We start from the raw sequence: 1150873 nt of genomic DNA, 5'->3' as shown, positions 1-1150873 counted from the left end.
GACCCACTCCTAGGTGGATGAGAAAAAGTTCTCTGCAGGAAGCAAATCCTGAGGGGCTGTTTGGTGTATGAGCAGCATATGGCATGGCTTTGGTCAGAAATTGTGGGCAGAGAATGCAGGGTTAAGGCAGGAGATGCTGCTCAACCAGGCTTCCAGACACACTGCTTCCCTCTCCGTCCATGGCTGTTTTGGCAGTGTACCTCGTTCACACTGTGAGGGTAGAATAACTGAGCCCTGCTCAGTGGTGGTAAATGTGAGGTGACTTCCGCTTGAACAGAGCCTGACACTGTGGTGGTGGAGCCAAGGACTCTTCCAAGACCCCTGTGGATAGGAGAAGTCACTGCATTCTTAGGTCTGTTTCTCCTCATCTGAAAATGAAGTCAAGACAAACTATAGGACTTTCTCCATGGAGAGGGGATAGGTTCCAGGAAGGACAGGAATGTCAGTGAGCTTGTCCATGGCTCCAATTTGGAGAAGGTGCCACAAAGTACTCCAAAATAACAGGATGTAGCCCTGAGTCTTTGTGGGTGCTGTTCTCACCTCCACTTTTCATATAAGCCAGCAGGCCAGGGAGGCCAGGCAGCTCACCCAAGTCACACACCCAGAACGAGCTGGAGATGGGATTCACATCTGTAACCAGAGCTCACAGCTGGTAGCAGCAGCATTTCTGCCAGTCAAGGCAGGCAGCTGGTCCAAGGCCCCAGGTCAAGCTCTAGGGTCATTTTGGTGAGGGGAGGATGGCCTTGTTCTCAACCTTGAAAGGAATGTACCTCCAAGGATTCCACCCAGGAGATGAAGCCAAAGAAAGGCCAGTAGATGCAGCCACAAGAGAGGGTGAATGTCCACGAGGCCATGCTGCAGTGGGGGGACCTGGCCTTCAAGAATCAGGGGCCCCTATTTTCTAGGTAACTAGAAGAGATATTTGGGTTCTTGGTGCTTGCACAGAGGTGATGAAGATTCCCAGATTCTCCGAGTGAGAACTCTCGGGGGGGGGGGGGTATGAGTCTGAGTCTGGAGAGTTGCTCTACCTGATGCCATATATTATCATACAGGGCACTGTCCCCTATCTGGGGACATTCCTCAGGGAACTGGCCATGCTGGACTCATCTCTCCAGGACCATCTGGATGTAAGTGGGCTTTGGGTCACAGTGGGCTGAAGTTAGGATGCAGAGGTTTTGGGGAGAGGGGCACTTTCAAAGCCTTGATTTCTCAGCACTGGACACACCAGTTCCATGGGGACCTCACTGCAGCCCTGTGAGTTGGAGGTGTCAGGTCCACTTTCCATATGAGTAAGCTGATGCATCCCCTTCTGACTGCACAATGAATAAGGCTCTGGGTGAGCTGGGCATGGCCTCTGCATAACACATGGCCTTGGTGGGAGAGTGAGGTTGATCCCCTAAATGGATGGGGATTACAGGAGAGTCTGAGAAGACCCTTCACCCTGATCCACACACTCTCCCTCTGTCATCAGACAGGGATGAATGCAGAAACCGAAGTGGGGGACCTGCACTCAGGCAGCATACCCTGGCCACCTTGATCCAGTGCTCTACAACCCTGGCCCTATCTGGCCCTGTATCTAGGTGGTGATGATGCAGTTGGCCACATGATTGAACTGGGTGATGGTGGTGCAGATGGAGAAGTGCCAGGTGTTCCTTGAACTTCTTGTGGTGCTAGAACAAGATGCAGCTCAGACAATGATAGAGGACCACCTTCTTGAACAGCCCCTGGGGGGGAGGGGAGTGTTACCCAATCATGCAACATCCAGGCACAGAATGCAATCCCCAAGGCAAGGAACAGTGTTTACTCCTGCTGTGCTGCAGGTTGAGGTTGTGGCGTGAGCCTGTTCAGGTTCCTGGATTTGGTTCTCTGTCCCTCAGATTGCCCAGAACATGTGAGAACCAGAATCCTGTGTTAGCAGGAAGTGAAAGCTGTGTCATCGTCAAGCCCATCCTCATTCCTGCCTTGGACTGGATGGGGTCCCTACCCCACATGAGGATGCAGCAGCTTTGGCTCCTCTTTATAGTTTCTCTGGTACCTCTCTCTTGTTCAGATGCCCATCCTCTTCATGTCCAGTTACCAAGCAGTATCTAATACATTTGGAGGCTCTTGAGGTCTCCTGGACAAATGAGTAGGTGAGTCATGGACCAGGCTGCACCTTGGAAAGCTCTCCTCTGCCTCTAAATGGACCAGGTCCCCAGAAATCCTTCATTTGTTCTATCTCTTTGGATAGTCTCCTATAATCTACTCAAAAAAATGGGGAACATGAGGCCTTCAGATTTAGAAACTTGCCAATGTTATCAAGTTCAAGAACTGTGTATACATCATTTAGACACAGGCCATTGGACCCCTGTTCTCAGAGTGGCATGTCAGGGAGAGTCAGATTCCAGGGAAGATCCACCCAGCTCCACCCTCCTGAACCCAGCTGCTCACTACGTCCATGAGTGTCAACTATTCTGCCACCAGCTTAGGAGGGAATATCTGGAAGTGAGACTTCACCTCACTCAGCCCAATCTCCAGGGTCTCTGAGGAGGATCAGGAAGGCTCTTGAGGTGAAGGTAATGCTGGCATGGATTTAAAATCCATAGGTGACAGTAGAGGAGACATCAGATCTACCACCCGCATTGGCTCTGTTACTACAGTTAGTCTAGTAACTGACTCCAGCTCTGTATTTGGCAATGACACAACTCCTGGAGGTGACAGTGGAAGTGGCAATGGACCTGCCTCCAGCACTGGACAGGGTGCCTCTGCTGATGAAGAGGGTCACTCCAGATTAGAAGCCATCAATAACTGATCATCAGGAGGTGGCAGGTGAGATGGCATCAGAGCTTCTGCCACTTCTGTATAAGATGTTGTAGCTGATGATGTCACAGGCTCCAGCTCTGAAGGCAGAAATGATGCAACCTCTGGAGATAGCACTGGAAGTGGTGCCAGAGGTGTCTGCAGCTCAAGAGGAGGCATGATGTCTGGTGCCAGTGATGGAAGTGGCTCTGGAGGAGCCAAAGTGGTTTGTAACTCTGGGTCTGACATAGAGCAGGAAAAGGAATAAGATGCAAAAACGGAAATGTCTTTCTATAAATCTTCCCAAATATAAGAATGATTGCATTGTCTATACCAGCAGCCTCCAGGAAGTCTTCACAAATTGTAAGCCCCCAGGTTAGTGGTCTGTGTTACTCTTTACTCTGGGCAAAAAAGGCCACCTCTGGAAGTTCTTCCTTGTATGACCCCATCTCCTTTCCCACAGACTAATGTGCACTCAGCCCCAAGACTCCTCACTATCTGTCTCTGTCTTCCTGAGCTTCATGGGCTCCAGCTGAGCAAGGAGAACTTGAGCACACCTCAAGTTCCAGGGCAGACCCAGGCAGGAAGACCTGTGTGAAGGCCACCAGCTGCTTGAGGCAAGGAAAGTCTGGGGGCTGGAAGAAAACCTCTGGGTATCTATCCAGCCAGGTGCACAGGATGCAGGAGATGGTGCTGGGTAGGCCAAGCAGCAGAGTGAGTGGAATGGCCATTGCTGCCACACAGTCCCCTAATGACCACCCTCCCATGGCAGGTCCCTATGTCAAAGAAGCCAGACATACCTCTCTGTCTGTTGCCCCTGAGCCCCCACCCCCTGGAACATAACCTCCATGAGGACAGGGAGGTATTCTATCTGCTCTGTTCATTGCACAGCACTGGCACATATTTTGAGCTTCATAAAAAAATATGACCCAAAGATGGCTTCTGAGTGAGTGCACCTCATAATCTCTCCTGCAAAAAAGCAGCTGAATAGGGTTGGAGTCCTGCTGGACTGGGCTGTTTTGGGGGCTTGCAGGGCAGGAAGTGTGTGGCTGTCGATTTGATGAGACAGTGACAGAAGAGATTCTTGCAAGAGGTAGAATTTTGGGTCTCTTACATGTAGGTCAGAAGTTGTGGGTGGGACCCTTCCCCCTAGGGCTGGTGGCCTGGCTGCAGTGATTCCTGAAAACCTTGTTGTATTGAGGTGTTCCCAAACCCTACACAGGCTGTTTTGGGGGCTTGCAGGGCAGGAGGTGTCTGGATGTTGATTTGGTGAGACAGTGACAGAAAAGATTCTTGTGAGAGGTGGAATTTTGGGTTTCTGACATGGAGGCCAGAAGTTGTGGGTGGGATCCCTCCCCCTAGGCTGGTGGCCTGGCCACGGTGATCCCTGAAAACTTTGTTGTGCTGTGGTGTTCTCAAACCCCATGTTAATGGTATGCATGGTTCCCAGGTCTGTATCCCCTAAACCCTGGTAGCCCACGCTCCAGAGACTCACACACCTTGAGTCTGCAATATCACGGACTTCCCATTCCTGAATCCACCACACCCTGAATTCCATCTGAGGTCCTTCATTACCCTAGCCCTCCGCATTTGTTGTTGTTGTTTTTTTTTTTCTTTTTTCCTCTCCTTGAGCTTGGAGGAGGGGTGTACCAGCAGACTTGGGAAGAGTCTGGGAAGAAAGGAGAGGTGAACCTGCCGAGGAAGCCCAATTTACCTAAACATCCTGGAATAAGAAACTTGGTCTGGGAGAAGGCAGAGTCAGAAAATCAATTAGACCTCCCCGAGCACACCTAGGGGGGAGGGACTGTAGGAGGTGCTATCCAAGCTTCCAATAGCATATTTGGGGTGTCTGGTGAGGTGTAGGTGCTCTCAGGCTGGAAATAAAGAGTCATAGTCTTCCTTGTTGAGTTGGTTCAACAAGGACCCACTTAAATCTCCTACCAGGCATCTCAGGCAGCTTTCCTGCTACCCTGGAAGGGAGAGAAGTGAGGAAGGGAGAAAGGGTGAAGGTCAGATCCCTAAGGGTTTTATTTAACTGCAAAGAGGATTCCTAGCTTGAAACGGTTCTCTTTTTGTTGTTCTGGTGGTTGCTAATATTGCATTGTCTCCTGCTCTTTTCTCTCAATTTATTCCCCAAGGTCCTTTTTTAATGTATTTGGTTTTTTTCTCTTTTTCTTTTTCTTGCTTGTTCCCCCACTTTTCTTTGCCCCACCCTTTTTTCACTTCTCTTTTATTTCTTCTTTTCTCTCTTTTTCTTCTTTTTTATTTTATTTTCTTTATATAATAGGTGCTGCAGAGAGTGCTTCACATTCACTGTGTTTCTTCATCCTCCATTTCCTCTTTTCTGTGTCTATTGATTTTGACCACCTATACTATCACCTTTCCCCTACATCTTTCTATCCTCCATCACCAACTGTTTCTCTTATTCCACCTCCCTTTCTTTGACCCCCAAATTGTCTGACTTTTTATTTCTAATGCCTTTGTTCTGTTTTCTGTCCTTTATCCACTCTTGATATTATTGTCTTTCTTTTCTCTTTCCCTCTCTCATGAAAACACTGTCCTTTTAATTCATACTATATTCCTTCCCATATTCAGTTGACTGTCACATTACCGGTACTCTACATACTGCTAAAACTCTACACAACTTACATGAGTCTGATATCCATTCTCCTAGATCTCACATTGTTGCTTTGTCAACATTTATTACCAATACTACTTTATACATTTTCTTTTCTTTCTCATTTTGCTTTCCCTGGCCCTAATATTTTCCTTCAAAGTGAACTTAGCCAGCAACAAGAAAATAGAGTAAGAAAAACAAAGTGACAAAGGGAAGACATAACACATATGCACGAACAACAACTAGTTAATCCCCAAGACTAGACAAATAAGCTAAGGAACTGATTAAACCTGTCAACATAAAATGATGATCAGACAGTAACAAAAACTACAAACAGAACCAATAATCAGGAAAACATGGCTGAATCCAATGAACAAACTAAAAACCAGGAAAAGGAGAAGAACATTGGACAAGTAATTATAGATCTCAAAACACATATTAGAGACCAATTTAATGATGTACAGGAAGAGATTAACAATATGAAGAAAACACTTGGAGAGGAAATTGCAGACATACAAAAAATATAACAGATATGATGGTAATGAACACCACAGCTCAAGAAATCAAAAAGACACTCTCAGCAAACAGCAACAGATTAGAAGAGACAGAGGAGAGAATTAGTGACCTGGAAGACAGTACATCTCAGATCAAACAGATAGTAGAACTGCTCGATAAAAAGATAGAAAAATCCAGCTGAGACTTAGGGACCTGAATGACAATGCAAAATGCACAAACATACATATTATAGGCATCCCAGAAGGAGAAGGGAAGGGAAAGGGGACAGAACAGGTGCTGGAGGAAATAATGGCTGAAAACTTCCCAAATCTACTGAGAGAGATGGATGTACATGTCCAGGAAGCAAAAAGCAGCCCAAACACCATTAATCCCAAAAGACCTACCCAAGAAATCTACTTGTCAAACTATCCAATGCTCAAGACAAAGAGAAAATTCTAAAAGCAGCAAGATAAAAGAGAACCATCACATAAAAGGGAGGATCCATAAGATTAAGTGCTGATTTCTCATCTGAAACCATGGAGGCAAGAAGGCAGTGGTATGATAGAGTCAAGGTACTAAAAGAAAAAAAAATTTCTAAAAAAGAATACTCTACCCAGCTAAGCTAGCATTCAAAAATGATGGAGAGTTCAAAATATTCACAAATAAACAGAAATTAAAAGAGTATGCCAACAAAAATCCTGCCCTTCAAGAAATGCTAAAGGGAGTTCTGCAAGAAAAAAGAAAAAAACAGGAGAGCCAGAGGTGGAGAAGAGTATAAGAGCAACAAAAAGGACAAAAAGAGAAGGGAAGAAAACGAACAAAACATAACAAACACAAGTCCAATCAAAATATGGCTAACATAAATAATTCCTTTAAGTAATAACACTGAATGTCAGTAGATTAAACTCACCTGTCAAAAGATTCAGACTGGAAGACTGGATAAGGAAATATGACCCATTGATATGCTGTCTACAAGAAACACATCTTAGACCCAGGGATTCAATGAGGTTGAAAGTGAATGACTGGAAAACAATCTTACAAACAAACAATAACCAAAAAAAAGGCAGGAGTAGCTATGGTAATATCAGACGAAATAGACGTTAAATGCAAAGCAATTGTGAGAGACAAAGATGGACATTACATATTAGTGAAAAGCATAATCTTTAAAGAAGAAAGAACAATCAAAAATATATATGCTTCTAACAAGGGCACCTCCAAATACATGAGGCAAACACTGGAAAAACTAAGTGAAAGAATAGATGCCTCTACAATTATAGTGGGAGACTTTAATACACCCCTATCAACTTTGGACAGAACATCTCAAAAGAGAAACAATAAAGAAACAAAAACTTTGAACAGTATATTAGAGGAGCTGGACCTAATAGACATATACAGATCATTATACCCGAATACAGCAAGTATACATTTTTCTCAAGTGCACATGGATCATTCTCCAAGTTAGACCATATGCTAAGCAACAAAGAAAGGCTCAATGAATTCAGAAAGATCGAAATCATACAAAATAATATCTCTGACCACAGTGGAGTGAGCCTGGAAATCTGCAAGGGCCAGAGGCCCAGATTTCACACCAAGATATGAAATTAAACAGCACACTCTTAGACAAACAGCAGGTCAAAGAGGAAATCTCAAAAGAAATCAGTAACTACCTTGAAACTAATGAAAATGATAAAACAACATACCAAAACTTATGAGATGCAGCAAAAGCAGTACCAAGAGAGAAATTTATAGCCATAAATGCATACATCAAAAAAAAAAGAAAGGGCAAAAATTGAAGAACTAACTGCATATTTGGAGGAATTAGTAAAAAAACAACAAAGTAACCCCACAGGAAGAAGAAAGAAATAACAAAGATCAGAGCAGAACTAAATGAAATAGAAAATAAGAAAGCACTTGAAAAGATAGTCAAAACCAAGAGCTGGTTCTTTGAGAAGATCAATAAAATTGATCATACCTTAGCTGGACTAACAAAGAAAAAAGAGAGAAGATGCAAATATGCAAAATAAGAAATGAGAAAGGAGCTATCACCACTGACCCCACAGAAATAAAGACTATCATAAGAGGATACCTTGAAAAACTATATTCCAATAAAAATGACAATTCAGAGGAAATGGACAAATTCCTAGAAACACATAAGCAGCCAATATTGATGAAAGAAGAAATTGATGATCTCAACAAACCAATCACAAGTAAAGACATAGAATCTGTCGTTAAAAACCTCCCAACAAAGAAGAGCCCAGAGGCAGAAGGATTCACAGGTGAATTCTACAAAACATTCAGTAAAGAACTAATGCCAATCTTGCTGAAACTCTTCCAAAAAATCGAAACAGAAGAAACATTCCCTAACTCATTCTATGATGCCAACATTACTCTAGTACCAAAACCAAACAAAGACACCACAAGAAAGGAAAATTACAGATCAATTTCTCTAATGAACCTACATGCAAAAATCCTCAACAAAATACTTGCTAACTATATTCAACAACACATTAAATGAATTATACAACATGACCAAGTGGGATTCATTCCTGGTATGCAAGGATAAGAAAATCATTCAATGTAATACACCATATAAACAGATTGAAGGGGAAAAATCACATGATTATATCTATAGATGCAGAAAAAGCATTTGACAAAGCACAGCACACTTTCTTGATAAAAACACTGCAAGAGATTGCAATACAAGGAAATTTTCTGAACATGATCAAAAGTATATATAAAAAACTCACACCCAACATCATTTACAATGGTGAAATCCTAAAATCTTTCCCCCTATGATCAGGAAAAAGACAAGGATGCCCACTATCCCCTCTTCTATTTAACATTGTCTTAGAAGTACTTGCTTGAGCACTGAGGCAAGAACCAGATATAAAAGGCATTCAAATTGGAAAGGAAGAAGTCAAAATTTCATTATTTGCAGATGACATGATCCTATACATAGAAAACCCTGAGAGGTCTACAACAAAGCTTCTAGAACTCATAAATGAGTTTAGTAAAGTCACAGGCTATAAGATCAATGCGCAAAAATCAGTAGCATTTCTGTACACCCATAATAAGCAAGCTCAGGAGAAAATTAAGAAACAAATACCACTTACAAGAGTAAAAAAAAAAAAATCAAATACCTAGGAATAAACTTAACTAAAGATGTAAAAAACTTATGCACAGAGAACTACACAACACTGTTCAAGGAAATCAAAGACCTAAATAAATGGAAGAATATTTCCTGTTCATGGATAGGAAAACTAAATATTATTAAGATGTCTATCCTACCAAAACTGAGCTACAGATTCACTATAATCCCAATAAAAATCAACACAGCATTCTTTAATGAACTAGAAAAACTAGCTATGAAATTTATTTGGAAAGGAAAGAGGCCCTGAATAAAAAAAGAAATATTGAAAAAGAAAAATTAAATTGGAGGAATCAAATGACCTGACTTCAAAACATACTACAAAGCTACAGTAGTGAAAATGGCATGGTATTGGCACAAGGAGAGACACACAGACCAATGGAACCCAATTGAGAGTTCTGATACAGATCTTCATATATATCATCATATAATATTTGATAAAGCCACCAAATAGTCTCAACTGGGAGAGAATGGCCTATTCAACAAATGGTGCCTGGAGAATTGGATATCCATATGTAAAAGAATGAAAGAGGAATACCAACTCACACCTTATACAAAAATCAACTCTAGTTGGATCAAAGACCTAAATATAAGAGCCAAGACCATAAAGACTTTGGAAAGCAGTGCAGGGAAGCATCTACAGGACCTGGCAATAGGAAATGGCCTCATGAACTTCACACCAAAACTAAAGCAGCAAAAGACCAAATAGATAAATGGGACTTCCTCAAAATTAAAGCCTTCTGCACCTCAAAGGAGTTTGTCAAGAAAGTGAAAAGGGAGCCTACACAATGGGAGAAAATATTTGGTGACCACATATTTGATAGGAGACTTATAACCTGCATATATAAAGGACTCCTACACCTCAAAAATAAAAAGACAAAGAACCCATTTTAAAAATGGGAAAAAGATTTAAACAAACACTTCTCCAAAGAAGAAATACAAATGGCTAAAAAGCACATGAAAAAAATGCTCCAAATCTCTAGCTATTAGGGAAATGCAAATCAAAACTACAGTGAGATACCATCTTACTTCCACAAGATTGGCAGCTATGAAAAAAACAGAAGAATACAAATGCTAGAGAGGATACAGAGGTATGGGAACCCTCATCCACTGCTGGTGGGAATGTAGAAGGATCCACAGAGGTATGGGAACCCTCATCCACTGCTGGTGGGAATGTAGAAGGATCCAGCCATTCTGCAGGACAGTTTGGCTGTTTCTCAAAAAACTAGCTCTAGGTTTGCCATGTGACCCAGCAATTCCGCTACTGGGTATATACGCAGTAGAACTGAAAACAAGGACACAAACTGATATATGCACACCAATGTTCATAGTAGCATTGTTCACTATTGGCAGAAGTTGGAATCAACTCAAATGCCCATCAACAGATGAATGGATAAATAAAATGTGGTACATACATACAATGGATGATGGAGGAGGGTGTTGTTATGGGGGGAGCAGTGGGGTGAGGGGGGTAGGGGTATATGGGGACCTCATATTTTTTTAATGTAACATTAAAAAAATAAAGATAAAAAAGAAAAAAAAAAGAATACACTACAAACACACGTGATAACATGGATGAATCTTGAGAACCTTATGTTGAGTGAAGCAACCCAGACATTGAAGGACAAATACTACATGACCTCAATGATATGGAATAAGTAAACCAAGCTGCCTCAGAGAGCTAGAGACTAGATGATAGGCTTAAAGGAAATTGGGGGGGGTAGAGGAAGGATGTAAGCTGAAACCTACGTGGGTGAAATCTATGATAAGCTGGAGGTAAGTATATGTACAAGGAATGGATAAAATGGGGGCATAGGGTTAACTTTGGGTGGGGTTTTGCAGGCTTGAAGGGGGCTAGGGATGGGAGGATGGGTAATATTGCCCAAGAAATTGGAGGGAGGGTGGGGCAACATACAAACATAGGTGATTGTCAGGTATTTGGTTTTGAGTAGAATACTGAGAAAATTTTTCAAAAATATAATAAGGAAGGTTACCTGTTTAAGATGCTTAAAGGGGATAATCCGATGCAGGAAAGGCTCCTAGGGAGTGTGTGAGTGCTCATTTTGCCATAGTGGGTTATATCATTGGATAAAGACCCAGATAATGAGAGGGAAGGTATACCCACATCCTGGGGAGGACTGATGTTCTCAAATAGAAGGGATAGTATCTCTCAAGAGAAATTGTGGTTCCCAGTGCATTAGGTCAGTTGAGCAAGTCAAGCCCTCAACACTGTTGCAAGTATCTCTGAACATGGCCCTTCAAGCAATGAAGATTGACTGTCACTGTGGGCCCTAAGGGGAGGGGGAGAGAGGTATTGAATAGATGGAATCAATGTAACTGTGTGGGGGCAATAGAAGTGTTCCACAAGATTACGCAAGGATGGATATAAAACATGTTAAATTACACCAAAAATATATAGGGGCTGATAGGCTAAAAGGTAAATCATAATGCAAAACATAAGATAACTAAAAATTTAGAAAATTGGATAGTCTAAAATATAAACCACAATGTAAACCCAACTGTTACCTTGTTTGAAAGTTATTGTCTCAATATCTGTACATCAGTTTGAGTAAATATAGAATGAATATGTAAAAAGATTATTGCTGTGGAAGGTAAAAAGGTTTTATGTTGGATATGTGGGAGTACTGTATATTGTATATATGAATTACTGTGATCTAAAACTTTTGTGAAGATAAGCTTAACAATTAGAGAAAAAAAAGAAAAAGAAAGGATGTAGACATTGAGGAAAAGATGGAAGAAGTTGCCTTGCCAATTTGCATACAGTGCAACACTTATTGCAGTGATGGAAGGCAAAACATCAAAAACAAAGCTTTTGCATTTTTTAATTTTTTGATACCCCAATTTATTTTTACCATAATTTTTCTAAATTAATATGTATTCTATATCTAACCTTTAAACTCATCGCTATACTCCATTTTACTATTAATGTAACTTGGCAATATATTGGGCTTCATTTTTGAAGAAGGTTTGGATCACAGAGAGGTTCAACAATGGCAGGGGAGGAATACTGGTGTGGGATGTTATTGACAGGGGGCACATGGTTGGCAGGGAGTTCTCCAGGGCATATATCCAGGGTACATAAAAAAGTCTGGATATTTTCATAGTGGTTCCAATTAAAAACAACTGAGGGAGTGCTGAGTTCCTAGTCAGGGGAGTTCTATCACAGTCCCTAAAGGAACAGCAACAATCCCCCAAGTGCAATGGCAAAGACCAAAAAAGAATAAAGGTCAAAAATGAGCCCTTGAAACTAATGACTATGCTTGTAAGCCTGTGCACCTGAAATAAGAACAAGGCCTACAGCTGCAGGGTGCCTAAGAGTTACCCGAGAGCCTCCATGTTGCTCAAATATGGCCAGTCTCGAAGCCAAACTCAGCATGTAAATAAGTTGCCTTCCCTCCAGCATGGGACATGACTCCCAGGAATGAGCCTCCCTGGTGCCAAGGGGTTACTACCAAGTACCAGCTGATGACATAACCAGAAAATGACCTTGAATAAAAGGGTCAACTCGGACCAACATAACATCTCAGTCTACATTTAATAGCAGGAGTTAAAAATGCTTTTTGACCTGAAGAAAAGGGGGAAACAGAAAGGGCAAATGAGTTTATATGGCTATGAGTCTCCAAAAAGAGCCAGGAGGTTATCAGAGGGGTTGCCCTTAAGCACACCTAAGCAGAGTCCCAGAGACAGATAAAGTAGATACAACCCAGGTATTGGTTCTTCTGAGATCTACAGAGACCTACAGGTTCTGTGTTCATGGCAGATGGAGTTCATTGCCATGTCAGTTGGCCCTACTTTGGAGTTTGTGTTTCTTTGTGATGGAGCTGGACTCAGATGTGATCTTTGTCCACAAGTCTCTCCTGTTACTTTTACTGGAACTGTATTTGGTGCTGGGGTTTAGTGTATACCCAGGGGACCTAAACAGACTTGTAACTCCTACATTCTGGTTTATTAGACTTACCCCCCTCAGCTAACATGGAGGTGAAGAAGGTCAACCACCACACCAGGGAGCCAAGAGTGCCTACAACTGAAAGCAGGAGGATTGCATCCAGCATCCATGTGGAATCTAAGGCCCCTCTTGACATAGATGTGGAGCAGACACAACCATTCTAAGGTCCACAGGATGGAGGAATAGAGTATGGATTAGAGTGGACTTATTGATATTCTATTCATGAACTATTGTGATTATTATTTGAAGAAATTGTGACATTGGTGTGGAGAAAGTGGCCATGGTGGCTGCTGGGGGTAGGGAGTGGGAAGAAGAGATGTGATGTGGGGGCATTTTCGGGGGTTGGAGTTGTCCTGGGTGGTGCTGCAGGGACAGTTACTGGACATTGTATGTCCTCCATGGCCCACTGGGTGGACTGTGGGAGAGTGTGGGCTATGATGTGGACCACTGACCATGAGGTGCAGTGGTGCTCAGAGATGTATTCACCAAGTGCAATGAATGTCTCATGATGATGGAGGAGGTTGTTGTTATGGGAGGATGAGTGGGGTGAGGAGGGTGGAGCGTATATGGGGACCTCATATTTTTTTTATGTAACATTAAAATAATAAAGACAAAAAAAATCTGACCCATGAAGTACAAGAGTCTGTCCTCCTGCTGAAGCCTGTCCTGGTCCCTCATGGCCCCTCAATATTTTACTCATGCACAGAGGACCTGCATCTTCCTTTCTAGTCCATGTTTGTGGTTTTCTTGTCCCTGACACTGGCTTGCCCAAAGGGCATGGGCACAGCCCACCCTAGCTACCTGGGGGCTAATTTCTCATGGCTGAGTATCAAGGTAGATTTGGGAGTTGCTACCTCACCACACCTCCAGATCTGGGACCCTTGCATGTATGTGGTGTGGTGGATTGGCAGCGAATCTGGGTAGGCTCAGAACCTCTAGGGTGCCTTCTGCACCCTCTGTACCAGAATGCTTACACAATTCTCTTTGCAGGGAATTGAGCCTGGACTCTGTTCTCCAGTAGGAATCATGGAGCCAGGTTTCTGTTCCAATCCTCCTGACACCAGCTCCACTCTCCCCACTCTACCAGGGAAGGAGGTCCTGGCTCCTCAACCAGAGCTCACTCACTTTTTCAGACATTCCTGACATCATCCAGCCTCATCACCAAAAGCGTGGTCATCTCCATATCTGGAAGAGACACGAAGGTGCCAGCTATAAGTACTCGAGTGTACTCCCTGTTGCTATTGTTTAGCATTCCTGCCTGACTGCCTGACTAGAAGAGAAGCCCAGGTATGCAGGGACTTTTCCAGCTTTGTTCAGTGAAGTCAGCAAAGGGCCTTAGAAAGTGTCTGCCCATAGGAGACCCATCCTAGATATTTGTTGAATGGAGACTTGAGCTGCTCTATCCCTGAAAAATAATAGGTTCTCTGGTTTCTCTGCCAGCTGCTAGGGATCCCTCAGGCTGCTTCAAGTACAGGGCCCACATACACGGACACTCATGCATCCATTCAGTGGGAATCCAGGACTCCAAAGTTCACTTTGAGGGAGAGTCTCTTCAGGTGGAGAGGAAAGGACTCCCACCCCCACAACCACCCTTTCTGCAGAGCAGGCACAGGGAAGCACCTTCAAAGGCTCAGCCCATTTTAGTCTTGACGAGGACCCCGGGAAGTTTTTGTTGCTACCACCCCACTCCAGAGGAGCAAACTGAGGCCAGAGGTTGCAGTGACATTCCCCAGAGCTGGCGGGTGGCAGAGCCCTCAGTGTGAAGGAGGGCAGGTGCTCACCTGATAAACAGCTGGTCCAGCACCTGTTGGTTGGAGGTGTATGCCTGGTAATTTGTCATGAAGATGTTTAGGAAGGCTCAGTCACCCTCCAGGATGGCAGGCACCAGGGGCTGCATGAGCTTCTCCCAAGGGCCCACCATGGTGTGCACCTGGCTGTGCTGGGTCCTCTTCAGTGCTAATTTGTTTCCACACTGGGGAGGAGAAGAGCAGGAGCACATGGTCAGCATTTGTCCATGAACCCCAGGAGCATGGGGCGTTGCAGACAGTCTTCATCCAAGCCCTCTCTGCCTTGAGGCAAGAGGTGTGGCAGGAGTGCCTGTGGCAGAACAAGGTCCTAGCCTCAAAAATAAAATTAACCTGAGGGAATTATTCAATTATTATCCCCTTCCTGTCATTCCTTCAGCAGATGAGCAGTAGGACCTCCCTGTTTCACTGACTGGAAAGACTATGATCACCTAGAGTCCTCACAAATCATCTCCTTTCTGACTTTAGGAATCCTCAGGGACATGCAGGGCAGAAATTGGAGCCTTTCCCAATGGGGCCAGATGATACTCCCTCAGGCTGATGGGATGCATGCTCTGCAGCAGACGTGGAGGGAAAGGGTCTGCTCAGATCTCATCCTCCCCACTTTGGAGAAGTGTGAGGAGAAATCAGATATTAGGAGAACAACTTTTTTTTAAAAAGATTTATTTATTTATTTATTTATTTATTTATTTCTCTCCCCTCTCCCACCCCCAGTTGTCTGCTCTCTGTGTCCATTCACTGTGTATTCTTCTGTGACCGCTTCTATCCTTATCAGCAGCACCGGGAATCTGTTTCTTTTTGTTGCATCATCTCACTGCGTCAGCTCTCCGTGTGTGCAGTGACATTCCTGGGCAGGCAGCTCTCCTTACGGGGCACACTCCTTGCACAGGGGACACCCCTGTGTGGCAGGGCACTCCTCGCGTGCATCAGTACTGTGCATGGGCCAGCTCCACACAGGTCAAAGAGGCCCGGGATTAGAACCACGGACCTAAGAGAACAACTTTGATTTCCAAGCTACACACTGATTATTCTCTCTTTTGAATTAATAGTAAATCTGAGAATTTGTGGTCATGGTGGTCCCTGCTCCAGGAAATGAGCAAATGCCAGGAGTTTCCAGGTTGGAGAAAGACCCCTGCAAGGCTAAGGATATGAATAGAAGCCTCAGAGAAGAGCATTCCCCAATGGCTGGTTGGTGGGGCTCCACCTTTCACTAGACATAGCACACAAGTGATACCATTTTCCACTGAAGCCAGATTGGCCAGAATTAAAGGGAATGTTAACAGTCAGGCAAGGGGATGCAGGAACTGAAGTGCTGCAGTCTTATGGAGGTTCTAGGGTTCAAGTTGTGGAATTTCCCTGTGCATGCATGTGACCAGCCATCGCCTTCCTGGATGTCTCTCCTGGCAGGCAGGGAGGGGGAACAGGTCATATGGACACATTCACTATGTTCCCTTCAGCACTGAGGAAATGGCCCCAGAAAGGAATCCCTTCAAGAACAAAGAGCAGGGAGAGCCTGGGCCACTGCTGTATGCAGCCTCCATTCTGGAATATTATTCAGCTGAATGAGCCCACTGTTTCTGGCCTGGAAAGTTCAAGGGCATGTGTTAAATGAGTGTGCATGTTGCACATGTACATGTCATGAAATGAGCCCCTTTATATCATAAAATGAGCCCATTCCCTCAGAGTCAAAACCACCTTTGGGACTTGAAATTCAGTGTGGCTTAGAAAAATTGTGAAGGACAGTCCAGTCAACTGCTCCAGGGGACACCTGGGATCAGGGTGTGACAATAATAAATAACAATATGCAAAGATAATCTTGGCTTCCGAGACAGTTAAAACAATATTGGTATCTCTTTTCAGATGCTCCTAAAATGTGTGAAAAGTGACTTTCCACCTGGCCAGGAGCAGTTCTTCCCAGAGTGGTAGGATGGAGCCCTGCTAAGTGGGCCTGTGGACCACACAGATGGCAAATCCATGGGAGCTCTCCAGAGGAAGGTGGCAGGTAGGAATAGGACTCTCTTGCCTTCTGGTGTGGAGATACCTCCCACATGCTCTCACCTGGATGCAGCAATGGCAGGATCCTTGGGCTGCTCCTTACTGACCTGCGTGGAGCTCTGTAAACACAGTGCCTGGTCGCCAGGCAGGAGGTGTCTGGAGGCTGCCTTGTGGTTCCCACAGGGTGAGTATCCCATAGCACCTCTGTGACCCAGATCAGACACAGAAGCATGTCTGAATGCACCTCCAGCCCACTTGGAATGGGCCCCACGTCTGACATTTATAATGACCATTGCCCCCTACCACGTGCCTTCCTACAGGTCATCCATGACCTGAGATGTGAACCTGAAGGACCCATCACGTTTCCAAACCCTGACAACCTGCTCCTGCCCAAGATGGTCCTGTTCCTCATGCCTCCCACACACTGAAAGGAGGGAGCCTTGGGGTTCCCAGGTAGAAGGAAAGTAGTGGCATGGCTTGAATTGGATGACCCTGAGCCACACTGTGTTACCTTTGGGAAGCTGCTGGTTGACAGCCAGTGGCTTTGAGATTGAGGACTAAGCCAATGTCTACATTGATGAAAAAAGGTCTTACTCCCAGTCAAGTCAGGACTTCTAGAACTACGAACACAGCAGAACATCCTGCTCTGTCAAGTATCTCTGGCTAAGTGGGTTGGGCAGGGCCTGTCTGTGTATTCTGGGTGCCTGGTTACCAGGCTTTCAAATTCTGTTGTCTTCTATCTCCAAGGAAGTGATGTCATTCCAAAGAAGTGAGGTCACTACACTTAACTGACAGCCCTCAGTGGTTAAGTGTTCCTTGAATGTCCCTTGGGACTGCTGGCTACTCATCCTCCTCAACTGTGTCATTCTGTAAACTGGACAGTGTTTCACCAACATACCCTTCCCACAGGTACCTGAAAAGGGCTGCAGGCAGACAGGGCTTCTGGCATGAATAGAGCTGCATTCAAACTTCACTACTAATTCTTATCAGTTTTGTGATCCTGGTCTTTTCATTTTACCTCCTAGGACCTCCCCAGTCTTCTCACTTATGCAATGGGGAACATTCTAGCTTCCTATTCCTGGGTCAACAAGTCTATGTGAGATAATAATTGTAAAAGTCATGGGCTAGTGTCTCAATAGGTAAAAGAATCTTAAAGATGGATGGATTATAAGGGGTGTTTCATAACATGGAATACCACACACAACAGTCCTGGGTACTGGCTGTGTGGTCTTGAGATAGAGAATTTCCTTCTTGATCTCATTTCTCAGTCGACACCATGAAAAGGTTGAAATTAAATGAAAGCCAGATATGATCACTCTCTGGCATGAAACCTTCCAATGACTTCCCATTATAATTAGAATCAGAGTCACGTTCATTAAATTATCTGATGTGTATAGTCTTGTTCAAGCTGACCCCAAAGTTCAAGATTTGTAAAAGAACCCAAGTAGTTGTTCTCTGGGCACAGTCTTAAAGAAAAATCCAGCATTTGTGGGTAAGATAAGGGCAGAGTAGTGCAGGGAGGCCAAAAAAAAAAAAGGGGGGGGCTCTAAGATGGGCAAAGGTTTGGCCTGTGCCTGGGTGAAGAAGGTCCTGTTACTCTGGCACTGGGGTGGAGGGAGCAGCCTGGGAGCCTGTTATGAACAGAATACAAAGAATGTCTTCTGGTGGAGTTTTGCACTGCATGTTGGGGATGACAAGGGTGATCAAAAGGACATGAGCCAGCTGACTCATCACAGCCTCAGGAAGCCAGAGCTGGAGCAAGCTTAGGAAATCCATGTCCACCCCACCCCCAAGCCTAGATCCTGAGCATCAGCCATGGGTGAGAAGTCCTCCCTCAATGTCTTCCTTTGCACAGTGCTGGTGCTGTGGTCGCCATCTCCCTCCTCCCAGGGTGGAATAGCTTGTTGAAAGCCCCAGATCTGACTACTTGTCTACGATGTTGAGGAAACTCAGTGCACAGGCAGGGCTCCCAGCCGTAATGTCACTTACTCCTCATGCCTGGGTTAGGTTGGGCGGAATGAACTCCTCTATGTCCAACAGTTCAGGGCATGCTAGGAATTGTATCTAAGCCCCTTTTCTTTCAGCTGCCTCATGTTCACACACTGATTTTACTGACATTTATAGAATGCCTTCTGTATACACAGCAACATGGGAGAGCATTTTTGGCCTCCATGCCTTCTTACAGCTTACAGCTGGGTGGGTGTAGGGAGGGTATAGCACCAAGGCAAATGCTGATGTAGAGATGAGGAGAATCCCTTATGAGAAATTAGAAAGCCACCCTCTCCAGAGAGTGTCCAAATCCAAGCAGAGTTTGTAGAGGAGGCTGGAAGTAGTGAATCACTGTGAATTGGGAAGTTGTTAGAGGCAAAAGGTCAAATTAATTGTAAAAATCTATTTCATTGAATTAAAATGTCCAAAATATTATCATTTAACATGTCTTAAATATAGAATATATTAATGAGATATTTTCCCTCCTATTTTCATACTGTGTATTTGCAATCTCCTTCTAACTCTTAATTCCTCTCTTAGTCCAGACATGTGCCTGATGGTTACTGAATTAGACAAGGTAGGACTAAGATCTAATATGCATCTTCATTTTTCCTATTAGCCATTCACTCTGGAGCTCAGTACGGTTCTATTTTTTTTATTTAAAGATTTATTTTTTATTTATTTCTCTCCCCTCCCCCCTCCAGTTGTCTGCACTCTGTGTCCATTTGCTGTGTGTTCTTCTGTGACCGCGTCTATGCTTATCAGTGGCACCGGAAGCTGTGTTTCTTTTTGTTGTGTCATCTTGCTGTGTCAGCTCTCCCTGTGTGCAGCGCCATTCTTGGGCAGGCTGCACTTTCTTTCGCGCTGGGTGGCTCTCCTTACAGGGCACACTCCATGCACAGGGGTTCCCCTATGCGGGGACACCCCTGCATGGCAGGGCACTCCTTGCGTGCATCAGCACTGTGCATGGGCCAGCTCCACACAGGTCAAGGAGGCCTGGAGTTTGAACCACAGACCTCCCATGTGGTAGGTGGATCCCCTATCCATTGGGCCAAGTCCGCTTCCCGGTATGGTTCTTATACAGATAAATCTCCCTCTCTTTCAAGGCTGCACTGTGCTCCTTTGTGTGGCTCTGCCATAAGTGATTTAGCAAATGTGTGCTGCATAGGAGGGATCTGGTATTTTGATGTTACAACAACTTTGTGATGATGTGTGCATAGATGTGGTTAGATTTTGGAGGAAATACTAGAATTGGAATTACAAAGTAAAAGGGTCTTGACTATTCTTCTAACTGCTTAAATACAGAAATCCCTCTCTCTCAGTCCCTAAGGCCTGCCCAGCCATCTTCCTCTGCCCATGAACCTCATCAACTTTCCTTGTTGTATTCCTTTCAGTATTCTTAGCTTTGTTCTAGAAAGTATTTTGGTGACCTTGAATCTTACTGTCAGTCTTTTTCAGTGGATCCAGAGCAACCCTTACTACAGGACTAAATCCTCCCCACCACAGAAACAATGCCCTCTGACCTCTCTGCCCAATGGCCCTGAATTAGGAGCTCCTTCCACTCTGCCGGGTACAAACCTAAATGCTTCCCAGTCTCAGGTGTGCTCTGAGGATGTGCCACCTATTGCTGTTTCATGTTGTCTTCTGAGGCCTTTGGTGGCCCCTTGTACACTTGTGCTTTATTTAGCAAAAGACAGGAGGGAATCTCACTGCAGAGTTCTCAAGTTCTCTCTCTGCAGCTCTTTCCTCTCCATGCAGCTCTCTCCCTCTACCACTCTGCCTTCAAACGGAGCTACCCCTTCTTCCCAGGCTCCCAGCCCATGGCCTGACCTCAGGGGCCCTGCCAGGCCCACCTGGGAGCACTGAGCCTGCAAGAGTTTTCCAGGCCACACACTGGGGCAATCACTGAATATGTGTCATTCTCTGAGGGATCCCTGATCTGCACGGCTTGTCGTCCATTGACTGAAAATAGTGGTTTCACTTATTCTATTTATCACAATTGTATTGGTACATATATCTCCATTTTACAGAAGTAAAATTGAGATTAAGGGAGATGGCCTGAGAGGCAAGAGAGACTAATGAAAGGATTTCAGGAGAGCTGAGCTCTGTTTTTTTGTTTGTTTTGCTTTTGTTTTTGTTTTGTGAGTGTGTTTTGAGGAACTGGGGCCGGGGATTAAACCTGGGACTTTGTATGTGGGAAGCTAGCAGTCACCACTGAACCACATCGGATCTAACAAGTTGATTATTTCATTTGCTTGTTGTTCATTTTTATGTTTTTTGGAGTCACCGTTTACTGTACCCAGGACCTTCCATGTGGGAAGCAGGCGTTCAACCTGTCTGAGCCACATCCAATCCTTGAACCCTGGTTTGTGATCTGCTATGGACTTGCTCTGAGACTTTGTGTATGAGCCTCCCTTTACCCAGCTGTAAATAAAGTGAGTGCTAGTGTCATTGTGCAATTCCTACGTGCCTATTCTCTTAGCAAAACTAGGAGGTTGGCACTTATATTAGCTTATGTTTTGCAGATGTAATATCAGAGGCAGAGGGCAGCTAAGTGATTTGTCCAAGAAAAAGGCAGGCTGGGATTTGGAGCTGGGCTACTCATACCGGTGCTGTGTCTTCACAACTACCTTCTCCTGTCCCCCAGGAAATGCCAGCCCAGGATGTGGAAACCTCTAGGGACCTCCCTGCTCTGAGCTCCCCTGGTTCCATACCAACCTACAGAAACCTAGGAGTTTGTGTCTGAGCCTGCCCTGCCTAGTTGCTAGTGACCTTTTCATGCAATCCTAAACCCCATTCCTGTTTTAAGCCTCAAACTGTAAAACCACTCACCTTGTTGTCATTCTGAGGACAAAGAAGACATGCCAAATCCTCGAGTGATGGAATGTGATGGAATGTGATTCTGAAGACCTGTGCATGTGGCCTTGGGAAAGTCCTTTGTGAGTCTCTCTTTTTTCATCTGCAGGTCACTGCTGCCACAGACAGTGGGAAAGCCCCTGCCTGTGCAGTAACCACAAAACCAACTCTAGGTTCCTGGGACTTCTTATCACACAGCAAAACCCCGACCCCATGGGTCCTATGAAACAAGGGCCAAAACCACCAATATTGGTTCTGCCCTGTGCAACAATGGTCCCTAAATACATATAAACAGGGTCAATGAGCACAAATGGGAGGAGGATAAAATACAATTAAGGTAGTGCCAGCAGTATAATTACATAAGAGACTCAGAAGTTATTCACTTTCACTGATGGAAACACTTTCTCCACTGATATCTTCACGGTTCATCGAAGAAATAAACCTTATGAAGGTGCTTTTTTTCTTTGTCTTGTACTGTGAACAATGTGTCATTTGGGGCATTTTCCTAACAGACTGCAAGGGTTTTTCTCTGAATCATAATTTTCCTAAAGGAAGACCTAATTAGGGATTGGCACATAAGAGCACGTAGGAGATTCAATCTTCTGTGAGCCTTGGAAAGTACTTTTCTCCCTTCTGAGAAGATATATGATAGAAAATTTCCATCTGTGCCCTGGATGTAGACAGCTCCCTACAGGTGATGAGTGAAACAGAGGCAGGCAGCATGTGATGACAGGGGTCAGTGTCACAGGAAAAACCAATGCACCTCAAAGGGGAAAGTGAAAGGACCTAGAGGAAATCGTGCAGCCTGTGAATCGATCAGCCCTAGACCAGCTCTATTGCTACCAGGTTGTTTTTTCAGAGAATACTGGTTTGAGTGCATTGTAGACCCCTCAGAACCCTGGTCTTTAAGCAAGCCCATTACCGCGCCAGTAAGCCAGTTGTAGATGGGCTTTTGATTAGATTGCTGGGCCCACGGTGGGCCTTAATCCTCTTACTGGAGTCCTTCCATTTATTTTTTTAAAGATTTATTTATTTCTGTCCCTTTCCCCCCACCCCACCCTGGTTGTCTGTTTTCTGTGTCCATTTTGCTGCATCTTCTTCTTTGTCCGCTTCTGTTGCTGTTAGCGGCACAGAAATCTGTGGGTTTTTTTCCTTTTTGTTGCGTCATCTTGTTGTGTCAGCTCTCTGTGTGGGCGGCGCCATTCCTGGGCAGGCTGCACTTTCTTTCACGCTGGGCGGCTCTCCTTACGGGGCGCACTCCTTGCGCGTGGGGCTCCCCTACACGGGGGACACCCCTGCGTGGCAGGGCACTCCTTGCGCACATCAGCACTGAGCGTGGGCCAGCTCCACACGGGTCAAGGAGGCCCGGGGTTTGAACTGCGGACCTCCCATGTGGGAGATGGACGCTCTAACCACTGGGCCAAGTCCGCTTCCCTGGAGTCCTTTTTAACCAGAGACTAAACAGTCACAAACAGAGACAAAAGCAGCAAAGACAGAGAAACACTGAGAGGCTGAGTGAGATGTCCTGGAGGCTGGAGTCTGGAATCAGCAAAAGCTCAGGTCATGGAAAGAGGCTCCCGAGAGGCTGAAGAGTGGCTGGAGGAGAGGGAGGATGAGCATGTGCCTGACAGCCTCAGCTGAGCTCAGGGAGAAAGTAAGCCTGGAGGCGAAGGCAGAGCCAAGAAGGCAGGGCCACCGTCAAGACTTGCTAAATGGCTGGAGTCCAGGGTCACTAGCAGCCCACCTGCAGAGAGACAGCACCTTTGATGATACCTTTATTTTGACATTTTCACAGCCACAGAACTGAAAGCTTTTAACTGAATCAATTCCCATTATAACAGCCAACCAATTTCTGGTATATTGCTCTCAGCAGGTTTAGCAAACTGCAACAAGGGGAGACAGCAAATCTTCCTGTTTGGTGGAGCAGATTTCACAGGGGGTTTCTGTTGCTTGAAGCTACAAGTCTCCTGATACACAAATCTGATTCTACTTTCTTTCCTGTCATGACTGTTCATTTAGCTTTGTTCATCTTTGTGTCCCATTTTGTGTTAACATGCTTGAGCATGAAAGTTTATGGGTTGTTAAACACAAAAAGAAATTATCATGGCAACAGGTTTCTTGATTATTTCTCATGTGCTTGTGTTATAATTGTCAGATTGAGTTGAATAAGAGAAACTAGGAAGTGGAAGATTAGAATAACAAATTAAATTCTTGATATGGTGGATTGAGCAGAGGTCCACAAACTATGTCTCTGAGGCTCAACCTGCACTGCTGCTTGTTTGTTTAACTTTTTTTAAAAATTGAAATATATTACTCACACATAAACATACATAAAGAATAAATGTGTAATAGTTGTGAACTTGAAAAACAAACATATATAACATCTCACCCTACCACCAATAACTTGCATTGTTTTTAAACCTTTTTAACTAATGATTATCAAAATATTACTACTAAACAAAGTACTTTCCCCTAACCAATCCGATTATTATTATCTTTATATCATTTATATATGAACATACATAAACAATTAAGTGTATAGTAACAGTTGTGAACTTACAAAGCAAAAATGCATAACATCATACAGGGGTCCTATACATCAACCCTCCACCAACACATTTTATTGTCATGAGACGTTTGTTGCAAACTATGAAAGAACACTGTCAAAATCTTACTACTAATCATAGTTCTTATCTTGTATTTGGTGTGTTTTTCCCCCAACCACTCTATTATTATTTTTTAAATATATATTTTTTATGACAGACGTTGTAAACTTATAAAACAATTATGCACATGTGCAGAATTCCCAAACAACACCCCTCTATCAACACAGCACAATGTGGTATGTCATTTGCTATGGATAAAATAATATCATCGGATTATTGCCATGTCCATAGTGTATATTTGGCTCACTTCTTCCATACTGCCTCAGTATCAACATAGTACATCTTTTGCATAGATGCAAGAATATTATATTATTACTACTAACCACAGTCCAGAGGTCACTCCAGCTGTATTTTCCCCATGCTTCTCCACATTCCAACACGCTGCAGTAGTGATGTACATTTGCTCTAGCTCACAAAGGACACTCTTGCATCTGTACCATCAACCACAATTCTCACCCACCTTTTGGTTTACTCTGCTATTCAGTTCCTAGATTATTCTCTAGCATTCTGTCAATTGACATTTACATAACTAGACTGCCTTTTTCAGTCACATCCCCATTTATAAACTAGCTGTTACTCACTGTGTATTACCATCCACTCTATACATTTCCACAATTTTAGAGTAAAGCTAATTAAAACTTCTACATACATTAAGCATCAACAGTCCACTCAGTCCTTCTCTTACCTCCTTTAAGAATCCACCATGGAGGCGGGGCAAGATGGTCTCTGAGTGAGTGTACTTTAGGGTCTCTCCTGTGAAGAGGCGGCCGAGTGGAGTCGGACGCTTGCTGGCGCAGACTGTCTTGAGGGCTTGCAGGGTGGAGAGTGTGTGGACATGGATTTGGAGAGAGAGTGGCAGTGGTAGTGCTTGATAAAGGTAGAATTGCGGCTTACAAGTACAGAGGTCAGAAGCTGTGGCTGGCGGGAACCTTCCCCTTGGACCTGCGGCTGCGGTGTTTCCTGAGATCTATCGGTTGTGCGGTGGTGTTCCTGGGCCCCGTGGTCCCCAGATGCGTGGTCCCCAGGTCCGTGTCCCCTGAGCCCCTGTATCCCGTGTTCCACGGACCTACATGCCCTGGGTCTGTAGAGTCCCGAACTTTCCTTTCCCAAGTCCAGCGCTCCTGGAGTTCCGGGATTGCCTTAGCCCTCTGGTTTTGGACCGACTCCGTGGGTGGGAGGGATTCAGTGGGGGGTGCAGTAAGGGGGCCTGGCTAGTGTGGGTTCAATTTTCTCATGTTCCCTCCCCGCCACCCCCTCTTTTTTTTTTTCTTTTCTTTTTTTCTTTTCTTGCGCTTGGTGGAGCATACCAGCTGGTTTGGGGAGAGTGTGGGAAGAGAGGAGGGGCAAATCTGCTGAGAAAGCCCAACTTACCTAAAAACCCTGGGATAGGAAACTTGGCCTGGGAGAAGGTGAAGTCAGAAAGTCAACAAGCCCTCTCATAGCACACCTAAAGGAGAGGGACTGTAGGAGCTGCTTTCCAAGCCTCCAATAGCAAACTTGGGGTTCCTGGTGAGGTGTGGGTGCTCTCTCTCTGGAAATTAAGAGTCATTGTTTTCTGTGAGGCGCTGATTCAACAAGGACCCACTCAAATCTCCTAAGGGACCTCTCAGGCAGCTTTCCTGCTGCTTTGGAGAGAGGGAAGTGAGGAAGGGAGAAAAAAGGGAACATCAGATCCCTAAGCATTTTATTTAACTACAAACAGGATTCCTTGCTTGAAACTTTCCCTAGTATTTGGTTGGTTTTTCCTTGTGTTTCCTGCCTTTTTATCCCCCCAAACCCTTTTTTCTTTCTCTTTTTCTTTTTCTTGCTTCTTCCCCACTCCCTTTTGTCCCCCTCTTTTTTTTTCTCTTTCTTTCTTAGAGACCTTCACATTTGCTGTATTTTCCTCATCCTCTATTTACTCTTTTCTGTGTGTATTGATTTTGGCCACCAACACTATTCCCTTTCCTCTACATCTTTCTATCTTCCAACATTGATTGTTTCTCTTACATTACACCTCTCTTTGTTTGCCCGCCTATTTTTATTGACTTTTTATTACTAATACTTTTGTTCTGTTTTCTGCCTTATATTGACTCTTTATATTTTGTCCTCTCTTTTCTCTTTCCCTCTCTTCTGAACACACGGGCCTTTTAATTCACACTGTATTCCTCCCCATATTCAGATTTTTATGTACTCTACTTTTCTTTCTAACTCTACATAACTTACATGAGTCTAATATCCATTCTCCTATATCTCACATGGTTCCTCTGTTAATATTTACTATTAATAGTACTATTATTCATTTTCTTTTCTTACTCCTTTTGCTTTCTCTGGCCCTAATATTTTCCTTCAAGTGAACTTAGCCAACAACAAGGAAATAGAATAAGAACTAAGAGACAAAGAGAAGACTTAACATGAATGCAAAACAACTAATTAAATTCCAAACTAGACAAAGAAGCTAAGCAACTGACTAAATCCATCAAGATAAAATGATGACCAGATAGCAACAAAAAACTACAAACCAAACTAATAATCAGGAAAACATGCCCCAATCCAATAAACAAACTAAAAACCAGGAAGAGGAGAACATCAAACAAGTAATTAAAGATCTCAAAACATATATTAGAGACCAATTCTATGAGGTGAAGAAAGAGATTAAGAATATGAAGAAAACACTTGGACAGAATACAGAAGAAATTACAATCATACCCAAAAATATAACAGACATGATTGTGATGAACAGCACAATTCAAGAAATAAAAAATACACTCTCAGCAAATGACAGCAGTCTCAAAAAGGCAGAGGAGATATTAAGTGATGTGGAAGACAGTACATCTGAAATCAAACAGATAGTAGAAGAGGTCGATTAAAAGATAGAAAAAATTCAGTAGGGGCTTAGGGACCTGGATGACAATGAAAAATGAACAAACATAGGTATTATAGGCAACCCAGAAGGAGAAGAGAAGGGAAAGGGGACAAAAGAGGCATTGGAGGAAATAATGGCTGAAAACTTCCCAAATCTACTAAGAGAGATGGATGTACATGTCCAGGAAGCACAATGTACCCCAAACACCATAAATCCCAACAGGCCTATCCCAAGATATATACTTATCAAATTATCCAATGCTCAAGACAAAGAGAAAATTCTAAAAGCAGGAAGAGAAAAGAGAACCATCACCTACAAGGGAGGCTCCATAAGATTAAGTGCTGATTTCTCCTCTGAAACCATGAAGGAAAGAAGGCAGTGGTGTGATATAGTCAAGGTACTAAAAGAAAAAAATTTCCAACCAAGAATACTCTACCCAGCTAAGTTACCATTCAAAAATGATGGAGAGTTCAAAATATTCACAGATAAACAGAAATTAAAAGAGTATGCCAACAAGAACCCTGACCTTCAAGAAATACTAATGGGAGTTCTGCAGAAAGAAAGAAAAAAACAGGAGAGGCAGAGCTGGAAGAGAGTGTAAGAGCAACAAAAAAGACAAAAAGTGAAAGAAAACAAACAAACAAAATATGACAAACACAAGTTCAAACAAAATATGGCTAACATAAATAATTCCTTTAAAGTAATAACACTGAATGGCAATGGATTAAACTCACCTGTCAAAAGATTCAGACTGGAAGATTGGATAAGGAAATATGACCCATCTATATGCTGTCTACAAGAAACACATCTTAGACCCAGGGATTCAAAAAGGTTGAAAGTGAATGGTTGGTTGGAAAACAATCTTACAAGCAAACAATAACCAAAAAAAGGCAGGAGTAGCTATATTAATATCAGACAAAATAGACGTTAAATGCGAAACAATTGTGAGAGACAAAGATGGACATTACATATTAGTGAAAAGGATAATTTTTAAAGAAGAAAAAACAATAAAAAATATTTATGCTCCTAACAAGGGCACCTCCAAATACATGAGGCAAACACTGGAAAAACTAAGTGAAAGAATATATGCCTCTACAATTATAGTGGGAGACTTTAATACACCTCTATCAACTTTGGACAGAACATCTCAAAAGAGAATCAATAAAGAAACAAGAACTTTGAACAGTATATTAGAGAAGTTGGACCTAATAGATATATACAGATCATTATACACAAATACAGCAGGATATACATTTTTCTAAAGTGCACATGGATCATTCTCCAAGATAGACCATATGCTAAGCCACAAAGAAAGGATCAATGAATTCAGAAAGATTGCAATCATACAAAATAATATCGCTGACCACATTGGAGTGAAGGTGGAAACCTGCAAGGGCCAAAGGCCCAGATTTCACACCAAGATATGGAAATTAAACAACACACTCTTAGAAAAACAGTGGGTCAAAGAGGAAATCTCAAAAGAAATCAATAACTACCTTGAAAATAATAAAAATGATAACACAACATACCAAAACGTATGGGATACACCAAAGGCAGTACTGAAAGGGAAATTTATAACCATAAATTCATACATCAAAAAAGAAGAATGAGCAAAAATTGAAGAACTAACTGCACATTTGGAGGAATTAGTTAAAAAACAACAAAGTAATCCCACAGGAAGAAGAAAGAAAGAAATAACAAAGATAAGAGCAGAACTAAATGAAATAGAAAATAAGAAAGCACTTGAAAAGATAAACAAAACCAAAAGCTGGTTCTTTGAGAAGATCAATAAAATTGACAAAACCTTAGTTAGACAAACAAAGAAAAAGAGAGAGAAGATGCAAATACACAAAATAAGAAATGAGAAAAGAGGTATCACCACTGACCCCACGGAAATAAAGACTATCATAAGAGGATACTTTGAAAAACTATATTCCAACAAAAATGCCAATTCAGAGGAAATGGGTAAATTCCTAGAAACACATAAGCAGCCTATATTGATGAAAGAAGAAATTGATGATCTCAACAAACCAATCAAAAGTAAAGAGATAGAATCAGTCATAAAAAACCTCCCAATGAAGAAGAGCCCAGGACCAGATGGCTTCACAGGTGAATTCTACAAAACATTCCGGAAAGAACTAATGCCAGTCTTGCTGAAACTCTTCCAAGAAATCGAAACAGAAGGAACATTCCCTCATTCTATGATTCCAACATTGCTTAGTACCAAAGTCAAACAAAGACACCACAAGAAAGAAAAATGACAGACCAACTTCTCTAATGAACATAGATGCAAATATACTCAACAAAATACTTGCTAACTGTATTCAACAGCACGTTGAACGAATTATATGCCATGACCAAGTGGGGTTCATTCCGAGTATGCAAGGATGGTTCAACATAAGAAAAATCAATCAATGTAATACAATAAATTGATTGAAGGGAAAAAATCACATGATTATATCTATAGATGCAGAAAAAGCATTTGACAAAATACAGCACCCTTCTTGATAAAAACAGTCCAAAAGATTGGAATACAAGGAAATTTTTTGAACATGATGAAGAGTATATATGAAAAACCCAAAGCCAACATCATTTACAATGGTGAAATCCTAAAATCTTTCCCTCTATGATCAGGAAGAAGACAAGGACGCCCACTATCACCTCTTCTATTTAACATTGCCTTGAAGTACTTGCTCAAGCACTGAGGCAAGAACCAGATATAAAAGGCATTCAAATTAGAAAGGAAGAAGTCAAAATTTCATTATTTGCAGATGACATGAGAGGTCTACAACAAAGCTTCAAGAACTCATAAATGAGTTTAGAAAAGTCACAGGTTATAAGATCAATGTGCAAAAATCAGTAGCATTTTGTACACCAATAATGAACAAGCTCAGGATGAAATCAGGAAACAAATACCATTCACAATAGTCAATAAAAAAATCAAATATGGAGGAATAAATTTAACTAAAGGTGTGAAAAACTTATACACTGAGAACTACACAAGACTGTTCAAGGAAGTCAAAGAAGACCTAAATAAATGGAAGAATTCCTGTTCATGGATAGGAAGACTAAATAGTATTAAGATGTCTATCCTACCATAACTGATCTATACATTCAATGCAACCCCAATAAAAATCAAAACAGCATTCTTTAGTGAACTAGAAAAACTAGCTATAAAATTTATTTGGAAAGGAAAGAGTCCTCAAATAGCCAAAGACATATTGAAAAAGAAAACCAAAATTGGAGGAATCACACTACCTGACTTCAAAATATACTACAAAGCTACAGTAGTGAAAACAGCATGGTATTGGCACAAGGAGAGACACATAGACCAATGGAACCGAATTGAAAGTTCTGATATAGATCCTCATATATATAGTCATATAATATTCGATAAAGCCACCAAACCCTCTCAACTGGGAGAGAATGGCCTATTCAAGAAATGGTGCCTGGAGAACTGGATATCCATATGTAAAAGAATGAAAGAGGATTACCAACTCACACCTTATACAAAAATCAACTCAAGATGGATCAAAGACCTAAATATAAGAGCCAAGACCAGAAAAATCTTGGAAAGCAGTGTAGGGAAGCATCTACAGGACCATGTAATAGGAAATGGCTTCATGAATTTCACACCAAAAGCATGAGCAGCAAAAGAACAAATAGATAAATGGGACTTCCTCAAAATTAAAGCCTTCTGCACCTCAAAGGAGTTTGTCAAGAAAGTGAAAAGGGATCCTACACAATGGGAGAAAATATTTGGTAACCAAATATCTGATAGGAGAATTATAACCTGCATATATAAAGAACTCATATATCTTGAAAATGAAAAGACAAACAGCCCATTTAAAAAATGGGGAAAAGATTTAAACAGACACTTCTCCAAAGAAGAAATACAAATGGCTAAAGAGCACAAGAAAAAAAAAATGCTCCAAATCTCTAGCTATTAGGGAAATGCAAATCAAAAGTACAATGAGATACCATCTTAATCCCACAAGACTGGCAACTATGAAAAAAAATAGAAGACTGCAAATGCTGGAAAGGATTGGGAGAATGGGAACACTCATCCACTGCTGGTGGGAATGCAGAAGGATTGAACCATTCTGGAGGACAATTTGGTGGTTTCTCAAAAAACTAGCTATAGATTTGACATGACCCAGCAATTCCAGTGCTGGGTATATACCTGGTAGAATTGAAAACAAGGACACAAACCGATATATGCACACCAGTTTCATAGCAGCACTATTCACTGTTGCCAGAAGTTGGAATCAAGAGGTATTGAATAGATGGAATCAATGTAACTGTGTGGGCAGTATAGAAGTGTTCCACATTACACAAGGATATAAGACATGTCAAATTACACCAAAAATATATAGGAGCCTATAGGCTAAAATGTAAACATAATGCAAAACATAAGGTAACTAAAAATTTTAAAAATTGTATAGTCTGAAATATAAACCACAACGTAAACCCAAATGTTACCTGGTTTGAAAGCTATTGTCTCAATATCTGTACATCAATTTCAGTAAATATAGTACGAATATGTAAAAAGATTATTGCTGTGGAAGGGAAAAGGTTTTATGTTGGATATGTGGGAGTACTGTACATTGTATGTATGAATTACTGTGATCTAAAACTTTTGTGAAAATAAACTCATAATTAGAAAAAAAAAGAAAAAGAAAGGACGTAGACACTGAGGAAAAGACAGAAGAAGTTGCCTTGCCAGTTTGCATACAGGGCAACACTTATTGCAGTGATGGAAGGCAAAACATGAAAAACAAAGCTTTTGCATTTTTTAATTTTTTGATACCTCAATTTATTTTTACCTTAATTTTTCTAAATTAATATGTATTCTATATCTAACCTTTAAACTCATCACTATATTCCATTTTACTATTAATGGAACCTGGCAATATATTGGGCTTCAGTTTTTGAAGAAGTTTTGATCACAGAGAGGTTCAATAATGGCAGGGGAGGAATACTGGGGTGGGTTATTATTGACAGGGGACACATGGTTGGCAGGGGGATTTCCAGGGCATATATCCAGGGTACATAAAAATGTTTGGATATTTTCATAGTGGCTACAATTAAAAACAACAACTGAGGGAGTACTGATTTCCTAGCCTGGGGAGCTCTAGTACAGTCCCTAAAGGAACAGAAACAATCCCGCAAGTGCAATGGCAAAGACCAAAAAAAAGGAAGGTCCAACAATGAATCCTTGATACTAATGACTATGCTTGTGAGTCTGTGTGCCTGAAATAAGAACAAGGCCTAGAGCTGTAGGGTGCCTAAGAGTTACCTCCTGAGAGCCTCCATGTTGCTCAAATGTGGCCAGTCTCGAAGCCAAACTCAGCATGTAAATGTGTTGCCTTCCCCCCAGTATGGGACATGACTCCCAGGGATGAGCCTCCCTGGCACCGAGGGATTGCTGCCAGGTACCAGCAGATGATGTAACTAGAAAATGACCTTGAATAAAAGGGTCAACTCGGACCAGCAGAATATCTCAGTCTACATATAATACTAGGAGTTAAAAATGCTTTTTGACCTGAATGGAAGGGGGAAATGAAAAGGACAAATGAGTTTGTATGGCTATGAGTCTCCAAAATGAGCTGGGAGGTTATCAGAGGGGTTGCCCTTATGCATGCCTCAGCAGAGTCTCAGAGACAGATAAAGTGGATGCAGCCCCAGGTATTGGTTTTTCTGGGGGCTGCAGAGACCCACAGGTTCTGTGGTCATGGCAGATGGAGTTCAATGCCATGTCAGCTGGTCCTACTTTTGAGTTTGTGTTTCTGTGTGATGGGGCTGGACTCAGATGAGATCTTTGTGCACAAGTCTCTCCTTTTACTTTTACTGGAACTGTAGTTGGTGCTGGCATTTAGTGTATAGTCAGGGAACCTGAATCTCTGGACTGACCATGTAATAGCCAGGCCCTGAGCTTCAACATACTTGCAACTCCTACACTCTGGTTTATCGGACTTTCCCCACTCAGCTAACATGGAGGTGAAGAAGGTCAGCCACCACACCAGGGAGCCAAGAGTGCCTGCAGCTGAAAGCAGGAGAATTGCATCCAATATCCATGTGGAATCTAAGCATCTTGATATAAATGTGGAGTGGACACAACCATTCTAAGGTCCACAGGATGGAGGAATAGAGCATGGATTAGAGTGGACTTACTGATATTCTATTCATGAACTATTGTGATTAGTAATCGAAGAAAATGTGGCATTGGTGTGGAGAAAGTGGCCATGGTTGCTCCTGGGGGTAGGGAGTGGAGGAAGAGCTGTGATGTGGGGGCATTTCCGGGGTTTGGAGTTTCCTGGGTGGTGCTGCAGGAACCTTGTTTATCCTCCCTTGGCCCACTGGGTGGACTGTGGGAGAGTGTGGGCTATGGTGTTGACCAGTGTCCATGAGGTGCATCGGTGCACAGAGATGTATTCACCAGGTGCAATGAATGTCTCATGATGATGGAGGAGGTTTGTTATGGGGGGAGGAGTGGGCTGAGGGGGGTGGGAGGTATATGCGGACCTCATATTTTTTTAATGTAACATTAAAAAAATAAATAGACAAAAAAAAAAAAAGGCCATTCCACTGTTCTAACAATCCATCTGCTTCAGGGTGATGGAAAACATGGTAAGACCAGTGAATTCCATGAGCATGTGCCCATTCCCCATATCATTTGCTGTGAAATGGGTTCCTTGATCAGAAATGCTGTGTGGAATGCGATGGCATTAGATAAGACATTTGGTAAATCCATGGGTGGTAGTTTGGGAAGCATTGCCTGCAGGAAATGCAAACCCATATTCAGAGTATGTGTCTATTCCAGTTAAAACAAATCAGCCCCTTCCATGGTGGAAGTTATCCAATATAGTCAACTTGCCACCAGGTAGCAGGCTGATCATGTTGAGGAATGGTGCCATATCAGGAGCTGAGTGTGGGTCTCTGCTGGCAGACTGGACACTCAGCAGTGGCTGTAGCCAAGTCAGCCTTGGGAAGGGGAAGTCTGTGTTGCTGAGCCCATTCATAACCTCCATCCCTACCTCCATGGCCACTTTGTTCATGAGCTCATTGGGCAATGACGGGAGTGCCTGAAGAAAGAGGCTCAGCATTAGCCACAGAGCAGATCATCTTATTTACTTGATTATTAAAATCTTCCTCTGTTGAAGTTACCCTCTGGTGTGCATTCACATGGGACACAAGTACTTTCATGTTTTTTGCTCACTCAAAAAGATCTATCCACATACCTCTTCTCCAGACCTCTTTGTCTCCAATTTTCCAATCATGCTCCTTCCAACTCCCTGACCATCCAGGCAAACCACTGGCAACAGCCCATGAATCAGTGTATAAATGCACCCCTGCCCATTTCTTCTTCCAAGCAAAATGAACAACCAGGTTCACTGCTCGAAGTCCTGCCCACTTGGAGGATTTGCCCTCACCACTGTCCTTCAGGGATGTTCTAAAAAGGGGCTGCAGTGCTGCAGCTGTCCACATTTGGGTGGTAACTGTATATCATGCAGAACCATCTGTAAACCAGGCCTGACTTTTCTCTTCCTCAGTCAACTGATTGTAAGGGATTCCCCAAGAGGCCAAAGCTGTGGGCTGGGAAAGAGAAGGCAGCATGGCAAGGGTGGTGAACATGGGCATTTGGGCTACTTCCTCATGTAACTTACTTGAGGCTTCAGGGCCTACTCATGCCCTATCTCATATATACCACTTCCACTTCATTATGGAGTGCTGCTGTGCACACCCAACTTTATGGTTTGGTAGGTCAGACAATACGCAGCTCATGATAGGCAACTCAGGTCTCATGGTAACTTGATGGCCCATGGTTAAGTGTTCGGTCTCTACTAAGGCCCAGTAGCAGGCCAAAAGCTATTTCTCAAAAGGGGAGTAGTTATCTGCACAGAATGGCAGAGCTTTGCTCCAAAATCCTAAGGGTCTACTTTGTGATTCTCCTATATGGGCCTGCCAAAGGCCCCAGATGGCATCTCTATTTGCCACTGAAACTTCCAGCACCATTGGATCTGCTGGATCATATGGTCCAAGTGATAGTGCAGCTTGTACAGCAGTCTGGACCTGATGCAGAGCCTCTTCTTGTTCCTGTCCCCAATCAAAACTAGCAGCTTTTCTGGTCACCTAGTAAATGTGCTGGAGTAGCACACCCAAATGAGGAGTGTGTTGTCTCCAAAATCCAAAGAGACCAATTAAGTGTTGTGCCTCTTTTTTGGTCATATAGGAGCCAGATGCAACAGCTTATCCTTCACTTTAGAAGGGATATCTCTACATTCCCCACACCACTGAAAACCTAGAAATTTCAATAATGTGGAAGGACCTTGTATTTTAGTTGGATTTATCTCCCACCCTCTCTCATGCAAATGCCTTACTAACATGTCTAGAGCCTTTGCTGCTTCTTGCTCACTAGGCCCTATCAGCATGATATCAATATAATGGACCAGTGTGATGTCTTGTGGGAAGGAAAGATCATCAAGATACCTGAGGACAATATTATGACATAGGGCTGGAGAGTTGATAAACCCCTGAGGCAAGACTGTGAAAGTATACTGCTGGCCTTGCCAGTTGAAAGCAAACTGTTTCTGGTGGTCCTTACTAATAGCAATTGAGAAAAAGCATTTGCCAAATCAAGAGCTGCATACCAGGTACCAGGGGACATGTTCATTTGCTCAAGCAATGATACCACATCTGGGACAGCAGCTACAATTGGAGTCAACACCTGGTTAAGTTTATGATAATCTACTGTCATCCTCCAATATCCATTTATTTTCTGTACAGGCCAAATAGGAGAATTGAATGGAAATGTGGTGGGAATCACCACTCCTGCATCCTTCAAATCCTTGATGGTGGCACTAATTTCTGTGATCCCTCCAGAAATCTGGTATTAATTTTGGTTTACTATTTTGCTAGGTAAGGGCAGTTCCAGTGGCTTTCACTTGGCCTTTGAACCATCATAGCCCTCACTCACAAGTCAGAGATCCAATGTGGGGATCCTGCCAGTTACTGAGTATGTCTATTCCCATTACACATTCTGGAACTGGGGAAATAATTACAGAATGGGTTCAGGGACCCACTAGACCAACTGTGAGATGGACCTGAGCTAAAACTCCATTAATCACCTGACCTCCATAACCTCCTATTCTGACTGGTGGACCACAGTGACATTTTGGGTCTCCAGGAATTAATGTCACTTCTGAGCCAATGTCTAATAATGCCTAAAATGTCTGATCATTTCCTTTTCCCCAATGCAGTTACTCTGGTAAAAGCCCATAGGTCTTCTTGGGGAAAGGCTGGAGGAAGATTAACAGTATAAATTTGGAGCAGGGCAGGGTTCAGTTTGGTTGGTACCCACCTCAGGGCTGGAAGTTGTTTCAGACTCGCTGGGGCAGGTTGGAGGCTGGATGATACAAGGTTGACAAGGTGTGGTCTGGACAGGGCAGGCCATCATAGGCTTATCTGGTAAAGTCTCAGCAGAATTCAGGGTTCCACTGTCTCCACCAATATCATCATCATCCATATGTCACCATCCCAATTCTCTGGATTCCACTCTTTTCCAACCAATACTTTCACTTTAACTGCAAAAACCCTGTGAGGTTGAGATTTCAGTTTCCTTTGTAACTCTGCTACTCGTACAATGAGAGTCTGAGTGTGGTTCTCAGATAGTTCAAGCCTGTGGCTACAGGAGACAAGATTTGTTAATGTGGTGTATTATGTTGATTTTCTTGTGTTGAAACACCTTTACATACCAGAGATAAAAAAACACTTGATCATGATGTATAATTCTTTCAGTATGCTGTGGGATTGATTTGCAAGAATTTTATTGAGGATTTTTGTATCTATATTCATTAGAGAGATTGGTCTGTAATTTTCCTTTCCTGCAGTACCTTTATCTGGTTTTGGTATTAGGGTGATGTTGGTTTCAGAGAATGAGTTAGGTACTGTTCCATAGTCTTCAATTTTTTGGAAGTCTTTGAGCAAAATTGATATTAATTCTTCTTGGAATGGTTGGGAGATAGTTATTGCTCTCTATTATTTTTTGCTGTTTTTGTTCTCAAGTTCATTTATTCCTGCCCTAATCTTTATTATTTCTTTCCTTCTGCTTGCTTTATGATTAATTTGCTCTTATTTTTCTATTTCCTCCAGATGGGTAGTTTGGTTTTTAATTTTAGCTCTTTCTTCCTTTTTCATATAGGCATGTAGGGCTATAAATTTCCATCTCACTACTGCCCTTGCTGCATCCCTTAAGTTTTGATAACCTATTTTCTCATTTTCCTTAGTCATGAGATATTTACTGATTTGCCTTACAATTTCTTCTTTGACCCACTGATTGTTTAAGCCTATGTTGTTTAACCATCATATTTTTGTGAATTTTCAGCCTGTTATTGATTTTCAGTTTCACTCCATTATAAGAGAAAGTGCTTTGTATAATTTCCATATTTTTAAGTTTATTGTGGCCTGTGTTGTGACCCAACATGTGATCTTCCCTAGAGAATGATCTATGAGCACTTGAGAAGATACTTGTTTATTTTATTATTTTTTCACTGTGTTCTTATTCTTTTTTCTATTAGTAATATTTTATTTATATATTTATTTTAAATATATTTTTATTTGCAAAAGATACTTAGATTACATAAAAATTGAGGAATTCCCATATGCCTTTCTCCGCACACCTCCCACTTTTCCCACATTAACAATTTCTTTCATTAGTGTGGTACAGTCATTGCAATTGATGAACACATTTTGGAGCATTGCCACACAGCATGGATTATAATTTACACCGAAGTTTATACTCTCTCTACTCTCTCTGTCAATTCTGTAGGTTATGGGAGTATATATAATGGCCTGTATCTGTCATTGCATTGTCATTCTGGACAATTCCAAGTCCTGAAAATGCCTCCATCTAATACCTCTTTTCCCCTTCCCATTGTCTTCAGCACCTTCAGTGGCCACTGTCTCCACATCAATGATATACTTCTTCCATTGCTTGAATTACAATAAGTCTATAGTAGACTACTAGTAAGTACACTCTAGTCCATATTTTATTCCCCAACCCTGAGGATTCTGGGATGGTGATGTCCACTCCCCCTCTAATTGAGAGGGGGCTTTGATCCCATATGGCCAATGGATGGGATTTTTTTGCTTGGTTGTAGACTATTGGTTCCTTGGTATGGTGGTTGTCCATTCTCACCTCCTTGTTAGTTGTCCTTGGTGAGTCCAATGAACTGGAGAGTAAGTGTTGCAATTCTGCTGAGGCTCAGGACCCAGTTAGCACATGGACTGCCCAGACATTCAAGTCTCTTGGATGTACACCTACCAACTCCAGCACCAACTATAGGTTCAAACAAAAAGGACAGAAGAGGCCTGTGTAGAGAAGTCATATCTGAGTCCAACTCTGTCACACTTGGAAACACAAACTCCAAAGTAAGGCCCACTGGTAAGACACCAAAATCTGGAACTATGTGCCATGACTATAGGACCTGGGGGTCTCCAGAGCCCTCAGGAGCCCCAAAATTTGGGGTGGGATCTACTTTGGCTATGAGATCCTGCTGAGACATGCATAAGTGTTACCTCTCTGATGACTTCCTGAGGTGACTGATTATATAACTAATTCTTAGAAATCCATTGAGGGGGAGCCCCATGACTGTAAATTGGTAACTTCACAGTGACTTCATATACCTGCTCCTTTAACCAATCCAGATGTCACTCTATCTGTTAATGATTCCTAGGATAGAAATTCCAATTGTAAATTTCAAGCAGAATGTGGTTACCAATTCAGTAGGGAGCCTTCCACAATATTTTTTCTTACCAACATGGTGGCCTCTCTGCTCTTCCCTGAGCCTGCTTTCTCTCTGAAGGAAAATCTATTAACATCTGTGCTGCTAACTGGTACACTTTTGGTGCATCTATGATTTCAGCCTGCTATGGCAACAAAGGGGATTCCTCTCTTCTTCTGGTCTTTCAGCTAAAAATGGACAAGTAATAATCTCTTTTCTGCCATTTTACTCCTATCCATGGCGGCCCAGGTGGCTCGGGGAGAGTGGGGAGTATGGGAGTGTTACCGGGTGGGCAGACTGGTTTGTGCTCCAATGCCCAGCTGGGTCCCAGTGGGAGGGGAGCCACAGGGCAATTGGTGTGTGTGCCAGTGCCCAGCTGGCATAGGGGGAGAGGAGAACCATCGACCAGGGCCCAGGTGGCTCTGGGGAGAGGGGAACCAGGAGATGGTCAGGTGGGTGGAACTGCATCCAGCCAGCTCAGGGGAGAAGAGAACCCCTGGGCTATTGTGTGAGTGCTCCAGTACCCAGCTGTATCAGGGGAGGGGAGAGCTGCCAGGTGATAGGGAGTGCATGCTGATGCCCAGCTGACTGTGGGGGAGAGGAGAGCTGCCAGGCAATCAGGTTTGCAGAGCAGTGCCCTTCCAGCTACAGCAGGGAGGGGAGCCACTGGGCACTCAGGTATGCATGCTGCTGTCCACAGGCAACAGAGGAGAGAAGAGCTGGACCCAGCTGTCTCCAGTGAGAGGGTCACCATGGTGGGGGCTGATCTGGGGGACAGACAGTCACCCAGCCAACTAAGGGGGAGAGGAAATGGACCACAATGTAAGCACAGATGTCACCTTGTTTGAAAGCTATTGTCTCAGAGTCTGTACATCAGTTTCAGTAAATATGATATGAATAAGTTAAAAGATTATCACTGTAGAAGGGAAAAGGTTTTATGGTGGATGTGTGGGAGTACTGTACATTGTATATATGAATTACTGTGATCTAGGGCACTTGCGAAGAGAAGCTCAATAATTAGGAAAAAATAAAAGAAAAAGATAGGAAGTAGAATTTTTCCAAATCAATATGTATTCTATATCTAACCTTTAAACTCATCGCTATATTCCATTTTACTAGTAAGGGAACCTGACATTATATTGGGCTTCACTTTTCAGGATGTTTTGGATCACAGAGTGGTTCAACAATGGCAGCGGAGGAATACTGATATGGGATGTATTGACAGGCGATATATGGTTGACAGGGAGTTATACAGGGCATTTGTCCAGGGTGCATGGAAATGTTTGGATATACTCATAGTGGAAACAATTAAAAACAATAGCTGGGGAGGTACTGGGTTACTGGCCAGGGGGACTCTGTCGTGGTCCCTAGGGGAGCAGCAGCAGTGCCCCAGGTGCAACGGTAAGGACCAGGAAGGAATGAGGGTCCAACAGTGAGCCCCTGATACTAATGACTATGCTTGTGAGCTTATACACCTGAAATAAGAACAAGGCCTAGAGCAGCATTGTGCCTAAGAATTCCCTCCTGACAGCCTCCGTATTACTCAAATGTGGCCAGACTCGAAGCCAAACTCAGCATGTAAATGCAATGCCTGCCCCCCAGCGTGGGACATGACAGCCAGGGATGAGCCTCCCTGGCACCGAGGGATCACTACCAAGTACCAGCTGATGATGTAACTAGAAAATGACCTTAAATTAAAGGTTCAACATGAACAGAATATCCCTGTCTACATATAATAACAGGAGTTAAAAATGCTGTTTGACCTAAAGTAAGGGGGAAATGGAAAAGACAAATGAGTTCATGTGGCTATGAGTTTCTAAAAAAAGTCTGGAGGTTGTCAGAAAGATTACCCTTATGCACACCTAAGCAGAGTCTCAGAGACAGATAAAGTAGATACAACCCCAGATATTGGTCCTTTTGAGGGCTAAAGAGACCCACAGGTTCTATGGTCATGACAGATGGGTTCACTGCCATGCCAGTTGACCCTTCTTTGGAGCTGGTGTTTCTGCATGATGGAGCTGGACTCAGATGGGATCTCTTTTCACAAGCATTTCATGCTACTTTACTGGAATTGTAGTTGGTGCTGGGGCTTAAGATATATCTAGGGGATTTGAATCTCTGGACTGACGATATGATAGCCAGGCCCTGAGCCTCAACAGACTTCAGCTCCTACACTCTGATTTATTGGACTTACCCCACTCAGCTAACATGGAGTTGAAGAATGTCAACCACCACACCATGGAGCCTAGAGTGCCTACAACTGAAAGCAGGAGGATTGCATCCAATATCCATGTGGAATCTAAACCCCTTCTTGACATAGATGTGGAATGGACTCAACCAAGCCAAGGTCCACAGGAAGGAGGAATACAGTAAGGATCAGAGTGGACTTAATGATATTCTATTCATGAACTATTGTGGTTAATAATCGAGAAAATGTGGCATTGATGTGGAAAAAGTGGCCATGGTGACTGCTGGGTGTGGGGAACGGGAGGAAGAGAAGAGATGTGGAGGCATTCTCGGGACTTGGAGTTGTCCTGGGTGGTGCTCCAGGGACAATTGCCGGATGTTGCATGTCCTCCCATGGCCCACTGGATGAAACATGGGAAAGTGTGGGCTATGGTGTGGAACACGGGACATGGGGTGCAGCGATGCCTGGAGATGTACTCACCAGATGCAATGGATGTGACATGATGATGGGGGAGAGTGTTACTGTGGGGGGAGTGGTGGGGTGGGGGTGGTGGGGGCGAATGGGGTCCTCATATTTTTTTTAATGTAATATCTTTTTAAAAAATGAATAAATTGAGTAGAATTTGGGAAAAAAATAGTGATATAAGAAGTTTGCCTTCAAAGGTTTTTATAAAATTTTCTCTGGCTTCCTTATCAAATGTACCAAAATACTAAATAAAAAGAGTGTTGTTTAAAAAAAAGGGGGGGGGGAGAGGAAAGTGGTCGACAGTCAGTTGTGCATCCTGGCACCTAATCTAGCCAGTCCAGGGAGAGGAGACCCTCCAAGCAGCCAGGTGTGTGAGCAGGTTCACAGCCAGCTCCCAGGAGGAGGGTGCTGTCGGGCAATCATGTGTGGGGACTGTGCCCAGCCAGCTCCCAAGGGGAGATTTTCCTGCTTTATGGGGATGCAGATTCCACATGATTTTGTCCAGATGAGGATTCTTACCTGCTCAGCTTGATACCAAGACCACTTTGCAAGAGAGAGTATCAGACTATCAACTCCCAGTGGATCAGAGACTACTCTACACTGGGGACAGTGATGACAATAAAAAGAATCCCCAGTGCCTAGGTCTACTTTATGAAAGGTGTGAGTCTTGGGATGGTCTCAGAGGAGACTTAAAAATGTTTCCTGGCTTTCTAAGGTCCATCTAGTCCTCCTGGGAGTGAACTTCCTTCTCTTTGCAAACCTGTAAGAGGGAAGAGGGAATGGTTCAGGGTTTATCCTTCTTAGCCACCAAAGTTCTTGTTTTATGAGGCTCCCCTAAGACCTGTGGTGGTGAGAGGAGGCAGCACCTTTCTGGAGATTCTCCCCAGGCAGGGAAGGAAAGGGTGCCTGGGCCATTACCTGGTAATACAGAGTAGGTATGAGCTGGGGCTCCCAGGTAGTACTCATGGGCTCCTTTGGTGGTGGGATGTTGTTGACCAGAGAGCTTTGAGGGCATCAGTGAGGGACTAGAGTGTTCCCCAGAGCTCTCCAAGACAGGTGGATTGGAATGGACTGAGTCCATATAGTGTGCCTGGGCAAGGGGACAGGGACCAGCAGGGCAGAGAGGTGACAGGGAAGACAGGAAGGGGAGAGGGTGCCAGGCCCACCCCCATGCTATGAAAGTTTTTCCATGGCCATTGACTACCTTTCCTCTGCCGATTTCCCTTCAACCAGGCGTTCCCAGTTGTCTTAGCTCTCTTTTACCTGTTCTGTTGCTAAACTGAAAACATCCCAGACAGCCTTCTGCTGACCAGTGCTCACAAAGAGGACAGGCTCAGAAAGGACAGTGCCTGGCACTGATGTCCATTTGCAAACTCAGGAGGCAAAAATAAGGAGGCCTGGGGTGGCAGATGCAGCTCAAGTGGTTGAGCACCTGTTCCCATGTATGAAGTCCTGTGTTCAATCCCTTGGTACCTCCTAAAAAAAGAGAGAGAGAGAGAAGACCTAAATGATTGGGTAACAGAGATGACCATCTCGTTCCTCCTCCTCTCCACCTCCCTATGCTACAGGACACAAGGGGGCCATGGCTAGTCTATGTGGAGTCACCAAATTTTGTTACCAGCCACTTTTGTGTTGGACCCCTTAAATAAAATTGCTTTCCTGTCCAGAGTTGCTGGAGCCAATTGAAGGAGACCAGATTCAGTAAAGCAGAGCAGAAACTTTATTCTCTGATAAAGAATGGAGAAGGAAGTGTTTGTAAAGCACCTGCTCCCCCAAGGGACAGGAACGGGGTTCTTTTATGGGAGATGGGATGAGATGAGGGAGGCAGCCTGGTCATGCACAGATGGATTTTCCTTTCAACCAGTACTTGTTGCACAAGGTATTTTTGCACGTGAAGCATAGTTGCCAGCTTGGAGAGGACAGTCTCGGACTGATCTTGTGGTTACTAGCAGGTGGCTCAGACTGGCATCTTGCACTTAGTTTCTGAAAGCAAGCATAGCTCAAACAAAGGGTTAGGTGGAAGTTTCCATGAGTATTCATTCAGGTGGTGCTCCATCATGGGGACAGAGCCTCACTAAAAAGAGACCCTACCAAGTTCATTCTAACTTCTGATACTACAACTTAAATACAGGGTGTTGAACCATGGACCCACATTTCTCAACTAAGAAAGGCCCAGTCAGAGTCCTGGAATTGTTCTAACTCTGGAGACTCAAAGAAAGTCAAGCTCCTTCCCAGGCTGGTCTTTTCATTTCTTTATATTGCAGTAATGTAAGAGACAAGAAGGCAAGAATATTTCTTTTTGTTTAACTGTCAACTTGTCTCTCAAGCCCCCGGACTAGTGTCTAACTCATTTTATGGTGCTAAGATTTGAGGTAACCACTTAATATCATCAATTTTCCCTGCTGCATTTCTGATCTTTAAGGAAGAGAAAATGACAGTTGAATGGTATCTGAATTGGTTTTTTTTTTTTCACAGAATATTTGGAGCACATAGTTTTGTTGTGTGCAAAGAGGTCCTTAATGTCAAACCCCAGCAACAAGCAGAAGTGACCTTACCATGCACTATGTAGCCTTTTCTTTTTTTTCCAATCTGATGTAATATATATGCCCATTGTTTCTTTTTTTATGGTATTTATTTATTTATTTATTTATTTTTCTTTATTTGTTTTTAAATGTTACATTCAAAAAATATAAGAGGTTCCCATATCCCTCCCCCACTCCCTCAGCCCACTCCTCCCATATCAACAACCTCTTTCAACATCATGGCACATTCATTGCATTTGGTGAATACAGTTTGTAGCACTGCTGCACCATAATGTAAAACATAAGATAGCTAAAAATTTAGAAAATTGTATAGTCTAAAACATAAACCATAATGTAAACCAAAATGGAACCATGTTTGAAAGCTATGTTTCAATATCTGTACATCAGCTGCAGCAAATATAATAAGAACATGTAAAAAGATAATTGCTGGGGAAGGGACAAAGTGTTTGATGTTGGGTATATGGGAGTACCCTATATTGTATATGTGAATTACTGTGATCTAAAACTTCTGTGAAGACAAACATAATAATAAGGAAGAAAAAAGAAAAAAAAGAAAGGATATAGACACTGAGGAAGAAATGAAAGAAGTTGCCTTGCCGCTATGTAGCCTTTTCTGATGAACTTCTTTCTCTTAACAATATGAATTTGAGATGCATCCATGTCTTTATGTGGCAGGATAGTGCTTTCCTTTTTACTTTGCTTTTTACTACTTATCCCAGGGCATAGTTGTACCACAGTTTGGTTATCCATTCGCCTAGTGAAGGACCTCTTAGTTTCTCCTAGCTTGTGGCTATTATAACTAAAAGTTGCTGTAAACATATGGATGCTGTTTTTTTATGTTGACATTAGGTATCAAACAAACTTGGGTACATACCTGGGAGTGTGATTGGTGAGTCACTTGCTGAGGTATGTTTACCTTTGTAAGAAATGCTAAAACATCTTCCAGAGTGCTTTACCATTTGCATTCCTTCCAGCAAGAATGAGAGTTCCTGTCGTCCCACATCATTATTATCAATTGGATTGTCTGTTGTTTGGATGTTAGCCATTCCAATGGTGAGTAGTGTCTCTCATTGTTGTTTTAAGTTGCGTTTCAATAATGACAAATGATGTTAAGTATCTTTATGTGTGCTTATTTACCAATTTATACTTAATTTGATGAGGTGTCTGTTCAGTCATTTTCCAATTTTTTATTTGTGTGGTTTGTTTTCTTTTTATTAAGATATATAGGCCTTTTGTATATTTTGGTACAAATCCTTTTTTTGATGTATGTGTTTTACAAAACTTTCTCCCAATGCAGGATTGAGGTCTTTTCATTCATTTAACAGCATCTCACAGAGTAAACTTTTTTATTTTTAAATAAAGTCCTGATGTAAGCTATGGGTGGGGGAGCTGTTCTTCTCTTCATAGATAACCTGAGCTGTCTGTGTCATGAGCTGTGTGGGACAGTGAGACCTGCAGCCCTGCCCTTAGTAACCATGCATGACAAAAACTCCAGCCCCGGACAAACAGTTTAGCAATGCATTTCTATAAACTTTAAATATTCAGGGAAAATGCAAACCAAATGTGCTAAAAGCTTACCCAGAATCTATAAAGTCCATGCTAAAAGCTTACCCAGAATGTATGAAGTCCATGCTAAAAGCTTACCTAGGATGTGGAAGATATATGTTAATTCAAGCTTGTTGAGCCCTGAAACAAAGAACCATTTGGCCCTTCCTCTGTATGAAAAGAACTCAAAAATCTTGCTCAGAGCTTGGATTTTGAAGGAGAAGCTCTGAGCCTGGCCAGTCATAAATAAATCTTTTTTTTTTTTCCTTCCCAAAATTATTCCTGAGTCCTGGCCTTTCTATACGCAAATAATTGAACCTCTCTTGACTTCTACAACAGTTCCATTACCAATTTTTCCTTTCATGACTCTTTTTTTAGATGTTACATATAAAAACTCATCAGCAAATATGAAGATGTGCAGATTCTCTCTTCTATTGAATTCTCAAAGTTTTATAATGCATCTTAAACATAAGCCTAGAAACTATTTTGGGTGAGTTTCTGTGTAAGAAGAAAAGTTTATATCTGTTTATTTTTTTCCATATGGCCTCCGATTGTTCCATTTTCATTTGTTGAAAGGATTATGCTCACTTGAACATGTTTTAATGGTTCTATATATGAACTCTATTATTCTTTTCCATTTTTCTGTGTATCAAAATCACATTCTATTAATTAGTGTAGCTTTATAGTAAGGATTGGAACCAGGCAGTGTGGGCTCTTCAATTTTGTTCTTTGCATGTTATTCTAAGAGTAGAAACAATTCATAAGTATCTATAAAATATCTTTCTGGGATTTTGTATAGATCTTAAAAATATTGAGTCTGCCTGCCATGTATAAGGACTATTTCTCCATCCATTTAATTTTATTTCTTGAAAGTTTTTCATAGTTTACAAGATAAATATACTTTCCTACTTTCTTAGGTTTCTCCATAGGAATTTATTGCATGTGTTTACTATTATAAATGCATTTTTTTGTTTTTTATTTCATTATTAATTGTCAGAAAGGGGAAATCAATTGACTTTTGTATACTTACCTTGTACTTTGCTTCTTGCCTCCATGCATTCTCATCAAGGCATTTATAGTTAACTCCATTTCCTTTGAGCTGCAAATTTATAGCACTGAATTATGTGAAAATTTAATTTCAGAGATTCTCATGTGATCTGAAGAGGGTGCATGTCCACTGCGGAATGGTGAGAACCAAGTTTCCTGTGCCACACCCCAGCCAGGAGAGAGTGCCTGACCCATCTCTTTGACCCACCTAAACCTCAGACCAAGTGGAGAAGGTCTCTCTGTCAGCCCCAAGACTTTGTTGCCATGTCCCATGTGAACAAGCGCTTCATTCTGCAGGACTGACTTAGGAAGCGCCAGTGGCCATGAGACAACTTGCACCCTGTCCATAGTGAGTAAAAAGCTTCATTCATAAAATTTCATTAATGTTAGCTTCCTAAAATGTCTTTCCAGGCCCCCCTCCTTTAATGTGTTTCATCAATGGTTTGTAGTTTTCAGGTAACAAATCTTGCACATCCTTGGTTAAATTTCTTTCTGAGTATTTTATTCTTTCTGATGCTGTTGTAAAAGAAATTTCTTTATTAACTTTCTTTTCAGATTGTTTGTTTCTATGTTCTAGAAATACCACAGACTTTTGTGCAGCTTTCTGACATTGTTTATAAGCTATAACAGTATTTGTGAAACCTAGATGGACTTTTATATATAAACCATGTCATTTCTAAGTAGAGATAGTTTTCATTCTTCCTTTCCAATTTGGATGTCTTTACCTTTTTTCTTCTTGCCTAATTGCCCTAGAGATAGTGATGAACAGCAGGACAACAACAGCATCTTTGATTTGTCCCTGACTCTCTCTGGGAAAACTTAAACAGTCTTTCACCACCAAGTATGATGCTAGTTATGTAATCCTAGTTTGGTTCGCATGTGTATTTCTTTATATTTCATCATGAATAGATATTAGATATTATCAAATGGTTTTACTGCAGCAATTGGCATGATCACAGTATTATTTTTCTTTGTTGAATTAATGTTGCCTGTTGCTTTGCTTGTTAAATACATTTTTAAAAAATAATTTTGTAAAGAAGTTGTAGGTTTCCAGTAAAATCCTGAATAAACTAGAGTTCCATATAGCCCTCTCATAGGCAGTTTTCCTATTAATTCTTTGCCTTAATGCTATATTTTTGTTATAATTGATGAAAGAGTATTTATTAGAATTAGACTGTTGGGTAGTCCATAATTTACTTCAGGGTTTTCTGTGTTGTATAGTTCTATGTTTGAAATTTTTATTCTGGTAACATACATACAACCCCAAATTTTCCATTTATTCACAATGTTAATTTACATTCACAGTATTGTCACTACTATCAAATTTTTCCATCACTCCACAGAAATCAATTAGGCCATGATGTCCCATTCCCTACACACCCCCTAGTCAAATGCCAATTCACAGGGAGCAGTGATGCTTATGAAAGGAGGCCCAGCTGTAGCCTTAAAAACTGCATCAAATGTCTGCCCTGGATACAAATCAACCAGGTAAAAATTCTGAGGTCAGGAGCCAGGATCCCAGGAGGATGCATTCTAAGGTAAGCAACTGGCTTCTTCACTCCCTAGAGGGAGCTGAGGATGAGCAGTCCTGTCACTCTTAGTCCACTTGCTAGCAATCTTCCTCTGTCCTTTTCCCTCCCACATTGTCAGTTTTGATCTTTTTACATTTCCCCCCACTTAGTGCTGATGGAATTCCAGAGTTCATCTTGAAAACTACGAATTCCTAATTGGAGGGAAAAGGAAACCTCAGCCTTAGAAGCAGGAAATATTCCCTTTTTCCAAAAAAAAGGAAGTCACTGCCATGTGTCAGGAAATGGTCCTTGTACCTGTGATTTTTAAGACACTCACATTTCAGAGGTTGTTGCTGTGCCCTGTGAATGCCCCTTGAGCCCTCATCCTGGGAGTTCTGATGGGCTGTCTCTGCTCCTTGCCAAGTTAATGATAGTGAAATGCACATCTGCTCTGCAACATGAAGACTTGTGTGTTTCCTTCATTAACCAGAGAAGGATGTATGGTCCTTGAACTTATCACGTTAAAAACTTGATGACCCTCAAGAGTTCAATTTAAATAGGAAGGAATGAATCTGCACTCATCTGGGGGGGAGAGGCTTAAATAATGGATTTTTTTTTCCTCTCTCTATTTTTTTAAAATATTACATTTAAAAAATATAAGAGGTCCCCATATACCCCCCGCCCCTCTAACCCCACTCCTCTCACATCAACAACCTCTTTCATCATCATGGGACATTCATTGCATTTGGTGAATACATTTTGGAGCACTGCTGCACCACATGGATAATGGTTTACATTGTAGTTTACACTTCCCCCCACCCCACCTAGTGGGCCATGGCAGGAAATACAATGTCAAGCATCTGTCCCTGCAGTACCACCCAAGACAACTCCAAGTCCTAAAAATGCCCCCACATCATATCTCTTCTTCCCTCTCCCTAACCTCAGCAGCTACTGTGGCCATTTTCTCCACATCAATGCTGCAATTGCTTCCATTACTAATCACAATAGTTCCATAGTAGAATATCAGTAAATCCACTCTAATCCATACTCTATTCCTCCATCCTGTGGACCTTGGGATGGTTATGTCCACCCCACCTCTATATTGAGAGGGGGCTTAGGATCCACATGGATGATGGATGCAATTCTCTTACTTGCAGTTGTAAGCACTCTTGGCTCCCTAGTGTGGTCGTTGACCTTCTTCACCTTCCTGTTCGCTGGCCAGGGTAAGTCCAATAAACCAGAAGGTAAGAGTTGCAAGTCTACTTAGGTCAGGACCTGGCTGTCACATGGACAGTCCAGAGATTCAGGTCTCCTGAGTATACACCAACCCCAGTGCCAGCCACAGGTCCAGTAAAAGTGACAGAAGAGCCAGGTGTAGAAAGGTCACATCTAAGTCCAACTCCATCATATTCAGCAACACAAACTCCAGAGAGGGCCAAGTGACATGGCACTGAACTCCAGAGCCATCTGCCATAATCATAGAATCTGTGGGTCCCTGTAGCCCTCAGGAGAACCAGTACCTGAGCTTGTATCTGATTTGGCTATCTCTGGGACCCTGCTGAGACATGCATAAGCGCGACCCCTCTGATGACCTCCCAAATCTTTTTTGGAGACTCATAGCCATATAAACTCATTTATCCTTTCCATTTCCCCCTTTTATTCAAGGTCAAAAAGCAGTTTTTAACACCTGATACTACATGAAGGCTGAGATATTTTGCTGGTCTGAGTTGATCCTTTTATTCAAGGTCTTTTTCTAGTTATATCATCAGCTGGTGCTTGGCAGTAATCCCTCAGCACCAAGGAAGTTCATCCCCGGGAGTCATGTCCCACACTGTGGGGAAGGTAATGCATTTACATGCTGAGTTTTGCTTAGAGAGTGGCCACATTTGAGCAACATTGAGGCTCTCAGGAGGTAATACTTAGGCACCCTGCAGCTCAAAACAGAAAATGAAGAACAAAACTGCAACTCCAGGGTATCATAGAAACAAATTTAATGTAATACTCCTGTCAAGAACTTGCTATTTACAAAAAAAAAAAAAAAAAGCTTCTCTACCCAAATGGTTAGTATTTCTTTTGCCTTTCATGCAGAAATTAATCACCCCCCCTTTTCCCCCAAATCCTCCCTCTCCAGTTCCTGTGTCTTCTCTCCTAAATCCCATGAAACAGTGGCCCCTGGTACTTGCAAGGACCTGAGATTAAGCATCAATAGGTCAGTGCTGGGGCCCTCCTCAATCACTGGAAAAGTCTCTCCTCTCCTGAGGAAGAGCTTGGTTTGGGATAGGATGAGACTCCTTGACTTTCTAGGTCTTGAGCAGCTGCTGGAGTGAACACTACAGGTGACTCTAAAAATGCCTCTGAAATTTGAGCTGCTGCCAACCCAGAAGCTGCATCTGGAGCTGGAGCTGGTGGCAGAGGTGGTACATCCAGGAAGTCAAGCTCAAGGTCTGGTTGTAGGCCTGGCTCTGGGACTGGTGCTGGAGCTGCAAGAGGAGAAAAGTTCACCCACATGACTGCCATCCCTCTACCTTTCAAAGAGTCAAAGTATCCCACTGCCTTTGAGAAGCCCAAGCCTAGACACCCCATCCCAGGAACCCCTCCCAGACTGCAGTCCCCTAGAAGTGTGGTCTAAGTTACTCTTTCTTTGCTCCAGGCCACCACCAGCTTCTGAGCTTCTTCCCTATGTCCTGCTCCCCAGTCTCCCCATCACCTGCCCAGGGGCACCCACCCCCCTCCTGCTCACCCTCTGCCTGAATGGCCTCTGCCTGCTCGTGCTGGGTAAGGAGACACTGGGAAAACTGCTCTAGCTCTGACCCCGGCAGATTGAGCTGGAGGTAGGCCACCACAACCTGGAGGGCCAAGAAGTCTGGGGGCTGACAGAAATCCTCTGAGAATTCATGCAGCCAGGTGCTCAGGATGAAGGAGATGGCACTGGGGGCAGTCAGGCAGGAAACAGAGTCAGAGGCCAGGCCAGTCCTTCCATACTCCCCACCACAGCCCCCTGCCAGGGCTGGGCCCCAGGGCCTGACCCTCCCCAGCAGCCCGGCCCCTCCTGAGCCACCATCCCCCAGTACACACTGATCTTGACTGTTCTGCGGAGACAGGAGACCCTCCTACTTGTCCCAAAGTCTACTCACTTTTTCAGTTGGTTCAGGGGTCCACCGTCCTCTTTAGTATATGGGAGGATGCATCCATATCTAGAGGAAACCAGGTGGCATTGCTTCTAACACACTGTGCACACTACCCGCTCAGGGTGGGTGCTTTCACTATCTTCACTCCTCAACTAGAGTGGTAGCCCAGCAGGCAGGACTTTGTGTCTCATTTGTTCGTTCAGTTATGCTAAATGCCTGGAGATGGGCCTGCAAATAGCAGAACTCAGTATATAGTTGTTGAATGAATAAGCCCCAACCAGCACCTTCCCAGGTGACTGAGAGGGCCTGAGTCACATCTACCAGCCCCCTGGACCCCTGTTCTAGCTAGCCATAGGACTGGGGCCCTTTAGATATGGGAAAATATGTTTGACCATGGCCACCAAGTCAGACAGGGGTGGGTCAAAGTACTTCTTCACAGGGAGAGGAAACAATGCATATATGAGCCACAGCACCCCAGCAGCCCTTAACCCAGACCAGGCCCCCGGCAAGGCTTTCCATGGCTTTTCCCATTTAATCCTCATATTAACCATATGATGTTTGTCCTCTCTCCATCCCACTTTTCAGAGGAGCCCCCTGAGGCTCAGAGGGGTGAGGTGAACCTCCCGTGACACACTGCTGGTATGTGGTGGTATAGTGGCTGTGCTGGGCGGAGGTGCTCACTTTGTGAAGAGAAGGTCCAGGACCTGTTGAGTGGTGGCCAGATCTCTGTAGTTGCATAGGAAGTTGGTAATGAAAGAGAAATTCCCACACTGGAAGGCAGGTACCAGTTGTCCTATCAACTTCTCCACCCTGTCTGCTTTGATCTTCACCATGCTAGTCTTAGCTGAATTCAAAGCCAACGCATTTTTATACTGATGTTGGGACAAAGGAAGGACATGTGATTTCTTTTTCTGTTCTGACACCAGTTTGACAAAAGTTAAAAAAAAAAAGATAACACTCATGGCCGGTGGGATGTAGGGAAGCCTCCACCATCATAGACTGCTGTGGGCAACTTAACTGAGATGGCCCTTTTTCAAAGTTATCTGGCTCTAGATATTAAAATATTAAGAATGCACATACTTCAACCCAGCAACCCCACTCCTGGGGATCTGTACTGAGTGTGTGAAGAGCATTAGAATATTAAGAGACATATGATCTTCCCAGCAGCACTGCTGAAATACAACAGGAAGGAATCACATCAAGGTCCCTCGGCTGGGAGAGGCTGGATATCTGCTAACACACATCCCTTCCTGAGCATTCCACAGCCCAGTCACTTGGTCTCAAGAGGTCACAGTGACATGTTCCTCAGGATGGCAAGTCACAGAGACAGGTATAATTAGTATCATCCCCTCATTCTTATTTGGTAAAAACAGTCCTGCTAAGTATGACATTAGTAACATTGGAGAAGTTGTGTAACAACAGTCAAACAGAGTAATACACAAGTAATAAAAGTGACCAAAACATCACAAAATGCAGAGGCACTCATGGTTCAAAATGAAGTGAAAACATTACAAAAGCCTCTTTTCTGTGTTAGTACAAATATAGGAACAGTGTCTCATATGACCAAGAGAGGGGCTGGGCAGTGGGAATGGAAGAATGGCTTCAGCTCAGATACTTCTGGGAGTGGGGCCCTGTACCAATAATCAGAAAAACCCTGAGAGGGACCCTGGGGAGCTGCCAGGCTGGGGTCCTGGAGCCCTCCTTTACTGCCTCTGGACCCTGGGTGTAGAGACTGCTGTGCAGCCACTCTCACCTCTGGCCTACACTGGTCCTTGGGGACAGTGTGGTGTGCCTGCTCCTTGTATGATGACATGGTGTGGATGAGTCTCGTCCAGCTTCTCACCAATTTCCCAGGTGGAGCCCTGCAAAGACAGTGCCCAGGAGCCAGGCCTGGAGGCATCAGGTCCCCAGATGAGAAACAGAACCCTGTCTTCCAGCCCGTGAACAAAGGAGATGACAGCTGTTGGTTGACATCTGGGCAGATGATCACCATCCCAGCACTCCCCGCCCTGCCAGCCATGATCTGGGTGTGAACATATGGGCCCACCAGGGTCCCATCCCACCAAGAACCTGCTCCTGCCCAGGACCTGAGCACCTGATACTCCTCCAGGTCACACACATGTGCTGGGAGGGAGAACTGCTGGGAGGTGCCCAGACAGGGTCAGAACCATCACCTGGTCTTCATTGCCCTGTCCTGTGCCACCCTGTGTTTCCTTTGGGTGTCTCCTGCTGAATGGCCAGATTATTCTGCAATGAGGGATTAGCCAACATCTGCAGCATGGAAAAGGTTCTCACTTCAGGTTTTACTGAGGTGAGAGTCCTGGGAAGTAGGCAAACCAGAAAACATCTTGTTCTCTCGAGCATCTCTGATCAAGTGAGCTGAGGAGGGGCTGTCTCTACAATGTTGGTAACTGGTTACAGGGTTCCGAGTTTTTTTTTATCTCAAGGACTCACTTGCTGGGTCTCTACCTGTGCCCCCACCTTAGTTAAAACCTGACCTAAGGCCCCTCTGGCTGCTGACTCTCCTCTCCCATGCCCTCTATTTAAATCTACGTGTACACCACCACAGCCATCCCTATCAACGGGAAGGCCTGAGAAACTCAAGATACCAGTGTTGGAGCTCAGTTTGGACTTTACTCCTTCTCCTGGCAGTTCTGTGACCCTGGAAAAATTATTTTGCCTCTTGGGTCTTCCCAGTCTCCCCACCTGAACCATAAGGATCATTCTAGCACGTACTTTCTAGGGAGTTTAGCAGAAGCATATGCAGTAGTCTCTATAAAATGTGTGAATGGTGCTACAATACAGAATACATGAAATTAGAGATGGAAGAATTACAAGAAGGGATGGGAGGCAGCAGGAGGTTCAACCCAAAACAGGTTTGATTTCTGTTGACATGATCTTGGGAAAGTAACTCTCCTTCTTAGCTTCATTTTCCAGTCCAATCCATCATGGCCTTGAAATTCAATGAAAATCAGATATCATCATCCTCTGGCTTAAAATGCTTCAATGGCTACCCATAATATATAAATCAGAATAAGTGCCTTATCTTACTTTATGTGGTAGGTAGCCTGTAAATGGCTTCCAAGGATCTCTGTCTCCTGGATTACACATCCTTGTGAGGAATTAGTGACTCTCTTCTAATCAATAGAATAGGAACAAAGAGATGATAATTCACTTCCAAGATATATAAAGAAACCATCCGTGACGTCTGTCCTGCTAGTTCTCTCTTTTGTTCTTTCTCTATGTGTGTATGTGTCGATACCTATCTATCTTTCTATCTATCTCTACCTTTTTCTTTTACTGTCTCTCTCTCCCTCCTCCCTCACTCTGGGAAAGAAGCTGTGGTGTTTTGGGCTACCCTGTGCAGGGTCCACATGTGAAAAAGCAGAGGGAGTGCCTGAAAAACAGAAAGGGACAGAGGCATCAGTAGAAACTGAATCCTGCCAATAACACAAGTGACCTAGGAGGTGGGTCCTTACCCAGGGGAGCCTCAGTTGAGAGCACAGCCTCAGTCTTGGGAGGGGTGACAGGTGGTGCCAGGTGCCACAGGTTAGGAGAGCTGGCAAGATTGGCCCTGGATTTGGCAGCAAGTAGATTGTTGGGGATTGCCAAGAACAAAAGTGGGAATACAGGTCACAGTGGGGCCACAGAGGTCATAGAACTCAGGGAGCTGTGGACTGGAAGGCAGGGGGATAGAACTGTCAGCTGGAAAGGGGCAGTTGTCAGTTAAACTGCTGCAGGCTGATGGGGCTGTGTGTGCCTCAAAACCTAAAGAGGAGGCGAGGCCCAGTGTGATCACATGAACCCCCAAATGTAGAGAAGCGAGGAAGAAGAGAGTGTCAGGGAGATTGGAAGTGTAAGAAGGACTCCAGGTGCCACTGCGGCCCTGAGGATGGAGGGAGGTGTGGAAAGCATGAGAAAGGAACTGAGTTTGCCAACCTCCTGAACGACCTCCGTTGTGGTCTTTCCCCAGAACCTCCTGAAACAAACCCTTGATTTCTACCTGATAAGACCCTGAGCACAGGACCGAGCTGTTTACCCAGATTTCTGACCCACAGAAAGTGCTGGGTAAAAAATGGGCTTTGTTTAAAGCCATTACATTTGTGATAGCTTGGTATGTGGCAAAAAAAAAAAAAAAAGAATGCAACTACTTGGTAGATTTTAACTGAGTAAAACTTAACCAAAATAGACAGAAATTATCTTCAAATGTGTGACATTACTCTCTCTCTCTTTTTTTTTTTGCTAGAGAAGTGTTTGGTTTACAGAACAATCGTGCATAAAATACAGGATTCCCATATTGTTCACACCTTGCATTGATTTAGAATATTTGTTACAATTGATGACAACCCATTTCCGTAAATGTAATATTGACTATCGTCCATGGTTCAACTAAGGGTTCATTGTGTAGTGCAATTCCAAGGATTTTTTTTTAAAGTTTTTATTCTATTACAATCTAACATTTCCTTTTTTAACCACAGTCAGATACATATTTCAGTGCTGTTAATTATGCTTACAATGTGCTGCTATCACCACCATCTAGTAACAAAACTTTACAATCAATGCAAACAGAGTCCCTATACAATTTAAGCCTTAATTTCCTCTTCCCTGTCCCTACCTTGTCCCCTGGTAAACTACATCTAGATTCTAACTATGAATTTGCTTATTCTAATTATTTCATATAAGTGAGATCATACAGTTGTCTTTTTGTGTCAGGCTTGTTTCACTCTACATGACGTCTTCAAGGTTTATCCTTGTCACTTGTATCAGAACTTCATTCCTTTTTACAGCCCTCTTCAACTTTGCATCCTAGTTGGTCAGTTTCCTCTCCAACCATTCTATTTAATGTTCTATAACAGATAAACAGGTCAGAAGATACATTCCCCACCCATACATCAGTCTGACAATGACCACTAGAAAAAGCTACTTCAAAAATTCCAACAAAGTTTTCTGCTAAGAAGTGCCCATGATTAGCATCATCACAGCCCAAAGGTGCTCGCTGAGGGGATTTTTTGCATTGGCATTATGTCAAGTGATCTAGACAAAGTCCCTGGAGACTTCAACCAGCTACTTCAGGTTTGTCCCAGGGAATTAGGCTGTGAGTGGTTTCTAATATCCTGCTATGTTTAGTAAACAATGAGCTTGTATTACGATGATATTTCTTAAGAATCAGTAATGTAAGGCCCTCTTCCTTTCTAAAACTGGTCCAGGGGTCTAGGCTGCTTTGTTGGAGAGAATGAGAGCAGCCCAAGGAACAGAGAGGAGATGCCAAATTGTCCCATATTTGTCCAGGGCAAAATTGACCTGCAGAGGGATCAGAGGAGTTCACAGAACATGATGTGCAAGTCTCCCCTCTTTTGAGCCTGTTTGCATCTCCTCCCTGAATCCTGTCCCTGTCTCGGGCTTGTACCTCTTGGGCCCTCACCTGCTTCTTGGCCATCTGGCTGCCCTATCAGGAGCTTAACATTCCGCTGTCCTGGTGATGGCCCAGAAGAGCACCTTGGCCAAGATGTTAACAAGAGTAGAGGACAGAGCTGCTCTGTGCAGGGTGGGGAGACCAGAGCAGCTGTCTCTTCTTAAGCCGCGCAGCAGTGAGTGCTTCCTTCACCCAGATGAGGGAAAGCAGCAAGTAGGGTCAGAAGAGGATATTGCCTGCAGATGGGAGGAAGGTTAAAAGGAGAAGGTATGTGTGTTTGTATATGGGTGTGTGCATGCACATCTGTGTGTGTGTGCGCACATGTGTGCCTGCTTGTGTTGATGGGTGTGTGCTTGCATGTGTCCATGTATCTGTCCAGAGAGATTATGTTTCCCCTTTGGCAGAGAAGTTGTGGGTTCACAGAACAATCATCTATAAAATACAGGATTCTCATTTACTACCCCTCCACCAATATCTAGATTTGGTATGGGACATCTGTTACAATTGATGATAACATATTTTTTAATAATACTGTTGATTAAAGGTCATAGTTTAACTTAAGGTTTGTTGTTTGTGTAGTGTAGTTCTAGGAATTTTTAAAAAAATTTTTATTCTGTTATCATATATACAATCTAACATTTCCCCTTTCAATCATATTCATATAATTTAATGCTCATTTATCTTAAATTGTATTAAATTGATCTAGATGAAAAGTTATTAAGGCTAGGGAGTGGGAATGCTATACCCAAACACTAATAATGTGAAAAATGTTTATAAAAGTAGCTTTTATAATGACACTCACCATATATTTAGGAAAGCAGTAGGACACAAACATTAAACCATTCATTTAACACCGTGTTGTGGGGAGATTCTGGTTCCTCAGTATTGTATGACCGCACACAGTCTCACCTTGGGAACAGAGACTGCTTTTTAAATTGTACACTTAAAAGTGGATCATGATGTCTATAATGGGCTATTTTCTGTCTTTGTGATTTTGAAGGAAAAACAACCACTTTTGTTTTGGGCACTTTTGATTGGTATCTGTGAAACAATCCTGGGCACAGCTGTCATGATAGAATATGTTTACTTAGCATATGCTTGTCTAACAACATATGTCTAAACAACAAGTCCGACCTCCCCAGAGCTTAGGATCTACACTATACCCTTAGAGAGCACTAAAAGAGAATTTAGATTCCCAACTGCACATATGAGCAGAGATGGACATAAAAAATACATGATCACTTTCTAATATTTGTGCATTAGTTCAGAGGTAAGTGTGAAAAAGGGATAAAAGAATTGTAGATTTTTGCATATAAGTACAAATCAAACAAAGCAGGGGTCAAAAAGCTCCAGTCCAAACCCAGCTGCTGTGCCTGTGGTTAATAATGGCTCTTTGACCCGGCCCGCAGGTCAAACGAACCGGCACCTGAAAGAGGGCGTGGGAATTGGGGGACAAGAGGCGAGAGAAACGGAGACAAGACAGGATTCTGATCAAGTCTCCGTTTACTGAGAGTAGAGCATCAGAATATATACTAAGGGGAGGGTATTAGCAGGGGGTGACAGGCTGATGAAGCGGCTCTTCCATATAAGGCAATAAAATGCTGTTACACCTCTTGCTATAGGTTGCGAGTCTTCAATGCTGGTCATGGCTTCAACATCTTGTTGCGCAGGCGCGACACTTTTTGCCTGGGAAACTGGGGAAAGGGGAAGAAGAAGGCGGAAGCACAGGGGTGGAGTAGGCGTACTTATGAAAACCGCCATGTTGCTGGAGACCGCAAATGCACATAGCTCCGGGCGGCTCCCCACAGGTCCCCCTTCTTTATTATATTTTGTGAAGCACCCTGAGTTCGGGGGAAACTGTACCTGTCTTAGGTCAGGGTGTGCAAACGGTTAGGCGGATTGCCTTACCCGTCATGGAGAATGCAACAGCGGCGAAAGGCTGTGTCTCTGTCTTAGGTGGCTCTGCCTTGGAACCGATCACGCCCAGTTGCCCGTCATTGGCTATCCAGTTCATCACCTCAGAACCTGACAGGGTTCATATGTATTTGAGAACCGCTGCCAGCAGTCAGGGTGCTCCTATTTTGGTTATAATGTGTGGAGGCCAGAGGGAGGTGCGGTACGCACCGCGTTCTCTTACTGCGGTTTCATAATGGAGGTTTGGGGAGGTGAAAGCAAGAGGGGGAGAGAGAAACATGAGGGGGCTGTAGCAAGGGTGGGCTCTTCAGTCGCAAGCAGCTGGCGCTGGCGGATGTGGTGTGCGGCGTTGGCCGATACACTCTTAGGTTGTACTAAAGTCTCGGAGTGCCGGCGTCACAGAAGGGTTCCAGGGGGGCTGTACAGTCGCATGGGTTTTAGCGTTGGTTGCTCTCCTGCAAGAAAGCAGAGTTCATCTCAGGGAGAGTTCTCTACCCTGGATAGGTTGTCATTATCTATTTGTTTTACCAGTCATTCCAGCAGCCACCTGGCTGCATCTAGTTCTTTGGAATAGACACAAACTGATCCTCTGCCCCATATTAGGATGGGATCGGGTCCATGCCAGGTATTATCCATTGGGTCTTTCCATAGGACAGTGGCATGGTTTGTGCTGGTATTAGGGTGCCAGAAGCGGTCAGCCGCAGAATGTCCTTTTTGATCTAAGTTTAAAAAATTTAGAATAAAGAGAGAGTGGGATAATAGATTTTTGGGGGATCCTTTGATGGGGTACCACTCCCCCTTTTTTATTTTTTCTATGACGTTTTTTAGAGACAGATGCGCTCTTTTGACTATATCTTGGCCTTGGGGGTTATATTATTTCCTGCCATATGAAACCCCAGGTAGGTATAAGGGTCTTGTAATTGTACTTTATCAGGGGCAATTTGAAGCCCGTGTGCCTTTAAGGCTGTTTTCATATCACGGTAACATGTTAGGACATCTTGTTCCTTTTTACCAGCCATTAAAATGTCATCCATGTAGTGAATAACATAAAGGTCTTTCCACATTGCCCTTACCTCTCTTATGGTGGCAGCCACAAATTTTTGACATAAGGTAGGGCTGTTTGTCCACTGGAAGGTAAAACCTTCCAGTGATATCTCCTCATAGGTTCTTTGAAATTCACAGAGGTGAGGCTAAATGCAAAGCGTTTTTGATCGGCTGGGTGTAATGGGATAGTAAAGAAACAATCTTTTAGATCTATGATAATTTTATAATATCCAAAGGGGATGGCTACAGGGGTTGGAAGACCAGGCTACAAGGCTCCCATAGGTATCATTGTTTTGTTTACTGCTCTTAAGTCTTGCAATAATCGCCATTTTCCAGATTTCTTTTTAATGACAAAAATAGGAGTATTCCAGGGAGAGTCACTTTCTGTAATATGTCCTGCCGCTAGCTGTTCCTGCACTAACCGCTGGGCAGCCTGTAGCTTGTCTGAGGATAAAGGCCATTGATCGACCCATACAGGTTCATCTGAAAGCCAGGTGATTTGTTCTGCATGGGGTACAGGAAGATCAACGACCTCTAGGCTAAATTTCCCAGGCCTTTTTTGTGGGTGTGTCCTGTGGCCGGTATGGGTTGAGTAATGCCTGTCTCAAGCTTTCCTAAGCCTTTTCCTGGCTTAAATCCCTGGGAAAGCATTTGAGCTGTGACTATATTGTTGGGGCTACCCATACAGAGTCCCATTTGGGCAAGTAAGTCTCGTCCCCACAGATTGACAGGGAGCCCTTAGAGGACATAGGGCTGTATAGTTCCTTGATTTCCCTCCCTATCTTTCCAAGTCAAGAGCTTGGAACTTCTTTTGGGGTTTCAGGTTTGCCCAATGCCTTGTAAGTTGGTTAAGGAGGGAGAAAGGGGCCAGTGGATGGCCAATCAGCCTTTTTTAAGATGGTAACATCTGCCCCTGTATCTATTAGGCCTTTGAACTGTTTACCGTCAAGCCAAAGAGACATAGTAGGTTTGTGGGTGATGATGGGGTGTACCCAGTATGCATCAGAGGAGCCGAATGCTCTATCCCTGTGGTCACTATCAATGGCAATGTTGGTGGGTATTAGGGGGAGTATTAGTAGTTGAGCGACCCGCTGTCCAGCAGGGAAGGAAATAATGCTTTTTGGAGCAGAAGCCATAATTTTTATTTCTCCGGTGAAATCACTATCCACAACTCCAGGGGAAATGTGGAGGCCACTAATAAGGGAGCTGCCTCGCCCAATGATGAGGCCAAAAGTGCCTTTTGGTAGTGGGCCAAACACACCTGTAGGCAGGGCTTGAACTCCCATAGGCGGTGTTAGTACTGTGTGGGAGGAGGTACGGAGGTCCAATCCTGCGCTCCCTGAGGTGGCTCTACAGAGGTCAGAAATAGATTGCTGCTGGTGGGAACAAAGCTGATTGCCCCATAAGTCTGATTGTTTGTCGGGGCCTGGGGCTGGCCCCTTCTCCCATTTCCCTGATAAGGAGCAGCCCCATCTCCCATTTCCCTGATAAGGAGGGAGTGGGCGACCTAAAGAATCGGTTCTTGATTTGCATTCATTAGCCCAGTGTCTGCCCCTGTGGCAACGGGAGCAGGAGTTGGGAAGGGGGGGTGGCTTTTGGCTAGCAGGGGGGCGGCTATGACAATCTCTGGCTAGATGGCCAGGGTTGCCGCAAGAGAAACAGGCCCTAGGTGCACGGGGCACCGGGGATGGAAGCACTTCTCTCAAGGCCGCAGCGAAGGCCTGGGCCTGTTCAGAGGTGGCCTCCCTTATGGCGGCAGCTATAGCCAGGCCCTGCTGCTTTGTGGGGCCTATGTCTGAGCAAAGCTTAATGTAGCCAGAGAGATTTTCCCTATTTCTATAGGGCCAGATAGCTGCTTGGCAGGCTGCATTAGCATTTCAAAGGCAAGTTGTTTTACATAGTCAGCATCAGTATTTGCATCACCAAACATTCTCTCAACAGCAGTGCAAAGTCTACCTACAAAGTCGGAGAATGGTTCCTCGGGGCCCTGACGGATAGAAGTTAAGGAGGAAAGGGATTGTCCCTTGGTAGGCAGTCTTTTCCAGGCCTTAAGGGCTGCGGCAGGGACTTGTCTGAAAAGTCTAGCACCACAGTGCAACTGATTTGAGTTCTGCTTAAAATCTCGTGCCCCGAGAAGCATGTCCTCGGTCCACCCATTCTCAGTTCTGAGATTCCGCTGTGCGGTTTCCTTGCAAAACTCACAATATTCTGACTTCCAGAGGAGATAATCTCCTGCACTGAGAGTGGAGCAGGCAAGGGTGTGCCAGTCATGGGGGGTGAGCCACCCATCAGCAATGTGTTCTAACAGAGAGAGGGTGTATGGAGCAGTAGGGCCATAGGTGGTGACCGTGGACTTAAGCTCCTTTAAGGTTTTGAAAGGGAAAGGGTTATAGATGCACTCAGGCTCAGGTTCAGCAGCAACCTCGCTCCCCTCACCAGCCTCATTAGGGCTCCCAGGCCTCTCGATAACAGGGAATGAAAACAGGGGTGGCTTGGGGAAGTTGGCAGTTAGGGGATTTTTTAGAGGAGGAGTTAAGTTGAGCTGACGCTGCAGAGTTGCGCATTGAGATTGTAGATCCTTTCTCTCTTTTAAAAGAGAGAGCCATAACTTTAGATCTGCATTGGAGTCCAGGCTAGCGGGGGCGGAAGCGGGGGTGCATATGGGGGTGGGCAGAAACCAACAGAGCGTTCTTCAGCCTCAGGGTTGGAGTTATCGGAATCCGTACACGGGGCGTTAGGGTTTGGATTAGTAATAACTCTCCTCCTCTGATTAGGGCCAGCTCTTCCCTTAGAGATATTATTTTTGCAAGGGGAAGGGGCACTCTCATCATCACTATCTATTTTAATAGACACCGAGTCTGAATCGGGGGGGTGGTATTTAGCAGGACTTTTTGCCGGGGGGGATTTAGAGAACATCCCCAACTCTACTCCACCACCTTTCATTTATGGTCCCTTCCTGAGGATGCCACGGACAGACTTCTCTCAAAAATCTAAAGAATTCTATTAGCTCCTTAAATTTAACCTTTATTCCTCTCGCCTTTAATGCCTCTCCGAGGCTCTTAATAAAAAGTTCGTGGTCACTCATTGCTTGTCCCATATTCGCAGATCACTTACCGAGGCTTCGCAACCGGGAGGCAGGTTCCCTCACGGCGTCCTCTTATTACTCTCTGATTCTCCTTCTTGATTTCTGGCTGTTACACTTGGTCCGGCCGGACTGTCTGTCGGCGTTCCTCACTGGATCCCTCATTTTCAGGTCCCTGTGTCCGGGCGCCAATTGACCCGGCCCGCAGGTCAAACGAACTGGCACCTGAAAGAGAGCGTGGGAATTGGGGGACAAGAGGTGAGAGAAATGGAGAAAAGACAGGATTCTGATCAAGTCTCCGTTTATTGAGGGTAGAGCATCGAATATATACTAAGGGGAGGGTATTAGCAGGGGGTGATAGGCTGATGAAGCGGCTCTTCCATATAAGGCAATAAAATGCTGTTACACCACTTGCCATAGGTTGCGAGTCTTCAATGCTGGTCATGGCTTCAACATCTTGTTGCGCAGGCGTGACACTTTTTGCCTGGGAGACTGGGGAAAGGGGAAGAAGAAGGCGGAAGCACAGGGGTGGAGTAGGCGTACTTATGAAAACCGCCATGTTGCTGGAGACCGCAAATGCACGTAGCTCCGGGTGGCTCCCCACAGTTCTTCCATTTTTAAATTGTTGGAAAACTTTCTAAAAAATAACAATATTTCATGGGATGTGTAAAGTATACATGTTTCAAAATTCAGTACCCATAAAAAAAGCTTTTGTGCTTTCCCCCTTCTGCTTGGTGGTTGGAACTGAGCACTACTATTTTGGAAGCCACTTGCTGAAGATGGCACAACCATAAAAGAGAAGTACCTGGGTCCTTGGACCACATCAAAAAGGTCTCTCTGATCAAGAAACAATACTAGATTGTACTGTGAGCAAAAAAATAGCATTTTAGCATGTTATGACAGAAATATTGTGATTTGTCTGTCTGTAAACATCCTGTTGACTCCCTCTGTCCCAACGGCAGAAGATGGGCCTGGAGGGATTAGAAGAGGGACCTGGCAGGCCTCAGTGGGAATATTACCTCTGAACTATTTCAATCATGGAAGCAAGTATGGATTTTTTCTCAGAAATACTAAGTGCTGGCCACTGGCAAATGTGGGATTCTGGCTTGAAGAGGCCTTCTGATTTGGGTATACCAAGAAGCTAGTATCTTCTCCCTTAATTTTACATGTCTTATGATCACTCTTCTTGGAAGAGGTGCCTCCTTCAGTGAGATGTTATTGCAAGCACTTCTTGGATCTGTCCTCATGAAAAAATTGTTGTTTGAGGTGCAAATTGTGCAGCTTGCTGTGGTGAACTGCTAGATAAGAAACCAGGCAGTGTCTTCTGTGGAGGCCTTCCTTATAGGGGCCTGTTGGAAATGGGCCATGGTCTACAGCCTAATGTTGAAATAAACTGACCAAAAATGACTTCTTCAACAGGCTTCCTCTCCCAGCAGCCTCTGGCCAGGCAATGCCAATCAATACCAGTGGCTGCTTAGGAAAGCTGCTAATGTGTGCTAATGTCTAAGCTTTGTGCATGTCAGGCTAACTCAATGGGTGCTTTATCCCGAGAGAATTACTAACCCCTTCTACAGAAAAGGGGGCAGAAATCCAGGACAAGAATCTGAAAAATAAGACAACTGATGGTTTAGGTTTTTGAATAGCATTAAATCAGCTCTCCCCACCAACCCCAGCTCCCAAGCACATAGGAGAGAGGTGTGCAATGGACTATCTCCCTATGGCTGCAGCGGGACATGCTGGCCATGGGGGGGCTGATGCCTACGAGGGAAGCTGCTCTTGCTTTGTCCCCTTTCTATGTGACTAAGTGTTCTTTCATCCCACGCCTGTGTAAGTCAGGTCTTTTGTTGTCAACATCTGTATGGAGCCCTTGACACCGCTTCGATGTTTCTCCTAATCTGGAGATGGTAATAGGTGTCTGTTCCCCCAGAAGTTAGGAGCAGTGAGCACAGTCACCAAGAAAGTACCTCATGGCATGGTGGAAGCATAGCAGCCTTTCAGTTCAATAATCCTGGTGTGGGTGGGCTGGCTGGGGCGTGACAGGCTGACTGCAGTGCTCGCCCCCTGCTAGCTCCAGGGGACAAATGAGACATGAGAAGCCCTCCTGTGAATGAGTGTGAACTGGCCTAATGGCTGAGGAGGGAGATGTGGGTCCTGGGACTAGAAGGGAGACTTAACCCTGCCTCCTGGCTGCACCCTCCCACACCATCCACCAACCACCGTGGTGTCTCAAGGGTCTCCAGTGACTTCCAAGGGCAATCTGAGGCTCTCATGCAGGGAGGTCCATCCAGTCCAGGTGGTTTGTGGCCCCAGGTTAGATTGCTTTTCACTCAGTGCTGAATTACTGATGGTGATGATGAAAATGAAACTTAAAATGAGATCATTTCTGCAGGTGGAAAACAGAGGTTAAAGGGCAGATAGGAACAAAAGTCAGGGGAGTAGCATGTGGTTTGGCTGGTGCATCTGTCTAATAAGGTGACTTTGCAGACTCAGATGTCTTGAGCTACATGGCACAGCCTGGGGCAGTGAGTTCACTACTGACCCCCTGTTAAAACTCTTTTGTGTCCACGTTGAGCAGCACAACCAACAAGACAAACAAAGACAAACCCATCCCTCTTTTAGTCTGATTTGCTTGGAGCACTGTCCCAACTGGGAGAAACTTCTCAATGAGTAGAAACTCCCTGAAAAAGTGAGGCCATAACTGCTCTTCAGGTTAAGATGGTAGACATGACTATATGATTCCACTACTGCTAACGAAATGAATGAGAGTCCTGCCTCAAACAGCACTGGAGGCATTCATGAGACAGGGCCTCTCCAGTGGAAGACATGCCTACCCTGTTGCTGTCCTCATGGATGACAGTGGAAAAGGTGATGGACAATATCCACCACAACATCCCACTTTGGGTTGGAAGCAGCAGTGGAGAATTAGCCATTTTCAGGGAGGCAGGTAAGAATAGAGAGAAATCAGGACATGGGAAGATGCATTGAAGGGCCATCTAGGGAAGACAAGGAATGAGCAGAGAAAGACGAGAGAAGGGGTGGTGCCCACCGTCAGGACCCTGTGGCTTTGGTTACTGAAACAGGATAGACAAAGCAGAAATGGGTGTGATCTCTCCAGAAGAACCATGCTAGTGCCAGCCCTACCAGGAAGGAGAGGGTCCCTCTAAGTTAGAGAGTAAGGCCCTCCTAGGAGCCATAAACAGCAGGAGGATGAAGGGGGCAGGGCTGTAAAGATTTAGATTATGCCTGGCTGCCCTCTGAGTCTCCAGACCTTGTGCTGAGAGGGGAGCATGGGTTCCTGAGGCTTCCCTGTGCCCCAACCAGGACAGTGAGGAAGATAGTTCTGACTGTGAACATATGAGTCAGATATGGAGGATGATGATCCTTGACTGTTTCCCAATATTTCTCCCTTTAAAGGGAATAATTTGGGGCCTGGCCAGAGTCTCAGAGTCCCATCAGGGAGATGCATCCTTATGCCAATTCTACAGTGGAAAAGGAAAGGGGAGATGAAAATTTTGGAGGTGATCTTAGATTCAGGTGACCAAGTGACAATAATCCTGGGGACTCAGAATGGCAAGGGCTAACTGGTGGGGCTGGGTGTTTTGGAATGAACTCAGTGACCCAAGGAAGGCAAGTGCGTATGCCTGTGTGGGTGGGGTATGTGGGTTGTTTCTGGTGCCAGTGGTCATGGTTCCCACTGCTGAGTGCATTACCTAGCTCTTGACATTTTGGCTGCTTGCAGCATAGAACACCATTGCTGATGGTGGTACACCTCCTCACAACAAAGAATTCAAGTCATAACCATGGGGCCTGTACACGTCCTTTTGCTCCCTGAGTTACCCAACCCTAGCTGAGTTACCAGAATCGATATTGCTGCTTAGATGGGGAAAAGGAAATTACCCTATTGGTTCAGGATGTACTGCCCACAGGAGTGTTAAGAATCATCTTGTCACCCTTTAATAGCCCATCTGGTTCTTTAAAAAACATCAGGAGCCTAGAGGTTAGCCTTATGTCACTGAAGTTTCAAGTGCTGAGGTGCTGCCTTTGGTCACTCCTTTACCTGATAACATTGCTGTCACTTAGATGGTGTCAGGCCACTCAGGGGACTGGCATGCTGCTGTTGACCTGGCTAATGTCTTTTTCTCAATCCCTTTTTGGCCCAAAGATGAAGACTGCTTTGCATTCATGTGAAATGGCTTACAGTATACATCTCGTGTGCTTCCTCATGGATATTTCAGTTCTTCTGCAGTGTGTTATCTATGAGTAAGGCTGGACTTGCAACAGGTCCAATTACACAAAAAGCACATGTCAGACAATGTATTGCTGGTATCCTCATTGCAGGCTCCACTAAGGAACTGGCTGAACATGTCCTATATGCTATAACAACTGCAGGTTGGACAATCATCCCTGACAAGGTCCAGGGTCCTATCCAAGAGAAACAATTTTTAGGGGCCTTTTCTGCTGTTAATCAGAGAAGCACATCAGACAAAGTCAAATAGAAGTCATTGTCATTGATAGCTCCCACTACCAAGAGAGTGGCCCAACAGCTGAAAGCCATGTTTGGCCAATAGAGAGAATGTGTGTCACATCTAGGCATTCTTTTGTGTGCTCTAGTTAAGGTCACCCACAAGGTGGCCCTTTGAATGGGACCCCCAGTGACCACAGGCTCTAAAGGCTGTGCACCATGAAGTGGGACAGGTTCTTCCACTGGAGCCAATGGAGCTTGTCTGTCCTATGGAACCAATGGTCTCAATGATTCCCACCTATGCAGATGGGAGGCTGTAGCAAAAAGAAAGTACTATTGGGTTATACTGGCCTTTGGGTTTTGTATATGCAAGCTATCCAAAGTGACCACTAAGTATTCCTCCTTTAAATTTTAGCTTTTAGCCCATTCTTGGACCTTAGTCCATCATCACATGGGTAATCACTAATGCTATTAATAAAGTAGGACAGGTTCAGCAAAGCTCCATCATTACATGGAAATGGTACATATAAAAACAAGACTCAGTAGGTTGTCAGGGAGTTATCTGACTCCATGAACAAAGTTCTGCTTTGCTGGAGAGGCCTCAGGAGATGACAGGGGACAATCCTGTCCCTCCCTCAGCTAAATAGGGCAGTCAATCAGAGTATGACTTGGTTTATTGATCAAATTACAAAACTCAGAGCTGATGGAGTCTCTTGGGCCCCTGGGGCCATTCTGGATGAGAGGGTTTTGCCCAATGGGTTGACCTCCATGTGGTGGTGAAGATTGTACAAGCTACTCCAACAACAACTTTCTGCTACACTATGTGTAGATTAATAGATTCTTGCAAGCTGACCATATATAATATCCAGTAACTGGGAAATCAATTATTGGATTATAAGAAGCTGCTTGTTAGGGCAGGGGCTTTGGCACAAGCTTCTGAACTGGGAAGGAGATCAATTTGTCAAGATTGTTGACACTCATTGCAAAAGGCCATTTGACTATGGACAGTTGTATATACTTATACATTAAAAATCTCTCAGTAAGGGTAAAAAAAAAAGGAAATATACTAAGGGACTAAAACTAGTCATAAGGTACTACAATATTGCTTGACTCCATCAATACAAAATATAAATACAAATAAACTTGTGAGACAGAAACAGAATAGCAGCTATGTATGGCAGGGGAAGCATAAAGTGATTGAGTGGTGATGAGTTTTTGTTCATCTATTCTTTATTTTTTTTTACTATTATTGGAATAATGAAAATGCTCTAATGACTGAATTGATGAATGCATAATGATGTAATTATACCAAACACCACTGGTGATTGTACAATTTGGATGGATTGTATGGTTTCTCAATTTGTATCAATAAAATTGATTTAAGTAAATAAGATAAAAGAGCTCAGGATACTTCTCCCTTTGCAACACACACAAAAAAAGGTCATTTGAAGCAGAACATGAATGAAATTTCAATGCCGACCAATCATGCACCCAATAAGTTGCCATGATTGCCTGCTAGATCCACCACGGAACAGGACACAGTAACCCAACTGAGGTGCAAGAATACGCAAATTATGAGGACTCACTCAGGAAAAAGAGGCCAAAGACACAGCACAGTCATGTAACTCCTGACAGTGAGCTCAAGTCGTCCAGCAAGGTGTAGCAGGCCATATCAGCTGGGGCATAGGCTGTGCATGAGGGTGGCAACTCAAGTACATTAGACTGTCACTAGTCAGGGGTTCAAATGGTGTCCCACTACTTTGGACACAGGGAAAAGATGTGGGACAGCAATTCACATGCATCATGTGGAGGCCAGGATCACCCTTGCTGCCTTAGAGAATCACCCAGGCTTTTTTACCTGATATACAACAAGACTGCAGTCAGATTGATGTATCTCATTTACAGCACCTGGGACCCAGCAATAGTCGTGCTCCCATTGCATATAGTGCATGCTACTGACCTTTAAGCCGTGCAACAATTTAATTTACAATAGCATCATAAAGAATAAAATTCTTAGGAATAAATTTAACCAGGTATGCAAGATTTGTATACTGGTAACTATAAAATATCCTGAAAAAAATTAAGGAGTACCTAAATAAATGGAAAAACATCCCATTTAATTACCTGGAAGATTTAATATAGTTAAGGTGGAATTCTCCTCCAAATGATTTAGAGAGACAATGCAATACCTATCAAATTCCTATAGGCCATTTAAAAAAAAAAAGAAAGGTAAAAGCTGATCCTTAAAATTATATGGAATTTAAAGAGACCCCGAATAGTTAATATAGAAGAAGAAGAACTAAATTGGAGGACACCCAATTCTATATTTCATAGCATACTACAAATCTAGAATGATAAAAATAGTTATACTGGCATAAAGGTAAACATGTAGAACAACAGAATAGAATTGATACTCCAGAAATAAACCCATGTATTTATAGGCAATTAATTTTCAACATGGCACCACAATCTTACACTCAGGAAAGCATAGTGTTTTCAACAAATGGTGCGGATGAAACTGGATATGCACATGGAAAGCGTGAAATTTTATCACTGCCTTATTGTTTTTACAAAAATTCAACAGCTCTTCCTACTCCCTAGGAAGGTAATAATTTTTCTGAAAATCTGAAATAACTTCTCGTGAGGCTGCGTGGGATTTGGAATTCTATCACACTGCTGGTGAGAATGTACAATGGTGCAACCACTGTGGAAATTATTTGGACAATTCCTTAATAACCTTTACACAGAATAGGCAAATGATCCAGCAGTTCTACTTCTTGTTATATATCCCCCACAACTGAAAACCGATATTCAAGTAATTATACACAAATGTTCACAGTAACCAACAGGAGGAAACTGCACAAATATCTATCACATAATTAATGGATAACCAAAATGTTTTTTACACATGATTTGGAAAACTGTTCAGACATAAAAAGTAATGAAGTAATGGTACAAACTATAACAGACATACCTTGAAAACAAGATAAATGAAAGACGCCAGATCCAGAAAGATTCCATTTATATGAAATATTTAGAATAGGTAAATCCATAGAGACAGAAAGATGATTAATCGTTGGTAGGGGTTGAGGGGATTGGAGACTTGGGAGCGGCTCTCGCTGTGGGTATGAGGTCTCCTTTGGAGGTGATGAAAATGCTCTGGAACTACATAGAGCTGATGGACAACATTGTGTTTGTGCTAAGTGCCACCAATTGTGTTCTTTGAAATGATTAATTTCATGTTATATGAATTTGCCTTCAATGAAGTGTAGCTATGCACCAGCACAGCAATTGCATGATATTTTCTTCAAAGCAATTGAATTTTCTCTGCAATGTAAAACATACACCTTTTAATGTATGTACGTATATCTGAACAGTAGTCCTAAATTTTAGTAAACCTTAATTTTCACATATTTCTTTTTATGCATAAATAATACCATATTCAGAGAAAAATAAAATAAAAATGGCAAATTCCTTTCAAGTGTCCAAATCAGTTGTGAATCCAATGGCAATAAAATTCTGTCCTGTACTGTTATATACTGTAGTTTTTATATTATTATTTCCCCCTTTTCAAAAACAAGTATAAAATTGGCTTCCAATTTTGCTTGAGATAATAAGATTTTTAACATGTTCTTTTTTTTATTTTAGGAAAAATTCTTATTGTCTTTTTTCGAAAGATACATAGATCACACAAAATGTTACATTAAAAAATATAAGAAGTTCCCATATACCCCACTCCCTACCCCACCCCCACTCATCCCACATCAACAACCTCTGTCAACAGTGTGGCACATTCATTGCATTTGGTGACTACATTTTGGAGCACTGCTGCACCACATGGATTATGGTTTACATAGTGTAGGTTACACTCTCTCCCAGTCCATTCAGTGGGTTATGGCAGGATATATAATGTCCTGGCATCTGTTCCTGAAATATCATTCAGGACAACTCCAAGTCCTGAAAATGCCCCCATATCACACCTCTTCTTCCCTCTCCCTGCCCTCAGCAACTCCCATGGCCACTGTCTCCACATCAGTGATACAATTTCTTCCATTTCTAGAGTCACAATAGATCTATAGTAGAATAACAGTGAGTGGGAAGATGTTGTACCCCCATCCTGGGGAGGCCTGACGTTCTCAGAGGAGAGGGTGTCTTTTGAGAGCATGGGTGGCTCGCAATTGGGGAGGACAGACTAGTGTGTCAAGCCCTCAGCATTGTTGCAAGTATCTATGAATCTTGTCCTTCAAGCAGTGAAGCTTGATTGTCACTGTGGGCCAGGAGGGGAGGAGGAGAGAGGAAGAGAATAGATGGATGAGGGGATAACTGGAGGGCAATGGAAGTGTTCCACAAAATCATGCAATGATGGATATAGGCCATGTTAAACTTCACCAAAAATTTATAAAAGTATATAATCTAAAATGTAGACCATGATGTAAACCATAATGGAACCATGGTTAGTAGCTATGTTGAACATGTTCTAGAGAGTATTATGTGGCCTCTGCACTCACAAGTCCCACCTTCCATTATTCATCTGCGTAACCTGTTTTATTTCTGCTATAGTATTAGGCATGCTGAAAATGTCCCTATCTGTTATCTTTGATTTATTTTTATTTCCAGATTTAATTCAGAAATTCCCAGGTTTTTCTCTCCAGAGACCCAGGGTGTTAGGTTCCCTCCTGAAGCTCCAGGACCTGAAATATTTCCTGGTCATCCGGGACATTGAAGACTGGCAGTGATGAGAGCAGGAGTCATTGCTTTTCCCCTGATCCCATGGGGATGCTTTCTGTCTTACACCAATGAGTACCATACTAGCTAGGTATGCCTAGTTTCGTTGGATTGTTTTTAATCATGAAAGGGTATGAGATTTTGTCAGAAGGTTTTTCTGTGACAATAGACATGAGAATATTAGGGTTATTTTTGTTGTTTAATTAATGTCCATGTTACTTTGCTTTTTAAAATCGATGTTATTTTTTAATTATTTTTATTAGAAGTTCTATATTTATAGAGATATCATGCATAAAGTTCAGAGTTCCTGTACTCCTCTCACACACTCATTTTTCCCTGTTAGTAACACTTTGCATTAACATGGTACTTTGCTATAGTTGATGAAATCGAATTATAATAATTTTACTATTAATTATACACTGTAGTTAATATTTGAACAAATCTGATTTAAGAACTTTGTATTCTGGTACAACATAAAAATTTCCATATTAGCCATTTTCAAATACACAATTCAGTGGTGTTATTTATATTCACAATGTTGTCACTGCCATCCACTACCAATATTTTCTGTCATGCCAAACTAAAGCTTTGTATCAATTAAGGCATTAGTTTTCCATTCCCAATACCAAATCCAGCTCCTAGAAACCTGTTTAGTTTATAACAATAGACTTTTTATTTCAGAGCACTTTTTGTTTTATGGAATAGTTGTACGGTTCTTTTTTTTTTAATTTTTAAAAAAGATTTATTTCTTATTTATTTCTCCCCTGAGGGCTTGACACACTAGTCTGTCCTCCCCAATTGTCTATTCTCTGTGTCCATTCACTATGTGTTCTTCTGTGTCCACTTGTATTCTTTTCAGCAGTACCAGGAATCTGTGTTTCTTTTTGTTGTGTCATCTTGCTGCGTCAGCTCTCCATGTGCGCGGCACCATTCCTGGGCAGGCTGCACTTTTTAAGCGTGAGGCAGCTCTCCTTGAGGGGCACATTCCTTGCATGTGGGGCTCCCCTACATGGGGAACACCCCTGCGTGGCAGGGCACTCCTTGCGCACATCAGCACTGCGCATAGGCCAGGTCACCCCACAGGGTCAGGAAGCCCTGGGTTTGAACCCTGGACCTCCTCTGTGGTAGGCGGACACTCTATCAATTGAGCTAAATCCACTTCCCTTACATTTAGTTCTGATAGCTCCTCTCTACACCCTCTGCATACAATTCTCCTTTGATTAACATCTTGCATTAGTGTGGCACATTTTCTACCGTTCATGAACCAAAATTGATGCATTTTAATCAACTAAAGTCCATAGTTTACCTTAGCATTTACTCTTTGTGTTCTTTGGGTTTTGACAAATGTGTAACTTAATGTGTACTCCATAGTTTCCTATGAAATAGATTCACTCACCTGACAATGCCAGTGTTCTACCAATTCATCCTTGCCTCCCTCCCCCAGAATCCTGACAACCACTGAACTTTTTCCTGATTCTATAGTATTGCCTGTTCCGGAATGTCCTGTAGTGGGAATTAGACAGTATCTGGGCCTTTCTAGACTGGCTTTTTGCACTTAGCAATATGTATGTAAGGTTTCTCCAGGTTTTTTTCACGACTTGATGGCCATTTCTTCTGCTCTTTGATTAACAGTCCATGGTGTGAATGTACCACAGATTGTTTATCCATGTGCCTATTGAAGGTCACTGGTTACTTCGATTTTTCGCAAATATGACTTAACTTCTGTAAACTTCTTGTATAAGTATTTTGTTGACATGTTTCAACTCATTTGATAAATACTTTGGGGCATAAGTGCTAGAATGTATGGCAAGCCTATCCTTAACTTTGTAACAAACTGCCCATCTGTATCTCCAAGTGACTGCAGCATTTTGCCCTCCATCCAGCAGTCAGTGAGAGTTTGTTGCTCTCTGGCCTCCGCGGCATCTGGCGTTGACGGCTGTTGAGATTTAGATGTTCAAAGGGGGTGTTATGGTCTTTCTCTTTTAAATTGCATTTCCTTATGACTTACAATGTTGAGAATATTTTAATATTTTTATTTTTCATCTTTGTGTCTTTTTCAGTGAGTTAGTCATGCTGTATAATCCCTTAAATATGCATTTGCTTTGACACCGTGTGCTGTGACACTCTCTTAATGAGATTTAGTGTCTTCATTAAGCATGTCCCTGTTTGTTGCTATTATTTAGATCATTTCCAGATTTCCCAGTCTGTTGACATGGGCAGTTTTTTCCACCTAAGTGGAAGGACAAAGTTTTGGAGATCCTTATACTGCTATTGTAGGTAATTTATTTGTTATTTGAATTGAAATATTTTGGCAAATCATTTGAGGCATGATTTTTGGAATAACCTGTGTAGTGTGCATGAATGTGGGTGTGGGTATGTCTCTGTTTATTGTATTTGGAGAGAAAGAACTAAAACTGTCTTCTTTAATTAACACCCATCATCTCTTCTGAATGACCTAATTACCTGAGAGCAAGAGCTGGGTCTCTGACAAGGAGTATCCATGGTGCTGATCACAGCATCTGACTCAGACTTGCTTCTCAAACATTTTTCACACAAATGAAGAGACATGTATGTGGATCATCCAGTTGTCAGTCATACAGAGTGACTCATGTCACTGCGGCTCCACTTTTTGATTGCTAATTTGGTCTTGTCTAAAAGGGTGCTTATAGGAGAATATTCCTTAATGCTTGAATCCTGTTGTCCACAAGGTCTGTATTAAAATTAACACACACCCTGAACAGGTGAGGTAGCAGTGAGCTGAAGGAAATTGCTCACTCCCTGAGCATCTGTGTGTGTCTCTTAGGATATCTGACACTTTTGCTGAAGTTTCAGGTAAGTGCAATGATCCCCTCCTCTTGGGCCATTCTCTGGTTCTGCTGTTAGCCTCAGCCTAGATTTTGCGTATGCCCTGAGCAGGAGAGGCATATCTTCTCCACCCAGCTGAGGCCTCTTCATTTTCTGAAAGCCCATCTTTACCTCCACTCTGTGGCAACCTTCCTCCATGTCCCTGGCCACTCTTGGGGTAGATCTCTATCTAGGCCATGCTCGAGGAAGTGATCCAGGAAGATTCTGGTGTTAGTTGGATGGTAGTGGAGCAGAATGGATGTGGAGGCATGGTGATATTAGGGGGAACAGGGCTGGTTCAAAAGGGGTATGGTTCCTGCAGACAGAGTGGGCTGTTAAAGGCAGCTAAAGAACCCAGCAACCATCAGTGTCAGAGTGGATCATGCAGAGCAGAGTCAAAGGCAGCAAGTTAGGGTACCACAGGGCCAGACAGGGGCTGTAGGAAACATGATGCTGGCCAAAGCTCTTGTCTCCAGCCCTGACCTGACACATGGGCACTCTGTGCTGCTACGTCCCCCAAACTCATGAAATGGTGCTCATAAAGGAAGCTTCTTGTGTGTAATGAGCATCCTGAATTGACAGGAGCTGGCTTTGGGATGCTCTGCATCCTGGCTGGCACCCAAATGCACTGAACAGACAGGTTGCTCATCTCTTGTTCATTCTCCTCTTGTCTTGACTGATGCTGCACTCTCTGCCTGGACCTACCTCTCCTGACTTCTTCTTCTGTCCAGACACCACCCTTCTTCAGTCAGCCTTATGCCCCAGGTCTGCCATGCAACCAAGCAACTTCTTACACAGTCTGGTTGTGGATGGCACAATGTAATGAGTATGGTCTGTTTTCCATTGTTGTTCCTTTCTTCCAAGTAATAAGATATAAATATTCACGGGCAATTTCCAGCTTTATGCACACATCTGACAACATATCACCCCAGACTTAGAGCTGGGGATATTCAGGGGCTCAGGGATGCTTTAGCCACTGCACCGGAAGATTAAGAGTGTTTCAGATGGCTTTGAGGGAATGCATTTCACATACTACTGTGATTTTCCAAAGCTAACACCTCAGAGAGGGGGTGCATCATGACCTAGTCTCAGAAGACTGTGATCTGCTTCATGGCAGAGTCCAGAAGATCTGATTAGCCTTGAGGTTCTCAGAGCCCATAATACTGGGTATTACTTAAAATAGTTTGTTCACTAATTCTTTTTTTTTAAATTATTTATTGCTCTCCCCTTCCCCCCCCCCCACTTGCCTGTTCTCTGTGTCCTTTTGCTGTGTATTCTTCCTTTTTGTCCGTTTCTGTTGTTGTCAGCAACACAGGAATCTGTTTCTTTTTTGTTGTTGTTGCATCATCTTGCTACGTCAGTCCTCTGCGTGTGCAGCGCCACTCCTGGGCAGGCTCTCTCGCGCTGGGCGACTCTCCCACGGGGCACACTCCCCACGGGGCACACTCCCCACGCGCGGGCCTCCCCCACACGGGGGGCACGCCTGCATGGCACGGCACTCCCTGCGCGCATCAGCACTGTGTGTGGGCCAACTCCACAAGGGTCAAGGAGGCCCAGGGCATGAACTGCGGACCCCCCATGTGGTAGAAGGATGCCCCATCCACTGGCTCACGTCTGCTTCCCACTAATTCTTTTATTTTATGATGAGTCTTCTCTTCCAAGCTCTGGGCTGCTTCCTGAGAGTAAAACAACCATCAAAACACGTCATGGTCTGCCTTAACAGTGGGCCTTATTAATGGAAGAAGCAGGCAATTAAAGAAACAAGACACGGCAGAAGAGAAAGTTGGAGTTTTAATGCTGAAGCCCCAGGAAATAAATACACAGACACAGATAAGTGAGAAAAGACAGAAGGCTCCATTAGACACAGCAGAGTCCATGAGAAGAGAGATGAGCCACTTGCCTGGTAGTCTATAGCTGACCTTTTGGAGAGAACAGAGCAGCTGAGGCCAGAGAGGATCGAGCCTCAGGAGAGAGATGAGACTTTTCCCAGCCTGTGGCTAATATTGGAAGAAGCTGGGACCTGGAGCCTTAAGAGGAAGAGGAAGGCTGAACCCTTGCAGACGTTGGCAGCCGTCTTGCTCCAACAAGTGGCAACAGACTTGGGTGTAAGAAATAACTTATGCTTTATGGCCTGGTAACTGCAAGCGTCTGCCCCAAATAAATACCCTTTTATAAAAGACAACAGATTTCTGGTATTTTGCAGTAGCACCCCTTTGGTTGACTAATACAAAGGAGTTAATAGAAGGGCACACTGAGATACAATAATGAAAATTAGGAGGGAAACCCACCAGGAAAATATGGGCAAGCCAAGATGGTGGAAGGGGAAGAATTTAATCAGTCCTATAAACAGTGCTCCAAAATCAGGAAGGAAAGATCAAGAATGATAAAGAAGGGAAAGTGACCATTGAATATGAAAACTTGGAGGTAATTGGGAATATCCTTTGTAGAGTGGTTTCAGTGGCGTGGTTGGCTAGGGTTCAGCAAGTTCAGAACCAGAGAGGAGTCAAGTAGAGATGAATAAGTCTCCAGAGAAATCAGTGGGGACTGGCAGTGTCTGAAAATGTCATGGATTTTCTGTGGAGACACTTGGCACCCCTCTAATCCAAGTCTTCCTGGACGGGGGTCTCTCCTTCTGGAGGTGACTGATGACCAAGTCTCCCTTCCCATGTGGTCCTGTCATCTCAGCACGTGCTTCCAGGGCTGCTGTCAGAAGGGGAACTCCACAGTGGAGTGGTCCTTCTTACAGCTGAACTTGTCACCTTTTATTTCATTAAACCACATGGAAGACACAAGTGTTGGAGATGATGTGGAAGAAAAAGAATTTGCAGCAATGTAAAATGATGAATCCACTGGAGAAGACAGTTTGACATTTCTTCAGGAAGCAAAGTGAGAATTACCTTATGATTTAGCAACCCCACTACAGAGTATATACCCCAAAGAATTGAAAGCTGGGACTTGAAGAGATATTTGCACACGGATGTTCATAGCTGCATTATTCACAGTTTCCAAAATATGGATGCAACCCAAGTGTACATCATCCAATGAACAGATAAATAAAATGTGGTATAGAAATACAATGGGATATTACTCAGCCATAAAAAGGAATTTTCACTGAAACAAGCCAGACACAAAAGGAGAAATATTATATTACCTCTATTTTTTAAACAATTAGAGTAAACCGCACTCACAGAGTCAGAATCTAGAATGTTCATTACCCGGGTGGTTGGCATAGGGAATGAGAAATTAAGGTTTAAAATGTAAAGAGTTCTATTATGAATGATGGAAATGTTTTTGGTCATTGATGATAGTGATGGTAGCATGATATTATGAACGCGATTAAGAGAGCACCGAAAGACAGATTTGAATGTGCTTAAAGGGGGACATGTTAGATTGAATATAAGGTAACAGAATGAAAGTTTTTTAAAAAAATGTGGAACTTCACTACACAATGAAACATATGGTAAACCATGGAGAGTAATTAATAATACATTTATAAAAATGTGCTGTCATACATTGTAATTATCCACACCAATGCAAAGTGTTAATAGTTTCATATATGCGAATTTGGTATTCTATGCATGATTGTTCTATAAACCTACAACCTTCTAATAAAGGAAAATATCATATATATCCTATATAAATATATATATAAATACCATATGTAAATATCATGTATGATATATAAATATATAAAATTTCATATATAATTTTGCTGACTTCTTTTTTTCTTTTTCACTGTTATCCTTTAGTACTTAATCATATTTTTAAAAGTTTTAAAGTCTTTGTCTGGTATGTTCAAATTCTAGGCTCTCTTTTAAGGTTTTTAAATGCTTTATCTTGTTTATCTATATGGTCCATCAATAACTGTGTCTTTGAATGTCTTGTAATATTTTGTTATACATTGGGTATTTTACTATTTTAATATGTGACCTCTGGGATTTAATTACTGACTTATCTGTTCCTCAAGCTTGAATGCAACCTCTGTTAAGTCAGAGATTTTTTGAAAGCCTGGAGCAAACAATAACAAAAAAACACTTTCCCAGTCTTTGCAGATGTGCTGTGTTATTGTGGGAAAACAATAAGGAACATGGTTTGAAGTCGAAACGTTTCCATAATGTGGACAAAAAGCGCGGGCTTAGGAACACCGGGCCTTGACTAGATGGAACACTGCCTGGTCAGCACGAAAAAATGTTTGCATGAGGAAGCATTTGAACTTTGTATGGCCTGTACCTTATATCGTAAATGTTGCACCTGTCCCTTATTATAGTAAATAACAAACAGCTGCTTGTTGGTTCCTAAATAAATATGATGTGGAAACTAGGGTTGAGGCTCTCGGTTTCAGAAGCTGAGAGTCCCCTGGTCCCATCTTTATTTCCTCTCTTGTGTCTTTCCTTCTGTCCTTTTATTTCTTCAGTTCTGCGTTGCCTTCCCTTCATGCAAACCCATTGCTGAGCTGGTCTCAGCACTGTGTGAGGGTTGTCCTTCAGAATTTGGCCTGCCTAACAATTATCCTAAGAGCAGTCTGAGGTGAAAGTGTAGGCCCATCTGTGTTCTTTCCTTGCCATGTGACTTGACCTTGGTATGCTCACATGGTCTAATGAATTCTCCTGCTTATACAGATCCACATGCCTCTTCTCACCCAAGAAAGTGTATCACATCTTGTTCTGGTGCTATATTAAATATTTTCAACCCAGTAACTCCTTGTTCCAGCTATCTAAGGTTTGATTATTTTATTATAGCAGTTGGTTTACCTGTGAGCTACTTCTAAATCCAGAACAAGCCCTGGGACATCAAGTCAGAGACAAGTGTCCTGATTCAGTCTTCCAGGCTACCACCAGAGAGACTGGTCCAGATACACCTCATCCAAGTGCGTGCATGAGAGTAACTCTGTGCCTTCTGTTACCAGGACCACGGAACTGCCCTGGCAGCACAGTCTGGCTCCACACTAAGCAAGGGAGGGATGGAGAAAGAACCAGCAGAGGAGCCAGGAGGATTTCCTACCAATTTAAAGTCACCTGCTTTATGTATTTGGCACTTGCCATGTTACTTCCATTCTTTAACCGGTTTTCAGTGCTCTGAGAAAGATGCAATTCTGCCAATTTTTGCTTGTTGCCTAAAGCTTCTGTATGAGGAATGGAACTCTGGAACATCTCATTTCTCCATCTTGGTAATATCACCCAATTTTATCTTAATAAGATCAGAAATCAGGAAAAATACCTTTTATATTTACCCATGTATTTACCATTTACGATGTTCTTCATTCCTTTGTAGAGATCCATATTTCCATCAGAAGTATCCATTTCTTTCTACCTGAAGTAGCTCCTTAAATATCTCTTGAGTGAGGGTCTGCTAGAGGGTAATGGTTTCAGCTTATTTATGTCTGAATCTGTGATAGTGCCCTCTGCTCCTTTCAAGCGGTCCTTTCCTCAGTTGCAGTAGTTTCCTCAGGAGTCCGTGCTAGACAGTAGGCAGCTGAGGACTCCAGGGTCCCGCTTCACTGCCTCCAAGCTCTACCTCTGAGCACCCCCTGGTCCTTCTGGCTCTGTCCTGAGAACTTCTCTGGCCTGGCCGCCTCAGACTCCCAGTCCCATCCCAGGGAGACTCCTGGGCATTTTCTGGGTTTAACCATCCTGCTGTGCAGCCTGAAAACTTTCTTCAGGCTGTAACTTAGTAACTTAGTGCTCAATTCCTGTTTCCAGTTTTTCAGGATCCACGATGTCCAATATCTGAAAACTCTTTTATTCTATTCTGAGTGGATGAGTTGTTTCTAGCATGATGCTAATAAATCCAGTCCCTTTACTCCATCTTGGTCAGAAATGGAACCCAATCATTTGTCATAGTAAATAATACTTATAAGGCATTTAACATGGTCATTGAATCTGGGGTTTAGAATAGATCATCTGTTCATAAATGATAACTAGTTATTTCCAGGCTTGTTCCAAGATATTACTTAAAGACATCTAAAAATATTCCTAAGGTTTTTCCCCCTAATTTATCCCATGGCATCCCACTTATTCGTGCTCTCTCACTATCTCACTCTTAGAATTGAGACAAATTTACTACTCTGGGTCTTGTTAGATAATGATAACACCACCTGCTCAATTTTTAAACATTAATGAGATAATTTTAAATGTTTAGTGCCTGACAAATGTAGGACCTTGGATTATGGGAACTATTAGAAGGAAAATTCTACTCGGGTGGAACATAGATATGGAAGAGAAGGAAATCTCTTAGTCTGGGCTTTGTGAAGTCAGGACACCCGAACACACTCCCCTGGCTTATGACGCTAGATTGTGCTGCCCAGCAAGAGCCAGCTGAGCACGCAGCCCCGGCCTTCCTCTGTTTTCCTCCGGCTCCAATGTGTGTCGAATTGCGCCTGAATCCCAGAAGATGAACTCTAATTTTTTAACTACATTTCTCAGATTCCTTGTACTGTACTAGTATTTTTATTAACAAACATTATGAAATATTTTATAGTTTTAATGTTTTTAAAAAACTCTTTCAAACTTCAGTGGCATATTTCAGTACCCCAGGATTGCTGAATCTAAAAAACCTGTGGAAGCTACCTTCTAAAGACACTGAGGTGGACAGAGTTGAGGCTCACTGTCTCCACCAACGCAGAGAGTTGATGATCTGGCTGGTGCGGCATTGTATTTAGAGCTTGACCCCTGAAGCAATACTTGGCAAAATCCCAACCCAACCACCTACTTGCATTCCTTGGTAAAAGTAATATAACTGCTGTGTTTCTCCATTTGCTGAATATAATAGAAACTAACTCAGAGTGCTCTTAAAGCCAGTGAATTTAATACAAGTACACTTTTATATATCCTGACTACATTCTGACATTTTAATATCAAAGCAACATCTCAGTTTGCATTGTGACAACTTTTGCCTCACCATACTCATTTCCTGTTTTGACTCTTGGTGCCCTTTTAAAAATTTTGGTTGAACCTATTCAATAGTTTTTATAGCCTCCTGCAAGACTCTAGGTCTTTGCTGTTCAATAAAATAAGCACTAGCCACATGTGACTATAAAATTTAAATTAATTAAATTTAAATAAGGGGGAAACAGACTTGGCCCAATGGATAGGGCATCCGTCTACCACATGGGAGGTCCATGGTTCAAACCCCGGGCCTCCTTGACCCGTGTGCAGCTGGCCCATGCACAGTGCTGATGCGCGCAAGGAGTGCCCTGCCACGCAGGGGTGTCCCCCGCATAGGGGAGCCCCATGCGCAAGGAGTGTGCCCCATAAGGAGAGCCACCCAGTGCGAAAGAAAGTGCAGCTTGCCCAAGAATGGAGCCGCACACAGGGAGAGCTGACACAGCAAGATGATGCAACTAAAAGAAATACAGATTCCCATGCCGCTGACAACAACAGAAGAGGACAAAAAGAAGAACATCTAGCAAATGGACACAGAGAACAGACAACTGGGGGGGGTGGGAAAGAAACAAATAAATTTTTTTAAAAAATTTAAATAAAACTAACAATTTGCTTCTTCAGTAGCAGTAGCCAAATTTTCAGTTTCCAAGTCTGCATGTGCCCAGTGGCTTCTGTAATGCATTGTGCACATATAGAACATTGTCTTCATTGCAGAGAGTGCTGTTAGGCATGTTTCTCTGGATCTTAGATATTTCTTCTATTTTATCCATTTATAAATTATTTATTTTTTTCTTCCATTAATTCCCATATCTTTTCTCAAATGATATTTCTTTTAAATGTTTAAGGTATGGGTTTATATATTTATTTATGTTAATTAATGTAAGCATTTATCATTCTACAAGGCCAAGAATTTTCCTGGGAATATTTGTTTAGCTTTGTGACTTTGGCAATTTTACGTAATATTTCAAATTTTATTATTTTTCATAATGTAAATTTTTATTTGTGCTTAGGTTAGTTAGTAATATTTTCCCCTTAATTTTCAGTTTATAGGCTATATCTTTAGTTTATAATTATTTTGTGGCTTTATTTCAATAGTGACTGTTGACTATCCCTTTCAAATTTTTGAGGTTTTCCTCCATCTTATTTTTTTAGAAGCTTTACATTACATAAATGTTACATTAAAAATATAGGGGATTCCCATATGCCCTGCCCCCACCCTCCCACAGTTTCCCACATTTAACGTCTTTCATTAGTGCAGTACATTTGTTATAATTGATTAACACATATTGAAACATTGCTACTAACCATGGACTGGAGTTTACATTATAGTTTATACTCTGTCCTGCTCAATTTTATAGATTATGACAAAATGTATGATGGCCTGTATCTGTCATTGCAATGTCGTGCAGGACAGTTCTAGTGTCCCCAAAGTGCCCCATGTTACACCTACTCTTCCCTCTCACTCCCCTCAGAACCTCTGGTGTCCACTGCCTTTGTATCAATGATATAAGTTCTTCCATTGATAGAATATTAATAAATCTATAAGAAAATAATAATACATCTACTTTCGCCCATTGTTTATTCTCCAATATTGAGGATTTTTGGATGGTGATGCCCACTGTTTCTAACTGAGAGGGCACTTAAATCCCATGGGGCAGATGGATGGAACTATCTTGCCTGCAGTTGCAGATACTCTCTTATTTTGAACCATTTTTATGCCAGATCCATGAGCTCTTTAAAGATAAGACTTTCCTTTTTGGGATGTGGTACTTTCATAATACATTTGTTAAATACTTTTGAAATTCATGCTATTTTTTTTTTGAGAATATATTAAGCATTTTATTGACAAAACAAGTGAGAGACTCAAGCATGACCAATGACAGATGAGTTAGGTAGGCCTGATATGGAATCTCTCATGCTGAGCCCTTGGACAACAAACCAAAACTTAACTAAATTCCTGTCTCTTGTAAATGCTTCTTTTCCCAGACCCTGAAACCTGAGAACGACCAATCATAACTCGCCATCTCCCTTTCCCAATCAGTAAGATTATTTTCTTTAAGATTAGCTTGTTCAACCTGTATGAGCCTTGCTCTTGGATTAAATGTCCCCTAATCCCTAATGCATTAATCACTTAATAAAGGTGTGAGATAGAAAAAATTCATATCCTTGGTTTTTTGTTTTTTCAGTTTTAGAGGTGAGAACAAAATCCAAAGGCCAGCGCTGAAGACTCTGGAAACAAGAAAGACAGAAAAAGCCTCCTGCTGAATCCTCTGAGTTCTCTGTCTTCCCCACGGTCCACAGATGGCACGTTGATGGCTGCAGAGACACAGGCAGCGACTAAGACAGCGCTGGGCTCAGCTGCAGCTGCTGAGTGAAGACATAGTCCGGAGGGAGGTGAAAAGCTACAGGAGACTGAAGATGTGTGTATCTGAGGATCAGTCAAGTGCAGCAAGTTAATGTCACTGGCTTCTGAAGGGGCTGAGTGAGGTTATGGTTTTGTTTTTAGTTGGATTCCCTTCCAGAAATGATGGTGGATCGTTGATCTTTGAATCCCAGTCCTGTACCAGGCTGCCTCATGTTTCAATGAGCAGTGACCCATCAACCCTTCCCAACATTACAAATCTTTGGGGCCACTCCCAGAAGTATCATATGTGAAAAACACCCACTCAAAGGAAATGGACAGCACCCTAGACCACCCGGACCAAGCAGATCTTGATACTATCAAGACATTTGTAGGCCAAGTTCCAAGACCTGGTCTGAGAAGGACTTGATGAACTTTTCAAACAGTATAGTGCTGTCTATGAATTCAGAGTCCTAAGGCATAGCAGCCAAAAGGCTCCGCAGAGCAAAGGGTGCTGTTTTGTTCCATTTTACACTCATGAAGTTCTAGAAGCACAGAATGCTCTCCACAGCATGAAAGTCTCCCAGGGCTGCAACATCTTATACAGATGAAACCTGCTGACATTAAGAAGAACAATACAGTGGAATATAGGCATTTCCAAGAAATGCCTTGAAAATGAGAGGTGTAAAGCTTTTGGTTGACAAATGTTTTCTGTCAGCACTTTAAATATTTTTTACCACTGCCTTCTTCTGTGGTATCATGTGAGAAATTGGAACTTAATCTTTTTGGGATTCCTTTCTACATAACTTACTGCTTTTTACTTGCAGCTTCCAAACTCTCTCCTTGTCCATGTCATTGAGCAGTTTGATCACTATGTGTCTGGGCATGGTTCTTTTTTCTTTCTGGTCCTCAACCTGAATCATTTCAATTATCTTATCTTCAAACTCACTGATTAGTTTTTCTGCCAGCTCCAATCTGCTGTTGAAACCCTCTGAAGACTTTCTCATTTCAGTTATTATTGTTTTCAACTGCAGGATTTTGTTTGATTCTTATTGAGAATCTCAAAGAGATTTCCATATTGATCAGTCTTGTTTTCCTCGTATTCTTTAGTTCTTCCTCCATGTTTTCCTTTATTTCCTTGAGCATAATGGGAATGCTTTTTAAATGTATTGTCTAGTTATGTCCAAAGTCTGACCTTCTTCATTGGTAGTTTCTGGATTTTAATCTTGTTCCTTTGGATTTGCCATCATTTCCTTGTGTTTGTTTTGGGCTTTTTTGGCGAGAGGATTTTTGTGTTTTTTTGTTTTTTTGGGTTTTTTTTTTTTTTTTTTTTTTGGTTTCTTTGCTGTTTTTTTGTCTTGGACCATTTGCACACTCTACGTTTTCTTATTTTTAAGTGTTTTGAGCTGTCAATTTTGTATCTAGGTAGTGATATGACAGAATTTTTTGACTGCCAGGAGCTAGCCAAAATAAACCAAAGCAAAAACACCTTCACAGTCTTTGCAAATTGCTTTGGCTGGTGGTCAACTTCATCACTCAGCCCTTCAGTTGAAGATCAGCCTGAGGAGAATGCGAAGTGTGGGGTCCTCTTATCTGAGCCTGAGCAGAGCCCTGGAGTCTGTTCCTTTTCCTGATCTTGTGCTTGCCTGTGGCCTTAGGAATTCTCCTGTTCCCAGTTTTCAGGAGTTCGATTGCCTCCTGTGCTCCCTTTGAGATAGACTTTCACTCCTTCTGAGGTGACCTATAATGGAAGCAGGGCTAGCACCACCAAGTGCTGGGGAGGAGTTGGTGCAGCAAGGGTGCCAGGAACTTCGATGGCTTTGGATTTGCATTCTCTTGATTCAGCACTTACCCAGGTACAACAGCCCTTTAACTGTTTTCTGTCATTTTGAGGAAGGAGACTGTCATTCCTATTCTGCTGCTTTTGCTTGAGAGCCAGGCCCCAGAGATGTGAAATAACTGCTCAAAAGCAATCATGGGCAATCAGACCTCACTCCCCTGGAGTTTGGAGGACTAGGTCTTTATATTGTACCCTGGCACCAGAAGCTGTAGCAGGGGCCTGGGCTGCAGTCCCCAGTGCTGCCAGTTGTGAAGCTGGGTGACAGGAAATGGTAGCTGCTGCGCAGAGGATGAAATTCAACAATATTTACTATAATTCACCAGCTTCTTCCTCCAGTTCTTTCTTGGATTATACATAGTGTTCCACTTGAACCAAGAGTTTCAAAGTAGTTGAATTTGACAGTTTCTGCCAGGTCAGTAGTTGTTTTGGTGGAGACTAATTCCTGGAGCTTGTTTTTCTTAGCAAATGCATTTGATTTGCATCCCTATTTTTATGTGGCAGATAGTGCTTTCCTTTTTACTGCCGTGTAGTTTCCCAGGGCATAGCTGCACTAGTTTGGTTATGCATTCCCCTAGTGAAGAACATCTTGGTTTCTTCCAGCTTCTGGTTATTATAACTAAAACCTGCAACAAAAATGTGGGTGCTGTTTTTATGTGGGCATTTCTTATCAAATAAACATGGGTACATACCTTGTAGTATCATTGATGAGTCACATGCTGAAATAGCTTCAACTTTGTAAGACATGCCAAAATGTCCTCCAAAGTGGCTGTACCATTTGCATGCCCTCCAGCAATGAATGAGAGTTTCTGTTGTCCCACATCATGGCTAGTAGTTGGTATTGTCTGTTCTTTGGATAGTTGATCACTCCAATGGGGATGCAGTGTCTCTCCCATTTTAAGTTGCAAAGCTGAATATCTTTATTAGCTTTTTTGCCAATGGTATATCTAATGTTGTGAGGTGTCCTTTCGTTTTTCAATTTTTAATTGGGTGGTTTGTTTTCTTTTTATTGAGCTATAGGCCTTTTGTATATTTTTGTTCAAGTCTTCTTAAATACATGTGTTCTACAAAACTTTCTCCAGTGCAGTAGTGGTTTTTTCTCTTTTCATTCTGTTAACAGTATCTTCCACAGGATGGTATTTTAATTTTTAAAATAAAGTTCCATTATCATTTTTTTTCTTTCAAGGCTGCATATAAAAACTAATCAGCAAATCTAAGGTCATGCAAATTTTCTTTTGTTGGATTCTAAAATTTTTATCATTGTCCATTTTACACATAAGTCTATAAACTGTTTTTGGTGAATTTCTGTTGAAGATGTAAAGTTTACATCTTTGTTTATTTGTTTTTCTATGTGGCCATCCAATTGTTCAGTTATCATTTGTTGAAAAGATTATGTTCAGTTGACTCTACTTGCATGGGTCTACTCCATTTCCATTTTTCTTTGTTCCATGGTACACTTTATTAATTAATGTGGCTTTATAATAAGGACTGGAAACAGTGTGGGCTCCCCAATTTTCTTCTTTTCAAGCAATTCGCATGCTATTTTAGAAGTAAAAACAGTTTGTTAATACATACAAAATATATTTCTGGAATTTTGATTGACATCTTAAAAATATTGAGTCTACCTACCGGGAATAAGGGATAGTTCTCCATTTATTTAACTTTCTTTTATTTCTTTCAAGTTTTTCATAGTTTATGAGATAAATATACTTACAAACTTTTTAGGTTTGATGAAGGAATTTATTGTGTGTTTACTATTATAAATGCATTTCTTGTTTTTACTTCATTGTTAGTTCATTTCTGGGAAGGTGAAATCAGTTGGCTTTTGTCTATTTACCTTATTCTTTGCTTCTTACCCTCTCCATGCATTCTAACCAAGGCAGTTGATAGCTCCATTTCTTTTGAACTTGCGATTAAAGCACTGAAAATTATGCAAACTTCCTTGCGGAGATTCTGAGGGAGGCCCGAGGGGGGCGCATGTCCGCAGCTGAAGAGTTAGCACCGGGCCCTCTCTGCTGGGCCCTGGAAGCCAAGAGATGGTGCCCAGCCCAGCTCTTGGACCCAACTGAGCCTGAGACCAAGTGGCAAAGCCTCCCTGTTGGGTCCCGAGACCGCGGCCCTGCGTCCCCTGTGGGGACAAGATCTTTCTTGTACAGGACTTGTGCAGGAGGCTCCCTCGGCTCTGGGAGAACTTGGCCTTATTGTAAAAATGCTTCTGTTTGATGTCCCTGCTGCTGAGGAGGAGGCTTTGCCATAGCTTCTCCATGACGGCTTTTCCTCAAAACATTTTCTGTGCTGTTCCCATGGAGTTTATTCTTTCCTTTCTCCTGGGATATTTCAGCAAAACTTAGGCAAGTTTCCATTCCTTGCGGGTTTGATGGCTAGGAATCATGGCATGAGGCAGCTTTTAAGGATGTGACACAAACATATAGCAAATGTTGGGACCTTCCAGCTGGGGAAGTCGTGGACAGGTGCCAGAGCTGGGTGAGCCATAAAAGCCCGAGAAGAGTGGGAACATTGGTGCCCTGGTTACATGCTTCATTAGTTTGAATTGGGCAATAATTCCTGGAACACTGAAGTAGTGAAAAGTATTTAAAATTGAGAAGTAGGTGTAAGTTAGAATAAAACAATATTTTCAATGTAAAATTTCACATATAAAAAATCCAGAATTTTTAAAATACTAATTTCTTGATTTAGTGGAAATGAAATTTTTAAAAATATTTTCTCATTTTACTATGTTGTTCATGCCTTTTATAACTGGTGTAATTTCAATGTTTACCAATTTCTCATGAATGGGTAAGGGTGTAAAATAAGTTCTCATTAATGTTAGCTTCCTAAAATATCTTCCCCGGGCCCCCTTCCTTTAATGTATTTCAGCAATGATTTGTAGTTTTCAAGTTACAAATCTTGCACCTCCTTCATTAAAACTTCTTCCAAATACTTTGCTCTTTTTGATGCTCTTGTAAAAGAAATTGCTTTATAGATTTCCTTTTCAGATTGTTGGTTGATACCATATAGAAATAGAACAGACTTTTGTGCAGCTTTCTGCCATTGTTTATTAGTTCAAAAGTATTTTTGTGAATTCTAGCAGATATAAATCATGTCATCTGCAAATAGAGATAGTTTTCCTTCTTCCCTTTAAGTTGAATGCCTTTCCCTTCTTTTTCTTGCCTAAGTCTAAGACATCCTAGACAGTGATGACTAGCAATGGCAGAAGCTGCATCTTTGATTCGTTCCTGATCCTATCAGGGAAAGCTTTCAGTCTTGCTCCACTAAGTTGACACAAGCTGTATAGTCCCAGTTCTGCTGGCTTGTTTATTTCTTTGTATTTCATCATGAAAATGTATTGAATTTTGTCAAATAATTTTTCTGTAGCAATTGACATGATCACAGTATTTTTTCTGAATTAATGTTGTCTGTTACTTTAATTCTTAAATAAATTTTCATTTTTAAAATATTTTATTAGAGAAGTTGTAGGTTTCCAGAAAAATAATGCTTTAGCTACAGAGTTCCATAGCATTCTCACAGGCAGTTTTCCCTATGATTAACTCTGCATTAATACAATATTTTTCTTATAATTGATTAAATAGTATTATTAGAATTATACTGGTAAGTGTAGTCCATAGTTTACAGTAGGATCCTCTGTTTGTATTGTGCAGTTCTATGATATTTGAAATTTTTATTCTGGTAATATACATACAACCTAAAATTGTCCATTTTAACCACTTACAAATATACAATTCCATGGTATTAATTACAGTCACAGTATTGTCACTATCAAATTTTTCCATCAACCCAAAAACAAATCATAACAATGAATCCATAACTCCCCATCCCTTACACCCACACTAGCCCCTTCTAACTTGTATTCAAGTTTTTGCCAATAGACTTCATTCTTCAGAGGCCTTTTAGATTTACAGAAAAATTTTACAGAGAGTACATTTAGTTCCGATATCCCCTTCTCTATAGCCTTTGCACATAGTGTTCTTTTCATTAACCTCTTACATTAAAGTGGTAAATTTTTTACAGTTGATGAACCAATATTGATGAGTTTTTATCAACTGCAGTCTTGTTTGCATTAGAGTGTAATTTTGTGTTGCATGGTTCTGTGGGTTTTGACAAATGCCTAAGGTCACGTATCTATTATAGTATCCAGCAGAATACTTTCACCATAACCTTTGCCCCAGGGCCTATGGCTAATATATGCCTTTATTTTCAACAACCAGCACCTGGAAGGCCTCACTGTTCTGGGAGAGTTCTGGAGGGGCTGAGACAAAGGTGAGACCCAGAACCAGTCGTGCAGGGAGCCACCAGGCAGGCTGTAGCACACAAACTGAATACTTGGAAAACATAGTCCATATTTCCCCCTCTGGCCCTCGCATGCCACATCAGGAACATGAGCCGCTGGTTCCATAGCCTCCTGCAACATAGGAAATGGGCCGTCTTGGTTTAGCAAGTCAAAATGCTGTAACATTTTTGTAATGAATATTAGTGGCTTCTTTTCCACTAATCACTTCCCTGCTTGTTGTTTTTATTTTACATGATTCCAAAGTTTCTAAAAAGGTGATGTTGGCAGTTTTTGTAAGCCACTCAGATCTATGAGCAAAGGACTAAAGCCTTAATGGCTCAATATTGTTGAGTGCAGTTTCGGTCTAATTAGCTGACAATTAACCTATTTTGACAGAGGCACAACCGATAGGAAACCAGGAAGGATTATATATTCTGTATAAAGTATATTACATATGTGTGTGTTTATTTATGTATACATGTATGTACGTGTGTGTGTATATATGTATATAAACACTCACAAATACTGAGCAAAGACATTTGCGGATGTATAATACAGGAGAAAGAGAATTCATAGATTTAGCCCAATTTTCCAAACAAATAAGTAAATGAACTAAGAAACAAATATATCAAAAATAGCAGCAACAGGAAAAACCACCACATATAAAAACCAGAATCCAGAAATGCAGAAATACGTTATCTAAAATGATCAGTTTCCAGAGAAAGGAAAGTGCCACATCTTCCAGGGAAAAGGCCCTGCCTGAACACCCGCTTTCCCCCTGGAACAAACTTCACCGCTCCCCATGGGGAATCAAGGCCAGCCAGGGTCTTGCAGCGTCTCCCAGCAGAGCCTGAGCAGAGCGCAGACCCTCTCCCCGCCGGGAGCACTGGAGCCCTGTGCCTGCCTTGGTCGCCCGGGCTTTCTGGTTTGGTCAAGGAGTCTCAGGTGTTAATACAGATTCCCTGCCCAAGATGCGTGTGATGGACCCTGGCTCTTCTGGGTGACTCTCATTCACCCCAGACCAATGGAACCCTGAATATGTAACATATATGCATCCTCTTCCAGACTGGCATGCACTAGACTAAGTGTTTGCACATCGTGTCTGCTCTCAGGTGCCTCCCAGCCCTGCGGGTAGAACTCCTGGGATAACCGGTTCCTTCTTCCAGGCCCTGGAATAGCCTTGGGGCCTGGCACAGCTTGAGCATAGCTGTGCCTGTGATTCAGTCAACAAACACATCCCAGGACAGCTGTACCATGGTGCAAGGGCCGGGCCTTTCAGAGCCAGGGCCTGGCTCAGCCCCCAGCTGCCCCGAGGAGGCCTCCCTGGCAGAGGTGAGTCCTGCTGTGTGTCTGGCTGACGGTTGGAGCCGTGGAGAAGGAGTAGATAACTCAGCATCACCCTGCAAATGATCTGGCTCTTAGCCAGGGGGTGATGTTCAAACATTTACGAGGGAGCACGCTGGCTGCTGGAGGGGCATACTGGAGGCTCAGTGCTATGTCAGGGTTAAAGCATTAGCTCTTCATCACGGAGGAGCCTGGGGAGGGCACAAGGTGAGCTCATGTCAAGGCCTGTCACCACCTCCTGGAAGTACTCCAGTGTTTTCATGGGCGAGGTTGTGCCCTTGTGTGCCTGAAGATCATTAATCTTTGTGATATCCACTCTCCTCAAACCTGTAGCATGCCCCATCTTTCCAGCCCTCCCCAAAGGAAGGTTCCAGTCCCTGCATATAACCAAAGCACAAGGTTTTGTCCAAGGAACCCCCCAGTGCAAAGGCTGTAAGCGCTACAAGCTTGGGACCAGCTATGCTTTTAGGTTAAACAGTAGCAGTATGACTGAGTCTGTAATTTAGTGATCACCAGAGAGAGTGGAGCTGAGAATCGCACAGCTCCAGACTTCCCCTTGACCAGACAGGGAGTCTTCCCTGGGAAGGAATAAGAGCAGTTATTGTGGCAAACCCGAGCATGCCGGCAACTCGCCAGGCCTCAGCCAGAGAGCTGTGCCCCAGGCAGGGAGGCTGTGGTTTTCTAGGGAATCTGTGGGGTCAATAAAGTTGAACAAGGAATTGCTGGGATGCAGGAAACGCTAGTTCATAGGAAGCAGTAATGCCTGTGGAAGGAGGCCCACTGGTAGCCTTCAGGTATGGGCAAGAGTTAGTTCATAGATTATAACAAATGTTTCAGAACAAGGCCTGGCATTGCTGGTGCAGCGACGTATGGGAGCCCAGGGTGATGACGTACCTGTTTTGTGAGTTCACAACTTTTACTATGCACTGGTCACATATGAGCATGTATGTGTGATATTCATCAATAAAATTTAATTTTGAAAAAAGCTGCCTGACAAATGTCTTCCTTGCGACAAATCAACCAGGAATGAAGTTTCCCAGGATCCCAGGAGGATTCCACCTGAGGAAAAGGTGGACCACATCATCCGCTAGAGGGCAACTGAGAATGAGAGTCCAGCCTGCCCTTAGTCCATTTGCGAGGCAACTTCAACTGGCCTTTTCCTTCCTGCATTGTAAGCTTCATCTTTTCCTGTATTCCCCCACTTACTGCTGATGGAATTCCAGAGTTCACCTTGAAAACTACAAATTCCTAATTGGAAGTAAAAAGAAACCTCAGCATGAGAAGCAAATAATATCTCCACTTTCTCCAAAGCTGTAGAAAGGAAGCCACTGTCCTGCATTAGGAAACGGCTCTTGTTAATGTTATAGTTAATTTTTCATTCTTTTTTTTTAAGTTGCTTAGAGTACACAAATGTCACATAAAAATATAAGGGACTCGCATGTGCCCTGCTCCCCACACCTCCCACATTTGCCCACATTGACAACACCCTTCGTTAGTGAGGTACAGTCGCTGGAATTGATGAACACATCTTGGAGAACTGTCGCTAAGCATGCATTAAAGTTTACATTGTAGTTTACACTCTCTCCCACACAGTTCTGTAGGTTATAACATGTAACCCTTCTCAAAAACAAAAAAAAACAATTTTTCAAAAATCAGTTGTTAACATCCAGTAACAATTAAAGACTGTAAAGAAATCTACAGTCAGTTCCTTCCAGTATGCTGTGAACTTGGCAGCATACTGAAAGGAACTGAGTTGTGTGTGTTCATATACTGAAAAAACCATTATGGAAAGATGGGATACAAATAGTCTGTATTCATATTTATGAATATCTTTATTCAAACACTGTAAACTCAAATGGCCTCTCTTAAAATGAAATGATTCACTTTGGTATTAGAATTGCGAAAAGATTTTGAAAATTCAGCAATAAAACATTTTAAGGAATAGTGGAATCTCTCTAAAACAAGATCTATATAGTTTCATCAATGTGTTCTTAAAGAAGAAAAAGAGCACAGACCAAAATAATAGGATGGTTCTATACAATGCTTTGGAACAGACTACTAACTTTAAATTGATTCACAAATACTTATCCTAATCATATACTGCCTTGATTCTAAGATTCCATCTATGGAATAACAATAGGGGGAACAAAAGTATCCTTAAACTAAGTATCCATGGCATTATATTAAATGAAAATGCATAACTTTATCTATAAACATACTATTACTTCCATCTTTGATACATAAGTCTGACCTAAAGAGGCTTTCTGAATCTCCTTAAACTCCTAATTTTGACAGATGGATCAGACTGGTCAGCTCCTTAGTGACAGTCTTTCCCAAAACATGAATTAATCACACAGATGTCTCTCAGTTCTGAAAATTCTGAAATCTATTACAGGACTACTTGACTGTTTCTATCTAGCATTCTCTGGCATGTGACAGGCAATCTTTTACAGTCAAAATACATAATTTTCATAGCAATATAGCAATGTAGCAAGTACTGGAAGACATTTGAAATGATAATAAAGAAACCAAATGTAACTTAAAATTTAACCACCTGCAATGATACCAATGAAATAATTCAACTAAGGAGACAATCAGATGAGCAGATACCTTCACTACAAGGTCTCAGGGGCAATAGGATCCTTTCAAGGAATTAGTAAGTTAAAACTTTTCATGATACAAAGACATTATTTGTATATTCCATTCTTTATTCTCTCATGAATGTTCAAAGCAGTTCTCCAAAGGCTACCTAACTTGAGGTCTTGCTGCTCTGACAGTTAGTGGAATGTGTGTTCTTGTGCTTAAAAACTCTGAATTTAATTACTAATGCAATAAATATCAAAGCTCCGTGGATCTTCAATAATTTTTAAGCATTCAAAGATATACTGAGACTGACAAGTCCTCCACATCTGAGGTCACACACTCTGGGCAGACTCCTCCCAGGACACTGCCACTTGATAGTCTGCCTAGTGGTTAACAAGTCACTTTGACAGAACTATAAACTGGGCCTTAGTGTAATGTTTCAGAAACATTAATATGTGCGAAATGTGTGTCTTAGAATCAAAGAAAGTCAGATTTCCAGATGCATGAATGTTGTAAAAAGTGCTGCTAAACTGGGTTTTGTCTTTCACGAAAGCAAGTAGAATAACTGATGTTTTAGATGCAATTAGATTCATGAAGAATCCATTTTTCCGTTTTGACTTAGTTTACGCAATACAAAGACCATTCTTAACAAAAAGGACTACATCTAACATAGATTTAACTTCAGAAATTTTATCAACAAATGAAATTTGATAGGAAGCATACAGTGCATTCATTCTACCATTTTAGAAACAGTAGGTTATAATGTTTTTTAAATTCCAACAAAAGAATTTTGCTAAACAGTCACAACAACCTGTGTGGAGGATTGGTGAACTATAAATTGCAAAAAGATAGGGGAAAAGACTGAGGAGGTCTGAAAACGAGAGAATGGAGTTTGGACTTGATCCAAAAAGCAAAGATCAAGCTACTAACAAAAGACATTGGGTGAAAAGGAAATTCATGATGAGTAAATGGTCCACATTGAATCAAACAGGAACAGACTGAAGAAAGAAGAAACTGGAAAGTGAAAAGATCACTTAATTAGTTTTGTTAACATACAGTGGTGATGGTAACACAACATTGTGAATTATCTATCTGAATGTGGATAAAGGGGGAAATTTTGAATAGCATATATGTTGCTAGAATAAAAATTGAAAGTAAACAGCCATAAGACCATACAATACAGTGAACCCTAAAGAAAACTATGAACTATAATTAATAGTAATTAATTTTTATTACTAATTTGCTAATTAGTAATAATTAGCAATTATTGCTAAAAAACAACCTAAGTGTCAACAGATGAATGGAAAAACAAAATGTGGTGTATTCATAGAACAGAGTATTATTCAGCTGAAAGGAGAAATCAGTTGGTGAAGTACATGACAAGATGGAGGAACTTTGCAAATAATTATGTTGAACAAATAAGCCAGACACAAAAGGACGAAGATTGGATGGTCTCAGGGACATGATCTAAATACAAGGAGTCGACATATGGAGTTGGACTATGAAGTGTATGTTGGTGGGAGACAAAATGTGGGATGAGAAGCCCTGTAAGGAGAGCTGCCCAGTGTGAAAAAAGTGCAGCCTGCCCAGGAATGGCACCACACACACGGAGAGCTGACACAGCAAGATGACACAACAAAAAGAAACACAGATCCCCGGTACTGCTGACAAGAATACAAGCAGACACAGAAGAACACACAGCGAATGGACACAGAGAGCAAACACCTGGGGGGGGCGCGCAGAGAAGGGGAGAGAAATAAATAAAAATAAATAAGTAAAAACTTAAAAAAATAATCTGCTGATACAATAGAGAAATATAAATAATGTAATTTATGGGCTATAGTTAAGAACACCATTGAAATGATTGTGTAGCAAAAGCAGTTTGTACTATATTAATGCTAAAGGTAAAAAATTAAGAATATGGAGTTTTGTTTTCTGAGATAGAAATATGATTAAACACTTTTTCACTTCATTTTTTTCCTTACTAAGGAGACCTTGATGATGCTATTTAACTAATCTGTGTTCATCTGTATATCTTTCTGAACACTAGAGGAACAACAGAGTTAAAAGTTGGAATTAAATGAGATAGAAGTACCTGGAAAGAACTTTTCAGGAGGAGTGCTTCTGTAGCTTGTTTAACTGAATTTTTCTGTTATTTTGTATTTTTGAATTTGAAGTAAAGTTATTAAAAACAGTACAATTATGATATTTTTTTCTTCCTATTGTAACAAAGATACCACACTAATGCAAAATGTTAAAAGTAGTAGAGGTAGGTATAAGGAAACATTTTCTGCATGATTGGGAGATGTACAACTTCTCTAATAAAAGTATTTTTAAGGTAAAAGAAAAACAAAAAGATTGCATAATACACACCTGGGGGCAATGAAGTGGTAGTAAGAATTGAAAAAAGGACAAATTTTGCAGAACTCAAATACCTCTTTTCAAGGTGAAGGTAAGCTGAAGGATGACATATGAGTTTCCAATTCTAGGTGAGACTTCAAAATAAATCCCACAAGGGCAGTTGGTTTCATGGGAAGATAAGAAATTACATTTTATTTATTTTTTAATTGATTTTGTAAAAATATTACATTAAAAAAAATATATGAGGTCCCATTCATCCCCACCACCCCCACCCCACCACTCCCCCCCCCAGCAACATTCACTCCCATCATCATGATACATCCATTGCATTTGGTAAGTACATCTCTGGGCATCTCTACCTCATGGTCAATGGTCCACATCATGGCCCATACTCTCCCCCATTCCATCCAGTGGGCCCTGGGAGGATTTACAATGTCCGGTGATTGCCCCTGAAGCACCATCAGGGCAACTCCAAGTCCCAAAGGCGCCTCCACATCTCATCTCTTCCTGCCATTCCCCATACCCATCAGCTACCATGTCCACTTTTCCCACTCCAATGCCACCTTTTCTCTGTGGACCTTGGATTGGTTGTGTCCGTTGCACATCTATGTCAAGAGGAGGCTCAGATTCCACATGGATAGTGGATGCAATCCTCCTGCTTTCAGTTGTAGGCACTCTAGGCTCCATGGTGTGGTGGTTGTCCTTCTTCAACTCCATCTTAGCTGAGTGAGGTGAGTCCAATAAATCAGATTGTAGGAGCTGGAGTCTGTTGAGGCTCAGGGCCTGGCTATCATATTGTCAATCCAGAGATTCAAATCCCCTAAATATATCTTAAACCCCAACACCAACTACAATTCCAGTAAAGTAGCATGAAAGTCTTATGAAAAGAGATCCTATCTGAGTCCAGTTTCATCACGCAGAAACACCAGCTCCAAAGAAGGGCCATCTGACACGTCCCACCTTTGGGTCTGATGTAATGTGTCTAAAATGTAATTTCTTCATGTGTGACATGACACTCATGGAAAGCTACCAAAGGAAAAGAATACATGGTAGATTCAAATTGATGAAAAGCCAATGCTTAAGTTGCAGATTTGAGAGTAATTGAATAAAAAGCACAAATAAATGTGAGTAAGTAAAAGAGATCTCCACAGGGAAAAATATTGGAAGGGGGGAAAAAAACTAAAGGAAAGAGACTTAAGCACTAATATCAAATTGATAGGAGGGAGGAATAAGGTCCCAAGAGGATCTGAACCAGTGGGCTCCAGAAACCAAGAAAGAGCAATGGTTCAGGAAAAATATATGTCATAGCAATTGAAGGGGCTTTAAAAACTTTGAAAATCTGTGAATTACTAATCTTTTGGAGAAACAACATGGTAGAATATCAAGACACACTAGATTTTGAACCAGTGTTTTTACTCTTCTTAATCCATTAGAACTACAGAATATTTTCACAAAAGACAGATAGATGATAGATAGATAGATGGATAGATAAATAGATAGATGGATAGATAGATGGATAGATAGATGGATGGATAGATGACAAAAAGTTCCAAGTATGTGAAGAAATATTTATTGGATCATATCTAGGCTCAATATTGTATCCTAGGGATACTTACTTATTCTATCACAATTTCTCCAATAGTAAAATTCCAAATCCTACAAACTCTCCCTTAGTATCAAAAAAAAAAAAAAAAAAAAACCCACAAAAATCACACTATTTAGAAAGGATAAGAGAGTTGTCCTTGATATATAACTCAAGAAGTATGCCATAATGAAAAATATCATTAAGAGAATTAAAAGCATTTGGGACAAATCTGACATTTATTTTTGCTGAATATATTCTAAGACAGTACAGACAAAATCCATCAACAAGACATTTGTAGAATTACAGATTAGGATAACTCTCTGAATCTAGACCAATTCCTTTACTGATTGTGCAAATGAGAAAACTGAGTTTCTAAAATCAAGTGAAAAAAAAATTGTACTTTGAGAAAACTTTCAGCAAAACCTAAGGTCTTTGAAGTGTTCTATTACCTATATTCTATATATATTTAGTCACAATTCCTATTTAGTCAAACTGATCTCAAAAGAAGCTCTACTGAAATATGTTTTGTTGTACTGGTGTTTTGAATTAAGATAAATGAAGTATTATATCTGAAAGTGACAACCTATTAAAATACATAATTCAAAAATTTTATTAATTCTAAAGGAATCCATTGCCAATAAGCCCAGAAAGATAGACTTTACTACATTCTAGAAATAATTAGATTGCTAGAATTATTTTCTAAAATGCTAGAATATAAAATATAATTCCACGTGGAATGATTTTGTCCAATTAGACGATTTCAGAGAATGCCTCAACATTCTAAGTTTAGTAAGCAACAACCTTTAAACAAAGGATAGGTTACATAATCCTTAAGATTTTTGTCACATTACAAATAATTTTATGTTAAATAGCAAACATTTGCTAAAATCCACACTGGGAAAAACTGTTTTATCTCAACATTGGGAAGAAATGTGGCTACTATAAAATCTTGAAACAAAATCAGCAATACTTATTACCACTAAATTTCCACCATTATAAAACTCAGTATTAGTATTTGAATAGTAATCCCTCATCCAAAAAATCTCTTGAAATTATTTCTATTTTTGAGTTTAAAATGTGTTGGATTTGGGGAACAGATGTGGCTCACGCAGCTGAGCACCCACATCCCACATGGGAGGTCACAGGTTCGGTTTCTGTGCCTCCTGAAAAAACAAAAACAAAACAACAAGCATAACAAAGGGAAAAGCAAACTCAGGCAAGCGGATGTGGCTCTGTGGTTGAGCACCAGCTTCCCACATTACAAGGTCCTGGGTTAAATCCCCAGTGTCCAGTACATGAAAAAAAAAAATGTGTTGGATTTTATAAAAGTTAAATATACCAGTTTATTATGGTAATATAATACAAAGCATATAGAAATCCTCCAGGTCTACAGCAGTGCTCTAAATTTAATCACATTAATAGTTCTTTTATCAAACATAGAAATATTAAGTTCCCATTAGGTTTTACTAAGAAATGAGTCAATAAGGTTTTGGTTCCAAATAATCATTAAAATACATGTAGTTGCGACAGCTATATGGATTTCAGAATTGCAGATAAGTATTAGCATACCTGTTCAATGTATATTTTATATATAATAAGTTATGTCTTAATTTTTTAAAGCTTTGAGTTGCACCTGGACAAATTAAAGCAGAACATGTCACCCTTCTCAACGCTCATCAATGAAGTTATTCAAAACTCAATTGCTTGTTAATATCAAATAACAAAGACTGTCAAGAAAACATCACTGCTTTATGTTTGTTTTAAAAAAAAAACAACAGAGAATGGCGACCCAGGAGGGCTCCTTATCAGCAGCCAGCACCCTGATCCTCAGCACTGGGGGTCCGCCCTGCATCCATCCTGGGCTCTCCTGCCCCTCTCTTACTCCCCTGGGCTCTGCTAGAGACGGGGTGGGTTCAGGTGCCCTGGGTCTTCTCAGGGAGGTCAGGAGGAGGCAGAAGGGCAGGAGCACAAGGCTGACCTGCCTTCCCTGCTCAAACTCCCAAGGCTGTGCCTGCCTCCAGGTCCGCTCCAGGTGCACCGTCCGCTGGCATGGGAGAAAATGAAAAATCAGTAAGAGAGGCTTTTCCAGCTTTCAGAGATCCCCTCCCCACGGCCCTAAGAAGCAGGTCTGCCACCAATTCCTGAGTCCAGAGCCCAGTTTTGAGCAAGGAACAGGGCCCATCCTAACAATCCATGTCCGGGTCGAGGCAAGAATCAAAGAGCAGTGGTAACACACAGGCTCCTGCCACTCCATCACTACCAAAGAAAAAAAAGAAGCATCTGAGTACATCACATCCTCATCACATTCCCAGACATCAGCAACAAATTATGGGCCTTACTAAGAAAACGGAAGGCATGGCCCAAGAAAAGGAACAGACCAAAGCCCCAGAAGAGACACAAGATTCTAGAGGCCTCATCAGTGAGACGCGCACAAACGTCCAAAATCGCAATAATGAGCTGAGGGACAATGTGGCTAAGGAGATAAATGACAACAAGAAGACATCGAGAGAGTGCAAAGACACGTTTGAAATCTTGACCAGTGAAGTGACAGAGCTCATGGGAATGAAAGACAAAAGAGGTATGATCCATAGCCCATCAGAGGCACGCAACAGCAGACTCGAAATGACAGACAAAAGAATAAGTGACACCGAAGACAGAACAAGTGAAATGGAAGGGAGCAAAGGAAGAGAGTGAAAAGAATGGGAAAGGACTTAGCAGGGGCTCAGAGAGTTGAATGACAACATGGGACACAGCCACATACATGTCATGGTCATTCCAGAAGGAGAAGAGAAGGGAAAAGGGGCAGAAAGAGTCTTTGAGGAAAGATGAGTGGAAACATTTCCCCACTCTTGTGGAAGAAATGAAGTTATGAGGCCAAGAAGTGTGCCATACCCCAATCAGAATCAATCCAAAGAGACCTCCTCCAGGACACATACTTCTCAGAAGGTCAAATGTCAAAGACAAAGAGAAAATTCTCAGAGCAGCCAGGGAGAAGCAAACCATCACCTACCAGGATGACCGTAAGACTCCATGTGGATTTCTCTTCAGAAACCATGAAGCCAAGAATACAGAGGCATGATACAATTAGGATAGTGAAGGAGCAAAACCGCCAGCCTAGAATACTTTATCCCGCAAAATTGTCCTTCCAATACGAGAGCGAGTATAAACCACTCACAAAGAAACAGAGACTAAGAGACTTTGCCAAGAAGAGAATTGAGGTTTTCAGGAAATAATAAAGGAAGCCTTAGAACCTGAGATCAAAAGACAGGAGATAGAGAGGCCTGGAGAAGAGGAGAGAAGAAAGACTAGCAGAATGGCTAACCCAAAGAGTAAGAAGACAGGCAAAAATAGCATACGACCTAAGAAAACCCAAGAGTAAAATGGTGGAAGGAGATAAGGCATTTAAAGCAATATCATTGAAGGTGAGTGGATTAAACTCCCCAATCAAAAGGTACTGGCTGATGGAATGGATAAAAAAGACATGAGTCATCCATCTGCTGCTTTGTAGACCCAGGGCTGCAAAATGGCTGAAAGTGAAAGGTTGGAAAAAGATACCCCATGCAAACAATCACCAAAAAGAGCAGGGGGAGCTAGACTGCACTCAGGCAGAACAGACTTTAATGCACAAAGTTATGAGAGATAGAGAATATATGAATAAAAGGGACCATCCACCAGGAAGCAATCAGTCATCAATATCTAATAGCTAACCAGTGTAGCCCAAAATACACGGGACAAACTCCGGAAAAACTCAAGGGAGAAATAGACATCTCTACAAGGATCATTGGAGACTTCAATGCCCCACTCATATCATGAGATAGAACAATTAGACTGAAGAGCAACAAGGAACGGGAGAAGTTGAATGGCATGATCAAGGATTGAGACCTAACAGACATCTACAGAAGGCTGCATCCCAACTCAGTGGGTTCTGCATTCTTCTCAAGTGCCCATGGATCTTTTTCCAGGAGAGACCACATGTTAGGGCACAATGCAGCTCTCAATCAATAAAGATTGAAATGAATCAAAGCACTTTCTGAGATCAAAATGGAAAGAACATGGAAATCAGTCACAAACAGGACCAAAGTAAATTTGCCAAGGTATGGAGGTCGAAGAACACATCCTTACATAATCAGTGGGTCCAAGAAGAAATCGCCAGTGAAGTCAGTCAATCTTTTGAGACAAAGAAATATGAGAACACAACTTATCAAAATGTAGGGGATACAGCAAAAGCAATCTGGGGGGGGGGGGGGAGAGAATTAGAGCCGTCAATGCCGAGATGAAAAACAAAGAAAGAGGTAAACACAAAGATTGAACTGAACGACTAGAGAAACTAGAAGGAGAAGAGCAAGCCAATCCCGAAACAAGCAGGAGGGAAGAAAGAAGTAAAGATGAGAACAGAAATAAATAAAATTGAGAGCAACCACCATGAACAATAGAGCAAATCAACAAAACCTAAAGCTGGTTCTTTGAGACAAACTCCTAGCAAGACTAACCAAAAACAAAAGAAAGAAGATGCAAATCATTAGAATCAGAAATGAATGAAAGAGGGGACATTGTGATTGACCCCACAGAAATGAAAAGGATCCCAAGAGGATATTATGAGAAGCTGCATGCCAGCAAAGTAGACAATCTGGATGAAACAGACAAATTCTTAGAAACACACCAACCACCTACACTGACGCTACGAGAAATAGAATACCTTAATAGACCATCAGAGTGAAAGAGATTGAATCCATCATCCCAAATCTCCCAGCCAAGAAGAGTCCGGGGCCAGATGGCTTCACAGGTGAATTGTACCAAGCATTTAGAAAAGAATGAACACCAATCCTGTTTAGACTCTTCCCAAAAATTGAAGAGGAGGGAAAGTGACCCAAGACAGATGATGAAGCCAACGTCAGCCTAATACCAAAGCCAGGTAAAGATACCACAAGAAAAGAAAATTAGAGACCAATCTCTCGAATGAACATCAATGCAAAACTCTCGACAAAATACTTGCCATAGAATCCAAGAGCATATCAAAAGACTTATACATCACAGCCAAGTGGGACTTATTCCTGTAACACAAGTCTGGTTCAACATAAGGAAATCAATCCAAGAGGAAAAACACATCATCATCTCAGTCGATGCGGAAAAGGCATTTGACAAAATCCAGCATACTTTTTCAGATACAAACTTCAAACAATAGGAATAGAAGGAAAATTCCTGAATATGATAATGGGCATAGGTGGAAAACTCGCAGCCATGTTGTGCTCACGAACTGGAAGAATAAATATCATGAAGATGTCAATCTTTCCCAAACTGATTTATAGATTCAATGCAGTACCAACCAAAATGCCAACAGCTGTTTTACAGAATCAGAAAAGGCCATTACCAAATTCATTTGGAAGGGGAAGTGCATCCAAATAGCCAAAAGCATTCTGAAAAAGAAGAATGACATGGGAGCAATTTCACTGCCTGGCCTTCAAAGGTATTACAAATCTACAGTGGTCAAAGCAGGAAGGTAGTGGCATAAAGATAGACACATCTATCAGTGGAATAGAATTAAGAATCCAGAAAAACACCCTCACCTCAACTGTCAACTGGTTTTTGACAAACCTGCCAAGGCCGTGTTAATGGGACATAATGGGTTCTTCAACGAACGGTGCTGGGGGAACTGGATATCTATGACCAAAAGAATGAAAGAGGACCCTATCTCACTCCCTACACAAGAATCCACAGAAAATGGATCAAAGACCTAGATATAAAAGCAGATACGAAAGACCTAGAAGAATACTTAGGGAAGCATCTTCAAGACCTTGTAGTAGGTGGTGGTTTCTGTGACCTTACATCCAAAGCGCAGGCCACAAGAGAAAAAAAAATTGATAAAAGGGACCTCCACAAAATTAAACACTTTTGCACCTCACAGGACTTTGTCAAAAGGGTGAAAAGGCAGGTGATTCAATAAAGGAAGATATTTGGAAATCACATGTCTGGTAAGGGTCTAATATCCAAGATCTATAATGAGATGTTTACATCTCAACAATAAAAGGAGAAACAATCCAATTTAAAAATGAGCAACAGACTTGAGTAGACGTTTGTCCAAAGAAGAAATACAAAAGGCAAAAAACGCATGGAAAAAATGCTCAAGATCTCTTCTGATTAGGGCAATGCAAATCAAAACCCACAAGGACTTATGATTTCCCACCCATCAGAATGGTCACTATTCCCAAAGACAGAGAACTCCAAGTGCTGGAGAGGCTGTGGAGAGATAGGAGCACTTCTTCCCAGTTGGCTGGTGGCAATGCAGGACGGTCCAGCCACTGTGGAGGACTGTTCGGCAGTCCTTCAAGAAGTTGAAAATAGACTTGCCATGTGACCCTGCAGTACCACCACTGGCTCTATAGCCAGAAGAACCAAGAGCAGTGACATGAACAGACATCTGCACATCGATTTTCACAGTGGCATTCTTCATGATTGCCAGAAGCTGGAAACAACCCAGGTGTCCATCGATGAATGAGTGGAAAAACAAGCTGGTGAGTTCACCCGAGGAAAAGTTAGGCAGCAGTAAGAAGAAATGAATTGTAAAGAAGAAGACAATGTGAAAGACCCTGGAGGAGATTCTTTTAAGTGAAGCCGGCCAGACACAAAAGGGCCAATGCCACAAGATTGTGTTATGATGAACCAGATAGACTGTGTAACATACTGTACGATAAAAACAATTTCTACATAGCCAGTCCATTTAATTGAGAGTTGTACAGTTTTATTCAATTGTGCTTGCTTTTTCTTTTTAAATGATTGCTTCTATCTCCAATTCTTAAGTGGACAAGATAGAGTTAGAAATAATCAAGACAATGGGAAGCCTCTGGGCAGGCTTGGTGGCACAGCCACAATGTCTGACTTTGGTCTCATTTGCACCTCATCACTGGCCAGAGACAGCAGCCCAGGAGCACAAGTGGGTCTCCTCAGACCACACGGCCCTCCCCCAGCCCTGTGTGGAGTGGACTCGGGGTTCTGTCCGTTCCCTTCCTGCTTCTCCTGTGTCTGAGTGTGTGCATTCACTCCATGTGAAACCAGACTCCGGGGCTCACAGTGTCTGCCCCCGTGGATGTGACGCTGTCCCGGGAAGTTGATGCTAGAATGGATCCCGCTGTGTGGTGAGGAGACTGGGGATGGGCCCCAGTGACTAGTCTGGCCTCCCCAAATCAGAAAGGACAGAGCAGCAGGCTCTGAACCCAGCTGGGTCTCTCCCGAGCTGGGGCCCAAGCCGCCTGCAGCCTTCCCAGGGAGCTGTGGGGGGGACGCGTTGGCAGAACAGCGTCCAGGCAACAAGGCGATCCAGGAGAGGGGATGGACAGACAGCCGTGCAGAGGGACTTTGGCAGGGTTCTTACAGTTGAAGGGCCCAGGGGAAATGACCTAAGGAGGTGACCTCACTTCCTCGGTGACAGAACTTGGAACCCTGGTAACCAGGCACCCAGATTCCGCAGGCAGCCCCTTCCCAGCTCACTTGGCAGGAGACGCTCGAGAGAACAACATGTTCCTCTGCTGCATTGCGCAACCCCAAGGCTCCAGCCTCTACCAAACCAGGAATGAATCCCCTTGCCATCACTCCCGACACTGGCTCAGGCCTCAGCCACAGAGCTGCTGGCCATCAGCACCCAGAAGGCACCCAGAGGTAACACAGGGTGGCCCAGGGGAGCCCGTTCAGCATAGGCCACCGCTGTGCTCCTCCTGGGCAGCCCCACGTCCATCTTCTTCCCAGAGTGTGGGGGCGTGGACAGGGGGACCACCGCGGGCAGGAGCGGCTGTCAGGGTTGGGGACCCGGACGGCCTTCCCTGTCCCCTGCTAGGTCATGGGTGGGGGTGGGAAGAGGCAGCTTGGGGACATCCATGTGGACCGTGTCTTTCCTGAGCCTCGAGCTCCCCTGTTCTCTCCACCGGGCTCTGGGGAAGGCAGAGCCCACCTGGGCCTGCCCTGGGTCCCAGCCCGATGGAAGGCCAGCTTCCCCCGCGGGGAGGACAGGCCCCTCACTGACGCCCCTCGGCCCGGCCGCCGGGCACTGTGTTTGCAGACCTCCACGCAGGTGGTGGGCGAGGAGCTGGAGGAGGGGCTGGTCTACACCGTCTCTCTGAGGAAGGTGCCGGTCCATCAGGGCCCCAGCCAGAGCCGGCGCTGGTTCCAGGTGAGAGCAGGTGCCGAGGGGGGGCCCGAGGCAGCCGGGGAGCACCCTGGGGCCGTGTCCCACCCTCACCGTCATGTGGGAGGAAGGGTGCCTGGCTTGCCACAGTAGCAAACAGTGTGGCAAGAGGTGATACCGCCTCTGCCCACTGGGCCTAGATAAGGTGACTACGCCTGACTGGGCCTTTGCTGCTAGCGGCTGGCGGGCGCTGCCCTCCCCCTTTCTATCTCCCACCTAGCCCAACATCCGGCCAGCTCTCACTCCCCCTTTCCCCTCCCCTATTCCAAACCTCTCAGCCAGCCCTCGCTATCTTTTCCGCCAGTCCCGCCCATGTTGCCGGCGTACAGTCTGCCCTCTTCCCCGGTGACTGCTTACCTCGGGGCTGTCCATCAGCTTCAGCCTGTCCACTGCTACCCCATAGCTAGCCCTCCCTATATCTTACTCCTCCCTCTACCCAACCCTATATAACCAAGTGTACTTCCGTAATATAGCAGACCTGTTCTTGCGCTCAAGCGGTCTCCGTGGTTTTTCCCCAACCGCGCGTCCCCCACGCCTGGAGAACCGGTGCTCCCTCTTGGGGCACCCCCCGCCGGTGGTTTGGCAGGAGCAAGCCCCCCCCGACTCTTGGGCCTGAGCAAGGACGAGACCCTCACGCTCAGCCACACCATCACCCATGCGCTCTTCGGGGATTTCCCACCCGAGTGGCCCCATATCCTGCTTCCCGAGGAAACTGGGACCCCCCCAGTCCCCCAGCACACTGCCACTCCACAGATGGGGGAAGGTCACTGCACACGTGGAGAGGGGCGGGAGAGGGTCTTTAGCGCAGGATTCCCTTCAGGGCCGGCTGAAGAGGGCACTCTGCAGACACACACGTGTCGTGCTGCTGTGTTGCGAGTCCCCTCCTCGGCCCCACAACCCCGGCAGCATCTCTGTGACTGTCCTTGCCCATCTGCTCTGAGCCGTTCAGCTCTCCTGCTGAGGAGGGTTCTCGCTGTCTCCCAGAACTGCCCCCTTGACCTTCCCGGGTAGGAGCTGGGGCTGCCTCAGCTGCCCAGGATCCCAGGAGGGCGGCTCAGAGCAGCCTTTCGCCCTTCGGGGCTGCTGGAGCTGAAGGTCCTGTCCCGGGGCCCTGCCGGTTCTGCTGTCCTGGACACCGGCTGTCTTTGGGGGGAGCGTCCCTGCAGCCCCTGGCCCTGGCCCTGGCGTTCCCTTCCTTGTCCTGAGGTAGGGCCGGGGTGGCCCACGGCATCCCCTTGTTCCTCTGGGCCCGGGACAGGGCAGTCCAGAAGGTGGTCTCCTGACCAGGAGGGTCTGCAGTTGCCCAGGGTCTGCTCAGCCCCTCGGCCCTGCAGGGGCCTTTCTCGCCCACGGACCCTCCAGGCACCCACCCTTTCAGGTCAGGGGCCTCGCCTCTCAGGTGTTGGCTCACCTGCGGTCAGTGTGAAGGCTGAGGACCTTTCTCCACTAGGGCCCACGCGGGCCCTCGGCTGGACATCGCTCAGGGTTCGGGGCAGCAGGTGGGCCCTGGCCCCGCCCAGCTGACTTCAGGTGCTGCGTCTGACCACATTGCCCCCTCTGTCCCCCCCAGAGGAAGAACGAGGGGGCCCTCGCGAGGGGGGAGAGCCACACTGTGCGCACGGTCAAGGCAGGCCGCTGGGAGGCCCTGACGGGGCACCTGGTGCCCGCCTGGCAGGAGGGCGACCTCGGCTACGTCCACACCTTCCTGGGGACCTACTGCGTGTTCGCCTTCACCGAGCAGGTCCTGGACCGGCTGTTCCACCGGTGAGCGCCCCCCCCCCCGCCCCCTGGGCTGCTGCGCCCCCACGCGCTGGGCGTCTCAGAAACGCCACTGCACCCACTGGCCTCAGTTTCTTCCTTGGGAAGGGGGCGCCCTGAGGACCAGCCCCCAGGGCTGAGTGTAGGACAGACTGGGAGGGTCCTTGGGAAGGGCCACCCCGAGCCTGGCTCCCAGACAGGGCGGCTGGAGGCGCAGGGCTGCTCCTGGGCAGGACTTCCCTCTGCCCAGGGGAGAGGCTCTCGGCCTCGCCCCCTTCACACCCAGTTTTCTCATTTCTCAGGGAGGTCTGAGAGCCCTTTCAGGCCTCCGACCTTGGTGTGGTCAAAGCAGGGATCCCTGTGGGCTGCCAGAGGGATCCAGCCCACCCCGAGTCTGAGGAGGTGCCGCTGAGGCCTCCCCTTCCCCTGGTAGCCGGCACGTGTCTACTCGGTGCACACGCTCCCTTCGGCACCTGGCTTCATGCAGCGGACACAGCAGACCAGAGATCCTGCCTTCTGGGGGCCTTTGGAGGGGGGGCCGCCGGCAATAGGCTGAGCCATCTTCAGCAGGGGGGACACTCAGCCAGCAGCTGTGACAGCCTCACGGTCTCCCCTAGGTATGGAGGTGACCTCGGTGGGAGGGGTGAGCCTCGTGGACGCCTTGACGTGAAAACGTAGGTGCACTTTGGGTGAGGGCGAGGGGCTCTCGTGCCCAGATCCCATTGTGGGGAGTCGGGTGGTGGGTGGCTGGGTAGGACTGGGCAGGGTCTGGGGCCACGCATCCTCTGTCCCCTGGAAGGCTGAGTCCAGAGGGCTTCCCCCTCCCTTGCCAAGGAGTAAGGAAGCTGAGGTGGGGTCCTGGGGCACTGTCTGCACAGGAGGCCAGGGGGCTCATTCCCCAGAGAAGCCCACCCCTCCTCCACCCTCCCAGCCCCCAGGCCTCCAAACACCACCTCACGCAGACCCCCGACTGGACGTGGTGAGCGGCCTGCTGCCAATCTGCTGGGGGCCTCAGTCCTGTCTGCCTCCTGCAGGGGTGGCGGGGATGGCTGCGTCCCTGTCGGGGCGGGGAGGGGGCAGTGTCTGTGGGAAGGGGAGACACACACGACACCAGGCGGAAGATGAGGCAGCTCCTCGGGCAGACGCTCCTGGGGGGGGCCACAAGGGCCTGGGGCAGGAGGACGGGCCCTGCGCCCTCCGCACTCACCCGGTGCTGAAGCTCCTACTGTGTGTCAGCACTGGGCTGTGGCCAGGCCAGTCAGAGCACTTGCTGTCCTCATGGACTTTGTGTGGAGTGGGAGGGTCCCTGGGGGCAGCGTGGAGGGCAAGGCCGGTGTCTGACCATGCTGCCCCCCCTGCCCTCAGCACCCTCTGTGCCCTGCTGGGCACCTGGATGGACCAGTACTGGGGGGACTTCCTGCAGCCTCCAGACTCTCCCTGCCTCCAGCTGCTGGCGGCCCATGCCCAGGAGCACCTGCCGGGCTCTGGCCTGCAGCGCCGTGCCGCGCTTCTGCTTGCACAGATGACACACCCGGAGCCCACAGAGGCAGAGCCGGAGGGTGAGGGGGCCTCGGGGTGGGGGCACGTGAGCTTGTGGGCTGGGGGCCGGGATTGCACCGCAGAGGCAGGAGCCAGCAGAGGCTGCCCTCGGGCTGCGAGCAAGGCGGAGCCCCAGACATGTCCCCTGGGAGCCTGCAGGCCGGGTGCACTTTCCTGGGCAGGATCTTCCCCTCGAGGTAGTGGGATCTTCTCTGTATTGGAATGACACTTGGAGCCATTCATGGAGGGGAAACTGCCTCTTGTCCAGCTCCTTGGTCAGCTCCGGAGCCACCGATACCTCCAGTGCGACCGCCAGCACCAGTCCCACCCCCTGCGGCCCACACAGATCCAGAGCCAGAGTCAGCTCCATCACCACCTGGACTGCCAGCTAGCGAGGTGGCACCAGCGCCTGCCGTGCAAATAGAGCCTGAGGCATTCGGCACCGTGGTGCCAGCGCCTGAGCTGCAGGTGGCTCCAGCACCACCACAGCTGCCCCCCACAGGGATGGGGCCCATACCCTCCCTGGAGCTAGACCATCTGACCCAGTCAGCCGGAGCACCTGCTCAGGAGCCGCAGGCAGCCGCAGCACTATCAGGAGCACGAGCTGCAGATCTGGAGGCACGTCCAGCTCCACCTGCCTCGCCGCGGCTCCATGGATCAGCACTGCCCACTCTCGAGGGAGAGCCTGTTCCTCCAGCAGCAGAAACACCGGCTTTCGAGATGGAAGATGCCTCGGGGCCACCTCCACTGCCACCTGTGGAGGGAGCACCACTGCACCTGCGGAGGTAGAGCCGGCCCCTTCTGCAGGAGCAGCCCCTGCTGCACCATCTGCACCGCCAGTTGGTCAGGGGGAGGCAGTCCCACCGCCACCTCCAGTGCCGCCTGCACAGGTTGCTGCAGTGCCCACTCTGGAGCTCCAGCTGGTTCAGGCACCTTCAGGAGCAACAGCTCTCGAGGGGGAGGCAAGTCTGGCAGCAGCACCTGAGCCACAGCCAGAGCTCAGCTCAGCAGTAGGGCGAGCTGCCCCCCCACAGCCTTCCTGCCCCTGGCCCAGGACCTGCGGGGATGGTCTGCGTGAGCAGAAGCCTGAGCTCCTGGCTTTCCCTCCCGAGCTGGTGGCAGAGCAGCTGTCGCTCATGGATGCGGTGAGCAGCTGGGCTCGGCAGGGTGGAGCTGGGGGGCACCTTCCTCCCAGGACCTGCCACCCCAGCCTTCCCCACCCTGATCCCAAATCCTGGGATCTGGGTCCAAGCCCAGGTCCACTGCCAGCCTTGTTCCCAGGGTGAGATTCTCGAGCCCATGCCTGCACTTGGGCCTCTGGAGAGGAGACCTAGGACACTAGCCGTCCCTGCCACATGCACTGCTGTGACGATGACCCTGGCCAGGGTCCTGAAGGCCCGCGGGATCTGAGCTGGGGGCGGGTATGGCTGACTGACTTGCCCTCCTCCCCAGGAGCTGTTCAAGAAGGTGGTGCCCTACCACTGCCCGGGCTCCATCTGGTCCCAGCGCCACCAGAAGGGCAAGGAGCACGTGGCGCCCACCGTGCGCGCCGTCATCAGCCAGGTCAACCGCGTGGCCGACTGCGTCATGGCCACCTGCCTCGGGGACCGCAGCATGAAAGCCGCAGACAGGGCCAGGGTGGTGGAGCACTGGATCGAGGTGGCCAGGGTGCGTGCCGGGGCCCTCTCTGGACTCCTGGAGCCCCCCTGCGCTCTGGTGGGCTCTCAGCCTCCAGGACCTGCCCTGCCGGGAGCACAGCCCTCCTCCCTCTTCACGTCCCCCCCCCCAAGCTCTTCCCTCAGGTGGAGCGTGGGGGTCCCGCTCTGGGGCCCCGGCTTATCCTCAGGGGATCTGTGGGGGTCTCTCATCCAGAGGGGGAGGTTAGCTGAGGGGGCTGGAGCAGGAGCAGGGGGCCCTCAGACCACACCTCACGGCCCATTCTTTCTCCCTCCCCAGGAGTGCCGAACCCTTCGCAACTTCTCCTCAGGCTGTGCCATCCTCTCTGCTCTCAAAAGCCACGCGATTGGCCGTCAGAAGAAGACATGGGCGGAAATTTCCAGGTGGGCAGGCTTCTCTCCAGGGAATGCCAGGGGGGCACCAGGGGCCACACGGGAGGCTGGGCATCACCCTGCAGGGCGCATGGAGGCAGCGGGATGCAGGCAGGTGTCGGGTGGGCTGGGAGTCCAGGTCTCGGCAGGACCTGAGGTCAGCTGTTGTGCATCAACACTGGTGCCATCCACAGTCAGTCACAGAGTCAAGCCAGATGAGAGCATGTCCAGGGTGCGCTGGTCAGGAGCCCACACTGTCCAGTAGACAGTTCCACATGTCAACAACAGCTGCTCGTGAACTAGGAGTGGGGGTCCCCGCTGTGCCTGCCTGAGAGCTCAGCTCCCAAGCCCACCATGTCCTGCAGTGCTCAGAGCTGCCCAGTTTCTGAGATATGGAAATTAAAGAGCACACTCTTAGAAAAACAGTGGGTCAAAGAGGAAATCTCAAAAAAATTAATAACTACATTAAAACTAATGAAAATGATAACACAACATATCAAAACTTATGGGATGCAGCAAAAGCAATACTGAGAGGGAAATTTATAGCTATAAATTCATACATCAAAAAAGAAGAAAGCAAAAATTGAAGAACTACCTGCACATTTGGAGGAATGAGTAAAAAAAACAACAAAGTAACCCCACAGGAAGAAGAAAGAAAGAAATTTCTTATTTTTTATTTCATTTAGTTCTGCTCTGATTTTTGTTATTTCTTTCTTTCTTCTTTAACAAAAATCAGAGCAGAACTAAATGAAATAGAAAATAAGAAAGCACTTGAAAAGATAAACAAAACCAAGAGCTTGTTCTTTGAGAGGATCAATAAAATTGACAAACCCTTAGCTAGACCAGCAAAGAAAAAAAGACAGAAGATGCAAATACAGAAAATAAGAAATGAGAAAGGAGATATCACCACTGACCCCATAGAAATAAAGACTACCATAAGAGGATACTTTGAAAAACTATATTCCAACAAAAATGACAATTCAGAGGAAATGGACAAATTCCTAGAAACACACAAGCAGCCTATATTGACAAAAGAAGAAATTGATGATCTCAACAAACCAATCAAAAGTAAAGAGATAGAATCAGTCATTAAAAACCTCCCAACTAAGAAGAGCCCAGGGCCAGAAGGCTTCACAGGTGAATTCCACAAAACATTCCAGAAAGAACTAATGACAATCTTGCTGAAACTCTTCCAAGAAATCAAAACAGAAGGAACATTACCTAACTCATCCTATGATGCCAACATCACCCTAGTACCAAAGCCAAAGACACCACAAGAAAGGAAAATTACAGACCAATTTCTCTAATGAACCTAGATGCAAAAATCAATCAATGTAATACACCGTATAAACAGATTGAAGGGAAAAAACCACATGATTATATCCATACATGCAGAAAAAGCATTTGACAAAATACAGCACCCTTTCTTGATAAAAACACTCCAAAAGATTGGAATACAAGTAAATTTTCTGAACATGATCAAGAGTATATATGAAAAACCCACAGCCAACAATGGTGAAATCCTAAAATCCTTCACTCTAAGATCAGGAACAAGACAAGGCTTCCCACTCTCACCCCTTCGATTTAACATTGTCTTAGAAGTACTCACTTGAGCACTGAGGCGAGAACCAGATCTAAAAGGCATTCAAATTGGAAAGGAAGAAGTCAAAATTTCATTATTTGCAGATGACATGATCCTATACATAGAACCCTGAGAGGTCTACAACAAAGCTTCTAGAACTCATAAATGAGTTTAGTAAAAGTCGCAGGTTATAAGATCAATGCGCAAAAATCAGTAGCATTTCTGTACACCAATAATGAGCAAGATCAGGAGGAAATCAAGAAACAAATACCTTTCACAATAGTCAATAAAAAAATCAAATATCTAGGAATAAATTTAACTAAAGATGTAAAAAACTTATACACAGAGAACTACACAACACTGTTCAAGGAAATCAAAGAACACCTAAATAAATGGAAGCATATTGCCTGTTCATGGATAGGAATACTAAATATTATTGAGATGTCTATCCTACCAAAACTGATCTACACATTCAATGCAATCCCAATAAAAATCAACACAGTATTCTTTAAGGAACTAGAAAAACTAACTGTGAAATTTATTTGGAAAGGAAAGAGGGCCCGAATAGCCAAAGACACATTGAAAAAGAAAACTGAAATTGGAGGAATCACATTACCAGACTTCAAAACATACTACAAAGCTGCAGTAGTGAAAACACCATGGTATTGGCACAAGGAGAGACACACTGACCAATGGAACCAAATTGAGAGTTCTGATATAGATCCTCATATATATAGTCATATAATATTCAATAAAGGCACCAAACCCTCTCAAATGGAGAGAATGGCCTATTCAACAAATGGTGCCTGGAGAATTGGATATCCATATGTAAAAGGATGAAAAGAGATTGCCAACTCACATCTTATACAAAAATCAACTCAAAATGGTTCAAAGACTTAAATATAAGAACCAAGGCCATAAAGACTTTGGAAAGCAAAGTAGGGAAACATCTACAGGACCTTGTAGTAGGAAATGGCTTCATGAACTTCACACCAAAAGCCCTAGCAGCAAAAGAACAAATAGATAAATGGGACTTCCTCAAACTTAAAGCCTTCTGTAACTCAAAGAGGTTTGTCAGAAAAGTGAAAAGAGAGCCTACAAAATGGGGAAACATATTTGGTAACCATATATGTGATAAGAGACTTACATCTTGCATATATAAAGAACTCCTATATGTTGAAAATAAAAAGACAAAGAGCCCATTTTAAAACTGGGAAAATGATTTGAACAGACACTTCTCCAAAGCTGATATACAAATGGATAAAAAACACATGAAAAAATGCTCAAAATCGCTAGTTATTAGGGAAATGCTAATGAAAACAACAATGAGGTATCATCTTACTCCCATAAGACTGGCAGCTATCAAAAAATCAAAAGACTATACTTGTTGGAGAGGATGTGGAGGAATGGGAACACTCATCCACTGCTGGTGGGAATGCAGAAGGATACAGCCATTCTGGAGGACAGTTTGGGGGTTTCTCAAAAAACTAGCAATATATTTGCCATATGACTTAGCAATTTCACTGCTGGGTATATTCCCAGAAGATCTGAAAACAAGGACACAAACTGATATATGCACACCAATGTTCATAGCAGCATTGTTCACTATTGCCAAAAGTTGGAATCAACCCAAATGCCCATCAACAGATGAATGGATAAATAAAATGTGGTATATACATGAAATGTAATACTACTCGGCTTTAAGAACAAATACACTACAAACACACATAATAACATGGATGAATCTTGAGAACCTTATGTTGAGTGAAGCATACCAGGCATATAAGGCCAAATACTACATGACCTCAATGATATGAAATAAGTAAACCAAGCTGCCTCAGAGAGCTAGAGACTGGATGATATTCTCACAGGAAATTGGAGGGTAGAGGAAGGATGTAAGCTGACACCTATATGGGTGAATCTATGATAAGTTGGAGGTAAGTAATTCTACAAGAAAGGGATAAAATGGGGGCATAGGGTTACCTTTGGGTGGGACTTTGTGGCTAGGGATGGGAGGATGGTTAATATTGTCCAAGAAATTGGGGGGAGTGTGGGACAACATATGAACATAGGAGATTGTTAGGTATTTGGTTGAGAGTATAATGCTGATAAAATCTTTTCAAAAACATAATAAGGAAAGTTACCTGTTTAAGATACTTAAAGGGGATAATCTGACACAGGACAGGCTCCTAGGGAATATGTGAGTGCTCATTTTGCCATAGTGGGTTATACCATTGGATAGAGACCCATATAATGAGAGTGAAGGTATACCCACATCCTGGGGAGGACTGATGCCATCAAATAGAGGGAACTGTATCTCTCAAGAGAAATGGTTCCCAGGGCACTAGGGCAGTTTAGCATGTCAAGCCCTCAACACTATTGCAAGTATCTCTGAACATGACCCTTCAAGCAATGAAGATTGACTGTCATTGTGGGCCCTAAGGGGAGGGGGAAAGAGGTATTGAATAGATGGACCCAATGTAACTGTGTGGGCAATAGAAGTGTTTCACAAGAGTATGCAAGGATGGATATAAGACATGTAAAATTACACCAAAAATATATATGGGCTGATAGGCTAAAATGTAAATCATAATGTAAAACATAAAATAACTAAAAATTTAGAAAATTGTATAGTCTAAAATATAAACCACAATGTAAACACAAATGTTACCTGGTTTGAACGCTATTGTCATCAATTTTAGCGGGGCAAGATGGTGGTTGAGTGAGTGCACCTTATAGTCTCTCCTGCAAAGCAGTGGTTGGGCAGTGTTAGAAATTCTTCAGGACCAGGCTGTTTTGGGATTTTGTAGGGCAGGAGGTGTCTGGATATCGATTTGGTGGGAAGGTAACAGAAGATTCATGTAAAAGATAAAATTGAGACTCTCTTACACAGAGTTAGGGGCTGCGTGCAGGACTCTCCCCCTGGGGCGGGTGGCACCGTGGCACTGCCACCAGCACTGGCACCGCGGTGGCGATTCCTGGAGGCTCTGTGGTGCTGGGGAATTCATAAGCCTTGGGTGGGCTATTCAGGGGCTTGTAGGGAAGGAGGCCTTTGGAAAGCAATTTGGTGAGACAGATGGAGTTTTTTGCAAGGCAGGGAATTTTTTATTTCTGACACAAATAATAGTGCTTCCGGCTAGAGTCCAGCCCCCCTAGGCCTGGCTGCCAATCTGCAGCGGCCTTAAATCGCTCACAAGAAAGAGAAATCACCAGGAGGCTGTTTTAGGGGGTTGCAGGGTGGGAGGCATCTGGAAGCCGATTAGGGGAATCTTTTGTGAGGCGTGGGATTTTCGGTTTCTGACACTGATATCAGCGCTTCCAGCTAGAGCCCCACCCTCTAGGCCTGGCTGCTGATCTGCAGCATCCTTAAATTGGCTGCAATATAGAGGCGCCCCCAACTGGCTGTTTCGGGGGCTTGCAGGGCGGGAGGTGTCCTGAAGTCAAATTGGTGATACAGCCACAAAAGAGACCCTAGTGAGAGGGGTAATTGCGGGTTTCTGCCACATAGGTCAGAGTTTGCGGATGTGACCTCCCCCATAGGGCTGGCACCCAGCTGCAGGGATCCCTGAAGGCTGTGTTGCACTGCGGTGCTCCCAGGCTCCCTGTTAACCAGATTTGAGGTTTCCAGGTCTATATCCCCTAAACCCTGGTGGCCCACACCCCAGAGACTCACACCCCTTGAATCTGCAATATCACAGACTTTCCATCCCTGAATCCACCATGCCCTGAGGCCCATCTGAGGTCCTTGATTGTCCTAGCCCTCAACGTTTGCATTTTGTTTTGTTTTTATTGTCCTGGTTGCTAATATTGCATTATCTCCTAGTCTTTTCTCCCATTGTATCCCCCAAGGTCTTTTTTTTTTTTTTTTCATTTATTTAGGGGTTTTTGTTGTTGCTGTCGTTGTTGTTCTATATCTTCTTTTCTTTTCTTTACTTGTTCCCCTCCCTTTTCTTACCCCACCCCCCCTTTTTCTGTCTTTCTTTCTTCTCTTTTTTTTTTGCTCTTGTCCCTCATTTTCTTCTTACTATATTTTATCTTAATTATACAATAGGTGCTGGAGGGAACACCTCACATTTGCTGCATTTCCTCATCCTCCATTGCCTCATTTCTGTGTGAATTGATTTTGACTACCTACACTATCCCCTTTCCCCTACATCTTGATATCCTCCATCATCTACTGTCTCTCCTATATTCCACCTTCATTTTTTTGAGCCCCAAAGTATCTAACTCTTAATTTCTAATACCTTTGTTTTGTTTTCTGTCTTTTATCCACTCTTGAAACTATTGCCTTTCTTTTCTCTTTCCCTCTCTCATGAAAACAATAGCTTTTTAATTCATACCATATTCCTCCCATATGCAGTCAACTACCTCATTATAGGTACTCTACTTACTGCTATAACTCTACACAACTTACATGAATCTAATATCCATCCTCCCAGATCTCATATTGTTGCTCTGTTAACATTTATTACCAATATTACTTTACACATTTTCCTTTCTTACACAATTGCCTTTCCCTGGCCCTAATACTTTCCTTCAAAGTGAACTCAGCCAGCAATAAGAAATTAGAATAAGAGCAAAGTGACAAAGAGAAGATATACCACTTACACAAAAACAGCAGCTAATTAATCCCCAAGACTAGACAAAGAAACTAAGGAACTGATTAAACCCATCAAGATAAAATGATGACCAGAGAGCAACAAAAAACTACAAACAAACCAGGATTCAGGAAAACATGGCTGAACCCAATGAACAAACTAAAAATGAGGAAGGGGAACAGAACATTGCACAAGTAATTAAAGATCACAGAACATATATCAGAGACAAATTCAATGAAGTAAAGGAAGAGGTTAACAATATGAAGACAACACTTGGAGAGGAAATTGCAGACATATGCAAAAAGATAACAGATATGATGGGAATGAACAGCACAGTTCAAGAATTCAAAAATACACTCGCAGCAAATAGCAGCAGATTAGAAGAGGCAGAGGAGAGAATTAGCAATGTGGAAGACAGTACATCGGAAATCAAACAGATAGTAGAATTGATCGATAAAAAGATAGAAAAAATCCAGCTAGGACTTAGGGACCTGAATGACAATGCAAAACACAGAAACATATGTATTATAGGCATCCCAGAAGGAGAAAAGGAGGGAAAGGTGTCAGAAGGAGTGTTGCAGGAAATAATAGCTGAAAGCTTCCCAAATCTACTGAAAGACAGAGATGTACATATCCAAAAAGCACAATGCACCCCAAACATCATAAACCAAACATCATCAAACATCATCAACCAAACATCATCAAAACCCACCCCAAGACATATACTTGTCAAATTATCCAATGCTCAAGACAAAGAGAAATTTCTAAAAGCAGCAAGAGAAAAGAAAACCACCATATACAAGGGAAGCTCCATAAGATTAAGTGCTGATTTCTCATCTGAAACCACGGAGACAAGAAGGCAGTGGTATGATATAGTCAAGGTACTAAAAGAAAGAAATTTCCAACCAAGAATACTCTATCCAGCTAAACTAGCATTCAAAAATGATGGAGAGTTCAAAATATTCACAGATAAGCAGAAACTGAAAGAGTATGCCAACAAGAAACCTCCCCTTCAAGAAATTCTAAAGGGAGTTCGGCAGGAAGAAAGGAAAAAACAGGAGAGGCAGAGTTGGAGGAGAGTGTAACAGCAACAAAAAAGACAAAAAGAGAAGAAAAAAAAGGAAAAAAAGCAATCAAACTATGACAAACACAAGTCCAATCAAAATATGGCTAACATAAATAATTCCTTGAAAGTAATAACACTGAATGTCAACAGATTAAACTCAACAATCAAAAGATTCAGACTGGGACATTGGATAAGGGAATATGACCCATCTATATGCTGTCTACAAGAGACACATCCTAGACCCAGAGATTCATGGAGGCTGAAAGTGAATGGTTGGAAAACAATCTTACAAGCAAGCAATAACCAAAAAAAGGCAGGAATAGCTATATTAATATCAGTCAAAATAGACTTTAAATGTGAAACAATTGTGAGAGACAAAGAAGGATACTACATATTACTGAAAGGGACAATCTCTCAAGAAGAACGAACAATCATAAATATTTAGGCTCCTAACAAGGGCGCCTCTAAATACATGAGGCAAACGCTGGAAAAACTAAGTGAAAGAATAGATGCATCTACAATTATAGTGGGGGATTTTAATACACCACTATCAACTCTGGGCAAAACATCTCAAAAGAGAATCATTAAAGAAACAAAATATTTGAGCAGTATATTACAAGAGCTGGATCTAATAGACATATACAGATCATTACACCCAAATACAACAGGCTATACATTCTTCTCAAGTGCACATGGATCAATCTCCAAGATAGACCATATGCTAGACCACAAAAAAAAGGCTTAATGAATTCAGAAAGATCAAAATCATACAAAATAATATCTCTGACCACAGTGGAGTCAAGCTGGAAATCTGCAAGGCCCAGAGGCCCAGATCTCACACCAAGATATGGAAATTAAACAGCACACTCTTAGAAAAACAGTGGGTCAAAGAGAAAATCTCAAAAGAAATCGATAACTACCTTGAAACAAATGATAATGATAACACAATACACCAAAATTATGGGATGCAGCAAAAGCAGTACAGAGAGGGAAATTTATAGCCATAAATTCATACATCAAAAAAGAAGAAAGAGCAAAAATTGAAGAACTAACTGCACATTTGGAGGAATTAGTAAAAAAACAACGAAGTAATCCCACAGGAAGAAGAAAGAAAGAAATAACAAAGATAAGAGCAGAACTAAATGAAATACAAAATAAGAAAGCACTTGAAAAGATAAACAAGACCTAGAGCTGTTTTTTGGAGAAGATCAATAAAATTGACAAACCTTTAGTGAGACTAACAAAGAAAAAAAGAGAGAAGATGCAAATACACAAAATAAGAAATGAGAAAGGAGATATCACCACTGACCCCACAGAAATAAAGACTATCATAAGAGGATACTTTGAAAAACTATATTCCAACAAAAATGACAATTCAGAAGAAATGGACAAATTCCTAGAAACACATAAGCAGCCTATATTGACGAAAGAAGAAATTGATGATCTCAAAATACCAATCACAAGTAAAAAGATAGAATCAGTCATCAAAAACCTCCCAGTTAAGAAGAGCCCAGGGCCAGATGGCTTCACAGGTGAATTCTACAAAACATTCCGGAAAGAACTGACACCAATCCTGCTGAAACGCTTTCAAAAAATTGAAACAGAAGGAACATTGCCTAACTCATTCTATGATGCCAACATTACCCTAGTACCAAAGCCAAACAAAGACACCACAAGAAAGGAAAATTACAGACCAATTTCTCTAACGAAACTAGATGCAAAAATACTTAACAAAATACTTACTAATCATATTCAACAACACATTAAATGAATTATACACCACGACCAAGTGGGATTCATTCCAGGTATACAAGGATGGTTCAACATAAGAAAATCAATCAATGTAACACACCATATAAACAGATTGAAGGGGGAAAAAATCATATGATTTTATCTATAGATGCAGAAAAAGCATTTGACAAAATACAGCACCCTTTCTTGATAAAAACACTCCAAATGATCAGAATACGAGGAAATTTTTTGAACATGATAAAGAGTATATATGAAAAACCCACAGCCAACATCATTTACAATGGAGAAATCCTAAAATCCTTCCCTCTAAAGTCAGGAACAAGACAAGGATGCCCACTCTCACCCCTTCAATTTAATATTGTCTTAGAAGTACTTGCTTGAGCAGTGAGGCAAGAAACATATAAAAGGCATTAAAATTGGAAAAAAGAAGTCAAAATTTCATTATTTGCAGATGACATGATCCTATACATAGAAAACCCTGAGAGGTCTACAACAAAGCTTCTAGAACCCATAAATGAGTTTAGTAAAGTCGCAGGTTATAAGATCAATGCACAAAAATCAGTAGCATTTCTGTACACCAATAATGAGCAAGACCAGGAGGAAATCAAGAAACAAATACCATTCACAATAGTCAATAAAAAAAATCAAATATCGAGGAATAAATTTAACTAAAGGTGTGAAAAACTTATACACTGAGAACTACACAACACTGTTCAAGGAAATCAAAGAAGACCTAAATAAATGGAAGAATATTTCCTGTTCATGGATAGGAAGACTAAATATTATTAAGATGTCTATCCTACCAAAACTGATCTACACATTCAATGCAATCCCAATAAAAATCAACACAGCATTCTTTAAGGAACTAGAAAAACTAATTATGAAATTTATTTGGAAAGGAAAGAGGCCCCGAATAGCCAAAGACATATTGAAAAAGAAAAATGAAATTGAAGGAATCACACTACCAGACTTCAAAACATACTACAAAGCTACAGTAGTGAAAACAGCATGGTATTGGCATAAGGTGAGACACACCAACCAATGGAATCGAATTGAAAGTTCTGATTTAGAACCTCATATATATAGCCATATAATATTCGATAAAGCCACCAAACCCTCTCAACTGGGAGAGAGTGGCCTATTCAACAAATGGTGTCTGGAGAACTGGATAGCCATATGTAGAAGAATGAAAGAGGATTACCATCTCACACCTTATACAAAGATCAACTCAAGATGGACCAAAGACCTAAATATAAGAGCCAAGACCATAAAGACGTTGTAAAGCAGTGTAGGGAAACATCTACAAGACCTTGTAATAGAAAATGGCTTCATGAACTTCACACCAAAAGCACGAGCAGCAAAAGAACAAATAGGTAAATGGGACTTCCTCAAAATTAAAGCCTTCTGCACCTCAAAGGAGTTTGTCAAGAAAGTAAAAAGAGAGCCTACACAATGGGAGAAAATATTTGGCAACCATATATCCAATAAGAGACTTATAACATACATATATAAAGAACTCCTATATCTTGAAAATAAAAGGATAAACAACCCATTTAAAAAATGGGAAAAAGATTGAAACAGACACTTCTCCAAAGAAGAAATACAAATGGCTAAAAAGCACATGAAAAAATCCTCCAAGTCATTAGCTATCGGGGAAATGCAAATCAAAACTACAATGAGATACCATCTTACTCCCATAAGATTGGCAGCTATGAAAAAAACAGAAGAATACAAATGCTGGAGAGGATGTGAAGAAATGGGAACACTCAGCCACTGCTGGTGGGAATGCAGAAGGATACAACCATTCTGGCGGACAGTTTGGCGGTTTCTCAAAAAACTGAACATAGATTTGCCATATGACCCAGCAATTCCACTGCTGGATATATACCCAGCAGAACTGAAAACAAGGACACAAACCGATATATGTACACCAATGTTCATAGCAGCATTGTTCACTATTGCCAAAAGTTGGAATCGACCCAAATGCCCATCAACAGATGAGTGGATCAATAAAATGTGGTATATACATACAGTGTAATACTACTCGGCTTTAAGAACAAATACACTACAAACACATGTGATAACATGGATGAATCTTGAGAACCTTATGTTGAGTGAAGCAACCCAGGCATTGAAGGACAAATACTACATGACCTCAATGATATGAAATAAGCAAGCTGCCTCAGAGAGCTAGAGACTGGAAGACAGGCTTACAGGAAATCGGGGGGTAGAGGAAGAATGTAAGCTGACATCTACATGGGTGAAATCTATGATAAGCTGGAGGTAAGTAATTGTACAAGGAAGGGATAAAATGGGGCATAGGGTTACCTTTGGGTGGGGCTTTGGGGTTTTGAGGGAGGCTAGGGATGGGCGGATGGGTAATATTGCCCAAGAAATTGGGGGGAGGGTGGGGCAACACATGAACATAGGAGATTGTCAGGTGTTGGTTGAGAGTATAATGCTGAGAAAACCTTTTCAAAATATATTTAGGAAAGTTACCTGTTTAAGATACTCAAAGGGGATAACCTGATGCAGGACAGACTCCTAGGGAATATGTGAATGCTCATTTTGCCAGAGTGGGTTATACCATATAATGAGAGTGAAGGTAGACCCACATCCTGGGGAGGACTAATGCCATCAAATAGAGGAAACTGTATCTCTCAAGAGAAATGGTGACTCCCAGGGCATTAGGGCAGTTGAGCAAGTCAAGCCCTCAATACCGTTGCAAGTATCTCCGAACATGGCTCCTCAGGAAATGAAGATTGACTGTCACTGTGGGCCCCAAGGGGAGGTGGAAATAGATATTGAATAGATGGAACCAGAGTAAATGTGAGGGCAAGGGAACTGTTTCACAAGAGTACACAAGGATGGATATAAAACATGTAATATTACACCAAAAACATATAGGGGACGACAGACTAATAATGTAAACCATAATGTAAAATATAAGATAACTAAAAAATTTAGAAAACTGTGTAGCCTAGAGTATAAAACACAATGTAAACAGAAATGTTACCTTGTTTGAAAGCTATTGTCTCAATATCTGTACATCAGTTTCAGTAAATATGATATGAATAAGTTAAAAGATTATCTCTGTGGAAGGGAAAAGGTTTTATAATGGATATGTGGGACTACTGTATATTGTATATATGAATTACTGTGATCTAAGGCTCTTGTGAAGAGAAGCTCAATAATTAGGGAAAAAAGAAAAGAAAAAGATAGGATGTAGAATTTTTCCAAATCAACTTATATTCTATATCTAACCTTTAAACTCATCACTATATTCCATTTTACTATTAAGGGAACCTGACATTATATTGGGCTTCACTTTTCAGGAAGTTTTGGATCACAGAGTGGTTCAACAATGGCAGCGGAGGAATACTGGTATGGGATGTTATTGACAGGGGGCATATGGTTGACAGGGAGTTGTACAGGGCATGTGTCCAGGGTGCAAGGAAATGTTTGGATATACTCATACTGGAAACAATTAAAAACAATAGCTGGGGGGGTACTGGGTTCCTGGCCGGGAGGGGGGGGTGTTGTCATGGTCCCTAGGGGAGCAGCGGCAGTCCCCCAAGTGCAACGGCAAGGACCAGGAAGGAATGAGGGTCCAACAGTGAGCCCCTGATACTAATGACTATGCTTGTGAGCCTATACACCTGAAATAAGAACAAGACCTAGAGCAGCACTGTGCCTAGGAGTTCACTCCTGACAGCCTCCATGTTACTCAAATGTGGCCAGTCTCAAAGCCAAACTCAGCATGTAAATGCACTGCCTTCTCCCCAGCGTGGGACATGACACCTGGGGATGAGTCTCCCTGGCACCAAGGGATCACTACCAAGTACCAGCTGATGATGGAACTAGAAAATGACCTTGAATTAAAGGTTCAACACGAACCAGCAGAATATCCCTGTCTACATATAATAACAGGATTTAAAAATGCTGTTTGACCTAAAGTAAGGGGGAAATGGAAAAGACAAATGAGTTTATATGTCTATGAGCCTCTAAAAAAGAGTCTGGAGGTTGTCAGAAGGATTGCCCTTATGCACACCTGAGCAGAGTCCCAGAGACAGATAAAGTAGATACAACCCCAGATATTGGTTCTTTTGAGGGCTAAAGAGACCCACAGGTTCTATGGTCATGGCAGATGGAGTTCACCGCCATGTCAGTTGACCCTTCTTTGGAGCTGGTGTTTCTGCGTGATGGAACTGGACTCAGATGTGATCTCTTTTCACAAGCCTTTCAGGCTACTTTACTGGAATTGTATTTGGTGCTGGGGTTTAAGATATATCTAGGGGATTTGAATCTCTGGACTGACTGTGTGATAGCCAGGCCCTGAGCCTCAACAGACTTCAGCTCCTACACTCTGATTTATTGGACTTACCCCACTCAGCTAACATGGAGTTGAAGAAGGTCAACCACCACACCATGGAGCCTAGAGTGCCTACAACTGAAACCAGGAGGATTGCATCCAGTATCCATGTGAAATCTAAGCCTCCTCTTGACATAGATGTGGAATGGACACAACCAAGCCAGGGTCCACAGGAAGGAGGAATACAGTAAGGATTAGAGTGGGCTTAATGATATTCTATTCATGAACTGTTGTGGTTAATAATCAAGAAAATGTGGCATTGGTGTGGAAAAAGTGGCCATGGTGGCTGCTGGGTGTGGGGAGTTGTAGGAAGAGATGAGATGTGGAGGCATTTTCGGGACTTGGAGTTGTCCTGAGTGGTGCTGCAGGGACAATTGCCGGACATTGTATGTCCTCCCATGGCCCACTGGATGGAACGTGGAAGAGTGTGGGCTATGGTGTGGACCATAGGCCATGGGGTGCAGCGATGCCCGGAGATGTACTCACCAGATGGAATGGATGTGTCTTGATGATGGGGGAGATTGTTACCATGGGGGGAGTAGTGGGGTGGGGGCGGTGGGGGTGAATGGGGACCTCATATTTTTTTAATGTAATATTTTTTTAAAAATTAATAAATTGAGTAGAATTTGGAGGAAAAAAAAAGAAATTTACTTGGAAGGGAAAGAGACTGCAAATAGCCAAAGACATGTTGAAAAAGAAAAATGAAATCAGAGAACTCCTACTACCTGACTTTAAAACATATTACAAAGCTATAGTGGTTAAAACAGCATGGTACCGGCACAAGGATAGACATGCTGACCAATGGAACCAAACTGAGAATTCTGATATGGATCCTCACAAGTACAGTCATCTTGATATTCAACAAGGCCATCAAGCCCATTCAACTGGGAGAGAATGGCCTCTTCAAAAATGGTGCTTGGAAAATTGGATATCCATAAAGAATGAGAGAGGATTACCATCTCACACCTTACACAAAATTCAACACAAGATGGATCAAGGATCTAAATATAAGAGCCAAGACCATAAAGACCTTGGAAGACAAGGTAGGGAAGCATCTACAGGACCTTGTAGTAGGAAATGACTTCAAGAATTTCACACCCAAATAATGAGCAGTGAAAGAAAAAATAAATAAATGGGACCTCCTCAAAATTAAAGCCTTTGCCACTGCAAAGGAGTTTATCAAGAAAATGAAAAGACAGCCTACCCAAGGGGAGAAAATATTTGGTAACCATATATGTGATAGGAGCCTAATATTCAACATATATAAAGAACTCCTATATCTCAAAAATGAAAAGACAAATAACCCATTCAAAAAATGGGCAAGAGACTTGAGAAGATGCTTCTCCAAAGAAGAAATACAGGTGGCTAAAAAGCACATGAAAAGATGCTCAACACTACTAGTTATTAGGGAAATGCAAATCAAAACTGCAATGAGATACCATCTTACGTCCATTAGACTGGCAGCTATTAAAAAAACAGAGAACTAAAAGTGTTGGAGAGGATGTGGAAGAATGAGAACATACATTCACTGCTGGTGGGAATGCAGAAGGACCCAGCCATTCTGGAGGACAGTTTAGTGGTTCTTCAAAAACTAGCTACAGATTTGTCATAGGACCCAGCAATTCCACTGCTGGGTATATACTCAGAAGAGCTGAAAACAAGGACATGAACCTATATATGCACATCAGTGTTCATAGTGGCATTATTCACTGTTGCCAAAAGTTGGAATCAACCTAAATGCCTGTCAACAGATGAATGGATGAACAAAATATGGTATATACATACAATGGAATACCACTCAGCTGTAAGAAGGAATACAGTACTAGCACTTGGGATAACATGAATGTGGATGAATCTTGAGGACCTTATGTTGACTGAAGCAAACCAGGCATTGAAGGACAAATAGTACATGACCTCTCTAATATGAATTAAGCAAATCAAGCTGTCTTAGAAAGCTAGAGACTGTAAGTCATGCTTACAGGAAATAAGGGGGAAGAGGAAGGTTGTGAGCTGAGGTCTACATGGGTGAAATCTATGATAAAGTGGAGGTAAGTAGATGTGCCAGGAAGAGATAAGACTGGGGCATAGGGATACTATGGGTGGGGCTTTGCAGGCTTGAGGTGGGCTAGGACTGGGAGGATGGGTCAGATGGTCTAAGGGATTGGGGGAGGGTTGGGGGGTGCAGATGAACATGGGAGATTGTTGCATATGTGGTTGAAACCATAATGCTGAGAAAACTCATTAGAAAATATAATAAGGAAGGGTTACTTGTTTAAGGTGCTTAATGGGGGGCATCTGACACAGGGGCAAGCTTCTAGGGAGTGTGTGAGTGCTCATCTTGTCATAATGTATTATATCATTGGGTGGAGACTCATACAATGAGTGGGAAAGTATACTCCCATCCTGGGGTGGTCTGATGTTCTCAAACAGAGCATTGGTGTTTCCCAATGGGGGAGGACAGTCTAGTGTGTCAAGCCCTTAGCACTTTTGCAAGTATCTATGAATCTGGTCCCTCAAGCAGTGAAGCTTGATTGTCACTGTGAGCACTAAGGGGAGTGGGAGAGAGGAAAAGAATAGATGGAAGCAGGTGTAACTGGGTGGCAACAGAAGTGTTCCACAAGATGGTGCAATGATGGTTATAGGACATGTTAAATTTCGCCAAAACTTTATAAAAGTGTATAGTCTAAAATGTAAACCACAATGTAAACCACAAGGTACCTAAAAATTTAGAAAAGTGTATAGTCTAAAATATAAACCATAATGTAAGCTAAAATGGAACCATGGTTAATAGCTATATTTCAATATCTATGCATCAGCAGTAGCAAATATAACATGAACATGTAAAAAGTTTATTGCTGGGGAAGGGGGAAAAGAGTTCGATGTTGGATATATGGGAGTCCCCTATATTGTATATGTGACTTTACTGTAATCTAACACTTTTTAGAAGACAAAATTAAAAGAAAAAAAGGATGTAGACACTGAGGAAGGAATGAAAGAGATTGCCTTGCCACTGTACATACAGGGCAATACCTATTACAATGATGAAAAGCAAAACATCAAAAACAAAGTTTTATGATATTTTTCATATTTTAATATCCCAATTAATTTTTGGTTTATTTTAGTTTTTCTAAATTAGTATATATTCTATAATTGTTAATCCTAATCCTATCATTACTATTTCATTTTCCTGCTAATAAATTTGGCAATATATTAGCCTTCATTTTTTAAGAAGTTTTGGATCACAGAGGGGTTCAACTATGGCAGGGGAGAAACACTGGTGTGGGGTATTATTGATGGGAGACACATGGTTAGGAGGGAACTCTTCAGGGTATGTGTATAGGGTATATAAAAATGTTTGGATATTCGTTAGGTATTGTCATAGTAGGTAGGGTTACAAACAACTGAGGGAGTGTTGAGTTACCATCTGGGGGAGCTCTGTCACATTCCCCAATGAACAGCAACAATGTAAGGGCAAAGACCAGAGAAGAAGATTGGTCCAATGATGAGCCCTTGGTACTGATGACTATGCTTAGGAACGTATGTGCCTGAAATTTCAACGAGGCCTAGAGCTGCAGGGTGCCTATGAGTTAACTCCTGAGAACCTCCATGTTGCTCAAATGTGGCCACTCTCTAAGCCAAACTCAGCATGTAAATGTATTACCTTCCCCTCCCTCTCCCCTCCCCCCAGGGTGGGGCATGACTCCCAGGGATGAGCCTCCTTGGCTCCAAGGGATTACTACCAATCACCAACTGGTGATGGATCTATAAAAAGACCTTGAATAAAAGGGGGAAATGGTAAAAACAAATGAGTTTATAGGGCTAAGAGACTTCAAAATGAGTCAGGAGGTCATCAGAAGGGTCACAGTAACACATGTCTCAGCAGAATCCCAGAGACAGCCAAAGTAGATACAACCCCAAGTACTGGTTCTCCTGAGGGTTACAGAGACACAAGGGTTTTGTAATCTTGGCAGATGGCTCTGGAGTTCAGTGCCTTGATCCTACTTTGGAATTTGTGCTCCTGAGTGTGATGGAGTTGGACTCAAATGTGACCTTTCTACACATGCTTCTTCTGTCACTTTTACTGAACCTGTGATTGATGCTGGGCTTGGTGTATACTCAGGAGACTTGAATCTCTGGCCTGGCCATGTGCCAGCTGGGCCCTGAACCTCAGCAGAGTTGCAACACCTACTTGCTGGTTCGTTGGACTTACCCAGGTCAGCTAAGAGAGGTGAAGATAGTCAATCACTACACCAGGGAAATGAGTGTGTCTACAACTGCAAGCAGAACTGCATCCATCAGCCATGGGGATCTAAGCCCCCTCTCAATTTAGAGGTGGAGTGGACATCACCATCCCAGGATCCACAGGATGGAGGAATAAAATATGGATTAGAGTGGACTTATTTTTTTTTTTTTAAAGATTTATTTATTTATTTAATTTCCCCCCCCCCTCCCCTGGTTGTCTTTTCTTGGTGTCTATTTGCTGCGTCTTGTTTCTTTGTCTGCTTCTGTTGTCGTCAGCGGCACAGGAAGTGTGGGCAGCGCCATTCCTGGGCAGGCCGCTCCCTCCTTTCACGCTGGGTGGCCTTCCCCACAGGCGCACTCCCTGCGCGTGGGGCTGCCCCACGCGGGGGACACCCCTGCGTGGCACGGCACTCCCTGCGTGCATCAGCGCTGCGCATGGCCAGCTCCACACGGGTCAAGGAGGCCCGGGGTTTGAACCGCGGACCTCCCATATGGTAGACGGACGCCCCAACCACTGGGCCAAAGTCCGTTTCCCGAGAGTGGACTTATTGGTATTCTACTATAGAACTATTGTGGCTCTAGCAATGGAAGTAATTGTATCATTGATGTGGAGACAGTGGCCATGGTAGTTGCTGAGGGCAGGGAGAGGGAAGAAGAGATGTGATGTGGGGGCATTTTTGGGACTTGAAATTGTCCTAAATGATATTGCAGGGACAGATGCTGGTCATTATATATCCTGCCATAACCCACTGAAGGACTGTGGGAGAGTGTAACCTACAATTTGAACTATAACCCATGTGGTGCAGCAGTGCTCCAAAATGTATTCACCAAATGCAATGAATGTGACACAATGATGAAAGAGGTTTTTGATGTGGGAGGAGTGAGTGCGGTGTGGTGTGGGGTATACGGGAACCTCATATTTTTTAATGTAACATTTTTTGTGATCTATGTATCTTTTTAAAAAGGCAATAAAAAAGAAATGCATATTAGCAAGTTCAAAAATTTTAATTTTACTTCTGTAATTTAATTTTCATGTTCACTCTCTCAGTATATGATGTATATCATATTTTGCAAATGAGCTTGAGAATTACAGACCAAGATTTCTAAAATCTCATTTTGGATTAAGAAGCTAGTAAAATAATCTGATGAAAATAGCCTAACCAATGGAAAGAGAAAAAAAAATCAAGAGACCCACGGTCAACAATCAAATCATCAATGATGATTAAAATGGTAATTGCCTTCTTCCTGTTAGAAACAGGAAGCAACAGTGACATTCTAGGAGCAAATAAGAAACACAAATAAAGTAAAAATAATGGAAAAATGCACATTTAAAATGATATAAATCCCATTCACTAATTTTCTTAAGAGTATAGTGCGGCGGCTTGCTCGGTCGGTAGAGGTGGGGTCTGGCTGCGGACGAGGGGTCGGTCCAGCTCTGGATGAGGGGTCGGTCCCGCTTGGGACGAGGGGTCGGTCCCACCTGGGACGAGGGGTCGGTCCGGCAGCAGACGAGGGATCGGTCTCACAAGGGGTTGCGCGGTTCGGCTGACGGGGTCGCCTGGCGAAGCCGGCGACGAAGGGGTCGCCCGGAGAAGCAGGCGACGAACTGGGGACAAGGGAGGCCAGGCCCTTGTCGGGGGCTCTCAGGACTGGAGGGCGCACGGCAGAAGAACTACCGCGGAGACAAGGTAAACACGCAAGTCCACTTTACTGAGGGAGAGGCAACAGTTTTATAGGGGCTGGGGAAGGCTGATTGGTCGAAGCCACGCCCTGTTCTGATTGGTTGCCGGCAAAAGGTCAGTGGGCGGTACTGGACGGGGGAGGGGTGGTGGTTAGGGATTGGCTGTCGCTGTTGCTGGGGGAAGGGGCAGGGTTTAGGGATTGGTGGCTGCTGTTGCTGGGGTGGAGGGCAGACTTGAGTTTCCCGCCCACGCCTGGCTGTTGCTGCTGTCGGGGGAGGGGAAAAGGGCGGGCTGGATTTTTCCGCCCACACCTGGCTGTTGCTGCTGTCGGGGGAAGGGAAAAGGGCGGGCTGGATTTTTCCGCCCACACCTGGCTGTTGCTGCTGTCGGGGGAGGGGAAAAGGGCAGACTGGAATTTTCTGCCCTGCGCCTGCGCAGGGAGAAGGAAGAAGAAGGGTGCCGCCCCACAAGGCATCGGGTGGCGCCATCTGGGAGGAGGGGCGGCCGCGGAAGCATGGCTGCTGAGAAGGGGAGACCCGAGGGCACTCTGCGCCCATGCCGAGCTTCCTTCAGGGGTGGCGGTGGGCCCGACCAACCACCCTATTATGGGGGCAGCGGAATTAGGCCTACCGTGGCCGCTCCCCTGCCAGGCCAGCAAACCACACTTCAGCCCGAGGGGTGACCGCATTTCCCCCTTCTTTTCAAATAAGGGCCAGGATGGCAGCAGCAACAAGTAGCCGAGGCCCAAGAGGCAGTAAGCAATGAGGGAAGCGGGGCTGAAGAGGGAGGTGAGTATGACGGGGATACAAATGTACAATTTGGGGGGCAGTATCTTGCCGGTGCAAGCAAGGGTGGCCAATGTCCAATTCTTGTTGATCTCGGTGGCTATAAGGTCCATCTGCTTGTTAAAAGTCCAGGATGACAGCGCGTTACAGGGAGTTGATCTCTTCTTGGCGGCGAAGAGCGGTAGAGGCAGACTGTGTGATGGTCTGGAGGATCGCAGCGGTAAGGACAAGTCGCGTCAGGGCACCAGCGACGGTGGTGGCGGCAGCGTCGGGAGTGGTGGAGACGTCGGCGAGGACAATAAGAAGGCCAAAGTCTTCACGGGCGCGAGAGAGGCCGATGTTAATGGGGCGGGCCGACATGGGGCGGCCCAATCTGCAACGCAGTAGGGGTTCAAGCGAAAAAAGGAGGGGGGCGGGGGACGAGAAAGGACGCTTTGGACGGCTGAGAAGAGGAGTGAGGTCGAGACAGGAGGAAGCTCCGCAAGCTGCGGGCCGGGGAAAGCGGGTTGTGGGCCGTTTAGCGGGGCTGGTGAGAGGGGTTAGCTTGGCCAGAGGTGGCAAGGGAGAGCATAAGGAGAAGGAGAGAGACTATGTTAATTGGCTCGGCAGCATGGCGAGGGTTGCGGCGTCTGCACTGACGGTAGAGTGCGAGCAGTGAACGGACTTCAGGGTTGGATGGTTGCCTCTCGGGGTGGAGGGTGAGCTGGCTCAGTTGGTGCTGGATCACTCGCATCTGGCGCCGCGCCCTGCGGGACATCCGCTGCTGAGGTGGCGGGTTTGACGTATCTCCCGGGGACCCAGATTGGCTGAGCGGCATCCTGCGGGAAGACACAAGCGAAACCTCGGCCCTGGGTAAGAAGGGGGCACGGGCCACGCCACTGACCTGTTTGAGGGTCCTTCCAAAGGACCAGGGGGGCCTGTGTGGGGCGATACGAGGGGCCCCAATGCCTATGGACTGCCGAGAGACCATCCTTATCAAAGGTCAAGAGATTTAGATGGATTAGGACAGCGGTGATGATGTCTCCGGGAGGAGCGTGAGGGAGGATTTCCCTCTGTTTTTCAATTTGTTGTTTCAGACGGCGATGGGAGCTCTCCACAATGGCCTGTCCTTGTGGGTTATATGGGATACCAAAATGGTGGGCGATTTGGTAGAGCTGAAGGAACCTTGCAAAGGGTTCACTGCGATAAGCAGGGCCGTTATCCGTCTTTAGGTCCCAGGGGACCCCCATGAAGAGAATCCCTTGCCGAAGGGCCTTAATGCAGTGCTTAGCAGTCTCCCCAGGCAAGGGGACTGCATAGCACATGTGGGAGAAGGTGTCAATTATAACGTGCACGAACTTAAGGCGTCCAAAGGACGGGACATGCGTGACATCCATCTGCCACCTGGAATTAGGCCTAAGGCCGCGGGGATTCACCCCCTGCGGTTGCAGAGGCCCCAGAGGCAGGAAGGGGGCACAGGTTTTGCATGTCCGCACTAGGTGCTTACAAGTCTCAATTGGCAAGTCAGGCAAAAGGTGGTGGAGTGAGGCGGCAGAAAAGTGAAACCTCGAATGTAAGGACTTAGCCTGATTGATAGCATCTCCGACCGAATCAAGGGCAAGGGCGGAGACCGTCTGATCCGCGGTGTCGTTGCCTGCCGCTAGGGGGCCAGGCAACCCGGAGTGGCTCCGGATATGAGCAATATACCAGGGTGCCATGCGTTTTTCAAGAAGGGTCTTAAGGGCATCCAGTGCCTCATCAATAGGAGAGGAGGTCGGGAAGAATGTAGCTAATGCCAAGACCCTGCAGACTTGCAGAGAATAGAGGCTATCTGTAAAGATGTTAACAGGTTCACAGGGGAAGGTGCGAAGCGCTTCTACAATAGCCAAAAGCTCTCCCGTCTGGACGGAGTGTAGGTTAAGATGTGTAAAGACTTTCGGCTCTGCGACTCCATCCAGGTACACAACCATGGAGTACTTAGTTCTAGACGCATCCGTGAAAATAGTGACGGACCTCGGAAAGGGGGAGGAAGACGGGAAGGGGAAAAAAGGACTTCGGAAGGGAAATTTGGACACGCCTTGGAGTAGGCGGTGACTAGGGAAATGGCAATTGAAATCGCCTGCAAATCCTTCACACAGCACCTGCATTTGCTCATTATCCCTAATGAGGGAGGTGGTTTCTTTCGCATTAAGCGGCCAAACAATTACAGCAGGCTGAGTTTCAAACGTATGGACGGACAGCTGCACTAAATCGGCTGCAAGAGCGATCCATAGTCTTACTGCGGGGCAGATCTTTTGCATCTTGCTTTTAGAAGGATGGAGCCAGAGGAGGGGCCCGTCCTGCCAAAGAACTCCAGTGGGCGTTCCCTTGGTGGGGAGGACCAACGCCTGGAGAGGCCGCTGGGGATCGAACCACTGGAGGCAGCAGTTATTAAGGGCCTTATCTACAGCGGCAATGGCGGCTCGAGCTTCGGGTGTGATGGCTATCTTTGCGGACACGGCAGAGGGGGGTTTATGACTGGTTTGTAAGAGAGCAAATAATGGCTGGAGCTGTGCCGTGGTAATAGACAGAGCTGGACGGACCCAATTGATATTCCCACAGAGCTGCTGGAGCTCTGTGAGGGTGACTCGGTCTGGCACATTTAGTCGCACAGCCATTGGGGTTACATGCTGGGAGATATGGAACCCCAGGAAGGTTAAGGGGGGTTCAAATTTGACCTTGTCATTCTGGATTGTTAAGCCAATGGCGGACAGATTATGCCGAAGTTGCGAGAGGACATACTGCAGCTTCTCATGGGTCTCACATGCGACCAGGACATCATCCATATAGTGAATGAGGTAGCCCAGATCTCGCAAGGGGGCGACTGCCGCGTTCACATACAGCTGGCAGATGGCCGGGCTATTGCGCATGCCTTGTGGAAGGACTTTCCACTGATACCTATCGGCTGCCCCTCGGTGGTTGGGGACAGGAACAGTAAAGGCAAAGCGCGGGCGGTCCTTTTGGTGAAGCGGAATGGAAAAAAAGCAGTCCTTAATATCTAGAGTAGCCACAAAAAAGTGTTTAGGAATGGCCACTGGGTGAGGGAGTCCCGGTTGGGGAGTTCCCATGGGGAGGATATGCTTATTAATCTCCCTCAAATCATGTAGGAGGCGGTATTTGCCAGTGGCCTTCTTTTTAATAATAAAAACGGGCGAATTGTAGGGACTTGTGGACGGTTCTATATGTCCAGCTTCAAGCTGCTCTCGAACCAACTCACGAAGAGCTTGGAGTTTGTGGGATGGCAAGGGCCACTGCTCCACCCAAATAGGCTCCTCTGTATCCCACCGCAGAGGAGTGGGTGTGGGAGGTGTTAATTGAGCAGTGGCACAAACTATTGGGGGGGCCGAGTGGTTAACTGAACACCGCACTCCTCCAGGACATCTCGCCCCCAAAGTATAGTATCAAGGGTGCTAAGGAAGAGGGGCCGGAATGTGCCCACACGTCCCTCACTGTCTTCCCAGGCAATAGGGTGACTGGCGCGAAGGGAGGTAGAGGAGCCAGTGGCCCCTTGGACGGAAGGGCCTTCTTGAACAGACCACTGGGCGGCGAAATGAGCAGGGAAACAAGAGACCTCTGCACCCGAGTCGAGGGTCCCAGAGTACCAGCGGTGGTGAATCTTAAACCTCATGGTAGGCCTGGTGGACGTGATGGGGACTGTCCACATCAGGGCTTTGGAAGGTTGGGACGGGGAGCCTCTTTGGGGTGGGGCTGAGGCCTGCCCCTCTTGGAGTTTAAAGATGGCTGTTGCCGCTGCAGGGGAGGCTGCATACGGCAGTCGCGAGCCCAATGGTACCCCCGGCCGCAGCGGGGGCAGGGGGTAGAGGGGCCCCGTCGGGGCGGTGGGGGAGGAGGAACAGGAGGGCCCGGCGGTGCAGAGACTGCCGGGCATTCACGGGCGAAATGTCCTGGCTCACCACATCTAAAACAAGAGGAGTTAAGTGCCATGGCTGTCGTGACAGCCTTGGCGAAAGAAGCAGCCTGTTGGTCAAGGCCGTTACAGGCAATTACCCAATCGTCTATCGACTTTTCTCTCACGGGAGCGATCGCCTGTCGACAAATGGGGCTGGCCCCTTCAAGGATAATTTCACGGGCGAGGGCGCACTGAGCCTGTTCATCGTGGACCCTGCGCTCACATGCCCGGAGGACTCTGGAAACATAGGTAGAAAAGTCCTCATCCTTGGTCTGTGTGAGCTTAGTGAACTTGTCAGCACTACTGGCAGTGCAGGCGCGAAAGGCCCGTAGGGCGACCTCGCGAATCTGAAGCCAGAAGCCAGCCGGAGCACGGTAGTAGGCCGCAGCCTGGCTAAACTGACCGGTGCCGGTGAAGGCTTCTGGTGGGTGATTAACACCCCTTGCGACGTTGGCCGCAACCTGCTTTTCAGCCTCGGCATGAAAATGGGCGCGCCAATTTATAAACTGGCCAGGCGTGAGGATGGCACGGGCCAGTTGGAGCCAATCGAGGGGGATGCACAGAAGGGTGGACATCTCCTCTAACAAATGCTGAGCATAAGGGCTGCCTAACCCGTCCTCCTTAACGGCCTTGCGGAGCTGTTTAACACTTTCCGCATCATGTGGGTACCATGGAAAGGGGCGCTGAGGGGTGGGAGTTACGTTAAGGGGAAAGCAGGTGGTAGGAGGCGGCAGGGAGGTAGGCGGAGGTGCCCCGACGGGGGAGGAATACGGGTCCAAAAATAGGCTAGAGGGGGCCGCGCATGCGGCAGCTTGCCACGGATCGGATGGAGGGGGCTGCCAGGGGGAGGCGGAGCCGGGGGGGGCCGCTGGCGCGGAGGGCGCGAGAGGAGCCGTTGCCCATGCGGTGTTACAAAATGGCTGCGGGCCGTCCCCAGCGGTGCTACAAAATGGCGGGGAGGGAGCTTCCGGCCCACCCAGGCAGGAAGTCGTTGGGGGGAGGGAGGGGCAAAGAGACCTCCCCTTTTCGAGCGAGGAAGAAGGCGGAAGTTCGCCATCTTCACCGGCGCTCGGCACTGCTAGATTACATTGTTTAGGGGGACAATTTTTGAGCGCGTTATTAAGGCGCTCAACAAGCGACTCAGAGTCGGAATCGGAGTCGGTATCAGAATTCCAATTAGGGTCCCTGTTAAAGTCGCCGTCCTGACAATCACGGCAGCGGCGGTGGCTCGGCCGGGGGGAGTCGATGGTAGGGGCGCCTTGAAGGCAGGAGCGGATGGTAAAAAGCACCGGCAATAAGCCAGGAGGGAATCTTTTACCTTCCTGCTCCACAGCAGAAGTGACCCTATCTATAAGGCGAGTATAGGTGTCCGGGTCCCAAAGCTGACACGTGGTTAGCCACGGATTAAAGGGGAGAAGAAGGTCCCAGTACACTTGAAGCTGTTTCAAAGAGATCTTACACTGGTAAGTGTCTAGGAGACCGGCAAGAGCCCGAACTTGTGGGGCTTGCTTAGCAGATAGGATGTTACCCATTGCTAATGGCCTTTTGGAGCCGATAAGAAAAGGGGCCCTTACCTTGAGAGCGCGGCGATGGGAGCCGAGGTGCGCGGTGAGACGAGGGGTCGGAGCCGGTGGGGCTCCGACGGTGGTCGCGGGCCAAGAGAAGGCCCCGACGAGGGGAGGGCGGGACGACGAGCAGTGGAGCAAGGCAAAGGGGAGCAAGCGTGGAGGGGAGGAGGCAGAGGTGAAGGCAGGGGTGGAGGTGCTCAGGCACGCGCTCCTGAGTTTTATTGGCGCCTCTTAATCATAGCGGGTCGGTATAAGCCCCCGACATGGAAGGAGAAAGCCATCCAGCGATTCTCCCAGACCGCCGTGGATCATATGAGGTCACCAAGGTTCAGGAGCAGCAATGCAGAGTGAAAAGATAGGGGTGAGAAGAAAGGAGGGCGTAGGGCTGTGGTAGGGTTACTTCAGACGTGCAAGCGCACGCTCCCGAGAAATCCAAGGCTCCTCTTAATCATAGCGGGTCGGTATAAGCCCCCGACATGGAAGGAGAAAGCCATCCAGCGATTCTCCCAGACCGCCGTGGATCATATGAGGTAGCCAAGGCTCAGGTAGCAGCAATGTTGCACGAGAGAAGTCCCAAGGTGAGAAGAGAGGAGGGGGTAGGGCTGTGGTAGGATTACTTCAGACGTGCAAGCGCACGCTCCCGAGAAATCCAAGGCTCCTCTTAATCATAGCGGGTCGGTATAAGCCCCCGACATGGAAGGAGAAAGCCATCCAGCGATTCTCCCAGACCGCCGTGGATCATATGAGGTAGCCAAGGCTCAGGTAGCAGCAATGTTGCACGAGAGAAGTCCCAAGGTGAGAAGAGAGGAGGGGGTAGGGCTGTGGTAGGATTACTTCAGACGTGCAAGCGCGTGCTCCCGAGAAATCCAAGGCTCCTCTTAATCATAGCGGGTCGGTATAAGCCCCCGACATGGAAGGAGAAAGCCATCCAGCGATTCTCCCAGACCGCCGTGGATCATATGAGGTAGCCAAGGCTCAGGTAGCAGCAATGTTGCACGAGAGAAGTCCCAAGGTGAGAAGAGAGGAGGGGGGGGCCGCCAGGTTATGGAGTGAGGCTGTGGTGGGGTTGCCTTGCCCCACGTTGGGCGCCAACTGCGGCGGCTTGCTCGGTCGGTAGAGGTGGGGTCTGGCTGCGGACGAGGGGTCGGTCCAGCTCTGGATGAGGGGTCGGTCCCGCTTGGGACGAGGGGTCGGTCCCACCTGGGACGAGGGGTCGGTCCGGCAGCAGACGAGGGATCGGTCTCACAAGGGGTTGCGCGGTTCGGCTGACGGGGTCGCCTGGCGAAGCCGGCGACGAAGGGGTCGCCCGGAGAAGCAGGCGACGAACTGGGGACAAGGGAGGCCAGGCCCTTGTCGGGGGCTCTCAGGACTGGAGGGCGCACGGCAGAAGAACTACCGCGGAGACAAGGTAAACACGCAAGTCCACTTTACTGAGGGAGAGGCAACAGTTTTATAGGGGCTGGGGAAGGCTGATTGGTCGAAGCCACGCCCTGTTCTGATTGGTTGCCGGCAAAAGGTCAGTGGGCGGTACTGGACGGGGGAGGGGTGGTGGTTAGGGATTGGCTGTCGCTGTTGCTGGGGGAAGGGGCAGGGTTTAGGGATTGGTGGCTGCTGTTGCTGGGGTGGAGGGCAGACTTGAGTTTCCCGCCCACGCCTGGCTGTTGCTGCTGTCGGGGGAGGGGAAAAGGGCGGGCTGGATTTTTCCGCCCACACCTGGCTGTTGCTGCTGTCGGGGGAAGGGAAAAGGGCGGGCTGGATTTTTCCGCCCACACCTGGCTGTTGCTGCTGTCGGGGGAGGGGAAAAGGGCAGACTGGAATTTTCTGCCCTGCGCCTGCGCAGGGAGAAGGAAGAAGAAGGGTGCCGCCCCACAAGGCATCGGGTGGCGCCATCTGGGAGGAGGGGCGGCCGCGGAAGCATGGCTGCTGAGAAGGGGAGACCCGAGGGCACTCTGCGCCCATGCCGAGCTTCCTTCAGGGGTGGCGGTGGGCCCGACCAACCACCCTATTATGGGGGCAGCGGAATTAGGCCTACCGTGGCCGCTCCCCTGCCAGGCCAGCAAACCACACTTCAGCCCGAGGGGTGACCGCAGTATAGCTTGTTGGGTTGCCTATATAAAACAGTAAGCTCTTATTACTCTTGTAGGTAAAATTCTCTCAGTGGGCTCTTAGGAATCCCCACTAACTTCAAGCTGAATGTGTTACTTTTAAATGTAACTTCTGAAGCAAGTAATTCCACCAAATCTATCAAAACATTTCATGTACAGGAATAAAATTTTTCTGGTGACCACATATTCCCATATTTTAAATCAATATTTTATATACTTAGAACTGAATTCTAAAATCACTATCCATAAATCTCTTTACTACAGTCAACACCTAGGGTTTACTAGAGAAAACAATTGTTGAATATTTCACTTTTGGAGAAATTTGAAGTGCATTTTTTAAATATGTAGAATAAAAAGGACTTAAATCCATTTTTGTTGGGTGATTTCTTTATTTTAAGGGGTATTTATAATAATATTTTACTTTTGCCAGCAAATCATAACTTTATAAATAACATTAATATTTTAATCATCAAAATTTTAAATCAATGAGTTTTCTTACATTCTTTACTTTCATAAAGATTTCAGAAAATGCCGTATTAATCTGTAAAGAAAAGAGAAAGAGGAGTGATAGTATCTTTCACTGAGAAATATTTAAAATGACTAAATTCAGCTATGGAAGCTGAAACATTAGAAATACAGATTATCTCTTCTATTCTTTCAATCCCCAAATATAATGTGTCCTCACACACCAAGTCAAGTAAACATCATACACCAAATATCTGAATCTATGTAAAAGATACACCAGGAGATTGTTATATGGATTTTAAAATCCACCAAAAATCATTCATAAAGACTATTTGATTTACATTAAAAACTGACTGACAAAGGAAGGAAATATCATTTCTGAACTGGTAAGCCAATAATTATCCACTTAATTATCAATACATAGTAATTAATAAAGTTTAGTTTCAATAAATAAATAAGCTTCTAGTTAAAACTTTCTGACTTGGGGTGATTGTGGGAAAGGCCAATGAATTATCTTTACCATGCATCCCACTATTGTATAAAGTAGTTACCTACTTTAACCTTCACAGATAAAACACAAACAATTGGGGGAAAAAAAAAAAACCTTTGGTATAGTCTCTTGTAATATTAGCCACCATTTATGGAATTGTTCCTACGTGTTAGACACTCTGCTAAACACTTGACACATGTAATCTCAGTTGATTCTATAGACAAGGAACATGGGATTTAGAGAAATGTACTGACTTTCCTAAGGATGCACAGGTATTACATTAAGAACTGGGATTAAAAACCAGGCTTTGTGATTCCAAGTCCTCTGCTCTTAACTACTCGCCATGCTTAAAGACTTGCTTACATAAAACCCATAGGTCAGTCACCAATTACTTCCACCCCATTAAAACAGATTATTCATAACTGGACTTGTTCAGTGTTTATTTAGCACTTCCTATATGTCTCACATCCTGCACGGTTCTGAGGTACGGCCTCTGTCATTGAGAGGCTCACAGTCTATCTGGAAAGATAGGCAATGGAAATGCTTTGACTTGTTTATTGAAGGAAGTAGAATAAGATGGCATGCAAAATAACTTTAATGCATTTTAACAAATAATTTGCAAATCTATTATAACTTGGAGGCTTTTATTAATTGTCAGAGGCAAAGACTGAAATGAGTTTATGAAGTCTTTCACTCTATATACAGGTTCATGGAGGAATTGTGGATGCTAATACCAAAATAAATGAAGCCAAGAGTTTCATTAACAAAAAGACTGGTCCAAGACCTTGACAGAGGTCAGCCTATAGTTGCTGGCCAAGTGGACTCAGATTTAGAAGTAAAGAAAAGAGTTGGGCATAACATTACATCAACAGAAATATATATAGGTCATTGCAAGCAGAATGAGTTAACTCTGATCTAAATATGTCCATTTTATTTACAGCATTTGGAAGCAGACTATAAAATGTGCTTTCCCCTGGAGTTAAAAGACGCTTTGATGACTTTTTTTCTTTAGAAGGTAGTGGGGTTTGAATCCAGGTCCTTGTACATGGGAAGCAGGCACTCACCCACATTCACTCCCCTGATGATTTCCTTTATATGTGTCAAAAACAATTTTAATAAATTAAAATCAAATTTTAAAATATATCTATCATGAACTCTTGAGTGACCTGAATAATGGAGAAAAGGTCATAGATTACCCAAACTAATCACAATGGATAAATGCAATGTATACTTAAATTCTGCACAAAATTAACTCATATGGATCTTTGAGCTAAATATAAAATGAAAACATATAAACCTTTTGCAAGGAAATATATGAGAAAAACTAGGTGAACATGGATTGGAAAGAAGATTTGGGGGGGTATTTTGTTAATTTACTTTTTTAAATTAGAAAAATTGTAGGTTTATTTTAAAAATCATGTAACAAATACTGGTTTCCCTTATATCCCCTCCATTATTAACACTTTGCATTAGTGTGGTACTTTGTTACAATTGATGAAACAGTATTATAATTGTAGTATTAACAATGGTTATAGTTTATATAATGGTGTATTTTTTCCAATATACCACCCATTATTAACACAGTGTGTATATGTACACCCTCATTTTGTTTATTCATTGGCTGATGGACACTTGGGTTGCTACCATCTTCTGGCAGTTGTGAATACATCAGTGTGCAGATATCTGAGTGCCTGCTTTCAACACAGTTCAGTATATGCCTATTAAAGGGATTGCCAGGTCATATGGTAATTCTGCTCTTAAAAACCAATGGGGGCTCCTGTTACTTTTACTGGAACTGTAGTTGGTGCTGGGGTTTAATGTAGATCCAGGGGACCTGAATCTCTGAACTGACCATGTGATAGCCAGGCCCTGAGCCTCAACAGACTTGATACTCCTACACTCTGGTTTATTGGACTTGCCCCACTTATCTAACATGGAGGTGAAGAAGGTCAACCACCATACCAGGGAGCCAAGAGTGCCTACAACTGAAAGCAGGAGAATTGCATCCAGCATCCATGTGGAATCTAAGCCCCCTCTTGATATAGATGTGGAATGGACACAACCATTCTAAGGTCCACAGGATGGAGGAATAGAGCATGGATTAGAGTGGACTTACTGATACTCTATTCATGAACTATTGTGATTAGTAATCGAAGAAAATGTGCCATTGGTATGGGGAAAGTGGCCATGGTGGCTGCTGGGGGTAGGGAGTGGGAGGAAGAAATGTGATGTGGGGGCATTTTTGGGACTTGGAGTTGTCCTGGGTGGTGCTGTAGGGACACTTACCAGACATTGTATGTCCTCCCATGGCCCACTGGGTGGAATGTGGGAGAGTGTGGGCTATGGTGTGGACCATTGACCATGAGGTGCAGCGGTGCTCAGAGATGTATTCAACAAATGCAATGAATGTCTCATGATGATTGAGGAGGTTGTTGTAGGGTGAGGGGGTGGGGGGCTTATGGGGACCTCATATTTTTTTAATGTACCATTACAAAAATAAAGACAAAAGAAAAAAAAACATTGGGGGGAAGCAGCTGTGGCTCAATCAGTTGGGCTCCAGTCTACCACATGGGAGGCCCTGGGTTTGCGTCCTGGGGCCTCCTCGCGAAGGCAGGCTCACCTGTGCGCCACGAAGAGCTGCCGACCTGCAAGTACCGTGGAGTGCCAACTCAGCAAGGTGACACAACAAAAAGAGACAAGTAAAAACACAGAAGAGCACACAGCGAATGGACACAGAGAGCAGCTAGCAAGCAAGCCGCAAGGGGGGGAGGGGATTTAAAAAAAAAACGATGGGGACCAGATGCTAACAGATTCGTTTCTTTCTTCCCTTCTGACACCCTCTGCTGGCCTCAGTGAAAGTGGGCGCTGGCTGTGAGCAATCCCAGGAAGTATTCTATTGCTTGGAGAACCCGTGTTTAAAGGGTATAAGTCGTAGGTCATTTGTAAGTGGCATGTGTGGTTCTGCTGGGGGGGTGGGCAGTGGTCGCCTGGGCAGCGAGGGCCTGCAGGCCCTGCCCTGGTCTCCCTGTCGGGTTCTGGGGGCCCTTTAAAGCTGTAGCAGTTTTGTTAGTGTGGCAGCAGTGCCTCTAAGGGCCCTAGGGGTCCAGACACCCTTTCGACTTGCACCCCGTGGAGCCCCTACCGTGGCAGCCTGCACGTCTCCATCCTCTACTGGAGGAAGTCCTCCTGCCCAGTGTGCCGCAGGTGCACAGCACCCCGTGGCGCTCTTCAGGTCCCACTCGCAGCCAAGTGCATCGAGCACCTGGCAGGTCTCCCGCCTCATCTTGTGGGGCTCCAGGGAGCTCGTGATCTTCATCCTGCACTTCAGGTCGTGTGACCATGGCCGGGGCCCCCTGAGGGCCTCCTGGTCGTTCCTCTCCCACTGGTGTTTCTTCTTGCTGGCACGCCCTAGGCACATGTGGCATTGGATGAAAGCCATGAAATGCCTCAAGGCGCCTGGCCGGCCCTGGCTGTTGCCAGAAGGGGAGGCTGGCCTCACCCCACGGGACAGTTCTGCTGTCCGCCCCTAACTCAGTGTTTTCCCCTGGGGATGGCTTTACCCTTGCAAACAGCAGGCAGAGAATTGCTTCCTTCAGGGCCTCCATCCCCACCGCAGCTGCTGTGGGCAGCGGGTGTCCACAGGGCCAAGCTGGGGACCCCCCTGCCCACTCTCCCTGGGGCAGGGCCTGGGGGCCTGGCTGGGCTGCACCAAGGCCATCGGAGGCTGCTGGTGCAGATGAGGCAGGGCCAGGGGCTCTGGCTGAGGCAGAAGTCTTGGAGGCTTCCGACACCCGAGTGCGTTGGCTTTCTCGGCCCTTGTCCATGAAGGCCCGGCTAGGCTGATCCTCTCCGGGAGAGGAGAGCTGCAGGGTTGACCAGTGCAGGGGGAAGGCTGTGTCTGGAGGGCACAGAGGTGGGCTTCTCCCACTCCTGGCCTGGCATAAGTGTTGGTCATGCTCCAAGCCTTGCTCCCTGAATTCAGGTCCTTTTCCCTGTGTTTAATGGTTTTGGATAAGGAATCAGAGGGGAGAATGGCAGTTGTCTGTGTCTTCACTGCCTGGGCTGGGCAGACATGCTGTGCCGTTCCACGTGATGTGGGGAGGAGGGCGGCTGCGTCTCTGGAGGGCCAGGCGAGGGCGGGGGCTCAGGGAGATGGTGGAGGTCTCCTGCTCCCATCTGCCATAGCCCAGCAACAGGCAGGTGGCCATGGTCTCATGTTTCACATCTGTCAAGGACCCCTGTACCTCTTCCATGGTGCACCCCATGGTTACCATCAGTGCTGTCAGGCAGGCGTCCTGGTATTCCGGGAGGGGCTTTACAGAGGGCTTCAGTTCTTGGAGCTGATGGCCCATATTTACCCACAGCTCGCTCATTATTTCCTGCAGTGTTGTTCTCTTGCAGGGATCCACTGTAAGACACTTTTTGATGAGGTTGGCACAGTCCACTTTGGAACGTAGCACTCCCCCCTGAGCACCTGCTCCCACAGGTCCTGGAAGCTTCGTGCATGAAAGGTACATCCCCCCTGGCCATGAGGTACAGAAGCACTCCCCGGCTCCAGACATCGACAGCTGGCCCATGATACGTGTGTCCTTTAAGGATTTTGGGGGTAGTACAATAGGGTGCCGCAAAAGGCTTTCAGCTTCTAATCAACATTATATGTATTACTTAAGACAAAACTGGAAACTTTGGTATTCCCAGCAGCATCGAAATGTAGGTATTCTGTTTTCAGGCCCTGTGAGCAATAAACTTTTGGTGACAATACTGCAGAGCAGATACTGCTTGGCGAAATTTCACTCAGGCTTCTTGTTCTAACAGAGGGCCTTGGGCCACCAGGTACTCAAAGAGAGCTCCTCCCCTGGCATGCTCCAAGATGCTAGAGTTTCTTGTCCTCAATAACTTCAGATAACTGGGTGATGCCCGGATGTTTCAAAGCCTTCAAAACGCTCACCTCTCAGGAGAGCACAAGGTGGCTGGTGGTTTTCATTTTTGTGTATGATTTTGATGGCTACCTCGTGGCCACCGAGGATGTGCCGTGCTAATCTTACCTTGGAAAAGCCACCCTTTCCTATGATCCTGAGGAACTGATAGTTCCCAATGTGGGGCTCCTCCTCGGCACAAGGCTGAGAGCCTGCCGCACGCTGGGTCTCTGCTGGGCTGGAGCCCTGGGGACCCGAGGCAGGCTTTCCAGTGGGAAGAGCTGGTGATGAGATGGTCAAAATCACCAAACACACACTCTTCCAAAGGCTACCAGAATAACTGATCTAAAAAAAAAAGGAATCAAATGCTAAAGAAAGGTGAATAAAATTACAAAATAAAATAATAAAATAAAAATAAACAGGAGTAAAAGAAAAAGGAAAAGATTTTTAAAAAACCAAATAGACAAAAGAAAAAAGTAAAATAATTTTAAAAAAGGAAAGAATAAAGAAAACAAAATCTGGAAAAAAGAAAAAATAAGAAACAAAATAAACAAAAGAATCCACAAATGAGAAATAAGCAAGCCCAGAGCAGTCCTAGTCCCACAGGTCACCAGAAACAGCTTCCCGGGTAAGTGGACCACGAGCCTCAGTGCAGGGCCTTACATAGGGCCTGGAGCTCCCCCACAATGGCTCCTCGTGAGCTCATCCAAGAAATGGACCAATCCAGGCTGTGGCCATCCTCAGGGGTTTCTCCTCACTTTCTGGTCTCAAAAACCCTCTACACTTTTCACAAAAATATTGAGGATCCCACAGAGCTTTGTGTTTATGTGGGTTTTAATTCTATAATTCCTTATCAGAAGTTATACCCTAGAGTGCCACAGTGGCTTCTACAAGTCTAGTTAGAAAACCTGTAATAATATATGGCTTTGAAAGAGCTCAGAATGTCTACACTGGAAATACCCAATTCCTTTTTCTGTAACTGCACGATCCAACTCAAAACGCTACCACAACTTAAGTGATAGCATAGTTCTCTCTGAAAATGTTCTGTTGCTTAGAGCATGACAAGGTGCACTGTTGGCATCTATAACGCAGAGGGAAAGATCATTTTCATCCTTTTTCATTTCTTATTTTCAGTTTTGCCCAGGTTCTTTGTTGTAGCTGTCTCCCTTCCACAAGCCAGAAGACTCACTGGTAGATCCTTTTTCCTGTCTTTACATGGAGAGAGTGAAGCTGTGCACAAAGACAGCAAGTCTTCTACCCTTTCTTCTCTAAGTCAACAATCTGCTCTATTTCCCTCTTACTCGGCATGGTGGTGGTGTCTGGGAGGTGGACATGGCACTGACACCTCACAGGAGGGAATGGTAAATCCTACATGATTGTTAAAAATGTCTTTGAAATACACTATAGCTATGCTAGTTGATTGTGCAAGTCTTATTTTTTATACTTCAATTATTCATTATTGCCTACTTTCATATTGATTTGACTTATGAAGTGAATCATTTTTATTTCTCAATTCTTTCTGTGTAAATTTTTCAGATTTTTTTGTGTGGCTATAGGGGGCTCAAATTTAAAGATTTATTTTATTTATTTATTTCTCCCCCCCCCCCCCATTGTTTGTGCTTGCTGTCTGCTCTCTGTGTCTGTTTGTTGTGTGTTCATCTTCTTTTTAGGAGGCACCAGGAACCAATCCCAGGACCTCCCATGTGGGAGGGAGGCACCTAATCACTTGAACCACCTCCACTCCCTGCTTGTTATGTCTCTTATTGTGCTTCCTCACGTCTCGTTGTTGCATCATCTCGCTGCATCATCTTGCTGTGTCATTTTTTTGCATCAGTTCGCCATGCCAGCCCATTCTGTCAGCTGTCTTGAAGATGCTTCTTGCTCATCTTCAGAAGGCACAGGAAACCAAACCTAGGACCTCTCATGAGGTAGGTGGGTGGCCAACCGCTCAAACCAAATCTGCTTCCTAGGCTTAAATTTTTTTTTCTTCAACTATCTTTTTTTTTAGATTTACTTTTTATTTATTTCTCTCTCTCCCCTCTCGTGCTCCGCCCCCAGTTGTCTGCTTTCTGTGCCCATTTGCTGTGTGTTCTTCTGTGTCCACTTGTATTCTTGTCCATGACAATGGGAATCTGTGTCTCTTTTTGTTGTGTCATCTTGCTGCATCAGCTCTCCATGTGTGAGGTGCCACTTTTAGGCAGTGCACTTTTTTCACATGGGGCGGCTCTCCTTATGGGGTACACTCCTTTCACACAGGGCTCCCCTACGCAAGGGACACCTCTGCATGTCACAGCACTCCTTGTGTACATCAGCACTGCACATGCACCAGCTCACCACATGGGTCAGGAGGCCATACGTAGGTTTGAACCCTGGACCTTCCATGTGGTAGGCAGACACCCTATCAGTTGAGCCAAATCCAATTCCCCCCAGGCTTAAATTTAATATCCTAAATCTATAACAATAAAGTTTGATTTGATAACAACTTAACTGCAACTATTTATTAGACAGGGATTTCTATTCATGTGTCTAAATTCCATAGGGCACGCACTGTGTTTTGTGTGTGAAGTCCAACAGTGTGGTGTAGCAGAAAAGAAAACAAACAATATGCATGTCTGCCGATCCTTGCCACTCCATTAGCATGTAATATTCACAATGTTCCATGAGCACAAAATTACAGTGACTCAGTGATGGGTGGGAGTTCAGCAAGTCTCAGTGTGAGTACAAGGGTAACCACATTAACCTCTGTGAGTGAAGTGGAGGCTGACTGCTCCAAAATACCACACTTTCCTTTCAAACTAGGGCTACTTCCAAGGTAGAAGATAGAAAATGGGCTTCTAAGAAATGCAAAACAAGCTATGATAGCCTTTTTTCCTCCTGTTGCCCTCTATTAGTCATCCTCTTACAGGGAAAATGATGGCAAAAGGAAAGGGAAAGGTAGAGCAACTAATAGTTCCTTTCCTTCTAGTCCTTCCTGATTAAGCAAAGGAAGAGTGCTGGTCAAATGTGCACATTTCAAAAAGTAAGATAACTTGTGCTTAAAAAACCTTGTCAACAAGGTGAAAAGGCAGCCCACTCAATGGGAGAAAATATTTGGAAACCAAATATCTGTTGAGGGTTTGATTTCCATGCTATATAATGAGATCCTATAACTCAACAATAAAAGAGCAAGCAATCCAAATAAAAGAGGAAATACAAATGGCAAAAAAGCACATGAAAAAGTGTTCGACATCATTAGCTAATAGGGAAATCCAAATAAAAACTACAATGAGATATAATCTCACACCTCATAGTATTACTATTATTAAATAGAGGGAGAAAACAATAAATGCTGGAGAGGATGTGGAGAAATAGAGACACTCCTTCACTGCTAGTGGGATTGTAAAATGGTGCAGCCACTATGGAAGACAGTTTGGAAGTTCCTCAGGAAGCTAAATATAGAATTGCCCTATGATCCAGCAATTCCTCTACTAGGAATATATTCAGAAGAACTGAAAACTGTGATGTGAAGAGACAATTCCCCACCAATGTTCACAGCAGCATTATTCACAATTGCCAAAAGATGGAAAAACCAAAGTGTCCATCAACTAATGAATGGATAAACAAAATGTGGTATATATATACCCTATTAGTCAGCCAAAGGGGTGCTGCTGCAAAATACCAGAACTCAGGTAGTTTTTATAAAGAGTATTTATTTGGGGTAGAAGCTCACAGTTACCAGGCCATAAAGCATAAGTTACTTTCCTCACCAAAGTCTTTTGTCCTGTGTTGCAGCAAGATAGCTGCCGACATCTGCCAGGGTTCAGCTTTCTGGGTTCCTCTCTTCCTGGGGCTTGCTGCTCTCCAGACTCAGCATTTCTCTCTTCCTGGGGCTTGCTTCTCTTTCTTCACAACCAAGCTCCACTGTGTGCTTACTTCCTGGGTCTCCAGCTCAAGACTCCAACATCAAAACTCAAACATTAAAACTCCAACATCTATTTTTGGAATTCATGAACCATGTCAACTGCTACACTCCACCCTCTGAATTCCAAAAAAACATTACAATATTTTAAAAAACAACTTTAAATCAGTAGCAATGCTAAGTATAGAATCATATCTCAATCAGTTTAAACAATATGGTTCGTCTTGGGGCAAAATCCCATCTGCTATAGACCTCTGAAATGTGCAAAACAATTTATCTGCTTCCAATACACAAATGGACAGACAAAGGATAAACATTTTCATTACAGTAAGGAGAAATTGGGAGGGAAACATGAGTTATGGGTCCAGAACTGTTCAGTAAACCGCAGGGCATTTCCATTCTACTTCAAAGTCTGAGAGTCATTCTTAATATGATGGTTTCTTCTCCTTGGGACCTTATGGGAACTGACACTTTCCACAGGTTTGCCCAACAGCCATTCTCTTGGTTCCACCCTCATCAAGCATCTGGGTGGTGACCAAGCTCCAGAGCTCACCCTCAAAGAGCACTGCAGTGATTGCCACACCTTACCCAATCTTTAGGTTCAAGACTTAATCCCCCTAGTACAGTGAGGTGAAGGCAACATCCTCCCTAACTTTGGCATACAGGCTCCACCCTCTTAGAGCAACAAGTTGATTACCTGGCCTTCCCTAATCCATGGGAGACAGGCGCAGCCCTCTCAGACATATGGGGTGCTGACCTCAATCATGCTAATATTTGAGGAATGTGCTCCAACCTCTCTGTACCCTGGAGTGGCAAAACTCTCCCCAAACATTGGGTGGGAACATCCACCCTCTTCAACTGCTGGGGCAAACTCATCCTCTCTGTACCCACGGGTGGGGTTCCTCTCTTGGCCCAAGGCAATGTCTTAATTCCAGATCTCAACTTCCATGATTTTCCTCTTAAAGCTGTTTCTCCTTCAATCTTTCCTTCCCAAGTTTAGTCCCTTTAGTCCAAGTTGACAGTGGTTTTAGTCATACAGTTCTCTCAAAAACTTTGTTGGTTTAGCATGTAATAAGCAGGGATCCAAGCCATCAGACAGTAAGCCCTTCCACAAATCTTTCCTACATAACTGCATCTTCAATTCTGATCTACAAGTTCCAAGATTTGTTAAGTCCCCTAATGGGGCAATATCATCTAGGAGGTTGATTTCCAGAGGCCTGGAATTTCTGGAATCAGTTTCCAGTACAGTTCAGTCCTCAGCTAATCTGGCTTGTCTAGCATTTTGCTATAAGCTGCAAGGAGAAGCCAAGCTGCATTCTCCAAATTTACCTTGGAAAGTTCTCCAGCTAAAAGCCCAGGCTTGCCATTTTCAAATTCTGTCTTCCATAAAATACCAGGAGATAATCTTGTTAAGTTCTCTGCAACTATAAAACATGATCACCTTTTGTTACCAGATTTTAACTAGGTTCTTGACTGTGCTGCAGAAATGAATTTCAAGAGCACATTGGGTGAGTTAGTCCATTAATTTATTCAGGCAGGAAAAGACGAGAAATGGGAAAAAATCACAGATCATGGGTCCCAGGTAGTGAGGAAGGGGCTGAAAAGTGATAAAGAGGGCTGATTTACAGACTACAATTCCCCATTTTAGGTTATAAATGCCCAGGTTTTACTTGTGTGGCCACATGGCAGAGGAAAAAATGGCAAGAGTGGTGCGCAGAGGGCAGGACTGGGGTCCACAGGCAAGAGAGTGCATGAGAGAGAGCTTAGGCCTTGTGCCTGCCTTTTTGAACTGTTAACCATCCCACCCCTTTACTAATGGCAGGGGAGAAGTTCCAGCTTTTTACCATTTTGATTGCTTATTTCTCCCATCAATCTCCCAGGAGGGCCCAATGATAAAGTCCTTGGGGAATATCTGGGGCTTCTCCTGGCTTCCAAAGGAAGTCTTCTTCTGAGGGACAGAATCTTGGGGAGGATTTCTAGCAGACACCTTGGGGTTACTGATGTCCACATGGACTCTCAGCCAGGTTCCAGATCCATCTATTGATTCCCTATCTTACTGGCTGGCTTCACTTTCCTCCAGTTTCCAATAACAGTTTCATCATTTACTTGTAAGGCATCATAAAAAGTCTCTTCAGTGTCCATATTTCTACCAACAGTCTCTGCAAAGCAAGCTTGGTCTTTTCTGTCAAGCTTCTCAAAAATCCTCCAAAAATACCCCTTAAACATTTATAAAACCATTCCAGCATTTTGGTAATTGCAAAAGCACTTCCCTACTTCTTGGTACCAAATTCTGTGTTAGTCAACCAAAGTAGTACTGACGCAAAATACCAAAAGTCGGGTGGTCTTTATAAAGGGTATTTATTTGGGGTAGAAGCTTACAGTTACCAGGCCATAAAGTGTAAGTTACTTCCCTCACCAAAGTCTTTTGCCATGTACTGGATAAAGATGGCTGCTGACATCTGCCAGGGTTCAGGCTTTCTGGGTTCCTCTCTTCCCAGGGATTGCTTCTCTCCAGGCTCAGGGTTCTTGTCTTCCCAGGGCTTGCTTCTCTTTCCTCACAACCAAGCTCCTCTGTGTGCTTCCTTGGGCTCCAGTTCAAGACTTCAACACCAAAATTCCAACATCAGAACTCCAAATAACCCCTCTGCTCTGCTGTTACTTTTCTCTGAGTTCCTGGGTGGGCAGGGACTCAATGTCCTACTGACATGACCCAATCAAAGCCCTAATTATAATTTAATCATGCCCAGGTACACACCAGTTTACAAACATAATCCAATATCTATTTTTGGAATTCATGAACCATATCTAACTCCTACACATATGATGGAATACTATGCTGCTGTAAGAAGAAATGAACTTGGGACACATATGATAACCTAGATGAAACTTGAGGACATTGTCCTGAGTGAAATAAGCCAGACACAAAAGGATAAATATTACGTGACATCACTAATATGAATTAAATATGAAAAATAAAGACAAGAACTTAAAACTAGAGTATAAGTGACTAGGAGATAGGATGAGGGATGAGAAGGGGTACTCATGCTTAATATATGTAGAATTTTTAATTAGCCTGATTGCAAAAATGTGGACATGGATAGAGTTCATTGTAATACATTATAGAGAGTATAACTCACACAGCCAATTTATAAATGTGTCTGGTAGTCTAGGGATGTAAATGTCAATTGAAAGAAATGAAGAGAATAATCTAGGGTCGGAAATCACAGTGAACCCAGAGGTAGATGAGGATTGTGGTTAATCATACAAATACAAGAATGATCTTCTATGAACTAGAACAAAGGTAATTCACAATTACAAGGTGGAAGAATATGGTGATGCATGGAAAAAAATACAATTAATGTAACTTACTTGTTATAGTTAAGTGCGATATTGTAATATTTTTACATCATTGTCCAAGCACGTACTATATCAACGCTAAGGCTCAATAATGGAATTGCAGGAATTTTTTCTTTTGGACTAGGGAAAATGCCCAAAAATTTACTGAGGGGTTGAATACACAACTCTGTGATGAAAGTGAGAGCCACTGAGTATACATTTTGGACATATTGTTCAAGGCATGGAACTGTATAACACAGTGAACCATGTAGCAGAAGATGGACTGTGGCTAGTAGTACAAATATGTAAGGGTTCTCTCATTAACTACAACAAGTGAACAATACTAATAGACTGTGCTAATTATATGGGGTGTATGGAAAAAATATATACCAAATGTATGCTATGGATTATACTGGTAAAATCTAATGATGTTCTTTCATTGTCTCTAACAAATATTCCACAACAATGTAAGGTGTTTTGACAAGGAGTGGTGTATAGGAATTCTGCACATTATGCATGATTGTTTTGCAAGTGCATGATTTCTCTAATAAAAATACGTATTTTTAAAAGTAAAATAAAAAGAGTTGAATTAGTTTTGTGCAGGTTTTCCACTATTCTGGTAAGAACTAAATACATGCACAGTGAAATAGAGCTTTGAAATAAGAATTGTGTAATTTTAGTGTTTCCACATACAAGTTAAATGCTGTTGTATTTGTATTTAAAAGTGACATTGCACAATATAAAGAGCAACAGCGCAGTTCATGGTAATAATTTCAATTTTTAATTTTCCCTTAGTTAGAATGGTATTAAATAGTAAGTGAAAAATACCTTGAAAAATAGAGCTATTGTGGGAGAAAAGAAATAGCTTTATATTTTAGAATCTTTACTGTCACCTTTTTCCTCCTTTTGGAACAAGTGTCCTGCTATTATTTTGTACTGGGACCTAAAAATGAAGTAGTTAGCTTTAGGGAGAATTTGTTGTTTTCAATATATATATAGCTATAGAAATAAATATAGATATAATTGTCTTTACTTACCCACTTATGTATATACATATAGAAATATACCTATGCAGTATAAATATTCATATATTCCTTAGCTCTGTCTACCAAGAACTGTAAAAAGTGACAGCCCAATAGCAGCGAGCTCCCTACCACCTAGATCTTGGTATCGAAATACCAATCTCTACTAAAAGGACCCAGCCCTCTTAGGAAAACAGGCTGGTGCCAGGCTCGGGCAGGGGAAGTGCTAGCTGAACCCTGAAGACTTGGTTTTGCCAGAAATTAATGATGGCGTCATGTCAAGAGGACAAAGAAGACAGTTTGAAGTGGATCCCATTGACCAAATCTGAAACATTTTGAGAATAAAAATAAATAATGATAGCCCATTGAATATAATAGGAGTTCACAAATCCATACCAAAAGAAATAAATGAATGGGAATTTGAAAGTTTGATGAGGAACATATTTACATAGTTTCAAAGTAACTCCTCACAAAATTCTTGTTAATTACAAAAAGGAAAAGAATAATTCTACCTTGGAGAAGCGTGGCAGACACCAATGTAATCATGTGATGGAAGTAAACATCACTGCTAATGTGGCCCATTGAACCCAGGTGCTCCCTGACAGAGGCTGCAATGATAAGAATACATTTGTGATAGTCCTGCCAAAGATGAATAACTTGAATCTAATATGAGGAAGAAATAGAATCTCAAATTGAGGAATGTTCTACAAATAACTGGACTGTATTTTCCAAAGTACCAAGGTTGTGGAATTGTAGAAATACTGTGGAACATGAGCAGTTTGAAAGACACTAAATAGAACAGATAAATCTCTACTGCATCCTTTTGCTAAAAGCATCATTGGAACAATTAGTGAAACTTGAATGATGTCAGAGAATTACAGGTTAGTAATTTGACAGTGTTCATTTCAGGATGTTGACTATCTTGAGGCCATGTATAAGAATGTCCTTATTTGTAGAAAATAGACATCGACAACTTACTCTCAAATGAGTCTGGATAAAATGAAATCCCTGTACTGTAACAGTAAGTATTGTGTAAATTTCCCTTTGTTTCAAAATATGATGTATAAAAAAGATTTTAAAAAGGAAATGAACATTACTTTTATTAAATTGACTACTACTGTCCTTGATGAACAAAACGAAAAAAGTACAGATGGGGAAGTAGGGTAGTGCTGCTTTAATTCTACTCAAAAACCTAAACCAACTTTGTCTTTTAAAGAAATCTGTTTCTAGTATTGAGCACATTGAGGGGGGAAAGTGTGCACCTACTGCCACCTACCGATAATAGAGAAGATACGGTTAGGGTAATAGCAAATATTGTCACATTGTTAAAATGTTCTACTTACAAACATTCCTTAAATGGAGACCAGGGGTTTGATTGTATCAGAAGATTTTCAACAGTTTTCTTAAAGATATTGTATTGGGAAAACATTTAGTGAGTATTCTTCAAAGCTAAAAGTGAAAAATCATGCAGGAAGCTTTATTAATCAGCACACCAATGCCTTATTGGACAGCACTTTTCCTATTTCAGCAGGAATGATGAAAACTAGAACAGTGGGCATACTGGGGATGTTTTGTAACAAATAAGAACAGATAGAGTATTGTGAACAGGGGAGTATTGTGGTCCTCCCTGGGAAGGCTGGCCACTTTCTCAAGGACTGAAAGTACTGCCCAGGGAGTGTTGTGTTCCTTCCTGGGTAAACTGGCCACTTCCTCAGGAATCGATGCGGTACTTGAAAATTTGGCATCTATAGTATTGAGTTCATTGATTATGAGCACAATAAAAGGGACAGTCCCTGGTCAGGCCAGGTGAAGTCCCACCCTGGGAAAGGGTGCTCTGCACAGGTGTTGTTTTCAATCAAGACTCGTATTGGCTGCTGATTCGGGGCTTCCCAGGTGTGAAGTAGGTGTTAGTGATTTTATATGTAAGACTGTTTATTTTTCTGTTATTTTGTGACTCTGATCAATATTGATTTAACCTTTTCACTGATTATGGTATGGTTGTTTCTCAGTCTAATTGCCATGATAGACTTATTAATCTAGATAAGCATATATATATATATATATTTTGCATCCAATCTGGACCCTGGTCAGAGATGGGCCCGGTATGTCAGTGTGTCCCCCAGTTTGGTGAGCTTATATCTATTATATATATATATATATCATAAAAGATTATGATGCAGCAGTTAGACCCCTGTTCGTAGACAATCCTTTGCCTACTTTATATTCTCCCAATTCTTAAAAGAAGTTTAATAAAAATAAATAAATATGTCTGTGTACTGCTTTCTTATGATTAAGTTGAGAAGATTAAGTTAATTGAGTTGTTATACCAATCTCTCTCTATATATATATATAAAACAAAGCATTAGCAAAGCATTTTATTTATTCATCTATGCCCTTTATTTTATATATTTGTTTTATATTTATATATGAAACAAAACATTAGCAAAGCATTTTATCTAGCAGAACAGATAATGTACTTTTCAAACTTCTTTCCTTGGCAACATGTCTTACATCATTACAACTTAACCAGCTAAAGTATTATTTGAATACTTATGCACTGCAAAAGAATACTGATGCACTGCCAAAAGAGAGGTGGGAGGTGGGGGATTAAAGAAATTAAGACACATTGCTGACTTCCAATTGGAAAAGTATTCTACAAAAAACAGCTACAATCCTAAATCACTGGCAATATGCCCCCTCGTCACTCCAATTCAAATCAATGCTAAACGAGACATTATATTTGATTTGCATTTAGTAAAGAAGGATCATTAAACTCTGGATCACATAATAACCAAGAGAATTTCTAGTCTGGCAGTGTTCAAACCTCTTAGTCGGAACTGATTAGGGCCTGCCATATAGCAAGGTAAGTTATTTATTGAGTGCCAACTGTGTACTAGACACAGTGCTCAAAGATTCAGCTCCCAAGGGTACAAACCAAGTCCCTTCCTTCTTGAAACTTACAGCCTAATGAAGAGAGGCAAATAATAAAAATGAAAATAAATAAATAGCCAAGACAATTACAGACTGTCTGTGAAGGAAATAAAGAAGTGTAAATGGGATGGTCAGGGAAGTCCCCTCTGAGGAAGTGGGGCATGCTAGTCCAGGCCTAAGGGGGGAGGAAAAGCCATCACAGGGACAAAGAAGTACCTTCCAGGTGGAGGGAATGGCAGGTTCAAATGCCCAAAGTACAGAAGCTCCTAAATACTCCAGGAAATAGGCCGGGATGCCTGCATGTGAAGAGCGAGGGGGAGGGATGTGAGATGGGACTGAAGGAGCAGGCGAGTGCCAGGTCCTGCCAGGCCTGCAGGCTCTGGGAAAATAATTCTGAACAATATTCTAATACTAAACAAATGACCCTGGAGAGTTTTGAGCAGTAGAATGTAGACTTCTAGGATTATGCTGGCTGCTACATGAGGAATGAGTTATCGGGAAGCAAGAATAAAAGTGAAAAGGCCATTTAGGGGGCTATGGAGAAACGCAGGGGAGAGAGTAAAAGGATGTGGAGCAGGATGGCAGCTGTGCAGTGAGAGATTATATTCTGGGCCAGAACCAGCATTGTAGTGGGGCAGGGCATTAGTCAACACTCTGATTGAAAGAGACAAAAAGCCAATACAGTTTCCTTAATTACATTTACTAACTTAACGGAAATGAAAACTTAATGAATTTTCAGCTTGCCTAACCAGTAAACCCAGGCCCTGGGATCATGCATAACTAAATTCAGAGTTCTATTATTTTACTGTATTGCAAAGGACAAGGTGCCACCATTTTGCCCAAAGGAAGAGGAAAACTCTTCACACGGTTCATTTAGTGAGTCTTTTTTTTTTCTAAAGATTTATTTTTATTTACTTAATTCCCCTCCCCTCCCCCGGTTGTCTGTTTTCTGTGTCTTTTTGCTGCGTCTTGTTTCTTTGTCCGCTTCTGTTGTCGTCAGCGGCACAGGAAGTGTGGGCGGCGCCATTCCTTGGCAGGCTGCACTTTTTTTCGCACTGGGCGGCTCTCCTTATGGGTGCACTCCTTGCGCGTGGGGCTCCCCTATGCGCGGGACACCCCTGTGTGGCACGGCACTCCTTGCGTGCATCAGTACTGCGCATGGGCCAGCTCCACACGGGTCAAGGAGGCCCAGGGCTTGAACCACGGACCTCCCATGTGGTAGACGGATGCCCTAACCACTGGGCCAAAGTCCGTTTCCCTTAGTGAGTCTTAAGAGACTCTGACTGGCCTAATTTGGGTCATGAGCCATTCCCTGAACAATTCATGTAACCAAATTAATAGAGAACTCAACTAGTTTGGGTCATGCAGTAAACCTCTAAAGAATAAGCAGTGTGCCATGTCACATGGAGTGCGGACAGCTGGTGCTTTAAAGTATGTTTAGTTGATGTAATACACAAATATTTCTGTCTTATCACACTAAAAATGCTTTTTGTTTTTGCTTACAGAACAATCTAATATTACCTCTTGATCACACGGACTTCTTTGAAAAAGTGATTCAAGGACCCAGATGTCTGTGCCATCTTCAACAAGTGGTTTCCTAAGGAGTAGTATTCATCTCCATCGAGCCAGCAGAAGGGGAAAGAGAAGGTAAAGCAGATATACTCACTTCTTAACCGCCTCTGGGAACAATACAGAACCAGCCATCATGTCCTTAATGCGGGTGAAGGCCTGGAAAAGTGTGCCAGGCACAGCAGCCACTTCCTATGACAACACTGCACGCCGAGAGGGAAGACTGAGCTGCTGGTGGAGACAGGCCATCTCGGCTAGAGGCTCAATTACATTGGGCATTAACAGTGTTGGAAAGCTAATCTTCAAATCAGCTTCCCTTCCAACTATGGAAGGGCAATAGACTCCAAACAGCCAATACCCCTTACAAAAGAAAGTACAAAGTTAGAAGACTCATACCTCTCAATTTCAAAACTTATTTTAAAAATGTATGGGAGGGGGAAGCGGCTGTGGCTCAATCAGTTGGGCTCCCGTCTACCATAGGGGAGGCCCTCTCTTCGCGTCCCAGGGCCTCCTTGTGAGGGCAGGCTCACCCGCATGCTGCGGAGAGCCACCCGGCCCACAAGCATCTTGGAGCACTGCCCAGCCCTCAAGTGCTGCAGAACACCAACTCAGCAAGGTGATGCAACCGAAGAAAAAAAAAAGGAGACAAGCAAAAATACAGAAGAGCATACAGCAAATGGACACAGACAGCAGACAGCAAGCAAGCCGCAAGGGGGGAGGGGAAATAAAATAAATAAATACAGACACAGAAAAATACACAATGAATAGACACAGAAAGCAGACAGCACACAGAGAAAAAAAAAGCCTCAAGGAGGGGATAAAAAAATGTATGGGAGGGAGCATTGTAGGAAGATGGCAGAGTAGGAAGCTCCAAGAACCAGTCCCTCCACCAAAAGAACTATTGACCTGGCAGAAACTGTCCACATCAACTATTTTGAAACTCCAGATTCTAGTGGATCACTGTGTAGAACCCAGGAAAGAACTGGAGGGATAGGCTGGTGAATTATAGTGAATACCATTGAATTTCACCCTCTGTGCAGCAGTACCATTTCCCATCCCCCAGCCTCACTGCTGGCAGCACTGAGGACTGCAGCCCAGGTCCCTGGTATAGCTTCTGGGGCCAGGGTAGGAAATGAAGACCTAGTCCTCCAAACGCCAGGGGAGTGTGGTCTGAATTAGTTTTTGAGCAGGTACTTCAGATCTCTGGGGTCTGTCTCTCGGGTAAAAGCAACAGAGGAATCGTAAAGACTGTCTCCTTCCTCAAAACTGCAGAAAATAGTTAAAGGGCTGCTTTAACTGGGCAAGTGCTGAATCAAAGGAAGGCAAATTCGAAGCCCTAGGAGAAGCTCCTGGCATCCTTGCTGTACTGCCCCCTCCACAGCACATTGTGGTACTCCCCTGTGCTCTGGGTCACCCCAGAGGAGGTGAAAGTCTACTTCAAAGGGAGTACAGGAGGCAATCAAACTCCTGTAAAGTTGAAAAGGAGAATTCCTAAGGTCATAAGCAAAAGCAGAAGACGAGGTAAAGAAGCAGGCTCCACAGAAGCAGGCTCCACAGCTCCTCAGGTTCAGATAAGAGAACGAGAGGACTCCACACTTTGCATTCACTTCAGGCTGACTTTCTTGTTAAAAGGCCTAAGTGATGAAGGTGACCATCAGCCAAAGCAGGGGCAATTTGCAAACATGATGAAAGGTTTTTGCTTTGGTTCCTTTAGCTAGCTTCTGGCATTCAAGTCATCATTAACAGAAGGACTGAGGGTCAGAAAAGGAATAAGACTTACAAAGACAAAAAAGGCAAAATGGCAGAAGAAATTCTTGTATTAAATGTAAATGGATGGAACTCTCTAGTCAAAAGGCAGAGATTGGCAGAATGGATAGAAAAGTATGACCCAGTAATGCGTTGTTTACAAGAGACTCATCTTAAATTCAGAGGCATGACTAGGTTGAAAGTGAAAGAATAAGAAAAAACTGTCCATGCACATAGTAAACAAAAAGAAATTTGGGGGTAGCTACACTAATATCAGATAAAATAGACATTAAGTAAAAAATGTAAGGGACAAAGGAGATCAAATATACTGATAAAGGGGTCAATTCAACAAGGAGAAAACAATTATAAATATATATGCACCTAATGTCAAAGCACCAAAATATAAGAAACGATGACAGATTTGAAGGGTGAAAGAGACAATTCTACATTAATATGGGAGACTTCAATATACCATGTCCATTAATTGATAGAATTTCTATACACATGATCAATAAGGAAATAGAAGACTTGAGCAATACTGTAAACCAACTAGATCAAGCAAACATATATGGAACACTTCACCCAACAACAGCAGAATACACATTCTTCTGTAGTACACATGGATCATTCTCTAGGACAGACATATGTTAGGTCACAAAATAAGTCTCAATAAGTTCAAAAATATTGAAATCATGCAATGTATTTCTCTAACCACAACAGAATGAAGCTAGAAATCAATAAAAGAGGGAGAAATGGAAAACCCAAACATGTGGAAATTGGAAAGTATACTCTTAAACAACCAATGGGTCAAAAAAGAAATCACAGGGAAATTAGGAAATAACTTGAAGTGAATGGACATGAAAACGAAACACACCATAATTGATGGGATGCAGCAAAGGCAGTGCTGATAGGGAAATGCTTACATTTAAAAAAAGAAAGATTTCAAATTAGAGACCTGTATGCCAACATATTGGATAACCTAGATGAAATGGACAAATTTCTAGAAACACACAAACAAACAACACTGACTCAAGAAAAAATAAATGATCATGGCAGATGAATAAGTAGTAAAGAGATTACATTAATTTACACTCTCCCAGTACATTCAGTGGGTTATCACAGGATATATAATGTCCTGCATCCAACCCTGCAATATCATTGAGGACAACTCCAAGTCCAAAAAATGCCCCAGTAATAATCCATGCTGTGTAGCAATGCTCCAAAATGTACTTATCAAATGCAAAGAATGTACTACATTAATGAAAGAAGTTGTCAGTGTGGAAGGAGTGGGGGGTGTGGGGTATATGGGAACCTCTTATATTTTTTAATGTAACATATTGTGTAATCTATGTATCTTTAAAAAGAGAGAGATAATTTTTAAAAGTCTACATAAGTAATCATAAACCTCCCAACAAAGAAAAGTACAGAACCAGATAGCTTCGCATGTGAATTTTATCAAACATTCCAAGAAAAATGAACATCAATCCTGCTCAAACCTTTCCAAAAAAAAACGGAAGAGGAGAGCTCACCCAGACCTTTTTTTATGAGGTCAACATCACTCTCACACCAAAATTCCGGAAAAAAGATATTACAAGAAAACTGCATACCAATATCCCTTATGGAAATAAATGCAAAATTCCTCACAAAATACAAGCAAACTGAATTCAAGAAAAACTTAAAATAATTATATACCATGATCCAGTGGGATTTACCCAGGTATACAAGGATGGTTCAGAATCAGAAAATCAATTCATGTTAATACTCTACATTTTTAACATAATGAAAGAAAAAACACTTGCTCACCACAGTGGATGCAAAAAAAGGCAAGTGACAAAATCCAGCACCACTTCTTCCTAAAAACATTTAGAGAAATAGGATTAGAAGGAAATTTCCACCACATAATAAAGGGCATAGATGAATCATCCCTATCCTCCACTAAAATTAGATTCAGTAGTAAAAACTGAGAGCTTTCTCTCTAAGATCAGGAACAAGGCTGTCCACTGTTACCACTGCTATTCAACATTTTATTGGAAATTCTATCCAGAGAAATTACTCAAGAGAAATGAATAAATGGCATATCAATATTGGCGAGAAAGAAGTGAAACTTTCCCTGTTTGCAGATGACATGATCCTATACACAAGAAATCTAGAAAAATCCACAAGAAAACTGCTAGAGCAAATTCAGCAAAATTGCAGGGTGCGAGATCAACAAGAAAAATCAGTAGTGTTTCTTACATTGGTAATGAACACTCTAAAGAAGAAATCAAGAAAACCATTCCATTTCCAATAGCAACTAAAAGAATCAAATATCTAGGAATAAATCTGACCAAGGGCTTGTACACAGAAAACTATAAAACACTGGTAAAAACATCAAAGACAACCTAAAAAATGGAAGGACATTCTATGTTCATAGACTGGAAGAGTAAACATTGTTAAAGATGTCAATCCTACCCACAGCAATTTACAAATTCAATGTAATCACAATCAAAATATCAACAGCTTTCCTTGAAGAAGTGTAGAAAGCCAACCATCAAATTTATGTGGAGGGAAACGGACTTGGCCCAGTGGTTAAGGCATCCATCTACCACATGGGAGGTCCACGGTTCAAACCCCGGGCCTCCTTGACCCGTGTGAATCTGGTCCATGCGCAGTGCTGATGCGCGCAAGGAGTTCCACACCACGCAGGGGTGTCCCCGTGTAGGGGAGCCCCACACGCAAGGAGTGCGCCCCGTACGGAGAGCCGCCCAGGGCGAAAGAAAGTGCAGCCTGCCCAGGAATTGCACTGCATACACGGAGAGCTGACACAACAGGATGATGCAACAAAAAAGAAACACAGATTCCCATGTCGCTGACAAAACAGAAGCAGACAAAGAACACACAGCAAATAGACACAGAGAACAGACAACTGGGGCGGGGGGGTGGAGAGAAGGGGAGATAAATAAATAAATCTTTTAAATATATGTATATATAAGGGGTTCCCATATACCCCATACCCAACACCACCCACTCCTCCCACATTAACAACCTATTTCTTCATTGTGGCACATTCACTGCATTTGGTGAATACATTTTGGAGCACTGCTGCATCACATGGATTATAATTTATATTGTACGTTACACTTTCCCACAGTCCATTCACTGGGTTATGGTAGGATATATAATGTCCAGCATCTGTCCATGCAATATCATTTAGGACAACTCCAAGTCCCAAAAATGTCCCCATATCACATCTCTTCTTCCCTCACCATGCCCTCAGCAATTACGGTGGCCATTGTCTCCACATCAATTATACAATTTCTTCCATCGCTAGAGTCACAATAGTTCTATAGTAGAATATCAGTAAATCCACTCTAATCCATATTTTATTCCTCCATCCTGTGGACCCTGGGATGGTGATGTCCACTCCACCTCTAAATTGAGAGGGGCCTTAGATCCAACATGGCTGATGGATGGAATTCTCCTGCTTGCAGTTGTAGGCACTCTCGGTTCCCTGATGTGGTGGTTGACCATCTTCACTTCCCTGTTTGTTGAGTCCAAAGAACTGGAGAGTAGGTGTTGAAACTCTGCTGTGGCTCAGGGCCCAGCTGGCATATGGACAGTGCAGAGATTCAAGGCTCCTGAGTATACATCAACCCAGTTTCAGTAAAAGTGATAGAAGAGGCATATGCAGAAAGGTCACACCTGAGTCCAACTCCATCACACTCAGGAACACAAATTCCAAAGTAGGGCCCACTGACAAGGCACTGAACTCCAGAGCCATCTGCCATGACCATAGAACCTGTGAGTCTCTGTAGCCCTCAGGAGCACCTCAAGAGTATCCACCTTGGCTGTCTCTGGGATCCTGCTGAGACATGCATAACCATGACCTCTCTGATGACCTCCTGACTCATTTTGAAGTCTCTTAACCATGTAAACTCATTTGTCTTTACCATTTACCCCTTTTATTCAAGGACTTTTTCTAGTTGCATCACCAGCTGGTGATTGGTAGTAATTCCTCAGTGCCAGGGAGGCTCATGCCCGAGAGTCATGTCCCATGCTGGGGGGAAGATAAGAGACTGAATGATAGGCTTACAGGAAATTGGGGGAGGGAGTGGAAGGTTGTGAGCTGATACCAACGTGGGTAAAATCTATGATAAAGTGGAGGTAAGTAGTTGTAGAGGGAATGGATAAGATGGGGCATAGGGATTCTATTGGGTGGGGCTTTGCAGGCTTGAGGTGGTCTAGGGCTGGGAGGGTGGGTCAGATGGTCCAAGGAATTGGGGGGAAGGATGGGGGAAATAGATGAACAGGGGAGATTGTTGGGTATGTGGTTGAAACTATAATGTTGAGAAAACTCTTTAGAAAATATAATAAGGAAGGATTACTTGTTTAAGGTGCTTAATGGGGGGCATCTGGCACAGGGGCAGGCTTCTAGGGAGTCTGTAATTGCTCATCTTCTCATAGTGTGTTATATCATTGGGTGGAGACCCATACAATGAGTGGGAAGGTATACCCCCATCCTGGGGAGGCCTGATGTTCTCAAACCACTTTCTATTTGCACAGGGAGCAGAGCAAAATTAAAGAGCCCTATTTTATAGAAACTTGCTGGCCTCCAGTCTTCCCACTCAACTGACAGTGTCCCAGAAGAAGAGCCATGAGGTCTGGAAGGGTCCCCTTGGAGTCACAGAGCCTCACCCTTCCAGCACAGTGATGTATCATATAAGTTATGGATGTTCTTCCTGGCTTTAAGAATCCTGAGTTTCCATGGTGTCTCATTACATAGGTGTGATTGATGGAAGAGATGTCCCTGTGGTTGAACTCAGTCTGCAGACCCCCACCCCTCCCAAAGGTTGGGGCTCATAGGACCTAGTTCAAAGTCCCAACCCCTTAATCACCTGGTTGGTTTTTCTGGCCTGGTCAGGCCCCCTGCTAAGGCTGCAAGTGTAGCTGGCCCTTCCCCAACACTCATTAGCATATGAACTACCAGGTATGGCCCTGGACCCAACCAGAGCAAAAGACACTCTTGCCACATATTCAGAGGTGGCTTCCCCAGGAACTGAAGACAGAGACCAGCCATGTTTTTCATTAAACTGCAACAAGCATCTCTATGAGCATCTGTTTTCAATCTTTTGGGTACAGACCAAAGAAGAATGGGATGGCTGGGTCATAGGGTCAATTCTCTGTTGAAGTTGCTGAGGAGTCACCAAACCTGCTCCTCGCCCTTCTCTCTCCTTTGTTTCATGGCCAAACCAGGAATTGGTTGCTACTCCCTGTGGGCCCTGAGTATTTATTTTCATGCTCTGCTTCAAATCGAGCTGCATCCACTTGACCTGGCCATCCCAGACCCCAGCCCTATCCTGGGGATCCTGCTGTCTTCTGGACATCTCCTCTGGGTGTCCCACAGGGCCCTCAGTCTCACCATGTCCAAAACTGAACCCTGATATCCCCCAACCCCAACCCTCCAAAGCAGGTGTTCTCCTTCTTGGGGAAAGCCAGCACCCACCACCAGTCACCCCACCAGAAACCTGGCAGTACCTTCCTCTCCCTCACTCCAGCTTGCCTCCTGTCACCGCATGTGGCCAACTTTCTATGTGAACACTTCCAGGGATATGTCTCTCATCTGTGGCCTCAGTCTCTGCTTCTTTTCTGTCCTCCCTCCTATGACCTCATTTCCACCCCTCTCTAGTCTCCCACTCTCTCTCAACAGCAACCCTCAAACCCTCAGCCTCCCTGACCTGCTCCTCACCACTTCCAGAAGGGAAGCCCAGCTCTTTCCTAGGACCTGCATTTGCAGTGTGGGAGGTGATGTCAGTGTCCACTTTGCTTCCTAATGCCGCTTCCCAGCAATCTCTCGTCTCCAGAGGAGCACACCCTCCCGACCCCTGTGATTCCAGCACCCATGCAGCTGCCTCTCGGGAACGCAGGCCTCACAGCTCTTTGGGCTCCTTTCCTCCTGTGGGCCTGCCCTCAGCTCCACCTCAGCTGCTCACTCCCACAGTCCTTCTCCAGCCTCGCCATTACCAGCTGCTCCTTCCAGAAACCCTGACTTTAAACTCCCCACACGTGGACTATCACCTCCCTCATAAAGATCTCCAGGCCACTGATTCTACCAGTTTTCCTTTACCCCTCTAACCCACATGGCCTCAGAAGCTGTGCCAGGTGTGTCCAATACCCCCAAGGTGCACTCTCCCCTTCTTTCGCCCCTAGAATCCTAGCTGGACACACGGACTTCTAGCTAAAGACTACATTTCCCAGCCTCCCTTGCCATTGCATACGGTCACGTGACCACGTGCAGGCCAAGGGGAGTCGGGAGGAAGTGACGCGTCATCTTCTTGCCTGGCTTATGCTCCACCTCCTCTCTCTTTCCTCCTGGGGCTGAGGGAGCTGGTGAGGCCGTCTTGGTCCGTGGAAGCTGCCCTGAGTTGAGGGTAGAGCAAAAAGGTAGAAGAAATCTGGGTCCTTGATGATTCTGGAACTGCCCTTCCAGTCCTGGCCTGACAATCTGGACTCTTCCAGACCAAAGAGATAGCACTGTATTTTGTTGAAAGCGCTGTCTTTGCAGGGCTGTTTGTTACAGCAGCTGAACGCCACCAATCTCCCTGTAGCCATGTCCACACGTTCTGCCTTCCCTCCTGCGACAACAGAAGAAGTTTCCTGCTCTGCAGTAGGCAGACTTTCCAGGAGCAGACCCCAAGAGTCCATGGCCCTGTGCCCCGTGAAAGGAAAAGTATCGTTCCTGTAACTGGGGGTTGTATGTGGTGCACTTGGCCTTGAAGAATGGAAGGCTTTGGGTGGCCGCCTGTGCTCGTAGCCCACCCCCCTCTCAGCGCCGGAAGATGCGGTCTCGGGAGCGGTCCCTGAGTGCCAGCTCCCGGGTGCCCGTCGCCCCCGTGCCGCGGGGCTGCCGGCCTCCTGGTGGCCGTGTGCCTGCTCCGCCTCGGCGTCACCCTCGTCTACTACCTGTCCCGCCAGGCCCGAGCCGCCTGCCCCAGCTGAGGGGAGTTCCCACGCTGAGGCAGGGGCGTTCAGACAGCGCCGCCCCCAGGCAGCCCTCCGGAAAGCTTCAGCTCTGAGGGGCGCCCCCGCTGTTAGGAGTGTCCTCCACAGCGCGCCTGGATCGTGACTCCAGTCCCGAAGCAGACTCCAGCCCCGGCCCCGCGAGCGACCTGACCTGGGCCCCGTCGCCCCGCAGCGCTGTCGCTGCCCACTTGCCCCGCAGAGCCCCAGCTGCTCGAGGGCCCCCTGCTGCTTGAGTTTAGCACGCGCGTGCGCGTGGAGCGCGCGGCCAAGCAGAACCCGGAGGTGAAGGCCGGGCCGCTCTGCCCCCAGGACCTGCGTGTCCCCTCACAAGGCGGCCGTTGTCATTCCCTTCCGCACCTGGCGGGAGCACCTCAAGCACTGGCCGTGTTACCTGCACCCGGTTCTGCAGCGCCAGCAGCTGGTCTACGGCGTCTGTTGTTACCCAGGCCGGAGACGCCACGTGCAGTGGCGCGGAGCTCCCCAACGCCGGCTTCCCGGAGGCCTGGGAGGACAGCGATTACACCTGCTTTGTGTTCAGTGACGTGGACCGCATTCCCACGGATTACAGCAACATCTACTGGCGTTTCTCTCAGCGGAGGCACATTTCTGTAGGAAGGGACACCTTTGGATTTAGTCTGCCTTACCTTAATTATTTTGGAGGTGTCTCTGCTCTAAGTAAACAACAGTTTCTTGCCAATAATGGACTTCCTAATTATTGGGGCAGGGGAGGTGAAGATGGCGACATTTTTAACAGATTGGTTTTAGAGGCATGTCAGTATCTCGCCCCTAGAACGGGACTTTTTTGAGACAGGGAAAACATAGATAATATCCTTGTATTAGCTTCCCTTGGGTCTCTTATTTTCCCTAAATAAGAGCTCAAGAGGAAAGTCTGGTTTTTTTGTTTCTTTGTTTGTTTGACCCTGTGCTTGAGGATTTCTGTTGTTTTTTCTTGTTATCTTGTCTTTCCTTTCTCTTTCTCTCCCTACCTTCTTTTTTCTTTCTTTCTTTCCTTTCTTTTTTCCTTTTTTCAATTAGGTGCTGCCAGCTTATCTTTCATTTCTGTGCTTCCTCATCCTCAACATCCTCTTTCCTGTGTGTACTGATTTTGGCTGCCAACACTATCCCTTTTCCTTCCTACATCTCTCTATCTTCCACCTTCTGTTGTTTCTCTTGCATATCCTCTCTTTGTTTTTAGCTCCCATTTTTTCTGGCTTTTTACATCTAACACTTTATTCTGTTTTCTATCTTTTATTACGGCTTTATCTTATTGTCCTTTCTTTACTCTTTCCCTCTCTCCTGATCACACTAGCCTTTTAAATAATATTATATTCTTCTCCATATTCAGTTTCCCATTTCATTGTAGGCACTCCACTTTCTTATTCCTATAACTATACACTGCTTACACGAGTTTAACATTTATTCTCCTAGGTCTTACACAGGTCTTCTGCTAACATTTACTACCAATACTACTCTTTCCTTTTCTTACCTCTTTTGCTTTCCCTGGCCCTAATCTTTGTCCTTCAGAGTAACTTAGACAACAACAAGGTAATAGAATAAGAAGTACAAAGCATCAAAGAGAAAAATTAACACACACACACACAAAGAGCACCTAAAAAAACCTGAGACTAGAGGGAGAGGCTAATCAACTGAACAAACCCACCAAGATAAAATGATGACCAGACAGCACAAAAAAGTACAAACCAAACCAATAATCAGGAAGACATAGCCCAGTGCAATGAACAAATTAAAAACCAGGAAGAAGAGCAGAACATTGAACAACTAATCAAAGCTCTCCAATTAAATATCATGGACCAAATTAATGAAGTAAAGGAAGAGATTAAGGATATTAAGAAAATACTTGAAGAGCATACTGAAGAAATTATAAACATACACAAAAAGATAACAGATATGGTGATGAATGGCAGCACTCAAAAAATCAAAAATACACTCTCAGCAAATAACAGCAGATTTGAAGAAGCAGAGGAAAGAATTAGTGATGTGGGAGACAGTACATCTGAAATCAAACAGATTGTAGAATTGATAGATAAAAAGATAGAAAAAATTCATCAGGGACTTAGGGACCTGAATGGCAACACAAAACATGCAAACTTACAAATTATAGGCATCCCAGAAGGAGAAGAGAAGGGAAAAGGGACAGAAAGCATGTTGGAGGAAATAATGGCTGAAAACTTCCCAAACCTCTAGAGGGAGATGGATGTACATGTCCAGGAAGTGAGCACACCCCAAAGAGTATAAATCCCAACAGGCCTACACAAGACATATACTTGTCAAATTATCCAGTTCTCAAGACAAAGAGAAAATACTGATGGCAGCAAGAGAAAAGAGAACATTCACATACAAGGGAAGCTCAATAAGATTAAGTGCTGATTTTTCATCTTAAACCATGGAGGAAAGAAGGCAATGATATGACATAGTCAAGGTACTAAAAGAAAAAAATTTGCAACCAAGAAAACACTCTCCAGCAATGCTGGCATTCAAAAATGACAGAGAGTTCAAAATATTCACAGATAATAAGAAACTAAGAGAGTATGCCAATAAGAAACCTGTCCTTCAAGAAATACTAAAGTAAGTTCTGCAGGAGAAAAGAAATAGAAGAGGAGAGACAGAGTTGGAGGAGAGTGTAAGAACAACCAAAAAGAGAAATAAAAACAGCATACAACATACACAAATCCAACAAAAATAGGGCTAATGTAAGTAATTCCTTGAGAGCAATAACACTGAATGTTAATGGATTAAACTCATCTGTCAAGAGACACAGATTGGCAGAATGGATAAGGAAATATGACCCATCTATATGCTGTCTACAAGAAACCCACCTTAGACCCAGGGATTCAAGGAAGTCAAAAGTGAGCAGCTGGAAAACAATCTTACAAGCAAACAATAACAAAAAATTAACAGGAGTAGCTATACTAATAGCAGACAAAATAGACATTAAATACTAAACTACTGTGAGAAACAAAGATGGACACTACATATTAGTGAAAGGGGTAATCTTTCAAGAAGAAAGAACAATCATAAACATTTATGCACCTAGTCAGATGCCTCAAATATATGAGGCAAACACTGGAAAAACTAAGTAGAGGAACAGATGCCTCACAATTATAGTGGGGGAATTTAATACACCATTATTCCCATTAGAACATCTCAACAGAAAATCAATAAAGAAACAGACTTTGAATAATATATTAGAGGAGCTGGAACTAATAGACATATACAGAACACTATACCCAAATACATCAGGATAAACAACCTTCTCAAGTGCACGTGGATCATTCTCCAAGATAGACCACATGCTAGGCCACAGAGAAAGTCCCAATGAATTCAGAAAGATTGAAATCATACAAAATAATTTATCTGACCACAGTGGAATGAAACTGGAAATCTACAAGGGCCAGAGAACCAGATTAGGCACCAAGATATGGAAGATAAACAACACACTCTTAGACAAACCATGGGTCAAGGAGGAAATCTCAAAAGGATTCAGTAAATACATTGAAACTAATGAAAAAGACAACACAACATATCAGTATATATGGGATGCAAGAAAAGCTGTACGGAGAGGGAAATTCATAGCCAGAAATTCATATGTCAAAAAAGAAGAAAAAGCTAAAATCGAAGACCTAACTGCACACTTGGAAGAATTAGTAAAAAAAAAACAACAAACTAACCCCAAATGAATAAGGAAAAAAGAAATAACAAAGATCAGAGCATAATTAAATGAAATAGAAAATAAGAAAGCACTAGAAAAAATGAAACAGCAGGTTCTTTGAAAAGATCAATAAAATTGACAAACCCTTAGACTAACAAAGAAGAAAAGATAAGATGCAAATACACAAAATAAGAAACAAGAAAGGAGATATCACCATTGACCCCACAGAAATAAAGACTATCATAAGAGGATACTTTGAAAAACTATATGCCAACAAGAAGGACAATATACAGGAAATGGACAAATTCCTAGAAATACATGAACAGCCTACATTGACAAAAGAAGAAATTGACAACCTCAACGAACCAATCACAAATAAAAGAGATAGAAACAGTCTTAAAAACCTTCCAACTGAGAAGAGTCCCAGGTCAGATGGATTCACAGGTGAATTCTACCAAACATTCTGGAAAGAACTTACACCAGTCTTGCTTAACTCTTCCAAAATATCAAAATAGAAGGAACACTGCATAACTAATTCTGTGATGCCAGTATTATCCAAACACCAAAGCCAAACAAAGACAACACAAGAAAGGAAAATTACACACATATCTCTCTCATGAAGCTAAATGCTCAAATTCTCAACAAAATACTTGCTAATCATATTCAACAACACAACAAAAGAATTATACACCATGACCAAGTGGGTTTCATCCCACGTATGCAAGGATGGCTCAACATAAGAAAATCAATACACCATATAAACAGATTAAAAGAAAAAAATCCCATGATCATATCCATAGATGCAGAAAAAGCTTGTGACAAAATACAGCACCATTTCCCGATAAAAACACTGCAAAAGATAGGAATTGAAGGAAACTTTCTGAACATGATTAAGGGTATATATGAAAAAAACCACAGCTAGCATCATTTATAATGGTGAAATCCTAAAATCCTTCCCTCTAAGATCAGGAAAGAGACAAGGATGCCCATAATCACTGCTTCTATTTAACATAGTGTTAGAAGGACTTGCTCGAGCACTGAGGCAAGAAACAGATATAAAAGGCATCCAGCTTGGAAAGGAAGAAGTCAAAATTTCACTATTTGCAGATGACATGATCCTATACATAGAAAGCCCTGAGAAATCTACAACAGAGTTTCCAGAACTTTTAAATGAGCTTAGTAAGGTTGCTGATTATAAGATCAGTGCACAAAAATCAGTAGCACTTATGTACACCAATAATGAGCAATCCAAGAAGGAAATCAAGGAAAAAAATATAATTTAGTAACTAAAAAAATCAAATACCTAGGGATAAATTTAACTAAAGATGTAAAAGACTTATACACAGAAAACTACACAACACTGTTCAAGGAAATCAAAGAAGACTTAAATAAATGGAAGAATATTCCCTGTTCATGGATAGGAAGATTAAATATTGTTAAGATGTCTATCCTACTGAAACTGGTCCACAGATTTAATACAATCCTAATAAAATCCAACAAAGCATTTTTTACTGAATTGAAAAAACTATGAAATTTATTTGGAAGGTAAAGAGATCTGAATACCTAAAGACATATTGAAAAGGAAAAATGAAATCAGTGAAATCACATTACCTGACTTTAAAACATACAACAAAGCTATAGTGCTCAAAACGGCATGGTATTGGCACAAGGATAGACACCCTGACCAATGGAACCAAATTGAGATTCGAATATAGATCCTCACATATGCAATCATCTGATATTTGACAAGGCCACGAAGCCCACTCACCTTGGAGAGAATGGCCTCTTCAACAAATGGTGCTTGGAGAACTGGATATCCATATGCAAAAGAATGAGAGGATTACCATCTCACACCTTACACAAAAATCAACTCAAGATGGATCAAAGATCTAAATATTAGAGCCAAGACCATAAAGACCTTGGAAGACAAGGTAGGGAAGCATCTAGGGGACCTTATAATAGGAAATGGCTTCATGAACTTCACACCCAAAGCATGAGCAGTGAAAGAAAAAATAGGTAAATGGGACTTCCTCAAAATTAAACCCTTTTGCTCCTCAAAGGAGTATATCAAGAAAGTGAAAAGAGAGCCTACACAATGGGAGAAAATATTTGGTAACCATATATCTGATAAGAGCCTAATATCCAACATATACATAGAAATCCTATATCTCAAAAATAAAAAGCCCATTCAAAAAATGGGCAAGAGATTTGAACAGACACTTCTCCAAAGGAGAAATACAAATGGCTAAAAACACATGAAAAGATGCTCAACATCACTATTAGGTAAATGCAAATCAAAACTACAATGAGATACCATCTTACTCCCATTAGACTAGCAGCTATGAAAAAAACAGAGGACTACAAGTGTTGGAGAAGTTGCAGAGGAATGGGAACCCTCATCCACTGCAGGTGGGAATGCAGGAGGATCCAGGCATTCTGGAGGACAGTTTGGCAGTTCCTCAAAAAACTAGCTGTAGATTTGCCATATGACCCAGCAATTCCACTGCTGGGTATATAACCAGAAGAACTGAAAATAAGGACATGAACTGATATACACCACCAATGTTCACAGTAACGTTATTCACTATCGCCAAAAGTTGGAATCAACCTAAATGCCCATCAACAGATGAATGGATAACAAAATGTGGTATATACATACAATGGAATACTACTCAGCTGTAAGAAAGAATATAGTACTAACACATGGCATAACATGGATAAATCTTGACCTTATGTTAAGTGAAGCAAGCCAGGCATTGAAGGACAAATACTACTTGACCTCTCTGATATGAATTAAGCAAATCAGTCTGTCTCAGAGAGCTAGAGACTGGACGATAGGCTTACAGGAAATAAGTGGGGAGAGGAAGGTTGTGAGCTGATGCCCACATGGGTGAAACCTATCATACAGTGGAGATAAATCGTTGTGCAGTGAAGGTGGGGGCATAGGGATACCTTTGGTTGGGCTTTGCAAGCTTGAGGAGGGGGGCTACGATTGGGAGGATGGGTCAGATGGTCCATAGAATTGTGAGGAGGGTTTGGGGGCAGTGGGTGAATATGGCAGATTGTCAGGTATGTGGTGGAAACTATAATGTTGAGAAAACTCATTAGAAAATATGATAAGGAAGGGTTATTTGTTTAAGGTGTTTGACGGGGGGCATCTGGCACAGGATATACCTTGGGCAGGCTTCTAGGGAGTGTGTGAGCATTTATATAAGTGGGTAGAGATGCATATCATATGTGGCAAAGTGTTGTACCCCCATCCTGAGAAGGCCTAATATTCTCAAACAGAGGAGAGTGTGTCTCTTGAGAGCATGGGTGACTCCCAATGGGGGAGGACGGACTAGAGTTTCAGGCCCTCAACATTGTTGTAAGTATCTATGAATCTAGTCCATGAAGCAGTGAAGCTTGGTTGTCACTGTGGGCCCTGAGGGGAGTGGGAGAGAGGAATAGAATAGGTGGAAGGGGAGGCAACTAGGAGGCAATGGAAGTGTGCCATAAGATTGTGCAATGATGGATATAAGGCATGCTAAATTTCACCAAAAATTTATAAAAGCATATGATCTAAAATGTAAACCATAATGTAACAAAAAATTTAGAAAAGTATACAGACTAAAATATAAACCATAATGTAAGCCATAATGGAACCATGGTTACTAGCTATGTTTCAATATCTGTACATCAGCTATAGCAAATATAACATCCACATGTAAAAATATCACTGTTGGGGAAGGGGAAAAAGGGTTTGATGTTGGGTATATGGGAGTCCCCTATACTGCATATGTGACTTTACTGTGATCTAAAACTTTTTTGAAGACAAAATTAAAAATTAAAAAAAAGAAAGGGGATGCAGACACTGAGGAAGGAAGGAAAGAGACTGCCTTGCCACTGTACATGCAGGACAATACCTGTTCCTGTGATGAAAGGCAAAGTCAAAAACAAAGTTTTATGATATTTTTCATTTTTTAATACCCCAATTTATTTTTTACTTTTAGTTTTTCTAAATTATTATGAATTCTATTTTTAATCTTTAAGCCTATCAATACTATTTCATTTTCCTACTAATTGAATTTGTTTCCTACCAATTGAAATCTCTTAGGGAGAGGCGGGGCAAGATGGCGTCTGAGTGAGTGCATCTCACAATCTCTCCTACAAAGATGCAGCTGAGTAGGGTTGGAATCTTGCTGGTGTGGGCTGTTTCGGGGGCTTGCAAGGCAGGAGGTGTATGGACATCGATTTGGAGAGACTGTGACAGAAGTAGTGCTTGCTAAAGGTAGAATTGTGGGTTACTAGTACAGAGGTCGGAAACTGTAGGGAGGTGGGACCCTCTCCCCCAAGGCTGGTGGCCACAGTGCTCCCTGAAAACTGTTGGTTGTGTGGTGGTGCTCCCAAGACCCATAATCCCCAGATGTGTGGTCCCCAGATCTGTGTCCCCTAAGCCCCCATAGCCCCCATTCCACAGGCTTACATACCCTGAGTCTGCAATATCCCCTACGTCCCTTTCCTGAATCCAGCGCTCCAGTTTTGGACTGACTCTGTGAGTGGGAGGGATTTGGTGGAAGTGCAGAGGGGCCAAAGAAGTGCAGGTTCAATTTTCTGATCCTCCCTCTTTTTTTTTTTTTTTTTTTGCACTTGGAGGAGCATACCAACTGGCTTGGGGAGAACCTGGGAAGAAAGGAGTGACAAATCTGCTGAGAAAGCCCAATTTACCTAAACACCCTGGGATAGAAAGCTTGGTCTGGGAGAAGGTGGAGTCAGAAAATCAACTAGCCCTCTGGTAGCACACCTAAGGGAGAGGACTGTATTTGGTGCTTTCCAAGCTTCCAATAGCATAATTGGAGTTCCTGGTGAGGTGTGGGTGCTTTCTCTCTGGAAATTAAGAGTCATTGTTTTGTATGCTGAGATGATCCAACAAGGACCCACTTGAATCTCCTACCAGCCCTCTCAGGCAGCTTTCCTGCTGCCCTGAGAGAGAGGAAAGTGAGGAAGGGAGAAAGGGGGAATGTCAGATTCCTAAGCATTTTATTTAAATGTGAAGAGAATTCCTTGCTTGAAACTGTCTGGTATTTTGTTGGTTTGTCTTCTTTTCCTTCCTCTTTATACCCCCAAGGCCCTTTTTTCTTTCTTTCTTTCTTTTTTTTTTTCTGTTTTTCTTGCTTGCTGTCCCCCTTTTGTCCCTTTTTTTTTTTTTTTTTTTCAGTATTAGCTGCTGCAGGGAGCACTTCACATTTGCTGTATTTCCTCATCCTCCATTTACTCTTTTCTGTGTGTATTGATTTTGGCCACCAACACTATCCCCTTTCCTCTACATTTTTCTATCCTCCATCATTTATTGTTTCTCTTACATTACACCTCTCTTTGTTTGGCCCCCAAGATTTCTGACTTATTTCTAATACCTTTGTTCTGTTTTCTGCCTTATATTCACTATATATATTTTTTTTTTAACAAAATATTAAACTCTCATCCTGGGGAATATTCACTATATTATTGTCCTCTCTTTTCTCTTTCCCTCTCTCCTGAACACAATGGCCTTTTAATTCACACTATATTCCTCCCCATATTCAGTTTACTGTCTCATTATACATAGTCTACTTTTTTTACTGTTATAATTCTACATAGCTTATATGAGTCTAATATCATTCTCCGATATCTCACATGGTTCCTCTATTAATATTTACTATCAATAGTACTATTATTCATTTTCTTTACTTCTTTTGCTTTCTCTGGCCTAATGTTTTCCTTCAAGTGAACTTAGCCAACAACAAGGAAATAGAAGAAGAAAGTGACAAAGAGGAGACATAACAGGCATGCAAAAACAATGACTAATTAAACCCCAAACTAGACAAAGAAGCTAAGCAACTGATGAAACCTGTCAAGATAAAATGATGACCAGACAGCAACAAAAAACTACAAACCAAGCCAATAATCAGGAAAACATGGCCAAATCCAATGAACAAACTAAAAGTCAGGAAGAGGAGCAGAACATCAAACAAGTAATTAAAGTTCTCAAAACATATATTAGGGATCAATTTGATGAAGTGAAGAAAGAGATTAAGAATACGAAGAAAACACTTGCAGAGAATACAGAAGAAATTGCAATCATACACAAAAAGATAACAGATATGATGGTGAACAGCACAATTCAAGAAATTAATACACTCTCAGCAAATATCAGCAGACTTGAAGAGACAGGAAAGAATTAGTGATGTGGAAGGCAGTACATCTGAAATCAAACAAATAGTAGAACTGATCAATAAAAAGATAGAAAAAATCCAGCAGGGACTTAGGGACCTGAATGACAATGCAAAATGCACAAGCATATGCATTATAGGCATCCCAGAAGGAGAAGAGAAGGGAAAGGGGACAAAAGGGGTGTTGGAGGGAAAAACGCCTGAAAACTTTCCAAACCTATTGAGGGAGATGGATGTACGTGTCCAGGAAGCACAACACACCTCAAACAGCATAAATCCCAACAGGCCTACCCCAAGACATATACTTGTCAAATTATCCAATGCTCAAGACAAAAAAAAAAAAATACTAAAAGCAAGAGAAAAGAGAACCATCACATACAAAGGAAGCTCCATAAGGTTAAGTGCTGATTTCTCATCTGAAACCATGGAGGCAAGAAGGCAGTGGTTTGACAGTGTCAAGGTACTAAAAGAAAAAAGTTTCCAACCAAGAATACTCTATCCAGCAAAGTTAGCATTCAAAATTATGGAGAGCTCAAATTATTCACAGATAAACAGAAACTAAGAGGATATGCCCTTAGGAAACTAAGAATCCAGCCCTTCAGGAAATACTAATGAGTGTTCTGCAGGAAGAAAGAAAAAAATGAGAGACAGTGTGGGAGGAGAGTGTAAGAGCAACTAAAAAGACAAAAACAGGGGGAAAAATCAACATATGACAAACACAAATCCAAAGAAAATATGCTTAATGTAAGTAATTCCTTGAAAGTAATAACACTGAATGTCAATGAATTAAGCTCACCTATCAAGAGACTCAGACTGGAAGATTTTTTTTAAAGATTTATTTATTTATTTCTCTCCCCCCCCACCCCAGTTGTCTGTTCTCTGTGTCTATTTGCTGCATCTTGTTTCTTTGTCTACTTCTGTTGTCAGCGGCACAAGAATCTGTGTCTCTTTTTGCTGTGTCATCTTGTTGTGTCAGGTCTCCATGTGGGTAGTGCCATTCTTAGGCAGGCTGCACTTTCTTTCGCACTGGGAGGCTCTCTTTATGGGGTGCACTCCTTGTGCGTGGGGCTCCCCTAAGCAGGGGACACCCCTGCGTGGCACAGCACTCCTTGCACGTATCAGCACTGTGCATGGGCCAGCTCCACATGGGTCAAGGAGGCCTGGGGTTTGAACCATGGACCTCCCATGTGGTAGCTGGGCACCCTAACCACTGGGCCAAGTCCGTTTCCCCCAGACTGGAAGATTGGATAAGAAAATATGACCCATCTATATACTGTCTACATGAAACACATCTTAGATCCAGGGATTCAAGGAGGTTGAAAGTGAATGGCTGAAAAACAATCTTACAGGCAAACAATAACCAAAAAAAGGCAGGAGTAGCTATATTAATATCAGACAAAATAGATTTTAAATGAAAAACAATTGTGACAGACAAAGATGGACACTACATATTAGTGAAAGGAATAATCTTTCAAGAAGAATGAACAATCATAAACATTTATGCTCCTAACAAGGGCACCTCCAAATACATGTGGCAAACACTGCAAAAACTAAGTGAAGGAATAGATGTCTCTACAATTATAGTGGGGGACTTTAATACACCACTATCAACTTTGGAAAGAATATCTCAAAAGAGAATCAAGAAAGAAACAAAGACTTTGAACAATATATTAGAGGAGCTGGATCTAATAGGCATATACAGAACATTACACCAAATACAGCAGGATATACATTCTTCTCAACTGCACATGGATCATTCTCCAAGATAGACCACATGCTAGGCCACAGAAAAAGTCTCAGTGAACTCAGAAAGATAGAAATCATACAAAATAATTTCTCTGGCCACAGTGGAATGAAGCTGGAAATCTGCAAGGGCCAAAGACCCAGATTTGGCAACAAGATATGGAAGTTAAACAACACACTCTTAGAAAAACAGTGGGTCAAGGAAGAAATCTCAAAAGAAATTAATAACTACCTTGAAACTAATGAAAATGATAACACAACATACCAAAACTTATGGGATGCAGCAAAAGCATATAAAAGGGAAATTTATAGCCAGAAATTCATACATCAAAAAAAGAAGAGCTAAAATTGAAGAACTAAATGCATACTTGGGGGATTAGTAAAAAAAAGCAACAAACTAAACCCAAAGGAAGAAGAAAGAAAGAAAGAACAAAGATCAGAGCAGAACTAAATGAAATAGAAAATAAGAAAGCACTTGAAAAAATAAAGAAAACGAAGAGCTGGTTCTTTGAGAAGATCAATAAAATTGACAAACCCTTAGCTAGACTAAGAAAAAAAGAGAGAAGATGCAAATACACAAAATAAGAAAGGAGAAAGGAGATATCATGACTGACCCCGTGGAAATAAAGACTATCATAAGAGGATACTTTGAAAAACTATATGCCAAAAAGAAGGACAATTTAGAGGAAATGGGTCAGTTCCTATAAACACATAAGCAGCCTACATAAACAAAAGAAGAAATTGACTATCTCAACAAACCAATCACAAGTAAAGAGATAGAATCAGCTATTAAAAACCTCCCAACTATGAAGAACCCTGGACCAGATGGCTACACAGGTGAATTCTACCAAACATTCAGGAAAGAACTATCACCAATCTAGCTTAAACTCTTCAAAAAATACTGAAAGAGAAGGAACATTGTCTAACTCATTCTATGATGCCAACATTACTCTAGTACCAAAGCCAAACAAAGACACCATAAAAAAGGAAAATTATAGACTAATCTTTCTAATGAAACTAGACATGAAAATTCTCAACAAAATACTTTCTAATCATATTCAAAAAAACATTAAATTATACACCATGACCAAGTGGGATTCATTCCTGGTATGCAAGGATGTTTCAACATAAGAAAATCAATTAATGTAATACACCATATAAACAGATTGAAGGGAAAAAAATCACATGATCATATCTATAGATACAGAAAAAGCATTTGACAAAATACAGCACACTTTCTTGATAAAAACACTGCAAAAGATAGGAATAGAAGGAAACTTTCTGAACATGGTAAAGAGTATAAATGAAAAACCCACAGCCAACATCATTTACACTGGTGAAATCCTAAAATCTTTCCCTCTCAAGGTCAGGAACAAGACAAGCATGCCCACTATCACCCCTTCTATTTAACATAGTCTTAGAAGTACTTGCTCAAATACTGACATAAAATGCATCCAAATTGGAAAGGAAGTAGTCAGAATTTCACTATTTGCCAATGATATGATCCTATACATAGAAAACCCTGAGAAGTCTACAACAAAACTTCTAGAACTTATAAATGAGTTCAGAAAAGTCACAGGTTACAAGATCAATGCACAAAAATCAGTAGCATTTTTGTACACCAGTAATGAGCAATGTGAGAAGGAAATCAAGAAACAAATACCACTTACAATAGTAAATTAAAAAATCAAATACCTAAGAATAAATTAGAAGATATAAAAGACTTATACACAGAAAACTACACTACACTGTTCAAGGAAATCAAAGAAGACCTAAATAAATGGAAGCATATTCCCTGTTCATGGATAGGAATACTAAATATTATTAAGATGTCTATCCTACCAAAACTGCTCTACACATTCAATGCAATCCCAATAAAAATCAACACAGCATTCTTTAAGGAACTAGAAAAACTAACTGTGGAATTTATTTGGGAAGGAAAGAGGCCTCGAATAGCCAAAGACATATTGAAAAAGAAAAATGAAATTGGAGGAATCACACTACCTGACTTCAAAACATACAACAAAGCTACAGTAGTGAAAATGGCATGGTATTGGCACAAGGATAGACACACCAATGAAGCCAAATTGAGAGTTCTGATATAGATACTCATATATACAGCCATATGGTATTTGACAAGGCCACCAGACCCTCCCAACTGGGAGAGAATGGCCTCTTCAACAAATGGTACCTGGAGAACTAGATATCCATATGCAAAAGAAGGAAAGAGGATTACCAACTCTCACCTTACACAAAAATCAACTCAAGATGGATCAAAGACCTAAATATAAGAGCTAAGACCATAAAGACCTTGGAAAACAATGTAGGGAAGCATCTAAGGACTTTGTAACAGGAAATGCCTTCATGAACTTCACACCAAAAGTACAAGCATCAAAGAACAAACAGATAAATGGGACTTCCTCAAAATTAAAGCCTTCTGCACCTCAAAGGAGTTTGTCAGGAAAGTGAAAAGAGAGCCCACACAATGGGAGAAAATATTTGGTAATCATTTATCTGATAGGAGACTTATATCTTGCATATATAAAGAACGCCTATACCTTGAAAATAAAAAGACAAACCGCCCATTTTAAAAATGGGAAAAAGATTTGAACAGACACTTCTCCAAAGATGATATACAAATGGCTAAAAAAAAACATGAAAAAATGCTCAAAATCCCTAGCTATTAGCAAAATGCAAATCAAAACAACAATGAGATACCATCTTACTCCCATAAGAATGGCAGCTATCAAAAAATCGGAAGACTACAATTGTTGGAGAGGATGTGGAGGAATGGGAACACTCACCCACTGCTAGTGGGAATGCAGAGGGATCCAGCCATTCTGGAGGACAGTTTGGCAGTTTCTCAAAAAACTAGCTATAGATTTGCCATATGACCCAGCAATTCCACTGCTGGGTATATACCCGGTAGAACTGAAAACAAGAAAACAAACCGATGTATGCACACCAGTGTTCATAGCGGCACTATTCACTATTGCCAAAAGTTGGAATTAACCCAAATGCCCATCAACAGATGAATGGATAAATAAAATGTGGTATATACATACAATGGAATACTACTCAGCTGTAAGAACAAATAGAGTACAAACACATGTGATAACATGGATGAATCTTGAGAACCTTATGTTGAGTGAAGCAACCCAGGCACTGAAGGACAAATACTATGTGACCTCTCTGATATGAAATAAATAAACCAAGCTGTCTCAGAGAGCTAGAGACTGGATGATAAACTTTAAGGTAGTTGGACGGTAGAGGAAGGTTGTGAGCTGACAGCTACTTGGGTGAAATCTATGATAAGCTGAAGGTAAGTATTAGTACCGGGAAAGGATAAAATGGGGCATAGGGATAACTTTGGGTGGGGCTGTGTGGGCTTTAGGGAGTTAGGGATGGTAGGATGGGTCAGATGGCCAAAGAAATTGGGGGAGGGTAGGGGGACATTTGAACATAGGAGATTGTCAGGCATGTGGTTGAAATTATAATGTAGAGAAAATTCTTTAGAAAATATAATAAGGAAGGTTACCTGTTTAAGACTTTTAAGGGAGGAGGCATCTGACACAGGGCAAGCTTCTAGGGAGTGTGTGAGTGCTCATTTTGTCATAGTGGGTTATATCATTGGGTGGAGACCCACACAATGAGAGTGAAGGTATACCCACATCCTGGGGAGGACTGATGTTCTCAAACAGAGGGAATTGTATCTCTCCAGAGAATTGGTGGCTCCCAGTGGGTTAGAGTAGTCAAGTATTTACACCTTCAACATTGTTGCAAGTATCTCTGAATATGGTCCTTCAAGTAATAAAGATTGATTGTCACCATGGGCCCTGAGAAGAGGTGGAAAGAGGTATTGAATAGATGGAATCAGTGTAACTGTGGGGCAATGGAAGTATTCCACAAGATCATGCAATGATGGATATAGGACATTTTAAATTACACCAAAAATGTATAAAAGTCTATAGGCTAAAATGTAAACCATAATGTAAAACATAAGATAGCTAAAAATTTAGAAAATTGTATAGTCTAAAATATAAACCATAATGTAAACCCAAATGGAACCATGTTTGAAAGCTGTTGTTTTAATATCTGTACATCAGCTGCAGTAAATATAATATGAACATGTAAAAAGATCATTGCCAGGGAAGGGACAAAGGGTTTGATGTTGGATATGTGGGAGTACCATATATTGTATATGTGTATTACTGGGATCTAAAACTTTTGTGAAGACAAGTTTAATAATTAAGGGGAAAAAAGAAAGGATATAGACACTGAGGAAGAAATGGAAGAAATTGGCATGCCACTATACATACAAGGCAACACCTATAGCAGCGATGAATGGCAAAATGTCAAAAACAAAGCTTTTTCATTTTTTCATTTTTTGATACCCCAATTTATTTTTACTTTATTTAATTTTTCTAAATTAGTATGTATTCTATATCTAACCGTTAAACCCATCACTATATTCCATTTTACTATTAATGGAACCTGACAATAAATTAGGCTTCATATTTAAAGAAGTTTCAGACTACAGAGAGGTTCAACTATGGCAGGGGAAGAACACTGGTGTGGGGCGTTATGGATAGGGGGCACATGGTTGGGAGGGAGTTCTCCAGGGCATGTATACAGGGTACATAAAATGTTTTGATATTTTCATAGTGGTTTCAGTTAAAAACAACAATTGAGTGAGTGCTGAGTTCCTAGTCAGGGGAGCTCTATCACATTCCCCAATGGAACAGCAACAATCCCCCAAGTGCAATGGCAAAGACCAATAAAGATGGATGGTCCAACAATAGGCCCTTGATACTGATGGCTATGATTATAAGCTTGTGTGCTTGAAATATGAACTAGGCCTAGTGCTGCAGGGTGCCTAAGAGTTACCTCCTGAGAGCCTCCATGTTTTTCAAATGTGGCCACTCGCTAAGCCAAACTCAACATGTAAATGCATTACCATCCCCTACAGCATGGGACATGACTCCCAGGGACGAGCCTCCCTGGCACCAAGGAATTACTACCAAGCACCAGCTGATGATGTAATTAGAAAAAGATCTTGAATAAAAGGGTCAACTCAGACCAGCAGAATATCTTAGCCTATGTGTAATATCAGGTGTTAAAAACTGCTTTTTGACTTTGGATAAATGTGGGAAATGGAAAGGACAAATGAGGTTATATGGCTATAAGTCTCCAAAAAAGAGTCAGGAGGTCATCAGAGGGGTAATGCTTATGCATGCCTCAGCAGGGTACCAGAGACAGCCAAAGTAGATAGAAGCCCAGGTACTGGTTCTCCTGAGGGCTACAGAGACCTGCAGGTTCTGTGGTCATGGCAGATGGCTCTGGAGTTCAGTGCCATGTCAGTTGGCCCTACTTTGGAGTTTGTGTTCCTGAGTGTGATGGAGTTGGACTCACATGTGATCTTTCTACACATGCCTCTTCTGTTACTTCTACTGGACCTGTGGTTGGTGCTGGGGTTGGTGTATACTCAGGAGACCTGAATGTCTGGACTGTCCATGTGACAGCCAAGCCCTGAGCCTCAGCAGACTTGCAGCTCCTACCCTCTGGTCCATTGGACTTACCCTGGCCAGCTAATAGGAAGGCCAACCACCACACCAGGGAGCCAAGAGTGCCTACAACTGCAAACAGGAGAATTGTATCCATCATCCATGTGGAATCTAAGCCCCCTCTTCATATAGAGGGGGAGTGGACATAACCATCCCAGGGTCCACAGGCTGGAGGAATAGAGTATAGATTAGAGTGGAGTTACTGGTATTCTACTATGGAACTCTTATGATTAGTAATGGAAGAAAATGTAACATTGATGTGGAGAAAGTGGCCATGGTAGCTGCTGATGGTAGGGAGAGGGAAGAAAAGATAGGATGGGGGGGCATTTCCAGGGCTTGGCATTGTCCTGGGTGATACTGCAGGGACAGATGCTGGACATTGTATGTCCTGCCATGGTCCACTGGGTGGACTGGGGGAGAGTGTAAACTACAAGGTAAACCACTATCCATGCAGTGCAGCAGTGCTCCAAAATGTATTCACCAAATGCAATAAATGTGCCATGATGATGAATGAGGTTTTTGATGTGGGAGGAATGGGATGAGGGGGGTGTGCGTATATGGGGATCTCATATTTTTTTAATATAACATTAAAAAAATAATAAAGAAGGGGAAAAATCTGTTAGGTTTCATTTTTTAAGAAGTTTTAGATCACAGAGGGTTTCAATTATGGCAGAGGAGTAGCACTGATGTGGGGTGTCATTGATTTGGGATGCATGGCTGGGAGAGAATTCTCTAGGGCATTCACATAGGGCATATAGATATGTTTGGATGTTCATTGGGTGTTGTCATAGTGGATAGAGTTACACACAACTGAGGGAGTGCTGAGTTCCCATCTGGGGGAACTCTTTCACATTCCCCAATGGAACAGTAACAATCCCCCGAGTGCAAGGGCAAAGACCAGTGAAGAAGGATGATCCAATGATGGCCCCTTGATATTGATGACTATGCTAATGTGCTTGTGTGCTTGAAATTTCAGCTAGGCCTGGGACTGCAGGGTGCTTAAGAGTTAACTCCTGAAAGCCTCCATGTTGCTCAAATGTGGGGACTTTCTAAGCCAAGCTCAGCATATAAAGGCATTACCTTCCTCCCCCCTCCCCCCCCCCCCCCAGCATGGGACATGACTCTGGGGAATGAGCCTCCCTGGCACCAAGAGATTATTACCATCACCAGCTGGTAATGCAACTGGGGGAAAAAACCTTGAATAAAAGGGGGAAATGGTAAAGAAAATTGAGTTTATATGGCTAAGAGACTTCAAAATGAGTCAGGAGGACATCAGAGGGTCGCACTTACACATATCTCAGCAGGATCCCAGAGACCACCAAAGTAGCTACAATCCCAGGTACTTGTGCTCCTGAGGGCTATGGAGATACACAGGTTCTACGGTCATGACAGATGGCTCTGGAGCTCATTGCCTTGCCAGTGGGCCCTACTTTGGAATTTGTGCCCCTGATTGTGATGGAGTTGGACTCAGATGTGACCTCTCTATACATGCCTCTTCTGTCACTTTTACTGAACCTGTGAGTGGCCCTGAGGTTGGTGTATGCTCAGGAGACTTGAATCTCTTGAGTGTCCATGTGCCAGCTGGGTCCTGAGCCTCAGCAGAGTTGCAACACCTACTCTCTGGTTTGTTGGACTTACCCAGGTCAGCTGATGGGGAGGTAAGAATGGTCAACCACCACCCCAGGGAACTGAGACTGTCTAAATTGCAAGCAGGAGAATTGCTTCCATGAACCATGTGGGATCTAAGCCCCTTTCAATTTAGAGTGGAGTGCACATCGCCATCCCAGGGACCACAGTATGGAGGATTGGAGTGGACTTGCTGGTATTCTACTATAGAACTATTATGACTCTAGCAATGGAAGTACTTGTATCATTGATATGGAGATGGTAGCCACTGAAGTTGCTGAGGGCAGGGAAGGGAGGAAGAGGTGTGATATGGGGCATTTTTGGGACTTGGAGTTGTCCTGAATGATATTGCAGGGACTCATGCCAGGACATTATATATCCTGCCATACACCACTGGATGGACTGGGGGAGAGTGTGAACTACAATGTAAACTATGGTCCACATGGCATGGCAGTGCTCCAGGGTATTTTCACCAAATGCAATGAATGTGCCTCACTGATGAAAGGGGATGTTGATGTGGGAAGAGCAGAGCTGGGGTATATGAGGGGGAAATGAAAAAAAAAAATACCCAAAATGACCTTGAAAAAGAAGAATAAAGTTGGAGGACTCACAAAAAAGCCAAGAAATGTTTCCTGCTGATGGCAGAAAGGGAAGTCAGAGAGGTTTGAAGTGGGAGAAGGACTTTGCATGCCATTGCTGGCTTGAACATAAGGAAAGAACTGATTTCTGCCAATGCCTGAATGAGTTTGGAAGTGGGTTCTTCCCCCAGAGCCTCTGGAAAGGAATCGGCCCTGCCAACAGTTTGATTTCAGCCATGTGAGACCTTACACAGAGAGCACAGCTGGGTCATATTGTGCCTGGAGTTCTGACCCACAAAAATGATGAGATAAGGGATGGATGTTGAGGGAAGCAGATGTGGCTCAAGTGATAGGGAGGGATGTGCCTAATAGCTTGACCCACCTCTGTTCCCTACTTTGTGCCTCTCATTGTGGTTTCTCTTCTTCTGTCTCATTACATCATCTTGTTGCATTGCTTGCTGCATCTGCCCATCACATCAGCACACTGTCTTAATTGTCCTCTTTAGAAGGCACCAGGAGCCTCCACTCCCTCCTTTGTTGTGTCCCTCATTGTTTTTATTCTTGTGTATCTTGTTGTGTCAGCTTGCCACACCTGCTCATCTGCCTATTATATAGAAGGACCTGGGTTCAATCCCTGGGGCCTCCTGGTGAAAAAGAAGAGAAAGCATGCCTGCACAGTGAGCCAGTGCCCACACAATGAGCCAGTGCCCACACGGTGAGCCAGTGCCCACCCATGTGATTCACACAGCAAGATGATGATGCAACAAAAGAGAGACAAAGGGGAGAGTCAAGGTGAAGTGCAGCAGAAACCAGGAACTGAGGTGGCACAGCTAACAGGGAACCTCTGTTCACATCAGAGATCCCCAGGATCGAATCCTGGTGAATCCTAGAGGAGGAAAAAAATAAGATGAGAAGACAAAAAAAAAATAGATACAGAAGACCACACAGCAAATGGATAAAGAAATCAAAAACTGCAGGATGGGGGGAGGGGGAGAGGAAGGGGAGAAATAAACTTGACAAAAAAAGAAATGGATGTTGGGGGAAGCAGATGTGGCTCGACCAGTTGGGTGCCTGCCTATCACATGGGAGGTCCCAGGTTTGGGTCCCTGTGCCTGTTGAAGAAGACTGGTAGACACACCCACCACAACGAGCTATGTGCCTAAACGAGCTGATGCCACAAGCCAGCAGATGTAGCAGCCCATGGGGAGTGGATGTGGCTCAGGCCATTTGGCACTTGCCTCCCATGTGGGATGTCCTGGGTTTGGTTCCTGTTGCCTCTTGAAAAAGACAAGCAAACAAGGACTGGAGAACCATCTGGGGGAGGGGAAGGATAATTTTTTTAAAGTAAATAATAGGGAAGCAGATGTGGCTCAACAACTGAGCTCCCGCCTACCACATGGGAGGTCCCTGGTTCAGCTCCCGGTGCCTCCTAAAGAAGACAATGAACTAGCACGATGAGCAGGTGTGGCAAGCCGACACAACAAGATACACAAGAATAAAAACAACGAGGGACACAACAAAGGAGGGAGTGGAGGCTCCTGGTGCCTTCTAAAGAGGACAAGTAAGACAGTGTGCTGATGTGATGGGCAGATGCAGCAAGCAATGCAACAAGATGATGCAACGAGACAGAAGAAGAGAAACCACAATGAGAGGCACAAAGCAGGGAACAGAGGTGGCTCAAGCTATTAGGCACATCCCTCCCATATCGGAGGTACTGGGTTCGGGTCCTGGTGCCTTCTAAAGAAACAAGGAAGATGAACAGACATAGCAAATGCAAACAATAAGGATGTGGGGAGGAAAAAGAAGTAAATAATAAATATTAAAAAAAAAAAAAGAAATGGATGTTGGTTTGAAACTGTAAGTTTGTGGTCATTTTTTGAGCTGGAATAGAAAACCAGTGCAAAGGCCCCTGAATTACTCAGAACTTACTAACTTCTGCAGAGTGAGTCCTAATGCAACCTAAACTATGGAATGTAGTTAATGGTGAAAAGGAACTGTGTTAATCTTTGGAAATGAATAGAAAAGGTGAAAGCAGAATATAATATTTGTCACTAGCAATGCTATTATATGGGTATGTCAGTGGTTGAAAGGGAAAATCTAAGGTCATGTGTATTACTAAAAGGAAAGCTAAAAATGTAACATGGACTGTATAGTGTAGTAAAACCTTATGTGAAATATGAATATGTGTAATGTTGCTTATATAAATTGATTTATATTTATAAGTTGTTAATATCAGACAAAAAAAATCATGTTATATTTAGTGCAGGAAACAAGACACGAAGTATACAATTTATGAAGATGAAATTAGATTAGTGGTTAGGTAGGGCTGAGGGAGGACTGCTAAGGGGTGTAGAGTTTTCTTTTTGAAGTAATGAAATTGTTCTAAATTTTTTTGTGGTGATAAATGCACAACATTGTGTATATTAAAAGCCATTTCAAGTAAAAAAATAGAATTATAATCATATTGGTTGATCAGTTGTAATAAATGTACCACACTAAGGTAAGATATTAAAAAAATATTAACGACTTCCTCTCACCTGCTCCTGCCCTCATCTTCCATGAACCCGTTGACATTCATTAGTCCCATTGACTTCCCACTGCAAGCAGAATAAAATTCCTGCTCATTACTTTGATTTACAAGGACTTCTGGTGGTTGGCCTCTGCCTCTTTCTTTTTTAATCTTTAAAAAAAAAAATTATTGCAGTAACATATTGTATTAGTCAGCCAAAGGGGTGCTGATGCAAAATACCAGAAATCTGTTGGTGTTTATTTGGGGTAGAAGCTCACAGTTACAACACCTTAAAGAATCCATCTCAAGGTACCATAAGATGTACTTTCTCACCCAGAGTCATTGGCCACATTTCAAGCAAGATGGCAGGCAACATCTGTGAGGGTCCAGCCTTTCTTCTTCTTTTCAAGGTTCCATTTCTCTCCAGGCTCAGCTGCTGTGCTCTCTCTGCAAGGCCAGCTGTAGACTATCAGGTGAACCACTGTCACCCTGGGGTTTCTGCTGTGTCTAAGAAGCCATCTCTATTCCTTTGTGTTCTTCTCTTGTGTGTTCATTTCCTGTTCTCCAGCACAAAACTCCCAACTCTGTCCTTTGCCATGTCTTTTCTCTGTGAGTCCCCACCCCACCAAGGTGTGGGGACTCAGTGTCCTACTGATGTGGCCCAATCAAACTCCTAATCATAATTTAATCAATTAAAAACAATACCTCTGACCAGTTTACAACCATAATACAATAACTATTTTTGGAATTCATAAACAATGCCAAACTGCTACACATGTATCCAACATAATGATTTCCTACTTTAACTACCTTCAAGGGGCATTAATCACCATCCATTACCTACGTTTTTTATCACCCGATTCAGAAACTCTATATCCATTAACCATTAACTCCCCATTCCCCCTTCCCACCCCTGGGACCTGTACTCTACTTTGTGTCACTATGAATTTGAATTTTCTGGGTATTTCATTTCAGTGAGATCACAATATTTGCTCTTTTTTTGTCTGGCTTCTTTCACACAACATGATGTCTCCAAGTTTCATTCATGTTGTAACATGGATGAGAACTGCATTCTTTTTTTAAAAATGTATTTTTATATCAATGTTACACATTACTCAGTTAACACAAGACAACAACTACAATAAAGTAAATCTGCTTTAGTCAGCAGTTATACACCCCCTTATTTTTGTTCATTTCTCAATCTTGAGGGATTTGGGATGATATCCACTTGGCTTCAGGCTGAGAAGGGATGTAAATATCATGGAGCAGGTGAATGGAATTGTTTTGCTTATAGTTGAAGATACTCCTTGCTTTGGGGCTGGGGCTGGTCCATCATCATCATTTTGTTAGTTGTCCAGGGCAGGCCTGAAGAACTGGAGAGCAGGAGTGGAGTTGGCCACATTTCTGCTGGGTTTCAGGGCTCAACTGGCATAGGAACTATCTGAAGTCTTTAAGTCTCTGAAAAATATACTTAACAAGTAAATTGAAAGTTATGGTGGGTTCAAGGAGAAGAATTAGAAGAATCGTGGTTATATATGTTTGTTTTGTAAGTTCACAACTATTATACATTTATTGTTTATGTATGTGTGATATATTTCAATAATTTTTTTTAAAAAAAGAAGAAGAAGAAGAATCATGGTTAGAGGATTTACACTGAAGGTTATATTGGGAAAATAGGTTTTCATAGATTCCCAGATAGTGCTTGTTGAGTAGGAGTTGATTTCTTAATGTCTGTGTTGCTTGCCTAAAGGGTCCAAATGTTCCTAGAACCCTCAGGAGCACCTTTGTGGCTTTCTCTACTGTGGCAGCTTGTGAGGTCTGCCTGAGACCTGCATAAGCATAACCTCTGGAATGATCTCCCAACTCACTTTCAATCTCTTTGTCATAAAACTCTATTTTATTTAATATTTCCACTTTTGATGCATTTCTTCAAAAGCATTGCTGATTAACACTTGGTGATAATTCCTTGGTGCCAGGGAGGCTCAACCCTGGGAGTCACATCCCATGTTGGGGGGAAAGGTAGTGAGTTTATTTGCAGTGTTTGGTTTAGAGAGAAGCCATATCTGAGTAACAAGGAAGATTTTGGAAGACAACTCTTAGGCATTAATTATAATTAGGCTGAGTTTCATTATTACTGGAATAAGGTTCATAAGTATAATCATTAAAATCGAGGTCTTGGCTTAGTAGCCTGTTTTCTTTTATCAGGCAGGTCTTCTGTGTTCCAGAGCTTCTGGCCATCTTTTGAGAAAGCAGTAGGATTTCCCTGAGAGTGATGTTTAACATTTTGTTAACTATTGTGCAGACCTCTGTCTATCCAGAAAACATACCTGTGACAACAAGACTACATTTATATCACCTAGAAGTATATAGTTATATAATGTTCAAGCTGTTTAAAAGGTCCTGTCTGTCTAGATACCTGACCATGTAAAACAGTATAATTTACAGGAAAATTTGGTTGTTTTTGTGACATATAACTTTTTCCAAATAATAAAATATACAACATTCCCAAATCCACCCCCCCATGTTGACACTTAACCTTGATGTGGTCCCTCTGCTATACTTAATATAAGAAGGTTAAAATGTTACTGTTAAGTATGGTCCATAGTTTGCTTTGGGTTTACTTTTCCCAATATGCCACCCTATTATTAATACTCTGTACGAGTGACATAACATTTGTTTTAGATCCTGAAAGAATATTTTTATATTTATATTATTAATCCCAATCCTTGCCCCCCACAGGGTTGACTCCTATGCAATCCCATTTTTTATCCTCTAGATTTCCTTCTAGTAACTTATATAACCTAAAACGTTCCCCTTCAACCTCGCACACCCACATTCCTGAGCGCTCCAATCCATACTCACAGTATCATACTGCCTTCACCTCTGTCCACCCCCAAACCATGACAATCAACAGGATTATAAATTCTGTACAGACTAAGCATCAGCTCCCCCTTCTCTAACTCCATTTTATCACCAGGTACCTATCTTCTAGATTCTACCTCTATGAGTTTGCTTATACTAATTAGTTCATATTAGTGAGATCATACAATATTTGTCCTTCTGGCCTGGCTTATCTCATTCAACCTAAGGTCCTCAAGGCCCAGCCACATTGTCACATGTGTCAGTATTTCATTCCTTCTTACAAGTGAATGATATTCTATCATATGTATATACCACATTTTGCCTATCCATTCATGTTGATGGTCATTTAGGTTGTTTCCATCTTTCAGCAACTGTGAATAGTGCTGCTATGAACATCAGTGTGTGTATATCTGTTTGTGCCCCTGCTTTCTGTTCTTCTGGTTATGTAACTAGAGTGGGATTGCTGGTTCTAATGGCAATTCTTGATTTAGCTTCCTGTGAAACCACTGCGTTCTTTTTTACACTTTAGTTTCCTATGCTGCCCAAGCAAATACCATGACATGGGTTGACTTTATCAATGGGAATTTATTAGTTTACAGTTTTGAGGCTAAAAGAAAGTCCAAATCAAGGCATCATTGAGGCAAGGCTTTCTTGCTGATGATGGTGACATTCCAGAGCTGGCTGCTGGTGATCCTTGGTCCTTAGCTTGTCATGGCAAGGGACATGGTGGTGTCTGCTGCTCCCTCCTTTCTCTTGTGGGTTCCCTGGATGTTCAGCTTCTGGCTCCTCCTTCTGTGGCTTTCCCTTTCTCAGTCTGAATTTTATTCTTCTTATAAAGGACTCCAGTTATAAAGATCCATTCTGATTGAGTTTGGCCACACCATTAACTGAGGAAACCTTATCAAAAGTCCTACTTACAATGGGTTTACACCCGTATAATTGGATTAAGTTTAAGAGCATGTTCTTCTGGTACATACAGTTCCAAAGCACCACAACAACTGAATAATATTCCTTGTCCTTGGCAGTTGACAGTTTGAGAACAGTGTGTCTGGACATGGTTCTCTTCAAGTTTATCCCGATTAGGGTTCATTGGGCTTCTTGAATGTATATATTCATGTCTTTCATTAAATGTAGGAAATTTTCTGCCGTTATTTCTTTGACTATTCCTTCTGCCCCTTTCTCTCTTTTCCTTCTGGTACTCCTGTAAAGATTATATTGGTATGCTTGATGGTGCCCCACAGGTCTCTTAGGCTCTTTTTACTCTTTTTTTCTTAAATCAATTTTATTGATACGTATTTCTTTTTATTTTTTTCATTCTTTTTTTCTTTCTGTTCCTCAGCCTGAAATATAGCAATTGTTTTTATCTTTGAGTACACTGAATCTTTCTTCTGCCTGCTCTAACTGCTCTTGAAACTCACTAGCATACTTTTTAAAATTTCAATCATGGTGACTTTCAACTCCAGTACTTCCATTTGGTTCCTTTAAACAATCTCATTCTTTTTATTGAGATTCTTATATTGTCCATTCATCATTTTCCTGATACCCTTGAGCTCATTCTCTGTGCTTTCCTTATCTCTTTGAGCATATCAAAGTCATTTTAAAAAAGTGTTTTTCTGGTATGTCCAAAGTCTCATCTTCTTCATTGATGGTTTCTGAAATACTATCTTTTTTTCTTTGGAAGGTCCATTAATTTCTGTTTCTTTATTTGCCTTGTAACCTTTTGCTGCACACTGTACATTATATATTTTAACGTGTTAACTCTAGGATACAGTCCCTGAGCTTTCTCTTAATTTTGTATCAAGATTGATTGATACAGAGCTTTCCTTCAGTGCCAGGAGGTAAGAAAAGCAAACAAACCATGCAGAAAACACCTTTCATAATCTTTGCAAACTGACTCTGTGTTAGCTGGCTTGCTCTCCTTCAGAGGTGAGCCTTCCTATCAAGAAGATAAGCCTGAGGCAGAAGTGTGGGGTCCTCTCCATCTCTTCTGAGCCTGTTTCTAGTCCTGGGCTTTTGCTCATGGCCTTAGGAATCCCCTCTTAAATGCCCCCTCCATTTCCTATGAAATAGACTCTGCCTCCTCCCGGTGCTCCATTGTATGTCTGAAACCAGTAATCCTTTGCCCCAGGTTACTTTAATTTAATTGTTTCAAATAGTGCTTTAGGTGTCTGCAAAATCCTTCTGCCTGTAGGGCAGGTCCTGTGAGGCCCTGTTGGAGATGAGTGTCCTAGTTCAGTGCTTTAGGCTGCCCGGGGATAGAATGGCATTGGCATGCGGCACCCAGTATGCACACAGGGCTTATTCTCCCTTTGCGCATGGCCAGGGACCACAGTAGGATTGTCTGCCTGCCTCACACCTCTCCAGGAAGGGGGCAGGAGAGGCCAACAAGGACAGCATGAGTGTCTTCTACCAATTTTAAGGTGCATTTTCTCAATTCTGCATTCACCCAGTTAATGCAACCCTTTAACTGTTCTCGAGAGTTTTCATGAAAACAGTGGTGCCATTTTTTTCTAGTTTTTCAAAGATTCTTCAGGGGAACAGCACCTTGCAGGATCTTATGCCACCATCTTGGTTTCCTGGAACTCTATTGTATGGACACATCACATTTTGCTTACCCATTCATCATCTGATGGACACTTGGGTTGCCTCCCCCTTTTGGCTACTGTGAATAATGCTACTATGGACAGTGGTGTATAAGTACCTGTCTGAATTCTTGTTCTTTAGGGTATGTCTACCTGCTTCTTTTTTTTTTTATCTTTTAATTTTTTTTATTCATTTTGTAAAAATATTACATTCGAAAAATATGAGGTCCCATTCAACCCCACCACCCCCACCCCACCACTCCCCCCCCAGCAACACTCTCTCCCATCATCATGACACATCCATTGCATTTGTCTACCTGCTTCTTGACCTCACTGTCCACTCTCCTCTTTGCTCACTCATCTCTTGCCACCCTGATATTTCTCTCCCTCGAACACTCCAATACATTCCCACCTCAGGGCCTTTGCACTTGCTGTTCCCTCAGCCTGGAATGCTCTTCCCCCATATCTTCGTGCGGCTTCCTCCTGACACCACAGGCCGCCCTCACGATTGCAGCAGTCCCCATCATTCCACACCGTGTTGTCACATTTAGTTTTGCTCATGGCGTTTACCACTACCTGACATTATCTTACTTTTAAATTTAGGAGTTTATTGAATACGGCCTCCCCCTAGATGTGAGCTTCAAGAGGGCAGGACCCCCCTTTGTTCACCGCCGTGTCCCTGACACCTGCCCCTGGCACCTGGGGATGCGTAACGCGGACCTGTCCATTTTGCTGGCCCATCCCCTCCTCCATGTCTCTGCGGGGTTGTCTGCCCGATGCTCTCTGCCTCACCTTGCCACTGCACGGCTCGCCGTCCCTTTGTGCTCCCCAGTGTCCTGGGGATAAAATTCACAGAGGCGTCCTCAGATGCCTTGGCCATCTTCCCCAGTCTCTTCTGTCATTTCTTCCTGACCGAAGCTTCCTGCAGTTCACCCTCGTCCCTTACGCCACACCCCACATGCTGATTCCTGCCTCTAGAGCTTTGCCTCCTCCTGGATCTGTCCCCTAACTTTTGCCTGGCAGACTCCATTGTTTAAGAGTCACCTCCTCCAGGAAGCCCTCCGTGGCCTCCCCTCACTCCTCGCTCTGGGTCAGTGGTGCTTCTATTTGTGTGTCTGTCTCCCGCAGGAGCCAAGCAGCATCTCAGAAGCCCTCAGCACTGCATGGGGATATCACAGGTGTTTGTTCACAGAGCAAGTGAGTGACTGAAAGTCGGTCAAGGCTCTTAGATGATTTCAAGTGACACATGCCTGTGGGGTTAATAACAGGACACACAGGGAGTCCCTCCTTTTCCATGCCCCAATCTGAGAGGGAAGGCCTCAGTTTAGTGATTAGTATAGGGCAACTGCTTCGTAAAACTCTTACTTGGGGTACTGGGGCCCTTTGATATCCTCCCAAAACAATTATTCCTTTTCAACAAACTCAGAGAGGAGTAAGAAATGATGACTTTTTTATCTAGGGTTTTAGCAAGGCCCCGCACAGCCTGTGCGCCCCCAGGGAGTACAACGAGTGCCTCCTCATCCACCCCCCCTCACCCCCACCCCCACTTCTTTGTTTTTAAGATTTATTTTCTTTATTTCTCTTCCCCACCCCACCCCACCCCCTGTTGTCTGCTCTCTCTGTCCATTCACTGTGTGTTCTCCTGTGTCTGCTTGCATTCATGTCATACGGCACCAGGAAACTGTCACTCTTTTTGTTGCATCATCTTGCTGCATCAGCTCTCCGTGTGTGCGGCGCCACTCCTGGGTGGGCTGCGCTTTTCTCACATGGGGCAGCTCTCCTTGCGGGGGCGCACTCCTCGTGCATGGGACACCCCTATGTGAGAGACTCCCCTGTGTGGCAGGGCACTCCTTGCACCTGACAGCACTGCGCGTGGGCCAGCTCACCACACAGGTCAGGAGGCCCTGGGTATCGAACCCTGGACCCTCCGTATCGCAGGTGGACACTCCATCAGCTAAGCCACCACCGCTCCCCCACCCCCACTTCTGGAAGCAGAAACCTGGTTTGCTGGTTCTTTGAAAATACACGTCTCTATAAAGAAAGGTACTTGCTCGGACGCAGGCTTTTGAGTAATGTACCTGGCTTTCAGAACAGGTTTTGCTACCTGCTCCTCAGTGACCTCGGGCAGTATCCTCAAGCCTCTCCCTGCCTCAGTTTCCTCATCTGTAAATGGGGAAAATAAAAGAACCCACCTCCTGATGGCTGTGAGTTTGACTGGGGCTTGGGGTAGTGGGTGACCACCCAGTTACTTTCAGAGGACAAAAGGAGCAGGACCCCCTCTAATCGGGCTCTGGTCTCATGACTTCTGTCTCAACGTCATGGAAAGGGTCAGACACAGTCTAGTTTGGTACAGGGGGACCCCAGCTTCAGCAGCCTGGAAACACCTGCCCTCTTGGCCTCTCACTCACCTCACTTGTTCCCCCAGATTCAACAACTTTATCTGGTCAGAATTAATCTCATGGTTTTATTTTCTGTGAAATCATTATGAGAAAGTTACGCTACCATCTCTGAATGGCAAGTGAGCCTGGTTCTGAATTAAAGGGGAGACTTTATCATGAGTTTAAAAAGTGAGCTGGGCCTAAGAAAAATGTTAGTTAGATAATAGTACAGTTGGTGGGAAGATATGGCCAATGTTCAAGGAGCGGGTATTCAAGTGAGTTGGATTTGGGATTCCTCCTGCACGATTTTAGGGTCACTTTGATACCCTTTCACATTCGTTTGCTCCGTTCTCTGAGTGCGTTCGCCACCTTGTGGCAATCATGGGAAACTACAGGATATTTTTTTGTGGTGGTTGGAGGGGAATGCAGGTGGCAATTTAAGGTCAATGGAACGATTTTTTTTCCTCTATTATTTTTTTAAATGTTACATTAAAAAAATATAAGAAGTACCCATATACCCCCCACCCCCCTCACCCCACACCTCCCATATCAACAACCTCTTTCATCATCATGGCACATTCATTGCATTTGGTGAATACATTTTGGAGCACTGCTGCACCACATGGATAGTGGTTTACACTGTAGTTTACACTCTCCCCCAGTCCACCCAGTGGGCCATGGCAGGACCTACAATGTCCAGCCTCTGTCCCTGCAGTACCACCCAGGACAACTCCAAGTCCTGAAAATGCCCCCACATCCTATCTTTTCTTCCCTCTCCCTACCCTCAACAGCTACCGTGGCCACCTTCTCCACATCAATGTTACAATTTCTTCCATTACTAATCACAATAGTTACATAGTAGAAGGTGAGAGGAAGAGGACAATAGTGCCCACTTCCCCCTCCCACTAGTTACTTGTGTAGATTGCTGGAAAGGGTGAGGTGGCATTGGCCAGCAATCCATCCTGGAAGGTTCTGCCACAGTGCACAGGACCCGAGGCACAGTAATCATTAACTGCGCACGTGCTGCCCCACACTGCTCTGGGAACCCACATGATTCCCCCACGTGTCCACACCTCATTTACTGTGACTCATTTACTCACCTACACGCACCCTTGAGCTGCTCTGTGCATTAGCTAGACCCCTTCTTTGTGCTGTCTAGTCCTGTATAATCTTTTTTTTTTCTTCCAACTTAAGTGGTTCTTTTTTTTTTGTCTTTATTTTTTTAATGTTACATTAAAAAAAATATGAGGTCCTCATATACTCCCCCTCACCCCACTGCTCCCTCCATAACAACCTCCTCCATCATCATGAGACATTCATTGCATTTGGCGAATACATCTCTGAGCACCGCTGCACCTCATGGTCAATGGTCCACACCATAGCCCACACTCACCACAGTCACCCAGTGGGCCATGGGAGGACATACAATGTCCGGTAACTGTCCCTGCAGCACCACCCAGGACAACTCCAACCCCAAAAAATGCCCCCACATCACATCTCTTCCTCCCACTCCCTACCCCCAGCAGCCACCATGGCCACTTTCTCCACACCAATGCCACATTTTCTTCGATTACTAATCACAATAGTTCATGAATAGAATATCAGTAAGTCCACTCTAATCCACACTCTATTCCTCCATCCTGTGGACCTTGTATTGGTTGTGTCCATTCCACATCTATGTCAAGAGGGGGCTTAGATTCCACATGGATGCTGGATGCAATCCTCCTGCTTTCAGTTGTAGGCACTCTTGGCTCTCTGGTGTGGTGGTTGACCTTCTTCACCTCCCTGTTAGCTGAGTGGGGTAAGTCCAATAAACCAGAGTGTAGGAGTTGAAAGTCCGTTGAGGCTCAGTAGCCCTGTATAATCTTTGTTTCCCTGCTGTACAGCATGGTAGCTACCGGACCAGCTGTCATCGGGACATGTGAGTAAATAAATGGCATGACTGCTGCTGGCCTCCCCTTGTGTTTCTTTGGACTATCAAAGTATTAGTCAGCCTTCCCCAGGCTCAGCCTTCTTGTGTTACAATTAGAATTTTCCAGAAAAGTAAATTTAATGAGTTGCATACCATTTGCACAATCCCAAAGCAGCCCTTCTAGATAAAACACAAAAGAAGAGTGTCGACATGGACGCTGTTAATAGATAGTCCAGTTCTCTTGTTTTCTTGAAATGTGGTAGAATTTATACCCCGCCATCTCTCACCCAGCCAGGGCTGGCTTCAGAGACATGTGACCATTGCTCACCCACTGAGCCACATCCACTCCCCAGTGAAAATGGCTTTTTCATTTGTTTGTTTGTTTGGTTTGGTTTTCAGAAGGTACCAGAGATTGAACCCAGGACCTCTTATATGGGAAGCAGGTACTCAACCACATAATCTACATTTACTCTACCCCCCCTTTTTTTAAACTATATAGAATGCAAAGGTTTATATTTATAGACAGTGTATCTTTTTAAAGCAGGATACATAGATGCACTTAATGTAACAGTACCTTCTGCAAAAGTAGGTTATATAATACTCAGAAATACAAGGAACATTCTGTACAAACTATACAAAATTTGAAGGTTTATTTCAGAAAAGAGTACAGTTTTTCTTTTTTTTCTTTTTTCTTCCTGTGCCTGGGATTTCATGGTCTATGGCTTCTGTCTTGAAATTTTAACAAGTGTATCTTTGAATTTGGGTTTTGTAAGTGAAGTCTGATGGGTAGAAGGGACACGAGCTGGGGGCTAGGGGCCTTAGCCTGCACGCTGTCTCCTCCTCTTACCTCTCTGCCTCTCTGCTGCCTGCTGCTTGGCACCCCAGCACCCACCACCCAAATCCAGACCAAGAGGCTGTGCGTAGGTCTGCTGGATGATGGGAGGGGCCCTGGCAGCGGTCAGGCTGAACAAGTATGTATCTCACCCACCGCTCAAGCCCCCAGGAGCTCTGTGCCCAAGAGCGCTCCTTTGGCCTGCTCTGGGCTTGGGGAGACCCTCTCTTCCTCCTTCCAACCCTCCTGGGTCTGGCTTGCATTTGTCTATTCTGACCATCTCAAGGCACTTCCAGGACAAGCTATAGAATAGGAACTGTGCCCTTCCAGTGACTCGGCAAATGAGTTAAATGCTCTGGTATTTTCATTTAAAACCACCATTGCAGAACATATGAAGATGAATGGTAAAAGTCACACCAATCTTTTCAAATTTTCGTTATCCTGGAACAACGTGAAATAGGAAATTAAAACAAAACAAAACACTATGATAAGGCGAGAGAGAGACCAAAGAGGAAAGGTATGCTTTGTATCTACCTGACTTTTGATACTTTTGATATATTTTGATATATTTTCATTTCGCACCAAATTATATAGATGGTCCTGCCCCCCCCCCCCACGCTGTGCAGTTAGGCAAGATCATATGACTTGCTTTGGCCATTGAAACTTGAGTAGAAGTGATGTTACATGCCGCTTCTGAGAGGTGGCTGTAAGGGGGTGCATGCAATTGACCTACCTTCTCACCTGCTGTGGTGATGCTGGAAGCATGTGTTGAGAGGGCACCTCCTTAAGCCTGGGTCCTTGAGTGACAATCATCATCAGAGGCCCCCTGGATCACTTGTCGGATGTGCAGTGTGAGTGAGAAGTAAACTCTTCTCATGTCAATCCACGGAGAACTTTTTGTTGTTACTGCAGCAGAAGCAGCCCATACTGACTATAGTCACTGCTATATGAATGTTTATGTTTATTAGATATTCCTGGACACACAGTGTTTTAGTGTGCTAGGCTGATGGAAGCAGTATGCCAGAAATAGGTTGGCTTTTATGACAGGGACTTACAGGCTTACAAGCACGCAGTTCCAAGGCTGAGAAAAATGTCCACGTCAAGGCATCATCAGGCGATGCTTTTTCTCCAAAGACCGGTTGCTGGCTCCTCTGTCACATGGCAAGGCAGGTGGTGGCATCTGCTGGTCTCTTCCCTCCTCTGGGTTTCGTTGCTTTCAGCTTCCTACTTCCGTGGCTTTCTCTTTCTTCATCTAAATTTCATTCTTTTGTAAGAGAAATAAGACCCACCCTGGGCATGCCTTACTGAAGTCACCTGATCAAAAGTTCCCTCCTGTAATAGGTTTACTCCCACAGGAATGGATTAAGTTAAGAACATAATTTTCTGGGATCCATAAAGCCTCAGGCCATCGCAAACAAGACAGATGGTGTGTGTGGTCTAGGGGGAGAGGTACACTGAGGTCCCAGAGATGACCGCAGCCCGGGAGCCTGGACGTCCTAGGATCTGCTCCCACTCTGGCCTCGGGAATGTCCTTTACTCTTCGCCCCACCTACCTCCTGTGGCTGCAGGGAGGACCCAGTGGGTTCAGCAGGTGAGGGCGCTTCATACCCCGTGGGAATCAGAGCCACCAAGGGCACAGCTCACCTGCATTTTGTAGGGACTAGGAGTTGCTGGATAATCTCTGTGGTATTTGCTGATGTCCTAGGTAAGGAATGCGACTCCCAAGCAAGACTTTCCCCGAAGCCCTGGAGGGGGCGGGGAGGAAGCCATGCCTGGTCTCCGCTGGCTCAGACGTGGGTGCTGCCTTGGTCCCGGCCCTGGGTTTTCTTCCAGGGCTGTTCCAGGGTGTCCAGGACACCTCACCTGGGGGGCTCCACGGGGCTGGGAGCAGGGGCTGAATGAGGGCCAAGGCAGGCACTCAGGTCACACCCGGCAGCTGGAGAGTGACCTGGTTTGAATCTTTTGTGGACCCAGAAAATTATGTTCTTGGGCTCACCCATTCTGTACATGGATGCCTATTTCCTGAGGACCTTTTAGTTACACTCAGTTAAGGGAGTTTTGATTAGATCACTTGATTTGGTCACATTAGGGCCTTTGATTGGAGTATGTCAGTGAGGCGTGACCCAGGTTGGATCTCCTCCCTCTTGCTGGAACTTTATATACGAAAGAACTGAAAGCAGGAACACACAGAGAGACAGCTGTCGTTCCACCCTGCCAAGGAAGAGAGAGGACTGCGAGGAGACAGAGAAGGCCTGAGGGGTGGAGGGAGAGGAACCTGAGGGGCTGAGAAGACCCCTGAGGGGCTGAGAAAGAGGAACCCTGAAGGGCTGAGAGGAACCCTGAGGGGCTGAGAGGAACCTGAGGGCCTAAGGGAGAGGCTGAGAGAAACCCCCAAAGCTGAGGGAGGGCCCAGAGGCTGCTATCAGTGGAGCTGGCCCAAGGCGAGAAGCTGCCACTTTGCCTCTACCTGTGGCAGGAGCCTGGATCCGACCAGCAGCCGACCTCTGGTGAGACAGCATCTCTGATGAGGCCTTGATTTGGACATTTTCACAGCCTTGAACTGTAAGCTTTTACCCTAATAAATCCCCTTTATAAACCCCATTTCTGGTATTTTTGCATTGGCAATTCCAGCACACTGAAACAGAGAGGTCCCAGCCTCTTCCCTGGGCCCAGGGGAGGGCCGCCCTCAGCTGGGCTCAGGCCAAGGGCAACTGCATGGCCAGGACAGCCGAGGGTCCTCCTGCGTCCACTCCCCTTTCTTCCTTTAAACACATCAGCATTTGTGGGCACACAGCTGCCCCGCTAGGCCTACGGGTCCAGCCCACACCATCCATCGATGGGGCCCCCGGCACCTCATCAGCAGATGAGAAAAGAAGAGATGGGGGTCACGCCTGCCCTTGGAGCCGGGGTAGCTGCCCTTTACTGCCCTCGGCCCTTCTGCCTGGGGGCTGGAGGCCCAGCGGATGCCCGTGAACTGGCTTCCCACGGGAAGGACGGCCACACCCCGGGGAAGGGCAGAGCAGCAGAATGGAAGGGCCCCGGGGGGCAGAACCACCTGCCTACCACAACTCAGACCGCTGGTCTCGGGCTGTTACAGACTCCGTCCTGTTTAACCCAGAGTGGGGGTCCGGGGGGCAGTAAAGCTGCCTTATGAGGGCCGCGTGCCCCTGCTAGGCCAGGCCTGGAGCCCCCAGCAGGCCTGCGGTTGCCTGGCCAGGGGCAGCTGGCAGGGTGGAGCGTTCCCTCCTGACGCACCGCAGGGAGATGAGCGTCATCCAAGTGCTGGGCAGGGGGAAGAGAGATTTTACCAGGACGGTGGCTGCGGAGGAGGCACGGGGTGGCCAGAGCCCACGGCCCGCTCTCCACCTGCTGTGGAGACTCCGGGCAGCCGAGCTGGGGGTGCTTCGGGCATGTCTCTTCCAGCCCCTCTTATTTTATTCCTTGAAGTAACAGAGTAAAATTGACTTTTCTTTGTGTGGGGTGTGGGTTTCCAGTTCCGTGGATTCTAATACATGCACAGACCTGTGTGACCACCTCCAAGACCAGGGCGGAGGGCGCTGGCCCCTGTCACTGAGCAGGTGGGAGGGGGATGCACAGGTTCAGAGGGCAGGGCCAGGGGATGAGCTGAGAGGGCGGGCCCGTGGGCGTGGGGTGAGCTGAGAAGAGCGAGGGGACCGCTCAGACCAGCCTCCCAGTGCCTGGCCCTGCTTGTCGCCCCTGGAGGACGCGGGTGGCCCTTCCCACAGACCTGTCCTGTTCTGAGGGGAGGGTCGGGTGGCCCCTCTTGGGCTGACCGCTGGCCTTGGGTTCTTTTAGTTCATTTTCGGAGGAACCATCTGGAAACCAGGCGTTGGCCTGCGTTTCCCTGCTGCAGAGCCTGCAGGGGCTCTTCCTGTGTGGTCCCCACTCCTGAGGGTCCGAGGCCAGGCCAGACCTGCCCCCTCCTTCCCTGGACTTCCTCTTCCGGCCAGCCAGGCAAGGTCCCCAACCTGCCCCTCGTCCCCTCCATCCCCCAGTCTCTCTGCCTCCAGTCCATCTCTGAGTGGCAGCCTCACCCTGCCTAGAACCTCCAATGGCTCCCCACTGCCTGAGGGTGAATATCCAAGATCCTCTTCCTGCCGCCCAAGACCCCCACGGCCTGCCCCCGTCCCCACCCCCCACTTTCAGACAGACCAGCCTGGGCCCTTCGCCCCTCCCCGCACTTCCTGGGCACTGGGCACCCTCCCCCCTTCCCCCCATCGTGTGTCCCACCCACTGCTCACAATTAACCACTCCCTGTTGACTCTCCTTACGTGACACTTTATTTTACCTATTCAGCACCAATTTCATCCACGCTGCGCTATAGGAATTTGCCAACTCTTTCTCTCCTCCGAGACTCGAGACTCAATAGGTGAGACGCGGGCACGGGCCCTCGCTTGTGCTCAGGCAACAGGCTCTCCCTCTCTGGCCACCACACTTTTGCTCTTTTTTTTTTAATTTGAGAAGTTGTGAGTTAAAACAATCACGCATTCCATACAGGATTCCCATACATGACCCCCCACCGAGCCCCGACATTGCTGTGGCTCCCATTGATTACAAATGTTACAAGAACAGCGTCCTTCCGTTTCTGCTCTCTGCAGCCCACAGCTTGTATCTGTGTGCTCCCCACAAGCCGTCCTCTATCAGCGTCCTGTGCTGGCTCTGTTCGAGCACGTTCTCACCTCTGCGCTGGTAGCCACGGTTCCTCTCTTATCTCAGGCTTCACTGGGCCATATCGTCCCTGCCTTGCTATTTCCTCCAATTAAATGCCCTTCCCTCCTCTCTTTGCCCACCAGTGTCCTACTTTCTTCTAGAGCTAGTTCCAGGGCAGCTTCACAGGAAGCGCACAGCAATCTCTCCTTCCTCGGGATTCATCCAGCTTTTCCTGCTCCTCTGATGTTTCCTGGGGTGTGGGCGTTACCTCTCAGGGGACACAGAGAGTCCTGAAGTTTGGGCCCAGTCTTGCAACGGGCAAGGCTGGTGGGAAGACGCGCTGGGAGGGGAGGAGATCCTGGGCTGCAGAAAGGCCTTCTGGGCTGGGTGGGGTGGGAGAGTGGGCACCTCTACTCTGAGGGCAGGGGAAACAGCAGCAGGTGCAGGTTGATCCAGCAACTGCAGGGCTGTCACGAGGATGCCGACGGGCAGGAATGCTGGGGGGTCTTGGGAATCTGGGAGGAGCCTGAGGCAGGGGTGGGAGGAGCCTGAGGCTCTGCAGCGGGAGGCTCTGGGCTTCAGCCTGAAGGAGCCAAGAACTCCAGGGTTCCGACGATGGCAGTGAGAGTACCCAGGGGCCCAAGCCTTGTCAGCCTGGCTGCTGAGGTGGTCCGGCTGACCGTGGAGAGGTCTGGAGGCTGGTCTGACGGCCGTCAGTCTGATGGAGCACAGCTCTCATGCTGCAGGCCGCCCAGGCCGGGCCAGCCACCTCCGCAGGGGATGAGCAGGGAATCGGGGAGGGCGGGAGCTGCGGGGGCCGCCTCTGAGGCCTGTCTCTGCAAGAGCTGGCAGCCAGCCAGGGCGTCGTGCAGGGCGTCCAGGACGGCCAAGGGGACAGACCTCCCCTCTGGAGGGAAAGAGGAGGGAAGGCAGGTCAGTCCTGCAGGGACCCGCTCTGCTGACCCACCTGGAGCCCCAGAGCCCAGCTCCCAGCACCCCCTTACCAGGGCACCCCCAGGTCGTGCTCTGTGCCCTCCCTGCCCTGCCAGCTTCCTCTGAAGGCCCCTGCCTCTCCCTCCCTTGTCCGTCTTCCACAGAGGCCCTTGGGGAGGGGGCTTCTAGCACATTCCTGCTCTCCTCCTTGACACCACGTCCTGTAGGGGCCTGGACATGCCTGGATGAGACGCCTGGGGAGGCGAAGGGCCCCGCCCACCTGCGGGCTGCCCATTAGCCCTGAGAGGCCCTTTGAGATGGGAGCGCGGCTTTGCTCCCCCGGGCTTCACCGGGAAGACTGGCAGGGAGAAACTCTGCTTCCTGAACTTTGCAAACAGAGGACACGGGCACTGCACCGGGCCTCGGTCTCCTCATCTGTAGAATGGGAATAATCAACCTTTCTTACGCCAGTGAATGCGGGTGAGTCTGAATGGCCAGCAGGGGCTTCTGCCCAGCCCTCTGGATTTGACTGTCTTGGCTACTGGCTAGCACTCTCCCCTGGGGGTTCTGTTCCCCTGTTGTTGTTAAAGAGCCCCGGTAATGTCCCCAAGCCTGTTCTGACCACAGCCCTGGGCAGTGTCCAGGGCAGGGATAACGGCCAGGTACTCAGGACAGAGAGTTTCCCATCCAGATGCTTAACAGCCGTCCCCATCCTCACCCCCACCTCGACCCTGTCCAGGTTCTGGAGGATGATGTGATGGTCTGGAGCTATGAGCCCCAATAAAACGTGTTCTTCAACTTGACCCATTCCTGTGGGTGTCGATCCCTTTATAAATAGGACCTTTGGATGAGGTGACTTCAGATAAGGTATAGCCCAGGATGGGTCTTGATCCTGTTACTGAAGGCCTTACACGGAAGGTCCCAGAGAGAGAGAAAAGCCACAGAGGGAGCGGCTGGAAGCCGGACGTCGATGGGCCCAGGAGAGAGGGGAGAGGCCGCCAGGTGCCTTGCATGTGACAGAGGAGCCCAGGTCCAAGGGTCACCGGCAGCCGCCCCGGGCACCGTCTTTGGGAGAAAGCACTGCCGTGATGACTGCTTCATTTTGGGCTTCTGGCCTCAAATCCGTGAGCCAATAACTTCCCATTGTCTAAGCCCACCCCATGCCTGGTATTTGCTTTAGCCACAGGAAACTAAAACAGATGGGGAGCTCTCCTACCGTGTGGGCGGTCCCTGCAAGCGTCCAATGTGCTCAGCAAAATCTTCCCCAAGGCTCTTTTTGATATGTTCTTAAAAAGAAATGGAGACAGGCCTGAGTCAGATTGGCTGCAGGGTCCTCATTCAGCGGCGTGCAAACTGGCAGCCCCTTGGGCCTTCAGAGCAGCTCCTTGGAGGCAGATAAAGGCCCACACTCCCACCCCACCACCATTCCTTCCTTCCCCAAGGCTGGTGGGACGGAGCAGTGTGCAGGACCCATTGCATCAAAGGCCACACATTTGGCAGAACAGTCTATGTGCCTCCACTGGCTCTTGGAAAGTTGCTGTGAATAAGAGAGCATCTCCATGCGTTAACTCACTCAGTCCTTGCAACAGCCTTATTTTACTATCTGCATTTTCTGTTGTTGTTGTTGTTTTTTTAGCTTTTATTTGTAGTAACATAGATGCAACTCAAATTTTCCCATTTTTAACCCTTTCGAAGTGTATAATTCACTAGTATGAGTTATGTTCATAAAGATCACTTTACCATCTCCACCATCCATTACTCAAATATTTTCATCACCCCAAAAAGAAACTCTGCACCATTAAGCAATAAATCTTCTTCCCCACATCTCCCCACTGTAGCCCCTGGTAACCTGTAATCTACTACCTGTCCCTATGAACTTGCCTGTTGTATTTCCTATCAGTGAGCACATATAATATTTGTCCTCTTGTGTCTGGCTTCTTTCCCTCATCAGATGTCTTCAAGGTGCACTCGTGTTGTACCACACATCAGAACTCCATTCCTTTTGTGGCTGAACAATATTCCACTGTGTGAATATACTATTAGCCCCATTATATCCAGTATATCCAGTAGAAGAAAGCAGTGTTGAGAAGGAAGTATTCTAATTTTCCCAAAGCCACCCAGCTGGGAAGGGGAAGAAGCACAATTTGTCCCCAGGCCACAAGGCACCAGAGCCTTATGCTGGGAACCACTATGCTTACCTGCCTGCCAGGCACTGGGCTGGGTGTCAGCCCTCGGCTTGTCCCATCCCAGGATCCTCTGCTTATCCAGGCTGTGTTACATTGGCCAGGCCTTGATAGACTTGCGTCCTAGGCAGCCTTATGAAGAGGGAAGAGCCCACTTCTGAACCCCACAGACAGGTTCAACTCCCACTTCCACCTCATATTGGCTGTATAATCCTGAGCAAGATAGCTAGTCTCTCTTTTTAATGTGTTTTTTAATGGTTTGCCACTGCTATTTTTTTTATCAGCCACCTTGTAAACCAGTTATGATAACTTACCTCTAGTGTCTCTGGAGTACTCTCTGTAGATGAATATGATCCACAATTGATGATAGTTTTGTCTCTTCCTTTCTAGTCCTTATAGCTTTTATTTCTTTTTCTTGTCTTCCTGCACTGGCAATAGCCTCTAGTAAGAACCAGAGCCATTGCGGCAGGAATTCTTGTCTTGATACTAATTTAGAAGAATTCCTTCCAATGTTTCCAACTACTAAGTGTCAGATTTGTGAGGGGTATTTGGTTGAAACTCCTTTATCTGGTTAGGGTAATCCCTGCTGTTCTTAATTTGCTAAGAGGTTTTATAATAAAAGGGGATTGACTTTTACTGTCTGCCTTTTCTGCGTATATTGAGATGACCATATAACTTTTCTCCTTTAATCTGCAATGTGTTGTATTATGTTAATAGCTTTTTTTTCAATGTTGAATTATCCTTGAATTCCTGGAATAAATCCAACTTGATCATGTAGCATTTCTTTAAACATTACTGGATTTGGTTTGCTAGTTTTTTATTTAATGTTTTTATATCCTTGTTTAAACGTGACATTAGCTTAAAATTTCTCTCTTGTATTTATACCCTTTTGATTTTTTGTATTGTTTTCTTTAACTTTTAATTGTAGTAACATGTATACAAATTTTCCTGTTTTAACCACTTTTAAGTGTAAATTCGTGGCATTGATTGCATTCACAATATGGTGCTACTATCACTACCATGAATCACCAAAACTGTTCCATCACCCCAAATAGAAACTCTGTACCTACTGAGCAATAATTCCCTATTCCTTCCCCCACTCCAGTCCCTAGTAATCTGTAATCTACTTTATGTCTCTTCGAATTTGCTTATTCTAGGTATTTCACATAAGTGAGACCATAGGATATCTGACCTTTCATGCCTGGCTAATTTCACACAGCATGATGTCTTCAAGTTTCATTCATGTTGTAGCATGTGCCAGAACTTCATTCCTTTTTAAGGTTGAGTAATATTCTGTGGTATGTACAAAGCACATTTTGTTTATCCATCCCATCTGTTCATGGACACTTGGATTGCTTCCCTTTTTTGGCTGTTCTCTGCTTTCAGTTCTTTTGTGTATATACCTAGAAGGGGGATGGCCAGGTCCCACGGTAATTCTATACTCAACTTTCTGAGGAACTACCAAACTGATTACCAAAGTGGGTGCATCATTTTATAATCCCTTCTCCTCTGGCTTTGAGATCAAAGTTATATGTGCTTCATAAAATGAGTTGGGAAGTCTTCACCCTTTTCTCAGTTACTTTCTCTAAGCCTCGATGTCCACACCTATAAAATGGAGCTAACACCTGCCTAGCAGGAGGAAAGCCCATATCCCAGTGCCTAACCCAGAGGGGTCTCCCCTTCCCGAATGTGCCAGCTCCCATAACCCTACCAGGTCCTGGAGACTGTGCAGAAGCTGCAGCACATCCACCAGCTTCTCCTCTAGTAGGGACAGCCGCACCCTCTCTGTCTCCACCATCTGCAGCTCCAGCCTCAAGTGCTCATTCTCCTCCACCTTCTGCTGAAGCGTCGCCTGTGGGGATCAAAGGGGGCTTAGCATCCACCCTGCTGCCCTCTCCCCAGAACTCATGGCATCATCCCCAGGCAAGACCCCTAGCTTGCCTAGACTTCCTCCTGACTCTTTCACAGAGGTCATCTCATCTGGCCTCCTAGAGCCTGCTAATAACTGTTGGCACCATGTCTCCCTGAGGATGGCACTCAAGCCCAGGGAAGCCGAGAGCCTGGCCTTGGGTCACACAGCAAGTCAGGATGATGGAATAATATGCATATTTTCTTTCCTAAACCAGGGACTTCATTCTCCCTTCCCTTATCCATTAATCTGAATCTGGTTTTGTTTCTTTAAAAAAATTTTTTTGGTTGCAAGCAACAGAAACCCATCTTCAACAGAAAGAGAATGGGTTGGAAAGCTAGCAGGTGGCTCACAGAATAGACTGGCAGCTGGAGAGCCTTGGGAATGGGTCAAGACAGCAGGAACTTCTTAATCTGCCTGTCCAGTGGTCATAGCTAGAAATAACATGCTTCAACCAAGGTCTGTCTTCCCTCAAGGTCAAGAGTTCCTGATTGACCTCCTGAGTCACTGACCCACCCTTGGCCAGGGATGCACTGAGATGGTTGACCGACCAGTATGCCTACCACTGGGGGAGAGGGTGCTGTGGGAAGGGGCATGGGTGCTGGGCAGTCACAAAGTGCCAAATATCCACCCCTCTTGGAAAGCAGGAACTGCCAGGGGTTAAGGCAGCCCCTGCTCTTCACACTAATGGATGGAGAGAAGCAGCTGAATGTGTGGTGATCTTGGGCATTGGGGTCACCCTGAGCTGCAGGTGGGTGGAGAGAAGACCCAGTGCTTGTGCACATCTGAGAAGATTGGACTTGGGGACTCTAGGGTCTTTCTCATCCATGAGTCTCAGCCAATTGCTTCATTCTGTAACTCTCCTCATCCCCTGTTTCCTTGAAATTTACCAGCTACATCCCTTGGAAAATTTTGTGGCTGCCAATTAATTCCAAGATGGTATGGTAAGGAAGCCCCTCACCAACCACAAGAGTCACAGACTTCCTGAGGGGGCCCTGGCAGGCCTGACTACAGCCCCAGAGGAAAGAGCCTTGCTGATGAGAAGAGAAGCATCATTGAACCTATATGAGCTACGCAACATGGAAGAGTTCCAGAAAAGTATCTACTTCTGAAACAATGACAACCATTGCTCATATTTACCGAGCGCTGCTCTCCATGAGTGTTAACCCACTTGGTTCATATAGTATGGTACTGTTTTATGCCAATCTCCAGATGAGGAAACCAAGGCACAGTAAAGTGGAACAATTGCTGTTACAGATTAAACTGTGCCCCTCAAAAAGATATGTTGAAGTTCTCAAATAGTGTCATGATGTATGGAATTTTTAAGATGAAGCCATATTCACGTGGGGGGGGCGCTTTTCATCCAAGGAGGGGAGAAGAGATCAGAAACAGAGAGGACAATGCCATGTGAAGACAGAGGCAAGAAGATGGCCACGTGATAATGGCAGCAGAGCTTGGGGTGATGCCTCCACAAGCCAAGAATGCAAGGACTGCTGGCAAACACTAGAAGCTCAAAGAGGCAAGGAACAACTCTCCCCTACATTCTTCAGAAGGAGCACAGCCCTGCTGACAGCTTGATCTTGGACTTCCAGCCTGCAGAATGGCCAGACAAGAAATTCCTGTTGTTTTAAGCTGCCCAGTTTATGGCTCTTTGTTATGGCAACCCCAGGAACAAAAATGCTTGCCCAAGGTCATGCAGGCGTGGGGCCAGGGTTTGAACCCAGGCTGTCTGTCTCCATCACACATGTGCTGGTTGGTATTATGGAGCCACCTCTCTCCTGAACCACATTCTTAGATGATTCGGGACCTACCATAGGAGGGAGTGCCCCCCCACCTTGAGACTGAGGTCCCAGGAGTTGGAGGTGCCACTGGTCCCACTTTACCAGGCAGCCACCCCAGCCTGCCACTGAAAGACATGCCCTCTTGTTCCTTTTGCAAATCCCAAATATTTGCATACACTTGATCTTTTCCTATTTATTGCAATGCTCAAGGGCCTTTTTTTTTTTTTTTTGCCTTGGTTTTTAATTTCTTATACTGAGGCTTGGACCTAAGCAGGCCTCCTCTCTTGTTCTTACCCCACTGACCCACACGATAAGTCTACAGAAAGATGGAGCAGGGTGGCCGCCATGTTCCTTGGCTTCAGGTGGTCCCGTGGAGTGGTTTAGGATGTGGGCTCTGAGTCTAGCCCACCTGACCACGCTCCCTGGTTCCTCATTCTCTGAGTTGGGGATCAAACCATTCCCCTCCTCCGCAAAGACGTGTTCAAGTCCTCACCCCCGGGGCCTATGGGTTGAACTCATTTGTAAACAAGATCTTTGGAAATGCTATTAAGAGGAGGCCGAGCTGAGCCAGGGTGGGCCTGAATCCAATATGACTGGAGACTTTATAAGAAGAGGAAATTTGAATGCAGCAGTGGGAGTGAGGAGAAAGCAGGGATAGACGGGCATGTGACGGAGGCAGAGACGAGTTATGGGTTGCCAGCCAACCACCGCCAGGACGCTACACACTTCAGAGGAAACATGGCTTGCCAGTACCTCAATTTTGGACTTCTAGCCCCAAAGGGTGAGAAAGTAAATTCTTATTGTTTAAGCCACCCAGGCCATGGTTATTTGTCAAAGCAGCCCTGGCAAACTAAGACAGGCTGTTAGAGGATAAAATGAGACAATGTGCATCAAATGCCTGGCACACAGTTACGGTGCTGTAAAAGCTAATTGGTATTATTTTTATTATTTAAGGCAATAGGATTGCACCAGACCACATATATGTAACAAAACCCAAACCATTCAAGATTTAGAATTTCAGGGCTACACATCTAAACTTATACCTAAACCATGGTTTGCAAAAATACAGTGGGCTAGGACTTAATGAAAGGATAACTTTTAACAGCATTTCACATTTGGTCACTGTGTAATAGAAAAGTTATTATGGACTAGAGCAATGAGAAAAAATGCTAAGTGGTCTTCTTAAAATGGAGATACCTTCTTGGGACCATTTATTGTTGCTGCCTGTCCAGCCTTCCTTTCCCACTTCTTCTTGGAATGGCACCCCCTTTCCTTTTGGGAGCTGCCCACCCTCCACTGCATCTGACTTTGGTGGAGCTGCCAATCACACAACACTGCCCCCTACCACAGGGATTGGCCCAGGGACAGGCACATGATTGAGGCTGAGCCAATCAGAGTTCTTCCCTGAGATTTAATATCCTGGGAGTGAGATTCTCATTTCCTGCTGCAGTTTTTCAGGTGCACTGGTGGAAGCCTTGCGCTATCTGTGGTCCTGCCTTGCCTTCCCACACTGTGTGGAGGAAGCCTCTCTGACACAGGGGGAAGTGATGCCATAACCCAGAGAAACACAGAACAGACAGGTTCAGATCTCATCTGAGTCCCTGGATCCAACTGTGCCTAAAGCTCATGTTACTTTGCAATAAATACCTTTTTTGCACTCAAGCTAATCTGAGATAGGATCCTTTCACTTGCAACCCAAAAATTCATCGTGACAGAATTCAAGTCAAAGGAAATCATGGCACTTCTCTGTGCAGGCCCCAGGACTTGGCTGAGGTCCCTCAAATTCCTTCCACCCTTGAGAGACTCCAGAATTGGTCCAACCCTTGGCTGACCTCCTCCCCAGCTGTGTCGATGGTCTTCGGGCCACAGCCCCCGGTCCCCAGCTGCTCCACCAGCAGGGCCAGGCAGGCCTCCAGCTCCCCCAGGGCACGGGCATGGTCTGCACTGCCAAAGTGACCCAAGGAAGTCATGAGCTTCTTGGCCATCTGGTCATCACACCTGCAGCAAAGGAGAGCGCCAGCACTGTGGGGAGCTGCTTCCCAGAGCCTGCTCCAGCCTGGAGAGCTGGGGTCATCCCTAAAGCTAAGCCAAGGCCACAGCACCCCTTGGCTTGGCGCCCTCCCATTACCCCGTCAGAGGAAAGGCCAAAGGCCTCACCTGTCTGTGCCCACGTCCACTCCGACCTCACCTTCTCTCACTCCTCACACTGCTCCAGCCTCGGTGGCCTCCTCACTGTCCCTCCCACATGCTCGTCCTCCTCACTTGCTGCTCCACCTTCCTGGAATGCTGTTCCCCTGCCATCTGCACGGCTTATGCCCTCATTTCTGGCAGATCTGCTCAAACAGCTCCTTTTCTGCGAGGTTTTCCCAGCATCTCTGCCCCCCACCTGGTTTATAATTTCTTCTTCATGCTTGTCACCCCCTCCCTCAAATAGAGGCTCCAGGAGAGAGGGGCCTTTGGCTTATTGCGGTTTTCCCGGCACCACCCCAAATTCCCTGGCACAGAGTAGGTGCTTAATAAATGCTGGTTGACTTAAAGAATCGGTGATAACAATAACCCCAAAGAATCTACAGGACTTTACAAATAAATAATAAAAACAAGGCCCCCCTCCTACTCTACATCAGCCGCTTAGGAAGCATTGCAGACCCTGGACCTCAAATCCTCACGAAACCTCTGCCATTTGACTGGCTCGTCTTAGAGAAGAAGAGACTGAGGTTTCCAAGAGACCAATTGACTTGTGGGCAACTCCTCACCCCCACCGCCCCGCGAGCATCCTCAGTCTGCCCTTTTCCTTCTCTTAGTGTGGTTGTGTTGTGGGCATTAAACACGCTGCTAGATAGGAAAGCACCAGCCAGGCCCGGCTGAAGTCGGTCCCAGAAACAATGTTTGCCTCAAGAAAAAATGGTTCTGGAAAGGATCTCAATCCTGAGCGAGTTCACTTGCATTCCCTGCAGGAGGGGCAGGGCCCGAGGGCCTGCGGATGGAAGGTCCGGACCTCAGCCTCCCTGTTCGAGTTTTCGTCACCTAGAAGGGGACAGCAGGCCTGGGCCCCACCGTCCTGGAGGCTCTGGGTGGCCCCGGACCTCCTGAAAGCACGTGGCCCACAGCGGGCAAGTCCCAGGCACAGGTCCTGGGTGGACGTACCCGCTCGGGCAGCCGGAGAGGCGTGCCAGCAGCTTCTGGACGCGGGCGGCTGCCGGCCTCTGCTCCTCCCGCCACTTCTCATCGTCGACGTCCTCCTCCCCATCAGAGGCCGCCTGACCCTCCACGGAGCGGAACAGCTGCTCGCCCACCGCTGCAGCAACACGGGGTGGCGGTCAGAGGCAGGGAGCAGGCGGCCCCTCCCCAGGTAGGGGGCCGTGCAGGGGCATCCGGGGGTCCCGGGAGAGGCTGTGCCCCCGGCTCCTTCCCCCACTCCCCGGGGCTCCCCTGAACCGCTGAGGGTGTCACCCGCCACCCCTCCTGTGACTGCCCATCCAGAGCCCCTTCCTGGGTCTGATGCAGGGACACTGGGGAGAGCAGCCCTGCTTTTCTGCTCCCCGGCCAGCTCGCCTCTGGTGTCAGCAGCATCATTTCCATCAGGCTATGGCATTCCCAGCCGGGAGGCCCGGCTCTTCTCAGGAGTTGGCATCAGAGCCCCTGCAGGGACGGGGCACCGCCTTGAAGGCATTTCCTCCTGGGAGGAAAGTGCCTGCCTCTCACTTGTGAGTCATGTGAAGGAAGGGGGGTCTCGCCTGCGACCCTCTGTGTCCTCAACATTGCTGACCTTGGGCTGGTGGGGCAGGAGAGAACCCTGGGGGAGTGGGCTCGGTCCCCTCCTGTTCTCCATCCAGCGTCAGCCCCGGATGCTCCCTGGGGTGCCCTCCCCCTGTCTCTGAGGCCAAGGGCTCAGGGGGATGACCCCACCCCAGCTCTGGGGGTTGGTGGGAGGGTCACGGGAATCGGGCCTGGCCAATCGGAGCACAGTACCCCACTGCCACCCGCATACCAACTGGGTTGGGGGGGGTGGCACTGGTAGCCAATGAGAACCAGACCCAACGTGTGATTCACACGCTCAGGGAAGGGAAGTGTCCCCAACTGCTCGGGCCTGGGAGCTGGAGGGTGTGGCCGTCTAGCCACTAGGAGGGGAGACCCTTCTCCCTTCTGTAACTGGAGTCAGGGCAGAGGCAGAGAGAGACCCCGTGAGGGACAGCAGCTGCAGGTCTTTCAGCTGTGCCCGAAACCTACTTGGACTTCCCGACTCCGTGAACCAAGAAACTCCCTTTTAGCCTGAGCCATTTGGGTTGAATTATCAGATACTCGCAGGCAAAAAAAAAATGTCCTAATGGATACGGAATTTTTTTTAGATACAGATTTATGAGCTCACCCTGGAGAATCATTTGCAGTAGATCTGCAGTGGACTGCGCAGTGGGCCTGGGCATCTGTAATTTTAACACCTGCCACCCCCAGTGATTCTGGTCACCTGGCAGGTTTGGGACCCACGGACTCGGGGTATCCTCACGTTGGACCCCTACTGTTCCAGCGGAGCGAGCTCCTGGCTCTCCTGCTTGTCTTAATAAAAAGAGCAAAACTTCACCTCATCCCAGAGAAAACAGAACCAGGATGGGGATACTGTTCCGTGACTTTTGGGCGGTGTGAGTGTTTCCAGCATCTACAGTCGGTTTCTCCTCCTGGGACTTTCTTTGGATGCTGTGTCCCTGTGTGTGCACATGCATGCGGTGTGCACATGTGTGCTGTCACGGTCACTCACATCGTCCTGACACCCGAGGCAGGTGATGGCTCCAAAGATGGGTGGGGGTGGAGGCTCAGCAGCCCCTCCACGGCCGTCCTCGCTGGACCAGGGGAGCGCCCGACACCACCTCAACCAGCCGCTCTCCCTTCCTTCTGAGGGAGCTGCACTCACCGGGGGCCTGACAAGGTTCTTACAATGAGGAATGAACTGCTAGCCCTGCTTACATGCCCCTGCTGATGGGGCGCTCACTCCACACCCAGGCTCTTTGGGCAGTCCAACCCACCCTGCAGAGACAGGCTCTTTGGGCAGTCCAACCCACCCTGCAGAGACAGGGAGATGGATTTTCCCTACATTGAGCTGGAACCTGCCTCCTTGACATTTGGGAGGGGGTGAGAAGGGAGAGTCTGTCCCCCACCCACCCTGGGCACCTCAGGTCTGGGGCAAAGGGCATCTGTGGGTTGGGGACCCAAGCAGGCACGCAGGGACACACCTTCGTCCAGGTCTCTGTCGCCAGCACTGCCATCTGACCGCCAGGCTCCCTCTGGACGTGGGGCTGGGTCTCTGGCCGCACTGTCCTCAGGGTCACCACTCTTGGCTTCCGGTCCTGGGCTGGCTCCTGGTGAGCGTGGGAGCTGGGTGACCCCTGACCTGTGGGAAGGGGAAGGGAGACAGGGGCTGAAGGGAGGAGGGGTCTTGCCCACTTCCTGAAGGAGAGTGTGGGGTGTGGGCCCCCCATCTTCAGCTGCTTATTCCACACAGGGACGCTGTCTTAAGGCATCTGAAGAAGAGCTTGGGATTGTCTCCTGTGGCTGGTGGCTGGCTGCCCACCCGATGGCCAGCCGTCGCCCTGCTGGCAGCCAGCCTTCCACCATCCGGGGGAAGTGCCAGATTATCTCCTTCCCAGCCTCGCTTTCTAAGGCACGGGCTTGTAACCCCATATGTGCTAATGGAACTCAAGGTAAAATCTTCCGAAGAGCTTTCAGGACAGATTTTCATTCCTTATAAAAAGAGGCATGGGAAAGGAAATACACATTTTCTTCCTGCTTTTACACATTGTCAAGTGAAGATGTGATACCTGGGGCTGCAGCAGGCATCTTGTGACTGAGAGGTGATATCCGGGAGAATTGCAGAGTGATTGAACACAAGCCCGACATCTTTTAGCTGCCTCTAAAATCAGCCTCTGATCTTAATCAGCCTCTGGGGTTCTCACTGTGGGTGAGATTTTTTAAAAGTCTCCATTGTTTCAGCTATTTAAATTGTATTTTCTATTCTTTGCCCCTGAAAGCCTGTAATCAAACTTCTCCTCTCTCTCGGTTTTGGAGCACCTACTGCACTCCTGCCAACTTTTCTTCATGCAAAGGTCCACCAGCTTTCAATATTCATTTCTCAAGTTCTTGCAAAAACAAGGTCAGGGAAGAAAGAAAAATCTATCATAACATTAAAATATTCACAAACTGACCATTAATTAAACCCCAGCATTCCTCATCCCTCCTCCCACCAGCATCTGCCCCTTGCCCATCTCATCAGCCTCTTTTGTTACTCAACCTCTCCCTGACCGCCAGATGTTACAGATGTAACAGCCCAACCCCAATCGCCTGGGAAATGAAACCGCACATCCTGAAACAGGCGGCCGGCTGAGCGGCCCGGGCTGGAGGGCAGCCTGCTGAGCAGCTGCGGCGTGACCCCGCCCAGCCGCTGTCCTCATTCGCTCAGCACAGGTCAAGCGCCGGGTCGCCCTGAAGCAAGGTCCCAGAAGAGGCAGCCCGAGCACAGAGCTGTTTGGAGACGGGACACACTTTGGAATTTTCCGAAAAGCAAAACCTGGCTGCAGAGAAATGGAGCAGAGCTTCCCAGGGAGACTTGGCGTTGGCTTCTCTTGTCCCAGTGACTGATATTTCCTGCTTCTCCACCCCCCCCACCACCTCCCCACCACCCCGTCTCGGATTGCCACGGAGCTGCCGATGCAAAGTACCAGAAATGGCTTGGCTTTCTCTCCTGGGAATTTATTAGGGGTAAGCCTGACAGTTCTGAAGCTGTGCAAGGTCCAAATCAAGGCATCACGGTCCCCCTGAAATTTTTCCACGGACCTCCAAGGGGTCTAAACCCCTGCTCCTAGGATCTCCCCAGTGCCTTGACTTCAAATGCTGATGACGTCCAAGGCCCCATCACCACCTGGATCTCTTCCCTGAGCCTCAGTTTCCTAACAGCCCCGCCCCCCCAAACTGCAGGTCCCGCCAGCATCCCGAGCTCCTCCGCGTGTTGCCTGAGCCCGGCCTCTGTCTTCCTGCATCTGTCCCTCCTCCGGGTGGGTGCCGCAGGTCACCCACCCAGCGCCCCGGGGAGGCAGCTGGGCAGGGCCGCCTGGAGGACCCGCACTGGCGCCCGAAGCCCGGCCACTTCTCGGCTGCCCCACCCACAGCGCCCAGCCCAGGGGCCCAGCGGAGGGCTGTTGTATAGATGTTACTCGGTGGCACCCGCTAGGTGACTGGGGCGGGGAGGGGAGGCAGGAGAGAGGCTTAGGGTGGAAGAGGCTGCAAGAGAGGGACAGGGCAGCCTCTGCCCTCCGGGGACTGGTGCTCGGGTGGAGACAGCAGGTGGGGGTGCAGACAGAGCCGCCCCGCTTCAGGGCCCCTGCAATGGGGTCGGGGCAAACCCTCACCAGAGGAGGGCCTGTGTCTGCAGCTAGCAGGGAAGGTTTCCTGGAGGAGGCAGGACCTGTTATGAGCAGAGGCGGGGCAGGGCGGAGGAAGGAAGGCAGAGGGAGATTTAGGGAGGAGAGGTGCAGCAGGGCCAGCATGGAGGACCTGGCGCAGGCTGGGTCGGCCGAGAAGGAGTGCGTCAGTCCGCCAGAGGGCTGCTGGTGCAAAGTATCTGAACTCTGCTGGCTTTTATAAAGGGGGTTTATTTGGGGTGAAAGCTGACAGTCCAAGGCTGAGGAGAGTGCAGCTCAAGGTACCATAAGAGGGGCTTAATCCCCAAAGTCAGCTGCCAGGTGTTGAAGCGAGGTGACGGGCATCTCTGAGGTTTCAGCCTTCCCCCACTCTCCCAGCCCCTCCCCACCCCCTTCCTCTCAGGCTCAGCGCTCTGCTTCCTCCCCGTTTCAGCCGCAGGCTGGCCTGGGCATGTCTCTGGGGCTTCTGTGACGGTGTGATATTATTTATGAATTCCAAAAAAGATATCAATTATGTTTTAAACTGGTCTGTTCCTCTGGGTGTGATTCCCTTTGAATGCATTAGATTCAACTGACATGCCTTGATTAAATTACCTGTCAAGATTAGGGCTTTGCAGGAGGATTGCATCCAGTATCCATGTGGAATCTAAGTCCCCTCTTGACATAGATGTGGGATGGACACAACCAAGCCAAGGTCCACAGGAAGGAGGAATACAGTAAGGATTAGAGTGGACTTAATGATATTCTATTCATGAACTATTGTGGTTAATAATCGAGAAAATGTGGCATTGGTGTGGAAAAAGTGGCCATGGTGGCTGCTGGGTGCGGGCAATGGGAGGAAGAGATGAGATGTGGAGGCATTTTTGGGACTTGGAGTTGTCCTGGGTGGTGCTGCAGGGACAATTGCCGGACATTGTATGTCCTCCCATGGCCCACTGGATGGAACGTGGGAGAGTGTGGGCTATGGTGTGGACCACAGACCATGGGGTGCAGTCATGCCCAGAGATGTACTCACCAGATGCAATGGATGTGTCATGATGATAGGGGAGAGTGTTACTGTGGGGGGAGTGGTGGGGTGGGGGCGGTGGAGGTGAATGGGGACCTCATATTTTTTGAATGTAATATTTTTTTTAAATGAATAAATAAAATTAAATTAAAAAAAAAAAGATTAGGGCTTTGATTCCACCACAGCAGTACAGCATGACTCAGATTGAGTCCCCACCCCCTAAAGGCACACTCCATCAAGAAGACACACAGGAAGAGAGAACTTTGATCCTGTGTTCCCAGGAAAAGAGATGAGCCATTCGCCTGATAGTTTGCAGCTAATCAAGAGACGAGCCCTACGCCAGCCTACAGCTGAGATCAGAAGAAGCTGGGCCCACAGAGCCTAAAGAGGAAGAAGGAAGGAGGGACCAGGTAGAGACCGCCCGCCATCTTGCTTCAACATGTGGCACTGACTTTGGTGAGAAAGCACCTCTTATGGTGCTTTGAACTGGACTCTTCAGGGCCATGTAACTCTAAGCTGCTAACCCAAATAAACCCCCTTTGTAAAAGCCAACAGCGTTCTGGTACTTTGCATCAGCACCCCTTGGGCTGACGAATTCAGCTTCCTCTCAGCTGTCCCACTCTCTCCCCGAGGTCAGCTGTAAGCTCTCAGGCAAAATGGCGCATCTCTCCCCAGGGCTTCAGCTTTGAGTCTTTTCATTTCTGTCACAGGGCAGGGTAAAAACGGACAGAGCTCTCTCTTCCTATGTGTCTTTATGAGTGTCCATTTACATCAGACCCAGCAAGGGGGCAGGGACTCAACCTGAGTCATGCCTTACTGATAGAGGCAAATCAAAAAGCCCTGAAAGCAGTCTTAACAGGTAATCTAATTAGTCCAATTAGTCAAAGGCCCCTCAACTGAATTTAATACAAAAGGCATGACTCGCAGACAACTAAATTAATTTACAAACATAAGCTTTTCCCTTTTAGGAGTCATAAAATAATCTCAAATTGCCTCAAGGAGGGAGAAGGGGGTAGGGAGAAGGGGGTGAGTAGAACCGGGTGGATGGGGGACTGTCTTAGTTTGCCAGAGCTGCTATGACAAATACCGCATGGTAGGTTGGCTCAAACTAGGGGGATTTATGGGCTCATGGTTTTGAGGCCAGAAGCAGTCCAAAATTGAGGTGCAAAACAAAACAACGACAACAACCAAAAAAACACCAAGAAAGAAAAAGAAAAACAAAATTGAGGCCCCAGTGAGGTGATGCTTTCTCTCCAGTGCCTTCTGGTCATCCTGGAGCTTCCTTGGCTCATGTCTCTGCCTCATGTCACACAGCGCTGTCCCCTCCTTTCCCTTCTGCCATCTGGCTCCTCTGGTGGCTTTCTCTGACTGTCTGAATTTCTTCTGTGTGTAGAGGACTCTGGTAACCCAGATAAGGGTCAGACTCACTGGGTTGGCCCACACCTTCACTAAAACACATCTCTGAGAAGCCCTTTTAGCAATGGGTTCATAGCCAGGGACGAGGATTTAGACTGAGAACGTGTCTAAACTGGGGTGCATAACTCAGCCTACCCTGGGGATTACGTGGGCTGCTTTGTGTTTTGCTCATGCCCTGGCTTTATGACACTGCTACCTTCCAGGGGAGGAAAAGACTGTGGCCCAAGGCAGCTGGGGGCAGGGCAGAGACTTGAACCTGGCTGTCTACCTCCAAGGCCTGAGCTCATGTCACCACCCCACTCCCCATCTCACCACGCGGGCGCTAGACTCAGACCTTGCAAAGTCCCACCCATTTAGAGATGGGGCAACCGGTGGAGGGTGGCATGCATTAGGCTTGGGCCCTATGGGATTGCTGGTTTTTACTGCTTTTGACCTACAAAATGACAAATTTAACGGTCCAATCTAAGATGTTTGTAAGATATTTCTCGACTGACTGATAGCAAATCTGTCACTTTAGCAGTGCACATCCTGGTGTGTGCAAGACTTTGCTAGAATTTTCTGGGCCTAGAAATCTGATGGACATTAGATTTGGGATTGTCCCACCCAACCCCAAACGAGTGTTATGTGAGTTTGTGTCCCTGGAGTTGTTTCTTGGCTGAGCTGCCTGGGTGAGAGGGTAGAGGTCATCTGGACCCTTGGCTGGGCCGGGGATGCTGATGGCTGATGCTCCCTCTTTTTCAGAAGCTGCTTCGCCTGGCGTGTAGGCACAGCCTCCTTGAAATTCAAGCCCCAAGGCCACGGTCTTTGTCAAAGGGCTGCGGATGCAAAGTATCAGAATATGGTTGGCTTTTAAGATGGACTTTATTTGGATAAAAGCTTATATTAATAGTCCCGAGGCCATGAACTGTCCAAATCAAGGCACCCTCAGAGATGCTCTCCTACCAGTCAGCTCCTGGTGGCCCTGGGGTCCTGCCACGTGGCGGTCAGGCATCCGGCAGGGTGGGCTCCTCAGCCTGGAGCTGCTCCGTGACGCAGCCCCCAGGGGCCTCTTTCAGCACCCCCATGCTCTGTTGGTTCTAGACTCTGGGACCGCTCAGCCCGAGGGCTGCTCTCTCTTCCCGCAGTCCTCGCTCTCACATGGTGAGACCACTATGAAGCTTCTTTCTCTCTGTGTCTCCTTTTCTGTGACCCAGCAAGAGGGCGGAGACCCAGCCTGAGTCACACCTGGCTGTCACGGTCCAATCACAAGGGTCTAAGGTGAGCTTATCAAGGCATCGAGGGCCCTTGACTGAACTTAGCACAACCGAAGCGCCCCACACCCACAGAACGGATTAGCTTAAGAACGTCACCTTTCCTCAGGAGTCACCAAACTCAAACTGTCGCAGCCGCCGAGCTGACCATTGGACAGGTAAGCCGGCTCTGCTCTCCCCTCCCACCCCGAGCCGCCCACACTCATGGTGCTGACCATTTTCTAGGAAATACCTCTGACCCCACTCCAAAGCCTTGTGTGGCTTCCCATGGTCAGCCCAAGAAGGCCCGGTGTTCAAGCCCCTCCACGGGGGCTTCTGAAACGGCAAAGCAAGGGTCCTAGGAGGGAAAAAAATACTTAGGCTCTGGACGGTCCCAGGGTAAAGTCCCCCTCCCACCGTCCCACCTCCACTTCTTGCCCCACTGGCCCCCTTTCCACTCTGGATGCTGAAGGGATGGCCCCAAAGGTCAGCTCTGACCCTTCTCTCCTCACTTCAAAACGCTTCAAGAGCCCCCAACGGAAAAAAACAACCCCATCTCCACGGCATCAAGGGCCAGCCCAGGTGTGACCCGGTCCAGCCCTCCAGCCCGCCGCTGGCCACTTACTGTGCGTGGCCCCCTGGGGGCCTCTGCATATGGTAATAACCACAGCCAAAGCCTACATGGCACCTACTGTATACTAGCACTGTTCTAAATGTTTTTATGCAAATGACCTTGTCTAACCCTCACAGTAACTCTTAAGGAGGAACTCTCATTATCGCCATTTTACAGATGGGGAAACTGAGGTGCAGGTAACGTTAGTAACTTGACGAATATCACACAGACTTCTCCACCTGCAGTGTGCTGAGCACTCCCCCCAGCTAGTTTTGCCTGGAATACCCTACTGGTCCTTAGCTCTCTCCTCCCCCACCCAAATGTCACTTCCTCTCAGAAGTTTCTGCCCTCCCTGCAGTCCCACAGTGCACACGGCCGGGGGGTGTGCTTGGATGTGTTTCCCTCACCAGCCGGGGATTTCCTTGAGGCCGTCAGCCCAGGGCCAGGGACACAGGGCAGTCCAATGAAGGCTTGTCGAAGGCATGAATGAGTGAATGAATGAATGAAGCAATTGGCAGTAGTTAACGGGAGGAAGAGTAGGGGCAGGCCGGGCCTGGGACAGGCCCACAGCCCGCGTGGGTACCCGAGGACCCTCTCGTCACTTTCCATTCTCAGAACATTCTAGAAAGGACCAAGAGGAAAGAGCACTTGATTGGGGGCCACAATACGGGGTCGAATCCCGCTTCCCTGTTCCAACCTTGAAGAAGTCGGCTTTCTCCTGCAGGAGGGGCGGTCTCCTTGCCCACCTCGAGTGAGACTGTGGTGCAGATTCCCCACCAGCAGGCATTTGGGGCCACTCATCCTCCTACCTGCAGTGCTGGTATCTCTGGCCCTCAATAGAAAAACAACCATAAAAGCACGTAAAACGAAGCAACGCAAAGTTAGCTCTAGGGAGCTGGTTTTCCATCCCGCCTGACCCTGCTCTCTCCCCCTCACAAAGGGAGGTTTCGGTTCTCAGGGAGGGGCTGTAGGCTGCAGGAGAAGGGCCACGGGCTGCCCCGCACAGCTGAGCCCGGCCGCGCCCCGACGTGGCCGCCTGCCCCACTGCGCAGCCCTCCTCTGGGGCCGCAGAGGCCACGCGTGCACGGAGCTTCTGTCAATTGCAGAAATGCCCTCCAGGGCTCCGGGGGCCCTGGGGAAAGGCGATCCCCCTCCCCTGACAACCCTCTTGCTGGCAGATCCCAGAACCCTGTGTGCAGTCGGGTGCTCCCTCCATCTGGCCATCCCTCCGCCCCCTGGAGCAGCGGGCCAGCCTCTGATGGCTCCCTCCTGCCGGAGGCCACATCTGGCCACCAGCCCAGCAGCTTACACGGTCTGACAAGGGCCAGGTGCAGCTTCTCCTCTCTTCCCTAATCAGGGGCTGGGGGTGGGGTGGGTGGGCAGACACACTGTCCCACCAGCTCCTGGCTCAAGGTCTCCAACTGACACACACCCCCACCAGCCCCCAGTCCTCAGGAACCTCCAAATCAGGGTTCCATCCCCGCCAGACTGGACTTGCTCTGAGACCTTCAACAACTCTCTCTGCCTCTCTGAGCAGTTCATCAGTAAGCATGGAAGGAGGCTCAACTCTGGGCTGAGGCCCTTGGGGAGTGGGTGGTCACAAGCTCACAGGGTGACTGTGAGGATAAAATTAACATACAACAGTGTTCCAAGGCTCCTTCTTCCACTAGCATGGAGATGATTTTAGGTGGCACTCAGATGATCAGGTGTGTGCGGGTGCGTGCCTTAAAAAATTAATGAGCACTTCATACAATTCTGGGTTTACATTTATGGCACGGATATCATTTCCATTTCAAAGAAGTTTAAACCAAAAGAGTGATCTGATTTAAGAAAAAAGGTTAATTAAATATTGACGCAGGTGCTTTGTGGAAGTGGCAAACACAAGTCACACAGATACTAGGAGAATGCCTGAACCATGGCAAACGCTTAGACACCAGCATCTCTGACCTCCATCTGCCTCTCGGCCACCCGTTTTGCCTCCCAAATTTAACAGACAGACCCCGTTTTTATAATGGCTATTCCGTAATGCCTCCATGCTATCCCAAAATGAACTGGACAAGTAATATACCCCATCTTCATATATACCTTGAAAAAAATTAATAGGATACTCTAACAGTAATTTAAAGAAGAAACAAAAGACAAAGACTTTTATAATAAATTTCAGTATATAAATACTCAGACATAATGAAACTTCAGATGCTGACTCCTCTCTCTAATGACTTAAGTTTGACTTTAAGAAAAATAAGGTAACATTCAACTGAATAGTGTTGACACCCTTTCCCCATATTTAAAATTTTGAAATAAGAGCTAAGAAAATATATTTTTATATAAACGTCAACTCACCAAGATTCAAGCATTCAAACCTAACAAATACCAACCAACACAGGCTTTTTTTATTTTTATCTATCAGCGGGGTCACCCCAAAAGTGTTTTCACCACCTGTGATGTGGTTCCAAAATCATGACCATCCCTTGGAAAATCTCAAACCAAACAAATTATAACTGGCCCTTCAATGTGCATAACACAGCCTTCCCGGAAAATTCTTTGTACATTAAAATGGCGCAAGAGAAATTGTGTTTCTCTGTAAAGCCGAGTTAGAGTCTAGTCTCAGACCAGAAAAGTGAAAACAGGCTTTCACTGCACGAAGGTCCAGCTGGACATCTGGAAGTCATCTGGGCCGTGGGACAACCCCAGGCTGCCCGGGACCTTTTTGAAAGGCTCGCCTCCCTGGCAGCCCCCACCCGAGCTCCAGGACACTGGCCCTCCAGCCCTTAGACGAGGTCCAGGGCGTGCCCGGGGGTGTTCTGTCCTGGAGAGGTCCTATTTTAGACGCGGGCCGCAGCCGCCTCACCCGGCCCTGCCTCGACAAGGCCCCCACCGCTGTGCACGTGGACGTGGAGGCTGCTGGGTGGGCCAGCCAGACCGCCCACGTCCTGGAGGGCTGGCACCCACGAGCGCCCTCCCGGCCTGAGACCAGCCCTGCGCCTCCAGCTCCTACTGCTCAATTCTGGCCCAGCCTCTTCACCAGGGATCCCCCTCATCGGCTCATTTGCCCTCTCTGTGACTCAGCTTCCCTGTCTTCCATGTGGGCGTCGGTCACCCCATCTCATGGGACATGAGTGGGGGTGAAATGAGGGATAGGAGGCGCCCAGCAAATATTAGCTCCCTTCTCTGTTCACAATTGAATAATAACAATAAAAAAAGTAAATGCTTAAATTCCAGCAGACGATAGGCCCACAGTTTTTAAATCCAATCTGCCCTTCCCAGTTCAGTAGCCACTTGTGACGTGTGATTATTTCAATTTAAATTAATCAAAATTACATGAAAGTTAAAAGAGCCTCAGTTGCACTAGCCATGTTTGAGGGTTCAGTCACTACATACCTTGACTGGCTACCTTTATTGGACAGCAGAGATGTAGATAACTTCCACCATCCCCAAAATTTCTATTGGTCAGCACTGATCAAAAGTTACATCAATAGCTTACAGTCATTTTGCCCAGAACCGTAATTTTCCCTCATGAGCCACGGATTCAATTCGCTATTATGGGCATGCAGGGATAAGCTTGCTTACACTGCCGTGAAAACAACCTAGAACCTGATTCTGTTGTGCAAATAAACACAAAATACTTCACAGCAAAGTTCCCACGGAGAAATGACCTGACTGATGAACAGCGATCCAGGCTGTTTTCTGTACTTCTAAATCCCACATGAATGAAGATATTCATGCTTCACCATACGGAGGAAAATAAAGCTATGACCGCTCTCCACCACCTAAAAGGGTGGGCTCTAGGTGGCTTAAAGACTTCAATGCAAAAGGTAAAATTAAAATAGAAGAAAGTACAGGAAAATATCTGTGCCCACAAAGTAGAACTCAAAATAAAAATTCAAAGGCAAAAATCTAAGGCCAAAAGAATAGGGTGAATTTGATGATATCAAAGAACACCATGGAGCAACTCACAACACTCGATCGTACTCCGTGTCTGCCTTCCTGTAACCTGGCAATTCCTCTCCCGGGTATATATTCTGGGAAAATTTGCATACAGCCTATGTGGGTCTTGGGTGAGGACGTTCAATGCTGCACCAATGCTGGAAAACTCAGGCCCAGCTGGGTCTCCACCCCTGGGGAGGGCATGGGAAACTCTCCAGAAGGGAGAAGCAATGAACGGTGTGATGGTTTGAAGCCGGATGGACCCCAGAAGATTGTGTTCTCAAAGTTAATCCATTCTGTGGGTGTGGACCTTTTGATCAGGTTACTTCAGTAAGGCGTGACCCAGGGTGAGTCTTAATCCTCTTATTGGAGCCCTGTGAACACAAAGAGAGGGCAAGCCAGAGAAGCAGAGAGAACACCAGAGGCAAGAAGCCAGAACCACAAACCCGGAGAGAGGGAAGAGCCCCGTAGATGCCACCATGCACCTTGCCGTGCAACAGAGGAGTCCAGGACCACCGACAGCTGGTCTTCGGGGAGAAAGCATGGCCTGAAGAAGGCTTGATTTGGACATTTTTACAGCCTCAGAACTGTACGCTTGCATGCAAATCAATCCGTATTGTAAAAGCCAGTCCATTTCTGGTATATTGCAGTTTGGCAGCCTAGCAGACTAAAATACGTAGGTATGCACACAGCAACATGGATGAATCTTTAACAGACTAACACCACTAAGTGAAAAAGGTGAGAAACAGAGGCGAGAGATAACACATACCTATTTTTCTAAGCAGAAAATAAACACAGAAATTCACATTTTGCAAGAACCCTGCAAACAAGAAGCTCCACATAAATCACTTGGAATGGTTGCTTACAGGGCCGAAGGAAATAGAGATAAAAGGGAAGAAAATCCATTTCTACCCCTGCCCCAATCCAGTCTCCTTCTCAGGATATGTGAGACATCCAAGTGTCAGAATTAATAGTTGCTGAGCACTGGCTCAATAGCCTTAAAGAGTCTATCATTCAACTTGGGGGTTGGCAAACTTTTTCTGTAAAGGGCCAGACAGTAAATACTTCAACTTGACAGTCCCTAGGGTCTGTTGCAGCTACCCAGCACCACTGCTGGTGTGCAAAAGCTGCTCTAGAAAATACATAAATGAATGAGCATGGCTGTGTGCTAAAAAAACTTTATGTATGGGGGAGCAGATGTGGCTCAGCGGTTGAGCATGTGCTTCCCATGTATGAGGTACTGGATTTGATCCCCGGTACCTCCTGAAAACAAACAAACAGATGAAAACAAACAATTCTTGGGAAGCAGATGCAGCTCCATCTATTGGGCTTCCATCTACCATAAGGGAGGACCCAGATTTGATCCCCAGGCCTCCTGGAAAGGTGTGCCAGGTCTCTAGGTGATGTCTGGAGGAGAAAACGAGAAAAGAAGACCAAAAAAACAGATACAGAAGATCCCCCAGCGAATGAACAGATAGCAAAACAGCAGGGTGGGGGGCAGGGGACAAGGGGGAGGGAGAGGGAAGGGGAGGGGGAGGGGGAAATAATAAATTTTTTAAAATGTAAAAAACAACAACCAATTCTCACGGGGTAGCAAATGACAGTGATAACATGCCCATGGTTGTGATTTACTGTATGGCACCATCTCAAAGCAGGTGTTGTCTACACTTCCCAGGGCTGCTGTAACAAAGTACTGCAAACTGGGCGGCTGAAAGCAACAGAAATTTATTCTCTCACAGTTCTAGAGACTAAAAGTCCAAATTGGAGATGTCAGCAGGGCCATGCTCCCTCTGCAATCTGTAGGGGAGAATTCTTCCTTGCCTCTTACTAACTTCGATGTTTGCCAGCAATCCTTGGTGATCACTGGCTTGGGGAAGCGTCACTCCAGTTGCAGCCTCCTCCGTCATCATGTGATGTTCTCCCTTTTGTCTGCCTGTGCTTCCTCGTCCCCTTCTTACAAGGACAGCAGTCATATTGGATTAAGGGCCCACCTGCCTCCAGTTTGGCCTCTGCTTTAGGAATTCCATCTGCAAAGACCCAATTTCCAAGAAGGCTGAGGATTAGGATTCAACCTGTCTTTTGGGGAGACATGATTCAACCCTGTGACAGTGTGAAGTTCTTCTATGAGTCCCAAAAAGAGAATGATTATGTTTTTGAACTAATCCATTCCTGTGGGTGTGAGACCATTTTGATTGGGCTACATCGGAGAGGCATGGCTCTAGGTGAGTCTCCACCCTCTCAACGGGGCAGACATAAACGGAACCACACAGAGAGACACACACAGAGGACAAGGAAGGCCCCACATGTGATCGTGCAGGGTGAGAGAAAGGATCCAGGGCCACCTCAGCTGAGCTCAAGGAGAAACCTCAAGAAGCTCCAAGAGCTGAGAGCCAGGGAGACAAGAGCCGTCTGCCTGGTAGCTCACAGCTGAACTTGGGAAGGAAGCGGAGCAGCCGAGACTGAACGGGGAGGCCCAGGGAGAGACAAGCTGAGAGCCAGGGAGACACGAGCCATCTGCCTGGTAGCTCACAGCTGAACTCGGGAAGGAAGCGAAGCAGCCGAGACTGAGTGGGGAAGCCCGGGGAGAGACAAGCACCGTGCCTGGTGCCCTCAGCGGAGCCCTGGGAGCTGGGCTCTGAGAGACAGTGGCCTGGAGAAGGCAGAGACTCGGCAGGGACCGGCGGCCAGCTTGCTCCACCACAGGCAGCTGACCTCAGTGAGAAGCAGCTCTGCTGGTGCTTGATACAGACATCGCATAGCCCTGGAATCGTCAGCTTTTACCCCAAATCAACCCCTGGTATAAAAGCCAGCCCACTACTGGTACTTTGCATGGCACCCCTGTGGCAAACTAAGACAGACCCTTAATGGGTAGATCATCCTTATCTAATCACACAAGTGCCTTTAAAAGAAGAGAACTTTCTTGTCTGGTAGCAGAAGAGGGAGTCAAAGAGACCGGAAGTGAGAGAAGAATTCAGCGTCATCACTGCCGGCTGGAAGATGGAGGGGATCGTGTGAGGTAGAACGTGGAGAATGACCCCCCAGCCAACAGCCAGCAAGGAAACGTGGACCTCAGGCCTACAGCCACAGGGAGCGGAATTCTGCCAACAACTGAACCAGGTTGGAAGTGGTCTCTTCCCCAGAGCCTCCAGATAAGATCCCAGCTAGCTGACATCTTGATTTGGGCCTTGGGTGAGCCCAAGCAGAGAAACCTGCCAAGTCCACCTGAACTTGTAACCCACAGAATTGTGAGATAATGGATGGGGGTTGTTTTAAGTGGCTAAATTTGTGGTCATTTGTTTTGCCAGCAATAAAAAATGAATGCAACCACCCAACAGTCATGCCCATCTTCTTCGTTGACACAACCTCTGCAATTATGTCAAGCATTGAGTGGCCAAGTGGTTCAGGAGAGATTTGGCTAGATTAAGCAATTGCAGTGATTGCAGAGACTGGTTTAGGAACAGGCATGTCATGTGATTCTGGCCAATGACAGGTGAAGGAAATTCTGCCAGGGGGGATTTCTGGGACAAAGAAGAACGGTTATTTTTCTGTCTCTGGATGTGGCAGTGATAGCCAAGGCTATGGCAGCTATCTTATGACCATGAGGACCGCTTGCTGGGAAGCCAAAGTGACAAGCTGAGGAAGACAAAGTAGGAGGATGGAGAATTGGGTCCCTGAGGACAAAATTGCTCTCCCCTGAACTTCTCACGTGAGGTCATAAATGTTCCTGTGGTTTAAGCCATTCTGAGTTGGGTTTGCTGTCACTTGCAGCCAAAAGTATGATGACAGATAAACCATTCTTGACACTGCTGAAGGGTTAAATGAGGTTGCATACCTAAGTCCTTCGCACAGTGCTTCCTGCCCAGCAGGCATTCATTCAGAAATGTTGGCTTCTGTCCCTTAGTCAGCGCCATGCCTCTCCCTCCTGAATCAGTCGAGTTCAACCAGAGAAGCAGAAAGAGCAGGAGGTAGCCATCTCTGTGTCTATAGCTGTATCTCAAGGGATTTATTACAAGGAATCAGCTTCTGCAGTTGTGGGGGCTGGCTGGGCAAGCCTGAAATCTGTAGGGAAGGAAGATCACAGGCAGGCTGGAACGCACTCGTGGGCATGAGCTAAAGTTGCTGGCCACAGGTGGACGTGCTTCTCCTTTTCAGGGAAGCCTCAGCCTTGCTTTAAAGGCCTTCGACTGATTAAGTCAGGCTCACCCAGACTATCCAGGGTCGGCAAAACACCTTCACAACACCACCAGGAGGCGTGTTTGATCGAACAAGGGGGGACTGCAGCCTAGCCAAGCTGACACCTCAGAATCAAAACCTCACAGGCCCTGGGCCCTGCTCTTTCTGGAGTGGCTAGAAAATGCCCCTCCTGCCTGTTCCTTTCCGCCGTCAGCCCTCGCAGCCACTCAGCAAATCCTCAAGCTCCAGGAAGCCCCAGGGCTGACAGGTCCCCCAGAGCTCAGCCAGGGCCTGCCGATGCGGGGGTGCGAGCTCGGCCAGGGCCACCTCCATCGGGTGCCGGGGCAGGTGACCGCAGCCCCCACCCCTTCCCGAGGACTGGGCCAGAGCTGGAGAGGTGGTGGCCCGGACGTCCTGGACGCTCACACGGCGAGGTCCTTTGCTGCCTGGTTTCCGCAGTGAAGCCTCGCAGGAAACAGAGCCCAGAGTGTGAAAACAAGAGAACAACAGCAGGAAGAGGAGCTTGGGGGGGCAGAGAGGGAGCCGGAAATCCACGGTGAGGGGGGGTGCGGGTGATGGTGCTCGAGAGTCCGCTGGGCCTGGCAAGCATCCCCTACAGCTCCTCGACTCTGGCCCCACTGAATAAGGGGGACTCGTGGTCCAGTACCGAGCACAGTTGGGGTGAGGGGCGAGGGGTGGGGAGCTCTGTGACGCGGACCTGCCCGGCGGCTTCCAGGGATGCAGCGCCGGGCGCGGGCTGCCAGGCTGACGTGCGAGTTTGTTCTTTGTGGGTATCTGAACAAGTTTACGGTCTTTAATCTGTATTTAACATGGCTTATCAAAGAAGCTGATCCATTTTCATGATGCTTTCAGCAATTTTAACATGACCATACCAGCAATTTAGATCTAAGGATCTCTTTTCTGTTCCTCCAAACTTGCTTATGTTGAAATAATTTCAAACTTATGGGACACTTGCAAATAGAATACAAATCCCATCAGAGAACTCCAATGCCTCCCACCCAGATGCTCCAATTTGACCATCTTGCCATTTTTGCCATATCGTTCTAGCGCCATCATATCATCTGTCTACCAGCTATCATCCTTTCTTTACCTCTGTGTATTTTCCGAACATTTGAGAGTAGGATGCATACGTGTCCCTTGAATACATCATCCTTCCCTGGAATTGTGTCCTGTAATTCATCCAAACGACCAGTTACCGAGCCAGGCACTGTGTTATGTGCCAGAGACCCTGCCTTGAGCAGCCGAGTGGTCCCTGGCCCCACGGAGCTCACAGCGCCCTGGAGGACAGAGAGCGCAGTGAAGCAGTCACAGAGACATCAGTGAGGGAAAGGATGGGCGCAGGAGAGAGAAGCCGGGGAGCAGACCGAAGGCCACGCTCAGGGGCTTCTGTGAAGTGATTTTTCAGCCGAGACCCGGAGTCTGAATCCAGAGGAGGCAGGAACAGGCTTGGGGGCAGCCAGGGCCTGAGGAGGGAAGGGGTGTGGGGGGTTCCAGTGGCAAAGGGGAAGGAGAACATGGCTGAGGCCTGCGCAGAAGGGAGCAGGTGCAGAAATCCGAGGGCAGGGCCAGGTCCCTCCAGATCAGAAGGTGGCGGGGAGGGGCTGGGTTTATTCTAAGGACAGTGGGAGGCCACGGGGGCGTGGTGAGCGGGGCAGCTGCAAGGTTAGATTTGGGATTCGAAAGGCCCACACCGGGCCCTCCTGGTCCATGGACTGGAGGGGAGCCCAGGGCCTGGGTGCCGGGTGCAGCTGGAGGGAGGCCGGCGGATCTGAGGTGTTTGCATCATAGGCGGAGCTGGGTGGATGGGCTGGGGTGGGGTGACCTGGGCTCTTTTGCCTGCCCCCCCCCTCCGGCCTGGCCCATCCTCATCCCGGGCAGTTTCCAGGGCTCTCACTGCTCTCCTAGCATACGTGGCGATGGCCAGCCTTGCTCCCGTCTCAGCAGTTTCCCTTGCCCTACCGGCTGGCCGGGTTCACCCTAAAGCCAGGTCCCACCTGTCACTGGTTCCGCATCATCCCTCAGGTCTCTATTCAAACAACACCTCCTCCAAGAAGCCTCTCCCAACTGCTACAGCCAGAGCTGCCTCCTCCCCGCCCATCCCTGTTCATGTCTTCATGCCTTCACTCTCCCTGGTCAGCTCCGCCAGGGCAGGGGTGCATCCATCTCGTCACGGCGGTTCCCTCCTAGCCGGAGCAGCGCCGGCATTGTCCAGGCACTCAACGAATTTGAGCTGGATCAAGAGAAGTCTGACTGAACGTCACAAAGAGATAAAGAGAAGAGTTTCTGACACCCGCCTCACCAGGGACTGACTTTGGGAGACTTCAGGATTCTCTTGGTCCCCTGTCAATTAGGAGAAATTTTCCTAATTCACAGCAGTCCACATATCTGCCCAGTCACTGAAGAAATCTCCAGCCTGTCCTGGGCCAGGCCTGCTGCTGGGCTCTGCGGTAGGGCGCACAGAAAAGAGGGACCCCGGGCACCACTGCCTCTCCGAAGGTGCTCCTGGTGTGGCGGGGACCATTTGTTGGAGAATCCATCCCTGCCCTTCTCTTAGTCCATGTGACACAGGGAGGGCCAGGGCTGGGCATGTGACCCAGGTCTGGCCGATTAGAGCAGCAGTGATTGGTCTAGAGTAGTTGCATGTCCCAAGCCTGACCAATCCACATATTCCACGGCCCTGGCCACAGTGATTGGTTCAGAGATGGGCATGTGACCACATCAGGATAATCAGAGTTACTCTCAGGATTTTGTTGGAATGGCTGGGAAAGAGAAGCTCTTTCTGTCAAGGGTGACTGGGAGACGGGAGCTAATCCTGGTGACGATGGCAGCTATCTTCCCACCATATGAAAAGACTGTCTGAAAGTGGAGACAATCAGAGAAAAGCAGAGCTAACAAAGGGAGAGGTACCAGATGATGTCACTTGAGCTCCTGGATCCAGCAATGCCTGAAGCCAAACACTCATGGGTTTTTGGTTTTTTTTTTTTAGGTTGGTAATTAAATGACCTCCCTTGCCCTTTTATTTGGCTTAAGCCAGTGAGAGTTCGGTTCTGGTTTTTAGCAGTTAAAAAAAAGAATCCTACAATATAGAACTCTGCCCTCGCACAAGGAAAGAATGCATGTAATTATTTCTCAGCGGTTCTCTATTCAGGTGCAGGAGGGACAGATACAAGAATCCTACACAGACTTGCTTGTGCCGTCGCAAAGAGCTGGAGACCATGGTGCGCTCTCCCTTATGGCCTCCAGTTGCCCTGGCTTGGATCTGCACAAACCATCTCTACCACCCACAACTCGGGGCCACACCATGTTAGGCTGCTGGCTCCAGCTCCCCTGGAGCTACACGACATGCTGGGACTCCACCCTGGACTGTCTCTTCCTCCCACGTCACCTTGTAAGGAAATACCATATTACCTGAGAAAGGTGATAACGTCTTTTCAGACGGGATCACCCTAAATGAGGAGAACCATCCAGAAAGACCCCCAGGCTTTCTCTGTGGTCTGGAAAACCAAATCACAACATAAAAACTTCTAACCTCCAAGCTCAGAGGCCCGAACGTCTTCTCCCACTTTCTCTTTGGCTGGTGCTGTGGGACAGCCCTTACACTTTTTGGATTTTGACTCCCAAGGGGAAGTTCATGAGGTGGATATTTGTTGTTTTTTGTCCACCTGCATCCTCTTTTTGGGGGGGGGAGGGGGGTTGTCCTTTTAACAGCCACCACCTTCCTTTAAGAAACTTTTTCGCCTCCACGCCAACCACAGCACCAAGCCCACCCACGACAGGGTGTGTCCAGGCCGTGGCCAATTGGGACTGACCCAAATTGGGCGAACACCTGTTCTTCCCTGGGATTTTATCTACAGATGCTGGTAGTAGGGTGATAAAAAGTCAGCTCCAAAAATTGCAAAACAGAAAATCAACGTTCTCTGTGGGTGAGAACTAAATGAAGATGAAGGTATATATGGAGGGTTTATTATGTGCCAGGCACAATTCTAAATGCTTTTCATGTCACATCTCATGTAATCCTTGACCTATCGGGTAGACACTAAAATTTACCCCACTCTCCAGATGAAGAAACTGAAACACAACCAGTGTGAGTTAAAGCCTCTCCGTCTTTTTCGTGTCAAGGCACCAAAGAAAATGTATGGACTATTCGATAAATGGATGAGGCACCCCAGGCCACCCCAGGCCCCGTGTGGGAGCCCCTGGCTGAGAGGGCCAGTATCTTGGTCCACCGGAAAGCCATCGACAGGCCCAAGGCCACTCGCCTGGCTTGGAATTGGAACTGGAAACGGCGGGTCTTAAATACAGAGTCTCACCCCAAAGCCCACCAGGTTACCCTAACCCCAAAGCCACGGGAGCAAAGCTCACTCCAGCCCTCCTGGGGGAAATAACAGAAGGGGCCCTTGACTCTGGGGTTCTCAGAAGGCCACATCAGCCTCAGCCACGCCCCTGACTTTCTGTTGTGACCTTGGGCAAATTATCCCCCTCCCTGGGCTCCTGCTCCCTTCTCCCAAAGACATGTTTACCGCACGTGCTTGTGTGTACAATAAAAGTCCCTCTTCCCTAGCAGGGGCACAAGGCCCCCGACTCAGAAGAGGGCATGCCTCTGGCCTGCCAGCCCAGGAGAGAGATGGTTGGCCCTGTCCTCAGAGAAGTCAGGCTGTGGCACACATTTGATGAGGGTGACTTCTCTGAGTTACTATTGATAGGCAATTCCGTAGTCGAGTCAAATCCTGCTGCCTCCGCTTTCAGGGCTAAGGCATCACTCACTCGCCAGGCACCGCACCCCTCACTGTATAGCGGCTACTGAGATAAGGAATTAGTTAGTTCACGACAATTCTAATACTTATTAAGCATTTACTGTATGCTAAGCACTACTCCAGGCACTTTTTACACGTTCACTCAGCAGGTATCATCATCATCATCTTCATCGTTGTCATTTTAAAGATGGAGAAACTGAGGCTCACAGAGGTGAAGGGACAGGATCAAAGCGCACAGTAAAAATGTGGATAATCTGGGATTCTCTACTTCCCCAGGGGACCCTGGGGCATGGGGAGTAGGCAACAGGTGCTGGCAGGTGCCCGCCCAGGGCTGCCCCTGAGAGAGGGGCTTCGGTTCCCCCAACAGCCACCCATACGCCTGCCCTCCAAGAAGGGAATCCACAGCCAGGCGCCCCCAGTTCCAGACGGCACCCCCATGCCTCACAGCCCCACCCGGCCCATCTGCTCTCCTCCCCCCTTCCCTCTCCCCTCACCAGCTGACTCCCTCCCCCCACCACCGCCACCCCCCCCCCCCCCAGAGGTCAGGCCAGGCTGCTGCGATGGGGCAGAAGAGGGGACCCTCCACCAGCCTCATCGTTGTGTCCCCTCCGCAGCGGCCAACAAGGTGAGCTGCCCTCCCCCTCGAGCCAGCGGGAGGGCCCTCCTCCCTGCTCCAAGGACCCAGAGCGGGGTTTCTGTCTTCTTTCCTGGCCGCTTGCCCCCCACCCCCTGCCCGGGGTGGTCCTAGGGGCTCCTAAAGGCCCAGCTGCACCAGAGCACGGGATGGCCAGGCAGGCAAATGACCAAGAAGCTGAGGCCTCAGGAGAAGGGGGGATGCCACAATTCCACCCCAGGGTCAAGGTTGGCTCCTCCCAGCCAGCCCCCAGGAGCAGGACCGAGCCGCTGGCGTGTCTGACATTGGCCTCACCCTGAAGTCACGGGTGCCCCAGCCCTTGTCCCGGGGTGTTTCTGAGGGCCTCGGCCTCTCTTGCTCACTCATTCGCTCGTGTGCAGCCTGACTGTGTGCAGAGCCCTCACCTGAAAGTTGGGCCAAAGCCACACCCAAGACATCGTCCCTCCCCAGAGGGGCCTCCAGGCCAGGGAAGGAGACCAGTGAGAGGGACCCTTTGTGGCCTCCCTCCCCAGCGGGCCTGGAGGGCCTGAGCAGGCCCAGCCCACAAGGGTGTCGGGGCCTCCACGCCGACCCAAAGCACCCAGGAGCCTGGAAGCTACTTCAAGGCAGGTAGGCCCCAGTCACCGGGCATCCTGCCTAGGTCTTCCCCGTCCAGGGGGTTTCTTCCCAGACAAGAAGGGGCCTGCGGCTACAGGTTGGTTTAACACACCCGGCACACTCTCCCCTCTGATGCTCCCCTGGGGAGACCCAGGGCTCCAGGGGGTTGACTGTGGCTCCAGGGGCGGGTATGTGACCAAGGTTCTGGCAAGCGCAGCATCAAATCTTCCTGCCCCATCAGAGTTCACAGAGGAATATGTTTCCCACCTTGGTCCAGTGAGGCTCACTTCCAGGACTTCAGTGGCTGGCTCAGGCAAGAGCTTAGCTTTCCAGTGGAGTCAGAGTTTGAATCTGGTACCCCAGGGGCCATGGGGGGAGAGAACTTGCTGGAGAGTGAAGCTGAAGCTGGTCCAGAGGGCAGCAGAGCCAGGGGGGAGGCGCACATCTCTCTTCTATTGAGATCCAATTCTGTCTATCTACCCATCTATCTATCCATCCATCCATCTATTTATCTATCTATCCATCGATCTTTCCATCTATCAATCTATCATCTACCTACCTAGCTATCATATATCTGCCTGTCCATCTATTATCTAACTTATCTGTCTGTATCTATCTAGCCCTATCTAATTTCTATCATCTATCCATCAATCACTTATAACTATTCATCTGTATCTACCATCTATCACCTATCCTTCTATCTCTCATCTAGCCATCCATACACACGTATAGACACACATACATATATACACGTCTATCTATACACACACACACAGAGTTGACCCTCATTATTTATGGATTCTGTACTTGCAAATTTACTTGCTCACTAAAATTTACTATTTGTAACCCCAAAGTCAATACCCCTGACACTTCAGTTGTCATTCACGGGCATGCACGGAGTGGGGAAAAATCTGAGCCCCCGACACACGTTCCCAGCTGCGGTTGAACAAGGCCACACTCTGTCTTCCGGTTTCAGCTCTTGCACTGTAAACAAATATCCTTTTTGTGGTATATTTATTGCCAAGTTTTGTTGTTGCTGTTTTTCACTTTTGATGCCATCTGAAGTGGTCCCTCCACATAGCGCGGACGTGCTGTCTAGTGTTCCTAAGCACAAGAGGGCCGTGATGTGCCTTCCGGAGGAAACACGTGTGTTAGGTGAGCGTCGTTGAGGTCTGAGTTATAGTGCTGTTGGCTGGGAGTTCAGTGCTAATGAACCAACGATCTACATTAAATAAGCATCTTTAAACATAAACACAGGCAAAACAAAGTTACATATTGATCGGCTCATGAAAACAGTGTGACGTGAGGCGCACAGGAGCCCAGGGGCCACGGCCCGGCTTTGCTAATTCAGTGCTCACGGTGGCTTTATACAACAACACATGGATGAGCCTAGACCCTTCAGCTCTCAGCACAGCAGTCTCTTTTTTGCCCAAGAATGTCTGAGTCAGGCTTTCTGGCACTTACATCTAGGAATCCAGGCTGATAGGGAGGAAGAAAGAGAAAGCAAAAAAGACAGAAAGGCAGAGAGTGGCCGGTGTAGGCTGGGAGAAGTGGGGATGAATCAGCCTGGTTGGTGGGGGTTAAATGGCATTTGAAGAATGTGACGCCTGATAGCCCACCTGAAGTGATTTCGTTCCTGCAAAGAAGGAGTTGAGTTTCTCTTCAGAGAAGATGGTGGGGTACAGAGGTCTGCTGGGGGCAGGCAGGGGTCCGATGGGGTGGCCACGTGCGAGGACTGGTAGGTTCCTGGGGTGTTTTTCTTCCCAGCTGGAAGAGGCTTGGGGACCCCTTCTGACAGCTCGATGACTTCTCTTCCACCAGGGTCTCCCACGCCAGTCCTGACCACAGCTCTGGAGGCAGCAGTGGCTCCCCCGTGGGCTCTCAGCACCCAGCCCATCTGTGGTTTAATGTATGTGTCGGCGACCAGCTCTCCTCAGGCCTTCGAGACCCCTTCTGTGTACACACCAGTATCCAGCACAGGGCCTGGTCCATGGAAGGTGCTCAGAAAATGTTGTTGAATGAATAAATGAATATCTTCAATCCCTTAAGAACTTTATTGCTCTCTTAAATATTTACCGTGCATTCTCTTAGGTAGTTGCTCAAGATGGTGCATGGAGGTGCCATGGGAAGCCACCCTCCCCCTCCATCTCCAGACACAGAGAAATGCTGGATAAAATATAACTATTTGAAAGAAGATAGCACGAAGAGCAAAAACAAGAAGGGGAGAACTCCAGCTTGCAGAGGAGGGCAGGAGATGGAGGCAAAAAGCCCCAGGGAGGGGGCAGGACTGGGGTATTATGCCCAAGTGGGATAGGGACAGAAGACCTTGATGATGAGTTCATAGAAAGAGGCTCCCTGCTTGACATCAGGCACCACTGAGACGACAGCTCATCCATGAACAGAGACGAGAAAAAACGCCACCCCCTGGCCCGGGCTTGCTGTGCCCAGGTGTGAAACTCTAAACCTCGCTGTGTGTGGCGTTGAGAAACTCCAAGCAAAGAAACGAATTTAAGAATCGGCCCAGTGCCAGGCTCTGGTGGAGGTACCTGGGACACCTCCCTGAAGGGAACTCCAGAGCCCTGCTTCTAGGCAAGATTCTCGAGCTGCATGACTTCTGCCAAAGATGAGCCCGAAAATCACAACGCACACCAGGAGCCCAGCATCACGAGGGCGAGATGTAACCAACCAGAGAAAGCTCAGCGGTGCCGGCAATCCACAAGAGACTTCAACATAGGTCTGTTTAAATGTTTAGAGCCCCACAGGATGGGATTGAACCCATAACACAAGAACCCAGCAAGAGGAAAAAGAACGGGAGTTTGAAAAGAAACTAAAACGTAGTCCTTGAAATGGCAAATATAGTCACTGAAATGTTTAAGGAGGCAGCAGAAAGTGGAAAGGACACTTGATGCGGTGCTCAGTGCTCATTCAGGTACCTGCTGGCCACGTGATGGATTAATCACCCCGTCTCTGAGGATTTCTTTCCTCGTTTGAAAAATGGTGACATAAATGCCAAACTCAGAGTTATCAGAAGGTCAGAATAAGTCGGTTTCTCTGAAGGTGCTTAGAAAATGGGAGGATGCCAGAAGAGTGAGTCACTTCATTCATTCATTCATGGCTTCAGGCTGTCATTCCCAAGAGGGATTTCAGTCACTGCACTTCATTTTTATTATGATGATTTTTTATTTATTTTTTCCCCAAAAACACATCTGCAGAACCCCTGGGCGTATTCCAAAATGATGTCACTTCACAGGGCGTGCCCTGGCTCTGGCCTTCGGGGTGTGGGGCCTCAGCCTCCCAGTAATTTCTCCAAACAGCAGGCCCAACTGGTCCAGCTGCGGGGCAGGGAGGTGGCGCAGTGCACCCCTCAGGGACATCTGTGTTCCTGGCCCTTCAAACGTGAAAGCGGAGGTGACATCACAGCGCACGGCCCCTCTCGGGTCTGCAAAGTGTCCTGCAGACATTTCTAGGGTGGGAGAGCCCAGGAGGACTGGCCCACGTTACCAGACCCGGACTGGTCGCGTGGCTTTGGGCGGCTCAGGCTGGGGTTTGAATCCTAGCGATGTCATCTCTCACGGGCTGTACTGCAGGTGCTTCCTGGCGGTGCTTTCTCGTCTGAGAAGTGCAGGCTGCAGTACTTTCCTCTTCGGTGGTTTGGAGGCTAACAGGAACCACCTCGGGGACAGTGCCTGCCCTCGTGCCACCAGCGCCCACGGCTGTTCTCTCCCCTCTCCTTTCTGCTTTTCAAAGCCCGTGCGAGCTCTGGGGCCGGTCAGTCCACGAAACCATAATCCCTGGCCACACAAATGGGCAGAGGAGGTCTGCCTTCAGGGGCTGGGCAAAGTTTAGGGAGTGCGTTTCTACAGGGACAGGGGGACAAGCGGCAAAGCCACCACCTAATCACTGCGTGACGTTCACACAGCCTCGCTCATTCTCTGGTCCTAAGTTTCCTAATTTACTGGGTGTTCCTTTAGGGCAAACCCTGCCGATGGCTTCCACACCTGTTCCCCTTTCTTTCTTACTGATAGAACCCCAAATCGGGGGAAGTAGCAACAGGCCCAGAGTCCCCTGCAGGTAGGTAGGCAAAGCCCTGTGACACTGTTCTTACTAATGAGATCTAGGTGTAAGTTCCGTTAGGGAAGGGGTATCTGTTCCTGAATACAATGGTGAAGACTTACTAGGAGAAAATCTTCCCCGCCCCCCCCCCCCCCCCCCCCCCCCCGCAGCCCTTTCCTCTTATTTCTAAAGAGCAGACATGAGGTCTGGTGATATAGCAGCCATATTGCCACCATGAGGCAATAAAGGTAGAATGCAAAGAAACTGCACAAGCTGTGGGGTCAGGCAGACCTTACTTTTTCACTTTCTGACTGTGTGTCCTTGGGTATGTTACTTAACTTTTCAAAGCTTCACTCTCCACAGTCTGTAAAATGGGGATATAGCCAGTACCCTGCACAGTTCTTGGAAGGATTAAATGATGCAATGGATACAAATCCCCTTTTTCTACTGTAAAGGGCTAAAACAATGTGTTTGTAGTGGCTCTGACAATCATGCTGTAAATGGCTCAGTGTCACTTTTTTTTTTGGGGGGGAGGGGGGAGAAGACTCTTTATTTCTCCTCTTGGAGAAAGTTCCAAAGCTGCATGGGCCCCACGCCAGCCAGCCCTGCTCCTTAGCCAGTCAGCTATGCAAACAGGAAGCGCCTATCCAAATATTTGGAACTGCAGGAGGCTGGCCCAGACTCTGCCTCCACAGGCGGCCTCCCGCCAGCCTCGGCCTTCTCATCTCCCAGCTGTGAGCACCTCAGAAGTCGAGGACACAACCCTTCCTCCAAGGACCCAGCCTGAAAGCCCCCTGGCCAGGGCCAGACCCCCTTCCTCTCTAACTGGAGGGACGGACGGCAACAGCCCCTCCCTGGCTCCCCCACCCAGCTCTTCTTTTCAACAGCCGGGCTGACTTCTTTCCCGAAATGCAAATCTGGCCTTGTTGCCCCATTGCTTTAAACTTCTCCATGGCTCTTCATTGCTCCTGAAGGAAGGATGGAAGCCCTTGTGCGGCCTTTAGGGTTCTGAGCAACCTGGACTCTGCCTGCCTCTCCAGCTTCACCCCTCCAGCGATCCGAGCTCCTGGTAGTTTTGGGAACGTGTCACGGTCCTTCTTGCCTTACGGGTTTGCCCATACTATTCCTGTGTTCCCTTCCCTCGGCCCAGTCTGCCGGGTAACACACACTCAGCTCGAGTGTCACTCCTCCGGGGTCAGGCATGGGGAGGGTCCCAATATCACTCCTGGAGGGTATCGTACCTTACCTTGGCAATCCTCACCCAACCCCCAGCCCTCCGTCTAATCACGCAGCTGGTGGCTGCTCGGGGCTGGGGTTTTTGTCTGGCTCATTCACAGTTGTGTGTCTGGTGCCTGGCACAGCACCCAATTCGTAGCAGGTGCTCAGCCATGGCAGATGGGCAGGCCATGTAATTTGAGGGCAAGAGAACACTCTGGTTTATTGAGCACATACTATGTTCCAGGCGGGCCCTCACCACCTCTTCCGACACTGTGACAGGCAGTATTCCCATCTCCGTTCCACAGAAGATGAAAGAGGAATTCAGAGAATGGTGGTGGTTTGCCCGGCATCACAAGGCCCTGCCAGAGTCTGAGCCTTCGTGCCAAGCCTAGATTCCTGCCTCGGTGGGGCTTATCACCCAGCACACGGGATAATTATCCTCAGCTGTAGGATGGGGACACAGCTGTACCTCCCTCACAGGATTAGTGTGAGGATTGAAAGAGTTCAGTTAGGCTGAGCTCAGAGAGTGACATAGAAAGCAACTGTTAGCTATCATCATGATTTTTACTCTGTTAATCAAATTAAAGACCAAGTAAGACTGGATATACTCAATCCATGAACAGGCAACTGGCGGCACTTTATGGTGAATGGGTGGGTGGGTGGATGGACGGACGGATGCATGGGTAAACAGAGAGCAAGCAGTGGAGTCCTCGAATGACCTAAGAAATAGAACCAAGGAATGAATGAACAAACCGGGAACCCAAGAACAAGCAGGGGCTGGGGCAGGAACACTTGAGATTTGGGAGACCGGGGGCTGACCTGAGGGGGCCCCCGCGCTCCTCCGCTCACCTGTACCTCTGCAGCTCTGCCTCCAGCCGCCGCACCCAGCGCTGCAGGCCGGGCACCTGCTGCGCCAGCGCCTCCAGCTCCCGCACGCGGCTCAGGCTGCGCAGCACCGCCTGCCGGGCCTCCTCGGCGCGCCGCCTCACCTCCGCCTGGCCGCGGCGTAGCAGCCCCGCGCGGGCCTCGGCAGCAGCCAGGGCGCCCCGCGCCTGCCGCAGCTCCCGCGCCGCCGCCTCGGGCCCGCCGCGCTCCGCCTCTTGGGCGCTCGCCTGGCTCTTCCAGAGGCCGACCTGCGGGGACAGGGCGGCAGGCGAGCAGGGGTTGAGCGTCCCACGCTGATGCACGAAAGTAACACCCACCACGGCCCGCGTTCCCGCGCACCCAGCACGTTAGCAATAGCGCACGTCTAGCGCGTGTACCGCTTCTGCGTGCGGGAGCTGCCTCTAGGTCCTTGAGTTTCTTGAAGGCGGAGTTTTTGTCCCCCTTGTTTCCCGCTGTATCCTCAGCGTCTAAAACAGCCTGGCACACAGTAGGTGCTCAATAAATAGCTGGAGAATGGTTGATTCCGGAGGATCTTTCCAGCCCACGTTCCACCGCCACCCTCTGCTTCCACACACCTCGCCACTCCCGCTGCATCCTGCAACATTCGCTCTACCCCCACGGGGTCCGGGGACAATACCCGCTCCCTGCAGGCCTGAGGGGCCCTGCCAACGTCGGCACCCTGGCCCTCGGCATCTTCCCTGGCACGCTGCAGAGCACAGCGCTGAGTGCTGACTGAACCGCAGATGCTGCGGCTGGGTGCGTATGGCACTGCCTTCTCCATTTCCCAGGGCAGGCCTGGCCCCATGACGGCCTGCGACGGAGGGTTAGCGACACAGCTTTCCACCTGGGCACCCTGAGAGAGCCCTGTAAATATCTGCTGAATGACCGAGCTGCCCGACCACCCCATGAAGCAGGAAGCTTTCGGAGGCCCTCTTCACACCTGTCTCCTACATCGCACATCAGCCTGGCACCCGGGCGGGCTCAGGACGCTCGTGAGTGACTAGGTGAGACCACCCACGTTTCCTGGAAAGGTGCGACTCCTGGGCGAGAGGGGAAAGGCGAGACGGAGATGAGGGTGGTGTGGAATGGCGGTCCCCCTGGGCCTGGGGTCTGGGGTTGGAAGAGGTGATAAGAACAAAGGTGGGGGCTGGAGTGGGATAGGGAGAAGGTGCAAGTGGGTGGAACTGGGGAGCCGGTGCGCGGGCCTGTCCCCTTCCTCTGCCGAGTCCCGGCTCCGCAGGCAGCCAGCCGGCTGCTCAGATACCCCCCCACACACACACTCCGTCAGTACTCGCCGCGCCCCCACGCTCCCCGCAGCCCGGGCCGGCGCGCACCTGCAGCGCCAGGCAGCGCGCGTCACTGCTCTGCAGCGCGGCGCGCAGGTCCTCTACCAGCTCGCGCAGGCTGCTGTTCTCCTCCTCCAGCCGCGCCACGCGCTCGCCCTCGGCGCCGCTGTCCGGGCCCGGCCCGCAAGGAGGGCGGCGGCGGCGGCGCGGGCGGCGCAGGCGGATCTGCGTCTCGATGTGCTCGCTGAGCGCGCCGCGGGGCAGCCGGGGACCCGCGCGGGTGCCGAAGTAGCCACAGAGGCGCGCGTGGAACTGGCGGAAGGTGAGCTCGGGCGGCTCCGCGCACAACGCCAGGCGCGCCTCCTCCTCGGCGTCAGCGTCCCGGTCGTTGGCCTCGCCCGAGGACGCGTCTCCCGCGGTCACCTCCCCGGCGTTTGCGTCTCCGGCGGCAGTCTCTCCGGCGGCCTCCCCGGAGGCGGCGGCCCGGTCGGCGTACAACCCCAGCACCGCGCACAGCGCGCGGAAGTCGGCGCCGGGCAGACGGCCTGTGCCGCGGCAGTCCAGGTGGTGGAAGACCTCCTGCAGGTACTGGTCTAGGCCGGTGGCCAGCACCACGATCTCGTTCTCCACGCCGCGGTCCAGCCCGTAGTGGTACGCCAGGGCGCTCAGCAGCCACTGCGTGCGCCGCGCCGGCCGCCGGTACGGGTCACTCGCCGCGCCCTCCATGCAGCCCTCCGCACCCGCGCCGCCGGGCTCCACGGCCCTCCTCCGTCCCTTCTCGGGTCCCTCCGCAGCGCCACTTCCAGGGGCGGCCCCAGAGGTTCTCGAGAGGAGGGGCTTGGCGGCCGCGCTCTTGTCGGAGCGGCGCCGGGGGCCGCGTCCCGCAGCTGCGCTGGCCGAGCCGGGCGTCTGAGTGGACCCGGGATGGCGTGGAGGGGGCTGGGGCCGGGCGCCCAGGATCTCCCGCGAGGCTGGCCCTGCTCTGCCTTCCTGCCGCTTCCCGCTTCTCCCCGGGACCCCCGCGCTCTTCCTCCTCTCATCACTCCCCCGGGAGGGTGCCTGGAAGCTCCTCTCTGCCCCCCGCCCTGGGACCGCTCCGCTTTCAACTCCAAGCTCTGCCCCACCCTCCTGGCGAGGAGACTTTGCCTCGGCACCCGCGGACGAGTGGGAGGGGACTGGGAAGCCCGCGAGGAGGGCGGCACCGTGTCTTGTCGCTGGGGGCGTGCCCTCCGCCGGCGGATCGCTCCACCTCCGCTGCTTGGAAAGCCCGCGGTCCCTGCCTTTGGAGGTGCCAGGACCTCCACCCCCTTATGGGCAGCTACGGGGCTTCCAAAACCGCTTCTCGTGCTTCGGGGTGGCACACGCATTAACTGTAAGATGGTGCAAAGAGCCCCACGTGGGAATGAGAGCAAAAGAGAGAACGAGACTTGGGGAGGCAGGAGGTGTGGGTGCGGAGTGGGAAGAGGGCTCCCCGGAAAGTGGCGGTCTCGGGTGCTCCACCTTTATGTTAAGGGATGGAGACGTTGGCAGTGGGGTCCGAGTTCCCATCTCCTAGCTTTTTCTCTGGTACCTTAGCACATATTTCTGGAAGGGGAAAGAAGACCAGCCTCGTGGGTATTGGCCTGTTTTCCCTTTCTTTTTTCACGAGAAGCGCAAAGAGTTGGTGCACCTGTTCACCTGCCCTGGGAAGGGGTCTCCTGGGCCACGCACTGCCCTGAGGAGCCCCAGCCAGGGGGAACAGGAGGCGGACCGGAAGACGTGGGCTCCCAACCCTCTCCAGCAGCCTCAGCTTTCCAGCTGTCGAGCTGTGCAAGACTCAATATCTTGCCTTGTATAATTCCATGATTTTTAAACGCGTCCTCTTGAAATTTGAAAAAGCAATAACATTCCGTAGGTACAGCCACCTGGAAAAGTTGGGTGGTTCCTCAGAAGGTTAAACATAGAAACACCATGTAACCTGGCGATTCCACTTCTAGGTATATGCCCAAAATAATTGAAAGCAGGGACTCAAACAGATATTTGCACACCAATGTTCATAGTGGCATTATTCACAATAGCCAAAAGGTGGAAGCAACCCAAACATCAGCAGATGAGATACACAAAATGTGGAGTATCCATACCACTAATGGGATGATTCATGAGACAGGATGGGAAGTCCTGATACATGTGACAACACGGATGAACCTTGAAGACATCCTGTCGAGTGAAATAAGCCAGACACAAGAGGACAAATATTGCATGATCTCACTGATATGAAATAATTAGAAGAAGCAAATCCATAGAGTCAGAAACTAGAATACTGGTTAGCAGTGGCTAGGGTAGGGGTAGATAAATGGGGAACTCATTAATGCTTAATAGGTTTCTCTTCGGGTTCATCATAAAAGTTTTGGTCATGGGTGGTGGTGATGTTGTACAACATTGTGAATAATGAATGCCACTGAATGGTAGGCATGAAAATGGTTAAAATGGGAGATTTTGTATTGTATATATGTAACCACAATACAAATTTTTAAAAATATTCTATAGGAGCTTTCTGGGAAGCTTCCAGTCCAGTGGATGCATAATAAATATGGAGCAGTCAATTATTTTCTCACATTACCTTTATTTTCTTGCCCATTTTCATCTGTCTTCTCTGCTCCAGGTGTTCCAGTGTCAGCACTTTGTCCAGCTGGCAAATTCCTACTCATTCTTGAAGACAATGCCCAAAAGCATCCCTGCGGGTAAAAGGAGTTAGATGCTCCTCCACCATCACTGGAATACACATTTGTTGTTGTTGTTTATAAGTGTAAAAGTAATAACAACTTGACAAAAAGTTTTACATCAATTCCACTTCTTGGCTTCTACCTAAGAAAAACACACGTTCCCAAGGATTTCACTATAACATTGTTTAAAGGAGAGAAAAATTAGAGACAACCTGATGCCCATTAGTAGGATAAGAAGGAAGGACTTTTAGAATGTTCCATACAGCAGTTACAGGGAGTGCACTGAATCTTACCATTTAAACGGGTAATACAGGAGAAATCACCAAAAGGGATGAGGGAGAAAAAGCAATTTGCAGCATGTTATGAACAATGTTAATTCAAAACAAGGAAAACAAAACCACACAAAACAATATTTTGTACAAGGATACATTGTGTGTAAATGCGTAGGAAAAAAATAGAGTGATTCACAAATTGATGCAGGGATGGAAGAAGGGAAGAATTTCCAAAGGACCTTTAACCATCTCTGTAATGTTTCCCTTTTTGGAAAGGCTTTGTTTTCATGTGTTTCTTTTTCTTTTTTTAGGGAAGGGATGTACCTTTTTTTACTAAAAAGATTTATTTATGTATAATTTATATACAATAAAATTTACCTGTACACAAATCAGTGATTTTTCATATGTGTATAGAGGTGTACAACCAACACCACAATCTAATTTTAGAACATTTTCATCACCCCCAAAAAACCTGTGCTAATTAGCAGTCATTCCCATCCCTGCTCCATCTATCCCTCCCCCACCCCCCCAGCCCTAGGCAGTCACTTTCTAAGAAGATTGGCCTGTTGTGGACATTTCATACACATGGAATCATACAATATGTTTACTGGATTTTGTCAGTGGCTTCATTCATATCGTTCCATGTATCAGTACTTCACATCTTACGGCCAAATAAAATTCCACTGTATGGATAGACCCCATTTTCTTGAACCATGCATCAGTAGATGGATACTTGAATTCTTTTCACTTTTCGACTTATGAATAATGCTGCTATGAACGTTCACATGCAAGTTTTTGCACGCACGTGTGTTTTCCTTTCTCTTGGGCATACACCTAGGAGTAGAATTGCTAGACCATGGGGTCACTCTATATTTAGCCTTCTGAGGAACTGCCAGACGACTTTCCAAAGCAGCTGCACCCTTTTCACTCCCACTAGCAGTGCTTTTCCTGTGTTTCTTGATGCACGGAGTAATACAGATGCTCTCGCTTCTGGACTCCTGCTCTTCCGCCTTCAGCATTGTCCCTCGCAGTTCAAAGCGACTCCAACGTCCTTAGCAAAATGGTGAACGCACAGATCACAGGGTGTGCAACCAAAACAAACTGTGAGCAGTAGACAGAAGATGACAATACTCTTCCCACAACAGGCAAAAAGGAAGCATGTGAGCTGAAAAAAACTAGACAAAAGGCACTACATATTGTTTGACTCATCTGTGCAAAATGTAATTATAAATAAATTACAGAGATGGATATAGATGAGCAGGTATGTATGGCAGGGGAAGGAGAGAGAAATTCAGAGGTGACTACTAAGAGGTAGGGTTTTTTTGTTTATTTTCTTTTTTTGTGGAATAATGAAAATCCTCTATTATCGATTGAAGAATGCACAACTCTGTGATTTTACAAAATGCCTTCAATTGTACACTGTAGACAAAGGTTATGGCTTATTAAGTTTTGAATCAGTTCTCAAATTGTTTTAAAAAAAAAACAAAACTAGACCTTGCTGCCACCTGGTACGCTCTCTCGCTTTCACACCCCACACCCCATCTGCCAGGCCCCACCTTTAAAGCAGATGCCTGAGCCGGGTCATGGCCCCCAGCCTATCGCCTGGATTATTGCAGCAGCGGCCTCGGGAGCATGGCGCTTGGGCGTCTAGGCTGTTCTCCACACAGCAGCCACAGGGACCCCAGTAAACCTAAGTCAGGCTGTATCCCTGCACTAGCCTGACCTGGAAGGATTCCCCTCTGGTGGGAGTCAAAGTCCTCATGGTGACACCCCAAGGGCGATGCGGCCTGTACCTGCCCCTCTCCCCGTCTGCACCTGCCCCTCTCCCGCCCAACCTCAGACTTACCAGCCACCCCTTCCTCCCTTACTCTCCTGAGTAACTCAGCTTCTGCCTCAGGGCCTTTGCACTTGCTTCCACCAGGTGTTTCTACCCCACCGCCTCCCTTCCAACCCTTTGCTCCCATTTCACCTGCGCAGTGAGGCCTTCTGCTTTGCACCTCCCACCTTACCCTATCTTTACTTAGAGGTGTTGTCCATCTCTCTCAAACAGGCCGGAACCCCACTGGGGTAAGGGCGTTCCTTTAGGACAGTGTCTGGCACACTGAAGAAGAAAGTCTTGGGGTCCCATCCCAGCTGCCGCCCCAGGGAACGCCGTCGTTAGTGGCGTGGTGTGTTGCCTTCCACAAGTTTTCCTGCTTACGGCTGACCTTGGCGTGCGCGCATTTTTCAAAAGCAGCCATCGCACAAGGTCATGGAGTGCGGGAGCTCCGGTCAGGTCTGAGCTGCTCAAGACCAGGGGCCAGGCCTTCTTCTCCCGGGTGCCCCCAAGTCCCCAGCAGGGGGCTTGGCATAAAAGTAGGCGCTCGTTATTTAGGCGGGCGTGAGGGCCCCTTTGCAGACGGGAGGGCCCAGCAGCACGAGGGACGGCGCCCTCTCGTGGGCATGCGTGGCGTTCGCTCCTCCTTTGGCCCCGCAGGGTTGAGGTCGGTGAAGCCCCCACTGTCGGCGCGACCCCTTAGAAGCCAGCCTCATGGCTGGGGGCCCCCAAGTCTTAGTACAGGGCTTGATGAACTTGGCTGTGGACTCCGAGTCCCATCTCTGCGGAGGAACTCGCTTTTCTTTCCTGATACTGCCGAGAGCTGGTAACCCAGGCGAGACCGCGGAACTCGGCCCGCCCCCAGCCCGGCGCTGCAGCTGGTCGCTGCCCTGGGAGAAGGAATCCTTTGAGCGGCGACTTCCCTGGGCCAGGCAGTATTGAAAAGAAAGCCTTGCAGTGGCGTGTCGCGCAGCCGTTGCCCGGGCCCGCGCCCCCGGCGCTCGGCGGGGCCACCCGGGAAGTCGGGCTGTATAATGGGGGTTGTCTGGGGCACTGTTACCAGGCGCCTCCGAAATCATTCCAGTTGGAGCCGCAGGGTTTTGTTTAAGGTTCAAAGTGAGCAAACTCCGAGGTCTCCCGGGGTTCTTTTGTGTGAGCCGGGGGGGATGGGCACGGGTCTGTGTGGGGGGTAGAAGCGGGCCCCTGGCAAAGACATTATTTTCTGAAGTCAGTTCAGTATTGTTTGAACGGTTTCCAAAGGCATCTAGTTCAAAGCATCTTTTCAAAAGTCCAGAAAAATCCTTTAAAAAGTCAATCATCCACTCCTGCTCCACCCAGAGGGCGCCACAGTGTGGCGTGTTCATTATCTCCAGTTTTCTATGCTTTTGACCACGAAATAAAGTTTCCGGGGTGATGGAAATAGTCTGTATCTGGATTGGGCTGGTGGTTTAAATGACTACACATCTGTCACAACCTGTTGAACCATACCCTTAAAGAGGGCGAATTTTATGGCATGTACATCCTACGTTATTAAACTTGGCTTTAAAAATTCAGTTGAAAGGCTACTGCCTTGGTCTTTCCTTGCCCATCAGTCCTACTTCATAAACAGGTTCCTGTTCATTAAGGCGTCTCTGCAGACGTTTTTGAGGCCTGCCCTTCGCTCCCTTATATGACTGAGCCATACAGTGCTTTAATCATCCTCATAGACGCACAAGGTAGTTTTTGGTTTTTCTCTGTTTAAACAACACTGCAAGCACATAGTCTATAATATTTCCTGAGTGATTTAGCAATGGTCAAAGGGTAAGAACATTTCAAAAGCTCTAGGTACTGCTGAAATTTTTTTTTCAGAAAGTTGGTATTGTCTACACAGTCCCCAGAAGCATCTGGGAATGTCCTTGAGCCCTCATTTTCAATGTCATCAAGCTTTTGGATTGTTAGGAATCTTGGCTAATGGATTTACTTAGTGTACAGATGCCCAGCTTTTCCTCTGTTAAAAATGGGCCTTCTGTTAGGCAAAGATTTTTTAGGTCTGACACAAAAATCACAACCCATAAAAGCAAAAAGTGATAAATTGGACCTCATCAAAATCTAAAACATTTGCCCTTCAAAAGACACCATTAACAAAATGAAAAGATAAGCAGGAGACTGGAAGAAAATGTTTGCAAAATACATGTCCCATAAAGGACTTGAATCTAGAATTTACAAAGTCTTACAAGTTAATAATGAGACAATCATTAAATGGACAAAAGATGCAAATCAATATTTCTCCAAGGATGATTTATAAATGGCCAATAAGCACATAAGAAGATGCTCAACATCATTAGTCATTAGGGAAGTACATATTAAAACCACAATGAAATACCATTTCACACCAATTGGAATTGGCTATAATAAGTAAGACAGACAATAACAAATGTTGATGAGAATGTGGATAAACAGCAACTCTCCTATATTGCTGATGGGACTGTAAAATGGTACAGCTATTTTGGAAAACAGGTTGGCAGTTTCTCAAAAAGTTAAGTATAAACCTACCATATGACTTAGCAATTCTACTCCTAGATATCTACCCAAGAGAAATGAAAACACAAAGATTTGCATATGAATGTTCATAGCAGCATTATTCATAATATTCCCCAAACTGGAAACAGCCTAAATGTTTATCAACTGATGGTTACCAAAAAAATGTGGTCAACTGATAGTTAGAAAAAATGTGGTATATCATGCAATGGAATACTATTCAGCAATAAAAAGAACAAATTGCTAAAGGAAGAAGCTTAATGCCACAAAGGACCACATTGTATGATACCACTTATAGGAAATGTCCAGAAAAGGCAAATCGATAGAGAAAGAAAATAGATGAGTGACTGCCTGAGGCTGGAGGTGAGTATGGAGATTCATTGTAAATGTGCTGGGAGAATCTTATGGGGTGTGTGTGTGTGTGTGAAAATGTTTTGAAACTGATTTGTGGTGATGATTGCACTGTTCAATAAAGTTACCAAAAATCATGGAATTGTAACACTTGAAAGGGGTGAATTTTAGGATATGTAAACTCAACCTCAATAAAGCTGTAAGAAAAATGAGGAGCCTGCTTTAGCTAAGATAGGGACGGCAAGAAAAGGAGGGTATAGCTGTTTCCCAATGCCTTTCCATCTTCAGGGAGTCCTCTGGGGGCCCCGTGGAAGCTTTGAGGCTCCCCCGCCCTGGTAAGTGGTAATAGATTGTTCAATGGTCACATATTCTTTCCATCCCTGGACATCTGTCCCTTTGTAATGTGACATTGTCTGTCTTCCCATCAAGAGGCAAAATTTTTTCCTCCATCCCCCCTGAATCTGGGCTGGCCTTGTGACTTGCTTTGGACTGAGGGGGTGAGGTCTACACCAGTTCCAGGTCCAGATGCAGATTCCACCCTTGACCTCTCTGAGCCCTGGCCTGAGAATGCCTTATGAGAAAGCCAGGCTAGCCTCCCGTAGGATGTGGGGCTCCGTAGAGGGGAGCTGAGGTACCCTGGCCAACAGCCACCAACAACTGCCAGGCATGTGGGGGAGACTATTAGACCTTGTATTTCCCTAGACCCTCCAGATAAATACAGTCCAGAGAGTGCATCAGGTGAGATCTGCAGAGGAGTCACCCAGCTCACCCATAAAAGTGCAAGAAAGAAGAAATAGGTTGTTGTTTTAAGCCTTTAAGTTCTGGGCTTGTTTGTTACGCAGCAGCATACAACTGAAATAGAAGCCCTCTTCCCTTTGCTTCAGGCCTTGCCAGCCTTCCAGCCATCTTTGCTGAGGGGATGTTGCAGACCCTCCTCTCACACCCGAGTACCAGCTGGCACCCCTCTATGCTCACTCTATTCCAGGGTGCCTCTGTGTCTTCCCTGGACACTGTATCTCTCACAGCAGTGATTCCAAACCCTGGCTGTGCAATAGAATCCTGGTGTAGGTTTGTTTAAAAATACAGATGGGTCCTGTTGGAGTTATTTATTGTTATGCAAGAAGTCACCCCAAAACTTACTGGCTTAAAAGAGCAATAAATTCCTTTGCTCATAAATCTGCAATTTGATCAAGGTCTGATGAAGACGGCTTGATTCTGCTACACACAGTGCCAGCCACAGTCGCTCAAAGGCCCAAGTGAGCTGTAAAACACAAATCTGATCAGGTCTCTCCCTCTACAGAAAACTTAATGTGGCTCCCCTCTGCCCACGATCTAGGTGCCCTGCTGACCCCAGCCCCCACTCCAGCATCATCAGCCCTTCCCTAAACTTGCCTTTGCATGTGCCGTTCGCTCTGCCTGGAAAGCCTTCTCTTGCTCTCACTCACTGCCTGGCAAACCCCAAAGCCTGGCATTTGTCACCTCTTCCATGAAGCCTGCCTGCCCCTCCAGACAGTCACTGCTGAGTTGTGTCCTCTGCCCCACCCACTTGGGTTTCTCGTCTTTTAAGACAGGCACCAGTGCTTTCTCACCTTTGAGGGGTTTTGCAGGATGCGCACAGGCTTTATGGTCAGACTGACCTGGATTTCAATCCAGTGCCCGACAGTCTTGTGGTGCGGCCTTGGGCAAATGGCTTCACCTCTCGAAGCCTCAAGTTCATCATCTCTAAATTGGGGCTCATGACCCAAAATACAGAATTCTCTTGATATTTTAAAGACATCAATGGCAGAAGCAGAATGCCTGTATGGGAGAGGTTTGGGGGTGGAAATCTGAGTTTGAAGAGCCAATCACCTAAGCTAGAAAGATTCCTTTGCCATCATCAAAAATGGAGGGGGGGGTTGGTGAAGGCAGGAGGAGCAAGCACCGCCCTCCCCATTACGCAGGGAAGAGCAAAGCACACAGTAGATGCTTACAGAGTCGTAACTCCCGAGAGGGAGCAGAAGAGAGTGAGGGGGAGAGAGAGGAGAGAGGAGGAGAAAGGAGAGAGGAGGGGGAGGAGAGGGGGAGAGAGGAGAGGGGGGGGGGAGGAAAGAGGAGAGGGGAGGAAAGAGGAGGGGGAGGAGAGAGGGGAGGAGAGAGGAGGGGGAAGAGGAGAGGGAGAGGAGGAGAGAGAGAGGGAAGGAGAGGGGGGAGAAGGGAGGAGAGGGGGGAGAAAGGAGGGGAGAGGGAGGAGGGGAGAGGGAGAGGGGGAAAGAGGAGGTGAGAGGGGAGAAGGAGAGGAGAGGGGAAGAGGAGGAGAGAGGAGGAGAGAGGGGGAGAGAGGAGAAAGGGGAGGAGGGCGGAGAGAGAGAGGGAAAGAGAGGGGGAGAAGGGAGGAGGGAGAGAGGAAGGAGAAGGAGGGGAGGAGGAGGAGAGGGGAGGAGAGAGGGGAGGAGGGGAGGAGAGAGGAGGGGAGGAGAGAGGAGGGGAGGAGGGGAGGAGGGGAGGAGAGAGGAGGGGAGAGAGAGAATGAGGAGGAGGGAGGAAGGAAAGAGGGGAAGGAGAAGGGAAGAAAAAAGAGATAAACCCCCAGCGCCGGAGCTGGGGCTCGACTAGGCGATCAGCCCTCTCAGCGCACCTGGGCTGGGCCAGCCCCTGAGCGGAAGTCCCGCCCCTCGAGCCCGCCCGGCCGCCCGTCTCCTAGCAACCGCCAAAGCTTGCGGCAGGCCCCCAGCGTGGCTCCAGCGCGGCTCCTGCTCCGCCGCCGGCCGCGTGCGGGACCCTCCTGGCCCGAGGGGCTGGCGAGCGGCCGCGGGCTGGCGGCCCAGCTCTAGGTACGCGGGGCCCGGGCCTGGGACCCCGCCCGGCCCTGGGCCGCCGCAGCCCGGCCGCGCCTCCTCACCCTCGGGCGCAGCTTCCCTCCGAGCGCCCGCCCGGCCTGTGCCCTGTGCCCGGGGCCCCGCTCAGGGCTCCTCTCGTCTGGTCCCTGGGGTCCTCGGCCTCCTTGGCCTCGCTGGGCTGCTGCGCCTGCTGGCCCTCTCCCCAGGGGCCTAACCCACGCTGACCTTGGCTGCGGCTCGCCCCGGGCCCCGGGGGAGGCCTCCCTCCAGTGGGAGGAGAGGGGAGCGGGGAGGCGCTCGCGGAGGAGGCCTGCCTGGAGCGCAAACGACTGAGCGCATCTGTGGAAGCAGGGGCAGCTGGGCGGGAGAGGATGGGGGCTCGGCGGGAGAGGGGGGCGGCCCAGTCGTCGTTCCCTGAGGGGTCTTCCTGCGTCCGTCCTCTAAATTGATCGAGTCCCTGTGTGCCAGGCAGCACTGGAGGACCTCGGTCATTCACCCGGAACAGGGCGGAGGCAGGAAGGGAGCGGGCCGGAGTCGGGGGCTTCCTGGAAGAGGCAGCGCGCGCCTCCTGGCGGCCAGGGTGATGTCGTGCGCCTTTATTTTTTCCCAGCGGCAGTGCCGAGTCGGGCGGGGCGCGCTGCGGGATGTCGCTGCAAGCCTGGGAGTGGGAGGACGAGGACCGGCTCAGCGCAGGGCCCCTTTCTTCCATCGCCAGCCCTTCCCAGTCACAGAGCGAGTTCGATGTGGACGAGTACCTCAAGGTCAAGGACAGGGCCCAGGGGGCGGAGTCGAACTCCACCTTCGAGTGCAGCGGCAGCATTCAGTCTTCCAGCGGGCCTGGCAGCACCTGCAACTCTGACGTGCCGCAGGTGGTTCCCTGCAGCTTCATCATCTCCTTGGCCTTCCCGGAGAATGTCGGTAGGTGCCAGAGCAGAATTCCAACCTCCTCTGCAAAAAGGGAGCGCAGGAGCTGAGCCAGAAAAGCACCTGCATTTGGGGGGTGCAGGGACTGTCGGCCAGGCAGGGTAAGTAGTTGCATGTGCTTCACATACTTAGTCCTCTTAACCACCTGAAGAAGCAGGCGATGCTATTTTTACCTTTAAAAAAAAACAGGTGAAGAAATCACAGAGAGTTAAGGTGATGGTCCCCATAGGGGTTTGTGTATCGCCTGAGTTGCTTGTTAAAATATAGCTTATTTTGTATGTATTTCTACTCAGATCCACTGACTCACAAATCTGTGAGTGCAAAAGGACATCAGTTAGTGATCGCTGTGAAAGTGCTGTGTAACACGCCTGAACAAGTGGCTTCAGACAGCCAGGCTTTGTCTCTTGGATGTGCAGCTCGGCTCATCTAGGCTGTGCATCTAGCTCATCCGCGGGAACTTCCTCTCTCTCCTCCTCCTCCTGGAGCAGTGGGGCTAGCCCAGACGCGTCTTAGAATGGGAAGGGGCAAGCCCAGTCACAAAAGCACGTCTTCCTTTGGGCACATCCCCCCTGCAAACACATTATTTGCAGAAGTCTGCGTGGTTGAAGCACACGACCAGAGGCAGAGAAAAGTACCCCACCTCTTGATATACCTAGTAATAGATGTTTCTTTCTGCTTGAATTCTTCCACCTTGATCAATGATTTACGATTTTCCTTGTAGTTCTATCAATTATTCCCTTAGACATTTTTGGAGGCTATTCGATTAAGTATATTTCATGTCTAAAATTGCTGTCTCTTTTCGGAGAATTGAACTTTTTGTCCTTAAGTAGTGACCTTCTCGGTCCATAGTAATGCTTTTTATGTTGGGTCTATTAGCAGCAAGCAAAATAGCCTGGAAAAAGACATCTGGCAAATACCAACCAAAAGAAAATTGGTGCTTATTTTGATCACTTTTATCCCTCATGTGTTGTATCAACTTCTAGTTGTTTTTTTCTTATTTTGGTACGTCCTCCAAAGGCATTTTAAAGTAGATCTTTGTGTGGCAAAACTTTATAAGCCCTTGCATGCCTGTGGATATTTTATCATGTGATTACCTTTGAATGACAGATTGACTGGGTATAAAATTCTAGGCTCAATGTTTGTTTTTCCCTCCAACACTTGAGTATTTCTGACTGTATATATAAAGGTTTATAATAATTTAAGAGAAATGAGAACCTATGAATTCTACCCTGCAACTTATTTTTAAATTTGGTGACATATTTTAGGTATCTTTGAGGATATGAGCACAAGCTTACTTATTATTTATTTATTTTGCTGCTGTTGTTTCTAACACCTAAATAGTACTCATTGTATTGCTCTCCTCTTATTTATCCTACCCCCTTACTGGAGCTTTTAGGTTGTTTCCAATTTTTCTCTGTTATGATTCTGTAATGGACATCCTTGTATGCATATCATGGTGCATAAGTATGGACGCTTCTATAGCCTGAATTTCAAGAAGTAGAATTGGTGGGTTTGAGGTATACATTTACAGTTTTTTTTAATAGATATTGTCAACTTGCCTTCCAAAAGGCTTATAATAACTTGCTCTCCCACTGACAGAAAATGAGAGGGGTCTGCTGGCTACTTCCTGGCTCCACCTTGGATGGAGTCAGAACTGTGAAGAGCTGCAAGCTTTTCACCCTGTTTCTTCTTCACAGGAAGTTCTAATGCCTGCCAAGAACCAGCAGGAGAAGAAACTTTCTTCCAAATTCTGTACAAAGCTAATTACTCCGGTGGTATGAAATTATGCAGAAGCAGCCTCCTGAGTGTTAAAAACTTGAACTTTTTAAAGAGAATCTTGTTTTTATGTAAGAACATTTGGATGAAATATTTATAGAGCTCCAGAGGCCCCTCCTTATGGAATGAAAAGCCCCCACCTACAAGGTCAAGTGTAAGCTCAAGGGCAGGCCATGGAGGGCGCTTGGGCTCTGGGCTCTGGCTGAAGCTGCAGCCTCGCCTTCTGCCTCCTGTTACCTCCTGTTACCACATTTTGCACATCTTCACTCAAGGTTTTTGCTAGGCTGTTTCCTTTGTCTGGAATGCTTACTCTGTCTGCCAGCTTCACACCTCCTGGGAGGCCTCATGCCAGAATTTGTCATACTTCAGAACCTCACTCCTGAGTCTATTTTTACACAAATCATATTATACAAATCTTTTTTTTTTTTTTTAATCTACGTCTTACGAAGGGCCAGGACGAGGGTGAAGTGAAGGAGGCATCTCGGGCCAAAAGTATAAGGAGACACTTGTTCTCTGAGCCACCCCCTAAAATGTTGCACCCCAGTTGCCTCATTTGCCTTGCCCTAATCCAGGTGCCACAACCCTACTGGATAGGGGTACTGAACCTGCCTCTGAAACCCCAAGCCTAGCGAGTACTGTGGGGTCCACAGCTCCCCACAGGCTCTTCCTTGCTCTAGGAGACTGTGGAGACAGGTCTGCTTTTCCGTGTAAAGTTAAAACAAGACTCATTAAACCTTTATCTTCTAGGTCATAGAGGAAAATATGCACACTTGATTGAAAAATATAAAAAACATTCTAAACTGGAGAAATTTGGTGCAAAGTTTCGCCGTTTCTACCACATCGAGTATTTCTTTCTGCCTGATGACCGAGAGCCTAAACGAGTTGACGTGGTGGTGTTTCCAGCGGTGGCCAAAGTGTTCTCGGAGTCAGGAATAAAGGTGTGTTTGTGTGTGTGTGTGCGGCCTTGCATGTGGCCCGATACTCATTGTCCAAAGTGTGGTCCACAAGTTTGCAACGTCCACACCCCTGGGAGCTTGTTAGGAATGCAGGGTCTTGGACCCTTGCTCAGCCCTACTCAGTGAGAGCCTGTAGTGGCCTAGCGTGAGTTCACAGGACTTGTCATTTAGATGTTTTTACCCAGTAGTTTCTTGGGTGTCTCAACTCTTGCCCGCCCTCCCTCCCTCACTCCCTTCCTTTTTTTTTTTTTTCTTTCTCTCACTTTCTCATGTATTTGGCTTTCCCTCTGGCTTTCTATCTCTCTCACTTCCTCTCCCTCCTCTTCCCCTTCCTCTTCCCCCTCCCCTGCTTCCTTCCCCTCCCCTCTTTCCCCTCCTCCTTCCCCTCCCCCGTCCTTTCCCCTTCTTCCCTTCTCCCTGTCCCTCCCTCTCATCTCCCTCTTCTTCCTTCCTTGATTTGTGTGTGTTTTGGGCTCCCTCCTGGCAGTAGTCCGCTCTGGGCCAGTGTTTGGAATTAATTGGAGATGACACTATTTGCAGAATAACTGTCCCAATTTTACTTTTCCCAAAGAACTCAGGGGTCTGGTAGAGCCTGGTATGTAACACCCCATTTCCTGATCTGAGTTTGGAGCCAACAGAGAGCCAGATGCAGAAGTTGATGGATGGAGAGCAGGGTACCAATCTGGCTGCCGAAGACCGGCCGCGGCCCTCTGAGCTGGAGGCACAGCCCCTTGGCCTCCGCCAGCCGGGCCCCTCCTGCAGCAGAGAGCAGATGCGCAGGCACCGGCTGAGCGGGGCGTGCGGCCCTCCTGCAGACCTGCCAGCCAGCTATGCCTCTCTTCCTGTAGGGGGAGGCAGGAGGCCGCTGGGGTAATCAGGCTGAGGCCCCGTCAGGTGGCAAACTCAAAGTCCCCCACCCCAGAGCCGCTGGGTAGAGCCTTCAAGGTCTCTGCAGCGCCATGGGGGGCCCTGTGGCGGGCTGGGGGTGTGCCAGTCTGGGTGCTGGCCTCATGGCTTCAGGCAAGTCTCCTCCTTGGGCTCCTGAGCACTGGGAGTGTCTGGCGCATTGAAGCCATTCTGTAGGTGTTTGTTGATTGACTGAGTGTGCCTGTCAGGCCCAGCAAAGCCCAGATTCCCTCAGTCCCGATGGGGGATCGGCAGCCGAGGAGGGCGGGACGTGCGGTGGGGACTAGCAGTCAAACAAGAGCGCGGGAATGAAGGAAAGACACAAGGAAGGGTGGTCCCAGGGGCTGCAGTTCCTTCACAGGCTAGCCCTGAAGGACACGGGCAGAGTGGCTGAAGGCGTCCTGCCTGGCCCCTCGCTCCCAGCACCCCCCTGCTCCCAGCTTCCGCTTTGCCTCCACCACACCCCACATGCGGCCACCTGCTTTCCCTGCCTCCCGCGGGCCCGGGGGGATCCAGGCCTCTTCGCGTAGGAGCTGCTGGAGGCAGGCAGGCGGGCTCCAAACCCAGGCCGCCTGAAGCTCTAACCCCCCAACCTCAGTTTCCTCTTATGAAAAATCACGGACAGTGACACCTTCCTTGCAGCCTCCTTATAAGTAATACGTTAAATTAAAAATATAATGTGCAGTGGTGGCTGTAAAAACAGCTAATAAAAGGATTGGGTAAATACGCAGAAATCAAGTTGCTGGCTAGTCCAGCAAACACGGGGTATAACCTCATCTGCCGCTCAGTGTTGGCCCCCTGCCCGGCAAGGCCTCTGCCTGCCCTCTGACAGGAGTGGCCGGGATGTCCTCTCTGCCCCTCTCCTGTGTCCACCAAAGCAGCTTCTCTGTCCATGCCTGCCCTGCCTGCACTGGAGCCCGGGCCCCTTCCGTGTGAGCGGAGGCACCCAGCGTTGCTGTTCGGCCCGACCCGGCTGAGAGCCTCCCCTGCCCTCCTCCTCTGCTGCTTCCCCAAAGGGCACGAGGCCCCAGAGGGGCAGTGCCTGAGCATGTAGGCTTGCCTCGGGCTTGGAGAGAGTGGTGGGACATGTGGCCGAGAAACAATGACCGAGGGCCTTCTGTGGTCAAGCAGGTGGGGGCGGCTGCCTGCCAGTGGACAGAGGCTGAGCCATTCGCCAGCGCCTCTTAAAGATGCCATGGCCAGGGCGGCAAGGCCCTCCTAGCGCCATTCCACAGCCAGAGCCCCCCGACATCGCTCTACACGCTCCACAGCCAGAGCCCCCAACGTTGTTCCTCACCCCACAGCTAGAGCCCCCGACGTCGCTCCACACGCTCCATAGCCAGAGCCCCCGATGTCGCTCCACACCCCACAGCCAGAGCCCCCGACGTCGCTCCACACACCCCACAGCTAGAGCCCCCGACGTTGTTCCTCACTCCACAGCTAGAGCCCCCGACGTCGCTCCACACCCCACAGCTAGAGCCCCCGACGTCGCTCCACACGCTCCACAGCCACAGCCCCCGACGTCGCTCCACACCCCACAGCCAGAGCCCCCGACGTCGCTCCACACCCCACAGCCAGAGCCCCCGACGTCGCTCCACACCCCACAGCCAGAGCCCCCGACGTCGTTCCACACGCCCCACAGCTAGAGCCCCCGACGTCGTTCCACACGCTCCACAGCTAGAGCCCCCGACGTCGCTCCACACTCCACAGCCAGAGCCCCCGACGTCGCTCCACACTCCACAGCCAGAGCCCCCGACGTCGCTCCACACCCCACAGCCAGAGCCCCCGACGTCGCTCCACACACCCCACAGCCAGAGCCCCCGACGTCGCTCCACACCCCACAGCCAGAGCCCCCGACGTCGCTCCACACTCCACAGCCAGAGCCCCCGACGTCGCTCCACACCCCACAGCCAGAGCCCCCGACGTCGTTCCACACGCTCCACAGCCAGAGCCCCCGACGTCGCTCCACACCCCACAGCTAGAGCCCCCGACGTCGCTCCACACTCCACAGCCAGAGCCCCCGACGTCGCTCCACACCCCACAGCTAGAGCCCCCGACGTCGTTCCACACGCTCCACAGCTGGAGCCCCCGACGTCGCTCCACACCCCACAGCTAGAGCCCCCGACGTCGCTCCACACTCCACAGCCAGAGCCCCCGACGTCGCTCCACACTCCACAGCTAGAGCCCCCGACGTTGTTCCTCACTCCACAGCTAGAGCCCCCGACGTCGTTCCACACCCCACAGCTAGAGCCCCCGACGTCGTTCCACACGCCCCACAGCTAGAGCCCCCGACGTCGCTCCACACACCCCACAGCTAGAGCCCCCGACGTTGTTCCTCACTCCACAGCTAGAGCCCCCGACGTCGCTCCACACTCCACAGCCAGAGCCCCCGACGTCGCTCCACACACCCCACAGCTAGAGCCCCCGACGTTGTTCCTCACTCCACAGCTAGAGCCCCCGACGTCGCTCCACACCCCACAGCTAGAGCCCCCGACGTCGTTCCACACGCTCCACAGCTAGAGCCCCCGACGTCGCTCCACACTCCACAGCCAGAGCCCCCGACGTCGCTCCACACTCCACAGCCAGAGCCCCCGACGTCGCTCCACACCCCACAGCCAGAGCCCCCGACGTCGTTCCACACGCTCCACAGCTAGAGCCCCCGACGTCGCTCCACACCCCACAGCCAGAGCCCCCGACGTCGCTCCACACCCCACAGCCAGAGCCCCCGACGTCGCTCCACACTCCACAGCCAGAGCCCCCGACGTCGCTCCACACCCCACAGCCAGAGCCCCCGACGTCGTTCCACACGCTCCACAGCTAGAGCCCCCGACGTCGCTCCACACCCCACAGCTAGAGCCCCCGACGTCGCTCCACACTCCACAGCCAGAGCCCCCGACGTCGCTCCACACCCCACAGCTAGAGCCCCCGACGTCGTTCCACACGCTCCACAGCTGGAGCCCCCGACGTCGCTCCACACCCCACAGCTAGAGCCCCCGACGTCGCTCCACACTCCACAGCCAGAGCCCCCGACGTCGCTCCACACTCCACAGCTAGAGCCCCCGACGTTGTTCCTCACTCCACAGCTAGAGCCCCCGACGTCGTTCCACACCCCACAGCTAGAGCCCCCGACGTCGTTCCACACGCCCCACAGCTAGAGCCCCCGACGTCGCTCCACACACCCCACAGCTAGAGCCCCCGACGTTGTTCCTCACTCCACAGCTAGAGCCCCCGACGTCGCTCCACACTCCACAGCCAGAGCCCCCGACGTCGCTCCACACACCCCACAGCCAGAGCCCCCGACGTCGCTCCACACTCCACAGCTAGAGCCCCCGACGTCGCTCCACACTCCACAGCCAGAGCCCCCTGACGTCGCTCCACACCCCACAGCTAGAGCCCCCGACGTCATTTCACACCCCACAGCTAGAGCCCCCGACGTCGCTCCACACGCTCCACAGCCAGAGCCCCCGATGTCGCTCCACACTCCACAGCTAGAGCCCCCGACGTCGCTCCACACTCCACAGCCAGAGCCCCCGACGTCGCTCCACACGCTCCACAGCTAGAGCCCCCGACGTCGTTCCACACTCCACAGCCAGAGCCCCCGACGTCGCTCCACACTCCACAGCCAGAGCCCCCGACGTCGCTCCACACCCCACAGCCAGAGCCCCCGACGTCGCTCCACACCCCACAGCCAGAGCCCCCGACGTCGCTCCACACCCCACAGCCAGAGCCCCCGACGTCGCTCCACACCCCACAGCCAGAGCCCCCGACGTCGCTCCACACCCCACAGCCAGAGCCCCCGACGTCGCTCCACACTCCACAGCCAGAGCCCCCGACGTCGTTCCACACGCTCCACAGCCAGAGCCCCCGACGTCGCTCCACACGCTCCACAGCCAGAGCCCCCGACGTCGCTCCACACGCTCCACAGCCAGAGCCCTCGACGTCGCTCCACACTCCACAGCCAGAGCCCCCCAACGTTGCTCCACACTCCACAGCTAGAGCCCCCGACTTCGCTCCACACTCCACAGCTAGAGCCCCCGACGTCGCTCCACACACTCCACAGCTAGAGCCCCCGACGTCGCTCCACACGCTCCACAGCTAGAGCCCCCGACGTCGCTCCACACCCCACAGCCAGAGCCCCCCAACGTTGTTTCACACAGACGGTGAAGCCGTGGCACGAGGGCGACAAGATCTGGGTGTCATGGTCCCAGACGTTTAACATCAGCGTGACCAAGGAATTACTAAAGAAACTGAATTTCCACAAAATCACTGTGAGGCTCTGGGACTCTAAAGAGAAAGTCTCGAGAAAAGTCCGCTATTACCGGCTGAAGACCTCCGGGCACTCGGACGATTCCTGCTGTTTTGGTAAGTCAGGGCTTCAGTTGCGGTGGGCAGGTTTCTAGAGGCTTCTTGCTAGTAACGGGATAAAAGCCAGCCGGCCTCCTTCCCTCCTCTCCCTCCTCAGGGGGCCTCCTTGGTCCCTGGGTGGCTGGACGTCGTGGCCCTTCCACCCGTGTGGGTGGCACGACTCTGGGGCTGGGCAGGCAGGGGTCTGCGCCCAGACGTGGGGCCCCCGCCACCTTCTGGGACCCCAGCCCAGGACAGCGCTCCTGGGAACTCTCTGGAATAAGAACATTCTAGGTAGTCCATCGGGGCAGGGGGAAGGGCAGGTCACTGCTGAGTGGGTGGTGAAGTTCTGGTGACAGAGGGTGGTGCCGATGGCAGCACATTGTGAGGGGGCTAATACCCCTGAGTGTACACGTCAACGTGGTCCAAATGGGAAGTTTTTAATGTTATATATGTACGTTGCCACCATAAAAGAAATGAAAATTGATTTGGGGGTCCAGGTAATTTTTTTAAATCCCGTCACTCTGGGACCACCATTGAACATTTTCATGTAGAGCCTTCTAGGTCTTATTTGTGCAAATACACCAGTGTGGGAAAGGCTCCTTAACTCTCCTCCAGGGTCGCTCGGGAGGGCCAGCGACCCAGGCTCTGGAGTCAGACGGCGAGGGTTCAGTCCTGTCTCCCTCTCACCGCTGGACACCTTGGGCACGCCCGGAACACGCCCTTCTCACCTGTGAACACACTGGACACCTGGGCACGCCGGGACACGCCCTTCTCACCTGTGAACACGGGACACCTTGGGCACGCCCGGGACACGCCCTTCTCACCTGTGAACACGCTGGGCACCTTGGGCACACCCGGGACACGCCCTTCTCACCTGTGAACACGGGACACCTTGGGCACGCCCGGGACACGCCCTTCTCACCTGTGAACACGGGACACCTTGGGCACGCCCGGAACACGCCCTTCTCACCTGTGAACACGCTGGGCACCTTGGGCACGCCCGGAACACGCCCTTCTCACCTGTGAACACGGGACACCTTGGGCACGCCCGGAACACGCCCTTCTCACCTGTGAACACGCTGGACACCTTGGGCACGCCCGGGGACAACGCCCTTCTCACCTGTGAACACGCTGGGCACCTTGGGCACGCCCGGGGACAACGCCCTTCTCACCTGTGAACACGCTGGGCACCTTGGGCACGCCCGGGACACGCCCTTCTCACCTGTGAACACGCTGGACACCTTGGGCACGCCCGGGACACGCCCTTCTCACCTGTGAACACGCTGGGCACCTTGGGCACGCCCGGGACACGCCCTTCTCACCTGTGAACACGGGACACCTTGGGCACGCCCGGGACATGCCCTTCTCACCTGTGAACACGCTGGACACCTTGGGCACGCCCGGGACACGCCCTTCTCACCTGTGAACACGCTGGGCACCTTGGGCACGCCCGGGACACGCCCTTCTCACCTGTGAACACGCTGGGCACCTTGGGCACGCCCGGGACACGCCCTTCTCACCTGTGAACACGCTGGGCACCTTGGGCACGCCTGGGACACGCCCTTCTCACCTGTGAACACGCTGGGCACCTTGGGCACGCCCGGGACACACCCTTCTCACCTGTGAACACGCTGGGCACCTTGGGCACGCCCGGAACACGCCCTTCTCACCTGTGAACACGCTGGGCACCTTGGGCACGCCCGGACACACCCTTCTCACCTGTGAACACGCTGGGCACCTTGGGCACGCCCGGAACACGCCCTTCTCACCTGTGAACACGCTGGGCACCTTGGGCACGCCCGGGACACGCCCTTCTCACCTGTGAACACGGGACACCTTGGGCACGCCCGGGACATGCCCTTCTCACCTGTGACACACGCTGGGCACCTTGGGCACGCCCGGGACACGCCCTTCTCACCTGTGAACACGGGACACCTTGGGCACGCCCGGGACATGCCCTTCTCACCTGTGACCACGCTGGACACCTTGGGCACGCCCGGGACATGCCCTTCTCACCTGTGAACACGCTGGACACCTTGGGCACGCCCGGGACACGCCCTTCTCACCTGTGAACACGCTGGGCACCTTGGGCACGCCCGGGACAACGCCCTTCTCACCTGTGAACACGCTGGGCACCTTGGGCACGCCTGGGACACGCCCTTCTCACCTGTGAACACGCTGGGCACCTTGGGCACGCCCGGGACACACCCTTCTCACCTGTGAACACGCTGGGCACCTTGGGCACGCCCGGAACACGCCCTTCTCACCTGTGAACACGCTGGGCACCTTGGGCACGCCCGGGACACACCCTTCTCACCTGTGAACACGCTGGGCACCTTGGGCACGCCCGGAACACGCCCTTCTCACCTGTGAACACGCTGGGCACCTTGGGCACGCCCGGGACACGCCCTTCTCACCTGTGAACACGCTGGACACCTTGGGCACGCCCGGAACACGCCCTTCTCACCTGTGAACACACTGGACACCTTGGGCACGCCCGGAACACGCCCTTCTCACCTGTGAACACGCTGGACACCTTGGGCATGCCCGGGACACGCCCTTCTCACCTGTGAACACACTGGACACCTTGGGCACGCCCGGGACATGCCCTTCTCACCTGTGAACACACTGGACACCTTGGGCACGCCCGGGACACACCCTTCTCACCTGTGAACACGGGACACCTTGGGCACGCCCGGGACATGCCCTTCTCACCTGTGAACACGCTGGACACCTTGGGCACACCCGGGACACGCCCTTCTCACCTGTGAACACGCTGGGCACCTTGGGCACGCCCGGAACACGCCCTTCTCACCTGTGAACACGCTGGACACCTTGGGCACGCCCGGAACACGCCCTTCTCACCTGTGAACACACTGGACACCTTGGGCATGCCCGGGACACGCCCTTCTCACCTGTGAACACGGGACAATCAACAGTAGCTCTGCCCGCTGGGCCGGGAGGTGGGGCCGGACGCCCACTCCTGGCACCCGCCTGGTCTGTGAGGAAATGGAAGGTGACCTCGGCACGGCGGCGCTTGTAAGAAGCGGCCTGATTATTAGAGGTGTTAGGAGTGTTTTAAAATGCGCATGTTAGACTCCAGGAAGCGCGGTGCTGCTCCTGTCAGCTTCTGGACGAGTCCGATTATCACAGCGAGCACCTGGGGACGGTCAATCACTCCAAGCGCGCGGCGGAGCCCAGTGCTGTGTGTCTGGAAAGCTGCCGCTTCCTCAGGGGTCCCAGCCTACCTTCTCAGGGAACCTTTCTGACATTGGAGGCTTGGATTCCCATTTTTCCTTTCTCGTATACCCACCCTTGGTGTTGCTGACATCTGGGGCTGGGTCATTCTTTGGTTTTGGGTGCCCCGCTGTGCATCTGCAGGGTGCTCTGCAGCATCTTTGGCCTCTTAGATGCCAGAGATGCCCCTTCCCCCGGTTGTGCCCATCAAAAATGCCTGCAGACTTGGCCTGATGTCCCCCGGGTGGGTGAGTGAAACTGCTCCTGGCTGAAAATCACTGCTTTCCATCTGAACTCCTAACTGCAGGCTTCCCATGTGAGAAGGTGGGCTGCAAGGGGACTTTCCTCACCTGCACCAGCGGAGAGGCCCATTGCCCTCAGTCGTGGGCTCGCCCACTTAGCTCAGACGCAGCGGGAGAGTCTAGGGCCTGCGTGCCCTGATCTGCTGAGCCAGAATTCCTGGGCACGCTCATTATAATGAGCACAGCAAACACTGTGGGTTTATAAATGTGGTTGTGGCTGAAAGGGGTAGTCTCGGGAGGTTAATGTCAATTTTAAGACAGCTAGGGGATAATCTAGGGGCTGCATGACACTGGTTTGGGTGGTATATGAGGACTGTGGTTAATAGTATAAATATAAGAATGTTCCTCTCACAGGGTGTTAAGGACAGAGCGATGCATGAGAAAAATACAACTAATGTAACTTACAGACTATAGTTAACAGTAATATTGTAATATTTTTGTAGCAAAGGCAAAGAAAGTACTAAATCAATGCTAAAGGTGAAAAAGAATATGGGTTTAATTTTATGAGATGTGACTATGACTAAGCATTTTTTCTTTGTTTTCCTCATTAACAAGGAGACCTTGGTCATGTCATTTAATCAGTCTGTGCTCATTTACGTATCTTTCAGAACACTGGGGAAACAATTGAGTTTGTTTTTAGGATCAAATGAGATATCTGTGCCTGGACAGAACTTTTTAATGCAATCCTTCCATAATTTGTAAAGCTGCCCTTTGTTGATTTATTTTTTGAAGTTGAAATAAAGTTTGCTTAAAAACAAACAAGGGAAGCAGATGTGGCTCAACATGAGATAGAGCATCTGCCTACCGTGTAGGAGGTCCAAGGATTTGATACCCAGGGCCTCCTGGCTCATGTGGTGAGCTGGCTCACGTGCAGTGCTGCTGCGCACAGAGTGTGCCGATCCACTCAGGGACGACCCCGCATAAGGGATCCCCCCATGCAAGAAGCGGCCCCTGTGCAAGGAGAGCCACCCCACATGAAACCACAGCCCGCCCAGGAGTGGTGCCTCACTCGGAGAGCTGACGCAGCAAGATGATGCAACAAAAAGAGACACAGATCCCCAGTGCCACCTGATGAAAATACAAGCAGACACAGAAGAACACACAAAAAATGGACGCAGAGAGCAGACAATGGGGTGGGAGGGGGCAGTGGGAGAGAAATAAATCTTTTTTAAAAAGTTTCTGTTCACTTTGTGAAATAATTTAGAAATAGACTAGCAAAAAGGAAAAAAACAAAACAAAACCAAAATTATATGAAGGCTGTCCAGAGACAGGCATCGTCCACCTTTTCCTGTGTGTTTGAGATGTGGGTACAAATGTGCCAATTTTATCTGCTGTACCTGTCGTCTTGAGTCCTGCCTTCTTCGCTTTAAAGGCATCGTATGGAAAGCCTTGTTTCTCAGGGGAGCGGAGGCGCTGTCAGGTGTGTTCAGGCTGTGTAAGGGGCCAGGGCTTCCACTTTGGTGCGCGGTAGGGCGTGGGTCAGGGCTTGCCAGCTCCAGCCTGCTGGTGGTGAGTGCCGCATCCCAACCCCAGCTGGCATTCCTCTTCTCTTCACTCTGCTCCTCCTCTCGTCATCTCCATAGCGGAAGTGACTCCATCACTCCTGAAGCCCCCACGCCATATCTAACTCCTCCTACGCCCTCAGCTCTTGGCCACTCAGCCCCCATCCAAAATCTAGTTGGTGTCCAGACCCGTCCTTTGGCCTGACTGGGGTTTTCTCCTGTCCACTCTTCCCTTCCACCAGGCATGAGCTTTCTTTATCACCCCTTCGACCCCAGCACTTCATTGCTCTGTAACTTTTCATGCCTGCTCAGTGCCTTAGGGGACAAATTCCAGACTCAGGCATTTCGCCGTCTGCGCCTCAAAGCTTCTTTCTTGCTGCTACTCCTGCCTTCACATCCTAGCCCCTCCTCATTTCCGGGCCTGCCTTCAGCCATACCTTGCAGGGGGGGTAGGGGGCAGCTCTTGGCCTCCTCACTTTCTCCAAAAATTCTATCCATCCTTCAGTATCAAATCAAATCTCATCTCTTTAATGCATCCTCCATCCTCTCCATTCATTCATTCATTCATAAACACACACATGCACACGCACCCCCCCTCCCCCCATTCATTTGTTATTCTATTTGGCTATTGCCGTGTGCAGGCCAGGCCCATAGTGATGGAATTGAGAGACATGGGGTTGCATTTCCTAGCTGGGGAGCTCTGGGCATACTCCTGGCTTTGCTAATGGAGCAGCTCTTGGACAGCAGGAAAGTTACATGTCAAATTCCTCATCTGTAAAATGCACAAAGTGGGAAGTCTTCCTTGGCATGACTGTATGATTAAATAGAGCAAATCATGTCAAGGGCTTCCTTGCCTTATTTGGAGAAAATTCTTGGCAGATGAGAGCTGAGTACCTTTCCCAAACATCTGTTGATCATTCTTTTGAATGTCTTGGTATCTGAGGATAGCCCTTTTAGGCAGCAACTCCAGGAGAGCAGGGATTTGTCACATCCATCATTTTATCTCTAGCACCAAGAGAATGTCATAAACAGTAGTAGGTGTTCAATAAGTACCTATGATTGATTGATTGATCCTTTATTCTCCTGCCTTCTAGAGGAAGTGAAATGTTTGGTTGCAAATCAAAGAAAACTATCTGAAGAAATCAAAGCTAGCAATGTCAGAGAGGTGGAGAGCCAGGAGTATCTACCAGGAAAACAAGAAAAAGCAGAAACATTCCCCAAGTCTTTGCAAGGTGAGTGGAGATGGCTTCTGTGGACTACCTGAGTTGCAAAACTGTGGCAGAGGCAGGATGGGTTACACTGGTGCCGTGCACGTGCACTGCAGTCCTTCATAGGTAACAGCAACTGCCACTTTGCATCATGGCTCTCACTTTTTGTCTTTAATCCATTTTAACTTTTTTTTTTTTAAGATTTATTTCTTTATTTAATCCCTCCCCCCACAGTTGTCTGTTCTCTGTGTCTATTTGCTGCGTCTTGTTTCTTTGTCCCCTTCTGTTGTCGTCAGTGGCACGGTAAGTGTGGGTGGCGCCATTCCTGGGCAGGCTGCACATTCTTTAGCACTGGGCGGCTTTCCTTACGGGGCGCACTCCTTGCGCGTGGGGCTCCCCTACGTGGGGGACACCCCTGCGTGGCAGGGCACTCCTTGCACGCATCAGCGCTGCGCATGGGCCAGCTCCACACGGGTCAAGGAGGCCCGGGGTTTGAACCGCGGACCTCCCATGTGGTAGACGGATGCCCTAACCACTGGGCCAAGTCCGTTTCCTCCATTTTAACTTTTGCTTGTTTTAGGTTTACAAAAAAATTTTCTAACTCTAGAAGTTACATATATGTTTTACAAAATTCACTGAATGTAGAAAAATACAAAGAAGCAGGGAAAAGAATCTATAATTTGCCCCCATCAACAATCATTATAATATTTTGGTTATAATTCTGGCAGATTACATTGTTTTTGTTCTCATATTTTTTTTTCAGTGTAGATGAGATTATTCTATACATAATTTTATATTCTGAGATTTTTTAAATTAACATCATCACATACACTTTCCTATTTCCTGAAAAACTTTCCATAACCTTTATTTTTAGTGGCTACACAATATTTTATCTGCTCATGGTACTGAAATTTATTTCATTCCTTATAGTGGAATCTTAGGAGTATTTTAGGCATTCTTTAATATAAAAAGTTCTAAAGTAGACAATTTAATAGATAAAGACATTTTCCTTTTTTGTTTTTTTCTCCTCTCTGGGTATTATATAAGGATCTAGATGCTTCCTTTTGCCTCCATTTGTCCAAATAATCAGAACTAAGACTGTATGTTTATTCCTTCACTTATTTATTATTAACAAACCTTTTTGCTTAGTACCTACCTTGGAACAGGCCTTCTGCCTGGAGACTGTGTTACAGAAAGGGGTAAGCTGCCCTCATTTCTTAGTGAACTAATATGGACCAAAAAGTTTGGGAACATTTGCTAATAAATATTATCAGGTTCTCACCAAACAGAGCCTGAAAAGCCTGAAACTTCTCCCAAGAACAGCGAGGAAAATGAAAAGTCACTCAAAATGGATGATTTTTCCACAGTTTGGTAAGACTGGACCCACATTATTTTGGGGAGTGGGAATGGAACCCCCTCTTGTACTGGTCCTACAGACTTCCACCATGAGCCATGTATGGATAGCTCTAGTTAAGCTGGAATTCATGCAATCCAGGTGAAGCTCAGAGAATGGGGAAGGGAATGCTTGTTTTTTGAGCACATGTCCAGCAGGCACTATGCTTTCTGTATGCTTTATTTTATCTCATTTTAACCGCAGAATGATCACTCTGTGAGGTGGTATTGCTGTCTCCATATTCTACATGAGGTGACCAACTGGTTAAGTGATTTGCACAAAATCATTAAACCAGACTTCTTGGTAAAAGCCAGGACTCCCACCCCACTCCTGACTCCCATGTCTACATCTTTCCCTGCATGTCTACATCTTTTCCCTGCAGTTTTTCTAAGGGCCTCTGGTAGCCTGCAAAGGGTCTAGAAAAGGAGGTTCATTGGATGATGTGGGAATCAGAGGTAGAGTTGGAAGTTCAGCTGGTGGTTTTGGGGAATGGAATGGGAAGAAGCAAGAGAAAACATCATTTTTTAAAATCTTGATTTTTTTACTGTATTTGCATTAAGTTTATAGAGTGATTTGGGAAGAACTGATATTTTTACATTATTTCATTATCCCATCCATCAAATGATCATGGGATATATTTTCCCTTATTCAGCTCTTCCTTTATCCCCCTTAACAGAGTTCCCTTTTTTTTTCCTGCAGATATTCTGGATAATTCCTGAGAGTTAATGCATAGATATTTTTAGAGTTCTGATTGATTTTATTTAAAGTATCTTATTTTTCTTTATGTTTTCTAGTTGTTTATAATCTTGACATGGAAAGTGTGGTCTGCAGACCAATAGCATCAACATCTCTGGGAGAGGTAGTTAGAAATACAATCTCTCAAGCCCCGCCCTAGGCCTACTGAATCATAATCTGCATTTTACTTAACAAGGTCCCTGAGTGACTCATATACATTTTGAAATTTGAGAGACACATTGGGTTAGAGGAATGCAATATCAGGTGGTTTTTTGTTGTTGTTTATTTTTGTTTGTTTGTTTGTTTACATTTAGCCCAGGAAATAGATTCTTAGAGAGCTGGCCCCCGATTTTTTTCACCTTCATTTATTTTTCCTCTGTACATTTTCCAGGTGGAGTATTTCAAGAGGAACAAATATTTCTTTAGGAGGAGTAACCATGACAGACATCAAGGAATTAATTGAGAGGCCATCAGTTGGCAGCTTAACAAACATATTAGAAAAGCAAAGGTCTCAAAGTAAGTTAGGGTAAGATTTTGGAATCTTATAATGGCACTTGAAAGAAATATGACATAGGCACATTTCACATTCAGGATACTTCAAGATTCTTTGATATATAACCAAATGTTACTTAAAAGATTCTTTGATATGTGACCAAATGTTACTCAAAAGTAGGAGAGGTACTGTACACACTCATTTTATCCATCTCATTCCACCCATCCCTGCCTGCCATCTCTTCCATCTGTCTCCTCATCCATCCCATCATCCATCCATCTATCCATCCATCACTCACCCCTTCATCCCATGATCTACCCATCTATCCCATCTTATCTCATCTGCTGCAGCCTCCCTCACCAACCCATTTGTGCTTCCCTTCTGTGTTAGTTTTGTTGGGCTGCTGCAACAAAGCAGTGGCTTAGAAATAACAGAAACCCATTGCCCTCCAGTTCTGCAGCCTGTAAATCTGAAATTATGGTGTCAGCAGGGCCATGCTCCTTCTAAAACCTTGGCTCTTCCAGCTTCTGGTGTTTGCCAACAATCCTAGGTGTTTCTTGGCTTGCAGCTGTAGCATTCAGTCTCTGCCTTCGTCATTACTTGATGCTCTCTCCTCTGTTTGTCTCTGTGTCCAAATTTCCTCGTCTTGTAAGTACAGCAGTCATATTGGATTAGGGCCTACCCTAATGCTAGTTTAGCTTCCTCTTAACTAATCACATCTTCAAAGACCCTATTTCCAAATAAGGTCACATTTATAGAACTGGAAATTAGGCCTTGGACATGTCTTTTTTTGGGGGACACAATTCAGTCCCCCAGCGTCTTCCATCTGTCCCGCATCTATCACATCCATCCACTCCATCTCAACTTACCTATTTCCTTCATCCCCATGACCTCATCCATCCATTTCCTCCATCCCTCCCTTCTATTTTCCTTCCTTCCTTCTTTCTTTCCCTCCTTCCATCCATTCTTCCTTCCAACCACCCATTCATCCTTTCATCATCCATCCTTCCATCCATCAATCCTTCCTTTCTTCATCCCATCCCATCCCATCCTATCCCATCCCACTCCACCAGTATTTTCAGATTCTTGATCCATGGTATTGTATATATAGGGAACATGAAAAATCTCTAATGTCTCCTGGGGACTTTCAAATAAATAATTATAATCCTCTTGATAGATACTGTGCTAGATGTTAAGTACATGGTATGTTTTGGAAGCCCACAAGTGTGTGGGGTATGGAAAGACTCTCTTTGCAAGGTAAGAGGCTAGTTGCCAGGTGGAATGAGGCAATGGCCTCCCCAGCAGTGGCAACTACGCAAGCAGAAGCATGTAGTCTCAGTTACAAACTGACAAGAGACAAAAATTCACAGAGGCCGCTGAATCTACCTCCTCATTCTCAGCCCAGATCTATCTCCCGACTAGTTTTTCAGCAAGCAGTTTGGGTGTCCATTATTGAGACAGGAAATTCTAGAGCCAGTGTGCTTGCTGCCTCCCTGGGACGGCCCGTGTTATGGTCACCAAGCTGTAACATTACTGATCATTACCTTAACTTTCCATTGATTAATCTGCTTTTCCTAACACTGACCTGGTTGTAGTTCAACAACTCACTGCCTGAGTCAGACTCTGAGCACTGGCGACACAGTTGACTAAAATAAGTTCCTCTTTTTAAGGCCCTTAAAGGCTAGCCCACATTTTCGTATCTGCACACCTCTCAACTCTCTCTGAAATATCTCTTCTCCAGATTAAAAGTCTTCCTCCTTTTTAAAATGTTCTTTAAACATTTTGCGAGTTTTCCAAACCATTCTTTTTATTTTGGAATATTTTAAACATGGGAAAGTACACAGAAAAATATGACAATGACATCCCTATGATTCAGATATATGGGTATTAATATTTTGCCATATTTCCTTTGTTTCTCTTTTCTTCTTTTTTTTTTTTTAAGAAATAAACGTTACTGGTACAGTTTAAGTCCACTTTGCATCCTGTCCATTGGAGAAGATCCCCTGCCTTAAAACGTGGAAATTATCCATCTTCCCTCCTCCCCATTCTCTCTCATATATTCACACATGGTGTTGATTTTTATTTTTTAAGAGCTACATATGAATTATATACTTAAAATGATTAAAATGGGAAGTTTTGGGTTATATGTCACCATGATAATTTTTTTTTAATCACAGAAATGATTTCATACTTCCCCTGTCTTTCTACAACGAGCTCCTGACACTCAACTTTATATCTGAGATTCATTCCTAAGTTCGGCTCCTTCATCCTAACTTGTGTAGGATACCCCATGACAGGGACCTGCCGTTCTTCTTCCATCTTGAGTTGCTTCCAGTTTTTCACTCTCACCAGGAGTGCTACGGCGAGATGTGTCTCCATGTGCACATTTGCCAAGTGGAATTGCTGGGACGGCGGATATGTGTCCTGATACCACCCCTAGGTGCTGCAGTGTCCTCTCCAAGTCGCACTGACTCACAGCAGCGCCTGGAGTTCCTCTTTTTCCCACATGATCTCCATGCCTGAATGGTCAGATGTTTAATTCCTGATTCCTAATGAGCCAAGTAGCATTTCATTTGCTTATTTCTTCTTATGTGACTTGCCTATTTGTATTTCTTTGCTTATTTTTCTGTTGGGTTATGTATTTTTTCTTATTGAAGTATGGGCTTTGATGTCTTCTGGATAATTGTGACTTGGTGGCGTGCATCACCAATACCGCAGACTGGGGTCAATAACTTTCTACTTTATATACAGGGTCTTGTTCTGTACGAAAGTTATTTGTTTTAACTATTCCTTCCTAGTCTGTACTTTTGGTAATGTTTAAGAAATCCTTCCTCTCTAGATGTCAGTATAGTTTCCTAGGTATTCTAATGATTTTGAAGATTTTTTCCACCTTTATTCTGCAATTAGTTTTGTATCTGTGTGGTCGCCTAATCATTGCATGTGTTTCCAAATGGATAGTCAATATAATTTACCGACTGGACCGTCCTTTACCACTGATCTGAAATGCCACTTCTGCCATATATTCTATTCCCCTCTTTGTGTGGCTCTGTTTCTGGGCTTTCTAGTTTTTCCCCATTAGTCTTTATGTCACTGAACCAAGAGCTCATGGTTTTAATTACTACAGGATTATAAGTCTTATGGTCTCCCTTCTCTTTCTGATATGAGTCTGGTACCAAAACAAGCATTTTCTGTACCTTGGCTCATCCTTTTCACCACCCTAGACAGCAGGTGCTATCCCTTTCCTCCATGCATTCAACAGACAAGGTAACAGGCTCAGAGTGGCTAAGGTGCTTTCCCAAGGCTACACAGCAGGAGAGCAAAGCTGGTTTTCAACTCCAAAGCCCAAACCTTAACTACACACTGTGGCTTCAGGACAGACTCAAGGGGAACTTTCAGTCCATGGCCATGTTGCCTTCCTCATGACCACCTTACTTGCCTGCGGCCCACACTCTTGGGTATTAGCAGGTGGGAAATCAGGACGCCCGCCCTCTGTTCCTGCATATAACCCACAGCTGGCCTGATCTCAACCTTTAGGGCACCTCTTCGGGTTGCTGGGAAGGGGCAGCAGCACAAAGAAGGCTCCCTGCCTGCCAGGAGCTTCCTGGCCCTCCTAACTGCTGCAGCATAATGACTGGGAAATGGGTCCCTCTTCAGTGTGTTTCCTTCCTTTGATTTCACAGGCAGAGGGAGAGATTCCGAGATGAGGAGGAGAAGCAGGAGGAAGAAGAGATCTCGATTGCAAGAAGAAAGTGACTCCAAGCTGGGAAGCCTGGGCAAGCAGGGCATCTTCTCCATCCAGCTGGCCATCATGCCCCTCCTTGCCGGTAGCTACACCTGATGCCGACCGTTTCTGCTTGTCTGGTCACATGTGGCCAGAATGTCTGGGACACTCCCAGCAATTGTGCCTCTGCTCTGTGTCACCTCATTCCATCCTCACTACAACTTCAGGAAAGGGGAGGGTGGAGGCCACTGTCTCCATTTGACAGAGGAAGCACTGGTTAATAAATTGCCCCAAGGTCACACAGTTAACCAGTATGCAGGCAGGATTTGAACCCAGGTCTGTCTAATTCCAAAGTCCAGATAAACCTGTGAGAATAAGAAATGCCATAATTTGATTAGCTAAGTAAGATGCTGATTTTTATAAACATCTCACTATCAAAAACATCTAGTGAAGGGGCTGAGGAAAAGGAATTGGTTTTTACTGAACATCTATTAGGTTACATAATTTACTTCTCATGACAAATTCTGATCTTCCCTACAAACATGTGGTAGTGGCAGCAGTGTTAGCGTGTACATGTGTGTGTGATTTTCATTATCACCATTTTTTCAGAGAGGAAAGAAAAACTCAGGTTAAGTAGCTTGCCCAAGCTGACACAGCTCAGTGGCAAAACAGAAGTTTGATTCTTTTGTTTTATAGGATGTATTGTAATTTATAATCTAGGTGTTCTACATTTTGGTAAACAAATAGATATTTATTACATCCATATGCATTGATGGCAGGATATGTTTTGAGCAAAATTACATAACTTTTTTTTTTTTAAGTTAAAATGGAAAAAATCCTTTTTTTTCTTTTCAGAGAAAATAATTTCAAACCTATTTAGTTTTATTTTTGTGCCCATCAGGTTGAAAGTGTGCCCTCTTCTGGCTGTTCTGCAGAGACAAAGGTTTCATCTTTTTTGAAAGGGAAACAAACTTTTTTTTTTTTAAACAGTGGTGGGCAAAACCCCATACAGCCAAAGTGTCAAGTTCAGTTCCACAGGCGCTGGGAAACCCATGACCCTCACCAGCTCCTGGGCTAATGCCAATACATTTGGGGGAACCATTTAGTTTTCACTTTTAAATGAATCTTTGAAAGTCATTGTTCTCCTAACATTGATCCTGTCTGACTGTCTCAACTTTCCAGTAGCATCGGGGGCTCTTCTAGAGAAGTAACTATGCTTGGTGTGAGTTACTTTCCCCAGAGAATCTTGCCACGCACTTGCTGTGCCCTGGGAGCATCAGGCTTCCAGGACGGCTGTTGCGTGTTGTTGCTTGTCCTCCAGATGCCACTTCTAGTGGGATGGTCCTCTAGGTGGGTGGGCTCCGTGTAACCGCCCCTGCTGGGGACTCAGCCTGCCTGTGGTGACTGTTGCCACCAGGGTGAAGCCAAGAGGCGCCTTGCCTTGCCTTCCTTCTCTTTGACCCGTATTTCATGACCATGTCTCATGGTCATCAACACAAGAGCTTTAAGGACAGACTTTGAATCCTGGCATGGCCGCTTACCTGCAAGTTCCCTGCTTTCTCCAAGTCTCCCTCTGTAAAATGGGATGACAGTTCCCATCTCAGGGGGTGGTTGTAAGGATTACACGATACACTGCGTGTCACTCGCCCAGTGTAGAAATGTGCACATAGCAGGACTCAGAGAAGTGGATGGGTGGAGGGGGGCGGCTCTTTCTGCCACGGCATTGGGGTGGGCTGGGTGCAGGGCACTGGGCCTCCAGCAGAGAAAACAGAAAGAGAAACCTCTTCCCTTTCAGATTTCATAGTTCATTGTCACAAACCAAGATTGGCCTTAGCATATTGGGCCAACTTCATGTTTGATTTTTGCCATAAAATCATAGCACAAGGTCATTTATTCCAAAGCCAGAATGATTGTTTTTGGCAGTCACCTTCAATTCCAAACTAGGGCATAGATCTTGTATATGCCAGTGGTAAATATTGGTTGGCCAGTCATCCAGTGAGATTCTAGAAAGATTCTGTGTTCGGAGTGAATATTTGGTTTGAAATGAAATAGTATCATATTGCCAAGGGACAAAGATTGCTTTGGATCCTGGTACCAAACTTATTAGCCAAGGGACCTTGGATAATTACATAACATCTCTGAGTCTCAGTTTACCCCTCTGTAAATGATAGCAGCTGTACCAGAGTGTTTGAGGATTAAATAACATTAACATAAGGTTATTAATGCACAGAAAGTATCCATTCCCTCTCACCTTTTCCCTTACTCTGGACCAGCGGTTCTTTATTTGGGGTAGTTCTGCCCCTCCCTCGCCCCCAGGGGACATTTGGCAATGTGTGAAGACATTTCGGTGCAGGAGAAGAGGCTACTGCTATTAGTAGGTAGAGACCAGGGATGCGGCTAAACATCCTACCATGCATAGGAAGTATCCCACAACAAATAATTACCTGCTCAAAATTCTTTAGTGCCGAGGGTGGGAAACCTGCCCTGGAGTTGTGGCTGACTTCTCCCTAAATTTCTGAGTGATGATTTGAGCATACCTTTGTCCTGGGGATTTTCTTCTAACTTGGGCAGTCATTTATATGAAAGGGTTTACAAAATGATATAGATAGATGATAGATAGATAGATAGATAGATAGATAGATAGATAGATAGATAGATAGATAGATAGATAGATAGATAGGTGAGAGATAGATGATAATGTATAAAAGGTCATACTTGGTCATGGCATGTATTAGTCAGCTGAAGGGGTGCTGATGCAAAATACCAGACATCTGTTGGCTTTTATAAAGGGTATTTATTTGGGGTAGGAACCCACAGTTACCAGGCCATAAAGCATAAATTACTTCCCTCACCAAAGTCTGTTGCCTCTTGTTGGAGCAAGATGGCTGCCAACATCTGCCAGGGTTCAGGCTTCCTGGGCTCCTGTCTTCCCGGGGCTTGCTCCTCTCCGGGCTCAGCTGCTCTGCTCTCTCCACAAGCTCAGCTGTAGACCATCAGGCAAATGGCTCATCTCTCTTCCCGGGGCCTGTGCTGTGTCCAGTGGAGCCTCCTCTCCTTCACCTGTGGTTTCTCTGAGTGTCCACCCACCAAGAGGATGGGGACTCAACGTCCTACTGATATGGCCCAATCAAAGCCTCAATCATTATTTAATCAAGTAAAAGTAAAACCTCTGACTCCAATATAATCTAATATGCCCAGAGGAACAAACCAGTTTACAAACACAATCCAAAATCTTTTTATTTATTTATTTATTTGTTTGTTTATTTATTTGTTTATTTATTTATTTCTCTCCCCTCCCCCCACCCCAGTTGTCTGTTCTCTGTATCTATTTGCTGCATGTTCTTCTTTGTCCACTTCTGTTGTTGTCAGCGGCACGGGAATCTGTGTCTCTTTTAGTTGTGTCATCTTGTGCAGCTCTCCATGTGTGCAGCACCTTTCCTTGGCAGGCTGCACTTTCTTTCGTGCTGGGTGGTTCTCCTTACAGGGCACCCTCCTTGCACATGGGGCTCCCCTACACGGGGGACACCCCTGCGTGGCAGGGCACTCCTTGCGTGCATCAGCACTGTGCATGGGCCAGCTGCACATGGGTCAAGGAGGCCCAGGGTTTGAACCGCAGACTTCCCATGTGGTAGACGGATGCCCTAACCACTGGGCCAAGTCCGCTTCCCTATTTTTGGAATTCATAAACAATATCAAACTGCTACATGGCCTCAATGAATCAGCCTTGCTAAAGAGGCTAAAATGAGAGCAGGGAGAGTTGCCCCCAGGAAGTGCACACGGCCCCATGCTCACAACCTCGCCGGACAGCTATGGGCCACCTGGAGCATGGCTTGTTTTGGAGTGACGACCCTTCCTTAGCATGAGTGACTTGGCGTGTAGGTGCCTTAGAGATGTATTTAGAAGGGTTCTGAGAAGAATAGAACAGAGACTCTTGAGCACGTACTATATGCTGGGACTAGATCCCTAGCATCTCACATATGTAATCTCACCTAATCCCTTTTACCCTAAGAAAAGTGGTTTCTGTCTCCATTTTGCAGATGAGGAAATTGAGCCTAAAGAGACTTTAACCTGTTTTAGGTCACATGTCTATTTAAGAGGTAGAGCTGGGGTTTGAACTCTCTGCCTCCAAAACTTCAGCTTTTTTTTGGTCTACACCCATATTTCTCCCACTAGTGAAATACATGAACCCCTTCATAATAAAACTCTTCTCATAGTTACCTATGTGCCCTGCAGCAGCTCAATTCATCCACCCTTTTCTCTGGTTGTAGTATTGCCAAACCATCATAGCACAAGGCACCCCGCCAGTTGACTTGTATTTGGCACAGAGGTAACAGTTTTAATGTTCTACATCAATATCTATACTTTTCTCGTTAAACCACAGCCACTGAAGTGACACCACTGGGTACCCAACATAGACACTGGCATTGTTCTTGACGATGTTCTATTCTAAAATAATTGTCTAGAGCAACACTATCCAATAGAACTTTCCAGAATGATGGAAAATTTCAATATCTGAGTTGTCCAATACAGTAGTTCATAGCCACACACAGGTGCTGAACATTTGAAATGTGGTTAGCATAACAAAGGCATTGCATTTTAAATTTTATTTAATCTGAATTAATTTAAATTTGAGTAGCTACCAAATGGCCAATAGCTACTGTATTGGACAGCGCAGGTCTAGAATAGTGGTTCTAAAATCACCTGGATGCTTATAAAAATCATAGTGCCCAAGCCACACCCTAAACCAATTAAATCAACTCTCGGGTGAGTGCCCTCAAACATGCGTACTTCTTAGAGTATACTAAGTGATTTAAGAAATGCTTAAATTAAAAATTAAATCCCAACACATATGTTCTCCTAGAGAACATATGGGACTTCTGTGTGAGAAACGTTGGCATATAGCAGAATGCCTGTAGATCATTCTCAATTCCTTTTTTTTCCCCCAGATTTTGTCTTTTAGTTGTAATTTTATCTCAGGTTGCTCTATACCTCTGTACTTGTAGTGCGTAAAAGTCTCATGCTACATGTATTTCTCTCCCAGGATGTCAAAGTGTTGTGAATCATGGCAGTGAGAGGTCCGCCAACATTTTAGATTGTTTTGTGACTTTAAAAACAGAAGGGCCCATCATGAATGAGGAGCAAAAGCAGGACTTAAACCCCCTGACCATCAGGATCAAGTGTGCCTCCTGCCTTCCATCACAGCCTGTGCCTTTTCACGAACTAGAGGTAAGAAAGAGCCAGAGCAACTGATTACCACCTCCTCTTCCCAGCCAATTGCCCAGCGCATCACTGCTCATCCTCCCAACAGCCCTAGGTGAAAGGTATGACTCTCTTCCTCATTTTACCACTTAAGATCTCAGAGAAGATATGAAAGAGATTCAATTCCCAGGATTAGGAGCTACCAAGCCTGAGGGCTCTCCACTACACCCACAACTGCTTTTCAAGTGGAAGCAGCCATCTTTCCTTCAGAGAGAACAGCCAGGCTTCCTTGTTACAGCAGCAGCACTCACCTAGAACTGACCAGGTTCAGTACTGCTGGTTATGCTGGAGGTTCTCTTATCCCTATCCTGCTTGAATCCCTGTCTCCTAGATTCCATGTCTGCCTCTTGCTTTGCCTACTCTCTGGTTTTGCTTGAGTACGTTCTATAGTAGTTTCTTGGGGGAAAGTCTATGGTAGATAGTTTTTTTAGAGATCTCAAATGTTTGAAAATATCTTTATTCTACTGTTATATTTGATTGATATTTGTCAGGGTATAGAATTTTAGGGGTTAAAAAGTCATTTTCATTCTGACTTTGGAAGTCACTGTTCCATTGTCTTCTCATGTTCTGTGTTGCTATAGAGAAGCCCAAAGCATTCTCATTCCCAAATCTTTGTTCTGACCTGTTTCTTCCCTCTCTCAAAGCTTGAAGAATCTTCTTTGTCTTCTGTGTTCTTAGACTACTTAATGATGTGCCTTGGGATGAATATATATATACACACATATACATATATTATATTGTGAAATCATTATAGATTCACAAGAAATTACAAGATAGTACAGAGAGGTCCCAGATACCTGCTCACCCAGTTTTCCCTAGTAGTTACATCTTACACAACTATAGAAAAATATCAAAACCAGGAAATTGATTTTGACACAATGTGTGTGTAGTATATACCATTTTATCACTTGTGTAAATTCATGTAACTGTCACTGCAATCAAAATAAAGAAACTATTCGATCACCACAAAAATCTCCCTCTTGTTATCCCTTTATAGTAATATCCATTCCTGTCTTCCACCGTCACCAACTCCTAGTAGCTACTAATTTGTTCCAATTCTATAATTTTATCAATTTGAAAATGTTATATAAATGGAATCATAGCGTACTGACCTTTTGAGATTGGCTTTTTTTCACTCAGCATTATGCCGGTGCATCTTTATGTACTCTGCCAATTTCAGTCTTTTAACTGGCATTTATAGACCATTTATATTTTATAAAATTTTTATTGTGGTAACACATATACATATAACTTTTCTGTCTTAACTGCTTTCAAGTATACAATTCATTAGTATTAATTATATTCACAATGTTGTGCTATCAACATCCACTACCAAAATTTTTTAATAACCCCAAAGAGAAACTTTGTGCTCAGTAAGTAAAGCTCCCCATTTACTATCCCCACCTCTTGGCCCTGGTAACCTGTAATCTATTTCTGTCCTTATGAATTTGCATATCGAATTATTTCATATAAATGAAGTTATACAATATTTGTCCTTTTCTCTCTGGCTTATCACTCAACATGATGTCTGCAAAGTTGACCCTTGTTGTACCACATACCAGAACTTCATTCCTTTTTACAGCTAAAAAATATTCCATGGTGTGTATATACCACATTTTGTTCACCCATTCATTTGTTGATGGATGCTTAGGTTGCTACAACCTTTTGACTATCATGAATAATGCCGCTATGAACATGGGTGTACAAATACCTGTTGAAGTCCCCACTTCCAGTTCTTTTGGGTATATGCCTGGAAGTGAAATGCAGGTCACATGGTGACTTAACCTTCTGAGAAATCACTAAACTGGTTTTCACAACAGCTGCACCATTTTACATTACCACGAACAATGTATGAGGGTTCCTGTTTCTCTTCATCCTCACCCACTACTTGTTATTTTCTGTGTTTTGTTTGTTTGTTTTTAAAAACCCATCATAGTGGGTGTGAAGTGGTATGTCATTTGGGTTTGACTAGAATTTCCTTTTTGACTAATGATGAGGAGCACCTTTTCATGTGCTTACTGGTAATTTGTATGTCCTCTTTGGAGAATGTCTACTCGAATGTCTATTCCCAGTTGTTCTGGTTAGAACTTCCAGTGCAGTGTTGAGTAGAAGTGGTGAGAGCAGATATCCTTTTCTTGTTCCTGATTCTAGGGGGAAAGCTTTCAGCCTTTCACTATTGAGTATGATGTTAGCTATGAGTTTTCATATATATATTCTTTATCAGGTTGAGGAAGTTCCCTTCTATTCCTAGTTTTCTGAGTGTTTTTATTAAGAAAGGTGCTGGATTTTGTCACATGCCCTTTCAGCATCAATTGAAATGATCTTGTGGTTTTCTTCATTCTATTAATGTGCTGTATTACATTAGTTGATTTTCTTACATTAAACTACCCTTAAATTTCTGAGATAAATTTTACTTGGTTGTAGTGTATAATCCTTTTAATGTGCTTTTAGATTTGGTTTGCTAGTATTTTGTTGAGGTTTCTTACATCTATATTGTAGCAGTTTGATATTGTCTATGAATTCCAAAAATAGATATTGTATTATGTTTGCAAACTGGTCTATCCGAGGTTTCACTTTTACTTGATTAAATTATGATTAGTGCTCTGATTGGGCCACGTCAGTAAGGTGTGAGTCCTGGCCTCTTGGTGGGTGGGGACTCACAGAGAAAAGACATGGCAAAGGACAGAGTTGGGAGTTTTGAACTAGAGCCCCAGGAAGTAAACACACAGGAGAAGAACACAGAGGAGCAGAGATGGCTCCAAAGACACAGCAGAGGCCCCAGGAAAAGAGAGAGAGCCTGAGAGTCTACTGCTGACCTTGTGGACAGAACAGAGCAGCTGAGCCTGCACAGGAACAAGCCCCAGGAGAGAAATGAGACTTAACCCAGCCTATAACCAATATTGGAAGAAGTCGGGGCCATAGCACCTTAAGAGGAAGAGGAAGGCTGAACCCTTGCAGATTTCGGCAACCATCTTGCTTCAACACGTGCATCAGACTCTGGATGAGAAAGTACCTCTTATGGTACCTTGAGGTGGACTCTTTATGGCCTGGTAACTGTAAGCTTCTACTCAAAATAAATACCCTTTTATAAAAGCCAACAGATTTCTAGCATTTTGCATCAGCACCCCTTTGGCTGCCTACGACATATATTCATAAGGGATCTTGGTCCATAATTTTCTTTTCTTATAATAGTTTTATCTGGCTTTGGTATTAAGGTGATACTGTCCTCATAGAATGAGTTGGGAGTGTTCCTTCTTCCTCTTCTGTTGTTTGCAAAATTTCTAGAAGGATTAGTGTTAATTCTTCTTGAATATTTGATAAAATTCATCAGTGAAGTCATCTGGTCCTGGACTTTTCTTTGTTTTTTTAAAAGATTTATTTATTTATTTTTCCCCTTCCCCTCTTCCCACTCTGCTGTTTTTGCTGTTTGTGTTGTTTTCTCTTCTCATTTTCTCTCCTCTGGGATTCACCAGGACTCGATCCTGGAGACTCCTGATGTGGAGAGAGGTTCCCTGTCAATTGTGCCACCTCAGTGCCTGGTTTCTGCTGTGCTTCACCTTGACTCTCCCCTTGTCTCTCTTTTGTTGCATCATCATCTTGCTGCATGACTCACTTGCGCAGGCACTGGCTCACCACGCAGGCACTTGCGTGGGCACTGGCTCACTGTGTGGGCACTTGCACTCACCACATGGGCACTGGCGCTCACAGACTCACCAGTGGGCACTCGCGCGGCACTGGCTCGCTGTGCAGGCACACTTTCTCTTCTTCTTTTTCACCAGAAGGCCCCAAGGATTGAACTCAGATCCTCCCATATGGTAGGTGGAAGCTCTATTCATTTGAGCTACATCTACTTCCCTGGACTTTTTCTCTTTTTTGGAAGGTTTCTGTTTACTTTTTCATTCTCTTTACTCATTATTGATCTGTTGAGATCTTCTATTTCTTTTCGTTTCAGTAATTTGTGTGTTTCTAGGAATTTGTCCATTTCATCTTGGTTCGCTACTTCATTGGTGTGTATTTGTTCATAGTATCCTCTTATCCTGTTTATTTATGTGGGGTCAGTAGTAATGCCTCCCTCTCATTTTCCCTTCTTTTCTTTTTTTTAAGGAGATACTGGGGATTAAACCCAGGACCTTGTACATGGCAAGCAGGCACTGAACTATTGACCTTACATCTGCTACCCCATCTCATTTCTGATTTTAGTTATTTATTTTCCTCTCTTTTTGTCAGTCTAACTATAGATTTGTCAATATTATTGATCTTTTCAAAGAATTACTTTTTTTTTAATTGACTTTGTAATAATATTACATTAAAAATATATATGTGAGGTCCCATTCAACCCCACCCCCCCACCCCCCCTCTCCCCCCCCCAACAACACTCGTTCCCATCATCATGACACATCCATTGGATTTGGTAAGTACATCTTTGGGCACCTCTGCACCTCATAGACAATGGTCCACATCATGGCCCATACTCTCCTCCATTCCATCCAGTGAGCCCTGTGAGGATCCACGATGTCCGGTGATCACCCCCGAGGCGCCATCCAGGGCAGCTCCACGTCCCAAATACGCCCCCACCTCTCATCTCTTCCTGCCCTTCCCCATACCCATCGTCCACCATGTCCACTTTTCCCAATCCAATGCCACCTCTTCTATGTGGACATTGGATTGGTTGTGTCCATTGCACCTCTATGTCGAGAGGAGGCTCAGATTCCACATGGATGTTGGCTGCCATCCTCCCATTTTCAGTTGTAATCACTCTAGGCTCCATGGTGTGGTGATTGTCCTTCTTCAACTCCATCTTAGCTGAGTGTGGTAAGTCCAATAAATCAGATTGTAGGTGCTGGAGTCTGTTGAGGCTCAGGACCTGGCTATCACATTATCAGTCCAGAGATTCAAATCCCCTAACTATATCTTAAACCCCAACGTTAACTGCACCTCCAGCAGATTAGTATGAAAGTCTTATGAAGGGAGATCCCATCTGAGTCCAGATTCATCACACATAAACACCATTTCCAGAGAGGGGCCATCTGCCCTGGTAGTAAACCCCATTGGCCATGACCATAACTCTCATGGGTCTTCAAAGAATTACTTTTGGTTTCATTGATTCTCTTAATTGTTTTTCTAAACTCTATATCATTTATCTCTGATCTAATCTTTGTTATTTCCTTCCTCTTGCTCACTTTGGGTTGAGTGTGCTAAAATGCCAGCATTTTAATTGTCCTGTGAGTCACGTCTATGTCTAAACCAGCTCTGATATGTCTGATATGCCAGACAGAGATGATTGTCCTAGTACAGCCTTCAGGCTGCCACCAAATATACACATAAGGGTTTTTCTGTTCCGTTTGGAACTGGGACCAGGGACACACGGGGAGTTCTGGCTGGTTCCACACTGAGCAAGGGTAAGACAGCAAAGGTGCCACAAGACTTTTCTACCTTTTTTAAATTGCCTTTGTCTTAATTCAGCACTTTCCCATTTACTTTAACTGTTTTCTGGAGCACCAAGAAAGATGAGTTAGCCAATTTTTGCTTGTTGTTCAAAAATTCTGTGGGAGGGCAGAACTCTGGAACATGGCACTTTGCTGTCTTGGTGATGTCACTCAACTTTTCTAGACCATTTCCATTTAATGTAATTATTGATATGTTAGGACTTAAGCCTGCCATTTTGTTTTTACTTTTTTGTTTGTTTGTTCCTCTATTTTTATTTTTATTTTTCCTGCCTTCCTGTGTGTTACTTGACTCCCATATATCCAACATCAAACCCTTTTCCCCCTTCCCCAGCAGTGATCTTCATATCTTCTAGTTCTTTGCTGAGACTTTCTATTTTTTCTTTCATTTGTTTCAAGCATGTTCATAATTGCTTATTGAGGCATTTTTATGATGGCTGCTTTTAAATCCTTGTCAGATAATTGCAAGATCTATGCCATCTCACTGTCAGCATCTGTTGATTGTCCCTTCTCATTCAAGTTTGAATTTCCCTGGTTCTTTTATGATGAGTCATTTCTTTATTACAGCTAGAACATTTGGGGTACTAGATTATGAGAGTCTATCTTTTTCAAATCTGCTTTTTTAGCAGGTCTACTCTGGCAGTGGAGGAAAGTAGACCCTGGGGGAAGGGTATTTCATTAATTCCAGGTTTAGTGGGCTTTTCAGGCTCCCCACTAGGCCTCTGATGACATGACCTTGGCAGGGAGGGCTGGGACACCTCCTGTTTCCCACATGGCCTTCACAGGCGACTAGGCCGGATTACCGCTGGGTGGAGGAGACAGTTCTGGCTTCTCAGTCAGCCTCCTCCAGTGCCTTTTTACTGCCGAGTGGGGGTGGAAGTCTGGAGTCCTCACCTGGCCTTTGCTGACACTGAGGGAGCGGAGCTTGTTACCTCTGGACAGGGACGAAAGTCCTGGCCCCCCGCTCAGTCTTTCCTGCTTCCACCCCAGTGAGGGCCACTTCACTATAGCTGGGCGAGTGCGGAAGCCAGCTCCCCCTGGACCTTTGCTTACAGGGGTGGGTGTGGGCCCATGTGGTTCCTTTTCTGTGGTGTTTGGCTGAGGTAGAACAGGTTCTTTTTGTCTGAAAGTTTTCAGGTTTGCTAGGTTGCCCCTTTTTTGATCTCTCACTGGAGAGGTCAGGCTGTTCTTGAGGATTTTTTGCCTGCTCTGTTGGCATTTCTGGGTTACCAGCTTCTTCAGCACCCTGTCCAGAAAATACGAGGCAAAAAAGAAACCTAGAGAACTAACCACTGTGTTGTTCCTTGGGTCCTGAATTTCCTAGCTTGTTTGCCTTCTCTCTATCTTTCAGAGTCTTCTTATGTTTGTTTTATATATAATTTAGTTTTTACCTTGTGTGAAAACACAGAAGTGTGTCTACTCCATTTTGACCCACAACAAGAGGTCTGTAGATATACTTTTAGCCATAAATCTGGAAGACTTGGTGAACCCTTTCAACCTGGAAACATGTCTTTCCATTCCAGGAAATTTTTTTGAATTGTTTCACTGAATATTTCCTTCTTTTTCTATCATGTTGGAACTTCTGTTATTTAGATGTTGACTTGGCCAGACTGTTCTTATAGTTTTTGTTGGTACTCGTTTCCTTATTGTTCCTTTTCTTTTTTTGCCTATGTGCAGAAAATAGTATAGCAAGCCTGAGATTGCTATCCTTTAAAAGGTCTACTTGCAAAGTTAGCCTGTGGCTGGCATCTGGGAGCTTGTGTTTGGGAGGGGTGCTGGTTTGAGTCTTTTGTGGACCCCACAAAATTTGTTCTTTTTTTTTTTTAAAGATTTATTTTTATTTATTTCTCTTCCTCCCCCCTCCATTGTCTGTTCACTATATGTTCTTCTGTGTCCACTTGCATTCTTGTCAGGTGGCCCTAGGAATCTGTGTCTCTTTTTGTTGCGTCAGTTCTCCATGTGTTGCACTTTTTTTGTGCGGGGCGGCTCTCCTTGCGTGGCACATTCCTTGCACATGGGGCTCCCCTACATAGGAGACAACCCTGCATGGCACGGCACTCCTTTGCACGCGGCAGCTCTGTGCATAGGCCGGCTCACCACACAGGCCAGGAGGCCCTGGGTACTGAACCCTGGACCTCCCATATGATAGGCAGATGCTCCTTCATTTGAGCCATATCCAGTTCCCAGAAAATTTGTTCTCAAGCTAACCTGTTCCTGTGCCTGCAGACTCGTTGTGGATGGGACATTTCGGTTAGATTCAGTCGAGAGAGTTTTGATTAGATCACTTTTTATTAGTTTGCCTCAGTTAAGGGCTGTTGATTAGATTGTGGAACCCAGGGTGGGTCTTGATCCTTTACTGGAGTCCTAAATAAAGTGAGGAAGGGGAGAGAAGACCACCATTTTACCCTGCCATGTGAGAGAGGGCCCCAGGATCACCTGTAGCTGCAGAAAGACAGAAACTCCTGAGAGGCTGAGAGGCTGAGAGGCTGGAGGTTGGAGGCTGGAATCAGTGGAGCAGCAGAAGCTGAAGCAATGAGGCCCTGAGGAGAAGGGAGCAGAGGGGAGCAACAAGCCATATGTGGTTGCCCACAGCTGAGCTCGGGGAGGAAGTGAGCCTGAAGAGGGCAGAGACCAGCCGCCATTTTGCCTTGCCATATGGGAGGAGTCTAGAATCACCAGCAGCCAACCTTTGGTTAGATAATATCTCTGATGATACCTTGATCTGAACATTTTCACAACCTTAGAACTATAAGCTTCTACCCTAATAAATTCCCATTATGAAAGCCAACACATTTCTGTTATGTTGCTTGGGCAGCATTTAGCAAATTAGGACAGGAGAGTTCCCACTGTTTCCTGATGAGAATGGCTCACTGTGCATATATTATTTATGCAAACACTATGGTGTATGCCAAACACCTGTTTCCCTTCTGGGAGTCTGGAATTTTTGTGCATGCTAGTCAGAAGATGCTGATACAGGACCACCCCCTAATAAAGATCCTAGGCACTGAGTCTCTAAAGAGCTTCCCTGGTTGACCCATTTCCTGTGAGATTCCACTGGAAGAGGACAAAAGCTTGTGCCTGGTTTCCTCTGGACTTTGCCCCAGGTACCTTACCCTCAGCTGCCTTTTCATTGTATCCTTTCACTAACATGTCATAGCTGTGAGTCTGACTCAGTGCTGAGCCCTGTGAGTTCTCCAGCAAATCCCCAAGCCTAGGGGTGATCTTGGGGACCCCTGACACAGCATATTTATTCTCTTTCCTGGGCCACTGTTAACAACTGTATGGTCTGTGTTTGTTCCAAGTTGGTTTTTCTGTTTGCATTGCCTATATCTTCTATGTCAGAGGTTTTCTTCCTACCTCTGCCAATGCCACAGCTGTTTGCTCACAGTTAAGAGTGGGGACCTACAAGGCTTACTGCAAGCCCTGAGTGCCTAGTGGGCTTGTCGGTTCTGAGCTTCACTACAGGGTAGTCGGAGTCGCCACTGGCTCGGAAACCGCCATGTTGGTATCTATCCGTCTTTTCCAGCAGTCTCCCTGGAGGGAAGGGTCTGGACACCTGCCTTCTGACTGCCAAGTGATGGCAAGTATCTTAGTTTTCCAAAGGCTGCCAATGCAAAAATACCAGAAATGAGTTGGCTTTTGTGAAGGGAATTTATCTGAGATAGAAGTTTATAGTTCTGAGGCTGCAAAAATGTCCCAATGCCAAAGGTCAGCCACTGGTGATCCTGGAGTCCTGCCACATGGTGAGGCAAGATGGTGGGTCTCTCTACTTTCTTCTCGAGCTCAGCTGTAGGCAATCAGGCATCTCTCCCTGGGTCTCACCTTGAGACTCTAGTTGCTTCACTGTCTTTCTGCAGCTATCGGCAAACCTGGAGTCCTCTTACATGGCTGGGTCAAAATGGCAGAGCTCCCGTTTCTGTGTGTCTTCTCTGTGTTTTCTCAGTTTATTAAGACCCAGCAAGAGGTTGGAGACCCAACCTGGGTCACTCCTCCCTGACCAATCAAAAGCCCTAAATCGGAAAGCAGATGAGGCTCAAGTGATACGGCCTCCACTTACCTTATGGGAGGACCCGGGTTCAATCCCTGGGGACTCCTGATGAAAAAGAAGAGAAGGAGTGTCTGTGCAGCGAGCCAGTGCCCACATGGCAAGCCAAGTGCCTGCACGGTGAGCTGAGTACCCACACAGCGAGCCAAGTGCCTGCATGGGTGCCCATGCAGCGAACCAAGTGTCCACACAGTGAGCCGAGTGCCCACACGAGTGCCCACACGGCAAGCCAAGTGCCCGCGTGAGTGTCCATGCGGTGAGCCAAGTGCCCACCCAGTAAGTCGAGTGCCAACACGGGTGCCTACATGGCGAGCCAAATGCCCACATGATGAGCTGAGTGCCTGCGTGAGTGCCCTTGCAGCGAGCCAAGTGCCTGCATGACAAGCCAAGTGCCCGTGTTGAGCGCCCACGTGGTGAGCCAGTGCCCACGCAAGTGAGTCACGCAGCAAGATGATGACACATCAAAAGAAAAAAGGAAGGGGAGAGTCAAAGTGAAACACAGCAGAGACCAGGAACTGAGGTGGCACAGCTGACAGGGAACCTCTCTCCACATCAGAGGTCCCCAGGATCGAATTCCGATGACTCCTAGAGGAGAAAGACAAGAAGAGAAGAAAAAAAGAGAAATAGATACAGAAGAACACATAGCAAATGGACACAGACAGCAAAAACAGCAGGGTGGGGACGGGGGAGGGGGAGGGAAGGAAAAAAAGCCCTTAAGCGATATAATTGAAAGTGATCGCCAAAGGAAAGTGATCTAATTAGAAGGGTCCCTCAATTGAATCTAATGCAGTCAAAGGGCCCATATCCACAGGAATGGAATAGTTCAAGAACATAATCTTTTCTGGGATTCACAAAATTAAAACCAGCACAGCAAGGGACTGAGAATTTTATATTCAGCAGTCAGTGAGCATCTCCCTGGGTTGGGTATGGCACCCATGCCCTCAACTGTTGCCCATTCCTGAGATCATCTGAGTTTATTTTATTTTTTTAAAAATTACTCTACAGTAAAAAATAGGCTTTTTCTTTTGGGTGTACAGTTCTATGAATTTTTTTTTTTTTAATAGTTCTCTAATTTTTTTTTTAAAGATTTATTTATTTATTTAATTCCCCTCCCTCCCCCGGTTGTCTGTTCTCTGTGTCTGTTTGCTGCGTCTTATTTCTTTGTCCGCTTCTGTTGTCGTCAGCGGCACGGGAAGTGTGGGCGGTGCCATTCCTGGGCAGGCTGCTCTTTCTTTTCACGCTGGGCGGCTCTCCTCACAGGCGCACTCCTTGCGCGTGGGGCTCCCCCACGCGGGGGACACCCTTGCGTGGCACAGCACTCCTTGCGCGCATCAGCGCTGCGCATGGCCAGCTCCACACGGGTCAAGGAGGCCCGGGGTTTGAACCGCGGACCTCCCACATGGTAGACGGACGCCCTAACCACTGGGCCAAAGTCTGCTTCCCAGTTCTATGAATTTTAATGCATGTATAGATTTGTGCTATCAGCACTACAATCAGGTTGTATTTTATCACCCCCCCCAAAGCTCCTTTCTCCTAGCCCTTTATATAATCACAGATTCTCCTTTCCCATCCTCCCTGGCCATCACTTATCTGTTCTTCATCACTATAGTTTTGTCTTTTAAAGAATGGCATAGGAATGGAATTATGTATTATGTAACATACAGAATGCAACCTCTGTTACAGAGTGCAACAACACGTGTGGCATATTTCTTGTAGCTTAATGCCTTTGAGATCATCCGAGGTGTTGCATGTGTCAATAATCCATTCCTCTTTATTCCTTTGTAGGGAATGTATCATAGTTTGCTTATCCATTCCTCTTTATTCCTTTGTAGGGAATGCATCATAGTTTGCTTATCCATTCCTCTTTATTCCTTTGTAGGGAATGTATCATAGTTTGCTTATCCATTCGCCCACTGAAGCACATTTGAGTTGTTTCTAGTTTTTGGAAATTAAAGAATAGAACTGCTAAAAAACATTCCTGAACAGGTTTCTGTGTGAACATAGCTTTCAGTTCTTTAGGATAAATACCCAGGAATGAGATTGCTGAACTACATGCTTGTTCAACTTTATGAAAAACTGCCAAACGATTTTCCAGTGTATCTGTGCCATTCGTTTTGTGTTCTCGCCAGCCACCTGTGAGAGTTCCAGCTGCTCCCTGTCCTCCCCAACACTTGGTATTGTCAGTTTATACATTTGTGTGTATTTACCCATTCCAACAGGCAAATATTGTTACCTCACTGTGGCTCAAATTTGCACTTCTCTCATGGGTAATGATGTTGGACCTCCTTTCATGTTCTTCTTTGCCATCCTTCTACCTCCTTCGGGGAAGTGTCTGTTCAAGCTTTGTGCCCATTTTTTCAATTGAGTTGTTTATTTTCTTATTGTTGGTTTTTGGAGTTCTTTATATATTCTGAATATAAGCCATTTGTTAGATAAATGATTTGCAAATACCTTCTTCCAGTCTGTAATGTGTCTTTTTCAGAACAAAAGTTTTATTTTGATGAAGTTCTTTTTCCATTTTTTTTTTCTTTTATGGATTATGCTTTTAGTGTCATACTAAGAACTCTTTGTGTAACCCCAGGTCACAGATATTTTCCTATGACTTATTCTAAATGCTTTATAGTCTTACATTGTACATCTACATCTATGGTCAATTTTGAGGTAATTTTTGTGTAAGATGTGAAATTTAAGTCGAGGTTCATTTTCTTTGCATATGCATGACCAATTGTTCAACACCATTTGTGGCAAACACTATCCTTTTATCCATTGAATATCTTTTTCACTTTCAACAAAAGTCAGTTGGCCATGTTTCTGAGGTTTTATTTCTGGGTTCTCTATTCTGGTCTGATCTATGTGTCTATCCCTGTGCCAACATTGCTCTGTTTTGAATACGGTAGCTTTATAGTAAGTCTTGAAAATGGATCAAGTGATTGCTCCAACTACTCTTTTTCAAAATTGTTTTACTTCTTCTAGTTCTTTTGCTCTTTGATATAAATCTTAAAATCAGTTTGTCTATATTTCCAAAAAAATAGTCCTGGGGTTTTTATTAGTATTGCGTTACGTTATGGATCAGGTGGGGGAGGTTAACATTTTCACTATGTAGAGTCCAAGAACACAGCATGTCCCTTCATTTATTTAGGCCTTCTTTTCTGTCTTTCATCAGCATTTTGAAGTTTTCAGGACCCTCTTTTCATTTTACCTAGAGAACAAACCAACTGACTTCTGCCAAGGAGTGGGAAAGGGCAACTAGGGACCTGACTGCCTCTTCAGGAACTTGCACCCAGTTCTTCTTGCTCTAGCTGCCCCCTTTTAGTCCCCAGCTCCAGAGACACTAGGTGCTGGCAGTTCCTGAACCTTTTTGGGGGTTTCGCAGAGAAAACTCATTGGTTCTCACCTTCTTCATTACAGGTTTGGGATTTGGCTTTCTTGGCTGTTCTGAGTCTGTGACCATTTGTCCTTCTGTATCCTAGCTCCCAGACTTGTGCTGCTGTAGTCTTCTAACCTCTTCTCCTTGACCTTGTAAATCTGTGTCTTTTTAAAAATTCTGGGCAGAAGTGGCCCACACCATTTTACAGCTGAGCCCACGGCACTTCTGCAGGTCGCCCAGATAGTCCCGATTTACACTTCTTGTCCAAGTGCTTACCAGTAGAGAACGCTTCCACTGTCAGAGTGTTCAGAGACTCATTTTTCAGCTTTTCTTGGGAAGACTGTGGGAAATTAATAACCGTGCTTCTTCCTGACACCGTCAAGAAGAATGTGTGCAGCACTGCATGCCGATGTGGGTGACACTAAGCCAGACGTCTTCTGTGAAAGAACACCTAAAGCAGGTGAAGTACTGGCAGAGGAGGAAACAGCATCTGAGGAAAGAAGTGTGAGGGTGAATACAGTGAATATCTTCAGATAAAGAAACTAGCGAGAGTCCAATGTGTGTGTGAAGAGGCCGTGGGGATTCTGGTTTTGCGTCTACCTGGTCATTTCATGCCAGGACATTATTGCTTATAAACATAAATCACCATGTTAGAGGTGGCGTATCCATGGCCAATAACGGCCCAGACTCCACTGCATCCCAGTTCTTCATCGCCCGTGGCGAGCAGCCACATCTGGGCTTGAAGTACCCAGTATTTGGAAAGGTAATGTATGGTCTAGAGATGCTAGAGGAATTGGAGAAATTACCAGTAAATGAAAAAACTTACTTCTTCATGACGTACACATCAAGGACATAACTACTTATGCCAATCCCTTTGCTCAATAGCTGTAATAGGCCTGTACAAATACGTGGCAAGCTGTCATGGAACATACCGATTGTGGTTTGCCCAGTTTTAATCATGTCAGAGATTGTGTGATCCTTGTGCTTGTTTACAGCTAAGTTTTTCTATGAGTTGATGGAACCAAAGGGAGATAAACAGCTTTTAGTCCCACTCTTAAGAACATATTCCTTCCTACAACTATTATCCAATGTATTTCTTTAATATTAACATAAAAAAGCTTTGTTTAGTTTTTGTTATTAAAAACATTTCTTTTTTAATTGCCGAGACCTTTAAAAAAATGCCCTTTGGTTTGAGAGGAATTTGGGTCAGGAATGAGATTAGAAGTATGTGTTCATTCTGCCTTTTAAAACAGTGTGACCTGTTGTTAGCTCGGGTCCCCACCAGGTCATGCCTGGACATGTTATCACAGCCTCTGTATCTCAGCATCCTCAGCACCCAGCCCATGGTCCCTTCCAGAAGAGCTCAGGTGACATCTGTCAAGTGTGAGAATGAATAAATACCAAGACGGGCCCACCCTCTCCAAATCACCATAATCTAACCAGGCTAACACAGAAAATTAACACTCACAACATGTTTTCATTTCTCTTGGAGAAACGGGAGAATTCTTGGAGAATAATTTCAAGAAATGAAATTTCTTTTAGAGAAATACCTAGGAGTAGAATTGGTGGGTCATGGGTTACTCTATGATTAACTCTTTGAGGAACTGCCAAGGGTTTCCCACAACACTTATATTCCCACCAGCAGTGTATGAGAATGACAGTTTCTCCACGTCTTTACTAACAATTGTTATTTTTCTTTCTAAAAATATTATAGCAATCCTAGTAGGTGTGAAGTGGTATCTCATTATGTTTTTTACCTGCATTTCCTTAATAATTAATAACATTGAGCATCTTGTACTAGTGCCCATTTGTATATCTTCTTTGGAGACATGTTATTCAAATGCTTTGTTCATTTTTTATTGGATTGTTTTATCTTTTTGTTCTCTCAAACAAAAAGGCATGTATGTGAGAGTTCTTTATGTATTCCAGATACAAGTTTCTTATCAGATAGGTGATTTGTGACTATTTTCTCCCATTCTGTAGGTGGTCTTTTCACTTTCTTGACAGTGTCCCTTGTTTCAAAAAGTTTTTAATTTTGATTGCATCCAATTTATCTGCTTTTGATGTCATATTTAAGAAACCATTGCCTAATCCAAGACCATGAAGACTTACACCTATGTTTTCTCCTCAGAATTTTATAGTATTTGCTCTTATATTGAAGTCTTTGATCTATCTTGAGTTAATTTTTGTATATGGTGTGAGGTAAGGATCTAACTTCATTCTTTTGTATGTGGATATCCAGTTGTCCCAGCACCACTTGTAGAAAAGACTATTTTTCCCCTCATTGATTGGACTTGGAAACTTTGTTGAAAATCAATTGACCATAGATATATAGGTTTATTTCTGAATTCTCAATTATATTCCATTGGTCTATATGTCCATTCTTATTCCAGTAGAACACTGTTTTGATTACTGTAGCTGTGTAGTGAGGTTTGAAATTGGGAAATATGAGCCTCCGACTTTATTCTTTTTCAAGATTGGTTTGGTTAGTTTGGTTCTCTTTAATTGCAAATAAATTTCAGGATTACCTTGTCCACTTATGCAAAAAGGACTGCTTTAATTTTTTAAAGTGTTTTATAGTCTTCATGTATAAGTCTTTCACTTCCTTGATTAATTTTATTCCCAAGTATTTTATTCTTTTTGATGCTTTGTAAATAGAATTATTTTCTTATTTTCAGATTGTTCATTGCTATTATAGAAATATACAGATTTTTGTGTAATGATCTTGTATTCTGCAACTTTGCTGAACTCACTTATTAGCTCTGATAGTTTTCCTGTAGATTTTGTAGAGTTTTCTGTATATAATATGTCATCTGTGAAAAGAGATTTACTTTGTCCTTTTCAATCTGGATGCCTTTGTTTTTTTTTCTTGCTTAATTGCCCTGGCTCAAAGTTTCAGTTCAGTGTTGAATGGAAGTGGTAAGAGAAGATACCCTTCTCTTGTTCCTGATCTTACGGGGGAAACTTTCAGTCTTTCACCATAAAGTATGATATTATACTGTGGGTTTTTTATAGATATTGAGGAAGTTCTCTTTTATTTCTGGTTTATTGAATGTTTTCATCATGAAGAGGTGTTGGATTTTGTCAGATGCTTTTGCTGAGTCTATGTGATAAACATGTCATTATATATTTTTTTAAAGTACCCTGATGTTTCTAACACACTGTCAAGGTTGGTTAACCGTGCTCTAAGATGTCTGAGAATGAAACTTCTTATGCTTAGGATGTGTGCCAATTTACATGTTACTTGGTACATGTGCCAGTTTACACTCACATATTCCATCAGTACTTCATTTTGTCAGATTTAATTATTTTTTAATCTGAAGACTGTAAAACAGTATCTCATTATGATTTTAATTTGCATTTTCTTAATTAAAGGAAGTTTGTTACCTTCCTATTTCCTCTGACCTTGCTTGTTGGTGTCTTTTGCCCATTTTCTACTTGGGTGTTCTGCCTTTTCCTTATTGGTTTTTAAAATCTTTTTGTGTCCTCTAGATAACCATCCTCTATTGGTGATATTGTCTCCCAGGTTGTGGCTTATTTTTTCACTTTCTTTATGGGGTCCCTGGATGAAATTCTTAAATTTGATAAAGTCAAATTTATCTGTACTTTGTGGTTTGTGGTTTTTTTTCCTAGTATGTTGAGCAAATATTTTCCTACCCCAAGGTCATAATGTGTTCTCCTGTCCTTTTCTCTAAAAGGGATTTGACGTCCACATTTAAATCTTTAAAATTTAACTGATCTTTGTATGTGGAGTGAGGGAGAGATCCAATCTTCTTGTTTCCTTATGGGTAGCCAATTGTCAATCCGTCTTTCTCCTACCGATTGCCACATTTGTCAAGGCCAGATGACGGGCTTGTATATTATTTGTTAGATTTATTCTTAAATATCTTTTCTGTTCTTGCTGCTGCTGCTGTGATAAATGGTAACTTTAAAAATTACATTTTGTAATTGGTTGCTGATGTTTAGAAATGTAATTGGTTTTGTAACCAACTACCTTAAACTCATATTAATTTTGTAATTTATCTTTAGATTCTCTAGTGTTTTCTATTTGGAGAAGATGTATATAACATGTGTGAATAAAATAGTTTTGTTTCTTCCTTTCCTGTCTTCAGAACTTTTATTTCTCTTGTGTTTTATTCCCCTGGCTAGGAATACTTACTTGACATGCTGATATTGGGCATACTAAAATTGTTTCTAATTTTAAGGAACATGCAAATGCATTTTCTGTGTTTGCACTGTTACCGGATTAAAGAAATTTCCTTCTATCAGAGTTTGCTAGAATATTATAAATTGTTGAATTTTATAGGATACTTTTCCTGCATCCATTGAGATAATTGTTTTCCTCCTCTAATCTGTTAGTGTGGTAAATTGCATTATTAGATCTTCTAGTGCTTTCCTGTGATATATATTTTTATATCAATAGTTAGATTTTGTTTGCTAAAATTTTGTCTAGGATTTTTAAAATTTATATCATGATTGAGATGGTCTTTGCCTGATATTGGTAAAATGAGTAACAGGGAGGTTGCTTCTTTCTCTCTTCTCTGAAAGAGTATTATAAGATTATAATTATTGATAGAATTTGCCTATTCAACTGCCTGGCCAAGTTTTTGTTGTTATTTGTTTGTTTTGTTTTGTTTGTTGAAAAATATTTACCTACTGAGTCTATTTATTTAATAGTTAAAAGAATATATAGGTTTTCATTTGAGACAGTTTTGATAATTTGTTTCTTGGAATTTGTCCAATTAATCTTCATACCCACAAACAAAGAATAAGAAATTCTGTAGTCAGCAATCTCTTTAACACACGATCTTGTACTTTTGCCAAATGGATATAACATAGTATCTGTGTTCTTAATTTACATTTCTCTTTAAGTAATGATTGAACAATTGAACATTTCTTTGTATGATTGTTGGCCACATATTTCTCCTCTTCCATGAAATGCCTGTTCATATATTTTGCCCATTTTTTCATAGGATTGCTTAAGCTGTCTGTATTGATTTGTAGGACTCGTTATGTAAGCTTTATACGAATTGATCCTTTATTAGTTGTGTAAATTGTGATTATCTTCTCCCAATTGCTTGTCTTTCCACTTTCTTTAAGATGTCTTTAGGTAAACAAATGTTCTTAATTTTTACTATAGTTCTTCTCCTGGAAACACGCTCTTGTAAACTGCTCCAAGTCCCTTTGGGGAAGGCTTAGAGGAAGATGCCAAAGGGCGCCCCCTCAAGGGGAACTGCCTTCAGCTCCCATCAAAAAGCTAAGGTCTTGAAAGGGTGATGGGCCATGCAAACACTTCATGCTTTGAACTTACGAATACCTGGAACACTGTGACTCCATTTACCCTGTCTTGGTTTATCCACTGTCATGAATTTTAATTTATGTTTTTATAGTCTACAAATTATTTTATATAGACAGTGTTCATTTAGTTGTTTTGTTGCTTTTTTTTAAGATTTATTCTTTATTTATTTCTCTCCCCCTACCCCCCATTTCCCACCCTCTGTGTCCATTCGCTGTGTCTTCTTCTGTGTCTGTTTGTATTCTCAATAAGCATCTCCGGGAGCAGATCCTGGGACCTTCCGGAATGGGAGAGAGGCGATTACTCTTTTGCTCCACCTCAGCTCCCTGTTCTGCTACGTCTTCTTATTTTCTCTCCTCTGTGTCTCTTGTTGTGTCATCCTGCTTCTCCAGCTCTCCAGGTTAGCCAGCACTCCTGTGCGGGGTGGCTTTCCCATGCTGGGTAGCACTCCCACACAGGGCGGCACGCCTGCGCAGGGTGGCATTCCTGTGTGTGCCGGCACCCCACGTGGGTCAGCTCGCTGTGTGGACCAGCTTGCCGTCACCAGGACACCCTGGACTGAGAACCCTGGACCTACTGTATGGTAGACAGGAGGCCAGCTGGTTGAGCCACATCCATTTCCCTGTTTGTTTAGTTTTTACTCAGATATCTATTATCTGAAATAATTTCTACTTCCATCTGGCATTATTTTACCTCTGCCTCTAGAATATCCTTTAGTGCATGGCTGCAGGTGGCAAAGTTGGTCAGTTTGGGTTTGAAAATAGCTTTATTTTACCTTCATTCTTAAAGTACATTTTTGCTAGTGTTTTATCTCCTATGCTGCCCAAGTGCAGATGCCGTGAAATGGATTGTCTTTAACAATGGGACCTTATTGGTTTACAAGCTTAGAGCTTTGAGGTTGAGAAAAATGTCCAAATCAAGGCATCACCAGGCAATGCTTTCTTCCCTAAGGCTGACTGCTGGTGCTCCTGGGCTCCTCAGTCACATGGCAAGGCACATCGCGGTGTCTGCTGGGCTCCCCTTCTCTCCCAGGTTTAATTGCCTCCAGTTTCTGAGGCTTTTTTCTTTCTATCTCTCTGTATTCATCCTGTTAATAAAGGACTCTAGTAAGAGTCCTGGGCCGTGCCTTAACTGAAGTAACCTCATCTCAGGCCCCACTTACAATACGTTTATGTCACAGGAATGGATTAACTTCAAGAACATACTTTTCTGGGGTCCTTACAGCTTTAAACCATGATAGCTAATTATAGAATTCCAGGTTGGCAAGTGTTCTGTTGTGTTTTGTTTTATTACATTGAAGACATGATTCCTTTTTTGTTGTACAAAATCATGTGTTAGTCTTATTGTTGCTTCTTTGAAGGTAATCGGTCTCTTTTCCTCTCACTATTTTTATGACTTTTTTTTGTATGTTTAGTTTTCTGTGCATGTATTATGATATGTACAGTTGTAGAGTCCTTTTCATTTATCTTTCTAGGGCTTTCTTGAGGTCTGGAATTTATAGATTGATGCATTTTTATCAGATTAGAAAATCCTCAGTCATACTTTGTTCTATTTTTATAACAGTTTTATTGAGATAGAATTCACATGTAAAAAATTCAGTATTTTAAAGAATACAACTCAGTGGTTTTCAGTATGATCACAAAGTTGTGCATCCATCACCACTATCTAATTCCAGAGCGTTTTTGTCACCCCAAAAGAAACCCCATAACTATTACCAGTCACCCCCAATTCCCCCCCACCCTATCCCTAGGCAAGCACAAATCTATTTTCTTTCTCAATGGATTTGCCTATTCTGGACATTTCATATAAATGGAAACATACAATGTGTGACCTTCTGTGTCTAAAATTCACTTAGCCTAATATTCATGTTTTATTATGTCTATTTTATTCCTTTCTATGACTGAATAATATTCCACATTGTGGAGAGGCCATATTTTGTTTATTCATAGATAATTTGAGGGCTATTTGGTTTGTTTCTACTTTTCGGCTATTATGAGTTATGCTGCTATGACCATTCATGTACAAGTTTTTATGTGGACATATGTTTTCCATTCTCTTGGGGAATTGATTTCCTGAGACGTATGGTAACTTGATGTTTAACTTTCTGAGAAATTAAAAACTGATTTCTCAAATGGCTGTACCACTTTACATTTCTACCAGAAATGTATGAGGATACTAAAATTACTACATCCTTGTCAACATTTATTCTCTGCCTTTTTAAAACTAGCCATGGATGTGAAATTGTACTCTTGTGATATTGATTTAGATTTCTCTAATGACTAATGATTTGAGCATCTTTTCATGTGCTTATTAGCCATTTATATATCTTCTCTGGAGAAATATCTATTCAGATTCTTTGCCCATTTTTAATTGAGCAAATTATTGTGTCATACGAGTTCTTTATATATTCTGAATACAAGTTTTTATCAGATATGATTTGCAATGATTTTCTTCCATTCTGTGAATTATCTTTTAACTTTCTTGATTAAAAATATTTAAATTTTGATGAAGTCAAATTTTCAGCCATTATTTCTTCAAATATTGCATTTCCCCTATTTTGTCTCCTCTCTTTTTCCCTACATCTTTTATGTTTCTTCTCTTTTTTCTATTCACTATTTTTTTATTTTCCTCTAAATATTTTCATTTGATCTGAATGCTAGTGTACTAATTCTTCTTTCAGCTATTTCTAATATGCTGTTAAATGTATCCCCTCAGTTCTTTACCTTTTTTTTTTTACATTTTTTTTTTAAAGATTTATTTTTATTTATTTAATTCCCCTCCCCCTCCCCAGTTGTCTGTTTTCTGTGTCTTTCTGCTGCGTCTTGTCTCTCTGTCTGCTTCTGTTGTCGTCATCGGCACGGGAAGTGTGGGCGGCGCCATTCCTCGGCAGGCTGCCCCCTCCTTCGCGCTGGGCGGCTCTCCCTATGGGTGCACTCCTTGCGCGTGGGGCTCCCCCACGCGGGGGACACCCCTGCGTGGCAGGGCACTCCCTGCATGCATCAGCGCCGCGCATGGCCAGCTCCACACGGGCCAAGGAGGCCCGGGGCTCGAACCGCGGACCTCCCATATGGTAGACGGACGCCCTAACCACTGGGCCAAAGTCTGTTTCCCTTTTTTACATTTTTAAAGTTCTTTTATTGGAGAAGTAAATTTGCAGAAAAGTCATGCATTAAATGCATAAAATACTGAGTACCCATATACCACCTTATTATTAATACCTTGCATTGATGTGGGCTATGGGTGGCAGGCTCTCTGTCTCTTCAGAGATAACCTAAACTGTGACTTGTGGGTGTGGGATGATGAAAGGTTGCAGTCCTGCCCTTGTTGAGCAGGAGACAGTTTAACAATGCAAGATCTATAAACTCTAAGTATTCAGGGGAAATGCAAAGAAAATATGCTAAAAGCTTATCGAATGCCTGAGGTCCATGCTAAAAGCTTACTAAGATGTGGAAATAAATGCTAATTCAAGCCTATTGAGAACTGAAACAAAAGGGCCATTTGGCCTTTCCTCTCTGTATAAAAGGGACTAAACAATCTTGTTGGGGGCTCGGGATTCAAACAGAAAGTTCCCGAGTCCGGCCGGCCGTCAATAAACCATTTTTCCTTCTCAAAATCATTCCTGAGTCCTGGCCTCTCTATACTCAAGTAATTGAACTTCTCTCAAATTCTACAACAGCATTAGTGTGGTATATTTGTTATAATTCATGAGAGAACATTTTTTAATTGTACTATTAACCATATGTGACTATTAACTATGGTCCATCATGTACAATAGGGTTCAGTGTTTGTGTTGTACACTTCTATATTGTTTTCTTTTTAACATTTTTAATCTAGTAACAACCTAAAATTCCCCCTTTAACCACTTTCACATATATAGTTTAATGCTGTTAATTACATTCACAATGTTGTGCTACCATCATTAATAAAACTTTACAATCAATACCAATAGGAGCTCATTATATTTGAAGCATTAACACCCAATTCTCTATCCTTACCCTGTCCCCTGGTAACCTATGCTCAAGATTCTGACTCAGTGAGTTCATTTCTCCTAATTATTTAAAACCAGTGAGCATATACAGTATTTGTCCTTCAGTGTCTGGCTTATTTCATTCCACACTATGTCTTCAGGGTTCATCTATGTTGTTGCATGTATCAGGGCTTCATTCCTTTTTATGGCCAAATAATTTTCCATTCTTTGTATCTACCACATTTTATGTATCCATTCATTGGTTGATGGGCACTTGATTTGCTTTCATCTTTTGGCAATTGCAGATAAAGCTGCTGTGAACATTAGGGTGCAAATATCTGTTCTAGTCTCTGCTGTCAATTCTTTTGGGCATATACCCAGAAGTGGGATTGCTGGGTCAGATAACAATGCTATGCGTGACTCCTGAGGAACTGCTGAACTGTCCTCCACAGCAGCTGCACCTTGTCACCTTCCTTCAGCATAAATGAGTGTTCCTATTTCTTCACACTCTCTCCAACACTTTAACCATTCCTAGGGTAATGACACTCGAGTTGCTTCCATCTTCTGGCAGTTGTTAATGCCAATATGAACATCAGTGTGAAAATATCTGTTTGAGTCCCTGCTTTCAATTCTGTGTGGTAGTCACCTAGAAGTGGGATTGCCAGACCACGTGGTAATTCTATACTTAACTTTCTGAGGAAATGCCAAACTCTCTTCCATGGTGGCTGCACCACTTTACATTCCCACCAGCAATGAATGACTATTCCTATTTCTCTGCATCCTCTCTACACTTGTAATCCTCTGGTGGTGTTGTTGCATAGTAGCCATTCCAGTGGGTGTGAAATGGCACCTCATTGTGGTTGTGATTTGCATTTCCCTGAAGACTGATGATTTTAAGCATCTTTTCATGTGCTTTGGGGCCATTTGAGTATCTTCTTTGGAGAAATGTCTACTCAAGACTTTTGCCCAATTTTTAATTGGATTGTTTGTCATTTTATTGAGTTATAGGATTTCTTTATATATTGTGGATATTAAACCCTTATCGGATATGTGGCTTTCAAATATTTTCTCCTGTTGGGTAGGTTGTCTTTTGACTTTCACGATAAAGTCCTTTGCACCAAAGTTCTTAATTTTGATGAAGTACCATTCATCTGTTTTTCCTTTTGTTGCTTGTGCTTTGGGTGTAAAGTCTAAGAAACCAGTGCTTAACACAACATCCTGAAGGCCCCAGGTCCTGGCTGAACAAAGGGCTGCGGAGGGCGCGGTGCGGGCCGCGCAGAGGGGCTTCGCGGGCCTGTCTGCGGGGCCTCGGCTCGCGGGCCCCCCTCTGCCCTGGTCCCCGGCGCCCGAGAGGCCTCCGGGAGCAGCCGCGGCCTTGCCCGCGGGCCTGAGCGCCTCTGCGGGGCCCTCGGCGATTCTCGAATCCGCGTGGCGCTGCAGGCCCGGCCCGCCGGGGCGCTGGGAGGCTCCGAGCCCCGCGGGGAGGTGGAGGGCCGCGCAGGTCGCGGGTCCGGAGGCGGCGGGCCTGCGGAGGCGTCCTTCCCGCCGGGCGCCGCCGGGAGCTTTGTCCTCCAGGCTCTCGCAGCTGCAGAGCCCGAGTGAGAAGAGTCCAGACGGAGGCCCCCGGGGCTGCACTAGACGGCCTGCGGTGGAGGAGGAGTTGGTTCCTGCTTGCCTTTTTCTGCTGGTAGGCATTTGTAATTTTAAAAATCAGGAGTGAAGTTAAAAGAAAGGGCACTGTATTTAAAATCTTAAATCCATTACCTAAAAAGTGGGAGGGGGGAGATAGAAATCGGAGATTTATTGCAATAGCGATGGCTTCATATTACAGCTGTTGAAGACTGTGTGTCCAGACATATGTATGGGAGTAGGACAGAAAACTGGAAATCTAGGAAATCTGAGCCATGTGCTAAATGGGAATGTCATGGAGGGGTGTGGAGGGGAGGAGACAAACCTGAATTATCATTCCTTAATTAAATACATATTTATTAGGGAAAAAAAAGGATTGTGAAGATGCTTCCTACATTTTCTTGTAAGGGTTTTATAGTACTGGTTCTTATATTTAAGTATTTGATCCATTATGAGTGACTTTTGTACATGGAAACATTACTCCTAAAAAGTTCTTTCCAGGCACTTTTAGCTTATCTAGTTACAACTCCTAACTCAATTGTTCCTCTAGTGTTCACAAAGATACACAGATGAACATAGATTAAATGACATAGTCAAGGTCACCTCATTAATGGAAAAAAAATGAAGATAAAAAACTGCTTAATCATATTCATATCTCACTAAAGCAAACCCCATATTCTTTTTTTGACCTTAAACATTTATATAGTAACAACCTTTGCTGCAAACATCACAATGTTGTGTTAATTATAGCCTAAAGGGGAGCAGGTGTAGCTCAGTGGTTGAGCAAGCACCTGCTTCCCATGTGCTAGGTCCTGGGTGCAATCCCCAGTACCTCCTAAAACAACAACAGCAACAACAAAAGCCTGTAAGTTAGATTAGTTATATTTCCCATGTAACACTACATTTGTAATATCTTGTAGTGGAACAGTCCTATATTTATATTATTAACCATAATCCTCACCTACTTACAAAATCATTGTTATACATTCCCTATATTATCCTCCAGCTGTCCTCCTACTAACATTAATCTCCCTAGACTACAGGTTTCCGTCTCGTTCACATCCATAAATCAACAGTTTTGTTACATTCATTATAATGTGTTACCAAGTCCAAACCTTACCACATATTTACAATTGATCTTATTAAACATTCTTAGTACATCCAGCATCATCTCCCCCTTCTTATTCCACATTCCATCTCCCACCAACCAATACTTCATAATACAACCCCATAAGCCTGCTAATTGTATTTAGTTCATATCAGTGATGCCATACTATATTCATCCTTTTGTGTCTGGCTTATTTCGCTCAACATAATATCCTCAAGGTTCCTCCATGTTGTCATGTGCTTCCCCAATTGATTTCTTCTTATTGCTGAATAACATTTCATCATATGAATATAGCACATTTTGATTATCCATTCATCAGTTGATGGACACTTTGGTTGTTTCCATCTTTTGGCAATTGTGAATAATGCCACTATGAACATTGGTGTGCAAATGTCTGTTCACGTCACAGTTTTCAGTTCTTCTGGATGTATTTCTAGCAGAGGAATTGTTGGATCACATGGCAGTTCTATATTTATTTTACTGAGGAACAGCCATATCATCTTCCACAGATGTTGCACCATTTTACACTCTCACCAACAGTGAAGGAGCCTTCCTATTTGTCCACATCCTCCCAGCACTTGTAGTTTTGTTTGTTTTTGTTTTTTTAGTAATGGCCATTCTGTATGGTATGAGGTATCTCATTGTATCTCTTTCTCATTTTCATTTCTTTATAATTTGGGGTAAAAGCTTACAGTTCCAAGGCTGCAAAAAGTCCAACTCAAGGCACTGTAAGAGGTGGTTTCTCACTCAAGTCACCTGCCACAGGTTGAAGCAAGATGGCTTCTGCCTTCTCCTCCAGGCTGTACCATCTCATGGAGCTCAGCTGTGGGCAACCAGGGATAGGGCTTATCTCTTACCTGGCCTCTTCTCTCAGGCTCGGCTGCTCCGCTTTCTTCCCGACTTCACCTGCAAGCTATCAGGCATATGGCTTATCTCTCCCCAGGACCTCAGCTACTTGAGCCCCTCCTTTCTCTCGCGTGGCAGGATTAAATATGGCGGGAGCTCCCTTTTCCTCGGTGACTCCCTTGCTTATCAAACCCAGCAAGAGAGAGGAGACGGGACCTGAGTCACACCTCACTGAGCTGGTCCAGTTGAAAAGGTCTCACACCCACAAGAGCGGACCAGCCCACAGTCTTTCTCTTTTGTAGATTTATAAAATAATTTCAAACAGATTCATGGTACTTTATGTCCTTGGTTAAATTTATTCCTAAATATTTAATTCTTAAATGCAATTTTTTTTTCTGACTTCCTCCTCAGATTGCTCATTAGTAATATATAGAAATGCTATTGATTTTAGCTTATTAATCTTGTATCCTGCCACTTTGCCGAAATTGTGTCTAAGTTCTAATTGTTTTGTTGTGGTTTTTCAGGATTTTCTAAGGATAGGACCATATCAGTGAATCATGAAAGTTTTACTTCTTCCTTTCCTATATGGGCGCCTTTTATTTCTTTTTCTTGCCTAATTGCTCTAGCTAAAACTTCTAGCACAATACTCAATATCAGTGAAGAGAGTGGGGGATGGACAGGGTTCTCAGCTGCAGGGTATCAACTCACGGTTTTCCCTTTGGCCTCTCCATCTCTCCATCCCTGGTCCCTCCTGGACGAAGCATGCAGCACTCTCCTGGTCTGCCGGGGCCCCCAAAGTGGTTTCTTTGGACAACTTCTATGCCTTCTCCCCTATTTTGTAAGAGAGCTCTGTTCTGCTCCAGTGCCATCTTGGATTACTTCCTCTTCCTGTCTTTTTGATGATTGAATCTCTTTACTTGCATTTGGTCTGTTGAATATTCTGTTTCTTTTAGAGGCAGTATAGGTTGTTTGTGTGTTTCTGGGAATTTTTTACATTTCATCTAGTTTGTCTAGTTAGTTAGCATACAGTTATTCATTGTATCTTCTAATTTCTGATTTTATTTATTTCTATCCTTTCTCTTTTTTTGGTTGTCAGTCAAGGTAAATGTTTGCCAATTTTATTGATATTTTCAAAGAACCTATTTTTGGCTTTATTAGTATTCTATTGTTTTATTATTTTCTATTAAATTTATTTCTGCTCTGACTTTTATTTCTTTCCTTCTGCCTGTTTTGGATTTGGTTTTCGTTTTTTTTTTCTAGTTCCATCAGATGTGCAGTTAGGGCTTTGATTTTAGATATTTCTTCTCTTTTAATGTAAACATTTAGGGCTATAAATTTTCCTCTGAGCACTGTCTTCACTGTGCCATTTTTCCCTTTTTTAATTTTTTTATTATTAAAGAAGCTTTCGGTTACATAAATGTTACATAAAAAATATAGAGCATTCCCATATGCCCCACCCCTACTCCCTCCCACACTTTCCCACATTAACAGCACGTTTCATATTCCATACTTTTGACATGTTGTGTTCTTGTTTTCATTTGTTTCAACATGTTTACTGATTTCCCTTGTGATTTCCTCTGTGACTTACTGATTATTTGATTGTATTATTTCACTTCCATATATTTGTGGATTTTCCAGTTCTCTGCCTATTAGTGATTTCTAGCACCATTCCATTGTGGTCAGAGAAGATGCTTTGTATAATTTCAATCTTTTTAAATTTATTGAGACTTGTTTTGTGACCCAACTTATGGCCTATCCTGGAGAATGATCCACGTGCACTTGAGAAAAATGTGTATCCTGCTGTTTTGAGATGCAATATTCTGTATATGTTTTTAGGTCTAGTTCACTTATCATATTTATGTTCTCTGTTTCCTTCTTGATCATCTGTCTAGATGATCTACCTATTGATGAGAGTGGTGTTTTGAAATCACCAGCTATTATTGCAGCGGTGTCTATTTCTCCCCTCAGTTTTTCCTATATTTGCCTTATATATTTTTGGGCAGCATGGTTAGGTGCATAAATATTTATGATTTTATTTCTTCTTGGTGCAATTGTTCCTTTTATTAATATATGTGTCTTTCTTTGTCGCTTATAACAGTTTTTTACTTAAAATCGACTTTTTCTGATATTCGTTAGCTACCCCAGATGTCTTTTGGTTCATTTATCATATTATTCATGTTCTCTGTTCCCTTATTTATCTTCTGTCTCTATAATCTATCTGTTGATTAAAGTGGTATATTGAAGTCTCCAACTATTATTGTAGAGATGTCTATTTCTCCCTCTGGTTTTGCCAGTATTTATCTCATGCTTTTGGGGCACCATGTTTAGGTACATAAATATTTGATTGTTATTTCTTCTTTGTTGATTAACTCTTTTATTAAGAACAGTATTGTAACAGCCTTTGACTTAAAGTCAATTTGTCTGATGTTAGTTTAGCTACCCCAGCTCACTTTTGGTTGCTATTTGCATTGATTGTCTTTTTCCATCCTTTCATTTTCAACTATTTGTGTCTTTGGGTCTAAGGTGAGTCTCTTGTAAATAACATGTAGTTGGATCATGCTTTTAAAAATCCATCCTGCGCATCTGTGTTGTTTAACCCATTAACATTTGGTATTATTACTATAAAGGCAGTACTTAATTCAGCCATTTTGTCCTTTAGTCTTTACATGTCATATCTTTTTTGTCTAACTTTTCCTTTATTGTAAACTCATTTTCTATGTGGTTTATCATTTGTAATTTATCTGACTGATCCCTTTCTCATTTTCATTTCATATATTTTTAAAATACTTTCCTCTGTTCCTACTCAAGGAATCCTGATCTGTTCTGTTTGTTTCTGTGCAGAATTTTCTCTCCAGCTCCTATGATGTGTTTAACTTCTCTCTGTCACTCAGTGCCCCTTTTCATTACACATCCCAGGTCTGGGTCCTGTCCTGCCTTACAGCAGCTCAGTTTCCCCCTTTATTTCCCATGAGGTTTTTCTGCCTCTGGTTACATACCCATTAGGGTATCCTGCCTCATGAAGCCACATGGGGTCAATGCAAAAAGCTCCGTTTTTTTTTTTTTCATTTAGGTGGTCCAGCAATCAGAGACTGGGCTGAGTGTATGCCCCTCTTGCTAGCAATTTTGCCACGGGCTCTTTTCTGTCCTCGGAGCCTTTTTGTACATACATTCTATTCAGCCGCTTGTTGTTGTTCCCTCTGGGTTTCTGTGGCCTTGGATTCCTGTGCCTGGATATGTGTGGGGTTCTAACTCTCTACCGCGTGCTTCGTAGGCTGCATCCTTGACAGGAGGTCCCCAGGTTGTGCTGTCTCTGTAAGACTCCCCAGGGGGATGGGACCAAGTAAGGGGCATGGGACCAGACTGGTCGGTCGGAGTTGTAAATCTCCTACTTTTTTTGATGTTCTTTTCACCTTCTTTGATTCAGCACTTGTGGAATCCTTCTTCAGTCTGTCATTCTTTGTACATCCAAGCCAGTGGGATTTATCCTTTCATTATTTGTTTCTGAGGAGAGGCTTTTTTAGGGGATGCCTTCCATCGCCATGGTGATGATGTCACTTTCCCCTAAGTTCTTAACATTGAATCTTTTTCTTTTAATTCTCTTGCCTTCCTCACCCTCCCCCCCCCCCCCCCCAGTTGTCTGCTCTGTGTCCATTTACTGTGTGTTCTTCTGTGACTGCTATCCTTATCGGCAGCACCAGGAAGCTGTGTTTCTATTTGTTGCACCATCTTGCTGTGTCAGCTCTCCGTGTGTGTGGCACCATTCCTGGGCAGGCTGCACTTTCTTTCGTGCTGGGCGGCTCTCCTTACGGGGCGCACTCCTTGCGCGTGGGACTCCCCTACGCGGGGGATACCCCTCTTGGCAAGGCACTCCTTGCGCGCATCAGCACTGTGCATGGGCAGCTCAACACGGGTCAGGGAGGTCTGGACTTTGAACCGTGGACCTCCCATGTGGTAAGCAGATGCTCTATCCATTGGGCCACGTCCGCTTCCCAACATTGAATCTTGTATTACAGTTTCAGACTTTTTTCCCAAAATATGTTGTGTCCTTTTAATGTTTTCATCTCTCTACCAGATTTTTCAATCTTGTCTTTGTGTTCTTGAACATATTATTAGTTTTCTGACTGTTGTAACAAATTTCTACAAACTTGATGGCTTAAAGCAGCACAAACATATCTTGCACATCTGTGGGTTAGAAATCCAACATGGGTCTCACTGAGCTAAAATCCAGGTGAAGGAGATTTATGTTCTGGAGACTCTAGGGGAGAATCCATTTCCTTGTCTTTTCTATCTTCTGGATGCTGCCCTGACACCTTTTGGCCACCTTCCTCTATCTCCACAGCCAGCAACAGTGAGTTAATCCCTTCTCATGCCATGTCTCTATGACCTCTCCTTCTGCCACTTTTAAGGACCCTTGTAGTTACATTGGGCCCATTTGAGTAATCCAGGATAACCTCCCTATTTTAACATTAACTGATTAGCAACTTAAATTCCACCTGAACTTTAATTCCCCTTTGCCATATAACATAATATATTCACAGATTCCAAAAGTAGGATGTGGGCATCTTTGTGGGAACATGACTATCACAGAAAACACAGTCATTTTAAAGTCTATCTCAGATCATCCCACAATCTGCCACCTGTGGGTTTGTTTATATTGTCTGTTGTTTCTACTGGTTCTCATTCAGGTTGTCTTGTTTAAGGATTCCTGTTTACCTTTGTGCCCTCAACCTTGTATTTGAAAAATAAATTGCAGAAATAATTTAAGGCCTAGGATAAATAATCTTCCTCCAAAGAGGATTTTTTTCCTTCAGACAGGTGATAGTAATAAGATGAAAGCAATAATGATCTAAGATCCCCTTAATCCAGGGGTTCTTAACAAGGGATCCCTGAGTTTGAATTGAAATAAAAAAAAAAAATTCTTGTGGGAACATGTTGGTGTAAGTGTAGTATATTTATCAAATAATACACAGAATAGTGTGGATTTAGTAAGGGGCCTGTGACACAAAAAAGGTTAAGAACCCCTGCCTTAATCCAATTTCAGGAATTTAGAATTTCTTTCTATTATCCAGCTACCTTGGTAACAAATAGGATTACTTTGAAGGTTATTTTACATCTGGTTTATTCCATCTCTATACACAATATCCCACATCTATGTTTGGTGAGATGTCCTACAGTTCCTCTCTTCTGCTTTCTTCCTCATTTCTGTCATTTATCCTGACAATTTTGAGCCTCAGATTTGTTCCTGATTATTTTATGTCTGGTTGGGCTAGAATACAATACTTTCTTTTTTCCCTCAGATTTTCCTCCTGGGAAAATGTTCCTTCTTCCTGAAGGAAACTTTTTTCAGAAGGTTTTTTAGTGAGTGTCTGTTGGTAGTAAACTCTCTAAATTTCTGCTTGTCTAAAAATGCTTTTATTGAGCTCTTGTACATAAAAGATAAAAATTTCACTATCTTCCAATTCCAGGTTGACAAGTTATTTTCTCATAGCATTTGGAAGAGTATTCCATTGTCTTCAGGATTTCTTTGTTTCTCTCAGATTAATTATTCTTTTAAACATGAACTGTTTTTCTCTGAAGCTGATTTTTAAATCATCTTTCATGTTCTGAAGCTTACTCTAATATGTAGCTGTAGGTTTATTATTCTTGGGACTCATGCTACCTCAGTTTAAGTATTCATGTCTTTGATCTGTTCTTAAAAATTATCTGCTCTTATCTTTTCTATTTATGACTGTCTCTGATTCTATTTATAACATTCTTCAGGAACTCCAATGAGTTATATGTTAGACCTTGCAGTATTCTCCTACATGTCTCTTTTTATATTTTCCATATCTTTGACTTTTTGTGTAGACATGGGTAATCCATTCAGCTCTATCTTTCAGTTCATCAATTCTTTCTTCAAGTCTTTCTAATCTGGTGTTTAACCTCTACATTAAGATTTTTTTCTGGATAGAGGTAGGAATTAAGTTTTTTAAAATGTTTTCATACTCAAGTATAACATTAATTTTCCAGAAGCCTGCTCATACTACCTCCTAATCTCTAATTCCCTCCTTCATTCTTCCCTTTTGTAATTAATCCTCCCTCTCCCCTGGAAACCACTGATCTGTTCTCCATCCCTATACATAGGGTCATATTAATGGAATCATTTAGTAGTAACCTTTTAGAGCAGGTCTGGTGGCAATGAATTCTGTCTTTTCTTTCATATGAGAATGTCTTTCACTTCACCTTCTTCTCTGAAATATATTTTCACTGGAGGTAGAATTCTGGGTGGACAGATCTTTGTTCTACTTCCTGTGGTCTCCGTGGTTTCTGATAAGAAATCACAGTAGTTTGAATTGTTCTCCTACATATAATGCATCATTTTTCTCTGGTTGCCTTCAAGAAGTGTTCTTTGTTTTTGGTTTATAGGAGTTCAATTAAGATGTATCTGGGCATGTATTTCTTATTATAATTCTTCTTGTGTCTGACTGAGATTTTTCAATCTTGAAGTTTATGTCTTTTGCCAAATTTGGGAGGGTTTCAGCCATTATTTCTTCAAATGCTCTTTCTGCATCATACTTTTTCTTCTCTTGTTTTGGAATTCTGATGATACAAATGTTAGAACTTTTGTTATTGTCCCACAGGTTCCTGAAGCTCTGTTTACTTTATATTCTCAATTTATTTCTCTGTTTGTTCAGTTTGTGTACTGAACTATTATTGATCTATCTTCAAATTCACTTTTTCATCGGTCTTTTCCATTCTGTTCATTAGCTCATCCTGGAAATTTTTAGTTTCACTTCTTGTATTTTTCAGTTCTAAAATGTCCATTTGGTTCTTCTTTATAGTTTCTATTTCTTTGCTGAAACCGGTTAGCTTTCCATTTGTCTCAAGAGTGTTTGCTGTTACTTCTTGGAATATGGTTATAATAGTGGCTTTAATGTTTTTGATAATACTAACATCTTAGGGTCACCATCTGTTGATTGTCTTTCTCTTTAATAATTAGTCAGATGTTTTCTGATTCTTTGTATGTCAAGTAATTTTGGGTTGCATCTTATGCATTTTGTATATTATGTTTTGAGACTCTGGGTATTGTTTAAATACTATGGAGAGTGTTGACTTTTTGTTTTAGTAGGCAATCAACCCAGTTTTGGTTGAGCTGCAAGTTCTGACTCAACTTTTGTGGGTTGTCATTCCAATGGCAGTTCAGTTTCTAAAGAACTTGTGGTGCTGTTCAGATCTGTCCTGCATGTGTACCACCCAGGGGCCAAGTCTGAGACCTGGGCAGTAGTCAACTCTGTAGTTCAATTCTCAAAGCCTCTGGTATGCTGCTTAAGGACAGATCTCTACATGCATAATTCAAAGATAATCTGATGAGTTCACACACAATTTTATGGGATCTCTTTCTCAAGTTCTCTCCTTTCTACAAGCTTCCCCACACTTTCTGGCTCCCCATGAGCCCCTTTCCTGATTCTCTGACTAGAAATGTGTAGTTTTAGTTTTCTCACTATAATTTGCATTTCCTATGACTGGATCTGCCTCACAGTGAGAAGTGCTGGGAAAACAAAGAGAAAAAAAAACAGCAATGAGAATCCCACATACACACTCTTTGGGTGACAGTTCCTCTGGTGAAACAGATGCCCATCTGTTGCCACTGCCACCAGAGTGCAGCTTTAGAACTTGAACTTGCCTGAGAACAGACCCAAGAGGGCAAAAACAGGATTCTTCTCCACTTTTTCTTTCCCACAGGGGTTCCTTTCCCTTGTCTTGGGCCAGAAAGAGACAGCTTCTCTTAGAGCTTTCACTGCCTATGCCTGGTGCACAATTCTGGGATTCAAACTTCCTTTGAGTACAGTCTGGAACATACAAGAAGAAAATCAAACTTAGGAAACTCATTGTTGGGTCAGTTCTACTTCCAGTGTGGTTTCCTTCTCCCAGTGTGCCCTCTACCTTTTACTTTGCAGAGTTCTCAGATAGCTGCTCTGTGCATTCTATCTTGGGGTTAGTAGTTGCGTTCATTGAAGAGACAGGTTTGGGTATGCTTATTCTATTTGGCCAGATTTGAGAGCTCCTATTTTACTATTTTTCTTTTCTTTTCTTTTTTTTATTACTGATTTGCAGATGTAATTCTTATATCCTGGATACAAGTCCTGTGTAATATACTTATTGTAAATATTTTCTCCCCATCTGGGACTTGACTTTAATTTTCTTAATAATGTCTTTGATGGAGTCCAATTTATCAACTTTTTCTGTTACAATTTGTGTTTTTTGTGTCCTGTCAAAGAAATTTTTGAGCCCATTCTACATCCATTTTTTCTTGTAGAAGATTTATAAATTTAGTTTTTAGATTTAAGTCTGCAATCCACCTAGAATTAATTTTTTTCCATATAGTGTAAGGTAGGTTGTCCCCACTGAATTAGTGTGGTGATTTCTTCTTTTTGAAATTCAATTGATACTATAAGTGTTGGTCTATTTCTGGACTATTTATTCTATTCCATTCATATCTTTATTTTTTAAATAAAATTTTATTGAATTATTCGTACATGAACATATTTAAACAATAAATGTATAGTAAAATTTGTGAATTTACAAAACAAGCATGCACATCATCATTCAAGGCTCCCATACATTTCCCCACCACCACCATCTTGTATTGTGAAACATCTGTTACAAATTATGAAAGATAATTGTCAAACTATTACTACTAACTATAGCCCATTTCTTACATTTGGTATATTTTCCCCTAGCCCATCCAATTATTAATGCCCTCTTTTAGTATTATATATTTGTTATCAATTAGGAGAAAACGTTATTTGTCCTGTTAACCCCAGTCCTTCATCCGCCACTGAATTCCTGTGTTATACAGTCCCATGGTTTACACAGTCCATTCAAAGGGTACATTCAGTGACTCTCATTTTCATCAGAGTTATGCTGTCATCACCTCAGTCAATTTTAGAATGTCTGCACTATTCCAAAAGAAAAAATCCCATACCCTATTATACCCCCCTACTGTTGTCCCTTAATACTGAAAAAATACCTTCTTGCCATGGCGCCAAAATATTACAATATTACTAGCATCCATAAGTTAAATTAGTTGTAATATTCCCATGTATCACCATATTCTTAGAACTTTGTGAAAGAAAAGCATTCTTATATTTATATTACTAACCACAATCTTCATCTACCACCGAAATCACTGTTTACATACCCTAGATTATTCTCTAGTTTCCTTTCAATTGACATTTACTTCCACATTTCATTCACAATCACATTTTAAAATCAGCAGTGTTATACTCATTATAATGTGTTACTCTCAACTCTATTCATTTCCATCTTTTTACCATTAACCTTATCAATAATGCTACATACAGTAAGCATCATCTCCTATTCTCAACCCATCTTCTATTCTCTAGTGATCTATACTCCATGACTTTACTCATCATATTTATTTCATATTAGTGAGACCATAAAATATTTGTCTTTTTGTGTCTGGCTTATTTCACTCAATGTAATATTCTCTAGGTTCAATCATGTTATCATAAGCATTCCGATTTCATTTCTTCTTACAACTGAATGTTATTCCATTGTGTGTATATACCACGTTTGTTTATCCATTCATCAGTTGATGGACACTTGGACTGGTTCCATATTTTAGCAATTGTGAGTAAAGCTGCTGTGAACATTAGTGTGCAAATGTCAGTTCACATCCTTGCTTTCAGTTCTTCTGAATATATTCCTAGTAAAGGCAAATCTGGATCATAGAGCAATTCATTCAGCTTCATAAGGTACTGCCAAACTGTCTTCCACAGAGGCTCCACCATTCTACATTCCCACCAACAGTGAAGGAGTGTTCCTGTTTCTCCACATCCTTTCCAACACTTGTAGTTTTCTGGGGTGTATGTGTGTGTGTGTTTTAATAATGGCCATTCTGTAAGGTGGGAAATGGTATCTCATTGTGGTTTTGATCTGCATTTCCCTAATAGTTAGTGATGTTGAGCGCTTTTTTTTTTTTTCCCATGTGCTTTTTGGCCATTTATTTCCTCTTTGGAGAAGTGTCTATTCAAGCTTTTTGCCTTTTTTTTCCTCTTTATTATTTTTTAAATGTTACATTAAAAAAATATGAGGTCCCCATATACCCTCCACCTCCCTCACCCCACTCCTCCCACATCAACAACCTCTTTCATCATCATGGCACATTCATTGCATCTGGTGAATACATTTTGGAGCACTGCTGCACCACAAGGATAGTGGTCTACATTGTAGTTTACACTCTCCCCTAGTCCACCCAGTGGACATACAATGTCGAGCATCTGTCCCTGCAGTACCACCCAGGACAACTCCAAGTCCTGAAAATGCCCCCACATCCTATCTCTTCTTCTTTCTCCCTACCCTCAGCAGCTACCATGGCCACCCTTTCCATCTCAATGCTACATTTACTTCTATTACTAATCACAGTAGTTCATGAATAGAATATCAGTAAGTTCAGACTCTAATCCATACTCTATTCCTCCATCCTGTGGACCCTGTGAAGGTTATGTTCACTCCACCTCTATATCAAGAGGGACTTAGATTCCACATAGATGATGGATGCAATTCTCCTGCTTGCAGTTGTAGGCACTCTTGGCTCCCTGATGTGGTGGTTGATCTTCTTCACTTCCCTGTTAGCTGGCCGGGGTAAGTCCAATAAACCAGGGGATAGGAGTTGCAAGTCTGCTGAGGCTCAGGGCCTGGCTGTCACATAGACAGTCCAGAGATTCAGGTCTCCTAAGTATACACCAACCCCAGTGCCAACCACAGGTCCGGTAAAAGTAACAGAAGAGGCATGTGTTGAAATGTCACATATGAGTCCAATTCCATCACACTCAGGAACACAAACTCCAAAGTAGGGCCAACTGACATGGCACTGAACTCCAGAGCCATCTGCCATGACCATAGAACCTGTGGGTCTCTGTAGCCCTCAGGAGAACCAGTACTTGGGGTTGTATCTACTTTGGTTGTCTCTGGGACCCTGTGAGGCATGCATGCGTAAATGTGACCCCTCTGATGACCTCTTGACTCATAGCCATATAAACTCATTTATCCTTTCCATTACCCCCCTTTATCCAAGGTCAAAAGGCAGTTTTTAACACCTGATATTACATGTAGGCTAAGATATTCTGCTGGTCTGAGTTGATCCTTTTATTCAAGGGATCACTACTAAGTCCCAGCTGATGATGTAATTAGAAAAAGACCTTGCCTATTTTTTTTTAGTTGGGTTGCTTGTCTTTTTATTGTTGAATTGTATTATCTCCTTATATAACATGGATATTAAACCCTTATCAGGCATGTGGTTTCCCAATATTTTCTCCCATTGAAAAGACTGCCTTTTTACTTTCTTAATTTGTCTTTCAAAGAGCAAAAGTGTTTAATTTTGAGGAGGTCCCATTTATCCATTTTTTCTTTTGTTGCTCATGGTTTGGTGTAAGGTCCAAGAAACCACCACCAATCACAAGATCTTGAAGAGGTTTCCCTACATTTTCTTCTAGAAGGTTTATGGTTCTATTTTTAGTTAGGTCCTTGATCCATTTTGGTTAATTTTTGTATAAGGTGTGAGATAGGGGTCCTCTTTCTTTCTTCTATATATAGATATCCAGTTCTCCCAGCACCATTTGTTGAACAGACTGTTCTGGCACAACTGGGTGGGCTTAACAGCCTTGTAAAAAAATCACCGGACTGTAGATTTGAGGGTCTATTGAGTTCTTGATTCAGTTCCATTGATCAATCTGTCTATCTTTATGCCAGTATCATGCTGTGTTTTTTGTTTCTTTGTTTGTTTGATTGATTGATTTTACCATGATGGCTAAGTAACATGCTTTAAAGTCAGGAAGTAAGAGTCCTCCAACTTTGTTCTTCTTAAGGACATTTTTGGCTATTCAGAGCCCCTTATCTTTCCAGATAAATTTGATAATTGGCGTTTCCATTTCTGAAAAAAAAAAAAAAAGGCTCTTGTGAATTTTATTGGGATTGCATTGAATATATAAATCAGTTTGGGCAGAATTGACATCTTAATGATATTTAGTCTTCCAGTCCATGAACACAGAATGTCCTTCCATTTGTTTAAGTCTTCTTTGGTTTCTTTTAGCAATGTTTTGTAGTTTTCTAAATACAGGTCCTTTATGTCCTTGGTTAAGTTTATTCCTAAATATTTGATTCTTTTAGTTACTATTATAAGGGAATTTTTTTCTGAATTCCTTCTCAGAGTATTCATCAGTAGTGTGTAGAAATGCTACTGATTCTTGCATATTAATCTTGTATCCCACCACTTTGGTGAACTCATCTTATTCTAGTAGCTTTGTTGTGTGTTTTTCAGGATTTTTTAGACATAGGATCATATCATCAGCAAATAGCACAATTTTATTTCTTCTTTTCCTATTTGGGTGCCTCTTATTTCTTTTTCTTGCCTAATTGCTGTACTAGAACATCTCACACAATGTTGAATAACAGTGGTGATAGCAGGCATCCTTGTCTTGCTCCTGATCTCAGTAGGAAAGCTTTCAGTATTTGCCTATTGAGAACAATGCTAGCTGTGACTTTTCATGTATGCACTTTATCATATTGAGAAAGTTCCCTTCTATTCCTGTATTTTAAAGTGCTTTTATCAAGAAAAGATGCTCTATTTTGTCAAATGCCTTTGCTGCATCAATCAAGAGGATCATGTGATTTTACTGCTAATCTATTAATGTGATTTATTACATTAATTGATTTTCTTTTGTCAAACCACCCTGGCATACCTGGGATAAAACCCACTTGAACTTGGTATATAATTCTCTTTTTTTTAATAAATGATGTTCCATTTATTCATTTATAGGGTTTTTTTTTTTAGATTTATTTTTTTTAAATTTCTCTCCCCTCCCCCCCAACCCCCCAGTGTCTGCTCTCTGTGTCCATTCGCTATGTGTTCTTCTGTGTTCGCTTGTATTCTTGTCAGCAGCACCAGGAATCTGTGTCTCGTTTTGTTGCATCATCTTGCTGCATCAGCTCTCCGTGTGTGCAGCACCATTCCTGGGCAGGCTGCACTTTTTTTGCACTGTACGGCTCTCCTTATGGGGTGCACTCCTTGAGTGTGGGGCTCGCCTACCCGGGGAAACCCCTGCGTGGCACGGCACTCCTTGCGTGCATCAGCACTGCGCGTGGGCCAGCTCATCACACAGGTCAGGAGGCCCTGGGTTTGAACCTTGGACCTCCCATGTGGTAGGCAGGCACCCTATCCATTGGGCCAAATCCACTTCCCTATAATTCTTTTAATATGCTTTTGGATCTAGTCTGCAAGTATTTTGTTGAGGACTTTTACATCTATATTCATTAAAGAAATTGGTTTGTGATTTTTTTGTCATATCTTTATCTGGTTTTGGTATTAGGGCGATGTTCCTTCCTGTTCAATTTTTTGGAAGCACTTAAGCAAGATTAGTATTTGGTCATCTTTGAGTGATTGGTAGAATTCAGCTGTGATGCCATCTGGTCCTGGGCTTTTCATTTTGGGGAAGTTTTTGATGACTGTTTCAATCTCTTTACTTGTGATTGGTCTGTTGAGGTCTTCACTTTCTTCTAGGGTCAATGTAGATAGGAATTTGTGCATCTCATCTACATTGCCTAGTTTTTTGGCATACAGTTGTTCATAGTATCCTCTTATGCGCGCTCTTATTTCTGTGGTCAGTAGTAATGTTCCCCTCTTCATTTCTGATTTTATTTATTTGTGTCTTCTCTTTTTCTGTCAGCCTAGCTAAGGGTTTGTCAATTTTGTGATCTTCTCAAAGAGCCAACTTTTGGTTTTATTGAGTCTCTATTGCTTTTTTGTTCTCAATTCATTTATTTCTGCTCTAATCTTTATTATTTCTTTCCTTTGGCTTGGGTTGCGATTAGTTTGCTGGGTTTTTTTATTTCCAGTTCCTCCAGGTGTGCAGTTAGGTCTTCAATTTCAGCTCTTTCATTTTTGTTAACGTAAACATTGAGGGCTATAAATTTCCCTCCCAGCACTGCCTTCACGGTGTCGCATAGGTTTTTATATGTTGTGTTCTCATTTTCATTCATCTCAAGATATTTACTGAGTTCTTTTGCAATTTCTATTTTGACCCATTGATTATTTAAGAGTGTGTTCTTTAATCTCCATATATTTATGAAGTTTCCCTTTTGCCATCCATTACTGATTTCCAGCTCCATTCCATTATGATCCAAGAAGGTGTTTTGTATCATTTCAATTGTTTTACATTTATTGAGACCTGTCTTGTGACCCAACATATGATCTGTCCAGGAAAATGATCCATAAGCACTTCAAAACAATGTATATTCTGCTGTTTTGGGGTATAATTCTCTATAAATCTGTTAGGTCTAGTTCATTTGTCATGCTATTCATGCTCTCTATTTATCCTCTGATCCAATGCTGAGATTGGTGTATTGACGTTTTCAACTATTATTGTAGAGATATCTCTTTCTCCCTTCATGTTTGCTAGTGTGTGCCTCATGTATCTTGGGGCATCCAGATTAGGTGCATAAATATTTATTATAGATATTTCTTCTTTGTGAGTTGCCCCTTTTATTAATATATAATCACCTTCTTCATCACTTACAACAGTTTTGCATTTAAAGTCTATTTTGTCCAGTAATAGTATTTCTACTCCAGCTCTTTTTTGGTTACTATTTGCATTGAGTACCTTTTTCTAAACTTTCACTCTCAACCTGGTTGTGTCCTTCCATTGGAGGTGAGTCTTTTGTAGACAGCATATAGATGGCTATTTTTAATCCATTCTGTCAGTCTATGTCTTTTGATTGGAGAGGTCAAGCCATTAACATTCAGTGTTATTTTTGTAAAGGCATTACTTTTTCCATTTTATCCTTCAGCTTTCCATTGCTATATCTTACTGTTGTCTGTCTTTTTACCCTTTAATTTACCCTTCTTTATAATCTTCATTTCTACACTCTCCTCCAAGTCTCTTGCCCTTGTTTGTTTCCTTTCAGACTACAGCACTCCCTTTAGTAGCTCTTTGAACTCTTGCCTTTTGGTAATTACTCTCTTAGTTTTTGTTTGTCTGTGAAGAATTTAAAGTCACCCTCATTTCTGAAGGACAGTTTTGCCAGGTAAAGAATTCCTGGCTGGCAGTTTTTTTGTTTTAATACTTTAAATATATCATACCACTGTCTTCTCACCTCCATGGTTTCTGATGAGAAGTTGGCCTTGACTCTTACTGAGGTTCCCTTGTATGTGATGGTTTGTTTTTATCTTTTGCTGCTTTCTGCATCCTCTCTTTATCTCTTGATATCTGTCATTTTAAGTAGTAGGTGTCTCAGAGTAGTTCTATTTGGATTTATTCTGTTTGGAGTGCATTGTCCTTCTTGGATATTGAGTTATGTCTTTTCTAAGGGTTAGGAAGTTTTCTGTCATTATTTCCTCAAATATTCTTTCTGTCCCTTTTCTAGTGTCTTCTCCTTTTGGGAAACTGATAGCGTGTATGCTTGTGTGATTCACATTGTCATTTAATTCCCTAAGGCCCTGTTCCATTTTTTTCATTTTTTCTTTCTGTTCTCATGTCTTTTCAAGTTCAGGTGTTCTGTCTTCGATATCATTAATTCTGCCATATCAATTCAAATCTGCTGTTACGTGCATCTAATGAATTTTTAATCTCATCCATTGTGTCTTTGATTTCCATAAGCTTTGTTACTTTTCTTTGCAGGCTTTCAAATTGCTTTTGATGCTCACCCATTGCCATCTTAATATCCTTTATCTCTTTAGTTATATTTTCCTTCAATTCTTTCAATTGATTTAGGACAGCTGTGTGATTGTCATTGATTGGTTGTCTTATATCCTGTATCTTGTCAGGATATTTTGTTTGTTCCTTTGGCTGAGCCATCTCTTCCTGTTTCCTACCATGCTTGAAGTCGTGCATCTAAATACGTTGGTGATACTCTCTGGTTCGATGGTCTTACCCAGGTCACTTAACAGGGAGGTGAAGATGGTCAACCACAACACCAGGAATCAAGAGCGCCTAAACCTGCAAGCAGAGGAATTGCATCCATCATCCATGTGGAATCTAAGCCTCCTCTTGATCTAGAGGTGGAGAGGACATCACCATCCCAGGGTCCACAGAATGGAGGAATAAAATATAGACTAGAATGGACTTACTGATATTCTACTATAAAACTATTGTGATGAGTAATAGAAGAAATTTTAGCATCGAGGTGGAGAAAGTGGCCACAGTAGTTGCTGAGGGCAGGGTGAGGGAAGAAGAGATGTAACGTGGGAAAATTTTTGGGATTTTGAGTTGTCCTAAATGATATGGCAGGGACAGATGCTGGACTTTATATATCCTGCCATAACCCACTGAATGACTGGGGAGAGTGCAAACTACAGGGTAAACTATTGCCTATGTAGTGCAGCAGTGCCCCAAAATGTGTTCACCGAGTGCAAAGGGTGTGCCGCAATGATGGGGGGGGGGTTGTTGGTGTGGGAGGAGTGGGGTGGGGAGGTGGGGGGTATACGGGAACCTCTTGTGTTGTTTTTTTAAAAGACTTATTTATTTTTATTTCTTCCCCCCCCCCCCCAGTTGTATGCTCTCTGTGTCCATTTGCTGTGTGTTCTTCTGTGACCACTTCTATCCTTATCAGCGGCATGGGAATCTGTGTCTTGTTTTGTTGTGTCATCTTGTTGTGTCAGCTCTCCGTGTGTGCTGCGCCATTCTTGGGCAGGCTGCACTTTTCTTTCATGCTGGGTGGCTCTCCTTACGGGATGCACTCCCTGCGTGTGGGGCTCCCCTATGCAGGGACACCCCTACATGGCAGGGCACTCCTTGCGCGCATCAGTACTTTGCATGGGCCAGCTCCACACAGGTCACGGAGGCCCAGGGTTTGAACCATGGACCTCCCATGTGGTAGGCAGATGCCCAATCCAATGGGCCAAGTCCGCTTCCCCTCTCGTGTTTTTTAATGTAACAATTTTTATGTGACACATATATCTTCAAAAAAATATAATTTACAAAAATGATGTGGTGAGGGGGTGGGGAGTGGGTTATACAGGAAAAAAGAGAGAGAGAGAGAAAGAAAGAAAAAAAATATGCCTACTCAGGCATAAAATTAATGAATGAAGTTGTTATTGATGCAGTAGCAAGAGATTCTTAAACAGTTTTTGTCCATAAGCAACTTGATTTATAGAGACAGAAAATGGATTATATAGTTACTAAGGGCCAGGCAATAGGGATGAGCAGATAGTACTAAATGGGTGTGGAGTTTGTGTCTTGGGTGATGAAAAGTTTCTGTCATGAATGGAGGTGATGTTAGCACAACATTGTGAATGGAATCAATGCCACTCAACTGTACACTTGAAAGTGGTTAAAATGGAAAATTTTGAGATGTATTATCACAATAGTTAATCACCTCAAAAAAAAAAGGCAACCCTCTCAGGAAAAATAAAAATAAAAATAAATTAATAAATAAATATGTTGGTGAATTTACGGTGACCATGAATTTCTCTAGCCTAGTAATTTTCTTTTTTCAAAGCTCTTTTGTGATTTTTGGTTCAAGTTATTCTAAGTCTTTAAAAATTGCCCCGCTTAAGTTATCAAAAGTGGGCCAGGGACTCACTAATGGGGCACAGATGTTCTCCCAGGATTTCAGGTTAAGAGAGTAAAGTAGTTTTTCCGCTTGCAGCTTCCTGGCCAGCCAGCATATGGCGCTCGTCAGCGAACCTTTCCATGGAGGTGTGTCTTGCAGCTTCCACTTGCCTGTGATTCTGGTTTGGCCAGTGTTGAGATTCAAAGCAGGCTGGGCTGGCCAAATTCATTGAAGAGAAACCACTCTCCTCCCTCCCCCACACCTTCCCTTTTCTGGGGAAAAAAGACTTCTGCTCCCCTCTCAGTCAACAGCAGTGAGCCTTGGGTTTTACCTAGGCTGCACGCCATAAAGGCAGGGGCTGGGTGCTCTTCCCAGCCAGTGCAGTTTAGTAACTCACAGTTGTTAGTTCAGGTTCTTGGTCTCTCTGTCCATTGCTTTCCTGGGGGGTGTGCAGCACCGTCCTGGTCTGCTGACACCCAAAGCAGGTCCCTTGGACAGCTTCTGGCACTTTCTCCTTTTTGAGAAAGCTGAGCCCTTCCTGACTATTTCCTGCCTACTTTGGTGCCACCTTCCTGGAATTCCCTCTTTGTTTATTCTTATGCCGATTCCTGCAGTGTCCACATATAGCTATATCATAAGTCTTGGTTTTAGATAGTGTTGGTCCTCTAACTTTGTTTCTCTTTTTTTCAAGATCGTATTGTCTGTTTTTGATCCTTTACGTTTCTATATAAATTTTGGTAGCAGCATGTCAATATCTACTAGGAAAGCCTGCTGGGGTTTTGATTGGGATTATATTTAATATTTAGGACAATTTAAGGAGAATTGACATCTTAACAATACTGCGTTTTCTTGTCCTCATGGTGTGTTTCTCTATTTAGATCTTTAATTTCTCTGTGCAGTGTTTTGTAGTTTTCAGTGGATAGGTCCTACGTACTTTTCATTTAATGTCTTCTTGAAGTATTTTATGTTTTTATGCTATTGTAAATGGTATTTTAATATTTTAAATTTATTCATTGTTAGTAGTAGTTATAAATAGAATAGATTTGACTTAGATGATATTCTCTTTAATATTTTAAGACCCATCACTTATCTTATCATTCTAGTATCTTGAGCCTTTCTGCATCTGATTTTGCCAGTGGTAACTTTTATCCTTAGGAATTTTATGATTTTTATTATGTATCCATGTTGAATGGAACTTTCTCTGTGGGAATTCTTTGAGGCATAGGTTGAAAGTAGATTTCTCCAGAGAGGCTGGGTTCCTGGGAGCACTACCAACCTCGGGTTATTTTTAAATAAATTCTCAACTTCAGCGTAAAAGACAAAGTATACTTGTATGAATTCAGACTACCAGTTTATATAAAGGTTAGCTTTTGATTATAAACTCTTAGCCTCAAGACTGAAACATGCAAGTTTCCCTGCTTTCTGCCTCAATACAGCTTTGCCCTCCTTTCCATTACATTCTCTTTGGCTCTGAATCCTTCTTCTTCCCCTTGTTGCTTTTCTAACCTTGGTGACTTAGTGATATGCTAAAGGTGAGGCTGTGTCAACCCTCTAGAGGTTTGTCTGGGAAATACTCATTACCTTTTCCAAAAACCCCTTATCTCCACCTTTTCTGCGCCCATCCTTGGGCAAAGCCTCCCCCAAGATACAGTGAATAATTCCTTTGGAATCCAAAACAAGATGTGGTATCCTTACAGGATATCAGCAAGGCAGCTTTGCTCCTTGAACTTGGGCTAAGAATGAGAAATACAGATGTGAGAGAGCCACATGCCTGTCCTCATAGCACTCAAAGTTTGGAAGGAAAACAATAATGGCTCATACTCATTGAGCCCTTGTCTTGTACCAGCCACCGTCTTGGTGCTGTCACACATTAGGTCACTCAGTCCTGGTAATGGCTGTCATCAGTGTTTTGTGGATGGGGAAACTTGTGTTCAAGGGCTGCAGGCAGCGAGAGCGGCACAGGGATTTGGGCTGACTGTGCTGGGAGCCTGGCTTTACCACAGGCAGCTGAGTGATCTCCCTTGGCCTTGCTCTCTCCTAGAGGCTTTGCACACCAGTGTACTGCAAGTACCAGTTCCTCGACACTCCAGTTCACAGGACCAAGGGCCAGTCTCATGGAGCCCACGTCTACTTCCAAGACATCAACGTCATCCTCCTTGGGGCAATGCAACCCAGCACCCTGAGAGAGTACCTGGAGGGCCCCCCCATGGTGGTGGAAGTTCATGACCGTGACCGCAAGTCAGAGGAGTATGCCCGGAAACCCACACTGTTTGGGGAGGACCCCCTAGATTCGTGCATCAACCTCCAGGCCCTCATCTCTCCCAGACAGACAGAGAACAACCCTTTTGAAACCCAAACCATGATGTGGGATCCTTATGGGGTGGCCCAGGTCAGCTTTGCCGACCTCCTTCTTGGCCACACATACTTGAACCTGTTTGTCCCCATCCACAACTGTGAGCCCAATCCCATAGGCCATGGCCATGACAACAGGAGCAAGAAGGTTGTGGGGTTTCGGGTCCCAACAGACAGACTTCACCATGGCCCAATGCCCGTGGGCAGCTACCTAGAGGCCAACTCCATCCTCAAGCTGCGAGTGGATATTGCAGTGCCCTTGAAGGCTGGGGCTGAAGCCCCCGGTCGAGACCTTGAGGGCACCCAGTTTGGCCGCATCATTTTCATGTTTGACTCCAAGAAGACCTGCCTCCTCCACAGCCTGCTGGAGGACATCACCACCATCAATGCCAAGGCCCTCAGGCTGGACACCTATCCTCTCAGGACCGTCCAGCAGATCCTGTCAGCATTCAAGGTGCGGGTGAAAGTCCAGGAACAGTGGGACCTGGATGTGCTCACTGGCTTCCATCTGCTGGATGGGAAGATCCACCTCTTCATTCTGGAAGGCGTGGCTGACCAAGGCTTGAGGCAGCTGTGGGAAAGCCACCAAAGCCAGTAAGTGGTTCCTTCTGCATTTCAAGGAAAAGTGGTGGAGCCTGGATGCCTGGTGAGTGAAGAGACCCTGCAAAGCAGAGCCCAGGTTCAGGGTTCTTGTTGGTGAGAGGGAGATGTTCATTTGGTTCCTCTCAGGGGCATGTTATAAGGCTCAGAATTCAGCCTTGACAACAGGAAGAACTGATTGGGTTTGGTTGAAGCAAAGGATTTAGGGGTATATAGAAGAGAGGATGGTTCAGAAAAGTGGGTCCTGCCTTCAGACTTCTGAAAGACTATCACAGCTAACAGGGAGCAGAATATTCTGTATGGCTCTAAGGTGGACACTATACGGAATAGATTTCAACTCACCTAAGGCAGACATAGCTAAGAGGGGCCACTGGGGCTGCAGGAAGTTCCCCTTCTCGGGAGGCCTTCAGGGACACCTGGATGCAGCCATGCAGTGGGGTCATTGTACAAGCAACTCAAGTATCCAATTCTGGGTTGAAGCAACTGGCCCTTCAGAGCCCTTTCATTATTGTGTTTGGTGACACAATAATTCTCTTTTGCTTTCATGATTTGCATAGTTTGGGTATGTAGGATCACCCTCCTTTAGTCTGAGGGACCCCTGTCTGTCCTCAGAGTTCAGATGCCCCATCATCAGGGAGTCTGAAAATCCAGTGTATCGACTGGGGCAGGGAGTGCAGCCCTGTGGAGACCCGTCTCAACAAAGATACCCAAGAGAACTGGAAATATACATCCACCCAAAAACTTGTATGTAAATATTCAAGACATTATATAAATGGAATCATAAAGCATATGACCTTTTGAGATTTTTTTTTCACTCAGCATGACGCCCTGGAGATCCGTCCAAGTTGCATATATCAATAATTTATTCCTTTTGTTGCAGAGTAGTACTTCATGGTATTGATATGCCATGTTTAACCATTCAGCAACTGAGGGGCATTTTTTCCCCCAGTTTTTGACTATTATAAGTAAAGTAACTATAAACAATCATTTATAGGTTTTTATGTGGACATTTTTCATTTCCCTGTGATAAACAACTGTATGGCACATGTATGTTTAGTGTGGTATGCAGATTTCTATGATGCCCCCCCTGAGTCCCAGATCCTAGTCTACACATACCTTCTAGTTATTCAGTCAAGCACTAACCTATGTACAGCTTTGAAGGGGCTTTCAAGATGTGATTATAGTCCCAAATCAGTTGACCTTAAGATAGGAAGGTGGGCCTGACCTAATCGGGGGGGGGGGGGCTCTTTAAAAGCAGAACATATTCTCTGGTTAATCTAGACATCAGAGACAGAGTTCTTCAGAGATTCAAAGCACAAAGATTGAATATACCACTGCTGACTTGAAAACAGAGGGGATCGTGTGTCAGGGAATGTAGGTATCGTCTAGGAGCTGAGAGTGGCCCCTGCTGACAGTCAGAAAGGAAATGGGAGCCTCAGCCCTGTAATTGCAAAGAACAGAATTCTGTCAGCTACAAGAATGAGCTTGGAAGTCAGTGTTCCCCCAGAGCATTCAGATGAGAATTCACCCTGGGTGGAACTTTGACAAGCTTTTTGTGAAATCTGTATAAATGAAACCACTGTCAGCCTAGACCAAAAGATACAGAAAAGGGAGAAATTGAAGGAGAAACCACTTTAAGAGGAAAACCATGAAAGCTGAGGTCTGGACTTGGGACAGTTTATGGGCCAGGAGATGGACCCCACCCGTGTGTGTAGAAAGGATGAGTTTGCCCTGGCATTTGAAGGGGGTGGATTTTCCAGCCCATTGTTTAGAGAGTTCAGCCACCCCAGGCTACAGAGAGGGTGAGGCACATTCCCTGGGGTTTGGGGAGAGTTTGGTCACCAGCCCACTGCTGTGAGGGGGGCGGGCATGTATGCTAGCAATTACAGAGGATGTGGCCACCACCCCACTGTACTACGGGGGTTAAGACTGTGCCCCAGAAATTGGGGGAAGTGTGGCCATCACCTTCAGTGTTCTTAGAGGGTGAGGTCTGGAGCTCGGCCCCCACCCAGATGCTTGATGGGGGTGGAACTGAGAAGATGGCTGTTGGTTAAGCCTGTGGAAGGGGCTGTCCTCCATGAGGTTCCAAGGAGAAGAAACCATCACTCTACAGGTGTCTCTCAGACTCTGAAATCTAAGGAAGTATGCCCTGCAGGTTTTCAGAACTGTTTGGGACCAGTAACACTGGTTTTCCTTCCAACTTCTTATAGTAATGCAAATGTTGATCTTGTGACTGGCCCTCCTTTGTATATTGGAAGCAAGTAACTTGTTTTCTAAGTTTCACAGGCCTGCAGCTGGAGGGGGATGTTGCCCCAAGACAAACTACATGATTATAACTGATTTTTTTTTAAAAGATTTATTTATTTTGTATTTATTTCTCTCCTCCCCCCCCCCCCCCCAGGTTTCTGCTCTCTGTGTCCATTTGCTGTGTGTTCTTTTGTGTCCACCTCTATTCTTGTCAGCAGCCTAGGAATCTGTGTCTCTTTTTGTTGCATCATCTTGCTGCATCAGCTCTCCGTGTGTGCAACGCCACTCTTGGGCAAGCTGTACTTTCTTTCATGCTGGGCGGCTCTCCTTACAGGGCACACTCCTTGCACATGGGGCTCCCCTATGCAGGGGACACCCCTGCGTGGCACAGCACTCCTTGCACGCATCAGCACTGTGTGTGGGCCAGCTCCACACTGGTCAGGGAGGCTCGGGGTTTGAACTGTGGACCTGCCATATGGTAGGTGGACGCCCTGTCCATTGAGCCAAGTCTATTTCCCTATAACTGATTTTTAATGAGATTTTGTATTTAGCATTGCTACTGAAATGATTTAAGATTTTTGAAATATTGTGATATAATGAATGTATTTTGCACATGGAAAGAACATGTCCTTTGGGATTCAGAATGTAGAGTGTGACAATTTGAAGTTATTTTATGAATCCCAGAAAGAAAAAGATGATATTCTTGAACTAATCATTTCCTATGGAATGAGGCCCTTTTGATTGGACTGTGTCAGTGAGACATGATTCATGTTGAGTCTCCGCCCTCTTATTGGAGCTGTATATAAACAGGGCATAGAGACACACAGAGAAAGGGAGCTGCCATTTGACCAGCTGTGTGAGAGGGAGGACTCTAGGATTGCTTGCAGCCAGAGTTGAAGCACAAAGCCCCGAGAGGCTGGAACCACAGAGTAGCTCAAGGCTGAAAGAGATGAGTCATGTGCTTGATAGCCCACAGCTAATCTCAGGAAGAAAGCAGAACAGCTGAGACTGAGGGAGGAGGCCCAGGAGGAGATGAGCCCTATACCTGGTCACTCCCAACTGAGCTGTGGGAGGCAGTGAGCCTGGAGGGAAAGGCAGGGCCCGTAGCAGAGAGTGGCTGCCATCTTGCTTTACCATAGCTGACTTTGGTGAGAAAGCATCTCTGATGGTGCCTTGATTTGGACATTATACCTCATATAAGATTCCCATTATAAAAGCCCACACATTTCTGGTACTCTGCATCAGCAGCCCTATGGCAAACTAAGACAGGTGGTTTTGGAGGTAGAAATCCAAAATCAAGTTCTCAATAGGCCATGCTTTCTCCTAGAGTCTATAGAATCTGTTCCTGGCTTGGTCCAGTCCTTGGGATTTTTCCGTCACATGGCAGTCTGCCTCATTCTCTAGTTTCTTACTTCTGGCTTCCGTTGACTGATGGCACCCTAACTTCCCCTATGTGAAAGAACTCCAGTCAGGTAGACAAAGGCCCACCCTGATTCAATTTGACCTCATCTAAATAGGGTCTTTGAATTTCACAAATGAGTCCACACCTTAACTAGTTATAGAATCGTGAAGGTCCCGTTTACAAATGGGTTCACATCCTCTGGGCTCAGGCTTGAAACTCTCTTTTGTGGGGGACATGACTCAGTCCCCGACACGGGGTTTGCAAATGTTTTTTCCCGTGCTGTAGCATCCAGTTTATCAATATTTTTTCTTTTATGGATCATGCTTTTGTTGTCATGTCTCTTCAACCAAACCATAGATCCTGGAAATTTTCACTCATGTTTCCTTCTGAAAGTTTTATAGTTTGAGTTTTGTTTTCATCTGAAAGTTTTAAAGTTTTGTAGTTTTAGATACATTTACATCTATCATCCATTTTGAGTTAATTTTTGTATAAAGTGGGAGGTTTAGGTTGGAGTTTTGTTTTGTTTTGCCTATAGATATCCAATTGCTACAGAACCATTTATTGAAAAATACTATTCTTTCTCCCCACAGAATTGCTTTTGTGCCTTTGTCAAAAATTAGTTGGCTATAAATGTATGGGTCTATTTCTGGGTTCTCTATTCTGTTCCACTAATGTATAATATGTGTCTAAGCCTTCTTCAATACCTTTCATTTATTTATTTTTTTATTTTTTTAATTTTTTTAAAGATTTATTTATTTACTTCTCTCCCCTTCCCTCCCCACCCCGGTTGTCTGCTCTCTGTGTCTATTTGCTGTGTCTTCTTTGTCCGCTTCTGTTGTTGTCAGTGGCATGGGAATCTGTGTTTCTTTTTGTTGCATCATCTTACTGTGTCAGCTCTCTGTGTGGGCAGCACCATTCCTGGGCAGGCTGCACTTTCTTTCGCACGGGGTGGCTCTCCTTACGGGGCGCCCTCCTTGGCGTGTGGGGCTCCCCTACACAGGGGACACCCCTGTGTGGCACAGCACTCCTTGCGTGCATCAGCACTGCGCATGGGCCAGCTCCACATGGATCAAGGAGGCACGGGGTTTGAACCGCAGACCTCCCATGTGGTAGACGGATGCCCTAACCACTGGGCCAAGTCCGCCACCTCCAATACCTTTTAGTCTTGATTACTTCAACTATTTAATAAATCAAAATCAGGTAGAGTCCTTCCACTGTATATTTTTTTCCAAAATTGTTCTAACTATTCTAGTTCCTTTGCCTGTTGATACGAATTTTACAATAAGCTATGTCCACAAAAAAATCTTACTGGAATACTGAAAGAAATTGTGTCAAACTTTGCAGTAGATTAGATTACATCCCTCACAAAGATACGTTCAAGTCCTAAGCCCCTACCCTGTGGGGTGAGTTCATTTGTAAATAGGATCTTTGAAGATCCTATTACAGTGAGGCCAAACAAAATGAGGGTGGGTTTTACTCTGGTACGTCCAAAATCCTTACAAGCAAAGGAAATTTGGGCACAGAAGTACAAGCCAGAGGAGACAGAAAAAGACAGATTCCTATGTGATGGAGGCAGAGGCAGAGTTTGCAGGTTGCCAGTAAACCACCATCAGAATGCTACAGACTTTGGAGAATGCATCATCTGCAAGTGCACTGATTTCAGACTTCCAGCCTCCAAACTGTGAACCACTTGGCAAACTAAGACAAGCCTGTATATCATTTTGGGGAGAATTGACATCTGTGCTGTGTTCATTTTCCAGTCCATGAACATTGATTTATTTAGCTCTCCTTTGATTTCTTTGGCCAGTGACTTGTATTTTCATCATGTGAGTCCTATACATGTTTTGTTACATTTATATCTATTTTCATATGATTATAAATGGTATTGTATTTTTAATTTCAGTTTCCATGTGCTTACTGCTAGTATACAGAAATGCAGTTGATTTTTTAAAATCCCCACCAAGGTGGCTCCCTTGTCTGTTTGCTTGTTGTTTTTGCTTGTTATTTGTACTTGTTCTCTGCTCGCTCTTGTTTCATTGTGGGTTTTTTTTTTTTGTTCTCTCATTGTTTGCTCAATGTTGCTTTGTCCTAGGAGGCACTGGGAACTGAACTAGGAACCTCCCAAGTGGGAGGTAGGTACCCAACTGCTTGAGTTATATCCGCTCCTACAATTGATTTTTGTATGTTGATCTTATATCCTGCAACCTTGCTAAACTGACATTGGTTCTAGGGCCTATTGGGTAGATTCCTTGGGATTTTCTACAAAGATCATCAGGTTATCTGAAAATAGGGATGGTTTTATATCTTCCTTTCCAATATATATGCCTTTATTTCCTTTTCTTGCCTATTTGTGTTAGCTAGGAATCCTAGTACTGTTTGTTATAAGAGTGGTGAGAGCAGACATACTTGCCTTTTCTCTGATCTGTAGGGAAAGGCATTCAGTCTTTTCCCACTAAGCATTAATATGTTAGCTGTAGGTTTTTTGAAGATGTCCTTTATCAAGTTAAGGAAATGCCAATCTATTCCTAATTTGCTGAATCACACGTGTGGCAGTTTGAGATTATTTACGAGTCCCAAAAAAAGAGATTATGTTTGTAAATTAATCTGTTCCTCTGTGTATGATATCTTTTGACTGTATTGAATTCAATGAGGTGCCTCTGATTAAGTTTCTTTAATAAAATCAATTTAGGGCTTCTGATTGGGCTACAGCAGTAAAGTGTAACTCCAGTTGAGTTTTCACCCCCTTGGTGGGCTGATATAAATGGTCACTTACTCAAGAAGACACACGGGAGGAGAGAGAGCTCTGTCATTTTTGATCCTGGGGCCCTGGGGGGAGAGAAGCCATTCATCTGATAGTTTGCAGCTGACCTTGGGAAGAGAGCCATGACTGATACAGAAGACCCAGAAAGAAATGAGCCCTCTGCCAGGAGAGAAAGAAGCCCTTAGAGACAGCCTTATGCCAGCCTTCAGCTGAGAGAAAGCCCAGAGGGGAAGGCTGAGCCCTCTCAGAGGTCAGCAGCCATCTCGCTTCAACACATGGCAGCTGACTTGATGAGAAAGCAACCCTGAGTTGGATTTTTCAGGACCTTGTAACTGTAAGCTTTTACCCCAAATAAATAACCTTTATAAAAGCCAACAAATCTCTGGTACTTTGCACCAGCACCCATTTGGCAGACCAATACAACACAGTTCACAAAAATCAATTCTAGCTGCATTAAAAACCTAATTTTTGACTTTTCATTTTGAAATAGAGACTCACAAGTTGCAAATATTGTACAGAGAGGTTCCATGTACCCAATGTTGATATCTTACATAACAATTGTCATTAGCAAAACCAGCAAACTGATTGGTATAGTCCAATTAATGAGATTTCAATGATCTGATATAATTCAGTGTATTAGTCTGTCAAAGGGCTGCCAAAGCAAAATACCAGAAAACTTGTTGGCTTTCATAAAGGGTTTTTATTTGGGGTAAAATCTTACAGTTCCAAGGCTATGGAAAATCCAACTCAAGGTACCATAAAAGGTGCTTTCTCACCAAAGTCAGCTGCTACATATTGAAATAAGCTGGCAGGCAATCTCTTCCTGATTTTCACTATTAGGCAAATGGCTCATCTCTCCCCAGGGCCTCAGCTATTTGTGCTTTCTCCTTTTTGTCACATGGCAGGATTAAAAATGACAGTTCTCTCTTCCTGTGTCTGTCACATTCTTTCCCTGTATTTCCATTTATATTAGACCCAGCAAGGGGGCGGAGACAACAACCTCAGTTACCCCTGACTAAGCCCATTCAAAAACCCTAAAATGGTCTTATCAAGTAATCTAATCAAAGACCTCTCAGCTAAATTGAATACAATCAAAGGTATCCCACCCAGAGGCATAGATTAGTTTACAACCATAATCTTTCTCTTTTTGGAATTTGTAAAATAATCTCAAACTGCCACACTCAGATTTCACCAGCAAAATCTACTTTTGAAAATTAGAGGAGACTGATTGATGGCCTCAGAATAGAGAAAGATTTCTTGAACAAGATAAAGGACACAGAGTAAGAAGAGAATGATACATTTGACTACATTAAAATTAAATAACTTCAGATGGAGTGCAGTGGTGATCTAGAGGCTGGACCTGAAGTGGCATGAGAAGAGGGAGAGCCTGGGGTGAAGAAAAGGGACTCTTGTGTGTGGAGTTTGCCTTAGTTGTAAATTGTGACATGGCTGTGGCTCCGTGGATGTCATGAATTGTGTCCCCAGATTTCAGAATTAAACGTTACTGATTACATAAACTAAAGTGTGCACATGTTCAGAATATGAGGCCTCTTCCTGAAAGGCACAAAGCCTACCAGAGCTTTCAGTAGTGCTGGCAGTGTCAGCTGGGTCCCAAGCGTGGGCCAACAGTGTCTCTGGGGTACTTGATTTGTTTTTTCAATCAGAAATTGTAATTGTTAATATTCTAAGTCAGTCCTCAACAGAAAAAAAAATACTTATTAATGTCAAAAGAGGTTACTGAGTAGTTCAGACTGAATCTTTTAGTTGTATTTGGGAAATTTGTGTCATCTTAAATGAAAAAATTAAGTGGAAGACAAATATCGTACATCAGACTTCTTTTGTCAGCTAATAGTGTATAAGTGAAACCTTTAGATTTAAACTTCCTTGGTTCTTTTATTCATGTTTATAGTTATTTCACAAAAAGAGACAAAGTTAGGCTTGATAATGATTCAAGTCAGTTTAAAGCAGCATTGGACAGTTTTTCTAAGAAAAAAAGATGTGTAAAGAAATAGGCATTTAGTTTTGCTACTTGTAAAACTGAATAATTTTGCAAAAGGTGAATAAAGGGTACTTTAAATGTGCTTTAAAGAAACATTTCTTTGCATCAGAGAAATGTACTTTAAATAAAGAATTTTACTTGTTTATATTTAACTTCTATTCATCAAAAGACACCAAAGTTGTAAAAAAGACAAGCCTCAAAATGAGAAAAAAAAATTCACAATGCAAAGAACAGAACTGACAAAAAACATCTTAAGTATGTATTTTTTAAAACTTCTGTAAATCATTAAGAAAGTGATCAAACAATAGATAAAATCCAAGTAGAAGGATGAGCAAAAGACTTGAACTACATCGTGACTGGTAAGTGCAGATTTCCCAGGTTCAGCCAAGCATAGAGGGAACGACATGCGCCAAACACAGGGTGCGTTAAAGCTCTGCCCAGTCGGTATGTTGTAGAATTTGAGAGAAGTTTAATTACTTGAGTATAGAGAGGCTAGGACTCAGGAATGATTTTGAGAAGGAAAAATGGTTTATTGACGGCCGGCCGGACTCGGGAACTTTCTGTTTGAATCCCGAGCTCTGAACAAGATTGTTTAGTCCCTTTTATACAGAGAGGAAAAGCCAAATGGTTCTTTTGTTTCAGTTCTCAATAGGCTTGAATTAGCATATATTTCCACATCTTAGTAAGCTTTTAGCATGGACCTCAGGCATTCTATAAGCTTTTAGCATATTTGCTTTGCATTTCCCCTGAATACTTAAAGTTTATGGACCTTGCATTGTTAAACTGTCTCCTGCTCCCCAAGGGCAGGACTGCAACCTTTCATCATCCCACACCCACAAGTCACAGATAGTTTAGGTTATCTCTGAAGAGACAAAGAGCCTGCCATCCATAGCCCACATCAGGTATTGTCAGGGTGCAAAGTGTGGGTGCCAGTGCAGGGCGTGCGGAGGGGGTGGCCCAACATGAGCCGACCTCCCTTTCAAGGCCCCAGGATTTGAAAGATTTTGTCTACCAGATGGCCTTTCTTAGTAGAGCATTCCTTTTATTTGTCTGAAAGGAAACACAGTATTTTCTACACCTGCAAGAACTGAGCTAAGTAGCCCCAACACACAGTGCTCCAAGTCCCTGTGGGTCAGTGTGAAGACTTTCCATGGCCATCTTCTCTTGCAGAATTCCCAAGTGGGAGCACAAAAGATACAAGGTTCTCTACAACTCGCAGCTCCTGTTCCGCCACCGCCTCTACGCAGACCTGGAGACCATCCTGTACCACGTGCACCTCTTCAGGCCCCTGTCGCTGCTCGCGAAGCAGCCCATGCTCTACGTCCGGAACACAGTGCCGCAGGGCGCCTTCCAGGCCCTGACCAGGTGGGGCTGCCCGCGGGCAGGGTCGAGGCCGGGCAGCGGCTCGGGCCCGGCCACCTCGTGGCGTCCACCGTGGGCACCCGTCGTGGTACGGTATTTATTACTCTTTATGCCCAAAGAAGCCGGGCCAGGCGTGGAGTCTGGTTCAGAGTGGCCCAAAGCCCTGTGGTTCTCCCCCTCCCCAACATGATCTCCTGAGGTCGTTTCAGAAACATACCGGGTGATAGAAGGACCATTGAATCAAACCATGACACATGAATCTGCCATGCCTACTGTCCTGGCACAGACCAAAGAGTAGGCGACTGGATAAAACTCCTGGGCCTGGAGCTGTCAGACGAGCCGGCCCTCAGCGACAGCTTCCTCTTCCCTCAGAACGTTGGCTCATTCTGTCTGCTTCCACCCCAGTACCTTGTCCTGCCTTTGCTCCCCATTCCTCAGAAGGCCCTTCTCCAGAGGCTCTGGACTTCCCACCCCTCCACGCCTTTGCCTGCGCCATTTCCTATGCTCAAATGCCGGGCCTTCCTTTCCCCCCAGGCACCTCAGGGCCTCTGGCCCTGCAGTCTCCTGCGTTCACTACTCAACAGCCACCACCTAGAGGCACGCCAGGCCCCATTCCCTCTCAGGAGGCCACGTCTGAGAAGGGAGACAGGCACAAAACGGAAGTGCGGTAGGGTACACGGGCGGGACCTATGGCCGGTGGGTGCCGGACTCCACCACCGGCTGGTCAGGAGAGTGCGGGATCTGAAGGAACAGCGCGCACGCGCCCTTCAAGTGGGCATGTCACCAGCTGCCAGGGGTGCTGCGGGGGTGCCAGCTGCATCTTGCTATTTTGGGAGACAGCAGCAGCCTGAGCCAGAGCAGGCCTCAGCTGGTGCTTGCTGAGTGCGTTAATAAAGGAGAGAGAGGAGAAGGCAGGCGTGAGAGGGAGCAGGTCAGAGGACCCCCTCATGGGTTGCTGGGATTGACAAGCTGCGGCTCAGGTCCCGGGGACATGCACTGAGGGAAGCAGACCCCTCGCAGCCTGCCCGACTGGTGGTGCACACCACAGCCTACGAGCCTGAAAGCCCGGCCCTCCCCCAGAGGTTGAACAAAGAAACCACACGGAGAAGGAGCAAAGTGAGATAGAGACTTCACCCCCTCCAGATCCAGGCACCACAGCCCCCCAGCACCCCAAGAATGCGTAACTCCCCAACTCACTACCCTCTAGCCAAACAAGGGAAGTGTTTTGCCCCTGGTGCTTCCTATTGGCCCCTGCACCTCACTCAAACCCTCGGCCCCCTCCCCCAACTATCATTCCCCAGGCTAGGAGGGTACTGCATAAATTCACATTTAACCTTCCACGGGGAGTCTAATCTTCAGGCCCCCTCCACTGGGAGAGTCCCCAATAGATTTCCTGCCTGCCGGCACCAGTCTCCACATTCCAGTGAGTGCTGTTTTTCCAACAGAGTGAAAACAGGAGAAATGGAGAGAGGGGCTGGGCCAGGGCTGGGAAGCTTTGCCTTTCGCCCCGCCTCTGCTCTGCCGAGGGTCTTGCAGCCTGGGTACCGCGTGGGTTTGTTCCTACCTGAAAGATGAGGAAACAGAAGCTCGGGAAGATGAAGTGGGGCCCAGGGTCACTCAGCTAGGAAGAGGGGAAGTGGATGGGCAGGTGACGTTCCTAGGTGTGCCTTCCCAGAGGAGGTCAGGCAAGGAAGCGCCTGCTGCCCACCTGGGCTGCTGAGGCAGCAGGGAGGCCAGGACATCTGCCTTTCTGGGCTTGGAAACAAAGGACGGCCTGGCGTTTGAGCAGAAGGAAGGGCCCTCCTGGTGCCAGTGTGGCCGTGGGGGGTGGGGACAGGGGCGGGCCTGACCATGGAGTCTTTGAGCTTTCATAAGCAAAGGGACTGCGTGCAGACTGGGTTCCTTCTGGCTCGGGGACCTGCCGAGGTCTACACGGGCCTGCCAGCTTGTTGGGGCTGCTCTCCACTGGGGTGTGGGCTGGTGAGAGGCTTGGGACAAGACTGTCATAATAGAAAAGCATCCAGAGCAGAACGTGGGGGAATGGAGGGGAGGAGGCCTTCTTGGACCCCGTCTCCAACCCCGTTTTGGAGTCCTCAGACTTGAGTGGAGGCTCCGCAATGCCAGCTCTGAGGTCTGGTTTGGGTGGCGGTGCCCCCGCTTAGAGGCGGCGAGGCTGAGCGGCGGGGCCTTGTGGTTCCAGACTCTACTACATCTGCTCTCAGAGCACCAGGCTGAGGGACGTGATCACCAGGGACCTGCTGCCTACGTCCGCCATGATCAAATGCTTGAGCCAGGAGTTTGGGATGCCCATCTCGCAGGAGGAGCTCTCAAATGAAAACCTGTTGGCCATACCATCTCAGCCCACCATGAATCTTGAACACTTAAGGAGTCACCACTCCACCCTCACTTCGGAGATCCAGGCCCACCAGGAGAAGTACCTGCAGTGGCGGAATAGCATGATGTTGAAGAACCAGAAGCAGAAGATGAGCCTGGTCCAGGTGGGGATTCTCTGCACAACCCTCCCGCCCCTCACCCCTGGGCAACAGGCTCTCCAGCCACCTGTTGAGATATAGGGTGTCTCCTGGGACCTCTGGCCTCGCTGCTCCCCCGTTCTGGCATTAAGGCTGGGTGGGCAAGAAGCCTCCAGCCGTGCCAGAAGGCAGCCCTGGCTTACCACAGCCTTCCAGAAAGGCAGGAGGGAATGCTCTCAGCTGTACAAGTATTACCTGCACCACGGCCCCCAGTGTGCACCTTAGAGAACGATCTGGTGTGTGCAAGTGTGTGCATGCAACATGCAACATCTAAGGGCTGGGTGTCATAAAATGTCCAAACAACATAAGGAGATAGAGAAACTCACCTGCATGAGAAAATGAGAGGAAAGGGAGAGAGAGCCTGTAAAGTGTCGAAGCTTGGGTGCTGGGTGGGCAAGTCAGAGAGAACCTCCCTCACCCCTCTGTCAACAAAAAGACTAAAAAACACAAATACCTAAGGTGTAACTTTGTTGTTTGTCCAGGGTCTGCCTGCACAAAGTAACCCCAATCTCCAGTAAACTTTCTTGTAAGCTTGAAAGCATTTTGTATGTGTATTCATTGTGAAAAACCAATGAAGAGATAAATTTTTCCATTAGTGTGCCTTTTTTAGTTTTCTTCTAAGAACTAGCTCTCGGAAGTATTACTCAATTCTTTTGCTGTTTTTCTAATTCATTAAATTCAACTTTTATATTTATAATACTTTTAAGCTTACATTTATTTTTGTCCTTTTTTCTAGTGCTGAGTTGCCTACTTTTTTATTCTTGCTTGTTTAATAATAAATATATTTGAGGCTATGAAATTTTTTCTATATCTGCCCCTTGGACTTATTCTATAAAGTATATCTACTGAGAGTTTTGATTGTTTTTGTCTGAATTTTTTAATAAGTTACTAAATAGCCCTACATATATGCCTATAAAACAGTCCAACAATATTTAGAGTACTGGAAGTCTTCCTTATCCTCTTAATTCCACTTCCTTAATGTATTTACATATGTGTGTTTGTGTGTGCATGCACATGCATATGGACTGGGATAGATTATATTCATCAATGGGTTAATACCACTTTATTAATGCTATTTAACAAGGAGCCTTGAAGATTTTACAACATGGCTGTATAAAATTCTATAATATGCTACTATATCACTTTAGTATTCCCTTATCGCCTATGTTTCGTTGAAATCACTTAGAAATAGTTTCCCAGATTTTAAAAAATGTTTTTATTATCTAACAAATCACTATTTTTAAATTGCTTATAATTTCTTATCTACGCTATAACCAATAATTGAAACCCACCTACAGCTTAGAAATTTTAAATTTTTTATAGCTTTACTGAGATATATAATTTACATACCATCAAATTTACCTGTTGGAAAAGTATATAGCAAGGCTCGGGGGTAAATTTATGGATTAGACAACCATAATTGCAGTCTGGTTTTAGAAAATTTATATGCTCACAAGAAGTTTCCTTACGCCCGTTTGCAGTTGATCTCTGCTCCTAGCTCCAACCCTAGGCAACCACTGGTCTGGTTTCTGGCTCTAAAGACTTGCCTTTCTGGATATTTCATATAAATGGAATCATATAATATGTGACCTTTTATGCCTGGCTTCTTTAACTCAGCATAAATGTTTGTTTTTTAATTTTTTTTTTATCATGGCAGCATATATATGGCACAAAATTTCCCATTTTAATCATTTCCAAGTGTACGGTTCAGTGATATTAATTATACCACATTGTGCTACCATCACCATCATCCATTATCAAATTTTTTCATCACCCCAAACAGAAACTCTGTACCTACTAAAGCAATTTACTCCCCATTCCCCACTCACCTCAGTTGCTGGTAATCACTATTCTGCTTTCTGGCTCTATTAATTTGATTATTCTAGATATTTCATGTAAGTGAAATCATACAACATCTGCCCTTCTGTTCCTGGTTTATTTCACACAACATATCTTTAAGGTTCATCCATGTTCATCCATTTTCATAAATATAAAGTTTGTCGTTGTGGTTTCTTTTTATGGCTGAATAATATACCATTTTATGGACATGTTGTTTATCCTTTCATCTGTTGATGATTATGTGGGTTGTTTCCACCTTTTGGAATTGCTGGGTCATATGGTAATTCTATGCTTAACTTTCTGAAGAATCCTCAAACTTCCATGACAGATGCACCATTTTGCATTACCACAAGCAATATGCAATGGTCCTATTTCTCCACATTCTCATCAACGCTTATTTTCCATTAAAAAAAAAATCACCAATTTGGTGGATATAGTATGTTGTTGTAGTTTGATTTGCATTTCCCTAATGGCTAACACTGATGAACATCTTTTCATGTGTTTACTGGCCACTTGTATATCTTCATTGGAGAAACGTCCATACAAGTCCTTTACCCCTTATTTAAAATCAGTTTTATTGATACATATTAATAAAGCATATGATCTATCCAAAGTGTACAACCAATGGTTTCTGATATAATCATATAGTTGTGCAGTCATCAATTCAGTCATTATTAGGGTATTTTCATTATTCCAATATTAATAGTGATAATAGAAAAACCAGACATAAAAAAAACTGTACCCCTTAATATTCACCTCTCAATTTCTCTAAACTTCCCCTGCCATACATAGCTGCTAGTTCACTTCCGTCTTTCTTATTTTGGACATTCATATTTTTCTTAAGAATTTTTTTCAATTGTATTGATACATATTAATAAAGCATAAATCCATCAAAAGATTACAATCAGTTGTATTTGGTGTAATCATGTTTGTGCATTCATCATCACAGTCACTTCCAGAGCACTTTCATTATTCCAATAATAATAAGCAAAAAACAAGCAAAACTTATCACCTCTCAATTTCTCTCTGCTTTGTCGGGTGTACATAGCTGCTATTCTTTTTCCTTCTCTCTAGTATATTTGTATTTATGTTTGTAAAAACAGTCTTATATATGCAAAATCACCCACATTTGTGTTTTATATGAGGTTTTACTACCTTATACAGTCCCATGTTACAGTTTTAAGCTTTCCTTCTAGTAATATACATGACGTTATACTTTCCTTTTCAACCACTACCATACCCATACTGTAGCATTGCTAGTTACAAACACCACAATATGCTTTAACCATTTCTATTCACTTACAAAGATTTACAAACAACATTTTTAATAATTCTGCACAGATTAATCTCCAGCTTTCCATTCTGTACCCTCCTCCTAATTTCTGGTGAGCTAGTCTAATTAACTCCATGGGTTTACACACTGTTTAGTTTGTAGTAGTGAAATCATGTAGTATTTTCCATTTTGTGTCTGGCTTGCTTCACTCAACGTAATGTCTTCCAGGTTCATCCATCTTACCATAAGCTTCACAACTTCATTTCTTCTTACCGCTGCATAATATTCCATCATGTGTACACACCACGATTTGTTTATCCATTTATTGGTTGATGGACACCTGGTTGTTTCCAACTTTTGGCAATTGTGAATAATATGAACATTGGTGTGCAGATGTCGGTTTGTGTCTCTGCTCTTAGTTCTTCGGGGTGTATACCTAGTAATGGTACTGCAGGGTCCCATGGGAAGGCTATATTCAACTTCCTTAGGAACTGCCAAACAGTCCTGCACAGTGGCTGTACCATTCTGCATTCCCACCAACAGTGCATAAGTGTTTCTATCTCTCCACATTCTCTTCAACATTTACAGTTTTCTAACTTTTTAATAGCAGCCAGTCTAACAAGTGTGAAATTATACCTCATTGAAGTTTTGATCTGCATTTCCCTAATCACTAGGGATATTGAACATTTTTTCATGTGTTTCTTTGCCATTTGTATTTCTTCTCTGACAAATATCTTTTCAAGTCATTTGCCCATTTTTTATTTGGGTAGTTTGTCTGTTTATTGTTGAGTTGTATGACCTCTTTGTATATCATAGATATTAAACCTTTATTGGATATGTGATTACCAAATATTTTCTCCCATTGAGTTGACTACCTTTTCATTCTTCTGACAAAGTCCTTTGAGGTACAAAAGTGTTTAATTTTAAGGAGCTCCTATTTAACTATTTTTTCTTTTTTGCTGATGCTTTACATGTAAGGTTTAAGTAACTACCACCTACTATATGATCTTGAAGACGTTTTTCTAAATTTTCTTCTATGAGTTTATGGTTGTTGCTTTTATATTTGTATATTTGGGTCCTTGGTCCATTTTGAGTTAATTTTTGTATAAGGTGTGCGATAGGGGTCTTTATATCTTTTGGATATGGATATCCAGTCCTCCCCGCACCATTTGTTTATGAGACTCTTCTGGCCCAGCTGGGAGGGCTTGACAGCCTTGTCAAAAATCACTTCACAGTAGATTCGTGAGGGTCTATTTCTGAGTACTTGATTTGGTTTCATTGGTCAATATGTCTGTCTTTATGCTAGTACCATGCTGTTTTTACCACTGTAGCTAGATAATATGTTTTAAAGTCCAGAAGTGAGAGTCCTCCAACTTTGTTCTTTTTTAAGATCTTTTTGGCTATTTGGGGACACTTACGCTTCCAAATATATTTGATAATTGGTCTTTCCACTTTTGCAAAAATGACTCTTGGGATTTTTATTGGGATTGCCTTGAATCTATAAATCAATTTAGGTAGAATTGACATCTTAATGATATTTAGTCTTCCAATCCATGAACACGGAATGTCCTTCCATTTTTAAAAATCATCTTCAGTTTCTTTTAGCAATGTTTTGTAATTTTCTGAGTAGAGAACCTTTATGTCCTTGGTTAAGTTTATTCCTAAATAGTTGATTGGTTTAGTTTCTATCTTAAATGGGAATTTTTTTTCTGATTTCCTCCTCAGATTGTACATCAGTAGTGTATAGAAACACTATCGATTTTTGAATATTAATCTATATCCCGCCACTTTGCTGAACTTGTCTATTAGTTCTAGTAGCTTTCTTGTGGATTTTTCAGGAGATTCTAGATATAGGATTGTAACATCAGCGAATAATGAAAGTTTTATTTTTTCCTTTGCTATTGGGTGCCTCTTCTGTCTAATTGCTCTAGCAAGAACTTCTAGCACAATAGTGAACTAGCAGTATAGTGAATAGCAGTGGTAACAGTGGGCATCTTGTCTTGTTCCTGATCTCATCAGGAAAGCTTTCAGTCTTTCACCATTGAGTACTATGCTAGCTATAGGCGTTTCATATATGCACTTTACCATATTGAGAAAGTTTCCTTCATTTCTATCTTTTGGAGTGTTTTTATGAAAAAAGCGTATTTTGTCAAATGCCTATTTTGCATTGAGAGGACCTTGTGATTTTTCTTCCTCAATTTATCAATGTGGTTTATTATACTAATTGATTTTCTTGTGTTGAACCACCCTTACATTCCTGGGATAAAACCCATTTGATCATGGTGTATAATTCTTTTCATGTGCTTTTGGATTCTGTTTCCAAGTATTTTGTTGAAGATTTTTGCATCTATATTCATTAGATAAACTGGTCTGTAATTTTCTCTTTTTTTGGTAGTATCTTTATCTGGTATTGATATTAGGGTGATGTTGGCTTCATAGAATGAGTTTGGTAGCATTCTTTCCTGTTCAATTTTTTGGAAGAGCTTGAGCAACACTGGTATTAGATTGTCTTTGAATGATGGGTAAAATTCACCTATGAAGTCATCTGCTCCGGGTCTTTTCATCTTTGGGAACTTTTTTTTTTTTTTTAATTTATTTCTCTCCCCTCTCCCTTCCTCCCCCACCCCAGTTATCTGTTCTCTGTGTCCATTTGCTGTGTGTTCTTCTTTTTGTCTACTTCTGTTGTTATCAGCTACATGGGAATCTGTGTCTCTTTGTTGTTGCATCATCTTGCTGCATCAGCTCTCCATGTGTGCGGCACCATTCCTGGGCAGGCTGAACTTCTTTTGTGTGCATGGCACGGCACTCCTTGTGTGCATCAGCACTTCATGGGGGCCAGCTCCAGACGGGTCAAGGAGGCCCAGGGTTTGAACCACAGACCTCCCATGTGGCAGACGGACGCCCTATCCACTGGGCCAGGTCTGCTTCCCTTTGGGAACTTTTTGATCACTGTTTTGAGCTCTTCGCTTGTAATTGGTTTGTTGAGGTCTTCTATTTCTTTTAGGGTCAGTGTAGGTGGTTTGTGTGTTTCTAGGAATTTGTCCATCTCTTCTACATTGTCTAGTTTTTGGACATACGGATGTTCATAGTATCCTCTTCTGCTCTTATTTCTGCAGGGTCAGTGGTAATGTTCCCCCTCTCCATTTCTGATTTTATTTATTTGCTTCTGTCTTTTCTTGTCAGTTTAGCAAAAGGGTTGTCAATTTTGTTCATCTTCTCAAAAACCAACTTTCAGTTTTGTTGATTCTCTCTGTTGCTTTTTTGTTCTCTATTTCATTTATTTCTGCCCAGATCTTGACTATTTCTTTCCTTTGGCATGGGTTGGGATCAGTTTGCTGTTCTTTTTCTAGTTCCTCCAGGTATGCAGTTAAAGATCTTCAATTTTAGCTCTTTCTTCTTTTGTCATGTAAGTATTGAGGACTATAAATTTCCCTCTCAGCACTGCTTTAGAGTGTCACATAGGTTTTGATATGCTGTGTTCTCATTTACATTTGTCTCAAGATATTTGCCAAATTCTCTTATAATTTCTTCTTTGACCCACTGATTATGTTGTTTAATCACCATATATTTATGAATTTTCCCTTTTCCCATCCATTATTGATTCCCAGCTTCATTCTTTTATGATCAGAGAAAATATTTTGTATAATTACAATCTTTTTAAATTTACTGAGACTTGCCTTGTGACCCAGAATATGGTCTGTTCAGGAGAAGGACCCATAAGTACTTGAAAGTATATCCTACTGTTTTGGGGTGCAGTGCTCTATAGATGTCTGTTAGGTCTAGTTCATTTATCATATTAGTCAAGGTCTCCGTTTATTTATCCTCTGTCCAGATGTTCTATCCAATACTGAGAGTGATATATTGAAGTCTCAAACTATTATTGTAGAGACATCTATTTTTCTCTTCAGTTTTGCCAGTGTGTGCCTCATGTATCTTGGGGCATTCAGGTTAGGTACATACATATTTAGTATAGTAATTTCTTCTTGATGAATTGCCCCTTTTATTATTATATAATGACCTTCTTCATCCCTTATAACAGTTTTGCATTTGAAATCTATTTTGTCCAATATTAGTATTGCTCCTCCAGGTCTTTTTTGGGCACTATTTACATGAAAACCATTTTTCCCACCTATCACTTTTAACCTGGTTGTGTCATTGTATCTGAAGTGGGTCTCTTGTAGACAACATATAGACAGTTCATGTTTTTTTCTATTCACTCAGTCTATGTCTTTTGATTGGAAAGTTCAATCCATTAACATTCAGTTTCATTGCTGTAAAGGCATTGCTTACTTCATTTTGTCCTTTGGCTCTCTGTTGTCATAGTGTTCTATTGTTTGCCTTCTTACCCTTTAGATTACCCTTCCTAATCTTCATTTCTAAACTCTTCTCCGAATCTTTAACCCTTGTTTTTTCCTTTCAGGCTGCAGCACACCCTTTAGTTTCTCTTGTAAATCTCATCTTTTGGTAACATATGCTATCAGTTTTTGTTTGTCTGTGAAGACTTTGAATTCACCCACATTTTTGAAGGACAGCTTTGCTGGATACAGAATTCTTGGCTGGCAGTTTTTCTCTTTCAGAACCTTAAATGCATTGTAACAATTTTTTCTCCCCTCCATGGTTTCTGATGAGAGGTTGGCACTTAATCTAATTGAGTTTCCCTTGTATATGATGCTTTTCTTTTGCTGCTATTAGAATCCTCTCTTTATCTCTGATATCTGTCATTCTGAATAGTAGGTGTCTCTAGGTAGGTCTATTCAGATTTATTCTGTTTGGGATGCACTGTACTTGGAGATTGTTATTTATGTCCTTCATAAGGGTTGGGATATTTTCAGTAACTGTTTCCTCAGATATTCTTTCTGCCGCTTTTCCAGTCTCTTCTTTTGGGACACCAATAACATGACTATTTGTGCATTTCATATTGTCATTCAATTCCCTGAGACTTCCATTTTTTTCATACTCTTCTCTTTCTATTCTCCTGTGTTTTCCAGTTTAGATGTTCTGTCTTCAAAATCACTAATTGTCTTCAAGCAATTCAAATCTGCTGTTATGTGCCTCTAATGTATTTTTAACCTCATCCTTCATGTCTTTCATTCCCATGAGGTCTGTTACTTTTCTTTTGCAGGCTTTCAGATTTTTCTTTATACTCTCACAGTGTCTTTTTTTTTAAAAGATTTATTTATTTATTTTATTATTTCTCTCCCCTTCCCCCTCACCCCCAGTTGTCTGTTCTCTGTGTCCATTCACTGTGTGTTCTTCTGTGTCTGCTTGTATTCTTGTCAGCAGCACTGGGAATCATTGTCTCTTTTTGTTGCGTCCTCTTGCTGCATCAGCTCTCTGTGTGTGCGGCACCACTCCTGGGCAGGCTGCATCTTTGCGCAGGCTAGCTGTCCTTATGGGGTGCACTCCTTGCACATGGAGCTACCCTATGCAGGGGACACCCCTGCGTGGCACGGCACTCCTTGAGTGCATCAGCACTGAGTGTGGGCCAGCTCACTACATGGGTCAGGAGGCCCTGAGTTTGAACCCTCGACCTCCCATGTGGTAGGCGGACACTCTATCAGTTGAGCCAAAGCTGCTTCCCCCAGTGTCTTCTTAATATCCTTTATTTCTTTTGTCATATTTTCTTTAAATTCTTTGAAGTGATTTAGGAGAATTGTGATTATCACACGACTTAATCCTGTATCTCTTCAGGATATCTGGTTTGTTCCTTTGGCTGGGAGATCTCTTACTGTTTCCTAATTTGGCTTGTAATTTTTTGCTGATCTCTAGGCATCTGAATATGTTAGTAATTTACTCTGGTGGCTAATTACTCTCTCTTGCCTATTTTTTTTTCATAGCTCTTCTTTGATATTTGGTTCAACTTATCCTCAGTCTTTAAAATTGCCTGGCTTAAGTTTTCAAAATCAGGCTAGGGACTCACTAATGGGGTGCACTAGGGACTCACTAGTGGGGTTGGATACAGAAAGCACAGAGAATGGTTTTTGTCCAGGCAATTTCTAAACTGGCCAGCACATGGCGTTAGTCTGTGTACCTTTCCACAGAGGTGTTTCAGTTTCGGCTTTCCTGTGTACTTGTATCTCCTGGTTGGAGATACAAAGCCAGCTCTGCTTGCTGAATTCACTCAAGGAAAGCACCCTGACCTCCCTTCCCTTTTCCCTTGAAACAGCTGACAGGGAGGAAGATGTCTCTTCCCCTCTCAGTAAGCTGCAGTAAGCCAGGTGTTTCACCCCAGCTTAATGTCTTGGGGTGGGGGAGGGGAGCCCTTTCTGGCCACCACAGGAGCTTGTTAACTCATGTTTGTAATTTTGGCTTCTTCATCTGTCCCTCACCCTCCTGACAGTTTTTTTGCACTGTCCTGGTCTGCTGACCCCCAAAGCAGGTCCCTCAGACAGCTTTTGGCTCTTTCTCCATTGTTTTTGTGAGAGCATTCAGCTCTGCCTGTTAGTCCATTGCCATTTTCCCACAATCCTTTACCCATTTTCTAACTGGGTTGTTTGTATTTTTGTTGTTGAGTTGTAGAAGTTATGTGTTCTAGATATTAAACCCTTATCAGTTATATGATTTGCAACTATTCTGTTCCATAGGTTACCTTTTCACTTTCTTGATAATATTCTTTGCATAAAAGTTTTTAATTTTCATCAAGTCTAATTTGTCTAGTTTTTCTTCTGTTGCTTGTGCTTTTGGTATCATATCTAAGAATCCATTGCCTAATACAAGTTCCTGAAGATTTTCCCCAAAATTTATGGTTTTTACTCTTATATTTATATTACTTATATTGGTAACTGTAGCAGTTTGATATTATTGATGGATTCCAAAAAGAAATATCGGATTATGTTTGTAAACTGATCTTTCCCTCTGGGCATATTAGATTATATTAGATTCAGAGGTTTACTTGATTAAGTAATCAGGTAAACCTCTCATGCCAGTAGGGCATGGAGTCCCCACTGCTTGGTGGGTGGGAACTCACAGGAAAAAGGCATGGCAAAGGATAGAGTTAAAGGTTTTTGATGTTGGAGTTTGATGCTGAAGCCTTAAGCTGGAGCCCAGGAAGTGAGCTCACAGAGGAAAGAGAAGGAAGCTCCAGGAAGAGAAGAATGCTGAGCCCAGGAAGAAGCAAGCCCAGAGAAGAGAGGAACCCTGAATCCAGAGAGAAGCAAGACCCTGGAAGGGAGAAACACAGCAGGCCTGAGCCCTCGTGGCCATTGGCAGCCATCTTGCTCCAACACATGGAAAAAGACTGGTAAGGGAAGTAACTTATGCTTTATGGCCTGGTATCTGTAAGCTCCTACCCGAAATAAATACCCTTTATTAAAAACTAACTAATTTCTGGTATTTTGCATCAGCACCCTTTTCGCTGCATAATACAGTAACTGATCTGTTTTAAATTAGTTTTTGTATATGTTGTGAGGTAGGGATCAAATTTTATGCTTTTGCATACTGGATAACAGTTTTCCCAGCAAGATTTTGATTATTTGGGGCCATTTCCATTTTCATATGATTTGATGATTGGCTTTTCTATATTTGTAAAATGGCTACTGGAATTTTGATTTGGATTGTAATTGTTGTAAATCACTTTGGGCAATAATGCACATCTAAACAATATTAGGGAGGCGGGGCAAGATGGTGGCTGAGTGAGCTTACCTGACAATCTCTCCTGCAAAGAAGGGGCTGGGCAGCATTGGAGGTTCTCTGCAACCAGGCTGTTTCAGGATTTTTGCAGGGCAGGAAGTGTCTGGACATCGATTTGGTGGGAAGGTGCTGCAGGGAACACCTCACATTTGCTGGGTTTCCTCAACTTCCACTGCCTCATTTCTGTGTGAATTGATTTAGGCTACCTACACTATCCCCTTTCCCCTATATCTTGATATCCTCCATCATCTACTGTCTCTCCTATATTCCACCTCACTTTCTTTGATCCACAAAGTGTCTAACTCTTAATTTCTAATACCTTTGTTTTGTTTTCTGTTATCCACTCTTGAAACTATTACCTTTCTTTTCCCTTTCCCTCTCTCACGAAAATACTAGCTTTTTAATTCATACCATATTCCTCCCATATTCAGTCGACTACCTCATTATAGGTACTATACCTACTGCTCTAAGTCTACATAACTTACATGAATCTAATATCCATCCTCCCAGATCTCATATTGTTGCTCTGTTAACATTTATCACCAATACTACTTTACACTTTTTCCCTGCTTACACAATTGCCTTTCCCTGGCCCTAATACTCTCCTTTAAAGTGAACTCAACCAGCAATAAGAAATTAGAATAAGAAGAACAAAGTGACAAAGAGAAGATATAACACTTACGCAAAAACAACAGCTAATTAATCCCCAAGACTAGACAAAGAAGCTAAGGAACTGATTAAACCCATCAAGATAAAATGATGACCAGACAGCAACAAAAATGTACAAACCAAACCAGTAATCAGGAAAACATGATTGAATCCAATGAACAAACTAAAAATCAGGAAGGGGAGCAGAACTTCGCACAAGTAATGAAAGATCTCAGAACATTTATCACTGACAAATTTAATGAAGTAAAGGAAGAGGTTAACAACATGAAGACAACACTTGGAGGGGAAATTGCAGACATACGCAAAAAGATAACAGATATGATGGGAATGAACACCATAGTTCAAGAAATCAAAAATACACTTGCAACAAATATCAGCAGACTAGAAGAGGCAGAGCAGAGAATTAGTGATGTGGAAGACAGTACATCGGAAATCAAACAGATAGTAGAATTGGTCAATAAAAAGATAGAAAAAATCCAGCTAGGACTTAGGGACCTGAATGATAATGCAAAACACTCAAACATATGTATTATAGGCATTCCAGAAGGAGAAGAGAAGGGAAAGGGGTCAGAAAGAGTGTTGCAGGAAATAATGGCTGAAAACTTCCCAAATCTACTGAAAGACACAGATGTACATATCCAAGAAACACAGCACACCCCAATCATCATAAACCCCAACAGGCCCACCCAAAGACATATACTTGTCAAATTATCCAATGCTCAAGACAAAGAGAAAATTCTAAAAGCAGCAAGAGAAAAGAAAACCATCACATACAAGGGAAGCTCCATAAGATTAAGTGCTAATAATTTCTCATCTGAAACCATGGAGGCAAGAAGGCAGTGGTATGATATAGTCAAGGTACTAAAGGAAAAAAATTTCCAACCAAGAATACTCTATCCAGCTAAACTAGCATTCAAAAATGATGGAGAGTTCAAAATATCCACAAATAAGCAGAAACTGAAAGAGTATGCCAACAAGAAACCTCCCCTTCAAGAAATTCTAAAAGGAGTTCTGCAGGAAGAAAGGAAAAAACAGGACAGGCAGAGTTGGAGGAGAGTGTAAGAGCAACAAAAAAGACAAAAAGAGAAGGAAAAAAAAAGCAAACAAAATATGACAAACACAAGTCCAATCAAAATATGGCTAACACAAATAATTCCTTGAAAGTAATAACACTGAATGTCAATGGAGTAAACTCACCTATCAAAAGATTCAGACTGGGACATTGGATAAGGAAATATGACCCATCTATATGCTGTCTACAAGAGACACATCTTAGACCCAGAGACTCATGGAGGTTGAAAGTGAATGGTTGGAAAATAATCATACAAGCAAACAATAACCAAAAAAAGGCAGGAGTAGCTATATTAATATCAGACAAAATAGACTTAAAATGCAAAACAATTGTGAGAAACAAAGAAGGATACTACATTTTAGTGAAAGGGACAATCTATCAAGAAGATCGAACAGTCATAAATATTTATGCTCCTAACAAGGGCACCTCTAAATACGTGAGGCAAACGCTGGAAAAACTAAGTGAAAGAATAGATGCATCTACAATTATAGTGGGGGATTTTAATACACCACTGTCAACTCTTGACAGAACATCTCAAAAGAGAATCAATAAAGAAACAAAACATTTGAACAGTATATTAGAGGAGCTGGATCTAATAGACATATATAGATCATTACACCCAAACACAGCAGGATATACATTTTTCTCAAGTGCACATGGATCATTCTCCAAGATAGACCATATACTAGGCCACAAAGAAAGGCTTAATGAATTCAGAAAGATCGAAATCATACAAAATAATATCTCTGACCACGGTGGAGTGAAGCTGGAAATCTGCAAGGGTCAGAAGCCCAGATTTCACACCATGACTTGGAAATTAAACAGCACACTCTTAGAAAAACAGTGGGTCAAAGAGGAAATCTCAAAAGAAATCAACAACTACCTTGAAACAAATGATAATGATAACACAACATACCAAAATTTATGGGATGCAGCAAAAGCAGTACTGAGAGGGAAATTTATAGCCATAAATTCATATATCAAAAAGGAAGAAAGAGCAAAATTGAAGAACTAACTGCACATTTGGAGGAATTAGGAAAAAAACAACAAAGTAATCCAACAGGAAGAAGGAAGGAAATAACAAAGATAAGAGCAGAACTAAATGAAATAGAAAATAAGAAAGCACTTGAAAAGATAAACAAGACCAAGAGCTGGTTTTTTGAGAAGATCAACAAAATTGACAAACCTTTAGTGAGACTAACAAAGTAAAAAAGAGAGAAGATGCTAATACACAAAATAAGAAATGAGAAAGGAGATATCACCACTGACCCCACAGAAATAAAGACTTTCATAAGAGGATACTTTGAAAAACTATATTCCAACAAAAATGACAATTCAGAGGAAATGGACAAATTCCTAGAAACACATAAGCAGCCCATATTGACGAAAAGAAGAAATTGATGATCTCAACAAACCAATCACAAGTAAAGAGATAGAATCCATCATTAAAAACCTCCCAACTAAGAAGAGCCCAGGGCCAGATGACTTCACAGGTGAATTCTACAAAACATTCCAGAAAGAACTAACACCAATCCTGCTGAAACTATTCCAAAAAATTGAAACAGAAGGAACATTGCCTAAGTCCTTCTATGATGCCAACATTACCCTAGTACCAAAGCCAAACAAAGACACCACAAGAAAGGAAAATTACAGACCAATTTCTCTAATGAACCTAGACACAAAAATACTTAACAAAATACTTGCTAATCCTATTCAACAACACATTAAACGAATTATACACCACGAAGTGGGATTCATTCCAGGTATGCAAGGATGGTTCAACAGAAGAAAATCTATCAATGTAATACATCATATAAACAGAATGAAGGAAAAAAATCACATGATTATATCTATAGATGCAGAAAAAGCATTTGACAAAATACAACACCCTTTTTTGATAAAAACACTGCAAAAGATTGGAATACAAGGAAATTTTTGAACATGAGAAAAAGCATATATGAAAAACCTACAGCCAACATTGTTTACAATGGAGAAATCCTAAAATCCTTCCCTCTAAAGTCAGGAATAAGACAAGGATGCCCATTGTCTCCCCTTCTATTTAACATTGTCTTAGAAGTACTTGCTCAAGCACTGAGGCAAGAACCAGATATAAAAGGCATTCAAATTGGAAAGGAAGAAGTCAAAATTTCATTATTTGCAGATGACATGATCCTATACATAGAAAACCCTGAGAGGTCTACAACAAAGCTTCTAGAACTCATAAATGAGTTTAGTAAAGTCGCAGGTTATAAGATCAATGCGCAAAAATCAGTAGCATTTCTGTACACCAATAATGAGCAAGATCAGGAGGAAATCAAGAAACACATACCATTTACAATGGTAAATAAAAAAATCAAATATTTAGGAATAAATTTAACTAAAGATGTAAAAACTTATACACTGAGAGCTATACAAGACTGTTCAAGGAAATCAAAGAAGACCTAAATAAATGGAAGAATATTACTTGTTCATGGATAGGAAGACTAAATATTATTCAGATGTCTATCCTACCAAAACTGATCTACACATTCAATGCAATCCCAATAAAAATCAACACAGACTTCTTTAAGGAACTAGAAAAACTAACTATGAAATTTATTTGGAAAGGAAAGAGGCCCCGAATAGCCAAAGACATATTGAAAAAGAAAAACGAAATTGGAGGAATCACACTACCTGACTTCAAAACATACTACAAAGCTACAGTAGTGAAAACAGCATGGTATTGGCATAAGGAGAGACACACAGACCAATGGAATTGAATTGAAAGTTCTGATATAGAACCTCATATATATAGCCATATAATATTCGATAAAGCCACCAAACCCTCTCAACTGGGAGAGAATGGTCTATTCAACAAATGGTGCCTGGAGAACTGGATATCCATATGTAGAAGAATGAAAGAGGATTACCATCTCACACCTTATACAAAGATCAACTCAAGATGGATCAAAGACCTAAATATAAGAGCCAAGACCATAAAGACCTTGGAAAGCAGTGTAGGGAAACATCTACAGGACCTTGTAATAGGAAATGGCTTCATGAATATCACACCAAAAGCACAAGCAGCAAAAGAACTAATAGATAAATGGGACTTCCTCAAAATTAAAGCCTTCTGCACCTCAAAGGAGTTTGTCAAGAAAGTAAAAAGGGAACCCACACAATGGGAGAAAATATTTGGCAATCATATATCTGATAAGAGACTAATAACTTGCATATATAAAGAACTCATATATCTTGAAAATAAAAAGATAAACAACCCATTTAAAAAGTGGGAAAAAGATTTAAACAAACACTTCTCCAAAGAAGAAATACAAATGGCTAAAAAGCACATGAAAAAATGCTCCAAATCTCTAGCTATCAGGGAAATGTAAATCAAAATTACAATGAGATACCATCTTACTCCCATAAGATTGGCAGCTATGAAAAAAACAGAAGAATACAAATGCTGGAGAGGATGTGAAGAAACGGGAACACTCATCCACTGCTGTTGGAAATACAGAAGTATCCAACCATTCTGGAGGACAGTTTGGCGGTTTCTCAAAAAACTAACCATAGATTTGCCATATGACCCAGCAATACCACTGCTTGGTATATACCCAGCAGAAATGAAAACAAGGACACAAACCGTTATATGCACACCAATGTTCATAGCAGCATTGTTCACTATCGCCAAAAGTTGGAATCAACCCAAATGCCCATCAACAGATGAGTGGATCAATAAAATGTAGTATATACATACAATGGAATACTACTTGGCTTTAAGTACAAATACACTACAAACACACATGATAACATGGATGAATCTTGAGAACCTTATGCTGAGTGAAGCAACCCAGGCATTGAAGGACAAATACTACATGACCTCAATGATATGAAATAAGCAAGCTGCCTCAGAGAGCTAGAGACTGGAAGATAGGCTTACAGGAAATCGGGGGGTGGAGGAAGGATGTGAGCCGACATCTGCAGGGGTGGAATCTATGATGAGCTGGTGGAAGTTTTGGATTACAGAGTGGTTCAGCAATGGCAGTGGAGGAATATGGGTATAGGATGTTATTGACAGGTGGTATATGGTTGACAGGCATTTATACAGGGCATATGTCCAGGGTGCATGGTAATGTTTGGATATACTCATAGTGGCAACAATTTAAAACAACAGCTGGTGGGGGGGTACTGGGTTCCTGGCTGGGGGTGCTCTGTCGCGGTCCCTAGGGGAGCAGCGGCAGTCCCCCAGGTGCAATGGTAAGGACCAGGAAGGAATGAGGGTCCAACAGTAAGCCCCTGATACTAATGACTATGCTTGTGAGCCTATACGCCTGAAATAAGAACAAGGCCTAGAGCAGCACTGTGCCTAGGAGTTTCCTCCTGACAGCCTTCATGTTACTCAAATGTGGCCAGTCTCGAAGCCAAACTCAGCATGTAAATGCAATGCATTCCCCCCAGCGTGGGACATGACACCCGGGGATGAGCCTCCCTGGCACCGAGGGATCACTACCAAGTACCAGCTGATGATGCAACTAGAAAATGACCTTGAATTAAAGGTTCAACGTGGACCAGCAGAATATCCCTGTCTACATATAATAACAGGAGTTTAAAATGCTGTTTGACCTAATGTAAGGGGGAAATGGAAAGGAGAAATGAGTTTATATGGCTATGAGTCTCTAAAAAAGAGTCTGGAGGTTGTCAGAAGGATTGCCCTTATGCACACCTGAGCAGAGTCTCAGAGACAGATAAAGTAGATACAACCCCAGGTATTGGTTCTTTTGAGGGCTAAAGAGACCCACAGGCTCTATGGTCATGGCAGATGGGGTTCACTGCCATGTCAGTTGGCCCTTCTTTGGAGCTGATGTTTCTGCGTGATGGAGCTGGACACAGATGGGATCTCTTTTCACAAGACTTTCATGCTACTTTACTGGAATTGTAGTTGGTGCTGGGGGTTCAAGATATATCTAGGGGATTTGAATCTCTGGACTGACAATATGATAGCCAGGCCCTGAGCCTCAACAGACTTCAACTCCTACCCTCTGATTTATTGGACTTACCCCACTCAGCTAACATAGAGTTGAATAATGTCAACCACCACACCATGGAGCCTAGAGTGCCTACAACTGAAAGCAGGAGAATTGTATCCAGTATCCATGTGGAATCTAAGCCTCCTCTTGACATAGATGTGCAATGGACACAACCAATCCAAGGTCCACAGAAAAAATGTGGCATTGGTGTGGGAAGGGTGGCCATGGTGGCTGCTGGGTGCGGGGAATGGGAGGAAGAGATGAGATGTGGAGGCGTTTTCGGGACTTGGAGTTGTCCTGGGTGGTGCTTTAGGGACAATTACCAGACATTGTAGATCCTCCCAGGGCCCACTGGATGGAACGTGGGAGAGTATGGGCTATGATGTGGACCATTGACCATGAGGTGCAGCGATGCCCAGAGATATACTTACCAAATGCAATGGATATGTCATGATGATGGGAGAGAGTGTTGCTGGGGGGGGGGGGGGAGTGGTGGGGGGTAGGGTTGAATGGGACCTCATATTTTTTTAATGTAATATTTTTACAAAATGAATTAAAAAATTAAAAAAAAAAACAAAACAGAAGACTATAAGTGCTGGAGAGTATGTGGAGGAATGGAAACCCTCATCCACTGCTGGTAGGAATGTAGAAGGATCCAGCCACTCTGGAGCGATGCCCAGAGATATACTTACCAAATGCAATGGATATGTCATGATGATGGGAGAGAGTGTTGCTGTGGGGGGAGTGGTGGGGTGGGGGGGTGGGGTTAAATGGGACCTTATATTTTTTAATGTAATATTTTTAAAAAATGAATTAAAAAAATGAAAAAAATAAATAAACAATATTAGGAATTCCAGTCAATGAACATAGGATATCTTTCCATTAATTTGGGTCTTCTTTTATTTCTTTCAGCAATTTTGTTGTTTTCATTATATCAGTCTTATACTTCCTTGGTTAAATTCCTAGATATTGTATTCTCTTTAATGCTATTGTATATGGATTTATTTTCTTGATTTCCTTTTCAGATTGTTCACTGCTGATGAATAGAAACAACTGATTTTTGTATGTTGTCATACCCCACAACTTTTCTGAATTTTTTAGCTCTAGTAGCTTTTTTGTGGATTATTTGGGGTTTCATATATATATGTTCATATCATCTGAAAATATATTTGTACTTCTTCCTTTCCAATTTGGATGCCTTTTATTTCCTTTTCTTACCTAATTGCTCTGGCTAGAACTTCTAGTACAATGTTGAGTAACAAGGGTGACAGCAGCCGTCCTTATCCTGTTCCTAATCTTAGAGGGAATGCTTTCAGTCTTTCACCACTGGGTCTGATGTTAGCTGTGGGTTATCATATATGATCTGAACCAAGTTGAGGAAGTACCCTTCTATTCCTAGCTTTTTGGGCATTTTTTTTTAAATCAAGAAAGTGTTTTGGAGTTTTGTCAAAGGTCTTTTTTTTTTTTTTTAATGTTGAGATGACCATAAGCTTTTATTTTCTTTCATTCTATTAATGTGTATTACACTTATAGATTTTCTTATGTGGAAACACCTTTGTATTTCTGGGATAAATCCCACTTGGTCATGGTGTACAATTCTTTTGATATGCTGTTGGATTTGGTTAGCTATTATTTTGTTGAGGAATTTTGCATCTATATTTGTAATGAATATTGTTCTGTAATTTTTTTGTGATGTCTTTGTCTGGATTTGGTGTTAGGGTAATATGACCTCATAAATGAGAATTTTCTCCTTTTGAGATCACTAGAAGAGTTTGAAAGGGATTGGTCTTAATTTTTCTTTCAATGTTTGCTACAATTCAGCAGTGAAGCCATCTGGTGCTGCACTTTCCTTGTTGGAAGGGTTTTGATTACTGATTCAATTATTTTTGATCTGTTGAGATTTTCTAATTCTCTGTCACCTTAGATAATTGGTGTGTTTTTAGCCATTTGTCCATTTAATTTAGATTATCTAGTTTGTTGGCATTCAGTTCACAGTATCATCTTATAATACTTTTTATTTCTCTGAGGGCAGTAGTAATGTCCCCATTTTCATCTTTCATTTTAGCTTTTTGTGTCTTTTTTGTTGTTGTTTTCAGTCTGGATAAATGTTTGTGAATTTTATTAAGTTTTTTCAAAGAACCAACTTTAGGTTTCATTGGTTCTGTTGCTTCTCTCTCTATTTCCTTCCTTCTGATCACTGTGGAATTTGCTCTTCTTTTTATAGTTCCTCCAGGTGTGAGGTTATCATATTGATATGGTATCTTATTTTTTAATGTAAACATTTACAGCAATAAATTTCCCTCTGAGCACTGCTTACACTGCATCCCATGAGGTTTGGAGTATTGTGTTTTTGTTTATACTCATCTCAAGGTATTTTGTAATTTCCCTTGTTATATTTTTCCTTAACCTATTGGTTTAACAGTGTATTATTAACTTTCCACATATTTGTAGATTTTGTAATTTTCCTTCTTTTTGATTTCTATCTTCATTCCACTGTGGTCAGAGAAAATACTTGTTTGGTACCCTAATATATGGTCTATCCTGGAGAATGACCCATATGCATTTGAGAAGAATGTGGATTCTACTGTTGTTGGTTGAAGTGTTCTATATATGTCTATTAGGTTTCATTGGTTTATAGCATTGTTCAATTTCTCTATTTCCTTATTGACCATCTGTCCAGATGGCCTGTGCATTATGGAAAACGGTGTATTGAAGTCTCTTGCTATTAATGTAGAGCCATCTACATCTCCTTTCAATTCTGTCAGTGTTTGCTTCATGCATTTTGAGACTTTCTTCCTCCATTTTGCTAGTTGGTTTTTATAAGCCATACATTTTCTGTCTCTTAATTCTTCAAATACTGCCTACTTTTGTGTTGTTCTCTTGTAGAAAACCATTTAGAAACCCTTCTCATTTCCTTTTGTGTATTTTTAAAGCTATTTTCTTTATAATTACCATGGGCCTTAAATTTAACATGCTATATCTACGAGTCTGGTTTGGCTTGATGCCAACTTAATTTCAATAGCATACACAAACTATATTCCTATACCCCATCTGTCAGTCCACTTTTATGTAGTTCTTGTCATAAATTACACATTTGTACAAGTCCAAAAAATGGACTTATCATTACATTTTAAGCATATGTCTGTTAGTTCATAGAAAGTAAAAAGTGGAGTTACAAACCCAAAATACGATAGTATTGGCGTTTATATTTACCCATGTCATTACTTTACTGGATATCTTTATTTCTTCACACAGCTTCAATCTATTGTATACTTTTCTTTCAATGTAAAGAATTCCCTTTAGCATTTCTTGTAGGGCCAGGTTAGTGGTGACAAATTCCCTCAGCCACTGTTTATCTGCGAATATCTTAAACTTTCCCTCATTTTTGAAAGAAAATTTTGCTGGATATAGAATTCTAGGGTGGCAAATTTTTGTTTTCAGTACTTTAAATACATCATCCCACTGCCTTCTTGCCTCCATAGTTTGCAATGAGAAAATGGCACTTAATCTTACTGAGGCTCCCTGGTATGTGACACATTGCTTTTTTCTTGTGGCTTTTGAAATTCTTTATTTTTGGCATTTGACAGTTTAATTATAATATGTTGTGGTGTGGATATATCTGGGTTTAATCTGCTTGGAGATCATTGAGCATCTTGGCTGTGTATATTCATGTCTTCCATTAAATTTGGGAAATTTATAGCCATTATTTCTTTGATAGTCTCCCTGCCCCTTTCTCTCTTTCTGGGACTCCCACAATGCATATATTGGTATGCTTGATGGTATCCTAGAGGGTTCTCAGACTCTGTTTACTTTTCTTCATTCTTCTTTCTGCTCCTCAGCCTGAATGATTTCACTTGTCTTTATCTTTGAGTTCACTGATTCTTTCTTCTGCCAGCTGTTGACTGGCAGCTGTTGACTATCAATCTGCTGTTTAACCCTGTCCTGGTTTGAGCCTTTTGAGAAGCTCAGAGAATTATGTTCTTAAGCAAACCCATTCCTGTGCATGTAAACCTATTGTATGTGGGAACTTTGGTTAGATTAAGTCAGGGATCTTTTGATTAGACCATTCAGCCAGGGACTTTTGATTAGATCATTTTTATTAGGTCGCTTCAGTTAAGGCCCTTTATTGTGGGGCCAGGGTCAGTCCTAATCCTTTTACTAGAGTCTCATATAAATGGAACACAGAGAAAGAGAGCTGCCATTGTTACCCTGCCATGTAAGAAAGGACTCCAGATTGGCTATAGCTATAGAAAGACAGACTAACCCCAAAAGGCTGAGAGAGAGGGGCTGAGAGAGGGACCAGAGGCTGGAATCAGCTGAGCAGCCCCAAATGAGGAGACAAACCATGTGCCTTATCTCCCACAGCTAACTTGGGGAGAAAATGAGCATGGAGGGGGAAAGCAGAGTCTGGTTACAATTTTACCTTGCCACATAGCAGGAGTCCAGGATCCAGCAGTAGACTTTTGGTAAGACAGCATCTCTGATGATACCTTGATCTGGACACTTCCACAGCCTTGGAACTGTATGACTTTGTCCCCATATAAATTCCCATTATAACGCCAACCCATTTCTGGTATTTTGCTCCCAGCAGCCTTAGCAAACTAAAGCAAACCACTTTAAGGAATTTTTTTTTTTTTCTGCTACTGTGGTCTTTAGCTCTGTTTGATTTCTTTTCATGATTTATATCTCCTTATTGATATCCTTTTTTTATTTATCATTTTCATAATGTCCTTTAGTTCCTTGTCTATGGCTTCCTTTACTTTTTGCATGTATTTAGACCATTTAAAAGTCTTTGTCTGGCACATCAAAGTTCTGGTCCTCTTCATTGATGTTTTCTAATGCTTTAATCATCTCCTTTGCATGGGTCATCACTTTCTCTTTCTTTATATGTTTTGTAATCTCTTGTTAACACCTGGACATTTTGGTATTTTAAGGAGTTATCACTAGAATTTAAACTCTGAGGCGTCAGCTCCATAAGCTTGTAAGTAGCTAGTATTATGACAGCTTTCCTTAATGCCAAGAGCTAACAGAAAATAAAAATAAAAAGGAAAGAAAGAAAACCTTTCCTAGTCCTTGCAGATTGGCCTGTAACAGTGCTCCCTTTCAGAGCTTGGCCAGCTCAAGGCAGAAGCATAGGGTTCTCCCAGTTCTTCTTCACATGTATTTTTTGCTGGGCATGCCCATGTGGCCCTAGAATTCTTCCATTTGCATGGATCTGAACATGTCTTCTTCCTAAGAAAGTACTTCTTCATAGTCCTAGGCACTGCACAGCTCACAAACATTAACCCCGAGCAGCTCTGATTTGACTCTGCTCTGATGGCATTCTGGAGAAGAGTCTGTGAGCTGCCTACTGTTTGCAGGGCAAGTTCATGGATGGCAGGCCCACAACAGATATCCTGGTTCAGTCCTGCAGGCAGCGACCACACAGATTGCAGAAACCTCCATGCTCCCAGTAGGCACTGGAAGGTTACTCTGCTCCCCCTGGAAACAACCAGAGACCCACCCTGGGACTGTGAGCCAGCTGGGTCCCCAGCTACTCAGGATGGGAGAGGGGCCATCCAGGGCACTATGAGGTGGATCTCCATTTTTAAGGTGCTGTTTTCTTGTTTCAGTGCTCATCCTGTCACTAAATCCTTTAACTGTTTTCTAGAGCTTTGTAGAAGACGTTTCTGCCAGCTTCTGTTTGTTTCTTAAAGCTTTTGGAGGAATTGAGTCCAGCCCACTCTGCCATCTTTTTTTTTTTTTTTTAATTATTTATTTATTTTTTTAAATTACATTATGAAAAATATGAGGTCCCATTCAACCCCACCGCCCCCGCCCCCCCCACTCTGCCATCTTGATCGCTTGTTTTATGAGTTTTACTGAGCTCTCTCTGTCATACTAGAATTCCTATTTTTCTCCCACCCAACTACAGATTTTCCTGGGTTTTGTGCTACTGTTTCTTGAACCCATTTTCACTTCATTCTTTTTCTTTCTTTCTTTCTTTCAAAAAGTTCTTAGGGATGATAAACTTTCAGGGTACTTGCAGGTCTTCATTTTCCCTTTGCACTTGGATAGGAGTTGAGCTGGTTTTAAAGTTATAGAAACAAAAATTCCCCCTTAGCACTCCACTGTCCTCTATCATCAAGGTTTGCAAAATCCATGCTTTTCCCTTTTTTGGCTAAACTGTTTCCCTTTAAAATCTTACTGAACTCTAGGTGGAAACTTTTTTGTTTCCTAATATGAATCACTTCTTTGTCCCTACTGTGTTCTCTCTCTGTAGAGTTTGAGTCTATTTTATAGATACTAGAACTCAAAGATCTTTCTTCCATAAATTTTTTTTTTTTCCCGCTTAATTTGTACTTGTTGGTCTCATGCATTGAGTTCTGGGAGAATCCCTTACTCTATCTTCTAGGTCACTAATTTGACCTTCCTCTGTGACCATTATGCTAGCTACCAAATTGTAGTGTTAAAATGCACTAGTCATGTTTTATTTTCTAGAAATTCTAATGATTTCCTTTAGTAGAAACCTGTTTTTTCCATGAATTATATAGTTTTAATTTTTTATGAAATATACATCTCACCCCCTACCCAGCTTAAGAAATCAGACATGATCAATACCTCTAACGCTGTGTGACCCTTCGCATTTTTATCCCTCCTCTCCCCCAGAAGTAACCACTACCCTGAATTTTGTGTTTACTTTTCTCTATAGTTTTACTGCACGTGAATATATTTATAAACTATTTTAGTTGTACATATTTTAATGGGATGATACTGTATATAGTTTTCCATAGTTTTTATTTTTGCTCAGTATTATTGAGATTCAACTGTGTTGATGTGTGTAACTTTAGGAATATACCACGGTTAATTTATTGATGGGCATTTGTATTTCTAACCTTTTGCTGTTTAAATATAGTTGTAAATATACTCTAACAGCTCTCCTGCTAAGAAATATGCAGGATTTTCTCTGGAATATATATTTAGGATGAGAACTCCTGGGTGGTTGGTTACACATCTTACACTTCCTAGATGATACTTTTATTTTTCAAAACGGTTATGCCGATACCCCATCTCAGTTTCCCAGCCCAGCTGCTAAAACGAATACCATACAATGGGTTGAGTTAAAAATGGGAATGTATTGGCTTATGGTTTTGAGATTAGAAGCCCACAGTTAAGGTGTTAGGGAGGGCATGCCTGCAGAACATGGCGTCCTGGGGCTGGCTGCCAGCAATCCTCAGTGCTTGGCTGTTCTGAACCATGGCAGTGCACATGGCAGCGTCTTCTACTTCTGGGTTCCATTGACTTCCAGCTCCTGGCTGCGCCCATGGCTGCTGCTTCTGTGTCCAATTCCCTTTGCTTATAAGGACTTCAGCCATGCTGGGCTAAGGCCCCCCTCATGCAGTCTGGGTATACCTTAAACTAACAACATCTTCCAAGGTCCTCCTTACAATGGAGTCCTACCCACCAGACCAGGGATTGGGACTTGAGCGTGCCTTTGACGGGGGTGGGGGTAGGGGGGATGGTATAGTTCAGTTGTAAACGCCCCTCAACCTTGCATAAGATTATCCATTATCCTACCTCTGTGCTAACACGGAACAGTCAAAAGTAAATTATTGCTCATCTGGTGAATGTGAAATAGTATCTCATAAAGGTTTTAATTTGCATTTCATTGTTTATTATTGAGACTGAATATCTTTTCATAAAGGTATTGATCATTTCATCTTATGAAAATTTTTTCTTCTTGGTTTGTAGGATCTGTTTTGTTTTGTTTTACTGTTCTCAACACTACCCCCAATGGCATTTATACATGTGGCAAATATAAAACTATTCTGTTTATTTCTAGAAATTAAAAGAAAATTTTATCCATCATATTTAAACCCTTACTCCATCTGGAATATATTTTTTTGTATAAGGTAGGGATCTAATTTTACTTTTTCCATAGGCTTACTCGTACACACCCTTTCTTTATTCTTTTCCCCAATGATCTATATGGCCAACTCTGTTGTATTATCAGGTTGCCTTTTATGTATGGGTCTGTTTATGGGTGAATAGGATGTTGATTGAAATTGCCTTTAATCTACAGATCAATTTAGGGAAATTTGATATCTTTACAATATTGAGTTTTCCTATACACAAGACATATCTCACTGTTTATTTAGACTCCTTTAATAGCTTTCAATAAAATTCTCTATTTTTCATAAAGGACTTACGGATCATTTATTAGACTTATTCCCAGGTGTTTTATATCTTTATTTTTGTTATAAATGGTATCTTCTTTTTCAAAATACGTTTTCTAGTTCTTTTACTGGTGTATAGAAATTCAATTTGCTTTTTAACTTTTTAAAAAAGTACTTTGAAACTTTTATCTGGCAAATTTCCTAAATTCTATAATATCTATGTAGATTCTTTTGGGTTTCCTGTGTAGATAATTAAATAATCTGTTCATAATAATGGCATTGTTCCATCCTTTTGAAGCCTTTTAAGAATTTTCCTTGCTTTCTGTACTAACTTTATAGGGAACGATTCTAAAGTTTCTATAATAAATAAAATGTTTGCTGTAAGGTTTTGTTGCATGTTGAACTACCAGATGCTTCTTCACTAATCAAGATAAACATGATTTTTCTCCTGTCATCTAACATGTAGGTTACAGTAGTAGATATTTTTGCTATAGTGTTGCATTCTTGGAATGAACCCTATTTGGTCAGAATGTACTTTTTAATATAACCTGTTGGATTTAGTTAGCTAATATCTTATTAGCATTTCAATATCCACATTCATAAGTGAAATGGGCTTCTTTTCTTGTTTCATTCTTATCAGGTTTAAGGGATCAAAATTATACTGGCTTCGTAAAATGACCTGGGTAGTTCCTGCTGCTCCCTGACTTCATACACAGCCTGGGGGAGAAGAAAAGCTCCTGGGCACTTTTGTCAACCTCTTTTGTAAAGCCACCTGGGCCTGTTGGTTATTCTGTGGGAATGGGGTAAGGAAGGTTCTTGACTTCCACTTCCACTTATTCATATTTTCTATTTCTCCTTACAATTATTTTGATTTCTACAGAAGTTTACCCATTCCATCTAGCTTTTAAACATCTTGGTGTGTTCATAATATTTATTTTTTTAATCTGAAAATAATTCCCTCTTTTCATTCTGTATTTTAACTTATTCACTTTATTTTCTCCTTGTTTAATCTTGCCAAAAGTCTTTGTTATGAATTCTACCCAAGAACCAAGTTTTGGTTTTGCTAACCTTCACGGTCACTCGTTACTTGGCGTCTGCTCTTAGTTTGCCAGGGCTGCTGCCACACATAGCAACCAGTGGGTCGGCTTCAGCAACAGGCGCTCACTCACTCACAGCCTTGGAGGCAGAAGTCCACCACGGAAGCACGGCAGGGCTTACTTCCCCCAGTCTGTAGAGTTCTGGCAGTCACGCCACACGGTCCTCTCTCACCCCACATCTCTGATTTCCTCTGACGTTTGGCTTCTGCTTCCATCTCCAGTTTCATTTCCTTATAAGGACGTCAGCCATGTGGATTAAGGTCTACCCAGATTCAATCTGGCCTCATCTAAGGAGGCTCTTCAAAGACCCTATTCACAAATGAGCTCACACTTTGTGTTCAATTCCTACTCCAGAGGTTACAAGTTGAACATGCCTTTCGTGGGGACCATGTTTCAATCCCCAACGCTGTCCATACCTTCTTTTCTTTTCTCTGGATTTTTTTGTGTTTATTCTGTTACTCTTTTCCCAACATCTCAAATTGAATGTTTGGTCTATTTTTACTTTTTAAAATTTAGATAAATGATTTAAGCTTTCAGCCTCAGTCTAAGAATGCTTTGTATCCTCCTAATTTTGATATGCTGTTGATGTACTGTTAATTTTTTCATTTCTTAATTTCCTTTTAAGTTTTCCTTCTAACTCAAGAGATATTCTTAAGAAAATCCTCTCCCCACTGCAGCAGAGTCAACTATATTGTCCATCAGGTGACCATATACCTGACTGAAACAAAGGTCTTTATTCCTGAATTTTCTTGTTTCATTGGCCTATTTATTTGTCCTTGTCTCAATATTTTAGTTTTAGTTACTGTAGTTTTATAAGCCTTTATACCTTTGATATTATTATTTCATCAAATTCCACACACAAGCTGGGGTTTACTGGTATTTCACTGAATCTATAGGTCAATTTGGATAGAAGTGACATTTTTATCAATCTCTTGATCCATGAATATGATATTCCTGTTTTTTGTGGTTTTTTTTAGGTCTTTAATTTCTCTCAATGTCTTATAGCTTCTGTATAGTATTCTTGCATAACTTTTAATAGATTTACTTCTAGGTATTTTAATGTTTTGATAATGTAGATGATAGAGTTTATATTTTCATATTCCAACTGCTGGTATAATAAATTCACCCATTTTTTTCAATATTGACCTTGTATCTAAAAACCTTGCTAAGTGCACTAATCTGATTATATCTAATATCTATCTCTGGGCTCTTAGACTATTTTACATTTACATATCATCTGAGACTAATGACAGTTTTACTTCTTTCTAATCTAACAACTTCCTTCTTACTGGCTAGGACTAAGGCAAAATGTTGAAAAAAGTAGGGAGAGCAGGCAGTGTTGTCTTGTTCCTGATCTCAGTGGGAAGGTTTCAATAGTTCACTATCACAATATTTGACATGTTTTGTGGATACACTTTATCAGACCAAGGATTTCATTTCTGTTTCTAGTCTGTTTTGTTGTCCAAATTAAAAATGGGTTCACAATGGGTTCACACCTAAAGGACTAGGGCCAGGGCTTGAACAAGTCTTTTATCAGGGACATGAGTCAATTCCCAACAGATGTCTAGATCATTGATTTTCAGGCTTTCATCTTTTTATTATAATATATACATTTTTACTTTAACATTTCCTATGAACCTTAAGCACACCTCGCAAGTTTTTATATAAAAGATTTTCATTTTCTAATTTCCATTTCAGCTTCTTTGACTCATGAATTATTTAATATTATATTATTAATGTCCAAATTTTTCAGCCTTTAGCTTTCTTTATTTAGTTCTACCTTAATTTCACTGTCATCAGATAATATTTTCTGACTAATTTCTATCCTTTTTGGAGATTTTCTTTATAGCCCAGCCAAAGGGGTGCTGATGCAAAGTACCAGAAATCTGTTGGCATTTTTAAAGGGTATTTTGGGGGGTAAAAGCTTACAGTTACAAGGCCCTAAAGAGTCCAACGCAAGGTACCATACGAAGTACTTTCTCACCCAAAGTCATTGACCATGTGTTGGGGCAAGATGGCAGGCGATGTCTGCGAGGGTTCAGCCTGCCTTCTTCCTTTTCAGGCTCCATGGTCCCAGCTTCTTCTGATTTCAGCTCTAGACTGGTGTAAGGCTCATCTCTCTCTGTAGGGCTCATTTCTCTCTGGGCTCAGCTGCAGCTGTAGGTTATTAGACTCATCTTTCTTCCCAGGGCCTCTGCTGTGTCTCTGGAGCTGTCTCTATTCCTTTGTGTTCTTCTCCTATGTATTTACTTCCTGGGGCTCCAGCATAGAAACTCCCACTCTCTCCTCTGCCATGTCATTTTCTCTGAGTCCCGGCCCACTAAGGGGCAGGGACTCAATATCCTACTAACATGGCCAAATCAAAGCCTTGATCATAATTTAATCAAGCAAAAGTGAAACCTCTGAATCTAATACAGTCTAGTATGTCTAGAGAAATAGACCAGTTTACAAACATAATCCACTATCTATTTTTGGAATTTATAAATAATATCAAACTACTACACCCAGTGTGGCAGTTTGAGTCTTTTGTGGACCCCAGAAAATCCTGTTCTTAAAGCTAACCCATTCCTGTGCATATAAACCTACTGTAGTTGGGACCTTTAGATTAAATCACTTCAGTTAGGGCCTTTGATGAGATTGTGTGACCCAGGGTGGGTCTTAATCCTCCTACTGGAATTCTTTATAAATGGTGATTGGGGGGTGGGAATAAAAAGGCACAGACACAGAAAAAAGTGGCAGAGATGGAGAGGAACCTAGAGGCTGAGAAGAAGCCACTTTAGCCAGAAGCTGAAAGCAATGAGGCCTGGAGGGGAGGGGACAGAATGGTGATGCCACACTTGTGCCCTGCTATGGACTGATTGATCCTAGCTGCGACCTGGGGAAGAGGATCTCCTGATGAGGATTTGGACACTGCCACACCTGCAGAACTATAAGCTTTTAACCTAATAAATTTCTATTGTAAAAGTCAACCCATTTCTAGTATATTGCTCCCAGCAGCTTTTAGCAAACGAAAACACCTTGTATATGTAAATTTTGATAACTGTTCCATGTGTACTTGAAAAAAACAGTGTATTCTTTGTTGATGTACTGTCCTATATGTCAACTTTATTTTCAGGCCTTCTATATTCTTATCCTTAAATCTATTTCTTGTCACTCAAGGAAGTGTATTAAGATCTCCAAATATGTTTTGAATTTGTTTCTTTTCTTTGTTTTTTTTTTTTCTTTATATATATTGAACCCATTTTAGATATACACAAATTTAGGATTGTTTAATCTTCCAGTTGATTTAATCCTGTTTATAATTATGACAGACCTTTTAATCTCAGGCAGTGATTTTTGGATATATACATTGAATAGAGTAAAATGCCCAAATCTTAACTATGCAGCCTGGTTCATTTTTATCTATGTAGGTATCTTTGAAGCCATTATACAGAACAAGATATAGAATATTTCTATCACCCCAGAAAGTACCATGCCCCAGTTAATCACTGTTCTGACTTTTAGTGTTGCTTGTTCTTGAACTTCACATAAATGGAATCTTACACTGTGTACTCTTGTCTGGATTCTTTTGCTTCACATACATTTTTAAATAGATTTACCCATATTATTGCATGTATCAGTTCATTCCTTTGTATTGGTAAGTAATGTTCCATTGTATGAGTAGGTCACAATTATTCTCCCAGGGTATGTGTTTGTTTAACTTTATTAGAAACTTCCACTTTTCCAAAGTGGTTGTATCATTTTATATCATACAAGTGTATGAAAATTCCATTTGCTCTACAAAGTTGCAAATGCTTGGATTTATTAATCTGTTTAATTCTAGCTACACGGATATGATGTGTGGTGTTTCATTGCGGTTTTAATGGATGCCTTTCCATGATGAATAATATCATTCGTCTTATGAATTATTGGCCATTTAGATGCCTTTTGTGACACGCCTGTTCAAATTATTTTTCAATTTAAAAAAAAAGCTTTTTTTTTTTTCTGATTTGTAGGGGTTGGATATGTGTTTGTTTATGTATGTTGTCAATTTGATGTATTGCAAATATCTTTTCCAAAACTTTTCTCTTTCATTGTTTTGGCGGTTTGTTTTGATGAGCACAATTGTTTAATATTAATAAGTTTCAATTCATCACAGTGTTTTCTGGTTAGTTTTTTTTTTTTTTTTTTTTGGTGATTTTTCCTGGGTTTAGAATAAGATTGTCATTTCCTTTTAACATTTTAAAGATGTCATACCATTATCTCTTGTTTTCTCTTATTTCTGAAGTCAGCTGTCAATCTTATTCCTCCTCTGTTGAAGAAAATGTGCCCTTCCATGGCTGCCTTTACGATCTTCCACCTTTGCTTTCTGCAGCCATACCATGATGCTCCTAAGTGTGGTTTTCTTTGTATGTACCCTGCTATGGGTTTGGAGAGTTTCTCGATATTTTTATAAAGTCCTTGGCTTATATCTCTTCAGATATTATGTTGGTTCTGTCCATATACTCTCCCCCACTCCCCCTTCCCAGAATACCAGTAACTCACAGATTAGATATTTATATATATATATATATATAATTTTCCATCCTTGTTTTTTCCTCTTTGTGTTTCATCTGGATATCTTCAACCAATCTTTCAATTCAATAACCTTTCCTTCTGATGTCCAATATGCTATTAAACTCATCTAGTGAATTGTAATTTTAGTGATAGTTTATTTACAATTCTGTCTTCCCATTTGCTGTTTCTTTATTCATCTGGTGAAATCTATTTTATTAATCATATTTATTTGAATATACTTGTCTGACAAATCAAATATCTAGAGCACCTTGGGTCTTCTCTGGTTTTTTCTCCTGGTTTTCATCATTTGGTCCATTTGCATATTATAAAATGCTGGACATTGTGTATGAAAAATCATAGGAGTCTAGATATTTTCATCCAGAGAGGACTTAAATTTTCTTCAAATGGGCAGAGAGAGGACAAATTCCCTTCATCAGGTCAAGGCTGATTGCTGGCTTGCTCTTAGGAGTGGGCATAGGCTTTCTGCGTTCTTAATGGAAAGCTTAAGGTGCTACCAGGCCCCGTTCCTCCTTAGCATACTCTGAAATCCAACTTTTTGTGTCTATCACTGTGACACTTTCCAAAATATCTGCTTAGATTCTGATACTTTTAGACCCTCTTTCTGCTTGGCTTATTTGCCTCATTCATCTCATTTACATATAACTTAGGAGCCATTAAATGCCTTGAGAGAAAATTATGTGTAAAAAAACTGGGCTCATTTCAATGTTCTTTCAAAATTCCTGGCGGCCTTGATTGTTCTCTAGTGCCTTCAAACAGATGTCTATTTCTCCCTAAAATCCTTTCAGTTGGTGCTTAATATGAGACTATACTTTTAGGTGCATATATGTTCATAATAGTTCTCTCTCCTTGTTCTCTCATTCTTTTCAATATTCCTTGTTTGCCTTTTATGATAGGTTTTGGCCTGGAATTCTTTTCTCAGATATTAAGAATGCCACTCATTTGTTTTGGTCCATTTTTGCCTGGTGTCTTTCTCCTCTGTTTAATTTCAACTCATGTCTTTTGTCAAGTGTTTTTGTAGATTGCAGCATATTGCTAACTTAAAATAATAGTCCAATCTAAGATCCTTAAATTGGCAAGTTAGTCCATTTATGCTTACTTTTCTAGTGTTAGATTAGGCTTTTCCCCCATCTCATTTTCTTTTAAGCTATTCCTTTCCTGCTGTCTATGGATAGATTAAACTTACAATTGCTTTTTTCTTTCAAAGCAAAAGATAGTTATTTTGCTGATGTCAATAAGCAAATAAATCCGCTGATTTAAAAGTATTTTTAATTTTTAAATTTATTTCTCCCCACCCCCTTGTTGTTTACACTTGCTGTCTGTTGTCTTCCTTGTTTCTATAGGAGGCACCAGGAACTGACCTCATGACCTCTGATGTGGGAGGGAAGTGCCTAATTGTTTGAGCCACCTCCGTTCCCTACTTTGTTGTATCTCTCATTATGCTTTTTCTTCTTGTCTTTTGTTGCATCATCTTGTTGTGTCAGCTCACTGCCTTGCTTATTTTCTTTAGGAGGCAGAGGAACCTCAGCTCCCTGCTTTGTTGTATCTCTCATTATGTTTTTCTTCTCCTGTTACTACATCATCTTGTTGTGTCTACTTGCCACACCTGCCTGTCATGCCAGCTGTCTTTAGGAGGCAATGGGAAACAAACCACAGACCTCCCATGTGGTAGGTGGGAGCTAAGTCACTTGAGCCACATCCACTTCCCAATATTTTAGTTTGGTGATTTTTCTAAAGGCCATATTCATTTTTATATATTCCTACTGAAATTTTTTAAAAGATTTAATTATTCCCGCCCCTCCCCCCCCCCCATTGTCTGCTCTCTCTGTCCATTCACTGTGTGTTCTTCTGCATCTGCTTGCATTGTCAAGCAACACCAGGAAACTGCATCTCTTCTTTGTTACGTTATTTTGCTGCATCAGCTCTCCGTGTGTGTGGTGGCACTCCTGGGCAGGCTGCGCTTTTCTCAAGTGGGGCAGCTCTCCTTGCGGGGTGCACTCCTTGCGCATGGGACACCCCTACACGGGGGCGCCCCTGCGTGGCACAGCACTCCTTGCATGCCGCAGCACTGTGCATGGGCCAGTTTACCACACGGGTCAGGAGGTATCAAACCCCGGTATTGAACCCTGGACCCTCCATATGGTAGGCGGATGCTCCATCAGTTGAGCCATGTCCACTTCCCCCTACTGAATTCTTAATAATTTATATTAATTTCATAAGACAATCACATACTTATGTCCCTTTTACTTCTTCTCATTAACTCCTAGATTTCAGTTCTAGGTTGTTATGATGCTTTACCTTTTCCTGGTCCTTTTTAGACAAAAAAAACCCTACTATAATATTGGATACGCTTACTTGCTGTGTCTGAATCCTCCTCCTTTATTATGAGTTTTCTAATAAGAGTGTTTCAAACGGGGAGAAGAGGGTCTTTTTGTTAAACCTCCTAAGATCTTGTAAACCTAAGAATATTTTCTCAAAATTATGTGGCTAAACCAGTTGGGCTCTGTCTACCATATGGGAGACCCTGGGTTCGCATCCCAGGGCGTCCTGTGAAAGCAGGCTTGCCGGCTAGTGCTGTGGAGTGCCACCCAGCCTGCCAGCACTGCACAGAGCCGACTCAGCAAGGTGACCCAACAAAAAAAGGGAGACAAGCAAAAAAACACAGAAGAGCACAGTGAATGGACACAGAGAACAGACAGCATGCAAAAAGCCACAGGGGGTGGAATTAAATGGACAATTTAGCTGTATATAGAGTTCTTTTACTTCTTTAACGGTTCATCTTGTTTAGTGTTGCTGTTGTAGAGTCTGGTGTCAATCAGGTGTTCTTTCAGTCTGGTATGTTTTCCTTTATAGTTGGCCTGCTCTTTTCCCTGTGGAGGTTTTGCGAATTTATCTTTGCCCTTGTTTTAAATTTTACTAGATGTGTCCAGCCTTGGATTTTTCCTTACGTATTGTTTTCAAAACTCATTATTTCTTCAAATTTTGCTATTCTTATATCCTCCCTCCTTTTGGGACATCTATTATTTGGTTGTGACCACTTCTGTTTCTGTGCTCTATATTCCTAGGTCTCATTTTCTTTTTAGGCCAGGGTTGCTCTCTGGGAGTGTGCCTTGATATGCTTATCTTTCAGCTCTCCAATTCTTTCTACGGCTGTATCACTTTTGCAGTATATCTCATTCACTTGTATTATTTCAACTATTAAATTTTTATGTCCAATATTTATACTTTTCTTGGCCTTATTTCTGCTTCATATTGCTAACATCTTCACACTTACATCTTTTAAGGATGATTATTACACTTAAATTCTTGTTCCATTATTTCCTATTGTACTTCAGTTGTTAAGTTTGTGGTTTTCTTTCATAGTTGATATATTTTTGGAATTTTTCCAAGTTCTCTTGCAGGTATCAGCCCCAGGACAGAGAATCCCAGCACTCACAACTGTTGACCACTCTGTTTGCTTTCATCCCACCACCCAAATTCTCTGTTCAGAATTTCAACTCTAAAAATGAAGTAGCATTGGAAGGAATACATCTCCCTGGTCTGTAAACCATCAGTTATGGGCTTTGGAAGGAGCTAGAGATGTCCACTTCTGATAATGGCTGAGTGATCAGTCCTCCCACGGAGGCCTATAAAACCTCAGCAATAATCATTCTGAGTGAAGCCAAGAGTGGGCTGTGGCGGAATTCCAGCTCCAGACAGCATCTCCAGCAGAGATTTCCTGAAGGTGCTCAAAGGCCTGGGCTAGTGACCTCTGACCTGCCTTTTCTTCATCTCTGCTGTTCCAAGTCACAGAGGTCTTGTTGCCTAAACAGTCTTTCATTTGTATCACAGACAGTCATTCTTTTGCTTGCTTCTGCACTGTCTTGCAGAAAATCTTCCTCGATTCCAGTCAAATCATTGTGGTTTGGCCTAAGGAGATGGTTAATATTTATGTTAAGGTCACGTTCCTGTGCTTTAAATTTGCTATCTTTTTTCTTTTAAAGCAAAAGATGGTTATTCTGCTACCAATAAGCAAATGAAGTGCAAGTTACACTGTATGGCGCTTAGCAATTGAGTGTGGCCAATTCTTTCTCTTTCTCCATATTTGGGTCCCAGCCACCTTTCTCTGCATTCTTCTATCTTTTGCCTCTTTACTCAATGCTATTTTCATTTACAAAGGAAGTTGACAGACTGTCTTGGATCTTCTCTGCCTGGGAAAGTAGCTCCTGTCTCTGTAGTGGGGGTATTGCAGAAAAAGAAGGTAACACTCCCACATGCACTCAACACAAAAATGTGACCGAGGCCAAGGATAGCGGTATTTGCTGCTTTACCATCTCAGCCAAAAATTATCTCTGTTCCATGCTAGATGGGACAGCAGTGGCCAGGTGACCTGTGTTCCAGTTACTGTGGCCTGAGGCAAGGTCTGGGTGCTTCTTTCCTTTTTGGGCCTCAGAATTCTATTCTGGATAGTGAGAGGTTTGACCAGATAATCTCTAAGGGCCCCATCTGTCAGGACACTATAATAAAATAGCAACTGTATTCAAGAATCAATTCCTATGTTCCACAATAAAAATGGAAAGGAAAAAAAAAAAGCCATTTGAGTGCCTCCTCCCCAACCCCAAATCAATTTTTATATCACAGATCACTGTCGCAGAGAGGATCCTGATGAATATTGGTGGTGACAGGGGCCTTACGTGGGTGATGACTGCTATCTCCTTTTCCAGAGAAATATCGTGGACGCCTTCCAGGTCAGGAAGAAGTCTCAAAAGCCCATGGTGAAAGAAATTAAAATTTCAGTCCCTGCCAAAGAGGCTGTCTACAACTACAGTACTCAAACCCTAAATTCCACAGAGTTAGCCAAGAAGGAACTGTATCAACAGATGGCCAAGGTGAGTGAGAGGCTCAGAGAGTAGGAAACAGTCAAGTGCACATACTCGACAGAATTGCAGCTGGCTAAGCAAGCAGCACTTTTCCTCTGACCACGCCTGCCTGGAGCCAGCAGAGGGGAGATCAGAAGCTGGGGGAGAGTAAGTGCTGTGTCCCCTCACTAAATGTGCAGCCTCCATACCCAAGGGTAGGCCAAACTGATACTCAGGGTATGTGCAAATACACGTACCTGAAAATAAGTGCAGGTGTCATGCCTCTAGAGAGCACTTTGTTGTTGCTACTTACAAAAGGTGTCACAAGAGGGAAAAGCCTTGGCTGAGGCTTCCAGCACACATTAATTTACTTTAGAAGGCTACTTCTTCTGTAAAAGGGGGCAATATGACCCTCACAGGGCTGTGCTGTTCAGATGACCTGAATGCACCATTTATTACCTTGTTAGGAATTATTGTCTCCAGCTGTGTCTGACATCTACCTGGCTATCTAATGACCAATCAATCCTATCCAAGTCTACTACCAGCCATTTAATCCAGATGTTTGCCCACTCATTTCCAGGAGCCAAGGAAGAGATTCACATACTCACAAGATTACCTCTCAGCCATGGTGGAGCCTCAGGACTCAGAGGCAGTGCAGAAGAAATCCCAAAAGCAATCTCAACAGGCCTGGCTCACAGCCAGTGGATTCCAAGTATTGGGTACTCAGAGTAGCATCGAAAGCAATCGGCACCCCAAGCTGCCACCCATTAGCCGCATCGAAGAGCTGAATGAGGTCCAGAGAGGAATAGGGGTTTGGGTGAGAGGTCCCCTGGGACCTCCTGCCTCCTAACTTGTTTTCCTTCTTTCCCCCCCAACTTAGAAGTGGAAGGAAAACACACTGTTTGGCAATGTGCTGAAGCCAGTGTTGGACCGGAAGAGCTGGGGCTGGGCCCAGCGCCATGTGGACTTTGATCTATACAAGAAGCCGCCCACTTCCCTCAAGCTGCCCCCTTCCCCAGCACTGAAGCCTGCAGCAGGTAAGAGATCTCTGCAAAGCCAAACTTCCTGAATGCTAAGGCAGGCAGGAACCCAGGGCCACTTTGAATTTTCAGCAGCATCCATTTTATATCTCTATTGGGAAATTAAGATGCAGACTGGTCCAGTGGAACGGGCTGGATGCTAAGCTGGGACTCAGGAGCCCTGGATCCTTGACCAGGTGTAACACTAACCTGCTGTGTGGGATTCTGGGCAAGTCCCTTCACTGCCCTGGACCTGCTTTCTTTTCTGCACATCAGGGTTGTTGAAAGATGCTGAGGGCCTTTTCAGCTTTACCGCTGCATGCATGACTTGTCTCTGGGGCTCCCAAACCAACAGCCAGGGCTCCCAGGGTCTGAGTTTCACTTAGACCTTCCAGCTCCCTTCCAGCTCCCAGGCCTGCCTGTTCTCCACCTGTGGGTAGAAAGGGAGCCCGAAGCAGTGGTCTTTTAAACTATCCTCTTATGAAGGCTGTCCTGAAAGTCATTTAGAGGTTGATACGGAAACCCAAAGTTTTGGTTAATGAGCCAGAATCTTTGTTTAGGAAGACAGTGTGAGCTTAGCTAGCAGCCAAGTTTGTCAAAGTGACCTTTCGTGGAAAGCTTGATCGCGTTGACAAGAATTCCTTTCTTCCCCTGAATCCTGAGGACAGCTGTTAGCAGCTCTCTCCATGAACCAGGAGAAAATGCCACCACTGCGTCTCCACTTGCCTGGACTTGGCTCCCTCCTGCCAGAGCAGGCCCTGGGACCTGTGGGGCTGCCTGAGGAAAGGGCCCTCCTATCTCTGGCACAGCCCAGGCTCCGAGTTACCGCTGTGGCTCTGGAAGAGGCCAGCGAGCGAGCGGTCCAGGGCCCTTCCAGCAAAGTTTCCCTGCCAATTGCTAAAAATGTATATCAATTCATGCGGCCCCTCCCCTTTCCCACTGTGTTTAAGAAAAACCCAGAAATTGCAGATGAGACAGGAGACTTTAAACGATGCCTCGGCCTCTCCGACCCAGCTGCGGCCGGGCTTGCATGCCTCCAAGGCACGTAAATTGAGGACTCTTTCCGGAGGACTGTCTAGAAGTGGGGATGGGAAGGGGGTCTGAACGGTAGCTTTCCAAGCTTCCACTGTGCAAAGAAACTACGGCAAGAACTCCATGCAGCTTCTGGGCATGAAGAAGATACATATTCTCGTTACACCAGCCAACAGAGTATTTTGGGAACTTTTGCTTTCATTGGAAAGTTATTTCCAAAGTCCCGGTATTTGTGTAAACTTTCTCTTTTTTAAGATTAGTGACCAAAGTGCTGGCAGAAGGGTCGGCACTCGCCACTCAGCCTGCTCAGCTCCCAGCATTCTGACAGGACAGCAGTTTGCAAAAAAGGAGATGCTTTACATTTGGAGGAAAAGGAGTGTCTGGCCTCCTCAAGGCAAAACCCACAGCAGGCTTTCTGGAGCACCAAACCATCTGGGCAGCAGACCAGCTTGCCGCCAGCCGGCGCTGGCACGCTGCGCCCCAGCATGCCTGACAACCGCGGAGGACGTGTGGAGAAAAGCAGGAGGCCTGTGCGTGCAACCGCGGAGGACGTGTGGAGAAAAGCAGGAGGCCTGTGCGTGCAACCGCGGAGGACGTGTGGAGAAAAGCAGGAGGCCTGTGCGTGCAACCGCGGAGGACGTGTGGAGAAAAGCAGGAGGCCTGTGCGTGCAACAGCGGAGGACGTGTGGAGAAGAGCAGGAGGCCTGTGCGTGCAACCGCGGAGGACGTGTGGAGAAAAGCAGGAGGCCTGTGCGTGCAACCGCGGAGGACGTGTGGAGAAGAGCAGGAGGCCTGTGCGTGCAACCGCGGAGGACGTGTGGAGAAGAGCAGGAGGCCTGTGCGTGCAACCGCGGAGGACGTGTGGAGAAAAGCAGGAGGCCTGTGCGTGCAACCGCGGAGGACGTGTGGAGAAAAGCAGGAGGCCTGTGCGTGCAACCGCGGAGGACGTGTGGAGAAAAGCAGGAGGCCTGTGCGTGCAACCGCGGAGGACGTGTGGAGAAAAGCAGGAGGCCTGTGCGTGCAACCGCGGAGGACGTGTGGAGAAAAGCAGGAGGCCTGTGCGTGCAACCGCGGAGGACGTGTGGAGAAAAGCAGGAGGCCTGTGCGTGCAACAGCGGAGGACGTGTGGAGAAAAGCAGGAGGCCTGTGCGTGCAACCGCGGAGGACGTGTGGAGAAAAGCAGGAGGCCTGTGCGTGCAACCGCGGAGGACGTGTGGAGAAGAGCAGGAGGCCTGTGCATGCAACACAAAGAGCGCCTTCTCGCCCTCTTCAAGCACAGAGGCCGATCTGGGAGAAGAAGGCTAAAGGGAGCCTTAGGTGGTAATAAGTGAGTGACGATTTCCTCACTGTCTTAAACCCATGCCTGGAGAAAGACCGAAGACCAGGGCTTACAGCCACCCAGTGCTGGGAATGGGCCCCTTTCGCTTTAAGGGCCCTCTTCTTGCAGGGTGAGGACAGAGGGGACCAAAAGCCATCACCAAGCAGTTCCCAGGGTCACGCTATCATTCATCAATGACTAGCACAGCAAAGGCGAGAAGACAAACTGACATTTTATGTTCTTTCTCATTAAAAGGGTCCTTGTACATGTTTCTGGTGCTTTCTGTTCCTGTCACATAGGCAGCTTCCAGGCTGGTCCCAGGAGAGAGCAGGAGCGACTCGAGGCCTGGAGCAGGTTCCCGCCAGCCTCATGCCACAGAACACAGCAGCCCGAGCCCCGTTTCCACTGTGACGCTCCACCACTACCAGGATGTCCTCATAATCCAGATGATCACTGATTCGGTCCAGAAGCTGTGAGCATGTCAGGCAGTGCCTGGAAACACAGGCTCCCTCAGATAAGAAGAGGCGGCCCTTGGCCCGATTCATAGCCTTGGAACAAATGGCTTCCACTCATCGCCATCCCAAGGTCTCCACCCTGCGGAAACAGCTGTCCAGCTACGGGCTCCCTCAGCCTCAGGACGCCTTGTCCAGAGGGTGAGCACAGATATAGGTTCGCTTCTCCAGGATCTGCTGCGACACTTTCTTAATCTGCTCATCTAGGTTTTCTGGAGAATCTGGGAGGAAAAAAAGGAGGTGATCTTTCCACACTGTGACCATACATACACAGCCGAAGCTGGAGCACTTCTTTCAACACAGCCAGCCCATCCACCTTCAGGAAGGGATTCTGGGCTGCAGGGAGAAAAAGGGTTAGAGACTTCATTCTGAATTACAAAGAGCTTGTCCTGTTAATCCCTAAAAAACAAAAACAAAACTCAGATCCTGGTGGGAGCACTGGCTTAATAAATGATTTATCTGCAATTCGAGCCTGCTGGAGGAGAAAGCGTTTCTGCATCCTCCACCACATTCGCAGTAGTGTCAGCACCTTGGACGGTGCGTGGAGGTGCACCAAATGCATGTCGCTGCCCTCAGCAAGTGCCACAGCCTCTCCACCCCGGCCGGCCTGTGAGGGCCAGAAGGAGCAGCACTCGAGTGGGGCGCTCCAAGAGCGACAGAAGAGGATGAGCATGCCAGCCGGCCCGAACCCCACCTTCTCCAGGCCCAGATGCTGGGGCAGCAGCTGCAGAAAGTTGCAAATTCTTTTTGGCTGGACTAGGGGGTAAAGAGGTAAGTTCAACTGCTGCCTCCCAAGTCAAGCATCCTGCCTGCCTCTGCTGTGGACGAGGCCTGGGGGGCAGACAGCAGCAGGGCCCAGCCCGAGGGCTGCGGCAGAGCTGCGAGCTCGGCTACAGTAGCCCAGGCCACCCTAGGATCTCAGCAGCCCGCCAGGGCAGCAGGGCAGCAGCCCTCTTTTCCTTCCCCCAGGCTGCCCCACGTACACTTGTCCAGCTGGGACAGGGCCAAGAGGTTCTCGTGATAGGCTTCCACACAGAATATGTTCGCCAGGAGGACCTGCAGGACAGGGGGTGGAAAGGATGAGCCTGGGCTCTCTGGGCCACGGGGCCTCTCCTCCCTGAGCCTTGGCTTCTAGAACTCTGTCCCCAAGGGCAAGGTACTAACATCTCTGGGCCTCAGTTTCCCCTCTGGTTCCCACAGCCGGCTGTGGGGTGATGCTTGGCAGGAGGCCAGCAGGAACTCAGACGTGCGTCCAGCAGGGGGAGGGCCGCCATCACCCACCCCGGCCTTTCTCTTGCTCAGGTAGGAAGACTCCTAAAAGGAGCAGCCCTGTCTCCTGAGCAGCACTGACCGTCCCATCAGAGGTGACCGTGCTCACCACGGCCACAACCGGACATGCGCCAGCCTCCCCAGCGGCCTGTGCGAGGACCCCTGGACCACAGCCCTGCCCTCCCGGAATCTCCCCTCTCCAACCACCTGTTCTCATTAAAGGGTAGCACCCAGAGCCAGCGGGGAGCCCGCGTGTGACGTGGGCGGTGGGGGCTCACCTCGTGGTCGTGGTTGCGCAGCCCACTGCGGATGGCGCGGCTGGCCCGGGACAGGACGGCCGTCATGCCGTAGAGGTTGATGAGGATGTTGGCCACGCGCTTCAGCACCAGCTGCTCCTCCACGATGGTCTGAGACCCCGGAGGCTCCAGAGTGGGTAACGGCTCCCGGAAGTCGCCCCACAACATCCCTGCCCCTCCCCTCCCTGAGCCTTGCTTTATGTTCCAGCAAAGTGGAGCTAAGAATTCCTTTCCTGTAGGGTGGTTTGCGAAGCTGGCTCTCAGCTGCCCTGTTTCCTTCTCTTTGCTCTGTCCAGATTTGGGCAGGGCCAAGGCAAGGTCAGGTCCCAGACCCTTGGCTGAGCCCACAGATGGGCTACTTAGTGCAGTGCACCTTCACAGACCCTGTGGAGCCTCTCTCCACCTGGAAGGTACCAGGATGCCCACCCAGTAGGAGGAGCCAGCCACCTCCCCACCCTCCTGGGTGATCTGTTTCTGTTCTGGCTGGTCCCTAGACTCTCTAGAAGCCTCAGGCCCACAAGGAAGTTAAACTGGCCAGGCGTGAGAGCTGGGCCCAGAGACAGACACCTCACAGAAAGCAGAGAGCTGGCTGTGCCCACCCTGCAGGGCCCTGGTCACCTTGCCAAAGCGGAGAAGCAGGGTCTCGACAGTGCGGCCAAAGTGATACACATTCTCCTCCAGCTTGCTGGCACCGTCCTGGGAATGGGGGGCGGGGCCTGCTCAGCACCCCTCCTCTTCCCCCCTGGGACCAGGCTCTGCTACCAGGCAGACTGTTCTCCCAGCACAGGGGCTCCCACCGGGCTGGGGGGCCTAGGTGGGTGGGGGCACTAGGTGTGCTCTGGGACTCACTGGTCCTCCGCGAGGTTCCACAGGGCATCTAGGCCCCAGGCCAGAGCCCTCCTCCAGCAGCAGGGCACCCAAATGGGATGCAGCCCCTTCCCACACTCACCGCAACGCTGGGGTGCACCACCCCCAGCTTGCCGGTCAGGCCCAGGTCCACGGTACGGCCCACAGAGTCGTGAAGCCTCCGGCCGACGGTCTCCATGATGGTAGTCACGCTCCCCCGCTTGAGCTCACTGCACAGAGCACACAGCCCCAGGCTTGACCCCACCCCACCCCACCCCACCCCTCTGGGGGGCACGCTGGGCTCCCAATTAACAAGCCTGCTCAGTGCTGCTGCTCTACCCACCCTGGCTCTAGGATGGAGGTAGGGGGAGCAGGAGAGGACGAGAGACACAGGTCTTAGGTTGGCCTGAGAGCCCGGCATGTGCTTGAGGGACACCTATTCCTTCCCAGGTGCTGAAAACCAGCTCCCTGCCTTGTGGGAGGGGGCAGGTAGCAGAGGAGGTGGGCGGTGTGGCCTGCTGGAGGGCGCCGAGCAGCAGGCCTCTCCCTCACCCATGGGGAAGGCCAAGCCCTGTGGCCTGGCTCTCAAGCTGCTGCCCTCCCTGCTCCCTCCAGCACTGCCAGGCCCTCCTGTCCTGTGAGAGGCTCTGCTGGGCCGAGAGCCCGGGAGCCAGCCTGGCGGGGGTGGCACCTACTTGACCCGTGCAGTCAGGATGCGGCCAGCATGCTGCAGACCCGTCAGGGCGATGTACATCCGGAGAATCTCATTGGTTCCCTGCGGCCGGGAGCAGAGGTCAAAGGCTGCCGCCGCCATCGGGAATGACCCCTTCTGCGCCTGGCCGGTCAGGGCAGCCACAGCAGGGCCTCAGATGTGGCTGGGGTGGGCGTGCTCTGGCCACGGCCAGCCCACAGGCTCCCACCTCCCCGGGGATGAAAGCAGGGGCTGCACTGGGCCCTGCCATCTCTGTGCCTGGCCCTCCGTGTGTCGCTCCTCTCTTCACACCTCAGTCTACCCCACCCCCTTTCAAATGGGAAAAACAGCTTTCCTGGGTTGCTGAGGGACCCTGATGTTTGGGCATCGTGCAGCAAGTGCTGGACAGACGTCAGGTGACTCAGAGTCTAGGCCAGACTCCCCGGGCAGCCTGCGGAGGGGCGGCCACTGGGACCTCCCCAGCGCCAGCCTCGGCACCAAAGGCCACCCCGCAGCACCTGTCAGCACGCTTCCCTGGACCACCAGTGGGGTGGCTGGGTGGGGCTTTCTGCCCATTTGCACAACAGCACCGTGGGTCAGAGGTGTGTCAGAGGCACAGGCTCGAGTCAGGCCATGCAGCCAGCGCTGGAACCTGAACCCCCGTGGCTGGACTGACAGTCCAGCTACCACAGGAGAGGAGGAGGACAAAGCAAAAGGGCTCTGGACAAGAGCCTCTGCTTTCCCACTGAAGGCTCCGCCCCCTTCAAAGAGGCTCCCCGGAGCCCTGACGTCCGCCCCAGGCTGAGGGAAAGGGACTCTGGGGCGGCAGGGCCCTGGCACATGCCAGGACTCTTGGGAATCTGCCCCTGTGCCCTCAGCCTGGCCCGTCTGCCCACAGTGGGTGAAGAGAGCCACGCTGCACCTGTTCCAGGCTTTCTGCTTTGGGGGGTAAACCCAAGAGCCCTCTGGTAAACCTCAAACAGGGCTGCTTCAGCTTGCCCCCACCCCAGGGAGCCTGGCGGGACCTCACTGCCTGTCTGGGGGTGCCCCTCAGACACCTCGAAACCTCAGCCTTGTCTGAGGATCTGGCCCTGCACCACCACACAGCAGGAAAGCCTGTCCCCTCTCCCCACGGCCCCTGGGCCCAGCCCACCCTGCCGCTGAGACCCCTGGGCTCCCCACTACAAGCCCCCTCCACACTAGCTCCCAGGGCACATCTCTCCACAATGCAAATGCAAACAAATCATTCCCTGCTCACAAACTTCCCCCCTTCCACTGCCGTCACACTAAAACGCAGATGCCCCGTCCTCAGCCCAGCCCCTCCCGCTCTGCTTCCCAGCCTTCCTTCCCCCTCTACCCAGTGCACGAAGCAGGACAGACAGGACCGCCGCTGCGCCCACAGGCTTTCTAGGTCCTCCGTCTGGCCGGCGAGCAGAGGTGGGGGCCCGGTGCTGCGCGGCCCGAACGCCCCCCTCCGCCCCCCAGCTATCGTGAAGTCCTTCCTGCCTCTGGGGGCACCAGGCCCACTTCAGGTGACCCGCCGCCCCCTGGGAGGAAGGCTGCTGCAGGTCCCTTTCGGTCGGCCGTGCCGTTCAGTCAGGACACAAGCTTCCCCCGCGTACAGCTGGTGCCTGGCCCCGAGGCCCGTGTGCCCCTTCCCGCCTGGCATGCACTAGCTATCGACCTTCAGGCTCAAGGATTCATGGATGGCAGCAGAGGGTGGGAAAAGCGTCAGGGCTAGGAAGGTCCTGAGATGAGCTGCTGAGCGGCTTCAGCGCCGGGAAGGACAGCAAGACCCAGCGAGTTCACGGGACGGCGGAGCCGGGCGAGCACCCAGGTCCCCTCTGTGGTGCTCCCTGACCCGGTCACGGCAAACCAGCAGGGGGCAGCGGGTGCTGTGGGAAGGCCCCCTGGGAAGGGCCCCGGGTGCTGCCTGGCCTCACTCCGCCTCAGCTGCCTCCTCTGTGAAACGGGTCGATGCAGGATCAAGGGCACAGCCCCGCGCCCCGGGCCGCGGCAGCCTCTGCAGGGGCTGCAGGAGCACCTCGCGGGGCGGAGGCGGCAGGGTGAGGAGGCGGCCGTCAGCGGCGGCCCGGCTCAGGTGCGCCGGCTGGCAGCAGGCCGCTCACCTCAAAGATGAGAAGGATGTGGGCGTCGCGGAGCAGGCGCTCGTAGGGGTAGTGCTTCATGTAGCCTGCGCCCCCGAGGATCTGCAGCGCCTCGCTCACGCACTGCCAGGCACCCTCCGAGCTGAACACCTGCCAGGGCGCGAGGGCAAGGTCAGCCCAGGGTCGTCGTTGCTGAATCCCTACCAAAAGGAGGACTCAAGCCGTGCGGCGCTGGGCAGCCGGGGACAGACGTGGGCGGCTGGGCGGGGGGCCGGGGCTGCGCCTCCCTCAGCCGCAGGGACCAGCCGCCTCGGGGTGGAGCAACGTCTCCCCACCTTCCACACCCGGGAGGACGACCCTGTCTTAAAAATCCACTGAGATTCCACCTTCTCCACTCCTTCCCTGGCCCCACCCGCGCGCAGGCCCCCCCTCTACACGGTACCCTGCGGGGCATGGTTTTTCTTTTAGCCACATGGGACAGCTAGAGAACAAAGATACTGTCAGAGTTAGCACTGGGCTTAGCCTCCAAAACGGGCGGCTGGCCAGTGCTAATGAACACATACGGTTATTGTTGAAGGGGAGCGAGAGGATGAAATGATAAAATGGAGAAAATAATGCAGAGGTTCCTAGCACCCCCAAAAAAAGGACCTAGCACAAAGGCTGCACATAGAAAAGACAATTAGCACATTGAATATAATCCTAAGCCATTTCGGTAGATTTTCCGATTTACACTAGCATTTTCACTTTACGCAGTCATACCTTTCTACCTCTTACCATTTCTCTCGGAGATTCACTTCCACAGACGAGTTTAAAATCAATTAGGAATTAGGGCTGAGCAAATTAGGGTTGCTGTCTTTTTTATTACAGCTAACCAAACGATACTTCCCCCAAAGAAACAAACAACATAATCTCCAGTATCTCCACCAAACATTTCATAAAAGCAAGCTTGAATATGAAGAAAGCAGGCAGGCCACAAACTCTAGAGGACAGTCCTTCCCAAGAAGGCACCGCTGCCTCTCACTGATGACGCTGAAGTCACAGTACATGCTCTCCAGCTTCCCCTTTACTCGGCCACAAACTGCACGGTGCCAACCCCAGCCTGGCCGCCCAGCCCTGCTCGCTGCCATTTCTCCTGTGCTATCCCGGTCTTCCGGCTGTGTCCCAGGGCGGGGCGGTCCCAGGGGCATGGGAACTGGGTGGGTGCCCCGGAAATACCGGGTCAGTGGAGGGAGGGAGATGGAAGGGCAGTAGCTCAGGCGCTTTCCCCAAGCACATCCCTCCAGGGCGGGCCTTGGGGGACGCTGGGGTCACCTTCACCATGGCAGCCTCCAGGGCGCAGTCAGGGTGCCCCGGTTGGTCCAGCATCCCCGTGGTGAGGTAGGCCATGCTTTCCATCACGTACGCCTTCTGAGCCATCAGCGCAAACTTCTCCTGGAGGGTTGGGGACACAAACACACACACATGCAATCTGCAGGTGCCGACAGCCGCCATCCACGGTCACTGAACCTGAACCCCCTGCAGAAGAGACCCAAGCCCGGGGACTTGCCTAGTTACACAAGTGGCTGCCAGGACAGGTACCAAAAGGGCTCACTTTTATTGACCCCACAGTGAAGTCAATAAATAGGACGTTCGCAGTTGCTGGTACCTGAATCAATCCAAATTCACTGAGGCTCCTGTTGAATTGTTTCCTCGTGCACGCGTACTCAGCGGTCATTTCTGAAGAAGAGCGTTGTTAAAAAATGCTTTTCAAGTTGTTCTAAACTGATTTCCTAAGGCTACTGTCATCACCCTTCAAACTTAGGAACAGGAAGAAACGGGGTGGAGAGCAGAAGCAGAGTCTGGTGTCAGACACAGACTGGGACCCTGAGGAGCCTGGGCCTAGCAGCGTCACCTTTCTGAGCCCCGGTTCCCTCGTGTGGAACAGGGGATCATGCCTCCGCCTCCCAGGGCCGCTGCGAAGGAGGAGCGAGAAGGCGCTAGGGCGGCGCCCCGAGCCAGGCGCACGAGGCGCAGGAGGTGGCTCAGGCTGCGGCCGCCAAGTGCTGAGCTGGGAATACGTGCCACTCTCCACGCTGAGCTCGAAGGCGCTGGCGTGAGCGTGGTGGCCCCCAGCCGTTCATCCTCAGCCCTGCAATGCCCTCCAAGTGCCTACACAGGCACAGCCAACGACAAACTGTCCCCCAAATGGGTTATAAGGCAGACACCACACACAGGCCATGCCTTTCTGAGCCTCCAGATCTCAGGAGAGGTTTACATCCTTAAGGAGACAAGTTGACGGCGAAAGGCCCAGAAAGCTCTGGAACAAAGGGCTTTTCCAGCTGAGGAAACAGAGGCCCAGAGAGGTTTGGGTTTGGGTAGCAGCCTGGAAAAATAAGGAGAGCCCTGAACCTGGAGCCTGACAGGGTGAGCGTTCAGGGCTGGGAGCTCAGCCTTGGGGAAATCCTAAAATGGGGATAAGAACCCGAATCAAAGCCTGCACGTCTGGGCCTGGAGCTCTGAGGCCACGCCCCTGGCGGCGGGGGAGCTTTAGGAAGCATCCAGCAGCGCGCGCCCCAGTGCCAGCTGCCTCTGCGCCCCTCCGCCTGCAGCCAGGGCCCTGCCCCTCAGCCGCTTCCACTGCACTCAGGCGGGAGGGCAGCGCTCACGCCAAGCTCCATTCCCACCAGCAAAGGGCAATCTGGCTTTCAGGTATCCTGAGAAGAGAATGAAGTGAAGACCCAGGGCAGAAGCTCTGGGTTCTGAAGGGGACACGGGCCTCGCTCGCTGTGCAGCTCCCAGAGGTGCCTGTGACAAGGAGGGCGGGGGAGGGGCCTCGACAAGAAGAGCCACCTGTAAAACGTGCGTCTCGACTAGTTAGACTCGCCTGTGAAAACGGGGTCCTCAGCCAGGGAGAAGCTGAGAGGCACAGGGTTTAGAGGGTCTGGCTCGGGGAGCTGCTGGCCTAGGAGCTCTGCTTTTAGTGGTCAGAGCAGCAGTCGGTCTAGCTCAGACGCAATACCGGCCTCCCTCTCCCTTCACCTTGCACGTGGAGGTAAACTGAGGCATGCTGGTACACGGAGACCAACCCAGTCCTCAGGCACAGCCAAAGCCTAGATCTGGAGCTGGGGCTGGCACGGTTGTTGGGGTGGCCTCGCTCAGCACCAGCCGCCTCCCGGGCTCCAGGGGGGCCAGTCTGCACCACCAGGCACAGCAGGCCTGCCCTACCTACCGATCAGCTTCTTGAGCATCCCGGCAACGGCGCTCCCCATGCTGAATCGCCCGTTGTTGAGGACGTTCACAGCCACCTGCAGGGACGGTGGGGGTGGGGGGGGAGGGGGGTGTTGAAGGAGTGGGGGCCTCACTGTGGACCCCACCCCGCTGTGTCCTGCTGGCAAAAGCCCACAGGCACTGGAGAAGGCAGGAGAAACAGACCACAACAGCACACCTGTCTGTTTACACTAGGAGAGTTCTTGTAAAAAGGCAAGTCTCTAGAGAAAGCCATGCCAGCAGGGGCTGAATTAATCACCATCTTCCTTTGTGCTGAGGGAAAGCACAGTCCCAATGTCCCAAAACAAGGTGACTCAGACACTGCCAGAACTCTCACGAATATCCTTGGAGCCACCCTTCCCCCCGCCCCCCAAAAAAGCACAGGATGGCATTATTCCAAGAGAACATTCCACTTCCTGTGACCCTCTGGGAAAAGGGAATGTAAATTAAAATTCACTGGGAACTTGTTGCAAATCCTTAGACTTTCCCTACAATTCAGGGTCATGATTGGATCCTCATTTCTCAGATGAAGAACCCTGTGGGTCAGAGTGCTAAAGTGATGCTCAGTCTCAGCAAGCACCTGCCTGACACCCAAGCCTGTGCTCTACCCACTAGGCTAGCCCTCCCCACCCCCACCCAGGGAACGCTGCAATGTCCAGACAGCCATGTGCCCTCGCCCCCAAATGTCCACAATAATCGGCCCATCCCTTTGTCACCTTCTGTCCTCCTTTCCTATCTAACTTCCCACCTAATGCAGGCTGTGAACAGCTTGAGGAGAGACAGGTACACAGTGCTTCCAGGGCCATCCCTGCCTCCTAAGTACTGGACTGTCTGGCTTCACAGAGGCTGCCCCTCTAGGGGTGGCAGCCCAGAAGGGGCACAAAGCAGCTGCTCATGCAGCAGTGTGATGGCTTATCGTCCGGGGGGGAGAACAAGGCCAACAGGCATGGGTTAGCGTGCGTACGCTTCTTTCCATGTGGGGAGCAGGAGACACCTGAGCTGGGTGCCCAGGCCAAGGAGGGCAGGAAGGGCCTCCCGGGCAGAGGAAAGATGAGTGCAAAGCCCGAGGCCACCAATGGCCAAAGGCGGTCCAGGAAGAGCAGGGCCCCATCTCTGCGGCTGCCCAGGCCCTGCCACCTGCCGCCCGAGCCATGGGACCTTTGTGCTAAAGTTTTTCTAAAAGCTCAATTTCAATTGCACAACTGCTTTTTACCGAATACTTGGTTATATGTGACTTCAATTAATAAAACATGCAACTGAACTTGAATTTACTATGTATTAAGTGACTAGAATAGCAGACTCTTTCAAAACAGTCTAGAGGGAAAAACAGCAGGTCCTCAGGGGTTGGAGAGGTTGGAAATGGCTGCTCCAAACCACGAATAGCAGCTTTGACTCTGACCGAGTCACCCTGAGCAGGCAAAGCCCAGGGCGGGCCGTCCTGGTTCCAGGGGGAGGGGCTGGTTAAATCAGAACACAGCCTCGGAGTCCAACCCACCTCTGGAAATGGGGAAAGGGAAGGACCAGGTGAGAGCTTCACTCCCTTTAGCTTCCCAAACTTCAGACTTTCTGCACCTCTGCACATAGGGTGCACACTGGCCTGGGACTCTGAAGAGGAAACTGAATTCTCCCATGTCTATTCTCTATTTAGCTTCATTCATCCAAAAATGGGCTTTAAAAATCCAGTTCGTTTTGTTTTATGAACAAAATCTAGTTGATAGGCCCCTCATAGTTTATTCTTTTTTTTCCCCAAAGCTCATAATTTTATTTTTTTAAAATGTTACATTAAAAAAATATAAGAGGTCCCCATATACATAGTTTACTCTTAATCTTTAAAAAAAAAAAAAAGGATTTAATACTTGGCCTCATTCCCTAGAGAACTAAAGACCTTATAGGTTTAACCCTATTTGAAGAGGGACTCATGAGCTCAAATATTAGTCTTTCTACTTAGCCTTGGAGCCCTCTCCTCTAGCCTTCCCTAGACCTAAGTGCTCTATCACCTTCTCTCCACAAAATTATTTCCTTCCATATTTTTCACAACATTCTAGATCTTAATTCTACCTAAAGCAAAATCATTCAACAGCCCCTACCTGTCAGCTGCCTGTTCCTTTTAAGAGGCCTTACAATTGATAAAATCTTGTGACTAACCCAGAAGGGAGAAGAACCCTTTCTTTTATCTCACATCACAGCCCATTCCATTTTCACCTTTTGTCATTTACGATAAAATGACCTGTTAGGATAAAATGATAGTTTTTTGACCTTTTATCATTTTATGATCATTGTAAACAGTCATTTCAGGGTGTTATTCTTTAATATTCAGGGTAACTGGCAAGCAATCCTGCTACTAACAATACAAGGGTTTTAGAAATCTATTCCCTTTCACTTGTTAAAACAATCACTTTTGCCAGGTTCAGGCACAAAATGGAGAGGAGGAAGTTTTACAAATCACTCCTCCATTAGAAAAAGGTAAGAGGTGGTAACACTGGAACCAGAATGGACATTCAGAACCACCACAGGAGCTGCGGAGGCAGTGAGAGGCGCTGAGGGTTCAGCTTTTCTGAGTGAAGCAGGGGCCAGTGACCAGCCCACACAGCTCAGCCCCGGGACAGCAGCTGAGGCTGCACCGTGACCAGGATTCCAAGACGAGACAGCTGGGGCCAGCGCTGGCAGAGGAAATGTCCTCCTCTAAATGTTGGGGTTGAGGGCTGAGGTCAGTCTTGGGGGATCCGTGAAGGACCAGCACAGAAGCTGGGCTCAGTTTCAACCCTTTGGGCAGCAGTGCTCCCTGTCTCCCACAGGAATTTACCTGGACATAAAGAACAAGTGCACCTTCTTTGGCTGTTGCTCCCATCCCCCTTGTGTGGGGGTATTTCCTGGCAGACCCCTGAGGGCACAGTATAGGCTCTGGTCTTGGATTCAGGCCTCTCAGCAGCAGTGGCTTCTGGCCTCATCAGAAATAGCCAGCACATCTCTTTTCCTTTTTGGGTTGGTTGGTTTTTTGTTTTATATTGTAGCTGGTGGATCCCCTGACCTTCTGGCTTCCCACTGGCACATACTAAGAGACTTGGCGAGGCAGTGCAAGTTAATATTTCTACTCCTTGGTTTTATTTGTTTTTGGTGTGGGTGTTTTGTTAGCATTTTTCCTCTCTCTCTCTTTCTTCCCTTCTTTTCCTTCCTTTCTTTTTCCTTCTAGTACTCAGTCTCATGGACTGAAGAATGGGAGTACATTTCCAGAGTGACCATTATGTCCAGTTCTCAACAAAAAATTACAAAGCATACAAGACAGGACAGTATAGTTTAGTCACAAGAAAAAAGAATTCAAGGAAAATAATCCAGAGGAAGCACAGTCTCTGGAAATACTAATCAAACATCTCAGAACAACTCTCATAAAAAAAGGTCAATAAAATGTAGGAAAACAAAGACAAAGAACTAAAGAAAATAATATATGAACAAAATGAAATAAAGAAAACAATATATGAACAAAATGAGAATTTCAAAAATGAGATAGAAATGATAAAGTACCAAATAGAAATTGTGTTACTCTAAAGTAAAATAGCTGAATTGAAAAAATTCAATAGAAGGGTTCAGGAGCAGACTGGAGACAGGAGAAAGGATCAATGAACTTGAAGATAAAACAATTGAAATTGTTAGGGTTGAGGAGTAGAAAGGAAAAGAATGACAACAAACAAGTAAAAACTGAACAGAGGCCAGGGACCCTGTGGGACACCACGAAGTATACCAATGTGCACATTATACGACCCCCAGAAGGAGGAGCGTGATTTAAAAAAGCAGAAAAAATTTTTCAAGAAATAATGGGAGAAAATGTCCCAAACCTGATGAAAAATATAAATATACAAACCCAAGATGCTCATGAATGCCAAGGAGGAGGAACTCAAACAGATCTCCACCAAGACACACTATGATAGAACTGTTGTTGAATGCCAAGGACAAAGACAGACTCTTAAAAACAAGACAGAAGTGGCCTGTCACATTCATGTTCAAAGGAAAGAATACTAGTTAGTACCTCAATGATGGATAAATAAATAAAAACCCCCTGGTCAAATATAAATATCAGTATTGTTTCACTTTTCATTAGTAATACTGTCTTTTATTTCTTATAAGACTTAAAATTCAAATACATAAAAAACCTGAGTCTTTGTTATTAAGCACATATGCATAAAGATATAATCTGTGACAACAATAGCTTAAAGGGAGAAATGGAAGGATATAGATATGGTGGATGTATAGGCTACTGAAGTCAAATTGGAATCAGCAAAAAGTAAATTGTAATAGATTTAGGATGCTAAATATTATCCCCATGATAACCATAAAGAATATATCTAAAAAATCTCCTCAAAAGGAGAAAATAAGTAATTAAAATGGCCCATTATAAAAGTTATTCTAAATAAAAAGGAAGGCAATATGGAGGAAAGGAGGGACAAGAAAGGTATAAGACTTATAAAAACAATTAATGAGTATATCTTGTCTTATCAGTGATTTCCTTAAATGTAACTAGATTAAACTCTCCAATCAAAAGGCAGAGACTGTCAGAATGGATAAAGAAACATGACCCAGGGAAGCAGATGTGGCTCAAGCGAGTGGGCTCCTGTCTACCATATGGGAGGCCCAGGGTTCGATTCCTGAGGCCTCCTGGTGAAGGCAAGCTGGTGCACATGGTGAACTGGCCTTAGCAGAGCACTGGTCCACACAGAGAGCTGGTGCAGCAAGGTGATGCAACAAAAAAGAGACACAGAAGAGAGACAATAAGAGATGCGGCAGATCAAGGAACTGAGGTGACCCAAGAGACTGAGCACCTCTCTCCCACTCCAGAAGGTCCCAGGATTGGTTTCTGGTACCACCTAAAGAGAAGACAAGCAGACACAGAAGAACACACAGCAAATGGACACAGAGAGCAGACAATGGTGGGGGGGGGGGGGGGGGAAGAGAGTAAATAAATAAATAAAATCTTTTAAAAAAGAGAGAGAGAAAAGAAAAGAAACATGACCCAACCATATACTGCTTACAAGAGACCCATCTTAGATCCACAGATATAAATAGGTTGAAAGTGAAAGGATGGAAATGCAAATTCCAGTCAGAGAGCAGACATGAAGAAAGCCGTGGAAGAAAGAAGCTGAAAGCAAGGAAACCTGGAAGAGAAGGGAGAGACCAGCAGACGCTAACAGTGCCTTGCCATGGGACAGAGAATATAAGGATTGCCAGCAGCCAGTCTTATGGAAAAAAGCATTGCCTTGATGATGCCTTGATATAGACATTCTCACTGCCTCAAAACTAGAACAGTGGACAAGAGCTGGATAGAAACTGCATCTTGTCCTCTTTAAAACCTGCTGAAAGATGATTTCTTCCTCCCGCAGAGCTTGGAGAACATCTCAGGAGATGTGTGGAGACAGAGGGCAAATTGGTCAAGATGGAGGGTTTCTCACCCTAGCTACAGAAAGAGACAAGGCTGAGGACTGCATTCTCCAGAAACAAAGAACAGTGATCAAGGAGGGATACATGAAGGAGCTCAGGACTTGTTTTTTTGTTTCCCTGATAAAGAATAATGACTCATTGCATGAACAATGGAGGTACATATAGTAAAATAATGCCAGAAAGATATGTAGCTTGGGTTTTAGCTCTGTGTGAGCCAACTGTGTATTGTGGGTTCAAAAAAGAAAAATATGACCATAGGCTGCAATTATAGAAGGATAGAAAAAAGCGACAATTCCCCTTTCTCTGCACACCTGGAGTGAAACATTCACTTTTAAGTGCCAGAAATGCACCCTTGTCTGCCTGGTGAACTTCTATTCATCTTTCCAATGCCAGCTCAAGGTCACCTCTTCTGTTGTCACTTTTCCAGATCCCATGTTTATCCTGCAGAGTTAATCACTGCCAGGTCGAGCTGGCTCAGTTGTATTACTACTTTCATCATTTTTCATTGCCATATCGCTTATGGGCCTGTTTGCCTTCAACAGCGGGATCCATATCCAAACTGGTTTTGTATCCAAAGCCTAGCACTTAGTAGGTATTGAGTAGTATCTAACCAACATATATAAATCACTTCTCCCAACAACAGCACAATACACATTCCTTTCAAGTGCACATGGATCATCCTCTAGGATAGACCATATCGATAAGAGAAGTCTCAAGAAATTTTAAAATACTGAAGTCATAAAAAGTAACCTCTCTGACCACAAGGGAATGAAACTAGAAATAGAATAACAGAAAGAAAATTGTAAAATTTACAAACTTGTGAAAATTAAACAGTACTCTCTTAAACAATCCATATGTTAAAAAATGACAAGGGAAATTAAAAAATACTTAAGAGACAAATGGAAAACAAAGGCACACCATACCAAAACCTTAAGGGATGCAGGAATGCAGGGCTCAATGGGAAATTTATAATTATGAATGTCTATATTAAAAAATCAGAAAGATCTCAAATTAATAACTTAACTTTAAATCTTGAGGAACTAGAAAAAGAAAAAAGCAAACCCAAAGGTAGCAGAAAGAAATAATTAAGATTAGATTAGGAGATAATGAAATAGAGATAGAACACAATTTTGAGAATTTTTTTAAAAGTAGGTTTTTGAAAAAAAATCTATAAAACTGACAAATCTTTAGTTGGACTGACAAAGGAAAAAAGAGAAAAGATGCAAATAACTGAAATCAGAAAGGAAAATGTTAAAATCACCAAAGACCTTCCAGAAATAAAAAGGAATATTGTGAACAATCATACACCAACAAACTAGATAATCCAGAAGAAATGGAAAACTCCTAGAAATATATTGATTCCCCAAACTAACTCAAGAACAGAAAACACTAATAAACCTATAACAAATACAGAGACTGACTCAATAATCAAAAGTCTTCCACCAAAGGAAAGTCCAGGCCAGATGGCTGCACAGGTGTAGTCTACCAAACATTTTAAGAATTAGTAATGCCAGTCCTTCTCAAATTCTTCCAAATAATTCAAGAGGAGGGAATAATTTCTAATGATTCTATGAGGCCAGCATTACTCTCATAGCAAAGTATGGCAAAGGCATCACAAGAAAAGAAAATTAGACCAATTTCCATTATGAACATAGAAGCAAAAATCATTAACAAAATACTAGCAAACCAAATCCAAAGCATATTAAAAAGATTTTATACACCATGACCATGTGGGATTCACCCAAGGAAAGCAAGTGTGGTTCAATATGCAAAAATCAATCTAATCCACTATATAAATAGAATGAAGGCAAACAAAAACAAAAACACTGAGAAAATACCACATGATTATCTCAATGGAAGCAGCAAAGGCATATAACAAAACCCAGTATCCTTTCTTGATAAAAAGACTCAGAAAAGTCAGAATACAAGAACTTTCTCAACATGATAAAGGCCATTTATGAAGAACCAAAGCTAACAACAGGCTCAATGGGGGAATGATTTAAACCTTTCTCCCTAAGATCAGAAATGAGACAACAATGCCTGCTTTCTCCACTGCTGTTCAACACTGTGCTAGAAGTTCTTGCCAGAGCAATGAATAAGATCAAGAAATAAAGGGTATCCAAATTAAAAAGTAAAAAGTAAAAGTATCTCTACTTGCAGATGGCATGATCTTACATATAGAAAATCCAAAGGAATCCACAATAAAATTATTAGAGCTAATAAATGAATTCAGCAAAGTAACAGAGTACAAGATCAATGCATAAAAAAAAAATTGTGTTACTATATACTACAGTGAACAATCCAGAGAATATAAGGGCTGAATGTAAAGACATCCCATGTTCATAGACTGGAAGAGTTAACACTGTTAATGTCAACATTACCCAAAGCAATATACAAATTCAATGCAATCCTTATTAAAAATCCAGCAGCCTTTTCTACAGAAATGGAAACACTGATCCTCGAATTTATATGGAACTGCAACAGTCCCCAAATAGCTGAAACAATCTTGAATAAGAACAAGGTTGGAGGACTCACATTTCTCTATTTCAAATTGTATTACAAAATGACAGTAATCAAAAGTGTAGTACTGGCATAAAGACTGACCAGCAGATCAGTGGTACAGACTTTTAAATCAAGAAATAAATCCACACATCTATGGCCGATTGATTTTTGAAAACAGTGCTAAATATATGCAGTGGGGAAAGAACAGTCTCTTCACCAATGGTTGGGAAAACTAGATATCCACATGCAGAAGAATGAAGTTAAACCCTTACCTCACACCATATACAAAATTCAACTCAAACTTGATCAAGGACATAAAAAGAAAAGGTAAAACTACAAAATTCTTGAAGATAACATAGGGCAAATCTTCATGACCTGGGATTCAGCAAGGGATTCTTAGATATGACACCAAAAGCATGAAGAACAAAAGAAACAATAGATAAATTTGATTTCACCAAAATTTAAAACTGTGGGGCATGTAATGAAATTATCTAGACAGTGAAAAGACAACCTACAAAATGGGAGAAAATTGTTGCAAACCATATATTGGATAAGGGCTTAAAATCCAGAATACATAAAGAACCTTCACAGTTCAAAAGCAAAACAAACAGCCCAATTTAAAAACTGGCAAAGGACTTGAGTACATGTTTTTCCAAAGAAGATATGCAAGTGGCCAACAAACACATGAAAAGATGTTCAGCATCATCAGCCATTAAGAAAATGCAAATTAAAACCACAATGAGATACCACTTTGCACCCAGAGATGACTATTATTAAAATGGAAAGTATTAAGTGTTGGAGAGGATGAGGAGAAACAGGAACTCTAGTGCATTGCTCGTGGGAACATAAAATGGTGCAACCATTGTGGAAAGCAATATGGAGGTTCTTCAAAAAGTTAGAGAATTACCATTTGACCTGGCAATCCCACCTCTAGATATATACACAGAAAGTGAAAACAGGATCATAAACAGATACCTGTACACCAATGTTCACAGGAACATTATTCACAACAGCCAAAAGCTGAAAACAATCCAAATGTCAATTAATGATAAACAAATGTATTACCTATACACAATGGATTATTATTCAGCCATAAAAAATGAAGTTATGAGACATGCTGCAACATGGAAGAACCCTGAAAACAATAAAATAAGCAAGACACATAAGGATGAACATTGTATGTTATCACTTCTATGACTAGAAACAGCAGGTTCACAGATGTAGAAAGCAGTTTGGAGGTTATCAGGGGAGGGAGAAGGGGGGTGTTTGTAAAATTAAATAAAAATAAAACAAACATTAGCTATCATTACTTGAGAAAAACAAGAAACAAACAAAAAAGCAATCACTTCACCTATCACAATGAGCAAAAGCCTTGAATAATTAAAGATATACGAATGGTCAATAGGCACATGAAAAGATGCTCAACATCATTAGTCACCAAGGAAATGCAAATCAAAACCAGGAGATGCCACTTCACACCTGCCAGGATGGCTAGAATAAAAAATGAAAAGGACAATAACAAGTAATGATGAGTAAGCGGAGAAATTGGAACCCTTGTAAAATGCTGATGGGACTGTTAAACAGTGCAGCTGCTTTGGAGTTTGGCGGTTCCTCAGAAAGTTAATCATACTGTTACCATATGACCTATTCCACTCCTAGGTGTGTATTCAAAAGAACTGAAAATACATTCACACAAAAACATGTACATGAATATTCACAGCCCCAAACCGGAAACCCAAATGTTTACCAGCTGATGAACAAACAAAATGTGCTCTAGCCATACAATGGAAGATTCTTCAGCCATAAAAAGGAATGAAGCTCTGACCCATGTACAAGATGGGTGAGCCTTGAAGACATTATGCTAAGAGAGCTAAGCCAGACACGAAAGACTGCAAACTGTATAAATGCATGATTCCATTAATACTAAATGTCCAGGATAGGCAAATCCATTGACCCAGAATAGTTCCCAGGGGGTGGGGGAGGTAGGAAGTGGTACGAGGTTTCTTTTGGGGGTAATGTGGTGGAATTAGATAGCAGTGACCACTACATGACAGTGAACATACTAAATGCCACTGAAGTATGCATTCTAAAATGGGGGAATTAATGTTGTGTGGACTATCTACTGATAAAAATAAATAATAAATCTGACTCCAAGAAGATAAATATGAGGGCGGGGTCTATGCATGCCCATAGACCCTGAGCTTTTCCCATGCCCACTCATTCCATTTCTCACATTCACTGGGGAGAAGAATCCTATCCCTGACTTGAGGAAAATGTTATCTCAGAGATTAAGGAAGATTCCTGAGTACAGCTATACACTCCATATTTCTAAGAGCACACCAATCTTCCCAGTCTCCATTTTGCTGGCCTCCCAATGGAGAAGGCTCAGAGCACATGCTAAGCACAGGTTGGTCAGCCTCCAGCAGGGGTAGATGGGCGGCTGGCAGCCCATGAGCTGTACCTGCAAAGCCACACGGCACTCACAGGGACTGCTGCTGCTGACTCACCTTAAACCCATTGCCTACTTCACCAAGGACATTCTCCACGGGCACCCTGGTGTTCTCAAAGTGGACCTCACAAGCTGAAACACAGGAAATTCAAGACTTTAGCTCACAAATGCAAACTACCCTGCACTTGACCTACAAGCACGCAATTCCTTCATGCAACATCTGCTGGCAGGACAGAAGAGATGGGCAAGGTCTCTGTCTTTGTGGAGCTCAGATTTTGGTTAAGGAAATAAATGCTAAGCAAGATAAGAAGATACAATATCATAAGTGTTACAGATGAAATAAACCTGGAGAGACAGGGGTGGAAAAGACAGTATTTTTCTTAAGGGCTCACGTTAGACCTTTCCAAGGAACATTTTAACAGAAGTTTGAAGGGTAAGAACAAGCAAGCATCAAAACCTTCAGAGGCTAGGCAAATGGCATTTTCAAAGGTCTCTGCAGCAGACGGGATTGATGGCTTAGGCTTGAACTCTCCTGCACACCTGCGGGCCCCTGGGGGAGAGCCCCAAGGGGTCCTCCCACTGTCGGGGGTGGCAGGCTTCCCTTTCCCTGGCCCCACGCCAAGCAGCACGTCCAACAGATTCAGCGGCCTTTGCATGCGCCAACAACCTGGCATGGCCCTGTGGGTGCCTGCCACCTGATGTGAGAATACCCCCTGGAAGGTAAAGGAGAATGAGGAAGAGAACACATGGAGCAAGTTCTGAACCTGCCCCATAGCCTGAAGCAGCCACCCCAGCCCACCCATGGGTCTGCAAAAGGAAAATTCAGTTGTGTTTTGAGGAGGTTTGTCAGACAGCATTAATGCAGCAAAGGGTGACGAAAAGAGCTCAAAGCAAGGAGGAGCCTGGCATGCTGGAGGAATCAGGAGGAGGGCGATGTGAAGGAGATGGAGTCAGAGGGGGCTCAGAGTGGCAGAGGGGGAGCCATGTTTCCAGAGGCTGTGAAGAAACATGGGTTCTGAACTGTATGAACAGCTAACAAAGTGGTTTTGCATGTTATGTTAAATAAACACAGCAGATCCCAGCAACTTACACAAGAAAAAAGGGAGGCTCAGAAGAGAGATGGTCATGGCTCGAGGATATATAAGCAGCAGCCAAGAAAGGCACGTGCAACCTGGGTCTGCTGATCTACTCTTGGAAGTGTGCTCACAAAGCTTGGCCATGAAACAATGGTACCTTCATCCCCAGTTGCTGAGCGCTCGGCTTATAGAAAGGGGGCTGCAGGACCAGTCCCTGCTTCTAAGGGCTCTGTTCCTCCACAGGCCCTGGAGTGTGCCAAGGACTCTGCCTCCCTCTCTGGCCCCACTGTGTGCCACTCCACCCTCTCCCAGGGCCACTGATACCTCCAGAGGCACCACTTGCCCAGACTTCAGTGAGGACAGTGCCCAAGTAGGCCCTAGAGGTGCAAAGGGCAGTGCTGCGGTCCCCTCCAGCATAGACACACTGTGGTCTGGACTGGAAGACCCAAGCGCGGTGAGAATCCCAGGGCAGTAAACACTAGGACTCTAATCTCCAGTGACCCAAGTGCCAACCAAGGGCTGTAAGTGGGCCAGGGTGGGAAGAAGGGAAAGTGAGAGGAAGATGTTCCAGGCAGGAAAGATGGAGGGTTTCCCATAATGGGAATTTTACCAGGACATCCTACTCTCCTTCTTGGTGTCCCCTGGTGTTTCCCCCACAAGGTTGAGACTATCTCACTCACTTGGAAATCAGGACTAGCTAGTGCAATGAGATACACACAATAAAAGTCAGTTGAGGGAAGTGGATGTGGCTCAAGCAATTGGGCTCCTGTCTACCATATAGGAGACCTAGGGCCTCCTGGTGAAGGCAAACTGGCCTGTGTGGCGAGCTGGCCCACGCAGAGTGCTGCCCCATGCAGGAGTGCTGCCCCACGCAGGAGTGCTGACCCACACGGAGAGCTGACGCGGCAAGATGACACAACAAAAAGAGACACAGAGGGGAGACAATAAGAGATGCAGCAGACCAGGGAGCCGAGGTGGCGCAAGAGATTAAGCACCTCTCTTCCACTCCAGAAGGTCCCAGGATCAGTTCCCGAAGCCGCCTAACGAGAATACAAGCAGACACAGAACACACAGCAAATGGACACAGAGAGCAGATAATGGAGGGAGGGGGGAGAAATCAACCAACCAATCTTAAAAAAAAAAAAGTCAGTTGAATTAATGAGTTAATTTCAAGGAACTCATTGGCATTTGCCATGGACAAATCATTTGTAGCATTCCTACTTTGATTCTGCCGAAATGCTTCAATGAAACCTAAACTATTTAAATCTCATTTTATCTTTTTTTTTCATTACTTTTTTTCATTTTTAAAGAATCTTTAGATTCCTTAAATGTTACATTAAAAAAATAATAAGGGATTCCCATATGCCCTACTCCATCCCTCCCTCCCTCCCAAATCTCACTTTGACATTTGGATGTGCCCGGAGAGTCTCTCCATGCACGCCCACGCACACACACACATGCTGCTTACTGTTGGAGCCACGAATGCCTAACTTATCCTCAGGTTTCCCATTTGTTACTCCACCAAAGTCTCTTTCTACGATGAATGCTGTGATTTTGTCTTTTATCGAACCGTCAGAGTCAACAACCTCAGTCTTTGCAAACACGGTAAAAATACTGGCTAATCCTCCATTGGAGATCCAGACCTGAGGAAAGGGGGAGAAAGAGACTTTGGAATAAAACCAGCTACTGTGCAGCCCAACTCAGCTCCATCCTTCCCAAGGCACTCTAGCTGCCCATGAAACTTCAGGCCAGACATGTAAAGCTCTGGACTCTGAGGTCTGCAGGATCAGAACAGGACAGCTGGGGGTGGGGGTTCAAACCACAGACTTCTCAGAGCAAGGCTCTTCCCAAAAGACACAGGTGGCCAGGGCTTGGGGGTGTGTGCAGCAGACAACACCTAAGGCAGACAGTTCAGGCTCTACCCCCAAACCACACGTATCTTTAAGAAAGAAGTTGGGTGGGGGTGGGGAGGTGGGGTAATCAGGAGAGGAGAGAAGGAGGAAGGGGGAGAGAAGGAGGAAGGGGGAGAGAAGGAGGAAGGGGGAGAAAAGGGGAAGGAGAAAAGGAGAGGAAAAGATAAAGACTTCTCAACAAACTGCACTGCATGACACTTATTTGGATCTTGATTCAAGCAAACTGCTAAGGAAAAAGAAGGCATGAGACAATCAGGGAAATATGGATGCTAACTATTAGAGACAGCAAAAAATTATCAATCTTTTGTGATAAAGGAATTGCAAGCTTTGCCTTAACTTTTAGATACATCCTGAAATAGTGACAGATGAAATCTGGGGGGGGCTGGTGACAAATGAAATAAGACCAGCTCCCAACTAACAATGATTGAAGGCAGGGGAAGGGGTCCGTGGAAGTTCATTAGACTCTATTTACTACATGTTTGAAATTTTGGATAATAAAAAAGTTTAAAAATGGAAACAAAAGGGCAGCCCGGGAGGCAGGTGGTGTAATGGACGTGTGTAGACTCTGGAGACAGAATGTCTTTGGTTCCAATCCTGGCTCTGCACTGACCTCAGCAGGGCATTTAACCTGTGAACCTCTTTAAAATTCCTAAAAATGAGAAGAGCCACGCGAGAGGGTGGCCACAAGATGTCATGTGCACCTTTTCGAACTCCCGTGGAGAGTGTGGTCAAGGAACGGTGGCCACGACCGTGGCCGAGACCTGGAACATACCTTGGAGCCATTGAGGATGTAGTGCTTCTTGTCTTCACTTAACGTGGCTCTGGCCTGGATGGAAGCGGCATCGCTCCCGCTGCAGAGGCAGAAAAATGTGGGTGAGGCAGAAGGCGAGAAAAGTAAGAATGGTTTTGAGGGCCTAAAAATGGAAAGTTTAGGTAGTTTAATCCAGGGACTGGCCACCTATTGTTATGAAGAACCAGAGGTTCTTTGGCTGGGCAGGCTATTAGGATGCCATCCCAACCACTCAGCTCTGCCATTGTAGCACGAAAGCAGTCACTGATAATCTGTAAGCAAATGGACGGATTCCAATAAAACTTTATTGGTTTTATTTTAAAAACTTTATTTTATAGGCAGTAGACCAGATATAGCTGATTCCTGCTTTACTAGGTCAGGTGTGAAAGTGGCAGTGAAAATCTTGGGCTTGGGCTTGACCTGGAAACGTGTACTTGAAATGGGCTCATCTGAGTTCCCTGGGAGGAGCTGCCCCATCAGGTGGGAAAGCAGCGGTGGAGAGACCCTTGCAAATCTCCAGTACCAAAAGCCTTACGAGGGCAAGCGCTGGGTTTTTCAAATTAGTTTTAAAATCAGCAACGTGAGTTGCTGGGGCCAGCTCATGTGCTATCCGTGGTGGTGGACAAAGAGAAGCAAAGTGAGGGACACCAGGAGGGTCCCAACTTCTGCAAAACCACCATCATGGATACAAGGTTTGCCAACCTCAAACCAGCTACCTCCACTGGGAATGACTGTTTCCAGATACCCAAGTGAGGGGAAGCAGGGTGGCGTGTGGTCCCAGGTCTGAGTTTTACCCCAGTTCTGTGACTTCCAAGCTGTGTGGCCTGGTGCTGATTGTCCAACCTTACTGAACTACAGTTCTTTTTTTTCCCATCCCCTTCCCCTGCCCTGCTGCTTTGCTGTCTGTGTCCATTCACTGTGTGATCTTCTAATTTATTTCTCTTTTTGTCTTCTTTTCTCATCTTTCTCCACTAGGATTCACCAGGATTAAATCTATAGTTCTTAATCTACAGTCCCACCCGCCCCACCTACTCTGGGAGTTGCTCTGAAGCTTGAATGCATGACTGTATGTCAAGGTGTATTGCAAATAACAAAAAAAGTTATTCTTTAATAGGGGCTGTCAGGTATGTGATCTCATTTTAAGTCTCACTAGGACAGAAAAAAAGGTAAATATAAAAGAAAATGAAGAGAACTGGTGAGAAATGCTGTCGAGCTGATCCTTTGGAAGATTTGAGGGAGGGAAGAAATGAGTCACTGATTCCACAAAAAGAGCCCCTTGTCCCAGTGAACCTGAGAAAGGCAAAGGACGCTTTGACATGACTTTTCAAGCCAGAGGTGCAGACCTGGCTGGCTCCATAAGGCAGAAGGCGGCAATATGTTCCCCCGAGGCCAGCTTGGGCAAGTACTTTGTCTTCTGCTCCTCAGTGCCTGCCAAGATGATGCCCTAAACAAAACACAGGCAGAGTTATTTCGGCTGTGGGGAGAAAAGAGCATGTCAAATGTGCTTGCAAAACACTCCCTCCTGTATGTGCAAGTTCATGGAGACAGAAAGTACAGCACAGAGTACCAGGATGAGGTGCAGAGAGGCGATGGGGAGTTACTGCTGATGGGGAGAGTTTCCAGCTGGAGTGTAGGGAAAGCTCTGGTCATGGACGGCAGTGAGGGTGGCATGACACTGTGAACATGAGGAATCCCACTCTGAGTGGGATGCCTGGGAAGGGCTGAGATGGAAAGTTTATGTTGAATATATGTCTCCACAATTTAAAGGAGAAAAAAAATGTCCACCTCTGAAGAGAAAAAGCAATTCGCTTAGAGCAGGCAGCCTCAGGTAAGACTGGAGAAGACACTGGGAAGCAGGAGCCAGGCTGATGGGAAACTGTGCACTGGACCCAGAGAGCTCTCAGGCGGGAGCGCCCGCGCTTTCCAGCCCAGCTTCCCCACCTCCTGGCTGTGTGTCTTTCTCTGAGCCTTCATCTAAACTGGGGATAATCTTCCACACTGGAGGGGTGGTTTGGACAGTAAAATGAGAGCATATGGAATGACTGAAAGCCACGCCTGGGGTAGAGAAGGGGCCCAATCAATGCCAGGCTTCTCTACTCCTTTCCCACCAGTGCCAAATGACTTTCTTAAAATAACCGCATCCAATACATGTGTTCTTATTGGGTGAGGAGGCCTGAGAGATGGGCTGAGCATTCAGCTCATCCCTGAGTGGAAATAACCTATAACAGGAGCATAACCGAGAGCTGTGGGACCTTGGATAAGTCGTTTACCCTCCAAGCTATTGGGTGAGAGGAGACGAGAGCATGAGCAGCGGAGTGCTGGCTGACTCAGCTCAGGAGGGAAGGCCCACTTCTGGCCTGAGGAAGGAGTCTGCACAGAGGCAGTAGCCTCTGACCTGGGCCCTCAAGGTGGGTCAAAGGAGACAGGGGTGGGAGGAGACTTGAGGGCAGGACAGAATGACTGAAGGGCCGCAAGGGCAGGTCGTGTGTGCAGGGGCTGAGGGCCGGTCTGGGTAGCACAAGGGAGGGCACCAAGGGCGGGGCCATGAGAACATGCCAGCCCCCCGGAATGTGCCCCTTGCACTGCTTTTTTTTTAAAGATTTATTTATTTATTTAATTCCCCCCCCACCCCCCAGTTGTCTGTTCTGTCTGTCTATTTGCTGCGTCTTGTTTCTTTGTCCGCTTCTGTTGTCGTCAGCTGCACGGGAAGTGTGGGCGGCGCCATTCCTGGGCAGGCTGCTCTTTCTTTCGCACTGAGCGGCTCTCCTTCTGGGGCGCACTCCTTGCGTGTGGGGCTCCCCTACGCAGGGGACACCCTTGCGTGGCACGGCACTCCTTGCGTGCATCAGCACTGCGCATGGCCAGCTCCACACGGGTCAAGGAGGCCCGGGGTTTGAACCCTGGACCTCCCATGTGGTAGACGGACGCCCTAACCACTGGGCCAAGTCCGTTTCCCCCCTTTTACTTCTTGAAAGCAAGTGAGCCTCCTGCCTTAGCCCTGTGAGACTCCAGGAGACATTTGAAAAGCATCAAACAGAAACTCCAGAAATTAAATGTGGTATATACATACAATGGAATACTACTCAACTGTAAGAAGGAATACAGTACTAACACATGGGATAACATGGATGAATCTTGAGGACCTTATGTTGAATGAAGTAAGCCAGGCATTGAAGGACAAATACTACATGACTTCTCTGATAAGAAATACGCAAACCAAGTTGTCTCAGAGAGCTAGAGATGGATGCTAGGCTTACAGGAAATTTGGGGTGGGGAGACGGTTGTGAGCTGATGCCTACATGGGTGAAATCTATGATAAAGTGGAGGTAAGTATTTGTACAGGGAAGGGATAAGATGGGGGCATAGGGATACCTTTGGGTGGGGCTTTGCAGGCTTGAGGGGGACTAGGGTTAGGAGGATGGGCTAGATGGCCCAAGGAATTGGGGGGAGGGCTGGGGGGAACCGCTGAACATGGGAGATGGTTGGGTATGTGGTTGAAACTATAATGTTGAGAAAACTCTTTAGAAAATATTATAAGGAAGGATTACCTGTTTAAAGTGCTTAACGGGGAGCAGGGGGCATCTGGCACAGGGGCAGGCTTCTAGGGAGTGTGTGAGTGCTCATCTTGTCATAGTGGGTTATATCACTGGGTGGAGACCCACACAATGAGTCGGAAGCTGTACCCACATTCTGGGGAGGCCTGATGTTCTGAAATCGAGGGAATTGTGTCTTTCGAGAGAATTGGTGGCTCCCAATGGGGGAGGACAGTCTAGTGTGTCAAGCAAGTACCTGTGAATCTGGTCCTTCAAGCAGTGAAAATTGATTGTCACTATGGGCCCTGAGGGGAAGGGCAGAGAGGAATAGAATATATGGAAACAGGGTAACTGGGGGGCAATGGAAGTGTTCCACAAGATTGTGCAAGGATGGATATAGGACATGTTAAATTACACCAAAAATGTATAAAAATCTACAGGCTAAAATGTAAACCATAATGTAAAACAGAAGGTTAACTAAAAGTTTAGAAAATTGTACAGTCTAAAATATAAAGTATAATGTAAACCAAAATAGAATCATGTTTGATAGCTATGTTTCAATATCTGTACATCAGCTGTAGCAAACATAACATGAACATGTAGAAAGATCATTGCTGGGGAAGGGGGAAAAGGGTTTGATGTTGGATATATGGGAGTCCCCTATATTGTATATGTGACTTTACTGTGGTCTAAAACTTTTTTGAAGACAAAATTAAAAATTAGAAGAAAAAAAAGAAAGGAGTAGACATTGAGGAAGAAATGAAAGAAATTGCCTTGCCACTGTACATATAGGGCAAAACCTATTACAGCGATGGAAGACAAAATGTCAAAAACAAAGTTTTATGGTATTTTTCATTTTTTAATATCCCAATTTATTTTTACTTTATTTTAGCTTTTCTAAATTGGTATGTATTCTATTTCTAATCTTTAAACCTATCACAACTATTTCATTTTCCTATTAATTGAATTTGGCAATATATTAGGCTTCATTTTTGAAGAAGTTTTAGACCACAGAGGCGTTCAACTATGGCAGGGGAGGAACGCTGGTGTGGGGTGTTATTGATGGGGAACACATGGTTGGGAGGGAGTTCTCCAGGGCATGTATAAAGGGTACATAAAAATGTTCAGATATATGTTGGGTATTTTCACAGTAGTTACAGTTACAAATGACAACTGAGGGAGTGCTGAGTTCATAGCCAGGGGAGCTCTGCCACATTCCCCAATGGAACAGCAACAATCCCCCAAGTCCAAGGGCAAAGACCAGTGAAGAAGCATGCTCCAATGATGGGCCCTTAACACTGATGACTATGCTTATGAGCCTGTGTGCTTGCAATTTCAACTAGGCCTAGAGGTGCAGGGTGCCTAAGAGTTACCTCCTGAGAGCCTCCATATTGCTCAAACGTGACCACTCTCTAAGCCAAACTCAGCATGTAAACACATTACCTTCCCTCCACTGTGGGACATGACTCCCGGCAATGAGCCTCCTTGGTGCCAAGGGATTACTACCAATCACTAACTGGTGATGCAATTAGAAAAAGACCTTGAATAAAAAGAGGAAACTGGTAAAGACAAATGAGTTATGTGGCTAAGAGTCTTCAAAAAAGAATCAGGAGATCATCAGAGGGGTCGCACTTACGCATGCCTCAGCAGGATGCCAGAGACAGCCAAAGTAAACACAACCCCAGGTAATGGTGCTCATGAGGGCTACAGAGACACACAGATTCTACAACCATGGCTGTTAGCTCTGGAGTTCAGTGCCTTGTCAGTGGGCCCTACTTTGGAATTTGTGTTCCTGAGTGTGATGGAGTTGGGACTCAGGTGAAATTCCTACACATGCCTCCTCTGTCACTTTTACTGAACCTGTGGTTGGCACTGGGGTTGGTATATATCCAAGAGGCTTCATCTCTGGACTGGCCATGTGCCAGCTAAGCCCTGAGCCTCAGCAGAGTTGCCGCTCCTACTCTCCAGTTTGTTAGACTTACCCAGGTCAGCTAACAGGGAGGTAAAGATGGTCAACCACCATACCAGGGAACCGAGAGTGCCTACAACTGCAAGCAGGAGAATCACATCCATCAACCATGTGAGATCTAAGCCCCCTCTTGATATAGAGGTGGAGTGGACATCACCATCCCAGGGTCCACAGATGAAGGAATAAAATATGGATTAGAGTGAACATACTGGTATTCTACTATAGGACTATTGTGGCTAGGAATGGAAGAAACTGTAGCATTGATCTGGAGAAAGTGGCCACGGGAGTTGCTGAGGGCAGGGAGAGGGAAGAAGAGATGTGATGTGGGGGCATTTTCGGGACTTGGAGTTGTCCTAAATGATATTGCAGGGACAGATGCTGGACATTATATATCCTGCCATAACACACTGAATGTACTGGGGGAGAGTATAAACTACAATGTAAACTATAATCCATGCAGTATAGTAGTGCTCCAAAATATATTCACCAAATGCAATGAATGGTCACACTGATGAAAGAGGATGTTGATGTGGGAGGAGTGGGGGTATAGGGTTTTGGGTATGGGGGATCCTCTTATATTTTTTTAATGTTACATTTTTTGTGATCTATGTATCTTTTTAAAAAAAAAAGACAATTTAATAAAAAATTAAAAAATTAAAAAAATAAAAAGAAACGCCAGACACCTGACCTTGAGACCGATGACCTGGTGTGCAAACAGGGTGACGGCAATTGAGAAGTCCAAGGAGATGATCTCCCCTAGCCGTGCAAACATAGTGTTGGAGAGACCCAGGCCGCCTGGGAGAGGAGAGCGATCAGTTAGAATCTAAACTCAAATTCTTCCTGTTAAAGGTGAGCAGTTTTATGGTGTTCTTGATTTTAAAGCAATACCACATCATTTTTTAAAAAATCACAATACAGAAAAGTACAAAGAAAACAAACCACCCAGGATCTTATCACTCAGAAATAGCATTGTTGCATACATCCTTTTAGACTCTCTCCAGGTATATAAACATCAACACAGACAAATAAAAATATAGTTTTGAGTATATCTAGATATATATACTTAATATAAAAATACTTGTTTACACATTAAATCATTTAGAGTGTTGTGAATACCTTCAACCACAGATATATATTTTTATCATAAACTTAACAGCTATAAAGCATCCCAGTGCCCAGTAGCTAGGACAGGGTTTCTCAAACTTGGCACTATTGGCATTCTGGGGAGAACAACTCTTTCTTGAGGGTAGGCAGGGGTGGGCTGTCCTGTAGGATGCTTAGCAGCATCCTTGGCCTCTATCCTCTAGATGCCAGTAATACCCTCTGACACACACAATGGCGACACAAATGTCTCCAGACATGGCCAAATGTCCCCAGGGGGACAAAACTGCCCCAGGTTTGGAATCCTTGCTCTGGGAATAAAAAGACAAAAAGATTACCGAAAAAAAAAAAAAATCCTCTGGACTCACTTCTCTTTCAGAAAAAACAGCCAGAGGATAAGCAGAAATGGCCTGAAAAAAAATGTTTTAGGGTTTAGGGCACCAGGGGAAGGCTGAACACCAGTCAGAAGAGAAGAATTATAGGGCTTGTGGGAATGAAAAACATATTAAAGGCATATAACAGCAGACTTGAAATGATAGAAGAATAAGTGATGCAGAAGACAGAACAGCTGAAATTGAAGAGACAGAACAGAGAGAGAAATGAATGGGAAAAAAACTGGGCAGTAGCTCAGGGAGTTGAATGGTAACAAGAAGTGCAGTAGCATATGAGAGCCCCAGAAGGAGAAGAGAAGGGAAAAGGGGCAGAAAGAGCATCTGAGGAAATAATGGCCAAAAACTTCCCAACTCTCACGAAAGAAATGACTACACATGTCCAAGAAGCACAGCATAACCCAACCAGAATAAATCTTAACAGACCTATTCCAAGACACATATTCCTCAGAATAATAAAGAGAAAATTCCGAGCCCAGAAAGGGAGAAGCAAACATCAAACGATGGGGAAGCAGATTTGGCTCAACTGATAAGAGCATCCGCCTACCCATGGGAGGTCCAGGGTTCAAACCCAGGGCCTCCTGACCCATGTGGTGACCTGGCCCATGCACAGGGCTCATGAGCACAAGGAGTGCCATGCCATGCAGGGGTGTCCTCCACATAGGGGAGCCCCATGCAGAAGGAGCACTCCACAAAGAGAGCCACCCCACATGAAAAAAAAAGTGCAGCCTGCCCAGGAGTGGCACTGCACACACAGAGAGCTGACAGAGCAAGATGATGCAATAAAAAAAGACAAAGATTCCCGGTGCCACTGACAAGAATACAAGTGGACACAGAAGAACACACAGTGAACAGACACAGAGAACAGACAATGGAGAGGGAGGGAAGGAGAAAGGAAAAAAATAAAGAAATAAATCTTTAAATAAATAAACAAACAGATGCCCAGTAACACTTAGTGTGGATTTAGCATCAGAAATCATGGCAGCAAGAAGACAGTGGCATGATATAATAGGACACAAGAAAAAAAATTGCCAGGCCAATATTCTTTATTCAGCATTAACTGTCCTTCAAATTTAAAGATGAGTTTGAAATATTCACAAATAAACAGAAACTAAGAGAGTTTGTAAAAAAAGAGTTTGATCTTGCTGGAAGTATTAAAGGGAGTCTTACAGTCAGAAAGAAAAAGACAGGAGAAAGAGGCATGGAAGAGGTGTAGAAGGGAAGAATAACAGAAAGAATAACTAAAAGAGTAAAAAGACAGAAGAAAATAAGATATGACTAAGAATAAAATGGTGAAAGTAAATAATGCATTTATAGTAATATTGAATGTAAATGGAATAAACCCCCAATCGAAAGATACAGGCTAAGAGAATGGATTCAAAAAACATGAGCCATCCATGCTGTCTATGAGAAAACTCACCTCAGATCGAGAGATACAAATCAGGTGAAAGTGAAAGGTTGGAAAAAGAAATTCTGTGCAAAGAGTAACCAAAAAAGAGCAGTGTAGCTATACTAATATCAGAGAAAACAGACTTAAATGCATAGAAGTGATGAGATATAGAAGGCAATTATATATGAATTAAAGGGACAATCCACCAGGAAGAGTAACAGTCGAGTAACAGTCATAAATATCTATGTACCTAACCAGGGTGCCCCAAAATATCTGAGGCAAACTGACAAAACTGAAGGGAGAAAGAGACATCTCCACAATAATAGCTGGAGATTTCAACACACCACTCACATCATTAGACAGTACTAGACAGAAGATCAACAAGGAAACAGAGAACCTGAAACAAGCTAGACCTAAAAGACACATTCAGAACATTGCATTCCAAATCAGAAGATTATATATTCTTCTCAAGTGCTTATGGATCTTTCTACAGGATACACATGTTGGGTCAATAAACATAAAAAACTGAAATTACACAAAGTACTTTCTCTCATCATAATTGAATGAAGCTGGAAATCAATAATAGGTGGGAAAGGGGAAATTCACAAATACATGGAGGCTAAGCAATACTTCTAAACAATTAGTGGATCAAAGAAGAAACTGTAAGACAAACCAGTATATATCTGGAGATGAATGAAGACAAGAACACAACTTATGAAAACTTATGGGATAAAGTAAAGGCACTGCTGAGAGGGAAATTTATAGCCCTAAATGCCTATATTATGAAAGAAAAAAGAGATATTTATAAAATCAAAGTCCCACCCGGATACCTGGAGAAACAGAAAACGAACAACAAACCAATCCCAAAACAAGCAGAAAGAAAAAAATAAAAGATAAGAGTAGAAATAAGTGAAAATGAGAATAAAACAATAGGGAAAATCAACAAAACCAAAAGCTGGTTCTTTGAGAAGATCAATAAAATTGGCAAACCCTCAGCCAGACTAACAGAAAAAAGAGAGAAGATGAAAAGAAATAAAACCAGAAATGAAAGGGGGGATGGTACAACTGACCCCAGAGAAATAAAAAGGATAATAAGAGGATATAACGAGAAACTGTATGCCAAAAAATTAGACAAAACGGGTGAAATAAATTCCTAGAAATGCACAAACAACCTACAACGACACTGCAAAAAATACAAGAAATCATATTTAAAGAGACTGAATCCAAATCACATTTAAAGAGATTGAATCCATCCTCAAAAATCTCCCAACAAAGAAAAGTCCAGGACAAGATGGCTTCACGGGTGTATTTCAAAAATTTCAAGCATTTAAAAAATTAACACTAATCCTGTTTAAATTGTTCCAAAAAATTGAAAAGGAGGCAAAATTACCCAACACATTTTATAAAGCCAATATCACCTTCATACCAAAGCCAGATTAAGATACTATAAGAAAAGAAAATTATAGACTAATCCTTGTAATGAATATAGATGCCAAACTTTTCAACAAAATACTTGTAAAGAGAATCCTACAGCATATTAAAAGAATTACATACCATGACCAAGTAGGATTTATTCCTGGTAGGCAAGGATCATCAGCACAAGAAAATCAATTAATGTAATACATCACATAAACAAATTAAAGATAAAAACCAGGTGATCCTCTCAATTGATGCAGAAAAGGCATCCAATAAAATCCAGCATCCTTTCTTGATAAAAAAAACTTAGATGATAGTAATAGAAGTTCCTCAATATGATAAAGGGCATATATGAAAAACTCACAGGCAAATTCATACTCACCGGAAAGAGACTGAAAACTTTCCCTTTAAGATTGGGAACAAGACAAGGAGGCCCACTGTCACCACTGCTATTCAACATTGTACTAGAAGTTCTAGCTAGAGCAATTAGACAAGGAAAAAAATAAGACATCCAAACAGGAAGTAAAACTCAGTATTAGCAGATGACATGATCCTATATTTAGAAAATTCTGAAATGTCTACAGCAAAAAGCTACCTGAACTAATAAACGAGTTCAACAAAGCAGCAGGATAAAAGAACAACATGCAAAAATCAGTAATTTTCTGTACACTACTACTGAACTATCTAGGGAGGAAATCAGGGGGAAAATACCATTTACAACAGCAACAAAAAGATTCAAATACCTAAGAATTACTTTAACCTAAGAAGTATAGGACCTATATTCAGAAAACTACAAAACACTGCCAGAAGAAATAAAAGATGACCTAAACAAATGGAAAGACAGTCCATGTCCATGGATTAAATGACTAAACATCATGAAGTTGTCAATCCTACCCAAACTAATTTACAGATTCAGTGGAATATCAATCAAAATTCCAACAGCCTACTTTACAGAAATGGAAAAGGCAATTACCAAATTTATCTGGAATGAAAAGGGCACCATAAGAGCCAAAAACATCCTAAAAAAGAAGAGCAAAGTGGGAATACTCTCACTGCCTGATCCTGAAATATATTACAAAGCTACAGTGGTCAAAACAGCATGGTATGCATAAAGATAGACACATTGATCAGTGAAATAGAATTGAGAGTCCAGAAATAGACCCTGACCTCTAAGGTCAACAGTCAACTGGTTTTTGACAAACCTACCAAGTCCACATTAGCAGGACAAAGCCTTTTCAACAAATTGTGCTGGGAGAACTGGGTATATATAACCAAAAGAATGAAAGAGGACCCCTATCTCACTCCCTATACAAGAATCAAAGACCTAAATATAAAAGCCAGGAACATAAAACTACCAGAAGAAAATATAAGGAAACATCTGTAAGATCTCGTGGTAGGTTGTGGTTTCTTGGACTTTACATCTAAAGCACGAGCAATAAAAGAAAGAAAAAAAAACATAAATTGAACCTCCTCAAAATTAAATACTTCTTGATTAGTAATCGAAGAAAATGTGGCATTGGTGTGGAGAAAGTGGCCATGGTGGCTGCTGGGGGTAGGGAGTGGGAGGAAGAGATGTGATGTGGGGCATTTTTTGGGGTTGGAGTTGTCCTGGGTGGTGCTGCAGGGACAGTTACTGGACATTGTGTGTCCTCCCATGGCCCACTGAGTGGACTGTGGGAGAGTGTAGGCTATGGTGTGGACCACTGACCATGAGGTGCAGCAGTGTTCAGAGATGTATTCACCAAATGCAATGAATGTCTCATGATGATGGAGGAGGTTGTTGTTATGGGGGAAGGAGTGGGGTGAGGGGGTGGGGAGTATATGGAGACCTCATATTTTTTTAACGTAACATTAAAAAAATAAAGACAAAAAAGAAAAAAAAGTCACTGTCAAGAAAGATAGGAAAGATGAAGTCTATGTTAAACAAGGATAATTAAACCTTTCATTATTTAAAATTTGAAAAAAAAATTAAACACTTCTATACCTCAAAGGACTTTATCAAAAGGGTAAAAAGCCAGCCGACTCAATGGGAAAAAATATTTGGGTTTCACATATATCTGATACAGGTTTAATATACACGACATATAAAGAGATACAACTCAACAATAAAAAGATGAATGACCCGATTTAAAAATGGGCAAAAGAGTTGAATAGACATTTGTCCAAAGAAGAAATACAAATGGCTTAAAAAAAACATGAAAAAAATGTTCAACATCACTAGCGATTAGGGAAATGTAAATCAAAGCTATAATGAGATATCATTTCATACCTATTAGAATACAAGAATAGGCGAGGATGTGGAGAGACAGGAATGCTTATTCACTGTTGGTGAGAATGGAGAATGGTACAGCTACTATGGAGGACTGTTTAGCAGTTCCTAAGGAAGTTGAATATAGATTTGCCATGTGACCTGGCAATACCACTACTAGGTACATACTCAGAAGAACTAAAAGCAGTGACACAAACAGACATCTGCACCCTGTTGTTCATAGTGGCACTATTCACAATTGCCAAAAAGATGGAAGCAATCCAGGTGTCCATCAAACGATGAATGGATAAACAAATTCTGGTACATTCACACGATGGGATATGAAGTTATAAGAAGAAATGAAGTTGTGAAAGCATATGACAACACGGATAAACCTGGAGGATGCTATGTTAAGTGAAGCAAGCAAGATATAAATCAACAAATACTATATGATTGCACTATTTTGAACAAAATATATTGTGTAAACTCATGGAGTTAATAACTAGAAATATAGGTCACCAGAAAACAGAATGAGGTTAAAAAATGGAAAGCTGAGGATTAAGCTCTACAGAAATGGTAAAAAGGTTGTTCATAAATCTTTACAAATAAACAGAAATGGTGAAATCACATCACAGCGTTTGTATCTAGCAGTGCTAATATATGGGTATGATAGTGGTTTAGAGGTCATGTATATTACTAGAAGAAAAGCTATAAAATGTCACATGGGACTGCAGAGCACAGTGAAACCTCATGTGAAACATGCATATGGATAACATCGCACATATAAAACTCTTTTTTCTTTCAAACCAAACAAATGTACACTAATGTTACAAGATGTTAATATCAGGTAAAAATAAAACCAAAGCAAAATATGGATATTACTGTATAGTAATATATAATAATCTTCCACTAAGGGTAATTTTTAAAACAAGGAAATATACTAAGTGAAGGAAACTAGAAAAAAGGCAATACATGTTTGACTTCATCTATACAAAATATAAATACAAATATATTAGAAAGTTGGAAACAGAATAGCAACTATGTATAGCAGGAGGAATATAGAGATTGAGAGGTGATTAAGGGGTAGAGTTACTTTTGTTTGTCTGTTTTTTATTATTATGGGAATAATAAAAATGCTCTAATAATGACTGAAGTGGTGAATGCACAATTATGTCACTATACCAAATACCACTGGTTGTATGCTTTAGATGGATTGCATGCTTTATTAATATGTATCAACACAATTGATTAAGAAAAAAAATCCCCCACTCAACTTTTGTATTTCCCACTTAATCTTCACAACCCTTTCAGAAGCGGCCAGGTGACCTCAGATCCACATTACAAAAGACTAACTGAGGACTGAGGTCATGTGGCCAGCAAGTCGCATACATAGCTGTGGGCATGGGGGCCTGAACTCAGGGTCTTGGGCCACTGGTCCTGGAGCCACTGCTCACCTCCAGAGAGCCCTTCACACAGAGCACACAGCAAGGTGTGTCCCTGGAGGTGCGCAGGACAGGGGCCCTGCCTGGCTGTGTAGCTCCCTGCAGTCTGCACAATAAACTGTGCCCGTGAGACCAGACTCTGTACTAAGGGACCCCGACCCCACTCTGTCTCAATCCAAGCACTTTTGCTCTTACTTGTTTCACAGACCAAGATAGATTTGTTTGTAAAAATAATTCTGATCCTTTCAAAAAAAACAGAATCACTAGAATCATGAGAGGGTCAGGGGAAAGATGGTGGCAGCTTCATGGGGACAGAAGACGGAAGTGGGAAGAAACAGAGAGGCCCATGGAAGCAGACCCTGGGCGGCTGGAGATCGGAGCTCAGGCTCAGTGCAGGCAGGCCTTGGTTTCCAGCCAGTCTTTAGAATTGTCCAGAATAGAAAATGTTCGCAAAACTCTCTCTGGCCTTCATTTCCCAAGGAAGGATTGGGGTGTGGGGGACACCCAAACAAGACCATCATCTCAAGAAAGAAAGTGCATTTTCACACCACAGTAAAAGGACGTAAAAGCAGGATAAGAGATCGTGGCAATCTCACGCCAACAAATGCATATGTAAGTATATATATGCACATACAGACACAGCACACGTGCTTGCATATAAAACATGTAAATATAAAAATATATATCCCAATTTTACAGAAATTGGGGGGGAAATTAAGTACTCTTCATCAACCATGAACTTATTTTAACGTTTTTGAAGGGGAAATTGGTACTATTATTAAGCTTGGCAGCTTTCTTCAGTATTTGTTTTCTCCAAGCAGTGATTTTTTCCAGCTTTTGACAGATCAACCTCTTCTCTCCAGCTCACTACCACCTTCATTCACAAAGTTCATTCTAATATTTGACTTGGCCTGCATGTTAGGGCAGGAAAGCGTCTTTGCTTGTGCATTACAATACCAACAAGCTTAATCTCAAATGCTTGGGAAACAACTCTACCACTCCCTCTCCCTGCCACGGAGGCTGGAGATGGCTATTTTTGTAAAGAAACACAGGATGCCATACTCTCTCTCGCCACCCCAGGAGGCTAGTGCTGCTGCATCCCACCACTAGGGGGTGCAGCATTATTAATTCTTTCATGTCTTCTGCACAGCTAGGTTGGTTTGGGGTTTTTTTGAGGTATGGGAGCCAGGGACTAAGCCCCGGACCTCGTATGCAGGAAGCTGGCCCTCAACCACTGAGCCGTATCAGCTCCCCTGACTTGGTTTTTTCATTTGCTTGGTGTTTTTGTTTTTAGGAAGCACAGGGGACTGAAACCCAGACCACCCATGTGGGAAGCAGGTACTCAACTGCTTGAGTCATATCCGGTCCCCAACTTTTTACACATTTCAGAATGTGGTAGGAGGTATTTCATAGCATGACAAGTAAAATACATCATTTAAAGCTTGAAACACTTGCAATAAAGCCATATATAAACTAAGAGTCAACCTGATTAAAATATTCCCCAGGATAAAGGAAATTAGGCATTAAATGACCAATTACTTTCCACATGTCATCTCAGCCTGGACCAGCTCTGGGCTGGGTACCAGTGGGAACTACCATCCTACAGATACCGAGCCCCACCCCTGCCCCACGTTGCTGGAGAGGGCAGCCCACTTTAGTCTCTGGAGATAAACCAGACAGGAGTCAGAACATCAACCTAGTTCCTGTGCCTCACTGTCGAAAACCTGACTCACAGCACGCTGGGAAAATGCCCCAAATATTATATCTCAGCATGGTCAGCTCAGTTATGAAATCTGCTTGTGGTGGAATGAACTGTGCACCCCAGATCAGACGTGGTCCTGGGCTCGGTCTGCAGTCTGGTGGGTGTGGCTCGTGGCAGGCAGGATCTCTTCAAAATGTTCCTTCAGGTAAGGGTTTCAGTCCAGGTTACTGTCCTCTACAGGCAGAGTGAAAGGTGGACAGGGAGAGGCAGGGGAGGCCGTGGACACGGCCATGAGACAGAAAAGCCAAGGACCCAGGGTAGCCGGCAGCCAGCCCCAGAACTCCACAGTCTTCTGGAGGAAGCATGGCCTTTCTGGTGCCTCAGTTCTGGACTTCTCCCAGTCTCAAAACTGTGAGCCAAAAACTTCCCGCTGTTTAAGCCAATCCATTGTATGATGCTTGTTTTAGCAGTCGGGAAACGATAACAACATCCACCTCCTCATGGACTATCACCTATTCCCTCCCCTAAACCTCGTGACACTTAACCTGGAAGCAGCTGTCAGCAAAGATTCAGAGAACCTGCCCAGGCCTCCAGAGCCTAGAGCCAGGCTTCTGTGTCAGAGGGCCTGAGAATAAAAATAAATGGCATGTGTCTATACGACTGTTCTGTCCCTGTGAAACATTATCCATCCCCAGACACCAACTTCATCCCTGCCCCCTCAGTTCCCACAGAACTTAGATGATCAATGCCGGATTAAGCAAAGGAGAGACAAGCTATAGCCAACTGGCCAAGTCTAAGAAAGCAGAACTAAACTGGGACTCTGGGGAGAAGGGTAAGGTCTTTCACTTGGAGGCTGAAAACATGACTGCTCCGAGAGAGAAGGGGATAGTCAAAAGAAGAGAGGACCCAGCTAAGGGGTTCCCACTGGTCCAGCCTTCCCCCACTCTGTGCTGTAGCCAGAGTGACCTGCAGCCAGACAGACCAGGTACCATTGTGCCCCTGGTGAAAGCAGATGTGAAGCCCGTCTGGCGGACCCTGGAGCCTGAGCCCTTACAATACAGCTATCCCTCCAACAAGTGCTGGATGCTCTAGAGCAACTCCTCTAATGATGAGCACAAATGACTTTACAGGGGAGGACAGTGAAAGCAACCAGCTCAGCCTGGAGGTTAGTCACACACGCCGCTCTTCCTCCACCGTCCCCAGAAAACATCCTGCAGTGGTGCTTTTCCATTCTGGTGAGGCAAAAGCAGACTCCAGCAGCTCTGGTCATTTAGTCAGTCCATAAATGCTAGTCAGCTGCCTGGTATTTAACATTTTTTAAAATTGATTATTTTATTAAATTATTTTATTAAATTAAAATAAATACCATTTAAAATTAATTCCAGCAGTTTTACAGCCAGACCTCTGATATACTACATTTAAAAGCCACTTTTCCCAAACACAACTCCTGTTTGGACAAATACAGACTGCCTTCTGAAGAGCCAAATCAGGTGGATGGTTTTCTCTACTTACCATATTCTTCTGGGACCAGCATTCCAAAAAGTCCCAGGTTCTTCAGTTTCTCAAAAGTTTCTTTTGGAATTTCTCCCTCCCGGTCAATTTTTTGAGAGTCCACTGCCAAGAAGAAATAATCTAATTAAACAAAATATACACTGTGTTTAAACAAATAAGAGTATAGAGGACAGTTGCTGTGTTGTTTGTAATCCCAGTATCAGAGCCTTTTCAAACCTGGAAATGATGTAGCAGTGGTCATGTAGCATATGTATAGGGTTCTTCAGAGAAATAGAACCAACAGGATGTGTGTGTGTGTAAATAATATGAAATTTACTTAACTATCCAGCACATGTTCAATTTTATGTAATTAGCCCAGCAAGAATTATGTTCTAAAATTACCAGTATCAAGGGAAGCGGATTTGGCTCAACTGATAGAGCGTCCGCCTACCACATGGGAGGTCCATGGTTCAAACCCAGGGCCTCCTCACCCGTGTGATGAGCTGGCCCACGCGCAGGGCTGATGCACGCAAGGACTGCCATGCCACGCAGGGGTGTCTCCCACATAGGGGAGCCCCACGCGCAAGGAGTGCGCCCCATAAGGAGAGCCACCCTGCATGAGAAAAGCACAGCCTGCCAGGAGTGGCACTGTACACGTGGAGAGCTGACGCAGCAAGACGACGTAACAAAAAGAGACACAGATTCCTGGTGCCACTGACGAGAATACAAGTGGACACAGAAGAACACATGGCACATGGACACAGAGAGCAGACAACAGGGGGTGGGGAAGGGGAGAGAAATTGAAAAAAAAAAAATCTATTAAAATTACCAGTATCAGGTAGTGTTCTGTTTCTTGATGTGGGTGCTAGTCAATTTCATTCATAAAACTGCAGCAAAATTTACATTTCTGTATGTAGACATTTCTGTCAGCACACTACACTTGAAATTCTTTTTATTAGCAGTACCTTCTAGAAAACTGGAGAATAACTGAACAACTTCCAGAGCTGTTAGGCTAGATAGCCAAGGCCTAGGCAATATCTGAGGTTCAACCTACCCACCTTTCAGAAAACACATTCTCTTTTACCATAGCCCATAGGGTCTGAGAACAATGTAGCCTATTTAACATCAATATTCACATTTCATTAGAACAAAACTGAGCAATCATTAGCATTAGACCTGAAACAATACACTTTCATATGAATCAAGTAAATGCTTTTTGAATTGCTAATAATTTAAACTTTATCACCATTATAAATTTTAAGTCACCATAACCTACATATATGAATTTTTATGTATATGGGTCACAAATGATAAATACGGATTTCCCAAAAGGCATCCAACTCTCACTTTTTATTTACCTTTTTACAAGTTAACGATGTGTATGTTTGATGGACAATAAACAGCACATATTTAAAGTATTTAATTTGGTGAGTTCTGACATATAAGTTCACCTGTTAAACCATTACCGCAATCAACACTTCCATTACCACCAAATGCTTCCCTGTGCCCCTTTGTAATCAATCGTTCTCTCCACTCCTTCCCCAGGTAACCATTAATCTGCTTTTTGTTACTATAGATTAATTTTCACTTTTGAAAATTTTATATAAATGGAATCAAATACTTTTTTGGTCTGGCTTCTTCCATTCAGCAGTTACCCATGTTGTTGCATATATAAATAATTCAGTTCTACTCAATGGATACATTAGAATCATTTATACATTCACTTTCTGATGAACATTTGGATTGTCCCAGTTTTGGGCACTTAGAAATTAAGCTCCTAGGAACATTCACATTTGATCTTTGTGTAGATGTTTTCATTTCTCTTGGATCAACACTTATGAGTAGAATGGTTCTGTTGTATAGTAGGTTATATTTAACTTAAAAAAAAAAAGATGCCAAGATCTGGGATTTCTGCTTCTGGTCAAGGTGGAGTAAGAGGGACTGGATTTATCTTCCTGCCTTAAAAAACTAAAAACTGGAAAAAGATACATGAGACATACCTTACAAAGGCAAGAGAACAGGCAGCACAGGACAATGATCCCGGGGCAGGGGTGGATCAAGTGAGCCTTACAAATGTCCCTACTTGCAATAGGGCAGGGAGAGAAACCCAGACGGGGCTCAGCAGATTCAGGGAGGCCAAGGTGGCAGAGTTCACACAGGGGACACAAAACCAAAGGGGAGAGCACTGCACAGAGACAGGGAGCACTGAAGATCTGCAGCAGGTGCCCCCAGACTTCAGCTGAAGGCTGGCCAGCATGCATGTAAGCTACTCAAGGCCAGGGAAATAACTACCAAAAGGAGCAGAAGGAAAATTCCTAAAACTCACACAAAGGCCCAGAAGAGGTGGCATTCTGACCAGCCAGAGTGGAGAAATTTTGTAATATTCCAGGGCTTGGGTACAGTACTCAGAAGGGGGGGACTGCGTCAGTAGTGGAGAATATACATTCTCAGCAGGATCAGTGTCACCCCCAAGGGGGCAAAAATTGGTTCTAACGGGGAGGGGGCACAAAAATCTAACTTTTTAATGTATAAAGCACAGATACACACACACACAAATATATGTATTTTTATAAAATATAGAAACAGATATGGTATTTAAAAATTCTGGGGTATTAAAATTCATAGGGGGAGGTAAATAAGAAAAAAGATGTCTAAAATGTTTCCTGGGGTGGAGGTAGGGGAGATAGTAGTTGAGCAATAATGAAAAAAAAAAAAAAAAAGGTTGAGAAACACTGTCTTAGACTAAAGACTGCTCTGTTCTTGCCTTGAAATGATCCACCTGTTTCCAAATAACTTATCTGTGCCCTAAAACAATGCTTAAGAATCATTAAACAAACACACACACAAATATCCAGCACCAATAATTGTAAACTCCACAATGCCTAGCATCCAATAGAAAATTACCAGGCATGAAAAGAGCAGGGAAATACAATTTATAGTGTGGAGAAAAATCCATTAATTGAACACAGCCTGGGAATTACACATATGGCAGTACAGGGACATCAAAACAATTGTTTTAACTATTCCAAATGCTCAAGAAGGTAGAGGAAAACATAAGCATGTCAAGGAGGTGTGAAAGAAATAGTAAAGACTTAAATTGAACTTCCAGATGTGAGATATAATGTCTAAGAGGAAAAATAAATCAGATGGGATTAAATACTGATCTTGTGACCACTAAACATAAAACACAATGGAAATTTCACCAAATAAAACAGAGGAGAGAAAAAAAGACTGGGGGAAAAAGAAACAAAAACCCAAAAAACAGAAAAACAGAGTATCAGTGAGTTGTGGGATAACATCACACAACCTTATACATGTAACTGGCATCCCCAAGGAGGGTGGGGGGTTAGTAAAAAATATTTGAACAAATAATTGCCAAAAAGTTTTTCAAATTTGATGAAAACTATGAACCCACATTTCCAAGAATCTCAAGAATCCAAGCAAAGGAAAAATGAAGAAAAGTATACCAATACACATCATAATCACCCTCCTTAAAGCCACTTAATATTAGTTGAGACGTAAGAAACAGTAAGTACAGAAGAAGAAAGATATAAAATGATAGCAGACATCTCATAGGAAATAGTGTTAAATCAGAAGAGAGTGGAACAACATCTTTAAACTGTTGAAAAAAACTTGTGAGCCTACAAATCTTTACTGATGGAAGACTTTCTCAGACATACAAAAGCTAAGAATATTCATCACCTGCAAAACTGTACTACGAGAGATGTTAAAGGAAGTCCTTCACACAGAAGAACAGTGGTTTTAAAACAGAAGAATGGAGATCATTAGAAATAGGAAATAGATGGGTAAACATAAAATAGTTTTTTCTTAGTTCAGAAATTACTCTAAAAATAAAATGACAATTTAATGGAGTTTAAAATGAATGTAGGAAAAAAAGTATGAAACAATAGAACACAGACTGGGAAAGCAGTAATATAATGCTGCGAGGTTCATATACTATACATGAAGTAGTATAATACTTGAAGCTTTGATAAGATGCGTATTTTAAACACTAATGCAACCACTTAAACAAGCAAAACAAAAAAAGGTCTAAAAAGCTAACAAAAGCAATAAAATGGAATCATAAAAACTATTCCATTAATACAGAAGGCAGAAAAGGAGGAAAAGGGGCACAAAGAACAGATGGGTCAAATAGAAGACAAATAGTTAGATGACAGATTTAAACCCAACTATACCTATAATCATATTAAAACAATCACACATCAATTTAATAATTAAAAAGCAAAGACTGTCAGAATGGATAAAAAAGACAACATCCAACTATGCTGCCTATAAGAAACCCACTTTATTACTGTTTTAAGCTTTTTATTTTGTTAAGTAATTTTAGATTTAAAGGACCGCTGCAAAAATAGCACAGCATTCCCATATATCCTTCACCCAGCTTCTTCTAACAGAACCTCACAGAATCATGATAAAATTATCAAAATTAGGAAACTTGACATTGGTACAATATTAATAATTACAAAATTAATTCCAATTTCACCAGTATGTCCATTAAATGTTCTTTTTTCGTTTCCTGGATCCAATCCAGGATCCCACACTGCATTTAGTTGTCATCTCTTCTTAGTCTCCTCTAATCTGTGATGGTTTTCCTCAGCCTTGTCATTTTTCAAGAGCTTATTCTGTAGAAAGCCTCTCAATGTGGACTTGTCTGCTGCTGTCTTAATATTAGACTGAGATTACACAAACTTTACCTTATACCATATATAAAAACTAAGTTGGAATGGATCACAGACCTAAATATAAGAGCTGAAACTATAAAATGTCTAGAAAACATAGAAAATAAGCATGGCTATGGACTTAACAAAGATATCTCATACACGATACAAAAATATGAACTACAACAGAAAAAAAATTACGTTTAAAAAACATATGCTCTTCCTCCTGTCAGCCTTCATGTTACTCAAATGTGGCCAGTCTCGAAGCCAAACTCAGCATGTAAATGCAATGCCTTCCCTCCAGCGTGGGACATGACACCCAGGGATGAGCCTCCCTGGCAACGAGGGACCACTATCAAATACCAACTGATGATGCAACTGGAAAAGGACCTTATATGGAAGGTTCAATGCGGATCAGCAGAATATCCATGTCTACATAAAATAACATGACTTTAAAATGCTGTTTGACCTAAAGTAAGGGGGAAATGGAAAGGAGAAATGAGTTTATATGGCTACGAGTTTCTAAAAAAGAGTCTGGAGGCTGGCAGAAGGATTGCCCTCATGCACAACTGAGCAGAGTCAGAGAGACAGATAAAGCAGATACAACCCCCAGATATTGGTTCCTATGAAGGCGAAAGAGACCCATGAGAGTTATGGTCATGGCCGATGGGGTTTACTACCAGGGCAGATGGCCCCTCTCTGGAAATGGTGTTTATGTGTGATGAATCTGGACTCAGATGGGATCTCCCTTCATAAGACTTTCATACTAATCTGCTGGAGGTGCAGTTAACGTTGGGGTTTAAGATATAGTTAGGGGATTTGAATCTCTGGACTGATAATGTGATAGCCAGGTCCTGAGCCTCAACAGACTCCAGCACCTACAATCTGATTTATTGGACTTACCACACTCAGCTAAGATGGAGTTGAAGAAGGACAATCACCACACCATGGAGCCTAGAGTGATTACAACTGAAAATGGGAGGATGGCAGCCAGCATCCATGTGGAATCTGAGCCTCCTCTTGACATAGAGGTGTAATGGACACAACCAATCCAATGTCCACATAGAAGAGGTGGCATTGGATTTGGAAAAGTGGACATGGTGGACGATGGGTATGGGGAAGGGCAGGAAGAGATGAGAGGTGGGGGCGTATTTGGGACGTGGAGCTGCCCTGGATGGCGCCTCGGGGGTGATCGCCGGACATCGTGGATCCTCACAGGGCCCACTGGATGGAATGGAGGAGAGTATGGGCCATGATGTGGACCATTGTCTATGAGGTGCAGAGGTGCCCAAAGATGTACTTACCAAATCCAATGGATGTGTCATGATGATGGGAACGAGTGTTGTTGGGGGGGGAGAGGGGGGTGGGGGGGTGGGGTTGAATGGGACCTCACATATATATTTTTAATGTAATATTATTACAAAGTCAATAAAAAAAAAACAAAAAAAAAAAACATATGCTCTTGAAAAAAACTGTTAAAAAAAAAGGAAGAAAAAGGAAGCACGGACTGGGAGAAAATTTTTGTAAAACATATGGGACACAAAATAAAAGATTTGTATCTAGAATATATAACGACTCTTATGACTCAATAAGGAAACATCCCAATTTTTTTAAAAAGTGGATAAAATGTCTGAAAGACATTTCTCCAAGAGACAGCGGTGGCAAACAGCTGAAAAGAATCTCAGAATAGTGGCTAAGAAAATGCAAATTAAAACCACAATGAGATTCTACCTCACACCCACTGGAATGGCTAACACTGAGAAGCATGACCATGCCAAGTACTGGTGAAAACGTGGAATAACTGCAACTTTCAAACACTGGTGGGAATGTAAAGCAATAATTACTTGGGAAAACAGTTTGGCAGTTTCTTAAAGAACGAAATATACACCTATCATATGGCCCAGGCATTTCACTCGCAAAAAATTACACAAGTATTTACACAAAAGAAATGCCAGTACATACCCACACGAAGACCCATACAAGACCAAAAGGGTTAAAAATCTGGATACATCTCAAACAATAATTAACACACAAACAGATAAACTGAAATACTCCTCAGCATTCAAAAGAAATAAACTGTTGATGCATGTAACATGGATGAAATTCAAAACTATGCTGAGTGAAAGAAGCATATAAAAACATGCATGATGTATGATTCTATTTATATCAAATTCCAGAAAATGCAAAACAACCTATAGCAACTGAAGGAGGGACAGGGATTGCTTGGGGATAGGGAGGGAGTGAAAGGGGCACGAAGAAATTTCTAGGAGCGATGGCTGTTTTTTACCTTGATTGTGCGATGATTTCTTATAGGTGTGCATAGGTCAAAATTTATCAACCTGAACATTTTAAATAAGTTCAATTGACTGCAAGTCAATGATACTTCAACAAAGCTGAAAAACAAACCTGACAAACCAGAAAGTGAAAGTTTAACTGAAAGAACAAGGGACCAAGAAACTAAAAAAAGACACAGGTTTGAAGGCAACCATAGAACAGAAACAGAAATATTCCTAAAGAAACAAAGAAATCTATTCATAGCTAAGCAACTTCTAAAATTAGCAGCATAGGGAAGCGGACTTGGCCTAATGCATAGGGCGTCCGCCTACCACATGGGAGGTCCACGGTTCAAACCCCGGGCCTCCTTGACCGGTGTGGAGCTGGCCCACGTGCAGCGCTGATGCGCGCAGGAGTGCCCTGCCACGCAGGGGTGTCCCCCACATAGGGAAGCCCCATGCGCGAGGAGTGCGCCCCGTAAAGAGAGCCGCCCAGTGCAAAAGAAAGTTCAGCCTGCCCAGGAATGGTGCTGCACACACAGAGAGCTGGCACGGCAAGATGATGCAACAAAAAGAGACACAGATTCTCATGCCCCTGACAACAGAAGCAGACAAAAGAAGAACACGCAGCAAATAGACACAGAGAACAGACAACTGGGGTGGGGGTGGGGAAGGGGAGAGAAATAAATAAAAAATAAATCTTTAAAAAAAAAATTAAAAAAAATAAAATAAAATTAGCAGCATAATAACAAGTTAATAATGTAGAGAAGCAATTCTCAAAGTTGCAGGTGGCAGGGAGGAGTGTTCTAGGGAGTACACAATGTCAAATATTTCAATAATAAAAGACGCTATTTGACTTTTTTCACTTTTTAAAAAATTTATGGAAGATTATCACTCATACATAAATATATATAAACAATAAGTGTATAGTAATAGTTGTGAACTTAAAAAACAAACATATATAACATCATACAGGACTCTAATAACTCACCTTACCACCAATACCTTGCATTGTTGTTAAACGTTTTTAATGATTAAAAAGCATTGCCAAACTATTACTACTAAACAACTATTTTTCCCCAACCCTATTATTATTACTCTTTTTATCATTTATATATGAACATACATAAACAATAAGTGTAGAGTAAAACTTGTGAACTTACAAAGCAAACATGCATAACATCATACAGGGGTCCCACACATCAACCCTCCACCAACACCCTGCATTGTCATGAGGCGTTTGTTACAAATTATGAAAGAATATTGTCAAAATCTTACTACTAATTATAGTCCTTATCTTACATTTGGGGTATTTTACCCCAATGCACCCTATTATTATTTTTTAAATATATTTTTTATGACAGATGTTGTAAACTTATAAAACAATCATGCACATGTACAGAATTCCCAAACAACACCCCTCTATCAACATACCATACTAAAGTGGAACACTTGTGACAGATATCATCTGATTGTTAACACGTCCATAGGGTACATTTGGCACACATTTTCCATACTGCTCCGTTATCAACACAGTACATCTTGGCATAGGTGCAAGAATATTATCTTATTACTCCTAACCACAGTCCATAGGTCACTCCAGTTGTATTTTTCCCATGCTTCTCCCCCTCCTACCACCCTGCAGAAGTGATGTACATTTGCACTAGCTCACAAAGAACACTCTTGCATCTGTACCACCAACCACAATTCTCATCCACCTCTTGGTTTACTGTGCTATTCAGTTTCTAGATTATTTTCCAGCATTCTGTCAGTTGGCATTGACATACCTAGACTAACATTTTCAACCACATTCCCATTTATAAACTAGCTTTACCATCCAGTCTATACATTTCCACACTTTTACAGTAAAGCTAATTAAAACCTCTATATACATTAAACGTCAGTAGTCCATCTCAGTCCTCCTTTTATCTCCTTTAAGAACCCACCACCCACACTAACAGGTCTTGAAGTTATTTTCCCAGATTTTCTTCTAGAAGCTTTATGGTTCTTGCTTCTTATTTTTAGGTTTTTGATCCATTTTGAGTTAATTTTTGAATAAGGCGTATGATAGGGGTCCTCTTCCTTCTTTTGGCTATGGATATCCAGTTCTTTCAGCACCATTTGTTGAAAGGACTGTTCTGCCTGAGCTGTGTGGGTTTGACAGGCTAGTCAAAAATCACTCGACCATACATGTGAGCGTCTGTTTCTGAACCATCAATTTGGTTCCATTGGCCTAAGTGTCTGTCTTTATGCCAGTAACATGCTATTTTTACCACTATGGCTAGGTAATATGATTTAAAGTTTGGAGATGAGGGCTTCCTTTTTCCTCTTTAAGATATTTCTGGCTATTCAGGACTGCTTACATTTCCAAATAAATTTGATAATCATGTTTTCAATTTTTAAAAATGCTGGTGGAATTTTTATTGGGATTACATTGAATCTGTATATCAATTTGAGTAGAATTGACATCTGAATGATATTTAGTCTTCCAATCCAAATAACAGACTGTTCTTCCATTTATTTAGGCCTTTTTAAAATTTCTTTTAACACTGAATTGTAGTTTTCTGAATACAAGTGCTCTATATCATTGGTTAGGTTTATTCCTACTTGAGTTTTATGTCATATTTTAGTTTCACCACTCTTTTGACACTTTTAGTTACTTTATTTGATATAAGCTTCATTCCTAGACTCTCTCCCAGGCCTCTCTCTCCTGTCTTTTCTTTTCAGGCTCTAGCACTACCTTTAGTATTTCCTGAAAGTCTGGGCTTTTGGTTAGAAATTCTCTCAGTTTCTGTTTATCTATGAAAATTCTAATCTAGTCCTCATTTTTGAAAGACAATCTTGCTGGAGAAAAGATTCTTGGCTGGAAGTTCTTTTGTAGTCTCTTAAATATATCAGACCACTGTCTTCTTGCCTCCATGGTTTCTGGTGAGAAATCAGCACTTAATCTTATTGGGTATCCCTTATATATTATGCATTGCTTTTCTCTTGCTGTTCTCAGAATTCTGTCTTGGGCATTTGATATTCTGATGAGTATGTGTCTTGGAGTTTGTCTATTCGGATTTTTTCAGATGGGAGTACGTTGTTTCTTGGACATAGATATCTATGAGCTTCAAGAGGGTTGGGAAATATTCTACCATTATTTCTTCAAATATTCCTTCTGCCCCTTTTCCCTCCTCTCCTCCTTCTGGGACACCCATGACACATATGTTTGCAAGCCTTTTGCTGTCATATAGTTCCCTGAGACCTTGTTCAATTTTTTCCATTCTTTTCTTCATCTGTTCTTTTGTATGTTCACTTTTAGAGGCTATTTATTCAAGCTTACCAATTCTTTCTTCTGTCTCCTCAAATCTGCTATTTTATGATTCCAAAGTTTTTTAAATTTCACTTATTGTGCCTTTCATTCCCATAAGATTTGCTATTTTTCTATGCATGCTTTCAAATTCTTCTTTGTGTGCATCCAATGTCTTCTTTTTTATTTAAAGATTTATTTATTTAATTTCTCTTCGCCTTCCCCTCCCCCAGTTGTCTGCTCCCGAGTCCATTCGCTGTGCGTTCTTCTGGGTCCACTTGCATTCTCAGTGGCACCGGGAATCTGTGTCTCTTTTTGTTGCATCATCTTGCTACGTCAGCTCTGTCTGTGTGACACCATTCCTGGGCGGGCTGCGCTTTTTTTCACGCAGGGCAGCTCTCCTTCTGGGGTGCACTCCTTGCACGTGGGGCTCCCCTACATGGGGGACACCCCTGCGTGGCATGGCACTCCTTGCACATGGCAGCACTGCACATGGGCCAGCTTACCACATGGGCCAGAAGGCCCTGGGTTTGAACCCTGGACCACCTATATGGTAGGCAGATGCTCTATCAGTTGAGCCACATCCGCTTCCCCCAATATCTTCTTAATATCCTTAATCTCTTTAGCCATCTCACTGAATTTACTAAGGAGATTTGTTTGAACATCTATGATTAGTTGTCTCAACTCCTTTATGTCATCTGAAGGCTTATCTTGTTCCTTTAACTAGGACATATCTTCCTGTTTCTTAGTATGGATTGTAATTTTTTGTTGGTATCTTGGCATCTGGCTTACTAGAGTATTTATTCTGGGTGCAGTTTTTCTCTTTAGTTTAGGGCTTCCTGTCCTTTCTCCCTTGCTGGTTGTGCAGTAGGAGCCAAGGTTGAAATTGGTGCTATAAGCTGTAGAGGCTCAAGCTGCCCTCATTACACCAGGGACAGATGAAGCGTCTCCCAACTTTCTCCTTTGCTAGGGGTAGGGACAGAGTCACAGCTGTGGGGAATAATCCAAGTTGTGCAGGCCTAGACTATAGTTGCCCAGAGAGACTGATGAAGATTCACACCCCTTCTCCCCTGCCTGGAGCAGGGAAAGAGACACAGGTGTGGGCAGCAATCTATGCATTGCAGGTCCAAGATGACTGCAGTTGCCCTGGTAGACTTCCAATTATTCAGTGTGTGCCAGTCAAAGGTACCCCTGCAGTTACCTGGATAGGCTGGACAGGGCCTGCCACCCTCCTCCCTGCCAGAGATGGGGCTGAAGCCTAGCCTAGGGTTGCAGGCCAATGTGGATGAAAGAAACCAGTTCCTACCGTCACTGTGATTTTCGGTCTGCCTGGCTTTCCCTCGTGCTGGAGCAGAGTCAAAATGGCGACCACCAGCCTCTTTCCGACTTGGACAGATTCACACCCTAGCTGTTTCTAGGGTTATACCTTAGCCAGCCAAGTCTACTAATCAGGAGCTGAAATCAGAGGCCAACTGTCTACTCCTCCTCCCATTTTTGGGAAATGAAGCTTCCAATACCAGCCACAGAATAGCTCCTGGGGTAGCTTGCACTGCCAAAGCAGGATAATCACTGGCCTCCGTGGCTTGGCCAGTAATTTCTCAGAGAGACTGGCACAGGTCCCCACAGCTTCTTCCCTGACAGAGGTAGGGCTGGGGCTTAGGCTACAGCTGCAACCCGATCTGGATGGAAAGAAGCCAGTTCCTACCAGCACTGTGATTTTTTATTTATTTCTCTCCCCTCTCCCCCCGCCCCCCCCCCAGTTGTCTGTTCTCTGTGTCCATTCATTGTGTGTTCTTCTGTGACTGCTTCTACCCTTATCAGCAGCACCGGGAATCTGTGTTTCTTTTTGTTGCATCATCTCGTTGCATCAGCTCTCCGTGTGTGCAGCGCCATTCTTGGTCAGGTTACACTTTCTTTCACACTGGGCGGCTCTCCTTACGGGGCGCACTCCTTGCGCGTGGGGCTCCCCTATGCGAGGGACACCCCTGCGTGGCACAGCACTCCTTGCGCGCATCAGCACTGTGCATGGACCAGCTCCACACAGGTCAAGGAAGCCCAGGGTTTGAACCTTGGACCTCCCATGTGGTAGACGGACGCCCTAACCACTGGGCCAAGTCTGCTTCCCCAGCACTGTGATTTTCAATCTACCCTGCTTCCCCTCATGCCAGGTGTGGAGTTAAGATGGCAGCTACTAGCCTCTTTCTGACTTGCACAGGTTCACACTTTAGCTGTTCTTAGGATTATACTTTAGCCCACCAAATTTACTCATCACTAGCTGAAGTTAGTGCCCACCTGTCTCTTCCTCCCCATTATTGGGAAGTAGAGCTTTCAATTCCAGCCGCAAAACAGCTCCCAAGACAGCTTGTGCCTCCAGTGGAGGATGGGCACCGGCCTCCAGGCATGGAGTGTTCTACTTACGAATCTTCTCTGCAGATGGGCAGTCTCCTCCTTCCATTCCATCAAGGATGTGGCAGGATGCTCTTCCAAGTATGGAGCCCCCAGACAGGTGCTTCAGCTAGCTCCAGATAGCTCTGGGTGTTTACTAACTGCCCTGTAGCAGGAGCTGACTCTAGGAGCTCCTTACTCTGCTGCCATCTTGTTCGTTGTCCTGCTATTTGACTTTTTAATTCTAATTTTCTTCTAAGTGTACAGTGAGTTTTCTAGAGGCTACATGACATATGATATCACAAGAGATTAAATGAAGACACAGATTTGAGAATCCAACCATCTCCTAATAAGCCAAACATTAACAAGATTTGCAAAAATGTATAACAATGCCATTGTTCATTTTTTTGGACAATATTTTTCATTAAAAATACTCTTTTTAATCAATATTTTCTCAATACTGTCAATATTGATCAATATTTTAAATGAAGGTTTTATCAATATTTTAAATGAAGTAATAAAAGATTACAATATTTTAAAAATTTCTCCATTTAATTTCTTATAGGGTAAATATCGATAGGTAAAACCCATATAAACAAACATCCTTTGGATCCTCAATTTTTAAGTAAAAGGGTTCCAAGACCAAAAAGTTTACAAAACCCCTGGGTCAGTCTAACCTCCCCCGGCTCTCACAGGATGAGCACTTTCCCCTGCCTAAGGGCGCTGAGCGCGCTATTGGATATGAGGAAGGACTTTGTTGAGTGCTACTCAACCTTCTGTCTGCAGCCTGGTTGAAGGGCTGGTCTGCAAACCATCACTGGTTCCTGACAAGCTTTGATGGAGCCTTTAGAAATATTTAGAGCAATTTTTGCCACAACAACCAAGAACATAATCAGTGTGCTCATATTTTGCATGTCTTTGTGGGCTTTTTGCATCCATTTAATTTTTCTAGTAATTTACTTTTACTTTTTATTTATACTTTTTTGCTTTTAATTTATACTTTTTACAAAAGTGTCAGTATGCCACTGATTGGAAATTTTTAAAAGGGATCCTTTGCTACAAATATGCTGTGAAGTACTGAGTTATATTTCTTAGGAATAAATAGCAATTGGAATGATCCTTAACCTAAAATATTACTGAAAAGATACTATTTTTCTGTGATCAAGAACACTCAAGAGAGCATTCCCTATGTATATTGTTTCTAATATAAATATGGAGGCAATCACTCTTAAAATAGAAATCTGTAACAATAAAAGAAAATCATACATACCCTCTTCAGTGAAGAATTTCTCTACTGGTCCCACAAACTGATTGATCTCATTAAGTTCATCTTGGCTAACTTCCGGAAATGGAAAAACTTCTTTCTAAAAATGATAAACATTTACTAAAAATTTAATTTTTAGCAACCACCCATTCTGGTAATATCAGTCAAGAGAAGGAAAAGCATTTACTAGCATCCACATCCGGCAGGACACATCGCAGCAAAGGAATTGGAAAGCAAACCTCAGAATGTGCTTCATCAACAGGAACTGCGTGCTAGGTTGCACGCCTAGCCGGTTTTGATCAGCTTCCCTTTTCAATAACAAGTTATGATGATTGTTCCATCATCAACATAAACTAAACGATGCTGGTCTAAATGGACCAACAGTTAGAAGCACTTGAGTTCCGGTCCTTGGTTTGTGGCGTCCTATAACTGCATGGTCTGCACCATGTTCCTTCACTTCCCCAAGCTTCCACTTTCCCATCCATGATGCACAGGAAATACATACTCCAGGGCATTGTGAGGATTGTGGAAGATAATGGCTGAGAAAGCACACTTTACTAAAAATTCATCATCAATTATTATGTGAGTTCAAAGATATTGCCACCGACAAGAGCCCACATGGCTACACAGTACCACCACTGGCCAGGCCTCCCGCCCAGCAGCCAAATGCGGCCTCGTGGCCCTCCCGCCTCCTGATGTCTGCTACTTGTGCTAAGGTATGCATAGTAGGGTCACTGGAAGAGGCCCAGATGCCAAACCAATCTGCCTGAATTCAACCCTGGCTCTGTCATTCCCTTGATGTGTGACTGAGACACACATCTTTCTCTGCATCAGCTTCTGTAAGAAATGATCCCGTTTATTTCAGGAGGTTGGGGTGGGGCTCAAAGGAGATTATGTGGCCCAGGACATAAAGCAGCATCATTATGTCTATCAGATACCAGCACTGCTCTTGTCTTCACCCTGTGGCCAATGACTTAGCTTCAAGTCTCTGCCAGTGTTTCCACTTCACCCAGGACACCCACACCGAACCATCACTAGACATTGCTTGAAATCATTTTGCTGTGTCCTCAGCCCCTCTGGCTTTGAGACCCAGCTACCCCTGTGGTTACCCGCAGAACATCACTATTTGGATTTGGACCATGGTTGCTGAGAAGGGACATGCCGCGTCACATGCTGCCAGCCCCTGGGAGCCCTGCCTCTCCCTATGCGTCTCAAGGAAGATCTTCAGAAAAGCTCTCAATCTTCCCCCCTCCAACCCTAGAACGTCCCCTAACTATAGGTTTATTGGTGGGTCCCTATCCAAAAATGGCAGCTAACTTAAAAGAATCCCTACCTCCAAGTCATCCCTGCCCAACTCTCGAAGTGATCTAGAAAGAAAATGCAGATAACTCCCATCATTCTGCAGCCCACCCCACAAAAACAAAGTTCAATATCCTTAGCTTAAAGCACAAAGGCTCAACCCATCTCTCCCATTCTCCCTCATAGCCTCACCAGTTCGTCCTGGGACCTTGTACAATGGGCTGCATTATAGTAAGACACTCTGGTACCAGTGAGCATGCCAGGTAAGAAAAGAGGAACAGCCCGGGAACTAACTGGCCCTCAACCAGGCCAAAGGGTATCTGGAACAGAGAGCACAAGCTCAGGTACATGTAAGAAAGAACTCTCCAATTACACTGTTCAAAAAATGAACAGGGTGCCTTACGGATAGTAGGTTCAACTAGTCACTTTCTATTTCTTTTTTTTAAAGCAGTGGAACCTGTTTTCCAAATAACTCGAGTACAGGTATCAAATCTATAAAACAGATAAAAGCCAGGTTGGAGGTGGGGAGAACAGTCACCCAGGTCCCACCCAGTCAACTTCCCACTGGTCCCTGTAGTAGCCCCAGTCGCACTTCGGTGAAGAGCTGGGGTCCAACTAAGGGCAATGCGGCAACTGCTGACCTAGACGGTCTTGAAGATTTCTTCCTATTCTGAGATTCTAAGCAAAATACAATGCTGCCACTTTCCTGCTCAAACCCCAATAATACCATGAGAGCGTGTGGACCTGAACCAGGGTGGTGGAAGTGGTCAGATTCTGCATATAACCGACAGGGAGAGGACACAGGATCTGCTGTCTGATTTGATGTGGGTGTAAGAACAGAGAGTCAGAGGACTCCAGGTGTTCAGCCTGAACAAATGATAATATTTGCCACTGTCTACAACAAGGAAGATGGGGGTAGGGAGACCAGGAACTCAGTTTTAAATGTTAAGCTTGAGATGACTACCTGACATCTGTTATGGGTTTGAAATGTGTCTCCACCACCCTCCTTCCTTGCCCCACATAATGTTGAAATCCTAATCCCCAGTAACTCGGGATGTGACCTTATCTGGAAATAATGTTGTTGCAGATTAAGAAAGCATAATCAGAAAGCAGATCAGAGAGTCCAGGTGGCATGAAGTGGTGCGAGGAGAGGTGAGGGAATGAGGAGTTATTGCCTAATGAGTACAGAGTTTATTTTGGGTTTTGGGATTTCAGTAATGGGTGATGCTGATGGTAAGATAACATTGTGAATGTAACTAACACCAGTTACATTACTTGCACGTTTGAGAGTGGTCCAAACGGGCAATTCTGAGTTGCATATATGCTACCACAATAAAAAGCTTTGAAAAGAAATAAAGATGAGGTCATACTGGAGTAGGAGGGTTCCTAATCCAAAAGGACTGGCAATCTTAAGAGAAAAGAGGAGTCAGACTCAGGGGAGAAAACTATGCGTTGAAGGAGGCAGGGAGTGAAGCGCTGTAAGCCCAGAACAGTGGAAGATGGCTGGCCAATAGCAGAAGCAGGAAGAGGCAGGAGAAGACGCCCCTCTACAGATTCAGAGGGACTTTGCTTTCAGACTTGTAGCTTCCAAAACCGAGACAATAAATTGCTGGTGTTTTAAGCCACCAAGTTAGTGGCACTTTGTTACAGCAGCCCTAAGAAACTAAGACAACATCTAATATTTAGGGGATTTGAATCTCTGGACTGACAATATGATAGCCACGCCCTGAACCTCAACAGACTTCAACTCCTACACTCTGATTTATTGGACTTACCCCACTCAGCTAACATGGAGTTGAAGAATGTCAACTACCACACCATGGAGCCTAGAGTGCCTACAACTGAAAGCAGGAGGCTTGCATCCAGTATCCATGTAGAATCTAAGCCCCCTCTTGACATAGATGTGCAATGGACACAACCAATCCAATGTCCACAGAGAAAATGTGGCATTGGTGTGGGAAGGGTGGCCATGGTGGCTGCTGGGTGCGGGGAATGGGAGGAAGAGATGAGATGGGGAGGCGTTTTCGGGACTTGGAGTTGTCCTGGGTGGTGCTTCACAGACAACTAAAGGACATTGTAGATCCCCCCAGGGCCCACTGGATGGAACGTGGGAGAGTGTGGGCTATGATGTGGACCATTGACTATGGGGTGCAACGATGCCCAGAGATGTACTTACCAGGTGCAATGGATGTGTCATGATGATGGGAGAGAGTGTTGCTGTGGGGAAAGTGGGGAGTGGGGGCGGTGGTCTTGAATGGGACTTCATATTTTTTAAAGGTAATATTTTTTAAAAATGAATTAAAAAAAAAAAGACAACATCTAAGTGGAGCTCTGGGATAGAAAAGTAGATATAAATCAGAACTGGAGAAATAAATTGTATTCATCAGGCTATTGATGTAGTATTTAAAGCCATGAGACTAAGAAAGAGCATTAAGGGAAGAATCATAGATGAAAAGAGAAGTCCACAGCCTGAGTCTTAGAAAACTCCAACTCTGACTGGGTTAGATGGAAAGAGTGGCCAGTGTGCAGAGGTCAAGGAACCGAGGCGGCTGGAAAGAACTATTTAAGAGGTTGGAGAGTGCTTAATAACCAAACATCTGCTATTGACTGTGACCGGGGAAGGGATGGGGAGGGGAAGGCACCTTGGAGCCCGACTCCTGAAGAACCTGAATGGTAGTTCGAGGAGCTGGGGCTCAGCTGTGGAAACCTAGGAGCAACTGGAAGCTGACGCAAGTGACAGTCTGGGAAATTAGAGAAACCCCGCACATTTCCGGGCCGGAACAGCTCAGTTGAAGGCTGCTTGGTGATCATCTAGTTTAGGGTTTTCCAAATTAACCTGTTACAATTTAGCTGGAACATTTGTTAAAACCATAGATTTCCCAGGGCCCCCATCCCTGGAAAGGTTTTAGTGAGACTCGGAAATCTGGGGTGTTAACACGTCCCGCCCCCAGGTGATGCCTGTCAGGCAGATTTGGAGACACTGACAAAGCTCAACACGAGTCTTGCCTGCCAAGGACGAAAGGCGGGAGCTGGAGAGCAAGGGTTGGCTCGGGGCTCGGCGTTACCTTCTCGATTTTGCCCAGGAAGAGCTCCTTGGCGAAAGCCCGGCTCGGCGGGCAGGTGCGCAGAGGCCGGCGGCTCGCGGTGCAGGCCACCAGAGCCCCGCGGGAGCGCGCCCACCGCGCCGCGCGCACAAGCAGCAGGCAGCGGCTCATCCTGCCAGCCGCCGCTCAGGTCGCAGCAAACGTCCCCGGCGCCTCCACAGCACCGCCGCGCTCCTTATACCTGACTCGCGCCGCCCGATGACGTCACCGCGACGCCCCGCCATTGCGCTTGCGCGGCCTCCCACCGCGAAGCTGCGGAAGCAGGACGGGGCGGGGTCTCCGCCCTCCCGGCGGTTTCTTCTTGCGAATGGGTAGCTTTTGTGTTCAAGTCGTCTTCAATCAGCTCCCTCTAAGAAGAGATCCCGCCTCCTTTCCTTACCCTCTCACTGTGCTTGTATCATGACTGTGGCGTTTACCACAGTATTGGAAAATACTTCTGCTTCCATCTTATGAACTTGAGAAGAGTATGAAATATCATAAATGTCGACATGCTTTCATCCCCTCCTTACTCAAGTCCCAATGAAAGGTTGAATCGTTGAGGTAAAGACCTGATGACCTAACATGGGGAGGGGAGGGGGGGTTCAAAAACTTTCTTAGTTAAAAATATTTGCAGGAAGAGGATGTAGGTCAATGAATGCCTGCTTCCATGTATGAGGTCCTGGTTCAATCCCCCATACCTCCTTTAAAAAAATTATATATAAATATATATGCAATCATCTTAAGCAATTTGTGGTACCAGAATTCTATTTTGGCCTTATTTTTAAAGGTCTATCACTTTGTTCCATTATTTGCTCACTTTTTGCCTATTTCCCCATTCAGCTAAACAAGAACTCATTTGTGAACTCATTTGTGAATTATCCCCATGGCTAAATAAAGAAAAAATGATATTACAAAAAACCTGTTTCAGCTTGAGCTGCTGTACATTTTTGCCAAAACAAATGTAGTCATATCAAATCCGATCATGCCTCACATCCTTTCAGTGTATACTTAAGTTTCCCTAAATTAAGTGAGAAATCCAGTGGCACGTAACATTTCCAAAACAAAAATTAGAAAAATATGAAGGCATAAATTCTAAGTAAATTGTTGGGAAAAAAGTTTTGGAGTGCTACTACTTTGCCAGTTTGTAAGTTTTCCATGTAAAATATTAGACTGTGTACAGATTATACTCATCTGTAAAAATGAGTATAATATAATTTATCTCATAGGACTGTTGTGAAGATTAAGGAAAATAGTTCATATGAAAGCACCTAGCAAAAGGTAAACCATCAGTTTTTTTCCTGTAATACTAGAAAGATGAAAAAAGTGTTATGCTCTCAAGAGACCCATCTTATTCTTGCATATTAGTCTCAGAGAAACACAATAATAACCTTGTGTAGCAGTTTGATATGGTTATGATTTCCAAAAATAGATATTGGATTATGTTGTAATCTGGTCTGTACCTGGGCATGATTAAATTATGATTAGGGCTTTGATTGGGCCATATCATTAGGGCATTGACTCCCCACCCCTTGGTGAGTGGCAACTCATGGAAAAAAGGCATGGCAAAGGACAGAGTTGGGAGTTTTGATGTTGGAGTTTGATGCTGAAGCCTTAAGCTGGAGCCCTGGGAAGTAAGCTCACAGGGGAAAGAGAAGCCAGCCCCAGGAAATGAGGAACCCTGAGCCTAGGAAGAAGCAAGCCCTGGGAAGAGAGGAGCCCTGAATCAAGAGAGAAAGAAGACCCTAGAAGAGAGGAACCCAGGAAGCCTGAACACTCACAGACGTCAGCAGCTATCTTGCTCCAACATGTGAAAATAGACTTTGGTGAGGGAAGTTGTCGGAGTCTTGGTCGGTGACCCGAGGTATCGGGAATGAAAGACAAAGAAAGATTGGGTTCAGGGGATCTGAGAGCATTGATTTCTCAAGCTCATCAGACAACTTTATTGAGTTGAGGGGCTAGTATATATACCCCTAACATACGTGACATTCAGCAAAAAATCAAGTTACCTATTACCCTTACCTCATTCTATGTTAACTAGTGATTGATGAACATCAACAAACTTTACTGGAACTATTATTATAAAAATCAGTAACTATACTCACAAATCTTGTTACTCAGGTTGTTCTGTTCTATATGTTATTGTTCTGCCTGCAGGTGTGCTTTCCCTGCCAAGATTGTGATCCGCACTGATAATCACAAGGGACAGTGTGACTAAGTGGTCAAGGAAGTAACTTGCTTCCGTGGAAACAACATGCCTTTGTTTCCCACATTTCCCCCTTTTTGTTTTAGTCAGGGTGACTGTGCCTGTCTTAGGTTGCCCCCCAGGGGGTCTTACCCGTCATTGACTACCAGCCAAGCTCACTGACTACTGGGTATTATTGTAGTGGTTTAGCAAGTACTAAGTTATTAGCCTGTCCCATTGTGTCCACACGGTGCAATCTCTGGCAAACACCTTTACCCAGGCAAGCGACAACCATGAGCAACAGGATTAATACACATATCCCTATTCCTAAGGCAGATAAGAAATGCTGAGACTTCCACCAATCAACAGGATTATACTTATTTAAATGTGAAATCAAATCATTAAAGATGTCCTTATCATTATCTACGTATATCTGATTATGAGACATTTCTAAAATCTTTTTCTGCAATTCCTCAATTTCTAATGACATATTTCCCTTGTGTCCTAACAAATGATTTCTGATCTTATTCCATTGAAACATAGAAATGTTATAATCCAAAGGAGTAATACAAAAATTACTTTCATTCCAATCACATTTCAATACTCTTAACAAATTCAAATTATAAACTTGATCTCCTAAGTGTAAAACAGCAGATTCCAAATCACTAACTCTGTTATTAAGTCCTTCATCAATATGCTCTTGACTATGCCATAATGTGTGCCAATCATGCACGTATTGCTGTGTTTGCACCGTCTCATGCAATGCAACAGCAGCAGTGGCAGCAGCAGTGATGACACCAATGAGGCCAAGAATGCCAGCTATGAGAAGTTCCAAAAATCTCTTAGATCGTTTCAACAGTCCATGAGCCAGATGGAAAAGAAGATGACTCTTAGGAAATGACTGCCACATCCGATTCATTTTCACCGGAATCCACACTCCTTGTCTTTGGCGAGCCATGGTGATAATATCGCCATTCTGTAAAATATTCTCAGACAAGCAAGTATACAAAGCACCATCCTTATAGAACAAAGCATTTTCAGTTATGGTAGCCTTCCCTACCACAAACACATATGGATCTTTGACACATGATTGAAAATGATGAATTTGATCCAAATGTAAATATTGTCCATCCATACTTTTATTACCTTTCCATTCAGAAGTAGATGCCACTCCTAAGAAGACTTTCCATATTTGTTTTTGATCATGGACTCCAGTGCTATTGCACCATGGAAAAGGAACCCATTTCCCTATATTTTTCCAATCACTATTATTTTTAGTAAAAATTATTTTTTCATCAAGAAACAAAGATTCATGGAAAGGATATTGTACATTCCTAACTTGTTGTCCTTTGCTATATAAACCATACCAAATAAATCTGCCCTTATATTTGTTAGGATTCCCCATAGGGGCACTTTCCCACACTATTCCATAGGAATCATTAAAAACGACAGATCCTTTTCCCATATGGCATTCATACCATCTTTGCATATCACCAGCATTCCTCTTAGGACAACTATAACTTGGATACTTATATTCTTGGTATTGATAGGATGGGAATAAAGTTACCAAAGATTTAGTATTATTATGGCTAAAATTGGTCATAGTTCTATTTTTCACAGCCATACATGGTGGGCAATTGCCAATGCAAAGAGGTCGGAAATCAAATGGAAGAAGGAGATTATAAATCCTTTGTCCTTCTTCTTGTGACTTAAGTGGTAGTCTATCATCCATGGGTCCAGGAAATATATGAGTTTCATTCAAATAAACAGGAAAAGGAGGATCTTTCCAGGTTAACACTCCAAGTAACCTTAGCGATTATAAGGGATATAAGCCCAATATGTGTAATTACCATCGCCGGTTTCACTCACTATCAGTAGGATCCATATGTGTAGAAGACTCCACTTCTTCAGTCCTAGGTTTAATCCTTTTTTCTGGAAGCCAGATTTCTTCTCCATTTTCTGAAATGATAAGAGCATAACCTCACCCCCATACTTTAACCCTGCCTTTTTTCCATTCATTACTTAAAACATCTTTCCAAAATACTGGTTGATTCTCAGATTCTGCAATTTCTGTGGATGTTTGAGAATGTCCAAAATGACATTCTGCCGGTGTCATAGAATCATAAACATTAAGAAAATTTAAGGTAAATAAAGCTTTAGCCAATTGATCTTTAGGTGATATCATACCATCATCTCCCCCTTTTTGTTTTAAAAGCCTAATTTTGAGAGTGTGATGGCATCTTTTAACAATAGCTTGACCTGTAGGATTATGGGGAACGCCGGTAACATGTTCAATAGCATATTTCCCACAAAAGGAAGCAAAGGATTTACTAATGTAAAAGGGACCATTATCAGTTTTAATTTTTAGAGGGCATCCCATCACAGCAAAAGCAGACCAGAGATGTGAGCGAACATGATGAAACCGTTCCCCACTTTGAGCAGTAGCCCACATGAAATGAGAATAAGTGCCAATACAAACATGAACATATTGTAGTTTACCAAAGGATGGAAGGTGAGTAACATCCATCTGCCATAACTGATTAGGAGTCAGGCCTCTGGGATTAGTTCCAGCCTGAAAAGGCACTGTTGTCAGTGGTCCACAGGTAGGACAAGTACGAATAATTTCCTGTGCTTGTAGTCTTGTTAGCTTTTGATATTTATTTCACAGGCCTTTAGCGTTAATGTGAGTTAAAGCATGGTAATCACGAGCACTTTGTAAACACCCCACTAATAAATCAGCTCGAGCATTACTTGCTGTTATAGGACCAGGCAAAGATGTATAAGAATGTATATGTGTAATGTAAATAGGATGCTGTCTTAATCTAATGAGATGTTGCAAATCAGCAAAAAGTTGAGATAATGCATTAGTAACAAAGATAATGAGCCGTTTCAATATGCTTAACAGTAAGGCATACATATTCAGAATCAGAGACAATATTCAAAGGTTCCTTAAATATTGTTAACACCTTAATGATGGCAGCAAGTTCAGTACGCTGAGCAGACGTGAATGGGGTCTGCCAAGCCTGTTCTTTTCGAGAAGTAACATATGCTGCTTTTTTATTACTATTACTATTAGTAAATACTGTACAAGATAGTTGGGCTATGCACATAGCCCTGAAAAGCACTGCAAAAGTTTATTGTTGGGTTTTTTACAGATAGAGGAATGCAGCTGGCTTGATTTGTCTAAGAAGACACTAAAGAAAGTCTTAGCAAGTTTTAAAACAAAGTGATAGCAACATAGCTGGAATTAGCTTTTTGCAACTAGCAGTGTTTGGGATTGCTGCATACTACAGTGTTGTTACTTTAATCTATGATAAGAGGTTGTTTTTGTGACACACACTCTTATAATAATTAAAACCATAATTAACTACATTGTACTTTTCTTTTTAATATTATGCTGAAATATTGGTAACTTTATACACTTTTAAGCATTTATAGAAACATTTTACTCATACAACCTTAATTAACAGAGGGTTAAAGGAAAGAAAAAACTTGTTAATTTTATAACACTTTAAAATACCTTTTATTTAACTTATAATTTTTCTTTCAAGGTAAAAGAACAGATCTTTTATAATTAGTTTGGAATAAAAGGCTACTTTTCAGGATTTGATTTTGAGAAAGCAGTTTTGAACATTATATTCCTTTAAAAGAGATAAAACTTTTCCTTCTTGGAACACCAAGGAAATGATGAGGTTAAAGCACAAGAAGCTATTTTGATAAAACAGACTTTCTTTGTATGCCGATTATTGAGGATAAAAACTTTTACCAAAACAGACTAGTGATTTGAGAGGCTTTGAGAAAGAACAAAATCTTAACTTTGCATTAGTATACTACTTGATATTAAAGATTTTAAAATTTTATAGATAGACCCATTAAATTTTATTTAACTTTAATTATAAAAATTTCTTTTCTATGAACCTTCTGCACTTTAGTATTCACTCAGGTTTTGTTCTGTATTTTACTCTTTCTTAATAACCAATCATTTTATCTTAGGACAAAATTATTTCCTGTTTCCTTAATAATAAAAACACATTTCATATAGCCCACATATGAAGTTATCAAGTAAACTTCTTATAATATAATACTGTCAACACTTAACAAGCTTGTTAAAATAATAAACTTTTCTTTACTTTAAATACTTAGTAGCATGCAATATGAGAAACAGTTCCCTAGAAGCAAGTTGTCAAAGGAGGCTGGCTGCAGCCAAGCTTTTCTGTTATAAAATTATCTTTTATTATTATTATTATTAATTCAGGTTTGTTTAATAATGACCTTTTGGAATTAGCCACTTAAACACTTTAAACAATGCTTCATAAGACTTTTTATAGATACTTATAACCATATAGACTATAATTATATTGTTTTAAGACAAATTTTACTTTCACAGAACACTTTTTTTTTTACTTAAAGTTACCACAACACTTTCTATAACTTGTCACATGCATTTAAGTTCCAAGAGTTTATGAAAATTAGCCATCCTACTTTAGGGCAAAACACACTTTTTTGCAAAAACTTATTTAATTTCAGTTAGCATTCTCACAAATTTTTAACCTTTTTAATATTCATTTAAGTTTTACATCCTTCTTATTATCCTGTGAAGAAAAATAAGCTATTCATTTCAATCTAGGCAAGAACTTTTTATAAAAAGACTTATAGTAATTTTATTAATCAAGACTCACAATTTTTATCATTGTAGAGATCTTATTAACATTTAAACTTATGTATTAATATAAGCGCTTATTTAATTTTTGGCCATTTGAATAGAGCTCTTTTATAAATTTTTATTAATTTATATTACCATCCGGAGGTATCAAAATACTCACTGACATTGAACGAACAAACACAGAACAATCACAACACAGTAACAGAAACATACAGTTTACAATTAACTCATAATTCTTACTTTCTTGGTATAGCTGCTTTTAAGCTCTCCATTATATCACATTTTAAATATCACTTCTTAAGATTTCTTTTGGAATCTGTGTTGCCTGTAACATTCAAGCTTGTGCTTGGAAACATTTTTATTAGTTATCAGCAATCAGTTAAGATAACTTGAGCAGCATAAATGTAGTTAAAACTCTAATTTAGCAGTTTAGACAGACAGTTAACACACATTTTTGGATTATTACTCTGTAAGACTATACTGAGACTTGAAGTTCAGGAGTAAACTATTGATTTAAAACTGAAAATTCCTTTTTATACCTTGATAAAAATTATGTACTAATTTTATTATCTTGGTTAAATAAGCCCAATTAGAATTAGCATGGAAACAAAACAGAACACCAATGTTGCCATGTTTTTCTTTTTTCAGTGGCTTAACTCTATTAACCCCCTCTAACCCACAGCTACATTGTCATGTAGACAGCAGGGGGTTTGCAGAGTTGTTGCCAGAATAGTTTCCTTATCTTAGTTAACACTTTAACAGAGAGTTTTCTTACAAGCCTAATTTCACTAACAAGGACATTACTTAGTATCTTTGCCCGTTTTAAATCTTTCAATAGTTTAAAAGTTTTTGGCTCAGGATGAAACTTGACACCCCCTTGTGGGTGTTGAGCATCAGGAGGAATTTGTTGAATAGTTACAGGAAAAGCTGCTACAGCTTGCATAGCCAGAGGCTCACCTTGACTAGATCCCAGTAAAAGACATCTCATTAATGGAGTAACAGGCACAGGGTTTGGCTTAAAGCTGCTACGAACATAAGGCAGGTCTGTGGAGAAAAGTCCACTAGGTACTTTTCCAGGTTCTGGAGGTGCAGAAGGAACCTCATGAGTCAAATTAGGATATATGTTTGCCTTAGAAATATTTAGTTCCAACATGGATTTAGTTAAGAACGGATTTGTGTCTTTAACTTCAAATAACTCCTCTTCTTCCTGATCCTCCTCCAAATTCCTGTCTTTACCTGTATCATTCATAGCTGTTTCCTCCCTTGAGAAAAGAACAATCTCTTCTTCTTTGTTGGACTGCAAAGGATCTAATGCAGCAGCAATATGCTGTCCTAAGGCCCAAACTGATACAGGTATATTCTCTCCTTTCTGATATGCTCTCCGTAATGCTTTCATTACTTGCCTCCACTGCTTAACATTCATCAAATTCTTTCATTGTGGTTGAAACCAATAACAATGCTTTTGAACCAAAGCAAACAATTCTAACAAATCTGCAGTCTTAACTGTGACGCCTACACTGTGTAACAGTGTTTCCAAAACCTGTGGATATTCTTCCAAGCGTCCTGGTTGATTACCCATACCCTGATGCTAGCGGAAAGCAAAACTTAATAATATGAAGCAGCAATCTACCCGGGTTAATTAATTTCGACACTCCTTACCTTAAAAAAGGCTTTTCAGCTTTCCGCGTTCCCGATCCAGAGGTGGAAGATTCTACGCTGCCGTGTCTTGATGAATCCTCTGCCTCGGGCCCCACATTTGGGCGCCACCTGTCGGAGTCTTGGTCGGTGAGGTCGGTGACCCGAGGTATCGGGAATGAAAGACAAAGAAAGATTGGGTTCAGGGGATTTGAGAGCACTGATTTCTCAAGCTCATCAGACAACTTTATTGAGTTGAGGGGCTAGTATATATACCCCTAACATACGTGACATTCAGCAAAAAATCAAGTTACCTATTACCCTTACCTCATTCTATATTAACTAGTGATTGATGAACACCAACAAACTTTACTGGAACTATTATTACAAAAATCAGTAACTATACTCACAAATCTTGTTACTCAGGTCGTTCTGTTCTATATGTTATTGTTCTGCCTGCAGGTGTGCTTTCCCTGCCAAGATTGTGATCCGCACCGATAATCACAAGGGACAGTTTGACTCAGTGGTCAAGGAAGTAACTTGCTTCCATGGAAACAACATGCCTTTGTTTCCCACAGGAAGTAACTTATGCTTTATGGCCTGGTATCTGTAAGCATCTACCCCAAATAAATACCCTTTATAAAAAGCAACCAATTTCTGATATTTTGGATCAGCACCCCTTTGGTTGACTAATACACCCTTGTTTATCCTGAATTATCCTGAAAATGAGATTCAAGCTTTAAAACAGTTTGCTTTAAACATAGGATTTCCCATATTCACTGAGTGTCTCTGAATTAAATTCCTATATGGCCACATCAATTCAACTGATTCCCATACATATACCCACAAGTAAGTCAGTCCTCTGACTTGGCCCTTATGTTTATGCTTGTGTCTGAGAATGCATGGTTTTGGGTCTCAGGCACATTGTCTGAGTGGAAAACTACTCTCAGATCCCTGAATGTTAACCTTGCCAAACTTGTAGTTGATGGAGAAATTTACTTAACATAGTATTGGAGAGAAGAAAAACGTGAAGTTGTCTCCCTGTTTCCAGGCTATACGGTTATTAGTCAGGCCCCTGAAAAATGAGTTTGTTCCATCAAGGTTCCTGCCTCATAGGAGTCAATATCCTGATAAAAGGACACAATTTGTACAGATCTTATCACCAGTTTATTTCCTGCTGAAAGAGAAGTTGGCTGATATCTTACTATCTAGAGACTGTTAAAAGAAATAAAGTTACGATGGCTAAGAGATTTAAAATGGAGCCAGGAGGTCATTCTAGAGGCTACTCTTATGCATGTCTCAGCCAGAGATCACAAGGCATGTGAAGCCTCAAGCAACAATGTTTCTCAAAACCCAAGAACATCCAAATACCATAAAACAAATCAGGAAGAACCCAGGTAACTAACCTGAAGGACAACTGGAATACCCCCCGTATCCACCAACCTCAAAAAGCTTGCCTCCCAGGGATGGCTGGAGCAGCTGCTGAGCCTCCAGCAACTAGGGCCACTTGTCAATAGCAATCAGGAACATTTTTTTGCAGCTTGTTTCTGGAGTTCTTTGTGCGTAAAGGAATGTTGGACTTTCATGAATATCTTTTTTAAAAAGCAGACGCAATGGCGATCTCAAGCTTAGTTGTCCTCTTCTCTTTGACTTTTCCCACTTTTCCATTTCCCCTCTTAGTGCAGAGATGGGGGACAGGGACCCAAACAAAGCAGAAGCGCCCAGTCACCCAGTCCTGGTGTGTAGGCAACCAATGTGCCTGCTTCAGTGGCCTTTCTTTTTATTTAAACGAATGGGAATTACAAACCAACTGGATTTCGTTTCTTTCTTTTTAATTTATTTGTGAAGCAATGTTTGGGGAGAACGAAAAGGAAATGGAAGAGAGAGGAAAGACAAAAGTCAAAACAGTGAAAATTAGAGCCTCCAGCCTGTGAAGAATTGATTGCATTCTTAAGGTGAATAGAAAAATTACGATCTTATAATTTTTTTGATGGGGAAAAAAAGTAAGTTTTCTTTTTTTTTCATATTGTGTTAATTTTTACGTAGATTAAAATGAAAGTTGAGTATTAGGGGGAAAAACCCAAGTGCCTAACTATCTTAATGGCCTCTATGTGAGGCAATTAGAAACAGAAGTGACCATTAGTAATGTACCTATTTTTGTCAAATGTAGTGGGGGTTTTTTGGTTGTTGGTTATTTTCTTGTTGTTGTTGTTTTAAATGGCAGACTTTTAAAATGTACCAATGGGAAAAAACACTTTCCAGAATGCCATTTATTTTCATGCCCTCAAAGCCTTCAAATTTGTAGCCTGCTCCTGTTAAGAGTTTCTCCTGTTCCTAGTTTCTAGCTTGTGAAAGTATGCCCACAAACCTGGCGACCCAGTGTTTGTTATCAAAACAGATTGAGTCTTCAGGTTTCATTTTCTATTGTACCTAAAGCAGTCTAAATTAAAACTTAGTCGAATACCAGGAGTATGGTGATTCTGTTTCTGAAAGGTGAGTGGTGTATTGATGTCACTGGGCCCTATTTATTTTTTTTAAGATTTATTTTTTATTTCTCTCCCCTTCTCCCCCCATTCCCCCCCCCCCACCCAGTTGTCTGTTCTTTGTGTCCATTCGCTGTGTGTTCTTCTGTGACTGCTTCTATCCTTACCAGCGGCACCGGGAATCTGTGTCTCTTTTTTGTTGCATCATCTTGCTGCATCAGCTCTCCGTGTGTGCAGCACCATGCCTGGGCAGGCTGCACTTTCTTTCATACTGGGCGGCTCTCCTTACGGGGCGCACTCCTTGCACATGGGGCTCCCCTATGCGGGGGACACCCCTGCATGGCACGGCACTCTGCGCACATCAGCACTGTGCATGGGCCAGCTCTGCATGGGTCAAGGAGGCCCGGGGTTTGAACCACGGACCTCCCATGTGGTAGATGGACGCCCTAACCACTGGGCCAAGTCTGCTCCCCATATATATATATATTTTTTTAATAATAGTTTTCTTGCTTTTTTATTTAATGGTGGTTATGAATTGCACATTACTTTGAAGGTTATCATCCAAACCAAGAGTAGTGACTGGGTTAATTTTATAACAGAAAAAGTTCAGAACTTCACAGATGCAGGCCACTTGCTCCTGTGTGTTAGTGTTTATTTTTTAGCAGCCCATGTAACCTTAACTAATAAAAAATACCTTACAAGTTTCTATGAAAACACTGAGGTACAGTGTAAATGTACAGTCATCATTAACTAGGGGCCAGTCACAAGCAGTTGGGTATTTGGTTGGTATGGTAGTTTGAGGTTTTTCTGAATCCTGGAAAATCTTGTTCTTCAAGCTAATCCATTCCTGTGGGTATGAACCCATTGTAGGTAGGACCCTTTGATTAAGTGACTCCAGTGAAGGACCTTTTCATTAGATTTCTACAGTAGAGCATGGCCCAGGGTAGGTCTTAATCCTCTTACTGGGATGCCTTATGAATGGGATGAATACAGAGACACAGAAAAAGACACAGAAGCTCAGAGAGGAACCCACACAAGCTGAGAGGGAAAGCCACAGATGCAGCAGCCAGAAGTTGAAAGCAATGGAGCCCTGAGGAGGGAAACCAGCAGATGCCACCATGAACCTTCCCGTGTGAAAGAGAAATCCAAAATCACCCTCAGCCAGTGTTCAGGGAGAGATCATCCCTTGCTGCCTTGATTTGGACATTGTAAGTTTATAAACCATTAAATCTCGTTGTAAAAGCTAACTCATTTCTGGTATATAGCTTTCAGCAGCTTTTAGCAAACTAAAACACCTGGTCTCTTAAGTGATTCTGTCCTCAAAGAATATAGAAGATAACATTTAACGAGTACTCTCTCTGTGTCAGGCATCTGTGTTTTATGTTCTTTCTGTGTCTTATATCACTTAATCCTCCAAATCAGCCTGTGAATATAGTGATGTTACTTTATCCCCATTATACAAATGAGGAAACTGAGGGACAGAGAGGTGAAATAACTTGCCTAAGGTCACACAGCCATAAATTGGAGTCTGTGTGTTCCAAATACCCCATACTATTCTCTCCAAAGGTACAAGACAGGGCCTTGAGAGATGAATGAAGATTCAGACTCCCAGTCCTTTATTCTCTGTTCGTCTCCCTTACTGCCTTGAAAGATGAGCAAATTACTTGAAGAAAAAAGGTCAGAAGCCAAATCAGGCCCTGCCTTCACTCTCCACCTCTGCCAACTCATTTGTAAAATGGGGATAGTATTGCCTTGTAGATAAGGGATCAAATTAAGCATGGCGCGCCATACACAGGAGGTACTCAGGTGCCTTTAGCCCTTAAATGTACTTGGCAGGCTGAATATTCTGGATTTGTCTAACAGGTTTTTCTGCCTGGCAATGTATCTCGTTCTACCACCACCACCACCACCCACCTTGGACCAGCCACTTCTTATCCCAGTGTCCCAGTTCCCTCACCTGGAAAATGATGAAATCAATATAAAATATGAAAAAAAATATATATAATATGGATTTATTCTGAGGATGAAAGGAATATTGAATTTTCCTTCCACTCCACCCACCTGAGATTTCAGAAATTGTCTAATACTCATATAGGGATCTTTCAGCTTACCCCAGCTCCTTAGGATGAGAATCTTTCAAGCACTCAAGAGAGCCAATATAGAAACGGCATTCACAACAAGAGAAAAATACCTTTGATTTTACCTTACGTTTCAAAAGCCAAAATGACCCAAGATCTGCATTCTAAAGCACAGACCCTCTCACGCTTGTCCTACAAAAAATGTGTAAAATAACACAAATGCTGTGAAACCTCCAGAATTCCCAAAGCAATTGCTATAATGTAAGAGCCAAATAATCACTTTAACTCATGGGGGTATCCTTTATCTGTTTACATAAAAGTCAGTAAAGCCTGAAATCCTATTTCAGGATGACCAGGTGGCAAAGTCAGCCTGGAAAAATCTTAACTCGTGGGAAATTGCACATAAAGACAATGCAGTGCTCGGTCTTGCTAAAGGGATTTAACACGGAATATTCTTCCACTAACAAAATAACTATTAGGAAACATATTTAGGGAAACATAGTTCATCACCCTGTCCCCTGCAGCAGCAGCCTCTGGGCAGGCAGTGATCAGGCTGATTGTCGGCAGCGCTGAAATCCACCTAGTCTCAGAAAACACCTGGGTCTCTAGCAACGGCGTTTGGGGCTCAGCACTAACGTTTCTTTGAAATAATAACTATTTTTTGCCATCTCTAGAGAGCGTCTACGGGGCTGCAAACCAGATAATGAAGCTAGCTGTGGGGGGATTGGTTTTAATGGTTCACCCACCGAGCATCAAAAGTGGAAGGTGGGAAGCGGACTTGGCCCAGTGGTTAGGGCGTCCGCCTACCACATGGGAGGTCCAAGGTTCAAACCCCGGGCCTCCTTGACCCGTGTGGAGCTGGCCCATGTGCAGTGCTGATGTGCGCAAGGAGTGCCCTGCCATGCAGGGGTGTCCCCCACGTAGGGGAACCCCTCGTGCAAGGAGTGCGCCCCATAAGGAGAGCCACCCAGTGCAAAAGAAAGTGCAGCCTGCCCAGGAATGGCGCCACACACGGAGAGCTGACACAACAAGATGACGCAACAAAAAAAGAAACACAGATTCCCGTGCCGCTGACAACAACAGAAGTGGACAAAGAAGATGCAGCAAATAGACACAGAGAGCAGACAACTAGGGTGAGGGGGAAGGGGAGAGAAATAAATAAATAAATAAATCTAAAAAAAAAAAAAGAAGACATGATGAGCACAGAGAAAAAAATGGAAATCTTCAAAAGGAAAATAACAGAGCTTGTGGAAATGAAAGACACAATAAGTGAGATTAAAAATACAATAGAGGGAAACGGACTTTGGCCCAGTGGTTAGGGCGTCCGTCTACCACATGGGAGGTCCGCGGTTCAAGCCCCGGGCCTCCTTGACCCGTGTGGAGCTGGCCCGTGCACAGTGCTGATGCGCGCAAGGAGTGCCCTCCTACACAGGGGTGTCCCCCGCGTAGGGGAGCCCCACGCGCAAGGAGTGCACCCATAAGGAGAGCCGCCCAGCAAGAAAGAAAGTGCAGCCTGCCCAGGAATGGCGCCGCCCACACTTCCCGTGCCGCTGACGACAACAGAAGCGGACAGAGAAACAAGACGGCAGCAAAAAGACACAGAAAACAAACAACCGGGGGAGGGGAGGGGAATTAAATAAATAAAAATAAATCTTTAAAAAAAAAAATACAATAGAGGCACACAACAGCAGATTTGAAATAATAGAAGACTCAGTGACACAGAGGACAGAGCAGCTGAAATTGGAGAGAGAAAAAAATGGAAAAAATTGAGCAGTGCCTCAGGGAGTTGAATGTCAGCACGAAGCACACCAACATACATGTTATGGTAATTCCAGAAGAAGAGAAGGGGAAAGGTGCAGTAAGAGAATTTGAGAAAAAATTTCCCAACTCTCCTAAAACACATGAATACATGTGTAGGAAGCACAGTGTACTCCAATTAAAATAAATCCAGATAGACCTACCCCAAGACATATTCAGAATGCCAAACGCCAAAGATAAAAACAAAATTCTGAAAGCAAGAGAGAAGCGAAATATCACATACAAGTGATGTCCAATAAGACTTTGTCAGCAGATTTCTCTTCAGAAACCATGGAGGAGAGAAGGCAGTGGTGTGATATAATTAAGGTTCTAAAGGAGAAAAAGTGCCAGCCAGGAATTATTTATCTGGCAAAACTGTCCTGCAAATAAACAATGAATCTAAAATATTCATAGATAAACAGAAATTACGAGAGATTGTAAAAAAGAATCTGGTTTTGTAGGAAGCACTAAAGGGAGCCTTACAGCCTGAAAGGAAAAGATAAAGATAGGAGAGAGAGGCTTGGTGGAGACTGTAAAAGGGAAGACTATTAGAAAGGGTAATCAAAAGGGTTAAACAGTGGTCAAAAATAAAATATGACATATGAAAGCCAAAGGATAAAATGGTTGAAGTAAGTGATGCCTTTACAATAATAGCACTGAATATTAATGGATTAAACTCCCCAATTGAGACATAGGCTGGGGAGCAGATGTAGCTCAAGTGATTGGGCAGCTGCTTCCCATGTATGAGGCCCCAGGTTCAATCCTCAGCACTTCCTAAAAGCAAACAAATGAAAAAAAACAATTCTCATTGGTTAGTACTTGAGAACCTGCTTTCCGTGTACAAGGTCCTCTGGGTTCAATCCCTGTTACCTCCTTAAAAAAAAAAAAGGTGACAGAATGGATAAGAAAACCTGAGCATTCTGTAGGAGATTCACTTAGACACAAGGATGCAAACAGGCTGAAAGTGAAAGATGGAAAAAGATCCTTCATGCAAATAGTAATCAAAAGAGAATAGGGGGAAACGGACTTTGGCCCAGTGGTTAGGGTGTCCGTCTACCACATGGGAGGTCCGTGGTTCAAACCCCAGGCCTCCTTGACCCGTGTGGAGCTGGCCATGCGCAGCGCTGATGCGTGCAAGGAGTGCCGTGCCACGCAAGGGTGTCCCCCGCGTGGGGGAGCCCCACACGCAAGGAGTGCGCCCGTGAGGAAAGCCGCCCAGTGCGAAAGAATGTGCAGCCTGCCCAGGAATGGCGCCGCCCACACTTCCCGTACCGCTGACGACAACAGAAGCGGACAAAGAAACAAGACGCAGCAAACAGACACAGAGAACAGACAACCAGGGGAGGGGGGGAATTAAATAAATAAATAAATCTTTAAAAAAAAAGAGAGAGAATAGGGGTAGCTATACAGGTGCCATACAAAACAGACTTTAAATGTAAAAAAAAGTGATAAGAATACAAGAGGCCAAAATATATTAATAAAAGTGACAATAAACCAGGAAGGAGTAACAGTCATAAATAATCACTGGAGACTTCAACACACCACTCACACCAACAGACAGAACAACTAGACAGAAGATCAACAAGGAAACAGAGAAATTGAACAATATGATAAATGAGCTGGACCTGACAGATATATACAGAACATTGCACCCAAATCAGCAAGTTGTACATTCTTTTCAAGTGCTCATGAATCTTTCTCCAGGTTAGACCATATGTTGGGCCACAACACAGCTCCCAATAAATTTAAGAACACTAAAATTATACAAAGCACCTTCTCTAATCATAATGGAATGAAGCTGGAAATCAATAACAGGCAGGAAAAGGGAAAACTTACAAATATATGGAGGTTAAACACCACCCTCCTAAAAAATCAGTGGGTCATGATGATCTATGTATCTTTTAAAAATAAATTTAAAAATATATATATATATATATATTTTAAAAAGCTTTCCCAGCTGGAAAAAAAAAATCAGTGGGTCAAAGAAGAAATTGTAAAAGAAATTAGTAGATATCTTGAGATTAATGAAAATGAGAACACAACTTATCAAAACTGATAGACTACAGCAAAGGCAATGCTGAGAGGAAAAATTATATTCCTAAATGCCTTATATTAAAAAAGAAGAAAGAGCTAAAATCAAAGACCTAACTGAAAAACTGGAGAAACTAGAAAAAGAACAGAAAACCAATCCCAAAGCAAGCAGAAAGAAAGATTAGAGCCAAAATAATGAAATTGAGAACAAAAAAAGCATAGACAAAATCAACACAACCAAAAGCTGTTATTTTCAGAAGATCAATAAAATTGACAAACCCTTAGCAAGACTAACAAAGAAAAAAAGAGAAAAGATGCAAATTAATAAAATCAGGAAAGGGGGGGACATTACGACTGATTTGTAGAAATAAAAAGGATCATAATAGGATATTATGAGAAAAAAAGAATATTATGAGAAACTGCATGTTGATAAATTAGACAACCTAGATGAAAGGAACACATTCCTAGAAATTCACAAACCAAGTACATTGACTCTATAAGAAATACAGGAACTCAACAAACCGATCACAAGTGAAGAGATTGAATCATTCATCAAAAATCTTTCAACAAAGAAAAGTCCAGGACCAGATGACTTCACAGGGGAATTCCACCAAACATTTCTAGAAGAAATGTTTAACTCTGTTAACACTTTTTTAAAGATTTATTTTATTTATTTCTCTCCCCTTCCTCCCCCCTGCCAAGTTGTCTGTTCTCTGTGTCCATTTGCTGCATGTTTTTCTTTGTCCACTTCTGTTGTCAGTGGCACAGGAATCTGTCTCATTTTGTTGAGTCATCTTGTGTCAGCTCTCCGTGTGTGCGGCACCATTCCTGGGCAGGCTGCACTTTCTTTCACACTGGGTGACTCTCCTTACAGGGCGCACTCCTTGCACGTGGGGCTCCCCTACACGGGGACACCCCTGCATGGCAGGGCACTCCTTGCGTGCATCAGCACTGCGCATGGGCCAGCTCCACACGGGTCAAGGAGGCCCGGGGTTTGAACCGCGGGCCTCCCATGTGGTAGACGGACGCCCTAACCACTGGGCCAAGTCCACTTCCCAACTCCATTAACATTTTAAACTGTTTAAACTCTTCCAAAAAATTGAAAAGGAAGGAAAATTACTTATCACATTTTATGAAGCCAACATTACCCTAATACCAAAGCCTGACAAAGATACTGCAAGAAAAGAAAATTACAGACCAATGTTTCTAATGAACATAGATGCAAAATTTCTCAATGAAATACTTGCAAATCGAATCCAACAGCATATTAAAAGAATTATACACCATGATCAAGTGGGTCTTATTCCTGGTATGCAAGGGTGGTTCAATATAAGAAAATGAACATAATATAGCACACTAAGAAATTGAAGGGAAAAAAAACACATGATCATCTTGATTGACACAGAAAAGGCATATGACAAAATCCAGCATTCTTTCTTGATAAAAACACTTCAAAAGATAGGTATAGAGGGAAAGTTCCTCAGCATAATAAAAGGCACATACCAAATTTATTTGGAATAGAAAGCAGTACCGAATAGTCAAAAATATCCAAAAAAAGAAGAGCAAAAATCGCAGGACTCATGCTTCCTGAACTTGAAATGTATTATAAACCTACAGTGGTCAAAGCAGCATGGTATTGGCATAAAGATAGACACACTGGAAAGTAGATTTGGGCCAATGGATAGGGCGTCTGCCTACCACACGGAAGGTCTGAGGTTCAAACCCAGGGCCTCCTGACCCGTGTGATGAGCTGGTCCACACACAGTGCTAATGTGTGCAAGGAGTGCTGTGCCACGCAGGGGTGTCCCCCGCGTAGCGGAGCCCCACACACAAGGAGTACACCCCATAAGGAGAGCTGCCCAGCGCGAAAAAGTGCAGCCTGCCCAGGAATGATGCCACACACACGGAGAGCTGACACAGCAAGATGACGCTACAAAACGAGACACAGATTCCGGGTGCCGCTGACAAGAATACAAGCAGACACGGAAGAATACACAGCAAATGGACACAGACAGCAGACAACTTGGGGGGGGGGGGGGAGGAAGGGGAGAGAAATAAATAAAAATAAATCTTTGAAAAAAAAAAAAAAAGATAGACAAATTGACCAGTGGAATAGAATTGAGAGTCCAGGAATAGACCCTCACCTCTCTGGTCAATTGATTTTTGATAAGCCTACCAAGTCCACTTTACTGGAACAGAATAAATGGTGCTGGGAGAACTGGATATCTATAACCAAAAGAATGAAAGGATGAAAGAGTACTCATAGCTCACTCACTATACAAGAATTAACTCAAAATGTATCAGAGACCTAAACATAAAAGCCAGGACCATAAAACTACTAGAAGATAATGTAGAGAAACATCTACAGGAACTCATTGTGTGGGAGTCTATTAAACCTTATATATACCCAATGCACAAGAAACAAAAGAAAAAATAGATAAATGGGACCTCCTCAAAACTGAACACTTCTGCAGCTCAAAGGACTTTGTGAAGAGGGTAAAAAGGCAGCTTACTCAATAGGAGAAAGTATTTGGAAATCACACATCTGACAAGATCTAATATCCATGATATATAAAGTGATCCTACAACTCCACAAAAAGACAAAAGACCTGCTTAAAAAAAATGGCAAAAGACCTGAATAGACATTTTTCTAAAGAAGAAATACAAATGATGAAAAAACACATGAAAAAAAGTTCAAAATCCCTGGCTATTAAGGAAATTTAAATTAAAGCTACAATGAGATATCATTTCACACCTACTAGAATGGCCATTTTAAAAAAACAGTAAACTACAAGTGTTGGAAAGCATGTGGAGGGATAGGAACACTTAGTGTTGGTGGGAATGTAGAATGGTACAGCCACTGTGCAGGACTGTTTGGCAGGTCCTAAGGAAGTTAGCTATAGATCCACCATGTGCCCTGGCGATACTGCTACTAGGTGTGTACCCAGAAGAACTGAGAGCAGTGACATGAACGGTCATCTCCATACCGATGTTCATAGCAACATGAAGCCATGAAGCATATGGCAACATGGATGGACCTGGAGGACACTGAGTGAAGCAAGCGGGTATAAAAGGACAAATATTATGAGTTCGCTATTATGAACTAAATATAAAGTTCAAACTCATGGAGTTAATAGCTAGAATATAAGTCATCAGAGAATAGATAGTGGTTGGAGAATAGCAAGGTGAGGTTTAACCTGTGCAAAATTGGTAAAAAGTTGTTTGTAAATGAATAGCAATGGTGAAAGCACCTCATAGGATTTTTAACTAGTAGTGCTAACATATGGGTATGATGGTTTGTTTTGTGTTGTGTGTGTTTTTTGTTTTGTTTTTTGAGTAATGAAACTAAGATTGATTGAAGTGATGAATGTTCAATTCAGTGATTATACCAAATGTCGCTGATTGTACATTTTAGGTAAATTATGTCATTTATGAACAACAACAACAAAAAAGGTGGGTTGCGGGAAAAATACACAAATGTAAGATATGGACTATAGTTAGTAATAATACTTGGATGATGCTCTTTCATAATTTCTTACAAATGTTTCACAACAATGCAAGGTATTTGTGGTAGGGAGATGTATGGGAGTCCTGTATGTTTTGCATGTTTGTTTTTTCAGTTCACAACTTTCACTATACACTTATTGTTTATGTGTATTCATGTATGAAAGATATACTTCAATAAACTTTTTAAGATGAAAAAAAAAATACAAATCTGCCTGCACAAGAGAAATTCTTAAACATGCATGTGTTACATGCAAGAATAAATCTGGAAGGAATCACCGTGAAATGGTAACAAGCTGGAACTTGCAAGCAGGAAAACCCCCTTTGTCCAAGTGCATGCAGGCTGCAACACTTGCGGTGCAAAAAGGAAAAGGAAAGCCATGTGAACTTGGAAGAAAGTCCTTTCCCTGAGTGTCCCACTAGCGCCCTCTATTAACGAAGCTTAACATTTATACCAGCTGTTGATGGGAACGCTTATGCACTGCTGGTGGGAATGCAGAATGGTACAGCCACTGAGGAGGACTGTTTGGCAGCTCCTAAGGAAATTAGCTATAGATCTGCCGTGTGACCTGGCAATACTGCTACTAGGTATATACACAGAAGAACTGAGAGCAGTGACACAAACAGACATTTTCACACCGATGTTCACAGCAACATTATTCACAATTGCCAAAAGAGGAAAACAACCCAGGTGTCCATCAACTGACGAATGGATGAACAAACTGTGGTATATACACATGATGGAATATTATTCAACTGTAAGAAGAAATCAAGTTGTGAAGCATATGACAACATGGATGAACCTGGAGGACATTATGTTGAGTGAAGCAAGCCAGGTCAAATATTGTATGGTTTCACTATCGTGAACTAAATACAATGTGCAGATTCATAATCTCATAGCAAGTCAGTGAGGAGTGGATTTGGAGCTGAGAGTCAATAAGTTGACAATGGAGTGATTGTAAGTGTAGTAGTCAGGGTTCTCCAGGGAAACAGAATTAACAGGAGATATCTATCAATAGTAGGAGAAAGAGATTTTATAACTCTCACATGACCATGGAGATGCACAAGTCCAGGTTCCACAGGCAGGCTACAAACCAGGGGCTCTGATGAAAATCCAGTGAAGGTCCTTGATGAGTTTCCAGGAGACGCTGGCTGTCCAAAGAGGAGCTGGGAAATTCTCTCTGAGTGCTGAACTCACTTCCCCTTTCAAGGCATTCAACTGATTGGATAAAGCATCACTCATTGTTGATGGCAATCTCCCTGGTTGATGTAAATGTAATCAGCCATCTCTGTAGTAAACTCACTGATGACTAAAACCCATACATGTCCTTGTATTACAATTAACCCAGTGCTTGCTTGACCAACCAACTGGGCACAATTATTTGGCCAAGTTGACACATTAGCTTAACCATCACAGTAAGTGAAAAAGATTCAGAACTGTATACACAGTATGTAATCTCTTGTAGAAAGGATGGGAAATAATGCATGTGTATTTTTACTTAATTTTCCAAAAAGGAACATTGGTATAAACCTAGAAATGAATGGTTACCTATAAAGAGCACTGAGGAAAGAAGCAAGATTTTCTGAAAATATCTACTTATATGTGTTTTTTACTTTTAAATCATATAGATATTTTACATGTTTAAAACATAGACTTAAACCGGAAAGGGAAAAGCAAAACCTTAGGCGGTCTGACACCATCACCAAGAAGCAGCTGGACCAACTCAGAAGTGGGAATACTTTACTGAAAACTCGCGTATGGCCCCGACTTGGAGACAGCACTTTGGAAGGGCAGGGGTTGGGGGGTCCATCTTTCAGGAGGCAGTATCTGCTTTAAACCAGATACCATTATATGGTATTGTCTCCAGACTTCACGAGCCCAGGAAACAAGGGTGGAAGCAAGAGTGGCCCCTCTTACTATTTTACCTAATAACCCACTCCCAGAATTTTTCCCTCCTCTCCCAGCAACCTTGAGCTCTGTTTGTTTAGTGCACAAGGACGGAATGCTTCCACCAGACGAAACGAAGCAATGGTCCTCCCGCATCAGAAAATGGGACTTCTACCTGACCCTTTTGGGTTCCTTATGCCACTGAACCAACTTCCAGCAACAGGGGTTGTTCTACTGGTTGGACCAATTGATTCTGATTACCAAGGACAAGTTGGGGTGCTGCTACACAATGGGAGCAAGAAGGACTATGCCTGGAACCCAGGGGATTCTCTGGGGCTCGTCTTTATAATTTGCATGCTTAATAGTAATGGTTTATGGGAAATATTAACAACCAAAAAAGACAGGACAACTGAGGACTCAGATCACTTAGGAATGATGGTTTGGGTCACTTAAGCAGATAAAGAACCTTAATCAGCTGAAGTTTTGTCGGAGCATGGGAGAAAAATGAAATGGATAATGAAAGAAGGAAGCCATAGACATCAACTGCAGCCTCATGATCAATTTTTAAAAATCAGATTGCAGTATCTTTGAATATTTTCTCTTGTTGTTTGCATGTGTTTATTTGTATGTTATTTCCTTATCAACTTCTCATTCTTTATTTTATATGCAAGTTGTATGTTAACTTTACAATTTAGTCATTAGGTTACAATATTCAGTTGGATGTGACCAAATTGGAGGAGTAATTAATGTAACTTGCAGTAGGTACAATGACTGCTGGTACAGTGTGTATTCTCATTTATCTGAAGTGTAGCAGTATCTTGTGGTTGTATCTTGGTGTTTTTGTGTTTGTTTTTACACTCCCCCCCCAAGATGGCTCCCTCATCTTCTTTAGGAGACACCAGGAACTGAACATGGGACCTCCCATGTGGGAGGCGAGTGCCCAACCACTTGAGCCACTTTCGCTCCCTACTGGTTACATTGTCTGCTGGTTGTATTGTCTGCTGGTTGCAGCATCTGCAATGTTGCAACGTCTTACTGGTTGTGGTGTCTGCTTGTCTTCTTTAGAAGGCCCTGGGAACCAAACCTGGGACCTCCCATGTGGGAGGTGGGTGCCCAATTGCTTGAGCCACATTCACCCCCTAGTATTTTGGTGTTTTGTTGTACAGAAATTCAAGTGTGTGTACAAAGGTGCATATGGAAGCTGAGTAGTCAATGAGGGTGGAATGAAGGATTTATCAATAGCAGTTGTCAGCCCCAAATCCACTCTTCACTGCCTTGCTCTGCAATAATGGAATATGACTTTGTAAACATTCCCCTTTGCCAGTTAGCAGTAGAAAACATTAGGAGGAAGGAAGGAAGAGGTCTATTTTGCTGCTCTCACTGTGCATCCACCTCTTTTTCACTCTGATGTTTTCTCTGCCTGTGGTTTTCTTATTTGCAAGCTCCGATCTATAGTGTCCTGTCTATGGCACCCTGGTGGGGGATTTCCTGCTTGCCAGTCCTAGCCTGTGGCCCCATGCTCACCAGCCTCAACCCACTGATACCCCAGCAGCCTTCCAGTTTACCAGCCCTGTCTCACATTTTCATGCCTGTCAGCCTCACCTCAGTGACTATGAACTAGCCCTGGCCTGGGCAACTCAGCAAATTTCTCTGTTGTTCAGTGGGCTACATCCACTCCTTCCCCAGTGAGGTCTAGACCCTAGCCAGGGACCAGAAGTGCCCTACTAATCCTCAGCCTCACAATTATGATTTAATAGTCACAATAATGAACAATAATAATAACCACAAATAATATTAGATGATTGTTGTTTTTAAGCCAATAGGTTTTGGGTAATTTGTTATGTAGCAAAAGCTGACACACAATTTTTAAAAATCTGTCTTTTCTCTAGTGATATGTGTTGGCATCTTTATTATAAACTCAATTTCCATGTATTACAGTCTGTTTCTGGACTTCCTATTCTATTCATTTGGTCTGATGACTCATATACCAATACCACATTTTAAATTATAAGACTTTATAGTATGCTTTAATATCTGATTATACCAATAACTCTAAAAAAATTTAAGATTTCCTGGTTGTTCTTACCTTATAAAAAAATATGGACTTAAAATAAACTTGTCTAGCTCCAATTTAAAGATCACAGGATATGTCATCTTTATGTTAAATTGTGCTATTAAAGAATGTGGAATGTAATTCTATTTGTTCAACTCTAGTTTTGTATTTTTTAGTGTTTTAATCTTTCCTTACATGTATTTTGATTATTTCTTGTTAAGTTATTCCCAGATACCTGTTATTTTTAATCATTCTATTGTAATGCAATCTTTTCTTCCTTTTTACATTCTATTGTTTTTTAATACATAAAGGTTCCTATATATTAATTTGCTATCCAATCATCTTGCTAAATTTATTTACTGCTTATAGTAGCTTTTTCATTGATTCTCTTGGGTTTTCCAGTTATACTATTATATTATTTGCAAATAGAAATAATTTACCTCTTCCTTCCCAAGTCTAATGCCTCTAACTGTATCTGATTTTGTTGGGTAAAACCTTCAATACAATGTTAAATGGAAGTGAAATGATTATCCATGCCTCTTCCTGATTTTCAAGGAATACATCTACTGTTTCTCCATTTTTAGACTGAAATATTATCTATATATATGTAAGTATGTTAAGAAAGGATCCATTCATTAAGTGTTTTATGTATTAGTAACGCATTCTGAATTTTGTTTAAGACTTTCCAGCATGCAAGGAGATGATCATATGATTTTTTTCTTCCCATTTCATTTAAAATGTTGAAATATACTAGTAAACTTCCTAATATTGTACCATTCTTAATCCTGAAGTAAACCAGTTATGGGTCCCGAGGTATATTAGTTTACATTTAAAGTACCGTTAGATGTTAGCTATCGTCTCACTCACAATTTTTACACCAGTGGTTTTGTACTTGTGCAACCTTTATCATGTTTAGGAAACATTGCTTTAGTCACTTCATAAAAAGAATTTCTACATTTTCTTTTCTTTGCTATGATTTCAAATAGTTTAAGTAGCATTGAGATGACTGGCTTTTGAAGATTTTGATGAAATTTCCCTGTAAAACCATTTGGACCTGATAGGTTGATTACTTTCTGTTCCTCTGATGGGAATTATTCTGTTTAAAATTTCTATCTTTCTTGGGATCAGTTTTGGCTAATTATCTATTTGATGTAGGTCTTTAAATTAATTGGCATAGAATTGTTTAATGTAGACTCCCTTCAAAAATTTTCCTCCGTCTTGATAGCTATTTCTGTTATCTTATTTTGTGTTTGTGCTTTCATTTCATCTTGATTTGGTAAGCTAGAGGGTTGTCTATTTTGTAAATGTATTCTCAAAGAACCAGACTTTTGCTCTATTTTATTATTTCTGTTTTCTGAGTCTTTTTTTTTTTTTTGGCTTTTTATTATTTGATTCTTTACCTTATTCTTTTCCAAATTTTGAGTTTTATGTGTGTTTTCGTTCTTTCATTTTTGTTGATATAAGCATTAAAGGTGATGAATTTTTTCTGTGACCATCGCTTTAATTAAATATAAGGTGCTTTATTATCAGTTTTAAGGAATTCTATACTTTTGGTCTATATTTCTCTTTTGACTCAAGAGCAATTTCTTAGAGTTAATATTTCAAGTTGGAAGGGACTTTTATAATTTTTAGTTTTATTGCATTATCAGATAATATGTTTGTATCATTTCTATTTATGGAATGTATGAAAGTTTTGTGCCCTAATATATGGTCAACTTTCATAAATATTCTATGTGTATTGAAAAGAAGGTGTATTCTCTGTTACCAGGGTACAAAGTTTGATATATATCTCCAGGAAGCTAAGGGCATCTATGCTAAGGGAATTTATTTTTTTGTCCTCTTAATCTGTCTTAGATTCAATGTGGTTGTGCTAACATATTATTAATATGTTTTTATTTATTCTTACATCTCCTATAGTTTTTTGAAGATTGTTGCTATATTACTGGGTATTTATAACTATTATGGCTTCATTAGGAATTGTAGCTTTTAGCACTATAAAGTCACTTTATCTTGTTTAATGTACGGAAAGCTGAGTCTACCTTGCACAGCACAACAGCAATACTGCAACTTTCTCCTCTTTTTGTGTTTGCATTTGCTTATACACACTGACCATCTCTTAGTTCAGACTCACTGAATTTTTTGCTTAGTTTGTCTCTAGTATATCAGCATAGAGTTTGGTTGGGTTTTGCTTTGTGAACTGGGGTAGATGGAACCATTTTCTTGATTCTTCACTCCTCTGCAGTAGTATTTGATACACTTGCCATGAGTACACTGAAAGCAGAGTATACTTCCCAGTCCTTTGGCTTTAGGCTTAGGCATGAACTTGATTTGGTCAATGGGATTTTAGTGCACATGACATGAGCAAAAGCCTTGAAATGTGCTAACACAGTTGGGCTTGCCCCCTTGTGCTCTAGCTTTTTGCCTTGAACTGAACAAGCCTCAGATAGGAACTGGCTGGAGAATGAAGCACGTGTGGAGCAGACCTAGACCTAACCTGCAGCCCAGAGCCAAGCCCCAGGGTAGGCTAGCTGAACCGCAGCCAACCGCTGAGGTATTAGAAAGAAATGCTAATTGTTTAATGCCAGTGAGTTGAGCTTGTCACACACAATTACTGTGATAACAGCTGACTTGTATATATACCAATCTTGAAACATTTCTTTTAAAAAGGGATCTAAACAAATTTACCTTTATTGATATAACTGACATACTTGGCATTAGTTTTGTAATATTATTTTCTTTTGTATTTACTGTGTTATTTTATGCATTTTTCATTCTGTTGCCTCTTCCCCCTTCCTATCCCACCCCTTGATCCCTTTGCTTTCTTTCTGTATTAAGGAAGGTTTGTATTTTTGTTCTAGAAGTTCTTTTTCTTATTTAAACCCTCTACTATTTGGCCTATCTGATTTAAATAATAAATCAATTTATTCTCATCTAGTAACCCAGCAGTAAATAAATTCGTTCTGCTTTCCCCTTTCTCACTTTCTTCTTAAATTTTAAAAACAGTATTATTTCCATTTGTCTGAACATACATTACATAGTATTCTTCCATCCTGATTCCTGCTTTTGTTTTAGTAATAGATCTATAAATAAATATATCCAATACTTGTCATCATTCTTTTTGCCAAAATTTCTCACTTGGATTTCTTGGTTGGAAAAAGTTTTTCCTATAGTAGAATCCTCAGAAAGTGCTCATAAGTAGTATTATCCATGCATTTTTGTGTATTAAAAAACTGTTTAAAACTATTTTTATATAGCCTTGATACCTGAAAGACAGCTTGGCTAGATATAAAACCCTCGGCTCGTACTATTTTTTTCCTGAGTTTCTTTAAAATGTTGCTCATCTGTCATCTTGATTTGCATGTTATTTTGAGAAATTTGATGCCAACAGGATTTTCTTCATAAATAAGTTGATTTTGTTTATGGAGATCCAGAGGATTTCTTCTTTACCTTTAAAGTTTCAATAATTTTACTAGGATATATGTCTCAATGTTAACAATCCTGGGTTAAGTTTTCTCAAGGACATAGTGAGAACTTTGAAAACGCAGACTCAGAACTTTTAGTTTTACATAGTTCTATTTCATTGTGTTTTCTCTCTTCTCCAGGAACTCCAATTATATCTATGTTTGATATTCTTTTTCTGTTGTATCTATGCTTTTACAAATTATTTAATTGTAGTAAAATATACATAACAAAAATCATTTTAACCATTTTAAGTAGACAATTTTTTTGTCATTAAGTACATTGACAATACTGTGCAACTTCGACCACTACCTATTTTCACACAATTTTTATCACCCCAAACCAAAGCTCTTATTCATTTAGCAAAAACTTCCCATTTACCCCTGCCTCCACCTTTGGTAACCACTATTCTGCTTTCTGTCTCTATGAATTTGCTGGTTCTAGCATTTCATTTAAGAGAAATCATACACTATTTGTCCTTTTGGGTCTGGCTTATTTTAATCAACATGATGTCTTCAAGATTCATCCCTGCTGTAGGTGGTACCAGCACTTCACTTCTCTATTTTGGCTGAATGATGTTCCATTTTCCAAATTTTGATCATCCATTCTTCTGTTGATGGACACTTGGGTTGCTTGCACCTTCTGGCTATTGCGAACAATGTTGCTATGAACATTGGTGCACAAATAGCTGTTCAAATGCCTCCTTTCAATTCTATATACCTAGGAATGGAATTGTTGGGTCCTGTGGTGTGGTGATTTGAAGCTGTATGCACCCAAGAAAGACATGTTCTTAAATTTAATTCAGGGGAGTGCATTAGCTCAGTGTTTGAGCACCTGCCTCCCACATAGGAGGTCCCAGATTCAATCTCTGGTACCTCCTTTTAAAAAAATAAAATAATAAAATAAATTTCATCCATCCCTTTGGGTGTAAACCCATTGTAAGTAGGACCTTTAGATGAGGCTACTTCAGTTAACGTGTGATACACTTCACTCAGGATGGGCCTCTGTCCTTTTACTGGAGTTCTTTTTAAGATAATGCAAAGAATGAGAAAGCCATGGAAGCAAGAAGCCATTTGCCTTGTCATTGACAGGCTGCTGGCAGCAGGTCTTTGGAAAGAAAGTATCACCTTGATGATGCCTTGATATGGACATTTTCCTCGCCTCAATAAGCTGAAATGGTATTTGCTTAAGCAGTCTAGGAAACTAAAACATGGTAATTCTATGTTTATCTTTCTGAGGAATCTCCAGCAGTACCGTTTTACTTTCCCACCAAAACTGTACACGGGTTCCTGTTTCTCTGCATCCTTGCTTATGCTTGTTACAACTTTTTTTATACCCCCTGCCTTGTGGCTTTTTGCATGCTGTCTGCTCTCTGTGTCCATCCGCTGTGAGTTCTTCTATGTCTGTGTTTATTTACTTTACTTCCCCTCCCCACTGGCGGCTTGCTTGCTGTCTGCTCTCTGTGTCCATCTGCTGCACTCTCTTCTGTGTTTTTGCTTGTCTCCCTTTTCATTACGTCACCTTGCTGAGTCGGCTCTCCACGGCGCTTGTGAGCCTGGTGGCGCTCTGCAGCGCTTGCGGGTGAGCCTGCCTTCATAAGGAGGCCCCAGCATGCAACCCAGGGCCTCCCACATGGTAGGCGGGAGCCCAACTGATTGAGCCACAGCCGTTTCCCTGTTACTATGACTTTTTAAAATAACAGGGGAGCAGATGTAGCTCAGTGGTTGCATATTTGCTTCCCATGTACGAGGTCCAGGGTTCAATCTCTGGTACCTCCTAAAAAAAAAATCCATCCTCATGGTGTGAGGCGGTAGCTCATTATAGTTTTTTTTTTTTTAAGGTTTATTTATTTATTTCTCTCCCCTTCCCCCCTGGCCCCAGTTGTCTGTTCTTTGTGTCTATCTGCTGCGTCTTCTTCTTTGTCCGTTTCTATTGCTGTCAGCGGCATGGGAATCTGTGTTTCTTTTTGTTGCGTCATCTTGCTGCATCACCTCTCCATGCGTGTGGCACCATTCCTGGGCAGGCTGCACTTTCTTTCGCGCTGGGTGGCTCTCCCTATGGGGCGCACTCCTTGCGCGTGGGGCTCCCCTACACGGGGGACACCCCTGCATGGCACGGCACAGCACTCCTTGTGCACATCAGCACTGTGCATGGGCCAGCTCCACACGGGTCAGGGAGGCCTGGGGTTTGAACCGCGGATCTCCCATGTGGTAGACGGACGCCCTATCCACTGGGCCAAGTCCACTTCCCTCATTACAGTTTTAATTTGCATTTCCCTAACGGCTAATGATGCTGAGCATCTTTTCATATAATTATTGGTCATTTGAATATCAATATCTCCTTTGGAGACATGTCTATTCTAATCCTTGGCCCATTTTTAAATTGGGTTGTCTTTTTGCTATTGAGTTGTAGAAGTTCTTTATATATTCTAGATATTAAACCCTTACCAGATATATGATTTCAAAATGCTTTTTCCCATTCTATAGGTCAGGGGTTCTTAACAAGGGATCCGTGAACTTGCACTGAAATTCAAAAAAACATTATTCTTGTGGGGACATATTGGTGCATGTGTGATATATTAAATAACACACAGAATAGTGTGGACTTAGCAAGGGGCCCATGGTTTTCACCTGATTGGCAAAGGGGTCTGTAGAACAAAAAAGGTTAAGAACCCCTGCTGTAGGTTGTCTTTTCACTTTCTTGTTGTCCTTAGAGACACAAAATTTAAAAGTTTTGATGAAATCCATTTTATCTATTTTTCTTTTGTTGCTTGTGCTTTTTGGATAAAATTTTAAAATCATTCACCTACAAGGTCCTGAAGATACTTCCCTATGTTTGTGTGTGGGAGTTTTATAATATTAAATCTTATTTTGACGTCTTTGATCTACTCTGAATTAATTTTTGTCTATGGTGAGAGGTAAGGATCTGCCTTTATTCTTTAGCATGTTGAAGAGATTATTTTTTCCAATTGAAGGGACCTAGCATCCTTGTTGAAAAATCAACTGGCTGTAGATGTGTGGATTTAACTCTGGAATCTAAATCCTATTCCATTGGTCTACATATCTTTCTTTATGCCAGTACCATACTACTTTAACTACTGTAGCTTTGTAGTACATTTTGAAATCGGAAGTATGAGTCTTCCAACTTTATTCCTTTCAAAATTGTTTTGACTATTTGGGGTCCCTTGCAATTCACTTTGAATTTCAGGATCAGCTTTTCCATTTCTGCAGAAAAGCCTGCTAGAATTTTCACAGGATTGCACTGAATATGTTTGTTGATTTAGGCAATATGGACATCTTAATAATATTTAGTCTTCCAATTTTAACAACACAGATTGTCTTTCCTTTCATTTAAGGTCTTCTTTAATTTCTTTCAGTAATGTTCAATAAGTTTTCAATGTACAACTCTTTCACTTTCTTTTTACAATTTATTCCTAGGTATTTTATTCTTTTAGATGCTATAGTAAATGGAATTGTTTTCTTGATTTCCTTTTCAGATTGTTCATTACCGGTGTACAGAAACCCAACTGACTCTTGCATGTTTATCTTGTATCCTGCAACTTTACTGAATTTACTAATTAGTTTTAGTAACTTTCTTGTGTATTCTTTGGGGTTTTCTATATAGGATCATATACAAGTCATCTGAGAATAGGGATAATTTGACTTCTTTCCAGTTCGAGTGCCTTTATTTCTTTCTCTTGCCTGATTGCTCTAGAACTTCTAGTACAATGTTGCATAGCAGTGGGGACAGAAGCCATCCTTGTCTTTTTACTATTTTGAGGCGAAAGCTTTCAGTTTTCACCAGTTAAGTATGACGTTGGCCATGGATTTTTAAAATGAATATCCTTTATTATGTTGAATAAACTCTCTTCTATTCCTAGTTTTCTGAGGGGTTTTTTTCTTTTCATGAAAGGATGTTGGATTTTGTCAAATGACTTCAACTGCATCAATTGAGGTGATGTTTTTTTCCCTCCATTCTAACTATGTGGTGCATTACATAGATTTTCATATATTGCACCATCCTTGCATTCCTGGAATAACTTCAATTTGGTCATGGATTATAACCCTTTTAATATACTGTTGGATTTTGTTTGCCAGTATTTTGTTGAGGATTTTTGCATGTATATTCATAAGGGATATTGGTCAGCAATTTTCTTTTCTTGTGCTAACAATAATATAGCTACCCTGGCTGTCTTTTGATTACTGTTTGCATGGAGCATTTTTTTCTACCCTTTTACTTTCAACCTCTTTTTATCTTTGTACCTAAAATGAGTCTCTTTTAGACAGCATTTTTTAAATGTTTTGTATGTAATTTGTTCCTCAGTTACTCCATTACTGCCTTTTTTTTTTGGTATTTAGCTGTTTTGTAGTATACCACTTTGATTCCTTTTTCATTTCTCAAAATTTTTTATTTTTTTAGTGGTTACCTTTGTCATTATAATTGACATCTTAAACTAATATTAAGAACAACCTTGTTCAACAAGTACCAACCTAGTTTCAGTAGTATACAAACTCTCTACTCCTATATATCACTGTGCTTCTCCCTTTATGATGTTATTGTCTCAGATTCTCAGATTACATCTTTATACATTGTATGCCTATTAACATAGATTTTAAATGTTATCTTACACACTGTCTGTTAAGTCATATAGGGGGATACAGTCACAAACCAAAAGTACAATAATACAGGGCTTTATATTTACCTGTAAAACCTTTATCCATGTTCTTTATTTCTTCTTTTGGCTTCAAGTTTTATTGAAGGTTTATTTCAGTTGGAAGGACTCCCTTCCACATTTCTTATAGGGCAGCTCTTCTGGTTATGAACACTTTCAGCTTTTGTTTCTCTGTGTCTTAATTCCTCCATCATTTCTGAAAGGTAATTTTGCTGGATATATAATTCTTGATTGACACTATTTTTCCTTAAGAACCTTAACTATGCCATTCCACTGGCTTCCGGCCTCTATGATTTCTGATGAGAAACCTATTGTTAATCTTACTGAGGATCCCTTGAATGTGTCAAGTCATTTTTTCCTTGCTGCTTTCCAAAATCCTCTGTCTTGGTATTTTGACAAGTTCTTTATACAATGTCGTGGTGTAGATCTCTTAGAGTCTCTCCTGCTTGAAGTTCACTGAACTTTCTGGATGTGTACATTATGTCTTTCATCAGATTTGGGAAGTTTTTTGCCATTATTTCTTCAACTCCTTTTTCTGCCCCATTCATCTCTCTTGTCCTTCTGAGACACTTGATGGTATCCTACAAGTCCCTCAGACTCTGTTCATTTTTCTTTATTTTTTCTTTATCCTCCTCACATTGGATAATCTCAGTCATCTTGTCTTTAGATTTGCCAATCTTTTCTTCTTCCTGTCCAAGCCTGCTGTTGAATCCTTCTATTGAGTTTTTCATTTCAATCACTGTACTTTGAAGCTCCAAAATTTCTGCCCAGTCCCTTTTTATAATTTCCATCATTATGTTCAGACATTTGCCCAATTTCCTTTAGTTCTTTGTAAGTGAATTACTTTAGCTCACTGAACATATTTAAGACAGTCAATGTAACATCTTTGACTAATAATTCTGATAAATGAGCTTCCTCAGGGATGATTTCTGGAAAAAATTTTTTTTTCTGTAAATGGACCACACTTCCCTGTTTCTTTGTGTTTTACAATTTTTTTGTTGAAACCAAATATTCTGAGTAGTATATTGTTATAACTCTGGAAATATAGTTTCCCACTCCTCTGAGACTGGTAGTTTTGTTGTTGTTGTTAAAAGGCAGTCAGTCAATTTGACTTTTCCAAACTCCTTTTGCTCCCAAATAGGGAATGAAGAGAGAAAAAAGAACAGGCACAGCCTTTTAAAGACTCCTTTGCTGCTTTTTCTCGAGTGGGGTTGGAACAATGGCGACCCTAACAGCTGGCCCTCCAGTGATCTAAGTAGTTGATCAAAAGTAGTGATCATTGATCAGATCACACACTCCTGGATTTTGGAGGAGTAGGTCTTACAGCCCACCCTGGTACCAGCAAGCTACACCAGGAGCCCAGGCTGCAGTCCACACAGGGGGGGTGGGAATGGTAGCTGCTTCAGGAAGGGTGAGATTCATTGATATTTACTGCTATTCCCAGACTCTTCCACCAACTCTTCCCTGGACGCCCTACAGTGTTCCACTAAATGCCAGAGTTCCAAAATAGTTGATTCGGGCAGTTCCTGCCAGTTTAATAGTTGTTTTGGTGGAAGGACTGATTCCTGGAGCTTTCTACTCTGCCATCTTCCCATAGACCTCTCACTGATAGATATATTTTTTGCTCAAATTTTTAATACCTCCTTATTTCAGTATCAATTTCCTGGCTCCTTTTATTTCTATCTACTATGTCCATTTCTGTAGAGGTACATTTATCCTCACTTTGGCTCCTGACATAATTTTTTATTTTTCTTCAATTTTTTTCTTGAGTTCAGTGAATTGTCATTGCACATCTTATTCATCTGGTTTCATTATGAGCTTCTGAATTTATGATTTGTGGTGTTCTTTCATATCTGTTATTACTTGTTTAATTACACTTAATGATGGTAGTGCTGGGTTATAATTTTCCTCCACTTTTGGCTTTTTATCTTGTGTGTATAGATGTGTATTCTCATCTGCCTTAGCTTGCTCATTTTTCTTCATAAAATATTTTTGTATTAATACTTGACAGGTCTGTGTTGGATTTTTCTGGATCAGCAAGAGCAGCTACCTTACAGGGGAAGCCCCGTGGCTTGGCGGTTTACTTGGGGTCTTAGTCCAATAACACCCTACTTGTTGCTACAGTGAAGTGCGATTCCTCTAATATAAGGCACTTTTGTTGTTGCTGTTGTTCTGTCTACTGATTCTTTGACAACATCTCGTTTGAATGGAGCACTTACCTTAGCTGCTTCTTTCTCTTTATCATCAAGCCTCTGAGGGAAATAGCCCTTTCCCAAGATGCCTCCCTCTTCTCCAAGAGCAGAGTCTTCAGCCAACTCTATTCCCATGAACTTCTCCAGCCTCTTCCTCCGTTGCCAGTGTTCTAATCCACCCAGCCTCATTTCTCCTCTCAGTATTTCTCAACTCAGGGTCAGTCTCTCTCCTTACAGGGGTGAGTCCTAGTTGAGGTTAGCTGTGTTCTACCACAGTTAGGTTTTTTTTTTTGAGTCATCCTTGCCTGTATCTATATCCTGGCATGGTTCAAGGTCAACTCTGCAAGGCTAAGATGTTTATTTCTCCCATAATCTAGGTTTGAGCTACTGTTTTTTTCTGAACAGTTCCTGAAGGATGTGGGGAGAGATCCCAATTTAGGTGGCCTCTATTTTCCTGGTATTTTCATTTTAGAATGTTTTCTCCCCTACTAACCAACATCCATGGAGGATGATGACTGACATGCTTTGCTTTGTCTTTCACATTTACATGACTGAGAAAATTTTTTCATATAGCTTTGGTCACATTGTGGAGATAGGGGTGGAGCATGTTTAGAATTAACAGAAAGGGAAGAAAATAAATGTCCCTAAAAGGGCCTTTGAAGTCGGGATGCTACACATTAGAAATGAGAGTAACAGCCTGCACATCGCGCCTGCCACCTGTCTGCCAACAGACCTTTACTGCAGGCCTACTTTGCACTGAAAAACAGGGTGGGTTTTCTTAGGAAATGACCACTCCCCTTGAACATACTGAACAGAGAGGCTTCCCAGGTGACGCAGGGCTCCTGGGGTACCAAAAGTGTCAGTGCTCTCTGGAAGTTAGAGTCAGGATGTTTATTTGCTCCAAGGCCTAAATCATTACCAGAGGGCCAGATCCCTTCAGAAACGCCTTTATTTCCTTACATTTACCTCCAAAATAGCATTAGCTGCATGCTTACCTGGCACATCTTTATGATGGGCCATTATGCAGGTGTAATAAATTGAGTTTTCTATAACATCAGACTATATTAAGGGGAAAAAATTATACATACAACTTTTACAGAACTGTATTCTGCAGAAGGCAAAAAAAAAAACTTAGTAAGTTTGGGAAACATGGCGCACTATCTTTCAGAGATTCACAACCATCTTTTAAAAAGGCTCTGCAGACAGTAAAGAAATTTGTTTAATTGTATTAGCTAGGATTTCCTACATATATACAGATTGTAAAAAAAAATTTTTCCCATGAGGGGCACCAAATAACACAAAGGGACACACATAGTATCTCAATTAGATAATTGAGAATTATGGGTGATGAGAAGATGGAAGGAAGTAGGTCAAATACTTAATCATAACTGTTTTTGCAGGGTGGGAATGTCAATGATTTTTCCTGCTTTTTGTCAGTCTATTCTTTCCAAATTCCCCAAATGAGCCCATGGAGAATTAAAACACAATGATAAAAAGCTTTCAAACAGGGCCCAAGCTACGGATCTAATTAACGAGGAATGCTAGGACACAATCTCTTCCCAACCACTGAGGCCCACACTGCTTTCCTCAGTTTCTAGTTTCATTTTTAACCCCCAAGGTGTGCTATGCATTTTTACACTATGCTTCATTCTTTGGGACTCTGTTATTCCTTTATTCATTCAACAAATATTTGTTAAATGTCTACATTGTACCATATGTTGAGATGACAACAGTGTGCAAAAATAGACACCATCCGCCCTTGTGGTGTTTACTGGCTGCCAGATCGGATAAATGTGAGCAAATAGTCACATCACTGAGTATATAACCACAGGAAAGGCATCTGAGAGGGAGTAATAACTAAGGTAAAATCTGATGGACGAAAGAGGAGCTAACCAGTCAAAAATGCAAGGAAAAGCACCCCAAATTTGGGGGTGGATAAGCACTTGCTCAGGCCCAGCAGCAGCAGGAAATAGAACTTTTCTGAGGCTCGGGCAGGCGAGTGTGGCTGTAATGCAAGGGGAAGCGAGGGTGAAGGCAGGGAGCAGACACGTGGGTCTCATGAAAGCCACAGTCAGGAGAGAGATTTATATAAAAGCTGCGGGCAGGGGGCGGGTACAGCTCAGTGGCTGAGCACCTGCTTCCCATATACAAGGTCCCAGGTTCAATCTCCGGTACCTCCTTAAAAAAAAAAGAAAAAAGGCAATGGGAAGCCACTGTTGTGGCTTTGTGCAAGTTGAACCTTAAAAAGATTACTTGAAGGCGAGAGCAGGAGGGAGCGCGAGAGGGACAGCCACAGGCAGGTGGGTAGTGCCCGCCTCCGGGGGCCTGGATTTGTGCCTGTCCTCAAGGGCAGCGAGGGGGCTCTGCTGGTCACGTGAGACAGGCCGCCAGGAGCAGGGACTCTCACCCGGCAGCCCCCTCGCCATCCCAGGAGCACGAGTGCGAGCTGGACGCAGGGCTCACCAAGTTCCCGCCAGCTGAATAAAATGCGTCTGCACAGCTCTCTGCTGAAGACCCATGCGGACCCCAGCCCGGCAGAGTCGTGGCGGAGTCCTGCAGGTGTCCTCTGGCCACCGATCTGCAGAGACTGCAGCAAAATTAGCGCTTGCTCAAGGTAACACTGTGGGAAGGCAAATCCCTTCCCCCGGGGCTAAGGGATGCAGCACCCCTGAGAACTGCCAGTCGTGGGGCAGTGTTCCCAAGCCCCGTGTTCCCCAAACGCGTGAACCCCAAGCCCGTGATCCCTGAACCCCCAAGACCCACAGACCTACATACCCCGAGTCCACTCTCTGCCGGGCCTCTGTTTCCCAAGGCCAGCACTCCCGGAAACCCTGCATTGCCCTAGCCCTCCAGTCTTGGACTAACTCCGGGAGTGGGACGGTTTAGGTTGGGGGGGCCCAAGGGGTGCAGGTTCAATCTTCTGGTCCCCCCTTTTTATTGAGTTTGGAGGAGCATATCAGCTGACTTGGGGTGAGCCTGGGAAGAGAGGAGAGGCACATCTGCTACGAGAGCCTGATCTACCTAAACGCCCTAGGATAGGAAACTTGGTCGGGGAGAAGGTGGAGTCAGAAAATCAACTAGCACCCCAGTAGCACGCCTAAGGGAGAGGGACAGTAGGACGTGCTGTGCAGGCTTCCGATAGCACATTTAGGGTTCCTGGCAAGGGGTGGGTGCTTTCTCTCAATAAATGAAGAGACATTATTTTCTGAGGTGAGTTGGTTCACCAGGGACCCATTTGAATCTCCTAGAGGAGCCCTCACATACCCTTCCTGCTGCCCTGGGAGAGAGGGAAGTGAGGAAGGGAGAAAGGGGGAAGGTCAGACTCCTAAGCAGTTTATTCCATTGCAAAGAGGATTCCTAGCTTGCGGCCTTGTCTGGTCTTTTTTGTTGGTTTGTTTACTCGTTTTTTCTTCTTCTTTATCCTCCCCCACGGCCCTTTTACTATTATTTTTTTTCCTTTCTCTTTTTCTTGCTTGTTTTTTTTCTCTTTTCCCCTTTTTCTTTTTTTTTTTACATTAGGTGCTGCAGGCAACATTTCTTACTTCCTGTGCTTCCTCATCCTCAATTTCCTCTTTTCTGTGTGTCCTGATTTTGGCAACAACATTGTCCCCTTTCCTTTACATCTTTCTATCCTCCATCATCTATTGTTTCTCTTCATTTAGCCCCCAATATTTCTGACTTTTTATCTTTAATAACTCTATTCTGGTTTCGATCTTTTATTTGCTTTTTATATTACTGTCCTTTCTTTTCTCTTTCCCTCTCTCCTAACCACACTGGCCTTTTAAGTCATACTATATTTCTCCCCATATTCAGTTTACTATCTCATTATAGGTACTCCACATTTTTACTATTACAACTCTACACAGTTTAATGAGTTCAATATCTATTCTGCTAGATCTCACATGATTTTTCTGCTAACATTCACTATCAATACTGCTATTATATTTTTCTTTTCTTACCCCTTTTGCTGATGGCCCTAATATTTTTCTTCAAGGGAACTTAGCCAACAACAAGGAAATAGAATAAGAAGAACAAAGTGACAAAGAGAAGACTTAACACGCACACAAAAACAACAATTAATTAAACCCCAAGACGAAGAAGCTAATCAACTGCATAAACCCAACAAGATAAAATGATGACCAGACAGCAACAAAAAACTACAGACCATACCAATAATCAGGAAAACATGGCCTAATCCAATGAACAAACTAAAACCCAGGAGAGGAGTGGAGCATCAAGCAACTAATTAAAGCTCTCAAAACATGTATCATGGACCAATTTAATGCAGTGAAGGAAGACATTAAGCATATTAAGAAAACATTTGGAGAGCATACAGAAGAAACTGTAATCATACAAAAAAAATAACAGATATGATGGGGATCAACAGCACAATCCAAGAAATTAAAAATAAACTCCAGCAAATAACAGCAGACTTGAAGAGGCAGAGTAAAGAATTAGTGATGTGGAAGACAGTATATCTAAAATCAACCAGATAGTAGAAGAGATCGATAAAAAGATAGAAAAAATCCAGCAGGGACTTAGAGACCTGAATGACAGCGCAAAACACACAAACATATGCATTATAGGCATCCCAGAAGGAGAAGAGAAGGGAAAGGGGACAGAAGGGGTGTTGGAGGAAATAATGGCTGAAAACTTCCCAAATCTACTGAGGGAGATGGATATACATGTCCAGGAAGCATAACACACCCCAAACAGCATAAACCCCAACAGGCCTTTCCCAAGACATATACTTGTCAAATTATCCAATGCTCAAGACAAGGAGAAAATACTAAAAGCAGCAAGAGAAGAGAGAACCATAACATACAAGGGAGGCTCCATAAGATTAAGTGCTGACTTCTCATCTGAAACCATGGAAAAAGAAGACAGTGGTATGACATAGTCAAGGTACCAAAAGAAAAGAATTTCCAACCAAGAATACTCTATCCAGCAAAGCTAGTATTCAAAATGATGGAGAGTTCAAAATATTCACAGATGAACAGAAACTAAGAGAGTATGCCAACAAGAGACTGCCCTTCAGGAAATACTAAAGGGAATTCTGCAGGAGGACAGAAAAACACAGGAGAGACTGAGTTGGAGGAGAATGTAAGAAAAAACTAAAACAATGAAAAGAGAAAAAAAAAATTGAACATATGACAAACACAAATCCAAAGACAATATGGCTAATATATGTAATTCCTTGAAAGTAATAACACTGAATGTCAATGGATTAAATTCACCTGTCAAGAGACACAGCTTGGAAGACTGGATACAAAAATATGACCCATCTATATGCTGTCTACAAGAAACACATCTTAGATCCAGGGATTCAAGGAGATTGAAAGTGAATGGCTGGAAAACAATCTTACAGGCAAACAATAACCAAAAAAGGGCAGGGATGGCTATATTAATATCAGACAAAATAGACTTTAAATGCAAAACTATGGTGAGAGACAAAGATGAACACTACATGTTAATGAAAGGGATAATCTTTCAAGAAGAAAGAACAATCATAAACATTTATGCCCCTAATAAGGGCACCTCCAAATATGTGAGGCAAACACCAGAGAAATTAAGGGAGGGAATAGATGCCTCTACAATTATACTGGGGGCCTTTAACACACCACTATCACCATTGGACAGAACATCTCAAAAGAGAATCTATAAAGAAACAGACTTTGAACAATATATTAGAGGATCTGGACCTAATAGACATATATAGAACATTACACACAAATACAGCAGGATATACATTTTTTCTCAAGTGCACATGGATCATTCTACAAAATTGACCACATGCTAGGCCACAAAGAAAGTCTCAATGAATTCAGAAAGACTGAAATCATACAAAATAATTTCTCTGACCACAGTGGAATGAAGCTGGAAATCTGCAAGGGCCAGAGGGCCAGACTTGGCACCAAGATATGGAAATTAAACAACACTCTTAGAAAAACAGTGGGTCAAGGAGTAAATCTCAACAAAAATCAATAACTACCTTGAAACTAATGAAAATGATAACAAAACATATCAAAACTTATGAGATGCAGCAAAAGCTGTACTAAGAGGGAAATTCATAGCCATAAATTCATACATCAAAAAAGAAGAGCTAAAATTGAAGAACTGCACAATTGGAGGAATTAGTAAAAAAAACAACAAACTAACCCCAAAGAAAGAAGAAAGAAATAACAAAGATCAGAGCAGAACTAAAAGAAATAGAAAATAAGAAAGTGCTTAAAGAAATAAACAAAACAAAGAGCTGGTTCTTTGAGAAGATCAATAAAATTGACAAATCCTTAGCTAAACTAACAAAGAAAAAAAGAGAGAAGATGCAAATATACAAAATAAGAAATGAGAAAGGGTATTATCACCACTGACCCCCTGAAATAAAGACTATCATAAGAGGATACTTTGAAAAACTATATTCCAACAAGAATGACAATTTAGAGGAAATGGACAAATTCCTAGAAACACATAAGGAGCCTACATTGATGGAAGAAAAAAATTGATGATCTCAACAAACCAATCACAAGAGATAGAATCAGTCATTAAAAACCTCACAACTAAGAAGAGCCCAGGGCCAGACGGCTTCACAGGTGAATTCTACCCAACATTCTGGAAAGAACTAACACCAATCCTGCTTAAACTCTTCCAAAAAATTGAAATAGAAGTAACATTGCCTAATTCATTTTATGATGCCAACATTACCCTAATACAAAAGCCAAACGAAGACACCACAAGAAAGGAAAATTACAGACCAATCTCTCTAATGAACCTTGATGTGAAAATCCTCAACAAAAACTTGCTAATTGTATTCAACAACACATTAAATTAACTATACACCTGACCAACTGGGTTTCATCCCTGGTATGCAAGGATGGTTCAACATAAGAAAATCAATTACTGCAATATACCACATAAACAGATTGAAGGGAAAAAATCACATGATCATATCTAGAGATGCAGAAAAAGCACTTGACAAAATACAGCACCCTTTCTTGATAAAAACACTGCAAAAATAAGAATAGAAGGAAACTTTCTGAACATGATAAAGAGTATATATGAAAAACCCACAGCTAACATATTTACAATGGTGAAATCCTAAAACCTTTCCCTCTAAGATCAGGAACAAGACAAGCATGCCCACTATCACCCCTTCTACTTAACACTGTGTTAGAAGTACTTGCTCAAGCACTGAGGCAAGAACCAAATATAAAAGGAATTCAAATAGGAAAGGAAGAAGTCCAAATTTCACTATTTCCTATACATAGAAAGCCCTGAGAAGTCTACAACAAAACTTCCAGAACTTATAAATGAGTTCAGTGAAGTTGCAGGTTACAAGATCAATGCCCAAAAACCAGTAGCATTTCTGTACACCAATAACAAGCAATCTGAGGAGGAAATCAAGAAAAAAAATACCATTTAAATAAAAAAATTAAATACCTAGGAATAAATTTAACTAAATATGTAAAAGACTTATACACAGAAAACTATAAAACACTGTTCAAGGAAATCAAAGAAGACCTAAATACATGGAAGAATATTCCCTGTTCATGGATAGGAAGACTAAATATTATTAAGATGTCTATCCTACCAAAACTGATCTATAGATTCAATGTAATCCCAATAAAAATCAACACAATATTTTAAAATCAACTAGAAAAACTAAGAAATTTATTTGGAAAGGAAAGAGACCCTGAATAGCCAAAGACATATTGAAAAAGAAAAATGAAATTGGAGGAATCAACTACCTGACTTCAAAACATACTACAAAGTTGCAGTAGTGAAAACAGCATGGGATTGGCACAAGGAGAGATGCAATGACTAATGGAACCAAATTGAAAGTTCTGATATAGATCCTCATATATACATTCATCTGATATTCAACAAGGCCACCAAGCCCACTCAATGGGAGAGAATGGCCTCTTCAACAAATGGTGCCTAGAGAATTTGATATCCACATGCAAAAGAAAGAAAGAGGATTACTGTTTCATACCTTATATAAAAATCAACTCAAGATGGATCAAGGGCCTAAATGTAAGACCCAAGACCATAAAGACCTTGGAAAACAATGTAGGGAAGCATCTATAGGATCTTGTAATAGGAAATAGGTTCATGAACTTCATACCCAAAGCATGAGCATCAAAATAAAAGATAAATGGGACTTCCTCAAAATTAAAGCCTTTTGCACCTCAAAGGAGTTTGTCAAGAAAGTGAAAAGAGAGCCTACCCAATGGGAGAAAATATTTGGTAACCATATATCTGATAGGAGACTTATATCCTGTATATATAAAGAACTCCTATATCTTGAAAATAAAAGCAAAACAACCCATTTTAAAAAATGGGAAAAAGATTTGAACAGATGCTTCTCCAAAGAAGAAATACAAATGGTTAAAATGCACATGAGAAAATGCTCAAAATCACTAGCTATTAGGGAAATGCAAATCAAAACTACAATGAGATACCATCTTACTCCCATTAGAGTGGCAACTATCAAAAAAAACAAAAACAAAAACAGAAGACTACAAGTGCTGGAGAGGATGTGGAGGAATGGGAACACTAATCCACTGCTGGTGGGAATGCAGAAGGATCCAGCCATTCTGGAGGACAGTTTGGCAGTTTCTCAAAAACTTAGCTATAGATTTGCCATCAACTGAGGGACTGTTGAATTCCTACCCAGGGGAGCTCTGTTACATTCCCCAGTGGAATAGCAATAATCCTCAAGTTCAACAGCAAAGACCAACAAGGAAGGATGGTTCAGTAATGAGCCCTTGATACTGATGACTATGCTTATGAGCCTGTGTGCCTGAAATATACACTAGGCCTAGAGCTGCAGGGTGCCTAAGAGTTACCTCCTGAGAGCCTCTATGTTGCTCAAATGTGACTACTCTCTAAGCCAAATTCAGTATGTAAATGAATTACCTTCCCCCCAGTCGGACATTACTCCCAGGGATGAGCCTCCCTGGCACCAAGGGATCACTACCAATCACTAGCTGGTGATGCAACTAGAAAGAGACCTTGAATAAAAGGGTGAACTCAGATCAGCAGAATATCTCAGCCTACATGTAGGATCATGTGTTAAAAACTGCTTTTTGACCTTGAATAAAAGGGGGAAATGGCAGAGACAAATGAGTTTATATGGCTAAGAGCCTTCAAAAAAGAGTTGGGAGGTCATCAGAGGGGTCGCGCTTATGCACGCCTCAGCAGGACCCCAGAAAAAGCCAAAGTAGATACAACCCTAGGTACTGGTTTTCCTAAAGGCTATGGCTATATGGTCATGGCAGATGGATTTGGAGTTCTGTGCCATGTATGAGGGCCCTACTTTGGAATGTCTGCTCCTAAGTGTGATGAAGCTAGACTCAGATGTGACCTTTCTATACATGCTTCTTTTGTCACTTTTACTGAACTTGCGGTTGGCGCTAGGGATGTTGTATACTCAGGGGACTTGAATCTTTGGACTGCCCATGTCTGGCTGGGCCCTGAGCCTCAGCAGAGTGGCAACTCCTACTCTCTGGTTCATTGGACTTACCCAGGTCAGCTAAAAGGGAGGTGAAGATGGTCAACTACCACACCAGGGAATCAAGAGTGCCTACAACTGCAAGCAGAAGAATTGCATCCATCATCCATGTGGAATCTAAGCTCCCTCTTGATCTAGAGGTGGAGTGGACATCACCATCTCAGGGTCACAGAATGGAGAAATAAAATATGAATTACAGTGGAAAAAAAAGAAAAGAAAAAAAGATTACTTGGATACCTTGGAGAGAATGGATTTAAGGGACCCACTGTAGAGATTGGGAGACCAGTTATAGAGCTCTTGACCCTTAGGTAGTCCCAGTGGGAGACAGTTAAATGCCTGAAGTGGGGAAACTTCTGGGAAGATGCCATTGGAGTAGGTAGGCAGGGCTTACTCTCTCACAAAAACAATGGAGGAAGAGCAAACGGCGGTCCGAGTGAGCTACTTTAGGGATGTGCAGACCAATAGAGTGCTGCACATCACTCAGGAGGGAGAGGGAAAGACAGAGGAAGATGAAAACTGAGTACTGGCCACCCCCCCCACTCCTGCGTTAGCCAGGCACTGCAGCCATGCCCCACCCTCAAGGCCAATAAACTCAAGAGCCGTGGCTCACTGCAGCCAACTGAGAGGGGACAGAGCGCATCCTCCCAGGGAAGAGGGAGGTGCAGTGGAGGGCGGAGAGTGGTTTCTCTTCAGTAAGTTTGGCCACCAGAGCCTGCTTTGAATCTCAGCTCTGGCCAGACCAGAATCACGGGCAAGTGGAGTTACAGGGAGACACTTCCGTGGAAAGACTGGCTGACGAGAACCATCTGCTGGCCGGCTAGGAAACTGCAAGGAGAAAAACCAGCCTTAGGAGTCCCTTGTCCCACTCCCCTGTGGGCAGATCTGTGCCCTGTAGTGAGTCCTGGCCCTATTTTGATAACTTAAGCTGGACAATTTTAAAGACTTAGAACAAGCTGAACCAAAAATTAAGGAAGAGTTTGTGAAACAAAACCACTAAGGAAAGGAAATTGACCATCAGAGAAAATTCACCAACATATTCTGATGCCTAGACATCAGCAAAAAATTACAAGCCGTACTAAGAAACAGGAAGAGATGGCCCAGCCAAAGGAACAAAAATCTTCATGAGACACAAGATTTAAGACAACTAATAAATGATAATTACACAAAGCTCCTAAATCAATTCAAGGAGTTGAAAGAAAATATGATTTAAGAGATAAATTATATTAAGACACCAGCAATGATGCATTTTGGAAAAAGACCTTGACCAAAAAGGAGAATCATTAAATACCTAAGGGTTTTTAAGGCTAAGAGATTTCACAGTGAGTCAGGAGGTCATTCTGGGGGTTACACTTACAATGGTCTCATATCTGCCACAGTAAACAAAGCCTCAAACAGGGCTTCTCCGGAGGGCTCTAGAGATATCTGGAAACTATAGGCAAGGCAGACAAGCCCTTGAAATCAGCACCCTGTCGGTGCGCCTTACCTGGGAATATATGACAATGTAACAGAGTTAGCCTCATTTATAATTTCCCTGCACATGAGTCTTTTACCCCTTTTGAGCTTATAATTACACTATATTCATCAAGTATATGTCTCAGAGACTTAAATCTTCGGTCTGTCCATATTCCAGTTGAGCCCTGAATCTCAGCAGAGTTGCAGCCAACACCTACTCTCCAGTTCACCAGACTTGCCCAGGACAACAAACAAAATGGTGATGACGGACAAACCCCATCACAAAAAACAGTATCTTACAACTGCAAGCAAAACAGTTCCTTCCATCTGCCCCATAAGATCTAAGCCCCCTCAATCTGAAGTAGAGTGGGCATCACCACCCCAAAACCCTTAAGGCTGAGGAATGAACAAACATAATGGGGAACGCAACCATGGACAGAGCAGTTTATTAATATTGTAGTAATGGAAGAACATATAATATTGATATAAAGATAATGGTCACCAGAGGTTCAGACGGGAGGGGGAGGGAAGAACAGGTAGAACACAGGGCATTTTTAGGGCACTGGAATTAAGTATAAACTACAATGTAAACTATAGACCTTGATTTGTAGCAATGATTCAATATTTATTCATCAATTGTAGCAAGTATACCACACTATTGTTAAGATGTTATTAATAGGGGAAGATGTAGGTTGTATGGGAATCCCTTACACTTCCAGTGTAACTTTTCTGTAATCTAAAACCTCTTTAAAATAGTTTATTACATGATAAAAGGAAAAAAAAAGAGAAAGAAATAGAAAAGGGGGAGGGGGAGGGGGAAACACCAGGTGAGCACAGAGAACAATCTGAAAGCCCGCAAAGAAAAGTAGCAGAGCTTGTGAGGATGGAAAACACAACGGATGAGATTAAAAATACACTGGGGGCATATAACAGCAGATTTGAATTGATGGAAGACAGAATTAGTGAATTGGAGGAGCAAGCAACTGAACTTGAAAAGACAGTAGAATACAAAGAGAAAAGAATGAAAAAAAATGGAACAGAGCCTTAGGGAATTGAGTGATGAAGTGAAACACACAAACATACCCGTTATCAGTGCCCCAGAAGAAAAGAATGGAGAAGAGGCAAAAAGAATATTTGAAGAAATACTGACCAAAACCTTCCCAATCCTTATGAAAGACATAAATATCAATATCCAAGAAGGCCAGTGCACCCCAAACAGAAAAAATAAGATTAAGTGCCAACCACTTATCAGAACCCATGAAGGCGAGAAGAAAGCGGTAAGATTTAAGGTACAGAAAGAGAAAATGTGCTAGCCAAGAATTCCTTACCTGGCAAAACTTTCCTTCAAAAATGAGGGTGAGTTTAAAGTCTTCACAGACAAACAAAAACTGAGAGTATGTTACCAAAAGACCAGAATTACAAGAGATACTAATGGGAGTGCTGAAGCCTGAAAGGCAAAAACAAGAGTGAGAGACTTGGAGAAGAGTGTAGAAATGAAGGTTATTAGAAAGGGTAACTTACAGGGTACAAAGACAGAGAACAGTAAAATAGGACAACAGAAAGTCAAAGGATAAAATGGATGAAGTCACGCCTTTACAGTAATAACACTGAACATTAATGATTTGAACTCCCCAATCAAAAGACATAGACAGAATGGATAAAATATATGAGCCATTTATATGTTATCTACCAGAGACTCACCTTAGATGTATGGGCTCAATCAGGTTGAAAGTGAAAGATTGGAAAAAGATATTACGTGCAAATAGTAATCAAAAAGATCTGGAGTAGCGAACTAATACAGGACAAAATTGATTTAGAATGCCTGAAACAGGGTGGGAGATGTGAAGAAAAATAGATGGATTCAAGAGATATGTAAGAGGCAAATACTCAGGAGTCTTGGCGACAGAATGGATTTGGACAGTCAAGGAGAGAACAGGCGTTACAAACAATTCCTAAGTTCTGGTGTATACAACTGAATGGTGATGCCATTCACCAAAACGGGGAACACAGGAGAAGACCTAGGTGTGTATGTAAGATCATGAATTTGGTCATGGAGATGAGTGTCAGTCGATTCTGGAAGATCCAAGAGGACAAGGGTGTGCTCAGAGCTGGAGATTCAAATTTGGAAGATACAGGTAGTAGACAAACTGGGGGCTTGCATGAATTGCCTAGGGAGAGAAGTAGAACAATGTCTTGGACTTGATGCTTAGAAGCACTCCAACACCTAATGGTGCCATAAAGGAGTGTTGGCCTATAAAGGAGACACTGAAGAAGTCACGAGGGGGAAGGAGAGTGTCAAAGACGTCAAGGAAATAGTGCTCAGGAAGGAATGTGCAGTTTCAAAAGCTGAGAAGTAACGTGAGGACTTTTTCTAAAAATGACCACGAGATACAGTGGCCTGGAAAGACAGTGCAGTGAGTGGGAAAAACCACCTTTCAGAAGTCTGCTGACATGGGTCTCCCCAGTTAGACTTCTCAATGTCAACGGAAGCAGAAGGCTGAGCAAACATTTCCATTAGTATTTGATCATGATGACAATGACTGACAAACTAAGTTTGACAAGTGGTTTTCTTGTGACCCCCTTCCAAAACCATCAATCCAATTTTGGATGTATTTTGAAGCCATCCTGTGCTGGTCACTGGGTGCGGAGATGGGGGTCAGACACAGCCCTTGCTCCCCTGGAGCTCACCATCTGGTGGTGGAGACAAACACAAAACCCAGAGAACCCCTACACCAAGGCACTGGCTCGGCATCTCGGCCCCATCGAGGCGCTCCTGGATGGCAGTTCCAGCGCCTGCGGGAAGCAGTCCTGTTCTCACAGGGATCCTCCTGCTGGCAGTCGGAATCCCCGGACCAACACGAAGAGGGGCATGCTCTCTTAAGCATTTGGGGACTGGGTCATTGCCTTTTCTACTCATTACGTCCTCTCCAGCCTACCTCGACACGGCACAGGACCCATCTCCTCTAATCCAATGTAAGTGCCAGAGTTTGTTGACAGCTGCTAGAAACTAAATTATAAACACCACTGAAATCGTCTATCGGTTGTGATATGTCCCTTCATCTTAAGTCTTTTATCAGCAACCTCAAACTAAAAGCCAGTCCAATTTCTCCAGGGAAAGCTAGCGCCCAGTTATGGCAAGGAATGAGCAAACTTGTCACCCAAAGAGCTGTGTCTGGCCAACAGGGAAACTTCTGGACTTCTCAGAAAAAGTAAGAATCAGAGTGTTTTAAAGGATTTATTTGATTTCTCCACATGATCACAGCTATGGTTTTACATCGATAGAGTCTGTTACTACTCACAAACAGAATGCATATTAAAACAAAGCACTCCTTTCCTCCCCAAAGGTGCACAGTTGGGTGCCGGGCTTCTCGCGAGCAAGGTATCTCTTGAAGGCTTTGAACAGTCTGCATTCAAGACCTGAGTCTAATAGTTTGAAACAACTCGAAGGCGAATGACAGTTCCCGGGAGACAGATACTGTATGCAAACTCAACGTGGCCACAGAGGGCATAGTTACACTCATGTGCAGGCTATGTACAAGCTGATAAAAGGATCTATTCCTCTTGTTTTCACTACCCCTACACTGCTCAATTTTTATAACCTGTTTCCTTGTTGTTATTTAAAATACTTACAAAATTACTTGTTTTTCAGGCAGGAAGGGGATGATATTTTACAACAAAAACTGTAAAATGCATGCTTACCTGCAGAGGCACAGCTTGCTATGGAACGCTGAGTCAACACCTAGAGTCATTGCTTAAATAACCGCTGTCTTTTCAGCTCAGTTGAAAGAAAAACAAGAGGCTACTGCTACATGCAGTGCATGATGGAAAAATCACTCTACGCTGGATGACTGAAGACATTTTTGAGAAAGATGTGTACATCACATTAGAATGAGCTTTATTTTTACATTGTTGTACAATTCATCCATAAACTTAAAAAAAAAATTACAAACACATGATTTACTTGTTGTCCCAGAAAAGATTTTTTTGGTGGTGATATCAGCTGCTTCCTTGAAGGGTCTCCTGCTCCAGCCAGAAACTATTTAATTGAAATAATGTGCGTGACTCAAGAAAAATGGTTCAAGTGTGTCCTGAGGGTAAGAAAGGATGGTTCAAACATCCCAGTGCTCTCAGCTGCCTTCTCTCTGACTTCCTCTCCTGGGGAGGATGGAACAAGACTCCAAAGCTATGACTGGCTGGCCTCTATCGAGTACAGCCCCATGAAGGCAACATGGGGAAACCAGTTTATTAAAACCTTTTGATTTCCAATTAAGATTTGGACAGCCTGACTCCAAACTCCTCTATAGGAACCATCCGGAAACACTTCTCATGAAGAGTTTGTCCATAGAACATAAGTGGTGATGCGACCTCATTGACCCCAACCCAATACACTATGAAGTTGAAAACAAGGGGAGATGTTTAATTTGCTGACGTTCTCTTTCATTAGATCCAGCCCTATGACACCCCAAAAACGCGTCAGGACACACAGATGACAGTTTCGGAGGACGAACGTTCTGAGGGGCTCACGGAGCACACAGAACTGCAAAGGAGAGAAGACCCCTCCGCTGGATTTACAGCCTGTTCTGTTGTGTTTGTTGTTAGTGATGCCCCTTCAGGAAGAGCAGTTTTGTACCTAAGGGTCCACCCATGTCTTTTCTGGAACAACCTAAAGTTTACAGTTAGACTCTATCATTGGTACAGAAGGGTGAAGAAAAGCTGACATATTTAATATGTTATCACTTTACTTCAACTATTTGTCAACATTAACACTGATATAATTTTGCAAATATACAATACATAGAGTGTAGCCTCACGCGACTGACGCCGATGACATGCAGGAGGATTCGACTTTTCCCGTTCGGAACAACATCCTTTAAACTGCAGGACAGAGGGTGCCTTGGGGAGCCCTACTTTTAAGAACCAAAGAATTCAGGAGTCAATGAAACTGTGCAGCCTCCCACTAGCCCGGCCTGGATCAAATCAGAAACACGCCTTTTATTCTCTCTTTCTGAGCAGATGCCAAAGAAAGAACCACTGCACTGATGGGAAGACAAGGGCGGGCAGGTGAGAGTCACACTTTTTTTTTTTAAAAGGCTAAACTCTAGATTGCTGTATTTGCTTTCTGTGGAGATTAACAAAGTGCTCAGTTTGCAGATTTGCTGGTATGGTGATCGTGATGAAACGACAACGGGGGGGACGGGGGAGGGAAATCCACACAACCCCAACCACACAGGCAGGGCGAGCCCGAGCCTCACGAGGACGTCCCGCTCGTGCCGCAGTCCCGCCACCGCGCCACGTTGTTGTCTCCTGCAGGCGGGGGCCACCGGGTCAAGCGCAGCTTCGCCCTTTCTGAAATGGCCCTCTGCCCGGGCAGTCCTCAGGTCCTACGGCTTAGGAGCAAAGCACTGGCGGCTGCAGTGGCTCGAGAGGCTGAAACTACAAAGGACGGCTCATGTGTGACCCGGGCGCGGCACCCAGACGCGTGCGGACGGCGTCACCACAACACAGAAGCGACAAGAGCACAGCTGAGTCATGGGATGGCCCTGCGGGCTGCGCCTGGCGAGGCCGGGCGCTCGCGCGGCGGCCGCAGGGATGACACGGGTGTGCTGCTGGTACATGGCTACATGGAATTACAACCACCACCGCTACCCCTCGGGCAACACACGCGCCGCTCAGGCCGCCATCGACCCTCACGGGTGGGCGCGGGGCCCCGCGGGAGCCCTCCCTGGGGACGGGGCATCTGCCTGATCGTGGTTGGGAACGAGATGAGTCAGTTAGGGTGTCGGGAGATGAGGGCTGGTCATCCTCACGCTGGAGATGAATACTTTTGCCATGTATGGTGGCCCTCTCGGAGGACTCTGAATGTGTGCGTTAAATCATGTGCATACAAAAGAAATGTGGATCATGGAAATTCACAGTTATCGGAGCCATTAAAGTGTCAAAGAATCTGGGTAACCAATATCCTAAGACCACCAGTTCTCAACTGGCCGTCCCAAGTTGCTACTGTAGAGTTTACTGCATTGTATCTATTTGCTTACCTGAAATAACAGAGCAGTTACAATACTGATTACCTGTGATAGTATTCTGTTAATAAAATAAGGATTTATACAAAGCAATATTGGACTTTTAACAGTTAAGATGCTATGTTACTTGGCACAGTTAGTAATGATTACATAAAGATTTTAGCCAGTCCTGGACAGACATTTTTTTATTTTAAATATGAAAATATGGATGTATCTGAATCTGTTCCTAACATTTAAGTTTTTGGTCTACTCTCTCTCACACTCGTCTAAGGTACTGTCTTTCTATCAGATAAGTGGAGTTCCTGGTAAAGTCTATTGCTAACTTTGTGGACTGAAACGTTTGCCTTTCACACACAAAGACTACCTATACAGTGTGTATATATATATATATTTATATATTTATATATTTATATCATATAAAGTTTACTTACGTACTTTCATCAACCATATCAGGTCTACTTAAATTTTTGCCCATTGTCAATTAAGAGCAATAATGCAGCAGGTTTTGGGTTTCTTGTTTTGTTTTGCTCTGTGTCTGTTTGTGTGTCTGTCTCTTCTTTTTCCTAGGTGGGGTTTTCGTATGCGGGTGAGGTGCAGGGGCGGGGGGCTGAGGGCTGGGCGGGGCAGTTCAACATCCGGTCCCCAGGCGGACGGCGGCACCCAGGGCCGAGGTGCAGGCAGCCGGAGCCCCACTAAGGTGGACCAGGGGCTGTGCTCCCTGAAGCCCGAGGCCCGGGGGCTGGCGGGGGCTCCACCTGGGTCGGGCCGGGGGGTGGGGCAGGGAAGAAGGGGAGAGCGAGCACCCGGGGCGCGCCCGCGGCCGGCCGCCTCTGGGTGTGCCTGTGTGCTGTGCGCTGATGCCGGGGAGCCCGGGACCCCTGCCCGGGCTGCCTACACGACGGTGCTGATGCCGCTGGGCTTGGCCTTGCTGCTGGGGGGCGGCGGGGCGGGGGGCTGCCCGTGGTGGTGCGCCGCGTGGCCGGCGTGGACGTGGGCCCCGTGGGGCGGGTGGGCCGCGTGGGGCCCGTGGTGGTAGGGGTGGGCGTGCGGCACGTGCTGGGGGGGGTGGAAGTGGTGGTGGTGGTGGTAGGGGGGCGGGGTCTGCTGCAGCAGGCAGTACTGGCCGTGGTGGCCGTGCGCCGGGCCCTCGGTGGGCCCCTGGGGGTGCGGCGGGTGGGGAGGCGGGCCGGGGGCCATGGGGGGGTGGGCCTGGGGCGGGGGCTTCCCTCTCTTGCTACCAAATAAGGAGCCCAGGAGGGAGGATGAGTTGGGCATAGTCTGGTGTGGGCGAGATGGACACTCTCGGGTTGATGTAGCTCTCCGGCGCATGTGAGGACTGCTAATGATGGACCCCTAAAAAGGAAATTCATAGAAATCAAAATTAAAAGACCTTCAAGTGCTCATGTCAGAATGATTTAAAATAAATAAAATGTCAAAGTTCACCCACTGACTGCTAAGTGCTTATCTCTACTCACTGGCCCGGAGGGCAGGGCAGGGTGAGCTGAGATGTCAGCCCCTGCCTCCTCTCAAGCTACGCTGGCAAGGCAGCTGGGAGGGGTGGTGGAGGGCCCTGGAGAAGCGGCCGTCCAGTGACAAAAGTGGGGGGGGGGTCCTCCTTTTGGCTCAACAGCAGCAGCTCCTGCTCCGATTCCAACAAGCATTTGGAGCTGGGAGCCTTCCCGAGGTTTCCCACCAGAATGATTTGTTGGGGGGGGAGCTCATGGTGAGTGAGGCGGGAGGCGCAGATGTGGGGGGAAAAGGCGTCCCTTCCTGCTAACGCTGCATCCTCTGAGCGCCTTCGCTCAGCCTCTGCTGGCCCCGAGGCTTCTGGAAGGATGCAACAGGGACAATGGGGTTCAGGAGACCTATTTTTTTTGGGGGGGGGACACTGCCTGGGCATTTCACTGTAGCTACCTATTGCAAACTAAATAAGGAAAAAGAAGGAAACAGAAAAAAATATCTGCAAGCTGCGGTTAGGATGTGAAGGGGACTGGAGAGATGGCTGAGGATGAATGACACCTGACGCCCACAGGGGTCTCTCTGCAGGCGTGCTCCTCCCACGCGCTAGCTGGGCAATTCCATGGCGTCATGACCGCAGACACAGCGCTCGCGCTCCAGGAGGGAGCGAAGGGGGGGCACGCAGCACGGACGTCAAGAGTTTGGCAAAAAAAAAAAAAAAATCCAACGGCAAGAGCAGCGGGCGGGTGGGGGTGCCGCCGTGGCCAGTGCCCACCCACCCAAGAAGCAGGGCAGGCCCGGGGAGGGGACCCCAGAGGGGAGTGCCGGGAAGCCGGGGGTGGTTAACCATGCTCAGAGGCCACGGGGCACAGGGGTTAAGTGGAAACGAAAACACAAAGCCCAGAACCACCCCGTACCCGTCCATCCGGGACAAGCGGGTGAGAGGCACGGGTGTTTCTAGGCACAGGGGAGAAGCCGGCATGCACGGGGTCTGTGGCAGGCAGGGGTGGGGTGGGGGGTCTGTCTGTGCAGTAGGGGAAGGAAAAGCAAAGACAAAAACAAAAATAAAACCGAACCAGAAAAAAACAAAACACGACAAACAGAAGACAACGGATATAAACCCAAGGATGGGGGAAAGCAACACACGCCAGCCAGCCGGGCGGAGGGCTTCCTACTTACTTCCACATTGCTCTCTAGCGATCCCGCACTGCTGCGACGCCCGCGCTTCCCTGCCCAGAACATGCAATACCAGAGGTTAGACGCTGGACACGAGACCGGGGGCCGCTGCCTCCAGGGAGGCCACAGCGGGGACATGACCAGGCGGCCGGCTCGGGGGCCAGGCCTGCCTGCCCATGGGTGCCCGGTGGGGGGTCTCAGAGGGGGAGGCTCAGTGGGGAGGCCACAGCAGTGCAGAAACAAGTTAAAAGAGAAACAAAAAACAAAAGACACACCAACAGATTAAAAAAAAAAAAAGGTTAAACTAGCTCCAACTTTCTACCCCTTTTCACGGACGTGGCAGCCCGTGGGCTGAAGCACGTACGTGGCTCGGGCCTGCCGCCGCCTGGGTGCCAGGCTGCCTGCTGCCAGGGAGGGAGGTAGAGGCAGCTAATTCAACAAGTGAAAACAAAAAGCGACCCTGCCACAGCCCTTCCAGTGGATTTCATACACACACACACACAAACACACACACACGTTTCTTTGGTTTTCCTCTTTGGCCGGGGAGGGGTGTGCCCCGGTGTGCAGTGCTTCTGGGCCCAGTGTGTAGTTTGTGCAGTGCCCCCGCAGGGGGGCTGCTCCCCTGTGGCACCACTGCCCACGGAGCCACTGAGCGCCTCCCGGGCCGCAAGGGCTCGTCGCCAACACCTTCGTGTCCCTGACGCAGGACGCACGGCCAGCGCTCGATATGCGCCGCCTGGCAGAGCGGCTGGGTCCTCGTCTCGGTCCTGGGTGCCCAGGGGCCGCGCTGGAGGACATCTGCCTGCACTTTTGCAGGATGGCGAGCCCAGCCCACGAGACGGGTCTGCCTCGGGGCTCCGGCCAGCCGCCCAGGAGGGGGGACGGGCAAGGCGGGCAGGGACACAGCCCTCCCAACACGCCTCTGCGCTCCCACCTACACGGCGTCAACCACGAGCTGCGTGCCACGTCACACACCTTCATCTTCCCGTTTGAGCCCCAGGGCAGGGCTGGAAAACAGGCGTCACCGGGCCCCCATCACAGAGGAGAGACCAAGGCTTCAAGAGGACTCACCAACACAGCGCCCTCAACCCGCAAGGCTGCCTGCTCGCCTCGCAGGCTGGAAGCCTCGGCCACACCGCCTGCGGCCCGGCCTCCTGGAAGGAGGAGCTGACCGCTACAGGCCTCTCAGCCATCCAGCTGCCCAGCTTCTGGGGTTACAATTGCTGTCCTCCAAAGACAGAGCAGGACAACCAGCCAGGCACCAGGTGGGGACCGGGCTCGGTGCCGGCAGCAGCAACGTGCGTCGCGGGCAGACGTCTGACCCTACGTCTGCAGACCTCGGGCAAGCACGCGAGGGACTTCACGGACCGTCCTCAGGACAGGGCCAGCCAGGGCACGAGGAGCAGGGTCGTCTCCCACCAGGTGCCCAGGGCCGGGGAGAACCCAGCAGGACGTGGCCCTAGTTCCTGGCCGAGGAAGACGAGGCCCCGCCGCCCCATCTTCCAGCTGGCGTGAGAGCAAGGGCCGCCCTCTCTTCTTCCGTCTTCTGGTCTGACACGGCAGCCCGGGACCCCGCGCAGAGTGAAAGCCCAGCAGACGGCCCTGTGGCTGGCGACGTGGACCCGGCTCCCTGGTGCCATGGGGCACTCCGCAGATCTTCACCTCACTTTGCACATCTGTGAAATGGGCTCCGGGGTGGCCATGAGCGGCACATGCTCAGGAGGCCGTGCCGTGACGTGGGAACGTCTGAGGGCCTTTGGGGTTTTCCAGTCGGCTCTCGGGCCCCGTCTAAGACCCAGGAGACTCCTCTGACCGACCGAGAACCCGGGGCGGAGGGGGACTGCCACGCGCCGGCCGCCTGCTCCTCCAGGGCCAGGTCTGGGGCTTCCGTGGGCCCTGTCCTGGGACTTTCTCCCAGGGCTTTCTTCCTTCGACCCCTCTTGCCCATGGGGGCCAAGACGTAGGTGTCCGAATGACGCAGTTTCTGAAAGTTCATCTTTCACCGTCTCAGCCTAGGACGGGACGTGGGGGTGTCCCTATAGGGATTCCCTCTGCGCTCAGGCCCCAGAGCCCCACGTCCTCACGGGCGCACCCACCAACACGCCTGCCCACGACACACGCCCGCCTGGACACACGACACGCAATCTGCGGTGTGAGCTCAAACCCAACCACCAGTGCAGGCCAGACACGCCAGAACGGTGGCTGCTCCCCCGAACACACGCGGGCCCGCGGTCAGCACGCCCTGACTTCATTCTCTTTCCGAGTGTCCTCTCCCTCTCTGTCCTGCCTGGAGCCGCCAGGAAAGGCTCCCAGCCTTCCTTGCCTGCCTGCCTCTAGGCCCAGGGCTCTTGCTTGGAGGCACTCGGCAGTGCTGGGGTCCAGCAGGGCGTGTGCGGTACCAGCCCGCCTGAGGGAAGTTAACGTCCCACACAAGGGGCCCAAAGTGCTCCCAGGCAGCCACTCCCTTTCTCCTGCAACGCGTGGAGCAAAGCACCCTCACCATCCCCACTTGATGGCCGGGGCGTTGAGGCGCAGAGGAGTCCCGTGGCCAGGGCGCGATGGTGACTCTGGGGGACAAACTCGTCCAGTCTGACTCTGAAATAGACATAGGCACATGGCCCAAGCCAGACCCAGCTCAGGACAGCGACACGGCCAGAGAGGGGGCGCACAGCCGCAGCTCTCCCCACAAGCCCCGGTGCTCAGGACTCTGGCGAGGGTCTGCCCCTTCCAGCCCTGTCTGAGGAGGCGCCTGTAGCCCTCTCACAGGCAGAGCACCCACCGTGGGGTCGCAAAAGCAGCCCCTCCCCAGGCAGGGCTGCCTGGCTGCAGAGCAGCCGGCTCTCACCCTATGCTGCCAGGGGCCCCAGCGGACAATGACGTGGTGCAGGCAGCTCCCTGGGGCCCCTGCGTGTCCTCTCCTCGGACCGCTGGGGCTGGGGGCCGGCTAAGGCTTCTGGCCGGTGCCCACCCGGGGCCGACAGATCTGGGGGCTGGAGCGGAGGCCTGTTCACTCCCACTTCTGTAGCCCATGCCGGGTCCTTGGCCTCAGATGCCAAAACGAAGGCTGCGGGGCTCGGGTGCTACTGAATTTAGCAGGGGTGGCCCTGGCCTAAGGAAACGGGTGCCTGGACGCAGCAGGCCAGGCCTCACGGCTCTCGGTGGGGGGCTGGGATGGGGCCTGTGTCCTGGGGGCTCTCCCGAAATGCCGGGGGGCTCTCAGGGGTGCGTGCCGACGGGCCTCCTCCTGGGCCCCCCAAGCGCATCCCTGGTGCGCCGCCTCCTGGACAGATGTGCGGACCCCAGGCTGGGGACAGCTGCTCCCAGGGTCCCCTGCTCCAGGGCGGAGGCGTACCAGTTGCTGAGAACTTGCTTTCCTGAAGGAGCGCCGCCCACTGCGGCCGTGCCTCTTGACAGCGCCTCTTGCTGGAGTTGGGGTCTTGCGGGGTCCAGGCGCTTGGGGCTCCTTCCCCAGGCTGGAGCACAGAACCTTCCATCTGCAGCTGCCGCGCCCGGCGCCGTCCTGGGGGACCGCCCGACAGGTGCCTCCCTCCTCCGGAGGCCACGGCGGCTCTCTCCAGCCTGGGTCTGTGGCTGCCCTCACCCAGCAGAGGCTCTCTGGGATCCGTTCCCGGGGCTCCCTCTTCCACTGCAGCTTAGAGGCCAGAGAGGATGTGATCTCTGGTGCCTGCTCAGTGCAGAATCCCCCAGAACGACGATGTCATGACTGCCGACGCAGAGCAGCCGGCCTGCGGAGCGCCACCCTGCAGCTGGACGGGGGTCGGCGGGGCCTCGGCTCCGGCCGTCAGTGGACGGAGGGTCCTGGGAGGGCGGTGGCCGTGCACAGAGCGCCACCAGCTGGACGGGGGCCGGCGGGGTCTCGGCTCCGACCGTCAGTGGACAGTGGGTCCTGGGAGGGAGGTAGCCGTGCACAGAGCGCCACCCCGCAGCTGGACAGGGGCTGGCGGGGCCTCGGCTCTGGCCGTCAGTGGACGGTGGGTCCCGGAAGGGAGGTGGCCGTGCACAGAGCGCCACCCCGCAGCTGGACGGGTGCCGGCGGGGCCTCGGCTCCTGCCGTCAGTGGACGGTGGGTCCCGGGAGGGAGGTGGCCATGTGCAGAGCGCCACCCCGCAGCTGGATGGGGGCCGGCGGGGCCTCGGCTCCAGCCGTCAGTGGACGGTGGGCCCCGGGAGGGAGGTGGCCGTGCGCAGGCGCTGGACCGCGGGAGCCGGAGCGGGTGCGGCTGGATGTGAGGAGCGGGCGGGCGGCTCCGGGGCCTCATCCCAGGGGAGCCTCTGCCGCCCGTGAGGCCTCTGAGGACGGAGGGGCTGCGACCTGGCCACGCCTCACAAACGCACAGCAAGGCCAGACCCTGCCCAGCAGAGCGGGCTCAGCGGGGCCACTGGGGAAAGCCAGAGGCTCTCAGCCGCGGGCCAGTCTGGACACCTGGCAATTTCTGGAGGTGTTGTTTTCACTGCGGGGCGGGGTGCCCCGGCATCTGGCGGGGAGAGGCCTGGGGTGCTGCTAAACACCCACAAGGCCTGAGTCGGCCCCACGACCAAGAGCGACCCGGCCCAAAAAGTCAGCGAGCCGGGGCTGAGGAGGCCTGGGTTCGACCTGCGTGCTGGCGATGGATTTCTGACTTTTAATAACGCAAAAAAGAAACAACAGTAAAACGAGCAAAGGAAAAGTCCAACTCAAAAAAAAAAAAAAATAAAGAAGGAAGGAAGAAAGAAAAATTCTGGGAAATGAGTAAGCCAAGGTGAGAATGCTGCCGGCGGGGCAGAGGCGGGGGCGGGCGGGGGTCGTAAGCAGGCTGAGGGTGGGCAAGGCTTGGGGAGGGCGGGGGCGCCTCAGCCGAGAGGGTCTTCAACAGGCAGGGGTAGCCAGGCGTCGGGGCCGTGGGGGGCTTGCACGGCCGCTGCGTGCGCCTCCACCCGGAGAGGCCGACTGCCCGTGTGCGTTCTCATGGGCGCCCCGCAGCTCCAGTCCCTACGCCGCCCCCTCCCCACTGCCTGACAGCGCGGCCGGGAGAGCGGGCCGGGGAAGGCCCGGAGGCAGCTGTGACACGGGCCGCCCTTCCCAGCCCCCACGGAGGAGCGGGAGAGGCTGGATGCACCCTGCTCCCCAAAGCCAGAGAACCCGGGAAGCCCGAGGGCACTGCTTGCTTGGGGCAGCTGGCAGCAGATCAAACACACACACAAACAAGAAACAACAGCGCATCACAGTTCCAGCCAGGACCCTCCCCTCCCGGCCCTGGGCCCCAGGCACTGACGGCAACGGCCTTTGGAGCAGACGGAGGCGTGGGTTTCCCAGGAAAGGGGGTGCCTGCAGGGAAAGCAAGGCCAGGAGAGGCAGGAGAGGGGGGCCCTCCAGACTCGACTCAGGGAGGGGGCCTCCACCCACTCAGAAGCACGAAACACGGGGAACGCGGCAGCATGACGTGCGCAGGGCACGGCCGCCCCCGGGGCCTGGCTCTCGCCGTGTTAGCAGCAATTCTCAGAAGGTGAACAAACACGCGAAGGGACAGAAATGCTTGGCAGGAGGAAAAGGACAGGGGTATCGTCCCAGGCCGTGCGGGCCCGCTGGCCTCGGGCTGCCCTGCGCCTCGGTGCGGCTTCCCTCGGCCCTCTGCAGACGCCCTTTCTGTGCGGTCAGGTGCCGCCCTGGCGTGGGGAAGGTGGCGGGGGACCCTGCGGTGCCCCCCCCAGGCCCCGCCGCCTCCGCGGAAGGCCCTTCCTGGCGCACTGCGCGCCCCGACAGCGACCCGCCCACGCGGGCTGAGCACGGCGGCTCTGGGCCCGGCCCTTACCGGCTTCCGAGAGGTCGCGGAGGGAGCTGCTGAGGGCGCTGCGCTTGAGGCCCTCGCCGCCGGCGTAGCTGTCGTCCAGGCAGGCGCGGCTCAGCGTCCCGTTGCCCGATTCCTTCTTGAGGCTGGAGCACTGCGACATGCTGGGCCGGACCACCCCCTTCTGCTTCTCGAGCTCCGCTGGAAGAGGGAGCGCAGTGAGGGGCCTGGCCGTGCCGGGTGGCCGCCTTGGCCTACTGGGGGCGGCTGGCAGGTGCCCGGAGGGCGCGGCCTTCTGAGCCACGCAGGCAGGACAGCCGCCTTCCAAGGCTCCCTCGCGTCTGGGACATGACCCAGGGCGCACCAGGCTGTCCTGGGGAGGAGCAGCCGGGGGGTCACCGTGTGCTCAGAGAGGGCACAGGGAGCCAGGGACCCAGGACACAGGCGCGCCCCGACGCGGCGACGAGCCAACGATGGTGCCGAGCTTCAGAGAGCTCAGCCACACGGCTGGGGAAGCGCTGGTCACAGGGGTGGCTGGGGCACTGGGGGTCTCTCCCCTGGGCAGACGTGGACTAGTGGGTCGCGCCCGGGGCTGCGAAGCGCTGGCTCTCCCCAGCCACGGGAGGTCCGGGCCTCTGCCGGCCGCTGCCTCCTTGCCCCCGCGGCCCCGTGCCGCGTGGCCCGGGGAGAGCCGGGGACGTGCGGGCCCCCCCGCAGGCAGCCCTGGGGGCCGTGCCCGGGTTACCGGCTGCCCCCCACGAGAGGCCCGGCACTCACACTCTATCCTGTGCTTCTCCATCTCCTGCACTTCCGCGACGGACTCCCGCAGGTCGTCCGTGAACTTCTTGCGGTCCTGAGGGTTGGGGGCGTTGAAGTTGATCAGCACCTTGATGTCCGCGCCAGGCACGGCGGACGTGAGCCGGATGCCGTTGGGATAGTCTGCAGAGAAGGGAGGAGAGGAGCCCCTGGAGCAGCCGACCCCCTTTCCAGCCACGACACCGAGGGCACCCTCGCCGCAGGAGCCGCGGGAGACGGGCTCGGGGTCCAAGCGCCCGGCAGGCCCGTCCGACCAAGGTGGCGGCAGGCGGAGGGCGCACGAGCCCGGCGCCGTCTCCCCCGCTGCGGCCCATTGGTCCCACGCGTTAAGTCAGGGCAGACGTGGCCAACCTGGAGGTCCCGGAGTCCCTGACCCTGGGATCTCAGGGCCCTGGTCACTCTGCCTGTCACACGGCAGGGTGCCGAGTCCAGCGGGTGGGCTGCTCGGAGGGGGATGTGGGGGTGGAGAGCCTTGCCCAGTCACCCCGGGTAATTCCGAGACCAGACTGAGCTCTGTTCTCCCCCAGGTGGCCTCCAGCCCCTCGGCTCCCGTGATGTGCTGGGGCACCTCGCACCCAGGGCACGCTGGGCTGGACCCGGCGGCGTTCTGCCCCGACACCCCGGGCTCTCGTCTCCAGCCGGCGCCCTCTCCACCGGGACGCGTGAAGGTTCTTGCCCGATCCTGCCTCTGCGTGGGCCTATGTCAAGGATGGGAACCCCGCAGCCGACAGGCCCAAGCGGGTGCCCCGAGCGAGGGTACGGCCAGAGGGGCTGTGAGCGAGCACCTGCAGGCGCTGGGGAGGGGGCGCGGCTTGTGGCTGCTGCCTCGTGGTAACAGGCCCAGCGATGCCAAATGTAGCAGTTCCACATTATTGATGAATTCCGAAAAGAAATCCTGGATTTTGTTTGTAAACTGGTCTTTCCCTCTGGGTGATTTAGAGCGTACTGGATTCAGGGGTTTCACTTTTAATTGATTAAATAATGATTAAGGCTTTGTTTGATTGGGCCGTGTCAGTAGGATGTTGCGTTGTTGCCCACCAAGGTGGACCTCGGTGGGCAGGGACTCAGAGAAACCCCACTGCAGAGAAGGATGTTCTGAGCTGGAGCCCGGGAAGTGAACACACGGAGGAGCAGAGCAGCTGAGTCTGGAGAGGAGCAAGCCCCCAGAAGAGAGGAGCCCAGGAAGCCTGAACCCTGGCAGACGTCAGCAGCCGTCTGGCTCCAACACGTGGCAACAAACTTTGGTGAGAGAATTAACTTATGCTTTATGGCCTGGTATCTGTAAGCTCCTACCCCAAATAAATACCCTTTATAAAATTCAACAGATTTCTAGTATTTTACATCAAGCCTCCTTTTGACTAATACAACAAATCTTCTGATTTTTCAAAATAAACCAAAACAAATCAGTAGGTGAAACCTACTGATTTAAATGTTATGTTAACTAAAATTTTTTTAAAAAGTCAGCCAAATAAAGCATAACCCAGCTGGAACTGATGTGTGGCTGCCAGGTTGGGACCCCTGGCATGACGGCATTTGCTATAGAAATGTCAGGGCTTGCTCCTGCCAGCCTCTAGCAGCCAGGATCTGGGGCTGAGCCCTGGGCAACTAGCGATGACCCAGGCGTGGCCTGTGCCCCGAGGGCACCACGGCTGCCCCCCAGCCTCCCTCGGGCTGGGCCCCTGGGTGCCAGTGTGGGGGCCACAAGGCCAGGCACACCTTCTGGCCTGCAGCAGGGTGGGGTGGTGGGAGTGGGAGATGGCTGCGGCCCGTGGCGTGGGTGCAAGGAGGGGCACGTGTCTGCTCCGGAGCCCCAGGTCCCTGCCCTGGGCCCTGTGTTTCCTGGATAGCCCATGGCAGGTCCCTCAACATTTCCCACCCGCATGGAACAGCACCCGTGACATGCTGTCCTGAGGATGAGAAGGCGCTCCCTGCCCCCTCCCCCAGGAGCACTACCGCGGCCTGCAGCTCAGGGACCCCTACCAGGAAGGGACAGCGAAGTGGAGAAGAAAAGAGGAGGGAGCGGGCAGTGACTAGGGGGAAGTCGGTGGGGGCAACATGGACGCGAACCACCTCCCCCACCCCCAACTCAGAGCCGAGGGGGGCCAGCACCAAGGCAGGCCTCCCAATAGCATGCAGGTGCTCAGCAGGTGCTCACGGGGTGCCAGAAAGTACCCTCCACGCCTTCCATGGGTGGACTCGTTTACTGTTCCAGGCACCCCAGGAGGAAGGTACTGCCATCCCCCACCCTGTAGACAAGGGGGACTGAGGCTCAGAGGGGAACCAACAAGCCCTGCAGCTGCTAAGTGTGGACCTGGGGACTTGAACCCAGGACTCGGCTCTTAACCCATAAAGACCCTCAGGTATTACCTTCACCTTGAGGGGGCGGTTTGCATACCACTGGTGCCTTTGTCTTCCTTTCAATGTTTTATTTAAATAAGCTCACTTCTGCCATAAAAACATCTCACAGCTTATGACAGAAACAAGACTCAGCGGAGTGAGACCGCGTTACTGAACCCTTCCTGGTCCTTTCAGGGGGCTCCCGGGGCCACCGGGAGGAGCCCATCAGGGACGCCCCCCCGGGACCCCTCCTCGAGGCGCGCAGGGAGAGGTGCTTCCAGTGACGCGGCTACAGCCGGCGGACGCCAGGTCCCCCCAAAGCGCCTGGCCCGGGGGCCGCGTGGGGAGGCGGGTGGCCCTGAGCGCACACTCACGCTGGTTCTCGAAGAGCAGGACCTGCATGCCGTGAAGGGAGAAGGACTGGCGGAAGCTGTACGTCACCGAGTTCTTCTTCTTCTGGAAGATCTTGGTGACCTGCGGACGGCCAGAGACGGCGGCCTGAGCCACGCTGCGTGCAGCGGCCTGGAGCGGCCTCGCCGCGGCACTGGGGGCTCGGGAAACTCTCGTGAGACGCGGTGGGGATCCGCTCTCCTGGGTGGGGGACCCTCTTGCCGGCTCCGCGGTCGGGAGGCCGCTGGGGTGGGAGGGAGGTGTGACTCGGACACTGGTCTGCGTTCCTGTGATTCCCAGCGCCGTCCTGGCTGGCAGCGGAGCCTCGCGGCCTGGGCATCTGGCACCCTAGGCGCAGGAAGGACTCATTGGGGCAGCCTCCGGAGGAGGCCAGCGCTTGCCCTCTCAGAAACAACCCGGGGGGGGTGAGCGACAGCTGGTCGGTGCCCAGCGCGAGCTTGGCTCCTGCGCTGGAGAAGGTGATATCCCCGCCCCCCGCCGGGCCACCCTCCCGGCCGCCAAGCCGTCTGCAGGTAAGGGCAGGAACTTTCCATCCCCAGCCCAGCTGGGGGTGGGGGGGCAGCCTGTATTTATCGAGGGCCCAGAATCAAGTGGGGCACCTGCAAAGTAATGTCCAGGATTTCATTTGACCGTGTGACCCTCTGGGAGCTGGATTTTACAGAGGGGGAAACTGAGGCTCAGAGATGCAAAGTGGCTTGCTCAAGGACGGGGTGGGGGGCGGGGGGGCAGCTTCTGCGAGAAGCTGGTGGTGGGAGGGGTCCTGCCCTGCCTTCAGCCCATCAGTCCAGGTGGAACGGATTCTGCTCCCTGCTCCAGCGGGTGGGGCCTGAGCCCTGGGGGGGCCGTAGCCCTGGGTGCTGGCCTGGGCCCCGTGACGGCTCTGGGCAGGACGCGTGGCACAAAGGGACGGGGTCCGGCCTTGGGTAGAACCAGCCTGAGCAGGGGGCCCGCAGCAGGCAAAGCCTCCACAGCCGGGAGAGGGGGTGATAAAGGGAGCCAGGCTGACCCCGAGGGGGCCGCTGGAGATGGCTAGGGCGCGAGCTGCTCCCGTCCTTGTACTGTTTTACACAAGCAACGATCACCAATTTCATTTTGAAATTGGTTGGCTATAGACGTCTGTCCCTTGCAACCCAAAGACTCTGAGCTGAAATCGCCCCATCCTCCCCGCCCTCCCCGTGCCCTTGCCCGTTTGCCCTTGCACAGACATGACCTTTAAGCCTGGGCCGAGTCCCGGCCCCCATCGCGGGTTCCTGGGCCACGACCCCCCGTGAGCAAACCACCTACCACCAGAAGGTCGTTGAAGAGGAAGATCTCGCGCTGGTGCAGCCCGAGCTTCTGGGGTTTGTTTGGGTCTGGGACCTCGAAGAGCCGGCAGTAGCAGACGAGCCTGCGGTGGGGCAGGGAGAGCACCTGCGCGGGGAGAAGAGTCCTGCCGTCAGCTGCGCAGCCGGCCCGCGGGGCCCTGGCGCCCGGCGCTGCCCTCCTCCCCCTGGAGACGCCCTCTCATAAACTGGGCAAAGCAGAACGTACGTTTCTTGGCTCAGAGCAGTTTTCCTCCCTCTGTACTCAGGAGCTACTATGGAAAATGCCTTCTCCCTCTCTCCTGAAGGTCTAAGCAACCTGGGGAGACCCCTGTTCCATTCTGTCGGGCTGGAATGAGACTTCCAGAAATGTCATCCCATGTAACTCTCCAGCCAGAGAGGACCTCATGTTTGCCCAGTTCCTATAATGTGCCGGCTACAGAGATTAGTCCATTCAGTCCCTGCAAAATATTTCATCTAGGGCAAACTCTAGAAGAAGTGCAGAGGTGCTAATCGGCAACTTGTCTTCAATCACATAATCAGGAAGAGGAAAAGCCAGGATTTGGTTTCAGTCTATTTTCCCACTCCAGCAAGCCTCCTCTTAAAATATTCCAAGGATCTGGAAGTCTGAAAGACCCTGTCCAAAATCCTGGGCTGCCAGTTAATGTTTCGTGGGATCTGCCCACTCTGACTCTGCGAACCCCCCCCATGTCCATGCTGCCTGGTGTCACCACGTCCTTTCCACGTGCCTGACCCTGCACTTGGTTTCTGGGAACCATCCTCCTCTCCCCACCTCCAGAGCTGGCCTCTAAGGGCTGCGGAGAGCAAACGATCTGCGAAAATCCCCTCCTGGCTGCCGGGGACAGCTAAAGTGCACTCGGGAGCTGTGGGAGCGGTCACCTCCGGGGCTCCCGGTGGGGCGAGTCCCAACCGAGCACAGCAGGTAGATTGGAGACCCTGGCAAAGGGCGTGGCGTGCTCAGGGAGCAGCGTCGTCTGGAATTGTTGGGGCAAGAGTTGAAGGAGAGAGGATGAGGGCCACGGGCTGGCGGGGGAGGGACGGTCTGGGGGCCTTAAGGGCCTTGGCCTCTCCGTGCGGGGGCTGCCGGAGGAGGCTCAGCTGCGTTCCGCAAAGCGGCCCGGGAGGTGTGCACGTGTGCTCCAGGCGTGAGGGCGAGCCCCTTGGGGTGGCGGGTTTCGGGAGGGAGCTGGCCGTGCGTGCAATGAGCGATGGTGCACGAGTGTGCCCCTCGGGCACCTGGTTCCAGTTTTAAGCCCGGTTCCTGTGAATGGGGTCTCTGAAGATCCTGCTTAGACGAGGCTGAGCAGATCAGGGTGGGCCTGACTCCCCTGCGACTGCAGTCCTCCAGTCCTCGTGAGAGGAGGAACCTGGGCGGGGCGGGGCGGCAGCCGGGAGGCAGAGGGCCAGGGGCGGCGGCAGACCAACGGCAAGCCGCCCCCAGGAAGCTACCACCCTGGAGAAAGCGCAGCCTGCTGACACCTTGATTTTAGACTTTCAGCCTCCTGTACCACGAAAAGGTAAACTGCCGTCGTTTAAGCCAACCAGCCTGCAGTATTTGTCACAGCAGCGCCGGCAAACCGAGACAACGCGCATGCGGCCTGGGCGAGGGAAGCCCGGCGAGTGCAGCCGCGGGAGCGCCACCTGCCACGCGAGGAGCCCAGCGTGTGGGCAGGAGCCGACTGAGGCCGCGGGAGCGCCACCTGCCACGCGAGGAGCCCGGCGTGTGTGCAGGAGCCGGCTGAGGCCGCGGGAGCGCCACCTGCCACGCGAGGAGCCCGGCGTGTGGGCAGGAGCCGGCTGAGGCCGCGGGAGCGCCACCTGCCACGCGAGGAGCCCAGCGTGTGGGCAGGAGCCGGCTGAGGCCGCGGGAGCGCCACCTGCCACGCGAGGAGCCCGGCGTGTGTGCAGGAGCCGGCTGAGGCCGCGGGAGCGCCACCTGCCACGCGAGGAGCCCAGCGTGTGGGCAGGAGCCGGCTGAGGCCGCAGGAGCGCCACCTGCCACGCGAGGAGCCCGGTGTGTGGGCAGGAGCCGGCTGAGGCCGCGGGAGAGCCACCTGCCACGTGAGGAGCCCGGCGTGTGGGCAGGAGCCGGCTGAGGCCGCGGGAGCGCCACCTGCCATGCGAGGAGCCCAGCGTGTGGGCAGGAGCCGGCTGAGGCCGCGGGAGCGCCACCTGCCATGCGAGGAGCCTGCTTCCCACGCAGCGTCTCGGGGCCTGGGGACCAGCCTTCCTCTCTGGGCTCCATCGGGCCCAGACGAGAGGGACGGAGTCGTCAGCCCCTAGGAAGCTTTCTGCCTGCCGGCCTCGCCTCCTGTGGGGCCTGCAGCTATTCGGGCTGGGGTAAATAGGAAAATACTATTTATCGCTCTGGAAATGGAGTCGAGCAGCCAGAACTTTGGATCTGGGAGCCTGGAGATGTGGCAGGTTGACAGAATGGCAAGCCAAGTCTCCCCAGTGGGATGTCAGCCGGACTGCAAAGCAGGGAAATACTCACACAGCCAAGCCCGTGGTGCAGGGATCCAATCTGCGTGGGAAGACGTTAAAGAGACAAAAAGAGAAGTGAAAGGTCCAAAAGGAGCTAACGCGGGGAGGTCGGGTTAAAGGAGCAGGCAGCCCCTCCCAGGCAGCTTTTCCAGCCCATCCAGCCAGGCTCCAGGGAACCTGGCCTAGGGGGAGACTTGGGCCGGCAGGGGGTGCTTTCAGGGGGTTCCTGAGGGGGCCAGGGAAGATCCACCAGCATGGGCTGGGGCACAGAGCAGGAAGACCCCCCGTCCTAGCCACCATCTTTCAGGGCTGTTGGTCTTCAAATGTAACCCTGAGTAAATGCTATCTATTTCCAAATATCAGGTGTCACTTCAACATAGGAACAACAAAACCCCGACCCTGGAATCACTCACAAACCCTGCCTGGAAGGGACAAAGCTCCCGATGACCTGGCGGGGGGCTTGGAATGGCATCAGAGTCACTGGTCAAAGGCAGCAAAGCCTGCCTGGGGTCACACGAGGGTGGGATGGGGAAGCTGGGAGTAAGACCCCTGCCTGTGGGTCACCACCTGGGACGCCGGGACCCACCCCCCACCACTGGGGACCGCCACCCGGGGTGCCGAGACCCACCCCCCACCACTGGGGACCGCCACCCGGGGTGCTGAGAGCTGGGCCCCCGCTGGGCCCGCTGCCCCCCGCTGGGCCCGCTGCTCCCCCGCTGGGCCCGCCGCTCCCCCGCTGGGGCCGCTGCCCTGCTGTGGGGCCCGCTGCCCCCCCGCTGGGCCCGCCGCTCCCCCGCTGGGGCCCGCCCCCCCCCCCCCGCTGGGCCCGCCGCCCCCCCGCTGGGCCCGCCGCCCCCCCGCTGGGCCCGCCGCTCCCCCGCTGGGCCCGCCGCTCCCCCGCTGGGGCCCGCCACCCCCCCCGCTGGGCCCACTGCCCCCCCCCCCCCCCCCGCTGGGCCCGCCGCTCCCCCGCTGGGCCTGCCGCCCCCCCCGCTGGGCCCGCTGCTCCCCCGCTGGGCCCGCCGCTCCCCCGCTGGGGCCGCTGCCCCGCTGTGGGGCCCGCTGCCCCCCCGCGGGGCCGCCACCTACCGGTTTCTTGCCCACGATGAGCTTCTCCACCTTCTGCACCTGTGACACGTGGTCCTCGCTGGTCTTCAGCTCCCGCTTGCGGATCCGCTCGTAGATCCCGATCAGCATCTCCCGGGGGATGTCCTCACCGTCGTCCACACCTGACGGGGAGCAGTCAGGCGTCAGGATATGGGGCTCGGGTGGCCGTGGCGCCCTTCAGCCTTGGGTCCCGATTTATTGGTTTCCAGACCAAATTGGAACCTTGACCCCTTTCGCCTGTGCCCAACAGAACCACAGGCCTTGGGGCACAAGGCGACTGGTAACAGCAGACGTCCTCCGACCCCGCCAGCAGGCACGAGGCCGTCCCGCCTCCACCCGGGACAGCACAGAGGGGTGCTGCAGCCCCCGTGGGCCGCGCTCAGACGGCTCTGTAAACGTTATTTTGCTCAATCCCGGCCTCAGCCCTGCGAGCAGGCCATGATGGCCCACGTTTCATAGGCGGGGAAACCGAGGCTTGCCGAGGGGGAGGTGGGGGTGGGGAGGCAGTACAGCACGAGGGTCTGCAGAGTCAGGCTCGACAGGCCAGGAAAAATCCCAGTTTTGGCCCTTTCTACTCGTGGGCCCGTGGGTGAGGAGTGGGGCCTCTCTGAGCCTGGTGTCCCCACCTGTGGGTCACGCCACCAACAGCGCGAGGACTCGGCAGGGCTGTCGCGAGGGAACAGGGGCACGCGTCACGTGCCCGGCACGCACTGGCCCAAGGCAAGACCCAGTAAACCCTGGCTGTTAGCCGCGCTGGAGGGGCGACTACCGCTGTCCCCGGCCGACCAGCTCCGAACGCGCTGAGAGGGAAGCCACTCGGCGCCGCTCGCGCCCGGCAGAGTCCAGGCGTTGGTGACACGCTCGGCGGGCGAGGCCGAGAGGGCGCAGGCCCCACGCAGCCCTGCTGGGACGGGGAACGGCCCATGCTCGGCGGGCAACGGGCGAGGCCTGTCAAGACAGATCTGCTCTGAGCCCCTGTGGACCACCCACTGCGTTTGGGAGTTTGTCTCATGAGAAAGAACACAAGGTTAGTTACTGTGGCGTTGTTCCCACATAGCAAAAGACTGGAAACAGCCCCGTTATCCATTTTACCAGGGGACTGGCTCAATAATCATTGTACATCAGTAAGAGAGAATTCTCCACTTCTGTCAAAGACGGCAAGCAAGGACCCAGTGACCTGATGTGGGGAACTCCCCTTAGATCAGGGGTTCTTAGCCAGGGAAGATGTCGGAGGGTCCGTGAGCTTGAGCCGAAAAAAAAGCAACTTCTTATCTTTACCTTCTCTGACCTGTAAGTGAAATCTAGCATTTCCTTCACGTATGAATGTATGTAATAAATAAATTACAATAGTATTCATTTCACCTGATGGCAAAGGGGTCCGTGGAATAAAAAGGGTGAAGAACCCTTGTCTTGAGTTTATTAAATGGAAAAAAAAAAAAGCAAGGTGCAAAATAAAAAAAGAGAAGCAGTAATTACACGTATTGGTATTTGCTTGAACAGAGAAGCTCTGGAAGGATTCCAGGGACAAACCCCAGATTAGCTTTAGGGGAAAGGATATGTAACTGGGAGGATGAGGCAAGGAAGAGGGGGGCTCTGCTGTGTGCCTTTTAATGGTTTTTGAACCAAGAGATGGTAACACCATTTAAAAAGCAAATTGCATCCAGCATCCATGTGGAATCTAAGCCCCCTCTTGCTATAGATGTGGAGTGGACACAACCATTCCAAGGTCCACAGGACGGAGGAATAGAGTATGGATTAGAGTGGACTTACTGATATTGAACTACTGTGATTAGTAATCGAAGAAAATGTGGCATTGGTGTGGAGAAAGTGGCCATGGTGGCTGCTGGGGGTAGGGAGTGGGAGAAAGAGATGTGATATGGGGGCATTTTTGAGATTTGGAGTTGTCCTGGGTGGTGCTGCAGGGACAGTTACTGGACATTGTATGTCCTCCTGTGGCCCACTGGATGGAACATGGGAGAGTGTGGGCTATGATATGGACCATTGCCCATGAGGTGCAGCAGTGCTCAGAGATGTATTCACCAAGTGCAATGAATGTCTCATGATGATGGAGGAGGTTGTTGTTATGGGGGGAGGAGTGGGGTGAGGATGGTGGGGGGTATATGGGGACCTCATATTTTTTGAATGTAACAGTAAAAAAATAAAGACAAAAAAACGGTAAAAAAAATAAAAAAATAAAAAAATAAAAATGCAAAAAAAAAAAAAAAAGCAAACTAAGAAAATTCAAGACTGAGGTTTAATAAAAGGCGAGAACACAGCATGCCTCGCCTCCACGCTGGTGAGCTCTCCCTCCTTCGCCCAGTCTCAGGCCCCAGGGGCTCCTCTGCTGCCAGGTTCCACTGGGCAACCTGAAGTCAGCGGCTCCAGAGAAGAGCTGTGTGTGGCAGGGTGGGGTCGGGGAGGCAAGAGGTGTCCTTTGAGAAGCACAAGCCAGACACTGCTCCGTGCGGGACACCAGCCTGGCTCTGGGAGGCCAGGCCCTGGGTGGCCCCTGAGCTTTGGTTACCCCTTTTCAAACACAGCAGAAATGTATGGCAAAGAAAGCCCTGGAGTTCCTGGCTTGAAAAGAGGCGGTTCAGTGCAAAAAGCCTTGGCTGGGAAAACCGCAGGGAAGCGGGAATACCACCACCCCACCCCACAGACCGCGCGGACGCGCAGGTGCGGGGACAGGTGCAGACCACGAAGCCGGGGACGGGAGAGCGGCCAACGGGCAAATATCTGCGGCAGCAACCCTGCCCTTCCCCGAGCCTTCTCCGCTCTGGGCAAATCACTTCCAGCCCCACCTCTTTATTGCTCAAACAGGGAAACCCCAGATGACGTGGGTGAGGGTCTACGGTTGGAAATAACCAGAGTCGAAACCACCCCTCAGTCTCCCCGGCCGGGGGCGGCAGCTGAGCCCCCTGGATGGAGGCTGCACAGCCGCAAGCCCGAGAACCCGGCTGGGCGGCGAGGAGAGGGGCCGTCAGAGAGGCCTGGGGCCACCTGCGACAAAGCGGACACCCGCCTTCCAGCGCCGGCGCTGACGTGTGGGCACGCGGGCATGGCGGGTGGAGGGGGCAGCTCCTGCACCAAAGGTGGCTACCGGCTGCCTTCTCTCTCCTGATGAGACGATTCTGCCATCAGTGAGGTCTCCGGGCCCCTCAGTCAGCCCCGGAACCGCAGCCAAGGCTGGCCGGGTGACGCCCCTTAGGCTGAGCAAATGGCCGGTGCCGAGTGCTCGGCAGAGGGGCCGCTGTGTGGCGCCCGCGTCCTCCAAAGCACACCCAGCCTCCTCGGCTCCCACGGGGACGGGCGCCGCCCACTCGGGTCTGGAGGAAGCCAGGGGAGGGGCACGGTCCCACCATCAACCTGAGCAGTCGTCTCCACTCTCTGGGGGAAACATCTGGGGGTTCCATATGCCCACCAGGGGGTGGGCCGGGACAGTTTAAAAAACCAGCAGAAGCCTCCCCTTGCACCCTCCAGGGACCCCAGGGGAGCACAAGGGACAAGAGGCTCCTAGCGTGGACTGCCTGGCAGGACGGCGAATCCCTCGTCCCTTCCTTTCCTCTCTGATTAAGGTGCAGGCCCCTGGTCGCTGGCCCCGAGAGCCTGCTCTACACTTGCCGGCCTCTCTGAACAGAAGACGGGGGGACCCCAGCCTCCAGCCAGCGATGTGCCCGGCTGGCATGCGGTAGCGGCACGCTCTGGCCGCGTTTATTTTTACATTTACCTCCTGTGTATGGCAAACGCCGCTGGTTTTGCATTTAGGTCGATGGTGTAAGATTTCCCCTATCAACAAATAGGTTTACGCGGAAAGACAAACGCGGAAAGGCAGGTTGAAAGCGGAGCGTCAGGTGCAGAGGAGGGACGTGGAGCCGAGCGTACTACGGCGGAGCAGAGGTGGGCAGAGCCAGGGCAGGGGGGAGCGCCAAGCCCCTGCCCAGCCCCAGGGTGGGGTCTTGGCCACAGCTCTGCCGCGGTCTGCCCCAGCTCAAGCCTCCATTTGCTGAAACAGGCCCCCCACGGAAGACACGCTCAAGTCTTCATCCACGCTCCTGTGGGCGTGAACCCATCTGCAAAGAAGATCTCTGGAGACGCCACCAGTTGTGGCCAAAGTGAAATGAGACCTAATCCCACCCAGCTGAAGGCCTCAGAAGCAAAGGAAACTGGGCATGGAAACAGAAGCCAAGTCAGCGGAAACCAGCGCTGGGAAACGGCCGGAAGGCTGCTGACTCCGGGAGAAAGCCAGCCCCGCACTCGCCGCAGCGCCCGGGCACACGGAGCTGCTCTCCCGGCCCACCGCCCTCGCCCCCACCAGGCCCTCCCGGCTGTACGCTCCTCTGATCCTGAACAGCTTCCCTCCACCTTGACGGTGGAACCCCGTGCACCCTTGAAGCAGCAGCTAGAGCCACCACCTCCTCCGCCAGGGCGAGGTCTCCCGCGTCCCGAGCCCCAGCTCTGTGCTCTGCCGCGCAGCGCGTCCCTGCAGGGGCACTCGACGCCTCTCCGAGACACCGCGCGCTGGTCTCCCCTGCTGCCCCGCCCCCGGCCCCCTGGCGCACGGCGCTGAGCCCCGGGCGTGAGGACCGCGAATCACGGACCCCCCTGGGCCCCGGCGACGGCTCACCCCGGAGGTTCTTGACGAAGTCCTCCAGCTTCATCTTGCGCTCGGGCTTGACGTTGGGGCTGTACATGTCGGTGTTGAGCAGGATGATGGCGAAGGCGAGGATGAAGATGGTGTCCGGGTTCCGGAACTGCCGCACCACGCCGGGGTTGCAGATGCAGTACCGCTGGCTGGGGCAGGAGGAGAGGGGGAGTCAGGGCTGCAGCCTTGGGGACCACACCACACACGGGCAGCGGCCTGGGCCGGTCGCCACCCCTGGGCCCCGGCTCCCGCCTCTGGCCAGCGGGGAGGCCCCGCGATCCCGACGTCCCTTTCACTCTCACCACGCACTCGGCCCCGCCTTCCCTCCGGGCGGGGCGCGGCCACGTTGCTGTGGCCCATGGGACAGGCGTGATGAGGACACCTTGAGGTTATGCTCTTAAGAAATGGGGCGGAGCCTTCCAGTGCGCCTGCCCCCACCCCGGCTGCAGTGGGATGGGATGTGACGAGGCGTGGGCTGCACCTGCCATCTGGGACCCTGAGATGAAAAGACCCTGAGCCTCCTCTGCACGGGCTCGGAGACATGCTGCCCGTCTCGCTTAAGCCAGTCGCCTCGGGATCTTTGTTAGGCAGCATCACAAACGCAGCCTCTTACTGGGCACCTCTTACTGCTCTCCTCCTCCCCTCGTGACCTCGTGGAGAGGTGAGTGAGAAGAGGTGGGAATGGAGCAAAGGAACAAGGGGCAGCGTGAGGACTGAGGCTCACGAGCCAGCGAGCAGCTACCCTGGAGCTCAGGGGACGTGGCGCCTCTGTTCAGCCGTCCCCCTCGATGCCACCCCCTCCAGGGAGTCTCCCTGAAACCCAGAGGCCCTGGGCTGGTCCTCCTTACACAAGGTGTGCACCCCTGCTCCTCCTCAGCCCACCACCCATGCTGAGCCCGGAGGACGGGGCCGGCGGCCGGCTCACGTCTCATCCCTCCCCCGTGGCCCACGCCACAGAGCATGGAGGTACCAACCTCCTGTCTGCGTGTCCCCCCAGAGTGAAGGACTGTGTCGCACCAGCGGACGTGGGCTCAGCAGGCACCAGGGGCTGGGCTGTGTGTCTACATACACGGCCTGAGTCATTTAATCCCTCCACCGCTCCCAAGGAAAGGCACTGCCATTGTTCCCATTTTACAGGTGAGAACCAGAGGCACAGAGAGGTCAAGTAACCAGCACAAGGTCACTCAGCTGTAAGTGGCAGAGCTGGTGCTTGGACTGGGCCATATGACATGTGTGCCACTGGGAGAGGGCTTCTTGTAAATAACTATACGAATGACCTCGTGAACAAAGGGATAACTCATGAGGACTAGGAGAATCCAAAAGATGTGCAGAGCCCCGGCTCCTACACCAGGGAGCAGCCGGAACTGCGGGCAAGACCCTTGACCTCTGCACCCTCGATTTCCCTGTCTTCAAAATCAGGAGTGCCCCCCTGCAGAGGACACCTGGAAGCCCGGCACAGCGGCTGGCAGGGGGCGATGGCAGAGGCCCCCGCGTGCGCCGAGGGGCGGGGAGGGCAACAGGGGCTCTGCCCTGGGCCCCCGGGCACCTGCGCAGGGAGCATTCCCACCCCCCCGGCCCTGCAGAGCCCCCACCTGAAGGCCTCGATGAGCCGCTCCACCTTCTGGGCCTCGCCCTGCACGCGGATGTGCGCCTGGAACTTCCGGAGGGCTTCGTCCAGTTCCATGGCCGAGAAGTCCATCTCGTCCACCACGCAGCTGGAAGAGGAGAGCGGCCAGTCCACCGCCTGCACCCCGCGCCGCCCCCCTGCCCACGAGGCGCGGAGCGTGCGCTCTGGGAGGGCAGCATGAGGAAGGAGGGGAGAGTCCCCCGCGCTGCTGTCGTGGGGGGGCTGCGTCGTCAGGCTGGCCCCCTAGCCTGGCTCCCTACAGCCGGCAGAGGAGGACGCCTGGAACACAGCGGAGAGTCCCCAGCCGTCCAGGGGCTTCCCGGCCAGACCACAGGCCACGGCTGCTTCTACTCGTGTTGCCTCCAAGAGGGGCCACGCTCTTGCCCAAGCCTCAAGGAGCCTCGGAACCCAGCTGGGCTAAGTGCCCCCGGCTCCTTCTAGGTCAGGGCCCTCCCTGCGGCGAGATACGGGGACCCGTTGCTGTGCGCTCGAGGTCAGGACCACGCCGAGTCTCCCGGGCCCGTGGGGGCGGCGAGGCGCACACTCCCGTTTTCACAAGAGGACATGTCCGTGCGGTGCTCTAGCCCTGAGCCGGTCCTCTCGTGTGGGGTAAGGGGGTGGCCGGCTGGGACGCAGGGGGCTTCTGAGGGCAGGCCCGGGGGCTCCTGCACCTGCGGGCGGAGGGAGCTGGGAGGCTGGCTTGTGCCCAGCTCCTGACTGGTCGTGCCTACAGCGTGCCCCACGCCCCCAGGACATCCCGGCCTGTCCCCCTGATGGTGACACCTGCACACAGGAGGCGAGGCTGCACCCGGCTCCGTGGGTAGAGAGTGGGCTCTGGTTCCGGGGCAAGCCACAATGAGCCGGACTTGGCCGTGGAGGCCCCGGTGCTGACACGCCCCCCCCTGCTGAGGGCAGCGGCTCCCTGTGCCCTCTGAGCACTCAGACCTCCTGGGGAGGGGGACCTGGGGAAAGGCAGGGCAGAGGCCACGCATGCACTGGCTGCCCGCCATCGAGCAGCTGCCCTTCGGGGTGCCCAGCCTGCTGGGTGGGTTGTGGGGGAGCCTCACTACTTCCTGAGGCCACTGCTATTTTCTGATCCGAGGAGAACAATGCACGGATTTCCCAGGAACCGGGAGCCAGCTGAGGGGGGGGTGTGTGCAGCGCAGGAGCCGCTGCAGGGGACGTGGGGGCAGGCACGGGACAGAGCGTCAGGGGCTAATCTGCTTTCCCCAAGCCGTTTCCTCGTGCTGGTCTGGGGAAGTGGGGTGGGACAATCACGTGTAGCAGGTTTCCAGGCTAAGGGGGACAGAAACGCGGGCTGGGAGGAAGGCAGGCGTAGAGGGCATCCTGCTACCGGCCTGTCGCGCCCCCAGGCCAGCCGCCACAGGGGCCCAGGCCGCCCATCGCCTGGGTGTAAATGAGTGAGGTGCAGGGAGGTGGGCGTGAGTCTGTGTGCATGTGACTGAACAAGGATGTGTGTGCAGCTGCGTGTGGGGTGCACCCAGGTCACCCTCTCTCACCTCTAAACAAAGGGGATGGCACCACCTGCCCCCTCCTGGGTAGCTGCAAAGCCCCTCCCCGCTCTGAGCCTCAGGCTGGGGTGTCCACTCGCCTGCTTGGGCGCAGGAACTCCTGTACCCCTGTGCTGGGGTCACAGTGTGGCCGGGGCCCCCCCTGCTCTCCCTGAAGGGTGGCCGTCCCCGCTGACATCGTGGTGGCCTGGCCACCCTGCCCCACAAGGCCACTGAACGTGGGTCGGCGAGGGCCACCCCCACCCCCAAGGGCTCTGCTGGGCCCACGACTCAGGGCGTGTGGATGGAGGGAGGGCAGTGCGCAGGGGAGCCGCGGCGCTCTGACGGCAGGGCCCGGGCGTGTCCAGCAGGTGTGAGAGTGTGAAAGGGGGTGGGGCTGCACGTGCGTCTAGGAGCAAGAAAGCCGTAGAGGGGCTCAGCCCAGGCCCCAGCGAGCGGGCGTGGGACGCTGTGCTGCCAGCGAGCCGGTGTGCGCAGGGGAGGGGGAAGGGGACCCGGGTGTGCTGTGACCGCCCCCGGGAGCCAGGGCACGTGACACGCGTCCTCCGAGTGCGCGAGTGGGCCCATGTGTGCGACGCTGAGCGTGCGCCGGCCTCCCCCGCCCCCGGCCGCGGGGACTCACTCGAGCACGTCGCGGTTGAACTGCTTCTGCCGGTTGCCCAGGAACTCGCCGATCATCTGGCGGCTCAGGCCCTTGCGCTGCAGCAGGAAGTGGGCCACGCCCACGGGCGTGTCGGGCACGAAGCCACGCTCGATGAGGTACTGGACGCCCTTCTCAGGCTTCCTGGGGCGGGAGGGGGACCAGCTCAGCCCGGCTGCCCCGCCCAGCCCTGCCTGGCTCCTCCGGGGTCTCGGTGCCACCCGCCCACCCTGTCCCTGCCCTTCCGCCTCCCTGGGCCTCGAGGCTCTCCGGTCACGCATCCCTGCCGGGCCGAGCCCGGCGACCCTGGGGTCAGGGCACCCTGCCCCTTCCCGCCACCCAGCCCGCCACAGTGGGGAGCCTGGTGTCACACCCTTCCTCGTGACACTTAGACTCGGCACCAGGACAGGCCACCACTGTCCTCAGGCTGGGGCGGGGCTGCCGCAGGGCCACTTGGGTGGGGGCTGGAGGAGGGGCCCCCCTTGGGGTGCAGTGCCCCTGGGGCGCGGCTCCTCCCCACAGGCCAGCTACCGGCTCTGACTCCTGGGTGCTGGGTGCTGCCTTGCCCTAAGCTCCGCCTCGGTGCAGAGCTGCCCGCCCTCTGCGCAGAAGCCTGCCTGGCGGCCCTTTTCCGTGCATCCCCGAATCTCCCGCCCCCGCCACCTAGGTAACCTCAACGAGGCTCGCTACCACCTGGGAGCAATTCCCGGGTGCCCAGCACCCGTAAGCACGGCCCACATGGTGACTTACTCCATCATCACTGCGCTCGAGGCCGGCCCTCGGGGTACCGGGGAGGCTGGGAGCACAGACCTGGGGCTCCTGGCTGCAAGGGCTTATCGAGTTCACACAGCTAAGTGCTTCAAGCGGCCGGCCATGAAAGGTTCTTACGATCACCCCCAATTTATGGGAGCACTCACGGGGGCCCGGAGAGGTGAGCCTACCTGCCCGAGGTCTGGCATGCCCTGCTGGGGCAGCAGAGAAGGCCTCGGAGGTGGGGTGGGCAGCCTGCACCCAGGAGAGCACCCGGCCGGGGCTGCCTGTGGTCCCAGGAGCCTGGCTGGATTTGTCGTCTTGATGTGGGCTATGGGTGGGAGGCTCTTTGTTTCTTCGGGATAACCTTGACCTAAGCTGTCTGTCCTGACTTGTGGGTGTGGGATGGTGAGAGGCTGCAGTCCTGCCCTTGGTAACTATGGCAGCGACTCCAGTCCCAGGAAACAGCTTATCAATGCAAAGTCTATAAACTTTAAATATTCAGGGAAAATGCAAACGAAATGTGCTAAAAGCTTATCTAGAATGTATGACGTCCATGCTAAAAGCTTACCTAGGAGGTGGAAGACATATGCTAATTCAAGCCTATTGAGAACTGAAACAAAAGGACCATTTGGCTTTTCCTCCCTGTATAAAAGGGACTCAAAAGTCTTGTTCGGGGCTCGGTTTGCAACAGAAAGCTCCCGAGTCCGGCCGGCTGTCAATAAACCATTTTTCCTTCTGAAAATCGTTCCTGACCTGGCCTTTCTATACACGAATAATTGCACCTCTCTTGACTGCTACCACAGTCTAAGCCTCTCTAACCCCCAGGTCTACGGGGGACCCAGGACAATGTGCAGCGACGCTAAGTCTTACCGCATGCTCAGGACTGCCTGAAAGGCGCCGCGGGGCCAGACCACGGCATCCACCTCGGCACCTGGCCAGTCATTCACCTGGGGCCCAGGTGGGGCCCAGGTGGGCTGTGGGGCCATCACACTGGTCCTGCCCCACACACTGAGCCCAGGCCAGTGGGGGAGGTGGCACCCCTCAAGGGCCCTGGCGGATGGAGCTCGGCTGGGCCCTGCCTGGCACTTAGGGGCTGTGTGAGCCCAGGCAGACCCTTGCCCTCTCTGGGCTGTGGCTCTCCCGCCTCTTGCATGGGTATGAGATGTGCCCGGCTTACCTCGCAGGGAGGCCCTGAGGGTCAGAGGGGACAGGGTATGTGCGACCTTCAGAGCAGAGGCCCATTCTCTGCCAACCCCAGAGCCCTGTGGCGCTCTCCAGGCCGCACAGGTAGCTGTATGGAGGGGCCAGCCAGGAGGCCCCAGGCTGCACCAACTCTGGGGAAACTGGGCACCCAGCACCCATGGTGGGGTGGAGTCAGCGGGGTCACCCCTGCCCTGGGGGCTGGGCTGACCCCTGGCCCTGCGGATGTAGGTCAGTGTGCTTGTCTCCTCCGGCGGGTGGACAAGAGGTCAAGGCCAGCACCCACCTGCGCCGCAGGCTGGGGAGACTTAGTTCCAGCCACAGTAAACTCCCGGCTGCAAGGCGATGCTGCTGCTTCTACCTCCCAATAGCCACACACCCGACCTTGTCCTCAGCGGCCTGGCAGGGAGCAGCCACCGGCCCCGCTCCGGCCCAGCAAGGAGGCCGGTAAGAGCGCGGCCCTGCTCCCCCTGCCCTGCTGCGGCCCTGGGCCAGGCCAGCCAGGATTCGGCTGCTCCGAGCACCAACAGTGCCCTCCCCACTCACCTGCCCTCAACTTGGGGGGCTCCACTCAGCCTCCCCAATTCTCCAGGCCTTCCAGCCCTGCTCCACCCGGGGCCCCTGGAGGGCCCCAGCCCACGTCCATCACACCCTGGGGTGGGGTCACCAGGGCTGGCCCACGGGTGCTTTCTTTGATCTACGCCATGTTAAAAAAAAATTCTAATTAGTTGCCGCATTAAAAAATTAGGAGATGGGGGAAGCAGACTTGGCCCAGTGGTTAGGGCGTCCGCCTACCACATGGGAGGTCCGCGGTTCAAACCCCGGGCCTCCTTGACCCGTGTGGAGCTGGCCCATGCGCAGTGCTGATGTGCGCAAGGAGTGCCGTGCCACGCAGGGGTGTCCCCCGTGTAGGGGAGCCCCACGTGCAAGGAGTGCGCCCCATAAGGAGAGGTGCCCAGCGCGAAAGAAAGTGCAGCCTGCCCAGGAATGGTGCTGCACACACGGAGAGCTGACACACAAGATGACGCAACAAAGAAACACAGATTCCTGGTGCTGCTGATAAGGATAGACGTGGTCATAGAGGAACACACAGTGAATGACACAGAGAGCAGACAACTGGGGCGGGGGGGGGGAAGGGAGAGAAATAAACAAAAAAATAATAAACCTTAAAAAAAAAATTGTGAGATGGGGTAGTTTGAGGCTTTTATCGCCAGAAAATCAGGTCCTCTGGGCTGATCCATTCCTGTAGGTGTGACCCTATCAGGGGCGGGACCTTTGATTAGGTCACTTGGGTAAGGCGTGGCCCAGGGCAGGTCTTAGTCCTCTTACTGGAGTCCTTTACATAAGGAATGAATATAGAGAGACAGAGAAAAAGGTCACAGGGGCAGAGAGAAAGCCGCAGAGCCAGAAGCTGAAAGCAACGAAAGCTGCAAGAGAAGGGGGAGCCCAGCAGGCGCGCCACGTGCCTTCCCATGTGGCAGAGCCCGGCGCGCGGCAGCCGTGCTTCGGGGAGAAAGCGTGGCCTGAGCACGCCTGGATTTGGCCCTCATTCTCAGCCTCAGAACTGTAAACTGGCAACCCAATAAATCCCGCTGCACAAGCCCGCCCACCTCCGGGAGGTTGCCTCCTGGCAGCCCGGCAGACTAAGACGGATTTGACCACACAGAGTCTGGGGAAGCCTGGCAAGGCGGCACCCCTGGCCTGCGCTGGCCGCCCCTTCCCAGGCGCGCCCGAGCCGCACCCCGCCCGGCCTCCTCGGCTCCCCGAGGGCCCTGAAAGGCCGCTGCGGCCCAGGCCTTCCTCGGGGACCCTAGGGGTGGTTCATCTCCCTTCTCTGGCCCCGCGCCCTTCCTTCCACTAACAGCCGGAGCACGTGGAGTCACAGGCTCAAGCTCCCCCCCGGAGGAGCCGGGCAAACAGCGGGACAGGGCAACACAGCTGCAGGGAGGAGGTGCCGAGCGGAGGCTGTGGGAAGGTTCCGCCACGGGCCTGCTCTGTGCCGGGCGCTGCTCAGCCTACAGCAGTGATCGGGCAGGACGGAAATGCAGCAATGAGTGACGGCGGGGTGGGGCAGCAGAGAAATAGAGAGGCTGTCCCTGAGCAGGTGACGCTGGAGGGTGACCCGCCTGCTTAAAGAGCATTCCAGCAGTGGGAAGAGCACGTGCCAAGGCCCTGGGGCAGGAACGGGTTCCTCAGGATGAGGGAGAGCAGGGCTGTTCACCCTGGGGCGCAGGGGTGGCCGGGAGGACCACGGGGCGCTGTGCGGGCCCGGCCCAGGGGCATGTCTGGAGTAGGGCGGGGACAGGACCTGTCTCATATTTTTAAGAGGCTCCTCTCGGCTGTTCTGTGGAGAACAAGGGCCATGGCAGACACGGGGGGACACCCAGGAGGGGCCGGGAAGCGGCGGTCAGTTTTAAGACATGGTCGAAGAGAAGAGCCGGCAGTATGTGCAGGGCGTCTGAGTGTGTGCCTGCGTGTGCCTGCACGCACACGCGTTTGCTCCTGCATGCACACATATGTGCGCGTGGAGGGGGGCTTGGTAAGGGCCAGGGGGAGGGACAGAGACGAAGGACTCCAGGACAGATCTAACTTCCGGGGGTGAACCCCGCGAGGGAGGGAAAGGGGTCACGTGGCCGGGGTCATGGAGGACATCACGGAGGGGAGGACTTGGAGCTGACCGGGGGCCTTGGCTAGCGAGGAGGAGCTGGCCAAGCAACGGAGAGGCCAGGAGCGGGCGCGCAAAGGCCCGGCGCGGGCAGGAAGTGCGGGCGGGAGGGCAGGGTCTGGCTGGCGCGGTGGCCTCTCAGTGCATTTCCACGGAGGAGCGCCCAGGCCTGGAAGGGGGCGGCACGCGGCCATCTGCCCGCATGGGTCCCTCCCAGTGGGGGCCCCCGCCCTCCCACGGAGCCCCCCAGCCTTCCTGCCCCCCAGCTCTCCTAGACGCACCCGGCTCCTGCACAGAGCCCTGCACAGTGTCCTCTGCTGAAGGAATGCGTGGGCCGTGGCTTGGCCCGCAGGTGCTTTCCCCAACACACATACCCAATGGGCTGGTGGAGGGACCCAGCGGGGAGTCACCGGGGCGGCTCCCCCGCGCCCCTGCCTGGCACCTCCGCGCAGGGCTGTATTTCTGCGTGTCCTCCGGAGGAGGGGGGGGCACGGACTGGAACAGAGGGGATCCGTGTACGTGGAATCGTTAAGTGGAAAAGGAGCACGATGGCTACAACCTGCTCTCAAGAGAGTAAATAGACGAGAGGTAGACAGAGAGCTAGAAATATACACCAAACGGCTAAATGTTAAGTTATTAAATAACTGAGTATCTGGGTAGGGGTTTGTTAGATTACTTTGCATGGGTTTTGTATGATTTTTGCAACTGTCCTATTTAAAAATAAAAAGTAAAAAAGAATTCACTCTACCTCTCCGATCACTGCTGCTGAAAATCAACTCCATTCAATACACCCCCCCACCATCCATCTCTCTAAGCAAAAGCCCAAAGTATCCATTGCCTTTCCTTAGTTCTACCTTTTAAGTACCCAGCACAAATCAGGTGCCCACCGTGCATTTTTACTATTGGCAACTGCCCACCTCCTGCATCCCGGGTCCCGCCAGCTCCTTCCGAGGCCTCGGCAGGTGGTGGCAGGAGCAGCCGCGGCCGTGCGCAGCTCCGGACGGCTCTGGACTGCCCCACGCAGGGTCTGGGCCAGGAGGGGGAGGTGGCTTTGCCTGCCATCAGATGCCAGGTCAGGCTTGCCAGGACAGGTGAGCACACCCTCCCTCTCTGCCACTTCCCTCCCGCAGCCAGGAGGCTCTGGGTTATGGTTAAGGACCCATTTCCTGGGACAGAAGGCCAAGTGCCTAAGCCACTCTTTTGCAAGCAGAGGTCTGGAGGGCAAGGAATGGGGTTCGTCCATCAGTTTTAATTGTTCCAAAGAAGAGAAGTGGACACAGAGCGCTGCCCGGAGGCTCTCCGCTTGGCCCCCAGCGCCCACCTCTAATTTCCCATTCCACCCTCTAGGTCTGTCCCCACGACCCAGTGGGCTGACTCAACTCCCAGCTCCAGAGAGGGGCTCGGGGTGTGGCCGGGCAGGGCCCTGCAGCCTGCTGACCACAGGAAGCGGCTTAGGTTGAGGCATGAGCGCTAAGAGGAGCCGGTGAGGCCCAGGTCTGGGCCTTTGCTGGCACTGAGGGGCTGCCGTGAGGCTGGAGGGGGAGCCCAGGCACGGCTGGCAGCTGTTCTGCCCTGGGTGGGCAGGGCACCAAGGAGGGCAGGGCCGACAGGTGCCCGTGGACTTGGCAGGTACAAAACCAGGAGAGCCTCTTTGCCCACGCCAGTCTTGACGGGTGTCTGCCCCTGCCGTGGAGAAGGCCCTGACTGGTAGAGGGTCTGTGTCCCCAGAGTGCCCTGAGGACGTTCAGCCTGACCTTGAGGCCCACCCAGAGATGGCGCTCAGAATCGGCCTCAAGGTGAGGGATGACTCTCCAAGTACCTCCTTCAGGGAATCACTGCACACCGCAAGTGCCCTTCCAGCTTGGCAGTCCAGCTCAAGTCCCTTCCAACCTCCTGGGCACCTGCTTGCACACCTCCAGGGACGGCAAGCTCACTACCTCCTGAGCCTGCCTATTTTATCCAGCTCTTTCTGATACTGGGATCCCATGCTACAAGCGATGGTCTGGGTTTTCCTAGCACTAATCCCAGAGAGAAGGTAGAAGAGATTAGCCTCAGAAGCAGGGCTGGCCTCCCCTTCCTCCCTGAGGGACTCGGCATCAGCCATCCGGATCTAGGACAGGCTGGGGACCCCGGGGGCTGCGGATGGTGGCGGGGGCCACGGGACGAGGAGCGGCTTATGTCTAGGGGTCCAACCACCTGTGGAGATGCGGAGGGGACCCTGACCTCCAGGGGCCCAGCTAGAAGCCCTGTGCTGCTGAGAGCCGTCTTCAAGCTGTCAGCACAAGGGGGAAACCGAGGCTTGGAGGGAAGTGCCTGCCCACCCTGCACGGCTGAGCATGAAGCCAGGGCTTTGTAACCGACTCGCTTCACCCGTGACCCCCTGAATGGGCGGAGGGGGTGCACAGTTCACATGGAGGGCCAACAGCTCCCGCTCCCAGCGAGCCCGGTGACCCCACCATCACGCCCCCACGGAACGAGACTCCACAGCCCAGTCCCCTCCACGCTCCTGCCCGAGAGGACGCGCCACAACGAGGGAACTGCACCGTCTGCTCTGCCCGACGTGCAGCCAGACCACACGTGGCCAGGGAGCACCTGAAACAGGGCGATGTGCCCCAGGAACTAATTTCTAATTCTATTCAATTTTAACTCGTTTTAATTTAAATAGCCACAAGCGCCTGGACGTCACAGTTTTAGGGTAGCCTCACCTCGGGGAGGGGCAGGGAACAAAAACAAACGGGGAGCAGCACCAGGTCCCCAGAGGAAAGCCTCAACGTTACCAAGGGGGCAGCTTACCCCCAGTTAGTGTCTGACCCGAAGGGAATGCCACGGAAAAGTCCAGCGGGGTTTCCATGGAGCTTAACGTACTGGTTCTGAAACTTGTGTGGAAGGAAAACGACCCAGCAGCCAAGACGCTTTTTAAAAAGAATAAAGCAGGTTCTTCCCCTCATACTAACACAGGTCAGGTTGGAGACAAACGGCTAAGTCAAGAGAGAGATAAAAGCTTAGGCCCCCACTTGGTACTATTTTCCAAAATAAATCCTAAATTAAACTCCAAAACTGTATAAACAAATATAAAAGTACTGAAGGAAATATGTATATATATATAAACGATGTTCATGATTGGGGGCAGCCTTTTAAAATAAAACAAAAAAAGACAAGGTAATAAAAAAGGAACTTGATAACTTGATTGATATTGAAAACATCTGCATAAACCAAGTGAAAAACAAGTGTACTAAAAACCATTGAATTGTACACTTTAAAAGGGTAAATTTTATGGTATGTGGAAAAAGTAACATAAAAAAAGACAATGACAGACTGGAAGAAAATATTTGTAATTTCAAAGGATTAGTATCCACATTATATAAAGAACTCCCAGTAAATCAAAGTGGCTGACAACCTAATAGTCAAACAGGCAAAGAATATGCACAGGCATCTTAAAAAGGAGAAAACTCACATGGCCAAAAGACATGTAAAGCTACTCAACCTCCCGAGGAAGCAGAGAAATATAAATTAAAACAACAAAGGGGCACCATTTTAAGCACTGACTGGGGAAAAAGATAAAACACTGAGCGCTGACAAGCTGAAGAGGGGGAGCAGGGGCAGAGAAGGGGAACTTTCAGATCCAGGTGCAGGCAGAGGAAGCTGTGAGAGTGCCCCTTTAAAGCGTAACCCGGCTGCTCCTTTCTATATGAAAACCGTTTTTTCCTAAGGTCCAGTTCCACGGCCAGGCACCGTGCCCGAGGGGCTCCCTGGGGCACGTGGGTAGGTGGAGGCAGCCCCAGTGGGAATGAGGGGGTTCTGTGTGTACCCCGGGAAGGGCCTCCAGCCCTCAAGCTGCACGGTCCCTATGGCACAACCATGCCACGTGACCCCACATCTCAAATGCTGCTGGTGGAGATGAGAAAAGACCGAGGCTCACTACGTGCCAGGAATGGATCGAGCACTTTACACTGAATCCTTCCGGCCCTGAGAGGTGAGGCTGGTGCTGCTGGCATCAACCCCCTTCACCAGGTGGGGACGGTGGGGGTACGGGGGGCACCAAGCCCGGCCCAAGGGTGTACAGCCAGGAGGCCGGGAGTCGTGCTCTTAACCCTAAGAGCCACAGCGCCTAAGCGGGGACACGTGGGTAGAGGCAGCTGGGAGAACAGACTCCAAAACGACGAGCCCAAGGGGACGCCGTCCTTAGCTGCAGGGCTTGTGGGGAACCCAGTCAGGTATTACCTGCGGAATGAAAAACGTAGGGAGGAGGAGCCTGGAGGAGGGTTTTCTCTGGCCTCCTGGACCTGAGAGGACCCTGCAGAGTCTCTGCCCGGTGCCCCTGCCTGGCCTCCGCCTGCCCACCTGCGGGGGCTCCCACACCAGGACGGGACGGCTGCCAAGTAGGAGGGTAACCCTGGGAGCTGGGGGAGCTCCCTGCGATCCCAGCCTCCCCCCAGGAGGGCTGGGCCTGACCCTGGGTGCTAGAGTTGGGCCTGGGGCTGGGCTGTGGACGCCAGGTCCTGCTCCTCCACGGCCCAGCTCGCTGCCGTGGCGCACGCAGCAGACGGGAATTTTCGGGAAAATTGCTGCCGGCAGATGCCAGCTGTCTGAGACTCTGCCGGTTCTTAGCTGAGCGAGGCCCATCACCCCCAGCCCCCCTGGGCTGCCCGAGCGAGCCGGCGCCTTCCCCTACACCCCCCTCCGGGACAGGTCTTCCTGATACTCCCCACAGTGCTTCCATTGTACCGAGCCCTGCTCCAAAGGGCCAGCATCGAGGAGTCCTGGCAGCCCCCCAAATCTCCCCAGATCTAGGTGAAGAGGAAGCGGGCAAGGATGGCCCGGGTGCTGGCCTTGGGGTGACCCAGGAGCAGCACGGGGAGGCCGGCGCCCTGCCATGCCCTTTCCCACGCCCAGTTAGGCCTTCAGGGAAAACCGCTGCCGGTCTCTGGCTCCAGGGCGCTTGCCGTAACCACTGGGCAGGCTGGCAGGGTGGCCAGACCCGCCACATCCACAAACCCCGGCAGGGACAGCGGCAGGCCAGGGGTCTGACGACTCCAAACGCCGGCGGCCCCGCAGACGCGAACAACGCGAGCAGTCAGGCTCAGGTTTAGCGGCAGCTGCCAGGCTCCCCCAGGGCCTGCTCAGCCCTCCTCCCCTTCCTCTTGCTATTTTCAGCTGGGCTAAGAATAGTCTGCTTTAAATACCGTCTCCCTGCCAGCTCGGCTCACAGGACTGCCCCTTTCCAGAACCCCTCTGGGCGGAAGCCACTCCCTGCGCCCAATTCATACTTCTCCCCTTGTGGCTTTTTTTAACTTCTGCCCTCCCTCCCCGCAACGCGTGCCTCCGCGTCCAGCCCAGACCTGCTGCTGGGAGATGGTCCCCAACGCAGCCCTGGCCCCGGCACGCTCTTGCTCAAAGACCTGCCAGGCTGCCACCTGCAGAGTAAAACCCAAACTCCTGCTCCTGGGCCTCAAGGGGTGGCACGGCCCCACGTGCCACTCTAGCCCTCAGACACCATGTTTTCTGAGCCCCCGGGGCTGGCGCACGGCGAGCCACGCGGACGTGGCCCTGCCTGAGCCCAGGGCGCCGGCGCTCAGAAACACCCCTCGTGCTGCCCTGCTATGCGCCGGCCCCCCCAAGCTCCAGCGGCCGTAGCCAGTGCCTGCCCCCCACAGGGCCAGGAACGGCTGCCAGCGCCCGGCGAGGCCAGCGTGGGCAGTGGGTGGGCACTCACTTGTTGAAGAGGTTCAGGCCGATGCGATAGTGCCTCTTGCGGATGACGTCGTTGCTGAAGGCGGGTGAGTCCCAGCTGTTGCGGGTCTCCTTGTGGTACGTCTGCTTGCTGAGCGTCTGCTCGCGCAGGCTGTCACGGGACGACGACTCGGAGCTGCAGTTGATGGTGTCGTTGGAGTTGGAGGTGCTGTTGATGCTGTCGTTGTCCCCGTCCGAGTAGTCGGACTCAGACTTGCTCTGCCTGTTGGCCGAGCCGTTGATGGCCAGGTGGCCGTCGAGGGGCCTGGGGGGCCGGGGCCGCAGCTCGGGCTCCTCGCGGGGCAGGCCCTTGCCGGGGCCGTGCTTCGGGCTGCCCGGCCCGCCCAGGCTGCGCTCGTAGGCGCCCTGCCTCTTGAGCGAGCCGCGGTCCGAGCGGTCGCTGAGGTCGGCGGAGCTGTCGCTGGGCGGCTCGATGGTGAGCAGTGGGAGGTGCTCCACCCGCAGCCGCTGCTCCGGCCGCTCCAGCGACGGCGTGCTCCGGCAGCTCGTGTCCGTGTCCACCTTGTCGTCCTTGCGCGCCAGGGCCCAGTAGTCCCGGGACGAGCCCCCCGCCCGCAGCCGCAGGTCCGACTCGGTGCTGGACGGCCGGTCGCCCGCCTGCGAGAGGGGCAGGGGCGGCGAGAGCTCCTCCTCGTCGATGTACAGGGTGACGTCGCTGTAGGAGGCCGTCATCTCGTCCAGCTTGTGGGGGTCCAGGTCGTGCAGGACCGGCGGTGGCTCGGCGTCCCGCGCCGGGTCGGGGGCCGGCGCCTCCTCGGCGTGCAGGCTGCGGCAGTTGAGGGCGTCGTCGATGGACTCCGCCAGGGACTTCACCTGCCGCGAGAAGGCGTCCTCCAGCTCCGTGATGGCGTCCGCGAAGTCGCTGGAGGTGGCCGGGGACTTGAGGGTGGGCGGCTCGCCGAGGTCGCCGCGTTCGGACGGAACCAGGACCCCCAGCTGGGAGCCATCGTTGGACACCGAGACCTGCTTCCCCTCGAAGTAGGAGCTGTGCACCTTCTCGGGCCCCTCGAAGGAGAACTGCATCCTCATGTTGGACAGCACGATGCGGCGCGACATGCGGTTTTCGGACATGGAGCTGCGGAGCCGCTCGAAGTTCTTGTTCATCTGGTACTGGCGGAACGCCGCCTGGATGGTGCGGGCCGCGTGGCGGGTCACCAGGCGCCCCCCATACTTCCGTTCTAGCATCTCCACCTGGTGGGGAAGGAGAGGAGACTGAGGAGAGCCCCGGGAGCTGGTGCAGCCTGACCTCTGCCGGACCTTACCCCTGCTTCCCCACCGGACAGCCACAACATTTGGGAAGGTGTTCGCACGCCCTGAAGTTGGCCAGAACACGCGCTGGGGGGTGCTGATGGGGTGATGCAACATAGGGGTTGCAAGGTGAGATGAGACTGAGAAACAGTGTTAAAGCTCAAAAGGGTTTTCCCGGCAGGACTTCTCAGAACCTTTAAAAGGGGGTGGTGTATATTACGCTGAGCTTCCCAAACTTCTCAGGCCACGGCACGCTTCGTGGTCTACAGTTTAATGGAAAACACTTCTGGGGATGTTGGGAAGGTGAAGCCAGCCCTTGCCAAGAGAAAGAAGGAACCTGAATAACATGCAAGTAAAGAGACTTGCCATTAACAGGGTGCTGACTGGCTGCAGGCTCCCGGAACCCTTTCCTTTCTATCATGTAAGTGCAGCTCCGGTGGCCGGGAGAGCCACTGAACTCCTGGGAGACCTCCCCGGAGCACTGCACTAAGAAGCAGGCTTGACACCTGCCCCTGGGTGAGCCTGGGAACCCCTCCGCTCCTCTGTTCCACATCTGTAAACCGGCGGTAATCCCAGAACCTACGTGTGGGATTGTGATGAGCAGATTAGAGAGGAGGGACACAAAGGGCTTAGCACGCACCAAGACAGTGGCGGCCGGGGCTGGGAGGCCCTCGCTTGCAACCCTGCAAGGTTTCACAGTCTGTAGGGCCCCCCAGTGCCTCATGGTACAAATGGGGAAACTGAGGCCCAGAGAGGAGACCAACACACACACACGGGGGCCTCCAGACCCAGAGGCTGCTTCTCACTCTCTTTTCCCACAGGCTGGGTGGCCCTTCCTTGCCAGCGTGGCGCTGGGTGGGAGCTACCGTTGGGGGCGGGGGGCAGGCTGCAGCTGGATGGGGGAGACCAGGCAAGCTCTCAGCTCCTTCGGGCTCAAGGACCCCCAACGTGGCACAGGGGCCTCCTGAAGTTCTGAGGCTCACGTGGGTCCACCCACGATCAAGGACAGCCTCGAAGAGGGCTCCCCGGGCCTTGTTCCTGGGTGAAAACCAAACACAGCCCTGCGACAATCACAGGAAGGCAGAGATGGGCTTCTCTGCCAAGCCAAGCTCCTCAGTCCAGCAGGGCGGGCACCCGATGGGCGGACAGCCGGCAGCTGGGGCTAAGCAAGGGCCCTGGGAGCGAGACCCATCTCACCAGGGATGCAAGTCACCCACCCATCTTCTGGGTGCAGCTCAGAGAGCCCCGAGGTCCCAGCCCTCCAGACGCTAAGAGGTGGTCAGGGAGAACCGGCACATGCATAACTGCGATAAAAGTTAATCCGACACTGAGCAAAACAAAGGCTGTGGGCCGAGAGGGAGGAGAGAGAAACCTCTGCTGGGTGCGGTGGGGCCGGGGCGAGCGCCGCCGACATGCACGGCCTGCGCGTGGATCCCGGTTCTCTCGCTTCCCGCGGGCGGCCCAGGCCAAGGACCTCACACACAGCTGCAAGCCTCTCTGAGGAGCAGGCGGGTGGGTCTCCCGGGGCTGGGCAGAGCGACCCTGCCTCGGGGACGCTGGGGGACACGGCCCCTCCGCCCTCCTGGCGCCCCGCGGGAGGCTCTCCTCGCAGAAGGGAAGAGCTGAGGCGGGCGGGGATCAAAATGGCTTTTCAAAGCCGGAGTGGGCCAGGGCGGCTCTGTTTTCTCTCTCGCCCGGAGTTACTGATCTCTGTCCAAACAGATGACCTCACTTCCACAACTCCAAGCAGAGTTGCTATTTTTTGGGTTGTGAGTGCAGCGCTGAAAGCCCGTGGGGCCGACGAGGGGCCGGAGCGACTGCGCTCTGGGAAGCCTGTTGAATCCCGCTCTCTTTTCTGCCCGCGAAGGCCCGAGACCCTGGGCCCCTCAGGTCAGCCAGGGGGCGGGCAGGTCACAAACGCCAGGGCCACCAGCTCAGGCCCAGAGCCCACACGGGGCCTTTTTCTCCCCAGTGATTTGGACCTCGCCAGCCTGGCAGCGTTCCTGCTTGCCTGGGGCCCCCTCCCCACGTCTACGTGTGCTGGGGGGGGGGTGGTGGGGGTGGGAGCAGGAGGTGGTTCCAGGAAGGCAGCAACAGGCCCTGTGCTCGGTCAAAGTCCGTCAGTCCCTCCCACCGCCTGTCCCCGGGAGGACACACGCCTGCTCTTCCTCGCCCCCAAACTCCCCAGGCCCGTTCTCTTTTTCTGGGCCAGGACTAACCCAAGGTCCAGTTTAGAGGATCACTGGGGCCCAGGGGAGAGAAGTAAGAGAGTATCCGCTCACCTACTGTGCGTGCCAGGACTGCACCCTCATTTCACACAACTTACCTTAAGAGGGGCTCTGCTGTCACAAGGAGGGGAAGTGACCGGCCCAGGCCTGGCTGGGGCTTTCCCACCAGAGCCCCCCTCCCCTGGGCCTTTAAAGGAACACTCCTGACCGGGGGAAACGCGGAATCGAGAGGAAGGCCCTTCCAGGAAGGCAGGGCAGCCACCTCCTGAACACTCAGGGACAATGTACCTGTTTGTTCCCTGGAACTCCTGCTCTCACTGCAACAGGAAACCACCAGAGGGTGCTGGGGCTGGAGGCCAGAAGGAAAGCGCCGGTGCCTTCCCACTGAGCTCCCTTCACTAAAACAGGCCTTGAACTGCAGGGAGAATTGGGCACCCTGGTCTCAATTCCCACATCCTCTTGCTTGTTCCTACTTTTTGCCTCGATGGCATAGAAGCTCAGGGGCGAGTCAGATGCTCAGTGGCCCTCAAGCCACCTCCCCCCCTTTGCCTCTTTCCTGCCTTTCAGCACCAAACTCATTCCGGCCTCAGGGCCTTTGCACCTGCTGTCACGGCTTCCTGGAACACTCTTTCCTCAAACACTCAGTATTTCTAATGCCACCTTTAGCTGGCACCTGCCCATGGTCACTCTCTTTCTTTCCCCTATTTTATAATCTCTAGGGTGTACGTGACTTTCTGGAATGATATTGCTATTCACAAACTTGTTTGCAGTGTCTCTCTTGTACCATGCTGTCAGCGCAAGCGAGCAGGGCCTCGTCTTGTTCAGTGCTCACTGACTCACCAGCACCCAGCACAGAGGCTGGTCCGGTGCGGGCTTGCGGCTGACGTGCACGGGATGGATGGAAACAGCTGCAGCCAAAGGAAGCCCACGTTAGGCCCATAATTATCTCCACAGCCTTAATCCTCATTCTTATCTTAACGGTTCTGCTGCCATGTCTGGACCCGGCAGACACGCATCTGAGTATAAGTGATAAATGGAACAGAGGCCGTTCCCCTGAGGGCGAGCCTGCCCATGGAGCCAAGTGCCACCAGGATGAAGGGAGCGATCCGCTATAGGCTGTGGCCACTAGCGGGTGCCCATCGGCCCAACTCCCAGGTAAGAAGGTGGACAGAGGGATCAGAGCCGATGGCGGGGGCTGGCCAAAGCCTCAGGGCAGCGGCGAGAGCCGGGTGAGGGGCGAGCAGAGCAGGAGAGTCTTTGTCAGGAGACAAGACCCACCCTGGGCAGCACCCCCAGTCCTCCCTGAAGGAAGGGGGGGGCCACAGCAGGCCCAGATCTTTGCTCCTTGAAGGACAAACAAGAAGACCGAGGGGCAAATGCAGGGCAGGCCAGGGCACAGGGGGCTGTGGGCAGGAGAGAGGGGCAAGAGGACTCCTGGAACGTAGCTCCTAGGGGCTGTGGCTGTGGGGGCCGTGCCGGACAGAGGGGGCCACCTGGGATTTATGAGGTGACCACCTGGTGTTAAGTGCCCAGGGGCTGGGGAAATCTGACAAATCATCTTGACTCTGCAAACTTGCAAAGCTGCTACATGGTAGCCTGGGGAGTCTCCAGAAGCCTGTGACTCTCTGCTGGAGAGTTTCCCACAGCCTGAGACACCTGCTCATTCATTCATTCCCTCATTCAGGTACCCAGCTGTTTATTCACTCGAATTCTTATTCAAGTGCCTACTATGTGCCTGCACTATAGGGGTCTTAGAAGCGAGAACTCTCTGCCATCGCAGCCTCTCTCTCCCTTGGCTACACCCCACCCCTACAGGAACAGGGGCCTCCTTCTCTCCCCTGGACACCAACAGGCTGCCTCCAAGCCCTCCCTTGAGCCTGGCCAAGCGAGCAGGCCGTGCACCCTCCTTGCTGTGCCATGCAGGTGCCAACCGCACGGGGGATCTGGGCCAGTCACCCTGGGCTAAGATCCCTGTGGGAGAAAGGTGGATCCTGGCCGGTGCCCCACAGAGCTGTAAACCTGAGGGATATAATAAGCAACCTCACCTCTACTGGCTGCAGATGGTTTAACAAAAAAAGTCTTGTGCTATTTATGCTATAAATTGACCTACCTCCCTTTCTCCAGCCAGGCGCTCCCTCCCTCACGCTTGCATTCCATGAGGTTCAAGCCTCAACTGGGACCTCAAAACTTCAGCGGCCACGGAACCTGTGTCCTCATGAGGCTCCGAGGCCACCACGGACCCCCAGATCTGCCACGAGGGCTTTGGGAAAGAGCCGCTCGAGGAGGAGGAGGCAGTGCTTAGGAAAAACTCTACGGTGAGGTGTGTAACCCAGTCTGTGGGAGAGGGAGAAGCTGCCCTGCCAGTGGCAGCTGGTCATTCCGAGGGTCCGAGGGGCCCCGGGGCCCACCTGTGCAGCCGCCCCCCCAGCCGTGTAGAGGCCCCGCCCACCCGCAGAGGCCCCGCCCACCCACGCAGAGGCCCCGCCCGCCCGCGGCGGCCCCGCCCACCTGCTTGTCCTGCAGGTCCGAGGAGAGCTCATAGCTCTCGGAGAGGGAGCGAGAGCGCTTGATGGCCTCCTCCTCCGCCTGCTTGCGCAGGATGGAGGTCGAGTGCTGCAGCTTGGGCCTTCGTGCGCGCTGCTGCTGCCCCGGAGGCACCGAGTAGAGCCCATAGGCCCCCGCCGGCGCGTGCTCGTAGAGGTCGGGGCTCAGGCTGGCGCCCGGCAGCAGGGGTCCCTGGTGATAGGCCGCGGGGCTGTCCAGCGACGGGCCGGCTTCACCGCTGGGGGCCTCGCCCTCCACGCTGCAGGGGAGAGAGCAAGAGGCTGCGCTGAGCGGGAGACCAGGGCGCAGGGCTGGGGGGCGGGGTGAGAAGGGGGCCCCGCCCACTCCCTCCCCCGCCCCCCTCCATCCCTTCCCACACAGCTGGCGGGACCCCTTGGAGCCCCTCTCAGCTCCCACCTTGGGTTGATTTTGCTCCCTAAAACTCACCACCTCCTAACATGTGGTATGTTTTGCATATTGATTTTACTTAATGTTTCCCACAGCCTGTGGGCTCCCTGTGGACCCCCGGGGGCTCCTACACAAGAGGCGCTTGGAAGCTGTCTATGGGATGAAAGAACGAATGCCACTGCCCGCCTGCCTTCTCGCCACCTGATTAAGTACACCGCTGACTTCGAGGAACAAAGGTGACTTAGCGGCACCTGCACTCCGGGCCCGGCACTGTGTCGGAGCTGTGCATACATGTTTCTCTAATTTTTTTTTTCCTGATGAACTGGGGAAGAACATCAGACACAGAAAAAGCACCGAACTGGCAATGAGCTTACTATTTTTTTCTTCCCATATCCCCCAACTTGAACTCAGCGCAGTCTGAAACCCATTTTCTCTAGGTCTTCAAGCCAATCTGCAAAGAACCCTCTTTTTACAGGAGAGGAAGCCAAGGTCCGTAAACACAGAGGGCCTTGCTCAAGGACACACGCAGTCAGACTGAAGTGCAGGTTGGTGGACGCCCACGGGGGCAGCTCCCACCCCACCGGCCTTCCCCTCCCCGGGCATGGCACACCCAGCATCCCGGGGCAGCTGGCAGGAGCGAGCCAGTGGTGGGGAGAGGGAGCGACCTCTCACTTACTCATCCCAAACTCATGAACTTAGGAAACCTTCTCAATGTTTTGCAGACGCTGGTTTCCGCTGCGGATTGCTTTTCAGTCTAGGGCAGTGGGAGGAGGGAGGGATTGACGCAACCCATGTCTAACCCGGCTTCTGGGAGCATCTCCAGGGGCCCTGCCAGGTTCCCTCGGGACCAGGAGGGACGTTAAAGACCCTCGGATCCCTGAGGCTCGGCAGAGGCAGCAGAACCCAGGCTGGAGTCCTCCTGCAACGGGCGGGCTCCAGAACCCACTCGGCACCCACAGTCACAGCCTCGGAGCCGGCTTGCCCGCTCCCTCCAGCTCTGCCTCCGCGCCCGTGTGTCATCATACCTGGCAGGGCCCCGCTGCCAAGGGCAGAATGTGCACTGAGTCCTGAGGCCTCCCAAGAGAAACCCATGTGGGGGTGTAGGGAGGGAGGCCCCGGAGCAGAAAAGGCCGAGACGATGCCAGCTGACCGGGGTGCAGCAGGAAACAGCCTGCCCTTTGCTGCTAATTCCATCCTGAGCCAGCGACGTGGCTGCCAATCTCGGGACTCGCTTTCCAACCCACAATTTAAGAAAAGGACAGGACTTCCGCTCCCAGCAGCCGACTCTGCCCCCGGAGACGTGGGGTGGGTCTCTTGTGATGAACGACATCCTGTCCAGCTCCCCAGGGGTAAGGGGGTACGAAGGTCCTTCTTTGGGGTAGAGCCCTGGGCTCAGGCATTAGAGACCCAGGTTCTCTGCCTGGCCCTGCCACAAACTGCCTGTGCATTGGGGTCACTTCCATTTCAGGGCTGATCCTACTGCTCTCCCATCCTTCCCAGGAAGCTCTGAGCAGTGCCTCACGGCAAGTAGTCAGGGCCTCCAAACTTTGAAAGACTGAACGAATGCAGGTAAGCCTCGACTTACAGCACAGCGACCAGCTCCAGGGAGGAGCGCCAGTCCACCACGGCTGGCTGGCCCCAGCATCCAGGCGAAGCACACCCCCTCCGTCTAAGCCTCTCTTTGCAGCCTGTCAGGCCAGTGCCAGGAGGTATTTCCAAACACGCCCCTCCCCAATTGGATATGTTCTCATCAGGGGCCGAATCGGATTTTCCAGGAAACAAAATCCTGTCCTCAAGGAAATGCAGCCGGGGCTCCACTTATAAGAGAATTTTAAATGGGCTCATAAGACTGAGTTTGGGGAAGCGGCGGTGGTTCAAGCAATTAAGCTCCCATTTATCATGTAGAGGACCCAGGTTCAATCCCAGGGACCTCCTGGTTAAAAAAAAAGAAAAAAGGCGTTCCAGACCTGCGCGGCGTGGAGAGGTGCAGGCCCCCGCATGCATCAAAGAGACGATGACGCAGTCAAATAGGGAAAAAAAAAAAAAGCCTGAGTTTGCAGAAATGCAGAAGACTGATGGGACCCCTGGAGTGGGAGCAGGAAGCTCCCCGCACCCGGTGTCCCATGTGCTGCTTCAGATCTGTTGGGCAGCTCCGCCAGAGAGTGGTGAGCCAGGAACCTCCCAAGGAGCCCCAGAATAAATGGCCACCCTCCACTTCTCAGCTGTGAGCAGGTGAAACGGGCGTCCCTTCCCTGCCGTCCAGGAGTGACTGCGAGAGGCAGTTTTCAGTCCCTATTGGCCGTGGCCGGGGGCAGGAGGGTAAGGAAAGCAGCAGAGGACGGACATCCAAGCCAAGGCCTGCGCCAGGCTCTGGGGTGGACAAGGGCAGCCTTGGACCCAAGGGGAGGGGCACTCTTGGGGTGGGGGAGAATATGATTGGGGGTGGAAGGGGTAGGGAGAGAGGGAAGTTTCTGGGGCTTTGCAGCCCAGGATTCCGCTCTGGGGATTTCCTGGCTCCTGGCTGCCTTGTGCCGGCAGGTTCCAGAACGTGTTTGGGCGAGAGGGCCTGGCCTCCTAGGGCCATCCTCCCCAGGAAGGGGAGCGGCTTGACAATCACCCACTGCCTTTCCCTCCACCGACAACGGCAATTCCAGCTTTCTCTCCTGCTCACACGCCACGCCCCCATCAGCGCTACCTTCAAATCAGAATCCCATCTGCCCATTGGCCCCTGCTTCCATCCTCAGCCTCATTCTCGGTGCTTGCAGTCGGGATGATGTTAAAACCCGAGTCAGTTTGAGTGCCCCTCTGCTCCCCACCACGCCTGGAAAGATGCTGTCCTTGCGGTGTCCTTGCAGGCTTGCCTGGCCTGACCTCATCCTGGCTCCCCTGTCCCTCGGCTCATTCTGTTCCAGCCTCACCAGCTTCCGTGCTCTCTTCCCAGACAAGGGACACGCCCACCCCGGGGCCTTCGCACTGGCCGTTCCCTCGGCCTGGAATGCTCTTCTCCAGCTATCTTCAGGGTTCACACCCTCCTTTCCTTCAAGTCTTCACTCAAAGTCTTTACTTGTATCTCCTGTTTTAAAAGGACGTCCATCCTAATCACCCGATTTAAAAACCACACCTCTCCCCACACCTGCCTGGCAATCCCAATCCCTTACTCTGCTTTATCTTTTTTTCCCTCTAAGGCCATCATCACCTTGTAACATACTGAATAATGCATTGACCTTTTTGTGTGGGTTTATTGTCTACCTCCTGCACCCCTAGAGAAGCGCAGGGATATCTGTCTTGATTCGCTTACTGAAGCTTCCCACACCTGTGCCCGAGAACTAGGCCCCTGGTAAGTCCCAGCTCAGTGAATGTTCCGCCCTGGAGTTCAACTTCATTGGACACTGCACAGGCATGTCACATCCCCGGGGCCCCACACCCAACTCACGACCTTTCCCCATCTCAGGGAAGGGGCCATCGCCCACCCACGACCCAAGCCAGGGGACCCGGGCGTCCTCACTTTAGCCCCTCCCCGTCCCCCAATTCAGTCTGTCACCAAGTCCTCTTGAATCAGGGTGAACGGTACCCCCCTTGAGTGGGACGGCCTCCTCATCGCCCCCCTCCAAATCCAAGCCAATCACAACCATTCCAGTAAAAGAGGACCGGCCATCCAACTGCGCCAGTATGGCGCCACATCCAGCCGCTGTCATTAACCCAGCACTGCGAGGCAGCGTGAACTTTTCCGTGGAGCTGCAGAACCCATCTTGAGCCAGAGAACCTCACTTCCTGACGGTCCCAATCAGAAGCTACATGGTATTAGACATGAAAAAAGAGAATCATAATCGGAGCCAAAGAACTGATAAAGAAAAAAATAGTTAAAAAAAAAAAGTGAAACTGTTGGGTCCTGGCAAGGGAGGGCAGCAAGAGGCTCTCCCAGACTCTGTTGGAGAAGTATAAATTGGCACATATTCCAGAGTACTGGCCAGAAATAGGAGTCAAGTTTAAATCGCCTACGCCCTCATCATCCTCTGCCTAAAGGATATACCCTAAGGCAACACTGTCAAAGTCAAAGCCCCTCCTTCTCGATTACCACTCCACTCTGTCCCCTGCTTCTCCCTGGGGAAAAAGACAACCCCCTCCATGTAATCAGGGCAGTCATTCTCTCCCTCCCTACAGCTGGGTTCCCACGTGAAAGGGCCCATGCCCTCATGACAAAGACCTTGGCTTGAAAAGGGAGCTCGTCGCACTGAACAGAGCAGAGTCCCTCAGGGGAACTTTTAGGTCACACAACAGCCAGTCTCAGCCCCCGAACATGTGGCACCATCAGAGCCGCCAACCTCTAGACCCTGGCCCAGTGCCAAACCCCTTCTTGAGCCACGGTGACCTGCCCTCTGCAGCCCTGTCTCTCTCCGCCTGCCTCAGCTCCTTGGGGGAAGCTTTCCCCACAACCACAGATGATCAGGAAGGACCCCAGTCCCCACTCGCACACTTAAATTCATGACATCTAACTCCTGGGCCATATGCACATCAAGGAAGGGGACAGAGCACTTGTTCCATGTCCCTGAGCAGTCCTTGACGATTTGAGTTGCCAGAACATTCTATGACAGGCTGTTGCCTAGAGCTCACAGAGGATACCCTTGGTCCAGTCATTCCTCTTCTAGAGATTCATGTCAAGGAAATACAACCAATATAGAAATAGATACATACAAGGACTTTCATCACAGTGTGATTTCTAATTACAGAACTTGGAAATACTCTAAATCAACAAGGATTGATTTAAGTCAATTATATATTCATGAAGTGGAGATAACATCAAGGTAGGGAGAGATCTAGTCAAACGGCTGTTCTTATGAAGAAGACTTGCAAATTTTTTGTTCAATATGAGGTACTGATAAAGCAGTCACTAAAGTGAATCAATAAAAAGCTACAACAATCCTGTTGTGGGCTACACTGTCAGATCACAGGGCAGGTCTGTGTCTGGGTGCTGCACCTGCTGCTCAGAGCGCCAGAGTGGGGAGAGCAAACACGGAGCCTGAGCCTGCTCCACCTCCTCGTTCTGCGGCAGACATTACTAATCCATCACAGGCTGCCTCCTTCCCACACAGCACTCCAGAGAGCAGTCAGCACGTGACGTGAGGCTTGTTTGCCGATCCTGAACTATAGGAGGCCAGGAGAAAAACTCGAGGTCTGGAAGCCACTTCCCACCAAGAACTGGAACCGCTGAGCTGGGAGAAAAGCTGCCCAAGGGGCGACGTGGTCCCCGGCCTCTTACAGGCCGACGAAGGGAACTCGGAGCAGATTCTCCAGCGGCTGACTGGTGACAGACATTGCCCAACCTGAGAAAGAATGCGCGAACGTGGCTAGGGCTGCTCAAGAGGCAGTGAGCTCTCCATCTCGGGAGGTGTGCAAGGTATAGCAGGTCAGATACCTCACAGAGATCTGGTCAGGGGAAGTCCTCTACCAGCTAGAAGCCTGACTCCAGGGCAGTCAAGGACCATCCGAATCTGCTCTCCCACCACCTTTCTTGTATTTCCTCTGCGTCTCTGCTTAATACCACTTCCTTCCACCACGAGGCCACTGTGCCTTCCACGGCCTCCACCCTGCCGCTCTGTCCCATCCTGTCTTGTTTCCTACATAAACTTATCACCTGGTGTGTTCCATCCCCCACTGGATATTCTGTTCCATGGGGGCAGAAACTCGCCCCTCCCGTGACCCTCTCCCTGTCCGACCTGAGCTGTGCTCATCTCTCCCAACAAACGGTCCCCCAAAGCCCCGGCCTCAAGCCGAGACGGGACACAGGAGTGGCCAGGAGAAGGGAGACTCACTTCTTCCCGAAAGACCTTGTCCACGTGTCCACAGAGCAGCCTCGCAGGTGCACCGGCCGAGGGGAGGTGAGGACAGGCTCATCCCGTGGAAGGGCCCATCCTCCACCCCAGCCCCATCCCAGGTGTCCCCACCCGCCTGCCCTCTGGGGGCTTAGACAGCCGGCCCCGCCGCCCAGCCTGACTGAAGGCACCCATGCCCTGCCTCCCCGAAAGCTCCTTCCCCCGCCTCTTCGGTTTTCCAGACGCTCCTTCCTCTGCCCGAGGCTGCGTTGGGTTATTTTTACGCAGGGAAATGGCTGGATGAGGCCCTGGATTGCTACGAAACCACATCCAAAGTTTCCTACTGCCCTAGGACGATGGAAATTAAGAACAGAGAAGACATTTCCAAAAGGCCCCCTTCTCCCCGCCTTTCGGACACGTGAAGGGGCTGCTGCACAGGCTTGTCCCTGAGGCTCTGGGCCAGCTGCCTAGGTTGGAATTCCGGTTCCACGGCGGTGGCCACGGGCAGGAATGCTTCTGTGCCTCAGTGTCCTTTCCTGTAAAGTGGGATAATTAGAGTACTGACTATGTGGGCTGGCTGTGAGGCTTAAGAGAGTCGATGTAAGTAAAGTCCGTAACACTAGGCTCATACAGCACACTCTAACTGCTGCCTCTTGTCGCTCCGTTGCCTAAGGACTGAGCGACACGAGGCAGAGAGATGGGCAGGCAGACCCAGCGCTGGGGCCACGTGCCCCCACCCCCACCTGCCGGAGGCCTCTCTCCACCACCCCAGCCTCAAGGGCTGGACCACACGGCAGACGCAGAGCAGACGGAGCCCAGAGCCAGGCCACAGCGCCGGCGATGGGCGGCTTCCTCCCAGCCCCCGTGTCACAGAGGCCTCACCGGAAGGGGCTGCTGGGGCAGGAGGGTGGGCGGGAGAGGCCCTCCAAGCAGCCTCGGACCCCCCCCCCCCCCGACCCGACCCCAGCAGGGGAGTGAGTCAGGGAGAGGGCGGCCCTCGGCCTCTCGGGCCACCGATGTCTCTAATTATGGCCTGTGACGTCAGGAATGACTTTTCTCAAGAAAAATGTGAAGTCAGAGGAGGCGCTGGGCGAGGAGCGAGGAGGCAAGGCTGAAGCAGGGACCTGCTGATAAGGAGCCGGCTGTCCACCCCAAACGATGAGGAGGACGGGTGCGGGTGTCCACCCAGCTGGCAGCGCTCTCAGCTGTGCGTGTAACTCGTTTAGCCTCGGCCACCCTGGGAGGCGGGTACGATTACATCCCTGAGTCACAGGCGAGGAAACGGGCCTGGAGAGGCTAACCGTGACCAGCCAGAACCCGGCCGCCCGGCCCCAGCACCCCAACACCTGCCTACGGTACTACCATGACTCACAGGAAAGGAAACGTGGTTTGGGTTCTGTGACCGCTGCTGTTTTCTTACCCCCGCTGGGTTCTAGAAGACACTGCCTGAAACCCACCAACGTCCCCGGGAGCCGGCTCCGCCGTCTCTCTTCTGCGGATGGAGAGACTGAGGCTCAGGGATACCAAGTCCCTGGGCCGTGGGTCCCAGTTCACGACAGGGTGGGGCGGGGCTTCGCCCCGAGCTGCCCAGAGGACGGGCAGGTGGGCGGACTCGCCGGGGCTGGGGCTGGGGTCCACAATGGAGGAGGGGGTCTTGTGGCCGTGCAGGGTCCTGAGACGAAGGGAAACGGGGCTGCGTGTGGCCGGCCGGGGGCCACACCCCGTGGTCGCGCTGCCGCGTGCAGAGCGGGCCCGCGCGGGAGGAAGCGGGGTGCCGAGAGCCTGCTTGCGGCCCGTGCCCGCGCCAGCAGCCTCGGGCTCCCCAGCAGTCCCTGAAATACGTGTGCCCACGCGCCCCAGGCCCTGTGGCCTCCCCAAGCTCTGCTTTCAGAATTTCTAATTTCCAGGACTAAAGCCTAAACCAGAGACGGGGACAGCTGGTTCCCGGCAGCTTGCGGGGCTTTCCGTGGCTCTGGCCGAGGCCACGTTAATTGAGCTGTGTTTCCCAGAAGAGAGAAGGGGATAGCCCTGTCTGCCCCAAGTCCTAGGTCCGGGGCTCAACGTTAGGCCCCAGCCAGGAGAGGGACAGTGACAGACTAGAGCAGGGACAACGGGGGGAGGAACTGGAGACCGTGTCCTGGAGGAAGGGGAGGGGTGGCTCGGGCCCGGAAGGGCAGCCTCAAGACCAGCTACTTTGAGTCCTGGCAGGGTTGTCGTGGGGCCGGAGGCGCACGAAGGTTTAGTGGGGGCTTCGGGGAGGGGGCGTTTTTAGGGCCGACACTACCCAGGCAGGGACTCCACAGGGCGGCACACGTTTGGGCAGGGTCTGGACAATGCGTCTTGAGGTGCTGCTGGAGCTGGTGGAGAGGCAGCCCACGCACACACGCTCGCACTGCCGCCTGGGAGCCCCGGGCCAAGCTCAGCACCCGCGTGCAATCCCCGTGGGGATCCCACTCACAGGCGGCGCTCTTCCCATTGAGCAGATGAGAAAATGGAGGCGCGGAACTCAAGGCAGAACCAGGACGCAGATCGAGGCTGTTGTCCCAGGACATCCTACTGTCAGGATTCCACCGGGGGGTGTGAAAGGTTCCCGGGCAGCCTGTCCCCAAGCAGCAGAGCACGGGGACCTGGACTGGTGGGCTGCAAGGGTAAAGTGGGGGTGCAGGGACCCAGACCTGCAGCCTCGGGGGGACGCCAGGTCCCCCTGTCAGGGCTCAGGGCTGGCAGCACACCCGGGGATGTCTAAAGCCCTGAACCTGGAGGGACTTATGCGGCCCTGGGAAGACCCCAGCCCTGTCCCGTGCAGAGAGGGTGGGTGGGCCCTCCTGGGCAGGGACCAGCAGCACTGGCCGTCTCTGCGACGAGGGAGGCTGAAGACGCGGGAGGAAAGGTCCCAAAGAAGGCGGGGCGGGGGAAGCCCGCCCCCAGCAGGAAGGGCCCGGCGAGAAGCTGGGGAGGGTGCCGGAGGCGAGCCCTGCACGCAGAGGCCCCAAGCGTGGCCCGACCCTGAGGCGGAGGGGCAGGGGGACGCCAGAAAAGCAATTCGGGGTCTCCACGAGACACCATGACATTCGCCCAGACATCCAACAGGACTTCCGGCCAGCCAACCGGCTGAATCCTGAACGCGGGCGAGAGGAGCTTTCGGGTGGTCCGGAGGTCACCCCCGTAGGGCTGGTGGCTGGGGGGGGGGGGTGTGGAGCTGAGAGGGTTTCCGCTCTTACCAGTCCCCAAGTTGCTTTCATGAGGATTTGTGGTTGTCACAAAGAAGCCAAAGAAACCCAACCTCCAGCTGCCTGCACAGCAGCTCCCCACTGGTGACCAGAAGGCACCTCCAAGCCCTGCTCCTGGGCACCCCCCACCAGGCCGGCGCCCCACCACGAAGCCTTCCCCACGTCGGCCCAGAGCAGTGCCGGCCACCGCCGCCACTCGGGCCAACAGCCGAGCGTCATCTTGGCAATTCTTGCTCCCATGCCACTGCCAACCTGTCAGCAACTTGAGCCGCTCCACCAAGCACGGCCCGCCCCCGCCTCCTCGCCACCCCCACCGTCCCCCCCCTCCATTCCCCCATCGTCGGCCTGCACCCTGTTAAAACACGCCGCAGCCTGGCCCTCCGCTGCTCAGCCTTCGAGCCAGAGCTCTGCAGAGGCCCAGGGGTGCCACCTCTGGCTCAGGCTCCCCCCCACACACACCTGCCTCGGCCTCGCCGTCCCCTCTGCCCGGGGCGCTTCCCGAGATGTCCCGCAGCCACGCTCCCTCGCCACCCGGGGCCTGCCCTGCCCTGGCTTTTCAACGCCCCCTCCCTTGGGCCTTCCCGCCCTGCTCCAGCACCAGCACCCCAGGCTCTCAGGGGGCAAGTTCACGTCTGGATCCCGAGCTGGGTCTCCAGAAGTGCACGTAAAACGTGCACATACTGAGCAGCTCCTGCCAAACCAGGGGGGCCTTTGGTTTGTTACACCCGGAATCTGTCTCCCCCGTGGAGTGGAAGCCCGTGGGAACAGGGCCCGGGCCAGGTACCGACTCGCTCCTGGCGGTCGCGGCACACCCTGCTGCAACTGCGCTGCCACAGGAGGGGTGTCAGATGCCGTGGGGGGTGCTGGGAGAGGGAGCCAGGCACGAAAAGAAGTTACCATTTCCATGCAAAGTCCTCGTGAGCGTAATGAAGCATCACCCGGAACCATTTCTAAAACATGGAAGCTGGGCGCTTTCTACTCTCAGGGGGGTGCCCCTAGAGACCCTCAGGGGGCACCCACACTGGGCAGCCCCCTGTATTTATCAGCTGAACCTAAAAGGGCATCCTCCCAGGCCTGGCCAGGGCCACAGGTGGGGCCCCAGAACTGTGCTTTAGAAAGAGCCCCGTGATGGCAGCAGGCGGCCCGCCTGGGCCCCACGATTGCCAAGCGCCTCCGATGGACCTGTGGGAAGCAGAGGCAGTGGTGGGCGGGACAAAGCCCGGGGCGCCCCTCTTCCCACTGCCCCAAATGCCCTCCCTTAGACACCACTGGGGGGCAAAGGGACACCCTGGGGCTAAGGCCCCAGCCTAGTCCATGTGGCTTTGCTTCTTAAAATTAGAACTAGTTATCAGATACGTTCACTAAAAATCCTTAGAAACCTGATCAGATCACACTGCCGGCTGCCTGCTCAGGAATCCACACCTGCCCAGCCCGAGAGCCCGATCTCGGGGTCCATGTCACCAGTGGCTAAAGCCCAGAGCTGTCACCACAGGTGTGAATCCTGGCTCTGCCAGTCACGGTGGGCCGTGGGCAAGGGATCACCTCGGTTTCCCCACCAGTCAAAATGGTCCAAAATTCCTTCCGGGCTCGCAGGCTGTTGTGAGAAGGGCTCAAGACACCGCTCCATCCTCGGCTCTCCGGCTTCTCCAGATGCCTCCAAAACCCAGGCTGAGCCAGGGCCGGGCCACAGGCAGGCCTGAGGGCTGCCACGGAACCGCTCGCGGTGAACGTGGGCCGAAGCCTACATTGTGACGGCAAGGGCCATGCCAGGTGTTGGGGACACGGCAGTGAACAAGACGGACACAGCCTCCGTCCCGGCAGAGCCCCCGGGACACAGTGGAGGCCAGGCACTAGAGCACGACGATGGCTCGCGCTAAGAACGGCAACGCTGGGCACGACCGACGCGTGCACGGAGCCCCACGCCCTGGTGCCAGCGGCCAGGGAAGGCATCCTAGAGCCACGCTGTCAGCCAGGTTGGGGGACACGCACTGGTGAAGCCTGAGCAGAACGGAAGTGGGATGTACATGGGGCTGTCAGGGGACTGAGAGGTCCTGTCTGGGGGGAGCTGGGGGCGGGGCAGGGGCCAGGGGACCAGCAGGTCCAGGTCGGGCTTGTCAAGGAGTCTGCACAGGATACCAAATGGGGCAAAGCCGAGGAAGGGCCCGGGGGCGAGCGGGTGGGACAGGCGGGGCTGGAAGGGGCCAGGGGCAAGGACGAGGCTGTAGAGGACGGCAGGAGGGCAGGGGCAGAGAGCAGCTGGAGGCCGTGAGTGATGGAGGAGAGACGACCCGTGACAGCGACAGGCTGGGCCGGCGAGACAGCTGCGGGGTCCGGGCGCCACGGTGGTCAGGACCAGGCGTCACCAAGAGGTCGAGGAGGCTGAGGAGGAGCAGGGGCCCCGGCTGCTGGCTGCGGGTGGGCGGGGAGATAGGGAAGAGCTGAGGGGGCTGGAGGGGCTCAGGGAAGGCCTGGGGCTTTCTTTAAAGCCAGAAAAGACCTGAGCACGTCCAAACGGCACCCGGGAGGAGGAGGAACAAATGACAGACCAGGGACAGGGTGACTCCGGGCACGGGCTGGGGATGGGGGTGTGGCCGGGGCTGGCCGCCTCTGGTGCCTTCTCGGAGGGGCAGGGAGCGGGGTGGGCCAGCTGGGGCCCAACGAGCCCTGACTGCAGAGGCCCAAGGTCTGAAACGGGCATACGAGGAGAAAGGCGAGGCTCCCACAACCTCGGACGTGGCTCCAGGACCAAGCTTCCAGGCCCCCGTGCCACGCGGATGGGCCCGAGCCGTCCCCCGGAGCCTGGAACAGCCCCTGCCTGGGGCACGCATGCCTGCCCTTGCCCCCTCCCACTGTCCCCCCACCTCCCACAGGGACAGGCACGGGGATGAGGCCACTCTGACCGCCCCTGGGTGGAGACGAGGTCCAGCCCCGCCTGCCCCACGACCTTCTAATCGCCGGGCACGGGAGCACTCAAAAGCGGCTTTTACGTACGTATGAAAATACAGAACTCCAAACAGTGGACTTTTCAAAGCGGGGGCTATTTTTAGAGCTTTGCTTACTGGACCAACGGGCCAGCCTCGCCCAGCCCGTCAGCTGCTGCTGGCGCCACGGGCCGCGGCCTGAGGAGACGCGGGACCCAGCTGGGGGCTTCTCATCGGGGAGCAGAGGCCGCCTCGTGCCCCCTGCCCTCTGGCCCGCGTGCACGCACGGCTCTGGAAGCACCCACCATCCCATGCGGTGAAGCGAGAGGACTGCAAGAGTCTGCACCAGAAGCCTGACTCCCCCGAGCCTCGGTTTCTCTCCAGTACAGTGGGCACGGGGCCATCTCGCGGTGGAGGCCAGTGTGCCCGCGCCTGGAGAGTCGGACCAGACGGAAACCTCCTGAGGAGGGGCTGAGGCCGACCCTCCTCCAGACAGGCCAGCCTGCTCATCAGCGCAGAGCTGGAGGCAGGGCAGGAGAAGTACCTGACCCGGGCTTGTGGGCCGGGCCACCACCCTTGTCCTGTCAACAACAGGTTTTCAGAGATTGTCTTCCAGGCTCCAGGGAGGGGCGGCTCCAGCCTTGGGCCCCGGCCACACTCACAAGCATAAAGAACGGGCCGTCGGCAGAAGCCGAGCAGAACCTGCCCCCGTCCTGCTGCCAGGTCACTCGTCAAAGCAGCCCCAAGGACCAGAAGTGGGCTTGGAGATGGAAATGCAGGCTCTGGGAGACGGGCAGGGGTCATCCGAGAAACCAGAGAGAGCTCAAGGACGGGGGACGGGTGTGGACGCTGCTGGCAGCGCGGGGCTCGGCCGGGCCTCTCGTGGCACGTGGGTGCTGGCACGGGGCGTCGCACGGCCGGCAGAGGTGGGGAGAGGGCGCGGCCCACCCCTAGCAGGAGGAGAGGAGGGGGGTTCTGGGCCTGCGCTGCCTCCTGCCCCGCATGTCGCTGCATCTGAAATTGCCACGAGCCCCCTCCCGGCTCCTTATAAACTCGCCTGCTTCTCCCCTTAGGAAACTCAGCGCCGAGAGGGCAGAGCCGGCCTGTTTTCTTTGCTGGTGTACGCCGGTGTCTGCACTCAGTCGGTGTCAGTTAAAGCAATGTGTGAATGAGCTGGAGGGAGACAGCAGCACCCCTACTGCGGAGCACCGAGACCCCTTTCTCCTCTACGGCCCTCGGGCGGCACCTTGTTCACGCTGGCACAGCTTGGAAGGCAGGCCTCCCGTGATCCTCCCGACCCGCAACGGGCAGGCCTCACTCCTCTTCCGCTACGCGTGGGAATGCGGACGCCGCTAGGGCCGGGCACCTCTGGACCTGCGTCCAGGGCTTGCTCCCTCATCACGCGGCCGGGATGGGAGATGCCGGACGACTGCACGCATCAGCGAGTTTGTGCGTGCCGCGCCCCGAACGCAGTCCATGCCCCCCGCCGACCTCGACTTACCAAGGGACAGACGGTGGTCCCACCCCCCAGGGAGGCCCTGGGCACAGTCGCCCCCACCCCCCTTGGACTGTGTCTCCCTCCACATTCACCTCCCACAACCCGGGGGCTGCCGGGCTGGGCTGGCACACAGGGAGCAGGGTGAGGGGCGTGGGTGGAAAGCCGGCTGGCGGGGGACGCGAGGCTCTGGGTGGGGCAGGGGCCCACAAGGCAGGGGTGGGGAGGGGCTCAGAGACTCTGCGAGGGTGCCACGCGTGGCTGGCATCGCCCCGTCCCGGAGGAGGCCCCAATCTGCCTGCAGGGTCTCCCGCCACATCCTGGGGAGCGGGACACCCCATGGGGGGGAGGAGGCCTCCACAAAAGGAAAACCAAGTCCTGAGGCCAATCCTGTGGCCAAACCCAGGACAGGCGCCCTTTCCAGGGAGAGGCTGTGAAAAGGTCCTTTCTCCTCCCCAGCGCCATCCGGCCGGGACCAGGACAAGGGTGAGGCCACGTCCTGGGGCCACAGGAGAGCTGGGTCTGGCCCCCACCCCTCATGAGAAGGCCACAGACGGCAGCGGGCTCTCGGGGTGGCAGGGAGCCTGCAGACCCTCAGACCCTGGTCCACCAGGTGCTCACAGCACGCTTCGTGGGGCCTGAGCAGTGTTTGCGTCCCTTTCCTGGCTGCCAGGGGCATGTGCCCGCAAAGGACCCAAATCCAAGACCCAGTCCAAGGACAGAGCTGGGATCTGCAGTCCGGACTCAATCATTCCCAGGGAACCTGATTAGGACACTGAGTCCCGAGAGGCAGGAATTCCCATGGCTCTGCGGAGCTGCTGGGAATGCCGAGGCCTGCTGCTTGCTGTGCCGTCTGCGAGCTGGAGTTTTACAGGATTCCATCAAAGCACTAATGTCATCACACCGGTCACAATGCACAGTCCATCGGCCACCTGAGCCCCCCAGCCCAAACTAGCCAGAAGCCCTCCTTCCTGGCTCTCCAAAGGGTGAAGGCATCCTTCACAAAGCCATCGGGCTCCGCAGGTTAATTCCAAAACCGTACCCTCTGGGGAAGTCCTGGGGTTTGAGTGCCCTGAGCTCCAGATCTTTCCTCCGTGCAGCCCCCCTCTGCTCAGGAGAACTGGGTCGAACTCCTGCTCGCCCACCTCTCGGCCGAGGGGCCTGAGGAACGTTGCCTCGTCTCACCTTCACCATGGGCACTCCTCCCGCCCCGCTGACCCAACAGGGATGGGGGAGTCAAGCAAGGATGTGCTCTGCCCAGTGCAAATCCTCATGCAAACACGGGGCTGTTCACGTGTTGCGCCGTCAACCAGGGAAGATTCGCCGTGATTCTCCACAGGAGAGAAAGGGACACACATTTTTGCCAGCCCAGGCCGTTAGCTCCTCCTGCTCGGGCAGCCAGAAACATCTTGCATGGGCCCATACAAAGCTTGATACTTTCAAAAGCCCCTTTCCTTTCACTCCACCCAGAGTTTACCTGGGCCCAAGCAACAAATTTGAAACAACTGGTAGCAAAGCCACGATGTGACCTCATCTGGGGCTGGCACTGCCCTTGTCCCCTCCCTCGGAATTTTTTTTTTTAAAAACTGTATTAACCATTTCCGACAGCCTGCCCTCGGCCAGCCCCGCGCCCCCCGCTGAGCAGGCAGGGCAGCCCTTGTTGGTTTTGACAGCATAAAGATGACCAGAAGCTTCCAACCCCTGGGCTCCCTCAGAAAGCTTTTTCAGAATACACACACCACCCAGAGCCAAAAATCTTGCTGGCTGAGCCAAATTAAATACAGAGGGCTCTAGTTATTTCCATACGCACAAAATGGACTTAAATAAAGCAGTTCTGTGTGGCAGGCTCCAGCAGACAGGGCTGGGCTGGGCCCCAGGGACGCCCCGGGAGGGCCGCGCGGGAGGCACCGGCTGGGGAGGCTGGCTCTGGAGACCGTGGCTGAGAGGCGGCGGCTGCCTCTCCCTGCAGGCTTCCCTGAGCACAGCCCACCCCATCTGCCAAGCAGGTGTGGAGCCGGGGGCAGGGAAGGGAGTCCTCTCAGCACCAAGCCGATCCTGGTCTCAGCGCCCGGGTTCCGTACCCAGGCCGCCACCACCAAGCTGACCTCCAGGATTTCCCCTGCACTCCCCCCTCCCCCAAAAGTGCTTTCTGAAATCTTTGTCATGTTCCAAACGCCTTAGTGTGACTCCTAAGCCAACCCTCTCCCCTAGTAGAACCGCCCCCCCCCCCAACCTTTCCAGCTGTCTGCCTCACCGTCCCCATCTCACTCCAGGGCTCCAGCCACATGGAGCAGTCTATCGGGCAGGCAGTTCTGTGCCACCTGCCTCCCCACTCGTGTTGCTCCCTCTTCCTGCGATGCTGGCAGTCCCAAGGCAGAGGAGCAAAATCCAGGATGGCCTGAGGGGCTCCCAGGCGGGCTGTGAGCCTGCCCGGGGAGGAGGGAGCACATTTTATTTGTCTGTGTCCCCCGCACAGAGGTTAGAAAGTGTGTGTAGCACGAATGAATGGGTGATGATGAAATAATAGCAGTGCACTCACAGATAGCAGTTACCACGCCAGGCAACGCGCTAAGCCCTGTACTTGGCACTCATCCGCACACCCCTTCTAACAGCCTCGGAGGGAGGTGCTATTACATTGCCCCATTTTATAGATGAAAAAAATGGAGGCACAGAGAGGTGATGCAACCTGCCCAAGGCAGCACAACTTGCACAGAGGAGCAAGGCTGGCCGGGGCCCTGGGTGCCCCCATCACAGGGCCACGCTGCTTCACAGCTCCCTCCTTTGCCAGCATGCTCCTCCTCTGCGGGAAAGCCCACCCTGCCTTGCCTGCCTGGTAAACTCCTCTTGCCCTCCCGGGACCCAGCACAAGCATGCCTGGATGAGCAGCACGGCAGCTACGAGGCTCTATGGCACACTGTCATTTTCCCGGCTGCCTCCCGAGCCCCATCTGTCCTGGCACAGAGCAGGGGCTCAGAAAAGGTCTGGGGGACAAATGAAGGGGGAACGCTGCCCCTGCCACCCTCCTGCAGCTGCAACACTGACGATGGTCTGGCACTGGCCGGCAGGAGCTGTGTGACCTTGGGCAAATGGCTCCGCCTCTCTGTACTTCTGTTTTTCTGCTACAAAATAAGGTACCATCCCCCTAAACAGGCTTGCTGTGAGGGCTAAATGGTCACACAAGTCCTCAGGCCAGGGTCTGTCACCGGGAAGTGCTCAGGGGTAGCTGCAATTCTTATTCCTGCCTAGGATTGTAAGTCCCTCCCCCATCACCCCCGAACCCCAGGATTAGGGGCAGGGGCTGGGAGGCAGTCAGCGGGCCTGAGCAGGAAGGGGCTTTGCAAGGGCCCGGCAGAAATACGTGTCAGATCATGTGACCCCGTGCCATGAGGCGCCCACGGGGAAAGTGAGGGGTGAGCTGTGGGCCAGACCGCAGTCACCCTGATTCAGGGACAGAACAAAGGGTGAGGCTTGTTCCCCCTTTTTAAACACACTTGATCAGGGGCCTTCAACGTGCCACGCACGGTGTCAGAAGCTGGGGACAGCAGTAAGCATGAAAGCAACTAAACTGTACTGAGCACCTGCGAGCGCCAGGCTCCAAACGAGGTGCCACAGGATGGCCGGAGGCTGGGCGATGGCCTGGGCGAGGGAGCGGGGGACGGGGTGAAGGGAGGAGGGGAAGGGGAGCCAGGCTTCCGGTGCAGCGGCCGAGCGGATGAGATGAAGACCGGGGAAAGTAAGTTTCCTTTGGAACTTGCTGGGGTGCAGGTGCCCAGGGGACCCCCAAGGAGGGCTGCTGAGTTGCCAGCTGGGTCCCTGGGCTGGAGCCAGGACAGAAGAGACTAGGTGGACAGGAGAGGGGCACAGGGCTTGGGACAGAGGCCCTGGGAACCCCGATACCGAAAGCCAGGGGTGAGGAGAGGAGCTGGCCAGGAGGAGGGCTGGGAAGAAGCTGCCTGCCTGGTGGGAGGGAAACGAAGGCACACATCAGGGCGCCGAGAGGGCAGGCAGGTGGCCCGGCCCGACTCTCCCCCTCGGAGAGGGGACGCCCGGTTACATTTTACGTACTGGCCTGGCTAGGCTACGGTATCCAGCTGTTGGTCAAATATGCCAGGGAGGTATCCTGCAGGCTCGGGGTCCACAATCGGTTGACTTTAAGCCAAGGAGATGACCCTCCCCAGGGTGGGCCCCAGGGTGGGAGGTGGCCCCTCCCATCGGCTGGAGGTCGTACATCCTCTGAACTGAGGGTCCCGGGAGGGGGAGGAATTCTGTCTCAAGACCACACTCTCCACTCTTCCCTGAGTGTCCAGCCTAAGGACTCTGGGCCTCAGACGTTTCACCCCTTATGAGAGTTCCAGTATCTGCCGTCTTGAGGGATTTGCCAGCTCGCACTCACCCGTGAGCCACACTTCCTGACAGTAAATCTCTGAATAGACATATATACACATCTCCTATTGCTTATCTCTGGAGGGCCCTCCCTGACCCGGGGAGCCATAACTGGGTCTGGGGGAGCAGAGGAAGGTGGGATAAAGGAAGGCTGGAGGGGCCGAGGCAGGGAGCACTGCCGGGGGGAGGGAAACGGCCCTGCCCTTGGGAAGCCTCTGATGTAAATCATTTCAGCCGCAGTCAGGTCTGATGGGGGAGACACGGCCCCACCCTCAAGGGCTCCTGCGGTGGTGGAGCGGAAACCAGCCCTCAGGCCCCAGGAGATGATTGCGAGACCAGGTCCCTGCCCCAGGGAGAACCTGCCTTTGGGGACGTCGCAGGCTGGGCCTCAGCTGACCTCGGGCTCCCACACAGAAATCCCCAAATGAGCCTCTGTCCCGTGTTGAGCTGGCCCTCGGGCGCCAAGGCTGGGAAACCGGCCCACGCCCGGGTTCCTGATTTCGGCTGACGTGGTCGAGGGATGGTCAGGGGATGCTGTGGGCCTGCCCCGGGCCCCACCCAGGGACAGGACCAGAGACGAGGGTGCCCACGAGGCAGGCCCTGCTTTAACCCAGCCAAACACGGCACCACAGAGGGCGAGCCCTCAAGTAAACCAGGCACTGCAGCCAACGGCGCAGTAATAATCACCTTTCCTCACCTGGATCGCAGGTGCAGACTGATGACACGTGTTCGCAACAGGGAGGAATAAAAAACAAGATGCCTGGGATGTGTGGCAAAATAATCTGGGGGCAGATAAGGATGCACATAAAATAAAAATGCACTGGAGCGGGGTCCGTAGACCATTCTCTTGACATCTAAGTCAAGTTTTTCACATCTAAGTTTTTCACAATAAAGATTTTTTTTTCCCCCCAAATACCAGGAGTCTGCTATCCACACCCAGGCCTGTTATCTTTCTGGGCCATTTTGGCATTTTTATTGAGTGGAAGGAAAAAAACAAACAAACGTGCACATTTAAATCATCGCCCTGGGAAAAAGTCAAGGGCCAGAAGGAACAGAGCATGGATTGGGGTGGCCACAAGTCCCTTCCTCGGGCAGCGGAGGGAAGGGCCGTTCCCTCCCACGCTTCCGCCCCGAGGCCCCAGCCCGGGCCCCGACAGCCAGGCCCCACTGGCGACTCCGCATGGAAGTGGCAGCTGCGCGGCACCAAACGGCCACAGCGACCGCCGCGGCCACTAACAAGGACGCTGGCCTTTACGGAGCACCTTCCGCGGGCCGGCATAAATCCAGCTCCTTCTCTCCCATCACCTCCACCAGAGCGGGCGCCCACACCCTCGGGCACGGGGGACGCCTCGGGCACCGGGAGCTCCCACGGCGGGCGGGCGCCTTCCTGAGCCGTGAGGCCGCTGGCCGGGGCTCCCACGGGGCTTCCGTCCACTCTGCACAACGGTGGCCCCCGGGCCGCGTCCACGTGCGGCTGCCCCGGGTGCCCTGCCCTGCCCTGCCGCCTGGTGTGCACCAGCCGGGCCGGGGCGGGTCCCACGGGTTCCTGTCTCTCCCACTCCTCCCCCCTCCTGCTCTCCCCGTCTCTGCCTCATGCTGGGTTCTAAAAAGCCCGTCCTGCCCCCACTTCCCCAGCGGGGTAGGGAGGGAGAAGAGGGCCCGTGATTTAAGCACTGTGCTCTGCAAAGCGGGGCGACACTGTTTTCAGTCCCTAGCCTGGGTTTCCTTGTCTGCACAGTGGGCTTCTGGGACCTTCATTGTCTGAAATGACATTGCAGGGACAGATGCAGGACATTATATGTTCTGCCATAACCCACTGAATGGACTGGGGGAGAGTGTAAACTACAATGTAAACCATAATTCATACAGTGCAGCAGTGCTCCAAAATGTATTCACCAAATGCAAGGAAATGTGCCACAATGATGAAGAGGTTGATGTGGGAGGAGTGGGAGTGTGGGGTGTGGTGTATGTGGTAACCTCTTATATTTTTTAATGTAACATTTGTGATCTATGTATCTTTAAAAAAAAAGGCAATTTAATTTTTTTAAAGTAAAAAAAAAACATAATATTTCAAAATTGAGAAAACCTGACCTCCAAAACAATAAAGGATATAAGCTTAATTTAAAAAAAAAGGAAACAGAGAACTTGAACAATATAATAAATGAGCTAGACCTGACAGGCATAATTAGAACATTGCACCCCAAACCAGAGGCTATACATTCTTCTCAAGGGTGGAGGATCTTTATCCAGGTAGACCACACGTTGAGTGACAATGCAGCTCTCAATATATTTAAGAAGAAAAAAAAAACAAGATAAGGTAGGTAGGCAATACTAATACACAGTGTTAATAATAGGATGGCGCATGGAGAAGAGACACCAAACTCAGGCGACAGTGACAGACAGCAGTAACTGTGGCGATGCTCTGCATCAAGTCTAGCAACTGTGTCACAACAACGTAAGGTGCTGGTGGTGGGGTAATGGATGGGAATCCTGCATGCTACCATGCTTGTTTTGCAAACTCACAACTTCTCAAATAAAAATTAAAGTGCTGCACCGACTCCTACTACAAAGAACCCCAATACCGTCCTGCCAGATCCTGGGCTATCAGAACCCAAAAGAAGCGACTGTAGCATATCTGTAATTATATCATTATTATAACTGTTAATTTCATATTTATGAAAAGAGCAAAGGATGCACCCCGAAACAAAGGCAGTGGCTTTCCAATGAAGAAGAATGGAATTCGGAGGGGTCCAGGAGGGACTTTTGCATCCTCTAAGTGAATATGCTATGGTACAACGAGAACCTTGTGGAATGTGTATATTTTAAGAGAAAAAAGTACACACCTATCAAATGGTTTTTAAAAAATCATCACATCTTATCTAAAAAAAAAAAAAGATAAGGTATGTCGCTACCCAGATTGATGCCACTTTCCTTCTGGAACCCTGTCCTCGCTACTGTCTCAAACCTGTGCCAGCCTCACACCCACCAAAAACAGCTGGGGCTTTGCCCAAACCTGGCAGAGCCCTTTCCCCGCCTCCTGCCAGCAGCCCCGCCTCCCCCGGGCAGATGTGCCCGTTATCTCCGTTTGACAGGGAAGGCCGCAGAGGCCCACTGCGGTGACGTCCTCGTCTCGGCCACATCCAGGAAGGGGCAGGACTGGGACCCAGGCCAGGCCCCTACAGCACCAAATGCCACCCTTTGTCCACTGCAGCCAGCTGCCCTCCCTGTCTGGCGGCTAGGCGGGGCTGGAGGGGGCACGGCTGCGGACTGAGGGGACTGAGCAGAAGCTGCCCCGGGAAGGAGGACACAGAGCTGCCCAAGCCCCGGGAGCTCGGCGCAGGCCCCTCCCCAAGGACTCGGGTCCCGCCGACCTCCTCCCCTGCCACCGACCGTGTCGAAGGGGTCTGCAGCCTGGCCGACCGCTTCCTTTGCAGTTTTTCAATTGAGAGGCTAAGTGAATTTCTGTGGCAGCCTCAGCTGCCCCCTTCTTCGCAGGCCATTTGACCCTGCGGTCGGAGGGCGCAGGCTGCAGGCACGCACACGCGGCTGCGGCTTTACTCAGCTCTCACCAGGGCCGCGATCTGCCTACCCTCTTTCCTGGACATGGTGGACAGCCCCCTACCTGCTGTCCCTCGGTACCGTCTCTCTCTGCCTCCCTCTGCTCTTTTAACCTTGGGCTTGTCTGTGGCCCAAAAGAGAAATTATCTATCCCCATCTCCGGGACCACATCCTCCCCCGAACAAGCAACTCGGTCCAGTCTCAGCAAAAAATGAACTTCTCAGCCCTGAAATAACAGCTGAAAGCTACCACCGAGGGGGTGCTTCCTGTGCACCATTTAAGCCGTTTATGGGTATTAACTCACTTAATCCTTGTGCAATCCTCTGGACTTCTAGGATCATGCCCGTTTTCTAAATGGGGAAACTGAGGCACAGGAAGGTTAAAGGTGTACAGGATCAGACAACGGTGGGAACTGAAGCTCTGGTTCCAACACAGGCGATCTGGCGATACCATCTGCTGCCCCCTCCCAGCAGGCTGAGCACCTGCCCTCTGCACATGACCATGAGGGTCATGGACAAGTAAACGGAGGCGCAGAGTGGGGCGGGGATGAGCTGAGAGCCCTCTGACCGCAGCCAGGGCAGCGCGGGAGGCGGTGCACCAACGGCCAGTCAGAGCCAGCTCTGCTCCAGGCTGCCTGGGAGCCTGTCCCAGGCCTCCGTCCCTGGAGGGAGGGACCCCTGGATGCTTAAAGCTAACCGTGATAGCAGCAGCCACAGCGAACGCTTCCCGAACAACGACTTTACACTTAATAGAAGGAGAAAAGCCAAGGCCACTTGCTCCACCTTTCGGAACAGGCACCGGGCAGAAAGTATCCACGCTGGCAGCTCCGCGCCGACCCGGCCCTGGGGACGGGCTATTTCGGGGGAAGCCTCTCCACCCGTGGGAGTGAGGAGCCGCCTCCCGTCACTGAGGACTCGTTCCAAAATCTCCCAGCTTCCAAACAGTCCCTCCTGCCGGGGGATCGGGTTCAGCAGCCCCCCGACACACACACCCTCTGATGACGTCAAAGGCCTCCTAGCCCAGCAGTTTCGTCGCCACGCTGAAACCCGTGATGCTCGCAGGGGTCTGTCCCCCCCAAGACCTTGCCCCACACTTAGGCTGGGCTGGGGCTGCGCGCAGGATGCGAGTGGGCCGCCCTCTTCCTCGAAAACGCTGCCAGGACTCGGGACCAAAGAGCGCCGTCCCTGAATTCCGCTGGAGAGCCTGGGAAGCCGCTCTCTGGGTCTGTGGGCCGAGAGTGGGGTCCTGCAGCCCTCCAGGAGAGAGATGTCGCGGCCGGCTCCCAGGCGGGAGGCGGGACCTTGGGGGATCCCTGACACCGGGTACCAGGACCCTGCTCCTTGGCCCGGGAGAGTCGCTGCTGGCGCTGGTGATGTGTTTTGCTGAAGACGATTCAATCCCGGGGAAGCAGAGCTAGAAAGAGTGCGGACTCTGAAGCCAGACAGGCCGAGCTGAAACCCCAGCTCCGGCACCCAGCGGCAAGTCGCGAGCCTTCACCCATCTGAAAATACGCAGGTAACTGAAGTCCTGACTTATGAACTGTTCTGAGAATGAAGGAGTCACTCAGGGAGAACTAAAGGGCAGCCACCGCGGCTGTTATTATTAATATGACACTGATCTTTGAACCAAGAGGCACACACCAGCGCAGTCACGGTTTTCACTTCTGGACAGAGAGGGGGAGGCCTTCCCCCAGGGCTCTACACCCAGGCATTAAATTCACGTGAAACTATCAGCCTTTCAGAGAAGGGCAAACCCGGGGGGAAAGCCGGACGGGCCTGGGCATCGGACCGGGAAGCCACCGTCACGTGTGACTGAGGCCTAAGAAGTTACGAGGGTCAGAGCAACCCGAGTAGAGCCTCAAGGAGAGGAGGAGGTTCTACGAAACTACGGAGGCTCTAGAATCAGTCTCCAGCCCAGCAGCCAGCAAAAAGGAAACCCGAAGGGATGCACGTTCGCTCAGCAGCAACCTTGCCAAAGGGAGAAGGTGGTGATTGTGACAACGGCTACCACATGTCGGGCACCAAGGATGTGTCACCCGCCAGGCAAGGCTGCGCATTCCCAAGGGGGATGCTTTGGGCCCCATTTCACAGATGAATAAAACCAAGGCTCAGAGAGGTGAGGCAACATATCTGAAGCCAAACAGCACAGAAGAGGCCAAGTGAGGGTGTGCGACTCCAGGGCCTCGCGGTTTCGTGCGCCTGATCTTGGTCCCTTCACTTCTAGCCCAGGACTTGGCAAGCGTTTGCCAAGTGAATAAAGGAACATAGGGAAGCAACCCAAGTGTCCACCAACAGATAAAGGGATAAAGAAATGGGGCGTGTCCGCAGAGGAGAACATTCTTCAGCTGCAAAAAGGAAGGAAGTTCTGATACACGTGACAACATGGACAAGCCTTGAAAACAGTGTGGAGCAAAGAAGCCAGATGCAGGGGGACAGATATTGTACGATTCCACTCAATATGAAATATCCCCAATAAGACTCTGAGAGACAGAAAGTAGATTATATGAACACAGAGGGTTATAGAGTTACTGCTTCCTGGGTGCCATGTTTCTGATTTGGGGTGATAAGAAAGTTCTGGCAATGGATGACGGTGATGGTGGCACGATACTATAAATGTGATTGCTGCCACTGAGTTGTACACTCCAAAGTGGTTAAAATGGCAAGCTTTGATTTCACATATATGTTCCCACAGTAAATACATTTTTAAAAATTTTACTAAAGGAATACAGGGACATACATGGGTGGGTGTCCCTGGGACCCCTCACAGCTCTCTAGAGAACAAAGCACCCCCGCTAAATCCAAGGAGCACAGGCGCACATTCATTCACCACCCCCCGGCTAGCCCCACCTGCCAGGTGCCGGGCCAGGTGGGCTCCGGGGCACAAGCACGGCCCGGGGCTCGGCAGGTGGACACCCGCCCAATGGGGGGTACTGCCGCAGCAGCCAGCGTCACGGCCAGTCCCAGGGGCACCAGGCCACCCTTCCACCACAATCGCTATCAGTTCTCTCAGCGGCACTCACACACTGGGCACAGCCAGCTTCTCCGAGGCCATGCCAATTAATTCTTCAAGAGCCTTAGCGGCCTTTAGACCCGCTGCAATTCGTTTCTGAGGACCAACGATCAGTCACGCTCCGCAGGCTCCGAGCAGCCTCCCCGGCACACGGACACACACTCACAGGCCAGCGTGCAGACCTGTCCCACCGCCCGGAGGTCTCGCCCAGGCCTCCGGCGGGCTCCGAGCTATGCTGCTGTCTTGCCTCTGTTTACTGGGACGATATTCCACGCGTCATCATAACTCAGAGGAAATTTACCAAAGAGGAAGGAAGAAAATCCAGCGGGTCACTGGCGGTTGGAAGCTCAGAGTGCTGGCTCGGACCCTCGGCGCCTCCGACTGGAGGCCCGGGGCTAGCCGGCCCGCACGCGGCTCTTTTAGACACCCGCCTTCTCAGAGCTCCCTGGGAAGCAGGATTCTCATCCCCTTTCACAGATGGGGAAACTGAGGCTCAGGGGCATATGGTAAGCCACAGAAATCCACAAAGCTGACCCGGGGTGTGAAACAAGGTCTGTTTGCCTCCCCAAGCCCATATCTTCTCTAATGCCTTGAGCTGCCCGGAATGCAGATTCTCACAGCACACCATAATCCGGCATTCCGAAGAGTCCTGCCAGCTCCCGCCACGCACGCGCACACATACTCATTCGGAGCTCCTGCAGCCCTGGGAGTCTCTGTCCGGTCCTTTCCAGAAATACCTATTTGCGCAGCCATGGTACTGTTGGACTCTGCAGCTGTCAGTCCCATCCGTGTTTTTAAAGCAAAGCTGTGTAAACATGAGCACAGCTAGTTCAGAGTCCGACTTCCTTGAGCAGAAGCCTGAACCCCTGGCAGGGTGCACCGGGGCTCTCCGGGCGCCCCGCCTCCGAACATCTGGGGTTTTACTCTGGGCTCCCCTCTGGTCAAGTCATCAGATCCCTGCCTTCGTGAGCCCATCTGGAAAAGAGGAGAAATAGAATCTCGGGTCGCCCCGAGGCCTGAGCAGCACAGACGCACGGCGCTGAAAACGCAAGGTGCCACTCCGCGGCTCAGGGCGACGAGAAGCCTGTGAGTCCAGGTCATTCCGGGCCTGTTCCAGAACCGACGTCTCCTAAGGCCTCTGGAACACCGGGATCCGACCTGGGCTGGGGAGACGGCCCGCTGAAAGGACTCGGGGCCTCCCCAGCCCGGGGACTGGGTTGCTTCTCCCCACCCCCTCCCCGGGGCTTCGTTCAGGACCAGGTGCTCCAGAGCAAATGGGACCCACCTGCTCTGAGGCCACATGGGGTGTCTCACTCTCCAGGACCTCTGACCCATGCCCTGAGGCTAGGGCAGCAGCTGGTCATCACCAGCCCAGACCATGGAAGGGCCCGAGTGGACACCCTGGCAGCTGGAAGCTTTAGAGCAGATATCTGGAGGGACTTCCCATGAACATGGATGGAGTGCCGAGAATTAGGCAAAAGAGGCGGCCACGGCCATCCTGTCCAGGAGGGTGAAGTGGGAGAGGACCTAAACAGAGAGGCAGGAAATCCCCCCATCCACTTCAGCTCATGTGTTGGGAGAGCATGCTGACTTTGTTTACCACCAGTGTCCCTCGCCAGACCGCTGGCTCCACGAGGGCAAGGACCCCAGATTTTGTTCTCTGCTATGTCCCAAGCACCTAGAGCAGGGCCTGGCCCACAGGAAACAATAAACCACAGGGCCTCTGCACTGCTAAGACTTCACGCTCAACCTCAGGCTATTCTCCTGCATTATGGGATGCAGGTAACCACAAGGAAAATTAGGCGAAAGCAGCAGGGGGCGGGAAGTCGGACGGACGTGCAAGGCACAGTGCACGCGTAGGCTCTGAACGCGTGGCCCCCCTTCCAGAACCGATGCCACTGATCTCAGACAGATGGCCCTGCAGCTGCAGCTTGCCCGGCCCCCCACCCCAGATGCAAGGAGGGATGGGTCCTTGGGAGCCTGAGAATCCAAAGCCCCTGGGGTGAGGAGGGGGCAAGCAGGGACCGCATGCGTGGTCTCCGAGCAACTGCCCCACACGCGTTGCCGAGTTTTTGAACTCAAAAGATCCCCTGGCTCCAGGCAGGCTCCCCCGAGAGGGGGGCCTGCCACCAGCCAAGCCATCTTGTCAACAAATCCCCTCAGCCCCACACCCCTGCCCTTCGGAGGGGTCTGCAGACGCACAGGGGGGCAGCTGTGCGGGCAGCGGGGAGAGGAAATCAGTATTCCCAGCACACAGGCACACGCATTCTCTCTCCACAAACACAGCCTTGGATGCTCAGACAGCTGCCCAGGGGCCTCCAAGCAGAGGCAAGAGGGCCTCTCTGGCGCGCGCATGTGTGCACGCGCCCCCACCCCCACCAGACTACCCCTGGCCAAGGCAGGCGACCCCTCGGCTACCCCGTACGGACACCCACCCCGCCAGCACCCCGGCTCACGCTGTGTCCAGCACAGCTCCGAGACTGCCCTCCGGGTGCCCCTCGTCAGGCTGCGGGCACCCACGACGCCCAGGTGCTCACACACCTGCAGCGCAGCTCGCCGCCCCTTCCCCAGCCCTCAGGTGGGGGACCGGCTCACCCCGCTGCCGGCCGACAGATGCTGACACACAGCACACCCGGGGCCTCCACGGAAGCCCCCCTGCAGGGGGACGCACACGCAGCCGGGCCCGTGGCGGTGTGAGACACAAGCACAGGCTCCCCGCTCCAGCCCGACGGCACCGTCCCTCTCCCACAAACTCCCTCCAGTTGCTTTTCTTCTTACACATACCCAAGCTCCAAGCCACTTTCTGGCTCACACTTACACTCACCCCCAGACTCCCAGCCCCCAAGTCGCTCTCAACACACAGACGCCTCCTGCCACTCTCTCACACCAACCCGTACACACCCGCAAACACACACACCAAGTCCCATCCCCAAAGACTCCCACTCTGACGTCTCTTTGTCACACACACAAACTTGGGGCCTGTTTCACACACACTCCAATTCAGACACAGTCCCACCCTGCTGCTTTCTGCATTACACACACACAGGAACCCCATCCTGACAGGCTGCCTCACCCGGCAGCCTCTCTCTTGCACACACACACACACTTACATCCCTGGCTGTCTCCCAACCGTGGCACAAACAAAACACACCACCGAGGGGCTGCCCCGCAAACCCAGCGGCAGGCACCCTGCCTGCCACCCCTCCCCACGTCCCCTGGGGGCCCCGACAACCCTCCATCCACACCAGGTTCTGACAGCTCCCCGGCCGGCCCTGACGCCCCCCCCCACTCCGGCCCGCCGGGCGGCCCCCACCCAGGCCCCGCGGGCGCATCTCTGGGTGCCGCTCCCCCGCCTCGCCCTCCCCCCGCAGCCCCCGCCCGCCGGGGCCCTTACCCGCTGTCCAGCTCCAGCTCCAGCAGAGACTGGGTGCGCTCCGAGTTGCAGTGCAGGCACCACATGGCGGCCGCAGGGGCAGCGGGCCGGGGACCCGGGACCCAGGCCCGGCCGAGCGCCGCCGCCTCCCGCCAGCGGCGGCCGGACCCCGGGGCCGCCGACCGACCACCCGGGACACCCGAGCACCTGCCACGCGACCGCGCCGGGCCGCGGGGCCCAGGTCCCGCCGGCACCCGAGGCCAGCCGAGCGCGCGCCCGCCTCGCCGCCGCCGCCGCCGCCACCCGCCAGGCGCAGCTCGAGGCCCGGCCGGAGGAATGTGGCCCGGGAGGGGGCGGGCCGGGGGCGGGGCCTGCGCGGGCAGGGGGCGGGGCCTGCGCGGGCCGGGGGCGGGACCGGCGCGGGCCGGAGGCGGGGCCGGCGCGGGCGAGGGGCGGGGCCGGCGCGGGCGAGGGGCGGGGCCGGCGCGGGCGTGGACGGGGCCGAGCGGGCCGCGGCGCCAGCGGGCCGAGCGCGGAGTGGGGAATGCCCAGCTCGCCCCCTCCCCCGCCAGGGCCTCCCAACAGCCACGTCCCCATCCACGACGAGGAAGCGCGACAAACGCCACCCCCCAGGCCAGCCGGCCCGAGCCTGCTCTCACAGCGCCACCCTCCGCCTCTCCCGGCTTTGGCCTCAGTTTATAAAATGGGGCCTTTGCCTGCTCGGGCTCTGATGCTCCTGCCCCGGAAAAAGGAGTGGGCCCCAATCTGAGGGCAGAGACGGAACTGGGAGGAGAGGGATCTGCTGGCAGCAGCTTCTTCCTCCCTGGCCCACCCGACCACCCTTTTACCCCGCGGCAGGCCTAAGGCGGTGGTAAGGAGCTCTTTCCTGATACTTGGTGGCCAAGGCAACATGGTCATGATGGTGGAGTTCTGCTGGCCCCATTTTACAGAAGAGGACACTGAGGCTTCGGCGTCATCAGAGAGGCCTTGTCTCACCCCTGCCCGCTCCCCCAGCCTCTCAGCCCTCCCAGGCTCCTGCCCTCCATTTGTCTATTTTATTATCTGTCCTTGGGCTCCAGGAAAGTTCCTGCACCCACATAACTCACTCATCACTTGTGGAATGCCAGAATGTGGTTGGGAGACAGCAAGCAGAAAAACACACCATCAAAACCCCACCTGTCCTGAAAGGCCCACCTGCGAGTCCCCGTCCCGGGAGCCGGGCAGCTGGCAGGTCTGCGGGAGGCAGGAAGCCTCTCCAGCAGCGGCGTCATCTCGTGCCCTTTTGAATCTTTCATTTGGAGGCAATGATGCAAAGGGCCTGACGAATGGGTGTTTTTCCCCGATGGGAAAACTGCGGCGGGGGACAGCGGAGTCCTTCCTTCGCCAGCCCAGCTTGTGGCATGAGAAAGGCAGTCCCTAGAGCCAGCTGAAGGTGGCAGGACTCCCAGGGCAGGGGCTGGGCGGGAATCCAATGGCCCGCTCCCTGCCCATCTTCCCACCCTCCCTCTCGGCTCCTGATGCGTTCTTTGCTAAATTAAGTATACCGATATGGTATGGGAGAAAAATTTGCAAATTATATATTTGATAAGCATCTAGTATCTAGATCACAGAATTCTTAGAACTCAACGATAAAAAAAAAAGACAACCCAAATTAAAAAATGGGGAAAGGCGTTTAACAGACATTTTTTCTAAGAAGAGAGACAAATGGCCAATAAACACAGGAAAAGATGCTCAACATCATTACTTGTTAGGGAAATGTAAGTCAAAACCACAATGAGATCCCACTTTACACCCATTAGGAAGGCTATAATGAAAAAGACTACGGAAGTACCTACAGATAGTTCTAGAAGGAGAAGACCACTTAGCAGTACTGCTCAAAGTAACTATATCCTGCATCTGTCTTTGGGGGAGAGGAGAAAGGGGTGAAATAGGCCACTTGTGGGGGAATGGGGGGCACCAGAAAACTCCCAACCCAGCCCCAAACTGCCTTCTAAAAATAGGCTGCAATAAATGGAGCCACAAGACTTCCCCCAGCCCAGCTGCTTGACCAGTCCAGACACAGGCTCCGCCAGCCTCACAACCCGGATTCTCGAGGAATTCCAAGAACTCCAGGCCCAAGGTGCCGCCGCCCTTCAAGACCGTCTGGGCGAGGTTGTTGCTCCGGCGGGGATTTAGAAGGGGGTTGCATTTCCGTTAGCATTTGCAACACCAGAGGATGGAAACCTCTGGAAACCAAATGTCTCTTAATTCTTTTATTTTTTTAGTTTGTGTTCCTGCCTCATGGATTAAAATTTAGGGAATAGTGAGGAGGAGCAAGAAAAAGTTCCAGCCAGAGGCAGAGGAGGCTGATTTTCCTGCAAAATGACCAGATGGGGCAGAATTCTTACCTGTTTCATTCTGAGTCACTGTTTCTTCACCTTTAAAGTGTGGCTCAGCCTGGCTAACTCACCTCGCTCTTTAATTTAGCGAGCACTTATTAGGGCCCATTCTGCTGTAACAGATATCCCCCAGTATGGTGTTACGACAGCCTGGAGGAAGTAGTACGTAACATTGCCCCAGGAAAGTCTCCAAAAATGAGGGAACATTTGGGCTGGGTCTTGAGGGATGAGTAGGAGCCCATGTAGAGAGATTATAGGATACAAGAAAGTCATGAAAACATTTAGTTCCACAGTATCATCCCAGGCTTTAGCCCCGAGGTGCTGGCCTTGGCTGACTTCACGTGCCACCAACTGACTGAGTCCTGATCCCGCTGGCATCTAAGAGGCTCGTGTCTTGCCAAAGCCCCCTGTTCTCCTTCGCTGGACAGGTGGCACCTCTCAAAGCCCACCCTTGGCAGCCCCTCTCCAGGAGCTGTTGGGATGAAGTCAGCCCCTTCCCACGGCTGGCCTGGAGGTCTGTGCCACTTGGTTCTGGCTCTTCTCTCCAGCCCTGACCTCCCATGCTATTCCTCCTGCAGGCTCCACCTGCAGCAACACTCAGTTTCTTCCAGTCCCCACACTCCCCCCCGGGCCAGGCTCAGGTCCAGGACTCCAGGTATCAGCTTTCAGTGTTACTGTCCCCAGGAAGCCACCCCTCGGCCAACCTGCCTCTTCCACGCCCTCAGCTTCGCCTGCATCTCCCTCTCACTGCACCAGCGCGCTGTAGTGTAATGGCCAGGCAGAGCGGGGGGCCTGTGTCCCTCCCTGCAGCCTCCTACACCCAGTGTGGGGCCTAGAACGCTGAAGATGCTCAACAATGAACCCACTGAAGTTTGGCAAACTATGGCCCGTGAACCAAGTCCAGCCCACCGCCTGTTTTTGTAAATAAAACTTTATTGGGGGAAGCGGACTTGGCCCAGTGGATAGGGCGTCCGTCCACCACATGGGAGGTCCGCGGTTCAAACCCCGGGCCTCCTTGACCCGTGTGCAGCTGGCCCATGCGCAGTGCTGATGCGCGCAAGGAGTGCCATGCCACGCAAGGGTGTCCCCCGCGTAGGGGAGCCCCACATGCAAGGAGTGCGCCCCGTAAGGAGAGCCGCCCAGCGCGAAAGAAGCTGTAGCCTGCCCAGGAATGGCGCCACACATGGAGAGCAGACACGCAACAAAAAAGAAACACAGATTCCCATGCCGCTACTAAGGACAGAAGTGGACACAGAAGAACACACAGTGAATGGACACAGCAGACAACTCGGGGCGGGGAGTGTTAAAAAAAAACTTTAAAAAAACTTTATTGGAACAGAGTCACAGGGGTTCATTCTGTTGACGGCGACTTTCGTGCTCCAGTGGCAAAGCCGAATGGTGGCGACAGAGATGGACGGCCTGCAAAGTCTAAAGTATTCACTACGTGGCCCTTGACGGAAAAAGGGGGTCAAGGCCTAACACAAGCGAAGCCCCATCCCCACCCCCAGGGGAGTCTGCCGTGGACTCCAGCCATCCTCGCCAGCTCTCGGCCCGTCCAGCCAGACCCCCGGGGCCCGGGCTTAGAATCCAAACGTCACGGGGGAGGACGATCACGACGACGGGGCTGTGCTCACAGTGGCGTGATTCACAATTGCTGAAAGGTGGAAACAGCCCGAGTGTCCACCAACAGATGAACGGATAAACAAACGGGGTCTCTTGATGCCGTAGAACGCTACTCGGCCGTTGAAAGGAATGAAATTCTGACCCGTGCGCATCAACACATAGGAATCCTGAAGATAACAGGTTGAGTGAAATAAGGCGGGCACGAAACGACAGGTATTGGATGACTCCACTTATGGGAAATCTCTAGAATAAGCAAATTTTTAGAGACAGAAAGGAGATAAGCGGTTACCAGGGCCAAGGGGGAGTTGTTGCTCAATGTGTACAGAGTTCCTGTTTAGGGTGATGAAAAAGTTCTGGAAATAGATGGTGATGATGGTTGCACAACCCTGTGAGTGTAATTAATGCCACCGAATTGTGCACCTAAAAATGGAGAACAAAAGCAAATGCAACAGCGCTGGACCACGTGACTTAGGACAAGAGGCCCGCAGGTCTACGTGTCAGGGGCACAGGCTGCCCGCCCACGAACAGGAATTGTTTGCAATCGCAGATCACTGCGGAGGAAGCACTCCACGGCCCTCGATGGGACGGGTTACGAAATCGTGGCATACCCACCAGTGGCGCCCAGTGCCAAAAAGACGGCAGTGTGTCCTACAGACTCACAGGAAAAGGCCTCTGGGACATGACATTGTGATAAAAGTGCAGAGAAAGTGAAATGTGTTTACAACAAAACTTACAAAGCACGAGCAGGTGTACATACAGCCATAGACTTTTTCTTACAGGAGATCCCAAAATGGGTATCCAAGAGGGTGGGTCCCTGTGGGAAGGGAAACGGGGGGCTCCCGAGGGTCTAGGAGACAGGGCTCTCTGCCCTCTAAGCCTCAGGTCGACTAGGAACAGGGCTGGGAAAGAGGAAGGACTTTTCACTCTAGGTCCTTTGCAGTCTTCAAATTTATAAATGAGTGGGTTTTTTTTTTTGTCTCAACAACAACAAGATGTCAGCAAAATCAGCAAATAACTACAAAACATGTAATCCAAAGGGGTGTTCTAGCATCTTCTGGCAAGGTCTGAGACCCACCAGGACCAGTTCACAAAGACCCCCAAATTCTAGAGAATGCTCCAGCAGGGCGTGCCTCAGCAACAGCCGTGAGAGTTCCTGGGAGTGGCCTTAGAGCCTGCCCTGAGCTCCTGGCTCCCGGCCCATTCCTCACTCATGGGCTAGTGTTCCGCGTCATGAAATGAACATCCCCACAAAACTGCCAGGATGCTGGGTCTGGGGGGGAGCTTGAGCAGCCTTCCAGCCCCACTCCTCATTTTACAGATAGGGAAACTGAGGCCCAGAAAGAGGAAAGGATCCGCTCCAGGGCACAGGACCAGGTAGGAAAGCACTGCACCTGGCCCCGGCTCCCTGCCTCCCACACTGCCGGGCAAGGCCGCGGACAGCCTGGGGCGGGGGGTTTTAAGACGTAATTCTAACCCCAGTAACAAAATGGGACTTAGTCATGTGACCACTGGAGACAACAAAAAACCAGAGACAGGTGCCCTGAACAGAGAACTCTTTGAGTGACACCTCAGGGAACGGCCATCCATTACCTGGAAGGGAAATTCTCCCAGATAAATCCAGTTGTTCTGATGAAGTGCCAACTATTATTTTTTTTAATCTCAACCGTTTTAATAGAAACCACTTGTGACCTGGCCTTCCCTAACCTCGCTAAACAAAGTAAACCAAAGGCACTTGGAATAACTGCTCTCGGGGGATTTGGGATGGCCATGTTTGCCCCTGGGCTACGGAGCCGCAGACAGCTGACCCTGATTTTCCTGCAGGGGTAGACAAAAGGCATGGCGTTGCAGATCCACCCCCACTGCCGTTCACCCACTCAGACTCCAGGTGGGCTGTAATCCAACCTCTTTCCCAGCTGCCATCCCTGCAGTATGGCTACTCCCAGAATATACCTGGTACTTTCATACCCCAGTGCCCTTGCTTACGCTGTTCCCACTTCCTGGCTTACCCTCCTCATCTGCTTGGCAAACTCCTACTCAACCTTCAAGGCCCAGCTCAAATGTCACCTTCTCTTGGAGCCTTCCCTAACACAACCCCCCATGCAGAGGGAGCAGCCCCTCACCTGCCCTGTGGATACCTCAAGGGCAGGGGCAACTCTCCCAGTGGTGGGACATGGGCACTGCCACCGCTCTGGGTATCCAGCCTGGTTCCAGACACTTGTAACAGCAACAGGGGATTCCAGTCCCAGCCATGGAAAACGCAGCGGTAGTCTGGCTGGCTGCGACCCAACCACGGCCGTAACGTCGGGGCCTCCTAGCACTTTGGAGCATGAATGAGTCATCCAGGCACCCAGTGCTGCCCATCCTTTGGTCAGATGAGGAAGCCGAGGCTAAGTCATCCTGCGGCACAGCCAAGAACTGGCCATCTGCCTTCCTCTCCACGCCTGGTCGAAAGAAGTCACAGAGGGAGGGGAAGCGGGGTGGTCTGTTTTCCCGTGGACCTCATATGAACAATACAGATCAGTTGCCCTTGTTATGCCAACAGACAACAGGAAGCCGAGCACCGCTGGCTGGTGGAGATGCATGGGAAAGACCCTCAGGGCGGGGGGTTAGTGATGACAGAGCCTTAATTTAGGACCCAGGGTCAGATGCAAAAAGCAACGAAACCCAACACTGGTCCCGGGTGACTCTGTGGGAACTCTGAAAAGCCTCACAAGTGATTGATGCTCAGTGATGGGTGAGTAAAGTGAACAAAACAGCAGGAACGGTCACCTCTTCCAAGAAGCCCTCCCAGCTTGGATCCCAGAGCATGTCATAGTTCCCAGGCCTGCTGTTTGTTGGAAGAGAGTACGAAGGTGGGGGCGGCAGCCACGGGGCCAGACGATGCTCATGGGGTCCCTCAGCAGCCTGCCCGCTCCTGTGGGGACAGCCCACCTCTCCTGCTTCATCTGCTAGACCTGGTCAGGGCGGCCGGAGTCACCCTGCCTGTCCCACAGCCCGGGGGCAGGGCCCGCCGAGGACAAGCCTGTGGTTTCCAAAGCGCAGCTACCGGAGTCCTGTGTAGACATTCTCGTGGACGGAAATAGCCATTTCCCAGGCTTTGGGCGTCATTCTAGGGGCTCCCCCACTGCAGGAAGAAATCCAGAAGCAAAAAGCCGCCGTCCCCAGCAGCAAAGAGTCCTTCCCTGGCCATCAGTCCCCCAAATCACACGACTTCACACTTCCAACGAGGGACCCAGGCAGCCCCGGGCTACACCCACCCATGCCCCCCACTTCAGCCCCTCAGTCAACTCTCCTCTCCCTGCCTGAAGCCACTTTAGGTTCCTCAGGGAGGGAGGGTCTTGGCCCACCCTGAGCCCCGCTCGCCTGCACCCACTCGCGGTGACAGAGCCCAAGTCGCCTCGCGTCCTCCTGTGGCATAACCCCCGCCCCGGCTGCGGGGCCTCGGGCCAGTCACCCACCCTCCCAGGACTTCGATTCATTCACCTGCGAAAGGCGGATGCGGCACCTGCTCGGCAGGGCTGCTGGGAGGCCGGCAGGGATTTCCACCGCGGCCTGGCCAGGGCCAGGCCCGCAGTGGGCCTTCAGAGCCTGCCAGGGCCCTCCTCTTCTGGTCGCCCCCGCCGCCAGCTGCGATCTGAAGCGCAGGAGGAACCGGTGCTGTGTGCTGGATGGACAAGCGCCCGCTCCAGGACACGGGGCAGGGCAGGAAAGCAGATCCCAGCTCCGCCGCGCCCGGGTCCCGCGACCCCAGGCAAGCGGGCTGCTCTCGCGCTGGCCTCCTTTCCCACCTGCGCGCCTCTCGAACAACGCGTTCACACCAGGCAACGCTGCCTGGGGAGTGCCAGGCCCCAGTGGTCCGACTGTAATGAATAGATACATTCATTTCTAACAAGGGCTGGGGAGGCTTGTTGTGCAAATGGATGCCAGGAAGTGCTCCTAAAACAACCGCTTCTCTTAAGTGGGTTAAGCATGCCCTGCTGCAATCTTCTTTATGGTATGGCTTTAAACAGCACCTCCTTTTGTCCCCGTGGGAGGAAGATTCAACCAGCTTGACCCAAATCCACTGATCAGAAATTAACGGAGGTGGGACGAATGTGTTGCCTGCATCATTATTTGAACACATCGATAACCGAAGGATATGTTCAGCAACTGCCGCCAACTCTTGTTGCCCAGAGGATGCACGGAGAAAACAACGTGGCCCAGGAAGCCTGGCTGGGTAAGGGGAGTGGAGGGGACTCACGGTGATCAGTGCCAAGTTCACAAAATCCTGACACAGCGACGTAAGGTGGGATATTTGCCCAAAGACACAACTTGTCAATGACTGCGGGACCAGAACCTCGGCCTGTGTTCTTTCCACTACACCAGGGACTCTCAAAGTGGGCTCCCGGGGCTGGCTGCAGCAGTCTCAGCCAGCAAATTCTCACCCTCCAGATGCTGCCAAGGCTTGAGAATTGCCGCACGACAACGAGGCACAGAAGTGAACAATCGGTGCAATAAGAGCCACCTGGCATAGAGACAAGCACACGTGCCATTCAGGGAAGGCTTCCTGGAGGAGGTGATGCCTGCATTGCCAACTGCAGCATGGATGGGAATTCACTGGGTAGCGCAGGAGGAGAAGGGCTTTCCAAGCCTAGGGAAAAGCCTAGGCAAAGGCTTGGGAGCACATAATTGGAGGCATGAGGCCAGAGGCTCCCGCAGGGGCTTTCTCCTGTGGGTGTGTACCGTGGGGAGAAGCTGGTTGAAGGGGTCTGGATTTTATGCCCAGGCCTGTTTTCCCCACCCCCGGTATCCACATCACCTATAAACCATTTCCTTAACACTACCCTTTAAGTCAGGGAAACTTTATATCTGCTCCATAAATGGAAAACTAGCATCGCTGAGCAGAAATTGAATTTTCCTGTAAAAATAAATCAATGAAAACAGAAACATCATTATAAAAAATCCTGCTTGGATCCTGTTACCGGCAGAGAATCTGTGCTTGGGGCTGCTCTTTCTATCTTTGTTTAAAACAGATATTAATACGTGGAAAGAATCCATCTAACAGAAGGCAGCCATAAAACAGAAGAAGGATGCTTTTTATATCCCGGTAGGGAACGAGACACAAGATATATGGTTAAGTGGAAAAAAGCAATATATTGCTAAGTGAGCAGGGCTGTGTTTAAGTACAAAAAGAAGGTGGCAAGGGGTCTGAGGCTTTACCCGTCGTATCTCACGTAATCCCCCAAAACACACACATATACATACACAGACAGACACACGCCAACACATGCATGAAATAGCTCTGGACACTGACTGCCCTGAGAGGGGGAACGGCCCAGGGACGGCTCACTTTTCATCGTGAATCACTGTGAATCACTTCTCTATCTCTTAAATATCAAACCGCGTGGCCTTATTACTTACTGGTAATATAATTAGGTGCTTTTATAAGTGATAAGGAAACGCTAAAGATTTTCACACCCACTGATACGATCTCCTTGATAGAATCTGACTTTCTGCACAGGTTCCTGTCATCAAATGCTGCAGTCGAAATTATTTCATGCCCGCTGGGAGCCTGGATCTCAGAAACCCTGCTGTGGTGGGTACTGGGGGGATATGAGGATGCATTTTTGCAACAAGAAATAACCCGCTCAAGCACCTGATGACTTCGCGGCCACCTAAGGCTGAGGAAGTCCAAGGGAGGCCTCGAGGTTCTCTTACCCTCTTCCTGGGAACAAGGCTTGGCTGCTGCCCCACTGTGTGCCTCCTCCACTATGAACAGAGAAGAAGAGCTTGGGTTCTCAGTGATCACTTCCTCCACGCGAGGCAAGGTAAAGGTGGCAGCTTTACCTGCGTTATCTCATTAATCGCCCAGCCTCTTATTTACTCCAGAGGGAAACTGAGGCACAGAGAGGAGAAACAATTTGCCTCTAGGCCCCTTGGTGGGTCAGAGGCAGAGCAGGATTTGAATCTGTGAGCCTAGGCACTAGTAAAACAGGCTAGGGGCCTCTCGGCCAAGTTGGCCCTTGGTCCCTGGGAGAACACGACCCCACGAAATGAAAGAGCTCGACCCTGCGGCCCAGCCAGGGCCACTCCGGGCTCCTGCAGTGACACAGAGCGAGCATCCCTTATTCAACACAATCCACAGACGATTTTGGTGTCTCTAGCAATTTCCACAAATGACTGTAATTTACGTGTTAATAGCAAAGATATCAAGGTTTGGAACCCCTGGAGTGCCAGAAACGGTAATTACAAGCACACAACAATTTGTTAAACATGCCGTCGACGGCTGCAGTAATTACCAGCCCGCTTAGGAGCAGTTCCGCAGTCCATGCTCCCCCGTGCCCGTGGGCGGAACCGTCCCGAGCGCGGCGCTGGGGTGGTACCCGGTTGCTTCTCCCGCGCCCTCGGGGCCATTTCCCCCTCCCGGGAGCCCCTGCCCCCACTTTCCCTGCAGTGGGGCCACCTGGCCCCTGTGCCCACAGGGCTCCCAGCGCGCCGCCTGCAGGGCGTGGCCGGGGCCCAGGGAGGGCCTGGCGGGGCAGCGTGGGCAGTGCCCGCGAGCCTTCAAGCCACCGGCCTCCCGCTCCCCCCAGTACCCCCCCAGGCCTGCTTCCTGAGCAGCCTGGGAAGAGTGGCCGCCTTGCAGGAAATGCCCTCCTGCTTTACTTAGCCAGACCCGGTTTACGCTGCTCGCACTCCAGAGGCTCTGGCTTCGGGCCCTTGCTTTCCCTTCGAGAGCACCTGCAGTTACCGGCCACCGGACGCCAGCTCTGCGGCGCACCCCGCGGGGGGAAGGCGCCCGCAGCCCTCGCCAGCAGCGAGAGAACACTCTCCTCGCTTCGCAGAAGAGACTCAGGAAGACCAAACCACTCGATGGCATCGCACCAGCAGGATGTGCATCGCACCAGCAGGAAGTGCTGGAGCTGGGATTTGATGGCCACCCAGCCCCGAGCCACCAGCCTTCCCACGAGGCCGCGCGGCCTCTGGCTCCCAGGGGCGCTTGTTCATTCGACAGCGGCTCCCCGTGTGCTCTAGACAGGCGCCGGAGACGGGAGCGCCCGGGAGGAGAGGAAGGAACTGCCAGGCTCTGAAGGCCCACGGTGTGCCCGGCCCTGGCCAGGCCACGGTGGAAATCCCTGCCAACCTCCAGCAACCCTCCAGAGAAGGTGGCGCCGCGCCCCTGCTGCAGGTGAAGAAACTGAGGTCCCGCGGGCTGGGCAGCTGCCCCGAGGCCACGCAGCCAGGGCTGGGGTGATGTCTTGGGCACAGGTGGGCAGGGCGCAGGGGCCACCTGGCAGACTGAAACAGCGTGGAACCATTTCCCTGGAGCGGACCCTGGCGGAGGGCCGGGCTCACTTAGCCTCCGTGTCGCTGGGTCGTACCCTCCCTCCCCAAGAACTTGCAGTGGCTTCCCTGTGCCACCCACCAGGGACTGTCCCCTGCTACTAAGAGAATAATAAAATCTGATACGTCCAAGTGCTTATCATGCATTATCTCAGTTATTCCTCACCACAGCCCTGGGTGGCCAATACTGCGATCCCTATTTAACAGGTGAGGCAATGGAAGCACAGAGAGGTTAATCTCTGTGCCCAAGGACACACAGCTAAGGGGCAGAGCAGAACAGGCAACTCAAGCAATCTGGTTCCAGAGGGGGAAATTTTGGCACACGGAAGCCTGAGAGTTCCTGGGGCCGCGATGGCCTCGTGGACAGAGCTGGTTTGGGAGGAGGACGAGAACATGTCAGGAACAACGGAGATGAGATGGGGACAGAGCAAGTGAGCCCAGGTGGCATCTGAGTTCCTGGGTCCCAGTTATAGCCCTGTCTTTTCTGTGCTTTGGGGACAGAAGCCAGCAAATCTCCTTTTTTTTGTAGCTGGTTGCAGTCGCATTTCTGTCGTCAGCCATCTAAGGTGTCCTGAGAGGTGTACAAACGCCGCCTCTCACACGAGCCGCAGCAAGGATAGCATAGAGGGTGCAGGCTGTGCAGGGCGGAGGGTAGAAGGAGGGGGCTCGGACCGGCCAGATGTGGGTTTAAATCCTGGCGCTGACACTTTCTAGCTGGGAAGGTACTGAACCTCTCTGAACCTCAGGCTCTTCCCTCCAGAATGTGGCTGATAACAACACCTATTGCCTAGGGCTAAGTGCTGGATAGAGCAACACGAGGTGGGCGATACTGCCACAATCTGTGTTCCAGAATGGGGGGATACAAAAGAATTGGAAAGAGGGCTCAAAGAGATCACCGTTAACGTGCCTGACTTATTCACGATAGCCAAAAGGTGGAAGCAACACGTGTCCATCAACAGAAGAATGGATCAACAAACTCTGGCATCCAGACAATGGAAACTATTCAGCCGGAAGAAGGCAGGAAGTGCTACCCCCTGCTCCAACCTGGATGGACCCTGAAAACTTTACACTACGCGAAAGACGCCAGGCAGAGAAGGACGAGGATTGTAGGATTCCACTCCCCTCCACTCGAGTAAGCCGGATCCGTACAGGAAGGAGGTCAGAGGTTACCGGGGTGGGGCGGGAATGGGAGGAAAAGCTCAATGGGTGCAGAGTTTCTCCTAGGGTGATGAAAAGTTTTGGGACTGGGTGGAGGTAACAGTAGCACAACACAGTGAATTTAGTAATATCACTGAATTGCACATTTAAAAATGGTTAAAATGGGAAATTTTGTGTTATGTAAATTACCACAGTAAAATATTTTTCAAGGAGGGATAATATATATGCATTTGCTTGGTTTATACATGAAGCTGTTTGGAATAAGGACACAAAAAACTGACAACAAGGGCTGTGTTTCGGGAGAACCAGGCAGTTGGGAGATTAAGGGGAGGTTGGGTGGGGGGAGACATGGGCGGAGACTTTTTACCCTCCTATATTGTTTGAATAGGAAACTATGTAAATAGACACATTTGCATTAAAAATAAAAATAGAATGTGGAAGTGGACTTGGCCCAGTGGTTAGGGCGTCCGTCTACCACATGGGAGGTCCGCGGTTCAAACTCTGGGCCTCCTTGACCCGTGTGGAGCTGGCCCATGGGCAGTGCTGATGTGCGCAAGGAGTGCCCTGCCACACAGGGGTGTCCCCCGCGTAGGGGAGCCCCACGCGCAAGGAGTGCGCCCCGTAAGGAGAGCCGCCCAGCGCAAAGGAAAGTGCAGCCTGCGCAAGAATGGCACTGCACACACACGGAGAGCTGACACAGCAAGATGATGCAGCAAAAAGAAACACAGATTCCCGTGCTGCTGACAACAACAGAAGCGGACGAAGAAGACGCAGCAAATAGACACAGAGAACAGACAACCGGGGCGGTGGGGGGGGGGGGCGGAGAAGGGGAGAGAGAGAGAAATAAATAAATAAATAAATAAATAAATCTTAAAAAAAAAACTTGCTATTTATAAAAAAGAAATTGAATGAAAAATAATTCCTATGAAGCCCCCCTCTCCCCCACCATATATTCATGCTAAAGCTGGATGCAGGAGCCATGGCAGCTGACAAAAGGGAGACTCAGAAGAGCTGGCATTCCCGGGCCCACCCTCACGGCAGGACACCCACCACCTGGCCATGCCACCGAAGCAGCAGCCTCATTCTAGGGTAGAGCAGCCTGCATTCTCTTCCCATCCATGCCCCGAGCACCTGCCTTCTGACATTCCAAGGAAGGCCCCCTGCTGCCCATTCCATGGATGGGGAGACTCCAGGCTGTGAACCGGCAGGCCCCAGGTCAGCTTGGGGCCGTGGGCGGCCTGCACTGGATTTTGGGCTTGAACTACACCTGACACTCTGCCACCGTGAGCCCACATTCCTGCCCGGCTGGTGCTGAGTCACGGCTGCCCCCTTTGAGGACCTGAAGCACTGTTTTGCCACAATCCCCACCATCCCCTTTTGCCTCTCTGCCAGGTTGAAACCCAGTATTGTCCTTTATTGTTTACCAAAACACCCTTTTTAAAATATTGGTCAGAGTTGCTCAAACTTTTGGACCTCAGTATCCCTTTACAGTCCTAAGAAACTATTGAGGACCCCCAAATCATTTATGGGAACGCATCTACTGATATCTACCATATCAAAAAAACTAAAACAGAAACATTTCTATCACACAAGAATTCACATTTCATTAGCCAATTCATCCGCCTCTGGTAACGCCACTGTACGCTTGTGAGAAAATGAGAATGAAAAAAACAAATAACTTACTATCATGTCTATTATTGTTTAAATAGCCCTGCCTTCCAGCTCCCCGGGCCACACTTTAAGAAACACTGCTATTGAAGAGAAAACGTTCTCTCCCCCAGACAACTCCAAGCACCGGGGGCACGGGCTCAGCCCCTGTGGGATAATCATTTGAGGCCAATAACAACGCCTATTCTAGAAAGGGGCTAAGGGAACACGCACTGGGTCCTGCAAGCAGAAGTGATCTGGTGCCCCCCAGACCAAGCCCCCCCCCAAACACGGCTTCGAGGTCCCAGGGACGAGGGGAAGGAGCCGCTGGCCTGTGGACAGAGGTGGCTGTCGCTCACGGGAGGACTTCAGATGACCAGCGGCCGCCACCCCGTTGCTGGAGCCTGCCCCCTGCCAGGTGCCTGCGGGAGCAATAAGGGATCCGAATGTTCCCGGCTCGCAAGAGACAATTTCGGGATGTGGGGCCGATCCCGCAGCTGCAGAGGGAGACCCTGAGCGTGGGGGCTGCCCGCCCTCCCTGGGGTACCTGGGAGGGGGGCCGGGGGCAAGGAGCACTAACCTTGAGCCTGGGCACTGGCGCTGCTTACGGCGAGGGCTCCGTGAAGGCCGCCCGTGCCGCCAGGCAGGGACCTTCTTGTGCCCAGGTCACTCGCCCAGGGCTGCACAGCCCAGATCTGGACTCTGGCTCCAGCGCCCCAGCCCTTAGCTCCTGCCCAGGGTGGTCCCCCCGCCCCGCCCCGGTTGGTTTTGGGGGCAAATTCAGAGTGGCGTATAGAGAGGGCTCGGCTGGCGGAGTGGTCCTCGGAGGGGACGAAAGAGCCGGCGGCGACAACTGGGGGCGCGCTCGGGGCGCGGTGAGGACCCCGGGGGAAGCGGGGCAGCCCTCCAAGCCACGCCCACCCGGGCGGCCCCGGCCAGTCCCGCCCGACGCCACCGCTGGGGGCTGCCGCCACCTGTCGTCCACCAGGAGAACTGCAGCCTGGCTCCGGCGGCGGCGGCAGGGCAGCTCGGGACAGCGTCCAGAGGGGGCCGCGCAGGCGGGCGGAGCCGGTCCCTGGACCCCAGCCCTGGGCCTCCTCGGGCAAACCTCCGGGGTCTTCCCTGAGCAACGTACGAGACCCCCTCTTCCACCCTGTTCTACGGAGCGAAACGGCTGGGAGAACTGAGAGGGGACGCAGCTCAGCCTTACAAGCCACTGCCCTGGTTCAACGCTGGCTCCCACCCCAGGAATACAGACTGCGCTCATCGCAAGGCCCCGTGGGGCTGGGCCCACCCGACGCTGCCCTCCCCTTCCCACTGCAGCCTCCTTCCCACCCCTAGAATGTGCAGAGCTGGCTCCCACCCCAGGGCCTTGGCACGTCCCGCTTCACCCGGTTAACTCCGACTCTGCCCTCGGGCCTCAGCTCCTTCGGGGAGGCCTAGCCTGACCCGCTCCTCAGGGTCCCACCGAGCTCCTCCTCCCAGCACCCGGGGGTGCCGTTCGCAGGAGCATTTCCCTCCTCCTCCCTGGACAGCTCTGGGAGGCTAAGAGCAAGTCAGACCCGCCACCTCTCTCCAGCCCCAGCCCGGCGCCTGGCACACACGAGGCACTTAGAAATACTTGCTGACGGAATGAACGGCTCCCAGCTCCTGGGAGCCCCCCTCTCAAATCAACGTGCGATCAACTAAGCAGACCCCTCCCAAGGAGGTAGGCCCAGGCAAGAGTCTTTCATACGTGGGAGCTGGGGAGGGAGGAAATGGAGGGTCTGCACAGAATTGACCTGATCACGGAGCGACGGCCAGGGGAAGCTGAAGCCAAGACACAGACGTGGGTTTGCGCGGAGCCAGGTGGGCCCTAAGGTCAGGCACATGGCCAGGTCCCTCTAAGGCTTCCCTGGGCTGGGTCCCCAGGAGCCCCTCTCAAGGACTGGGGAGGGTGTAAGGAGTTCCTCTGCCCACGGGGTTACCAGCCAGCATCCCTGGAGGGAGATTCTAGAAAACCCTGAGCACAGGGAGATGGACAGGAGACCCCACGCCCAGGCGTTGTTCCTTTCCCAGCGAGCACGTGCCAGGCTGGTTCCCGTGGGTGTGTGCAGCCGCTGTGGGTAGGGATTTGTAGAAGGCAAGAGGAGCGCAGCTGTCCCTCTGCCAACTGCCCTGGTGCAGTGTACAACCTGAACATCTGCATGCTAGGAATGCCTGGAGCGCTGCCCCGCTGTGTTCCTACCATCCTCCTCCTGAGGCCGACAGAGGGGTCTGCTCTCCCTTCCAGGGCGCAGGGCCTGGAGCTGTAGTCTTTTCTAGGCCCTGGGGGAGACAAAGCCTTCCCTATCCCTCCCAGCGATTGCAGGGCTAGAGATAAGGCATCTGCCCGCCCAGAAGTCACAGCGCCCAACAGGTGAGCCAGACCCAGCGCTGACTTCAGCTGCCCCAGGGTGCCCGTCAACGCTTACCAGGAAAGCGCTTAAAACCCTATGGCCTGGGAAGCGGCCTTGGCCCAGTGGTTAGGGCGTCCGCCTACCACATGGGAGGTCCATGGTTCAAGCCCCGGGCCTCCTTGACCCGCGTGGAGCTGGCCCATGCTCAGTGCTGATGCGCGCAAGGAGTGCCCTGCCACGCAGGGGTGTCCCCCGCATAGGGGAGCCCCACGCGCAAGGAGTGTGCCCCGTAAGGAGAGCCGCCCAGCGCGAAAGAAAGTGCAGCCTGCCCAGGAATGGCGCCGCCCACACGGAGAGCTGACGCAACAAGATGATGCAACAAAAGGAAACACAGATTCCCGGTGCCTCTGATAAGGATAGAAGCAGTCACAGAAGAACACACAGCGAATGGACAGACAGCAGACAACTGGGGGTGGGTGGGTGAAATAAATAAAAAATAAATCTTAAAAAAAACACAAAACAACAAAACCAACCCTAAGGCCCCATCACCGGCTTTGGCTCAAGTGGGTGGCGAGGGCGTGGCCGCCCGGGTTCTCCTGGGGCCAGCCCCGCCCCCAGCTCCCTGCCGCCACGTCCCCACCCGCCGGGAGGCCCCACCCGCCGGGAGCCGGGAGAAGGCGGGGGCTGGCTCAAGGTCACCCAATGGGCAGCCGGCGGCTGTCTGGGCCCCAGCCAGGTCCCCAGCCTCCACCCCACTCCAGACGCCACGCCCAGAGCTGCTGTGGGGGTGCGGGGTGAGGGGGGTGGGGGGCTCGCGTCCCACTCCAGGCTTGGCTGGGCGCGGAGGGACCGTTCTCTGCTGCTCCACAATTCGCCCTGTGTGCCTGGTGCCAGGCTGCAGCCTCCGGCGAGGCCTGCTGACGGGCCCGCAGCTGTGTGTGCCTTCCGGAGGGCACGGAGGGCGCGGCGGCTCAGGCACGGGCGGGCTCCAAGGAGCAAGGGGGGGACACCCCACGAGGGCCGAGCGGGCAGCCGGGGGTGCTCTCAAATGCCGCTGGGCAGCGTGGGGAGGGAGTGCCACACAGACACCCCGAGTGTATTTCTGTCCAGACAGAACCAAAAAACTGCTCTCAGTGTTTCCTCTGGGGAGCGGGAGGGGAGGAGAGGCATGTGCAGCTTTCACCGTAGACTCTTTGATAAGGCTTCCTATTTTCCCTGTGGGCTGGTGCTTCCCTAGGCAAATGTTATGTTAATAAAAGTAAATGCGGAAATAAAAGGGCTCAGGAAGAAAGGAAAGGGGCAGGAACCTAGAGTGTCAAAGGACCTAAGGCGACTGACCTTTGAGGTCAGAACCAGAACTAAGGACTCATCACACACACACACAAGGATTTATCAGGTGCTGGCATGTGGGGTTTTGAAACCCTTTCTCATTGCTTCCTAAGAGCAATCGGAGGAGGCAGGTACCGGGAGATTTTTGGTTTTCTTGTGTTTTGCTTTGTTTTTGAGGTACCGGACCTGGGATTGAACCTGGGACCTCATACATGGGACGCCGGTGGCCACCGAGCCCCATTGGCTCACCTCACTTGGTTTTTTCATTTGCTTGTTTGCTTTTGCTTTTAAAGGCACTGGGACGTGAACCCGGGACCTCCCGTGTGGGAAGCAGGCACTCAACTGCTGGAGTCACATCCACGCTCTACTTTTTTTTTTCTTTGCCTTTCCCTGCTGGACAAATGAGGACCCTGAACCAGGACACGGCAAGCAGGACGGGACGGAAGCCCAGGTCAAACCCGCCGGCCTGGGCTGAAAGCACCAGAGGCACCAGCTCTTGCTCCCGTCCCGACTTTTCCCCGCATGCCTGGAGTTCTAGAGCCCCGGGCGCCCGCCCCACTCAGGAGAGCACGCCCCCCGTCAGCCAGCCCGGGGTGGTTCTCAGAGGGCCTGCAGGGAAGGGATGCTGTGTGGACATCCTCCAGCCCGGCCCCGGCCCCACCTCAGCCCAGGGTGCAGGGAGACGCTCCTTATGCAAAGAGGGGGATCTCCGGTCCCAGCCCTGCTCCGGCTGTGGGAGCTCCAGGAAGCCATTGCCCTCTGAGCTTCAGTTTCCTCATCTACTAAATGGGTGGGCCCTCCCTCTCCGAGCAGATGGGAGGGGCCTGCATGCACAGAGGAGGGGCTCTGGACACAGTTCTCCTCCTCTCTTCCCTGTTGTTGGGATCCAGGAGCCCGAAGGCCACACCTGGGGGGGGGGGCGCTGCAACGCAGGCCCTGGCCGCTGCCTGGGGAAGGGCACTGGGGCTGGGGGTCTGAAGCGACCACCCCAGCCACTGGGCAGGCCCCCGTTACTGCCGAAGGCAGCACAGACCCCCAGAAGGCATGAGCTCGGGAGGCCGCCCAGGGTCGAGCAGCCACTGTCCCAGGCGCAGGCTGTAGCCCAAACCAGGGCAAGGCTCAAGGGAGACCTTTTAGTTTCCAGCCGGAGGCATCCGGGGCAGGCGAGAAGCCACCTCCGGGCCGCGCTGGCCCCTCCCTTACCTTGGTCCAGTGCTCCGGGTGTGGGCCTGGGGTCCCACCAGCCGAGCCTCGGCCTCTCCGGGGCCTCCTCGGCCGTCGGGGGTCCAAGGGGCCCCGTGTGGCCGCGCTCTCAGCCCTCCCCGGTGGAGGCAGTAGCCAGCGAGGGTCCTAAGCCCGAGCCCCGCTTAATCCGTCAGCGCCGCCAGGCACGTGACGCCGGGCCGCGCAGCCCCGCAGACCTGTTTGGCAGGAGCGGCGGCGGGGGCGGGGAGGGCCGGCCGCCCTGCCCTCCGGGGCTGTCCCTGCTGTCCCCACTCCCGGGGAGAGCCCCGAGCTGCAGTCCTGGGCTCCCGCCTGCCTGGGAGTCCCGGGCTCGCCCGAGAGGACGGCACAGCTAGGCGGGACATGCTGCTCCCCGAGGGTGCTGGGCAGTGGGGTGGGCAGGCTGCTGGGGCGGAGGGGGCCAAAACGGGCCCTGGACCTCCCACCACATACAAAAGTCAACCCAGGCAGCTAAAGGCCTGCGGCTGGAAGAGGGTTTCTTAAAACACACAAGAAGGGAAACGGACTTTGGCCCAGTGGTTAGGGCGTCCGTCTACCATATGGGAGGTCCGCGGTTCAAACCCCGGGCCTCCTTGACCCGTGTGGAGCTGGCCCATGCGCAGTGCTGATGCGCGCAAGGAGTCCCGTGCCACACAGGGGTGTCCCCCGCATAGGGGAGCCCCATGCGCAAGGAGTGCACCCATAAGGAGAGCCGCCCAGCGCGAAGGAGGGAGCAGCCTGCCGAGGAATGGCACCGCCCACACTTCCCGTGCCGCTGACGACAACAGAAGTGGACAAAGAAACAAGAAACAAGACGCAGCAAAAAGACACAGAAAACAGACAACCGGGGTAGGGGAGGGGAATTAAAATAAAATAAAAATAAATCTTTAAAAAAAAACACACACACACAAGAAGCAACAGATAGATTCTGCCATTAAGAACGGTAAAATGAAGCAAGTGCATCACCAGCCCCCTCGAGGAGTGCGAAAGGCAAGCCAGAGCAAAGAAGATACTTACAACATGCATAATTGAGGAAGGATTCCAGTCTGGAATGCCTAAAGAATCTTCCAAATCAGTAAAAACAAACAAACCAAAAGACAACCCCAGATGAGCAAAAGGCTAGATCCCTCACTTCACCAAAGAGAAAATCCAAATGGCCAAAGAACAGACAAAATCCGCCCAACCGCCTCGGAATCAGGGAAATACAAAAATAAAAGCCACGCTGAGAAACACGCCCCCAGATGAGCAAACCCGAGAGAGGCTGAGAGCCGGAGCTGCAGCTGCAGCCTCATCTCCTGAGGGCAGCAAGGCGGGATGCCACAGGCCACATTGTTTTGTAAATTAATTGTGTGCCTGATTTACCAACCAGCCCTTCCAGGGCGACCCTAGAGAAGCCAGGCCCCGGGAGAACAGCCCCCAAGGGAAAACGACCTGACCTTCCCTGGGCTCTTGAATGGATAAATAAGCCGCGGCTCGGCTCCCTGGTGTGGTGGTTGACCATCCTCACCTCCCTGTTAGCTGGCGGGAGAATCCCATCCATCAGCCATGTGGGATCAAAGCCCCCTCTCGATTTAGAGGTGGAGTGGACATCGCCAACCCAGTGTCCCCAGGATGGAGGTATAAAATATGGATTAGAGCGGACTTACTGGGATTCTACTATAGAACTATCGTGACTCGAGCAATGGAAGAAACTGTAGCATTGATGCGGAGACAGTGGCCACGGGAGTTGCTGAGGGCAGGGAGCGGGGAAAAGAGGTGTGAGATGGGGGCATTTTCAGGACTTGGAGTTGTCCTCAGTGATATTGCAGAGACAGATGCAGGACATCATATATCCTGCCATAACCCACTGAATGGACTGGGAGAGAGTGTAAACTGCAACATGAACTATAATCCATGCTGCAGCAGTGCTCCAAAAGGTACTCATCAAATGCAATGAACGTGCCACACTGATGAAAGAAGTCGTCGATGTAGGAGTGGGGGATGTGGGGAGTGGGGTATATGGGAACCTCTTATATTTTTTAATGTAACATTTTGTGTGATCCATGTATCTTTGGGGAAAAAAAAGAGATAATTAAAAAAGAGGAAAAAATAAGTGGTGACAGAGTGCTACAATGGAGTACTACACAGCAGTGAAAAGGAACGGGCCCCTGCTGTTCCCCAAGTGGGGGACTCGCACAGCCTGCAGCAAGAGAAGCCAGACCCAAATACATATCTATAACCTAGGTCTACTTGTAGATAGCTCAATCTAAGCAAAACAAAATGATATCTAAAGAGGTATCCTGATACGTGGTAAGAGAGTAAGAAAAAAGCAAGGGCATCATCATTGCCAAAGTCAGGATGGAGTGAACCTTCCTTCGAGGTGGTTGTGATGGGAGAGGAGCCACCGTGGTGGGGAGCGGGGCTGCTCCTGGCAATATTCTGTCTCTTGAGCCCAGGTGTGTTATTATTTTTAAGTTTGTATGTTTTCTTCCCCTTTCTGCGTGAGGTTTTATCTCACATTTAGAATGGAAAGGTACATGGAGTAGGTATGGGGACAGAGCTGGACTGTAAGTTCTGAGTGTAGAAACACTGGCCAATGTTACCACCCCAGCCACCAAGGGCATCTGAGCTGGAATGGCTTGTCCTCCTCTCCCATTTCAGACAAGAACTGAGAATCAGAGACTGCAAGGAATCTGTCGAGGGTTGCACAGCGAGTGAGAAGCCAGCTGGGCCAGGGCTGGAATCTAGGTCTCTTGGAGCCCAAGCCAGGGCTCTCCTCTTGGATGCCTTTGCTCAGAGTTCTTCCATCACAAATCACATTTAACACCAACCCAAATCCACAGTTCTCTCTAGGCCTGGGCGAGCTCTGAAACTCTTGGATTGCCATTCTTATTCATTGCTGACCTCCCACCAACAGAGAGCAAGATCCCTGCCAGCAGGGCCCTGCTCTGCTCTTTTCCTCTGATATCCCCCCAGGCGCTTAAAGCAAAACCTGGCTCATAGCGGGAGTTCCAGGAATACTTGCTGGATGTGTACAAGAATGGAGCCAACGTTTCTACTGGGACTTTCAGGGCCTCGGTGGCTTCTGGGATATCCCAGAAGCGAGCATGAAAAGCAACTGTATGACACTGATCCACGTCCACGGAATTAGCATCCTGACGCCGTGGGAGGGAGGTACCATCACTGCCCCGTTTTACAGAGGAGAAAACGGAGGCTAGTGACTTGTTCAAGGCCAGAGAGCTAGGAAATTGAGTGCCAGAATTCAAACGCAGGCCTGGCTGCATCCAGAGTTGGAACCTCCATTTCCTTCTCTGTTCATTAAAATACCAAACCCTCAGGCCCTTTGCTTAAGTCTGAAACTTGGTCCTAGTTCTCCACCTGGACGAGCTAAAGAATGAAATGCTCCCATAATACCCCTCGGCAATTGCCTTTATTAACCCACCCCACCCCACCCCACCCCGGGCACTTAGCATTTTTAGGAACCTATATTACTTACTATCTTGATAGCTTTCCATCAAGTCCTCAAATAACATAAAACAAAACAAAAACAAAAAAGCAATCACTGGCTCTGGAAGTCTTAGAGCTAAAATGGCCCTCCTGGACATCCAAACTAACCAAGATACAGGAATTTCCTGGATGGTCTCAGTTTGCATACCTCCAGCAATGGGGAACTCACTACCTTCCAAGATAGCCTGTTTCTCTTTTGAACTCAGTTGAGCATCACAAACACTTATATTAGCCCCTGGCTGGGCACTAGGAACAGAGTGTCTCATCTGCCCTCAGGGAGTTCAGTCTTGTGAGGAGAGGCACATAAAACAATAATTACAGCAGGACCAAACATGGCACAGACAGGGATGAACTTCTAAAGAGGTAGCACGTGCAGCCCAAACTGTGTATATATACACCGCAGTTGCAGAGTCGCCCCTGCAAGCTTTGAATTCCCCATCCCATGCGGCACCCGTGGATTTAGGTGCATAGCTGGACTCGGCACACTTAAGACTGCAAATCTTTTATCAGAGGAATGACTTGCAGAGGACATCCCAGCAGGGAACGGCCGGGGCTTCCGGGCAAGTAAAGACGAAATGACTCCCCACCGCGGAGGGTGGGTGGGCGCCGAATCCCAACTCCTTCCTGCCGACCTGTCCTGTTGACATCACTGTTTAAACAGGAAGCTGCGGGAGCCTTTATACACCGACCGGTCTGCGGTTTTGCAGATGAAATGGGATCATATTGAGATAGCCCCTGGGACAGGGTGTGGCAAGGAGCAGAAACTTCAAAACCTGCTTTGCTGGGTCTGAACTGCAAATCTTGCTGGATGCGAAAGGGACCTACGCAGAGTTCTTTGAAGAGTGGCAGAGCCTTGCCGCCTGCTTCCTGCCTTTCCGAGTTGGCATGTCCTGTGGTAGCCCCCCTGGCGAGCACCTCAGGGAGGAGGGGCTGTGTCTTGGAGACTGGAACCTCTCCGGGGGTCTAGAGTTAGTTCTACGCTAATACACATTCCACTCTGCCCTCCCCTTCAGTGATAATGGGATAACGGTGTCCCCAAGAGAAGCAGGGACTCCAGGAAGACTCTGCAGGAGAGGTGACATTGATGAGAGCTGTGAAGGCTGAGCGGAGTTTACTGGGTTGGGAGGGGGTTGTGCGTTTCTGCAGCAGCCAAGACGGGGCACGGCCGGGTCCTGCGGGAAGGCAGAAGCAGCTGCGCACAGAGGCACGCTTGAGTCACACTGAGGGGTGGCACTGAGTGCCAGGAGTAAGCAGTGGTGGCCCGGGACACTGCTGCCCACCCACATCTTCGCCCGGCCTCCTTCATGCAGGGATCAACTCCTGGCAGGAAGGTGCACCTCCAGCTTCCCAGCCTCCCTGGCCACTGGGTGCTCAGCTCCAGCTTGCATACCGCCGGCTCAGGGACCTTCCCACAAGCACCGAGGGTCGCTATCTTCTTAGGGGAGGACGCTCAGGCGCACAGGTGCACCTCTCCAGCTCCTCCCCCTTCCCCCGGAAGAGCTAGGACAGGGGTCCGTTCCATTCTTCTGTCCTGGCCCCTGCACTCTCCTCTGGGGGAGGGGCATGGCTAAAACCAAGAGTGCTGTTTTGGGGCCACGATGGGCAGAGAAGTGGCCAGAAGGGCAGGCAGTCACGGGCCCTCAAAGCTGCTCTGAGAGAGTGGCGACTGTGATCACGACACCCAGGAGTACGTCAAGTTTTCAAAACCGGGCGGGAGCCAGAGGTCCCTGCACAGAAGGGTGCTACTGGTCCCTTCCCTTGCCCTTCTGCCGCAGGGGCCACTGTGGGGGTCTCCATGTCCCCCTTCTCCCCAGGCAGCAGCTCCGGAAGGATTGTTGGACTGTTGAGAACTGGGCACACCTGCTGTGTGACCTTGGGCACGCCCTGCCTCTCTCTGGCCTCAGTTTCCCCTACCAGGTTGGTCCCTAGCTGCTCCATCCAGCGCTTGAGGTCCAGGGTCTGGGCTGTGGGCATCGCAGCACACCCTGAGCAGCCTCTTAGCGTATCTTTTCCTACTTCTGGGGGTGGTGGGGTCTGGGGCTGTTGTTCTTCTATCCTTTGCAATTCAAATGCTGGGCTCTGATGACACGTGGGGCCGAGGCCTGGCCACTTTGTGGCCACTAGGCACAGAGGAGGATGACCAGAGGTCCCCTGTGTCACCTCAATACAGGGTTGTCCAGAGGGGGCTGCACAGGCTTGTGCGTCCCTTGCCTGGCGGAGATGGACCAGCGTGGAGCAGCGGCACGTCAAAGCGCACGACAAAACCAGCTGGACGCCAAACCCAGACTCCTGCTTGCAGTCCAGAACCAGTGCCCTCACACTGGCCAGTGACCGCCCCCTCCAAAAGACGGGACAAGCCTGGAGTGAGATGCACAGAGCTGACCGGGCGGAGGGGACGGCAGGTGCTGCTGTCACTGTGGGCCTCGTCTCGTGGACAGGGCCAGGGGGAGGGGACATCCACTGTCGTCTTTCCGCTCTGTTTGCTCCAGGAGCAGATCAGCCGTGACAGCTGTGAGCGTGGCGATTTAAAGCGGCAGTGGCCTGGAGGAAGCAAGGCACGGGGCGCTTCTCCAGGACCAGTGCTAGGGTGGGGGTCTGCCTCAGCTCGGCTCTGCAGCTGGGGCTGTCCCGTCCCGCCTCCCCGCCCCAGTCGGAGGGGAACGGGATCTGGGCAGGGAGTTTCCTACACTCTGGGCCCTCTGGTCCAGAAACGGCCCACCTCTCAGGCTGTCAGGGGGTGCAGAGTGTCCCCCCCTTTCTGGCACTAAATAGTCTCCACCGCCTTTCAAGCCCCCGCGGCGTCCTGCCCAGTACGCAGGTGGAGCCCCATTCAAAGGCCCTGGCGCCCCTAAAGGGACTCCTGACCGTCAGGGGGGCCGCCAGGAGGGGCCTTCGAGGTCCCCCCCCCCCACGTGCTAGCAGGGGTAGAGGCCGCCCAAGGTAACCCAGGAGCTCAGGGACAGAGCTGGACTGGACGGGCCCTCCGGCCCAGCGGCACCCTCCCCCCTCCCTGCGCGCGTCGCTCGGGCTCACAGCGAATTCCTGAGATGCTTCAACCTCCAGCCCGCGGACTCTGCACCCGGGCGCAGAGGCAGGGCTGCCCGGCTGCAGCCGAGAGCCCGAGGCGCAGGGCAGGGGGGCGGTGCGCAGGGCGGGGCCCCCGCTGCGCGACCCTCCGAGCCGGGATTCGGCGCCCCCCTCCATTTCGGGGAGACAGCCAGCTCCCGCACTGACGCAGCGATGGAGCCCTCCGCGCCGCCGCGGCCGCCCGGCTGGGGGAGGAGACGCCCGCAGAGGCGCAGGCTCCCGCGTCTCCCCCGCGCGGGGCCCGGCGCGCGCCGCCCGCAGAGCGCAGCTAGGACAGCCCCGAGCAGGCGCCCCCGGCCCCCATCCCCCGCCCCCCCACGCTTCCACTCCGTGGCCGGGGGCGCTCCGGCGGCTGCGGCCTCGGAACCTCCTCGCGGGCCCGGCTCCGCGCGCAGCCGCCGGCGACCTCCCGGCGACACCCCCGCGCCCGCGCCCGGGGCCGGGCCCCCAAGGCCTCGGGGGCGGAGCTGCCGCTCGGGGCCTCTCCAGGGAGGGGATTCCCCGCCGTGGGCCCCCCCGCCCGGCCCCGGCGCCCCTCGGCCTGCGGCGCCCCGCCCCAGCCCGCAGGCTCCTACCTCGCGGGTCCTGCAGCGGCCGAGGCGGCGCCGTCCCCGCGGCGGGCGCGGAGCGCGGGCGCGGCCCCAGCGCGTCGGACACCCGTCGGGCTCCGAGGCGGGGAGGGGGGGGGAGCGGGGCGGGGGCGGGACGGGGACGGGAGCTCCGGAGCCCGAGCCCCAGCGCGTCCCGCCGCGGCCTCCGCGCGCCGTGACCTTGGCGGGTGGCCTCTCCGCGCCGGGCCTCAGTTTCTCCTCGTGGAAGGTGTGTGTGTGTGTTTGGGGAGAGTTGGGGGGCGGGGGGAGAAGACGGGTGCCGCCCCAGCCGCCGACGTCACCCGAGTCCGGGCGAGTTGGGGGCGCGTGGGTCCGAGGGGTCGCTGCAGAGGATGCGCCCGCGGCCGGGAGAGGGGTTCACCCCCCGCCGTTCCCAGACTCTCCAAGAAAAAAACCCACCCAGTGAACGGAGCCTCCTGCCAGGGCGCGGGTTCCTCCCACGGAGGCCCGCAGAGCAACCCCCCCCCCCCCCCCGCCAGCCTCCCCAGTGCTCGGATGAGAAGACCGACGCCGGGAGAGCAGGGCTGCCCCGCACCACCCCGGCCACCGCGCCCGCCTGTGTCCCCTCCAGGGCAAGGGTCCCGCATAGCTGGGGGGAGAGGGCCTGGGCTTGCGGGAGGCGCCCCGCAGCCTGCAGCCACTGTCCGCTGGACACCGGGGAGCCGGGGCTAGCTGCGGTGGGCGCTCAGCTGTCATGGAGAAGGCGGTGGGCAGTCGGAGAGAGACTCGAACGGTTGGGGAGGGCAGCCTGGAGGAGGCGGCCTAGGTAGGAAATGCTGGGCCTGGAAGGTGCAGTCAAAGGGGAGGGAGTGCCGCTAAGGAAAAGGCAAGGGTGGAGGTGTGCACCACCCGGCATGAGGAGCCAGGAGCGCGGGTTCCGGCCGCTTCGGCCCCAGACCCCTTGGGAAGCTGCTGGGTTTAGTGGGTGGCGGGAGCTCCCGACCAGGCCGAAGCAAGAGCGTCAAGCAGTCTGGCCTGCGTTTAGGAGACGCCCCCTGGTGGCCAGACGCGGCGAGCTGGAAGCCAGAGGGCGGCCGCTGCAGTGGTCCAGCAGGGGGGAAGCCGGGCAGTGATGTAATGCGTCAGGGAGGCTGGAGTCTTGGAGCCGGCGCTGCCACGCGTAGGCTGTGTGACCTTGGGCAAGGCACTTCCCTCTCTGGGCTTCTGGGAGGGAGGGGCAATGTCAGTGCTTGCCTTTTAGCTCTGACATATCAGGTCCTCGGGCAAGGCAGGGGAGGGCTGAGGGGCAGAGAACCCAGGAAGGAACAAAGATCAGAGGTGAGAGGTGAGCACTTGGCTCAGCACTTTATGAGGATTATCTCTTGAAATGGAAACGGGTGCCCTTGTTTACAGACAAGGACACTGGGGCACAGAGAGTCTGAGTCGCCTGCCCGCACTCCCACAGCCTGGAGTTGAACACATGCCTGGGAAGTTGCAGACTCTAAGTGGAGGGCTTGACCTCGTTATTCAGACTTGCCGCATTTTTTGAGCCCTGAAAGAGTGTTCCTGGAATACATAAGGCACTGAGGGCAGAGATGAGCAGGGAACCATCCAGCCCCTCACAGGTCTCTCCTTGTGGCACGGTGGCAGGACAAGGCATGAAGCCCCGCCTCCCTCCTGTGACACCCTTCTGAACTGTGGGAGCTTTTGTTTGAACCAAGTGTGAATTCACTGTATAATTTAAAAGATATATATTTTTTAAAACACCCAAAGGAAAGATGCTTGGATATCAAATAATTTAAAATGTCCTACTAGAGTGGAAACAATCCAAATATCCGCCAGCCAATGGATGGCTAAACAAATCGTGGTGTAGCCATGCATGGAATATTATTCAGCCCTAAAAAATACGGACGCATGCGAACGTGGAGGATTCCTGAAAACATGCCAACTGGAAGAAGCAAGACACAAAAGGTCACATATGGGGTGAGTCTGTTTCTATGAAATGTGCTGAAGAGGTAAATCCATGGAAACAGAGAGGGGATTGACGCTTGCCAGGGCCTGGGAAGAGGGGAGAATGGGAAGCAAATGCTTAATGGATACAGCGGAGTTTCTTTCAAGGTAATGAAAATGTTTTAAACCAGACAGAGGTGGTGGTTGCATACCATTGTGAATGTCCCAGAAGTCACTGAACTGTTCACCTCAAAATGGCTAATTTTATGTTAGGTGAATTTAAAAACTAACAAACAACAGACTCTACCAGAGAAGCCAGGATTAAGTCACCTGGCTGGCCAGAAGGCGGGTGAGGAAAGTGACAAAGGAAGCGTTTGGGACACTGTGCAACCTGGGCAAGTCTCATTATCTGTCTGAACCTCACTTGAATTCATCGGCAAAGAGCAACTGTGGATAAACATCCCTCCCTGCTCTCCCCCTGAAAGGCTGCTGTGAGGACTAGTGTGAGAAAAAAGGTGTAAAATGCACTGTGTACTCGTTTATATTCCCAGAAACAAGGAAGGAAAATATGGATAAATTTAACTATATATATATACATATATATATAAAGCTTCTAAATGGAATAAAAAAACCATGAACAAAGTAAAAATATGACAAATGGTAGGCTGGGAAAAAACAACACATTTGCAGCACATATGACAAACGTTAATTGAGGAAAATGAGATGAAAGCTAATTTCCCTAATACATAAAGAGCTCTTTCAAATCTATAGGAAAAAAGATGACTAACCCGTTAGGAAAAAAAAAAAAGCAAAGGAACAAGAAGTTCACAGAAAGGCAATCTCACTTGCAATGAAATGCATATTAAATACAAATACAACATGCTTGCTATTTTTCAACTGTCAAATTGGAAAAATTTAGAGGTTTGATAATACTGTTGCTAACGAAGGCAAGAGGAGATGAGAACTCTCAAATATTGTTGCTCGGGGTGCAAGATGGTGCAGCTTTTTTGAAAGGCTGGCTGCAGGCATAAAAACACAAGAACAGCCAAGCCAGCACTGGAGATCAGAGTAAACAAAAAAAGAACCGGTGCCCGCCAGCAGGGCCAGCGCCTGCCTGACGTCATTTCCCTGGGATGCAATTTCTGCTGACAGGGAGAGATACCGAAGACACAGTTTTAGTGACAAATACAAGGGACAGAAGACTGTGTGCGTTGATGATCCCTTTTGTGTAAAATTTAAAAGGTTATACCTACATGTACATTGGAATTTTATATTTGTTCCCAAAGGTTACACACACACTCAAACAACGGCTGGTGGCTATCTCGTCGGGGGAGATCTTGGGGCAAGGTAGGTATGTGAGGCGCTTTTACTTTTCATTTTATATGTTACCGTAGTAATTGATTTTTTAAAAAAGTCAGCAGGGGTTATCCTGGTAACTGACTCACGGGCCAATTAAATCTTCTTCTTTACATGTGTTTGCATTAAAAAACAAACAAAACTAAAAAGCCCAAGCATGGGAATGTAAAATGGGACAGCTGCTGTGGAAAACAGTTCAGTGGCTTCCCAAAATGTTAAGCATTGTATGGCTCTGGGACCCGGAATTCCACTCCTAGGTGAGCACCCCAAAGAACTGAATGCGGGGACTCAAGCAGATCTGTGCACGCCAATGCGCACAGCAGCCTTATCCACAAATGGTCCAAAGGTGGAAGCAACTCAAGGGCCCGTCAGCAGATGACTGGCAGCCCGATGTGTCTGTGTCGATAGTAGAATATTAGCAGCAAAAAGGAATGATGGGCCTGGACGATAACACGTGGAGTGCCATCAGCCAGACACAAAAGGACAGGTGCTGTATGACTCGACTTCAAGGAAATATCTGAAATCAGCAAACTCGTAGAGGCAGAAAGCAGATTAGAGATGACCAGGGGCCGGGAGGGGGCGGGCCATTGCGTAGAGGACGGCGGTGCTGGCAGCACAGGGCTGTGAACGTGATTGTGAGCATTTGGCTCACGTGGCCAGGTATATGCTAAATATATGCTTCCACAATCAAACTTTAAAAAAAAATATATTGTTTTGAAATGCAATGAAAGAAGTGTCTCATACAGAAAAAAATTAATGTTTTGCAAGTGAGTAGAAATGATGGAAATACCCTTTTTACGTACAGCCCACCAAAAATGGTTTGTTCAACATGATGAAAATTGAAGAGAGAAAGCCATGGGGACCCCTCAGAGCCAAACAAAGCAAAACAAAAATAAAACAAAACAAAAACCCAAGCATGCTCTCTCGAGTTTCCTCTTTATCTTTTGAAATGGGAAATCCCTACGCAGGCAGTTGACCCCAGATAGGTGGTCAAGCCCCTGTTCGTTACCTTCCACCCCCTACAAAATAAAGACCACCTGTCCTAAATCTGCCCCAGTAGGACCAACAGACCCTGATCCAATCCACAGCAGTCACAATAACGTCCCTTTCATGTCTACGAAAGTCATTTGCCACCCCCAGAAGCCCAGAGCCGCTTCCGCCCTGGCTTCCTTAGCTGTAGCAAAACGTCGTCGTTCCCAGTAAAATGCTGTAGTCTGCAAACTTGACTCTGATTTGTGGTTCACAAACATTATAAATATGACACACCCAGCTGAAGGAGGCCAGTGCAGCTACCAAAAAGATGGTGACATCTCTACATGGACGGACAAGGAACAATCCCCAAGACAATTTGCTAAGTGAAAAAGAAGCAAGGCGCAGTGGAGGGTGTGGAGTGTGTTACTTTTTATCTTAAAATAAGGGGTGGGTGGGGGCAGGTGGAGAATGTATGCTGGTACAGGCAGTAGATATCCCTGGCAAGGGTGCCCTGGATCACTGGGGGAAGGAGGGGGGAAGGAGATTGGCTTTTCACCAAAATGTACTGTTTAAATAACTTTTGCCCCATACACATGCATTACTGTTTCAGGAAATTGTATTTAACATATACTCGGCTCTGAAACTGGCTGCAGAGCTGGGAGGCCTGATTTCTAGGGCCAGCTCTGACAGTAGCTTGGGGAAAAGTGCTGTGGGACCTGGGGTGGGCTGGGGGGCGTCTTCTCCCTCCTGAGCCTAAAGTCCCCTCTACCAGGTGGACGGGGGACACGAGCTAAGACCAGCACCAAGGCCCCCTCCGGCCCGGCCCCGAGGCAGCCTGAGAATCCTGCAGGATCCACAGGTTCAAAAACACACGAGCAGAGGCAGGCGGAGACCAGGCAGCAGAAGTCGGTTTTTAGGGAGTCACCAGACGATCTGGAACATGCTTTTGTTATTAACTTGGGGGAGGGTTATCATCCTCAGGAAAAGAGCATTAAAAAATTCTTGTCACTGGTCAACTGGTTTTTGAGAAAGCCGCCAAGACGATTCAATGGGAAGAGTAGTTTCTTCAGCAGATAGCACTGGGCCAACTGGCTCTCCACATGCCACGGATGGACCTGACTTACCTCCCAGCACACAGAAAAATGAACTCAAAATCGGTCAAAGGTCTAAACGCAAGAGCTAACACTGTAAAACTCTCGGAGTAAAACATGGGTATAAATCGTTCCAGCCTTGGGTTAGGCAATGATTTCTTACATGTCACCCAAAACACCAGTAATAATAGAAAAAAAATTATAAATTGGACTTCATCAAAATTAAAACCCTTTGCACTTGAGAAGACACCATCAAGAAAACGAAAAGACAACCCACAGACTGGGAGAAAATACCTGCAAATATTTTCCGATAAGGGACTTGTGTTCAGAATATAAAAAGAACTCTTACAACTCAGTAAGAAGAAGACGGGAAGTGGACTTGGCCCAGTGGTTAGGGCGTCTGTCTACCACATGGGAGGTCCGCGGTTCAAGCCCCGGGCCTCCTTGACCCGTGTGGAGCTGGCCCATGCGCAGTGCTGATGCACGAAAGGAGTGCCGTGCCACGCAGGGGTGTCCCCTGCGTAGGGGAGCCCCACGCGCAAGGAGTGCTCCCCGTAGGGAGAGGTGCCCAGCGCAAAAGCAAGTGCAGCCTGCCCAGGAATGGCGCCGCACACACGGAGAGCTGACACAAGATGACGCGACTAAAAGAAACAGATTCCCAGTGCCGCTGATAAGGATAAAGCGGTCACAGAAGAGCACACAGCAAATGACACAGAGAGCAGACAACTGGGGGGGGAGGCGTGGGAAGGGGAGAGAAATAAATAAATAAATCTTAAAAAAAAAAAAAAAAGACAATCCAACGTGAAAGTGGGCAAATGGTCCAAACAGACATTTCACCAAAGGAGATACATGAATGGCCAATAAGCACATGAATGCTCATTAGCCATCAGGAAAAGGCAAATCAAAACTATAACCGAATACCACGCCACACCCACGAGGATGGCTACAATCAGAAAGGCAGGCAATGACAACTGTCGGAAAGGATGGGGAGAAACGGAAACCCTCACCCGTGCCAGGTGGAAACAAAACGGTGCCGCCACTTGAAAGCGGCAGTTTCTTTAAAGGTTAACCTATGGCCCAGCAAATCCACTCGTAGATTTCTGCTCAAGAGAAATGAAAATAGATCTCCATACAAAAGACGTGTGTACAAATCCCAGACTCGGAGATGCTGATAATCAGTCGGGGGTGGGGAGGTTAGGCCGATGCTGCAGCAGGAGGGGGCTGTGGGGACCCCTCCACTGTGCCCAGCCTCCTGCCAGACCCCCAGCCCTGGAGGGTGGGGCTTTATGTCCGAGCTATCTCTGTCCCACCCATATCCTAAGGAAGTCAAGTTCTATCCCCGCACGGGCAGGAGCGTCACCGCGTTGGACAGGCCAGGGCTCCCCCGCCCAGCATGGCTGAGCAGGGAGGGGACGTGTATATCTGCTGAGATACAGGAAAACCGAGAGACTCGGCCGAGTGTGGCGGGAGGCAGCGGTGGCTCCCTCACTGCCCACCAAAACCTCAGCGCCAGGTGACTATCCCATGAAGAAGCTCTTGCCGTCCCCCACCTGCGCCCTGGGGGCTGCCTGGAGCCTAACTCCTGCAGGTTTTGGGGATTCCCAAGCCAGAAGCCCCTGAATTATTTTAGGGGATCTTGTATCCCATATGCACACCCGACACTGCTGGTAGACCAAATAAATACTCAGTTTCACACATGAACATATTTCAAACCAAAATAGATGCTGCTGTGATGAATAAGATTCATATACTACAAATTCATCGAAAAGTGGGTTCCTCTGGAGCTTACTGTCAATCTGCAGTTTTTAAGTCACGGGTATAGCTCTTGGCGCCCGACCGAGCTCGCAGCATCCCCCGTGCTGCGGGAGAATGCTTTGATGGTTTCTTAAGTCCTTCTAGCTCCCACCTTCTAAGGATGCAACTTCTAGGAAGCCGGGGTGAGAGAGCAGAGAAGAGCAGTGACACTACCACTCCTAGAAATCTGCCCAGCCCTTTCCAGCGGACACAGAAGTCGCCGGTCCCTCCGTGAGCCCATCTGACCTGGCCGTTGAGGCTGACACAGCGGAGATGCATGTTGAGGTCTTAAGAGCGCTGGGTCCGAATGGCCTGGGTTCGAATCCCACCTTGGCCACTACTGAATAAACTTGGCCATGGGATGTAACGTCACTCAGTTTCAGTTTGCTCATCTGGAGCGCAAGGATGTTACAACTGCCGCCAGAAAAAACAGACTGCTTTCGGGTTAGCAGGTGTGTGTCTGCTTTGAGGAGGGAGTTTCAAAGCGATGTGGCCGGGGTCTGCTTTAAATAGCTTGGAACAAGCTGGCATCAACAGCACCAAAGCTGGAGAGGACACGTTGAGGGGGCATTTTAGGAGTTCAGTCTCGGATACCAGAGTTGTTTTGGACAGCAGCCTGCGTTCTCCAGAATCCAGCTACAAAGCTGTGCGTGCCAGGTCCCAGTGACATCCAGTAGGCCACCCAGGCGCTGGCAGTCTGCCCTGACGCTCCCCAGCACCGGAGCGTGAGGTGACCGGGATGGAGCGCTCGCCGGGCTGGCTCGCTCAAGCTCAGCAAGGAAGAGCTGCTATCGTTATTGTGTCGGGAGGCCAGCGCTCCGGGGCGGGCGGGGGGGGGTGGGCAGGGACCTGCCCTGAGTCTCTGGGGGCAGAGCTGCACTGAGTCTTCTGGCTTCTCTACTTGGAGAGGAAATGAGGTCAGTTCTGTAGTTTCTTGGTGGCTCTGAAGGCTGGGGTGAACCCAGCTACCTCTCCCTGGTGCAGCCCCCCCATCACCCTCGGTCTGGGGTTCCAGGGTTCAGCCTCCACCAGGTGCTTACCGAGTGAGGTGGAAGGAACGCCCCCCATCGGGGACCCTCGGGCCTCTGAACCTGATGGAGGCGGGGGTGCAGCCGACCCGGGTGCCCTCCCCTAAGGGTGCTGCCGGAAGCCCCCGCGCCGCTCTCCTCTGAGCCGGCGAGACTGGGGGGAAATTCTGCGCTCCCCTCTGCTGGCAGGCCTCACCCCACCCCCATCTGTGCCGGCCCCCTCCTCCGGGGGCCCTCGCCGACTGCCCAGCCGAAGCCTCCCCCACCGAGTCAGCGCCCACCACATCACCCGTCTGCTTTCCTCACAGCCCTGTCTGAAATGACCGTGCTCAGCTGTTTTCCTGATCTCCCGTCTGTTTCTCTCCAAGCCCCGAATGGCAGGTGCGGGGTGGGCAGTGATCTTGCCGGCTGTGTGCCCCGGGCGCTCCGCACAGGTCCCAGCACAGCGGGTGGTGCGCAGGTATGAGCTGAATGCAGGGAAAGAACAGCTCGCTCAATCCTGCCGGCGGGGCAGGCAGGGGGCGGCGGGGGGTGGGCAGTGCCCCGTGGGAACGAGACGTGGGGTGGCTCCCATCTAAGCCCCTCGAGGACCCGGGAGGGGGGCGATCATGAAACCGTCTTCCAGGCCACCGAGGTCCAGATAGTGAAGCGACGCCCCCGAGGCTGCACCGCGTGCAAACACCAGGGCTGGGTCCCGGACCGACGCGGGCTGGCAAGCGTTCACCGCGCAGAGGAAGGGGTTGTAGAGCAGCGTTTACCTGGCACCTCCCAGGCACCAGGCGCCGTGCCAGGTGCTTTCTCACTGTGGTTTCCCGCCTGCCCACCCTGGGAGCAAAATTGAGCTTCACTGTGCAGATGTCGAACCCAGGAGCAACAGCCCAGTGACTTGTCCCAGGCACCCCCCCCCAGCCCCCCAGGCCCGCACCCCAGGCCTCTGCACCTCGCCACGTGGTCGGGGTGAGCTGAACCGGCATTGCGCCCCTGCTGCCTCGGTTTCCCTTTGTGCAGGGAGGGTGTGGTGCATGGCCCCAGGCACGGCGTGACGCACCAGGGAGGCGCCTGAGAAGTCTCAGGGCTGAAAAGGGAAGTGGGAGGCGCCGTTTCGCCATCCCACCCCTGCTCACAGTCCTGGCCCCGAGCCTCTGACCACTTCCTCCGGAAATGCCCCTGTGCCCACAGCCCCGGCTAACTCGGGCCCCCAGACCCAAGGACCACCCCCCCCCCACATCCTCCTGCCGCAGTCACCCCAGCAGGCACGCTCCCCCGGGGCTCTGACGGAAGCCCGGTCATTCACCGAGGCTCTCCCCGCCAGCCCGCCCTCCCATTCAAGCTCCCGGAGGCATCCTCTTCCGGCTCACGCCTGGCACGGTAAGGTAGCAGCGGGTGAGGAGCTCGGGCTTTGGGGTTCAAGCAGATTTGGGGGTAAGGCCATTGGCGAATGCTGTGCCTTTGGGCAAGTGACTTTATCTCCCTAAGGCTTGGTTTTCTCATCTGCAAAATGGAGAGAACTACAATCCCCACCTCCTAGGACAGCCAGGAAGAGAGGACACAGGTCAGACGACTCAGCAGAGCGCCTGGCAGACCGTGCGGGTGCCGGGGGCAGTGGTGGCTCTTGCTGCCGGCCCAGCCTCCCTCCCCGCTTTGCCGAGCCTCCCTCCCCATCCCGTTCTTTCTCAGGAGCTTCCCTCCTCGGCTGACTCCGGTCCTAACTCCAGCTAGACCACTGAGAGGCTGTCCTGGACAGTCTTAGCGGACCTGTGAAGGAGAGCCCTTTTCTTCTGCTGAGATTATTAGCCACAAGACAACTGTAAACCTGCAGCTGCCAGGACCAGCATGGGCAGAGAGGCTATCTGGGAACTGGGTCAAGACAGATGAAAAAAAGAGAAAAAGAGACTAAAGTCTGGAGAGACACAGTTTGAGCCCCTGGATCCTGCTGTGCCTGAAGCCCTGTTATAGACACAGCAGGCGATATACTCAGCCTTTGGTTTAAGGCAGTCTGGGGTGCATTTTTGGGGGGGAGGCGGAATCACTTGCAACCAAATCTTGAGAAATACGACCTGTCTGCTCAAAAAACCCAGGGTGGGGGAAGCAGACGTGGCTCAACTGAGAGAGCGTCCATCTACCATATGGCGGGTCCAGGGTTCGATCCCCAGGGCCTCCTGACCCGTGTGGGGAGCTGGCCCATGCGCAGTGCTGCCTCAAGGAGTGCCGTGCCCCCCGCGCAAGGTGTGCGCCCCTCAAGGAGAGCGCCCCGCGTGAAAAAAGTGCAGCCTGCCAGGTGTGGCGCTGCACACATGGAGAGCTGGTGCAGCAAGATGACACAACAGAAAGAGACACAGATTCCCAGTGCCACCTGATAATGCAAGCGGAAGCAGAAGAACACATTGTGAATGGAGACAGCTGACAATGGGGGGAAGGGGAGAAAAATAAAATAAATCTTAAAAAAAACAAAAACAAACCCAGGGTGACTCCTCGGTGTCCACAGATCAGTTCCGGCGTTGCGGGACCTGGGCCCCCCACCTTCTCCGGCCCTTCTCTAGCCCTCATCCCTCCCACACTCCATGCCACCCACTTCCCCAACATACCCTGGGGCCTTGACCTGGTTCCACCCAAATTCTCCACTTGGCCGATTCCTATTCCCCCTCCAGAAAGGGATCAGATGCCACCTTCTCCCAGGCACCTTCCCTCCATACCCCCCACCACTCTGGAGCATCAGTGGCGTCTGCCTCGGGCCTCCTGCCACCCTGCTTACATCCCTAGAGTTCACTAGCTTCTTTTTTTTTTTTCAACTTTACATTTTGGTATCATTTTTTAAAATGAGCAGCTGGGATTGATTTGGGATTTGACAAATTCAGAATTTAGTGTGCATTCAAGTTCTCGGTTGCAAAAATGACAGTCTTGAAAATGTTGTGATCAAACTGATCCAGTTTATTTTACCTGGGGATAATAACCACTGGCATTTACTGAGCCACTGCTTTGTCATTGCATGTGGGCATGTCTATGCATAATGTCATTTAATCCTTACCCTGTGAAATAGTATCCTTACTTTACAGAAAAGCAAAGCAAGGCACAGAGAGGTCAAATGAGTGGCCCAAGATACCACAGCAAGCTCCTGGAGCTAGGGCAGGACCTTCCTCTTCCAAGCCCGTGTGTTTCCGCTGGCTTATCTCAGCTACAGGTGAACACACTGTTTGGGGGCTGCTTAGAAGTGCTTTTAAAATTCACTGCCTAGAGAGCCGAACCAGGCTGGTTTCCCCTGGTTGCTCAGGAGCAGGTGGCTGTGCGCACAGCTGCGTGGGGGTTTTGGGGGTTTTGGGGGGTCACACTGCCCCACAGCCCCTGGCTGGAATGTGCCGCCCCGTTCTGCAGGAATCAGATTTCAGGTTCATCAGGTCTGCTTCCGGCTGCTGGTTCGCGCACAGTCTTGGTTGATTGACGGGGAAGGTGTTTCGACACGCGACTGTTTTGAACAGGGTGACTTCCCTGTCCGTCCTGGACAGGGGTGGGGTCCCGGGAGCCACTTAAGGGCAGACCAAGAGGCCGCCGAGCCTGGCAAATGAGTGCGCCCTGGGTTCTACGTCTGTGGGGAAATGGGGTTGACTCACTTAGCCAAGGTGGTCTGCCCGTCCCCCGTCGGAGCCCCTGGGTCGTTCTCTGTGAAGGGGCTGAGGATCCTTCGGGGGCTGTCGTGTGGCTGGACGTGCCAGCACACAGGAGGTGCTCACTGAGTGCTCATTCCTTCCTTTCCTTGCAGCCTCACCGCCAGGACCACCTTTCACCCATACCTGGGCTCGGCTGCATCCCCGCCCCTCCCCCTGCTCCTGGTCCAAGCACCCGTCCTGACCTCTAAGAGCCCACCCAGCCTGGGCAGCCCCCTGTGCATGGGTCCTGAACCAATCCGAGCCCCAGACCTGAGCCCTGGGCTCCTGCCGCCTCAGTTCCAATTCTCCTGGCCAACTCCTACTTTGCCCTCAAAACCCAGCTCAGCTGCCACCTCCTCCAGGAAGCCTTCGGGAAACCCTTCCGGATGTGAACCCCAGTATTCCTTCTCTGGGCTCCGATGAGCCTGAGATCACCCCTGACCCAGCCCTGACTACCCTGGGTGCTAATTTAATCTTTTCTTGCCCCTGTCCTCCCAGGGACAATGCAAAGCAGACAGATGCATATCTCACCCATAGCCCGGCCCCTGCAGCGGGCCTGTCACAGAGTCAGTGGTGACTAAAGGAAAAATCTACTAACATTTGCTGCATGCCAGGCATAGGGTCAACCACCTTGTGCCATCTCAACCACGTGGACTATTGTCCTGTGACAGAGGAACTATTATCCCTGTTCTATAGAGGAGGGGACTGAGGAGAGAGGACACCCATTGTTTGGGCCGGCTCTGCACCCACATCCCTTGTAACAGCCTGCTCATTTCCTTTGGGGAAATCAACTCTCCCCCAACTCTTTCTTTCTTTTTTCTTATGGTAAAATATACATAATGTAAAATGTACCGTTTTAACCATTAAGGGCATGAGTCATTAAGAGTACAATTCAGTGGTATTAAGTACATTCACAATGATGTCTAGTCATTACTTCTGTTTTCCAGGTTTCCATCACCCTCAACAGAACCTCTACACTACGAAACAGTAACTTCCCCTCCTCCCTTGTCACCAGCTCCTGGTAACCTGTAATCTACTGTCTGTATGAATTTGCTTATTCTAGACATTTTATATAAATCGCATCATACAATACTTGTCCCGTGTCTGGCTTCTCTGGCTAAGCATAATGTTTTCCAGGTTCATTGCTTTTTCATGGCTGAATAATATTGCACTGCCTGGATGGACCCCATTTTGTCGATCTGTTCACCCATCAGCGGACACTTGGATTGTTTCCACCTTTTGGCTATCGTGAATAACGCCGCTCTAAACACTGGCACACCAGTATCTGCCCCGGTCCATGCTTTCATTTCTTTGGGGTGCATGCCTAGAAGTGGGATTGCCGGGTCCTATGGTAATTCTTTAACTTTCTGAGGAACCATCAAACTGTTTTCCACAGTGGCCGTAACATTATACATTCCCACCAGCCGTGCGTGGGGGCTCCAACTTCTCCGCCTCCTCCTTTACCTCGTCTTCTGTCTTTTTAATAACAGCCTCCCTAGTGGGTGTGAAAGGGTGTGTCATTGTGGTTCTGATTGGCACCACCCTTCCCACCTCTTAGTCTATGGGGTCTCTGGAGCAAGGGAGGCAGAAGATCCAGGCATGTCAGTCAGAGTAGTATTTCTCCCTCGGCACAATGATTAACTCAGGAATGGACAGCCGAGTCAAGGCTGGCCAATGAGATTAATTCCTGGGACTTTCGGTGGCACTCTTGGGGAAGCCCAGACCCTGGCCTTTAAGCCTAGAATTGCCTGGCCCCCTCCCCACATGGAGGGGACCCATCTCAAAATAAAGCCAACAGGGAAGAAATCAGAGGCGAGCGTGGAAAAGTTTCAATCCACGACATCAATCAAACCCCTGGATCAAGCTGTGCCTGAAGCTAATCACGTACTAGACTTTTCAGGTCCACGAGCCAGTTAAAATCCCTTTTCTGCTTAAGCCTGTTTGATTTGGATCTTCTGTTCCTTGCAACTAACAGGGTCCTCGCTGATAAGCTGAGGCTCACAGAGTGATGACACAAGCAAGTCACATAACTGAGAACAGAGGAGAGCTGTGACTCACAGCCCCAGAAACTTGCCTCCTGGCCTGACAGCCGCCTCAGTGCTCCCGGCTCGTTGGGTATAGCCCAGACACCGCCCTCTGCCTGGCCGGAGCACCGTCGCCCCGTCCCCCCGTCCCCACAAGCAGCCGGCATTACACTGCTTGGGTTCTTGGCATCAGTTTGCTCCTCTATCGAATGGGGCTAATGCCCCCCACCTCAGAATTGCGGTGAAGGTCAAAGGTCACACTGGCCTGCCCCTCAAAGGACTCCCTGGATGGAGGCTACAGGGCGGATGCTTCTGGAAGCTCTCTCACCTTCCTGACAGCCTGCAGGTCTTCTGGGCTCAGCAGACCGTCCCCCCGCCTCCAGGCTCAGGGGGTTTCTGGGGCTCCATGCCTGTCAGTCCTGCTGCCCCACTTCTGGGCAGGGGTCTGGAAGGGTGGGGTTCCCGCACGGCTGGGCACCCAAGCCCAGGGGAGGAGCCCTGATACAGGGTGACGCTGGCAGACCTCTGGGAGGTGGAGGGCCTGGGGACTTCCTGGACTCAGGGGTCCCACCCAGGCCCATTCCCCAGGGGAAAGTATCCAGGGACCCTCAGGCAGCCTCCCACCCGAGGAGACCCCTGTCTCTCAGAGGCTTCCGGCGCTTCAGGGCACCATAGGGAAGGGCAAGGGGGAGGAGGGTCCAACAAGGCTCTCTCCTTTCACACCTGAGCAAGGGGGCTCAAGCAAGCTCTGTGACCTGACCAAGGACACGCAGGGGAGAGGGCGGAGCTGGGCTCCGCACCTGGGTTTGTTGGGTTCCAAAGCCTGTAGCCCCGAGTGGGCCACATGCTCTCTTCCCCGCTCACAGGGTCAGGAGAAGCCCAAATGTGATCCTGCAGCAAGAAGGTGCCCCGTTAACTGAGCTGAGCTGAGGAGGGTCGCGGGATTACTATGACTTGGTCTGGGGGCTTCCGGAAGTGTCAGAGGAAGGAGCGCCCAGAGCTGCCCCCCACGTCACCCTGAAGCCCTGCCTTCTCTCTCCCTCTTGCAAACAGAAAAGCTCAGCGGAGTTTCCCTTCTAGGAGGTGAGGACCCGGCTTCCCAAACTCCAGGCCCTGGACCACCCCCCAAGGTTTTGAACTTCACCGCCTGCTGCCTTAAATCAACTTTAAATCCACTTACTGCTTTTCTTCTTCTTAACTCTGCTTCACCCTAAGCATTAATTTCTGGAATCATGAATTCAGTGTGCCAGTTTTGTTTCCTAGTAAGGTTTATCTCCATCCCCCATAGGTGCTCGTTAAATATTCGTTGGACGAATGAATGGGGTGCGTGGAACTCTGTGTTGAGTCCTGCAGCGCCCAGAGGCTCCCGAGGCCCCCCGGTCATTTCTCAGATGAGGACCGAGAGGCTGCAGGAGGGAAGGGGGCTGGCCCCCACCCAGGAGTCACCCACTCCCTGCGCACCGCTCGGGAGCGCCCTCTGCTGGGCGGCACTGGGAGGGGCCTTGCCCTCGGCCCTGAGAGCTCCCCCCACCGCGGGGGCCTGGAGCCCACAAAGGCAGGTGGCTGCGGGGGGGCCGAGCAGCAGGCACCAGCCCTGGGCTCCCAGCTCCAGCCGCCAGCATCTGATCGGGCTCTACTTGCGGCCGTGGCTCCCTGGGGTCATCAGGGAGCGCAGGGATGGGTCAGGGGAAGCCTTCGCAGACCCGCGCCCAGAGCGGCCAAGGGGGCTTTCGCTCCGTCAGCTGAGCCCCCCTGCCCCCAGCCCAGCCCCAGCTCCGCGGGAGGAGCCCCTGCCTCGCTGGGACTGGCGCTCAACCCACCGGCAATGGGAAAACTGAAACCCAGAGATGGGGAAGTCACGGGACCAGTCCCCACCCCACCCTCACCCCCGTCAGATGAGACACGAGGGGTCGGGTCACTCCGGGTCCAAATCCCAGCTCCCCAACGTACACCGGCCGTGTGTGACGGTGGACGGGCGCCTCACGTCTCAGGGCCTCGGGCCCCACGTCTGGCAAAGGGCACCGGCCACGCTCTCGCCCAGGGCTGGGTGGGGAAGCAGGGCCCCCGCGGGGAATCTCCCCGAGGGTGGGGGCCCCTGGGCCCCCTCTTGCTAGGGGGGGAGTGCCCGAGGACCTCAAGGGGCTCAGCAAACCCCCACCCTGCGTGTCCAGAGCTGCCGGTGACCAAAGTCCCTCCCAGCGCCAGGGCTCCGCGGACCCTGGAGTTTCCATTAGGGACAGACACGGAAGCGGGCGGCAGGTGGAGGGGACTTCTGGGTGGACAGCTCTGAAATGTGGGGGAGGGGAAGGGACTGGCTCAAGTGGCCCCGAGAGGGGGAGAAAGGCTCCACTGGACCTCGAGGGACAGGGACAGCCGGCCCCGGGGCCTGGGAAGCCCGTGCCCTCCGCCGAGCCGCCCGTGGGCTCCGGGTTTCTGCCCCTTCCTGGGAGGGGTCGAGGAGCCCTGGCTCCCCTTTTCACCCACTGCAGGGCCCTGGGCAAACCGCTTCGCCTCCGCGGGCCTCAGTTTACCCAGCCGTAAAACGGGTGCTGTTCGGCGTCTCGGGGTGATTTCGAGGACTCAGGGCCGAGGACGGCGTCGACCTGGCGTCCCCCACCCCGCCCCGGCGCGGCAGTTGGCTTCACGCCCGGGGTAGCTAATGCACTTCCCCTCCTGCGGCCGGTTCTGCCCCTCCAGGCAGCTGTGGGGAAACACCTGGGGTTCCCGGGCCCCCCGGGGAAACCAGACAGCCCGTGAGAACCCGGCCGCAGGGAACAGCATCAAGAGACAGCGAGGGTCCGGCCGCAGCCCAGGGACCCTAAAGCGCGGCCGGCAGGCCCCGACGTCCCCAGCCCCCCGCGCGGAATTTTAGGGTAGCTGAGGCCCCCTCATCCCGGCCGGGCAGGCCGTACTCACGGTCAAAGGTGCGGGGAGGGGACGGGCGTCCTCCGGGAGCCCCAACGCCATCTGCCTCCAGCACCCCGGGGACAAGCTGCCGGCCCTCCCCGCCGCAGATCCTGACGTCTCACTTCCTCCTTGCTCGCCCAGCATCCAGGAAACCACGCCCCGGGGAGAGGGTGCCAGGCACCCCGGGCCCCCGCCCGGCCCCCCGCTGGCTTCGGACGCTGCCCGGCGGGCTCCTTCCAGGCCCGGCCGGCCCCAGCGGCCTCCCTGGGCAGGCCGTCCTGTTCAATGAATAATACAGCCAGCTCCCAATCGGGCGGCCGATCGCCTTTCGGGGCCACTCGGGTTTCGGCCAGGCTGGTTTGTTTTTCAGGGCGCCGGGCACTGGCTGATTCTCAGGCCCCACGGGTGCAGTGTGGACTGGACCCAGAGCGGGGCTACCCCGTTTACTCTGAAGGCAGACCCAACGGGGACGCAGGGGTGGGGGGGTGTGGACAGGGCAGGCGGCCTCGTCTCCACCATGGCCAGTGGGTTCTGAGCCTCCGGGCTCTCAGCTGCCCCCGGCCCGGTCATGGCCCCCTGGGGCGCCCACTCATCACTGCCCCCCACCTGCTCCCATGCTTGGAGGCCGTGGAGGGATGGGGTCCCCTCCTGGGTCCCCCTGGCCCCGCCTGCCAGTCTGTCTCCGTCCGTGGGTGCCCAGCGTCATCTCCTCTGGACCCCACTCGGCCTCCGCCTGGCCGCTCCCTTGCCGCAGCCCCCACCCTCCCTCTCGGGTCTCACTTCCTCACTGCAGCCCGCGTTGCTGTTTGCAAATAGAAAACCCCACCCGGCATCGCCCCGACTCAGAGTAAACCCCCGAGTCCCCGCCATGACCTGGCCGGGCCGACCTCGGGGACCGCAGCCCCCACCCTCCTCCCCTCGCAGCTGCCCAGGCCCCTCCAGGCGCTTCAGACACTTGGGGCATGGTCCCACCTCAGGGCCTTTGCACACCAGCTCTTCCCTCTGCCCCGCAGCTCTCAGCCGGGTCTTTGCCAGCTCAACACCTTCGAGTCACTCTCAGCTCCAGGGCACCCCTGAGATGGGCCTTTCTTTTTCTTTCCTTTCCTTTTTCCTCCTTTTTCAACAGCTTTGTTGAAACATACCTCACCTACCATAAAGTTGCCCTAATTCAAAGTGTGCACGCCCACCGTTTTTTTTTAGTATATTCAGAATTGCGCTACCATCACAACAGTCTAAGTTTAAAACATTCTTGCTCCCCCGTAAAGAAACCTGATGCCCCCAGCGGGCGCCCTTCCTTCCTCTCTCCTGCCCAGCCCTGGCAGCGGCTAATCCCCTTTCCGTCTCCCTGCATTTGCCTGATCTGGGCATTTCACATACACGGAATCATACAACAAACATGTGCCCTTTTGGGCCTGGCTTCTTTCATGCAACATGACAACTTCAGAACTTCTTTCTTTTTCAGGGCTGAATAGCGTTCCACCATCTGGACATACCGCATCTTAGGGCTCCTGCCACCAGGCGGGGGACACCTGCGAGAGGCGGGCCCAGTCGCTCCCTCTCACCTCCCGGGCTGACCGGCTTCCCATCGCTGATCCCGCCTGAACACCCGCGGCTGCTCCTTCTCTGTTTCATGTCTCTCTTCCCAACTGGAATATCAGCTCCGTGGGGGCGCAGGCCATCGTGCATGGGGCCTGGCACAGGCCTGGCACATGTAGGTGCTTGGCAAACATGTGCTGACGGGCTGAATGGAGCCATTGCCGCCGTGGGCTGGGGCCACGGACGCCCGCACCCGGCTCCCCGCCAGGCTCCCAGCTCCCCCGGGACCCATGCCGCCCTGCCTACTCGCCAAGGCAGGGCCGTGCAGGGACCGCAGCAGGGCCACCTAACAGGGCGCTCGCCCCCCCGAACCCCAGGTCCCTCCTCTATACGGGGAGTGCCCCCTCGCTTGCAGGGGTGGGTATGCAGCGGGCTGGAGGGGACAATACATAGTAAGCAGCTGGCACAGAGCCAGGCACACAGTAGGTCTGCGACTGCACAAAGACTAGGGGTGGGGGTGGGGTGGGCAGGCAAAGGAGCAGCAAGGCGAGGGGCGGGGGGAGGAGGAAGGGCTGCTGGTCGAGGCCAGGTGAGTTCCAGGGGAGTCCCAGGTGTGAAGGAATAAAGCTGCCCCAAAAGGAATGGATGTGACAGAGCAAGGGAGGTGACGCCTCTGCCCTGCTCTGCCTGGAATCTCCTGCTTCCCGTCTGGGAAATGGGCTTGGGGCTCTGCCCAGAGAGGGACAGGGACAGCCTGGGGCAGGTCCAGAAAGAAGAGGTGGGAGGGGGCCTGGAGACCCCGTCCTGGAAGGATGTGGCGCCCCAGCCTCAGGGAGTCCTGGTCACTGCACACTGTCCCCAGGTGGGCCCAGGGCACAGGCCAGACCCTTTGGTGTGTGTGTGTGCGCTGGGGTGGAGTGGGGAGGGAGCAACCTAGGGAGGGAGATGCCAGCTCCAAGAGGGAAAGAATTTCCCGCAGGTAGAGCTGGGCAGGGATGGGTGGGGTTTAGACACAGAGAGCCCCGGTCCCAGGAGGTGTGCACCAGGGCCTCCGGCCGAGGGTCATCAGGTGGCTGAGTGTCCAAGATGCTCCCCTGAAGCTCCCAGAGCCCGGCTCCCAGCTGCTCCCCGGCTCCCAGCTGCTCCCCGGCTCCCAGCTGCTCCCCGGCTCCCAGGGGCTCCCCAGCCCCTTCTCCCAGCTACAGGCACTGGGCAGGGGGGGGAGGGGGCAGGACCAGAGCAGCCAAGAGCAGACAAGCCCCGGCCAGCATCCGGGGCCCTGGTGCGTGGCCCCGCAGCGGGCGGCCCCTGCCTGCCGCCTGCCTCCAAATCCCCACGGCTCTCAGGCACACAAGGTCTTCTTTTCCCCACATGCAAAGGTGATTGTCCTGCTTGACCCCAGGGGCTGGGACTTCCAGGGCACTGCCCCAGCGAGGCCTGAGACAGGGGCACGGGGGGATGTGCCCAAGGGCAGGGCTGGACCCTAACACCCCCCCGTCACAGCCACCCTTCCGCTTTATGACCACGTGCTCTTTACAGACGGAGAAATAAGGCGCCTGCCCGAAACGGCCAGCCTAAAAGCAGCCACGCGAGCACCGTGGCCCGAGGCATCGCGCAGCTGGACAGCGGCTGAGCCAGGCTGCAGACGGAGGCGGCCTGACTCCTGAGTCCTGCCCACCGCATCACCGTCCCCCCACCCCAGCCCAGGGCCTCAAAGGAGAGAAGAGGTGAGGGCCAGGCCGATGGGCTCCCGCTGGGCCCCACGCCAACAGAAGCCCCTTAAATCTCCCCAAGCACCCGGCCGAGCTGCTGCGGCTCTTCCGCCTCCCAGGAGAGGAGACAGGTGAAGAGAGGTGGGCAGCCTGCCCGCGCTCGCGCACCTGACCACCTACCGGGCCTGGCTTTGGACCCCTGGCGCGCCCAGCCCCCGAGCCGCTCCGTCCACGAGAGGGCCCAGAGCCAGGGTGGCCCCCCTCTCTTGGGGTCCCAGTCCCAGAGACCCTGCCCCCAGCTGCAACCACCGAGCTCCCGGGGCAGAGGGCCAGGGCTGGCCGTCCGTCCGTCCGCCAGGCCAGCAGGCAGCCCGCTCTCCACACACCTCGTGCTTTTCCAGATGTGAGTGGGTCGGGGCCAGGGGCGACCGGCCGCCTTGGAGGGGAATCTGAAGACGCAAGTGGAAAACTATGTGCTGTCCGATCGCAACCCTCCAATTTGTCCCTGCGGCCGCCGCCAGCCCCGCCTCGGGCCGCCGACCTGCTGACTCAAGTCTTCCCTGGCAGCGAGGGGCTGGGATCTGGCCTACCGCCTGCTCGGGTTGTCTGTCTGTCTGCCGGTCTGATTCAGGGAGTGGCCTTGGCCCTTTCGGGGTGGGGGGCAGCAAAATGGGGTGAGGGTCTGGAGGCCAGAGAGGCCACCGAGACCCTTCCCCCTGCTCACCACGGCAGCGCCCCCGTACTTACGGGTGCTAAGGGAGGGCCTGGGGCCAGCCCAGTGCCAGTTAACGGTGCCCACACCCACCGGGCTGCTCCCCCATCGTGGACGGTGGGCGTGCCGCCCCGCAGTCCTCCACACGCCCGGAGGTGCCACTGCACAGAGACGAGGCCGCCAGCACTTAGCAAGCACTTCCCAAGAGCCAGGCAAGTCTTGGCCCCACAACCCAGTCAGGGAGCCGTATAATTACCCCCACTCTGCTGCTGGGGAAACCAAGGCACGGACAGGCTCTGGGAGGCTGCTCTAGAGGGTGAGGGGCTGCTGGCCCCAGGCAGGGCCCGGCGGGGGCCTCCCAGTGCATCCTGTAAACAGCCCCTGAGGTTTCCAGAGCGCCAATCCCTGGAAACCTCGGGCGAGAATGAGGCGCAGGAAAATCCAGCTGTGGTTAGAGGGAAAGACACAAGGGACTCGCCCCCTGTTCGCCCCAGCCGCCAAGCCAGCCTGCCCCTGGAGCTGGGTCCCAGGCTAAGGCTGGGGCCGGGGGAAGGAGGCAGCCCCTGATTCATTCTGGGGGGTGAACTCCGCCTCTTTTCCGTTCCCACGGTCCTGTCCCAAGAGCATGCTTCAGCCTCTTCCTCTCAAACCTGCTCAGACCCGAGGACCATCGCTACAATGCCTCCTGCCCACATCCATCCATCAAGAGGCTGGTTCCCATGGTCCCCAGACATTCTCGCCCAGCAGCAGACAACTGCGGCAGCTGTAATTACGCTTTCTTATCACGAGCAGGGAGAATGTGCTGGGTGGCTGATTTCTCTTTTCCCTCTGGCTACCAGGAAGCTCGGCAAGTCTCACCTCAACGGAAGGACCTTGGGATCCTGCATGTCTCTGTTCTATTCCATTTTGCTCCCTAGGTCATGGCTTCCCATTCTCAGCTGTGCTTTTCCTAGCCCTGATGTATTAATTATTTTACTGTAGGCATTTCCTGTAAGCTGTCAGAAATATTTTGAGAAGGGAAGGAGGAAGGAAGGAGCATTAAATACCAGGTAGTGAGGGAAGGAAGAAAGGGGAAAAGAGGGAGAATCCTCCAATTCTTTACCCTTTAAAAAATATCCCCTTAAATTTTTTTTTTTAAAGCCCTTATGTAGTAGCCAAATATGCCATCTCTAAGCGCCTCGCAGATACACGGACCCCGTGCAACCCCCCGTAGAGACCCGGGTGAGGAGAGCCCGGCCTTGCTCAGCTCACAGGCCAGAAGCCCGCTCTCTTCCGCTTCGGAGTCTGAACCCTCTTCCCAGCCGCAGAGGTCGGGGCCGGCCCAGGTGGGCGCCCCCTCCCCAGGGGCCGAGGCGCTCTGCTTTCCCCCTCGGCTCCCCCTCGCACAGGGGCCTCGGGGCCAGGACACCCCCCCCACCTGCCCGGACCCGAGGGGCAGCGACCGCCGGGCCCGTCCTCCGCCTGACTGGCCCCCACCTGCTGATCCCCTGAGGCTCTGCAGGTGGGGAAGTCCAGGCCACGGGCGAACGCCCGGCGCATGCCCAGTGGCACGAGTCAATGCCCAGGCCGGGGTTTGAACCTGGGCAGCCTGCCCCCGGTCTGGGCTGAGCCCTTAGCTGCTCTGCGATTGACATTCCCGCTCTCCTGAACTCATCGCTAACGTCAGCCCCCGCAGGAGTGGGTGGGAGCCCCATTTTGTGGGTGAGGAAATGGGCTCAGAGAGGTTAGGTGGTGGGGCCAAGGCCACACAGCGTCAGCGTGTTATGTAACAAACACTAGCGCCCGAACACGCCGGCGAGCCTGCCAGCCGCGCTGTAACTGCCACCTCGACACTCCCCGGGGGACGCTCGGATCCCGGCCACACACCACCTCCCGCTCCCTGCTGCCCATTTGTCCCGGCCTCTGAAGTTTCTCCGGAGAGCGCGCCGGGCGCCCTCCATCCCTGCTCTCGTGGAGGCCCGGGCTGCCCAGAGCCTCCCGGGGCCGATGTCCCCTGGCCGTGTGCTCCCCGCCCACCCGGCGAGCAGCTGGGCAGGGTGCCCCCCGCCCTGGTACCTGAGGGTCCGCACGGAGATGCAGTACTTCCACATGAGGCTCCACGCGGCTCTGCCCTCCCCCTTCATGCCGGGCCGGGCCGGGGGCACGAGGGCCCCGTGGCGACCACTGCCCTCAGCCCCGGTCTCCTCCCGGCCGGGGGCCCGGCTGTCTTGGCAGGCTGTCAGGTCGCTTCCTACTTCATGGTTGAAGAAAGAAAGAGAGGGGTCCCAGAGGCCCCCAAGCCGGGCGGGGGAGGCGCCGGCTCCCCAGGCCCCCCGCAGGTCCCGGCCACCGGCCCCGTTGCCCCTGCTCCCGCCGGCTCCCGGCCCTCCTGGCCGAGTGGCCCTCGCACACCCGCTCCCGGGCTCCGGCACAACCTTGCGCCCGCCTCCTGCCAGGAGCCGGCGATGGCCGGGGGCCAGGGGAGCAGTGAGTCACACGGGGCGGGACGGCGGGGGGCGACCGGCCAGAGGGAGGGAGAGCTGGGGGGCCGGTCCTGCCGTGGCCCGGGACAGGAGAGACGGAGCCTGCGAGGGAGGGAGGAGGAGGGAGGCTACGGGGAGGCGAGGGCGGGTCCACATCCTCCCACCCTCCCCAGGGGCCTCAACCCAACACCCGCCTGCAGGAGCCCGGCCCAGCCAGCGTGCCCGCCCCGCAGGAGAAGGGGCTGCTCGAGCCGCCCTGGAGGAAAGCGTGGGTCTGACAGAGGGGGCACAAAAAAGGGCTCTGGACGGCTCCCCGGGAGCGGCCTGCCCCGGGGGGTCTTTGGGGGCCTGCCTGGACCCTTGTCCAGCGCTGTGACCTGCCTGGGGTGGCCGGCCCCTCTCCAGCCTCCACTCTCCCCTCCGATCGCTGGCATTCACGGAACCCTGGGCGCCCATCTGGGCCCTTGCGGGTCCAGCAGTGACACCTCCTACTCCACACGGCCTTATAAAGTAGACTTTATTATTAGCTCCATGATCCGCGGGAGGAAACTGCAGCACAGGCGGGGAATTCACACACCCCAGCCACAGAGCTCGGAAGGCGTGGAGGTGGGTCCAGGGACCCACCCTGGAGGGCTTAGCGCGCACCAGCTCCTCCGGGTAGAGACGGGTGGGGATGGTGGATGGGTGTGGGTGGGACTGAAGGGCCGACGCCCCTCTGAGCAGCTCGGCGGGGTGGGCTCCGAGCCCCAGCTGAGTCTGGGGCCTTTCGAGCCCCGGCTGGAGCCCCCACCCCCGCTCTGCACCAGCTGCTCGGAGGCCCAGCCCAGGGTCGGCAGCTGGGGCTTCCCGGCCAAGCCCCCTGGGACAGTGACTCACAGCTCGAGGCCGGTGCTCAAAAACAGGACCTAACCCCCCCGCCCCGGAAGTGCCCCAGAGGGCAGGTGCTCCCAGGCGGCTCCTTGCACCCTGCGGGGCCCTGGGCTTCTTGTACGGCTGCACCGTTCCTGGCGGGCACTGGGTGGAAACTGAGGCTGAGAGAGGAAGCCCCCTGCCCACAGCCGCAGTCACGGAGGGGGCGCCGAGCCTGAGCCCACGTCTCCAGGGCGAAGCCCGGCTGGGTCCCCGTGCCACCCGCGCTGGCCGTGCTGAACGGGCACCCGTCTCAGATTCCGTCCCGACGCCACAGCGAGGGGCAGCAGCCGCACACTTGTCTGTCGCCCCGGCCGGGAAAGAACTTTTCGTCTGACAGCACGATGGCTTCTACAAAGGTCGTGGGCTTGCTGGGGCCCTCGAGAGTCCAAATTCTCCCTCTGTGAAGGCAGATGAGGCTTCCCAGGTCCCCAGAGCAGACCTCTACCTGCCACAGAAGCTCCCCCAGTGCCCTGGGGAGGTGGCTGCCCAGCCTCTAGTTGGACACCTCCAGTGACGGGAAGCTCCCTACCTCTCCGTTCCATCGTGCGTCCCTAGTAAACAAAGAAAACTCTCTGGACAGAGATTCCCTGTCACTTTTTCCTGCCACCTTCGTTCCTTGTACCGCACACAGTAAGGCTTCCCTTCGGGGGTTTATCTGGTCTGTCCTACAAGGGAAGTCCCCTAGATACCTCCCATGTGGGTGGAACTACCCTCTGTTGGCACATCCCCACCCGCCCGACCCCACAGTCCACGTCCACCCACCCACTGCCTCTCCATCAACACGACGATCCGTGCACCTGGAGACTCATTCACTCCTCCTCATTCCACCCACGTCTTCCTCCCTCCCTCCTTCCTCTCTCTCCCTCTCCCTTCCATCCATTCATCCATCCAACCATCCATCCATCCCCTCTTTCATACATACACTTATCCACCCATCCACTTATCCTCTCTTCCTTTCATCCATCCGTCATCCATCATCCATCATCCATCCATCATCCATCATCCATCTATCATCCATCCATCCATCATCCATCCATCATCCATCCATCATCCATCATCCCTCCCTCCCCCCACCCCTCCCTTCCCCCTCCCTCCCCCCTCCCTCCCTCCCCTCACTCACTCCTCTCTGTCACTGGCTGGCCCCTTGCCCATCCAAGGCCCACGGATAAGCTGTAAAAAGTGGCTGCAGGAGACTCTTTCTCCGGGAGGAGCGTCTTCCTAGCCCCTCCTCCAGCCCTTGGCCGCTCACCCAGTCCCCAGATCTCCACCCAGGGCTTGTCATATCTCTGACAACCTCAAGGGCTCTCTCTCTGCCCCACGCCCTCACACGCCTGCTGCGCCTGCCCGGCTCTGATTTCCCATGCCTGCTGGGTCCCACCGCCCCAGGCTCTGGCACAGGACCCCCCCCCCCCCACGACCACCCTGGGCTCAGCCCCAGGGACTCTCCTCACCTAGCTGGGAGTGGGAATTTAGCACACACGTCCTGCAAGCCTACTCTATGTCCTACACCAGGAAATGCAGGCTCCAAGCGCTTTACGGTTTTCCAAAGGCCAACTGGCCACACTGTCAGCTTTCCCACCCACAGCGACTGCCCTTGAGAGGAGAGGCAGACCCTCCACTCATCTTTGATTTCCTTATGCCCGTGCAAGCCAATCTCATCTCTCTGAGCCTCAGTTTGCTCCTCTGCAAAATGGGAATAAGAATCCCTACCCTCCGGGTCACAATCTCGTGAGCTTGGGCGTGAGGCTTGACCCCTCAAGGTCCCCTTCTGTATCGAGGATGAGAGGGGCTAATCCCTGGAGAGGGCTTATTGTTCTGGGAGCAGAAAGAGGGCCCTGGACCTGTCAGCCGTCACTGAAAGACCCCCTGGCCCCGCCGGGCATGTTAGGTGCTGGGTGGTGGCTCATCTCCTTCCCGGCCCTGGAGGACACGGGAGCCACAGCAGGAGGCGGTGGGAGGAGGCGGCGCGGCCGTGCACAGCCTCAGCTGCTCCTCTCCCGGCCACGCGGTCGAAGCTGGGCTCTGCAGAGCGCTGGCTGGCCCTCCACCCTGGCCGGTGACTCACGCGGCGCCCTGAGGATGAAGTCACCGCCGCCCGGGCCAAGGAAAGGATACATTTGTTCCCTGGGAGATGCCGAAGCTGCCACGGTGAACTTGGCTGCGAGGTCAGGGCTTCGGGCTTGCGCACACTTGGGGGAGGGCGGCGGCCAGAGCAGGGAGGGCAGTAGCCGGAGACCCCCTTCGGGGGCCGAGGACCGGGGGGCCAAACGCGGGAGGGCGCCCCTCCTTGGAGACGGGTGAGGGTCTCTCGGCCTCGGGCCAGCCTCCAGGCCTGGCTGGACACGCTTCTCCTCTACCCTCCGGGTGAGGTGTGTGCCCACCTCGGCCTGGCCACAGCTATCTCAGTTACGCAGTGGCCTGCGGCCCTCAGCGCCTTCCCCCAGAGGGTGGACACGACAGTGTTGGATGAGGCTGGGTGGTGGCCCTTGAGTCCAGCCCACCCTCCCCTTCGTGGGGTCACCCTGCCCTTTCGTCCACCTGCCACTCACTGCCTTCCAGATGGTTCTGCCAGCGAAGGTGCACCCCAAGGCTCCCCACCCCCCACCCCCCACCCCCCAAGGAGAAAGGCCAACCCCAAGGCCCTCTTTGCCTGGAACTTTCGGATACTCCTGAGAGGCCCCCCTGCTCTGGCCACCTCCCCCAGTCCCCCCGGGACTCCAGGTCCCCCCAGCCTGGACCAGGGGCTCCCCACACCTGCGGGGCTGCCTTCCCGTGCGCCCCGCAGATCCGCTTCCCACCCAGCCCTGCTCTCATGGACTGCCACCCCCAGGCTCCCGTGCCCTTGGGCGGGTGTGGCCAAGGGCAGAGGGCAGAGGAGAGAGGGGCCAGCCCTGGGACCCCCAGTGCCCGCAGGGCTGCCCTTAGCAATCGGCACTCTCTCTTTCCGGCTTCTTCTAACTGCTCCCCCCTCCCGCCCATCTCAGCCCGAGGGCTGGGACAGCCCCCACTGTTTCCAGCCCAGCTGCACCTGCCCCTTGGGTCCCTAAGCCCCGCACACACCCTGCCCTGCCCCGGCCTGCGCGGCACTGCCCGGGGACGCTCCTGAGCCAGCCAGCGCATCTCCGCCGCGAGCCGGCACTGCACCCTCCACGGCTCGGCTCAAAGGCCACCTCCCCCGGAAGCCCCCCACGCTCTCACTCACTCGTCCCTTCGTGCCACCATCACTGACCGCCTCCTCTGCACCACATCTCACTGGAGGGACGCGGGGAACGCGGAGCCCAGCAGGGCCGACACGCCGGCGGGAGGGGACAGCCACTGCCGAGGGGGCAAGTGAAGATGAGAGCGGCACGATGAGGGACGGGGACATTTCCAGTGGGGACAGTGTCCTCAGGCTTCCGCTCTGCCCGGTCTACCCTTCCCTCCCCCACCCCCGACCTGTGCCCAGTACAGCCCAGTACAGGCCCGCAGATGTCCCGGCCGGGCTCGGGGCAGCCCACGCGGCCCCGTTGGTGTGGCCCCTGCCTGCGTCCCTCTCTGCCCTGCGAGCCGCGTGAGGAGGGGGCTGGGGTGGGGTGGGGGGCACAGCCAGGCAGCCTCGGGCCGTGCACACGTCACCTCAAAGAGCCTGGACGACAGCCCCGGGACGCGGCCCTGACTGTCCCCCTCTGACAAATGAGCAAACCCGGGGTCCGAGCGTCTCTGCTTGTCTCGACTCCACACCCACGCGCTTGCCCCGCTTCGGGCTGAAAACGGAATAAGCCCCCTGAAACTCGGCTTTGCGGATCCCCGGGGACGCCGAGGATGCGCCGTGCCTCGTGAGCAGCAGGTGCCTGGTGAGGAGGGGGCGCCGGGAGGGCCCCGCTTCCCAGATGGCGGGCGAGAGCCGGTCACCGGGGCCCCGGGGCTCCCGGGCGCGCGGGCAGCTGGCCGCCGTGCGCTGTGCCCCTCGCCGCCCGCAGGGCCTCGCTGCAGACGTGGGGGCGGCGGCTGGAGAAGGAGGCGGAGAGGGGCCTCACCCAGTCCCTCCTGGGCGGGCCCCGCTGCCCGACGGGGCGCCCAGGCCCTCTCGTGGCCGACTCTGCGGAGAGGCTGGGCGAGGGTGGTGACAGGAGCGGGGCCCGGGGCGGTGGCAGGGGAGGGGGGGGACAGTGGCTGGGCTATAGGATATGCTGATGGTAAAAACGCGACGCTGAGGATGACGCTGCAGTCTCCAGCCGCGGGAAGGGTGGATGGGGGCGCTGGCGCCGAGGGAGGGCTCGGGGAGGGGCAGCTTGGGGAGAGGAGCAGTAGGAAGCAGACTGGGGGTAACACAGAGTGGTGGGGCCACGCCCTGTTCAAGGCAACGACTGCTGCTGACGGTTGCCCGGGAGGAATGAGGGGTCTGGGGTTCCAGAAGTCAGAAATCCAGATTTTTACATAAAAGCCCTTGATTTTCAGAATTCGGCAAGAAATTCAAATGTGAAATGCCATGTGCACTACTCCCAAGCAGGCCCCCCAAAAAAGCTTCTCCGTGGGGGGTCTGGCCCGCAGGCCACTCTGTGCGCCCTTCGCTCCTTGACACCTTGAAGGCTGGCTTGGCTGCCACTTTCCCCAGGAAGCCCTCCCTGATTGCGCCAAGCTCCAGGGATGCTGCAGGCCCCTCGCAATCCCTGGAGAGCCGAAATCAGGTTTTCAAAGCCCAGTGCCCAGGCCCAGAGGGAGAGCGGATGGCCGCATACACGACCCGTCCTCTCCACGGGCCCCCCCGTCTTCCTGTCGTGCAGGTGAGGACACCGAGGCCCGAGAAGGGATGTGGCCTGCCCAGGACTGGACTGAGGCTCCCCCAGCCGGCCCGTGGGCTGCCCCAGGGGCCGGGCGGGCAGGAAGCCGGGACACTTGTACACTCTTATCAAGTCTTGTCCCTGGAGGGACGAACAGGATCCTGAGCAGCTCCTGAGGGTCTAGGTGGAGTCGGCCCTGGGGGCGTCTCTCCAGGAACCTGCTAAAGTGGCCCTTCACCGGGGTCAGGGCAGAGTCAGACCCTACAAGTGGGCGCCACTGCCAGGGGTCTGGCTGGGATTTCAACCTAGGCAGTTCTGCCCCCAGCACATACTGCAACCACGAGGTAACACTGCTTTTCAGCTCTGGCGTGGAAGTCCTTCTTGAGGTCTAACCCAAATCCCTTTTGCAGCAGGGGGTATGCATTCCCTAGCTCCTTCTTAAGCAAAGGAGAAAAGCTGCTCTCTTCGACTCCCCCCTGCCACCCTACACCAAGAGGTCTGAACTCTTTAGCCGCTGGGTCCCTGGGTCCTGCTATGCAGGTCGTTCCCCTTGAATGTGTGTGATTGTGTGTGTGTTTCTCACGTGCCCCCCCCCAACTCCCTCCAGGAGGGCTGCCTGGGGCCAGGCCTGTCATTTTGCCCTGCACGACCTGCCCTCCTCTCTCTACCTCCCTTGCCCCAGGGGCTGTTTGCCCATGCCCAGCCCTGCCTGCCCCCTGCCCCTCTAAGAGGCACAGTCCCTCTGTCCTCTGCTCTTTTATTTTTCAATATTCTCTTTTGAAAAGCTTGCATCTGACTTTTCGACCTCGAACTCTTGGTTAACCAAAAATAGGGGGGACAGAGAGGACAAGGTTAAACCCCTTGGGGAGGCAGTCAGCCAAATCCCAACATGGGGCGGGTCACGGTCACTAAAACAAATAAAACGGCAAGAGAAAAAAGAGGAGGCATCGCTAGCTGGAAGGAGACAGAAGAGAAGTGCCCGACAGGGTCTTGTTGGGATCCTGATTTGCACAGACTGACTGTACAAAGGCATCTCTGGAGACCACTCGGGAAGGCCGAAGGAGAAAAAAGAGGGGGGTGAGCTGGAGAAAGATGAAACGCGACGGGCAGAAGAAGGTTCTCGGGTGGGGGACTCAGGGCTGGACCCTGAGTTCATGTTCACTGCGCCATCCTCTGCTATCGAGTATGTTTCAAGTTCCAGAAATAAAAAGTAAAAACAAACGCACAAAATGATAAAGTAACTGGGTTCTCTTCCCACCCCGCCCCCAAATACATTTATTTTCAAAGGAAACTTTATATCACACCCTCAAATGGAAAACTAGTATCACTTGCTGTAAGTAGAAGGCTACCATGAAAACAAGGCAATGTTATTCAATTTCATGCAGATACTGTTTCCTGCCAAAGGTTCTGGGCTTAGAAACCTGCCCTGTATTTGTTAAAAAGAAGGCCTGGCAGAGAACTGAGCTCTCGCTCACCACGGGTCCACCGTCCTGGGAACACTGGCCAGCAGGGTAAGGTCCACGTAGCACACTTCCTCACCTTTTGCTTTCCCTGTCACATGCTGGCTGGTAGATCCGTGAGCTCCTGCCTGCCCCTCTGCCAGTCCTGGAGCAGAGATGGGCTCCAGGAGGTTTATTTGTGAGCCTCTGCAGAAGCTTTGAGCTTTCTGCATCACAAAATTGCGAAGTTTTAGAATTGAGGCATGAGTGGAACAGTAGAGCCTTCAAGCTCATCCATGTGTCCAGGGTACAGAAGAAGAGACTGAGGCCCGAGTGTAGCAGGGGGTTGCCCAAGCTCACCCGGCAAGTCTGTGCAAAAATCAGGAACAACAGGACTCTAGTTGTCTGATCTCCAGCCCTGAGATCATCTAACCTTTCACTTGGACAACGGATACTTGTTGAGTGCCTACTGTATGCCAGGTACTGATCTAGGTTCCAGGGATGGGGTGAACAAGACAGACAATGCCTTATGGAACTGACTTTTGGGGGACGGGGTGGGGAGGGAGGAGACCAATACTAAACAAATGAATGAAATGACTTCCATCGGCGATGACTCCCAGGAAGACAGCAGGACTGGATGTCGTGAAATATGGCACCCAGGGCAGGGCGGTGCTGTGCTGGGCACAGGATAAAGAAAGACCTCCTGGGGCAGAGCTGGTCAAGCCAAGAAGCCCCAGAGGGTCAAAGAGGGCGCCAAAGAGACCTGGCAGCAGAGGGCTCTGCAAGACGCAAGAGCCGAGGCGCGGGCCGCCAGGAGCCCATGGCTGGCTCCTTTTTAAACTTCTATTTCGACCGAGAGAAGAGCTGCAAAAAGAACACAGAGAACTCCATCTACCTTTTGCCCAGATTCCCCACCTGGTAATATTTTAGGCCCTTTTCTTGATCATATGCTCCCTCTTTCTCTCCACATGCCCACACACACGTTTTTTCCAGAATCATTTGAGTGTAAGTTGCCCCCCTCAAGCTCCTCATACATCCACATGTCTCCCCTAAAAGCCAAGCCCATGCGCGTCCATAATCACAGCACAGTTTTCACAATCGGGACCTGAACGTCGACTCAGCGCTACTACCCAATCCCCAGATCCCAGTCGGCGTCGCCAGCTGACCCAGCCGTGCCTTCTCTGGCACAACCACCCCTGATTCTGGAGCTCCCCGTACAACGACCCAGAGAGAGACGCTTTCTCAGGGCCACCTTCAGGGAGAAAGCGCAGCCTGGCCCTTGGGCAGTGGCCGTCGGGGTGGTGTGGGGGTCCTGGGCTGTGGTCTCCTCCGTGCTGAGCCTGTAGCACACGGACGGGCCAGTCGTGGCCAGCCCCGGCGCCGCGCAGGGCTCATTCGTACCTGGTGGGAAGGAAAACCATGCACCCTTCTGTACACGTACCAAAATAGCCTCGCAAGTGTTGGCCCAAGCGGAAAAAGTTCATGAAAGCTTTACAATGAAAACAAAAAGAAAACATAATTCTATCCAAAGCCCCACGTCCCCGATGTGCTCCCATATCACTATCCGGCTTCTGACGGGGTGCACGACAGCCCTGGGACCCAGATACCGTGGGCCGAATGGAAACTTTTGTTCCCTTGCACAGGAAGACGGGGTTAGAAACAAACAACAGCCTGTCTCCATTTAAAATCTTGATGTTCTGCTTACTGATGCCTGAGTTTTTTGGCACCCCCTGAAATTTTGTGACCAGGGCGAATGCCTCACCAGCCTCACCCTAATCCTGGCCACGGCCAGCGGCACCAAACACCAGCACCTGGACTGGGCTGAATGTCACATGCTTACATACTTCCTGCTTGATGGAGGCTCATAAAACAAACCACACATGGGTCTGCAGGCCCATTTTACAGATGAGGCAGGAAAGGGAAGTCCCCAGCAGCCTTCAGGCCCAGCTCTTTTCTCCTCTGAGTTGGCCTGGCATTCGGAGCCCCTCGGGTGGGCAGGCTGACCTGTCCAGCCATCAAGTGGTAAGAAATAGCCGAGGTGCAGTCACTCGGGACGGATTAATCTCATGTGCCAAAGTCTAGCAATTACCGGGAAGCAGACTTGGCCCAGTGGTTAGGGCGTCCGTCTACCATATGGGAGGTCCGCGGTTCAAACCCCGGGCCCCCTTGACCCGCATGGAGCTGGCCATGCGCAGCGCTGATGCGCGCAAGGAGTGCCCTGCCACGCAGGGGTGTCCCCCTTGTAGGAGAGCCCCACGCGCAAGGAGTGCACCCCATAAGGAGAGCCGCCCAGCGCGAAAAAAGTGCAGCCTGCCCAGGAATGACGCCGCACACACGGAGAGCTGACACAACAACAAGAAGATGGAACAAAAAGAAACACAGATTCCCAGGGCCACTGAAAAGGATAGAAGCGGTCACAGAAGAACACACAGCGAATGGACACAGAGAGCAGACAAGGGGGGAGAGCGGAGGGGGAGGAGAAAAAAAAAAGTCTAGCAATTACCAAAGGCAAAAACCATTTCCCGAAAGGAACGCAACACTGTCTTAAAAAACAAAAGATTGCAGCAACACATAAACAGCATAAAATTTCCCACTTCAACCACTTTCAACAAGACAAAGCACAATGTTGTGCCACTATCACCACCATCCGTTACCAAAACTTTTCCACGGCCCCAAGGAGAAACTGTGCGCCCATCAAGCATTCCCGCCCCACCACCGCCCCCTAATCATGCCGTCACCCAGCAGGAGTGCTCCTCCCGAAGAAAGCTCAAGCTCTCAACACCCGTCTCCATCAACCCCCTTGCCCCAGGCGGAGCTTGCTGGAAGGTGGAATTCTGGCCGCCAGTGCAGGAGGAGGGGCCAGACGCCAAGGGCTGAACTGGCCCCGCTCAGCCCACACCTGCTGTGCCGGCTTCACATGCCCTCTACCTGAGCACAGGGAGAGCATGGGACGGAGGGACGGCGGGTCAGGTCCAGTGGGAGGAGAGCCGCGCCCTCCCCCCCAGCTGTGCCGGCGCTTGCTCAGGAGGCTTGGCTCTTGCTCCCTGCTGTCCTGCAGAGGCCCAGCTTTGCAGGTCCCTGGCGATCAGGGGGTGTGCTCCCACCTACGCCCCGCGGGGTCTAGCTCGGGGCATTTGAGAGGTGCTGACGGGGCATCTGCACTGCCTGGAATGCAGCCCCCTCCCTACCAGTCCCTGTGGCAGCCGGCGACTGCGTGGACCCCAGAAAACCCTGTCCTTCGAGCTAAGCAGCTCTGTGGGTGGGAACCTCTCGTGGGAGGGCATCAGGAGGGCATGACCTGGGGGGTGGGTCTTCACCCTCTTACTGGAGTCCTTTATAAAGGGGATGAATATGGAGAGGCACAAAGAAACCCCCAGAAACTGAAAGAGAAAGCCCCGGAAGCCAGAAGCTGAACTCCATGGAACACAGAAGCTCAGAGAAAGCCACAAGGCCAGAAGCGGTGGGAGACGGCAGGGGCCGGTGGAGGCCGCCACGTGCCCCACCACGTGACAGAGGAGTCCGGCAGGGCCGGCAGCTGGTCCTCACGGAGAAAGCGCCACCTGATGACGCCTCGGTGTGGGCATTTTCGTGGCCTCGGGGCTGTAAGCGTCTCAGCGCCCAGGTCCCCACCGTAAAAGCCAGCCCCACTTGCGGTCTTTTGCTTTCAGCTGCTTTGAGCAAACTGAGCCAGTCTCCCCATGTCCCCAGGGGACGACCGCTCCCCACGGAGTGCAATGTGTGTGGGGGTGCAAATTCAGAGGCAGGGTTGCCTGTGGAAGCCGGGGGGCGGCCCCTGGAGATGGCTCCTCCCAGACCTTCCTATGACCCGGCACGCTGAGGCTAAGGGGCAGGACACGAGCCAGGCTCAGCCAATCAGAACCTCTCCTGAGACTTCCCATCCGAGTGCGGGCGCGCAGCTGCGAGCCTGCGTCGGGGCCAGGGCCGGGCATGGGGTGGGCGCCCCTCCTGCCCGGTTCCTACCCTGGGTCCCAGTTCACTTCTCCAGCTTCCTGGAGATCTTCCGAACTCCCAATAACAGCCCGGTAAACTCCCGTTCTGCTCTAGTTGGCCAGAGGTAGTTTTCGCCATTCACAGCCCAAGAACGGTTCTGCTAAGAGCCATCACACGCCCCCATTTTCACGTCCTTCTCGTGTCTTTTCTACCTAGAGCACCGCTTTCCCTCCGTCTAGCTGGAAAATCCTCCCCATCCCTAAGACCCATCCCCAGCTCTACAACGCTGAGAGTCCTTTCCAGCTCTCCCGGTTGGAAAGATCATTTCCCCCCTTAATCACTGCTCCTGGTTTGAACTTACTTCACGTATAAGGAAAACACAGCCCACCATTTATCAAGTACCAGCTGTGTACCAGACGCCATCACATGGGTCAGCTCATTTGCTGGTCCCTAGAAATGGGGCGCCCACCCCATTTTAGCTAAGAAAACTGCGGATCAGAGTGGAGACGTGACTGGCGATGGAAGACAGTGTTCCCCCAAATTGTCCCATGCTCTGCCAGAACCCCGCTGCTCCCCAGCAAGAGGTGGAGCTGAAGTCCCCTTCCCTCGAACCCGGGCAGGGCCCTGTGACTGCCTCAAAGAAGAGCCTGCGGCAGAACGATGCTGGGCAACTTCCGAGGAGGGTCGTAGCAGGCGACGCAGTTTCCCTCCGTGCTCTCTCTCGCTTAGATGGCTTCTCCACGGACCACATCGTGTTGGGAGGTGGCACTGGAGAGGCCCGGGGTCGGGGTTTACAGCCAGCAACTCCAGCTGCGGTCTCAGCTGGCAGCCAGCACCAAATGCAAGACGTGTGGGTGAGCAAGTGAGCCTTCTGATGAACCCAGGCGCCCACTCTTCTGGAAGTTGGGTGATGCCCCAAAGAGTAGAAAAAGGAGCTATCGTTGCTAAGCCCTGCCCAAATTGCAGGTCCATGGGGGGAAATAGATGTCATCGTTGTTTTGAGCCACTGGGCCATTTGTTATGCAGCTATAGCAACTGGCTGTTACACAGCCATAGCAACTGGAACACTGACAGGGAGCCAGGAAGTATTAATTAGTGTGGATAATAAGCGAAGCCGTATAGCTTAGCAGAGTCAATTGCCTCGGTCGGATCAACCACATTCTACCTCTGTGACCTTAGCCAAGTCTCAGTTTCCTTGTCTGGAACTTGGAGGGAAAGAATAGTATTTACTTCCCAAGGGTGCTGTGGGGATTAACTGAGATGCCACATGTACAGAATTTAATACAAAGAAGGACTCAATGAACGTGAGTTTTAAGTGTAATAATTACGGATAATGGGAAAGTCCCCACTGGATTTCTAGTCAGCTGGACTTCAGAAACTGCGCAGTATCCACATGTCACAAACCTCCTGGGTTCTCCCTGCTGAGCCACTCCTCCCAGACTGAACTTCCCAGCCAGATCAGGCCTGGAGCTCCGCGTGGGCCGAAGGTGTGCCGGCGCAGAGCTGGAGCCTGCTGCCTGCGCGGCCCCGAGGGCTGGCGCTCGGCCCTGCCAGTCCACTGAGCCCATTTACCTCGCCGGCTGCCAGGGGAGCTCTCTCCCAGGTGGGGTTCTCTCGGCTGTGTTTTAGGCACACCTGTCCACAGCTATCTGAGCTCATCCAGACGCAGCACCCACACTGTACAAAATCAGCGGGCTGGGCAAGAGAACACACAGACGTAGTCACCCCAAAAACCCATTCGGATGGGCAGGGGGAGGTTTACGAGGAAGGACCTGGAATTACGCAGGCCGAGGGAAGGGCATATGCGTGTCTCACCCTCCACTCTAGGAGCTCAGGAGTCCCCACACCATTCACCGGGTTCTCCTCAACCCGTCTCTCTTTCCTTTTGGCATTAAACATATCACCTGGCTTTTAATACTAGTGGGGGCAAGAACGTGGAGACATGAGAGCTGTCGTCCCCTGCCAGTGAGGATCCACTTGCATCTGCCACTTTGGGAAGCAATTTTGCAAAGCTCAGTGAAGTTGAAGGTACTCTTACAGCACGCTGGCAAAAACCGCACAGAAACTCCCTCCCAGACCCACAAGAATGCTTACTGCAGCCCTGTGCATCATATCGAAACACTGGAAACCACCTCTGCGCACTGGACAGGAGGGCTGCTTCTCACACGGGGCCTCTTCCCACCGTCCCTCGATGAAAATGAATGAATGCATGAGGACGAGACACAGTAACGCGGATAAAATGAACCGATACAAAGGCAGAGTGAAGAAAGCAAGTTGCAGAGGCTGATACCAAGTGTCTAAAGTTTGAAAATACGGCAAGCAATCTTTAGGGTTAGCAAAATTAGAAAAATGTGCCTGAGAAATAGAAGCACCAAACTGTGAGTACCATTTTTAGCCCTGGGGGAGTTGGGGACGGGAGGGGATTTGAGGGGTGCCGGCAGGGGCCACCCACTGCGTGTGCGGCAGTTGATTTCCATAGCTGGACAATCGGCTGCTATTCTTCCCTTAATGAAAGGAGCCTGAGGTCTGCCAGGGGCTGGGGACGCAGGAGGGATGTCCACCTCGGTCTCAGGACCCGAGCTGAGGGCCGAGGAGCGGCCATCCCCACAGGCAGGAGGCAGAGGGCAGCCCTGGGAGCATTTCTTTCCATTTTCTACTTGAAATAAGCAGCTTGGCTCCTCCCCCAGCCCCTGGCAGAGCCCCAAGATTATTTTACATTAATTTAAGCTCACTAATGAAGAATAATTAACAGCTTCAAGGGAGCCTGGCACACCCTGTGTTTAGAAGTGGTTAATTATGCATTGTCTGCAAAACACCCCTTTCATACGCTTTTTAAGTTTTGGGTCGCTGTTTTAAACAACGGAATATGGCACAGGAAAAGAGCCAAGTGGCTCCCTTCGCCAAGTCTTCCCAAAGGGCGATCTGTTTGGGCAACAAGGGCCAAATTTCCTGAGCACCTGCTAAGGGTGACGCATTAAAGTGCTTTTCGGGCGTTTCACCCTGTAAACCCCCTATAAGAACCTGAGTGGTGGCCCCAGCACCCGACCCCCGCCCCATTTTGCGGAGGCCGCCATCTGAGGCTTGGAGGGAAAATGACTTTCCTACGCCCCCGGGCGGGCCGGGGCAGGGCTGACCGCGGCCACAGGCCTCCCGGCTGACCAGTCACTATTCTTCGTGGCCAGTCGCTGCACGAAGGGGGCCCGGCCAGCTGTCCCTCCGGCTGGCAGTGTGCAGCTTCTGCAGCCGGACCTCCACCGAACAGCCGCGCCTTTGGGCAAGTTACGTCTCCTCTCTGTGCCTCGGTTTCTTTACCTGGAAAATGGGATGATGGTGTCACCCGCTCCTCCGGGCTGGGGCACAGCGTCGGTATGTGTAAAGCGCTTGGCCCCGCGCCTCCCATGCGGTGAGCGCTCTGTCGACAACAGCATTCTCACTGCCTCCCTGACACGGAGCCGCTGCTTCTGGCCCCGCCTCTGACCGTTTCCAAACTGTGCTGGGCTCGGTTCCACCTCCCCACATCTGTTTGTATTGTGCGGTCCACCTCCAGTGCCCTTCCCTGCCTGGAAATAATCCTTCTCCTACATAAGGCCCAGTTCGGATGCCACCTCCTGCAGGAAGCCTTCCGGGATTTTTCAACATGAACTCCTTCCTGCTGCTGGTATCAGTGTGCCACCTCTACTTATTGCCAGTCTTCATTTTCGGGGCATGTTGATGAGTCCTTTCCCCCTTCTAGAGCTCTCTGAGACCCACACTGGAGGCTTGAGAAAAGAATAGACATTAGGAATAAGAAAGTCCCACAGTGGGCCCAGAGCAAAGGCGACAGCAGATGCTCTCGCCGGGTGCACCTGGAGGCTGCTCAGGGCCTGTTCAGCTTGAGCCGTGCCATTCCCCAGGTGTGACTCCGCTTCCACCCCTCCCTCACGATCCTCAAGGCCTCCCCACTGGCGGCAGAGCAGCCCAGCTCCTGGCCTTCCAGCGCCACCCCCCCCAGCCCTCCCCCCCTCTCCCAGCTCCTCGGGGCCCCCCCACCACCTGAGGTCACCCCGCCCTTTCAAAGCCTCTGGGTGTTCCCACGCTTTTCCTTCTGCCGGGACCGCACTTCCTTCCCTCCGCCCAGCAAACTCCTCCGGACACATTAAGGCCCTGTCCGCTGTCACCTCCTCCAGGAAGCCTCAGGTGAGGTGTGGCTGCTCCTTCCTCCCCAGGCCCCATTGCCATTCATTCCGGGAGGGTTCTCACCACAGCCCTTAGCTTGTGCACCTGAACCCTCACTGGCAGCACCGTATCTCCTGCACCCCTGCCTCCCCCAAGATCCTGGCAGGCTGCTGGGCTGAAGCCGGGGCCAGGCAAGACACCCTGACTTGGAACAAGAGAGACCTGGGTTCAGGTTCTGCGGCCCCACGCGCCAGGTGGCAGGCCCTTCCATTTGTGCCGTTCGTCTGGACGAAGCGGTTTAAACACCTCCTTGGCAGGTGGGGCGAGGGGTCCCAACAAAGCACACAAAGCACTGCGCCCCGTCGTGGCTGCTTACAGACGGTGGTGGATTTCACCTCGTCCCCCAAAAAGCCAGGTTCACGTTTTAACCCCGGGCCTGTGAGCGTGAACTCACGTGCAAATAGGATCTTCCAAAGAGGATTATAAGGCCAAACCCCACCAGAGTGGGCCTCGATGGGCACCACCGCAGACCTGGAAAGCAGAGGAGATTTGGATACAGAAGTAGGAGCCACAGGAGGAACCAGAAGGAGCCCTGGCCGGGGAATGGAGGTGGATGCCGGGTTCCGGCTGCCGGGAGGCTGCCCGCAGGACGCCGCAGACTTCCGAGGAGCTGCGGCTCTGCCGACACCTTGATTTTGGACTTCGAGCCTCCAAGTCTGGGCAATAATAAATTGCCGTTGTTTCAACTAACTCGTCCGCGGTGTTTGTCACAACAGCCCTGGCAAACCGAGACGCCACCTCACGGCTCGAGCTGCTCCCCGGGGCCCAGGCCGCGCCTGCCCTGCGGCTGTCCGCAGACTCGCAGAGGGCAAGGGCCCAAGGCGCACGCGGTCCCACGCTCCCGCGCGGCCGGGGCTCATCAGATGCAGAATGGGGCCTCCCTCCGCCCTGGCGCCCGCCCAAGAGCGAGGACTTCCTTTCGGAGGCGCCGGAGATGCCCGGGGCCCGCCCCCTTTAGAGAAAGCCCAGCGGACACGGACAGAAAAGCTCCCGCCACTTTCCCAGCACCGCTCGCATGCTAATGGCCTCGGCCTTCACAGAGTGTGAAATCAGGAAAAACTAATGCCCTCAGCAGAGCCAGAACACCCCCCGCCCCGGGGCTTTTAATTACACGCCGCTGAACGCCATCACGGCGGTGGGCAGAGCCAGGCGCTTCTCGGCGGAGGTGCAGGAGCGGGCCGGGCACGCACTCAGAAGGTGCGTCAGGACATGCTGGCATGCAGGCGTGTGCTGCCTGCGGCCTGCACCCCCTCCGGGAGCGACCCCCAAATCCCACCCCGAAGGTCAGGTGTGCCCAGAGCCAAATCCCTGAAGGTGGGGAAACTGGCTCAGAGGGGGAAAGGGGCCTGCCCACGGTCACACAGCACAGGCGAGGACTTGAATTCTGGTGTCCTGACCTCCCGACCGGGGGGTTGCCCAGATCTGGTGCCCCAAATAGGTCTCCAACTCGTGCTTGGGACAGAGGCAGTCAAAACCCATGAGCAGCGAGCCGCCTGTGCCCTGGCCCCCAGCAGCAAGGAACAATAAAGCCAGTGCTTGGCGACCCAGCGCGCCACCAACCACACCTCTGCAAAATCCTAAGTTTCAGGGCTGCAGCGAGAGGAGGGCGACAGTCAGGCCAAGTTGGAAAGTGCCCGGCAACCAACGTTCTCAGGCCGCGGTGGGGACGCGGGGCCGAGCCGAGCGCCCTCAAGCCGGGCGGGCGCGGGCTGAACCGTCCCCGAGGCCCCAGAGGCAGCGTTCCGCCCAGGCAACGTACCTTTTATAGACTCCGTGCAGCGGCTGCAGGCACAGGAACTGCCAGTAATCCAGGCAGAAGGCCTTGAACTTGAGCATTTTCACCTCTCGGCCTCTCGGGGCTGGGCCCCGGCAGCGTCTCCACGGAGCTCCCCTCCCCGCGCGGGGTCGGTGCGGGAGCCACGGGGCTGTCGGCTCACATGGCCCACGCTGCCCCGCGCCGCTCGCTCCGTCCGCGCCGCCGATACAAAGAGCGGCGAGCACAAAAGCCTAGGGGCTCGCTGGCGCGGCCGGGGGCGTGCTGCCGCTGCTTCTGGGGACTGGCGCGTCCTGGGGCTCCCCTGGGCACACCGCGGCGGCCCTGACCGTGCCGGCGTGCGGGGTTCCCCGGCCTGTCATCCTGGGGGGGGTGCTGGGGTGCTAGGGTTCCTGACGGCAAGGCTGTCGTCCAGCCAGGCTCCTGGCCGGCGGGGCTCCCGGTGACAACCGTCCCCCCGCCCGCCGGGCTCGGGCTGGCTGGGGCCTGGGGACACCCCGGGGTCGGGGGCAGGCAGGGAGCAGACGCGCCCCCGCCTCGGGGGGCCTGGATGAACTATGCTTGGTGGAATCCCGGCTCGGGCCCGGGAAGTAAGCGGGGACCCCGGAGAGGCTGGGCTCTGAGAAGCGCGCCCCAGGAAGGCGACGGGCCGCCCAGCGCGTTGCCCGGGCAACGGGGACACACGGATAAAATCTGAAATGGAAGCTCCGTGACAGCCGCTCATTGGCTGCCGGGGAGGGGACTCCTGTCGCCAAGCAGGGCGGGAGGGGGGCCAGGCTGAGGGGCGGCGTGGAGCTGGCTCAGCCCCTCCCACCGCCCCTGAAGTGGAGACCCCACGGACCCCGCGGGGGCGTCCTGGAATCCAGTGCAGCCTGCCCCGCCCTCCAGGTCTGCGCACGGCAGCGCCCTCCGCGCAGGCCGCCTGTCCCCCAGGGGCTCCTCCACACCCCCGGGACGCACCTCGATCCTCCCTCCCTCCCTGACATCCGGTCTGAAGGACCCCCGCCCGCTGCGTCGGCCTCCTCTGGTTTTCTTCACGGGGCTGGGGGAGCCTGTGCATTTGTTCACTCGCTTCTTGTCTTTCTCCCCCACCGGCAGCAGAAGCACCTCGAGGAGGGGATCAGCTCTTCCCACGGCCCTATGCCCAGAACCACCTGCGGAAGGAGTGAGGGGTCTCGGAAGAGGAGAACGGGGGCATCCTGGAAATACAGACCACTGGAACTGCCATCCGCACAGCCCGCCCTGCTCCCCTAAGGCGCGCGGTCGCCGTACACCCTGTCCAGGGAGGCAGCCTCTCCCCCAGGCCACGGACGAGGGGGCTCAGAGAGGACCCCGTCGCTGGAGGTGTCGGGGATCGAAGGGTGCCTCCCCAAAAGTATATTCAGGTTCTTACCCCCACTCCCGGGACGGGGGCCCCGTGTGGAAAAAGGGTCTTTGAAGATGTGATCAATTAAGATGAGGCCAAACTGGACGAGGATCCACTAGGACTGGTGGAGAGGAGACGCAGACGGACAGACGGACAGACGGGGCTAACTCCAGGTCACGCGGAGGAGATGCGTCTACAAGCCAGGGAACCCCAAGGCTTGCCGGGAAAAGCCTCCCGTACAGGTTCTGGAGGCAGCGGCCCCGGCAACGCCAAGTTCAGCTTCCAGCCTCCAGGCTGGGAGAATAAAGCCCTGGCTCTTCGGTTGGTTGGTTCTTTGTGCGCGCTCCCGGTTTGTGGGGCTTCGTTCCCACCGCCCTTAGGAAACGTCCAGGGGCCGTGCCCCCAGGTGGGAGCTGGGCAGCTGGGAACCCGCTCGGGGCTGCAGGCTTCACGCAGGGGCTGGGTCCCCACCCAGGGCTTCGGCAAAGGCCGAGGAGAACGCCACCCGCCGCAGGGGGCGGCTCTGTCACCACCAAACACCACCAGCCACAACGGGGGCGGCTGTGTCACCACCAAACACGCTTCCTCTAAAGCGGGGGTCTCGGCCAGGGCCGGTTTTGCCCGCACCTCCCGGGGGACGTTCGGCACGTCTGGAGAAAATGGCAGCCGTCACAACTGGGACGTGTGCGCGTGTGTGCGTGCAAGCCGCTGGCGGCCGGTGGCACGCGGGTGCCGCTAGCCATCCCGCGACGTGCGGGCCGCACGCAGCCAGGGCGCAGCCGGTCTAAGAGGCCGGGAAGGGACGCTCCGGCCTGGATGGCAAGACCTGGAAAGGCTTTTGAGCGGCTCCGTCCAACCCGCGGCCGTGCACAGCGGGCCCGGGGAGGGCCAAGGGCGCGGGCGCAGGCCACCCCCTGCCGGGCAGGGTCCGCCGTCCAGGGGAGCCGCTCGAGAGCGGGCAGGGGGCAGGTTGACGGCGGCCATCTGCCGGGCGGGGGGCTGTGTGCGCGGCCCAGCCCCCTCGCAGGCAGGGCGTCCAGCTTCCCCTCGGGCCCGCCCTGCTCCCAGGAAGCCACTGCGCCTTTGAAAGGAGGCGGTTACTAGCGGGGACCTTTGTGTCTGAATTCCCAGGCTGGGCAGGGGCCTCTCTAGGGCCCACGTGGGCTCAGCAGCCCGTCCCCCGGAGCTGCAGGGCCAAGTTTCTCAGAGGGCCGAGCACGGCCTCAAGCAAGGACACTGTGGAAGGCGCAGGTGGAGCCCTGGCTCCCGCCCTAACGCTCCTGCCGGTCTCCCAGTCTCCATCTTCCTGTGCTGTGAAGTACGAACAGGATCCGGGCTCGGCCTGTGTCCCAAGCCGAGGCGCGGGTCAGAACGAGGAGGCGCATGGCTAGAGGCTCACAGCATGGGGGCACGTCCCACAGAGCACCGGGCTCCTGGCTGTTCCCAGAATCCCAAGCACGCTTGACCGCAGGGCCTTTGCACTGCCGCTCCCGCTGCCAGCTCTTCCCGTGGCCCCTCCCTGCCTGCCCGCAGGTCTCTGCCCTCCCTGGCCGCCTTCCCCCTGCACCCTGGTTTGTTTTTCGTGATAGCACCACCACCCCACACATCCTCTTCAGGGTCTACTTCTTTGTCGGTTTGCTGTCTGTCTCCCCCGCCTGACGCGGACGCTCCGTGAAGACAGTGGGAATCGCGTGTGTCCTGTTTACCGCGGGACCCGCCTGCCTGCCGCCTGCAGACGTGGCTGACCAGAGGAGGGGGCTCAGGGCTCCCAGACGTCTCGGCTCCGACCCCCAGCTCCGTCCTCCAGGGCCACCAAGCACTGGCTCAGCGGCTGTGCAGTCCAGTGTGGCCGGTGGTCACCACGGCCACTCTCCGCCCGTGACAGCCTTGCCCAGGCTGGCGAGAGCTGGACGTGTCTTTGCTGGTGAACTAGAAGGTCAGACCTGAGGAGGGGCTGGGGACTCATTCCGGCCTGCACCCTGTCCCCCAAGGCAAAGAGCTTGCCCTGCAGCCCACCGCCATCCCCATGCGGCCCCGCGGCCCCGAGCAGCGCACCTGAGCAACAGCGTGGACAGGCAGGTGCGGCCACAGGGCTGTCAGCAGCCCGGTGGCATCAGAGCGAGGCTGGTGCTTGGGGACTTTCCCGAACCTGTGGCTGGGGCCCTGTCACAGACACCCACGAACCTGCCTGGGCACCGGGGCAGGTCAGGCGGGCATGCTGAGCGTCCGTGAGTGTGCAAAATGTGAGCATGAGCTCACAAATGTGCTGGAAGTGGGGTGTGACCCTGGGTGTGTCTGGAGGCAAATGTGGGTGAGCCCGTCTGTAAGGGGGTGGGGTGGGAATCTGAGTGCACGAGGAGCTGAGTGTGTGACTGCTGGGGTGTGTGTGTGATCGGGCAGTGACTGCGGGAGGAGCCGAGTGTGCAGCTGGTGTGCCTGTGTGTGCGATTGTGCAGGGACTGCAAGAGAGGTTGAGTGAGCAAATGCTGGGCCTGTGGGTGTGTGCGACTGTGCGATGGGCACGAGAAGCGTGTCTGTGGGCAGGGGTGGGCTACAGTACCAGGCAGTGGCCGCTCCCTGGATTCGGGCTCAAGCCCCAGCTCTGTCCACCAGCAGGCAGCCCTGGGCAAGGCTGGGGCAGTCCTGCCTCGCGGGGCGGCCGTGGGCGGGGGCCGCGGGGCGGCCGTGGGCGGGGGCCGCGGGGCGGCCGTGGGCAGGGGTCGGGGGGCATCGTGGGCGGGGGTCGCGGGGCGGCCGTGGGTGGGGGTCGCGGGGCCTCGTGGGCAGCGGTCGCGGCCGCCATCACGAAACACAAACGACGACTGCCGGATTAGTTGGGCACAACTAAGTATCCACTAAGTAGGTGGGATTATACAAGTGTGTGTGTGTGTGTGTGTGTGTGTCCTCACAGGAGAGCTCCCAGGGCCGGCCCAGCTCCGAGCTGGCTCCGGGAGCAGCCCCAGCCGGCCACCCTCCTGGCCTCGTCTGCAAACCCCGGCCCGGGGCCCGATCCCCCGTCACTCACTACCTGGGGTGCTTCCTTTTAGGCTGGTTCCCAGGTCCCTCTCCCTCCTCAGCCTCCTCTCACCTCCTCTCCCTCCTCAGCCTCCTCAGCCTCCTCAGCCTCCTCTCCCTCTTCAGCCTCCTCTCACCTCCTTTCCCTCCTCTCCCTCCTCAGCTTCCTCACCTCCTCAGCCTCCTCTCACCTCCTTTCCCTCCTCACCTCCTCAGCCTCCTCACCTCCTCACCTCCTCAGCCTCCTCTCCCTCCTCAGCCTCCTCACCTCCTCAGCCTCCTCTCACCTCCTCTCACCTCCTCAGCCTCCTCAGCCTCCTCTCACCTTCTCTCCCTCCTCTCCCTCCTCAGCCTCCTCTCACCTCCTCTCCCTCCTCAGCTCCTCAGCCTCCTCTCACCTTCTCTCACCTCCTCAGCCTCCTCTCCCTCCTCAGCCTCCTCTCACCTCCTCTCCCTCCTCACCTCCTCAGCCTCCTCTCCCTCCTCAGCCTCCTCACCTCAGCCTCCTCTCACCTCCTTTCCCTCCTCACCTCCTCAGCCTCCTCTCACCTCCTCTCCCTCCTTACCTCCTCAGCCTCCTCTCCCTCTTCAGCCTCCTCTCACCTCCTTTCCCTCCTCACCTCCTCAGCCTCCTCTCCCTCCTCAGCCTCCTCTCACCTCCTCTCCCTCCTCACCTCCTCAGCCTCCTCTCCCTCCTCAGCCTCCTCACCTCCTCAGCCTCCTCACCTCCTCTCCCTCCTCTCACCTGGTCCTCCAGCTCCAGCCACATCCAGCCCTTTCCTGGGGGGGGCTCTGTGGCAGGTTAACTCCTGCACCCCAGCTAACGCACGCTCCCCTTTTAACCCACACCGCTGGGGTGCGGAGGCACCGTGAACAGAACCTCCTGGAAGTATTTTTAGACAGGGTGGGCCGTGGCCGGGAGGCCGGGAAGCCTTATAGCAAGAAGGAACCGGAAGCCAGGGTCAGAGAAGGCCACGCCGGGAGAAGCCGGAGTCAGCAGAAACAGGAGACGCCCTCCACGGGGCGTGGGGGCGTGAGGCCGAGACACAACCCCGAGTGCGCCGAGTCCGAGGAAGCCGGCCCCAGCCCCCATCGGAAGCCAGCCCGCGGGGGTTTGTCGCAGCAGCCAGCTGAGGCAGGCGCCCCATCCCCGGGCGCACAGAAGGGCCCCCCTTCCAGAGCAGGCAGGCGCTCCCGGCCCCCTCCGGCCCCCCCCCCCCCCCCCCCCCCCCCGGTGCCGCCGTCAAACCCAGTCCCCCCTGGTGGCCGGGACCCGCCTCTGGCCCGGCCGCCTGTGGGCAGAGGGCCGAGCCGGAGCGCCACCCGCCACGCCGGCCGCTGCAAACCCTTTTTCTGCAACACCCGAGGGCACGTCTCCCGCAGGCCCCTCCTGCAGCACCCAGGACAGGAAGCACGCAGGCAGAGGGGCGCCCGGGGTGCCTGCGCAAGGCCAGCGCAGACCTCGGGGCTCGCCGGCGGGCTCAGCCCTGTGGGGCGCCGGTGCCGAGCCGCTGAGTCCGGCCTCGTCTTGGGGGGGCCCTGGCTTCAGCCCTCTTCTCGGAAGAGGGAGGGGCTTCAGCTTTAGCCTGGCCCTCGGGGCACCTTCACCTTTAGCCTGGCCCTCAGGGGGACCTTTGGCTGCAGCCCTCTGCTCCTCGAGGGAGATTTTAGGTAAAAAATAAGAAAGTGATGGCCCTGAGCCGGGCAGGAGCGGAGGCGCGGTACCTGCAGCGGTCAGTGCAGAGGCTGCTTCCCGTCTCCAGGGGGCTCCTGGGTGGTAAAGGTGAGACAGGCTGACTGACCGTCCCCCCACCACAGCCCACCTGGGGGTCGCCCCCGGTCCCACCACACTGGGGGGTCCTAGGGCAGGTCCCGGGGTGCGTGACCCGCCCCACGGGCAAGCAAGCATGGGCCTCCTTTCCCTCCAACGGGCTCGATCCCATGTTCCCGGCGCAGACAGCGCGGTTGCCAAGGGTCCCAGGCGATGCCAAGCCCACCCCTCCTGTTCAGATGGGGAAGCCGAGGCCCCGAGGTGGGCAGCAACTCGCCCGAGGTCACGCAGGGCTCTCCCAGCCCCAGGCTCTCCCAGTCAGGGCGGTGGACCCACTCTCCACGTGCCGGAGCCGCCCGCTGGGCCTGCCAGCTGGCAGCTCTGACCACTGGCCCCTGCTGCTTTAGATACCCCTCCCCACGTGCCCCCCGCCCCGCTCCCCACCCCCTACTCACGCTACCCTCCGCCACACCCAGCACCCCGGCCTCCCTGGCTCTCTATTTCCACAACACGCCGCACTCGTTCCTACCCCAGGGCCTTTGCACGGGCCACCCCCTCTGCTCCCATCACCACATTGGATAGTCGGGTTTCGACTCAGAGACGTCTTACCTTATGGCACCCCCAGCCCAGGCTCTCAATGCTCTTCCCCCAGCACCCCATTTTCTTCCCCTCAGCAACCCATGTGAAAGGAGCTTCCCGTTTATTCATTTGCTTGCTCTGTGCCTGCACAGTGGGCGTGGTGGAGGAGTTGATCAGCCAGGGTCAGAGGGGGTGAGGGCAGGCCAAAGAGGGGAGGGGGCCCCTGCACCGAGGCCCCAGCCCATGGACCCTCAAGTACCCACAGCCCCCGAGGCGCTCTCAGCCCCCTCCCCTGAACGAGGGAGCTGCTCAGAAAGGACAAGGGGTGCGGACAGAGCTGCTCGCGGGGCCCGGCTGGGATTTACAAGGGCTCAGGTGTGCTGAGTCCACCTGCTCCTTCCCCGAAGACGGCCGAAGCCCCACAGGTGAGCAGGCTCGGGCCGGCCTCGGCCTCCACGCGGAAAGCCTGGGAGCCCCGATTCCCTGCCAGAAGCACGCAGCCTCCAGCTCCTCCGGAAACTGCGCTCCCGACTCGTTCCTGGGCCTGAGCCGGGGCCGTGCAGACGGGGTCCCACCCCAGCTCGACCCCCTCGGCCCCGGGAGTCAGCACAAGCCCCTTTACCTCTCCCGCCCGGTTGTGAAGCGGGAATGGTCATGTCTATCTCAGGGGGGCAAATAATGGACCTGAAGCAGCTGCTGAGAAACTCGCGCCCGCGCGCGGCGCCCGGGGGCTTCCTGGGCCCCCCTTGGGGACCTGGGGCGGTGCCGCCGGGAGGCTGGGGCCTGGCATCCCCCGAAGGGCCCACCTGGGACTGTGGCCCGCGGTCACCTCCCATCACCCCCTGCTGCCTTCCAGACAGGCCCCGTCTCCCCGCAGCGCCCCGCTCTCCTCCGTGGGGGCCTCTGTTTAGCCACCGGGGGAGGGGGCTTTGCCATTCTGAGCCAGCGCTGGGTCATCCAAGCTCAGCCTCAGTTTCCCTACCTGCGCTTACACCGGAGCCTCAGGGGACACTCCTCCCATGTCCCCACCCTGACCTAGGAGGCTGCTACGTCCCGTCTAGCTTCAAGCACCGCCGGCGGGTGGGTCCGGGGCTAGCAGATCAGAGTCCCCAGATGCCACCCTCGGGCTCTCCCACCCACAGCCAGCGCCGCCGCCTTGTCCAGCCCCGGCTGCCAAGACCGCAGGGGGGCTCCCCGCACCCCGGAGCCAGGTCCGCCCGAGGGCTACGCACCCTTGGCTCAGCCACTCTGCTGGGTGCTCAGGCCTTGCCAAAGCGCCAGGGGAAGACGTGCGGGGGGGTTCAGGATGTGCACCCCTTCCTCCCTGGGCCAGGGGGAGATGTGCGGGGGGCTCAGGACGTGCACCCCTTCCTCCCTGGGCCAGGGGGAGATGTGCGGGGGGCTCAGGACGTGCACCCCTTCCTCCCTGGGCTGCTCCCACAGTCCCGGGCCCGCTTTGGGCTGGACAACAGGGTTGCTATGAGAAAGGCAGGGCTGGGAAAGCAGGTCCCCCTCCCACCAGGATCCGTGCAGGGCGTGGGGAGGAACCGCCACCCCCCCCCCGCCAGGAGACCCCAGGTCCGGACAGGCCCACCTTCCTGCCTCGGCCCTCGCAGGCTGGCCACTCAGGTGCAGCGGGGCCACGGCAAGCACAGGGATAGATGCCACAGGGACACAGCCACACGGTGCCGTGGTTTCTGACCCCTCAGGTAGGCCCCACGCCGCCCAAGCCCAGGGCCGCCTGCCACCAGCACAGCGATTCAGCTCCCTCAGCTCCCAGTCCTGCTCTGACCGCGGGATGACAACTTGACAATATCCTGGACTACTGCAGGGAGCCTGCCCGGTGTTAGGTGCTTTTCCCCTCGTGTGAACCTCATGGGGTGCATGGACTCATGCTCCCTCCCTCCATTTACAGGTGCTGAAAGTGTGGCTCAGGCTGGAGTTCTGTGCTGGGGAACACCATTCCATTTCCAGCTTGCTTAGTCAACAGAAAACTCCTATTCACCCTACAAAACCCCACGCAAAAGTCAGCTCCTTCTCTGATCATCTCCCTCTCTATGCAGTCTCCCTCCCTCGTTTCCTTAATAGCAGCAAGTATTTTCTGTGCCATTCCTAGGTGCTAGGCATTCATCTCAGCACATGTTGGCGAGGAGGCACACTCTATCATAATGGGATACATGGGTCCGAGAAACCACCTGTGTGCAAGGAAGACGTGGCGTTGGGGAGCTGTCGGCTGGTCATGAAAAAGCCTCGCTGGACCGAGAAGGCGCTGAGGGCCACGCCTGGGCTGATGTGACCCACGGGGACTGAGGCCTGCCCCCGCGTTCTGCCTGAACCACGTACTCAGCAGAGCCCTCCCGGCGTCTCCTGGAGCCCAGAGGCCCAGCTCCAGCCTGGCTCTAGGCGGGACCACCCTCTGCCCATCGCCCGCCGGCCCCCGCTGGGAACTGTTCAGCCGCCTCATCCTAAGGCCGTGTCCTCCCCCCGCCCCCGGTGCCCCCCTCACACCGCTCAGCTCAGCCGTCGATGGCACAGGGAGGCACAGGCCAGCAGGAGAGGGCCGGAGGCGCGCACGGGTCCTCGGAGAGCCCACCTGGACCCTGAGCCGCCCGGGGCGCAAATCCCAGGCGTGGGCCCTGGACGGGGCCAGGACCTCTCCAAACCGCAGCAGCCGTGCCCGTGACGCGGGAGGGCTAATGCTCCTACCCCACACGCTGCCGCGAGGAGAAGCCGAGCAACTGCCCACAGGAAAGAGTGCTTCGTGAACCAGAAAGTGCATTACATGCATGCCTGAGGTGCCCACTGAGCTATTATTATTATATGGTATACTTTGGTGTGTGAGAACTTAAAGCCTTGAGCTCTAGCACCAAGACAGCTTGGTTCAAACCCCAGCTTTGCCAGCGACAAGCTGTGTGACCTTGGGCAAGTGGATGAAACTCTCTGTGCCTCTGTTGAGTTAAATAGCATACTACTACTTATGCCTGCCACTCTTCTAAGAGTGGCAGGCAGAGCCAGCATTCACATAGCTATGACTAGCAGAGGATTCAAAAGATTAGTGTATTATATTATGCAACATACCTTACATCATACTACATAGCATCTATATGCTAACAATAATATACACATGAGCTATTGTGCTATTATAGTAATATGTATATAACATGTTATATTAATGCATTAATTCTACATTAACGTATCTTTGTTCTTATAGGTATAAAATCACCATCTTAATCTGGGGAAACTGAGGCTCTAGAGGTACACTGACGTGCTTGATGCCCCAGTCTTTTTCTGAGGCCGGTCTACCCCGAGTCCAGGGCTCTGTCCACCCCACTGGAGCTGCCTCACCTCTCCCAAGTCGGGGGTCCCCGGGACCTTGGGGAAGGCTGGACTGGGCCCATGGGCCAGAGCCCCTCTGCCAGCCGGGCAGGCCCCAGCCCCTCCAACCTCAGACGCAAGGAAGGAACAGCCCACCCGGGCCACGCAGGGCCAGGGACCGCCCCGGGGACAGCCCCTTCCCAACTCCGCTCTCCAGTGCCGTTTCCCGCCCCAGCCCTCCTTCAACCGGCCCCCGGGAGGCCACTTCCTTTTCTCTGTCCGAGCAAACTGGCTGCCCAGGCCCTACTCCTTGGCACAGCTTCTAACAGCACCGGCGTTTCTATAAAGTTCCAGACCTGGAAAAACTGCTCTGAGCTGTACGAGTCAGGGGAGGGCGCCCTGGGGTGGGCCGGGGCCGCAGGCGCCCGCGGGGCACGCTGGGAGCCGGGTCCAGGCCTCCTCCGTGACCTGCGAGGTCGTCCCACGAGCGCGTTCAGTGTGTGGCAAGTCAAGGAGCTGTTCACTGATGAGGTGTGACCTTTTCTGTACGTATACACTAGTTCAATCAAAAAGTAAAACACCACTTTAGATCGACACCCCAAAGAACTGAAGGCAGGGACTCAAACAGACACCGATACATCAGGGGTTCTTAGACCTGTGAGCCTGAATTGAAATTTAAAAAAAACATTCCCATGGGGACACGTTGGTGCAGGTGTGATCTGTTTACTAAATAACACACAGTGTGGTGTGGACTTAATGAGGGACCTGTGGCTTTCGCCTGGCTGGCAAAGGGGTCCACAGAGCAAAAAGGGTTAAGCACCCCTGGTCTACATCAACGCACACTGCAGCGTTACTCACAATCGCCAAAAGGTGGGAACGAGGCAACGTGGTACAAGCACACAGCATACAATGGACTATTACTCAGCTGTGAAAAGGAATGAAGAACCGATACATACTCCAGCGTGGATGATTCGTGAAAACATCACGCTGCATGAAATACCATGAAAGGACAAATATTGAATGATTCCACTTACATGAAGTATCTAGAAAAAGCACATCCACAGGGACAGAAAATAGAGGTTCCTAAGGTCAGGGGGAGGGGAACAGGGGGTTACTGCTTACAGGGGGCAGAGTTTCTGTTTGGAGAGAAGGAAAAGGAAAGGAAGCACGGAAAGGAAGGAGGGTGGGAGGAGGGAACAGAGGCTGGTGTGGCCCCGCCGCCAGCCCTGCCTGGAGCAGCAGACACCCGCAGGCCGCGGGCTCGCGGAGCCAGTGGCCGTCCCCTTCCTCGGGTAGCAGCCATGCGGCCTTGGGAGAGCCCCTTGCCTTCCCCAGCCTCAGTTTCCCTCTGCTGAAAAGGGAAGTGGTCAGCATCTCTCTGTCCCTGGCTGCACAGCTGACACGCTGAGAGGCTTTTAAGAAATACTGATGCTGGGCCCTAAACCCAGACCCATTAAAACGGGGTGGGGGGGTGAGGTGTTCCTGTGCTTTTTTTATTTTTACTTTTTTAATTTGACACCACCGACGCAGGACACGGACACTGGTCCAACCCACAAAGCAGGCGGGGATCGCGCCACCTGCACAGCCACGTGTGTGCGCGCGTGTGGAGTTTAGGTCCGCGCGCTGCCACCCCGAGCGTAAGCACACGTCGAACACAGACAAGGCACGGAAAGGTTCCACCCCAAAGCGCGGCCTGCTGCCCCCACAGCCTCGCTCTTCCCCGCCAGTCCCTCAGCCCCGCCACCCACCCATCTGTCCTCCTTCTCCATCGTTTTGTCCTTTCCAGCATGTTCTCCAAGTGAGGCCACACAGGACATGATCTCTGGGTCAGCAGGAAGCTTTGCGCTCCAGCGCCGCGGCTGCGCGTCTCGCCGTTCATTCCTCTCCGCGGCGGAGCGCGGCCACCGTGTGGCTGTGCCACCTTTGCTAAGCCCCTGACTGCTTCAGGGACCCCTGGGTTGTTTCCAGGCTGGGGGCTAATGGAGAGAAAGCGCCGTGGGCGCTCCTGTACGGGAGCTCGGGGAACGCAAAAGCTGTACTTTGCTGGGATCGATGCCCACGTGTCCACACAAATGCCGGGTCCTACGGGAGCTGCAGGTTGCGTTTGAAAAGAAACCGCCCCACGCCATTTCACATCCCCACCAAGCGACGTGTGCGCATTCCAGCTCCTTCTCGGCCTCACCAGCACTTGGCGTTGCCACTCTTTCCACTGTCGTCGCTCTGACAGGAGAGGAGTCTCCTGGTTCCAGCGTGCGTTTCCCTGTGCCCAGCGCGGCTGGCCATCTTCTTAGGTGTCCACGGCCACCTGTGAAATGCCTGCCACGGGCACCCTAGTTTTTTTCAATAATAATAATAAGTTGTATTCACATACGACACAATCCATTCAAAGTGTACAATCAGTGGCTCTCAGTATAACCACAGAGTTGTGCTTTCACCACTGCAATCTATCTTAGAACATTTTCATCGCTCCGAAAAGAAACCCCCACAACCCTTCCAGCCCTAGTGTCGACACTTAGCACAGGGAGGTACCTCTGTTACAGTTAATGGAAGACTATTAAAAGATTACTGTCGACTAGGACCCATAGTTTGCATTAGGGGTATTTTTTCCACATACCCCCTATTATTAAACCTTGTCAAAGTGACACACATTTGTTCTAGGCGCACCTTAGTTTTTTTAAAAAAAGATTTATTTATTGATTGATTTCTCTCCCCTCCCCTCCCCACCCCGGTTGTCTGTTCTCTGCGTCTATTTGCTGCGTCTTCTTTGTCCACTTCTGTTGTTGTCAGCGGCACGGGAATCTGTGTTTCTTTTTTCATCTTGCTGTGTCAGCTCTCCGTGTGTGTAGCGCCATTCCTGGGCAGGCTGCACTTTCTTTCGCGCTGGGCGGCTCTCCTTACGGGGCACACTCATTGCGCGTGGGGCTCCCCTACGCGGGGGACACCCCTGCATGGCAGGGCACTCCTTGCGCGCATCAGCACTGCGCATGGGCCAGCTGCACACGGGTCGAGGAGGCCCGGGGTTTGAACCGCGGACCTCCCATGTGGTAGACGGACGCCCTGACCACTGGGCCAAGTCCACCCACCTTGGTTTTTAAAGCACTCCCAAGGTGTTTCTGTTGGTTTTAAAAAGAACGCGTTCACTGCGCCAAGTCCTTCCAGGCACCCTGTGTTTTCGGGCAGCTACCTGGAGGTGGGGGTGGAGGGCAGGGCCTGGGGCGGGGCCCAGGGGCCCCAGGTGGCCCGAGCGGCCTCGTGTAGCTCCCCGAGGGGCGGGGAGAAGGGGACAGGCCGTCTGCAGCAGGCCGCCTCCCCATGCCCCACCTCTTTGGGGACTCAGCTCAGCACCCATGAGTTAGCTAAAGCGGCTTTCTCCACGGAAACCGGTGAATGGGCCGAGTTTTATGTTTGGGTGAGGGTCTGGGCAGAATGGGGGCACTCGAGGCGACGAGGCATCAGACAGCCGCAGTCCTGACCGGGCTTCATCTGCCTCGTTTACCTCCAGTTCCCCGTCCCTCTCATTACACAAGCAACGTGCACTCCCGGAAAGTAACCTACGAACAGCCAGGAAAATAAAATTATCCCCCATCCCAACTCCCCAGGAATAGCCAGTGTTAATATTTGAGAGTATTTTCCAGCCAGGCCTTGCTCTAAATGAGTGCTTGTGCCTCAGCATAAATATGTTTTTTAGTTACACAAAAATGTGCCTTTTTCTGTAATACACTACCCACCCCCAACAGCCTCCCGAGTGTTTTCAGGTCTTTAAAAACGCCTCCTCTCGCCCCTTTCCCAAGCCCCTGGCACGCTGGCGCGCCTTCCGCTCCCCTCTGTGGGTGTTCGGTTTGGCTCGCCCTTTTTTGCCCGCTCCGGTCAACAGGGAGGTGGGGATATTTCGTCAATCAGGTTTTTGTCGCGCGCAGCCTCGCTACCCTTCAGGACCGATTCCTGGAACAGCTGGGTCACGGGGTGGGGATGTTTTTACGGCTTTGGGTACACATGGAGGCCGACCGCAGAGGCTGGACCAGCCCACAACTTCCAGAAGCTTCTGTACGGGTTTGGCCGCCCTTAGGGCTCCGGGCCTTTCTCTGTTGGGGGAGGAAGCGAGGGGGGGGGGCATTCCGGCTACCCCCTCCTCCTCGGAGCCGGGCCTCGCGGTTTCCTGCCCCATCCCGCCGAGGTCCAGCCCGAGCTCCTAACGGGTCAGGGAGGCCGAGCCGAGCAGGAGCCACGAGGCCGCCGCGAAGCTCCTCTAAGGCCAGCCTGGCGCGGCTCCCTTCACACCGAGTGTCTGGGGAGGCCCCTTCCCGGGGACAGAAAGCAGCTCAGAGGGGACTGGGGCCGGGGCGGGCGGCGGCAAGGAGCTACCACTGCACGGGAGCAGAGGGCCTGCTTGGGGCGAGGGTAAGTTTTGGTGATGGGAGGGGGTGACGGTAGGTAACTGCGCCTATAATTAATGCCTCTGAACTGCCTACTTGAAAGCGGCTGAAAATGGGGAGTTTTAGGTTGTTAGCAGAATTCTCTTTTTTAAAGGCTGTGCTCCCGGCCGCTCGGCCTCGCCGCTGAAAAGAGGACCCGAGGGTGAGGCGCGCTCCCCGCTCCTGCCGAACCCGTGCCGGGTGGGCGCCCCCTCGTCACCCCGCCCCTTTGGGCTTCTCGAGAAGTGGCCTCTGGATTTGAGCCCAGGAAAGCCTCATTCCCAAAGCCAGGCGGCCCCCGTTATCTCGTTCCGTCGTCCCCAGAGGGCTGCTTGAGGCCACCAGCGCGGGCGCCGGGCTCGGGCCCCAGGCTGGACAGTCGTGCTTTCTCCTACTTAGGGGCTGGACAGTCCGGCCGGGGCTCCCAGCACTGGGCGTCAGAAGCCACGTGACGCCGGCCGAGCCTCGGTGTCCTCATCTGCGAAGTGGGGCTGACTTTCCTGCCCCCGAGGCTGCGGCGGGGCTCCCGGGAGCCGACGGACAGGGGCGCCTCCTAAACCAGGCGGACGCGGGGTGCTGCCGCGGGCCTCGCGCCCGGCTCCGTCCCGCCAGGCCTCCCTCGGAGGAGGTTCCAGGGCACACAAGGCTCCCGTCCACCCGCCCGGGCCTTCCTGCGCTGGCTCTGTGCCACGACAGCCCCGCCCACCACCCGGCACAGGGAGGCGATTGTCCCCGGCTGGCCCGCGTGTCCCTCCGTCCTGCCAGGCTGCCCTGCCCAGGAGCTCCCGCTGCAGGAGGGGTGGGACGGGCTGTCAGCGAGGCGCCCCCCACGGGGCAGAGGTGTGGAGCTGGAGCCTAGGGCCTGTTCCGCCACAGCCTTGGCATGAGACCCGGGGGCCATCCGGTCCATCTCTGGGCCTCAGTTTCCCTATCTGCACCAAGAGGCGGTTTGTCTAGAGAAGTGGTTCTGAATTTGTGGGGGGGCATCTCAGACCCCTTTAAGACAATGAGTCATTCATTCAACCCACTAATCACGCAGCCCGTTGTGCCAGGTCCCTCCAGGAGCTCAGGACTAGCCCATTTCACCCTCACTGCCACCCTCCAACGTGACACATTCCTAAGCCCATTTTACAGATGAGGAGACTGAGGCCTCCAGATGCAACTGGAGGCATCACCCGAATGCAGGGGCACAGAAGGGTAGACAGGGCAGACACAGCCACGGCCCACCCCTTGGCAGACAGGAAGAGGATATACGCCCGCCACGAGTTCATGTCAAAGAGGAGAGAAAGTAAGGCCAGGCAAAGGCGTCGACGGCAGGGCGGGGCAGGGGGCAGGGGTCGCCCTCGCTAGATCAGTCAGGGACAGCCTCTCGGGGAGGTGACCCCGAGCTGGCACGTGAAGGTGGAAGGGAGGGCGCTCCGTGGCGGGGCACAAGAGCGACGGTCGGAGTGGCGCAAGCTTAGCACATCGAGGAACGGAAGACAAAAGCCGAGGGGCAGGGCAGAGGGCACGGTAGGAAGGGGCAGGAGAGGGGGCAAGGGGGCAGAGGGGTGGGCCCCGTGGGCCGTGGAGGGGCCTGGGCCCACGGTGGGCATGATGGCGGCCATCACGGTGGTGGCGGGACACTCCGTGCCTCGGTTTCCTCGCTTACCAAATGGGGATAGCCCCAGCACAGCTCAGAGGGCTGCTGCGAGGGTTGTTAGTTGATACTGAAGATTAGTGCATTTCGATGTATAGAGAGTACCTCGAAATTTTTTTAAAAATAAAGAACTATTAAAAAAGATTTCCCTCCCAACTGTCGCATGTCAAAGTTCCCACCCAAACACGGAGGGAAACTCTGTTATTAGTTTCTATCTTTGAAGAGTTTCTTTGTGCCAATATAAGTAAATACAGAAATAGAGGTATTGCAACAGTGATACTGTTTATGAATTCCAAAAATAGTATTGGCTTGTGTTTGTAAACTGGTCTGTTCCTCTGGGTGCTTTAGATTATATTAGAGTCAGAGGTTTTCCTTTTAGCTGATTAAATAACGATTGAGGCTTTGATTGGGCCACGTCAGCAGGACCAAAGGGTTGGGGACTCACAGAGAAACCACACCGCAGAGAAGGGAGGTTGGAGTTTTAATGCTGGAGCCCCGGGAAGTAAATACACAGAGAAGCAGATACGTGAGGAAAGAGAGAAGGCTCCAGGAGACACGGCAGAGGCCCCGGGAAGAGAGCCGAGCGGTTCACCTGACAGTCTACAGCTGGCCTTGTGGAGAGAGCAGGGCAGCCGAGCCTGGAGAGAAGCGAGCCCCGGGAGAGAGACGCGACTCCTCCCAGCCTGTGGCTGAGATGGGAAGAAGCTGCGGGCACGGAACCTTTGGAGGAAGAGGAAGCCTGAGCCCTCGCAGCTGCCGGCAGCCACTGTGCTCCGACACGTGGCAGCAGCCTTGGTGAGGGAGGTAACTTACGCTGGATGGCCCGGAACTGGGGGCTCCTACCCTGAGGAAATACCCTTTATGAAAGTCGGCAGGTTTCCGGCCCCTCGCACCGGCCCCTCTGGCTAACACAGCTATGTGTTGTGTACAGACGCGTGCTTTGGCTCTCTGGTTCTTCGCGCAGAAGTCTTGTCCTCACACCCCAGGCCCTCGTTATCCCCCTGACCACGTGTCCAGAGCCGTTCCCTGGCCACACAGGGGGACCGTCCTCAGCTTGGTGCCATGCAGGATCACAGTGTCCCCCCAGGGACACTTGGGGCACGTCCAATCTCTTGCTCAGACAGACAAAATCCCAAAGTGAGCCAAGCAGGCGGCTTCTGGGGGCAGGGGTGAAGGCAGGCCCCTCCCGGAGAGGGCTGAAGGGCAGGCCTACACCAAGGCTGGGCGGCCGAGGACAGGGACGGGCGGGAGTGGCCGACACGACGCCCTGACCCGGCGCAGAGGGAAGGCAGGCCGAGCGGCCCTGGACGCAGCCGAGGCCCCGACCCAGGCCGGCCACGCCCGAGACCCGGCCCACGGGACGGCGGATTTCGCACTCGCCCCACACCCACTGTCAGGCGAGTGCATGCAGCAGGCACGCTGTTCCCGTCACCACGCACACACGCAGCCCCTTCTCTGTGGCCAGAAGCACTTCAGGTGGGGCTGGTCCTCGGGCCGGGGGTTAAGGGTTGAACTGCGTCTCCGAAAAAGCCACGAGTCAAGCGCTCGGCCCTGTCCAGCGCCCGTGAAGCCACCTGGAAGCAGGGGCTCGGAGGCCGGGCTTGTTAAGGTGCGGTTATGCCGGATGAGGGGGGCCCCGACCCCATGGAAGAAAGGAGACTTGGACGCAGACAGACAGAGCAGAGAGGGCCGGGAGAACAGACAGACACGGAGAAGCCAGCCACGCGGCCATGGACGCTGAGGCTGAGCTCTGCCCCCAGCCAAGGAAGACGGCGCCCACAGCAAGAGGCGGCGGGAAGCCAGGACAGGCACGGACAGACGGACGCCGTGGGTGCTCGGGCCCGCCCCTGGCTGCCGCGTGCGGCCTCCAGAGCTCGAGGCCTTTCTGCTCTTTTACGCCGCTCGGTTTGGGGGACGTGGCCACGGCAGCGCTGGAACTGAGACCCCTGGCTTTCGGGGGCCACTCCAGGGAGGCGTGGTCAACAGGAAGTGAGGTCGCGGCTGGGATGTGGTCCCGGACGCCACCCCCATGCCGGGAGCTCAATAACCTCATGGTGGTGGGTTGAATCGTGGACCCCGTTTAGACGGGTTCTGGGTTTTTTCTAGGAGTCACCAAGGATTGAACCCAGGGCCTCGTACATGGGAAGCAGGTGCTCAACCACTCGCGCTACCCCTGCTCCCTGGATGTGTTCTCACTGCACGTTCCTGAGGCTGTGAGGCCCTTGCAGGGAGGGCCTGCAGCAGTGTGATATTACTGATGACTTCCAAGAAGAAATACTGGATTATATTTGTAAACGGGTCTTTTCCTCTGGGCATGTTAGAGTGTATTGGATTCCTCGGTCTTACTTTTACTTGATTAATGACTAAGGCTTTGATTGGGCCGTGTCCGTAGGATGTTACATCCCCGCCCACTTGGTGGGCCTTGGGGGGGCAGGGACTCCCAGAGAAGCTGCTTGCAGAGAAGGGAGGTTGGAGTTTTGAGCTGGAGCCCCGTGTGGAAGTGAACACACGGGAGAACACTGAGGAATAGAGATGGCTCCTTAGACACGGCAGAAGCCCCGGTGAGAGAGACGAGCCGGTCTCCTGCTAGTCCACAGCTGGCCTTGTGGAGAGAGCAGAGCAGCTGAGCCCAGAGAGAAACAAGCCCCGGGAAGAGAGGAGCCCAGGCAGCCTGAACCCTGGCAGATGTCGGCAGGCATCTTGCTCCAACACGTGGCAACACACTTTGGAGAGGGAAGTAACTTATGCTTGATGGCCTGGTAACTGTAAGCTTCTACCCCCAATAAATACCCTTTATAAAAGCCAGCAGATTTCTGGTACTGGCGCCAGCACCCCTTGGGCTGACTAACAGTCCCGTTGAAGAGATTCCTCTGTTAAGGTGTGGCCCACTGCAGGAGGCGGGCGGTAGACCAGATGACCAGAGGCCTTTATAAGCAGAAGTTCAGACAGAGGGAGGAGGCTGCAGGGAGAGGCCGGAGGCCGGCGGGACCAGGAGAGAAAGGGGAGGACGTCGCAGAGGATGGGAAGACCAGGAGCCCGAGGCCAGCCGACGGTGCAGATGCCGCGGAGGAAGCATCCCGTTGCTGGCTCAGTTTTGGACTTCTTGCCTCAAGACCAAGTGCCAATGCATGCCCGCTGTCTAGCCCGTCCACCGGGCGGTATGCACCGTGGCAGCCTGGAAACTAAGACCCGCCACAAAGGACCATCTGTTCCCAGGCTCCCAGCCTCCCCGCCGCGGAGGGACACAGGACGCCGGGCAGGGAGCAGCTCAGGGTTCACACGCCAATGCTTTCCATTGATGTTCTGGTGCCTGCTCCTGCGAAATGGGTACATTAAATCATTTCAGTTAAATGAAAGGGAAAAAAAAGAAAATGTTTCCAGGATGAACTGCAGGCTGGGTCCTGGGCTGGACCCTTCCCCTTAAAGCTCAGGGGGAAATGGGGGCTGGGAGAGGCCGGCGATGAGGGCCACTGCATGCCGAGCGTCCTCCGTGGGCCGGGCCTGAGCTCCTGGAACGTTAAGGTCTGTCCTTCTAAACCACCAGAGCCAGCTGGGGCTCAGAGAGGTGCAGAGGCATGCCCACCGACACACAGCACGGGAGGGCACCTGCACACATTCTTTTGCTCCAGGGCAGACCCAGCTGGGGTTGAGGTGTGGGGTAGGAGGGAAAAGTGGGGGAGGCCGGGTTTGCAAGGCCCCCCGAAGGGGCACAGACTGCAATGGCGGGAGGCCAAGCTCTGCTCTGGGCGGGGAAACATTTTCTCGCGGTCAGCGCCATCCTGTGGGAACTGGGAGGGGGCTGCGGAGGGACCCGAAGCCTTGGGGGAGCCTGAGATTCAGGTGGGCTCTGGGTCAACAGGGCACCCTCCCTGCCCCCCACCCCGGCCTGAGAGGGGAGGCGCTGGAGAGGAACGCGGCTTAGCTGGAAGGTCACGGGGGAGGGGGGGCGTCTATGTCAGGGGGCGGCGAGGGGCATCACGGCCTGCTCCCCTCCCCACGCTTCCGGCCTCTGTCGGGGCGCAGAGCCTCCTCCCGCTGACGGCGCAGCCCTGGCCAGGGCCGCAGGTGCCCTCAGCCCGCAGGGCAGCCAGGCAGCCCCAGGCAGGCAGGGGCAGAGCCGGCCCTCGGCCAGCGGGGGGCTCAGCCCAGGCTGCACGGCCGAGCGGGAGGGCGGTGGCAGCGTCTGGCCGGCGGTCCCGGCCTCCAGGTGCAGCTTCTCTCGACGGCCACCTCCTTCTGGGCTCCCTTTGCCCTTGGACACTCTGACCTCCCCCACCCGTGTTCCAGACACAGCGAGCTAAGCGCTCTGGGCGCTTCCACCTGGGGTGTCCCGGGCTCCTCCCACGCACCAGCTGCTCGCGCGCCGGGTCCCAGTTCAGCAACGGCACTGCCACCCGCCCACCCGCAACGCCTTCGATGACTTCCTGCCCTCACCGCCCCCTGGTCTCAGGCACCCTGCTCGCCTCTGCTCCAACAGCCGCTTCAGCCTCCCCCATCTGACCGCCTCTGCTCCAACAGCTGCCTCGACCTCCCCCATCTGACCGCCTCTGCTCCAACAGCTGCCTCAGCCTCCCCCATCTGACCGCCTCTGCTCCAACAGCTGTTTCAGCCCTCCCCCATCAGACTGCCTCTGGCTTTTTCCACCATGCCCCTCCCCACCCAGCACAGGCTGGCATGGGAATGTTATTTTGAGGGATGAATGGGTGAATGAAAGAGAGAAAGAGAAAGAAAGGAATGAAGGAAGAGAGGTAGGGGGAGGGAGAGGGGGAAGGGGAGGGAGGGGGAGAGAAAGAAAGGAAGGAAGGAAGGAAGGAAGGAAGGAAGGAAGGAAGGAAGGAAGGAAGGAAGGAAGGAAGGAAGGAAGGAAGGAAGGAAGGAAGGAAAGGAGGGAGGGAGGGAGGGAGGGAGGGAGGGAGGGAGGGAGGGAGGGAGGGAGGGAGGGAGGGAGAAAACTTTGGGCTCAAGGAGGCAAGTTGGGAAATCCTTTATTCACTCAACAAATACCTCCCGAGTCTCCTGGCTCAAGTGCCACCTCCTCTGAGGAGCACTCCTGGGTTCCTCTGGTCACGCAGGGGTCCACAGATACTGATGGGCAGCAGGTTTGCCGGACGCTGCTCTGGGCCCATGCATGCAGGCAGACGCAAGGAGGGAAGGGGGGACGTATCTCTAAGCACATCCATGGACTCGCCCCAGCCTCAGTTTACCCCACTCCAGACACACACGTTTGAGCCCCTCCTGGTCCGGCAGTTCGGGCGGGGCTGCCTCCACCTGCCTGGCGCCAGGGGTGGCCTGCACAGGAGCTGGCCGGCCAGCACGCTGCTTCCTCGTGGCCACGAAGGGGCTTCTGCAGCGGCCGTGAGCCCCAGGGCTGACCGAGGGAACCCCATTCCAGGATGCGAGCTTGCGGGGGTGGCGGAAGGTGCTGGAAGCGCCTGGCCTTCGCATGGAAACACGGCCCAGAGGAAAGCAAGGCAAGGACGGGGCGCCCGGACCCGGCCGTACTGCAGCCAGCCCCGGGGCTCGGCACTGGCGGTGCCCGTTGACGTCCCCTCGGGCACCTGCCACCCCAAGGCTCCTCCTCATTACAGCTCCAGCCTGGTTTCCTTTTCCTTCCCAGGGGCCCGTGTTTCTCCAGTCCCGGCACGTCCGTGACCCACCGCCCTTCACAGTGAGAACTCAGAAGGGGGGGGGGAACAGGAAGAGCATTTATAGGCTGCCACCCACCATGTGCTTTACCAGCTCTGGGCATTTTTATGTCCACCCTGCAAAGTTAGAATTATCAGCCCCATTTTACAGAAAAGGAAACTGAGGTTCAGAGAGGTTAAGGAATTTCCCCAAATGCGGCAGAGAAGGGGTGTCTTCTGAGCAGCATCTCGGAGGGCGGCTGGGAAAGGCCTGGGTGACCCCACTACCTTGGCCCCGGGAGCGCCTGGCCGCTCGGGAGGCCCGACAGCCTCCAGGTAGAGCCAAGCGGGGGCTTCCTCTTTCCCCCCACAGGGAGCAAGCGTGAGGCGCACACTCCGGTGCTACCGTCGGGCTCAGAGTTTTGCAGGAGATGGGCTGTGCATTTCAGCGAGAGCGTGGTGATTAGGGAGTGCCTCGTCTCCCTTACTCACAATTCCAGACAGATGCCGGGGCCGTCTCGAGGAAGAGCGAAGCTGCCGGAGCCGATAGAGCACCCTACAATTAGCCACGCTCGGGGGGGCCAGGCCCCCAACCCCCCACCGCCGCATCGGACCTGCCCCCCCGGCCCACTCACCGGCTCAGCGCCTGACCCGCCCTCACCGCGCCCCATGCCACCAGCCGATGCACCAGGAGGCCACCACGGAACAGCCCGTTAGCAGACTGACAAGTCACCCCAAGCAATTTTGCTTTGAGTCAACTGGTTGTCACTTTTGTCCTCAAAATGGCACACCTGCATAGAGAAGGACAGAGGCTGAGCAGGAGCTGACTGTGAACAGTGCTGTCCAGCAGGCCCGGGAAACCGGGGAGGTCCCTCGGAGGGGACACACCCCTGGGAGGGGGCTGGGACCCCGATGCCGGCAGGGTCTCTCGGGACAAGACCCTTGCTTCAGCAGCTAACAGAGGTTCAGAGAGGTTAAGGAAGTTGCCCCAAGTCACACAGCCCTGGGGTGTCATCTGAGCAGCTCCTGGGAGGGCGGCTGGGAGACGCCTGCATTAAACCAGTATCTTGGCCTATTGGCCGAGTCTCCACCCCAGCCGGGCAGGGACTGCTGCCTTTTGGGGAACAGAAGGGGGTACACCTGGGGTGTATGGCCTTAAAACGGGTCAAGGGGTCTCAGCTGCCGGGGAGGGGAGGGCGGTGGAGGCTGGGACCCTCCGCCCTGGCCGACCACGGAGGCGGTTGCCGGCCTCCACTCACGGCCCCCGGGGCTCTGAGCCCGTCAGAACCAGCACCTTCCCCCCTTGGTTTCTTTCCCCAGTCAAACTTGTTTTGAGATCACCGTGGACCCACATGCAATAATCCAGAGCGTTCTCGTGGGCCCTTTGTCCAGCTGCCCCCTGTCACACCCAGGGGTCAACACGGATAAAACCCAGCGATCCTGCTTGGATTTCCGAGGCCGTGGGCCTGGGTGTGTGTAGTTCCCACAGCCTTGTCACACAGGGCCTGCACCCACCCCCAGCCAGGAGCAGAAGGACACCCCACTGCCAGGACCTCCTGTCAACATCCCTTTCCGTAACCCACATTCTGTTTCCCCTTCTCTGTTCTGAAACGCAGCTCTTCAGTTATACGACCCTCCCATACTTCACTTCAAAGCAAAAATCAGCAGAACGCCCTTCAGTGTAACCCCCGAGGGGGCAAAAGGGAAACTAATCTACACTGAAATACCGGGTCACCTGGCGCGCGATGGCGAGTGCGCGCGTCCTGCCGTCGTGACGCCCGCCCCGAGCGTGACAGCGCACCCAGACGGAAAGGGGATGCTGCCGGGGGCTCGGAAACCACGAGGGACCCGCCCTGGGGGCATGCGCCCCCGAAGGGTGACAGCTCCTGGGAGGGCTCTGAGCTTATCAAAGTGGGACCCCCCCTTGGTTTCGGGGGCCATCGCCGTCCTGAAAAACCCAGTGGATACTAAAATCACACGGGGGGCTGCATTTTGGGGTTCAGCTGGCAAACGGAGCGAGGTGCCGCTCCGACAACTGCACACAGAGGTGCCTTCCAAGAGCATCTGGGGGTCACGGGGGATTCCTGGCAGCACCCCGGGGGGCTGCGTCCCTGGCCTCGCCTCCACCAACGCCCCCCTTTGTCGTCTCTGGCCACCCCGAGGGGGACCCTCCGTCCCAGCCCTCGCGGCTGCGCCTGCCTCGGTCTCTCCTGTGGGCACGGGCCACGTCTTCTGGGGCCCCCAGTTCGCAGCATCCGTCCCAGGCCTGGCCCCCGCAGGTGCTGGTCAGCGCGCCGAGCAGATCGGACAGGGCGGGCCCGGCCAAGGTGACAACAGCGCTGAGGCCGCGGGCAAGAGACCCCGCGCGGCCTGGTGGGGTCGCAATCTCGGGGCGCTCGGCCCCCTTCTCCTGCCCAGAAGAGGCTTTGCTGCTTTCCCGCCGTAAGGCACAGGCCAGGCTTTCCCGCCAGAGGCAGATGCTCACTCCACGAGGGGCCAGCGGTAGCCCTGACCCCCAAACCGGGCCTGCGGTTGGCTCCGATCCAGAACGGGAAACCACACTGCTTTGTGTCGCTGGCTCCCAAGGTTGAGGTGCCCCAACAAGACAGCAAGTTATGCACCCGTAAATGCACAGAACTTTCCAGAGGGACCCACAGAAACTGACTACGGAGGTGGCCTCTGGCAGGGAGGGAGCGGGCAGCAACTCTGCATGAGGTCCAGGTGTCTGTGGACCACGTGGGTGAATTATCTTGCAATCATGCGAATGGATAAAAAACAACCAAAATACGTAGGCAGCTGTTACTTGCACGATTGGAAAATCTTTGAGCGCCTACTGCATGCCAGGTGCCACTTTCACCAACAAGGGCCCAGCTCCCGGGGCTGCTTCCTCGGTCCTGGGGGGCTGTGTTGGGGTGGGGGCTCGGGGGCCTGTTAGGGGCCTCCCTATGTCTAGGCTCGGCCCGCGAGGGCAGGGCCGGGCCAGCCCGTCTGAGGTCTCACCGCCAGGCCTGGCTCACGGCGCAGGTGTCCAGCCCCCACTGCGGGTGGAGAGGAGCGAGTGGGCGCTGGCCCCGCGCTGACCACAAGTGGGGGATGGAATTGGGTGTGCGTGTGAACGAGCCAGAAGTTCTAAAATTCAGCTTCTGCTCCTGACAACCGCTGGCTCCCCTCACCCCCCACCCCCCGCCCCCGCTTCCTGTGTGGTTCAGCAGAACCAAGAACCGGGCGCTCTGGGTCCAGGTGCAGACTCGTGCCCAGAGAGGGCAAGAGGCCAGCGCAGGGTCACACAGCAAGGTAACGGCAGAGCTGCCATCGGGCCTCCTTTTCCTGCTGTGTGAGTACCCAGGAGGGCCAGGGCCCCGGGACACGGGGGTGGGGGTGGGGAACAGCAGCCCCTGGGGTGTGTGTGAAGGAAGGAGGGAGACCGAGGAGCCAGTAAGCAAGAGGCGCAAGGAGAAGTGGGCAGACAGGGGCTGTCAAACCGGCAGGGTCCCACGGAGAGCGGCTGGCGGGCAGCTTATCCGCACCAAGTATCTGTGTCCATCCTGGCCAACAAGGCCTCCGGGGTCCCTGCTGGTGGTGACAAACCTGGCCTCATCTGGGGACCAGATGCCGGCCACTGCTTGACAAAGCCCCATCAGCACCACCAACAAGGAGGCCGATGATGGGACGCACCGCAGCCCTGGCTGCAGCTGCGCCGGCAACCACAACCGTGTTCCAGTTGCAGGTAGAAGTGGCGTGGGGGAGGGGCAAGGCAGCAGGACCATGGGGCTGCGGGGCTGGGACCGACTCCGGGGCAAGGCACCTGGGTCTCCATCACCCAGGCCTGCCCGGCTGCCCTCTGGCCCTGGCATCCCTCCCTCCCCCTGCCCTGTGCTTGTGCTGCCGGCTGTGCACCTGGCGCCTGCTGGTCCCGGAGTCTCAGAGGAATCTGACGCAGCCCCTCCATCAGGGCCGGACGGGCCGGGGCTGGCGGAGAGAGGGAGGGCCGTGGAGGCCGCGCCGGCTGGCAATCCTGGGCCAGTCCCTTCCCCATCACACGGGACGAGGCTACAACCAGCCACCAGGAGCTGTGAGCTCAGCAAGACGCTGCACGGGAAATGCGCAGCCCTGGCCGCTCGGTGCTGTCGTTGTTCTAGAAACCAAGCTCATGTGCCAGCAAAAGGAGGTAGGCACGGGCACAGAGGAGCAGGGTTCCGCGTCCCGAAGGGACAACAGTGGGGCTGGGGCGGGGGGGTCATTGCAACAGGGCCACCACGGAGGGGCAAGGACGGACTGACCGTCCCTGAGCTCGGGGCCTGGCCAGTCTGCCCCACTCGGGAGAAGGAAGCTGGCACGGGGGCCCGTGGGGACAGTCCGGCCCAGGGTGGCCTGAACGCTGGGTCTGCCGCTCGCGTCTTCTGCTGGACGGTGGTGCCGTGGCGAGTGGGCCAGGCCAGCAGGGCGGGAGCTTGAGCAAGCAGAGCCTCCCTGCAGCCCCCGCCCCACCCAGCCGCTACCAGAGACGTCGGCTGCTCTCGAGGCTTTTTATTTTTGAACCTTGCACCAGCCAAGATCTCTAAGTCCTGGTGGAGCTGGGCCCTGGCCTCACAAAGGGGCAGAGGCAGCTGCAAAAGCAGTGATTTTTTTTCAGCCTCCAAACTGGCAGTGCCCCCTAATGGCCGGTCAGCCCCTCTGACCTCCAGTCTCTTCTTCCTATCTGAAGGCTCCGGAAGGACAATGGACGCATCTCCTCCGAGGCCCCCACGAGCCGCCCCCAGCTCTTCCACCTCTTGCCCCACCTCCCACCACGCCCCTCCCGGCTCGCTCCTCCCTCCTGTGGCCTGAACCTGCCGAGCTGGCCCCACACCGGCACCTTCGCACCTGCTGTCCCCTGCACCCGGCACCACCCCCGCTCTCGGGCTAGTTCCTCCTAATGGTTTAGGTCTCAACTCAGATGTCACCTCCTCCAAGAAGCCTTCAGCTCTCTAACCGAGAGTCCGCGATCCAACCCCCTTAGGGACCCGACCCTCTAGCGTTCCTCTGCGCCGTGGGAGCCGCACCTGTCAGCTGTTCCCAGGGCCCGGCGGGCGCTCAGTGGGCACGTGCTGAACGCGTGAACGCGGAGGCGGGGTGGGTGACCTTGGCTGATGACCTTGGCTGAGTGTCTCAGCCCTTCTGAGACACAACAAGCACCTCCCGGGGACAACGGGGGTGCGGGAAGGGCAAGCGGATGTGATGGCACTCTGAACACGGCAGGGCGCTGCACGTGGTCACTCGTAGGGCGATGGCCAGTGTCACAGCTGGACTTGCACGGCAGGAGGGCTGCTGGTGCCAGCCCGGGAGGCGGGCGAGACCTGGTTCACGCAGCCCACACACCACACGTCCCGGCAGGAGGCGCCGCTCAGCTTCTCCACCTGTCTCTCTTTTTTCCTTTAAACCTTTTACTTTGAAATAATTTCAAACTTACAGGACAGTTGTAAAAATAATACAAACCCCATATGGAGAACTCCAACTGACCCCCCAGGTCTACAAATTTTAGTCTCTTACCACATTTGCTTTATCAGACCAGCCAGCCAGCCAGCCATCCTCTATCCAACTATCAATCATCTATCAACTATCCATTTATCTATCAGCTATCTACCCATCTATAATCATCTACCTACCAACATCCAACCATCTATCCATTCATCTATCATCTATCTTCTATATACCTACCTATCCAGCCACCTCTCTGTGTATCTACCTACCTGTTTTCTAAACATTTGTGAATAGGTTGTATCTATCATGCTCCGTCAACACTTAATACTGCCGTGTACGTTTCCTAAGAACCACCGTAAGTTTAGCTACCAAAGTCAAGGAATTCAACCTCAGTGGAAGGCCTGCGGTCCGTATTCCCGTGTTTCTCTGTCCCAGTAATGTGCTTTTGAGCCTCTTCTCCCTTATTAGATACTGCCCTGGACCCCATATTGCGTTTATAATTGTCATGGTCTGTTTAGCTGCCCTCCCTCCCTCCCTCCTTCCCTTCCTCTCTCTCTCTCTCTTTCTTTCTTTCTCCTCTTTCTCCTCTTTCTTTCCCTCCCTCCCTCCTTCACCACGTCCACCTGTGTTTAGCGGTTTGTGGCTCTGTACCCACCAGCTGCCCTGGCGCATGGACAGGCTCCTTCAGGGCTGGGAGGGGGGACAGGGTGGGGAGGATGTGAAGTGAGGACCCTGCCAGGGCAGCCCTGCCCTGTGGCCTCCCGGGGGCCGTAGCTTCCCAGGCTGCCCTCCGGGACGGTGCTGACCCAGGAGGCCAGAGCAGAGCGGGGCTCAGGGGTACGCGGGTGAGGCAGGGCAGGAGCTGAGCTCCAGCCGACAGCGGGCTCCCCAGCTTCTCTGACGCTCCCCCGGCCGCTGCCTGGCTGCCCTCCAGCCCTCCCCTGCCCAGCCTTCCTTCCCGTCCTCAGCCCCCTTCTGTGTACCTGGTGCCTGCTGGCCCCAGAGACGCGGGGCAGAGTCAGGCTCAGCTCCTCTCCGGGGCAGCCGGGCTGGGGCTGGTGCAGGCCGGAGGCTCACAGGAGTCGGGCAGCCCAGGCTCTGCTCACGGCCAGGGAGCACAGCCAAGTTTCTTACCCCTTCTTTTTGGGCACTAGAAGTGAACCCATGCATTTTGGAGTCACTTAACCCACGCAGGAGTCAACCCTGGATCTTCCACGAATGAGCTGTGTGACCCCGGGCAAGGAGAGCACCCTCTCTGGGCCTCAGACTCCAGCAACGGGAGAGTAAAAACAGACAGACCGCACCTCGCAGGGCTTCAGACAGTTCAGGAAAGGTCAGGCCCAGTCCCTCACCCTCGTGCTGGTGGAGCACCGACCTGGCCTTTGGTGACATCCAGGTCACTGGGCACTGACCTGGGCCAGACCTGAACTTCTACGTGGAGGTCAGATGGGGACACTGAGGCCCAGAGAGGGGCCTTAGGCCGCAGAACCAGGCAGTTTGGACCAAGACCCGGGGCTGTTGCCGGGGGCACCCCGGCCACCGGCCATGCCGGAGGGCAATGGCGGGGGGCGCCCGCGCCTCCTCCTCGCCCAGCCGGTGCTCCCTGTGGTCTCCTGGGTGCCCCGGGTGCAGCATCGAGGCCCGACACCCTGCTGCGGTCCTGGGAAAAGCACGGCTGAGAGCTCTGCCCGCACCCCGCTTGCCCCCGGCGCCGCCTCTCCCCCACCGTCCCGCAGCGCAGAGCTCCAGCCACGGCCCACCCCTGCTCAGCAGCCTTCCATGGCTCCCCAGGGCCCCCCCACGGAAAGCCCCAGCCCACCCCCCTGGCCCACGAGACCATGCCCGCCCGGGCCCTGCCTCCAGCTCCTCTCTCAGTCCTGCTCTCGCACGAGACCCAGCCCAGACACGGCTACTCGCGGCCCAAAGCCTTGCGTCTGAAAGCGCCAGAGCCGGACCGCGGGGCCCAGCCACCTCGCTTCCAGCCCCGGCTCTGACCCTCACCGGGTGCTGCCTGGAGCCAGGGTCTTTGAGTCTGGGACTTAGTTGCCCTGTCTGTACAATGGGCACCCTAACAGATCCACCTCCCAGGGTCACGGTGAAGGTCAACTGAGTTAGCGTCTGCAGAACACCTGGGAGAGCCGGCCTGACCTTCCCGCCCGCCCGTCCCTCGCGTGCAGGGCCCACTCCTCCCCGGCCACCTGGCAGACTCCCGCTGTGCGGGAAGGCCTCCCCAGGCGGGTGCTGCTGAAGCAAAGACGCAGAGGCAGGCAGAGCGTGGCCCTGCAGGCTTCGGGAGAGAGCTCGGGGCGGAGTGAATGAAGGAGCCTGTGAGTGAATGAATGAACGAGCAGCTGTGCAAGGGAGCAGAAGGCTCCGGCTCCACCCGGAAGCTCCGCGTCTTGCACGCTCACTGCCAGCACGTCCTCACGGCCTCGGTGCCCGGGTTCGAGCTACAGCGTGTGGCGGGCCCGTTAAAAGGGAAGCTAAACTTATTCAGTGGTAATAAAGCCTCCGCAGTAGTTACCGTCTGATGGGGGGTTGACCTTAATTAAGACACCGTTAATTAAGCTGTCAGTACAGTAATGACCTTGGTTGTTAACGAGTGTGATTAAGGAACTGATTCTTGGAGGCCTCACGATTTCCTCCCATTTGATTAATAAATCTCCCGCTCTTGTCACCCCTTCTTCCTGCTCGTTGCGCCACCTCCACGGGTGACCGAGCCCCTGGCCGGGACCCGCTCACCGCTCAATGACAGAGTCCGGGCTCCATAATGCTCAGACACCCAGGGGGACCCAGAGGAGAGAAAATGGAGGAGGGAAGGTGGGAGAAAGGGCGGGCCTCAGGGGCTGGGTGCCAGGCACGTCCAACCAGGCGTGGCTGGGGCTCCCTGGGGGAGGGGCGCCGCTGCCAACAGCAGAGCAGGAGACAGCTGTGCCACTCCAGGAGAGCTCCTCGCCCTCTCTGGGCCTCAGTTTCCTCCTCTGTATAACGGGGTGAAAAACACCGCATAGGGCAGCTGGTGAGAACTGGCGAGGCAACCGGGCAGGAGAATGCTGGGGAGGCAAATCAGGTGGCTCCAAGAAGGCTACGAGGCTCTGGTGCTGGCGCGTTCAGCAGTCAGGAAAGTTACAACTCAAGATGCTCAAATCCTGATCCCCCCTCCCCATTTAAAGCTCTGGCCATAACAAAGTTAAGAGCAGCAGGTGCTGGGAAGGGCAGCCGGCTTGGGGGATCTGACTCCATCTGAAGGTGAAGTGCCGGGCAGAGGTAGAAAACTGAGGCTCACCAAATACCCCCGTGCCTCCTCGAGCAAGGCCTGCTCTGGGTCTCGGAACCCTCCCACAAAAAGAGGGGCAACGAGAAGCAGATGCAGCTCTACCAGCTGGGCAGCCACCATCCACCAGGGAGGCCTTGGGTTTGGATCCTGGCACCTCCTAAAGAAACCGAGCAGACAACGCACCACTGCAACGAGCAGACACCGCGAGCTAGCAGATGCCACAGTCCACGGGAGGCGGACGTGAGCACTCGCCTCCCATGTGGGAGGTCCCCGGTTCGGTTCCCGGTGCCTCCTGGAGAAGGTGAGCAAACAACGAGCAGACAGATGAGAAAACCATATGGGGGAGGGGGGTTCAATAAGAAAAAAAAGTAAATTTAAAAATCTTTAAAAAGGTGGGGGGGCGGGCAACGGTGCCTCCCCAGCTCCCCCCTGCCCCCTGTTCTCTTGGGAATCTCTGGATGTCACTTGGTGAGTCTGAGAGCTAGAAAAGAGTGAAGAGACCCACAGGGAAAGGATGCAAGGAGCTGTCCCAGCAGGCCAGGCCAGCCAGCCTGTCAGGGTATCTTGTTAAAATGCAGGTTCCTGGGCTCCCAGAGACCAACTCACCTTGGAATCAGCATTGTAATGCCTGTCCCTGGCTTCCTATAAGCTTGGGACATGCTACCTTGGTAAAATAGCTGCATCATGGGCCAGTGGCCGAGGCTGTACCGTTAACCCCAAAGAATTCCGGTGCCTGGGGCCCACCCTGGCCCCGTCAATCAGAATCTCCTGAGGTGGGACCCAGGCGTGGGTATTTCCGTGATGCTCCGTAAGTGGCTCCAGGACAGAGCCTGAGCTAAGACTCCACTCCTGGACTCGGAGGCACCAAGGTTCCAGAAGAACCTGCCTGCGCCTCAGTTTCCCCATCTCTGAAATGGGGATTTCGACGTCTGGACATTATATGACCGAGCAGGGGAGGCGAGGCACTGGGCTCCCGGCGCAGATTGCCACGTTTCACCCTAACGGGGCACCCCCCACCCCCACCCTCCAAGGGAGTTACCGGTCCTGAGAGTCAAGAGATTAACCCCAGCCAGGCTCCCGCGCCAAGGAGGGGTGGGGAAGAGACGGCTGCCCGGGAAGACCTATATCCCCAGCGACGACGGCACAGGAGGTTCCACGTGGAAAAAGGATTTACTATTTGTTTCCAAAAATACAGCCAGGGGCCTTGTCACGGGGCGTGAGCGCTCCGGCGGCTCCCGCTCACATCGACGCACCAAGGGAGGCTTTCCCTGAGGAAGCAGGCGGGGGCCTCGGCACACCCGACGCAGGGCTGCCACCCCTGCCGTGGGGACCTGGTCTGGGCGAGTGGCGTTCGTCCGCCTTCAGCCTCCGTTAGCGCGAGAGTCGCCCCTCCACGGGGGCAGCGGGGGCCATTCCACGAGGGGCTCCACGGGCCCCTGCCATGGTTTAGGGGTTCCAGCCAGCCGAGGCCTTGGAGTAGCCCCCCCACCTCCATGCACCCGACAGATGATTCCAGACCTCTTCTTGGCCCTGGGGACTGACCAGGGCTAAGTCACCCAGCCCCCGGCGGGGCCAGCCCTGCTCCCTAACATTCCAAGTCCGTTCCCAGGTCTCCAAGTGGCCCCCAAACAACCCAGGCGTGAGGCAACCCAGGGGCGACGCGAAGGTGGGTCCCGAGCGCCGTAGGAGGCAGCCTGCCAGGTCAGAGAGCAGAGGCTGCCCCCCCCCCAAGAACAGCACACTGAGAGCCCAGAAGCTTCCAGGGAAGCTGCATTCTAATCCGACGGCCCCCCCGGGAGCCTGCCTTCCCGAGGCACGGGCTTGGGTTTCCATAAATACCCAGGCCTCATGATGTCACCCGTGCAGACTTCTACCAGCCCGGGCTGCCGGCGTTGCACCCGGCAGACGGGCGCCCTGCCGCCTGCCCACGGAGCACCTGGGGGACGCGGCTGGGCACGGGCGCCGCCCTGCTCGGTGCCCGGCCAGACCCTCGGCTGTCCCCGCTGGCCGCAGGGTCCTGCTGGTGGCCTCGGCCTGCCTGCCACACCGGGCCCGTGAGGCTTTCTCCAAACAGACGCACTGTGGACCACAGCAAAACCAGACCTGCGGCCGCTGCCGGGCTGCGCACCCTGGAGGGGGAGGGAGAGGGGACGGGGAGGGAAGGGTCCCTGTGCGGGCAGCCGGGGGATTTCACAGCTGGTGGAGAGCTACTGACTAATAGCCTTTTCCTCGTCACCACCGATAATCACCTTCGCTTCAGGGGACAAGTGCCTGGCATCCGTGCCAGGAGCGGGGGTCGCCACCCTGCACGGCCACCTGCACAGCCAAAGGGCCCCCCTGGGTGCCCCGGGCCCCCACCAAGCCCCTCGCGCCAGCTCCAAGCCCCATCCACGCTCAGCTAGGGGCCTTTGGCTCCTGGCATAAACCTGCCACATATACTCACAAACAGCGTCTCCTGCAGGCCATCGTGTCTGGGTCAGTTTCCCCTTCTCTTGCGCTCCGTCTCCAGCCGGGTTAGAGGAGCAGGATGCTCAGGCGAGCAGCCGAAGGGAAGAAAATTAAAGCGAGGGGGGAGTCACATTGCTGGGGGTGGGCGGCTCGTCCGCGGAGGCTGGGGTGGGAGCCGAGGGAGGTGGCGGCGGCGGCGGGCTCGGAAGGCGCGCCTGGCACGCAGGGCTCACGCTGTGCCCAGGGGCCTGCGGGGAAGTCGAGCCACCATGGTCGCCGGGGAGGTTGGGGGCGCCTGCCCCTTCGCGGCTGTCTGGGACCACCCCGGGGTTTCTCCGCCGCGCACATCCGGGGTGAAGGGGTGCGGGGGGAAGGGCAGGGCCGGGGGCGAGGCTGCGCCCGGTTTGCTCTCGCAGCATCCGGAGGCGGGGCGGGCGCGCCCGAGCCTGCCCGAGCCGCGGAGCCGGGAGTGCGGCCGCGCTGGACCAATCGCCGAGGCGCGTGTCGCCATGGCAACCGCAGCATCAGGCGCGCCCCCCCCCCCCCCCCCCCGGGGGCGCCCGCGCTGCAAAGTCACACAGCGGCCCCGCCGGCCCCTGCCCGGCCCGCTGGAAACCTGGAGATCTGTTGCTAAAATGCGCCCGCTGCCCCGGAGCCTGCGATGACGCCGCTTTCCAGGGCTGCGCCTCGGCCTTTGGCACCGGCGCACGGAGCCGCCGAATTGCAGCGGGCTCGAGCCCTGGAGTCCGGCCGGCCGGTTCCAAGCCCGGCTCTGCCACCTCGGGGCCTGGAGACCTTGGGCAAGCCGCTTCCCTTCCGGGAGCCTTGATTTACTAACCGTAAAAGGGGACGCTAACCATGTCCCCAGGTTACGGGCGCGCCCATCGGCCCGGCACCCACAGGCCGCAGCGCGCCTATGGCTTTTGCGGACCTCAAGGGAGCTGGGCTGGGGCCAGGAAGGAATTCTTGCCTGGCTGCGCTGCCCATTCATTCACTCAACAAACACCTTGCATGTCCCAGGCACCGTTTTTGGGCTAGCAACACGATGGTGAATGAGGCAGACCAAGATCTGCCCTCCGTGTGTTTACATTCTAAGGGGGAGACGGGAAATACACGCAATCAAATACATCGTTTTGCATGGTAATAAGGATCAGGATAAAAAATAAAGCAGAAGGCGGCCGGGAGGGGGAGAGAGAGAGGAGGGGGAAAGATGGAGACAGGAGGTGGGAGGGAGGGAAGGGGAAGGGACGGGGAGGGGCGCAGAGGACCAAGCAGGGAGGCCGGAGGCCGGTCCTGGACGGAGGGCCAGGGAAGGCGTCTCTAAGAGGCACAGGTGCTGAGCCCAGGAAGGGAAGGCCTGGGGAGGGGCATTCCCAGACAGAAGCAGGAGCTAGTGTCAAGGCCCTGGGGTAGAAGTGAGCGCAGCCCACTGCGTGAGTGAGCCACTGGCAGGAGGAGGGTGAGGTCGAACCCGTCCACTGCTCCCAGCTTCACTTTTCTTTCATGCAGGGATGTCTCTCTCTTACCTGATGCTTAACGGACCAGTGTCTGTTTCCTCCTTTGTAAATCCCAAACCTGTGGCTACACACATGCACATACGCACACATGCCTTCCGAGTCCCACGGCAACCCCAACGAAGCAGCACGTGGCCATCCCATTTCCGAAAGCCCAGGGGGTCGGCCACTGGCTCAGGCCGCGCAGGGGCTGGCGAGCGGTCCAGCCAGGGCAGCCCGGCACTGAGGCTCGGCCCTTAACAGTGGCAGTGCTGCTGGGCTGGGAGGATTACGTGAGAGGTGGGCTGCTCAGAAGACCATTCTCCTCCTCTTTCCTTTCCTCTCTGGACTCGCCGACCCACTGATTTTAGGGCCAGGGTCTGGGAGGCTGCCTCCTTGAGCCTCGCTCCTTCCTTGACAGTGGTGGCCCTGGAGCTCAGGGAGGTTCAGTGACTTGCCTGGAGCTGCACAGCAGAGAGGCAGAGGCAGGATTCAATGCAGCACTTGTGGCTCCACCTCTGAAATGGAGCGGGGTTATCACCGAGGCAGCGGGTGGCTGAGGGGTTTCCTGAGTCACCCAGGCCCCGAATGGCCTGGATCCCACCCTCTGAACCACCAAACTTCCTACGGCATTGACTTCCCTCCCTGATAGAAACACTCTCCTGGGGGTCTTCAGATTTGGGGGGCTTAACACACTGCAGAGCCCACCCCCGCTCCGTCCCTGAATTTCATGATATTAATAACATCAAAATAACAACGACAATGGTTTTGTCCCCCCGTCTTAGCGGATCCTCAGAAACACATCCAGGAAGTAGGAGTCATTTCCAGACCCACTCAGAGAGGTTATGTCACAGGAGGCGGGGAGCCCAGGGAACCCCCCTCCGTGAAGCTCTCGCCAGGCTCCCCGCGTCGCCTCCCTCCCATTTTCCAGGGGGGGAAACAGGCCCAGGCAGGTGACCGGAGCCCCCGCCAGGGACCCTTCCCACGGGTACTCCGTGGAGCCCCTGGAGGGGGGGTGGGGGTGGGGGAGACACGGAATCCATCCACGCACACATCGTCTGGCGCCTCTCCTTCCACATATGGGGGTTTTTCTGATATTTTAGGCCATTATTTCAGAAGAGGGCAAACGGCAGCGCCCCGGGCAGTCAGAAACAGAAGCCGAGATGGGAGTCTTCTCCAAAATGTTGTGAACTGCCTCCCTGGGCGAGGTTTACAAGTACCAGCGCTTCGCTCGTGGCACAGCTGGGCAGCTTTGAGTTCTAAGGTTTGGGGTCTGGCACTTGACGATCGTGGATCTGAGATTCCAACTCTGGGCTCTGCCTGGAGAACCCAGGCTCACCCCTTCCGGAAGTGCCCGAGGTCAGAGAGGCCCCCTGCAAGGGGATGGGCTCACTTGTGCTGAGGACCCATGATGTGCCAGGGTGGGTTTGGGCTCCCCCACCTCATGACCCCCAGCCCCCATGATCACCCTGTGAGGGTAAGATCTGTGAGCCCCGCTTTCCAGGTGTGAACCCTGACGTCATGATAGGGTCCAAGAAGTGAGGCTGCAGGACATCCCCTGATATTAACTAACTATAATGAATAGACTTAGGGAGTTGGACTATGACATGTAGGTTGGTGGGAGATGGAATGTGGGATGGGAAGGGGGAGACGAGGCTGGAGTCTGTAGAATGCTTAATGAGGGCAAGTGTAAACAGGTGGTAATGGTTGGACTTGATGGTAACATTATAACAACTGGTGACTGATGGACATGACTGTGGCTGAAATAGGTAGTCTAGGGGGATTAACGTTATTTGGAGGATAGCTGGAGGATAATATTAGGAATACATAACAGTGATTCTGGCAGTAGAGAAGGATTGTGGTTGATGATATAAATACGGGAAATTCTTGTACAGAGTTAAGAATGTGGTGATGTATGGGAAAAATACAACTAATATAATTATGGACTATAGCTATCAAAACATTGTAATGAGTTTGTAGGAAAAGCAAAGTTGGTACTATATTAATGCTAAAGGTAAAAAAAAGAATATGGAGTTTGGTTTTGTGAGATAGGAACATAATTAAGCTTTTTTTTTTTTCTCGTTTTTTCCATTAATAAGGAGACCTTGACTAAGTCTGTGCTCATCTGTGTCTCTTTCTGAACACTAGGGGAACAACTGAGAAGTTGGAATTAGATGAGATAAAAATGCCTGGAAAGAACTTTTTAGGAGGAATGTTTCCATAACTTGTTGAGCTGCATTTTTCTGTTTTATTTTATTTTTTGAATTTGAAATAAAGTTATTTTTTTAAAATCACCTCGTTTTCCTGAAATGCTCATGATGGTCATCAGAGGCCTGCGGTGGGGAGGGGGTGGCCCCAGCTGTCCCCTGGCCAGGGCTGTCCTGCAGGCTCACCGGCCCACCCTGTGGAGCCAGGGGGCAGGGCACAGCAGGAATCCAGCCAGGCTCGGCTCCTGCCCCGGGCTGCTCCCGACACGCCTGCGCTGCCCCCTGCCACGACCTCACCACCGCAAACCCCCCGAAGCAGCTCACATGGGAAGGAGAAAGCAAACGGTGAGTCGGGAAACTCTGCATCGGGGCTGTCTCCCGTCCCACCCCCGCCTGCCCCCGAGACTGGAAAATTCCAACCTGCGGGAAGACAACAGGCACGGCCTCAGCAGAGAGCAGCTGGCTCCCCCAGCCGGGGCCGCCTGCTCCCATCTGTGCCCAAAGCCAGAGCAGCGCAAGAGAAGTCGGGGGGAGGGGGGACAGGCGGGGGGCTGAGCGTGCTGTCCACAGGACACCGAGCCCCGGGTCCCTGGAGGCGGGCGCCGTCACGCGGGGGCGGCACGGACCCCCGTCCCCGTGCTGCCGATCACCACCTGCTCTGCTGGTGGCACCAAGGACCAGACACCCGGCTCGTCAAATCACAGCCACAAACCTGAACCCTGACATTTCATTTTCTTTTTGCTTAAGCTCTACATCTTAAAGAAATGGAATCTTAATGACACAAATAACCTTAAGCTCCTTTACTGTGTGCATTTTTAAACACTAAAGTCGTCTGACTGGCCTCCTCCAAAAAATTCCTACCCCCCCTCCCATCTCTGCAGCAGTAGCTGCTGCCATCTGTTTGGAGCACATCCTTCCAGAACGTTTTCTGGGTCTTTATCTACATATAGGAGTCGACAGAAAATATAAAGTACTATGCGGAACCTTAAAAATGGCATCATGTGAAGTTATGACATTCTTTTAAAAGACTGAAAATTAAAGATGCATGCTATGAACTCGGATACACCCATCACCCAGAATAAGAAATAGAACATTGTGACAATACAAGAGAAACCCCGGGCCCCTCCTCCCACACCCAGGACCGCAGCCGGCGGTGGGATTTGTCTGCGCAGTTTTCCTACACAGACAGCACCTACAAACGGCAGGAACACACGTGCGTGTTTGTAAACTTCACAGAAATGGAAGCACACTGCATGCCATTTTTTGCAATTCTGTTTCCCCCCACTCATAGTTACGTTTGGAGATGAATCACGGCATCGCGAGACCGCGGACTCGGTCCCCAGATCTCTCGACAGACGCGGGCCCTTGCAGCTGGGAGGGGCCCGCGACCGGCCCCCCCACGCGCTCTGCCCACGCGCGCCCCCCACATGCAGGCCGCGGGGAAAGGAGGAAGCGGCGCCAGCGACTGTCTGGAAACGCGTGTGGGCCTCTGGGAGCTTGGCTAAAAGCCCCTCGGCAGCGCAACGAATGCCACCAGGCCCCCCGCCCCGCCTGGGGGTGCAGCGCAGACCCCGGCCCCAGGAGGCCCAGGAGCCCCCCCCGAGGGGTCACTCAAGTGGAGTGGCAGCCGCTTCCGTGTGCCCCGTGGGACCCCGCCGAGGGAAGCTGGGAGTCCCGGGGCTGGCGTCCGTCAGTCCCCGCTGGCCGCCGGGCCGGGCTTGCCGCCAAGCACACCCGGTCCAGTCCGGGTCCAGGGATCCCGGCCGTGGCCCAGGACGAGGGGGGGGGGGTGGCCCTGAGGACGGTCACGCCGCGCTGGGGGAGGGAGGGGCGCGGGAGCCTGGCGCTGGGATCGCGGCCCTGGCAGCACACGCTTCAAGTTTCTGCAGGGGAACATCCTGCTCACACCTGGGGACAGAACGAGTGGGAGCAGAGGGCGCACGGGCCCAGCTCCTGTCCTCGACTTATGCACCTGTGAAATGGGTCTAAGGTCCCACGGGGCCCTTGTGCGATGGACGAGGGGAGGTGGCCCTGAGGGGGGGAGGCAGGGGGCAGGGGCACGGTCGGGAGGGAGGGACCAGCCCCCGACACTAACAGCCAGAGGTGAGGGATCTAAGGCTGCAGAGTGTGACGCGCCCTGGATTAGGGGCTCCCCCCACCCCGGGGGCGCTGTCCGCCCCTCCCCCACCCCTCTCCCCCGAAGCACTGCCTGCACCTTCTCCGCAGACCCTGTACCCCGGGGGTGGAGACCGCGACTTCGGAGCCAACTCCCCGGGCTGGAAGGCTCCTCTGCCGCCAGCACGGCGGGGTTCACCGGGGTGCCCACCTCCCAGGGGGGACTCAAGGCCGACCCGTGTATAACGAGTCAGACCAGGGCCTGGGACTGCACTGCAAGCCCTGGGCACCGGGGCCGGGGGCCTGGGTGGGTCTCTTCCCTCGGCCACTTACGTCTCACCTGCAAAATGGGGAGGGCCCCCCCACCCAGGTGTGAGGGCGCTCCCGGAATCTTGGTCATTTAGAGCCGACCTCACATTGCCTCCCATTTCTCATCCTTCCTGTGCTAATATTTGCCTACTATTTTTCTCTAAATTCAAAGTTTCATTTAAAAATAAAACTTTCTGGTGCCTCAAAGGACATGATGAAGAAAGTGGAAAAACAACCAAAAAAATGGGAGAAAAGAATTGCAAATCATATATCCAAGAAGGGTCCAGTATCCAAAATAGGTAAAGAAATCCTTCAACTCAACAACAAAAAGAAAAACAACACAATTGAAAAATGGGCAAAGGACTGTGTAGCAGTTTGATATGGTTATGAATTCCAAAAATAGATATTTGATTATGTTTGTCATCTGGCCTGTACCTGGGTGTGATTAAGTTATGATTGGGGCTTTGATTTGACCACATCATTAGGGTGTTGAGTTCCCACCCCTTGGTGGGTGGAGACTCACAGATAAAAGGCATGGCAAAGGACAGAGTTGAGGGGTTTCTGATGTTGGAGTTTGATGCTAAAGACTTAAGCTGGAGCCCTGGGAAGTCAGCTCACAGAGGAAACAGAAGCCAGCCCCAGGAAGAGAGGAACGCTGAGCCCAGGAAAAAGCAAGCCCTGGGAAGAGAGGAACCTTGAACCGAGAGAGAAGCAAGACCCTGGATGGGAGGAACCCAGGAAGCCTGAACCCTGGCAGGTGTCGGCAGCCGTCTTGCTCCAACACGTGGAAATAGACTTTGGTGAGGGAAGTAACTTATGCTTTATGGCCTGGTATCTGTAGCTCCTACCCCAATAGATACCCTTTATAAAAACCAACCGATTTCTGGTATTTTGCATCAGCACCTCTTTGGCTGACTAACACAGACTGGAATAGACATTTATTAAAGATGATATACAAATGGGCAACAAGGACATCAAAAGATGCTCGGTACCACTAGAAGCTAGGGAAATACCAATCAAAACCCCTATGAGATACCACGGCACACCCATCAGAATGACTGCTATTTAAAAAAACACAGAAAATAACAACTGTCGGCAGGGACCTGGAGAAACGGAAACTCACCATTCCTGGTGGGAATGGAAAATGGTGCAGCCACTGAGGAGAACAGTTTGGTGGTTCCACAAAAAGTTAAACATGAAACTACCACGCGAGCTGGCGATCCCCCCTAGGTACAGATCCTGAAGAACTGCAAGCAGGGAGGCGCGCAGGGAGCGTGCACCCCAGCTCAGAACGGCATCGTCCGCAGGAGCCACGGGAGGGAAGCACCCCAAGCATCCATCGCCCCTGGACAGGGAGGCGCGCAGGGAGCGTGCACCCCAGCTCAGAACGGCATCGTCCGCAGGAGCCACGGGAGGGAAGCACCCCAAGCATCCATCGCCCCTGGACAGGGAGGCGCGCAGGGAGCGTGCACCCCAGCTCAGAACGGCATCGTCCGCAGGAGCCACGGGAGGGAAGCACCCCAAGCATCCATCGCCCCTGGACAGGGAGGCGCGCAGGGAGCGTGCACCCCAGCTCAGAACGGCATCGTCCGCAGGAGCCACGGGAGGGAAGCACCCCAAGCATCCATCGCCCCTGGACAGGGAGGCGCGCAGGGAGCGTGCACCCCAGCTCAGAACGGCATCGTCCGCAGGAGCCACGGGAGGGAAGCACCCCAAGCATCCATCGCCCCTGGACAGGGAGGCGCGCAGGGAGCGTGCACCCCAGCTCAGAACGGCATCGTCCGCAGGAGCCACGGGAGGGAAGCACCCCAAGCATCCATCGCCCCTGGACAGGGAGGCGCGCAGGGAGCGTGCACCCCAGCTCAGAACGGCATCGTCCGCAGGAGCCACGGGAGGGAAGCACCCCAAGCATCCATCGCCCCTGGACAGGGAGGCGCGCAGGGAGCGTGCACCCCAGCTCAGAACGGCATCGTCCGCAGGAGCCACGGGAGGGAAGCACCCCAAGCATCCATCGCCCTGGACAGACAAACGTGGCCTCTCCATACAATGGGATATAATCAGCCGTGAAAAGGATGAAGCACCGATCCACGCTGCTGGTACAGCAGGGGGGCCCTGAGGCTGTCACGCGGTCCATCCCCGGCCCCCAGCTGTGTCCCCTGGGCACGTGGTTCAGCAGGCTGGAGCCCGCATCTGCTGGCACTGCTGGGAGGGAGGTCTCCTCCCCTGAGCTCCCCCCGGAAGGGCGCCGGTGGGGGGCACGGGTCCCTGTGCGGTGCTGTGCGGGGGGAGGCCGAGCCAGGGTAGGAGGGGGCCAGGGGCCAGGGTCAGCCTCAGAGCCCTTGAGCCCAGCCGGGCCGGAGCTGTGGCGTGGAGTGAGCCAGTGCAAGCCCATTCGGTGAGTTTTCTGCTGCTTAGAACCCAGCACCCTCACACACGCGCCTTCTAGTAATGACAGTTTAATATTGGCTGACGTTACAACCGTCGCCGTGCTAAGGGATTGCCTGACCGAAGCGTACGAGCCCGAATCCTGCGTGAGAACAACGGAAAGCAGGCTAAGTGCTCGGGGGAAAAGGGATATAGGAAGGAAAAACGGAAACTTCCCCGAGGACAGGTGGTCGAAGCCAAGTCTCGAGGGATGAGTGGAAGCCTGTGGGCTCACAGCGCATGGAAAGGCATCGCTGGCAGATGGACCAGCTTGTGCAAAGGCCCGGAGGTGAGAAGCCGAGAGCAATGAGGCCCCATCTACCAGGGGTTGGGGCTCCACCTGAGGCTAGCGGCCAGCCCCAGAAGGTTTCTGAGCAGAGGATGGACAGGGTTTGGGGTTCAGTAGATCCCTTCGTGAAGAACGGACCGGAGGGGGAGAGATTAAAGCAGAGGTGGGAGGGAGGAAGAGGAGGCTTGCCCCGAGATATGGGGGAGGGGATGGGAGAGGAGAAAGGCTTGGGGAGAAATGGGGGTGGAGCGTGGGAGGGGGCGGGGACAAGGGCGCCGCCGGTTCTCGGCGGGGGCGACTGGGGGTGGCGAGGGTGCTGCCCTAAATGGGGACACGGGCAGGGGTGTGGGGTGGAGGCCCCCGCCCCTTCCAGGTGTGTTGGGGTGAAGTACCCGGGCGACACCCATGGGGACAAGCCCTGGCCCTAATTCCCCTACCCGTGGTGGAGACCCCAGTAAGGACAGCGGCTCGGGGCCTGTGCCCTGGGGGTACCCCACTTCCCACGTGTGCATGCAGCTGAGCACGTCACTTCAGCTCTCTGAGAGAGACTCTGCTTCTTCAGCTGTAAAACAGATGACACTTGGCTCGCCTCCGCCCTCGCCGCCGTTAGCCCCCTCCCCGACTGAAGCCCCCCCAGGCTGCAGAGCCCCTGCCGGGCTCCCCCCCACCCGCATGCCCGTGGCATCGGGGCTCTGCTCCAGCCTGGGGTCCCGCCTGCCACCTGCCGAGAGTCGCCAGTGCCGTCTGCCTGGGCTCCTGGGGGTCTCCCCCCCCACAGTCCACTGTCCCCGTCCCGAGACCCTCCCCGGTGGACCCCAACAGGCCGCGGCTTCTCTCTCCCACGGCTGCGGGTTTGCACAGCCCTCCAGCACCCGCTTCCGCTGCAAGGGCGCCCTCGCGCCCAGCCTTGCACCAGGCTGTGCCCCCAGCCCGCACTCTGCCGGGGAGAGCAGGACAAATCCCAGGTCTGTCCTGGGCACTTGCCATCTGTCCAGCCCGGCCGTAATGAAACAGGCTCGGCTCTGCTAGGGTCTGAGCTCAAGCAAGATCAACAACTCGGAAGAAAAAGAACCCAGAAGAAGAGCTAAGAAAGCCTCGTGCGCAGAGAGGTTCATCACAGGAGTATTTACAGCCAGACGAAAACACCAAATAAATATTAAGGTAGGCGGCGGACTTGGCCCAGCGGTTAGGGAGTCCGTCTACCACATGGGAGGTCCAAGGTTCAAACCCCGGGCCTCCTTGACCCGTGTGGAGCTGGCCCATGCGCAGTGCTGATGCGCGCAAGGAGTGCCGTGCCACGCAGGGGTGTCCCCTGCGTAGGGGAGCCCCACGTGCAAGGAGTGCACCTGTAAGGAGAGCCGCCCAGCGCGAAAGAAAGTGCAGCCTGCCCAGAAATGGCGCCGCCCACACGGAGAGCTGACACAGCAAGATGATGCAACAAAAAGAAACACAGATTCCCGTGCCGCTGACAACAGAAGTGGACAAAGAAGACACAGCAAATAGACTCAGAGAACAGACAACCGGGTGGGGGTGGGGGAAGGGGAGAGAAATAAATAAATAAATCTTAAAAAAAAATAAGGTAAATGCTCGATATGGGGAGGGGGTTAAAAAGTTGTTAATATATCATGTTTCTGCATCTGATGGTATTTTATGTAGCCTTTAAAAGTCACTTCTGCAACCAAAGGTGCTGATAATTGTTAGTGAAAAACACGGATTAGAAAAGTGTATATTCCATACAGACATAACTAGGGTCAGACAAATGGAAAATACCTGGCAAGAAACACACCAAGATATGTCACCATTGATAGCTGACATCTCTAATTTTTCCTACAGCTCGCCTAAGCTCTAACAAGGGAAAAGGCATTGTTATAAAAGCCACCTAACAATTTCTGCAAACGCCAATGGACTCATTTTAAAAGGAAGCGGTGGCGGGGAGGCAGCAGGGGCCGAGCGCACAGGCTCTGGAGTCAGACGTGGGTTCGAATCCTGCTCATCACCCCCTGGCTCAGAGCCTTTGGATACACCCTTGCTTCTCTCTGAGGCTCTCCACCGACTCTACCCCCTAACAGAGGGTTGTGGTGAAGACTGAATGGGTGCCCGTATGCCAGGCACCTAGAGGACCAGGTGCCCCAGGACAGGTGTTCAGCAAAGGTGCTCAGCTCCCCCGGGAGTCAGCGTGGAGAGGTAGGTAGAAGCAGGGCTGCCGGACAGGGCAGGCAGTGCAGGTCATGCCCTGCACGACTCCAGGTGGTAGAGCGCCCTTAGCTCGCGATGGGCACAGTGCCCCCAGATCTGTGCAGGGCGGTAGCCCTGGTTTAGAATATGGGCTCTGGGGTGCCTCATCCCAGTTGTCACTCAGCGGTGTGTGCCCACGGCCAAATCCCCTCTGTAAAACAGACATCATAGAAGAATCAACTCACAGGCAAGCTGTGACGATACAGTGGTCTAATCAGCCCAAAATGGCTGCTGAGGGATTGCCATCACCCGGCACTCCACTGGACCTGTACAGCACCCTCATCCCCAACTCTACTTCTGCCTGGAAAAATGGGAAGTGAAGCATCTTCTGTGTCCCTCAGGGCAAGGCTGGGAAGAAGGATGGGGCTTAGACCCCCCGATGACATTCTCTACAGGCCTCCACGTCGGGGGCCCAGGAGCCCGCCTCGCCGGCCTGGGAGGTCAGAGGCAAGCCCCTCCTCGCTGCCCGCCGCTGGGGTGACGCCGCCCCCCGCCAGGTCCACCCCTCCCAGGCCTCAGCGCCTCGTCTCACCGGCCGATCCACCCCAGGCCCCTCCGTCAGCGGGTCTGTTCACACCGCACACCTGACCATCCTGCCTGACTCAAACCCGGCAGCGGTCATCTTTGGCTCTTGGGAAAACATCCATATTCTTTCCCCGTCCCCATTCCTTCCCCGTGGACCCCTGCCACCACTCGCCTTCATCCCAGGTGAGGCCCCGACCCCCACCCGGCCACCCCAGCCCCGCAGGGCGCCTGCCGGCCCCTCCTGCTGGCCGCAGGGTCTCGGAACGCCCTGTCACCCCCGCTCCCGCTCATGCTCCAGCCGTGGCAGAACGGCTCCTTCTGCATCCGGGTGCTCCAGCCACTCTACCGCACAGGAAGGGCCTCTGCATTTGCTTCTTCACTAGTTTATTACCATCTCCCCCGGCACGTGAGCTCCTTGGGGACAGTCCCTCCTGGGCACTGCTCTCTGCCCACGCCTGACAGCGCGCAGGTGCCTGACGAATACCTGTGGACCCAGTAGGTGAACAAATGCAAGCGCCGACCCCCCAGGAGAAAAGGGGAACCACCGCCCTGTCCCCCCCCATGCAGATGGGGGCCGAGAGAAGGCGGCGGCTCCCACGCTATCCTGGGGAGGCACCTGCACCGAGCCCCTCTCCCGCCGACAGAGAGCGTGGCAACAGATAAAGCCGTGAGTCCAGGCGGCATATGGGTCCAAGTCCAGGCTCCGCCCAGCACTGGCTGTGTGGCCCCAGGCAAGTGACTCAGCCTCTCTGGACCTCTTGTCCCCGATCATAAGAGCTATTCACCACCCAGCAATGAGGCTGCGTTTCGTTCTGCACGTTAAGAGCAGAGTGGCTGACAGTGGGGATCCAGAGCCCCACCCACGGCTGGGGTAAGGATTCCGGCGCCAGGGGCCGAGTGGCTTCAGGCAGGCTGCTTCACCCCGAGGTGTGCCTCAGTTTCCTTTTCTGCCTGATGGGTATACAATCATGGAGCCTCCTTCAAGAGCTGCAGCAGAGAGCAAGCGGGTCGATCTGAGCGAAGAGCACGGTCAGCCCAGAGCCGACTAGCGCCTCCCGGAAGGTGTGGCCGCGGCGGTGGGGGGCGCGCCTGCCGCGCCGTCGTTTCGCTGGCTGCTTGCACCGCCTGTCAGCTGCTCACCGACGTCCTGTGACTGGAATGTTCCTCGGTTCCACTCGGTGCCAGGTCTTTGTCCCGGGGGGTACACAGTCCACGGGGGGCCCTGGCCTTCCCTCTGACAGCGGCGGGGGTGGGTGGGCTCCCGGGAGCGGAGGGGGTGCCGGGAGAGGCCGTGGGCTGCGGAGGTCACGCCCCGCGCCCCCACGCTCCCGCAGGCTCTGTTCCTCTTTTGGGTTTCGGGGGCGGGGTGGGGACACGCCTTTGAGCATAAGAGCCCAGCTGACCCCAGGGGGGTAAATGGGGAGGGGGGGCTTCCCACGCCTGGGCGGGGCTTTAAGTGGGGTGCAGGGGCTGCGCGGCAGGGCCTGGGGCCCCCCGCTCCTGGCCCAGGCCTCCTGCCCCCCCCCCATTTCAAAGCCTGTTTCTGGGCACGTTTTCTGGCCATAAAATATAGAGGCGGTCGCATTTGTTATTCGTTCATTCGTTCCCTCATTCGTTCACACCTTCCGGAGCACTTGCCGTGGGCGGGCCTGTCCTCAGTGAGCCCTGGACCCAGCAGGGAGGGACAGAAACCCCTGCCCTCGGGGGGCTGGCCCCCCACGGAGGACATGGACAGTGAATGAGTACATCGTGCGCCGGCTGGTGACGAGTGCCGGAAGAGCCCCGGACCCTCCGATCGTGGGACAGTGTGGGCCACACCAGCCAGGCCGTGCCCCTGCTGGGGTGCCTGAGCAGAGCCAGAAGTCACCAGTGTCAACAGGCTTCCCAGGCTCGCTGGCCATAGTAACCAAGGTCTATGCCCCAGAAGTGGGGAGGTGACGGTTCTGCTCAGACCCCACCCAGGTCCCAGGCTTAGCTCTGGGTGCTGCCCTGAGAGAGGGATGGGGACAGGGTGGGGTAGGATAAGAGGGAGTGGGTGTGAAGGGGGCTGAAGACCTCACAAGGAGGATAGGAAACTGTCTCGGGGGTGCCGGGTCCTGCAGGTCAGGTTGCTGGGCCCAGAGGGCAGAATCCAGACCTTTGGGGGAAGGTCAGGAAGAGAACATTTATCCCGTCCCCACACCATCTCCTCTAATCCTCCCAACAACTGTAGGAAGGAAAAAAAAGCTGTTACTGACTCCATTTTACGGTCGAGGAAACCGAGGTTCGGAGGGGTAAAGAGACCTGCTGTGAGTCACACCGCCAGACGGGGCCGAGCGGACTCCAGCGGCAACCAGCAGCCGCAGCGGGCTCGGCACCAGGAGGGGCGCTGGGTCAGGGCTGCCCGGGGAGGTAATGAGCTCCCCGTCCCTGGGAGTAGGCAAGCCGAGTGGCTGCTTGTGGGGGGGGGGGCTTTGTGGCAGAGCTGAAGGAAGCAACTGGCGGGGTCACCTTCAAGGTCCGTTTCGGCCTTGAGGTTCTGAAACAGGGCGGGCAGCGTGCTGGATGGCCAGGAAATCGCGGTGCCGTCAGCGGGCGCCGGGCCGGAGCCTTCCTCCCCGCAAAGAGCCGCTGCTGACGGCAGCACCCGACGGCTCCTTCTCTGCTCTCCGAAGTACTTTTGTAGCCGTCACCGAAACGAGCCGCTTGGAAGCCTTCTGAGCCCATTTCACAGACGCAGGAGGGAGGCGGTTTCCCGGCCTCTCCGCCAAGACCACCCTGGTAGACTCGCCCCCGGCCCGTGGCACGAGCGGGCTCCCTGGGCTCGGCCGGACCCCCGAGGGAGGAGGGCGGCTCCCGAAACCCAGCAAGCTCCGGAGCCAGAGGCGTCTCCCGCGGCAGGGCACACAGCCCAGGGAGTCTCAGCCCAGCAGGTCTGACGAGGGGGGCGGGTGGACTCCGCCCTCGGACCTGATTCCAGCTGCTGTGAGCCGAGCCGGGGCTCATTCCGACCCTGGAAAACGGGGAAGAGTGCGGAGCCCACACTCAGGCTGACGTCGACGCCGCTGTCCCCGGGAGCCTGGGGAGCCCCGTTTCTGCCTCCACGCGGGAAGGGCTCTGGAAGGAGCTCCAAGGAGGAGCCTCGCACACAGAGCCTCTCGGGGCCTGGAGCAGAGGGAGTCTCCTGGCCGGGAGGGCAGGTCCTTCTGCAGTCTGGCCGGGGCTGCAGCACCGTCAGGTACAGGCGCAGCTCGGCTCTTCCCCTCCGCAGCCTCCCCCTGCTCCTGGAAGCCGCCACCCCCTCCTCGCCCCCCTGGCACTCAGCCCTTCACTGGTTGCTGCCTCAGGGCCTTTGCACCTGCGCCGCGCCCCCCTTGCAGCCTCCCCGTCTTTCTGAGCAGCCTGGCCTGGAGGAAGCGGCTTCCCAGGGGCCCTCTCTCTCCCCCCACCTGTATCATTCCAAGCTTTTCAAACCATCCCGTCAAATCCTTCTTTTCACATCAGTCTTCCCCAAGAGAAGAGCGGGTCTGTGGGGGCGGGTCACCATGCATCCCAGCCATCACGGCCTCTCCCAATACCTGGCATGCAGGAGGTGCCTAATAAATGGTTCACCAAGTGAAGGAACGAATGGCTCCAACCACAGCCCTTCACTCCCCGCCAGGGGGCTCGGAGGTGACAGGGGGATGCGGCGCAGCAGTGAATTATTTTCTCGAGCCTCCCGGGCACCTTCTCTCCACTGCCGGCGAGTTCTCCTGCATCATGCGCCAGCAAGAGGTCTTGTGATGAGAGCTGATTCGTGGCCCTTTTAGCTAGTGGACCGGGTGGAATATTTGCATCTGGAAAATTCCCCAGCTGTTTCGGGGAGCGCCCGAGTCCGCCCACCCCAAGGGAGGGCAGCATCAAACCACACCGGGGAATTGCCCGGGTGCCCTCGGGGGAGAGCCAGGCGTCTTGCGGCCCACAGGGCCCAGGGGGCGCAGGGGGGGCCCTGGGGGCAAGTCTGAGGCTCTGCGGCTTCAGGCAAGTCCCTTTGCTTCTCTCAGCCTCAGTTTCCTCATCTGCAAAATGGGAATAAAATCTGCCTCTCAGGGAAGGAGAGCAGGCGCCGATCCCAACCTCCAGGGCGCGCCTGCCTTCCCGTGCGCGGGGAGCCCTGGCGCCACCGCTCAAGGCCTTTCTTTAAACGCGCTTTTTAAAACTTGACTGCGCGGGAAGGGAATCTGGCTCCCCCCCCCCCCCGCAGCAAGCAGGGTCCCCAGCCTTCCGCGTACTTGGCCCAAGAACGCTGCCCCCCCTTCCCTGTCTAAACTTGCACCCCCTTTCTCTTCCTCTTCGGCCCCTGCTGCTTGGTGGGACACGGATCTGTTCGGGTGTTTATCGTCTTTCCAGGGGACGGCGGGCTCCCCGCCTGTCCTGTAAACTGCACCCAGGGGTGGGGAAGGAGCGGGCGTGAAGACGGCCGGGGCCCGAGGGCGGGGGGATTGCAGGGTGCAGAGGGGCTGCCACCCACGTCTGTGCGCAGGCGGCGCCTCCGGGGTGGGCGCGCCGAGCCCGCTGGGTGCCGGGCGCTGGCGGGACCACAGCACACTCGCCTCCCCTGGGGGCCCGCTGGCCGCCCCGCGACCCCCGCCTCTTCTCCTCTGGTCCGCGCTGGCCCCTTGGGGCTCAGCCTCTAGGAGGCCTGGGAGCACCCACCCGCGAAACCCGCTCTCCCGCAGCCTTGTTCTCTTGCAGACGACGAGCCCCCTCCCCCTGGCCTCTGCCTGCACCTCCACTTCCCCTGCCCCCGCCTCGCTGCCCTGGACAGCTCCCTGCTCACCTGGATTCCGCCCTGGCCTCTGCAGACAGCACGGGACACATCTGTCTGCGAGAGCACCTGAGCTTCCCGGGCTCAGAGCCCTCTGGCTCCCACCTTGCGGGGAGTGAAAACGGGAAGCCCTTGCGGGGGCGCGCAAGTCCCTCCCACCTGCTCCTGCCCCTCTTCCTTGCTCAGGCTGCTCCAGCTACGCTGGCTTCCTCCAGACCCTCCTGCCTGCCAGGCGTTCTCCTGCCCCAGGGCCTTTGCATGTGCTCTGCTTTTTCCCAGGGGACAGTCAAACGACTTAACGACCGACCGGCACTGGAGCCCCCTCCCAAACACCTGCTGCTATGTGCTAAGTCCTTTACTGCCCATCAGCCATGGGGATGTCTGAGGGGGGCCGGGAGAGGGGCTGGCCAGGAGAGCAGCTGTAGGGGCCACTCTGGGGTCTCAGGCAATGGTCTTTAACTTACTGGCACGAGAATGTTTCAATCTGTTAACAGCAGGTTTGACTGTCCTGATGTGTACCTGCTGAACGTGTGCTCTGACTCGCTCCTCTCCCTGCCACCCCCTCTTCTCTTTCATTTCATGGGCTGCCTTCTTGCATAGGGATTTCATACTTTGTTTTTGCAAAAATCAGCAAATATGGACAAAAGATCTGAATAGACATTTTTCCAGAGAAAATATACAAATGGCCAATAAGCATATGAAAAGATGCTCAACCTCCCCAGTCATTAGGGAAATGCAAATCAAAACCACTAGATCCCACTTCATGCAAACTAAGATGGCTAGAATGAAAGAGGCGGACGATTAGAAGTGTTAGCAAGAATGCGGAGAAATTGGAACCCTCCCACACTGCTGGTGGGAATATAAAATGGTGTAGCCCCTGTGGAATAAAAGGCTGGCAGATCCTAAAACGATTAAACATTTAGTTACCATATGATCCAGAAATTCCACTCTTGGGTGTATACCCAAAGCAACTGAAGATAGATGTACACACAAAAACTTGTACACAAATGTCCAAAGCAGCATAATTCAAATTATTCAAAATGTAGAAACAATCCAGATGTCCATCAACTCATGAATGGGTAAATAAAATGTGGTCTATCAGGAAGTGGATGTGGCTCAAGTGATTGAGCTCCTGCCTACCACAAGGGAGGTCCCAGTTGGGTTCCCAGTGCCTCCTGGAGAAGACAAGCAAGACGGCAAGCTGGCACAACAGGCAGGTGCAGCAAGCTGACGCAACAAGATGAGGCAACAAGCAGACACAAAGAGGAAAGACGATGAGAAACACAACAAAGCAGGGAGCGGAGGTGGCTCAGGCCATTGAGCGCCTCTCTTCCACACAGGAGGTCCCAGGTTTGGTTCCCGGTGCCTCCTAAAGGGAAGACGAGCAGACACAGTGAGTGTGCAGCAAATGGACACAGCAGACAGCGGGCGCAAAACAACAAGGTGGGGGATAAATAAACGTTTTTAAAATGTGGTCTATCCATTCAAAAGAATACTACTTGGCCACAAAATGAATGATGTTCTGGTATCTGCTTCCACATGGACAAACCTTGAAAACACTATGCTGAGTGAAAGAAGCCAGACACACAAGGCCACCTACGGTGGGGTTCCATTCAGAGGAAATGTCCAGAAGACGCAAAGCTATGGAGATGAGCGGTCGCCAGGGGCGGGGAAGGCTGGGAATGAGGAGCGACCGCCTGTGGGCACGGAGTTTCTTTTGGGAGTGACGAAAACATCCTAAAATGGACTGTGGTGATGACTGCACAACTCTGTGAAGAGACTAAAAAAAGACTGCACTGTCCACTTTTAAAAGGTGTGTTGCATTGCTTCTCAAGCTGTTCAAAGAAAACAGCAAATATGTCTGCATAAGATGTTTGTATTCTGTCACATACACTTTACAAAAAAGGTCACAGCCACCGACACTTATTTGCATCTAATTTTGCTCACTTAGCCATGTACCCACATCAGTGCACAGGGAACGCCCCCATTCTTCCGTAGAGCTGTGCAGCACTTCACGAGTGGAAGTATAATAGCTTATCTGCCAGATCCCCAGTTAGTGGACATGTAGGTTGCTGCTTTGCAGATACAAACACCGCCGCAGTGGAGAAGCCTGTTCACATATCCTGATGAGGGGACACGTCTGGAAGACACAGCTCGGTGGCAGGACTGCGGATATGTGCGCTGAGAAGCCAGACAGCTAAACCCCCTTCCCCTGAGGCTGCACTACTGGCCTCCCCCACCCATGCAGGGGAGGGGGGGCCGTTTCCTCCGAGCTCTCTGGATGCGTTTTAAATGCATGTTCCTCGGTGCGACCGTCGCAGGACCCCCAGGGGGCCTCACCATACAGCGGGCTCACAGCCTCCTGGACCTGGATTCCAAGTGCGTGCCGAAGCCTGGCCCCTTGGGCAGGTGGCTCCAGCTCCCGGGGCCTTGCCTTCTTCAGCTGGAAAATGGGGAGGCTGGGGACCACATCCCGGCGTTACGTTGAGGATTCAGCTGAAACGGAATGCCTGCAATTGCTCAGCCTGGCCCCGGCACCCACTCACAGCTTGAAATGTGCCGGCCACGCCCGATGCCGAATCGGGCAGCCAACAAGGGCCGGGAACACTCCCTCTTGACAGCCTCTGGTTTTAGAGGAGGACAGGGACCTCGGAGCAGGAGGAAGTTACCAGAGAGGCAAAGCTGAGAGTGCAGCCCGTCCTGGACTCCCACCCCAGTGCTCCCTTGACTCTGAGCACGGGTGTTAGGGTGGCCCTCTCTGGTGGAGGGGCATCTGAGCTACAGGGGTCACTCTGCCCTGCAGAAGACGGGACTTCCCTCTGCTCCTTGTACACGGACAGCCCGGCCCAGGGCGGGCGAGGCTGCCCCGCCGCTCCCACCTCAGGGCCTTTGCACCTGCCGTCCCCTCTCCTGGGAGGCCTCTTCCCGCAGATTCACACCGGGCTGCTCTCCTCATTCAGGGCTCAGCGCGATCGACACCCCCTCAGAGTGCCGCCTGCCGTGGTGGGCTGGAAGCACGTGGACCCCAGCAAGTCATGCTCTTAAAGGTAATCCAGCTCCGTGCTGCGAACCTGCCGTAGGGGAACCTTTGGAGCAGGGACTTCTGTTAAGGCGAGGCCCGGGGTGGGTCTTAATCCTTACAGGAGTCCTTTATAAACGGGATGAATCGAGAGAGGAAAAGTCGTGGAAGCAAGAAGCTGAACGCACAACACCGGGAAGAGGAGGGAGAGACCAGCAGTGGCCGCCGGAGACCGAGGAGCCCCGGGGGGCCGGCAGCCGGCCTTTGGGAAGAACGCATGCTCTCGACAATGCCTAGACTTGGACATTCTCACGGCTTCAGAACGGAAAGCTTGCAAGCTGATAAATTCCTCTGGTTAAAGTCAATGCACTTTACGGGCTCTGCGTTTGGCAGCGAAACAAACTAAAACACCTCCCCTGCCCACCCCTGCCCCCTGCGTTTTCTACTTCAGCACTTAAGTTACAACTTGCACTGACCGCTCTCCAAAAACAGCTCGTTGGTTTGTTTTTTGCTTGTCTGTCTCCCTCATTAGAGTGTAGACTCCCTGGGCAGGGCATTTTTGTCTGTTTTATTCAGTGACGTAGCCTCAAGGGCAGGGCCTAGCACATATTAGGTACTCAATAAAAACTTGATGAGTGAATGAATGCACTTACACAACAGATGCTGGAGAGAGACCCGAGATAAAGTCTCTGGGTTCTCAGCTCCTGCGTGGTCTGCCGCCTCTCCCCAGAGCCTGCTCGTCTTTCCTGCTCTCGGCTTCCCTTTCCTCCCAGTCTCCTCTGCCCGCCCCTCCCCTTCCCCCCCACCCCCTCCCACCCCAAACGCCTTCCTGCCTTCCTTTTGCAGTTTTTGCAGAAGCAGGGGCCGGGGCCGTGGAAGGCTCTGGTGGTCCAGCATGGGCCAGCTCAGATCTCCCCATCCCCAGGTCTCCAGTTTGGAGGGAGGGGACCCGGCAGAGGGGCCAGGTTGAGCAGGAACCAACTTCCACTCCTTCCGAGTCCAGGCTGCTCTGTGTTGTGCAGGGTGGAACAGGCTGCCTCAAAATGGAGTGAGCTCCCTGTCTCTAGGGATAAGCAAGCAAGGGTCTAGGAGAAGCAGGAGAAGAAGACCTCAGGAGCCCCTGCCAGCTCCAGGGGTGTTCCCCCATGAAGTTTTCAGAGAAGTTTTGGGGTTGGTACTATGGGTGTAATACTCAGACACGCCAGCAGAGGGCAGCACAAGCCGCCACAAAGTTGGGAAGAGTTGTCGGCGCAGCTCGGGACTGGTGCCCCGGTGACGGTGACGCGGGAAAGGCAGGACAACCGCTTCTTCCAGGCGGCCCTCCAGCAGCCCACGCCGCCTTCCCCGCTCCAGGGCTACAGCGCCCTCCCGCCCCCCACAAACCACTTTCTGCTCCCTCCTCCTCGAATCACTTAGCGGCACCTCTGCCCAGCGTGAGACCCTCGGGGACGGGGCTGCGAGGGCAGCGCAGGTGCAGCCTCAGGGGACCGGCCTGCCCGGGCAGCGCAGGTGTGGCATCGGGACCCTTGGGGACTGGCCTGCGGCGGGCAGCGCAGGGTGTGGCCTCGGGAACGGCCTGTGTGGGCAGCGCAGGTGCAGCCTTGAGACCCCACACCGGGCCGGCCCCCGCCCCAGCCCCCGGCCCTCGCCACTCACCAGCACAGCACACCTCGGGGCCTCCCTGCTCACGGTTCCCGCTGCTCAGATCCTCCCCCCTCCCCGCCCCCAGAGCGGCCCAGCTCCTCATTTTAGTCCACGGCGCCCACGTCACCTCCTCAGAGAGGCCCACCTGGACCCCAGCGCCTTCCCGGCAGCGTCTCGGCACCTGGGGGTCATCTTTGCTCAGGCCCGCTCACCCGCCGTCGCCCCCCGGCGCAGGAGCTGCGAGGGCTGGGCCGCCCACCGTGGCCTCGGCCACGTCTGCCCCTGGAGTCCCCGTTCCCTCAGGGCCAACTCCGGTGCCAGGCACTGGGCTGGAAAGGTCTGCTCGGGCCTCCAGGTGTGGGGGCCGGGCCGCCTCCGTCACAGCCCACTACTCCCGAGTCCTCTGGCCCAGGCCCCCAGGCTGGGACCTCCCGGGCTCTGCACGGAGCAGCGGAAGAAACCTCAGTGCGTCAGGCGCGCCTGAAGCTGCCGCCCACATACCCCGCATCTACTCCTTCCAACAGACACTTATTTTTAAAGATGTATTTATTTACCCTCTCCCTCCACCCCCCCTTGGCTGCTCTCTGTGTTGCTTCGCTGGGTGTTCTCCTGTGTCTGCTTGTCTTCTCATCAGGCGGCTCTGGGAACCGATCCTGGGACCTTCTGGAATGGGAGAGAGGTGATTACTCTCTTGTGCCACCTCAGCTCCCTGCTCTGCTACATCTTATTTTCTGTTCTCTGTCTCTTGTTGTGTCACCTTGCTGCACCAGCTCTCCTCATCAATCGGCACTCCTGCGTGGGGCAGCTTTCCCACGCAGGGCGGCATTCCCGCGTGGGCCTTCTCAGCGCACGGGCCAGCTTGCCCTCACCAGGCGGCCCAGGGCATCGAACCCTGGGCCTCCCACGTGGTAGACGGGAGCCCAGCTGGTTGAGCCACGTCCGTTTCCCTCCAGCAGAACTTCAAGACGCAGCCTGGCTCTGGGCTGCCGCCTCAACGCTCTGCCAGCTGGCCTCCGAAGTCGGGGCTCAGAAGGGCACACTTCCATACTTCTAGCCAGTTCTCTGCCTCGTGTTCTGGCCCCTGCAGCTTCGAGAGGGCCGCGCCTTCCTTTCAGTTCTGGCCGCAGAGCTGGGGGCAAACGGGGCCCGCAGGCCTCTTCAGGGCGTGGGGGGCGGAGCACAGGCCTGGGGGGGCCCAGCCCGGGCACCGACTCGCTGCCTCCAGCAGCCCCGTGCTACGCCGCGTGGGGGACTCGTGCTCTGCTTGCCGCGTCGCCGTAGTCCACTTCGACGGCCCCTGATCCCACAGTCACCCATTTCAGGTCGGCAGCTTCCGATAGGGATTTGGAGCCGACGCAATTCCGGGGAGCGGCTCCCCCAAGTCCCTGGCTGTTCCCTGCCCCTCGGGTGCTCAGGGAGACCTCACCCCAGGTCTGACATGGGAGCCCCTTGCTCAGGGTGAGCTGGGCCCCCCAAAAGCAGCCTCAGAAGGAGAAGCGGCAGCTCAGGGAAAGCGTTGTGCTGCGGGGTGCCCCGCATCCTGACTCTCGGGCCGTCGTCTGTCAGGGGCAGAGGCCGCACTGAGGCCCCTCCAGGGTTCACGCCACCGACCAGGCTTCGTGCTGCACTGGTGGGAGCCCCCTCCCCACTCCAGCCCCCCACCCCAGCCCCGCCCTAAGCCTGGGCGCGTCCCAGCCAACCCCGCGAGGCCCAGCCCGACCCGCGCTGCCCCGGCCACGTCCCAGCCTCGGGGCCGGCTTCCTGCGGCTCGCGATACCGCAGCTGTGGTCCCCGGGCCCGTCTGGCTCGAGTCTTGCTGCCTCCTGCCCAGAACAACCCTCTGCTCCTTCCTCATCTCCAGTGAGGAGGTGAGAGACACACGCGGGTCCCGGAGAAAAGAGGCCAACTCACAGCCGGAGCCTTGGGCCACGTGGTGCCAGAGCCCACGCTCAGAGACCAGCCAGCTCAGGGACGGAAGCCCCTGCCTGCCACAGGCCGCGGCCCCCAACGGCAGCCCACGTGGTGGCCGGCTGGGCTTGCACACCTCCGGGGATGGAGAGCTCATGCCCATACCAGACAAAACGGGGGCCCCCTCCTCGTGGCGACTTGGACTGTGCCTCCTGCCTTTTGCAGGCTGGGGGGTCCCAACAGCTGATCCATGCATTTCAGGGCAGGGGTCCAGCTCCTGGGAAGGCTAAGTTGGCTCCTCTCCAGGCTCCGAGGCTGCCAGAGGGAGGGAGCTGTTTAAGCAAGGCTCTGCCCATGTTTGGCTCATGCATCCAACATGCTGCTCACGTAGGAAACCTTGGACAAGGGGACCGAGGGATGGACAGAGCTAAGGCTAGTGGCAAGACCAAGCCTGAGCACCAGTGGCCCCTGATGTGGCGTGGCTGTATCTGTGACTGAGTGTCCAGTCCTTCTCGTGCTAGCACTTCCCTCTGCACTGTTGGTCCGTGTGACCCTGATGGCTCTTCCCTCTCCATTCCCAGGTCCAGAGGTTTGCATGTGACCCAGCCTGGTCAATCAGGGCACCAAATCCCTGTCCTTAACCGATGACATCACATTAGCTCCTGGATCCAGCTGTACCTGAAGATGCACAGCCTTTTCGCTCACTTGAATGCCCTTTCTGGCTTACACAATTTAAAGACTTCTACCACTGTAACCAAAAGAGTCCTCACTGATCCACTGGTGACATCAGCTGACGCTTAAGACCACGAGGCAGCTGTGGGAGACCTGCGAGGGGAAAAGGCCCTTTGGGTTGGGAGATCAGAGAGGGCTTCATGGAGGAGGCAGGAACCTCTTTCCCAGATGGTTGTGAAGTGACTGAATCTCGGGGAAGTGTGCCAGAGAAGGGTGGCTGCTGATGCTGCCGTTCCAGGGCGATGGCGATTGTGATCAGGGCTAGCAAAGCTGCACCGCCCCAGGGCTGGGGCCAGGAACCACCCCCGCCCCCCAGGATGCCGCTCCCCTCTGCTCTTGCTCCCTGCAGCTCAGGGAGGATGCTGCGTAAGCAGCTGATGACTGCCTCCGTCCCTGGCTCCGGGGCGGGCACGAGACCGGCGTGGACAGTCCAGGGCGCTCATTACTTCCTCCAGAGGGCAGCCCAGCCAGCCTGGCATGGCCCCCTGCCCTCCTGCAGCCCCCATTTTAGAGCAGGGTCACAGGCTGTGGTCCCCCACTTGCAGCATCAACTGGGACCGTCTCAGGCCCCCCCACCCCAGACCTCCTGAATCGGAAGCTCCAGGGTGGGGGGCGCCTGCTGGCTTTGACCAGCCCCCCTGCTGTGGCTGACACCGAGAAGCACTGCCCTCGGGAAACAGCAGACCAGGCCCTGGGCCGGGTGCAGCCAAGGACAGTTTAGAAATTGGCTCCTTCCCTTCTCGGAGCCTGAGCCTGCTTCCAGCCATGATTCTCATGGACAACCCCCGCCCCCTTCCCCAGCCATCCGGGCTTTTTCCACCACCCCACGGCTCTGCTAGGCCCGGCAGGGTGTGCTGAGGCCGCAATCACCAGCCTTTTAGAACCGGGCACTTGCGAAAGGCGTGGGGCGTCCTTCCGCGGACGATGCCGAGCGCGCCTTTTGGGGAGGGCAATTTGCAGCAACCTCTCCAGGTACTGCCGCGCTGCGCAAGGGCGGGGGGCTGCCTGGCAGCAGACGGGGGGGCCACAGCTGTGGCTTCAGAGCAGGGAAAGGGAAGGAGTCTGAGGGGCAGAAGCCTGGCGGGAAAATCTGCCGAGGAAGGGGGCCATGGAGCTATGGGCAGGGGTGGGCAGGTTTCATTCTATAGCACCAATAAGAGCACGGAGACATCTGTATGGGATAGGGGTCCGCGAGGAGGCTGGAGGGAGAAGGGAGGGGGCAGCAGGATTCACGTGAGACTCCATCCATCCACCCTCCACCCACCATCCATCCACCCTCCACCCACCATCCACCCACCCATCCACCATCCACCCACCCATCCACCATCCACCCATCCATCCATCCACCCACCCATCCATCCATCCAGGCACGCATGCATGCAGTCGCTCACTTGGAAGGCATCACCTTCTGGAAAGAGCTGAGAGTCATCCAGACTCCCTGGTTTAAATCCTGGCTCTTCCATAGAGTAGACACCCCCTGCCCCAGTGTCCACGTCTGTGAAATGGGCTTCATACAAGGCAAAGAAAGAATCCTGTGGGTGAAAATGCCCAACACCATTCCTGACACATAGTACATACTTACTAAATGGGGGCTCATCTTTTCCATCCCTTCCTTTACTTCTCATTCATTCACACATTTACTGAGCACCTACTTTGTTTCAAGAACTAACCTGGGCAGTGGGAGACACATGCAGACAAGACCCAGTGCAGGTTTTGGTCCTTCAGGAGCTCACAGTCTCGAGGGCTGGGGGCTGGGGGTAGGGTGGGACAGGCCTCTAAGTGATCTCAGGGCAAGAGGTAAGTATTGTGAGAGCTACTCATTCATTCATTTGCTCATTTCTTTATTCATTCAACAAACATTTATTACGGTCACTCCAAGTAAACTACATAGGACAAAGACTCTGCCTACAAGGTATGCACAGTCTAGCAAGAACCAAGTATTTCTGGAGCATAGAAGGCAGGAAGCTGACTCAGCTTTGGGAAGGTGTTGCAAGGAGGTGCCAGGTGAAGCGAGTTTTGAAGGATGCATAGGAGTTTGGAGGGAGGGAGAGAAAAGAATGCACATTCCCCAAGAGGAAACAGCATGAGCAAATGCAGAGCAGCCTCCTGGTGCTTTGAAAGACGATCCTGGCAAAGAGCAACTCACTAAACTCCAACCCCGAACAGTGGCTTCACGCCCAGGGGAGGATCAGTTCTGAGCCTTGGCTTACCACGCAGAAAATTATTTATTGAGCTCCTGCTATGTGCCTAAAGGACTCTCCAAGCCTTTCCATCCATGGCCTCCTCTTACCTTTGCAGAACTTTCGAGAGGTGTGAGCACTTTTGGTTCACAGTGAAGGAAACTGAGGCTCAGAGAGGGAAGGTGACTCGCCCAAGGCCACACAGCTGGTTAGAAGAAGGGCCAAGACGTGAATGCAGATCTGCCTGGCTCCAGAACAATGCTCTTGCCCCACCTCCACTCAGCTGTGGCCGCGGTCACTAAAGCCCTTTGCCTGGCACATGCCCCGTGCACCCTGCCCCCGGGGCCCTAGCCCCCGGCCCTGGCCTCCCGGCTCTCCGGCGGCTGCGCTGCTCTAGCCTCTGCCTCACCCTCCACGGAACGGGGCCCGACATCTCGGCCCTGCCATTCCTGGCAGCCCCCCGCCCGCGCCCCACAGACCTGCCATGCTAAGCTGATAAACGATCTCGGGGCGCTTCGGGGGCCGTGTATTTCTCTGGCCGTGCTTTTCTCTACATTTTAATACGCTGCTTGCAAAATTGGTGAGGGATGAGGAAGAAGGCAGGGGATGCGGGGCTGAAGTCTTTCCCCCTGGAATTGCTTCTGGCGGCACACTGGACTCCGAACTGATCGATCGCGTGCAGCCCGACACTAATGACCAGCCATGGGTCGCCGGGGAGGGCTGGAGCGCGCCCTGCTCGCGGCCCTTTCTGCTAAGGACCGGCTCCCAGGGGCGGTGAGGGACGCCCGTCTGTCCGCGGGGGGGGGCCACGGACGCCCCTCGCCCTGGCTGTTCTCAGCCGCCCGTGCCCCGCACGCTGTGGAGGCCCCTAGAAACCCCGAGCCTGGAGAGACGGAGCCCCCGACGTCGGCACCCCGCCCCCAAGGTGGCCGGGCTGGACCTGAGCCAGGCAGCGGGACCCCAGAGGGCCCCAGCGCCCCTGCATTCGCTCCACAAACACCCCTGCAACAACTGCTTTCTGGGAACTGGGGGCACAGCAGAGAAGCAGACAGACGGGCAGCGGACTTGTCGGGGCCGACAGTCGAGGTGCGGCAAACGTCACAGAAGGAACAAGGCGGCGTGGAACGGTCGGAGGGGGCTAAGGTCTATGAAGAACAGAAGAGCAGGTGAAACTGGGGAGGGCCGGGAGGGGTGAGGGGCACCCGCTTAAAAGGAGGGCAGGGAAGGCTCCCTGAGAGGGCGGGCAAGGACCTGACGGGGGCAGGGAGGGAGCAAACAGCGGTGCAAAGGCCCTGGGGCCGTGGGCACAGAAGAAAATAACTCCAGGCTCAGCGAAAGAAGCCGGTCACCAAGCACCACAGGCAGGCAGATTCCATTCACACGATGCATCCGGAATGCGCAGATGGATGGAGACGGAAAGTGGCTCGGTGGTTGCCCAGGGCTGGGGGAAGGGAACGGGGAGTGACTGCTCACGGTAGGAGGTTTCTCTTTTGATGGAAATGTTCTGAACTTAGCCAGTGGTGATGATTGCACAACTCTGTCAATATACAAAAAACCCCTGAACCGTGCACTCTAAACAAGTGAGCCTCATGGTATGTAAATTACACAGCCATAAAGCAGTTAAACACTAACTTCTCTAAGGCATCTGCCCAAACCCACAATATTGTACAACACAAAGAGTGAACCCTAAAGTAATTTTTAAATTTTAGTTAATAAAAATGGATCAAAATTGGTTCACCCATTGTACCAAATGCACCACATTAATGCAATATGTTAATAACAGGGAAAGGGGGGGGGAGGGACATACATGGGAAATTCTGAACTTTCTGTGCAATTTTTAAAAAATTACATAACATGTCAGGGAGTGATCAAGGCAGCAAAGAAAAAGGAATTGGGATAAGAGGGGAGTGGTGGCAGGGGCAGTCAGGGAGGGTCCCCACGGAGGTGACCTTTGAGCAGAGGCCTGAGCTGAGCTACGGGTCCAGGGAGGGGGTGGCAGCTGGACGTTGGCCTGACTCTTGCCGGCCGGCTGGGGCACAGCGTGCAACCCTGGGGGGGGGGGGGTTGGCCCTCGGCAGGGGGCTGGGGGCAGAACAAGCTATTTGGGTAAACTGAGGCCGGAGCGTGGTCCATATCGGACTCAACTTGGAGACACCTGAAAATGGTGGAATGTGCACAGGATGCGGGGGCTGGTGGAGATTCCTTTAAGAATCTGACGTTTTGGAAATTATGAAGAATTGCCCCATCTCAATTCAGTCAGGTTTTAGGCTCAGTCCATTTTGGGCTCAGGCTTCCCAGGAGCTGGAGCACCGCCACCTCCCTGCCTCCCCGCCTCCCCTCAGTCGCTCCCCTCCAGCCCCCCAGCCAGCCTTGTAGTGCGTGGAGCATGTCAGGCATCCGGTGGCCACAGGGCCTTTGCACTGCTTCCCTGGCTGGGCCCAGCTGGCCCAGCTCTCGTGGCTGGCCCCCGTTTGCCACTCATCAGTCTTAGCTCCAAGACCGCCTCCACAGAGCCCGGGCACATATCAGTGGGCCCCAGGAGACCCCACTGGCCCCCAGCAAGGGCAGCCCTCAGTGTCCACTGCAGCGTATCAACCTGGCTGAAGTCCACGGACTTGGCCTGCCAGGCCCGGGGTCCATCCCCAGAGGGCTCCCCTGCCTGCCGTGGGAAGAGCCACTGGCGTTTCCCAAAAGGTCTCTCCTAGCTCTGATGGCACGCAAGCGCCCCTCTGCCTCCAGGGCTCCCCGTCCCCCGTGAGCAGAGCCATTGAGGCAGGAGGTGACGGGCCCACGGGCTGGGGCGGAGAGCCCTGCAGGTGCAAGGGCCCTGCGGTCGGGCCTCGCGTCCTCTACCCCCCACCTCCAGACCACGGGGATGATGCCCCCTGGCCTCCCTGCCCCTGCCCTCGCCGCCCGCAGCTGCTCCCACGCCACGCCGGAAGCATCCTTCGAGAAGGTGTGCCCTCTACCAGGCCAGGGCCGCTCCTTCCCCTCCTCTCGTGCTCACACGCTCTTCCTGGAGCCTGGCGCTGCCCTGAACAGTCCTCCCTGTCCCCTAGACTGCTGCTTCGTGCTCATCCCCGAGCGCCTCACCCCGTGGGCGGTGGGAGCTGCTCTCGGCTGGGTGAGGGAGGGGCCTCCCGCCCGCTCACCAGACGGCTGAGCTTTCCTGCACACACCAGCCGCGAGAACACCTCCAGGAGCTCCTGAGTTAGGTCCAGGGACGGAGGGGCCAGGGGGCCACCGGCTGGGGGTGGGCGACTCGGCACAACGTCACCAAGTGCTGGCGTCACCCGGCAAAGCAAGCCCGGGGTTCTGGGCCCCGCCAGCGCATGCCTCCGGCTGAATTCCCGCACAGCCTCACAATCTGCTCATCGATTAGCCGTACAAATGTTTACTGAACCCCAGCCCGGGCCCTGGGGATTGAGCAGTGCGTGGGAAAGACAGTTCCTTCTGCCGTGGGCGGGGGGACAGACAGTAAACTGCTAGACAGACGCGCAATAGGTAACTCGAGACAGCGCTCAGAGCTGTGAAGATGTAAGCGAGGCAGTCAGGGAGGGCCTCCCGGAGGAGACAGTGTTTGAGCTGAGACCTGAACAGCAATAAGGAGTCAACCGTGGGAAGGCAGAGGGAACGGCAAGCGCAAAGGTCCTGGGGCCAGATGGGCTCAAAGAACTGCAAGGAAAGAGGAGGAACCAGAGGGGAGCGACTTGGGGGAGAGGCGGGTGTGGAGAGAGGAAGGAGAGAGGAAGGGACGGAAGGAGGGAAGGGAGAGGAGGGTGAGCGGGACCGGGGGCTGCGACGAGGAGCTGGACTTGCTGCTAAGTGCAGGGGAAGGCCAGACAGCGCAGGCGGGATGCACGCTCCGGAAGCCTCCAAGAAAGAGCGGGGAGACGCGGGACGGCCTCGAGGGGAACGAGAGGCCGCAGTGCCGGGGCGCCCCGGCAGGGAGGGGGCCACGCTCAGGTCTCTTCTGAGGGGACTTGAGGCTCCCATGCGGGCACGGCGAGGGGCGAGAGAGAAAGGGCACCCAGGCCGGTCCCGCTGGAGCTGGGCGCCCAGGCTTTGTCTCCGCCCGGGCCAGGGGCTGCGGACGAGCCCGCGGAGACGCGGAGGAGGCGGCCTGGGGTCTGGGGATGCAGGAGCGGGCGGGGCAGGCTGGAGATGACCCGGGGGCCGTCTTCCGGTTTTATTTATCGATAAGGTGCAGAATCGATAAACAGAGTCACCCCGGGCCCCCCCCCCCCACGCAGGCCCTGGGCGAGGATTTCAGGCACGCTGTCAGATCGACCCTGGCCTGGGGCGGGGGTGGCGGCAGGGCCAGCCCGCGGCAGGTGCGTGGTAAACCCTGCTGCGGTGTGGATGGCGCCGGCCAGCAGGCACCCTCTCACAGGCCAGAGACAGCTGCGCCCGGGGCTGCGCGTCCCCGGTGTGGACCGAGGCCTCCCGGGACCCGGCCCTGCTCGGATACGGTGGGAGCGCCAAGGAAAAGCAGCGCCCCCCCCACCCCCACCTGGGAGTCAGGGTGCAGTGGAGGAGAGCCGCGGGCACTGGGGGCTTGGTTTCTAGCGGGGCGGGGCCTGGGGCTTCAGTTTGCACATCTGCAAAAGGGGAATCAAAACGTGGACGCCAGGCAGTGGGTCCTCAAAGGTCTTAAATGACAGTGCAGGGTCAGTGCTGGACTTTATACATCCTGCCACAACCCACTGAGTGGGCAGGGAGAGAGGGAACTACAGGGTAAACTATTACCCACGTGTGTGCAGCGGTGCCCCAAAACGTGTTCACGCGTGCGATGAGCGCGCCACGACGACGGGGGAGGTTGTTGGTGTGGGAGGAGTGAGGTGGGGCGGTGGGGGGTATACGGGGACCTCTTATGTTTTTTAATGTAACTTTTCTTGTGTGATGTATATATCTTCAAAAAAATACAATTTACAAAAAATGATAGGGTGGGGGATATACATAATTTACAAAAAATGATAGGGGGGCAGGGTATATGGAAACCTCATGTTTTTTTAAATGTTTTTTAATGTACCATTCTTTGTGATCGATTAACTTTAATAAAAAAGTGTAAAACAAATAAAGAATAAAAAAAATCGTGCTGAATTTTAAAAAAAAAAAGGTTAAACAGAACCACCAGCTGGTCTGGCAATTCTGCTCCCGTGTATAGACTCCCCAAAACCCGAAAGCAGGGGCGCAGACGCTGTACCCCGACGTACAGAGCACCGCCACTCACCACTGCCAAAGACGGAAACAGCCCGAGCTGGGCTCCACAGCAGGTGAATGGATAAGCAGCGCGTGGCCGGCCACACAGGGCAACACGACCCAGCCATCGAGAAGGGCGAGGCTGTGCTCCACGCGGCCACAGCCGTGGATCTGGGAGACATGACACTGGGTGAAGTGGGCCAGGTCCACACGGGCAGACACGGCCGGATCCACGTACACGGACTAGCCGGAACAAGCCAGCGCGCAGAGCCCGAAGGCAGAGCACCGGCCGGCAGCAGCCAGCAGCGAGGCGGTGGGTGCGCTCGGGGGGTGAGGTTCAGTTCGGGGGATGAAAACGCGGTGGTGAGGCCGGTGGGGGAGGCAGCACCCCTCTGGGGACGCGGCTAACGCCATGAAGTAGTTCCCTTAAAAATGGAGAAAAGGGCAAATCCTACACAAAGGGAAACTGAAAAGCAGTTCAAGAGCACGCAGCGCGGAAAGCAAAAAGAAGACGAAACACCACCAAAGTGCCTGCGCTTCACGGGCACCCCTGAGGAGGCAGCGGAGAGACGCGGGCCCGTGCCTCTCCACGGCCAGGCGGCGCCCTCGGGGGGTGGAAATCTGGGGGCATCTGTCGGCTCACCATGGGGCTCCCCGCCGTGACGGGCTGCGGTCGCCCCTGCAGGTAGCAGGCCCTCACCCAGCCTCGCCCAGGCAGCTCGCCCCCCAGGACGCGCTGTCCGGACCCCGCACACGGATTTTCTCTCCACCGATTGTCACGCCAGCACGGGGCTCGACGGGGCTGGGATCGGGGGCTGTCCACTCCTGTGTCCCCAGCACCTGGGACCAGACCCCAGTCTACCTGGCGAACCCTTACAATGACCTCAGGAGCCAGGGGTTTCCGGATGAGGAAACCGAGGCACAAGGACGGTATCGCCTTGCCCGGCTCAGCCAGCTGGGAAGTGGCAGATCTGCGTGACGCGGCGCTCTGGGGAAGTGCGGCTGGCCCCGCCGCTCTGATGTCCTGCCAGGAGGCCCCGGGCACCTCCCGGCCAACCCCAGGGCCACATCCCCAGGCCCCACGCGGGCAGCTCGGGGAAGGGGCTGTCCCCGCAGCCAGGGCCTTCAGCTTCCCGCTAAGCAGATCGATAGCCTCTACCGGTTTCCAATCTGTGTCCCCAGAAATCCATTTCCCAGCCTCCTTTTTAATTAACCCCCCGAGATACCCATAAATCACCCTGTCCCTGCCACTTCTGTGGACCAGGGGCCACGGGCTCCTCCAAGCCTCTAGGGAGCTGCAGGTACTTGGGGGCAACGAGCGCAACGTCCCTGTCCCTGGAAAACCTGCCCACAGCTGCCCGGGCTCGCTCTGCGGCCCCCGAGGAAGGAACTGGGCTCTTCCGCCAGAGGGGGAAAGCGCGGCTCAGAGAGGGGCAAGGGAGCGGCCGGCGGGGGCCTCTTGGGGCAGGAGCCTGCAGAGGCCCTCCCGAGGCTGCTGAGCCGTGGGGCCGCAGTGGCAGGGAGAAATCTGATTTTTTTTTTTTTTTTTAGATTTATTTTTTTATTTATTTAATTCCCCCCCTCCCCTGGTTGTCTGTTCTCTGTGTCTATTTGCTGCGTCTTGTTTCTTTGTCCGCTTCTGTTGTCGTCAGAGGCACGGGAAGTGTGGGCGGCGCCATTCCTGGGCAGGCTGCTCTTTCTTTTCACGCTGGGCGGCTTTCCTCACGGGCGCACTCCTTGTGCGTGGGGCTCCCCCACGCAGGGGACACCCTTGCGTGGCACGGCACTCCTTGCGCGCATCAGCGCTGCGCATGGCCAGCTCCACATGGGTCAAGGAGGCCCGGGGTTTGAACCGCGGACCTCCCATATGGTAGACGGACGCCCTAACCACTGGGCCAAAGTCCGTTTCCCGAAATCTGATTTTTAAATGCCAAGGGGTCATAACGTTATTATTTACTTTAAAAAATTTTAAAGCTGCCCTCCGCTGGCCTGAGGCAGCTTAGCTGCTGGTTTGTGACTTCTGCCCTTTAAGCTCAAACTTTCTGGCCCAGCATTCATGGTTTTCATAGGCAAAGGGACCTTCTAGATAGGAGGGCACCTCCCCGTCTCAGGCCTGCCCCCTGCTTCCAGAAAGAGACTGCGGCCAACACAGATGCCACCTCCTCCATGAAGCCCTCCTGGCTCCCCGCCGGTGGGGGAACCTACAGCACCCTGCCTGGCAGCCCGGGGCTCCTGACCACCTCCTTCTGCTGCCTCTGTGCGGGCGGGCAGCCAGAAGGCTGCGCAGAGCCAGCGGCCCCCTCCCCGCACCCCCAGCCCCCCCAGGACAGCACAGAACCCGTGGCTCCGCGGGCCTGGAGGAAAGAATTACCCGGAGATTCGCAGATCCGGTAAAACGCGCGCTCGAGCGGGCCCGCGCATCTGACATGACCAGCTACCTGACCGCACCCGCCCGCACACGCGTGGGCCCTCCCCTCCCCTCCCCTCCTCTCCGCCCTGCCTCAGTGCCCCCCGTGCCCCCAGGGGCAGCTACGGGTCTCCTTAGGCCACCACCCCTCCCCGAGTCTTAGCAGGGCAGTTCGGCCCCATTTTCCAGCATCCCTCACAGCTCGGGACGCCACGTGGCTGAACCCCGGCCGCACCCGCGGCTCCTGGTCGTGTCCCCTGGCCGCGCCTCCTCTCGCCCCTCCCCGCGGGGCAGGCGCGGCCCCTCAGCCTTGGTTCCTTGGCACCGAGGGCAGAGCCACAAGCTGGCGGGGGCCTGGGCTCCTGGGGCCCCTGGAGAAAAGCTCTGGGCTAGCTTGGGCTGCCTCCCTCTTACTAGAGAGGGGAAAAACACAGCATCACGAACCCCTGTCCCAAATCCTCTTCCTCATCTCACCTGGGAAACGCTGACGCCTCGTTTAGCCTCCCCGTCACCCCCGGCCAGGGCTCCTCTGCCCACCCTCGGCTGTGACTCTCTGCCTCTGCGCCCACCCCCCAGGAGCAGCTCCCTGGGGCACGGGACTCCCCCACACCAGAGCCCAGCACTGGTCAGGGACAATCCGAGGCTCCGTTTCTCGAGTGCTTCTTGTATGCCAGTGTTTTGTGTTTTTTCAAGGGGAGTTATCAGGGGTTGAGCCCCGACCTTGCACGTGGGCAGCAGGCGCTCAACCACGGGGCTAAAGGGTCTCCACGTTTTCCACGGCCGTCCGCTTTAAGCCTGAGCTCCAGGAGAGTTTGCAGAGGAAGAAGCCGAGGCCAATGAACCGGCCCCAAATCCCACAGCCTCCGGGGCAGGGCCGAGGCCTTCCCGGGGGCCGACCTGCCGCTCCTGGGGGGTGCACGAGCGGTGAAGGGCTGACGAGCTAAAGGGGCACAAACGCAGGCACGACGCGCTGTCTCCCCCGGCAGCCCTCCAGCCCCTCGGAACCAGAGAATGAACTTCAATCCTGTTCCCTTCCCGGGGAGGTGCTCGAAACAGCTACAAGAAAAATGACTGAACAAACGAACATCCGGGAAGGACGAGCATTTGGGGAAGCCAGACTCTCTGCCAGCTAACGACCTTAAAATCCTAAAGATGCATTTTCCTCCCCAGTACATCATGTCCTGACATGTGAGGAGAGACGCCCAACGCCAGCTCCACGGGCCGTTAAAGTTAAGCAACCGTGCAAAAATTTCACGGGGATGATGAAAATAGTAAAATACTTGGGTGGTTTTACGAGAAGGTCGAAATCCTGATGCAAAGCCCATGGAAAACGACAAAGATCACGTGCCACGCCACACCCCGGGGCTGGAGCCCCCCAGCCTTCCTCACTGCTTGGTGCCTTTTTCCTGAGCAGCTGCTCAGATGGCTTCAGGGTGCCGGCAAGATCTGCCCGAGAAGGAAGAAAGACCCGCTAGGGACAGCCGAGGGCAGTGGCTGGATAGGAGTAGAGGTGCCTTGACTTTGTGACCAGACCGAAAATCAATCGTTCCAATAAATTAAGGCAGCCAGGCATCATCGACACAACCACTATTCTTTGTGTTATTTTGTTTTGTTTTTAAAGATTTAAAAAATTATTATTATTATTTTTTATTTCTCTCCCTTTTCCCCCCAGTTGTCTGCTCTCTGTGTCCATTCGCTGTGTGTTCTTCTGTGACCGCTTCTATCCTTATCAGCGGCACCAGGAATCTGTTTCTTTTCGTTGCGTCATTTTTTTTTTTGTCTTTATTTTTTTAATGTTACATTAAAAAAAATGAGGTCCCCATATACTCCCCACCCCCCTCACCCCACTCCTCCCCCATAGCAACAGCCTCCTCCATCATCATGAGACATTCATTGCACTTGGTGAATACGTCTCTGAGCACTGCTGCACCTCATGGTCAGTGGTCCACACCATAGCCCACACTCTCCCACAGGCCACCCAGTGGGCCACAGGAGGACATACAATGTCCAGTAACTGTCCCTGCAGCAACACCCAGGACAACTCCAGGTCCTGAAAACGTCCCCACATCTCATCTCTTCTTCCCACTCCCTACCCCCAGCAGCCACCATGGCCACTTTCTCCACACCAATGCCACGTTTTCTTCGATTACTAATCACAATTGTTCATGAATAGAATATCAGTAAGTCCACTCTAATCCACACTCTATTCCTCAATCATCTTGTTGTGTCAGCTCTCTGTGTGCGCGGCGCCATTCCTGGGCAGGATGAACTTCCTTTCACGCTGGGCGGCTCTCCTTACGGGGCGCACTCCTTGTGCATGGGGCTCCCCTGTGCGGGGGACACCCCTGCGTGGCAGGGCACTCCTTGCGCGCATCTGCCCTGCGCATGGGCCAGCGCCACACGGATCAAGGAGGCCCGGGGTTTGAACCGCGAACCTCCCATGTGGTAGACGGACGCCCTAACCACTGGGCCAAGTCTGCTTCCCCAACCGTGATCTTTGTTCCCACCACAATTAACTGAGCAACTACTATAGAACGGGCACAGTTAGACGCTTCCTACGTGTTCCATCTTTCCAAGCAAGCGTGGTCATCTCCATTTTACGGACAAGGAAACAGAGGCTCAGAGAGCTTAAGTCACTTGCCCAAGGTCACCCAGCTGGTTCCAACCACAAGGCTGGTTACAACTCACATTCCAAGAGGAGGCTTTGCTCAGCCCTGGCTGGAAGCCCCAAACACGGCAGTTGGTATGATTCCCTGCTGGAGTGACAATGGTCTGTGCTGCATTTTACCAGGACTTCCCTGCCTAGCCTGCGGCCCTGCCCAACCCTGGCTGCTGGGTCTGATACTCCAGGTAGCCCCGGGGGGCACAGACATGGCGAGGGGGGCCCCTCACCTCACCGCCAGCTGGGCTCGGAACCTGGCTTCGCCCTTCCCAGGCGCGTGCTGAGCTCCCGGCCTGCCTCACGCTGGTTTGGCTCTGGGCATCCAAGCCCTTCGGGTGGCAATTCCGCCCAGTCCCCTAAATGCAGCCCTCTCTGAAGTCTAGAAAACCAGAGAAAAGTAGAAAGGAAACCACGGCCCATAACCCTCCCACCTGGACTCCTCCTCGGCCTTTTTTGTGCATTTTCTGCCGGTCTTGTTTTCTAGCCGTTGTTCTACGTAGTTGATGCCACAGTCCCGTCGACAATTCTGCCTTCCTTTTCTCCACTAACCGATATTATTTCACGAGCATCTTCCCACCTCGTTCCCCAACCCCCCCGCAAACTCTAATTTTTAACAACTCTCCAAGGTGGCTGTCGTGTAAATTATTAAACCAAGCCTCTATTTCGGGGTATTATGTTATTGCTAATATTTCGCTACCATAAAGCGATGTGTGGGAAGGCCCTCGTTTTTATCTACGTGGATTGCATTCCGAGAAGCAGAATTACAGGTCAAGACATCTGGATGTTTTGGGGGCTCTGGGTACAAATGGCCAAACTGTCCTCAGACATGCTGACCCAGCCTGCACGCCCACGTGCTGCTCGTTCTGCTAAGGTTTAGCCACCCAGCACCGGCTCCCCTTTTTTTTTTTGGAAAAATTCTCCTTTTGAGGGAATGGCCTCCCTACCACCGCGAGCCAGTCTCGGTGGGCAAGTGGCCAGTCCCTGGCTGCCACTCCCCTCCCCTCCGAGTCCAGGCTCCTGCTGTGATGGATCCAAGGGAGAAAATCCACCAGAGACAATTTTGCACTCACTTATTTCCTATTCGGGCCCTTTTTTTAAAAAAAAAAAACATGCACAAAGCTTCAAACCATAGCAGTGAGTCAAAAAGGGCAAGTTGCAAAAAGGTAAGTACCATCTGATAGACCCTGTACAGATTGACACACAGAGCAACGGTCTGTGACCCGCACAGCCCCTGTCTGCTGCGGGTGGCAGTGGGGACACCAGCAGGCGAGGCCCCAGCCCCAGGATGGAAAGGTCTAGAAGACAAATGCAGGGGCCAGGGGCCAGGACGGGGGTTCTGGGAGCATGTGGCCTCCCCCGAGCTCAGGCGTCCACGGCCAGCGCGTGTCCCTGGGGCCCTGACCACAGAGGCCGAGCTCAGAACACCACCAGAAGCTGCTCGAGGGTGCGCGCCGCCACCAGCACGGAAGAGGGTTTCCAGGACTCGGGGAAAAGGAATTCCCGGTGGACGCGGCAGGTAATTCCTCCACGCTCCTCGCGTGCAAGGGGACCTCGGGGTAAGTGGACACCCACCTGGGGGGGTGGGCAGCCTGAGTGTGCCCTCCCTCCCTTCTTCCAGCCCTCGTTTCCCGCATTCTTTTTCTTTCTTATTTAAAGAAGAAGTACGGCAACATATACACATCCTTCCGTCCGGGTGATGGGTGCGCGCACGTGCGGGACTCAGAGCCACACCCTGGCACTCCCAACCGTGGACCCGCTCTGTGCCTCAGTTTCTTCATTTGAAAAACATCATATCCACCTAAAAGGGATCATTAGGATTCACTATCTTTTCCTCTATGAAGTGCTTCGCACGGATCCTGGGCACATAGAAAGTGTCACAGAGGACAGACCATTCTGTTTACCTTCCAAAAGTTTTAAATGTTTTGTAATTTAAAAAACAACGTAGAACCGGAGCTGTTATTCCAAGAGGGGTGTCACACTCTTGCCACAAGGCCCCCCACCCCGTGCCCGCCTGCCATCCCCAGCCTGGCGTCATCCTGCACCTGCCTGACCCTGGGAGCACCCAGCCCTCACCCCGGCCTGGCCCCAGCTCACTTCCTCGGGCTTGATTTCAGCCCAAGCTGGTTTCTGAGCCGTGGCCGCCTGAGCCCGCCGGCCGCCCCGGCCACCAACCCTGTGCTGAGCGTCTGAGACCAGCAGGGAGCTAGGGCAGGCTGACCCCCGCTCCGACGTCTCATTTGGAAGCGCTGAGGACGGAGCGGGGCGTGGCCGTGCCGCTGCAGCCTCGGCTGTGGCCCACGGCAAGTTCGGGGTTTTCCTGCAGCGGCCCCTGAGGCTCAGGCGCCAGCTTCCTGGGCCCCGTGGGCCGGCGGGGGCAGCAGCAGTGGCTTCTCCGTCCTTAGAACGGCGGCCCCCTGCCTCGCCACCTGCCCGACTGTGGCAGAGACTGCCGTCGCCCCGGCGAAGCCATTTCTGCAGTGCCATTCGGGGTGCACTCGTAGAGGCCCACCCCCACCCTTCTGTGGTGCTGGAAAGCGGCTGGGCCCCCGAACTCAAGCTCTTTCTGCTTTAAAGAGCTGCGCCATTTCTGTTTTCTGCACTTGAGATCCAGGGCACCATGACCATCTCGTCTCCCTGCTCCAGCCCCTCCACCCCGGCGGCTGCTCCCTGAACTTGCCATTCTTTACACTTGCTGTTCCCTCTGCCTGCAATGCCCTTCCTTCCAGTCCCCTGCCGGATGGACTTCTACTCAACCTTCAAAACCCCACTGAGCTGTCACCCCTTCAGAAGCCATTCCTGACATCTTTGTGAGGTGAAAATAAAGATAGCGCCTTCCTCCTGGGCCCCAATCTGGGGAGCTGATGTGGCTCCATGGTTGAGCACCGGCTTCCCGCATAGAAGGTTCTGGTTCAATCCCTGCCCTGGTACCTCAAGAAAACAAACCAAAAAAATACAAATCCATATAGAATCCTGCCACGGCGTGGAAGTGTTTCCATCAGGGAGCTCCACGGGGGACAGCACGGAGCGGGCGGCAAGGCCTCTTCAGGGCTGGGTGGCCTCGGCGATTACCTCACCCTGTACCCGCTGAGCCTGTGGGAGGCTGGCATGGCCAGCACTTACAGGGCCGGGACGGCACCACGCGCCCTGAGTGTGGCGGGACAGCCCATCCGCCAGTGGACGACGTGGACAAAGGGTCTGCCCAGGCCCTAGGGCCATGCAGAGGGCCATCTAAAATGGTCAGGGAGGGTTTCCCCGCGGAGGTGCCGCTGCGAGACGACGGCCGGTGCGTGACGGCGGGTACGTGCAGCCACCTACTTCGCAGGGTCCCCGAGCAGCCGCCGGGGGTGGAGCAGAGGGGCAGGGGCTGGAGGGCAGAGCTGCCCACTGGCCACAGCTAAGAGCGCAGCTGGGAGCGCCGGCCGCGGGCTCCACGGAGGGCAGGGCTGGTTCCCGGGCACCCACCCACCAGCTGGCACGCCCCCTCCACACCTCCCCCAACCCTAACTCCAGCAGCTTCAGATGGTGGGTGAGGAGGCGGTGCACGAGGCCTGAGAGGTGGGTGGGGGTGGCGGCACCCCAGGAGCTGAGCCCCCTCAGAGTCACCATGGAGGCCAGAGGGGCCCAAGGAGACACGAGACCACGTTGTCAAGTGAACCGGCGTCTGGCTCCACCAGAGTTCATCTCGTGGCATTTTCGGGACTTGGAGTTGTCCTGGGTGGTGCTGCAGGGACAGTTACTGGACATTGTGTGTCCTCCCATGGCCCACTGGGTGGACTGTGGTAGAGTGTGGGCTATGGTGTGGACCACTGACCATGAGGTGCAGCGGTGCTCAGAGATGTATTCACCAAATACAATGAATGTCTCATGATGATGGAGGAGGTTGTGGTTATGGGGGGAGGAGTGGGGTGAGGGGGGGTATATGGGGACCTCATATTTTTTGAATGTAATATTAAAAAAATAAAGACAAGAAGAAAAAAAAGAAAAAAATCCAGCTGGAGCGTCATGAACTTGTTCCGACCCCCGACTGTGGAGGCTGAAGGTCAGTCGGCAGGGCCGAGGCGGCTGGACTGGGCTCTGCTCTGGGCGGGCAGCGGGGCTCATCGATCTGGCTCCTCCGGGGCTCCTGACTTGAGGCAGGGGGGCTCTGCGAGGGGGGTCCCGCCACTCTCCTCCTCTCACGGTGAGGCTCAGAGAAGGCAAGTAACCAGCTGAGGCCACACAGCAAGGAGGAAGTGGTGGAGGGGATTGGAACGCGGGTCTCTGCCCCTCTGCGGCGAGAAGCAGGGGCTGCTGACGAGAAGGTGGGCGCTGAAGCTGGTTCCCAGCGTGGGCCCGAGTCTGTTCACGGGGCTGGAGCTCTACTTACGACGCAGCAGCTGAAAGACCTGACCCCGGGGCCCGCCCACCTGCCACGTGACCCTGACGAGGGTCGGGGTCCGTCAGGGCCTCGGTCTGCTTGTCCGCGCAGTGAGGGTGGCATTCCCCCCTCAGAGGGCCGCGGGGAGGCCCTGCGCCCCCAGAGAACGGGCACGCAAAAGGGGCTCTGAAAACATCGCCTCCCAGCATCGTCCAGGGGGTGAGCGGGGGTCAGTGCGGAGAGGGCGGGGAACGAGACCCCACCCTGCGGGAGCCGGCGGTCCCCCGGGAGAAGTGGGAGCGGCTGCCGCAGCGTGAGGGACGGTGGTTGGGGACAAGGGGCCCCTGGAGCCTCCCCCGCCGCTGACAGGATGCCGGGGGGCTGGCCCCCACCGAGGACAGCGAGGCAGTGTCCGGCCCAGTGACCCGCCCTGGAGCTCCCACGGGTCAGCGTCCACGACGCGCGCTAGCGGGCTGCCCAGAGCTAAACCCTGGGAGCCTCCCGGGCGTCCACCGGTGGTGGCCCCGCTGGGGTTCACGACGCGCTTCCTAAATGACAGACAATACAACGCCGGGCCCAGGAACGCCCGGTGAGAAGTCCGGGGTACAAACCAGATTCCAGCACTCTCGAGGCAGAGCGTGACACTATCCACGGGAGAAGAAAGCCTAGGCACTCCGCCAAGGCCAGAGGGACATCCCAGCACAGCGCTGGCCCTGCCAAGCTGCAGTCCGCCGAGAACCTGCCGTCCCGACTCCCTGACTCCCCGCTGGTGCCCTGAGCAGAGCCTGCCGCTCCTGGCTCCCGAAAGTTCTGGGGAAGGGAAAGCTCCCCAGGCAGCCCGTCAGCCGGAAGGCCAAATTCTCCAGCAGAAGAGCTGAGCAGACCGAGGACGTGGAGGAAGCCCGGGCCCCGGGGGCGGGAAGCCTTAGGAGGGAGGTGCGCTCTAGGCCAACTCGCTTTAAAATAAAACAAAATAAAAAACCTTAGGCAAAATCCCAGTTCAGTGCGGGCCTCGTGGGTGTTCGCACTGAGCACGCACGGCGCACGTTCTGCAGGGACCCCCTCCGAGGCGCACGTTCTGCAGGGACCCCCTCCGAGCCGCTGACAGCAGGGCCTGCCCTGAGCCGCCAGGGTGGGGACGCCAAAAGAAAGGAGCTGCGCCTCCTCGGGCCTTAGTTACGCTTAAGGAGAAGCGACTCCTGTGGTTCCTTACGCACTAGAAAGAGGGTGACGCTACTGAATTAGGATTGTTTTTCTTAGGTGTGGCTGCAACTGAGGGTTAAGAATTAATACATAATTGTGACATCTGAAACATTATATAGATGCTTTTTAAATTAGCAAAAGGGTTAATATCTGAAATTACTGAAACTGGCTGGACTGACTTCACTGCTTGTACGTGGCCATTTCTGACTGAAGATGCCTTGGTAATGATTATCCCAGGCGGATCTTACCCTCGTCCGTGCCCCTGGCACCTGCTGGTGTCATGATCACCCCAGGCATGCGACCTCGGCTTATGAAGATTTCTACTGAGGGGTGCCCCCTCCCCCTTCTTCTGTTTGATATCCAGATGGAAACCTCGCCGCTGACCTCTGTTTCACTGTCCCCCTCGCCCGGATGCCGTCACCTCCGATAACGATTGCAACTTTGTGACTCTCCCCACTTTTGGTACCCACCCCTGCCCCGTCCAGCCCCTTAAGGCTTACTAATAGAAGAACTGGTGCAAACGCCACCCAGTTACTCATCAGCATCCTGAGGTTATGAAATATTAGCATTTCTGCAAATCGAGGAGGCCGTTTTTGGGCCATCTAAGGAGACTGAACTTCTTTTCTTTAAAGATTTATTTATTTATTTGCTTCTCTCCCCCATCCCGGTGTCTGTTCTCTGTGTCTATTTTCCTGCGTCTTCTTTGTCCGCTTCTGTTGTTGTCAGCAGCACGGGAATCTGTGTTTCTTTTTGTTGCGTCATCTTGTTGTGTCAGCTCTCCATGTGTGCAGCGCCATTCCTGGGCAGGCTGCGCTTTCTTTCCCACTGGGCAGCTCTCCTTACGGGGCGCAGTCCTTGCGCGTGGGGCTCCCCTATGCAGAGGACACCCCTGCGTGGCAGGGCACTCCTTGCGCATATCAGCACTGTGCATGGGCCAGCTCCACACGGGTCAAGGAGGCCTGGGGTTTGAACCGCGGACCTCCCATGTGGTAGACGGACGCCCTAACCACTGGGCCAAGTCCGCTTCCCGAGACAGAACTTCTTTGCACAAACAAACTTTTTTTTCTTTGAAACCCAGATGTCTCAGCAATCGGTCCTTAAGGTGCCGCGGGAAAGAAGAACCCACATTTGCTCGGTGCCCTGGTTCTGAAGTCGAGAGGCGACGTGTCCAGGTGGGGAAAGGGGAGGCGGGCGTGTATGGTAAAAGCTGAGTATCCAGGACCGTCTGGCCACGTGTGAGTAAGAGGCAGGGGCTGCTGCGATGATGCCGATGGATGACGAAGGAAGGGGACGACGGAGCGGCGCGGCCGCACGCGGGTCCCGCAACCGCAGATTCCAGGGGGCTTTTGCGTGGGACGGGCTGTTTTGGGTTAGCCCCCGGTGAGGACGGAAGGCTCTCCTCGCCCAGCCTCGCTAGGCGGAGGCAGCCTCTGCGGTTCCGCAGGCCTCGTGGGGGCGGCCGGGGCTGAGCGGGGTGAGTGGTGGTGGCTGGAGGCCCCTGGGGCAACTCTGCGAGCCCCACCGCTCCTCGAAGGCACGCCCTAGCCCCAGGGGCACTGCGTGGAGCGGACGCAGCAGGGCTCAAGGCCAGCTTTCCCAGCCCAGGCCGTTTCTGTGCGGCAGTGACCTCCCCACCCAGTGGATCTCTGAGGTGGTGACTGTCAGCATCCCCGGTCTACAGTCGAGGAAACTGAGGCTGGGAGCAGTTAAGGGCTCCCAGGCCTGAGGTCTCTGAAGGGGACAGAAGCAATCACTCCAGGACTCTGGGTCCCAGCTCTGAGGCTCATAGGCTGTGTGTCCTTGGGCAGTCCCGTAACCTCTCTGGGCTCCGTGTGCTCCTTTCCAAGGCTGGTCCATAGCACGTGTTCTGTTAAAGCTCACTCTTTCTCTTCCCTTCCCCAAGGAGGAGTGGCTCACAACCTTGAGGGGGGAGGCACACTATTAGTCAGCCAGAGGGGTGCTGGCGCAAAATACCAGAAATCGGCTGGCTTTTATAAAGGATGTTTATCTGGGGTAGGAGCTTACAGACACCAGGCCATAAAGCACAAGTTACTTCCCTCCCTAGTCTATTTCCATGTGTTGGAGCAAATGGCTGCCAACAGCTGTGAGGGTTCAGGCTTCCTGGGTTCCTCTCTTGCAGAGTTTTGCTCCTCTTTGGGCTCAGGGTTCCTCTCTTCTAGGATCTTGCTTCTTCCTGGGCTCAGGGTTCCTCCCTTCCCGGGGCTGGCTTCCTTTCCTCTGTGAGCTTACTTCCTGGGGCTACCGCTTAAGGCTTCAGCATCAAGCTCCAACATCAAAACCCCAACATCAAAACCCCCCACCTCTGTCCTTTGCCATGCCTTTTATCTGTGAGACCCCACCCACCAAGGGTGGGGACTCAGCGCCCTGATGATGTGGCCCAATCAAAGCCCCAGTTATAACTCAATCACACCCAGGTACAGACCAGATTCCAGTATCTATTTTTGGAATTCACAGCCATATCAAACTGCTACACACATTACACACACACATTAACCGAGAGGACTTCCCAGGCAGCATGAGATGGGCCTGAGCCGGGGAAGGGGCAGCGTGCTCCCGGCACACCTACGGGGCGAGGCAGGCTGGCAGGGAGTCTCCGGGGCAGCGAGGAGACGGGCTGGCTCGCTCTGGCCGGCACCCCGCTGCCCCAGGTCCTCTTTCCCAAAAGGCAAACCTCGGTTATGAGCCGAAGCCCAAGCTTTCCTCTCTCGGAGAATTCACCCCACTGTGTCCAGAATTAGGTAGGGCCCCAGGGGACCCCCGATTAGACAAGGGGCCTCGATAGACGTAAACAGGGAGCGGTTCTGCTCAAATCACGCCTCCCGCCTGCCTGCCTGCCGCGGAGCCTGAAACGCCCCGACCGCGGGTTTCCTTAGGGAGAGACATGAATCCTCCACTTCGCCACTATCAGTCCCGGTGTTATCAGGAGCTACTCCTTTTCCTGCACCCACACAGAGCCAGGGCCCCCTGCAGTCTACCCAGAGATCGGCACACGGCCGCAGGCTAAATCAGACCTGCTGCCTGTTTCCTTAAAATAAAGTTTTATTGGAACCCAGCCGTGTCCATTCATTTCCATATTGTCGATGGCTGTGACACAGACAAAGGTGAAAAGTTGCGATACCAACCCTGTGGCCCCCAAAGCCTAAAATATTACAATCTGGCCCTTTCCAGAAAAAGCTTGTCACCACCGTTCTACACCTACATCCTTTACCACTCGCGGTCCCCTGGAGAAGCTGGTGTTACTATTCCCATTTCACAGAAGAGGAATGTCAAGCTAGGACAGGGGAGTCCCGAGCACAGCGGGTCACGGAACAGCTGCTCGGGGACTACTTGCTGAGTGAATGAATGAATGAACATGTGACATCAGGAACGGCCCCATGGTTCTTCCCAGCAGCCTGGTGGGAGGCGGGGGCCTGCGGCAGAGTCAAGCACCCACAAGTGGACGGATCCTGAGACAGCGTTTCCCAAGGTCTCTAGCAGCCGGGACACGGCCAGTGTCCAGACCAGCCCTGCAGCAGCCAAGCGGCAGCCCCACCAGGGGGGCAGCCAGGCAGCTGCAGAGCGGGAAGATGGACAAACCTGGCTTGGGGCAGTGTCAACGAACAGGTGCAAAAGAAGGGAGAAAGCACGGGGTGTTTTAGTTTCCCAGCTGCGAAAACAAATACCAGGGAGTTAGTGTAACTTGGTGGTTGAGCTCCTGCCTTGCAAGTACAAGGTCCCGGGTTCAATCCCCTGTACATCCTAAAAACAAAGCAAAGCATACACAGGGCTGGCTTAGCACAGGGATTTATTGGCTCTCAGTTTGCAAGGCCAGAAGGCTGGCCCCCTCCTGGGGCTGCCAAACACTGGGGTCCCTTGGCTTTTCTATCCCATGGCAATACTGGCACAAGGCAGCATTACTGGCATATGGCGGCATCTTCTCTTCTCTCTTCTGGTCCCATTGACTCCCAGGTTCTGGCTGCTCCCGTGGCTTCTTCGTCCCTGTGCCCAATCTCCTCTGCTTATAAGGATTTCAGCCTTATTGCATTAGGACCCTCTCTCGTTCAGTTTGGGCACACCTTAAACGTATACCACCAAAGACCCTCTTTACAAATGGGCTCACCCCTCAGGTGCCCGGCTTTGGTGGGGGACACAATTCAATCCCCCTCAGAAGGATAGTCAGGTCCCGGCCCACAAGCCACATCTTGGACTGGACCATGAGCCGGGCCTGCCGTGCGCCCAGCTCTGAGCCCCCCACGGGGGCAGCGCAGGGGCCGTCTCCTGGGCCGGGTGTGCGTTGGCAAGCCGGCGGGACCCGCTGCCTGGGGCAGAGGCAGGCTGGTGGGAGCTCCCGTCCAAATGAAAGGCACAGACCTCGAGGCTGGGGAGGCAAGTGTTCAGGTCACCCCGGGGAAGGCAAGTGCTCCCAGCACCTGCCCGGGGCCCAGGCGTGACCCCAGAGAGCTGACCTTCCAGTGGGGGAGCGGACAACCCACCACCGCCATTAGATGGGGACAGCCTTAAGAAGAGCTGCGATCCCCTCCCAGGGAAGGGGGTCAGCACAGTGGGGGGGCAGCTGTCAGCGTGACAGGCTGTCAGGGAAGGCCTGAAGTCTTTGCACGAAGACCAGAAGGCGGGGAGGGAGCCGTGTGGGAGTGGCGGGGAGGAGCGGCCCTGGAGGGCACAGCCAGTGCAAAGGCCCTGGGGCAGGAGAGTGCACCGGGAGCACAGGAGGAGCGAGGTCCAGGAAGTGACCGGCAGATCGTTAGGGCCTTGAAGGTCACTGGAGGATGTCGACCTCCGAGGGCGGCGGGAGCCGTTGTGGGGTGTTGAGCAGAGGGGGGACGTGAGCCGACCGAGGTCGTAACAAGATGCCTCTGGATGTTGACGGGGAATGGACGCACTGCAGGAGCGCACGGAAGAGGGAGGCAGGGAGCGAGGAGCCCAGCACGAGGCCTTCGGAGGTCAGCGGGGTGGTGCCCGGCGTGCCCACGGTGACGGCTCGGATCTGTATGGACCCCGGAAAACTACGTTCTTAGACGTGATCCATTGCTGCGGGAACCCCTAGGAAGCAGGAGCTTTTGAGGAGGCGACGTCAGGAGGAGTCTCACCCTATTACGGGAGTCGGTAAGAGAAGGAAAGGCAGGCAGGAGAGGAGAGCCACCAAGCTGGAAGCAACACAGCCTGGAGGAGAAGGGAGCGGCCGGAGAGGCCGCCCGCCCCGCGGCCACGTGACAGGCCGAGGGCCACGGGCGCCGCAGCCACCCCAGCACGCCACAGCCTTCGGGGAGAAAGCATCATCGCCTCGCCGGCGCCTCGACTGGAACTTTCCCTTAGATTCAAAACCACCCGCAAATAAACTCCCATTGGTTGGCGCCGACCCGCTGCCCCCTGTCCACGTGAGCAGCCTGGGAAGAGAACGGTGACCCCCAGGCAGGTACCCGAACAGCCCCGAGGCGGGCGCTCAGCACAGCCCCGAAAGGAACCCGTCCAACCAGGGCTCTAGGACACGCGTCCACTTGGCGGCCACGGACCCCGAAGCTGAGAGCGACGCGCTGGCCTGGTCACACAGGCCCATGACCAGATAGGTCAGCATTCGAACCTACGTCCTCCTGATGGCAAAGCCGGGCGGATGCATTATTCCAGCAAAGGAAGAACTTGCATCACTGATATATTAAGTCTATAAGAGAATAATAAGTCTGCTTTAGCCCGCTGTTCATTCCCCAATCTTGAGGATTTGGGATGGGGATGCCCACTCTGATTCTAATTTAGAGGGGGTTTAGATCCCTGCCTTCCCCTGCCAGAGGGGTGCTGGGTCCCCTGGGACCTGAGGGACAGGGCCAGAATTGACCGCTTGCTCTATTTTAATAAAGACCATTCAAAGCCCGGAAAATTAATTTCCCCTCGGGAGACAACTACACATCAAATAACACATCCACCGAGCAAATGATTAAGATAATATAAACCCCAGCCATGGAGGCTTTCGCAAGCCGATGCTGGAAGGAGCGAGTGCCACGTGGAAGGCCTTGGAAGGTCATTACCAGGCAGTAAAGAACAGAGACGGAGTCGGCGCGAGGGAGTTCATTTTTAATATTTATACCCTCCCTTGCAATTTATTTCCAACCCATAAATGGTATCCGTGGAGAAGTCCGCCTCCCCCGTCTTCTAATAAAAAGACTTTGGCAGTGTCACAGGGTGTCAGCATGGGAGGAGGCACTGCTGGCCTCGAGCTGGGGGACCCCGGTGTAGCAGGGGGTCCCCGGTGTAGCTGGGGGCCCCCGGTCAGCCACATACGGGCGAGGCTGGTCTGCGCACAACGGCTGGGAGGATTATACCCATATGCGGATTTCTCCAATGTTCACAGCAGTTATTCACAACAGCCAAAAGCGCAAGCCGCCAACGTGCACCTGCAGGTGAATGCATAAACAAAACGTGGTCTAGACGCGCAGCAGCAGACCACACGCCATCAAAAGGAAGGGCGCTCTGCCGCACGTGACATGGGTGAACCTCAGGGCGTCACGTTGAGTCAGAGGCCGGACCGAAAGGACAGACACTGTACGATCCCCGTGTGCATGAAACGCACAGAAGATGGAAACTCACAGAGACAGAAAGTAGGCGAGCGGGTACCAGGGGCTGGGGCGGGGGACGTGGCGTAGACGCTTAATGGGTGCAGAGTTTCCGGGAAGGGCGACGAAAAAGATCTAGTAACGGAAGCTGGTGGGGGCAGCACAACACTGTAAAAGCAATCCCTGACCCTGAACTGTACCCTTCAAAACGGTTTAAGGGGCAAATCGTGTTATATCGATGACAGCATAATTTTTTTAAAAAAGTGGATGTCTCATTTCCCTTGCACTTTGGGGAAAGCCGGCCAGCGCCTCCACGGGGCTGGAGTCGAGAAGCAGCTCACCCAAGTCCCACGATGTGGCCTTCCTGGGGTACAGGATCGTGGGGCCCCCACAGTCCCCCCTGCAACCCCCACACGGGTGGAGAGGGAGGCCCAGGGAGGCAAAGCGGGCCGCTCGGGAGACTGCAAGGGGGCCGGGGGCACGAGGGCTCAATCCCACCTCTGTGACCCCCGACCCACTGCGCTGCACGGACCCTCAAGCCGCAGCTCCGGGTGGGCCCAGGTCTGACTCTGGAGATTGGAGACTATAGCTCAGGGTCGGCAAACCTCTGCTCCAGCCACATCCAGCCTGCAGCCTGTTTCCGTAAATAAAGTTTTATTGGCACACAGCCACGCCCATTCATTTATGCCCGGTGCAAGGTGGCTCTGGGGGACAGCCCACAAGGGGTGCACGACGGGGACCTCCACACACGCCAAGTCTAAAATATTTCCTTCCCGGTCCATGATGGAGAAGGCTGGCCGGGCCCTGGGGTTGTGAGTGTCCTCCCAGCAGGACAGGGGGTAGGAGGGCCTCAGGCACCATCTGGAACGCAGGTGAGCAGGACAGCTTCCCCCTGGCCCACAGACATTCTCTGTCTTTCCGCAGCAGCTCCCGACAGGGCAGACACTCACCCCGAGCTGCCTGGGGTCCTCCAGCTCCAACTCTGTGCGCGACCTGGGAAGCCAGCACGTGCCAAGAGCCGCCCCCTCTCTCCAGCTACCAGGCAGCAGCCCCTGCCCCGGCCCGCCCTGGTGCACCCCAGGGCCTCTGCTTGTGTCCCTCTTGCAAGGCTGGGACTCTCCCATCTGATTTCAGCTCAGGTGCCGCCTCCTCAGACAGCTCTTCCCAGCTGCTAAAGCACATGGCACACGAGGGTCGGCTTGCACCACAGGGACACAGGTCCAAACTGAGGTATCAGCAAGGCAGTGCCCTTGCCCCCAAGACGGGGCGTTCCGGGGCCGGCTGCCGGCGATCGTTGGGTGTCCTCTGCTTTTCAGGCACTTGACAGTGTACGTGGCCTCTTCTTTCTTTTCCAGGATCCGCTGACGTCCAGCTTCTCGCTTCCTCTGCTTTCTCTTGGTCTGAATTTCATTCTGCGTATAAAGGACTCCAATGACCCAGGATAAAGCTGAAACTGCGTCAGCTGGCCACGGCGTCACCAAACATAACGTCTTCGGAAGGTCCTGATTATCCCAGGCCCACCCCCCGGGAGTGGACGGAGAACAAGATTTTCTGGGGCCCGCAACTCAACCCCCAGCGCCACCCGCCCAAAGCCCTCCCACGCCCCTCTCCGTCGCTTGTCGCTCCTTCCCACTGTTTCGGTTTCTTCTCTTACAGCACTGGGTTCTGCTGTGGCCGCCCGTGTCCCAGCGTCCACACCAGCTCCTCTAGCACCAGGGGGCTTCGGTTTTGGGGGCTAACAATGCACCTGCCTTGCTTGGGGGCATCTACAGTCAACAAGGCGCCTTCCCACCAGGAATCTCGGCGGGTGTCCAGCAGGTCGCACAGGGGAGCACGTGGGCTTTACTCAAAGCCGGGAACCGCACGGACCCACCACGGGGCCCTCGGAGGCCTCCGGGCTCCGGGCACTGACCGCGGTTACTGCAACGCTGGCCAGCTTGCCAGGCGGGGCCCAGGAAGGCAAGCAGCGGGGCAGATCGCGCTTTTCTGGAAGCTGGGACAGAGCATCCTGATGCCTGGGGAGGGCCTGGGGGTGCCCGTGGAGGTGTGGTTGGTGGAGGGGAGGCCCCAGGGAAGGAGCCACACGAGACGCCCGGGAAGCCAGCCCAGCCAGGCCACTGTCGAACCCACAGGGCGTCACGGGTTTGCACCCCAGGCTGGCAGCTCCTTCACTGCACAGATGAGGCTCACATCAGGGCGGGTGGCTTTGTCTGCCAGTGGCTGTGAGGGTGGGCAGCCGGAGGGGGGCTGGGGAGCGCCTGTGTCTGGCAGAGCACCAGCACCCCGCTTAGAGAGCAGTTGCTTTTGGGGGGGGGTGGGTGCTCGGGGGACCCGGCCTCCTGGGGCTCACCATGGTCCCTGCTGAACTTACTCACCATGTGTGTGCCCCCAAAAAAGAGAAGCCCAGGATTTTAGACTGTTAACCACGGGAAGTCACGGCCCACCCCCGAGCCTCAGTTTCTCCATCTGTCAGGCAGATCACATCTGACGGCTTCGGCGGCCCCGTTTCATCTGCCTGGTCTATGGCTCCCTCTAGGAAACCCCAGGGCTCAGAGCCCTTCCGCAGAGGCCATGAATAGCTGTTGGTCTTAAAACCAGGATTTAACAGCAGCTCCCCAACCCCCCCTCCCCACACAGAGCCATGATGGGAGAAATCATCAGAGCCCACCTCCAGGTAGCTGAATGCTTCCCAACAGAACTGCTTGGTTGGTCACACCAGGCCTAGAAAAAAGTCAAGGCAGATCAGGTGAGCACGTCTCCGTCAGCTGGCGTCGGGTCCTCCATGCACCTGCGGCAGTGCCCATGTCCAAGGCCAGTGACACGCTCATAGCGACAGACCTGCCAGCTGCTGTGCTCCAGCGCCGGCCAGGACCAGCCCTGCCCAGCCCACCACACCTGCGGCGGGGCTTCAGGGAGGAAGCATCCCCTGGGGATGCCTCGATTGGGATATTTTTCTCAACCGCAGATCTGTAAACTTGTAAACTAATAAATTCCCATTGTTAAAAGCCAACCCATTTTATGGTATCTGCCCTGAGCGGCTTTAGCAAACTAGAACAGTGTGGATGTACCCCAGTTTGTTTCATCCATTTGGATTGTTTTCTAGTTCTCAGCTCTTACAAATGAAACTACTATAAACACTCATGTCCAAATTATTGCATGAAAGTACATTTTCATTTCTCTAGGAAAGATGCCCCAAGAGTGCAACATAGAGGAGTTTGTTTAATTTTAAAAAGAAACTAACAAACTCTTTTCCAGAGGGGCTATATCATTCTTCATTACCACCAGAATTGTTGAAGAGTTCCTGGTTCTCCACATCCTTGCCAGATATCTTATTGTGGTCTTAATTGGTATTTCTCTCTAGTGGCTAATGGAGTTGAACATCTTTTCCTTCTTTCTTTTTCTTTATTTTTAACAAAGTTTTAGATTACATAAAAGTTACATCAAAAATATAGAAGATTCCCATTTACCCTACTCTCTCTCTCACATTTTCCCCTATTAATAACATCTTTCATTAGTGGGGTACATTTGTTACAATTGATGAACACATACTGAAGCACTGCTACTAACCATCGCCTAAAGTATACATTATGGTTTACACTTTGCACTGAAGATTTTTATAGTTTTGGCAAAATGTACAATGGCCTGTATCTGTCATTGCAATGTCATGCAGAACAATTCCAAGGTCCCCAAAATGACCCATCTTACACCTGTTCTTCCGTCTCCCTACCCTCAGAACCCCTGGTGACCCATGTCTTTGCATCAATGTTACAAGTTCTTCTATTACTAGAATAATCGTAAGTCTACTCTAGTTTATAGCTGCAATCCCTCCTAATGTTTGTTCATTCCTCAGTCTTGAGGATTTGGGGATGGTGATGTCCATTCTGCTTCCAGTTGAGAGGGGACTTAGATCCCATGGGACAGATGGATAGAACTGTCTTGCTTGCAATTGTAGATACACTGTTTTTTGTGAGTGGGCATTTTCCATTATCGTCATTTTGTTAGTTGTCCTGGGCAAATCAGATGAACTAGAGAGTAGGTGTTGGCTGCAACACCACTGAGATTCAAGGCTCAATTGGCATATGAACAGTCCAAAGATTTAAGTCTCTGGACCATATATTTAATGGGTATAGTGCTAATTATAGGTTCAAGTAAAAGGGGCAGAAGAACCATTGGTGGGAAAATTAAAAATAAGGATAACTCTGTAACATTGGGGAGATAGGTTAACATATATTCCAAGATAAGGGTGTTTATTTCCTGGAGTGTCTGCCCTGCTCATACTGTCCAGATGTCTCTAGCGCCCTCAGGAGCACCCCTGCTTGAGGCATTGTGTTCTGTGGCCGTCGGTGAGCTCCTCCTGAGATGTGCATAAACACAACCTCTAGAATGACCTCCCAACTCACTCTGAAACCTCTTAGCTATAGAAACACATTTGTGTTTAACACTTCCCCCTTTTGGTCAAGGTCTTTTTCCAAACGCATCACTGGCTGGTACTTGTTAATAATCCCTCGGCGCCAGGGGCTCATCCCCGGGAGTCATGTCCCATGCTGCAGGAAGGGCAGCAAGTTTATATGCTGAGTTTGGCTTAGAGAAGAGTCACATTTGAATAACAATGAAGTTTTCAGGAGGCAACTCTTAAGCAATATATATTACTAGGCTAAGTTCCAATTTTACAAGAATAAGATTCATAAATCTAAATACAAGCATTAATAGCAAGGGACTGGTGTATTGGTCTGTCCTCTTTAGCTAGGCACTGCCTGTATATAGATTCTTGCCATTCTATTAGAGAATGTAGCAGGACACCCTAGGATGGGAATTTAATATTTTGTCTGTTATCGTGAGGATCTCCACCCACTGAGATAATACCCATGACCACGCAAACACGTTCATATTCCACAGAGGTATACCCCAGATGCATCCTTCCCCACACATTCCCCACCGCAGCACCCTGCACCAGTGACCCTCCCCTGCCACAGCTGTAACTTTTCTGTAATCCAAAACCTCCCCAAAAACAAAGCCGAAACAATGTCTTGCATTATGTCTTTCAAGTATTGAACAACTTTTCATGTGCTTATTTGCCATCTGTATAGTCTCCTTAGTGAAATGTCTTTTCACATCTTTTACCTGTTTTCTAATTAGAATGCTTTTTTACTGTTGAGTTTTGAGAGTTTCAAAAAAATATACTTTCGATACAAGTTCCTTGCCTGATAGGTGGTTTGCAAATATTTTTCCCTTTTCACCCCTGTAACAGTTTGACATTGTTATGAATTCCAAAAATAGATATTAGATTATGTTTGTAATCCAATAGATATTAGATTATGTTTGTAATCCGGTATATACCTGTACGTGATTAAGTTATGATTAGGGCTTTGATTGGGCCATGTCATTAAGGCATTGAGTGCCCACCCCTTGGTGGGGCATGGCGAAGGACAGAGTTGAGGGTTTCTGATGTTGCAGTTTGATGTAGGAGTTTGATGCTGAAGCCTTAAGCTGGAGCCCTGGGAAGTAAGCTCACAGAGGAAAGAGAAGCTAGCTCCGGGAAGAGAGGAATCCTGAGCCCAGGAAAAAACAAGCCCTGGGAAGGAAGGAATCTTGGACCCAGAGAGAAGCAAGACCCCAGAAGGGAGGAACCCAGGAAGCCTGAACCCTCGCAGACGTCGGCAGCCATCTTGCTCCAATATGTGAAAATAGACTTTGGTGAGGGAAGTAAATTACGCTTTACGGCCTGGTATCTGTAAGCCCCTACCCCAAATAAATACCCTTTATAAAAACCAACCAGTTTCTGGTATTTTACATCAGCACCCCTTTGGCTGACTAATACAACCCCCCTACCAGGATCTTTTTCAGAGTAAAGGTTTTTCATTTTGATGGAGTCCAATTTATCAATTTTTCCTTTTATGAAATGTGCTTTTGGTGTCCAGTCTTAAAATCTCTGCCTAGTCCTAGGTCCTGAAGATTGTCTTCTATGTTTTATCTAAAAGTTGGTATGTAGAAATGATTTTTTTTTTACTGTTGATCTTGTATCCTGCTACCTTGAGGAACTCATCACTAGTTCTATTTAGTGTGTGCAAGTAAATTCTTTGGGATTTTCTATGTAGACAATCGAATTGTCTGAAAATAGGAATGGTTTTATATTTTCTTTTCCAATCTGTATGTTTTTAGTTAATTTTCTCATGTTTTTTCTCTGACTAGAACTTCTAGTGAAATAATGAATATGAGTAGTAAGAATAGACATCCTTGTTTTGTTCCTGATGTTAGGAAGAAAGAATTCAGGCTTTCACCATTGAGCATATAGTACTTGTGTATTTTTTAGAGATGCTCACTATAAAGTTGAGGAAGTTCTCCTCTATTCATATTTTTCCTGGGCATTGAATTTTTATGTGTTTATTGATATTGATAGGATTATCTAATTTCGCTAGTCTGCTGGGATAGTGGACTTATTGATCAATTGTTAAATACTGAACAGCCATGCATACCTAGAATAAATCCCACTTATATGATGTATACCACTTAATCGTACCTAGAATAAATCTCAGTCATGTAAAAAAAAAATTTATCCACTCTTGGGTTCAGTTTGCTAATATTTTGTTGAGGATTTCTACAATCTAAATTTATGAGATATGTTGGCCTATAGGTTTTTGTTTGTTTTTGCCCTGCCTTTGTCTGGTTTTGGTATCAAGATAATACCAGCTTTATAAAAGGAGTTGGTAAGTGTTTCTTCTTTTACTTCCTGGAAAAGACTATATAAAATTCATGTTAATTCTTTAAAATGTTCTGTAGAATTCTCCAGTGAAACCTTCTGGGCCTGGAGATTTTTTTTTTTTTTTTTTGAGAGGTTTTTAAACTACAAATTCAATTTCTTTTATGGTTCTAGGACTATTCAGGCTATTTCTATTTCATGTTGTTTCAGTTGTGGTAGTTTGTAGTATTTAATGTGGTAGGTTGAATTATGTACCTGAGGTAAAAAAACAAACAAACAAAAAACACAAGTTCTTAAACTTAATACATTTCTTTGGGCATGAACCCATTGTAAGTAGGTCCTTTTGAAGATGTTATTTTTAGTTAAGGTTAAGTTAGTTTAGTTAAGTTTAGTTGTGGCAACTGAATCAGGATGGGTCTTAAGCCTATTGCTGGAGGCCACATAAAGACAAAGTCAAGAGGAGGAGATGGAAACCTGAGGTCAGCAGCAACCTGGAAGAGAAAGGAGAAGACATTGCCATGTGGAAGGAAAGTCAAGGAGCCCAAGGATCACTGGCCTGCCAGATGCTGCCAACCCCAGGAGGAAATGATCCTTCCAGCCTCCAAAACCGAGACACAATGAATTCCCATTGCTTAAGTCAACCCATTGTGTGGGGTTTGTCGTAGCAGAGGGAAAATTAAGACAATAGATATAAAGCTATTTGAGTAACCTATTTCCTCTTGAAAGAGCTTCAGTAGAGTGTGTCTTTCAAGGAATTTGTCCATTTTATCTAAGGTTTTTAGTTTATTGGCACAGAGTTGTTCATAATACTTGCATATTATCTTTTAAGTATTTGTAGAATCTGTAATGATGATATCTTTCCTATTTCTGATACTGACGATTTGCTTCTTTTCTCTTTCTTTCCAGATCAGGTGGGCTAAAGGTTTATCACTTTTATTTGTCTCTAAGAATCATTGATTTTCTCTATTGTTTCTGTTTCATTGATATTCATGTTTCTTTTCTTCTACTTATTTTGTCTTTAACTTGTTCTTCTTTTACTAGTTTCTTAAGGCCAATGCTAAGTTCATTGGTTTGAAATCTTTTCTCTTTTCTAATATTGGCATTTAGTTCTGCTCTAAATCTTTCCCTTCCTGCTGCCTTAGAAGCATCCCACAAACTTTAAAATGTTGTGTTTTCATTCTCATTCAGTTCAAAATATTTTCCTTTGTTTTCTTCTCTGATCCATGCATTTAAGAGTGTGGTAGTCTCCAAATATTAAGGGATTTCCAGAATATTTCTGTTACTGACTTTTACTTTCATTCTATTAGCAATAATAACATATACTTTATATGAGGAATCCTTTCAAATTTATTGAGATGTACTCTGATACACGGCATTTGATCTATCTTGGTAAATGCTACACGTGCATTTGAGAAGAAAGGATGTTCTGCTGTTATTAGGTGGACTGTCAGGTCAAGTTGCTTGACATTGTTCAGTATCCTTATTGACATCTGTCTACTTGTTCTATCAGTTGCTAAAAGAGGGGTACTGAAATCTCTAACTACAATTGTGTATTTGTCTATTTCTCCTTGCTGTTCTACTAGTGTTTGCTTCATGTATTTCAAAGATGTTATAACTATCATTTAGGATTGACACTTTCTCTTGATCACTGGACTCCTTAATGATTACAGAATGACCTTCTTTATCCCCTAGTAATATTCTTTGCTCTTACATCTACCTTGTCTTCTATTAATATAGTCATTCCAGTTTCTTTTACTTTAATTTATTTTTATTTTTTTAGGAGGTAACAGGGATTGAACCCAGGACTTCATACATGCGAAGCAGGTGCCCACCACTGAGCTACTCCCACTCCCTATCCAGCTTTCTTTTAATTAGTGTTAGCATGACATCTTTTTTCATCCTTTTACTTGAAATGTAGTCGTATCTTTATATTTAAAGAATGTTTCTTGTAGGCAGTACACAGTTCGTTCTTGCTTTTTTTTTATCCATTTTGACAGTCACTGCCTTTTGATTGGGGTATTTAGACCATTTACATTTAAATTAATTAAATTAATTTTTGATTGGGGTATTTAGACCATTTATATTTAAATTACATTTACATTTAAATTAAATTAATATTTTTAGATTTAAATCTGTTTTCTTTCTGTCCCAATTATTCTGTTCCCCTTCTCCTTTTCTTCTTCCCTCTTTTAGATTATTGAATTTTAAAAATAATTCCATTATAGTTTTAATTTCTAGAAGATTTGATTTTTTTTCTTTTTAAGTATCTTTCCTGCATCTACATCTATAAAATACCTTTAACTATTTTAGTGAGCTTTTTTGCTAATTTTAACAGTGTCAATCTGGGGGTCAATTTTGGTTGAGCGATTGATTTTCTTTTTATCATAGGTCATATTTTCTTCTCTTTTCTTTGTTAAGGGTTTTATTTTATTTTTTAATTTCTCCTCCCTGACCCCCTTGTTGTTTTGCACTTGCTGTCTGCGCTGTGTCTGTTCATAGCGTGCTCGTCTTTTTTTTTAGGAGGCACTAGGACCAAACCCAGGTCCTCCCATGTGGGAGGGAGGCGCCAAATGGATGAGCCACCTCTGCTCCCAGGTCATATTTTCTTGCTTCTTTTCATGCCTAGAAAATGTTTATTGGATGTCACACATTGTGACTTTTTCTGTATTGGGTACTGGCTATTTTTGTATTTCTGTAAATTTTCTTGAGCTTTATTCTGGGACTCAATTAGAAACAGTTTGATCCTTCAGGGCCTTGCTTGTTAGGGGGCACCCCAGCCGCGCTCAGTTTAGAATTAAGCATTTCTCACTGATGAGACGAGACGGCCCTGTCTTGCCCAACCCCCACTGAATCACAGATTTTCCAGTCTGGCTGATGGGAACAGGCAATTTCATGACCCTGTGTGAGCATCGGGCGTTGTGTTACGTCTAATTTCTTTGGGATAGTCAATTCATTCCCCAGTCTCTGATGGTTTTCTCACACTCACTGATCAGTAATCAGCTAAATGTTTAAGGGGAGCCTCCGCAGAGCTCCTGAGTTCTATGTGCAATGCTGTCCTCTCTAGCACTCACTTCTGCAAACTCCAGCTGCCCTGATTTTCCCAGACTCTCAGCTCCCTCTCCTCAACTCAAGGTCCTCTCTAGGCTCTGCCTGCTTTCCCCTCCCTGCACCGTGGCCAGGTAACTCTCCCAAGGCAGGATGCTGGACGCATCGTAGAAATCACCTCGTCTGTTTCCCATCTCTTGGGTATCACTGTCTTTCATTGTTCATTGTCTTGAAAATTGTTATTTCAAATATTTGTTCACTTCTTTGGGGGCTATTTATTTCAGGTGCTCACTCTGTTTGACGCCTGGTTTCAAATATCAAATGAATTTTGTTTCTCCACCAAATTTTAGGGAACCTGGGGGATCCTGGAACTTGAAGAGCCCATGTTACAAGCAGAGACCCCTTCCAACTGAGCCTTCCCCTGCCCCCTGCACCCCAGAACGCACGAGTCACATCTCTGCCATCTGAGCACAGGAAGGGGGCAGGAGGACTGATGCGATGTTCAGAGATTTTTTTTTCAATGACATGTTTCCCTTCCAGCAATTTTATATTAAAGTTTTGACGTCAAAGCTGGCCTGGCTCAGATGAAGTGCAGTGCAGAGGCAGGGGTAACACACTGTATGTCTAAAGACTTGATGCCAGCAGTGCCTATTTTGAGGGCTGCGACTGTGGGGAAGGTTCTGGAGCAAGAAAGAAAAGCTAGAGGAGGTGGACTGGCTGTCCGGGGGTTCTGCCACTGCCTCTTACTCTGTCCAGGCTGTCCAAGGGCATGGATTCAGACAGCGTCTCCAAAAGAGAGAGCTAAAATCAGCAGGAAGAGAACTGCTGGTCAATGTGCAATGATGTTTTAGGGGATGAGCTCCCTGTCACTGGAAGTATGCAAAAAAGGTACTGATGATCCCTGGCAGGGATATTACAGAGAGGAACTGAACCAGATGGCACTCTCTGCCCATTCCACGTGCCATAGATTCCAGGACCACACTGAGAATCCAGCCTTGTTCATTCGTGAACATTTTTCTCCTGGCTGCATGTGAGTTTCCATGGAAATGTCAGCGTCAGTGAAGCAAACCAAAAACTGAGCATACACAGCAGCATCTCCCTGCAGGGGCCCCTGAGGTCCTGGGCTCGCCGGGGCACGCTGGCCAGGCTCGGCTCTGCCCTTCCTCACTGAAGGGACAAGGCCATCCCTCACAGAACCCGTTACGTAACTGGCCGCCTCTGACGAGGCGTGGAGCAGCATCTTTGCACTGAGTCACACAGGGTTAGCAAAGTAGTTCAAGGTAATTTATGACTCCAGGGTGCTTGGATTTCTAAACGCAACAGACACGTGCAAACTGCAAACAGCGTCAAACTCTGGATGGCCCAGTTGGCAACCCCTCGTCCTTTCTCTACCCCAGAAGGTGCAGGGAAGGTTGGCGCAAAGAGCTGAGCTGGCTTAAGCCACCGTGGACCCCCGGGGAGGCCTGCCTTTGAGAGCTAGTAAAGCCCACTTCAAATGTCCCTCTGTCTTTCCTTTCTTCCGTCTCTAGTTACACAGGATGATGCTGATTTCCCTCGTGCAGGCTGGCCGTGTTGAAACCGCCCTGTCTCCGGCGTGGCCACATCCACGTTTGCTTGTTTCAATGGTATAACAACTTATTTTTGGGTAAGAAAGCACCCAGGCAATAGCATTTGCCCATCATTGGAACTAACCGCTTCCCAGGGTGGCCGATGCTCCCCTTGTAAGAAGAGGTAGGTCCCATCTGATTGTCCAACTGACAAAATCCGACGCAGGATCTCCTGGCGTGGCCTCGTCCTCGCCCCGTCGCCGGGCAGTGGGAGTCCCCTTCCCGTCTCGGCGTCCATGCCGGAGCCGCTGACCAGCCCATTATTACACCGCAAGAACTATAGTGAGACGTGAGCAGACACCTCTCAATCCTGAAAGTACTTCACTTCAAAGTCCTTTCTGGAATGATTTGCTTATTATCAGAGTCCTGCCATCAGAACCGGAGAATACTTTCTAGGGATTTATCCAACGCGGGAGGGTGTTAGCCAAAGCCAGGCGCGACTGCGTGCTCGTCATGGCACTGTTGTCACCGATGTCACGGCACGTCCCCTCCCCGGGTGGGCCTGGGTCTGCGCCTCCTCCTCCTCACGGTGTGTGAGACCCAGCCTTGTCCAGCAGAGGAGGTGACGTCCACGGCAACGATGACCACACGGTGTGCCTGCTGCCAGGGGGGCGGGCGGTGGGGGCCGGAGACCCCCAGGCAGCCTGGGCACCGGGCACTTCCTGGGGGTGTGTTACATTCACCTGACGCTGCCATTCTTGGGGAGGGTTTCCCCGGGAAAGACACGCCCGCAGGGGCAGACTCTGTTCTCTGGGTAGCGACATCGGAGAGCAGCGACAAGCGCCAAGGTGGCGCGCTGGTCTGAACAGCCCCTAGCCCGGCCCTGGAGCGTCCTGGGTTCTGGATTCTTCCAGCCCCCAGGGACACAGCGTGGCTGCACCTTGGCCAGCCTGCCCCTCCCGGCGTCGGCCTGACGTCCCGCCACCTCCGTCAAGGACAAGGACCCTGAGCAACCACACAGAGGCCCGCGTCTCCACGCCGCCCCGCCCCATGCTGTTTGCGGGGTGCCTTCCCATCAAGAGGAGCTGTCTAGTGCCCCACTCCTTGAATCTGACTGGCCCCATGGCTTGTCCTGAGCCACAGAATGTGCTGGAAAATGACGCTCAGCCAGGTCCGAGGCTAGGCCTCGAGCAGATTTGGGCCTTCTACCCACTCTCTTGGGACCCCACTGCCACGCGTGAAGCAGCCCGGCCAGCCCCGTAGAAGAGCAAGAGATGCACGGCCCAGCCGCCACCACCCTGGCCACCCGAGCCAACCACCAGCTGAGGGTCCACCAAGCCTCAGGAGCAGACCCTTCCTGCTGACCACAGCTACATGAGGGGGCCCCTCTGAGCCCCGAAGTCCTGCCCAGCCACTCCCCAGCTAAATAAACAGTTGTTTTAAGCCATTACATTTTGGAGTGGTTTGTTATGTGGCAAAACTAACTGATACAAGTACCCCAAGACTTTGAGCACACATGATTCAGACTGCACAGATGGTGGGATTAGCCAGCCCCCACTTCTTCGCCTCCTGGACCACAAGTTAACCATCACCAGATACCACTCCTGGCCGACCCTGGCCTCAGTCGACACAGGTGCAGTCCAGACACAGTCCCCCTGGCAGTTCTCTCCCAAGCCCTCTGGCTTCTCCTCCTACTGCTGGCCCTACTCCAGGCCTTCCAGTGGCTTCCCATCACACTCAGGAAGAAGTCCAAACTCCTTGCCACGGCCCACACAACCTTCACACTCTAGTTTCCTACGCCGACATTATTTTCTCCCACTCTCATTTCAGTCCAGCCACATCTGCCTGCAGTCCACAAACCATGACCCTATCTCAGGGCCTCTGCATGTGCAGTGGTATTCCCACAGTCAGTGGGAGCCAGCGAGGGTGATGAAGGAAGGGTGGTGGTGACACAGAGGGTCAGCCTTGGGTGGTCCATAGCACAGAGCTGCCCGGGAGTCTGGGCATCCTGGAGCAGCCTGCCACTGTCTCCACCCCAACAACACCAGTGCCAACGAGGCAGTGCCAACGAGGCAGTGGTGTGTTCCAGCTGCTTCCAGAAGTGAGCATTTTACTCAGTAGCATTCACCCGAATTTATGACTTATCAGCCTCACATGGGTAATGCATGTCTGTCTAAAATATCTTGACTCATGAGGCCCTAAGGAGGTCTGTTTCTTAAAAGACAGGAAGCAGGACTTAGCATGGGGGTCTCTGTTACCCCAAATCCTCTAGCTGAGGGCTGTGGCCCAGCTCCTAGGACCCTTTTCAGAATTGCTAGAGCTTGCAAAAGAGAGGATTCTCTACCTAGGGCCATAGCTGAGCCATCACTGACACACTCTCAGAAAGAACCACCAGGATGCACCGCTGTCCTCACTGTGTGTCACCGGGGGGTCCTGCCCATCGATGGACTGTTGGGAGGGAGGATGGAGGATGTCCATTTTACAGATGGGGAAACCGAGGCTCCAAATGGGGTGCAACTTGCCAAATGTCTGCTGCTCGTGGGGAAGCTGGAATTCAAGCCTGGTCTTGTGTGTGCCTCTTCTGAGGTCGGAAGGGCCTCGGGTCAGTGGCCATTTGTCCCCCTGGCTCAAGACTGAGGCTGTAGGAGCAGCCGGAAAAGGCCGGGGCCTCGCGCTTGGCCCCAGGACCGTCACCGCCTCTGCCCCTCCCCTGGGCTGCGCACTTCCTCCCCTTGTCTGCCCTCCCTGGCTTCCAGCCCAGCTCCCTGCCAGGGGGAAGTGAGCAGTGCATGAAAAGATCTCCCTGTGTACGGCCACCTGCCCTGTACTACCTGTTCCAGATGCAAAGCAACGTCCCACCTCCGAGTCCAGCCCCCTTTCCCTGCCAGACCAGCGCTTCTCAAATTAGCAAGTGCACAGGAATCACCCAGAGTCTTGTTAAAATACGGATTCTGATCCCGCTGGTCCACAGTGGGGCCTGAGATTCTGCATTTCTGACAAGCTGTGCCGATGCTGCTGGGCCACGGAACACACTGGAGAGGCAGAGCTCTGGCTGCCCCCACTGGAGGGCACCCCCGAGGGCGGGGAGGAAGGTCCCGGCCCACCGTGAAATAGAGCGGGGGACAAAGCTCTTCTCCACTCTGCGAGGCGGGGACCGGCCCCAGGCGGGTTGGACCCCAGGAGGCAGAGCTGAGGCCTGGGTTCAAATCCCAGCTCGAGCACCGACCTGCTCGATGACTCTGCACAAGTTATTGAACATTTCTGAGACTTGGTTTCCTCATCCGTGAGATGGGCATGAAAAGAGCACTAGTCTTAGAGGGCTGTGAGGATCCCAGGATGTGCTTAGACCAGTGCCCGGCACATCACCTGTGCCAGGGGAGCCTAAGGTAAGGTCGAGGGGGGCTCCAGCAGCCGTTCTCTATTCCGGATCATCCTGGAACCTGGGACCACGCTGGCCAGGAGGTGGGGGCCAGGGGTGGAAGCTGACATGCAGGCCAGGGAGCCGGATGGGGCTGCACCAAGGGCCAGCTAGTGGTCTGCGGGTCGGGGGGGGGGAGACCACCTCCCTTCCAGGCTCAAGACCCCCAGTGGGGCCCAGGACCTGGGGACACTGGGAAAGCGTGTAATCTAAGAGGCTGCAACTCTAGCGCCTGCCATGGCAAGGAGACAGCCAGAGGACGATGGGGCGCTGCTCCCGACCAGGAGCTGGCGGGCAGAGAGGGGCTCTAAGAAAAGGCAGGTGCCTTCCCATCAGCCTGACACCAGGAGGGCCGAGGTGCGGGTGGGGAGAGGAAGCGGAAGCAGCCAGCGCTTCTCGGGCCTGGGAGAGAAACGGGCCAGGCGGCCTCCACCGGGGCTCAGGAGCCACGGGAGGGAAGCGAAGACGGAGGGTGCTGGGTTGGTGCCGTCTGCCGCTGCCCCGGGGAGCACAGGTCCCAACGGACCCGTCCCCTCGTCACGTTTTCTCGTCCGCACCTCAACAGCCAACGATCTCCACATGGAGGGATACGGACATACCAGAAACCACAATGATAAAAATAGAGGGAAGAGGCGGAAGACACCGAAAGGGGCATCAGCAAAGGGGACTCTGCAAATTACCAAAGACCTGAGAGCTTCAGAAGGTGGGGTTTATTTTAAAGCTTCCTGGTACATGACAGGAAAGGAGGACGTGTTTAATATAATGAATGGGACTGGACCACCATCATGCCCACTGCATCCCCTTATTTGCATGTGGAGAAACTGAGACCAAGGGCACAGAATGCCCTCATCCAGTTCCAGGAGCAGGGGGCAGAGGTCTGCACTACAGTACACCATCTTATAAAGCTCAAGAACAAACTGAACAACAGACAGGTTTAATACATGCCGTGAACAGATAAGCAAGAGATGGACAAACACACACAAAATTCCAGGTAGTGATGACCTCTGGCATAGGACAGGATGCAAATACATGGAGGCAGATTATCGGTAACATTCTAATTTTTCAGTTGAGTGGTGTGTTCACAGTTGGTCATTATTTTATGCAGCTTTATAACATGAAGAACACATTAAATATTAAAAAGATACAGGCTGTGGTAGTTTGAGGCAAAATAAGGGGATGCACTGGGAATGACAGGTGGTTAGCATATATAACACAGCCCTCCCTTTCCTCACCCACTGTAGACATTGTTAATGGATTACCACATGCTTGCACACCGAGTGCAGTATACAGCTCTGGAATCCTTCGCAGCTGGGCACTGGAGGCTGCCAGGAGCAGTCAATCAGAGATGGTACAATAAGCGAGTCCCACTTGCTGATTTGAAGCGTCCACTCCGCTCTGGCCTGGGAGCTTCGAAGCCCACTCAGCAGCTATAAACTACCTGATAAGGATAAACCCACAGGCTTTAGAGTAGGCCCCGTAGAGAGGCTGGCACTCGGCTGCGTGGAGTTTCAGCTTCTACAGCACTTGCCCCTGTGGCCCTAAGCTTCCTCCACCCGGCCGGGCCCCTCACTGCCCACCCAATCCCACCTGGGCCGCTGCACCTCCACCTGTCAGGCGGGGCTGGCTGATGCCTGTCCTGTGCTGTCGAGCTGTGCTGAACTTGAAAGCAGCCTGACTGGCACAGAGGGCCATGCAATGCAGGATCCTTGTCCCGTGGAGCCACGGGGCACTTCCCATTGCGCTGACACGGCCTCGTCAAACAGGCCTTCACCCAGGACGCCCTACCTCCTGCCGGGCAGGCGCTCCTTCCTTATCTTTGCACTGTCAGGTCTCTGTGTTCCCCCCTCCCTTGCCCTCACAGGCCCAGCTCTAAAGCACGCCTTCTGCTTGCTCCCCCGTCAGCCACCTCTGTCCCCTGCAGACGTACTCCAGGCGCCCACGGGGCAGAGCTCCTCAAGGAGACCCGGTGCGCGGGATTTCAGGTCAGGTGTGAAGGGCTCTGCCCCACACCTCCGGGAGTCCCTCAAGAGTCTAGTTCACAGCAACCTCTCACCGGAAGTGAGCTTCCAGCCTGCTCCACTCATTCCATTTGCCTTACAGCCTGGTCACGAAGGCGGTGAGCGAGATGGCTCTTCACTCCCCATTTCAACCACAAAACCAGGGGCCAGAAGGCTGAGGGACCTGCCAGCGTCACCGCCTGCCTCCCTGGGCTTGCCTCAGCGTCCATGCTGTTTTGATATTTATATTATTGTATGGATTATTTCACAACCTGAAGTTCCCCTCAAGGATCTCTAACGCTTTCCAAAAGGCTTCAGTTTGTTCTCTGAAACACAGAGAAAACGGCTTGGGGTAGGGCACAAATCGGTGATTACGACGAGCTGGGAAGTTTTTCTGGCAAGTTCCATAGGAGCCCTGAAACCTGCGGGACATTCTCCCCCTCCCCAAAGCAGGGGAACGATGAGCTGGGACTCTGGGGCTGCATCTTGCTCCTTGCAGATTCTCCTAATAGAGATTATATCAGAGGCATTTTTGTCAGTGATGTGGTATTTTTAGTGATTCATCTCTCTCCCATTTTATTCATCATATGCAAATTTTAAATGCGCTTAGGGCTCTCAGTTCCTGGGAAGTCGTGATTTACTAGAAAGAATGGTGGCAGGTTCTTAGAAAACAAGGACAGGAAACTGAAGGCACTGACATCCCTCCAATGAGCAGTGTGGGGAAAAAGGCATCTCACCCGTCCACAAAGCCCCCAGTTCACGCCCACAGTGGGGATCAGTGGGAGTGCGTGGCCCAGGCCAGAGCCTGCAGCAGACACTCCCTCTGTGGAAGGGCCTGGAGAGACCTGCTCTTACCATCGGTGTCCCCAGACTCCACGAAGCAAACACCACACACTGCTTTGTGCTCGTAAAGGTGCCTAAGTGAGAACGCTTGTGCTCTGGGAACAGAGGTGTCAGGCGTTGACCTCTGCTCCCGGCTGCTCTGGGCTAGTCCTGTTTCAAGGCTTGCAAACGGATGCACTTTGCCTCCTGAGCCTCCCACCGCCTATGAGCTCCTCCTTCCAAACCTGCTCAGACATCCCTCCGCCAGCGCCTCCCTTTGCCTTCTCTCTCCCTGGGCATCTACCTCATGACCTGCTAGAAGGATCACAGTGGGTCAAAATGCTGCTGCCCTGCATGTCCAGCTCCCCTTCTGAGGGCGCACTTGTGGGGTCATGGCTGACTCACCCCCATACCCCCAATACCTCCAGCCCCTGTGCACAGGATCTGGTGCCTAGCAGGGAAGGAGCCAGGCCCCCCAAAAGCAGCCCCTAAATAAAGGAGGGAGCAAATGAATTAAGAAGGTGATGGTTGGCTGAGAGTGCTGGCAAATGAGTGACAGGGACCAGGGGAATTAATTCATGCTCCCCAAAATGTTCAAAGAATGAAGAGAAACAGCTGGGTCAGAAGAAAAAGAAGGGCTTTCCACCGAGCACAGCTCAGAGGGGTGCTTCCCTCCCCATCCCTCCCCATCAAGGGTCTTCAGTCTTCCCAGGAGCCACTGCCAATTCTAGGGAGAGAGGGCAGGGGGACGAGGAGGGGAGGGGGCGGAAGCAGGGGAGAGAGACGGTAAGGGTATGGGCTCTGGGCCCTCTGCAGCAGCCTCTTCATCCTTCCACATGGCCTTCCTAGACTCTCTTTTCAGAGGCCCAGAACGTGACTTGCAGTGACAGGAAGGCTTGGGATTCACAAACACCCTCAAAAGAGATTTTCTGTGGCAGCAGTAGCAGCCAGACAACTTCCAAGAAACTTAGAATCTGGGGTCCTCAGAGACTCATAAAACCCAGATCCTCCTCTGCCCTAGGTGCCCTCAGCAGCCACGACGGGGAAGGCTTTAGTGGACAAGGGCGGGACTGCAGACTCAGCTCAGCCCAGTTCATCTCGGGTTCCCAGGGGTCGCTGTCCATGGTGCTGGTTTCCCAGGGATCACTGTCCATGGTGCTGAAGGGCTGACTCTCACCTGGAGTCTGGTGTCCAAAGATGGGACTCAACCAACCACAGTATGGCAGAACCGATGGGAGCCCAAGGGCTCGTTTTCCCCAACGCCTTGTTTTGCAGATGAGAGACCAGAAGTCCGGAGAGAGAAGGGATTTCTCTGAAACCACATGACAAGTGGCAGAGCTGGGACTGGAAGCCAGCCGCCAGATGCCTGTTCAGGCAAAATTCATTTCCTGTGGAAGACTCCCTGGGTGATGGCTGCTACCCAGAATAATGAACAGTTCTGAAACTCCACACAGGTATTTACCTGAAGATGTAAGGACCCACACAGCCATACAATGGCCCTGCTTACCTCTCTGATCCCATCTCTGAGCACTTTCCTCCCTATTTGTTCTGCCCTTTCACCAGCCTCCTTCCCAAACCTCCAGGAGAGGTCTGCAAACTGCAAATCTGGTCTGCCATCTGTTTCTGTAGGGTGCACGCGCTAAGGAGGGTGGAAGCCCTTACATTTTTAAATGGGATGGAAAAAATCAAAAGCATACTGTTTTAATGACACATGAAAATAATATGAAATTCAAATTCCAGGGTCCACAGATAAACTTCTATTGGAACAGGGCCACACCCCTCCAATTACAGATTGTTAATGGCTGCTTCTGCATGACAATGTCAGAGCTGAGTAGTTATGACAGACACCGTATTTACCATTTGACTCCTCAGAAAAAGCTTGCCAGCTCTGGTCTGGAAGGACCAAGCTTGCTCCACAGCCTCAAGATCTTTGCACGTGCTGTCTCCATACGGCTGATGCCCTCATTTCTTTCTGGACTCTGCCCAAATGTCTTCTCTCACAAAGGCCTTCTCCTCCTCCCCATACACCTCCATGCACACTCTCCATCCCACTATCCCGTTTTCTTTTCTTCATTGCAGTTTGCTGGAATCATCATCCATATTTGTCTGTCCTCCCTCACTGCAATGTCAGATTCTTGAGGACAGGAACCTAATCGGCCTGATTGATTGCTAAATCTCCAGCACCCAGCAAGGACCAGGCACACAACAAGTGTCCAGTGAACGTTTGTTCACTGAACAAAGAGTGGGCCTTGAACAATTCTAAGTGAGCCTACCAGCCGGCTAAAGAGGGCTGCGACAGTGTGGATTTAGGCTAGCTGCAAGGAAGAACTTCCAGAGAATGTTGTGAGACTCTAACATTAGAGTCTATGGACACAAGGAGCAGGTCTTGAAGCTGGGACCGCGTCCCAAATCCTGTCTTCAGGGGACTTGGGAAAGAGGGGGCAGGGAAGGGTACTGCCGTGAATCCTTTTATCGAAGAAGGTGGGGTGTGGGAAGAGGATTCTGAGCCAGCACTATTCCAGGAAGTGAAGCACAGAGGAACGCAGCAACTCAACACTGAGCCCTGCTCTCTTGGGCATCACGGCCACCCCCAGCCCCTGGCACAGGCTGGACAGCAGCGGGGCCCACTGGGCTCTTTGGAGAGGGGGTGACATGACCTCAACCTGGCCAAGCAGCACATCCCAGCCTCCCACATCCCATCGACCTGCAGTGATTGGGCTGGGACAGGCACACGGTGAATCTGGTCCCAAGACACAGGACTCGGCTCTGGGGGAAGAGATGCTCTCTTTCTGTTGGGACCGCTGAGTGTCCAATATCAGCACAAGGGTATGGACGGGAAAGTCCACCCGAGAAGAAGGCCAACACAAGGGAAGAAACAGCACCAAGAGAGGTGGAGAGGTGCTTCCTGACCACATCATCAAGCACCACAACAGCCCCTCGCATAAAGACGTGTCTACAGACAAGACTGAGGCTCAAGAAGGGAGGAAGCCAGGTCACAGCTGTGAGTGGCGGAGCCAGACTGCAAACCCAGCGTGGTGTCTGAAACAGCATGAACTCCAGGGAAACATGTTCTTAAGGCTAATCCAGTCCTGTGGGTGTGGACCTACAGTGAGCAGGGCCTTTTCATGAGGTCACTTCACGTAAGGGGTGGCCCAGGGTGAGTCTTAATCCTTTTTACTGAAGTCCTTGATAAGAAAATAAAATGCAGGAAGCAGACTTGGCCCAGTGGTTAGGGCGTCCATCTACCACATGGGAGGTCCATGGTTCAAACCCCGGGCCTCCTTGACCCGTGTGCAGCTGGCCCATGCGTAGTGCTGATGCGCACAAGGAGTGCCGTGCCACACAGGGGTGTCCCCCGCGTAGGGGAGCCCCACGTGCAAGGAGTGCACCCCATAAGGAGAGCCGCCCAGCATGAAAGAAGTGCAGCCTGCCCAGGAATGGCGCCGCACACATGGAGAGCTGACACAACAAGATGGCTCAACAAAAAGAAACACAGATTCCTGGTGCCACTGATAAGGACAGAAGCGGACACAGAAGAACAAAGCAAATGGACACAGAGAGCAGACAACTGGGGGGGAGGGGAGAAATAAATAAATCTTAAAAAAAAAAAAAAGAAAAGGAAAATAAAATGTAGACAGAGAGCGAAAGCCATGGAAACAAACAGCTGAAAGCAAGGAAACCTGGAAGAGAAGGGAGAAACCAGCGGGTGCCGCCACGTGCTTTGCCGTGAGACATGAGCCCAGGATCGCCAGCAGCGGTGTTCAGGAAGGAAGCATCGCCCTGGTGATGCCGCGATGTGGACGTGTTTACAGCTCCAACACTGGGACCCTGTAAGCTAATAAACCCCTGCAGTTAGAGCCAACCCATTTTGTGGAATCTGCTTTCAGCAGCTTAGCAAATGGAAACACCCAGTTCCTGGAAAGTTCTGGAAAGTTGCCTGACGTGGGTTCTCTATGTGACGGGGCTGAAGCATCCGGCACCATGCCTGGTGCACCGAGGGCACCTGAGACTTGGTCACACCAGGAGGCCGTTAGGAGACTCACGACAGCGAGGAGGGTAAGTCTCTTGAGCCCTGTCCACCGCTCACTTTCTTGTCGCTCTTGCGTCAGCATCACGACCCCCCGCCAGCTCCCCCCCGGCCAGCGCCCCTTTCCCTCGCACTGCCCGACAGTTAGAGCCACGCTCCCTGGACCGCCAGAGCCCTCCGCTCGCACGCCGGCTCCGGGAGCTGCTCCAGGGGAGCCCCTCGCCTCTCCCCACACCTGGCACGCCTCCTTCCGGGGCCTTGGAGGGGATGGGGGCGCTGCTCCCCACTTCCACCCCAGGATGTGTGGAGAACCTTGCCCAGTTTGGAAGGGGCCGTATCTACCACTGCCTTTCCCACGCCTCCCTGGAACCCCAGCTCGTGAATTCCTGCCTCAGCTTCACGCCAGCCCGCTGCTGCCGCAGGGGAGGGTGGGCTGACGATCAACCGGCAGCTCGGCACTTGAAGGCGCGCTGAGGCGGGGTCTGCCAGCTGGGAGGCTCTGTGGACAGGGGACCTCACGCTGCACACTTCAGCTCAGGCTAACGTGAATCCACAGGCTCTTTGACAGCTGGGGCTCCTGGCCCTGGTGGGCAGTGCAGAGGGGTCCCCGAGGTGTCCTGAAGGCCCGCTGTGTGGGTGCAGGCTCTGGGGGCACAGAGAAGACCCCTGAAGCCTGCCCAGAGGCGTTCACAGACCAAGTCAAGAGGCAGACAGCACCAGAGTCATGGGCTGCTTTCACAGGTGATGGACAGGGCTCAGGGCAGAGACCTAAGTCTGCAGGGATCTCATTAAGGACAGAGACTTTTTACCTGAGACGCGAAGGCAGCATCAGTTAGGAATGTGTTTGGCTGAAGCAAGAGAAACTTGACTAAGAGTGGCTTAAACTACAAAGGCATCTAATGTTTAACGAATGTTTAATGAGGACATGACAGATGAGAGGTCTGGAACTGGGCAGCAAGGTTGTTCTGGCAGCCCAAATATGTCATCAAGGACCCGGGTGTCACCCACCTCTCTATTCCACCATTAACAGAATGTCGGTGTCACTCCCTCATGGCTGCAATATAGCTACCTCCACTCCGGCCATCATATCTGCTGTCAGTGCTCCAGCCGGAGAAAAGGGGGTACCTTCTTCCCTGATCACCTTTCTTTCCAGGAAGGAAAATCTTTCTCAGAAGCCCTCATTGGCCAGAACTAGGTCACGAGCACTTGCCCTGACAAATCACAAGCAAGGGGGTAAGCGATTGCCATAACCTAGACCAATCATGATGCCTCCAACTTGAGTTTCCACAGCAAGAAGGTGGGGTAGGGTGGGCAAAGGCAGCTATGTGAGCAACCAACAGATCCCGGCCACAAAGGAGAAATGGACAAGAGAGGCTGAGGGTTCCAAGGTCACGCGAACAGAGCAGCAGTGGGAGTGGACGTGCAAAGGCCCCAGGGCACGAGAGATGGCCTGAGTGCTCGGGGGACTACTGGGGTGAATTTCTGTGGGGCCATAACACAGGCGGGGGCCAGTGGGCAGGCCCTCCTGCTCCATTTTGTCCTGAAGTGGGCCAGGCAGGCAGCAGGGAGCTACTGGGGAACGTTGAGCAAGAGAGTGAGCACACGAGGAGGAGAATGCCGGCGTGTGCTGGTTCCCTGTACTTTAGAAATCAAGCAAGCCCTTCTGAGACAGGCAGTGACCTCGCCAATAAACTCCAGAGGATAATTATACATGGCAAGAAAGCTTAAGCACACCCTTAATGAATGAATGTGCTACCTGGTTACAGAGACCAGCCCATGCTCGGTAGGCGGACACCCACCCTGGCCCTCGTTAGACAGTGGCACGGTCACATCTGTGACACCGGCACCTCCTCCCTCACATTGGCCCCTGCGCCCCACCGTGACACCCACCCACTGCCAGGACATTCGAAACAACCTTTGCTGGGAAACAGCCTTCCCCCGGGAGGCAGGAGGGGGTCAAGGTGACAATGGGCTCCCGTTTACAGATGAGGAAACAGAGGCTTGCGGTGGCGAAGGCACTTCCTGGTGAGTGGCAGGGGTAGAATTTGAACCCAGAGCCTCTCTCTTTCCTGATCCACCACGCCGCTTGTCTAAGGAAAGACCAAAATGAATACGGGAGGTGTAGGGACCCCTCCTGGCTAGCCCGACTTCCCTGAGGACCCCACATGGGGATCCACACAGCAGAGGAGGGGTCCCGAAGCCCTCCAGGCACAGAGCTCGTCAGGGCGGAGCTGGGGTCCCGTGGCACCACGGCATGTCCCCAGAGTCCTGCCATTCCCACTCTGTAAGGGTCTTGGTGACAGCCTCCTACAAGCCCATGCAGAGAACTGGGTCCTTTTTTGACTTGGGAATGCGGCTCTCCCCCCCACCCTGGCCTTGGGCTGGGAGGTTTGCTAAGGCCACAGTGGACTCTGCTCACTCCAGGGCTCCACCCACAGGGGTGGGGAGGCGGGGAGGAAGGGGTGGGCCAGGGCTCCTCTCATGTGACTTCCATCCATACAGAGGCATGAGTGACCTCACGGGCTGGGCCTCCGATTCCACAGCAGGACGGGGCACGCAGGGACTGCAATCTGCAAGCGCGCACTTAAGAGCTCAAGACGGGGAGCAGGGTTTATTAACACACCATTCACTCGCAGGCAGGTGTGCCAAACCCCCTAGCCGTCGTGGTGGGCGAGTGCAGCACCACCAGGTTAGCACCCATGCCCAGGCACCCTGGGAAGGAGGGACGCCTGGCTGTAAAGGGCAAACCACCATCACGGAGGGGACTGACTTGTTTTCTTAAATGACACGTTTACAAGCCAAGAGTCACCCCCTTTGCCCCGCCCCACTGCAGCCCCTTGGCCTCTCGGCTTTCGTTACTCTCTGGGAACAAATGCATAGCTTCAAAGGGAGTCCCACGATGGACATCGATTCTGTTCCTTAAGTGCGTCAGCCTCAGGATAAGAGCCCACGCCCCAGTTCTCCATTCCTCCCCGTCGCTGGGGCCCCCGCAACAGCCTCTTCCACTGCGGGTTCTGAGATCCATGAGCTAATAATTTAGAATCGGGAGGCCAGGAGGGGGCAGCCCCACGCGGCAGGGCACGCGGGGCCGTGATGACTCATCCACAAGACGCAGCCGGTGGAAATGTCAGGCAGCAGGGCCGGCTGCCAGCCGAGGGCGATCAAACGGGTTCCACCAGCCTCCTCGGAGACGGCCAGCCTGGGAGTCAGGGCTGCGTAAAGGAGCAGGAATGTGGATGCCAGGGGAGCTCCTGGGGCCCCGGAACCCCCCACCCCACCCCCACCGACTTCAAGAAGCAGGTGTCTAGAGCACGACCTTGAAACCAGAGCCCTGACGTTCAAAGCTGGTGCTACCAGTTGGTAAGCGACTAAAAGGCAGAAGAGCCTTAGTGTTTTCATCTGTAAAATGGGGATCCCAAAATCCTCTCCCTGGTCAGGTTGCACTAAACGAGCTAAGCACCGGTCCAGCCAGCGCCTTGGCTCATCCAGGGCGGGCTCTTGGTGTGTTATTACTATCTCCCAGCTCAGCACAAACTTTCTGGCAAAGGGCTGGAAAGTAAATACTTTTGGCTTTGTGCGCCAATACCGTGTGCTGTGATAGGGCAAAAGCGGCCATCGGCAGTCCACAAATGAATGGGTATGGCTGGGGGACGATAAAGTTTTATTTGGCCTGGGGGCCGGAGACCGCTAGCTAACCCTTGTTTGAGGAGGATGGCTAAGAGGAGTCACGTGGCCGTGGACACGCACAGCTCCCCGGAGGTCAGACGGCAGCTGATCACAGCGGCTCTGGGAAACGCACAGCCGGGAGCAAAAGGAAGGAGCAATTTGCAAATTCTGCCCCCGAGATTCCAGCCTCCCACTGGGCATCTGGGGGCCTCGGAGCTACAACAGGAGCAGGCGCCTTGTTCCTCGTTGGCGTGTCCTGGAAACGGAGTTGTGGGGGACAGTGACATCCCCCCAGTCACCAAGGCTCAGTTCAGATTTCCTGGGCTGCAGTGATTCCAGCCCCGATGGAGAGAGAGGCTTCAAGCCAGGGGACGGGACCCTGTTTGATTTTACTTGCCTTTCATCACATTATCTTTTGCCGTTCAAGGGCTGCTGTGGCCGCCCCGGGGGAGAGGTGCTTCTAGCCTTCCAGAGGAGCCTGTCAGAAAATTTCCTTTTGGGGGCGGGCGGGAGAGGGCTGGCAAGGCGACCCTGTGCATTCGGTTTGGAAAGCCTGGGCACAGAGAGGTTAAGGAATGTTCCACGCCCCCCAGCAGGCAGGGGCAGAGCTGGGGTCTGCACACGGACCACGTCCCCTGTGCTTCAGCAGGCGCCACCACGATCCCACGTGTCACTGTCCCCCTAAGAGGCGCGGGGATAGGGGCTGGGGGCAAGGGTGCCCCAGAAGGGAGGCCGTGGACGTTTCCTGCGAGCCTTGGGGTCGGGACTTGCTCAGGACGATGTCCGGGCCACCCGGCGCACACGCGGTGGCAGACGGCAGGGCCGGCTTTGAATCCTGGCGAGTCCCTTAAGTTTTCTGTGCCTCAGTCCTCCCAGCCTCACGGGGCTGAGTTAGCGCTTACGCTCAGGGCTGAGAGGCAGAGTGAAAGTGCTAATCCGCATAAGGCCCTCAGAGCAGCTCCTGGCACACGGCGAGAGCCAGGTTGAGTATCTGCTGTAAACTGTTCCTATCTTCTCTGCCCTTTGATGGACGAGGGAGGGAACCCAGCAAGGGGCAGCGGCTTGCCCAGATTACACTGCCGTGCGGTGCCCGAGCAGGCGCGTCAGGACGGGACCCTGCCCCCTGGCCCTCCTGGGTATCCCGACTCCCCAGCCCTCAGCTCCTTGGAAACCGGACTCCAGGGATATCGCCTTCTGGAAGCTTCTCTGCGCCTCTCCTCTGACCGCCTGGCATCTCTACCACCCCGGGGGTGGGTCATTGTGGCACTTTGATATTATTGACGAATTCCAAAAGGAAATGTTGATTATGTTTGTGAACTGGTCTGCTCCTACCGGAGTGATACCCTTTGTATTAAATTCAGACGTTTCACTTTTACTTGATTAACTTAAGACTAGGGCTTTGATTCAGCCGTGTCTCAGGACGCTGAGTCCCTGTCCCCTTGGCAGGTGGATAAGCGCCCAGAAAACCACGTGGCAGAGGAGAGAGCTGGGTTTTGAGGCTGGAGCCCTGGGAGAGAGCCGAGCCGTTCGTCGGATAGTCTACAGCTGGCCTTGTGGAGAGAGCAGAGCAGCTGAGCCCGGAGAGAAGCAAGCCCTGGGAAGAGAGGAGCCTTAGCCAGCCGCCAGCTGAGAGCAGAAGCCGCGGGGACCAGGGAGCCCCGGGAGGAAGGGGAAGCCCGAGCCCGGCAGCCGTCGGCAGCCCTCCTGCCCCAGCACGTGGCAGCAGACTGTGGTGAGGGAAGGAACTTACGCTCATGGCCTTGTGACCGTGAGCTTCTCCCCCAAATAAACCCCCTTTATAAATCCAACAGAGGTCGGCACTTTGCACCAGCAGCCCTTTGACTAACACAGCCACAGAGGGACTAAACGGCCACTAAGGTGACCTCTGCCCCTCCAGACCCCACGCCCTCCGCGACGGAGGTGTGAGCGAAGTTCCGGAAACCCGCCGTTGCCTCTGAGCAGGGAGCCCAGGCAAAGGGGTGTCCTTCCCTGCCCCGCTAGCGAGCGCGACGGCCCGGGCCAGCGGGCCACGCGCGGCGCCCAGGAGGCGGGGTCCGTTCTCCACTCCCCCGTCCAACCATTCCTAGCACCTGCTTCCCTGGGGACAGAGAGATGACGCGAACGCAGGCGAGGCGGAGAGGACGGCGGCGCGTGGGCGCGGCGGCACGGCGGGGAAAGGGGGTGACCGCGGGCGGGCCTCGGAACCCTTCTCAGCCTCGGTTTTCTCATCTTTAAATTGGGGCCAGCGATAGGCACGGGATGTGCGCAGTAGCCAGCCCATGGCCGGGCACTGTCCCAGCACTTCAAAAACGTTAGCTCGTTTGATCCTCCTAAAATCCTACAAGGCAGGTACTAACCGGGGTAGCACCCCACTCGGCAGGGGAGGAAACGGAGGCATGGAGAGGTTGAGTAACAAGATCATCGCCACCATCCATTGTACCAAAACGTTCTTCTTTATCCCAAATAGAAACGCGGCGCTCCTTTAGCAACAGCCCCCCTCTTCCCTTCTCCCCACCCTGGGTATCCTCCCATCTACTGTCTGTCTCTGTGAATCTGCTTCTTCTAGATGGTTCACGTAAGTGGAAACATAAAAGTCTGTGCTTGTTGTCTGGCTCAGTTTCCCTCAACGTGGGATCTCAAGGTTCACCCACGTTGTAGCGCCAGAAGTTGGTCTTTCTACAGCCGAGGAGTATTCCATGGTCGGGATGTACCACGTGTGGCTTATCCACTCACTGTTGGTGGACACTGGGGTGGCTTCACCCTCGGCTATCGTGAACGATGCGGCCGTGAACCTGCATGTCCCTGGGTCTGTCTGAGTCCCTGCTGTCAACCCTTTTGGGTATACGCCTAGAGGTGGGTGGGCGTCTGGGTCATACAGTAATCCCGTTTAATTTTCCGAGCACCCACCAGGCTGTCCTCCACGGCGGCTGCAGCAGTTCACACTCGGCTCATCTTCAAATGCATCTCTTTCCCCTGCTGGACTGCGTTGAGTCCCAGCACCCTGCACCAACCCCTGCGATGGTCTGCCTCCAGGCACCCCCAACTCCTCCCCTCCTCGTACACCCGCGACACCCCATCGAGAGGCGGGGTCCGTCCCTGCACCCTCGCGGGCCTGGGAACGCTCTGACCGACAGGGAACGGCAGGTGTGACGCAGGGCCAGGTCTAAGCCCAGCTGTAAAGAGGGCTGCCAGCTCCCGCTTTCTGTCTCAGAGCCCTCGCTCGTGGGGTGCCGCCCCCGGGGACCCCGGCTCTGCTGGGAGAAGCCCGAGCCCCATGAGGAGGTCGTGGAGAGGCTCTCTGCTCCCAGCCGGCCAGCGGCACGGGCTGCCCGCCACGTGGGGGCGCGCCAGCCACTCTCCACCCAGTCGAGCCTCTGGATAAACCACAGCTGCGCTCAGGCGACCCAGAGCACTGAGCGGTAATAATAAATTACTGCTACAGAGCAATAATAAACCAGACCGACTCTGCAAGTATCTGTTAAATGCAAGATGTAAGCCTAAAATAGACTGTGAGCGCCTCGAAGGCAGCAACCGAGTTCAGGGCTCTTGTTTCCCTGCATTAAGCCTGTCGACTGGTATACTCATTCCACCAGAACTACTGACTGAGCACCCACTACGTGTCAGAACTAGGGGGCTGGACTCGGCGACGATGCATCAGAGTCCCTTACTTCCAGAGGGTGAAGGCACACGCTAAACAAGCCCACCGAAAATGAGAAAGTTTCAAGTAGTGATAACTGCTATCCATTCTCTATTTATGGAGCCCCAACTATCACCAGGCTGACCTAGGCTGTATGCACAGCAGTGAACAAGGCAGACCCCAAAATCCTGCTGCTCTTGGGGAGCTGAAATGTCAGCGGGGAGACAAGCAATAGATGTAACAGAATATGCTAGAGCGGACAGGGCTATGTGGAAAAAAGCAGGCTGGGAGGGAGGGCAGAGAACAGGGCTGGGGGTGGTGCTGGAGGGGGCTCAGAGTGGGGGGCAGGGGTAGGGGAGGAGAAGAGGGGTTGTGGGGGGTGACCCAAGACCATACAGGGCCTGTGGCTGCTGAGAGGACTCTGGCATCTTCTCTGGACACAGTGGGATCCGTGGTGGGTGCTGAGCCACGGAGGGATGTACCTGAATGCCAAGAAGGAGATGAAATGGGTCATGGTTAGAGATGCGGAGTGGAGAAATGAACGTGGTAAGCTGTGTAGAGCAAGGAAGGCTTCCTGGAGGAGGCAACATTCGAGCCGAGCCCCAAATGACAAGGCATTTAAGTTGACGCTTTGGAGAGTGAACAAATGAACACTCGACCTAGGCATCTTTTTACCATGTTCTCAACAGGTTTAATATTTTATTATATCTTAGAGCAACTTCTCCCCAGAAAACTGCAAGTTCTTTAAGGGTAAAGGGCATATAAAGAATTATATGGACAAACCCAGACACCTGGCAAGTCCCAATAACTATCGGCCACACTGAACTGGGAGCCCATGGCAAAGCCCCTCTAAGTCCCCTTCTCTCTCCCTTTGTGATACAAATGGAATCAGGTTGGTTTTTCAAATTAAGCTTTTAAACCTGTCAGCTTAGCAGGGAACGTGTCAGTTCCAAGCTCATCTTGCTAGCAATAATCAAGTTACACCATGTGTGAGACGGCCTGTTCCCTGAGTTATTTAATTAGAATCTGCAGATTTTAGCAGGGAAAGAGTCAACACAGCACATTTCCAAACGGGCTTGGTCTTTGGGCGGGGAGAGCGCACGTGTGCGGGAGCAGAGAGCAAGACAATGCCCCTGGAAGATATCGGCTAAAGACTCATTTCCTTGGGAGCATCGGTCTTTGTACATTCCATTTCTTGTCCTGAGACGAGTGGGCTGCAGCCAAGCTTGGCTGTGAGAACACGGGGGGGCTGAAAACCCCGGATCTGCATGGTCCTCAGAGCAGCCAGACCCAAAGGGAAGTCCACTCCGAGGGCGGCTTTATTGGTTAAGGCACAGGTTCAGCTGCTGTAACAAAGAGACCCCACATGGCAGGGGCTTAAACCAAGAGAAGCGTGCATTTCCCTTGCATTGCGTCTGGGAGCAGGCGGGTCAGGAAGCCCTTACCACCTCGCTGCTGGGTCATCCTGAGGAGCAGCTTTGTCCATGTGGGCCAGGACAGAGCGCTGCAGAGCTCACGTCCCCAGCAACAGGAAATCTTCTGCTAGGAAACACCCTGGGAGTTATAGGATCACTTCCCTTCTAGCAGCAGAGGGGGTTGTGCTCAGCTAAATGTGGGGCATCCGGTTACTACAAGAGAGGAGTGGACAACGGGCGTGGGGGGCGGCCGGATGTCCCTGCCACACCCTCTTTTTCAGTGCTCCCCCCACACTCAGCCCGTCCCCATCCTGAATTCATGTCTCTTGAATGTATCTGTTGGCACTTGTGTGATGGGCATCACCTACCATTCGGAAGCAGCCAAAAATCACCTTAGTGGATGCAAAGCCCATTACAATCTGCCCTGCTATCCTAACAGGTCACTTTCTCTTACGGAAGATTCTAGCCATACTCTACTTGCCCCTTGAAATATCTTTTGCCATGACAAACTTCTGTTCACTTTTGAAGACCTAGTTCAAATGCCACTTATCCTTTGAAGCCTTCCCAAATGAGGGGATTTAAATGCTTTCTCCTCTCTGCTCTCATATACCTTTAGGACTATTATGGCCTTATCAAAATAAATTACAGGAAGCGGATTTGGCCCAATGGATGGGGCGTCCGTCTACCACATGGGAGGTCCAAGGTTCAAACCCAGGGCCTCCTGACCTGTGTGGAGTTGGCCTATGTGCAGTGCTGATGCTTGCAAGGAGTGCTGTGCCATGCAGGGGTGTCCCCTGCGTGGGGGAGCCCCACGCACAAGAAGGGCACCCCATAAGGAGAGCCACCCAGCGCGAAAAAAGCGCAGCCTGCCCAGGAATGGCGCCACACACGGAGAGCTGACACAGCAAGATGGCACAGCAAAATGAGACAGATTCCAGGTGCCACTGACAAGAATACAAGCAGACACAGAAGAACACACAGGGAATGGACACAGGGAGCAGACAACTGGGGGAAGGGGGCGAGGAAGGGAAGAGAAATAAGTGAAAAATAAATCTGAAAAAAAATTGCAATTATTTTATTTAAATTAGGGACATCATGATGGCTAGGTCTCTGATTTATCATTTATTGTATTTCCCAGTACCTAGAAAAAGAATATAGTAAATATTTAACAGCTGCATTTTGATTAAACATAAATAGATAAAAATTCAATTAAAGTAATTTAAAAGTCTGGATTTTCTTGGAACCCGTACTCTAATAAGAACAGAACAATACCTATCAGAAGTGTCTATTAATGGCACTTTTAACAGCTCAGATTACCTGCCTTGAATTTGAATCCCTGACTCAATTCACTCTCTCAGAATGGAACTGGGATGAACATTATAATTAGAGCATTTATTAAATAGAGGTGACTGTCCCGACTATGGGATGACACAATGTAGACATTTTCTAAATAGGACCGGTGCAGATGTCATGGAGTTCTAGTAACGAGTAATACGAAGAAAGAAAAAGCAGCCTGGCCCGTGGGGGCTTTCGCTACATTTGCTGGGAAATCGCTAGTGGGACCCCATTCACGACACTGGGCTCGCTGGCAGGGGAGGTGACAGGCCGGAGGGTGGGAGAACAACAGCAAAGGACAGAGTGGGGTACAAGGAGAGGGCAGGCAGAGGCGTGAAATCCAGGGGGAAGTCAGTAAACCCAGGAACAAGCAGCCCCTGGAGGGCAGTGGATGCAGAGCAGGTGGCTGAGCACCTGTTTCCCAAGGACGAGGTCCCGGGTGCGATCCCCGGGACCTCCTAAAAACAAAACAAATAAGCACACAAGCGAACAAATGAGAGCACTGGCTCTCTCTGGGGAGCGCTGTAGCTCAGTGGCTGAGCACCTGCTTTCCATGTATGAGGTCCTGGGTTCGATCCCCGGAACCACTTTTTTAAAAAAAAGTCGTTCCTTGACCCGGGTTCAGCTGGGACCTGAACCAAGAGAACGTGGCGGCGGCGGCCGGGGCCGGCAGGGACCCACGCCTTCCGAAGACCTGGCGGCTTTTGCTTTCCCATCCTGGCCTCCCTGGGAGGAGCCAACGACCCTGAGAGCACCAGGAGGCCCAGTGAGGAGACCACATGGCAGAGAACGGAGGCGTCGAAGGATGGCCCGCTTTCAGCTCCCCGGGAGAACGGTGCAGGGAAGAAAGCGTCTACAACCAGTTAAGTCACCCCCGACCTTAGAAACCGTTATTCTCCTCTCTTCCACATCAGTGAGAACGGGGCCGTGTGCCTAGATTTGGAAGTAAGACGACAGTACTTCTTACCGATCTAACGAGCAAGGGTTCCGAAAAATTTGCGATAGTAGAGAAGGCAGAGAAACCGGCACTCTCGGACGCTCCTGTTGGGAAAACGTAGCTGATCCCATTTTTTTCTGGAGCATTGTTTGGCAATCTGTATTTATAAACTGCAAAATGTCTATAGCCTTTGACCTAGTAATTCCACTTCTGGGAATTTATCTCAAGAAACTAATCAGCGATACTGACAAAGATTTATGTACAAAATGTTCACTGTAACATTATTTATAATGGCCCCAAATTGGGAGCAACTTAAGTGCCCTCTCGACAAGGAAAAAGAAAACAAAAATCAGAATAAAATGTGCAGTAAATATGATTACGACTTTAGAAATAATGTGCTTGGAGGAGTTTTAACATCCTGGGGAAATAAGAAGGAACTTTCTAATTAGGCATATCAGACTTAATTGGTCCCTAAGGGGACTTAGGATTTTCAACCCATAATCTATTTCTTCCTTATCCCCTCTATCTCAGTAAAATGCACCACTGCCCTCCCAGTTCTTCAAGTCAAAAATCTAGAACTTGTTCTAGATGCTTCCCTCAGTCTCTCTCCCGACAGCCAGGCCGGCTGGTGCTACGTCCAAAAGGCACCCAGCCCTCCCTGTCCTCCAGGCTCGCCTCCTGCTCCTGCTTCACTGCCCCCGCCAGTGCCCAGTTCCCAGCAGACCCCTCCTGGGGCGGGGGGCTCCCGGCCTCCACTCTCCCCGCCCAGAGCCCACGGTCCACCACGGCCAAAGCAGCATCTTGTCAAAATGCAAGTTGGATCAGGTCTCTCTCGTGCTGGAACCTTCCAGCAAATTCCTCTGCTCTCTAGAACAAAATCCAAATCCCATTCCTGGGGCCTGGGCAGTTCTTGTGATTTGTCTCTTTCCTGCCTGGCACCATGTGTCAGTCAGGGTTCTCCAGAGAAAAACCAACAGGGGTTGCATATGTCTATGCAAATATTAAGAGACTGGTTATGGCTCCCGTGACTGTGCAGATTGGCAAGTCTGAATTTTGCAGGGCAGACCACATGCTGGGAACTCCAAGGGTGACAAATCTCCTAGGAGAAGCTGGCTGTCTGATGAAGAGACAGAAATTCTCCTTTCTGACTGCTGAAATCATCATTCCTGGATTTAAGACCTCCAAATGACTAGATGAGGAAACTCCCCTCATAGCCAAGAATAAGAGCTTTTGTTAATTGTAGATGCAATTGGCCATAGATGCGACTGACCGGCTGTAGATGCAAATCCATCTACGAAATACCTCCAAATAACAATCGGGCCAGTGCTCACTTGACCCAACAACTGGCCACCATTACCTAGCCGAGTTGACAGATGAACTCAACCATCACACACCCTGGCCTCCGACTGCTCTCTCCTTTCCTTTCTACACTGGTTTTCTTTCTGTTCTTCAAACATACCAGGTCTTTTCTTGCCTCTGAGCTTCGTGCCTGATATCCCCTCCACTAGCAAAGCGCCCCTGACCCCAGATCTTCTCTCAACTCCTTATTCCTCACCCCTCAATTCACGGCACCTGCTCAGAGGGGCCCACTTGACCATCCTTGGTGCCTGACCCTGCGACCCAGTCTCAGCATGTGGCTGGACCCCTTCACAGCAACTGCCCCTCCTGGCATGACCTGGCCTTATAGATTTGGGGGTTTCACCATTTTTCTCTCCTAACTGAGCTCTTTTTTTCCTGATTCAGGCACTTTCAAGATCATAGTTAATTATTTCAGATTAAAAGAAAGTATACATATTAGGGAATCCTTTAAAATTCAACTCTAGAGCTGTATACCATCTAGTACTTTTGCACTGAATGAGAACCAAAAAAAGAAAAAAAATCTCTAAGCACCTGAAAGCCCCCCATTACTAACGTGGACAACGGTTAAAAATTTTTTTTTGACATTTAATTTGTTTGATGTACAGTATTTACACTATGAAACCAATAGTCGAATGATAAACAGTAAGAAATAATAAAAATAAACTTTAAGAGCAAAAGCTTCTATTCTTACAATGTGCTAATTATCATAATAGTACATAAAAAATTAAAACATAGCAGAGCTTCCTGCTACAAAAATCTTAATCAATTTACATGCAACATCTGCTAGGACTGACATTTGGTTTTTCTCCCCCAAGAAAGTATGGGTAGATAAATGACATTTAAGAGCAGACACTGCAGGTGGATCCACTAGAGCAGAGACCTTTTCTGTTCATTCATCTCTGTCCAGGGACAAGGAAGGGAAAGACTTTGGAGGGTTGGGAAGGAAACAAAAGCACATGTACACTATGATCCTACTTCTACAAAAAAAGCTTGACAGGTGCACATAGTATACACGGAAGACTATTGCTTTGGTAGCCCCAGTGAGCCACGCCTGCCGCTGCTCACACACGTGTGCAAGCCCCGCCCCTTGACAGGGGACTCAGCTGTGACCCGCCGTCATTAACGCAACGTGGTTTGTCCCTGCCAAGCCCTGCCCAGACTGAAGAACCACGAGCGAACAACGAGCGGTGGCTCTTCAAGGCCAATGAAGTTTCTTTTTTGTTTTTGTTGTTTTTTTGTTGTGTTTTTTTAAAAGAAACTTTAAGATTACATAAACATTACAAAGAAAAATAGGGGATTCCCATATGCCCCAGTCCCTCCCCCTCCCACACGTTTGCACATTAACGACATCCTTCATTAGTGCGCTACATTTGTTACAACTGATGAACACGTCGAAGCACTGCCAAAAACCCCGGATTATAGTTAACATCACAGTTTACACTCTGTCCTGTGCAATTTTGTAAGATATGACAAAATATATAATGGCCTGTATCCAGCATTGCAAGGTCACGTAGGACAACCCCAATGTCCTGAAAATGTCCCCATATTTCACCTACTTTTCCCTCTCCCTCCGCTCGGAACCTCCAGTGAAGGTCGCTTAGTTTTGGGGTAGTCTGTCACTCAGCAAAATATAACTGAAACCGGTGTGGTGTGTTGGTGAAGGGTTGTCATATGGGAATTTTACACATGTGCATGATTGCTTTGTAACTTCACAACTTCTGTGATAAAAACGTATTTTAAAAATAACTGAAACCATACATATATTGCACATTCCTAGAGTTACAATACAATGTCTGAAAAGTAATATATTTGTATACGTATTTTTTTATGTGGGGGTGTATCTGTGTACCAATAGAAAAAAGGGCTGTAAAAAATATGAAACACAAACAGCGTTTGTGCGAGGGCACGACGGATGTTTTCTTTTTCTCTCCTGGGAGTAGAGTTCAGAGCAGTGACGAACACAGGACTCTGAAACCAGACCATCTGGGCGCAAATCCTAGCTCTGCCACTCGCCAGTTGTGTGACCTCAGGCAAATCATTTAACCTCTCTGTGCCTCGGATTCCACATCTGTCAAGCAGGAATAAAACCAGGGCCTCCCTACTAGAGAGGAAGTAAGTATAGCTCTCATTACTGTCTCTTCATGCAAACAAATATTACTTTTAGAATGAGGAACTTCATAAATGGGTATATTTTGAGAGGCTGTGAGGAAAGCACTCGTGGTAATGGCTAGCACTGACTCAACACACAGTAGTACGTACAAAGCTGTCATATCTGTTATTACCATCATTTTGCAGATGAGGAAACATGGGGCACAGAGAAGTCAAGTGACCTGCCTGAGGACACACAGCCAGAGAGTGGCAGAGCCAGAGTTCAAGGGGCAGCAGCAGCCTATGCATGTGGATTCTGGAGTAGCTGAGGCTGGGCCTTAGAGGGTGGACATCCCACCTAACAACCCAGCGCTGCCCGTGCTGCATTCTCACACTAGATCCTCACGACGCTGGCCCTGGAGAAAATGTCTACTTCGGCAGCCTGGGACCTCCCAGGAGCCCACGGGGAGCCCGTCAGCTTGGAGGTCTGACATCTCTGACGGGCCTGGGGAAGCCGACGTTCCCGACTGGCTCTGCTCTGACCCTCGGTTGTTTGAGGCTCCCTGGATCGCGCCCCTCCAAACCCCACTCGCCAAGCTGCCTCCAGAGAGGATTTTCTGCCTCGACTTTGTCCCCCGGACACCGGTCAGAAAATCACCAATAAATGAACAAAGCTGAGGGAAACCTTCCACTCTCTCCAGAATTAAGCTTTGACTAACGAGGGAGCTAAGCGGCTCGACTGCCCCAGAGAGCCAAAGCCTTGAACCTCCCCGAAGAGAAAGAGAGCACGTTTAGTCCCCAGGCTGACAGCTTGCCAGGCCCTGAGCTGTGCAAGGTTTAAATCTGGAGCCCAGAGCGGAGCCCATCACTGGGGGTCTGTCCTGGAAATGGGTGCTGGGCCGTTGCACCTTCCCCCGGCTTCACTTCCCACCCTGCTCCTCGCGGTCCCATCACCCCAGCTTCCTCCTGCCTGGCACGCCGCCCTCTCTGTTTCCATGGGGTCAGACCCATCAACCGGGCCCTGCTATTAAGAGAACACTACCTCCTTCCAAAAGCTGTGCCTGAGACCTCCAGCAGGGAGTGTGCTACTTTTGTACCTGGGAACAGGTGACTCTGCTGTAGATGGCTAAGGCCCTGCCTCACCATCCATGCTGGGCTGTGAACTCTTCTCAGTGTGATCTGTGGTCTCAGCCTGGGGAGCCCAAGGGAGCATGGCTGAGTGCCTGGCCTACCGACTTCCCAGAGTGGAAACAGCACGTGCAAAGGTCCTGGGGTGTGGCAACAGAGGTAGCACTTGGGTCAACTGAATGTGTCAGTATGGGTGGATTCAAGAGGCGTTCTCCTCCAGGCAGGTTCTTTGCCCAGTAACTTGAATCCTGGCTCCCAGTAAGATATCTCTACTTCCTATCTAAAGAGAGGACCCAAGTTGCCTCCAAGAATCAGTCTAAATATATAGGGACTCCATCCAGGAGTCTTAGAGAGCCAGAATGGATGGGTCAACCAGAAGACTGGACACAGCTAAAGAGAGCACTAGTAAACTGGAAGAGCATCCCGAAGAAACTGTCCATGACACAGCACAGAATGTTCAGGAGATGCAAAAGTAAAAGAGAAGCTATGAAAGAAAAGATCAAAGAAACTCTAACCAGAATCTCAAGGATGGGGGAGGGCAAGAAAAGAGAGGATGGAAGAGAACCAAGACGGAATACTCCCTAAACTGGGGAGAACACCCCTTGTCAAGCAAATATGGGTTTGCCTCAGATTCCCATCCCTTCGGGTTCCAGGGAGGTAAGTCTCCAGAGATGATGGTGGGAGGGAGAAGAAAGGAAGAAGGAAATGGATGTTAACTGAATCCCTATGAAACGTCACCCGTTGTCCCATCTGCAGCCTCATTTAATCCAGCCATGAGGCTGGGATCTATGCTCCCATTTTGTCACAGGTCCAAGAGTCACCTTATCTCATTGGCCTTCACGTCCTCAGTGACTAGCACAAAGACGTGCACACAGTAGGTGCTCAGTAAAGACAGCTGAATGAGTGTGAAAGTGAGGGTGGGAGAACTCAGTGTCTGTTCCACAGTGACAGAGTAAGACAAGGAGAAAGGACTTGAATTCAGAATCGTCTGACCCCAAGGCCTGTACCCCTTGGATTCCACAACGCTAAAGGTTTCGTTCCCTTTCTGCAGCCACCGGTCCAGCCCTTAGCCCAGCATCTCTGGGCACGGCAGCCTGGGTCTCCGATTTGGAGCCGGATCCTGCTGGGTCCCAGAAGCAGAGAGAGTTTAGCTCTGTTTACCCAGCATGGCAACCGTTCTGGCTTTGCCAGCCACGTTGGGCAATCTTCACACCTCCTTATGCACAAAATAAATTGCCGCATTTTCACTTCGGGTTCAGGGAAAAAGGGCCCAGTTAATTACAAAGGCTGTTTTGCCTTGGCACCAAGTGAGGGGACAGGCTGGCAGAAAAATAGATCAATTTTGACTAATTGCTTTCGTTTAAACATCTTGGTTCCAATTACAGCATCGTTGTACCGGAGCCCACCTTCTGCAGAAGCAGCCTCCCGGCTCCCCAAACGGTCCTCAGACTTCAGCAGGGGCCCGGGGCCCTGAGATGCTCGCCGGCATCTTTGGAAAAGGCCAGTGTTTCCAAAACGCAGGCAGGGATGGTAACCTAAGTGGACTCACCCCGTTCAATGTTTTTCTAACAGTCAGAAACAAAATTTCCCAACATCGATCGGCTTGCTCTAACAAAACAGACCCTGGATATTGGGCTACTCGGGGAAACTCGGTTGTCAGCTGGAGGGGTAGTTCAGGGCTGGCTGTGAGAATCCAGCAGAACTTACTAAAAACACAGAGTTCCCGACCTTACCTTGGTCCTACTGAGTCAGACTCTATAAAGACAGGGCCTGGAAATCCGTATTTCTTTAACCAGCCCTGCAGATGACGCTTGGAGGTCAGTCACCTCAGCTCTGCCCCTGAAACGCCGAGTTATCTTTGAAAAGCTGCTTATCATGTCTCAGCCTCAATTTTTCAGAGCTGAAAGAAAAATAAGCCCAATAACGCTCTTAAAACGCTGAGGTTGATTGTACAGATGAGAGCTAAGCCCTGACCAAGAGTTAATTCTAATTAAACGGTACTTATGGGAAACGGACTTTGGCCCAGTGGTTAGGGCGTCCGTCTACCACATGGGAGGTCCGCGGTTCAAGCCCCGGGCCTCCTTGACCCGTGTGGAGCTGGCCCATGCGCAGTGCTGATGCGCGCAAGGAGTGCCGTGTGCTACACAGGGGTGTCCCCCGTGTAGGGGAGCCCCACGCGCAAGGAGTGCACCCATAAGGAGAGCCGCCCAGCGCGAAGGAGGGAGCAGCCTGCTGAGGAATGGCGCCGCCCACACTTCCCGTGCGTGCCGCTGATGACAACAGAAGCGGACAAAGAAACAAGACGCAGCAAAAAGACACAGAAAACAGACAACCGGGGGAGGGGAGGGGAATTAAATAAATAAAAATAAATCTTTAAAAAAAAGAAAAAAAACAGTGGTACTTATATTGGACAGAGCAGAGTTAATTTCAAGATTTTACAGATGTGGGGGGAGGGGGGGGGCGGGGAGGGGTGTTCTTTGTACCCTCCAGAAAGTTCTTGCATTTTAAATACCTCGTCAGCTCTCTCCCTGGGTCCTCCACCCCGCTCTTCATTCTTTGTGGATTCCAAACACTGCAGATCCCCACATCCCCCCGCCCCGTACACCCCCATAAATACATCATCAGACGATTTCAAATTTGGGGGCCTTGAGGCTTCCTCTGAATGGGGTCAAAAGCAGACACCCACTCCCGGGCACAACGAACAAAGCCCCATGTCTGCAAAATGGTCAAAAATGAGTCATGTCATCTGTGGAAAACGAATACATCTGATCTTGCAAACGTTTCGCCTCGGGGAAAAGGAGCCCGCGTGAATTCACAAACAGGCTTCTCCCGGCAAAGGCAGTTCCCTGCTGCTCAGGGAGGCTGAAAAAGCCAGCCAGAAAGGTGGCCAGTCCGATAAGGCCCGTTGGAAAGAAAGAGACCTCACTGGGCCGGGCCCGGGCTGGAGGGGCCCGGGAGGGTCTCCTTAACCCTTCCGGTGTGTCAGCATTTAGCAAGGACAACGGCTGCGGGAGTGCGGCGACCTCGGCAGGCCACGCCAGCTCAGGGGTGCCTCCGCCCGCAGCTTTCAGCAAGGGTTCACCTATGCTCCTGGGAGGGGACAGGGTGGGGGGTGGTCTGCCACTTTTTTCCAAGTTACGTCCTGAAAACGTGAGTCCCACGTTCAATGCAATGAACATGTCCTGGTGCCGCCTGTGGGTTCCCAGGGATACAGAGGTAGCCTTGGCAGGCACCCGTGGGTGTGGGCTCCGCGGCGGGCAGGGGGCTGGGCCTCCCCAGAGAGCAGCGAGGGGCGGGTTCCCGTCCTCAGGCGCGCAGGGTCCCCGGCCACTAAGCGCCATCCCATCGCTTGTCCAACGTGAGCCCCAGAGCCCCAGGGGGCGCTTACTTCGGCCCCAGCTCCCCTCAAAGTTCCCGGGGTGGGGGGCAGCAGCCGCGCCTTTGCCAAGGGGCTCTGAGAAGGCAGGGTTCGCCCGGGCAGGGGCCCAGTGTGTGCGCTGGGCGGATGAAACAGCATGCCCCGACCTCCCAAAAAAAGAACAAGGCCAGCAGAGGCCGGAGATCAATGGAAGCACTGGGTGGGGGGCCCGGTTTACCGGGAGGGGGAGGTGGTGGAAAGCCAGGGGGCTGGGTGGGGAGAAAGGGGGCCGCGCTGGGAGGGACCACCGAGGCCGTGGCAGGCAGCCGTGTGGCAGGCAGCCGGGAATCCCGGGAGCCCGTGGGGGGCGACGCCGTGAGGTTGGTGGGACAGGAGTGGGCCAGAGATGCTTAGTAGGGCCGCAGGCCAGATGGAGCCGGGCCCCGTTAAGAGAATGAACGGATGCTCTCGAGTCGGTTCAGAAGGCACATGGGGCTGGACCGGGGCCTGCCTGGGGTTAGATCCGAACCCTAAGAAAAGCAAGGCCCCTTGCCTGGAGCCCCTGGGTCCCTGCTCGCAGGGCTGGGTGGGGCCGAGGCCTGGCACAGCCCGGGTTGGAAGCTCCTGGGGTGAAATGCAAGGCCTGGCACGTGCTGGAGATGCAGGCTGGTCTGACGGCAGCATCTTAAACTCCCAGCCCCGTTTTCTCCCAGGACTCCCAGGAGGCCCCTTGGGTGCAGTCCACGAGTCCAAACAGCAAAGCGAATCGAAGTCACTGCAGGCTGGGCTGCCTCAGCGCCACGAGAACCTCACCAGCGCCTCCTCTGCTCCCCCGTCCACCGGCCTTCTCGCTCGCCTGTGCCTCCCGCTGGCCTGTGTTCTCCTTTGCACACCGGCCCCCCTGGCATTTGGAAGCCATTCTTTCTTCCCGCCACGCAGCCAAACGCTCTCCTTCTCTAGGTCTTGGCACACGCTGTTCCCCACCCTGGAAAGGTGCTTCCGCACGTGGAGAATCGCTCTCCTCCTTTGGGGTCCAGTTCCAATGTCACTGCCTTGCAGAGACTCTGCTGATAGCCCCACCCCTCAGCAGGTAAGGCTGAGGTCTGGGTGGGGGGAGGCAGAGGGGGCAGGGGGTGGGAGAGGAAGGGAGGAGTCACTGATTCCAGGGCCTGGAATTCCACCACCCCGCGGGTTCATTCATATTACACACGTTTATCCACACCGACTCGAGAACTCTGCTGAGGCGGCGGGTGAGAACAGACCCATCTCAGGGTCTCTCTGGGAAGGGCGCATCCCATTACACCCTCTACGCCAGGAAGGGGCATCCCATCACCGAGCCCTTTATACCCCCGTGGGACAACTGTCAGGGAAACGGCTGACACCTCGAAAACAGAGGGAGAAAGCAGCGGCAAGGCCGGGGCACAGGGCTGGGAGGGCAGGGGAGAAGGCAGGGGCCCCGCGCAGGATTCCACCCCCGGGCATTGGGAAGGCGCCGGCTCCTTCCTGAGAATCCCCCCGTGTTCCACAGCTGACTCCCCTACCACACTACCCCAGGGACGGGGTGCCCACAGCTCCTGGGTGACCCACCCTCTTGCCAGATCCGGCTGCATTTTTAATTACCATTTTGATAGGCCATACATTGAGATGCTCAAAGCTCCAAGGAAAATAGCACCCTACTGCCCTACCCATCCCCGTCTGCCCTCCTCTCTGCTTCCGGAAGGAGCCGTGTCAGTGGCTTCTCATGTCTCCTTTCCACTGTTTATTGGTGTAGGAGCCTATGCAAGAGTACAGACTCTCTACGGAGATATACTGTTTCTTGGGAAATGTACATGCAAGTATTAAGTGTCCAAGGAGCATGATGCATATAACTTACTTTCAAATGTGTAGAAAATAGAAAAGATAAACAGATCGAGATAGATAAATGGAAAGAATGGTATAGCAAATGTGGCAAATCATTAAAAGCTGGTGGAGAGGGAGTGAAATAAAAACAACGGTGCAGCTGGGCATCCGGTGGGGGGTAGGGGTAGGTATTATAACCTCTCTATGGGGTTGGTATTAATTTTGCAACGGTCCTTTAAGCGTGAAATTATTTCAAAAAATAAAAAGTTTAAAAAAAGAAACTATGTGTTCTTACAGCATAAGAAACCCTCTCCTGAGCCGCGACGGTTCACACGGGGACACGTTCTGAGGACTTTACCTTCAGCCGGCCGAGCCTCCCCCGTGGGTCCCGCAGTCACATGGCATTCTCGCGTGGCCACGCCCCAGTCTGCACCTCGGGCTGAAGGTCCCGACACTGGCCGCCCAGTCACGTTCTCGAGACCTTCGTTCCCACCCACACCGTCCCAGGCCGTCCCCAGGCCATCCACGGGCCGCTCCACCTGGACCTCCCGGCCCCGGACATTCTGTCTCCTCAGTGCATCTGCCCCCGCCCCCTGGCCTGGGGGCAACGGCTCCTGCTGCTGCCCGCCCAGATGCCAGCCCCCCGAGTCTCCCTGACCCCTCCCGGCACGTGGCCATTTCATTATGTCTCTCAGCTGCCCTGTCTCCCACCTACTCCAACCCGTCGCTCCCCATCCCCTTCTCACTCCCGGCTCTAGACTCCCCAACTTTGTCTCCTGCTCCAAAGCCCACCCCGGGGACCGTCCTCTCTGTGAGCCTCTCTAGGACGCAGAGTGACGCCTCCCGCTGCGCAGCTGTCTAGAGGACCCCGCCCCAGCCTGACACCCCCTGGGCCCAGGGAGACCCTTGCAGCTTCTCAGATGAGTCAGGTGTGGCCAGCCCCAGTGGGGGGCCCTGACACTCACCTGGGCAGGGCAGGCCAGAAGCCAGCAGTCTCAGGCCACCACCCCACGACCTGCAAGTCCATCAGCTGCCCATGGGGCCCGGGGGGCCATGTGGCCCTGGCACGGCCTCCTTGCCTCTCCTCCACCCCCACCCTCAGCACGCTGGCCATTCCGAGGCCTGGGCTCCCACCAGCCCGTCACCTCCCGTCTACTCCACTGCCAGGAGACCCCCAGGAGCAGCCCCCTCGGCTGGGGGGCTAACCCCCCAGGGTTCTGGCTCCAAAGAATCCCTCCCTTTGGTCCAGTCGGTGCCCCCAGCCAAGACCCTGCTGTACATCCACCCACTACCCTGTGGTGGGGGGATCTGGGGGGGGGGGCAGGGGTCTCAAGCAGAAGCAGGGGCAAGCAAGGGGCTGTTGGTTCCATGCGCCACGGAGACGCACATCAGTCAAAAGCTCGTAGGTGCCTACCCCATCACCAAACGCCTGGCCCCCTCGGGGGCATCTGAGCCTAGAAGCTTCTGCCACAGCCGAGGCAAGCCAGGCTCCACCAGCTCCCGGCGGGAAGGAGAACCCCCCAACGTGGGGGACCTCCATTACGGACCCTCCCCAGCCCTGAAAGCCTGGGCAGTAAACTAGAATCATCGTTCAGCTTCCCCGTGTCACCAGGCGCGGCTCCTGCAGGCAGGGCTCCCAAGACCCCATCAGAGAGAAATCAAAGCACATGGTTTCATTAAAGCCCCCCACTCCCAGCACATGGAGCCCCCCCGACAGAGGCTAATGAAGCACGTATCTGATGCTCCTCGAGCCTTCCCCTTCAGACCTGCAAGGAGAGAGGACACACACTTAGAATGCCAGACCCCTTTCTTCCCGGCAGACGCACCTAAGGACCAGATGGGGGGGGGCCCGGGAGCTCCCCCAGCTACCCAGGACTCCCTCTCCAGCCCTCCGCAGGCTGTGCCCCAGGCCCCAGCCCCCCAGGGTTCCTTCCACCTACAGCCCTTCTCTGAAAGGCACCTCCTGGAGGCCCACAGGCCAGCAATTCCCCCGGGGCCCATTTCCTGCCCCGGGGCAGCGCCATCATCTTGGACTGTAGCTGTTTAACCTGGAAGTGGGAACCTCCCAGGAATCAGGGAGGAGCTTGCAGTTATTGAACTCTGCATCCTGGGCTCTGCCAGGCAGTGAATGAATGAATGAGTGAGTGAGTGTGTGAGCGAGTCAGAGTGGTGCAGCTGGCCTCACTGCATCCCCTACTTGGTATTTCCAGCATACTTCCCTGCTATCAGCTCTATTCTCTGGTACCCAGAAATCAATTACACTACTTTACAAAGGAGACAAGACTGAATGTCAAGAAAATGGACAATTAGATTGTATCGCACACTTGAACTTTCACGAAGACTGCAAAATAAGCTGCATCAACGACGCCTTCCCGCTCTGCCAACCAAAGGCGGGGGGGGGCGTGGGGATAACCACACGCAGACGAAGGGCTAAATCCTGGTTGGGTCTCCATGGTCTAGGGAGCAAAGGGTTATGAGCCAACACATTCAGGCATCTAATCCCCAGACATGCCAAATGTGATTTTATTACCTAAAAGCTTGAGAAATAAAAACATACTTAACCCAAAGTCAGACTACTTTTATGTTTTCAAAGTGCCTTTTCAGTAATGTCACAAACGTCGGAGCACCGGCTGCCTGGCCACAAAAGTACAAGGGGAAGATTTTTTTTTTCCCCACCAAAATAATTTTTCTGATTTTAGAGACCCGTCTTGTCTCCCTGCTTCAAATATAATTTTTTGAATAACAGATGCTTTCCAGGTTGTCTTTCAAACTATACATTGTCTGAAAGACAGGTTCTCTGTTTCATTAAGGATATTAAAAACCAACAGCTGTTGGTATCTGGAAGGTTCTGAGCTGCCCACAGCTCTCTTATAATAACATTGTATGGAGAGGGAAGTGGATTTGGCCCAACAGATAGGGCGTCCACCTACCAAATAGGAGATCCAGGGTTCAAACCCAGGGCCTCCTGACCCATGGGGTGAGCTGGCCCACGTGCAGTGCTGATGTGCACAAGGAGTGCCATGCCACACAGGGGTGTCCCCCACATAAGCGAGCCCCATGCCCAAGGAGTGCACCCCACAAGAAGAGGTGCCCAATGTGAAAAAAGTGCAGCCTGCCCAAGAGTGGCGCCACACACATGGAGAGCTGACACAGCAAGATGACACAACAAAAAGAGACAGATTCCAGGTGCCACTGACAAGAATAGAAGCAGACACAGAAGATCATACAGCGAATGGACACAGAGAGCAGACAACGGGGGGGGGGGAGAGGAGGGGAGAGAAATAAACTTTCAAAAATAATAAATTGTATAGAGAAAGCCCTAGAGACCCCTTAGAGCCAAAATCAAACAAACCTTGCCCTCTTGAAATCCCTCTTTATCTTTTGAAATTTGAACTCCCCACCAGACAGCCAATCAAGTTCCTAGTCAATCACCTTTGACCCAATATGGAAAAAAGCCTATCTGCCCCCATAGGACACACAAACCCTCCTCCAATCAATGGGAGTTGGATTAACCACCTTTGCCATCCCTAGAAACCCAAAGCAGCTTCCGCTCCGGCTTCCTGAGCCGCAGCAAAACTTTGGCATCTGAATAAAATGCCATGGTCTGCAAACTCAACTCTGATTTGTCTTCCACGCTTAGTTTGCCAGGGCAGCTATCACAAATAATGCAAACTAAGCTGGCTTAAATGACAAGAATTTATTGGCGCCCAATTTAGGGGCCAAAAGTCCAAAAATCAAGGCAGAGGCAAGCCATGCCTTCTCCGAAATGCAGTGTGCGGAGGGTGGCTGGCCGCCCTCGTCTCCGCCTCTTCGCAGGGCAGTCTGCCTCCTCCGTCCTGCTCAGAATCTCCTGTGCTTACAAGATCCCGGTCACAGTGGCTTAAGACACCCCCGCTTCAATTTGGACTCACCTTCACAGGATCTTCCAAGACCCTTCGAGGAGCTTACAGTATCAATGAGGAACGAGGCCACCCAGCCGATGCATTTTGCACCCAGATTTGCTCACTGTAACAGCCCACCGCCTCCTAGCAATCACACCACGCTCTGCTCACAACCCAGTGGCCAGTGTCCAAACAAAATCCAGTCCATTGTGTTAGAAGTCAGGACAGGGGTTACTTTGAGGGTAGAAATGGAAGGGAGTCAAGGGGGAGCTGGTGGGTGCTTTGGGGCTTTTGTCTTGATCCGGGTGAGTTTACTGAGTAAGCATGCACCCTGCCACGGACTTAGGACGCAGGCACTTCTCAATCTGCATGCTGATCAAAAGAAAAATTGCAAAAATACCAGGAGAAGGGGAAGGAGGAAGGGGTAAAGGGGAAGATTAGCCATGAGTCCATCACTGCTGAAGCTGGGTGGTGGGTCTGTGGGGATGGTATCATTCTACTTTATTTTACTTGCTTTTGTATATGTTTGAAATTGTGAATTTGGGTGTCAGGCGGTGAGCTGGGCATATGATAAAGAGTGTCTTTAATTCACACAACAAATTTTTGAGGACCACTCCAAGAGGCTGAATAAACTATCTACCTCTCACAGTCATAGAGAGAGGTTCCAGGAAGCGGATGTGACTCAAGCGACTGGGCTCCCATCTACCATATAGGAGATCCAGGGTTCGATACCCGGGGCCTCCTGGTGAAGGCAAGCTGGCCCGCGCAGAGAGCTGGCTCACACGGAGTGCTGGGCCATGCGGAGCGCTGCCCCGCGCAGGAGTGCTGCCCCGCGCAGGAGTGTTGGCCCACATGGAGAGCTGGCCCGCACGGAGGGCTGGCGCAGCAAGAGGACACGACAGAAAAAGAGACACAGGAGAGACAGTTAGAGACACAGCAGATCAGGGAGCTGAGGTGGTGCAAGAGAATGAGCACTTCTCTCCCACTCCGGAAAGTCCCAGGATCATTCCTGGAGCCGCCTAATCAGAATACAAGCACACAGTGAATGGACACAGAGAGCAGACAATGGGGGGTGGGGGTGGGGGGCCAGGGGTTGAAATACATCTTGAAAAAAAAAATAGAGATGGGTTCAAGTCCAGATTCATCGGCAAAGTCTATAAGTACATCCAGAGCACATCTTGCCCTTTTGGAGGCAAGAGGCCCATCAGAGAACCTGTTCAAAGCCATAGAACCCACTTGTGGCAGTTTAAAGCTGTATGTACTCCAGAAAAACATGCTTTTAAATCTAATCCATTCCTGCAGGTGGGAATCCACCGTGAGCAGGACCTTTCAATGGGGTGACTTCCCTCAAGGCGTGGCCCACCTCACTTAGGATGGGTCTTAATCTACTGAGTCCCTTATAAACAGAATGAATAGTGTATAAAGAGAGAGAAAGCCAGAGCAAGCGAGAGGCTGGAATGGAACCCAGAAGAGAAGGGCATGTCCAGAAGGGGCCACCGCGTGCCCTGCCTCGTGACAAGCTGAGAGCTGAGGGTCACCAGAGCCAGCCCCAGAAGGCCACGGACTTGGGGAGAAAGCGTCACCTGAGAATGCCTTGATTTGGACATTTTCCTGGCCTCAAAACTGTAAGCTAATAAATTCCACCGTTTAACCATTTCCTGGTATGCGCTTTGAGCAGGGGAGGAAATGAAAACAGCACCCCAAATAAACACATGCCGTCCACCGCACTTCCTGTGGGGGACCCCTGCACGCTCCCCCTGCGCACAGCTCAAAGGAATGAATCCCGGAGGACGGCCTTCCGACAGCTGGCCCTGACCTCGGGAGCCCCGGGGAGTGGCCATCTGGGGTTGGGCTGGACTCGGGGAAGAGCCGGCCAAGGTGAACGGTAAGGGCCAGGAAACGCAGGCCAGGAGATGCCGCTCAACGTGAAACAGGCCTGAAACCGATGGTTTCTCTTGCTTAGAAAGCAGTTGCCACGCTGTGAGGAAGCCCAAGCAGCCGCGTGGACGGAAGGGACACAGGAGGGACCTCCGAGCCGCTGGGAATCCACCACCTACTGTCTCGGGAGCTGAATACGGGAGTTCATATTATTGTTATTCTTTAAACTGTGTGTCTATCCGCACACACACCAACACGCATGCACATATGTATATATATTTAATACACTGATAAAATGTGCATTTATAGATATTTACTTAAAAGATATAACTACATATAAACTATACAAATATAATATACATAATTTGAATATATGCACACACCTATACATATAATACACACATCTGCACATATACTGATAAAATATGTATTTACATATATTTACGTATAAGATACAATATCATATATATAAGGTACATATTTTACATATCACTTAAGTATACCTGCACATCTGTACATATGCAAGTATGTACAGATATTTAATATACTTATAAAATGCATCTTTATATATGCTATTTGTTTATAAGATATAGTTATATCATATATAAAGTATACATAATATATTAATATGCAATTTCATAAAGGTTTATTTTAAAAATACTTTTTCACCCATTCTCCTATGCATACAGGCCACATTTTTAAAATGGAAAAATGAGCCACTGTTCAACCAATAGGTGAACTGTTTTTAAAAGGGAGATAGAGGCCCAGCTACTTCTCAGGTCCCCAGCCCGGGTGTCACAGACATAAACCCTCGCCTCCCCTGGGATCACCAAACCTCCTCCACAGCAGCAAATGAGACGAAAACCAGGGCGTGCCCAGCAATGTTGAGTTACCGTTGCTGGAATGTAAATCTCTTGTTCTGGAAGGAAAATGGACTCCCCTGTCTGGTATCCCCAAGTGGGCATCAGCCCATGCCTATTCAGGTTACACTCTGCCCTACCCTAGCAGATGAGACAGCTATTTAAAATAGGGACGACTACAGAAATGTAGGGGATCTTTTTGCCCCAAAGAGACCAGCCCTCTGGCATCTGGTGGACTCTCCAAATCCATGCTTGGGAATCCTGAAGCAAAAGCAAGCCACGGTCCAGTGAGCACAGGAGTGAGTTACTGTGGTTCCTGTTCACCATTTTCTCATAGAGCTGGGAGTCTAAAAGAGATGGACCCTCAGGTAAAGATCTGGGTGGGCAGGGAGAGCACTTGGCAGGGCCAAGGAGGAGGCTGAAAGAGTGGGAGGCCAAGGAGGAGGCAGGCTGGGTGGGCAGGGAGAGCACTTGGCAGGGCCAAGGAGGAGGCTGGAAGAGTGGGAGGCCAAGGAGGAGGCAGGCTGAGTGGGCAGAGCCAATGAGGAGGCAGCTTGAGTGGGCGGGGCCAAGGAGGCTGAGAGAGTAGGAGGGGCCAATGAGGAGGCAGGCTGATTGGGCGGGGCCAAGGAGGAGGCGTGGAGTGGGCGGGGCCACAGCGCTAGGCCTCCTAGGCTGGGGTGAGTGTTTAGATTTTTTTCCCCTAAGGCCAGGTGTTTCAAGAACGGATGAAGAAGGACCTGATTTGGAGCAGGTCCTCATGGATGAGGTGACTGGGGACACGTTGATAATCTATATTAAGTAAGCAAGGCTGCTGCAGAATTATACAAACTGGGTGGTTTCAACTATATGAAAAAAGGGAGAGGAAACAAAGCCTGGAAGTAAATGGGCAAAAATGTTAAAAACAGCAATTACCTCCAGGTGGTGGGATTGCAGATGATTTCTACTTGTCTTTCTCGTGCTTTGATGTATTTCACCACACAAGAAGAACAACGGCAGTGATTTCAGAATCTGCATGGGTACCCGTCAGGGCACCCAGTTGCAGGCGACAGAGTCCACTCCTCCTGGCTTACTAACGGGTGCTAGGCCTGAGATTCCAGAGCCACGAGGGAACCGAGCTTCTGCACCCGTGAGCAGGAGCAACGCGACCGGAGAATCACCCGGCCCGGCCCGAGACTGTTGCCATGGAAACCCTGCTGCCTCAGCAGGCCTGCTCAGTCCTGGGCACGGGGGTCAGGGGCTGTGGGGACACCCAGGCACCCCTGTTTCCAGCCCAGGGGGGCCGGGGTTACCTGCAGAACCCTAGCAGCAAGGGAGTCTGGGAAATGTTGTTTTCAGCTGGGCAGAGGCTAAAGGACAGCAAGGCGGGATGGAGGCATGGGACCCAGATGCTGATGGAGCCTGTCCACCAGTGGGACCCACCAGGGCCAGAGGACGGCGTCTTTGCACCGCACGCTTCTTCCCGTCATCTCTTCTCACGCGTCGCCTCTCCTAAAGTTCCCTATTGCCCCCACCTTCTGGTGGTCACATCCCCTCATTCTGATCCTGATTCAGGAGGCCTGCGGATAGGCCCGAGTCTGCTTGTTCCCACACTGCCTGCCTCGGCCCCGTGGCCTTCTGGCTCTCGATTCCAGGCCCTGGAACCCTGGGGGCCGCAGCGGGTGCTGAGGGGTTAGAGTTGGTGTGATGATCTGCAGCGGAATGGACCCCAGAAAAACATGGCCTTACCCTAGTCCACTCCTGCATGTGGGAACCCATTGTAAGGGGGACCTTCTGACGAAGTGACTTCAGCTAAGGTGTGGCCCAGCCCAATCTGGATGGGTGTTAATCCTGTTACCGGAGTCCTTTACAAGCAGAATGAAATTCAGACAGAGGGAGAGAGCACCGCGGGAAGGAAGACGCTGAAATCCAACAGAACCCTGGAAAGAAGGGAGAGGCTGCCACGTGCCTCACCTTGGGAGAGAGGCGCCCAGGATGGCCGGCAACCAGCTCACAAGGCCAGTCTTTGGGAAGAAAGCATCACCTTGGTGACACCTTGGTTTGGAACTTTTCCCACTTCCGAACCATGAGTGAATAAATTCCCACTGTTTAAGTCAACCCATTGCACAGTATTTGCTTGAACAGCCAAAGAAATGAAAACAGTTGGGTTTTCAACCAGCTGTGGGGTGAGCTCATCCTTCAGATCCCGGGGTGCCCCGTGTCCTGGTGGGGTTGTGGATATTTGAGGCTGTTTTCCTACCTGCTTCTATCTCCTCACCTTATGCCAACATCGTCTCTTTTTTCCTTTAAGCACCGCCCTCCCCAGAGTTGAACTCTAATGCCCGAGTCAAAGGATAAGCACACACCCTAGATCTGGCCGATCAGTGGATTTCATCCCCTTTCCTTCATCAACTGGTTTGAGGATAGACACGTGGCATTAGCCCAGCAAATCAGAGTCCACGCTGGAACCTGCAGCAGAACTATTGAGAACGAGAAGATCTCCCCCATCTGGGGGGTTGCCGTGGTGTGCGAGTGATGCCAACGTGGAAAACTGGGTGAAGGTGATTCCTGAGAACAAAATTTGGGCCCCTGGGTCAAGCCAGACCTGATGCTGTTTCCAGTTGTACAGAGGTGGGATAAAGCGGAGGTAAAACCAAACCCCTCAAGGCAAAGCACTCGCTTGAACACTGATACTTACATGTGTCACAGTGTTCAGCACACTCAGAGAAGGGTAAGAAGATTCCAGAAAGAGAAATATCATGAGGATGCATGCACACCCACACACAAGTACACACACATCTGCCTTGGAGCAGTGCAGAGCACTGGGGACACACAGCTGACAAAAAGGAAGGTCGCTCTAGCCGAGGAGGAGAGTCTAACCACAATATTGACATCTCTGCATGATACACGATTAGCTGTGAAACAAGAATAAAAATAAGAGGCGCATTAGCCAGCTATTAAGTAACTTAATGAGTGCGCGAGTCAAAACAGCATTTAAATATGGCACAGCAGCCTATTTCGAGCTTTAAAACAGCCTCGTGCTATTCATATCTCCCCAAGGAAACTCTCAGTGTTCTCGCTAGCATTTTATTATGTACATACAGGGCCTTCCAATGCACCAGCCCATAGGATGCAGGGAAAGGGAAGGCTCAGAGACGCGAGGGGACTTGGTCAAAGTCACATAGCCCCTCGTGGCAGGGTGGACACACAAAGGTTTTTTTACCAAAACCCTGTGCTTGACCCACCGCCAGAAGCAGGTTTACCGGCAGCTCCAGAAGCTCAAACTGCAGGACCCCTCTCTTGCAGGGGCGCCTTAAGACTCTACCTAATTTGGCATTCATGATTTTGGGTTTAACTTACAAAGCCCCACACAAAACGATATAAGGTATAAGCTTTAGGCGCCACCAAAAGTAGATCCACTCCAACCCCCACCCACACCCGCAGCTGCTTTCCCACACCCTTCTCCCCTCCTTTCCAGGCCCCCCACCTCAAGGATGTCCTAGCCTTGAAATAGGCACTCAAAAGGCCCCAGCTCCCAGCTTCTCGCGTGTGCTCATCTGCAAGCTCATCCCTATTACTGATGATTTAGACACTTGTTATGCAAACGACATCTATAGAGACCCATTCCACGAAATGCTTACAGGCCTCTTTTAAGGTCTTCTTTGTCTTAAAAATAAAATCCTTCCCCCCGCGCCCCCTCCAGAGTGCCCAGTGCTCAGGGACACCAGCCTGCTTTGCTTTTCTTCAAAAGGATGCATGAGAAGCGCCCCAGCCCCCCACCCCTCGGCCCGGGGGGGCCACCTCTCTCTCTCAGCCTCCTGGGGTCCCATTCCATTCCCCGGCTCCTGGCCTGTCAGGGATGCAGGAGAGCTGAAGGTCAAGGGCACTGGCTCCACGGCCTGAGCCTGACTCAGTCTCCACCCAGACGCCCCTCTCTCCCACTCAGGTCTCCTCAGGGGTTCAAGGGCTTCTCAGCTACCGCCCCACTCCGAGGCAGGGGAACCCCAAAGCTGGCGGCACCAGACAAGAGCGCGAGAGCCGACGGGATGCCGACTTCTCCCAAGTCCCCACCACCTCGGGGTGTCTCACCTTCTGCCCTGGCCCCGCTGCCTCTGAGCGCCCCCGGGCTTCCAGGGACCCTGTAACCCCAGGATCGACAAGAACCCCCTTTCTCTCAGAGCTCCGTGCCACCTGCTAACGATTCTGCAGAGCTGCTGGAAAGTATCTGTGACCACCACCACCACCACAACAACAATAATTATTATTATTAGAACAACTAACACTCCCGGGCCAAACGCTGTTCTAACTCATTTAATCCCCGCTACACCCTGAGAGGAGGTTACTATTTTTATTTCCTCTAATTTTCCCACTTTAAAGAGTTATTGGACTTTTTTCATTTACATATTTTTATTTGAAAATGTTTATATTAGTACAGTGAAACTAAATTTTAGAGATACTGGATTACCACTAGTTTATTACAAAAGAGTCATGGAAATAATCTACACGATGGGAGATGTCAGAACTTCAGTAGAATGGGCAGCTTCACATTTCAATAGTCATCTATTTCGGTCTATGTACTTCCCAAGAACGTCACCATCTCTAAATAAGAAGTAATCCTTATCATCTAGAACTACTTCGGTGCCTCCATATTCTGGGAGAAGAACTTTACCTCCAACTTTCACACTAACTGGTTGAATATCTCCACCCTTTCCTTTAGATCCCGATCCAACAGCTACCACTGTTGCCTGCAGTGCTTTTCCTTGAGATTTTTCTGGAAACATAACGCCTCCTTTGGTTACAGTTTCGGCAGCTGTCCTTTCAACCAAGACTCGGTCAAAGAGGGCCATGAACTTTCTAAACGCCTGCCCAGCCGTGGCTCAGCTTGCAGTGTCTGCTCCAGCGTCACCACCGCCACAAGGACACACCTGCAGTCTGGCCCCAGGCTACGAGAACATCGAGTTATTGGATTTTAACTGCAAAAGGACCGCTTCCTGTTGGGACAAATCAAGCAATACAGAGGTGTGCAAAGAGCAAGTGAAACAGCCTCCCCCACTCCGCTCTCTCTCCGCTCCATCCCGTTCCGACTCTGCTGGCAAAACCAAGGCGAGCCGTCTCGTGCACACCTTCCAGCCTTGTTCCGACACGCGCGAGCACCGCTCGGAAGCCTCTCTTACAGTGACCCTCCCCATGCTGTGGATAAGGACAGGGCGGCCCAGAGAGGGCACGTGGCTCTCCGAAGCTGCACAGCAGGAAAACGGAGGTGCTGGCGCTTACAGACTCAGGGCCCGTGTCCTCACCCAGGAGGTGCATGGCCTCCACAAGCGGGTGTCATCCAGCTGTGGCTGGAAGGAGGAATGATAATCATAAAAGAACAGCAGCGCCCGGCATCGAGTGCTGACCACGCAGGATTCCACTGCAGGACGCCGATTCCTTCACCTCGCCTTGCCCACAGTCCTGTGAGCTGGTCCTGTTTTGAGCACAGCCCCTCTCCCATTTTACGAATGAGACAACCGAGGCTTAGCAAGGGGAAGCTACCAGCCTTGGGTCCCGTGGCTGGAAGCAGTGGTGGAAGCTGGGATTTGCACCCGGGCCCTCAGACCACAAAGGTGGAGTGAGCGGACAGGGTGGACGACCTTGAGCTCAGTCCCACTTCCCTCCAGGACTCAAACTAGCTGGGCAAGCCTGCCCTTGCCCCAGGGCCTTTGCACAGGAGGGTCTCCCTGTCTCACCCTCACTCCCTAGGTCTGTCCCTCCCGCAGCCCTCTGCTTGCTTTCTCGGTGGGGCATTCTCTGAGCTCCCGGGTCAATTCCAGGGCCTGGCCTTGCTCGGCCCGTGTTCCTGACACCCAGTGCAGGGTGCACAATAAACAGGTACTCAGCGATGGAAGGCGGGAAGGCCTTGCCAGGCTGAGGGCTCAGCACGTGGGAAGGAAAAGCAGGGGGAGGGCGCAGGCAGGAGGCAGGAGCCCAAGGACGGAGCCCCGGAGCTGATCGTTCCTGGACGCCGTCAGGGAGCCAGGAAGGACTTCGAGCCCGGTGTTTGCCATCTGAGTCAAAAGTGGCTACAGCTGCCCTCAGTCAAATGTGCTGGAAACTTCCCAAGAGCCCACGATTCCAAACGGCAAACAGGCATGGCCAACACTGCCCTGAAAACCAAAGAAAATGTCTCTGTCCCCTCCGTTCTGCTTGGTGCCGACATGGGGACGGGGGCTCGAGCGACGGTGTCTCGAGGGACCACACAGCAGGTCTGCTGGGGCCTGCCCGGACTGCGCCCAGCTCTCATGCCATGCGTCAGTCTCAGTGTGCGAGAACTGCTGTAACAAGCACCAGTGACTTAAAATTCATCATCTCACAGCTCTGGAGGCCCCAAGTCCAAAGTCAAGGAGCGAGCAGGGCTGAGCGCCCTCTGCAGTCTATAGGGAGGAGCCTGCCCCAGGCAGCTCGGGTCTCCAGGAGGGGCCGGCAGTCCTCGGCCTTCCCTGGCTTGTGTCCTGACTCAGTCTCTGCCCCCGGCGCCATGTGGTCCGTCGTCTCCCTGTGCATCTGTCTGTCTCCCTTTCTTACAGGGACACCCATCATATTGCATGAGGGGCTCACCCTACCCCAGCACGACCTCATTTTAACCAGCCTAATTCCATCCATAATGACCCTATGTCCGAAAAAGTTCACATTCTGAGATACTGGGGGTTAGGGCTTCAATCCATCTATTTTTTTTTTTTTTGGGGGGGGTCACAATTTGAATCCTAAACAATAAAGAGTATCCAGAGAATTTCCTCTACAAGGATTTGAGCCAACAGTGCTGCTACAGGAAGCAGAAATGGGGACAAAGCTTCATGGCAGGGGTTCTAAAGCCCAGCTGTGTGACGTTCAGCAAATCCCTAACCTCTCTGAACCTCGGATTCCTTATCTGTAAACCAGGGATACGGAAACTAAGGGAAAGAACGAGAAAGAGCTTTTTCAGAAGGCGGGAAGTATAAAGGGAAAAGAAGCCCGTCTCCACTGGTGGGCTTGACTCACAACAGGCAGTAAAACAAATGGCTTTTGAATGAAGAAGGAGATGAATGAGTGCAGAGCCGTCCGCCCCCCTCTTCCTCCGTTTACATCGTGTAGTGTGACTGGGTTTAATCAGTCCAGATGGTATCTGCTGCTCGCATTAAAAACCTTCTCCGAAGAGCTCTCCATTTCCCCCCCCGAAGAGGGAAAAGGACACAGCAAGCATCGGAATCAGGGCCAGACCAGAGGGGAAAGAACTATACTGTTATTTCCATTTCACACTGCATTTGAAAAATGCCTCCGCCAGGCCACCCTGATCGATGAGCCGACGGCCGCAGGGAAAGGCCTCGGCGGGCGGCGAGGGGGGCGCCGCGGAGGGCAGGAGCGCTCAGGCTGGCGTGAGTAATTGGGTGGCCGGCGCGGCTATCTGCTCCAGGGGTAAGACGCCGCGCTGCTTCCTTCTGTGAATGGTCAAGTGTAAAAGGTATTTGTGGCAAAACAACCGACAGACTTCGGATCAGGCAGGAGGCGGTGAGCGGAAGCCCTGTAAATGCTCCGATCAAACTCGCCCGATCTGCCGAAATGCTCCGAGGTCCCCTCGGCGAGTACGATCGACTCTTCCAGGCAGATGATTTTCAGAAAGGGAGGATGTCTTTGGAATAAGGATTACGGATCCAAGGAAGAATCGGCCCCACCAGGGCAGAGAAAGGTTGCGGCTCTCAATCACAAAGAACTTTTGAATAACTGGAGGGCTCCCAAGATGGACTGGTCATGCCTGAAACGTAGAGAGCTCCCTGTTCCTGGAGGCATGCCAGAGTCTGGGATGGTAAAATGGGCATGCAGGAATTAAAACGAGAGGCCAGACTGGACAGGCTCCAAGGTCCTGAGGCGTCTGGGTGATGCCACAGCGCTAGGAGTCCAAATACTCCTCCCGTGAAAGCAAATCCAGAAACCTTCCCCTTGCCAGATCAGAGCAGAGCAGACGAGGCTTCCAGAGGCAAAGGAACCTCAGGCCCCATGTGGTTTTGGGGGCCAGTGCTTTCCTTTTCATGCAGACTCAGGCCTCTGTCCCCGACGGGGCTGGGTGGGGGCGGCCCCTCCCGTTAGGGACCTTCCTTCCCGAGGACTGCCAGGCAGTTCAGCGGAAAGCTGCCCACTTAGGGACCTGGTGTGTGCAAGGGTCCCCCCAGGGGCAAAGGGAGGCAAGGGGCCCAGCCCGAGAAGTCAAGGGAGACGATGCAGAAGCTTCTGGAAGGAGGCCGAGGGGGCAGCCAATAGACGGATGAGAGCACAAAACCTGTCTTCCTTTCTCCCTGGAGAACCCTGGGCAGAGCCACAAATCCACCCAGGTCCCACCCCGCCTTTGCCCACAGGTAGGATGTGCCAGTGTAGAAATTGTGTCTACAGGTAAGACGTACCCTCACTATCAAATAATGTTTCTGGGGGATATAAAAAAAATTTTTTTTGACATTTTCTTTTTTCCCCTCCCCCAGCTGAGCGCCCGGAGGATACTGTCATGGTAGGTGGGGGAGCGCGGGGGCTGGGGAGCAGAGGAAGCCACGGCCAGACGTGCTGAAGCAGGGTCTGGCACACAGCAGGTCAGACTTCCATACGCAGTTGCTAAATGAAGGAAAGAGGTGAGAAGGGGAACATCCCACGGGGGTCCAGAGGCCCACCAGCCACACTTAAACAAAGAGTCCTGAGAAAAAACAAAGGAGGGAGAACTGGGTGGAGTCGGAGGGTTAAAAAGCCCAAATGCTGAATCTTTGTTTATCAGAGCTATAGGGAGCCATGGTGGGATGTTGAGCAGGGAAGTGACATGATGAAAATGGTGTTCCAGAAAGATGATTTTAGCCCTCTAGTCGTGGTGTGCGAGACAGAACAGAACGGGAACGCAAAGAGCCAAAATCATCATGACTTGCACTTATTGAGAGTGGACTTAAGAGCCTGGAGGGGTTCTGAGTTCTTTTACAATTACTTCATCCTCTGCTCACACAGCGCCCTGTGAGGTAGTCCCAGGGCTATCTCCAGGGCGCAGCACCGGTAAGTGGGGTGCAGGGTGCGCCCCCAGGCAGTCTGGCTCCAGCCACGCGGTCAAGCAGGAGAGTGTGCTCTGCTGCTTCCCAGCTGTTGTCTCTGGGGAAGTTCCTTAACATCCTAGGCCTCAGTTTCCCTCTCTGTAAACTAGGAGCGAAGAATGTCCATCTCTCAGGGTGGTCCTCTCTGACCCCGGGATTATTCTTTTCACTGGACTGCAGGGAAAGGTCATCATTAGAGAAACTCATACCCGGCCCTCATCAGGAAGAAGGGGGAAAAACCTCAAAGGATTTCCTTGAGAGGCGGGTTCAAACTCGACTGGCCGGCATTTTGAGAGTTTTCTTTTTCCCCCAAGAAAATGCTGGCAGGAATTCTCTGACGTTGTCAAAATTTGGGAAACTTCCAAGGACCTTAAGAATTCACCTGACGTTTTCAGTTCTGCATCAGTCAGTCACCTTGAAACAGAATCTAACACTCTCTTCAGATGAGCACATTGCGGGGAATTTTTTAATGTGTTTCAACAACGGTTGGTGTGTTGGGAAGAGGAGCAGACCGCCCCCCTCCCCCGGCTCCATGTCACTGCCCCTGAGCCACCTGCCCACCCCAGAGACCCAGCTCCAGACAGAGGCTGGCGCAGCCGGTGCCTTGGTCTCTTCCAGCCTCCAGTCGCCTGCAGCCCCTTCCCCTCCCAGCCGGGACAGGAGGGCCCGCGTGGCCTTGGATGGGAGGGGCCTCGTGTCCCTGGAGGAACAGAAGCTCCTTCCAAGTGTAGGCCTCCAGGGCTAGAGAAGACCCTTGGGGAATGCCCGTGGGCTCCAGAAAATCCCAGCAGCCTTGTCCACTTGCTAGGCGCCCCCCAGGAAGCTCCCCCCAACCCCTTAAAGACCTTCACGGCGAGTCGCAGGGGTCAGGGATTTGGTGCTTCCGTTCCCCCAGCTGTCAAGCGTGGGGACCAGTCTGATCAGTGGTTCTCAAGGTGTGGGGCCCCGACCAGCAGCACCAGCAGCACCTGGGGATTTCTAGACATGCAAATCCTCAGGCCCCACCCAGACCCACTGACACCAGTGGGGTGGGGCCCAGCATCTCTTTCCCAACAAGCGGAAGGTGTTTTATCAGTTACGGTGTGGACTGAGCAGGACCTTCTAAGATCATTCTGAGGTGTGGCCCAACTGAATCCGGGCAGGTCCTGATCCCCACTGCTAGGAGAGATCTTCCAGGGAGGAGCCAGAGGCTGGAATTCAGTAGAAACGGGAAGAGCAGACGCAAGGCAAGAGAGAGCGCCACGTGACAGCAGGCAGAGAGGACACCAAGGAGCCTTGAGCCGATGCCAGGATGCTACAGACTTCAGGGAGAAACCGTGGCCATGCTGGCGCCTTGCTTTGGGACTTCGAGCCTTCCAAACTATGAGCCAATAAATTCCTGTTGTCAAGCCAACTGATGGCATGGTCTCTGTCATAGCAGCTCTAGGCAAACGAAGGGACGCTCAAGTCCAAGAGGCCCTGTTCTAGATGCTGTCGTAGGCTTTCCAGCTGTGGGGTCCAGAAGGTCCTTGGAAGAAGCAGGCTGTCCTCACCAGGATGGTCCCTATCTAGAATAGAGGATGGTGTGTATGGACCCCATCCTGCCCCAGCTGTGCAGCCCACCGCTCTGTCCCCATCAGTCCTTCCCATTCTCACCTCCGTGTCTTTCTGGGAGGAATAAACGAGATAATGTCAACAATGTGTCAGGCACACAGAAAGTGCACAAGAAATATGAATTCTTATTATCTGTGTGGGCAGAGGGAGAAACCAAGGCTTCCCCAAGGGCACAGAGCCATGACTTGACACAAATCTGTCCGTCTCTAAAGCCCCTTCTCCAAGGAGTCTCCAGGTGGGCTCTAGATGTTCCTTTCCTTGCCAGATGGTGCCTGGGTGTGGTCCTTCTCCTGGCTGACTCTTCCCTGCATGACTCAACGAACCTTCTGTCTTCTGATTCAATAAGAAGGCAACCAACAACGATCGAAGTTGGTTTAAACTCAAATTTCCTTCATCAGCGCAACCTCTCCGTGAACATCAGACTTGCCCATCCAACTGCCTTCTTGGCTCCTTGCACATCTTACAGACATTTCAAAGTCAGCTTGGCTAGAGCCAGACCCCACCATGGCCTTCCCATCTCAGCTGGAGGCACACCCATCTCGCCAGTTACACAGGCCAAGAACCTGGAGTTGTACTTGACACCTCGTTGCCTCTTACAACCTCACCTCATCGAGCAGCAATTCCCAGCAGCTTCTCCTTCACTAGCTGTCCATCATCTGACCCCCTCCCCTTCCTCCATCACCACCACCTGGTCCAAGCCATCGCTCCCTCTAATCATGGCAGTAGCTCTTTGCTAGTCTCTCAACTTCTGCCCTCACGCCCTATTGTCTACTCTCCTCACAGCCAAAGGAATCCTGATAGAAAGAAGGTCAGATCAAGTCCCTCGTCCGCTCCACATCCTCCTTAGCTCCCACCTCACTCAGGGTAAGAGACAAAGTCCAACGTAGCCTTAAAGATTATGTCCCACCCCATCTGTGTTTCTGCACCCCAAATCTCTCACCTCACTTCTTGCCCGGCCACTATTCTCCCTCTTGCCCACTCGACTCTGGCCACAAGCCTCTATGCTCTGACACTCCGAGGACATTTCTGCCCCAGGGCCCTTGCTCTTTCCAATGTCCACCCCACTCTCTCACCTGCAGGTCTTTGTTCAAATGCCGCCTTCTCAATGCAGCCTTCTCTGAACACCCTGCTCCCGGCGTTCTGACTCACCTGCAGCTGACACTCTCCCCAACCTCCCTGCTGGGTCCCCTCAGCCTGGCCATCCACCTTACCACCCTGGGCGGTCACTGCCCACATGCCCACCCGTGAGCCCTCAAGAGCTGGCCGGCTGTGATGTCTTCCCTAACTTTGTATCTTTGGTGTCCGGGCATTCAGCAAACACTACCATGTGTGTGCCAAGAGATTGATATCAGAGGCAGGATGGAGTCAGGTCAAGAGCTAGGCTTCTGAGGGCTCGAATGCTAGGGTTTGAATTCAGGCTCTGCCACTTGACAGTTGTGTGACCTTAGGCCAGTCATTCAACCTCTCTGTGCCTCCATTTCCTCATTTTAAAAAATCTACCTTCATTCTAGGATTGCTGTGGAGAGCGAATAAGTTAATACAAAATGCCTAGAGTATAGTAAGTTCCCAATAAGCTATTATTAGAATGATTATTCTATGCCACAGCACAAAATTTCTTGGCAGAAGTCAGGAGATTCAGGCTAATTAATAATCGTGGCTTTCATTGGTTTAAGATTGGGTTGTGCAAGTCTTCCCTCATTCTGTTTGTTTTAAATTTTATTGTTTAATATAGCCTACAGAAAAGTACATTAAGCAGATGTATAGTTTAATAGATAAAGCAAACGGCTGTGTAACTACAAACCAGATGCTGATTAAATATTGCCCGTTCTCCAGGATCTCCCGTGTCCTCCCTAGTGATCTCCCTTTCCCCCTAAGAGGTACCCACTCCCCTGACTCCCTGGAAGCCATGGCCACACCCTGGCAGCCGGGCATCCCTTGGCTGCACCAGGATGTCTGTAAAGAGACCCAAGACCCACAGTCCCCTCACGTCCTCCACAGGTCCCAAGGTCCTGGGAAGGGACAGCCAAACGCCAGGCATTAATGAGGTTCTCCAGGCTGCCTGAGGCTTCACCAGTCTCTCTTTCTCTCTCTCTCATGCATTCATTCCTTCTTTTTTTCAGCAAATATCTGAGTGCCAACTATGTGCCAGGTCCTATGCCAGATGCAGCTCGGCTGATGGTGGGAGATGGACAGACACAAAGGCTCTGCAGGGAACTGATCTCCTGGGGCTCGAAAGTCCATTAACAAGTGAACAAGTAAACGAACAAGTTATTTCAGATGCTGAAAAGTGAAAGCAGAGTGGTGTGTGGAAAGTGACCAGAGCTAGGGAAGGCCTCCTTGAGGATTTGAGCTGATCCCTGATGAACTAGAAGGCATCTGAGGAGGGTCATCCCAGGCAGAGGGAATGGCAGGATCTTCACAAGAAGGCAAGATCTATGGAAAAGCCTAACAGAGAGGAGGACGTTGGCCACATGGGTATCAGGAGGACAGATCCGCAAGGCAGACAGTCTAGGCTTTCTGATCCGGAGCAGAAAAGATCCTGGCAACAAGGGGGAGTAATATGATTAATAAGCACAGGAAGAGATGCCAAACCTCACCAGCTGTGGTAGTTTGATTCTTTTATGTCCTTAAATTGGCCCATTCCTGTGAGTGTGAACCTACTGTCAATCTCTGATCAGATGAGATTCAGTTAAGGGCCATTTGATGAGATTACTCCAGGAAGGCATAGCCCAGGGCGGGTCTTGATCCTCTTAATGGAGGGCTTTATAAATAGAATGAATATAAAGAAAAAGGACACAGAGAAAAAAAACAAAACAAAACAGAAGCTGAGAAAGCAACGAGAGCAAGAAGCTGAAATCAACAGAATCCAGGAGAGAAGAAGCCAGAAGCTGAAAGCAACAGAGCCTGGAGAAGGCAGATGCCACCATATTCCTGATGACCCACAGCTGTAGGTCAGGGAGAAAGCCTCTCCCGATGATGCCTTGATTTGGACACTTTCATGGCCTCAGAACTGTAAACAGCTTTTAACCTAAGTAAATCCAAATGTAAAAGCAAACCCATTCCTGGTATATTGCCTTGGTAGCCTTTAGCAAGCCAAAACACCAGCAACCAGGGCAACAGAAATCAAGACATAATGAGATACTTTTTGCCACACTTATCAGACTGGCAAAAATAAAAGGTTCAATAATTCCAAACATTGGCAAGAACATGGAACAACAATGATCACCGGTTAACTGGTCAACCACTCAGAAAAACTGTTACAGACCCTCTTGCAATGTTGAAATATCTCGTATCCTATGACCAAGTAACTCTACCCCTAGGAACATACCCAACATAAACTTATGCTCAAGGGCACCAGCAGACGTGCAAAGCAATGTTCATAGCAGGGACATTCAAGGAGAGACTTGCTTATTTCAAATATTTGAAAAAATAATGGCTAGAATTTTCCAAAGTTAATAACATGCAGCAACCCACAGATCCAAGCAGCTCAGAGAATGTCAAGCTGGATAAATACAAAATAGGAAAAAAATTAAAATTTAGCAAATCATGTTCAAACTGCTGCAACCCAAAGACAAAGAGAAAGTACAGAAGGCAGGCAGAGTAAAAGACACCTTAAATACAAAAGAGCAAAGATAAGAATTACAGCACGGGAAACGGACTTTGGCCCAGTGGTTAGGGCGTCCGTCTACCATATGGGAGGTCCGCGGTTCAAACCCCGGGCCTCCTTGACCCGTGTGGAGTTGGCCATGCGCAGCGCTGATGCACGCAAGGAGTGCCCTGCCACGCAAGGGTGTCCCCCGCGTGGGGGAGCCCCACGCGCAAGGAGTGCGCCCGTGAGGAAAGCCGCCCAGCGTGAAAAGAAAGAGCAGCCTGCCCAGGAATGGCGCCGCCCACACTTCCCGTGCCGCTGACGACAACAGAAGCGGACAAAGAAACAAGACGCAGCAAATAGACACCAAGAACAGACAACCAGGGGTGGGGGGGGGGAATTAAATAAATAAATAAATCTTTAAAAAAAAAAAAAAAGAATTACAACAGACTTCTCATCAAACTATGCAAGCCAGAAGCTAATGGGGTGACATCTTTTAACATGCTAAAAAAACAAACAAAAAAGTGTCAGCCTAGTATGTTATACTCCAGTGAAAATACTATTCAAAAAGAAGAAAAAAATAAAGACTCTCAGACAGATAAAAACTGAAAGAAGTCTTGTATCCAAAAAGTATTAAAGGAAATTCTTCAGGCAGAAGGAATATTATGCCAGAAACATTGATTTACATGAAGAAATAAAGAGGTCTGGAAATGGAATAAATGAAGGTAAATATACAATTTTTATTTTCTTATATTTAATTACCAAAATACAACTGGCTGTCTAAATAAAAAATAGTAGCACTGTATTGTGCATATGTAAAAACAAAATCTATGAAAACAATAGCACAAAGCATGAAAATGAGAAAATTGAGGCTATTGGGAGTACACGTGTAAACAGCATATTATTGTTTAAAGGTAGTCTCTGACAACCCCTCTCAATCTGAAGCAGAGCAGACATCCTCATTCCATATTCCTCCAGACTGAGGAATGAACACACACAAGGGGAAATGCAACTATGGACTAAAGTAGACTTACTATTATTCTAGTAATAGAAGAACTTGTAACATTGATATAAAGATAGTGGCTACGAGAGGTTCGAAGGAAGGCGGAGGGAAGAAAAGAATAGGTGGAACACAGGGCATTTTTAGGGCATTAGAATTGTCCTGCATGATACTACAATGACAGATACAGGCCATTATACACTTTGTCAAAACCTACAAAGCTGTACAGTACAAAGTGTAAGCCATAATGTCAACTATAGACCTTGGTTGGTAGCAACGCTTCAAAATTGGTGCTTTGTAGCAAATGTACCCCACTAATGAAAGATGTTATTAATAGGGGAAAATGTGGGAGGGAGAAGGGTGGGTTATATGGGACTCCCCTAAACTTTCAATAAAACTTAGCTGTAATCTAAAAATAAAGTTTATTATTAAAATAATAAAGGTAGGCTCTAATTAATTAAAGATGTATAATAGAAACCTAGGGCAACCATTTAAAAAGAGATACAAATTATAAGCCAATGGCAGAGTTAAAAGGAGGTATAAAAATATTCAATTAATCCAAAAGAAGGCAGAAAAGAGGAAAGAAATGAAGACCACATGAAACAAATAGAAAATAGCAAGATGGTAACTTTTAATCTAAACATATCAATAGTTACATTAAATGTAATGATCTACACACCATTTAAAAGACAGAGGGGAAACGGACTTTGGCCCAGTGGTTATGGCGTCCGTCTACCATATGGGAGGTCCGGGGTTCAAACCCCGGGCCTCCTTGACCCACGTGGAGCTGGCCATGCGCAGTGCTGATGCGCGCAAGGAGTGCCGTGCCACGCAAGGGTGTCCCCCGCGTGGGGGAGCCCCACGCGCAAGGAGTGCGCCCGTGAGGAAAGCCACCCAGCATGAAAAGAAAGAGCAGCCTGCCCAGGAATGGCGCCGCCCACACTTCTCATGCCGCTGACGACAACAGAAGACGCAGCAAATAGACACCAAGAACAGACAACCAGGGGAGGGGGGGAAATTAAATAAATAAATAAATCTTTAAAAAAAAAAAAAAAAAAAAAGACAGAGATTGTCAGACTGGATTAAAAAATAAGACCCAACTGTAGGCTGTTCACAAGGAACCCACTTTAAATACAAAGAGATGGGTTAAAAAGCAAAAGAACGGGAAAACATAGAGCATGCAAATAATAATCTAAAGAAAGTTGCAGTGGGAAGTGGATTTGGCCCAGTGGTTAGGGCGTCCGTCTACCACATGGGAGGTCCGCGGTTCAAACCCCGGGCCTTCTTGACCCGTGTGGAGCTGGCCCATGTGCAGTGCTGATGCGCGCAAGGAGTGCCGTACCATGCAGGGGTGTCCCCCACATAGGGGAGCCCCATGTGCAAGGAGTGCACCCCATAAGGAGAGGCACCCAGAGCGAAAGAAAGTGCAGCCTGCCCAGAAATGGTGCCGCACACATGGAGAGTTGAGAAAACAAGATGATGCAACAAAAAGAAACAGATTCCTGTGCCGCTGACAACAACAGAAGCGGACAAAGAAGAACACGCAGCAAATAGACACAGAGAACAGACAACTAGGGCGGGGGTAGGGACAAGGGGAATAAATAAATCTTAAAAAAAAAAAAAAAGAAAGTTGCAGTACCTGTATTGGTATGAGACAAAGTGGACTTCAAAATTAAGAATATTACCAGGTTAAAAAAGTTGTTACATGGTGATAAAGGGATAAAGGGACCAATTCCCCAAGAAGGCATAACAATCCTAAATACCTGTGCATTCAACAACAGAGCTTTAAAAGACCTGAAGCAAAGACTGATAGGCCTGAAAGGAGATCTAGTTAACTCCACAATTACAGTTGGAGATTTCAACAATCCTTTCTCAGTAACTGATAGAGCAAGCAGAGAGAAAATCAGTAAGGGTATGGAAAACCTGAACTTGATCCAACAGGTATTTTACAGATAACTCCACCCAACGTTACCAGAATATATATCCACCCATCTGCCCATCAACTCATCCATCTCCCACCCACCCATTCACTCATCTATCCATCTGCCCACTCATCCATCCATCCACTCATCCACCCACCCACCCATCCACTCATCTATCCATCCGCCCACTCATCCATCCATCCATCCACTCATCCACCCACCCACCCATCCATCCATCTATCCACCCACCCATCCACTCATCTATCCATCCGCCCACTCATCCACCCACCCACCCACTCATCCATCCATCCACCTATCCATCCATCCATCTCTCCACCCGTCTATCCCTCCATCCACCCCACAAACCCCTGCTGGTGTGTATTATAGGCAGGGCACTAAACTAAGCACAGCTCCTCCCCTCAAGGGCTTACAGAGTAGCGTGGTGCGCAGACTCATAGCCAGATCATTTCTCCTACAGTGTGTTTGGTGCCATGATCCAGACAAATGCAGAGGGAATGTTGGGGCACTACGGAGGTGAAGCCCACAGCCAGCACCCAGCACAGCCAAAGGCCTCAGGAACGTCTGCTGAAGTTTTTACTTGTTGTTGAATGTTGTTTTTAATGTGAAACCCTTTGGAATACTCAATATTCTTTGAATTGTGGTTGTATTTGACTTGTTAGCCTGTTTACTGCACATTCCCCACCCCACCACCAGAACGCAGCTTCCATGAAAACAGTGACTGCGGCTGTCTTCTCCACTGCCACCCCCCAGGACCCAGAACGACGGCTGCCACACACAAGGTGCTCAATAAATGCTTACACGCTAAGTGATGTGTTTTTCTTCCAGTTCCACGGGGCTCCTGACTCTGACTTTGTCTTCCATTTTCAACCCTGCTCTTTCGAAGTTGGCCAACAAATGTTGCTTTGCAGATGTGCCTTTCAGAACTCCTGTGGGCTCTGAAACTGGAACCGCCTCCTTGTCCTCCCTCCTCCCATGCCCCACCAAGGGCTGTGCTGGTTTTGCCTGCTCGGCATCCATTCCCTGTCACCTGGCAACGGTATCCTACCATCTTCTGGAGAACCAACGGTCCATATTCCCACCTGTGGGGTTCACATGGGGCTGAGCCCATTTCTTCATTCTAGGGGTGGGCAACTGACCCAGGTCCAGACAATCGGAGCCTCATAGTTAGGGATCCCTGTGACATGCCCGGGATAGTAACACCAGTAGTATAGGAAGCACTTATTATGTGGCAGGCGCTGTTTTAAGACATTTGCAAGAATGGATGATGGGAGGATGGATAGATAACTGGATAGGGGATGGATGGATGGACAGGTGGATGGATGAATGGGTGGATCAATGGATACATGAGTAGATGAACAAAAAGACAGGTGGGGGGAGCAGAAGTGGCTCAAGCGGTTGAGCACCTGCTTCCCACATGAGAGGTCCCGGGTATGGTTCCCGGTGCCTCCTAAGAACAAAAAAAACAGACAACAATCAAATGAAAAAACCAACAGGAGTGGATATGGCTCAGGGGTTGAGTGCCAGCTTCCCAAATACGAGGCCCTAGGTTCAATCCCCGGCCCTGGTACCTCAAAAAAAAAACTATAGGTAGATGGGTAATGAATGGATAGGTGGGAGGGCTGGGTAGATAGATGTGTGGAGAGATGGATAGTTGGGTGAATAGCTAGAAGTGGGCATAGAACATTCACCAGGCAAGACCATCTTCTGGGCCATTAAAAAAAAAGCCTTTACAAATTTAAAAGACTGAAATTACACAAAACACAAAGTATATTTTGGACCATAACAGAATTAAACATCAAAAACAGAAAGGTATCTGGAAAATATTCCCAAATATTTGGAAATTAAATAATTTACTTTTAAATAATCCAGGAGTGAAAGAGAAAATTACAAAGAAATTAGAAATTATTTTGAATTAATGAAAATGAAAACACACATGCCAATTCGTGTGATGCAGATGAAACAGTGTCTGCCTAAAACAATGCTTGGCATAGGGTAGCAACTATTTTTTAAATATTTGATTATGTCTGTACAAAGTATACAACGATCTAAATAACTGCTTGATTACTTCCACAAACAGGGAGATCATTACCTCTGGGGACAAATCATTCCACAGATGGACAAATCCAAAGATAATGGCCAGAATGTTACTATAGCTAAACGGACTGTCAGACGGGGAAACTGAGGCTCAAAGAAGAGAGTTGTCCAAGGTCACAGGACAGCAGAGACAATAGTGTTCAATGTTTTGTTTTTTGTCTTTATTTATTTTTTTAATGTTACATTAAAAAAATATGAGGTCCCCATGTATCCCCCACCCCCCTCACCCCACTCCTCCCCCCATAACAACAATCTCCTCCATCATCATGAGACATTCATTGCACTTGGTGAATACATCTCTGAGCACCACTGCCTCTCATGGTCAATGGTCCACACCATAGCCCACACTCTCCCACAGTCCACCCAGTGGGCCATGGGAGGACACACAATGTCCAACATCTGTCCCTGCAGCACCACCCAGGACAACTCCATGTTACTTCCACTGCGCCCTAATTGCTGGAACACATTTCCTGCACACCAGGAGATCCATTCTCTAGGACCAACGTCCTAAAGACCCTGGTTTGATGACCCTGGCATGATATCCCACCCTGGACACCAACGCTCTGGCTCACCTTTCTCGGTATATTCCTCTCCGTGCCTTTCCAGGTTAGAACTGCTGCCTGCCGCAAGCACCCCATTAGAGGCACCCGTCAGGGCAGTCACGGGCAGTGGGCTTCGCCACTGTAAGTCACTTATTTTTTAGGACCAGGGATTGAACCTGGGCCCTCGTAACTGTGAAGCAGGCACTCAACCACCGAGCTCTGCCCACTCCACTACAACTCACTTCTTGCTGGTAAGTTCTTTAGCCAAGTTTGACACGCTCAGCAGGATTTAGAAGAGGTGGTCAGCAGGTCCTGTTAGCACTCGCGGGAGAAGGTTCATTGCTCTGTTCTCCAAGTCCAGATCGGCCCGCAGGGGAATAACCAGAGGTGCTCAGGGCAGGTTCCTGCACTGCGTGAGTCCCAAGGGCCGGCCTCCAGGGGGCTGCCGCAGCCAGGAGCAGACGGGGCCCCGTCTGCCTCAGAATCAGACAGTCCCCCCAGGGCCTCCTCCGCAGGGAGAGCGCGGCCCACGGAGACCTCTGCTGGGGAAAGGACGTTCACCCTGTAATACAATTTCTGGTCTTTATAACTTGTTTTTTTTTTTTTTTAAAGATTTATTTATTTATTTAATTTCCCCCCCTCCCCTGGTTGTCTGTTCTTGGTGTCTATTTGTTGCGTCTTGTTTCTTTGTCTGCTTTTTGTTTCTTTGTCCGCTTCTGTTGTCGTCAGCGGCTCGGGAAGTGTGGGCGGCGCCATTCCTGGGCAGGCTGCTCTTTCTTTCCACGCTGGGCGGCTTTCCTCACGGGCGCACTCCTTGCGCGTGGGGCTCCCCAACGCGGGGGACACCCCTGCGTGGCAGGGCACTCCTTGCGCGCATCAGCACTGCGCATGGCCAGCTCCACACGGGTCAAGGAGGCCCGGGGCTTGAACCGCGGACCTCCCATGTGGTAGACGGACGCCCTAACCACTGGGCCAAAGTCCGTTTCCCTATAACTTGTTTTGAGAATGGACGTTCTTTCACAAGACAATGACAACTGCATCCTTACATGTGACTTGAAGAAGTGGCTGCTTTCTCAAATTGGGATCACTGCACCAAGGGATAAAGTTTATCCTCCCTTCCTCCCTCCCTTCCTCCTTGAAGGAAAAGAAACTAACGTCACTGAGGATTTAACTTTGCACCGAGTCCCTGGCCAGGACTTTTCAGGTGTGTCATCCAGCCTAAGCTTCCCAGTGACCCTGGAACGTAGGGGCTGAGAAGAAGCTGGGGCTCAGATGTGCCCCAGCCATACCATGAGTTACTGACATGGGCCAAATTCAAGCCTAAGCCTGTCAGACACTGAGTGCTCACATAAGGCCAACTACAGAGGTTGGCTCTGCAGTTTAGCGTTAAGATACTTGTAGCCCCTCTGACATAGCTTTGCATTCTGAGATCCAAGCATGCTCCCTGCACATGGTAAGGTAGGGGAAAGGACAGCATATATCTGGGAGAGAAACCAGCGAGGCAGAAACAAGCCAAGTCATACAGAGGAGAGAAAGAGAAACCAGCCCTGTCGAATTTCTTTGAGAACTGGATCAAACCTTACCTGAAGCTAGCATACCCTGGAATTTTCAGTTCCATAAACGAATACATTAATCCACACTCCTCCCTCCCCTTTCTCATTTTTCCTTCCTTCTCCCTTCCCTCACACTCTTCTTTTTTTTCTGTTTGCTTAACCCCATTTAAATTGGCCTTTCTGTCACTTGCAACAGCTTTCTTAATGCCAAACATGTAGGGTATGCCTGTGTAGTTCCTTCCTGGACTCTGGTTCCGCTCTTTCCAGCAGGTTCTACGTCTTGTAGATGTACATCTAAGGCGTACATCTTGTTTCCTCTGTCTTCCTGCTCCCAGGCCTCCTCTCCCTGCTTTGAATCCTCCTGTGGTTGTTCCCAGCACAGAGCCTCAAATGCACTAAGCATATTCCTGACACAGGGCCTTTGCACCTGCTGTCCCCGTTGCCAGACCATGTCTCACTCCCTTCATCCATCTAGGTCTGATCAAATATCACATCAAGAAATCCACCCCTGGCTGCCCTGTCCTGAAGGCCCCTCCTCCGGCTTCTTTTCCACTGACTCAAGTAGCACGACCTGAAACACGGTCCCGTCCATGTGTCTGCTTGTGGGTTACCTGCTACTCCACAGGAACGGGAGCGCCATGAGGGCAGGGACCGTGCCCCATCTCCACCCACAGGACCTGCTCGTGACCGAAGCTCTACACCCAGAGCTTGCCTCTGGAAGAGATCTTTTCTTAGACCACGAATCGCGACCAAAGAAGGAACGGCAACAGAATCTGTGCAAATATGATCATCACCAGAAATGAAAAGCCTGACAAAAATGGTGCTTACAACTGCTTCCAATATCCCACACCTGGGCAGAAGTCGTTTGAGGGTGGGAAGTGCTGGAAGATTGGACTCTTTTACATTTTAAAGACTTGCCTGCTTGGCCCTTACAGCTGGGGTTGGGGCCTCCTGACACACTGGACACACTGAGACGATCCACTTAATCGGCTCAGCCAGAACGTCACCAGGCGCTTTCATATGCAGAGTCACTGAGCACATCTGCACATCTGGATGGGTCTCAATGACCTGTGGGCGTGGCACAGCTGGTCCAGGAGGCGTCGTTACGTTGATCCCAGGAGGGAGGTGCCAGGTGGACATGGGCAAATGGTGCTTCCCGGTCTGCAGCAGAGCCACCCGGGCCCCCAGTGAAGGACTTGGGTGCCTTGACACTCTCCCAGATGGAGGTGTCTTGGAATTGCTTTCTCTTAAAGCTAATTCTATAGGTTTGAAGAATTTGGTTGACAAATGGAGTATCCGGCAAGTTCTTTCATCTACCCACACATCCGTTTACTCTTTTATACATCCATCGACCCATCCATCCTTCTACCCATATATCCATGCATCCATCCATCTACCCATCACTGGTTATCCATCCTTCCAGCCATCTACCCACTTGTTCATACACCATCCCACCACCGATCTATCCACCAACCATCCACCCACTCATCCATCTACCTACCCATTCATCCACACGTACACCTATCATCCATCCATCCATCTACCCACCCACTTAACCACCCATCCCACCACCGACCCACCCGTCCATCCATTTCCCAAACCCCCACTGGGCCTATTATGGGCATGGCACTAGACTAAGTGGAGATACATCCAGCACAGCCTCTCCCCTTAAGGAGTAGCCTGACGGACAGACTCGTAGACAGATCATCTCTCCTACAGTGTGGCTGGTGTCATGATTCAGACAAATGCAGAGGGATAGCGGGGCACTGAGTGGTGCGCAGCGCTCACACCCAGCACCCAGCACAGCAAAGAGCCTCAGAGATGTCTGCGGAATTTGGTTTCAATTTGTTTTGAATATGAAACATTTTAGAACATGAAGTTTTCAAGTGTGGATCCATTTCGTTTGTTAACTTGTTTACCATCCATCCCCACCCCACCCCTGAATGTGGCTTCCATGAAAAGAGTGGCTGATCGTCTTGTTCACCGCTGTCCCCCCGGGATCTAGCATGATGGCTGCCACACAGACGACGCTCAGGTGATCAATAATGTGCTTCTCTTCTGGTCCCACGGGATTCCTGATGCTGACTCATCGACCGATCCTGGCTTGCAGATGTGCCTTTCAAAGCTTTTGTGGAATCTGAACTTGGACTCACCCCTAATGCCCCAACATGGGTATGTGTTGTTTTGCCCGCTCAGCATCCATTCCTCATCATCTGGCAACTGTATCCTGATGATGTTCCTCACTCTCGCTGCTCAGGGGTGGGCAGGGACCCCAGGCCCGGCCAGTCAGAGCCCTGTACTCCTGAGTCACCGCGACTGGCCCCCACCAATTAGAGTCTTGCACTCCTGAGTCATTACAATTGGTCCAGGGATAACAGAGTAGCAGAAAACATTTACAATGTGCAGATATTTCTAAAGGAATTTCCACTTATTAATTCTTTTAATTCTTAGAACAAAGCCATATAAGGTAGATACACTGTTACCTTCATTTCACAAATGAGTTGACTAAGCCCTAGAAAGGTTAAGAGACTTGGCCAAGGTCACACAGCTCTTAAGTCGGGATTTGCACCCTGGCTGCACACTACAAAGTATTGCAATGTCCTTGGGGGCAAATGCAAATGAGAGTCAGTCCCCAGGCTTGGGCACAAGCTACTGAGCAAGAGATGTCCTTCCCACTGCAAGCCTGGAGCTATGAGAGCCCCACGAGGAGAGGGGCTGCAGGGAGGGAAGGCAGCCAGAGGCAGCCCCTTGTAGCAGCCCTGCTCCAGCCAACCATGCTCCCACCCCCAGGCCAGGGAAGGATGCTTAACGTTGCCCCATATATATATATTTTTTTAAAGATTTATTTATTTATTTAATTTCCCCCCTCCCCTGGTTGTCTGTTCTTGGTGTCTATTTGCTGCGTCTTGTTTCTTTGTCCCATATTTTAAGCTCAGATATGGAACCTCCCTTGACTTGTCACCGAGGGGCCAGGGGGCCTCAGGGCACCGGCCTCACCATCGGACGCTTCGTGCTGAGTCCTCCCCAGAGCTGCCCAGGTGTCTGCGCCCATCACAGCTGGTGTCTTTTCCCAGGGTGGCAGGTTGAGTTATGGACCCCAGAGAAAAACATCTCCGTCTTATTTCCATTCCTGTGGGCGTGCACCTACGGGCAAGGTGAGGCCCAAGGGAATAGGTCTTAATCCTATCACTGGGGTCCTGAAAGAGAAAAGGCCACAGGCAGGAGCTGGAAGCTGGAACCCCGAAGAGAAAGGAGGGGGCACCGCCATGTGATGGGAAAGCCAGGGAGCCCACGGACTGCTGCCAGCTGCAACGCTGCCGACCCCAGGAGGAGGCGAAGCTTCTAGGCCCGGAACCACGAGCCGACGCCTTCCTGTTGTTTATGCCAAACCACTGCGTGGCATTTGTCTTAGCAGCCTGGAAAGCAAGACCCCTCCACCACCCGGAGCCCCTGAAACTGGAGCCTGAGCTTTCAAGACGAGGCAGGTCTGGAACAGCCTTCTGCACGTTCCCATAACTTCCTTCACCGTAGTTCTCGATTCTGCTTTGCACGAACCCCAGGGAGACCCACGCCTGTGCTTCTGCCCTCGGTCTCCGGCTGCTGGACTTTTTTTGAGCAAGCGTTTGTTTATTGCCTCTTTTAGCCTGCTACGCTGCCAGAAGGCAATCCACCAGAAATGGGCTGGCTTTTAACAGTGGGAATTTGTTAGTTTACAAGCTTACAGTTTCAAGGCTGAGAAAAATGTCCAAATCAAGGCATCATCAGACAAGGCTTTTTCCCAAGGAGCGTCTGCCAGCGCTCCTGGACTCCTCCGCCACACGGCAAGGCACGTGGCAGCGCCTGCCGGCCTCTCCCTCCTCTTCCAGGTTCGTTGCTTTCAGCTTCTGCCTTCAGTGGCTTTCTCTCTGTCTCTCTCTCCTTATTCATTCCATTTACAAAGGATTCTAGTAAGAGGATTAAGACCCACCCTGGACCATGCTTTCACTCAGGGGTTCTTCATTTTCTTGTTCCACGGACCCCTTTGCCAGTCAGGTGAAAACCATGGACCTTTTACTCAGTCCACACTGTGCTATGTGTTATGTAAGAAATACATCACACCCAGACCAACGCGTCCCCACAAGAATAATGTTTTTTGAATTTTCAATTCCAGCTTACAGACCGCGGTCCGTGGGCAGCTGGATAAGAACCCCTGCTCTAACTAAGTAACCTACTCAGAAGGTCCCACCTCCAACGGGTCTACAGCCCAGGAACGGACCAGCTTCAAGAACAAGATTTTCTGGGGTCCATCCAGCCTCAAACATCCATGCTGCCCTAAAGGTCTTGGTCCCCAAGGCAGCCCCCCTGCACCAGGTCCGTCGAACCGTTTGTCAAAATCTGGAAACACCTGCAGATCAGTTGCCAAACAGCAGCGGCCGCAAGCGCTCCAAGGGGCTCTCCTCTGGGGTCCCCAAACACGCCCACAATGCAGGATTAACACCCGCCTCGGGGAGCCACAGCCAGCGCCTTCCTGAGGGGTCGGGGCTGGGCCAAGAGCTGCTAAGTGCTTGGAACAGCTTCGCTGCCTCCCTAAACGGCAATTATTTAATAATCATTCTTTGAGCGTCCACACTCTGCCAGCTCTCAGATGAGATGACTCAGAACCGGGGCCCTGGCCTCAAGGTGTCTGAGGTCTACAGAGGCCTTGCTGAGAAAACCAGAATGCTGGGCTGGTGCTCCACGGCCGGGGGGGCATGACTGCATCACAGAGATGGGGCCGGGGGGAGCTCGCCGGGAAGGCGGCCTGTGCACCGGGCCCTGGGGAGGGGGGGCGCAGACGCTCGTCAGCAAAGAGCCAGAAGGAGTAGCAGGGAGAAGGCAAAGCCGCCGGGAGACGGACAGGTGGAGCACCCCCTGCAGAGACATCTCCCCGGCTGGAAGGGTCTAAGCCCTCGAGAACAGGGCATGGGGTCTCCAAGAGCAGCCGCCGCCTGGGGGTGGGCGGGGAGGGGGCCCAGCAGGCCACAGAACCCCCTCTCTCTTACCTCCCTGACAGCGCAAAGCATTCCTCCCTCTTTTATTACATTCCTTCTCCTTCTATTAAATCCCTGCGCCTCTGGGCAGCCGGGGGCAGGAAGGTCCCTGCGAGGTCATTTGGTCCGACCCCTGCCTTGAGGCCTCAGCATCCTTTTAGACTCACCAACTTCACCAAATCAATGATTATCTTAAAAAAAAAAACAAGTAGCTGGGTGCTCTGGGCGCTGGCCTTTTAGCCTGCCACCACTTTAATAACTACTCCAGCGTTTCTCCAGCTGGAAACCGGGGAGCAGCTGCAGCAGGGGGCCCGGAGGCCCCGCTCTGCACCCCCACACCTCCCACTCAAGGGCCAAGCACGTGGGCCCAGCAAGAAGTGCAGGCCCACCCACCCTCCAGCCCAAAGGCCAGGGGGCCCTTCCACAGGGGCAGGGGGCTGCCTGAGTCCCCGCTTCCCGAGGCCCAGGTCCAGGACCGCTGCCGGGCGTCAGCCCACTGGCCTGCCCGGCCTGCCATCACGGTTCAGTGCCCGACACGGCCATTGGGGTCCCCGTTCTGCTGCAAATGCACACGCACGCGCCCACCCTTGCCGAGACGTGGTTAAACCGGCACGGGGCGCAACGCTCCGACCCACGTTTGCCATCAAAAGGTGGGACCGTTACGACGGAGGAAGGGCCGGGTGGAGCCACGCCGGGAAGCAGGAGCAGATGAGACGAGGCCTAGTAACAAGCATCTCCGCAGACCAGCCGTGGGGGAAGGATGTCCCCACGGGCTCACCCAGGCCCGAGTTCCATGCTCAATATCAAAACAGCAAAACCGTGCAGAGGCCCGAGACCGCTGTGTGCAGTAGCCATCCACCTCGAACTGGCAGGACAGGGGCCCTTCGGGCAAGCCCCAGCCCTGCCAACCCACCACAGCCGCCCCAAAGCCCCCGGCCACAAGAAGGGTGACTGCTGCTACCGTTCTAATCATCACAGTACCTGCGTCACTGTTACACTTACCAGCTGACCAACCACAACCCCTGCGGACAGTTAGCGGGAGCTTGCCCTGTGCTGGCTCTGCCCGAGATGACCACGAGGAGTCCACTCTTTGGGGGAAACATGTGTCCTGAGTGGCCAGGGTGACCGTCACGACGCCCCGGGAAAGGCATGGCTTAGAACACCAGGCATTCCCGGCGCACAGTGCCGGGAGGGAAGTCTGACCCCCAGGGGCCAACAGGCCGGGCGCCTCCAGCGTCTCTAGGGAAGAGTTCCACGCCTCACTCCTGGCCCGTAATCCTTCCTTCCTTCCCGCTCAGGCGCACAAGGCCACCGTCTCACTGCGCGTCCAAACTTCCCTTGCGCTGAGGTCACGGGTCACAGTGGAGCCAGGCCCACCCTCCCCGTTTGGCCTCATCTCAGCTAAGCACATCTTCCAAGACCCCGTTTCCAATTGAACCTATCTTTTGGGGAGACAATTGAATCCAGAACACAATTCAACCCATAAAGGACCAAAGCAGGGAGCAGAAAAGTCAGAGCCTAACTCAGCCTGGGAGCTCAGAGAGACTTCCTGGAGGAGGGGGCTTCTCTGTTGGGCCCAGACGGGACAAGCAGACATTTCCTAAGTGGGGGAGCAGGAGGGGTTCTCCAGGAGTAGGGAGTAGCCTGAGCAAAGGCATGGAGGCAAGAGGTGCAGGTGGCACCGGACAAGGTAGTGTGGCCGGAGCCCAGAATTCCCAGAGGGACGGGGCAGAGTAAGAGTGGAGCGTCAGGCACAGAGCAGGCAACGAGGGGCTTGGACTTCGCCCTGTGACCCAGCAGGCAACAAGGGGCCTCGTGGGCCTCACAGGTGAGCTTGGACTTCGCCCCGCGACACGGGTGTCACTTAAGAGTCGGATTTCTCCTGCGCTGCCCTTGCTGTGTGCGTTCCCCTGGGGAGGGCCCACGTGTCCTTCCAATCCCAAAACTTATTCAGACATTCTCCTTTCCACTGTCACTTCCCTGCTGCTCGCTCGGCCTCAGCTTCTGGAACTCCTGAGAGCCGCTCAGTCTAGCATCCACGTCTCCAAACGGGCTTTCCCTACGTGCATATATATACATGGTTCTTAGAGAAAAAAGAATCTCTTAGATGAGCAGATACTCGGGCTGCCTTCCAGGTCACTCCCTCAGCACTGATTTCAGGGCTGCTATTTCTCTCTCCGTTACTGTCTTCCTTTGGGCCCGGCTCTGAGTGGGATCGTGTTTTCCAAACAGATGTTGAAGCCCCACGCCCAGGACCTTCTCTGGAAATAGGGTGGCTGCAGATGGAAGTCCTTAGGATGAGGTCACGCTGACTCCAACAGGACCAGGAGGAGGGACGAGACACAGGCAGGGGACGCAGAGGAGGCCGCGGGAAGGAGCGTCAGCTGCCGCCACGGACCGCCAGCCATCACCAGAAGCCGGAAGAGGCACGGGAGGAGCCTGCCCCGGAGCCACCAGAGAGCGCGTGGCTCTGCGGCACCTGGATTTCAGGTTTCCAGGTCCCAGACGGGGGACGAGGGGTGCCTGTGGTTCCCAGGTCGTGGTCATCTGTCACTGCAGCCCCCAGGGAGCAAAGAAATCGTCTATTAAGGTTTTCCGAGTATTATTCCCGAGTATTTCCAGGACAGCCAATTGGTCCGTTTTCATCTCTCTCCGTCCTTGTCATAACTGCTCGATCTTTTTCTGAATGTTTTCCCCTCCATTTCCTCTTAGGGGCTTTGAAACATCACCGACGTCACAGGCATTTTCAGGCTGACCTTTCATGTTCATTTCCTCAGAAGGGAATTCGCTTCCCACTTCACGGTCTTGTGGTGGCCTTGCTGGCTGGTAGTTTGGAATTGGGGTTTGCAGGCCCGTCCTGAGTGGGTGTGTTTTTCCCTTGCTCCCCTGCTCCTCCTTCCTCGTCCAGGGCTGGCCCTGCCCCAGTGCAGCCCCCTGCCCCCTGCCCCCGTTCCAGGAGTCCTGAGCCCAGAACTGGGACGAGGCCGCGGGCTGGCTGGCAGGGCCCCTGCCCACAGTGCGGTCGGCAGCGCCGTTCTCTGGCCACTGGCCAGCTTGGTCCGGGCCTCCCCGGGGGGCTGCAAGTGCCTCCTCTAGCCTCCGGCTGCTTGACGGAAGCCCGATCCCCGGCAGGAGAAAGCTGCCCCGTTCTTCCAGCCTCCTTGTCTGGGCAGGGGCGCCCACCTACCCAGGGCTCGGTGAGCCTGGCTCCAGCCCCTGCTCGTCGCGGCCACCGCTGGTCCCTCCGCCTGCCAGCTCGCTCTGCCTGAGCCCGGAGCCCGGCGCACTCCCAGCTTCAGCTGCACCGACCGCCTTGCATTTCTGAGCCGTTTCGGGTCCACGGAGATGCCTACCCTGGATTTCAGAGCGGTGCTGTCTTTTGAGTTTCTGATTATGTATTTGGGGGTGGGATGCCAAAAATCCACTGGTGAGTTTTAAACAAGGAGTGAAAAGATAAGACTTGTGATTTGGGGGGGAAAAGTCACTCTGGCTAGAGAGCAGAGATGGAGGGAGGGAGAGCAGGGGTGGAGGCCACGCAGCAGCCCACCCGGGTGCCGTGGTGCCTCGGAGCGGGGTCACGGAAGCAACTGAGAGATGAGGAAGAAGAACCGGCAGCTCTTGGTGACTCAGCGGGGAGGGCGAGAGTTAGGGGAGGGCAGGGCAGGACTGCTGCCGGCTCTGCCAGTACAGGAGGGAGGGCAAAAGAAGGAGCGGGTCCACGTTGAGCCAAGCAGAGTTGCAGACCTCAGCACCAAGGTCTCAACTTAAACGTCACCTCCTCCAAGAGGCTTTCCCTGACCACTCCAGACAAGGCCACCAGCCCCTCCAGCCCTCTCTCCTCCCTTCTCCATCCTCTGTGCTCCGGAGCTGGACGTGCACGACCCTACCCATGGCCAGTTGGCTTCCAGTTGGAGGCAGGAGGCTGGGTGTTCATTCTGCTTCCTGCCTGCTGTGCTGTGGTTCTAGGCCTGCAGGTGCACCCCAGAGAGGCAGCCCCCTCCCAGGGCTTCGGCTCTCCCCGGGCTCAGGCGACACCGCTCCCCTCCCCCACCCCTCCAGGCCTAGCTCCAGGGTGCTGCACCCCATCAGGCCCCTCCCTGCTTCCCCCATCTCTGTAAATTGCTGATGCGTGCAAGGAGTGCCCTGCCACGCAGGGGTGTCCCCCGCGTGGGGGAGCCCCACGCACAAGGAATTTGCCCCGTAAGGAGAGCCGCCCAGCGCAAAAGAAAGTGCAGCTGCCCAGGAATGGCGCCGCACACAGGGAGAGCTGACACAACAAGATGACGCAACAAAAAGAGACACAGATTCCCTTGCCGCTGACAACAACAGAAGCAGACAAAGAAGACGATGCAGCAAATAGACACAGAGAACAGACAACCAGGGTGGGGGGGCAGGGAAGGGGAGATAAATAAATTTAAAAATTAGCCCTTCATTAAACTCTCATCAGCTTCCCTTCGGATGTGCTGGCTATTTCCTGCCCAGCTCCTGAGTCACAAATCCCCCAGCTCGCTTTCCCTCCCGCCGCCCTAGCTGATTCTCAGTATGAGTCTTGGCACCGTACGAAATGGATCACAGGCCCGTGGTCCGTAAGGCAGTGGGGTGGCCCTCCTGGAAACCCAAGGGCTAGTTTGCTAGCTGCCGAAATGCAGATACCGTGAGATGGGTCAGCATTTAACAACGGGAACGTGTTCTCTTACAAGCTTACAGTTTTGAGGCTAAGAAAAACGTTCAAATCAAGGCATCATCAGGGAACGCTCTCTTTCCGAGCACCCGCGGCCGGCGATCCTGGACTGCTGCCCCACGGGAAGCCCTGGCAGGGTCTGCTGCTCTCTCCCTTCTCTTCCAGGTTTCAGTGCTCCTAGCTTCTTGCTTCTGTGTTTTCTCTACTTTTGTCTGAATTTCTTTCTCTTTTAAAGGACTCCAGCTGTAAGAGGATTGAGACCTACCTGAATGAGGTTGGTCCCATCTTAAGATCCTGCTCACCAACAGATCCTACTCACAGTGGGGCCACACCCACAGGAACGGGCAACTTTAAGAACACACTTTCATGGGGTCTATCCAGTTTCAAACCATCACACCCCCTGTGGTGGGCTGTGCTTTCCAAGGATGCCCACCCTGCCCACATGCTTTCACAGTGTGACGCTGACACCTCCAAGGAGAGGAGGGCTCTGAGCTTCCTCCCAGCGTTACATTCTTACCAAAACCTGCACATGAGGGTTCACAGGTGCTTAATTTATAATCCCCCAGATTGGAAACAATTCAGATGTCCTTCAGTGGTTTAAACAAACTGCGGTACATCCCAACAACAGAATGCTCCTCAGAAATAAAAAGGAATAGCCTGCTGGCGCAGGCCGTCACTTGGATAGATCTCAAGGACACATGCTGCGTGACAAAGGCCAATCTCCAAAGCTCATATGCTGTGTAATTTCATTCATAGGACATTCTTGGAATGACACAGTTATAGGAACAAAGAAGAGGTTAGGGGCAGACGAAGGAGGTGGGCGTGACAATAATAGGGTAACACAAGGGACCCTCGCGTGCTGACAGTGCCCTGCATCTCGACTATGGTGGTGGATGCACAAAAGCACACACATGCTACAAGTGCACGGAACGAGCACACACACACACGGGTACAAATCAAAGTGCGGAAATGTGAGCAAGGCGGGTGGATGGTGGCAGCGGCAGTGCCCTGGCTGAGATTAAGCCCTACAGGCTGTAAGACGGTACCACTGTGGAAAAGTGGGTAAAGAGAGTCTGGGACTTCTGCAACTTGTTGATTACAACTGGATGTGAATCGACGATTACCTCCAGACAGAAATTCATTATTAAACACTAGTTGTTAATAATAATACTCTCCGTATCCATGCGCTGTGCATTCTTCTGTGTCTGCTTGTCTTCCCTTTAGGCGGCACTGGGAACCTATCCTGGGACCTTCTGGACTGGGAGAGAGGCGATCATTTTCTTGCACCACCTCAGCTCCCTGGTCTGCTGTGTCTCTTTTTGTCTCTCCTCTGTGTCTCTTTTTGTTGTGTCATCTTGCTGCACCAGCTCTCCACGCAGGCCAGCTCTCCTTCACCAGGAGGCCCCAGAAATCGACCCCAGACCTCCCATATGGCAGATGGGAGCCCAATCGCTTGAGCCACATCTGCTTCCCGAGAGTTTTCTAAAAGGAAGCCACACAGCCCCGTTGGCTCTCTCTGGAGGCTCGTCCCTGGAACCGGCCGCCATGCTGGGGAAGCCCAGGCTACACAAAAGGCCCCGCGTGGGTACTGCAGCCAAGGTCCCTGGTTAGACGCCCCAGGAATACATACCACCGTCCACTGCGAGACGCTGCAGTGACAGCGCCTTCAGACGGTCCCCCCAGCTGCCGAGGCACCCTAGCCTTCCCGTCTTCCAGCAGATGTCCTGGCACAGACAGCAGAGGCATCCCATTTTGACCCACGGAAACTATGCAAGACAGTAAATGAAGCCCGCAGTTTCCAGCCCTAAGGTTCAGGGAGAGCTCCTTCCTCCCCCTGGGGCTGGGGCTGCCTTCCCGGGCCCTGCTCTCCTTGCAGCAGTTCACATTCTGCTCCCCTGCTTGGCCGGCCAGTCCCTCAGCTCCATCTCCCAGTGAGCAGGGAGGCTGGACGGGCTGTGGGGGGGCCCACCAAGGCCTGTGGGCTTCCTTCCCAATTAGAAACCCACACAGCTCTGAGCCCCTTCCACACGGCGAGCATGTGCGTGGGTGTCCCGGGCTGGGACCCCAGGCAGGAGGAGGGGGTCGTGTAACAGCAGCTCAGCATGGCAGTGGGTCTCCCTCCACCCCTACCCCCACCCCAGAGTCCTGTGGTCTGCTCCAGCCCCACCCTGCAAGGAAGCCAGGCGGGAGTGTGGAGAGGGCTGGAGACCCCATCCTGGGAAGAGCTGGAGCAGGCACCCCTGAAAACGAGCAGTCTCGTGCGGCCCTTGTTGTCCCAGGGCAGGGGGGTCAGGCGGATCTGTGGGTGCAGAGGGCAAAGCCGACGACCGTATTGTAGGGGCAAGGTGGGGGGCATCACAAGGCAGCAGACACAGTGCAGAACCAGAAAGAGGGGGCGCCCTCCCAGGCAGCGAGGTGGAGGGAAACTCAGGCACCCTGGAGGGCCAGCCCAACTCAAGGGGGCTCTGCCGGGCTGCTCTGATGGATCACGCGCCCTAATGTCAAGAGCGTAACAGGATGTATCTATGTATCCTCTATGCATGCCCTGGGGAGCTCGCACCCATGCATCCCCTATCAACGACACCCCACACCAGTGCTCCTCCCCTGCCACGGTCGAACCCCTCTGTGGTCCAAAACTTCTTCAAAAATGAAGTCTAATATATTGCCAAATTCAATTAATAGGAAAAGGAAATAGTTACAATAGGTTTAAAGATTAGAAATCGAATACACAATAATTTAGAAAAACTAAAACAGTAAAAAATAAATTGGAGTATTAAAAAAATGAAAAATATTGTAAAAAATTTTTTTTGGTGTTTTGCCTTTCACCGCTGTAATAGGTGTTGCGCTGTATGTACAGTGGCAAGGCAATCTCTTCCATTTCTTCCTCAGTGTCTACACTCTTTTTTCAATTTTTTTATTATGTCTTCAAAAACGTTTTAGGTCACTGTAAGGTCACATATAGAATATGGGGAACTCCCATATACTCAACGTCAAACCCTTTTCCCCCTTCCCCGGCAATGATCTTTTTACATGTGGATGTTACATTTGTTGAAAGTGATGTACAGATATTGAACCATAGCTACTAATGTTCCATTATTAGATCCATTATGGATTACCTTATGGTTTACATTTTAGACTGTACACGTTTATAAATTTTTGGTGATATTAAACATGTATACCCATCATTGGAGGATCATGCAGAACGCTTCCACTGCCCCTCAGCTGCCCCCTCTTCCAGCTATTCTATTCCTTTCTCCCACTCCCCTAGGGTTCCACAGTGACAATCAAGCGTCACTGCTTGAAGGACAAGATTCATAGATACTTGCAACAATGCTGAGGGCTTGACACTCTAGTCTGTCCTCCCCCATTGGGAGCCACCCATGCTCTTGAGAGACACCCTCCCTTCTGAGAATATCAGGCCCCCCCAGGATGGGGACAGAACACTTTCCTGATCATTGTATGGGTCTCCACCCACTGATATAACACACTACGATATGATGAGCCCTCACATACTCCCTAAAAGCCTGTTCCAGGTGCGCCCTGTGCCAGTTGACCCCCGTCAAACACCTTCTACCAGTAACCCTTCCTTATTGTATTTTGTGAAGAGTTTTCTCAACATTATTGTTTGAACCACATACCCAACATAGGGGGTAGAGTTTCACATGACAACGGAGGGAGTGCTGAGTTGCCATTCCAGAAACTCTCTAGCACTCCCCAATGGAGCAGCAACAATCCCCCAAATACAAGGGCAAAGACCAGTGAAAAAGAATGGTTCAGTGATGGGCCCAGCATAGTGATGACTATGCTGATGAGCCTGTGTGCTTGAAATTTCAACTAGGCTTAGAGCTACAGGGTGCCTAAGAGTTACCTCCTGAGAGCCTCCATGTTGCTCAAATGTGGCCACTCACTAAGCCAAACTCAACATGTAATGCATTACCCTCCCCCCAGTGTGGGACATGACTTCCAGGGATGAGCCTCCTTGGTGCTGAGGAATTACTACCAAGCACCAGCTGGTGATGCAACTAGAAAAAGACCTTGAATAAAAGGGGGAAATGGTAAAGACAAATGAGTTTATATGGCTAAGAGACTTCAAAATGAGTCAGGAGGTCATCAGAGACCTCCCAACTCATGCACATCTCAGCTGAATCTCAGAGACAGCTGAAATAGATACAACCCCAGGTACTGGTGCTCCCGAGGGCTACAGAAACACCCAGGTCCTACTGTCATGCAGATGGCTCTGGAGTTCAGTGCCTTGCCAGTGGGCCCTACATTGGAATTTGTACTCCTGAGTGTGATGGAGTTGGATTCAGATGTGACCTTTCTGTGCATGCCTCTTCTGTCACTTTTACTGAACCTGTGGTTGGCACTGGGGTTGGTATGCTCAGGAGACTTGAATCTCTGGACTGTCTATGTGCCAGCTGGGCCCTGAGCCTCAGAAGAGTTGCAACACCTACTCTCTGGTTCATTGGACTTATCCAGGTCAGCTAACAGGGTGGTGAGGATGGTCAACCACCACACCAGGGAACCAAGAGAGTCTACAGCTGCAAGCAGGAGAATTCCATCCATCAGCCATGTGGGATCCAGGACCCCTCTCGATTTAGAGGTGGAGTGGACATCGCCATCCCAGGGTCCTCAGGATGGAGCAATAAAATATGGTTTAGAGTGGACTTAACTGGTGTTCTACTATAGAATTAATATGACTCTAGCAATGGAAGAAATTATATGATTGATATGGAGACAGTTGCCACAGGAGTTGTTGAAGGCAGGGAGAGGGAAAAAGAGGTGTGATATTGGGGCATTTTCAGGACTTGGAGTTGGCCTGAATGATATTGCAAGGACAGATGCAGGACATTACATATCCTGCCATAACCCACTGAATGGACTGGGAGAGAGTGTAAACTACAACATAAACTGTAATCCATGCTATAGCAGGGCTCCAAAATGTACTCATCAAACGCAATGAAAGTACCACACTAATTAAAGAAGTTGTCCATGTGGGAGGAGTGGGTGGGGTGGGGAGTGGGGTATATGGGAACCTCTTATATTTTTTAATGTACCATTTTGTGTGATCTATGTTTGTTTTTTAAAGATAATTTTTAAAATGGAAAAAAAAAAAAGAGCTTAAAAGGCGACCTCTTTCTGGGTGCCACCGAGACTTTTCTGCCCCTCGAGTGACCCTGGAGGCATCTTCCACAGGCTTCCTCTAAGGAGGGTCCAGGGGATGCAAATGAAGCTGAGCTTCCCTTCATTAGGATGGGAAACACTGGCTGCCTGCGTGCAAACGGGGCTTTAAAAAGAGACCAGCGTTTCCAAGCTGCCCGCGCCCACAGCAGCCTGAAGGAGCCATCGTCCTCCAGCCGCAGCCCCTTGTCGGGGGCAGGGGGCTGCTCGGGCACTTCTGCCTCTATGACGCCGGCCGGGCCAGGAATTCCTCCCTCCTTTCCAGGCTGGCAGGCGGGAAAGTCGGCGCTTGTCTCTGGATCCTGGAGGGCAGGAGAGGGCTCGGCCGAGACCCTCACAGTGGTGCCAATGTCACAGTAGATGCTGCAGGCGCGAGTTGAGTCTCCAAGAAGCCTCAGCGACCCTTAGGCCTCAAGCACCCCTGGCTGGAGAATGGCCAGGGTCTCTGCAGATGCCGCCACCTTGCTCAGGGGCGCCTCGATGAATGTCCAGGTGACTGCCCTTTCTCTTATGATGTCTAACAGAAAACAAAGTGGGAGACACCCCAAGTGGGACACCCTCCAGCCTGAGGGCTCAGCGTCTCGGCTTGCTCTAAAGCTCTCCTGCTCTTACTTGTCCTGATGACCTGAGGTCCTCACGACTGCATGAGGTAGTCATCAAGATGAGGCCCGTTTCCTAGATGAGGAGACAGAGGGTCAGAGAAGTAAACCACCAGCCATTGATTGGGCATTTGACATTGACTCATCTGCTTAGGAGGAGACACTGAGGTCCAGAAAGGGCAAAAAAGAACTCCAAGAAGCTGTTTGATGAATTTATTTGGCAATTTAGAGTCGTGTCAAGGCCACAAAGACCCAGCTCCTAAGCTGAGACAAGCTGCCCCTCCAAGCCCTTGCTTAGCCTGCCTGCCCACAAGGGCACCCAGGAAACTCACTGATCTGTACCCGGCCTCACATTTCACCCTCTTTAAGCCTCACAGCAGGCAAATTCATTAAGCTCTCAGAGAGTTCCCCCCAGCCCAGAAAAGGTGCTGAGAGCCTGCGGACTGGCCCAAGGTCACATCCCAGGGAGTGGCAGAAATGAGTCTGCCACCTGGGTCTTGAGACAGCACAGTCTGTGACCCGTCTCCCCGGGCTCTCAGCGGGGAGCTGCCTGCCCCGCGCCCCTGGGGAGCAGCACACAAGGTGCATGGATCAGATCCCTCATCACAAGCAGAATCAAGGCGGAGCAGCGAAGCTCGGGCCAGCACGCGGCCTATTTCCTCTAATTCTAACCATTTCTGCTCATTCCCCTTTCAAGGACGCGGTGATTTAGCCCCGTGGTCAGCAAGCTTATCTGGACATTGAAAGTTCATTTACTCTCTGCTTCTCCTGCGGGCGATGACCAGTGTGCCGGCTTTTGTTCCCTGCCAAAAGCACAAGCCCTGAGTCCTTGTAAACATAAAATATTTAAAGCGCAATTCCGAGGCTGAGGTGGCCGCTAGCTTCTCCCTGGAGGCTCAGCACAGCTCGTGAGGAGGCCGCAGGCTGGACAGTAAATCCGTCGCTCCACGGAGCTGCAGTCGGAGGAAATGGCCAAGTGAGGCAGAGCTGTGGCTTGAAGAGGCTCCACGCAGAAGCAGAAGCAACTTCATCATACAGAATTGCTTGAGGTTCATTCCAAGGTGTTGACCTGGCGAAATATTCCGGAGTCACCGAAAAGTCCAGCAATGGAGTTCTGGTAGCCAGGGTGGCAGGGTGGTGATTTAGAGCTGGGATCTGTCATGGTGCCACCTGGCTTTGAATCCTGGCTCCGACGCCAGCTGGCTGCACCCACTTACTCACTGCATGACCTTGGGCAAGTCCTCTCAAGCCACCTCTGAGCCCCCTGGGCCTTGGCCATAAACTGGAAGCAATCTGACACAGGGCATGTGAAAGCTTAACCCAGTGCCTGGCTGAGAGTTAATGACCTTGGAGTAGGGGCTGGGAGTTATTATTTTGCTGGGGGTAGGGGAAACAGAACCCCAAATTTTCTGCTACCGAGTAAGAAAGAGCAGGCTAGGGAGAAAATGTATTAGAAGGGAGTACATCAAAGTGATACTAGCCATGCTTGGGAAGGCTGACGGGTCATTTTTCAGCCCTGATTTTTTACTCTCTGTGACAGTTTATCTTGCTTTTATAATAAAAACACATTTAGGGGAGAACAGTGCATCCAAGGACTCGTGCATGTAGGGGGGAAATGGTGCATCCAAGGATTCACGGGCACTGGGGGGAAACAGGGACAAGACTGAGACGAGCCTCCTGTCGCAGAGGCAGCTCACCCAGCAAGGGGCGAGGGCAGAGGGGGTTGGGGGGGGAGGACACTGGAGTGTCCTTGAAGGGAGATTCAAGGGTGGACACAAGTCTCCTCTCCTATAGGGAAAGCCAGCCCCTCTGCCAACTCTCACCTTTGGCTCTCTTTTCTGGTCAGCCCCAAGCTTTAGGTGGCCCCACACTCCCTGCTCAGGGGCTGTCAATGGGTAACTCTGGCTTCCTCTGTCCAAAGCCTCTAGGGGCCACCTGGCGTCCCACCTGCTGCCCTTAGGAACCCACTGGTTCGAGGGGAACAGCCAATACCTCACCCCCCAATATCTGTCTGCCCTCAGCTGGCTGCTGCTTGTCCACACTCAAAGGGCCATCCTTCCCTCTGGTCAGTGAACACCTCTCCCACCTGGTCCAGAGGCTCCCCTTCCTTCCAAAGTAACTGGAATCGGGTATAAAAGCAGTCCCTGCTGAATTCATGGGGAGGGGGGCGAGGGAATTCCACACGCATCTTATCTTATCAATCACAAGTTGTTTCAACTGTGACAAAAAAAAAAACCATGCGTAGAAAAAAGACTGGAAGGAAATTCTCCAAAATGTTAACAGTGTTCACTTTATCCTTTCCTGGACTTCTGAAATCTGAAATAACGATCATGCATTATTTTTGTAACCGAGGACAACAAGCTTTTATATGGGCAACTTCCATGAAAGTTCATGGTCGGAGCCATTAACTCCCTCAAGATGAAGAAGCTGACATGGTGACTCAAGGTCACCCAAGGTCGTAGACCTTGCACCCAGCAGGAGAAGGACTAAACCCAGGTGCACCTGACTCCTAGTTGACAGACGGCTGTGAAGCAGGGAGAAAGTTCTAAAGAGCCTCTCCCTTCCTCTCTCTGGCACTGGGAAATGCTTTAAGGGGAGAAAGATCTGGCCTGCAGACCGCCACCTTCAAAGGCCACCCAAAGCACACAATGCGCTGTTTTCACTGCATCTGCAATTCACAGCTCAGCCAAGGTCTTGCTGGATGGCTTTGGATCCTCATCTCTAAGTTAGAGACAGCGATTTCTTGGGCAGATCAAATGAGCTCACGAGGGTGAGAAAGCAGAATTCACTGTGGAAGGCTGCACCAAGTGTCTGCAAGATGGGGAAACAGAGTCAAGAACACCTTCCAGGTGTCCTGCCTTATTGTACAGCTTCGAGAACTGGGAGTCACAGTCAATTCCCCTTTACAGGGGAGAGGGAGGGAGAGGGTGCACCTAGGAGTCGTCCCATTTAATTTTCACAGCAGACCTGTGAGGCTAGTCTTATTGTCCCCATTCTAGAGCTGAGAAAACTGAAGCTCCTAAAAGTAGCAGAAATGAGCCTGCCCAAGACCACGTGGCTAGCCAGACGGGTGGCCAGCACTCAAACGCAGGGTCCTGGAACTCTCCAAGGTGCCCACCAATTCCTCCCAGCTCTTGTGGGCCCCCCTTGACCATTGTTTCAGAGCTGGGCAGGAGCCCAGGAGGGGCAATTGGGAAGGGGAATTTTAGGACTTCATGGACAGAGGGCAGTCCCATGTGGTCACGCCATTCTAATCTGCGGGATGCTGAAAGCAATATACCAGAAATGGACTGGCTTTTACAATGGGGTGGATTAGCTTCCAGGCTTAGAGTTCTGAGGCCATGAAAATGTCCAAATCAAGGCATCATCAGGCCATGCCTTCTTCCTGAAGACCGGCTGCCGGAGATCCTGGACTCCTCTATCACATGGCAAGGCACGTGGCAGCATCTGCTGGGCTCTCCCTTCTCTCCCGGATTTTTCGCTTTCAGCTTCTTGCTTCTGTAGCTTTCTCTCTGTCTGAATTTTATTCTCTTATAAAGTGCTCTAGTAAAAGGTTAAGTCCCACCCTGGGCTATGCCTTAACTGAAGTCACCTAGTCAAAAGGCCCTCCTTACAATAGCTTGACACCTAAAGGAAGGGGTTACCTTTAAGAACATGTTTTTCTTTTTTTTTTTTTTTTATTGACTTTGTAATAATATTACATTAAAAATATACATGTGAGGTCCCATTCAACCCCACCCCCCCCACCCCACCTCTCCCCCCCCCCCCAGCAACACTCGTTCCCATCATCATGACACATCCATAAGAACATGTTTTTCATACAGCTTCCAACCATCCCCCACACACACACACAACCACCACAAGAAGCACCAGATTCTTTTTTATCCTTGTGATTAAGGTAAGAGCTTTGCCCATACAGGAAACAGCATTTTCACTTTCAGGCTTCCAATAAAACGGGGCGCCTTCTAACGCCCACAATAAAGCACACCCATTAATTGGGCCTCAAGGCCACACACCTCTGTTGCTAAGCCATTTCATTTGTAGTCAAAGACTCCGTGGCCTTTTGGATGGCCTTGTTACATTAAAATCTTGCTAGTTAAGACAAAAAGGGAAAGAAGGTGGGAGAAATTATTATAGAGTACTTTAAAAGAAAAGTTATATTATTTTCTAATTCACAGCAACACTCCAGCCAACTGGTAGCCAAGTGCTGCCAAGCAGGTGTCTTGCTGAAATGAATAGACACTGTACCCATCCATCCACTCACTCATTCCTCCTATGCACAAAGTCTGTGCAGATACATACTGGGAGAGGGAGGACGATAGCCGTACCAATAATAGTAGAGGCCTTTTATGGAAGGGCTTAGTACATGCTGGAGTCTACTCTACTCACGACGAACGCATCACCTGTTTTATTCTCCACAATACCCCAAAAGGTAGGTACTGTAATTAAGTCCATTTTACAGATGCCCTTCTCTGCCCCGCCCTGTCTCCCGAGACGCTGACGTCTGCAGACTGCATTAGCCAGGCTCCCCTGGGCTCTTGGCTTCCAGCAGGGTTTAGCCAATGGGAGGTACCAAGAGAAGACTGGAAAATTAGAGGGAATGCCCTGATCTCTTCCTGCTGACCTGCCAGGGTGGCAGGAGCTGGGGCCCTTTATCCACCGGCACTGCCCCCATCGCACAGCCCCCACATACAGCTACAGTGCTGTCTCGCTGGGTTCTAGGTGTCCACAGGCCCGTGCTCCCCCCGAAGTCTGCAGGGTTCTGACAGCAGCTGGTGGCGATCCACGGCATAATTTAATCTCTGCCTTCAGCACATGGCTGCTCCACGCTCGCTTTTGCGCTCCCTCTCTCTCTGCCCCTCCCTCCCTCCTTTCCTCTCTCTCTTCCCCTCCCTCCCACTCTCCCCCTCCTTCCTTCTCTCTCCCTCCCTCCCTCTCTCCTTCCCTCTCTCCAACTGTGTCCAAATTCCCTCTCTCATAAGGACATCAGTCCTATTGGGTCAGAGCCCACCTAATCCAGTTTGGCCTCGTCTTAACTAACCACATCTTCAAAGACCCTGTTTCCAACCAGGATCCCATTCACAGGATGGGGGGAAGGGCTTGACCATGTCTTTCGGGGGGACTCAGCTCATCACACTCCCTTTGCACGTGCCTCTGCTCCTGCCAGGACACTTGTGCTCACAGGCATGGGACAAGTTCCTACTACTGAGCGCCCACAGCCTCCCGATCCAGCCCTGGTGATGCCCCACTCCAGGTCCAGCGCGGGAGCAGGCACCCAGCAGGAGGCTCAGAGCCGATAAACGTGAGGGAGTCACCCAGCTCGTTCAAACGTTCTCCCAAGCCCAAGAACAAGCCGATCTGACCTTAGCAGCAGCAGTAAAAGTGCACTTGCTGTGCCTATTAGGAAGATGCACAGACACTCTTGGACAGGTTTAAAACCAAGTGAGGGATCCAGTGTCCTGAATGACAAGTGAATTACACAGGGATACTAAGAGGGCCGACAAGGCAGACCTACACAGACACGTGGGTCACAGGAGCCCAAATCTAAGAGTTTACTCTTTCTTCTGCCTTCCTTTGCTCCATATTTACTGAGCACCTACTATGCACCAGGTATTGCGCAGGTACGGGGGGGGGGGGATTGGGCAGGTATCGGGGGCAGCTCTGGGCATATTCCTGCCCCCAGGTTCAGCCGTCTGACCCCAGTACCCTGCCCTGGGTCCCAGGTCTTGCCAAGGAGAACTGGGCTCAGAGTGTCCCCAGATCCCCTCTGACCAGTTCCAGCTCTATCTTCCCCGCACCCGCCCATCCCGCCCTTCTGTGAAAAGGTTTCCAGAGCAAGTATTGTCCAGTCATCAAAAGTGAGGACAGAGACATTTTCCATCTTCATATGCCATGGCGATTAAGTCCCAACTGGCGAGGGAAGATTAGCAGTCCAACACAGCTCCCGCGGGGCCTGGGAGCAGCCTCCCGCCTCTCCCCCACGGTCCCCAGAAAAATGGGCGGGACGGCCGAGATGTCCTCGGCGGGCAGCTCGAGCAGCGCGGTCATCACCCAGACGCGGCAGAACCACTGGGTCAAAAAGAATGCGGAACGAAAATGCGCAGCTGGGCCCATCAAGTCCATTGGCATTCCGGGCCGGGAGAAGCCGAGAACTCGAGTCTGAGTCATGGCACAAGGAGGAGTCGCATCCTCGGGGTACCAAAGAATTTGCAAGACGCTTTCACCGCGCTGATCGCATTTTGGGCTCCCCAAATCCGACGAGGGCGGGCATCTTAACTTCGGTAGCCAGATGAGGACCCCGAGGCCGGGAGGGTGAGGCCCTCCGCCCTGCGCAGGTCAGCCTCCGTTCTCTGATCTGTGAAATAGGGTCGTGATGCTTAGCTCTTAGGAGCTTTGTGCGGATCGAATGGGGTGAGTGGACGGTCAAAGCCCTCAGGACTGCGCCTCGGGCACCCCACAGGAGCTCGGCCGGGACAGCTCCCTGCCTCTTTCCCGGATCCTTTGTGCCACCCACCCACCTCCACCCAAACGACAAGTTTGATGAAGAATATTTTTCTTGCTCTTACTAGCCGTGGCACCCAGTGGGAGGAACAAGTCAGGCACGCACTTTCCTCTCCCATCCTGAAAACTAAGAACGAAGTGTAAAGCCGACACATTATGTATATATATATATATGCTGGACCCCCTGAAATACCAGGGAATGTTCTGCCCCTCAAGCTCAGCGCCGGCCGGCATACACCAGGCAAGTCCAGCTGCTCTGCCCACCACGGGGCCTCCGGGCTCAATTGTAAATGCCCCCATGCTCCAAGAGTACGCAACTCCATCCTGAAAAGGCCTCACCGTGCCTGCTATTGTACATGGGATGCTTCCTAGACACCTCATTCACTCACTCACTCACTCATTCACTCACTCATTCATTCATTCATTCATTCATTCATTCATTCATTCAGCAACCCACAATTATTAAGGACTTTCTATGTGCCAAGCATTGTTCAAAGGCAAGGGGGAGAAAGCAGCAAACAACACGGGAGAGAAACCAAAAACCTGCTTTTGTGGAGCTGGCAGGCCTGCGGAGGAAACACAATGAACAAGTCAAAGCACAAACCAGACAATGTCAGAGGAGAGGAAAATGAACGGTAGCGTGACGGGGGCCATTGCAGACAGGCATTAATTTTCTTCTGGTAAGGATGAGGATATTAGCATTCCATTCCATTTCTAGTCCCCCCCCCCCCGTATTTTTGTGTTACATTATTACTTTGGCATCATCTGGGTTTAAACATTCACAATCGCTCCACAACCGTCATTTCCATTCATTCTACAATCAAACGGTTTATATGTCCACCACCCACCCTCTGTCGAAGCTGCTCCTTTCCTGGACTCTTTGGTTCATCTCCAAACGAAACGTGCTTCACGTTTCAGCAGCCTCTTCAGAAGGGACCATGGGAGCTGTGTTCTGTGAGCTCAGCCACCTTTGAGAATGCCTGCCTGTTGCATTTACACATAAACCACGTCAAGGCTGTAGATCCTGTTCTTGGGGAACTCATCCTCCTGGATCTTGAGAACCACCAGGGCTGAGGCCAGCCTGATGATTTCTGCCTCTGTAGGTTGTGTGCTCTCTATGCCCAGATGCCCAGAGAAATCTCCTTCAGTCCTAAGCAGATCTCAGCCTTGAGAATTTTGAGCAAACGGTTCTAGGACAGTGCATTTGTTGGACCTGCTGCCTGAGTTTTTTCTTCAGTCTCCTGTATTACACCACTGAACATGCCTTTGGTTGGACTATCACCTTCTCTCTTTCAGGAATTCGGCTCACCTGGATTTCTGTCGTGCCTTCTGTTCCAATGGGCTTCCCTCACTTGCTTTTATCTTTTCATTTTTTTCAGTTTCAGGTGACTGTGGTCATCTTAAGGCCTTCCTTTCTGACATGTACAGCAGTAGCTATTCTGTTCCTCACTGTTCCTAATTTATTGATTAGCCCCTTATTAATACAACTTTGACTCATATTTTTTTTCCTGAGGTCTTCAATCTCCCTTTTAATCTCATCCCATTTTTTTTTAATCTTCTGACTTTTGAGCTCTTGAATTAGAGTTCTTATTAAGCTGCTTTAGAGCATGAAGCAATTATGAGGAAATTTCATTAGGTTTTTTTTTTTCCCCCAAAGGAAAGAAGTAGAATACTTGAGTTACTTTTTTTGTTGAGGTTTTTAATGAGGCTCTTTGTTTTCTAACTTTATATTACAAAACAATGTCAAACATACTGTATTAGTCAGCCAAAGGGGTACTGATGCAAAATATCAGAAATCTGCTGGCTTTCATAATGGGTATTTGGGGTTAGTTAGTCACCAGGCCTTAAAGCGTAAGTTACTTCCCTCACCAAAGTCTGCTGCCATGTGTTGCAGCAAGATGGATGCCGGCATCTACCAGGGTTCAAGCTTCCTCTTCCTCTCTTGGCTCCAAGGTTCCAGCTTCTTCCACTATCAGCTATAGGCTGGGATAAGTTTTGTCTCTCTCCCAGGGCTCGTTCCTCTCCAGGCTCAGCTGCTCTGCTCTCTTACAAGGTCAGCCGCAGACTATCAGGTGAATGGCTCAGCTCTCTTCCAGGACTCCAAGATCAAAACTCCAGCCTCTTCTCTGTCGTGTGGTTTCTCTGGGAGTCCCTGCCCACCAAGGGGATGGAGATGCAACGTGCCACTGACGTGGCCCAATCAAAGCCTCAATCATCATTTAATCAAGTAAAAGTGAAACCTCTGGATCCAAGGTAATCTAATATCAGTTCACAAACATAGTCCAATATTTATTTTTGGAATTCATAAACAATATTACACTGCCACACATACAGAGAAACTGTAAAACAGCTCTGGGTGAAGTCACATGAAATTGCCAGTATGCGACTGAAAACAGCAATTTCCTATGCTTCAGTCAAATATTATGAATGCTCGGTTAAATTCGTACTTGCATGCGTCTATTTTCACGACACACACCCTCCTAGGTTTCAGCATGCATTTACCTCTGAGAAGAGCCCTGCCCTATATAACCACAATTCTAAGTGGGGTTCTTTGTTCAATTGCTCCTTCCTTCCGGCTCTCTTTCTCTCTTCGTTTCTTGCTTTATTTTCTCTGCTGCCGTGGCTGCATAATGGCCAGGAAGTCTTGGATCATGCCGCACGTGCCTGGGTGCCTCTGCCCAGGCGCTCTGGTTGCTCTGATGAGGTGGGCGTGGGCTCTTGGCTCTCCCTCCACTGTGTCTGGGACAAGCCCCAGCCTAAGGGGAGGGTATCGGGGGTCCTTCCGCCTCTTCCGCAGCCTAACGGGATGGCAGCGGGAGGCAAAGAGCTCAGGGAAGGATGTGTGCAGTCCTTCGTGGAACATTCAAGCTTTGCTCTGTGGGCAGCAAGGTGGGGCAGGAAACAAATCCTCGAAGTCAAGCTCCTGCCCAGCCCTGCAGCCCAGAGCCCTCCATGGAGAGGGTGGAAATAGGCAGCGGGACGGAGGCAGGGCTTTCCAGACCATTCTGCCCTAAACACGAGTCATTCTTTCTGAGAATGTACAAGAGTCGCTTCCCTTTTGCCCTTTAGTTTGCCTGCCTAACCTCCCTCTAGCTTTCAAAGCTCAGCTGAGATGTCGCCTCCACCAGGAAACCACACATGTTCCCTGCAAACTGGGTTAGGGATTCTCCTCTGTGGCAAACCGAGGTACACACTTCGGAACAAAGCATGTTCTTAATCTTAACCCCACTCCTTTGGGAGTGATCCCATTGTAAATAGGACCTTCGGAAGATTTTATTTTTAGCTAATGTGTGGCCAAATGGATGGGGTGGGTCTACATCCTATAAATAGAGGCCTTATAGAGAGGATACCACGGGAGGAGCCGGGAGCCAAGGGTGAGCCGGAAGGGAAAGGGAAGGACATTGTCATGTGACGGGAAAGCAAGGAACCCCAAGGATCACCAGCCAGCTGGAGCTCTGCTGACCCTTGGAGGAAGCTTCTGCAACGTGAGACAACAAACTCCTGTTGCTGAAGCCAACCTGTTGTGTGGTATTTGTCGCAGCAGTCAGGAAATGAAGACACCCTCTATATGCCAGCCAGCAGGCCTCAGAGTTTTTCCCATCACCTCCCTTATCCCCCAGAAATGTAGCTGTTGAGCTATTTACCTATCTTCTCCTGTTGGCTTACGGACAGCTCGAAGGCAGGCGCTGGGTCCATCATGTGCCTAGGCCAATTACCTGGAACCTAATTGGTAATAGCTTTTGTACTAAATGAAAAAGCAGGTGATATAAAAAGGTACCTTACTGAAAGTGAGAAGATATTTGCAAGATAAACACAGATGAAGAATGTGTATCAAGATTATATAAAGAAATAAACCGGGTTATAGTATATTAAGAAATTCTGTTCAACAAAAATAGTACGAACAGAGTGAAAAGACAAATCACAGAATGAGAGAAGGTATTCACAAGACATAAATCTCACCAAGTTCTCAAATACATAATATATATTTTTCAAACCTCCTACAGTGCAATGAAAAAAGACAGACAACCCAGTTAAGAAATGGGCAAAGGACTTGAACAGACATGTCACCAAAGAAGAAATTGTAATGGCTGGGGAACCCCTGACAAGATGCTCAATATCATTAGTCATTAGAAGGGCAAATTAAAACCACAACAAGATCCCAATCCACACTCAACCAATGGAAAAAATTTAAAAAGATCCACAATACCAAATGTTGTCCAAATTGTGGAGTAACAGGAATTTTCTTTCTTTGTCAATGGGAATGCAAAAGGCCATTTGGAAAACAGCTTTTATGAAAGCTGAACATCTACATCTCCGTTGGCCCAGCAATTCCGCTCCTGGGTACATGACCGACAGGTAAACAAATGTGTGTTCACCAAAAGATGTGAAATATTAAAAAGCAGTGAAAATGAATCAATCACAAGAACATGCAAAAATATGTAGACCTCACATAATGCTGAGTGAATGAAGCCAGACACACAATAGTGTATACAATGTGATCCCGTTGACAGAAAATGCAAAAACCACAAAACTAATCGATGCCGTCTGAAGTCATGGCAGATCCTGGGGTGGGCACACTAATGACCGGGAGGATCACAGGGGAGCTTCGGGGCCTTCTCTTCTGAGTCCCGCTGACCTCTAGCTCTGGCCGTGCCCTCTGGCCTTCTCAGTCTTGGTGACTTCCCCTGGGAGGGCTTCAGGAAAAGGATTAAGACCCATCCTGAACCCGCTGTGCCCCATCTTCACTGAAGTCACCTCATCAGAAGGTCCTGGTTATAAGAGTCCACACCCACAGACCTGGATTCAACTGAAGAACCTGTCTTCCTGGGGTACAGAGCTCCAAGCCATCACACCTGCTGCGACAGTTTGAAATTCTTTTATGAATCCCAGAAAGCAAAAGACTCTTTTTGAACTAATCCATTCCTGTGGGTGTGAGACCCTTTTCAATGGAGTACGTCAACGAGGCGTGACTCAGGTTGAGTCTCCGCCCACTGACTTGAGCTGGCAGAAACAGAGACACAAAGAGCAAGGGAGCTGCCACATGTGATCTGAGCATGTTCGCCCGGTGCTGAGCTCAAGAAGCCTGGAGAGGCACAAGGAGCCAAGGCGCAGGGAGAAATGACTGATGGGCCACAGCTGAGGTCAAGGAGAAAGTAGAGAGGCCGGTGACCTGCCGTCTTGCCTGATCACCACGTGGCAGGACGCCAGGATCACCAGTAGCTGAGTGGGGTGGGAAAGCATCTCGGATGGTGCCTTGATCTGGACATTTCAGGCTTGGAACTGTAAGCTTTCACCCTAATAAATCTCCCATTATACATGCCAACCCATTTCTGGAACTTTGCATCGGCAGCCCTGTGGAAAACTAAGACCCCTGCGCATGAGTACCAGGGCACACACCTGAAATCGGGCAGGGCAGCTGGAGCAGGCCTGGTCAAACCCAACAAGGAGGCTGGCTCAACGTCCGTCGGATGGACAAAACTCACACCCCGACCTACCGACCTATGGAAACTGTGAATTGCCCATAAGAAGCAGCTTCCGGGGTTGGAGTGAGCCACCCCCAAGCAGCAGCCACACTCTACCAGCCTGGTATCTTCAGACCCAACGGCCCAGATGAAGTAGCCAGCTCAAGGTCATTAAGCACTGGACACTGGGCACACTCAGTGGTCGAGATGCTCACAGTCCAGGAGGTACAAAGAGGCTAAGACCCCAACTCCTAACCCCCGCTTGCCCTGGACAAGGATGAATGAAGAGAAATCGAAGGCAAACGGTGAGCACGCATTGAATTGCTCTCTTCCTCTCTCTCCCCATCCCCACCTCTCAGCAGTATGACTAAATTAGCATAGATTAAATGTGCCTACACTGCAATTCCCTCCAATGTGCTCCTTTCCCTGCATCCCATTAAATGGCCAGCTTGCAAGACGAGCCTGGCACATACACGGAGGCTAATCATTTTCCAAGGCGTCTGAATATTACCAGCCTCTTCTTGTGAGCTGGGCCTGCGGCTTCCTTCTAGACCAGTCCAGCCTGGGAGTTCCCAGCCAGGCATTAGCCCCAAGCAGCCCAGGCCCCACCTCATGCGCTTCCCCGCTCTCCCAGGAGCCTGACTCTGAGCTCTGCCTTGCAGCTCACGCCTGTGTCAGCTGTGTCAGTGTTCTCTCAGGGGACATTGGAAGCGCCTTCCAAGAGGCCCAGGCTTTGGCTTTCTAACTTTGGCAACCTGGACGCAACTGTATTTGCTCCATCCAAAATTCCTGCTCTCGCTTCCTGAGAGCACGAGCCTTGCTCAGAGGCCACTTCCCTCGCACTCGTCAGGGCTTCTGAAATGAAATTACACAGGCTCCTGCCCTCCCGCCGTCTCTGGGCACTGAAATAGAGGAGGGACACCGGACTGCACTTACTCTCCTGCAGCAGAAGGCTCAGCGAGCCGCAGCCCCACTGAGCCATTTGCTCGCCGTGCGACCTCGAGCAGGTCATTTCAGTCCCTGAGCCTCAGAACATCCCGGTCCCTGGCCTGGAGGCAGCACAGCCTGGAGTTAGGAAGACAGGTTTGGAGGCCGGCACACGGGCTTGGGAATCCTGGCTCCACCAAATGCCAGTCCCGGGACTTGAGCTGAGTGGTCTGACCTCTCCAGCCCTCGGGGTCCCCTTCTGGAAAATGGGGTTATGGTAACAACCCACCATCTGGGAGAATCAAACGAGAAAGCACGTAGGGGAGCGGATTTGGCTCAGCGGATAGAGCATCCGCCTACCATAATGGAGATCCGCGGTTCAACCCTGGGCCTCCTTGACCCATGTGGAGCTGGCCCACGTGCAGCGCTGATACGCGCAAGGAGTTCCGTGCCGCGCAGGGGTGTCCCCCGCGTAGGGGAGCCCCATGTGCGAGGAGTGCATCCCATAAGGAGAGCCCAGCCTGCCCAGGAATGGCGCTGCACACACGGAGAGCTGGCACAACAAAACAAGACACAGATTCCCGGTGCCAGAATGCAGAAGAACACGCAGCGAATGGACACAGAGAGCAGACAATGGGGGAGCGGGAAGAGAAATAAATAATTTTTTTTTTTTTTAAAAAGAGAAAGCACGTGGTTCAAGAGCCTCACACAGCAGGCCTTGGGAGGCAGAAGCGCCCGTATCCTCGGCTGGCCTCACCCAGCCCCCAGCTCCGGCCCCTCGCCTGGCCGCACTCACAAGCTCAGTGCGGGAATGAGGCTGGCGAGGGGACGCTACCTCCCTGGGCCGCCCGAGAGAGGAGGACGCTGAACCCCACACCCCGCCCCGCCGCATCTGCAGCCAAGCCTCCAGGCCACGCGCGTTCCCTGGGAAAGCCAGCCCAACCCCGGGGGTCCCAGCACCACCTCTAGGTTATTCTAGTTTACACAGAGAGCCAGGTCCCCGGAAACTGCAGGCGGACGTGGCACGGCCTCCAGAGCCTGTGAACTGCCCGGGCACCATCTGCTCTGACTTTTCCTAACGAGGGGAGCGTGTCGTGGCAGGTCTCGGAGGGAGAGTCTCAGGAAACACGCAGGTCTGTCCTGTTCTCCACCCAGATGTGAACACTCCTAGGAGGCGGGGAGGGGTGAGGTGGCAGGTCCCAAGGCCTTTTAGACAAATGCCTTCCATGCGGACGGCGTGGCCTGCTTTGGACTGAAGGGACAATCGCCCGGAAGGTCTGGCGGGTCGGGAGGAGGCCGTGAATCTATAGACGTGCCCCTGGTAAAATTCATTCAACAAACAGTATCGCTCTGTTCCTGGGGCCCATGGGTCTGGCCAGAGGCTGAATGCTAAAGACAAACCACAGAGTCCCCTAGCAATGTAGGGGCTTGTGTGTTCTGCTCCCTAGTGTCTCCTCAATGTCCAGCGCAGTGCCTGGCACACACTTGGTATATGGTAAAGGTCTGTTGAATGACTGAGTGATCTCTGTCCTCAAGGAGCTCACAGTCCATGGCAAGACAGAAGTGCAGGAGAACAAGGGGCTTCTGCATGCTGCAAAAAGCACAGCCCAGAGAAGTGAGGCTCCAGCCCCTGCTCTCCCACCTGTGGTGGCGGGGACCTCACTACCTCCTGGACAGCGCCAGCCAAGAAAAGTTTTCCTAGCAGTGAGTTCCTTCTTTTGTGCTTAAACCCACTATTTCCAATTATATGCGTTTCATCAAATTTATTGAATTAGGAAGGGAAGGAGAAGACATCTTTCCCAGAGGGTCCCAACTTGCTCTTGGAACCACCATAGACCCCACCTGTCCCCTGCCTTACAAAGACCCTAACTCAGGTCCTCTGCCACACACGTGCTGTGCAGACCTTGGGGCAAGTTACCCAACCTTTCTAAGCCTCAGATTTCTTATCTGTGAATTGGGGATAATTGCACCTTCTTGCCACAGTTGTGAAGATTAAACGTCGTAAGTCAAATGGCTGAAACAGGGCCCCACAGGCCAGAAGTTCTGACACACAACGCTCCTCAAAAGAATAATGATATTAACAATACACTAGCGTTGTTCCCCATGAACCTGATGAATTTTAATGAGTGCGAGTGAAGCACACAGCTAAGGAGAGACTGAGGAGCAGCGGCTCAGGAGACCAGTTTCCAGGGTGAAAAGGCAAGCGAGCCAGGGGAGTCCAGTGGGCGCCTGCATGTTCCAGAAGACTCCAGCAGCTGGCCAGTGCACTGGGGCGCAGAGGCAATGGCCAAGTGCGAGCTCCTGGCAGCCCAGGCCTTCCCTAGTGCACGCCCCTGGCCAACAGTACCTGCGGCAGCTCGAAATTATTTTATGAACCCCAAAAAGAGAAATATTATGTTCGTAAACTAATCTATTCCTCTGGGTGGGGTAGCCTTTGATCGCATTAAATTCAGCTGCAGGGCCTTTGATTCGATTACTTGATAAGATCGATTCAGGGCCTCTGACCGGACTGCACCAGTGCGCATGACTCAGGCTGAGTTCCCGCCCCCTGGCTAAGTCTCATATAAATGGAAACAGAGAGAAAGAGTCGCGCAGACACAGGAGGAGAGCGCGCTGCCATTTTTATTTGCTGACAGCGCACAGCTGATGTTGGGAAGACAGCGGACCAGCCGAGACTGCTACAGGAGGCCAAGAAACAAGCCAGGCTGGCTTGAGCACAAAGCCCCAAGAGGCTGGGCCCACGGGAGCCGCTCGAGAGGAAAGGGGGAACCGGAGGGGAGGCTGAACCTGGGCAGAGACCAGCGGCCTTCTCGCTTCGCTTCACCGCGGGGCAGCAGGCCGGTCAGCAGGGACCGGCGTGGTGAGAAAGCACCTCTGACGGTGCCTGGATTTGGATGCTTCATGGCCTTGGAACTGTACGTTTTTACCACAAATAAATCCCCTTTATTAAAGCCAACCTATTCCTGGTGCTTTGCATGGGCAGCCCTTTAGAGAGCTGAAACAGTGCCCTCCCCCACCTCCTCGGCCCACCCTCCCTGGCCCTGGCAGCCCCTAAGCGGCTTCCTGTCTCTGTAGAGTTCCCCATTCCAGGCATTTCACGTACATGGAACCACACACGATCCGGTCCTCTGGGACCCGCTTCTTTCCCTTAGATGGTGTTTTAGAGGCTGATCCCTGTAGCATGGAGCAGAGCTTGACTCCTTTTTAGGGCTGAGTAACTTTCCACTGTGTGGACAGACCACCTTTTTTTTTTTTTAAAGATTTATTTTATTTATTTCTCCCCACTTCCCCCACCCCGCCCCAGTTGCCTGTTCTCTGTGTCTATCTGCTGCGTGTTTTTCTTTGTCTGCTTCTGTTGCTGTCAATGGCAAGGAAATCTGTGTCTCTTTTTGTTGCATCATCTTGCTGTGTCAGCTCTCCGTGTGTGAGGCGCCATTCCTGGGCAGGCTGCACTTTCTTTGGCGCTGGGCGGCTCTCCTTACGGGTGCACTCCTTGCGCGTGGGGCTCCCCTATGCGGGGGACACCCCTGCGTGGCAGGGCACTCCTTGTGCGCATCAGCACTGCACGTGGGCCAGCTCCACATGGGTCAAGGAGGCCCGGGGTTTGAACCGCGGACCCCCCATGTGGTAGGCGGACGCCCTAACCGCTGGGCCAAGTCCGCTTTCCTAGACCACCTTTGGTCTAGCCATCTGTTAACAGACACTTGGGCTGTTTCCCCCTTTTGGCTACTGGGAATGAGGCTGCTATGGCGATGCATGGACACGTGTCTGTGTGAGTCCCTGTGATGGTTTGGAGCTATGTACGCCAGAGAAACCTGGTCGACTTAATCCATTCCTGTGGGGGCGACCCCACTGTAAGCAGGGCATTCTGAGGAGGTGACTGTTTAAGGTATGGCCCAGCCCAATCAGGATAGGTCTTAATCCTAGTGCTAGAGTCCTCGGGAAGCAGAACGGAACACAGACAGAGAGAAGGCCACGGAGGGCTGAGATTCAACGGAACCCGGAGGAGAACAGAGGCCAGGAGGGGCCACCACGTGCCTTGCCACGTGACTTTCGGGAAGAAAGCATCGCCTTGGTGATGCGGACTCCTAGCCCCCAAACCGTGAGTCAACAAATTCTCACTGTTGAAGCAAACCCATTGCATGGCATTTGCTTTGGCACCCAGGAAACCAAATCAGTCTCTATTTTCAGTTCTTTGGGGATATACTTAGGAGTGGGATTGCTGAGTCATATAGGAATTCTATGTCTGATCATTTGAGGAACTCCCGGGCTGTTCTCCACAGTGGCTGTACCACTCACATTCCCACCAGCAGCGTGTGAGGCTTCTGATTACACCACATCCTCACCAACACTTGCTATTATCAGCCTTTTTCATGCTCGCCATCCCAGTGGGTGAGAAGTATTACCTCACTGTGCTTTTGATTTGCATTTCCGTGATGACTAAAGATGCTGAGCATCTTTTCACGGGCTTATTGGCCATGTGTATTATCTTCTATGGAGCAATGTCTATTCAGACCGTTTCCCCATTTTTAAACTGGGTTACATGTCTTTTTATTATTGAGTTTAATAGTTCTTTATATATTCTAGAGACAATCTTCTTATCAGATGCATGATCTGCATATATTTTCTCCCATTCTATGGGATGTCTTGTCCTTTTCTTGATGGTGTCCTTTGAAGCATAATAGTTTTGAATTTTGATGAAGTCCAATTATCTCCTTTATTGCTTGTACTTGTACTGTCATATCTAAGAATCCTTGGCCAGACTCAAGATCCTAACGGTTTACCCTTAAGTTTTTTTCTTTTTCTCTTTTTTCTTTTTTTTAAAGATTTATTTATTTATTTAATTCCCCTCCCCTTCCCTGGTTGTCTGTTCTCTGTGTCTATTTGCTGTGTCTTGTTTCTTTGTCCGCTTCTGTTGTCGTCAGAGGCATGGGAAGTGTGGGCGGTGCCATTCCTGGGCAGGCTGCACTCTCCTTCGCGCTGGGCGGCCCTCCTCATGGGTGCACTCCTTGCGCGTGGGGCTCCCCTACGCGGGGGACACCCCTGTGTGGGGCGGCACTCCTTGCGCGCATCAGCACTGCGCATGGGCCAGCTCCACATGGGTCAAGGAGGCCCGGAGTTTGAACCACGGACCTCCCATGTGGTAGACGGACGCCCTAACCACTGGGCCAAGTCCGTTTCCACGTTTTTTTCTAAGAGCTTTATTGATTTAGTTCTTACATTTAGGATCTCAACCCATTTTAATTTTTTTATATGGTGGGAGGAAGGGGTCTGACTTCTCTCTTTTGCATGTGGCCATCTAGTTGTCCCAGCACCACTTGTCAGAGAGAATATTCTTTATCCACTGAATTGTCTGGGCCAACCTTTGTCGAAAACAGCCAGTCACAGATAATATGGGTTTATTTCTTGACTTTCAATTGCATTCCATTGATCTGTATGCCTGCCCTCAGGCCAGTCCCAGTCTTGGTTACCAATGCTTTGCAGTTAAGTTTTGAAATTGGGAGGTGTGAGAGTCCTCCAAGGTGGTTGTTCTTTTTCAGGGTTGTTTGGCTTTTCCTGGGTTCCTGGCAATTCCATGTGCATTTCAGAACCAGTCAAGGAGGTGAGGAAGGACAGCCACCACACCAAGGAACCAAGAGTCTACAGCTGCAAGCAGGAGAGTCCATCCATCGGCCATGCGGGATCGAAGGCCCCTCTCAATTAGAAGTGGAGTGGGCATCACCATCCCAGAGTCCTCAGGACTGGGGAATAAAATATGGACTAGAGTGAACTTACTGGTCTTCTACTATAGAATTATGGAGACTCTAGCAATTAAAGAAATTATATCGTTGACGTGGAGTCTGTGGTCACTGGAGTTTACTGAAGGCAGGGAGAGGGAAGAAGAGATGTGATACGGGGGCATTTTCAGGACTTGGAGTTGTCCTGAAAGATAAGGCAGGGACAGATGCAGGACATTATATATCCTGCCAAAACCCATTGAATGGACTGGGAGAGAGTGTAAACTACAATGTAAACCATAACCCATGCAGTGTAGCAGTGCGCCAAAATGTACTCATCAGATGCAATGAATGTACCACACTAATGAAAGAAGTTGGGAAAAGCGGGCGGTGGGGGGAGTGGGGCATATGGGAATCTCCTATATTTTTTTAATGTAATATTTTGTGTGATATATGTATCTTTTAAAAAGAAATAAAAAATACATTTTTAAAATTCTGGACTACAAAAAAAATTTTAGGAATGTGAAGGCAAGACTTTCTCCGGGGCTCCTTTGAGCTTTGTGTCCTTCACTTCAAGTCCAGCTTTCGGCCATAAAAAATGATATTAACCCTGATTGAATCCAATCAATTGGCACATTTAGTATTACCAGCTGGTGAGGTAAAGTCACTGCAGCTCTGCAGATGGCCACCGAGTCCCCACGTGAGCAGGTCCCCAGGGGTGGAGCTGGGAACATACAGCCAGAAGAGATGCTGCAAGGGGCCAGATGGAAAGGAAATGAACGCCTGGACCACCCCGGGCACGGCCATGGACCCAATCCAGGGGCCAGGCACCGCCATGGACCCCCCACTCCGCCCCTTCTCGGCCAGTCACCACCGAGGCTCGCTGAGTCTACCTCCTAAAAACCCCACAGCCCAGCAGGACTCCGTCGCCGCTCTCCTGGACTCCTGCAGCCCCTCTGGCCACTCTGGCTATGTCTACACTGGGTGAAATCGAGGGTCCCCACTGGCCTTTGCTCTGCTGGTCTCTCTGCATGCCCTTCTGCCCTGCCCCCAAAGAGTCCTAAGCCCTGACCTGACCCTCTAGTCTCCCTTTAGGGATTTTTAAAAAGCCTATGAGAGCCATCGCCCATCGGAAGCTCTACAGAACCCAGTGGAGCCTCACAACACCGCGCCTGCGCCCACCTCCCTCTGTGCCGCTCACAGCACACTTGTCCAGGGTCCGCTCAAGGGCAACGAGCGGCCGTTCTCCAGCACGGCCAGAGCAGGGAGGCACGCAGTAGGCCTGCGGTGAGCTTGGGTTGGGACCCCCTTGCTGAGTCTGGGAAACTTCGCTCCCTATGGGTCCTCCCCTTTCTAAAGAACAATCCAGAAACACACATCGGCAGCCCGCACTGCAGCTGGGGCGCGGCAGGGGACCCATCTCTGCCGACCGGGCGTGCCCGTGCAGGAAAGCTGCTTGCTCGGAAGCCTGTGAAGGGAGGCAGGCGGCACCCCGGGGAGGCCATCCCGGCAAGGGGCAGACCGAGGCCACGCAGATGTTGGCTTTTAGGGGCCGCGGTGGGGGATGTGCTGGTGTCCGTGGAGCAGGGTCTCCAGGGAGGGGACTCCAGGTCTCTCCTCCGGGGTTGTTTCTGTAAGCCTCCCAGATGGTCTGTAGCGTCTGACACCCTTCAATTACTTATTTGGAGGCTTACTTGTAGCAAGGGGAGATTCTGTGGTTTGCAGCTCACCACTATGAGGGACGCAGGGCTTGATCCAACATGGGTTGAATGAATGAATGAGTGAATGACTTCCTGCCTTGTGAGCCCCCGGTGCCTGGCCTGGAGTAGGCACAAGCCTAAGTTCAAGGTCCAGCGGAATGAATGAGCACAAGCGTCTCGTGATGGCGGGAAGCTGCCGATTCTGGGCAAGCTGCGGGGCGGCTGGAGAAGGTGGCTGGGGGAGGTTGGGGGCAGCGGGGGGCGGCTCGGCGGCTCCTCTGCCTTCTGACCTGCAGAGGGACGGTGACTCCCGACACAGCCGCCACGTCCTCTCGTGCCTAAGCGCAGACGGCGTGGTCTTCACCACCAGGGGACAGTCCTACCGGAAGGTCCAGGCTCACGGCTCCCAAGACGGACGTGGAGAAAGACCACACAAAGGGAGCCTCCTCCGGGGAAAGGAAGAGGCTCAGAGAGAAACTGTCACCCAGGCGCAGAGCGGCTGCGCCGCGGGCCGCCCGGAGGACAGGGCGCTGCAGGCTTGAAGCCGGATCGCACTAAGGAGGACGCGCCAATTAAATTATCAAGGATAACCAGCTCCTGACCACAGTCACCGCCGCTGGGCCTGCACGCCCAGCACCCAGCGCCCAGTTTCCAGGTTCCAGCCTGACGGCGGTGGCCCATGGGGCGCCTTCAGCCCTACTCTCAAAGACCACCCTCCAACTCCCACAGGAGAGGACAGGAAGAGAACAAGATGCTTACTTTTAAAAAATTAAGCCCAAGTGGCTGCAGAGTCATCATTAGCCAGGCAGAGACCTTTGCGCATCAAGAGACTTTAAAAAACGCCTCTTTGGGGACTGAAGAGAGGGAGGCAACGTTACACAGAAAATAAAAAACAAGATGCTGTATATCAGCACAGACGGCATGTCGGAGGAATTCAGCGAAGGCAGAGACAGGACAACGGCTTTCTCCCCTGCCACAGGCTGTGTAAGCGGCAAACGCAGATTTATTTTTTCATCGATTCTGTCCGTCTCGGTTTCCTAGGGTTGCTGGACCACCAACCAGATAGCATAAAACAACAGAAACGTGTTCTCTCCCACCTCTGGAGGCGAGAAAACCCAAATCCAGGTGTCAGCAGGATCAGCCTCCTCGGGAACCCGGGGGGGCAGAATCGGCCCTGCCTCCTCCAGCGCCCGGGATCTGCCGGCCGTCCTCGGGGATGCCAGGCTTGGGGAAGCAGCGCTCCAACCCCTGCCTTCTCTGGCCCCTGGTCCCCTCTTCCCCCTCTTATAAGAGCACCATTCCTACCGGAGTGCACCCACCCTAATCCAGTGTGGACTCAACTCATCACATCCTCAAAGACCCTATTTGCAAATAAAGTCACACACTCTGGACTGGGGTGAGAACTTGAACTAGTCTTGGGGGGACACATTCAAAGCAGACCACCCTTCAATCCCATGATGCACAACTACCAGGCGGTGCAGAGCTCGGGGGGCGATGGGCCAGCCAGGATGTGACCCCCCTCTACCCAGGCTTCACATGTTTTTCTACGGCATCTCAGGATTTCTGGCCATGCCATTTCAGGCAGGGCCTGCTGCTGAGATCACACGACCAGTGTCATCAAAGCCCCCAAACAAACCAGTCCCAGGGCCTCCAAACCAAACTGCTGTGTTCAGCTCTCACAGCCAAGCTTGTTTCCATAATGAGTCCTCAGTATCCCAGATGCTGAGTCCAGGGCACTGTACCCTTGACCTAGCAGAGCCACCCTCCCGGGGCTGTGCAGGCCTTCAAGAGAAAGTCCATCCCATTCCTACTGGAAACACATCTCAGGGCCATGTCCTTTGGACATTCTAGGAATCCATCCAAAGGACATAATCATTGCACAAAGACGCAATATTCAATTTGTAATTGAAAAAAATATTTATTGGCAGTGACCAACGCTCAACAGTAGAATACACCGTACTATCACGCACATGTCTTGGGAAATGATGAAGCCGTTCCAAGCCTGCCGTTGAACGATGTTTGACCAGTGGGGCTCCCACGTGGCCTCCCCATCGTGACCTCTGTGAGAACCACACACTCAGACGTGCTCAGGACATACCACCCAGCAGGGGACACAAGCACTTGAGAAGGGTCATCAAAGCGAACGCTGTGAAGGGACAACTAAGAGGTGCAGCCAGGGCTCAAGGAGCCGGCCAGAGAATTGGGAGCCCGCCCCAGAATCTAAGGTGGGTCACTGGAACCCAGAAAGGACCGACGGAAAGAGCCACCCACTGGGCCTGGGGCTGTGGGTACAGGAATGAATATTCTGACCTCTCTCTAGCCCATCCACTGATGTCCGGTTGGTCAATCCCTTTGGTGAACCCCATGGGAAGCCCAAGGGCGCAGAGGCGGGTGGTGACCTTGTAGAGTCAAAATAGAATACAGCAGGCGGCGGACTTGGCCCAGTGGTTAGGGCGTCCGCCTACCACATGGGAGGTCCGCGGTTCAAACCCCGGGCCTCCTTGACCCGTGTGGAGCTGGCCCATGCGCAGTACTGATGCGCGTAAAGAGTGCCCTGCCATGCAGGGGTGTCCCCCACTAGGGGATCCCCACACACAAGGAGTGTACCCTGTAAGGAGAGCCACCCAGCGCGAAAGAAAAGTGCAGCCTGCCCAGGAATGGCGCCACACACACAGAGAGCTGACACAGCAAGATAATGCAACAAAAAGAGACACAGATTTCCATGCCACTGACAACAACAGAAGTGAACAAAGAAGACGCAGCAAATAGACACAGAGAACAGACAACCGGGGTGGGGAGGGGAGAGAAATAAATAATCTTTTTTAAAAAAAAAAAAGAATACAGCAAGGGAGAGCAGAGAGTTGGTCCAGATGGACAAATGAACATACCCACCCCCTGAAGTACACTCTCTTCCTCTTAAGGAATCCAAATGCACATTCATCAACACATTAAAGATACATGCTTAACTTCATCTAACCACGTCCACTCCCCAAGCCGAGGACCTTTCCTCCTGGTTGCTTTGGGTAACGCTGACGTTGAATATTTAATATTGCAGGACCCACCTATGACTACATAGGGGAAAGAGGAACAAACCATGAAACTCAACTGACCATGTGAGTTTAATTTTATGGTGACAAAGGATTTGAGCTTGGAGAAAAGTCTAGAAGGAAATTCTCCCAAACATAAAGGACAATTAAAGATTTTTATTTTATTCCCGGTGCTTTTCCTTATTTTTCCTGTTAAACCGAGTGAACATGACTCCATTTTTTGTTTTTTGTTATGTTTTACAAGTCAGTGATTTTTACAAGTCAGTAACTTTACCAAGCAATGCAGTCCTCACCATAAAGCAGCTTTAAAACATTTTCCTTCCCCCAATAAGATCTTCCCTCCTCAGGGAAGCAGACTTGGCCCAGTGGTTAGGGCGTCTGTCTACCACATGGGAGATCCAAGGTTCAAACCCCGGGGGTCCTTGACCCGTGTGGAGCTGGCCCATGCGCAGTGCTGATGCACACAAGGAGTGCCCTGCCACGCAGGGGTGTCCCCACGTAGGGGAGCCCCATGCGCAAAGAGTGCACCCCATAAGGAAAGCCGTCCAGTGCCAAAGAAAGTGCAGCCTGCCTAAGAATGGTACCGCCCACATGGAGAAATGACACAACAAGATGACGCAGCAAAAAGAAACAGATTCCCGTGCCGCTGACAACAACAGAAGCGGACAAAGAAGATGCAGCAAGTAGACACAGAGAACAGACAACTGGGGTGAGGGGAAGGGGAGAGAAATAAATAAATCTTAAAAAAAAAAAAAAAATGAACTATATACCAAGAATAAACACATGGAGTTAATACCTAGACTATAGGTCATTAGGAGATAAGAGGAGGGCTGAGAAGGACTACTGATGCTTAATGTATGTAGAAGTTTTAATTAACTTGCCTGTAAAAGTGTGGAAAGGGTGGAGTTGATGGTAACACATTATAGTGAGTAGCGGCTGGCTTATAAATGGAATTGTGGCTGAAAAGGGGAGTCTAGGTATGTAAATGTCAATTGAAAAGAAGCTAGAGAATAATCTCGGGACTGAATAACATAGTGAGCCCAAAGGCGGACGAGAGCTGTGGCTGATGGTACAGATGCAAGTGTCCTTCTGTGAGCTAGAGCAGATATACATCACTACTGCAGGGTGGTGGAAACGTGAAGAAGCATGGGAAAAATACAACTGGTGTGACCTCTGAATTGTGGTTAACAGCAATGCTGTAATACACTTGTATCAATGCCAAAGATGTACTGTATTGATAATGGGGGTATGGAAAGGTGCCAAATATACACAATGGACCATGGTTGGTGGTATAGTCTGATGATATTATCACATAATCTGTAACAAATGTTCCACCATGGTGGGGTGTGTTGGTGAAGGGGTGTTGTTTGAGAATTCTACACATGTGCATGATTGTTTTGTAAGTTCACAACTGCTGTAATAAAAATGTATCGAAAAAAATAACAGGGTGGGTTGGGGGGGAAATATACCAAATATAAGATAGTTAGTAGTAGTATTTTGATGATATTTTTTCATAATTTGTAACAAATGTTTCATAACAATGCAAGGTGTTGGTGGTGGGCTGATGTATGGGAGCCCTGTATGATGCTATGCATGTTTGCTTTGTAAGTTCACAACTTTTACTATAACTTATTGTTTACATATGTTCGTGTATGAATGATATACTTCAATAAAATAAAAATAAAATAAAGTAATGCCTATTTATTTATATTTCCACTTTAAATATAACACCATTATTCCTGTCCCAAAAGAGGAAACAACCGTGAAAGTAAATGCCAAGAACACAAATCACATTCTGGCATTATATTCTGGCTCAAGACTGTTTGCCGTTTCACCTGGGGCCTGAGCCCTGGAAGAAGCACGGATGTCAAACCTGCCATACTGAGCCTTCTGAGCCATTCTCCTCCCCAGAACCAGTAGGGCTGGAAAAGCCTGAAACGGAGAGACCTTGCCACACGGGGTTGGGAGCCTCTTGAAGGAGCGCTGTAATCACTCGTTTGCCACCTGGAGTTACATGCATCCTCTGCTTTTACAGGCCTCTTTAAACTTTTTATTTTTAAATAATTGCACAAACCTACACCAAGACTCCAACATACCCCACAGATAATTCAGATCCAATTTTAACATTTTGCCACATTTGCTGTATTGTTCTAGCCATCTACCCACAAATCTATTGCTCTTCTAAACATTTGAGTGTAGGTTGTATACATCATGCATCTTTTTTTTCTCTCTCCCCCCTTCCCCCGCCCTCCAGCTGTCTGTTCTCTGTGTCCATTCGCTGTGTGTTCTCCTGTGTCTGCTTCTATTCTTGTCAGCGGCACTGGGAATATCTTTTTGTTGCATCATCTTGCTGCATCAGCTCTCCCTGTGTGCGGCGCCACTCCTGGGCAGGCTGCACTTTCTTTCCTGCTGGGCGGCTCTCCTTACGGGGCGCACTCCTTGTGTGTGGGGTTCTGCTACGCAGGGGACACCCCTACGTGGCACAGCACTCCTTGCGCGCATCAGCACTGCGCGTGGGCCAGCTCCACGCGGGTCAAGGAGGCCCGGGGTTTGAACTGCGGACCTCCCATGTGGTAGACGGAGGCCCTAACCACTGGGCCAAGTCTGCTTCCCACAGCATGCATCTTGATCACTTAACACTGCCATGTACATTTCCTAGGAACAAACATACTCACTTATGTAACCACCTCTAGTACAGTTTCCAAGTTCAAGAAATTTAACACTGCTATAAAGCTTACAGCTATATTCCAATTTGTTCATATGGCCCAATAATGTCCTTTTGAGCCTCTTCTCCGATATTTTTTTTCTTTATTAAAGAAGTTGTGGCTTTACAGAACAATCATGCACAAAATACAGGATTCCCATATACCAGCCCACACCCAAAATCTTGCACTGGTGTCGAACATTTGTTAAAATTGATGAAAACACATTTTTATATTCGTGCTGGTAACTACAGTCCTTGGTTTAACTTAGGGTTCACCGTGTAGTATAATTCAATGGATTTTTCCAAAAACCTGTCACCATATAAACAATCTCACTTTTCCTCCTTTTTAATCATATTCAGTATATATTAATATTCCAGTGTTGTTAATTATGTTCCCGATACTGTGGCACCATCACCACCATCCATTACCAAAACACGCCCATCATTCCAAATAGGAACCGTATATACTTTAAGCTGTAACGTCCCATTCCCTAGCCCCACCGCGGCCCCTGCTTACCTGTATTCTACACTCTAACGCTATGAGCTTGTTTGTTCTCATTATTTCAAATCAGTTAGATCATGCAATATTCGTCTTTTTGTACCTGGCTTATTTCACTAAACAGGATATTTTCAAGGTTTACCCATTTTGTCACATGTATTAGGACTTCATTCCTTTTTAAAGCTGAATAATATCCCATTGTATGTATATACCGCATTTTGTTTATCCATTCGTGGGTTGGACACTTGGGTTGCTTCCATCTTTCGGCAACTTTGACTGATGCTTCTGTGAACATCGGTATGTTCTCCTCCATTATTAGATCCAGTGCAGTATCACGTATTTCATTTAATTGCCATTGCCTCTTTAGGCACTCGTGTTCTCTCTCTCTCTTTTTATTTAATTATGGAAACGTATAAGCAACAAAAACTTTCCCAACTCCACCACTCCCAAGCGAACTATTCACGGGATTATTCACATTCATTATGTTGCAGTACCGCTTGCCATCTTCCATTTCCAGAACTTTCCCCTCAGCCCCAACAAAACCCCACAGCCATTATGCATTCACTCCCTACCTCCCCGCCACCCATAACCCTAGACTTTCCGTCCATCCTCTGCCTTTGAGGCATTTTGTCCTAGGAGCTCTCAAAGGCCAGTCCTCCCTGCCAGCTCTGGCGTTCTAGGTGCAAGGTCACACCTTCACAGAAGCCATGGTGGGAGCCCAGGGGAGAACCCCAGCGCCCCCAGGTCAGTTCCTTCTAGTCAGGTGTGGCATATGAAGACCAGGGAATACCGGCTGGGACCTTGCTCCACATTTTAGCTCCTTGAGGGCTGGGGCCATTTCTTACTCCCATTAGTGACCCCAGAGTCTGGCTCAATGCTGAGTATACAGCAGGTGCTCTTTACATGGAGAAGGGATGACTCACTTTTGCATGCATGAATGAGCTAGCTCAACATCTGGTAAAAGCAAAAAGATGGACAAAGCTAACTATAATTCAAAAACTACCCCGACCATCAGAAAGGGGCTGGTTTCCAATGGCATGGGGTCTTTGGGTGGGGGAGGAGGGAAATCTATCTGGACAAGACAAGCATGGCGGCTGCCGAAACGGGTTGAGATTGACTTTACCATTTAGTGATGGTGGCGGGGGAAAGATAAAAAAAAAAAAGAAAAAAAAAAAGCATGGGCACTGGAAAAAGAGGTTCCCGTGGTGCACAGGCTGAAGCAGAAGCAACAGCAGTCCCGGCCAGAGAGGGCTCAGACCCCTGGAGGTCATCCTCAAGGGTGTGAATTCAGTCCTAGGGCAATGGGGGGCCCCTGAACATTCTGAGCAAGGGGTGACCTATCAGACCAAGCTCTAGCGTGATTCCTCTGGTAGCAGGTGTAAGATGGGTGGGGAAACTGGAGGCAGGAGGACTACCCTCCATCCACCCCGGTGGCGTCTACAAACTTGGCCCAAATCCTCCCGAAACACCATCTCTTTCCCTCACCCACCACGTGCCCTTCATCAGAAGCCCAGCTGTTCTCCCTCCAGAATGGATCTAACACCGTTCACTCTTCCCCGCTGGCTCCCTGGTCCAGCCTGCAGCATCTTTCCTCTGGACCCCAGCCCCAGCTTTCCCATGGGCCTGGCAGCTTTCTCTGGTCCTTCTACAACTCACTGAGCACACGACGGTGGGAGGGCCACTGAAACACCATCGTGTCACACACAAACACACACCAGCTCCTGCTTAACCCTCTAAGGCTCTGCAGGCACTGAGGACCACGTCCCACTTCTAACCACTGACCGGGGGACCCACGTGATCCTCCCTGACCGCCCCTTTCTGCCTCCTGCCAAGCGTGTTGCCCCACACACACACCACCACCCTTTGTCAGACCTCATTTCCTGATTCCAGGCTCACCTGTTACCTCCTCTGGGCGGTCTTTCTTGTCCCAGCTCCCCCCACCATCCCGCTCATTTTCTCCATTTCTGCAAAATCGAGTCCACGCGTCGTTGTCTCCCCCAGGAGACCCTAAGTCTCCTGAGAGAGAGGAGTGGACCTCGGTGCACGGCCCCACCAGCAGCCCTCCCCAAGCTGGGTGACCGAGGCACGCTGTGCCAGGCTCCTCTCACCTGCTTCCAAGTTCACCGGGCTCAGCACTGAGCACTCGGCTCCTTCTATGAACCGCGCTGGGCGCCACGTCAGCAGGTGCTGGGACTCCCCCTGTGGAGGTGGTCCCGGGGGCAGGACCCCAGCTCTCCCATTAGCCCAGCCCCGCAGGCCCCAGGTTGGGGTCCCCACCTGGCCCAGAGGAAGTGCCCCAACCTGAGGGCACAGAGCATTAAGCACACAACAAACGGGATGTGGCCTTGTTCATATTCATCACAGCCTTGTGCCCAGAGGGCCCTGGGGGACCCGGAAGGGCGTGAAAAATGGGCTCATTACAACGTTAAGTAATTCTGCAGCAAGCAGACCCTGCCCAATGCCCGGGGGGCTTTCCACTCGGGCAGCTGCGCAGCCAGGGCTGGCCCAAGGGCCCCAGCCCAGCAGGGAGGCTCCCGCCTGGGCCTTTTAAATGCGTGGGAGACGGTGAGTCTTCAACCCAAAGCATCAGTCCTTCCAAGCAGCTCCTGGCGTCCCCAGCGGCTTGTTTCATCCATGTCAAAGCACCAAGGACACCTGGCTTTGGGGGGCTGGATGCTTTTTGTTTGTCTTCTCTCTCCCGGTCACTTCAGGCATGGCAACTCCTCACCAGAACTTTGGAAAGTGACATAGTGGCTTGCAGCCCCAGCTCCGGGAACCGAGGATCGCATGGCCGGCCGCCCGCGGGAGCTCAGGCCTCCGCGCCCCCGGCCGCTTTCCTTCTGCTGGATGGCATTTCTAACCCACCACTGCCAAGGGCCTACAGGTGCCTAGAGAAGCGGAGGTGGGGGCGGGCGGGGAGGGCTGACAGAGCCGAGCGCCCAGAGCCCGTGGAGAGGGGCTGCTGCCGCTCAGCTGCTGACCCCACGTCGCCAGCTCTTTTGATACCTCCTCATTAAAATTTGAAAAAGTAAAAAATCATTGCAGCGGACAGAGGCCGCCCCCGACCCAAACGGGAGACCTGGGGCGGGCCCACCAGCAAAGCACACCCCCTGCCCCACTCCCTCTCCACCTCCCTCGCCCCCACACCCTCCGCTCCAGCCCCCCGACCCCCTCTGCCTTCCCGGAACACACCAGCCGCTTTCCCCCTCAAGCTGCCCTTGCTGTCCCGCCCGCCTGGGTGCCCTCCCGCCCTCCTGAAGCCCTTGCATCCTTTGGGGTCCAGTGAAAATGTCACGGCCCCTGGGCGGCCTCCCCGACCTCCTGGATGGAAGGTGCCACTGCTTCCACCAAGCACCCAGAGCCCTTGGTGCACCCCTACCGAGGGGCCTTCTCCCTTTTGGTTGCCATCACGTATGTGGGTTCTAGACAGAGGGCACCTCAAAAGCAGGGCTCCAGGGAGCCCAGGGAAGAGACTGTCCTAACAGGCATCCATTGAATTAAATGATTAATTACTAGTCAAGCTCATTTTCTGCTCCAAAGCAAGGTATGGCCTTAAAGCAACAGCCGACTTACTCCTCCTGTTTACTAGTGATCCCAAGAGCACCCCTCTAAAAAGCGTCTCTAGAATGTTCCTTGCAGAGAGCCAGCCTAATCCCCACAGGGGAGGCAGTGCCTGGGACACCTGCCTAGTCAGCCCCTGTAGCCAGTGCTCTCACATCTATCCCATTTCATCTAGATACAAACAGATGGGATCTGGCTGCCTGAACTCCTGACACCAGTAACAGATAATCATCACTGAATGCACGAGGGCACCGATTCCATTTATTTCTCAAAGTAGCTGGGAAACCACCATGAGCCCAGGTGTCTCTGGCTCCAAGGCCACAGCTGTAACCACTTCCTAAGGTCGGCCCTGGAGGGACACTTTAGTGCAAACACCACAGGAGGCCTGAAGTACAGAAATCAGGGCAGCTGGAGAGAGAAGAGAGGCGGGTGTCCTGAGGAAGGAAATACAAGGGATCATGCAATGATTAATTTCATGTGTCATCTTAGCTAGGCTGAGGTGTCCAACTGTTTGGTCATGCACTGGCCTGCTTGTTACCATGAGAGTATTTTGAGATGGGATTTGCATCTACGATCAGTTGATTGCATCTACAATCAACAAAAGATTTACCCTCAGCAACATGGGGAGTCTTCTCACCCAGTCAGGTGGAGAGCCCTCCACGGCCCTTGGGGATAGAAAGCAGGACCCAGTCCTGCCCTGCTTTCTGGGCCACCCACCTGACACCCTGCAGGTCCTCTGGCTTCACACATTCCTCCAGGACTAAGACCCAGTGGGAGAGGGCCAGAGAAAGGGAAGAGGAAGGAAGGAGATGGAGGACCTGCTCTGTGTTTCTGTTACACTAATCACCCCTTTCACCCACACAACACCCCAGGAGGCCCAGGAGGAAAGACTGAGGGGGCCGGGCAGATGCTGCAGCACTTACAACAGCAGAGCTGGGACTCAACCCCCTGCCCGCTGGGTCCAACTCCCTGCCATGCTGCCCAGGCCGGCTTGCTGAGGCCGGCTTCCCAGGGGCTCAGGGATCCAATGCGCATAATAGTGGGGCTTGAGAGCCCCTGACCCCAGGATCAGACGTCTGGAGCCAAGCCTCTGCCGGCCCTGCTTGGTGCCTCGCTGCAGGGCAGTGGACAGCAGATGGCTCAGACCACTGAAGCAGAGGGCGGGGTCCTCGGCTGAGTGACAGGCTCCCCGGGTCTGCCATCAAACAGAGACGTTCCACCTGCAATTGCAGCGACCTGGGGAGGGGGCTCAGCTCCCCCAGTGACCAGATGCACAAAGGATCTGGCGACAGGGAGGCCCCAGATCTTGCAACTGACTGTTCAAGACAGAAGCAAGTTTCCTTGGCCAGGGCGAGTCCTATCGGAAGGTGGGGAGACCCCCGCGGCCGCAGGAGGAGATGGGCAAGCATCAACCCCGGCTCACCCAGCCCCAGACCTGTCACCCACTGAGAATTTCTAGAAGCAGACCCTGTGGGGAGTGAGCTCCTGGGGGGCTGATCCAAAAGCACCCCAAGGTCGAACAGGTTTGGGACACAGCTGAATGCTGTTTCTTTCCCCATAGGACTTCTCAATTAAAATGCTAATGAGCTCTGTGAGCAAAGGAAGAAGGCCCGTGGGGGAGGGGGAGTTGCCCAGGCTCCCTTACCTCAGCAGAGTGGCCTGGGCACCACCCACACGGCTGCAAGCCCTCGGTGGGATGCACTGAATTTCAGAATCGGCATTTAGAAACCTTCGCAGCAATTCACCATTGCTGTGACATCCACCACGTGATACTGTATTGCACAAAAGCATCCATCCATGACGGACTGGAAATAACTGAAAGGGGTCAGAGAAGGCTTGAGAACGATCATTCTAGAAGAAGACTCAGTTACAAAGATTTGGACAAGGGTGTGGGTGCAGCATAACCTGCCCCAGACCCCTCGGCTTTCCCAGGGTAAGTAGACGAGCAGTGAACTGGTCTACCTGGCCCTCTAAATAATTCCCCAAAGCATTACTTCTTAGTGGAAAAATAAATGTTTCATTGCAAGTTAGCAAGCAGATGGCAAGAGGAAATCATGGAAGGACAGCGGCTCAGGTGGGGAAGGACCTGGCAAAAGGAATGTGCCACACCTCTCCACACGGCAGCCAAGTGGCCACTGGCTTCTGCTTACCTCCCTCCTGGGACGAGAAGCTCACTACCTCCTGGGGCTGCCTCCTCCATCCCTGCTAAGTGAAAAAGCTTTTCCCTACACTGGAAGAAATCTCCCTGCTGCAGAGGGGCTGCCAGACCGTCCATGTCAGAAAGAAGCTGGGTGGAGGGGAGGGTGGGCAAGCCGGGCCCTCCTGGGGCCGCCTGAAAACCGGCCCCGCCCGCCCCACCCCTTCCCCTGCCTGTCACGCCAGGTTTGAAAACTCAAGCTTCTGCCTACCAGAGATATGCTGAGGACACTGGCTGTCTGCAGAGGAAAGCAAAACAAAGGCATTAAAGAGGAAAAGCTTGTTAATTTTTAGGACCCGTTCCAGACTTCACACCTGGCCCGTTTCAGCATTTTCTGAACTGACAGACTCAGGCAGAATGAGGGAAGGAAAGACAGCTTGTGCCCTAGAAATTCACTGCCCACAGCTACCTACTAAGTGATGTTGACTTAGAATCGCAGGAAATTAATTAGCTTGGAAAGGAAACCGGGGTCACACAACACGGCCATTTACGGCTGGACTCCGGAGCTAGGTGATGTGAGCTGAGTCCTCACTTGGCCACATACCCACTGGGTGACCTTGGGCAAGTTAATCAACTTCCCTGGGCCTCCAGTTACTTCCCAGAGAAGCGCCTACCTGGTGAGGCTGATGGGAGGATTCAGTGGCGGAGGGCAGAAAGGCCAAGCAACCCCAGGGCCCAGCAGAGAGCTGGAGGCCAGGACAGGCCGTTTAACCCACCATCTCCTCCAACGCCCCAGCTCCTCCACAGCCCAGGCGGGCGGGGGTGGGGACAGACCCCACCCCAAGCCCCTCAAGGCTTAGCAGAAAGAAAGATGCTCACCATGCCTCCTTTCAGGCCAGGGGAGGGGAATTATTTCTGCCTTGGAGGATGGGAAGGCTTCCTGGAGGAGGTGACGTTTGATCTTTGCTAGCGAGAAGCAGGAAAAAGAAGGGATCAAGGCTGGAAGGATCAGTCTTCACAGATTCAAGGCCACAGGCTCAGCCAATACGGATACTGCCTGCCATCCACCCATGCAATGGGAAAAGGGGCGCCGGACACAACTTGGGGGGATCTTTGGCCTCATGGTTTCCATTTGGTTAAACTGCTTTTCTTCAGTCTTCCAACTGCTGGGTCCAGTTTGGAAATAACCACTATGGACTTACACTCTCCAATATTGCATTAGGCAAATATTAGACCAGACGCCTGCAATGCTCATGAGACTGTGTTCTTGATTTCATTCAAGAACTCAGCATTCAGCCTCACAAGCCCCTTTGGCCACTGTCCACACACAGGGATCCAGGCCGGAGCTCACTGGCCAGCAGGGCAGCTCCAAGCACCCCTCCTGCGCCGGCGCCCTCAGCCTCTAGAACTGTCTCTAGCTGACACACACATGCAAGGAGATACGCATCAGGCAGGTGGGAGCCACCCTGGCTGAACACTCTCATGCCACCCTGGCGACGGCGATTAATCTTACTGAATCACATGCATGGAAGGGGCTGACATGGGAAAATTCATGCTGTATAAATGATTTCACAGTGTGGAAAAAATAGAGCAACTAAAGAGACAATGACAAATGGAGTACATTACCCTGGACTGGATCTAATATTGAAGGAGTAAAGATCCAAAAGGATATTATTATTGGGACAAATGAAAAAACTGGAATATGGACTCTAAGCTTTTATCGGTTAAAGTTTTTAAACTTGAACCACACTTAAGGTGATGACATAAGCGGATATCCTTGTTCTTAGGAAATACACGTGGCAGTGCTAAGTGTTCAAGGGGCATGATGGGTACAGACTACTCTCAAATGCTTAGAAAAAGACAGACAGACAGATAGATAATTATAGACAGATCCAGATAGAGAGAATGATGTGCAAATGTGGCATTATGTTAAATATTGGGGGACTTAAACTTCCCTATTTTACACTTATTACAAAATTACATTAATCAAAACAGCATGGTCCTGGCACAAGTACAGCTATAGACCAATGGAATAGAAATGAAAGTTCAGAAGTAAGTCACCATATCTATGACCAACTGATTTAACTTTTAATTTGAAATACTTTCAAACTTATTTGACTTCTCTCCTACTACTCAACAACAAAAAGACAAACAGTTAAAAAATGGGCAAAAGTCTTGAACAGACATTTTTCCAAAGAAGATTTATAAGTAGCCAATAAGCACATGAAAAGATGCTCGGCAGCACTGACATCAGGGAAAAGCAAACCAAAACGATAATAAGATGTCATTTCACCCCGCTAGAATGGCTACTATTAAATAACGAAAAGGAAAATGCTGAGTGTTGGAGAGGATGCAGGGAATCCTCATTCACTCCTGGTGGGAAGGTGAAACGGTGCACCCACCGTGGAGCACAGTTTGGCGATTCCTCAGAAAGCTTAGAATTACCAAATGCCTCGGTGTATTAGTCAGCCAAAGAGGTGCAGATGCAAAATACCAGAAATCTGCTGGCTTTTATAAAGGGAATTTATTTGGGCTAGAAGCTTACAGTTACCAGGCCATCAAGCATACGTTACTTCCCGCATCAAAGTCCGTTGCCACGTATTAGAGCAAAACGGCTGCCGACGTCTGCAAGGGCCCAGCCTTCCTCTTTCTCGTTAGGCCCCATGGTCCCAGCTTCTTCCGATATCAGCTGGAGGCTGGCATCACTCTCGTCTCTCTCCTTGGACTAGTTTCTCTCTGGGCTCAGCTGCTCTGTTCTCCCCACAGGGCCAGCTGTAGACTCTCAGGCTCTCTCTCTTCCAGAGACCTCTGCCGCATCTATGGAGCCATCTCTGCTCCTCTGTGTCTTCTCCTGTGTGTTTACTTCCTGGAGCTCCAGCATCAAAAGAACTCCAACTTTCTCCTCTGCCGGGTCGTTTAATCTTTGAGTCCCTGCCCCATACTGACGTGGCCCAGTCAAAGCCTGAATTTAATCAAGTGAAAGTGAAACCTCTGAATTTAATACCAACTAGTACACCCAGAGGAACAGACCAGTTTACAAACGTAATCTAATATCTATTTTTGGAATTCATAAACAATACCAAAGTGCTACTACACCTGGCAATCCCACTTCTAGATATGTATTAATACCCAGAAGTATTAATACCCAGAAGTATTAATACCCAGAAGTATTAATACCCAGCAGGGACCTGGACAGATACTTGCACACCAATGCTCACAGCAGCATTATTCACCGTTGCCAACAGGGGGAAGTAACCCAAGAATGGATTTTAAAAATGTAGTCGATACACACGATGGAATATTATCCAGCTGTAAAAATGAATGAAGCACTGATCCATGTGACAATATGGATGAACCTTGAAGACATTGTATTGAATGAAAAAAAACAGACACAAACAGACAAATATCGTATGCTCTCAGGGACATTAAAGATGCAAATTCAGTCAGAAAAGAGAATAAAGGTTACCAGGGCCCAGGAGCGACGAGGAACGGAGAGTGCACGCTTACTGGATATACGGTTGCTTCTTGGGATGATGGAGAGTTTTGGTAATGGATGGTAGTGATGATAGCAAATTGTGAAAATAATTATCACCAGTGAATTGTATATTTGAAAGGGGTTAAAATGGGAAATAAAAATGCTTAAAAACCATAGAATTGTACATCGAAAAGAGAGAACCCTAAGCTAAACTAGAGAGTCTAGTTAATAGTATAATTATAATAATACTGTTTCATCAGCTGTAATAGAAATAGCACACTAATGCATAAGCTAATAATAGGGAAAACAGACTGTGGGAGGGGATATGGGAAGTCTCTACTTTCTGCGCAAATCTAAAAAGGGCTCTAAAAAAATAAAAGTTGGCAAATCTGGGCATTGGGTAGGGGGTATATTGGAATTCTCTGTATGGTTTTGTATTATTTCTGCAACTGTCCTTTAAGTTTGAAATTATTTCAAACCAAAAAGTTTAGGAATGCAAGAAAAGAGCCCATGCCCCCCAAGAGCCACTGCATCTACTGATAATTCCAGAGGCAAAGCATGCAGACTCGTGCAAGGCTAGGTCCTCCAGGAGAGTGCATCTGCACGCAGGGAAGTCCCCATCAGGACTCAGGCCCCTCGCCATCGAGGTGCAATTGCCAAACCAGAGTCATTTTACCACCAGCCATGCGCCCGGCCAGCGAGTTGGCATTCCACCCTTATCTAGTTCTCAGGGAAGTCGCGCTAGCGAGTTAACCAAAGGTCGAATTCTAATACATGGAAAAGGGTTATGTTATCCCACAGTTCACCTTTACGGCCTGTGGCTAACACCTTTCTACAAAGGTTACCTCATTTTCTGAACACGAGATCTCGGATTACTTAATGGGGCGCTAAAGTCCCTTTTATTCCGTCACCAAGTGGGCTCTTCTCACGGTCAATTAGTTTTTACAGTCCTCACGGTATCTTTCTATCCTGGAGATCTAATGTAACTTCACATCAGATAACGTTAAACGATTTTGTTCAGGATGCCACAGAACGGGATTTTACCAGCCGCTTTTCCATCCGAGTGAATGACATGAAAAGTCATCGCTAGATGGGATTCTATTAGGTTCTGTTATGATCTGGGCCCATGTTTCTCTCTTTGGAACATATGGGCAGTGTTAAAACGACAGTTCCTCACAGATAAGAGTCAACATGCATATATTCACTTGACAGGCAAAATGTGCCAGAAGCACTTCTAGTCGTCCATTCAACAAATATTTATTAAGCCCCCAAACATGTGTTAAGATATAAACAGGAAGACACAAATAAAATAAAGCAAGGTCCCTGCCATCAAGAGTTCAAAGCTGAAAGGGAATTCAGAATACAAACAAATAAATGGGTTCTAAGTACTCTAACCACAGTATGTCCACTGGGCAATGAAAGCAAAGACAAGACAGAAATGAACTCTGCCTGGGGATGGAGCAATTTAAGGTGAGTTTTAAAGAATGTCTGGGAGTTCTCCATAGGAAAGGGCATTCTCATCAGACAGAACAGCTTGTGCAAAGGAATAGAACCAGGAAAGAGAATCAAATGCAAAGGAAGATTTGATGACTTCTGGTCAACCAAGATGGTGGTGTGAGATGCTACGAGGTTCCATTCCACGACAGAGTCTTTGAACAACAAGCAAAAACCGACAGACCTTCTTCCTCTGAGCTCCGGAAAACAGTTAAGGGTTGGAAGAACTGGGCGGGCACCAAAACAAGGAAGTACAACATAAAAGCAGTAGGCGAAGCTCATGGTGCCCCAGCTGACCCTTCCCCGACCTTGGTCGCCAAGGGTGGAATGGGCCTGTGAGCTCCTTGTGGGTTCCTGGCCCTTTTCTGGAGGGAGCAGAGTGACCCCTCTGCACATACTGGGTGCCTGTATGTCCGTGCCAGGCCAGCAGGTGGCAGCCTGAAGGTCTGAACCGGGGGCACACACGTCTTCGGCTCACCCGCCCCCAAGAACCTGTCCTGGAGACCAAAGCAGCTGGTGGACAGATAATGCGCTGTAAGAAGTAATCAGCTGAAGCTGTCTGGGGTAAAGATTGCTGACTTGAAGATGTACGATAGGGAAGCAGATGTGGCTCAACTGATAAAGCACCCATCTACCACATGGGAGGTCCAGGGTTCGGTACCCAGGGCCTCCTGACCCGTGCGGTGAGCTGGCCCATATGCAGTGCTGCTGTGCACAAGGAGTGCTGTGCCACGCAGGGGTGTCCCCCACGTAGGAGTGTCCCCTGCGTAGGGGAGCCCCACGTGCAAGGAGTGTGCCCTGCAAGGAGAGCCACCCCGTGCAAAAAAAGCACAGCCCGCCCAGGAGTGGTGCCACACACGTGGAGAGCTGACGCTGCAAGGTGATGCAACAAAAAAGAGATACAGATTCCTGGTGCCACCTGACAAGAATGCAAGTAGACACAGAAGAGCACACAGTGAATGGACACAGAGAGCAGACAACGGGGGCGGGGGGGAAGGGGAGAAAAATAAAGAAAAAATAAATCTTAAAAAAAAAACCAAAAGATGTACAATAGAGCACACTGGAGGGGGGAGATCTATTTAATAGGGGATAGAGGGGGCATTTGGTGCCCTGTAAATGGGGGAATTCCAAAAGCCATGAGCAGAAGGCCAGGACAAGATACATACTCAGAAAAGACAGGACCCTGTGCTTTTGTCGAGGGCTGATCTTCTTAGTAGGAGGGCTAAATTCTGAAGGAGAGCAGGAGCTAACACAGATCCAATTTGCAAAGACTGTAAAAAGGTGTTTTTTACTTCAGTTGGTTTGTTTTTGTTAGTATCTGGCACTCAAGGACATCTCTGTCTTACCACCAGCTGAATACAAACCTAAAGAATAGACAGCCCAAGGACTAAATCCCAGAGTTAATATGTTAAAATAGTAAAATGTACAGTGTGCAAGAAAAGATTACAAGATAAGAACCAAAAAATGATGGCCCAACAAATAGAACAACACAAGAGTTTAGACAAGCCAGACAAAGACTTTAAAACAATGATCTTCAAGATGCTCAAAGAGCTAAAGGAAAACACAGAAATAACTAAAGGGTGTCAGGAAAATGACAAATGAACAAAATGAGAATCTCAATAAAGAGACAGAAATTATAAAAAAGAAAACAAACAGAAATACTGGAGTTAAAGACCACAATTTCTGAAATAAAAAATTTCCTAGAGGGGTGGAACAACAAATAGGAGCTGGCAGAAGAAAGAAACAGTAAACCCAAAGATACGAGAATTGAAATTATTCAGGCTGCTTAACAGAAAAATAAAAGAATAAGGAAAAGTGAACAGAGCCTAAGAGAACGGTGGGACATCAAACCTGCCAATACACGCATCATGTGAGTTCCAGGGGCAAAAACGGAGAGAAAGGGCAAAAAGAATATTCAAAGAAATAATGGAGAAAGCTTTCCAAATTCAATGAAAGATATAAATGCACACATTCCTTCAAGAAGCCAAACAAACTCCAAACAGGATAAACTCAAATAAAACGACATCTGATAAATGTTACATTAAAAAATGAAAAAAAAAAAGAGGGAATCTGACTACAAAATGATTAGGAGAGAATGTAATCAGCCTAGGGTAAGGGGAGAGGAAAGGTGGAGTTATGAGAAAATAATACAGAATAATACAAATAATAATACAGAAAGTAGTAATTGAGTGTTTGATTATGAACATTTTTTATGCCATAGAAAATCAATCAATCCCATTCAACTATGTAACATCTTAAAATAAAAAAAGAATTAAAATAAATCACCTAAATTTTCAGGAAAAAAAAAAAAAAACACATCCAGACATTATAATCAAACTGACAAAGGCCAAAGACAAAGAAAGAATTCTGAAGGCCATGAGAGAAAAGCAATGTGTCGTGTCCAATATGATTAAGTGCTGATTTCATGTCAGAAATCACCGGGGCAAGAAGGCAGTGAGGGAAGCAGACTTGGCTTAATGGATAGAGCGTCCGCCTACCCTATGGGAGGTCACGGTTCAAACCCAGGGCCTCCCTGACCCATGGTGAGCTGGCCCACGCACAGTGCTGACGCATACAAGGAGTGTCGTGCCACGCAGGGGTGTCCCCCGCATAGGGGAGCCCCACGCTCAAGGAGTGTGCCCCTCAAGGAGAGCCGTCCAGCACAAAAGAAAGCTCAGCCTGCCCAGGAGTGGCTGACGCAGCAAAATGACACAACAAAAAGAAACACAGATTCCTGGTGCTGCTGACAAGAATAGAAGCGGACACAGAAGAACACACAGCGAATGGACATAGAGAACAGACAACTAGGACAGGGGGAGAGGGGGAAGGGGAGAGAAATAAATAAAAAACAAATCTTTAAAAAAAAACAAAACAAGGCAGTGAATTGAAATATTTAAAGTGCTGAAAGAAAATAATTGCCAACCAAGAATTTTATATCCAGCAAGACCATGTTTCAAAAATGAGGGTGAGACGAAGACATTCACAGGTGCACAGAATCTTTAGGAATCCCTTTAGCACTGTTTACGGTCACCACGACCTGACCTAGAAGCTCCTGAGAAATTGGCAGAGCAGGTACCTAAGTTGGTGCTGCTTGTACATCTGGGTCACATTTGTCAACCACCTGTTGCAGAAGCAGTTTTCAGAAAATCTGTAACTGATCAAAATGTTTCAGACAATTGGAGGGCAGACAATGCAGCAACATCCGCATGTGAGATGGAAAACGCTCCTGATTATCCAGGGCAAAACTGAATGAAGAAGCACAATATTCCTACAAATCACATTGCCCGGCAGGTTGCCACAAAAGCTTTTGCCACGTTTGATTATATATATCTGAGAGATTTGGGTAGAAAAGGTAATCGAGTTAAAATAAAGCTAAAATTGAACCATTTGAGAGCTAGAACCCACAAAAACAACTTATTATCATCGGAATGACTTCGATTTTGAGACTGTGTACCAGCAGTGTGTTAGGTACTACAAAGCACTTTTGGAGAAGTCACAGTAAAGCGGCCTCCAGTCGTGGCTGATTCACATCTGTACAGTGATGTTCTCGGCTTTTCAATCAATCAGTGTGCTAACGTGTAACGTTTCATAGCTAAAGGCCACAACTGTTTTCTTAATTGACTTACTATTCTTAACCTTAACAAATAATTGTAGATGGAAATCAGTGTCGTGTTAGACAAAAGAATTAATACAAGTATTTGATTCAGACAGTTTATGGGGTACATTAAATGTTCTTAAGCAAATTGGATCTCTGATCTTGCCCCAATTACAAAAATAGTGAAACAAACAAATAGTAGAACCACAAAATATAATGTTTTGTGTGTTTTGTCACACAATCATTTATTTCCAGTGTTTAACCTTAAGGTACTAATCCAGTGACAGCTAGCATTCTAATATGCTTAATTATGATCTTAATAAATAATAGAACATCACCCTAAGGTCCAAGCCAATATCTGAAGCCACTGAGCCTTTTAAATAGTCTACCTCTTCAGTAAATAGAGGTGGATAACTTAATGAGCACATGTCCTCTCCTCGCCTCCACCACCCCTCATCTTTTCACCCCAGGGCTTTTCATTGAATTACACACCCCTAGTTATAGGCGTTCACAACCTTGATTGGAAGTATTCTAACTCACACACAGGTGCACACTTGTATATTAAAAGAACAGGAAGGAGAGAATGATTTATGGACTTAATCTTTAGTCACTTTGAGTCTTAATTTTCGTGTTTACTTTATTTCATAAGGAAGTCAGCGTTTTTGCTCCTGTTTGGACCCCTTTGAAAATTTAATTATATCCAGAAAGGACACTGAATGCTGTTTTATCTTACGTGCGCTTTGACAAACAGGTCTGTTTTTATATGTCCCCAAATGCCAGATACATACTCGCTTAGGTGAGAAAAAAATAGTTTAAAAAGCTGGAGAAAGAGAATCATAATATGTTGAAGTCCTTAAATAATGATACGTTAAGTATTCTTTTATCGGCATTTCATTTATAGGAAAATATAAATAATTTCTGTGTACTGTGATAAAACTGTAATCTTAAATTCATTTGGATATATATCAGAAAAGATTGCTTTCAAAATAAACTGAGGAGTATAAAAATAAAAAAATTAAAAATAATAGGGTGAAAGGAAAGGATACTAGAAAATTGACTGAAGCAACATAAAGAAATAAAGACCACCACTAAAGATAACCATATGGGTACTACTGTATTTTTTGGTACTCTATTTTTTATTTGTTGCAGGTTCTAAGATGCAAATCCATACAAAGTCATGATAAATCTATGGTATGGGGCATACAATGTATAAAGATATAAACTGTAACAAATACAACATAAGGGGGGGAGTTGGAGGGGCATAGGAACAGTGTATCTGCATATTACTGAAGTTAAGTTGGAATCAAACCAAAACATGACTGGTATAGAGACAGGATGTTAAATTTAAGCCCCATGGTAATCACAAAGAAAATATATGAAAAATATAAACAGAAGGAAATGAGAGGAGACTCAAAATGGTTCACTATAAGAAATCAAATAAATATGAGAGTAGGCAGTAATGGCAGAACTGAAGAGCAAAAGGGTAAAAGGCTTACAAAAACCAAATAGCAAAACAGCAGAAGAAAACCCTACATTATCAGTAGTTACTTTAAATGTAAATGGATTAAACGCTCCAGTCAAAGGGCAGAGATTGGCATAATGGAGTTAAAAGAAAAAGTATGACCTAGTTATATGCTATCTATAAAAGAGTCACATTAAATGCAAAGGTTCAAGTAGAATGAAAGTGAAAGGACAGAAAAAAACAAACCATGCAAATAGTAATACAAAAGAGAGCTGGGGTAGCTAAGTCAAACTGTTACAAAGGACAAAGAAGGATACTATGTAATGATAAAGGGGTCAATTCAACAAGAAGATATAACAATTATATATATATATGCGCAAATATATATAATTTCTTGAATTTCATCTCCCTGGTCATAGGAGTTCAGAGTCCTTTGTTTTGTTTTCTGATGTGTCCCCCAGCACCTAGAGCAATGTCTGGCATGTAGTAGGTACTAAGGAATTGTTTGTTGAATGAATAAACAATCATCTGGGGTGGGCAGGATTATTATCATCTTAGAGATGAGTAAAGTCAGGCTCAGATAGTTCAGGGCAAATGTAGTTCAGTGGATGAGTGCCTGCTTCCCACATAGAAGGTTCCAGGTTTAATCCCAGGTACCTGCTTTAAAAAAAAAAAAGTTGAGGGACACAGTGTCTCTGGGCACTAAATGGCAGAGCTGGAATTCAAACTCAGGCAGACTGGTTTCAGAACCTATGTTCTGAACTCCTAAACTATATGGCCTCTCAAATCATAATTAAAATTTAATGTCTGAATGAGTCAAATAGCCTTTTTGGTTTCCTTTCACATGCTAAGCTATAGATCATTGAACATTTTTCTCTTCATAAAAATTTTTAAATTTAATTTTTAAAAATTTGTATTCTTGGGAAGCAGATTTGGCTCAACTGATAGAGCATCGTCCTACCACACGGGAGGCCCAGGGTTCAAATCCCGGGCCTCCTGACCCGTGTGGAGTTGGCCCATGCACAGTGCTGATGCGCGCAAGGAGTGCCTTGCCACGCAGGGGTGTCCCCCGCGTAGGGGAGCCCCACGCGCAAGAAGTGCGCCCCATAAGGAGAGCCACCCAGCACGAAAGAAAGTGCAGCCTGCCCAGGAATGGTGCCGCACACATGGAGAGCTGACACAGCAAGATGATGCAACAAAAAGAAACACAGATTCCCAGTGCTGCTGACAAGAATGCAAGTGGACACAGAAGAACACACAGCGAATGGACACGGAGAGCAGACAACTATTGGAGGGCAGGGGGAAGGGGAGAGAAATAAATTTATAAATAAAGTTATGTATAAAAGAAAATTTTGTATTCTTGTAACATAGGTACAACCTAACGTTTCCCATTTTATCCACTTCCAGATATACAATTCAGTGGTGTTAATTACACTCACAATGTTGTGCTACCATCACCGCCTTCCATTGACAGAACTTTTCCATCACCCCAAACAGAAACTCTGTACCCCTTAATCATTACCTCTCCATTCCCTACACCCACCCCTGCCCCTAGTAAACCGATTCTAATTTCTGACTCTATGAATCTGCATATTCTAATTGCTTCACGTAACTGAGATCATACAATCTCTGTCCTTCTGCATCTGGCTTATTTCACTCGGCATAATGTCTTCCAGGTTCATCCATGTTGTCACATGGATCAGAATTTCATTCCTTTTTTCAGCTGAAGGATACTCACTGTATGGCTAGAGCAGGTTTTGTGTATCCACTCATCTTCTGATGGACACTTGGGTTGCTTCCACCTTTTGGCTGTTGGGAATAACGTTGCCTTGAACATCGGTGAGCAAGTATCTGTCCGAGTCCCTGCTTTCAATTCTTTGGGGTATATTATACCTAGGAGTGGAGTTGCCAGGTTTGTGCCAAGTCCATGTTTAACTTTTTGATCAAGGAGGACTTTGAGTCTCAAAGCTCTGAGTTCGAAACCTGGCTGTGTTCTCTCCTGGGGCTTCCTTCCTCTACCCTCTGCTGGGAGGACTGAGGCTGCCCCAGGAGCCAGCACTGGCTCCAGAGCCCCTGGGGTTTTCTCTTCCGCAGTGAGTGACGGCAGCAAGCACTAAACCTCACAAAATTCGTGCCACAGGGGCGGAGGAACTGGCTGTGCTTTCGAGGGTGGTAAAGTTATCCGTCCACCCAGCTCGTGTCAAGAGAAACTGCAGCGCAGCCTCCACGTCATCCTCGCCCAGCAGCCCCTGGAGGAAGAGCTGGCGGCAGCAGGGCCCTGCTGGACGGTCCGGGGCCCGGGTCCACCTCCACCTGACCTGCCCGTACCGGGGGCCTGGAGACGCTCGCTCGGGTGCAGGCCCAGCCACGCCGGGAGGACTCTCGGGTCCCGCGAGGGGGCCAGAGTCCACCGGGGCCTTTCATTCAGGACACACCTCGACTGCTGAAGTCCCAGCAGATGCTCCTTAGCTCCATGGGCCTTAAAGGGCCCCCGGCCGGCCCCACTCCCCTCCTTGCCACCGCAGCCCCTTCGCACAGAGGCTGCCCACCCCCAGCCGCTCCAGCCTTCCGGCCGCGTTTCCCTGAAAAGATGGGGAACGGTGACGGGGGGCAGAGGTGGGCAGCCGGGGGCTACTCCTCTCCCGACGGAGCTACCCGAGCTTTTTGAGCCCCTCGCCACCCTCGTGGGAGAACTCCTGGCCTGCCTGAGCTGGCCCCTGCCCCAGCACAGGGGTGTATGGGAAGGAAAGGTGCAGGGCCTTGGAGGCAGCCTCACTGGGCCCAGCTCAGCCACGGCTTCAGGGCCTCTGCCTGTGTGACCGCCGGCAAGTGACTCAACTTCTCTGTGCCTCAGTTTCCTCGAATGTCGAGTGAGACTAAGGGGAGTACCTATTTCATAAAGTCGCTCTGAAATTTGAGTTAATGTGTATAAAATACGCAGACACAGTGCTGGCATCTAGAGTACCAGGGGCACCATTCTCTCGCTCTCTCTCGCTCTCTCCCCCACCCCTGTGTTTGTTTATTCACTTATTTACTTATGTGTCTGTTATTATTCTCTATCAAATGGGGAAACAGTGCCTGCTTTGCTGCCCCCATCAAATGGAGCCGTGGACGTGAACGCTTTCTGTAAACCTCACGCTTCTACCCCAAGCTAAGACACCCTTGCTGCCCGGCCTGGGTCCTGGGGCTGCTCACGACACCCGGGGGCGCTCCAGCCAGCAGGGGGGCCCCATCACGGCCTTCACTCCCCAGGCCTCCCCTCTACTGACGCAGCCCCCTAGCGGCCGCGCCCTCCGCCGCCCCAGGCCCCCCTCTCCCCTCTCACGCCCGTCTCTCCCCTGCCGCACAAGGCCTGCCTGGTTTTCAGACCCCAGCCTGAGGCTTCCTCTTTACCCTGGTACAAGTGCCACTTGTCAGCCTCGGTCAGGCACACGCGCCTGTTTGGATGACTTGAGGCAAGAGGAGTACGGGGCACCCCCAGCCCACCCGCGAAGGCAGGGCTCCCTTCCAGGGGTCCTGGCACCGAGCCCGGGACTGGCACCCGCTTACAACGAGCATGTGCGGGAAGATGGAGAGGACAGCAGCCCCCCACAGCCTGCGCTGAGGCTCAGACCCCAAACCCGCCCCACGCACCGGCCAGGGCACCTCCCGCCACACCTCGCAGCACGGCCACCTCTCGCCCGCACTGACGGCAGGGGACGGGGAGAGCGGCAGGCTTGACCACCTGGGGATTTCTCTGGAGGCCACACGCCTTCCGCGTCTCCTCCACACGCCTGGACCCAGCCGACCCGCAGAGGAGTCTTCCTGCAGCTCTGCCCCCTGCCGTCCCCGCCCATGGCAGGGTCCCTGCAGGGTGGGGGCCCCGGGGCAGATCCCCAGGCCTTCCCTCCGGGCGCAGGACCGTGGGAGGGCACTGGTGAGTTACGGTTCTCATTACAAGCCTTCCCCAGGCGGCCTCCCCTGTGGGGCCAAGGTCACTGTGGAGGAGGAGTGGACAATGAGATCTAGAGCAAGGCAGGGGCAGCTGGACGCCCTTCCTCCCGAGCAGGGAGTGTGCCTTGGGAGGGGCGGGCCAGAGGGTGAGGCAGCAGCTACAGCCGCTGCTGGGGCAGAGCGTGAGCCAGGGGTAGGTGCGTGTGAGCCTCCCAGCAGGGGGAGGGTGTGAGCTGGAGGGGGCATGAGCTGGGGGAGGCAGGGGCAGGGTGTAAACTGGAGGGGGCATGAACTGGGGGAGGGAGGAGAAGGATGTGAGCTGGAGGGGGTGTGAGCTGGGGGAGGCAGGGTGGGTGTGAACTGGAGGGGTGTGAGCTGGGGGAGGCGGGGTGGGTGTGAACTGGAGGGGTGTGAGCTGGGGGGGCGGGGTGGGTGTGAACTGGAGGGGTGTGAGCTGGGGGAGGTGGGGTGGGTGTGAACTGGAGGGGTGTGCGCTGGGGGAGGCAGGGTGGGTGTGAACTGGAGGGGTGTGAGCTGGGGGAGGCGGGGTGGGTGTGAACTGGAGGGGGTGTGAGCTGGGGTAGGCGGGGAAGGGTGCAAGCTGGAGGGGGTGTGATCTGGGGGAAGCGGGGGCAGGTGTGAACTGGAGGGGGCGTGAGCCGGGGGCGGGTGTGGCTAGGAGAAAGCCGTCCTCAGACCTGAGCTTTCCCAGCTGCTGGCTGGGTGGCCTGGCCAGCTTTCCCGGCCCCTCTGGCCTCCATTTCCTCCCCTCCTGCAGGTCTCAGCTCCATCAGACCAACCCATCTGTCAGAGCACAAACACTTGTGGCAACTCACACCCTCTTTATTATCCAGAATGAGAATCATAGCTGATAAAGCACACCCATCAAGTAATCATTAAAAATAAAATTGTGCCATAACCGTAGTATAAAGTAGGAATCAAAGGAAAGTGGTTTAGAATAAAATAATACAGCTTTCAGAAAGTCAGTGCCAAGGTGTGGTGGTTTTGTTACCGAATTTTATTTAGGTTCTTAGCTATGCTGGAGAAATGAATTTCAAGAGCAAGCTGGGTGAGTTAGGCCAGTAATTTGTTCAGGTAGGGAGGGAAGAGAAATGAGAGAAAATAACAGAGCAGGGGTCCCAGGTAGAGAGGAAGGGGGTGAAAAGTGATAAAGAGGGCTGAGTTTCAGGCTACAATTCCCCATTAGAGGTTATAAATCCCCAGGTTTTACTTGCACGGCCACATGGCCAAGGAAAAATGCCGACAGCGGCGCACAGAGGGCAGGAGAGGTCCAGAGGCGAGAGAGCGGAGCCCGCGCCTGCGCTCAGGCCTGTGCCTGGATTTTAAACTGTTAATTATTCTGCCCTTTTGCTATGGCAGGGGAGGGGTCCAGCTGCTTGCTGTTTTGGTTGATTACCCCATCAAGCCCCAGGGAGGGCCCAATGAGGACGTCTTTGGGGACTATCCCGGGCTTCTCCTGGCTTCGGAGGTAGTCTTTGTTCTGAGTGGCAGAATCTTGGGGGCGGGGGTCTCCCAGCAGCCATCCCTGGGGTTCCTGATGTCCCTGTGACTCTGCCAGGTTCCAGACCCGCCCACTGAGTCCCCATCTTACTGGGCTGCTTCAGTTAGAAACCCCAGAAAAACATGTTCTTCAGGGAGCCCACCCGTGAGGATGAGAACCCGCCGTACGCGGGACCCCGGAGTGGGCTGCAACCCCCTCAGCCTGGACAGGTCCTAGTCCTTGTGCCGGAGTCCTGTCTAAGACCGTGAAATTCAGACAAGGAGAGAAGAGCCAGGCAAGCGAGCAGCTGAACTCGAAGGAAAGCCGCAAGAGAAGGAAGAGGTGAGGAGAGGCACCGCGCGCCTGCCACGAGACAGAGGAGCCAGGCGCGCCGCAGCGGGTCTGCAGGAGACAAGCCTCGCTTTGATGATGCCTTGATTTGGAGGATTTCTCGGCCTCAACTGTAAGCGAATAAATCCTCACTTTACATGGTGTCTGCTTTCAGCAGTCTAGCAGACGGAAACGCCGGGACGAGGCAAGGAGAAAGGAGGGCTGACCGCGCCTCCCTGCACCATCCCCAAGCACGGGCGGCTACGGACGCACTCAGATACGAGCAGACGTTGTTGACTGCAGAGCCAAACACGGGCTCCTTTAAAAGTGAAACACAGAATTACCGCAGGACCTGGCAACTCCACTCCTAGGAATATACAGGAGCAACTGAAAACAGGGACTCAAACAGATATTAGCCGACCAGGGGTCACAGCAGCATTGTTCATAACTGCCAAAAGGTGGGAACAACCCAAGCGTCCATCAGCCAAGGAACGGGTAAGTAAAAAGTGGTACGTCTATGAGAAGGAGGATTCTTCAGCCATAAAAAGGAATGAAGTTCTAATGCATGTGACAACATGGATGAATCTTGAAGACATAATGTTGAGTGGAATTAACTAGACATAAAAGATATTACACGATTCCACTTATATGAAAATTGCTTAGATTTGGAATTTAAAAACCATACAGACAGAAAATAGATTCAAGAGTACCAGGGCTGGGGAAGTGAGGAGAAGAGGCAGTTATTGCTTAAGGGGTGCAAAGTTTCTGCTTGGGGTGATGAAAAATTCGGGAATGTAGGTAGTAGTGACGATTGTCCAACACTGTGAATGCAAGTAATGCCATTGAATGATACACTCAAAACTGGTTAAAATGGGAGATTTTGTTATGTTCATTTTATCACCAAAAGAAAAAGTGTACAAGGTTTTGCCAAAGGTGATGAGATTTTCTGAAATCATGAACAGCTCTGTCCAATTCAAAACAAAACCAACTATAACTTGCCATGATTTGGAAACGAGCTGTGTTCCCGGGAAATCAGTCAGGGTCTCAGCAGAGAGGACTCTCGGCAGATTTTCTCTTTCTGAATGTCTGAGTGGACAGGGGATGTGGGACCCAGCATCTCCACCCCCCATACATGCCCATAGCCCCGTCCCAGGCAGTTCCACCGCAAGGGGGGCCCCTGAGCCACGCGTGGGCAAAGCGCCCGCCCTGTGCCAGGTATCTGAGGAACGCAGGCCCTTTGCCATGGAAACAGCAGGTGCTCTCGGGCCTTCCCCAGAGAGAGGGAAGCAGGATGAGGAGCCAGCCGGGTGAGGAGCTGCTCGTCAGGGGACAGGGAGAAAAGTCTCGATTCCGAGAGGGAAGGGAAGCTCGGCTAGGGGGAAGGGGACGGGAGGTGGTAAGGACCCACAGTCCCCGCTGAGCGGGCGAGGAGCGAGGGGTCGGGACGCCATGTCCAGCTGGAGGGAGCGGGGGATGGAGACAGGTCCCCTGGGGAGGGGGGGGCATGGCCTGCGCATGGGTGCCGAGGCGCAGGTGTCCAGTGTGTGAGATGCAGCTCAGGCCACCCCGTCCAGGGGACCCTCCTCCACGTTTCCCCACAGGCGCCCGCTCTAGTTGCAAATCTGCACATCTGTAAACTCGCAGGGCTGCGACCCCTCCACGCCACCCCACCCAGCACACCGCGGGTCCTGGGTGGAGCAGGTAGAACCCTGTCCCCTACAAAGACAAGTCCAAGTCCGAAGCCCTGGGCCTGTGGCCTCATCGATGAAACAGGATCTCTGAAGCTGCTGTTAACGCAGCCAAACTGAGTCAGGGTGGGCCTTGGTCCAACCCGACCGGCGCCTGTGCAAAGAGAGGACAAGGGAGTCGATCACCATGCGACAAAGGCTGGCCAGCACACCACCCCCAGAACGCTAGAGAAGGCACGGCCTTGCCGAGGCCATGACATTGGAACCCGAGCCTCCACGAGACAGTAAGGCCGAGCAGGGTGGCTACTTGTCATAGCAGCCATGGCAAACTAAGACACGGGGCCCCCCATGGAAGGAACCCTGCAACGGCCGGGCCAGCCTCTCCCTGCCGCTCTACAGGACGGCCCTCTGTCCCCTCCTGACCTCACCGGAGGATCCAAGCCCTCCTCCAGACCCCTGCAGGCCGGGGCTGCTCGGCCAAGCTTCTTGCTTCCAGCCACACCTGAGCGCCAGCCTGAGGCCGTCACGGTGAGAGTAAAACACACCCAAGTCCTCGAAGCCCCGACACGCCGAGAACGACTTCGTGAACGAACGTCCACTCAGCCCGGCACAGAGGCGCCAGCTCTCTGAGCCGAATTTCTGGATCTAATGGCACTAGACAAGGCTCCCCTGCCAGTCCCTGGGGGCAGGAGGGTGACAAAGAGGTAAGAACACTCGAGGGTTTGGTTCTGAGCGGGAGAAACAGCTCATGAGAAGGTCAGGCCTCCCCGTGGAGAGGTTCCCAGGCCCCAGGATCCCCTGACTCACCTGGACTGCTCACTGGAAATGTAGATTCCAGGGCAGATTCCCTTAGAGATCCAGCATCTGCAGGTCTGGGGTGGGGCCTGGGAAACTGCGTTCCAGCAAACCACCCCCGGTGATACAGAGGTGAGTGATGCGAGGGGAGCACCGGTGGAGAAACGCTGCCTTTCAGACATGTCCCTTCCTCCAACCTGGTGCGCATTTCTCTGGCCTTGCCCCCTTAGCAGCTCATCGGTGGCTGCAGGCTTGTACTTGGCGCCAGGTCACTGCCCTGGCTGCCTGGCCGAGGCAGTAACACCCATAAATGCTTACTGAACCCCTACTATATCCCAGATGCCCATCTGTGCATGTATAGCTCACTTACCCCACGAGATGGGACCATCATCACACCCATCACGATGATGTTGAAACAGGCCCAGCGAGGTTAAGCAACCAGCCCAAGGTCACACAGTGTTGGGGAGGGGATTTGATCTAGGCTGGCACAGCACCAGAGCCCAAGCTCCTGCTCACTGGACCTTCTTGCCTATGGCACTGCCCGGGCTGTTTTCAGCCTCCCAGGGTGCTTGTTCAGGAACTCAGCTTTCCAGTCCTCTGGGGCACAGGCCTCATGGCCACACGCCAGCCCAGGCTACGCTCACCCCCACCTGCTGGCCTCAGCTCTGTGTCCCAAAGGGTTGGGACAGAGGCGGGATGGCTTGAAGCTGTGCAGACCCCTGAAAAGTAGCTTCTTAAAGTGAATCCAGGGAAGCGGACTTGGCCCAGTGGTTAGGGCGTCCGTCTACCACATGGGAGGTCCACGGTTCAAACCCCGGGCCTCCTTGACCCGTGTGGAGCTGGCCCACGCGCAGTGCTGATGCGCGCAAGGAGTGCCCTGCCATGCAGGGGTGTCCCCCGCGTAGGGGAGCCCCACGCGCAAGGAGTGCACCCCGCAAGGAGAGCTGCCCAGCGCGAAAGAAAGTGCAGCCTGCCCAGGAATGGCGCCGCACACATGGAGAGCTGACACAACAAGATGACGCAACAAAAAGAAACACAGACTCCCATGCTGCTGACAACAACAGAAGCAGACAAAAAAAAACACAGCAAATGGACACAGAGAACAGGCAACTGGGGGAGGCGGGGGTGGGGGTATGGAGGGAAGAGAAATAAATAAAATAAAATAAAAAAGTGAACACGCTCCTGTGGGTGTGGACGCACTGTAGTCGGGTGTGTTGGTGAGTAGGATCTTAAGTGCAGCCCACCTCATTCGGGGTGATCTTACTCCTCTTTCTGGAGTAAGATAAAAGTATGAAATTCAGGCAAAGAAAGAGAAAGCCACAGAAGCCAGAAACCCGGACGAGAAGGGGGAGCCCAGCAGGCGCACCACGTGCCTCGCCACGTGGCAGAGGAGCCCGGCAGGCGCCGCTGCGTGCCTTCCCACGTGGCAGAGCCCGGAGTGCGGGCAGCTGGGCTTGGAGGGAAAGCGCGGCCTGAGCACGCCCGGACTTGGACCGCGTTCTCAGCCTCATAGCTGCAAGCTCGTGAGCTGATCCCTTCCCACCGCACATGCCACCCCTTTCTGTGTATCTGCTTCGAGCAGTTTTTGCAAACTATCGACGCAGTAGGGCAGGAGCCTCACGGGCACGCCCAGCGCAGAAGGCCTCACTGCCCCTTCGTACGCCCTGCACAGGAGGGCCGGGGTCCCCAGCCCCCCATGGGAACCAGGCGCAGGACCAGATCCTGCCGGGCAAGAAGCTATCGCACAAGCGGGCGCCGCGCCTGCCCGCCGCCAGCAGCCACGGCTTTATCAGCCCGGTCCAACTGCGCCTCCAACAGCCCTCCACACGGCTTCCTCTCCTTCCTTCCCTGATGGCCTGGCTTTCCTTATCCATTCATCATTCACTCATTGTTCCGACCCTCATCTTCTCCTTGAGAAACAAAGCCAGGAGGGAGCGCGGGGGCTCTCTTGGCAGTCAAGTCCCAGCTCTGCCGCATCCAAGCTGTGTGGCCTCGGGCCAGGCGCTTGGCCTCTCTGTGCCCTCCCTATAACATGGGGATAATTCTAGCTCCGAGCCGCCCCACCCAGGGTGACCGTGCAGTGCCCAGGGCAGGGGCTGGCCCGGGGTGTGGCCATCTAAGCGTTTGCCACTTTTACCCCGGACAAGGTGGAACAGAGGATCTCGGAATATACTTTTCAGGAGCTGAATGGGCTCTTTCTCTCTAGCTCTTGAATCCTAGGTTTATCTCATTTAAGCTTCAACACATCGGCACAGAGGGGATGTGTCTGCATGTGCCTTTCTGTGTCTCTCTGGTGTGTGTGCATCTGTGTGTGTGTCTGTATCTTTGTGTGTGTGTGTCTGTGTGTCTGTGCAGCTACATCTTTCTGTGTCAGGGTGCCTGTACGTGAGGTGTGTCTTCGTGTGTCTGTGTCTGTATCTTTCTGTGTGTGTCTGTGCAGCTGTGTCTTTCTGTGTCGGGTGCCTGTACGTGAGGTGTGTCTTTGTGTGTCTGTGTCTGTATCTTTCTGTGTCTGTGCAGCTGTGTCTTTGTGTGTCTGTGTGTGCCTGTACGTGAGGTATGTCTTTGTGTCTGCGTGTGCACGTCTGCACGTGATCTTTTTAAACCCGGTTTGGCACGGCTCTCCCCAGGGAGACATCTCTGCAACCCAGCAGGACAAAGCCAAAGCTCCCTGGCTGCCCAGCCCTCGTGCTCGTGCCCACCGTCCCTTCCAGCCCCGGCCCCTGCCCTCTCTGACCCGATGCCCTGGGCCCAGCCTCACGGGAGGAGGGCCACTCCCCCGGCACGCCGTGCACGCCAGCCTCTGAGCCTCCGCTCACACCGTTCCCTCCAGCTGGACGCCCTCTCCTTTCGCCCCTGGGAGATTCCCAACTTGCTCTCCCAGAACCTCCTCCAGCCCCTGCGGCCCTCCCCCGGCCCTGCCTGTCCAGGCTTCCACTTGCCCTGACCGGTGTCCCCAGAGCCCCTCCTCACACGCAGGCGCTGCCCCTGCCCCTGCCCGTGTACGTCATCAGGACCTGCAAGGCCGCTCATCGCTTGGATGCCAGTTCAGGCCTGCCCACCCTTCCCGAGCTCCCAGGAAGCAGCTCCCCTGAAAAGTGATGTGGAGACCCCAGTGTAAGCACCTGCGGCTGAAGCCTTTCAGGAAGACCCCTTCCCCCCCCCCCCCCCCCCAGGAGACCCCTCCATCTCCCTCCCTTCCTACGGCAATGCCGGGAATTTTCTCTAAATTGCATGCCCCCATGCTGTCTTGTCCTACTGCCATGGACACTAAGACCCACTTGCAACTGGACAAGAGGAATTACTGTGGCAACCCCCCACTTGGGCTGGCTAGGATTTTTTTCACCAATCCCCTGCCAGACGGGGCTGCAGGAACGGAGATTGCCCAGTGGGTGCCTAATCTCCAAACCACAAATGTAAAAACCCATCTTTCTCTTTTTCTCCGCCCCTGTACCTCACAACTCCCGTTGTGCTCGATTCGAGACAGAAAATATTAGTGTTCCTTAATTCTTTCCCGGCGTTTACAAAGAAATGAGAAATGTATCCTCTTATCCCAGACCGGGCGGCGTCTCACCCCAGGAAAGCTAATGCATCTCTCTCCCTCTCTCCCCGGCCACTGCACGCGGGGTTGATTTCGAAATGTGATTCGGGGCAGCCCACAAGGGGCGAGGAGAGGCGGGCGACGGCCGCAGCTCCGGGGAAAGGTGGAAGCAGGAGGGGCGGTGACAAATGCCGGGGAGGGGGCTCCGAGGTCCCTGGAGGCATGCCGGTGGGGGTGAACGTGCAGCGTGTTAGATTTTGGAGGAGACGATCCCCCACGTCCCTCCGTGGGAGATGAAGCCCGGGCGGCTTAAAGAGGAGGGCAACCCCAGAAGCAGCGGCGGAGAGGTGGGCGCGGCCAGGGCGCCTGCTCCCCCTCCTGCCGGGTCCTTCCCGGGGCTGCAGCCAGGCGCCTGAGCCCCGTGACGCTCGGCCCGGCCCTGGCTGCTGGTGGGCGCGGGCGCCGTCAACGCCAGGCCCTGGGAGGAGCCTGCAGCCTCGGGCTCGCACGTGGGAGAGCCCAGCTGCTCCAGAGACAGCCCTGCTCACGGGTGCTCAGCGGGCCTGGGCACCGCCCCCCCCAGTAATAAAATCCCTGGACGTGGCCCCTGAGAGTCTCCCTTGGGTCCTGGGCCTCCCTAGTGTCTCCCAAAATCCCTGCAGGCGTGGGAGGTGTGTGGGGGTGGGGAGGTGGGGCTGGGCGCCGAACTGGGGGGATTAAGATTGGGTCTGAAAGCCCCCTCCTGCGAGGCCGTGGAGGCGGGGGCGCGCTGCAGGGAGGCCGGGGCTGTGGGGGCCAGGCGTGGTCCCCGAGACCGCAGATGGGCTGGCATCACGCTGGGGTCCCAAGGTGGGGCAGGCGCAGGGAAAAGATCCTTGTAGGGGAACAAATCCCCAAGCAGGTTCTTCTAGAGTTTGTGAAGTTCCTTAAGTCATCACTGCCGCTGGCTTAACAAAGCGTTTGTCCCTTGAAGATGTGAGGCAGAGTTAGAGAGGAAGGAAGGGAGAGAAGGGGAGGGGAGAGAGAGAGAGGGAGAGAGAGAGAGGGAGAGAGAGAGGGGCAGGAGGGAGGGGAGAAAGAGAAGAAAGGGGGGGGAGAAAGAGATGCCAAGGGTGGAAAGAAGGAGAGAGAGAAAGAGAGGGAGGGAAGAAGAAGGAAAAGAGGAGGGAGGGAGAAGGGGAGGGGGAGAGAGGGAGAGGAAGGGGGAGGGAGAAGGGGAGGGGGAGAGAAGGAGAGAAGGGGGGAGGGAGAAGGGGAGGGGGAGAGAAGGAGAGGAGGGGGGAGGGAGAAGGGGAGGGGGGAGAGAAGGAGAGGAGGGGGAGGGAAAAGGGGAGGGGGAGAGGGAGAAGGGGAGGGGGAGAGGAGGAGAGGAGGGGGGAGGGAGAAGGGGAGGGGGAGAGGAGGAGGGGAGGGGGAGGGGGAGAGAAGGAGAGGAGGGACCCATCCCCCGGTGAGTGACCCATCCCCCAAGGGACCCAGAGCCCCGCCCGGGCCGGGCACAGCTCAGGCTCTAATAACCGGGGTTCCCTCGGCTCCGCCGCAGGCAGAGAAGGCCGAGGGCGAGAGGCAAGGACGCGAACTCCCAGGGGTGGTGCTGCAAACGGGCTGTGCTGGTCAGGTCAGAGCACCCAGGTGGGCGCTTCTCTAAAACTCACCAACGACCTCCACTGCCAAGGTCAGGGCCACGCCACCCGCCGGGCTGCCTTCTCTACCCCGCCATGCAGGTTTCGAGGTCGTGCTGACAATCTGCATCATGCAGCATTTCTAAATGAAACTGGCCTCCCGGTCTGAGTCCATGGGCCGGGTCTGTCCTGCTCTCCTGAGCGGGGAATCCAGTAGGTCCAGATGCTCTCCCCGCTCGCCGTCACGTCCCCGGCTTTGTCACCACCCCGCTTCACCCTCCCATGGACCCTGGGAGGGGGTCCCACCTTCCTCCCCGTTTGCCAGATAAGGAAACTCAGACCCCCTCCGCCACCTCCCGGGAAAATCTCAGGGCAGAAAGTGGAGGAGGGCTGCCGGCAAGAGGCCTCTGGGGCCTGGGCGCACCCCTGCAAGGTTTCATCTCCTCACCCACTCTGCACCATGAGCACGCAGCCTCTGCTTGCACACTCCAGTGATGGGAGGCTCATCACCTCACACAGGAACTCAGAGCCAGGCACTTGCACGGAGGAGAACCCTGCTCCCCATTGAGCTTATACCCACCTCCTCGCGGACCCCTCCCAGAACAGCCAGTTCTGCCGGCTCAACGGGAGTCACACCGAGTCACGGCCGTGCACACCATGTCACGGGCTGCACACACCATGTCATGCCTGCACACACCGAGTTGCAGCCACACACCAAGTCACGCCTGTGCACTCTGAGCCTTGCCCATGCACGCCGAGTCTCGCACGCGTACACACACCGAGTCTCGCCCGTGCACACTGAGTCATGCCTGCACACACTATGTCACACCCGCACATACCAAGTCACAGACACACACCCATTCACACCCGTGCATGCCAAGTCTCGCGCGCAGACACCCACCGAGTCTCTCCGGCGCACGCCAAGTCACAGGCACACACCGATTCACACCCGTGCACACCCCAAGTCTCGCCCGTGCACGCCGAGTCATGCCTGCATACGCCATGTCACATCCGCACACACTGAGTCATAGGCACACACTGATTCACACCTGTGCATGCTCAGTCTCGCCCGTACACACCAAGTCATGCCTGCACACACCATGTCACACCCGCACACACTGATTCACGCCCATGCACGTGGAGTCTCGCACGCGCACAACCACTGAGTCTCGCCCGCGCACACCGATCACAGCGGGCCTCTCCCTCTGTCTCGGGCCCACCACCGATGCGAACCTTCTCTGGATTCAGACCTTCCTCCGGGCACTGCTGACACCTGCTGGCCCTGGTGCCACCCACCCAGCTCCCAGCAGGTGCCCCCACCTCCCAGGAGGGAATGAGGGAAACGAGGCCCTGGGGGGCGCGACTTGGGGGCTGCACACATCCCCCTCGGGCCCTCTGGGGGCAAAAGCGCCCCGAGGCCTGTGTGCTCCAGGAATCCCACTCCTGGAGGGACCCTGGAGAACTGGACCCGGGGACCAGACAGGTGCGTGGCCATCCACGAGCGGCCATCCACAGGCAGCTGGGTCACCAGAATGCGGTACATCCGCACGACGGAGCGTCACGGAGCCGAGAAAAGGAGTGAAGTCTGCGCACGTCGAGTGGAACGAGCCGGACACAAAGGCGGCTACTTCAAGGTCTCGCTCGTGCGAAATTCCTAGCATAAGCAAATTCAGAGACAGCAAGCGGAGCGAGGTCACGAGGACCGCAGGAGGGCGGTTACGCGCAGGGCTTCTGCCCGGTGGGAGACGTTCAGGTGCGGGCGGCGGCGGCTGCACATTGCGGTGAGGTCACGATACCGCTGGATGGGACGCTTCAAAATGGCCAGCGTGGGGAAGCAGACTTGGCCCAGTGGTTAGGGCGTCCGCCTACCACATGGAAGGTTCAAACCCCAGGCCTCCTTGACCCGTGTGGGGCTGGCACATGAGCAGTGCTGATGCGCGCAAGGAGTGCCCTGCAATGCAGGGGTGTCCCCGCGTAGGCGCAAGGAGTGTGCCCCGTAAGGAGAGCCGCCCAGCGCGAAAGAAAGTGCAGCCTGCCCAGGAATAGCACCGCACACACGGAGAGCTGACACAGCAAGATGACACAGCAAAAAGAAACACAGATTCCCGTGCCGCTGACAACAAAAGCGGACAAAGAAGAACAACGCGCAGCAAAATGGACACAGAGAACAGACAACTGGGGCGGGGGGGGGGGGCAGGGAGGGCAGGGGCAGGGAGAGAAATAAATAAATAAATCTTTAAAAAAAAAAAGAGCCCACCGCCACCTCATCTCCAGTTCCATGAGGGGAGGGGGGCTGGGCTAGAGAGCCCTGACGAGCCAGTCCTGGGGCACCGACCAGCCCCCCGAGCCGCCCTTCATTTATGTTTCCATCTGAGGACATGGGGTTTCTGGATAACACTGCTTCCCACAAATAGCCCCTACTGGGGCAAACAGGTGACAGAATTAATTTCTCGAAGGAATAGCATTAGAGTAAGTTACAGATTTCCTCTGGCTGCATTAAAATAAAATCACAGGCTTCTCTCCGAATCCCACTGCCCGCCTGTGCGATGGCTCGCGCCAGCTGGGGGCGGGGTGCTGCTTGGCAGCAGTGGCCGCCCCTCACACAGGCACACAGGGCCGGGTGCAGCTGTGTGGCCTTGGGGGGCTGAGCTTGCCTCTCTGAGCCTCGGTCTTCGTTAGGGACTGCGTTATGTTTAAGTCCTGATCTCCGTGGCCTCATCTGTAAGCAGGGCTGCCGGGAGCGATGCACAGGGCCGGGCTGGCCTTTGCTGCGGGGGTTTATTAGCTCACAAGCCTGCAGTTCTGAGGCCGTGGAAATGGCTGAGTCGAGGCACTGTCAGGCCATGCTCTCTCCCCAGAGACCGGCTGCCCGCGCTCCGGGCTCCTGTCCCGCGGCAAGGCACGTGGCGGCATCTGCTGGGCTCTCCCTTCTCTTCCAGGTTTGGTTGCTCCTAGCCTCTTGCTTTGGTGGCTACCTCTCTTTTTCGGTCTGAATCCATTCCCTGATAAAGGATTAGGACCCACCCCGGCCACGCCCTACGGAAGGAATTTAACCACAGCCGGGAAGTGAAGGGACCTAATCAGCAGGTCCCACCTCAACCGCGGTCACACCCACAGGAGTGGAGCAACGTCAAGAACATGCGTGTCTGGGGTCCACCAGCCTCAAAAAGTCACAAGGGCCTTTGGAGATGGTATTGGTCAGGATGAGGCCAAACGGGATGCGGGTGGGCCTGGAATCCTTACAGGAGGAGGGGCTGGATACAGAGAGAGGCAGAGCGCGAGACGACGGCCACGGGACCAGGCAGAGCCGGAGTGCGGCCGGCCGCGCAGCCACTGGCCAGAACCACAGCCTGAGGGAGCACACCCCACGCACGCCCTGACTTTGGGCTTCTGGCCTCTAGAACCACGAGACCACGTGTCTTTGGAGTTAGTTGCGGCAGCCCTGGCAAACCGAGTCAGTTCCCCCGGCCCTAGGAGCAGGCGGGTGGCTGGCACCACCTGGCCGGACTCCCAAGGGGGCCGCAGGCGGGAATGCACGTATTTGACATCTGTGTGGCACCCGTTCCCGCTGCTTCTGGGTCCCCTCCCGCCCCTTTTCCACCCAGGCATCAGAGCCATGGGGTTCCCGTGACAAGTTCCTCGAGTTCGGGGTCCTCCTGGCCATGAGGCCCCTGCCCCTGCTCTCAGCCACTTGGGGGAGGGTTCCCCAAAGTTCCCCACCTCTGGGGCGCAGCTAAGGCCAGAAGCCAAATATAGACGGTTCTAGAACATTCCATCAATGAGCCCCGCCCCCCAAATGCAATGCCAACCAGTTACTGAGGAAAAACCCTCAGAGCTTTTCCCTCAAAGGCCTCCCCGGCCATGAGCCCTGTCAGGAAAAGTGAGCTAAGCAGCCAGGGGACCTGACCCACAGACCCCTCAGGCTGAGGCTCTCCAGGGCAAGCAGCGGGCAGCGGAGGGCACTGAGGGCAGGGAGGGAAGCGTGAGCCACGTGCTCAGACACGCAGAGGAAATGCGAGGCTTTGGGGGAAAGTTGAAGTTAGAAAGACAGATGAGCCTGGCGGGGAGCCGGGAGCCACGGGACGGGGTGAGAACAAAATGCATGTGACGAAGGGACCCTACAACCGCTGTTCGAGATCCTCCTGGCTGCCGGGGGCGTGGACCTGGAGCAGCAGGAGGGCGGAGGCACTTTGTTAACTCTCGGCATCGCCGCCCGCTAACCCAGCGCCTGGCACTCAGTAATTGCTCAGAACGGGAGTGAGCACAGCGTGTGCCAATGCATGGCAGAGGGACACAGAGGCCCAGCAGGGCCAAGGCAGGCAGAGGCGACGACCGGGCAGCTTTGTGACTCCCCAAGCACGCTAGCTCAAGGGGCCCCCGAGGTCGCTGACTAAAGCAGTTCTAGGAACAGCTTAAAAGCCGCCTTCCTTCCCCTAAGGCCTCGGCCGCAGCAGCGTTTCCTAATCTGTGTTCAGCACCCATGAGCGGCCCCGGGGTGTGAAAAGACCTCCACAGTACGCACTTTAGGGTAGAAGAGATCAGAAAACGCCGTACATCCCAACTTCCTCTTGGACATTCACCACATGCACCAGCAGACCAAACGCGCTGATAAGTCCCGCAAGAAAGAAACCTGTTAGAGCCAGAATGCTCAAAACGCATTTGACCATGAGGCGCTTGGCTTCCTGACACTTACAGAAGTTTGCACCTGGAAAATGTGGACATCCCAGACCTCGGGAAGAGGGTGAACCTGGGTGGGCAGACGACAGCAGGTTTTCACTACACGGGAAGTAGGAGGCTCTTCCTTTACGTTATGCCTGGAAGCACGAGAGGCAGTGCTGACGTGCTTAGGCCTTGCTCCCGGGCGTGTCCTCCCCTTTGTCTGATTCTTAAATAAAACGGCTCGTTAGAAAGTGTTCTGTTTGTCACTGGACTAGACAGAAGGTAGAAAGGAGGGGGAGAGGAGAGAAAGAAGGAAGGAGTAAAGGAAGGAAGGGAGAGGACGAGGGAGGGAGGGAGGAAAGAGAGAAGGAGGGAGGGAGGGCCGTGGGTCAGGCTCTGGGCAGCCGCAGGGGCCTTACAGGAAACCCTGAAGTCCCAGCAGTGATGGGGACGGGCGGAAAGCTCTCCAGCGTCCCTCGGACCTTCAGGGTTTCCCCCGGGGAAGTCTGTTCTCAGAAGCAGCCCCCACGTCCGTTAGGAGCTGGTCCCACGGCGGGGAGGAGCACAGAGGGGATTGCTGGGGGCCACCCCCTCTCCCTCCCCACACCCCGCCCCGCCCCCCCCGCCCTGCCTTCCTGACACAGCCCGGGGTAGGGGACCCCGGCTCACAGTGGGCCCCAGGCACCCACCAACCGGGAACAAGCCATGCCTCCCCGAGAGCTGCCGCACCAGCCTGCGACAGGGCCAGGGGCTGCAGGACGCCGGGCCCCCGAGGTCCCTGAGCCGCCGACCGCAGCCCTGTCCAAGGCCGGCTCAGGCCCCTCCGGGCGCCAGCTCCTCACAGACCTCTCTGCGGGGACGGCCGCCCCTGGGTGGTGCTCCGCTCCCGACGGCCGGCAGGAGGCGCCGCTGGCCTTGCGCACAGCCTCCTCGGCGGGGGGCCGGCATCTGGGCAGCACCATGCTTGAGCCCATCCTCAGGCCCTGGAGGGGTTCTCTTAGCAGCGCTGACCGGCGCCAGCCCACCTGCTTTCTCGGCACTGTCTAGGGCTAAATGGGCATGGGCTGCCCTGGAGGGTCTCCCTGGTAGCAAGACCCTGGATGTGCTGCTGTTGTCTGGGCAAGGTCTCTGTCTCCAGGGGAGGCAGTAGGGCAGGGTGGGAAGTGCGGCCAAGAGCATGGCATCACCTCTGCTTCTTCAACATCCCAGCCATGGACCCTGGACAGCCCGGCTCCTGCAGGCCAGGGCTGCCTCCTCCACAAATCGAATGTGACAATGACGCCTCTCCTCTCGTATGCTTACTTTTATTTGCAGAGTACCAGCTCTATGCCAGGCGCCGTTCCAGGCAGAGGCTTGGCCTTCCGTGTCAGCCAGGGCCACGAGCCAACCCAGCTGGTCCGACTCCAGTGCCGGCTGACTCCACTACCCGCCGCTGCTTTCTAAGAAGCAGCTCGGGGTTGTTTAACACTTGGAAATCGCTCCCCAGCAAAAGTGCCCCAACAGCTGAAACGGTACCACTTACGTGCAGCATCCAGGCGATCGTCAGTAAATGTGATCCGCCTGCCATTTGCTGGGTCTGGCATACATGGCTCCAAGTACATCTGTGCTGAGCAGCTGAATGGGGACTCCATGGGGCTCAGAATAACATAACCCGGAGGCCGCGGATGGCGAGTCTGCAGATTCTGGAAAATGTTTGACCCGGGCCTCTGGTGACAGTCGTGAGCAACTCGCACAGACAACCCACTCGTGGGCTTTTCAGTGGTCTTTCCACACCACCACACGGTTGCGATCGTGATATAAGCCCGTACAGCAATGCACACGCACCACGTTTTCCTCTGAGGCATGGGGAGAGGCGGCTAAGGCACGCAATAAGCAGAAGACCCACCGACAGATGAGCAGAGGGCTCTGTTCTCTGGACCCCTCAGCCATCAATTCCACCCAGCAAACATCCAAACACACTGCTGCTCTAAATCATCAAAGCCCACAACGCCACTGAGAAGACTCAGAACCCAAGAGGGGATGTACAGAGTCCACACCCATGGGAAGCATAGTGTATCAGTTAGCTACGGCCACGATAATGCCGCGAAACAAATGGCCCCAAAACTCGGCGGCATGAAATAACCACCCTTTCCTCTTTTTCACGGGCTCACTGAGTGAGTCTTCTAGTCAGGACTGGGCTTGGCCAGCTCATGAGTCCGTGGTCAGCTGGTAGCTCAGCTGCGGGGCTGGCTGTCCTCAGACGGCCGAGGAGGGACAACCGGACTCTCCTCCACGCGGCCTCTCAGCCCCCAGCTGGCTACCCTGACTCATTCTCATGGCGGTGTCAGGGTTCCAAGGAAAAGCGTAAAGCTGCCAGAGGCCCAAGCGCGGACACACAGACCCGGCATCGCGCCTGCCACGTTCCGGGGGTGCGGTCAGTCGCTCGGGTGGCCCAGATTCCAGGGTGAGGAAACACTCCACACCTGCAAAGTCACATTGCCACGCCCATGGTGACAGGGAGGGACAGAGAATTGAGGCCAGTTTTGTGTTCCACCTACCAAACCCCATGACCCCTTCCTGCCCAGTGAAGTTCTGTTTTCCATTCAATGCCCATTTCCCCGCACACTTCTGGGAAATCCCAACTATGACCGCCGCGTTCTGGCGGATCTGACCTTCCAACCGAGGTCCAGACGGCGGGTCTGTCCCACCGCAGCCGGGGATACGAGCTTCCCACTTACGATGCCGAGTCCCGTTTCAATAAATGTATTTCTGCTAAATAAATGTATTTCTCTTAAAAACTATTTGTCAGAAAATAATAAACAGTAGGGTAAAGGAAATCCAGGTATAGCAAAAGCCACGATGGCTGTGTTCAATTGCCTCTTGTCACCATGCCCGTGATTTTTTTTTTAAGACTTATTTATTTATTTCTCTCCCCTTCCCCCACCCCCACCCCAGTTGTCTGTTCTCTGTGTCTATTTGCTGTGTGTTCTTCTTTGTCCGCTTTCTGTTGTCAGCAACATGGGAATCTGTGTTTCCTGAGAATTCTTTTTTTTTTTTTAAATGTTTAATTTTGAGTAGGCCCCATTTATGTATTTTTCCTTTTTTTTTTTTTTTTAAGATTTATTTATTTATTTAATTTCCCCCCTCCCCTGGTTGTCTGTTCTTGGTGTCTATTTTGCTGCATCTTGTTTCTTTGTCCGCTTCTGTTGTCGTCAGCGGCACGGGAAGTGTGGGCGGCGCCATTCCTGGGCAGGCTGCTCTTTCTTTTCACGCTGGGCGGCTTTCCTTGGCGCACTCCTTGCGCGTGGGGCTCCCCTACGCGGGGGACACCCTTGCGTGGCACGGCACTCCTTGCGCGCATCAGCACTGCGCATGGCCAGCTGCACACGGGTCAAGGAGGCCCGGGGTTTGAACCGCGGACCTCCCACATGGTAGACGGACGCCCTAACCGCTGGGCCAAAGTCCGTTTCCCCTGTGTTTCTTTTTGTTGCGTCATCTTGCTGCGTCAGCTCTCCATATGTGCGGCGCCATTCCTGGGCAGGCTGCACTTTCTTTTGCTCTGGGCAGCTCTCCTTATGGGGCAGAGTATGCATGGGGCTCCCCTGCGCGGGAGACACGCACTCCTTGCACGCATCAGCACTGCATGTGGGCCAGCTCCACACGGGTCAAGGAGGCCCGGGGTTTGAACCGCTGACCTCCCATGTGGTAGACGGACGCCCTGTCCATTGGGCTAAGTCTGCTGCCCAGTATGTGACCTGGGAAGTCCTTTCTGGGGGCCACCGGTGCCCCATGTCGGGAGTCCCCACTCCTAAGTGTGGGCAGCCAGCGTCAACCCACAGGCCACCACCTCTTCAGGGGCTCCTGCGTGCGCTCCAGCGCCTTCTTCCTCCAGCCGGCAGCAGGGGCTCCGCTAACTAGCCCAGGCCCGGGGCTGCAGGTGTAGGAGTGGTTCGTGCAACAGCCAGCTGGCGGGCAAACCGCTTCTCCCCAGTCAAGAGGCGGTATGGAGAGCAGGACGCTGCAGGAAGCCTCCCCACCGCTTGCGTGAAGTTCCGCGTCCCGGCGGGTGGTACGGCCAAGTCCCCGTGCTCTCCTGACGCCCATCACAAGCTCGGAGGGTCCTCGCTCTCCCGGCCCCAGGAATGCCGGCCCGTTTCCCAGGTGCACCTTTCAGGACAGGAGTTTCCAACCCCCAAAAGGACCTCGCGGAGCTCGCCGGCCTGGCTGCAGAGCTGCTGCGTACCTGCTGCATTCGGGCTGACACCTGCTTCCCACAGAACCTGCTAGACAGGTTGGAGGGGGTGGTTTTAACGCATCCACAACCACCTTATTTTAACTCCACCATCCAGCAAAACTCACCTACCAGATGTGCCTGCTCAGGCTGGCTCTCAATGGTGCCCCCCAAGCTCCCCCCAAGGATGTGCAGGGACCCCTTGGCTCCCCCCCCCCCATTCCTCCCGCCGTTTGATCCACCGGCCCCAGCCCCTCCTCTGGGCCCCCGGATTCTCTGCAGGTGACAGCCCGAGGCAGCCCTCCCCAGGCCCCCAGGGAACACCTGGGCTCTGTGACCTCACCACCTGGCCCCCTCTTCTGGATGGGGGGCACCAGCAGCCCTGGGTGTCCTCGGGCAGGCCTGTCCACCCCCGGGAGATGAGAAGCCCACCCCCCATCTTGGCACTCACTCTTGTCAAGTCTGCCCGTCCTGGCCTGCGCACGCGGCTTGTCTCCTTTTTTTTTTTTTTTTTAACCTCGAGCTGGACCAGATATTTATCTGTAATAATTTTCACTAGATTAGCTTTCAGCCAGCACTTCACGGTGTCAACATCACTTACAGTCTGGATTCTCTCACATTAGCAGCCACCCCAGTTCTGTGTCAAGTGCAGATGTGCTGAGGGAGTCCCACCGGAATCTCCCGGGAGCGGCTCCCAGGCCTGGGCAGGGCCCGCGCGGGGCTGCTGGCGGCTGGAAGGCACCGAGTCATGGGCTGCCCTCGCCCCCACCCCATTTCCCCGACCTGCTCACCCAGAGGTTACGGAAGTGGCCGGAGGCAACATTTTGTGGAATCTATGTATCTTCTAAAAAATAAAAGATAATTGAAAAAATGAAAAAAAAGCAGCACATTTGCTGGGACTGCCTTCCCAGCCCAGGCTCCCACCCCACCTGCACAGCCATCCCTTCCAGGCTGACCAGTGCCCAGGTACAGCCAAACGGAGGGGAGGTTTTGTGCCGGAACTCCTCTCCCACCTCTTTCTAAGGCTGGGGACCCATCCCCCCCCACCCGCCGAATCCTCGTCAGGGGAGGGAGGAATTTCCCCTGCTCTCCATCAGCGTTTCAAGAGCTGCCGACCAGTGGTTGGGGCGTCCGTCTACCACATGGGAGGTCCGGGGTTCAAACCCCGGGCCTCCTTGACCCGCGTGGAGCTGGCCATGCGCGGTGCTGATGTGCGCAAGGAGTGCCGTGCTACACAGGGGTGTCCCCCGCGTAGGGGAGCCCCACGCGCAAGGAGTGCGCCCCGCAAGGAGAGCCGCCCAGCGTGAAAGAAAGTGCAGCCTGCCCAGGAATGGCGCCGCACACACGGAGAGCTGACACAGCAAGATGACGCAACAAAAAGAAACACAGATTCCCGTGCCGCTGACAACGACAGAAGCGGTCACAGAAGAACACACAGGGAATGGACACAGAGAACAGACAACGGGGGGAGGGGGGAGAAATAAAATTAAATTAAAAAAAATAAAGATGGTTTATTTAAAAAAAAGAGCTGCCACACCTCAGGCTGTAGGAGTTCAGGCCCTGGAAGGCAATTTCTGGACTTGGAAACCCGTTTCTTTCTGAATGGACCCCCGGGAATTCGGGAGGAGGCCTGGGCTTTGCCCCCGTTTACTGCCATCGGGGCAGCTCCCGTCCTCTACCTGCTGGACGAAGGCGACATTTCTTGATCGGCATTCCAGGTCCAAGCCCTCTTCCCAGCCCCCCACCCCCTGGACGCTCCACACATGCCAGGCCCCAGGCAGACTGGCTGCCTCAGTTTCCTAAATCAACTCACGTGACCACCCCCCACCCCAAAACCTGCTCACAGACTCCCCTCTGTGAAGGGCTGCCCCTTTCTGCTAGGGTTCACCCACCCTTCAAAGCCCGCCCTGACCATCGCTTTGTCCAGGAGGCCATTCCTGACGGCCACACCGCACAGGGCGGCCTGCTTCTTCGGAGCCCTTCTGGACGCTGGGAGTCGTGGCGGCTAAGAGTCACAGAGTTCTCAGAACAAGCCGGGCACGCTTCTAAGTATTTTACTTACATATCATTTTTAATCTTCCCAAGTCTCTGAGGAGGCTGCTTTCATTTATTATCTCCAGTTACAGAGGAGGAAGCTGTGCTCAGAGAGGTTAAGCAACTTGCCCAGGGTCAAACAGCTGGTCAGGGCAGAGCTAGGGTTGGACCTGGAGTCTGTCCTTCTGACCCCTCTGCCCCCTCACTAAAGGCTCACCTCCTGCTTCACACCAGGGGGCGCAGTGTCTCCCACTCCTCACCGACATTTTTTGTTAACTCCACGAGCCAGTTAGATATTATTTATGAGTTCCAAAGAGAGAGTGCGATTGTGTTTGAGAAGCGGTCTGCTCCTCTGGGCGTGATACCCTTTGCTTGTATTAAATTCAAAGGCGGTTACATTGACTCGATTGGATTAAGATTCGGGCTCTGATGTGACCACAACCCTGGGTTGAGTTCCCGCCCCCCCGGTGGGCTCATCAACAGACACCCACTCAAGGAGAACACAGATGCGGATGCACAGGGGAAGACCCACAGAGGAAGAGAGTGCCACAGACACGGGAGGCAGGGGACTCGTCAGCTTTGACGAGCCATTCGCCTGACAGTCTACAGCTGACCTGGCGAGGAGACCACAGCAGCTGAGCCCAGAAAGCAACCAGCCGTCCAGCCCACAGCTGAGAGCGGAAGAAGCTGGGACCACGGCGCTGGAAGGGGACGGGGAAGGCTGAACCCTCGCCGACGTCACACGCCAATTTGCTTCAACACGTGGCAACAGACATCTGGCGAGAAAGGACCTCTTATGTTTCCTTGAGTTGAACTCTCCAGGGCCTTGAGACTGTAAGCTCCTACCCCAAATAAATACCCTTTATGAAAGCCAACAGAGGCCTGGTCCTTTGCAGCAGCACCCCTTTGGCTAATATACCCCATCTCGCAAAGGGTGGGACTGTAGCACATGGTTGTAGAAAGGAAGGAAATTTCCTCTTGGGAATTTCCTTACGACTTTGTAATAATTTCACTGAACAGTTTATTTTATTCATATTCCTCAGACATTTTCATCATCAGCTCATTTTCCCTTATCTCAGCTGACTTTAGGCGGCGATATGGAATAGCAAAGGAGAGGCCGCCGGCCTTGGGTTTGGATCCAGCTCTTGCTGTGTGGCTGAACACAAGTTTCTCCACCTCCCTGGGCTTCAAGTTTCTCTTCTGAAAACTCGTGTGGGAGTACCCAGGTCACAGGGCAGCCGTCAGGATGAAAAGAGAGAGGGCATGAGCTCGGGACCAGACCCCGAGAGAGGACCGCGAACGCAGCTGTCGTCATCGTCACTGCCCTTCCTATCCCAGAAACCCCAGCACTACGCCCCGAGCTCCCAGGCAGGCCGGCTCTGCCTCCCACCGGCGCCGCGCCCGCGGCTGACAGGTGACCTCTCCTGGGCTTCGCTCCCCACCTGGGCAATGAGCTCCCTCCCAGCTCCCTCACCCCCGGGGACTCTGAGGTTCTGATATTTTATTTTTGATGCTGAGTAGCATCCTTTTTTTTTTTTTGCTGCCATGGTTACCGCTTTACAGCACAGCTCCACGTTGCCACGGTCAGAGCACAGGTCTGACATTTCCTGCTTGTCCTTTCTAAGGCTTGTCTCCAGCTTTTCGGGGACACAGGAAACAGCCAAAAGCCTGCTGGCTCAAAGAAGACACGCCGGGTTCTCCAGTCTGGGCCAAGCTTGGAGAAGACGCTGCGGGTGCAGAGGTCACCAAGGCAAAGCAAGATAACCGAGGCTCATCCAAATGCACGGGAAGTACCCACCAGCAGAGGAGAGAGGGCGACGCGAGCGTGGGGACCTGGTGCAAATGACAGCAACATAAATTGCAGGGCTGTAGGCGATATTTAATGGGCAACCGTCAGCAAATGCTGTCAGTGCCCCTGGGAAAGCACGTCTAGAACAAACTCCTTCTTCCCGCCTCTACCGCCACCCCCTGCTCCCGCCACCGTCACCATCACCTGAACGGCTGCAGAGGCCTCAGGTCTCCCTGCCTCCAGCCCCACCGCCCCGTTCTATTCTCCAAGCAGCACCCAGAGGGGGCCTGGTAAACAGCCAAGCCCTGTTCAGAATGATCAAAAGCTGGAAAGAGCCAAAGCGTCCATCCACAGGTGGACAGGTAAGCCTAGTGTGATCCAGCCACACAGCGGAAACTCATTCAGCCATGAAGGAATGATACTCTGATGCACGCTACACCATGGACCGAAGACGTGGTGCTAAGGGAAAGAAGCCAGGCACAAGAAGACAAATACCGTCCGGAGCCATGTGTACGAAATATCCCAAGTAAGCATATCTACAGAGACAGAAAGCAGCTCAGCAGTTCCCAGGGCCGGGGAGAGTGGTAATGGGGAGTTATGGTTTAATGCAAGCAGAGCCTCTATTTGGAGGGATGCAAAAGTTTTGGTAATAGACTGCGGTGAGGTTCACATAACACTGTGAAAGTAATTCATGCCCCTGAAACGTACACTTAAAAATGGTTCAAGGCTTATGTTATATGCATTTTGTCCAGTAAAACTAAAAAAATTGTAAAAGAGCCAGAGTCAGATCCCAGCCCTCCACTGCCAGTATCTCTCACAGCCCACACTTCCCCGGAATAAAATTCAGGATCCTGCAGGGCCCAAAGTAAGCTCCCCAACTCAGCCTCTGTTCTCACCTGCTCCCTGCACCCCCACACACACGGCGCAGCTGCACCAGCCTCCTCACGGTTCCTCGAACACGCCAGGCACACGCCTGCCTCAGGGCCTTTGCACTGGCTGTGCCCACAGCCTGGTACACACTCTCTCCACACAGTTCACTCCCTCACTTCCTGTAGGTCTTCACCCATTCAGCATCTTCTCAGTGAGGCTGCCCCCGTTCCTCCATCTAAAATCCCAACACCCACCCCCAGCTCTCCCTGTCCCTGCTAAGGCTCTCTAACCCAACAAATAAACCATGTTTATTGTGATTCTGTCTGTTTCTCCCATCGAAATGTGAGCCCATGAGGAGGCTATTTTTTCTGTAGGCTCAGGAACTGGAACAGTGCCTGGAACACCAAGGAGATGTTCAAAAGACATCTCTGGGGAAGTGGACATGGCCCAGCGGTTAGGGCGTCCGTCTACCACATGGGAGGTCCGCGGTTCAAGCCCTGGGCCTCCTTGACCCGTGTGGAGCTGGCCCATGCGCAGTGCTGATGTGCGCAAGGAGTGCCCTGCCACACAGGGGTGTCCCCCGCATAGGGGAGCCCCATGCGCAAGGAGTGCACCCCGTAATGAGAGCCGCCCAGCGTGAAAGAAAGTTCAGCCTGCCCGGGAATGGTGCAGCACACATGGAGCACTGACACAACAAGATGATGCAACAAAAAGAAACACAGATTCCTGTGCCGCTGACAACAGAAGCGGACAAAAAAGAACACGCAGCAAATAGACACAGAGAACAGACAACTGGGGTGGGGGAGAAGGGGAGAGAAATAAATAAAAATAAATCTAAAAGAAAAGACATCTCTGAGCGAAGGAACGAATGAAGGATATTTGCTGAAAGCACCTAGGAATGTACTGTGTGACATCCGCAAGAACGTGTTTACCACGACTCCCTTGCCAGCAAGCCATGGCGGAAGGGAACAGTCAACTGTGCCCACTCAGAGCTGAACCTGGCCAAGGAGGACAAAGGACCTGAAAAGGACTGCATCGTGCAATGGCCACTCCCAGCTGCCCAAGGGTGAAGGCCTTTCCCGCTGCATCAGCAATATTACAATGAGACCGCCAAGGTGCAAAAGAAGATTCCAGAAACGAAGCTTGCCGAGCCAGCCTAGCAGGGTTGAGAGCAGCCCCACCTGCACCCCTACCCCGGAATTACCAAGCAGGAGGTTCAGCGGCGGCGCCTCCTCGGCACGCGTGCTTGGACCACAAGGCCCAGGGAATCGCGGTTCCCGACCGCCCGCAGCTCACAGCTTAATGTGACAGCAGCCGCAGCAAAGCTGAGACGCTTGCCTACTACAGGCCCGAGGGTATTTTAAGCACCCTGCATGTACTAACTCAGGAAAGCCCCAAACAACCCCACGTGGCAGATACCTTTATCGTCCCCAGTTTTAGAGGTGGACACTGAGGCGTGAGAGATCTCCACACAAAGGCACAGAAGCGAGTATCGTCAGTGGCAGAGCCGAGATTTGAACCCAGGGTGTCAGCTTGCACAGAGGACACAGGGACGCCCAGAGGACCCGCGTGCGGTGACTCCTCCCAAGACCACGCGAAATGCACCTCCGCCCAGCTCAGCTCGGACGGTCGGGGTGAAGCGGCAACGTCGGGGCAGGGCCACGAGAAGTTAAGAGAAGCTTCGGCCATACTTTAATATAAACTTATTTCCATGCCGCTGTAGAAAAAACTAAATTCGACTCAATTATCATGAAAATTGCATCCATCCGAACACTAGATAAGAAACAGCCCAGCATTTGGTTTCTGAAAGCAAAGCAGAAGGGCACACACAGGCGGTAAATTCAATAAGCAACCCTATTTTTGAAGTAACCGTAGCCTCATTTTCCGGGGAGATTCCTGCGAGTGGGAGGAACATGGACTCCCGGAGCCCTGCACGGCTCAGGCTAAATCAGGGGGACTCCAGGCCCGGGACGTTCCGTAACTACCAGGAAAGCCAACACTGTGCTTTTCTGAGAGCCATGACTGTCGTGTGGAACGGACCACGGGGCCTCCTGGAAGGGGACAGTCCTGGCGGGCAGTCACATGAGGACGAGCGGCTGGCGTCAGGGCTCGGGCTGGCAGGGCCTGGAAGCAGGCAGCTTCTAGAAGCTTCTAGAAGCAACAACAACCCACGCCCGGCCGGGGAACTGCCACGCTGCCCCGACAGCGGGTGATCCGACAGTCGGATCAGCACCCCCAAATACAACCACAGTCCACACCTCAGCTCCACCGCGTGATGACGGAGCGGGGGGCTTCTGAAGCACAGGGTCCAACCAGAGAGTGCGACCCAAAGACCTGAGAGCAGGGACTCGAGACTCGCACACCCACGCTCCTACCGGCATTATCCGCAGCTTCCAAACGGCGGAAGAAATCCAAGCGTCCATCAACAGGCGAATGGATTAACAAAATGTAACCAGACAACGGAATATTACTCAGCCCTAAAAAGGAAGTCCTGCTACATGTGACAACACAGATGACCCCTGACAGCATGATGCTGCGTGAAATACTTTATGAGCCACTCATATGAAATATCTACAACAGGCAAATGCACAGAGTCAGAAAGCAGATGAGCAGTTACCAGGGTGGGGAATGGGGAGTTATTGCTCAGTGGATGCTAAGTTCCCATCTGGGGTGCTGACAAGGCTTTGGTGAGATGGTCGCACAACATCATGCGTGTAATTAATGCCACCGAGTTGTGCACTTAAAAAAAATGGTTAAAGGAGGAAATGTTGTTATAGATAGGTTACCGCAACAAAATACTTTTTATTGCTTAGAAAGAACTTCACCCAGTCTCCCGAGGCTGCTCTTTGATCTTGTTTTTGTTTGGCCCAGTCATTCTGAGCTCGAGATGAGGCGCGCGGGCCACGCTGGCATAAATCACGGCATTGGTTGGTTCATTTACTCCATGAAGATGACTCGGAGCCTGCTCCTTGGGAGGCTGGGCCGAGCCTTGGGGAGGCCCCCGGGGCCCCCAGACCTGAGCCAGGAGGACGTGGGCAGGGGAGCAGCGCCCCTCGCCAGCTCCCACCGTGGCCCCCCTCCTCCAGTCCACTCGCTCCACAAGACAGACCTGCAAGACGAGCCGGGAACGCCGAGGCTCGCCGCGGCCTTATTCGCAAGTGCCACAAGGCGGAAGCCACCGTGTGTGCACCCACCGATGGGACGGACAAAACGTGGCCATTCCGTGCAACAGGAAACTCTTCAGCCCCGAAAAGGAGGGAAGCTCTGATCTCTGCGACAACATGGATGTACCCCGACGACCTCACGGTGAGCGAAATGAGCCAGACACGGAAGGACAAATCCCGCCCGATCTCCCTGACATGAAATAACGAGAAGGAGCAAATTCAGAGACAGCAAGGAGAACACGGGTTACCTGGGGAGTTAACGCCGAGCTGACATCGTGACGGTAATTAACGCCACCAAATGATGTCCTCGAACGTGGCTAAAAGGGGTTATTTTAGGTTGTACAGATGTTACTGGAATAAAACTTTTGTAAAAAGCCCATAGAACTAGAAAACACACACAGGGAACCCGAATGTAAACCACGGACTATAATTAATAGTGCAACTGTGATAATTATGAAATGATTATAATAATATGGTTTCCCCCATTGTAGCAGATACTGCTCTGAGGCAAAGGGTTAATAACAGGGAAAACTCTGCGTGTGAGGGGGCGGCAGATGGGAACTGTATTTTCTGCATGATTTTTCTGTAAACTTACAACCTGTCTAATTTTAAAAGTTTTGTTTAGTTTTTTTTAAAGAAAAGATGTGTTGAAAGGGTTTTGAGTGGGGGAGGGAAGTATCCAAATCAATGGAAAAAAGGTGTTAGTGAGAAGTCAGCACAGCTGCTGCAAAGAAAAAAAGGGGGGGGAAAGAGGCGGGATTTTTCACTGACAACGCACTCTCTTGGCTGGCAGGAAAAACAAGGCCAGTCGCCATTCAGCGCCGCCGAGGCTTCGGAGTTCGAGTAAACCACAAAATCTGGTAGTAAATATTGCAGATGAAACCACTCCGCTGACGTCTCCTCGTCATTTCTCTCCCCTTCCTTCCCCCCGTCACCTCCAGTGGAAGGTCTGCTAACTTGTCATCACGCCGTTCGTCACGGAGGACAGGGCACACGTTGGCACGTCTCGAGGGCCTTCTGTCCAGGCATCCTGCGCGAGCCCCGCCGGCCCCCACGTTCCAGAGGGGGAACTGAGGCCCAGAGGCGCTGGGCTTCTCCCAGGCTGCAGGGGGGCCCCTCGGGGCCGGGGGACAGGCAGCCGAGGCCCGAGGCAGGAATTCCGCCAGGGTCCCACACGATCCCACGGCCTCTCTTCAGGGGGCCGCTTCCCACAGCCCTCGCGATCCAGAAAGAGGCAGGGGAGGGGCCCCAGGGGGGAGACGCCCTGTCCGGAACGTCAGAAGCATCTGGAAGGGCTGCCCAGCACCTGCGCCTCGGGAGGCAGGGGGCGGGGTGGGGTTCTAGAAGCGCTGCTGGTTTTCATGAAAGAGTAAATTGTCTTTTTTTATCTTGTTTTATTATTATTATTCTTATTAGAGAAGTTATAGGTTTACAAAAAAAAAAAACCACACCATGCAGAAAAGACCAAGTTCCCACATCCGCCACCCCCCGTTATGAACACCTTTCCACTGGGGGGTACCTTTGGTAATAACTGACGGAACAATCTATTCACAATTGTACCATTTGCGATAGTCCCTGGTTTACCTCAGGGTTCCCCGTGGGTGGTGTGCAGTCCTGTGTTTTTATTTTTTAATTTTTTTCTAGTAACATTTAGACAAGCTAAGATTTCCCCCTTTTATTTAACCACATTCAAATATACAACCCAGTGCTGTCAGTGACACGCACACTGTGGTAAAGGATAAGATGGTGCAAAGGCTGGTTTTCTGGGCTTTGAATGTGGAAGGAAAGAAAGGACAGGCTTTAATTGAATGTGTCTGGTGACCACCCCCAGCTCCCCCAGCAACCCCAGCTCCATACCTCCAGCACCCCCAGCTCCTCCAGCTCCCCCAGCACCTCCAGCACCCCCAGCTCCCCCAGCTCCCCAGCTCCCCCAGTACCTCCAGCACCCCCAGCTCCCCCAGCTCCCCCAGCTCCCCCAGCACCTCCAGCACCCCCAGCTCCCCCAGCTCCCCAGCTCCCTCAGTACCTCCAGCACCCCCAGCTCCTCCAGCTCCCCCAGCACCTCCAGCACCCCCAGCTCCCCAGCTCCCCCAGTACCTCCAGCACCCCCAGCTCCTCCAGCTCCCCCAGCACCTCCAGCACCCCCAGCTCCTCCAGCTCCCCCAGCACCTCCAGCACCCCCAGCTCCCCCAGCTCCCCCAGCACCTCCAGCACCCCCAGCTCCCCCAGCTCCCCAGCTCCCCAGCTCCCTCAGTACCTCCAGCACCCCCAGCTCCTCCAGCTCCCCCAGCACCTCCAGCACCCCCAGCTCCCCCCAGCTCCCCCAGTACCTCCAGCACCCCTAGCTCCTCCAGCTCCCCCAGCACCCCCAGCTCCTCCAGCTCCCCCAGCACCTCCAGCACCCCCTGCTCCCCCAGCTCCCCAGCTCCCCCAGTACCTCCAGCACCCCTAGCTCCTCCAGCTCCCCCAGCACCCCCAGCTCCTCCAGCTCCCCCAGCACCTCCAGCACCCCCAGCTCCCCCAGCTCCCCAGCTCCCCCAGTACCTCCAGCACCCCCAGCTCCCCCAGCTCCCCCAGCTCCCCCAGCTCCCCAGCTCCCCAGCTCCCTCAGTACCTCCAGCACCCCCAGCTCCTCCAGCTCCCCCAGCACCTCCAGCACCCCCAGCTCCCCCAGCTCCCCAGCTCCCCCAGTACCTCCAGCACCCCCAGCTCCCCCAGCACCTCCAGCACCCCCAGCTCCCCAGCTCCCCCAGCTCCCCCAGCTCCCTCAGTACCTCCAGCACACCCAGCTCCTCCAGCTCCCCCAGCACCTCCAGCACCCCCAGCTCCCCCAGCACCTCCAGCACCCCCAGCTCCCCCAGCTCCCCCAGCACCTCCAGCACCCCCAGCTCCCCCAGCTCCCCCAGCACCCCCAGCTCCCCCAGCTCCCCAGCTCCCCCAGTACCTCCAGCACCCCCAGCTCCCCCAGCTCCCCCAGCACCTCCAGCTCCCTCAGCTCCCCAGCTCCCCCAGTACCTCCAGCACCCCCAGCTCCCCCAGCACCTCCAGCTCCCCCAGCTCCCCAGCTCCCCCAGTACCTCCAGCACCCCCAGCTCCCCCAGCACCTCCAGCTCCCCCAGCTCCCCAGCTCCCCCAGTACCTCCAGCACCCCCAGCTCCCCCAGCACCTCCAGCACCCCCAGCTCCCTCAGCTCCCCCAGCACCTCCAGCACCCCCAGCTCCCCCAGCTCCCCCAGCTCCCCAGCTCCCCCAGTACCTCCAGCACCCCCAGCTCCCCCAGCACCTCCAGCACCCCCAGCTCCCCAGCTCCCTCAGTACCTCCAGCACCCCCAGCTCCCCAGCTCCCCAGCTCCCCCAGCACCTCCTGCATCCCCAGCTCCCCCAGTACCTCCAGCTCCCCCAGCTCCCCCAGATCCCCCAGTACCTCCAGCACCCCCAGCTCCCCCAGCTCCCCAGCTCCCCCAGCTCCCCAGCTCCCCCAGTACCTCCAGCTCCCCCAGCTCCCCCAGCTCCCCAGCTCCCCCAGTACCTCCAGCACCCCCAGCTCCCCCAGCTCCCCAGCTCCCCCAGTACCTCCAGCACCCCCAGCTCCCCAGCTCCCCCAGTACCTCCAGCACCCCCAGCTCCCCAGCTCCCCCAGCACCTCCAGCACCCCCAGCTCCCTCAGTACCTCCAGCACCCTCAGCTCCCCCAGTACCTCCAGCACCCCCAGCTCCCCAGCTCCCCCAGCACCTCCAGCACCCCCAGCTCCCTCAGTACCTCCAGCACCCCAGCTCCCTCAGTACCTCCAGCACCCCCAGCTCCCCCAGCTCCCCAGCTCCCTCAGTACCTCCAGCTCCCCCAGCTCCCCCAGCTCCCCAGCTCCCCCAGTACCTCCAGCACCCCCAGCTCCCCCAGCTCCCCAGCTCCCCCAGCACCCCCAGCTCCCCAGCTCCCCCAGTACCTCCAGCACCCCCAGCTCCCCCAGCTCCCCAGCTCCCCCAGTACCTCCAGCACCCCCAGCTCCCCAGCACCCCCAGCTCCTCCAGCACCCCCAGCACCCCCAGCTCAGCCCCTGGCAGGAGGGAGCGGTCCATGAGGGCTGGACACCAGGGAACCCACCAGAACTCCCAAAGAGCCACTGCCTCCCCTGGAAAGCACGACGGGTCCTCCATCCAACGGCCGCGGCGACCCATCATCTCAGCCCACGGTTAACACAAGGCCCAAAGCTGCGCTGACGTCGGGGAAGCCACCTACGCAGCGGCAGGGTCGCGAGGGTCCAAGCATGGAACCAGGCTTCTCTTGAGGACCTAAAATCTTTCCGAGTGGATACAGTGCAAGCAGCCATCGAAAAACAAACAGGTAAACAAAACGTGGTCTGCACGCATCACGGAATAGTATGCAGCCCCAAAAAGGAGTGACGTTCTGGTACGTGGTGCAGCCAGACGGGCCTTGACGACGAGGCCGAGGGAAAGAAGGCAGACCCAAGAGGTCAGACCATGTAGCAGTCCACTTAGATGAAAGACCTAGAATAAGCAAATTCAGAGACAGACGGACACAGACAGAGGGGCAGATATTCTGCAAAAGACGGACTATTCCAGAAAGTCAGGGAGTCCCCAGGAACGCACCAGGTTCAGACACGGCAGATCTCAGGTGTTCGGCGACCTCGTTGTGCTGTACCCCCGGTGACCTCGTCATGCTGCCCCCCGGCCCCGGAACGGATCCACACATCAGCCTCGTCTCTGAGCAAAGCGGAAGCCGGGTGGGCACTGGCTGGTTCTCGCCCTGCCCGCCACTTCCCTGCTCCCAGCCTTGTGGGGCCCCCGAAAACTCAGAGAGACTCGGGGACAAAGCCCTCGTGGTGCCCAGGGGGCCCCGTTCCATCCAGCTGGTCCAAGAAGGCTGGGCAAAGAGAGCAGCTGAGAACTTCTTCTCTGACCCCGGAGTCCTTTCATGATTAGACCAAAAACCTGGAACCCAGAGAAGACGCCAGAATAATCAGGGGACTGCAGCCGGTGAGAAGCAACCACCAGCAGGGAAACTGAGGTACCTCATGCTCCCCCCACCCCAACCCCTGCCCACAAGAAAGGGCACCAAGCAGGAATCCCAACGAAAGACGCCTGAATCCCACAACTGACATGCAGGCGAACTTAAATTTGCCTTCATAAATAGGGCAGGAGATGGTTTTGCTGACAGAGGACACCACCCCAACCCCCCAAAAAAAATCGCAGCATCACTGCAGGAATGCTCTGTTTAAACAGCACTTGATCCCCACCCACCCACTGCCCACGCGGACCCCTGCCGCGAGGGCCCATGCCTTTCCTCTCTGTAAACCCTCCCCCTAAGCGGGCAGAAAGCAGAAAAACGCAGATGTCTGTTCAGGGAGTGAATGAACACTGGTTCCTGGTTTGCACGCTCCTGCGCACACGAAAAGTCTAAGCGGCATCCCAAACTCAACAGGGCACCGGCAGGACCACTGCCCCACCCCACGCAGCCCCCGCTGTCCCCACCGCAGTAGCTGCCACGCCGTCCGCTCCCGTTAGCAAGACACACTCCAGGGTGACCTCGACTCCACGCCCTCACCCTCTCCCCAGGCAACTGAACACCCCGGGGACCGGGCTGAGCTCTGCCCTCCTCCCTCCACCCCCCGCTGGCACCCCCAACCTCTTGCCTCCCCACCGCCTGGTCTCACGCGGCAGCCAGAAAGGGTGTTTAACACGACGCATCACATCACACCGTCCATGCTCAGATCGCCCCAGTGCTTTCCCACAGCCGCTGGGAGGAAGTCCCAGCACCCCGCCAAAGCCCCTGCCAGCCTGGCGCACAGTAGGTGCTCGATAAAGATCTGACATATACATTAATGAAGGAAGCAGTCCACCGCGTGCTGGGCCACGTGGGCATGTGTGTTCCATAAATGCGGAAACTGAGGCACAGCTCAGGGTCCAAGGGCCTGTGACTTCTGGCCAGGCTAAGCCCAGGGTCATGTTTTCCCGTGTGCCACGAAGACCCCAGGGTGTCTCACGGGCGACATCATTTCCCAAGGTTGGGTCTCTGACTCACAGAAGTACCATCGGTGCCCCCACCCCCGCCGCCGGTGGACCTGCAGGCAGGCTGACGGGTGGAGACTCCAAGCCGTATTTTTACCAAGTGCACATTAACTTCACCGTCACAGTGACAACACACTGCTTGGCGGCCAGTAAGAACTCACCTGCTTCGGATCCCCCGGCCCCACCCCGCCCTGCTCTTGACCGCGCCTGGCCCGGAACCTCCTACGGCCTCTCCACCTCCCTGCGATCGCAGGGGCAAGTGCGGCGAGTCCGCCTGGGCCACCGAAGAGACGGTCAGTGGGCCCCCCTGGTTGTGGCTCTCAGTGGAAGAAGTCTCTACACATACTTATTAATGACTTTATTTATACACCAATATTTAGAGCTGCTTGTAATTAAGCAGATCTGCTTTCAAAATATGACTAATTAGAACAGTCGTGCTGGCAGGGAGACTTGGGCGAGGAATTCACGTCACTCTCGCAGAAGCTGCCCCTGCCAGAGGCCGAAGCAGGTGCGGGAGACACAGCCGGCCTTGGGTCTCCACTCCCGGGCGTGGTCCCAGCAGGGCCGGAGTGGGGGGAGAGAAGGGGAGGGGATAAGGAAAATGAGGGGATGGAAGAGGGATACAGCAAAACCAGAGGAGGGGAAAGGAGGAGGGGGGGGCATGGCAGAGGGGGGACAGCAAGCTCAGAGGAGGGGAAGGGGGGGAGGAGGAGGGAGGGGGAGGGGAGGAGGGGAAGATGAGGGGGATGGTAGAGGGGGTAGAGCAAGACTAGGGGAGGGAAAGGAGGGGAGGAGGAAGGAAGGGGAGGGGAGGAGGGGGAAGATGAGGGGCACGGCAGAAGGGGTAGAGCAAGACTAGGGGAGGGGAAGGGGGGAGGGAGGGGGAGGAGAGGGAAGATGAGGGGGTGGTAAAGGGGGTAAGGTAAGACGGGGGAAAGAAGGGAGAAGCAGAGGGAGAGAAGGGGAGAGGGGGAAAAATGAGGAAGATGGTAGAAGGGGTAGAGCAACATCAGAGGAGGGGGAGGAGGAGGGAAGGAAGAAGAGATGCAAATCTCAACCCAGAAGGCTGACTTTGTACGATGCCAGCTGACCATTCTCTGGCCTGACATTTTCTGCTACACGGAAGCCAAACCGAAAGGTACAAGGGCCCCTAAGTCCCGGGTGAACATCCTCCAGGGAGCTGGAAGAGGGGGAGCCCGTGCGGCCATGCGGAGACCCAGACCCACGCGGGCTGGCGTGGACCACCTGGCACGGCTCGCCGACCGGCCTCTGCCCTCTCGGGAGCCTGCAGTACGGGGCAAGACTTCCTCCTTGGTTTTTCACCGAGTCACCTCTTTGGTCCAAACAGGTCTCTGCTCAAGGTGGCCTCCCGGTCGGCACCATCCACACTGCATGCGCCGGCCGCCAGCACCTGCTCTCCCCGATATGGCAGTGAAAACCAAGGCGTCCATGTATCACCCCCCTCCCCCACTAGAGCGTAAGCCCACGAGGGCAGGGGTCCCGGGCAGGGGACACAGCCGGGGACAGGCAACACCCAACTATGAAGGGAACAGGGAAGGGAGCTACCAAGAGCTGACAATCTCCTCCACGCCCTGGGAGGCAGAAACTGGAAGCCCCTCGCGGCCAGGCAGGAAGCCGAGCCTCGAGGGGAGCCGGTGGACAGGCCGGCGGATGGAGGCCCATGGGAAGGGGCGCCAGGCAACACGCCCCCCCCCCCGCCCTGGGACTCACACCTTCGTTCTCTGGAGAAGCTGCAAATCTCAGATTTTAAGCGAAGCCTCCCGATTTGCACACATTAGCAGGGGGTCCAGCTTTTGGAGTTTTCTAGCTGCAGGCTGGGCGGGGTCCAAGGAGCCCAGTGGCCCACCCAGAGGGAGAGGAGGGCAAGGGGGACCTTTTCGGGATGGAAGAGGTGCCGGCTGATTTGCAGGCTGAAATGTCAGCTGGGCCGAGGGCAGCGGAGGCCATGCTGGCCGCCCGCCCAGTCCCCCACCATCGGGGACTGCAGGCTGCTGCTGCCTCTCAGGTGAGTTACCCTTGGGGACTGCCCTGGCCGGGGGTGATGCCCCAGCCCCCGGGGTCAGCCCACATGCAATGATTACAGCTCCACTGTGGAGGCCCCAGGGCCGGTCCCCATGTCTTGACAAGGGACACCTCTGCAGGATCGTCCTAGCCCCTGAGCTCCAGGCGGGTGGGCTGAGGCATCCACTGGGCACCACAGCCCAACGCTCCCTCCACCTGCCGGCACTGGTGGTGTCCCCCCACGCCCCTCAGGCACGGCCTGAGACACTTCGCAAAGCCCTCCAGGTCTCCGCATCAGAATCCAGCCCCCTGCCTCGCTCTCGCCACCTTCCCCCCTTTGCAGGACGGCCACCTGCCGTGCGCGCCCTGGCCCCCCAGGCTCCTGGGCAAGAGCCAGGGCAGGGGCAGACATGGGCAGGGGGAGGATGTGCTCCCGCGAGAGTTCAAAGCCCCTTCCCGGAGCTCCGCCACGGACCTGTCCAGGGCACGGCGCCGTGAAGCTCACGCCAGCTCTGTTCCTGACGTAAGGCACAGCGCTCGACGCCACGAGCCTTGTCAGAGTGACTCCAGGGGTGGTGTCCCAGGCAGGCCAGCCAGGAGCCAGGGTAAAAAAAATAAAATACAAATAACAAAGCCTCACTGGGAGCTTCACAGCCTTGTAAAATAACCACCAGTCTATTCTAAGATGGAATGCATACATCAGTTTTATATCTCAGGAAATGGGTAGCTCCTATGGAGTGCAAAGCTGTGCTTGCACCCACTGTCGCAAACTCAGGCAACAGGGACAGGCATTTCCCTTCCCAGGGAAGTAAACGGCACCTGGAACACGCCAGTTCCTCGGTGCGCTGGATGCTAAAGGGCAAAGAGCACCAGACCTGACCCCAAAACGATGCCCTGGGGTGCTCTGGGTCAGTCAGGGAAACGCACAAGGATGATGATGACGGTGGTGGTGGTGATGCTGGTGGTGGTGGTGATGACGATGATGATGGTGATCGTGGTCATGGTGGTGGCGGTGATAATGGTGGAGGTGGTGATGATGATGGTGGTGAAGATGATGATGGTGGTGATGGTGATAATGGCCATGACAATGATGGTGGTGACGGTGATAAGGATGAGGATGTTGGTGGCAATGGTGATAGCGATGACGGTGATGATAAGGATGATGGTGGTGATGATGATGGTGGTGATGGCGATAAGGATGAGGGTGACGGTGATGAAGATGATGGTGGTGATAATGGTGGTGGTGGTAGTGATGACAATGATGACGGTGATGAAGATGATAGTGATGAAGATGATGGTGGTGGTGATGACAATGATGGAGGTGATGGTGGTGGTGGTGGTGAAGACGGTGGTGGTGATAATGATGATTGTGATGAAGATGATGGTGGTGATGATAATGACAATGATGGTGGTGACGGTGGTGGTGATGATGGTGATGAAGATGATGATGGTGGTGATGGTGATGATAATGACAATGATGGTGGTAATGATGGTAGTGGTGGTGGTGATAAGGATGAGGATGATGGTGATAGCAATGATGGCGATGATAAAGACGATGATGGTGGTGGTGATGGTGGCTGGTGGTGGTGATGGCCGATGTTCATTGACCACATAAGCCAGGAGCTATGGGATTGGCATTTTGCCCATATTCACCCCCAAAAAACTTATTGGGGACTAATTAACCCTCTTTTACAGATGATAAAACCCAGACGCAAGAGGCTGTAAACTGTTGAAGGCCACACGGCTGGTGGTGGAACCCAGGCTGCCTGGTACTGCTCAACAACAAGCCACCTTCCCGCCTAGCACATGCTAACCCACCAGATCCTTCTGGCAACCTCACCGCGCGGTGCCATTTTACCCCCATCTGAGGGCCCAAGAGAAGGGGCTTACCCGAGAGTCAGGACTGGGATGGGGACCCACGACTGGTCCCCAGCTCAGCTCTCAGGCCATCGTCTTTTCTGAAAGCCCCTGAGAGGGTCCCTGGCAGAGAAATGGAAGGAAGAGTGAGCTTCTTTCCCTTTGATGGGGACAAAAAGAGACCTGTGGTCCCAAGGAATGAGCCAGGCAAGGGTTTGCAGACCTCCCAGCAGCACAGCCCACTGTGGGGCTTCCAGATGGTTCCCCCCGTACCAGCCTCAGTGTCACCTTGGTGACAGTCCCCTTGAGGCGCCTTTCCCTCCCTCCCTCCCCCTCTCCCCCGCCCGCAGACACCTGTCACTGTCCAGAGAAGGAGCCAGGGGGCGGGGGATGGGGGAGGAGCGGGAGGAGACAAGGCCTGCCCCAGAGTACCAGACCACAGCAGGCCAGCGTCCAAGGGCCCAGTCCTCCACTCCTTCTTGAAACTCTTCCTGAGTACGGCTGGGGATTGAATCGCCACCCCCACAAAAGCCAGGTTCAGACCTCAGTCTGCGTTCCTGTGGGCGTGCACCCATTTGTAACTGGGACCTTTTGAGGATGTTACTATCAGCTCAGGCGTGGCCACGGCGAGGCAAGATGGGGCTTCGTCTGCATGACTTCACCCGCATGCAGGGGTTTGAGGTTTTGTGAATCCCAGACGAGATCACGTCCTTGGAACGAACCCATTCCTGTGGCGTGGGACCCACTGGTGGTATGAGATTCAGTTAAGGGACCTTCTGATTAGATCACTTGAGGGCCTCTGACTGGGCTGCGCCAGCGAGGTGGGGTCTCCGCGCTCTTCTGGCGTCTTCTGTAAACTGAGAACTGGAAGCAGAAGCTCACGGAGAAAGCAGCCTGGGGAGGGGCCGCGGCGCCGCCTCGCCACGGGGAGCAGTCCAGGGCCCAGGAGGCGAGCTTTGGTGGGAAAGCTTCTTGATGGGGCCTTGGTACGGACACTTCCACGGCTTCAGAACCGTCAGCTTTACCCTAATAAAGTCCCTTTATAAAAGCCAACCCATTTCTGTCCTTTGCATCAGCAGCCTTTGCAAACTAAAACACCGTGTGATTTCCTTAGAAAGAGACCGAATTCAGAGGAACACCCCAGGAGGAGACCGTGTGACGGAGGCAAAGGGGCGCCAAGGAACCCCAATGACCGCGGCAAGCCAGCACCAGAACGCCGCGGGCTCCGGGAGAAAGCACGGCCGGTCGAGACCTCGGTGCTGGGCCTCTGGCCTCCAAAACCTCCTGCTGTTCAGCCAGCCCACTGCGCCGGCGGCAAACTACAGCTTGCTCTGTTCATCCTAAAACACTCCCCGTTCACAGAGATGACGCCCACAGGGTCCCCAGCCCCCAAAACTGCAGGCTCTCAGAGGAGGCAGACTCCGAACCCAGACACCTGCAACATGGCCACACCACCACAGCGCTGACATCAAGACGGGGCGCCCACGGAGGAGCCGTGCCTGCTGAGAGACAGGAGGGGAGGCTTCCCGGAGGAGGTGACACTAGGGCTAGTCGTCGGCCAGCAGGCAGGAGGGGAGGCAGGGGCTTGGCCAATACCAAGGTCAAAGAGCAGGACATGACCAGGGGACAGTGACCCACCTCCCTGGTCGGGGACAGGGGTGTGGCCAGAGGGCCAGGGAGAAGGGGCAGGAGCTGAGCTGGGAGGCCGGCCAGGACCAGTTAGGAGCAGGCCCAAGGCTCCGGGCCAGCCAGGGTGCTGGGCTCACCCCGGGGGGGGCGCGGCGGCACCAAAGGGAGGCACAAATCCAGGAGGGGCACAACGGTGGCTTACACCTTGGAGGGGTGACGGGCTGGGGACAGCCACGCGCAGGCGTGGCCTGGAGACGGCAAACCTCGTGCCCGTGCCCCAGCGTCGGCAGGTGCCACCGTCCTGGAGAACAGTCCTTTCTCTAGTCTTTAAATTTGCTTTTTTCTATTCTGGTAGCATACTATACCATAAAACCTGCCCCCTCAACCATTTTAAGTGTACAATTCTTGGCATTAATTCGTGCTACCATCACCACTTTCCATTGCTGAACTGCCTCTCCCAAAGCAGAAACGCTTTACCCACTAACCAATAACTCTCCCTTCCTTCCCTCTTGGCCCAGGGCCTGGGAACCTCTCATGTACTTTGCCTCTGTGAAAATTTCTTACTCTAGATTTCATATAAGCAAGCTCATGCGATACTTGTCCTTCTGAGTCTTGCTTATTTCACCCCACATGACATCGTCACGGCTCATCCGTGTTGTTGCGTGTCGGCGCTTCCTTCCTTTTCTTTTTTTTTAAAGATTTATTTATTTATTTATTTCTCTCCCCTCCCTCCCACCCCGGTTGTCTGTTCTCTGTGTCTATTTGCTGCGTCTTGTTTCTTTGTCCACTTCTGTTGGTGTCAGCGGCACGGGAATCCATGTTTCTTTGTTGCATCATCCTGTTGTGTCAGCTCCCTGTGTGTGCGGCGCCATTCCTGGGCAGGCTGCACTTTCTTTAGCGCTGGGCGGCTCTCCTTATGGGGCGCACTCCTTGCACGTGGGGCTCCCCTCTGCGGGGGGCACCCCTGCGTGGCACGGCACTCCTTGTGCGCATCAGCACTGCGCATGGCCAGCTCCACACGGGTCAAGGAGGCCCGGGACCTCCCATGTGGTAGACGGACGCCCAACCACTGGGCCAAGTCCATTTCCCAGAGCTTCCTTCCTTTTGACAGCTGAATCATGGTCCATGTATGGACAGGCCATTCACCTTGTCCACTCATGTGTCGATGGACCCCTGGGTGGCCCCACCTTTCGGCGATCGGGAACAAGACTGCTCTGAACACCGGTGTACAGGAATCTGAGTCCCTGTTTCCATTCTCTTGGGTACATCCCTAGGAGCGGAATTGCTGGGCCACAGGTAATCCTATGTCCAACTCTTGAGGGGCCACGAAGCCATCCCCCTCAGCAGCTGCACCATCTTACATTCCCACCAGCAACGCGGGAGGGTCCCGATCTCCCCCCGCCCCCCGGCCCCGGGTATTTTCTGCGATGTACAAAAGCCGTCCTTGTGGGCACACAGCAGGTGGGCGCACCCATCAGCTCTGGGTTACTAAGCTCCCCGGTAAGGCGACTCCACACCCAGTCGGCACTTCTCTCTGATCGATTCCTCCCTGGCGGGGATGGGAGAAGCCGTCCACCACGCTCCGCCGTCCACCCTCAGCCGCCCTGGCTGCGGCGCTGCTGACAACACGCAGCGAGCGCCTGAGCCCGCGTGGGAACCTCCCTGGGACAGACGCCCGGGGAGCTGTGGTCACAGGGGGAGCAGACGGAAGCAAAGAGCAGAGCGGCTGGGACGGGTTTCCCGGCCACAGCGCCTGAGCGCGGGACGTGGGGACCGTGGTTCACTGAGCAGGAGCTCTCGGGGGGCGCCTGTGAGGAAGGCAGGGGAGGGGAGCACAGACAGGGGCTCACACACAGCTGTCGCGCCCGATCCACGGGGCCCCGCAGCAACCTCACAGGGGTGCCCCGCCTCGAGGCGAGGGCAGCGGCGTTGGTACCCCATCAGCGGGTCACTCGCCCCGGTCCCCTGGGTCAGGACCCCCGTCTGCCAAGAGCGTTTCCCCGGAGAAGGCCCCAGGTGGGTCACTGCCACGGCCAGGCTGCAGCTGCTGGGGGCAAAGGTGGGCAAGGGGCTGTACCTCACCCCAAAGCCATTTGCATACATCAGAATGCAGGGGGGCGGACGGGGCAACGCCCTGCAACGTGTGGCTGGGATGGCCGCGCCGGAGAAACCCGCGCCCGCCCAAGGCAGACGCCCGCGGGGACCCCCAGCTCGCAGCGAGGGCCTTCGCACCGGCAGCCCCGCGGGGAGAGGGGCTCCCCCCGAGCAGGCACGAGGCCGGGCGAGGCCGCCCCTCAGCTCTTCGGTGGGTCCAGGAGGGCCTGGAGCAGGGGCCCGAGCTGTGCAGAAGCAGCAGGCCAGCGAGAGAATGTTCCGGCACAGGCTCGCTCAGGCCGGCTGCCGGGGATACGGCGGTGAGTGAAACAGACAAAACCCCTGCCCTCGTGAGGCCCCCATCCTGCGGGGGAAACCAAGGCAGAAGGTGTCAGGTGGGGATTTGTGCTGAAAAGACAACGAAGGGCGAGGAAGGAGCTGAAGGTGCAAGGGGCCCCTCTGGAGCGGCTGGGCTGAGCCCCCCAAAGGAAGGGAGGAGCAGGGAGTGGGCCCCGGGGGTGCTGTGCTCGGGAGGGCGCAGGAGACCCGGTAACAGAGGCCCTGAAAACACCTTATCTTCGCCCTGCCTTCCCCTGCCTCAGTTTCCTCACCTGTACAGTGAAGATGACAACACTTCCCTCAGTGGGTTCCTGAGAGGACTGAGTGCAGGTAGCACAAGGTGACAGGCGCATAGTAGGTGCTTAATGAACGCTCACTGCTGCCAGCTTCCTCCTTGTCCCCCAACCACAGCCAGGAGCAGGGGTGGGGGGCTGGCCGCTCGCTCGCTGGTGATCCGGCCAGCCCTCTCTGCAGCCCAATTTCTGAGCCGAAAGTGTGAACTCCGAGGTCCTTCTAGCACATTCTGTGGACTCCTGTCACTGGCCCTGAGCCTCCCGGGCTGGGCCTGGGATCACGGAGATCAAAAGATTTGCTGGAGTCGATATAAATAGCCCCAAAGCTCCTGGCCTTGGCTTCTGAGCCCAGCAGCCAAGCCAGGAGGGGCGACCGCAGCAGGCCTGGCCAGGAGCGCACCTTCCGCGGGGCGGGGCCCACCGCGCAGCCCCCAGGGAACAGAGCCTCACGTCGGTCTTTGTGCCCCACCCTCGCCCCACCTCGTGGCCTTCACGATGTTGATTTTTAAACCACAGTGGCATCATCGGACGCCTACCCTGCCCGTGAGAAACCTTCGGTTTGCTGTGTAAGGGCAACTGAGGCACGGCCTGGTTCTAAGGAGATGAGGGGGCGGGGAGGGCACACCCAGGAGACAGGCGGAGGGGCAGGGCTGGGGGGGCACGCCGCAGAAACGGACCCTCCGTGCTCTCTTCCCCGCCTCTCGGGCTCGTTTGCGCCCCGCGTGCTCTGATGGGTGCTCCCTGGTCTCAGAATCAACCTGCCAATCCATCTCCTTCAAAGGGGGGCAGAGGCATTTCCTGAAGTGTGCACGGCACCCCCTGCTCCCCTACCCCCTCCCTCCAGCTGTCACTGTCCCTTCGTCACTCCCACCGCGGGCTGGCACTTGGGGGAGGCTCAGAAGCGCCCCTCAAGTGAACCAATAAATCGGTGACTAATTCAAGACGCAGGGGAGAAGGAAAGGAAGGTGAGCCGCGCCCAGGGGCCTGCACGGCGCTCAGGCTCGGCCTGCCCGTCTCTCCTCTCTCTGCCGCTTTCCCTCTCTTTTTCTCTCTCAGCGGCACGTAGCTGAAAGCAGAGGAAGCAGAGGGCTGAGCTGCAGCTGGGACCTCGCCATGGACGGGGGGGCACCCATTCCAGCCCCCTGAGGAGGGACCAGGCCCCGCAGGGCTGCCACGGGCCCCCGTCCCTGTCTCAAATGCCCCCCGGGCTTCTCCCGGCCCTGCCCCTCGCCTCTCTCCCTGATCCAAGCAGCAAGGTGGGTAGGCTGGCCCCGAGGCTCCCCCTAAGAGGATCCCGTTGCCCCCTGCTCCCTCCTGCCAGGCCCCACCCCGGCTGTGTCCCATCATCAGGGGACACCCCCCGTCTCCCGAGGGCACTGGCTGACCCTCTCCCGGCCCCGTGCTGCCTCTGAATCTCCCACCATGTGCAGTCCCTGGCCCACAGCTACTGAGTGACTAAATTCAGCAACTTTCTAGACACTAGGGCCCTGGGGGCTAGGCACCTCCACTCTACCCATCCTGCAGGCTCACGCTCCTAGAGACCTGGTCAAATATCTTCAAATCAGAGCTATCAAGTGACCCTCAGGATTAGAATTGACTAGAAGGGACCAAAACCAAATACGTTAACACAGACTTCAACACGTGGTTTATACCCTCGGATAAGCATCTGGAGGTGGGCAGTCCAGGCTGAGTGGAACAGGTCCCCCAGTGCTCCTTTCAGTTCATGGCCCTCCCACTGGCACCACGCAGGGATTTTCCTCACAATCCAACATTGCTGCTGAGCCCCAGCCTTCACGTCCTTATCCCAACTAATAGGAAACAGGAACATGGGGCAAAGAACGTACCCTTTCCCTTTAAAGACGCTCCCTGGAAGGTGCTCAAACTTCTGTTTACCACTTATTGGCCAGAACGGAGTCAGAGAGCCATGCCAAACTACCAGAGCGGCTGAGCAATGCACTCTTCATTCTGGTTGGCTCTGTGGGGCCATATATATATATATATATATATATTTTTTTTTTTTAAGTTTTATGGCTAAAGAGAAAGAAGAAATCCGATATTGGGAAAGAGCTGTCTTGGCCACACACCCCATGTAGCCCAGGGATCACCCCCTTTTCCACCTCTAAGACCCTTTTACTATTTCCTCCAAAACCACCAAAATAGTAGTTACTGAGAACTGCTCCTGAGGGCGTGTTCCAGGGCTGCGTGGCCTGATCCTACCCGGGAGAAACCGTTCTCCTGCCCAGTCTCCAGGCGAGGAAGCGCTCCCAGGCTGCGAAGGACGGAGCCCACTTCTGCACACACCCACCACCTCGGCTTTTCCTTTTTTAAACACCAAATCCCACTTGGTAAATGCAAAGTGAAAGGTGACAGTTCAGTCCCAGCGCCACGGCCCTGACCGAATCAAGCGGCTTAACACACACCGCTGACCCAGCCCCGGGGGCAGCCAGGAGAAATGCCGAACTCAGGCGGGGCGGGCCTCGCCGCGGTCCCCAGCAGTGCGGCAGGGCTGGTGGTCCCCGGGTGGGGACCTCCTCGTCGAGCCAGGGGCCCGGGCAGCAGGTTGCCCGAAGCAGCAGCCACCAGGTCACACGTGGAGGGGAACCGGGCGGCTCCAGCAAGCGAAGGCGGAGAAGGAGGAGCGTTCAGGGAGAGGCCCTGGAGCGTTTCGGCCGAGCTTCCACCTTGGGAAGAAATCGAGAGCCTGCTCCTCTAGGAGTCTGCGCCAAAGAACTGAAAGCATGTCTGTGACTCCACAGGTACCCCCAGCAGCATTGCTCATGACAACCCAAAGATGGAAGCAACCCAAGCGGGTGGATAAACAAAACGCAGCACGCCCATACGACGGAATATTAGTCAGCCAGGAAGAGGAGGGAAGCGCCGATGCACACACCACATGCGCCCATCTCCAAGGCACGGCGAGTAGAGAAGCCAGACACGAAAGGACAGACATCGTGTGAGTCCACTTACATGCCTACAATACGCAAATTACAAATCATAGAGACAGGAAGTAGGGTGCAGGTTACCCCAGGAGGAGACGGAACGGGGAGTTACGCTTGATGGGCGTCTGTTCGGGGTGATGGAATGTCTGGGTGATGAATTTGGTGGAGAGCAGCACAACACGGTAGATACAGCTAATGCCACTGAACTGTCCACTCAGAAATGGTGAAAATGGGAAATTCGTGGTACCCAGAGGTCACACAGTTTAAAAAGCCAGCGCCCCCTCACGGGGCACAGGTGGGACCCCGAAGGGCCGGGTGAAGTGGAGGTGACGCTACCTGGACCTGCCCTGCCCCTCCAGACAGCCCCGCTGCCCCCCAGCCCTGGGCCCTTTCTGGCTAGTTCTCTCCTCGGCCGGCCGCGTGGCCCGCAGCACCTGCTGTACGTCCAGCCCGTGAAGGGAGCCTCCATAAATGCGCACGGGGTGTGGCGCGAAGCTCAAGTTCACATCAGAAACCAAAGGAACCGCCGCTGAGAGTAAAGCATTCAGCCAAGAGGAGGGGCTGGTGTTCCCGACAAAGCCCCCGTCCCAGGACCTCTAGCCCTTCTGGGCCAAGGAGGACGGGACTCGGGGCATCTGGTGAAAGAAAATCCGGGGAGGTGGGTGATGACCCAGCTCCCCCCAGCCCCGCGCCCCTGGCAGCAGGAAGCCACCCTTCTCAAGAGGGTCGCGCCCGCAGACGCCATCCCCCTCCGCCGACCGTCCTCGCGCCCCTCCGCTGCGTCTCCTCCCCGTGGGGCGCTTGCAGATTCCCAGGGGAGGCGCGAGGAGCGTGCTTGTGAGCCTGCGTGCCTCATCCAGGGCACTGCGCCAGGACCACCCTCCCCAGAGGCCGGCTCCTGTCGCCGCCACTGCCCAGCCACGGAAGTCCCGGGAACTCAGCCTGCGGTGGGCAAAGGGGACACCAAGCAACAGGCGGGATGGAGAGAGCACTGGTTCGGGAGTCACACAGACCTGGTTCACTTCTGGCCCTGCCACTTACCAGCTGTGCAACCCCAGGCAAGACGCTTCACCTCTCTGAGCCTCCGTTTCCTCATCTATAGAATGGGGCTGTGCAGGTAAAAAGCAATCAGTTTGCACCCAGCAAACTGAAACAAGCTCAGCAAAAGCTTATTTCAGCCAATCTCACATTGGAGACTGCCCGGTACCAGGAAAGCAGCTGCTGGCAGGAGGAAAGCAGTAAAACCTCAGCTGAAGCTACCAATCGTCAGGCTTTTTTGATAAGTTTTCCCCACAAGAAATTCTGAACATGCCCCCACAATAAATGTATCTATATATGTTTACAAAGTATGTGCAGGTCCAACTGCACTGCTGTTATGCATACTGTAAGAGCTCACCAAAAAGAGATGCTGAAAGGATGAGAATAAACAGCAAATGCCAACACAAGTTCTAAGCTCTTATTCCTACCCTCAAAGCTTCAGGCTGCCCACCCCCCGGGGTGGGTGCACCCCAATCTGGAGACCCTGGTCCTCTCCACAGAGCCATCGCTGATTCACTAACGCATGTGTTTTTTAAACATAAGCAGTTTGCAGCGGGGGCAGGAATGGAGCTGCAAGGAAGGGCATTCCAGGCTGAGGGACCAGCATGAGCGAAGGCACAGAGGGGCGAGGGCAGGGCAGGGTGGGCGGGGCAGGCACAGGATGGACACTCACAAGCAGGCACCTGGCCGCCCCCCAGGGCGGATCCCGAACAAGAGAAAATACTGCTGGGACTATACCCAAGAGGAAGGAGGGAGGGGAAGGAATGAAAAGAGAGGGGGCCTTGCAGGTGGGAATGTAAAAAGGCACGACCACCGTGGAAAAGCCTGGCGGTTCCCCAGGAGGATAAGCAGAATCACCACGTCCCCCCCACCCACAGGTATCGGTCCAAAGGGCGGGGAGCAGCGACCCGGACAGACACCCGCACAGCGATGTTCCTAGAGGCACTGCCCACAACGGCCCGAAGGAGGACCCCACCCAAGTGTCCACCGACGGATGAGTGAAGACAAGACGCGGTCTACCCACACCGCGGGCTGCTACTCGGCCGTGCAGAGGGAGGGAGGGAGCCCGGTACACGCGCACGAGCCCCGAAGACGCGATGCTGAGCGACACGGGCCAGACGCGAACGGACAAATAATGCACGACTCCCCTTACAGGAAGTATCCAGAGAAGCCAGTTCCCAGGGACCGAGAGCAGGGCCCCCAGGGCTTGACTGCAGGGGAGGGCGATGGGCGGCCACTGCTGAACGGGGGCAGAATCTCTATGTGGGTGAAAGAAGTTTTTTAAATAGATAGTGGTGATGGCAGAACCACATCAGGAAGGTATTTAACGCTACAGAATTGAACACTGAAAAATGGCACATTTTATGGTCACCATAAAACACGTCAACATAATAATAACAACTTTAAAAAAGAGAGGAGAACGGGCACTTCGGGCTGCCCACCACGGGGCCGGCCCCGGGCATGGCTCTCTCTGGCGCATCCTTCCACAGGCTCTCAGGGACACGCTGCCACGTGTGACGATTCTCCGCGGTGACCCTCCTGAGGTCCCCAGGCAGGCGGGAGAGGGCGCACGTGAGACCCCGCGGCTGGAGGTCGTGGCTGCCTCCCCACACGGCAGGAGGGCAAACACAGAGTGAGGGGCTGAGGAAGGGCAGGTGCCCCCTGAGCAGGTGGGCGGGGGCCCCTGGGGCGCGAGGCGGCCCGGCCGTCCACCCCGGTCCCGGGCCCGTGGGCTCCCTGAGCTCCGCGGCACAGAACGAGGCCGCCCGTCGACGCCCAGTCCTGCGCGGGGAGGGCGCCACGGAGGGCCTTTCACACCCAGGGCTGAACGGAGGGCAAAGCTGCCCCCACCTGCCGGCCTCCAGGGGCGGGAAGAGCCGGACATGGCTGAGCAGCTGATCCAGGGGGAGAGAGGGCGCAGAGCTCTGCCCGCCCTCCCACGGGGCCGCGGAGCCCAGGGCCCCCAGCCCTGAACCCGCGCTGGGCCTGGTAACCCGCTTGGCGTTAGACAGGGATGTGCCGGGACTCCCGCAGTGCAGTCCTAAGAGGCCTTGCAGCCTCCACTGGGTGTTCCAGAACATTCTCTCTCTGGGACCCCTGAGCCACCAGGCAAGAGGTCCAACTGCCCTGAGACCACCAGGCTGGGGAGGCCCCAGGGGGGCGCTCCGGCCCCTGCAGGCTCATCTGCTCAGTGGGCACAGTGGGGGTGGTGAGCCCTGGTGCATGGGCGCTTGTGTTGTCCTCAGCCCACCCAGCGCAAGCAGGTGAGCCCTTGGGGGGGAAATGGGGTGGGTGACCCTGGGCACCCCCTTTAGGTGGGTTAGTCCTACATACACGGAAGTCTGAGAACCACTGAGCTGGAGGAAAGGAGGCAGACCCTGGTGTGGCATGCGGAGGGAAGGGGTGGAACTTTCCAGATGTCCATTTTGGGGAGAGTCCTCCATTTGGTTTGTTGCTTTTTTTGAATAGGTTGAATTTCATCCATTTATTTTTTCCCTTTTTTTTGGAGGTACCGGAGATGGAATCCGGGACCTCGTTAATGGGAAGCAGGTGCTCAACCACTAAGCTACATCCGCTCCTTTCCATTCCGTTTTTTTTTTTTTAAGATATATTTATTTCTCTCCCCTTCCCCCCCCCACCCTGGTTGTCTGTTCTCTGTGTCTATTTGCTGCGTCTTCTTTGTCCACTTCTGTAGTTGTCAGCAGCATCATTGCGTCATCTTGCGTGTCAGGTCTCTGTGTGGGCGGCGCCATTCCTGGGCAGGCTGCACTTTCTTTCACGCTGGGTGGCTCTCCTTACGGGGCGCACTCCTTGCCTGTGGGGCTCCCCTACGCGGGGGACACCCCTGCATGGCACAGCACTCCCTGCGCGCATCAGCACTGCCCATGGGCCAGCTGCACACGGGTCAAGGAGGCCCGGGGTTTGAACCTTGGACCTCCCATGTGGTAGACAGACGCCCTAACCACTGGGTCAAGTCCGCCGCCTCCATTCAGTTTTAATAACATTAAGTCTCCACAACTTTAATGTGCAAAAAGGATTGTTACTGCAAGGGTTAAAAGAGATGGTGGTGATCCATCTTTCGAAAGGTTCAGAATCAAAATCAGCTAAGTTAAATGAGCAAAAAGATGAATGGACAGATACATTAGAGAGGATCCCATTCGAAATCGCATGACCTTTCTACAACACCATATTTCTTCTTGACTTATAAAGTGGGAACCACAGAGATAAAAGTTCACATGTGAGAGGATACTTGGGCATTTACCTAACTAGGGATTTAACCTTCACAATCTTCCTATAAGGTAGGCGGTGCTTTATATCCCCCCATTTTGTAGGTGAGGAAACTGAGGCACAGAAAGGCTAAGGAACTGGCCAAAGGAGACCTGAACTGGGATTCAAATCTGGCAGCCAGGCTTCAGGGTCTGCATCCTCACCTCTGCCTAAGGAGGCGGGCTAGCCTGGGTGGGTAAGCAGAGGTGGGCTGGAAGGCAGAGGGGGGCTAGCTTGGGTAGGAAGGCAGAGGCGGGCTAGCCTGGGAGGGGGCGGGGGATGCGGGCTAGCCTGGGAGGGGGAGGTGGCGGCAGGCTAGTCTGGGTAGGGAGGCAGAGGCGGGCTAGCCTGGGAGGGGGCGGGGGCGGCGGGCTAGCCTGGGAGGGGGAGGTGGCGGCAGGCTAGTCTGGGTAGGGAGGCAGAGGCAGGCTAGCCTGGGAGGGGGCGGGGGTGGCGGGCTAGCCTGGGAGGGGGAGGTGGCGGCAGGCTAGTCTGGGTAGGGAGGCAGAGGCAGGCTAGCCTGGGAGGGGGAGGTGGCGGCAGGGTCCAGGGTCGCCAGCCGGCTCCACTCACTCACAGTTCCAAGAAACACTCCCGGCAACAAAGACTGACATGGCACCCTCCCATCTGGAGCCTTTCCTCCCTGGTGAAGCCATTCTCTCTCTTTCCCATCTGGTCGGGTGATTGTTGTGGGGAAAAGGCAGGACGGGAGCACGTGCATCTCATCAAAACCCAAGTCCAGCACCCAGCCCAAGCTCTCAGCATCTCCCACACAGCTCCACAGGGGCCGCCCATTAGCTGGTCGCTCTGCCTCTCCCAGGGTCCAGAGGTCCCTCCGTGGACCCCCATCGCCCTCAGATTAAAACCAAAGCCCCCACCAGGACAGCCTGTACCCTGCCCAGCCTCCGCTCTTCCCGCTCCCCACGCTGGGGTCCTCGGTGCTGGGCACACTCCTCCTCGGGTCACCCCCTTTTGAGAACCACCTGCCACTGTCCCCCTATCAGGAAGGAGGACGCTGAGACCCTCTCTGGAGAGGCTCGTTTACCATGCCAAGGAGGAGGGAGAAGGAGCAGGTGTCCCGGCCAGGAACCTACCTGGAGTCCTGATCACTGGGCATCCACACGGGCAGCCCCCCACTCAAGTTCAACTTCAGGATGTGCACGGGCCCCTGCGGACCCTCCGTGAATCCCGCTCCACAAGTTCACGGGGGAGATCCTAGAGGCCGCCAGCCAGTAGGCGTGCTGACTATTTTTCCTTGGAACACTGAGACCGTCCAGGAAAAGAGTAGGATTTCGCCAAGCACGTCGCTCCTGCCATGTCGAATGCTTCACGGGCCAGTTGCAAATAACTTGCCAGGAGAAGGACCCCAGACCTGTCTGCTGCAAGAACAAGCTCTGCAGACGCCCCATCTTTGGAACCTTGGGTAAACTCGGTTCCTGTTCCTTGAAATTCAAATGAACAGCATTTGGCCCAGGCACCCTGGACCTGCACAAGGCTTGGAGCTCTTTATGCAAGGAAGAACACAGAGCAAACAGGACAGTGAGACCCCTGGGGGTGCTTCTGACAAGGACCTACAGGGCAGACAGAGCCACAGGACAGGGTACAAGTTCCAGCCGTTCAGTGTGACCCAGTCCCCAAGCGTGTCTTAAATGAATGAATATAAAATGCCCGGGTTGCTTCTCCAGGGGCTTTCTAGGAAGTTAAGGAAGGCTCACCTATTTGGAATGGGGAAGATGGACCAAGGAATTCCAAGAGCACCTGGCTTTGACAGAGAAAGCCCCTTCCGGTACACGCCCGCATCTAATGCAGCCTCCCCACGAGGCTGGGGCCGTCACTGCTGTTTGTCCAGGAAGGGACTTGGGCTCCAGGCAGTAAAACGACGTCTCCAAGGCAGCCCAGGTGGAGAGTGAGCGGCCACATCCAGAGGCTCAAAGGCAGGGGCTCTTCCCCTGTTTTGTTCCATGGACCCCTTTGCTAGTCAGGTGAAAACCATAGACCCCTTACTAAGTCCACACTACACTGTGTATTATTTAATAAGCATCACACCCGCACCAACATGTCCCCTCAGGAATAATGTTTACTGAATTTCAGATCAAGCTCACTGAACTTGAACTTGACCCCTGGTTAAGAACCCCTGCTCAAAGGGCAGCGCTGCTGTTTCTGGGGTGAGGATGCTGGGGCTAATTCTGGTTCCCTGAAACCAGCCCTCTGGAGCACAGTACAGTACAGGCTCCAGATGTTTCTCAAAGCACAGCAAACAGCTTTTCAGCAGCACAGTGCAGGCACGAACTGTGGGCTCTGGGGGCAGAAAGACCCGAGTGCGAAACGTGCCTCTGCCACTGAGTGACCTTGGGCAGTGAGCCTCAGCGTTCGCATCTGCAACATGGGATGACATTGGCTCACACTGTCACGGGGCTGGAGCCTTAACGAGGATACTGAGCAGGAGGTGCTCGGCTCACGGCACCTGCAGCCGTCACTTTATCATCATCAAAGCCTTCCACATTTAGTGCAGAGCGACAGGCTTTCCTTCCGTCCTGCTCCTGCTGAATCCTGCCTCTGCCCCAGGAGGCAACGCTGAGCATTCCCAATCCTGGGCTCGGACGGAGCCGCCCCGTGGGAGGGGAGAGCAGGCCTTGCTCACAGTCCCCAAAGAATGAAATCCGGGTGCAAAGCAAGCGGCTGGCCTGTGCGAACGTCCCCTGGCCCAGCTCTCCCGGGGCAGCCTGGACAAGCACCCGGCGGCACCCTCCCCGCCCCCGGCACAGACACAGCACGAGTCACGCCTCGGCTGACTTCACACCGCAGCGCTGCTCGCCGCTTTCTCCAAGCGGGACAGATTTTTTTTCCCAAGTTGTAAAATAACAATTGGCTTCGCCTGTCACCTCTGCGCTTCCACAGGTGATATTTCACCCGTCATCCTCCTCCTCTTGCTCTTCAGGCCCCAGAGTCACCTCCTCCAGGAAGCCTCTGTGGATTCCCCCAGGTATTTGCTTCCTCCCCTCGGCCACACACGACGGGCAGCATTTCCTATTCTGGGCCAGCCCCTCAGCGCCGCCGTCTTGGGCTTACACGTCTATGGCCCGCGGTGACACGTTTGCAAGGAGAGGGAGTGGGGACGCCGAATCACCCGAGTAGCCCGGGGACTGTGAGAGGACAAAGGAAGTGGCTAGCACGGGTGTGCAGGGCCGGGCCTGGCTCCTGGCACCCAGGAGGCGCTCGGTCAGTGTTGACTTGCCGTATAAATTCATGAACACATGACCGAACGTCTAAACATGTGAGGAGGAAAAAATGAGGTTTCGTGAATTTGAGGATCGGTTCTCTTTTTTTTTTTTTACTTAAAAGAGGGACATTTAGAGAATAAATTAATGAACTTTGCATGACCACCACCAGAATTAGAAAACGTGACATTTTTGTAGTATTTATTGCATAATTTCAGTTTTGAAATTAATGGTTATAAAATGTTACAAAACATTGGTCCCCATGTTAAGGCAGATAGTATCAATTTTGCATATATCCTTTGAATCCACGTATTGATTGATTGATTGATTTTTGCTATCTCTTTATGTATCCCTAAAATATATATATCTGACTTCTCAAAAAAAACAACAACACACACCCCGGGGGACGGATGGGCCTTAGCAAGGCAGTACCGCAGACGTTCGCTGTCGACGCGGGCTGGCGTTCTGATCCTCCCCACTCTGCTGTAAGTTTGAAGACGCCTGTCACAGAACGCCGGGGACTGGTCCTCAACAGCATTCATAAAACCCCGGCTGCCCCACCCACCAGAGCCCGCTTCGCTGAGCTCTGCAGCGGCGGGCACAGGCTGCAATCCCCGTGTCCTCCCCGACCGCAGCAGCCGTCCCCATTTCGGACGGAGAAAAACAGCACGTTAGAGAGGCAAGGGCAACGCGCGGCCTCATCCGGACGGTCCGCGCTGCTCGGACGTGGCTGAGGCAAGACGGGGGTCCTACAAGGGACCCCCTGTGGGCCAGGGATTAACTGCTCAGTTTTGGGGGATCACAGAGAGGCCTGGAGGGTCCCCAGAGCAAGGCTCGTGCTGCCAGGGCAGGGGAAGATAATTTGGAAGACTTAAGACCGTAGCTCTCCACCAATCAGAAAAGAAGTTTCTAATTTTTTTATCATTTAGAACTCAAACGTTAAGAAAAATATTTTTTTAAATTGTGAATAACCCCAGTGTGGCTCATCCTCCTGAAATACCAGTCCTGCAGAGAGGGAGAATTTCAACTCCAAATTTCCATTAATGTTTATAGGTTAAGTTTATTTCATCGTGGGGGAAATTCCAGCTGCAGGTCAGCACTGGGGCGGTGTGGCAAGTTCGAGAAGTTTCAGGCCCCAAAGCTGGCCTCGGCTCTCCTCTCAGCCCGCTCTCTAGCTTCTGCTCTGTTTCAACTAGGTCAAGTCACTTTTGCATATTTTGGTTATTGCGGGGTTCCTGTGGTTTGTTTCTTCTGCCCTTGCGTGGCAATTCTGTGGATGGTATTTACCCCGAGGAGCTGAGAATGGGACACTTACCAAGGAAGGCCGAGCATGGCCCTTTCTTAAAAAATAAATATTAAAAAACAGGACACCAAAGACCTGTTCAGCAGTCAGAAAGAGCAGCCACCCAGCTGAACAAACACCGCCGCCCCCAAACTCCCAGCCACACGCCTCGGGGACTTCTCAGTGGCACCGAGGGCTCCCGCCTCCCCTGTACCCCTTCATCGTCCCAGGACCTCCGCAGATCCCCCAAACCTGAGCCCGGAAAGCGGAGGTGAAAACTCACACAGCCACGGAAACAGGTCTCAACTTTATTTCACACAACGGCACCGCTTGCCGCTTCTTTCCTCCACCCAGGCTAGCGAAGGAAGCGTTCTGTGATTTATTTTCCAGGTTGTAAAATAATAATTTGCTCAGCTTGTCAGACGGCTGGGAGAGAGCCTCTGAGAAACACTCCCTCCCTCTTTCTGCGAACTTCACCATCTGCTGGAAAAATAACAGCTCGCCTGGCGTCCTCGGAGTTAAATACATTTTGTCCAAAGGAGACAAGTCTCCAAAAGCACGGCTGCAGCCCGTTCCTGACTTGGGGACCTCCTTCCCAGCGTTGGATCAAGTCGTTATCTCGGCTGGGAGAACAAGCTTGGTATTTCAGTTCAGCTGCGCACGGCCTCGCCCTCCTGGGCCCACGCCACCAAGCTCGAGCCCAGGAAAGCTGTCCTGCCTCTCTGCCAGCTCCTAACTGTTCACTGAGAGGAAGAGGAGAAGGCGTGGGGCTGAAGGGCCGCCACCCTTCAGCCCTGAACCCACGCGTGTGAAGGCTAAGACACTGACCAGAGACTCCTCAGCAGGTGCAGCTTCCCACGGCCCCACCCTGCTGCCAGCGGAGCCGGCCCCGGTGCCTCCAGGCACCCCCTCTTTCCCAGCCATCTACTCAGCTTCTTTCCCAACGGATGCACCCGCGTCACTGCGCCTGTCACCACGGGCCGGGAAGAAGGCCCTGGGAGGTCAACCCAGACCGTGGGCCCCGGGAAACCTCCCCCGGAGTGAGTCACCCACTCAGAGCTTGGGAAGAGCATCCTCTCCTGAGGGACAGGACACGAGCCGAGGGCCGGGGGGGCGAGAAGGCGAGGGGGCCACTTCCCCCGGCGTGCCAGGGACTCCACTCCCACCCGGGCAGGGTCAAAGGCTGGGAGGTGCTCAGGCCTTGCCCCCTCCCCGCTGCCCCGTCACGTGGCCCCGGGAGCCCTGCTCGGTGACCACGTCCCACGCGGCAGGGCAAAAGCCACACGCGCTGGAATTTTCTCCAGCGTTAGAGGGTGGCAATCCCGCAAGCTCTCCGAAGATGGCCCGATGCCTGGAAAGCCTGAGGGGCAGTTGGGGCGAGGGGGACCGGGGAAGAACAGGGGTCCTGAACCTGGCTCCACCACTGACCAGATGGGGCAGCCGGGCCAAGTCCTGTGAACTCACTGAGCCTCAGTTTCCACATCTGTAAAACGGGAGCAGCATCTGCCCCCCTCGGGGCAAGGCGACAATTAAGCGAGCTGGGCAAGGCGACAATTAAGCGAGCTGGCGAATGCAAAGTCTTCCGAGCAGGGTCCCACCCCTCAGTCCCCCAGGTTTTGATTCTGTGTTCATCAACACCAGCTGTGCCTGCTGAAGTTCAAGCTTATTTTCTAAAGGAAAACACTGTGTTCCATCGATTCCCCTGGTTTCATCCATTCAACAAATATCCACTGAACACCTATTATGTGCCTGAAGCTCTGGTGAAAGGAAACAATCCCGGCTTCTGCGAGGGGCGGGGGGCGGGAGGGCAGTTCTAGAAACATCGTTAAAAAGTAGCTGACTCCAAACCTTTTTTTTCAGGTCAGGAAACTAAAGGAACCAGTAACCAAAAGTCACAAAGGCCTTCTGTGTCTGTCCCGTTCTCCCAGAAGCTGAGCGAGGATTCGGGATGATATTTTTCAGCGATGGCTGAGGCACAAGAGGTGACTTTCTGAAAGATTTTAAAAGTTTCCACAGTGCCCAGTAAATCTCCCAAAGACTGCTTTTTCTGAGAAAGTTCTGGGTTCTCAGAGTGGCTGGAGTGGGACGAAACTGCTGTCCCCAGGGCAGGCCTGTCTAAGGATCTCTCAATTGCATCTAGCTCTCCCCCAAGGTACCACCGTGCCCTCCAGACGTGCGGGGCCATCCTATCCACAGGCCGGAGCGGGCGGGGGCTTCCCGACGTGGCGGGCAGCACACTCCCGAGACCCTCCTTGACAAGGGCCACTGTCTGCAGCCACGGGGGCACAGGGGTGGGCATGAGGGGACAACTCGAGCCAAGTCGCTCCGGAAGCAGTAAGCACGGCTGTTGCGACCTGGCGCTGCCCGGCCAGCCTCATCGAGCTCACGGGCACGCGACCCTGCCTCAGCCACGGCAGCCGAACCTGAGCCCGCCACGACGCCTGCCACCGACGGCTCCCGTGGGAGACCACCTTCCCCACGCCACGCCCCCCGCACCTGGCCACGAGCGGTCACACCTGGGCAGTCAGGAGGTTCGCACGCCCCTCCCGCCTGCGCTCTGTGGGCCCAAAGGAAATTAGAAACCAGTGGAGAAGGGAAGGAATCTGCCGTGCATTGAGCACCTACTGTGTACCAGTTTCCTCCATGCCCACTATCTTGATTCAATCCTCTGAAAAACAACGGGAGGCAGCTAATATCACCCCCGGTTTGGGTGCACTTAGGGACCACCGAGGCTGAGAGGGGCGGGCGGGGGTGTGCCCAGCCGGCGAGCAGAGTCGACTCATCTGCCCGTGCGCTGGTCTCTCTGCAGTGTATACATATCCTCATCCTCTCTTCTCTCTTCCCTGGGAGGCTCCAAGCAGATCACGGCTTTGCATACGGTAGGCACTTAATAAAAGCTGGCTGCTCTCAAGAAGGTGGGTCACCCCATGCTCCCCAGTCATAAATCACCTGGCCCCGCAGAAGGGCTCACAGCACCCAGTGGCCCAACTGGTATACGAGGCTAGCATGGAGCCCCCGTGCCCAGGAACCAGCGGGTCTCCCAGGAAGGGTGACTCCAGCCTTCTCCCTCCCCAAAGGCTGGGAATGAAGCAGAAGCCGGAAAACGGGGCTGGTATGCTCAGTCTCAGGTGGGAACCCCCCGCCTTCCTGCTACTAGGCTGGTTGCCCGTAGCCTGGTCCACAGACCAGAGGTGCACCCTAGGAGAGTGCTGGAAACGCAGGGCTCTCCGTGCTGACCGGCCGAAACAGAATCTGCACTTCAGCAAGACCCCCGGGCGCCTGGGGTGCAGGGCGACGGTCGAGAAGCTCCCCTCTGCCTGGAACTGGCCCGGGGACCAGCCACCCTGCTCTTCTTAAAGGAGGTTCTATTGCATGCTTGGCTGCAAAAGCCGGGGGGCTTCCAAAACCGAGGCCCAGCACCCGCATCCCCAGCCACCCCCGACCCCAAGGCCAACGCCACCTGGATGTGAGCCTGTGGGGATCTCCCTTGGCAGGCAGGACGCGCTGACTCGCAGAATCCTCCCCTCCCCACACGCCGGGGAAGTTTGCCGCGTGGTCACCGGGGGGTGACTTTGCAGGGACGGCAGGAGCCCATCCCTGGGGAAGGTGCTGAGGCACCTGCCCACCAACATGTGTCACTGTTTCCTATGAAAAGTGTCCTGCCACGGTGCTGCCTGCACGGGACCTCACCTGGGCAGCCCCTGCTCTTCCCCTGGTCCCCCCCTGGGGAGGACTCCGGTGGCCAGTGCGGAGGTCACACACAACCGCCGGGGAGGGGACCGAGTGCTAAAGGGGATCTCGGAGACCGCACAGAGCCAGGGGCTGGGCCCGGGGGGGGGCAGAGGTCTCCCACCAGGGGGTCTCTGCTTCCGCTCTCCCCACGCCTCATTCCGCCCTCCCTCCCCGGTGTAACGGAAAGGGGGAGCTCACCACCCCACCCTGCCAGCACCGAGTTCGCCCACAGCCTCACCCCATCCTCACAGCTCTCCTCCTTCCAAGACCTCACCCAGCACCCAGCCCAGAAGCTGCTGCTAGAGGCCAAAGAGCTGCAGGGTGGGCGGCAGGGGCCCCTCTGTGCCAAGGCCACAGCCTGCTGCAGCACCCCCATAGAGAACCAGGAGCCCCGAGGTTCCACAGACTGTACCCACACTCCTGGGAAGAGAAGCCCCCTAGCCCAGGATTTGGGAGTCAGGGCTAACTGCTCTCCCCCTCCCCGTCATTTCTGCCCCCAGGAAGCCTGACGACCGCCACTCCCCCACCCACCCTGCGCGACACACACTGCTTGTCTCTGCCTGCTCCAGTCCAGACCACCGAAGCAGGGCCGGTGGTCCTGGAGACAGAAGGGTTGGAAAAGGGCACAGAATTCATAGGAACCTCGCCCCAGGGTCACTGGAACCGCTGTGTCTCCCTGTGTCACCCAGATGAGAACCAGGACTTGAGCGGGGAGGGGCCCACACCCGGCTAGGGCACCCACGCAAGGCCAGTGGGCAGCCCTTCTGCGCGCTGCGAGCCCGGCAGTCGCCAGGGTCCAGGGCGGCTGGGCAGTCCCTCCCCACGTCCCCAGGCTTAATCCCCAGTCGGAAATAGCCCTGGTAATCCCCGGGCCAGGCAGACGGGGTAACAGCTCCGCGCCCGGGAAGGAAAAGAGCAAGGCGTCCAGGGGGAGGAGGGCGCCGGGCTGGACGCAGCGCAGGGTCCGCGTTGGCGGGACCGCGACCAGCAGGTGACCCAGGCCCGCTCGAGGGCGCGAGCCGTGCCCGCCGCCCCCTTCTCACCCGGGCTCCGGCTTCGAGGTCCGGCCCGGTTGCCCAGAGCCACCGGGTCCGCTCCCCGGAGAGCCCTGCGCGGCGAGGCCGGACCCCGCAGCGGAGCTCCCCGGGTCCTCCGAAGCCCAAGTGGCGCGCCGTCCGCGGACAGCCGGGCGGGTGGCAGCGCTGGAGCGCCCCTCCCGGGGGACCCGAGGTCGAGCGCCAGCGCGGGGCCGCGACCCTCCCAGGGGAAGGGGAGGGTTCCCGCGTGCGCGTGGGGGTCCTCCGCACTCGCGGGGCGCTCTCCGGCCGGGCGCCCTCCCCACTCGCGTCTGCCTCCCCGCCGGGGCCCCCCGAGAAGTTCCCGCGTCTCGGATCCGCCCGCCGCCCCCGGCCCCCGCTTACTGGTCGCGGCGGCTGCCGAGCTCCGGGATGGCGCCGAGCGGCTGCGAGCCGAGGCCGGGCCCCGGGGCCGCGCCGGAGCCAGGGTCCGCGCGGCGGGCGCACGCGGCCAGGTGTCGCCGGTGCCGCTCCAGCAGGCCGGCGTTCTCGCGGCTCAGCCGCGCCACTTGGCGCTCCAGCTCCTCGATGCGCCGCCGCCGGCGCGCCAGCAGCTCCTGCTGCGCCGCGACGATCCGGGTCAGCTCCTGCAGGTACTCGGCCGCCTTGCTGGGGGGCTCGGCGGCGCTGGCCATGGTCCCCGCCCGGCGGCCGGGCCGCGCGTCAGGAGAGCGGGCGGCGGGGCGGCGGCGGGGCCTCCATGGCTGCGCCCGGGGCCGGCGGCGCGGGGGCTCGGCCCGGGGGGCGCGGCGGTGCGGGGCCGGCTGGGGCCCCGCCTCGGCTCCCGGCTCCCGCCTCCGCCGGCGCCCGCCCCCGGCGCCTCCTCGCTTCCTGCTCCCCGCGCCGCGCTCGGCTGCCGCCTGCCCCGCACGGACGCGCCCCGTGCGGACCTGGGCGCGGAGCTGCGGCCGCCGCGGGCGGCGAGGAGTTTGCAAAGTGCCGGCTGCGACGCGAGAGGGAGCGGGAGCCCAGCGGCCGGCGCGGGAGGCGGCGGGCGGGCGAGAGGGAGGGCGGGAAGGAGGGCGGGCGCCGCTCAGCCCCGCGCCCGCCCCCCGCCGGCCCGCCCCTCCAGCCCGCGCCCCGCCACGCCCTGCGCCCCGCGCGCCCCGCTCGCCCCGGGCGCCACGGCCGCCCCCGCCGCCCCGCAGCAGCCCTGAGGTAGAAAGATAATGGAAAGAAACTCGGCAAAATGCATGCACCTACCAAAGGCCGACGGTTTTAGGGAAAGCATTCATTAGAAAAACAAGCTCCTGCGAACTCGGACTGTTTTTTTGGTGGTGGTGGTGGTGGGTGGGTTTTTTTGGTTTTGTTGTTGTTTTGTTTTGGGTTTTTTTTGTGTTTGTTTTTAACCTAACCAAATCTCCTGCCAAGCAGCGTTTGTTGGTAGTAGCAAGTGCAAGGGGAGTTTCTGAGTCCCGCCCTTCCGTGACCCAGCCCCTGCGCAACTCTGAAGCCTCCAGCGGGTCTCTGCGGTGGAGCCTCTCCACTCACTTCCCAGGGTCCCAGAGCGGATCAGCCCTCAGACAGCCCTGGGTGGACACAACCAGCCCCCACCTCAGCACTGGCACTGAGACCTGGGGATGTTTGATATCAGACAAATTCCTCCTCTGTAAGATACACATCATCATGAGGCTTTCCTGCTGATTGGCAATCTGTTTCCTATTTCACTGATTTATAAAAAGCAAAAAAGCACTTTCTATCTTCTTGACTGGAGGGGTTAGGTTGTTTCCTTTGTTTCTTGTTGTCCACCCAAGACATAGAAGTCTATACATTTACCTCTGAGGAAAGCTTTAGCTGCATCTCATAAGCTTCTAAAACACTGTCTTTTACTTTGGGCTGGTATGTTCTCACCAGCATACCCATATATGCCCATACCCTCCCTTTCCAGGAAAGGCTAAGCTTGGCATGGAGAGACCCCCAGCCCCTCCAGGGTGCTACATGGGCTTGGCCAATGGGAAGGGAGAGAAGGACCAGGGGGAGGGGGCCATTTAGGAGACCCCTCAGATTCACCAAGGACTGTTATATCAGCATGGGATTCTCCACACACCACGCTGAATAAAAACAATCACATCCCTCTGCACCTGACCTTATTACTAGGCTACTGGTAGTGCTCTAGAAAGGCATATTTTTTTATAAATCCCGTCATGATCCCACGCAAAGCCCAGTTATATTGCATCTCATACGCAGGGGGCAGGGATAAAAAAGGTGCTTATCGCTTCACTGCATACATTTAAAATACACCAATGTCTTTACACCCCTACTCTAATATTTCTTCCTTTTGGAAATATGCCAGGATCCTCCCCCAATGGGGTGTGTCCCAGGCTTCTCTCACCTGTTGAGAGTCCGGACCCCGGGTCTCGGCCTCTGCCGTGTTGGGGAGCAAAGGAAAAAACTGTTCTAAATCCTGAGGCGCGTCAGCGAGCACCACAGGGAGGAGGGAGAGCTGGGAAGAAGGAGCAGCTGAGCCTCCCCTCCAGCTGCCCAACCGCCCTCCCCCCAGCATTTGAGGGTGAAGCTGACATCCCGTTTTCACCTCCACTCCACCTCCACGCTCCCCCTGGCAGCCTATGCCGGGACCCCGTGGGTGCAAGCTCCTGGGAGCCTCCGGGGCAGAGCGGAAGAGAGCAACAGGGAGAGCGGGCGGGCTGACCAAGGTGCTGCGGGAACTTCCGGGGCGCCGCACCTGCGCCCTGACCTGGCGCAGGGCCCTGCCCTTCTGGACCTGCCTGCCCCTGAGCCACGCAGAGAAGCCCCCGGGGCATGACTGGAGAACACCAATGGGCAGCTTTAACGATGGTGAGTGTTCCGATCCACTTCTCTGCTCCTCTTGCCTCCCAGCCCCGGGTCCCTCCACCTTTGGCAGTGGGAGAGGTGATGGGAAGTGCGACCGCAGGCCGGCCATCTGCCTCCGGGGGTATTCATCACCCTTGACCTCCATTCCTGGCCCTCTGGGGCACTGCAGTTACAGCCCGTCCCATCCCTGGAGCTGGAGATGGCAAGAGAGCCTGCCCCCGGCCAGGAGGCCCAGGCACCCCATCCTTTCTAGCTCACGCACAGTCTGTCCCCGCCCCTAGGGAAAAAAAAACAGGCTTCTTCCTCGAAGAACATCCGCCAGAGCCACTCATTTAGCAAATGCTCCTGAGCCTTGGCAGTGGGCCAGCCTTGATCAATTTCAAGCTGCCCAAGTGATCGTGCTGGACTTGGAGTTGGGAGAGGGTATGGGGAGCCTGTCGAAGCTCCAGCATGCCAGGTGATGAGAGGTGCAGTGCCTGGGGCTGCCTGAGATCCAAGGACAACTAACAGTCAGAACAGCGCGTCTGCAGAAGTGCCTCACCTCGGGGTCAAGAAGGGGCAGAGCTGGAAGCAAAGCTGCCCACTCACTCCTCTGCCCCTGAGCCTGTGCCGAGTCAGAGAGCGGCCGCCCCTCCTTGGCACGCCTCTCAGTCGGGGCGGAGGGGGGGTCTTGAATGTCCCGGCATCTCAGTCGTGCAGGCCCAACCTCCGGAGATGGCCCAGCACCTCCCACCTGCCGCTCCGTGCCTTTGCACCCGAGACGCCCTGGCTTTGGTCTCCTTCCCTGGATTGAAACGTGGGGAGCAAACCCGACTTCCATTGTGAACAAGGAACTAGGCTCCATGCTCTTAGCCACCCAGGTACCTCTTGTGGTCCTGGAGACCGAATCGTGTGACTCCTCCAAAAAAAGACACGTTCAGATGGCAATCTGCGTTCCTGCGGTGGGATCCTGTTTGTAAACGAGACCTTTTAAAGATGCTTTTATTCGTTAAGACGTGGCCAAACTAATCCGGATGAACGGAAGAAATTTGGACGCAATCAGAAGAAGCCAGTAGTCAGAGAAAGCTGCAGGAGGAGTCGGAGGGTATCCCCAGGGGACGGACGCTGAGGGCCAAGTCAAGGATGGCAGCAAGCCACCACCAGAATGCTACGGACTTTGGGGAGAAAGCATGAGCTGTCAAGACCCTGACTGTGGACCGCTAGCCTCCAAATCGGAGACAATCGATTCTCGTTGTCGAAGCCGTCCCATTGTGTGGTATTTGTCACAGCAGCGCTGGCAAACCAAGACAGTCTCCCCACTGCAGAGCCCTCGAGAACACAGAGGAGCAGAGTGGCAGACTCGGAGGGCCGTAACACGCCCCTGGGATGGGGCGGTCCACAAAAGTAGGCGCCCGATTAGGCAGTGGCCACTGGCCCAAATGCCCACGGCGTACCTCGAAAGGTTAGACCCGCCCTGTTCCCAAGGGCGCTCTCCCCGCTTCAGGGTGAGGCCTCCGTCCCCCACCAGCTGGGAGGGCTCGGTCACTCTGGGGAAATGGCCCTCTGTGGACTGACTCAGGCTTGTCCGTGGTGGCCTCCTCCCTTATTTGGGCAGTGTGCGTCCCACGACTGGGCCATGCAGGGTACAAAAGCCCAGCCTCCTTGCCTTGATCCGGCAACACTGCAGCATCCTCTGAACTCCAGAGCTCCCAGGGGGACGAGCTGAGACCTCTGTCGGGACTGCGTGGTGGCCCAGCGTCTCCCTCGGCCCAGTCCTGCTTCTTTGCTCTTTCCTGGTGTTGGTCCCAAGAGTGCTCCCAATGAACCCCGTGCCTGCGGACATCCACCTCAGAATCTGGGTCCCTGGCAAGCCACCCAGGACCCCTCCTTCCACCCCGCCCCATCTCTGCCTTCATACCACAATTTTCAGCTTGAGATGATTTATCGGATTTACGTGCTGCTCTGTAACTCTCCTTAAGAGCTCACAGCTTTGTAGAGAGACCGATGCTAAAATCTACTGACCCCTTATTGGGGCATTTGGAGATTCGGTGGCGCTTACCTGGGGGCATTACCACGACTCTGATATTTAGTGGGCAGGGGCCTGGGAGTCAACGTGCAGGGGAGCCCTAGCCAGTAAGAAGTGTCCCACACAGGGGGCCAAAACCAGGAACAAAGCTGGAGGACTTCCACCGTCTGATTTCAAGGTTCATCAAAAAATGTGGCACCATCGTGAAGAGAGACACAGCCATCAACAGATAGAACACAGTCCAGAAACAGACCCACGCAACTATCGTCAATTGATTTTCAACAAAGGCGCCAAGGCAAGCCAAAGGAAAAGGGAGTCTTTCAACAAATGGCGCTAGAACAACTGGAATTCGCCATGCAAAAGAATGAAACTCACCCTTACCACACAGCATCTGCAAAATTTAACTTGGAATAGATCAGAGACCTAAATGTAAGAGCAAAAAGTAAAAAAAAGAAACTGGAAAAAAAAAAACAAGAAAATTTTCATGGCCTTGGATTTGGCAAAGATTTCTTAAATACAATACCAAAAGCATGAAAAAAAAAAAATCAATAAAGTGGACTTCATCATAATAAAAAACAACCTCTTCAAAATAGACAATTAAGAAAATTTAAAAAGGCCAGCCACAGTCTGGGAGGAAATGTTTGCAAAATATGTAGCTTACAAAAGACTTGTGTTAGGATATATAAAGAACTCTGACAACTTAATCACAAGATACCCAGGCAGAGAGGGGCCTCTGGAATGTTGGGTTGGTTTGTTGGTTTGGCTTTTGTTTTCTGTTCACTCGCTCACTTCCAGGTAGGTGGTGAAAGTCAGGCAGATTGGCTTCCCCGGGTGAGACACCGTTCTAGTTTGCTAAAGCTGCTCAAAGCAAGATACCATCAAATGCGTTGGCTTTTCTATTTTATTTTTTATTTTATTAACACATTTTTTTAAACTAAAGTTAATAGATCACATAGAATGATACATTAAAAAACATGAGGTTCCCCGCTACCCCTCCCCCATCATTTTTGTAAATTGTATTTTTTGAAGATATATACATCACAAAAAAGGTTACATCATAAAAAATATAAGAGGTTTCCATATACCCACCACCGCCCACCCCACTCCTCCCACACCAACAACCTCCCCCATCATTGTGGCACACTCATCACACTCGGCGAACACATTTTGAAGCTCTGCTGCACCACGTGGATAATTGTTTATCCTGTAGTTCACACTCTCCCCTGGTACATTCAGTGAGTTATGGCAGGATACATAATATCCAATACCTGACCCTGCGATATCATTTAGGACAACTCCACGTCCCAAAAATGGCCCCTCATCACATCTCCCTCTCCCTGCACTCAGCAACTACTGTGGCCACTTTCTTCACATGAATGACACAATTTCTTCTATTACTAGTCACAATAGTTTTACAGTAGAATATCAGTAAATCCACTCTAATTCATATTTTATTCCTCCATTCTCTGGATCCTAGGATGGTGATGTCCATTCCACCTCTATATCGAGAGGGGGCTTAGATTGCACATGGCTGATGGATGCAATTTTCCTGCTTGCAGTTGTAGGCACTCTTGGTTCCCTGGTGTGGTGGTTGACCATCTTCATCTCCCTGTTAGCTGACCTGGGTAACACCAATGAACCAGACAGTAGGAGTCACCACTCTGCTGAGGCTCAGGGCCCAGCTGGTACATGGCCAGTCCAGAGATTCAAGTCCCCTGAGTATACACCATTCCTAGCACCAACCACAGGTAGAGTAAAAGTGGCAGAAGAGGCATGTGTAGAAAGGTCACATCTGAGTCCACCTCCATCACTCTCAGGAGCACAAATTCCAAAGTAGGGCCCATTGACATGGCACAGAACTCAAAATCCATCTGCCATGGCCATATACCCTGTGGGTCTCTGTAGCCTCCAGGAGAACCTGTACCTAGGGTTGTATCTACCTAAGCTGTTTCTGGGGTCCTGTTGAGGTGTGCATAAGCACGACCCCTCTGATGACCTCCTGACTCTTTTTTGAAGACTCTTAGCCATATAAACTCATTTCTCTTTGCCATTTCCCTCTTTTTTTCAAGATCAAAAAGCCATTTTTAACACATGATTGTACATGTAGGGTGAGATATTCTGCTGGTCTGAGTTGACCCTTTTATTCAAGGTCTCTTTCTAGCTGCATCACCAGTTAGTGATTGGTAGTAATCCCTCTGCGCCAGGGAGGCTCATCCCTGGGAGTCATGTCCACACTGGGGGGAAGGTATTGCATTTACATGCTGAGTTTGGCTTAGAGAGTGGCCACATTTGAGCATCATGAAGGCTCTCAGGAGGTAACTCTTAGGCATCCTGCAGCTCTAGGCCTAGTTCATATTTCAGGCACACAGGCTCATAAACATAGTCATCAGTATCAAGGGCTCATCATTGGACCATCCTTCCTTGTTCGTCTTTGCGATTCCACTTGGGGGATTATTGCTGTTCCTTTGGGGAATGTGACAGAGCTCCCCTGAGTAGGAACTCAGCACTCCGTCAGTTGTCGTTTTTAACTGTAACTACTATAAAAATACCCAACATATATTGGAACATTTTTATGTCCCCATATACATGTCCTGAAGAACTCCCTCCCAACCATGTGCCCCCCATCAACAACGCCCCACACCAGCGTTCCTCCCCTGCCATAGTTGAACCTCTCTGTGGTCTAAAACTTCTTCGACAATGAAGCCTGATATATTGCCAAATTCAATTAATAGGAAAATGAAATACAGTGATGGGTTTAAAGATTAGAAATATACATACTAATTTAGAAATACTAAGATAAAGTAAAAATAACTTGGTGCATTAATAAAAATGAAAAATATCATAAAGCTTTTGGGCTGGTTTTAACACTGGGAATTTGCTGACTCACGAGCTCACAGCTCCGAGGCTGTGAAAAACGTCCAGATGAAGGCACCCAGGGCTCTGCCGCCTGCCTGAAGACCAGCTCCGGGGACCGGGGCTCCTCTGGCGCCGGGCGGCACGCGCCGGCCCCTCTGCTCCTCCGGGTCTCATTGGTTTTGGCGTCCGGCTTCTGTGGTTTTTCTCTCTTTGTCTGAATTTCCTTCTCTGATGAAGGGCTCCAGGAAGAGGATTAGGACCCACCCTGAATGAGATGGGTCCCCTCCCGACCGAAGTTTCGAGCCCATTCATAACAAGACCCTGCTCACTGCAGGGCCACACCCACGGGAACGGAATAACCGTCAGAACTTACTTTTCTGGGGTAGATACAGCTTCCCACCACCACAGACACACATCCTTCCTCTCTCGGGTCCCCAGGTCCTACCCTCTTCCTCGCCAGGGTGCCTGCTTTATCCATGGCAGCCTCCCCAACAGCCCCCCCAAGCCCTAGCAGGAGCCCACTCCCAGGAGCAGGCGCAGCAGGTGCTGCTTACAAAGTCACGACGGCAAGAGCCTGAAGGGGCATTTCACCCCAAATTCCCCTGTCACAGATCGGAAGCCTGAGGGCCCCGGCCCAGGCCTTCTCCAAGGAGACCCCTGGGAGCCGTGTGTCTGCAGCCAGGAGCCGGCTGGGGGGGGTCAATGAATATGCGTGAGATGGACGGGGTTAGCCGGGAGGGAGGGAGAAAAGACGAACCAGGGCCACGTCAAAATGAAGAAACGTTTAATTAAATGGCCGCAGAATGTAACATTAGTCAATGAGTCGATTGCCTCTCTGATACAGTTAAATATAAATTCTCTTTAATGAGGCACGTGGGTGCCTTTAAATATATTTGATGTGACGCGGTGTGGAAAAGCCGAAATAGGGCCCAGGAAAGGTCTTAAAATAGCCCTGCCCACACAAAAGGAAGGGGTTTGCCAAAGGGCCCTCATTCATTCATTCGACAAACACTGAGCGGGTGCAGCCAGCAGAGCCTAGAGGAGGGACCCTTGTTCTGCCGACTTGGGGGCCTGACCTAGACTTGACTCCTCCGTTCTTCTCCCCCTCGAGCAGGGAACCTCTTAGCACACTGGGGAAACTGAGGCCCTGACAGGGCGAAGCCACAGTTTCACCCTGCGGCAGAGCGGGGATTCGCACCCAGACCTCCGCAGCCCCCGCCGGGTAGCAGGCAGGCTGGCATCCCCCAGGGGCCCTCTGCTCAGACTCATGCATATTCACATGGCTGACCCCAGCCTGCCCCCTTCCAGAAGGCTCCAAGGAGGCCCGTTGCAGATTCCTGGGGCACCCACTGCATCTCTAACGAAGAGAACACGGTGATTCTAATTTTAGCTCGGCTCGGGTAGGACCTCGGCCCCTCCCCTCTCCCTTCCTTTACACGAGGGATGTTTTCGCCTCCAAAGAGAAGGATGCAGCCCCAGCGCTCTTGCCTGTTGCTCAGGATGACTCACATTTTGGAGGGTTCTCTGGAACGTGGGTGACTCAAACCGCTTGATCTGGGGTCCCTGACAAACGCTTCCCCCGTTCAGCGCAGAACGCCCACCCAGGGAGCATCTGGGCCAGGACCCTTAGAGAAAACCCAGCCAACTCCCAGGCCGGCCTTCCCCCGCCCGCCCCCCACTCTCACCCTCCCTCTCTGCTGGCCAGCCTAGGGTGGCCAGATAAAACACAGCACACCCAGTTACTTGGAATTTCAGATAAACAAGGAGTGATTTCTTCGTCTAAGTATGTGCCAAATATTGCGTGGGACGTAAGTCTACTGAAAAAAAATCATTCCCTGTTTTTCTGAAATGCCAGTGTAGCTGGGCGCCCTGTATTTTTACGTGCTGAGTCTGGCAACCCTATTCCAGCCATGCTACCCCCTTGCTGTTTCATAGTGACACCAATAGCATTGCCACCACAGGGCCTTTGCACGCGCCTGGACCGTTCTCCATCACCACCACCGCCATCCTCGCTACCTCTTTGACACTGAGCTCTCAAACGCAAATGTCACTGTGCAGAAAGGCTCCCCCTGACCCCCAAAAGAGTGCATCATTTTTTTTCAAAGATTTATTTTTTCTTTATTTCTCTCCCTCCCCACCCCCCAGTTGTCTGCTCTCTCTGTCCATTTGCTGTGTGTGCTTCTGTGGCTGCTTCTATCCTTATCAGCGGCACCGGGAATCTGTGTTTCTTTTTGTTGCGTCATCTTGTTGTGTCAGCTCTCCGTGTGTGCAGCGCCATTCCTGGGCAGGCTGCACTTTCTTTCGCGCTGGGCGGCTCTCCTTACGGGGCGCACTCCTTGCACGTGGGGCTCCCCTATGCAGGGCACTCCTTGTGTGCATCAGCACTGCGCATGGGCCAGCTGCACACGGGTCAAGGAGGCCCGGGGTTTGAACCGCAGACCTCCCATGTGGTAGGCGGACGCCCTAACCACTGGGCCAAGTCCACTTCCCAAGTCCCTCATTCTTTCTCTGATTCTCTTGTTTTCTTTTTCTCAGGGCATAATCACCATCTTAAAAAAACAATCTTATCTCTTTATTTCTGTTTTTGGCCACCTCTCTCCCTAAGATGTCAGCTTGGTGAGGGTTTCCCATGGATGGTGCCTGTACCACTGTGTGGTTATGATATCACTGCTGGGCCCATGGGCACAAATTTTGTCATTTTGATGGTTGTAGGTATTTTTAATGTGCGTTAGAAAAAAAATACATAGCAGGCCAGAAAACTTGTGATATCGTGGATGTTGCTGGGGACAAGCCCACCCTCAAAGCAAGCCAGTTTAAAGGAAAACATTAAGTAAAGAAACACGCAGGCAGTCCATGAATGTAAGACACTACAGAGTCAATAAAACTCATAGTAAGACTGTCAGTAGTAGTAGCAGTAATAATAATACCTATTCTTTATCACTTACTCGCCTCATGCCAGGCACTCTTGCAAGCATTTTCTAGGAATTAACTCCTTTAATCTTCAACTCAAATGATGGAGAGTATTATAGCCTCCATTTCCCAGATGAGGAAACAAAGGCACAGAGAGGGCAGGCAACTTGCCCACTCTCACACAGCTCATGAGAAGAGGTGCCAGAATTTGATCTCAGGCCTTCTGGCTCCAAAGCCAAATAGAGGTTGGCTCCTCTGGTGTGGCCTGAAGCATCTAGAAAACAACGGTCTGCTCTAGCCCCCATTTTACTCACTTTAATGCTTACAACAGACCCAGAGCAGCCTTGCCCAAGCCACACAGCCCCAACGCTCTCCTGGCCCCCAGCTGCGTGCTTCGCTGCCACGGCCATACCCAGCCCAACACGCCTGCAGCTTCTTGCCCTGTCCCTGGCCGTCGTGGCACACGTTGCTCCAGCTCGGGGAACTCTCCTCTCTTGGCATTATCCACCAGATGCACTTCTCCCTCTTCCTTCAGGAAGCCTGAACAAGCGTCTCCTCTTCCAGAGAGCCCTCCGAGCCTGCCCCCTTCCACGGGGCGTCCTCTGAACTTCCCCACGGCTGCCCCCCCTCTGGCCCTGGTCTGACACTGGGGTGTCTCCTGAGTGGGCCATGCACTGCGGGTGGGCAGGGATGGGTAAGAGACCCAGCACTGAGGCGGGCCAGAAAGAGAAGGTGGGAAAAGTATGGGACTGCAGGACCATCCTTCCCAGCAGCAGGGAGTCCCAGGGGCTTTTGTCTTTTCTGTCCTCAGGGGGACTCTGGCCCTGTCCCAGACTGGCCCTGGCCAAACAGAGGTTGGCTCCCCTGGTGTGGACCGAGGCAGGGACAGCCACAGAGCAGGGGCAGCCAGTGGAGGGAGGCGGTCCCTGGAACCAAATCCGGGCTAGGATTTTGGGTCAACTGCTCTCAAGACCCACCTGGAAGAAAACGCATGGCCACATGTAGGAAGTCACCTGGGGAAATAACCAGACAAAGGCACAGAGCTGCAGGCACGAGCAGTTCCTTTCAGTGTTGTTTATAACACTGACACAAGCTAAGTGCCCAGTAGCTAGGGACTGGCTAATAATTTATGCTACATCGCTGCCACACAGCTGGCTTCCACCTACCGCTGCTGCTTCACGTGGCACCGTTTCCCCCTTGTTCTGTCCATCAGCACCAGTAGCCACACCCTCTCCAGCTGAGAGCCTCTGCTCACTCCGTTCCCACTGCCCAGATGCTTTTCCCTCCCCTCCTTCCTTGGTTAACTCTCCCTCCCTCCGCGAATCCCAGCCCAGGCGTCACTTCCCTGACAGATCAAAACCATTCTTGGGGAAACGGACTTTGGCCCAGTGGTTAGGGCGTCCGTCTACCACATGGGAGATCCCCGGTTCAAACCCCGGGCCTCCTTGACCCGTGTGGAGCTGGCCCATGCACAGTGCTGATGCGCGCAAGGAGTGCCGTGCCACGCAGGGGTGTCCCCCGCGTAGGGGAGCCCCACACGCAAGGAGTGCACCCATAAGGAGAGCCGCCCAGGGCAAAAGAGGGAGCAGCCTGCCGAGGAATGGCGCCGCCCACACTTCCCATGCCGCTGATGACAACAGAAGCGGACAAAGAAACGACGCAGCAAAAAGACACAGAAAACAGACAACCGGGGGAGGGGCGGGGAATTAAATAAATAAAAATAAATCTTAAAAAAAAAAAAAAAAACATTCTTGGTTTACCTTTCTCCTCAACTGGACTGTGAGCTCCCCGAGGGTAAGACATGGTCAGTTTTGTTCCCCAGTATAAACCCAGAGCTGAGCACAGCTCATGACACACAGTAGAAGCTCCGTATTTGTTAAGTGAATGAACAAATTAAGGAATGACTGATGGATTCAATCCGCACTTACTGACATGATGAACCTCAGGATGTATCCCATGCAAGGGGAATGTAGGTTACAAAATCACTACAACCCACTGATGTTTCTGTAAGAAAAAATATTTACATGTGTGAACACACAGACACCAGAAAAACTCCTGGGAGAAGGCACAGTAAACTGAAAGCCGGGCTAGCGAGCAGCAGAACGTCTCCAAGCGAGGGGTTTGCAGGTGAGGTTTCTGTCCTTCCTGATTATCTCTATTTTCTGCTCCAATGAACTCAGATTACTCTTTCATTTGGAAAGTGCACACAAGTCACCTGGGGGTCTCCTTGAAATGCAGATTCTGCTCTGGCAGGTTGGGGTGGGGTCGGGGACTGTGCATTTCTCCCAAGCACCCCTTGGGGAGGGCAGCTCAAGCCTCCAGGCCGCGGTGTGTTGGGTTTAGAGGAAGGAGAGGAGAGGGAGGGGAAGGGAGGAGCGAAGAAGGAAGTTCAAAAAAATCAGTCAATCGAAGGAAGAAGAAGGCAGGAAATTTCAAAAGAAGACAGGCCCCTGCCCAGCTCGTGCAGCCCTGGGGTGGAGCAGCCAGGCCCGCGAGGAGGAAGCGCCACGCGGAATCACAGACTTGGCTCAGGGGCTGACCGCGAAGCAGCCCCGGGCGGGGGGAGGAGGCAGGGAGGCGTGGGCAGGTTGCCATGGAGATGGCGGGCCGGCTGCGGCACGGCCCCCGCTGCGGGAGGGGAGGGGTCCGGGGTGCCGAGGCGCCCCTCGGCGTGAGCACGCGCTCCGGACTGAGTCCAGAGGCCTGACGCCCCCTCTGTCTCGCAGGCGGTCCCCAGGAGGCTGGGGCGGGGGTCCGCAGGAGGCTGGGGCGGGGGTCCCCAGGAGGCTGGGGCGGGGGAGAGGCGAGCGGCTCCCGTGCCCTGCGGCAGGGGCGCTGTCGGTTAACTCCGCCCGGGACGTGGAGAAGGGACGCCCGGCCCCCCTCCCCCCCACCTCCCCCGGGCTGACCCTCTTTCCAGCCAAGGGCAGAGGCTCCGGGCAGCAGGCGGGGGCCCTGGCTGTTGGGTCTGGCTCCTTCCCTGGACCCTCGGTGCCCACGAGATGGGAGCACCTGGTCGGAACCGAGGGGAAACCGAGGCCCAGGAGGGGCAGGGACTTGTGTGGCAGCCAGCGCTAGCAGAGCCTCGGTCTGTTCCCACCGCCCCGTGGGGCTGCGGTGCAAACCCGGTGAAAGGAAAGGGGTCGAGGCACGCACAGAGAAGCCCGTCCACCGCCAGGCATCCGGGCAGCTACCGCTGAGGAGGCCTCACAACTCACTAGCACATTTGCCTCCGGAATGACCTCTCTGCTCCATGGCTGAACACGTCACATTCCTGCTCACACACCATCTGTGGCTCCCTACGGCCCATAGGAGAGGAAAGAGAGCTTCTTGTTTGCTCCCTCAAAGAATTTTGACAAAACTATGTCCCCACACGCAACCTTTCTAAGCTGACATCTATAACATTTCATCCTATGTTTACAATACTTTTATTAATCAGAAAAATTAAACGTTGCATGATATGAAATACAGTGAGGATCAACTGTAATCGAAGTAAATATTTTATGACATGATTTGATAAAACAGGTCTTCATTATCAAATTAAATAACCCACTCAGACTCTGCAATGATGTGAAATTTTATTGAGTGGGTTTTTTTCCTTCCCATTTTGTATTTCAAAATGTGAGCAGCCTGAAAAATAAGTCAGGCAAGTTACATTTAGAAGACTCGATTGTGCTGACCTTTGAGTTCAGAACGTATCTACCCAGCTGAGTGTCCCCCACAGGGAATGTGACAAGACGGGGAAAGGACAGCAAGTCTGTGGCTTCAGTGCAGTGAGTAGTCATCTGGGGTAGCCCCAAACCACTCCAGACTTCCCCTAGTTTGGGGGCCCAGGAAAATTTTATACCCAGCACAATAGGTCATGCACTGATTCCAAACAGGTGAGGATTTGAACCCAGGCCACCATCCCGTCTTGCCTACTGCTCAACACTGGCCCTGACCTTGTGGTCACGTTGGCACCTTGGTTTGGGATGTCCATTGCACAAGAGCCAGTTCTGACCACCCAATCCTGGAGCCTCCTGGCAGGCTCCCTTCTCCGAGGGCCCAGCACCTTTCACCTCTGGAAGGTGCTTGGAGCCTTGTCTGACCTCCTCCCCGCCTCTCCATAGGGAAATCCCATCTGATTCACTGATTTGCTCCCCCCAGCCAGCCCCTTGGGAAGCTGCCGGCAAATGACTTGAGCTAGTAAAAATGTTCGTGGATCACTACATGGGCAAGTAGAGCATCCATAAGGGGTGCCAACATCCCTGGGCAGTGATAACAGCGACTCACTGCTCCTGGCTGGGGCACAAAACTGGCAACTTGGCAGCAGATGGGAATCTCATCCTCCAGCTCAGGGTGGGTGAGAACTAGCCCTTGAAACTTTCCCTTTAATGTGGACCATGAGCTTCCTCTCCCCACGCTGATAAGGAAATTTCATTCCAGGAGTTCCTGAAAGCTTAACAAGATGATTCTGTTTACATGTCGCCCCCACACTGCCATTCAGTTGCCCTTTGGTTCTGGGAACCTGCAGGGGTGGGGGTGGGTGAGGGCAGAGCAGTTAGCTTAGGCTGCACCCATCACCTGCTCCTTCTCCATTTGAAGATGCTCAGGCCCAAACCTCTCATTTAAAAAAAAGAAAAATTATTGTCTTTTTTTAAAAAAGATAAATAGATCACACGAAACATTACATAAAAAAACATAAGAGGTTCCCATATAACCCACTCCCTACCCCACCCCTGCTCCTCCCACATCAACATCCCCTTTGATCACTAAGGCACGTTCATTGCATTTGGTGAATAGACCCTGGAGCACTGCCACTCTGCATGGGCCATAGTTTACATTGTAGTTCACACTCTTTCCCAGTCCATCCAGTGGGTTATAGCAGGATATACGACATCCTGCATCAGTCCCTGAAATATCATTCAGGACAACTCCAAGTCCTGAAAATGCCCCATATCACACCTCTTCCTCCCTCTCTCTGCCCTCAGCAACTCCCATGGCCACCATCTCCACATCAATGACACAATTTCTTCCATTGCTAGAGTCTGGATAGTTCTATAGTACAATACCAGCAAGTCCTCTCCAATCCATATTATATTCCTCCATCCTGAGGACCCTAGGATGGCGATGTCCACTCCACCTCTAAATCAAAAGGGAGTTTAGATCCCACATGACTGATGCATGCAATTCTCCTCCTTGCAGTTGTAGACAGTCTCGGTTCCCTGGTGTGGTAGTTGACCATTCTCACCTCCCCGTCAGCTGATCTTGGTAAGTCCGATGGGCTGGAAGGTAAGTATTGAAACTCTGCTGAGGCTCAGGGCCCAGCTGACACATGGACAGTCCAGAGATTCACGACTCCTGAGCATACAAAAACACCAGTGCCAATCACAGGTTCAGTAAAAGTGACAGAAGAGGTATGTGTAGAGAGATCACATCGGAGTCCAACTCCATCACACTCAGGAGCACAAAGTCCCAAATAGGGCCCGCTGGCAAGGCAATGAACTCCAGAGTCATCTGTCATGATCATAGAACTCGTGTGTCTCCATGGCCCTCAGGAGCACCAGTACCTAGTGCTGTATCTACTTTGGCTGTCTTTGAGATCCTGCTAAGACATGAGTAAGCATGACCCCTCTGATGAGCTTCCAACTCATTTTGAAGTCTCTTAGCCATATAAGCTCACTTATCTTTACCATTTCCCCCTTTTATTCAAGGTCTTTTTCTAGTTGCATCACCAGCTGGTGAGGGTAGTAATTCCTTGGCACCAGGGAGGCTCATCCCCGGGAGTCATGTCCCATGCTGGGGGGAATGTAATGCATTTACATGCTGAATTTGGCTTTAAGAGTGGACACATTTGAGCAACATGAAGGCTCTCAGGAGGTAACTCTTAGGCACCCTGCAGCTCTAAGCATAGTTGAAATTTCAAGCACACAGGCTCATAAGCATAGTTATCAGTATCAGGGCCCATCATTGAACCATCCTTCTTCACTGGTCTTTGCCCTTACACTTGGGGGATTGTTTCTGTTCCATTGGGGAATGTGACAGAGCTCCCCAGGATGGGAACTGAGCACTCACTCAGTTGTCATGTGTAACTCTATCCACTATGACAATACCTAATGAACATCCAAACATATCTATATACCTATATGCATGCCCTGGAGAACTCCCTCCCACTCGTACATCCCCCATCAATGACACCTCACATCAGTGCTCCTCCCCTGCCATAGTTGAACCCCTTTGTGATCCAAAACTTCTTCAAAAATGAAGCCTAGTGTATTGCCAAATTCAATTAGTAGTGAAATGAAATAGTATTGACAGGCCCAAACCTATCATTTTAAAGGGAGAAGGGAATTTCTAATATGCTCAGTATTTTTTTAACCCCTCCCTCGTCTCTTCCATCATCTGTATCCAAACTGGGCACATGCCAGAGAAAAGCTGATCCCTGCCCATCTTTGTGATTATGGATGAGCTGATGGTAGTCTGTAAGATGTCAGGGTCCCCATCTCTAAAATGAGGGGCTTCAAATGGATGAGGGATGACAGTAGCCTCCTCTCCTCTGCCGAGACTAGCAGAGTCATGCTTGGGAGGGATAGAGCACTGGGAGCGATTAGCAATGTCTGCCCAGGTCAAGGGAGGGGGTGTGGAGATAAGCACACTAGACTTTTATCGTCCATGAAGAAATTCAGAGATTGAAAACATGTGGCCTAAGGACAGGTTTCTTTGGACCACACAGGTTGTTTTCTTTTATTTTAAACTTGAACTCTTTTTGCCATTGTTTATAAGGTAGAAAGTTTTACCAAATAAGCTGGAATTTTGGAGTCTCTTAAAAACAAGAATTGGCCCCTCCAGGCATGGGCAGCTGGAGCTGAGTGGGGTCCCCAGCCTGCACCCCCAGTCCCCCTCACCTGTGCATGTCATCTACCTGGCTCCACCTATATTTGTGTTTATGACTACTAGACCAGAGCCTTGATTTGCTTCAATGATTCTGGTAAGCAGTAAAGGGTACTGCTACAAAACCACTGCCACAGAGCATGTGTCGTGGCACCAAAAGGACTGGGAACAACTGCCCTGGACGACTGAGGGTGAGGGGAAGAGAAGTTCACATTTACTGAGCACTGAATGTTTTGCTTATCACCTTGCTAGAGGGCGGGAGCTTGTATACTCTCGGCTGCAAACCTATGAAGGAAGACGAATTATAATTACCATTCAGCAGATGGGGAAACTGAGGCTCGGAGAGATGAAATGCCCAAGGCCACCCCACTGATAGGTGACGAGGTGCCTGGGCCTGTCCTGGGGCTACTACTGGTTGTCTCCTGGCTCACTCCACAGGAAGGAAGCCACCAAGGCCCAGGGCCACTTCGAGTTAAAGCAGGGACGCAATCGGTTTTTCAGATTCCATTTTCCGGGGACTTATACCCTCTTTATTTGTTTTCCGTAAATATTCCCCAAATGAAGGCAGTCACCTGATGAGGCTGCTAATGAAACCCTCCACAGCATTTTATCTGCTAATTGCACACAACATGAAATTTAACAAAGTAATAGACGATCGCGGAGCCTGGAGTCTCAGGTTTTGTCTTTTGTCTTTTTTCTCATTCTTTAACTGAGATCACTTGCTTTATTTGATGTTGAAACTGCAGAGCTAAACGAGAATTAACCACAGGGTAAACACTTGCGGCAGTTTGTTGATACCTCCACACCATCTTAAATACATATGCAGAACTTGCATGCCTGGAGAAGGAGTTAGGAGGTGGCATGTCACCCAGTGCTTCTCTGGGTCAACACTTCTCATCCCTGGACAATGAGAGAGTTGAATTGGATCAGCAGACTCCAAAGGTTTATTTTGGGAAAAAAAATCTCATGCAGAATATCAACATATAAAATATCAGAGAGCATTTTGAATAAAGATCTGCCACAAATCAGTAAGAAAAAAGACAACCCATGAGAGATAATGGCCTTAATTTCTTCACCCCTCCTTCCACACCATTTGTTTTGAGATTTTGCAGCTCCTCTCGTCAAAAGGTGGATTCTATGTCCCCGTCCCTTGATTCTACATTCAGACACATGACTTGCTGTGGCCAACAGAATGAAGTTCTCAGCCTGGCCCTCAAGAGGCCATGTGTCCCCACGTGCTCTCTAGTACCTAGCTTATCCATGAGGACATGCCCCAGCCGGCCTTCTGGTCTTAAGAGGAGGATGAGAGACACATGGAACAGAGCCATCCCGAGCTGAGCCCAGCCTAGATCAGTCACAACCAGACTCATGAGAAATCATAAATGGTAGCTGATTGATGCTACTGAACTTTGGGATACTTTGTTACACAGCAGTAGCTAACTGACACATCTAATACAAAACTAAGTAAATGAGTAGGTATTTTATAGTATTTCTTTTTGGGAGTGACAAAGGAATAACTAAAAAAGAATAAAATGGGGTGGAGGTCCGACAACTCACAGAGGGAAATATGAACAGCCAATGAACAAAGAAGAAAGCGCCTCCTCACTAGTAATGGGGAAGTTCGAATTAAACCCATAAAATGTCATTTCTCATCTACCAGACTAGCAAAAATATACACATATGATACTATGATGTGCTGGCAAGCACTGGGGAAACAGAAGCTCTCATGTCCACCTGTTGGGTGCATAAATTGGTGCAATGTTTTGGAAACCAATTTAGCAGCATGTAGAAAAATAGAAAATGGGCACAGACTTTGATCCAGCAGTCCCACTTCTTGATATCCACCGTTGAGAAACTCTGGACCCTGTGCACGTGGAGTCTTGTACAGGGATGTTCACTGTGTTGTTCATTATGGCAAAAATCTGCAACGGCCTTTCTGTCCAACCAGAGGGGAAGGAAGAATTAAATCGAAGCAGAGGGATTTAATGGAATATACAAGAGAACAAAGCAAAATGCAGATTACAAGGAATGACCACAATTACATAAATTTTTTAAAAATTATTTTTAATTGTGGTAAATTACATACAACATCAAAATCATTTTAACCCTTTTAAGCTGACAATTCTTTGTCATTAAGCACATCGATAATACTGTGTACCTTTCACCACTGTCTATTTCCAGACTATTTTCATCATCCCAAACCCAAACTCAAGACTCTTGAAGCAATCACTCTCCAAGCCCCACTCCTGCCACCCCGGGTAACTGCTGTTCTGCTTTCTGTCGCTCAGTATTTCATGTCAGTGAGATCATGGGATCTTTGTCCTTTCGTGTCTGGTTTATGTCACGCAACATGACGTCTTCAGGGCCCATCCCTGTCGCAGCATGTGCAGGCACTTCACATTTTTTGCAGCTGAATAATATTCCATCGTGGGCACTGACCCCTTCTAGTCGCTCCATTCATCTGTGAAGGCCACTTGGTGGCTTCTGCCTTTCCGTTCTTGCGAATAACACCATGATGAACACTGGTGTATGAAACAATTTTGCAAATTTTAAAGGACACGCAAAGCAATATTTTGTTACTGATGCTCATATATTAAGAGTAAAAATTGCTTTGGAAGGGCATGCTCCCCACTTTTAGGAGCAGCTGCCCCTGAGAGGGAAGAGAAGGCAGAGGCGAAACAAGATTGAGGTCCCATATGGAATTGTTTTTTACTGAACCACCCCCACCTCGGAAAACAAGCTGGAAGCCGTAGGTCCCTGCCAAGCCCGGTCCACACCGAGGGGCAGGCACAGGGGGTCATAGCACTCTTCGCACTTTCCCGTGGTAATTTTTCTTCCGTGAAAAGTAAAAGAATCCATGGCACAGGCTGAAGCCGGGCTGCCCTCAGGGACTTGGAGCCAGGGCCTGGGCCCTCCCCGCCGGCCTCCACTCTCCTGCCGGGGGGCTCCCTCAGCCGCCCCTCCCAGCGGGGCAGAGCAGCAGTGTGACAGCAGAACCGGAGGCCTGCCTGCCCGGATTCACATCCTGGTTCTGCCGCTTGCCAGCCGCGTGACTTCAGGCGAGGGGTTGCACCTGGCGGTGCCTCGGTTTCCCCAGCTACGCAGCGTACCTTCCTCATCGGAGGGTTGTGGTGAGTAGTGAAAAAGTGATGGTACCGTGCTTAGCCTTGTGCCTGGTAGGTGAGGACATAGGGGTCAGCTGCCCGTCCCATTCACCCCACCCCCCAGGCCTCTTCCACGGGTCCACACGGGCAAGCGGGAGCCATGGCCATCTGCAGTACTGCCTTGGCATGGCTCTGGGGACGTGGCTTGGAGGCTGCTGGGAGGAGTGGCTGGGGGAGCCTGAGACAGCCTTCCCTGCTTGGCGGGCCTGGGGTGGACACGGACTTCCATCTCCAGCCTCCGCCAGGCTCCCTTGCCCTGGGCTTCTCTCCACCAGCCCAAGGCTCAGGGCGTCCCCACATCACTTGTTCCTTCATAGGGACTCATTCCTTTATTCACTCAACAAGTGAATATCCTTCCCGCGCCCCAAAGAGCCTGCCCTTTGCCCTTGGAGGATCCTTCCTGAGTGCCCAGCCAGGGCTCCGAACACTGTCCACCCTTCTAGACTCTGCCAGCTTGGAGGCCAGGGACACCCACGGGGGCAGCAACAGAAGGGCTCAGGAAAACATAGGCTTCAGCCCTGTGTCCTGGGATAGGAAAGACAGGAGGACAGTCCCCCAACGCTTTGGACCTAGCCATGTCAATTCAGACTGCATGACAAGGGATAGAAAACCTGCCTTGAATGTATCAGTCAGCAATTGCTGCAGTAACCTTGCCTAACAAACAGTCCCAAAAGTCAGTGGCTTTAAACCATCATCAGTTCCTATCAGGCTCAGGCGTCTGCAGGCCAGGCGATCTGAGATGGGCAGCAGATTTGTTTCTGGTCCCTTTCAGGTGTCTTTCCTCTTCCTGGGACCAGCAGCTACCTGGGCTTCCTCATGATCGTGTCAGTGGTAGAAGCACAACAAGAGTGAGGCTCCTAAGCCTAGGCTCAGAACTGAGAGACTGCCGCGTCCACCCACGTCCTATTGGCCTCAGCAGCCCAACTTGGACTGAGCAGAGAAATACACTTTGCCTCTAGTGGGAGGAAATGAAGAGTCCCATGGAAGAGATGGGAATGAAAATGCATTATGTGCTTCCGCTGGGAACTGCGCTGGGTGGGGCGGAGGGCCGGAGCGCCCTTTTGCAGAGAGGCAGGTTAATTTCTCTCCAGCCCCAGGACAAAGTGCGCCTAGACTCCTGGTCACCTGATCGCTAACCTCTATGTATGTCCCACCAGACGCGACCCTCGCTACCCACCCCACATGCCTTACATTCTGGGCTCTCTCCTAGACTGGAGTATCAGACTTGGAGATGCAGCATTTCCAGAATGCCTGAAGCCGTGCCAGAGAGAGAGAGAGAGAGACTCGTTCGTAGTGAATATTTGACCAAACTTGGGGATTCTGGAGGGGAAAAAAAAGCTATCTGCAATATATTTTTAGTGCTAAATGGTGCTAAGAGCATTTTTTAGCACCCTTTAGAAAGTGAAAGTCACTTGGTTCATTTCGGAACAGAAAGCGGAACAGGGCTGCGCGTCTCCGGGTTTGGAAATGCATCACATTGGATGCAGGTGGCAGGCTGGCAAGGGCTGGCCGCTGCTGGCAGCGCGTGCATTTGCTTTAAAGCAACGGCCAGCCCTGGGGAGAATAAAGCTGGGTACCTGCAGATCTCTTCAGCCCTGGGAAGCCCTGGAGTCTCCAAGACGGGTGAAGGGAAAAACATCATCACCTTCAGAGAGAAAACCGGTCAGACCCACGCGGAGTCCTTGCTATTTCCATCGGAAAGAAGCTGAGAAGGTTGACTCCTGACAGCCGGTTGACTTTAAAGGGTTACTGCACACGGACGTGACGCCCCGTTGCCCTCGCCAATTGTGGGCCAGCAATGGCCCCGAGAGCCAGTGCCAGCCACGGACGTGGTGACTTGTCTGCTGAGGAGCCTTCTGGGAAAGACGTCTGTGGTCCTTAGGAGCCAGGGGCACCCGTCTCTCCACTCCTCTTCTTCTGGACCCTGCCATGTCCGGACGTGATGTGATGGCAAGGTCCTGGCAGCCGTCTTGTGTGGCTGAGGGGGCCTGCCTGAGCCGTGCCGATGCTCACTGAGTTCCCGCTGACTGTGTGTAGGGAAGCTCCGGGAGGAGCACGCGACGTCAGCTGGAGATTGTCTAGGTCTTCCTGCGTACCAGGTCCTGGAGAACCAGGGGAATCTAGCGCGGTCCCGTTCCCCGGGAGGCCCCCGCCTGGGAGGGGTGACGGGCTTCAGATGACGGCAGCACAGCACGGGGGATGCCGTGACGACGGGAGGCCTGTGGGTGAGGGAGCAGCTCCCTCCACTCGCCCCTGCCCGCCCCCTTGCCCTTCTGCCGGGATTCCTCCACCAGCCACGGCAGCTCCATGGGCACGTGGGACCCAGCATTTCACATCGAGTAGCTCACTTGTGAGCGAAGTGTCCTCCCGCTTCCTGGCCAGGGGAGCCATGGTGCCTTCTGCACCCAGCCTCTCAAACTGGGCAGGTCACCACAAAAAGGGGTGACAACTGCTAAAATGGACACTGTTGCCTCAAGCCATGGGTGCCCACGGTCCCCTCCCCCCATTTCCAGGTCCTCGGGGTTTGCTCGCGCTAGCCTCCTTTCTGTCCACGTGGAGCCTCTCCTCCTTGCTTCCCTGTGTGAGCTCAGCCCCTTCCCCTGGGAGAGGACCCCCACTCACCAGTGTCCAGCCAGCAGCCTCACAGGACCGAATGTGTTTACCATAACTCTGCAGGTGCGGCTGTGCCCATGTCAGAGAAAACCCAACGGCTAGGCCAAGAACAGCAGGTGGGGGCGTGCAGGGAGGCCTGGGCCCCAACTCTGATCTCAAAGAAAGCGGGGTGCAGGGGGCGAATGGGCAACTCCACCTTCCTTCTGGGAGCCCCTGGAGACAGAGGCTCCAGGGGACAAGGAGCAGAAGGGAAGGGAATGTCAGGAAGACAGAGCCTGTTTGGGAAACTGCCGTTTACTGGGTGTGTATGAGGGGTTTAAAGAGGGAAATGGAAGAGGGTGAGGGCAGTTGGGGGGCAGGAGGGGCTGTGGAGGTGCTGGGAGCAGGGCGTGCTGTGGTCAGATCTGGGAGCAGGACAGGAATGGCCGTGAAACGGAGGGGCTGAGGCAGGGAGGCAGGGCTGTGGGGGGAGAGGGCAGGGCGGGGCCAGCCCCTGGGGCCCTGCCTTCTGGCCCGGTCACCAAATCCGTTGGGATTAGATGTGGCTGTGACAGAAGCCCCTGAAATAGCAGTGGCTCGTGAGAAGCTGGCTCCTTCTCTGCGGTCGGTGCACGCTGCCCTGGCCTGGTGGGAAGGCTCTGTGGCCATCAGGAAGCGGGATCCCCTCCGTGGCCAAGTTCCCCAGGCAGAGCCCCCCCCCAGAAGGTGCAGAGAAAGAAGGCGGGCCGGGAGTTGGGGGACCACGGGGTCTCCGCCAGCCGGCTGGCCTCAGGCAGTCGTCGGGTTGCTCGAGGCATCTGCTTCCAGCCCGTGTGTAGCTCCCTTAGCTCGGCCTGCACCGGCCGGCGAGCCAGGCACAGAGAGCGGCGGGCTGGGAGCCGGGCCCGAGGCCGAGGGCTGGGGACGGGCCCTGGCAGGCAGGGCGTCCAGGACTGCAGGAAGCAGCGAGAAGGAACCAGCTTCAGGAGAGGGTGGGAGGTGAGGCCAGGGCAAGCCGGCAGGCTGCGTGGGGCAGAGCGGGGCAGGGGCATTTTCTTCCTTGGGAGGAAGAGTCAGGCACATTTAAATGGTGCTGGGACAGGGGGAGCTGGCAGAGGGTAGCGCTGCCCCAGCGAGGGGGGCTTGCCGTGGGCAGGCTGCCTTGTCCTCTGCTCGGCATAGAGGGTTAGCCTCGGCCCGGGCTCCTGGGGCAACCTCCACCTCCCTGGAATTTCCCGAGGATAGGCGTGTTGTCCCTGGTGGACCACACCTGCTGGTCTCTGCTGAGGGCAGGGTGGGCTGAAGACCAACATGTGGCTAGAACTCTGGAGCGGACAGAACCCTGGGCGCAGATCCCCCTCCTGCCAGCTGACGTAGGGGAGGGGAAGGGGCTGGGTGTGGAATTCAACCAGGCGGCGCTTTCTCAGCAGGACGCGCCTGCAGAACAAGGCCCCAGGACAAACTCCCAACCCTGGAGCTCAAAGCTGGGGCGAGCTCCCCTGCTTGGCAGGAGGCGTGGACTGCAGGAGGGCACCGCGTCCCAACCCTACGGGGGCGGTTCCCATCCGGGGACCCTCCCGGGCCTCGCCCAGCAGGTTGCCTCTTCAGGCGCTTTCTATCCAGAACTTGTGTTATGATAAAAAGTAAGCAGAGTGGTCTCCTGAGTTCTTGAACCCAAGGGGGTGCTGGGAACCCTGGAACACGTGGCCGGTGGGCCAGCGGCTGGCATCCGGGGAGTCTTCCGGGCCCGTGACCTTGACCTGGGCACTGCAGCCAAAGCCTCCTCCAACAGGGAAGGCACTGCCTGTGCCCGGAGGCCGCCCTGGGAGGACATCGAGGCCGGCTGCCCCGGGCACCCCTGGGTGGCCAGGGAGAGGACAGAGGGGCATGCCGAGGCCCGAGGGGCAGATGTCTCCCCAAAGCCGTGGAGCAGCAGGCAGGGTGCCGGGGGCTGGGTGACACCAGGCGGGAGGCATTAAGGGTCCCATCACACTCGTTCTAAGAAACTCCACAGCGCTTTATTCAACACACCCAGTAGAAACGCTCACATTTACATCCAAGTGGTCAGTTTGAGCTCAAGTAACAGGCAAGGCACAATTCTTCCTTTCTCCAGCTTTAGTAAATCAGTACTTAGCCCAGTCCCCCGGGGGACTCGAGTGGATGCTCACTTTGTCTTCAGAGTCAAAGTGGGGAGCGACTCCCCAGCTCTTCCTGAGAGCAGAAGGGCTCCTCGGCCAAGAGCAGAGGTGGGCCGCGTGCTCGAGACTCTTCCCCGGGGGCCGGCCCCGAAGGGCCCCAGGCTCGGGCCCCCTCCTCGAGGGTCCCGGGCCGGGGCCGGGGCCTGCTGGGAAGCTGCCTGGGGCGCCCTGGGGCCCGGCGGGCTGACCGCTGGCGAGGCCGCCGCCCACGCGGGGCAGGGCAGGGGCTCAGGGCTGCAGGGGTTCTTGCGCGTGCGCCGCGGGACGGAGGGACGGTAACACTGGCTCTTGGTGCGGAGACGGGACGTAATGGCTTCTTAAACGGACGGGATGGTGCCCATCTCCAGCTCGAGGACGTGCCCCGACGGCAACTCTGGACGTCCCTGTGCCGATGAGAAGGCGGGAGAGGGTCCACCGCCGCCCAGGGCTGGACCGATGGGGCTGAAGCCAAGTCCACGAGGTGATGTAACAAGTGATAAATCACAGAGACCGAGGGCGGTCGGTCCATTCACAAAGGCCCGAAAGACGGGGGAAAAGGCCCGGCTTCTTAACTCTTACATGGATTTTCGGCATCTCACTGTAAGGCTAAGTTACTGAGGCAGTTGCCTGGGTGATGCATTCCAGAGGTTTCGTGTGCAGGGGCTGGCTGGGGAGGGACAGGCATCCGCCAGGACACCCACCTGTCCACTCCCAAATTCCTAGCAGCAGCCGGACTGGGAGAAAGGTAAGTTTTTACAGAGAAAAAAATGTCCCTCCCTCCCCCCAAAATAGCAATTAAGAAACCCTTTCCCTGAGTCAATGCTGTAACATCAGCTATAGAGAACCTCTACACAGAGCTTGTAACTGCTCAAAGCTCTGAGAAGGGGGCGATTTCACTTGATGAAAATAAAAGTACAATGTAGCTGGTCCAGAAACCCGAGACAATCATGCAGAAAGGCATGAGCCAGAAAGTCTTAGCTTTGCAAGAGTCCAAAGCAAAACCAAAACAAAACAAAAACCAGCAACAAAACTCAGAGCCTTAGGTTTAAGAAAAAGCTAACCAGCACAATCTAAACTGCAGCACATCAAACCGGGAGGCAGCCCGGCCGGCCGCGTGAGCAGGGCAGGCGTCGCAGTGTCCTCGAGGGGCGCAGGTCTCCGCGGCGTCCCCGCGGCGCCAGCCTCGGGCCAGGCCGGCTAGTGGGAGGCGTAGGCGGGGCTCCACAGCCCCGAGGCGGGGCTGGCTCTGCGGCCAGGGGGCAGCGCACTGAAGGATGCCGGCGAGGAGGCGGCCAGATCTAGAGCGGAAAGAGAGGCAGGTGACCGAGAGAGAGCAGCGGGAGCGCTCCTCCTTCCCCCACAGTCGTCAGGGTCTGCAAGTGTCTAGGACGCTGATGCCCCACGCACCGCTGGGCCAGCAGCGGGGAAGTCACGGGGGGGGGTCATTTACTGTGGGGCGCCCAGGGAGGGCTGGCGGGACCCCTGACCTCACAGAGCACGTAGCTGGACTGGGGAGACCAAGTCCCGGGTCTCAGGTTTTGTGGCCATGTCTGTCTATGGGACATGCAAGGAAGAAGCCTCTCTGTTCTCAGGAGGCCGGCCCAGCTGAAGAGGCAGGGAACAGCGTCGGGGAGGGAACAGCATCTCTTTTTAAAATTTTCATTCATTCATTCATTCATTCATTCATTCCCTTCCCTTCTCCCTCCATTGCCCTGCTGTTTCTTTCTGTCTGTGTCCATTCCCTATGTGCTCTTGTGTATCTATTTCTCTTTTTGTCTTCTCTTCTCGTCTTTTTCCTCTAGGATTCACCAGGATTCAGTCCTGGGGACCTCTGAAGTGGAGAGAGGTTCCCAGTCAATTGTGCCACCACCTCAGTTCCTGGTCTCTGCTGCGCTTCACCTTGTGTCTCCCCTTTGTCTCTCTTCTGTTGCATCATCATCGTGCTGCGTGACTCACTTACACAGGCACTGGCTCTCTGCCCTGGCACTCAGCTCACCGTGCAGGCGCTCACCTGGGCACCTGGCTCGCTGTGCGGGCACTCAGCTCACCGCACGGGCACTGGCTCACCGTGCAGGTGCTCACCTGGGCACCTGGCTCGCTGTGCGGGCACTCAGCTCACCATGTGGGCACTGGCTCCCCACGTGGGCACTCACGTGGGCACCTGGCTCACTGTGCGGGCACTCAGCTCACTGCACGGGCACTGGCTCCCCACGTGGGCACTCACATGGGCGCCTAGCTCGCTGTGCGGGCACTCAGCTCACCACACGGGTACTTGCTCACCACGTGGGCACTCACCTGGGCACCTGGCTCGCTGTGCGGGCACTCAGCTCACCGCACAGGCACTGGCTCACCGTGCAGGTGCTCACCTGGGCACCTGGCTTGCTGTGCGGGCACTCAGCTCACCACGTGGGCACTGGCTCCCCACGTGGGCACTCATGTGGGCACTGGCTCGCTGTGCGGGCACTCAGCTCACCACACGGGCACTGGCTCCCCACGTGGGCACTCATGTGGGCACTGGCTCGCCACACGGGCACACTTTCGCTTCTTCTTTTTCACCTGGAGGCCCCAAGGATCAAACCTCCCAAATGGTGGGCACAGGCCTTACTGCTTGAGCCACCCCCGCTTCCATAGGGAACAGCATCTTGGGCTCCCCCAAAGACCCCAGGGCGTGTGGCAGTACATGGAGTGTTTGGGAGACAAGGCAGGGGCTCTGGTGTGGGCCCAACAATCAAAGGTAGGAGAGTGACTAGAGGTGCAGTTAGAAAGGGTGAGAAACCACTGCAAGAACAGCCGGGGACGACACCGCAGTGGTAAGGAAACGAGCTGTTGCGCATTCTGCGGCTTTTCCTAGGTGTGGCTGTGGGCGTGAGAGGCAGCCTGCAGGGGGGCTGGGATTCCGCTGGAGGAACCTGTCACCCCGGACAACGCATCTACACGCAGAACCGCAGCCTCCTTCCAAGAGCCCTCTGAAGGCTGCCCATGGAGAACCCTGGCCAGGGATTTGGGAGATACAAAGGGCTGCCAAGTACAGTTTCTCAGGTGGGGCACTGCACAGTTCCGCGGGACACCACTCATAGAGCTGTGCAGGGTCCCCAGGCCTCTGAGGCCACCAGAGAGACAACCAGGCTGTTGAAAGAACCGAGCTTTGTCCTTCTCCGAATCCCTTGTCCTGACCGCCCAGAATAGCCCCGAGGTAGCCCCAGGGTGCCGAGATCCCTCCTGCTGCGGCCCCGGCAAGTGGGAGCCTGGACACAGCTTGCACACCTGCGGAGATGGAGCTCGCTGCCAGCCCCCACCCCGCATGGCTCTGCTTGGCGGTGAAGCCCTGCCTGGGACCTGGGGCCCTCCTGCCCCCCCGACCCCGACTGGTTCCTCTGGGCCTCAGGGCCAGTTACTCTTTATGCCCAGAGACAGTCCTGCCAAACTGTGGGGTACAGAGCCAGGAACCCCAAGTCTTGTCTTCTCTCGCCCCAGCTCTGCCCGGGTGTGCCCGCAGGGGGCTACTCACAGTTGGGGCTGTGCCGGGTGCTGGCGATGGGGGAGAAGGCCGGGTGGGCGAGCTCTCGGGGCGTGCAGACCGTATGGTAGGCTGCAAGGAAGCGTGGCGGTTAGGGCGGCCGGGCCCGGGGCGGCACGCGGCCGGGGCGCACGGTGCGGCCTCCTCACCTATGACCATGACGGCGGTCCCGGCCAGCAGGGCGAAGAACGTGAAGAACATGAGCTGGTAGGAGTCCAGGAAGTGCTGGAAGAGGCTGGCGCCGTCTGCGATTCAACGGAGGCGTCACCGAAACCCGCGCGGCCCCGTGGATCTGCCGGGGCCCTCCCCTGCCCTCCTGCCCTGGCGCAGCGGCGCTCGGGGGACGGCGGGTCTCGGGACAGAGGGGCACCCTGCCGGAGGTCGGGCCAGCATCCGGCAGACCCATAGGGCCGTCACCCTTGCGCTCGGTCCCCGTCCACCTGGGGCCACCCGAGCTAGAGCCTGCTCTGCCCGAGGCCAGGCTTCCTTCCAGGGCACTGTCTCTGGCACGCTCCACCTTCAGCGGTGGGTTAGAGCTCAGCACTGCAGGGGGCGTGCCTGGAGAAGTGAGGCAGCTCAGAACCGGCCGCAAGAACGGGGGGCCGGAGCGCGACGGCGCGGATCCACGGCTCCCCGAATCTAGGCCCTGTGGATGGGTGCGGACTCAGCAGCTTCTGCTCCGGGGCCCCCAGCGCGGGGATGGCTCTGACCCCGGCTTCATCTGGTATTTCCCCCCAACCCTCACGCCCCCTCATCCAGGTCCTGCCCGTGGCCTCCTCATGCCTCCTGAACCTGTCCCCTCCCTCCAAGAAGGTGGTGGCTTCCAGGAGCGCCTCTACCAGCAGCCCACCCCCTTCAGCCCACCCCTTACCGGGCAGCTGGACCTGACCAGGGCACTTCCCTGCTCGCAGGAAGCAGGCTCCGCCCTCTGCAGCTGCGCTGTCTGCTCCAGCCCCCCACCCCTGCCCGTCAGCCGCAGGCTCTCTCGCTCATCGCCTCTCCCCCTTCCCCTCTGCACAGCCCCACTCATCCCACCCCCAGTTCATCCCACCCTGCCCCCCACATCCCACTCCCACTCATCCACCCTGCCCCCATCCTCTCTCTCCATTCATCCCACACCCCCCACATCCCCCTCTTCCCCCTTCCTTCCCCCCACCCCCTTGAAGTCTCCTCATCCTTCAAGACTCGGCTAAAGCGGTCCCTTCGACCTGTGCTCCCACCCGCCAGACTAAGATCAACGCCTGCCTCCGTGCCTCCCTCGAGCCTCGGTATTTGTAATTCTGTGTCCTCCCAATAGGAGGGGGCTTTGTATTCACCTGCCCGGCACGGGGCCAGGCAGACAACAGGCACTAATAAATGACCACTGAATAAACGGCCTGCTCGTGCAACACTTTCCAGGCGTGTGCTGGGCGCCTGCCGCCTCTCCGGTCAGCCCTGAGCTAAGTGCAGGGCGTGTGGCTTCCGGCTGGGAAGGAGCAGCGAAAACACGAGGAGTAAGATGACCGGGCTGGAGGCTGGCCCTCGAGCCGCGATCAGAAGGGGAGGGCGAAGCGGCTGCCAGGGAGGCTAGCGTCCAGGGGGGCTGGCTATGCAGGCCTCGCTGGGACGGTCACGGCCGAGGGGAGTGGAGGGAGCTGGCTGGGGGGCTGGAGTCTCCCCGGGGGAGGACAGCATCCCAGGCCAAGGGCAGGCGGGCGCCCGGGGCCCCTGACGCAGGAAGGTGGCCAGCGTGGCCACAGCAGAGCATGTGCTGGGCTCTGGGGCCACTGTCAGGACACAGGCTGTGGTGGCTGTTCCCCTGGGCAGTGGGAGCCCCTGGCAGGGAGGCCATCTGGTCACTTTTGAAAATTTGGGATAACTATCTTTTTCCCTCTCCCTGGTTTACATTTTCACTGTGCTTGCATGTATACATGTACCGTAAAATCTGCTTTTTAACCATTTTTAGGCGTACGATTCAATGGTGTTAACTGCATTTACGTGGACTTGCTGCCATCACATCATCCTTTACCCTAACTCTGTCATCGCCCCTAGCAAACTCTGCTTTCCCCAGTCCCCTCCCCTCCCCCCTGGCAGCTGCAGTCCGCTTCCCATCTCTAGGAATCTGCTTATTCTGGATATTTCCCTCAACGGGGTCAGACGCCTGTCCTTTCAGGTCTGGCTTCTCTCACTGAGTATAACGCCTTTGGGGTCTTCCACATTGTCACCACCCCAGGGCTTCACCCTGTGTCACGGCTGAAGGCTGTTCCAGTGCACCGACAGGCACATTTTGTTTCTCCCGTCTCCCGTCATGGGCGTTGGGTGGCTCCCCCCGCCCGGGGCACTGTGCCTAGTGCCGCCAGGAACAAAGGGTCCCTGTGTCAGGTCTTGGGGCACGTATCTAGGGGGCTGCAGGGTCATACGGCGATTCTATGACCTTCCGCCACACCTGTCACTCTCCACGGGTCCCTCCAGCCACCGCGTTGAGACTAGATGGCGGGAGGGAGGGGGCGCAAAGGAGCGCGCCTGGCCGCACGGATGGCCCCTGCTTCCAGGGACGCCCTGCCCTTCTGCCCCCACCCCGGTGCCCCGGCCCCCGACTCACACGGCCCAGGCCCACGGCGGTCCATCACGAAGGCCACCGTGACCGGGACGGAGACGGCTTGGTTGGTGGCAGGGCTGGAGAAGGTCAGCGTGGTGGACAGAGGCCCCCGGCTGCCGGCGGCGGGGTCTGAGACGCTGACCGTGTACGTGACGGAGCTGGGCAGCCCGGAAGAGCGCTCCTTCACGAAGGCCCACACGGCAGGGGAGCCTGACCGCACCTAGGAGAAGCACGGGCACTGCGGCGGCGGAATCTGCGGGGAGGGCTGACCACCCTGAGGGGGGGCGTCTCCGTACAGCCCAGCTCTGGAAGCACCCCCATGTCGGCCTGATGCTGGGCTTCCCGCCAGGGCCCGCAGTGGGTGGGCGGGGACCCCTGCCCGGGTCTCAGTTCCTACGAGGGTGACGGCAGTGCAGTATCTCTAAAGAGCACGCAGTTCCCGGAGACAGGAAATGCGCTCTCCACTGCCACGGTGTCTTTGAGGGAAAGAACAAATCTATATCATCGACTTCTCATAAAACACTGTTTAAAAAAACGCTAAGCCAACGTGAGCTATTGGCAAACACCAGATATCCAAGCGAGCACTGGAGCTTGGAGCCCTGGGCAGGGCCTATGACGTTTACTCTGCTCCTGGCCTCTCTCAGGGAGGACTTAGCCCCGCTTGTGTCAACAGGACAAGGTAGGGGAGGGAAGCAGACTTGGCCCAGTGGTTGGTTCAAACCCCGGGCCTCCTTGACCCGCGTGGAGCTGGCCCACGCACAGTGCTGATGCGCGCAAGGCGTGCCGTGCCATGCAGGGGTGTCGCCCGCGTAGGGGAGCCCCACGTGCAAGGAGTGTGCCCCGTAAGGAGAGCCGCCCAGCATGAAAGAAAGTGCAGCCTGCCCAGGAATGGCGCCGCACACACGGAGAGCTGACACAGCAAGAAGACGCAATGAAAAGCAACACAGATTCCCGTGCCGCTGACAACAACAGAAGTGGACAAAGGAGAAGATGCAGCAAATAGACACAGAGAACAGACTACTGGGGTGGGGAGGAAGGGGAGAGAAATAAATAAATCTTAAAAAAAAAAAAGACAAGGGAGGGGCGGGCCACAGCACCCAGGAGCACCCTCGCCTGCCCTACCCACCCCGCTGGGACCCAGGCACGCCTGCCCGGGACGTGGGGGTGGTCCGCCCGCCCGCGTGTTTGGCAGATGGGGAGGCCGGGTGCGGGCCCCGCTGTACAGTGAGCGGTAGGGGCACCGTGTGTGCCCCCGTCCTGGTGTGACGAGCTGCCCCAGGACTCCGGGCCCCCGTCCTCCCGAGTGTCCCCGCAGGTGGACGCCACTCACCTGTAGGTCCTCCAGGGTCTCTGTGGCCCCGAAGACCTTGACCTCGGAGCTGGTGTCCTGGTTGCTCAGAAGGATCTCGGGCTGGTCAGCGTAGAGGCCTGGGCTGAAGGGCACCTCGGCCCCGGCCTGCTCCCCGGAGAAGCGGCTGCCGGGGAGGGAGCCCGTGACCACCAGGGCTGTGCTCCTGGTGCTCAGGTGCTTCAGCTGCTTGTCCGTGAGTCTGTGCATGGTGACGGAGCAGATGTACTGGCCTGCGGGGACACGGGTGTGCTGCCTTGTCGCCTCTCCCACCCGTGCAGGTGCTAACCCTTTCCTTGGCTACTCTTACTGGGGAACTCCTACTCATCCTCCACAGCCCCAGGGAGATGGCACCTCTTTCAGGAAACCCCCCCAAGGAATGCTGCTTCAGTGCCCCCTGCCCAGCTCGGAGGCCCCCCTCTGTGACCACCAGCTCCTTCTCGCTGTCTCAGCGTCAGGTCTTTATCTCCTGTTCGAGGGATGCTCTCTGGAGCAGGAATCACGCCTGGTTCGCCTCCGCAGCTCAGGGCCCAGGACCTGGCCCAGGCCGAGGGTGAACGGGAGGTGAACAGACGCACGACCCCAGCCCGGGCTGCAGGCCAAGTCAGGTCCAGCCGCCCAGCTGGCCAAAGGCACCAGGCGCGCAGGAAGTGTCGGCAGCGTGGGCCGCCCGTGACCGCTCTGCCCGGCTGCAGCCTCAGCGCCAGGCCGAGGGCTGATGAATACACGCTGCTGAGCGCAGCCTTGGGCGGCTCCCACGCCCAGCGCCTGGACGCTGGGTTCGAGCACCTCCGTGCCCCCGCCAGCTAAGGGGCCCCAGGCCAGTCGGCTTCCTGGCGGGGCCCTCGGTTAGGGAAAGCGGGGACGTGGCACTGCATCCCGCCTGGGCCAGCGCTGGGGAGTAAACGTCAGCGACCGCCAACGGCCTGCTCCGTGCCGCCACCGGACGAGGCACGCCATCGCCCACAGCCCTCAGAGGGCACACCCTCAGGACAGCGGGCCGGCGGGAGAGATGCTTCGGGGGTGCAGCTGCCCGAGGGGTGGCGAGGAGAAGGGTGGCGGAGAGGAGGCCTCCGTCCCAGGCTCCCGTGAGGGGGCTCTGGCCGCACGCGCAGACTGGGCCCACGGCCTGGCCTCCCCTGTGGCCCACTCAAGTCAAGACTGGGCCGAGTGCTCTTAGAGCTGACTCTCCGGAAGAACTGCAAACACTGCCCAAAGCTGACGGCCACGCATCACCACGCTGGCAGCTGCCCTGGGGGAATCGTGTGCCAGGCTGTGCGCTCAAGCGTATCTCTCAGTGAATCGCCCGGGCACCCTACAATGGGACACCCTGTTCTCAGGGCACGGAGGGGCTGGTCACCATCACCCAGCTGGTCAGTGGGGGACCGGGCAGTGGCCTAAAGCCCCCCTGTGGAGCAGAAACGTGCAGGCACGCGTGCACAGCCTGCGCTCCTTAGTAAGGGCGCGTCCATCCATTCTCTTATTTGCTCTTCCCCACAGCCCTGTCACGTGACGGCAAGGCCCCGCCACCCCCATTTTGCAGATGGGGAGACTGACAGGGAAGCAGCACCCACCTCTGTGGGCTCTGGGCTGGGAGAGAGCGGGAAAGCACTGCACGGGCTCTGGAACCTGAGCCCTCTCTGCTGGGGACGGTGGGTGCTGAGAACGGCCACTGCCAGCCCAGGAGGCCAGCCCTGCCAGGCGGTCACACAGAGCCACAGAGGCAAGGGCCACTGGCCCCAGTTTCCAGGCTGAGCTCCGGACAGGCTTCGTCCGGCTGGACAGAGGGTCACTGGGAGCCAAATGCACCGAAGACCCGAGGTGCCTAGAAGGCAAAGCCCCTGCACAAGACCGTTTCCACCTTAAAATCCTTGCAAATTTACCCAGGGCGGCGTCAAACCCCGGCTCGGCGGTGAAAATGTCACGGGCTGGGAAATCAAAGACGTCTTGCTTGAACTGGAGCTGGCAGCTGATGAGGGACTCTGGGCGCAGGTCCTCGATGACTTCCAGCTGGGCGGGAGAGCACTCACCTGGAGACGGGCAGAGGGCTGAGAAGGGCGTGGCCAGGCCCGCCGGCTGCACCCAGGCCGCCCCGGCCTCTGCACCCACTGCCCTCGCCCAGCACCAGGGCCCCAGAGCGGGAGCGGCAGGCACAGGTCGGCTCGTGGACGCCGCCCGAGCCCCGTGGCCCTGCCATTTGGGGTCCGAGGGGCTACCGAGAGCCTGATGATGGTGCCATGGTCCCCGAAAACCGCGGATAAATGAGACAGAGAAGGGGGGTCATTGTGAGCGGCAGACAATTTCAGAGCATTTCAGCATTTGTTCTGGAGCGTGCATTCTGGAGCCAGCCCGCTAATGCCTGTCTGAGGTTGCCGTCAGCAGGGGGAGAATGGGCAATTTATTTCTGGCCATTAGGAGGGCAATAGTTCCCAGGAATACAGCGAGTATTATTTCGCAGCGGTGTAGTACTGTGGACTCGTACCGAGGTAGGAAAAACGAGGTTTCCACGGTGCAATACAGCTGTGTCGTTCATCGGGATAAGAACAGTGGGGTTTAAGATTTTACCAGTTAAGCGGTTTGTTGTTTTTTACATTTTATAAACAAGCGGCCTGTACTGGTGTATTAATTGCTGGCAGCTGCTGGCAGGGGCAGGCCTGGGCAGGGGACAGGGTGGAATGCTCTGTGCGTGACTTGGGAAAGGTAATTATAAAAATCAAAATGGGCGACGGGCACTGCGGAGTCATTAGTTCCCCGGATTAATGGTGGCAAATCGTGGCTTTCTTTCCGCTGGCGCCCCAGGGCTGGAATAGCATTTCCAGCTTGCAAAGAGGCAATTTTGGAACTCTTTCATGAAGAGTCTGCTCGCTGCTTCGGCTTGATGGGGACTCGAATTTCTAAAAAGCTGGACAGAGCAGAGGCGCTGCGGCTAAATGCTCTTTGGAAGCTGGTTTGCTTTTAAGTAAGACAAGGGGACAAAGGCCCACCGGAAGGGCATGAGATGCCCCCTCCCCAGCAGCCCCCAGCCCTCCCCTGCCCGTCTCACCTCTCAGGTTAGCGTTTCTGTCCCCCATGGTGATGGCCACTCTGGAGGCAGCAGCCCCCTGGGAGCTGGCCTGGGCAGTGCGGACTCGGCGGGCCACGATTCTCTGAGGGACGCTGACCGTTACCTGCGGAGGGGGCCAAGCCACTTCCTTAAGCGCCAACTGTATACTGAGGGTTGTCACGATCTCACTCTGCAGCCTGTGACGCAGGTACTGTCCATTTCACAGGGGACAAAACTGAGGCTCAAGGCACAAACGACTTGCTGGGACTTGGCAGAGCCGGAATTCGAACCCAGGCCGGTCAGACTTCACAGCCTAGACTTGAACAAAGACGCCCCTCGCACCAGCAGGCCAGGGGAGCCCCGCTGCACGCACTGGGCTGCTGGTTTTGTACATCCCGGGGCTCTAACAGCCGTGTGCCCTGCTCTTTTCGTGAACTTGATGAATTAATCTCAAGGAGAGAAAGGCTTTTTCTTTGTCGTCGTTTATTCGAACTAAACCGACCTGACCTAAACGCCGATGGCACAGCACGGGGACAGAAGGCTCTTCCCCTCCACCTCCCCTGCTCCCTCGCCCGCGCTCCCACCCGCTCATCCCAGGCGGGCCCGGGAAGGACAAGCTGGGCTGCAGCTCCCCACGTGGGCCGCCCTGCCCACCTCCGGGGCATCCCTGCCCCTGTGGACATCCCCCACGCCTGGGCCTGACTTCTACCTCCCAGGTGAGCTCCTCAGGGCTGGGCTGGGGCCGCACTCCTCCCCAGGCCCTGCTGACCGCCCGCGCCTGCCCCACACAGGCCTCGCCATGCCCCCCACACAGGCCTCACCATGCTCCCCGCGCGTCCTCCGGACCACAGGAGCCTGCTGCCGCCGAGTGCCCTCCCTCCTTGCGGTGGCCACCGCCGGCCCCTGCTCCTCCGGCTGCCCCCGTGCTGCAGCACCGCCCGCCTGGCTGCCCGGGCTCCGGCGTCCTGCTCCTCCTCCCTGATGGCCATGAGGCGTCTTCTCCCAAGGCCGCACCTCCCCACCTGCCCGCTCCCGCGTCTTGAGAACCACCTCGAGGCTGGCAATGCCCTCCCACCTCCTGTCCTCCCCCGAGCTCCGGACTCGCTCGCCCGGCTGTCCCGACGGGGCTCTCCACCCCCACACCCACGGGCGCCTCCCATGCGGGACGCCACAGCTCGCCGTCCCAGCCTGACCTGGGAGCCATCCCGAGCCCTCTGCCCCCTCCGGTCCCCACTCCCCGTGAGCTGCTTCCTCGTCTCCTCCTGACCCCTCCCTGGGCTCTGGGTGAGCTTCCCAAATGCTCCCTCTCACGGCATCGCTCTCCGCTGAAGAGACACCCCTCCACCCCCCACTGCCTCTGGCATAACCTCTGACCCCTCACCTGAAGGGTGACCACAGAGCTAACAGAACACACTGACTCCACTGACAGTCTAAGCTTCACGCGTACTAACTCATTTTGTCTTCACGGCAACACTCTCCTCATTTTATAGGCAAGGAAATGGAGACACAGACACGTTCGGGAACTTGCTCAGGATCACACAGCTTCGCAGTGGCCGAGCTGGGATCGGAACTGAGACAGCCCAGTGCAGAACCTGCGCTCTGAGCCGCTGCCCTGAGCCGCCTGGAGCACAAACCTCTTCGCGATGTGACCACAAAGCCAGCCTCAGCTCCCAGCTGCGCCCGCCTGCCCTCGGGCCCGGCTCGTCTTTGCTCGGCAGGTCCCCCCACCAGGGTCCCTCTGTGCCTATCCTCTCCCCGGGCCCTTGGCAGCTCCTGCGGAGACGCGAAGCCCTCCCAGGAGAGCGCAGCTTTGCCAGCCCCGAGGCACATCTCTCTGCAGCCAGCTCACCCCAACTGCACCGTCACAGCACGAAACGTGCAAGCTACGAGGTTAAACCGCCAGGTCCGATGAAACCACGCTGGCTCTAAAAACCAGGCGCATCTGGCACTCGGCCAGGCCTCCCGCCCTGACTCCTCGGCTGGAGGCAAAGAGAGAAGGGCTCTGTCCACCTCCAGAAAGACTCCAGGGGCGACCTGCCGAAGGAGGTGAACTTGGCCTGGAGGCCCAGTCCCTGGGCTGGCCCACCCACGCCGCCAGGCCCGGGCAGCACCTACGCCGGGACTCCCGGGGCTCTGGGTTCAGCCACGAGCCCTGTGGCATCGACCCCGCGAGCCCGCCGCTGGGCTGAAGATGGGGGGACGGAGGCCTGCAGTCCCAGCCTCAGAGTGAGCGGGCAGCAGAGCGCGGGTCCCGCCCCTGCCTCAGAGGATGCCCGGTGGTGCCATTTCTTCCTTAGAAAGAGGAACTCTCGGGATTGAAAGCCGAGGGTGGCGTGGGGAGGGTGGGCCCCGCCCCGCAGGCCACCCAGCCGGTGCGCCCCGGCTCCCGAGCCCCACCTCCTTGTAGGTCTTCAGGTATCCGGCCGCCTCGTAGTACACCGTCACGGACCCTGCGGCCCGGGCCACGGCCACGCCCGTCTTGGGGTCCACGTGGAGGATGCTGCTGGCCGAAGACTTCCAGGTTCCCGAGGGGCCTTGGGGAGAAAACCTGCACGTCACCCGGCTCAGCCTCCTTGCTGGCCCCTGGCCCCACCTGCTGCCCAAGGGAGGTCACGCTGGAGGGCTTGGCCGGCGATGGCTAGGCTGTAGGCTCGGGCTCACTCGAGCCACGTGCAGCTCTTCGGCGGCACGTGGCTTCTCCGCACAGCCGTGGCTCCTGCTTAAAAGGATGCCCCCACCCCCTGACACTTCCTTGCTGGGAACTAACTCTCTTGGTCACCTTGGCATGGAGCTTGACCCTTGACCCTGGCACGACGTGGATGTGCACCTGCAGCACCCCCACCCTGTATTCCCTCCACGACGGAATGCCCCCTGCTTTTCCTTCTTAAACAGAAAGCAGGCTTAGGGCACTTCCTAGTTAAAAGTTAATTACAGTATTCAATAAATACAAGAAAAACGCAAACAACCGTGTTCCATTTATGGCAAATTATGTTTGCTTTTCTTTAAAGGCAGTGTTTGGTTTCTTTTTAAGATGAGTTTAATTAGATTTAAAAACAACAACAAAAGGGAGTCACTTTGAAAAATAAGAAGATAATTGTGCCTCTGGTTCATGGATGTAGAAAAACCACGCAGGTGGCATGGGAATGAATGCAATCTGGAAACCCCTGAACCAGCCCAATAATTACAGCTTGCTTCCATCGCCTTTTTAGAGGTATGTTGTCTAATGTGGCAGCCACTGGCCACTACAGGAGTTAAAATTCAGGAGAATTAAAAATTTAGTTCCTCAGTTGCATCAGCCACACTTCAAGGGTTTAACAGGCAGTGGCTACCGTATCAGACAATCCAGATGCAGGACACTGCCACAGAGCTGGGAATTCTATCGTACAGCGCTCTTCTAGAGCAGAGGCTGGCAACCTTTTCTCTGTGAAGGGCTGGAGAGCAAATATTTTAGGCTTTGCAGGCCACAGTGGTTCAGTGGCTACTATTCAATCCTGCAGTTGTAGTTTGAGATCACCCACTGACAACACCCAGGGGAGTGGGTGTGGCTGCGTGCCAGTAAGAGTTTATGTGCAAAAACAGGTGAAGGCTGGATTTGGCCTGAGGGTGGTATCTTCTGACCCCTGTTCTATAGCATCATTCAGGGTCTCCTTGCACACTTCCCGTGATGGGGAACTCATCCCCTCCCATGACTGGCACTGACTCCCTCCCAGGATGGCAAGCTGACCTCCCTCGCAGGACAACTGCTGACCCCTCCCACAACGGGGCGGACCCCTCCCCACAATGGGCACAGAACCCCTCCCTGGCTTGGCCTCCCTCTTACCTTCTGGGCTCATCAGGGCGGTGGCCAGACAGAGGACGTCACCCACCACCGCTGCTCCGGACAGCTGCGGGGAGATGGCCTGGAGCACGGGCAGCGGGACGAAGTCGGCCAGGCCAGCGTGCTCCACATCCCACACGCTGAGCAGCGTCAGGCCGACGCTGACAGCGCGCACGACGCAGGTGTCGTTGGTGGCACCCTTCCCGATTTGCACAAAGTCGTCCCTAGACACAGGAGGGGGCGGGGGCTCTTAGGCCACGAACGCACCCCCAGCCCGGAGGAAGGAACCCAGGCCGAGCGCGCTGCTGGCGGAGCTTCCGGCCGGGGCCCCAGGGGTCTCGGGCTCCCCCGCGCTGCTGCAGGGAGGGGCCACCTTGGGCACGGCACACGTGGGGACAGAATCCTTGGCCGCACCTGCCGGCACCATCACCCCGTGTTCCAGAAGGGCAGGCCAAGGCCAGCGGGGCCTAAGCCGTGCTCCTCAGCCTCCTTCCCAATGGGGGGCCAGCACCCTCCAGGAAGGTGGTCCTGTGGTGGGGGCGCAGCCTGCCCTGTCCTGGGGAGCCGAGTGGGCCATGTGGCCTCTCACTGCCCGTTTCCCCACTGGCAAAACCGGGGACACCGACGGTACCTGTGCACCCGTGAGACACAGGTACCTGCCTGCAGAGCTGACGGCAGGCCTGGCAGAGGGCACGCGCTCCAGCAGCGTGAGCTAGCGCAGCCGTGGGGCAAAGAGCTGGGCTGAAGTGGCATCAGGGCCTCTGCTTCGTCACCGTCCTTTACCTCACCTTCTGACTTCCAAGCCCCAAGGGGGCTTCTAGGAACCAGGGGCTCAGAGCACGAACGGGCCAGCGTGATGCCTGCAGTGGAGCCCACTTCCAGGGCCCCAGCCCGGCAGTCGGATAAAGCTGTGTGCACGGAGCGTCCCAGTGTGCCGAGAGCTCCCTCCTCCTCGCTCGGTGGCCTGGGGACGAGGCCACGCTCCCCGTGGGGACGGAGGCTTGGAGAGGTGACCTGCTCTGCCCATGCTCACAGGTGCTACGAAGGGCAGGGGGGCTTGAACTAGACACAACTCCAAAGCCCGCTGTTCTCCACCGGGCAGGGCCCCGACCCCCGGCCCTGGTGTGGTCAGCACCGGGGGGACCACCCCTGCTGCAGACCTCCTGGGTGGCCCAAGGTGGAACTGGTCACCAAGACCTGGACTCGATCTTCTGCTCCCTCCTCGAGATGTGCTTCCTGGAGCCCCTTCCTCCACACCCAACTCTCTCCAAACTCTAGTGGCATCGGAGTCACCTGGGGGGACCGTTAAAGCAGATTCCTGGGCCCTGGGAATGTGCATTTCTCATCAGTTCTCTGGGGGGTGCCGGTGCTGCAGGTTTGGGGACCACACTTTGAGAACCGTAGCCCTGGCAGACCCAGATGTTGCAGCAGGCCCAGAGTGAAGCCAGGACTTGGCCCCGGAGGCTGCCCCTCCTTCCTCACATTGGGACCGAAGCTGAAGTTGGTATTTTGAAAGAGTCGGCTAAAGAGAACGGCACTTGGAGTCCCGTGGGGCCTGGTATTCAAACCCCACTTGCTGGCTGTGTGGTCCTCGGAAAGTGTCTTAACCCCTCTGAGCCTCCACAAACTGGGCTACGGCGAGGAGTCAAGGGGCATGCCCGCACGGGCAGCGGTCCTTGGCTTTGGGGAAGGCAGCCTCGCCCGCGCTCTACCTGTTGGTGGCGAAGTTGAGGACTGAATTGTGAGCGTGGAAGATGTCTCCGGAGCTGTCATGGAAGTGGACAGTGAAGGTCATGGTCATTCCCAAAGGCAGGGCGACCAGAGCCTCCTTGTTGTGTGTGTGCAGGACGGGGCTCGTGGAAATCCTCAGGTAAGAAACGGGAGACACCTGGGGGGAGACGATCGGGTATGGTGACAGCTCTGTGCCTGGAAACCATCTCGTTGTGGGAGGAGGCTTGTCCCCAGCGGGCCCCGACCTCGGGAAGGGCTGGGAGCTGGACTCACGTTGGAAAAAGGGAGGCCCCGCCTCACTCGCCGGAGTGTCCCCGCCAGTGACAAGGGCCCCACCTCCCAACACAGTGGGGGCAATCCCACTGGAAGAAATCCCAGCATGTGAGAGCCAAAAATTAGCAAAACCAGAAGATTATTATTTGTGCTGCGGAAGAACCCCCTTTGCTACGAATGTGCAGCTTCTTTAAAGGTCCCGGCTCTTGGGCATATGAGCTAGAACAGGACTGCGACTAAAATGTGACCCAGGGGCCACTGCCAGCCTGCCGCTGCTCCAGCAGAAAGAGAACGGCTGGCAGGAGGGACGGGCCACGACAGGCCCCCGCACCCCTGAGACCCGAGCTCTTTGCAGCAGCTTGACTGATTTCAGGTAACATTTATCACAGCCGAAGAGCTAGCCCCTCCCGAAAGTGTGAGTCTCTGTGACAAAGTTCAGTGGCACAGTGTCTGGTACACAGCTGGTGCTCAGTAAGAATCTTTTGAAACAGGACGAGCAGTTGTCGCTTTCACTGCCTCAAGAACTGGGGTGGGGAGGGGCTTCCTGCCAGACGGCCACCTTGGAAGAGGAAAGCGTTAATTAAGGAGATTGGCCTGGGACCCGGCACAGTCTTTAAAAATGAAAGTGATCGGGAAACGGACGTGGCTCAACGGTTACAGCATCCACCTACCACATGGGAGGTCTGCGGTTCAAACCCCGGGCCTCCTTGACCCGTGTGGAGCTGGCCCACACGCAGTTCTGACACACGCAGCAAGGGCCGTGCCATGCAGGGGTGCCCCCCGCATAGGGGAGCCCCACGCGCAAGGAGTGCGCCCCGTAAGGAGAGCCGCCCAGCGCAAAAGAAAAGTGCAGCCTGCCCAGGAATGGCACTGCACACACGGAGAGCTGACACAACTAGATGACGCAACAAAAAGAAACACAGATTCCAGGTGCCGCTGATAAGGATAGAAGTGGACACAGAAGAACACACAGTGAATGGACAGAGAGAGCAGACAACTGGGCGGGGAGGGGAGGAAAATAAAATAAATCTAAAAAACAACAAAAAAAAATCCCAAAAGTGATCAAGTATTCTCTCTGCATCAGGTTCAGAAAGCGGCGATGATGAGCTCTGGAAAGAAAACTCCGTTCCAGGGTAAATCCCAGGCCCCAGTCCAGAGATGCTTACTTCACGCTCTAGGCACGGCTCGTGCCCAAGGAGAACGTCTCCGCCGCCCAAGGGACAGGGGGCCGTGGCGGTGCTGGGGTGGGCAGGGCGTGGGTTTGCGCCAGGCAGCCTCGGGTGGGAATCCTAAGCTGACCCAGGGACTGTGACTCGGCCAGGCAGTTCTACTGCGAGTCTCACTCCCACTTCCACGTCTAGAAAATGAGGGGAGCGCTGCCTAATTCCCAAAGTTGTAATGAGGATTAAATGAGATTCTTCCTTTTCTCTTTTTAAAAATTCCATGGCAGTTATTTATACATATATATGTAACATTAAATTTCCCTTTTTAACCTTTCTAAGTGGACCCTTCAGAGGTCATATTCACTATGTCGTCTTACCATCACCAACTTCCATCACCCACTCACCCATCACCCAAAGAGAAGCTCTGTACCCCTTAAGCAAAAACGCCCCCATTAGCCCCCCTGGTCCCCAGGAACCTCAAATCTACTTTCTGTCTCTATGAATCTGCTCATTCTAGATAACTCATGGAAGTGGAATCATGCAGTATTTGTTCTTTTGATTCTGGCTATTTCAACAAACATGCTGTCTTCAAGGTTCATCCACGTTGACACATTCCTTTTTTAAAACTGAGTAATATTCCATTGTGTGTATACACCCCATGTTCTTTATCCGTTCATCTGGCGATGGACACTTGGGTTGTTTCTACCTTTCGGCTACTGTGATTAACCCACTATGAACGTCAGCATGCAAGTTAAATGAGATTTTGCATGTCGGTATCTAGCACCGCCATCCAATGCTCTTGGCACCAGGCGTTGGCACACGTGGTACCCAGCCACTGGCAGTAACCTCAGTGGCCAGGTCCAGTGGACGGGGCACTGGCTCCCCCGTCAGGACACGGGGGATCTGATGCCTGTTTTGTGACCATGGCCAAATCTCAGGCTCACTGGGCCTATTTCTGCAGTGATGGAAGAGGCAGGTGGAATAAACACTCTCCAGGGAACTTCAGTTCTGACAGCCAGAAGATGCTGCAGCTTTTTATCTAGGGCTTCTGCCCTTGAATTATTCTCAAATAAATCCTTACGTATAATTCCTCAGCTGGGAGGTGAACACATTCAGTGTCACACTCCCAAGTGGGAAAACAGCATCTCCGCACGACTGCTCTTATCACGCCAAAACGGAGGAAAACACTCTCCCACCTTTACGGCGACAGTGATGGTCTGGTTGGCCCCAAAAGGCTCTTGGGCGATCACTTCCACCGTGGACACCCCGATCAGGGACCCCGACGCCAAGAAGCCCTTCTCGTCAACGCGCACTACGGGGGTCTTCTCAGGCCCATCCAGAACGCGGAAGCTCAGAGCCGCCGCGCTGTCCCTTTGGAAAAGAAGACAGGCCATTTTCACGGAAGGCAGGAGCAGGGCCCAGCAAGTGGCCAGGGTTCGCCACCCGCCAACTGACCATCCGTGGCCTCATCAACCTAGTTTGGAAAACCCGCTCCCCCGGGAGCTGCGCCCACCGTGGGCTGGCCGGTGGGAGGGAAGGACGCAAGGGCTGAGTGGCCTTTGTCACCCCACGGTGCGCTGATTTTTAAAAGGGGTTTCGGCAGCCAGTCTTTTCCGATTTGCTGAAATAAGAGAGCCTGGCGTGGCCGAAAGAGAGTGGGACGCTGAGGCAGAAAGAACCCGGGGCCGGTCCCAACACCCCTCCAATACAGCACCCCCCCGCCCCAGTTTCCTCCACTGTGAAAGGGTGGCATTTCCTAGGGCTGTTAACAAGACAAGAATGGGTTACTCTCTAAGAAAGTGGTTTGTAAACTATTGATATCGTGCGAGTAAGAGACAAACTACACAGTACCTTACAGGCTTTTTACACCTTCATTAGTGCAAGAAGAGGAAGGAAAGGTCTCCAGCTGTTGGGACTAGACCTCTCTCTGCCCTGGCCCTACCGACGCTCTGTAGATGAATTTAAGCCAGTGCTGCTATGCTGGTCTGGATTTTCTCGCCCAACCAGACTCTGTCCTCGTTAAGCTGCCGAAGTGTTTGTCCTTCAAGACGCAGCTCTAGCACCTCCACCTGTGACCTGCCCTCCCTGAACCATCAAGTGCAGGCGCCTTCTTGGGCTTTACACCGATTGTTTTCTTACAGCCCTTCTCAACTGTACTACCCCAAGGGTGCTGTATATCATACATCTCTTTTCCCAGAACCCAGCGCAGGGCGTAGCATTCAAATGCCTTTGGTTGAATGAATAGTGTGTGTTTAATGCAACATATAAGCAACGCTGGGGTCCATATATCCCACCCCACCCCCCACTCTGCAACCGCAGCTCAAACACAAGTGCATTGTTCCCCTTTGAATCAAAGGTAGAATTAAGCTTCCAGAGACACTTTACACAGTGTGTCTCAAATGCTCACGTGCCTCCCCATCACCTGGGGATCTTGTTAAAATGTAGATCTTCTCGTGTGGTAGGTCCAGGGTGGGTCCCAAGCCTTGCATTTTAACAAGCTCCCAGGTGATACTAAAACTGCTTATCCATAAGGCTACACTCTGAGTGGCAGGTCTTGAAAACACAGGGGCATGTGAAAAATGGAACACCTCCAAGTCGGTACACTGTCTGCCTTTTCCATTCTGAAACTCAGCAGCTGGCCTTAAAATGTTTCTAGGCTACAGGGAGGAGAAGAGGACCCGCGGTGTGAAGTGACGTGGAAGAGCACGGAAGAGCGGCGGCGGAGAGAAGGGATGCAGAAGCCGCATCCTCTGCCAACGCCTCCCCGGCTGCTGACAACTTTGACAAATGAGTTGTCGGGTGCAAGCACAGCTTCTGCAGCCTTGGTGAAAATGAGAGCTGAGTCACGTACCTGTTTGTCTGCAGCTTTATAAATGAGTTGGGTGACATTAATATTTGCTCTGCTTCTATTTCAGGGTTCAGCAGCAGCAGCTTTTCAAATACCTGGAAAAGAGGGCAAAGTTTTATTGCCTCTGATACACCAGAGTCACTCCAGGCATCTGGTTTTTCTCCTAGCGGTGAGCCCAGAGAGGAGAAAAGCTGCTGCGAGTTACCACCTGTTAGGTCCCCGGAATATGCTAAGGGCTGACCTTCAAGGGGCCAGAGGAGCGATGAGAAAAAGCAAGTCTGCTCACGACTGCGGACCCTGAGGGTTGCTCCAGGGACTGGGGAGCCTGCGTCTCGCCCCCTGCTGCTGGTTCGAGAACTAGGATTTCCAGGGCACGAGAAAGGATGGCAGCAGGCAGGATTACATCCGCACAGGGGCTTGCTCAGTGATAACTGTCACCTTCTAGACTTTCCTTTCTCTTGTCAAGACACCCTGCTCCTCGCTGTCACCATCTCAGAATAATTTCCTGTTCCACGCCTTGGCCGCTTATCTTGTTCCCCCTGCCTTGCGGCGCTCTGGCGGGTCTGTGTGGACCGGGTGAGTGGTATTATCTACGAATCCAGTCTGCCAGAGAACAAACCTGATAATGTCAGGAATCCGCGCTCCCGGAGCCCCCCGCAGCAGCGCTCACTTGGAACTCCGCCTCCTCTGCCTGCAGCCTGTGAGCTCACCCCCATCTGAGGCCCCTTCTCTAAGGCCTGTCGAGGCTGGGACAGTCCCTGGCAGGCAGGGCGGGCTCAGGGGCAGGTATGTGGGGGCAGGTGCAGCTCAGAGCTCCCCCCTGGCTGCTGATCGCACCTGCTGAGCCTCCTAAGGGCCTGGGCCAGCGCCTCAGTGTTGGGACCAAAGAATTAGGTTCCAAGGAGAAACGGCCTGCCTTCTCTCCAACCGCTACGGAGCCCTGCCTGGCTGTGTCAGAGCTGTGGATCCACACAGCACAATGCAGTGCCTTGTGAGGAATGAGAAACAGTCTTTGGAGGCTGGTCGGCTTTTGGTGTCGGGTGAGTCCACAGCACACTAAAGTGCCACCTTCAGCCAGGCAGGTGACATCAGAGTCAAGCAGCCTCACAAGATTTTTTTTTAAAGTTACTGGGGGTTGGGGATTGAACCCGGGACTTTGTATGTGGGAAGCCGGTGCGCAACCACTGAGCCACATTGGCCTACCAGAGTTGGTTTTATCATTTGTTCTGCTAGTTGTTTTGTTTTTGTTTTTCCAGGAGGCACTGGGATCTGAGCTCAACTGCTTGAGCCATACCCGCTCCCCACTGACTTTGAGTCAGACACATTTACTGTACAGTAAATACATCCACCAAGAAATCTTCCCATTTTTCTTGCAACACGTAATGCCTGACTTTTGCTCCTCTTTTAATGACAGTGAAGGTACAAGCGCTATCTTGCCTTCCAAACACATCAGCAGGGCAAGGGCCACTTTAAATGGCAACTAATATTCGGCCTCACTGTCAGGGAGCAACAAGGAGTGGTGGAGCCTGTGGCAAACTGGAGAGCACAGCTCCATTTAAAGCAGCAGCTACTTCTCTCCTGGTGATTTTGCCATTTGGCAGAATGCCATGTCTTCAAGACAAGTTGCATATTGGATTATTACATGAAATCTTCCTATTTTTAAATGTTGGCAACAAATAAAAATTGTTTAAAAGCACTGCATGAGCCAAATAAAACATTTGTGGACTAGATCCAGTTTCTCTAGTTTCTGATTTCCTTCAACTCCGTCCTGCTGTCGGGTGGGAAAACTGAGGCACAGAGCTACTAAATGACCTAATCGCAGTCACAGAATTTGGGAGCTGTAAAGTTCCATCTTTAATTCCATGATGGGTGCCAGAATTTACTTCCTTTTCTCTTTAACCTGGAAGAACGTGTGAGTGTGTGTTGCCAGGGTGGGTGGTGGCAAATGGGTGTTTCTTTCTTTTAAAATCTGCTTCTTTATCCCAGCTTGAGTATGTGCCTGAATTAGAAAGGGCTTATTTCTTTGAGACAACTGACTGGGAATCATTTCTTCTCTCACGATATTTAGGGACTGCTTTTAGTTCTTTGCAGTTTAGAAGGAGCCAAGGGCTCCTGAGTCACGGATTAGCAGCCCGGGGCTCCGGAAGCTGGAAATGCTCATCAATTAGCTCATTTTACAGCTGGGGCTCAGAGAGGCAGGCCTTGTCCAAAGTCACCCTTTTTAAGGAGGACAGGTTGGACAGAAGGATGCAGGGACTGCTGAAGGGCAGGGAGGAAAAGACTGGGCTCCACCCTCTGACGTTCTCACTCTGACTTACAACCGCTCATCCCGCATCTCGGGGCCCCGGTCGTCCCACCTCTAAAAGATGGGGTACAGCGTCCGTTGCCCACAGCCTGGCGCTCCAGCCTTTCGCGGCCTGGCTCTGCCACTTGCCCCGTGACCTGAAGCCGGTCCCTCCACTGCTCTGAGCCCCAAGCTCATCAAGGAGCAGCCCGGCCTCCCAGGCAGCCCGTGAGGATTAGATGAGTATCTGGAAAGCCTGAAAAAGCACATCTGTCCTAGGAAGTGCTGAGTAAATGCAGATAATTGAATTAATGGCCCAGCTCAGAGGTGTTCCCAGCCTCTGCCTACCATTAGGGTACCGCAGACTCCAAGCTCAACATCGTTTGCTATTTTTGGAAGACGGCAAGTGATTTCGGGCCTTCTGAGTCTTTGCATACGTCATTCCCTCCTGGGCTGGCCTTGTCGGTCCTTCTGGTTTCCCAGAGCACCTGACGCAGCCGCCCCGCCCCCACACTCAGCGCTCTGTGATGGCCTGATCCACCCCCCACCCCCCAGCAGACTGGGAATGCCCCACAGGCAGGGGCGATCCTGCTGCAAGTCTGCACCTCCACCCCGGGTCCTGGGCCAGCAGGAGGGCTGCTGTGCAGCCACAGGGCCCTGGTAGGAGACGTGGGCCCCTGGCACTTGGTGACCCGCCCATGTGGTGGCTTCTGCCAGCCTGTCACCTGGATTTGGATCTCGTCGGAGAGCTCCCTGGCGAGGCCGTGCAGCTGCCCGGCCGTGGGGTCGAGAGCCTTGACCACCACCTTCAGCCCTGTCCGGCCTTTCCCACGTCCGTGTACGTTCATGGCAAAGTTGTACTGCGAGGGGAGCTGGAGGGATGCCTGCGAGACATTGAACACGAACTCAGGGAAGAGCCTGGGGTCCTGGCACCCCAGAGGGCAGAGCCTGCTGCAGGCCCTGAGTTCCTGGCCTGCAGATCCTTCCTGCTCTCAAGGCCCTGCTCTGCTCAGAGCCTGGCTGAGCAGACCCAGCACAAGCGCGGCTCGACCTTGGCCTGGGGTCACGAGGTTCCCGGGAGCATCCGGAAAGAGCTGGGCCAAACCAGGTGCACCAGCTCTCGCTACGGCAGGACTTCTCACAGCCTTTAATGTGCTGAGGCATGTTATAAATCACCAAGGGGGACGTCCGGTTTTGGGGTGTTTCCCACACAGAACCTGCTTTGCTAGGGGATAGCAGCGCTCCATGGCAAACAGTGTGGGAATGCGGCCCAGGCACGGGAGTCCGTTGGCTCCACGGGTGGGGTGTCAAACAGGCATTCGTCCTACAGTAGACGAGCATTGGGCAGCCTTCAGGAAACCCCTTTCTCATGCCTGCCCTCCATCGCCACTGTCCATGGTGACACAAGATGTGCCCTCTCAGGCCAACCCTCTGCTTGGGTCCTGCAGTCGTGAGGCCTCCAGGCCCGTGTTGTGGCCCCTGCTGGCTGGCTGCGTTACCCTGGGTGAGCCCCTTCCCTTCTCTGAGCTTCAGTTAACACAAAGAGGGAGAGGAGCAGAGTCTCTGCGGCCCCTCCCAGCTCTGTGAGGCTGAGGATGAGCCAGGATCTCCCAACAGAGGAAGCAAAGGAGAGAACTGGAAGGAACCCCAAGGCGGCCAGGTGTCAGCTCGGAAAGGAGGTCAGGAGCTACAGAGCAGGCCCCCGTCTCCACCACGAGCCTGTGACAGCCTAGGACCTCGACGCCTGCAAGAGCGCCCACAGTTAAAAGGGGTGTGGACCAGTCCTGGGGTGCAGTGAGAAGGAGGGCAGGGAACCCGTATTCCTGGGCATGGTTGGGACCCAGAGACAAGGAAGGACACGAGCGGGGAGTGCTTGTGTGGCTTGGAGAAGGGGGTCTCCCCGAGCCTGGAGAGCAAAGCAAAGCAGGCCCCACACCAACGCTAACATCAGAGAGGAAGGGGGTTCAGCTTGAGGAGACGTGAATGTGAGGAAGCATGCTCCGTTCAGTTTCTTCATTCACAAGGAGACCCTGCCGTGTCACTGAACCAATCTGTGCTCAGTTCTGTATCTTTCTCAACACCGGAGAAACGACTGAGTTTGTTTTTAGCATTAAATGAGATAAATGTGTCTGGACAGAATTTTTTAGAATAATGCTTCCATATTTGTAAAGCTGCCTTTTGTCTGTTATTTTTGAAGCTGAAATAAAGTTTACTTTAAAATTTTAAAATAAATGTAATGGGGAAGCGGATTTGGCTCAACTGATAGAGCGTCCACCTACTATGTGGGAAGCCCTAGGTTCAAACCCAGGGCCCCCTGGCCCGTGTGATGAGTTGGCCCACGCGCAGTGCTGATGCACACAAGGAGTGCCGTGTCACGCAGGGGTGTCCCCAGTGTAGGGGAACCCTATGTGCAAGGAGTGCACCCTGCAAGAAGAGTTGCCTGGTGCGAAAAAAGTGCAGACTGCCCAGGAGTGGTGCCACACAAGGAGAGCGGATGCAGCACGATGATTCAACAAAAAAGAGACATAGATTCCTGGCGCAGCCAAGAATGCAAGCAGATGCAGAACACACAGAGAATGGACACAGAGAGTAGACAGTGGTGGGGGGTAGGGGGACGGGAGAGAGAAATAAACAATAAAATCTTTAAAAATAAAAAAATAAATAAAATAAATTCAACGAACAAACATAAGGGGGGAATACAATTAGGGACTAAGGTAGACATTATTGTTCTAGAGGCAGAAGAACCTATAACACTGCTATGAAGACAGTGGTCACCAGAGGTTCCAAGGGAGGGAGAGGAAAGAACAGATATAACATGGGGGCATTTTGGGGACACTGGAATTGTTCTACATGATTTCGCAGTGACGGATACAAGTCATTATACACTTTGTTGAACCCTATAGAATCGTGTGGTGCAAAGTATAAACTACAGACCATGGTTAACGGTTAGTGGCAATGCTTCAGTGTATCAATCGGAACAGATGTAGCACACTAATGAAGGATGCTAATGGGGGAAAGTGGTGGAGAGAGAAGGGGTGAGGTATATGGGAAGCCCCTACTTTTTCAATGTAACATTCACCTAACCTAAAGCTTCTTTAAAAATAAAGGAAAATAAAATTAATTAAAATTTAAAAATACGTAAGTTTCTAAAAAAAGAAAGCAGAGAAGGGTCCCAGGACCCGCTTAGCCCAGAGGTGCGGCCCTCGTGAGGAGACGTGGGGTGCTGGCTGGAGCCGGAGTGTTGGGCGAGGCGCAGTTACCTCGTGGTGGCGTCCCCAGATGTCCAGGATGTCCCTTTTGGTGACAGACCAGTGGAAGGTCAGGCCCGGCACTGCGCTGCCGAAGGAGAAGGGGTTCTGGCTGTTGGTCACCCCAGTGACGTACACAGGCATCTGGGGAAAGAGAGGCCAGGCCGCGTGACCGGGCTGGGAGCCGGGAGCGCCCCGCAGGCCTGGGCCCCACACCGCCTCTGCCAGGTACCTTCCCACTCACTGCAATGGGAGCTGTGCCCATTTCTCCCCTAGCAGAGCGGGGCTCGGCGAGGCTGGGGGGCTGGTGAGGCAGTGAAGGGGCACGCGAGAGGCAGGGCCAGCCCTTCCCAGCCCTCCCCTGCTGTGGGCTGGGCTCCCCCAGGGCCAGGGGCCCCCCATTTGTGGAACTGGCCCCGCAGAGCTCCATGACCTCCCAGCAGCAAAACTCACACTGCCCAGCAGTCCCTAAATTCTGCTCCTTTCCCAATCTCACAGGTGCTCCCTGCTGGGGGGGATGCAGGGAGAACAGGTTTGCTCCCGATTTCCTGAGCGCCCCCCACCCCAGAGGGCACAAATGAGGCGATACAGCAAGAGGTGAAATCAGACTTCCGACTGCCTGCCACGGTTCCAGATCTAGCACGCTCCGGCTGTGCGAGCCTGAGCACATTTCGTACCCTCTCTACTTGTGAACTTCCTCCTCTTTACAGCGCAAGTGCTACTGGCATCTACCTGCCGGGGCTGCTGCGGGCACTAAGTGAACACTAAATGAATTAACACACAGAAGGCACTTCGCAGAGTGCGATATGCAAATGTTCGCTCCTGCTACGGGCCAGGTGCTGCTCTGGGTGTGGGCAGGCGGCAGTCTGGTGGAGCAGCTGCTTTCGGAGGAGCAAGGCGCCCAGCAGAGAAGGCGCCTCGGGCTGCGGGGGGAGAGGAGCACAGGGCACCTCTCTGGTCTGCACGGCGAGCAGGACGTGAAGAGGCGTCCTAGCAGCGGCAACGCCCATGCCAGGGCCCGGTGGGGAGCGCGGCTGCACCAGCAAGCGCGCCCCAAACTGGAGCTCAGCACCCCAGGCCTCCCGCGGAGGGCTCGGCGAGCAGCGACGGGCGCTGCGGGGGTCCCGCCTCACCTGGGTCCCCGTCCGCATGCGCGTGATGGGGGCGCGGATCCTCACCGCCTGCAGCTGCAGCACCTCCACCTCCACCCGATCCTAGGAGAAGGGCGGGGGGCTCAGGTGGGGGGAGGGACTCAGGGCCCGAGACGGGCGTTTCCGGAAGGGACCCCTCCCAGGAGAGGAGCCCCTGCGGAGGGCCCCTGCCTCCACGGTGGGCACGGCGCTCCTCCTGAGGCGCCCGGGCCCCGTGCCGTGGCTCACCCCCATGCGGGCCGGCCGCCGCCCCCTCCCCGTCCCAGTCGGGTCCTCTGAGCCACACACCTCTCTGCTCGGTGACTCCAGGCCAGCTCGGGGAGACCTGGGGGCACTGCCTGGAGCCTGTTCTTCTCCAGGCTGGGCAGGCCTCACGGAACAGGTCTCCTGACCTTCCCAGCCTCAATTCTAGCCCGTCTCAGTTTCTCTCTGAGTCGGCCACAGGACTGAAGGCAGGAACGAGTGAGAGTCTGAGTACAGCAAACCTTATCCCCTCCTTCCTTCTGAACTCCACATTCGTGTTAACCTGGCCGATGGCTAACTCCCTTGGCTACGTCACAGTGCTGCTGAGCGCCTTTCCTAGGTGCTCGCACGGAGCCCGCCTTCTGTGCCTTGTGATCTGGACCAACACCTGGGACATGGCAGGTGCACCATAAGCATGCATTTCCTTCCTCCCCTTCGTCCTTCTCACCGCTCAGTCTCCCCCTGCCAGTCTCCTGGCCCAGCCCTCGGCTGCAGGGCGCACATTCTGTGACCTGGATTGGACAGATGGAACCGCAAGCATCTGACCAGAATCGGGTGCCCTGCCATGGACAAGCGAGGCCTGAGGCTAAGCCCTGTCTGCTGGGCTCAGGGAGCTCAGAGATGGAGCTGGTGGCACAGCTTCTCTGCCTGCCAAGGGGTACCAGGGCCTCTCCCCAGGATCTCCACGAACCCACGACATGGGAGACCCAGAAAAGGCAGGTGGCTCTGCCAAGGTCAGACCACAAAGAGGAGACACGGGTGGGAGGGAAAATGCACGACTTGTTGCCCCCGTGGCTGAATTTCCAACCATCTGGCGTCCACCTGGCTTTCTTCCACCAGGAAGGAAAAAAAAAACCGCGCCAGTTCCCGAGGACTCAATCCTTTCTTTAGGGAGAAAAAAGCAGAGCCTCCTGTGGTCCCTAATTTGATTCTCCAGGACGCCTATCTGTGCACTGCTGCAAGCCAGAGAGCAGGTCTTTAGATTGCCAAAGCTTTCCTGTCAACTTTGTAAAATCGATACCCAGGATCGAGGCGTCCGTCTCGGTGATTCAAAAAGACTTTGTGGTTTAACTGGGATACTTGCAGGCCGGCGCTGAAGCTGCCGGAAAAGGCGTCAGTCAATGAGCTCAATGTCGAATCAAAGTCAACTCCGCGAACACACAGGCCCCTCTCGGCGGAGGCCCCCTCCAGCTCCCCCAGGTGCTCAGTGCTTCCACGGCCTGAACTCCGAGGCGCACACGGACCGCTTTTGGGGGAAGGTTGTTCGGAGGACTGCGTGCTGAAGAGTTACTTGTCCACGCTTGCATTGTGCAAAACAAAATGCTCTTCTCATTACCAAGTTCAGGAGAGCTGTGAGCAGGAGCCACAGAGCAGCTTTCCCCCAAACCTTCTGCAGGATGTCAGGAAGGATGTGTCATCTTTAGCCCCCATGCCCTTCTCAGGGAAGGGGAAGGAACGCCCGCTTCCTTCCCAGGAAAGAGGGAAAACTGCTGAGCCTTACAGATGCCAACTTTCACATGCCTGGAGCTGATTTCCGCTAATGGGGCTGGGAGGCTGGGGAGGAGACCCCTAACTAGGCTTTCCAGCTTCCCTGTTGACCCGAAAACGCCAGGAGGAAAGGTCCCCTTCTGGCAAAGAGGCTTGGGACACACTTCATCTCTGGCTGAAAAGGTACCAGTGGGCAGCTCTTGGGTTTTCTTTTTCTCCCAGGAATACCCATCCAGATGTGAAACAGCAGTGGTGCTGAGATGCACGCCATAGGTAGCTGAGCAGGGCACACCTCCGAAAATGCTCCGATAGCCCACCAGGGGTGTCGTTAGCCCACTGGGGCCCCTTCCCTGCTAGGAATGAACCGACTGCAGGAGCAGGCGCTCTGCTGCCGGGCTGGCCCGGGCCCTAGAGATGCCCTTCAGTGCTGAAAGCCGTCGGCTCCCTCCCCAGCGCCTGAGCCCTGGGCGCCCACCTCTGGGAACAGTAATAAAAGGCACCGGGCACCGTGGGGATGGACCGGAGGACACGGTAATGTGCTCGGGACAATGTCTGGTACAGAAATCACAACCACAATCATCACGAGAAACTGGAACTGTCCCTGGGGGTGGGGGTGGGGGCTGGAACCTGGGGCACCGAGTCCGCAGAAGAGCTGAGGGGCAGGGCTGCCTGGGGAGCGCCCACGGCAGGGCCCGCAGACCAGGTGCTCCAGGGGGGCGGCCGCTGGGAGGCAGGTCCCAAGGGCCAGCTGCTGGGCTCCTCCCCACCGTCGCCAACCACGCCGAGGCCAGATGGACCCGGCCAAGCAGCAGCATTTCCAGCCCTGGGGCGGCAGCCGGTACCTGAGAGACGACGACGACCTTGCCGGTCTCGGCGTCCACGGCCTGCACCACCCCGGAGACGGTGCCGTTGCCGACGGCGCGCCCCCGCAGCAGGCCGGTGCCGTTCACCTCCGCCACGCGCGCGTCGCTGATGGAGAACAGGATGTTGGACTGCGGCTGGGGGCCGCCCTCCGAGGTGATCTGTGGTGGGGAAGGGCAGCGCCGTGGGTGCCCAGCCTTCCGCTTGGCCCGCGCCGGCTGGCGCTGCGGTCAAGCCCTCGGAGGCCGCTGCGGACGTGCCCGGCAGCATGGGACCTCGGCCCCCCGTCACCACGCTAAGACGGAGACCCTCCCTCCGGGCGGGCGCGACTGCGGCCGGGGCAGGGGTGGGCGGGGGCCTGGTGGGGTGTGCAGGGGGGGCTCGGCTCTCACCTGCATCATGGCCCCGATGATCAGCGTCACCTTTCTGGGTATCAGCCGAAACGGGGGAAAAACCTGGGGAGCCACGAGAGACAAGGGGGCCAGTGCCGTCCACGCTCATGCCAGCACCACTCAGCCTTTTTTTAATGACAGGGAGCCTGGGTGCACGATGCCATTTGTCCCTGAAGGAGGCCATCGGGGGCCTGGGATCCCGGGGCCAGCTCGGCAGGGGCGGGGGGCACCAGGGCAGCTGGAACCGGGGACGTGCTCGCCCCCCTCGGCAGGACGTCCCGCCCTCCTGTCAGCCGGGTGAGCTGCGACTCTCCGTGGGCATGCTCCGCCTCCTGCAATCGCTGCCTGTTACCCCATTTTATTTCGCCATGGGCGTTAACCCGGGTAAGGGAAGGAGCTTTTATTTGTCCGAGCCATCCCCCTGCCACCGCGGTTCTTGGAGTCTGGTCCCCTGACCTGGAGCAGCAGCGTCACCTGGGAATTTGTCAGAAATGCGAATTCCCCATCCCCACCCATGACCTGGAGAACCAGGGTGGGGGGTGGCAGTGACGTGGGGTGGGGGGGCTCCAGCAAGTCCTCCGGGGGGATCTGATGCTTGTGAGCATCTGACAGCCAGTGTCTTCGAGGTTCCCCTAACACCTCTTGGTAAGTTTTCCTCTTGTACTAAATGTTTTTAAATGTCCCCTGATAAATGACCTGACAACTGTTCTCGACTTCAGTTTCCTCAAAACCGTCCAGATGAGGCAAGAAGGGCTCGGGGGGCAGGAACTGGCTCAGGTCGGACACGGGGGTGGGGTGACCCTGTCTCTGCCACAGGGTAAAGCCCTGACGCCCCCTCTCGCAGGCCCCTCCGCTCGCTGCACGGGAGGCGCTGCGGCGGGTGAACGCGGGCGACCACCGCGGCGGCTGCTCACGAGCGAGGAGGAGTCTTTGTAGGCTGCGCTATTTATAGGCAGCCATGAATTCCTCGTCACCAGGAGGAGAAAAGCGTCCTTTCTTCTAGAGGCACAAATTACATCCAGCAGCTTCAGGACGCGGGCTAATAAAACCCACCAGCCCTGCGTGCCCGGGAGCCGCGGGGGACACGGGCACAGCCCCCACGGTTCAGCGCCGCTGCTCAAGTGCAGACTTGGACACGAGTCCTTGGCGGCTGCCGTGCTGGCCTCTGGTGACCGCAGGGCCCCAGGCCAAACCTCCTTCTCAGATGGGCTCCAAGTCCCACCACCCTGGAGTGATCCGGCAGCTCGAGGAGCCCGGCGTGGCCTGCCGCAGGGACGCTGGCCTGCGCAGCTCCAGGGACGGGGCCTCCTGTCTCCTAAGTACCCATTTTAATGCTCCAGAACTGACGGCTAGGTCGTTGCTCCCCCATGAGCAGAATCGGTCCAGCCACTGTGCTCTTGGAACAGCTCTGCTGCCCCTTTACCCCAACCTGACAGCACCTCGAAGCCTTAAAGACTGTTTCACCACTCCCTTGCCGTGGGATGAGGCGCCCCCCTTCTCTGAGCCACGTCATCTCCCTCTTCTGCAGAGGGAGATTAAAATAACTCACCCGCCCCCCCACGCTGTGCCGCTGCCACTCGGGCCCCCTGGACTAAGGGGGAAAGCTGCCTTTTGATCAGAGGATGCTGTGCGGCAAAAACCTTAACACGCGGCAGCCTCCTGGACTGCCCCTAAAATTTCCAGCAGACCCCACGAGGGCGTGGCGGGGTGATGCTCGGCAGCCCTGCGTGATGTTATGTGCGATTGTTTCCTACGTTCACAATTTTTACTATATGCTTATTGTTTATGCATGTTCACGAATGAACGAACAATACAATAATTAAAAAAATAAATACCATGTGCGCGCGCAGGGGCTGAGCTGGGACCGCGTGGTGGACGAAGGCACCGCCTCACCTCAATCTGCTGTGGGGCTGAGCTGATTCTCTGTCCGGCTTTGTCGGTCACGGCTGCGGTCAGACTGGTCTGGCCGATGGCCACACCGTGGACGAGAAAGGTGGCAGTGTAGTTGTCCAGGGCTTCATCGAGGGCCCTGAAACAGACGAAGGGGCTGCAGCTCCTCCCCCGGAAGCTCGCACTGGCCAGGCCGGGCCTGGGTGGGCGCTGTTCCCGAGACCCCTCCTCTAACCCCCGCCGCCGACTCACAACAGCGTGACGATCTGGGAGGCCGCGCGGAGCTTCAGCTCCATGAAGGCGAAGTTTTTGGCCAAAAACGGCTTCTTGTAAAAGTCCAGCACCCGGACAGAGGCCTTCACCGTCTTCCCGATCTCCACCTACACAGGACGGGGGCATCACAATGGCTAACCCTACCACCGGCGGCGCCCTACGACCGCCTAAAAGCGCACTACCCACCTCGAACCCAGACCTGGGGACCGGGGGTGAGCCACCTGCTGACCTCAGCAAGTGAACAGTGACTGAGTGCTTACTCTACACAAGGGGCCCTGGGGATACTTAGATGCAAAACTGTGTTCCCTGCCCTAAAAGAGCTCACAGTCTAGCTAGGGAGACCAGGGGATTGCCTTGAACAGCAAATGCATACAGCAGGAGCTCAATAAACTCCCTGACCAGACAGCTCACACCTGGCAGCAGGTAAGCCATACAGTAAGAACGTTAGCTGGGAATGCATCGTGAAGAAGTAGCAGTCTGGTCAGCAAATGAACAGTGGGGATAAGATTATAGGAGCAGCAGCTAAGGCTGTGTAAGAGAATATTATCTTTTGCTTGAAAATTCCCCTTTTAATTACTAACCATTATATCTCTACCCTGGAAACTAAGAAACCCATAGCAACTCTGTTGGTCTAGCTTCAGTTATCATAGATAGCTGGAGGGGTAAAAAGTCCCTGTTTCATATCTTTAAAACCCTAGAGCTATTATTCATTCATTTTGCAAAAGCTTTGGCATTAGTGAGTTTTACTCATTTGCCACTGAAATTGCACAGACTCTAAAAGCCAGCACTGGCGGAAAAAATTCACGATCAGCCAAGGTCTGGGCCTGGCTGGTTTGTAATCTGCACAAGCTAGAGGACATGAATTCCCAACTCAAGGCTAATTTAGAGACAGCTCCAAGCAGGATTTACAGCCAAGCTTTATCGATGTCAACAGAGATGAAGAAATATAACATCTGAAGTTACTCTGTATCATCCACATGGAACGAGGAAGGGAAAGCACTGCAAGCTCGGAGCACCTCTGGAAGGGGGGTGGAGAGACACACGCGGCCAGGGAAAAAGGCAAAATCCAAAGGAGCAATGAGGAAAATTATCTTCCACGGTCATAGTATTTTCCTGGTCTCTTCAAATCGGCCGAGGGAGTACCGGGGCAGGAATCTTATACGAACCTTGTCCACGACCCGGACGTACAGCTCCTGGATATCTGAGATGTGGATTTCGGCCTTCGCTGGGGCAGGGAAGGCCAGGCACAAGTCGTGGATCATGACGGTCAAGGTGCCCGGCAGCAAGGGATGCACCTGGAACGTCAGAGGTAGCCCAGCTCAGACGGCGGCAGGTGAAGGTCAGCGCCTACGAGGCGGCTGGGAGCCCCCTCCCCCTGTGACCGCTCAGGTCAGCCTATCGCCCGATGGGACGCCACCTCCTGGGGGACCTTTAGGCCAGTATGTGGAAGCAGTGGGCCAGGAAAGTCCTAATCCAAATACGGCGCTGCCCACCTCTCACTGTAAGTCTCCTTCGCAGCCAGGGGAGGCGCTTGGAGTATAAACTGTGCTCAGGCGGCATTTATTGTAACTTTGTACATTCTACAAAGAGAAGCAAATGGCAGCTAACTCAACAGGGAGAGGCAGCAGCTTTGGGAGCCACGGCAACCTGGAGGCAAAGTAAGGCTTCGAACCCAGTTTCCACCTTTCCCTGCAGCCCAGTAATAAAAGAGCCCCATACGGGGCCACTGTCGTGGGACACTGCAAGCCAGGGACTAGAAGAACATGAGACAGCTGTCTTGCTTTCTAAAGGAGTGCATCCCCACCTGAACACGCCGAGTCTTTGAACCTGAGAGAAGACCTGAAGGCCACTTGAATGTAAGCCTTTGAGTTTCATGCATCTCTAAGAGCCCAGCTTCTTTTGAAGTAGAGAGCTCGTAAAACGTTCTGAGTGACTGAACAAATCCGCACTAGTGTTTTCCAGTTTTTTTCACTCCTGAAGATCTTGGTTTAATCCTTCTTCCTCTACCCGCTCCAGGGATCCAACCTTCCAAAGAATCTCTCCCCTAACAAACGGCAACAAAATCACGTTCATGACAGATGGCAGATATTCCCACGTTTGTCTATTTAAGATGGACTTCCAGCAACCTGTCATACTGCCTAGGCGTGCATCTCCCCTGGGGGACGGTGAAGCTGGACCAGCAGCAACAAGACACGGAGCTGGTGGGTGAGCCCAGGGGCTGCCCCCTCTCTTTATTTGGCTCTGGCTTTGTTGCTTGCTGTCTGTCGTCTAATACTCATTTTGGGGTGGGGGTGAGGAGACGATGTGTAGAGAGAGCAGGTCAGTGTTTGCAAAGCTAAAATTTGCCACTGACTCACAAATGTCAAGAGTCTGTGAAACAGCACTATACCTCACACCCGTGAAGCTTCTCTGACACGCACGTTTTCTCTGCAAGGCACATCACAACCTTCTTGCACTGAGCAACACTAGATAGCACTTCAGCACTAAGACTGGAGACCATTTTAAAAACAGTGAAATCACAAAGAAAAGGAACAAAGTTGCAAAAAAAGACGGCATGAAACATAGGGCATAAAGGACACTTGTTTACAGTGTAAGAGCTGAAACAAAAATGCCACGTGTCACCAGGCTAGACCTCACCTGAAGTGTGCACATCGGCTGACAAAGTTTTCACCACTCTGTGCACATCCACGAGCGACCATGAAAGTGCTGTGAATACTGAGTTGGGGATTTTAAACAAACTCTAGTGAATAGGCAAATTTGCAAATACAGAACCTGGGAATGAGAATCGACTGTATGTTTGAACAGAAAACAAACCAGGGTCACTCCTTTGAGTAATTCTGGATAAAAGCAAAGAATCCTGGTGCTCCAGCCCACTCAGCTTTTTAAAAAATTATTTAAAATTTTTTAAAAATTTTTTAAGATTTTATTTATCCCACCCCCTCATTGCTTGCAGTCACTGTCTGCTCTCTGTGTCCATCTGCTGTGGGCTCTTTGTGTCTGCTTGTCTTCTCTATAGGAGGAACCAGAAACCAAACCCAGGACTTTCCAGCACCCTGTTGTGTTTTTTTTTAATCTCTCATTGTCTTTCCTCTTTGTGTCTCTTTTCCTTGCATCATCTTGTTGCATGCATCAGCTCGCCGCGCCTGCCCACCACACCAGCTCAGCTTCTCCAGGAGGCACCAGAAACCAAACCTGGGACCTCCAGTGTGGTAGGCAGAAGCCCAATCACTTGAGCCACATCTGCCTCCCCTGTTTAACTTTAGAGAGATTAAAACTAGTTTTGTTAAGACTAGAAATTTTGGAACAAGTCTGTAAATTCCAAGTACCTTCATCTACCCAAGAAGTGCTGATTCTGGTCCAACCCCTCTAATGTACAGATGGGGAAACTGAGGCCCAGAGGCAGAGAACCTCTCCCAGGTTACATGGCCCTGGAAGAACAGAGCTGCGGTGGAACCCAGGAAGGCCAGCTCCCCGTTAGGGTTCCTTCCCTCCTGCCTGTCATTCCCCCAGGTACCTGGGCTTGATGTCTGCAGAAACCAGAATGAAGCTATTGGGCAGTGGAGGAGAAAGAGGCCACAACTGAGAAAGGCCAAAGCCCAGTTAGTTGGGAAAAGTGGGAATGGTTAGTGAGCTGGACCAAGCAGAAAACTCGGCCAGGAAAAGTGAGCTCAAGGGCACATCCACCAGATAAAGAGATGGGGTATTTCACACCATGACTTAAAGGAGATAAACAAAGACCTCAGGGTGGAAAACACGTGTGGACTCCAAAATGGCACCTATGTAATCTGAGCGCACATAGCAGCCAGATAAAGATTTATTTATTTCTCTCCCCTTCCCCCCTCCCACCGCAGTTGTCTGTTCTCTGTCTATTTGCTGTGTGTTCTTCTTTGTCTGCTTCTGTTGTTGTCAGCGGCACAGGAATCTGTGTCTCTTTTTGTTGCATCACCTTGCTGCATCAGCTCTCCACGTGGGCGGCACCTCTCCTGGGCAGGCTGCACTTTCTTTCGCGCTGGGTGGCTCTCCTTACGGGGCGCACTCCTTGCATGCGGGGCTCCCCTACACGGGGACACCCCTGCGTGGCAGGGCACTCCTTGCGCGCATCAGCACTGCGCATGGCCAGCTCCACACGGGTCAAGGAGGCCCGGGGTTTGAACCGTGGACCTCCCATGTGGTAGACGGACGCCCTAACCACTGGGCCAAGCCCGCTTCCCAACAGCAGCCGGGTAGTAAACGTGGGCTGAGGAGCGGGGTCTGGAGCCCCCAGGCCTCCCGTTGTGCTGAGGACCACTCACTCTGGCTTATTACATTTCCCACAGAAAACTCATTTAAAAACTACAGCGAGAAATGCGAGCTTTCTCTGAGGACGGACTCCGAGGCTCCAGTCTGATACCCCTGCAGCCATCCCTGCTGTCAGGAGCTGGCAAGCGAAGAATATGCAGAAATTACATGTTGTACCGACTGCTGCCAGGCCCACGCGGGAGAAGGAAGGGAAGGTTTTTTTTTCCCCTTTCCTTTTGCTCCTCTCCTTCAAAAGGACCATTTTGCATGTTTTAAACAAAGACACAAAATGGCGACGGGGAAAGCAACTCCTCATCTACTTGGTTTCCTAGAGAATGGGCGGCAAGTCGTATTGCAGGCCACAGAAGCACGGGACGGGGTCAGGCCTCCACCTGCGGAGAGCCTCCCACCAAACACACCTGCGGGCACCAGCCCGTGTCACCCCGTGACCATGCATCAAGGTGGGGCTCTCAGGGGTCCCTCTGAGACGAGGACGCAGAGCTTGGGCACGTGAAGGGATGCGCCGGCTAGCCGGGATAGATTCGCACCCGCTCCCAATGCCAGGCCTCCGTGCTTCCGTCACACCTGCCTCTGCGAGCGCCTGAGCCCCACACGCTTCTTTACGGGCATTCAGGAAAATGTCTGTGACGGACACTGGGTAGGGGACATCAACGCGCAGAGTGAATTCTAATGTCTGAGTGTTGAAGGTGCCACCTGAGGATGCCAGCGAACGCTGAGCCGAAGGGAGAGTCCTGTCATCTTCTCGGGGACGATGAATGCATTATTGCTCATTAAGACACTGTCAACGGCGCCACGGGCGGCTTGATGGAACGGGCCGTCGCCTGTGCGCTGGGCGTAGGGATTCTGCCCGAAGCGTGCTGCTCCCCCCGCCCCCCATTTCCCTGCACATCAGACTTGTCTCTGTCTGTGGGAGAGGAAAGAAGCTACAAATATTTCCAGACAACACTCGAGCCAGCCGCTTCCACTTCCTGCTGCAGGTGTGTAAGTCCCGTGTGCTGGCACGGGCCCTGCGGTGCAGAGTGAGGGCACCCACGCCCCTGGGGGGAAGCCTCGCTGGTCTGTGTGTGTGGGTGGGAGAGGACACTGAGCTCATCGGACAACCGCAGGCCTGAGTTCGAGTCCTGCCACTGCCACCTTCTCAAGCCCCTTGTCTCCAGGGGGTGGATTCCCTTCTCTGACTGTACCTCCGTGGGCATAAAATGGCACTATTACCAGCTACGTCTCGCAGGCCTGAGCAGACTGAGAGAAACGCCCGCTGCAGCTCCTGAGAGCAGACCCCGCGTCTGACCTTTCCCCCGTGGAGTCCCCAGGGCCCGGCACACAATAGCGCTCAATGTTTGCTGAGTGTGTGCGTGAATGAAAGGAGTGTCACATTCGGCGCACAGTAGGCTCCTTCCCTCTGCTCTTACAATCACAGGGGTTCCTCTCTGAGGACTTATTTTGAAATGTAGAGTATTATTGAGAAGAAAGAAACCTCAAGTTTAAATCAGGTAAAAGCTTCTGTAATCCAACCAAAAAAAAAAAAAAACCATACCAAAATAAAGGCCCCTGACAAAGAGTTTGGGGAGCTGTGTGAGCAGAATTAATCAGAGCCTGGAGCGGGCCTGCGTGCACGGTGTGGCCACAGCCCCCTTCACAACAGCTTTGTGTGAGCCTGTTTCCTTCCAGAGCCACTCAGGAGCCTGAACTCACCCTTGAGCCATTCCTGCCTTCCGAATGTGCATCAGTAGGAAAGAAAAAGAAAGACACACTTTCTATGAGCTAATTGAAGAACCGTCGTGGGCTTTCTTGCCGCTGTGATTAAGGGAAATGAGACTGCTGCTAATTAGCAGCTGGAAAATGCCAAAGCAAGTGCAGACGTCCTTCAGAAACAGCCATCTGAAGAAGCTGCGCGCACTGTCACGGCTTATCAACACTCCATGAAAAATTCTTCCTGCAGCTTACGTTAAGAGGGAAAAGGATCCAAAGCGCAATCTCCATGGAGAGGTGCGATGGGCTTTGACACAGGCCAGAAATGAAGGGGAAGCCAGACACTGCAGTGGCCAAGGAGCCCCACGGAGCCCAGTGGGCAAGGGTGACCCTCCCTCGTGGGATCTGCCACAGAGGATCCTGCTGGCCGACGAAGTACTGCTAGACTTGCCCAGGCCACCACCAGGAGTGGGCGTTGCTGTAGCTCTACAGACCACAGTTTACTGCAGTCCCATCTGTAAAATGGGGCCACCAGGGAAGTGGCTGTGGCTCAATGGATTGGGCTCCCGTCTACCACATGGGAGGTCCTGGGAAGCGAACCCAGCTTGCCTCCTTGGGAAGGCAGGCTGGCCCGCGCCCGTGGAGAGCTGACGGCCCGTGCCCGCGGAGAGCTGGTGCAGCAAGGCGACACAACAAAGGGAGACAAGCAGACACAGAAGAACATGCAGCGAATGGACACAGAGAGTAGACAGCAAGCAAGCGGCAAGGCGGGGGCTAAATAAATTAAAAACAAAATAAAGCAAAAAATATATATATATATATTTTTTAATGGGGCCAACAAAACTTGTCTCAAGTAATACATGTGTGGAAGTGTTCTCTGAGCATCTCTGGCACTGTACACGTTTTCCCAAACTTGAAACTTCCCTCTTCTTCATAGGAGGGGGAGTCATTTGTAATCTCCAGAAGTAAAGCAAACCAAGGTACAGTTCAAGCAGGAGAATTATTTCTGATTTGAGCTTTTCCTTTAATATGAAGGATGTGACAGGGAGCGCTCAGTTACGTGGTAGGAGAACTGGCTAGGGAATTAGTCTCTTTTATAAAGGAAATAAAAATGCCTGGGGAGAGCGCCCCCTGGTCTTAGGCTTCTAGCAACTCCTGGGCTTCCTCTAAATGGCACGTCCGTTCCCAGGTGCTGGGGGAATGTTTCCTCTTGCTCTGGTTTGCAGCGATAACCGCAAGAGGCCCCGCCAGCGGAGAGGCCGCCTCTGAGAAGGACGGGGCGGTCAGGGCGCACTGCCCTTCACCGAGGGACCGTGCCTGTGGGAAGCGTCCTCGCCACAGCGCAGCTGAGGACCAAGGCTGAAAACCGGAGGTCCACAGGCTGAGGGCAGAAACCAAACACCCGCACGCCGAAGAAACCACAACTGAAGCACTGACGACAGCTTTAAAAGGTGGGCTGTTCCACACACAAAAAGGGGTGCTTCACCCAAAAATAGAGACTTCTGCCTCCTCGTGAAAAGTGAAAAGCTCTTCCCCACGAAGCCCGCATCCCTACACACCAAACATCAGCCAGAAGCCCTGCTTGGAGTACGACGTGTTGAGGAGCTGTGGGTCTGCCCCTCAGCTAAATCAGTGAAGACTGTTTCTAAAAACTCCACCCAGTAAATTTTCTGGAAACAGGGGATACAGCAAAGGAAGAGACATTTATTCAAGAAAACCTACCAGGACACAGTGAGAACTGCGCGGGCCCGTGGTATCTGAAATATCCCATGCCCTCCCACACCAGACTCGACCCCGGAGGACTCAGCCAGGAGTGTGAGCTCCCCCTCTTCCCCAGTGCCCACCTCCTCAGGAGGGGCAGGCCGCCAGGTGTGCTCATGCTGCCCATAGCTGCCTGTTCCGGGGCTAAATTCTGGGCAAGTGCAGCTGAGCAGAGGGGCTTTCTTCCTCCGCCCAGCACCCACAGGTGGGACAGAGGCTCTACCTTGGGCATGAGCCAACGGGGAACCGAGGGCTTCCTCGCTCTTGCCCAGGCATGGGGTAGAGGTTTCCACGCCAGGAGAGGCAGGCCGAGGGACCTGGGTCTGCTGCCCTCTCCCCCCAGCCACGAGGCGTTCGGCTCCTAAAGCATGGGTGTCACTCAGGGAGATGTGCCCACTGCCCAGCACCCACCCCACCTCCCCACAGCCGCAGAGACTGCTGCCTGTGGGCAGAAGCCGGCCATCAAAACAACAGAGGGACCGTTGGCAATTCGTCAGGGCAGGAGGCAGTCAGAGAGAGCCCTGCCAAAGCCAGCACCAGCCCAGGGTGACGGGGCACCCCCAGGCTGCAACAGCAGAGCCTCACCCTGTGAAGAACCGCCAGTCACTAAACCTGTACACAAGGAGGCAAGAACGAGCGCTTCCAAGAGGATGCGGTTAGAGAAGGATCAGTGCCCAGAGTGCAATATATCCAAAATGTCCAGTTTCTAACAACAGAAATTAGAAAATTGTTACTTAATGCAAAAGAAAGCAGTAAAAGAGGACTGGAGGAACAAAAAAAAAAAAGACATGAGATATTTGGAAAACAAAAAGTAAAATGGCATATGTAAATTCAACTATACCAATAATATTAATGTGAATAGATTCAGCAATCCAAACAAAAGTTAGAGATTGTTAGACTGGACAAAAAAGAAAGATTCAACTATATGCTGTCTACAGGAGACATATTTCCAATTCAAGGATACAAACAGATTGAAAGTGAAAAAAATGAATAAAGGCATATTATGCAAACAGCAACCACAAGAAAGTTGGAGTAGCTCTACAAATATCAGATGAAATGACTTAAAAATGTTATTAGAGATAAAAAGGGAAATTTTATAAAGATAGAAGGATCAATCCATCAGAAAGACAAAACAATTATAAATATATATGCATCTAACACAACAGTGCACCAAACGCATATAAAGCAAAAAATGACAAAAATAAATGGAGAAAATTCAACAATAATGCATGGGTGGGAAGGAATTCTCCAGGGCATGCATATAGGGTATATAGATATGTTTGGATGTTCATTGGGTATTGTCATAGTGGATAGAGTTACACATGACAACTGAGGGAGTGCTGAGTTCCCATCCTGGGGAGCTCTGTTGCATACCCCAATGGAACAGCAACAATCCCCAAGTGCAAGGGCAAAGACCAGTGAAAAAGGATGGTTCAATGATGGGCCCTTAATACTGATGACTATGCTTATGAGCCTGTGTGCCTGAAATATGAACTAGGCTTAGAGCTGCAGGGTGCCTAACAGTTACCTCCTGAAAGCCTCCGTGTTGCTCAAATGTGTCCACTCTCTAAGCCAAACTCAGCACGTAAATGTATTACCATCCCCCCCCAACCCCACATGGGACATGACTCCCAGGGATGAGCCTCCCTGGTGCCAAGGGATTACTACCATCACTAGCTGGTGATGCAACTAGAAAAAGACCTTGAATAAAAGGGGGAAATGGTAAAGACAAATGGCTAAGAGACTTCAAAATGAGTCAGGAAGTCATCAGAGGGGTTGCACTTATGCACGTCTCAGCAGGATCCCAGAGCTAGCCAAAGCAGATACAACTCTAGGTACTGGTGCTCCTGAGGGCTATGGAGATGCATGAGTTCTATGGTCATGACAGAAGGCTCTGGAGCTCATTGCCTTGCCAGTGGGCCCTACTTTGTAATTTGTGCTCCTGTGTGATGGAGTTAGACTCAGATGTGACCTCTATACATGCCTCTTCTGTCACTTGTACTGAACCTGTGGTTGGTGCTGGGGTTGGTGTATGCTCAGGACACTTCAGTCTCTGGACTATATGTGCCAACTGGGCCCTGAGTCTCAGCAGAGTTGCAACACCTACTCTCTTGTATTTGGACTTACCCAGGTCAGCTCATGGGGAGGTGAAGATGGTCAACCACCACACCAGAGAACCGAGAGTGTCTACAACTGCAAGCAGGAGAATCGCATCCATCAGCTCTGTGGAGTCTAAGTCCCTTCTCAATTTAGAGGTGGAGTGTACATCGCCATTCCAGGGTCCACAGGATGGAGGAATATAATATGGATTGGAGTGGACTTGCTGGTATTCTACTATAGAACTCTAGCAATGGAAGAAATCGTATCATTGATGTGGAGATGGTGGCCGTGGGAATTGCTGAGGGCAATTAGAGGGAGGAGGAGGTGTGATATTGGGGGAGGGGGGGCATTTTTGGGACTTGGAGTTGTCCTGAACGATATTGCAGGGACAGATGCAGGACATTATATATTCTGTCATAACCCAATGGATGGACTGGGGAGAGTGTGAACTACAATGTAAACTATGGCCCATGCAGAGTGGCAGTGCTCCAGGGTGTATTCACCAAATGCAATGAATGTGCCTCACTGATGAAAGGGGATGCTGATGTGGGAGCAGTGGAGGAGGGTAGAGAGTAGGGTATATGGGAACCTCTTATGTTTTTTAACGTAACTTCTTGTGTGATCTATTTATCTTTTTAAAAAAGACAATAATAATAGATTTTTTTAAAAGTGAAAAAAAAAATAAAAGACACCAGATTGGAAAGGAAAAAGTAAATCACCTCTATTCACAGATGACATGATCTTATATAGGAAATCCTAAGAAACCCACTAAAAACTATTAAAACTAAATAAACAAGTTCAGCAAGGTTATAAGATACAATATCAATATACCAAAAAAATAGATTGTATGTCTACACTTTTAGGGAACACTCTGAAAATGAAATTAAGAAAACAACTCCATATATATAATAGCATCAAAAAGAATAAAATAGGAAGCGAATCTGGCTCAACAAATAGAGCGACCTCCTACCACATGGGAGGTCCAGGGTTCAAACCCAGGGCCTCCTGACCTGTGTGATGAGCTGGCTCACATGCAGTACTGATGTGCACAAGGAGTGCCGTGCCTCGCAGGGGTGTCCCCTATGTAGGGGGGCCTCACATGCAAGGAGTGTGCCCTCTAAGGAGAGATGCCCAGCATGAAAAAAGTGCAGCCTGCCCAGAAGTGGCGGTGCACACACGGAGAACTGACACAGCAAGATGACACAACAAAAAGAGACACAGATTCCCAATGCTGCTGACAAGAATATAAGAGGACACAGAGTGCAGACAACTGAGGGGTGGGGGAAGGCAGAGAAGGGGAGAGAAATAAATAAAAAATAAATCTCTAAAAAAAAAAAAAGAATAAAATATTTAGCAATAACCTTAACAATAGAAATGGGAAAGATACTATGAAAATTATGAAGAAAATTCTTTTCGACAAAAAGTGCTGGGACAACTGGGTAGTTACATGCAAAAGAATGAAACTGGACCCTCCCTGACACCATATGCAAAAACTAACTCAAAAATCAAGAAAACACAGGGATAAATATGCATGACCTTGGATTTGTCAATGGATTCTTAGTTTGACACCAAAAGCATGAGCAACAAAGGAAAAAATAAATTGGACTTCATCAAAATTAAGAACTTGTAGGCTTCAAAGGACACTATCAAGAAAAGTTAAAAGGCAACCCACATTACACCAAAAGTATGAGCAACAAGACAAAAAAAATAGTTAAATGAGAACTTCAACAAAACATAAAACTTTTGTGCCCCAAAGGATATTATCAAGAAGTAAAAAGACAACCAATGAAATGGGAGAAATACTTGGAAACCATCTATCTGACAAGGGTTTAATATACAGAATATACAAAGACCTTCTACAAGTCAACAACAAAAAGAGAAACAGTCCATTAAAAAACAGGCAATGGGATAGATGTGGCTCAAGTGACAGAGCTTCCACCGACCATATGGGAGGACCTGGGTTCAACTCCTGGGTCCTTCTGGTGAAAAAGAAGAGACCGTGTGCCTGCGCAGCAAGCCAGTGCCCGTGCGAGTGCTTGTGTGTTGAGCCAATGCCCGTGTGAATGCCTGCATGGTGAGCCAGTGCTCGTGCGAGTGCCCACGTGGTGAGCTGGTGCCTGTGCAAGCGAGTCAAGCAGCAAGAAGATGATGACGTATCAAAAGAGAGACAAGGTGAGAGTCAAGGTGAAGCACAGCAGAAACCAGGTACTGAGGTGGTGCAATTGACAGGGAACCTCTCACCCTATCAGAGGTCTCCAGGACTGAATCCCAGTGAATCCTAGAGGACAGAAAATGAGAAGAAAAGACAACACAGACAGCAAAAACTGCAGGGTGGGAGGAGGGGAAGGGGGAAAAATAAATAAATAAATCTTTAAAAAAAAAACAATAGATCTGAATAAACATTTCTCCAAAGAAGACCTACAGATGGCCAGTACGCACGTAAAAAGATACTCAACATCATTAGTTATCAGGGAAAGGCAAATTAAAACAGTGAAATACCACTTACCCACTAGGATAGTTAGAATCAAAAAGTTAAATAATAAATTATGGTGAGAATGTGTACTGGTGGGAATATAAAATGGTACAATCACTTTGGACAACAGCTTGACAATTTTCTAATATGTTAAACATTAAGTAACTGGCAATTCCACTCCTAGCTATATACCAAAGGCACAGAAAAACATGTCTATGCAAAATCTTGTACACGAATATTTATAGTAGCATTATTCATAAAAACCAAAAGGTGGAAACAATCCAAATGTCCATTAATGGATGAATGGATAAAGAAAGTATGGTATGATCAAACAATAGAATATTTTTAGCCATAAAAAGGAAGGAAGGACTGATACATTCTCAACATAGACGTCATCATGCTAAGTGAAAGAAGGCAGTCACAAAAGACTACAAATTCTATGATTTCATTGATATGAAATGTCCAGAATAGGCAAATCAAAGAAGACAGAGTAGTGATTGCTTAGGGCCGAGGGGCATTGGATGTGAGGTTTCTTTTTGAGATGATGAAAATGTTCTAAAATTGACAGTGGTGATGTTTGAATAGATCTGTGACTATACTAAAAACACACTGAATTATATACCCTAAATGGGTGCCTTTTCTGGTAAGTAAATTCTTTCTCAATAAAGTGTTCATAAAGAATAACAAAAATAAAAATCAGCTAGAGGTGCATCACGGCTGCCCGTTAGACATGACCATGCGCTCCAGTTTGCCACAGGCCCTACCACTCCCTGTTGCTCCCTACCAGTGAAGTTAGACGTCAGGTGCCATTTAAAGCATGCCTCTTCCAGCTATGTTCTTTACAACCTGTGCCTCTCACACACTTAAACTCAACACCTGATTCATCCCCAAGGCATTTGATCTTGGGACCCTTGTGTTGAGACAGTCAGGGGATACAAGAAGTCAGAGAGATGGAAGTGTGGGAGTTCTAGCTAAAAAAAAACCCTGCAGAAATTGATTTCTGGGTATGCCTCAAATTCACAGCACAACTGTTGGCAAAGTGTCCTGGCTTGGTTTCTGTGCAGGAGGCGGTCACTACACAGGCTCCCTCAACTGTTGCCTGCCCTAAAGGGAGGAAGCGTGTTGAATGTGGTCATTTAACCTGCACAGACAAGGCAACAATAAAAGCGAGCACGGTGTCAGGTTCTCTCCTCCCCTCACTCGCTGCCTTCTCTGCAACCCTAACACATGCCAAGCGCCGCTTGAGTCCGGGAAAACAGCTCCTGGGTGCCGGGCTGTGCACAGCTCTCCTCGAGCACTTGCTACCCCCCTTGAGCACCAGGAGAGCAGGTGTTGGGCTCAGCGCGCTCGGAAGGCAACAGCACGGCTGACGGTGAGGAACACGCTTTGGCTGTCACTGTCTCTTCTTTTTTTGGCTGCTTTTATTTACGACTTACGAGTGGGATTACACATAGAGGAGTGAGAGCTTCCTTTGAAAGTAGGTTCACTTTTCATGATCACATAATAACCCATCCTGCAGATTACAGACATTTAGGATATTGTTTTTTTTAAATTTTTGCTTTTTTTCCCCTCTGCTCTAAACTACAAGGCTATTTTTAAAAAACAGAAAACATTTCAACAAGCCAAATGCTCTACAAGAAGAAAATGGCGAAGTACAAATGACTGCAGTCATTAAAAACGATCAGCCTACTTACACGGCAACTTGGAGAAGAAAAAAAAAACCAGGATAAAATAATTGAAAAGAGCAGGATGCTAAATTCTTTCATAACACAAGCACGGCTGAAGGCATTCTTTGCAAGAAGGAGAGGGTCAAGAAAGGAACGTGGAAAAACAGAAAACGCCGCTGAACCTTTTAAAAATCATTTCCTTTATGGTTGCTGCAATGCTCTTTATGCAATAATATTTTAATCTCAATGAAAAGACTGATTGAAAGGAAACCATTAGGTAACTAGTAGTGTGGGTAGTCTGCAGATGGCAAATGACTAAAGTTTCACAAACAATGAGCCAGACAATCTAAAGACCTTGCTAATTATAGCTTATGGCATTAAGCGCTGGCTTTTAAAATAATTAATCCATTAACCACACGAGGGCCGGAGGAGCGGCAGCCCACGTGGCGCGGCTCGCCCACACTCACCGTGGCGACGCCCCCGGCCTCCTGGTAGGCCACCCTGGCGATGCCTGCGACGCTGGTGTTGAGGAAGAAGTAGCCGGAGCCGTCCCTGACGTGGAGGTCTGCCTGCGCCGGGGGAGGCAGGGAGCAGGTCGGGCCTGGGTGGCGACGGGCGAGGGGCTCACCCCGTGGGCCACATGCGCCAACCCCCCGGGCGGCACGGCGAAGGGGCTCTACCTGGACGCCAGGGTGGTTGTAGATGGTCAGCTCCTCTGGACTCACTCGCACGTCTTCCACCAGAATCAGCTCGATGGAGGCGGACACAGGCACGAGAGGCTCCGACTGGAGAGGCAAGTCAAGGTCATCAGATGCCACCCAGGTCTCTCCCTCCAGGGGAATGGGAAGGGTTGCCCGAGCATGGCTCATGTCACTCCAGGCCACTCACTGTTCCCAGGGCACAAGCCCCAACAAAGCCATCACAGGAGGGAGATGTGGCTCAAGCAGTCGGGCGCCCACCTACCCCACGGGAGGTCCCGGGTTCCATTCCCAGTATTTCCTGAAGAAGACAAGCACAACAGCGTGCCAACGCAATGGGATGGTGTAGGGAGCTGATGCAACAAGATAATGCAACGAAGAGACACAACAAGGAAAACACAATGAGGGACACAACAAGCAGGGAGCAGAAGAGGCTCAAACCATTGGGTGCCTCCCTCCCACATAGGTAGTCCCAGGTTCGGTTCCTGGCGCCTCCTAAAAAAAAAGATGAGCACACAACAAACAGACGGAGAGCAGACAGGCGGTGCAAACAACATGGGGTGGGGGTGGGGGAGAAATACATAAATAAAATAAATCTTTAAAAAACAAACAAACAACTACCACACTTCTGAGTCCAGCTAAAAGCCTCCTCCCCAGTCCTGCCAGACTTAATGGGCGGCAGCGTCCCCCACGCCCATCAGAGCTGGTCACCGCCAGGCCTGCTCGCCCCCCGTCCCCTCTTGCAGGACCCTGCATGGCATACTGGGGATGAAGAGGCGGGCACACAACCTGGCCTTCAGGAACTCACCAGCAAGTGGTGGGGATCAGAAACCCTGGGACAGGGGTCTGGGACCACGGAGGCCCTAACCCGCCGGAGGGGAGGGTGCTGTGGGAGCGTCTTCCAGCTTGACCGGAGACGCGAACAGGGCCCGATCCCTCTGGCAGGGCTGCACTACCTCCAGGCCCTCCCAGGGTAGCATTCGAGGGAGAGGGCTGGGCCGCCCCGTGTCTGACCCTGGCTCGGGGCCTGGCTCTGCTCGAGGTGCTGGGCGGGTACAGCATCTGCCCTCGGGGAGGCCACAGCCTAACACAAAGGTGACACAGTGAATCAATGATGGAGAGAACGTGGGCGCGCAGGCCAGAGGCCAGCGAGGTAAAAGAGAGACAGGGTGACTCCAGGGGAGCCGTGTGAGCAGAGAGAGACCCCCAGAAAGTGAAGAGGGAGCCATGTGAATAACTAAGGGGGAGCCCCATTTCCGGGGAGCAATGGAAAAGTTTTGGTGAAGTATGGAGGGGATGGGAGCACAAGGTCGTGAATGCAATTAACACCCCAACCTGTATACTCAGAGGTGATTAAAACGGGAAAGGTTAGGTGGTATATATGTTACCATAATAAAAAACGAAAAGACGAAAGCCAGAAAATAAACGAGTAACGAGGGGGAAAGCCGGCAAGGCAAAGAGAGCCTGAGAACGAAAGCCCTGGCGGCGGACTTGGCCCAGTGGTTAGGGCATCCGTCTACCACATGGGAGGTCTGCGGTTCAAACCCCGGGCCTCCTTGACCCGTGTGGAGCTGGCCCACGCGCAGTGCTGATGCGTACAAGGAGTGACTTGCCACGCAGGGGTGTCCCCGCGTAGGGGAGCCCCACACGCAAGGAGTGCGCCCCGTAAGGAGAGCCGCCCAGCACGAAAGAAAGTGCAGCCTGCCCAGGAATGGTACCACATGCACGGGGAGCTGACACAGCAAGATGACGCAACCAAAAGAAACACAGATTTCCGTGCCACTGACAACAAGAGAAGCGGACAAAGAAGACACAGCAAATAGACACAGAGAACAGACAACCGGGGTGGGAGGGAGAAATAACTAAATAAATAAATCTTTAAAAAAAAAAAAAAAAAGAACGAAAGCCCTGGCGGCGGACCTGCTAGTCGTGTTCAGGGCCCAGGGAGGAGGCCTGAGGCCATCCCCGAGCCAACGGATTCTGGGTGCCGGGGAGGATGTGGGGGCAGGGGGCCGCCAGCCATGAGGGACAGGGGCAGGTGTGTGCCTGCAGCAGCGACCTCCCTCCAGGCCCAGCCTCCTCCAACGCTGCCTCTCTTCAAGAACCTTCAACTGCTCCCCACTACCCGGAGACCACTTAAACCGCTCGTCCTGGCATTTACAGTCCTCGTGATCCAGCCCCACCTTCCCATCCCAGCTGCCTCCGCCCCACTCAACACACAAGTTTACTGACTCCCTTGACGTGCTCAGGTGGGGTCCAGGCAGAACCCTTCTCGGGGAGCCCTTCCCACTTCCACAAGCGCCCCCATGTGCCCCTCACTGGCAGTGCCTCTTCCCAAGGCCCATAAAGATGCGGGCAGGGAGGCGGGGTCCAGTGGGGGATGACATATGTGTGCCCGCAACAGTGGGGGGGTTCCGTGTCATTAGAGCAGGAAGCACAGGGACTCTGAGGTCAGAGGCAGAGGCAGCTACTCGGCCCCTGGGCTTTGGGGACCACTGCAGAGGAGCTGGCAGTTTAGCTGGGAATAAAAGGGGCAGAAGGCCACCTGGTGGGGAAAAGCAAAGAGTGCGAGAGAGGAGGGGGCCTTCAGACAGTGGGACCTGGTGCAGGAGGCTGTGAGCCCCCCGGGTGCACCGGATGGGGGCTGCGTGTGAGGGGAGGGGCAGAGAGGCAGGACAGGGGAGCCTCACGGTCCTGGCAGCCACCTGGGACGTGTCTGCAGCCCACAGGCAGCGGGACCAGGTCTGCCTCTTAGCTGGATCACTCTGGGAGCCTGAGCGGAGGGCGCGTGGGTCGGGGGGGCTGGAGGCAGGGGACGTTCGCACACTGTGCAAATGCAGGAGGGATTTGGGAAGAAAGACCGCCGCCTTGCCCCCGGCCCCGCCCGCCAGGGGCCCTGGGAAATACCGGCCGCTTCGCTCTGGCTGCACTGAGGTGAGACTGCTGGTAGCTGGTCGCGGTGGTGGAGATGGCTGCGGCTCCCGATGCCCCGTGAACCGAAATGGCCTGCAAACCTGTGCCCAGGGAGAGAGGGGTGGACGCTGACTTTCGCCTCACTGCTGCCTCCCAAGCAGCCTCCCTCCTCCTTCTGGTTTTCAGTTTTGAATCTGCCAGGGTCCTAAAAATAGATAACCGAATTTGCCCAAACCGTGGGACACGTAAGCGTGAACAGGCCCTGGCCAAGGCCCCAGGAGCAATGGAGAGGAGCTCGGGGAGTGGACGCCACCGTGGGCGGCTCGGCAGGCTTTGGAGGCTGGGCACGAAGTCACGCAGGGGTTGGCAGCCCTGCTCCGTGGTCTGGGGTACATACCGGCTGTGTACCCCGAGCCTGGGTCTCCCCGTCTCTACAACAGGGATTCCAATTCACGCCCCACATTTCTGGCAGGGTTAAACAAGCACAGTGGCTCGCCGTGCTGCTGCCTGACTTCGGGGTTTCCACCCCAGCTCACCGCGCAACTTCTTCTGGCCACTGCCGTCGTCCTGGGACACCAGCTGCATGGGCAGGTCAGGCTCGACGCTGGCCAGCAACGGCCGGGTGGACTCCCACTGGAGGCTCAGAGAGCTGAAGTTGTCGAAGCGGCGCCCCTGCTCATCGTAGGCGGCCAGGGCCAGCAGGGGGCTGCGGTGGTTGGAGACGGGGACCTGTGAGAAGGCAGGTGTCAAGGCCGCGCCGCCGCGAGCAGCAGCGCGGCAAACTTCTCTGGGCCAAAACGTGCCGCGCCCTCCCACTCCGCCGTTGGGTGGATTCCAGGTGGGAGCTCCTGGTTCGAGGGCCAGGGCAGTTCCAGGATCTGCGCCACCTGCTTTCCTGAAAGGCCGATTCAACGCGGACCCCCCACCCCGCCGCTTCCCTGTGGGTGGGTCCACTGGCTCAGGGGGGCCTGGGGAGGGAGTGCGGGCGAGTCACTCGGCCCAATCCCCACCGCTGCCAAAGGTCAGGGACTCCCCAAACCCCGTTCGATCCGGTGTCTTACTCCAGGCCGTGGTTCTCAGTGGGGAGGGGGGGATTTTGCTGCCCCTCCCCCTGGGGGACATCCAACAACATATGCAGAGGTTTTTGTCACAGCTGGGAGAGGGGCCATCACGGCCAGAGGCTAGAGGTCAGCGAGGCTGCACTGCAACCCCCCACTGCACAGGACAGGCCCCGCAACCGAGAACGACCAGCCCCGACCGGCCACAGGGCCGCGGTGGGGTGCACGCTCCAGACCCCGCTCCCAGCCAGCTTTCCCCTCACACCCCCAAACCCCGGGGGCCTCCGAGACCCTCTCACCAGCTCCTCCAGGAAGCCGCCCCGGCTGGCCCAACACGTGCCAATCACGGCCACTGCAACCTCCCAGAGCCGCTCCGTTTGCAAAGCTCCTTTCAGAGATGACTTCTCACCTGCTCTTGAAAGCGTCCCAGGGAGGTGGGACAAGTGCTCAGGGAAGGCAAGGAGCCGATCGGAGGAGGTTCAGCCGGGGAGCGGCCGAGCCGGGACTTCAGGTCCCCAGCCCCGTCTTCCCACCACTCCACCTCTATCTCACCAGGAGGCAAATGCTCCCCTGGGGACGCAGGCTGAATCTAGTCCATCCTGCCCCCCACCAAACGGCACGGGGGCAGCAAGGGGAAGGCAGCAAAGCAGAGCGGCCACGCAGTGAGCACTGCGGGCCCAGCCTGCATTCAAGTCCCCGCTCTCAGCCCCCAGGCAAGCCACGAACCACCGGGGCCTCAGCCTCCCCATTTACGAAGAATCGCAACGGAACCTCCCTCCTAGGATTTTTTTTCCTTTAAGTGGGACTGCATGAGGTCATTTTCAAGAGCCTGGCTCCTTACAAGCGAACACCCAGCAGGGAAGTGTGGGCGCACTTGAGCACTGTCCACAAGTATTTCCAGTTCTCCTTCCAGGCACGGGTCCAGCAGGAAGGACGGTCCTTCTCTTAGGAGGGATCACGTCACTGGCCAAAGCAATTGGCGTCAATTCCAGGGGGAAGCTTTCATGGCCGGAACATGATTTGCCACGCTCTCTTTCCCTCCACCTCCAAGACGGCAGCTGCTCCACAGTTTTGGAGTTTTTTTTGTTTTTGTTTTTTAAAGATTTATTTTTTATTTATTTCTCTCCCCTTCCTCCCCCCCCAGTTGTCTGCTCTCTGTGTCCATTCGCTGTGTGTTCTTCTGTGACCGCTTCTATCCTTATCAATGGCACCAGGAATCTGTGTTTCTTTTTGTTGCGTCATCTTGTTGTGTCAGCTCTCTGTGTGTGCCGCGCCATTCCTGGGCAGGCTGCACTTTCTTTCACGCTGGGCGGCTCTCCTTACGGGGAACACTCCTTGCGCGTGGGGCTCCCCTACGTGGGGGACACCCCTGCGTGGCACAGCACTCCTTGCATGCATCAGCACTGCACATGGGCCAGCTCATCACATAGGTCAGGAGGCCCGGGGTTTGAACCTTGGACCTCCCATGTGGTAGGCGGACGCCCTATCTGCTGGGCCAAATCTGCTTCCTTGCTCCACAGTTTTTAAGCTTCGGAATGACAAGAAGCAGGACTGCCTGGCTGCCGCATGATGGATGTGCAGCGTGAACAAGAAATGAACTTGATCCTCGGGCTGTTTGTTACTGCAGCATAATCTAGCATGTGCTGACTGATACACTCCCCAGACTGCCCCCTCCACCGTGAGGATTCTTCCCCAACTCCTTCTAGCTCTGTTGCCCAGGGCACGGTGCCAAACACCAAGAGAGTGCTTGCTATTAACAAAAGCATGTTGCAAATCCTAAATGCATGCCTTCCTAACAACAGATCAGCACCATCATCTGGGGATACAAAGGATTTTGCCCTTATTCTGGACGTGAGATGGGGAGATATGCCTGTAGAGCAGGGACCACAAAGAGCATTTTCTCAGCACCCGGTTTCTTGCCCAGATGCAACCCAGGATGGAAAACCAAAGCTCTTCCTTCCTCCTGCCATCCCAGAGAAAGACGTGAAAAGCGAGTGCCACGCAAGCTCCCAACCCTTACTGGATCCTTCCAATGGCAGCATTCTTCCCATTTTACAATTGGGGAGACGGAGACTCAGAGGCACTGAGCACCCTGCCCGAGGTCGCGCAGGTCTGGGGGAGGAACTCGGCTGGTCTGACCTGAAAGCCCTGCACCTCCCGACACTGCCTCACTTCTCCCTGGTGCTCAGTGAGAGGGAGCTGCGGGCTGGACAGCCTGGCGTCAGCCTGGGGTCTGATTCCACTCCTTCAGAGAACTCGCCGAGCGGTGTCTTGCCTCACCAATAATTTACTCTGCAAACACGTCTTGTGTGGCCTCTGGATTTGGAGAGGTATAAAATTAAATTGGTACTGCGCCCAGGACGGACGGCAGGGCTATAGCTCTTCCAAGGTCCCCTAATGAGGCCATAAATCGCAGGAGCCACGCCTGAGCGGTTCACGGCTCCTGCACCCGGGCACTGATGGATCACAAGGCAACTCCGTGTTCGAGGTCCATTATTTCCTGGCGGGATCGACGGCCCACGCAAGCCAATTTAGAGCCGCGCTCTGCAGCCAGACCCTCAGCTCTCAGTCAAGAGAGACAGCTCTAGACTGGGGGTACCATGGCTTAACGGCGCAGAGCTTCTGACGGGGTGATGAAAACACTCTGGTAGTGGACGGCACTGGGGGTCGCATGCCACTGTAAACACACTTCACGCCACTGAACTGTACGCTTGAAATGGTTAAAATGGCAATTTTTATGTGATTGCAACCAAGTTAAAATAATAAAAGGAGGAAAGAGAAAGAGAAAACTGCACTAAACCAGAGGGCATATGAATGCAGACACCAGGGGCAACACGGCCCACGGATGCGGCTCTTTTGGTTAGCAGCTAACGTTTAAAAGTCAGGAAAGATGCAGGTAAATCAGATTTTTTGTCCTCTTTGAGCATGAGAAGATTTGGCCAGCCAGGGGTTGAATTCTCCCTGGACAGCGCTGCCCCTTCAGAGGACACGTGCTCCCCAATTAATCCTTTATTTAACAGTGTCGCTGCTTCGCTTCCCTGGGCATCTGAGATTGCAAGGGTCAAGAGCAGAAGACAGGAGTACACAAACAAGGCATGTTTGCTGTTTGCTCATCCACCCACCCACCCACTCACCCATCCATCCATTCATCCATCCGTACATACATTGTGCATAAGTATGGATGCACAATGAGATGTGCAAAGAATAAAATAGGGTAATTCTAGAGTGCTAAAAGGGATCTGGAGAACAGAATGTTGAGAGGGGGAGATACTTTAGATAAGGTGTCACCAAACTGGAGGAGACGGGAGGATACATGGGGCTATCCGGGTGGGGGGATGGCAAAGCATGCCATGTGGAGGGAAGAGCAGGTGCTAACACCCCGAGGAGGGAGCTAAGAGCGCGTTCACAGAATGAAGGCGTCTGAGAGCAGCTGGGGGCGGTAGGAGGGAAAGTGATGGGGGCTTGCTTAAGGGCCCCGCAGAGCCTATGGAGGACCACCCTGGGTGAACAGGAAGGTATTAAGAAGAGAGTAACTGCCTGGAAGCCCAGCGTGACGATACACGTTTCTTTTGTCCCTTCACTTTTACTGTACACTACTGCTTACGTACGTTCATGCATGAACGAGATGCCTCAATACAATTACATTTAAAAAGAAGAGAATAACTTAGTATGCCAGGCTGCTATAACAAACGCCACGCAAGGGCGCGGCCTGCACAGTGGGAATTTGTGGTCTCCGGTTTCAGAGCCCAGGACTCAGCATCAAGAAACCAGCCGGCCCAGCCTCCTCCCCAAGAGTTCTGGCACCTGCTGTTGGCCATCCTTGGGGTTCCTGCTGTCCCACTGCACAACACATGGCCTTTCCTTTCTTTTTTTTTTTAATCTCTCCCCCACCCCCCGTGGCTTTTGAGTGCTGTCTGCTCTCTGAGTATTCACTGTGCGTTCTTCTGTGTCTGTATTTATTTATTCCCCCTCTCCCCTTGCGGCTTGCTTGCTGTCTGCTGTCTGTGTCCATTCGCTGCGGGCTCTTCTGTGTTCTCGCTTTTCTGCCTTCTTCTTGTTGCGTCACCTTGCTGAGTCGGCTCTCCGTGGTATCTGTGAGCCGGGTGGCACTCCGCAGCAGGCGGGCGAGCTTCCCTTCACAAGGAGGCCCTGGGTTCACATCCCATATGGTAGGCGGGAGCCCATCTGATTGAGCCACAGCCGCTTCCCTTCCTTTCTTTTTTATTTTATTTTTGTTGACTTCAGACTCTTTATAAGGTCTTCAGTAACCTGGTTTAGGACCCACCCTCCTTCATTTGGGCCAGACCAAAAACATGTTAACACTGGAGCCCGTAATTCACCCCACCCCAGATACCCCTGCGCAGCCACAATCGATCCCTGCAACAGCCTGAGGAGCTCAGCACTGTCGTCGCCACTTATCAAAGGAGGGGAGTTTGCCCGGCCGGGTGGGGTCTGAGCCGGGGCCTCGCAGTCCCCGAAGCAGGGGCAGGGTGCGTTTTCGCTGCCTCCTGATTGCATAAAGGGATGGACGCAGAAGGTTGGATTTTTCCAGGAGATTCTGGGATTTTTATTTTATTCTTTTCACAAGGGATAATTTGCTAAGTATATAAAAGCTATTTAAATGTCAAACTTTCAGAATTTTCAGCTAAATAGCTCCCAAAGGCAGGGAAAGAAAGAAGCCCTTTTCTGATTGCACACTGGTTTTCGGCTTAGAAAAGAGTGCCGTGGGCACACACCACGAGCACCGGCCTGAGGTGGGCAGAGTGCTGCTTTCTTGCCAGAGGCACAGGGCTTGATCTCCTTACCTGTCCCGAGGGAACAAGGTGGAGATTCCTCGTATCCTGTCCCTGTTGGGGTTAAGGGGAAGAACCATCTCTAGGGCCAGGGGAGATGTGACGTGCCGATGACAAAGAATCCTCATTTATTTATTCTTAACATTTTGTTTGAAATAATTTCAAACTTACAGGACAGTTGCAAAAATAGTACAAAACCCATACAGAGAATTCCAACACACCCTCTACCCAGATACTCAGCTCCACCGACTTTCAGCATTTTGCCATATCTGCCATATCCATCTATCCACCTGCCTATCGGTCTATCCAGCCAGCCAGTCATCTGCCTATCTATCTATCCATCTGTCTGTCGGTGTCTATCCATCCATCCATCCACCCACCTGTTTACTATCCATCTGTTTATCCATCTATCCACCTATCTTCTAAACATTTGAGAGAATTCCATCCATCCATCCACCTCTCTCTCTATCCATCTATCTTCTAAACGTTTGAGAGCAGAATTCTTCCTTTAAACCAATACTGTCCAGGCACCAACCCGTATGGGGCCAGCATCCAGAAAGGTGGAGGCTGACCCACAGATCCAGGGAGCTTCTTCTGTCTCAGCACCATGTGCTCAGTGAAGCCCCGGGGACAGCCAGAGTGACCGGAGGAAAAGCTGAGCTAGAGTCTAGCAGGGAAGAGTCGAGGTCATATTATCTCCTGGTGGATTATGAAATTGTTTCCCAAATCCCAGGCACCAGAGCTGGGCAGCTCCCCTCGAGCTTCAAAGAGATGCACGTGCCCTCAACACAAAGCACGCCTCCTCCACGCACCACCGGGGAGTCAGCTCCCAGATCCCACTGCTCCGAAGGTGAGAGGGGCTGGAAACATCAGCAGCTTCAGAAAGGCCCAGGTACATGTGTGGAGGAGACACAGGGCGTTCTCGGGGCAAACTGGGGACCGGTGAGAGGGTGCTGGCCCCAGACTGGCTCCAGGAGAACACCAGACACTCAGAGTGGAGCTCGACATGCCTCGGACTGGCCACAAGCCTCGGGCTGAGAGAAGACAAGCAGCTCGGCGGCCCCGGAGAAGGCTCTGAATTGGGAGGTGGACAGATCTGCCTCTGACCCTGAGCAAACGGCTTCACCCCAAGCCTCAGCCTGAAAGCTGCAAGTGGGCGGAGCAGCCTTGCCTCGCAGGTGTCAGGGTGAGGGCGGAACGAGGCAGGGGGCTGGACGTTCCTGGCACACAGCAGTTCAGATGGCCGTGTGGGCAGGAAGAGCACCGCAGGGCCTTTGCACTGCCGGCTCTGCCTCCCGGGAGCACCTCACTCTTCTGAGCTGGCCTCTCTTACCGCGCACACCTGAAGCTGGGGTGCGGCCCTCTGAAGCGGTTAATTCCCTGAGGGCGCTTCCCAGCCTGCTTATCTGGGCGCCTCCTTACTTTCTTTGAAAAGCCTTATTTTTATTGTGGGAATCCATAACGTGAAAACTTTTTAAACCAATTTTAGGTGAACAGTGGTATTAGTTCCCTTCACAATCTTCTATGACCAAAACTTTCCCACCACCCTAAGCAGAAGTTCTGCACCCATTCTGTATCCCCTCCCTGCTCCCCACTCCACCTGCCAAATCCTAGCAACCTCTCCTCTACTTTGGGTCCCTGTGACTTTGCTTAATCTAGGTATTCCGTATAAGTGGACTTATAGAATACTTGTCCTTTTGTGCCTGCCTTATTTCACTTAGCATGCTTTCAAGGTTCACACCGTACCATGGCGCAGAACTCCCTTCTTTTTCACTGCTGAGTAGTATTCCACCGTGTGGACACAGCCAGGTTGTGTCCACTCATCTGCTGGTGGACACGTGGGTGGTTTCCACCTTTTGGCTACTGTGAATAATGCTGCTGTGATGTTGTTTAAACATCGGCTCCAGTCCCTGCTTTCAGTCCTCTGGGGTATATACCTGGAGGCGGGACTGCCGGGCCCGTTAGCTCATGGCCACCACTGACCTCCAATCCCATGCCACCCACCCCACGGGCAGGGCTGCCGCCAGCCCCCTCTCCTCAGCAGCCCCCTCCGCTCTCCCCCCAGGCACAGTTTTCGCTGACACAATGCCCCCACCTCAGCACTCTCGGGTGAGAGAGGAAAACGACATGGTTTACAAACAGCCAAGTGCCAGGCAGAAAGAGGCGGTGAGCGTCAGCCGACTTGGGCATCAGAGGGGACTCTCTTTTCACCAGATGAACGTGAAACATGAATAAAACCATCCACCTGGGCTGGCCGCACGTACTGGGGGACGCAGGTGGCCGGTTCCTTGCCGTCGTCATTACAGCCCTTAAGACCGGGGGGCTAAGGCAGTGGAGACCCTCCTGTCCAGCCGCGACCCGAGAACCTCCCCCCCAGCCCCGCACTCACCACCTGCTTGCTCTGCTGCAGCAGTGGACAGGACAGGTCCAGCCGGGGGCTGGCGTAGACGGGCGTGAGCGTGAGCCTGGAGGGCGGGGCGCAGGCGAACTTCACGGCGGCCGGCTCCACGGCGGGGAAGGGGTTGGTGAGGCTGGGCGCGTTTCCCACCGAGAGGGCGATGACCTGCGCGGGCGAGGGGAAGCAGACACGCCTGCGTCGGAGGCTCCGCTCCCGGGGGGCTCCCCGGCCTTGGCTTTCCCTTCTGTCGAACGGGAGCGATGATGACGATACCCACCCCGCCAGGGGGTCCCCCAGGCGCAGTGAGCGCCCGGGAAAGCGCTCTCTCGCTACGTCAGAGGCTTCCAGAGGGAAGCCCCAGGTGCCCCCATAGCCGGAACCACCGTCTGTCCCCGTCCCAAAGAAGAGGTGGAGCAGGTGACCCTGGTGATTTCCAGGGACCTCCTACAAGGAACGCCCCAAGGTGGCACTGGCAAAACCACGAGCGTGCAAGTTTTTAAACGAGGAATCTGTACGCTCAAAAAATGAGGCGCAGGCAGGAGAAAGGCTGTGCTGCAGGAAGGTGGGTTGAGCGCCACGGGGCTCGGGACAGAGGGTCCTCACTGGACCTCACGAGGTCCCAGCTGGAGGCGAGGCCCCGCCCCTCCGCAGAACGGAAGTCAAGGGTGCAAGAGAAAAAGAAGCCGGCTTTTGCTTTTAGAGTGGGATCTCAGAAACGGAGTCCAAGCCCCTCATTTCATGCAAATGGTTGGAGACGGGCAGCGAACGGCCGCATCCCCGGGAGCGCCCCCCCCTTCGCGAATGACATGCGCTTTCCGTGGCTCCAGAGGGTCCAGGCCCAGGGGTCCCTCACCCTTTCCTGACCTCTCTGACCTGCAGGCTCTCCACTCCCACTCCTCCACGCCCCAGGTGAGTGAGTGGCATGATGGGGAAGGGCCCCCTGACCCAGGCCCACCCTCCAGTGGGGTGGGGGCTGTCCTGAAGCCAGGAGAGGGACGAGGACCGGCTGCAGTGCAAAGGGACCCAGGACTGGCTCTTGACCAAAGCCAGCGCGTACCAGGGGCCCGACGGCAGCATCCCGTTCAAGCTGCCTGGTGCTGGCTCCCTGAGCCTCAGTCTGCTTGTCTGTGAAATGGGTACAGCAGGAGCAGCTATCCCTCCAGGTTACTTGAACAAGTAAGGAAGAAGCGTAAGATGAGAGGACAACAGAAGGGTACTCAGAGAGCGTGGCTTCTGGATACGAATCTGGGCCAGCTGGGTCTGGGGGTGGGGGGTTCCCCGCTCACCTGCTCGCCCAAGGCTTGGCAAGTCACAACGATCCGGTGTTGCTGGTAATTCCGGGAGGCAGCAGGGCCGAAGGGGGCCAGGCTGACGCTGTCCGCATTCTCAGGGGTGACGTTCCGGAAGAACTTGGAAGGCTCCAGCACCCAGGGTCGGGGACCCCCTTCAAACAGCAGCTCCTTGGAGGAGCCGAGGGTGACCAAGGCGGCAGAGGAGGGGTCCACAGCCTGGAAGGAAGAGGGAGAAGGTCGGCTTTCTCCGGGAGGCGGCCCGGGCAGGGGCTGGAGATCCTGGCCCTGGTGCTGCTCGTTCACCACGGGCCGGCAGGCGAGCTCCGTCTCCTTCAAACTCGGTTTCCCCATCTGCAACACTCAGAGGCACCGCGATGGTCCAAGAAATAAGGGATAGGAGAGTTCTTGGACAGAAGGAAGTCCCCGCCCTCTGCTCTACTGCTAAGGTGGTGCAAAGGGATCTGCCCTTTCCGTAAAACAACTTGCAAAGATCCTTGGAAATATCCATAGCCCTTGGACTCAGGACCTCCCTATCTGGAATTTATCAGAACAAGAGAAGAGGAATGAGAGAAGCAAGCCTATGCACAAAGAAATGTACATCACACTCTCGTTTATTACAGCAAGTAACGGGCAACAGTCTAAATCCACAGCAACGGGCTGGTAAAATAAACATGGTGTATCGACACACTGGGACATTAAGCCAGCTCCTAAAGTGCTATCTACAGAGCTAGTGGTGACTGCATCATTTGATCATAGTGTTGTCAAAACACACCCAAAAAAATCCCCAAAAGCAACACATAGACTAGACGATGTAGCAAAGCCGGGCAGGCTGCCGTGGCGTAACTGTTGGTGGTCTCCCTGCCCTTACAAGCTCCACTGCGTTTCCACACTTCCTGCAATGTCTGCATAAGCTCCATGAGCTAAAGCCTTTGTCCGTGTTGTTCCCACCACCTAAAACAGTACCTGATACTATAATGGTGCTCAAGAATTATCTGTTGGGAAGTGGATGTGGCTCAAGCGATTGGGCTTCTGCCTATCATATGGGAGGCCCCAGGTTTGGTTCCCGGTGCCTCCTGGAGAAGGCGAGCTGGCATGACAGGCAGGCATGGTGGGCTGATGCAACAAGATGATGCAACAAAGAGACACAAAGAGGAAAGACAATGAGAGATATAACAAACCAGGGAGCTGAGGTGGCACGAGCGATTGAGCGCCACTCTCCCACATGGGAGGTCCCAGGTTCAGCTCCCAGTGCCTCCTAAAGAGAAGATGAGCAGACAGTAAACACAAAGACAAGTGCGGGGGGATAGATTAAATAAATCTTAAAAGAAAAAAAAAGCATTATTTGTTGAATGAATGAGTGAATTGGCAAATAAAATGACTAAGCCCTGAAAGTACCCAGTAAAAAATAAAAGGACTAAGTCCTGAAAGTACCCAGTAAACACTGGAGGTTGAAAATATTTATTTTTTACAGAACAGTTCGCATCTGCTGTCCAGGCCTATGGTGACCACTGTGCCAAGGTTTCCTGTGTAACTTTTAAAACCTGCCCTGGAGTCCCCTGCGTGAACAGGGCAGCACTTCGTAGGGTTTTTTTTTTAAGGAGGTACCAGGGATTGAACCCGGGACCTCGTACACGGGAAGGAGGTATCAACTACCGAGCTACACCTGCTTCCCCACTGGGTCTGTAGGAAAGGACCCGGTCTCACCCCACAGCAGGGGGCTGGACAGCCCTTCTGGGAAGTGGGGGTCCCTCGAAGCGGGGACACCTCCTCCGTGGATACAGCTGGGCTGCAGAGAAGGAGGAGTCCTGCCGGTCTCCCTGCCCCACGGGGTCCCGCTGAGGCTCCTGGCCAGCCCTCGGGTGTCAACACACTTCCAGTCGGGCCGCCTCCACCCGACCCTCCTAGGGCTACTGGGCGACCTTCTTGGATCACGGACTGGCCCGAGACCCCCTGCGTTAGACCACCCCAGAGCTCCCTGCTGCCCTTGGAACACAGGCTCAGCATCCCAGCCGCCCCTGCCCCTACACCCAGCTTCCCGCCGGCAGCACTTCTTCAGCACGCCACGCTCTCGTCTCGTGCCCTCGCAGAGGCTCCCCCCGCCAGCTTTATTCCCCTGGGCAACGCCGACTCACACCTCAGGCCTCGGCTCTCCTTCCTGCAGGAAGGCCCCCGTGCTCCCCAGCCCGGGAGGTCCACCCCGCAGGGCAGGTTTGTCCTCTGGGCCCTGCCTGCCTGGCGCTCAGCATACTACCAAGAAATGATCTGCTCGGGGTGCCCGTCACCCTGAGAAGGGTAGGGCGTATCTGTTTCTTTCTGTGTCCCCAGCATCGTCTCAATCATATGAGAAACAAAAAACCACATGAGAAAAGAAAAACAGTATTTTTTTAAAGGCAGGAAGAAATTACAACTACACTGAGCTGTTATTTCTCAGCCGTGTGATTAGTGAAAATCCAGAAGTCTGACCACACACGCCGTTGGCATGTCTTGTAGAGAATGTGTATTTTCACACCCTGCTGGTGAGATTGTCAAACGGTCCTAAGGAGGGGAAATGGGCCAGATCTACTAAAATTAGAGGTGCTCTTTACCCTCTGTCCAAGCAACACCCCTTCTAGGAATGTCCTCTGAAAATACACCCCCGTGGACACAGGCATAAAACCACTCACTGCAAACGCTTGGAAATAGCCCAAATATCCATCAACAGGGGACTGCTAAAGAAATGATGGTCTCTCCAAACAACAGGGTATTCAAAGATCCTTCTGTACAGATTTCAGGTTATATTATTTAGTAAAGTAAAGAAATCAGATGCAGGGAAGAACATATAACATACTTTTGGGTAAGAGAGAAGGGGTCTGCTCTTAAACATATAATCATTCTTGTTAATTTCTGCAAAAAAACAAGAAAGTCTGAACTGGAAACTAATAAAATTAATTATCTACAAGGGACAGGGGTAGAGGGTAGAAGGGGAGGGAAAGAAGCCAGACTTCTGAGTAGACCTTTTAATACGGGGTTAACTTTGCAACTACATAAATACCTTACGTACTTGAAAAACAAAAGGAAATAAAAAAGACACAAAGAAAACCCTAAAACAATGAAGAGAATAGACAAATTAATCTGAGTGTAGGACAGATTGGTAAGCATAATGCTGGAATGACCAAGCCTATTCCAGTCCCTCATCCTCAGACTACACAATTTCTTCAACTCTCATGATTCTGATGATTCCTAGTATCTTTGAAACCAAGAGTGCAAAGATATTTTTCCTTAAGCATCAGCTCTGCAGAAACGGCTGCCAGGGGGAGGGGGGTCTGCAGAGCTGGACTCTGAGGGCAGTTGACACTGAGCAGTAAAAGGTGCCGGGATTGATTAGTAATGTCTGCCACAGGCACAGCACAGATGCCAGGCAGGTGGGCTGTGTCTTGCTGGAATATCTCAGTACTATGAGCCTGGGCAGAACCATGCTCACCTAGCGCCAGCCTCCTTCTACTTCCACTTGGCCCAATACATGCAACTTCTGCCTCATTTCCCAGTTTGTCTCGTAATGGTCTGCTGGGCCTGAGGCCTTCCTGGACCCATGGTCCACTCCACTGGGCCCCAACCCTCTGCTCAGCTCCGTCCAGCTCCTCCCAGGTCATCACCCCTGTGTGTGTTGGGGCTCCTAACCCTCCAACTGCATGTACAGACTACAACCATGTGGCCGTCACCCATTGTCCTGGACCCCAGTGGCAGCCCCCAGTCAGCTGCCGCTTCAGATATGGAGATGGGAGCCTCACCTGAGTGACAGCTGCAAGATGCACAGAGCTGGGGGGAGAGCCAAGGGGGAAATGTGTGGGTCCCTGGGCTCAGGCGCTCTTGGCTGGACAGTACACCAAACCCTTGGCAAGGAAAGTGTATCATTCTTCAAATGAGATTTCTGTCCTTTAGACTTTTCCAGTATGAACAGTTTTCTGAATTTGATATAGATTATGGACTCTGTCTGGGCCTCCCTCCCTGCACACACACACACACAATTCCCAGGAGCCAGGAACCCCCAACCGAAACCCACTCCCCGACTTAGATTTCAAATGCCCAGGCTCTGGAGACATCAAAAGGGCCCACCCTCTGCGTGTAGATGGCTGCTCTCACGCAGGGCCTTTGCAGGAGCTGCTTTTCCTCCCAGAACTCCCGCTGGTTGCTCTACTGCCCTTACCTCTATCCTGTACCATTTTAGCTTTGTTCATTTATTCCTCTATCCCCACAACTGGAACAAAGCTGCCACTTGCTAGTGTGCGACTTCCAGCAAGCTCATCACCGCTAGCCTCGGTCTCCCCATCTGTAATATGGAATAACGCAAACTCCGGCTTCATGGGGGGACTGAAGCAATTCAAAGGAGCCTGTAGGAAAAGTTTGGAACACAGGTCCAGAGTGTGCTCAGTAAATGGCCTCTGCTATAGCAACCCTGTTGTCCCATCTTACAGGTGGAAAACCCGAATCCCAGCCAAGTGAAACCAATGTATCCATGTTTACCCGGCTAGTGCGCCCAGGGGTGTTCTCACTCCAAATCCCCTACTCGGACCCAAGTCTTGTTGCCACAACCAGAACCACTCCGCGATGGGCCAAGCAGGCCATTGTACACTGTGCCAACGATTTTGGTTTTGTCACGACCAGCCCAAAGGGAAAGAATTGTGCGAAGGTGCCTGCATGTCCAATAATTAGCAACTGGAGAACATGAATTATCACCTCCCAGTTTAATTCCCTTTCCTCTCAGGCATAAAAGTGTCACAGAATCCTGTGCCAAGGAGGCAGGGTAATAATCAACACAGCTAATGAGAGACGCTCATAAATTACACAGCTTCTTCCGTGGGTGCTGGAGTGCCAATACTCAGGCAGAGAAGGAACCATGCACCTGGGACAAAAACGCCTGCTCTGGGGGCCTCGGTTTCCTGGTCTGTGAAACAAGAGGGGAGTCCGTCTACACTTCTTGGGAGCAGCATCTGGAAGCAGAGGGGGCTGGGCAGTCGGAGAGTAAGGCCACACCCATACCTGGGTGCCCAGAGATGCTGGCACCCACGTCCCAGGCCATGCGGACATTGCCAGCATGAAGCAGGTGGGGTCCCCCAGTCCCAGGCACGCAGGGGTGTCCGGAGAGTGAACTTCGGGGGGTCAAGGGCATGCTGAATCCCTGCAGCAGACAAGAGCTGAGGAGTACGAGGTGCCCGGCAAGCACGGGCCTGGAGGTCACCTAGACCTGGCCGGTCAGACTGGAGGAGGTCAGCTGAAAGCCAGAGGGCGGGGGCATGCCTGCAAGATCTGCAGAGCCATCTTTCTTTTGGGGATGGGGGGGTCCTTACATTGTGCTTTCAAGCCACACCCATTCACCTTCCCACCAGCCACGAGGCTCTCACGTGCGGGTCGATGTTGACCCTGACCTTCGCCAGCTGCCACTCTAGACGAGAATACCGGACTCCGAAACTAGCACTCGACCCTTCTCAACTGACCCCATTAACCACCACCTCCAACCTCCTATCTCCCCCCGAAAGGCACCACAGTCCTTGCAGCTCCCCACGCGCCGAGCTCCGGGCCCCCAGGCCTGCCTTCCACCAGGCGGCTTGTCTGTACTTCTTTGCTCACCTGTGACTTGTATTCCCTGGACTCATCCTTCCCTCTGCTCTGCTGACTTCAGGGGTCTGGATGCCTGCTGCCCCCTAGACCAGCAGCTTTCAGGGCAGAGACTGGGGGCTTCTCACCAGGTCCCTGCCTCGCAGGCCGGGCACTGGCAGCCCCCGCGTATCCAGGGATTATCTGCAGCGTGAAATGACGGATGGACCAAGAAACGTAGGTTGTGGCAATGACTGTTAGCTGCCTTCCCAGTTTCTCAGTTTCTATACCCCCCTTCTTTCTTAGGGAAAGAACCCCCATTTTATTCAGGGTGGCAAACTGCCCAGCTAAAACATTTCCCAGCTTCTCTTGCAGCTAGGTGTGGCATTAAAACAAAAAGACAAGTTCTGGCCAATGAGATGCAAGTGGGAACTGCTCTTCTAAACTCCTGACAAGGTTACCAAAGGAAACATAACTCAGCTGCGTCGTGAGCCCCTTTGCCCTTCTGTTATGTGAATGTGCTGGCTGGAGCTCCAGTAGCCTTTTTGGACCATGAGGCAACCTTGAGGATGAAAGTGGATGATAAAGTGGAAAGACAGAAGCCCAGATCCCTGATGACTACAGAGCTGCCACATTAGCCCTGCGCTGCCCACTTCTGACCTCTTGCGTGACAGAGAAGTGAACTTCTCTACTAGTTAAGACACCCTCATTTGCGTTTTGTTACTTGCAAATAAACCTGATCTTAATGGATACCGAGGCAAAAGAAAGATGCAAAGGAGAGGCACCCATGCCCATCTTCCTCTCCTGTATACGCTGTCCAGTCGGGAAGCTGCCTTCATCAGGGCCAGGCCGGGACGAGGGCCTGCATCTCGTGGAAGGCGGTGGGAGGGCATCTGCCAGGACGCCTGACGCCAACTTAGAGATTTCAGTTTCCTCAAACTCTGCTCTCTGACCCCTCTCACCTCTTGCAGGGCCCTGCTCAGTGAGAGGGCCCCCGCGACGTTTTTCACGGCCTGAGTATTAACATGTTACATATTTGGCTTGCTCCTGTCTGTCCCTACTCCTCTCTCTGCTGGAATGCCAGCTCGTGAGGACATAGGGACTGGCACAGAGGAAGTGCTCACAAGTATCTGTTGAACAAACGGCCGACTGCAGGAGGAGGGGGCCACGCCTTTTATACCCAGTAGGCATCTACAATTAGCTTCCATTTGGGGTCTGGGGGCCAGGAGGCCTGGATTTCAGGCCTGGCTGGGTCCCCCTGGGCACATTTCTCTACTCATTCATTCCAGAACCAAAAACCACCCCTCGATTGGGATCTGCTCTGTACCAGGCACCACTCCAGGGCCAGGGTTTCTCAGACCAAAGAGCCTAATGTCACCGAGCTTGTCTCCACCGGGGGAGAGGGAGGAGGACACGACGCAGGGAGGGAACGCCCCTGACGCAGAGGCGGGCGAGGGGCCAGGGAAAGGCGCGCCGACAGCCCAGCCTGGGAGGCTGGGGGTGACTCCCCGGGACAACCCTGCAGCCCTCCCCGAAACAAGAGGCGGTGTGCACCCCAGCCGAGCCTCGCAGGGTCTCTTTGCAATTGGCTAGGCTGCAGCCAAGGAAGTGACCGTTGCGGTCGCCATCCGACCGCGCGCAGCCGCTGCCTGCCCCTGGAGGAAGGTCTGCTCTCCCGTTGCTCCGTCTGGCTAGCTCATCTTTACGGAGCTCCATGAGGTCCAGGCCCTGTTCCCAGCCCACTCCACTCATTAGCTCATCTAATCCTCCCCACGCCGCGCGGACCCAGGCGCCTTCCTGGCCCCCTTTCAAGACGGGGCACCGCAGGCACAGGGCCATGAAATCAGCCAGTCCTGGAGCGAGAGACCCAGGTTTAATCCTGGCCACGCGGCTTTGGGCCTGGAGGCTGCGGCGGCCTCCCTGCTCGGCTGGGGAAACAGGGACTTGGGCTGCCGTGGTCACTGACTCATGCAGGTGGCTGGCCCAAGCCTGGCCTGGGTCTCTGAGCCCCTGAGGCTGCACCACACCCCAGGACGGCTGTCCCCAATTTAGGGGTCCCCAGGGACTCCACAGGACAACTTGGGGGTCACCAGGAGCGCCCTTCTGTTGCCACCTGTCACCCACATTTCTGAAGCTGTCAGAGGTAAGCGGGCCTCTGTGGGGTCTCCCGGGACACCACCCACCTCAGCGGTCACCGCCCGCCATCGGGCAGGAGAGGCAGGGAGCCCGAGTGCTCTCCTTCATATACATTCCCAATTGGGGGAAGTGGACTTGGCCCAGTGGTTAGGGCGTCCGCCTACCACATGGGAGGTCCGCGGTTCCAACCTCGGGCCTCCTTGACCCATGTGGAGCTGGCCCACGCGCAGTCCTGATGCGCGCAAGGAGTGCCCTGCCACGCAGGGGTGTCCCCCGCGTAGGGGAGCCCCACGTGTAAGGAGTGAGCCCCGTAAGGAGAGCCGCCCAGTGCGAAAGAAAGTGCAGCCTGCCCAGGAATGGTGCTGCACATATAGAGAGCTGACACAGCAAGGTGACGCAACAAAAAGAAACAGATTCCTGGTGCTGCTGATCAGGATAGAAGCAGTCACAGAAGAACACACAGAGAATGGACACAGAGAGCAGACAACTGGGGGTGGGGGAAGGGGAGAGAAATAAATAAAAATAAATCTTAAAAAAAAAATTCCCAATTTGGGTCGGAAAAGTCACAGGGGGATGTCACTCTCCAAGAGCTCTTCTGAACAGTGGGGGTTTTACTATAAAGAGTGCGCCCGCAGCACTCGTCTGATGGAAGGGGGGCGGGGGGGCGAGCCTGCTCACCTGGAGGGGCAGGTAGGCAGCGATGGTGATCCTGGCACTCAGGTGGACATGGCTGTGCTTGTAGCTCACGAGGAGCGCGGTGTACCCCGGGGTCTCAGCTCTCACCATGACGCCGCCGCAGTGCTCGAGCTCCGGCGCGAGCCTCTCTGTAAGAAGGGGAGACAGCCCGCTGACCGCCTCGTCCTTGCCTTTTGCAGGAGAGGAGACAAGACGGCCCGGAGCCCAGAGCCCCTCTTCCATCCTGGGCTTGATACACAGTCAGGTATTTTTAAAATTCAAATGTGTCTTCAGTCATGTGTAATTGTTTTCTATCAAAAAGTGCACATTCCGTAAGAATACAATTTGCAGTGAATTTTTTCATTTCACACACCCAGGCCTATCCAGCAGCTGGACCAAGAAACCAAATATTACAGGTACCCCAGAATCTCCTGGGGCCGGTCTGGTCACAAGCCACCCTCTACCCAGAGAACCACACCCTGACTTCTATCAGCACAGCTCCGTTGCGCTTGTTTCCAGGTTTTATGTATAGAGTTAGATCATAAACGCTTGTGTGTCGGGCTTCTTTCGCTCAAGATTCCTCCACAGTTTTTGGACACTGAAGATCCTTTATCCACATCCTTTACCCCACCATAGGGACGGATATTAGGTTTATTCGTGCTATCGGTGAACATTTGGGTTGTGTTCCCCTTGGCGCTGTGATATGTCGGCTGCCGTAAACATTTCTGTAGGTTTCCCTTGCTGAACATAGTTAGGCATTTCTGTGGGGTACACACACCTAGGAGGGGAACTGCTAGGTCAGAGCACGCAAATGATCGGCTTGAGCAGTTACTGCCAAACAGTCTTCCCAAAATAGTAGTATCAAGTTATGCTGCTACTAGCGGCTGCTCTGCTTGGTATTTTCACCTTTATTTATTAAAAAACCATTCTGGTGGGTCATGTCATTGTGTTTTTCTTTCTGCAACCTTTTATTGTGAACATTTTCAAATGTGCCAAAAAGCCGAGACCTTAAGCAGTGCCTACCCGTAGCCATCGCCTGGCGTCTCCAGCCACCATCTCGTCACACTTGCCTGGCTGTTGCATCTCTACCCCTTTCTCAATCCATCTTATTATTTTAATGCATCTGAATGCAATCTGCAGGCATCAGAACACTTCATCCCTAAATACTTTCACATGCATATTCAATATTTGTTTGTGGTTCTTTCTTTTTTTTTTTAAGGAAAAAGTTACACACAGACAATTGCACAAATCTTAAGCGGACAAGTTCTGACAAAGTATACACACCCGTGTCACCAGGTCCCTGTCCTGACACAGAGCAGGGCTCTCCTCCCAGAAAGTTCCCTCATGCTCCTTCCCACTCAAACCCCACCCCAGAGGCAATCACTACTCCAATCTGATTTTATTCCATCACGGATTAGCTTTAAAAAAGTAATAATGTCATACACATACTAAAAACTCACCCCTTAATGCGGCAACTCAGTCAATTTCAGCATCTTTAAAGCTGGGCAGCCATCACCACTAAGGGTAGAACATTTTATCACCCCCCAAAGAAACCCCGAACCATCAGCAGTACTCCCTACTTCCTCCCCAAAGCCCCAGGCAACCACTAAGCTCCTTTCTGTCTCACCGTAGTTCACTTTGCCTCACCCCTCACATAAATGGAATATGCTCTTTGTGTCTGGCTTTTTGCACTCAGCAAGTTTCTGAAACTTATCCATGTTGCTGTGTGTCTTAATAGCTCATTCCTTCTTCATTGCTGACATCCCACTGTGTTTATCCATTCCCCAGTTGATGGACACCCAGGTTGTTTCCACTTTGGGGCTTTCAGGAACAGAGCTGCAATGCACATCTGTGTACAAACCTTCTCCACGCTGTGATTGACTTGGGACACAGTTCCAGGCACGCTGCCCTGCCCGTGGCCACTGCTGGGACCCCAGACCCAAGCCTCCGCCCTGCCGGGAGGGGCAGAACACAAAGGCCACAGGAAGAGCACGAGCTCTGAAAACCTGTGGACACCAACTGCAAAGTGGGCCTACGTGTGTCCACAAGCACCGCACAGGCTCAAAGGACAGGGAAACGACAGGTCCTGGTGTGACCCCGGAGCTCCTGCCGAGGACAAAGAGCGGGCCATGGTGTTTGGAAACCCGGCCCTGACTTACGGAAAAGGGACTGGACTCTCTGTCCAGCTGGGAACTGGAGCCGAAGAAGGGGAGCCGTTCTCCTGGGGGGAGAAGGGCAAGGCGTGGGGCAGGAGGAGGGGCAGGGCTTGTGGGGAGTGCAGGGTAGGAGCTGGGGGGGTCCTGGGGCCGGGGCAGCTTCCAGCCCCGTCCTGACAACTGTGACCAGAGCCCCCTGATGTGTGGGCCTAACTCAGGCAAGCTCAAGGGTGGGCGCCTGTCAAGAGAGAAAACCCGTTCACCAGATGCATGGGTCAAATCTGCCCAAATCTGTTGCGCAGGCCGGGAGGGACCCCAAGTGGACAGCACAGCGGAGACGTGGTCCTGCAGACACCACGTGGCCTCCACCCCACGGGACCCACAGATCCCACCGGGAGCAGCTTGTTGGGACCCCAGGCAGCCGCCCGCGCCTACACAAAGCCGTGGCTCCCACTCTCGGGAGAATCAGGGGGCCCCTCGCGGCAACTTCGATGCCCCGGGTTTCCATCTCAGCTGCCGTCTTTGGAACCCAAATGCAAACCGGTCCCCCCCCCAGGGCTGAGTGGACGCACTCGCAGCCCTCCCGGCTCGCCAGGGGCTGCTGGCCCCACTGCGCAGGTGGAGCGCCCAAGGCGCCTACCTATCGGCACACAGCCAAGCAGGGGTTCAGATCAGAACCGCCCTCCTCCAAATCCTGTACCTCATTCCCTCCCGACCTCCCGGAAACTGAACCCCAAGCCTCGCCTGCACCCCTGCAGCTCCCCCCAAGGACAGATGTGGGTGGCGTGCGGGGAGCGCCGGCCCGTGCTCGCAGGGCTCTCCTCCAGCCTCCGCAGCCACCCTGCCGGCACCACTTAAGCTTTTATACACCTCGGTTCCCCGGGACGGTGCTGAGGACACGGCGGTGCCCTCCAGGGAAGGACACGCATCCCGTTTGCTCAGGGATTTGTCAGAGAGCCTGGACTTCTTCCTCTGAGCTTCAAATTAAATCGGCTCTGCAAGTAATCATGACCACCGCGGCGTGTCACAGCCCCTGGGCACCGCAGATGATCCCACACGCTCCTGCCAATTAAGCTTCCCAAACGCCACCTGCGAGCACACTACTCCTCTGCTCAAACACCTTCAAAGGCTCCCCAGCGCCTGGACACTCAGCTCCAGCCCCGCTAAAGATCGGGTTGGTCTGACAAGTTCTGCCACCCCAGGCTCACCGCGGGGGGGCAGGTCACAGGCACACGCCACGGCCCTGCCCGGTGCCCTTATACAGACCCCGCCCCACCAAGGCAGCTCTCTGTTACTTCCAGCCCCACCCCTGCACCAGTGCCCCAGGAGGCTGCACTTCACAGAGTGGTTAAAGCGCCAGCTCAGGGTCAGACACCCCCGGATCTGCAATCCTCGTCCCCCCCATGCCGTCGTGGACCCCGGCCAGCTGTGCAGGCTCAGCGTCCCCACCTGACACACAGCCAGGCGGCCCTTCTCCTACGGCGGTTAGAAAGCTTAACTGAGGACGCGCACGCAAAGCGCCTGCACCACGCCTGGCAGAGCTGACGCGCGATAAACTAAGTGCCGCGGCTGCCGCTGGAATCGCTGAAATCCCAGACGGGTGCTGCAGAAGAAAGATAAATGCTGTGCCTTCCGTGGCCCAGGAGATAGGGCCTTCCGGGCACGTGACAAAGGCGCCCCGATTGTGTAACCATCACCAGGGTGCCTGAGCCCCCCCCTGCGTGCCAGGCAACGGAACAGGCACTCTGGCAGGCGGACCAGTTAGGATGACGCTCATTTTAGGGGCGGGGAAACTGAGGCTCAGAGAGTCGAATGATTTGCCTGCGGCCAGTCGGACAAGACTGGAGCTGGACAAGGGGACGAATGCCATTCCTCGTCCTGTGGCCCCCACGGCTGCCTCGAGCCCACCGTTTAGGATTCGGGAGCAGCCGGGGTTGAGAAGCCGCTGCCGCTGCCCAGCAGGTGGGCCGGCTTACCTGGGAGCGGCTGGAACACGCCCTGGCTCTCCACCTCGACCACCAGGTCGAAGTGGGAGCAGTCGCTCAGCGTGACCACCTCGCTGGCCGTGCCGGGCATGAGGCCGCTGATCTTCAGGGGCAGCTGCAGGGTCCGGCCCACCTGCGCCTCCACCTGGCAGGGCGCGAACTCCATGCTGCTGGGCTCGATCACGTACACCTGGAGGACAGGGGTGGGGACAGGGCCGTCAGCCCCCATGGGCAGAGGAAGGGCGGCTGCGTGCCGCTGGGTGCTGGACACCGAGGCCGTGCTGGGGAGAGGACGGCTCTCGAGCGAGTCCCTGCCCTCGCTCCAATTAAACATCCTCTTCACAGCCCGGCGACCACCTGACAGCGTGCTGGGGGACGGGAAGGTGAGTGCCGGGGAGCGGGGGTAGGGCCGCTGTAGGCGGCCATCAGAGAAAGCCTCTCCGAGCAGGTGACCCATGAGCTCAGGTCTGAGGGCCACAAAAGGGGCAGGGGAAACCATCTGGGAAGGAGGGACGGTGCATGCAGAGGTCCTGAGGCCCACAGAAGCGCAGCAGGCGAAAGGAGCAGAGATGGGCCAGTGTGGCTGGAGGCAGTGAGCAGGGCGGAGGGAGAAGAGGCGGGGTCTCAGGGGCTGGGGCCGGGCCACGCGGGGCCTCGTGGCCGCAGCAAGAACCCTGATTTCACCCCGAGTGAGGCAAGGAGCCGCGGAAAGCTCCGGTCACTCCGGCTGCTGGGTGCCCACGAGAAGCCAGGGGGCCAGTGAGGGAAGCCCCCTCGGGAGAGGCTGGTGGCTCCATCAGGCGGTTACCGGCGGAGGGGGCGGGAATGGATCAGGTGGGAGATGCGTATCCTGGGTGCACCGCTGAGGGGATTTACTGATACATGAGCTGTGGGGGACGAGAAAGAGGCATCAGTAACGACAGTGAGGATGACCCTCAGCACGGGCGGAAAACCTACTCCCCTCCAGGCTCTGCTCCCAGAGCGCGACCACGCAGGCCTCTGCGCCCCTTGTTACCCCAAGGAACCAAGGGGCAGCCTGGCCCTGGGGCGTCAGAACCGCCCGAGCTGCCTCATGGTGGAGCCTGCGGGAACCCGGCGGCCGGACGCCGGCAGCCAGGCTCTAACCACTAGGCTCGGCTGCCTCGGAAGGAACCGTCCCCAGGCTCCGGGCGAGGGCAGCTGGGGGACACTGGAGAGACCTGGGAGGCTGGCAGGGTGATCACCAGGCGTCCCAGCGCGACAGCGAGGCTGGCTCTGAGTGCTCTTTGCATACCTCTCCACAGGAGCACTGCGTTCTTAGGCTAGATGTGTGTCTCCGTGGGGAGCTCAACAAACAGACCGCAGCTGGGGTTCTTAACCAGGGGTCCACGGACCCCCAAGCGGTTCAGGGAAAGAGTTCAGGGGTCCATCAGCTTAAACTGCAAACTCACATAAACATCATTCTTGGGATGTGTCGGTGCAGGTGTGATGTATTTATTAAATAAGACACAGCGTAGTGTGCACTCAGTGTGGTTTTTGTTCTGAGTGCAGTGGATAGCTGCCTGCAAAAAGCTTGGTAAGGATGGAGGAGATGGTTTTAGGACACCGTGGGAAACTCGAATTTCTAAATGTTTGCCGAAAATGACCGTTTGAACAGATGTTGAAGCGTGTCAGGTTATCAGGTATTGAAATTATGGAAAAGTTGGAAAAGGTAATTCTGAATCCTCCTAACATTTAACTTAAAGACATGCCAACATTGAGTGTCATAAAACTCTCTGCCGCTGCATTCTGGAGAAGGGGTCTGTGGGTTTCACCCGCCTGGCAGAGGGGCCCGTGGAACAGAAAAGGCCAAGAACCCCTGGACTAGAATGACCTGTCCATCGATGTTTCCGACACAGGAGAAGGTTGTGGTTGGAAACACCCCTGTGGGGCTTCCATTTGTGCTCTAAACAAAATAACAGAAGGGGCCGAGGTCAGGGTCGGGGGCCAAGAGGCCACCCCACCTGCTGGCTTTGCAGCTGGACCCCCCCACTCAGGGCCAGAGCCAGGCGCAGGGGTCTGGAGTGAGAAACACCTGGCTCTGTCCCGCCCGGGAATGAGGGGGACGGTGCCCGACTCAGCTCCCCTGGACTCCGGGGGCGTCCATCTCCCGGGAGTCTAAACCTGGTGCTCGGCCTGCCACGGGGGAGCTCGGCTCTTGCAGTTCTGGGGAACTTCCTAGCATCGTTCTTTTGATCATCTCGGGCCTTCTGTGCCCTCTGGTCTGGCCTCCAGAAACGTCAGCTATGTGGGCGCTGCCGGCCGGGCGGGCGCTGACCTGGGGGACACCTGGTGCATCGTGTCCACCTCCCGCAGCAGCCCTGAGCTCTGCCAGGTGGGGCGCTCCCCACAGGTGCAAGGCCGAAGGCTAAGGGCGTTGCTGAGTCACAGCTGAGGCTCGGTTTCACGGAGGCGGCCAGAGGCCAGCAGCGCCAGCCCCCCACCACAGAGCGCCTCGGCCCCTGGGGTCGCACCTTCATCTCCCCGAAATGGAGGGGGTTCTGCACGTCATGCGCCTGGATCACACTGAGCCCCACGTCGCTGCCTGTGGTCATCACGCCCTTGACGGTGACCGTGGCAACCGCCGAACTCGAAGATGACCAGCTGAAGTTCCCACTCCCGCCGAGGGCCTGGGGAGGAGAAGCACGCCCCGGTCAGTCCTCAGCCCCGGCGGGTGGACGTGAAAGCCAGAGGGCAGGGACGAAGCGCCCAGGTGGACGCGCGCACACGGCCTATGCGCCCCTCCCCTGGAGAACTGTGACGTGGGCCGGGGCTGGGTCCTAGGGGCCTTGCCCCCGCACTCCTCCCAACACCCCCCCCCACCCTGCCCCCAATCATCTGCCACTCGGTAAACGGCAGCCCATCCTCCTCCTGGGCCAGGGGTCCCAAGCCCAGAGCCCTGGAGGGACAGGGAGGTGACACACAGAAGTGAACATGATGAACACCAAGTGGCCCCTGCCCTCCCTGCCAGGCACAGCCCCCAGGGCCTGACGGGGACGGAGCTGACCACACAGGTCACAGCCTGACCACAAGCAGCTCCTGCCCACTTAATGCCGCGCGGGGAAACGGGCGTCAAGGACAACCGGGCCTGCGGGAGGTGGGCTTGCAGAAAGTTTCCCCCGTGGAGTTTCAATTTTCCTCTAAGGGCACTTGCACCGCTTTCAGTTCACAGTATGTTTTAGAGAAATAGATGGGAGAGAGCACATGGAAGTTGAATCTGTGCTCCAGGTTTCTTTGCTGAGTTTTTTTTTAATTTTACATTTTTTTCTTTTTCCCGTTGGCCAATATACAGTGCTGTGGTAGAAAATGTAGGAAGCATAAATGCGTTCTGATTTAAACTTCTCTCCAACCAGCAGAAGGTAATAATAAAAGTAACGGAAGGGACAAAAAGCCCCGACCCCAAGGAGACCCCCATGGGGAGTGCTCCCAGGGCTGGGGGCCCGCAGTTACCCGGATCGTGTACTGATAGGCGCCCGTCTTCGGTTGCCAGGGGAATGTCAGGATGTCTGGCACGAGGACGATGTTCATGTGGATCTCCACCTCCTGCTGATTCCGCACAGGGACCCGTAACACGTGGACCCCTCCATCCTGCACGGGGGCGGGAGGGCGCCACATGTCAGCCTGGCAGCTGCGCTGTCAGTGCAGGCTCCCCCAGGCACCCCATCCCCTGCGACTGGGGAGGCGTGGAGAGGAAGACGCCAGAAGTCCTACAGCCCCCTCCATCTCCACGGGGACGGTCTCCCCGTGCAATGGTCACGCACATAAACGCTGCTCTCAGGGTAGATGGGGTGGTCCCCGCCGCAGAGGTGGGGAAACTGAGGCTCAGAGAGCAGAAGCAACTTGCCCCGTGTCCCCAGAGAGGAAGTGGCAGACTTTGATAGTAATCCGCTGCCAGTCCAAGGACCATTTTCTTGCTATATCCTGCTGCCTGTCTCTGAGAGGTTTGGCAGAGGGTAGAAAATTGGGAAAACCCATGCCAATTTTCCAATCAGTATAAAAACCTGCTTCAACCTGAAACTGATGGACCTTCTAACTAAAAAAAAATTAAAAACAGATGTTAAGGTCCCAAGCCACCTGACTCCTAGATGGGGCAGAGCTTGCCCGTGGCCCGCTGCTGGCCCATGACCAGAAAGCCATTTCCCGAAACAAGGATTTCTATCCCCAGTCCAGAAGGAGCAGGCTGACTGGGCCTGGGGTAGGGAAAGGGGTACAGAAGAGGGTGCTCAGGCCCAGAAGGAAGGGGACGGGGACAGAGTCCGGGTCCCCCACTCAGCGGGCTCTCGGCTCCCCAGGGCCACCACCAGCCTGGGTGGACGTTCCTGGGCCCTGGTGCCAGGGCAAGGGGCCACTCGCCTGGTCCACCACGGAGGTAAGGGCTGCGTCGATGACCGTCTGGCCGCTCACTATTGCCCTGACGTGGTGGTAGGACCCGTTCTGGGAGGACCAGAGCACCTCGAAGAACTCCGCCGGAAGCACGGTTTCAATTCGGGTGTTCTGGAAAGACAAGGCAGGAGGGGGAGAGGGGCTTTGGGGACGACTCAGGAAAGAAGCTCCAGGGCCCTGGCCAAGAGGCCGCTGGGGCCGAGAGCCAGGAAAGGCTGACTTTGCGGCCTGCCCCGTGCCAGGGCCCTGGCCAAGGGGCCGCTGGGGCCCAGGGGACGAGAGCAGGCAAGGCTGACTTCACGACCCGCCCCGTGCCAGGGCTCTGGCCAAGGGGGCGCTGGGGCCCAGGGGACAAGAGCCAGGCAAGGCTGACTTCGCGGCCCGCCCCGTGCCAGGGCCCTGAGCCGCCCCTCCCCCGGGGCTCTCGGCCTTCCGTGCCGATCCGGCTCTTCCATTCTGGTTACCCTGGAGAGTTCAGCTCCCAGGGAGTGTGAGGCCTCGTGCAGCCTTTTACCCCGAGGAAAACTGTCAAGTTAAAAAAACACACTTGAAAAAATGAATCTAAATCCCCTGAGACTGCGTTAGTCTCTTAAAGCTTCCACCAAAAGCACGAGCAACAAAAAAGAGAACAGATAAATGGGACCGCCTCAAAATTAAATACTTCTGCACCTCAAAGGACTTTTCCAAATGGCCGAAAGACAGCCAACACAAGGGGAGAAGATCGTTGGCAATCACATATCCGATAAGGGTTTAATATCCATTATACACAAAGAGGTCTTACATCTCAACAATAAAAAAGACAAGCTTACCAATTAAAAAATGGGCAAAAGAGTTGAAAAGACCACTGTCCAAAGAAGAACTACAAATAGCAAAGAAACACAAGAAAAAATGTTCAATATCACTAGTGATTAGGGGAAATGCAAATCAAAACTACAATGAGATATCACTGCACACCTATTAGACTGGATGCTATTAAAAAGTCAGAAAACTGTAAATGTTGGAAAAGATGTGGAGAGACAGTGATGCTTATTCACTGTTGGTGGGAATGTAGAATGGTACAGCCACTGTGGAGGACTGTTTGGCAGTTCCTAAGGAAGTTGAACACAGAATTGCCATGTGGACCCAGCAATCACATTACTGAGAGCAGAGACAGACATCTGCCTGCTGATGTTCACAGTGGCTTCATTCATGATTGCCAAAAGTTGGAAACAACCCAGGTGTCCATCAACTGATGAAGGGATAAACAAATTGTGGAGTACGTGCACGATGGAATGTGATGCAGCAGTAAGAAGAAATGAAGTTAAGTGTATGAAAACATGGATGAACCTGGAAGAAGACATTATGTTGAGTGAAGCAAGCCAGACACAAAAGGACAAATACTGCATGATTACACTATTATGAACTAAACATACTGCGCAAACTCATGGAGTTAATAATTAGATTATAGGTCACCAGAAAATAGGAGGGTAGAGAATGGAAAGCTGAGGGTTAATCTGCACAGAATTATTTAAAAAGATTGTTTGTAAATCTTCGGAAATGAATAGAAACGGTGAAAGCATATCAAGGTTTTGTAACTAGCAGTGCAATTGTATGGGTATGACCACGGTTGAAAAGGAAAGTCTAAGGTCATGCTTATTACAAGAAAGAAAGCTAAAAACTGTAACAGAGGACTGTATAAGATGGTAAAACACGAATTTAGGTGATTTTGCATATATAAGACTGTTTTTACAAAGTATAAATACAAATATACTAGGGAGAAGGAAAATGAAGAGCAGCTACGTAAAATAAAAAAAAAAATTCCTTAAGACTAACTTAAAAAAAAAAAAAGGTGTTTGACCAAATCTTTAATGACACGAGGCAAGCAATGACTTCTGCTAAGTAGCCTTCTAAAACCTCAGATACCACTAGAAAGGTCCTGGATCCTAGATGTTGTAACTGGCAATCCTGGGAATTTCTTGCAGAAGACAAAAGAAATGGCCAACGATTCCTCGGTGTCTTCCCCATTTGTATCATGCTCCTTCCCAGAGTCAGCGAGTTAACTGGTGTGGCCCTCGGTCACACAGGGACTCCCTAGTGGAGAGTCACAAGATACTCCTGGCCCAGCAAGGAGGTCAAGAAGGACTCCCCGGCCCTTGGCAGAGCGGGCAGAGAATGGAGTCTCAGTGCCCTGAGAGCCCCTGGCTAAAGGCAGTGGCGGGCAGCTGCAGGGCCACCTCCCCCAGCACCGCTCCTTGTCCCCGCTGCTTTGGGCATCCTCTCCTGCCCCCAAGCCCCCTCAGGAAGCTGCAGGTGTGGCCGCGGGATGCACACTCATGGGCCTGCAGGGTCTTATGCTGCTCAGGACCCTGCAACAATGCTCCCCAGAGGCCCAACGGCAGTGTTGCCCCCATGCAGCAGAAGTGCTCCCCATGGGCCCACAGCAGTGCTTCCCACGGACCCAGCATCAGTGCTCCCCGTGGACCCAGCAGCAGGGCTCCCCATAGACGTAGCAGCAGTACTCCCCACAGACCTACCAAAAGTACTCCCCACAGACCTAGCAGCAGGGCTCCCCACGGACCTGGCAGCAGGGCTCCCCACAGACCTGGCAGCAGGGCTCCCCACAGACCTGGCAGCAGGGTTCCCCACGGACCTGGCAGCAGGGCTCCCCACAGACCTGGCAGCAGGGTTCCCCACGGACCTGGCAGCAGGGCTCCCCACGGACCTGGCAGCAGGGCTCCCCACGGACCTGGCAGCAGGGCTCCCCATGGACCCTGACCCGGCAGTAGAAAGCAAAGCACCCCAGTCTGCTTCCCTGCATGGGACTACTCGTTGCTGGGGGGGCTGCGCCCCATCTTGCCACCCTGCCAGGACCTGAGGAGACACTCACATCTGACAGGTAGACCTTGTTGCTGGACTTGTCAAATACCTCGACGGTCACTTCATACAGGCGGCCAGTCTCGAGCACCCACCTGTCACCAGGGTGAACAGAAAACCCTACAAAACAGGAAGGCAGCAGAGTCTGAGCACTCGGGACGCCGGGGACAGAGGGGTGAGACACGGTCTCTTTGAGGAGGAGCATGGGATCAACCCACCCTTGGCTCAGGAGCCAGGGACCTCCCGGAGGCAGGAGCCAAGGACCTCCTCCTGGAGGCTCCAACCTAAGGCTGCCATCAACCCTGAGCCCGCAAAACCCAGGCTAAGCCCTCAGACTGAGCACGCCCCGCTCCAGAGCTCAAGTGCTCCCTCCAACTTCACCCTCTACGAGCAAGCCTAAGCTCTTAAGCCCGCAGGAAGAGCCTGCCCCGTCCTTCCAGCTCTCCACCTGCTCGTGGCTGTGTTTTCCCATCCCTGCACCACTGCTAAAGCCCCTGCCCGGGATGCTCTTCCCTTCGAAGAAGCTCCCTCTGAGAAAACACCTTCAGATATCATCTTCTGGAGCCTTCCATGTGTTGCTATTTACCCCGCTGTCACTGCCTGTTTGCCGTGCTTCCCATCCCCTCACGGCCGGGTACCAAAAGCCAGTCTTGCTTTGCCTGGGACTCCAGCCCAGCCTGGCATATAAAAAGTACCAAGGAAACACAACGGGCAACTCCACCTGGTGCCGCTACCTTGCCAGAGGTAATGAACTTGGTTCTGAGCCAAACAATCTCAAGGGTGGCTAACGAGATGCCCTCAGGGGTTTTCTGCATGGGAAGACACTACCTTGACTGAACTTCCCCAGTGCACTCAAAAGGTGAGTCAACTTGGACTAAATGAGTGTTGCCATGGAGACTCAGGATGGCAGGCGCGGCCTGGACATCACTCGAGCACCTGTGGCAGCTTCTGGCCCTCGCTGGGCCTCTCTGGACCTTCCATCGCTGAGGACTCCTTCCCTCCTCTCTAGGCCAAATGCCTCCCCCACATCCCACCCCCAAGGCACCTGCCAACTGTTGCAATCACTTTAGGGGCCCCTAGATAACTGAGCCGACCACTGTCCCCCAAAGGGCCACGGCAAAGGTCAGGCCCTGGCATGAAACCAGGAGACAAAACCCCCGCTCCTCCACCTGTCCTCTGAGCCTTCCACTGGCCGATCTCAGGCCTACCCTCTGCCGTTTCTGGACAAGGACCCAGGGAAGGGCTGGCGAGCCGCCCACCCAAGAGCAGGCGGAGGGCTGATGGCCCCGGGCCCCGTGGGCGAAGGCGCTGGCCCGACTGACGTGCTCTCACGGGGCTGTTGCTTTTTTCCCTTTTATTTTTTTAAACTCCCTCATCACCAACAAGCCGCGTGCAGGAGGTCCCGGGGGCCGACACTCACCCAGGTACCCGGGCTCCACGACGTAGATGGTGCTGTTGGGCAGTCTGGAAGCACCCTGCATGCGGATACCTGATTCTAATTAAGGAGCAAAACACAAGCCGGCCTGAGAGTCGTCGAGACGGCACGTGTACAGGAGTGGGGCTGAAACTCCAGCGGTGAGGACTAGGGCAGCAAAGCAGTTTTCAGTCAAAGGACACGCCGTGCTTTCTACGCTAGCAAAGGAAAGCCTCCCCAACAGGCCCTGGAGCCCGCAGAGGGCACGGAAACAGGTCTGGACCCACTACCCCTAAGCAGGCGTGGGAACCGCCTCGGCCAGGCTCCCTCCAGCGAAGCTGCAGGCCCCGGAGAAGTTTCCGGAGGTGAAGAGCGACTCACCACCGCCTTTCATCTCTGGGAGACTCTCCAGTGAGTCATCCACAGAGGTGAGCAATTCCACGCAGCAGGGCTGCTATTTTTGGTTCTTTATGATTTTTAGGCCGTTGAGGGAAAACAGGGCTATTTTTAGCCTAGCCCGGCTTCCAAGGGAGAAGAATGGCTTGACTTCAAATAAACAGATGTTTTGCGCACGCACGAGCCAGGGAAGAGGATACTGCGGTGGCCGAGGACGAGGTGGCTCTGTCCCAGCTGCAGCGCGGTGACCGTGGACGTCTCTTGGGCCAGCACGGCCACGGGCCGGGCCTGGTCCCCCTCGGGGCGTGGGAGGCTGTTCTGGAGCTGCAGCTCATACTGGTCGGAAGGCATGGAGAGCTCTGGCCACCCCGAGACAAAAACCAAGCACGAAGGAGAGAGAGAGAGGACGTGTTAGAGGTCAATGTACCAACACCCTGAATCTCAGGATCTTGCTTGTCAGTACACTGCTGCTTGATATTTTTTTTTTTTTTGGGCGGGGGGGGGGGGCCTTAATTTTTTTCTGTTTCTAACATCTTAATACTATTCTCTGTGCTTACAGACAAAACAGACACTCTGCGTGAATCTTCAGAGGCGGTGATTTGTGTGTGTCTATGACTGCTGGAAGCAGCTTTTTCCTCTCTCTCTTTTAAATTAACTTCAGCCTCTGACTCCAATTGCCAACTGCTGACATTAGACAGATGCCTGTTCGCCGCAGCAGGGAACTTTCACAAAAGCAAGCACACTCTCTGGTTCTGCATCTAAGGGACCACGGTGGGTTTTACCGGCCCGTCTGGTCTCCGAGGGTTTCTATAAAAGCTCTGGTCGATGGTCCCCTGCCAGCTTCCAGGAGCTGGTCTATAATTTGCAAAGAATATGCTCTGCTACCCTGGTCATCTGTCAATGTTTCTCTACTCTGTGTCATGTTGAGAACACTTTGTGGAAAAGAACTCAACCTGCCTGAGCCAGGATGGAGGGCGATCTCCCCATGGAAACAGGCAGGTTCTGCAAACCCCACCATGCCTATGTCAGATCTTCCTCCCAAGACAGGTTATTATACCAGCACTTTTGGATCTAATAGTGGCTACACTGACTGAGAAATTGAGACGTGTCAGGTCTGTGCTGGGAGCTATGCACCTGACCTCATTGTATCCCTCAACAGCCCTTGAAACGGGTACCACTGATACCCAATTTTATAGATGGAGGAACAGTTGAAATCAAGATGAGAAAGTTGTTCCTGGCCCCAGAGCTAGTGAGAACAAGAGCTGGGACTCACTCAAGAAGTCCTGAGTACTTTTATATCCCCTCTCCTGAGTCCTCAGAATCATCCCGTAAACCACTTGCTGGCCTTAGAGCGTGGCCATGTTCTACCTCTGGTGAGAAAGAGGAGAGAGGGTACAGGGGAAAGCACATAATTCTCCACTCCCCCGTTCTTCTCTGAGTCCCAGCAGAGGGCCAGGCAAAGAAGGGGCCCAAGTCAAGGCTCCCAGGAGAGCGTGAGCCAAAGCTCTTTTCAGAATTCCCAGGAATCAGGTCCCCAGTAATCTGCCCAAGAGCCCTGGGCCATGAATCACCTGGGAACTGCAAATTACTGGCCCGACCCCAGACCTGCTGAATCCGAGACTCTGGGTTTGGGGCCCAGCCATCTGTGTTTCTGATGCGTGATAGAGTTTGAGAAACCCTAAAGTATCCACCACCCATTTCCTTGTCTCTTTTTCGGGGAAAGCCAGATGCATGCTGTGATTCTAGCAGATGATGCGCCCCCTGTGCAGAATGGTGGTAGTGCATCAAGGGTAAATACCCCAAGAAAATAAGACAATTCCTCTAAAGCATCAGTACTTGATGTTGTTTGATGAAGCACTATTTTCTCCCTCTTTTTGATTACTTGAAAGTTCTCCCCAAAGAGTAAAGCTCTTCTGGAAACCTAACATACTCAGGGGATCTCACATAACTGATAAAAACCCCCTTTACAAAACACTAAGACCATAAAAACAAGGGTCTTGCTTGACAGACTCCTTAAATACCTCTTGTAACATGGAACCCACTACTCGTAGGAAGCACTGAGCATGGAAGCACTTTGCAGATGTTTGGGTCGCTGCCTTTGTCCAGTCTCTGGGTGTCCTCCAGGACCACACAGAGAGGAAGGCGCTCCTGGGGCCCCAGGACAGCCCTGCCACGATCCAGAGGTGGTCAGCTTTCCCCAAGGCTGCCCTTCTCCAGGCCAAGCAGCCCACGCTCCTCCAGGAGACACGGTGTCCAAGCTCTTTCCCACCCTGGCCAACCCTCCTCACGTGCTTCTAATTGTCAGCGTGCCCCCAGCCCCATGTAAACTCCAGGGGTGGCCACGGGATCCTGGGGAGGTGGGTCTGAGCCGTGAGTGACAGGAGGCTCACTGCCCTCCCTCGGACCCCAGCCCAGGGTGCCTTCAGTTCTGGGCAGTCGTGGCTCCAGTGGCGCTGGGCTCACTGCCCCTTAAACCCCGAAGTCTTTGCCAAATGAACCCCAGCCCAATATCTGTTGGTGCAAGTTGGTTTTCCAAAGCTTAGTTCACTTTATCTCAGCGACTTCCACCATTCCAGCCACTCCAATTCTTTTCAGGTACCGATCCCCTCAGCCCGCACATCCTTTCCATGTTTGTTACACTGAGTAATTTGAGGACTGTGCCATTCCAGTGTGTAACCAATCCCAACACTGAACAGGACTGAGCTCAGAGGCCTGTGGCCCTCCCCAAGCACCACCATCCCTGGAGGACCCCTCGGCCCCCACCACAAGCTCACGCGTGTACCTCTCCATCCTCACTCACCCCAGTCACAGCTACACATATCCATGGAAGTCGATATTCCTGCCACTGGCCTGAGCTCCAGAAGTGCAGGGACCTGGTCAGCCCAAAAAGGGCTGGCACGGAGGAGGCACTCAGTAAACGCGCTTGCAAGAAAGGAAGCACCCCTGCCCCCCAAAAAAGGAAAGCAGACAAAAGGAAACAACAAAAACACAGAAAGAAAGAAGAAACAGTACATTTCTAAAGAAGGCGCGCCAAAGGAAAATGAAGACTTAACCTGGGGTTATAATGACCAGCACACTGACCGACATCCACCCTGTAAGTCCCCGACACTTTCCGGGGTGGTGCGTACGACAGGGTAGGTTTCTTGCTAGAATTCAGGTCCCCCGGAATGTCATCATTGCCCTGACTTTGCTGTCTGGTAAACCTGTTAAACCTGACAGTGATGTGACTTATATCTCAATTTTTAAAAAAATCTAAAAAATGGAGAGGGAGTCTGCGTTTACGTCTTGCTCCTGGTTGGCTCATCGTTCTCTGAAGCATCCATCTGGCAATTCAGGCCAGCACAACACTGGGTCCACTGGCATCATCAATCACATAGGTGTGCTTATTTTGTGGAGGAATTTTCCATCTCATTACTCAGCTAATGAAATCTGCCCACTTCCTGTCTCGGGGCATTTTTCGTACGCTGTGGTTCTTTGGCTCCTGTGACAGGTCAGCAGTCAAACCTGCAAGTCTTCTCGGTACCCTGAAAAGTGGAGTTCCTCTGGGCCATGACACCTGAACTAATTTAGGGTGAGCTCTTAGAAGCCTTTATGACGCCCCCCCACGCCCCCCCCGCCCTCCGTGTTGGGGCAGAGGTGGTTGGCATTTACCTCCCATCGGCCCACGCAAAGGGACTCGCTCCACCTGGCCCCAGGAGAGTGAAACTAAACTTAGCACGATTTCTGGTTTTCCCTTTTTGGGGGAGTCAGGGGGGAGAGGGCAGAGGAGTAACGAAAGCCAAGAAGCCCGACAGCTCTGCGAGCATCACATTTCTGTGCCTCAGTTTCCTCATCTATAAATTGGGGTTTTAATAAAAGCCCCACCTCATGGGCTTGTTGGGTTATAAATTGAGGGTTAACTGGGTGATATGAAAAGCACTTGGCATTGTGCCCAACACTTAGAAGATGCTCGATCATAGTCTGCTGTTATCTGTTAGTAACGGGCCTTTTTGTACCACCTCCTTTCGGGTCTCGATGCCACTTTCTTGTCAGCGTTCACCTATCACCTCAGGCTTCCGAGAAATCCCCGTTCATGCCCCCTGGTTTTTTTACATGCTCGCCCGTTGCATTTCTTATTAGGATGCTGTATCGGCATTCTCAAAACTCCACTTTTGCACCACCTTCGCCCTGAGCCTCAGAAAGGAACCCCTCTGTCTGTACCTGAACTTTCCGGGTCGCTTTCCTAATGTCTAGGGTGAATATCAGACTCTGGCTGGCACGACCCAGCTCGGCGTCAAACAGCCTCACCACCTCTGATTTGATACCGCGCAAAAAAAAAACCATCACATCTCAGACACTCCAGAGAACGAGTTTGCCTCCCTCCGATGAGCTCACCCCTCGTCGGTGAGAACTGGCGCAGAGGCGGGAGGGCACCTGCTCTCGGCGTCCTTGACCTTCTGAACCATGACGTGCTCTGCCGCACGATAACGGCTAACCAGGCGCGCCACGCCTAGCTGAGCGTGACGCTACGCAGCGCAGCGCCCTGCAGGACCCCGGCCTATGGAACGAGGCCCAGCTGGCGTGTAGGCTGGTGTATCCCCACGCCCCTCGCGCCCCTTACCCACCGCGCTGCATCACAGGCGCAGCAGCAGGGCAGCTGGGAAGGCGCTCGACCCTGCACAGGTCTCAAGTGACGGAGGGACCGCCCTGCGCTCAGCACTACTGCCCCTGAAGCCTATTACAATCCGGGCTCTGGCCATTAAATAGAAACGCAGACAAAAGAGTAATTCTTCGAAGGATCTGCTGCTCATTAAGAACACTCAGGGAAGCAGAAGTGGCTCAGGCGACTGGGCTTCCGCCTCCCACATGGGAGGTCCTGGGTTCAGTTCCCAGAGCCTCCTGGAGAAGGCGGGCTGGCGTGGCAGGTGGGCGTGGCGAGCTGACACAGCAAGATGATGGAATAAAGAGACACCAAGAGGAAAGACAGTGAGAGACACAACAAACCAGGGAGCTGAGGTGGCTCAGGTGACTGAGCACCTCTCTTCCACATGGGAGGTCCCGGGTTTGGTTCCTGGTACCTCCTAAAGAGAAGATGAGCACACAGCAAGTGGACACTGAGAGCAGACAGCGACTGCAAACAGTAAGTTAGGGGGATAAATAAATAAAGAATATCTTTTAAAAAATTTAAAAAAAGAACACGCATTTAAAATACATCACATGCTCACAGCACTTGAGATTCTGCGCAACAACTTGTCCACTGTGTCATTTTCCCTTCACAGCATAGGCAGAAGGGGCTCAAGACTCAGATGAAGGTGGCGGACTTGGCCCAGTGGTTAGGGCATCCGTCTACCACATGGGAGGTCCGTGGTTAAAACCCCGGGCCTCCTCGACCCGTGTGGAGCTGGCCCACGCGCAGTGCTGATGCGCGCAAGGAGTGCCGAAGCCACCCAGCACAAAATAAAGTGCAGCCTGCCCAAGAATTACGCCGCACACACGGAGAGCTGACACAACAGGATGACGCAACAAAAAGAAACACGGATTCCCGTGCCGCTGACAACAACAGAAGTGGACAAAGATGACACAGCAAACAGACACAGAGCACAGACAACTAGGGCCAGGGCGGGGAGGGGAGAGAAAGAAATAAATAAATCTTAAAAAAAAAATAAAAAGTCACAAATTAGAAATAGTCTTTGTGTTAAAAAAAAAAAAAAAAGGACTCGGATGAAGAAATTGGCTAGCCTACAGTAGTCCTGCAGGCCAGCGGCAGGCCAGAGACAAAACCCACTCCTGTGCTCCTTCCCACAGCACCACGGCGCGGGGGGAGCACTAGGCTTTCTTACAATGGACGGAAACATGTGCCCTGGTGCCCGGGCGGCAGAGCCGACGCACCTGTCATTTTTCCTTGTCTGATTTTCTGCACCTTGTAGCGAATGGAGGTCCCCACCATCAGGTAGACGTCGTAAGCTGGGTTCAGAAGGATGTTCTCCAAGATCAGCAGCCTGACCTCTGCAGGGCGCACGTTCTTGACACGGAGGACGAGGACAGCAGCGGTAGGGCGGGGGGGAGAAAGGAAGAGAACTTCAGAAACTTTCCAGGAGGTTTGCAGGCGAGTGGGGAGGTAAGGGTGAAAATCAAGGCGACACTCAAAACCCCACAACCCCAGACCTCAGAAATCTCAGGAAGAGTTGTGAAAGCTTTAAACGAGAGAGAGCCTGCTAGGAGTCACCTCTCCAGGGTACCTGCTTCTAGAAGGGCCTGGGAGTTTCCTTGTCTTTGAGCTGTTTTAAAAATGGCAAATTTAAAAATCTCTATAAATTGTAGAAAACTGATGGTAAAGCAAAGGATTCTGGTCCATAGAAATACAAATAAATGGGCAGGTGCCTACTGTCCAGTGGACACTGACCAGTCTCACATCCTGATGACTTACATGTGAGTCTGCTCTTTGGATTCTCCTTTGAACTGGCTGGAACATCTCACCGGTTCCTGCCTCAATTATTAAATAAAATTTTTGACACATTTTAAAAAAATGATGTGGGCACCTACCATGGGCTGGGCTTTATGCCCGGTGCTTTCCGACAAGGCAGGCAGGGGTGGCCAAGTATTTACTGACCAGAGGCTGGATGGCAAGTTTGCCTTTCCTGCGCATGGTGGGCCCATCCCAGCCCTGGACACGGCCACAGGAGCCCAGTCAACCAAAAAGAGGCAAATCCCAACCAGGGCCGAGCGATTCACCCCGTAACGTGGCAATCGCAGTGTTCCCAAAATCCTCCAGGAACTCCCGAAACTAAAGGCTAAACCACGAAAGAGGGTGAGACTCAGAAGAGCTTCTCTTTCCTTATTACTTCATTTTTTTTAATCTATTTTTTATTTTTCTTTTCTCCTTGTTACTTTGAAAGGAAATGGCAGATGTAGTCCCGCAGCCTCCTTCCTCGATGTTCCGGGAACTCTGCGGTTAGGAGGGGACAAGGGACGCGGTCACCGAGCATCACTAGGCGGCACGGGCATTTGCCCCCGGAGTCAGGGAGCGCAGCGGGACCCGGGCTAAACCAGCTCGTCTGCTCTCCTTTCATCCATCCCACGTCTCAAAATGGGAAGTCGATGAGGAAGCAGAAACTGGGGCGGCTGGGACAATGTGGGGTGAGGGGGCACCCAGCCCTCCACACAGGGGACCCTCGGGTCCGAGTCTCAGGGCTGGAGTTGGAGCGGAGGGAGAAGTGACAGGAAAGACTAACAGCGATATGGAATCACACCCGGAAATTCCTGTTTCACAACAAGGGAAACTCTGACAGGAGGGCCGATCGTTTCCACTATTAAACGTGTCCACGGGTGTGAGCAGGACTAGTCCAGCCCATTCCACCCCAGGAACCCAGCACCCCTGGCCACGCTCCCCTGGGCCCACCCCCTGCACCTCCACCCCTCCCCTGCACCCCTCCCCACCCCCCCTCCAGCCCCACTCTCCCTCCCCCCTCTGCTCCCTTTACCCCCAACCCCCCTGCACCCCTCCCCACCCCCTCTCCCTCCCCCTCTGCTCTCTTCTGCACCCCCCCGGCCCCCGCACCCCGGGGCCCACCTTGTAGACAGCCTCCTGGATGCTCGCTTTGAGTCTGGAGCTCCCCGTCTTCATCCCGGACACCAGGACGGTGTCGCCCTGCTTGGCCAGCTTCTCCATCTCTGAGATGTAGGAGGGAGGGATGTACGTGGACTCCAGGAAGGTGAGGATTCTGGGAAGAGGAGTGTGGCCCCTGTTCACCCACGCCCTGACTGTGGACCCAGAGGCGCTCACGCCTCCGCCGTCTGCAGCCCCTCCCAGCGCGCGCCAGGCGTTCGGGCGGTGGGCTCGCCCTCAGGGGCGCTGCGTAGACGCGGCCCTGGAACTCCCTCATCAGAGTTGCCAACGCCATTGTTAAAATCAGTCCTCGGCCCCTGGCCCAAGCCTCTGTCCGCACGAAGCCTGGGAATCTCCGTTGTATCAAAACCCACCAGTGATGTGGACAGACCCTGAAATCCAAGGCCTCCCCGTTGTGTCCAGGGACCTTGCCTCCGCAGATGGGGGATGCGAGGCCACGCACACACAGCAGCAGGCCCCAGCCCACAGAGGCGGCCAGGCCCGGCCAGCTCGGCCTGGCCCCCCAGGCCCGCCCGCCCCCCGAGGCTACCTGTGACGTTCCAGCCCCCACCCCCTGGCCTGGCTCCCAACGCCAAGAAACTACTCTCTACGAGCCCCCCGTCAAGCACGAGGGATGGGCGTTGCATCACAGGGCCGGGCTGTGGGCAGAAGTCCAGGGTCAAGAGAAGTCAAGAACGGGGTGGGCTCTCCCCCAGGGCGGGGGCCGGGACGCAGGGCCAGCCTGTGAGGACCTTGGCAGCCTTTCGCTCGCAGCCCGCGACGCCACAAACCCACTGTTCCGCCCGAACAGGAGCAATCTGCGGCTCACGCTCTTGCCCTCCCCGAGATCTGCCAGGCGCCGCGCCACACCGTGCTGCTATATTTCTTTGCCCAATTTTACTAGGTGTCACATGCTGAATTTAATGAAAATTCAGGACAATCTGGTTCCAGCACACCTTGGCGTCCTGGATTTCCGTTCACGTTCGGTTTGCATGCAGGGCTGCCTGGAAGCTCGGGGAACCTGCCCATTGCGAGAACGGGGTGCGGGAAACCAGCATCACCTGAGCATCTGGGGTGTGCCAGCCACAGCCACACGTGGGAAGTGGAGGAGGAAGCTGGAGCTCAGATGAAAAAGTTCCTCAGGCACAGGCAAGAAGCCTAAGGACAGGGCTGGAACCAGGTCTCCACGGTTCTAGGGCCATATTCTTTGCTTTATCAAACATGAGAAATTGCAGAGCTGGTCCAGGAGACAGTTAGGGGCTGATGGCCCCAGTCCACATGAGCTGTGACCTCAGAAATCTGCGTCAGGCAGCGTTCTCCAGGAACCCTGAAAATCTGAGCACTTCATTTCCCCAATGCACAGTCTCCTGATAAAAGGCCAGGAGAAAGCGGAGCGGGTCCTTCTTCAAAGGAACCCGACCGGCTCAAGTCTGGAACGGATTGAGCGCTGTGACTCTCCATTTTGCAGATTCAAGTTAGACTTTGGTTCATTCGGCCTAGAAATCTTCTGTCTATAGAGATAAGTAAGAACTTGGTAGACTGCCCATCTATTTCTCTTCTAGGTGTCCCACGATCAACGAGCCAGGGCCACAGGTCTCTGCAAATCAGGCTATTCTGATCACTGCTTTGCCACACCTGCCCTGTCTCTGGGGAACAGGTGCTACTGCTCAGCCTGTCCCTGTGTGAATGTCAGGGCATGGGGGTATCTGCTGTGGACACCCAGAGAACCCACACAAGGCTGCAAATGGTCCTCACCATGTCCCCACCAACTTCCTAGTACCCTGTGCTAGACTTTTAAAGATGTCAATAAGAGCCCAGGCTCGTACCTCCTGTAAAATACTAACTGCAAAGGGGAAGAAGGTAACGTCATAGTGGGGCACCCTGAGAGCCACCCCAGCCAAGAGATCACCACGGGCGGTCTCAGCAGTGGACCAACTGGCACTGTGGCCCCAGATCAATGCAATTAGGATACACAGTCGTTTCTGTGATCCTCCTGCCAAAGATGCCGTGTTCTGAATATAAGAGGAAACATCAGCTAAACCCCAATGAAGGGCCTTCCACAAAATAACCGGATGTCACCCTCACAGGTGCCAAGGTCAAGAAAGTTACAGACAGACCAAGCACCTGTCCCAGGCTGAAGGAGGAGGAAGAGATACCATGCAACACTGTTTTTTTTTTTTTTGCAACAAAGGACATAATTGGGCCAACTAGCAAAACCTGGATGAGGCCTGGGGATGAGATGATTGTGGGTACTGAAGCGGACTTCCTAATTTTGATGCCTGAGTTGTGGTTACGCAGGAAAATGTCCTCGATGCTGGCAAATCTACACTAAATTAGCCAGGGAGAACGGGGCGGCATCTTGGCAGCTCGCTCTCCACCAGTCTAGGGAGGCTGTGTTTTTGTACCGTACTTGGGACTTTTCCAAAGGCTTAAAATTGTTGAAATGTAAAAACATTGTCTTCTTCCTAAAAGTGACTGTACTTTTTTTTCAAATTACTTAAAGAAAGAGGCAATACATAGAGCAGGGAGTGAGAGCTCAACGGTGAGTACGGCTCAGAACGCTGGGCGCTGTTGGCAACGTGCCATGTCTGCACTCTCCAAGACACAGCTGCGAACCACGTGGCTAATTGGCACCCGAAATGTAGCTACTGCATCCGGCTGTTTTTATTTTATCTAATTTAAATTCAGAAAGCCACAAGGGATTAGTGGCAACCACAATGGACAGTGCAGATTTACAGAGATCTGAGTTCAAATCCTTACCAACCCTGGGGCAAGAGGCTTAATTGCCTCAGTTCCCACGTCTGAAAAATGAAGAAGAGAGTAGCACCTAGAGCACATGCTGCTGGGAAGATTAAATGAATCGAGACACTTTCAGCGTCTGTCTCCTGATGAGTCTCTCTGATGCCCCCGTGTTAGGGAATTCAGCCCAACCCTCTCCACAAGGCTGTCTTGTCCGAGCGTCTTTCTAGTTAAAGTCTGTCTCCCCTTTAACTGACCCCCAGTACTGCCCTCCAAGGCTTTGCACACATCCCCTGCACCCCCATCAATCCTTTAGCTCTCTAGATGGCTCTGTAGCCCCTCATGCTTTCTCTTCTCCAGCTGGACATCCCACCTCTCCCTCACGGTTTCACAGAGAGCAGCAAAAATCACACAACTGTGTGAGAAGAATCCTGTTTTCCTAAAGGTCCAGGGGAGTGTCGGCCAGCGTCCTGGCAATCACCTGAGCCCCTCCTGACAGTGGAAGCCCCTGGCCCCACAGTGCCAACTGGCACCCACTTCCTGCTTCCTTGCCCAGGCCGCCAGGTCAACCGAGGCTGCCTCTTACCGCAGCGCGTTGTGCGAGTCTGAGAACCCGTCTGCTTCCGTGTCCTTCACAATCGTCCAGTCGAAGACCAGTCCCGCGAGGGTGCTAAACGTGTTCCCTGGAAGAGCAGAGGGGAGGGCGGAAATGCATCGGAGCCCCTGGAGCCAAGGGAATGGGAGCTCCCAGCGCAGGCCAGGGCAGTGCTCAGCCTCCATGCCCCTGCACTTCAGGAAGGGGAAACTGAGGTTAAAGGAATGAATTTGGGAAGCAGACTTGGCCCAGTGGTCAGGGCATCCGTCTACCACATGGGAGGTCCATGGTTCAAACCCCAGGCCTCCTTGACACATGTGGAGCTGGCCCATGCGCAGTGCTGATGCGCGCAAGGAGTGCCCTGCCACGTAGGGGTGTCCCCCACATAGAGAAGCCCCACACGCAAGGAGTGCACCCGTAAGGAGAGCTGCCCAGCGCGGAAGAAAGTGCAGCCTGCCCAGGAATGATGCAGCACACACGGAGAGCTGACACAGCAAGATGACGCAACAAAAAGAAACACAGATTCCCATGCCGATGACAACAACAGAAGTGGACAAAAAAGACAACACAGCAAATAGACACAGAGAACAGACAACTGGGATGGGGGGTGGGGGAAGGGGAGAGAAATAAATAAATATGAAGATCTGGCGGTCTGGCCCAATTCCCTTCCAGTAACATAACTGGTTCAGCCCCCTCTGTCTGGTTTGCCACAGTCGCCACCACACCCTGATGTCCCACTCCCACTCCACCTCCCTCGTCAACATTCCCTGCCTGGCCATGGCAGGCATCCGAGTGCTCAGCTCCCCAAGACAGAGCATGTGGGGTCCAGAGAAGCTCTTTCTACAGTGCAGAGTGCAAGGTAGTTAAAGGGAGAGTCCTGCGTCCTGGCTCTCGATCTGGGAGAGCTCAAAGGCCAAATGCAACTCCGCTTAGCCCAAACTCCAGAAAACTGCAGTGTCCTTGCCATTAATTTTCAGGACCTCTGTCATTAAGGGAGGTGGCTCCCTTATAACCCCTATAACCTCAAAACTACTTACAGAAGTAGGTTTGGGAAGTTTTTCTCAGAAGTCCAAGGTAGGACCCAAACTACCCACGTGTCTGCGAAGATGCACCCAGCAGCCTTCTTGACGGGAAGGGAAGGACATGTGGTGTGCAGGTGGCCCAGCACGAGGGGGACCCTCCAGGCGGGGGCAGCGTCCCCAGCACCTGTGGATCCCCCCACTGCCCACACCACACTCACCTGTTTGAGTATCTGTTGACTAAATGGAACCCCAGAGGGCAGGCATCATATATTTCTGCAGCCCCACTGGTGTCTCAGCCCAGGACTGACACACAGTAGGCGCTCAATAAAAGAGTGTAAGCAAACAAAAGGTCTGTGGCTTCTCAAACCTCAAAGCATTCTGTGATTTGTTTTCTCTTCCTGACCTTGAGGGCTTCGGGCAAATACTAAAACCCACACCAGCAGAGACTCTGAAGGCTTTCAGTCCAACCCTGGACTGAAAACGGATGCCGCACTCCATCGAATGGGGGACAAGACTCTTCTTGCACAGCTTTAGTGACGAGGAACTCACCACCTTCCAACACAGCCCATTCCTCTGTTTGTTTTAACAGCTCTGACCAGAGAACTTGTATGGCAGTTTAAATTCTCTTTTGAATCCCAAAAAGAGACAGATCATGTTTCTGAACTAATCCATTCCTGTGGGTGGGAGACTCTTTCAATCGGGCTACATCAGCGAATGACTCAGGTCAAGTCTCCAGCCTCTTGCTGGGTCTCATAGAAACAGAGACACACGCAGGAAAGGGGGCTCTGCATGTGTCATCTGGCCATGTGAGCAAGAGGACTGCAGGAAAACAGATGCCCAGGGATGGTGGGGACCGCGGCAGAGACCAGCCTCCCTCTTGACTCGCCACGTGGGCAGGACCACAGGACAGCAGGAGCTGACTGTGGTGAGAAAGCACCCCTGAGGGTGCCTTGATCTGGTGAATTCATGTCCTTGTAATTGTTAGCTTTTACCCCAAATAAATGCCCTTTACAAAAGCCAACCCATTTCTGGTACTTTGCATCGGTAGCCTTTTGGCAGACCAAAACAACTTCCTTTCGGTAAGCTGAAACCTGACCTAGAGAAAGAAAAGCAGGCCCCAATTCCCACCTTCCGATGACAGAGCCAAGCACGACAGCTTTGCAGGATGCCCACTCAGGACAAGAACGGGTCTTCCTATTATCACATTAGATTGTGAAATAATGACCAGCAACTAAATACGTTAAGTCCACCAAGAGGTCCACTTCCATTCAAGAATCACAAAAGTGCGGGGAACATACACTCTGCGCCGTTACCCCAGTGTTTGCCACAGTCGTGAACCCACGTCACTGTCAAGCATCGCTTTTCTCCTGGATCAACTGGGAACGGCAACATCCCCCTACCGGGTCATTTGGAAGGTTGGATGGAGAAAGCACAAGATCGGGGCGCTGCTTTCAGACCCTTCCGCTTACTGGATCCCTCCTACCAGTGAGGAGACTGGACCTGAGAGAGCCCCGCTGAAGTGCCCTTAAACGTGGAAGAAAGTAGCAGGAGATAATGCCCTCGGGCATCGCAGGGGCTACACGTGGCACTCCGTTTTTCAGCCTCTTTGCTCACCCCTCTTTGAACTCATGTCGAGGGGCTCCTGCAAGTCCACGATGCTCAGATGGCACAGAATAGGGTGTGAGTGATTGCTCCAAGAGCAGAAAGTGTCCTTGGGCTCCAGAAGTGCTGCTAACCTGGGCAGATGGACGGGGCAGCACTGGATGCTTAGCTGGCAGGGCTCGTTGCAAATGAAAATGTGGGGCTCCCTGCTCAAAAGGGAGCGGGAGGTGCCAGAAGGCAAGTCAGACTCAGGCAGATTGGAAGGAGGACGGGGAGGGGGTCCCAGCATGGAGGAGGGAGTGTACCTCAGGTGCGGGGACGCTCAGAGGGTGAGTGCAGACTCCTGAGGTGCCTGGAGGCTCTGCCCTGCAGAGGGGGTCGCACGCTGCAGGCTCTGCTCCCAGAAGCTGCTGGGCATCGCCAAAGTTGTGCAGACCAGCGCCTGCCATTCACTGCTGCCCTCTGCTTTGGGACAGCCTACAAATCCCACGCCTGACACGCAGGGCTCTGCAACATCCTGTCCTAACCTCACTTGGGCCCAGCCCCCTACGGCCACCCCACCTTTGCCCCGAAGAGCAAAGAAAAACCAAATTCCTTGGTGTTCTCGGAGGCGTCCACCCATTTTTGTGCCTCTCTGCCTTTCCCTGCCCAGCAAACTCCACGTTCCTCGAGGCTCAGCTCAAACATCATCTCTTTGCAGAAACCTTCCCTGACCTCTGACCACCCACCTCCAACCTCCCTCACCCACCTCTTCTGTGGCCCCCTGCCTCATTTTGCATCCAGCTTACTGGATTATAAGCCACACCTGCTTCTATCTACTTGTATGCGTGTAAGATTTATTTGCACATGCGCTTCCCCCATGGCCTGAGTTTCTGGGGGCAGAGGGCATGTCCCTCCAGCTGTACTTAGTAAGTGTTCAATTAATCTTCTAGTTTACAGAGCACCTGCCACGAGGCCAGGACGATGCTAAGCACTTCACACGCTTCTCCCCAGAAGCTTGCAGCCTCTAAGGTAGGTATCACTATTTCAATTTCACGCATCAGCAAACAGCTTTAGAGCAGTTATGGTGCTTATCCAATGGCTGAATCAACAAGGAGGGAGGGTCTGGTGAACACTCTAGAACAGTGGCCTGGCCCCAGGCGACCTTGGCAACGGCTGCGAATGTTTTTGGTTGTCACGACTCGGGGAGTGCTACTGGCATCTAGTGGAGAGTTCTCAGGGACGCTGCTAAACATCCCGAAGTGCATCGGGAAACTGCCTATGACAAAGAACCATCTGCCCCCAATGTCAGCGGGGCCCGTCCGCTGAGAAACCCTGACCAAGAAAATAAAACTTACAAAAAATGGGAGCCCAAGTGGTCAGGGAGGGTTTCAAAGTCAGGGTAAGGCCTGATTTGGATTTGCACTTTGGGAAGATCCATCGTCTGCAAGACATCTTTGCCTGACTTAGACCTTCTTTCAATAGAAATCTTAACCTCAGAGCTTCCCTTGCCTCCCTTACAAAGAGGCAGGCTCTAGCCAAGTCAGCCTGCCTACGACCAGAACAGACGGTGGGAGAATTCCAGGCCAGAACAAGCCAATATTCTCTGATGAAGTGAAGCTAAGGGCGGTGCACGGAGCCAGCGGCACATCCCCGGCTCACACACACGTGCCCAGCTCTCACACACGTGCCCAGCTCATACACACACGTTTCCAGGCTCACACATACGTGCCCGGCTCACACACACATCCCTGGCTCACACACACGTGCCCGGCTCTCACACACGTTTCCAGGCTCACACACACGTCCCTGGCTCACAAACACGTGCCTGGCTCACACACACGTGCCCGGCTCTCACACATGTGCCCCAGCTCACACACACGTGCCCGGCTCTCACACATGTGCCCCAGCTCACACACACGTGCCCGGCTCACACACACATGCCCCGGCTCACACACACGTGCCCCGGCTCACACACACGTGCCCAGCTCACACACACGTGCCCCGGCTCACACACGTCCCCAGCTCACACACACATGCCCCAGCTCACACACACATGCCCCAGCTCACACACACATGCCCGGCTCACACACACGTGCCCGGCTCACACACACGTGCCCGGCTCACAAACACGTGCCTGGCTCACACACACGTGCCCGGCTCACACACATGTGCCCCTGGCTCTCACGTCCCGGCTCACATACATGTGTCCCGGTTCACACACATGCCCCAGCTCACACACACGTGCCCGGCTCACACACGTCCCCAGCTCACACACACATGCCCCGGCTCACACACACGTGCCCAGCTCACACACATGTGCCCTGACTCACATACATGCCCGGCTGACATACACATCCCCGGCTCACACACACGTGCCCCGGCTCACACACACGTGCCCAGCTCACACACATGTGCCCCTGGCTCTCACGTCCCGGCTCACATACATGTGTCCCGGTTCACACACATGTGCCCAGCTCACACACATGTGCCCCCGGCTCTCACACACGTCCCCAGCTCATACACGTGCCCCTGGCTCTCACACCCGTCCCCAGCTCACACACACGTGCCCCAGCTCTCACACACATGCTCTGAGGTCTGGACGAGGAAGCCAAAACCAGCCCACCAAGCTGGGCAAGGAGAAGCCGGCAGGGAAAGTGCTCACAGCGTGGTTTCCAGGGAGCCTCTCCCAGCTTCCTCTGACGCCCAGGGCAGCCCAGCAGGCCGACTTCCCACAGCCTCGTTCTCCAGGACCACACAGCCCCGGAGGCTGCAGCAGAGCCACTGAGCACGTGGCGTGGCTGTGGCCTCAAAGCCCCAGAGGGCACGGGGTCACCCTGGAGGCGGCTTCTGCCTCCTAAACCGCTCCCCCAGCACCCCCTGTGCCTTCCTGACTCATCGGCCCTCCAGGAGGAGGAGCAGGGCAGCCACGGCAGCCGGCGGGCAGGGCGGTGGCGGCCGAAACCCAACCCGGCCACGGGGAGCAATGGCTGGGGGGCGGTGACGCCTCACCTTCAGAGTCCAGAGCCTGGATCTTCAGCTCCAGGGGCGAGTCCTCCAGGTAGAGCTCGCGGGTGGTGGAGACGATCTGGATGCCGTGGATGAGGTCGACAATGGCGTCGCAGCGCAGGACCTGGCCCGTCACTGGGGGGACGGGAAACAGAGGCTCAGCACTGAGGGCAGCGTCCGTCCCCTCCAACCTCCAGGGCGTCCGGGACAGCTGAGGCTGCTTTCTTCCCAAGTCTCACTCCTTGGGAAAGACTAAAGCAACCAACCAAAGAACAAAATGCGCTCGAGGCCAAGGACCAAAACACCCCTCAAAAGCCAAGCAGCTGATGAGAGCCACCGAGTGCACACTCTGAACGGACCGTACAAAGCACGGGGCTGCATGACGCAGGAACCCAGCGTGGAAGATGGACTCCGGTTCGCAGGGCAGAGGTGAGAACGTTCTCTCATGAACTCTAACAAATGTACCATACAAAAACGGGGTGTTAATAATCCAGCAGGTTGGGGGGAAATACACCAAATGTAAGATGCAGGCTGTAGTGAGTAGGAATACTTGGATGATGCTCTTTCAGTTTGAAACATGTTTCACAACAACGCAAGGTGTTGGTGGGGTGATGGATGGGAGCCCGGTATGATGAAATGCATGTTTGTTTTGTAAGTTCACAATTTTTACTATACACTAATTATTTATGTGTGTTCATGCATGAATGATATACTTCAATAAAATTTTGTGTGCATTTTACTTGTTCCATAAGATATATAAGTGGCGTTACCTGAAAAACTCCTAAGTTATCATGCAATACAAAATAATTTTCATCCTTCTCCATATAAAAATACTTGTGTACTCTTTAGTGAAAGTGATAAACAGGTATTTTGTTGGAAAACACAAAAGCCTATTTATCAAAAGCCTTAAAAATATGCATATGCTGTGAGCCACTATATTTGGGAATCTATCCTAAAGGAAATAACCTGAAAGAATCCAAAAAGTTCTCTGCATAGAAATATTTATTTCTATATATAAAACATCTGAAAGCCATATATATATAAAGGGCACAGCTTAGAATGCTTAGAGGACAGCCTCCTGTTAAGGATATTATTATTATTAACTATAAATAAAAAGTTTAAAAATAAAAATAAATTTAAAAATATAAAAAAGAAGAATATTACTCAACCAGTAAAAGTAATTCTATAATTAAACAAAAAACTTTATGTCACAGTAGGTGGGAGAAAGCATAACAGAAAAGTATATTAGTTGTTTTCTAATTATTCTGCCAATATCATACAGCATGTTACATAGAGGGAAATAGGAGGAGTGGATTTGTAGGCCATAGCAAACTTATTTTAACTTGCTGGCCATGAAGAGCTGTGTGCTTATCAAAGAGGTATTTAGAATGAAGCCCGGGAGGTGGATGTGGCGCAAGTGATAAGGCCTCCGCCTGCCATATGGGAGGACCCAGGTTTGATCCCTCGGACCTCCTGGTGAAAAAGAAGAAGAGAAAGCGTGCCTGCGTGGTGAGCCAGTGCGCGTGCCTGCGTGGTGAGCCAGTGCCCGCGCAGTGAGCCAAGTGCCCAAGTGAGTGCCCGCATGGCGAGCCAGTGCCCACACAAGTGAGTCACGCAGCAAGATGATGACGCAACAAAAAGAGGAGCCCCTCTGCATCCTAGAGGAGAAAGATAAGAAGAGAAGACAAAAGAGGAAAATAGACACAGAAGATCACAAAGCAAGTGGACACAGACAGGAAAATCAGTAGGGTGGGGGGGGGGAATAAATCTTTAAAAAAAAAAAAAAGAATGAAGCCAGCCTCCATGAGAGGGAAACAACTCAATGTGCTGGCCACCGTGTGTGTGCATGTGCCTGGGGGTATGTGACGTGTGTGTGTGTGGTGTGTGTGCATGGTGTGTGGGTGGTGTGTGGTGTCTGTGTGGTGTATGTGCTGTGTGCAGTGTGTGGTACGTGTCTGTGGAGTGTGTGTGATGTGTGTGGTGTGTGGTGTGTGTGGTGTGCCTGTGGTGTGTGGTGTCTGTAGTGTGTGATGAGTGTATTTAGGTGTGGTGTGTGTATGTGTGTGGTGTGTATGTCTGTGGTGTGTGTCTGTGGTGTATGTGATGAGTGTGTGTGTGATGTGTGTCTGTGGTGTGTGTCATGAGTATATGTATGTGTGTGGTATATGTGTGGTGTGTGTGCATGTGTATGGTGTGTGGTGTCTGGTGTGTGTCTGTGACGAGTGTATGTGTGGTCTGTGGTGTGTGTGTCTGTGGTGTGTGTTGTATATGGTGTGTGTCTGTGGTGTCTGTCACGAGTGTGTATGTGTGTGTGGTGTGTATGTGTGTGGTATGTGTGCGTGTGTATGGTGTGTGGTGTGTGTGTGGTGTATGTGTGTAGTGTATATGTGTGTGGTGTGTGTGTAGTGTCTATGGTATGTGTGATGAGTGTGTATATGTGTGCGTGTCTGTGGTGTGTGTGCATGTGTGGTGTGTGGTGTCTGTGGTGTGTGTGCATCTGTGGGGGACCCGCTCCACGCCCCGTCCTGCTGGGGTCTTGGGGTCTTGGGGTCTCGGAGTCCACCGGGCAGCGGCCCTGTCTCAGCCACCTCTGGGGCCCCAGGGCAGGGCTGGCCGGACCCCTCCCCGCGCATCCCCCTCCCCGCACGCCCCCCTCCCCACGCGTCCCCCCTCCCCGCGGGCCCCCCTCCCCGTGCGCCCCCCTCCCCGCGCGCGGCACCAGCCCGGGGGTCGGTCCTTACTGACGTCCTCGGCGAAGATGATGCTGGTGAGGCGGGCGGGCTGGGCGAGGCGGGCCTGCACCACGGCCTGCTGGGAGCACTGCTGCTCTCCCGCGCCCAGGGGCTCGATGCTGGCCACCTCCGGCCGGGTGGACGACCTGCAGCCGGGGACACGGAAGAGAGTTCAGTCTGGCACCGCATGGAGGCCAGCAGCAGAGCCGGGGCAGGCACAGAGCTGGGGCGGGCGCAGAGCCGGGGCGGGCGCAGAGCCGGGGCACCCAGGCTGCCCTTGGACGCCCGCACGGGACACAGCCCCCTGCCGGCTCAAACCCGGGGAGAAGCGGGGTGCAGCCCAGACCCTCCAACAGGGCACACGGGCCCCCACAGAGCCAGTCCAACAGGTCCTGTGTGCTCCTCACACTGTCACGATACAGCCACCTGTGAGACCACCCCGTTGGCATGGAAACAATTCTCCATCCAAGGAAAACTGCTTATGCCGGGGCAAAGAGGAAGCCCCGTCCCTCTCCGGCCTCCACCCAGCTGGGGCCTGGCACGCGGCAGGCTCTCAGACGTCAGCGCCCGCCCCTGGATGGGCTCCGCAAAACCTGGAGACCCCCGACTGATATGACGACAATTCTAAAGTCAAGCTCCAGCGCGCACAGCCAAGGTGGGGAGAGAGGCAGAGAAACACATTAAACAAATTAATCAGCAAGGTCCGTGAGATGGTTTCAGACGATGAGCCAGGTCACGAAAAAAACAGGATGGGGGGCAGGGGGGTGCCGCGCCAGAGCCTCGGCTCGGCGTCTGTAACACGGGGACAGCAATGTCCCTGAGCGGAGCAAGACCCAGTGTCAGTGCACGAGGTAGACGGCACAGCAAAAGCCGGAGCGGAGCATGTGCTGCTCACGCCATCTGCAGGCGGGGTGCTCGGGGGACGCCCCCCTGGAGAGGCATCGGGTGGGACCCTAAACGCCAGGCAAGCAGGGGACCGCTCAGCCGAAGCTCAGGGGTGGCCCCGGAGGCCAGGGACCAGAGCCCTGCGGAGGTCGGGAAAGCCAGCAGCGCTCCACGGGGAAGGCGCTGGAGGCCACGGAAAGGAGAAGGTTTCACGTGTAACTTTTTTTTCAATATAGCAATTAGAAAATGTAAAATTACCCGCGTGGCTCGCGCTGCTTTTTACTGGTTGGCACTACCTTAGGACCCGTGCCTGTGCCCCGCAGAGCCCCTGCCTCGGTAGAGGAGATAAAAGGTGCGGTTTCCAGCCAGGGTCTGGGGGCTGCTGGGGGCAGCCTACAGAAGAGGTGGGGGAATAGGGGAGCAAGAGGGGGAATTTCAGCCCTCTCCAGCTTGAATCAGGGAGCCCTGCTTGTGTTTATTTATGGACTCTGTTGAAGATGAACAAAACGGTGATTGTCCCCATTTTATCCTTGGGGAGCCTGAGCCTGGGAGGAGGGGGTGGTATTTATAGTCCACACGTGGAGCCCACAGCCCCTGCTCCCAAGGAGCACAGAATAGGATACATCAATCACACTCTTTCTCAAAGTGGAAAACGATGAATTTTTTAAAAACTTTTAAACGATTTTAGATTTACAGACGGGTCAAAGATAGTACAGAGAATACCTGTATATCCTGCTCCTAGCTTCCCTGAAAGTCACATCTTATACCCACGGTACACTTCTCAAAGCTAAGGAATGGAATTGGTGCAACACTCTGAGCGAAACTCCAGACTATTCAGATTTTCCGTTTTTCCACCAAATGTCCTTTTTTTTTGTTTCTGGATCCAATCTAGGATCCCACATTGTGGTTATTCAGCGTGTCTCTTCAGTCTCCTCTGGTCAGCGTGAATTTTCCTAATTTGTTCCCTTGTTTCCAGTCACTTGTATGTATGTGTGGGTTTAATGTCCTTTGAAAAATATCTTTGCATCCTAGCGCTGCTATCGGCACCCATTCTAGCTCGGCGTGAGACGTGCTGACCCAGTGCTTTCTCTCGTTTTTGTCTGTGTTTACATCTACTTCTGTTGTCTTCCTTTAGTCTCTGAAATGCTGTTTGCCCTCAAGTCTCCTAAGGAGGGGAAAACAAGTGCACCTTTGGGGTTTAGACTCCTGGGGGGGAGGTTCCCTTGCAGGGGAGGGGGACAGTCCGTCTGTAAACTCACAGGGCGCAGCCTGGCGTGTTCGGGCCATCCCGGCCTCCAGGTGGCTTACCAGGCATCCTCGTGGGCTTTCCTGCCACGGGCAGACACCACTTCTTGTCAGTGTCTTGCTCTTTGGGACAGTCTGAGGCCCCTGGCTTTGGGTGCACAAAGGGACACAAGACACAACAAAAAGAAACACAGATTCTTGTGCCATTGACAACAACAGAAGCGGACACAGAAGACGACGCAAATAGACACAGAGAACAGACAACCGGGGTGGGGGTGGGGAGAGAAATAAATCAATCAATAAATCCTAAAAAAAAAAAAAGACACAACAGACCCCGTGTCCCTGGGCCTCAGTGGCTGCACCTGTAAAAAACAGGGCCACCACCCACCCTGCATCCTCCGAGGGAGTGTGGTGAGGTTTACATGGAAAAACGGGTGGAAAAGCGCACTAGAAAGTACTTTTCAGAGGATTATGAAAGGAAAGGAAGGGATTAGCGAAGTCAAATAGAGACGGCAGTGGGTGAGGGAGGGGCAGGCAGGTTAGACGGGGCTTTAGCTTTATCTATGTTTTATTTCTTTAGAAAAAGACTGGAAATATAATACATCGTTAACCATGGCTAATTCTGGATGGTAGGAATATTTATTATATCATCATTTTTCTGCATTATTCCAATATCTTCGTAATATTAAGAGTATCTTCCCCTAACACTGGGTGTAACTCAGAGAGCTACCGCGATGCCCTCGTTTTACAGGTACATAAACCAAGGCTCAGGAGGGAGAGGAGGCTGGTTTAGGGCACACCGAGGGCCAGGGCTAGAACACAAGTCCCCCGACTCCGACTTCGGGGCTCCTTCTGCTGTTCGAGCCACCTCCCGGCCACGGCGAGGCCCCTAACTCCGTGGGCCGAGGCCGAGAAAAAGCCCACCAAGTCCCCTTCCTTCCAGGCCAGGGAGGGACAAGGGGCCATGCACGGGCAGTGCCGGACTGTCCCTGCTTCCAGGACAGGGCCGGAAAAGAGTCCCCTTGTAGGTGTGGAGGTCAGTAGGACAGCCGGAGGGTAACCCTGGGACCGTGAGCCCAGGCGTGGGTGACCGCTGTACGAAGGCAGGATGATCCTTCATGACTTACACCAAACGGACGTCACCGTGACAAGGTGTTAATAATAGGGTGGGATATGGGGAAAAATACACCTGTGTAAACTGTCAACTACAGTTAACATTAGGAGTCGTTTTCCACCAGTGTAGCAAAGGTACTACACCACTGCTAAGGATCACTAATGGAAGTATGAAGGGTAGGGGATATTTCTTTTTGGCATAATGAAAATACCCTAAAATTGATTGTGGTGATGAATGTACAACTCTGTGATTGTACTGAGAGCCGTTGGTTGTATAGTGTGTGAATAAAACTGTTAAAAAAAAAAAAAGGAATCTCATTCTACATGGAAGGAGGGCAGATAATTCTTCACAGAAACAGTGGTTAATCAAACCAAGTCAGGGTGGGAGAGAGAGAAGGACGGCAGGAACAGATAAGAGAGCTGGCTGGCAGGCCGGAAAACCTAATTTCTGGTAAGCGCTGAGACAGCCAGGGAACATTTTTTATTAAATGTTGGGCGGAAGGTATAAGAGATGAGAAAAGGCACTAAGGAGAGTGCCCACCACCTGTTAAGCCCAGAGCTAAATACTTAAACCTGCCAGATCTTTTAATCCTCCCAACAACCTGATAAGGGAAAATCAAACTGAGTCTCAGAGAGGTTAAGTAATTTGCCCAAAGCCACACAGCTGTAAGTGGCAAGGCCAGAGGTCACGACTGGATTGGTATGACTCCAGATCAGATGCATATCCCGTGACACGTGCATTTCCCCAAAGTCAGGCATGCACACCGCTGGAGAGTTTAGGTGGCTCATGTATTTTAATTATTACATATTGATTTTAAAGTGTTTTAGGGAGAGCAAGTACATCAAACTCATGTACCCATGAATGTTACTGCTGAAGACATTATCAGTGCAAAGAAAGCACGTCATTTTAAAGGAAATGGTAAGCAGAAATGTTAGTATAGATGGTCTGTACGAGAGGCAAAATTTGGGAGGCGGATGTGGCTCAAGTAATTGAGCTCACACCTACCACACGGGAGGCCCCAGGTTCGGTTTCTGGTACTTCCTGGAGAAGACGAGCAAGATGGTGAGCTGGCATGACAGGCAGGTGCGGCAAGCTGACGCAACAAGGAGACACAAAGGAAAAGACAATGAGAGACACAACAAACCAGGCAGCCGAGGTAGCTCAAGTGATTGAGCACCTCTCTCCCAAATGCGAGGTCCCAGGTTCAGTTCCCAGTGCCTCCTAAATAGAAGACGAGCAGACACAGGGAGCACACAGCGAATAGACACAGAGAGCAGATAGCGAGTGTGAACAATGAAGGGGGAATAAATAGATAAAATAAATCTTTAAAAAAAAAAAAGTCAATTTGATAGCCATATAAAGCGACTGCAGCTTGGGAGATGTGGCATTACCTCGGGGACTTCTGGAAGTCTGGGTCAAGGGGGAGAGGAGCTGACCCCCACACACCAGCCATCCTTCCCTCTGATGCTGAGTCTGTCCACGAGCTGCCGTTTTCCAAGGCTGCTGGAAAAACGAGGACAGCGCAGCCTCCGGCACCGATATCGGGAGCCCTAAAAGCCAGGCGGCCTCCTGCCTCGCCGCGCTGGGCCCTTCACGCCACGACCATGAACCCAAATGCCAACGCAGCCGCGCGGCTGAGCCTCACGGAAAGAGGCCAGGGCCAGCTGGGCACTGGCCGGGCAGAGCAGCAGGGCCCGGCGCAGGGCGGAAGGCCGAGGAGCCAGGCGCTCTGACCTGCCACGCGCGGAAGCAAGGTCTGCGGCTCTGACCGCCCAGTTCCTGCGGACGCGGCATCAGGTTCTGCAAAAGCAACGGGCCCAGCTCGTGGGCGCTCCGCTGAAGAGCCTTCCTCCACCTGCACGGTTCAGACTGCCGCTCCCTCCGCACAACGCCAGGGGGAGGCTTGTTCCTCCCACCTGCACACGTCCTTCCACGCCCGGCAGCCGGGGGCCAGCAGGAACGCCCATCCACCCCGAAGCACACGAGACGGGCGTCGGGTCAGGAGAGGGCAGCCCACCTCTCCCCGCGACCCCCGCGCAGTCTACAGGAGCACTCGGGGACGGCAACGTGGCCTCGCTCCGTTCTCCCATCCGTGGACGTCTGCCACCCACCGTGACACAGCGCAGAAGACTTCACCTCTCTAACTACACTACAGTTCCCACTACAGTAGAACAGAATCGCACAGCATTAGTAGAGCATAATACATATGCGTAGGACAGTACTGTGTGCATAGTATGTCATTAGTATAGCACAGGGTAGCATGGCATAATTTATATAGTATAGTATGAATTGCATATATAGTATAGTATATATAGTACAGCATAGATAGTACAGTATTTGTATAGTATTTTATATATAGTATTGTACAGTATAGTATTATTATAGTACAGTATATATAGCATAATGTACAGTATACAATATATAATAGCATATATAGTACTAGCATAGTACAGTATGTATAGTATAGTATAAAATTGGTAGTTTTATTACATTATAGTGTATATAATATATATATAGTATAAGTATTGTATAGCATAACTTAGTATTGTGTAATACAGTATTAGTAATTAAAGGAGTAGTATAATAACTTATATACACTATAGTATGCATAGTATAGTGTTAGTACTATATGGTAGGGTATTAGCATAGTTCTATTATGGTATAGTGGATATAGTATTGTACTGTCCTGAGTATGGCAAGGAGCTGTGGGAAAACAACAGCTTCCCACTGAACTGAGAGTGATACATCGGACCAAAGACAGACTCGGCCAAGTCCAGTTTGGCCAGCAACGAGCATTTACTTAGGGAGCTTAGGTGGGGTCCTCATTCTGGTGGCAGGAGGAGAGAGCATTTCCCAGGCTCAGTCACCTCAACCAGTGAGCACACCCCGCAAAGCAAAACAAGGGGGGTCTTTTACAATGCACGCCCAGGTGCAAATGCAGCAGGCACAGGAGGGCACGCAGCACTTCTAAAGAATGCAGTGTTCCAAGAGTTACTGATGAGTCCCCAGGTCACAGCCAGCTCCCGAGGCTTGCCTTTTGACTACTAGGAATGCTGCTGCAACTGGGGAAGGGGGAAGAGTGGGAAGGGCTGGGGAGAAAACGCAAAGTCCTACATGCCACAGTGTACGTAGTATAGCATTAGAAATGTATAGTACAATTTAGGACAGTATAGTACATAAAGTATATCGTATATACATACAGTATTAGTAGTATGGTATATATAGTATAGAATAGCATAGTATATATATACCATAGCATAGTATATGAATGGCAATTACCATACCACACTACACATACTATGCATGCTACACTATACCATACTATACTATGGTGCCTACTGCAAAAGGTGGGGATGGATTAGATGAAATAACAAATACAAAGCTCTTATCACAGGGCCTTCCACCTGGCAAGCTCTCATATTTAGGGAAAAGGAGCGGATCTCCCAAAATGTGGGGGTTGTGGTCCTGCAAGGATTGGCCCGATTGTGGCCACACAAACTGTGCTTTGCTCCTGGAATAAGGAAGGAAGCAGGGACCCCATGAGCTGCCTCCACGCCCCTGCAGCAGCCTCCTCCCTCTGACCACTCGGCACCCTCAGAGCCAAGATTCAGACTCAGAGGGGATGCTGGCCCGGGTGGCACGGCCGGCAGCAGGAGGCCCCGACAGGCCCGACCTCTCCCCGCAACCTCGCCCCCGCCCCCTGCTCCCCCTCTCCTTTGCTCACGCCCACGAGGTCCCCCACTTGGCAGCCGTCCCACCCACACTCCAGCAGCAGCCTCGTGGCTCCCGTCCAATGGCAGCTCTTCCCCGCCTCCTCTCAGCTCCCACAGCTCCACTGCTCTCCCCGGGGTCCCTAATGCATTCAGCCTAGTATTCATTCATTCATTCACTGCAAACATACTTATTGGTGGTTTGCAATGTTCCAGGAACTGTCCTAGGTGCTGCGGATAAAACAAAGCATAAAATATACATCAGGGAAGCAGATGTGGCTCAACTGATAGAGCATTCGCCTACCATATAGGAGGACCAGGGTTCAAACCCAGGGTCTCCTGGCCCATGTGGTAAGCCAGCCCACGTGCAGTGCTGCTGCGCACAAGCAGTGCTGTGCCATGCGGGGGTGTCTGTCCCCCACATAGGGGAGCCCCACGCGCAAGGAGTGCACCCCTCAAGGAGAGCCGCCCCATGCAAAAGCACAGCCTGCCCAGGAGTGGTGCCGTACACACGGAGAGCTGACGCAGCAAGATGACGCAACAAAAAGAGACACAGATTCCTGGGGCCACCAAGAACACAGGCAGACACAGAAGAACACACAGCAAGTGGACACAAGAGAGCAAAATAATGGGGAGGGGGGGAAGAGAAGTAAATAAAAATAAATCTTAAAAAAATAAAATAAAATACCCATCAGTTCTCACCTCTGTATAGCTTACATGTTAGTGGGAAAACCAGTATAAACAGCACAAGAGAGTGAATATGAACTCCTAGACAGCCAGGGTCATGGAAGAAAATAAAGCAGGAAGGAGGAAGGTGGCGATTTTAAACAGGATGGGCAGGGGAAACCTCCCTGAGAGGTAACATGGGAGCCACTCTGAAGGAGAGGCAGGCGTGGATATCTGGGAGAAAAGTGTACTGGGTGAAAGCTCCTAGACAACGGCTTGACAATGATCTTTTTACCTGTTAAACTTCCCTGACAGTGTCTGAGAAGTTCTAGGCCTTGTTCATTTCTTAACATTTTTTATTTTGAAATTATTTCAAACTTAGAAGGAAATTGCAAAAACAATACAAAAACAATTCAGAGAACTCTAATATATTCTCTATCCAGATTTACCAACTTTTAACATCTTGCCACATTTGTTTTATCAATAGAACTGTCAAATTCTAAGCATTTGAGTACAGGTTGCATACCTCATGCTGCTTGGACATAATACTGTCTTATACATTTCCTAAGAACAAGGCTACACATTTATGTAACCACCTTAAGAGCGGCTCTCAAGTTCTAGAAATATTACATTGATATAAAGCCTACAGTCTATACTCCAGTTTTTTCAGTTGTCCTTTCGGGCATTTTCTCCTCCACTGTTAAATCCAGTACAGGATCATGAATTACATTTTATTGTCAGCATCTCTTTAATCTCTTCATTAAAATTGTGGTGATATACATACAACATACATTACAACCACTCCCGATAATACAATTCCGTGGGGTTAATCTCATCCACAATTTTGTTCTATCATCACCATCATCCATGAGCAAAACTTTTCCATCACTCAAAACAGAAACTGTACTAAGGTGCATTGCCTTCTCATACCCAGTCCCCACCCGGCCATGTCCCTGGTAACTTCCACTCTTCATTTCTTGCCCTCGCTGGATCTAGCATAAGACTTTGATACAGGTTTTTGTAGATGTCCTTTACCATATTTTGAATTTTCCTGTATTCCTAGTCTGTGAATTTTTATCACATATGGATGATGAATATTCTGTATCTGTCAAAACAATTACAAGGGGTTATTTCTTTACTCTGTTAATATGGTGAGTTCCAATCATCAATTTTTAAAATATTAAACTAAACCTGCATTCCTGGGATACACTCCACTTGGTATACACGTTTTACATACACACATTATATAGAATATATAATGATGTGTATATATATGTCTATTGACCTTTTTATATATTTCTGGATTTGATTTGCTATATTTTACTAAGGATTTTTGTGCCTTTGGGCTGCGGTTTTTTCTCTTTTTTTGTTGCTTTTGGGGTTTGTTTTTTTTGCCCACCAATGGGAGTACTGATTTCAAGGGGTTGTGTGCCTTGCCTATAGTGTCCAGATGGCTCTAGGGCCCTCAGGAGCACCCTTATTTGACTTTGTTTACTGGGGCAATCAGTGAGATCTGCCTGAATCAAGCATAAGAGTAACCTCTGGAATGACCTCTCAAATCACTGTAAAACTCTTTCATATTTAATGTTTTCTCTTTTTGGTCAAGGTCTTTTTCCAAATGCATTGCTGGTTGGCACTTGGATTAAGTCCTCAGGGCCAGGGAGGCTCATCCCCAGGAGTCATGTCCCACGTTGGGGGGAAGGTAGTGCATTAATCCGGGGCACTTCATTAGAGAAAGGCCACACTTGAGTTTTCAGGAGGTAATTCTTACGCAATAGTTATTCTCAGGCTACATTTCAATTTTGCAAGAATAAGGTTCATAAGTACAAGCATTAGCATCAAGGGCTTTGCATAGTGGTCTTTTTTCTTTTATTAGGCACTGCCTATGTACTCTAGTGATTCTTGCCTCTCTATTTGAGAATGCAGCAGGACTTCCAAGGATGGGAGTTTAATATCTTATTATTATATGACCACATTTGTATTCCACACAGGCATGCTCCAGATGTGCCCTTCCCAACACATCCCCCTACCACTGACACCCTGCACAGTGACCCTCCCCCGCCATAGTGTGGCTTTTTCTTAAAATGTTGTTGTCTGGTTTTTATATCAGTGTAAATGATTAAACTCACAAAAAATGAGTTGGGAAATGACCACACCGCCTCTCTTTTCTGAAAGAATTTGCAAAGGACTTGCATGATTTCTTCCTTAAATGGTTCACAGAATTTACAGGTGTAAATGGTTCACCTTCCTTTACAGGAAGGTTTTGAGTTACAAATTTAATTTTATATTTGCACAGTGCCTCGCGCTTTTCCATCACAGAAGTCCTGTGCACTAGGCAGGTCGGCTGTTCCCAGAGTACAGCTGGGGACACTGAGGCTCAGCACCCGCCACTCAGCCATGCGGCCCCCTGACCTCTCCACACCCAGCACTCAGCCATGCAGCCCCCTGACCTCTCCACACCCAGCATGACTTCCTCCCAGATCACACATCCGTCAAGGATTCCAGGCAAGCCCAGAGCCTTAGGCATCCCTGCCCCAAACAGTCCAGCCAACAGGCGAACAGGACAAACGCTGACACGAGAGTGTCACTCCTGTTGGTTTAGCTGCCCAGACTCCATCCACCCCTTTTTTGATAACCATACCCAATTTTCCCAGGGGTACCACCTCTTCCCACTTTCAGTCTATGAGGTTCCAGAATGCTGAACAGCTCCTCTGGACACTGGCAGGCCCCCGTCTTGGGCCAAGACAATCACAACCTTGTATTCCCCAAGCCACAGAGAGGGGGCTCAGGTACAAGTGAGTGGGCTGAGTTATGGTGTCCAGGTGTTTGGTCCACCAACACTGGCCTGATTGTTACTATGAAGATGTTTTGTGGATTTAAATCAGTTGATTGCATCTAGGGATAAGTGCATTTACCACCAAGGAAGGCCACTGCCTTCAGCCATGAGAGATGGTCTCCTCCATTTCCACTGAAGACCTTAAAAGGAGAACTGATGATTTCAGCAGTCAGAAAGAATTTCTCTAACTCAGCCAGCTTCTTCTGGGGAATACACGGAAACCTTCATCAGAGCTCCCAGCTTGCAGCCTGCCCTATGGAATTTGGAGTTGCCAATCTCCATGGTAGCATGAGTCAATTCTTTTAATACAGCTCATATTTACACACGTGTGTGCATGCACGCCTGGGCCTCCTGTCAGCTGTTTCTCTGGGAACCCTAATTCAGCTTGTGACCTAATAAGTGTGGTCAACACTTGTGTACCACTAGCCTTGACTTTGGCAGGCTGTAGGGCTGGGCCTGTTAGCCCAGGGAAACGCTGACCAAAGCTAGGATAAGTGGACTGAGAAACCCAGTCCTGGTGACATAACAGAACAGCTGCATGTTTCAACACAGCATTCCGTTGCTTTCCTTAAGCCATTTTGGTTTGAGTTTTCTGTCACAAACAATCAAGCGTCTAAACAAATGAACTCCCCCCAACTGAATTCTTTAAGGCTTGTTATCTTACTTCATTCAGAATCCTGGTACCATCATTTATAAAAAGAAATTCCCATTTGTTATATGCTCGTTACTTGTCAGGCACAGGGCCAGACATATCTGGGAAATAATGAGATAGTGTCTGGTCTTTGTCCTCAGTTCCCCGGAAAGCAGCTGTGTCTTTGGAATTTCCTGTGATTGGAGAGTCTGGCTCTTTTGGGTTGTTCCAGGACCACACCTGGTAGTTCATATGCTAATGAGGATGGGGCGGGGCCAGCCACAGCTGCAGCCTTAGGGTGGGGGCTGGCCCACCAGAAAGACTGACCAGGTGATCAGGGGGCTGGGCTGTGAGCCAGGTCACATGGGCCCCAGGTGTGCATCCTGGACTGAGAAAAGACGTGGCTCCAGTGGCACTGGCTCCTCGCCGAGGACCTGGAAGCTTGTAGCTGAGCCGTCCCTGACATCCGTCTCTGCAGCTCTTTTTATTTGTATCCTTTCATGGTCATAAAATCGTAATCGTTAAGTATAGCGCTCCCAGCGAGCCATTCCAGTGAATTAGTGAACCCTAGGGGGGGTGGGAACCCCCAACTTGGAGCCACTTGGTCAGAAGTGTGGGTGCCCTGGGCTCGAGTGTGCGGCTGGTGCCTGAAGGACAGTCTCGTAGAGGGTGGCAGAGCTGCAGGTGGAGTCGGAATCGTGTGGATTTGTTACCGGAAGACTCTGGGTTCTGGGTTTCCAGGTCTTGGCTTACGTTGCATAGAAGAATTTAAGGACACACCATGGGGTAGGCAAGGAAGTAGAAAGTTTACTAAGAAACAAGAAAACCACAGGGTTTAAGGGACTGCCGGTGCACTGCAGGGTGAGCTGCGCCCCGGGGCTGCAGGCCGGGCTTTTTAAAGTCCCTCCTCCCTCCACCCCCTCCCCATCCTGTTGGGCGGGGGTGCAGCTGTTTGCTGTTCTGACTGGTTTGCCTCACGTGTCAGTTTCTCGGGGGCAAATGATGAGGCCTTTTGAGGGTATCCGGGGCTTTCCCTTGGCTCCAAATGGGATTCTCATTCCAGGGTCTTGCGGGATCTCTCAGGGGGTGTCCGGGCGGGGTCTCAGGGCCATGTGCTCTGCAGGCCACTGTCTCTGCTGGGTCAGCCGCCTTCCTCCTGACACTGCCCGCACCTCCCTCAGATGGAGTGCAGCCTTTGCAGAAGATGTGGAGGCAATGTGGACCCCGTGGAGGTTCTTGCTAACCTACACAACATCACAGTATTTCACTTGCCTCCCAACAATCCTATTAAAACCCCCACTGGATACAGGGAAGGACGGATGTCAAGCAACCTGCCCACAGTCACATCCCTAGAAGAAGGTCTGCACCGGCTCAGGAGCCCTGATCTGGACACTAGCCCACCCCGTGTAACTCTCAGCTGAAGGCGGCAGAAAGGGCCCCGACAAGGCCAGCCGCCCACCCTTCACTAGGACCTGGCCGCAGGGCTCCCGGCCTGAGCAGAGGGCAGCCTCAGCTTCTCCTGCCAGCACCACCCCCACCCTCAAAGGTGCCCTTGAGACTGCTTTTCTAAAGTGTCATTGATTTTTTTTAAACTTTTTAAAATTTAAAATAACTATTAAAGGAACCTGGGTAAACTACCTCTCACTTTTGCAAAGGCACAATTGACTTGCGACTCCAAGGACAGGGTGCACCCCTGACTCTGAGTACCAGCTCTGCTACTACTGGAGAAAAGGGGGTGCTCACTGGGACACAGAGACTGACTGCAGGCAGAAAGTTTATTGGGGAGCTCTCCCAACAGAGGAGGTCTGAAGAATAGACTTCAGCCCCCTTCTGGAAAAGGGGGATTTGAATTTATACAGTACATTCCTAGGCGAGGAAATGATAGTCAGTGGGAGGGGGCTGAGGGTCCCAACGAGGTGCAGGGGCCAGGCGAAATTTTCCCTGATACGGCTAGGGAGTTATGTTTTCTTGGAATGCTGGAGGAGCAGGTGTTCCTCTGATCTGCAGGGAGTGACTGTCTCTATCTCCCTTTACTCTGGTTTCCACAAGGTTTCTTTGTTCAACCTCTGGGGAAGTGCCCTGCTTTTAGACACTCCAGCTTATGGGGGGCTTGTCTTTCCTCAATGCATGTGAGGGGAAACTGAGTCATTGCAAACCTTGTTAATTATTGCAAACCTAGAGGAGGGAACCTCTAACAGCTACTAAATGGATGTGAGGCATAAGGAAGTCAGAACCTCTTGGTCTCAGCCACTCATCAGTGAGGGAGTGAGAGGCTTTTCTACTAAGAGGGTTCTTTCTTTTTGAGGATTAATACACAACGCACTTAGCATAAACACTCGCACGGGCAATGTCAGCGCACACACACTACACACCCTGGCCGCCCCTCCCTCGGGACGTGTCTGGCCGGCAGGGGCAGCTGCCTGGACGCCGGCCCCTTCTGCCGGCCCTTTCCTGCTGTTTCAGTTTCCTGGGCTGCTCAAGCAAAGGCCAGGCAATGGGCTGGCTCGGACAAGGGGAACTTAATGGCTCACGGTTTAGAGCAGGGGGTCTTAACCAGGGGTTAAAGATTTCAGGGGGTCTGTGGGCTTAAATTGAAAAGAAAATCAACTTATCATCTTTATGTTCTCTGACCTCCGATGCTGAGTGTCCTAAAACCATCTGCCGCTCCATCCCGAGAAGCAGTCTGCGGTTTTCACCCGACTGGCAAAGGGGTCCATGGAACAAAAAAGGGTAAGAAGCCTGGGTTAGAGGTTAGGAAAAGCTCCAAACCGGGGCCTCATCAGCGGTGCCTTCCTCCCGGGCCTGGCTGCGCGAGCGCTGGTCCTTAGCGGCGCACGGTGGCCTCCAGGCCTCTCCTCTGCCAGGTTCCCCTGATGCTCGGCTTCCGCGCTCCGCCGTGGTTCTCTCTCTGGCTGAATCTCACTCTTATAAGGGACGCCAGGAACAGGATTCAGACCCTCCTGACTGAGGGCCGCGCCTCGGCTGGGGCCGCCACCTCCGCAGGTCCCGCTCACGACGGGCCCCCACCCACGGGAGTGGGTGACGGTCAAGAGCACGCTCTTGGGGCCCATCGCACTCGCGGAGTCTCTATCCAGGCCACCTTCCCCTGTCTGGTCACACCCAGGTGCTTTTTCTTACTGTTTTCTCTTTAAAATGGATTTTTCTTTAAGCCCAAAAGTCCTTCACGGGAAAACCTCCTATCACTTCTGTAACTAGAACACCCAAGGCGGGAGGCAGAGCAGCGACTGTATTAGCTGAACGGAAACGACGTTAGAGCGTCTCCAACGCTGTGAGCTGCCCAGGGTCTGAGCCCACCAGCGGGAAGGCCCCCCTGGTGCCCGGGCAGAGCCCTTCCTTTGGGTCATCGAAAGGCCCCACGGCGCGGTTTGAAAGGGAACGTCTTCCTCTCCGTCCCGTAAGGCGGCACCGGCAAGCAGAGGCACCTGCTCTGAAGGACCTGCTCCCCACGCCCCAGGGCCCACGGTCGGGGCTGAGCAGGGGCAGGGGCACCCGCTGCTTCCGTGCGAGGACACAGGAGGCCAGAAAGGACAGTGAAGAGAAGAAGTGAGAGTTATGCAAAGAGCTGGGGCGGTGGGGGCCGGGGGCTGCTGCGGGAGACAGCCCACCTCCCTGCAGCCCCAGGGGCCGGCACTTGCCGTGGCCTGCAGCCTGGGAAGCAGGCTGGAGGAGCTGGGGGCAGAGGCAGGGACCCCACAGGAAGCAGGACCCAACAACCCTGGGGCGCCAGGTCAACCGGATTCAACAGACGCTTCCTGGCACCTCCCTCCTGCCCGGCTGCAGAGGCGTTGCTGGGAGTTGAGCAAGGCCGGGAGGGAACCGGAGGGAACCACAGCTGCCGCAGGCCGCCCTAGCCCTCGGCAGAAGGGGAGAGCAAAGCAGAGGCCGCGCCCAGTTGAACCCCGCCTAACACCTGACCCCGGGCCAGCCCTTCCTGGCTCCTAACCACAGCGCCCACGGCCTCCGCCAAGCCCTCTAACCTCACCTCCTACCCGCCTTCCCCCCATGCCCAGGCTGTCCCTGGTCCTCGTGCTCTTCCCACACACCGAACTTGGTTCTGCCGCAGGGCCTTTGCACATGCTGCTTCTGCTCTCTGGACCCCTGCTCCGTCTCAGTTCACCTCCAGACAGGCTGCTTCTGACCACCCTCTCCTAAGGGCTATAGAAGCAGCCTCCTGTTTTAGCTTCCTGGCTGCTAAAACACCGTGCAGTGGCCTGGCTTCACACCAGGAACGCACTGGTTCTCAGTTTCAGAGGCTAGAAAGCTTGCGTCCTGCAGGGGGCTGCAACTGGCTGGCCAGCAATCTCGGGGGTTCCTTGGCTTTTGCGTCACGTGGCAACACGCGCGGTGGCATCGTCCTTCTCTGCCAGCTTCCACTGCCCTCCAGCTTCTGGCTGCTCCCTGGGATTTTCTCTCTGAGGCCTCCAGACATAGGATTAAGCCCCATCCTGGTGCAGCTGGAGTACGTGGTCAAAAGAGCTCCCCGCCACCCCGGGGATGCATTAAGATTAAGACACGATTTGGGAAGCGGACTTGGCCCAGCGGTTAGGGCGTCCGTCTGCCACACGGGAGGTCCGCGGTTCAAACCCCGGGCCTCCTTGACCCGTGTGGAGCTGGCCCACGTGCAGTGCTGATGCGCGCAAGGAGTGCCGTGCCACGCAGGGGTGTCCCCGCATAGGGTAGCCCCATGCGCAAGGAGTGCGCCCCGTAAGGAGAGCCGCCCAGCGCAAAAGAAAGTGCAGCCTGCCCAGGAATGGCGCTGCCCACACAGCAAGATGACGCAACAAAAAGAAACACAGATTCCCCTGCCGCTGATAAGGATAGAGGCAGTCACAGAAGAACACACAGCGAATAGACACAGAGCAGGCAACCCAGGGAGGGGGGAATAAATAAAAAAATCTTTGAAAAAAAAAAAGATTAAGACACGTTTTGCCGGGGTACACACCTCCAAGCCAGCACACCTCATACAGGAAATGCATCCATTTATTTCATCTCAGTTTGTTATTTAACTGTTCCAATCAACGAGAAGCTCCACAAAAGGGGAGCGTCTTCTGCCTGTTGACTAACACCTACCAGGATCTGGAATCTGGAATGAGGCCAGGCTCCGATGGAGAATCACGTGTTTACTGCCAAGCAGACTCTCCAAATCCACACCACCCAGTGCTTCTCGGCCGGGGCGTTCGGCAGGACAGTTCTTTACCGTGTGGGACTGTCCCCCAGGTTGTTACAGATTGACATGCATGTCCCAAAAAGATACATCCACATCCTAACCCCCCATCCCGGGAATGTGACCCCTTTTGGAAACTGGGTCTCTGAAGATGTGATGAGTTCAGAGGAGGTCAGATGGATTAGGGTGGCCGAATCTAATACGGCTGGAGGACCTAGAAGCAGAGGAAATCTGGACACCAGCCAGTAAGAGCAAGGCAGACAGCGAGCTGGCCATGTGGCGGAGGCAGAGGGCGTGTTAGGCCGCCACCAGCCAACGACGCCACGACGGCCGGCGCGAGCAGAGGCCAGCAGAGGGGCTGGGGTGGGCTCTCCCGTCGGAGGGCAAACGGCCCTGCCCACACCCCGCATTCAGACATCCAGCTCCAGAACCCAGGCAACCCACTTGTTGCCAAAGCCAGAGTTCATAGCAGGAGCAGCCCTGGCCAGCTAAGACACAGACACGGCAGCATCTGCGGCACCTGCAGCGCCTCCGCCCGGCCCTCAGCCGCACGGGCAGGGACACTGCAGGGATACCATCCAGTGCTTACCGCGACACCAAACCTGACTCCAGCTGAGAACCACTAGACGCTGCCCATGTGGCACCAAAGCCCCCGATTCTAAGATCCCCGGCCGAGGAAGGAGGAGGGGGGTGATCGAGCTGTGTGCAGAGGAAGGAGGCACACAAACGGGAGGGGAAAGATAGGCAAGAGAAAAACACTCTAGATGACGGGGGCAGTGGAGGACAAATGAATGGGGTGCAGGGATTGCAAACCGGTAGACCTCCAGCAGAATTAAACCCAGGCTTTTTGCTAGGCTTCCACGCTATAAAAATTTTTATTTTAATTTGGGGGGCCTGGTCCCCCAGTTTCCCTTGCGCCCCCTTTGCTTCCTGGCTGCCACGCCCCTGGCCTGAAGGCTCTGGTCCTCCGTGTGTCCAGCAGAAGGCACTCGGGCCCGAGGATGGTCTACCTCGGCTTCATACATAGAGGGGGTCGCTGGCAGGGCCACAGTACGTTCTTCACCCCACCCAGCAAAGGGCTGCCTCGTGACCACCTGCTGGGGCCGCTGCTTCCTCCTGCCCGAGTCAGGCAGAGGGACCCCAGGGAGTCACAGCCAGTCACTGGCCAGCAAGGACAGAGGGGCCGTCGAGTCTTTCATGCCTATCGCCTCTCCCGGGAGCGTCTGAGCTGCCTGGAGCCCGACACGCCCCTGGCCCACGGAGGATACCTGCACGGGGCTTAGAAGTGAGACCCAGGCCATGGTGAGAGAGGGTCCTGGCAAACACACTGGGGGCACCAAGGTGCCCAGGAAAGGAGGCGGCGTCTGAGCCCAGCTCAGCGTAGTGGACGCTATGGATGCCCTGCCCAGATGCTCCTAACCAGACAGGCCCACCCAGGCCTAGGCTGCAGCTGTCGCTGACACCTACAAGCTCAGCCTGTCACCTTGGTGGACAGGGATGCGTCCCCCACGAGCCCCCTTCCCCCAGGGGCAGCCGGTGGGTAACAAGGCCCAAAAGCTTGCTCTCCCTGCTGGGCAGTTCAACTCCAGAGGATCGGTGTCCCAGGCTAGACCTCAGAGGATCTGTGTCCCAGGCTAGATCCCCTTCCCTCCCCTCCTTCCCACTAGAGCACCCTCTCAATAAACCACAGCATCCAAATCCTTGTCGCAAGCTCTGCTTCAAGGGAAACAACCTCGGGCACTCAGTTTCTCCGAGATGTGACAGCCCGAGAACAGACCTTAGGACTTCAACTGCAGAAAAAAGGGTAAGTGGATGAGAGACCATCATCACAGCAGAATGGTGCTCTGACACTGCAAACTGATGACTGTCTTCAAGTAACACAGGAAAACCATGGCTTTTAATGTTAGGTGGTAGTCGGGGAGAGAAGGAGATTACTGAGTGGCCCAAATGCCAGGTTTCAGGCAACGTAAGAAATAAATGACTGAAAGAAACCAAAGGGTGACTGTGATTGTGTTACATACAAAGGACTGTGGTATGATCTGTTCTTCCAAATTTTCTATATGTCATTTTGTATAAGAAAGAAAACCTTTTTTAAAGAAGGGCTAATGAAATACACTTTAGGAAGTACTTCCAACTTAACAGAAAATGTTTAAAAAGAATCAGAACTTGCCACCTGACCAGCAATGTTGGGTATAACTAGAAGGACTGACTTAGAGCCTGGTAAATCAGCCAGGGTCCAATGCAGTCCTCAGCGGGCTCCTGTTCCAGCTCATTTCCCATCGCTACTCCTCCGGCACCAGGGAGGGACGGGCAGGTGACTCTCCTCCCCACAGGCTCTCGAGCCTTTCCAGTTGCAGTGTGGATGCTTTCAACGAAATGATCCCTACTTGTCCATCTGGCCCTGAAATCCTCCAATTACTTGCAGCTGTAAAGATGTTGATGCTTTGCCTTAACACAAGATTCCAAGCCTTACTTCTTGTTACTTCTGATACTCATGAGGGTCTCAAGCAGGAGTTTACAAAGTGGAAGAAACGAAGATTAGTTCAGTTTTCACATAAAGGAAGAAAATATTGGTTAATGTAACCTGGCAGCCTACTGCCTCAGTCTCCCACTCCCGCACTCCGGGTTAAGCAAGAACAAAGGAAACCAGCTTAAGCCAGTCCTATAGGCAGTAAAAGAGATGCCCAAGAAAGAGCTAAGTCAATACCAATTCAGCACTAAATTCCATTCCTTACTTGGCAAAGGGGAGCAGGTAAAAGCTAAATGGTTGGAATGTGATGGGGGAAGCTTAGATCTTCTCGGATAGGCTGTAACCTTTGAAGTATCCAATCTATGGAGAAACAGAGGAAGGGCTTGCGCTAGGCTTAGGGGTATAAATTGTGTCATTTTTCTTTGTTTGGGGGCACCAGCTACTTTTTTTCTGGTTCTGCGTCCTTTCTTGCAAGATTGAGAATAAATTCTTTTCTTCTCCACAATCCGGCAAGTCTTATTTTCTTCCAAAAGAAGATTTCTTTCTTACACAAAGCCAACTTTCTTCTTGTCCAACTAGTAACACAACTTGTTGAAGGTGTGTCTTACAATGTTTTGTTCCCATTTTTTGTTGACTCTTGGTTTTCAAGCTAGAGTGTATGTGAGAAAAAACAAGCAAACAGGAAAAGTAAACTTTAGGCCTCTGTGATTTGGGTAGACAGAGTTGGGTGACAAATTCAGAGGATGAGCAAACACAGTCGGACAGTCGGGCAGAGTTGTTTGTTGTTTTTTGTTTTTGTTTTTGTTTTTTTAGTCCCAGAAACTTAACAATGAACTTGACGGACAAGGAGGCTGTGCTCTGCTCAGGCGCAAGGCAACTCAGGAAATCTCCTGAGGAGATTGTCTTCTAAACTAAAGCAATCCACGACTAAACTAGCAACTGTACTACCAAAAATAAAGAAAACATTTCAGAGCTTGATTGACAGAATAGTTTCCTGCAAAGTGAAGGGGGAAATCACAACCACCAAACACCTCCGAGAAGATACTTAAGATAAGCAGTCACACATTTGCAATAAAAACTATGGATCAGGCACAAAACAAGTTCTAAGTACTTAGCACTTCCCTGATGCATTGGAGATGAGGGCGTTTTTTCCTTTCCTCCTACAATGCTACGTAAGTAAATTAAAATCTGCTCAAGTCTATCAGTTCCTCTCAAAAGAAAATGCCGTTAGGAAAAAAAAAAAAAAGTTTATTTCAGGGGAAAAAAAAGTGCAGTGACAGAATCTCAGAGGAAGTAGCATGCAAATACATGTAAAGGGATTCATTTGAAGCCAGCTGCTTATAATAGCCAGCTTCCTCCTTCTTGCCCACGTATCAAGAGTATAGACAACCTCAAGAGAAGGAACATGTATCTCCTCCCCAGCATCAACTAACGGCTATCTTCCTACAGAACACAAGGCCCTATCAGGGAGAGAGAAAATGCGAAGACAAAGACCAGCCTGATACAAGCCATAGATACCACCCTCTACACATCTAGGGGCAGAAGGCAGTAAACCCAAAAGGCAATTAACCGACAAACAGAGCATGTCCTCGTTCCAGGAGGCAGACTTTCAAAAAAACTAAATATTTGTAATTACTGCAGACAGAGATCGTTGGCCTACGCTCTGGGCACCGTACTTGCCCTCCAAACCAACATCCAAACAGACCTCTCTCTCTCCTCTCCTCTCTCTCTCTCCTCTCTCTCACACACACACTTGGTTTTCTATAATGCCGTCAGACCCTATTAAGTCTCATCATTGATGGGCCTTGAAACAGGGAAAGAGAAAAAGCAGCAGCAATCTATCATGGAGGGTGGAAGGAGCACAGGCACCTCCTCTTCACCTCGGCGAGGCTGGTGCAGTGAGGTGGAGGCAGGAGCTGCCTACTTTACTACGCGGCACCACCGCCCCAGCTTCTGCAAACCAGAAGGTCGGGACCACCAGGCCTCCAGACCGCTCTCGCCCAGGCAAGGGCCCAGCCAGGTCTCCCTGCTACCCTGGGGGGTTGGCATGGGGGTTCCACACGACACTCTCCCGCCAATAAATTCCCCCTGAAGACGGGGAGAGGAGATGTTCGAAAGGGGCTGAGGGAGCGGATGTGGTTCAAGCGGTTGAGAGCCTGTGTCCCACGTGGGAAGTCCTGGGTTCAATACCCAGCCCTGGTACCTCAAAAAAAAAAAAAAACTGAATTTTGAGCATCAGGGCAGACATGCGCCACAGGGAACCTGAGGTGAACTGAGGCAGGAGAACAGGGGACGTGGGGCATGTGGAGAATCAGGTATTCAGAAACCTGGAGCAGGCAGTCACTCATCTAGAAACCTGGGGCAAGTGGTGAGTCACGAAGCTAGAAATCTGAGGCAGGTGAAGAGGCAGGCACCCCCACCTGCAGAAAGACAACAGGTTACATTTCCAGAGAAAGACAGGGACTTGCTTGAGTTAGAAACAAACAAGGGCTCAACTTATCCAGTAGCCAGCCCTTGCCCAAGGCCTTGTCAGATGTCATCTAACAACCCCTAAGGCAGCTCTCTGGCTAGGGGCACACGGCCCACCCACCTGTCCCGCTTTCACACGCGGGACAATAAACCATCTTGTCGCCTAGTTCGTTCCTTAAATTTTTTTCCTGCCATCGAATAAAAACCCTCTCCGTCAATAAAATCACCAACCATTTCCCTGCCTCTTTCTCATCTGTAAAATGGATCCTTCAGGTTTTCCCAAAGGCTCAGGCTCCTCCCACAGAAGCTGACGGGGTAGGTTTCGACCCCCCCCCCCCCCCCCCCCGGCTTCAAGGCCCCCCAAGACGCCCTCCGTCCACTCTTCTCCACCACCCCGGTTTTCCCAGGCCAGTCCGGCCAGGCAAGGAGTCCCCGCCCCGGGCCAGGTTCGAGGAACCCGGCCCGAGAGCGGGGCTCCGCGGAGCCCTGGCTCCTTCTTCCCTAAGAGCCGGAAGTAAGCCCCACGTGGGTCCCGATGCCGGCGCAGCGGCTCCGGCCCGGTCCTCCCCGGCCAGGCCTGCAGCCCTCACATGCCCACCCGCGCCCAAGTCCGCCGGCTCCGGGGGCCGCCCGCTGCCCGCCGAGTCCCCAAAGCACAGATCGCGTCCTGCGGGGCCCGGGCGCGCTCTGCTCCCCGGCGCCCCACGCGCACGCCTGCCGGCCACGCGCGTCCGACCTCCCCGGGCCGCGACCACCCCGGGCCCGGGCGCCCGGCCGGCGCGCGCCGCCGCCGCCGCACCTGCCGCGCGCCGACCGGCCTGGGGACGCGCGCCCGGCCGCCCTCCCCGCGCCGCCCCCGGGCTCCAGGGCTCCAGGGCGGCGCGCGCCGGCAGGCCACGCAGGCCCCGCCGCTCGGGCCGCGGCCGCCCCTCCCGCGCCGGCGCACCTGCCGCGCGGGCCCTCCTGGCGCCGCGCCCGGCCTGCCCGGGGCCGCGCGCCCCCGCGCCTCACCAGCGGTAGCAGCCGTCCGAGGCCTCCAGCGTGAAGTTGACGCGCGTGGCCCGCGTGAAGGGCAGCAGCACCTTGGGGATGTTGAGCTTGGACGCCGCGGCGGCGGGGCCCAGCGCCAGCAGCAGCCGGAGCGCCCACCAGAGCAGCGGCGGCCCCCGCCCGCGCGCCGCCATCCTCGGCCTCCGCTCGCCGCCCGCGCGCCCCCGCGCCCTCCGCCCGCGCGCGCGCGCCGGGGCAGTAGGTGACAAGCGCGGGAGGGAGGCAGGGGCGGGGCGAGGGCCGCGGCCTCCAGCCACTTCCTGGGGGCCTGGGACGCGGGCACCGAGGGCCCGAGCCCCCGGCGATCCCAGCCCCTGCCCGGCCCGCGCTCCCGGGGCCGTGCGGGGCGAAGCGGAGGGACCGGGGCCGGCACGCAGGGCCACCTGGGGGAGGGGCGCGCGCCCGCCGTTACTCCACCACGCGGGAAGCCCTGCGCGGCCTCCGCGCTCGTCCCCGTGGCTTCAAACCCTAGGCCCTTACAGGGTGACAATGGGGGACTTTCCAGCCATCCGCCCAGGCATTCACTGGGCCGGGCGCCGGCGCGGCCGGGTGTCCCAGAGCGACCTTAAACACGCAAACTGACACCCCTCACCCCATCCCCACACAGAGGGCGTCGGGGAGCGCTGTGCAGCTGCATCTCATCCCAGTCCTTGCCTCCCAGAAGACAGGACCCGCGCCGAAGTGCGGATTGCTTGGTGCTTCCCCTTCCTTAAATCCTCGCGGGACTCAGATCCCCCTTTCTCCAGGAGCATATAGGCTAAATGACCCGAAGGTCACTCAGCCTTGAAGCACAGCCCCGGGACCTTCTGATCCCAACCACTTTTGCTCTGCGCTGTGCCCACTGTCTTCTGGAGACCTTAGGAGAGTCACCTGAAGGCTGGATGCAAGGCGCCCACCGGTCCAGAGCTCACTATGCTCCCCAGGAAAGAGAGAGCGAGTTAAGTATCATCACTCAGTTCACCCAAGCCTGCGCTCGGAAAGCTGGGTTAAATTCCGCCTTCACTTTGTGCTCTCTGGCGTCGTCGTTGTCGTGAACTGCAGTGAAGAGGTGGGATCCCTGGGCTCCCCATGCTTCTCCGTGCCTCTCAGATTTCACCCTGGCTGTGCAGGAAGGACCTGGCCTAGTGGACTTCAGGAAAAGGGGCTGGGTGAAGGCCCCAGGGCCCAGCGTGTGTACCAGGAGGTGTGTGAATTGTACCAGGAGGGCGCAGGTGCTTGCACCAGGGAACACGGAAGGACGGTTAAAGCGCAGTGGGACTGGGAAGCGTTCTAGGAGGCGGCGGTCTCTGGGCTGGGCATAACGCCTTCCTGGGCATCAGAGGGACTCAGATGGGCCTGAACTTGACCTTCAGGGGCCATCCAGCTTTTGAATGGTGATAAGGGGGCGTTTTGAGGTCACCTCAAAGCCCGAGGGCTGCAGACCGGAAGACAGATGTGTGTTGGGGTAAACCTGTGGAGATTCCAGACTCGAGGGGACTCTCTTCTCTGAATAAATAAGAGAAAGAAGAGATATGTGGGAATCCCCCTTGAGGGATTCTGTGAGGAAGTCTTTGGATTCTTGTTTAAACCTTTTATTGATTCATTCTTGACTGGGTGATACAGTCAAGATGGTCTCAACTCAAAATGTACAAACACACACACAGTGAGTGGAGACCGAGTCCCCTCACTGCCCCAGTGAGCGTCCAGTTCCCATCCCCTTAGCAACCAGTCTTTCCATTTGACTGTACTTCCAGGGAAACTGCATGCATATGAAAGGAAAAATATAACCATATACATGGACATATAGACATTTTTAATCAAAATATAATTCATCGTGTTCATCTTCTCAGGGCCTGTTAACCGCAGAGCAAAGTCACCTGCAAGCCAGGGGTTCTGTCCCCTTAAACTGGGCAAATCAGGAGCTACAGGGACCAGGCAGGGAAACAAATAAGTAAAAGGGACCAGGTGGGGGCATTAGGAAACTGGGGCGCTCTGGCCCATGGGGATCATGAGTCAATGTTGCCCCGTCTTTCTAGATCTTCTGATTATTGAAGAGAAATCAATGGCATATTTAGGTAAAATGTCCCAACTGTAAATTATGGCAACCAATTCATTAAAACTGTGGTCATTTATCCCAGAGAAATGAAAACCGATGATCACACAAAAACATGTAGACAAATGTTTCTGGCAGCTTTAATTGTACTAGCAAAAACTGGAAACAGCCCAGATGTCTCTCAGGAGGTGAATGGTTAAACTAACAGGTTTCTTTACATCCATACCAGGGAATACTACTCAGCCATAAAAATGAATGAAGTATTGAGACATGCAAAAGTCAGATGAATCTCCAGGGAATTATGCTGAATGGAAAAAGCTGACCCCAAAAGAGTGCATGTGATTCCATTTCTATAACATTCTTGAAATGACAAAATTATAGAAATGGAGAATGAATTAGTGGTGGCCAGGGATTAGAGACAGAGAAGGGGGTGTCTTAACTTGCCAAAGGGCTGCCAATGCGAAGTACTGGAAAATGTGTTGGCTTTTATAAAGGGGATTTATGTGGGGTAAAAGCTTACAGTTCCAAGCCTGTGAAAAGTCCAGCTCAAGGTACAATAAGAGGCCCTTTTCCACCAAAGTCTGCTGCCTGCCACGTGCTGAAGTAAGATGGCGGGCGATCTCTGCCTGGTCTCTCCTTCCCTTCTGGACTTGCTTTCTCAGGCTCAGTTGCTCCACTTTCTTCCAGATTCCAGCTGCAAGCTGGCATAGGGCTTGTCTCTTAGGGCCTCCTAAATCAGTCTTGGCTATTAGACTTTCTTCCCAATTTCAGCTGTAAGCTATCAGGCAAAGGCTCATCTCTTCCCGGGCCTCATCTGTTTGCACCTTCGCCTAGCTGTCATAGGGCAGATTCAAAAATGACAGAGCTCTCTCTTCTGTGTCTGTCTCAATTCATCTTTCTCTGTATTTCTGTTTATATCAGACCCAGCAAGGGGACTGAGATGGAGCCTGAGGTACACCTTACTGCCCAATCAAAAGCCCTAAAGCAGTCTTATCAAGTAATCTAATCAAAGGCCCCTCAGCTAACTTTAATGCAATCAAAGGATAGTTCACCCAGAGGAATAGGTTAGCTTATAAACATAAACTTTCTCTTTTTGGGAGTCATAAAATAATCTCACACTGCCACAGTGGGGCAGCTATAAAAAGGCAACAGGCGATATGCTTGTGGTTGTGCGATTGTGCTATAGTTTTGCAAGATGTCACCATCGGGGGGAAAGTGGATAAAATATAAGGGATCCTTCTATTATTTCTTACCCCTGCGTGTGAATCTAACAATTATATCAAAAGAAAACATTTAGTCATACAAACAAAACAGCAAATGTACTGTGCAGGCCTCCCAGGACACAGCTGATGGGTGACACAGCTTGTTAAACTCACCCCTCCCCATGCCAGTTGCCTATGAATCCGGTAAGAGAGTGTCCGTGCAGTTAAGCACAGATCCCCGAGTCTTCTGTTTAGGTTGAAAACAGCCATATGCCGTGCATCCCCCAGACAGCACAAGACTCCAGAGCAGAATATCTGAGCACCACTGTCCTAACTCACGTTGGGTGCTAGGCCCCATGGGCGTTGGAAGGTGGTCTTGAGTTTAGCCCAGAATATTTTGGGCCCAGCTGGTGGCCCACGAGGGCCAACCCCTGCCTTCTCTGTGTGGTCTGTTTCCACTCCCTGCCATCTGCTCTCTATCTGAGATGTGGACAGGCAGCAGTGGGCAGATGGCCTGAGCAGACCACCATATCCTGGCCGCAGACATGGTGACCACAGATTTGTGTGGATTAATAAAATGCAATAGAAAAATGTGTCCTGTGACCCATATCCTTGCCTCCCAAATTTCAGTCATTTTCTACCACCTTAAAAATGTTTACACTGAGTTCACTATTTGTCTTTAAATCAAACTTTACATATATTTTTTATTTCCAAAGTAAACTTTTCATGTCACTTGTCTAAATAGAAAACCAGTATCAGTTGCCAAAATAGATGGTAGTCATAAAAATAAACACAAGGAAACAAAGGCATGCCATCAGGTTACAAGGAGATAGTGTTTCCTACCAAAGGCTCAGAGCCCAAAGCCTGCCCTCTGTTCAACCAGAAGAAAACCGAGCATTAGAAGAGAGCTGAAGACACAGCGGCACTCTCCTGGGCCTTCGTCTTGAGCCTGTGAGGAAGCAAAGAGAATTTAAAAGGTATTTAACTGTTTCCTAATGGACTGTTGTCATACTAGAGCTTATCTGTCATCCTTTTTTTAATGGCTTAGTATTTTTTTTTTACAGAAGTCATTTCCATTTTAATTGAGAATTACTATTAGCCCTTGGGTATATCAGTGATACAGTTCTAATTTGGAAGACAAAATTACTCACAGGAATCAAGAACTTCAAAGGCAGCTTACAATTTACTATACAATATAATCTGAGAGCTTCCCTGCTCAAGTGTTTCTAGAAAAGGAAAACCCTTTTTGTTTTTAAGTAAGAGAATGTTTAACTGTTCTCTTCCTCTGGTCTCCCCATGTACCGCATCAAAAAGAAAGAGAAAAAAAAAGCTGAAGAGGTGATTTCTTAAAATAAAATTTTATTGAAGTATATCATTCATACAGGAACATACATAAACATTAAGTATATAGTAAAGGTTGTGAACTTCCTAAACAACCATGCATCGCATCATGATTCTGAGCAAATGCTGAATCTTCTTTCCCGATGCTCCTTAAAGACCAATTTCTCAGACACCGGGTTTCAAAGAGAGAAAGTTTATTTGCGCCAACAAAGGAGGTAAGTCTCCTTAGATGGTCCAAAAACTGCCTCCTCGATTTGCAGAAATTCTAATTTTATAACATGCTAATGAGTAATCGGGGTGGAATTTGCACAGGTTCTTTCATCAATAAACATTAACAGGCTGGACAGGTTGGGAGTGGGTACCAAGGGGGGGAGAGGGGAGTCACAAAGTTACAATCGTTATCAGAGGTGAAGGCATCTGGGCGAGGGGGATAGTGAAAACAGAGGTCAGCTACGAGGTTTTCCATCTGGATATCAAACAGAGGAAGGGGGAGTGGGCACCCCTCAGTAGAAATCTTCATAAGCCGAGGTCACGTGCCTGGAGTGATCATGACACCAGCAGGTGCCAGGGGCATGGATGAGGGTAAGATCTGCCTGGGATAATCATTACAAAGGCAGGTTTTCAGTCAGAAATGGCCGCGTACAAGGGGTGAAGTCAGTCCAGCCAGTTTCAGTAATTTCAGATATTAACCCGTTTATAATTATGTGTTAATTTGTAACCCGCAGTTAGCATTATACAGAGCTCCCATGCATCACCCTCCACCAACACCTTGCATTGTTTCCCCCCTAGCCCACCCGATTATTAGCACCCTGCTTTAGTATTGGATATTTGCTATAGATCAGGAGAGACTGTTATATTTGTTCTGAAGGAGTCCAGCGGCAGTTTAGACAGACACACCGAAATAGGCTGGGAAGGAAAAGGGGCTGCATTCGCTGGCTGAGGGAAGTTGGGGGGGGGTGTGGTGGCTGGATTCCTCTAGGTTCTTGGCTGTTATGTAAAAGAGCATGCCAGTTCAGTTAAGGCAGTGGAAAGAGTTTATTGAGAAATGAGAGCAAAAGAACCCAAGTACACACCCGAGAAGAGGAGGCAGGCCCCTCCAGGCAAAGACAGCCCCTTGGGGTTGGGGGCTGCCTGTACTAGAGCCATCCTTCACGCCCCCTTCCCAACGCGGGGGGCTGAGCCCCAGCTGCTCGCGGCTCCGACTGCCTGCCCCACCTGCTAGCTCTCCACGGTGAGGCCTTCTGTCTGGGGTTATCCGAGGCCAATAGGCAGGCAGGTTAGTAGAGGAAACAGGGAAGGGCTGAGGCCCCGCAGACCCCATGGCTGGGAGACCCCCCGGCAGCCTCCTGAGGGGAAGGCTGCCCACAGATCCCCGGGCCCCTGGCCCGAGATCCCATTTGGAAAAGCCCCAGATAAGCCCAGGCAGGCCTCCTCACGGGGCGCCTGGGAGCTAGCAGGCAGGGCTCAAGGCAGCCCCTCCCCAGCTCCAGGAAGGGGGCGTGACGGTTTAAATGCCCTGACCGGGCCCCCACGCTCGCTTGCCCTCACCCTGCAGCACGCCCCCATCCACGACGGGGACTGGGGCTCTTGTTTCCTAATAAGCTCTCTCCGCCCTTGCCTACCCTAGGCGTGTGCTTAAATTCTTGTATGGAACAAAAGCCAAGATCCTAGAAGCCCAGAGCTGCCAGCAAGGGGGAGACCTGTCTGAAGGCATCGGGGGCCTCCCTTTGGCCGGGAAAAGAGTTCCAAGTGGAACCTCATTGCCGGGGCCTTGGTGGGGTCTTCCCAGCTTTTTTTTTTTTTCTTTTTAATATTGCTTCCCCACTCCCTCGTTGCTTTTCACTTGCTGTGTCTGTTCACATTCCTTGTTTCTTTAGGAGGCACCAGGAAACGAACTCGGGGCCTCTGATGTGGAAGGGAGGCGCCTAATGGCGTGAGCCACCTCTGTTCCCTGCTCTGTTGTCTCTCCTTATGTGCTTCTTCTTGGGCCTCTTGTTGCGTCAGCTCGCCCTCTTCTTTAGGAGGCACTGGGAACCGCACCAGGGACCTCCCGTGTGGTAGGTGGGAGCTCAGTCGCTGGGGCCACATCCGCTTCCCGGGGCTTTATTCTTTGTAGCAGCCTTACCTCAGGGGGTTTCCGGGCGGGGTCTCGTGGGCATGTTTTCTGCCCAGTCCCCCCCTGTGACTCAAGTCTTCCCTCTTTCCCTATACCAACCTGCCTCGAGAGGACAGAAGATCTAATCAGTCTCAAATCTGCCTCCCCGGCAAGGGTTTTTTGTTGGTTGGTTGGTTTTTTCCACAGCTTTTCCACAGGTTTGAAACAAAGAGAATTAATCATAGGATTTGAAACAAAGAAAATTAATGGTAGACTCAACATTCTTGGGAAGAGGTTTGGGGAGCTTTTGTAGTTTTTCTGTTCTGGTGCGCATTTAAGATCCATATTGTGCCCCGTGCCTCTGAGGTTCACGGTGGCATGAATAGGGATGAGGGAAGCATTGCAAGGATGCAACATACATTTTCTGTACAAAGAAAGAGAGGGAAAGCGCTGGCTGATATTAAACTCAACAGGGCTGTGTGCTTTTCTGCAGAAACGCTGTGCCTGTGCTAAAGTGCTTGCTGGATTACAGCTGTAACAGTTAACCACAGCCATCTTCCACCCCTGCATTCCCGTGCTATACAGCCCCGTCCACTCAAAGTGCACACTCAGTGGCTCTCAGTTTCCTCATAGAATTATGCTGTCATCACCTCAGTCAATTTTAGAACATTTTCATTACTCTGAAAGAAAAAACCTACACCCCCTTATGCTCCCAATTGTTGACCCTTAGCGTTGATATAATATCTTCTTTGCCATTGCTGCAAAAATATTACAATATTGCTGTGAACTATCATCCATAAGTTACATTCGTTTTCATCTCCCATGTAGCACCACATTCTTAACACTTTGAAGAACATTCTTATATTTATTCTAGTAACCATTTTTTATAATTTAAAGAAGTTTTGCAATGGAGACTCCCAAACATGCACAATAGAAGGCAGAATTGAATAACAAAGCCCTTGGCCATTCAGCCTGGTGACCGCCCATCCACCACCAGCCCTGCCGCTTCCACAGCTTCTCACAGCACCGCCCAGTATACCAAATCTAAGGCAGCCTATCATTTCATCTCTGTTTCAGGACCTATTTCTCAAAGATAAGAACCCTTTTACACATATATCTCCACAATACTGTTATCACCCCTTAAAAAAACTCGATTCCTTAATAATAAGATATCCAAAGTTCAAATTTCCAGGGCACATAGTTGCCATATCTTTTTTTTTTAAACATTTTGTTTAAAAAGTCAGAATCCAAGTAAGGGGTCACACATTGCAATTGGTTGAAATGTCTTTGAGATCTCTTTAATCTTACCCTCTCCCCCACTCATCTTTCTTTCTCCTGGACAATTTATCTGTTGCCCTTTTTTTAAAAGATTCATAGATCACCCAAAATGTTCCATTAAATAATATAAGAGGTTCCCATACACCCCACTCCCCACCCTACCCCACTCTTCCCACATCAACAAACTCTTTCATCATTGTGGCACATTCATTGCATTTGATGAATACATTTTGGAGCACTGCTATACAGCATAGATAATGGTTTACATTGTAGTTTACACTCTCCCTCAGTCCATTCAGTGGGCTATGGCAAGATATATAATATCCTGCACCTCTCCCTGCAATATCAGGGGAAGCTCTATTGCATTCCCCAATGGAACAGCAACAATTCTCCAAATGCAAGGGCAAAAACCAGTGAAGAAGAATGGTCAATGATGGGCCCTTGATACTGATGACTCGGCTTATGAGCCTGTGTATTTGTTGTGCTTTTGAAGATGGACAAGTGTTGGATTCCTCTAGGTTCTTGGCTGTGACGCATAAAAGAATTTTTGAACACGCCAGTTTAGTTAGGCCAATAAAAAGAATTTGGGGGGGATTTGGGGGAAAGAACAGAGCTTGCTGAGAAATGGGAGAGAAAAATGGAAATACACACCAATTTTTGGTGTGGGCCCCTCTAGGCAGAGAGCAGGTTCTGCCTCCTGTGATTGCCTTTTAAACTGTTAATTATTCTATGCCCTTGCTAATGCTAAGGCGATGGGCCCCAGTGGTTATTGGTTACCCCACTATGATGGGGGCCAATGGTGAGGCCTTTTTGGAATATCCGGGGCCAAGGGGAGGTCCTGGAAAGAGAAACTGGGACCTCAAGGTTAAACTCAAGGTCCCGGCAAGGTCTTGCAGCCATGTTGTCTGCTGGCCATGTTGTCTGTCAGCCATGTTGTCTGTCAGCCATGTTGTCTGCCGGCCATGTTGTCTGTCAGCCATGTTGTCTGTCAGCCATGTTGTCTGTCAGCCATGTTGTCTGCCGGCCATGTTGTCTGCCGGCCATGTTGTCTGTCAGCCATGTTGTCTGTCAGCCATGTTGTGGGTCATCTTCTCCCCCATTACCCTGTACTAACCTGCCTCACTTTGATCATCTGAGTAGCCGTTGTATGTATTTAGAACTTTCTTGCGTTGAGTTATGCCTCCCCTTGGCTGCACAATTCAGCCCTGGGCATGGCAACAACAAGAACAGTGTTTTTGGGCGAGTCCACAGCCAGGTTTCAGGGCTGGTCCCCCGTTACTTAGGAAAGGGACACCCACTGTGGACCGTCAGCATCTCTCTGAGCTGGAAACCTCAGTTCTTGAGAAAATAAAAAAGAAGAAGAAGAATGGGAGAGTTGGAATGGCTTCAGCCTCTGCAAACTGCTTTCCAAAACCTCATCGTGACTCAGACAATGGTGCCATTTAGTTGCAGAGATTTCAGAAATTGCTCCTTTTTATCAATGCCCAGACATGCCGCTTTGCTTGTGATTGCTTCATTTTCTGTTGTGCTTTTACTTTCACTAGGTGTGGTTTTCTCCTGCTCAGCCAGGATCAATGGCCATCTGGCTCCTGTGGTTCCCTTAGGACCTTCATCCTCCTCCTCTGTGCTGGTCTGGAGCTGTATGGACCCCAGGAAAACACATTCTTAGACTTAACCCATTCCTTTTGTTGTGAACCCATTGTAAGTAGAATCTTTTGATGAGGTGACTTCAATTAAGGAGTGACCCAGCCCAATCTGGGTGGGTCTTTTTAAAAATTTATTTATTTATTCCCCCCACCCTTTGTTGTTTGTGCTGTCTGCTCTCTCTGTCTGCTCATCTTCTCTTTAAGACACACCAGGAACAGAACCTGGTATCTCCCGTGTAGGAGAGAGGCACTCAATCACTTGGGCCACACTAGCTCCCTGATTGGTTGTGTCTCTCATTGTGTTTCCTCTTTGTGTCTTCTTGTTGCATCATTTCGCCATGTCTGTCCATCATACCAGCTTGCTGTCTTGCTCGTCTTCTCCTGGAGGTACCAGGAGCTGAACCCGGGACCTCCCATGTAGTAGGCGGGAGCTCAATCACTTGAGCCACATCCACTTCCCTCAGAATGGGTCTTAATCCTATTCCCAGAGTCATTTATAAGCAGAACTGAATTCAGACAGAGGGAGAGAAAGCCACAGAGCAAACAGCTCGTAGCTGAGCGTCAACGGAATCCAGAAGAGAAAAGAGAGACCAAGAGACGCCTCCATGTGCCGTGTCATGTGACAAGCTAAGGACCAAGATCACCGGCAGCCAGCCCCAGAACGCCACGGTCTTTGGGGAGAAAGCATTGCCTCAAGGATGCCTTGATTGGGACTTTTTCCCAGCCTTCAAACTGTGAGAGAATAAACTGACCCGTTCCATAGGATTTGCTTGAACAGCCTAGCAGACTAAAACACCCTCCAACGCCTTTGTTATCCACAGGCATGGCTGTAGGTCAACAGCTGAGGAATCAGCAGACGACGCCCCGTTCCCAAGGGTGGCCAGCTCAGCACACCTGCCCAGAAGTCCAGCCACACGTGCGTTATCCAGGCAGGCTGGCAGCCCTGGATGGATACACAGGGGCAGCTTCAGGCATCACCAGGACGCCAAAACCTATTTGCTGGAGCAATGCAGACCCTTCCCCTCGCTTCCCAGACTGCCTGGCCACTCCCACCACCCCTTCTTGGTGCTTCTGATATCCTTTCTAACTTGAAACCGCTTCTCGCTGTCCTCAAGCCTTCCACGGGTGGCCCCTGCTTACCCCACTAGCACTTCTTTAAAAAATTTTATGGTCCTGGGGCTGAGGATTAAACCCAGTACCTTGTATGTGGGAAGCCAGCACTCAACCACTGAACCACACTGGCTCCCCTAAGTTGGTTTTTCCGTTTGTTTGCTTGTTGTTCTTTTGTTGTGGTGGTGGTGGTTGTTTTCAGGAGGCACTGGAAACTGAACCCAGGGCCTCCCCTGTGGGAAGCGGGTGCTCAACCACTTGAGCCGCATGTGCTCCCCCCACTAGCACCTTTTACTTCTATCCCCCGATCCCCACTCCCCCAGCCACTCACTGGGCACACCTGGATATTTCAAATCTCCAGTCGTGGTATATTTGGCCTGTCATATTTGATCTTTTTTGTTTTGACACTCCCTCCTTTATAAGACAAAATTCTTTTCAGTATTAAACATTAAATGAAACATCATCATGGCTAGAAAAAAGACACAATGCCATTTTCTTTTGTTATACTTTGTATGTATAAGTAAGCCAGAAAAAAAATTTTTAATAAGAACTAAAATAAATTACAGCCCAAAAAAGGGAAATGTCATAATAATTCTTAATTGCATTAATGTGTTTTTTAAAAACAAAACAAAAAACTTATACCTACATATTGGCCTGTTGCGATTATGATTAATAACATTAGAATGTATTAACCATTAAATAATAACAACAAAATTCAATTTTAAAGCTCTTAAGCAGGTTCGATAAAAGATGTCACGTATAAGGGTAAACTTTGCACTTAAATATTGCACCTTACAGTTTGCGCTTTGTCTTACTGTTTTAAATTTTAAACTAAATAAAAATTACGAGTGGTCAAATGCAATGGCAGCATGGAAGTAATTCACGTTCTAGTTTTTTGTCTTTATAATCACTGTGCTAAGGTTGTGTCCTTTGAATCTGCTGTTTAAACACAGGAACTTATAATGCCACAGGGGCTGAAAACTAGAGCTGTTCCTAAAGCAAACTCAAATGATTTCAAGAAGTCATGAACTTACCTTGGAAAAAAGTGCGAGCTCTTAATAAACCCCAGTGTATGTGGGCAGACTGTACACCTGGGAGTTCTTGGAATTAACATCTATTTTGAATACATGGTTATTAAATGTAACTTTTAAAAATTAGTTATTTTAAAGCTTATATGTTACTAAAACAGCACAAACTCAGCAATTGTTTTAGAATTTATACCAAGAAAAATCCCACCCCCGGGGTTGAGTGTTTTATCTTTTAGTTTGTTTTCCTATTGGCTGTTTGGCCCTGAGAAAGTTATTTAGCAATATTTTCATCTAAAAAAGGGTGATTTTCATAGCATCTAACTCACAGAACTAGGCTGAGGATTCGATTAATAATGCATGTGGAATACTTAGAACAGATTTGGTACATGTGTGTGTCTGTCATCCACCTCCACCCCTCATTGTCAGGCAGAAACATCCAGATTTCTTTCATTCTAATTGTTTGCCCACATGTAAAAATCAGGGTATTTTTCTGTAAAATCTAGATTTATAATCTCTCCTGAAAAATCAGAAGCTCTGGCAACCCTGAGCCCAAATCCCCACATGGCAATGATGTGCTAGAGATGAGTCACAGCCATCTTTTAAAGAAGAATTTCTGTGCTCTCCAGTTTGCCACAGTCCCCACCACTCTCTATCACTACTTGCAGGCAGTATGAGTCACACCCATCACCTGCCAGCTCTGTAGGTCTTTGGGTATGTGACCCCTCTTCTATACCCATCTATAGCTTATCCCTTATTCTGTCCTCAAGCCCTGCTCTTTAGGTGAATGAAAATCACTTCTTTCAGAGCCCAAGTTTTCTGGACTGACAAATGGGAACAATTTCCACTTCACAGGGAGTATTGAAAATACCAAAGGATATATTTAATATAAAAACATTTGGCAACAGTAAAGGACTCTTCAATTGCAAATGTTTATTCTGATTGAAATGAGGCCAGAAGATACTACTCATTTCGTTTTCTGAGTGAAGTTCAATTCAGCCAGAGTGAGTCATTATATGTATCCTGATCTGGCTTATTTGTATTAATCATTTAAGTGATCAGCTATATACAGTTAGCTAAACAGTTGAAAATATCTCAACATTTACATTAAAAAGGTGTACATTAGACTATGTCAAAATTTAGCATAACTTAGATTGGCAGCATAATTTCAGTTAAGGGTCTTTGTGTCCATTAGAAATTTTGCTGAGCTTGAATTTAATTAATTGGGGGGATTGGGCTAAGGAATCTTTTTCTGCCGTTTTTACTCTGTGGACCCTGAAGACTTGTATTGACAGAGACAGCCAATCACGCTTATTTGATATTTCTTGGTTCCGCGCCTACTGATGGCGGCGAGGCCCTGGGCGGTCTTGGAAAAAGGCATCAGCCTGGGGTAGAAGGGGCCCGGACACAGCCGTGAGAAAGAATCCAAGGACTAGGCAGGGAATAGCAGGAGAATTTAATGCGAGGCGGAAGTGCAGGAACAGGGGTGCTGCTCTGTGACTGCTGGGCTCCCCCTCCTGCCCCCTCTGTGGAAACGAGGACTCTAAGTTCCAGCATGCTCACCGGTCCTGCCTTTTGCAAAAGAGGGATTGAGCGGCACTTGGGCCAGAACCGCCGGGAAGCCTGCGGGGTGGGGCGACAGGCCTTGGGGCTGCTTCTCCAGAGCACTGGGGACCAGCTGGGCTTCCCACCCAGAGCTGTGTCTTTCCCGACAGCTGAAAACTGAACGGCTGGAGGGGCGTGGGAGGCATGGGTGGGAAGCAAAGGGAATAACACTGAAAACACCAGAATACCCATAAGCAGACGATTCCCAGACCAGGTCAGCCAAACGGCGATTAAAAAACCTGCTCGTCCTTTCCAGTATCCGGGGGAATGGAAATCGACACAGCAACCAGCTCTTTCCTTCCTGATGGGAGTGGCAAAACCTTTCAAGTCTGACCAATTCTGGTCTGGGCAAAGATGGGCGTGGGGTACGGAGAGGGACTCTCATACGATTGGTGGAAATATATGTTGGTTCAGCCAACTTGGAGAGCTTTCTGGGACTTATGAATACAAGCCCTGATTGAAAATCCTTGGAAACCAGATGCGTTTCAGAATCGTGGTTTTGTCTATATTTGTTTTGAGTTTGAAAGGTAAAAAGTGCTGGTACCATGTTCACCCACAGGTTCAGGAACAGCCCCCTATTGTTAATATATTGATTTTTTTTCGTAGTGAAACATGAACACTCACATTAAATAGGATAAGTACAGACTTTGAGTAGCCTTATATCATTTTAGTTCCGTTGGACTTTGCTGAGAAATCAGTTTCGGACTTTTTTGCAAACATATGAGGGCAATATGGTTTTTAGAGTTTTCTGGATTTCAGAATTGAAAAGAAGAGATCGTGGATCTCTACATAGTCAGCCTGAGCGTGGGCTTACCTGTGACCCAGCAGTTCCTCTCTTCAGTAAATGCAGTAGAAGAGTGCCTTATGAACTTTCTTTAGTGCAGTCCACAGCAGAAGTACGTTTCACATGCGACTCAATTCACACATGCATTCATATAACTGAAACAAAAACTTCATGAAATATGATTTACCTTTCCTAATACCTCTACTCTACTCCTACACTACTCCTAGTCTACTCCTAGTCTACTCTACTCCACTCTGTTCTACTCTTCTTTATATTCCATTGGCGAGTACTGGAGGGGTCACCATCTGCTGGGCACAATTCTAAGCATTTTTCCTACATTTCATTTTACAATTTGGTTGGATTACAACTCAACAATAAAAAGAAAAATAACCCAATAAAAATGGGCAAAGGATTCCTCTGAAGAAGATGTACAAATGAACAATAAACATGCAAAAAGATATTCAACATCATTGGTCATAAGGAAAATATAAATCAAAAGCGCAATGACATACCACTTCACACCCACAAGGATGGCTATTATTTTTTAAAAAAGAAAAAAAATACCAAATTTGGTGGGACGTGGAGGAACTGGCACGCTCGTGCAGTGCTGGTGGGGATGGAAAGTGGTACAGATGCTTTGGAAAACTGTTTGGCAGTTTCTCAGTAAGTTAAGCATAGAGTTATCACGTCACCCAGCAACTCCACTTCTAGGTATAGACCTAAGACAATAATTGAAAACATATGTCTGCACAAAACTTGTACGCTAGTGTTCATAGCAGCATTCTTCATAATAGTCAAAACTTAGAAACTACCCAGATGTCCATCAACAGATGGATAGATAAACAAAATGTGATATAGCCATAAAATGGAATTTTATTCAGCCATAAAGAGGAAGGGAGCAATGATAGGTGTGTAAAAAGAAACAAAGTCACTGGTGCCATCAAGGCTGCAGCAGGCTTATTGAAAGACCCCTTGAGCAGGGAGGGAGATCTCAAACCCGGGAAGCCAGAGTGAGAATCTCAAGATGGAGAACGGGTTATTGTGGCTTCTAAAGGCTGTTAGGGAATTTTCAAGTGGGTGCTTATAATTGGTTGACAACGTTTTTCATTATTTGGAAAGTTTACGAAACTGGACGGATGTGATTGGTTAGTTCAGCATATTTGCTCGATTTTAATTGGCTGTCCCTACCAATCGAGACCAGCTGATCACCTAATGTTGCAAAAGTTGTAACTTTGTTGGGACGGCTCCACAAGTCCTGTCCTTGGTCAGTTTTCATCTTTAGAAAAGTCCCTTCAGTTTCTCAGAAAGGGGGCTGCTCCCCACAACTTCCAATGCAGATGGTCTTTTTATTTTTATTCAATGCGGGCTACGGCATGGGTGAAACTTGAAAGCATTACATGCTAAGTGAAAGAAGCCAGCTACAAAAGGCCCCATCATGTATGATTCCATTCATGTGAAATGAATTGGCAGATCCATAAAAACAGAAAATCAATCAGTGGTTGACTGGGGTTGGGTAGAGAGGTGGGGTGGGAATGGGGGTGATAGCTAATGGGTTTGGTGTTTCCTTTGGGGGTGATGAAAATGGAAGCGGGGGTAACTGGGAGGCAATCAGAGTGTTCCACCAGATCATGCAGTGATGGACAGAGGACATGTCAAGCTTCACCAAAAATTTTTTAAAATGTAGAGTCTAAAATGTAAACCATAGTGTAACTAAAAATTTAGAAGAGTATACTGTCTAAAATATAAACCACATAGTGCTTCACGGACAATTACGGGACATTATAGATCCCCCCAGGACCCACTGGATGGAACGTGAGAGAGTCTGGGGACAGGGGAGAATTTGACTCGTTTCAGCTCTCATACTATACGCAAGTGTCCTTGTGCAGTATATGTGTCATGCTGTCATGTTTCACTTTTTTTTTAAGATTTATTTTTTTTATTTTTTTCTCTTTATTTTTTTAATGTTACATTAAAAAAATATGAGGTCCTGATATACCCCCCACCCCCCTCACCCCACTCCTCTGCCCATAACAACAATCTCCTCCATCATCATAAGACATTCATTGCTTTTGGTGAATACGTCTCTGAGCACTGCTGCACCTCATGGTCAATGATCCACACCATAGCCCACACTCTTCCCCAGTCCACCCAGTGGGCCACGGGAGGACATACAATGTCTGGTAACTGTCCCTGCAGCACCACCCAGGACAACTCCAACCCCCGAAAACGCCCCCACATCACATCTCTTCCTCCCACTCCCTACCCCCAGCAGCCACCATGGCCACTTTCTCCACACCAATGCCACATTTTCTTCGATTACTAATCACAATAGTTCATGAATAGAATATCAGTAAGTCCACTCTAATCCATTCTCTATTATTCTATCCTGTGGACCCTAGAATGACTGTGTCCACTCCACATCTATATCAAGAGGGGACTTAGATTCCACATGGATGCTGGATGCAATTCTCCTGCTTGCAGTTGTAGGCACTCTTGGCTCCCTGGTGTGGTGGTTGACCTTCTTCACCTCCATGTTAGCTGAGTGGGGTAAGTCCAATAAACCAGAGTGTAGGGGTTGCAAGTCTGTTGAGGCCCAGGGCCTGGCTATCACATGGTCAGTCCAGAGATTCAGGTCCCCTGGGTATACATGAAACCCCAGCACCAACTACAGTTCCAGTAAAAGTAACAGGAGAGGCTTGTGGACAAAGATCACATCTGAGTCCAGCTCCATCACACAGAAACACAAACTCCAAAGTAGGGCCAACTAACATGGCACTGAAGTCCATCTGCCATGACCATGGAACCTGTGGGTCTCTGTAGCCCTCAGAAGAACCAATACCTGGGGTTCCATCTACTTTTATCTGTCTCTAGGACTCTGCTCAGGTGTGAATAAGGGCAACCTCTCTGATAACCTCCTGGCTCTTTTTGGAGACTCAAAGCCATAGAAACTCATCTGTCCTTTCCATTTCCCCCTTTCATTCAGGTCAAAAAGCATTTTTAACTCCTGGTATTATATGTAGACTGAGATATTCTGCTGGTCTGAGTTGACCCTTTTATTCAAGGTCACTTTCTAGTTACATCATCAGCTGGTACTTGGTAGTAATCCCTCAGTGCCAGGGAGGCTCATCCCTGGTAGTCATGTCCCATGCTGGGGGGAAGGCAACACATTTACATTTGAGACCGGCCACATTTGAGCAACATGGAAGCTCTCAGGAGGTAACTTAAGATTTACTTTTATTTACTTCTCTTTCCTTCCCCCTGTCCCCTGCTGCCCCAGTTGTCTGCTCTCTGTGTCCATTCACTGTGTGTTCTTCTATGTTTGCTTCTATTCTTGTCAGCAGCACTGGGAATCTTTGTCTCTTTTTGTTGCATCATCTTGCTGCATCAGCTCTCCATGTGTGCCGTGCCACTCCTGGGCAGGCTGAACATTCTTTCATGCTGGGCAGCCCTCCTTATGAGGCGCACTCCTTGTGTGTGGGGCTCCCCTACACAGGGACACCCCTGCATGGCACAGCACTCCTTGCCCGCATCAGCACTGCATGTGGGCCAGCTCACCATGGGTCAAGGAGGCCCTGAGTTTGAACCGTGGACCTCCCATGTGGTAGGCAGATGCTCTCCATTGAGCCAAGTCCACTTCCCACATTTCACTTTTTTATTTTACTTTTTTAAAAGAGCACCCAAGCTGGTGCTGATGTGCTGTCTAGTTTTCCTAAGTGCGAGAAGGCTGTGATGTGCCTTACAGAGAAAATCGTGTGTTAGATAAATTTTGTTCAGGTGTGAATTACAGTGCTGTGAACTGGGTGTCTCTAAAGAGAAACACACATTGTGATGGTTAATTTCATGTGTCAGCTTGGCTGGGTTATGCAGTCCAGTTGTTTGGCCAGGCAAACACTGGCCTGATTATCACTGAGAGGGCATTTTGTGGATTTAAACCATCAGCCAGTTGATTGCATCTATAGCTAATTCCATCTACAATCAACAAAGGAGATTGCCTTCAGCAATGAGAGAAGTCTCCCCATCCAGCTGAAGGCTTTAAAGGGAGAACTGATGACTTCAGCTGAAGAATTTCTAGCACTAGGTCAAACAGCCACCTTCTCCTGGGGAATTCATCGAAACCCTCATCGGAGGTCCAGCTTGCAGCCTGCCCTGCAGAACTCAGACTTGCCCATCGCCACAGTGACATGAGCCAATTCCTACAAAAAACTCATAATTCACACACATACACATCCTGTTGGTTTGCTTTCTCTCAAGAAAGCTGACTAATACACACATAAAACAAGGTGATGCATGGCCAGTCTAGGAAACACTGTGACCGGAGGTTGGGGTTCCCCTAGGAGCAAGGGTGACCATAGAACAAAACCACCATGAATGGTGAGACTTGACTGTAATTGTTTTCAGAGCTGTTGAAAGAAAAGGAGGTACAAAACGGAAAAGGAAATACTACTCAGACATCAAGAGGCTGCTTCTACTCCTCAGTTGAAGCAAAAAAAAGCCCACACTTCCTCTGATCAGCCAGAGCTCTGCCCCTGACTGCACACCCCGTCACCTGCTGTCCTCAGCTACCACTGCTACCACCAGAGATGGTGCCATGAGGAAAAATAAAGTTGTTTCTTTCTTTTTCCCACCTTAAGGGTCTCTCACTAATACCTCCCAGAAACCAATGGGAGTCAATGAAATGTAGTTTGCTGTCTTCCAGCCCCATGTGATACAGCAGAGAGCAGGGAAGGGTGGATATAGAGCCAAGAGCAAGAGATGGAATACCTTTATATTTTTATATAGGAAGGATTCCCACACAAGTCATGACAGTAATTGTGGCCAACTATGTTTGCAATAGATTACTTCTTTTATTTACAAAATCAAACAAAATATTAATGGTTGCTAAGTCTGAGTTTGGGGACCATAGGTGTTTCTTTTTTTATTACGTGTGTTTTTCTATAGGATTTTAAATTCTAAAAATAAAATTTTAATTAAAAAAAAAGGATATCACTGAAAAAAGAACAAACTAATGTACTAACTGTTTTTTGGAGTTAGGGTAATAAACCTAGGGAATCTTCTACTTTTGTTTAAAATTTTCTAAATTTTCTTTGATACTCTTGCATTTTACAGTGAATTTTTATATTGAAACTTTATAATAGTATTGGTAAAGGGGAACGCTCTTGTTTTTGCCTGATTTAAACTATGCTACTGTGGTTTAGAGAAAATATTGTGCCAAGAAAATGATTTTAAGCTCTCATAACTATATAAAATTATATATAAAACTTTAACTTTAGAGATGTATTAGCCCAGGACAGCATAGTTTAAAAAGGAAAAGAAGAAGAAAGAAAGAAAAGAAAACAATGGAAAAGTCTGGGATTGCTTCTTCACTCTATAGAGTACCCCAGGATGCTAGACCTCGAGAATACAGAAATGAATACAACGATATCTCAGGTGTTTGCAGTCTGGTGGGGAAGACAGAGAACCCAACAAGGTTATGTCTAGGGCAAGGAACATCAGGGGACTTTTCTTTTCTTTAAATAATTTTATTCCCTGCCCCCCCAGATGGCTCCCTCATCTGCTTGCTCATTGTCTGCTTACTGTTTATTGTCTTCTTTAGGAGGCAACAGGACCGAAGCGGGGCCCTCCCATGTGGAAAGTGGGCACTCAGCTGCTTGAGCCACATCTGCTGCCCCAGGGGACCTTTTGTTGCTGTATCATACATTTTCATAATCTTTGAATTCTTGCAAGATTTTGCAAGCCACTTTAAAAAAAAAATAGAATAAAGGTGAAAGTAAAAGAGGGCAACCTAGAAAGGTGATAAATACAGGATGTTCTGGGAACGCACCAGATACCCTCTACCTCAGTGCCCAGTTTGGGGGGGTGGCGGGTGGGGGCGGCTGTCATGCTAAAGGCTGCTCCTAAAGCCAGAAGCACAAACCTCTCCTGGGTCTGAACTCTTTGCAAGGGCATGACTGTTTTTGTAATACAAGTTTTTCCTCCCAGCTAGGGAGGTAAGTAAAACCAACCTCATTTGAGATCTGGAGGCTGAACCTTTGAGAGGGGAAGTGGCTTCTGAAGGTCACACAACCACCGTGTTGGCAGAGTAAGAATTAAAACTCAGGTCTCCTGACATCGGGTCTGCTGCTAAGGAGACTCCCAGTGACATTTCTTTGAAAAATAAAATAAAATGAGAATTCTTTTCCTGTTTTCATTCTCATTTTGAGCTTAAGGCATCATTTTCCGTGAGCCCAGGAACTAGACCCATCTGTATTATTTCTTCTCCATTAATTAGTCTCCGTTCTATTTGGCTAGGGTCAGCTCAGAGACAGAGTGACCCAGGATATGAGTCATTAGGGAAAAAAACAAAACTGTAAAAAGCCTGTCCTGGGAATTGTTTTGAAGGGTTTTCTTATTCTCAAAATGTCCACTCTAATCCAGGAGGTGGGACCAGATGTCTTCCTGTCGCAGAACTAGGTGTGTCTTTCAGCGCACGTAGTCTGCAAAGCGTCAGCTGTAATCATCAGGTTCTTTTCCTCCCAGGAAGGAGGAAATTACACCCTCCGTGGGCATCTACTTTAAACTCTTCAGAGGCTGCTTGCATCTGTGATTATTTTTTCCATCCTGACTATTAACCAAAGAGCAACACATGGCAATTGGGAAAGTGCTTTAAAGAAACACAGCAGACGCGTGCTCTTATCATTATCCCCTTCTGACAGATGAGTAAACTGAGACCAAGGGGGGGGGGCGTGACAAAAGGGTTGTGTTTGTTTGTTTCATTTTTTCTTTTTTTTCTTCTGGTTTTGAATGATTTATTATATATCTCACACAATACATATTATTTCGTGCCTGGCTTTTCCCCCACAACTACATATTTGTCAGATTCATTTGTACTGTGCATGTAATTGTAGTTCATTTATTTTCATGTCTCATTATTTCTGTTCCGACAGGGGGAGAGATCACTTTTCCTCTTTAAAATGTCTTTCTGGCCTTGAGACCAATGACTAGAGAATGATGGAAAAATCATTCCTTTTTAAAAAACATGAAGGAACAGGCAGAATCTGAGTTTCCTGAAACATATACTGGTTTGAATATAACGTTAATTCTAGGGGCTGACTGAGCATAGCAACACGATGTGGTCTGACTTCTCTCTTGCACACCTCCAGCGACAAAGGGTTCATTACCATCTGAGCCAGGCTTCTGGCTCGTCTTGCACAGGGCAACCCTAAGTCTGCCTTCCCAGCTTCCCTCCATCCACTGGACACCCTCAGGAGCAGCCCACAGAATAAACCCAACCGCTCACCCTTCCCTACCCCCAGGGCTTGTCCTTCGCAAATTTAATCTAGGTAAATAGGAGAACACTAGCCGAGACGCCGACTGCCTTGAGGGTTCCGCCCACAGATGCTGGAGAGTGTCTCCGCTCAGATCCTGGCTCTTTCACTTCCTGGGACACCCCGACCAGAGGATCTCAATTTTCTGTCCTTAGATAGTTGATGTCGTACCTTTAATCCCTTTTGATATGTGTTTAGAGCTATCAATTTCCTCTCAAGCACTGCTTGTGCGGTTTCCCACACATCTTCACTATCATGCAGTACAAAATATTTTAAAATTTCCTTTTGTTTTTTATCCATGGCCTACTTTGAAGTGTGTTGCTTACTTTTCAAATACTCTTGGGATTTTGTGGCCACCTTATTTTTTTAAATATCTAATTTAATTTAATTTTTGAGACTTTTTTTTTATGGTGCAGCACATGGCAGTGAATATTTTAAGAGTACTTGAAAAGAACGTGTATTCTGCCATTTTTTTGGTGCACTATTCAATAACTATCGACTAGGACAAGTCTGTTGCTGGGTTATTCCAATGTCTTTGATACTTACTGATGTTTCATTTACTATTTTGTCTACCAAAGGGAGATATTAAAACCTTCAATATGACTGTATTAGTCAGCAAAAGGGGTGCTGATGCAAAATACCAGAAATCTGTTGGTTTTTATTAAGGGTATTTATTTGGGGTAGAAGCTTACAGCCACAAGGCCATAAAGTGTGTCTTACTTCCCCACCAAAGTCTGTTGCCATGCGTTGGCGCAGGATGGCTGCTGATGTCTGCAAGCGTCCAGCCTTCCTCTTTTTCTCCAGCTTCTTCCAATATGAGCTGTAGGCTGGAATAAATCTCACCTCTCTCCTAGGGCTTGTTTCTCTCCGGGCTCAGCTGCTCTGTTCTCTCCACAAAGTTAGCTGTGGACTATCAGGCTCCTTCTCTTCCCGGGGCCTCTGCCATGTCATGGAGCGGTCTCTATTCCTCTGTGTTCTTCTTTGTGTTTACTTCCCGGGCTCCAGCATCAAAAAACTCCTACCTACTCCTCTGCTGTGTTATTTTCTCTGTGAGTCCCTGCCCACCAAGGGGACTCAATGTCCTACTGACATGGCCCAATCAAAGCCTTAATTATAATTTAATCAAGTAAAAGTGAAACCTCTGAATACAATACAATCTAATATGCCCAGAGGAACAGACCAGTTTACAAAATAATCCAATATCTATTTTTGGAATTCATAAACAATACCAAACTGTTACAATGATGAACAATTTTATGCTAATAAATTTAATCCTAGATGAAAGTAACAAAATCTTGAAAAACACAGCTTAGCAAAAATGACACAAAAAGAAATAAAAATATGAATAGCCCTTGTAGCTAAAAAATTAAACTGTAATAGTGAAAAAAACTTTCCCATAAAGAAAACTCCAGGGCAAGACAGCTTCTCTGTGGAAATCTATCAAATATTCATGGAAGAAATACGAGTAACTTACACAATCTCTTTCAGAGCAAAGAGGAAGTGTAATTGCTTCCCTACTCTTCATGAGGCTAGTATAAGCCAAACTTTGACAAGGACATTATGAGAAATAAAAATTATAGATCAATAGCCCTCCTGAATATAAACACAAGAAACCTTAATAAAATTTAGCAAATAGAATTCAGTGATATATAAAAATGGAATTCATCATGACCAAGAAGTGTTTATCCCAGAAATGAAAGATTGGTTTAATATTGAAAAATAAATCAATAATCAGATTGGGGTAGAGAATGAGGAGTTGATGCTTAATTTGTGTAATGTATTTATTTAGGTTGATTGTAAAGATTTGGAAACGGATGGTGGTGGTGATAGTGATGTGGGCTATGGGTGGAAGGCTCTTTGTCTCTTCAGAAATAACTAAGTTGTTTGACTTGTGGGTGTGGAACGGTAAGAGGCTGCAGTCCTGCCCTTAGGGACTGGCAGCGGCTCCAGTCCCAGGAAATGTTTAACAATGCAAGGGCTATAAACTTTAAGTATTTAGGGAAAATGCAAAAACCAAATACGCTAAAGGCTTATCTAGAATGTCTGGAGTCCATGCTAAAAGCTTACCTAAGATGTGGAAAATATATGCTAATTGAAGCCTATTGAGAACTGAAACAAAAGGACCATTTGGCCTTTCCTCTCTGTATAAAAAACATTTGAAAATCTTGTTCAGGGCTCGGGATTCAAACTGAAAGCTCCCGAGTCCGGCCGGCAGTCAATAAACCATTTTTCCTTCTCAAAATCATTCCTGAGTCCTGGCCTCTCTATACTCAAATAATTGAACTTCTTTTAATTTCCACAACATTAGCACATTATTGTGAGTGTAATTAACAGCACTGAATTATAAAGGTGAATGTGGTTAAAAGAGGAAACCTCAGGTCGTTTATGTTACTAGAATAAAAATGAAATGATAAAACATATGACTGTATAACACAGTGAACCTGATTGTAGATGATGGACTATAGTTAATAGTGCAAGTATAAGAAATTTCTTTCATGAATTATAACAAATATGTAATACTACTACAAGGTGTTAATAATAGGATGGTAAATGGGAGAAAATATACCTAATATAAAAAGTATGGACAATGGTTAATAGTACTATTTTAGTAACCTTTCGCCAAAAGGTAACTACTATTAAAAAAAAATAGTACAAATTACAAAAAGGTTATCATTAATTGTAACAAATGTTCCACACAAATGCAAGGTGTTGGTGGTATATGGAAATCTGTATCTTTATGCATGATTATTCTGTAAACCCACAACTTCGTTAATAAAAACATTAACAATTTTTTAAAAATCCCTAAACAGTATGTGTCATTACATTATCAGGATAAAGAGGCGAATCATATGAGCATCTTAATTGAGGCAGGAAAAGCACTTGAGAGAATTCAACACTGATTCACGATAACCCCTTTCAGAAAAGTAGGAAGAGAAGGGAATTTCTTCAACCTAAAAAAGTGTATTTATGAAATACAGTTAACAACCTACTTAACAGTGAAACGTTGAGAGGTTTTCCTAATACCGGCAACAAGGCAATGATGTCTACTCTTAGCACTTCTATTCGACATTATACTGGAGTTTCTAGCCAGTGCAACAAGGGGAGAAAAAATTAAGACCTACAAAAGTGGAAGGAAGAAATAAAGCCCTTTCCATCTGCAGGCAACATGATCCTGTATGTAGATAACTCCAGTGTTTCTAAAAGCACAACAACTAAACTCTACAAGAAGTAGTAAGTGAATGTAGCAAGATTTCAAAATCGGTATACAGAAATTGTGTTTATATTTACAGGCAACAAACATTTGACAATTAAAATATAAAAGGTATATTTGTAAAAGCATCAAAAACATCAAATATTTAGAAATGAATTTAGTTAAATAAGAACATCACTTCTGTGCCAAAAATGACAAAACAAGGGTGAGGGAAATTTTAAGATTTAAATCAATGGAGAGATACACTATGTTCATGGATGAAGGATTGGATATTTTTAAGATTTCCTTTTTCCTCAAATTTGCATACAATTTCAACACAAATCCAATTAAAAGAAAAACACACAAAACACAGCAGGCTGCTTTGGAGAAATTGACAAGCTGATCCTGAAATTTATATGGGAATGCAAAAGGTCTGGAATAGCCAAGACAGTTTTGAGAAAGAACAAATTTGGAGAACTTAAAGTTTTTATTTCAAGACTATTAAGCTACAGTAATCAAAACAGTACAGTATTGACATAAGAATAGACTAATAGATCTAGGGAACAAATTAGAGTCCAGAAATAGACCCACACATAAGCAGTCAACTAATTTTTGACAAAGGTGCCAAGGTAATTCAATTTGGAAATGAAAGCTTTTTTTTTATTCTCCCCGCTCCCCCATGGCTTTTTTCCCCGCATGCTATCTGCTTTCTGTGTCCATTTGCTGTGCATTTTTCCGTGTCTGTATTTATTTATTTTTTATTTCCCCTCCCCCCTTGTGGCTTGCTTGCTGTCTGCTCTGTGTCCATTCACTGTGCGCTCTTCTGTGTTTTCCTTGTCTCCCTTTTCTTGTTGCTGTTGTGTCACCTTGCTGAGTTGGCTCTCCATGGCACTTGCGGGCCGGGTGGCTCTCTGCAGCGTGTGGGTGAGCCTGCCTTCACAAGGAGGCCCCAGCATGCGAACCCAGGGTTTCCTATATAATAGACGGAAGCCCAACTGATTGAGCTACAGCCGCTTCCCGAAATGAAAGCTTTTTAATGAGTGGTGCTATGACAGTTGGATAACAAACCCATGAGCAAAAATAATAATAATAGCTGGAACCATAAATCTTTTGGAAGAAAGCATTGGAAAATATTTTGGTCTTGGAAGTAGGCAGAAATTTCTTAGGACACAAAACCATCTCAGGGTGTACATGGATAAATTGAACTATTCAAAATTTAAGAATTCTACTCTTAGAAATACACTGATAAGAGAAAGAAAAGACATGCCACAGACTGGGAGAAAACATTTGAAAATCATATACGAGGGAAGCAGATGTGGCTCAACCGATAGAGCTTCTGCCTACCATGTGGAGGGTCCAGGGTTCGATACCCAGGGCCTCCTGGACTGTGTGGTGAGCTGGCTCCGCGCAGTGCTGTTGCACAAGGAGTGCCATGCCATGCAGGGGCGCCCCCGCGTAGGTTGCCATGCAGGTGTGCCCCTGCGTAGGGGAGCCCCACGCGCAAGGAGTGCGCCCAGCAAGGAGAGCTGCCCTGCATGATAAAAAGTGCAGCCCACCCAGGACTGGCACTGCACACACTGAGAGCTGACACAGCAAGATGACACAACAAAAAAGAGACACAGTTTCCTGGTACCGTCTGATAAGCAAGCAGATGCAGAAGAACACACAGCAAATGGACACAGAGAACAGACAATGTGGGGAAGGGGAGAGAAATAAATTTAAAAAATTTTTTTAAAATCATATATCATATGCGATACATAAATCAAAGTCATGTATCTGCCAAAGATTTGTATCTAAAATATAAAAAGAACATTCAAACAAGCAATCCAATAAAAAATACATAAAAGATTTGAACAGACACTTCACCAAAGAAGACAACTGGGGTGTTAAGTGTGTATATGAAAAGAAACTCAACATCATTAGCCATTAAGGAAGCGCAAATAATAACTACAATGAGATACCATTGCATTACTACCAGAATGGCTAAAATGAAAAAGACTGATCACAATAAATGTTGGCAAGGTTGAGGAGGAATTGGAGCCCTCACATCGTGCTGGTAGGGACGTGTAAATGGTCCAACCACTCTGGAAAAATAGTTCGGGAGGTTTTTCTTGGGAAAAAAGTTAACTATAAACCTCCCATATGACCCAACCATTCCATTCCCAGGTAGTCACTCAAAAGAGATAAAAATGCCTATTTTCCAGTCTCTAGCTCTCTGGGACAGTTTGATTTGCTTAATTCATATCAGAGAGGTCATGTAGTATTTGTCCTTTAATGGTTTGCTTCACTCAACATAAGATCCTCCAGATTCATACATGTTATCCCGTGTGTTTGTAGTGTATTCCTTCTTACAGCTGAGTAGTATTCCATTGTGTGTATATACCACAGTTTGTTCATCCATTTATCTGTTGACGGGCATTTGGGTTGATTCCAACTTTTGGCAATAGTGAATAATGCTGCTATGAACACTGGTGTGCGTATATCAGTTTGTGTCCTTGCAGGGAGGTGAGGATAGTCAACCACCACACCAGGGAACCAAGAGAGTCTACAACTGCCAGCAGGAGAATCGCATCCATCAGCCATGTGGGATCTAAGCCCCCTCTCAATTTAGAGATGGAGTGGACATCACCATCCCAGGGTCCACAGGATGGAGGAATAAAATATGGATTAGAATGGACTTACTGGTATTCTACTATGGAACTATTGTGACACTAGCAATGAAAGAAACTGTATCATTGATATGGAGACAGCGGCCACAGGAGTTTCTTAGGGCAGGGAGAGGAAGAAGAGATGTGATGTGGGGGCATTTTCGGGACTTGGAGTTGTCCTGAATGATATCGCAGGGACAGATGCAGGACATTATGTATCCTGCCATAACCCACGGAATGGACTGGGGGAGAGTATAAACTACAACGTAAACTATAATCCATGTGGTGTAGCAGTTCTCCAAAATGTATTCACCAAATGCAATGAATGTTTCACACTGACGAAAGAGGTTGTTGATGCGGGAGAAGTGGGGGGATAGGGTGAGGAGTGGGATATATGGGAACCTCTTATATTTTTTAATGTAGCATTTTGTGTGTCTATGTATCTTAAAAAAAAAAAGACAATAAAAAAATTTGCTAAGAAAAAAAAAGAGATAAAAATGTATGTTCCACAAAGACTTGTACACGAATGTTCATTGTGGCTTTGGTTGATAGACCCCAAACTGGGAAACAACACAAATGTCCATCAGCAGGTGAATGGCTAAACAAGCCATGGTATAGCCATACAAAGGATGATTACTCAGCAGGAAAAGGAATGAAATAGTGACACATCCTACAGCACGGATGGATTTCAAAATAATTAGTCTAAGTGAAAGAGGCCAATCATGAAAAGAGTGTATACCATATGCTTCTATTCATACAAAAAGCTAGAAAAATGCAAATTTCTCCCTAGTGACAGAGAGCACATTAGTGGTGGCCTGGGGTGGGGTAGGGTGAGAGAGAAATGTGGGACGGAAGGATGATATAGGGGCACAAGGAAACTTTTGGGGTGACGGATGTGTTTATTATCTTGATTGTGGTGATGTTTTTCACAGGGGTATACCTATGTCATAACTTATGAAATTATATACTTGAGATATGTGCAGTTTACCTGATGTCAATCATACCTCAAAGCTTTTTTTTAGTGAAAAAATAAGCAAGAGATAAATTGGGGGAAGATATTCACAGTACTTATATCTGACAAAGGATTGTTTCCAGAATATATTTATTTATTTATTTTTAAAAGATTTTATTTATTTCTCTCCCCTTCTTCCCCCCCTTCCCAATTATCTGTTCTCTGTGTCCATTTGCTGTGTGTTCTTCTTTTGTCTGCTTCTGTTCTTGTCAGTGGCACGGGAATCTGTGTTTCTTTTTGTGGTGTTTCTTTTTCTTGCTGTGTCAGCTCTCCGTGTGTGCAGCACCATTCCTGGGCAGGCTGTACTTTCTTTTGCACTGGGCAGCTCTCCTTATGGGGTGCACTCCTTGCGTGTGGGGCTCCCTTATGCAGGGACACCCCTGCGTGGCAGGGCACTCCTTGTGCACATCAGCACTGCGCATGGGCCAGCTCCACACGGGTCAAGGAGGCCCGGGGTTTGAACCGCAGACCTCCAATGTGGTAGACGGACCCCCTAGCCACTGGGTCAAGTCCACTTCCCTCCAGAATATATATATATTTAAAAACACCAGCAAATTAATAATACAATGACATACCACTTCACATCCACTAGGATGGCTATTTTTTTTTTTAATGGAAAATAATGAGTGCTGGTGAGGACGTGGAGAAAATGGAAGCCTTGTACATTGTTGGTGGGATTTTAAAATGGTGCAGATTTTAAAATGGGAAAGAGTTTGGTGGTTCCTCAGAAAGTTCAACATAGACTCCCAAACGCCTTGGCAATCCTAATTATAGGTATATACCCAAAAGAACTGAAAGCAGGTACTCAAACAGGTCACTGTACACCAACGTTCATAAAGCATCATTCACAGCAGCCAAAAGGCGCAAACAGCCCAAGTGTCCATCAACTGATGCACGGATAAACAAAATGTGGCGGGTACATCCCTGGCACATTATTCGGCCATAAAAAGGAATGAAGCTCTGATACATGCTGCAACTTGAAAGCATTCTATTGCGTGAAAGAAGCCAGACACAAAAGGACAAACATTGTGAGCTCTCGCTAATATGAAATAATTAGAATAAACAGATTCACAGAGTCAGAAACTAGAACACAGGTTACCAGAGGCTGGGGTAGGGGCAGGGAATGGGGGGTTAATGCTTAATGGGTACAGAGTTTCTGTCTGGGGTCATGAAAAAGTCTTGGTAATTGCCATGGTGACGGTAGAAAAACATTGTAAATGCGATTGATGCCACAGAACCGTACACTTGAAAATGGTTAAAATGGAAAATTTTGTGTTATGTATATTACCATAATAAAAATGAATAACACAAAGACAAAACATCCAATAAAAAAGAGGATAAAAATTAATAGACGCTTCATAAATACAGATCTACGAGTGGCCAGTAAAGACATGAAGAAGTGCCCAGCATCATTAGTCATCAGAGAAATGCAAAGCAATGCCACAATGAGACGCTGCTTCATACTTATTAGAATGGTTAGAGTAATTTTTTTTAAAAGCCAAGGATGTGGAACAACTAGAACTTGCATATCTGGCTGTTGGGAGTGTAGAATGAAACAACCTTTTTGGAGAACTGCTTGGTAGTTGCTTCTATAGTTAAACATACTTTATTACCAGCAATTCCACTCCTAGGTATTTACCCAAGTAAAATGATAGATTAAAAAAATCTTGTACACAAATATCCATAAGAACCTTATTCATAATCGTCCCAAGCTGGAAATAACCCAGATGTCCTTCAACAAGAGAATGGAGAAATAGACTGTGGTCAGGAATACCACTCAGCAGTAAAAAGGAACTAACTCTTGGTAAACGTGAAGACATGAACCCATCTCTAGGCAAGATGTTGGCTGGAAGAAGCCAGATGCATTCCATTCATCTGAAATTCTAGAACTAGCGACACCTAGCTACAGTTCTAGAAATCAGAGCAGCGGTGGCCCCTAGTGGGGAGGGAAATTAATTTGAAAGGAACCCTCAATTTCTGGAGAGATGGAAAAGTTCCATATCTTTTTTTTTTTTTTAAGATTTTTTAATTTTTAAAATTTATTTCTCTCCCCTTCCCCCCCAGTTGTCTGCTCTCTGTGTCCATTCGCTGTGTGTTCTTCTGTGACTGCTTCTATCCTTATCAGCGGCACTGGGAATCTGTGTTTCTTTTGGTTGCATCATCTTGCTGTGTCAGCTCTCTGTGTGTGGGGGGCACCATTCCTGGGCAGGCTGCACTTTCTTTCGCGCTGGGCGGCTCTCCTTACCGGGCGCACTCCTTGCATGTGGGGCTCCCCGACACGGGGGACACCCCTGCGTGGCAGGGCACTCCTTGCATGCATCAGCACTGCACATGGGCCAGCTCCACACGGGTCAGGGAGGCTCAGGGTTTGAACCGTGGACCTCCCATGTGGTAGGCAGATACCCTATCCACTGGGCCAAGTCCGCTTCCCAGTTCTATATCTTGATTTGGGGAATGAGTACACGAGCACATCCTTAAGATCTGTATATTATATCTCAATTAAAATATACTTTTTGCATTTAAAAATTTCTTTTAATAATTAATCAATTAAACGCTTTCAGACACCCAATATTGAGCATTTGCTGGGTGCCACTGTCTTCTAAAACTCACACAGCTAGGACTAGTATTGCTCCCACTTTATAGCTGGGGAGTCACAAGTAGCAAAGAGCTGAACCACTCGCCCACGGTTTGCAAGCCAGCAAGGTAAAAGAGCGTGCCAAACCCTGGAAGCCTCTTCGGGGGTTGTGCTTGCTCTTCATCTCCCCGCTACGAGCTCTGGGCCGGGTACTGGCAGCTGGGAGCCCAGGAGAGTGGGACACAAGCAAGCACGTGGGTGGGTGGTGACCACGGACCATACCTGGGTTTCCCAGGGACCTTATAAACCAAGTGAACAGCTTGGCTTCCAGGTGGATCCTGGCGAATCAGATCTGACCACATTACTCACCTGCCAGGAGCCCTTTCCCAACACCCCGCTGCCTTCTCCACGGCTCGCACCCCTGGCTGCACCTTGGATCCTCCTGAGGAGAACATGAAGAACAAAGAGCCCCAGACTTCCCCATGGAGAGGCTCCATCATGGAAAGAAGACATTTTCAGAGGGGGTCGTGCCGAGCTTAATGCTTTCCCTTCCTCACTTTCATCTATCTTCTGGGATGGCATTGACCTCAGCCAAGTATGGCTAATTTCTATCTGTCTCCAGGGAGAAGGCAAGATTCGTATGTGATGGTTGTCAGGGGCTCTAAAGGCTACAAGGAGTCTCTGTCATGGTTCTAGAGACAGGTAAGGCATTGGAGCAATGCCTTCCAGGAATTATGAGAGGCTTTTACCTGTTGTGTCCTGTGATCAGCAGAGGCCATGGGATGTGTGGACCAAATTCCTGGAGCAGGGGCTGGGACACCTGATATACCATTTAGCAATGATTTTGCACCAAGCCAATCCACAACTTAGTGGCTTAAAAAGACAACTGTTTAGTATTGCTCATGACTCCATGAGCCAGCTGGGCAGTTCAGAGCTGGGCAAGGCTTGGCTGACCCTGGCCGGGCTCACGGCTCTTGTCCACGGGCAGCTGCTGGGGCGATGGGCTCGTGCACACGTCCGATGGTTGACCAGCTGTCTGCCGAGCCAATGGCCGTAACTGGGCCATATCTCCTCCTCCAGCAGGCTAGTGTGGGCTTCACCTGGGGGCTGGCAGAGCCCCAGGGAGAGAGTGGACATGTGTGGCCTGGACTTGCAATTGGCACGATCTTAACTTGATTCACTCAAGCAGGTAAAAAAGCCACCCTAGCTTCTATCTCCTGATGGGAGGAGCTGCTGAGTCACATGAAGAAATGCACAGGTGAGACTGGTGGAGGATTGGGGCCATTTTTGCAAACAATGCACTACCCCTGGGTTCTAAGCTATAGAACCTTCCCAGGTTACCCCTGAGTATCATCAGCCTCGTCTTTCAGTGGTTGGGAACTTCATTCTACGATCATGATTTCCATTTCACAGAGAAAATGAGACAGCTGATCACACCCCAAGGTTAGAGCCCTGGTCTGGCCTCCCTCTCGGTCCCGTGGCCCTTTGGCTGTCCCGGAACAGTGACTATGGACATTTGGGGTCACCTCTCACAGTTTGCAAAGGATTGAGTTTCTGTTTGGGGTCATCCCTCATTTCTAGAATTCTCTCCCCAGACCTCATTTAAAAAAAATTTTTTTTAGGTATCTGGGGCCAGGGATTGAACCAGACTTCATAAGTGAGAAGTCGGTGGTGCTCAACCACTGAGCCACATCAGCTTCCCTGAGTTGTTTTGTTTCTTTCGCTTGTTGTTTGTTTTTCCAGGAGGCACCAAGAACTGAACCTGGGACCTCCCATGTGGTAGGCGAGTGCTCAGCTGCTTGAGCCACGTCTGCTTCCCCAAGCCCTCATCTTGACTGTCTCCCTCTCATCATTCTACTTCTGGCTTGGATAGTGCCTCCTTCCCCTCCACTTCGACGAGCTGATTGCCCGCCTGCCTCTTCTCCACAGCAGCTGATACAGGCTACGGGTGGGGGCTGTCCATCTTTTCATAGATAACCTGAGCTGTGTGGTCGGAGGGTGAGAGCTGCAGCCCTGCCCTTGGTAACCACGGCAACAACTCCAGTCCCAGAAGAACAATTAAGCAACGTAAACGCTATAAACTTTAAATATTCAGGGAAAATGCAAACCAAATGTGTTAAAAACTTACATGGAATGTATAAAGTTCATGCTAAAACCTTACCTACAATGTAGGGGATATGTGTTAATTCAAACTTATTCAGCACTGAAACAAAGGACCATTCAACTCTTCCTCCGTATAAAAAGAACTCGAAATTCTTATTTGGGGCTCAGGTTTTGAAAAGAAAGCTCCCGAGCTGGCCGGTCATAAATAAATTCTTTTTTTCCCTTCCCAAAATTATTACTGAGTCCTTGGCCTTTCCACACGCAAATAACTGAACCTCTCTCGACATCTACAACACAGCCACGGCTCATTTACAGGTTCTTAGTGTTCGTCCGTGCCTCTCCCACCTAGAATGTATGCTCCTTGAGGGCAGGAAGCAGTCTGCTATTTTTGTTCCCTGCTGCACACACCCCCCGATCTACCTAGAACATGCTCATTTGTGGAATGAAGGAATTTAATCCTCGAAGCCTGTGAGATAGAGAATATCATCCACATTTAATGGATGAGAAAACTGAGACTCAGAGAGGCCAAGCCACTTCCCAGAGTCACACAGCACCTGGGGCTGGAAGGCAGATCACCCAATACCATGGCTCATAGCTGCCATGGTGGGGGGATTTCACCTTGATTCTCTCCAGGGAGGGCATACATGAGCAATGAGTCAGTTCCACAAATTCAGGTGAGCGAAAAGAGCCTGGTTCACTCGGACCCATGAGAGAGCAGGCTGAGGAGTGGACAGCAGCCTGGTCTGAGTGGGGGAGACCAGAGTGGTTCCCTCTGTCCCCGCTCCTGGGCTCTGTCCCTCTGGGCCTCGTTCCTCTACCTGGACAATGGGGGGCGAAGGGGAAGGGACGACAGTGTTTGGGGAGGCCCTGTAAGGTCAGTGCCAGGTTCTCCCCGACTTTACCTTCCCCGTGACCTCTTCTATTCAGACCCCTGAGTAAACAATCCTTGGGCTGTGTTGTAGTTTCCTGGGCTGCTGGAAGCAGATACCATGACATGGGTTGGCTTATCAATGGGAATTTATTAGCTTCCAGTTTTAAGGCTGAGAAAAGGGCCCAAACCAAGGCACCATCAGGGCAAGGCTCTGTCCCCAGCGCCCAGCCGCTGGCGGTGCTTGGCTCCTCCGGCACATGGCGGCATCTGCGGCGCTCTCCCTTCTCTTCGGGGTTCTGTTGCTTTCAGGTTCTTGCTTCCATGGCTTTCTCTCTGTATTCATCCAGTTTATAAAGGACTCTGCTAGGAAATCCAGACCCCCCTGAATGAGGCGGGCCACACCTTAACCGAAGTACCCTCACCCAAAGGTCCCGGTTACAATGCGTCTGCACCCACAGGAATGGATCACATTTAGAAGCATGATTTTCTGGGGTCCACACAGCTGCCAACCACCAAGGGCGCCTACTGCACACCTGCCTCCTGCCTGGAACATTACCAGGCTCCAAGGCAAGGTGGGACCCTGTGACTGCCTGGACCTCCCAAGGAACAGGATGTCCCCAGATGGCTTGGGGCAAACTGCCCTGAAGAGGCTGGAATCTCACCACTCATTCCAGCAAAGTCTAAAGGAGAGAGGTGGAGCTTTGACCTCACTGCCTGGGGGCAGCAGAAACTGGTCAGGGGGGAGGGCCTGCCCTTCTCAGTCATTGCGCTCCCCTTGGACCAAGTGTGGCCCACCCCCTCTCTGGAAGGGAGTTGGGCCAAGGGCCATCTTTCAATAGATCCTACCCACGAAGTCTTCCTTCTGGAGGCAAGGCAACCGCAGCAGAGAGAGCTGGAAGTGTATGCGATTATTAGACGGGACAGGGTTGGGCATTTTTATCCAGAAAGTATTAAACACCATAAGATCTGTCCAAAGGGCATGGAGATGCAAGTCCCCAGAGCAGATTGGGCAAGGCACGGTGGTAAAAAAAAGAATAAAGTTGCTTCCTGCTTAACTCTATCTACTTGAACTTAACATGTTCAAAAGTCAGCCAACCCATTTTGGAAATGTGCTGTGTTGGGCAGACTTCGGGGCTGCAAAAACCAGGTACCAACTCTGAACTGCCTTAATCCGAGAGTGGTGCTTGTTGGAAGAATAGGTACTTCTCAAATAGGCAGCAACCAGGCTGCCGCAAAATAGCTACAACCAGGGTGCTCGGGGCAGGGGAGGAGCAGGCAGTGGGAACTTCTGCAGAGGTCCAGAGGCAGGAGTGGGCTGCTCTGTGGGTCTCTATTCCAGAGCAGTCACTATAGCCTCTAGCTGTCATCATGACCTCGGCTCTTTGCGGAAGAATCTGGTCCTTTTCTCTTCCACTTCTTCCCTTTGCAGAGACTGGAAGGAGAACATGCTGATGGAAGCTGAGGCTGCCCTTTGCGTCCCCCCATGCGTGCATTGAGGATGGCCGAGGATGAGCCTGGAGCTGGGGCACCTGCTCTGGATCACCCACACAGCTTTGATGGGAGAGCCAAGTCAAATTCCAGGTTTAGCCTGCTGTTATTTTTGGTGTCTCTGTTCCAGGAGGCAATTTTTACCCTAATTAATACAGAAGATTCTAGAAAAGGAATATTGGGTTGTTGAGAGAACAATGACTAGAAGGAGAGTTTCTAGTCCAGGCAGCAAGACGGCGCCGTCCATTGAGAATGCCTTTTCATTTTTCTGAGGGTCTCAGAGCTCAAGCTTCCCTCCCCCTTGCAAAGTTCCAGCACAACCAAGGCTCCCAGAGGAGACTGGCCCATGATTAGAGGGAATTCAGTGACATTGACGAAACCATCAGCTTGGCGGCGCTGGCTGGATGTTGAAGCTGGGGAAATTGTGAAACTAACTTCTTAGTTGTATACCTGGCCTATTCTACCTTTTTATATTTTAAGTGGGAGGTAATTAAACGTTATCTCAATGATCAAGACCATGATGTGGCAGTCACAGCTACCTATCTGGGAGCAACAAGAAAGCCTCAGATGAGGGCGGTGTCTAAAGGGGGCGGGGGAAGGACTTTATTGAAAAGAGAATGCAACAACGAAATTAAGAGTACTAAGTTTAGGGATACAAATACAAGTGACCGCAAAGTTTTCAAATTAAAACTGCTTGAGTCTACACATACTAGATAAGTGTTGTTTCTCTTCTGGAAATTTTGGAAAACTTTGTGGGGGAGTTTACTTGGTCCATCAAATCAAAGGATCTAATTTGGCTTCCACATGCTTCCTGAAAAGAGAACTGCACCAAGCCTCCAGCAGGGTCCAGTGTTGGGTTTGCAATTCCTTCCACCCCTGTCTCAGGGTGTCTCTGCTGGAAACGACCCCTGGGCAGCTCAGGGCTATGGATGTTCTCTCTGACCTGGCCACAGTGCTGCCCTTACTGGTTATGGCTTTGGTTCACAATCTCCTGCCCAGCCATTGTCCCCAGATCACACCCACCATGCTAGGGCCACTAGTTTTGGCATATTATGTGGCTACATTTGGTAGCCTTTAATATCCACCCCCACCCCCACCCCACAAACAAACAGCCTGGAGGCCTGGCACCGAGCATCAGTCACTGGGTCCAGTGGTGATTTCCCCCTTGAAGGCTTAACACGTCCATTCTTGTAATGGGGCAATGTTGGAACATTTCAAAGATAATAAATTTGCCCTTGAAAATTCCTTAAATCACCCCAAATTAACAAAGAACTTCCCTCGGAAGTTCAAAGGCCAACAGTCAACTGTTCTCTCTTCTCACGTTGGCTTTCCTTGGGACGGGGAAGACCGAGGCACAGTTTGAGTGGGGTGGGAGGGAGGGAAGGCTGAACGGGTAAATACAAGGTCGCTCTCGGTGTCCTGACTTGGCTTTTGTGTGAGATGGCTTCATTTTCTGGTAGGCTCTTCCAAGTTTGAAGGCAGAGATGGCTGCCAGTACCTCCTGCCTTAGATTCTTGATCTATTAACTGAGCAGCCATAGTGGAAAACCCACCTTTTCCAGAGATTTCAGGAAAAAATCTGAGGAAGAGTTTTCACTGGTCCAGCTTGAGTCACATGCCAGTTCCCTGGCCAATGGCTGGGGCTACATGCAAATTAAGTGCCCGCCCCTGCAGGACCTCAGGGACCCTGAGTGGGGGAGGGCTGGTTCTCCCAAAGGGAAGCGATGAATGCTGGGTGGGCAGCTCCCCTGCCCCCTCCTCGTCAGTCTATCTCTGGGAAAGGTGGGAATCCCGTGACATCTGCTCTTTCCTAACAGCAGAGGCTCCTCCAAGGCTCAGAGGCAAGATGGGAAAGAGTCTGCCTAACCTGATGGGTTTGATCTCTCTCAGCCAGGCAGGTTCCTCCCAAACAGGACACTTTTTCTGGTAGGGAATTCGCAAGCCCCGCTTGCCCAGGGAACTGCTCCAGTTCTTTCTGGCACCAAACCTAGGCCTGACTCTATCCCATGACCACACAGGCTTCTTTTTCTGAAGCATCGACCTCTTCATGGGTTCGTAGCAGTCTGAGTTCAGAATCCCATTGGGATTTCACTTTATGGAGGAATTCTGCAAAAAATAGTCTTGGGGGGAAACGGACTTTGGCCCAGTGGTTAGGGCGTCCGTCTACCATATGGGAGGTCCGCGGTTCAAACCCCGGGCCTCCTTGACCCGTGTGGAGCTGGCCATGCGCAGCGCTGATGCGCGCAAGGAGTGCCGTGCCACGCAAGGGTGTCCCCCGCGTGGGGGAGCCCCACGCGCAAGGAGTGCGCCCGTGAGGAAAGCCGCCCAGCGTGAAAAGAAAGAGCAGCCTGCCCAGGAATGGCGCCGCCCACACTTCCCGTGCCGCTGACGACAACAGAAGCGGACAAAGAAACAAGACGCAGCAAATAGACACCAAGAACAGACAACCAGGGGAGGGGGGGAAATTAAATAAATAAATAAATCTTTTAAAAAAAAAAAAAAAAAAAAAAATAGTCTTGGGGTTTGCTTTTCTGACACAAATTGCTCTATTTCTATTTTCTGTAATATTTGGTAGAGTGTTTCACATCCAGAAGATTATTACTAAATGTTCGAGTTGCAGAACACTTCTTTATTGTCTATATAGGAATTTTGTTCGTTTCTTTTCATTTGTGCTCACATCAGTCCTGAGAAAGAGAACCAATCAGTGCAGAAAACCAAGGCTCAGAGAGGTGAGCCGACTTACCCAAGATCACACAGTAAATGGGTGGCAGCTTTTGGATTCACACCCAGTTCTGCCTAAACCCCCAACCTCTGCTCTCAGTGGTGGAATAGAATGGAATTTTCCATTTGGAGTAAGGTTGCCAGAAAAAAATACAAGAGGCCCGGTAAAATCTGAATTTCAGACAAACCATAAAAGAAAATTTTAATAGAAGCATGTCCCGTATTGCATAGGACACATTTATACGAAAATAGTATTTGCTTTTTACCTAAAATTCAAATTTAACTGAGCAGGCTGAGTTTTTATTCGCTAAACCCGGCAACCGTAACTTGGGGGAGACTTTCAGGGCTCACAGGGTCCAGAGAGGACAGGGATTGCCTGAGAGCGCTCAGGCTGCTCGTGGTGAGTTTACGACCTGAACCCAGTCTGCTTGCTCTGCAGGTCTGTCTTCACCCTTGCAGCCCAGCCCTGCCCAGCACCTGGGGTGGGTGGCAGGAGCCCCTGGAGCAGGTGAGAACGTGCCGTCACTCTCTCCCCAAAGGCGGGCTGCGCGCCCCATCCCCACCCCTCACTGTCCTACTGGGCAAAAACAGGAAGCTAATTCCGGAACGGAGATGAGAAGAGCGAGGTCACAGCAATTTAGAGATGATGGTGTTGATTGAGATTTCCAAACCGGGAGCACGGGCTGCTCAGGAAGCAGCTAATTAAGCAGGAGACTCCAATTAAGAAGCAATTTGAATGTTTGCTGCAAGGCCCAGCAGTAGCCCATTGCAAGGGGGGGCACTAGGGCTGCATCCTTGCCCTCTGCTTGACCTCCGTATGAGACCTCGAGATCCCATGACCTCTCTGGGCATCTGCTTTCTGGGCTATGAAATGGGGATATGCTCGTTGATAATTAAGGATACTGCTGGCCCCAAAGTGTAAGCTTGCAAGGGAATGGGAGTGTTCTTTCCTTCCAATGTTGGAAAAATTTCCACTGTATTCTACCCATATGGTGCTCTCTCCATTCCACCTGAAGTCAATTATTCTCTCACTTATATTGGATTCAAATCCAGTCTGTAAATTTACTTGGGCAAGAAGGGGAACTTTGTTTTTCATACTCCAACCAAATTTCTCTTTCCAGATCCCATTCCTCAAGGGAAGTGAGTCAAGAAACACCCCCTTTCTAACCCTAAGATATACCGACCTCCATTCCAGGGGAATCAGATGTGGTGCCAAGTCATGGCGGGGGCTGGAGGGGAGGGGAGGGTGGGCTGCAGAAGCTTCTGCTGAGATAGCCTTGGTACCATCTGGAGTGGTCCTGATGGTTGCCATAGAGACCACGTTTCCAACTGCTGAGGATGCAGCTCGCAGTAGATTTTTTTTTTTTTTTTTTTGCAAGAGGGGCCCCAATTTTTCTAACTTCTCACTATTCATATCCTTTGGTAGTGCTCTCTCTCACTGGCTCCGGGCTTGGCCGTGTCACTTGCTTTGGCCCGTGGGACAGTAGGACACTTAATGCAAGCAGAAGCTTGTAAAAGCCCTTCCTCGTGTGGCTTTGCTTCTTGGAATCCAGCCGCTACCGTGAAAACACACCTCGGCAAGCTGTTTGGAAGGATGTGAGAGATAAATCCAGGGAGATAATGGCAGCCTGGCTCATAGGCTGAGTCGTCCCAGCCAAGGCCATCCTAGCCAACCACCAGCTAACCAGTCAAGATCAGCCAAGCCTGGCCCAGTTTAGCAGAACCAACCACTTGACCCACAGACTCATGAGAAATAAAGAATGGTTGTTGTTTTAAGCCCTCAAGTTTTTAGGGGTGATTTGTTATGCAGCAATAGCTAACTTATACATGGTATATTAGTCCACCAGAGGGGTGCTGATGCAAAGTACCAGAAATCTGTTGGCTTTTATAAAGGATATTTATTTGGGGGTAGAAGCTTACAGTTACAAGGCCTAAAGAGACCACCTCAAGGTTGCTTTCTCACCAAAGTCAGTTGCTATATGTTCAGACAAGATGGTTGCTGATCTCTGTGAAGGTTCGGCCTTCCTTTTTCTCAGCTACAGGTTGACACAGAGCTTGTTTCTCTCCAGGCCTGCTCAGCTGCTCAGCTACAAACTATCAGGCGAATGGCTCATCTCCCTTCCAGGGGCCGCAGGATCAAATTTCTCTCCTCTTCCGTGTCTGTGGAGTACTCTCTCTTCCCATGTCTTCTTCTCGAGTGAGTGTCCCTTTATGTCAGCCCACCAAGGGGGCAGGGAGTCAGCCCTGATCACGTCCTACCGACATGGTCAAAGCAAAGCCCTTCTCTTTCATCAAGTAAACTTAGAACCTTGGAATTTAATGCAATCAAAGGGTATGAGACCCAGAGGAGCAACACAATTTTTCTCTTTTTGGGGCATTCATAAACATTATCAAACTGCCACACGTGGCTTTTGACGTCCCGCTGGGGCTGAAGACACGGGCCCTTCCTTCACCCTGAGTGGTTGATACTCTGTGTCGCACGGGTCTCCTACCAGCTAAACAACTTTACAATCCCAGGCCCAGGAGGCCCCGTCTCGTAGAGGCGAACATCTCATGAGGTCCCAGGGAAGGGCCAACGGGTCTCATATCTGCAGATCTGATCATGTAGAGCAAGGGCCTTGAACTTGTGCACACCCTTGATTCAGTCTATTCTAACGAAATACTCTGACATTCAGGAAAAAATAAAAAGGATTTATACATAAAGATATTCAATACAGTGTTATTCATATTAGCAAAAAAAAAAGCATAGAACACCTAAATGTCTAACAAAATAGTTAAGTAAACTATGATACATCCGGCTGAGGATCTATTACGTATAGCCATTTAAAATAATATTTTCAAGGAGAAATACTTGTATTATGTTGATAACTGAGGAAGACGACTATAAAATTACATATGATACAATCTTACATATGCAAAAAACCGGAAAATGTTAACAGTAGTTGCATTTGTGTGGTAGGATTATGGCTTGTGTGGTTTTTTTTTTAAAGATTTATTTATTTATTTCTCTCCCCCGCCCCGGTTGTCTGCTCTCTGTGTCTATTTTGCTGCGTCTTCTTTGTCCGCTTCTGTTGTTGTCAGTGGCGTGGGAATCTGTGTTTCTTTTTGCTGTGTCATCTTGCTGTGTCAGCTCTCCGTGTGGGCGGTGCCATTCCTGGGCAGGCTGCACTTTCTTTCACGCTGGGCGGCTCTCCTTGCGGGGTGCACTCCTTGCACATGGGGCTCCCCTACACGGGGGACACCCCTGCATGGCACGGCACTCCTTGCGCGCATCAGCACTGCACGTGGGCCAGCTCCACACGGGTCAAGGAGGCCCGGGGTTTGAACCACGGACCTGCCATGTGGTAGACGGACACCCCAACCACTGGGCCAAGTCTGCTTACCATGGTTTGTTTTTATTTCATGCATGTATGTTTCTGGATTTTCCACATTTTGTACAGTGAGCATGTATTATTTGTATGATCTGGGGGAAAAAAACCCACTTATTTTTATCCATGAGGGTAGGTATGAGCTTAGGTCCAACCTAGAAAACACAAACTGCTCCGGGAAGGGAATTGGCTTCTTGGTCAATGGAGGTGAAGAGAAGCTCAACAAGCTACATAACCCAGAGACGAGCCCAGCAGGAAGCCACTCTTATCCCCAGGCAAGGGCACAAAGAGGGGAGCTTGCATTAACCTGCGGTCTCCTGGCAGGAGCTAGAACCGTGGAGGAGGCTTCTTGGCAGGAGCTGGGACTGCAGGAGGTCTGTGTGGGGGGAGCTGGAGCCACAGAGGAGAACCCCTTTCCACTACCAGCGATGCCACAGGGAGCAGAGAAGAGACACCCCAGCTTCTCCTCTTCCCACCCTTTAATCGTCCACCGCCGCTGGCCACCAGCCGATGGGGCTGGACTGCGCCCAGGCGGGGCCGGTGACCAGCACGTGCATGCAGGGTTTTTTATGTAGCAGTGGTCAGGGTTTATTTATAAACTTGGGTTCCCCTTAGATGTGCTTGGCTAAAATGTCCTTTCCACATCTCAGTAGAAGCATCACAGAACTCCTTTCTCTTGACTGTGAAGTGCTCCACTGTTGGCTTCCTTCATTTGGTATTTGGGCAAATTCCATTTGTGCTGCTTCTACAAACAAGGCTGATCGCAGCATCTTTAGAGACGCTGTTTTACACTTTCTTTTAAATTATTTCCTTCAGTTAAATTCTCCCAGGAATGATCATTGTAAATCACAAATTTTTTTTTAAAAACCACTTTTTCAGCAAGTTAACGTCAGGAGAGTGGAAGGGGTTCTGCGTTTACGCATGATACATAGAGCATCTTCTGCCTGACCAAGGCTGACCCTGCCTCTGCCCTCCTCTTCTGACGTCCCCTCCGCTGGCACCCCGGAAGCGCACTGAGCTGTGGCTGCTGTCACCCTGAGCATAGCTCACCCCCAGCACGTCTTGGCTAAGAAAAGAGCACATGCCAAGATGTTTTCCCAGACACTGCATGCAAGTGCCAGACGCTTAGCCACCTCTGTTCCTCAACCCTGCATAACGTGTAGAGCAGTTGCCCTGGGCACAGACATTCTCGAGGGAACTTCTTGCCATCTCGCTGCCCACTGTGAGATAGCTGCCGCTCTCTGTACATAGTTAAAGCTTTTGGCCTGACCACTTTGGCACTCAGTGCCTCTTTCTTTGGAATGGCAACTGGCCCCATTGGAGAGTGGTTTGGGGCAGTGCCGGCTCGGTCTTCCCCTCTTTCTCCTTTCGGGTGAGTTGGGTTCAGCACAACACAATGTAGGATCCTACATGCTACATGAGAACACCGCTCAGCCTCTTCTTTCCTGGCCTGCCCTCCCAACAACCTTGGGGAGGGTGGATGTAATGGGGTGCTACCCAAGCAAGTCATAGCTGTGTGGACAGGAGGCTGGTGGCATCGATGATGATGAAGGGTGTCAGGAAGATCTGACATCATCAAAGGTCCTAAGACAGAGACAATGGGCATCCCACTGGTGCTGGGAGAGGCCCACGTCCACCAAGGCTCCGCCATTCCTGTGATCCAACCGTCAGAGGAGAACCTTATCTAGGACCAGACCATGCAAGTTTGAGAGCCTCCACAATCTCCCTGCAGCCTGCACACCTCTTGACCACAGGCAGAGCATATTTTAATGATAAAAATGGAGACACTGGTAGCCCACTTGTTAAATTTTGGTATTTCACTTACCCTTCCAGGTTGCCATTTCTATTCTTCTTTTGTTTACTGCATTTGTGATTTTAAGAACATGCATGGGTTATTTCCTAAAGCAGCTGGCACAGGCTGTATCTGCTAGGAATGCTTTTCAGGGGCGAGTAACAAAAACTCCATCTCCTGATGGCTTAAACAGAGGGGTTTGTTTTCTTCAGGCATCTAGAGGTGGACAGCTGCTGGCTTTGGGTCAACTACTTAGTGATAAACTAAGGGGCTCAGGCCCTTCCTATGTCCTTCTCCTTGGTGTCCAGCAGACTTCTGCTTGCCTAGAACCATGTGCAGTGGAGGCTAGGAAAACAGAGGTCTTACCTAGGCACGGCACAGCGCTGCGCTGAGCAAAACTGGGGCATCGTCAGTGAGGGGAAAGAGATGCTTGGTCAACCACTGCCACGTCTACCTCACAGGATCTCAGATGTTAGAGGAGAATTGGAAAAAGGAAGTGTTCCCTTCCCGGTGCCCTCCTAGTGAGAACACACCACCGTCTTTGACTGCGGGTGGGGCTTGGCAAGGCTCAGGCAGACTTGCGTGGGAAGAAAGCTGATTAGTTCCCAGGCATTTATTGAGGCTCTACTGCCCTCTAGTCCTGAGCGAGGTGTAGACACACAGACACGAGAGTTACGCATCCTGGGCAGCGAACCAGCACAGTCTAACGGTAGAGGCAGACGTGAGGACCAATAATTAATATGAACCCATGGGGGGTCCGTTCATCCAGACACATATGCCTATTGGACGAGGATTATTTTCCAGATATGGTGCTAGGTACCTAGAGAGGTGAATAATATGCGTTTTTCCCTCTGCCTCCTAGAGCTGACAATCTGGTGGGGACGTTATCAGATGAATAAACTGTGTGTGTGCGTGATGTTATAAAACGCGATCAGTGCTCTGCACGGGCCTATCTGAATGGAACGGGAGTTCCGTCACCCTCGGCGTGCTGGATCGCTTCCCTTCCTTGTCTCATTCTCTTACCAGGGCTTCTGGAATCGCCTTCCAATGAACCATTTATGATGGTTTGAAGTCGCGTGGACCCCAGAGAAGTATTTTCTTAAAGTTAATCCACTCCTATGGTGTGGTCCCACTGTGAGTAGGATCTTTTGGTGAGTAGGATCTTAAGTTAAGATGTGACCCCCCTCATTCAGCGTGGATCTTAATTCTCTTTCTGGAGTCCTTTATAAGAGAATGGAATTCAGATGAAGAGAGAGCCATGGAAGCAAGAAGCTGGAAGCCACGAGATCTGGAAGAGAAGGGAGAGCCCAGCAGATGCTGCCATGTGCCTTGCCATGTGACAGAGGGGTCCAGGATTGCTGGCAGCTGGTCTTCAGGAAGAAAGCATTGTCTTTTTTTTTTAAAGATTTATTTTTTATTTATTTTGCTTCCCTTCCCTGCCCGCCCCCCAGTTGTCCGCTCTCTGTGTCCATTTGCTGTGTGTTCCTCTGTGACTGCTTCCATCTTTATCAGCGGCACCGGGAATTCTTTTTGTTGTGTCATCTTGCTGTGTCAGCACTCCATGTGTGCAATGCCATTCCTGGGCAGGCTGCACTTTCTTTGGCGCTGGGCGGCTCTCCTTACGGGGCACATTCCTTACGTGTGGGCTCCCCTACGTGGGGGACATCTCTCCATGGCAGGGCACTCCTTGCACGCATCAGCACTGAGCATGGGCCAGCTCCACACGGGTCAAGGAGGCCCGGGGTTTGAACTGCAGACCTCCCATGTGGTGGGCGGATGCCCTATCCATTGGGCCAAGTCCGCTTCCCAACATTGTCTTCATGAGGGCTTGATATGGACATTTTCATAGCCTCAGAACTGTAAGCTTGTAAGCTAATAAATCCCATACTTAAAGCTAGTGCATTTTATAGTATCTGCTTTTGGCAGCCTAGCAAACCAGAACACCACTTATTCTCAAACCCTTGTCTCTGTGTCTCATTATGGGGGAACTCACACTAAGACAGGGGGTGACATTTAAGCCAAGACTTGAAGGATAAGAAGGAGCTGCCCCGCTAAAGTCTGGGGGGAAGCATTCCAGCTAGTGGGAAGAACATTGATGCAGACACCAAGATTGGAAAGGTCTTAGTGTTTAGAGACATGGAGAGAATTTGGGATGGCTGAGACTTTGGGAGGAAGGGAGCTCCAGGCAAGGTTGGCGAGCAAAGGAAGGTGAGGTCTTTCAGGCTGAGGGGCAGGGAGCGAGAGTTCCCTGCAGCCGATACCATGGAGAACGAGATGGGCATGCCCAAGTGAAGAAAGGGACAGGAAAGGTAGAGGAAAGAGCATGGATGACTCCAGGATTCCAGGACTCCAGGGCCAGTTCTACCACTTCCCAGAAAGTGGTAGAACTTTCTGTTCCCATTCCCAAATGCTTTCATGGGAGAATTCCTCCAAACTTTGAAGGGACAGAAAATGCAGATATTATTTAAAATATTACAGAATGTTAAAAAGGAGAACTTAATTGATTCATATAAATCCTAAATAGCACTTATACCAAAATTCAATGAAGACAGTGTGTTCTAGTTTGCTAAGGCTGCCATTGCAAATATCAGAAATGGGTTGGCTTTTATAATGGGAAATTTATCTGGGTAAAAGCCTACAGTTCCAAGGCTGTGAAAATGTCCAAATCAAGGTATCATCAGAGATGCTGTCTCACCAAAGATTGGCTGCTGGTCAGATCCTAGGCTCCTGCCACATGGCAAGACAAAATGGCAGCTTATCGCTTCAGGCCAGCTCTACTGATACCAGCCTCTGGCCTCTCCTTCAGCTTCTCGGGGGTTCTCTCAGTCACTCTCTTAGCCTCTCAGAGTTTCTCTATCTTCCTGCAGTCCTCTCTCTCACATGACAGGGTCAAAATGGCAGATGTCTTCCTCCGTGTGTTCCTCCTTTCAGTTTTCAGTCCATATAAGACAGCAAGAGGGTAGAGACCTAAACCTCAGCACACCTCACTGACATAGTCCAGTCCAAGGTCCTAAAGCAATCTAATCAAAGTGACCTAATCAAGATCCCTTAACTGAATCTAATGCAATCAAAGGGCCCCACACCCACAGGAATGGATTTAAGAACATGATCTTGGATTTCACAAAAACGTCAAACTGTCACACAGTACAAATATTAAAACTAGAGACCGTTCTTAAATATGCTGCCGAAGTCTAAATAAAATACTAGCAAATATAATTCAGCTGGTCATAAAATGATTGAAAGGAGTTCCTTGTAAGAATGTGAGGCTAGTTCACTGTAAGACATCTGTTAATATATGTCATATTAAATAATCAAAGGAGGAAAAACACTATTACCTCAATAGATTAAAAAATTCCATTAAAAAAACCCCAACCTAACACCCTTTTCTTGATGAAAAATAAAACAACCCTCTAGGTAGAATCAGAATGGGCAGATATTTCTGTAGCATAATTTTAATATGTGTGTATAAATATGTATAGCTTATATATATATTCATATATTCACATGTATATTCATGTGTCTCTCAAGGACAAGATATACCTGACATAAGGGTGAGTCCTTGTTTTGAGTCATCTATGCCCCAAAATCCTAAGCCTTAGGAACTGGCTTGCTCATCATCTCACATTGTCACAAATGCCCTCCATTCCCTCACTCATATGGAAAGAGTGGCAATTAAAGACACATTTCAGGACATGTTATTTGGGATTTGCTTCAGAATAGGGGTCAGAGGTGGGAGTCGGCGAAGATATCGTTGAAATGAGTTTGCCGTGAATTGAGCAGTATTGCGGGTGGGCAATGAACACACGGGGGGTCATATATACTATCGAGGTGAAGGCAGGAAAACACTGTTAAAAATCATGCTAACCCCATGCAACTACCAATGGGTGCACAGATGCCTGCAGACCTAGGGAGATGACAGGGGAACGCATCCCATAAAGCCAGCCCCATGACAGGCAAGCCTGAGTCAGGGATTTAAGCAGGCACGGTGAATCGTGAACTGGGAGTGAAGAGCTGCAAACTCAAGTCCTGCTCAGTGGTGGTTGGGACCTGTGTGCACCCCAAGAAACGTGATCTTAAATGTCCTGCATCCCCGTGGCTGTGAGCCCCTTGCAAGCAGGACCTTTGGAGGAGGTCGCTTCAGCTAAGGTGTGCCCCACCTCCATCAGGATGGGCCTCAGTCCGGTCACTGGAGGCCTTTATGAGCAGAACGAAATTTGGACAGAGGGGGAGAAAGTCACAGTAAGTGAGAAGTTGAACATCAACGGGACCGGGAAGAGAAAGGAGAAGGCCCTGCCGTGTGCATCGCCACGTGGTAGGAAAGCCGAGGACCGAGGATGCCCAGCAGCAGCCCCAGAACTCCACCGTCTTCTGGGGAAAGCACTGCCCTGCTGATGCCTCGATTTTGGCCTTCTCCTAGCCCCAAAACCATGAGCCCATGAATTCCCTTTGTGTAAGCCAACCCATTGCATGGTACTTGCTTTAGCAGTGAGGAAGCTAAAACATGCTCCATAAGCTTTGAACGCCCCAAATCCCGGCAGTATAGGAACAGCCAGGCAGGCCCTGTGTGTCAACTCTCCAGCACCAGCAGGCCCTGTGCCCCTTGCGCTCACGGCCCCTCAGCCTTCAGGAGCAGCGTTGGCAATGACGCTGGGGAGTCCGTGCAGGCGGGAAAGCTCAGCAGAGAGTGGCTAGGTGTACTTACACAGCAACAAGCTAAGACGAGAAAGAAGAGGCACGCACGCGTGCTGGAATCGCGGGGGAAGAGTTAGCATGCTTTATAGATGATATGGCTGTTGACTGAGAAAAGCCAAGCTAATTAAAAGTTCATATAAACTATAAGGGAATTCAATAAGTTCACAAAATTAAGATATAAAAACTCACAGCTTTCCTAGATACAAACTGAAATCAGAATGTGTAATAGAGGAAAAGGTTTAATTCGCAGTACCAAAGAAATACATAAAAATACCTAGGAATAAATGTAATGAGGAATATGCAGGATCAATATAAGAGACTCTTTAAAACTCCACAGGGGGACAACAAATGGAACAATAACCTGTCTTTTGGACAGGACGACACACTAAATTGCAAAGCTATCAAATTCTCTACTCAAATATATATGAACATGAGCATGCAAGGCTGCCAAAAAAAACCTCACATACTTCCCTGGCAAATTCAGGTCCCCACTTTCCTGGAAAATTGTTCTACGTCTTCTTGTCTGCCCCCCTATTGCCCATTCCCCTGGCTCTGGGGCATTCTTAGCTGACGGCTTCTCTACATTGTTCAGAGAAAACAGAACAATCTAGAGGGAACCTTCTTGTCTCCACCAACCCATCTCTACTGGAAATGCCCCAGATGATCCTGATGTGGGCCAGGTTCAAATGCACGTGACAACGCAATTGATGATAAAATGGCATATCAGATTGGTGGGGACAACAAGGTTTTATTCAGTTAAAGGTTTTAAGATAATTACCTGAGCACTTGGAAACAGCCCTGGATCTTTACTCCTGGCACCAATAGCGGAAAAAGCTATAAGCATCAACATTTTAATATTTCAAAAAAAGAGGAGAAGAAGAGAGAGGTGGAAGAGCAGAGGGAGAGGAAGAAGAAGAAGAAGAAAAAAGAATGGCCCTGAGAAATTGTGCCTTTATAATCAGAGTGGAAAAGACTTTACTAAGCTGTGTATAAAAACCAAAAGAGAAATCATTTTGAAAATATTTTCAAAATTTTAATTTTCGAATATGACAAAGTACCATAAATGAGGTCAAAAGGCAAATGACAAATGGGGAGAAATATTTACAACATATATGCCAGACAGTGGACTAATTTTCCTGATTAACAAAGAGCTCATACAAATCAATGGGAACAAAGCCAACAACCCAACAGAAAGAGGAGGGCAATAGATTTGAACAGGCAATTCACGAAGAAGTTCAGTGCCACTCAGAACGAAAAGAAAGGACTATTGAAATGTTACCTCCTGGGTGTATGCCCAAGATAAACGAGAGCATACGTCCACATGAAAACTTGTACATGAATGCTCACAGTAGTGCTATTCAAAACAGTCTCCAAACGTAAACAATCCAAGTGTCCATCAACCAATGAATGGATAAACAAAATGTGGTCCATCTGCACAATGGATTATTATTCAGGCGCAGGAAGGAATGAAGTTCTGGAATCTGCTACAACATGGATGGAACTTGAAAGCAAAAGCCTTCACATTCCATTGATACAAAATGTCCAGAAAAGGCAAATCCAGATCCAGAAGTGTGCTGGGGGCTGCCGGGGGCTGGGGGCAGACAGAAATGGGAGGGAGTGCTCGTGGGTAGGAGACTTCTTTTGGGGGTGATAAAAATGTTTTAAAATGGGTTGTGGTGGGAAGCGGACTTGGCCTGATGGTTAGGGCGTCCGTCTACCACATGGGGAGTCCGCGGTTCAAACCCCGGGCCTCCTTGACCCGTGTGGAGCTGGCCCATGCGCAGTGCTGATGCACGCAAGGAGTGCTGTGCCACGCAGGGGTGTCCCCCGTGTAGGGGAGCCCCATGCGCAAGGAGTGCACCCGTAAGGAGAGCCGCCCAGCGCTAAAGAAAGTGCAGCCTGCCCAGGAATGGTGCCACACACACGGAGAGCTGACACAGCAAGATGACGCAACAAAAAGAAACACAGATTCCCGTGCCGCTGACAACAACAGAAGCGGACAAAGAAGAACATGCAGCAAATGGACACAGAGAACAGACAACTGGAGGGGGGAGGAGAGAGGGGAGAAGAAAAAAAAATCTTAAAAAATAAAATAAAATGGGTTGTGGTGAGGGCTACACAACTCTGTAAATATACCAAAAACTGTTGAATGGTGCACTTTAAATGGTGAATTGAATACTCTGTGAACTATATCTCAATAAAGCTGTTAGAAAACACCAAACTGTGTTGTTTCATTCCTTAGATTGGCAAAATTAATGGGCCCAAACAAAGATAGCCTCTCTCCTTTATTGCTGGTCAAAGTGTAAATTCATGCCATCTTTTTGAAGAGCAGTTCGGGGATCTCTACCAGAATTTAAAATACACATACCTTTTTAAAAAAGATTTATTTTTATTTATTTCTCTCCCTATCCCACCCCCCGCCCACTCCAGTTGTCTGCTCTCTGTGTCCATTCGCTGTGTGTTCTTCTGTGTCCGCTTCTATTCTTGTCAGCGGCACCAGGAATCTGTGTCTCTTTTTGTTGCATCATCTTGCTTTGTCAGCTCTCTGTGTGGGCGGCGCCATTCCTGGGCAGGCTGCACTTTCTTTCGCGCTGGGCGGCTCTCCTTGTGGGGCGCACTCCTTGCGCATGGGGTGGGGACACCCCTGCGTGGCAGGGCACTCCTTGCGCACATCAGCGCTGCACATGGGCCAGCTCCACACGGGTCAAGGAGGCCCGGGGTTTGAACCTTGGACCTCCCATGTGGTAGACGGACGCCCCAACCGCTGGGCCAAGTCCACTTCCCTACACACACCTTTCGACCTAGCAATTCTACTTCTAATGAGCCCTAAGGGAATACTTGCAGAAGGACGTCCAGGTGTCTCAAGGAGCTGTTGGAGACTTGATAAGATCAAAGAAAGTGGACAGATACAACTGAGGACGTAATTGACAGAACAAAGCACAGCCCTGAGGAAAAAGAAGGTAGCTCAGGTTGTGTTGGTACGGAGACACCTGCGAGGCTGGTTTTTAGGTGAAAGAATTTCAAAGTAAAACAGTGAGCAGAGTGTAGTTCATTTTTTGTACATAAAAATGCGGGCACTGGAAAGTATTCAGGAAGGAAATGCAGGGATGATCCTCTCCAGGGAGAGGGCTAGTGATGGAAAAGGTTTGAATTTCCATTTTGTACTCCTTTGGAACGGTTTGAACCTAAATGCGTGCCTGCGTTACCTTTAGTTCTAAAATGCTACTGGGATTACCAGCGCGGTGGCATTACAAACCACGTTTGCTTGATTTATGTCTTTCTACAGTGAAAAAGAAAACCTTCACAAATCTGCCCTCCAAGTGCGTGCTGTTCCCCGGTGCGGGTGACCACGTGCTGCTGTTCTCCTCTGACTGAGGGCGCTGGGCTGCCCTCCCTGGGCTGTGGTCTCCCGCCTTCCAGGCTGAGGACGGGCCGAGGCCTGTGTGCTTCGGGGGGTTGCTGGCCCTAAGGGCCAGAGGCCACACCTCACTGACCGTGGGCCCAAACTCCTCTCCAGAAGTCACTTCCGCTTCCCCTCCTCCTCGGCCTGGCCTGGCGTGAAGCCGGCTCCCTCCAGCGGTGGGTGAGGGTGGGCCGGGGCCTGAGAAGGCTGGAGGCAGGACAGGGTCGGCTCCTCTGAAAGGGTGAAGGGCGCAGGGGATGGGTGCAAAAGGCTGCTGCCCTCTGCGTGTGGAAGCAGCTGAGCTGAGGCCTAATTTCTCAGCAAACTCACCCTCAGCGGCCCTGGGAGGCGGTCGTAGTCTGCCAACGGCTGCCGGTACAAAACACCAGAAATGCCTTTTATAACGGCAATTGTTTTTTCCTGTGTCATTTCTATTTATTATTTAATTATTTTAAAGAAACTTTAGATTATATAAATGTTACATTAAAAATATAGGGGGGAAGCAGACATGGCTCAACTGCTAAAGCGTCCGTCTACCATATGGAGGGTCCAGGGTTTGATCCCCCGGGCCTCCTGACCCATGTGCAGCTGGCCCATGCACAGTGCTCATGCGCGCAAGGAGTGCCCTGCCATGCAGGGGTGTCCCTTGCATAGGGGAGCCCCACGCACAAGGAGTGCACCCCTGAAGAGAGCCATCCAGTGCAAAAAGAGTGCAGCCTGCCCAGGTATGGTGCTGTGTACATGGAGAGCTGATGCAGCAAGATGATGCAACAAAAAGAGACACAGATTCCCACAAAAGAACACATTGTGAATGGACACAGAGAGCAGACAACTGGAGGCGGGGGGCAGGGAAGGGGAGAGAAATAAATAAAAAAATAAATCTTAAAAAAAAATATATATATATGTGAGGTATGCCCCACTCCCTCCTCCTCCCCCACTGTCCGACATTAACAACATCCTTCATTCGTGTGGTGCATTTGTTAACAATTGATGAACACATATTGGAGCATTGCCACTAAGTGTGGATTATAGTTTACATTAGTTTACACTCTCTCCTGCACAATTTTATAAGTTACGACAAGATATATAATGGCCTGTATCTGTTATTTCTGAAGCCATGGAAATGTCTGAATCAAGACATCCCAGAGACGCTATTTCACCAAAGGTCGGCTGCCGGTGAGCCTGGACTCCTGCCATGTGGACTTTATGAGGGTAAGTGCTTACAGTTCTGGGAAGTGGATGTGGCTCAAGCAGTTGGGTGCCCGCCTACCACATGGGAGGTCCTGGATTCGGTTTCTAGTGCTTCCTAAAGAAGACGAGCAAGACAGCAAACTGACGTGATAGGCTGGCGCAGCAAGCTGACGGAACAAGATGATGCAATGAGATGACGCCACAAGATGACACAACAAGGGAGCGCAATGAGAGACACAACAAGCAGGGAGCAGAGGTGGCTCCAGCGATTAGGCACCTCCCTCCCACATGGGAGATCCAGGTTTGGTTCCTGGTGCCTCCTAAAAAGAAGACGAGCAGACACAGAGACCACACAATGAACAAACAGCAAGCGCAAACTACAGGTGGGGGGAGGGAGAAATAAATGAAAAAATAAATCTTAAACAAACAAACAAACAAACAAAAAAAGAGCTCATAGTTCTGAAGCCCTGGAAACGTCCAAATCAAGGTGTCACTGAAGGTCGGCTGCTGGACTCCTGCCACGTGGAAAGGCAAAACAGAGGCTGGACTCTACCTTCCCCTCCAGGTTCACGCTCTCCCCGGCTCGGCTGTGGGCATCAGGCATGCGGCTCTCCTCTGCTCCACTGATTCCAGCCTCCGACCTCTCTCTCTGTCTTCTGCATGTTTCTCCTGTTTATAAAAGACTCCAGCAAGAGGGTCACGACCTGCCCCTGGGTCACGCCTCGCTGAAGACCTGCAACCAAGGGCCCCAGTGAATTCAGTCTAGTCAAAGGGTACCACGCCCACAGGAAAGGACCAGTTCAAGAACATAATTTTCCAGGTCGACCAAAGACTCAATCCAGCACACAAGCCAGCCCCTGGTAGCAACGGAGGTATGGAGTTGTGTGACGTGTGTATGTCTGTGAATGCATGCACACACGTGTGTGTCTGTACACGCACATATACACATACGTGCATGCACGTGTGGGTATGTCTGTGTGTGCTTGTGTGCACATGTGTGCCTGTGCACATGTGTGCATGCCTGTGCATGTGTGTGTACACGTGCATGTGTGTCTGGGAGTGTGGGGGCGCCCGTGTCTGCCCTCCGCATGTGCATGGAGGCTTTCATTTCTGTGTTTTGTACACATGACATGCTGCGTTACTGTCACACGCCGAGGTCCCTCACTTACATGGACACCTTCCAACGCTCCTTTGGCCACTTTGTATTCATAGAGTCAAGTTTGTTTTTTTCACATTATGTCAATATCAGGCCTAACAATACCCACATCTGCTCCTGGCATATGTATATCTGAATTTCCTCTTTTTATAAAGCCTCTAGGCACTGGATCAAGACCCACTGACTCAATTGGGCCACACTTTAATAACATTGACCAAGGTCCCGTTTCCAAACGGGCTCACACCCACAGAAACATGGGTTGAGACCTAGATTATCTGTTTTTTTGTTTTGTTTCGTTTTTAAAGATTTCTTTATTTTATTTATTTCTCTCCCCTCCCCCCGCCCCTCCCCCCAGTTGTCTGTTCTCTGTGTCTATTTGCTGTGTCTTCTTTGTCCACTTCTGTTGTTGTCAGCGGCACAGGAATCTGTGTCTCTTTTTATTGCATCATCTTGTTGTGTCAGCTCTGTGTGTGTGGCACCATTCCTGGGCAGGCTGCACTTTCTTTCGCGCTGGGCGGCTCTCCTTATGGGGTGCACTCCTTGCGCGTGGGGCTCCCCTACACAGGGGACACCCCTGCGTGGCAGGGCATTCCTTGCGCGCATCAGCACTGCGCATGGGCCAGCTCCACACGGGTCAAGGAGGCCCGAGGTTTGAACCGCGGACCTCCCATGTCTGTTGATGGGCCATGATTCCATTTATCACACTTCCCCTTATTCAACTTGTTTCAGTAAACCCTGTTGAGTGGGCCACTCTTTCTTGCTGGAACTCTGCCTTGGAACGTAGGAATAAAATATACACTCTCTCCTTTCTATTCCTTGACTGCAACAAACTCCTTCCAGCCTCCAGACCATTGCAAGTACTTGAAACACCCCTCCCTGGCTCCTCCATGGCTGACTCTTCATCTTTCAGATGTGTTTAAACATCTTCCAGCAAACAAACAAACAAAACGTTTAACATATTTAGCAGTGCTCAGCACTCATTAAGGATTTAATGAATGCTAGCTAGTAATATCATCCTTGTTGTTGCTGCCATGTTAAATAAGTACAAACTCAGGGTACTGGAATGGATATAGAGGTATGTGCTAGTGTTCTCCAGAGAAACAGAACCAATAAGATATATATATATATATGTCTTGTTGGCTATATACGTATATCTCAAGAGATTTAGATTAGGAATTGGCTCATGTGCCCATAGGGATTGGCAAGTCCAAATTCCACAGGGCGGGATGCTAGCTGGAAATGCCAATTAAGGTGACTGCAAACTCTTTCGCGTCTGAACTCTGCAGGGCAGGCTACTTGCTGGAAACTCTGATAAAGATGAAATTGAATTCCAAAATTGGCTAGAGGAAGAAGAGACAGAAATTCTTTTCTCTGATTTCTGAAATCCTCAGTTCTGGCTTTGAAGGCATCCAACTCATTGCATGAGGAGTCTGCTCTCATCAGTGGAGCAATCTCCCTTGTTGATTGTAGATGCAATCAACTGATTATAGATGCTAATTCATCTAGGAAATACCCCCAGAGTAACAATCACATCAGTGTTCTCTTGACCAACAACTGGACCCCATAACCTAGCCAAGTGGACACATGAATGTAACCATCGTAAGGTGCTCAAAGGGCATGGTGTCAATATTGTAATAGGATACGTTTATTTAGTATTAGCAACTATTGAAATATTGGATCTGTGCCGATTATTATTACTCTTGGGTACATTTCTATAATTAAGGTTGTCTTTCATATGCCTGTATTTTTCAAAAGAAGTCTTAGGTTTTGGGGCTTTCTTATTCATTTTTAGTTGAAGTATATTCCAAGATTGCATGAAAGAGGAAAAATGAGTACACAATGTTCAATAGGTCAGGGTCTTGTTTTATCACAGACATTTAAAAATAAAATATACATGGTTAAAAAGATCTCTTCCAAGGGACCTTCCCTGATGACTGTCTAAATCAGAAATCCCATCATTTCCTTTTACAATAGCGGCTTGTGCCTTGCACAGCACTTACCACATTTTGTAATTATGATTGTGTTTATTTCCTTGCCTAAGGTTGTTCTCCACTAAACTGTGAGCTCAACAGAGGCAAAAACATGTACACCACTGGGTTCCCAGAGCCAGCGTGTTAGAGCAGACACATGGGGCTCCTGTGACCAAGAGGCCCCCAAACACAGTGGCTGGATTAGAATAGGAGCTTCTCCCCTGGTAACAGTGTGGGTAGGTGTTTGTTTTAGTTTCCTTGACTGCTCAAGGAACACCATCCAATGGGTCGGCTTAAATAGAAGGAATAGATTAGCTCACAGTTTTGAGGCTAGGAGTAATCCAAAATCAAGGCATCTCCAAGACAATGCTTTTTCCCCAAAGCTCTGGGCGTTCTGGGGCTGCCTGCCGTGCGCCTTGGGAGCTGTGGAAATGCACCTGAGGCCTCTCCTGGCCTCTCCCATCTCTTCCGGGTTCTGTGGTTGTTCAGCTTCCTGCTTCCTGTGACTTTCTCTCTGTCTGAATTTCGTTCCACTTTAAAGGACCCTACTAAGAGGATTGGCATCCATCCTGGTGGGGGTGGGTCACCCCTCCACTGCCGGAACTTCATGGAAAAGTCCAGCTTACAGTGGGCCCACACCCGCGGGAGCGGATTGCGTTTGAGAACGTGCCCCTCTGGGGTACCTCCAGCTCCAACCCATCCCCGTGGGCCAGGGCTGGCCTGGTTCTTTGAAGGTGTTGGGTCTCCTCCCTTTTCCAAGCCCCAGGCCTCCCCAGACTGCTTCCCGCCACCACGGCGCAACTTTAAACCCTTCTTATCCGGGGCCGTCCCACTGCTCTTAGCTTCAGCTCCCCGGTCCAGGCTGCCCCAGACAGTGTTCTCACACCCAGGAGTCAACCGCAGGCTGCCCGAACCACAGGGCAGTCTCCCCGAGGAGATCGGCCTCTCCCGCAGGCCACAGGCCACTAAGGCTTGCTCTTGTTTTTTCTTTGTTTTAAGATTTATTTTTATTTATTCCCCCCCACTTGTTGTTTGTGCCTGCTTTCTGCTCTCGTTGTCCATTTGCTGTGTGCTTTCTATGCTCCTTGTCTTCTCTTTAGGAGGCACCAGGAACTGAACCTGGGACCTCCCAGGTGGGAGAGAGGCGCTCAGTAGCTTGAGCCTCCTCAGCTCCCTGCTCTCTTGTGTCTCTCATTGTCTTTCCTCTTTGTGTCTACTTATTGAGTCATCTTGTTTTGTCAGCGTGTCACGCCTGCCTGTTGTACCAGTTAGCTGTCTTATTTATCTTCTCTAGGAGGCACTGGGAACTGAACCTGGGATCTCATGTGGTAGGCGGGAGCGCAATTGCTTGAGACACAGCTGCTTCCTGCTACTATTATTAAATTTTAATTTTTCCCTTGTGGGAAGCAGACTTGGCCCAGTGGATAGGGCCTCCGTCTACCACATGGGAGGTCCACAGTTCAAACCCCGGGCCTCCCTGACACATGTGGAGCTGGCCCATGCGCAGTGCTGATGCACGCAAGGAGTGCCCTGCCACGCAGGGGTGTCCCCCGCATAGGGGAGCCCCACGCGCAAGGAGTGCGCCCCATAGGAGAGCCACCCAGTGCGAAAGAAAGTGCAGCCTGCCCAGGAATGGCGCCGCACACACGGAGAGCTGACACAACAAGATGACGCAACAAAAAGAAACACAGATTCCCATGCCGCTGACAACAACAGAAGTGGACAAAGAAGAACACGCAGCAAATAGACACAGAGAACAGACAACTGAGGCAGGAGGCAGGGGGCAGGGGGCGGGGGGGGGGGGGGCGAGAAAAAAAATTTTCCCCTTGTATGGGAAGTTTACATCTCTTAATGTCTCTGGTCTTTGGGCAAGTTACTTCAATACTCCATGCCCACTTATTTCGTCTGTAAAATAGGGATAACCTAGGGTTTTTAATTTAACTTTTAAAATTTCTTTATTTATAGGATAGTTAATGTTTTGAACCATTTAAATTAATAGACTGAATTTTTTTTTTAGACATAACATACCGTGTTTATCTTGAGGTATACACTGGGCCCAGTAGATAATGCTCTGGAGAGTAATGCAACCATTGACTGGTAGTTTACCACCTATGCTTTCTAAGGGAAAAAATCTGTAGAGATGGTTAAAGGATTCTTTGAAAAGAATATACCATTTCTGTCAAGGTTGAGGAAAACTTCCCCAGTTTTTAACTGAGTTCAATTTGTAGGCTAAGAGCTTCAACAATATTTTAAATAGAAACTAATATGAAATTGACAGAAAAGGCTTATAGTTAAGAAATTATCTATTTCTTAACTCAGCCAGGGCTGGGTGTGACAGGAGGGGAGAAGGGCCCTACTACTTACCATGAGATTGTAAACAAAGGAAATTCACAAAACAATAAGCTCTCTTACAAAATCTCCAGCCTAAAAATTAGACAGCAGCAAAATCACAGAGGATATTTGCGTACAGGTTAACCAAAATCACGTTTACCACTTGTTTCTGGCTTTCACGAGACAACAGTTAAAATATTTGGGGGCAGATGTGGCTCAAGTAGTTGAGCACCTGCTTCCCACACGGAGGTCCCAGGTGTGGTTCCCGGTGCCTCCTAAAAACAAAGACGAACAAGCAAACAAAGGAATAAACCAACACAGGGGAGCCGATGGGGCTCAGTGGTTGAGTGCTGGCTTCCCACTTATGAGGTCCTGGGTTCAATCCCTGGCCTGGTACCTCAAAAAATAAAATAAATAAATAAACGACAATGAAGGGATCATGTGGGAAAAAATTTTAAAACACTAGGGTAAAAACAAACAGATCACTAGAGTTCTGAAGATTAAGCGATGTGATTTACAGGATGTGGTCATAAGAATCCTACAATCCTGCAGTAGTACGTCCTGTTCTCCACCACCAGCATTCTGGGCCTTTTATTCCTCTTGTCCTAGCGGCCTGGGGCTTCTACATTTACCAAGTAAAGAATAGGAACTGATAGAGTAAGCAAACTTTTTTAAAAAATTTATTTTATTTATTGGTCCCCATCCCCCGTTGTCTGCTCTCTGTGTCCCTTTGCTGTGTGTTCTTCTGTGTCTGCTTGTCTTCTCATTAGGCAACTCCAGAAACTGATCCTGGGATCTTCATGGAGTGGGAGAGAGGCAATTATTCTCTTGTGCCACCTTAGCTCCCTGTTCTGCTATGTCTTCTTATTTTCTCTCTTCTGTGTCTCCTGTTGTGTCATCTTGCTGCGCCAGCTCTCCGTATCACCAGCACTCCCGCATGGGGTGGCTTTTTCCATGCTGGGCGGTATTCCCACGCAGGGCAGCTCTCCTGCGCGGGGCTGCATTCCCACATGGGCCGGCATTCTGCGAGGGCCAGCTCGCCACATGGGCCAGCTTGCCCTCACCAGGAGGCCCTGGGCATCGAACCCTGGACCTCTTATATGGTAGACAGGAGCCCAATTAGTTGAGCCACATCCGTTTCCCAACATAAACTTTTTGAAAGCCTTGTCTGCCAGACTGCAGATCTACATTTTCTGGTAGCCTGAAATGGCAATTTCCTTTGAACCATTCACTAAGTTCTCTGGGGAACTGTTTTGTTTTCCAGTTTGCGATCCAAAATGTTAATCTCATGGCAGGTACTAGGGTTGTTTTAAGGATTAAATAGGTATAAGCTTTTAGAACTGAGCCTAGCCCACGCTAAGTGCTCTTTAATTAATAATGCCTTAGAATTATCTCTTCTGATTCTCTCAACTTCCTCCTGAGGTAGGCAAGGCAGGCACCACCTCCTTTTTCGGGTGCAGAAATGAAAGCCAGCCAGTGGATGCCACATGGCTTTGGGCAAGTGGCAGGTGGCTGAGTCCGGGCTCTAAGCCAGGTCTGAACCTGTGACCTCATCATAAAATTGGGCGTGAAGATGGCACCCGCCTCTGAGGATTAGGCTGTGAGAGTCCAACATTATCACGCAATAAAACGAAAGGCACATGGAAGGCATGCTATAAAAATCTGAGCCCTTCCCCCTTCCTTGCACACCACACTGTCACACCCAGCCCTGGCCGAGCCAGCCTTGCAAGTAGCTTGGCTCCTGGCAGCCCGGGTGGTCAGCTGCTTCTGTTTGCTTGGCCGGGGACAGCTGGGCGACAGAAGCCCATTGTCTCTGTCTTCTGGGGCTCTATTGTTGGGCCTCCTCCTAGCTTCCACCCTACACACACCCCCAGCTGTCCCTGTCACTCAGGTTTGTCTTAATTTCCCCGGGAGTGGGGTAGGGCGGGAGGGAGGAGGGGGCGTGCACTCTGACAGATACTGACTCTACCCCGAAATGCGGATCACCCATCCTGTATTACAGTTTGGGAAACTGAGGCTCAGCGAGCCCACAAGGTCTGTGCGGGCAGTGCTTGTCTCATGTCAGAGCTGTCCAGGACGGGGTGGGAGGCGGGCTCACTCTGGGGGATACCGTTAGGTCAAGAGATGGCAGGCCCAGAGGGTTGCCCCTAGTTTCACCGGAACACAGAGCTCAGAGAGCGCGCGCGCATTCGCCCAAGGTCAACGGCGCTGCCTAACTCGGTGCCGAGAGCTCTTCCTACCAGACTTGGGACTGCTCAGGGATTAAGGCGGGGCGAACGGGGCGGGGCATGGAGTGGCTCCGCCCCCGGGGCGGGCCGCCGCCGCCGCACGCTCCAACCCTCTGTGACGCGCGGTGGTGAAAACACGCCGCGCCCGCCCTCCGAGGGGGCGCGGCTTTCGAGCCGGGCGGGATTCCATTGGGTCGCCGCCTGTGCGGGCGGGGCCTCGCGCCTGACGGGCTGGAGGGCGTGGCCTCCTGGTCGCCCGGCGAGCTCCGCTTGGGATTCCGGCCGTTTGTGACGCACGCGCCCAGCGCGGACGGGGCGGAGCCGAGCCGGGTCAGAGCCCCGCCCCCAGCGGAGGCGGCCGCGGCCGGGGGCGTGTCCTGGGCGGAGCCCGCGCGCGCCCCGCCCCTCCCGGTGGCCGAGCGGCGGCGAGCGCAGGGAGGGCCGGCTCGGGAATGTGAGTGCGGCGGGGTGGGGGCGCGGGGCAGCGCCGAGCCCATCCCCGGGGGTCCCCGCGGCTTCCCGGGGCCCCGGGTGCAAGTGCGCGGGCGGCTGGGGGCCCCCCCCAGGTGCGGCGGGCAAGGGCTGCGCCCAGGCCGGCCGCACGCGCGGGGCCAGCCGGGGCCCCTTCTTCGCGGCCGGAAGGACGGAGCTGCGGTCCCGGCGGGGGGCGGGCGACAGGCGTGGGTCTGACGTCTGCCCTACCCCGGGCGCCCCCAGCTGTGCAGAGGCCCCAGCAGTGGCGGCAGCTGGAGCCGGGCGTCGGGTCCTTGCACGGAGGCTGCGGGCGCGTCGGGGGAGGGGCAGCCGCGCGGCGGGGTCCCGGGGCGCCGGGGTGGACCCCCGCCTCCGGGAGCTCCGACCTGCTTTCTGGGAACTGTAACCCAGATCTCAGGGACGGAGCGCTTTCTCTGCCGAGCTCTTTCGATGCCCTTCCCTGGGTCCCCAAAGAGCCACACATTTTCCCAGGTGAGGAAACTGAGGCTGCGGGCCCAGGCCACACAGCCGGTTCCGCGCCGCCGTCGTAAACGCGGGGGTGAGCTGCTGAGGCCTTGCAGCCCGGCACACCTGGGCGCTGGCCCCGGCCGCCCCACAGACCTGCGGCGTGACCTTGGGTGCGCCTCTGTCCCTCTCTGAGCCTCGTGGTGGCCCCTCCCAGGGCTGCTGTGGGGATCAGGTTAGGTAGGTCAGGGAAAGGCTGCGAGTGCTGGAGAAAGAGCAGTTATTATTACTTCTGCTGTTGCCGCATCTGTCCCTGTGCACCCTGAAGGCCACACCCCACGCAGCTGTACCAGCATGTGCCCGAGGCGTGCTGGCCCATCGTGTACTCGCCGCGCTACAACATCACCTTCATGGGCCTGGAGAAGCTGCACCCCTTTGACGCCGGGAAATGGGGCAAAGTGATCAACTTCCTAAAAGGTACAGAGGCCCCTGTCCCCTCACCTGGGACTCTACCCCCACATCCTCCACCCCACCTGCTCCTCCCCCATCCCCATCCCTGCTCTCTTTCCCCTGGTCCCACCGCCAAGTCTCAGCCCTCCTGACTGCCTGCCAGCGCTGCCGAAGGCATCTGGCCGGTACAGACTTCTGAGCGCGCTGTGTCGCTGCCTGGGACCCTCACTGGCTCCCTGTCTCTGTGGCCCTAAGTCCTGCCTCTGACCCTGGAGGCCCAATGGAAAGGGAGCTGATGACTGAGAAGGCAGGGGAGCCGAGGTCTGGAGGAGTCCAGGGTCCATCCTCCACGAGCCTAGAGATTCCAGGAGGTAGAGAGCCTTTGCTCCAACTCTCTTGATTGCAGGTGGGGGAAACTGGGGCCCAGAGAGGGAAAGGAATGTGCCCAACGTCACACCGCCACTAAACAGAGCGGGATCCGGAACTGAGAACTGCAGGCTCCTAGCAGTGTCGTTCCATCGCTCGGCGGCTCGTCCCGCTGAGCAGGGTGGAGAGCACGTGCTGCTTTAACTGCGTGTTGAAGTCCAGGGCTCTGACTTGGGTGGGAAATGCAGGCATCATGGCAGGTGGGTGTGCAGTACTGCTCTCATTCCCTCATTCAGGCTGTCTTTAACCGAGGGAGGTGAATAATGTTCCCTGGAAGTGTTAGCTGGTGTAGGATGAAGCATCAGATAGCGTTCAATCACACAGCTCTCCCGATCACACCGAGCAGAGCGTTTCGCTTTGGAGCTTTAACAACTCTCCCTGACTTGCCCACGATCTCCCTTTTTAATGAATCTACAGCAAGCCTCAGAAAACCAGACCCGTTGAGCCAATCCAGACCTGCGCCTGGCAGAAAGTGCGGTAGAATTAGAGATGAATGATGCCGTTTTCCCATTGTGTTTTGTTTTTTTTTGGGGGGGGGGTTTATTTATGGCAAGTGATACCGAGTTTCCATTTTCAGTTGTATATTCAAAGAAAAAACCAAGTAGAAAAGAGCACAGGTGATATGTGGCTACGGCAAGGTGAGTGGAGCCCCCAGATCTCACCTGCAGTTCTCTTGCGTTTCTGCCTGTGGTTCTTTGTGCTTCATGTGCATAGACTCGGTCCAAGTCGTTCCCACGCGGCTGCTCCTCAGACTCCTGTATCACCCAGGAGCTGGGAAATAGGGTTTCTTGTCTCAATTTGTTTCTGAGTTACCAGCTGGCCCTGAATTCTCCCTTTTCTCTTCTGAGGACGAGGGTGGGAAGGAGATAGGGGCCGCGAGGTGAGGGGCCTGGGACGCGGTGCCCTTTGCCTGAAGGCAGTGGGGAGCCATGGAGTGTTCCGGGAGAGGAGGGGCACCTGCTGGAGTGTGAAGTGTTCATGACTAGTTGGTTTTGGCTTGGGTGGGTTTCTAAGGGTAGGTCATGGAAATCCCTCCTGTCGACTCTGGCCTTGTTCTTTGATTTCCTAGAACCCAGAGCATCAGTATCCTGTTCTTACTGTGCTCGGGAACACTTCCTGCTCTCAGTCTCGTTTTCTTGCTTTGCAAAACAGAGTCAGTCGTGCCTGGCGTAGGAGAGGGATGATGAAATAGTGCCGTGTCTCCCAACCTTTTGCACAAGACTCTTGGGACCTTGCCGCCTCCTCAAGCCACCTGTTCTATTATTTACTTCATAGTTTTATTTACTTAGCCTTTGCTTTTTAAACTTAAATAAACTTGTTTTAAAAGGAAACACCATGTCTCCTAAATGGGAAAAGTACATTTCACTTGCCATAAATAGAAGGTCACGGTTTAAAAAAAAAAAGTCATGAAAACAAGTGTCGTTGAATCCCAGCTGGTTACCGCTGCCTGCTACTTGGGCAACTGAGTCCTGCTCCCTTTGGGTTAGAAAGAGAGAGGTACAAGTGTTAGGCAGATGCTAATGAGAGGCCAGTTCCACACTGAGATTCCTCCTACTGTCAGGAGAAGACTGAGGGAGAACTGAGAGTATCGTTCCTCACCCCGAGAGTGAGCATTCTTGACTCATTTTTTTTGTCTTTATTTTTTTAATGTTACATTAAAAAAATATGAGGTCCCCATATACCCCCACCCCCCTCACCCCACTCTCCCCCCATAGCAACAACCTCCTCCATCATCATGAGACATTCACTGCACTTGGTGAATACATCTCTGAGCACCGCTGCACCTCATGGTCAGTGGTCCACACCATAGCCCACACTCTCCCACAGGCCACCCAGTGGGCCATGGGAGGACATATAATGTCCAGAAACTGTCCCTGCAGCACCACCCAGGACAACTCCAACCCCCAAAAATGCCCCCACATCTCATCTCTTCTTTCCACTCCCTGCCCCCAGCAGCCACCATGGCCACTTTCTCCACACCAATGCCACGTCTTCTTCGATCACTAATCACAGTAGAATATCATGAATAGAATATCAGTAAGTCCACTTCAATCCATACTCCATTCCTCCATCCTGTGGACCTCAGAATGGCCGTGTCCACTCCACTGCTGCCCATTGCGCAGTCACACCTGAACTTGAGGTCGGTGGCTGGGGAGCCATGGGGGCTGCGGTGTGTGAGTCTGAGGCCCCCCTCCTCGCCCCCAACCCGAGGTCCTGGCCGTGGTCCACGCTCGCCTGGGGGGCGACCCGTTCTCAGAATACCCAGAAGCCACCTTCTGGGGGCCTGCAGCTGACAGGCCAAATCGGCAGTGTGGGGGGTCAGGAGTGGGGACGGCCTTGAGGGCAGCGGGGACGCGGGTGCTCCTTCTTGTGCTTGCAGAAGAGAAGCTTCTGACAGACAGCATGCTGGTGGAGGCGCGGGAGGCCTCGGAGGAGGACCTGCTGGTGGTACACACGAGGCGCTACCTCAATGAGCTCAAGGTACGGGGCCGGTGGCCTTGGAGGGGCGTTGGGGACCGAGGAGAGATGCCCGGTGGGAGGGGCCCAGGGGAGGGGGCAGCTCGGCTCAAGCGTCTCCCACTCCTGTCCCTCGAGCAGGGAGAGAGGTGTCATTAAAAGGCAGACACCAGGGACGGGCCAGGCTGCTCCAAAGGGTGGCGAGCTCCCCGTCTCTGAGCGGAGGAAAGCAGGGATGTCCGCTTGCTGGATATTTAGTGGATGGAGATTTGGGGGCGGTTGTGGGGAGGGTCATTCCAGCCCCCATCTCCGTCCAACCAGAGCTGGCCCACTTGGGCTTCTTTTGATACTGGGCTGACATGTAAGATTCTCTTCGAAGGACTTCTGCTAAAACTGCTGGGCTGAGAACCGGTTTGAACCCCCCAGGGCCCAGCAGGTAACAAGCAAGCAAGTGGGCAGGGAGGAGGGTCTGGGGTGACCTGGAGCGCCCCCGCCCCTTCGTCAGCGGGTGGGCTCCCCCGTGGGCCCAGCATGGCCAGAGCCTCGGCTTTCCAAAGTGAAGCCCGATATCCAGGTTCTGAAGTGAAACTTGCTGCTTTCTGAGCGCGGCAACTCATTTTTAACATTTTAAAAATCCCCCCTGCAGAGTGAACTGGCTGCCCACTTGGGACCTTTTTCTAGAGGAGCCCACAAAGCTCCCATCCGTGGCTGAGGTTCTGAGAGCCCCAGAAGTCTGTCCATCCCCCGCGTAGGAGCAGAGGGGAGGCGGGGAGAGAGGGCCTCCCGGCGCGGCAAAGGTCTGGCATCTGCAGGCTCTTTGTCCCAGGAGCGTGGGAGCCCTGGCCCCTGGCTCCATGGAGGCGCTGGCGTGCGGGCACCAGGGCATGGTACTGCCAGCCTGTCCCGATGTGGGAGGGGCCAGGGAGACCCAGGTTCTCTGTCCCTGGGAGTGTGGGAACCTCGACCCCAGCCGTCCCTGCTGGACTCACTGAGACCCAGCCGCAGTGACCGCTGGAGGCCACCGGCCCCTCTGCCCTGCAGGTAGAAAGCACGGGCCTGGCCGGGGCTGCCGCGCCTGCGCGAGGTCACCCAGGTCGGGGTGGCCTGGAAGAGGCCTGGTCAGGGCTCCTCTGGGCTGCCAAGTTCTGGGTCACAGCGGCCAAGCCCTCCCTCCTCCCCAGGCCCGCCTGGGCTGAGAGAATCCTAGATGGGGCCACGGCCGCGGGAGCGCATTACAGATTACCAGGATGAAGCTGGAACCTGGCTCCTGGGAGAAGGGACGTGCGAGGCCTGGCAGGCAGCCCGGAGCTGGCTGCCCGCGTGTCCTGGGGCTCAGGTGTGCAGTCGGTCCACGGCCAGGGGGCTGGGCCGGGAGGTTGTGCCTGTCCGAGCCCAGAGCGTGCAGTGAGGGCAGAGGCGGGCAGGGAGCGGCCGGCCCAGCGGGGGGCAGGAAGGGGAGAGCAGACCAGGACGAAGGCCGGGGATGGGGTGCCAGGCTGTGGAGTTCCCCCTGGTTTGAGAGGCCCTCAGGGAAACTGCAGGGCAGGCTGCTCGCCTGGCCTTGGTTACCCAAAAGACTGAAGGCAGCTTGCTTTGTGTTTCAATATTACTTTTAAAAGTATGAGGTTGAATCCAAAGTAGAAAATTGAGATGAAGGACAGGAGGGGAATTCAGATAGGCCAACTTGAAGGATTCACTGAGATGCTGTGATGGAGCTGCGTGTTGGGCGTGGAGCTCCCTGGCAGCCAGAACAAAAGGAGAAACCTGATGATTTCCATAGCATCTGCTAAAGGGGAGAAGTATCAGTCATTCAGCGCCTCTGCATTGAGCTCCAATAGCATGCTGGGTACAAAGCAGAGAACAAGACAGCAGGAGTCCCCGGGCCCATGGGTTTGTGTTTTAGTTGTGGGAGACTGAAAGTAAAGAAGTAAAACACCAGAGTGTTTCAGACAGTGCCAAAGACTGGGAAGAAAAAAAAAATGGAGAGCACCTGGGAGGACGTGAGCTCATTTAGAGCTGGCAGTCAGGGAGGCCCCCTGGAGGAGGGGTCTTTTGCCCTGAGACTAAAGAAGGAGGAGTCTCACTGTTTTGGTTGACGCTCTGTGGAGCTCTAAGGAAGAACGTTTCGGGGTCAGGGGCCTGGAGGGAGAGGGGACGTGGCCTACCAAGGGCGAGAAGCATGCTCGGGTGACTGGATTGGAGGGAGCCAAAGCTGGCGCCGCACCAGGTGAGGCCAGCAGGGGCCGGCAGGGCAGGGCGGGGTTTGGACATTGTTGCAGGTACCCTGGGCCGTCAGTCAGGGTTTTGGGCAGGAGAGTCACGTGGTAGGATGTGCCCTTGCTGTGCAGACGGGTCCCCTACCTGTGCCGGGCGCCACCTCCCCTGCCCCCTGCCCCCGCCCCAGCCCCGTGCCTGCCTGCTTTCTGTCCTCTGCAGCCGGTTCATGGAGCAGGGCCTTGGGCACTCCCCGCAGGTGCCCCAGCGGCTGCTTTCCTTGGCCGCCCTGTGTGTGGGTGACACCCTCCTCCGCTGCCCGCCTCGCGCTGCCGTCCCACACCGTGCCGCTCTGGCTCTCCGCGCTTGGTAGACAGGGCACGAGGGGCAGCGGAAGCCTGAGGCTTGCCGGATGGTGTCACATTCAGAGAGACACGTGCTCACTGAGCACCTACTGGGTGCCGGGCCCAGAGTGGCGCCCTGAGGGCGGCGGCGGGGTTGGGCCGCTGCAGGGCGCCTGCCTTCTGCCGGCCCCCGTTGGTCAGGGGGTGCTGGTTGGTGCAGTGCAGCACCCGTCGATGTCCTGGGCGGTGCGTCGACCTGCTCATCTGGCAAGTATTTAGTGAGCCCCCCGGGCTCTGCTCTTGGTGCTGGGGGGGCCGGATGGAACAGGGGAGACCAGGTCCCTTCCCTCCGTTCAGGTGGGGGAGTCAGACCATAAACACAAGCAAGCAATACAGAACGTTAGAGGCTCTGAGTGCAGTGGGGGGAAAGTATGGTGGGAAAGTGGGGCTGGGGGCTAGGGCAGTCTAAATAGGGCAGTCAGGGAAGGTCCCCTGAGAAGGTGACGTGATCAAAGGCTAGAAGGAAATGAGGGAGTAGTCTCTGTGGATACCTGTGGGAAGAGCATTCTCAGCGGAAGGAACAGCAAGTGCAAAGGCCCTGAGGCACAGCTAGCTCCAGTGTGTTTTAGTAACATGAGTAAGCTGCTGTGGCAGTAACAGAAGGAATAAGGGAGATTGGTAAGAGGTGAGGGCAGGAGATCAACAGGGGCCGGCTGGGAGTGCCTGTGCTCAGGGGGAGCTGGGAGCCATGGAGTGCTTAAGAGGGAGGGAGCTGATCTAGCTGGGTTTTCACAGGATGGCTCTGGCTGCTGTGATGAGCATTAGGCTGTCTGGACAAAAGTAGGGTAACCAGTGAGGAGGGAGGTTGACACGAGATATCCTGGGGTCTCAAACGGAGCAGGAAATAGGGGCACGAAGAGGGGAAAAGTAGTTGGACCTGGGGTATGCTCCGAAGGGGAAACAACAGGATTTCCTGGCAGATTGGGGATGGGGCGCGTGAGAGAAAGAAGCCAAGGATGCTGCAGGTTTTTTGTTTTTTGTTTTTTAATGTTACATAAAAAAAATATGAGGTCCCCATATACCCCCCCACCCCCTCCCCCCACTCCTCCCCCCATAGCAACAACCTCCTCCATCGTCATGAGACATTCATTGCATTGGGTGAATACATCTCTGAGCACCGCTGCACCTCATGGTCAATGGTCCACACCATAGCCCACACTCTCCCACAGGCCACCCAGTGGGCCATGGGAGGACATACATTGTCCAGTAATTGTCCCTGCAGCACCACCCAGGACAACTCCAAGTGCCGAAAACGCCCCCACATCTCATCTCTTCCTCCCACTCCCTACCCCCAGCAGCCACCACGGCCACTGTCTCCACATCAAGCGCTGCAGGTTTTTAAACCTGAGCCCCAGGAACACTGGGAATGCCTGGAGGGGAGGTGTCCCCGGGAGACCCTTGAGGAATGGGGTCTCCCAGTTCTCTGACCCTCTCTCTTATTCACCTCTTTTTCCCCGAGGGGGGCCCTTCTCCCCTTCATTTTTGAAAAACTGAGGTCAAAGTCACATAACGAAACTAACCGTTCGCCGTTCGGCCGCGGTCGGGACCCTCATTGTTGCGTTGTTGGCATTCCTCCCCTCCGACTAGTTACAAGACGTTTCCAACCCCCCCCAAAGAAACCCCACATCATTCGCCTGCGCCGCCCCCCCCCCCCCCCCCCGGAAACCAGCCCTCTGCTTTCTGTCTCTAAACATTTGCCTCTTCTGGACATTTATACGGAATCACGCAACCCGTGACCCGCCGTGCCCGGCTGCCTTCCCTGGGCTGCGGGTTCCAGGCCCACGCACGCTGCACGGGCAGCACCTCGCGCCTCAGGGTGAGCGGGGGCCCGTGCGGGGCTGGGCCGCGGGCCGCTTGTCCACGCGGTCCTGCATGGCGGTTTGGGCCGTTTCCACCCTTCGGCCGTCGGGAATGACGTTGCGATGTGAACGGCACGGTCACAGACAGGTGTTTGGTTGGACATGTGCCCTCACCTCGCTTGGGCATATGCCTAGGCGTGGAATTGGCAGGTCATGTGGTGATTCTGCTTAACTTCTGAGGACCCACCAAACTGTTTCCCACAGCGGCTGTACCAGTTTCCCTCCCCACCAGCGACGAACGGGTGTTCCTGTGTTTCCACATCCTTGTCACCCTTTGTTTTTTCCATTTTTAACCTTACGTCTCTCATTATGGTTTTGATTTGCGTTCCCCTGATGGCTAATGAAGGTGAGCATCTTTTCATGTGTTTGTTGGCCATTTGTATGTCTTCTTTGCAGAAATGTCTCTGCAAAGTCCTTCACCCATTGTGGTTTTTTTTATTAGAGAGATTGTGGATTTACAGACCAATTATGCATAAAATACAGGATTTCCCTACACCACCACCCCACCACCACCTAGCACTGGCATGGAACATTTGTTACAATTGATGATAACACTTCTTTTATAATTGTTCTATTTTTCCTTAACAGTAGTTACCTTTGCTACAATTGATGAAACATTAAATAGTAAAAAAGCATTATTAGCTATCATCTAGAGTTTACATTAGATATTTTTCCATATGTCACCCTATTAACACCTTGTATTAGCATTATACATTTGTTATAAATCATGAAATAATGTTCTTATACTATTGTCCATCATCTACAGAAGGGATCACTGTATTGTACAGTCCAATGTTTTATCTTTTTTAAAAATGTTTTATCTCTTAATTTTTATTCTAGTAACATATATGACCTAAAGTTTCCCCTTTTAACCACATTCACCTGTATAACTCAGTGCTGTTAATCACACTCACAGTAACATGCTACCTTCACCACCAAACCTTGACAATCAACTTAAATAGAAATTCTGCACCAATTAAGCATCAACTCCTCATCCTCTAACCCCAAGCTATTCCCTGGCAGCCTATATTCTAGATTTTAACTCCCTGAGTGTGGTTATTATAATTAGTTTATGTCAATGAGATCATATAATATTTGTCCTTTTGTGTCTGGCTTATTTCAGCATAATGTCCTCGGGTCATTCATGTTGTCACATGCATCGGGACTTTGTTCTTTTTTACAGCTGAGTAATATCTCATTGTAAGGATAGACCACGTTTTATTTAGCCACTCACACCTGTCGATGGACTCTTGGCTGCTCCCATCTTCTGGCAGTTGTGAATCATGCTGCTGTGAACATCAGTGTGCAAATATCTGTCCAAATCCCTGCTTTCAGTTCTTCTGGTTATTTACATAGTAGGAAGATTGCCAGGTCATATGGTATTTTCATACTTAACTTTCTGGGGAACTGCCAAGCTGTCTTCTGCAGGGGCTGCACCATTGTACCTTTTCATCAGCAATGTCCCAGTTCTGCACATCCTCTCCAGCACTTGTAGTTTTCTGTTTTTTTAATAGTAGCTATTCTAACAAGTGTGAAATGGTATTTTGTGGTTTTGATTTGGATTTCCCTAATAGCTAGTGATGTTGAGTATCTTTTCCTTTGCTTTTTCGCCAATTTTATACCTTTTTTGGAAAAATGTCTATTCTAGTCTTCTTTCTTTTTTTAAAGATTTATTTATTTATTTCTCTCCCCATCCCCCACCCCCACCCCGGTTGTCTGTTCTCTGTGTCTATTTGCTGCGTCTTCTTTGTCTGCTTCTGTTGTCGTCAGCGGCACGGAAATCTGTGTTTCTTTTTATTGCGTCATCTTGTTGTGTCAGCTCTCCGTGTGTGCGGCGCCATTCCTGGGCAGACTGCACTTCCTTTCGCGCTGGGCGGCTCTCCTTATGGGGCGCACTCCTTGCCCGTGGGGCTCCCCTACGCGGGGGACACCCCTACGTGGCAGGGCACTCCATGCGCGCATCAGCACTGCACATGGGCCAGCTGCACACAGGTCAAGGAGGCCCGGGGCTTGAACCGTGGACCTCCCATGTGGTAGGCGGACGCCCTGACCACTGGGCCAAGTCCGCCACCTATTCTAGTCTTTTACTCATTTTTTAATCGGGTTGGTTGTCTTTTTATTGTTGAGTTGTAGGATTTCTTTATCTATTCTGGATATTAAACCCTTATTGGATATGTGGTTTTCAAATATTTTCTCCCATTGAGTAGGTGGCCTTTAAAATTTTGCGACAAAGTCCTTTAATGCAAAGAAGTTTTAAATTTTGAGGAGGCCCCGTTTATCTCCTTTTTCTTTCGTTGCTTGTGCTTTGGGTGTACAAGTCTAAGAAACGGCTGTCTAACACACGGTCCTGAAGCGGCTCCCCTGCATTTTCCTCTAGGAGTTTGGTTGTCCCGCTTCTCCTGTGCAGGCCTTTGATGCGTTGTGAGTTGATTTTTGGGTATGGTGTGAGAGCGGGGCCCTCGTTCATCCTTGGCGTGTGGATATCCAGTTCTCCCAGCACTGTTTGTTGAAGAGACTGTTCTTTTCCAGTTGAGTGGACTTGGCATCCTTGTCGGGCATCAGCTGGCCCTGGGCGTGAGGGTCATTTCTGAACTCTGGGTTTGCCGGTCAGCGCATCAGCCCCCCGTGCACCTGCACAGCAGCGTGGGCACGCTGCCTGCCGGCCCCCGGGCCCCTGGTACTACGGCTGCCCGTTGGCCTAATGCGCAGTGGCTCTCGCGGGCCTGTCACAGGTCAGGGCCCTCTGACCCCTGCTTCTGGGTGCCTCCCCGTGCCCCCCGTCTCCATCGCACCCCCTTCTTGGCCTCTCCCTCTGCCGATTCCTCCCTGTCCCGAAACACACCTGGGCCCCTCTTCGCGGCCGGCCTGCTTGTGGGTGCGCGTGGCCTCGCGTCCCGCCTCCGTCGTGGGGCTGCTCTCCGCCCGCCGAGCGCCTCTGTCCGCTCGGCTCCCAGCTCCGCAGCCCGTGGTTTCCCCCCTTATCCCGGGCAGGCCTCCTCCGTCCCTCAGCGGGCCTCCCTCGGCTCTGCCCTTGGTGCTGGAGGGCCGGGGCTCTGGCCTGGCCCTCGGCCCTCACCTGCCCACCCTCCTGTCCCGTCCATGGCCCCAGCCTCGGCCCCTGGACGCCTCCGTTTGGCTGCTCCAGCTCAGCCTTGCCCGTCCCAGGCAGACCCACCCCCAGGCTCCCATCTCCAGGGGCAGGGGCAGTGTCACCCCCCCAGGCCCCCCCAGCCCCAACACCTGGCCTCGTCCTGGACCTTCTCCCCCTGCCCGCCCACCTCTCACCTCCCTCAGCCCTGGGTAGGTCTCCCCACTGCTGCTAGAACGAGCTGCGAAGGCCCCTGGGTGGCCTCTCACCACTCAGCTACCACCTGGCAGCCCAGCGCCACCTGGTCTGCTTCCTTCCCAGCTGCACCTGACCTTGCTTGAATGTGGGGCCACTTCTCTTCTACCTGCAGCGGTCCTTTAGCCTTTCCCCTTAAGCCTGAGAACCCCTTCTCAGATCAGCCCCAGCCTCCTTGTCGCGTCCTCCTCGAGCCTCGCCGACCGCACTCTCCCCGCCTGATTCTCCATCGTAGTGCTTGCTTGTTGCGTCTGGATGCCCGGTGACTCGCCTGTCTCCCTCCTGGCTGAGGGTCCCGGGAGGAGGGCAGCTATCGCTGGCACCCTCTTTGGGGCCGGGGGCCTGGCAGCACTTCTTACATTTTTATAAGAGGAAGAACACCCCCTCCCCCCGGCATGCCATGTCCAGGCCCCTCTGTAGCCCTGCCTGGGGCCGGGCGAGAGCGAGAAGGGGCCCAGGCGAGCTTGGCAATGTCCAGGCGGACCACGTGTGTGGCAGGGGGAGAGGTTTGGGGTGGGGGTTGGTTCAGAATTTGGGTGCAGCTGCTTTCTGCAGGACCTGGAAGGCCGTGTGAGCTGGGCACCCAGGGCCATGGGTGTTTGCGCAGGGGATGGGAGCCCGCAGGCAGGCTGGGGCCCGGCCTTGGGGCAGACGCCTTCTGTGTGCCCTTGACCTTCCCAGCAGCAGCCGGAGGTAAGGGCAGCAAGCCCCTCCCTGCCCCATTCATTAAAAAAAATTGTGATAGTATACATATATATCACAAAATTTCCCATTTTAACTATTTTTTATGTGCCTTTTAAAATATATATCTATTTTTTATTTTTTTAAAAGATACTTATGCACAATGTTACCCAAAAAAATATAAGGGATTCCCATACGCCCCACCGCCCACACCTCCCCTCCTTCCCCACCTGAACAACTTCTTTCGTTAGTGTGGTACACACATTGCAATTGATCAACTCATTTTGGAGCATTGCCTCTAAGCATGGATTATAGTTGACATTGGGGTTTACACCCTCTCCCACTCAATTCTGTAGGTTATGGCAGGATCTATAATGGCCTGTATCTGTCTTTGCAGTGTCACTCAGGACAACTCCAAGTCCCCAAAATGCCCCATATCACACCTCCTTTTCCCTCTCCCTGCCTTCAGCACATCCAGTGGCCACTGTCTCCACATCAATGACGTAATTTTTTCCGTTGCTAGAATCACAATAAGTCTATAGTAGAATACCAGTAAGTCCACTCCATTTTAAGTGTTTTTAAGCGTGAAATTCGGGATCATTAATTACACTAACCATGATGTGCTACTTTCACCACCATCTGTTTCAAACTTCATCACCCCAAACAGACTCTGTACTCACCAAGCAACGACTCCTCTTTCCCTGCCCTCAGCCCTGGGTAACCTCTAATCTACTTTCTGTCTCTGAATTTCTGATGCACTTCTCCGCTGTGAGGGTCTCAACCTTGTTAAAAGGATCCGAAACTTCTTCAAAAAGGAAGAAGTTTTGGATCCAAAAAAGGATCTGAAACTTGTACAAAAATGAGTCTAATATATTGCCAAATTCAATTAATAGGACTATGAAATAGTAATGATAGGTTTAAAGATTAGAAATAGAATACATAATAATTTAGAAAAACTTACTGGTATTCTACTCTAGAATTATTGTGACTCTAGCAATGGAAGAAATTATATCGTTGATGTGTAGACAGTGGCCGCGGGAGTTGCTGAGGGCAGGGAGAGGGAAAAGGTGTGATGTGGGGGCATTTTTGGGATTTGGGAATTGTCCTCAATGCTATTGCAGGGACAGATGCAGGACATTGTATATCCTGCCATAGCCCACTGAATGGACTGGGAGAGAGTGTAAACTGCAACATAAACTATAGTCCATGCTGTAGCAGTGCTCCAAAATGTATTCATCAAATGCAGTGAATGTGCCACACTAATGAAAGAAGTCGTTCGATGTGGGAGGAATGGGGGGTGTGGGGAGTGGGGTATATGGGAACCTCTTATATATATATTTTTAAAAATTTTAAAATTCATTTTTAAAAAATATTACATTAAAAAAATATGAGGTCCCCATTCACCCCCACCGCCCCCACCCCACCACTTCCCCCACAGCAACACTCTCCCCCATCATCACGACACATCCACTGCATTTGGTGAGTACATCTCTGAGCACCGCTGCGCCTCATGGTCAATGGTCCACACCACAACCCACACTCTCCCCCAGTCCACCCAGTGGGCCATGGGAGGACATACAATGTCCAGTAACTGTCCCTGCAGCCCCACCCAGGACAACTCCAAGTCCCGAAAATGCCCCCACATCACATCTCTTCCTCCCACTCCCTCAGCCACCATGGCCACTTTCTCCACACCAATTCCACATTTTCTCAATTACTAACCACAATAGTTCATGAATAGAATATCAGTAAGTCCACTCTAATCCTTACCGTATTCCTCCTTCCTGTGGACCTTGGATTGGTTGTGTCCATTCCACATGTTCTTATATTTTTTAAAGTAACGTTTTGTGTGATGTGATTTATGTATCTTTTAAAAAAAAGATAATAAAAAAATGAAAAAAATGTCAGTTGGCCATAAAAAAATAAAATAAAAAACAAGACCCCACCCGACCCGGAGACCGCGGTCCGTCCCTGCTGCCGCCCCATCCTGGCTCTGATGCCACGCGATGCTCCTTAAAGGGGGGGTTTGGCTTGGGGCGGGGGCCTGGGGGTGATCAGTGGCCCCCAGGGGGAGAGAGAGCACGAGGCGCGGGGGAGGAAGGAGACCTGTCTGTGTGCCCTCGGGAGGACCCTCGTCTGTGCGGTGTCCCCTCCTGCGCGGCGAGCGGGCTGGACCAGGTCCCTGGAAGCCCAGGAGGTGTGCGCCCCGAGCGCTGGGGGCCCTGCAGCTCTCGCTCTGGCCACTGGAGGGCAGCCAAGGGCTTCTGCGCGCCTGGGAGCCCTGGCAAGCCTGGAAAACTTGGGGCGTGACCTGGTGGAGGCTGGGGGGGGGGGGGACAGTGGGGGGTGCTCTCTTTTCTTACCAAGGGAGCTGCACTAGGTGGTGTGGAGAGGGGCGGGGGGCGCTGGCGTGGGAGTGCCCCGCCTTGTGTCTCTCTCTGCAGTGGTCCTTCGTGGTGGCGACCATCACAGAAATCCCCCCTGTCATCTTCCTCCCCAACTTCCTCGTACAACGAAAGGTGCTGCGGCCCCTCCGGACCCAGACGGGAGGCACCATCATGGTAGGTGGGGAGGACGGGGGTCTGGGCCCCGGGCTCCTGCTCTGCCGTGGCCCTCCATCTGGAATGCCCTCCCCGCACCTTGCAGTGGAACAAAAGCCTAAATACCCCCCAGGTCCCAGCAGCCTTGACCCTTTCTCCCAAGAAACTTTCCCTTTCTGGGACCTTGAGATTCCTGGTTTCCTCCTCCCTGGACCTCCTGGTTAGTTACCGTAGTTCCTGGTGTATAAGATACATCCCGTTCCCCAAAGAGCATATCCAGAAATCACGGCTCCACTGCATCCAGATTTAAAATGGGAGACTGGAGCCCCGTGACTTAAATGCCGGGTGACATCCCCCCACCCCGCCACACCCATGGGTGTGGCAGGAAGGAACACCTCACAGCAAAATTAAGTTCTACATCCTTAAAAATAAGCCACAGGCTGGTGGTAGGAGGTAGAGGGGCATCTCCGATTTAATTTACCGAAATATTTCTGCCCACCCAAAAACTGTGATTTTCCTACAGGATTTCAGTTTTGAGGCTACCGTCTCTCCATGAGCTGAGAAATAGTCTTTTCCCTTTCACAGCCACATAAAAATCAGTGTCGCCTGACGTTTGATGATAAGCACTTAGCGTGTATTTCTCCCAGTTTCCTTGCAGAATTGCAAAGGGCTCATACACTGCGCATCTCATTTGCCAGCCACCAGCCAGTCTGGTACTTGCTTCTGGGGCTGACTCTGAGCTGGTCGGGGAGGGGGTACCTCCTGCCCCCGCCCCCCCCCCAGCACCTCCCCATCCCAGAGCGGGCTCCGAGTGGCATCTAAGGAGTGAATGAGTGAGGGAGGGACTCGGCGCCTGCCCCCCTCACCCCGTGCTTGTCTCCGCAGGCGGGGAAGCTGGCCGTGGAGCGCGGCTGGGCCATCAACGTGGGTGAGTGCCCTCGCACGTCCAGCCCGGGGCCGGGAGGCTCGAGGGTGCACCCGGGGGCGGCAGCTGGGAATTCAGAGCTACCCTGAGCCCTCGGGATGGAGGTGCCTTGTGGAGGTGGGCACACGGCCCCCGGACACCCAGGGGGGACCAGGCCTCCGGCGGGCGTGGATCCGCGTCTGCAACAGGTCCCTGGGCAGCTCCTCTCCAACCCTCCTTTGCATGCTTCCAGGGATGGGGGGCTCACTCCCTACCGGTGATGGCCTGAGACGCTCTGCCCGGGACTGAAAGCCGCCTCCATGAGGCCCCCCAGTCCACTCCTGGAGCTGCTCGTGCCCCGTTCCCCCACCTCGCCTCCTTCCCCCCAGGCCGCCCGCGGTGGGTGGGCACCTGGGGCCAGTGCCGCCGCCTCGGGGTCCTCCGGGCCTTGGACCCGCCTGCCCTCTCCCGCCAGGCGGGCTCCCGGGAGCACGGCACACGGTGGTCTCCCGCTCCCCTGGCTGGCCCTCGGGCAAGCGCAGCCCTCTGCGGTTCGGGAGCCCTTTCCCGTGCCGCCCTCCAGTGACCTGGGCGTAATTGTCAGGCCCATTTCACTGATGAGAGAGGCCTTGTGGCTTGCTCAGAGCCCCCCAGCGGGACCGCCCCTCGGCAAGGTCAGGGGCTGGGGCTCTGCCAACTTCGTGCTGCCAAGCGCCCGGTACCCGGCCTGGCCTAGCGATGGCCATTGATACTCAGCCAAACAAACGAACGAGGGGTGCGCGCCCTGTGTGTCTGCTGCAGGGTTCCGACCCTGCAGGGCACAGTGGCCTAGGAGAGTGGTTCAGGGCCCGGAGCTTGATCCAGCCTGGGTTTGAATCCTGCCTCTACCAGTAGCCGGCTGTGTGACTCTGGGCAAGTTGCTGAGCCTCTCTGTGCCTCAGTTTCTCCACCTATAATGTGGATGATGATAATTGATCCTCGTTGGGTTGGAGGGAGGTTTCAGTGAGCTCAGTGCCTGGGTAAGAGTTCAGTAAATGTTAACTATTGTCTTCTTATTATCCATCACGACCTCTTGGGTGGTGGACAAAAACAAGCCCGTTTGTAGTTTCAAACTCTCAATGTCGGGCTCGGTTTCAGGCCTGAATCTGACTGCAGCCTTGGCACTGGGGGTGATGGGTGAGGTAGAGACCTGTCCCCATTACCACAGGCCACCGTGACCACCTGCTTCTACTGCCCGCACAGTCCGGTGGCCCCACCGCCACCCCGACCCACCGTGGAGCACCCCCTTCTCCAGGGGGAGGGCCGCATGGAGGCAGGCCCCTGCTCTGGGGGGAGCAAGGACCAGCTTTCTGCCTGGGAAGGAGTGAGCTCCCCGTCCGCTGGAGGCATGCTGGGCACTGGTCTGGCTTGGGGAGACCCCGAGAGCTTTCCTGTCTGGGCAGGGGCGGCCGTCCTGCAGAGCTGCCTCCTGACCGGCGGCTGGTGACGTGCCCCTTGTCGGTTCCCTCTGCTGGCCTGGAGTTGGAGGGGAGAGGGGTCCCCGGAGCTGAGCCGAAGGGGGGGAAGGGGGGGGCGTGCCTGGCCCTGACCCCACCCCTGCCCTTCTGCAGGGGGCGGCTTCCACCACTGCTGCAGCGACCGGGGCGGGGGCTTCTGTGCCTACGCGGACATCACGCTCGCCATCAAGGTGCGCGCCCGCCTTCTGGGCCTGGGATCCCACCCCCGGCCCCCACGGGAGAGGGGCACTGAGGCCCGGACAGGACGGGGCTCCCTCGGGCCGCACAGCCGGGCTGCCGCTGTCTCTTCCGCGTGGCTTGGAAGGGTGGCTGGGATGGGAGGGGTAGATATGACAGAATCAGCCCCTGCGGGGGCACGGGGGTGCGGTGGGATGTATGGGCGTGCATTTTAAGGCATCGCTCCTCAAAAGCATGGAGGCGGGTGGCGCAGTATCAGCAGTGAGGACAGCTTAATCATGAGTGCAGCCGGTATTTATTGCCTGCTCAGCCCCTGGCCAGCCTGCGCTCTCCCCGAATCCCCTCATTTAATCCTCGCACCGTCTCTGCCATGTGGAATCTTTCATTATCCTTGTCGTCCCGACGAGGAGCCTGAGGTCCAGAGAGGTGATGGCACACAGCCAGAGGGGCAGAGCTGGCCCTGGCCTCGTGCTGGGCCTCAGAAAGGAGCAGACGGGGCCCCCGTTCCCGTGGGGCACCTCAGTGAATGGGGAGGCACCTCAGTGAATGGGGAGGAAGGGGAGACCCTGGAGGCCTTCCCGCAGAGGGAGGTGGGGGGAGAGGGAGGGCTTCCTGGAGGAGAAGGCCTTAGAGCTTGGTCTTAGATTGGGGTTGAAGTCCCGGGCCCAGCCTCCAGCCTTATCCCGCTCAAGCCCTCCACGTTCTCTGGAATCCTGGGCTGTCGCCTCGGGCCAGACCTGATGGCCCTGCCTTCCGGGCCTCCGGGGCACACACACGCCCCCTCCTCCAGGAAGCCTTCCTTGGCCCACGCAGGCCCCGCAGCCCCACGGCTCTCCTGCGGCGTGTGGGACCCTGCCTGGTGGTGGGACCGCCTGCCCGCTGCATGGAGCCCCCCGCCTTCCCCGTGAATCCCTTGGCGCCCCTGGACCACCCGTGCCCTCACGCCCCCCTTCTCCTCCCGGACAGTTTCTTTTTGAGCGCGTCGAGGGCGTCTCCAGAGCCACCATCGTTGACCTCGACGCCCATCAGGTGGGTGCCCTGGGCGCTCGCGGGACCCTCCACCCCAGGCCCCAGGAGAGCCCCCCTCCCCGGGAGTCCCCAACAGCCTGTTGTATAAAAACCCCTCCCTGGGGGCTCCCCTCCCTCCAGAACATCACCGAGCGCCAAGCCAGGCCCCCGCCACCACCGCCCCATTGCCGTCCTCACGGCGCGGCCCTCGCGCAGGCGGGAAACGGGCGTCTGTCCTCGTCCCACCCACCTCAGCTGCTCATTTGCCCCCCCCCCACTGCCTCCCCTTCATTTTCCTCACTGGTCCTCCTGCCCCCACCTGGCTGCACCCTCTCCCCCACCCACCACGCTGATCCCTTCAACCCGTCCGAGGCTGCTCTCCTGCTCCCTCCTCTGCCATGGCTCCCTGCTGCTGCGGGTCAGTTTGGGGCACACACCTCCTGTAAAAGCTGACGTGTACTTAGGTCCTCCCCGCAGGCAGATGCTCACACCGGCAGGCACACCATTGCAGAGGCGTTCGCGTCCCCCGCATCCGCTGCTGGGAGGGAAAGCGCCCCAGGGCGGCAGCGTCTCAGGACCCTGAGCGCAGGGCTGGCCCCTCTGTTCTGAGACGGGGGTGGGTTGAACGGCTCCCTGCGGACCCCCCCACACCGCTCTCGTGGCTTTGCGCTAGTCGCTGGTCCCGCCCTGCCCCGTGTTGTGACCTAAGCCACACGCCGCCCGCTCCCGAGTGTGCACAGCCCTTTACAGTTGGCTCCTGTGCACCCCTGCTCCCACCGCGGGCTTGAGAGGGTGGCGGGGCCAGGATTCCCGTCTCATTTCATGGAGAGGGAAACCGCGGAGGCCGCGGGGCCGTGTTTTGAGGCTGAAATCGGCGCTGCCCCTGAGGAGCAGGGGTGCCTCCGAGGGCAGGCCGAGGGGGGCCTCCTGGGGGGCAGCGGGACGAGGGCTGGCCACCTCAGCAGCTGCGCGTCCCCCCAACGCAGGGCAACGGGCACGAGCGGGACTTCATGGCCGACAAGCGCGTGTACGTCATGGACGTCTACAACCGCCACATATACCCCGGGGACCGCTTCGCCAAGCGTAAGCTGCCCGCGCCGTGCTCTCACGCGGAGTCTGCCCTGTGCGCCGGGCCCCGAGGCAGACGTCATTTCATCCCTGACCTTCCTGGGCGGGGACTGCTCTCCCTTCACAGTGGAGGCCACTGAGACTGAAGGAAGCTCCTCGGCCCACCCGAGGTCTTTTAAACCTGTCCGTAAATGCATGGACGGACGCGTCAGGGGTAACGGCCAGAGGAAGAAAGGTGGACTTTTCTTCTCCTAGATATGCGTCATTTCCTAGAAGAGGGACAAGAGAGGAAACTCACTAAGTAGAAAATGCAAAACAAGTTGGCAAAAATCAGTTCAAATATAGTTACTAACATAAATGAAAGTGGGTTAAACTCACCAGTCAAAAGGCAGAGACTCTCAGATAAGATTGGAAAGCTCGGGAGCCTGCCCAGTTTGCATTTCGGGGGTGCCTGCACGTGAGGGGTTAGCCTAGTGTGGGTCGGTCAGCCGCAGAGCTGGGATGGCCCAAGGGACCGGTTCCTGAGCTGACCCTTGAACGTGCTAACTTTGGGCCTGAGGGTGCAGCAGCGTTTCTGTGTGTCTAGGCGAGGACTTAAGGAGGCAATAAAATTGGCCATTGCCGACGTGGGTTCCTGAATCCTAGGGCAAAGAGCTTTAAGCTCTAATTCCCCTTTGGGTCCCCCCACCACCCACTTTTTTTGGCTCTTGGTGTTAATTTTAGCTTCATTTTGGGTGCAATGGGAGGCAGAGCTGTGCTAGGGTCAGGCCCTAGCACCCTGGCAGTCTTCCCCCCTCTCCTGCAGCCTCAGTTTCCCTGCTCTGCCAATCAGGGCTATCCCTGTCTCCCTCTCAGAGGCCATCAGACGGAAGGTGGAGCTGGAGTGGGGCACGGAGGACAGCGAGTACCTGGAGAAGGTGGAGAGGAACATCAAGAAAGCCCTGCAGGAGTACCCGCCTGACGTGGTGGTGTACAACGCGGGCACCGACATCCTCGAGGGCGACCGCCTCGGGGGCCTGAACATCAGCCCCGAGGTAGGTCGGGCCCCGGCGGGGAGGGCAGCCCTGGGGACTCGGCGGCAGGAGAGAGGTGGGCGGCACGCCCGCGTCCCCCGGTGTCAGAGAGGGGACGGGGCGAGCACAGCAGCAGCCCGGCCCGCGGCTAGACCTGCCGCAGGACTTCCCGATGCCGCCGCGGGGGGCCCGGCCCGCCCGAGCCCAGCCCCCCCCGCCCTCCCCGCAGGGCATCGTGAGGCGGGACGAGCTGGTGTTCCGGGTGGTCCGCGGCCGGCAGGTGCCCATCCTCATGGTGACGTCGGGCGGGTACCAGAAGCGCACGGCCCGCATCATCGCCGACTCCATCCTCAACCTGCACCGCCTGGGGCTCATCGGGCAGGACTCGCCCGGCGTCTCGGCCCAGCACTCGGACACCCCGCTGCTGCCCCCGGCCGTGCCCTGACCCCGCGCCCGGCCCCGCCCTGCCCCGCACAGTGCCCTCTGCTTTCTAACCCGACGTGGCCGTGGAGGGCGGCGATCCCTGCGGCCGGAGCTGCCGGGCAGGGGAGCTGACCGCGTGGCCCCTTCAGAGCACACGGTGGGGGGGGGCCCTGCGCGTTGGCGGCTGCTCCATTCCCCCCGCTCGGGGCCGGGGGGCGCAAGGCAGAGCCCGAGACCCAGGAAGACGCCGCCCGGGGTCAGGCCCCGGTGGGAGGGGGACCTGGATGGCTCCTACAGGAGGGGAGAGGGCGGGCCGGCCCCGCGGAGGGCAGGGTGCTGCCGTTTCTGAAAAGCCAGACCCAGCCTGTACGGACGGCGTCCCTGTGGGTGGCCCCGGCCCCTCTCCTTTCCTTGCCCGAAGGGGCTGCCGTCTGGAGTGGCAGGGGCGGTGCGCGGGGCTGCCGGGCCAGGGCGGGCGAACGGACCCCCAGCCGGCGGGTGCGCCCCATGCCTGACGCCCCAGGGCTGCATTTGAGGGGCAGTGCAAGGGCTGGACGTGCCTCCCGGGGCCCCTCCGTGGTGAGCAAAGGCGGCGGAGGCCGGGGACCCCGAAATCCCTGCTTCAGCCGTGGTGTCATCTGTTGACAGTGGGGGTAGATTTTGCGGGGGGAATCCTTGGCTCAGGCAGCGGCCTCAGCACTGGAGCCTCTGGGGCGCTGCTGGCCAGGTGGGGAGGGGCAGGGGGAGCAGGGGTGACGGGAGCGGGAGGCCCGGCAGGTGGAAGCGGGCAGGGCGGGGGCGCCGAGCCAGGCCCCGCAGGGACTGAGGCTCCGGGGCGAGGCCAGGCTGGAGCGCCTGGAGGGAGCTCAGGGTCACCATCACGGCCAGATGCTCCTAGACCCCCAAGGCTGGGCGGGGAGATGGCTGGGTCGGCCCCGGAGGGGGCGCTCACCCACAGTGCCTGGGGTCCTGGGTGGGCCCTGACTGCTGGCCCTGGGAAAGCCCCAGCCCTTGGCTTGGTCTCAGCTCTGCTTCAAGGGACAGTCGGGGCACCCCCAGGCAGCCGGGTGGGGCGAGCGCCCACCCCTCTGTGGCAGGGGAGCCTCCCAGCTGGCAGTCGGAGGCGGGTGGGGGGTGAGCAGGGCTGTCCCCGTCCTCTCTCATCCCAGCTTTGGGGTCGGGTCTCGACACGTGGCGGTGCTCCCACGTTCCCTGCCCTCTGTTCCGTCTGCTTGGGGGAAGGTTCCACGGCGGCACGCGGGTTTCCTGCGCTGACCTCTGACCTCTGACCCTAACCTCCCTTCGCGTCCTGTACGGTGCAGCGCCCTGGGGAGCACCGGGCGCAGGCGGTGGGCTCTGCTTGTCACTGTTGAGTTCCATTCTGGCCCTAGAGAATCATAAAGGCTCTCGATGGGGCTTGGCTCCCGTGTCGTTCCTTTTTAAGATTTATATATTTATTTATTTCTCTCCCCTCCCCCTGGTTGTCTGTTCTCTGTGTCTGTTTTGCTGCGTCGTCTTCTTTGTCCGCTTCTGTTGTCAGCGGCACGGGAATCTGCTTTTTGTTGCGTCATCTTGCTGCGTCAGCTCTCCGAGTGCGCGACGCCATTCCTGGGCAGGCTGCACTTTCTTTCGCGCTGGGCGGCTCTCCTTACGGGGCGCACTCCTTGCACGTGGGGCTCCCCTACGTGGGGGACACCCCTGTGTGGCACGGCACTCCTTGTGCGCATCAGCACTGTGCATGGGCCAGCTCCACACGGGTCAAGGAGGCCCGAGGTTTGGACCGCGGACCTCCCATGTGGTAGGCGGACGCCCTAACCACTGCACCAAGTCCACTTCCCCCGTGTCATTCTTGAGACAAGCATTTCTACCCCGAGGATAAAACGAAGCCGAGATTTAAAGTTCATGAAGCACGAAGCCTGGCACAGGGTAGCCGTCCCGTCAACGCTGGCATTTTCTTTCATCCCCGCAGCCTTGGGAAGCAGGTAGTTACTTTTCATTTTACGGAGGAGGAAGCTAAGGCTCAGAGAGGGTGAGGAATTTGCCCCGTGCCACACAGCTGGCGAGCGGTAAGGCTGGGGTTTGAACCCGTGTTGGCCAGATTCCAGAGCAGGTGTTTGCTGTGCCGCTCTGGCTGCCTCAATTTTGGCAGGGGTGAGGGTAGATTGGGGAGGTCGTTGCTCTCAAAACCAGGGGTCCCTGGGAGCTAAGGTCCGGGAAAGCAGGGGGTGGGCCGTGGTGGGGTTCTGCCTGGCGTGGGAGGCAGACAGGGGTCCCTGGCAGGGCACTGGGGGCAAGGGGGTGACTTCATGTCCTGAGCTGCAGTTGGGGCACGTGGGATCGGCCGCCCTGAGACGGCCTGGGCATTCTATTCTGGGAACAGGGGGCCCTGGCAGAGGCCTGGCAGAAGGCCGAGGGGATCCCCCATCCAAGCGGCACAGCCCGGGGGGCCAGGGCCAGGGACGATATCAGGGTGGTGGGCGGGGACCCAAGGCCAGCCCACGCCAGGCGCAGAGGACGACAGAGGCCGGCATTGGCTGGCCCGGCCCTGAGCTCCTGATGGGAAACCTCTATTGTCCCCTCGCAAATCAGCACTCGGGCCAGGACAATTTTAATCTTGAATTTAAGGGTTTTTTACCCCTCCAATTCCACACCGGTAAGTGGCCTGTAACCACGAGGATACCCCGTGGGGGCGTTTCCCGAGTGGGCGCTGCACTCCGTGGAATGCACTTGGGAGAACACACGGCATTGGTGACATCCAGGAAACGTGAGTTCCAGTGGACGGTTACCCACCAGGGCGGGGAGAGGAATCGAGGACAGCCGACGCGGAGCGAGCAGAATGGATCGCTTCTTAAGATCCGTGTGTCCTATCGTAAATCATCCTCCCCAGTGCAGAAATCCAAAGGAGGCCTTGGCCGGGACAGGCTCAGTGGGTGCGGGCTGGGGCGGGGCGTGGGAGCGGGCAGTTGGCGGAGGGGTCCCGGGAGAACGGGGCAGCGGGCAAGCGGGGGAAAGCCCCACTAGATCGGAGCCCCCACAGGCACCCTCCGCTCGGGCCGGCCGCGAATGCCCGTCACACGGGCGCTTTCTGGGCGGCACCTCCTGAGCTGGCAGGCAGCGCCCTTTGCGCGCTGGGGCGTGAGCACCCGGGGGCGTTGCAGCCCCCAGCCCCTGCCTGGGAAGCCCTGCCTTGCCGGGGTCTGCTGCGGTGACTGGAGCTGACGCGGCCTCCCCGAGCCTCCCTTTGGTGGGCTGTGACCTTGGCTTGGCAAGGCTAGAGGGTCGGGGTGGGCTGACGGCGAGCAGCACAGAGCCCAGCACCACATGGGCACAGCGCGAACGTGGCCGTGGACCCTGCTGCCGCGCCTGGCCGGCGGGCTGCCACGGCCCCTGTCCTGGCTCCTTCCTCCACGTGGGGCTGGCAGAGGGGTCTCTGGGAGGGACGGGAAGCCCCCTGGGCTGTAATCTGGCCTCCCACGGGGACTGCGCTCGAGGCAACACGACAGGGCAGGAATGAAGCTGCCCCCGGCTGCCTCCTGCGTCAATGGAGCTGGCGCGGGCCCCTCTCCCAGCCTCATGCCTCTGCCCGGCAGGTACCAAGGGAAACTTTCACTGCCGCCTCCTGGCTCCTCAGCCACGCATTTGGGGTTCGGGGCCAGGGACTCCTCCAGGGCAGCCTGCCCTCGGGCCGGTTTGCTCAGTTCAGCCAGCGCTGGCCAGGGACACCCCACGCCAGGCCCAGGCCAACCTCCCCCCACCCTCAACCTCCCAGGGAGACTGAGGGCCAAGCCGGTGACGGAGAAGGTCACGGTGATTCGTTAGGGAGGCAGCTGCGGGCAGGGGTCCTTCGGGGGCCTGGCTTTGCATCCCACCCCCCGCAGCCCTGCTGGATGCCTTTCCCTCCCTGCACCTTAATTTGCTCATCTGTAAAAAGGGGTAACAGCACCTGCCACACAGCATCGTCAGGAAAGTTAAAGGAGTTAGGGTCTGTAGGAAGTGCTTGAAAGTGCCCAGCATGGAGTCAGAACTCCAAGACATCATCATCATCTTTTTTTTTTTTTAAGATTTATTAATTTATTTATTTCTCTCCCCTCCCCCTCCACCCCGGTTGTCTGTTCTCTGTGTCTATTTGCTGCGTCTTCTTTGTCCGCTTCTGTTGTTGTCAGCGGCACGGGAATCTGTGTTTCTTTTTGTTGCGTCATCTTGTTTTGTCAGCTCTCCGTGTGGGCGGCGCCATTCCTGGGCAGGCTGCACTTTGTTTAGCACTGGGCGGCTCTCCTTACGGGTGCACTCCTTGCGCGTGGGGCTCCTCCGCACGGGGACACCCCTGGGTGGCAGGGCACTCCTTGCGCACATCAGCGCTGCGCATGGGCCAGCTCCACACGGGTCAAGGAGGCCCAGGGTTTGAACCACGGACCTCCCATGTGGTAGACGGACGTCCTAACCACTGGGCCAAGTCCGCTGCCATCTTTTTTTTTTTTTAAGGATTTTATTTATTTATTCCCCCTCCGCAGTTGGTTTTTGCTTGTTGTGTGTTCTTCTGTGTCTGTTGTCTTCTCTTTAGGTGGCAATAAGAACCAATCCTGGGACCTTCTGGAGAGGGAGAGAGGGGCTCGATCTCTTGTACCTCCTCAGCTCCTTGGTCTGCTGCAACCCTTATTGTCTCTCCTCTGTGTCCATTGTTGTTGCGTCATCTTGCTGCACCAGCTGTCCCTGCAGGCCAGCTTGCCTTCACTGGGAGGCCCCAGGAATCGAACTCTGGGCATTGTATATGGTAGATGGGAGCCCAGTCACCTGAGCCACATCTGCTTCCCCACATCTTCATCCCTTGTCAGAGGAGGTAACACACTCAGAGAGGTGACATGACTTGCCCAAGATCACACAGTCAGGCGACCATAAAGCCGGGGAATGGATCCAAGACCATCTGATGCTGGCGCCCTTTCCCCCAGACAAGACCCTCTGGCAAAGGTCTGGTGGAGAGTGGTTTTGGCAAGCATCCCCCCGCCTGGATTTCTAAGGGCTTCCACGGCTCCCAACATCCCCAGCCACCTGGGAGAGGCGGGCAGCAGCACCACACTGTCCAGACGAGAGAAGGGTGCCAGAAGGGGAAGGCAGGCCTCCCGGGTGGGTCCCCAGCAGCCGGGGGCAGGGCGGGTGGCGGGGGCGGATGGGAGGCCGTGGGCCCGGGCGCAGCCTCCGAGGTGGCCCAGCGTGCACCACCTGCCCTTGCAAGGCCGCCCAGCTGGCAAACACGCCCCGGGCTTCCGAAGGGCCGCCTGGCTTTCGGCTTGAATTTTCAAAGTACAAAGTAAAATTTTCCCCCTTAATAAAACGGCCCACCTGTTCCCACCCTCTCGTTGCCCAGATGCACGTGGAGGCACAGCTGCACGGTGCTCGGCGGGACAGAGCGTGTGGGTGGGGGCGGCTGGCCGTCCTTCGGGGAGGGCCAGCTCGGGCCAGGCGTGGCGCTGACGGGCGTCGTTAGCGGAGCGAGCAGCTGAGGCCTGGGGTCAGGAACCCAGTGCAGCTGGCAAGCAAACTGGAGGCAGAACCCGGGGCCCCATCCCACCCACCCCACTCCCTGTAGGGAGGGGCGGCGGGGGGGGGGGGGCTGTCCGAAGTACGCGCACGTGCCGGACATGAAATCAGGGTGATCGACGTGAAATCAGGGTGATCGCGGGGGCAAAGAGAGCCCTGTGGACCCACGAGCTCCCGCCCCGCCCCGCGTTCCCAATCCTTTCGGCCTCACAGCCCCTTCCCCGCAGAGAGACCCCGAGCTCACTTTTCAGACTAGGAAACAGGCTGCACATGGCGAAGCTCCCAATGACTCGGTTTTGTGCCGCGTGCCACCCCCCCGGCTTCCCCTCTGGGTAGCTGCTTGGTGGCACCTGCCGGCTGGGCGAGTAGGCGCCCTGAGCTCTGCTGGGGTGCGGTCTCTGGAGGAAGAACGCAGTGTCGACTTGACCAGCCTGGGTTCGAATCCTGCCCCTGCCTCTCGCCTGCGGTGTGATCCGAGTGAGGACGATCGCTTCCCTAAGCCTTGCTCCTTCCTCCGCTGAGAACCTTGTGTGATAAAGGCACTGGGGGCATACAGTAGGTGCATAATCTACATGAAAACTGCCACGTTCCCCTCCACCCTCTTCCATCCTCATCACCTCTTCCACCCAGGAACGCGAACAGAGTAGTTTCTCGGTCCCTAGTTTGGGGCATCCGAGTGGGCGGCCCCGGGGACTTGGCCCTTTCAGAGAGTGCCCACGGCTGCTCCCCGCCCCACCTGTCCGCGCTCACACCTGCTGGTGTCAGGCGGGAATTCTGCTCAGCGCCCCTTGGCTCCGACTGTCCCGGGTTTTTTCCACTGTGAGGCCTTGGGCAGCAAGGGGCCTGGCCTCTCGGCCGCTGGGGAGCTTGCTGGAAGCCTGCGGCAGCCCCCACCTCCCCACGGAGTGGGTTGGGACGGCCCCCGGAGCGCTCTCCCTTTAGGGAGGGCAGCCTCACAGGGGACAGTTCAGGCCCTGGACGCGGAGCTGGGTTTGAATCTTGGGCACACTGGGCGAATGTCATTGCCTTTTTGTGCCTCAGTTTCCCCCTCTGTAATACGGGGATGACAAGCCCTTCCCTCCAGGGCTGGCACGAGGGCCAGAGGAGGTCAGGCAGGAAATCACTAGCCTGGGACCCCTCACGCTCGCGCCCAGCTGGAAATCCGGCCTCCCACCTCCAGGTCACCCCCGGCCCGTCCTGAGAAGGCAGTTTAGTGTCATGCAGTTTAGTGTCATGGGCCCGGGGGCCAGAGTGGCTTCAGATCCCCATGTGGCCTTCGGCCTCTCTGTGCCTCAGTTTATTCCTCTGTAAGATGGGGATTGCACGAGTGCCGACCTCACCGAGTGCTGTGGGGGTGAAGGAGTCAATGAATCAATCCAGTTAAGCCCCAAGGATCTCGCCTAACAAAGGTCAGCCCTGTTACCAACGGGCAGTGGTGGTGGACCGCGTTTACCACCAGCTGCGCTTGCAGTCAGCCTACGGAACGGGATTCGGGGCGCAGACCACGCCTTGTCTCTCCTCCTGGACTCCAGATTTCTTCTGGGTGGGACACAGCATGCTGCATCTCTGGGTCAGTTGAGGACAAAGTCCATGGGGAGGCCTTCACGGTTCACAGAGTCTTCCCTCTCATGGTACGGATGGGGAAACTGAGACCCAGAGAGGCGGGAGCAGCAGCCCACGGGGAGGCCGATTCGGTGGTGAGAGCTTGGGGTCCCTTCCCAGCCTGGCCCTCGCTGGACAGCCTTGGACCAGTCGTGTCACGACCCTGAGCTTCAGTCCTGTCCCCTAAGAGTCAGGGCTCAAAAGAGTGTCCCCTGCCTCCAGGGTGATGGAGAAAGGGGGCGTGATGTGGGTAAAGCACCCGCAAGGCCCCGGCACGTAGCAATTGCTCAGCTAATAGTAGCTGAAAACTTCATTCAGATCAGAATGAGGAAGAACTTCCTCATAGCCAGAGGTGTCCAAAAACAACGGAGCACTTTCAAGTTCACAGGCACATTCTAAGCTCCGTGCACACGTGAAATGCCTCATTCTCATCCAACTGTGTTTTTCAAAATTGGGTTAACATATATATCAATAAAAGTTGCCATTTTAATAATTTTTAAGCATAAAATTCAGTGCTACTAGTTACATTCAAAATATACTGTTTGTACCTCCACCCATGACTAAAGTGCTGTCATCTCCCCAAACAGAAGCTCTGCACTCAGTAAGAAATAACCCGGTCCCCGGTCCTTGGAAATCTCTAATCTACTCTCTGTCTCTATGAATTTACTTATTGCAGATACTTCATGTAAGGGGAATCATACAGTAGCTGTCCTTTTACATCTGGTTTATTGCACTCGCATGGTGTCCTCAAGCTCCATCTGTGCTGTAGCATGTCCCAGAACTCCATTCTTTTTCATGGCTCACTAATATTCCACCATATGGACAGATTTGTCAATGGACACTTGGGTGGTTTCCCCCTTGTAGCTGTGAAAAATGCCACTGTGGACAATGATGGACAAGTATCTGTTCATGTCTCTGTTTTTATTTTTTTTTTAAGATTTTTTTTCTCTTCCCTTTCCCCTCCCCCCCCCCAGTTGTCTGCTCTCTGTGTCTATTTTGCTGCATGTTCTTCTTTGTCCGTTTCTATTGTCAGCGGCACGGGAATCTGTTTTTCCTTTCTTGCATCACCTTGTTGTGTCAGTTCTCCATGTGGGTGGCACCATTTTTGGGCAGGCTGCGCTTTTTTTCGCTCTGGGTGGCTCTCCTTACAGGGTGCACTCCTTGCGCGTGGGGCTTCCTGCACGGGGGACACCCCTGCGTGGCAGGGCACTCCTTGTGCGCATCAGCACTGCACATGGGCCAGCTCCACACGGGTCAAGGAGGCCCGGGGTTTGAACCGCGGACCTCCCATGTGGTAGGCGGACACCCTAACCACTGGGCCAAGTCCACTTCCCCTGTTTTTAATTCTTTGGGGTGTATCTCTCACAGGGGAATTGTGGAATCATGTGGCAAGTCTACGTTTAATTTTTTGAGGAGCTGTCAAACTTTTTCACCCAGTGGCGACTGGCAGGTGAAGAGCCGGGGCCCAGTGGCTTGCAGAGGTCTGGGTGCGCTCTGGGCTCCCTCCAGGGCCTGGACCTAAGCTGCTAACTGCCTGTCTCCACCTCGGGGGGCGCCATCCTCCCCTCCCGGGGTGGGTGGGAGCAGAGGGCTTGGGCATCCCAGGGTGGGCTGCTGGGCAGCTCTGGGGGCCTCCCACCCCCTTCCCGTCCCCAGGAACCTGAGCTCCTCGCCTGGGGCCCTGGCTTGGGAGCCCTGGGGCAGCTTTCGCATTCACCGGAGGCTCCTGCCGGGGCGGAGGGGAGCGGGCAGGGGCTCTGCGGGGGCGGAGGGGAGCGGGCAGGGGCTCTGCGGGGCCCGCACCCTCCGGTCGTCTAGGTAACTGATACCGGGCGGCCAGACAGCTCCGGCCTGTGGCTGCGCGGCTATTTTGTCTGCTATGCTAAAAGGCCTTTGGAAATTCCCGGAGCCCATCTGGTCCTAGTTACCCACGGTCCTGCCGTCTCTGCAGCTCGCAGACAAGGGAACACTTTTATTTCTCCTTGCAGAGCTCAGGAATGCGCCCAAACACAGGCCGGCAGACGCCCATTTGGTGGTCGTGGCCGCCGCGCTTTTAAAGGGCCCGGGCCTCCCTCGGCTCCCCACCCATCCGGGCCCAGACAGCCCCCAGCCATCCCGAGGGCGCCGCTGGGGGAGGCAGGTGCCCCGGGGCGGGGCGGCGGGCCTCGGCCTCTGGCACTGCGGATCAGTGTTCTACTCATACGGATGGCACAGGCTCTTCCGTTAATGCGGATGGTCTACGCGGGTCCATGGGTGCATTCCCCCTTTGTGTTTGCTCATTCCTCGGTCTTGAGGATTTGGGGATGGTGATGCCCGCTCTGCTCCAGACAGAAGGGGCATAGGTCTGACGGGGTAGATGGAAGGAACCGGTTTGCCTGCAGCTGTAGAAACTCTTTGTCTTTTGGGGGGGGGGGGCAATTTGTTTATAAGTTGTAGCAAATGTACCACACTAATGTAAGATGTAATTAATAGGGGAAAATGTGGGAGGGGTGGGGTGTGTGGGAATCCCCTATGGTTTCGATGTAACTTTTCTGTAATCTAAAACTTCTCCAAAAATAAAGCTTATTATATGAAGAAAAGAAATAATTTTCAACAAGTACAACAAAAGGTAGGGGCACAGGACTATAGGAACAGTGTATGCGCAGGCTGTTGAAGTTAAGTTGGTTTCAAATCAAACATGATTGTTACAGACCTAGGACGTTAAATTTAAGCCCCACGGTAACCACAAAGAAAAATATGAAAAATACATGAGAAAACATATACAGAAAGAAATGAGAAGGGACTCAAAACAGTCCAATACAAAAAATCCAATATATATGAAAGTAGGCAATTAATGGAAGAATTGAAGGACGAAAAAGGTGTAAGACTTATGAACATAAAGTAGAAAAATGTAAGAAGAAAGTCCTGAATTTTCAAGAGACTTTAAATGTAAATGGATTAAACTCTCCAAAGGGCAGTGATTGGCAAAATGGATGAAAAAGCATGACCCAACTTCATGCTGTTTACAAGAGACTCACTTTAAACTCAAGGACACAAGTAGGTTGAAAGTAAAAGGATGGAAAAAAATATACTACACAGGTAGTAACTACAAGAGCTGGGGTAGCTACGCTCATATCAGATAAACTTTAAGTCAGAAAGAGTAATGAGGGACAAAGATGGTCATTACATACTGATAGAGTGGTCAATTTAACAAGAAGACATAATCATTATAAATATTAATATATGTGCACCTGAAAGCACAGCTCCAAAATACAAGAAGCAAATACTGACAGATTTGCAGGGAGAAATAGACAGTTCTACATTAATAGGAGAATTCAATACACCACTTTCAATAATTGATAGACCATCTGGACAGAAGATCAAGAAAGAAATAGAAGACTTGAACAATACTATAAACCAACTGGACATATCAGACATATCTAGAATACTGCACCCAACAGGAGCACAACACGTTCTTCTCCAGTGCATATGGATCATTCTGCAGGATAGGTCATATGTTAGGTCACAAAACAAGTCTCAGTAAGTTAAAAAATTTTGAAATCCTACCATGTGTTATCTCTGACAACAATGGAATGAAGCTAGAAATCAGTAACGGAGCACTGGAAAGTTCACAAATATGTGGGAATTAAACAACATACACTTAAAGAATCAATGGGTCAAAGAAGAAATCACAAGGGAAATTAGGAAATATCTTGAAGCAAATGAAAATGAAAACACATCATACCAAAACTTAAGAGATGCAGAAAAGGCAGTGTTGAGAGGGAATTTTATAGCTCTAAATGCTTACAGTGAAAAAGAACGATCTCAAATCAGAAACCTGACTTCACAGCTGCAGGATCTAGAAAAAGAAGAGCAAACTAAACCCAAAGTGAGCAAAAGGAAGGAAATAACAAAGATGGGCTGAGATAAATGAATAGAGAATAACCCAAAAAAGAAAGAAAGAAACAAACAAAAACAATAGAGGGAAGTGGATTTGGCCCAACAGGGCATCTGCCTACCACATGAGAGGTCCAGGGTTCAAACCCAGGGCCTCCTTGACCCATGTGCAGCTGGCCCATGCGCAGTGCTGATGCGCGCAAGGAGTGCCGTGCCACGCAGGGGTGTCCCCGTGTAGGGGAGCCCCCCTCCCCCCGTGCAAGGAGTGCACCCGTAAGGAGAGCCGCCCAGCGCAAAAAAAGTGCAGCCTGCCCAGGAATGGCGCCGCCCACACGGAGAGCTGACACAGCAAGAAGACGCAATGAAAAGAGAAAGAGATTCCGGGTGCCGCTGACAAGAATACCAGCGGACACAGAACACGCAGCGAATGGACACAGAGAGCAGACAACTGGGGGAAGCAGGGAAGGGGAGAGAAATAAATAATAAATCTTTAAAAAACAAAACAAAAACAATAGAGAGAATCAAAATGAAGACAAAAGTGTGTTGTTTGAAACGACCAATAAAACTGAAAAAAACTTTAGTTAGATCGATAAAGAAAAAAGAGGGGGGATGCAAATTAAAATCAGAAATGAAAGTGAGGATACTACTACTGACCTGACAGAAATAAAAAGGATTATAAGAGGATACTATGAACAACTATATGCCACCGAGTTAGATAACCTAGATGAAATGGATGAATTCTTGGAAACACACAAACTACCAACACTGAAGAAATAGACGTTCTTACAAATCAATGGCTAGTAAAGAGATTGAATCAGTGATCAATCCCTCCCCCAATAAAAAGACCGGGAATATATAGGTTCATAGTGAATTTTACCAAGTATTCCAAGAAGAATTAAGAAATGTTTCCAAAAAAATTGAAGAGGGAACCCTTCCCAACTCATTCTACGAGGTTAACATTACTCTAACACCAAAGTCAGAATAAGATACCACAAGAAAAGTAAATTGTAGACCAATATCCATTATGAATATAGATGTGAAAATACTCCACAAAATACTGGCAAACTGAATCCAACAGCATATTAAAAGAATTAGGGAAGCAGATGTGGCTCAAGTGATTGGGCTCCTATCTATCATATGGAGAGTCCTGTGTTCGGTTCCTGGGGCCTCCTGGTGAAAGCAAGCTGGCCTGTTCCACGGAGAGCTGGTGCAACGAGATGATGCAACAAAAAAAAGACACAGAGGAGAAACAGTGAGAGACACAACAAACCAGGGAGCTAAGGTGGCTCAAGCAACTGAGTGCCTCTCCCACATGGGAAGGTCCCGGAATTGGTTCCCGGCAACTCCTAAAGAGAAAGGCAAGAAGAGAAGACAAGCAGACACAGAAGAACACACAGAGAAGGGACACAGCAGACAGCAAGCGCAAGTGGTGGGGTGCGGGTGGGTATAAATAAATAAATCTTAAAAAAAAAAGATTTGTACAACATGATCAAGAGGGATTTATCCTAGGTACACAAGGGTGGTTCAACATAAATCTATTCACATAAATAGAATGAAAGAAAAATAAATACAATCATCACAATTGATGTAAAAAATACATTTTACAAAGTCCAACAACTCTTCCTCTCCAAAAAACACTCAGAAAATTAGGAGTAGAAGGAAACCTCCTCAATATGATAAAGGGCATCTATTAAAAATCCTGCTGCTAACATCCTACTTAATGGTTAAAAGCTGAAACCTTCCCTCCAAGGTAAGGAACAAGACAGGATGCCCAGCGTTATTCAGCAGTGTACTGGAAGTTCTAGCCGGAGCAATTAGGCTAGAAAAAGAAATAATGGACTTCCAAATTGGAAAAGAAGAAGTAAAACTTTCCCTATTTGCCTATGCCATGATCCCATATATAGAAAAATCCTCAGAAATCCAAAATTAAGCTATAAGAACTAATACATTCAGCAACGTGGCGGAATACAAGACCAATACCCCAAATCTGTAGTCTTTCTTTACCCTATGTTTTAGTTTCCTAGGCTGCTTAAAGCAAATACCATGAAATAGTTCAGCTTAAACAATGCTACTTTATTTGCTCAGGGTAAGAGTCTGGGAAAATGTCCAAATCAAGGCGATGCGGTCTCCTCAAAGCCTGGCGGCTGGAGATCCTTGGCTCCCCTTCCATAAGGCAAGGCGTGCGGTGGCACCTGCTGGTCTCTCCCTTCTCTTCTGGGTTTTGTTGCTTTCAGGGTTTTGCTTCCGAGGCGTTCTCTCCCTTTGTCTCCATTTCATTCTCTCGTAACAGTCTCCTGTAACAGGAGTAGGACCCATCCTGACTGATGGGTCACTCCTAGACAAAACCAGCCTCATCAAAAGGTCCCACTTAAAATGGGTCCACACCCACAGGAATGGATTAAATTTAAGAACATGTTTTTCTGGGGGACATACAGCTTCAAACTATTACACCCTAGGAATGAACAATTAGAAGAATTTACCAAAAAAAAAAAAAATTTCATGTACTATAGCAACTAAAAGAGTCAAATATCTAGGGATAAAGTTATCAAGAATGTCAAGGGCTTATACATGGAAAACTTCAAAACATTGCTAAATGAAGACAAAGATGATCTGAATAAATGGAAGGGCATTCTGTATTTACAGATTATAAGGCTAAATATTGTTCAGACATCAGTTCTGGGAAGCGGATTTGGCTCAACGGATAGAGCATCCACCTACCACATGGGAGGTCCAGGGTTCAAACCCAGGGCCTCCTGACCCGTGTGGAAAAGCCGGCCCACATACAGTGCTGATGAGTACAAGGAGTGCCCTGCCATGCAGGGGTGTCCCCCGCTAGCGGAGCCCCACGTGCAAGGAGTGTGCCCCGTAAGGAGAGCCACCCTGTGCGAGAAAAGCCCAGCCTGCCCAGGAGTGGTGCCGCACACACACAGAGAGCTGACGCAGCAAGATGACGCAACAACAAAGAGACACAGATTCCTGGTGCTGCTGACAAGAATACAAGCAGACACAGAAGAACACACAGCGAATGGACACAGAGAGCAGACAGTGTGTGTTGCGGAGAGGAGAGAAATAAATAAATAAATAAATAAATAAATAAATAAATAAATAAATAAATAAATAAAAATAAGAAAAAGACATCAGTTCTCCCCAGAGTGGTTTACAGATTCAATGCAATCCCAATCAAAATTCCAAAAGCCTTCTTTGCAGAAGTGGAAAAACCAATTATCAAATTTATAGGAAGGGCAAGGGGTCCTGAATAGACAAAATTATCCTGGAAAATAATGAAGTTGAAGGACTCACACTTCCTGATCTTAAAACTTATTACAAATCCACAGTATGGTTCTGGCACACAGGCAAGCAGTAGACCAATGGAATCAAATTGGAAGTTCAGAAATAAATCCTCACATCTATGGCCAATTGAGTTTTGACAAGGTGCCAAGCCCAATTAATGGAGAAAAAATATTCTCTTTGATAACTATCATGGTGCTGGAAAAAATCTATATCCATATGCAAAAAAATGAAGGAGGACCTTTACTTCACACCATATACAAAAATTAACTCAAACTATATCAGACCAAAATATAAGAACGATAATTATAAAACTCCTAGAAGAAATCATAGGGAAGCATCTTTAGTTCCTTATATTAGGCAGTGGTTTCTTAGAGTTTATACCAGAAGCAGGAGCAACAAAAGAAAAAAAATAGATAAATGGGACCTCATCAACACAACAAAAAAATTGTCATCAAAGGACTTCATCCTGAAGGTAAAAAGATAACCTATGGAATGGTGGAAACTCCATATCCAATGATGGCTTAATATACAGACTGTATAAAGAAATCTCACAACTCAATATTGAAAAGATTTCAATAGACATTTCTCCAAAGAAGATGTACCAAAGGCCAAGAAGCACATGAAAAGATGCTCAACATCATTAACCAGTAGGGAAATGCAAATCAAAACCTCAATGAGATGCTATTCCACACCCTCTAATGTGGCTAATATTAAATAGAAAAGAGCAAGAATTGGCGAGGAAGTGAATCCTCCTTTGTTCCTGGTGCAACCACTGTGGAAAACAGTTTGGTGGTTCCTCAGAAATTTAAATATAGAATTACCATATGACCTGGCAGTCTCACTTCTAGGTATATACCCAGAAGAATTGAAAGCAGGGACTCGAACAGATTTTTGTACACTGATGTTCATAGCAGCATCATTTACAATTGCTAAACAATGGAAGCAACCCAAGTGTCCATCAAGAGATGAATGGATAAACAAGATGTGGCATATCCATACAGTAGAATATCGTATAAATGCATTTATACGAAATGTCCAGAATAGGCACATCCATAGAGACAGGAAGATTAGAGATTACCAGGGACCAGGGTGAGGGAGAATGGGGTGTTACTGCTTAATGGGTACAAAGTTTCTGTTTGGGGTCATGAAAATTTTTGGTAAGGGATGATAGTGATGATAGTAATTAAATGAATTTATTGCCACTGAATGGGATACCTAAAAATGGTTAAAATGTCAAAGTTTGTGTTATATATGTTATTGCAATTTTAAAAAGCCAAAATGCAGTGCATGATTCTCCTTGTTCCTTCCCTTTGATGCCACAATGTCAGAAGCATGTTTCAATCTATGGCACCTGTTAGTCTGGGTCCCTGAACACCCAGGATTAGTAGAACCCCCAGTCAAACTGAAATAACTTGCAAAGTGGGCAAGACATACACCTTTGCTGTTTTCAGATACTGAGGTTTAGGGGTGGTTTGTCACTCAGCATTAAATTGCTGGGCCTGACTGATACACTCCCCAGTTCCCTGATCACAGGGATGGCTTAGTGATGCAATATGACTCAAGCTGGACCAGAGTTCTTACCTAGTTTTTCATTCTGGGGCTGGAGGAGAAGGGACCTTGTGTCATGGGCTATAGAGTTGCTTTTTCTCCCACTGCTATCCAATGTATGAAAAAGTAGAATGGAAGGAGAAAAAGATAAATGAGGAAAAAAGGGAATCTTGGTGATGTCAAGACTGGGCTGCCATGAACTTTTGTACAAGTCATACACTGCACAACTCTAAGGGGCGTTATTCACACAGTACTCACTATAGATTTGTGCATTTATTAGGACCATTTTCCAGTAGAAAAGAAGAGGAACCTTTCTCTAATTTGTAAAATATTGCTGTGCAGGGCAGCACCCACGTGTGTCAGGTCCCTGAGGTCAATCCTGGAGAACCCAGAGCTTCCCTACCCCAAGTTGTACTTGGTAGAACTTATTCTTGTGATAAACTCTTTGCTGTGAAGCTCTATTCAGCAGAATCGTTGAAAACCCAGTCACCCACAAGCCACAGAAAGCTTGCTTACCATTTTCCAGAGTAAACCTTAAGGGCTTTAAAAAGTAATAGCTTGACAGTCAGACAGGAGACATAAGAACCATTAAAAGCAGACCTAAGAATAGCAAGAAAAATATCAGTTTGGGATTATTTGTGTTGGTGCAAATGACCTTTCTTTTCGCAACATGCACTGAGACCCTTGCTGTAGAGTGCTGTGGCCTGAAAGTTGTTTGCAATGGCGATTGGCTTTTAGGAACACAGAGAAGATGTTGTGGAGACTTCATTTCCTCTTAAAGTGGTTAAATTATAAGTGCGCTATTGCCTCACAGCATAGACCAAAATGGTCTTGAGAATTCCCGTGTGTGGCATGAACTGCATCAGTGATGTCTCGTTGTGAAAGAAAGGCTGTGTCGGCTGAGATCCAGCGCCTACCCGCACACACACACCTCCGCAGGAGCCCTGACACCTCTCTGCCCAGCTCAGGGCAGCCAAGAGTTTCTAGGGAAGGTTTTGGGGGGGCTGTGGGCTCCGGGGTCAGACACTCGGGGCTGGAGTCCTGGCATTGTCTTTTCCAGCCATGTGACCCTAGTCAAGTGACCCCATACTCTAAAAGGGGTAATCCACTCAGCACATAGTAAGTGCTCAATGCACAGCAACCGGTGACAGGGTGGTGATTGGGTGGCTTCAGAGCACCGCCACATGGGTGCAGACCCTCTCAGGTTTGCTTCTCAGTGTGACCTCTCCGAGTGCCTGTGGAAAGCCACTTAGCCTCCTGGAGACTCAGTTTCCTCACCCGTGTGCAGGTGATTCCCAGGGTGTTGGGAAACAGGCACATACTTCCTTGTTACTGCTGAACAGGAAGGGGCAGGGGCAGGGTCTGTCCCTTCCTCGCTCTCCCAGGCCTGGACCTGCTGGCATGCACAGGTGCTTCGTAAATGCCCCTTGCTCCGGTCAGGTGGGAAGCCAGCAGGGGCACGGGGGGCTGCCTCCTCCCTTCAGGCCGAGCAGACAGGCCAGGGACGATCTCTGGCCAGGCCAGGGTAGAGACCTGCCTGCCTGTCTGTCTGTCCCCTCCGCTCCAGCCCCTTCCCAGGTCTTGCTCCGTGAGGGCTGCCTGGCCTTGAGCCGAGGGGAAGGTGGCTCCCGGGTCCCTCTGTCAGCCCTGGGCCGACTCGGCAATTGTTTTCCACCTGGAGCCTCCAAAGAGCCGCCGGCAGCCAGGCTGGGGGGCGGGGGGCTCGGCGTGCGACACCAGCGGGTGAGGGAGGAGGAAGCCCCGCTTCGCCCTCTCTGTCCCCGACCGATGCCAGGGGACGCTGGCCCGGGCTGGGCGAGTGAGTTGACGTCCCTGGTGGCCAGTTCCTTGTCTACAGTGGGAATAACCTTGTCCCTTCCTCTCCCAGCCATCATGGAGAGCATATAACCCAGTCTCGGGCAAATGCCTGTGCACCAGCCCATGCTCCAGAGACAATTGCTTTTTACTGTTTTAAGCCGTCACCCTGACCCCTGGCAGCTCTGTGGCCCCTGGTCTGCCCTTCCCTCCCTGGGCACGAGACACACAGACACGAGGGGGGAGCTGAGCAGCTGGAAGCCTCCTCCTTCCCTTCTCTTCCCTCCCTGCCTTTCCTTCCTCCCCTGACCTCTGGCAGGACCCCCAGGCTCTGGCAGCCACAGGAACAGAGGCACTGCCATGTCCTATCCCCCTCGGCACAAAAGGGAAACTGAGTCCCGAGCGGGGCCGACTCGGGTCACCCACGCAGCTGGCAGGCCCCAGCGCCGCGGAGGTGTGGCCAGGCCGGGTTGGGACGGGGCTCCCTCGGGCCGGCTGCGGGAACACGCCGTCCCGGCTCTCCTGGCCGCCGTCCCTTGGAAGGGTGCAGTCGTAAGCCCGGCTCCCTGCGGCCCGCCCTGCCCCGGCGCCCGCGGCTCCTCGGCCGGGACGGCCACTGGCTGACCCAGGGCAGGCACGGGGGCCTGGGCGGGCCTCATTCTTGCGGGGCCTCCTTGGCCTCCACCCCCGAGAGGGGGGCTGCTGACTCTGGAATGTACAGAGAGCTAGGGGCCCAGCTGGAGGGATGGGGGCTGACATTTGCAGAGCCCTCGCTGGACGCCAGGCCCCCGGAACTTGACATCACCGATGGCCCGTGGGAGGCCGAGAGGATGTCACCAAAGTGCAGAAGAAGGCATGGCGTCCAGGGCGCGGGCGTCTCCCGCGGCCCCGGTCCTGGCCCGCGAACGGGCAGGGACACAGCAAGCCTTGGGCGGGGCCGTCTGGAAGGGCAGGTTTGGGGGATGCATGGGTCAGGAGCGCTTGTCCAGGGCCAGGGGGTCCCAATGAGGGAGTGGGGGATCAAGAGAGGTTTATGGTCTGCCAGAACCAGGAGGGGCAGCAGGGCCCAGCCTTCTAGACAGCCAGGGAAACTGAGGCAGGAGGCCATTATAGGGCATGATAAACGTGGCCCGGGGGAGGCGGCAGCTCTTGAGCAGACTCGGGGTCCACCAAGTCCAAGGCCACACCTTCCGGCTGCTGCTGCCAGTGGGGAGGAGGCTGCTGACTCGTCCCCCCAGCTTGGGTCAGTCCTCGGCCCCAGGCGCAGGGAGGCCTGCTGCAGGGGCCCTGGAGACTGGGCCTGGGGTTCAAATCCTGCCTGGGGCACGTCGGCTGTGTGACCTGGAGCAAGCCCCTTCTCCTCTCTGGGTCTCCATTTCCTCTTCTGTATCAAGGGGCGGCATGCTGCCAACACGATGCAGCAGATCTGAGTCGCACGTCGTGTATGCCAAAGGCAGTATACAGTCGGTGCTCAGTGCCGACGTCTTCCTCCACCTCCTCTTATCTGGACGGAGCGCCGAGGAAGAGGTGCTGGCGGCGTTGGCGCTGGCACCGGAAACCTCCCGCACATCCTCGGCTGCCTTCCCTCAGCGATGCCAACCCAGGGCGGTTTCTCGGCTCATGGGAACTTGGGTCCATCCCAGAAACTCAGGCCAGCCTGAGTGGAGGAGAGCGGGCAGGGGGGAGGCTTGGCCAGGGCTCTGCAAGGCCGCTCGGGCATGAGAGGGCATGAGGGCGCCCGCCTGCTGAGTGCCAAGGGCGCACGGCCAGCGTCCGGGTCCACCTTGGCGGCCGGCTGCCAGGACACGGGGAGGCCGGGGGAAGCCTGAGGGCAGGTGAGCAAACGTTTTCCCTAAAGATGCTTGGAACAAAGTTAACTCAGGAGCTCCCTGTGGGGTTCGAGGCAGGGGCTGTGCTGGGGGGCAGGGGAGGGGGTCCAGTCTGCGTCCAGAGCTGGGGGGCAGGAGCAAGCAGCTGGCATCCTGCGGGCTAAGGCTTCCGGGGGGGAGCACTCTCTCACCCTGGGAGGGCCGGCAAGATGCAGGCTGGCCTGAGCCTGGGGCCCTGGGGTGCTGTGGGACATGGGCGAGAGCCAGTCCTCAGCGTGCCTTGGAGCATGTCGGGAAGAGGCAGCCCCAGATGTCCTGGTGCCAATACACACGGCGGTTCTGAGGCCGGTGCTGGAGCAGCTGGGGCACTTGTCGGAGGGGACGGAGCACAGCGCCTTGGCCGGCGTTGTCCTCAGTCCCCTTCCTTTCTCATCAGCGGCTGCAGGCCCAGGGATGGGGAATGGGGTGCTGGGGTGATCTTTCTACCCCAACACCCTGTGGCGGAGGCCCTGCCTTTGAGATCCTGTAGCACACGTGGTTGCACCGTGCAGGAAGCTTTATGGTGACTCTGCAAGCCACATCCTTGCCCCATTGCTTCCCTGCTCCCTTCCCCGCCTTGCAGGTATCTCCTGGGAGCACCCCCTCTTGGTACTGCAGAATGCCTGCCCCCCACCTTGACCTTCCCTCCCCACGCTCTCTCCGCCCCCCGGACAGTGCCAGGCAGAGATGGATATTCTTTGCCCTGGGTGGAGCTCTCTAAAGCACGTCCACCCCTCGGCAGCCTGAGCGCTGGAGAGGCGTGAGGGGCGCGGCTTCTCCTGCTGCCCCGCCCCCCGCGGGGCTGCCCACGAGTCGCTCGCTCGCTCAGCAGCAGGAAAGTGGAGAGTTAGGTGGAAGTTGAGGTTCTCCGAGCACATTCCCCAGAGAACGTACTCAGCCTCCTAATTTGCAAACCCTCCAGCCCTGAGCGGATCAGAGCCCTTTCCCCTGGAGAGGTTCAGTGGCTGCAGAGCCTCAGAGTGTCTGGCCCTGCCACCAAAGTTTCTCGGGCCACCCCAAGCAACCCAGTCAAATGAGTGCTTGGAAGGAGGAAAGTACAGGGGGCTAGGGGCGCCCCGAGGAGACCACCCCAAGCGAGGAAGGCTTCCTGGAGGAAGAGCTATTTGAGCTAAGTCTTGAAGGGTAAATGAGGCCTCTAGCTGTTGGAAAGGGCACTCTGGGCAGAAGGTACAGTAAGTGCCAAGGCCCGGGGGCATGAAAGTTTGATAGTTTCCAGAAATTTTCATTGGGGCGGTGGCTGGAGCCTGGGGTCTGTGGAGGCTTTCTGATGCTGTCTCCTCACTCCAGGCCCCTTTTTGTTTTGGCCTCCCCCATGCCCCTCAGCCTCGCTCCCCTTCAGCCTCCCCTGCCCTGTTTGTTAGCAGGCAGTGTCTGGACTTTGTGGTCAGGCCAGCTTGGCGCCTGTCCCTGGCTCTGCCCGGCCTGCTATTTAGCTTTAGGCTAGTTACTTTTTCTCTCCAGCCTCAGTTTCCCTATCTAAAGTAGGCAGGGGGTGGGGAGGTGGGATGGAGTTCTATTTTACCGCAGCTGTTTTGAGTTAAAAATTGGGACAGACTTGGCTTAAACATCTCCCAGGGTCTGGCCCAGGCAAAATGAAAAAAAAAAAAATCAATTAAAAAAAAAAATAGTTTTCATTTCTTTAATACCCCAATTGTTTTTTTTACTTTACTTTAGTTTTTCTAAATTGTTATGTATTTTATTTCTTATGTTTAAACTTATCATTACTATCTCATTTTCCTAGTAATTGACTTTGGCCTTATACTTGGCTTCATTTTTGAAGAAATTTTGGATCACAGAGGGGTTCAACTATGGCCAGGGAGGAGTATTGGTGTGGGGTGTCAGTGACGGGAGATACATGAGAAGAATTCACCTGGGCATACATATAAGGTGTATAAATATGTGCAAGTATTCATGGGGTGTTGCTACAGTGAGTAGAGATTCACACAGCAACTGAAAGAATACTGAATTCCCATCCTGGGGAGATCTGCCACATTCTCTCATGGAACAGCAACAATCCTCCATGTACAGGGGCAATGACCAGTGAAGAAGGATGGTCCATTGATGGGCCATTGATATTGATGACTATGCTTATGGGCCTTTTGCTCTTGAAATTGTAACTTAGCCTAGTGTTGTAGGGTGGCTAAGAGTTGCCTCCTGAGAGAACCAATGTTGCTCAAATGTGGCCACTCGCTAAGCCAAACTTAGCATATAAACACATTACCTTCCCCCCAGTGTGGGACATGACTCCTGGGGATGAGCCTCCCTGGCACCAAGGGATTGCTACTAAGCACTGACTGGTGATGCAACTGGAAAAAAGACCTTGAATAAAAGGGGGAAATGATAAAGACAAATGAGTTTATATGGTTAAGAGACTTCAAAGTAAGTCAAGAGGTCATCAGAGAGGTCATGCCTATGCATGTCTCAGCAGGATCTCATAGATAGTCCCAGTAGATACTACCCCAAATATTGGGGCTCTTGCGGGTATGGAGACACCCATGTCCTATGGTCCTATAGTCATGGCAGATAGCTCCAGAGTTTGGTGCCTTGCCAGGGGGCCCTACTTTGGAGTTTGTGCTCCTGAGTGTGACAGAGTTGGACTCAGATGTGATTTCTCTACACATGCCTCTTCTGTCCCTTTTATCGAACCTATAGTTGGCACTGGAGTTGGTAGGTGTATGTCCAAGAGACTTGAATTTCTGGGCTGTCCATGTGCCAGCTGGGGTCTGAGCCTCAGCGGAGTTGCAACACCTACTCTCCAGTTCACTGGACTCACCCAGGACAACTAACAAGGAGGTGAGGATGGACAACCACCACACCAAGGAAATGAGAGAGTCTACAATTGCAAGCAAGAAAGTCCCATCCATCTGCTATATGGAATCAAAGCCCCCTCTCAATTAGAGGTGGAGTGGACATCACCATCCCAGAATCTTCAGGCCTGGGAAATAAAATATGGACTAGAGTATACTTATTGGTATTCTATGAATAGACTTACAGTGATTCTAGCAATGGAAGAAATTATAACATCAATGTGGAGACTGGCCACTGGAGTGGCTGAAGGCAAAGAGAGGGAAAAAAAGGCTTAATATGGGGCCATTTTCTGAACTTGGGAATTGTCCTGAATGACACTGCAAAGACAGACGCAGGATAGTATAGATCCTGCCATAACCTACAGAATCGAGTGGGAAAGGGTGTAAACTCCAATGTCAACTGTAATCCATGCTGAGTGGCAGTGCTCCAAAATGTGTTCATCAATTACAATGAATGTACCACGCTAATGAAAGAAGTTGTTAATGTGGGGGAAGTGGGAGGTGTGGGGAGTGGGGCATATGGGAATCCCCTATATTTTTATGTAACATTTTATATAATCTGTGTATCTTTTAAAAATAAATAAAAAGTATATTAAAAAAAAGAGACAGAGAGAGACACCAAAGAATCAAAGAGCAACAAGAGAAGAGTGAGTTTCATTCTCTCCTCTCCAGCCCTCCCCCTGGATGGGGAGGTTCTCGGGGAACCCAAGTTCAGGGAGAAGCACTGAGCAGGATCCTGAGGGTTTTTCCGCTCCGGCCTCCCTGTGAGATCCCGAATGAGGCCTGCCTCCTTCCGGAGCCTCAGTTTCCTCATCTGTAAAATGGGCATTGCTGGAAGGATCTACAGAGATGATGTTTGCAAAGCTCCTGCCTGGGAGGGGGCTTCTCAGAGGGCAGCCCATCCCCCTCCCCACTTGCCTCCTCACACCCCGGAGGATGCCTTCCTGGATCGTCCAGGACGTGAGGAAACTGAGTCCAGGGAGAAGAGGGGACGGAGTTCCCGGCTGTGGCCTTGCTGCGTGGCCTTGAACAAAAGACCCTGATGTTTCCTCGACTCCAGCTCTTTCCGCACTGTTCCTGGACCTTCGTACTGGGTCTGAGGGGATTGGTTCCAAGGCAGGGGGGTGGGAAGGGGGCCAGCAGGCCGGAGCTCACACCCCGAGGCCGGCTGCTGAGGTGAGGACAGCCGTGCGTCCCCCCTCTAGGGAGGCCCCACCACGCAGCTCCCTGCTGCCCCCTGCCCAGGCGCCTTTCCTGTCTCTCCCGGCTCCGCAGGGAAGGCATCAGTCCAGGGAGAAAGTGGCCTGCGCCGAGGTCAAAATCTTTAACTGGGGGAAGCTGGCAGTGTGGTCAGGGGCAACCAGGCGGCCCCCAGCAGGGCCTGGGCCCGGCACGCCCTCACGACGGCCCCTCTTATTCGTGAGCTGGACGGCTGCCCGGGTAGACGGTGTCCCGGGAGTGCTCAGGCTGGCAGCCCCAGCCCCAGATGGCCAGGGTGAGACTGGGGGGCGAGGGCGGACGTTTCTGCGCTTTGGGACCCGGGGAAGCCTCGTCGTGGGTGCGCGGGCGTCGCCAGGACACTGTTCTCTCTACTTCTCTTAGAATTTTCCCTAAGCACAGGTTAAACAACGAATCCTAAAGGAGAACAGAACTCTTGGACCGCCGCGGGCCCTGGACTCGCCGTTTAGGCCCCAGCTCACGACTATCTCGTGCATGGACGTAGGAAGGAAGTGACCTGCCTTCACGTGGTGTGGACGTGGCCATGTGGCTTGCAGTTTTGTGCCACATAAATGCGTCCCCCACAGTGGGAGCCGCCCAGGCGTCCGTCAGCTGACTAACAGATGAGCAAAAGGTGGTCTCTCCACACAATGGAATATTCTCCAGCCCTGAGAGGAATGAACCTTGAAGGCCTTCTCCTAGGTATGAGGGAAACGCAAATCAAAACACAACGAGATACCCCAGGAGGGCTATTTGCTCTTTTAAATAAAGGAAAATGAGTGTACCCCTGTGCACTGCTGGTGGAAATGTAAAATGGCACAGCTGGCAGTTCCTCAAAAATTTAAACATATGATCTGGCATTTCCACTCTTAGGTATGTGCCCCAGAGCATTGAAAGCAGGGGCTCACATACTGTATACTAATGTTTATAGCAGCATTATTCACAGCAGTCAAAAGTGGAAACAACCGCAGATGACCAGAAAAACCAAATGTGGTCTAGCCACACAATGGAGTATTAGTCAGCCCTGAGAAGGAAGGAAGTTCTGCTGCTACGACAGGTATGGACCTGGAAGACATCACGGTGAGGGAGACAAGTCAGACACAAAGGGGCACATATTGTGTGTCCTGCTTACATCGAGCATCTAGAATAAGTAAATTCTCTTAGAAAGAAATAGGTTAGAGGTTGTCAGGGGCTGGGGGAGGAGGAATGGGGAGCTATTGCTCAATGGGTATAGAGTTTCTGTTATGGGTGAGAAGATTTAGACTACATTGTAAAAGTAACTAACACCGCTAAATTGCACACTTACAAATGGTTAAAATGGCAAATTTTATGTTATATATATGACCACAATTGAAAAAAAAAAACATGCTGAGTATGAATGAGGGGATATATGGTAATGTTGTACTTTCTGTATATTCCTGTAAACCTTTAATTGCTTTAAAAAAACACACACAAGAATTTTATGCAACATGAAAGAAACCAGAAAAAAGGACAAATTTGTACGATTCCATTTATATGAAATGCCCAGAATAGGTAAATTCATAGAAAGTAGATTAGTGGTTGCGGGGGGCTGGGAGGGAAAGGGCAATGAGGAGTGCCTGCTAATGGGGACAGGTTTACTTTTGGGGCGATGGAAATGTCCTAAAATTAGATTGTGGTGATGGTTGCATAAACTTGTGAATACATTAAAACCCACTCAATTGTACACTTCAAATGGGTGAATTGTATGTTATACGAGTTACATCTCAATAAACACATTTTTAAAAAGATGTATCTACCCCAAGGAATTGAAAGCAGAGACTCAGACAGGTATGTGCACGCTGACGTTCACAGCGGCATTATTCACAGTGCCGAAAGGCAGAAGGAGCTCAAGTGCCCATCAACCGGCGAATGGATAAACAAAATGTGGTATAAACGTACAGGGAATATTACTCAGCCACGAAAAGGAATGACGTTCTATGGCAACATGGATGAAGCTTGAAAACATTATGCTAAGTGAAATAAGCCAGACACAAAAGGACAAATATTACATGATCTCATATGAAATAATCAGAATAAGCAAACTCACAGAGTCAGAATCTAGAATATCGATCAGCAGGGGGTGGGCTGGGGATAGGGAATAGAGTAAGGCTTAAAATGTACAGGGTTCCTATTTGGAAGGATGGACATGCTTTGGTGATGGATGGTGGTAATGGTAGCACAACATTGTGAATGCAATTAACAGCACTGAAAATTATATATCTGAATGTGATTAAAAAGGGAAACCTTAGGTTGTAGATATGGTAACAGAATAAAAATTTTAAAAAATCCATGGAACTGCACTACACAAGCAAAGAACCCTAAGTCAAACCATGGACTACCACTACTTGTATAATTATAAAAATGTGCTTTCATCAATTGTGAGAAATATTCCACACCAATGCAAGGTATTAATAACAGGGCGGTATAAGGGAATCCTGTATTTTATGAATGATTGTTTGTTAGAGAACCACAACTTCTCTAATAAAGAAAAAAAGATGTGTACCTTAGTTAGCATTGCTGTATTAAACAATAATGTCTTTTGTATTGGAAACTCTGGAATCAGTGTGCTGTAAGTGTGGGATGGCTGCTCTAGGAGCCTCAGTTTCCCTGTGTGTGAAATGGGAACAAAACCAGTCTCCCTCCATCTTGTGCAGGTGTCTGTTCGTGTCACCTTCTGAGAGGCCTTCCCTGTACCCCATC

At 50.8% G+C, this 1150873-nt stretch overlaps 6 protein-coding genes, 4 long non-coding RNA genes, 1 other non-coding gene and 1 pseudogene across 33 annotated transcripts; 5 read left to right on the top strand and 7 right to left on the bottom strand.

Moving 5' to 3' along the window:
• Positions 1-50467: 50467 nt before the first annotated feature.
• On the bottom strand, positions 50468-52100 carry LOC131276046 (uncharacterized). Its single transcript, XR_009183526.1, has 4 exons — positions 52053-52100; positions 51378-51437; positions 50984-51171; positions 50468-50723 (listed from the first exon to the last, which is right to left on the bottom strand). It is a non-coding gene; the product is annotated as an uncharacterized lncRNA (long non-coding RNA).
• Positions 52101-166461: 114361 nt separating this feature from the next.
• LOC101412589 (beta-1,4-galactosyltransferase 1-like) lies at positions 166462-167435 on the top strand (annotated as a pseudogene).
• A 36944-nt stretch (positions 167436-204379) lies between these two features.
• EFCC1 (EF-hand and coiled-coil domain containing 1) lies at positions 204380-244917 on the bottom strand. The gene is made up of 8 exons (XM_004454842.4): positions 243830-244917; positions 242460-242743; positions 215789-215946; positions 213711-213861; positions 212399-212564; positions 208588-208728; positions 205910-205979; positions 204380-204667 (listed from the first exon to the last, which is right to left on the bottom strand). Exons 1-8 carry the CDS (start codon positions 244505-244507, stop codon positions 204474-204476), a joined length of 1842 nt encoding a protein of 613 aa, XP_004454899.2. The 5' UTR covers positions 244508-244917; the 3' UTR covers positions 204380-204473.
• A 9023-nt stretch (positions 244918-253940) lies between these two features.
• Positions 253941-381041, top strand: CFAP92 (cilia and flagella associated protein 92 (putative)). Of its 5 annotated transcripts, none has more exons than XR_011647573.1 (17): positions 253941-254249; positions 254866-255173; positions 257703-257893; positions 262975-263179; positions 269300-269437; positions 270688-270784; positions 271933-272057; positions 275715-275858; positions 280797-280981; positions 326308-327212; positions 336798-336992; positions 339190-339487; positions 375522-375686; positions 376237-376449; positions 376537-376693; positions 377344-380308; positions 380840-381041. XR_011647573.1 is itself a non-coding variant. In XM_058288326.2 (16 exons), the coding sequence occupies exons 2-16, from the start codon at positions 254900-254902 to the stop codon at positions 380875-380877; spliced, it is 3330 nt and encodes a 1109-aa protein (XP_058144309.1). In that variant the 5' UTR covers positions 253941-254249; positions 254866-254899; the 3' UTR covers positions 380878-381041. The 5 variants fall into 5 exon arrangements, 1 of the variants encoding a protein (XP_058144309.1); XR_011647576.1 differs by having other exon boundaries at positions 375439-375686; XR_011647574.1 differs by lacking the exon at positions 270688-270784 and having other exon boundaries at positions 271968-272057.
• On the bottom strand, positions 379240-437341 carry ACAD9 (acyl-CoA dehydrogenase family member 9). 6 transcript variants are annotated; one of them, XM_023587773.3, is made up of 18 exons: positions 437089-437341; positions 432731-432824; positions 418853-418954; positions 408341-408447; positions 403494-403594; positions 402133-402211; positions 400916-401090; positions 398430-398503; positions 387956-388031; positions 386393-386463; positions 386059-386178; positions 384769-384897; positions 382644-382783; positions 382052-382178; positions 381721-381798; positions 381085-381213; positions 380521-380593; positions 379240-379758 (listed from the first exon to the last, which is right to left on the bottom strand). In XM_023587773.3, exons 1-18 carry the CDS (start codon positions 437236-437238, stop codon positions 379658-379660), a joined length of 1926 nt encoding a protein of 641 aa, XP_023443541.1. In that variant the 5' UTR covers positions 437239-437341; the 3' UTR covers positions 379240-379657. The 6 variants fall into 6 exon arrangements, with proteins under 6 accessions (XP_023443541.1, XP_004454895.1, XP_023443543.1 ...); XM_004454838.5 differs by having other exon boundaries at positions 382644-382723; XM_023587775.3 differs by lacking the exon at positions 380521-380593.
• TRNAG-ACC (transfer RNA glycine (anticodon ACC)) lies at positions 431124-431199 on the bottom strand. The gene has a single exon. It is a non-coding gene; the product is annotated as a tRNA-Gly (tRNA).
• Positions 437342-438994: 1653 nt separating the features above from the next.
• On the bottom strand, positions 438995-446915 carry LOC131276055 (uncharacterized). 2 transcript variants are annotated; one of them, XR_011647571.1, is made up of 2 exons: positions 444192-446915; positions 438995-441860 (listed from the first exon to the last, which is right to left on the bottom strand). It is a non-coding gene; the product is annotated as an uncharacterized lncRNA (long non-coding RNA). The 2 variants fall into 2 exon arrangements; XR_011647572.1 differs by having other exon boundaries at positions 445611-446915.
• A 39012-nt stretch (positions 446916-485927) lies between these two features.
• Positions 485928-895681, bottom strand: IQSEC1 (IQ motif and Sec7 domain ArfGEF 1). Of its 12 annotated transcripts, none has more exons than XM_058288609.2 (14): positions 895567-895681; positions 530417-530711; positions 524395-525623; positions 514046-514207; positions 511857-511979; positions 510247-510413; positions 505605-505744; positions 504526-504555; positions 501994-502119; positions 500673-500772; positions 497923-498084; positions 497170-497346; positions 491364-491413; positions 485928-488139 (listed from the first exon to the last, which is right to left on the bottom strand). In XM_058288609.2, the coding sequence occupies exons 3-14, from the start codon at positions 525615-525617 to the stop codon at positions 488095-488097; spliced, it is 2505 nt and encodes an 834-aa protein (XP_058144592.1). In that variant the 5' UTR covers positions 525618-525623; positions 530417-530711; positions 895567-895681; the 3' UTR covers positions 485928-488094. The 12 variants fall into 12 exon arrangements, with proteins under 12 accessions (XP_058144592.1, XP_004454889.3, XP_058144585.1 ...); XM_004454832.5 differs by lacking the exon at positions 895567-895681 and adding an exon at positions 657961-658747; XM_058288602.1 differs by lacking the exon at positions 895567-895681 and adding an exon at positions 657961-658430 and having other exon boundaries at positions 485928-490079.
• Positions 527282-535954, top strand: LOC131276148 (uncharacterized). Its single transcript, XR_009183625.2, has 3 exons — positions 527282-529063; positions 530033-530228; positions 530956-535954. It is a non-coding gene; the product is annotated as an uncharacterized lncRNA (long non-coding RNA).
• On the top strand, positions 585031-589160 carry LOC111763282 (uncharacterized). Its single transcript, XR_002796175.2, has 4 exons — positions 585031-585091; positions 586639-586806; positions 588060-588120; positions 588935-589160. It is a non-coding gene; the product is annotated as an uncharacterized lncRNA (long non-coding RNA).
• A 24726-nt stretch (positions 895682-920407) lies between the features above and the next one.
• NUP210 (nucleoporin 210) lies at positions 920408-1043148 on the bottom strand. The gene is made up of 40 exons (XM_058288876.2): positions 1042950-1043148; positions 1020737-1020873; positions 1017999-1018130; positions 1012375-1012471; positions 1009014-1009164; positions 1007333-1007465; positions 1001665-1001823; positions 1001075-1001143; positions 999668-999774; positions 996772-996912; positions 995869-996006; positions 994893-995048; positions 992392-992590; positions 988263-988408; positions 979872-980093; positions 978577-978750; positions 970873-971065; positions 970331-970437; positions 967406-967510; positions 967193-967294; positions 953903-954031; positions 952716-952843; positions 952467-952602; positions 950574-950636; positions 950163-950342; positions 947572-947652; positions 946451-946582; positions 943916-944074; positions 940910-941001; positions 939255-939429; positions 936604-936779; positions 934895-935115; positions 933472-933608; positions 931075-931198; positions 929915-930061; positions 928014-928264; positions 926687-926903; positions 924255-924350; positions 924097-924177; positions 920408-921886 (listed from the first exon to the last, which is right to left on the bottom strand). Exons 1-40 carry the CDS (start codon positions 1043120-1043122, stop codon positions 921786-921788), a joined length of 5667 nt encoding a protein of 1888 aa, XP_058144859.1. The 5' UTR covers positions 1043123-1043148; the 3' UTR covers positions 920408-921785.
• Positions 1043149-1103531: 60383 nt separating this feature from the next.
• Positions 1103532-1125987, top strand: HDAC11 (histone deacetylase 11). 2 transcript variants are annotated; one of them, XM_058288108.1, is made up of 10 exons: positions 1103532-1103602; positions 1104416-1104564; positions 1107344-1107444; positions 1118366-1118482; positions 1119347-1119389; positions 1120976-1121052; positions 1122026-1122088; positions 1123054-1123150; positions 1123991-1124169; positions 1124378-1125987. In XM_058288108.1, coding segments are annotated over exons 1-10 (1044 nt in total). In that variant the 5' UTR covers positions 1103532-1103600; the 3' UTR covers positions 1124594-1125987. The 2 variants fall into 2 exon arrangements, with proteins under 2 accessions (XP_058144091.1, XP_058144092.1); XM_058288109.2 differs by lacking the exon at positions 1103532-1103602 and adding an exon at positions 1103927-1104114.
• Positions 1125988-1150873: the final 24886 nt, after the last annotated feature.

This window comes from Dasypus novemcinctus, chromosome 26, assembly GCF_030445035.2.
Source record: "Dasypus novemcinctus isolate mDasNov1 chromosome 26, mDasNov1.1.hap2, whole genome shotgun sequence".
Taxonomy (NCBI): Eukaryota; Metazoa; Chordata; class Mammalia; order Cingulata; family Dasypodidae; genus Dasypus; species Dasypus novemcinctus.
Note: the sequence above shows the minus strand (reverse complement) of the source record. Positions and strands in the feature narration are given on the sequence as shown.

Bases quoted from the DNA above. Each gene is read 5' to 3' on its own strand.
- IQSEC1 (XM_058288599.1), bottom strand. From the start codon at position 556,019: ATGGCTGCGCAAATAGGTATTTCTGGAAAGGACCGGACAGAGACTCCC. The intron at 498,085-500,672 runs GTGAGTGTGCGC...CCTTCTCTGCAG, and splicing joins CCTGCTCTTCGAGAACCAGC to ACTATCCCAACGGCATCCGG. The intron at 491,414-497,169 runs GTAAGGGCCGGG...TGTTCTGGGCAG, and splicing joins CCGCGACCTCTCGGAAGCCG to GGAAGCGCGGGCGTCGCAGC.
- HDAC11 (XM_058288108.1), top strand. The intron at 1,107,445-1,118,365 runs GTACGGGGCCGG...CTCTCTCTGCAG, and splicing joins GCTACCTCAATGAGCTCAAG to TGGTCCTTCGTGGTGGCGAC. The intron at 1,122,089-1,123,053 runs GTGGGTGCCCTG...CCCCCAACGCAG, and splicing joins TTGACCTCGACGCCCATCAG to GGCAACGGGCACGAGCGGGA.
- NUP210 (XM_058288876.2), bottom strand. From the start codon at position 1,043,122: ATGGCGGCGCGCGGGCGGGGGCCGCCGCTGCTCTGGTGGGCGCTCCGG. The intron at 967,511-970,330 runs GTATTTCCCAGG...TTGCCTCTCCAG, and splicing joins CAGCCAGAGCGAAGCGGCCG to TCGGAGCCTCTCGTGCCTGT. The intron at 924,178-924,254 runs GTGAGGAGGCCG...GCTTCCTTGCAG, and splicing joins GACCGCCGTCATGGTCATAG to CCTACCATACGGTCTGCACG.
- CFAP92 (XM_058288326.2), top strand. From the start codon at position 254,900: ATGTCGCTGCAAGCCTGGGAGTGGGAGGACGAGGACCGGCTCAGCGCA. The intron at 280,982-326,307 runs GTAAGAAAGAGC...GCTCTCTCCTAG, and splicing joins TGCCTTTTCACGAACTAGAG to AGGCTTTGCACACCAGTGTA. The intron at 376,694-380,839 runs GTAAGAGATCTC...TCTCTTGCTCAG, and splicing joins AGCACTGAAGCCTGCAGCAG to GTAGGAAGACTCCTAAAAGG.
- ACAD9 (XM_023587773.3), bottom strand. From the start codon at position 437,238: ATGAGCCGCTGCCTGCTGCTTGTGCGCGCGGCGCGGTGGGCGCGCTCC. The intron at 432,825-437,088 runs GTAACGCCGAGC...TATCATTTTTAG, and splicing joins TCCTGGGCAAAATCGAGAAG to AAAGAAGTTTTTCCATTTCC. The intron at 382,179-382,643 runs GTAGGTGCCACC...TGCTCTGTGCAG, and splicing joins ATCCTGACTGCACGGGTCAA to TGAGCTCAAGCGGGGGAGCG.
- EFCC1 (XM_004454842.4), bottom strand. From the start codon at position 244,507: ATGGAGGGCGCGGCGAGTGACCCGTACCGGCGGCCGGCGCGGCGCACG. The intron at 242,744-243,829 runs GTGCGCGCCGGC...CTGTCCCCGCAG, and splicing joins CGCGCTGCCTGGCGCTGCAG to GTCGGCCTCTGGAAGAGCCA. The intron at 213,862-215,788 runs GTGTGTCCCTGC...GTGTTGCTGCAG, and splicing joins CGACAGAGACCTGGACGAAG to CGGTGGGCGAGCAGCTGTTC.